General features: G+C 40.2%; 1 protein-coding gene and 1 long non-coding RNA gene across 27 annotated transcripts; both read left to right on the forward strand.

The window, feature by feature from the left end:
* Positions 1 to 365,152: 365,152 nt before the first annotated feature.
* LOC125692375 (uncharacterized) lies at positions 365,153 to 427,814 on the forward strand. Its single transcript, XR_007376627.1, has 4 exons — positions 365,153 to 365,253; positions 404,187 to 404,391; positions 426,604 to 426,865; positions 427,720 to 427,814. It is a non-coding gene; the product is annotated as an uncharacterized LOC125692375 (long non-coding RNA).
* A 17,099-nt stretch (positions 427,815 to 444,913) lies between these two features.
* On the forward strand, positions 444,914 to 937,215 carry ADGRL3 (adhesion G protein-coupled receptor L3). 26 transcript variants are annotated; one of them, XM_048942765.1, is made up of 30 exons: positions 452,131 to 452,190; positions 519,228 to 519,319; positions 519,412 to 519,600; positions 519,834 to 519,986; positions 538,670 to 538,735; positions 623,981 to 624,229; positions 673,016 to 673,229; positions 724,047 to 724,156; positions 759,657 to 759,671; positions 761,448 to 762,248; positions 792,320 to 792,400; positions 831,776 to 832,081; positions 834,067 to 834,170; positions 840,664 to 840,849; positions 844,545 to 844,583; positions 857,791 to 857,974; positions 858,779 to 858,901; positions 860,966 to 861,174; positions 861,879 to 862,055; positions 872,742 to 872,951; positions 874,063 to 874,283; positions 882,899 to 882,965; positions 884,388 to 884,479; positions 896,991 to 897,017; positions 900,227 to 900,395; positions 902,733 to 902,858; positions 905,404 to 905,500; positions 920,914 to 921,042; positions 924,353 to 924,370; positions 926,601 to 929,024. In XM_048942765.1, exons 6-30 carry the CDS (start codon positions 624,175 to 624,177, stop codon positions 927,398 to 927,400), a joined length of 4,560 nt encoding a protein of 1,519 aa, XP_048798722.1. In that variant the 5' UTR covers positions 452,131 to 452,190; positions 519,228 to 519,319; positions 519,412 to 519,600; positions 519,834 to 519,986; positions 538,670 to 538,735; positions 623,981 to 624,174; the 3' UTR covers positions 927,401 to 929,024. The 26 variants fall into 26 exon arrangements, with proteins under 26 accessions (XP_048798721.1, XP_048798720.1, XP_048798726.1 ...); XM_048942764.1 differs by lacking the exons at positions 452,131 to 452,190; positions 519,228 to 519,319; positions 519,412 to 519,600; positions 519,834 to 519,986 and adding exons at positions 444,914 to 444,959; positions 445,915 to 446,021; XM_048942763.1 differs by lacking the exons at positions 452,131 to 452,190; positions 519,228 to 519,319; positions 519,412 to 519,600; positions 519,834 to 519,986 and adding an exon at positions 445,158 to 446,021.
* The last annotated feature ends 216,218 nt before the right edge of the window (positions 937,216 to 1,153,433 follow it).

Raw genomic sequence — 1,153,433 nt, forward strand, 5'->3', positions numbered from 1 at the left:
GGTAGCTTGAGTTTGTAAATTTTACACAGTAACTGCTCCCATTAAACATTAAAGCTCCTGTTAAGCAAATGCTTTCTAGTCCTTACATTAATGTTTAGTAATAATCAAAGCCTTCAAAAAAAAAGCTAAATAAATAAAACAAAATTGTTCTCCAATCTCCAATGCAAAAATCCTATTATTTCTTCTAGAGTTGCCATCCACTGTGAAAGTACTGAGGAATTACAGAATAACACCACCACCACTAATGGAGAAGGGAGATCGTTTACATAAAACAGCAACTTCTTGAGCTAAAGCAGTAGAAGTTAAAAAAGGGTCAAACATGGCCCTAGTCTGAAGCAAAGAGCACTGCCAGGGAGACCCAATCTTGCCCAACTGGATAGATCATTGATGCAAAATATTTTGAGAAAGGCTACCTGAAAACACTTTCAAAGGAATACTTAAAACAGTAATGGAGTGCTTAGTATAATATCATATTTTTTTTTAGGCTGTAAAGTAGATCAACTCGGCTTCAAATCCAACTCTTCAGATGTCTGTGCCTTCCAAACTCTTTTCACCCAGGTCAGACAATTGAATATCCAGCACACACACTATCACTTGCTTAAAATACCTTCACTTCTTGCAATAATTATTTTGAGAAACAGGATTTGCTCAAATCTGTAATAAGGTAAAAGTTCGTGATTTTCCTTATTTTCATTAGCACATTCATTCCAAAAGAACAATTCTTAGGTAGAAGTCTCTCTGGAGATAAATTCACCTGATATAAAGCAACAAGACTTTCCTAAAAGAACAGGGGAGAGCAATTAGTTCTTACTGAGATTTAAGTTTAAAATTTTTAAAAAGGAAAAGTTCGGCAGTTTCCTATACATAAAATATTTCAGGAGGGAACAGGGACCAGTCACTATCACATACCAGTGTGAAGCAATATTTCCTGTAATGTTAATTATTTAGTAGTGGCATGGGTATGAATCGAAGAAGTCATTATTCTTTGATTTGACAGCACAGCATTTACAGTATCTTTCAACAACACTTGAAGAAACAAGTGCAACTTGTAACTTTCTACAGCCTTTCTAGCTTCCTATCATCTCACACACTTCTTCCAAATGAACAGATTTCAAATAGTAGAAAAAGCTTCATGCACACCAACAATCTAAGTACTTCGTAATGGAAACAGACAAATGCATTTTTCTTGTGATTACTATAGAACAGTGATTATTGTCAGCCCCAAGAGAAAAATCTGGAAAGCTGCATGAGCAGATCAGGCTACAAAAATAACAAACAGACTTGAATCTGAGCCCTTTATTCTGGATTCCTTTATTCTTTCTCTTGTTCTTATTCGGAGATGCCAGATGCAAGTTTACTTGCAACTCAAGTTACCTCATATTTCTGCATTTTGTTCATTTTACCTGAGTGGATTCTGTCTTCTCTAAATGGAGATGTACCACCTCAGGATAGTCTTCAAAGCTTAATCCATTGACTGAAAACAAATCCAGGTTTCTTACAATAGGACTCACTGAAAAAGCGGCTGTCTCCATACACTCAATGAGAAGACCAACACTTATCTACTAAGCACAGACTAAACCCTGCTCTTACGGAAAAATTAATAACGCCCTCTAGGATTCTTCCCTGCTGTCATCACTGTAGTATTTGCAAACCTATCAGATATTAACTGTTTTTTTCCTTTATGAGACTTCTAAGAAGTTTGCAAGTGGTACTTCCTATCTTAGTAAGGCATAGTGCAGATAGAGTTTAGTTTAAAAGGATGCAAAATCCGTAGATTCCTAAATCACTGCCAGACTTTAATGACATTTAACATCATACAGCTCTTCACACACATACAAAGCAGAGATCCATGTAAAATAGTGAGAAGTAAGCATTCAGAGTCTCTGAAAAGCAGACCCCATGCTTACTAACTGGAAATGTGAAAAGAAAAGGAGGGTCCCATTAATGAAATTTTCTTGCTTAATAACAAAAACCCTTCTAGGAAAAAGAAAAAGTAGAAGAGCCCCAAATGCTACATGGCATTCTTCATCTTTATTTCTGCCTTTGACACTCTGCACTGACTTGCCCCAGTTAAAGACAGGCCAGGCTTTCTGATGGAAATAACCAGCTGTGCTTCAGCACCCTCAATTAAGAGCACTCTGTGTAAGGAGTCAGAGGCCTATAGGAAAGCAGATATCTCTTTCTAAATACTTATCATTCTTCTTTTCTTTATTACAGCACCTCATAACATACAAATCACAGGGAGCCGCTTGAGGCTATGCGTATAAACTGTATCATACCACATCCTAAGTCTCTCTACTCTTGTCATTTCAGTATTTAGGTGTTACTATGCGTTCAAATACATATACTAAACCAAAATCTCTCTCTCATTTATGCAGTGAGTTAATAACTGAAAAAAGAATTGTGTTTTTAACTCTAGGTTCTTTGACTCAGTCATGACTCTTCAGAGGGACATCTGCATTTACTGTACAAAGTTCTATTTTTAATCCACTCTACAAAACAAAACAGTACCTTTAGCCTTAATCTACAGGAGACTTGAGCAGTTCCACATCTGTCATGTGATTTGCTTCTCATGGGCACTGCAAAGAGCAAGATCCATGACCTATGGATGGAAAAGTGAAGCTCAACCTGGCTTCTTTAGCTTCCCAGACATCATCCTAGGAAGCTGCAGACCAGTTGGCTGCACAGAAAGCTGGTACTCTATCCATATGGCTCTCCTGGCTACAGACCTTATCAGCTGCTCTCTGCAGTGGTTTCTCACTTGACTGCCTCACACTTGGCAGTTGCAGTTCTGCTACAGTTCCACAACGACCACATCAACATCTTGACTTCAAAGACAAGGTAGACCTTTACTGCATAACATACAATCTCTTTTCAATGAGGAAAGGAATGAGAAGACCACATTTTACCCTATCCTTCACACCATCATGTTTCCCTTTTCAAATAAAAACACAACAAAACAAGTTATCGAACAGCCATCACATTGACTACAGTCTCCCTCACAAAGCACAGACAACCTTAGTAATGTAGCAGACATGCCACAAGCCTTGATTATGTCAAGGTTTCTGCCGTTTCTAGCTAGGAAAAACGATGGTGTTTCAGCCTTGCTCTTATACAATACATTCACTGAGCATCCATAGGACTACGGCTTTTTGTTTTGTTAAGAGATAAGGAGCACCTAGGTGACAAAGCAAATCAAGCACCAGCTGAGTGTAAAGTTTGCCAGTCACAGAAAAGTTAGTTAACATTCATCAATTTAATGGAAAGATACTCACACAACAAGTAGCAGCCAGTACAGTGACCATCAAGTCCTCTACCAGCACCTGCAGACTAGTAGAAGGACCTCTCTACCACCCTCCTTAGTGCAAGGGCCATATATATATATATATCATTCACATTAACAAGTTACAGCTGTGTATAGGAGCTGTAAATCCTTATTACATGCTAGTCACAAATTCAGGCAGAGATCTGTATTTTGCTGCACAGGGTCACATTTTTCTAGAAAAGAATTTCTAGCAAAAATAATAAAAAAAAAAAGATTAAGGAATAAAGCCCTTCAGTTTTCTTCCACCAGTGCAATTTACTTGGGCCTACTGATGAGAAAAGATTAAGCATTAATTATCCTTTCCCACGTCCTTAGATGTTTACACACTGCATCCAGACAAACCTTAGTTTAGTATTGTAATAAACTTAATGGAGCATGTACGATGAGGTGGGTTTTTTTTTTTTTTTGCCTTAATGGACACTATACTTCTTTGTTGTGATAAAACAAATCAGCATGCAATGAAACCTAACAAGAGATTCAAGCCTTTGGATTTGTTGCCTTTTTTTTTTCCCTTTAAGACCCTGACATTAAAAATTACTGGGTTGGACACTAGGCAATAGTAGTTACAGATTACGTTATACATTCAAGAAAGTCCTTGAAATTCAAGCAACTTCTAGGCCAACTTAGAAAAAGAAACTGTTCTCTAGAAGCTGATCTCCTTTGCTCAAACAGAGTACTGAGTACACCTGGAAATTAATCCTCTGCCTGTGGAGCTAAGAGACAACAAGTATCTATTTTCCCCCTTTGTTTCATTGCTACCATAAATAACTCACCTGTAATTCTTTTTACCCTATAATGTATCAGTACAGACTGAATGTAAACCCGAGTTCAATGAGCTAAGTAACACGAACATAATACCTAAGATCTTTACACCAAAATCTTTTACCTGAGCTTAAACTTAATGGACACATGAAGTTAAAGCTGTTCAGGTTACACCATTACATGCAGAAAGTCATCTGCATGACCATGCAAGTTCTACTTTCTTAAGCAACTCAACTCCCTGCTTACCTCAAATTCCTGCCACAAAGTTGAATCCAACTGAAACTCAAAGCACTGCCACTTGGAAATATCTGACATGGGCAGTGGTCTATGTTCAAAGATGAAATTAGACCAATTTCCAGTGGCATAGACAAAAGGAAGAATGATTACTCTTGCTAAAATTCAATGCTTTTTTTTTTTTTTTTTTTAAACACGCAGCCAGTTCTGTGAATATCGCATGGGAACAGTACTTTACACTCTCCATCTGTAGCAAAGCATGGTGAAAGGAAAGCTGGTGAAGCTTTGCACTTCATGTCACATACTAAAGTTTATAAATCAGATTGAATAAGATGAGATCCTCTCCCACCAACAAGATCCAAGTAAAAGGCAGTTAGGCATATCTAGTAGTTGCACTGGCTGTGGCTTTTCACATTAGGCTGCAGTTCATACAGTCACTGCTTCAGAGTAATCAGAAAGCAGCTCTGATCTGCCAGACCATAATAGGGACCTGCAGTACAGGGGTATGTGGGAAATATCACTGATAAGCCGCTACAGTTATTACCTAGAAAAAAAATCAATTATCTGCTCTGAGGTAACAACAGTCTCCTGGATAGATGGGAGAGAAATATCAGCAAAAGAGGATTAATGGAGCAGTTAGTATGGTATTGATTAGGCCTCTGGCTTGTGGGGCTCAGTCTGGATCTGACTAAGAAGAAGCAAAACTCAACTCTACCCAAATAACTGAATAGATGTTTTCAGAGAAAATAGGAGCAGATCCTGCATGCAAAACATTCCAGTGAGTATGGTATCTTTTGTTTCAAATAACTCACAGTTTCCAGAACATAAGCATTACACAGAATAAGTCATAGAATGATAGAAAAGAATCGTGGAATCATTAAGGTCGGAAAAGGCTTGTAAGATCATCCTGTCCAACCCACAACCCTGTTGTCAGCAACTGCGATCCCCACAACGCCCACCAACTACATCCCTCAGTGCCACATCTCCACAGTTCTTTGAACACCTCCAGGGATAGTGACTCCATCACCTCCCCAGGCATCCTGTGCCACTGCATCACCACTCTTTCTGAGAAGAAATGTTTCTTAATATTCAACCCAAACCTCCCCTGGTGCAACTTAAAGCCATTACCTCTTGTCCTATTACTTATCTATTAACTTCATAAAATTTTCCATGATATTCACCCCATTTCCCTCCACCATTAACATAACCACACTGGAGGTGAAAATCTTGCCCACTAGGCAAATGTTGAAGAGTAAAAAATACCAGAATACAGACTTTGCATGGAAGGTATATTGGCAACACTTCCCTGGAGGGAACACCTGAGAATTTGGGATTTTGCTTTCAGAGAAAACTGTATGATAGTTTTGACTTTCTAAGAGCACAAAGGATACCCAACCCTTAGCACTGGCTTTTTTTTTTAATACCAATACACAATTTAGAAACTGATGATTTCATATGTATTTTATATATATGTATTATTCCAAAGTGCATAAGTCCCAATAATTTATTCCGTATCAACAAAATTTCTATTTTCTGACAATTGTATCTGTTCTTGGATAATAAAACGTGCATGATCAAACACCTTACTGTTAATTGGTATATAACACAGTAGAGTAAAAAACATCTTCATCCACTTCACCTCAGCCAGACATCCTTCAGAGAAAAGAACATACCAGCAGCACAACTTAAATACATGTAAATCCATTGTCATTTACAAAAGATATGGGAACACACAGACTACCTAAGATCATAATCCTCTATCACTTCTATTTGTCAAAAATAACTGTTTGTAGTAACTCATTCACATAGGAGAAAAATATAGTGCATCAAGGTATTTTGTCTCCATTCGTCAACTGACAATAAATTATTTTTTTCAGGTATAATATTAACAGTGACTGAAGAGATGGTTCTACAGCCAGTCACTCCAGATTAAAGAGCAGGCTATATATAAAAAAAGACTACTCATGCTTGTGACCTCAGCAACGTGCACTTACCTGTCCACAGCATAAACTGCCAGGAGTGGATTCCCAGTTAGATCTATCCTTGGGATCACAAAAGAGATGCAAAAAGACAAGAAAGGAAACCAGAGAGCAGGCAGTAAGGCACCATTACTTTCAGCAAGGGCCTGCACCTCTGTACATTAAGACAAATGTGAAACTGCAGATTCAGCTTTTTAAAGAACTCCTCTTTTGTACCTGCCAGCCTCACTATCACTTCTGTGCTGTTTTTTTTACAATTAAGTGCAATTCAATATTTATATTCAACTCCAACTTTATAGAATCAAAATAGTTTCCAACATTTTATCTACTCTCTCCATAAACCATTGCTGGTGCCTACCAACACCCCGCTGTCTGCATCAGATGTATTATTTTGGTCACTGTCAGCAGCTTTTTGGAATTAGAGCTCTTGTTTGTTTTGAAAATGCACATGGGAAACTAACATTTAGGAGAGCTTCATTCTGCACATCTCAGAAAGGCGTTTTGCCCGGCAGTGATCTAGAGAGCAGGAACAGCACAATAAAGAGAACAGGTCTCAGGAAAATGCTGCTCAGTACTATGAGTGCTGTGCAACTATAAGCATTGCCTCTTTAGCAAATGTAAATAATTAAGTGACTTTACACTGCTTATTAGAAACAAATCTCTAATTCTTCAGGGTAAATGAAGTGACAGCAACGGGTGACTTCTAACATTTGATTTCACTTGGATGTGAGGAAATCGGGATTTTTAATGTTTGCTAAACTCTTCCACTCGCTAGCGCGCACATTAAGAACAAGCAACTACTACCAATACAGCGTATTAACTGCAAGCAGAGGATGAGCAGCATAATGCTACAATCACTGGCAAGACTATCAGTCACACAGACACTGACAAAAATTTCAAAGCAACCCCAGGCCCCAACTCACACATTGCATCTCACTGACATTTGACACTTTTCTACTGGTTTTGGAAAATGTTCCCAGAAAAATGTGAAAGCCAATTCAGATGGGTGCTAGTTTTGATACATTGGTTCCCAATGGGACAATGCCACCTAAATCTCTAAGCCACTTTCCTAAAGATGCAATGCAGAGCTCAGTTTTTCATTGACTAGAATGCTACTTGTATTGTTCCTTCAGTGTATCAATGAATTTTCAGCAATAATCTCTCAATGTGTTATTTATGAATTTATATGTTGCTGACATTCTTAAGCAAGATGCATGTAGGAAATATTAAAAAAAACTGTAAAGTCAGAACACAAACTCTCAGATAATTCAGTGTGAAACTCAAAATGATTTCTAAGCCTCAATTTTTAATTACACCTGTGTCTAATTTGCACAACACTGTTCAGAATTAAAAAAAAAAAACAACAAAACAGTAAAAATATGAAAGACAACATTAGTGCTGAAAACCTCAATCCAGGAAACTACTTAGAAATACATTCAACTGGAGCACTCACACTGCAGCAAAAAGGTTGTACTGCAACAAATACAATGCCAATATGCCTGAATAAGGTATAAAAGTATGTATTACGCTGCATCCAGATCAAAATATATCAGAAGTAAGCATATACCAAATTACCTTTGGTCAAAGTTAGTGCTCAAAATCCAATTTCCTGAAATATTCAAACTACAATGTGTGGTAGCACTCAAAACATTATACACTCTTCCAGCATACTGAAATTAATTTGGCTAAAGAAATCTGTCCCTTATACATTATCTCCCTATCCAGAACATATTTGTAGCAATGACACTTAAAACACTTAAATATATTATTCATCAGAGCCTAGAAGCACAGACTCAGAAGTGACTCCTTTATACACTCCACGGAAGAATTCAGTATTGGAGGCTTGGGAACAAGGCTCAAACACTGGCTTTCATGCTGTGTGTTGTTTTATTTAAGTGAAATGCTGTCCCAGCCATTCATAAATTACTGATGCCTTGTATTCTCCAGTCCATCTGTTCCTGCAGGGCTGAAAGGGAGAAGGTGTTCACTGATTCATAGCACTTTCAATTTTTCCAGTGCTCATCTTGTATATTTATTGGCCGCCCTCACTATGTAGATCAGGTGTTCCTGAGGAGGAAAATGTGGATATGGATTTGGAAAAAGGAGTGCAGGCCTTCAATTTAGCAACAATAAATCTTTTAGGACAATATTACTATGGAATCCATATACTAACTATAATGATCCAGAGAACCAAATGCTAAAGCAGGATGTCAAAACTCATGTTTTGACTATCAAAGGAAATCCCCAAGGTCCAGGTAAGAAATACCACAGATCCAGTCGTATGATTCAATTCTGAGGGGGTGTGAAGGAAAGAAGAGCATGCTATACTAAGTAACCTCATAAAATATCTATCTATGGAAAAAATGGAAAGAGAAAGAGCTAGATAAAAGCAAGCACTGGTTATGTGAAACAATTTCCCACGACTGACAAGGCACATTTCCATTGCAGAGAAAGAGACTGCGAATCAGGCAAGATTCCTCTGCAATGCAGACGGAATTCAGTTTTGCCACCCATAAGCTGGCTGTGTTCTTCTGTGATTCTGTGATTCTCATTAATAAGGGGACAAGAAAAGCAGCTTACCAAAGGACAAAAGACCCTCCTGCTTACCACCACACTGCAACAACCTCCTGCAGCAACTCGCCCAGGGCTCCAGCACAAGCAAGCTACCTGCCTGCCTGACAAAAAGCAAGCATTCGGAAGATGTGGAAAAAAGCATGGAGCTTGAGTGGAGACTGAAGATTTGAACAAAGCATCCGGAGTAGCAGGAGTTCACCCCATACAAACTGGAGTGACTATTAAGAAAACAAGACCATGTCCCAAACTTCACCCCTCTTATGAAAAATACAGGTTTCAGCTTCAGCCAGTGTTAAATCCACAGCAGCTGATTCAAGACAATACAGAGTTAAACACCTACAGAATTATGAGAATGGCCAACAAGCTACATTTAAGAAGTTGGAAAAAGAAACACAAACAGATACAGCTATAAAGACATCCGATGTCTGTTAACTGTGCTGGGCAATTAACCATAGGTTTTTCTTTATCCCTCTTGGATTTTCAGAGTAGTATAAGAGCAGAATTGCTAATTCAAATTAGGGAAGTATATTCCTAACAGTTCTCAGTCTGGCTGTCCCAGTCCCAATCCAAAGAAAACAAAGTTTGTTTTAAGTTTTGGGTGATGGCCTGATAATTTGCATCACCTCATCACCATTGAAAACTGAAGTATTCTGTTATAAATGGGAGGAGCTGAGACATTTTGCCTGCTTTTATAACACCCTTTCAAAGTACTGGCTAAATTTCAGAGTTAGTCTGGCCTAGGTTATACATAATGTTATAGGTTCAAAATACAGCTACGATCAGAACTACAATCCCTCCTGATCATTCAGCTCTTGGTCTTTAAGGATGCTAGAGGCTTCCATAACATCCAGAGCCATATACACAAATAAACTGCATTCTTTAAACCTAACTGGAGTTGTTCATGTGACAGGGTGACTTGATGTAATCTGTGAGATCAAGACCCAAGTTTCTCATCAACTAAAACGCTTGAGTTATGATTTGACATTTTAATCGCAGCAGCCTGCTCTCAACTTCTAGATTTCACACATAAGCCTTCCTCCATTTTAAAGAAAACAAAAGCTTCCTAAAGCTTCAACTGCAAGTGCCTTGCCACTCTTTTCATCCACATCTTGCTCAGTTCACATTCAAATCTGACCAGTAAAGCCAATGCACTTTGTTTTCAGCACAACACACCTATTGCTGCCCAGTGGGGTTGGGGATGAGGGAACATGCTGGCAACAAGATCATAACTACACTTCTTACAGCAAAGAAAAGCTTTAAGGAAACAAGCTGCTGCTTTCACAAAAGATTTCTTCCACACCTGGCACCTCTACTGAAACAGTACTACTAACCGAAGAATTTACAGGCAAATAACAAGAGTAGTAACCTACTTCTCCTACAGTAGCTGTAATCAGTAGCCACTTCCAGGCATATCATTATCTCACACTGAATCAACATCAACTTGTTTCTAATGACAGACTTTCCAAAAGTAGTTATTAGATTAGGCTGTTTTGAAATCATTTTTCTTTCATGTAACATTTTTGTAAGACAATGCCCTGAAGACCAAATCTATAATCTGGTAGGGAGAAAGAAGAAAAAATAAAAATCTGAAGTAGGAGTTTCTCAAAACGTAGTGAAGTGGATAAATCACTGAACTCCTGCCTCCTCTTACCTTCATCCCCAAATCCTACCCTGAAGTCAAGAATCAGGAAGAGGATTATTACTACTGGCATATTTCTCACAGTTATACTTTTGTCTAAATCTTTGTAGTCTTTAAGTTGGCTTTTCCAGTTTTTTTTTCTTGAGAAAGTAACAACACACTTTGGTAGAATGCCTACACAGTGCTTTAAAGTCAAAAGAAGCTTTCCTTGTCTGAAATTCAAACTGGCTTAGTAGTTGGCAATTCCAGTCCAGAAGACATGCAGACAGCTGGTGCACGCACATTTTACTCAGTAAACCAGTAAAATTTCTGAAAGAAGGCTTGGCCACCTCAAGATTGTAACTATGGGCAGAGAAAGCATATCTGCCTGTAGAAAAATGAAGTCATGAGGTCAGCCACCTTAATAGAAGGCCAACTTCCTTCCAGTATAGAAAACAGTAGCTCCTATGATTTTACCACGAAGTCTCTATTTTCTCCAATACAATGAATGAGAAATAAAACGTCAAAATTGACACACTTAAGCTGACACAAAAATATAAGAAAAAAAATATCACAAAGGCATCCACAACCTTATTTCAGCAAGTTTAGGATTATGACAAACACTGCCAACTCACTATACTCAGTGTGCCATCATGATCTACTTCTGCTAAAAGAAGATTTTTTTACTCTTTAAACTGCATGTTTTCAAAAGTTGATGTTACCAGAAAATGCAGGAAGAACTGCAAAATATACAAAGAATACTCATGAGAACTAAAAAAGATTAGGAAGCAATAGTGAAAGAGAGGCAGGAAATCTTAAATAATCTGGAGCATCTTAAAGGCCATCCAGTTCTAACACCCTGCCATGGGCAGTGCCACCAACCAGATGAGGCTGCCCAGGGCCTCTTCCAACCTAGCTTCATTCCATGGTAAAGGATCAGGATCTCTTCTCAGTAAAATGCCACAGCTTCCCAAAACCTGTTGCAGAGAATTGTCAGGCTTAAGCAGAAACTATAGAGACCTGCATTTTTGTTACTAGAAGCAACTGGATTAGAAACTAGTGCAATGCATATGGCAAGGTAACAGGTAGCAAAGACCTGCTTGAGATCATGCCAAGATGTGAGTAGTACAATCACAACTTTAGAATGAGATATTGCCTCCACAGGACAGAGCTAAGTTACATTTCTGCACATGCTAACAGACACACGGGCTTCTCCTCTATCACCTAATTTGTGCAGAATCAGCGCTTACTTGGCCAGGAGCAGAAACTAGATAGAAGGATTAAGTGGATGCTCAAAGAAACATCCTTTATTCAAGACATAATCAAGCCCTGCAGAAAATGAGTTCTGAAAGAGGTGACAGATTTCACCCATATAATGTTCCAGAGGTGAATATGAGGGAGAATGTTTCAGCTCCTTCAAATAGCTTTCATCTCTTTATGCAGATCCCAATTTAAAACATACTAATTCTCCGCTCACATTACACTCGTATATTTCTACCAGTTCCAGTGTACTTGTGCCCACACACCACAGCATCAGACATAGAACAACCTACATTAGCTGCTTTCTTTCTGCCAGCCTTGCTACATAGCTGATCTCAAAGAACCAAATTCATCCAAAGTAATCATTGATTTTAAGCCTAAATCCACAATTCACTGTTATCCTCAAAATTAAGTACAAGCAGGTGCATAGTTAGCTCCTTTTTATTACCTATGCAGTTTTTGGCTTTTTCTTCAGAGAGCTTCTTCAGGTCACAGAGTGGCATTATCCACAGCAGAAAATAAGGCAACATATTTAATACTTGCAGATAACTCCTAATAAAAGCTCAAACAACTGTCAGAAAGCAACTTGAAAAAAACCTGATTAAAAATTAAAATAATTTGATAGTGTAGAATTCTTTTGTTTGTATGTTTTGCTCTTTTCAAAAGATGCTCAATTCATGAGAGATCTAGATGTCAAACAAGAAAGGAAACAAAAAATAAAAATAAACAAATCCTATTTCTTCACACTCTTCATTGTATTTTCATAATTAGAAGAAAACTTCTTAAAGACAGTATAGCAGCAGCAGCAGAGGAGGAGGTAGATTTCAAGATCAGGTATGTGATTTTTAATCTCATTCAAAAAGCAGCAATAGAGTGAAAAATAATAAAAGCCTGTACCAAGTGATGAAAATATTGTACAGAGAGATATTCATAAATCAGTAAACTACAGCAGCATATTCTGCCTCCAGGGTAAAATGGGCTGTTTGCATTAAAAAGATGTAGATTTAGAATGTGATAAAAACAACAAAAAATCAATAATGATACATTTTAATTCAAACAGTCATGACAGCACTGCCACAGCAACCAGTCATATTTACCCAGGTCCTGTATATAATAATCCCCATGATCCCTACGTAATTGCCAGCTTCACCTCTTGAATTATCAACAGCCCTCATGGCTTATTGCTTCGTATTTTCTTAATAAGAGCCTGCAATCAATAATCTTGCCACTGAGTAAGCAGCAACCAGCCAGCCAAACACAGGGTGTCAATGTTTCAGAAGTGATCATTACAGGGATACAAATGACAAGGTGACTCTGCTAATGGGATAGGCATGGAATAAAGGTAAAATTTTGGGAATCTGCTAACTGGAATGCGTAGACACCATGCCATGGCAAAAATGATCTTCCCACAAAGGGGAATGCTTATCCTCAAAAAAGAAACCTCAAATCTTCCTAAAAGACAGGCTTTTTTTTTTCCCCCTCTGAGATAGCAATCATTATATCTCAATATCAGCACAAAGCATGCAGTGCGCCTGCAGCCTACCTATTTGACCTGGAAATGCAGTCACTCACTCCTGTAAGGATGGATATCATTGATTTACATGCAAATTTGAGAATTAGTGTCACTCAATGGCAATGGATTAAGTACTCGTGTACTGCAAAGTCCTTTAATCTGTTACTCCTTCATTAAATAGCAAGAAGAAAAAAAATGCACCTATACCTGAGAATTCTATTTTAAGTTTGATGAACAAAAGAACAACTAGTCTGATTTCCCAGAAATTGAATACAACTTTGAACAGAACTCAAGTGTTCTCCTAAGTGTTTAAAACTCGCATTAGGTAGACTTCCAGAGGAGCTCAACTCATCCAACAAAACAAAGGCAACGAGCTTTCAAAAAGCCTTGCTAAAATAAATGGTCTTTCTCATTCTCCACTGGGGATGCAAGCGCTAGGCTCTTTAAAAGATCTGCTCTCCTATCTAGACAGATAGTTAAATTGACCAGGAAATACTTGGCACTTTTGAAAATTTACCTGCTTATTCAAATGTATAAATAGATGGTGGATGTTTTTTTTCTTGTTTTGTTTTCCTACCTGAAGGCCTCCTGGGGAAGTGTGTGACTTGTGAAGAGTCAGGGTGGCAAAATGCTTGCTGTTATGGATGTAACATCAAAAGTAATATAAGAATCTCACTAAACTTTATCACATTCGCCATATACTTAAACCTATTGCTCTTTGGAGATTACAATGCGTAGTGAGATAAAAGTTCTGTCATCTACTTCCAACAAGAGATTTCGAGAAAAAATACCTTATCCACATTTATGATCCTATTTTCAGTCTCACAAAGAAAAAAACCACATTGCAAAACCAAAACTTGATCAGCTGGAATACATAGCAGAAACTCATTGGGAGAGAATTATTAAAATAGAAACATTGTCTCACTTTTATTATATTAACAGATAACATTTGTTGTTGCTACTGTGTGTTGCATTTGAGTATCATATATTCATCAATTTTTGTTAAGTGTTATTGATACTTCATCTTGGCCTCTGAGATATTTTCTAATAGAACTGTTATGCCTGTTTACTTCAGAATGAAAACTAAACAGAGCAATATGTAAGAAAACATAAGGAAAGAAACATCCATCCATCTTCAACAAACCCATCAGTGACAAAGTCCCAAATAACCACTTATTTCTTGACAATTCTACCTGCAGATTAATCAAGGTTCTTGCATATTTACTATTTTGATTTGTATGTTTATTTCTTCATGAGTTTTAATTCCAGAAAGGCCACCTATTCAAGTTTGAGTTTATTTTATAAGCAATTCTGATTCGCGGGTGAGCTGAAAGAAGGCACAGAAGCAAAACAAAACAAGAAAGTCCTGCAAGGAACTCAGCTTCCTAATTAGCTACATAAATTCATCACTGGCATTTCAACAAGCACACCATCACGCTACCCAATAAAAAGAGCTTTAGGCAAGATTGCTGGCAAGCCCTGAGATGATAATGATAGGAAGCTGATGATTAAACAATGAACTCTTAAGGGACCACTTCTGCCACTTTTAATTATCTTCTGTGTCTGTCTTAGAGCTTTATTCTATTACTCAACACACCAACACCATTTATGCATCACATTACCTCAGTAAGCCTAAAATCTGAGCATTACCTGGCTCTTCCCATCTCTCAGGGAGAAACTGATTTCAGAGATCATTTTGTGCACTATGTTCCATTGATTTGCCCCTGTTCATTGCAGATATTAGGTACAGGAGGTTGAAAAAACCCCAACATTTTATATATTTCAGTGGATTTCTTTGAGTCTGAATTTTTACATTAAGTGAGCAAGGATGTGAGGATATAGCCTGCAAGCATGTCCTGTTAGCAAAGCAAAGAACAATGATGGGGCTCTGTTCTGGAGGTGCGTAGGCCTCGGTGCAAAGTATATACATATCACATGGAGTCTTTCCATACCTTGTGAGAGACTTCACCATATTTCTTATGCCACATATGAATGGGAGTTCATGTCGATGACAAGGGGACACAACAGATCCATTTTCAGGCAGTATCTGGTTATTGCATCTTAGAGCAAATAACAATGAAAGCTCTCCCTTACAGGGACAGCACCAGCTCAAAATAGTATCTTTCATGACTTCTGCTACAAACTATGTTAGCAATTCTGCCATATGATGCCTTGTAAGGTGACAAGTGCCCTAGGTTGGCAGCAATAGCCAATATAAATGCATATACAACTTGCATATACAACTGTGTGACTGCTTGAGGATCTTCACATAACCAAGCCACAGTTGGCTTTTTGATGAGGATTTTGCCTCCAGCATGCAGGTAAATTGCACAGGCATTCCAAAACCTGCAATGAGGTATTTAAATAAATTTGAGTAGAAAGACTGAAAATAAATAGTAAAAGTGCTATCCAGTTAGCAATCCATAGCCACCAACTCAGCAGTTAATTTCTTTCATATTAATTGATAACTTTGAAATGACCTCAGCTATTTTCTAGAGACTGACAACTTCACAACTGATGTATTATTATAAGAGTAATTACTTATTGTAAACAAATTTCAGTTTACCTGCCCCCATAGCTCTTTAATTTCAAGAAGGATGATGCATCTTTTTGTGAGTCTGCTGGACAACCTTCAGCTCTGCATTAGCTAATTAAGTCACTGGAGGGAAATTGTCTTTTATACAGAATCATCAATATAACATATTATTTATATTTACCCATAAATAAAACAGGAAGATCATCTTTGAGTTCCTTGGGATGTTCACTCTGGCTTTAACCTTATATTAAACCTTAGAGGATGAGAAAGCAATATGTGATATCATCAGTAACAGGAACAACTGCGTAGTAGAGGTATGCAGATAACAAAACATGGTTTCAGAAGCAGAACCAGAGAAGGAACACATGGAATCATGAGCTGGACTCAGTGATCCTCTGGGTCCCTTCCAACTCAGGACATGCAACCATACACATGACACAAGAAATGGAAAGACTGTCTAAAACAACATCAAGAGGACACAAGACAAAAGGATGAAGTCCTAACTTAAGGGGATGAGATACCCTATTGTAAAGGAATAGGAAAAAGTATCAATGAAGATTTGAAAGATGTGACAGGTAAATACAACTACTGAAAAAGCAACAGTTGCTGACTTGTAGAAGGAGGCATTTTCTTCAGTCTGTGGTGAATGCACTTCTTACTTTAGAAGTACTGTTGATACATTTGAAAAGATGACTTCAACGGATTTACTGTAAAAGCACGCCACATGGCTTTACAAGCAAGACAGAAAGGTCAAACAGCAGGAAGAGGAAAAAAGAGAATGAGAGCAGCCTAGAGTTGAAAGCTACCCTCTGCTTGCATTGTGATGTTACTTCTACATGTTGCTACAACTGCTTGAATAGCAGACGATGTCATTTCTAAAGAAGTCAGAACACAGCAGCGTGAAGCACAACGCAGATTCAATAAAAACCAGCACTGATGCTAAAATGAAGTTCACATTTCCATCACTAAAAAGCTTTGAACACCTACCTTTAAACTTTCAAATGTGTGCTTGCACAAGTTGTTGAATTGCGCCTGCAATACTGTCATTTGAAGCCACAGCTATACTTAGACTATATCTCAATGACATCCCAACAAACACACAATAGTGTTTTAAACTGATAAAAAGATACATGGACAAAAAGGCCTGCACACTCTTTTCTCTTTCAAAAATTCTAGGGATGACTACTTGTTTGTTGCTCTGCTCTTTTGTTTTACTTTTAATTATTATTTTTAAAGAAGGGACTTTTCAAGAATAGCAATGCTTTCATAGTGAAAAATGTTCACTATCTTATCTTTTGAGAACTCTTGAACACCCCCACTCAGATCAGGTCAAATTGCATACACTGCATGGCTTTCTGAACTTCTAGTTTTTGTGGTTCCCCTTTTATACTGTTTATGGCAAAGGCACATAGTTGGGGAAAAAGACAGAAGCACAACAGAAAAAAACAGCCTTCCAGTGTGTCAGCTCAGTGAGAAGTTCTGTTTTCTATCTTCATTCAATCGTATTTAAAAATTATGAAATCAAATATTTCCATTGCTATTTAAAAACTTCCAGTCTTTATCTAGTTCCAAAGCTACCAGTATTTAATGTTGGCAATTGGAAAAATAATTATACTCACTTCTTACAAATGCTTTCCACTCAAGCAAGGAACAGAGTATCTTTATCAGCACAAAGCAATCAACCTACCTAATACATATAAAAACAAACTTTGCATCATTTACAGATATGGACACTCAATTCCCATTAGATTAATAGAATTTAAACATCAATTTATGTTAAGCATGTTTGAAAGAACATCTGAAAACTCTGAATCATGTATTCTATGTTCTCATTATCAAGCACATAATTAGATTTCACCTGTGGCATTCTGGTGAATTCTCCATATTGTTTCATGTCACAGAGTTTAATGTTTCCCATATAATAGACACCTGCTTACAATATTTGAATGCATACATGCATACAAATCAGTTAAAATACCTCACGATAAAATCAGAGTTCTATGACTCTTTACATGTGGCTTCTACCTTACAGTAGGATTTGCTTCTCTTTGAAAATCTTTCCTGAAAACAAACATATGTAAAAAGCAGCACAGTGAAAACAATCCAACATTTTTCTCCAAACCCCAAGCAACTATTTTTACATATCATGTCTAGTAATCACAGATGCATCTGTGGGAATCTGCCTGCAGTAGGTTATAAAAATAAAGATCAAAATAACTGCTATTAAACTGCAGCACTGTTGATAGCTTTCCTTGTCTATCAGTAAGCAGTTTTAAATAGTATTTTAAAACGTGTTTGGTATTTTGTCACTTGGAAATGCTATGCTTTACAAACTCATCTCAGTTTCCAGACTATAAAGGGAACTTAGTTACAAGGCTAGCAGCATCAGCTTTTAAATACACCCCAGCGAGGGTTTCTTCCTCCTTGGTGAGGTGCTGCCACCCTCAAGTAAACTCATTTGGTTTATATGAGAGTGCAATCACAATTAGGTTGGAAGGGACTTCGAAGACCATTCAGTTCTAAGCCCTCACTGTGGGCAGACACTTGCTGAGAGATCAGGCTGCCCAGGCCCCCATCCAATCTGGCCTTCAACATCTCCAGGGATGGCACATACACATTTTCACTGAGTAGTCTTTGCCAGGGCCTCACCACCCTCACCATAAAGATTTTCTTCCTAATATCTAATCTAAACCCACTCTCTTCTGCATTATAGTCACTACCTCTTGCCCTAGCACTATACACCTTGATGAAGAGCTCCTCCCTAGCTTTCCCATATGCATATTTTAAATATCAGAAGACTGCAATGAGGACTCCCTCGAGCCTTCTCTTCTCCAGCTAAACAATCACAACTCTCCCAGCCTGCCTCCAAAGGAAATGTGTTTCAGCCCTCTGATCACCCTCACGGTCTCTTCTAGACACACTTCGATAAGTCTATGCCCTTCTTAATCAAATAGAGGTTCTGCATAAAGGTTGCAACTTGAACATTGAGGAGTGAAAGAAAGTTTTTGCAAGGGGATAGAAAAGGAGCCAGTCTGCCAGCTCACCTTCAGTTCTGAATAAATACAAAGCTCTGGGTATGGCAGTTGAGGGACATGAAATAATGGAAGAGGCATTTGGACAAGTTCCCCTTCAAAATTGTATCAAACTAGGCCTCACAACAAGCGCAACATCGAAACCAGTGCCGTAAGTAATGGCAACAAGTGGTCATAGGTGATTCCCTGAAACAGGAACACAGGCTCTTATCTGCAGACCAGAAAATTTAGTTGTCTTTCTGGGATAGAATCAGGGACTGTAAGCTTTTGCACATAGTACAGCCTTGGGACTATTACTTACCTTTCATCTTTCATGTGGGTAGCAATGATGCAGCTACAGGAAGTCTAAGGCCTATCTAAGAAGATATTTTAAGGCCCTGAAATGCCTAATGCACACATACATTTTCTTTAATTATCCCAGCAGTAGGGAGAGATGTTGATGACCTGAGTTTGCTTGTTTCTTTCACCACCTAGCTCCAGAACTTCAGTATAATAATGGAAGAGTATTCAAGACGAGGTCTGCTGAAGCCTGATAGGACTCATGTCTTGAAGAAAATGTTTCTTGGCCTGTAACCCGGTGAGACTGATTGAGAGAGCCTCAAACTAGGATCAGTGGGAGAGAAGAATATCTTTAAGAATGCAGACTGCACATAGGATAGCCATGTCTGCAGGAAGAAAATAAGAAAAGCCAAATCCCAGCTGGAGTTTATACTGGCCACTTCTCACTTGTGTGAGACAGCAACAGCTTTTTCAAGAATGCCAACAGCAAGAAGAGGTCCAAGGAAAACACAGGAGTAATACTTGATATAGGTGATCCCCCAACAAGTAAGGACAGAAAAAAGGCTAAGGCATTTAATGACTTTCTTGCCTCTGTATTTAAAGTACTGACAGATCTGGGGCTGCTTAACCCTTTGAGTTGGAGAGCCATGATTTGGAGAACAGTAATTTTCTTTTGTAGTCTTCGAAACTGTAAGGGAACTTCTATATCAGTTAAACATTCAAAAGTCCATAGAGTCAGATGAGATCGAACACAGACCGCTGAAGAACTTAGCAGATGTTACAATGGAATATAAGAATTTACCAAAGGCCTTGTGCGTCTGAGAAAGCTCCTGCTAACAGTTTTATAAACATCTACAATGGGCATAAGAAGAGACATATGCAACTACAGACCTGTTAGTTTAACCTCAGACAGTGAAAGAGTTAGAGAATATTAACCTGGGGGTTAGTCAGTTAAAAAACATACATGTTATGAGGCACAGTCAATTGAGGGTTCATCAAGACAAGATACTCTGAAGTGGCACCAAACTAAACTAGAAAAGATTCAGGCTGAACATTACAAAAAAGGCATTATTGTTAGGGTGATCAAACACTGGAACAGACTTCCAAATAAGTGCATTGATGCTCCATACCTGCTAGTGCTGAGGCACTTGGACAATACTTTCAACAATAAGCTTGAACTTTTGGTTAGCCCTAAAGAGGTCAAACAGTTGTGCAAATTTTCTTTGAAGGTCCCTTCCAACTGAACTATTCCATTCCTCTGTCACTGGATGTTCTCAGAAAAAAAAACAAAACACACATGAAAGTTAAGTATTCAGATTCTGCCCTAATGAAAGTCATGAAATAGGTCTACTGACATTATATACTTTCTTTTATGTAACCAGAAGCAATTATATATTATTTTTCAGCTAGCTATTGATGTAATCCAATAAATAAATAAATACAACTCCTGACTGTAATTTTTCTAATGTCATGTGGCTTGTTTAATTAAATTAACAATATCATTTGCATGTATTAGATACTGTGGCTTCCAAGCTGTTGTCAAAAGCAAAAATATGAGGCTGTACCTCTCACAGTAGTGACAAGTTTTTTTTTTTGTTTTTACACTCTCAGTGAAGCTGTAACTAGTCTTTTCCAAAACACTTGCCAATAAAGTTTTAGAGGTCAGAAAACAATAGCAGTTGCAAAATCTGCCAGAATTTTCTGTCCAAGGCTAATATAATCTTCTTTCATTTGCCTCCTACAATAACATTCCCTTAAAACAAGAGAAAGGCTTCTCTCAGTATCCCCTAACCTGTATTTTCAGTCACCAGACATCTTCTTGCTAGAGGCAATGTATCTTCTATGAATTTCCTTAAAAACCACTGCAGACGAGAAATTTCCTTGCTCTGAAACTTTCAAAGTGCTTACTACATAACAAGAAAACAAAAGATGCAAGCATTTCCATATAATTACAGTGCTTCAATGTTAATTATCCAGTAATGCATTTTCCAGGAAATAAAGGGTTACAGAAAACCCATACTGGGTGTCCCAGCCTGATCAGAGCAACTAGGAATTCACCCTCATGCAATCGTGTCTGATACATTTATACTGAAGACCCATATTACACCTTCAATGTACTAATAAGAAATACTCTTGTGTATTAGCAGACTTCTCGGGAGCTTAGGTACACGACTGCTTCTCCACTGCTGCTGCACAATAGTGATGGTTTCAAAGCAAGGAAACATCAATATCATCTATACTAGCCAGTGCAATATCAAGTAAAAGAAAAATCAGTTAAGGAAAACGTTACTCACTGTTAGTTGTACACTCATATCTGAGTGTAATATGATAAAAGAATTTCAAGTAGTCTGACCAGCACACTCTTGTCTTCACTTAAGGTTTGTTTCACAGATTTGCTGTGAAAATTATTCCTTTCCCTAGTATTTTTATGGCTCTCCTGGCCAATTCATCTGAATACTCTGTATTTACCCTTACAGCACCCCTGAGGGCAGTAGAACACAATTATCTCAATTTTACTGATAGGAAACTGCAGATAAAATAGATTAAGCCTTTCACACAAGGATCAAGAGTTCTTTGCTCCACTTATTGTTGCATGTCATCTTGTAGATAGCTTTCCATTTGGCTTGAATCCCAATTGAGAGCTGATGCCCACACCCAGCTGACAACTTTCTGCTTCAAGCAATCACCAAGACACCCCAACACATAATAAAATTCTCATCAATTAGTAGTTCCTGTTTTTGACTATAGATGTGAGTGCACTATGACTACGATGCACTCTGCCATATATAATGTCAGTGTATCTCGGCATCTTAGCTCATAAAGCACTCCTGACAATAAAGGAATTTCACACTTTTTTTTTTTTCACTATTTCAAAGATTAGCTATGTACTCCACGATCACCATGGTTAGATCTCTTCTTCCCCCATTACCATAGAGAGCAGGCACCTAAACATAAAGATACTGCAGCATTCAACAACTGTGGTCATTTGTAATAGCTTGGGTTCTTTTCTTTGGAATTCCTTTCCTGTTGGTACTGGAGACAATGACTTAAATGGTTTCTGGTTTGGGGTGTATTGTTCTTTTGTGTTTGATGTATTGGTGTAATTTTCAGGTTTTTTTTTTTTAAAAAAAAGTTTTAAAGGATGCGACTTTCACTGGATGTTAATACAGCATTTGCTCTTCTGGCCATAGTTGTCCTCTGTCACTCATACTATACTCATTCTGACAGCATACATTTTTCTTTTATTTACCTGAATTAATTTTGATAGATGGAAAACAGAGTAGAGGAGATAAAAACAGTTGGGAAGAAGGAAGTGGGGCAAATAGGAAACAAAAAAAACAATACATCAAAATCAGATTTGGTTCTTTATGGAATCACAGGGTAACTACCACTAAAATACAAGAAAAAGTGATCCTATCTACCAAACAATTTAACAATTATTCACTAAAAGTCATGCCATTAACTTGTGAGATTTACTCTTCTGCACGGAAATCCAGGCTCTCATACTTGTGGTTTATGTATTTAGATTCTCATGGAACCCTCAGTTCTGTGTGGTAGGGGTCCACACCCTCTCTTTTCTCCTCAAGATCTACATCAATACAAGTCTGTGTCCAGCTTCTACAAGATACAAAGGAGAATAGGCACTGTGGCTTGAGGTTTACGCCAAACTCCTTGCAGTTTAGAAGAGCCTATAAAGAATATCAACACTAATAAAACATAAATAGGAAGCAAACAAATTCAAACAAGCAAAAAATAATACAGAATACTGATGAGGGATTTAAGTAATAATTTTGGTACTACCACCACACTCTTTTTAAGGTTCTGCAGTATCCGATATTCAGCATTACATGCATTTGGTGCTGGCTTTCAATTCTGCACCCAGCCACATACCTAAGTACTGCCAACTTGATAACGGAATCAATTCTTCCAGATCTGCAAATTTCGTCCCCTCCTCCTCTTCCCCCTCCACCCCCCAAAGAATTAAGTCAGGTTATTTTCCTTAAAATTAGTGGGAATTTTCTCATCCAGATCTAAACACTGCATCTTAGATCAGGAGAAAACTGAGTCTTCCCTCTTATTTTACAAATAATGAGAACAAAAATGAGGTACAGACTACTGCCAGATGTTATATATGTTGACTGAGAAACTATGTTTCATTTCGAGTAATTGATATAAATATATTTAATGGAAGTAGCAGCTAAGTCAGTACATATAATTATCCAATTTTCAGACTCAGTTAAAAAAACTTAACCTTTAATCCTACATTTGAAGACATGCCAGCCATAAAAATAAACCTGTTCTAGAAGAATAATAAAAAAAGAATTACTACATTTCTTTGTATGAGAAGCTAGAACTCCATAAAGCTGTTTGAAAGCATAAACAAAAGGCTTCTTTTGCAAGCTTTATGCCCTTGAATACCATAGGAACTGGTACGAAATGCAACCCAACCTTCTAACCATATTAAAGACAATGTGAAAAGCTGGAAGACCATCCTAAATTGCCAGCTTTGTCTTCCATCTGACAACAAGAAGGCTTACCACATTTGAGAGGTCTAGCTAACAAGTTGATCTTCCCTAAACATCCATCCCAACTGAAGGCTAACAGTTTGTGATAGTTTCCAAATCCCATTTCTGAGCTGATCTATTGGATGCATCATCTCTCCATATTGTCATACATACACCACTGGATTCCTTCTTATAGTTGTGGCAGTCAGCAAGCTACTAAAGGTGTTAACAATGTTGGATATCTGGTCTTGTAAATACAAAAGCGATTTTCTGGAGTTCATCATTCTAAAAAATGGATTACTGGCTCTGTTAACATTGAAACTTTCTTCCCTCCCCCCCACCTCTTTTTCTTTGTAACAGTATAAAAGTCAATTCTCCATTATGACCTGGGAGATAACAGGGATGCAGAGGGGGAGATGCTGCCCAAATGTTCTCTCACTACGATTGTAGTTAAGCTATCTAAATTGTACTGGTGTCACTATGTACTTGGAGTCTGTTAGGTTCTCCAACGCTATTTTAATGTTGAGGGAACAGCTTAATATCTAATTGGAGCCCACTTGACCTCTGTTCTTCATTTTTAATACAGTATTGCCCCAACACTTTCAATCAGAGCTGGAGTTGCATGTGTAAAAACATTTATTAAGCCCCAATACTGACAACAAATATCTAAAATACTTCTAAACTGGAAATTGCTATTTCTCTGATTGCAACTCTGATCACTTGTAAGTGACCCAGTAAGATCACCCAATCAAGTGACCCAGCTTTTCTTTTCAGGCTACGTCTCAAGCCTCTCTTCTGCTTTAAGGAAAAAGATTATTACTATTTGCATTCATAAATGAGTTGAAGATGATAAGTGCACAAGATAACATGGCCCTTTCTCTTCTCATTCACACTATCTTAAAAGATTCTTGATTATTTTCGAGAACATCTATACAGATGTATTCTACAGAAGACAGCCTTTTCCTCTCTCCTGATTGCAGAGCTAAGCTAGAAGACGAGTGATCCCCATTCTGATCTCCTTAGACAAGAAGTTCTCTTGCACTCTGAACAACTTTTCTGAGCATTTGTCTATTCAGAGAGCCTTTTTTAACAAGAATTATAACTTTCTTAGTATAATCACCTGCGACTTCCACCTGAGCTCAGGCACGCAGTCTCTAAACATCAAACCAGGAGCACAACTGAATTCAGACTAATGGCTGAGGCCTGCCAGTAAAAGCTTTACAGTTCTCCAAAATCATACAAGCTTAACAAAGAATTATTTGCATCTTGAAAACAAACTAAAATTTGCATTAAGTCAAAAGTTATATCATTTTTTCCTTTGACACGCTACATTTATCAGGAACATTGTGTTACTATGTTGATGTAATTAATCTACTTCAGGTTCCACTGCTAAGATTTTAGACATGGCAGCAACCTGGATTCATTATAATTCTGGGAAAGGAAAAAAAATGTAGTATTGTTAATGAATGCAGATGAAAGAGCAGCCTGTGTGCTATTCATACATATGCCTTATGGTTGCAAACTCCACTGTTTGAGTAACGTTGTTTAAAGAAACAAGCTGGTTTATAAAGTCATGTGAATTTTGTCAGCATTTCCTTCTAGAAGAGGAAATCCTTAAAGAGTTGGAACAATATCACTATTAACCAAACTGATTGAATTCATGAGGGTAGGAGAGAAATTACTTGCCATCTTTTTCCTCCATTTATCAGAAAACTATATCTCAGTTTGTTCAGCTACTTTCAGCACAAACAGCAAAACTTCTCAATAATTAAGGAATATCATGGGTGTCACTCATCCCCTCAGATAGTTGGAGAAAAGCTGATAACTGAAAATAAGGTCTTTAAAACATACAAAAAAGACAAAATACCTCTGAGATGAATGAAGGAATAAAATTCTGCATCATATTCAAAGCGAACGTGTACAGAAGGCCACTGGATTAAACTAAAAGTTTTTTAAGTATTTAAACACATACAGCATAAGCAGCAATTCAAGAGACATAAGACATGAACTAAAGCAAGATTTTCCTTGATACATTCTCTTATGTCCTCTTGTGCTAGCTATTTCCCCTTTATGCATACCTGTCTCTCCCATCAGATGAAAAACTACTTAAGCAATTTCTGATATCTTTATGAAACACGCTCCACCAAATAATGGTGTTCAAAGACATATTTTGCAAGCCATTTGTTACGTAGCAGCATAAATATTCAAATATAGATTTCTTCTTTTTAGTGACAAGTGAAATTTGGGCCTTAAGAAAGCCAGAAGTGAATCCTCTAGTGTATAAGGTTTGTTGTTCTTTCTCAACATAAGAAAATTACATTAAACATAGCACATGAAAGTGCAAAGTCTCACGCTGTCAGCTTCTCTACATCTCTTAAATATAAATGGAAAGTGGCAGCCTGAATTAAATATCTCCCACTTGGCCCTGGAAATGATACAATACAGATAAGTTGAAATCAGATCCCAGGTGAAACCACAATAAAGAGAGCATGGTCACATCCTTACACTGTTAGCCTCAGTGTCAAGAAAACACTCTTCAGGTGCTAGTAATGGAATTAGCTTGTTTCAAGCTGTGTGTGAAGAGCAGCATCTTGGTCATCACACACACAAACACATCTGAAACAAAACACCACGCAGTAGCTTTTTATTTTGTCAGAACTCTGACATTTCATAATTTGTAAAATACACTAAGCCTTGCATTAAGAAGCTAAATCCATCATACACTTGAGGAGCTGTTATTCAATATAGTATGATATACACATTCAACTCAGAGGATCTAATACTTCCCTCTAAAGTGTTTGGTATGAGTCTTTGACAACTTCAATATTTCTTCTGCTTATGACTCACTTTTGGATCTCAACTCTGTATAACAGCACTAGAAAAACCTCTGTGAACCAGCAACTTAGAATTCAGCTCCTAAAACTCTTCACTAAAGATTTTCACAAGCATTCATTTCATTGCTAAATAAGTTAGTGCTTGCTGCCCACTGCTTCCCATGGTAAGACTGCTCTTTCTTCCATTCCTATCACTTGAAAAGAATTGCCACAGCCTCAAAGTGACCATGTGGGGGGAGGAAGGGGAGGCATGGAAAAAAAAAAAAAAGATTTTTTTTTGTAACGGTAATCATAGAAAGGATCTCAGTAAAGTCAGAGAATCATCAAGCCATTGTTAACAAAGACTTATCAACCCACCTTCATTTGCTATTGCTTGCATGGCATTTAGAAAACAGTCAACTGTATTAAAAGGTTAATTCAATCAGTTGGTTCCAAATAGCATAATAAAACCTTCATTTAAAAACAAGAGTTATAAAACAGCTTTAAAGAAATCCTTAAAAAGGAAAAGTAGATCTTGTGCCAAAGAGTAAGGGCTAGCCCTGTAATTCTCCAGTGACAACAGTGCTATATGCCACTTCAAATAACAAAAAGTCATGCACCATACAAAAGATCTCAGGGACCAATTCATTAGGCAAATTATGTAAAATCTAGGATGCCCCACAAAAAAAGCATTATTATACTCACTAGTATAACCTACTACTAAGGTCTGCATGAAAATAACAGCTCTAATATTTCTGTCAAAAAGGAAGCGATCGACTCAAAGTCTCCAAGCAATAAAGATGCTATTTTCCCTGCTTTAAAGTTGATATTGCACCTTGTATCAAACATCAAATCACCAATATGTAAGACTTGACCAGTTTTTTGCTACTTTAGAAACCAGGACAGCCCAAGAGCACCCAGTGCTTTCAGAAATATTATTTTTTATGTCCTCCAAAGTACCTGGCTTCTGCTGGAGATACTGAAATCTTCACTGATGTTGCTATTGCTAATAAACAAAACCACAACTCTGAAAATTAATAGTTGGATAGTTTTAATGTGTTAAAAAACAATTTCAATTTATAAAACAGCAGAAGCTATCCCCTAAGTACATAGAAAGCTATAACCAAATTGCAAGACAGACCCTTCCTGTCCACAGTAAGTTCACAATACATTAGCTGTCAAATACCACTGACAGTAGCCCTGATAGTTTTACCCACATGGACATACAGGGAAAAAAAAAGGAGAAATTAAACTCTAAATGAAAAATGAGTTGAAAAGATGTTTATCATTATTCAGCTGATGAGCTCTATGCTGCACAGGTGCTGGTGCTTCACAGTGCCAATAGAGAAGTCTGTGAAATATTTTTAATTGGTAAGCAGATCTTTATGACTTTTGAAGACACTGTACATTTTGTACCACATTGTACCACCATGGAAATATATCTGGACACTTGGAAATTTTCACAAAGTATATGTTAAAATACACCATATTCAGATCAAACAACATGCAACAATGCTTAATTTGAGTCTCTGAAAATGCCTGAGGAATACAAATTCTGCAGTTCATAAAATTGTCTCTAAAGAGTTTGGTTTCTGTTGATTTTTCTCCTCTTCCACATTAATCTTTTTCTTTAAAAACAAAGAAAAAAAGATGCTCCAATTGAAAGATTAAATTGAAAAGAATTTGAACTAATGAAAAACTGAATCTGAGTATGTCTAAGAAATTACATTTGGAATATTTGTTTGGAAGACTTGATTTGTTCCTAATGTATGAAATAAGGTCAGATGATGATTTGCACAGTCACTGCAGCTGTTACCATCACCTGATTTTAAATTCTGAAGAAAATCTCTTGTGGAAAACCAAAGACAAAGAGCCTTCAGCATGATTGGATCATTCCGTATCAACCACAACCCTACATTTGAAACCCACGTGAGCACACCAGCATATTGTCCAACTGACATATTTTCTGAAATTATTTTAATAATGATATTACATCCCTGCAGCTAGGACTGCCTGGACATGACTCAAATGTGTAGCAGTGAAAGCTCAATTAATGATACAATATCACCAGTCCTAAGAGTTCAAAACTGACTACGTATTTCCTGTAAGAGTATCGCTATTACAAGCCTCCCCAATTTGGTTTTCTCCTTCAGTTTGATCTCTGCCTACCTTCTTGAATATCAGCACTAAAAATCTTTGTGCCCTAAGAAAAATGACTTTAACTGTCACTCAGCTCTCATTTTCCCAAGGGAAATGGGAAAATGCACTAGAACCCCACGCAGCTGATAGTTCAGTTCCCCTTTTGTGATTTAGGGACTTGTTTCTGATTTTTACCCATCCTATACCCTTTGAGATGAAGAATTCTACAAGGGCATGATCATTGCAGCCCAGACTATCTTCCATCTTCACCTCTGAGTTTTTTTTTTGCATTGGTGAGCAACAGGTCCAGCAATGCCTCTCCTTGGTTTGGGCTCTCTCAACTGCACAAGGAAGTTATCTTAAACACACCAGATTCCCAGCAGATATATGCATGGTTGAAGTCACCTAACAGGATCAAAGCCTGCATGCATTTTGCCACTGGCAGTTAAGAACAAACACTTCGTCCTCCGACTGGGCGTTGTATAACAGACCCAATTGGAATTTGGTTGTTAGGATTGTTCAGACTCATGTAAGCAATATCCCCAAATTTCTGCCTCTAGATATGAGACAGAAATAACAGGCCCTAAGAAGTCACAAAGGATTACTGTATGTAAACCAGGTACAATTGTTGTATCACCTCTTATCAAAGATTAACATGTAGCACATTCCAAAAAGCTTTTTTTTTTTTTTTTTTTGCCTTTTTCACCTCAAGAGGAAGGCAGTTTTAAACCAGATTTTGTTTTAAAGTAAAACAAGGATTATCTAAATAACATCTCTGATAATGGTCTATCTCTAAGAACTTTAACAATAAATCAAGCACTGTGAGCTTCTTATAAAACTGCAGTTTTAACTCATGGTGTTGTGAATGCCAAATTAATATTTCTTAGTATTCAGCAAGTGCAATATAGTACACAAGTTAAGATCACAGACAGTTGGGTCAAGTACTACCACAAATCACTGCAACAGCAAGTTAATAAAATTTAAATAAATGCAAGTAGATCTATATGTATGAGCATACACACACACACACACTTGTTATAGATGAGTTTTCAGAAAACACGTATGGAAATTTTCACATTTCTGAAGCTAACATGAAGCCAGATGCAGAGCTCTGGAAAACTTCACCCCATCCAAGGAACAGAAGATGTTGGTGAAGATACACAAGCTCACTGGGCTAATGTCTTCTACTTACATGGATAAAAGATCTAGTGACAAGAGTTTTGGGAACCCAAGAATCTGCTTGTCTTGAATTCAAGTAAGACTACAGACACTTGCCATCCCTCCACATAGATAGCTGGCAAACATGCTTACACCTTTAAAAATAAAATTTCAATTACTATGCTTTCTCTTAAAACTGTGGTGAAGCAGTAATTCATGCAGTTGCAGGGCAAGTGCTAACTAACTTCCTTTGATATCAATACCACAGGCAGAGGAATGATACACGTAAACCTAGGGAATAATTACTGCTGTTTTTCTCCTATTTTTCCTCTCCTAATTTAAATATAGTCCTGATGAGCACAGAAGCATTAATCTGTGAAAGTTTTTTTTTTTTTTTACTAAATTAGTAAAAAATAAGAAAGGTCAGTTTGGACTTGTTATGTGTTGAAGTACATGGAGATGAAGATATTACTAACAACAGGGGGTGTTGCACCATTCATATCACAAAGGTTACATTTTGCTTTCACATCCCAGCCATTTCACATTATAAATCCTGTCAAAGCTTGCTTAGCATACTGGCCTCAGAAAACCAAGACACACCACAGTGGATTTCACTAAGGTATTATCGTGTCAAAAATGCTGGTAAATATGCTTGTTACCAGCATCCTTGCTATGGGGAGGGGCAGGTTTTTACTCCTACAAAATATGCCAATCTACTTTAAAGGCCTGGAGTGCATTTTGACTAAAAGTATTTACAGCCCACAGTTGTGCTCTCCTTCCTTCTCCGTTTGTTCACCTTTAACCCTAACTTCTTCCCTGAGGCAAATTTCACATCTCATAGTGGTAATCTTATTTAATAACCAGTTACATTTATGAATGTGTGGTCTTGTTGGAATGAGACTGCCTCATTAAATACTTGCCACTGCATCAAGCAATGACAGTTTTGTATTCAGGTTTTAAAATTAAGTTTGCACTTTGCTCAATTGGACATACTTATTAAGTGTTCAACTGCTTTACAGGTTCCAGACGATCAAAGGCAGGAGACATTGGCATGCCTACTAGACTCAGAAAGAACTTTAGCAAAATCTGCCTTTTCATTTTGGCTATTACTGAATTGCAGTAGCTGAAAGGAAAAAAGCTGACTTCTTTTAGAAAATGTATGGACCAATACCTCATGAGCATCAGGATAATAGCAAGTATTCTAGTTAACCACATCAAAACACAAGTAGATTTCAGACAAATATTACTCTTTTTCAAAGATCAAATACGGTTAAATTACTTGAAATGTAGCACACTGTAGTCTCCAAAAAAATGTTATTTTTAATTAAAAACTGGTATTTGTATCCTTGCCTTGCTATCAACTCACAGAGAATAGAATAAGTCTTTTTACTAGCCATTAATATAGCCACAACATCCATAGCAATGAACTGGAGAGTGGGGGAAAGCCCTAATAAAAAATGGCTATTCTGAAAGAAGGAATCCTTCATTTCTTTACATGTGACATTGCCAGCTTCCATTGCTCTTCCTATTCTAATCACAATGAGGACTAGTGTAATGCAAGTATTTGTCTCCCACTACCACACACACTTGTTTGCTTCCTAAGAGACACTTATATGATTAAATTAGGACCTTGTCCAAGGCTTTTGTATTATGTATCATCTGAAAGAAAATAAACATTTGTGTGGGAGCACATACATGCAATCAAAAGTAATCATGTCTAAATCCCTCCCCCTCCTGTTCTTAGAAAAAAGACAAATTTCTAGTACCACAAAAACAACCACTAGGAACCTAAGATCTGATTTTTAGTACTTCTGCCCTTCAACCCATGACTCCCTATGGCTACTACATGAACAGATACAGCAGGTCGCAGGGGAAATTGTCCAGGTGGGCCCCAAATATCTCAGTGAAGGAGACTTCATGACCACACTGGGCAGATGTTCAGTGCTCTGTCACCCCAATAGTCGATATTCATGTTCTCGTATTTATGAACTGTAAATTTAGAAGTGTTTGTAATCATTAGAGTTGAAGCTAATTTTAATCTCAGCTTCTCCAATAGTGCAAAGTGCTGCAGAAAGAACAGATGCACATGCAAAATCAAGAATATATGTAAAAAATAAAATTAACCATTAAATACCATACTGAAAGTACAGACTCTACCAGCTTCTAAGCCATAAACTGAACAGGGAACCTTGACTGCAAACTATGAAGTATGAGAAGGGTGACATTAAGTATTCATGTATGCAATTTACTTCCTCCACAACAGGTCTAAAAACCATGCCAGGTGTGCGCAGTAAGCCTTGAACTGTAGTTCAGTCACTCAAACAAAATGCATTGCAGAGAAAACACTGTTTTAAAAAGTTTGCAAGACACAATCACTCAGAATAATTAACCTTGGAAAATGGTCTGAACAAAAACAATCAATTGTTATTGCAAAGGAAAAATTTCGAGTTTGACATTTGAGTGGAAGGTACATTTTAATACCAGTAATTGTATAAACTGACATGTCACTTAAATAGCTAATTCCTAGCTTGGGTTGAATTCTCACAAATTACTCTCTGAACTATTTGATTCTACCTATGAAGAGGTAAATAAAGCAGGCAGACAACAACAAAATAAGCAAAGCATAACTATTTTTGTTATAAGTTTTGCAGGACTAAATATATTCAAAGCTAGATGTATACGAATCTAAATTAAAGCAGCAAATTTAGCTGTAAATAGAGGATCTCAATCAATTCAATACTATTCATACTTGTCAAGGAAGAGCCCATTTAACCAGAAGCATTCAAACCAAAGAATACTTCATACATAAGAAATGAAGCTTCCCAAGCAGTAACATCCTACCTGACTTACAGGTTCTGAAACATTACTGCAAAGTGCACAGCCTGACACAAGTTCCCATCACAAGAAGTGACAGCGTACGTCGAAAAAGACATCCATACTTAAGAACCTGAGGCCTGAAGCTTAATCAAAGTGATATCTACTTAAAACACTCCCCCACGAAGTGCTTTCCATAATTACAACACATGAAAGGCCTTAACTGTAAGTTGAAACAAAACTGTCTTTAGGTTTTCCTTTCTTAATTTATCATTAGAGATCTAACACCTGACAAGTTAAGGTTTCTACTACTTGATAGAAGGGGTTCCTGAAACAATATTGTTCCAATTTCCATACAAATTTAGTTTGAAACAGTGAATAAAAGTGTATTTGCCTAATAAACTAGAATGAAATTTTCCATTTCTTAGCATAATAGGAAAGCACAAAAACCAGGAATCAGAATAAATGCATATTCAAGCAACAGTGCTAGAATTGCTCACTTACATTCTCCAGATTAGGAAGGAACAATGCCAAAACTACCATGTAAACATTACTGTTAGTAGCAAATAATCAAACAGGCACAACTGTGTTCTGATTTACAGCTAACTCAATGGCAGACAGCATTACTAGAGTATATGTCTGAGGACAGGATGCACCAAACAACTCAGCATTTAACAAAGATACACTGTTGTTAAGTTCATAAATAGAAGAATTGTTAATATTGCTAAACAGTTGTTCTAGCAGATTAAGGAACCTGTTCTGTAATTAGTGACCCTGGGCTGAATTACTACACACTTAAAATAATACCTTGGCAGTTGGCTGTTAAATACAATTACTAAGTTTTGCAGTCTCTCTCAATCTCTTCCCTAGCTCATCAGCAACATATTTTTCCCTGATTTCAGTTGCTCAAATCAATTCACTCAATCAACAGACACTGCTTTTCCTTGTACTGAAAAGCATACATTTTCGTTCTTCATTCTCAACATTCCAATACTCAAAATTCAAGTGTGGATGGGAATATCAGCACCCTCAAAAAATACCTTTACTCTTTTCAGATGGCAGGGTGGTGGTGCGGTCCTTGTTCTGCTGACTCTGTTAAAAATGATTAACAGACATATGACCCAAAAATAGCTGCTACAATGGTCAATAGAACTCCTAAGTTACATGGCTACACCAGGGGGTTTTCTAATGGTGGTCAGTGCCCTTAATTCTAAAGGCAATCACTATCTACGGGATCTTCCTTGAAGTTTTCCAACATCATGTAATGGTTTTAAAAGTATAAATCAAACCCTCTTTAGAGTTTACTTCTCCCATAAGGAGAGGCTGAGAGACCTGGGCCTGAATGGACAGTAGCAGAGAAAGCTCAGGGCTATTTCAGTATCTGTAAAGACTCGAAGAGTGTTGGACCACGTAGCCCCCAGAGGTCCCGTTCAGCATAAACCATTCAGCAGTAACTGAAAACATGCATTTCAAGCACTTATTCTGTTTATTACAAGCATTCACTTACTTGACAATTTAAAAAAATTAGATTTTGACTGATTAAAGTCCAGATAACACAGACTCCAAGTTCAACTGTTTGTGCAGTCTTCGTTGTTTTATGAGCTACCTAGCAAACCTCCTGCTGCTTCTCCCAAAGATCTTGCAAAGAGTAGCTCAAGGCAGGGAACAACTTCAACTGGAACTGCTGTTTGCTCACACTCCTGGCAATACTACCAGGTTATTTTCTAAAATACCTAATTAACAAAAAGTGGAAAGTAAAATATTCAACTGCCCTTTTTCTCTTCACAATCATGAGGCTAAGAACCTCAATTTATCTGCTGCTGATTTCCAAGGCCCAAATCTCTCTAGCACCAAAGTCAAAACAATCTCCCACAGACCTATTAGTAATATTACCATGATGAGGACTGAAATGATGATGATTTATCTGGGACATAAGAACACAACATCCTGTTTCATTATGTAGTTTACACTTTGGCAGATAACAAAAGCGTAGATTAAATGCATGTAAGAAATATACAAATCACATTAGGCTGATGAGATTTTAAAGAATGATGAGTTAAAAAAATATTCCATTAACTCTAATTGAATATCAAAACATGAAAGACCTAAAAATTCAAACTTCAGAGAATACTTAAAGGACATCTTTGCCTCAGAAGCTTTCTTTCAAAGACAACCTGCATCATTAACCATATTGCTATTCACCGAAGTTTTGTCGAAATTTAGGATAAAACTAGCTAATGATCTCCTGATCAGGAATTACTCTTTGTGGTTTTATCCTTGTCCTAACCTACAACCTGCCTGCAAGAAGGCTCCTTAGCTCCACTCCTGAAGCACAGTCTTAAGTTTAAGTTTATACAAAAACACCATTTTGGCTTTACTGTTTTAAACCAAATCAAAATGCTTCAAACTAAAAGCATTATGTAAGGCAATATTTTTCATTAATACTACTGCTTCTTTGACAATTGCTCTGCGTATCTCAAAAAAACCTCAAATATTCTGCTTGTTTCAAAGTAGTTAAGAGTATCTAAATTTCTTTTCAGTTGTTTCTCTGGCACACAACCACTTGAATAGCTTTCTTCAATGTTTAGAAGATGCTGTACGTATTGATAAACAACAGAGGGTTACACTACACTATGAATAGATATGTTTTAATCTGCAGCCTTTGGGTGTCCAACATCAATGATGGGCTGCATTAGAAAAGTATATATACACACATAAGATTGTGATGCTTTCATACGTTGGCACACTGAGATAAGTTTCAGGCTTACCACTGAAAACATTAAACAATATACCTGCAAATTGTTTGGCCCTCGTAAATCAGCTTCTCTTCTTGAGACATAGATCTGTTGGAGTGCATCCAAAGAAGGGCCACAAAAACAATCCATGGAATGGAACACCTATCTTATGAAGACAAGCTGAGAAACTATCTTCAGCCTAGAAAACAGACGGCTCTGGGGAGACCTGATAGTATTTTCAGTATCTCCAGGTGCGCTACAGAAAAGGGGACAGACTTTTTAGCAGGGTCTGTGGTGACAGAACAAGGGGAAACATCTCAAAAAAGCTCAAAGAGGGTGGATTACATTAGGTATAAGGAAAAGGTCTTTTACAGTTAGGGTGGTAAGGTACTGGAACAGGTTGCCTAGTGATGCAGTTGATACCCCATCCCTGGAGAATTTCAAGGTAAGGATCAGGCCCCAGGCAGCCCTATCTGGCTGTAGCGTCCCTGTTCACCGCAGGGGAGTTGGACTAGATGGCCTTCAGAGGTCCCCCTTCCAACTCGAAGGATTCTACGATTCCATGATTCCTCCCCTCCTATGCTTGTTCAGCAACTTAAAGAGAGATGGGTTGGCCCACAATAGAGCTTTCTACCTGCTATAGCAATGCTTAAACATCACAATTTTCAGCAGTTGTTCTGAGAAGCTCCTTATTGAAAGAAATTAACGTACACTGAGAGTGAACTACTTTTAAGCTAAAATTACTAATTTTAGGCCAAGAAACAGTCCCCACTCCCTAGTGCTGCTCATGGGAGAGAAGTAGGACAGGGTTCTATTCTAAGAACTTAAGTCTGATATAACTTTCTTGTTGGTTTTTGAGCATCAACCATTACACTCTCACATATCAGCTACATTTTTAATTTTCAATAGATACGGCAGCTTGCAATCAGTGCAATTACATTTGTGCATCCATTTTGATAACTTACACAGAGTCACACCACACTTATACTATGAAGACATACCCCCATAATCTCCTTTGTCAGTACGCTCATGTTTAGTTCCCACAACATTCAAACTTATTCTAGAAAAAAAATGTAGTAGATAACACATGATTTCATAAGATTGCTCTATAGAGCTCATCTCAATTAAGACACTGCAATATTTGTGGAAATATGAATTAGTTTCTTGAATGACCGTGGGGAAATTGAACTAAATGAAACCATGCATTTAGTGGAATTAATAACTTGCTTTGCTCACACCAAGTCTCTACTCTGAATATTTCTATTTGATTTTAAGCTTGCAGCACATTCCTCAAGATATGGATGGGAAAGACCAGAAACAAACTGATTCCAACCAACACTCACTTAAATTATTTCCAGTCAAAGAAACAGCTAACAATCATACAGAAAACATAGCCACAACTTTCCCATTATGTGCAGTTTCAGCACTTTGTACCATAAACGTAAGTAACAGGTGGTGAGAAAGAAGTTTACTTATCACTGTCGAGCTCTTCTTTCCTTCTCCTGAGCTTTGCTCACACAATCCATTCCACTCAATTGCTCACACAAATTTCTAAGTAGAAAGTAAGAGGTCCTATTTGTGTTGTAACAGGCCAAAGCTTTAATTACTTCAGCAGTGCAAATTTCAGGAAAAGCTCTGTTAACTCTGAGCATACTGATTTCTGTACACTTCTACAAAGATAGTTCACAAAAAGCAATGTTTCCACACTAACTTCAGCTATTTGTTTAAAGACAAAATATATTCACACGGGGCATGTGTATCTTCAAATAACAAATTGATATACAATGCATAGCAAAGTCCTCTTATAAAGGAATAGCATACATTATCTTCCACTCAAACATATTCCTTGAGGAACTATCAGGTGTAGCTAAAACTCTGAAAAACTAAGCAAACAAAATGGGCATTTCAGTTCATTATACTGAGACTTGTCAGTTCAGTGGAATCTTTCTTTTTGCAAGAAAGTGTATGCAGATATCTTTACTGAATTATCTCAGTTCTTACAATACTGCAGGCCTTCCTTGTTATTCAGTTTCCAGTAAAATCTATCTTCTTAAATACATGCATTTACTACTCTTCAAAACAGTTAAGTTTCTTCAGTTCACTTCAACACAAGAAGTGACAGTGGCTCTAAATCAAAAGCATCAGATATAATCTCTTCCCAGACTTAAAGAGGATATTCTACTCTTCTTTCAACAATGAAAAGAATTAAATTGAGAAAGAACACACACCCAGGATCAGAAGTGATTCATTTTAAAACTTCTGGATTTTTCTTAAAAAGAAAAGTTCCAGCCTAACCCAAATTTGCTAAAAAATATTCAATTTATTTCGTAATTATACGAGAGCTGATTCTCCAGTGAAGCTCAAATCAAATCTACTACATAAGAAAATGAAACATAAGTTCTTATGAAATGGTCTTTATATTGCAAATTATAGAGTAACTGTTAAAACACAATGGGTTTCATTCATTTCTTAGTATAACAGCAAACACTGTTGGAACATTTCATAGTGAAAGACTGAATCTAAATCAAATGTTTTTAGTGAAATTTATCTACAGGCTCCAGATGAGAAGCAAAGAGAGAACTGCAGTCTTAAGGATTTGATTTTCTTGTTAAAGAAAGGATTTTGCAGACTTCCTAGCGTCATAAATACGCTGAAGTTGAAATATCAGATGATACCTTCAAAATGTGCTACTTAATTCGGAAAAATAGAGTTTGTATTTTAGTTTTAAAGCACATTCTCTAACAGACCACATCAATTTGAGAAAATTCTGTTGCCAAGGTAACTGGACAGAAACTACTGAAAACACTTCAGACAACGCTATAGATTTTTAATTAGTGGGGGCAGTGTAGTTATCTTGCATAAAGCAAATGATATAGTAGCCAAAACCAGACAAATTATTGTTCTTTCATAATTTATACTAAAAGCAGATCAACTCTGTTTAAGTACAGGTTAAGAATTACAACTTTTAGTATAATCTAATTAAGAAAAAAATCAACTGTACTGCTAAAGAGGAATGTAGTAGTTAATCTCTGACAGAGAGGATGAGCTGTTAGCTCCTGTGTAAAAGACAGAAGAGGCCATGACAATTGCTATGAGCAATAAACCATTACCTCTACCCAGTCCACCATTCTGAGTATCTCAGTTAAGAATATAGGTTCTAAGTTTGCCTTTTCAAAGTATTTCCTATAAACTCACTCAACAAGTTTTACTCATTATCCCTTAGTCTACCAGACTAAACTTGAAAATTATCTTTGTGTACTCAGTAATTCTATAATTTGGAAACCATGCTTGGAAGATAGATATCTTTCTGATAATCTTTTGGCAACACTACTCAGGTATTTGAAAACAGAAGGGAAAATTAAGTAAAAATCACTACTGAGCTAAGTGAAAAAAAAAGTTGATTTTACTTCATTTATTTTCTTAAGTATCAGTTTGAGAGATACAGGGTCCCTTCCTCAAGATATCAATCCTTCCAGTCTTAAGTGACTTAAACATGTACTACTCAAGGTTGTTGCATATGCTTATCCCACAGCTGAATACATCCATCGTCAAGACAATAAAGGACAGTTCTACAACAAAAGCATAATTCAACATTTCTTGAAAACTTCCTGTTAATACATGTATAATCAATGAATGTTAAGATGTTATAATTATGAAGTAAATAAGAGAGTTAGGCAAAGCAGATTATAATAACAAAAAGAGAATAGATAGCTTACCCGTATCCTGGGCTCGCTTATGAAACCCCAGCAGAGTGGATCTCCCAGAAGAGATCCTTCCCCACTGGCAGTCAGCCCTTAATGTGTTCAGGAGAGGTGGAGCCAGGCTCCATCCCTTCTTGCAGCACAGGTGAATTTCCTTCACCTGTGCTCCCATGGCTGACTCATGGCTCACCTGAGGCAAGCAATCAGAGATGCAGGCCATGATTCAGCAGTTCCCATACAATACAATAACAAACCCCCAGGGAATATCATTTCAAGTATACAAATCAGTGTAGATGCCAAAATATCTTAAGCATAATACAAATACATTTTAAAACAAGATCAAGAGACAATTTTCTTCATAGCAAACATTCTATGAAATTAAATCAGAATTTAAGGTTTACAAATATGGTCCACATCTCAGGTCAGATGGAGAAGCTAATTTAACAGCTCACAAAACACCATGCTTTACTGGGTGACTGTTGCACATGCATTTATTGTATGTCGATGGGGCAAGCATTCAGTTTGCCGTCAAAATGAAAACCGCAATGATCAAGACTGACAGCAAGAACACAGCAGTAAGTGATGGGAAAGTAGGGTTTCCACTTTAGGACAAAAGCTATTCCCCAGCCCATTAGTCTGCCCTTGAAGACAAACCACAACATGAACAAGAAAGCAGTTTTCATTTACAAATTCACATACAGCTCTCTATAGTGATGGCTTGGAAACAAAATGCTGGAAACCAACTATAGCTTTTTTGTGCTCAAAAGTTTGCTTCTTTTCTTGTTAATTATATCAGATAATGCTTGTCCAACAGAACTTACCCTTGCTTACACTCCTGGATTACCATAACTGCATGCATTCCTAAACTTTTCTTTCCCAAATTATCATGACAAATTAGTGTAGCTTTTTTTCCAATCATATTTAGCAAATATGAATATAACTGGAAATGACAATATGCATTAACAGTACTACACTTTTTTTTTCCCCTCTCCTTGCCAACTGCTGATATTAAAACCCTAAAACATTTAATATGATTCAGTCTCAGAACTATAATAAAATTTATATCTGAGTAAGGTTTCTAAGAAAGCTGGCAATGAACTTCAGACTGGCTTCCCAAAACAGGTTGGTATGCTAAAATCATGCAACAGTGGTACACAAATGCCCTAATGGTTGTAGTAAGGCACTTTGGGCCTATACTTCATAGAAGCAAGGACTCACAAGACAAAGTGTGATTTATTTTTTTTGCACAATAGCAGTAAAGAGACACACACACATACACACTGGAAAGTAATTCCACCTATATAAAGATTAAGGAAATTAAGCTCACCATGCTTTCCTACCCCAATTTGATACATTTATAAATTAACATTGAAGCATCAGATGCTCTTACATGACACTGTTCAAGTCCAAATGCTTTTTTCCAGTTAATTTGCAAGGAAGTTTGTACCTAACTAGTTCAATGATGGGGACATATTACCTAGGGCAGACACCCGCACACCTAAGGCACTACCACGCAACAAAAGTAAATACACTTTAAGTATTATAAGAAATTCCCAGGGTGAATCTGAATTTTTGTCTAACTCCAAATTAAGACGAACTATAAACTTGTCTAGTAAAGCAACAAGCTGATATTTGAAACATGGCCTAGAAAGACAATGGAGCATACTAAGAACCAGGATCTTGAAGCAATGTATGAAGAGTGCCTAAAACACCCATGAAGGTCACATTCTACTATCAAGGCTGACTGGCTTGCATAATTTCCAAACTCCACAGCCATGTCCAACTCAGAAATGTGAAAAATTGTAAATTATTCTTTAAAGATCTTTTACTAAGGCAGCAAGTGGGGGCGGAGGAAAGATATACCTACTCTTGCTATGTATTCTCCACAGAAGAAAATTCTTCCAGTTAAAAAAAACAATACCTGTTCTGAATATAAGATCCATTCTGCTCATGAAATTGAAATAGGTGCTTAATTGGTTAAAACTTTGTCTAGGAAACTACTTTCATTTTACTGTTTTCTTTTCAATCTTTGTGAAAATAATTTTAAGTAGTAAAAAAAACAAAACAGAATAAACAAAGTAGATACATTCTGTCCTGAAAACAACAGGAAAGCATCATGCTCAGAAAAGCAGTCACTTTTACATCTTAGCACATGTGCATACACATTCACATGAGTACACAAAGGCAATAATGAAGCGGAAGTCTTCCCCCCCCTCCCCACACACACTGTGGCACACTTGCTACTCTGGCATCAGACTGTCTTCCCAAACTATAGTACCACGCTAGCTTCCCATCCTGATCTGCTCTCTTCTTATGTTAACCTCATCCCATTGGTCAAGCTTCCAGCCAACATAACTTTCCCATTACACTGCATTAACTTTTCCCAATAGAGCGCTTGTGACGAGCTTCAAAGCATCACAAGCACTGTCAAACATTTTTCTCTTCAACGTTCAATACTCAACAGCAACCAACCTGAACTGGAACAAACATCTTTCTGTTACCACTTCAACATTTTAATTTTCTGAGATGCAGTGATTCACATGCGCTGCTGTCTGCTTACCTGCTTCCTGTGCAGATAGTTGAGTTCAACTGTGATCTCTAGATGTTGGCAAGTAGCAGGCAGAAAATAGTACAGTCTATGATCCAAACCAGAAGGGACTCATGCTGAATTAGACCATGAACTATCAAATTATTTCTTAAACTCCTTGGTTTAAAGATGTTCACAGTGACTTAATTTACCATACATGGTATATCCTAAGGCACAGCATATAACCCATCACCCCAAAATACTTAAGTGTGGAAAAGCAAGAAAATGTACAGGCAGCAATTCAAATCGGCCAATTCCCCCCTCTGTCCTCTCTTACTAAAGGAATAATGAAAAGGTTACAAAAAAAAAAACCAAACATTAAGAAACCACAAGATATCAGCAATCAATTCACCACAAAAAAGTATGAGGCAGCAAAACATTTACATTTCAGCTATTGCACTGCAACCTCTGAAATAGTTCATATGAATTGCCCAATTCCTTAGTTTTTTGCATCAACATAAATTTACTGGCTTAACTACACTGGCAGAACCCTGTAGCCCATTCAAAGACCCTCATAGTGGAAGTAACATAAGTAACAAAAGGATAAGGGCTCTATAAAGCAATCCAGCCTTGCAAGACTGTACTGTAAAGAGATACATATCACATCCATAATTAGGAGCATTATTTTCACCAACAACCTCTATGGTAACAGATACACATAATGAGGAAAAAGAAAGGGAATTCTCCAGTAGGAGCAGCAGCTCATGGAAGATGAGAAAAGAGACGAGGGGTGCAGTCACTGAAAGAGTTTGATTATTGACCAAAATTTACAGAATTTAAGCTACACTATTTCACAGTTGTTCTCATCAGCTGTGCTTGTCAGCTCATCAGCAGAGCAGGAATACAGCAAAAAGACTTACCCTTACCAGATCATTATAAAAAAAATGAAAATATGAAATATTTACCTTAGTAGCAGGCAATTTGATTATATACTGAAGGAAACGAAACTAGAAGACCAACATACAGCCAGTGTGAGAGAAAAATAGTTGCACTGAATATACTAATTGTGCTATCCCCTAGCACTTCTGTAAACACAATCAGTGCAGCACAGTTGGAGTTTGCGGCCAACTGAGTTTTCAGTTCATGATGATTCCAAATCATTGTGTTGAAGTTCAACGTAATCTTTGCTTGCTTTCTCTTTATTTTTAATTCTCTTTGCATCATCATTCATATTCATACTTCTCACTTACCTGCTGTCTAAAAAAAGAGAGTGATAATGTGTATAATTTTGGCTCAGCCTAATTAAAAATTGTGCTCAAAGTTTCCTATTGACTTAATAGGAATGTGGATGTAAGTGTTCTTAAGGGAAGAAATGAACATTATTAAAGTCTCAATGTATTAAAAAAATGTGTAGCTTGCCTATTATATGCAGAAAACCCATTGAGAAATGCACAGATCCAGATGCATACAGATGTTTTTTGTATATTCAGATCACACTGAAAAAGGAAGAGACCACAAAACCACTACACTATGCTGTAATGCCAACAATATACCATTACAATAAAACCTATGCAATAGAACAGAATAAAAAGAAACTATACATACATAAATATTATTGTGCTCTTGATACCCAATATGCCAATGCTTCGTGTCAGCACAACTGATCTACAGTTTATGCCTTTTTGTTTATCCTCAAACAAATCCTTTCATGGCAGATCTAAATCATAAGCAACACATCCCTTGCACTCTCAATAGGACTGTAATATGCAGTTTGTTCACTATAAAAAAAATTATTTAAGAAAAAAATGTTTACTGCCACCAGGCAACCTGCAAACAAATTTACTCTGGGACAAATCCTATATTCTGTGCAGCTCACTAGTTATAAAAAAGGAGCATTCCATAGAAATTATTTCAGTGGAATTCCTAAAGCTATTTTTACTTTTTTTTATCCTATGGGAAATACTGTCATAATTGGAGATACACTGGAAACAACCAATTAACCCACTGAAGTCAGCCTTTTAGTCTGACAGCATTACTACCCTTGAGGGCTGCCATTCCTACACTGTCAGCAGAAGACACAGTAATGCAGTAGATGTTTCATACATGCTCAGATAAAACAAATGTAGCAACATAGTAAGTAAGTTGGAAACTCCCTCCTGTAAAACTGCCTCTGAAAATATTGTCAAAGCATCTATTCTCATTCCAGTGCTTCAGTTAAATCAGCCAGAATCCACCAGACAAACAGGAACACAGCAGTGCACAGGAGGGAGCTGATATCATGTATTTTCAGTGACTGAGACACTGTAAAAGAATTGCTTCCTGCATTACTTTTTGTGAAAAAAAAAAAAAAAAAGCTACAGAAAATAATGACACTCCTGATTTGCGCTGAATCATATGAAAGCAAGGAAAGGTTACTTTTCTTATTCTCACAATGTTTGTCATGCTCAAATCTAAGAAAATAGGCACGTGCATTTCAAACACTACTGTTTAGAAAAATTCTCATTATTACTATAATATAATCAATTAATAGTAAGAATTATCCTTATTACCTTTAGGACGTATTCATCACTTACTGGATCACAGAGCAGCAGCAGCAAGGAGTGATGGAAACACTTCTGGAAAAAAATATAAAATATTATTTTATGGTACCAAGATATTTGCAACATTAGCACTATTAGATTTAGTTTTGTATCTTGAAATGAATGCTCTAGTTACACATTGACAGAAAGCTGAGCTAAATGAAGCATGAGATTACAGATCAGTATTCCCTCCTTACTACTTAAATTCACCTACATCCAAAAGATCTCTTCTTACCATCTAAACATCAATACTTTGTTTTGCAGATGGGGAGATTGAGATGCTGAGCAGTGTGGTTTACCATGTTTGAAGAGCAAGCAGATCAGTAAAACAAGTTTTACACTGAACCTGAGCTTAATTCAGACAGTGTTACTTAGACTTCCAAAGCTCTTGTGCCAGGATTGCACAAATAACTCCACTGCTAGAAAGAGGAGAAATTACAAGGTGTCAAGCTCATGAACACTTGGATGTTTTTATTTATCTGAAAAATCCTCTCTATCTGCAAGTTATCAAAACAAAGAGTCTGAAATTGTTGTCATAACTAGCAAGATAACAGTAAAACATTCTTTCCGAGTTTCAATCTAATACAGAAAGGTTGGATATATCTGTTTGTTTTGCTTAAAGGTGTTAGGCAGGTGATCATTTTCTTCTTCATTCTGTTCTACACCTGTGTGTACAGCGATGTCATCTAAGTAACTCCATGACTGAAGGGAAAAATAATCAATGTTTCCATCTTCTGTTTATTCAGCTTCGGAATTTTTGGTGGCACTCAGGCAATTTTTTCAGGTTTACTGTGAGCTTTGAAGCAACTCCTATCAGTTTAACGTGTAACATTCAGGAGGATTGAATTCAGTCAGGAAACAGATGTAGCAGACTAGAATGTGTTTTTACGCAATTATAAAACCTGATGAACTGAATCTCCAAAACACTGTGAATTCCAGGTAATCTGAAAAATCTAAACGTACTTAAAATCCAAAGACATTAACTAGAACCACACAACAGCACTTGAGCAAGAGTGCTCTGAAAAAAAGCGCTAAAAGAACAATATGCAACATCATGCAACAAGATGACTGTGACCAGTACCCAGAGACCATCAAGTCACATCAGAGATGCTGTAGTCACCATTCAGCTCAAATGTATTGTATTTACATTTCAGCACAAGTGTACCATGAGGAAGGACAAAGTGCTCAAGTTATTTCAGTTTTAATTTCCTTGCAGCCAAGCTGAAGTCTTTAACATTAATACAGCTGAAACAACACTCTTAAGGGAAGGAAAAAAAGTCAAACAAGATAAACTGGGTTGACATTTAACTTCAATTTAGTTAACATTTTAAATTTTTGTCTAAATTTCTAATGGTATTATCAAAGGCAAACAGAATCAAGGCATAGCAGCTTGACATCTGGTCATCTCTTCTCTGTATAGATGAGTGAGTACAGAGGAGTGAGATGAGTTTAGATGTGCTGAAAGCTTGAATATACCTCTAAGTTGCTTTAAGACCTTTACAGCATCCACACACCTTGAAATAGTTTTGAATGAGTACTCGAAAAAACATTATTTGTATTATCCAAAAACATCAAGTTACTATAATTATAGAATACATCAAGCTTAAAGTTAAACCAGCTAAAAGCTGCAGAGAAGGAAACTCATCTGAAGACAAGAGCATGTTAATTAAGATAAACTAGAATGTTAATCAAATGGTCTCTAGAAAGCTAGAAACATGAATCAGCGTATAACTTCAGTCCTTTTTCCCCCCCACAAAAAATTACAAGGAATTATGTCCTGACCTGCTTGAATACAGCCAGTGCAGCATAGAGCAGTGCACTGCCCTGACAGTGAGCTTTGACTTACTGGTATATTATATTGCAACAGTTTAGAAACGAGCTACTAAAAGTATCTGCATATTCACCCTGCTGAAAACAGAAGGTTTTTTGGCTCCAGATACAATATATTTGTTAAAAGCAGCACATCATTTGACACCACAGATGTCTTTTTAAAGGGGGTCCAAAAAACCTACTTTGAAGTAGCATAAAAGGTTTAACCAACACCTAAGAAAGGAAAGGCTTCTGCTGATCTTCTCCACCCCAAATATTAGATTTCACTCTTAACATGAAATGCTAATTGATATAACACAATAAGCAGTACCCTATTTTGTTTCAAAAAACGCAAAGCAGTCAAGATGTCCCTACTAAATCAAACCATTCTGAACTGCTTTGCAAAGCCACAGCCCTAAGCAGAGACAGATCAGCTAAATTAAGGCATTTAGATAGCTTTTTTTTTTTAACCAGTTTTTACCATTTTGTAAGTAGGATAATTATTTATCCTGTAGTCAAATCTCCATGTGAGACAACAACCAAATTTTAGTTTTCATGTTATAAATGTTAACAATTCTACAAACGTCTTTCATTAAAAATTATATCTTGTTGACATGCCAAGTCTCTTATAGTACAACTACTGGAAAGAATGTGGGGTTGTATCCTCAGTCATTGTAAATCACTGACACTTTAAAGGAACCAAATCAATGCTCAACTACAGCTTGAATATATACTGTTTATTACTGAATGTGTACAGGTAGAAAAGCTTTGAAAAAATATTGAATATAATGTCCCTGTCCTCCATTTTAGGATTGCATTTTCACAATAACTATTGAAAACTGTCTTTCCCTTTGCATTTTCTCTCCTCCATTGGTAGCAATTATGGGTGATTTTATGTCTGTTTATAGAAGATTGTAATTGAGATAGAAAACATACTTAATTGATGTAGGTATTTGTTGTGCTAGGGACTTGATTGCTGACTGAAGTTGACTGAGAATACCCTTCCTAATGACAGGCTTCCAAGTTCATACATTTGAAACAACAGGAGAAAGTATTTCCATCTTTTCACCAACATTTGCTTAGGAAAAAAAGACAGAATATAAACATAGCAGTGGACCAAACTCCTTAGCATCACCACTGCTTGTCCTACTCCTCCTTACTGCCCCACTTGCAATACCCTCAAGTTCAGAATACCTGCAAGAGTTTTTGTCATCAGAATACAATAGGGCCCTACATAAGTACCAATAAACAGCAAGGTATGTGAAGCATAATCCAAGTGTTGCTTGAACCCCAGCATCTTGGTGCTGTGGCCACTGCCCTTGGGAGTGATCTGACAACTCACTGGTGAAAGACCAGAGCTACTATGGATCAGCAATAGTTTTGCAGGGCTGAAGTCTATGTCTCCAAAGAAAATTCAGATAAAATGACAGGTGTTTCCTCAGCAATTTGCAGCATATCAATTCCTTGTTCTTTAATGATGGAAGCAATTATAAACTTGTATTTAGAATATGACATTGCTTAAATATGTGACTACAGAAAGAACTATAGAATTATGAAAACTGTGTGATAAAATATAGTAAAACATGATCTATAGTCATCTTGGTTTAAGAAACCAATAAACAGACATCTGAATTTCAAAGAATAACTAGATTAGGAAAGCACAAGCATACTTCATACGCTATCTTCCATTGCAACAAGTACTTTTTACAGCATTTTGCATACCAACAGAGTTGCTTCTTCATTTTAATATTTTTAAGAGTAGGTTTTGGAGGACTTCTGATTATTAACACTTAATCACTCAAAGAGCAAACAAATCACTAAAGACTATTTGTATACCACAACATGCAATAGGAAGAGGTTTCAGAAGTCAACTTAATGCAAGCTTCCCAACCTGAGAACATCCTTTGAAAACACCTGCATGGATTCTTCAAGTGCAAAAACAGAGTAATGCCTTACAAGATTCAGCTCTGAACTCCTCCCAGTGCTATGTCTTTTTTTTGTACTGCAGAAATCCACATATCAACAAGAGAAGTAGGCATACTGTCAGAGCGATAACATTCAAATGCTGTATATGGATGTGTACTACTGGAAAGAAATCCTACTTTAACACCAGTTCCTTCACTGGGGATCTGTTGGAGGCAGACGGAAGCTCCCACTTAAGAAAAAAAACATTATTGCCTCTACTAAAGCAGTACTCTGAAGTGTTCTTTCCTAGTAACTTTTCTTAGGTAGAATTCTGCCACAGCTGTAACATTTTCTATTAGGACTCATTTTCTATTTCCACATCAAATGTCTTCTCCACTTTCTCCTTTCCTAGCTCACACCTTCAGTATACAACCCAGCACACATCCTTCCTGTCTTACCTCCCCTTTGTATTGGGGACAAACTCAAACACAGTCTTCTTCAATCCAGAAAATCCATTTACCCATTAGAGCACTCATACAGGAGGCTTCCTTATATATTTTTCCAGTATTTATCCAGTTGCCACATCAATAATTAGCATATTCTTTTCTTCCCCTACATCAAATACCAACCAAATTGTCATGTGGAAAAGTTCAAGCTTCAACTTAAGCACTGTTATTTAGAGCAACGGAAGGCCTGAATGAGCCCAGCATCAATGACAAAGGTTACCACAGACAGTATCTGTCAGACAGCACCAGGAAGCAGCCTTCTTGCATAGTAAAGCTTCCCTGAATTCTATTTCAGGAAACACAGTACATATTTGAAAACATTCTGATGTCCCACTAAAATCCTAGAATTCAGGAAGATGCAACAAAACCAGGAGAGCACTCAATGGACAGCCACTGCTGTATCATTTCTTGTCATGGCCACCGGAGGCTGTAATATGGCCTCACCATAGAAAGTGTGTCAGTGTCAGCAGCACAGCCAACTTCCACAACTAACACCATTTTGTGTTAAGACCACCTATCCACTGCAACCCTTTTTCCTCCTCACAAGTATAGGCTAGGAACACCTTCAATGTTATTTTTACCCCTATATTGCATTTGTCATTTAGTCATAACAATGTTATGTCGTGCAAACCCATATGCTGGACAACAGACAGACACTATGAGAATATATTTCAGCTTCCACCTTCATGTTTTATGCTTTATCGGTACAAATTTATGTTGTTTTCTATGAAGGCATACTCAATAAGTCTTAACAGCTGAAACAAACCTGCTGAAAGTCACTTAAACAACATCCAAGGTGTTCTGACAACCTCTTAATAGGAACTAGCAGCTCAGGAAGGCCTTGTCTGAAATACACACAATTACAAGTACTGCTTCCTGACTTCTGGACATCATATCTTTCTTCTTGAAGCTATACCAAAGACAACCCTCTAAGCAAAATAACACCTTCAAAGTAATAAGTAGAACTCAAACTCTTGGAAAATTCTAGCAAAAAGAGATGAGAACATGAGCTTCACAGAACCTGTCAGACATCATTTCAAGTGCTCTGAAGGTCTCAGCCTTTAATACTAGTAAGTACCTGTTTCCTGGTACATTTCTAACTTCTGGTCTGAAGTAGAGGAGCCAAGAGCAACAATCAATCATTACTCTCACTAGCTTTCATAAACCTGTAAAACATACTGCCAAGAAGCTTTCTCAGAGACAGCAAAGACCTTAAACTATTTCAGAAGTGAGCATACTTCTGTTCCCATTTCAGAAATAATGCATACTATTTATAAACATTCAGAAGGAAAAAGTAGCATTTCCAGTGGACAAAGGGATAAGTAATTGGCTAAAAAAATATCTACTACAGTCTTCGTAGGAAAGCATCTAATTCTAAGAATGTGACATACTTCTGCAGTAAAATTCAAACTAGAGAGTATTTCATTATTCTCTTAAACTATTTGCTCCTTATCTCCCTTAAAAGACTTAACTAATTCACAAATTCAAAGTTCTTTCATCTTCTATAGAAATACAGAACATTTTCTTAGTGACTGAGCTTATTTTGGAAAGATGTCTTTCCCTTAGAAAAATAACTGAAATCATTATTTCACACAATTTCTTTTGGAGATAATAAAAAAAGTTGACACATCTTCAGCAGAAGACACAGTGCAACAGCATCTGGTGATCTGTCCAGTTTGTTAGTGCAATGCTGTAACACAATGAAAAGTGCAGCAGCAACAGTATAGTAGCAAAGTCCTAGACCACAGTATGCGAGGATTTGCTCAAATGCAGTAACAGCAGGCACAGAAACAAAGAAAAGAATCTGCTTACCCTTGGAAGGCCCCTGGTGGGTAGAGATCTCCAGCAAGACACCCTTGCCTCCACTGCCAACCCTCAAATGAGATTTGGGAAGGGGTGGACCCTGGCATCACCCCTCCTGGTCATTCAGGTTCATTGCACACACCTGAGCCCTCCTGGGTTGGCCCTGCCTTCCCCCCAGGTGCTTAATCACTGCTTCAGGCCATGACTTAGCATTTCTTCCACAGTTTATAACACATCTTGCCAGTGGTTCCACCACTAATTAACATGTTTCTCCTCCCACATGTAAAAACCAAGATGGCTACACTTTGAAAGAGCACAACATAAATTACCCTGAGTTGTAAATTCCCTGCAAGAATCACATTCAACTCATGTTTCTACACAGGACCACTCAAAAATAGAATCTTAAGCCTAAGAACATTCCCCAAACACTTCCTGAAATCCAGCAGGTCAAGTCTGTGTCCTCTTCATCCCTCTGACTACCCAACACCTTGCTCTTCTCCAGAGCAGAGGTTCTCAAAACAGGACTGTGTAGTTGATCATAAAAATCAGTCTGTGGCTTCTAGTACATCCTGTGAAAGTACCAGTATTTACAAGCTCTGCACAGAAGCAAAATGGTTTGTAACTTCTAGGCAGAATAGTTATCATCTTGTTATGGTCATGGTCACCAAGACCTTCCATCAAACTTTCAGATATTAAATTTAATGAAAGATGACAAAATGAAGGAGAAGATCCACTTTGCAAAGAACAAGTGCTTCAGTAACATAGGTTACCAAAGCCCTCAAATACACAGCTAAAAACCATTCAGTAATCACCAGATAGTCCACATACATTTTACAGTCTCATCAAATGTCAGAGGAAAGCTTTTTATTACACCATTACTGCAGGCTCTAACTCCAGTTCCTTCAATCAAGCCACTCACATAATCCTTGGATTCAATCTTGCTTAATTTACAATGCTTAATTGTATCAGCTACACTGCTCTTTTGAATGCAGCATGTTTACCCGTGATAGCTAACTGAAATCAAGTTATCTAGAAGATCCATGAATAGTAAGGAAACGTTAGGAGAAAACAGTACTTTTCATTAAGAGTAATTAGCTTTAGAACACAAGGATTCAAAGGAGAAAGTCCTAGATGTGAGGAAAAAAAAAAAGAGTTCGTGCTAAACTATAAAGAGATTTGTGCAACCTGCCTACACACAAAGAAGCAAACTTCAGCCACCTAAAAGAGACTGAAGAGCCATGTTCTATGAAATACACAAGTAGATCCCATGCAGTTAACAAGAAATACATTGAGAATTCAAAAGGACCCATAGCAAAACATGAGGTCAGGGTCTCACATACAGCAATATTAATGCTGAACTGCATCAATATCCTGCCTAAACTTAAGTAAGACACCTCAAAAGATTACTCACTCTTAAACCATAGCAGCAGCAGCTCAGTCGTGCAGAAACAGAGAACACGTTGCAACTTGCCATCTGGGAGTACTAATAGCAGTCCTAAGTGCCTTCAGCTGGGGCAGCAGCTGTCTCAGGGGGGGTGGGCAAGTCTCACTAGCCAAATAAGGTATGGCTTTAAAATGCCTTCTCGCACTGCTTGTACTTTAAAAGAAGCCATATCTTTTTCTCCAGCTCTTAGAAAAAGTGCACTTTAAGGAAGACTCCTTCACACACATACACCAGATCTGATATTACTGAAATCAGCAGTAAGTTCCATAAGTCAAGTTTATAAATGCTGGACGTGATGCCTGAAGTTTAGAAACTTATGTTAGATAATTTCGACCACATAAGTGTGATGAAAACAGCCTTAAAGTGGGTCTCACAGTCACAATTCCCAGGAAAGCAGCAGCATCAACCCACCAAGCGAACCTAGGACAACCCTAACTTCAAAGCAAAGACTAGATGGAAGTGATCCAAATAATTACAATTGTGTGAAATGAGCAGAAATAAAGCCTTGTCAACATTAACCTGATTCTGAAATACTTCAATCCTAAACAATTCTGAGCTAAACATGCCAATTCAAAAAGACACCCAGGCCAAAAAAAGCTGACTTCCACCATGCTGCAGCAATTCAACCTAGCCTGAAGAGCACTGCTTATACAAACTAATCATAAGTGACAAAAGCTTGACAACATACTTAAAGGAGAACCTAACAGTCTGTGAGACCTATAGGTACATATGCAATTGCATGTTTCAAAACTAATCTGTACACAAGAAATATCTGAGTAACAGTCTTAAGCAACTCACTTGTGAAACAATACTTTTTACTTTGGAGACTAGAGGAAGAAAAGAAACTGGGAGGTGGAACTTCTGAAAAGATGGTTGGTTGAGCAACAGAGAAGACTGAAGAGGAAAAGGTCATACTTCACTACTGCCTTCACATTTTCAAGAATATTGTTGCCAAGACAGGCAAGTCAAATAAAATGAGCATAAAAAATAATAAACAAAACCTGGAGAGTTCAACTTCAAAGCCTAACAAAAAAAAAAAAAAGAGCAGTTATAGTACAATGGAAAGTTATTCTGTGTGGTTTCATCTTTATATATATATTTTTTTTCCCTGTTTTTCTTTGCTTTTTCCAATGGAAATTAACCTGTGGATCTGAAATGAACTATTGGTAACACCTGATCAAAGTGAGTCACAAGGCCATGCACAGCTGGGGGGCTGGAACTAGATGATTGTTAAGGTCCCTTTCAGCACAAGCTATTCTACAATTCTATTAACAAAGTTCAACACCAGAGGATCGCTAAGAATAGAAAGTAAAGGCTCCGGGTCCCCAATCTTTTTATTATTTAGATTGTGCAGGATTACACCTTACAGGGATTTTCACCCAAGAAACTGCAAGAGAGAATAAATTAATGTATCCTTTTCAAGGCAAGCACTGTTATCCTCATTCTGACAAAGGACAAAACACTGCACAGAATGATAAAGGGCTATTCATAAGCATACAATATTTACATAATATGCAATAATGATGAGTTTTATCATACTTCAGTGAGTGCCTGGTTTGCACAGTCATAAACCTATCTGAAAATACAGCTCTAGTGTATGGGTATTGTTGTGTCACAGCCTGAACCACTGGTTGATCACTTGGGGGAAAGAGAGTCAGCTCTGGCAGCACAGGTGAAGGCAATTCAGCTGTGTAACCAGGAGTGGAGTGTCTGCACCTCTCTTAGACCTCATTTAAGGGCTGACTGCCACTATGAAAGGACCTCTGGTTGGAGATCCCTGCCTTGTGGAGTTTTTCCTGTGAGATCCTAGATTCCTAGATCATAGAATCATAGAATCACTAAGGTTGGAGAAGACCTAAAAGATCACCCAGTCCAACCGTTCACCTATTCCCAATAGCTCCTACTAAACCATGTCCCTCAACACAACATCCAGTCTTTCCTTGAACACCCCCAGGGTCGGTGATTCCACCACCTCCCTGGGCAGTCCATTCCAGTGCCTGACCACCCTTTCTGGAAAGTAATACTTCCTCATGTCCAGCCTGAATCTCCCCTGCTGTAGCTTGAAACCATTCCCTCTGGTCCTATCACTAATGACACGAGAGAAGAGGCCGACCCCCAGCTCACTACAACCTCCCTTCAGGAAGTTATAGATCTTTGGAGACAGGTGAGCGTTCCTTTCCTATTTGTCCCTTTTGCCGTTCCACTCCTGTATTGCCTTTCCCCACTGTGTTAATCTTTCTGACTGTAACAGGTAGTTCTTAGACTCCTCCCATTCTTACTGCTTTGCTTCACACAGACCTAACTGAAAGTAATGTAGACTTAAGTTTTCAGAGACAAAAATCACTGAGGCTGGAATTCAAAACATCTCAACCTAGGCTCTCAAAACTGAGGAAATGAAGATACTATCATCTTGTTCCTTATGAGGAAGAGGCTCTCAAGTACTCAATTGCTGTAAACATCATGATCGCTATCAAATAATCTAATACTCTTGTTTGTCAGTTCAGGCTTAATGAAAGAAAAATGATGCAGAAACAGACAACTGGCCATCTCACAGATAACAGCACGCACACATAAAGTACCTGCCAACTTATCAGAAATGTAGTTAAAGCACCAGAGAAGACAAACATGAATAACTTATCCTCCTCATTAAAAAATGATATTGTAATTCTAGCAATTGTCTTTCTTTGAAAAGGCTGTATTTATGAAACATACAACTTAAAACTAGTGCTCCAACTCTTAGCTGTCACTGACATATGTATTGTTGCACCTAAGCCTGCATGGCTTTATTTCTTCACCTCTAACAGTTACAATCTTTGAAATGAGCCAACGACAAGACTAAACACCTCTATGAACCATAACAATTTTCCAAATTTTTTTTAATATGTACATACTTTCACTGTAAGATTTTAAGGAAAAAAAAAGTGAAACGAAGTGCAATCATCTGCCATTCAAATTTGACCCCAAAGAATACAGCACAAGAATATTAAGGGTATTTCATCATTCCTACAAAGTTGCTTCAGGTTTCTAACTGAAAAAAATATCATACCAAAGTGAAACATTAGTTACTGTTATTATTTATAAGCAGGCAGCAGAAATATGCTGTGGAAGACCACTAGCACCCAAAACCTTCCAGAGAGATCACAAAGCATGAGATACAGATTATATAATTTCTGACCCCATGACAATCTCCATAGTTTCACAGTACACTTGTAATAGTCAAAAAAGTCAGAATTGCCTGCTTAGATCAATGAAGATTAAGAAGGTTTCCATACAGTAGACCAACATTCTAACAATCAAGTTATTGAACATTAGCTAAGTAAATCCCCTCTCAACCTCAATTTCCATCTCAGAGCTGAAGTCTTTATACATCAAAGTTGATTTAAAAGTAGAAAAACCTTTTCAACCAAGTAGTTCAAAAGATTTAACATTATTTAATGAAAACAGTATATTTGTCTGATCTTCATCCACAATCCAGCTTGAATAATCAGAAGCAGGTCACAACTCAAGTTCTCCAAACATTCTTTTTAGCATCTTTCATCTACTTCCTTTATTGGTAACTTCATCCACTTGAGTATTTTTCTGAACCTTTCCTAGCCTAGGTGAAGCTGTTCTAGGCTAGAGAATCTTCAGAGATCATTGTGGCTGCATGTTTTGCAATGTTCTCATCTCAGTTTCTTAGATTCCACAGAGTGATTGCTGTGGTTCATATCCATTACATTCTCTTCATTTGGGTTAGAGCATTGCCAGAGTTTAACTTGTATATATACATTGTGAAGGCAGTTCAACCCAAGTATCTACCTTCCTTTGCCATACCAATATTCCCTAAAAATTGTAGAAACTATCATGAATGCAGTTTCCACTCACACAGACAAAAAGTATCAGCTAATATTTTTTAAACATGGACAGAGCACAAGATGGCCTAAAAGCTGCATATGCTATATACCCACTACCTCAATTCTATAGTTATTTCTATGCATAAACAACTGAAAATATTGTTACAAATCCAGCTATCACAAGTTACTATTCTAGTCTCCTCCTTAATCTAAAACCACATAACTACCTGCTTCACTCAAGGGAAGAGAACATCAAATAGACATCTACAGATCTGGACAGATTGCATAGGAAAATGTCTGCAGGGCTGACTGCAGCAAGCAACAACAAGAAACCATATCCAAATAGCAGGTGGCTGCATCATTGTGATTGGACCATCAGTGTAGGAAATGCTGTGGTGACCAGAATGGAGTATTGCTTTATAAGCAGAGCAGAGTAACATTCTAGTAGCACATTTTAACCCTTTCATGTACTGCCACAATGTAATAAAAAGTGATTGCTACCTGAAAGCAAATACAGAACACCTGGCTGTGGTTATGTTTCAACCACTGCAAGTACTTTTCTGAAGTACTAAAGCTTGCTATTGAATGAGCTTCCTTTTTACTACTAGTTCATCCTACCTTCAAGCAGGCAGTATGCACAAAAACTTCTTTCCCCTTCCCTCCCATGCTTCTCCCATTAAGAAGATCAGTCACAGAGGTACAGTTCAAGGCACAGAGAATAGAGAAATAATCCTGTAACATATTTGGTGTGGGTAAATTGCTCTACAGCCCTTCAAAGATCACAACAGATCTTTATGTAAGAGCAGCACTACAAGATTTGAGTTCATCATCCACCTTCAGATTACTGTTACAGGGAGCTCTTTTCTCAGTAATGCATAATGTTGCATAAGTCATGTTGGGTCTGAATCTGGCTCATTGTGTTCTGGAGTTTAACATTGTGTGTCTATAAGCATACAAATAAAATTATTTCATTAGCATATTTGTACACATGGCAAATGATTAATCCTATTTTGTAATGAATAGCTTGGCTCAACTGTTATGCTACACTTATTTTTGTATGAAGTTACTTACTAAGAAACACAATGTTTCATTAAATGTGTCTTAATTTGAAGCCTACCCACAGTACAAGAAATTAAGCTGGTAATTTCTGTTGAAAATTTTTCTCTTAAATGATCTTTCCCAAGAAACATGAAGTATTAAAAATACATTTTTCTGTCCACTAATTTGCCATAATCTTGTATGAAGCTGTTGATTAAAAAAGAAAAAAACTCTAATTCATCAAGTGTTGGGTAAAAATACATTTGTACTCCAAATTTAAAACACACCTTAAAGGGAACTAATTCCATTTAATAAATAGCTTTATCAGATGATTCATCTCTTGATTTTTTTAATTACAATTTGCTAAATGTCTATTATTTCTACCACTACAGTAGATAAATTATTTATGCACCTAGTTTTAAATGGCTTAGAGCCTTGACAAATTGCTTCTTCAAAATGACTAATTAATCTATCACTTGTTTTTAGTATAAAGAGGGCAAAGAGTAAAAGAATCCTAATAAATTTACTAAATACTTTCTGTGTACAGAGCAAAATTAAACAAATGAAATTAAAATTTCAGTTGCACACATGACTAAGCAGAATAATGTCACAAGAGTACCAGAGGTTAATAACAAATCACAGCCAATTCAATAAGTAATTGTTTCTTGCTTCTAGAATTGTCTGTGTTTTAAACCAATTCTGGTTGCAAGCTCAAAGCAGAGTGTTTGCTTTGCCTTTCTGGGGGACAGTTGTTCAATCAAAGCAGCATAAATAACAAATTACTCCACCCTGATCTTGACATACTCTCTACGTATGTAGTAGTGCCAAGCCTCTGTACAGCCTAATTCAAAACAAAAGTATACACTCGGGTAGGTGTAGCTCCATACCCTCTCTCTGAAGCGACCAGTAAATGCCTTCAGGGAGAAATAAAAGTAGGACTTCTACAGTGATCTCTCTCCAATACGTGCTTTTGTTCCAGTTGTATGGAAAAAACAACCTGAGGGACTATTTTCAGACTGACATTAAACCACTGGGTCTCACTCCCTCTTCTTTCCAAAGGAAGCTTTATATATTATTTAAAAAGACAGAGGCAGTTCAAGATCATGCTCTTATTCCATACCAATTAAAGACAGTATAATATCTTATACATAAGGGTGAAATATTTTCAAAAGCAATAACAGAGAGAGCTATATGACCTAGGATGAAGTTATTCTGACATCCAAGCACTGCATAGACTCTGCCAAGGATAGTTTCTCAAAAACGCTGCTAAAAAGGGCAGCTCAGGCTATTATGAGATCTTGACTACTACCACGTGGCAGTAGTTATGACCTTGAAGAGTAAGCACCAGGACACCAAAAGCAGGCTACGATCACATTATGCTTTTTCTTTCAGATTACACAGCTTTCTATTATCAGAAATCTCCATCATATTGCCTTGTTTAGGCCAATAATCGAGTTACCTCTTATCTTTCTCTTGGACAGAAAAGCAATTCAATTTCTTTAGTTTTTACAGTAGGCATGTTCTCCAAACAACAACTCAGTTTTGCAATTCTTCAGAGAAAAGCAATACATCTTTCTGAAAGGTGACAATTAGATTGTGAACAAGTATCAGTAGCTTTGCTATACATATTCTTACTTGCTATTTCCTTGCTGAGTCAGTTCAAACTGAGGTAGCACACCAAATACATTGCTCAGGCAATTCTCACCCAAAAGGCCCTCCAACTACTGACATCAGGACCCACACCCCATGACTCCTGCTGATAACTGAATTCTGGGGTTTGATTTACAAATTAGTACAGATTTAACCAAGCATTAAAATCAATCATTTACCTATTTGTTGAGATAATACCCCTTGATATCTGTTCCGCTTACAAAGAAGCAAAATCACTTCAGGCTCTTGGTGATTCCACGTAAATTATTTACAGGTAAACCAATAGTCATATATAAAAAGAATGGAACAAAAAAGGGGAATCTCTGACCATACTGCACTTTTTCACAGAAAGAAACCTAGGTACAACAGATGTCCTCCCTTTGGTGGCTGGCCCTTAAATGAGCTCAGAGTGGCTCTACTCCTAGTCCTTTCCTTGTGGTCAGATGAAGAGCACATGTGCAATTCGCCTGTGCTCCCTATGCCAGCCATACCTTTCACCAGCTGCTCCATCACCAGTTTAAGCCCTGACCTAACAGTTCCCCTGCAATATGCCATCCTAACTTGCCACTGTTTGTTAAGAAGGCACAGGTGAAGAAGCATTCAGCTGGCAAAGAAACTGCTTCTTTCCAATTAACAATTGTAGCAGTATAGGAGGAAAAATATTCATGGTGGTACAAAGAAAATGCTCACAATAAACAAGAGATGGACAATTTAAGTGCTCTAAAGACTATTGAGTTAATTCCTTCCTCTGCCACCGAGTCCCTTTTTATGACATGAAGGAAATCAGTCATGCTCAGATTTAGAAGCAACAACTCTATTTGTGCCAGTGTTACTCCTGAGGCACTACGAGTATCTCCTACCAAGCAAGACCGGAAGTGCTTACACACTGCTCTTAAACTTCCAAGCAACGCTGTGACTGTCACTGCAACACATGCGCCAGGATTTCTCCCAGACAGAGGACCAAACCCCATCCAATATAATAGTTTTAAACACTCCTAAAACGTGGGATACACAAAACACAGCAAAAGTGAAGGCAGCTTCTACCTTGCTACATATTTCCCAGCAGACAGAAAGCTGGCAGTCCATATTTCAGATCCTTTCTCAACGTGGTGGGATTTGAATTCAAAGTTCTTAAATTCCAAATGAATGACATGGCTGCTATCACTATCAAAATTGTTGAGGAGGTCTCTGAGGAACTTTCTGTACTGTACAGCATGTTTAATCAGCCATCGACTCCCAAAGTCTACAGCACAAAGAACTCACCAGGGAGATCTACATCCTAATCCCTACTGAAATCACTAATTAATATCTGAAAGAGAATTCAAATTAGAGTGACTGAGAAAAGCCCATCTCACAATGCTCCACAGCATTAAAATATTGTACCTGTCAGAAAATGAGCACAAGTTGAAAACCCCAAGGGAACTTCTGATTACTGACTTACTGGAAAACTGGGAGATGGAATGGGAGGTTTAAAAAGGATAAGGAGGGAGGTGTGAATTCTGAAGTGTCACATATTCAGTGATTTCTGACTGCAAAGATTCAGGAACAGATGCAAACCACAGGCTTCCAGGACCTGCTTCTTCCTGGTGGTTTCAGCTAGGCCCTGCCTCAGCCTTCCTGGCTACATATGCACACTATTATCCTCTGTATACAATACAAACCACTAGTACCTTTAAAGACATTTGCTATATGAGGGGAAAACTACAACAGCAAAGGAATTGGCACAGACTAAAATTTAAATCTATGATTTACCTCTACAAGGCTCAAGCATAAGCACAACAACATTCTGAACTCGTGAGTAAATACATCCTAGGCTTGGCCTCATCAGTCAGTTAATAGCTTTTTTTTTTTACTCATTAAGAGTCTCAGGTAGACTGGTAGATGTTCAGTGCTCAAACATCCACAGTGATGGTAGCCAAACAGTCCTCTTAAAGCTGTAGTTAAAAGCAAAACTTTGTTTTCCACTGTGTTCCATAAGCAGCTACCTACTGCAATCTGCTTTTACATAAGACTGTTCTGATGTTTAGTTACTGATCCTTGCACAGCAAATACTGGACTTCACATGGCAAAGTCATTCTGTAAGTGGGGACACCAGACTGTAGCTAGAGAAACCATTTTTATCCCCCTCAAATCCTGGTACAATGTAAATTGAGTTCTGATATTATGAGACTTGGTTAACAGGTTAACAACTTTAAAAGCCATTAGGTGGGGACCAATGCAGAAAAATAAAGATGGTGCAATTGTTTAAGCTTTTGTTATTTTGAGGAGGGGAAAGCTGTGAATGGACTACAAATATAATCAAAAAAGCAAAACTAAGATGATTTGCATGATCTGTTCCAAAGGAGTCCTAAGAGAAAACACTGTTAGAGAACAAGCGTTACAGTAAAAAGGTGTCTGGGAGAACATTACTGATCATCACAACTGAAGAACTATGTATTTGCCTAGAATTCTGTCAGAGGCCTCATATTTTTCTGACATGAACTAGTTGTACAATAAAAGGTCATTTAACATGCGTGTTTCTAATGCCCAGTGCTCCATCTGCTTAACAAGCCTCTTGTCTTATCTACAAGAAGAACCACCGCAACAAAAACACTGCACAACTGTCAATTAACACAAATAGGATGAAAACACAGTAAATCATTATCCTTGCAGGGCTGGTAGATGTTTCCTGCTTGTCACTGAATGTAGACCGGCATTTTGCAAGCTTACAAAGCAAGAATTTCTATCATTTCAATTCATCACCAGTGCTGTTGCACAGGAATGGGCAAACAGACACACTGGGATATGTACATGTGAACAGCAGGGAACTATAATAGAAATGGGAAGCAGCTCCAGTAAGTTGCAAAGTTATTATTCAATAGTACTTGGCATCCCAGATACATTTTTCTACAAAAACATTTTTTCTAAAGAAAAAGCCAAGATTCTCTTACTGTCACAATCTCCCATTTGAAGTTACGTAGATTTTATTTTTTTACTACAGTTTTCTATTTCTGATTCATTTACAGTTATCTGCTGGAGAAATTCTCACCCCCAACAAGGTAAAGCACCTCTGCTGAAAACCATGTAGAGTGCACACTGAAACTAATGACTCGTGAGGGGCCTGGAGCATCTCTCTTATGAGGAAAGGCTGAGTGAACTCTTTTCAGTGGTGAGTGGAGACAGGAAAGGGGTAACAGCCAGAAACTGCAGCATAGGAAGTTCCGCACAAACATGCGCAAGAACTTCTTTACAGTGAGGTGACGGAGCACTGGAACAGGCTGCCCAGGGAGGTGGTGGAGTCTCCTTCTCTGGAGATGTTCAAGACCTGCCTGGATGCCTACCTGTGCGACCTGCTGTAGGGAACCTGCTTTGGCAGGGGGGTTGGACTCGATCTCTGGAGGTCCCTTCCAACCCCTACAATTCTGTGATTCTGTGACTTAAAACTAACTAGGTAAATGTCAGGAAAAAAATGATGTAGCACTGCACGAAATGCTGACTTTATAAAACGTTTACCTCTGACTGGCCATCCTATCTCCACCCCATCCACATCTGGGGCACAAGATATATATAGCTCTATGTATTTTCCATTGCACCAAGCAGCAATCACTCTGGTGTTGTTATCTATGCCTTACTACTCATGCTGTTAACTCTCACATAGCACCTTTCTTCAATTTCTTTTAACAATACTTATGCTATGCTTTCCAAAACTTTAATACTTCCAGTTACTACTTTCTGATACTAGGCAGCACAAAAAGTTTAGGAGATATTTCTTACAAGGTGATCAAAGATCTCTCAAGAAAAGTCCAGAGTGAACTTAAATATATTATTCATTCCAATCTTTAAGGCAATGGAGCTTCCAAAAATTAAGCTGTAGGTTCCTTTTGATAATATAAAGTATGTACTCCCATTTGTTTAGAAATGGATTCAGGGCAAAGAAATGAAGTGTACACACCTTCGTAAGCCTTGAGCTCCTACTGCTGAGTGAAGTCTTACAACTCTCAACCTCGAACAGTGACAATTTTTCCTCTTCCTGTGAAACACACATCTGAAGAAGAACAAACTTCTTAACATCCCTGTGGTAAGCCTCCAAATCAGTAACAAGATAGTTCTGAGCCCATTCAATGGGGTGAAGATACCAGCAAGGAAAACTACACGTTACCATCATGGCATTGGTTTAGCTCTTCTCCAGATCTCTGTGGAAGACAGTTTAGGTGGGCTGACTCGTTGACTCAGTAGAATGGACAGTTGCACCAGGTCTGGATACTGAGCTTATTGGTTGGGCAATGGTGAATTCTTCAGGATTGCTACTTTAAGCTGAAGGAGCCCTTCAGCTTTATGAACAAAACATAACATTTTAAAGAAGGTGAAATGCTTTGTATTCTGCAGGGTTAAAAACCTTCATGTAAATGGTAACATTTCTATACAATTACCTCTTAGGACAAGTTGTAACTCCCACTTACAGAAGAAGGTCTGCCTTTATTCATAATCCCAATAACCCAAAGAAAAAAAAAAAGAATGCTTCTAGCCCAATGACCTTCAAAACAGCATCTGATTCAGGGAGGGACTACTGAACAGGGAGATGGGAAAATCTGAACACAGAAGGGGAGCAGCAGATTTAAAGGTAAGGTTACACTTGATCAAAGCAATTTTGATAAAAGGATACAGAACTGAAAAATCAGACATCTGCTGGAATTTAACTTAGGAGAAAGATATCAGAAAAAAAGGTTTTTTTGTCCTGCACCCAAAGTGTACGTACTGACACATTGCTTACTCAGGTTCTTCAGGACACTACTACATTTCCAGCAGGAAGATAAGTTGTTTTCTCAAAAAGTCCCAACTAGCATTCAAATGGAGTTGCCTCTAAGGTAAAACAAATCCCTCTCCCCTGCACTACTTGAATTCTGCTTGGAAATAAAAGGGGAAGCAAGGACTGTGTTGACAGCATCATGCAGGCACATAGTGCTTCTCAGGAGATACTATGAATAAGCACAGACACTCAGGATTTTGATTTTTGTGGCAATACTATTATTTCCAAACACCAGAAGTAAAGCAGTCTTATGCATAGCTATTCAGTAGCATAGAGGAAGCATAAAGAATGCTTATGATTACCTAAGCAATTCTTCTTTCTCTCATTCTCCTCTGACTGAATTTGGTTCAGTAAAGCAGCACTACGGCACATAGGACAAATTTTTCAAGTCTCAGCAGCACTCGTGCACATTTACATTCCTTTTTTTTTTTTTGCTGCTGACCTTCTCTATAAGGCTTATAAAACAGATTGAACACTATACCAAAATAGAAAACAAGCCAAAAGATATGCACGATTTCCTCAATAAAATATTCCACAACCCTGTAAACCTACTCCTGTTGGGGGAAAAGATACTAAAGTACAGACATTGTGAAAGATAACATCAAAATTAAATGCACCCTTGGATCATTAACCTGGATTAATCCCTGGCTTGCTCTCACAAGCCCTACAACTGAAAGAAGCAAGAGATTGCAAGCAAAAACTCACTATATCTGAAGGTAGAAACCATCCTTACATCAGGTCTAAAGAGAACCTCATCAGGAATTATGAGTGAACATCTGGGAGAGGCTGGGCTTAAAGGCATGATATTTTCTCAAGTGGGATGCTTAAGCCTTCCTTCTGCACCCTGATTCTGATTTACATGTCTTTTTATCTTCCAAATTCACTTGAAGGCAGTAGGCCATGTTCCAGGAACACTTTTACTATGATCTTCTCTTTCTGAGAAAGTTTTACACAACAAAACTAGAGGTTAGAGAAGACTAATAATTTCTCCAGCTGAGTATCTACTGTACAAAAGCAAACCTAAACATGTAGCTGGACACAAAGCTGTGTTACACCTGAATGTGTATTAGGCACTTATCTGATCACTGCAGCCAAACAACTCTGCTGTTTGGACATTAAGGGACATTGCAGAGAAGCACAACTCTACTCTCTTATCTAGGTAAATAGCTGCATGGTTTGTTTTTCAGCCATAAAAGTGAAGGTTCTGGAAACTTGGGCTAATTATTAAAAAAAGCCAGCATCTTTTAAGATAACAGAAGAAAATTTCTGGGACACATGAACACTGAAGTAAGAAATAGGGTTCATTGGAATTTCACCATGTATGTTGTTCAGACAGTGACTTTGCCATTCTTTCAGAGGTATTCTAAATCCAGAGAATTTCAGTGCCATTCAAAAGGAAAATTTCACTTGAAGTCTTCCCATGTCACTGAAATTAAATATAAGGTGGAGGAAGGGAAGTTTGTTCTCTGCCTGTTTTTACCCTTCATTTATTTACTAATATTAATACTAATAAAAATATCTTGTAACAAAATAAAACAACAGTCATGGGTCATACTAAATTGCAGACTTCTATGCAAGCTATCTTTATGCTCTGTAAGAACTGGAGCATAACAAAGCAAAGCAACCTAACAAACCCTGGCTGTTGCTGGTATGTTATAAGAGGGCCACATATGAATAAATCAAAAGCTATAAATAAGTGGTTTATGTGTGAATTAGACTTCTAAGCAAGGTTTAGCACCTGCTGCTGCAGTTGATACAACTTTCCTACTATTGCTCACCTTCAAGGTTTGGTGAGCATGCAGGAAGATCAAATAGATCATGGTCTCACTTTCACATGAATCCAACGGAAAGATCTTTTTAAAGCCTTAATTTGGTGATAAGTCAGGCTGCAAATGATGACAGTTACTAGGTGACAGCCTCACTATCTCACTCCACATCCCTCTTCCACACAGTTGCAAGAATCAGTTTCATAACATAAAAAGTATTTCCATACTATCTTACTCATAAATGTACATGGAGAACATACTTAACTAGCACTTTCATATTCAGTCTTTTTTTCCCTAGAACTATGCCTCATTTAGGTATTTCACAGACACTCAAAAGCAGCTCAGTCCACAGACACTGTGCATCTTTGGTACTTGCTTCAAGCCAGTGATGCAATTACTAGGCTAACACCTGATTCTTCACATCTGAACTATTCTATTTCTAACACAAAGTCATAACAAAATAATTGTGTCACACTTGTTTGATCCTCAACATAAGACACTCCACAGCCCTGGCAATTACTCAGTGTACCAAACTACTAACAGACTTGTATTAGTAAACTACTACACAGAAAATAAGCTCTATCTCAGCCAAAATGAGTGCAACTTTACACCAGTATCTTGTGTCTATAGTAAATTCAGTGAGTCATTGCCACGCTGACTCTCATTCTTTTGGAATGGGCCCACATAGATCAGCACAAAGTCTTCTGACATGACCTGGACAGAAATATGACACAACTCGTCTTCCAGCGATAAGCATTTTTTGCAAGAAAACTTCATTAGGGAATGTGCATTAAAGAGGAAGTATTGTGACAATGTCACCAGACACAGTTACTCTAAAGCTTTCCGTTTACAGCCCTCAATTATTAGCAGCCATCTACACTCAACTTCAGGTTTCAGGATATTTCTTGTTTACACAGAAGTTGTGCAGGTAAATGACTTTTCCGGTTGATAGCTACTTTGAAATTGAAAGCTTTTGCAAGAACACATGACATGTCCTGGTGGGCATATAGAAAAGCAAATACCACCTCAGTGAGAGTCACCACACACTGAAAAAATTAGAGAAGCCCAACTTTTCTAAGCCATTTAATTTACTTTTTCACAGTAACTAGATATGTTTTAGCTCCATTAACTGTGACCAAGAAAATAAGAAACAGTACGATAACCAAAACTCTTTCCTAGAAGAAGGCATTTTACCAACACATTGCAAATTGAAGACAGGCAGGAAAGATGCTGTTATCCACAGCTTTTCTTTAATCTTTCTGATGTTTTTACTCTTAGGCAAATCAAGCCCAAATCTGGGATCTTTACATATATGTGAGCTCAATTTTAATATCTTAAGTTTCTCTTAAAATATCCATTTCTCTGCTAAGAGTAGAATGCTTTCTATTATTTAGACTGCATCTTAGCTAACTGGGAAATAGGCTCCTTTCAGGAATATAGCAAAATACCTAGATAAAGAATATGCATGCCTATTTTCTTCACATATATATAAAAATCTAAAATCTCACAATTATGGAAAAATAAAACAAGTTATATAAGCATAACTAAACGTAAGGAGCATTCAGTGTAATTCTGATTCTAGAACAAGTTCACAACTTACATTTTATTCCACAATTGAGTTAATACTGAACCTGTAATCAAAAAAGTTAAAATATTGACTTCCTCAATGTTCATGTTACAATTGTCATTGGTCAAAAAGAACTCCAAATAAAATGTTCAGAAAAGCGAGAGCATTAAGTTATCGAAACAAGTAAAACTGTAGTCAGTGAGATACTACCGTTTGTCACTACAACTTAAAACAAGTATTTGAATGTTATTTGATTAAAACCAATACGAAAGCCCTGCTTTGAACAAAGGATAGTCTGAATGATCTCCAGAAGGTCTCTCATCCAACCTAAATACCTTGAGTAAGAAAGAACACTCAAATTGTACTTCAAACAAGTTTGCTGCAAACCTGCTGTGTATTCACCCTAACCCATCCTAAATTTGTGTTAGTACACTCACAGCTTATCTTCTTTAATAGTAAAGTGTATCAATAATGAGCATTAAGAAAAATCTAGATGCTTTTATTTCCGAATTTCTCTCATTTGCTTGGTATGCCTCGTCTCTATCTCAGCTACAGACATAAAACAGGCTACCTTATCCGCTGTTAATTTGTTAGCCAAAGTCCATCCTGCTTTCGACTGAGTATACTACACTCATTTTTGAATCCAAGATGAGAGATCTCTGCATGGCACGCACCGAAGAGCTGCATAACAGCACCAGCCTGCATGACAAAAGTGCTTTCAGGTTTTAAAAGTCAATTTACGTCTCAATAGAAACCAAGTACAAACACTACAACATCCACTCACTTCAGTCTCCTCTGCTATAGGAACTTGAGGAAGACACCCTTCCAAAAGCTGACCACATGTCTAGCAGGCTTCGGATCAGACAGCACGCCTAACAAAAGAGCCTACTGAGAAACTAAACCCCTACACTACACAAAGGAAGCAACCAAAACTTCCCCAGGATTTTGCTCCATACCTCCTGAGAGAATTCCGCAGTAGTTTCTCTTCAATTTCACTCCCCTACACAAGGCCCACATACAACTAAGCTCCAAAGCCTAATTTTCAAGGGCTCTGACCATGGATCCACCTAAATAACCGCATTGTCTGCGGGAGGTTAACGAGCCCAAATTGAGGCGTGGTTACAAAAACAGTAGCAGCTGCTGCCTTTCTTAGTAGCAGAGTTACGGAGAGGTAATTGCGAGGTACTAGCAGCTGCGCGGTGCGCGAGCTCCATCAGGACTGTTCGCGGGGGGCCAACGAGCCCAAATGGAGGTGTGGTTACAGAAACAGCAGCAGCTGCCGCCCTTAGAACCAGCGTCATAGAGAGGTCATTGTGAGGTGCTAACGGCTGCGTGATGCGCGAGCTCCATCGGGGAGCAGCGGGCCAGCATTCGGAGGGGTCTGCCTGCAGAAGCACTAGGTGAAGGCCAATGGAGCCGCTCATCTGTCAAGGTAGATCTAATGTTCTTGTTTTTGAAATGTCTCCTGCTTTACTGCCTTTCTATGGAAAAGTATGTAGGAGAAAAAAGACTTGGGCCTACTACAATCTGCAACTAATGCTTTTAGAACCTGCAGAGCTTCTTGCTGTGTTCCACAAGGAGCCCTGCAGAAAAGTATCAAATACACGAGGCAGTTCTACAGCAGACAAAGTTTTGATGCTATATGCATTTCAGCTCAAAGCCTATGTTCCTATTTTCAATAATGTGTGTGTGTGTGAGTACCTGCATATACAGACCCAATTTTTTCTATAGAGGAAGCATGAAATTAATACTTTACCACAGGTTCTTTCTCCTTGAAGCATATCATGCTTCCTAGGGTTACAAACAGGGTCATAAAACAAAAATTCTTTCTGGTATGAGAACGTATGTCTGCTGAGTTGTGGTTAGGCAGGAAAAATTGCTTGGATGTTTTTCCTTTGTTGCTCCCAACAGCAAAGAACAGCCCAATGAAATGGATCTCTTTGGTACAGTATTGTGGCTGATTCCCAAGGGACCTGCAATGCTGAAACAGTAAGGAAAGCTAAGTTCTTCCATTAAGTGGTGCTAAAGAAGTTTAATCCTGGGGAAAATAGAACTGACTGGTAGTCAACAAAAGTTCTGAAGCTCAACTAAAACTGAAAGTTCTTTTTCTTAACGATTGTCTGAAACATACATGGAATCTTGTTAAGTTTCGAGCTTTGTGTTGGATTTAAACATTAAGCTAATACGGCATTCTGGTTTTATATGAATTGCTTAAAATTAGAGGTAATACAGGTTACAAGTATTTTCTTGCTCATTAATGCTTTCATTGTTGTGAAGCCTTGGCAATGTAAGCCTCAGAGAATGTCAGCGGTTCAGTATGCACAAAATACATAAGCTCTGAGTCTCAGATCCCACGCTAAGGAGTGAAGGGTCCTGATGTGGATTATTCCTCAGACCAGACTCAGTCCAATTCTCAGACGTACTCAGAATGTGTAATAGTTTAGCCCAGTATTTGGTATAAATTGTTATAGCTCTGATAATAGCCACTCTGAAATGCAGCTGTTCTCACTGGAGTTTACAGGATTTCTGAGCATCTAGGAGACTGCCTCAGAACGGTTCTCTGCTTCATTGACTCACAACTATCATTTGGCCAAGCATACGAATGTGGTTCTGACATCAACCTGAAAACCCATTATCTCTTTGCAACAGAGTACAAAGCACGGAAACATACAAAGAGGGAGGGGAAAAAACAGAATCGATGCAGTCTTCTAATATTATTCCAGGCATCTATATTAAGTCTGCACATGCCATTTTCCATTCCTGATTTGCTGTCAGCTATCAGTGGCTTGCTGGGCACCAGAGGAAGTAGAAGAGAATAGGTGATAAGTGCGCACAATGTCTTGGTGAGTGGGCAATACTGTGGACTTGCTGCTGGAATAATACTGGGATCAGCTGTGTTATGCTTCATACTTGCTGAAGCTTGCCTTGCATGTTAAAAGTACATGAACTGATGCAAAAAGTGCTTCATAGACACAAGCACATGCTGAAAGGCTCAGTTGCTGTTACTAAGGGTTATTTAGTTCAGAGCATTTCTAGCTACAGAACAGCAAAAATCCTTTTTTTTTCCTCCACCATATTCTGAGAGTAGAGTACTGCCACTCAGATGCTGCATCTCCTGCATATGCTTCTCTGGTTTACTCTAGTCTTCTCTCAGGAATCCTGGGATATAGACATCTGACTTTTCCAGAAGCGTTTAGTCTGGTTTGCTATCTGCACACCTCGATGCTGTCTCGGCTATTGAAGGTTCTCTGTTTAGAGGCCATGATCTTTTAGACCAACACTTCCTGGCTAACAGCTGAGCCTGTTCTCAGACATTTCCTTTATCAGTCTGCCAATCCTCAACCCACAGCTTAAGCTTCTCTACTTAGCAGTTCTCACCTTCCCCTAGTGCGTTTTGCAACTTTTTTCTTCTAAAGTTTGGTGTTGCAAAGTACAGTTCTCTTGTTGTTTAATCTTGTTAGTAAATGCTTTTGTCTGTAGCTCATCCATATTCCCTCTACTTCATTCTTTTTTTCATCGTTTACTAGATACAAGCTTTTGGAGCACACAAATATGTCCTTCTATCCTATTCTCACAATTCTGCGGCTCCGGTGCTCACCCATCACTCTGTAAGGGTTTTTTTTTAGTTAGATAAACACGATACAGGTTGCCTTCCCTCTGCACTTCTTCCTTATGCTTTTTGCTTCCCTCTGCTACTATTTTTCACTTTCTTCGTTGTCCCTTGCTGCTCAGAGTTTTACTCTTTGACATGTTTATGCCGTATAACTGAAATTGCTGTTGTGATTTAAAAAAATAATAATAATCTGCAGATGGTTGGATGATTTTGAAGGAACAAAAGCATTTAAAAGTAGACCATCTTGGCTGCACTCCTGGCACTATAGCAAACACAAGCTCTTGTGCCAAGAGAAATGTTAAAGCTAAGAAGATGCACTTTTTAAAGTGTGTTTTTCATACTTGTGTTCAAGGAAGAAATCACCAGCTGGAAAACAAATGTCTGCTACCTAATCTAGCTCAAAACATTAGTACTTTGTTCTTTGAAAGTACGCTGTCTGGAAACATGTGACTTGAGGGATATGAGAGTATGAGTATAGGAGATGAGGGAAGATAAATACAGCAGTAATGTATTGGAAGGAGTTCAGTTTGATGGACTGGATTGGATCCAAAATTTCTGCACTGCAGTAGTTACGTGGAGAGCTCCTCTTTGATGCACTAAGTCTGGTTGAAAGGAGATGATTGACCTATATATATTGCTAATTACCTCAAAACAAAGCATTTGCTGTGCCTCTTCATGTGGCATAAGCATAAGAGGAGGCAGGAAATACTGTGATGCTATTTGTGACCTCACAAAGGTGTTCTGACACTCATTGGGCTTGTGTATACATTCTTATTTACATACTTGTGAATATTGGTACCTAGGAGATCATCATCCAATCATCAGTTGGTTTCACTGGGATTCTCTTTACTGTTGTTGTGGTTGTCTGCACATCTCTTAGAGTTTGCTATGCAGCTCTGTGAAACAGGAAAGCTTATCTCCACTGGGTTGACAAGATGCTGGTAGCACAGGCAAGCTTAGTGGCTTCCTAAAGGTCAAGCAGCCCTGCGGCAGAGTAGGGATGTTTACAGTATGCCTTTTCAGAAGAGGTAGGTACAAGAGGAAACAGAGTTTTGAGGTGCCCCATGATACCTAGTGTTCACTCCCCCCCTCCCCAAGTGACACCTAGCATTTTTTTTCCTAATGCAGCTATGTCTGCCTAATTAGGGGGCTGTTGTAAGGGAACTGCTAAGTCATGGCTTGAATTGGTGAGTGAGCACCTGGTGAAGGGGTGTGGCTGGCCTCTGGAACACATGAAAATTGTTGGCTCTAGTGCTCTGCATTATCTAGAAGGGGTGGACCCAGAGTAGAGCTACCTTAGGCTCATATAAGAGCCAGCCACTCAAGAGAGGATGTCTTTTGGACTTAAGCTGCTTTCTGAGGAGTGTTGCATAGCCAGAGATTCCTCTTGACCAATTGGGTGAGTTCAACTCTTCTTTCTGTGTATGATTACTGGCCTACCTGTGAATTCTTTGCATGGTATTGCCAAAAATCAACCTGTCAGAAACGGTTTTGCTTACACCATGTTGGGGAGGGAAAGCTCATGAGACTATTACAGAAAAGACTCATCTGTTCAAATACTGAACAAACACCTATTCAATTTTTTTCCCACTTTTATGTGCATGTAATTATCTTCCCTATTCCTGCTCTCCAAAAAGTCTCTCCCAAGTGAATAGAGAAAAGCTGTGCTGTAGTATTAAAAGATGCGTGAAAAGTATGCTGCTACTAAAGAATCACTTGATTTTTTGAAACAAATTTTTGAGTATACGATTACTTATAACAAGCAAATGGGAGTAAGGCATGAATCCAGTTCTCGCTTAGAAAAGAGCAATGGAGCTAGAGTACCTCTGTAACTGTTTTAAGAGTGCAGTGCAACACCTTTCTGCCCTGTCCTTTGACAGTACAAATCAAAAACACGGTGTGACTTAAATTACTTTTCAGAAAAGAACAGATAGCTCTTGTGAAGGAGGGAAAGGAAAGTGACTCCTGCTCCTTGACAGGTTAGTTTTATGATGGCATCTAAGCCATTTGGGCAGTGTTGATTGGCTACTGTCAGGGTGCTCTAGCACTGTATGAATATGTCATGACATAAAGATCCGTGATGAGGGAGAAGAACACAAACATCTTGTATAAATACGGTTGCCCAAGGGAGATGTGCTGCTTGCGTATCTGTGGAAGCAGTGCTTTGTGTTGCTGACCATTTCTGAACTGTCATGCCTTAAAAGGAAAAAAAACCACTGTCATGGTCTACTTTCTGCCTCATCTTTTTATCTGTAAGACTAAACAAGGAGCATTTAACCTGAGATGTTGTCTAGTTTCATTTAAGAAAATCAGACATTTAGTGCTGCTTTCAGTAAGTAGGTCAGAAAGTTCCCCTGGGCATTGAACATGCACTTTGTGTAAACATGAGTTGGTAGGCAAATGAACCAAAAAAATGGCTGCAGCATAGCTAGCATTTATACATCATGATCTTCTCTTGGAATGAGAGAAGCTACAGGAGTCTTGCTGCTGTCTTGATGAAATATTTCTCTTATGTTCTTTGTAAGCTTAGGTGTGATACTTCTGCACAAATCTTAAAGCTGTGGTTATTTTGCACTTCATCACTCCAATGTAGGCTTGGAGTACTTGTAGCCTAGGTGAAGGAGTTCTCAGCTTTGCATGGACTATAGTGTGATCCTGTCTCAGTAGTCCAGCTCTCCTGGAGGTATGTTTAAGCCTGTGACTTTCATCAGGGAGAAAGGCTTCTGTGATGAAGTGCTGACAGAGTTAAGCATGAGTCCTTCTGGTTGTTGAGCTCACTGTACGGTGTCCTTCACAGCCTACCTCCAACTGAACTGGGTTCCGAATCCAGTAAAATTCAACGTACTTCCTCTTTTTCCCATTATTTGATAATTTACTAAGAAATTTACTCAGCCATCATCTGTCAGTATTCTGGTTTTCGTGTTCAGATTTTTATTACTTGATGGGGCTGCGCAGTGCCGTTTGAGACCTGGTTGCAGGTTTATGGTACTAATTAGAAACTTGTTTTCTTGGAAACAGCTACTTTAATGTGAATTTCTGAGTAATAGAAGTCCTTTGGATGATATTTCCTGTGTGTTATACCCTGCTCTATTCAAGAAGCATCTCTTTTGAAGGCTTTTTGAATTACACAGAGGTAGAAGTTCACCTCCAATATGCCCTAGTTTAGCATATCTGGAAGAAAATTACTTTTTTCCTCCATCATTCAGAGTTTTGTGTTTATTTCACCCCATCTTTAACAGCTGGAACGATTGATAAGTGTGGGCGCAGTTAGAGAGGGCCTATTCCTGTTCAGGACAGTGAGCATGATGTTGAACATAAACAACTTCTCTAGCCCTGTTGAGCTCTAATGGACATTTTTTTTTCTATCTTGGACTTGAGTATAAGAGTATGTCTTGTTGGCTGGGAAGATTGACTGAGGTGCAGTAAGTCAATCATCACACGCTTGGGAGAGAGATTGCTTATTTATTTCAAGAACGTGCAGGCCTAGGTGCTCAGTGCTTTCCCACAGATCAAGCACACATGCTTGAAACTAGCTGCACTATATTTATATAGGGAAGTTACTGATTTTTCCAGTCTTTCTCCTCATGATGATTGGTTAGCAATTTTCATAAAATTATAAGGATTCATTGACCTTTTATTTTTTTTGCCAAGTTGACAGTGTCCCTAAAGTATCCTGATTGATTTGTCCTTCAAGCCCTGTTGGCTCTGGGAAATTGCTGGTTAGGGAGACTAACAAATTTATTCTTGTGATATCTAATGTGGTGATAAATCAGTTTGTTTAGAATTGGCCTTCAATGGCCTGACTAGATATCCAAACAACGGCACTTAAACAGGGAATTCTACATGACTGTGGAATAGGGAGAGATGCATGGGTCTGCAGTGATTCCAGCAGTTGCTGCGCTGCTTGTGAGAGTGGAGTCTGCAGTTATTCCAGAAATTTGGGATGCTGGCCTTGCCGAACCTTTCTTAGATGTAGCTTAATTCTGTGAGCTGATCTGTGACCTTCCAGCCAGCTACATTTCATGGGAGGTGTCACAGAGCAATAGAAAGGCTGTGCTGTTAGCAGCAGCTGAGAAATGCGCGTACAGCAGCTTTTGTCTCTGAGCACACTGTACTTTCATCCCAGTACTGAAGGAGCTAAGATAACACATTTCTATGTTAATGTCAGAGTTTAGTTAACATCTCTGTAACAACTTAGATTGCAGTTTCTGCTTTTTACTTGCAATGAAAAATGTGCTCCTAAATGGAAACTTCCTGATTTAGTGAAGCAAGACATGGAACTAATTTTTGTGCACTCGATTGTTGATGTTTGGTATCAAGCAAAAGAGTGTCTAGAGAGTAGGAACAAGCTTTCTTATAATCATAGAAATGTAGTAGAAATTTTTAACCAAAATAATAATGTGTAACACTATCATTTCTGATGTGAACACATCTGCATCACTTAGGACTTTGCAGGTATTCTCTATCAGAGGGAACAGTTCATGTTAATATGTTCCTTGTATATGCTTTTGTTTATTTACCAAAAATTTATGAAGTCAACATTTATTTAAAAGCCAGAGGAGAGCTTTCCCTGACAATGGAAGGTCATTTATTGCCTAAAAGGATGCTTGTATTTCAGAGCATCTTAGAACTACCAACCTTTTCCATGCTTGAGTATAATGCTTTTCTGCATTTTTCTTTTGTCTTTGTCCTTTTGTAAACAGAGAAGAATTTGTGTGATAGTTCAGCATTGTTTCTGTTTGCATTTGGCAGTTGAAATATGCATGCTATTTGGTTGAGGATATGATTTTTCAGCTTTCTCGCTTTATTGAAAATACAATCAAGCAACAAAGCCAAAAGGAATGTACTCAGAGCAATTGGGGAGTGCTCTTGAAGTAGGTTTTCAGTGCAATTGCTTCATTTAATGATGACTTTGCTGTGTATACATACCTGTTGACTAGATCTAAACATTATATGTTTTTAATAACCCCGCGACGTCAGTGGCCATAGATGTTAGCCATTCACTAGCCTTGTTCCACCAGTGTTCTTAACTTCTGGCCATCTAAGATGCTGCATATAAACAACTTCTGATGTTCTCCAGAATTTCTAGGTGGTCACAGTTTCTTCTGCACCAGTACACACATTCTGTGAGAATCAGAATTGGATGTCAGTAATTACTGTACCTTATTGCTAGCAAGAAACCATCTGAGTGACGGGTTTGAGATTCATTATTTAAAACTAACTCCTCTAATGGAACTTAATCTCGTCAAAGCTGCAGAGGACTGTCGCTCTAATAAATGCAATCAGCTGAACTGAAGCTCTGTGCTTTAGCATGGAACCAACTCTTCATCCTCATGATAGGTGGAGTTGTACTGTCATCCATTAGCTCTATTTGCAATGACCTGTTAATTGGACCCTTTGCTTAATGGGAACAAACTAGTTGGTAACCTGTAAAATATTGAAAGTTCATAAAGGCAAGAGGAGAAAATACATTTTGTCCCTGTAGCAGAACCATAATTAGACACATTATAATTGTGTATCTATTCATAATAACAGCATGTAATTACAAGCAGGCTGGGAAATACACCAGTGTTCGTTTTCCCGCCAAGTCTAATTAGCCACATATTTTCAGTGATGTGCACAAAGAACAGAAAACCATTTAGTACGTATTTCCATGTACTCAGGGCATTGCTGTGCCTTTCTGTCTCTTCTCTGGTTACTTCAGGACTGCAGATCCTCATAGAGGACATCAGGCAACTTCACTTCTAGTCTGCTGTCCATGCTGTGTTTGTTGTTCCTCTCCTTAAGCTATTGTCAATAATCTCTGTATGCATCTGTTAACCTCAGACAAATTTGACAGATGGGTCAAGTGCACAAAGATATTAAAGGCCTTTTAAGTCTTTGAACTACTAGAGTGCAAAGTATCTCCAGTAACAGAATGTACAAAAGATAGCACAGTCCAGTGCCAGAGACTGAAACGAATTACAAATCAGTTATTCCTTTTTAAAAACTTCTGATGTTTTCTCTGGTGCTTCACAGAAAGCCTCTACTGGGCCTACCAACAATAGCAACTAAAACTTTGCAGTCCTCTGCATTTACTAGACATTTCCTTCTCTGTAGTGACAACTGCAGAATTAGCATTCCTTTTCACAGTCCAGCATTCTTGCTTTGAAGGACAACAAAAGTGGGTTTGCAGTAATATCCCAGAATGTGGGGAAAAAAAGACCAGAAGCATGACAGGCATTTTCCTCCTAGTACTCTCATTCTCAAGACTTTCAGTCAGATTTGACTTCTTTGGGAAGTTATTCAAATAACTGCCAGCTCAAAGACCTTTGGGTTTGAGAAGGAAAAAATTAGTATCAAAGACTACAGCTTCCATCTTGCTGTTCCTTGATCTTAAGTTTGCTTTTCTACAAGCTAGTGTGGTAAGCAGTTTACTTATTAGAAGACAGTATTTCTGTGAATGCCACAGAACCCAACAAGAAAGGGATAGCAGGATTCAGCCAAAAGTGTGTTCTTGACTACTTGTTATCTGACTGTTTTACTGTTAAGGCAGCATCAACCATTCAAGTCTTGTTACAGATGTCCATCCCCTGGCACTTCCTGGCTTCCAAGCTCTTGAGTTCTGAGTTTTTCTATTGTGTCTACCTCTTATGTTTGCCCCAAAATGGGTATTTGCCCCTTCTGGGTATTGGCCTTCCCTCTGCTGTAGAAAGTGCGCTTCCCTTTCCTTGGGTAGAGATTACCTGATGTAGAAAGAGTGCTGTCTGATCACCACGGGTTGTTGTGAGTCCTAGCTGGTGTTTGTAATGTGCTTTTCAGACACTTGGATGAAAGCCAGTTTACAAACAGTGTTATTAATTGTTTTCTTACTTATCATAGCATTTTCCCTTCACTTTTAAAAAGGCAATCACATTTCCCCTCTGAAACAAGAGTTTTCATATTATATTTATCTATTCTATCTTTTAAAAAGCTTCTAACATCCCTGGAGGAAAAGAATAGAAATGTCATAGCATAAAATACAATCTCTTTTTTATGGAAATTTCTGTCACATTTTATCTACATACCAAATCTGCATGTGAATGGACAAGCATTCATGGTGAAGCCATTAAGCCTTCACATTGTGAAAAGAAATAGAGGTAGTTTGAGAAATGAATACAAAAATACAAAGGATGTGTTTTTCCTGGATGATGTATGGTATTTTTCTGCTCTGCATTAGTTCAAAATGTGAGTGCATTAGGGGCTGGAAGAAATGGAAGGGCTCAAAAATATTCTGATTGGAAACAGAACTAGATCAGAAAGACGAGTAGGCTTTGATCTACTGTACCTTGACTCCAACCAAACTCAATGAGCCCTTTGTGAGATCATATAAAATGCATGTGTAAATCCTTGCTTGCCTGAGGCAGTCCCAAGTAGCCAGAACTGCAGATTCCGTATCTGCTTATCTCATCCAGACCAATCCTTTAGTTCTCTTTCACAAGAAAATATTATTTTTCTTATACCATGATCTTCACAGTATGATTTATTAAGGCTGTAGCCTTGTTGTCATACCAGTTACTTTGCAGAAGTGGTTGTATTGACATATTAGTAGTGTAGATTATCTAGCAGGGTGACATCAGCCTCATCTTGCTTTTAACTTAAAAAAAAAAAAAAAAAAAAAAAAAAAAAAGTCTGTCAAACCTGCAAAAAAATTTAGGTCAGCTCTCCTGTTGCAAAGCCTTTTTGAAGTATTTATAGTGGTGGGAAGGTGTAGGGAGTTCAGGTGGATATGAATCCCACCTGTTATTTGCTGTTATATTTGTGTTCATTGCTCAGATCAAATGTTCACAGTCCCACTGTTCTGGAATGGTGAAGCAATTTACCATAGTGGTTTTGTTTCACATATTTGAATATGAACTCAGAGGAAGCCATCTACCACCTACTCGCAAAAAATTGTTTAGATACAATCATCCTCAACATCTGCTGAAGGTAAAAAATGTGCAGGTTGTCCTCTAAAATATACTGCCAGGTCCATAGAAATGTGATTTGCTGTGGCCTTTTCACAGTTAAAGGTTTGAACTACCTATACTAATATGCCGTGTGATCTTGCAAATCAAGATGTGCAAGTTATTAGCAGTGCTCAAGGTAAGATTTTCTAATTATTAAATACATGGTGGTGAATTTTTTCAAGGTACGTTTGAAATCTGAACTTGGAATTAAGTTGACTTTCAATGTAAACTGTTGAGCTGACCTTTCTGGATGCTTCTGCTATAAAAATATTCTACAGGGCTTCTCAACTCCTGTCCCATGCATGTTGCTTTCCCATGAGAGATCCTACTTGTGTGTTTACTATTTAAACTTTTCCAGTGGGAAGCAACTCAGCCATCGGGATTTCGTTATTCTCATCTCTGTAGCACTGGAAATATAGGAAATCACTGTTAGTGATGCTGGGTGTCTGGTTTTAAGAGTTCTGTAGGAATCCTATTTTCTGGACAATGTGCACTCAGAACATGCTGATAATTTAGATCATTTAAAACAGCTAAAACCAGATCTAAAAAATTACAGAAGGTAAAAAGTAGGTTTTAAAAGTAGTATTTTTCATATATATATATTTGTTTCCTTGAAGATGCAAGAAGCTGAATGCCAGGAAGTTAACTCCTTTGTTTGTAGCTGCCTCTTATTTGGCATCTTTAACTATATCTTTAACTATTTAACTCTGTAACTATATTCATATTTGGTCTCATTGTTGCTGCTTCTTTCAGACTTATTTCCCAGAGTCATGCATCTCATATCTCAATAACTGGGCTTTGGGTAGAGCTTTCTGCTGTTTTGAGCAAGTGGTTACCCAGAGCTCATAAATAGAGCTGCTTTTTATTTATGTTTTGTGGTGGAAAATAGCTCTTATGCTTCCCAGCTCTACAAGGTCTGTCTCATCACACAGAGATGATAGACTAAAAATATGGCTAGCAAAAGTACAGCAGCTTATTGCTGCTTGTAGGAAGTATGACAATTCGCTGCATCTGCCTGTGAATCATCTCATCTCTTTTGCTATGCCAAGTGTGCATAGAAAGCACTTCTTAGATTTATTTTTTTTTGTCAGTGGTAGCTTTACTCATGAGCCACTGTGCTCTCATTTCTCACTTTGTACATGCAAGGTAAGTTCTGTAGTTCTGTAGAAACAATGTAGTTTCATTGCTTCTGTCTTACAAGTAAAATACAAGAGCAAGACTGACAAGTAGTAGAGAAGCTGTTTCACTGTATGGGCTGTCAAGAAGAGAAGCTTTCTACAGAGCTAGGAAAGTAGTTGTGTCCTGATGAAGGAAAAACTTTAGCTGTAGCTTGGGAGGCTGTACCTATGAGTTGCTGTGTATTGAGTGTATTTTAGTAGTAGCATCTACTTAATTCACTCTGCTTAAAAACTGGGAAATCCAGGACTTCTGTCCTTTACTATTTTTATGACGTTAAAGGACATAGTTTGATTACATTTCTGCCGCATTTTTGGTTTTTCAATTGTTGTTAAGACTGTTCTATAAGACCGTATATTTTTCTTTTTTTTTTTTTTTTGTATTTTCTTGTCATTTTTTGTTCTGGACGACCAAGGCAGTCTTAATAGGGTTGTACCAAATGGTGTTTTCTTTTTGGCTCCAAGAAGGGTCACAGTATGTGTAAAAGTGCTTTATGAAGCTATGCAACTTGGTTTGAAAACAGATGAGGGAGGGATGTAAGGTAATGTAAGTAAAATCATAAAATGAATTTTATGAATCATTAATTCTGATAACTGATTTTATTACTTTAGAAAATCATTATGGCAGTCTGCTACAAAATACTTCAACTAATTTAAATTTCAGAACACTTTTTTTTTTTTTGGTAAATTGTTGTAAGCAATATTTTTAATCAATGAAGTGGAGCTAATTTAGATTTCAAATGCTTGAAAAATGATGAGTTTGCTAAGATAAGGTTTTCTATTTTCTTGCTACTATATTTTTACTGTCATTATTGAGAGGAGGAGTTATATAGAGTGAGAATATGGAGTTGTCATAGCTTATGCACAAAAGTAACCCCCAAAACAACAACAGCAACTAGGAATAAAAAATGACAGCAAAACAAACAAAACTCAACACAAGTTACAACGTCTTTACAGAAAATGCTTTTTGTATTTATGTAGTGGCAGTGACACGTTCAAGAGTTGAACTTACTGTGCTGTCAGTAGATTCAGATCATTTAATTTCTATCTCCTTTTATCCGTGAGGATTCACTTGTGTACTGAATTAGGAAAAAAGCTTATAAAATGCTTTTTCTTCCCTGGAAAATACTTCCTCATTCTATACACGTGCGTTTTCTCCTATTTTCTAACAGAATGGTTTGGGCCAGAATAAAATGGAAAGCAATAGGGGCGACTCTGGGTCTTGTGTCTTACTTCTGCACTAATGTCCCAGTAACAACAACAACAAAAAAAACAAAACCACCAAAAAATTCATGATATAAACTGCTAAGGCTACTTCTCCTAAACACGTCACATCCTCACTCATCATCTGTATGTTGCCATTTAACTTGAGACTGTATTGTACCATGCTCCATGTGCTTGAGCAATATTTTGGATTGTTTGTGGGAATGAATCTGAAATTAGTCTGTCCAGTCGTATGCTTGCATTGGGCTCTAATCAAACTGCTACAAGAACCTTAGGCATGTTTTTCACCTCTTTTGCTTCTGAGGCACCTCATTCAGTCTAGTGGTTTGGTTGTGTTTTTTTTGTTGTTCTTTTTTTTTTTTTTGAGCAATGGGTTGCATCTCAGGCTGAGACTGAACTTGGCTGTGTCTTGTTACAACTAATGTGAAAGAATCTCTGTCTTTATGATGAATTACAGGAGTGGAGGGACATTAAACTATTCAAGGATGAAAAAGGATTGGAAAATCCCATACAAACTATTGTTGTCTTTCTATCTGCTGTTTCGTTGCTGAAAACACGCCTAGGACTACCTGTTCACTTTCATCCCAAGTTACTCCATAGTGTCTCAGTCTCAACACAAAGCAATATGCTGAAAACATTTGAGTTCTCAAGTCATTGGCAACCTGTCTTTGGAAAGATGTAAGTGCCTAAACATATTCATCCTTCAGATAATGTGAGCAGCCCAGAATGCTGTAGTCTCCTCCATGATTTTTTTTTTCCATGCCTGTCTATATTCCTCCCTCTGGCTTTGTTTCCTGTCTCAATGTCACTCTAAATTAAATATATTTCCTCCCATTAAATCAGTTATCTTTGCATTTGGGATGTGCTGTCATTCTTCTGCATGTCTGATGATCATAGTCTTCTCAGCTTCATTTGCCATCCACCCCAGCTTTTACAAATGAGCTCTCCTGCCATCATATGTGATAATGTTTGTGCAGGTGTGAGTGCATGTAACTGCTGAAATACCACTCCATTACTGTAAAGCCTGGAGTCTTGGGTAGATTCTCGAGGCTCACTGATATCAGCACAGTTCTTTCAGCTTACAACAGATGAAAAACTGACCCAGAGTTGTTCTTCCTGCCTCTCTCCTGCAAATCTCTGGAAAATGTCATGTGCAAATCATGCAAAAGCACCTTGTTCTGTCATCTCCTTAAGCTGATGATCAGCATAGACAAATGATAGTATGAAAGCAAAAAGGAAATGTCTAATTCTCATTCCTAAAATGAGGCAACAGAAATAATGCTTGTGTATGTGAGGTGACTGATCAAGAAAACTAAGAGTAACTTGCTCTGAATCAGGTACTTTTAAAATTGCAGACTTCACTAAAAGGTAGGGAGATTATGGCTCTTAACAATGGGTTTTTAAAGGCACGTGAGATTAGGCTTGAGTTCTGTTTTCTCTCTGTATTAGCTGAGTTTTTACTGCACTGATACTCCATGTGGATGAAGTGGCAATTCCTCTTAAAAGCAGTAGAAGTTGGATATGAAAAATACTGCTGTTAATTTCAGTCAGAATTCATATGTTTGGATGCACTACTTAAATCGTTTGCAGGTGCTAAGGGTGTAGCCCAAGTGACTTGAAAATCTGAAGCTGTGTCCAGTAGGACAGATTTTTTTGTCTGAAATAAGAAACGTGGTCAAAACAATCATGAAGTGAGCAGAGCTGCATGAATGTATATCTTTATTTTGAAAATTAGCTTTTAAAACAACCTACTTCAATCAAATTTGACAGAATGGAGAGTCAAAAATGTGTTTGACTGCTTTCATTAAAAAGCCTAAGTAGAATCATAGAATCACCAAGGTTGGAAAAGACCTAAAAGATCACCCAGTCCAACCGTTCACTTATTCCCAATAGCTCCCACTAAACCATGTCCCTCAACGCAACATCCAGTCTTTCCTTGAACACCCCCAGGCTCGGTGGTAGTAGCCAAGTAGCCAAGAAAGAACCTTGTGAAAACTTCATGAGAGAAAGACAGCCGTACGTTTTCTCACAGCATCTACCAGAGACATGAATAACCATGAATCCAAACTTGAGTATTTCTGCACTTGGAAATCTCCTGGTAAATTTAGGCTTTTAACTACTCAGGCACAGGCCTCTAAAGACCTTTTGGAGGCCATTTGCATATGCTGGAGCCAGTCTATTTTTTTTTTTTTTGAAAATGTTGTCAGGTCTTCCAGGAAAATTGAATGCAAGCACTTTAAGATTTACTCCATGAAAGTAGATTGATTAATTTTCTGTAATGTTTTCCATTGGATGTAATTTAATATAATGAATCTACCAGGACAGTTACTGTAGTGATACAAATAAGACTTGAAGAAATGCAGTGTCAGCTGATGTTAACATTATTCCCTACATTGTGCTGGAGACGAAAGTGGTTCATTGCTAGCTGTTGTGATCCCCAGTTGTATCACAGTTAATTTGTGGAAACAAAGATGCTTGCTTACTAGTCACTGGCTGTGCAAGATATCTGACGATGCTGCCTCTCTAATATCTTTGGAGCTTGGCAGTGGCCCTTGAAGGCTAAGTGTTAGGGGGGCACAGTAGCATGGAGTGTGAGAGTGTGGGTTTTTTTGGTCCTTCACTCATTACAGTTATTGGAAAACCATTGCTTGTTCAAATCTCCTCTGGTAGGTGAAGTGTGGGGTCCTGCATAGGATTTCACAGGTGGCAAATGACACAATAAGGGAGAAGATTGGCAAGTTCATCCCCCAATGTTATGAAGAGTGTCCTTATAGATCCCTAGTGTAGCTTTCAGTTTGTTTGTTGTCGTGAGTCGATCCAAATTGCAACACTTGATTTAGCTCTGTGCTTAAATGTGTGCATTTAGATGGCTTTCACCATGCACACACAGTATTTGTTCTTAGGGTCATTCTTTGGTTTTACTTTGATTTCATCTTTTACTTATTGGCAAACTCCATTGTTTTGTTCCTTGAATGCTCCATTAATATTGTTGATTATTATTATTTTTTTTAATTTTGAAATATAACTGACTTTCTTGATAATGCATTTGAGTTTCAACTCCCACCATTTTCTGAGAGTTTTTGGATTTGGAATGACAAACTGGAAAGCATAAGTATGGCAAGACAATAGAATGTCCTCACATAGTTTGCTTTACTGATAAAACTCAGGAAGGCAGGCACCAGACGTAAGCCAATTCAGGCTTCAGAAGGGTTCGATCTTAAAAAATCCTATTTCTTTTGTACTTGGTTCAAATGCAGGATTTTCGGAGTGAGGACTGTAGACCCAAAGGCTAAAGATTGTGTGACTGCTCTGAATGGGGGCAGCAAGCAGTGGAGTCCAGTTGTCTTCCACTGCCTGTCTCTCTCCTGAGGATGTGATGACAGTAGCATGCCAGCTCTCCACAATTGTTTACATACTGTGTGCCGTGACAAGACCTCCCTTTTCTCTAAACAATGTCTTCTAAATGGATCTGAAGATAATCCAAAGGGACATCTTTATTGCTTTTAGAAAGTACAAAAATACATAGCCTTAAAACATAGTACTCATGAGATGGTTTGAATAATGCACCTTTAGTTTAAAAATAGTTTCCAGATAATGTACCACAAGGGAAACTTTTTATGCCCTTTGAGGCATTTTCCTTGCATACTGCATATCAGCCCTGAAATGCATGTAATTTTCTAACCATATGCCTTATGTCTAACATTTCTTCTGTGCACATACAATTTCCTTACTCCTTACTTTTGTGGGCACTGCCTCTGTGTGTCCATTACATAGATTAATGTTTACTATCTCAATGTATTTCATTTAGAATACAGCTTTGTAGATCGTAGAATCATAGAATGACTTGGGTTGGAAGGGACCCAAGGATCATCAAATTCCAACACCCCTTCCACAGGCAGGACCACCAACCTCCAGATTTGATATTAGACTATGTAGCACAGGGCCCCATCCAACCTGGCCTTCAACACCTCTGGGGATGGAGCATCCACAACCTCACAAGGCAGCCTGTTCCAGCACATCACCACTCTCTCTGTGAAGAACTTCTCCCTGACATCCAATCTAAACCTTTCCTCCTTGAGCTTAAAATAATTCCCCTTTGTCTTATCGTTCATTACTGTAAAAAGTTGATTATCCTCCTGTTTATAATCCCCTTTTAAATACTGGAAGGCTGCAATGAAGTTTCCTTGCAGCCTTCTCTTCTCCAGATGGAATAAGCCCAGCTCCCTCAACTTGTTTTTGTATGGGAGGTGCTCCAGCTCTCTGTTCATCTTCATGGCCCTCCTCTGGACCCTCTCCAGCAGCTCCACATCTTTCCTGTATTGGGGGGTGGAGATCTGGGTGTAGTACGCAGCTGCGTCCTCATGAGGACAGAGTAGAGAGATACAATTGCCTCCCTGTCTCTGCTGGCCACCTCTCTTCTGTTAGAGATCAGGATACCATTGGCCTTTCAAGCTGCAAAAGCACACTGCTGGATATTGCATCTTATTTCTCTCTACTGTTGTGCTATTTAGTACTGCTGTTTGGACTGTGTTTTTTTTTTCTACTTCGAGTGATATATTCTTTTTCAGCATGTTTTTCTTACTCTAAGTCAGTTCTTGTGAGAGGTAGCTGAAAGGATAAGCGAGAATATAACAATGGAAGTTGGGATGAAGCAATGAAATAGCAATACTGTTGCACTGCACTAGAAATAATTTGTGGAATGTTAAGATCAGAAATACTTGCAACCCGAATGTACAGGAACTGAAAATGTGAATTGCAGTATGACATCTCTCTCTGTGCTTAGACTGAGGTTCCCTGTCACCAGTCCTGCTATCTGTGTATTAGCAGCATGTATATATTTGGTCAGCTGACAGGCAGAGTGGTGACACTGAACTAGGGAAATTAATCATTTGTATCTGGCTGCTTCTTGTGATGTGAGAAAGGGAGCTGAGCTACTTATCACTGCTGTTAGGACTCTATCACCAGACCACCTGCAAGGGGAACTGTAGATGTTATGCCTTGGAGAAGAATGTCTGGATAGCTTGTGTAGTATTTTCTGAGCCTTTACAGTTTAGCTACGCTGCACACTTGGTTCTATGTTTTTAGGACCTGAATTGCTGTCTTGAGAGTGGTGTTGGTTCAGGGTGTGCTGAAGATACAGTTCTCTGATGGTGAACCTTGGCCAGAGTCCACAGTCGTATCAATTGCTTCAGTTAACAAGGAAAGGCAGTTTGGATTTCATGGATTTTCTGAAATAGTAAATATAAAATTAGGTGTGTGTGAAGAACTAAAGATGCTAAGCATTTGCATGTTTGATGTCCTTGAAGAAAACAGATTCTTTAATATTTACTGGAAGTAGTTATGCTTTGTGTCCAAGATTGGATGTATAACCTGAATGATTTCACAGCTTTTACTGCTTTGTCCATACTGAATTTTCCTAAAGAAGATGGAATAGAACATACTAGAGAAAGCAGTACAGAAGCAGTCACCCTCTTAGCTTTACGGGCATTCAGTCTTTCTGAATAAGTATCTGTATGGAAACTCTGAAATACTTCTCTTCAATGAGGTTTAAGCAATTTGCTTTCAACAGATTACTTCAGCAACAGGTGCTGTGCTTTAAATTCACACTTCCTTATAATTCAGGCTAATTGCAAGCATCAGATAGGTGCAGGAGAGTAGAAACGGTATTTCATGGAATCATTGAGGTTGGAAAAGACCTGTAAATCACAATGTCCAATCATCTACCTACCACCAGTATTGCCTGCTAACGCGTGTTCTGAAGTACTACATCTAGCATTATACATCTCCAGGGATGATGACTGCACCGCCTCCCTGGGCAGCCTGCTCCAGTGCCTCACCACTCTTTTGGAGAAGAAATTCTTCCTAATATCCAACCTGAAGTTCGATTATGACTTGAACGATTTACAGGGTATTACAGATTCTGCCTCTAAGTTAGGTGTAAAATCAGGCTTAGGGTTAATTGCTTGCCATGGAAAATCTTCTGACCCCTTTACTACAAACACATTTCAACAGGCTTGAAGATCGTATCACTTAGTTCAACCTTGTTCTACTGCTATGCGTCTTCAGCACTGCCTGTAATAATGTAAATTGCTATGAGTGAAACTGTCAGCAATTGTTTCCATTGAACCATCAATCTTTGCTGAAGCTGCTGGTACATACTGCTGTATTTTGGTACTAAGTGTGGAATTCAAAAGCTAAAAACATTTTCTATTGGAATATAAAGAACTAGGGTGTTGTGGTAAGTTTTATCCCAGTTACTAGTGTGGATACTGTAATGTCAATAAGAGGAAAAACAACTACCTGGCTGTAGTCAAAATGCTTTTATAAGGACTGGACATGAAATACATAAAAAACAGTGTGTGTTTGGCAGTCATAATCCATTGCTGAAACATGTGCTGCACTTATTTCCTAGTATCGCAGGTGTAGGGAAGGATGAGGGGCTGTTTCTTCTGTTTATCCAGGGGATAAAAGTCAGATATCCATCAGTTGTTCAGTTTTTCCTTTGTTTGAAAGGCCATGAAGTGTAGGACTGTGTATTATAGAAGAACCTTAAGGTGATGCAGTCAAACACACCTCTACCATCCTTGAATGGTGACTTAAGGAAAAAAGACATTCTCAAGTATTACTTTCACTAAAGGACAGCGCGTAGGTTTGGTCCAAAAATAATATATTTTCATATCCCTTTTTTTTCTGCAATTAAGTTTAAAATTATCACACTTGAACAAAGTGTTCCAACTTGTTTATCAAGGAAATTTTGGATTAATTTTTGTCTCTTCATCCCTCTCACTGCTTCACAAAGGGCAACATAAGCGGGGTAGATTTAGGAGGAAGTAGTGATTACTGTAACCTAAGACTGAGAGGAATCCAAAAGAAAAAAGGAAATTGGAATGATATGTAATATTTATGCTAGTGAAAGCAGGAAAAGGTGTTGATGCCATGGCACCTCCCATGGCTTTCTAAACTACTGTTCTGGTGGCAAAGCTTTTAGTAGTCTAACTTACACTGTCATTTAATCCTGTCTATAGAGGAGAGGCATCAAGACCTTAGTGCTTTCCTTTAGTTCCACAGTAAGACTGAAGTTTTAGAGAACTTCCATTATTGTAGCAAGGTGATTTTTGTCAAGGTAAGTTTTCTGTATGACAGCATTATTATCAGCTCTGCTGCCTACCAGCCATTATTTCTTTAGGTATCACTTGAAAAGAGATTGAGAGTTTTCACCAGGTGGGAAGCTGTAAAAATGTTGACATTCTCAGCAGTCTTAGGTTTGGGATTATTAGACTCTGAGTAGTTTATCAACAAGCAACCTTTTCAAAATAATCTCTGATTTGGAGTTCACAGCTTAATCTGTAATGTACATAGTAATTGGTCAGTGAACTTATGCAGCGAGGAAGACAATTCAGTAATCAACCTGGGTGCATCTGGTACTAAGAGAAAGACTTTCATGCTGACTTAAAATATTACCCCTGATTTTTTTTTTTTTCCCCATGCTGAATTTCAAGAAAATGTTCATATTAAAAAAAAATAATAATGAAATAAAAAAAATTGTAGTTATTAGTGATGATTCCTTAAGTAGGATATTAAGTATAACTTTTTACTGGTGTTTTTCAGTTGTTAAAAAAATTAGACATTTCAGTTCTGTATCAGATGAGAAAGTCTAGGTAACAGGCATCTATATAAAATGAAATCATAAAGGTAATAACGGAAATCTTATATAGAAAAGTATCACGCTTCAGAACAATTATTTTATGTTTACATAAACTGGGATCTTATGCTTCAGAGTTCTTTAATGGAGAATGAAAACGACATTTTTGTATTACGTGTAAAAAAAAAAAAGTATGTATTTATGCAAAATTGGCAATTAGTCTTAGATCTAAATTTATCCCCTGACCTTATGCACTAAACTGAGACGCTGAAGCCAGAAGACCAGTCATTCAGAGCTTCTTCATTCAATGGAATGAGATAAACACAGGCAGACCATGATATTTTTGTTTCTGTTTGGTCTTTGCCTATGGTAGACTCTCTTAAGTGAATTTATTGGGAGTTGAGAATGAGCTGCGGAAGGCTACTTGAGGGAAGTCTGCACCTTAGGTACCTTCTTGGTCTTTGGGTTTTTCAAGAGACTCCTGACACAGGTATCTAGTTTGTGTTGCTCTTGTGTGTTCTCAATATCAATTTTTTGTTTGTTTTTTTGTTTGGGCAGGGCTTCAGAAAACAATGAGTGAAATAATGACCTATTTCAGCTTTAAGTCGAGTAGTTTTAATTAACAGCTTCCCGGTAGACCCCCATCTAGTTGCTAGACTGGAAAGTCTTAAGAGTATGAAGTAATCCCTTTTTATCTCAGGACTGCCATTAAATTGTGGCTTCCGTTGTTCAAAGATAATCCAAATAGCCCTAAGGTACAAGCTGACAACGTGGACCAGAGTCCAGTGCAGAAAATCTCCTGGCTGAGGAGGGAGAGTTGTGTCCCCCAGTGGATAGGCACTGTTCTGTGCTCCTTGCCTGTGAGTGAAACCAGTGAGGGTAGCAGCCTGACCACTAACTTCTCTATGGATTGTTTGCATTCTTAGTGGCACTGAAATACAACTGGCACCTTCTGTTTGAGCAGGGTCTCTAATGCCCATGTGCTGTTCAACTATTTTATTTAATAACAGTTGATGCCAAGCTCTAGTGCAACTCTCTGGCATATAGCAGCCTTTGAGCACAAGGGATTTCAGATAAAGAACAGAAGTGAAACTGAGATTGGCTGATAAAAAGGTATAATGAATCAACAGCCTCCTCGTACAGTAAGTAAAAGGCAAACCTCAATTTGTTGCAGACTGCAGGTGGGCTAGAATCCAGTGATCTGTACCAATTGATAACGGGCAATTTGGAACCAGTTTTTTTTTTTTTTTTTTTTTTTTTAATTTTAAGATCCACTGAATGCTTTGTAGAGTCTGAAAAATATTCCATGAGAATGTAATTCAGCTAAAACATCTCTTGGTAATTAATGACTCATGGTTTTTTTCCTGTTAAATGGATGCATTTGCATGCAGACAGTATCTCACTTTATGTGAGCCCTTCTGTTCCCACTGATCTCTCAGCTGAAGTCATAAGCCTTTGTTTGTGACATCAGCATGGGTTGCTGTGTAGGTGATTATAATGTTAAGGAGAGCATATTATATCTTCAGGTTAGGAATGAACAGCAGGAGCAGACAAATTAGTAAGTTACAAACATACTGCTTGCATGCAAATGCCTCCATTGTCAAAACACAAATGTTTCAAAGAAAGATTTGCAGAATGTGGAACAGGGAGGCAGAAAATAATGATAATCAGATTGATTCCTCATATTTCTTCAGGAACCTCTGGGTAGTTAAAGGGGAATGTACATGACTTCTTTGTGAGCATAAGTTGTTGGGGTTTTCTGGTTTGTTTTTGTCTTCCCTTTGGGAAAAGACCATCTGCCCAACTTTTACAGTTTCCACTTCCCGATTGTGCTCTTGAGTCAGCAGGCAGCTCTGTTCAGACACAACTTGGCTGCTCAGTGTCTGTTATACAGCAGAGTTCTTCCTCTCGAATGAAACTTAAGAAACCCAGCCAGACTTGAAGCTGATACACATCAGTGTATTGGGACATTTGTGCATACAGAAGGTATAGGAAATGTATAAGGCTGTCAGAAGTGATTTCAAATATGTGCATATAAATTGTGTGCTTCCCACATAGCCGTAGTGGAAGTACTCTTCAGTACTCTAATAGCATTGAATAAAATTTAGTGCTACGTGTTGCCATGCACGTGATGGACTCTGGAAGCACTTCTTAAATGAATGATTTAATTACACAGTGACTGAGGGAAAAATGCCACAATGGTTGTGCTCAGTAACAGCTTACTGTTAGGTTTGCATTGTCCTCAAAAGAGGACTACTAACTGTAGATTAGCTTCTTAAAATGCATCACAGACTATTTTATTTTTGTGCTAATTTGATGTACCTGTTAACTGTTGCAAAAAACAATGATAATTGAGTAATAAAAATGTACTTCTAATACTCACTTTACTTAGCTAGTATATATATGCATTTTTTCCTGGCCATTTCTTGCTACTAGGAGTAATAATTAGAAATAATTGTGACTAGAAGCATCAAGGCTCTGCTTCACTGGATATGGACAAGAAAATAAATTATTCATTGCCTTAAGTAGTTTAGGATTCTGAACATACTGGAATGGTGTTTTATTGAAAAATTACTAGAGAAATATCACATATTGAGGTTTTAATCGTGCCTTTTCTACTGTTTTAAGTGAGAGTTGTGCTAAAATCCTATTCAATAAACTGGAAGTAGTGTATGAAGGCAAATTAAATGTCTTCTGCACATGCACTGTGTCTACTTTTGTATGGGAGCTGCCTATTGACTATATCTCTTATTACTTGCATTGATTGCTACTATTTCCTCCTTTGTTTGCTGGTGTTGCCTAGGAGACGTGTCTGGTTTTTTTTTTTTTGTTTTTTTTTTTTTCCAATAAAAACAGCTCTCAAAGTGAAAAGAAACTTGAAAGGCTTCAGAAGCATACTTAGTTGATTAGAGATGGGTGGAATTCAAATACTATTCTTACTCCCCCCATTAATTTATTTTTTTGGACCACACAAAAGAGAAACAGTCTTGGAGGAAAGCACATAACACACCTGGGAATCCCCTCACCAAGGAGTGTTAACATTACTGAACCTGTGTTATGCACTGTACTGCCGCTGCTGGTAAGACTGCTCTTTCTCCATGCGTGAGGCAGCCTTGATATTATCCTATCAGCCAAGTGGGGGTAGAGCCTTATGAGAATTGAGGAACTAGCTTGAGGGGTTACAGTTTTTAGAAGGAACAGGAAGGATTCTGGCAGCATTTTAGGATCAGCTGAGGTACACTTCTGTACAAGAACATATGTTTGTGTGTTGAGGTGTATTTGGGATTGTACAGAGAATGTTCATTATTCAGTCAGTAACTTTCTGTGATCTACTTACAAAGCTACTACTAAAGCCTGATCTACAAATGATCTCTTGCTAGGATTGGATGTAGGGCCAAAAAAAAAAAATTCAGAGGTGTTTAGTGAAAGGGTGTGTATGAGGAGAGTGTCTGCTCCTTTGGGGTACTTGGTCAAGGGTCCTTTTCCAAAATAAGAAAGGGAGGCAATGGATGGGCACAGAATCTGGTCAATCATGCTAATTAGAGAGTGTGGGGATATTGTTTCCGGTGGGGTTTTCTGATGGGAGAGACTCTTAAAGTGGGAGACAATCATGGGGAACAAACATTGTAGGGCACAAGCTATGGGTACTGCTTTGAAGAAGCATGATCCTTATACCTGATGAGATTGTGAACCAGTGGACCCCGAACTGGAAGGAAGTAGAAGAGCAGAACTTTGCAAACTCATGAAGATTAACCTCACTTAACAGTTGGCTTGTGCTGTGTTTAGCTATGTAGCATTCTCTGCTTGTTTAAAGACATACAAGTGCTAGATCATAGGGATTAATATCAGTGTATGTAGTCTGCCTTGAATGTTAAATATACCTCTTCATAGGTGAATTTGATCTGGTGTTTGAGCTATTATTTACCTTCCCTCTTTTGAAAAAAAGGGGGGGAAGATAGGTGGTTACAGCAACATGCATTATTTTTCATTTGGAAAGCAAAGGAAATAGACTCCAAAGATTGAGGGGGACTCTTCATCCAGCTTGACTGAGCTGAAAATACTAAGCCCACAATGTAGACAGTACTTACTTAATGAATAGCAGTATTCTTTCTAATTAAATGGCCTGATTCACTCTTTGTGGCTCTAGATTTCAATAGCTCCACTAGTTTCTGATACCATTTGAATTGTGCAATAAAGAAAAGAATGAGCAACTTTGAGCTTAAACAAAGAACTGCCAATCAGCTGTGTTTTGGCTGCTATTATATATCTACTGAGTCACACTGAAGGGGTGAAAAACCTAGCAAAGATTTCCTGGGAGAATCCTGCACTTCATGTTCTCTATTGGAGAGAATATATTATTGTTCTAAAAGAAACTAAGCTATCCACAGGCTAAGTGAGAGTCCTATAGGACTCAAACAAAGCCAAGACTTACCCCTAGAGCTTCTGAAGGATCAACAGGATTTTTTTTTTTTTAATGAGATCAGTTATTTTGGTGTTTATACAGATATTTGAAGCATACCTCTTGGCTTTTTCTTTGGCCTCCTGTGGCTAAGCAGACAAGCAAGCCTGACTGAACAGAGCTGTGGGATAGCTGGGGAGCTTTAACAGGTGCTCTCAGAAAGTTTGGATATAACGCGATCTGCAACACTGATACGTGGAGAACCTTTTTGGGCTCTTTGAAAAATGATGAGATCAGTCTCAACTTCATATTCCAATTTGAGTTAGAGTTGGTCAAGTCTATAAATTGGTCATCATGGCAAAAACTGGAAGATCAGAATATGCTATGCCATGCAGTTGATAATAATAGACTGAGTTAATAGCAATGGGATTTTTTCCCAAGATGACAGATTGAGCCTTCTAGAAAAGAGTGGGGCAAGAGGAGAAGTTGAGCAGAGCTGCTTTCTGTCAGTCTTCATGGTACTCAGGTGCAAGAGAGGTTAGCAGCAGTTAATACAAACTAATTGTAACTGGTAAGCGAAAGGCAGGACTCAGATTTCACCTGAGGCCATGCACGTTTTACCTTGAGGAGATAATTTTGTGACTTTGCTAGGCTTCTTAAAGCCCAGCTGTGGCATGTTGCTCAGGTGTTATCAGGCAACACTGTTTGTTGCATGCTGAACAAAGAAAAAACAAAGTCATTCTTTTTGCAGTGCTGTGAAAACATTATTTGCATACCTTGCAGTTATTTCTGTGTTAAAAGGCTCTGGCTGAAGAAGGTAGCTGAAGCGGGGGAGTGTTTGGTTTGAGCCAGATACTTGCATTCCACAGGCATGTGGAATAAAAGCTTAACAGCTTTAGAAAATAAGTGAGTCAAAAACAGACAAAATGTTCTTCCATCCTCAGAACAAAGATGAGTGAGCTGTTCTGTCAATACCAATATATTCAATTCCTCTTAGCCTTTCTTGTTGTTGTGCACAAACTGCATTTTGCATTTTGTTTGTGACTGTCTGATGGCCATTTTATCAGAAACGCATTTAAGGTTGCCAAATCATGAGCTGGATTCTTAGAAATTCACAAAACAAAGAGGCCTTTCTTTCTGGAATTGCTCAGAGAATTGCTCAGAGTTCTCAAGCTATTGCTGAGAAAGAGATCCTTATATAAAAGAGATCCTGTTTCTATTAAAATTGCTATGTTGTCAGGCCCTAGCACTGCTCAGAGAAAAGTCTTCCTTTGTGATGAATTACAGGAAAAGGCTTGAAGGAACCATAATGTTTTGCTGTGAAAATTAGTCTTAATTTAAAACAACAACATCAACAACAGAAAACAACACAAAACTATATGTAAAAGAAATCTGGGAAGTTTTAAAATAAGGATTCTAAAAGAAAATGGCACTTGGACACCAAGTATGATGCTCAGAAAGTTTACTTATTTCCCAAGGCGTCTACTTTCCTATCAGTCTTCAGGCTGCTCAAGTGCTCTGAGCTTACAAGCTCTTTGGAACAGAACTCAGGCTGCTGTGGAAATTATAATCAAGGGGAGCCTACAGTGGGCCAGGGAACCAATTTCCAGCTAGAACCAGCTCTTTGAGGTATCTTTCTGTGAAGCAAGTACTTGCAGACACATTTCTTGAGACTTAGGTGTTCTGCTCTACAGTCACAGCTCCTTTCTTCTGAAGTGTCTTGCGGAGTTCTCTGATATGAATTCTCTTAACCTAAGCTTCATAGCAGAAAGCTCCAAAAAGCTGCTGGGAAGCTGTATCAGAAGTTTTCATAACATTTTATGCACTTGTGATCTGAAATTATTTAAGTACCAAGTTGGATTTAAAATAGCAACTGAGAGAAAAAAACTGGTGCAGTATGATATGAAATGCTCACTCATCTTGCTACAAGGTTTGTGTGAAGCTGATAGTCTGTGTTAATCTCACTGTATGCAGATTTCAGTAACTTCTGGTGGGTGACACCAAAGCAATGTTTTCCCCCACAGAATGTACCAAGACTCTTAAGATACTCCATAGCAATTATAGTGCAACCTTCTTTTTTAGTTAGTGGGGTTTTTGACCTGCTGGTTTGGATGTGCTTTCTAATATCTATGGTTAGTAACTGTGGATGTTTAAGTTGGAACACAGCATCATGAGGGTGGTGTTATGACCTTCTTAAGCAAAATACAGACCATTCTGCTCTCTGCACTTCAGGTGCATACGTGGTCCTTCAGCTTATGAATGTTCTCAATAATTGTTTTAGTGTGCTGATTTTTTTTTTTGTAAATATAGGTGACCTTATGTGTGCTGTGAGGCAAGGAGCCTAAGGATGGGTTTCTGTGTGCAGTCGCAGCTTACCTTGACAGGTCTGACAAGGTTAAATCTTCTAGATGAAGCAAGGGTGTTGAAACGATGAAACATGAAACGTCTTCTTTCCTAGTCTGCCCCTAACCACAGTAATATGTCTCTTGCTTGAGAGGGGTGAATCAGTGGCTCTTGTCCTAGTTTGGTTGGTTTTCTAAAAAGACTGCTTTGTACAAAAGTTAAAGGAAAACTAGCCAGAGTTTCAGGATTCACCTCTCAGAATGGTGAAATATTTGCTGAAGGAGGTGCCTAGTGTGGTTCCCTTGACCATGGGAATTGTCTTTTTCTGCAGAAAAATCCAAACTAAGTAGCAGTGTGGTGACCTTCTCCTAGAAGATGAGAGGAGAAATTAATCTTTGTGTTTCTCAAATCAGTTTTCTGGTAATTAATTTTCCAGAAGATGTGTACTCTTTCTGTAATAGTTCAGTGATTTTTTTTTTTTTTTTTTTTCTTCTGCTCAGCTGAGGACAGAGAGTAGAACTGCCTGCCTTCTGGAAAAGTTTCAGACTTGTGGACTAAAAAAGAGGTGAGGGCATGTGAGGAATGAGTTTGACCTCCATTCTCACTGCCTTCTGCTCAAATGGAGAGTTACCCAGAACCTGCTAATATATTGGTTATTTGAAACATCATACTGTGTCCTTTATAAGGGTTGTGTCTGAGGCCTCAAAGCTAGGTGCTCTGGTGCCAAATACACTTGCATCTTTCTCAGTGGCATAGAAACATCAGAACAGAGAAGGAACTGCAAAGGCTTTTTTACAGGATCCAAAGCCTGTAGCTCAATGCAGTACTGCTTCTTGTCAGCTCAGAGGAATGTGTTCACAGAACAAGGAAGTGCATGGCTTGAAACTTGAGTGCAGTTGTCAGTACACCGTGCTATGTTAGGCACAGCAAATTGGCCTGCATTTCTTTTTCCTTCTTGTAATGCGTTTGGGCATGGAAAAGGTATGGGAAATGCCTGTTGAGGAAGCAAAGTATATCTTCTCGTAATTCAAGCCAGTTCCACAATAATTATGACAATGGGTTCTGTAGTAAATTGACAACAGGAGGGTTTGTATGTGCTGAGGGAGATGATCAGTCTTTTGAAAGAGTACAAGGAGAAATTCAGCTGATGTTTCAGGATTGAGTTTCAAAGATATGTAATAGACTTGTGTAATAAAATGATTGTAACCAGTAATCAAAATAATTACCGTGTTGTAGTCTTTCTCAGTCCCAAGTAATAATAAGAATTATTAAAAATACATGCATCTCCCTCCACCTCACCGAAATGAATGAAGAAATAATTAGACCTAAATTGTTGATTTTAATACTTAATAACTCCCAGAAACTAGGAAATGCCTGCACGTTATATGATATGCTCAGTACTCAGCAAGTAAAAGGGACATGTGGAGCAGCCATTCTAATTACTTAAATCTGTCTGCCTTGGGAAGGGTCTTCCTGTCACTCATTAGGATTCTGAGCCACAGCTGTAGCCTGAGGAGAACAAAGATGCAAGATGAAGGGGACAGTGAAAGGAAAGCAGATTTATTATTTTGCTGAAGGAAAGGAGGATAATGACATAGCCAGAAGCCACAGAGATCTGGGTGAAAGTTCTCTTCTACCCTTTCTGTATCACTGCTGCTGTGCGTTGCATGCTGTGCATCTTCTTTACTGAAAGCCTTGCATAATATTTCCTAATGACACTTGTTCTGCAGCTGGGCCTGGCAGGGTTGTCAAATTAGAAAAATGTCTGTTGTTCAGAGACAATCTTTGACCAATATATCCTGTATCTGCACAGGTAAATTTGTAGCAGTTCTTGTCCCTTCCTCTGAAATTTGTCATAATCTCTTTCCAGATACTGTCCAAACTGTTCTTACTCTTCCTCTTGATAAAGAGTGGGTACTGGGCCCTTGGTTCAACCAACATCTGCAGCTGGCTGCACCTGATTATAGAATTGCTGTAGGAAGAAGAATCTATGACTTGAAAACAAGGGCCTGTGTTGCAGGAGGGCAGACATGTTCATCTTACTGATCTCGCTCTTCCTAAAATGAGGTATCAAGGACACTGCTTAGATATAGGTAAAAGTAAGTCTTAGATGGTACAGACCATGAAATTGGTGAAATGAGTTAAAAGAATTTAGAAATTCTAAGGGATTAAATGGCAGGGGCCATGGCCTGGAACATGAAAAAGAACAGACATTGCCTTTATTGGAGCCCAAAGTTGTTCAGACTGTGCACCTTTTTGTTAGTGTGCACAAAGAACTTCCTATAGATGCTTTATTGGAATAAGAAATAGAGAAAATTCAGATGTGCATTGTGAAATAAACTTGTCCCTTGCCCGTGTTCCAGGGGGAGGAGACCTTCCTCCATAGTCCAACACAGCAGCTTCCTGGGAAGAATAAATTCAGCTGAACACGGGTATATCTGGAGATTCCCCCCCCCAGTCCACTTCTTTGCTAAAGCAGTTCCCTGCAACAGGTCACCCAGGAAAGCATCCACATGGGTCTTAGTATGTCCAGAGAAGGAGACTTCACAACCTCTCCAGATGTTTCAGTGCTCTGTCACCCAGGAAAGTTCTTTCTCGTGATTGTGTGGAATTTCTGTGCTCTGGTTTGTGCCCCTTGCCCTTTGTTCTGTTGCTGCATGCCACTGAAGAGTGTCTGTCCCCTTCCCTGCTTTTAATATTAATAAACACCGATGAGACCAGAGCCTCTAGCAATTATTCCTGGAAGGAAATCCATATCTATCTATCTATCTATATACTGCAACTTGAGCAAGACTGTGGACCAGATGGAGACAGGTAGAATGCTACAAAGCATATAGAAAGACTGAAGATGGCTTGTTTCTGCCACTGAGTGAGCTATATAGGCCATTCAGATGGTGCTGTGTAAAACAACCACTTACAGTGTCTACAAATTGTTTTGCAAAGCCTGTGTGTGCACTATATATTAACAACTATTGCATGTTAGTAAATAAATCTGCTCTAGTTGAACGTTTGCTGGCAGACAGAACTCCACGTGAAGTTGCGTTTAAATCACAGCAGAGTTGCAGCCTCCTCCCATGGCTCTCTGCTGGTACAGGTGATTTTTGCTAAGGATGTTTGAGAGCAGACCCTTATCCCAGAACAGGCCCAGGTAGTGATGGCAGAGCAACTGCACTTGAGCACAGGCAAAGGAAGTCTCACAAATCCATGTAAGTTTTAAGCTGATAACCATATGGCAGACTTAGCAGATGTGAGAGATTGATTGCAGACATGCTACTTGTTCCCTTTTCCAATACATATGCCATCAAGAATAGCTCATTTATTTGAGACTTCAGATGATGAAATCATTTTCTTAGGCTAGGGCTTAGTATATCTTCCTGGAGTCATCTTCCTCAGCAGGTCTCAGTGCCTGTATTTTTGGGACTATTAAGCTTTATAACTTCTGTTTTTACAATGCAGTTGTGAGAGTTCACACTCCCATCTTACTGTTACTTGGTTGACTTGCTACCTTGCTCATGCGATGAGGGTATGAAGATCAGGTGATTTTCCAGACCAGAAAACCTGGGAATAGAGCTGGGCTATCAGGATCACATTTTATTATCAATATAGAAATAGGGAAGTAAAGAGTTAGAGCCCAAACTCTGGCACGAATATCAACAGTAGAGGTGTTCTGGGTTATCTTCTTAGTATGAGAGATGGAGAGTGAGGCAGTACCTGGAAAAGGGTGAAGAGAAATTTTAAAGGAAGGGACAAGAACTGCCACAAGTTTATCTGTGTAGATATAGGGTGTATTGACGCTGGACAGCAGGCAGTCAAAAAGAAAAAAAAATCTTCAACTGGAGAGAGGATAAGGGGAAATGATTTTAAACTGGAAGAGGAAGGATTTAGACTAGGTAGCAAGAAGAAATTCTTTACTGTGAGGGTAGTGAGGCACTGGAACAGGTTGCCCAGTGCAGCTGTGGATGCCCCTCCCTGGAAGCATCCAAGGCCAGCTGGATGTGGCTTTGAGTAACCTGGTCTAGAGGGAGGTGTCCCTGCCTACAGCAGGAGGCTGGAACTAGATGATCTTAACAGTCCCTTCCAAACAAAACCATTCTATGAAACCCAGGAAATACTAAGATGAAATTTCACCAGTTATTTGCAAGGGTTATGATTTGATGTCTCCTACTTATGGGGTATGGCTGAAGTGTTCCAAGCCAAGTGTTCCAGAACCATCAGAGTTCTCTCCTTTGTGCTGTCTGTGAGTCTTCACCGATTTGATGAAAAGAGCACAAACTCCTGATGAGTGAGTCATTTCCTGGAATTAAAACTTGTATTTTTCATGGGTCGGAGGTAGGATTTTCTTCTACTAGTCAACTCTCCAACAAGTATAACATTAAAAAGCAGGAAAGCTGGCTTCCTACTAAGGACAGCGCTATATATTTGCAACTTTATTGCTATTCTATAATGACAGCATTTTATTATATATGTTACTTTCTTTTAAATATATTACCATCACTTCCTATTTAATTCTGTATATAAAGGTCTGAATTAATATGTCTATTAGTTATTAATGTCAAAGTTAATTTTAACAAGTAGGCAAATTGATTGAATGTTTTCGTTTTTTTTTCTTTTCCAGCTGCTAGGACTTTTTAAAAATGTTTTTGTGTATGGAAGGAGTTAACATTTTGTATAACTGCCTTTCACTGGAAGGCTCTGAAATCATTACTATGTAAAATGCAGAATATAGCTGTGCTGAAGGGTTAGCAAATAATTACAGTGAAAATGTCTGGATAAGCTATTCAGCATGATGACAGAATTCTCTCAGTCATGCTGGGAAAAGATGTTCTGAAGCCCTAAATCTGGTGCTGGCGAATGGGATACTACTTTTATTTTACTCAACTGAATGGGTGCTTTGGTGAAATAGCTGAGGATAATGGGAGACTGGGTTCTCTTAAGCAACATGATGATTTATAACAGTTTGATAACAGGAATTTCTTGACGTGTGCTTTTGCGTGGCTCTGAAGGAGGTAGTAGAGGTGTCCTTACTATGTTTTCTGATCTATGGCAGGACTAGATCTCATTAAGCACCATTTAGAAAGCTGAGCAGCACTGCCTGTCAAAGTGGAAGTGTTGTGGCAAATATTGTATTAACTGCAGGTTTGTGGGCCTGCTTATGAATGTGCACCTGCTTCAACTTGAATTCTAGCTTGCTTCAAAGAGTTTCACTTGAGGATGTGGACCCCTTTTCTGAACTCTTGTGTGTCAAAATGGGTGCTGAGCTGCAGCTGAAGAGCACTAATGCAACACTGGGGTATCTAGCAGTTTGATTTTTCAGAACTATATTATGCTGGTTTTAGATCCCCTGGGACATGTCCTAATGGGGCATCTGGAACCTGATTGATGTTCTTGCTGTAGAGCTCCCACTGACAGCAGGATTGTTCCACTGACCTTAAAGATCTTCATTTCACATACCCACATGATCACTGGGAGCACAAAAGGTGCAGGTGTTGCTCTGATCCTCTGCCTGGCAGCATTCAGTAGCAGAGTATTTAGAGTACAATGCACAAAACCTCTTCATAGAAAGCTGTGTGGTATCAGGTGGTTAATGGAATACCCTTGAGACTTGTGCTTTTGAACTGGTTAAGGACTTTGGAAAAAATCCCTCTTCAGAGCCACAGAGTTATTAGTCACATGCACCTATCTTCACTGTCATTTTTTATAAGAACACGTGAAGAATGTGATAAACGTGTATTTTCAATATATTGTCCATCTTGGAATAGTGAGCTTCATAGCTGGTTCCTCACTTGATTTGCTCTTCTGGCAGCAATGCTCAAGTGAAGTTCTGTCTGCAATATATATTTAATAGAATCTATGGCGCTGATATTTTTGAAGTGCATTCAGATGGTTGAAGTCTCATATTAATGCTATGGAAGTATCTCAAGACTGTGACCTTTTCTCTTCCTGAGACTCCAAAATGCATATATATTATAACATGCTTGAATTTCTTAGTTTTCTCTCTTTCTGGGTTTTCTACTTTGGCTTGTCAATGCTCAGCAGCATGGTCAAGCTGCTTGCTGCAGCCTGAACAAGAGGGCACATTGCCTCTGGCAACCCTCAGGCAAAGGCTTATGGAAACTTACTGAAATGAAAATTACTCCTGTTAGAGACTTGGAAAGTCTCAGCATCCAACGTCTCCTATTAAGAGTAAGTGGCACATCTGATGCTGCCATTTGGCTGCTTCATTTTCATTTGCTGCATGGGAGTTGTGCCCTTTGGAAATCTGGTCCCTGCTGCGTTGAAAGGTAGGAATAAGAAAAGGCTGGTCTATGTAATTAGGCAAGGAAGGGCACAAAGCAGCACAGGCTGATGGTTGTTTGGCTGGCAGTTAACAGCTTCCATTAAGACCTTTTTAATCTTGTCTTGATATGAGCGGTAAACGTATTAAAACACTAGGAATACCAAATATATTTTTTGTTTTGATTATTTTTCTATTTTGACTTAATCCCTTTCTCTTTAGATGTAGGGACTTTTTATGAAAGAAAGGAAGAAATGATGGCCTGGAAGTGTTCCAATGCCTGCCATTAGTGGCAGAATAAAAGATGGAGGGGAAATAAACACAGCAAAATCAAATGTGTTATATGGTGGGGTTTTTTGTTTTCCTTAAAGAGTTGCTGCGGGTGGAAAGGTTTGCAGGAGGTCTTCCTGTTCACCCTGTGGTCTGAGCTCCAGGTAGCTGTTAGGGCATGCCTCCAGATACGTTCATGGATTCTTACCTGTGCTATAAAAGATGTGTAGGCGATGTAACCAGTCAAGGTGTCATTGGACATCAGAAGAGAAGGGATAGAAAAGAGGCGAGGATGGGGGAGCATTGAAAAGAGGATAAAGAGTATGCATGAAGTGCAATGAGAATTCAGTTCACAGGTGATCATTGCACAATGGTCTTGGATGTAAGCTTGGCTCAGAAACTCTCTGCTTGCATGAAACTTGTTCCTTTGCTGGCATATTCTCCCAATATGTTTTGTTTTGACCTGTTTTCATGCTCTTTTCCTAATCTCTTTTAGTTGAGTTAGCTTTCTTTCCTCTCTTTACTTCGGCCACTTGTGTCTTGGTGTTAGCTTCGAAGCCTTTTGCCTGCATGTGCACTTCTCCATCTCTGAAAGGCATCTAAATTAAGTGAAAGAAAGCCACGTTTCTCACACTACAGATTGTGACCTGCTCCTTTTTTTTTTTTTGCCTTTCAGGAAGGTTGCGCTAGCAGCAGGATTGTTCGTGTCATGAATGGGACAGCAATTATGGGTGATAAATGTCTTACTTCCACTGGTGTCCCATGGTACCTGGATACCTTTGTGTGCAAATTTTTCCTTCTTTCGACAGCAGGGGGTAGGGAGAAAAGAGAGCAAGAAACTAATGACCTTTTGCCTTCCTCATGCTTGTGTGGTGTAGGTCCAGGCTGTGGGCAGAATTGTTTGTTGGATGGTTCCTCAGGTGCCTCTGTGGAATTAGTGTTTAACAGCCTGTCCTGGGAGCGAGTCCTGAATATGTCCACCTGTAAATCCCTGCCCCATCAGTGAGTGTGTAAGTAGGAAGGCTGAATACAAGGCATCACTTTAAAAAGAAATCTAAGGAAAATAGCTTAAGGAATGAGTTTTTAAAGAACTGAATTAATTTAAAAAAAAAAAAAATAATGAGAAGTTGTCTTTGTTCATTCTTGCCTCTTGGATTTTATCGCTCCATTTATACTGATGATGCAGAATGTAATGGAAATATACATGATCAAAAACATTATAGAGCGATAATTTGGCAACACTGTGCAACAAGTAGCAAATTACTTGCACTTCATTGATTGTACAAACATTAATCATAGTGAATTCTTTTGGTATTCATTTAGATAGAGGACATAATAGTCTAATCGTAAGCACTGAATAATTTTAAAGGTAGATCGAAGTCATTTGATATCATCCTGATTGTGTCTCAATGCTCCATATTAGAAATGCAAATATGCAACAAGGAAGGAAGAATGGGCTTTAATTTATTAGTGTTTAACGGGGGTTGAGTGAATGATTTTGCTGCAGATTCAAATGAATCTGTTGAGCTGTTCATCGCCTTTGTTGATACACAGTTTCAACATTGTATTTCTTTCTCAGACTTTGTTTCTGTTGCTGTAATGGGTTGCGCTTTGGTGTAAAGGACAGGACAGGGGTTAAGATGCTACAGTGACTGGATACTGTTCTTGCTTCCAATCAGCTGACAGGTGCACTCTGCTGGGTAAAAAACGGGCTGCAGGGCCAGGCCCAAGGAGTGGTGATGAATATAGTTAAATCCAACTGATGACTGGTTATGAGTGGTGTTCCCTAGGGATGGGTACTGAGGCCTGTTGTGTTTAATATCTTCCCTGATGGCTTGGATGAGGGGATCGAGTGCATCCTTGGTAAGTTTGGTATTGGCGCCAAATTGGAAGGAAGTGTTGGTCTGCCTGGGGATAGGAAGGTCCTGCAGAGGGCACTTGCAGAAGGCCAGCATCATCCTGACTTGTATCAGAAATACTGCAGTCAGCAGGAGCAGGGGAGGTGATCATCCTTCTGTATTCAGCTCTGGTGAAGCTGCACCTTGTGTACTGTGTTCAGTTTTGGGCCCCTCACTACAAGAAAGACAACATACTTAAGTGCTTTTGAGTCAAGAGGTGAGGTCTTTTCCCTTGGACTAAGAACTACCTGTCTGAAAAGCATGGTCTTGCCAGGATGGTACGTGAACAGAGGTGTTGTGTATGTTTGCCCAGTGGGAATCAAATTCCTGACTGACTTGCTTCTAAACCTCATGCTGGTTTGTGTTTGGCTAGGATTGCCAGATGCTCTCTGGTTTTCCCTGTGTCCTGCTGCTAGTTGATGCAGTACTTAAGGATCTTCTTTTAATGAGCAAGAGATAAAGCAGTGCTGTTGGGGAGAAAAAAATAGATATGTACTTAAAGCTGTAGAAATGTGAGCTTAAAACATCTATTATTTGAATAGCTGGAGTGTGCCAGGTGACAAACTGGGACTTGTGAAAGCTGCAGAACAGATTAGTTACTTCCTATTTTTTCACTCCTGTGTTACTGCTGCTTTTGTCCACATCGAATCACAATGAAATAGTGATCCAGCAGTGTGAGGTGAGACCAGGTTTAATGCAGGCTGAGAATCGTTGAAAACCTGGCATAGGATGTCCTACAGGAAGATGTTCATATCAGCAAATGAGGTGCTTCTGGCAGTAGGCATCTAAACAGGGGTTGATGGAAAATCTTCATCTGTAATCATAAGAACCCTAGAGAGCTTCCTTACACTATTACGTTATTTCTGTGTTGTATTTTTCTCCTTTTGTTTTCAGTCATAAAGCAAGTCTCAAACTTAATCACTGGCACTGTTAGGCACATTTAATTAACAAATGTTGTCCAGAGAACCTATTTATTAGCAGTCTGACTCTAGTAAACTCAGCAAATAATTCATTTAGTGTATGACTTTGACACTAGCAATTTAAACTCTTTTTGTTTAAGTGGATAAGTGACACCATTCAGGCAGGACATACAATGATTAATTTATACACGTCAATGACTGGAAACATTGTGACGCCACTAATTTAGATGATTTTTTTTCCTGTTGCAGTTCTTTAGGCATGGCAATATAATTATGACAAGTATCTTCTTATGGCTGATGTGCTTATCAGTCTCTTATGATTTGTATCAGTGGTATTGAAACAGACCAAGGATTTTTAGTTCTGCCTAGCATGTAAGCACTGTAAAACTTGACCCAGTTTAACTCTGGTATTGCTACTGGAACAAATAACTGCAAACAAATAACGAACTACCCGAAGTTCTACTATCACATAACTGGTTAATGTTAACTCTTTTTTAGCCACTCTTAATCTGAGAAATGAAGATTTTTGTGGCTAGGGTAGCAGTAAGTGTCCATGCATGTGGTGAAAACAACATTTTCTTTTCTCCCCTTCATTTCAAGACATTTCCCCAATTCCCTAGATAAGTGTGATTTCTATTGGTTCACCTGGTTTTTCAAGATTTGTAGAGAGTAGGAGGGCTAAGAAAGATATGCAGTCTGTACATTGTTAAGGATGGCACTTGTTTTCTTTTCAGGAGAGGCATCTTCTGGATTTTCTTACCTTTCTAAAAGGAGTAATTGGAGTTACTTGGAAAATCCAGCAGGTAGCTGGGAAAGTAGCACTACATGGAGCTGCTCTCTGCTACCTTGTATGCTTCAGATATTTCATCTATATTGTGCTTAGCTTTAGCATAGGAGAGAGTTCTAATCTCTTCAGCATGCTCTTGCTGGTTTGGGTTTGCAGACATCTAAAGAGAGATGCTGTCTCAAAAGTGTCTCAGTTGAGAAATTGAAATGATAAAGAATATTTGATCTGCATGTTCCCAGACATTAATCTTGTGAGATGTTCAGAGTGAAACCCTGACATTTGGTACTGAAAAGAATCTACAGGAAATATATTGCGCTGTGTATTTTAGTGCACTGGAGGAGAATAAATGGCACAACGTTAAATTAAATGAAAGATGATTGAATATAGAAGCTGTAATTTGAAGTGTTACCCTCTTTACTTATAACGATGGGACAGGGTGCTGAAGTGATTTTAGGATTAACGCTGCCAGTCTTTCTCTTGTCTTTGTTCTCTTATAGTCTGTTCAGATCCACCATCCGGTTTACTTTTCTGAATTTTTAATGTGAATTTTCTTTGATCTTCTATAGGTTTAAATGACAAAAAAATATTAAAAAAGGTAGAGAAAAACTACAAAATAAACATGAAGTACATTAGTAGGAAGCGTACATACCCAGGCATGGGGTCAGAAACCAAGTAACTTTCTTGTTCTGTGATTTTAGAGGATGTTATCATAGCAGAGACTACTGCGTGTTTGGATGCCTGTGTGTCATGGAAAAACTGGACCTCTGTAGTTTGTGATTTCACCAATCTGTGACTGCATTGTGTTGTAAACTAAGCTTTTTTTTATTTTTATTTTTTTTGAAGTGAATATGTGATTGGTGTGTAGCAGGGTAAGAATCAAGTTAGCAAGCATAAGTAAATAGTAGGGTTTAAGTTTTAAAACATCAGGCAATTGCAGTAAGTGATGATACCTGCTCTGCCTGCAGTAGGCACAGCTGACTCCACTGAGCAGGTTTTGTGGAGGTATATTGGAGGGAAACAAAGATATGGGTCTACTAATTAAAGACTCATTTATCAATTGTTATCAACACCTTTTACAGTGAGTGTTTCAAGTGGAATGTTACAAAACGCTATGAAACTGCAGTTAAGGGCAGGCATAAGTAGCTGCTGTGTGCTCTGGAGCCATTCATTCCCTACCAGGAGCAGAACAGAGCAGTGCTGGCCTTTCTTTGTGCACTGGATTATGAGCTTTTGCAGATGAAGCCTGGGGAAGGACCTCCTTTTTCCACAGTGGGCATTTAGAACTATCTTCAGTTCACAGGAGGAAGGTTCATGATGTTACATGACCTTTATTGGTTGAATCTAGCCACTGAGCCACTGTGTGGGATCCACTGATTCAAAGTCAATATAAAGGCTGAGCTGTTTGCTCTTTGGCGCTGTTTTTGTAACTGGTATCCAACTGGCAACCTGGCTGAAGTCAGGCTTCTGTGGAATTAGGGGCCAGTTAAAGCAGGATATTCACTTCAGTGTTGATGTACATGGGAGCTCCAGAGAACTCCCTGATAGCCTGCTCTCAGAAAGAATGGCTGTCAGAAGCCAGAGAAAAACGTATGTCCAGTGTGTTGATGGTTCTTACAGATCTAGTAACTCATCATGAGTGAACATGCTGCTAGGGAGCCTGCTGAAAGGGGAACTCAGGCCAATCATTTCCACTGGAACAACTTGCTTATGCTGCTCTTAATGATGTGTAGTGAGAACAACTCAAGAAGTATATAAAAAATCACCATTAGTTTCCAGAACTGTACAGTTTCAGTTAAATCACCGCATTTTATGTGCTTACCAGTATAGCACACCACCTAAACGCACCCTGGTGGTGTGCTTGGTTATACTTAGTGCACAGAAGAGGTGAACAGAAAAGTGGGGCTTCCAGCAGAACTGAACGGGTGTCTCAGTGAAACTGAGAAATGAAGAATTGCGATTGGCACCTGTCATTTGGGTTATTTTTCTTGAGTTGCTAAAGAGATAATAGGAAGTCATGGTGCGGAATGGGAACAACTGTCTTTGGACCTGATCTTGTAGGTAAAGATACCTCTTTTTCCAGAAGATGACATTACTATCTAGGCTCACTGTTAATAGGGTAATTGTTTAGAGATCTTCCTTCCAGGCAAAACCTGCCTCTGTATTTTTAGTTTAAGTAGTGCTTGGAACTGATTTCCTACATATTCTCCTCTGTCTCGAGTTCTAACACTTTATTAATTATTGAGAAATATTTTTTATTCAGTTTCATTGTCACAGAAGAAACACTGATCGGAGAATTCAGTTTTTCAGATCCTTGTAACATGGCAAACTGGATCAGGCTTCTGCATGTTTTTTAGGTCGTGAGAAGTATTCAGATTCTAATTGGAGGAGAAACCTCAGACGTGCTGAAGGCTAGAGGTTTTAAGGAGCTTTACATTGATGTATTGTAGAGGAGTGAATCGTAGAGAAAATGGGATTTGGTGTATTTTTTATTGATGATTCAGTAAAAGAAACTCAGAGTAAAAACTACAAAGGGAAAACTGATGGGTACATGATTAATAATGTTCACTGACTTCAATGCTCAGTTCATCCCAAACTTCTGCAGCTGAAGTATGGAAACTTTGCTTTATCTTAGTTCTGGGTCACGTATGGATTAGTTCCGTCTATGAAGAAGTGAACAGTAACAAACCTGGATTTGAATTGGTTGCTAATTGCACAGCACAGAGTGTTTAGTGCCAGTAAAGCTACTGCTGTGTGAGGGTGAAGGAGCAGCAGAGATGAAGAGTTATAAACTGACTGCAAGCCCAGTTCCCCATCCCCCTGTGCTACTTGGTATGGACAAGAGATGGAAGAATTGAGAATGAATTAGAAGCTGGGGAGAATTGGCATGAGGGTAATGGGCCTTAAGTTTGCTTTAAGTTCTCACTGCTTTACTCCATTATTAATTGACAATAAATAAAACTATCTCCAAACTGAATCTGTTTTGCCCGTGGTGGTAGTGGCAAATTATCTCCCTGTCATTCTATCAACCTGTGAGATTTTTTTCATTTTATTTTCTTCTCTCCTTTTACTGAGGAGTGGGAATAAGTGAGTAGCCTGGAGGGCCAGCCAATTCAGGCCAGTGCAGGTAGGTATTTTTGTGGTATGACAGTTCCCTTTGTCTTATGGGATAGAAAATAACTGATTTGAAACCATTCCACTCAAGAAAGCTCGGCCAGTGAAATAGAGCTTCAAAGGAAAGACATGTTACTCTATTCAGTGCTTTACGTCTGAGAGTAAAATAAGCAAGCTGTGATTATATGGATTTGTTGTTGGATAAAGTTAAAGGAGCTGAGCAAAACTGAAGCTTTTTGCCGAAGGTCAAACAAGAGGAGGAGAGGAAGTATCCTTTTACTGAAGACCTCCTGGCTGGGTGTTTCAGGTTAGTCTTGCTCTTGTCCTGATGGAGGGATACCTTCTGCTAGGGCTTAAAAATGTCATTGCAGTGTGGATGGACAGGTGCACTTTGGGATGGATGCATAAAAAAACCAAGAAACTTATTAGCACAAAACGATTTTAGGGCCTGATTAATCTAGAAAGATTGAAGTAAGGGGAGGATGGTGAAGGAATTAATCAATTTCAGTGAATAAAAATGCAAGACAATATTGCTGAGGTTGATAAAGATGGGTCTATATTTAAAGAGATCAGGATTCGGAACACGTTTTGTGACTTATTATGCAGAGAAAATTATTACTACCCATTAAAGAATTAGCTTTCACATAAAATGGAGAAGTTGATTAGTGCACCTCACAGTGACTAGCTTCTAAAATTATAAAATTAATGAATGTATGAAATATTTAATTTCACACATAAATATCTGTGAATAGAAATTAATTACTGCGTGTGATAAAGACATTTATTGCACATATAGGATCAAATATTAAACATGTGCTGAATTAAAAATGTGAGCATTTTGATAGCATGTGTGTAATTGATTTGGATTTCTGTTGAAGTTCTTTATAACTGTATAAAGAAACATAGATCAACTCTGTAGTGCAATAAAAAGATGATGAACTCTGTTTATTTTCAATATTGATGGGAAGTTAATGAAGGAAATCTTTGATTCTGGAGAGGATCACCTGCAAATGGAAATGACCTCAGTATCACTGGGACCACAAGAAATGAATGAAATAAAACACACACGTAATTATTTCCAGGTCCGGATCCTCTGCTTCTGTCATAACATACTTCCATGTTACTGGACTGTGAGAATAAATACAATATCTGCAGTATTTGCATCTATTCCAGTTAAATGTCACTCATATTTTGATTTTGATGTGTCAGTCTGCTCATCTGGCAAATGTATACGCGATATGCAATGGCTTAAATTATGTGAACAGTTTCTGCCAACTCCAGTTGTGTACTGTTTGCTAGCTTTGTTCTTGTGCATCATTTCATATTGTTCATCTACTGCATGAGAACTGCACAGTTTTCATGCATTTTGTGCTGTTTGTAGTTTGTCTTGCTTACAACACCAGTTTTGTAGGTTAAATATTGTGTGGGTTGCAGTGTATAGGTGTAAGGTAGTATTCTTATAGCTTAAGCCTGGTTGTACTGTTCACTGTGTATCGCATGAAATATCGAGAGAGCATCTTTATACATTTAATTAACACTTGTTTGAGTCTTTTATAGTGTTTAACAAAATAATGGGAGCTGAAAAAAAGATAGGGTGATCTGATGAACAGGGAACTGCTGCCTCTAGATGCTGGGACTGCAAGGCAATTGCTTATTTCAGTAAAAAAACCAAAAAACAGGATTAAATGTCTGTATACTTAGTGGCAGATGGGCTTGCTTGTGGGTCCATCCTCTGTGAATAACCTATGCAGTGAGGCTTCAAATGCTGTTAGTTATTAAGTGGTGAGAAAGGCTGCTGTTGTAATTAAACATAATAGGGCAGGAGGCTGTGGCAAAAATGTGTAACGTGCTGTGTAATCCAACAACTGCTCTTAAAGAGAAAAAAAACATTTGCTGAAATTGTAGAGAACAGTTCTGCTGCCTAAAGCCTTGGAAAGCCCCCTGTTTTAAATGAAGTGCAGAAAAAGAAATGGCTTCTAATTGTCCTTTATTTAAGAAAACTAATAAAGCATTGTCAAGTTGGACAGTGTTTGAGCTTCTGAGATGACAAATGAAGTTGGCAACCGTTTATCATTGATATCCAATGACTTAAAAACAGGAGCTGCTGTCTGTTACATCAGTGCAGTGAGGTGCATACAATGTGAAAGACATACAAGAACTACTTAGGTGTGCTTGTGGGGACAGGCAGCAAGGGTGCTGAGACAGTGTTCAGAGACCGTACACTGGGTAAAACTGTCTGTTGGGAGAAAGGGGATCGTAAACAGTGCTCGAGATAAGCTGTGCTGCTGTCAGCAGCTTTGCAAGATGACCAGGGAATACCTTAAAAGGCATACTTCAACACTCTGTTGTCTTGCATTTATACTCCCTTGATTGAAGCAATTCTGGAGACTAACAGCAAATAGCGTGTGCTAAACTGTGTGGAGAGCACGCATTGGCTGGAGAGTTCTTGGGAGAGACTTGGCTGAGCTCTAGAAGTGCAATATGTCTGCAGAGTTTAGAGTTTAGAAAAACTCAGGGATTTCTCTGAATCAGCTCAACGTTAGATACTCATTTTTGTTATCAGGAGGGTATTGAACCCCCCAGGGCATCAAAGCTAAAATTCTATGTACTAAAGATTGTTCCAATAAACAATATTTCCATTCAGTATGTTTTGTCACACAGCAGTACAGTTGCTTTTTACAAGGAAAGTAAATAGAAAACTGTGCAAATGGAGCACATAACATTGAAATGAAAAATATTTGAATTGCCTTTTTCTACTGTGATTTAATTCATTATTGGTTGTTGTAATCTAGCATAGGTAGTGATTGCTACTAGCCATAAAGGCAAATGTATCCTGAGGCTTACCTAATTAAAGCCTATCTTAAAATGTTGATTATAGTGTACTTCCTGTCACTGTCTGCAGAGGATGGAGTTCTGGCTGTAGTTACAAGTTGAGTTTTGAGATGTTGCATGCAATTCTCATTTGGGCAAGACACATAGAAAATAGTGCAAGATATTAATAACCTGTGTTGTAATGTGATGCTCTATAATCAGGAGCTAGAGGCTAAAACACTCCAAGAAGCACCAGAATTTACTGGCAAGTTCTATGCATAAAGAAAAAGAGGCCCAACTGGAATGTTTCTGGAATTCAGTTGTTTGATGGAGTGTCACATTCAAGTATAGCTACAAGCAGTTTTGCTATTCAAGAAAACTTCCTGGCATCCTGATTACAAGTGTGGTGTTTTGTGGTTTTATTTTTTTCCTCTTAGGTTGATCAGTTACCATCCTAATATCCAGCAAATAAGCTGCCGGAATAGAGACTGTTGTTTTGTGTTGATTTTTCTGGCATTGAGGCTAAGAGACTCTGAATGCTTTGGAAGACTTTCCTATGGGAGGTGGCTCACAGTGCTTCTCATATACAGGAAAGCAGTCACTGTAGAGTGAATGCTCAAACTGAAAGTTCTACAGACTTTATGATTTATTCTGTCTTTTGCCTCCTCAGAATGCAACAGTAGAGAAGTTCTGAGAATAGTTTTCAAGGAAAAGTTTCATCACTGTCTCTGAGAAATTATGAATTGGGCTACAGTTTATGAATTGCTAGTCTGAATCCTTCATGCAGTGAAAAGAGAGCTAGTATTGATTGCTGCCTCCTCACAGGGATGGGGAGATTTTTGGGTACACATGGTGATAGTAACAAATTAGAGTGCCAGCTAACAAGAAAATAGATGGTCTGGTGGGAGGTATGTTTGTGGAGTTGGAGCCAGAAACAGCTGATTTATTTTACTTGAAAGCAATTAGGAACTTGTTAACCTACAGGTTCTGTGGTAGTCCGAGTTGTCAGCAAATGTTCCGTGGTTAAAGATACTCCATTGTTTCAGAAGGAACAGGCAGGTACCCCATGGCAGCAAAAGCTAAATGGACTCCTTTGAAGCATTTAAACAAAGGTGTGTTTTAACTGTAGTGACTGCTTGCTCTAAATATCCTAAAGTATTGTTTTGGAATTCAGCTGACTTATTACAGACAGTAGTGGTGTAAGAGCTCTTCCTGAGCTGGTAAAGTAGAAGTGAAACTCAATTCCTACCCGAATAAATATCAGTGTCTCCTAAAAGAAATGCTATCAAGCCATCAGTTAAATCTGCCTTACAAATGGTGGAGTGGTCTGTCTAGACAAATAAGAAATTTATGCTGTGATATTGGCAAAAATAACTCATAAGTTGTTGCAAGCTTCTTATTAGGTTATGTAAATTTAACATAAGTAGTAATATTATGGCATGTTATTTAAGGTTCTGAGATATATATTATGCTGGACTGCTGTGGGGATGTTCTTTTAGTGTAGAATAGTGTGAGAAAGAAGACTGGATTAAACCTGGAGTTGAGGTGAGGTAATTGTTGGGATTTTTTCCCCTCTTGTGTGTGTCTGTAAAAGGGAACCAGCCACTGCCAAAAAGCAGGAACATCCCTCTGGAGTGCCAGAAACCCAGAGATTAGTCTGGTTCCCTGCCCGCCTTGCTGAAGGTTATGTGTCAAACCTTTGGCTGCTCGGACAAATCAGGTGCTTCTGAACCTGTGTTTCATGATGCATTTCTCTATCCCTGGTTATCCTACAGCTCATACTGATCTTTGACTAATTTATTTTTACCCCAGGCTCCATTTGTGAGTTGAGGATTCATTTCAACCTGAAGATTTATTGCAGTGGTAGAATTTTATGGTTGCTTTTCAATGGTGTGCATTTTTTTCACTAAAAAGCTAATTTCTCAATAATTTTGATGAACTTGTTAAGAGGAGAAAGACCAGAGACAGCTTTGAAACTCTTTTTCCTTTTTTTTTGTTTTGTTTTTTTTTTTTTTTCTTAACTATTTATTATTTTTGAGGTATAAAAGGCAACCTTGTTTCCTCTTCTTATGGATCTATTGGTAATCTAGTCCTATAATGACTCTCATAGTGAATTGACAAGTTTTGGAGGGAATTTCTTCTAAACTGTATTTACTAAAGACTTACCATCAGCAATCAGGATTTAAATCCTGCTTGTTGAAAGCTTCACAATGTTGTATTACATGAGGGAGAGAGGATGTATAATAAAAAATACACTCTAAAGGGTTAAGAAGTTGAGCTTTATCAAGTATTATTCAATTTGTTTAATTTTGCAGAAAGATGTACCTTATGTACTGCATAGAGTTGGGCCAGATCCTGAACTTCTGTGGTAGTAGTTTGTCAGCTTGTCCTTTCAAATGACAGGGTCCTGATGAATCTGGGTCTAACAGCCAGAGAAACAGCATAGGTTCATAGGATCATTTGAGTGTGAAGGGATTTTAATAGGTCATCTAGTCCAACTCCCCTGCCATGAGAAGGGACATGTGCAGCTCAATCAGGTTGCTCAGAGCCCCGTCCAGCCTGACCTTGAGTGCCTCCAGAGATGGGGCATCCACCACCTCTCTGGGCAGCAATGCCAGTGCATCACCACCTTTATTGTATTTAAAAAACAAAACAGAAACCAACAACCTTCCTTATCACCAATTTAGATCTCTCCCCTTTTTGTTTGAAACCATTTCTCCTTGTCCTATTGCAGCAGATCCTGCTGAACATTCTGTGTGCTATAGAAATATCTATATCCTATCCTTATCTCTGAATCTGGAAATAACGATCTTTGTCATACCTTGTTGGAGTGTATGAAATTATGTTTGCAAGTGCTTATAAGCACAGTATAATTGTGCTCTGCTAGTCCTATGTGATGCAGGGTAAATCCCCTTTTAGATCTTCCCTTTATTTTATGTGGTGAGATGGTGTCATCAAATGTTCTGGAGAAAAAACCCTTAATTCATTTGACCTCATTGTGTGCTTCTGCAACTTGGAAAGTAACAGCCATGCATGATCTCATTAACTTCCTAACAATGCCATCCAACAGTGGCTTTCTTCAGTGTTCATATTTAATCAAATCTAAAGTGTAAAGTAAAACTCAGCAGTGGATTGCTAAACTCATCTCTCTTTCAAATTGCTGTCCCACAGAGTCCAGTGCATCTCAAGCATGAGAACATCAGCAATCATGGAACAGAATTATTGTGTAAAGTGCTGGAATGCTTTCCAAGCTAATGTTGCAAATCATTCTGGTTGGTTCAGGTTGCTATGTGTGGAGTCTAGTATCTGATATTTTCAATTGTATTTTGGGAAATTGGCAAGGTTTAGAATGCCTAAAAACAACCAAACTGCTCTTCCTTCTGTGGCTTGTGCTTATTATTAGATTATTACTATTAGATAAGCTGGTGACAAGGAGCTCTACATGGGACTGCATTATGGAGCCCAAGTGAATAACAGTGTGTTTCTTGATAAGGAAGGAGTGTGTTCAGAAGTCCATAGGTTCAGTGGCAGAACTGACCGTGCCTGGGCCTCCATGCGAGGTGTAAGGTGTTGGTTACAATCTTCTGTAGAGTTCTCTAGGATTGCTTGTTTCCTTAATCCTTACCTCTGCAGTAGTAAGAAAGATGACAGCGTGGTGGAGTCCCCTTTGTATCCTCCCGTGGCTTCCCAAATGGATGCACACAATATGAATATCTTTGTTTCTTTCCATCGTACAGTTCATCTCTTCTGAAATTCAAAACTGACAGATTTGAATGGGACTGTCTTTTTTAATCAGGTCTGAAAAATACTTGTAGAAAGGGTTAAATGAGGGGCTGTGGCTTTACTTCACAATGGTAAAAAGGCATGTAACCTGTGGCATGTCATCTCAGGCATACATGAAGAAGCTTCTGTGGAATTCTAATTAAACTTTAAATTTAAATTAATATGAGTACCTAAATACAGTACCAATAGACAGGAGTTACAGTGACAGGCTAGATATATAAAGTGATTCTTGCAGTGGGAAAGCAATTAGAACAACTACTCTGACCTCCATGGTCAGTGTTAATTTATTTTCATCCAACCTTCTGCACTGAAATGATGATTTCAGGTGTGTACAATATTGTCTCTGATGGCAGCTCTGTATGCCTGTTGTCAATGATGTCACTTGTACATAAAACTAAAGAGCTAGAAGGCAACATTGCAGGTTAATTGGCTGAGTTCACTCTGTGGTCGTGCTCTAAGTATGGACTAATGTAAATTGCAGTTGAACTTTTATTATTTGAGCATGTTTTTATTCAAAGTAGCCTTTTCTGTTTGTAATCACATACCAGATTGTGTTGGGATTCACTTCTACAGGAACCTTCATTGCAGGCTTTGGAGACATTCTAGGGACTCGGGCTGTGAGTGCTGAATCAGTTGTATTGCAATAAGTAATAACGTGTTGTGGTAACTGTGTGTAGTGTGTGTAATGACCTTGTTCATGAGCTTGTCCTGAAATTTGCATGTGTGATAGGGCTGTAATTTAAAGACAAGGTTTGCTCTTTCTCCCTTTTCATTTAAAAGATAAATGCTTTCATAAAGATTGATCGAACTTTAGAAGGAGAATTTTGTATTTTTGAATTTGTTGCACTTCTGTAAGTTGGAATAATGTAGAAAAAAATCATAGCAAAGTACTTTGTCAGCAAAGTAATATGAAGTGTTTCAGAAGATGCTGCATCAATTTCATCAGAAATTTGCAATTCCCATTCTACAAGCAAAACACTGACTCTAAAGTTAGCAAATAATGCTTCTCAGTGTTCTCTGAACTCTTCAACATCGAGTGTCTAAATTGTTCAGTAGTTTGTTGTTCAATATTTAGGCTCCTTGCTTTATTTTTACTACTTCTCCAAGGGTAAGATTTTAAAGCATCACCCTTTTTCAAAGATAAAAATCTGAACAACATCTGAAGGCATAGATGCCAGAGTCCTTTGCTCAATTGTTAAATATGTAGTAAAATTAATAAAAGATGAAGTATTTGCTTGCTTGATCCTCACATAATTACTGGCTGTGTTTCTTCTCCTTATGACATCTCCTTAGAGGATTAAAATCTGTTCTTATTAGAAATTGTGACATTACCTATCAATTATAGTAAATGTCAGAGTCTCAGGTTGGAGTTCAGGCTTTGGATAGGATTGCAGTGCAATTTCAATTTATTACTTGCATCTGAGATTCTTATTGGCTGTCACATGGCATAAGAGTAATATTAAGCGCTGAAGGCAGCACCAACACTGGAGCTTTCCTGAGCCTGGGTTGCTATGTCACCCAGATCTGTTGCAGAGCAAGGAGTTTATTTTTTTTCTTACGGATGACTTGTTGTGAGTTGTGCAAGATATACAAACGTTTTCTTCTGGATTGTCTCAACTCCATGTTTCTAAAGGCAACTTGAAAAATAACATGCATTTGCTGGTGTAAATCGAGGACAAATGGTATTAAAACACAGGTGAAATAAAATGTTGGCCCCTGGCACAGTATAAAATGTCTAATAAGAAAGATGTAATTTGCAAGTCATTATAAGCACTGTCCTTCAGAGAATAGTCTGACCTTTTTCCTGAGAAATGCTTATGCACTGTATCACGTCAAAAGTAAGCTATAAGTACAGCTAAACCGTTCAGGGCTTTTAATTTGGATCAATGTCTAGTTGACACTAATACAGCTAGTTGACATCATGAGACCCTGATGACAGTCTGTGTTGTTTGCAACAGTGAAGATCATGAGCTTCTTCATGAGTACTGTCAGTTAACAAATATAGCTAAGTAAACCACTTTCTGTTCTGCTTTAGGTAGTTGCGTGTGTGCTGCTCACTACAAAGCCTATTCACTGCAAAGGGAAAGAATACAGGATTCACATTTCATTTGGCAAACCGGTGTTGATTGTAGTGGAAGTGCCCATATGTCTGTGTGAACTCTGAATGAATCTGACTCCTTTCATTAGAGAGGAAAGTTACTGAGTTTTGGTGCTGTAATTTGTGCAGACTAATTGCTGGCTTCTTTGTCATGCTTCATTTGTACAAGTAGTATGAATTTAGATAAGTTTTGTGTTTTAAGACTCTTTACTGAAAAACCTTCTTACATTTCTTTTCGGCCTGGCTCTGAATGTTGCCTCGTTACTTTATGGGACAGGATCGGTCATACTATTTTTAACAGCACCTCTAAGTAATTAAAGAGTACTTGACAACATTTGCTGCTACGGCAACTTATTATATTTGATTCAGTTATTGTAAGTTGTTCCCTGTTCAGCTCAACCCGGGCTGTAAAGTAGCCAGGGTGCTGGAGTTGCCTCTTTGCAGGATGTGTCAGGTCCTCTTGGCAACTGTTGCTTTTGTCAAGCAGAACAGTGTACTACTCTGGTTTGTGAAAACATCAGAATGCCAACAGCTGGTGTCAAGACAGCTCTTCCTCTTGGGGAACAGTGAGGGAGCACAAGTTGTGGTGCCTGGGAATGGAAGAAGGACCAGAATTGCAGGAGCAATGGTTATGGAAAGACTGCATGTTACTCCATCTCATGGGTGTAATTTGCTTAGGCTTCTTATTTCTTTGAGAGCAGATATAGAATGCTTGATTGATACAATACAGCAACTGGAAAAGTTATGAAGTCTGATTGCATTTGTTAGATTTATTCTGATGGAAGTGAAGATACTTGAGAGTAAAAATAAAAACATGACACTGCCATAACCTGCAGGCTTCTTGGTTCACTTCAGTGAGACACGGAGTGCGAAGCTTTGAGTTGAAGGAGGTCAGATCAGATCCCATCCTGTTACTCTGCATGGCTTTTGGAATGGTACAGTGGCATGGCACGTTGCCACAGCACTCAGTCCCTTTCCTGTAATTAGCCATTGCCTTATGAAAAGAATTTTCTGCATCTATCTCTGTACATTTTTGTTTTTGTTTGTAAACATTACCTCCTTCAACCAGGCAAAAATCTGATCAGATTGAGTATGAGAGATGAATGCTACTGTTGTTTAAGGTCTGCTGGTTCTCTAGGCTAAATACTGCTCTGCCCTGTAAGCACTGTAGTCAAGAGCAGTTCTGCTGAAGACTCAGGTTTGATGCACGTGTAAAAGTGACCCGGCCCTTCTTTTCCTATTTTTACTTCCAAGTGTGAATTCCTCTGATAAAGTTTGAAATTAATGGAGCTCTCTTTCCAGAGGATAATCCTGTCCTGAGCTGAGGCCCAGACAGTTCTGTTATAGAATCAAAGAAAAGGTCCTAAAAGTTAAGTAGAGAAGGCTTTTGTAGTTTGGCATGGTTGGCTGGTGTCTTTCGAAGGACTGGATCTATAAGGAATCACATAGGTACTGCTGTTGCTGGGTTTGGGTGCCCAGCATCTGCTCCCTTCTCAGGCTTTGTGCGGTACCTTGAGATTGCTGGCTTTAGGAATAGTGAAACATGTCAAGGTGATCTGCATCTTCCAACCTTTAAGGAAACTGGAATCTCGGTACTTCCACTGAACCTGACTGTGCTGGTTCTTCATCTAACTGGGACACCTTTTTAATCAACCTGTTTTTCTTAGTGAGAAGCATTCCCAATTAAGTTTACAAGATGACAAGAAAACTGATTTATTACCAACCTTAATGCTATAATTTCTGTGGAGTAAAAGCACTATATTTAATGCTGTGATGAGGTATCACTAATAGCATTACTAATTATAACTGCTGCAAATATATAAATAGCAATAGTGTATTAAGTATGTAGATCATGAAGAGCTAGCTTAATTGTGTCTTGTCTTCCTAACAGCCACATCAAAATTAGTCTTAGATTTGCAGTGGTTGGTATGCATCTTGATCTTGATTTTTGAGTTTTCTGTAAGGCCTTACAATCTTAAAAGGAACAGACTTCTTTTTCTTTCTTTACATCAGCTTCACCTTTGCAAATTCTTCCACGGAAACTGCACAGCTCCAAATTGTTGTATTTTAATACAACCTCCATTGTGCATGTCTTGCCCTCCAGACCTGTTACCATCTCCATAGCCTCTCCTTCGGACACTCTCTAACATCTTGTTCTTGCATTTAGGTGCCCAGAACTGCGCGCAGTGCTCTAAGTGAGGCTATGCCAGCTCACAGCAAAGTGAAATCGTACTGGACCAATTGCACCCCAGGGTAATGTTGGTTCTTTGTGCTGCTGTGTTCAACTTGCTGTCAACCAGAACCTCCTTGATTCCTTTTCACAGGGCTGCTCTCCTCTACTCCAACCTGTACAAAGATCCAGGATTTTCCCTGCCAAAGTATAGAATTCAGTGCTTCATCTTATTAATCTTCATGTGGTTGGTGATTGGCTAGCCCTCTAAGTTTATTATTGCCTTAGACATTTTATTATTTTACACAATTATTTTACACAATTATTTCAGGACTGGTGCAGGATGGATGTTTTTATTCCCTTCTCTCCCGACTCCTCTCTGCAAATCAGGGCCTTCTTTTCACTTGCTGGTGTCAACATCAGTTTCTCTTGTGTACACATCTCTGCTAGTCTCCCATGTCTCAGCCCCAAGCAGTATCCTTTGTTGTATGTTGTTTCATATATGTGAGAGGCTGTGTATGTGGATTGAAAGTACCTTTCCAAGTTCAGTTTCTGTTTCAGAAGGATTTCTCAAAGAGACATAGATGTGACTGTAATAACAGAACCGTAATTTGCCAGCCCGTATTTAGAGGCTTCTTTCAATTTTTGCTGATGGGCCTTGGGATTTGTTTAGTGTCACTGCATAACCTGTGTTGTTTGTAAGCTTCTTAGAGCTAGAAAAGGAGGTAGGTTACATGGTCACTTACACTGCAAGCATAAAAGGAGAAGTGAAATCCTTTCTGCAATACAGCAGGAGCTAACTGCTGGTATGGATGGTCCAACAGTTGTGTTTGAAATCTGTTTCATCTCCTTTCTTTTTTATTTTTAAATCTTCCTTGTCTTTAAATGCGCTTAGCCCAGGCTTACAATCCTCTAATAAACATGTGGTTTTATTGGAGGCTCTTCTGGATGTTTTATCTAAGACCCTATAGCTATTTTGAGAATAGGAGGTGCCCTCAGTAGTTGGGGAAAAAAAAACGCACCTTAACAATGGAGGGCAGGCTGGGGCTGCACTTACATACTCTGATATTACCATGCATGTTATTTGACAGAATTAATTTCATTAAATACTTTTGTCTCAGAGTTACAAAGCAAAGGCATTAACTCAAAGGTATAAATTAAATTCAGTCACGACCTAGAATCTTGGCCAAGATAATTTGGAGTTAGGAAGAAAAAACTGCTCTGATGTATTTGGGCTGTCTCAGAGCTCAAGGAGCCTCTTTAGATGGTGCCATTAAGCGAACTGACATCTTTCATCTAACCCCAGGAAAATGAATGTGAAAGTTTCTGTTGATTCAAACGAAGGGCATGCAAAGCCTCTCCTATGACTTGGCTTTGCAGCTTTCAGTTTACCAAAATGGCAATACGTTATTAGAAATTTATAAACAGAAACTTAAACAAATGTAATGTTGTCAAACCAACTACGTAAAGATAATCCCTTATACAAATATTTAAGTTATTCTCGAAGCCTGAAGGCACTAGATACTTTATGAGGATGCTGTGTTAGAGGTGAGGATACACAGTACATGTTAAGCTTGGCTGAACAAATCCTCCTCAGCCACACAAGAAAGCCAGGACTTTCATCAAGTCACATTATGTTGTTGTATTTGGTTGGTGCCGTACTGCAGAGAAGCAAGTAAAAGAGATGTTCAAATGTAGCAGGGTGAGTATAATTATGCCTGTTAGATATAAAAGAGGTTGGGATTGTTGACTGATAAGGAAGAATTTGCCTCAGTATATCCTTCTGGGAAAGAAGGAACAGAACCAGTAATGTGGCTTTATTTCTTCCAGCTTTTTATTTTGTTGAGGGATAAGAGGAGCTGGACGCATCTTCAAAGTATGATATTTTAGGTATTGAATTGCGTTGTCTCCTTACATACACATACTGCTGATCTAATCAAAAGCCTGCAGTGATGTGTTGAGGAGAAACTCCCTTTGGACGAGAAGGCTTTTCATAAGGAGGTATGTGCTTTGGATGTTGAACTCATCTGCCTCTGCCTACTGAATTCTGGGTTTAATAAGTTCATGTCTATCTCAGAATTGTTAGTTGAAGTGCCATTTGCCTTGACAAGTTGACAGAGCAATATCTGCTGCTCTCTAACTGAACTGACCAGTGAGGACAGATTATGATTTGTCCTGAGTTTGTGTCATAGAGCCAGAGTCTCATCTGTGCAGAAATGACCTTGTCTGTTTACCTGTATGTTCCTTTCCTGGAACAGATGGGCTGAAGCTAGTAGACTACATATCACGATTCAACAATTTTAGATGTCCTTGGATTAGATAAGTTCTCCAAATAATTTTAATGGCATTTTGGTAAGTCTGACTGCTAGTTTCACCCACATGTCTGGAGAGTGCTCTGTGGAGCAACAGCTGCATTGAAGATGATCCCGGCCAGGCCTATTGCTGTTCAATAGTAGTAGTTTCTTCTCTCATCAAGTTTTGCCAAAGCAAGGAAGGATGATGTGTATGTGTGAAAGCAGGTATTTGTAAATAATAAACATGTTTGTAAATAAACACTGAAGAGTCAAAGGAAAAAAACAACAACCCATATCAATCTCTTCAAAACACATGTGCAGAAGTAGTACTGACCAGTAATACAGTCCTGCTCAAAAAAAAAACCCCAAAACCAACGCATAATTTCTGAGAGAAGTCTGGCACAAGCTAGGTATGCGGCTATTAAAGGAATTCAACTTTATGATAGGCTTTGATATGGCTAGTCAGCAGAGTTGTAGGACTGGAGAAGTCAGCACAGTATCACTCTATTAAATGGGTAGAGTTGGAGGAATATGAAGGGTCATCCATACTTCCTTGTGGTTCTGTGGAGATTTAATGAAGCTCCACATACCCTCTTTAACAGTCTTTGACATTTGCATCAATTACTTAGCAACTTGTTGAACCATGCGTAAAGAGTTCCAATGAGTTTCTTCCAAGCTTGATGGAAGCATGGAAGCTGAATTACTACATCACCAGTTATGCAAATTAGTGAAAGCTGACTTCACTCCCTGAATGAAAAGTTAGACAGGCTAATGATTTATGGGTGTAGTTTGCTCAGCCTTTTAATTTCTTCAGCTTCAGGCCTATCTAGATATGAATTTATTTTGGCCATTTATTAATGGTGGCATTTTCAAGGATGTAGCTATTTTATTTAAAAACAAAAAACAAAAAACTTCAAAAGAGATTTTTTCCTTTTTACAACTCTCAGTCCAAGCATTCAGATCTTCAGATAAAATGCTCCCTGTGGTCTGGGAAGGGCAGAAGGCTGTGTGCAGTTAAGCATTATTTAAATGCATTTATGAAGTGTAACTAATGGGTGCGAAGCTACAGAAACTGGAACCAATTGTAGAACAACTTGCCCTAGATACATAATCCTTCAGGTTTCCTCTCCAGTATGCTGATAAGTAGTAGCGTATGTGTTCTGCTATTCCACAGGCAGAGGAAATTCTTTTAAATTCATAGCAGATAGGCATGCTTGTTTCACTCACAAGATTTAAGCGCTTATATGCAGAATTATTGTTTGTTCTTAATTAAGAAAATATGCAATTTGTTAATGTACTTTGCATTACTAGACATTGTAAAAACATACATGTGCCTACATAAGTGTTAGATTATTGTACGTGATACTGAATAACAGAATTGAGTTGTAGTGTACTTCCACCTTTCACGATGCATTGAAATTTACTGATAGCAAAATAATGAAGGAATAGACTGTGATACTGTTGTTGCCCAAAAGAAACCAGTTACAAATAAGCTTCATGGCTATACATTGGTGAAGAGGAATTGGACAGTTCTTCAGTAAACGAAAAGAACAATTTCACTCTTTGTTTGACTTCTATCACTTAAGGATACTGGCTTCCTTAGTATTCCACTAAGGATACTGGCTAAGCTACATGAATAACAGCAATATGTTACGAAAAAAATACTTCATTATCTCAGTGTTTGCTGAAGCAGAATTAAAATGTGACAGCACTTTTTTTTAAAGCAAAAACTTTCAAGAATTTAATATAACACATAAAAATGCAGCAAATACTTGTACAAATCTGCAGATATCAGTACTTATCTGGTTTGGAGAAGACATTTCAGTACTGAAAAAATCCTGAGTAGTTGTGGTGGACTTTGCATTGCTTAAGAGCATATTCTGTTTTTTCCCAAAGTAAACAAGTGTAATTTTCACTAAATTTAATGTGAAAAATATTTTACCTATTTCATCCACACTAATCAGGCTGCAAAACTAGCTGCCAACAGCCAGTGAGTTCTATCTGAAGGCACTGATGACCATGCCTGAAGTCATGTATTATATCAATCATATAGTGTGAAGAAGGGGAACTCTAAGACAGTTTTGTACAGTTTACAGCAAATGAAAAATTAATGGTTTCTTTCAAAGTCTGAGATTTGAAATACATCTATTGTTTCCAAGAAACGAGAATAAATATGCAATGAATAGATTTCCTTCATAGTAAGCTAATTGGTGAACATCTTTCATATGCATGCTGCATGGTTAAAAAAAAAAAAAAAAAGCTGAGATTTTTGCTTTATTTGTTCTACAGTTGTAATTTGATAATTTTCTTCAATTTGAACAAAATAAATATTCAGTTAACATTTGTGAATAATTTGTTTTACGGGGTAAAAAAGAGATCTAGGGCAAACTTTGTATTTGTTATCACTACGTAAGCTGAGCAAAGAGTTGATTTACAACCTGAAAATGTTGCCGCTGCTTTACTAAGTTTTCTGTACTTGCAGCCTCAGTAGCTGAACTTCCCCTCCTGCTTTTCTCTCCTAAGCCTCATTGTTTTAGATGTAGGCACAGCAGAGCGTGCTCTGAGGAAACTTAAGCCCCATGAAAGCAATACACTTGAGCATGCCACCACTCTTTCCATTCCATCTTGCACTCTCATACCCTTCTCTAGGATATGTGATGTTGCTGTTAATCGCAGCATTTTCACGCCAGGTGCTGTAATGGTGCTGTGAATGGGAGGCTCAGTGGGACAGAAAAGATATTAGGGACTTGGCAGTCTTCTGAATGTCTTGTCTGTAACTGTTTTGCGCAAACAGTTGCTTACAAAGCGTGTTTGGACTTTGCTGTCACGGCCCTTTGAAAGCATTTTTAAAAATCCTATATCCTATCAAGACAATTATGTGTAGTTAAACTGAGGCTTTTGAAAGCATTGTGTGTGTACTGAAGTAAATTTAACTCATTTACTGTAAGCATTGTTACTGGATATATAGCAGAGTAAACAGCCATGGTGCTTAAACATGCATAAGGTTGTTTCTTCAAAGGACTTGAGAAGAAAAGTTTAAAACCTAATTAGCACATTCATCTTACTAGTGTGAGTATTCCATTTAAAAATACCATTATATTTAGACTGCTTGTGATCTGATCCAGAATATAGAGTTTAAGCCCCAAAGAGTGTTCTGTCTTGAAAGAGCCTCAAGATCCAAAATTTCCACATTCTACCTCTGAGTCAAGCTTTTAGTATTCTCAGATTTGCAAAGGTTTAAACAACTATCTCTGTTCTTCTTTCATGTATACTTCTCTCTGATGGTACAGAACTGATATACTTCTAAACAGGTGGCATGTGGGGGGACGTATATTTTTTTTTCCAGGCTGAAGAAGCTCACTCATAAACTTTTGCTGAGGCTTTTGGTCACCTTGACACCATCTTCTGCTCCTCCTTGCAGTTCTATCATGTCATTTCTGGAAAGATCAGAGCTCTATACAGCACTGAAAATGCAGATGCTGCATTGTCTTAATTCCATAATGTACTGTTTATTACTTTCCTAATTATTCTGAACCTTTGCTTTGTTTTATTATTCATTTTTTTATTTGACCACTCCTGAATGACGTACTGAGATTTCTATGCAATTGGGTGTTGCTGTCCTGCAGCTCTTTCCTAAGCAGTAACAGTCAGTTCAGAAGCTGATTTTGTACACTTACAATGGGACTGTTTTTTCTTGTTTCACTTTATAAGGAATGTTATCTGCAATTTTATTGTACAGTTATTGGTGTACTTCCCCCATTCATTCATTTCTCAATATGTAATTAGATTTGCAGGCAATTGGCTGTACTAATCAGCCTCCCACAGAAATGGATGTTGATTGCAGCCTGCCCTCTTTAGATAAAAGCTGTGCACCTGTAGATAGAGTTAAGAGTTTTTCTCTGGGTCAAGTTGACAAGTGCTGCTGTGCTGTTTCCTTCTCATCAGTATTGGATGTGATTGACTACTTAGGAACATCTGGTCAGTTTCAGTCCTGCACTAAAGTAGAGACCTGTGTGTGGGTTTTGTTTTGTTTTTTTTTTTTGTTAGCTTGTGGGTTGATTTATTGTTACTTTTCTTAGTACCTTCAATTTTTCTCGCTCTCCTGCAATACAAGATCATTTCTGAACACTGTTTGAGGGGAACATGAGCTAAGTTTAGCAAAGGCAGATAGGTGATGTAGCCTACCCATCTGAGCCTTGTGCTTGAATACAGCTTGCTAAGGATTTGAGCTCTGGAGAGGAATTTAATTTTTAAGTCTCATGATTCTTAATAGTTTGCCATAATTCCCAGCTCATTCTGTCTTCTCATGTGTCTTCTGCTTTTTGCATTCTCAAAATACCAGAGTTGCTTCAACTTGCACAAATTGGCTGCAGTGCATATTTGCTAGTTTGGCCCAAATCTGTTACAGATTTTGCTTTCTTTTCCTGTAAATATTAGTGTTATATTAAGGCAAACCTTGAAGGTGTAAATGTTGCTCATTAGAGGGGCTGATTTTATGCCAGCTGATGTGGAAAGGGAGAGATTTCTCTGTGCCATCTCTCGGTGACAGAGGAAGGGACTCACCATGAAGTAGATGAGGTCTGTCTTAGGTACACTTAGCGCTGTAAAAGTCTGTTGGGGATGAGGATATTTAAAATTAGACTTATGTACTCACTACAGCTTAATAAAAATGCTGTAATTACTGCCTTATGAGAACATGTTCTGGCAATGAAGCTTCCTTGGTTTATAGAAACACATGTTACACAGACAAACTTTACTGGCCTAAGTTGCACTGGTGATAAGAGGACTTGCTGGTGTCATTAATCCCTTTTCGATCAAAACAGGCCCAAGAAAAACTGTGGTTAACCTTGCTGAGAGTGTAAAATAACTGTTAACTGCCACGTGGAAAATAATACACCCAAAGTTTCTAGAAAATGGAAGGAAGGCACTGAAAAAGCCACGTATAGGGCTGATCCTTGTGGAGCTCCTAGGGTGCTTGCTTTTTGATCTATTCTTTATGCTTTTCTTCTTCAGTGGATGTATTTTGGCATCTTCAAACGCTATGGCTTTGTCCTGATGCACAAAGTACCTAAGAGATGTAATTCCCCAAATCCTCACCTAAGCTCATGAAGGACTATTTTGTATGCAGCAGGAGGCAGTCGGATGATTTTCATTCCTGATTTGGATTTGCTCTTAAGCTTTCCTATTTCCTGTGTTAGCCTCCAGCCATTTCCTTTTGCCTGCAAGCACTTAAGGAAGAGGTGCAGGCAGAGCTGGAGCAAGTTCTTTTGGTGAGCAACTCCTGACTCAAGAATAGCCTTCTTCCCTAGGGCCCTTCCAGCTGCTGGCTCCTGTTTGCCCTAGCACTAGTGACACACAGAATTCTCTATTAACAATAGCAGCTGGAGAACAATGGACAACCTTCTTGCACAGTACTTGATACAGACTTCACAACAGAGGAACTGAGGGGAGGCATCAGGCTGAGATGCTAATTGCTGAGGAAAAAGTGTGAAATGATGATGTGAGGTGGTCCTTGCTGTTTTGATAAGCTCAGCAACATCTGTAAGGTTTCCCTGAGAAGCTTGAAAGTCCCTTCAGATCTCCATGTTCATTTTATACTTGAGGTGCAAGTAGGAATTCAGCGTCAGAGGGTGTATCTCAGTGACAGCAATGCAAAACACTGCTGGCAGGGTGCTGCAGAGGGAAATAGAAACAAGTATTTATGAACTTGAATATGTCTGGGGGTTTTGTTTTGGGGTATTTTATGTCATCTGGTGATGAGCCAGTGAAAGTGTCCGTGCTTGCCATGCAGTCTACTTGGCTGCAATACATCTTGAAAAGAGATGGTTTGAATTAGCGTGAAGGCGCAGATGCAGTTAATGACATTAAAAGGGGGAAAAAACCAATTTTTTTTTTTGGCAGGTGTGTTATATGCAAGCAAATATCTCCATAGCAAGAGTGTGAAAAACAAGGAGAAATGAAACCAATGTTAGCAATGAACTAGCCCTTTGGAACTGAATATCAAGAAGTGTTGTGGAAATGTTTCACTGCTTTTGGAGAAGTGATGAAGCTGTTGCTTTGTGTCACTTGCTTGTCTATGGTGCCTTGACACCTAAGCCCTAGGGCAGGCTTGGGAGTGGGCACAGCACCATCTCAGCAGATGTGCAATGAGGGTGAGCTCATTGCTCCACATGAGGTAGGGATAAGATCAGAGTTTCTGATAAGGAAATGTAATTGGGCTTTTAGTCTGGAGTTCAAGAAGTGATTGTGCGAGAAGGTGTGTAGGGTGTTGAGCATCTGTAAGCCAGCTTTTTTGCTTTGAAGGAACAAATGAATAGTTGCTCTGCTTATCAGTGAAGCACGGAGAGATTATTGCATTTCTCGATTTTTAGGAAATGTCAAAGGCAGTGAAATCGTGGTAGCTTAGACTTCAGTTAGATCAGAAAAGAGCAACACAATATATTTGTCTGGACGTGTTCTGGATTTATTAATACATTTTAATGGTTGTTCAGTTCTACATATTAAATCTTTGGTCTAGTTTTATTTTTGCGTTGTTTCCTATAGCTAAGCATATCACAGTATGTCATCTCAGTACTAAAATTGGGCTGTAACACAGGCCAGCTGCAGGAGAAAAGAAATGTTCCAACTGAACCGGAGACACGAAGGAGCTGCTGAGGCTGAGTCCAAAGGAGGCAGGGCACTTAAGTTTGTGAAGGAAGCAGCAGGATGGTGAGATCAGTTGGAGAAGTCAGCCCCATGGGAACTGAGTGGGGAGCAGAATGAAAAACTGACAAGTCAGGATTGATTTAAAAATATTGAATGCTGAGTACAAAGAAGAGGTAGTTTTTTACTTTGTCACCTGCAGGTTAGCAATTTGAGGGCTTCTTTTGTGTGATTTTGTTTCCTGCAATCAATAGGATTAAAAATATGTTTAAAGTTCTTTTAAATGCCAAAAGTTAAGCAGTAGTGCAGTATGTGCATGTGAGTAGGCAGGGGATTTGCATGAGGTGAGGAAAAATGGTTTGACAGACAGCATTTCAAAAGATGATGTGTGCATGTGCATCTCCTATTAATTACAATGGGAAATACAAATTTATATCAAGAGACTACACGCCTACAAATTTAAAACAAATGTCTGATGCTATAATGCATATGAGGAGTCTGATTCATTATATCAGGAAAAGAGCAGCTAGACAAAATTGTGGAAGATTAAACAAATGTGTTATGTAAGCTGGTGAATAATCAACAGCATAAAGTTTGTTTATGTGCCTGTAGCTCTGGTTGGTACCCAAATATTATGCAAATTTATCTCCTAACACTGTGCCTAGAATAATAATGTATTTTTATTTCAGTGTTTTGCTGCTTTATATACAGCTTTTGCAGTTTGTGCTACTGCACAATGGTTCTTCTGATTGCAGCATGCACTATAATTTGAGCCTTGATTAAAAAATAGACTTTCTAATGGATCTTTAATGGAGTTCCTCTTTAATGAGGAGAGTAGAAGAGATAACTGATATTGAACACATGAAGGTCTGATCCTTACTTACATTGAGCAGTTTTACACTTCTTCAGCATTGTTGGGGTTCCTTAGAGTATGACAAACATTTTTAGCCCACACTAAGGTGTACCTGTACTATCAGAGTAGGAAGAGAGGCTTGGGTATATAAAGAGTCTCAAACTTCTTTATTTTGGGGCTTATTTCACATGGAAAGGTGGGAGCAGTACCTCTTTGGCATTAGTAGTGCATGAGAAGAAAGTAACTAAATGAGAAATCAGTTTTGCCTCCTAGGGGATGTGTTCAGGATTGCACAAATACATGGAAGGGTGCTCTGACTAACAGATAAATTCTCAAGCTGATCAGGAAGTGATTTTTTTGTTGTAATTAAAAGTTTCAGTAAAATATAACATCACATATTTATTAATGCCAATTTGCTTCCCCTGCCAAATTGCATTTTGAGATCAACTTCTAAAACATGTATTTACTTATACATATTTCAAGTTGTAGTAGAAAGTTGCAGACCAAAATGTTAATCAATTGTTGCTTGTTGATCCAGCGTGTGGTAACCCAGACATGGGGCCCTACTGTGAGGCGTTCCTTCTCTGCTCACCCCTCTACCTCCTGCCTGCCTGTTCAGACGTTCTGGACAGATTTCCCAGCAGTTTCCTGCTTTGAGGTGCTGTCTGGTCTAAGTCAAAGCATCACTCACTGCTCACAGGAGCACTAGTGAAGGTGAGGATCTATCTCTTTTTTTTCTTATATAGGACTTTGACAGAAAAAAATACTAAGCTGAAAACATTGCTGTAACAAGGAACAACGCTGTTGATTTTCCAGCACTGGAAAATTGATTCCATCTCTTGTTTCTTTCTGCTTTTCCCTCTCATGTTTCTTGCCTTAAAAACACCTATCACTGGAATGTTTTTTCAGCTCAGCTAAATACACTGGTTCATGAATACAGTAATGCATAAGCAGTGCTGTCACTTTGTGCCTTAGATCTGTAGCAAGCAAGCCAGAAGATTAAAATTGCAGATGTAAAGTATGCCTGCACTTCTTGTGCAGAATATCCTGAGGCTGTTTCAGGGCAAACACGTCCAATCTGTCTTAATTTTACCCAGACTTACTTGACGTGCTTTGGTGGCATTTAGGGATGCGCGTTTTCACAGTTACTTCAAAAATCTGAGTTTATGATAATTATGTTATCATTGATTTGATAATATGTATGCTTACCCATATAGAAAAATATTTTAAAGCATGTTTCTCTCCTTGTTGTTAATCCTTCCTGTATTGGGGCATATCTATCTTTAGGATAGCTTTGAGTCTGGTTCCTGTGTTCTGTGTCTGGACAGCCCCAGTGCAGTGAACAATACAGAGCTTTTTCTAGTGCCAAGTCCTCTGGTCTCCCTTACTGCTCTCTATTGTTTTTATCTGTCTTTTAGTTGTCATGGTGTGAAGAAGTCAACCACCTTATCCCTTTTCTTTCCTGATGAACTATGATGAAAGTTGTTGCGTGACATCTCACAACTTGTTGAGTTCTGCAGGAACTATACTATCTCTAGCTGCTTTGAGCAAAGTGTTTGGATACGATTAACACAATTATTTACCTCTGTACCACAGACATCCTTAGAAGATGAAGAGTGAATAGACGTATTTATTGCTGTCATTACAATCCTTCCTATTTATGCAAACAGCCAGTTCAGATTCATCTGCAGTTGTCTTCCTTGAGTCTGGGCACTTCTTCACCTGTCCTGCTTCTCTAAGCACAGAGGAGTTATCTATCTGATCACATCCTCTTTCCTAACTGAGACCTTCAGTAATGTGCAAACACCATCCACAAGTAAATTCAAGACCCATGCTTCAGGGAGCAGACCTAACCAGGGCAAATGAGTGCTGCCTAACAAAGCAACCCTATGATTGGAAGACTTGTGGATTCTGATCTCTATGAACATAATGTCTCCCCTCGCTGCAAGAAAGACATTGAGGCCCTGGAACGTGTTCAAAGGAGGGCAACAAAGCTGGTGAGGGGTCTGGAACACAGGCCATATGAGGAGAGGCTGAAGGAGCCGGGAATGTTCAGCCTGGAGAAGAGAAGGCTCAGGGGAGACCTTATTGCTCTCTATAACTTCCTGAAGGGAGGTTGTAGTGAGCTGGGGGTCGGCCTCTTCTCTCGTGTCATTAGTGATAGGACCAGGGGGAATGGTTTCAAGCTACAGCAGGGGAGATTCAGGCTGGACATGAGGAAGTATTACTTTTCAGAAAGGGTGGTCAGGCACTGGAATGGACTGCCCAGGGAGGTGGTGGAGTCACCGACCCTGGGGGTGTTCAAGGAAAGGCTGGATGTTGTGTTGAGGGACATGGTTTAGTGGGAGCTATTGGGAATAGGTGAACGGTTGGACTGGATGATCTCTTAGGTCTTTTCCAACCTTGGTGATTCTATGATTCTGTAAGAGTTCAGTAGCAACTCAGCATACCTTAAGTATCACAAATGTTTTCTCTGTTATGTTTTGAGCCAACAGGAAAGAAAAAATAGTAAAGAAGTGATGTGCTCTGCTGGTGAAAATGAACTTTCCAGTGCTGTCTCATAAAGGATCTGGCTTTGATATTTGTTCCGCGCTCTTTACTGTGTAGGGCTTGTGTGGTTACACTGCAACTTTAAGTAGGCTCAAGGAGACCATGGTAAACATTAATGAGCTGAGCCTATGAGAAACCTAGACAAATAATCCTGTGTGGCTGCATTGAATTCTACAGATATTGTAAAAGGGTTAGTGCACAGAAAGCCTCAGGACTTGATTTTTGCCATCTTTATGTCAACCTGAGCCAAACCTGATAATCTGAGGGATGTGCTCTTGCAGACAGGAAATGAATAACAAGGAGTTATTCTTCAGAGAATTTTTTTCACAAAAAGGTTTTATCTTGATTTATAACTGTTTGCCCTTTTTAGAAATGTTTTCATTTGGTTATAATTCTTTAAAAATATTTGTAGATACATATTTCTGTGTATGTGTGCATCCCCTGCATCCCCAAACCTCTATGTGGGGACCGAGGAGATAAATCCCTCCCCACTGTAAGGGCAGAGCAAGTCCGAGAGTGCCTCCTTAGACTGAATGAATACAAGTCTATGGGGCCGGATGGCATGCATCCCAGGGTCCTGAAGGAGCTGGCCGAGGTGGTTGCCGAGCCGCTCTCCATCATATTTGAGAAGTCGTGGCTGTCAGGTGAGGTCCCGGACGACTGGAGGAAGGGTCACGTCACTCCCATATACAAGAAGGGGAGCAGGGAGGACCCGGGGAACTACAGGCCGGTGAGTCTCACCTCCGTGCCTGGGAAGATCATGGAACAGATCCTCCTGGACAACATGCTCGGTCACATAAAGAATGAGCATGTGATCCGAGACAGCCAGCACGGCTTCACCAAAGGAAGGTCATGCCTAACTAATCTTGTGGCCTTCTATGATGGAGTGACGGCATTGGTGGACGAAGGGAAGGCGACCGATGTCATTTACCTGGACCTGAGCAAGGCCTTTGACATGGTCCCCCACCACATCCTCATCTCCAAATTGGAGGGAAGTGGATTTGATGGGTGGACGACCCGATGGATAAGCAATTGGTTGAAAGGCCGCAGACAGAGGGTGGTGGTCAATGGCTCTATGTCCAGGTGGAGGCCGGTAACAAGTGGTGTCCCCCAAGGGTCTGTCTTGGGACCGGTGCTCTTTAACATCTTTATTAATGACATCGATGAGGGAATTGAGTGCACCCTCAGCAAGTTTGCTGACGACACCAAGCTGAGTGGTGCGGTTGATACGGTGGAAGGAAGGGATGCCATTCAGAGGGACCTCGACAGGCTGGAGGGCTGGGCTCGGGTGAACCTGATGAGGTTCAACACGGCAAAGTGCAAGGTTTCGCATTTGGGCCGGAAGAACCCCAGGCACCTGTACAGGCTGGGAGGAGCGGTACTTGAGAGCAGCTCGGCAGAGAAGGACCTGGGGGTCCTGATGGACGAGAGACTGAATATGAGCCAGCAGTGCGCTCTGGCAGCTCAAAAGGCAAATGGGATCCTGGGCTCCATCAGGAGAGGGGTGGCCAGCAGGGACAGGAAGGTGATTGTCCCTCTCTACACGGCTCTTGTGAGGCCCCATCTGGAGTACTGTGTCCAGGTGTGGAGCCCTCAGTACAAGAAAGACATTGAGATTTTGGAAAGGGTCCAGAGGAGGGCGACTAAGATGATCAAGGGGCTGGAGCACCTCCCCTATGAGGACAGGCTGAGGGAGTTGGGCTTGTTCAGCCTGGAGAAGAGAAGGCTGCGGGGTGACCTCATTGCAGCCTATCAATACCTGAAGGGAACCTACACCCAGGAGGGGAGTAAACTCTTCAAAAGGGCTGACAACAGCAGGACTAGGGGAAATGGTTTTAAGTTGAAGGAGGGAAGATTTAGGTTAGATGTTAGGGGGAAGTTCTTTACTAGGAGAGTGGTTAGGCCCTGGAACGGGCTGCCCAGGGAGGTTGTGGATGCCCCGTCCTTGGACGTGTTTAAGGCCAGGTTGGACGGGGTCCTGGGCAACCTGATCTGAATGTGGATGTTTGGTGGCCCTGCTAGGCAGGGGGGTTGGAACTACATGATCCTTGGGGTCCCTTCCAACCCGGGTGATTCTGTGATTCTGTGATTCTGTGATTCTGTGATTCTGTGATTCTGTGATTCTGTGATTCTGTGATTCTGTGATTCTGTGATTCTGTGATTCTGTGATTCTGTGATTCTGTGATTCTGTGATTCTGTGATTCTGTGATTCTGTGATTCTGTGATTCTGTGATTCTGTGATTCTGTGATTCTGTGATTCTGTGATTCTGTGATTCTGTGATTCTGTGATTCTGTGATTCTGTGATTCTGTGATTCTGTGATTCTGTGATTCTGTGATTCTGTGATTCTGTGATTCTGTGATTCTGTGATTCTGTGATTCTGTGATTCTGTGATTCTGTGATTCTGTGATTCTGTGATTCTGTGATTCTGTGATTCTGTGATTCTGTGATTCTGTGATTCTGTGATTCTGTGATTCTGTGATTCTGTGATTCTGTGATTCTGTGATTCTGTGTGTGTGCATGTGTGTATATATATAAAAGGAGAACACAGAGTGGTGAAACATGTGAAGTTTAATTTGATATTTTTCTCTTTATTGGTCTGCTTTTTTTCTCTATCTAGCACCCCATTTTATAGAGCTGCTTTCACATTTCATTTGTGATGTGAGTGCACCTGGTGAAATGAGGTCCTTGGTTTTTCATCCAGTTTGTTAATGTTCTGGAAGTGCTGTATACTTCCTCTATAAGGAAGAATTTTATATACATATTCATCTATGTTAATGTTGAATGTGATTTTAAATCACCTCTGTTTTGCTGAATCTGAATCTTACTTGCAAAGACAATCTTATATACATCCTTCAAACAACCTTAACAGCAGTGCTAAGTGGATTTTGCAAGTTCTGAAATTATTTTACCATATTTGTGGGTTATCTTTGCTTTCTCTTTGCTAGTAATGATTGACTACTAGAGGTAAAATATTTAGAGGAGAATTAGTAATTTATGCATTTATTGGGAAACTGTAGACAAATGAATTTATAAATCAATAACAATGTGATAACAGATACAGCTGCAGCCACATAACAGGGATGGAGCTTGTTAGTGGGACTTAGGTGCCCCCATCTTAGCTTGTAAACCTCTGAATTAGAAAAAGAAAATCTGAGGCCTGTTTAGCCAATTTTCATTGTGATGGATGATTCTTTCACCAAGATTTCCTTTGGTACTCTTATGGGATGAGTGTTTCTCTACACAGTGGTCATAATGAGAAACTAGAAGAATGGCATTGGAAAAATCATTGCAGCAAATAGTGATCTTCACCCTTCTGGCATCACGTTGGTTTTGCCCTGGAGAACATCTGGATCGGATTCAGTTTGTGGCTCTTACTTTAAGCCACTGGCAGCCAAGAAAGCTTTTCTGAGCAAGACCCAATAGGTTAAGTTTGGGAAATAAGCAATCTCATGTCTTTGTCTTTTGGTGTTATTGACACTGTGCTTTGTATGGTGGTGCCCTGCTTAACGGATTACAAAAAGCCACCAGGAGCATTCCTTGCAGCTAGTGAACTTCTCAGAGCTGGTTGATAGCTCTCCTCGGTATGGCTGAGCACTTCTGCCACGTGGTCAGCCAGACTCTTGGCTGCCTCTCCTTCCCTCCTGGTTAGTTAGCAGAGCATCTTAGCGTCTAGGAAGGTGTTTGCCGGAGATAGTATTCATTTTCTTTGGCAGCAATGCTTTCTCCTTTCTTCCTTTCTCCAAAGGGTATTCCTTTTTTGCTGCTCCAAATCCTTAAATAACATCTCTGTGCATGTTGAAATCTCAGTAATTGCACTCAGATTTATCCAGAATTTTATTTTTCCCCCCTTTTACCTTTGCATTCAAAGTTGATTATATTTTAGAGCTAGCAAAAATAAGGATGTTCACTCCACCTGCACAACTGATTTTTTTGTTTGTTTGTTCTAATGACAGAATATTTCAAAGCTATTAAGAGCTAATTAGAGCTAGGTAGGCTTTGGTCAAACCTGGTGACATGGGGGAGGGACTGGAATTAAAAAAAAAAAAGAAAAAAAGAAAACCAATGTAAGTAAATTGGCTTGAATATTTTTTGAAAGTTTTGTGTTTTTTTTTTTTTGTCTGTAGGCCAGAAGGTTATTCTTAACTCGTGTGTAGAAGGCAAGATTTAATAGGAGTTGAAGTGTCTAGAATCACCACAAGGCAGTTGTGTTGAGTGTTCATTTAGATTCGCTATCATAATTGTAGGTGACTCCCTCAGGGAAAGTGCAGTGGCAGTGAACTTGGAAGGGATGTATTCATAAGTTATCAATATGAAGGAAGTGATTAAGAACATAATGAAAAACAAGTGAACACAGAAGAGGCAAGATGGCAGTAAACATGTAGAGCATTCTAATGGATGAGACCTTAAAGCAGTTGCATTTACATAGCTTCCAAAAAAAAAAAAAAAAGCTTTATTTGATATAAGAAAACCAACAATTTATAAAGGAAAGCTTTGCCCTGTGTAAGGCTAAATTTTACTCTCTATGGTCAATAGACGTGATGAGCCTTCAGAATTTATTGTATGAAGCAATGTTGCTTCAGTTGCTTCTATCAGCCCAAATAATTCAAGGGATGCCTAGGTCAAAGAGTTGGCACACAGGCAGCACGCTGTACTCATCAATTGTACACCACCCAGTGTGAATAGATGCTGCTTATTCCAAGGCAGTCTCACCACACGGTGCAGATGGCAGAAGATATGAGTAGCAGGCAGCCAGCCGTCATCTGGCATCCCAGCCCCAGCACCCGCTGTATCAGAAGAGTAAGCAAGGCCAGTTGCAAGCGTGCTCTTACTGCCTGCCTGATGCCAGGGGCTAATGTCTGCCAACCCATTGAGAACAGGAGCAGTAAGGAGCTCATCCCTCTTCCTTTTCCTGCCTGTGGAGATGGCACAAACATGCTGTCAGGTTCATCCTGCAATGTAGGGACTCCTGTAGTTCTGCAGGCATTTCAGAGAAACTCAACTTTGCAACAGTGCTACCCAAGTCTGGAAATCAAAGACAAGAGAAGTATCAGTAGAATTTGTTCTCTGAGGCTGGAGAGGACAGCAGAATGGGTTTTCTTGACCCCTCTAAATTCCTTAGAAAAACAGACAAGTAGACACCAGTCAGCAAATAAGAACAATAAATATTTATGATCTAATAATTAAGGACTTTGCAGATCATTAGAAGACCAGGAAAAAAAACGCACATACAGGTTTCTTAAGAGTGATTTGCAGAAAAGAATGCAAATTGTAGATATTGCAAGCAGAGAAAAAGTGTTGCATAGTAACTTGGAGAGCTTATTAATTACCTGAAAGAGAAACCTACATTGAGTTTAGGGAAGCTAATGGAGTTTGAGAATGATGCCAACTTGCTTCAGAATCCCCTTTGGTCCATGCTACACTTGCGAAGCTTTCAGTCTGCTCTAGAAACTAATGTCTCTGCATATTCTCTAGGCTTTGGTTGTCAACCTGCTCAGCTAATGAACATTTTTGACCTCTTAAATCTGAACCAAAAGGTGTGGAAGCCCCTGTATTCCCACGCCAGGCCTCATTCACCCATCCTTACTCAGCTGCATCTCTGGGCAGTCAGTGCCAGGATCTCACCACTCTCTGAGTGAAGAATTTTCTCCTAACTTCCAAACTGAATCACTCTCTTTTAGTTTAAAATGTTACACCTTGTTCTGTCACCACACATCATAGTAAAGAGAGCCTTTCCCATCTCTCTTAGGAAATGAGAAATGAGTCAAGTCCTTACTGTTGTGAATGGGTGGTGTTTTACAAAGGCTTTTTGAAAGCATGAATTTGTGACAGAATGGGACTGCTGCATCTAGTTTTAGTCTATTCCTATTAAGGAACACGTGGCTCATGTTGCAGAAAAATGTCAGGAAAAGAATGAATATAGTTGGAGGAAAGACAGCAGTAAGGATGCTGAAAAGTTTCAGGAAATAACATGCTTAGAAGGCAAAGCAAAATGTAGCCAGGCTGAAGTTGTCAAAACTTAAGTATGCAATGAAATCTCACTTGTTCTTTATTTTGTCATGTAATGAAAGAAAGCATAGGTGTATGTTAAGAAGGGAAGACTGGGAGAGTAAAAGTCCTTTTTTTTTCAGTCAGGCCTGTGCCATCTGTAACTGTTGAGAAGCTGGTAATAAATGTAAAAAGATTTAATGAGAAATATCCCCATCTCCACTACTGGCAGTAAACAGGGACATAGTACATTAAACGTCGTAAAGTGTGACTACCCTTTTTTTAAGGATGCTCATTGGATGCCAATCTCTACATGAGAGCTAGCTGGGTGAACAATTGCAGGGCTAGGCGGAAAGGGACCTTGAATGTCATAGAGTTCCAATGCTCCTGCTGTGGGCAGGGTTGCCACCCACATCAATGAAGGATGTGGTGCATTTGAATCTCGTTCTTTCCTTCGTTAAACAGCTTATGATCGTGATGAATGTTGTTCTTGTTTTAATTTTGAAATTAAAGAATTTTGCTTACCCTTTCCTAAGCCAAGGCTCAGAAACAAGTGTCCTCAAACCTCAGCTTGTTCACCTCATTGTTTGGCTTTTACATTTTGTGTGGAAAGCAAACTCATCTCACCTGTAAAAGGACAGCCTGCAGTTGTACTGAGCAGAGAAGGCTGAGAGCTCCATGCAAGTGGAACTCCTCTCTTAGAATCGCAGAATGTTCCCTTTTGTAGGGGACCCACAGGACCACTGAGTCCAACCTCTGGCCCCACACAGGTCTGCCCTAAAATCAAAGCGTACGACTGAGTGCATTGTCAAAGTGCTTCTCGAAATCTGGCGGCTCAGTGCTGTGACTACTGTCTTGGGTATCCTGTGCCATGCCCACCACCCTCTGGTGGAAAACCTTTTCTTAATCCCACCCCTCAGCTCTCCCCTGATGCAGCTCCATGCTGTTCCTTTGGGTCCTTTTGCTGTCACCAGAGTGCAGAGCTCAGCACTTTTCCTCTGCTCCTTGTGAGGAGCAGTAGGATACCATGAAGCTCCCCTCACCCTCCTCTGCTGTGGGCTGAAAACCCAAGGGACCTCAGCCACCACAGTTTTTTTCTCCCTTCAGATCCTAAACCATCTTTGTATCCTTTGGATGTTTTGTAATGGTTTTATGCCAGAATGTGGTTGGCCTCTTTGTCCTTTCCGGAAGATGTAAGTAATTATCTGTTCTTTTTTTTTTTTTTTTTTTTTCCTTTGTAGGGAGAAAATCAGGTACAAACATTTCTTTTATGCTTGAACGACAGCGTTTTAAAGAACACCTAACTTTTTAATGGGATTTAAGTATCTAATTCCCTTAGGTGTCTTTCACTGTTCCACCCAAATACATCTCTTACTCATGGTAAATGAAGTTGCAAAATCCACTAATCTTTCAGTTACAGAAGGTGGAGTTCCTGGCATTATAGATTACATTTAGACATTTGCCAATATGACTGTTCCTGTCTTTTTTTTCTTTGAGTTTTCTGACCTTTATTACACTTTACCTGAGAGTCCCTACTACTCCAAAACAGAAAAGCAAAATCCTCAAGTGATTACCAAGGCATGTGATTCATTGCCCTCTTCCACCTGACATCTACACAAATAATAAATAACAGCCAAGTGATTACAATCATAGGAAAGTAAGAGCATCTGAGCTAAGAGAAATACATAATGCCAAGAAAGACTGTTCTTTGACAAGACGAAGTGCATTATTAATTTCAATTTTCAGACCTCTTTGTTTTAATGATTATGTGGTCCATTGAGGATAGCTCACCTAGAAATCCTATACAGAAATAGCTTGCTGTCCATTATTTGGCTTGTTAAACTGCTGATGTTTGCATCTTTAAGTATTCCTGATTTATATAGAGAGTACAGACTCCACGCTGGTATAGAATTATTGATACTAAAAGTAAACAAGCAATTACAGAGGGGGGAAAAACATGTTCAGAATCAAATATAATTAAATAGCCGAAGAGTTGCCAATACAGCCCTCTTCAGACTACTTGAAATAAAAAGCCTGTGTTCACTTAACTCTTCTTTTGCAGTACAGAATGTAGTGAGCTACAGTTAGTCGGAGCCTCCATGTCTTTCATAGTGGGACACTCACCATGAGTGAAGAGAACGTCTTGCTCTCTTAAGTTGATGGGTTAAGTGAGATAGATTTAAGTGTGCTTCTAAGGCAGAGATACAAGTATGCACAGGGAAAGCAAGGCGCCTACAAAAATCAGCTAAGGCAGTGATGAATTATGGTATAGAGACTGCGTATCTACTGTGCAGCTAGGAGTGTTGGTGAGTTCCACAGTTTTCCTCACTGGCATTTCCTAATGCTTCCTTAATGCTGCTGCTTGAGCAAGCTAGTTTACATACTGGTTTGATGCAAGAAGAGAAGGCCTTTATACCATCCTTTGAGTACATGAAGGGAGGGGGCCTGTGAGAAAGGTGGAGAGGGACTTTATCAGGGAGTGTACTGATGGGACAAAGGTAGATTAGATCGAAGGAAGAAATTCTCAGAGGGTGGTGAGGCCTTGGCACAGGCTGCCCAGAGAAGCTGTGGGTGTCCCATCTCTGGAGGTGTTAAGGGCCAGGTTGGATGGACACTGGGCAGCGTGAGCTGGTAGGTGGCAGGGGTGGAGGGGGTGGGTGGGAACTAGATGATCTTTAAGGTCTGTTCCAACCCAAATCATTCTATGGCAGAGGTTGATTGTGCCTCACCAAGAGCATTCCCATTAGTTTGGAGTGAAATCTTCTTTTAGATGGAGAATTGGAGCTATAGAATGGTTAAAGCAGAAAGCAAGCTCTGGAGATCAAATGGTTTATTTTTTTGTAGCCTCATACATAAGAGAATTGGAGGATGGTTGTTATAAATTATGGCAGTTTTGCCTTGCAGCTGCGTGATTTTGCAAGTTTGATGTTTTCTCGAGTCTTTGTATTGTTTGTGAAATTGTTTGAGACGGTGCTAAGAGAACAGTAACTGTATAAGATTTCACATTCTAAGTATTACAGCCAGAGAGAGCACATGCTAAATGAAGATTATTATAATATTAAGCTTTTTAGATGTAATGAAAACCTGTTTGGAGCATCCTTTGTGGATGCGATTACAACAGCCATAACATAGCACAGTCTTAACTTTAAATGTTGTGCTGAATGTTTACTAGAACTGTGTCAGGATATCTTTAGTTTCCTTGCCTATTTGTCCCACTTAATAATATCTCAGGAACTTGGAAATGAAGCGTGTTTTATTATTGAAATGGATTTTCTCTTCAGCTTTCTGTATGTGCATTCGATTGTTATTACTGTATTTCTTGAAAAGTGCCAAGCCACTGGCTTTATTTTTTTTTTTTAATGGCACAAAAAGGAGTTACTATTAATGTGTTTGGGATGCTGTAAGGAACTACAGCATAAATATTTGCAAGCAATAGGCCAGCTTCGAGAACTTAAGTAAGAAGGCATGGACCTTTCTTTAAGGTGAATACTAATCCTATGATAAGTTTCATAAAAGTTGAACTTAGTTCTGCAGCTAAGGTAGCTTTGAAATGGACTTTGGTTTTGTTATTAATTTGTTTTAGGAAAAAAAAAGAAGAAAATATATGGTTTTGTTATTAATTTGTTTTAGGAAAAAAAAAGAAGAAAATATATGTAGGTGAAAAAAAATCCATTTTTATCCAAAATATTTTAAAAATAAGCTTTATGAAAGAGTACTATTTGTCCAGTCAGGAAGACTCTACCCTCTTTTATTACATCTCTCCTGTAGGATATTGTTCTGTGTTTACAGTACTGTCATCTTCATTTATTTCTGATCCAGTCAGTGTCATATAGATCCCTCGTATTTGTTTGTCTGGAAAAGAATATGCATTTTTCTACCTTCCTCTTGGTAGTTAGGGAGAACAATTTTTTCAGGAAAAAAGCCCAACTGTAAGCATAATGTTAGGAAGAAGGTAATTAATTTAAAAGATGCATCTTCAAGAACAATAAGGCAGATTTTTTTTCAGTCACCTGATTAGAACCATAAAATCGATATTGTTGAAATAATGGGAATTTCTTATAAGATTCATTTTTAAAACTTCAAAATTTGTCATGAATGTTTGGTGTTCACAGCATAGTTCAAGGGACAGCGTGTAATAGCGGAGTTCAGATGTCCTGTGAATCTGAAATTCATGACGGCAGCTGTGGGTTCACATTCATGATTTTTATTTAAACAAATGGGGCCACATCCTACAGTGCTGCATGTTGATAAAGTCACATTGGATTTGGTGAAGCTCAGAAGGGAAACTGTGCATCGTCTGTTCATTTAAGTACAAAGTTCTGCTGGAAAGGACTTGTCTCATCATCTGATGTTATCCTGCAAGTTTAAAGAGGTGCCTTCAGAGAATGGCTTGGAAGAAAAAAGTCTTCTATCTGTGATTTTGCTACCTAAGAATATATTACACTGTTGTCTTATTTGAGAAATGAGCAGGAGTAATTTTTTTGTTCAAATAAACAACGCAGATCCATAGTGGTTTTGAATTCACACACTAACTGACGTTGTTGTTTTGTGGGCTTTGTGCTGTTCTTCACAACTGAATTTTGCTCCGTAAGATCAGTCTTGTTTGGATCCAACATGTGCTGCATTTCTCCTTGGTTGTTACTCTGTTTACATGCTTGCTCGTACTTTCCAGCATGCTCTCTGGCATATAGTTGATGAGAATGGCAGGATTTGATTTCTGATGCGGAACTTGACATGCAGTATGTGTCTTGTCAAGAGAAAATGAGGGCACACATCACCTGACTGCTTGCATGCAGCATTATCATTTATAAATATGAAGGCTTTGCAGTTTGCTGGAAATGGAAAGGCATTAAGTAGCAGATAGATCCCCTCGAACTTAATATTTAGCAATTACCATTCATTTTAATGTGCTTGTTCCTGAGCTTTATAGACAGGTTTTTGGTTTTGTTCTCCAGCCAAGCAGAATGTTCCTCTGGCTGAGAATACCTCAGATGGTTCCTTCCTTTGTTTGGAAAAAGACTGCCTCATCTGAGCCGCTGCTGTGAAAAACGACATCCCTTTAACTCATATCACTAAGCAGCAAAGAATTCAGCCTGGTATCCCAGTTAGGTTGCCTCCCTGCTATGTTTGAGCAAAAGGCTTCTAGGACAGTAGGCTCATCCCTGCATCCCTTCCTGCTAGAGTGACTTACTTGCTGAGGCCTTTCTCTATGACAGGGTCCAGGATAGAGTTGAGTTGAATGAATTATTCTGGTTAAGAGGCTGTTTTTTATGATTACATCTGGAATAATGTCTTCATCTTGGCCCCTGAGAAACCTCCGTATGATGAGTAGTATTTATCTCAGAAAGCCTATTATAATCATAAAGGATCTAGAGTGGGAAAAGGAAATGCTGTATCCATCACTTAATGGCTGCAGTGTTTCAGGATGCACAGAAGATTCATCCAAGAAATCACGCAAGATCTGGGGCAGAAATGGATCATAAATTCACACCACCTGAGCCAATAGGTCTGAGACTTTTGCATGGTGCTGGAAGTCGTCTCACTGTTGCAAGGCTGCTCCTTGATTTACTTCTTTATAAGCACACTTGAAATTCTTAAATACGAAGTGTAGTTACAGTAATGATAAGTTGTCAGTCTTGCACATGCAAAAGATGACTTTGAGATACAAGCTTCTAAGCACTTTGTAAATAGACATCTTTAAAACCAGGTCCTTCCATGCACCTCTTTCCCAGGACAGCGATGGGCAGATAGTGCACTAGCAGTGCTGGGAATACCAAAAATGTATCCTATGAACTGTCAACATTTTGTGTGCTAGTGGGGTGTGGATATGGTATAATTAAATATCCCAGATCCCCAGGGCTTTGGCACCCAAGCGTACGAATAAAACATAACTCTTAGCAAAGCAATGCTTTTGTGGGAAGAATATAAAGATAAATTGTAGTCCCAGGCCAATTACTTCATTCACATTATTTCACTCAATTGTGAAACCTACTGTGTATTCCAGATTAATTGAATATTTGCATCCTTAATTAGAGCAGCTATTAGGGAGATTAAATGGCTATGTTTTTCACAAAACACAACATTGTAAACCTGCCTTTCAAACCACCTCTTACTCTTAACCTTGGGGGAAAAGATGAACACTCAGACCATTCACATGCTACAGCTGATGTAGAGAGCGTGTGGGAGACAGGATGACATGGCAAATGAATTTGAGGGTATGAAGAGAAAGTGGAAGTGCAAAAATGCAGACAAGCTCAATGAATAATGGCCTTGTTGTTGTTGTTCAATGTCAGAATAATAATTATTAAAAACAAACAAGCTAACCAGAGGAATGAAAAACTAGGAGGGAGGAGTTATACTGGAACTGAAACAGCCATTCTTGGGGGACTTGGAATGAAGTGAAAAACCAACGATAACAAAATTGTGTATAGATCTGGAAAGTTTCATTTGATCTGAACAAAAAGGTTTTCAGTACCTCAACAAAATAAATCAAATTATTTACAGTTGAAAAATGCTTTTTGAAACCAAAATCTCAAAAAACAGAGTTTCATGACAAACTAAAACATCTTGCATTAGCTTCTGAATTAAGCCCTGGGTGTTGATAGAAACCTTTGCACAAGTGCCTTCAGACCAGTCCTTCCCTGCTGCACATGATGGCCAAGGGTCTTCTGTATCAGATTGCTTCAGAGAGCCCCGGGGCAGGTTAATGCACAGCATCCATCTCAGCGATCACAGGCTGGAGGCGTTTTGTGTACTCTGATGTTATATTTTCTGTAATTGTGAATAGGCTCTTGCTTACCACAAAAAACTTATTCTTCTGACCTAGGGATGCCTGGTCATAATTTGCATGTGTGTTATGCTGAAAAGTTATTTCCCCCCTACCACATGGACATGAAGTCCAGAAACAGGGTCAGATGATTTCTTGCAAATGGCATTTATTTTTATTTGATTTTTAAATCAAGCAATATTTTAATTTTGTTCTGAAGAGAAAGCTTTTAAGGCTTAATCTAAGTGCTTCCTCAAGGCACGAAATCCTGAAAGCAATGATAAAGAAAAGCCTTATTTAAAACCCAATTTGCAGGGTCAAATGGGCAATGTCTAAATTTTGATTTTTGGAGGACATACTGATGATGGGAAGTCAGGAGGTGGAGATTGAGCTAATGGTGTTTTTTTTCTTTCCGTATTGTAATGAGAATGAAGAAATAGATGGGAACATTTCAGAATTGCTCTTTGGATCTTGTTTCTAGACCCATTTTAATGATCTTCACTAACTGCTATTTCAGATACAAATTTAATTCATGCAAACCACTATGAAGTGATCGTTAGTAAAGTCAGACTACAACTGTCATCACTTCACTGTGAACACCAGGGCTGAAACCTAATTCAAACTCCTAGATAAGCTAAGCCTGAAAAAAGGTTTCTTTGCTTGAAAATATTTTCTTCTTTTTCACTGAGCATGTCAGATAACAAATCCATTTTCATCAATCAGCATTGGTTCAAGAAAAAGTGGGAAAACAGGCTAACATGCTGATGATCACAAGCACATGGTATCTTGTGGGATGATATAGTTTATTGCGCAGCTGCAAGACAAGGACAACCCTTGTAGAAGTGCCTGTTTCTGTAGTCTGTGGCCATGGATTGAGTTAGACAGAGAAGCGAGGATTTTACTTAGGCTTCTTCCTTCACTGTGTTACCGGAGAAATAAAGCGTAATTTCAGATGTTGGGCAATCCACTGAATAAAGTGCAGGTTTGGGATTAGAAGAGAACGTTTGAGAACTGAATAGAATGACTTGGGTTAGAGACTGGGTTGTACATATGTGTGTATGTAAAGAGCATATTTTGAAGCTGTTACTGATAGAGAGGAAGTGTCACAAACTTCATTGCTGAGCAGAAGTGCTGGGACTAAATTGTTGTGTCCTGGATTGAAAAATTGTCGATACAAAAAATAAGCAAGTCTTGTTTGCATCAATTGTCTGTTGAGTTGGAAATGGTAGTTCTGAAATGCCAATGGGTTTGAGGTTATTATTACTGTTAGCTTCTGTAATGACGTGATGGAAGTGCATTTCCCCACGTTACCACAAGTTATGCTGTTTTGATGACTGAGGCTGTTGGTGAGGGTACGTTAGGCTGAGCTATATGTACTCGCTTTCTGCTGTTCTCTCTTTCTTTTCTTGCCAGTGAAGTTGGACAACAGTGCAAATGCCAGCAAATAAAAGTTCCCCAGTTTCTCAAGTGGCATCAGCCAGCTTCATTCCAGTGAAGCCAGCAGTGTAGATTTACATGAACATAGTGGCTGGCCTGCAGATGTTTTTGGTATGTTAAGCAAATATCTCAGAAACAAGCTGTGTTTCAGTGACTCAAAAAGTTATTTTTAATGAATAATGGCTTTTTCTTTCAACGTGGATTGTGGGGGGGCTGTTTGATTAAAATGTTCTGATTTTCGTTAGAAAGAGCAGCGGCTGTCCTCCAATTGCTAAAAGCCAAACAAACAAAAAGTCTTCTGTTCTTAAATGCTTTCCTTTGTGAAAAACGGCTAGGTGTCTGGACCCAAAGAGTGGTGGTGAATGGAATCAAATCTGGTTGGAGTTTAGTCACAAGTAGTGTCCCTCTGATCTCCGTACTGGGGCCAGTTCTTTAACATCTTTGTCAGTGATCAGGATGAGGAGATGGAGTGCATCTTCAGTCAGTTTGCAGGCGGCACCAATTTATGCAGGAGTGTTGGTCTGTGTGAGAAGAGGAAGGTTCTGCAGAGGCATCTGGATAGGCTCGGCTGAGGCCAGTTGTGTGGGGTTCAAAAAGGCCAAGTGCACTTCAGTCATGACAACCCCACCCCTACAGGCTGGCGGAAGACTTGCAGGAAAGCTGCCTGTAGGAAAAGAACCTGGAGGTATTGGTCTACAGCTGGTTTAATGTGAGTCAGCAGTGTACCCAAGTGAACAAGAAGGCCAACAGTATCCTGGTTTGTTTCAGAAATATCATGGCCAGCAACACTTGGAAAGCGATTGTCTCCTTAAACTTAGCTCTGATAAGGCTGCACATTGACTACTGTGATGAGTTTTGTTCCCTCACTATGAGAAAGTCATTTAGGTTCTGGAGTGTCCAAGAGAAAGCCAGTGGTTGGTGAAGGATCTAGAGAACAAACCTTATGGGAAGCCATGCTCTGAAACTGTAAATGGCACCGACAGAAGGAGGGCTTGCAGTCCAGTCATAGTAGAAAGAATTTTCAGTGTAGACCAAAGTATGCTGTTAATTGTGAAAAAGAATAAGAAAAAAAAAGGAGTTGTATTTTACAGGTTTGTCATTCCACAGTTCAAGATAAAGAAAAATGGTATTGCCCTGCTGAGGCATAAAATGAAGATTCTCTATTAAATAATACTTTTTTAATAGACTTTGAAAGATCTGATTTGATGTTTTTTTTTTAAAGGCTTTGATTCTGTACAAGGTGTAAACTGAAGTTAGTCACAATATTGCACTTCCATTTGAAGTTTTATATATTGAATAACTGTATATAGGTAAGGATTATTAATAGAAAGTATATATTGCAAGCTTAAAGGGAAATTTCTATAATGTTGATTGTAATATGCTGTGCCATAGATTTTTCTATAAATGAAATGAAGGAAGATTAATGTAAGCTTCAAGCAAAAAATAAATGCTAACACTTTGAAAATCATAAGCAGATACAAGCAGAAAGGTTGCTTTGAAATGCTTGATGGCCAGTTTTTCCTGCTCTAAAGGGTACAAAACATTAAGATTGTTTGCTTTGAACATTAAGATTCATTGTTAATTTTAGTGACTGAACTGTATGTAATGTCACTGCCGCCTGGTGAGGGTTGGTTAAAAAAGAAAAAGTTTTGAGGAGCATTTATGTGCCCTAATTTTTACTAGAGGGACCTGATAAAAGATGCTTTTCATTTTTCCCTTTCAGAACATAATCATGATGTAGACTAACAAGGGCAGAAGGGACATCCTCTTTCTACCCAGAGATGAGATTTAAGAGAGAGGTACATGGTCCCTGAACTGAGGGCTACATGAAGTTTTGGCTGCACTGCCATAACCTCTTTATCTATTCAAAGACAAATAGGAAATCAGCATGCAACAAAAACACTGATGAAGTGTATGCGCAAAAAAGAATTATGCAAAGTCCTTTAAATTCTGGGACTGTGACTAATTTTCTGTAGAATTTCGTTGGCACGCTGATACTTCATCCCTTAGCAGTGATGGGTTCTATTTGTTTTTCATGTCAGTCACTTTCCAAAAGAATAGAGGAAAAAAAAAAGGCAAGGGAAATACTGGGAAAGCTGGACAAGGCTACCATGGGTGACAGCTCTTGAAATATGAGACACTTGGGGAAGTTCAACAGGGTAAAAGAAAACGTAAAAAAAAAAAACACAACCAACCAACAAATCCTGCTTTTTAGCCCAGTGCACAGCAGGTTTTACTGCAAGAGCAGTAAGTGGGATACGGAAAAATGCTAAGTTCTTTCTCTTTTGTTGTGTTCCTAGGCCGTTTGTCCAGCAGTCAGTTGGCTCAATCCCAGACTTAAGATCAGGCTTTTAAGACCAGCCCTTGCAATCTCACCTTATTTCTAATGAGCAGTTGGAAAGAAAGTGATCACTTGTTTCTTTAACCAGCAAATTGAGAGCACAGAGCTATTAGATGTTCTCTGAGTTCATTTTCCTCTTTTCTTTCACACAACAAAACTCAGCACTGTTGTCTTTGAAGAAGTGCATCTGAGTTTTCTTGTAGATAAGCATGCACTAAGATGTTTTATGACAGCATGATCTACTTCTGATTGGCAGAATGCTGTTTTACAGGTCTGTCAATCCTACACAAATCACTAACTGGAAATTAGCTTGCAGGAGGAAATGAAATGATCTCTGTACAGGCAGAGGCCTATCAAGGTGAAAAAAAGTTGATCTGCTGATAGGAGAGTGATACAATGATAATAAACAGCAGGGTTGGAATAGCTAGATGTTCCTAGCTAGGTGAGAGCTGGCTTTCTCTGCAATAAGCAGAAATTGAGGTTATGGAGATCAATCTTGGTCCCATTTATCACAACAGCCGCTGGCTTCACTTGGACCAGAATTTCATTCTGTTTCTTTCCCTCATGGTAATTTCATTTTAATAATTGATTTTAAAAATGCAGCTCTTATTCTTTCTTAAAAATAAATTGGACCAAGAGGACTCCTTATGCAGTCTGTCTTCCCTCTCCATGGCTAAATGCACTTGTCATTATCTTTTCTTTAGAGAGGAAAGGTTTATCCTAAATATTAGGCTGTGGTTGTGAATTATGAACAGTGTTGTCCAGGCTTCTGCTTCTGACTTCTGTAATAATGTGGGCTCTCTGCTGCCTGCTGTGGAGCATCATCAGTCACAGCTGTAGTTCTGCATCAGATAATTAGGCAGTGCTGAATTTCTATCGGAATGCCTATTTAATTGGAGATATTTGGCATTATTCTGCCTATGAATTTTACATTTAGAATAAGATGAACTCTCAAAGATAATGGAATTGAATTAGGTCTCAGCACATCACAGGATGTCCTATGACAAAATACATCAATATTTGTGAGAAATCAGCTGCTTTGTCTTTGATGTCCTATCAGCGTATTTACTTCTGGGAGGCTTGTGCCAAAGTCTACCACTTCTTTGCTGGAGAAGTATTAGCAGGGTCTTTAAGTGAAGTGAAACACTTGTCTTGCTGTCAGCCTTATTGGGTCTTTCATTCTGACTGTGAGTGTTCGACCTGGGTCTGGTGCAAGGGTCTACCTTTAGGACATGAGCATATTGCGGAGTTCACAGGCGTCTATTTAATGCTGGCTCAGGGAATAAAGTCTCAAAAAAGTTTCTTTTTCACAACCTTACGTAATTATTGAATTCCCTGAATGAATAAAGAGAAAAGAGGGTAGGGGTTAGAAAATCAAAGTAGTGAGAAGCACTAAGTGAGAAAGAGAAAAAGTAAAGAAAGAATAAAGGTGAAGAGTGAAAGAAGAGAAAGAATGAAGCAGAAAACTGAGAGTAGGAAGAGGGAAAATGTGCAGGTTTCCTTGGAAGTAGGAGCCACTCTTCTGCCAGTTTTTTTCCTAGTTTCCTGATGGTTTCAACTTGATTTAAAAAAAAAAAAAAAAAAAAAAAAAAAAAAGGAGAATTGAATTGCAGTGAAATCGTGAACGCTCCGTTACAGGGATACAAGAAGCATAAAACCCTGTGCATTTCACTCATTGCTGAGAAATTCAGAGAATTCCTACCTTTCCAATATATGTGTCAAGTTGGCACATGGCAACATCTCATCTTAAACAGAAGTATCAATTTCTTGCATTCTATATTCTGAAGTCTGGACTTTTTTTCTGCACTTGTTCATTTCAATTATTCTTCTTTAGAAATTAATTTGTGTTACTCTTTGAAATATGAAGTATGAATGTTTCCAATTTTGAAAACAGTAGTAATTCTGCATTTACCAAATTCTGAATTCTCAACCTCAAATGCAGTAGAGGAGGTTGCACTTGCTCAATGTTTGTTTTCAGCGTATTCAGATATAAGACATGTTTTCATGCCCCACATTTTTAGTCTTTCTTCATAACTCTTTTTCTCTGGTTTTCACAGCATAGTTCACTGCTTCCCGAATATGGTTTGGACTCAAACATCTTGAACGTAGTATCAAGATGAGGAGTTTTACAAACATTATGTTAGTGTTTTATATAAGCTTTTATCTATTACACACAGAATCACCCGGGTTGGAAGGGACCCCAAGGATTATGTAGTTCCAATCATTAGTATTTATCTAGCTAATTCGTTCTCAAAATCAGGGTGCTTGGTTAATTTTTTGCATGGATGGTATTTGATTCATGGTGAAAATGAGTGAACTTCTCTCAGGTTCTTTTCATAGTTTCTGTTTTACTTGAGGAAAAATTTCAAAACTTAGAGAAAGATGAGCATTTCATAAAATAACCGTATGCTTCAGCATGTGAGCATTTGTTGGAATTTTATTCATGTGTTTGAAAGGATGTATGATTATCTTGCTGTGTGGTAGCCTTTAGAAAATTCAATATTAAATACCCTTAAGTTTTTAGCTAAGAGAATGATAGCACACTTCACCAAGTGTTACTGCTATGTCTTTTCATTTTTCATAAGCACTGCATAGGAGGCCGTGTCTTTAGCTGTTTCGTCATTTGGAAATGCCTTTTCTTCTTTAAGTTCTCTGTTAACTCAGCTGTCCCTCAAGTACTACATTAAGGTTGAAAAACTAATATATTGCACTTTGGGGAAGCTTCTCTTTAAATGAATTTATATCAAGTAGAGAAAATCCTGAAATGAAAAGTAATTTCAAAATAGAGGATTAAATTGTTTTGTTCCACAAAGATCAGAATGAAATGTTTTTACATATTTAAACATTTTTCTCAATTTGTTTCAAAAATAATTTTCACAAAACACTTTCCTTTTTTGAACTGTCATTTTTTGATAGAAAATTCAGCATAGGAAAAAACATCTGACTGCCTGTGAGTAATGAAATAAAGAAATAGAATTTTCACTGTTGTGAATCTCAAGACCTGCACAGTTAAAGGTCAAAAGAACCAGTAACTGACAATGAAGTCTAAGAAGGGAAGTGTGTGAAAGTGGAATTATGTATGTCAGCAAACATGGGTGGAGAGAGATGTAGGCTTGATTATAGGAGGTGGAAAGCAGCAATAAGCATTAAGGGAAGAATAAAAGCCCTCTTGATATCCCTTTTTTTCTCATGCTGTTACAGTAAGTCTATCTGACATACCTTGTGCTTTCAGAGGAGACACTGCTGCAGTGTCTAGGTGTCAAGCACTTGTCTTGATTTCTTGTCATACAAGGAACATGGAAACAAGCTGCAATTCAGTATGCCACACAAACGTGGACAGTCATCACGCTCTTGTAGCTACAGTGCTACTGATTTCCTGGAATTCTGCTGTGCCATGACCTTGCTGCACCATCACATCAGTGCCTCTCATGATTACAAGCAGAAAATGATTTCTTCCTGTAAGAAGCATGTTTTACTTTTAGACATGGCATGAGATTCCTAGCACGAGATTACTGTACTTCCCTGGTTGTTAAAATAGATTTGTTTCCTTTTGTAAGTAGAAAGTCCATGAAAATCACTTGGAAGACACTATTCACCGTGATTCTTTCTGACAGACTGACCCCTCTTTCAAACCTTGCTAGAGTAGCTCTCCCTTTTTGAGACCCTTTTCAATCTGATTGCAGTGTTATAGGCAGATTGTAAAGGGAATAATTGGATTAATTTTGGCAAGAAAACAGTTGAGCAAACTGCAGTTAATTCACAAGCAAAGCTTAATTCTGTGGGTTTTGGTGTGGTGGTTTTTTTTTTGTTTTTTTTTTTTTTTTTTTTGTCATGACTAGATATAGAACCTCTTAAACCTATAGAACCTCTGGTTCAGTCTGAGGAAAGGTAGGAAGATCTGTCTTGGGACCTAAGCTCTGTACTGAGCAGGTAAATGAACTTTTGCAAATCATTGCATCTCTCATGGTCTCAAATTCCCCATCTATGATGTAGGGTATGTTGGCAGCACTGCCTTCTGCTTGTACACCTCTGGATGAACTAACAGTTTGCCTCCTCAAATGAAGGCACATCTATTTCTATATACTTTTATTAGAGGTGACAGCTTGTCACTCCAGTTCATCCTTCTGTTACGGCACATTACAGGGTGCTTCAAGGTAGCATGATTAAATGAAATGTCAGCCCTGCATCACAATATTTAGAGATAAATGTGCCTGTGTCCAGCATGGGAAAAACACTGTTACCTTACAGAGCTATTTTGCTAGGTAAAATGAAGACGCATATTGTCATGAATCATTCATTTGCCGAGCACAGCTAGTTTCATTGAATTAAGTGGCTCATCTATGTCACTTGTAGTTTCAGTATCATGAAAAGAACATGCAACAAATGGGAGATGATTTGGTAATTTATCATTATTTTGTTATTTGCAACAAGAATTATCATACTTCAGGGCCATATTTCAGAGTTCCATGAAAAGGGTGTGAATTTAGCCAGGTAGCAGGATGGGATTCCAGTGTTCACAGCATTTTTATTAGGGAGCTGTATGAAGTTGAAGTGACATTTTCAGTCATAAATTATCATGTTGATGTTGCTAGGTGGGTTTCAGTCATGGAAACATAATAATGAGTGAGTCTATTGGTTAGCTGGAAATATTTGATATTTCTTTATTAGTTTTATCTGTCTGGAAGTTTTGTGGGAAATAACTGATAGTCTTTTGTTGTCAGAGTGGGAGTAACTCCTTTATTTACATAGAGCAGGCAAAATGTGAATGTTGATTGGGAGGGTTGGCCTAAACATTAAAGTGTAGAGTGCGTGCAAAAGATCTAAAGCCCAGGCCTGAGAGTATCAGATTCTTTACAGAATTGGAAGGAGAGGTAGTGATTTATAACCCTGCTTGAGTGCTTCATTTCACAGTATTTGCTGGGGACACTTTTAAAGAGAGAAATTTGCTGGACCGCAAACAACCTGTGAGGGAAGCAACTGGACCTAGGAAGATACGAGCAGTCGTGAAAGCATATGGAAAAAAAGCTGTGAAAATCTGAGATATACACAGCAGGCAATTTCATACGATAGCTAGGCTTCAAACGTTGAAGCTATGCACTGCACAGGTACTTCAAAAGCCTAGATCTACTTAAGTAAACAAAGATTTTTAGATGTTGAGATCAAGTCATGCATATTGTCTTTAGGCTTCTTGTTGATCCACTTAAATGATAGATGAGTACCTCAAGAAATCTAAGCCATTCAAGTGCCAGAAAGGTGATGACTATCAGATATCTGACTCAGTCTATCTTCAGACTTGCCTTCAGTGTCCCAGGTAAACTGGAAACTATTCAGTACACTCAAATAACTAGAGAGGAGAACTTTTAACTAGACTAATAATAAGAGCAATCTTATTCAATGTGCTACATTAAGTGTAATTTAATAATATTTTTATTAAGAACTGCAGCTTTTTGTTTTTCAGTATGTAGTGTGTGCAGATGTATATTCAGAAAGTGTAACGTTGCTGTGGAATATATAGAAAAATTCCTACAGTTTATGGCACTCTGGAAGATGATGTGTATTTTGGTGGGTTTTGGTACTGATCAGTGCTGCACAGAGCCGAGGATGTTTCAGATTCTCATGCTATCCTGCCAGCAAGTACCTGTGGGGGGAGAGATGCTAAAAGCTGCGAGGGCTCAGAACCAGGACAGGCGACCTAGACTGGCCAAAGGGATATCCTGTGTTATATGGCACTGTGCTGAGCAATAAAAACGGGGGAAAGAAGGAGGAAAACAGGAGCAATACATTCATCTTCCTAAGAAACCACTGTGTGTGATCAGCATGTTGCCTTCCTGGAAGGGGCTGAACATCTGCCTGCGTGTAAAGCAGCAAATGAATTCTTCGTTTTGCTTTGCTTACATGTGCAACTTCTTCTTTACCAAGTAAAGTGTCTTTACATCAATTCATGATTTTTTTGTGCTTTCACTTTTCTGATTCTCTCTCCGTCTCACCTGGGGAGAATGAATGAACAACTGGGTGTTGCTGAGTTGCCTGCTGGGGTTAAACCACAGCAATGGAGCAAGTCAGAACTCCTCGTGTTGTTACAGGTTGTCTGACATTTAGGAAAACATAACATCAACATAGTACGCAGATGTTTTTAATATCAGATATAAAAAGAAATTAAGTTTATATTTTCTTTACTTGCAACTGAGCAAATGCAGCACGGTTTTCCCGAAGGTTTTCTGGAGAAATTTGAAAGCTTGCAAAAAAATCAATGTTTTAAACAATTCAATTCAGCACAGTTGCAATGTGGTTGGCTGTCATCCAGTTGTTTCTATGAGGTGGAGTCCAGGCTACTCTCCCCTGAATTGTAGGATTAGATTTTTAGAGAAGTAAAACACCATTCAGTGGAGTTGTGCCAGCTGACACAAACTTATTTCTATCACTCTGAAGGTCTTCCAAAATTGTTTTCATAATTAAGTGCATTTTATTCTCTTTTCTTTGTCTCTACAGTGTCAACTGTGTTATTTAGCTTTTACTTTTCAGGAGAGAGCAGCAAAGTAGCATATGTTATATCTTACCCTTTAGCTGAGGATGTCTTGATTTCTGAGTTCATCAACACTTGCAGACATCAGAAAGTATAAGAAAATCAGAAACTCAGTGATATTGTAGGAAACTTTGATTATAAGCCAGGTTTTCCTGTTCTGAAATGTCAAAATAATTTGCTTTTCATAGTGGTTTTTGTTTTTTTGGTTTGTTGTTGTTGTTTTTTTGGAGTCTCAGTTACAGAATTCAGAAGACATAGCAGGAATGAATTCACACTGTCTGTGGATTCGTGTGTACTCTGTTGCCAAAACAGAAACTCATCTGTGTCTGTTCTGTAGCTTCTATTCTAATTTTTTTTTCTGATAATATTACAGATAATACAATATCTGATGATATTGTAAGGGACAACTTTATCTTTAAGGGAATAAGTATCAAAGTGGAGTTCAACTGCCCAGTTATCCTTGCCATCTGTAACGCATTCTTCACAGCTAGACATTAAAGAGCTGCTCAAGTTAAGCATAGAGAAAAAGCACAGGGGCTGCTAGTCATCCAGCTAGTCATCTTTGTACTTGTCATGCAATCCCATGAAACCAGGATGTTTAATCTCTAATATGCATTTATTGCACTTCCTTTTCTTTGGATTGAATGGTAGAGAGAAATAAATAAGGTCATCGTGTTGCATTTTCTCTTCCTTGTAATTTCAGGAAAGAAAAGATACCACAATAACTGTTCCTAGCTTTAAAATAAAAATATGTTACATTTCAAACTATTTTCCTTAGAATGTCTCTGGTCACCATGTATATGTCTTCCAGCATCTTAAACATATTTATGTGTGTGTTCTATTCTGAACTGAATTGTTTTGAAATAGGATGCTAAGCTGATCTGGAGTTACGGTTTTAATGACCTGTGATCATGGTTCGAGTTTTTTTCCGTCACCCTTAGGGGTAGCAGTTCTTGAACTTCTGAGTTTTGATGGAAGATGAGAGTCTTATGTGGCACCTTCTTGATAGTTACAGTGCCTATGAAATGCCACCATGACAAAAAAGAAAATTCTTTCTACATAGAATTAAGGAATTTCCTATGTAACACACAAAAAAAGTGACTCACTGGTTCTTCTCAGAGATGCACGCCATTTATCTTTCATCATCTTTTCTTGGGGAGGAAGTGTAGATGTGACAACATTTAATTTTCAGCCACTTCTGCAGTGTTCTTCTGAGAAGCAGGAGATGTCATTTACTAGCAGGTACATTTGCTCACAGATGTTTAATTAAAATCTGAAGTGAAGTCTTTTTGATGATCATGTTCTGTAAATGTACAAGTGGAATTATGCTGACATAATTACAGTATTGGTAAATATCAAATATTAAGGTTGCTATGCTTAAATATTCTCCAAAAAGAGTTTGCTTTGAAGTTGAGTTTGTTAAATTTCCACTTGTGTCATGCTGATTGCATGGCAATCAGCCACACATTAAAAGAATTGCATATGAAACAACTAGCAGAAGTGAGTAACCAAGTAAATAACTGATTATTTGCAAAAGCTGGTTGGGCGTCCCAAATCCAAAAATATTTGGATAGGCTTGCATCTGTTAGGGTGTGAAAATTTGTTTAGTCTTTCAGCAATTAATAGAGGAAAAAAAATGAAATTTATGCAAAATTGTATGTATTGCCATTTTTTCTTTTTTCTCTGTCCATGGAATTTTAAATAGAGTCTATGAACTGAACTGCTCTGGAGTCGGAATAGAAGTGTAGCAAATGCATTTGTATTTGCCTTCATTGTGCTCCCATGTTCCTTTCAGAAAAATGTTTCTCCTCCAAAATTTTCAAACTAGCCAACGAGTCCTTTTAGGACCCAGAGTATGCAGTGTATAGATATTAAATTCTCAGTGTTTGGAGGCTTATGCCAGGTCTGTAATTTTCCATTAAAAAGAAGCAGAAATTGTTTTTGAAGGTGCATGTCATCCTGACTGCCACTGCACAGCTCATAAATCTGGACCTTGTTTTAATTTAATGTGTCAGAAAATGACTCATTTGTTCATAACTACAGTAATTCATTCGCAGTAGCACTTTATGAAGGAGGCCCAGCTACTGTAAAACTAATAATCTCAGACTCTCCACTCTCCTGAAAAACAGGTATACTTTCTTCTCATGATTGGTGGAAGCATGCCTGGACTAGAGCAAGGAGTTGTGCTTTAAATTGTGTTGGGCACAGTAACCTCAATAACAGGTATTCTTAGAAAGTATGAGCTTTCCCTGCTCAAAATTGATTAATTTAAAACAATCCTACTAAAGTGTTAAAGCATTTTCACTGTTGTAGGGATTTTTTTTAATCTGTTCTTGGGTTTACTGGTGTTTTTTTAATGATCTGCAGTCATGGTTTGAGCTTTTCTCTGTCACCCTTAGGGGTAACAGTTCTTGAACTTCTGCATTTTGATGGACACCGAGAATCTTATGTAGCACCTTCTTGATAGTTGCAGTGCATGTTTTTACATCATCATGACAACTATAGTGATGTCACAAGAGATGGTAAAACAATAGTGAAGTTACTTGAATAGATGAAGTTTGAAGTGATCATGCATGTGTTACAGGCTGGGGAGGCTGATTGCATTCATATAACTTGTCCCTTGTTGCCAGTTCCTATGCTATGTACTGTACATCAAAACGTGCAAGAAAGTCTTGTTAGTCTTAGTTTTGCCTCCGTGACATCTATATATAGATAAAGATTTGGAAATGAAATACATCCTTCCTAGACTTTTTTTTTATTTTTCCAAGCACTACATGAAGAATAAACTTTCAAAAAGTTTCTACTTTTTACCTGTATTTGCCAGAAACAAACCTGTAGTTATGCGGAGTGTGAACTTGTGTGTGATTTCTTCTGGTCTAGACAGCCTGGATGATTTGTTGTGGTACTGTCTAATCTTGGCCTTGAGTTACATACCTCAAAATGTTTTTGTAAACAGGAAGCTTATTTTGTAAACCGAAGTGCTACAGAAAGAGTCACCATGTATTGAGATGATAATGTCTCTATAATGTATTTAAATAGGGAAATCTTTCAATTTAATTGCTAATACAAATGTTAATATATCAGTGTGGCATTTTCACACTTGCTTACAGAGCAGTACTTGTTAAGGAAGCAGGGAAAAGCATTGCTATGCAAATCGCATATGACTTTTAAACAATTGGGAACCATTTGCTCATTGACAGCATCTGGGAAAACTAATGTCATGTTCTGTAGCCAAAAGAGCTGACAGTGGGATCCATGTATTGATGCTGGTTGGATGCAGCCTACTCGTTTCCCCCTGTGTATTAGATGGAGGAAGGTATTTCATTTCAGAGGCAAGAGCTAGGAGGCAGAGGTGGTTCCTTTACAGAAAGAGTGAGGAGATGCAATACTTATGTTCTCTGGTTAGACTACGCGGAACCCACGCTAAAGGCTGGTAGTCAGAAACTACAACATAACTGTCATTTTCAATATGATATGCAAGAGGAGATCTATACATAAACAAAAGGACAGCCCCAGCTTGCAGAGTGCAAAATGGATGCTTTGCAGAAATACGCAAACTATTAAATTAGGGGTTATATTTTGGATTTGTAGCTGCCTTTGGTATTTCTCATATGTGCTGTTGTTTGTTTATCTTAAAATAACACCCAGAAATCTTGCTTGACATTAGAGCCTCTCAGTGCTACAGAGAGAACAAATTTTAAGGCAGGCAAAAAATACAGCAAGGAGAAAAACCAGGCCACCATCTCTATGGCCATGTTCGTCTGCCACTACTGACACCAACTGGGAAACAAGCTATTAATGCTTTGAGAGACCAAAGCGTAAGCGTACAACACAAAACAGCGCATAAGCACTGCTCTCCCTGGAGAACTCTGAAACTAATTTGAATGTCTGTCAGGTCTTTTAACTTCAAGGTTGTGCTCAAGACTTTTTTTTCCTGGTAGATGAGGAGGCATTGGATATATACTCTGTTTAAGGGTTGTGAGTTAGGGAGTTCTATTGTCCTTGCCCTTGCAACATGTTTGCATTATTAATTTGCTTAATGCACCTGGAAAGTTGTGACAGATACTGTGCAAGGTGAGGTGGTCATATGCTTATTTTTTACTTTAAATTGATCACCTTAAGAGTATGACAATCTTATCTTTGCCTCTTCTCCTTCTGCGATGTTTCTCTCCATGTATAGCAGCATTCTTGGTCTAGTGAACTGGCATACTTAAAAGCTATATGGCTTGAAATGAAGACTAAGAACCTGCAGCAGTCAGGTTGAAGAAATCACTATTATCACTAACAATTAACAGACGCTAAGAAGTTAGGTGAATCAACTGACCTACAGCTCAAATGCTAGCAGAGTATCATTAGGTTTGTTCCTGTTAAAAAAAGAGATGAGTTTCAGCTAATTTTCTTTACTGACAATCCTAAGGCTCCTCTTCTCCCTTGATTTGAATTCATCCACAGCACAGATTGTAGTTTACACTGACAGAAGCTGTAATTAAGAGTAGGCATGGTGGTTTATTTTCTTTTCTTGGAATTTTCAATTTTTGCTTTTCGGTGCAATAAGGATGGTAACCTGCAGAGATAGAAAAGAGAGGAAACTCATTAAAAAAAACTCCGCTTTTCTAAGACTGTTCTGACTTCGGCATTTGAAACTTTTTTCTTTTTGCCTATTTCATGTTGATAATTTATGTCCTTGTGCTCTTTGAAATGCATTTCCCAAGACTGCTTGTTTTCATGGAGGCGAGTAATTTTTCTTCTATCAGAGTAATGTTTTTCTAAGCAGAGGTCTATCTACAGTTAAACTCCAGATTCAGACACTTCCTTAGTACTGTGGATATTTAGTATTTGAATATTCCTGTAAATGGACGTTTTGCTTTTCAATGTATTGAATACACTGACCTCCAAAGGTATTTTGAGTGAAAGGACATAAATATGCCTGCTGGCTGAAATCTGTTCTTCAGAGGATTACCTTTGGATGTTAAATGACTGAGTATAATTTGTCAGCATGATGCTCATTTGGTAGCAGCCCTGTTCCTTGTGAAGTCACAGGAATGTTGGATTTGCAAAGAAGGGCAATTTTTGTGTTTTTTTGGCTGATGGATACAAGAATTCGAATTTCAATGGTATTAGATTTGAAATAATCAAAATGGTGTTTCCGTGTTAAAAGAACTGTACTCTGTAGATACTGGAAACAGCAAAAAGACAGTCTTTCATCATCCATTTCTACAGATAAATCTATCATGTGTATTCACTAGAGTTTGTTTATATTGATTTTTCATTTTATAAATCACTTTACTATTGCAGCACCCTGACAAGTATACATATTAAAGCACACTTTATTAATATGTACTTGCTTCCTAAAAGCCACACAAACTTTCCTTACTGTCTAATGATATACAAGCACGAAGGAAAAGAGATAGAAAAAAAAGTGATCTTTGCAATGGTGATGCATCTGACTTATAGTCCTTAAATAGGAAATGATTACAATAGTAGTAATATTCTTCCATGTAAGCTATGACATGAAGTGAGCAGCTTGGACAGTAAAGAACCGTTTTCTGGCATGAAAGAAGTCCTCCCCAAAAAGCAGTTAACAAAACTTGAAAAAGTTTCTTTAAGATGTCAATGAAGGAATAGGAGAGCTGTCTAGGGAGTGTAGTGTTGTGGGCACACATGGGCGGAAAGTAGAGAAAGGTCTTATTCCCCAGGAATTTGTTAGATGTAAGCTGTGTCAAAATCCAGAAAGATTTCTTACTGGAAGTTGTACTTTACATCTTTGCTGTTTCAGAGAGAGAATCTTGACAGCTTTTTTTAGTTGTGTAATATTTTAAGGGTGGGGTTTGTTTTGGTGGGCAGTAGGGATCATTTTGTCTGTTAGCTTTGCACTGGCATGTGCAAAAATCATAGCTGGAGGCTCTTTCTTCTTGGGGGTAGGGGGCCATATCTACCCTCTTTTATTTAGGGGCAACAAGAGGGGCTGCTTTTGCTTAATCTTTGTTATGAGAACTTGGTCAGCTGAGCCTAAGGATGGCTGTAGAACCTTCCGAAAGCTTCTTAGGACAGATGAGCAGTCTTTCCCTCAGTCATCACACGCGTATTTCAACATTGCTTGTAGGGATTTGTGGTTTATTTTGCGTCTGTGTTAATGCTTCAACGGAGATTAAAACATCCTATTCTTTGTGCTTAGAATAACATATTTTAGAGGAATGTAGGAGTTTGTCTTTCTCGAGTATTTCAGTTATTCAGTATCTTGGAACTAGTCATCTCTACAAACCTGTGTCATTTTTTTGCTTTTTTAACTTATTCAGTATTTTGCTACCTTTTGGATTATTTTGTATGGATGAATGGAAATGTGGGTTTAATGAAATAAGTAGTATTACAACTGAGAAAATCATAAGCCAATAAGAACTGGTGATGCCTGCGTTCAGGTTTTGTTCGGGGCCTTCTTGAACGTCTGGCTATAAACAGTGGGCTGTTTACTATCTCACTGTAATAAGGACTGCATAAACCCATTGCTAGAAGATGCTAAAGCAGCTGAGCAGAGCATAGCTGAAACTTGAGGCGGAGTTGGGACTGTCTTCTGAAGTTGGTTGAGATAAACCATGCCCAAAACTTAGCTGACTCAAATGCTATGCATCTTACATTGCCTCTGTACTTGATAAATTAGTAAAAGTTTCTTCCAGAGTGCAATTCCTCCTGAGTGTGCCATAGAGCATGCTTTTCTAGGGAGCGCAGGAAGGTTCAGTGACAGGAGCCTTGTGCCAATAATTGGAAATTGTTCTAGTGAAATGGGAGAGTCTGTTTGAAATATATGTTCAGAAGTAATGCTTTTTATTTAAAAAGTCCTTTCTCATCCATAAAGCTAAAAACACTTTATGAAAATGTATGAATATTACTTGCTGTTTTTCTTACAGTCTGTGTAAATGGATTGGAATAATTGGTACTAAAGCTGAGATACAGACAATAAGGTTTGTCTATTAATCTGGAGATTAATCTGTTAATAAACAGTTAATAAGAGTTTTGTCACAAGTTCTTAGCATCACCTTTGATAGAACTTTGGAGTTATGCTCCCTGGACAGTGTATTTTCTCACTAGGCACTTAATGAAGTGAGCTGGGGTTCTTGTTTGTTCCCTGCATCCAGGAAGGATTTATTTAGAAATCTGTGCATGTTATTCTGCCTCCTAAGAAGTAATAAAGTGCTTCCTGGCCTTACTGCTTTTCAACTCTTCTGCTATTGTCCTGCTGGGGGAAAGCAAAATCTCTTTAGGTGGGGACAGTGAGTTTTCAGCTCTTGTTCCTTCACGAGAAACAGGATGTCATGCATTTAATTGTCTACCTATACATAAAATACATCTGCTTTTGGTTCTCTTATTCAATAAATGTTTTTTTTTTAAGTGCTCAGTTTGCAAAAGTTTTTCTGTGAGTGTTGTCAGTACTTGTTGCCCATTCTAGATGTTATGAATGCTTTGGATTTTCTCACAGATGTTATCCCAGTGTTTTTTTGTAATGAGGAAGAGATCCCATGGTCTGGCTATTAAGTCACTGTTGCCTGTATAATCTGTAGTTACCTGTTTGATCACTAGAGGTTGTTGTGTACGTGCAAACTCACAAGCTGTATGCACTGCAAAGATGCCAGGACCAGCTCCAGAGGAGGGGTGAGGAATCAAGGATGTGGGGAGTAAGAGGAAAAGGATTTTGTTCACATGGACTGGGTAGGCCTACGCTTTAGGTGAACGGTCAGTAACATACTTTGAATTTTGTGTTCCTATCCCCTAAGTCTGAAAATCCAGACACCCTGCATCCTCTGTAGACACAACTGTACCAGAGCATAATGGGAGAAATGGGAAGAAAATGGGTATCTTGTGCTCTATAAGTCATGGGATTTTTTTTAGTAACTTTGTAGATCTGGAGAATGCTTAGTCTAAACCTTGAAAGGTAGTGTTTCTTCTTAGAAGATGGAAAACATTCAGAAATCAAAATTGCTGGTGTTTATTGTCTTTGGTCTCCTGTGCACTCTTCTGGCTCAAGAACAGAGGAACACAGAATGGAATATTGTCATTTCTTGCAAAAATGAATGTTACCAACATATTGAATTATAAATGTCATGGTTTGTGTTTTCGCCTTTTTCTTTTTGAAGTATTACACTGCATTCTCTTCATTTTGTCCACCTTTTACTACTCCTAGGCAGAATTTGGATCTTTTAGGTGTCATTCTGTAATGGCAATCTGAAGGTCAGAAGTAAACAGGAGTGAGGCTTTTATCCATTAATGCAGAGCAAAGACAGGTTTTGCTATTATGAATCAGCAAATATATTTAGTTTTTTTTTTCTTTTTTTTTCTTCTGTACTTTACTCACATCTACCACAGGTACTGATGTTATCCTGTCTATATGATTGGTTAAGCAAAAAGAAATGGGCTAAGGCATCCCTGATGTTGTCTTACCTCTTTCCATGTAAACTGAGCAAAAATTGCACATTTTTTCTTCAAAATGATAGTATTTTCTTGTTGTTCTGGCAGTTTTGCTATAAGGCTACTCACATGTAGGATGCTAAATGCCTGAGACAAACCTGACTACAGTGTTGATGTGGGCTGCTTTTGTATATTCTATGGCCTATAACTTTAATTTTGTATAAATCTGTATTCATCTTGTGCTTGGACTGGCTTAAATCTGACCATGCCAAACTGAAGGGAAATGTACATCCAAACACAAGCATAATTATCCTGCTCCTTACTCTGCTGTATTTGAGAAGTCCTAAAGTCAAACTTGTATCCTATCCATGCTGTGCATTTTAAAACATACAGCTGGAGCTACCTGCAGTGTGATCCAGGTTACTCTCAGGGTTGTGCATGTGCATTTGGGGGCTGTGGGGTGGTTTTCTTTACAGTATGATCACAGCGCTCTTAATGTCACTTGTCTTCAGTCCTGTCCACCTTCATATGTCTTCTCCTACCTTGATGAAGTGGCTCTTATCCAAGAGCAGGAAGAGTCATTTTGGTGCCTCTTATCTAATGCTGAGAATGGTTACATTTCTGAAAGCTCAGCTGCAGCCTGTCTGAAGGACTTTTATTAGGTAATGGTTTTGTTTTACGGTTTAATTTAACTAATTTGGATCGATATCTAACAGGGCTTCCTCTGGTTTTCTGCTTGAAGTACAGCTGTGACCCATTCTGTAGCCTGTCCTCTTCTGAGCTGTTAATTTTACAGTGTCAGAAAGTAAATTTGTATGTTGTGAGGCCAAAAAAATGCTTCTTTAGACTTTGAATAATCACTACTTGCTTGAAAGGTGAATGGTGCTTCATGAAACTCTCCTTCTAATAAGTAGTTCTGTCTTATTCAGCATGAACTTTTATGATTATTTTTGAGTTCATTCTTTAAACCAATTCTGTGAATAGTTAGTTCTTAATTGTTTGTGCTGTTTTTTTCTTTTATAAAGCTGCCCCATCACTTTAAGTAAGAGAGCACTATCAAAATTGAATTTCCTTAAAATTTCTTTCTACTTCCAGTCCCTCTTATGGTGACACTGTAGAAGTTACCTTGTGTAAGTAAAGCTGGTTTCATATGTGCCTGTCTAGATGCTAGGGAGGCATTTTGGAATGATCTTGCTGAAGATATCATGCAGCTGCTTTGAAGCACAAAAATATGTTGGGGAGTTCTTATTGCATAGTCTGAGGTAAATTAAGCACGTGCTTATTCTTCAAAACAAAGACATTTAATGAATAATACATTGGACTGTGTCCTATCCCAATTAGTGGTTTTAGAAGGAGTCTGCCAAGCTGATTCCTTATACACACACTACAACTGGCCATTGAGTATCAGCCACCTTAGCCCAGTGTTTTGTCTCTTCCTGATTTAGGACAGAAGAAGATTTGCATTTTGGAACTGCATGCCTCTTCATGTGTCTTTGAGTCATGTGAGATGACAAGGAAATGTGTTAAAGATGAATGACATCCAAAGTCATCTTTCCCATACTAAAATTACAGGTTTCAGGCAATGGTAGGGAATCTGGAGTAAACCTGAAGCAAATGTTGGTTGAAGAATGCCCTCAAGATAAATGCAGGAGTAAAACAGTCAGGAACAGAGTTCTTCTCCCTCCACCTGCTCTTGGTGAAGTAACAAAGTGGTACTGGAGGCCAAGATATAATATCTGGGACTTTGGCAGATAAGTTTAACCAGTGCTTTGCTGTTCATTAGGGTTCTTGGCCAGCAAGTGAACAAGGGTGCTAAGTTCTTGAGCTTGCAGTATGTCCTTCTGTTACTTCAACCATAAAGTGGGCAATGGAAAGGGACATTTCTGTAACAGAGGGCAGATTCTTGCATTTTAAAGCAGTTTGCAAACATTGTAGTTCACAAACTTTTCATCAGATATTTTTTTTTTTAAGTCTGTAGAGAAGGGCATATGAAAGCAGACCAACTTGAGGGAGTTGGGCTTGTTCAGCCTGGAGAAGAGAAGGCTGCGGGGTGACCTCATTGCAGCCTATCAATACCTGAAGGGAACCTACACCCAGGAGGGGAGTAAACTCTTCAAAAGGGCTGACAACAGCAGGACTAGGGGAAATGGTTTTAAGTTGAAGGAGGGAAGATTTAGGTTAGATGTTAGGGGGAAGTTCTTTACTAGGAGAGTGGTTAGGCCCTGGAACGGGCTGCCCAGGGAGGTTGTGGATGCCCCGTCCTTGGACGTGTTTAAGGCCAGGTTGGACGGGGTCCTGGGCAACCTGATCTGAATATGTATGTTGGTGGCCCTGCTAGGCAGGGGGGTTGGAACTACATGATCCTTGGGGTCCCTTCCAACCCGGGTGATTCTGTGATTCTGTGAACTTAAATGAAAGCCCACATCGTGGAGAAATGTGCTGTCTTCTGATCCAAGGAGTACAGCACATTTCTAAATCAAAGTAAAATTACAGTGAACCTAACATGATGTAAATGCATTTTACATTTTATTTTGCATTCATTTTTATTAATGCTCTGAATAATAAATCCGTCTTTTTAATCTTTATGCCGTTAGCTTCTACTTGTTTACCATTTTCAGCTCACAGACTTTGTTTTGCAAGGTTTGTTTCTTTAACTGTGAAGTAGTCAGTTTTATGTAATTATGAAGTCCTACGTTTCTTTAGAAAACTAGGACACAGATTTCCCGGGAGGAATTAGCAAATAATTAAAGTCTTGAGGAAAAGAAAACAACAATGAAGCATCAGCCAACAGGGTTACAAGTCTCTGATAACTGATAGTTTTTATTTGATTTGTTGTTAAGTGCTTCAAGTAAGGGATGCTCTTGGCATGTCTGTGCTGCTGCATTGGGGTTCAGGCGAAAAATGCAGGAAGAATTGGGCTCAGTGAGTGAGTGTTACTCTGCTTCTTCACAGAGTGCTACGTGCCCATCTGCCTCAGAGTTTGTTATCCCTGTCTTTACTCCAAGTTGTTCATTCCTTTGTCCTTTTACTTCAGTTTAGGTGATCAGTATTCATGCCACTGTTTGATACCTCTTGTGCCTCTGCCGGAGGCAGAATGACAGATTTGAGCTAGCCTTGCCCTTCCTTGTGCTTGTCTATGTGTCTATACCACAAAATAAAGTTTAAGAGGACCTTTTGTTCCCTTTCCTCTGCCCTGGATAGGACAAAGGTTCTGTTTTCATTAATTTCTTATAGGACATCTGAATTCTGGGAAGCTTTGCTGTGGAGACTTCTGGGAATGTTCTTGGTTTAGATGGTTTGCACCATTTTTCCTGAGGCTCTGAGATTATCCTATGTCTTTCAATATGGTCTTTCTTTTTACAAGCATCTGCAAAGAGAGAACATAAGAAGAGTGGAGATATATGGCCTGTAAGCTGCAGTGTCCATAGACACAGGATGAACTAGTGTCTAAAACCATAGCATTAACAGAATATTTGTATCTTAACATTTCATGTCTCCTGTAAATTTTCTTATGTTTTTTTCCACTTGTCCCTTCCCCTCCCATTTTTATTTTTATGTGGAAAGGAAGTACACTTGTGTAAACTTCTCTGCATGTGTTGTTATGCTGTCTACTTGATAGTGCCTTTTTTTTTTCCTGTAGAAACAAGCACAGTTGAGATCAATATTATGAGACTTACACTGGAAAATTCTCATTGACTGTCTTCTCATCTTATTACCTGACTATCGAGTCTTCATTATTTAAAGAAAAAGGGAGCTTGTAATGCCATTTAGAGATGGCAAAGGAATGTATGTCCACACTTCCTAAGAGGCTGCCTATTACAGGTTTAACCATGTCACAATCACAACAGTGCACACCTGTAATGTGTAATTTGAACAACAGTTAAAGCTAAGAGGTCTGTATGCATACATGTGCGTTAGTATGTATGTGTCTGCAAGTTACTTATGTTACTGGAAGGTTCAGATATGGACTAAGTAGCTGTTTCTTTCTTAGTGGGTAGAATTGTTGCTCACGTCATTGAAAGAGTGAATGCCCTCAGATACAGTGTTTAGGTAAGAATGTTGTAGGTTTTCTAATTCAGCTGTGAAAGCTTCTACCTGAAGCAGAATTAATTTGTCATGCTAATGAGACTCCCCTAATTGAAAGGTTTTTCAGATACCTCAGGTAAACGTTGATGCTAGGATGTTGAAATAGGTATTTCCTGTATTCTGACAATCTCAGAGATTCCCTCTTCATTAAGTAAAATCCAGCTCATTTTGCTTCTACCCTGGATTGCTAATCATGTTGGTGAAAGGAGAAATGGCTTCAGCTCACATGGAAGGTTTTGGTATGCTGTGAACAGAGCAGGGGGAAATCTGCTCCAGGGACCTGATGAAATGAGTGCTGATTCACTGTTAGCTTTGATCTCTAGCTGGAAAGGCTGGCTTGTTCATTACAAATATTCTTTTTCATCTCTCTTACAACTACTTTCCTGAAAATATGGGTATGACTTCTCAATGGAACATAATGCAGTTATGGTCACTTAGAAAGTGTCTTCTTGCTGGCTGGGCCTTGGTAACCAACTGTGTGATTATCTTGTCTTTGCCATAATTGTAAATAAAATATTGTTAGTGACATCACTGCTTTTTGACACAAATGTAGACTGAATGTAGACTGTGATTTCCTTCCTCTTTGGAGTAGAGGTATATATGTATATATGAGGGCATTTTTACACGGCACTAATTGAGAGGCTGTGCACGCCTGGTTGTAAAAAGACCTGCTGAGCTGCACATGTAAAAACACAACTGAGGATACTTGATGCAAAGTCACAGAGAATAGGCTTCCAGTCACTTACTGCCTCTGCTGGGGGACTGTATTTGCTGCAAGATCCTCAGCAGGATCAGACTCTAAACACATTACCAAGAATATGAATATTCTTCTTACGTTGTCTTTGTCATCACCCAAGGAGATCTGAACAATCTGAATAATTAAAAAGTTCTCTGAAACATTTACTTTTTGTTTGTTTGCCTGATCTACTGAAGAGATTGAAGAGAATGAATAGCAAATGCCATCCTTTCACTTAGCAGCGGTCTGTGCAGCTTCTTCCTGTGCAGGGAGTTTGCTCTTGTATACCCTGCAGGATAGGTGTTTCAAGGGTTGGATGCATAGGATTTATGAATCACACACAGTCAGTGATTGTCTTCTGTACCAAAGTGAATTTTGTACGATCTAAAATAAATATTTATGAAGGTGAAAACTTTTCTGGAATCTGAAATTGCAGTAGAAATAGGTAGGCTAGTATCCTGCATGGATTTTCCATGTTTTTATTACACAACATATTGTAAAGCATTCCTCACTCCACCTCAGTCACTTTACTTGAACTCTGCTTTCCCAATGGACCTGAGGAGTGAAATGTTCTCGTAGTCCTATGCAACAAAGTAAAGCTAATCACATACCAAGAAATGCCATTCAGTCACTGGTAACCTTTGTGCCTTTACCACCTCCTGGTGCATTGTTCCGGCCCAGTTAACAGCAAGAGGTTATGGTTCACATATGGTTGTTGCTTTGCTTTTAGTGTTGTCATTATCTGTTCTACAAGACCATCATAAGCCTCATGGAGAATGTGATCTTGGAAAAACTACTGAAGCTGTATGCAATTAAGAGCTAGAAGAATAACTGATTAAACTTAAGTGAATATCACCCCCCTTGAAAAGTATAAAAAGGGAAGAAAAAAAATCCTTAAATTTCCATCTTGGAACAAAATGTCAGATGTGTAGCATTTGCACTTGAAATTAGATACTAATATCTTGTGGGATTGCTGGAGAAATAATTTTGTAGAAAACTTGCAGCTATCCACAACAAATAGGCAGCACTTACTGGGTATTGATGGGATGTTGCATGACTGATGTTCCACTATTTGTGGACATTAGTCTTGAAAGTTTTTCATGCAGTCACAGGAATGTAGAGAATATGACAGCCTAGTAACTGAAACTTCCTGGGTAAGATTTTAAATGCCGGTCTGAGATGAGAATAATTTTCTTTATTAAAAAGCTCTTTAGTAATGGAAGGAGATTACACTGTAGTTAGAGCATCTTCAGAGTTCTCAGAGGCGTCATAAAAACTCCCACTTGGTTGAAATGCATGAAGACATTTTTCAGGCAATAGAATTAAGACTTTGTTAGGAAATGCCTTAGTTGAGACAACAACAAGAAATGAGGGTTTCTTATATCTGAAAAGGCGAGCTTCTCAAAATACCGTGCAGAGGAGTGTTACTTTGAGCACAGCACAGTCCACAGGGTGGCTGTGAAACATGCCATGTCCCTGGGCTGCAACATTTGGAAGAAAAAATCTTTGAAGAAGGAAAGATAAATCTCACCTTGCTGATCCCCTTGCTCTTCAGCAGTTAGGTTACTGTTCAGACTGCTTTAGTTGTGTTTGGTGTAGGAAGCAGAAATGAGAAAAAGGTGATCTTAAGAGAAGAAAAAAAACCTATGGCATGAGTAGTGGAGCTTTAAAAAGAAGAACGAAAAAAGAACAGGGAAAAAATATGTGAGAAGGAAAAAATACATCAGCTAGGTTCTCTGCAGAAACATCTGATGTTCTCTTTAATGAGTAATATTTTATCTTCCTGTTCTTTTTTTCATCCTGTGGTGAAGATCTCACAGTTGTGGTTTTTTTTGTTTTGTTTTTCTAATGCAATAATACTTCAGAATGGAAGCAGAAAGGGCAAAGAGAAATATGAGGAACAAGTCACCAAATTATATTAAACTTTCTTAAATGCATTAGGAACAAGAACATCACAGTCAGGAGATTTTTACGTTACTGAGAAACAGTTGGATGAGCAGGTGCAGAAGGAGAGCAGTGGTTGTTTTCAGCACCCACTGAACTGAAGATCCAGCGGCTTGCCTTGAAGAAAAGATTGTTCAAACTTTTCCTACATTGTCTTCAATTCTGTCCTGAGTAGCTTCTTTATGATTTCTTTTTATTTCAGAAGCATGAATTAAGAGTCTTAACCACTTTAAATAAAGGGGTTTTGTAAAAGGTGGCATACTGACCGTCTTCTGTTGCAGCTGTGTAGTTTCAGTATGCTGGCATTTTCTAAGGTCTAGCTTCAAAGCTACACTTCCCACTTGTTCTTAAGAAGGGCTCCTGGGTCTCAGAGCCATTCTCAATCCATTTAGAAAGAAGTGGAAGCAGGATCTGCCAGAGCCTGGTACAGACCTGATATGAAAGTAGAAGAGTTTTGGAAAAAGGAGTTAAGTGGTGTTACTTGTTCTGAATGTTAGGAGACAAGATTTCATACTCCAAGTCAATCTTTGGTCCTCTGTTACTAATTCTGCAGGTAGAAAAGCTAAAGTTCCCCTCTTGAGTCTAATTTTGATGGTGATTACTGCACAGCTCAGAATTTTCCTTAACACTGCCCCTGAGCACATATATCCCTAGAGCTAATGCCTTGTTCTAAGTTTAAATTGTTGTGTGTTGTACGGCACTCTTCTCCTGAGCATCCTGGCGATATGAATGGACCAAATAAAATTTGTCTTCAAACTGGAGCACTTTTTACAAAATGGTGTAGAAAACTTTGTGGAGGTATTTCTGCTACTACAAGCATAACATGGAAAACACGTGTCCAGTCTGAAGTGACATTCCCTACTTGCAGAAATAATTTACAGTCTTCAATTTTTGTGCTTAAGCTTGCCCCTCACCATGGTAGATCAAAAGTATCTTGGTGTCCTAAAAGAAAGGATTCTTCCTTTAGATGCCACTAATGTTTTGGAATGAACATAAACCTTCACAAGTTCTGAATGTCAGACCTGAGTAAGGAGTCAGCACTTGGTATGGGAATGTCTATCTTGGATTTGTCTTCTCTCTTCTTCCCTTTTGGCAAATGGATGTCATCATGACCCTGACAATGCAAAGCCAATGAGCTTCTTTATTTCTTTACCAGAAATAAGAAGGCAGGAGATTATAATACACACTGGCTGTTCTGTTTCAAATTCTGTGCGCAGTCTTTTACCAACCTTGCAATTCAAGGTGTATCCTTCCTGCAGGTGAAGAATTACAGTCTTTTAGAGATTGAAATCACTGCAAACCCATTCTTCGATGTGTAATTTGGAGTTCATAAACCATGGGTTCATTTGCATTCAGATATTGTGTTCCTGATGTTCTAAGGCTGTCTTCTAACCTACTGTTTTCTGCTACTGCGATCTCCTTGTTTTCTTCCCACTTTCGTTCCAGTTGTGTTTCATTTTGACCTTCAGTGTTTTTTCTCAAAAAATATATAGCTGTCTACTCACCTTTGCCGTTAAATTCCTGTTGTACCTTAAGGCAGATACTCATATGCATATGTAATGCATTCCAGGGCTGAAGTTCCTACATGGTTTATGCTCACAGCTCAACGGCATTACGGAGCTCTATTTTACAGGGTGCCGACAACTTTATGATATCGCTTTAGTTTGTATTCCAAAGCAGTTGCTTAAGCTGTGAATGTGCCTTGTTTGCTTACAAATAAGCAATTTATATTGTAAATGAACCTTTTTTGGCACTTAGTGTTACTCCCTTGGTATGCAGTGCTTAATGTCTGTCACAGGGATTCTTCTTGCTATCAAAAAAAAAATCCTGAGAAAGGCACTACTTCCTTAAAAGGGAAGAGTCTGAGATTACTCTTTCCCACAACTTATTATAGCCACAACATTGCAGGCGCACATCTCCTTACACATCAAGGAAGGTAAAATCTGAGAGTCTGTGTGGCATTTCAGATATTAAACTTGTGAAAAGCTGACTGTTCGGGGGTCTTCTATGGCATAATGAAGGGCTGTGAAGAGTTTGGAACACAAGTCCTCTGACAGGCTGCTGTGGGAACTGGAATTGTTCAGTCTGGAGAAGAGGAATCTCAGGGGAGACATTGCTTTCTACAACTGCCTGAAAGGAGGTTGTGATGAGGTGAGGGCTGGCCTTTTCTCCCAGGTAACAGCAATAGGATGACAGGTAGTGGCCTCAAGTTGAGATGGGGAGGTTCACGTTGGATATTAGAAAGAATTTCTTCTCAGAAAGAGTGATGAGGCAATGACAGACTGTTCAGAGAAGTGGTAAAGTCACTGTCCCCGGAAAAGTTCAAGAAAAGGATGAATGTGACACTGAGGGATGTGGTTAGGTGGGCATGGTGTTGATGGGTTGGGGTTGGACTTTGTGATCTTAGTGTATTTTTCCAACCTTTAAGTTTCTATGATAACAAGCTTCGAGAAATCTTGTTTTTCTGGCAATGCAGATTAAAATCTTAAGATGTATGGATGTGTTTGCCTTCTATGAGTTCCTAAAAGGGATAAAAAAAAAATTCATAACCTTCTGAAAGAGTGTTTTTCTTGTATCAAGACATTATGATTGGAATAACATTTAATAAGGTACTATGTTTGCTTTTCTGTCTGCTCTTTATGTCCTTATCAGTGTTAAGGATTGAGATGGGAGAAAAGGCTCTTCATGAGATTACTATGCTGAGTAAAATTGGGATCATGTTGAATCTGAGCTAAATCTCCCAGAATTCTGTGAAAAATACCCATTGCTGACCTCTGATAAACTTATTGCTCTCAAAATGGTAAAAGGTTAATTTGCTGTTACTACATTTGATCAGATGCACTATTGATTTTCTACATTCCTTATTTATGCTCTACTGAATTCTATTTTTCAGCTAGTTTAAGTTTAGCATATACTTGGAATAGTGCTGTAGATAAAGCACTGTCACACTCATGTTGATTATGTCAGATCTAAATTAAATACGTATCTGGCAATGCACCTCCTGAATATTAACAGCTATAAAGAGACAGCCTGGGAATGAAAAGATTAAAACCATTGGCAATATCAGTCCTTTTTTGAATCAAATAAACTGGTGATGAAATGACTCGAAAATGTCTGATGATGGGTTCAGACCAGGTCCTAGAGGAGTGACTAAACACACACTTTTAAAGTCCTTGAATTATTCCCATTCTGTCAAGGGAGATTGCCTGAGGGCGGATGAATCAGTTTTGTTAGATAATATTTTTAGAGCAGTAAGCTCCTGGAACATGCTGACCTGCAAGTTTGTGAAGGAAATCAGAATATAAATGTTGACAGTTACCTGCGCACACCTATTGCGTGTTGTAATGGACAAACCAGAAGATCTTGCTCTTCCCTGGCATCTGTGTGATTTAACGCTTTATCCTGCGTTTCTCAATTATACTGGCATGACTGTGCACCTGTGTGAAAAGCGAGACCTGTGCAGTAGATTCAACTACAGAGGGGTGAGCAAAGCATGTGGGTGGATGGTAGTTGTTTTTTGTTGTTTTTGTACATAGTCTGCTTTGAGTGATTTAAGCAGAACTCTTACAAAACGTGTAAACCAGAGCTTTATCAGCTGAGAAAATAAGAAACTGGGGAGTCCTGAATGTGTTTTGACCAACTATAAGCTGAAGATTGTATGCATTTTTTCAGCTACAAACACTGATTAATTGAGCTCTGCAGAGGAGGACTTGGGTGTCCTGGTGGACAGCAATTTGGCTATGAGCCAACAGTGCATCCTCGTGGCCAAGAAGGGCAGTGATATCCTGGGCTGTGTTAAAAAGGATGTGGCTAGCAAGTCAAGAGAGGTGATTCTATCCCTCTACTCTGCTCTGGCGAGGACAAATTTAAGATACAGTGTCCAGTTCTGGGTTCCCCATTTCAAAAAAGACAGAGATTTCTTAGGAGGAGTCTAGCAGAGGATGACAGATGATAAAGGACCTGGAGCATCTCCTGTATGAGGAAAGGCTGAATAACCTGGGTCTGTTCAGCGTGGGGAAAAGAAGAAAATGGTTGAGACCAGGCTCTTCTCAAGGGTGTATAGTGATAAGATCAGGAGTGACAGCCTAAAACTTGAATATAGGAAATTCCATACAAACGTGGAAAAACTTCTTTATAGTAAGGGTGATGGAGCACTGGAGCAGGTTTCCCAGAGAGGCTGAGGAGTCTGCTTCTGTAGAGATATTGAAGGCCCATGTATCTACCTGTACAACCTATTGTAGGAAACCTACTTTAGAGGGGTTTTGGACTCGATGATCTGTTGAGGTCCCTTCCAATCCCTGCAATTCAGTGAAATGAACCTCTTAAGCATTAAGGAGTATTATTAGTTTTGAAGAAGTGAGCAATCAAGTTTAATAACAATAAACAATATGAAAGTTATGCACTCTCAGTAGAAATCAAATACTGCTAGTGTATTGGCAGTTCTTTGAGCTTCCTTCAGTCCTTATTGTCAAGCAGTGGTAACTTGTACAGTGTTTATGTAAAGAAAGGGATGATTTGAAGGCAATCTAGGTAACCTGAAGATACCATCAGCACTAAAATAAGGCTCTTTAACTTTTTCACTATTGTTAATAGCTCAGCTTTGACCTGAGGGGGGAGAGAGAATTTTGGAGGCCAGTTCAGCTTGATTTATTTATGAATTAAGAGAACTCAGATACAAAAGCGTATTTGTCATCTAATCCTTGCTTCAGGGCTTGCCAAATACCGTGGGACTTTAATAAACCTGGAGGAAGGAGCCTTCTTTACTTATGCATATGCTTTAAATTAAAAGAACAAACTGATAGCAGACCATTGAAGGCTGAGTGCACAACAGGGGAAAAGAGTAAATAGGACTCATCTTCACAACGGAGGACATTTTTCATCCTTGGAAAGGTGTGCCCTTATGGAGGTGGTGAACAGATAATGTTTTTCACTGTACTGCTCCTTGTCCATTTCTCAGGATGGCAGAGTTAAAAGCTTGCTTTATTGTTTCTCTGTTTTGATATATGCTGAGTACTAGAGACAGCACCTTAGGCAATGTGTGCTTGGCTGCCAGTGCAATGGGAAGCAGAAGGAACTTTGAAAAAGTTGAAAAAATAAAATTCAGCTGTGTAGATTTCTTACAGATAGCAATATTTTTCTTTGCTAGGATAAAAATGAACTTTTAATGATCAACAGCTAAACATAGCTATTTTAAAAACAGTCCTGAGCAAAAGAAAGAGCCTAATCCTAGAAAAAAGAAAAAAAGAAAAAAAAAAGAAGAGCAGGATCCTGGTGTACCTAAGTGCAAAATCTGTCAGGTTTTCTTTGGTAGCAGTAAGCATAGAAACTGCTTCTTTCTGAAGTCTGAAAACATTCAGCATTTGTGTTTCTGCCTTAAGCATTGTACAGGAATGTAGATGAGTGCCTCATGCACCTGGTTACAATATCCCCAGGCAGTGCCACTCATTGCCTGATTACTTGTGTTGCTTTCTAGTCTGGTGAAGTCTTCCTTGGATTGATCTCTGAGTACTTTTGCAGAGGTGCTACACTGCTACTGCAGTGCGCGGTCATTTTATATGTCACTTAAATATGCTGGGTTCCACAGTACAAAAAAATGTATTTAGGGACTTTTGCCTTCATCCTGCTGCTAGCAACATTTATACCACTTCCAGATTCCCAAAATCTGTGCCGAGTGAGCACAGTGGGACATGGCCAAGCAGTAGGACCTAAGAGATGAATTCTGTTGCTGTTCCATAATGTGCTTCTTCTCCCTGCATGTACTGGGTAATGGCATGCAGGCAGGTCCTGGCCTATAGGTGATTTGCAAGGCGCTCTCAGTAACACCAAGAACAATCACTCCTGGGGATGTTGATGTTTCTGCAACACTGTAACATTTCCAATAAGTGACGTTTGATTTCTTTGTGGCTTCATTCATCCTTATGGAAAATAATTCTGCTCTTTCACCATTGAACATTTCATCCTCTAAGCATTCAGCTCATCATGAAAGGGCTGAATGAAATCTGCAGTTGAAGCACACCATGAAAGAAACCTAGAAGCCATTTTAGGAAAACTGCTTTTTCCCTTGCATTACCAGCTGCAAAGCTTTCCAGGAAGGACACTTAAGGATTCAGTATCTGCAGCTTCAAAGAGGGATGGACTTGAGAGCCCAATTGCTTGTCTGTATTTCTGTTTCCCACTGATACAGCTTATTATCATTTAGGGCTGCTAATTGTGCTTCATAAGTGCACATTGTAACTGAATTGCCAAAACCAAAGGTGTTAAATCCTTTAATTTTTCCACTGGGGGTTTACATTCCCACATATGCATTGAATTTCAAATCACCTTTGTGTTTAACCACAGCTAATGAGGGGACAGAATCTTCCAGTGTGGAACTCTAAACTTCTAAACAGGTCAGTAAGGAAATAAGCAAGTTATCTGTGACAACTACTACTAGCCAGTTATTGCTCTTCAACAGTACTTAAGAAAAAGTAGATAGCTGTGGCCTTGTTTTCACTTTTATAGCTTGGTATTCACTACAAAGTAAAATGGCTTTCTATGACTTCTCAAACAATTTGTCTTACATTGACTTGGCAGTAAATACACATGGTAATCTAATATGTGCTTATGTGCGTTTTTCAACCGCACCATGCCAGTGACTAATATACTGGTCTGGCATGAGGTCCACATTTAAATGAGTGTCAATACAAAATAATTGATTATTCTAATACGCATTTATAGAACAGCCTGTGCACAATTCTGCATCACTGGCAGCTTGTCTTCGGTACATAAACTAAGGTGTGAAAGCCAGGCCAATTCTTATTACAGGTTAGGCTGTTTGATGGGATTCAGAGTACAGAGATCTGCTGCTCCCTGTGCTGAGGATGAGCAGAGCTGCATCACCACAGCTCACAATGGCAAGTTGCGTAAAGCAACCATGCTACATAGAAACTCATCCCCACCAAACTCTGCATTTGTGGAACCTATGGTTACCGGGATGCCAAAGGTACTCTTTTCAGTTTTTGTTTCTCTTTCTTTTTTTTTTTTTCTCTCATCTTGGAATTCATTATTAGATTTTGGCTGTGTGATCTTTTTCTTGGTGGGGGTTTTCAGCCTTGTGCTAGTCTTGCTTGTCAATCAGTGGAATCAGCCTCTATCATTCAGTCACAAATTGCCCCAGGCCTGCTTTTTGCTCCCCTGATTTAGAGAGCTGTAGTACTGACTAGCACACTGAGGAGCTTATACTGTTGTAAACTCATCTGGTCAACAAATATTTTATGCCACTTTTGGATCTTTCTTTAATCTTCCCTGAATTATGCATACATGAATGATGAATGCTCATGACAGAGATCTCCAACAGACCACAGACAGGAAGTATTGAGGGCTTTTATGCCTATTTGTCACACAGCTCTCTTTTAGTAGTTTATATCTTCTGAATAGTTTTCTGTTACATCTCAGCTCAGTTGTACTTGTCTGTCTTCTTCGTGGATTCTCTGCTTTGTTCTATTTATTTCCTCACCTACTGTAGAATCTTCTTCATATCAGAAAATTTTCAATACTTATGTCTCTAGTTGTTAAGTTTATGCAGCATGAAAAAGCATTTAAGCTACTTGGGAATTATTCAGTCTCTCTTTATTTTTCACGAATAGCCTGGATGATAAGCATATGTATACAGCTTAGGCAAGTTTAATGATAAAATGGTGTGCACAGCTATCAATAACACATAGCAACAGACAGCCTTTGGTTGTAGTACAGAGTTAGAAGGAATAAAGCTGCACTTTCTAGAGTAATAGTGTTAATTGGTATGTCTTAAACAAGTGTTGGAAATTTTGAATGGAGTTCTGCATGGAGGCAGCAGTTTTATTGGCATAAATTTATTTTGAATAAATTCTTGAGTTGTGGTTGGTGAGTTTCGCTTGCTGGAATGTCCTTGAGCATTTATGTTGTCTGACATTGTAAGGTGGTCAGTATCGTCTTTGCTCATACATCACCATGCTAACATCTATTGCGGAAGTCCAGTTTGGAGTGTTGTTCTTTGGTTTAGTTGGTGTTCTTTGTCATTTTTTAATGCAGTCTAACCAAACTTGAAAATTCACCTTGTGCTCCTTGCAAAATTAAGTCTGCTAATCAGTTCTTTCAAAAAATATATCTACCTTAGAAAAATATATCTCAAGAATACAGCAACAATTTATAGTAAAAGCTCAAGAGAGGAGAAAGACTCACAGTGATGGGAATTAGTTGCCAAACTGCTTTGATGAAAAATCCTAAACATGATCTGACAGTCTGCTAATAATCACGTGACTCTGCTGGTTGAAGGTACTTGGCATATCACAGTAATAAAACATAAGTCTTCTATACCACGCCAGTTTTCAATAGGATAAGAGGGAATGGCTTCAAGTTGACCACAGGAGGTTCAGGTTGGACATTAGGAAACAATTCGGGCATTAGAATGGGCTGCCCAGGGAAGTGGTGAAGTCATTGTCAATGGAGGTGTTAAAGAAATGTGTAGATGTGCTACTAAGGAATATGGTTTAGTGGCCAACATTGGTGGCAGGTGGACGGTTGATCTAAGGTGATCTTAGAAGTCTTTTCCAACTTTAATGATTGTTTGTTTCTATAAATTTACTTCCAAGTGGAAGACCATTCTGTATACTGTGGCCAAGCAGCTGTGGTGAGGGGGAGAAAGAGAACTTTTTTTAAAAACAAACAAACAAAACAACTGGTCCTCCTGGTGGGGTGGAGATTGGTAAGAATTGAGGAGATAACTTAGAATGTTTTTGTAGTACTCAATTTTTGTGGGCATATCATAATGATAGCATCATATTTATTAGTTACTTTATCAGAGGGTTAGAGCACCTCCCCTATGAGGACAGTCTGAAAGAGCTGGGGCTCTTCAGCCTGAAGAAGAGGAGGCTCTGAGGAGATCTTATAGCAGCCTTCCAGTACCTGAAGTGGGCCTACAGGAAAGCTAGGGAGGTACTGTTTATAAGGGCATGTAGCGACAGGATGAGGGAAAATGATTTTAAACTGAAAGAGGATAGATTCAGACTAGATATTAGGAAGAAATTCTTTACTGTGAAGATGGTGAGATACTGGAACAGGTTGCCCAGCGAGGTTGTGTATGTACCCCTCCCTGGTATTCAAGGCCAGGCTGGATGGGGCTTTGAGCATCCTGGTCTAGTGGAAGGTGTCTCTGCCTATAGCAGGGTATTAGATGGTCTTAAAGGTCCCTTCCAACCTAAACCATTGTATGATTATGTGACTTAGACAGTGGGAGAGAGAGCAACCGCAGCAAGACTGATGATAAATGTCATTAAGGTGAGTGGTGCAGTTGATATAAGAAAGGAATGCCATTCAGAGAGATCTGGAGAGACTTGAGAATTGGGCACATGAGAACCTTATGAGTGACATCAGCCAAATATGCCAGTGGTCTGCATTTGAGTCTCTTCCTGTCTTACAAGGGCGCCAAATAACTTTTCATGAGGGTCCCTAAGTTTTTAGAATAATTAAGTGTAGTGTGATAGGCCTGACAGAAACTTCATTGAGAATAAGGGAACCTTGTATTTGAAATCTTCATCTAGATCTCAAAGTAATCATACAGGGCAATGATTGTGACTTTTTATAAAGGAATATGCTCAGACCTTCTGTAAATGAACATACTGAATTTTCTTTTCACACCGGTTTGGGTGTAAAATATTTGCCAGTGTCTTCAGCTCAGCCATTGTTTATCAGTTAGGTCAAATATTTCATACAGTTACGTGGTGGAATTTGGTTGACTGCCAGGCTGCCTGAAATACTTTTGAAATATTATTTCATCCTTTTGAAAAAAGTAGTTTCTGGTACAAGGTAGGGGTAAATGACATGCTTATTGCAGATAGGTTATAGAATTCAAGGCACATCTTCAAACATGTGAGGCAGTGAGTCCATACTGAAGTCTGTTATCAAATCACTTGAGAGAAAACTTATGACTTCAAAATACCTGCTTGCCCAACCAAAGGTATAAGAATGTGACTTCAGAAATCCAAAAGCAAAAGGCTTCTGGAAAGATTCAAAGACTGTTTAGCTAAAGATAGTGAACTAAAGCTAGGTAGTTTTTCTAATCCAGGCTGGATTGGCAGCTGGGTCTAAATCAACAAAGCGGATAGGATGCAGGCAATATAAACACTCTGTGGCACAATTCTGAGTGGTGAAAGAGAAATTTTCTCTTGAAAACACTTATAATAAAAGACTTCAGTGAGAGAAACTTGTATTAGAGAAAAGATAGTGGATGGCTAGGATGCTGATAATTTTTAACAGTAGCAGGAGTTCATATTTTAGATAATCTTTCTCTAGGATAAAAACTGTACAATTTGAAGGAATCAAATGTATATGGTGATGAAGCAAGCAGTAACATTTTCTGCCGCAAACCTAAAAATAGATGGGAAGTCTTGGAGGAGAGAAGCAAAAAGAAGAAAGAGATGAGTGCTACAAACAAGGATATTCTATTTGAGTATTTTCTTGTGTCATTTTAAATTTTATTGTTTGTATCAATGAAATCTTCACTGCAAAGAGTAGCTCGGGCAAGCTACCTGTGGAGAAACATGCAGAGGCTGACGGACCTTCATATTACATCATATTACCCCTGATGTAATTCATATAAATAATGACCATGCATATACAACTCCTGTCTGTATATTTTCAGCAGTCACATATATCTTGATGCAGCCCTCGTAAGAGAATAATCGTTAACAGTAATCTCTTGGAGCTATGGATCAAACATTGCCTGATGCTTTACCCACTTCATGCCACTCAGTGTAACTAATTATTCTCCCATGGAGCAGACTTTTCCTCAACTGTCTTTTTAAACCAGTTCTGCTTACTTGAAGCTGTTACTGGAGCAGAGCCAAGCATGTCAATCCTTGGCAGACAGGATTACCCATCTGGAGACAGGCGCTCCGTAAACTGACTTTGGAATGTGGTTTTTAACTTCCCCTTCTAAGGAAATCTCTCATGGGAGTTCTGAAGCCAAGAGATGGCTGGAAGTTGGAAAAGGATGTGGATCTTCCTACATGTCATGAGTTGGCAGAGTTAACAACAAAGTTAACTCCAGAAGAAGTTCCAACCCTGGAGCTTAAGTGGGTCTCTGATTATTAGAAATCACCAAGCAGATGAATGGGACTCTTAAGTCCCTTCACAGAGGAATCTGATTCTGATTCCAGTACGAAATTATATATGGAAGAGCTTAAGGAGTGTACTTAAAGTTGAGCAACTCCTAAATTCTAATATTGATTTAGAGGTCAGGCATCCTCTTTCTGCAGCACATTATGTTACGCTTAATCTAGAGGAAGCCAGATTGATAGACCTGCCTGTTTGTTTCCTGGAAATTGTCTCAAATTGCTGAATGTTGCAAATATTTCTAAAATGCAGATATTAGGTGTAATTAGGAGTCAGATTTGAGGCTTTATCCAACAGATTTGTGTCCGTTTTTTATCCTGAGAACTGAATGCATAGTGTTTGCATGGTCAGTTAAGAAGTGAGAAAAGGAAGAAAAGGAAAGTAGAGAAAGGAGAAAGGACAAGATCTGAGGGCAAAATGATTTTTAACCTAAAATGAGTTTCTAAACATTCCTGCTGTTTTCCCCTGCACTTTGTAGTGATTGTTTCTGTTTACATGGTTGCAAAGAGGCAATGGTAGTTTTTTTATTTTATTTTATTTTTTTTTATTTTTACCATTATATGCCAGTGTCTCTTCATTTCAGGCATAAACTCACTTCAGTAGTTTTACTTCTTGTATCTAACTTGCAGAAATCCTTTCTTATTGGATTGTGGTATTCTGAACGCAGGTGCTAGGTGATTGCTTCTGTCCCTGCTCAGCTGGTAGTTTCATTCTCCTTCCATATAGGCTGGTTTTAGTATTTGACATCACCTGCATTGTGTTGTTGATACTCTTTTGAAGATTAAAATTTCTTTGGACAAACAGATCAGTATTAACAGTGATAACCACATATACCTTCTTGTAGTCACTGTTTTCAAATTCTAATGAACCCTTGATGAAAAGAGTGCAACCTTTGAAGTGCAGAGAAGGGCAGTATTTGTTTTACTCAGAGGATACATAGAAAAGGATACATCTTGGTCTTCCACAGTACAAAGCAAGTCCCCAGTGTAACTATTTTCTCTTTTCCTTGCAGGAAATAGTATTACAAAGAATGTATTGAATAACATTGTGCTTGGGCTGAACCACAGTATAGCTACTGTATGTACCATGAAAGTACAGATTATTCTAAGTCCCACATTCCACTCAGAAAACGCGTGAAACTTTCTCCATGTGTGAATACTAACGGTAAATGAATTTCCTGTGCTTAAAAACAAAAACAACAACAAAAAAAAACACACACAAAAAAGCATAAGAGCAAAAAAGCTCTTAACTCCAATATAAACTTCACAGACAATTCCCCATTGAGTTTCTAGTACATCCCTGTATGAGCCAGAATTCAGCAAGCTTTCAAATAGCTCTGTTAACATGAATCATCAGTGCCTTCACAGTGACAGATTTTTGGACAGTGGTGTGTCTTTCTTTATGGAAGGTACATCCTCCTATCCTGCAGCGCACCCTGGGTACTGATCGATCTAGACCTCGTTTGATGACTTTTTCAGTGAGCATGTGCTGCACTCCAGGCTTATAGAATGACTGTTGTAGGAGTAGGAGATCTGTGGCAGCAGTAGCAGCTTCCTAATATGTCAACCAGCTCCAGTTTAGCTTCTTCCCCCCCCGCCCCGGACCACAAAAGGACAGATTTGAGCTAATAAAAAAACTTGAAAATTCTAATATCCAGAATTTGTTGGATTTGGGAAAGGGATTTGGTAAAGATCTTCAAGCCATATAACTGACCTACCATGTCCCATCACTAAACCATGTCCCTTAGTGTCACATCCATACGTCTCTTAAACAGCTTGAGGGGTAGGGGCTCCATCACTGCCTAATATCTAGTCTAAACCTCCCTTGATAGAACTTGAGGCTATTTCTTTGCATCTATCATTTGCAAGCTGAGAAAAGAGACCAGTAACCTTATCATTGCAACCTCCTTTCAGGCAGTTGAAGAGAGTGATGAGGTCTTCCCTCAGGCTCTTTTTTCCCTAAACTAAACAACCCCAGTGCTCTCAGTGATTTTTTTTTTCTGCTATGGACATTTTATGTACACATGGCATTAGGGACCGTGTTTCCAAAATCTGCAGTATCTTATACACAGGATATAAGTTTTGTATCACAGTGGTTGATTAAGTGAGAAATGAAAATGTATATTTGAGTAGGTTCTCAATGCTGTTGTCTGCTTACCAAGCCTTATGGATTAGTTGCCAGAAGCTGCCATTTGAAGCCTTAGCTGACTTCATTAAAGTGTGCTGCAGTTTAGTAGACTTCAGTAGGAATTGTACCTGTGTATATCCTTGGAATAAATTTGTCTCTTGGTCTATTAAAATCCATTCCATCTTCTGCCCTCTCTTCAAATCACATTGAATGAATGTATTGGGGACAGTATATATAATGCTGTAATAGAAAAGGGAAAATTGAATCTGTGGCCTTGAGTTCCCTTGCTAAATATTAGCTTCAGAAAGGGATTAGAATTATTTTATTTAAATATATTTGTCAAGAAATATATGAGTATTGCATACTTATTTTTCCTGCAGTTTCATGTGCCATCACTATAACTAGCACATAAGTTCTGTTCTACATAATTTGGGTAACTATGTCAAAGATACTTCAGCATGGTCTGTGTTATAAAGGTGGATTTTCTCCCAGCAGCATCATTTTAACTTCACCTAAATCACAAGGCTGCTCCCTTGGGCCTGCTGAAAGCAACAATTGCTGTTGTTTTGACAGTTACAAAGGGAAAAAAGAAAAAAGACTGGAGTTACATTTTGGTTTAATCTTCTAGAAATATTCCTTGGCTTGTATGAAAGCCTGCTCACATATAAAGTCTGCTTTACCACAGGCAACTCCAGCTCATCGGTCATTCATCTATAATCAAAACAATATAGATTGTAACCTTCTCCTCCTCCAAATTTTAAATGTGGGTGAATGACAATTCCCCTTTTATTATGAGCTGTCTTAAAGTGAGAAGACAACACAGTTTTGTACCAAGGTTCTCCAAATGCTGCCTGCCACACACACTCCCTGTTGACTTGATTCTTTCTTGTTTGCGTGTGGTAATTTTTGCCATACATTTGAACTTGAAGCTTCCATGCCTTTTCTCTGCCTACTAAGCAGTGGGCTGCAAGAACGGCTCGTCCTCTCATGGCTGGTGTGTTCACCATGTGCTGCTGCTGGAACTGTGTGTCAAATGATATCATCTGAAAGTATTCCTTAAAGCAAGGTGTTCTAGATGGCTTATTCCATCACCTGTCTTATTGCAAGTCTACTTTAATACATGCTGGGCAGTAGAGCAGTAGTTCTTCCGAACCTGCTTCATTTCGTGAGCCATTAACAACTATTTTTTACCCTTACATCAGTCTTTCTTCTTCTATGCTTACAAGCATGTCTCCAAGCTAAATTTGATCAATCTGATATGTATAACAATATTGTTAGGAATGGCTGGGAAGAACCAGGACTTTCAGGATTTATGGGTCTGTGTGGTGATGCAAAATTAAATTTTTGCTTGCTGCCTACTATGGTGAAGCTGTTTTCCTAGTCAGCTGTAAGAAACTTAAATCCAGCTTATGGGGCTCTTGTCTAGGCAAATGGAATGAATTAGTTTTACTGGGAGAAGCTGGAAGATAGCTGTGAAAAGAACGCTGGAAGTTAAAGACAGATGGAAGTATTGAGCAGGCTGGAAAAATAAGATTCATTTTCCTTGTGAAATAAATGCTTGAATGAGTCTGTATGACCTTTGAGAGAGAAAGGAAGAGCTGTATGGGTGGGTGGAAAGCTGTAGATAACGATGATACTGAATAGCTGGGGAGGCTGAAATTGTAATAGCTGTATGGAGCAAAAAAGAAAGAACAGACTGTGCTCCAGTCCCTGCAGGTAAGGGCAACTTGTGAATGATGTTACATAAAGCTATAATCATCACTACTGCATTTGTCTTGATGTGTGAGTAAAACTTTCATTATATTTTACATGGTGATTTTAAAGTGATTTTTTTGTTTGTTTGTTTGTTTTCAGTGATGTTAATGTACTTTCTTTAGGATTTTTGGAAATAGTTTGAGTTGGAAGGGACCCTTAAAAGCCAAATCCTTGTAAAGAATAGGGACACTTAAAGATACATTAGGATGTTCAGAGCCCCAACCAGCCTGACCTTGAATGCCTCTAGGGGTGGGGCATCCATCAATTCTCTGGGCAACCTGTGCCAGTGCCTCACCCCCTTTACTGTTTAAAACAAACAAAAAACCCTTTATATTTAATCTGTATCTCCCATGTTTTCCCTTGTCCTATCACAACAGACCACAGTAAAGAATCTGTTCCCTTCTTACTTACAGCCCCCCATTTATATACTGAAAAGCTGCTGTCCCTGGAACCTTCTCTTTTCCAGGCCCAGTTCTCTTAGCCTGTCCTCACAGGGGATAACTTCCATTGTTTGGATCATTTCTGTGGCCCTACATGTGTTTGGATTTTATTATGGTGAAGGTGAGCATTCAGAAAGCTGAACTGATAATATGAATACAATTTAAATGCTTTCAGAATTTGTATAGCAACATATGCACTGAAGTAAATGCTGGGAGTTGTCCCAGTTATTAAAGATGCATACTCCTATTGTTTAAATAAGATCTTATTACAGTCAGTGGATTTAATCACCGCTCAGTCGTGTTACATTGATTGGAAGGGATGCTTAGCACATGTTACCCTCTGGATTCTAGAAGTTAAAATATGAGCTGACTTACAACTACAGAAGCATATCTACTTCCTGTGGGTCACTCTAATGGAAAGCAACTCATGCTATTTAGAAGCAATGTCCAGGGGTAGGTAAGCCCTTTGTGTTATCATTAAATTACTCCAAGTAAGGAGGGATACCTTTGTAATCATGACAGAACAGAGCCCTGCTTAATGAACTTAGACCTGGCGTTACACTACAGACTGCAGTGAGGCATGGTGAACTTAGCATAATTCAGCCCATTTCTAAGCCTATTAACTTTTTTAATGATGTATTTATTCTGTCTTATTTGTGGGCTTACACTTAGGTCAGATTTTGTAGGATTTTTCATTTAGGAGAGAAGTGATATCCCAAAGTGGGGTCCACCTCACAGGAAATACTCATCAGTCAGCCCTTGCTCCTATAAGCTGGAGGACTGTTAACTTTAATGCATCAGCAACTGCTAATTGCTGTGGTGTAACAGGGGGTGGAGAGAGTTGGTCTCTAGAGCACTGTTTTCAGATAAATAATTATGCTAATAGTGGTATGTGAAATAGCTAGGTGTCAAATCTCCATTAGCCTCACTTGCTCTGCAGGTGTTAAGAAGATGGTGCTTCTCAATAGATTTTTGCCTGTGATTCTGGCATTAACTGGCTTTTACATACATATGTATGTTTAAACCAGGAGTTTCTCAGTGTATGTGCATTTTATGACATTGGAAAGTGATGTTTGTAGAAAGCCTTCTGGAGTTTACTGTTTTCTAAGGGAGAAACGATATGGCTTGTTGTTGCATCACAGAGCTTGCTTCTGTGATCATTATTAATTTAATGAGGTTAGGGTTAAGTCCTTTAACAGCTTGCAGTTTTAAATGATGCTGGACTGATTTTTTGTGCAAAATTATTTTGTTCTCTCAGAGCTAGTTAGCTACAGCAGGAAATACTAGCTGAAGGGGGTTAGAAATAATTTCAATTATTTGAGACTCAATATTGAGTAAAGAATTGGCATTTTGTTAGAATAAAAATGATGTATCTGCCTTAAAATCTGTACATACAATAAAACTAGGATGATATTCTAGAGCTGTTTGGGAAAACTTTTTTTTTTCCCACGGACAAGAATTTTAAGAAAATTACTTTAAAGGGGAAGGATTGCTGGAAGATGACTTTGTGAACTTCCCATGAAAATGTTCGCGTGACCTGAGAAGTTAGTATTGATGAAAAACTTTTGATCCAGTTCTACTATATACAGATTTAGAAGCTTAATATCTCTCTACTGTGTTTTACAGTCTTTACTTATATTGTTTCTGAACAGTCCGGATATCAGAAGAGAAATATTTTTCACTGTTGTATGCAAGCATAGTCCAGGAGGATTTGCTTTGTCTTCAGGTTGTTTTTAGAACTCATTCCTACTGAATTGTCTGTCTTATAACCTTAGATTGATACCATCTAATGCTGTCTAGTTTGAATGGCTTGAAGTGAGAGTAAAAACACGCAATAAATTGTAGTTTTACTCTGTTTATTGCTTTGCTACTCTGTTGTGCCTGAATGAGTCCTGGGGATCAGACCATTGGGTTTGGCAAGCTGCTTCTCAAACAGCAACTTGAATAAAATAATTCAAGGCATATCTGAATCAAAACGAACTTGTGAAAATTTGCTCAGTAGGCTAGATAAAGTCATCTCACACTGTTCACTGGAGAAATTAGGTAAGGAAGTTAGATTATTTGTCGAATCAGACAGGCGTTAAAATCTGCTTTACTAATTACTGTTCCCCCTTTAGAAACCTCTACTTGAGATTTATAGCTTTATCTCTGATTTTCCCTATTTTTAAGGGCAATATTTTCAGCAGTGCTTGTCTGTACTGTTGAAAGAGCCATGTAGTCTGGGAAACCTTTGGATTTAAGTCCCATGCTTTCTTCATTCATTCCTGCTTTAAGGTATCAATTAAGCATAGAGCTTAATTTGTCATAGAAAAAATCCTATCATAGAAAGGCTTGGGTTGGAAGGAAGCTTAAAGCCCAACGAATTCCAACCCACTGCCATAGTATGGTTGTCCCCCACCAGATCAGGCTGCCCAGGGCCCTATCCTATGTGGCCTTGAGCACCTCCAGGGATGGGGTCTTGACTCTGTCCCTTAGATATGTATGCCTTTTGATATTGTTTGACATATATAGGTTGTTCCTAAGCTAGCATGTAAGAGATCTGAGTATGAGGTGAAATGGATTTCTGTTGTTTCCAAATTTGTCTTCCTTAATAATTAGCACTCCCATGGACAAACTCACATAGAACTTTAAAGAAAACCAGAAAAAAAGTCTCAGAATGTGTAACTGCTAGAGAAGCTGCATCATGCCAGTTAATGAGGATTTTACTGCCCTCCTGCCCAGTCCCTATCCTATTAATTGGCTTGTGAATAACAGTTTTAGAAGTGGACTTGCACTGAAGTATATCTTGCCAGAAGTAAGCCCACTTAGTGTACGTGAAATGCTGCCTGTTTGGAAGATCACATCTGGATACGTGTTCTTTGAAAGTGTAGCAATTACACATTCAAAAATCAGTTGCAGTTATCTGGCTGTAATACTGTTAAATGCTTACTTTGATGCTGCCTCTTTATGCTGCCTGCCTACTTCACAGCATGTTGTTTTAAAGCAGCAGAAGACCCATTGATGTGAAAATACTGTGGAGTCTTTGATGCTCAACTGGCACACAGAAAATGACCATAAATCTGTCATCAAAACAGGACCTTTTGCATTATTAGTTTGTGAGATTTTTTTCCCAAGAGCTAACTGTAGTTTAAATGAATTCCTTACGTTTTGATGTACTTTTATTCTTTATGGAACAGCTACCCATCACCACCTGTATTATTCAAAGCACTTTTTTGATAAGGAAGCAATAGTGGGATGCTAGCCATAAGAAAGCAGGTGAGCTGAAAGGCAACCAAATGCACTAAAATAGCTTCTGGCTGATGCAGGAAGGAAAAAGCAATGTGTTTTATCAGCTGTGCCTTATAAGGTGGACCCAAAATGTGCACTGAACTGTCTCTTTCCTTTTCATTGTTTTACATCCTTTTCATGTGAAGTGTCTCCATCCTTCAGCTGAGGCTATCTGCTGGTAAGAGTCCATTTGCTTAAATAGGTCTGCAAATCTGAGATGTGAAGAAGAGGCCACTCTCCCGCAGTAGTGCAGAAGAAGCCTTGAGAGAACCAAGCACATCACTATCCTCATCTGGGAGCCTGGTAAACCTGCTATTGCAGGTATAACTGATGAATACAAGATGCCAGACATGCTAAGACTTGTGCCTGTGCCTCCCATGCGTAGCTGTTCTGCGGTTGCAATGGCCATGTTTCCACTTCCTTCGGTCAGCTCTTGCAAACTGGATTTAGTGGCTTCAGTACTGATAGAGAAGTCTGAGAATACAGTCTAATTTTCTACCCTTGACCCAAACTTCCTTTGTGGCTGTGGGCTTGTCTCTGAGATTCAACTACTTCAACTATTTTGGGACTTGGGAGAAGCTGAGCTCAGTCTTGCAAAAGGGGAAAAACAGCTGTTGTCTTCCTTTGCCTCTCTAGTACACATTTTGTAATGCTTCCTGTCATGAGGGGAATCAGCAGTGATTCCCCCTTTTCACCAAGAGAAACTCACAACATTTGCCATTCTCTTCTGCTTGCCAGCAGACATTAACTAATGCTACTGGAGACTGCCTTTTCCTGTTCCCTTTGATATGTGCTCTGCCTGTGCTCCTGCAGTCTCCCTGAGGAGGACAACACACAAACACATGTTGATTTAGCTTTGACTGTTATATGACAGATTCAAGTATTCAGACTACTTGACTAGTTCCAGATGCAGTGGCTGCCTCCTATTAAATATGTAATCTGCAGATGATCAGTGTGGTATGGGACTGAGTGGCCTGCCTTGTTGAGCTTCTATGAGATAGCAAAAACACATATACAGCAAAAAAAGTTAAAAGTTGCTTTGGGATTCTCTACTGTTGCGCTTGCTGTAAGCTGCTCCTTCCTGAGCTTGACTCATCTTTACAGGTGGCTGCACTGTGACCTTCTATTTCCCTAAGCAGATTTTGGTAGACAACTTCTCTTTTGTTGTGTGGGCATAAAAGACATTGCAGAAGTGGTGTGGTTCTTTTTCTGTTTTGGTTCTAAGGATTCGAACACAGCAAAATCTTCACAGTGTTTCTAGTGCAGAAAATAGAAATGATTCTATGCTGAGAAGCAGAGTGGCTTCTCTTTCACTAGGATGAGTGCAGAGTTCTTGACTCTGGCAAAAGCTCTTTAAATGTTTGTAACTTTATGTGATGATGGAGAGAAGAATCTAGTTCTGCACAGCCTATTTACCAATAGTGCTTTCTGGGAGCAAAGAATGGCCCAAATGTCTCTCTCTTTTTTCCTTTTTGCACACTGCTCTTTTATGTACGAGCATTATCCTTGTATTGCTATAGATCTCTCTGCTCTCCTGCTTTGCATTTCCATCAGACTGAGAGCTGCAATATCAAGTGATGCCAATCCGTAGGATTCTTAAGATATCTTGCTTGTTTGCTTCCATAAAAGACAAATTATTTGAAAATGGTTGCTTGATTTTTGTTGTCATTTATTTAGATTCATAAGAGAACCTTTAGCATTGCAGTCCATACCCTCCCTAGTGCTCGGAGACAGAGAGTGTTTTGCTTCTTGTCAACAGATTTGCTAAATAGCTTCCAGCACAACTACTTTCCTGGAGCAGTTGTTTAAGCAAACTGGAAAGTCGGCACTCCTGGCAGCACTTGAAAAGGTGAACAGTTGCAACCCAGAAACCCTACAGAAGGTGTTCAGAATGGCCGGGTGCTCCTTCAGAGCGATTGACAGAGGCCTTATTTAGAGATTATTCAGCAGAGAATAAATCTATTTTGAAGTATAAGTATAGTTTCATTCCAACCTAATCCTTTCCTAAGAGGAAAGGACAACTTTGGATTGTGTGCTAAAGATGCAGTATAATTAGACTTATATGCTTGAAATGACCAGATTGTGATAGTTAATTAAAATAAATAAATATATGGAAAACATTATGTATTTTTTGTGGATTTTTAAATTTATAATGACTATTTTTTAAAGGATTTATTTTGTGGGGTGGGTAGTTGTAGACAATCAGCTTGATTTATTAGACCTGTGGATGTACATGGTCATATTGATGTACATCAAACCACAAAGTGACAAAAGAATCAAAAAGATGCAGTAGATCCCTGGGAGTCCTAATAATGTTTCTGTTTGTTATCTGCACTGCCATTCAGTCGCCTTGGCTGATGACACAGCGCTGCTAATTTAATGTATGTAATTCATTATTGTTTAATTCCCATTTTAGAGCTATTATTTTAGCTAATAAATTTGGGCTTTATGTTGAATTTAGGGTTTTTTTTTTGGTTTTTTTTTGGAAGGAACTTGAGAAATGAGCTCTTCTGTTTATTCAGGGAACAAACAAAAGACATCACACCAGCCTGTCCTTTGTGATCTCTTTGAAGAGAGTAAATGGTCACAAGTAAATGCATATTCCTGCTAAGACAACTATATTAGGTTAGAAAGAGATGTCGCTGAAGAGGTCAGTGTGGGTGGTCTGAACTCAGTTCCGAGCATCAGCTTGTGACTTTTAGTTCTGGAGGAAATGCTTTCAAAGTGCAGAATTTTCGTAGCAGGAGTGTCAAACCCCTCAAAAGGACTGTCCTTATTTTCTTAGCACAGCAGAGGACGGTGGCTCTTGAGACAATCAGTTTTGAAAATACAGTACCTTGATTTGTAGGTTCTTTGGGATAAGCCCAGCCTAGGGGTGAGTCCCTGGTTCAGCCAACTTCAGGCTCCTTGTCTTTGCACTACTGAGTTCCCTTCCTGCACACATGCATGGTGGAGTAAAACAAGGCTTAATTCAGTGTCACTGCCTGGCTTTTTAACTAGATCTTAAGCTGACACAAAATAGTATTAAATTTCTATTTAAGCAATGTGGCTATCTTTCACTTCCTATGTTGCTTTGACAGTAAGGTAATTAGGACAGATTGTGATTGAATAGACAACTACTTACTGGGAGTGTGAATAGAGTTACCAGCGCGCTCCTCTTCTAGCACAGTTTCCAAAAATCAGTTGGTTGATAATGACTTCCCCTCCCTAATAACCCTAACCAAATTTCAGCCAGGAACCGAGACATGAAAGGATTCATGGTCTATTAAAATTCGCCAACTTACCTCATCCGCACATTTAATTTCACTTTGCTGCCTGACAAAATATTTTTTCAAAGAAAATTTAATTGAAATGAAAAAATGCATACAGTTGTACAGTCCAGTGCAATAACACTGAAAGTGTGATAGAATTGGGAATACTTCTGTTGTGCTGCAGTTGTCCCTGTTTGTGTTGCTATTTGATGGCTTTTTTGGTAGGGTCAAGTAAAGCAATTTCTTCTATTGCCCCTTGAACTGTATTAGGTTTTGCCTCCTAGTTTCAAGTCCATAAGCTGGATGTTGGTCTTTACATAGCTTATGTATCATTTCTTGCATTACTGTGTTTCCTTGCATATTCATAGGCATTTATGCTTCTGGGGGAGGCAGGGATTTTTACGGAATTGATGGTAACAGTGCTGTCCCAGGAAATGAAATAATTACTGATCTGAAGTGGTTCTGCAGTATCACCAGTACTGGTAAATAATTAAAATTACTTTCTTCTGTACATAATCCTTTCTTCTATGCGTAACTAGTTTTAAGGCGATTTCATTTACTTTCTTTCAGTAGTTTCATCCTGTACTGTTCTTACCCTGCATTATTCATGCACAACCTTGCAAATTGCTTCTACTACTAACAGTACTCATATAAATCATAGGGTCTTTTTCTCTGGGGGACTTCAGCCTTAAGCTCCCCAGCTTGTTTTCAAATGAAAACTGTGTTCAATTAAGATGATTTGTTTGCTGCACAAAAATTTAAGTATCTCGTAGTGTCATTTATAGTGAAGGAAAGCTGAGATAATATAAACACAGCATGAGAATTTCATAGGTTTTCTGCCTTTACCCTCCACCTATCTCTTTTCCAGACATTTCCAACTGAGACACAGTCTGCTGGAAGAGGACTGTGATAACAGGGCTACCAACAGTATAGACTGAGAGGCGATCTGCATTAGTAAATGACTGAATAATATAACCATTTGGAGTTGCTTGTCTTATTCTATTCATGGAAATAAAGAAAAGACTAAGTTACATCTCGCACATGGTTGCTTGTAGTTATACTCCTGAATAATGATCTTGTTTTTAAAACTGCCTGCTAGACCCTAATCACAACAGGTAGACTTTGGAGCAGAAAAAAAAGTCCTTCTCTAATATTTTTGACCTAGAAGGGAAAAATTAAAATAAAACAGAATATTCCTGACATAGCCTTGCTGCATGGGAGACTTTTCAACTAGTACTATTCAGGTTACCAAAAAGGAATCTAAATATGTCTTTCGTTTAGACCTTTAGAATTTTATCAACTTCTCTCGTGGTGCCATGCATGCATGCTTCTTGCTTTTCATGCTGTGGTTGAATTTAATCTTTTGTCTTTATCTATGCTCCGTTTATACCTAGGCAAATAATTGCTCTGCATCAGGAAAGGGGGAGTCTGTCCAGAGCATCTTCTGTGGACTGATCTTCCACAAGCATGATTTCAGGGCCAGTTCCTCATAATGCTGAAGGGCAATGCATGAATCCTTATTTTTTCATACTTTCGAATGTTCAGATCTTGCTCAAGATAACCACTGATTGCTGTTTTCCTTTTATGGAAATTCTGTTTTCAGACTTTCTTTGCCATTCACTGAGGTTTTGTTTTATTTTTTCTTTATTTCTTTATTATACTTCAGTATTTGCCATTAAAAATCACAATTGAGGGAAATTCACAGGATGAGAGAAATTTGTTATGTCCCAATGGAAGAAGAAGTATACACGGTTTATATCAAATCCTTCCTAGCAAGTGTCATTAGAAATGATTTCAAATTAGATTACTTTTTCTCAGAAAGCAATTATATGCAATAACGTATGAAACACTGACTTGAGTTAATCATATATGATACTAATTTTAAAAATAGAGTAGGATTTGACTTTTGTTATTCAAATTAATTGAAACATGTTTCCTGTGACTCAGTTAAATTTTAATTGCTGTGCAACAGATATGCTCTGCTTAATGCCACAGTGGCTTTTTATGGGAGAGTGAAGGCACTAAATATATTCGTATCTGTTGAATATTGTCAGTTTTCTTACAAGGCAATAGCATTACCAGAGATATTCTGATCTTGTATTTTGTTTCTGGTTAAATCAAAAAGGCAAATAGATGAACAGGAATCCTTTGGCTATGAATATCTTGCTGGATTGGCAAATAACTTCTACAGTATGAGATAAACAAAATTCATATCTTCATACAATCAGTAAGATGTGTCTTGTCCAGCATGGAAGTAGGCCCAGAGTCAGGGCTTTGAATAAGATCTGCTACAGTTGCTTCTTTAAAGCTTACATACCTGATTTGCCAGTGACTTGGAGTTTAATATTCCCAATATCTGAGCCTGGGAATGGCCCTAACTATTATAAAATCACTAAGGTTGGAAAAGACCTCAAAGATCATCCAGTCTAACTCTCCATTTACCACTAATATTGCCCACTAAACTATGTCCTTCAGTACCATGTTTCTTGAACATATCCAGGGATGGTAACTCCACTAGTTCCTTGGGCAGTCTGTTCCAATGCATCACTACTGTATATGAGAAGAGACTGTATCCAACCTGAACTCCTCCTGGTGCAACTTGAGGCTATTTGCCCTCTCACTCTATCGCTCTTGCCTGGGAGATGAGGCCAACCCCCACCTTGCTACAGCCTTCTTTCAGGAAGTTATGTAGAGTAATAAGGTCTCCCCTGAGCCTCCTCGCTTCAGACTGAACAATCCTAGTTCCATCAGCCATTCCCCATAAGACCTTTATGTGCTCCAAACTTCTCACAGCTTCGTTGCCCTTCTGTGGACATGCTCCAGGTCTTGATGTCTTTATCGCGGTGAAGGAGATCCAAAACTGAATGCAATACTCTAGGTGTGGCCTCATCAGTGCGGAGTACAGAGGGATGGTAACCTCCCTGCTCCTGCACTATTTCTGACACAAGCCATCGGTGATCTCTCCGATTCATGGTTGTGTTTGCCTTGGACTTTATAGATTGGTGAAGTGAATCAATAAACTCAGAAGGTTTTCACATCTTCATTGTATGCACCTTGTAGGATTTACTTTGGATTTCTCCTGTCCCTTTGGTCTAAATATGCTGACTGAACAATGGTTTGGAGCTCTCTTGAGGAATGCTAGCTCATGAGTTTGTGCATTCTCTACTCACAAAACGCAGTCTAGGCCTTTACACTTCTGTCTTGGAGAACGTGAGAACAGGGAAGGGATGAAAGGGAAAAGAGCAGCTAGCAACAGTAAAAGGAACAGCATGTGACACTGTGAATAGGTGTGGTGGGGACTGAAATCCAAATTACGAAAAAACAGTTATGTTTTATGAGGCTATGAGAAGTCTACAGAGCAACTGAGTCTTCCAGAAGGTGTAGAGAGCCTGTGGCATGAGAAAAATGAGGACTGGATGGTCTTGAGATAAGGGTGAGAGGCATAGGTTAGGAAATCTCCCATTTGCAAATTTCTAGGATGCAGTGTCCTGTGGAGGCATTGCCATAGCTTGCCTTCGTTTTAAACTTCTCATGTCACCTGCTGTTGGCACCATCAGTAATCAAACTTGCCTGACATCTGGCTAGCTCAGATGAGCATTCTTCCATTTTCCCTTCACTTCATGTGATGAGATGAATGGGAGCACAAGGTGGTGCAGAGGTGGCATTTGAATGCACCCTCAAGAGAGGAAGAAAGGGACAACTTTATCAGTGATTGGTATGTTGGCAGCAAAGAAATGGGAACAAGTAAGGTGAGAAGATACAGTAGAGAGACATTTAGGTCTGTATGTTGGGAGCAGTGTTGCACCTCAGTGTAGCTGTCATATACAGTTCAAAGTTGCAGTGCTGTGTACCATGGCATCCTCCCCATTCCATTTTCTGTGGTTCTTTGAGTTACGCTGTGTAAACTCTTCCTGTTTTGCTAAAGCACCCAGTTTACATCTAAAAGTGCAGCAAAATGACTTCTACAACCATGACAGTTCCTGGATCACACTTGTGCCTTTGTCCGATTGCATGGTGGACTTCAGCTAACAATAAAATCAAACCACAGCAAAGTTCACCACTGATACTGAATAAGTGAACACATCACTTATATATTAAAATAAATCATTGATGCTTTTTGGAAAGGATCAAGAAAAGCAGTGGTGCACAGAGCTATGAGGCTGTAGAGCTGTTCAAGTATGTGGCAGCCTGAGTTGCTTTAAGGCCAGTTGTTCATTTTCAGTTTTTACATGCATGCATACTAGATTATGATGGTAATGCAAATCTCCAAATGAAAGAGGGTCAGTGATGTCACGCAAAATGTGGCAAAATGGACAAACTGGGAGGCCGCAGAAGAGCATTTGTTGTAAGATATTCCTAGTCTAAGACTAAGAATGTTGGGTGTTTGGGATTGGGAGGTGACAGAGAAGGAAAACCTGAAAAGAGATTGTTGGGGAAAAGCACTGGTGGAGGATAGGAGGGCTTCAGCTAACTGTAGAATTAGCATTTGTGTGGCTAATAGAAAGGTAATAAAGATCCTGTAATTAAATTTGTACTAAACAAATGAAATTGTTGCTCTATCTTTCTTTAATGGTCTACATGATAAGAGTTTAATCTGTATGCTTCTGTGAAATTTCCCTCTTTAGATGAGTGGCTGTGTTTATGTATGTCTGTATGTGTGTTATCTCTGTGTGTTGACAGTCACTTCGTATTAATGTGACCAAAGCTTCCAAGCTGCAGCCATAAAACGGAGGAAAATCTGTAGGGTGCTAGCAGGCATTTGTAGAAAGATGAGGGTAGTTTCCATAGAGCTAATTGGTACTATAAATTTGTGTAGGAAATAAGAAGACAGCGGTGATTACTATTGAATGTTTGAAAGTGTGTTTTATTACTTAAAAAAAAATGGTTGGAGGAAGGCTGAGGGTGAGAATATTATTTTTCCCTAAACTTTTTTTTCATGCAATCCTTAAAATTGATGAGAGGATTTTTGGGTTGACTGCCCAGCTGTCCAGGATCCTCAGAGCCCCTCATTCACTCCCATCTCCCTTGGGAAGAGAGAAAATAAAAGGAAGTCAAAAGGACTTGTGGATCAATATAGGGGCAGTTTAATAGGGAAAACAAAAAGTGCATGTACAGGCAAAATAAAATTAGGAATTTATTCACTATGTGCTATCATCAGGCAGATGGTGCCAAGGTTTTGGTAGCGGGATATTTCTCACTGTCTTACTCTGTTATCAATTGGCAATAAATTAAATTAATCTTCCCTTAGATTCCCTGCTTCACCCGTGATGTTTTTTGGCAGGCTATCTTCCTGTCCTTTTCTTGACCCATGGTGAGCAGGTTACCAGTGTTGAGTCACTACAATATTCACTGAGAACAGTTGGTGACCTAGCTCAATATTTAGGTAGGTCACAAACTAGCTAATTTACTATTTACTTGCAATTATTTACTTGCAAATAAGATTTTTCTCTGAAGCTTTATCTGTTAATTGTAACCTTGATACTAAATAGTAGTACTTCTAAATTAGCGCGTACCCTCCTATCAAAAGGTATTGATGTATTTGATTTTTAACAGTCATCTCTAAAATGTCCAAACAGGCCCTTCTAATGAAGGAAAACCAACTATTTACCTTCAAGTTTTCTATGTGATTTTGCTTATTCTTACTGAGTGAATTACTTTTTCTTTTCTCCTGTGGAAACATTGTGCGTTTAAGAAAATAGCTAAATCTTGAGAACTGCCCAAGGAAAATAACAGCCTAGAGCTTTGTATTAGATATTTGTTCACAGAATCAAACTGTGGTCTGTGCTGTGTTGCCTTTATCCTTCCAGTTTTACTGGGATGGCATCTGTAGCTCTGCAGCAGAACTTGCCTATTTCTCTAAAATATTGCTAGCTTAAAAAACTGAAGTTTTTTTTTTTAAAAGTTTTTTAAAAAAAAACTTGATTTCATAAGATTTACATCTTATGGTGTTCTTATCCCAAGATAAATACATGTTCCTAGATACACACAGAAAGCTCGTTCCTTTGTGAGCAGATTCAGATAATCTCACTCATTGACCAAGCTGAATTGCCAGAAAACTAGCAAGGATGAGCTCAACTTCTTCTGCCGGAACACGTGGGCTAAGCACCTTAATCTTCAGGTGCAAAGTACAACCCTCTAATAGGGGAAAATAGGTGATGCAGAATCTTACTGGTTCTTGCCGTATGTGCAATATACCATGAAACTGTGGACTAAAACCTTTAAGCTGTTTATCCCTTTAAGCACACAGTTTCGACAATGCAACACTCTTAGCTGGCAAAGACTGTGCGAAGAGGAAATAATTATATCATGACTTTCGACATTTCATATCACACTCATAGCTCTAACTGGCAGCTACTATTTAACACCAACTGCTTAGTGAGCACAGCCTATGTTTTTTTTCTAAGTCCAGAAATACAAATTTGCACTAAACAATTGTTATTTGATTTGATCTCAGTGCAGCATGATTCTTACATGCTTCCTAAGCATGGTTATAAAGATTTGGACTTAACCTTGTAATATGGAAAACATACATGGTCTGTCACTAGCAGAGAATGCTGGATGTAGTGGTTAACATTTTGCAGCTAAAGTTTTGTGCTGGATTTCTAGAGGACCTTAAGGTGCAAGGGCTTCCAAAATGGGCTGAGAGCATCCCTTAGAAATATTGGTGAAGTTTTGAGGTGTTTGACTTCCCTGACTGATTTTGGTAATCCCAGCGAGTGTTCTTATTCTTGCCTCATAAGTTGTCTTGGCTTCCTTAGTGGGAGTGCCCCAAGAAACAGTAGGCTGTGTGATCAGGTATTGTCTCCTGCCAAATGAACAGCACATTGTTTCTCCTAGAGTTTGGTAGGTGCTCCAGATGTGGACTCTGCAACATTTTACGCCCCTGCATAGAAAAGCTGCCCCTGTTGGCCTTGGCAGGTCCCTCAGCACAGTTCCTGTTCTACGAATGTGACTGTCCTGAAGAAGCTAACACACAAGACTGTGTTGTAAGCACATCCATCTATTCAAGGTTATCATGTTCTTGTATGAGGTAATGGACACTGTCATGAACTTCAATATCCCTTTTGCTATCTGCTGTCTTCTAAATGACAGCTCTTGTCAGCTGTTCTGTAGCAGTTGTCAAAGCGTTCACTGGCATTCCTAGCAAAGATGAAGTCAAGCCTGAACATAAGCCCAACCTCTGAGACTTGCCAAGCCAAGCTAAAGACTGCAAGAGAAAGCCAACGCAGAATATGATAGTTGGCAGCACTATACTCACAGCATGCTATCTGATGGCCCAAAATAGCCATGCAAACAGCTTTGGAAGAATTCTGTATGATCTAGGGAGGTATAAACATACCTGCAGACAAACGCTTCCAAGATGTTTATTGTTATTATGCTATGTGATCCTTTTAAGGAAGAAAAGACCAGTCTAGAAGCCACCAGAGAACTAAAATTTCTGCTTGCTTTGTGCAGCAGTAAGCAGCGGGATACCAGAAGGGCCTGAAAAGCAATGATGCCATTTGATGTCAAGTCCCATAGTTACAAGTTTGTGCTACAGATTATCGCACACTCTGGTTCCAAGGCTGGTTTAATTGAGAGAGGGATATTAAGATTTGGTTAATATCTAAAACACAGATGGCTTAATGTTCAGTGAGTTATTTTGCCATCAGATTTTTATTTTTTTCCTAAAGGATGGCGCTGGGCAAGTGCACTAAACTCATAAACACTTGTGAGAAGGTGCTTTAAGTTTTCTTGTGATGACTTCTTTTCCCTTGAGATTCTGCTTGGAAAGTGTGCTTATGTGAGCAAGTGTTTACATGATGGCTGCCTAAGGATATTATTGTATTTGTAGACACTGCAAACTGAATGGTTATGCCAAAACTATGAAAACCAATAACCTTCCTTTTATTATAATTATAAAACAAACTGAACTAAACACATATTTCCTTTAAAATAAAAGTTGCTGTTCTTTATTGCATTTTCCTAGTAAAACCAACTTTCTTAGTTTTATTGCAGCATTTTTACTCGTTAAAATTTAATAACATTTGTTGATAAAGCAAAGGAAGCTAACTGAATCTTTAAATAATTCAAAGCTAACCTACTACCTCTAATATATGAAGAACACTTTGAGCTGAATTTCTAAAGGCCCTTCAAGATTTTAGTTGATTCCTTTGAATTCATTTAACCACCAGATTTTATCCTTCATTTGAGGCTCACTTTCTGGCTGGTAGAGTCCGTAGAGGGAAAGAAAAATGGAAAATGTTCTGTTCCTGTCATTGCACAGACTCCAAATGTGATTTTTTTTATCCCTCTATACCAGCTACCTGCAAAAAAAGGAGTATTTCTTTTTTTCCTGTATTACATGAGTTGCTTGTTTTTGTAACCCACATTCTAAAGTAATTCTTTACAGTGGAAGTTTTAAAAAACAGAGGACATCAGCACGTCATACATAGGGCAGGTCTGACATTTTCGAACCCCTCCTTGTTTCCTGCAGCACGAAACATCAGAGTTAAGTTTTGGAAAGAAACGATGTTCTGTTCCAGTTGGACCATTTGATATTATTTTTGACTTCTTTAATCTTCACACATTAATGAAGATCCTTAAAGGCGGTTAGAACAGGCACTAGTACGTGTTCTCAAGTGCTGGAGGAAACTTGTCATTGGAGGGATTTTGTTGTGAAGGGAGGGCTCTTCCAAATCTGTACCAAATCACTAGTACTAACTGGGATCTTTTTGTAAAAGCAATATTCTAGCCTTGCGGAGTGTTCATAGAAAGACTACAGAGTGGACTTTGAGAAGAATTTGGTAATTTCGAGGGTGGCTTTTGGCTGCCAACAGCACAATTGTCAAAATGAGAGCTGAGGTTTTGCAGCATGCCTATCAGGGTATTAATAGCAGACAGATGAATATTGCTGTGTTTTGTGGGAAGTGCTAGTTTGGTCTGGCAAAACAAAAACAAAAAGTATCATCTATGTAGACACCTTACATAGAGCAGCACCAGGACATGAGAAAAACCATTGAAGCCAAAGGGCTAATCTGTTACAAAAATAAATAGACAGGAATGTTTCTTCTTGTTTTTGAAGCAGAGAAATTAGGAGGAGGTTCCTGCCATCTCAGTGGCAAGTTTTAAGAACCCAGTGCCTGCGGCAAAGAAACTAGCTAATTCTAGGGGGAGCTTTTGAAGGCTTTTGAAAGGAATCCTTGCAAGCAGAGCTACCAGTGGAAGGATGTTGCCCTTTGAAGGAAAGTCTCTTTCAGATGTGTATTCTCTTCAGTCATGACTCTTCTGGTCCCAAAACTGGCATGTCTATGACAGAACAGAGTAGCTGCATTTTTATCACAGCTTTGCTGCTGTTAGCAACTTTCTTATTGCTTTGCCCCTCTATTGCACAGTCTCCATAAGTTGTATTGCAGCTTTCAGATTACTAATTGACTGCACTGTTATGGCACTCCCATAATTATGGTCTTCTGTGGTAGATAATAGTTTTTGAAATGGTATCACAGCTTAATGATTCAGCAAAACTCACTAGGATTTTATAGATACCTGGGGTTACAGATGTGTATGTAGCAGGTGCTTCTATTCCAGCCCATTGCACTTTGCAGCAGTCTCACAGAGTCTACACCTAAAATGTTGTTTGTTTGAATCAGTTTGCTCAGCTGAACCAATGTTTTCTCTAAGAAAACATGCCACAAAGACGTTTATTTGAAATAGACCCTGAACGTTCATAGATTCAGGAAGGTTAATAACACTGAGACTTATGAAAAATGTGCAAGAATTGTTTTTATTTTCTTTTTAGCTGTCAAGTGATACAAATGTCTTGGAATTTTCAAATGTTCTTAAGTTAAATAGGTTGTCTGCATATCATCTTTTTAAACAAACACAAAATTAGCTCAAGTGCAATTTAACTCTCTCCTTCAGTGCCATTGGTTATTCCTGGTGATGCTTGCTGTTTTCTTAGGATTAAAAAAGATTCTGTTAAACCAATCTCGTTTATCTTCTATCTCATTAAAGGAATGAGTTAAGGTATATTAGAGAAACACAGTTCTCTAAATCTCCGAATAAGAGATTGTGTGTATATAAACCATATGGGTTAAAAAAAAGGGGGCAGTTCAAGATGTTTTTGAAAAGGGTCCTAACTTCCTTTTTGCAGAGTTGAACAACAATAGTTAGCAGGAGAGACAGGACCTCACATGACACAAACTTGTTCTTTGTCAAGAGCTGCCATCCATATTTTTCTCTTCTCTGATGGACATTTTTCCACATTTTCTAGTTTCAGTTTAGGCTGAATACCTTTTCTTCCAAAGACTAAGCTGCCCGAAATAAGTGCGGCAATGCCCCTCTCTGTGGGAATACGAGAAAAACTGTTCAGAGCAGAAGCTGTGGAGCAAGATAAACAGCATGAGAACCAAGGACTCCTCTAGAAGAAGAAAGAACGTCTCACGGCTCTGACTGGAGAAGCGCCTGCATGAACGGTTGAAGGGTGTTTCGCAGAATGCTCTGTAACATGAGAAGGTGGATGGGAAAGTTGTAGGGGTGGATGGGAAAGCTAGAAAAAGAAAACTTGTGAAGGCATATAAGTGATGGTAAAACTTGTAATAAACAATTTAGATTGTTCACATCTGAATCTGTACATCAGATGCTGCACTTCTGCTTATCTAGAAAACCATTTCTATCTGAGAAGCACAGTGCTTTCAAAATAAGTGTTCAGTGAAGGTGAACTAAACAGGGGAAAGACACAACTTGTAGTTGGTTGGGCAACACTTAAGAACTGATAAACCTAAAACTTTCCAGCTTTGTTACTCCTTCTTACATTTATACGGTTTGCCTGTGTATGTTGTTAGCTACACTTTAATTAGCTTTACTGTTTGTATACAAAATTTGGGTTCCAGCATGACAAGAACTGGTTAGTGACAAGCAAACATTTTGAGATCATGCAAAGCAAATAAGGAGTAGAATTGTGTATGTATGTTTCTGATTATTAAAGATGATGCTGTGCAAGCTCATCACACTCGTTAAGTTGTTGAAAGATAAGCTTTTTTAGCTCACTTTTGAATAAGATGGTAACAACATGAGATTGTTATGTGTACAGCCAAAATGGAGTCTATCTGCTGGGGTCTGAAGTCAGTTCCTTGAAGTCTGACTAATGCTTCTAAATTAAAGAAAATGAAATAAAATTGTAAGAATTCAGGGGACTCAAAGATATTCTGCCCACATTATTTTAAGCTGATGGCAAATTAACTACCTTTTGGTGTGTGGGATGTACTAAGTTGTTCCATGTATTGTGTTCTTCAGTATAGCCAACTCATTAGCAAGTAGCTTTTCAAGTGGTAATAAGTTAGTGGTAGTTAGTAAGTTAGTAAGTAGCTGCTTTATTTTCATGCATACAGTGTCAGGTCATCTTCAGTGGTTTTGAGCATGCTCTTTAACATCTGTCTGTTTAGTTAAAAACCAAAGTTCGTGTATCAGAGCTGTGGTTATTTTCTGGAGGGTTGAAGTGGAGTTTTCATTTCTGTGAATACAAAGAGTCTGTAGGAGGAAGCTAGTTCCAGCCTAGAAGGATCCTCCACAGTGTCTTCAATGAAACATAAAGTACTAATACAGTCATGATGCTGAAATGGCAGTGTAACCATAAAAGCTGAAGAATTAAGTCATAAACTCCATGGTTCTCACCTCAGGCAATTCATTTTTGTTATGAGGAGACCCCTTGAATTAAAATAGTTTGAAATGAACCTCTTTTGTGTGAAGAAGATGATATCATCTGGAACAAATGGCTGCTAGTCAACTGGATATTGTTACTGACAAACCTTTTGTACCGAACTCTCTTCAGAGTGTATTTTACAGCTGACTGTTAATGAAATCATTGCTTTGCTTATGGTTGATCCAATACTTCTGACTGAAATGTCCTACCAACATCATAAAGTTCCAGCAGATAGATTAATTTGATGGTGATTCTTTCAAGCACAGCACAAAATTTATATGTTGGATTGATAATGCAGAAAGACTTCATTCAGAATTACTAAAGAAAGCAGCTTCTATTATTCTTTTTGGTTAAGAAAACAATCCTTGTGCTTTTAAATTGGTAATTAAAGGTCTCATGTATTAAGACTCATGCACCTCCCTAATGCCAGTAACCTGGCACAACAAAATCAAAGCCTTTTTTTTCTTTCTTTTTTTTTTCTTTCTTTTTTTTTCTTTTCTTTTTTTTTTTTTTTTTTTTCTAGCATACAATAGTTTATATTTGTGACAAAACTTCAAGGAAACATGTCTACAAAGTGATATTTTCTTAGTGCTGTTAATCAATAATATAATTCCATAGGACTCTGATTCAGAGAGAGGGATAAATTAGAGTTTATGTGCCTGAAAACGTTGCCAATGTACCTCATATTTGATTGAAGCTGGACATCAGGGTCCCAGAGCCAGATGTTTAAGTGCACAGTGATAAAATAACAGGGTGCCTGGATACAAAGCAGATCAGAAATGGATTTCCTCTTCAGGGGCTTTAATTGATTGCTGCTGGAAGCATGGAGCAATTGGGGATGGTTAAAGGCATTTAACATCTGTCCTATGAAGATATACAAAGCGCTCTGGGAGACTGGAAAGATAGGTTTTATTATTGTGTTTGGCTTTGGGTAAGTCTGCATTGCTTGGTGATATGCTTTCTACCTATGAAGCCAGGGCTGGATGAAGGAAGTGGCATTTCATTTCCCAGGGATGGTAGGGAGGCAAAGGTGCTGTTGATCACCCGGTGTGGCACTTCTCTGAGGTGACTGTTTCAGTTTTCAAACTATGATTTCAAACTGTTGCTAGAGCCAAGGAAATCTCTGTCCTGAACATAAAGAAGTGCTATTTACTATTTTCTAAATAGCTGTAATGGTAAGGATACTGTGCAAGTCATTTTGGCTATCATAACTCTAAATTTTGAAGAGTCTTCTATCTCTTCTTGTAGGATCTTTGATTTTCTTCTTCTTTCTCTCTCACTCTCTCTCTCCCACATACTTTCTCTTCCTCTCTCTTTCCTCCCCCTCCCTGTCCCCCCCCCCCCCTTTTTCTTCTTTTCAGAAGACCTCCAGAAGAGTCTGTGGCCGTCTGGCTGGGCCAGACCTGTCTCCAAGGGAAAAAGTCAGCAGGCATTTTTCAAAAGCTACTTTTCTGCTGAGAATGTAACCTTTAACACAGGCTCATCATTAAAAGCAGTCATTTAACATGAAATGCCTTTACCAAGGTGATTTTTTCCCAGTTACCATAGCAACATCATGGGGTATCAGATGGTGTCAATAAACAAAAAAATGTACTGAGACATTATAATTTTTGAGATGGCTCTATTAATACGGTTTGGTTATCTAGAATCTAGACTGATGACTTCCACTTGTATTTTTGTTCCTTCATGCCACATATGGCATGTTTGTGTATGTGTAGTCCACGGAGTGTTTTGATTTGCCTTCACCCCTCCTCAAGGAAGACACTGCTGTCTGCAATGTATTGTGTTCCTCTGCTGGATAATAGGGATTGCTGCTGTGGGTGGGAGGGGGCTGCATCCTGGAAGTCTTAGTTTCACCTCTGTTGCTTGATATCTTGTAACTTTTCTTTTAGCATGTCTGGCAAGTAGCTGTTGTACACTGTGCTGCTCCTTGTATCCATCAGGATTTGGGGCCTTTTGCCCTTATCTTTTTTGTGGTTCTCAGGTATTTTCTGTGTTGCAAGCTGACAAAACTGCTTTTCCTTCTGGTGCGTGGGAGAATGGAGATGGATATGAAAACACCTGTATAGTTCGTAGTGTTTTTCTCCTCCTCAATCCCAATGAACTAACATTTTGAGGTGAGCATGACAGGGCTATATACCTTATTTCTTGTAAGACCTGAGGAAAAAGACCTCTGCAGTGTAAGTCATCTGACAACTTTGGTTCCTATATTGGAAAAGCTGTGCAAACATTTACAGAAGTGACCTCACTTGTTTTTTGAATATTGTCCTTGCCCATTAGCCGCACCTCATGATACTTAAGGTCCCATGGAAACAGAACTAATTAAAGCAACACTTACAAAAGCCAGAGTAAATGTCACATTTTAATGCAAACATCCGGTATCTGGATACAAAACCTCATGCAGAATTTAGATTGATAGAACAACAAAACAAAAACAAAACAAACAAAATAACAACAAAAAAACAAACCCAACAACAACAAAACCCAACCAACCCACCAGAGTGATTTCAGTTTGATTTTCTGATATACATGATACTTGGAAAAGAAATTGCAGAATATTTTAAAAATGTTTTAGAATTCCTTATGAACTCTAGATGTTATTTAGGATGAAGTGTTTTCCACCCACTGTTAGAATGAAATACCAGTACTCTGAAAATCTAATTAGTGATGGACTAAACTCTCTCCTCCTACTCCTGAATATACAGTAATTCAGTTATAAAACTGAAGCTGAGATCATTTCTACGGTCTGTCCAACAAAGTTTTAGAATAACTTATTACAGCTATGTGTGGTTTTCTGTTCTTCTGTCATCTTCCCTCCTCATGTCTGCCATTATCTGTATTCTAGATGTTCAGTTCATAGCTCATATGAAACGTATAGCTGCTTTTTCTTTAGATGTTCTCTTATGCATCAAATGTGCGTAAGAACTCTTTGTGGTAAGGGTGATGGAGCACTGGAACAGGCTGCCCTGAGAGGTTATGGAGCCTCCCTCTCTGGAGACATCCATGACCCATTTCAGTGCCTACCTGTGCAGTCTGTTGTAGGGAGCCTGCTTTGAGGGAGGTTGGACTTGATGATCTCTAGAGGTCCCTTCCAACCCCTACAATCCTGTGATTCTGTGATCTTGCAACTGTCCCTAGGGACAAAAGAATAGAGTAGAATTGACTGTTTTCTATGGACATCTTTCTTAGAGTGCAAGAGCTCTCCGTAACCTAATGGAAGAAATCAAATAGAGGAGGCTGAAAACTGGCATGGCTGAGCAAGGGCCTGCTGGTCAAACTGAGGGACAATAAGAAAAGGAACAGTCAGTGGAAGCGTGTTGTGTGTCCTGGGAAGAATACAAGGATGCTGTCTGGAAGTGTAGAGATGGAATCAGGGAGGCCAAGGTGCAGATGGAACTAAATTTGGCAAGGAATGCTAAGAATAACAAAAAGGGATTCAACAGGTGCATTGGTCAGAATTGGAAGGCCAAGGATTGTGTGTCTCCTTTCATAAACGAGAAGGCAGAACTGTTTTCCTCAGACATGGAGAAGGCTGAGGCACTCAGTCCTTTTCCTCAGTGTTCACTGCTGGAGTCCATGAACTATTGCAGAAAAATGCTACATTGGCTGAACTATCATTTATTGAACAAAAAGATTAGGAATCAGTGACCTGTGTCAGAAATGCTTGCACAAGAGGTCAGTACCAACCTTACACAGATGCCTTTTTGGAGTGATTAGTTTATGTTAAGAGTTAGTTTAAACTAAGAGCTGTTTGTTATGGAGCTCACTCCTGTAGAGATACAGATTTTAAGTCTGTTTTTCTGGTAGTTGTTCAGGCCGTTCATGTTACATAGGTGTTCCTTTATAACATAATATGTACCAAGAGATGCGTCTCATAGGTCAGGCTGTCTTTTAGAAACCAGATTTTAAATCAGACGTGTCTACACATGAAGAATTTCATGTATCATGAGGTAAATAATTTAAGTAGTTTCTAAGGAGAAAGTTAATCATAGAATCACGTAATTTTAGCATATCCTGAGCTAGAAGAGATCCACAGGACCGCTAAGCCTGATTTCTTGTTCCACACAGGAGCACCAAGAACCCAAACCTTATGTTTGAGAGCATCGTCCAAATGCTCATTGAACTCTGGCAGCTCAGGGATGTGACTTCTGCTCTGGGCAGCCTGTTCCATGCCCACCACCTTCTCATGAAGAACTTTTTCCTAACAGTCAACCTGACCCCTGTCCGATGCAGCTCCATGCTGTTCCCTTGTGTCCTGTCGCTGGAGAACACAGCTCAGTGTTCTATGTATAGCTCAGCTATAGCCTCCTCCATTTTGGGCTGAATAAACCCAAGGATCTCAACCAGTTCTCACATTTTTCCCTCCAGGCCCTTCATCTTCTTTAGATACCCTCTGGTATTATGTCTGTCTTATTCTGAGGTGCCCAAATTAGCATACAGTGCTAGAGGTGAAGCAGTGCAGAGCAGAGCAGGACAGTTCTTCCTTTCCATCTCCCACTGGGTGCATCCCAGGTTGCTGTTGGCCCTTTAGCTGCCATGGCACATTCGTCACTCATATTTAACTTGCCATCTACCAGAACCCCCAAATTTCTTTCTGCAGAGCTTCTGCCCAGGCTCTCATTCCCCAGTGTGTACATAGACTGAGAATTTTCCCTTGGATGGGATTGTTGTTAAACAGTGTGTGGTTCATTTCCCAGATCTCTTATTTGTCAAAGTCTCTCTACAAAGCCGCTCTGTCCCTGAAGTTGTCAGCAGCTCCTCCTAACTAATCATCTGTAAATTTACTTAATATGAATTTCTGGATCAAGTTAATTTATAAAAACATGGATAAAAACTATCCCTAGAATGGAGATCTGAGAAACTTTGGTAGTGACCCACCACCATCTTGTTATAGCCCCTTTTACAGTAGCCCTTTCAGCTCAGTGTGGGTTTGAGCATTAGGTTTTGAGAAGTACACCACATACTACTCAGGAATGTTATTCATTTAATGACTTTTTATGTTTATTTTTAATCTTGTCACTTCTTAGTTGCATTGCATTTATTACATGCTTACTACATTTCTGGTTCACTGAATATCAAATATCTCCATGTTGTTACGCTAATGGGACAGTTCACCACCTCAAAAACATTCTTGGTCAGTCACTAATTTCTACACTTTTCAACGCCTTTGTTTGTTTGGTTTTATTTTTCCTATGCGGCAGCTCGTGTCTTGATGGGCTTCTTTCAGTTCCCCTGCTCAGAATCTCTTCCATCTCTCTCTTTTTAGTTTCTTTCCAACAGATAACTGGAATTGAACAGGATTCCCTCAGAGGATACAACATTGATATTATCTTCCAGCATTTAAATGATTTCAGTGCAATTTTCAGTTCTTATTTTTTCTTTTTTTTCTTCCCCACAGCCTTAAAAAAGTGTGTAAGACTATCTGGGCTCTTTTGAGCATTTTTATATCCTTTTTATCCATTTTATATCCTTACTGTGTGCATTCCTTCATTGTACTGTTCCACCAGTTTATCCCACATGAACCTAATTTTGCAGGTGTGTTTAAAACTTTTCCTGGTTGAACATACTGATCCCATCCATTTCTATGATATGAAATGAGCATGATAAGCAACATCCTTTCTAAACAGACCTTTGGAGAGCCTTGGTGTTAATTATCTTGTTGGAAGAAGTGATTTAATGCTAACGTATAAAATGTTGGCTGACACAGAGAATGAGGTTGAGAAGTTGCTCATTTTAGTGAAGAAGGAAGTAAAACATGTAATACTAAAGAAACTGCAAGGTACAATAACTTACAGATAAATGAAAGGATGCAGCTTTTACTGCACTGCAGTTAACTAACATGTGGAACCCCCTGAAGGGGCAGCTCAAGAATAAATCAGTTCAGAGCAATGGTGGATACATCCAGTACACGTGATCATGATGATCTGAAGTTCTGTTTCAGGGCAATAACAGAAGTTGATATTCTGAAGCTGGGATTTCAGTCGTAAGAAAGAATTGTGCTGTTTTCCTTAAAGACTCTTTACTGGGTTGGAATGGTCTTTTATCTGAAGTATTATGGCTACTATTATGTTTTCCCTTGCATAGTGTAGACTTCTCTATTATTTTTCTGTACCTTGGTTACTGTCTTTTAAAATGGAGGAATAGTGTCATGAAAGTTCTGTTAAAATCTTTAGGCTGAAACATGAGCATAAAATGTAGACAGCTACTCACTACTGTTTCAAAACAAACAAAAACACTGAGAATTGGGCATCCTACTTTGCATAAAATGTTGTAGAAATTCCCTTGAATCATAAAACATCAGGCCACTAAATTTCTAGCCTCCCACATTGCTAACTAAGAGTTACCTTTCATCAGGTCTGTAAGCATGATCCTGAGTGCATAGAAACTTTGTAGTAACATAAAGACAACTATATATATTTTTTTTGCAACATGTGACTTCTTCAAGTTATTATGAAGGATTGTACATCAAAATGTGAATGACCTATCAAAAAAGATGCAGCTTACAGTTTTAGTATGAAAACTGCTCTCGTTTAGCTTGCTAGACCGTAGACAGTATCAAATCATACTGCGTTTGCTTAGTGCCAGAGAAAGTATTAGCATACACACATCTCTTCCCAACTGCTTTCCCTGAAGAAATCACTTTAGACTGATGCTGAAAAGAATAATTTCAAGGGGAAAATCATTGTAACTGCTAGAATTTAATCTAAGCAGACCTATAATTTAATCCTTACTATGACAGTGAAGCCAGTTACATTATTTAATGCAAGCTAATTGTTTATGGTAGCCGTAGGGACAGAACAGAATAACAATGAATATCATATAAGTAACTGTTACAGACTGTGCACCTAAATCAATGTAATTAGTTCTTAGCATGGCTAACTGTATAGAATTGCAAATTAGCAGATACAAGGCAGACAGGTTTCAGGGATTTTCAGGTGCAAAAGGTGAGAAAGAGCACCATGAGTGTCCTGTTGCCAATAAATGTAATAAAGAAAGAATAGAATGAATATATTACATTATCTGTTGTAGATACTCTACTGTTGGTAAGGTTAACAGAAGAGGGTTCTGGCACTCTGAGAGTATTTCCCATCTGCTTGTATCAAACTGTTCCTGAAACTTAGCCATGCAGTTTAAATAGCTGAGGTTGGATTTCTGCTTTAATATCTTTCCACTGCTACTGTTCTTTGATGTCATACTTAGTCTCAATTGACTGTTTGGTTTGGTTTGGTTTTTTTTTTGTTTGTTTTAATTCTAAGTGGACATGACCATCGTGGCCAGCAGTGTGCCCAGGTGGCCAAGAAGGCCACTGGCATCCTGGCATGTATCAGGAATGGTGTGGTGAGCAGAACTAGGGAAGTAATCCTGCCCCTGTATTCAACATTGGTGAGGCTTCATCTCAAGCACTGTGTTCAGTTTTGGGCGCCTCAAGACATAAAAGACGTTGAGGTGCTGGAGCAGGTCCAAAGAAGGGTAACAAAGCTTGTGAAGGTCTTGGAGAACATGCTCTATGAGGAGAGACTGAAGGATCTGGGGCTGTTCATTCTGGGGAAAAGAAGACTGAGGGGAGACCTTATTGTTCTCTTCCAATAAGACAAAGGTGATTGTAGAAAGAATGGGGTTGGTCTCTTCTCAGTGGTGACAGGAGACAGGGTGAGGAGAAATGGCCTCAAGTTGCACCAGGGGAGGTTTAGGCTGGATAAGAGGAAAAGCTTCTTTACGGAAAGGGTTGGTAAGCACTAGAATAAGGCTTATTATATGATTATATATCATTATATATGATCTATATGATTGGAAATAGTCAGCATACACAGAAAGCATCAAGTTTCTAATAAATCCAGAGGATACTTAGATTTTCTCCACTTCGCAGCACGTATTACTCTTTTATTACTAATGCTTCCAATTCTAAAGGGCTGAAGAAAGCACATGTTCCCTTGGTTTCTTCTATGTATTTCTGTGCATCTGCTTGCTGCTGAAGCTGTCACTGCAGTGACAATGACTAGGAGAATTATGATTCTCCAATAGACTGAGATGTGCTGTGACTTACAACTTTCAATGGGATCGTGTAATGCGAAATTATCTACAGATGAAAGGCAGCAGAATCTAGGGAGCTCATCACTGGCATGCAGACATGAGATACATAGATTAGTAACAGATTAGTGGGGAAATTAATCTGAGACTGAATTCAGAATGAAAAGTTGCATCAAATCTATCATCTAGATTCCTATTCCACACATGTTGTTACAGTATGTGAATAAGACTGTAATTGTGGCATAAAGAACATAAGCGTACTGTCAACTTCTATTTTTTTTTCGTCACATGCAGTGCTAAGAAAGTTCCTAGAGTTCCAGTTTATTTTGAAGATGCAAAATAGTACCATTTAAGACTATGCAATGGAGAACACTAAAGAAATAAGTAAGAGTAGCATAATCTATAAAATGCATTTTAAAATTAGCGCTTCTGCTTTAGTGAAAAGTTGTCACAACGATCTGTCTATAAGTGTTCGTTGTTACTTGTATTTCCCCAGAATCTGAAGTTTCTTTCAGTGAGTGAAATGAGTTTCTAAGGAATCACATAAAGAATTATGTCAAACTGTTACTCCACAACCAGATGATTATTAGCTATTCCGTTGATCCTACAACAGTGGCAACACTGAAATAATTATATTGGCTGAAAAGCATCACATTTAGCTGTGAAAGGTCTTTGGGTGTTGCATCATGTTCTTATGTGTCTTTTATGTTTAGTACTTAAGATTCCTATTTTCAGTAAGGCTAGAAAAAAAGTAAGTAAACTTGTCAATGAAAGAAAACCGATAGGCTATCTGAAGGACTTAATAGGGATTCAGAAAACCTAGGAATATTTCTAGGCTTACAGTAAAACTCTCACAGCTGGCCATATTCTTTAGTATAGTTTAGAAGAACATATAGTATAGTTTTAGAAGAACAAAGCAACAAGTTAAAAGGGGTTGTCCCCAAGGTTTGTCAGTACAGCTGAATTCTCATTTGACTTTCCCTGAAACATCATAGTTTGATCCAAAGCTGAACCAGCATGTTTTGGTTTTACACAGCAAAACCTGAATAAAGCTGGCAAAAGGCAGAAAGGTGTAAGCGTTCCCCCTTCTTAGTAAGGGAAAAAAAAATAATTAAAAAGAGGATAAAAGTAAATTTTGATGTTAAAAACAGCTGTTTTTTCCTCTTTTCTTTGCATTCTAACCAATAAAGGATTGGAAAAAGAAAGGATCTAACCAGGGGTCGCGAGTCCTGATCTGAATATGTATGTTGGTGGCCCTGCTAGGCAGGGGGGTTGGAACTACATGATCCTTGGGGTCCCTTCCAACCCGGGTGATTCTGTGATTCTGTGATTCTGTGAAAGGATGTTCTTAATAAAAACATAATCAGTATCTTTCTTAGTAGTGTATAGGATTCTTGATGTACACCAGGCCATTTCCTGAACTGGATTAAACCAATCTGGTTGTCTCAAAATCAGAACTAAATTTTCTCTATCAAGCAGCAGCAAAAAGTCTTTATAAGCTTTCTCTGTATATGTGCTAGAGCATAAATATACAGCCGCATGGTATCAAGGGAATATGCGCTCCAAACCACTGTACACTGTATAGCAGCAGGAAAAGTTTGAGTTGATATCAGATCTAATAGTGGTTGATGATGAATTTGATGTCTTTAAGTAGTCTAGAGATGTATATAGCTGACCTTAATCTGCTTCTTGCTTGAAAACACCATTTCTTTGAGTAGAGGAGCCAGAAGATTGCTTAAAAGTTTCTTAGGAAACTCAAATAAACAAGTAGCTGCTGCATCCGCTCACAGGAACAGAAGTGGATGAAGACTTAATTTTTCCCATAAACAATTAACCAATAAAACCTCACCTCATTTTGTTGGCTACAGCTGAAATTTTCTGACAGGTGAGCCCATGTATCAAGTTCTGTAGCTGGCTGAAAAACTTCAGTATGCTGTGAGGAAAAGCTTTCTACAAACAGTTACACTTTTGACTCAGTGTAAGCATTGTGAAAAAGTTGGTCCTGGTGGTTTGGTTCACTGCCAGGTGGTCTCACTGCTATAAAAACTGGGTTATGGTCATGAAAAAGGATGAATTTAAGCTATTAAGGTTGTAGTGAAAGGAATAAAATTGGATACTTGAAATAAAGCAGCTTCTTTTCTAAGTCGTGAGAAGGTTTGGATTTAACTTATAAACACTGCCAATAGAAGTGTTACTACTTTTTGATGACATTCAATTCAAGGCTTCAAGTGCAAGAGCTGGATGAGTAAACTTGAACAGAGTCTCCAATCAGTACAACTTGGGACAACGTTCCTGAAGAACTTATGCAGATCTTAGGTAATATATTCTCAGCACCAGCCCCCGGTTCAGGGAGCTACTATCATCATTTTGCAGTTGGAAACTTACAAGTATAGATATTTGTCCAAAAGAGAGCGATAATATTGAAGAGAGGCGCAAGAACTCCCCGCCTTTTGTTCCCAGTTAATGTTAATCCAATAGACCAATAAAATGTGCAGAATGGACCTGAATTGTGCTTGCAAAAATATGGGACCAGATAAATAAAAGCATGTAAGTGACAGAATAATTTGTTAGTTGTGGATTAACAGTAGGACACTACAAGACACTGAGGTAAACAGATGGCTTTTCCATTCGTCCCTCTGTAGTTCTGATGCTAATTTGAAGCAGTAATAGCAAATTAAAAATAAATAAATAAAAAGCAACCTGAGAAGAAAATAAAGAAAACCACAGCTGACAAAGCATCAACATTATCCTAAGAAATAACTTGGCCCTGTGAATTTATTCCTGAGCAGGAAGTAATAGCAAGGGAAAGAGGTTACTGCGTGAATTAAGACAGAGAAAAAGGAATGCATACACCTGTCACCTGTGGTGTCAAAAGCAACAGGAGAATTGAATCATAGAATCATAGAGCATCCTGAATTGGAAAGGACCCACAGAGATCACTGAGTCCAACTCCTGGCTCCAGACATTTGTTCCCAGCACACTATTCTTCCTGTACTTATATGTCTTTCTATGTAATATTTCCCAACATTGAATGCTATGTGTTTACCACATGCCAATTTTATCAGCAGTAATTCCATATGTAATAATTCTTCTGGCATACTACATTTACAGATTTTACATGCTATTATATCTAATGAGGTTTTAGTCAAGACTGATGTATTTTCTTTCTCTCCGGGTTTGGCTGGCTGTGATTGGTCAGAAGACTTGTAAGAGTATGTGTGTTTTGGCAGTTGGTGAAAAAGCTGAGTACTCTGAGGAATTAAATTCTAAGTATCTATAGATTTAATGTTTTTCTTGCTGTTACCAAACTATGAATGCAGGTCAGCTTAGTGGAAACTTGATGTGATAAGTGTTTTATACTAGAAGATTAGTATTGCTGTATTGCTAATGGCTTTCTTTCTAGATTTTGCAGTTCTTCCAGAAAAATAGTATTGGGTGAACTTTTATTAAGATGAAATGTTACTGGGCAGAGATATTAAAAAAAAAAAAAAAAAAAAAAAAAAAAAAAAAAGAGAAAAAGACAAATGGAAAAGAAACAATTGAAAATCTGTATCTGTATCGATGTTGTGGCCAAGAGGGCCAATGGCATCCTGGGATGCATTAAAAAGAGCGTGGCCAGCAGGTCGAGGGAGGTGATCCTCCCCCTCTACTCTGCCCTGGTAAGGCCTCATCTGGAGTACTGCGTCCAGTTCTGGGCTCCCCAGTACAAAAAAGACAGGGATCTCTTGGAAAGAGTCCAGCGGAGGGCCACGAAGATGGTGAAGGGCCTGGAGCATCTCTCCTATGAAGAAAGGCTGAGTGAACTGGGTCTGTTCAGCCTTGAGAAAAGGAGACTGAGAGGGGACCTGATCCAGGTCTATAAATATCTAAGGGGTGGGGGGCAGAATGGCGAGGCCGGACTCTTTTCAGTGGTGAGTGGAGACAGGACAAGGGGAAACGGCTGGAAACTGCAGCATAGGAAGTTCTGCACAAATGTGCGCAAGAACTTCTTTACAGTGAGGGTGACGGAGCACTGGAACAGGCTGCCCAGGGAGGTGGTGGAGTCTCCTTCTCTGGAGATGTTCAAGACCTGCCTGGATGCCTACCTGTGCGACCTGTTGTAGGGAACCTGCTTTGGCAGGGGGGTTGGACTCGATGATCTCTGGAGGTCCCTTCCAACCCCTACAATTCTGTGATTCTGTGATTCTGTTTGTAATTGTGCTCTGAAGTTATATTTCCTAGCTTTTAAAAGTATTTGAACTTTACTCTGAGTTCTAAAAAATTAAATAAGGAAAGATTGGTTATGACAGAGGAAGAAAGCAAGATAAACACAAAATGATACAAGCAAGGCTCTTCTAGTACAATTTCTTTAAAGTGGACTGCTGATTTAGATTATTTGCAGACATCTAGGCCTTGATGCTATCAACACAAATATCTTAATTACTTTCCCACAGATTTTATAAACCACTGCTTCTACATTTTTTTCTATCTATTTCATCTTGAAGGTGTCTCATTGAACTTTGCCTAACCAGTTTGATTTCTACCAGTTTGGAATTCTCAATTCTGAAAGAATCACCATTTCCGGTAATTGCTTTGCATTAGTCCAGTAAGCTTTTTCTTCCTGCTTCAGTTGTTACTGTATGAGTAGTTCACAGCTATGTTGTCTATTTGTCAGGCTAAATAAATTAGGAGTTTTCTACAGGTGATATGCTTGCAATTACTCGTTTTCTCTGCCTGAATTAGTGAACAAATCACAGAATCAACAACCTTATTTCTTGTCGAATAGAACACTGAACAAAAAGATTCTGGTAGTTGTAACAAAGTGCCATAAGAGGGAAATAACACTGTAGCGAAAAGGAGAAGTGTATTAATGAGTATTCATGTGACTGACACCAATTCTGTTTGCTTAAGTGCTTTTTGGCTTTTGGACCTCGGCTGTTGTGTGTTGAGTTAATGTGAAAATTCTAGCTCTATTACTGAGATGAACCAATAAGGACAGATTTCAAGGGGTCTTGAAATAGGTCTGTTTCAAGAAAATGTTAATTATTGATTATGTACCTGTGTAGAATGCATGTTCTATGCTTGGAAAAAAAAAGAGGTACCTAATGAAATCCTTCCTTTTCTTAAGTTTCTCTCTTTCATGCATTTATTATAAGAAAAAACAAGAATGTGAATGTTGGGCAACAAATGTCAATTCTTCCTCAAAACCAGAAGGAATGAACCAACATTGTTAGTGGAAATGTTGTTCCCAGTCTCTACTTTAATCTAAGCATTTGTTTGATTAAACCTTCCTGCCATTCTCCTACATGATTGAAAAAGTGCAGCTAAATCACTGAGATATGCCACACCTTTCCTATGTGTGAGTTACTGAAGGTGAAGAAACACAAGAAAGTTTGAAAGTGTTTTTGCTGATAAATGATGAACCAGAAAATACACATCCTTACAACGAAACCTTCAGAAAAGGCAGGGGCTGGCTGAGAAAACAGGATTTCTGTTCTGTGGTCTAGTGTCTCAGTGCTTGTTTTCATCCTAATCATTAGAGAAAGAACATGGCAGAAATGTTGAAATATTGAAAATGCTGTTATAAATACTTCCCAAAAAAAAAGTTTTGGAAATGACAGTGCTGGGTTTCATGTTGGTTGATATTAAACTAGAACAATTTTGCTCCAGTATTTCATGAGATCTGTAATGCTGACTCTTCTGCTCTATTTTCTTCTATGGACCAGGCTTGCTGACCACATTCTCTCACAGAAATTCTGCTGTGTCCAATCTTCCCTCATGAAAGTGAAGGAAAAATAATTTTTGCTGAGATGTCAGTTTTTTCTCAGTATTTTCTGCTCTCAAATTTGTCAGTTACTCCTCCTTGGCATCTTTTCACTTATTCTTATCTTTTATTTTCAGTTTTGAAACGCCACAAACAGCTGATGCACACTCACAGAAGCAGGGTCTGACCGGGATGTATCTACCTGGAAATGGTTTTGTGGGGTACTCAGCATTACTGAGGTGGATAGAGCAAAATTCACACCTCTACCTCACTGGGAATCAGGATCCTAGGCTGTAACCTTTATTGTATGAGGAAAGTGTCAGAAAATAAGATTTCTGCTAGTGGCCATTTTTGCCTTAATTACTTGATAGCAATCTTGAAGACTTGCAGTGTTTTTTATCTCCACAATGCTTCACCCATCTTTCTTCTAGATGGAACGATCGCTGTTTTCAAACTGCCCACAGTTAGATTAAAAGGTTGTTTAAATGTTTCCAAGCATTATCAGTATTGCGTTCAAAAATTTCTGAGCAGTTTCATAGTAGAGTGAACTTCTTTTCAGTTCCATACTGTCACAGAGGCCAGTTGTATTCCCTGTAGAAATATATTTGCCAAAACCAAATGAACAAACCCTTTATAATCCAACAGATTCCAGCTTTGAAAGACAGCCTGTTCAGTTGTTTCCATTAAAAGAAGGTATGTGGTTCCTGGATAGGTCCCAGCACTGTTGTGTCCCTCTGTATTCACACATCCAGCTCTGCAAAATACTTCTTCTGCTGTTTCTTTCAAACCACTTAAAGGAGAAATCACCTCTTCTTTGAATGCACTCAGCTCATGTACCATTAGTCACTGGTATATGTATACTGTAGATCACAAATGCTTTCAGATTATTCTATAATGTTTGCTTTGCCAAGGCTTTTGCAGGTTCTATTTGTGTCTTTCAAGATGCACTGCAAAAAGAATGAAGAATCCTTTCTTACAAATGATACTGCTTGTGTCCTAGAAAGCAAAAGTGACCCCCTGGCCCTAAAGAACCTTTTTCTGCAGAGCTGTGAACAACATCAAATGTCTGTATTCTTCATGCTCAGCGTATTTCCTGTTCACCTCTGTTGGTGGAAGATTTTTTCTCAAACCTGATTTTTGAAATTGAACTGACTCTGCAGTTGGATATGTCCCACAAAAGTAAAAGGGAAGACTATAGTTCTTAACTGTATGGAGTAATGTCCAAAAAGTGACCCTTAAAGCAGGTAGTAGATTGTGAAAGGAGGAAAAAACTCCACCTCCCCACCATCACCATTTTAATATCATAACTATGTTGGTATTAGAAGTTTTATGCAACTCTTGTGATTTTAGCACCAGTGATAGGAAACTGAATTGATGCAGCAGTGCTGTGTTTAAAACAGCTGAAATGGCCACAAAAGACTGCTTGGCTCCAGCAATCTGTGGATACGGGAGGAGATCCTTAACAGCTTGCCCACAGTAGCTGATGATGTGATCCCTTATGTTCATGTTTCGCCAAGTTGTAAGGCTGTGGGCAAACAATCTTTCAGCTTCAGCTGTACCATGGGAGTAGGGTAATTCCTTGAGCTGCTCATATCTGAATGGAGGTTCCAGCAAGGGAGTGGAGAATGGGTGCATTTGTTCCAATAGTTTGCCTCAGTACTACGTGTGTAATGTCAGATCAGGTCCCCTCAGACATGAGGAGAAGCATGTTGCTGTGATGTGATGCAGCACAATCCTATCTGGAGGCTGATAACAGGGGTAATGCTGTGATTATAAATCCACTGTCTGTTGCTTAGTTCAGATATTTTTATTTTTTTCAATGTAAAGTATGCTCAGAAATCACCATGCTCTATCTTTTTGTGATTTTTGTTGTTCTTGCTAGTCATCTTGTTTGTTTGTTTACAAAACCTCCTTCTTTGTGGTCAGCTGGAGAATGTTTCTGCTTAGATTTATCCCATTGCATTTTTTCTAAAGCCAGTTGGAAGCAATTTTGTCCAGCCACAAAACTTTTGTTTTAGTTCAGCTACTCGTTGTTACCTCTGTATCATTACCAGGTTTTAGGGTCCTAAGAGCATTGCTCTCTGAGCAGCTAAATGGGAAAGGTGACCTCCTGCATACAATAGAAATAGACAAGGCCAATTTCCAGGTAAAAAAACTGTTGCTAACAATTTCCCATTAATAAGCTTTTTCACCACAAGAGTCTTGCGTGTATTTTCTATAACTCTGTGGTCAAGTGAAAACCTCAGTCTTAAGCACTCACTCGGAGCGACTGTCTCTTTGGAGAGTAAATTTTGCAGTAATCAAAAGTTCACATGCTAGCATTATACTCTCATTTATGAGAGTACATGTAATGTGCTTCTTAAACAATTGCTGTTCAGTTGTAGTTGATGAGCACAAGATAAATTACAGCCTCCTGATTCTTATCATTTTCCTCTAAATTTTCTTTCAACAAAGTATAAGGAGTTTAAACTGGATGTGTCTTTTCAGCATCCTGCCCCAGTTTCTATTGCCCTACATGCTAGTCAGGTATTTTAACAAGGCCTATAATCTAGAAAATAGAGGTGCACAATGCAGCCTCTTATATTATCTCATCTTCTTTACAGGTAATAAATGCTGTCAGGACCTACAGGGCGTTAGATCCTAACCATTTCTATACACTACCTTCATTTCCATGCCTCTTACATTCTACTGGGTCTGCTTGCATACCCTTCCCTTACAGAAGATGTGCCTACTGTTCTAGCGAAGTGTTACTCACATACAGGAAGATTTTTCTGATGTTGCTTGTTATTGCATCCACAGAATACAGTACCTATATCTGCAGTATCTATACAATATTTTCAAACTTAGTTGTATTCCTCACAGGGAGAACATGTTTAATATTATCAGTTGTTTGGTTTTTTTTGCCACAAAATCCAATAGACTTTAAGTGTAATTTTTTTTCCCCTAGTTTATTCCACTTATGTGTTAGTTTGATTTATAGAATGATCATTCTTACAAATGTGCAATTGTTTGCAGTCCAGGTCTGTGCTACTGTAAAAGTGAGCATGGTCCTGACATCTGTGCTTTGTGTTGACCAGGATATGGGCAGAGGAAAGAGACTGTATTTTGCACTATGTGCTGAAGTTGGGCCTTATCCCAAAGCTGGGAATGTAGGCTGATAATTTTCCACAGAATACATATATATACACATAAATTCTTTGGTTGGCAAAATTAATCATTTAGGCTTGTCTGAAAGTGTTTTGCTTGTGGTGTCATTTCAATTTTGATTTTATAGCAACTTTATTTCTAACAAAAAGAAATTGAATTGAGAAATTGCTTCAGACTGAAAAATCAATGTTACGATCAACAGTTTTTCAAAATGTTTTTTTTCTCTCCAGAAAGAACAAGCGAATAATCTTTCCTCTCCATTGTTTCAGAAATATGATGCTCACATCATCCATGTCTTACGCCCATGCTTGAACTTCTGGATAAAAAGGAAATTCCACTCTTTTGGAAGTTGTAACATTTAACTATGATGAGAAAGAACTTGGCAACCTGAACATCTAAAGTGAAAAAGAAAAGCAAGATCCTATTTTTTCTTTTTTTTCCATTATAGGTAGCCTGATTTTTCAGCAATCTCAGGACTTGTGATTGCCTAATTTTTGATTCTTTTCCCCTCCATTTAGCCATTTTCTTCATGCCATAGTTATTCTTGTGTGGAACTACTCTAATATATGATGAACATGCTGTCTTCAGTACTAATCTCTGAGCTCTGAACAGTTTCTTTACAGATCGTTCCTATTCTCTCTCTGAGCAATGAACCTGTGCAGCCAGTTTTTCATTCTCTTGCTGAAGCAGAAAGACTGAAGTAATTTATGGGAGGAGAAGACATAAAAATTGTTTGAAATACAGTTAAATGCTTTAAGACTGTCTTTTTTTTTCTTTTCTTTTCTTTTTTTTTTCCCCCAATTCATTCTGTCTGTCAAAATTCTAGCCATCAGGTGTTTTCATTTGGAGCAAAACTTGAAGCAGCTTCTAGGTTGGTTCCTTATATAGGGGTTGTGAGCAGATCATCAGCACTCCCTGTCTTAGGAAAGAAATGACTTTGTTTCAGCCCCAGATTCTCTGGATCATCTGGCAGCAGTGGATAAAGTTCTGATTGTGTTATTGAAATTAAATGACCACGTGGTTCCTCATTCCTCTGGGCATGCCTTATCCTCTGTTTTGAGAGTACGTACCTCCATGCTGCATTTCTGACCTTACTGCTTCCACTTATCCTGCAGTAGGACAGGATAAGGTGATCAGCTTCTGCAGTGTGAGGTAACATAGTGGATCTGTAAGGGTTGGTAGTAATCAAAGTGGCCATCATGGAAGCGAATTTATCCATGTCTGTCTGAATTGTTTTTTTCTACTCCTATCTGCAGCACCTGCTATTTGTTGTACCCAAAAAGAAGGGACTGAGCTAGAAGGATGCAGCCTGGCACGTCTTGTGTTTCCAGCCTGTGCTGTTTGCTAATGAACAAAGCAGGATCTGTTTGTTGTTCACTTTTTGCAGTGCTGTATTATTTAGGGATGTGTTTTTCATGGAGAAAAAATTACTGAATGCACCTGAGGCATTTAGACAGGCTCAGAACTCCAAAGAAACCTTTGCTTGGATGCTCTGCTGGCTGAATCAAATAGAATGATAGAGATAATAGATGTTAATTTATGCCACAGCATGTCCATACCAGGTTGCCTCCAGGTATTTGAGGATAAAAACCTGCACTTAGCTAAATCCCATCCCACTCCATAGCCTCCATTGGTAGAGGCAATTCATAAACCAGAATCCTACAGATACTGAATGAAAAGTAAAAGGAACCACTTAATAAGAATTAAAGAAGGCATCCTTCTTTACATCTAGTATGCTTCAAGGTGTTGTGATGTGAGTACTGGAAATCTTTAGAAAGGATATTAACCCTTTCTGGACTTCCTGTGAGTATTTAGATCTGTTTTCAGCGTCTTCCGAGTCAGGTATCTACCATATGGACTCACTTTGTGCTTACAGTGGTGCTCATAACAGCCATATTCTGCAAAGAGAGAGGCATTGACTGTTCTGAAGGATATGCTGATGCCAGGACAGGGTGGCCGTGTGTTCTGCAGAAGGATGACTACTTTTTATAGCAAGGGAGTATACCTGTGCTAATCCTTCTGGTATTCCTCTGTCCAAAATGCCTCTGTTCTACTTCACTACAATTTATCCTGATCCATCCTTCCTTCCTGAGTCAGGAAAGCCAAGGAACAAAATAAAACAAAACAAAGGTTTCTTGTGTATCCTGGATAATCAGGTAAAAATCAATGAAATTCCAAGCATTTAAGAGTTTAGCTAATGTCTAGAGAGCTTTTTTTGCAAACTGCAGGATATGTACCCATCTGAAGCCTGTGCCTATAGTAATGGTACAGAGCTTCCTCTAATTTTGCTATCCCAAGAGGATTTGGGAACTGAAGCATGTTTGCAGCACAGGCCAGATTGTGAATCTTTACTGTGTGTGTGCTGGGAAGGTTAGATTTTCCTACAGATTGTAAAGAAGAATATATATACATATATGTATTATTTGTAAAATCATCTGTGTTTTCTCCTTAGCTCTTGGCTCTATACTGTTAACTGTTTAAAGTAGTGGTAGATTGCCTTTAGTTTTTCATGGATGTGACAGTATGGCAAGGAGTGCTTGTCTTACTGCTGCTCTCAGTTACTCAAAAGGAAGATCTGGTATCAACACTAAGCACTAGCTTTGGGAGTCCTGCTGTCTTGGATCAGGATGGGGAGACAAGATTGTGATTTTCGGGAGCTAAGTGCTTCTGTGCTATACTTGGAAGTATAGGTATATTGTAGAAGTGTAAGTAGAAGTATATAGCCCTTGGAGGGGCTCCAAGCATGCAAATCATAGAACAGAATGTGTTCTTGCTGGATCTGGTAAAACATATTCTGGATGGGTTGGGCTGACTGGTGTGTGTTGGAGTCAATTTGGGAGCAAAGAGGAAAGACAGATGAAAAAATAGAAGACCATCTTGGGAACTGCATTCTCTAGGGAAATGTTTGCTTTCTTCTCTCTTTTTTTTTCCTTTTTCCTTAAATTTGTTTTCATTATATTGGAAGATTTTATGGTTGCATGCTGGTTTTCTAATTGCCTATAAGAGAATGTATATGTTTTTCACCGATGTCAGCACTTCTGTATAAAGAAAAAAAGATTTTTTTACTGCATGAAATGAATTCCAGCAGTAGGGTACTGGAGATGCAGAGATAAGCAGTAATGTGTGCTGAAAATGATTGCATGAGAGAAAGAGGGGGCAAGAGCACTGAGGAACAAAATTTTGGGACTGAAATTTTTTTCTATTAAAAATCAGAGATTCAGCAATGTTGGGTATGTGTATCCAGCAATCCTGCCAGCTTGTCTTGGGTACAAAAGAATGCAAAAAGTGAAAATATTATAAGTTGACTATGTTTTAAGTGCAACTTTTTTGATTTGTAATGGAGTTTCATTCTGATGATTCAGTAAGAACAATAGCCAAGTCAGTTAAACTAGTGGTACATAATCTATCACATGAAAATGGAAACCTAAGCACTGATTTTCCTTAACCACAACTCTTCTTTTGTGAATTTGGGAAGCGAGCCCAGGAAGAATAAGCTCCAGAAAGAGATGTGAGTGAAGGACTATACCATGGGGCAAAACTATGCCATGTTTTGAAAGCATTTGCAAAGCATTTTTGACTTGCTGGAGATATAATAAAGTGTAAAGGAAAAGGACTGTGTGATCCTAGGTATAATATAGGAGAAATTGTGAACCTACCATTTTCACGAAGAACTGTCTTTCTCCTTCCCTACTCAGTTCATTTTTGGTTTGCTCTTTGGTAGATAAAAAACATCTATGCATAAGAACATTTCCATCTTCTCTGAATTAGAGAAGCCTTAAAGCTTTGGAAAAAGGAATTCAATATGTTTTTAAAATGCATTTGGATCCTCTTCCATGGAATCCAAAGTATTCTTTAACTTGTCAGTACCTTCAGAAGGAGAAAACTTACAGTTTAAATTTGGGTTTCCTCAAAATGACTGTCTTCTTGTTATTCAAAGCTCCGAGCAGGAGCCAAAAAGGTTCTTACCTCCAATATGTTTCAGGAGTGTTTGCTGGTATATCATGGCATCAAAAGCTCAAGGCATTGTGAAAGGACAAATAGGGATGCTAGAAGGAGGGTTAGGAACAGTGGTTGATTGACTGGGACGATGACAGGGAAAGGTTTAACTGACATGGGCTCTTCACTGGTGTAAAAGCTCGTAGGGCTCGCTTCAACCAAGCACCACGTAACAGCTGTCACTGTATGTCTAGCTGACTTGTTTCCTTCAGACTGAATTAAACAGTCTCTGTCTTGTGCTTCTCTTTTTAAGCAGCAAGAAAACATGTGTTAACTTTCAGATTAATCTCTTGCAGTAGGGACGGTCTCGATTCAGTCTCTGTTCTCAGGCAGTGCTTTCCACCCCCATCCATAGCTCCTGCACCAGACAGAGAATCAGCTATGATCCCGTGGACTCCCGATGCTTGAGACTGCACTGAGACCAGGCAAAATGTGTCTTTCCAACCTTGCCAGCTGTGGGATACCCTTAGTATGCTCGAGCTTACGAAGCTGCATGTGCATCCCAACAGCTCTATTTCCCCTGGTGTCTAAATAAGGATTCTAGACAGGTGACCTGCAGATGACAGCCTAGATGGAAGGCATTTATATGTGTGTTTTTCAGGAATGTCTTTTGTACAGTCTTGTTTGGTAGGCAGATAGACTGGCTTTTATTACTGCAAATTGTTTTTGCAGTGTTTTGTTTCAGCTGTTCTATCTCAGCTAGAGGTATTTTCACCTGGCTCAGGAGAGACGGGAACTCTGTGTGAAACAGTCTGTGAGAAACACGAAAACACTCTGATCCAAATTTGGATGTGGATTTTCATTATTCCAAAAAGCAAATCTACTTTCAACCTGGTGCTTTTGCTCTGTCCTTGAAAGAGATGGGAGCAGCTAGATGCAGAATGCAGATCTGTAGGAAGGTTTTCAGTATCCTGCTGTGTGATGGCGTATACCTTAAATTTCATTTCAGGTCACTTTCTATCACTGGATATTTCATTTCTCATCTGTCCTATGAGTCCTACTTTACTGTACAATTGTTTAATGCCTCTGAAAGCTCCTGCCAACAGTTTGCCATCTGTTTAAAACTAAAACCATTTAGTTTCTCTTGATGTGAGACAAAACCATCTGATATGCAAATACTAACAGTAGGCGGCCAACTTATCTCTATTTAATGTAAATGAAAACTCACAAACAGTGTGCTGGGGCTTCAGTACTGTTCTCCATCCATAGGACCCTTCCAGAGAGTTTTGTTTAAAGTTAAGTACAGGCAGCTCCTAGATGTATAGGATTACATCTTCTCTGTATCTCTGTATCTTTCTTTCATCATCACACTTGTTCATTGAAAGTATGTGAGAAACTGCGTGAAACCCTTGTTGCCATTTCAAAGAAAATAAGTACTGTTCATTATGGGAGAACATACTGAACTGATCTGTTGTTTGTGAGAGTGCATCCCAACTTTCACAAGCTTATAGAGCACTTTGTTAACGGGGGAGAAAGATGACCTTGCAGACCACTTTTGCTGGCAATTGCCAGGAATTCCTTGCTTTTGTTTTTTTTATGTGACCTGCAAAAAATCCCTCAAACCCAAGAACTCTTTGCAAATGAAATAGTTTGAATAGTTCAGCAACTAAGTTCTGAATGATTCCTAGTTTCCTTAATTTGTGTCTTGAAAATATTTGTCTTCATTCTCTTGGAAGAGGTGATGTGAACGGAGAGGAAAATGTGACTGCTCACTGTGTTGATTAAAGAGGAATAAGGGCTGTCAGATGAAACTAGCAGGAAGTAGAATGATAGCAAACAAATACAGGCAATTCTTCAGAGACTTGCACCAATCAAAGCTGCATTGGAAGCAAGAAGTTTAGCAGGTTCAGGTTAAGACAGGAGAAGGTATTGAAGAAAAGTATACTGTGAAGGTTTCTAAGGCATAAAAACAGCGTCCAGCTGAGGAAATCAGAGGTTGAAGAATATACGAGGGAAACATCATTGTATGTTTGACTTACTCTTACATTCTTCCACAAAATATCTCTTGGCTGTTCTCAGCCAGAACCCAGAGACATCTGATCAGAGCAAGTGCAGGTTAGCAGGCTAAAACTGGGGCTGCGGCACTGAATTGACCATGCTTGTCAGTAGGCTCTGAACATCTCTGTTGGGTATGACATGGAGGGCAGATGTTGACCCTGCAGGACTTTGCTGTAGCTGTGATATTATCCAGAGAAAGAAAATCTTCCATCTGATAAACTGATAGTGACTGTCATGTGACAAAACTCTTCATGAAATCTTCTTTGGCAGTTAGTGGCTTCAGCTCTCAAAAATTCCTTTTATTACTAGAGGTCATTTTCCCAAATTAAAGGTCTAAAATAGAGGCAACGGAGAATTACTTTATATCAAAAATACACATTTCTGTAGAGATGAATCAACGTGAAGCAACAAAGAAATCAATAATGATGCATCATAAAAGCTGGAATCCATAGGAACACAGTTTCCTGGTGGTGCTGGATTTTAGCTTAAATAGTGACTCACCATTTGAAGCACTGAAGGAAGAAACCTCTACAGCAGGTCCCAAATTAATAAATTTTGCTTGGCCTGTTAGGCTGGGGTCCCTGCAGGCATGACTGGAACAAGAGGCAGCAGTAAAGAGGAAGGTGAGCAGAGTTCAGAAGAAACACTGAGGACAAGTTGGGAGGCAGTGGGATGGAAAGTAAGGAGGCAAAGGGAGACATGAGGCTTAGGCTAAAATGGCTTGAAACAACAGCTTTACAAATTTATGGAGAAACAGAAGAGTCTCCCGAAACTTTGCCAGTAAAGATAGAGATGTCTTGGAAAAGTACCTGTAAAAGGAAGGAGGCAGATCAGTTTGTAGCATGTTGCAGTGTGATGACATAAGCAGGGCATGGTCTTCAAGCTCTGGTCACTTGGTGATCAACTCAGATTCATGGCTTTCCAAGTACTGCCCTCTGTGTTTCTGCTGTATTTTTAAAAGTAATCTAATGACATAGGGAAATATTTTTCACATGCTATCATTAGGGCACATAGGATAATGCATCTCTGTTCCTCTCAGTGACATGTCTTTTTAATTGCTCTCAGGATCCTGCCTAGTTATTGTTGTCTATAATCCCACCCAATCACAATGGCTACATTTTAATTTTCCTCTTTCATTCATGAAATAATAGTGATGATTTTAGTTGCTTGAAAGACGAACAACATTGGTACAAATTGTATTTCTTCCAAGTTGCATTTGGAATATTAGCTCCTAGCCTGCAGCTTTTATTGTTTATGGTTTGTGAAATGTAAACCGGTGATAGAAAGAAGGGGGGAGAAACAAAGGGAAATCAAAGCCTTGTTTGATCAATATTGGAACATGTATCAGTTCCAAATTAAATGCTTCTGGGGGCTTCCAAAAAAGGGGTTCATATTTTAATGAGAGTTACATTTCCACTTGCATTCAAAAGAATAATTAACAATAATTAACAGCACAAAGGAGGCGATTCTTAGGAGAGTATGCATCTTTGAAGGACAAAGTAATGGCATTGTATGTTGTGAATGATTTTATGAATTCATGCCTTGAGCACTGGACTTCACAGAAGGCACTAAGAAATTGGTGTAAAATGCTAATATTTTTAAAAGTGGATTCTATGCACAAGTGTACACTTCTTTCAAGATTTTTCTCCCTTACACTTTCAGGTGACTTCAGGTAGGGGAGTACTTGGTGCATTCTTTGCGTAGAGATCATGCATTAAACTAATGTCAGTATCAAATTGCTCAATTCAACTAAAAATACACTGGAGGAAAATGAAAGTGTGTGTGCAGGGTAGTGAACCCCCCCACTTTCAATATGGATGTGCCTTGTTTCATTAGAGGTGGAATTGTCACTCATGAAAACTGAGTCAATGAGGACTGGTTAAGAATAGTGGCTGCATCCCTTGTTTTTTTTTATTTCCAGAATAGGATATGGACTCTAAAATAAGGGACAAGTGTTTGCCAAAGGAAAGAGAGTGACTTTAGATCTTCATTTTAAAAATGGTTTAACTTAAAATTTTGGATATCACCCAGCTTTGTTTGAAATAAAAAGGAAACTTACATGTAACTGGAGACTCTGAAGTTCTTAAAGCTTTTCAATAAATAGTATTTTAGTCAAAGTAGTGGTAACATTTTAATTTGCTGAGTTTCCCTTTTGGGAAGAGGACATATATCTCCTTCTAACTAGAAAAGAACAGATTATTGGTTGTCTGCAAATAGAGTTTTGTCTTTGTCTGTTCACTCAGTTCATTCCAGGTGAAGATCAGGTCTAATGATGGTTTTATTTATGACCAGCAGCAAACTTGGAGGTCAGTCTATCTGTTTTCATTTTGGAGAGCAGAAAGTGAGGTAGTGTTTGTGAACTAATGTTCTATTTACTATGTTAGATAGCAACCGAGTCAGCTGTTTTAACATTACACTGTCCCCAGGCTTCGTGCTGTTCAGAACTGTGGATCAAACTGAAGTGCTCAACAATACACATATACAAAATGAAAGCCCCAAAAGTGGTATTGACATGAGCTGCATTTGATATCCATTTCAAAGCATGAAAGGAGTGTAATCTTATTCTCCTTTATTTTCTTCATGCTGGTTGTGTGATTCCCCTTTCCCTTCAATTAAAATTTCTTATTCCGTTTAATTTTTTTTTTCCCAGATAGATGAATCAACAGCTCATTATCAGGGACTCTTTCAATACACCAAGTCCCAGTGATCGCTTAAAGTTCCTACTGTGCCCATCAAAAGATTGTTTCTCTTTAATGTTGCATATTACCTCATGAACTGGCCATATTCTCACCTTCTACTTATGTTTCTAATATTGTTCCTTTTTGTGTCCAACTTGTCATAAACAACACAAAATATGATTTTGTTTCAGGTATTGGCTTATATTCTAAAAAATCAATATGCTAAACTCTACTGTGAAGTTTACTGATTTCACACGCTAAGGGCATTTGATGCAGACTTTGTTATCAGGCTCATACAACTATTCCTCCCTCACTAATGTTAAGATCATGCTGAGAGTTACATGGTTTTGAGCATAAGAAAAAAAAAAAAAAAAAAAAAGGTATGAAATGTAAGGCTGTGAGCCTTAGCTGTGCTTTCTTGTTCATTTTCATTCGTAACAGACACAGGCTGTATTTTTCAGAAACAGAGAAGTGCTGTGGATGTTGTTGGATATTGTACCCTTAGCAAAATCAGATCACTTCTTAAAGATTACCAATTGGTACCTATGAGCAGAATTGCAAGGAGCCTTTCAAATTATCAGAAAAAGAAATTGAAATGTAGAAGGCTTCTCCTGGTTATGATAAAAAACCACCTTAGTCGTGATGGATGCTTATTTTTATGCGTGTGGTCATGTTTAATCATATGTTTACGGTGAAATGTAAACCTCCAAACAGTTCTGGGTAAATTATGATCCCATTAAGAAAGAAAAGCTCTCCTTGTTATTACTGCAGTTAAAAAAAAAAAAAGAAAAAAAGAAAAAAAGAAAAAAAAAAAAAGAAAAAAAGTGTGTGTTTAGATTTGCTGCTCTAGGAAGAAGCACTTTTCTGAAGAAAGACATTCACTAATATATTGAATGTTAAAAATAATATGTGCCATCTTAATTTTCAAAATGTCTATGAAAGCATCAAAGTGATGATATGGGCGGGAAGGAGTAGCTATTCTGATCAGATGAAGGCTCATTTTTCTGATCACACTGCATTTTAATTAACTGCTACAGTTGTACAGTTTGATAAGCTGTTATTCAAAGTAGTTATCTGGCATCTGAGCCAGATGCTGGGTTTTTTTTTTTTTTCTTTTTCCTCTATGTGCCCTGGTAGTTTCAGTGTAGCTTTAAAATTCACCATTCTCCTTGAAATAAGAAAACTACAGCAGTTGCTAGCATTGGTTTGAGAACTGCTGGTCACTGTTGAAACAAACCTGTAGTGCGTATATCAAGAGGCCTGGCTGTTTCAGGAGATGTTCCCTGGGGAACAGAGGGTAATTACTGTTTGTAGCAGCCTAGCATGGGTTGCTACAGAAAAGGTGTAGCCCAAACTCCTCTTGGAGGTTCACAGCAAAAGGACTAGAAGTGATGCCTATATGATGCAGCATGGGGATACTATGGCTAGATTTAACAAAAATGTCCTCACAGTAAGGGCAGCTGAGCACTGGAGCAGGCTGTGCAATCCTTGGAGAATTGCAAAACTCTCATAATTGCAGGAATATGAATTGATGCAGCAAAACCATTGTGACAGTGAACAGGTTCCTGTGAAGATGTTGCACTGATGGGCACAGACTTCATTGTTGAAGTTCATTGTAAGTTCTCTGAAATTATTAGAATGAACTTTAGGAAGATTTTGGGCTCATGAAGTTGTGCAGTATGAGCCAGGTGGGGTTCTCTGAGGTTCTAAAGTATTTCTAGAATTTGACTAAGAAGTCCCTCTGCATATGGAGCACTCTTGAATGTATTTGAATATATTTGAGACTCATTATTCATGCAGGCAACAGTCTTCCCAATCATCTTGGCTTTCCAGTACAATTTTCCAGCAAAAAATACTTCTTGTGGAAATATTTACTCTGTCATTTTCTACTCTAAGATAGCTATATTAGGTCGGATTCTTATTTATTTATTTATCTATCTATTTATTTATTTATTGGCACATCATTCCCTAAAAAATTTGTCTGTGGAAAATCTGAGCTTGCAACTATATCTCCTTCTGTATCCTTTGTTATCTTCCTTGCCATTGCTCAAAGGCCAACTTTTTTCATCTGAGGGGCAAAATCTTTTGGACCTATGTTGTAACTGAGCTCTTTGTAAAGTTCTGCCATTTTAGCACCAGTTCTGCCCTCTGTGAAGGATTTGAGGCTTTACAGAATTTAAGACTTTTCAGGAAGTCTTGTTCTAGCTGTTATCTCGTGCATTACGATATTTAGAATGTAGATCCAGACAATCCAGATAATGTGGATACCTTAAGTTTTGTAGGCCTGTGTTTGCTGGAGCCTAGTTTACTGTCAGGCTACTGTACTGCTAGAGCAGTATATAACTTACTTTATAATTCAGAACTATAACTTACAGTAAAGAAGCAAATTTTACTTCACAGTTTGCTGATGTCAGTTCTCTAAGATGAATTCTGATGACAGACAAATAAAAGTGGTCTTCAGGATGAGTCTGGAGCAAATATCTGACTGTAGAGCTCTCAGAGTTCTTTCATAGTGATGATGATTCTGAAATTCTTTAAAAAAATGGCCAAAATCTGATTGAACTCATGTAAGTTCTCATGCAATGGTAGGAAATTATTTAAGGGATCCCACTCAAAAAAGTTATATTTTTGGGACCAACTATTACTGGTGGATTAAAGCAGAAAAGAATTAGGTATATATTCAAATCTAGAGAAATACAATTTTTCTTTGACCTCATTCACATGTCTTTTGATCTACTTCTCAGTTGTAGATAAAATCCATGAAAAGCAGAGTTCAAAATAAATGTGTTTGGCTTGGTAATTGTCCCAACATGAGGATAATTAATCATTATTTCATCATCCAGTTGGGGAAACAAAAACTGAACTATGTTACTGTGGTAACTGCTCTCACTGACTACACATTTGGGAATATCATATTTTGAAAAAGACTCTTTAAATCATTTGTGGTACAAACAATGCTCTTCTTTCCTGTTTAAAAAAGGAAAGCCCTTAATTTTAATGTAAATAAGCCAACTGAAAAGCCAGTATTACTCTTTTAAAGTGTACTCTACATCACATCTGGTAGTATTGAACATAATTAATTGCAAGTGGAATGTAAAGGAATGGCATGCCAAAAGCCTTAATGTAATTCCGAATCATGCCTTATGCCAATGTCACTCCCTGCCAGTGTGAACTGACATATCCTGTAGATGGGGTTTGATGGATTCTGGCACCTAGAAGAAACTGTCAGTAGATTTCGGAGATTAAAATGAGAGAACAGGTGCACAACTCCTAATGGAATTTACCAACTCCAAGATAACACTTGCTAAGGGTTGTTTGACAACAAAAATAATTGTGTTCCAGGAGGGAATGGTAGCATTAGCTGGTAAGGAAACCAAAAATTTAAATTCCAGATACCCCCTGGACTTATTTATCTGTGATCAACTTTCCTCCTTTTTTCCTTTTTCTCACTGCAGTCCTTCCCTCTAACCACTTTTTCTGATTTTCCCTGCCCTTAGCACAGCAGTATTGAGAAGGATCATGTTGAAGTTTGCAGAAATCTTACTGACTTTGAGAAGAGACAGATTCTGTACCAACCCTGTTTATCTGGAAGCTGTAGTCATGATTTCAGCCATGCATATACACTACTGAGCCTGATAATCTGCTCATTTCAGTGGACAGGTAGCAGAGAGTACTGGAGCTACTTAAAGTCAGGCTCAGAGCCCTAAGTCAGTTAGGGATGCAGTTCAGGCTCCAATTCCAACATCCTTCCTTAAAATGGAATTGCTTTTTCTTTTCTTTTTTTTTTGTTTCTTTCTTTGTTTGTTTGTATTGGAGCTCTGTGCTTAGTCTGGCAACACTTCGGAGATAAAATAGCTTGAGGCCCTAGAAGAACCCTAGCATTACCTGCTGCAAGGGCATGCTGAGCCTGGACTGAGCTTAGAATGCATACAAGTATAACATAGACGCAAGGAATGTTTGTGTTGCAAGCCAACAACTCTTTTTCAGATTTGCCAGCAACAATTACTAGATCCCATTTTCTGGATGTGTCAGCTCCTGAGGAACTGGAAGGACAGTCCTTTGTGTGGAGGAGGCTCTAGAAAAGTAGCGCATTTTCCTCTGTTCTTATCACTGCTGCGAGCAGTAAGCCAGTATGGATGAAAATATTCATCTACTTCTGGAGGGCTACAGTAAAAGTCCAGTTTTCCCTAGCCCTACCTTTTGTCTTCTCTACTTTAGGCTCCAGATCAGAAAGCTTTTCCTAGTCAAAAAAGCATTTATTTTTAATGTCTCAGGGCTTTCTGAATACATGTGCTGGTGTAGTAAAATTACATAAGAGATAGTTACATGATAATAGGCCTTTTATATTTCATCTCAGATCAAGTTGTTGTAAGGAAGCATCAGCTGGCATGAACTCTTCCAAAGACAACTTTTTCTACAGTTTTATGTTTCATCCCTGGCAGTGTGGACAGGTACGTAAGACCTCAAGTTTGGACATTTGTGAAGCCTGTTCTTTTGGCAGCTGTTGAATCTTAAACAGCTCATTTCACCTCTCAGCTTTGAACATGACCTACAGAGGGCAGGGATTTTCTTTCCTTATGTGCCTAAGGGAATGCAGCCTTGACCTCAGGTGAGTTTTGACTTCCACATCTAGACAGTGTGTAAATGCTGTTCTAATAGGATCAGCTGTCTGGTGTCTTTTAAAATCAAGCAGATTTTCTCAATCTAGTGCAACACCTGTATTATTTTCTCTTGAAATAGCGTAGGTTTCTGAGTGCAGAACAATATCTGTTCCATTGATTTCAGTATGATGGTCAGTTATTTGTAGTGCTAGTGCTATTTTTTAAGGTAAATGGAATAAGAGCAATGGAGTAAGAGCTTTGCTACCTGAATTCAAGTATCTAATTTGGCAACAGTGATCACTTTGTGTTACCTCTGTTGTGAATGTGAAATAGCATGAGCTGTGCTTTAATTACTGTTTTATTTCTGCTTCATGGTACACATGCGTTTGACTTGAATTGTTGAGTAGTTTCTACCGTAAGATGTGATTCTGCTTTAAATCTATGAGTCCTTCAGAAAATGATATATAGTGGCATTATAGGGAAGTTGGATACTCTAAAGGCAGTAAAGTCTTGATTTAGGTTAGAACTGCATAAATAATGTTGCCTTGATAGGTTGCTGAAGAACAGCTAATAAAAACAGTAAATTGTTCTTCTAATTCTGTTCAAAATACTAGTCCTGTCATATATCCCTAATCCAACTACTTTAACAACAGTTAGGAGCTGAATTAGGAATTTATGAGAGGAGCTTGTGGTAAAAGCTGACAGAGAAGTATGGGTACAGCTTTTTGTCTCCATTGCCTTGTTGCAAGGAACACTGCTGCCTTCTTTCCAGTCTTGATGACTACCATTTTGAGTCTTTTGGTACAGCAGTCCCCAGCCCAACTCTTTGCAAAGGCACTTGTCAAAGGGAGGGTTTCAGGAAAGTCATGCATTCCAACAAACAGGATGTGTCTGGTTCTATGATGAGCTCCAGTATTAATCTTTTCTGTGTGACCTTCAGGAAACCACTTGACCTTCATAGAATCATAGACTGACTTAGGTTGGAAGGGACCTTAAAGCCTACACAACTCCAACCCCCTGCCATGGGCTACTTGACCCCCACCAGCTCAGGCAGCCCAGTGCCCCATACAACCTGGCCTTGACTGTCTCCAGGGATGGGACATTCACAGCTGCTGTGGGCAGCCTGTGCCAGGGCCTCACCCCTCTATGGATAAAGAGTTCCTTCCTAATACCTAACCTAAATTTCTCCTCTTTTGATTTAGAGCTTGTTTTAGTTTAGAGCTTTTTGTCTCCAATCCAGCAGAGCAAATAAACATGAAATCTGGTCATGGTTTTTCAACTGAAGCTTATTTCATCTGAGAAGTGCCTACTTGATGGTACTGAAAAGTTAACAAAATATGTCCAAGTTTGAGAAATTATGTAAAAAATAAAGCAGAAACAGTTTTTAAAATGTTGTGTATTTTGGCATTTTTATGGGTAATGTGTTTATTTCTCCATCTTAAAATCTATTTATGATGAAGATAACAAAAAGCTGAATGGAGAGTACCAGGAGGTAGATGTACCTCAGAGAAAGAAGGAGGCTAGCATAACTGACTTTGATACTGCCTTGAGATGACATTTTTAGATATTTTTTTTTCTGCAGCAATATGTATCATAAATATATGAATGTATCTTACTTCAGCATCTGAGCAGTGTGTTCAAAATTTATGATTTTTTTTTCTTTTTTTTTCCAAAAGCAGTTCCTTTTAAGCACATATAGAAAAAAAAAAATCTGGCCATTTTCTGAAGTACGTGGAAATGCGTTCTTTGGAAAATCTTTTCTTTGGTCCTAAAGGAACGAACCACTCAGCCAGTAACAGAGCTACCCACACAACAAACAACGCTAAATTAACCATTTAGTAATTTGAAGCAATGAGTGACGGAGCATACCATGGCTTCTCAGGTTTGATAAAGAATTTGTTTTCAATTTAAATTGCATCTCTGCTTGTGATGTCCTTTCTCCACCCACATTGCACAACTGATACTTGCCTGCTGAGGCAAAGCCATCTATCCCTGGTGCTGCTCATTACAACCTGCATTCACCGTGCTCTCAGTGAACAAGTGCTGAATACCCTGAACACAAGCAATGTGTCTGCATTCCTATGTGTTGATGAATTTCTCTGTTATGCTGATGATGTGTTATCTTCCTAGCCGCTGTGGCAAGGCATGCGATTTTGTATGCTGTGTCTATAATACCAGCCTGTTCCCACAAGAATCAGTGACAGCCAGAAACAGGGAATGTGTTTGCATTAAATCAGAGCATGCGGGAGTTAAAGTCTGTCACTTCATGTGGCTCTGGCTCTTGGTGTTCCCTACTTGAATGTCTCTTTGAAAAATGATTGCTTTAGCATGCGGTAATGCAGGAGATGCTGCACTGTGGTACTTCAAAAAAGGGATTCAAGTTCTGCCCATTTATAGCATATGGCAGCTTCCTGCAGGCCATAAAAAGTTTTTTGCAGTGACGCACGTTGGCCTCAAAACACATATTGTCTGTGATGTTTGCACTGCACTTTTAATCTCGAGGAATATTTGTCTGATATCTTTTTGGAAACTAGAGAGGCAGAGATCAAACAAGTAAGAACACACCAGGAAAGGATGAGGCCTAGTTTGAGCTTTTGCTCCAGAAACAGTGTTTACACTTTGAATGAAAGTCTCTGGATCAAATGCAAGAGCAAGAACAGGAGCCTTTAGTCTGATGACTAAAAGCCTCCAGACGTTGGATGTGGCTCTGGGGCCTGTCCAGATCATTGGGTCAGGAGCACCACTGCCATGTGGAAAGCTTCACTCCTGTGTATGGGAACTGCTGAGTCATGGCCTGAACCTCTGATTGATCACCTGAGGTGAGCCATGAGTCAGCCACAGGAGCACAGGTGAAGGAAGGGGTGGAGCCTGGCTGCACCTCTCCTAGACCTATTTAAGAGCTGACTGCTAGTGGGGAAGGAGTTCTTTTGGAGATCTGCTCTGCTGGAGTTCTGTAAGTGAGCCCAGGATAGGGGTAAGCTTTCTATCTATTCTCTCTTTGTTATCGTTATCTGCTTTGCCAAACTCTCTTGTTTATTTTGTAATTATAACATCTTAATAGTCATTGATCATACACTCCTGCCTATGGGCCAAACCCATGACGGTTCAGGCACCAAGGGGATCAGATGATAGCTGTGTGAAGATTTGGTGTCTACTATTGCGCAGTGTTCCATTTTGATTTTTTTTAACATAGGTATGACTCTTGATTCTTGGGCATTTTTTGTTACACTGTGGAAAGTTTGCTCTTTGTTGTTTCAGGCAGTTAGGCTGTGTTATAGGCTGACGTCTTACATGCTCTGATGTGATTATTTTTACTGCTGAGCCTGAGGTTTGTAAGCTCTTTATCAGATTGCCTATGTTATGGTACTGAAAAGTGATATGTTATATTGCAGTGGGCTGTGAAATCTGAAATGAGCATGAGAGCTACCACAGCGACTGAAAGCTTGCAAAACATGAAATATCTTATGACTTCAACTTTAAACAAATTCTCTATTATTTCGGAAGAAATTATACGCTATAAGTGGATCAGCTTTGTGATATCTGATTAAGTTTTGTTGACGTCAGTCATGGGACACTGTGCTCCCCTTGTCTCAGTCCTCAATATTTTCTTGGCTTCTCTCAGATCTGTAGGCATGCACTGAGACAAATGTATTCAGTTGGCTGCTTCCAATCAGAGCATGAGCGTGTTTATCTCTGTATTAACATGGGGTGTCACGTTAATCTTCAAGTAGTTTTTCCTCAGATGATGATAGCTTCAAATCAGATTATTGTATAAAAATCTACTGCTTTGAAATGCTTCTTTAGATGTTTTATATTAATTCCATTATAATAGGCCACAATCATGCAATTGTGACGGTAGTAATTTTCACTGCTTTTATAGAAATTGAAGATAGCTTGGCGTATACCCAGAAAATACTTCTTCAAACACAAATAGCCATCAGCTTGTATAATGTTGGTAACCATAAATGTTCTACAACCTTCTAAAAAGTGTAACAGAGCAAAATTACTGTAGATTTGGGGGTGGGGAGGGATGCTTTTTAACATTTGCAACATTCCTTAATGTTACATTGAATACAGGATTTCTTTGACAGGGATCTAAAGGGAACACATTCAGTTGTGCTGATAGAGCATTAGAAAACTGAAATAACTTATAAGATATCAGCTAAGACTGAAATAACATCAATGGATTGTAAAAAGCCTTCAATACCACACTAGCAGGCGAAATAATTCAACACATTGCATTGGTACAGAACACTTCAATGAGACAATGAATAAATTTTGCAGAAAATAACAGTGTAGAGAGTAGTATTGTCAGCCTAGGCTCTGACATTTTCTAGTTGAAATTCCCACTGATTTAATATCAGTTAGCATTTTCAACTGCAGCTCCTACAGGAGCAGCAATAGGGAAGCACATTTGTGCTGACGTCACTTGACATCCAGGGCTTGTATGTCTAGCTGCTTCATCTATCTGGCTGCCCAGCTGAATAACCATGTGCAGAACATCTGCCTTATTTCAAAGCCAGCAGAGAGATAGGTATCTATTCAGTGGTCACATGCAACGACATCTTCCAGTGAGGATGCTGACATAACCTGCAGGCAATATATCAGAGCTCTGGAAGGCAGTGGTGTAGTTGTATGAGTTTCATAGCAGCACTGATGGTACTGCTCATTAGAACTGCATTTGAGAAGGCAGCTAAATTGCTTCCAGACCCAAGGCCATTCATAACTGGTTGACTTGGATTTCTTTACTTTGTCTTCCCTCAGCCTTCCCTGTTCTCTCCTAAGCCTGACTCTCAATTCACTGATAACTAGTTTATTTAGATGCTGATGCTACTGTTGTATCGATGACAAGTGGTCTTGTGTCCCGCAGTTCAAGTGGCATTAGCAAGCACTGACTTGCTGTACCTTAAGATACCCAAAAATGGGGAGCTCTGAGCATAGCGTCCCTCTTTTTGGTACAGGGAGGAGGATGGCAGGAGATGGAACGGATACAAAGAGCTGTTATTAAAAAGTCATCATATTAGCAAGTCAAGTACGGGCCCAGAGAGCTACTTGTGATGATGGAGAAGCTGCAGGTCTGGAGTAGGAGAAGAAGGAAATGTGTGATTTGGTCCAGATGATATGACATGTATTGTTCTTTAGGCCAATGAACATCAGTTTTTCAGGCTAATATATTATCGGTGAAAAGGAGAGATGAAATAATGAAAAAAGATGGATAAATTCCTTCATTGTACTGTAATTTCATGGTCTTCTGCCTGAAACCTGGGCTTTCCTCAGTCAGTAACATCAGTTATATAGACAATTTCCATCACTTATTAGTGGCATCCATGACAAAATAGGAATTTTTGTTCAGGACCTTTTCTTTATATTCTTTATTCTCATGATCAGAGGAGAACACTTGGCCAGTCTTTTTGCCTGGGCAGATTGGGAATGCTTTCAGCATCCTGCAGATAAAAATAGCCATTTTCATACTTATTGCTATCTTTCATGCCTGTAGTCTGTAAGTATACTTGTTTCTAACCCTGATAGTGTAAGGGAATAAATGCAAACTGTATGTGTAAATGCTGATGGGATCCTGGGTTGGTGCTTAGGGATATACAGTTGTTATTTAATATTACTTTTCAAAACAGGAAGAACCAGGGGCTGCTTTCTCTTTTCTGTCAGTCTGAACACTTGGGAGAGAGAGAAACCTCTGCTTTCTTGCTCTGAAAACAAGCTGCTTGTGAAACCTTCAGGCAATGGAAAGCCTAGGCTTTGAGAAAAAATTAGAGGGTGACAAGTAAATCAATGACATGAGACTACCGCTGGTTAAAGAGGTAGTTTGCACTGCTGGAGCAGACAGACCCAGCCCAGGAACAGAGACAGACTATTTAAGGGATGAAGCCCACACATCCTGCCTTTCTTTCTGCAGTTCTGGGGTCTAAGTTGCTTTTGGTTGTACTTTTTTTCCCAGTGCTCTTAAGGAAGAATTATGGTGAGCTGACAAACTGATGCTTGTCCTGCTCAATCCTACTTTCCTCAGGAGTAAAAATTCTCACTAGTGTAAGTGAACAAATCTGTTTTTGAATTGTACGATGCCGTATTCAAAGCAGAGTTAGTAAAAATAAATTAAAAGTCATTATTGAAAATGTGTTTAAACCTGATTAAACTTTTTAGAGCTCTGATCCTTTGAAGCATTTTCTCACAGGCAGCTTCAGAGCCCATTGGAAATCTGCAGAATCTCATTGTCTGATATAATGCAAACAGTATTATATGCAGCATCAGTAATACAATGTTTTTCTAAGTACATAGAGAAATTGCACTTAATTAGAACTAAACTTTAAAGAAACTGAAATATCAGATGGGATACAGCCTAGAAGAGGGCTTTTGAGTAGGTCCCTTCCATACTGCTGTGGCACTTGCTCACGTTTAACTTTTACTGACAGTTTGCATTTTAAATATTTCCTATACACAAGCAAAGACTATGTATACACAGAACAGCATAGCATAAAAGGGCTTTGTGGAATGAGAAAAATGTTTATTGTCATTTTCTCTTTATGAATTATTGTTATCGTTGGATCCGACAGCACAACATGTAGTAAAACTGTGGCAGTGTTTATCTGAGAAAACCAAGTCTGTAAGAAAAAGTGGGAATGTATGGTTCAGTAACTGTGTCACTTTCAAAGCCTTAAGAATGATTCTACTTTAATAACCTGAGGAGATCCAACGTTTCTTCCAACTGTCTTAACTACAGGGTAAGGCTTTAATTTTTTCTTTTCAATTTCTCTTATTCTTAAATGGATACAAAACTGACATTGAAAAACATGAAGAAGAAAATGTTCTCTGTAATAGCACCATCCTTGTTCCTGTAATGTGGTGATGAAAATTTAGGAACTTCAAGAATTCTAATGAGCCAATTTGTGAATCTTTTATATGTAATTATGTCTTCTCAGAATTCATCTTTAAATTTCATCTCAAATTAGGGTGAAAATTCTATTTTTCCTGTGAAGTGATCTGAAAAGTGTTGTTTTAGTTCTTTATTTTTTCTCTTCTGAAGGTTTAAACACTTCATCAGTGTAAAATGTGTGAGGTTTTTTTTCCTTGCCATTTTCTGAGAAAAATATCCCTTAAAAGGCATACTAGCAGCTCTACTCGTAATAGTGAACAACTATTCATATAAAAAGTATCAATGGGTTTTTAATATAACTATCTTAGCTTGGATGTGTTTAATAGCCTGTCCCTGTGCAAAACAATTCTTTTCTTTTCACTCTTCCTCTCCATTTAGTTCTTCCCCTGTCTAAAGATGGTATAAGGGCTTTGAATTGCAAAAAAAGATGAGGTCTGATCTCCTGTGAGATCACCACCTACTACCACCAAACCAGACTCCTGGATCCAGATTCTAACTGTGCTCTGCTCTTTGAATGCTCTATGTGAAAGCAGGAGAAGGAGATATTGAGGCAGAATCTGACTCCAAACAGAAGAAGAGCAACTCAACCAATTTTGACATGAATAAATGTCTTCTTACATCTCTTAGAGGTCCTTTAGATGTCACAGCAGATTCAATTGTAATGTATGTTCCCATAGCAACTCCTGTGGTTCTTGGCCAGTTTTGTTTCTGCAGACATTTATTAACTTTTTAAGCTTAAATGCAATGGTGATGAAATATATAGTGTCCTTTAAGCCCAGCTAAAGGAGAGGGTACAAACATAATAAAAGCAAGTTGAAAAAAGAGAAAAGAACACAAAGCAAGCAGTTCTAGGGATGTGCAGCTGAGATAAAAGAGTCAGAGAGAGGTGCTGTAACAGTATGTCATAAAACATTGTGGGCCTCCCTCCAAGTATTTGTTTTATGTTTAAAATTACCAGAGGTTATCCCAGGAGTACGATAAGTCACTGGTTATGGGAGTGTTGTTGGCTTTTGTTAAGTCTCCATTTTGTATAGAAACAGTAGTTTATAAACAACAGCTTTGCTTTTGGACTTTGTAGGTACAATAAGCTTGCTTAAACTTCTGCAAATAGCTTCCCATGCACAGCCTTTCTGCCCAGAGTTCCCAGCTATGCTCATGCTTGACAGCCATAGCAAGTACATGGGAAGAGAAGATGACACCAGCTTCCCTCAGAGACACAGCTCTGCATCTCTGCTTGAAAGTCCTCTCTGCCCCTGGGTTGGAGAAAAAACTGTGAAATGTCACCTGGTTTCCTATTTTTAAGATGATTCTTCCTGTAAAAGTAGGAATAAGAGGGATGAGGGCCTTTTCTGACTGTTGCCAACTGTAGCATAAGGAATATACATCTTGTGGCTGACACTGTATTATTGTAGCACACAATGCAGTGGATAAGATACAGCAGAACAGTTCATATGAGTATGCAGTCTCTTTACTTGAGGGCTAAGAATATGGGACACTGAAAGACGAGAGCACACGCAGGTCCATAAGAACTGCGTTGGATTTACTTCCTCTGTCATTAGGTAAAGTTGGCAATACAATGTTAATGCAGCTTAATGAGACACGTGGCAAGCATAACCACATTCTTACAGTCATTCTTGGCTGTAAGTTAAAATCATGTGAAAGTTTAATGAGAATTATCATGGTCCACAGCATTTCATGCAAATTTTGCGCTGAGGAAAGTTTTCCCCAGCTGATAAACTCCCACCGGGAGGAACTTGCTATATCCTACCAGCATATCACTGTCTATAGTACGGATTTTCCCTGGTGTATTTCATCTCTCCAACTGAAACTAGCACTTCTGTGCTGTGGCAAGCTCCAGCATTATCCTATTGCTCACAGGAGGTAGGGCCAGTTTCCTTGTTGGCATGAGCTTGCTTTTTCAGATGATGTGGAGGACACTTGCACAGCTTTAATGCTTCATCACCACAGTGAACTTATGATTGAAGGAGAATGGTTATTTGAATGTCATACTGTGTTTGGGCTCAACCACTTTCTAGAGCTAAGCTACCTGGTTAACACTGGCAGTGTCCTCCAGTTCTCTCAGTTTTACCTCTGTCATCCTCTGGTGGCCATCTCTTAACTGTGCACTTGCATGTGTGCTAGTGAGGACAAGGTCAATGGTAAGTTTCTTGCACTTGGAAGTAAAAATACTAAGAGTTTTGTGAATCTGAAAACTTAAGTTTTTGTATTTCTTTAATAATATTCTTTCCTTTATTTATTTCTATTTCTTTAAACACTTATCACTGTCCATCCAGTTGCAGGGTAACAGGATGTTGTAACTACACCAGAATGTTTTACTGAAGTGTAAAAAACAAAGAAGTGAGTTATTGATACCTATAAAATGGTACCCCATGTCCTAAAACTAGCAAGCAATTTGAACTTCATTAAAATTGATATAGAATATAGAAAATAAATAATCCCTTATCTTAAAGCAGCAGCCCTGATCTCCTTCACGGCAGCCCAAATACCTGCTACCTTCTGCTGAGACCACCTTCTTACGAGCCCCTTAATTGTTCTTAGTTCCTTATAATTATGGTTTTCACGAGATAATGTATTAAACATGTAGATGCATTAAATATTCACCTATATACTACACAGTGTAGTAACAGCATAAGCTGATCAGCTGATAATGTATTACAAATGACTTCTCTATGAGCCTTTCTAATAAAAAAGGTCAGTGATCATTATACCATTTTGTATTTTGTTTTTCAGTAGTATTCAAAAGGAGAAGCAAGTTAGAGAAATTGTGAGTGGGATTTTAAATCTTTAGGTTCTGTAATACTTGCACGTGTGTTTATATATATATTACATATATATATTGAGATATATATATATATGGAATTTCTGAGTCCTCCTGTGTTTAGCAGTGTCACAGAGGAAATTACTGCCACAGAAGGTTGTACTATAAAGTAATGTGGAAACATATATAAAGATATAAATATATTTCAGGGGAAAAAATAAAGCTTGAAACAATTTTATGTGTATTTAAGGTTTAAGAATAAGAGCTGAGAAACTTTGATTCCCCCCTAAGGTTTCCAGGCATCACATCTAGAATTACTGCAGCTCAGACTTTTATTCCCATTGTGTTTCAATCTCTATTAGTGACATTCAGGCAAGTGGTATTGCCACATTGCTCACACTACTAAAAAGCAGTCATTTTGTTTCAGTGGTTTTGTTCTAAACAAGCATCTATTTCAAGATGAGAAACAAATAAGCTACCTCCACAACCTGGTGCCCAGCTCCTTGGATTATACAGAGATAAGTGTGTATGACAAGGCCTCCAGATTTTTTCTAAAGCTTACATCAGGCTCTCAGCATCCTATGAGTTGAAAGGTGCTTTAGAAAATCACTTCCCACCTCTTGGGACTGACATTGAATCAAAAGGCCAGAGAGTTGGCACACAGCTTGAAAGGTATTAGACAGGATGCACTGTAGAGCAGAAAGTCATAGTGAAAAATTTACCTTCAACTGATGGGAAAGCCCCTAAAAACTCATCCACTTCTGTGCTCTTTGGGGTGCTCATTCATTACCAGGTAAAACACCAAACCAATGCAGGGCACCTGGATCTAACCACAGCTGCCTTCCTCTTTTGAAAAAAGTGTTTGAAATTACATTCTTAACAGAATGTTAATGTAGATTACTCGGAGAATTCCTCTGAATAAGAAATGCTGTTTTGGAAGGAAATCTCATCTGAAAGAGAGCTGTTTCTTAAGGCTCTCATCTGTTCTGACGTAGAATGGCTTGGGTTGGAAGGGATCCCAGGGATTATCAAGTTCCAACCTCTCTGCGACAGGTAGAGTTGCCAACCGCTAGATCAAGTGCTAGATCAGATTGCCCAGGGCCCCATCCAGTCTGGCCTTGAACACCTCCAGAGACGAGGCATCCACAACCTCTCTGAGCAACCTGTTCCTGCACCTCACTACTCTCTCAGTTAAAAAACTTCCCCCTGCCGTCCAATCTAAATGTCCCCTCCTTTAATTTAAAAATTTCCCCTTTGTCCTATCACTATCTACCCTTGTAAAAGGTTGATTTCCCTTGCGTTTATTAACTCCCTTTAAATACTGGAACCTGTGCACATTCAGTCCCATGAGCTGGTCTTAGACTTGCTTCGCCTTTACAGTGATCGAGTGTTTGCTCCTCTAGTTTCCACTTAAAGGTGTAGGGGTGTGAGGTTCAGGAACATGAGGATCCTGGGCTCTGTGCTATGTTTGTCTCTTGCTATTGAGTGTGAGCCCATTGCTAACTTTTTATGCTACTGAGTCCAGGTTGTCTCAAATTACCCCTTTGTTAGATGCCCACCATTATGGAAATGTTTTAATTATTTCTTCTGTACAGTCTCTATCCTACTTTTATCTTCCTGCTCCTACTAACCCTCACAATGTCCCTCTGCTACCAGCTGAGGCAAGGAGTGCATATTGCACAGTCCTCACACACTTGGCCTGTTCTGCTCAGTAGGCACTCTTGTGCTTTAGTTAACATTCACTACGAGAAATTTATTTCTAGACCAAAGGTGGGTATACCGTAATTAGAATCCTTCTGTAAATGAGGGATATATCCTCTAATGAGTAAGTAGGATACATACACTGCTATGTTCCTTGCATAAATATGAGTACTCCTGTCTTATCACAAAATAGGCCAATTAGTTTTGCTGTTGTTGGTGTGTGTGTGTGTGTGTCTGTCTGTCTGTTTTAACAATGAAGCATCCCTCCATGAAATCCTCCATCTTTCTGCTAATTTTATTTATTACAAGCATCTTTCCTATGACTTGGCTATAAAATACTCAAAATTGTATCCTTTATTCTGTTGTGGATGCATTCTTGTTATGTAATCTGATAGTGCCTTCCAGAGCCATATGTGTGAGCGTTGCTTCAACAAGTAACTTGTGCTTTGTGCCATAGTGGGGCAGGTGACAGCACAACAGGTGATTTGCAACAACGCTGTACATCCCAGGCTGAGATTTTCTGCTTGCAAGACAAATAAATGAATCTGTTTTGTGACACATGCCCAATCCCTGGCAACAGTAGCAGAGCTATAAGCTACCCTGATTCCTTTGTAGAGTGAAAGGAATGGAGAAATATGATAGAATGACATTGTTTCAGCCATTGTTGTCCCTGAACAGCTTCTAAAAGCCACTGGAGTAGGTGAGGATTCTGTCTGCTAATGAAATAGATGCTTCTAACACTAGGTATTCTTCCCTTAAAACATCATCTTCAAGATGTTGAGTTTGTTGCTGAGGAGGTCTTTACAGGCTAAATGTACACCAGCTTTGAAGGCTAAAAAAAAAAAAAAATTTAAAACTTTTGAGAGATCTTGTGAAATTAATTCCCAACACTGCATCCAGGCTGCCAGAATTTCATGTAAATATCCTTGGATTTTAGATCTTCAAACACTATTATATTTTTTTGTATATGCGTCTATAGAATATTTACTAAAAACTATTTCTGTTGTTCAGGTGACATCTGTATTGTTGGATTTAGTTTCCACTTCACATTTGTTTGCTGTGGAAGTATGCAAGTGATTAAGGATTTTTTGCCGTGCCTATCAGCTGTTAACTCTTCTAATGTAACATTTTAGACTGAATATGGATAGGTCTCAGGCATTTTTGTATGAAAATCTAGCTAAAAACGCATTGTTTCCAACAGGTAGGAAATTCCATCCTTCCTTTCTGAAGCACACTTTGATATGATTAAAATGTCTTATTTACAGTCGCTTGGTAGCTCCCAGCAATGGCAGCTGAGTTGAACAGAAGACAAAGTGGGTATGCTTAAGCAACTTCACAATGCCATGTAGACAGTGGAAATCAGTAGGGGCACTTCTGTACATCTAGTCCTGAGACAAGCACAGCTCGGAGGTCAGACCATGCAACAAAATGTTTTGTACTTGTAATTTCATTTGTCTTTTCTAAGATTTCTAAGATTTAGGCGTGAAAAACATTAAGCTTCTCAAAACAGATGAGGGCTGTGCACCAGAATGCCCTGCTAAAACTTGCAGGAACCCGACCAACCAGCTCAGCCCATTTTGCACAGGGGCTTTAATTAAAGACAGAACTTTTTCCTTGAGTTGAACAATAGTATATAAGACAGCTGGAATGTCATTTTCAGATAGATAGTGGTGGAGTTAGAGCAGAGGTCAACTGTTTATCAAGGAGCTATTTTTTATCTTTATGGTGGCCACAAATATGCCACCTGAGATCTGTGTCTGGTTATTAGCTGTAGCAGCGCTGCCCTGTGTTCAGTCTAAAAAGCCTAAATAGAGTGGATGGAGCATAGATTTTTGGGACATGAATTCAAAGGCCCAAAGCCAATGCCAGCAGAAGAAGGGAGACTGCAGAGCCAGCCAGTAGTTTGGTGTAGATTCTTACATGGGTCTAGCGCTAATTGATTTGCCCAGAGGCTTACCAAAAGAGTCCTTAAAAGTAAGTGATCTCAACAGTACCATGCCTTAATTATACAACCACCTCAGTAGTAAACTACAAATACTGCAAAGAAGGAGAGATCAAACAGCATTGCACACAAGCTTTTCCTGCCCCTCCAGAAGAAGACTGTGACTAAGCTCACTAAATAATTTATATTTAATTTCTTTGATAAATTTTGGCTGTTTTCCATTAGCGAAGTGTTCAAAACATGACAGTTTTCTCAAAGGTACTCAGAATTACTGACTAAATAGTTCTGTAAATAATCCTTAGTCTTTAGCTTGTTCATGAACATTTCTTTCTAATCATGAATGTCAGAAAGGAGAACAACTTTGACTGGACACCTATCATAGAGTATATTTCGGTGTCCCCACAAAATTCATGAGATATCTTGAAATTTAAGTAAGATATTCCTATGCAAAATTCCAGCTTCATCTTTGGTAAGTATTCTGCAGTATTCGCTATTCTGAAACAATGAATCATGTAGATAAACTAATTTGCAAGTTGGAATAAATGTCCCATTGGAAGGCCCACTTGCTTTGATGTGTTCTAGCTTTCAACCCATTCGACTCTGTCCCTACTAGCCACAGTGAAGTTTGAGGTAGTCAGCCGATTTCATGCTGTTCAAAATAACAGAGCAAGAGTCACAAGAACCCACTGACTCTACCGCTTTTGCATAAACCGTAACCTCCACAGATGTCAAACAAACATAAGCACAGCTGAAGATGTAAAGCTACTTCATCTGTTTCACTTGGTTTTGCTCCCTGCTCCTTGTTAATCCCCTCTCACTCAGTTTTATGCTACTCAGCATATCCATGCTCTCTGTTTCTTTGGTTACGTTTTATACTAGAGCAGGTGACTTATACACTATACAAGCTATGTACTCAGCTTAGTGCACAGTTATGAGCCTCTGACCTTAATACCTGCCTCAGAGAACTGGAAGGGGAAGTTGAAGGAATACTTAAGAGATGGATGATGCCAGATGCCTGCTGTTGAAGGGTAGATTTGGAGTGATGGATTTTTTGTGGATTGTCTTTTGACCTGCTTCAGACGTCCACCTTAGGCAAGCTAGATACAGTGGGAGAGAGGTGGCAATGCCACTCTCACTCCAATTTCACCATTTATCTGTTTTTAACCTGTTTTTGAAGTTGAAACTGTCCTTCTGAAGTGCCCAGAAGTTTTGTGATGCATGAGGAATATTTTTGAACGTTAGGCTGTCATTAAGCATCAGAATAATGAATTTAGGGTTATATCAGAGTTGTTGTCTTTAGTATTGTTCTTTCCCCTGAAATTTTTAAGGCATTTGCCCCATACCTGAGTGATCTGGCTAACTATTAAAGTGTATGGGTTCTTACAATCCTTTAGTTAAAATAGTTAACTGGGAGAAGGACAACTATGCTGGCTGTATTTTTGAGAGAGAAGGGAGTTGTGCTTATACACCACCTTTATCATTCAGAGTGGAAAATTGTGGTTGCTCTTCTGGCTCTAAGGATCTCTTGTTTACAAGGCAAAAACGTTCTGGCTCCTTGCTTTAACTAAGAACAGAGAATGCTCTGTTGCAAAACTCTGCCTGTCCTTTTTGCTCAGCACAGGGCTCTGTTGTGTTTCTTTCCTTTCTGACCTAATTATCTGGTTGTTTTGAACCATATCTAGCTTTGTGCAGCACAACAAGTTTAAAAAAAAAAAAAAAAAGTGGATGACACCACAGGAAAAGGGACTAGGAGATCCCTAGGAGAGGACACGCCAAATCTGTAACATCCTTTAATCTTACTCCTCATTCACATTCATGCTTTCTGCATGGCTCTTTCCAAGTTTCCATGGACTTGGGGAACTTTCCTTCCGTGCTCTCACAGACAGTAAATCTGGCTCTTTGCAAGATTTATAGATCTGGTTTAACTTACCCAGTCCTTTGCTAATCTGTGCTCTTTCTGAGCGGTTTAACTGAATTTAAAAGCTAAATCACTAGCATGACTTAACTAAATTGTTAGGAATTATGCTTGATTTTTGCTTGGTGTCGTAACAAAATTCAATGTAGCCAGTGAGAAATCTGAGCTTCCTAATAATGGCATTAAATATTTTGCAGTCTGGTGTGGCTGTTGCCAGGGAATCGTGTTCACTGTTCATTTAGGTCACATTAAAAATCAAGCTCATGTGTAGAGTGTATCCATCTTACTTTATAGCTTGGGCAAGCTGCTGATCCTGAAATAAAGTTGAAAACTGTAATAGTAGAGCAGGTGGAAGTCTGTGTTGCTTATTTGTATGAGAATTTTGATCAAAAATAGGCCATTAGCAATGTTGCTTCTTTCAGCTACATTTTGCAAAAGAACTACAGTTTATTTGAATGCTATTTGTTTGCGACAACATTCATGATAAAATCATTTCACTAGCCACTTTTTTTTGCAGCTTCTGAATGTTTTTGCATCAAAATAAATGGGATTTGCTCATTTTATCTCAGCCCTTTATTCTCTTGCCATTTTTTTTTTCTGGAGAGAGGCAGTTAAAAAACAAGAAGTAGGTCGTACCCATCAAAACAAAGTGAACCATATTTAAAAGAACTCTTTATAAATTAAAGCAGTCTGTGAAAAATTCCAGCATTGGAAATCATCTTTGAACTGTTAATTTTCTCTATAAAATTTAATTGTCCTTTTTGACTAGCCTTTTTCTGCAGTCAGTGAGCATGCACAAGTATCTCTAAATAAGACAAATTTATGTTCTCAGTGTTTGCCTGACTTAGAAATAGATCTTAAGTTATACTGTTGTACAGATTTCAATGCACATTGTCACAGTATGAAATTTTTCTGGGATTGCAGGCCTGGAGTTGCTAAATGAAGCATTTAATTGGTAAATGTTGCCTTTAACTTAACATACTATGAAAAATAGAAAAGAATTCCAGGAGATAATTTTTCCTAACGTCACTGTAAATTACTGCTAGTGAACAATATCTAATCCCATCTGAAACCCCAGTTTCTGGAACCAGTGGCACAACTAGGCAGCTTTTAACTCAGTTGGGCAATTTTGCACGTCCTGTGATTGTGCATCAATCACGTTTCTCAGCAAGTGCCCTCCAACAGGTTCAACTTGGAAAATGGATAAGCTTACATTGACAAGATGAACAGGTCTAACTGGGATACTCATGTACTATGTATTCCCTAACAAAAAAACTTCAAAAAACACCTCACATTTATTTATTCACCTTCTTACTTATTTACTGTATATCTCTCTCTTTATGTGAATGCTTTCTGCATGTTTCATGGGCACCCTGTGTGTTTTTTCCTCCACCATCAAATCCCTAAATGTATGTTTGCAAGCAAGTGGTGTCTCCTGTGGGTGTAAATAAGCAGAGCTTCTGTGACTGCCTTAAGAGGCAAAACGTGTCTCCCTCCTGTGCAGACCAGTGAAACTGCAATGAAGTGAATAGCTTACCATTTCCTCTCTTTCCTAAGAGGGAGAGGCAAAATGCTAGTTCCCTTTGTAACAATCTCTGAACACTGAAAATGTTCACTTTTAATATATCAATGCCCCTTTAATGGCTGCCTGTAGAAGGATCTGAAACAGCCAATTCTTCCCAGCAATTTGCTTTGTGAAGAGAGAGTTGATAAGGACTTTCGAGAAAGTAGAGAAGACTGCTTTTCAGAAGACAACTATCTTCCTCTTCCAATTTTCAAGTCAAAACACTTTCTACTGATGAATTTTTATGAGGGTATCATGACCCTCCTGTGGGATTAATTCTTCATCTATCTGTTTCTTGCTAAGTGAGTAGGAATGAAAGGAGATAGGAATCCCACTCCCACCTAGTTATGGCCTTCCACTGGATTTAAAATGCCATCTCCAGAGTGGTGTAACCACAGGTTCAGGAGGATGTGGTGATGTGCATACCTAAGTCACTGCTGTCTGTACCTTTGTGCTTTTCTGGGCAGGAACTGCAATCATCTCATAATGTGAAACAAGTTTTGGTCCCCTGCTTGCTCAGCTGAGGATGCAAAACCAATCCACTGTATCTCACTGTCGTGTTTCCTGGGAGTCTGCTGTTTGTCAGTGCTAATTGCGAAGATGGCAATGTTTGATTCATTGGGAGATAAAAGAAGCAGATGGCATGTTCTTTTATTAAAAGCCAACCCACTCCTTCTATTTGCTGTACCTCTTTGTGCCTTTGTTAGGATTTACATTTTAAATGATCAGGGATCTAATAAGCCAGCATGGCACCTCATTATTAAGGAGATATCTTCAGGTCTTTACCTAAAGAGAGAGTCGTGGTTTTTTTTTCCCCTTCATATCCCTCTGTTAAAGAGCATACTGTCTTGCTTTATCTCTGCTTGCTTCACAATTTCAATTTGTGTGAATGCAGCCTTCGACTTGGCAAAATGCAAACTCAAAACTTTCAGCTGACTCTAAACAATGTGTAGCTAGGAATATGTGGGTTTACAGAGCTCTGGCTTGCTCATTGGAAGTGTTTAATTAGCTGTTAACCAAATATCTCCTTCTGATGCATGAGACCAGGAAGGAGAGGGGAAGGCAAACAAAGCTTTGTAGACCTACAGCTTATTCTGGAAATCAGTGAAAACACATTTGGTTCTTATCTTAAACAGGTGTAATAGTGTTATTTATGGCTCAGATGTGAGTTGCTGAGAGCAATAGGGAAGGCTAAGACTATAGAGCCTCTCTGCAAAGATCAGTTGCAGAGTGATAATTAAGGCATAATCAAAGCATCTTCCTTCTGCTTTACCAATCACTGTTCAGCTAGTCATGGCTTTACAGACTGAATAACAAGTTGGCACTAAGTTAGGCAGCTGCAACATAAAAACAATAGTGATGTTTAAAGAAATTAGGTAAACTCAGTTAAGAAAACGTAACATCTCTTTCATACTAATATCCAGCAGAGATCTGGTTGTTCCAGCCACTGATTCAGTCATTTATTTGCCTAATTTTTTTTATTCTCTCTGTTAATTGCCAGTTACACCCTTCCCTTGAGCATTTTCCTCCATCCTTGCAGGCATTCACAGGGCTAACCCCTACCTCCTGTTCTTCATATTAGCTTCTGAGAGGAAAAGGTATTAAGAAAGGAAAAACAACAGCAAAAAAAAAGTGGAGATAAAATTGTAAGAGAATATATATAAAAAGGCTTGTGTGTGTATATGTACATACACGTTTATATTCAAAAATAACTGCGAAGTACCACTAAGATCCAGTACCTCTATGTGACAGAGCTATAACCACTGGTACACCCTCACATTTGGTTCTGTGGGGTGATGGGGAGCAAGTAAGAGTGAAAGGTAGGTCTGTATTTCTTTCCCAGCTGTCATTTGTATGTACAAGGCCTTCAGCTGAATGCTGCCTACCTCATGCAGTACAATAATAGGCAGTTACCAAGGTTGGGCTGATGGTTGATTTGTTCTTTTCTTTCTCATGTAGATGTCTTTGCCTGTGTCTGTAGTGCCTTGAGTAAATGTAGTCAGAAGCTTTGGGCAGGATGTTTTCTTGCTATCAGACTGGGAGCAATTCCACAAGCCTTTTAAAAGGATCACATTCCTTTGAGCAACTAGCAGGGAATGACCTGCTTGATATGGCTGTTAAGGCTCAGTTCCAAGGAAACTCTTGTGAAGGAGCATTTCACTTTTTGTCAGTTTGCACTGCTAACAATGTTCTGTAATTGCAGCTCCATGACTTGACAGATCAGTGAAAGCATTATCTGGTGCTAACTGTGAACCCTTTCCTTTGCTGCCTGAGATAATTGGTACATGTCTTTGAACTCCTGGCCATAGGAGGGCCTTAACTGCAAGTGCAGGATTAGGAAGATTAGTAGTGCTGGGAACTGATGCTACTGGGATACAAGTGGTTTGAGAAAAATCAGGAATTCCAAGAGAACTTTTTCTCTTCCTCCCGCTCTCCTTTTCAGTTGAGCGTCAACCTTTCTGTATATTTCTTTCTCTAGGAGAAAAGAAATTATATATAAGAAGAATAAAGAAGGGCATTAAATTAGCAAATACATAGTATTAATTATGGGAAAATGCAAAGCAGGGAGGAAAATCAACTGTGAGGAAAAAAGAATTAAAAAAGAACCTCTTAGCCTCATCAGATGCTCTGTGGGAGAAAGCCTTCAATCAGAAATGTGCTGATACTGAATTATGCCTGGATCCGATCTAGCTCTAATAATTGAAAACTCCCACTGCTGGCACAGAACAAGTTTGCTGAATGACCACTAATTTCTCAGACAGGATACTAAGTAGACAAGGCTGTTGCATATACCTATTCCTTGACATACTTTATCGTAAGCTGCGTCCTATGATTTAACGTTATCACAGCATGCTCTGCAGCATGCAAAGTTGAAATGCATGTTTTCTTTAACACTAAAGGATTTTCTGTTTTCACAGCTGTGATTATAAGTAATAGAAGTAGATTTTCAGAAAGATGTATTAGAAGATGTATCCAGGTAAAGCCATTTGTTTATTGTTTCATGAACACTCTTACCTCCAAATTTTGTAGTTTCGTGTTTGTCATGATGTTCAGAACAATCCTTCAGGTAGGATTTACCTGTGAAGAGAAATGGTCTTTACTCTTTTTCTCCCATTTTTATTTGCATGTGATTGTTTTTCTCTGAAAAAAGATTGCACTCTGGAAACTTTTCTCAAGCCATCAGAACTATCTTTGCCTCTTTCTCCCCCAAAGGAAGGAGAAAGATACTCAGTTTGAAAGACAGTCAGCCTGGGTTTTTGTTCATTTGTTGGTTGTTTGGTTTTCTTTGCTTGCTTGGCTGCGGTTTACGGCTTGTGAAATAATATAGAAGAAATTATATATATATATATATATAGGGAAAAAGTGTGTGAAAATAATATACAGGAAAAAGGAGCAGAAATAAGGACTACAGAGAGAATAAATTGTTTCCAACTTCTCTATGATCTTATTTCTTACTCCAGGGGCTTGCTAACACCTCATAGCACAGTGCCCACTGTGGTTAGTTGAAATTGTCACCACTGAGGGTTGGATTTGATTCATGGCAATGTGTGCACCCATATCAGTACAGATAATCTTTTAAGTGAGTGCTGAAGTTTAAGCATATAGTTACGTGCATGTCTAAAACTAGGATACCTTGTTGGATTAGGATTTATGAGGTTTAGATGCAATGACTTTCTCTGTTCAACCAAATGTTAATCTCCGCTGGAAAGCAGCCAGGTAAAGGTGGTGCCAAGAGTTACTGCTGTTCCTCTCTGTGTGCATGTCCAGCATGGCCTTCAGGCTGTGCCATGCTGCGCAGATCCTGCGGCCACAGGATGACATCAACAGCTCCTCATAACAGAGGTGCTTGAGGGGAGCTCCTGCTGGGTAACATCCATTATACCATCTGTGTGGCCTGGCCCCTATCTAACTGTGTAGCAAGGAGCTCTCATGAATAGCCTTTAGAAATAGAGCTGTTTTCTTATAAGAAATTACATGCAGTGTCTTAAAAGAGCAAAGAAAAAGAATGTCTCTTGTCCATAAGAAGGATCTGCTCTGTGAAGCATGTCGAGGGAAAATCCATACACAATCCATTCATTGCTGCAGGAAAGCAGAGATCTCTGCACCTGTAGGGTCATAAGATTTACTTGCTACCTGCATGCATCTTTTTATTCTATCTTATTGAAACAACTATTCTATTACACTAATTGTTGTCAGACCTCTCTGATTTAGATCCAAAAAAACTCCTGCATTGTTTATCTTTCACCCTCACTTCACCTGGTGCAGAACAGTAGTCCAAAGGGAAGTCATACTCCTCTGTACTTTTTGGCAACTATCAGAGCCAAAATAAAAGGCACTGATTAAATATTCTTAAAAAATAAAAAGATAGTTGCAAGTAGACACTTATTCCAACCTTGACAAATATTACTTCCAATATGCTCTCAGAATAATTATTTATGACTCCATAGGAGGCATTCTGAATTGATATTTTTCAACCTATGTTGACAAGAAAGTAGGCTAAAGTGAAAAACAGGCTCTATTTAACGTTGAGAGGACAGTGAAAATGAATTAGCGAAAAGTCCAGGGGAGAGAGCTTTGCAGGCATCTTTTTGGCACATAGCTGTTGCTATAGAGACTCTGTCTGTAGTGTGCATCTGTAGTGAGAGTGATGGGTACAGGAAGCTCTGTCCACTTGGTATGCTCCCAGCCTGCACATGGCAGCCCCTTTGGGCATGACTAATTCCCAAATGAGTTACCAAAGGCAAAATATGTTTCCAAAGGCACCTTCCATCTTCAGTCTTAAGATCACAGTTTGCACAAAAAATAGTTTGATCTCTGTAGCTTAGAATTGTCCTCTGCTTGTAGTGTTGCTGTACTTGAATATCAGAAGTTTAAGCAACTGGAAGCTTTTCCTACTAGATGGTGAGGCACAAAAGGCAGTGTATTAACCATCTTGTATAGATCTGGTCTGCTATATTTATGTTTCTCCTCTCTCACTGTTCTATGCAGAACCACTGCTAATTGCTTTGCACAACATCTCTATCTTAGTACTTCTTTTGGGCAGCACCTCTGCCAAGTAGGGCACTGAAGGATATGGTTTAGTAGTATGGTGGTGATGGATTGATGGTTGGACTAGATTATCTTAGAAGTTCTTTCCAGACTTAATGATTCTGTGATTCTATGATCCTATGTTCTTATATTGAAGAGGAAAGCATGGTCATGGGGGTCATGAACCTGAGTCTAAAATATATAGTATTAACGTTATGCATTTGTTGTGATCTTAAGTGCCATGGGGTTTGTATTAGCAAGGGTGAGCACTTGTGAAATTGTGTAATGAGCCCTAGGCCATGCTCCAGCTCAGCTGTTGGGGTTTACAGTAACATTGCAGTGTGTTTGACTCAAGTCAGCTGGTAGGGACAGCAATAGTATGGAGGATTTGCTTCCATATTCTTGGATCTTATGTTACCTGCTAATGACTTTAGAGAGGGGTAAGGGAAGAAAGGCCTTGTGTTCTTTAGGCTAGTGGCTGCACCAGTAAAGGCTTATTTCATAGAAAAAAAAGCCATATTTATGGTGGGATACTGAGCTTTGAAATGAACTGAGAATGAGGAACAGCAGCAGGGTACTACATAGAAGTGAACTGCTAGATTTCATCCCTTTCTCTATTGTGCTCAATCGGCCAAGTTCACTCAATTTTTAATTCTGCTGTGGACTCATTTCTAGATGATATGCAGACAATTATCTCTACTATGAAAGTTAGTTGGCCCTTTTAATCCATACCTTTGGGGGAGATGTTGGGGAAAGGAATGGAACTGTGTAATGAGCTTCTCATGTGGTGCCAGGGGAAAAGAAGGATTGAGAGCTTGAGATGTTCCTGGATGGCTGAGGATAAGAACAGATGCATGCCTCCAGGGTTGCCAAGCTGGAAACTCTCCTCCCCCTTTATCATGGTTCAATCTTCCCCATATGTAACATGCCAAGTCTACTCAGTTTAACATTTGCCAGTTGAGAGAAGTGAGGCCGCAATTCTCTTTCATCTTGTAAACCTTGATCCAAGGTGTTTTACTTTGACAGACAAGATGCTAATAGAGCAATCTCCCAAGAAAAAAAGCCATTGGTGTTTGGTCCATCACAAGTGATTTTTTTTTTTGTAGTTCTGAACACGTTTAGTACACTGTTATGTGCATAACTTCATATAGCAGACAGTAGAAATATTTGATCAAATATTTGTTGTAAAGGTATTCAAAACAAGGGAAACTCCAAAACTTGTGAAATGGGTCAATCGGGGCTGCAGGTTTGGAGATATGCTCAACTCCTGTTGTTGTGCATGTCTTAAGATTCATGTGGCCACTGCATCAGCTTTGCCTTGACTTCTGTCAAACTTTTGCACCGTTCTACATAATCGGTGAGGAAATCCAGAGAGAGAAGTGGTGAGTGGAAATATACATAGCATTAGCTTTATAAAAGCAATGCACTTCGGTCTTGTTCTGGTTAATTCATGCTGAAGTCACTGGAGATCTGTGATACTGCATGGTCTGGCTGTACTGGTTGAGCTGCAGAGCAAATGTAGCAAAGTTCATGTCACTTTCATGTTTCCAACATATAATAGGGCTCTTATCTCAGGATCTACTGGCTCTAAAGAAGACTGGAAGAACATACTGCTAAATCCTTGTGGAGCAGTGATTCTTGTTGTGTTAACATTTTGAATGAAGTACTGACATACTTTACAAAATCAAAACATCTGTTAAGATATGATTTAGAGAAACTTACTTCAGTAGACTTCCCAGAATTACAGAGTTCTGACATTAGCTATATTATTTGGAGTGTAGAGGCCTCAGGGCAGTAATCAGTCGTCTTAATGGTAGTAGTTTAGTATTTAGTGCAGCACATTCCCAAGAATTACCACAATACAAATCTATGAATCAATTTGGTACTGATAATAGTTGTTACTAATATTACTATTACATGTATGATACAAATTTGTCTCAGGTGTCAAAAATGAAAAAAATGGAAGTCCTATGGAGACTAGTGAAAGCTACAAAATGTTACTTCCTGATGACTTAAAAAGCTTCAGAACATTTTCAGAATTAAATTTCTGTCTCCACCAATGCCCAGAGTTTCAAAACCACTTCAGTTTTGAAGCCATCTTCCATGCCTTCTTCCAATACCTTCTTAAGGAATTATTTTTAACGGATCTAGGAAAGAGCTGCTAATTTTAACGAATGGCATAGAATGGTCAAATGAATTAAGAATGCATTATTATGTGGCAAACTGAAGATTTTTTTCTATTGAGACATGGACTCATTTCTGTATTTTTCTATGACAACATATGATGAATTATATTTTTCTAGTTTTAGAAAATTACTTCCAGTGACAAAAGGGAAAAGAGAATAAACAAGAAGTAAATGTATCCGTTGTAAAATCTTCACTTTGAAATCTGGGCTAAACATGGTATTATCAAGACAAACATGATAGTCATGTTTTGCTTGCTGAGCAAGGGAACTATTTCCATGAGTTCTGTTGGAAGTCAGAACAAAAGACTGCACTGCTCAGTGCATGCTTTTCTGGTCACCTAAGAATTGCCCTGGAACTGTTTCCCACTGCTGAGTGTTATCACCGTATCTTTAAATACACCTAAACCCAAGTTAATTCTACATGAGGAAGAAAAGCAACTTTCTATGAACAAGAGGTGACGTCAGCTGATCTTTTCTTGAGATTAGACATGCCTGCCCCTTCATTGTGTTAACACAGAATGAGTCTAAGGAGTAAGCCTGGGGAAGAGCAGCATTTAAATCCATATACATTCTGCTGGCAAGCAATACAGATTCTTCAGTACTTGCTTGAGTAAAGATGCCGGGGATCTCCTTGTGCACATTGTAAGGGTAAACTTGAGTGACCTGCATCTGAATGTTGACATTGCTCACAGCCTCTGGAAGTTGACTTTGTAGCAATAGACACCAAAGTCTCAGAGGTACCGACCCTGAGATAATGTATATAGAAACACAGAAGAGTATTCTTGAAGTTCAGTCAAGCTGAAGTAGCCAGTCTCCGCAAATATTTTTTCAAATAAAATTTGTCTCATTCAAAAAGAATTCAAACTAAACATGTATTTTCAGTATATAGTTTTGAAATTTGCTCAGACAAGAGGCAGAGCTATGAGATCTAAACAAGTTGCATATTGGGATGCTTGTTTCTTCCTTATCAGATGTGTTCTAGCATTTTTCCCTTGCAAGAACAATTTCCCAGATAGAAGATGAATACTGTAATCACCATCATAATTAGTGAAAATCACTTGCTTTGAAAATAACAAAAATGTTATTGTAATTGCCTGTATGTCAGTTCAGCGATTTAAGAATACTTTTTATCATTCTGGCAGTAAGTTGTGTGCTTCATTCAAAGCCTGGAAATCTCTAGAAAGTCTGCATTGGTCTTAGCAGGTCTTGGATTAGGTCTTCCATTAAGATCGAGAAAGAAGATGGCCACTGCTCTAGTGCTGAAACAGTATGCATAAATAAAGTATGAGTGCTAAAGGTATTGAAGTGATTCCTGGACATAATGTGAAGTATAATAAAACAGAAAATGGTACATCAATGGAGGACAGAATTAGTATTCGTATTCCAGCTATTAGCAATTGGGATTCACAGACATCCCTACTGCCATGGGATGTATGTTCTGCTTTCTGGCAGCATTTTAAAACTCATTAAATAGAATATTTAACTAATCATGATAAATGATAAGCCAGATTTCATTACATTCTGCTTAATTGCAAAATCGTATCTACCTAGAATTATGAAAAGCAAATTAGTTGAAATACAAAGTGTCTTCAATGAACAGACATGTGATAGCCAAAGCAAGGGGTTGGTAGATAGATCACCTAGGTTTTCACTTCCTCCTCTGTTCCATATTAAAAATGCCCATCCTCAAATACTGTGTGAATGCACAGCTCAGTACCATTTAAAAGTTTAGAATGATCACTCGTTTTTATGACTGTATCTTAATCTAAGCAATTCCTCCATGGCTGTTCTTTTGAATTGTAGTTGGAATGCTATTTATTTAGTGAAAAGGCATCCTATTAGGAAATGATTATGTCCTATTTGTAAGGCAACAGCAGACAAATCGTACAAAACTTTTTTTTGAATTACTCTGTAACACTAATTAGTGAAATTAAAATTCAGGAGAAAAGGTTTTGACAACTGCTGAAGCAGCAGCTCGCATTTCCAGTTGGTCTGCATGAAAATAACACTGTACACTGATTGCAATAATGTGATTCAGTGGCAAGTGGGCAATATTTCTTGTTTAATTAATGCAGGGCTGCATATCATTCATCCTTCACATCCAGGGATTCAGCTACTTAGGACAAGGAACTCACTTTGCGAAACATGATCTACTGGGTGCTGATAAGGTTCCACCTGGCAGAGAACAGGAGGAACATCTTTAGCCCCAAGCCTACTGAGCTGCTGAAGAGAGCTTGAAACTAATGTTGCCAGGGGAGGGGAAACTCAGTGTTGCTGTCTAGGTCAATGACCAGCTGCAGTGCATGGAGCTAGCAGACTTGGGGATTGATGAGGAGCTGACTGAGAGCTTAAAGGGAAGACAGAGAAAGGTGACATTATAGGGAAGGTGTTCTACAGACCACCCAACCAGGAAGACCAAGCAGGTGAGGCTGCCTTCCAGTACCAAAAGGGGCCTACAAGAAAGCTGGTGAGGGACTTTTTACAGTAACAGGTAGTGATAGGACAAGGGGAAAAAGATTTAAACCAAAAGAATGTAGATTTAGATAAGACATTAGGAAGAAAATTCTTCACAATGAGAATGGGTGAGGCCCTGGCACCTACTGCCCAGAGAAGCTGTGAGTGTCCCATCCCTAGAGGTGCCCAAGTCCAGGTTGGACGGGGCTCTGGGCATCCTGATCCCGAGGGAGGCCATGGCAGGGGGTTGCTTCTGGATGGGTTTTTTTTCCAACCTAAACCATCCCATGATTATATGTTCATTCAGAAATAAAACCTTTGCTCCCAACTCTAGTATATGTCTTACATCCCTTCTGTGAAAACATGATTTCTTCAAAACACTCATTAGCTGCAATCACTCCCACTCAATTCCATGGTGTTCAGCAGAAGGTGCAGGGGATTTCTCCATCCTTTGCCTGAGGAGGGGAAGTAATAGTAGTGACAGACACTTCTACCTCTTTAAGCACAGCAGAAAAGGATAGAGGAGTCCAATGCTGAGGCATTGGACAACACATCAGCTGGGGAAAATAAGTGACTAGAAAAGTTCTTGTGCTTTGAAAGGATCTATCTCCATAGCCACTAAATTTCAGGACAGTTAGATTAAAGGCATTCCTGATTGCTACCCCCAGCCACTTACAGAAGCAGCTTTATGCTTTGCATCTCCACTAATATTCACTGGAGTAGTTAGCAAGCTGCCCATAGGCACCAACTTGTAGTGACTGAAGCAGTCTCGCTAACAATTCAGAAGAAAGCAGAGAAGGTGATAATTAATTTTGCAATAAGAAAACATGATGAATTAATTGTAATGAGAGCAGTGCATACGTTATGAGATAACCTGTGTGTGTGTACATCTTCCATCTTACCTACAGAACATCCTTCATATGTCCACACCTTTCTGTTCAACATATATCTATCTTCTCTTTTTTCTTCTCCTGTCTTCTGTACTTCACTTGTCTTTACTGCAGAATTTCCATTTATTGAGTTTATACATTGGAATTTCAAAGTGGCTTATGTCTATTGACTTTTGGAAGGATTTCGGTAGCTAATTGCCTTTCCCTTTGTACTTTATAAATTCCAGCCATAGCTGGAATCTTCTGTGAGTTAATTTTGGTCTTTCATGACTGAATTTCCTGAAAAGTTATATCCCTCTGGAAAGAAAAAAAGCAAAAATGAACAAAGAACTAAGCAACAAACACTCATAAATATCCAAATAAATTTAACAATGAGAGATTTTTTCTTTCTTTTGAGTGTAAACCAAGGGAAATATTTGTATATTTGTCTTTCTTACTTAAAATGTCAAAAGCTCATAGTCTCTTATCTGTTTTACTTAAACTGCACAGATAGCAAATGCCTTAATTCACTTCTTGATTTCAGCATGACAGAGGACATGGGTGACAGTCTTTTTCAGAAGTCCCTTAGAGTTTGCTATAGAGTAATGATTTAGAGCATGTTAAAGGGGCCAAAATTTCTTGAACTCTATATTAAATATCACGTTGGTTCTGGCCTTCCGTCTTTTCTGCCATGACTATAAGTTTTTTTTTGGGAAAAGTTTGCTGGGATGAGAGCCAAACATAAAAGGAATGCTCTCTTCAAATAATTTTGATGAGAGTATCCTTTACTTCTGCATTTCCAGCCTAATTAACCCAGTCACAATTAGCTCCAATCAAAAGAAAAAAAAAGTGTTTCCTGTAACTTTCTTCTGTGATTGTCTTGAAGACATAATGTGCTCAAAACTTAATATAGTCTTTGGGCTGCCCATCTAGTTCAGCAAATGTACTTCTGACTAGAACTTATCTTTAACCCTTTCACAGCCAACCTACATAATCTATTGCTGTCTGACAGATTTAAGAAGTGGCGTTGGCCTAGTTCATCCAGAGTATTCTGTCCTTTGTTTCACTATGAGTTAGCTGTAAATTAAACTCTGTTTAATCCCTATCTCAGAAAGCAAAATGCAAGAGATGGTCAGTCAGAGACAGAGGTAAATAATTTCTAGATTTTGGATGACAACATGACAGAGCCGATATTTCTCAGACAAAAAGGTATTTTGTGATGATAGCAGAAGTCTTCCAAAGGCAGAACAAGGGACAGATAGAGTGCATAAAGGAATGAAACTGCAGTGTAAGCTTTTGTGAACTGCTACCTCAACGAGAGACTGCAGTAGTCAAACGCACAGCTGAGAGAATCACATGTATGAAAGAAAACAGGAGAAACCAGAGGTTTTAGGTAATGGATTAAATGCAGAGGGAGGAGGAGAGAAGCATGTTTATAGCTTATCCTTTGTCCTGTTTATCACTGTCTTTATCGATTGTGTGGACTCTGCTCTGATTTCAGACACCTCAGTGCACTGTTCAGCAAAGGCTGAGGATAACTGCAGAGATCAGTTGTGCTGTGCAGTTTTGAAAGCACATATAGGGAGTGTTCTCTGGAAAGAAAAAAAGGAAAAGGGCATTAAAAGGGGAAAAGGAAGGTAAAGGGTAAAGGGAAAGGAAAAAAGGAAAGAATAAGGGAAAAGGAAAGAGAAGAAAATAAAGTATTCTGTAGCAGCTCATTTTTCCCAGTAGATTTGTGATTCTCAGAGAAAACAATAGGACAAAAGCTCACCTGTTAGAATAAAATTTAAGTTTCTCCAAAGAGGTGCTAAATGCAGTTAGTAGTTTTTAAGGTCACACTAGCTTTTGGAGGACTACATTTATCTAATAAAAAAACCCTGCTATTCATCTTGCGTCAGCATGAAGTGTCAGTTTTACAGTTCTCATTGATTTATCTTCAAAACAATCTCCAAACACAGGCAGCTTTAGAAAAGTTTGTGTACTTGAACCTGTGTCACTCTCCTATGACCTGGATGCAGTGACAGTAGTACAAAGTGATGGATATAGACTGTTTATAGGTATCAGTGCCAGTACTGGCTCCATTCCCTGCTAGTGTTCTGTCAGTAATGTGTCATACATAGCCTTATCCAGTGTAAAATTTGGAGTCATGGTTGTTGCTCCTCAGCTTCTCTGGACAAAAAGACATGACTCTTGCTGGGAAAGTAATCAAAAGAACTGCTTTAGAGTGTTTTCAAACCATTGTGGCATAGACTCAGGAATCACCCTTATTCTGCAAAGCCATGCAGCCCTTTCTGACCAAGTACTTCTTTCCTACAAAGGTTTGAAGAGGTGCATCTCCAGCAGAACTCTGCAGTTTGACCTAAAGAGCCAGCCATTGTGGGCTGGATTATCAAAGGTTTGCAACTTCTGTGTATTGAACAGAGAGAATAAGTTAAGTACACCCTGAACAGCATTTTACAGACTATGATCCCTCAGGGCATTAGAAGATCATCTAGAAAATATTGCCGCTTTGGAAAAACAAAAGTACAAATGATATGCCCCACAAAAAAAAAATAAAATCAAAACACGACCACAACCACCAAAGCAGTTAAAAGTTCACTTATTTAACATCTACTGTTTGAGTCTTGATTTAAGGTTGACCATGCTACTTTCAAGGCCAGGTGGTATTCATTTCCAAAGCTTCAGCTAAATGGTCACATTGACCAGCTGACTTTGGAATCGCTTAATATGAAACATTGGTAACTGCTAGACAAACCCTATTCTTGAATCAGAGCTTGTTTAATATACAAGAAAAGACCTGCCATTTCTGCTAAGTAAATTGCAGACAAATTAACTATAAAAAGATCAAAATCAGATATATGGTGCGTGGCAGACTCAACCTGATAATATCCGTGTTGGGAAGAAACAGCTGGAGACAAGAGAAACGGCAGCAAAATAATTTTTTTACAAGTGGAGATCCTCAGGTTATAAAGCTCACCTTGTTCCAAATGACACAATTTAATTACGTTAGTAAAGAATTTCTAGTAAGTCTAGGAATTTCTAATAAGTAAAAGGTAATTAGACAAATTTGAATAGATATGCCAGCAATTATCAGCACAACTGCAGTCACAAGTCACAACTTAATTGTTTTATTCAGTGTCAGTGCTCTGTATGTGGGAGATTATTGCATTCCAAGTAATCATGATGTACCAATGTGACAAAAGGTAATAACATATAAGCCTGTGTAATAACACACATAAAGAAATCCTTGTTTTTCTGAAATATTATAACATACTGTGAGACTAGAAGTAGCTGATAAGCATTTATTGATTTATTATTTACCTTCACAACGCCACACTCCTTGTCCATTTAAATTTTACTTTCTCAGGTCAAATTTTGCATTTATGTCAAGTTCTCTCTTCTAAATGTAGAAAAATTATCTCTACCACTGACTAATAAGCACATTGTACTTGGCTGAGCCATATCTAATAATATACAGATTAATAAGCGTTCCTAATAGGACTCCAAACCTAAAGAAAATTCTGTCATCCCCTTTCTCCCCAGAAACCCTGAGGAGTTGTAAAAGGAAGGAATTAGCTTTGTATTAGCAATTATACTTGATTCTGAGTGCACTTCTGTTTCTATTAGCACCTTGGTGTAAAAACATCATTTCTACTTACTAACAACGAGAGGAAACAAACTGCACTTCCTTATCCACGTTTTAGTTTTGGAGCTTTAGTTTTTAAATTTCTTCTACTACATAATAAGTCTCTTCATGGCAACAAATTGTGACTGCATCGTTCAGCCAGGCACAGATCAAAGTCTAAGGCTCTTTCATTCTCAAGTGAGTTAGCACCTAAGTTAACTGATTAAATCCTAAGTAAGGAGAAAGGACAATATGCATATATATGTCCCATACATATCTGAATCTACCAAAACATTCCTAATCTTCATATGCCTGTTTTTTGTTTTGTTTTATTTTTTAAACCCAAAAGCGCACATTGTCTTTATGTCAAAAAGCATCTTTATTAAAGATCTGGACCTCTATTACAGACATGACAACTTTGTGTTTATAGGCTGAAATAAAAGTTATTTAAAATGAGTGAATAATATGATTTGCAAGCTGGTAAGAGGCGTAAATTAGAATAATTATGGCAAAAATCAACGTAAATTCTTGTAGTAACCAATTGTCAACAAAGTACAAGCTCTTTTCAATACTTTGGTCTGCAGAACGATATCAGTGACCTAGGAAGAATTTATGCTCTAGAGAAGGGCTAGCTGGAAAGATAATTGGAGAAAGGACAATCATAAAAGAGTACAAAATCTTTTACTGTTAGGATCTTGGTACCAGTTCAGGGTCAACTGCTCCTGAAAGATATCAAGCTACTATCGTTCATGGACTTTTTAGTGTCAGGTTGAGTTCCTAGAGATCATTTATTTAGATCACCTGCTTTAGAAATCTCAAGAAAAAATCTGAGGGTTGCAACTAGATATCAGCTAGAGATTTCCAGACTACTCCAAATAGGCCCAAATCTGAAATAAAAAATGATGTTTACTGTCCTAAGTCTATCAAACCGGTTTTATTTGATGGATTATATCATTATTACTTTCCGATGAGAACTGGATATTTACAATAGTCTATTGAAGAACTGCAGAACAGGGGAAAAAAACGGCCTGAAAATTGTGCTTTGTTATGCAGCACCATGTAAACCTCCCTCTTTTGTCCAGTTGTACGTATAATTACATTTTTTATCACCTAGAATATGCATCTGAAACTTCTGAGGATAAAGTTTCAGTTGTAACAGCTATCTATCTAAGTAACAGTAGACGTGGTGCCAGACATCTGATGTTGTTTACTTAGCAAATGAGTGTGTTTGCCTAGCAAATGAAGTGAAAATTATACTTATTTTCAGAGTTACTTAAATTATGAGAATCCCCTTGATGATCTAGTGGTTAATGATTATAACTCCATCAAAAGATACTTTTCTTTCTCTTCTCAAATACTTCTCTTCCATCATTTTCAGTAGGCCATGATAATACTCCTTGACTTAATTTTTCTGACGGGAAGAACATTTCCAAATGTGAGCATAGCATGCATTCAGCAGGTATGCTAAGGACTTCTCTGTGGTAATCACATTCAAATGAGTTTTTTCCTTTTTCAGACACTTGGTTTGTTTCCCCATTTCTCAATATTTTTTATATTGAACACAAAATATTTATCATTTGTAGCAAATCACTTTCCTGTATTCCTGAGTATATGAATCCACACTCTGCATGTTCAAGAATTAGTTAAATGGAAAATAATACACTTGTAATGCATTAGTTTCACTTAGACCCAATATCATGTCAGTACTTCCAGTATTTTAGAAGTTGTGGTAAGAGGAACGTAATGCTAAACTGTACAGTATTTTTTTTGTCTGTTTACAATTCATTGGATGCATTTCTATATGTGTATCTGAATTAAACTAAGAACAAAAACCTTTGAGATCTACAATTGATTAATAATTTCTCTTTTAATCATAATTCAGTTCTAGTCTTATTACTGTAAAATTGACTCTTTCAGCATGAAAATGAAAGGAATGAGAACAACAAAACAAACCACTGCAAATTCCACCTAAACCAGCTTGGTGGTCTCCAGATGGTGTCAGGGAAATGAAAGCAAATAATGTTTGCTGTAGATTGATGTGAACAGTCTTAGCCTCACACAGAAAACAATGGCTCTGATCTGACACCAGGCAGAAATAAGACCTGGAATTTGTAAGATAGATAATTCCTTGAAAATATCAATCTGATGTTTCATTCTTTCATGAGCAGAAGCAGTCAAAAAAGCAGCAGTTAGAAATTTTCTAGGAAAGTGGCAGAACAGAAAAGAATATTATGCCAACACTCTTATCCATGGCTCTCACACCCCTTTAAATATTGTATGCAACTTGGGTCCCTCATAAAGGGAAGTATTTACTAGAAATGGAATGAAGTCTGAGAATGGCAAGAAGAGATGTTGAGATTCTGACACAGCTCCCGAGAAGAATGACTGACTGAGGCAACTGCAGATGGATAGGTTAGCTGTTACAGAACCATGAATGACAGACACAGGATAGAGAAGAATTATTTTCCAGTACAAGACTCAGCAGTCATCAAATAAGGATTGAAAATCCAACTGCAGCACAGACTATAGGTAGTTCTTCATGTAACAAGATGTAGAAATGTGTGTTCAGCATCTATCCAAATGACTTGTGGATGAAAGAGGTTTATGTGGATTCAAAAAAAGTCTGGATGAAAGAATTGGAAGAAAGACCTATGAAAATATTTCTAAACAAACTGTTTCAGGAAATGCCCTGCTCTGCAAGTGATTCAGCTGTAGGCAATAATGTTTCCCAGATTTCCAATTAAGCTGTTTTGCCTATATTCTTGCCTGTGTCTCTCAGAAACAAAATTACAACAGTGAGATTCTTATGTTCGGAGACCTGAGCAACTCAAATCCCTTGTTTTCTCTAAAGAATAAATAATTTTTAGTCATTATGATGTTGACTCTTTAGTCACTTTGTTCTTGGAGAACTATTCCCTTCCTCTGTGGAAAAGAGCAGAAAAGACTCTGTTTGAGGGGATATAAGGTAATCAAGACTTTTTTCTTACTAGAGAACTAGGTAGGACTTCCTGAAAAGCATAGATGAAGAAAGCTAACATTACTATAAGTAAATGAGCTCAGAATTTTTCACAAACTGTTTTCAGAGCCTCACTTCTAATGCATTTTGCAAGTGTAACAAAGCACAGCAGACCTTTCTGTAATATGGCTTTTCCAGATCTAGAAGCTTGACTTGTTGCAAAAGTGCTAAGAGATAATCAGTGTAAACTGAGGAGAAACTCAGTGGATGGATATTATTAGCTCCTAAATTTCAGTGTTCTTTCAGAACACATCCAGGTTTCAGTTCCTAATCAGATATAGAATACTTAACCTGGGGTCTAAAAACAGTATCATGTTTTTCAACCAGATGTGTAAGATATGTTGTCATAGAATATTGTTCTCAGACCTACGACATTCAGTGGCGTTTTGGTGATAAACTTCTTTGCGTGTCTTTTGATCATGACACTGATAAAATTTCTTCTCCAAACAAGTGATCAGGTCAGGCACTGGAATGGGCTGCACAGGTTGGTGATTGAGTCACGGTCTCTGGTGGTGTTCAAGAAATGTTTAGATGTGCTACTAAGAGACATGATTTAGTGGTAGTATATTGGTGGTAGGTGGATGGTTGAACTTGGTGATCTCAGAGGTCTTTTCCAACCTTGATAATTCTATGATAGCATATCCAGGATTGATCTGCACTAAAGGCTGATTTAACTCTAGGCATTATGAAGAATAAAAGGAGTTCAAAATAGTACCTGTGCCAGTACTGTCAGAGATAGTTCCCTTGCTCAATACTGAGTGGGTGAGGTCAGAGAAGACCAACAGGAGAAGAAGCAAAGACGGAAAGAGCTCTGAGTCACCATCAGGTGGGAAGAAAAAAAAAAAAAATTAAAAAAAAGGGTGAAAGAAAAAAGAAGAAAAAAAAAAAAGCGTATGTCAGAAAAGATCTGAAAGTTTGTTGAGAGGACTCATATTATCTAAAAATAAAATTTCTACAGGAAATCTAATCCCATCTGGTACACCTAAACCTTAGCAGGACATACAGGGGGCTCTTCAAATGCTGTAAATGCTGTTAGAGATGGAAACAGAGCATTCCAGACAGTCTGGATTGTCTCAGGATATTTGCCTGAGAGCAAAACAGCCACCATGGATTAAAAAGCTTGCCAAGAATTTTCTGCTCCTTAAAGTTTGCCTCAGCTTGTACAATAGAATGCATTGCTACCTTTCCTGTTGTTCACCTTGATAGAATGCTTAGGATAGTTTCATGAACATGTCGTAATTGAAAGTCACAGTCATGACTGTGTTGGAGGAAGAGCCTGAGCTTCACTGGCAGATCAGTTCTGACTCACAGTTTGTGGACAGTGGTGAAACCATATGGGTGGCAAAGAAATCACGTGCAGAGCACAGGAGAGGTATGAGGTTTTCATTGTCATAGATGTGATTAAACAGCTGTATGAAACAGATCTGTTCTGACACTAAGGTTAATGCTGTCAAATAGTGTGGAATCTTTTAATATGCTTTTTAATGGTTTTCTTTGTTATTTGTATCTAGCTATCTCTCACAGTCTCAGAACTGATTACAGGGGACAGTTAACAACAGTGATGACGTGATTTTGTCAAGATATTTAACCTTGTCTTCCCACCTTGTCTCCTGGATTTAGGCAGTTAATTGAATATCCTGTGTTTTACCAGTAGAGTTTGTTTTGCATTTTGGTGACAGGACAGAAAAACCACCACCTCACTACCACAGTCCCTTCCCCCTTTTTTGAAAAATGGAATGCAAAGAAAGTAGAGGCCCTGAGCACTGCTATTCACAAAGCTGACAGGAAGCACAGCAGTTAAATTTCGTAAAATCTCCCACAGATTTATGTGTTCCTACAATTTGAAGGACTTACTCTATTGTCTTCTGAACAGTTGATGTTGATGAATTTGCACCTTAGTACTATACAGAAACTATTACAGAATCAATTTCTGATATCTAAGCATGGTATTTTGCAATGAGGATAATTCTCCTTGGACATGAATTCTAAATGAGAGCAATGTGCCACCAGTTGTTACAGTGCCAGGATCTGATGACAAAAGCTTATGCATCATACCATCATTTTCAAGCCAAAGTTTTCATAGAGATGGAATAGTCTTCAATCAAGAAACATGATGAATTGATTCGACTTTGATACATGAGCAGAGAGTGAAAGCAGCATGCTAGCCATTACTGAAATGAAATTGTGGATTTGGAGGAGATGAGGTGGAAGGAAAAGTAGTGAAATCAGGAAAGTTAAAAACAGAGGAATAAGTGGGGGAAGAGAAGGAAGGACAGACATGAGCTTAACCCCACCCTCAGAAAAATAGTAACAGTCCAGAGGAAAACAAAATAAAGAAAAAAAAAATAAAGAAAAAAAAAAGTAGAAGGGATAAGGAGAAAATAAAAAAATAAAAAGATAGAAGAGGAATCAGAATCGTAGAATCACAGGAATTTACAGGAATCATAGGAATTTGCATGAGGCAAGTATTGTTCTTTCATTTGTGATCAGAGTTGACTGAAATCATTGGATATTCACTGTGGGAAATTGCGGGCTTTGATGGCATGGGGAAGACACTTCATGTAAAAGCTAAATGCACACGCAAAAGGAGAGTACTGGAAAATACCTAGATTAAAGCTGTGGTCCAACACAAAAGCTTCTTATATCTCAGATTTCAGAATTTTCTGTGTTTGTTTCCCTCTTCTTGTGGGTGGAGGTGGTTTCTTTTTTTTTCCCCTGGGGGAGTAATAGAAGACATGGGAGAATTTTCTAAAATTAGAGTATGTAAGTTACATCAAGACAACTATTTAACCCAGAAATCCCTGTTTTTCACCAGGCAAAAAGGTAAAGTTATATCAACTTCTGTGAATTACAAACATTTAAGTCAATTCCAAGACAAATCCACTTGTGAGCGTGTTGTAGGACTTTAAATCAAGGCTATATCCTCCCAGCTATTTCTATCATTCAAGTAGTAGCACAATTCTGATGTTTCAGGTTGTACCATGCAAAATGGAACTCAATTACACATTGATAAATGTGAGTTCAGTTACCCATTTGACAAAGCAGCATCATGATAATAAATTCTGAAATAAAATATGTATATTTTGATCATTTGAAATAGCTATGGTGGCTCACACTCTGTGGTCTGCTCATGGGAACAAAGAAGACAAAAGAGGAGATCTGTGTGACAAAATTTGGACAGAATAGAGATGAAATGCTGAAGCATAGCAGTCTGCTTTGTGTACTGTCGCAGGAAATGAAAAATAGCTTGTGTGTCTCTATTACTTAATCCAGTTACAATATGAAGTGAACCACTTCTATTAATTTCTGCCATCTTTTGCTGCCGTTTTTGTCCTTTCTCTGGCAACATGAACACTGGCTCATGAGGTGCAACGCCAGTGCTGAGTGTGGCTGGTGGGTCTCACCAGCTTCCTCAGTTCAGAGGCCACAGAAATGAACTCAGATCTTAGGGAGTGAGGGCATGCTTCCCCAGGGGAAATCAATATCCATATATCTGAGTTGAGATATACCAGGGAACCAGCATCCTAATCACTTTCAGGGGAGATTCAAAATGTGTGATTTCCAGTAAGGCATTTACAGTGCAGTAGGGCTTGTGAGGTATATGGGCTTGACTCCCAGAAGAGCATGAGAACTAATAGGAAGAGTCGTAAGGCACTGAAAATCTTGTTACAATCTAAGCTGAGATAGTTCTGTAGAGAAATTTAAAATAAAAGTCAAGTATTCTCTTGAAACACGTGCAAAACAACTAGGTAGGCATTTGTATCTGTTATCATTGCTGTTATGATACTAAAAATTAGAAGGCTGTAAAAGCAAAAAAACAAAAACAAAAAAACAGCTTCCACATAGAAAAGTTGAAAAAGCTTTACCTAAGAAATAGTTTATTATGGAAAATTTATTCAATAAGTGAACTTAATGCACATTTGCATTAAAGCATGTGTAATTTGCCCCTTATTCATCAAAAAACTTAGGTGTGTTACACATATAGTCAGTAGAACTAAAGTATACATGCAAGGTTAAACACAGGTTCAAATGCTTTGCTGAAACTGGGCACAGGCTATTTGTGAAGAAACTGTGGTTCTGCTCTTAAGAAATTTGGTAGTGGTATGCAGGTTACTTCCCTCCTGTGCTTCTCAGTTACAATCTGTGGGAGTACCGTACTGCAGCTCTGACATACAAAGAACTAATGAATACTTCATGAGACTCTCAGTTATTATTTAATCACAGCTCCTTTATGAGTTGATGGAATTTGTGTTGGCTTGATACAAAGGGAAAATAGCACAGCATTTTCTGAAATGTGATAGTGAAAACAAAGCTAAAAATAAAGTAAGTTAATATTAAAAATAAGAGAAGTACAGAAGAGAAATATGAAGAGATGATTTAAAACTAAATACAGACGTTTGGATGTCTTTACCAAAAAGATCAATGCAACAGCATAAGACAAAAGAGCTCATTTCTATGCTGTGACATATCTTTTCATATTTGTATTGAGGATCAGCTCCTTCCAAGAATGTCCTGTGAAACTACTGACTAAAATGAGTGGGTGCTAAAATGAATTGCAAGTAGAATGAATAAAACAATAGAACAATCAGGTGTAAACTAATCAAGTTTTTTTCTAAACCTTTTTGTACTCTTAGAACGTTAGCTGCAGTATGGACACTATAGCTATTCAAAAATGAAACCTTTTCTTTGCCTATTAAACTCCTACCATCAAAGTTAACAGCCCAATCAAGGTTATTAACTCTAAGGTTAACAAGTTTAACAATTTGATTATTTAAATTAATTGGATGCAGGGTTTGTTCTTCCAGACCATTGTTATTATGGCTGATCTTATGTAGAGCTTCTCAGTACTTCAGATTTGGTAACATCCGTGTGGCAAACCCCAGTTCACTCTGCACATACTGCGTTAGTTAAATGCTGTAATAGAGCCTGATCTAAAGCTCTTTGAAGTCAAAGAAAAGACTCCCACTAACTTCAAAGGGTCTTACATTAGGCCCTGGGTAATTTTTTTTTGCAAGGCTTTAGTATTTGATAATATCTAGTATAGTAAGAAAAGAGAGAGTGAAGTTGTTGGCAGGCTTAGGAGGTCTTTCTTAAAGAATTTCTACGTGTATCTGGTTATTTCAGGTCAGATAGTGGTTAACCCAAAGCTGCATTTAATTTTATAGGTCCTACAGAAAGAGAAACCTACAAATGAAAACACAGCTTTTTTTGACAAAATTGAAAAATGGAAAAAAAAAGCACCACCTTCTTTGGGATAACATGCTTACTTTGACCCCTCCCGAAGTGGTATTTCTTTACACATATCATTTACACAATTTACTTGTTTTTTGTTCATTTTGATGAAGAATAATATTTTACAATTAAAAACCTGTGAATTTTCATTTTGGGAGTGTAAAATTAAAACATTTGGAAATGAAAAAAATTGTTTTGGAAGGATTGAAATATGTTAGGTTTTCAATATGATACTTTGGCATGCCTTTTGCCTGCATTTCTCAAAGATTTTTCTTTGGTTTGTTAGCAGATTTTGTCTCCTCCAGACTATATTTGTGTTAGTGAGTTTACTGAGTGCTAAATATCATGTTCAGCAACAAAACTCCAACTTGTGGCTCTTTCTTTTCACAGCAAGTCCACCTTTCATTGAGACCTTTGCAATGTCTCTAGCTTTAGCTCTCCTTCTCTTCGTTCTCTCTTTTCAAGATTATGTGCAGGTTACATATATAGCATATGCTGAAATATTTAGAAATTTCAGTGTAAATTGGTCCAAAAGTAATGCCTCCTACTTATTTCTGTGGAAAGTACAGCAGATACAAAGAGAACAATAACACTGTTTGATGGAGGAAATTCTCAGCTACAAAACACTATTTTTCAACATGGTCACCACTATTAGGTATGCATTTTTGCCAGTGATGAACAAGAGCCTATACGTTTAGCAAGCATCAACAAATGTCACTGGGTACCAGATTTTTTGCATGGAGGAATTCAGTTCCTTCCCTTTGCCTCATCCATTCCTCCATGTCAGACACCATTCTGTCAGTTTCTGTCAGTCTGTCTCTCTACTGCCGTCTGTCACACAGCAACAACTTGTAATGGAATTTTGTCAGGAAGATTCAGCCTGTATTGTCATACCACCACCATCTGCCTGTGACATTGTAGGTCAACAGCATAAATTAGGAGGTGTTGTTTTCAAACCAGTCCTCATACCATGGGCTGGTAACATTCCATCTTACTTCCTTTTTGCCTCACGTATAGTAAAATATGGGTCTCCATTGCCTTTGGAGTTGCAACACTATTTAGAGACAGGACAGTCACAGCTGACTGTTGCACTTTTCTCTCTCACTAATGTAATGTGCAAGAGACTGAGCTCTACTGATCTCTCACCATGAAACAGAGTCAGTGCTGATGACAGACTGGACTGTGGCAGGAAAATCAAAGATCTGCTTTGCAGTACTGGTACTCTGAACACAGGCAAGTGAAAATGGTCATGGATTGTCTTCTCTCAGGTACTGCTAGAGATAGAAAGCTTTCCTACCGAAGAAATGTTAGCCCATACACCTATACTTGTAGTGCTTTAAGGTGTATGTCCAGTTTGTATCTTGGCTTACGCTTTTGGGGTTGTGGGGAGTTTGATAGAGAAACCATGCATCTGCATAGTGGTTTGTGGTGCAAGAGAGGACAAAATTTGAAGTAAATTAATTTTGCAGCAGTGAGAAGTAGTTTGTATTTACCAAGAACTTGAAATACTTTGCTTCTTTTTATCGAGATAGATCCTCCAAAATCACTTCAGGGTGGCTGTTTACTTGGTAGAATACATACAATCTTCATAACATTTTTAGGAAGGTCATTTATTGATAGCAATTTTCAGATTAGCAACTTCTTTCTATACTTATGAGCATGTATTTTATCTTCTATATACAAAATCTCAAGCAAATGCAGACCAGTTCTTTAAAGATCAGCAATAAACGACTTTCTTATTTTAGGTTCGATTTACAGTAATTCTGGATGGATTGTTTCCTTTAACTTCTCAAGATAAATGTTAGAGTATGTCCATTGTGTTTAGAATTGTGTGCTACAGTTCAAGGGGTGTGATCCAAAATGTACTAAAATCAATAGAAATCTTTCAGTTTGTCGCAATGGGCTTTTAATCTGAACTTAACATACAGAACAAAGTAATCTCATTTACTGTCAATCTGATGTTATAGATTAAGTTCTCTGATGGAGAAACTGTGAGCTAGCACAGTTTTTAAAAGGCTTATATATAATTTCTAATGAAAATACAAACACAAGGCATTTCAAACAGGAAAACCCATAGGAATGCAACTCAAAGAAGATACGTTAAGTACTTCCTACACCTAGAAAAACAATTTGAACATGTACTCATGTTTCATAAGCTGTAGATCCTTCTTCAGTAGTTGGCAATGTCATGCAAATCAAATGGTTCAATGACCTTAGTTTATAAACCCTTGCACAGTAGAAGACAGTGTCAGGTAAAAGGCATCATGCACAGCACTTGTGAAATAATGCTGTGACCAGTCAATTCCTTAAACAGTGCAAAGTAGTGGGGTAGGAAATCTGGTTATTCAGAGAGCAAACAACCCCATGCGTTGTAGTTCCATTCCGGGATTAACTAATTGCCATCTTGATTACACTTAGCAGCAAGTGTGCTGGCTTTTGAGTTGTGTGCTAGCCCCTCAATTTGATCATTTACAACAGCAAAATCCAATTTCCAGATTGTTCCTGTAGCACCAGCTGATGCTGACATCCCGCTGGAAATCATCTCTGATAAACAGGTGTGCCATTTTGGGCTAGTTTGCCTCTAGTTGATTCCACTACCTGAAAATGAAAAATGTTATACCTCTTTCAGGTATTGATGTTACTCTCTGTTCTAAAGGCTGTCAGCTAGAGAATAATTATCACAAGCAGTCAATTTGGAATTATATTTCATTCTGTGGAGGCTGATACTTGTGCCTGCTGAGCAGTAGAGCAGTGCACACTGATCCATGGAAAAGGGAAATATCATTATTTCTCAGAAGCACTGAGCGCTTCTTTCTCACATTCAGATGCATTTGTCATTCATTCATCACTTTCAATCATTATTACTGACAAAGTGAGAGAACTTAGAATATGGCCAGCATCTACAGCCTTTTTACAGTTTCTAATTTACCAAACACAAAATATTTGCTCCTGCAATTAAATCGCTCATTTCACATCAAATATTCCAGGGCCTCAAAAGATTATATCACAATTACAGCAACAGAGGAATTTATGAGTACGAAAGGTTTCAAAAATGGCCAGAGTAAATACAATCATCTATCATCCTTGGATGACCACAAAAATCTAATACATGAAAATATGAAGTCCTTGAGAGCATGCCTTAGAGATAAGTGTCATCTTAATAACTTTATCAAAAATTGGACAAAGCAGTCCAGAAAAATATAGCTGAACCATAAAGAACTCCTTGCATAAATGTATCTCCAATCCCATTCCTCCCAACAGATACACTTAATATCAACTTAAAATCCTTCACCTCCTACTTTCTGTTACCTGTTCCATGTGTCAGCATTCCTGAAACTAATTTTTTTCACTAACATTCCAGTGGAATTTCCCTTACTGTAACTGCAGCTTGCAATACAGTATTATTTCATCCACAGTGAACTTAGAGTTGTATTTTTATTCTCTTGCTACTTTATGTATTTTTTTATGTATTTCAAAGACAATAATTGTGACTCCCATCTGCACAGGATTTAAACATCACTTACAAGTCTTTGAGGTTACTAGAATGTTTTGGAAGATCTCTTGTCATTTTCTGTACTTATCCCAAGAGAGCTGTGCTATTTTTAAAGATCAGTGCCCAAAACTGGAATAGCATTTAAGCTAGGACCGTGATGATAACAAGAAGAATGAAAGATTTTCTATGTTTTCCACATGACACCTCTTCCTGGAAGTATCAGATGCCTCCTGCCAATAGAAGAACAAAGATGAGAGCCCTCAAATAGGATGAATAATCTTCTGCACTGACTCATGAAGTAGCTACGATATCACTATGCATCCATACTTCCATGCATCTATGAGATGAAGAGAATGTCAGTTCTCTGAAAGTGCATGAGGACTTGAGCAGAAGTTGCTTCTAAGGCAGCATGAATCACTTCTTTTTAAGGTGAGTCATCCCTCAGAAGATGATAATGAGACACATCTCAATTCAAAAATACAGATCACCATCATGGACATCTTCAACCTTTCTAAAGGAAGAAATACACTCATTATAACCATCTAGATAGGGTAGATAAATCCGCAGCAGAGTGCCGAGCAACACGAATCATATCCCAGCTTATTTCTATTGTTGTCATAGAGACTATAAGGCTCCAAGTAAGTAGAAAAATAATTGTGAGTTCAGACAGTGAAATCAGTGGTTAAAATATATCCGAGCGGGAGTGGGAGCTTACTTGTTTGGGCAACTGTTCTCGAAGTTTTGATTCTAAGTAGTTTTTGCTTTATTTATTGGTCTATAGTCCAACTTGGTCACTGTATTGAAGATGGTGTACTACAAACGTAATAGCCTATTGTATTAGAGCAGAAGTGGTATTAAGCAATATATTACAATAACCTGTGATATTCAGGAGTCCAAAAGTTCCATTATCATGTAACCAGTTAGCCAATACAGTGCCTCAGAACAGCAGCAATACATTATTGATTGTACAACATCATAGACCATTCTTCAAGCCCACATATTAATGCCGTTTAGAAGAGCCTTCTGGCAATGTGGCAACATTTTCTGTATCCAGTTAAAAATAGTTTCACCTTTCTCATCTCAGCCCACAACTTTGCTTCCTTAGGTTTTTTCAACACCATCATGATTGTGTCCTTATGTCAGCACATGGAATTTTATACATTACTGTTATGGGATATGGGGAGAATGTTCTGCATTTACATGTTATGGGCAAGGAAGGACACTTTGGTGAGTGGCAGAATAAAACACTGGTTTTTCAAATAAGACTGTTTTTCCTTTTCACCCTGATTTTGCAGATGATGCACAGATTGACTCAGAGACTTGATGCATGGATTTGATCAAGCTCAAGTTTAAATTTTTCACCTTCTGGAAAACTATATTCTGCTTCTTCCAGCTGTAATCTCCAGTACAGGATTCTTAATGAGAAGAATAAAAGTGATAGATACATTTGTGTTTGTACCAACCATCTTTCTCCACAGTGAAGATGGGAACAGTATTTAAATGACTTTTCTGCACCAATAATTTTGATTCCCACAGTAGAGAATTAATTTATCTCTTCTCTGCTAAAAAGAATTCAGTGTGCTTTACTGGATCCCATCTGGAATATCAACAGAGTAGAAGCAGGCAACAGCACACCAAGTTGAAGAAATGGAATACAGAGCTGTTCCAAAAGACAATTATATTTTTAACAGATCCTGATGACAAATATATCTAGTATGTTGTGCTAAATACAATACAAACAAAATCTGGAAGATAAAGAAATGATAAATAAGTAGCAATCAAAATAACAAACAACAACCATTTCCATGCAGTACAATACAGTGCAGAACTATACATCCAGAATGGATTAAATATTGACAGCAGCGTAACATTGCACCAGATACTAATAAGAATCTCTCCTTTCCTTTTTCATACTCTTATGTAAATATCTGCTGCTGATAAGCAGTACCCAGGATGAAAAAAAGGTTAGATAGGCCTGCAATAAGCTGCAACTGTACGCTTAGTAAGCCTGTGTTTCCATTTGGGTGCAGAGCCATAGCTATACAGTACTCTGCTTTTTCATCATGAGCTTGATGAGCATGAGATCATCTGTGTTCACATCTTCCTCCTGCCTTCTTTTCTCAATATAAACACTAATCAGCCCAACTTTTGTAAGGAGCAAAACAAAATATCTGAGCAATCAAACAAGGTGAACAAAACAAAACCACAGCTATACTGGCTAAATTTGCATTTAAATCTTCCTATCTGAGTGCTGAATTGCAGGTTCAGAGTAGAACCTGTCCTTGCAAATATCTACTTTGTGCTTACAGTCAGAAGGTATACAGAAGGATACACTCCTTTGTATTTCTCTTTCAAGGCTGAGTACACAGCCATACAACATATTGGTGGCATAAAATTCATTCCAGGAGTCACCAGGTCACTTCCATTTAACCATGTCCTAAGGCTTCTGCTGTTCACAGTTGATCTTCACATCGGTTTATGATAGAATGTTGCAAAAAGCACTATGGTTTATAAAGCCAATAAATACAGCAAGGATTGTACTAGGAAAGGAGAAAATCAAGCGAAAAAACTTCAGTGTCGTTCATTCTGAAATAACAATGCTACTTGAAAGATGAGCAGTTCCCATCACCTCTACTCATGTATGTGATTGTTTGGAAAGAGGAGTTAGAGTTTAAAGCAGTGATTGAGAACTCTTCATTTCCGTCAAAATGAAGCATGTTGAGTAAGGAAAGAATTTAATTCCAAACATATTCAGAAGGTAGACAGTACTCAGTTTACCACATTGCTAGAGGCCTTCTGGCAGTGGGATATATCAGAGCCACAGGGTACCCAAAGAGACAGGACAAATGTCCAGCCCAAGGGAACAGAAATATTAGTGCCCATATCAGAGTGAAGTCCACCATTTTGTTCAGTAGTCTCAGCTATTCACACTGCCCTTGCTTGCTTGAATATGTATCTATAATTGAGTAGATTTGTTTGAAACCATCTGTTTCAGAGCAGGGCCTAATGAAAAATACAAAAGGTCCTGGAACAATTAATGAAATGTGTGTGCCATTGAATGAGAAAGAACTGAGGAGCCAGATGGCAGGTGTCAACTCTGACTTACAGCTACAGAAAGTTGCCTGGCTTTCCCCTCAGAGAGAAGCCATTAGCTATGGTAAAGCTAGATTGTCAACTGTCCTCTTGTAGCCTGTGTGTGTCAGAGGGGTGGAGAAGATGGGTATAGTTCTCCTTGTATCTAAGGACTCTTGCACTTTCAGAGAACAGCAGTGATTCTTAGACTAATTTTCATGGTGATGGTAAGCAGCATCCTCAGCAGATCATGCAACATCTGGGAGGAATGAAAGCATCATCACACTGGTCATATTTATTCCATACTCTCTTTAAGATAAAGGACATCAAGGAGTTGTACAATAATTCAGTGCTCTTGCTCTGTACAAGCTAAAGTTGGCAATGCAATTTTTATACTAAGTCAAATCCTGTCCTAATTTACCTTCTGTGTATCATAATTAAAGTATTTTTGAGTATTTGGGTTGTGTTTGCCTGCAAGACATGAATGCTTGCATTTTATCAACCCTTTTGGCAAAGGAATTTGAGAACTACAGTGAAGAATCCCATCATACAAAATGTTACTTTTTCTTTAAGTAAAGTCTTTCTTCCAGTATTCTTTTCATTTTTACCATTCCCAGACTCAAATTCTAGGGAAAAAAAGCCAAAACAGAGATAGGCCAAACCACAGAATTTAGCTCCCAGTAAAGATATTAAAGTTTTATAAATCCAAATCGTTGCTTCTATACGCTCAAAAATATCCTGTTTGCCCATATGTTTTAATAGGAACATTCATTATTTCACGTGTAAGATCCCGCATGAATCTTAAATGCTATTTATCATATTCTGCCAGCTCAGTTTCTGAAAAGCAAAGTGCAGTCCACAGATCAAATGAATCTTTTGGGACAGATTTTCGACGATATAAAATATTTTATATAAATGTAAAAGAATATGTATGTGTGTGTAATGTGAAGTTAAGAACTCAATAAAATAAATTCTAACAGTTACTTGGCAAGTATAGTCTAAGCCATTAATGTTTCACAGAATATTTAAGGAATAAGACCAGATTACTGTGATAGGACCTTGAATTTTACATTCTTACGTTCTTAGGTTTTAAAGTGGTATCAGAATCATCGTGTTAGTCTATGACAAAATTTACAGTTGAGTTTCAAACAGCTCTATTTCTAGTATGAAAAATACGATACTGTAATAGGCCCTGAAAAGAGATATAAGGGACAAAAGAAGAAATAAGGTTTTTTATTTTCTGCAGTGAAAGAAGGACAAGAGAAATGTTGACTTTTTCCCAGTAAATATTACAAAAATGACAAAAAAGCAGCCAGGAGCACAGGGTGCTTTTCCAAAAGTAAGAAGGAAACAGGGTCATGAGAAGAATCCCAGAAGAAACATAAGTGAATGAACAGTTCCAGTGCATGGAAAAGAAGCTAGTGGAAGCAAGTAAGATATTTAAAGAAGTTTGTCTTCATAGGGGGAGGAATCCATTTTTCTTCCAACCTTGGCTATGTCGTTGAAATATATCAGACCACACAGCTAAAAATAGGGGAAAGAAGAAGCCAGAATCTGCCAGAAGTTACTCTGAGTTATTTGTCCTGTTAGATTTTGAGTCATTTTTCCTGTACTCTTGGTGCCCGTAGGGTCATGCTAACTACCATAGCATGCTCTGTGTGTCATTATCCCATGAACAAAACAGTTGTAATTGGAAATATGATTATTGATCACATGCATTTCTTTCTCTGCCACTGACCAGTGATTATCCTTGCCTGTAACTGAGGATATATACTTGAATCTTTCAGCCTCCAACAGCGGCATGCATATCCATGGTAGGGTTGCTACAGTAACTAGAAGTATTGAATATAGCTTATTTCTCCTCCACATATAAGTGATACCTATCCTGTAAAAGCAAGTCTTACATCTTTCAGTACTGTGTTGTGTATGTGAGCATCAATAGCAGTAATAGAAACCACCCACTACAGTTTCTGGAGAAAAATGCCTTGAATCAGGAGAATCTGAAGAAAGTATTCCAACAAATGGAATACTGGTTTTCCTGTAGAAGCTGAACCCTTCTAATCGTGTTCTGTAATAGTTCCATCAACATGACTTCTAACAGTCTCTGCTGCAAACTTGCTGTCTATCCAACAGTCTCTTCAATTCAGCTGTCCCAATTGTAGGAGCCTTATTAGAAACAATATAATTACTGGTTGCTGCAGAAGAGAAATTAAGCTGCAACTGTCTTAGGTGACAGCAGCAGAAATTGCTGCTTACTGAGAAGAGTGTAAGGCTTGTTCCCTACGAGGTGTGAGTCTTAAGGAGTCCCTATGAGGTGTTTGCAGGTTCACAGATCCTCAGTGCCTTCAGGTGTAGTGAGCCTACCCAGCAGATGACAGGCCCTGAGAGCTCTGCTGCCATCTCAAGCCACAGGAAGCAGTGAGCGGGGCTGAAGAGCAGGGAATTAGTGCAGAGTGACACAGAATGGTGACCAGCCTCTCAAAACACTATGCTGCCTGCTTTCTCCGAGCTTCTAGCAGCCATTAGGACAAAATACAGCCCCTCAGAGCTCCAGCTACTCTGCGCATCCACTCACATTCTGGGCTGCAGTTTTGTCTTAGGTTACTCTTGGAGATGGAGGGTGGCATTAAGTACTCCTGCGAGGGATGTCCCTAAGTAATACTTCTCTGCCTGATGGCTGAGCATCAGGAGGAAGTGAGTAGACTAAGGAGCACCTAAGAAGACTGCGAAAGAATTAAGGTACATGATTTGTATTTTAATGTCTGCATAGTAGGGAGAGACACTGGAAGAAACAAATAAGCCCGGGGCATCAACGTCAAGGTCTAGTACTGGTAACTCCACCAGAATTATGTTTTTTTTTTTTTTCCTAACCACAGTAATCTTGTGGGGTCTTTTGGGATCCACCTGTCTCAAAGGGGAAAGTTTTTCTTCACCTGTAGGTTATTAATGCTGATTGATAAAGCTATTAAGCTAGGATTAATGCTATTGATAAAGCTAAATTAAGCTAGGATTGAAGGCTACAGGTAAGACAAGTGATGGGAATGTTACTAGGAGTATTTATGCTGATTCAAGGAGCACCAAAGGCCTGGGAACCTCTTGATGGTTATTGAGGGCTAAACGTGTGTATGGCTTAAAGCTGAATTAGGGGTTATTTATGAAAGACTTTAAGAGAAAATACCTCACTAAGAGAAAAGTTCTGCTCTGGACTAGGCTTTCTGGAGGGTGGTTGATGCTCTATGTCTGTCAATGTTTAAGAAGAATTGAGGTAATAGTCTTAATGATATTGTTAAATTTTTGGTTGGGGTTGGATTAGTTTCATACTTAGACTCACTGATCATCATAAGTCACTTCTAAATGAAGTTATTATTCTATTGTAATGTTTTTTCTGTTCTGCCTGTAATCTGAGAAACATAGGGAGACTAAGCTGATATAACCTTTCCATTTTTCTATTCCTGATAGTCTCCCAAGATTGGATATGTTTTTCTCTCCCTGCATTGCAAACAAATACAGTGGCTTTAGAGACTTTCATAGATAGGCTTTACTCCATAATCTTATTTCCTTACTTCAGGTTCTGGTTTGCATTAACTTTGTGGTTAGAAAGTCCAGAAAAGTATATTTGTCTGTTGCTGTCTCCTTTGCCCAGATTCTGTGTAGTCTATCTTTATTTCATCCAACATCGTATTTGTGTATTCTCTTCTGCATTCTCCTCACAGAGGCAAAGCTTGTTGTCCCTCTGCTATTAAAACCTTGCCATGTAAACTGAATATAGAAGGACATTTGCATAGAAAACTAAGTGGTGAGTTGAATGTGCTGTAGCTCAGATTTATTTCATAATCAATGAAGGAAATTCAAGTGATTTGAAAAGAGGTACATAACAATGGTAGAAAGGGGTGGAGGTTGCACAAGGGAAGAAGTAAAGCTGACTTTGGTAGTAGTTGTTTAAGATTTCAGAATGGACGTGATCAAAGAACTCTATTTGATAAGGTCAGTACTACCTAAACCAAGAGTACTTGAAAATTCACTTTGACTCAAGGAACTCAGTCTTCTGGGAATGCTTTGTTCTAGGAAAGAAAAGAAAACACGTTAACTGTATGTGCACAGGTTTCTGCATATGTACCTAAATCTGAGGTTCTGTTGTCTAGTATGCTTTGAACATAGGGATTTTCTAGGCCAGCTAGTTTTCACTGTGTGTATATAAGTGCACTTATTTGGATGTGAGATTTTTGGATGTGACTTTGAGACAGGAGTTTTCAGATGAAAATGTTACAAAAAAACACATCTATTGATTCTTGTTCCTAGTGTGGTGTCATATTTTTATTTGTCAACGGATTTGTTACACTGCAAGCATTTTCAAGTGCAAGCAAAACTTATGGAGAGTACTTATGGACTGTATCAGTATTTTTTCTTTTTTTTTTTTTTTTTTTCTTGGAGCTCTAATTACTTAATACTAAATGTTGAATTCTTCATGAGAAGCAGTTATTGGTCTAGCAGTAAAATTCCTGGAGAAAAAAGATTATCCTACGTGCCATTGTCCTTCCTGAATTATTAGTATGACTTGAAATGTACTTTAGAGTACAATTAGGAAAAGCAATGATTCTGTCTCTACTTGAGAAGTCAACATGCAAGATGCTGCTACTCTGCTGTCCTTCTAAATGCATAACCTACCCCCTTCAGGTGCTGACAGTCTTACCTACTCTCCAAAAGCATAGTAAGTATTTGACAAATGTCATCAGGATCGCCTGATTCTGTACAAGTGCATGTAAGGGGACTTTGCCATTGAGTGTTAGCCTACAGTAAGCTGCCAAGATAGATAAATTATTGGATTTTTGTCTTGGTCTATCTTAAGATGCGTTTGGAACAATTAGTGCTGGAAATAGGCAGAGAAGTAGAAAGGTGAACAGGTGCAAATAATCTCAATGATATCTGGGGGTACAGCTCCATTCTCAGATAGAATTTTTTGTCAATCATAGAACTCTACTAGTGCTACTGAGACGTGGTTAATATTTGTGAATATAGACTTTCTGGTTTGACCACATATCTGTTACTATGATTCTTCTGTAGAGATATTTAAAGTATGAAGGTAAAAATGCAATCTAGTTTGTCTGGCATGGGCAAAACCTAGCATTTTCAAATGATAGCAAACTTACAAATAACTCCACATTTAAATGTAATTGATTTGAAACACATTCTACCAGGAAAAACAGTGGTATCTTTTGGCAGTGGTACCCTTTGATCACATGTGTTTTTATTAGGAAAATACACAAATCACAAATTTCTTATAGGCTAGTTTAAGGCATGAGAATATTTAAAGTCAACTCTATTCTGAGCTCTTCTTTCTTGATGTCTCAGTGCCATATCATGACAAATTAATTGAATGAATTAGGGAAGTCCTCTATTTGCTTCCACTCCCATTCTCAGTCTTGAATAGCATGCAATGCCCACCTTCCCTTATATTTGTTCTTACAAAGGTTTCTGCTTCCAAAGTGAATTCCCTTGGGTCAGCAGAATACTTACCAGGTATTTTAGAATATATTGGAATCTATGATAAGACACTTTCCACATCCGAATTTCTGTGTAGAAATTCCTTATAGTATAGAAGCACTTTCAGAAAGTCTTCTAAGCAGCTAAATTGACTAACTGTAACTTAGCCAGTGTGAATCTTCTTCCTATTCTTTTGACTTCCAGTGTTTACAGTATAAATTCTGCAACTATATGTGGTGCTGTACAACCACTAGTGGAGTATCTGATGTAGCAGTGAGAAGCAGGCTAGCAGAGTACACAGTGATGCACTGAAGGCTGAAATGTCTTCAGAAATCAAAGACCTTGCCTATGAGAGTGAACGTATTCACGAACACGCCATAGTAGCCAGATTCATGTGTTCTCTTTAAATAATATCTCACCTGCCCACTGGGCTACAGGTCTGTTTGCCCAGGCCAGTGGAGTAATTTTTTTTTTTAAAAGAATTCTGTTGATGAAAAGTTGGTACTTAACACCTAAAAGTACAGTGAAATAAGAAGAGAAGTAACTTGAAAATGTTTTACTGGAAAAATGCAGGAATTCTGCAGAGTCATTTTCCTGTAATGCGTGTTAAAATGTATTTGAAGCTGTATGAAAGATAAAAAAGGCAATTTTTGAAAGCTTTTATTAGGTACAATTTATCAGTTTGCAGCCACTGGAATTAAAAATTTAGCAAATGCTTATTAACATGTAAAGAAAGTTTGGTGGAATATCCATTAACTTTAAATAAAATATTAATAAAATGTCCATAAACAGCACTAAAATATTACTACTGTCCCCACACATATAGTAGAGATAAAAATGTCTTCCTCTGCAGCAGGATTTTGGGGGAAATGCTTAGATTCCTACTTGGTAATCTTCTTAACAAGCACCACTGAATTATTTGTAGGGATGCACTGTCTCAGCAACATATGACCCAAAGGGTTTGCACAAAACATTTATATATGCCTGTTTTCTTTTAATTTGGAGGCTTTGGTTCACTCTTCTTTGTGATCATCTTTTTTGTATATTGCTTTCTGCTAGCTTAGAACTTCTTTCTTGAGAAAGTGTCCTTGTGTTGAGTGTCTGGTTTCATTTGAAACAGCAATTTTTTATTTATGATGTTTGTCTTCTGAGCTATGTGTGAGAAGAAGATAAAAATCCTCTTTAAAACTTTAAGCTTAGGCACTGTAGAAGAAAGCTTGTATTTTTGTATGCATTGTATATTGGATTTCCAATATTTTTAAAATTGCTTTGTTCAGATATTTGATGAACATGAGTATGTTGTCATCTAAGTCTTCTAGATTTTATAGAAATAATAGCAGTTGTCATTGACATACACATTGGCCACACAGCAAAAATGAATTCCCCATCCCAGTGTCAACATGATACCATCACAGCACCAACAGGGGTGGACAATTAGACACATTCCACTCCCTGTCCTTTGTCTGCGTTACAGTGCTAAATCTTTAACAATTATTACATTCTCTGGGTTAATAAAGCAGTTAAGTTACTTGATCAAGGCTATTGAGTACAAAGAGAATAGAAACCCAGGAATGCACGAAATCCCTTTCAGAACCTGTAATGAATCATGCTGAGGAAAAGGTTTCCACTGTGTCCTTCACTCCACATAGATATACTGGGCACTAGAATCTCTCTCTTGTTGCTTAAATAATTATTAATTACTTATAAAAGTAGGGCACAGCTGCAACAAGGAAAGATAACCAAATCATCCCAGAGGTACTGAGCAGCCCAACAATTCAGACTCATAGGGAGGTTTCTGCCCTGGGTAATTACACCTTGCTCTGATGTTCTATCCCTAACATTACTGCACAGCCTGACGTGGAACATCTGTGTAGACAGGTAATTCCTCTAGGACTTGTTTGGTATTACCTAATATGGTAGAAATAAATGGAATAAAATATAAGCCAATAAGATAAAGTATTAAGACATGAAAAGCTAGAATCTTTTAAAGACGTGTCTGTCTGGCTTGCTCAATGGAATCTGAAGTGTTCCTGTTAAAGAGAGTATGTGGGTGTGAAGTGCTTGGAGGCAGAATCCCAAAAGCAGGTGTGTAGGCCCTGCTGCTGAGGTTTTCCCTTCCTCTAAATGTTGTTAGCAGTTTCAGTTTCACTGAAAAATATTGGTTGTAAACTGGATATTTCCAGCAGGAGGAGTTTTCAGATTATTATTGTAGAAACCTATCTGTACTAGAAGTAGTCTACTGAATGCATGAGCTGTTGTAACTTGGATTTGGAGAAACAAATACTACAGTGTAATTAAAATGTCCATCTTGCTTCCTCATTTGTGCCCACAAAAAGCACAGTTGAACCCTTGCAAGGGGACTGCTGTCTGTCTGACAGTGTATGTGGATACATGCTTTCTCTCCTTGACGAGATTGTTGTGGGAAGCTTTTTTAAAAATTTTCTGGGTTAAATGGGAAATGATAATTCACTTCCATTCACTGTTATCTGGGGACATCCTGGTTAAAAGTATTTGATAGGAGCTTTATAAGGAAGTTTTTGAGACGTTGCAGGAATTCACTTACATTCTGTAATCCCATACAATAATAACAACTCCTATCACCAAACGATACTATCAATTTTGCAGTAAAGACAAGAAAATGGGCTCTAAGTGGCTTCTGTGCTGTGTGACTATATATTCTAGCACATCTCATCACATGTTATGTGGAAGTAAAAAAGTGTGGATGTGCTGCCGTGCTCTGATAATCTGTGTTTGGGCAATTATCAACAAACAAGACTCTGAATAATCAGCAGCTGGTAAGGACAACCAATATCTAGAACCATCCCAAAGCTTAACAGATGCAATTTCTGTGAACAGTGTATGTACTAATTCTAGGAAAGGGCTCCTGCACAGCCTGTTATAGTTATGAGTGCTTATGAAAAGGTTTGTGGTAACTTGCATTGTATCTTGCAAGGTCCTTTCAATAGTTTTAGGGAGAAATGTAAAAAAAATTAATGCATAATAAAATAATAATAAAATTAAAAAAAAAAAAAAAAAAAAAAAAGCAAGCTTGGATTTACCTTCCTGAATTTGAGCTGTAGATTTCCTTTATAGACAGAGATCAACTCATCTCTCTTGGGAGGGAATGAATCAACGTTTGGCTGTACTGTGCTCTACATTAATTATAGAGAATAATTGAAAAAGAATAGAGTAGTTCAGTTGAAAGGCACTGTCAAAGATCATCAAGTCCAACTTCCAGGGCTAACCAGTAGTTAAAGCATGTTGTTGGGAACATTGTCCTAATGCCTCTTGAGTACTTGTAGACATGGTGTATCAAGCATTTATCTTTATTTTGCAAAAATTACTCTGACCAATAGAAGATAAAGCATAGAAATTCTTTGAAGGCATCATCCCAAGTTAAAACTTCTGATGTAAGATCCCTCACTGATTTAAGAGATCATCCAAATTGGAAATCGTGAAAAGTGCTGCATTAATAAGCCAAAAGATTGCTGTATGACGCTGTGTCTTTCTAGACTCCGTCCTCCTTTTCTGCTCCTTCCAAATACAGAGATTAAATAGGAATTCAATACAAACATTTCTTGTGGAAAGTTAAACAGCTCAACCTTAGCAACTCACATATTGGTCACTGCAAGTAGAAGTTATAAAGATGTGAGTCTGAGAAGAGCAATGTGCTTTTATTTTTTTTATCCTAGGCAGCAACCATGAAAAAGTTTTCCAATTTCTGTTAAGTTTCTCCTTTACTGAATTCTCTCCGTCTCAATATTTTCCATATTTATTCAATCAGGTGTTACTTTATCTGAATTTATGGTAGGCAAACTAGTTATACTGAACAGAACATGATTCTTTGCTTGTGGTTTAAAGCCTTGCTGATTTTGATCACTTGCTCTATATAAAAGAATCAACTTTCTGTTGTGAACATACTAAATTACTGGGTTCTAGTTGTTTCCACTTTTCTTTTGCAGTTTCGGATGCAGTTCCTCAAAATGGATGACATTTATTGTCATCTTCCCTTTTAACTTGTTTTTTCCACTTAACAGCACCTACTGGAACAAAAACAAATAGCAAGGAAATGAAGCACCATATCTTAGTATCTTCCCTGCTACTTTACCTTTTAGTTCCCTTTCTAATTCTGTCACAAAAGACAGATCTTCTGCTCCATTACCATCAGTTAATGTTTTGTACAAAATAGAATTATCAGGTCTGAATCTTGTTCCATAAAGAATGCATTTCTTTTTATAGTGATTTTCTTAAAAAGACATTTATTAAAAGCTTTGATACATTTGCTGTTCTGTGAGACATCCTGACACGTGACTGTTAGGAAAAAAATTGATATCTGTTCCAAAGCTAATTATGACTGAAAAAGCAACTTCCTTGTACAATCTCATCACCTGAAAGAGGGTTGGGTTAGGTGATCATATACGTAGTCGGAAACGGTGCAAGAGTTTGTAGATGTGTAAGAGAACTAGAAGACTGTTTCTCTGCTTTGCCTGTACCTCTGCTCAAATGTCTCTACTCAAGATGTTTTCTACTTGCAATAAGGTGTGATGCCGTTCTTATGTGTCTGCAGGAATATGAGAAGAATGCTCACAAAAGCAAATTTCTCATTATTATTAATTTAATCTCCCTAGTGTTGAGGATGAGGATTATATTTCCTCTGGTATTTATGTGCCTATTCAGTTCCAAATTAAAATTCACTTTTAACAAGCCTGAAGTTTTTCAGTGTAAAAGCGTGGCTGTCATGGACAAGGTTGGTTTCAGAGGAAAAATGGAAACTAGAAGGTTGCTAGCCTGAAGCTTGATTTGCTTTTCTGTAGACAGACTGACAGAAAGTTGATGCATGCGTGCTGTATCTTCCTGGCTTGTCATTTCCATCAGAAGAGGGAACAAGGCACATGTAGGACTCGTAAAATCAAGATTTAGCCTCCTGTTATTTGCTGTTGGATTTTTATTAGTTGTTAAGGAGTAAAAGAGCAGTAAGATTATGTAGATGTAGATTATGTAGATGTAGATTATGAGACACGTTTAGTTGAGTGGGAAGAATTTTACCCTGGTGCAATGCCACTACCCACCTGGAGTTTCAATAATATTGAATCTGGCCTCTAGAAATTTGTCATTCAGGCTGGCTAAGTGATGTCATCATGCTGTTCTTCAATGTACTTAGTTGAGCCAGTAGTACCAACGTACTACCAATGTACTACTGGCTCAACTAAGTACATTGAAGAACATCACGGGTTATACAGGTTAACAGGATAAGCACGGGTTATGGAATATGGCTTGGGTAGGTTACTGCAGTTTATGAATGACACCATTACTGTGGTCTAGTGAGAATGATCTATACAGTTTACCAGGCAATCTCCCATTAGGCCTAAAAGAGTGGAAAGCTAGACAAGTCACTACAAACAGTGAGTAATTACAGTATCAAAATAGCATGAAGTTACATTATTAATTACATTCAACATAAACTGAGCGTGTGTGCTTGAGGATAGACTCTGCAGTTACTGCAGAGAGAAAACAGTGCTACTTGCTTTTCCTCTGCTCATTTCAGAATATTTCCTCTCAACTGTAGTAACTCAGGAGGACATAAAATGCAAAAATATTTCCGTTTTCTTTTTGTCTCTGATTGTATCCCAGCTTCGCCAAGTTTAGAAGTTTATGGAAGTTTTTTCCATTTGCTTCTTCACTCTGGACTATTTTGTAAAACTTGAATCTGTGGCAGGCTGACCTTAGAGTTGATTCAAATATGCTGCTAGATGGCTAGTGAAAATGGATAGGAATCTATCAAGAGAGTCATCTAGCTCACTTGAGGTAAAGTAAATGAATTTTTGATTGGATGGTTTCCTGTGAATCACAGGCTGTACTGATTTTCTATTCTGAAGTATCTTCTCTATCTTTTTTGACTTGAGTTAGGAGTGGAGGAGTTTCTCCTTCAATTATAAGCAACTTTTTAAAAATTTTAATTTAGTTGTGGGGACAAATATTTTGGTAGCATTTTTCCAGTCCTGGCATTTATACACACACTGAGCATTTTTAAAAATAGCTGCAACACAGGAAAACACTGGGATAAATATCTGACAAGTTGTACCTCACTCTCCACTGCCCTCTACTCTCCCCTCTTCTGAAAGCACTTTCTATAACTATATAGCAACTTCCATAACTATATAGCTTTCACAGCAGCATATATGAATCTGAAAGAAAGAAAACTTAAAACAGAAATCATATGCTTTAGTTTGTTATTTTCTGAGGAAGTAATTATGCTAAGATTACTATATGCTTCGCCTTTCTCTTAATATTTCCTGTAAAGTACAGCTTAATGTTTAACATCTATCTATCCAGTGGGTAAAGCAAGAGCAAAACTTGAGAGCAAATCTATTAAAGAAGTCTTTCCAGGGGAAAACAGTTTTTTAATGAAATGAAGACTTTAAGTTCCCCTAGGTTCCCTTCCAAAAATGCTATACGCATCAAAAATACTCATGACTTCAACCAAACCCTGTTTAAACATCAGAGAAAATGGGAAGTGAGAACACAACTGGTCAGTTAATTGCCAGGTCCTCATGGCTACAATATGTGCCTTCAATAACCCCCATCGCAGTGCTTCAGTTTGATCTTCACTCCCTGCTTATAGTCATAAGGACACTTAGTCTTTTTCATTTTGTAGAAAGCTCCTGGAATGTTTTTTTCATAGGCATCATTGCCATTGAACAGATGGGTAAGCCAAAACAGAGCCCTGTGGAATGACTTGCCAAGAACTGATAAGTGTTAAAAGTGAAATCTAGGTTTCCTGCCTGATCATATTTCTTCCATGCAGGAAAGGAGATCTGCAAGTCCTTCTCAGGACTAGCAGTGGGAAGGATATGCATGACATAAGACTTCACCTTATCACTTAATCCTGTATCTCAATTCTTTTTCCCTGAACATTTCTCATTGTTCCCAGAAAATACGAAACACAGGGCTGAGTGGATTTAGATACCTAAGGTAAAGGTGTGTTTTCCTGATACTGTCAGAAATAGAAAGGATTCCTCCTAGCCTTGTTTTCTTTAAAGTTTTGAGGAGACAATACTTGATTGTTTCATATTTTATTGACTGCACATTCCAGAGTCTTGAGATAATCTATACTGATTTCGGTGAAAATGCTTGTAGTGAACCTGAGGGGAAAAAAACCTAAAAAAAATAACAACAAAAAAAACCATCCTCATTGCAATGAAAGCACATATAGCACAAATGAACAAAAGTCAGTTCCAGTAATGTGGCATTTTTAGCTGTGGCTGATAAGATCCTGTGAAAAAGAAAAGGCAAATAATTTATTTTTTTTTTTTTTTAAAGTATCTCCCCTTTTCTTCTCTCACCACAGAAAAGGACTTACTGTGAAAAGTATTCAATCTAGTAATGTGTCAAAGTGTATTATTCTCCTACCAGCCTTGCCAGCCCGTATTCCCACTTTCTGGGGCAGCAGATGTTGCTTATTATCAGGATTTCAAACAGCTTGGTAATCTCTCTGTCCTCATCCAAAGATCAACAAAGGATATGGAACACTCTCCTTGGTGGAACTTTAGATCATCTTTTTCAAAGACAGTTTCACACTTACAGAACAGTGAGGGCAGGGAAGGGGGCATGGAGTGTTCATGCTGCTGTACTAATCTTAAAATCTGTTATCTCCATGAAAACCGTGTGCTACTGGAAACTGCTGAGCTCTTCTGAAGGGATCACATTTTTCTGGAGACTTGAAGTAGTTCTGAGGAGCTAGTTCAAGTCTTTAATTATTGTGAACAGGTGTACAGCAATGTCTCCTTTCAAGAAAATACATCAATCTTCTGTGACTGAATTCTTATCAGTAGTATATCATAGGTTTTGATATAGGTCGTGCAACATCTTCTTACAGGTTCATGTAAGAACAGGCCCTCTCAACTCCCCAGCTCTTAGCATACAAGGCTAGATGCTTCTTTCTATCTGTAATTACATCTGTGGACCCCTTCCAAAAGAAATGTGAAGAACAGGTCTGTGAGAGAACAAGAAAATGTTCTTCCATATAACCATTTTCCATAATTCTATAAAACATTTTAAGTCTTCTTATACTGATCATTTTCTCATAGCCTTCCACATTTACTAAAGGTGTACCACTGAAAATGTTTTATTTCCTCTTGTGATTGCATTTTATATTATGAACCTGAGTAAGCATGTCGGACTTCAATTTGGCACAGGTGTAAAAGTAACGTTGTTTGATTCTGCTGAGAAAGTGAGATGCTGGACAATTAGGATTTTGATGAAGACAAGACCCTGAAAATATGTCTCCTAGTTTTGCTAGCTCATAGTTTTTGGTTAACAAGCCAAGGGGTCTTTGATTGTTTTGGACTCCATTCAGACAGTTGCATAATTTGCAGGAAGATTTGTTAATGTGTGAAGATCAACCACAAGCTCAGAAGGCTGAGAGCAATGTAGACCTATTTTATGATGCTGGCTCACAATATCAGAGGCAGATGTTGATAGTATGATAGTAGAAGTTGAACCTGCCCACCGGTATTCCATTACATATTGTTGCCTTGCAACAAATGGCAGCAGAGGGGCAGTCTGACAGAATGACATCTGACGTATAGAAAAAATGACAGTCATTGACATCCAGTGATGTTTACTGAGAATTTCTGGAAACTGACCAGTGGATGTGAGCACAGTGAGGAAGTGGGCGATGTGTTTCAGCAGTGGTAATGACCTTTGCTGGTACAGATTGTTGAGAGTGTGACATGCAGGTTCTCATTATTGCTGGTGGAATGTATAGTTAATGATGGTGACTGTCAAAAAACAGTGTTTTGTAGCTGAGAATTTGCTCTATCAAACAGTATTCCTGTGCTTTTTGTTTCCATTGTAGTTTACATGAAAAATAAATAGGAGGCATTATTCTTGGAGTGACCTGGATGTACATTATCACACACTGTACATATTGCTATTTCACCCAGAATGATGCCCTTATGAACTGCAAGAATAACAGGCTGTAGCCTCTTTTGTTTTGGCTACGTAGACCTGACACCCCTTCCCAAATAAGAAAGTGCCATTTTAGTCTTTATTTTACTCTTTTCAAGGGCCCCTCCAACATTGCTTCTGAGCTGTTGCAGTACACCTCCCACCCTAATGGTGGCAGAAAAGCCCCACACTTCACTGCATTAACTGCAACTGAAGCAGACAGGTGAAAAATAACAGGGCGCATCCTGCCATAGGGGTTCAAAAACATCCAGAAAACCATCAACAATGTGAGAGATTTTCAATAGATCATCGCCAGCTAAAAGACTGCAGCTGCTCAATGTAGGCAGAGCTACAGCTATAAATGGTAAAATCATGAGGCATTATTGCTTGTATGCCCCAAACTGGAAGAAATGCAATAGCATCATCAGGCATGTTTTACATATATAAAGGGAGATAGGTGTTTTTGTTCGTTGTAAGCACAGTTCTTTACTAACATTTGAATTCAGTGTTAGAAGACGTGGTGTTTTTAACAGTATCTAAGTATAAAGCAGAGTGGGCATCTCTGTGGATGCTATGCTCAAAATTAGAGTAGATGGATAATGAAATAAATGTATTCACAGAATTGATATGCAGATAAGAGGTGGATTCTATAAACAATTGTTTGCTTAAGACCTGAGTAAAAATTTAGGCAGTGTTTCTAAAAATTCACTTTATTCTAGGAGTAAATTATAAAATTCCCCTTGCATGCTCAGCTTTTGAGTCAGCCAAAGCTAGTCATACATCTCCTGCATTCAGCCTGTGGTTACATCATGCAATCTGACAAGTAAAACAAAACTGGAATCAAATCAGTCGCCTGATCCTAGCACAGAACATTTTTCCTTTTTTCTTTTTTTAACAAAATACTGTACACAAAACATAAGTAGCAGTCACAAGTATGAGGGCCTGCTACAATAAATCAAAGACATCACACTACCTATTGTGGGGACAGAAGAAAATTTTTTTAGTGAAAAAAGCATAAATGACTCAAGTATCTTTCTTTTGTCTCCGTCAGGTCAATTGATCTTTTGCAGAAGTACGGGAGTAGGAATGAATTTTCGTTGAATTTTCTTTGAGTTTTCAGTGCTGCTGAATTTTCTATATACTTCTCAGTGAAGTAAGCTGAGTGCTTGTAACTTTGCAAATTTGATATACTGTTCCTGGGTTCATTAAGCATATTGATAGAAATTATTTTTCTGAAAAGCCGAGGAGAAGGTAAGGGAAAATCTGTGTTAAACTGCAGTTCGTTCATATCTTTAGTAGTAGTATCGTTTTCCTGTAATTCCTGGCAATTCTCCCAAAATTCACTATAAAGTTAAATTGAAGAGAAAACAAAATGTGTTAAACAGGGAGAAATGTAAAGACAAGATACTATTTAAAAATAAATAAATAATTATTGACCTCTTGGCCAGGTAGCAACCATACTGCCTTAATTCCTATGCAATAGCTACATGACGTACTTAAAGACAGATTTACCTAAAAAGTTTTTTTTGAAGGTACTTTGAGAGGTTACTTATCTGACATGCTAATCAAAGTAGAAAATGTAAGCAGAAAAGTTAAGTCATGCACTTGCACTGTGTTAGGCAATATCTGAGTGGAAGGCTCTGCAAATAAACCCTTGGTCACAACATTCTACAGATCAAGAGTCATACTTATTCTTCCTTACATCTCCTTTTCTTCTGGATAAGGTCTTTCTAAAAGATTGTCTTCTCTCCTATTTGTTCCTCTATTCTGAGAACGGCTGTCTTCAGGATTTTGCTTATTGAATCAACAAAGCTTCATGTGTATGAAAACACAGAGCAGCAGTTACAATTCAAGACTTGCAAGTGGGTGTTACATAGGTGCTAAATTCATCAAGGTCTGACTGTTTGGGAGAGTCCCAAAACCTTTATCATTTGATGCTTCTTTAGAATTGCTATTGTAACACTATGTCATCACTATCTTAATAAAATAGCCAATCTTTTTCCAATTGCTGATAATGCTGCTGGCCTTCAAGCTTCTGATGACAGTGAGAAGCGTAAACTAATTGTGCCTATTGAGCAGAAACGTTTGGAAGGAGTTGTTGACTTCCTTGAGGATAGAGAGGCCTTGCAGAAATCTTGACAAATTAGAGGTCTGGGCAATCACCAACCACATGAATTTTAACAACAGCAAATGCTGGATTCTGCACCTGGAATGGGGCAACCCTGACTATATGTACAGACTGGTGAACAAGAGGCTGGAGAGAGGCTCTGTAGAAAAGGATCTGGGGGTTCTGGCTGCCTGACAGTAAGTTGAATATGAATTGGCAGCATGTCCTGGCAGCCAAAAGGGTCAGCAGTACTCCGGGGTGCATCAGACCCAGCACTGCCAATTGTCTGCACAGCCTTATCTCAAGCACTGTGTGCACTTTTGGGTGCCATAGTATAAGATGGATGTAAAGTTATTAGCATCCAAATGAGGGCTATGAAAATAGTGAAGTGTTCTCGAGTTCTTAACATATGAGGAGTGACTGAGGTCCCCTGTTTTGTTCAGACTAGAGAAGAGCAAACTGAAGGAAGACTTCATGGCAGCCTACAGCTCCTCACAGGATACGGAGGAGCAGCAATCATCTCTGTTTTCTGGTGACAGGACCCAAAGGGATAGCATGGAGCTCTGGCAGGGGAGAGCCAGATTGGGTTTTGAAAAAAGGCTCTTCACCAGTGGGTGGCTATGGAATGAGCTGCTCAAGGCAATAGGCACAGTCCCAAGCTGCCATAGTTAAGGAGCGTTTGGACAGGGCTCTCAGACACGCAATTAGATTTTTTTGGATGGTCCTTTGTGGAGCCAGGAGTTGGACTCAGTGAGTCTTGGATGTGCTGTAATCTATGATTCAATGATTTCATCAGAAGGCTTAAATTTACTTGCTAGTATTTGGTGGTCCTAGTTCTTGCTTGTAAAGCAGTTGCAGATTCACTATCACAAATTTGCACCTTTTTATTTTGTCACCTTCAATCGGTTTGCTCACTGATGTTATTCTATTAAGATCAATGGCAGTTCCAGCATTACTTTGAACTGAAGCAGTCACACAGCTAATCTCTAAACCTCAATTAATTCAGCCTCCCTTTTTACGAGCATTTTTCCATGCCCCTATTCATTCTTGTTGAACCTCAATTAATTCTTCATTATCCTTTTTGAGATCAAGTGTGCACAACTGAACATAGCTTTTGAAGTAAAAGTGAACTTGTAATGTAAAGAATGATATTTATAATTGTTTCCATATTATTCTTTATCCTCAGGCATTGTCCTGTTTTGTTGTCTTCTCTCACCAGATCTGCAGATCAAGCAAAAGTCTGTATGATCTGCCCAAAGGATCTTCTGTTAAATCGTTTAGGGATCTCATTCTTCTAACTTCAACTGCTAACCTAAGGCAAAATTTTATGATTCTAAATTCTTAAAAGTTCCCCAGACAACAGGCATATGAAATATTGTAGCAACATTCATTCAAAACGTGGTCAATAGGGTTGTACAAGCCAGCCACAACATTTTGAAATACCATCCCTTGCTCCATATGACAGTTGTAGAGACTGCCAAAGGAAAAGAGAGTGTAGGAGGAGGCTCTTCAAAAGCTGTTAGCTTTGGATTGAAATCCATAAAATCTGGTGGGAACTTCTTGCAACTAGAAGGTTCTCCATGCTTAAAGCAGGATTCCAAAATAGTTGCCAAACTAACAGGCTGCTGTAAAAGGAGAATTTCACTCTTCGGATTCCTTTCTCTTTCAGGATAGGGTTGTGCTAAGGTCAGGTAATTTTAAAAATTTAAGCATAGCTTTCTCTCTCTCTCCAGGAAGCATTCACACAAGTATAGGCTCAATACTGCATTCTTTTCAGAAGATGAGAAAGTCTTCTTTGCCAAGAACTCAAAAGATATGACTGTGCTGTGCTTGCATTTCAACGTAATGGCCTTCTCTAAAGGAAAATGACAACTACGGTGAATGGTCTGGAGAAGATGTATGAGTAGCAGCTGAGGTCCCTTGGTTAGTTCAGTTTAGGGCAGAGGAGGTTGAGGGGAGGTCTCATAGTGGCCTACAATCCCTGATGAGGGGAGCAGAGGGGCAATGTTGATCTCTGTTCTCTGCATCAGGGGGCAGGTCAGATTTAGTGTTAGGAAAAGGTGGTAGGCACAGCCCCAAGCTACTGGAGATTGAGGATCATTTGGGCAGTGCTCTCAGGGACAGGATTTGGATATTGAGTGGTCCTGTGTGGAGCCAGTTGTCTTTAATGATCCTATGGACACCTTCCAACCCAGGGTACTCTATGACCTTATTTTTCTATGATTCTTCAATCTCTCAATTTTCATGAGTGTGATAACTTATTTCATGACTCTAGAGTACTTAAAAAGAAACTCATTAGATGTACATTTGTCCTGATAAATTTTCAGTAAATGTTCATGAATTAGAAGTGGGAGGAAAGAAAAGGGGCAGTGTGAGCATTCAGTTTCCTATCTTTGTCAAGGGAAAGGAATTCCTTAGGTGTAACTAATGTATTTCTGTTGGTTCATGTTTGACATGAATAAAACACAGTGGTGTACACATTTCCACAGCCATGGCTGATTCTAGAGAAGCCCAGTTCTATTCTTCACACTGCTGAGATTTGTTTTTGTATACACACTTGATTTTCCATTATGTTTGAATTTCCTTTTGTCTGATGTGAACTGTGTGATTGTGGCAAACCCACCCAGTCCAGCGTGAGGTTGGAAACACTTGCTATCATACTGCCAAGAGATAATTAACTCAGTAATGTTAACAGGCAAACTTGGCATTCAGCTATCGCACAGGGTGGGAACAGAAAGCAACAAGATCTGCACCATAACCATCTATTGACCCCACCGTCTGCTCTGTCCCAGCTGCCCACGCATCCACTTGAGATACCAGAGAGCAAAGATGGAAAAACTCAAGTGGCAGGAAGCACTATGAGAAATTGTTCTTGCTTTGCTTTCAAGGCCCTTTTCTATTTCCCTGTCTACCCATCAACTATCCATTGTTCAGATTCTCTCTTCTTTCTGTATTGACCAACACAACCCTGTAGGCTGATTTCCTATTTCCTATGAAAAGCAAAATTCAAAAAGATGCAGATGCTGTGAAAATATCTTTTTTTAAAAAAAAAAAAAAAAAAAAAAAAAAAGTTCAAAAACTGACTGAATTACCCTGCAAGTGGGATATTTAAATGCCTGTGGTTCAAAGCTCTGCTGTAAAGCCAGATATTTAGTTTTTCATGCATGGTGCATTTGGCTGAGGAAGACTGCCATGAGTTATCTAAATGGGAAGGCAGCTCTGCCCTTGGGAAAAGGTCTAAAATGACTTGCAAGTATTTCATTATTGACAATCCATAATACTTTGTACCTCAGAAGTGACTGAAATCTTCCTGTTTGGAGTAAAATCTTGACTTGTTTTGAGTCAATGTTCATCTGGTTTAGGGATTCTGTCCACAAATCTTATCTTAAAAGCAGCTCCTTGTAGCCCTTGGTCATGATACTAATAATCCCAAAAGGCCTGCTGCTGTCATTGCCATTAAAATTATTATTTCCTTTCTCTACCACTTCTTTCCATGCAAAAAGATTGCTGTTTACTTGTTGAAAAGTTCAAACAAGAAAGCACATGCCTACATAATCTGTATGATGTAATCATTGCCTAAATTAATAATTTATGTGCAATTCCACCTATTTGAGAATGTTTTATAAAGTAGAGAGAAAGCAAACAATTCCTCAAAGAAAGAAACAAAACATCCCAACCTTTTTTAAAAAAATGAGGTGGCCCGGTGTATGTCCCCAAATTAAAAATCTTTCATGTTTTTGCTATTTTGTACTAGGTTTGGTTAATGCTTGTGAGTACTTTATATTCTGTAAAGAGTAATTATTGTTATATGAATAATTTTCTAACATATCTCAGTTAAGGAGTCTCCCAAGGGAATAAAGGTATTCTTTCTGCCTTTCAGGAAAATAGAACCACTAAACCAGGTTGGAAGTCAAATTATGAATGCCAAAAGTAATAATATTATTTGGAAAGGGCCAGCAGTACGGTTTTCCTAGCTTGTGAACAATAGTGAAACAAGTGTGTAACTGTCTATGGAAGAAAAATTTTAATGTAATGCATCCAAAAAATGCATGTGAAAAGTAGATTTTCAAAAATACTTAGCAGTCACAGCAACTGGTATGCTAGCTTATTTTGTGGATCTGAAATGAATCTGAAAAGAAGCCTGTTGAATATCCACTTCTAATACTTCAGAAATGATCAACAGTGAGTCCTTTTGGAAAGTCAGTGGCGAGTCTTGATTTTTGGAGGTTGTGTTCACCTACAGTTCCTATTCACTTTAGTTTAGGTGAAGAAAATACGACCATTTTCATAGGTGCACAATGAGAATTGAAACAGACAAAAGGCACAGCTGAAGGTCTGATCATATTGTAGGCTACGATCTGAGCAGATATGAACAAAAAGAGGTTTCTAACAGCTAATTGTTTGCAAGAATTAATTTGTACATTTCAAGCTAATATTTAATCTCAGAAATGCATCCTTTGCCACAGAGACAATGATTGCTAGTATGATCTGAGACTAATTTTAATCAGTGCTTTTGGAACAAAGTGTTCGTAAATGTGAGAAATTCATAAGATTTCAATGAAACTTACCCAGTGTTATGCACGTGGGTTTGACTATTTTAGCCCTGGTTTTAAGTTCTGACAAAAGGAAGAGGGAATTTCAAAGAGAAAAGGAAAGAATAAAAATGTAGAAATGGAATTCGCTCTTGACACTCATGATAAGAAACATGTTCATTACATGTCAAAGAGGTCAGCATAGTTAGCAGCATTAGTAGGAATATGATCTGGAACAACAACAAATCTGTCACAGTGCCACTACCTAAAGGGCTAAGGAAAAAGAGAAGTGGAAAAAAAATCTCAATTACTAAATCTACTATTTTCTTTGCAGTTTCATACATTCCATGCAGATACAATCAAAACCCATATTACTTCTTTCTGTAGCAATATTTGGCTTGGAGTAGGACCAATGCTATTTCCCAGTTCCCATTTTTATTAGTAGTCTTCAGAAAACCATCTAAGAGACAGAGTACTGAACCCCACCATTTCAGCGTAAAACCCGTCCCAAACATAACGAGTAATAATTCTTCCCCTTAATGCAACACTGCATTGTGCAGGAGATACTTCATATTCATACAGCCCCTTAGAGTAATGGACAGTACTTGGGATAATTCCTGAATATGAAAGACTGCAAAGTAAGCAGAAATTATGGAAAACAATTAACCAAAATATTTCTCTTTCTGTAACCATGAGAAAGTTCTCTGAAAAGTGCCAGAGCAAATTCTGTCCATCCTGATAATTTTGAATAATACTTTATTCCATCAAGCGTACCCATTGAAAAGAAACTGGAATTACTAAGAATGTCAGTCTGAGAGCAATACATGTGAGAAGAAAGAATGAAAATGTTTGAAAAAAATGCAAATGAGAAGAATTAAATGAAATGTTATAAACTTTAGGAAGAAAAAAGAAAAAAAAAAACACAAAACCAACCAACAACAACAGAACAGGATAAAATAAAAGGAAGTTCTTATTTCTTCTCATTTTCCCTTCATCCACTTCCTGTAATAACAGTGGAGGGCTGTTTTTCGCTCAGAAATGCTTCTTTTCAATAAGGTATGTGTAAATGTGCAGTCCTGATTAGATGCACATTTTTCCCAACATCATTTGGCTTTGCTTGGATTGCTATGGTGTTGTGGTTTAGCCCAGCAGGCAGTTAAGCACGACAGGGCCATTTGCTCACAACTTGCACAGTGGGATCAGGGAGAGACAGTAAAACTCATGGGCTGAGATAAAGATAGTTTAATAGGACAGAAAATAAAAGGAAAGCAGTTTTATTGATGTACATGTCATGTAGAATGTGATATTGAATATTGAAATATTTACTTGGAACTGTGCAAAATATTGAAAGATTTAAGTATTTATTCAATATGACAGCAGAATTCTCTGGGTCCAAAGAAATTTTAAAGATCCTCTACTTGGGGCCCTGAGCAGTGCAGACAAAGCACAACATCAGACACCCTAGGATAGTAACAAGGAACAGTTAGATGGAATAGGCAAAGTAGGAAGTAAATGAAAACAAAAATATGCAGGAGAATAATTAGAAGGCTGTGCCATGAATCTGGCTCTTACCATCTAACAGTACTCTATCAAAATAACATAGAGATAGAAAGGAAGGTAAGTGATAGGTTTGTGGCCTTTGTGATTCTGCTCCACAAATACCAGCTAAATGAGAGTGACCCTTCAGAGAACAGGATAAGCTGCTATCTTTGGCTGAGCAGAAGCAGCTGTTGCAGATGCAGTGGAAAAGAACCTTTAGTGGGAATGAAAGAAAGAAGAAATAGTATAAAAGGTGTTTGTTTTTTTTTTTTTTCCCTTGTAAAATTAATCTCTGGTACTTTAAGGCAGGAGTTGTTTCACCCTGCAAAGGCCTAGCTATTCATCAGGAGAACATGGAACCAATCAGTGAAGATTGGTGGTGTAATTGTATGGTATAGTTGAATTCTTTAAAAAGCCAAATGGAAATCTAAAGAGAGATTGGATCATTTTTTAGCTGACTGCCCACTTATGCTCTCTGGGAAACTGAGACAGGAGTCCTGGATTATATTCTACAAATTCCAGGGGCTGTACAACCAGAACTGTAGTAAGAAACACAGTTAAGCATAAGACAGGTTAGAATAAAACGGGAATAATAGAAGAGCAATACCAGTGGTGTCGATTTTGAAGGGAAAAATATACCACAGTCATCCATAATACTGAAGGAAGTGAGAAAAAAGCCATGGGAAACCAGATTCCATAGAAGTAACAAAACACAGGAGTCAGAATGAGGGAATAGAAGCATAAAGAAAGAGACTCTTTGAGTCTTTAGGATTGGCAAAGGCAAGGATCTTTTTTGAAAAATTTATTTATTTGGGGCAGGTTGAAAAGCCAAGATTATATGCTTACCTTCTCCTCTACTGCATGACTTTTGCCCTCAACACTGGTGAGGACACACCTGTAGTATTGTGTCCTTAGTACCAAGAACAACTGCCTTCTCCTGTCAGTAGCCAAAAGAGTACAGATATATTCAGTTAAAAAAGAAACATTCAGCAGTTTTGAGGGTGTTATGCTACATCTGTTACCGATTGATTCAGAAAACCTGAAGATATTAGAGCATCAGGAGGTACAGAGACATGCTGACCTGGTCTTCCAGAATAGCCTACAGGATACAGTCAGTCCCATTACAGGATCTAAACTTAGAAATTAAAACTACATCTCTCTATCCACTGTGCAGAGAGACAGGCCTTGAATACCAATGGCCAGAAAATGCTCATATAAAATAATCATATTGGAGAGGATTCCCAGCTACATAGATATCTAAATCCTTTAATTTATTTTAGGCTCCTCTACGCACAATTTTTTCTGAAAATATAAGAAAATTTTTCAGTTACACAGCAGCTCTGCTGCTCTCAAGTTAGGAATGAACGCAGCTTTCCCATGTGCTGTCAGTAGGGAACTGTCACGTTGGGCTTACTGCACTTTTTTACAGCTCTTGCAGTAGCAATAAGCACACTTCCTAACGTTGCCTTTTTGAATTATTCTAGTTTGCAGTTCTGTCTAAAATCTAATTTTTATGAGACTTTTTAAACAATATTATTCATCTCAGGAGCTACATACTGTGGAGATTTTCATAATTTGCCTGTAGGCTGAGCATTGCAAAAATTTGGAATTTATTTTGATATGTTCTTATTTCACACAAAAATTTTAAAAGAAGTGTTTCTAACCAGCAAGGTGAATGCCTAAACCTGAAACTCTTTTCTCATTTTGGTTTTCTAGGTCTGGTGATGTTACATTTCCAGGGCATGATTAAAACAAAACACAAGATCCCTGAAAACTGAAATATAGTCAAGATGAACAACTGTCAGTTAACTTGGGTGCAAAAGGAAAATGTCATGGTAAGTCTTTCTCAAATATCTTCTACTTTCTGAAGGATGTGTTAATTTAGCAATACAGTACTAAGAACTGCTAGGATTCTACAACTCATGGAAGGAGATTATATTGAGATGCAAGTTGATGTCTTCTCCCATCTAATATTAATAAGATGAGGGATAGTGGCTTTAAGTTGCACCAGGGGAGTTTCAGATTGTGTACTAGAAAAAAAATTATTCTGAGAAAGAATGGCAAGGTATGGAGGTTGCCCAGGGAGGCAGTGTAGTCACATTCGCTGGAGGTGTTCAAGAGCCCTGGAGATGTGGGGCACTGAGCGACATGGTTCGTGGCCATGGTGAAGATGGGTTGGTGGTTGGACTGGATGATCTGAGCGGTCCTTTGCAACCTTAATGATTCTGTGATTCTGATGATACTTCATTGTACTTTAAAATATTAGTAAAATGGAGAAGTGTTTGACCTTTCCCTTTGTTAAAAATGTATCTTACCATCAGCTTTGGAAACAATACCTGATACAGTACACATACGGTATTCAGTGAATGTGATTGGCAGTGAAAGAATGCAGTTCTTGAAGTTGGATTGATGTAGTATGAGGTTTAAGAGGAAATGAGTTTGAATGCATGCAGTTTAAACCTACAATAGCTCTCTTATTTCTCTCAAAACCTGACGGACAGAATGTTTTGATGCTGTTGTTTGACCTTTGCTTTGTGTCCAGGGAAAGGGTGACAGCTCTGAACCAACCCAGCAAAGCTCAACCCTTAAGCTTGGTGTTAGGTATCTTTCCATTTCCATAATCCTGTTTCAAAGGAAAGTCCATGAGTAACTAACCAGAAAATTCTGGTAAAACAGAACAGATCATAGTTTTTACTGAAGAGGTGAAAAACAAGGATTGATAAAGATGACCAGGTGAAAGAGTGAATGAACGATGAAATGGAAGGGTAGAAACGAGTGGAAAGTGTCTACTGCACACATACTTTTATAGTAAGTGGAAATGGCAATCATGTAGTTTTATGTAAATATATTATTATCACAAACTTGCTGCCTTTATTCTAGTCTAACACACGAAAGGAAAACAGTAGTGACCTTGTCATTGCATATTTATTAGGGTAGCTCTGTTAAGTGCAGGCAGCTAGAACACGTCACCAAGGGTAAGTACTTTTCACAGTGGTAACTTATCAGAAAAGATAAAAAACAAATAAAAATATTGAAATAAAATCAAACCCTCCTTTTCAACAGCTGATTTTTCTCTCCAGCAGTAAACAAAACCCCACTACCAAAACCAGAGAGGAATCCTCTCTTTTCCTACCACACGGCAGGCTGACCATACCAACTGGACCATTCAACACTCACTTCAAAACTAGATGACTCCTCCAGCACTTGTTGCATAATCACTTTAAGAAAATGAGACAGATTTTTTTTCTAAAAAAAAGCTTTTTTTTTTAAAAAGCTTTTTATTTCTTGCAGTTACTTCATTTTTCTCAAATAACCATGATTTTACTGCTATGCAAGTTAATGAATACTGCGTAAAGCCACTGTAACGTTTTCTGTTTATTTATGAAGTTACCTATGGAGGGAGACATACAGATGCATAAATAAATACATACATATATATAATCACACTGTGAAAATATGCAATTGAGGAGTACAATTCAAAAACTGAAATTCATTTGTTTTTCTTAAGAGGCAAGTATGAGCAAAGTGCCAGTAACATTCCAAACACATGTGCACAAATTCCTTATTCCTCACGTGCCTGACTGTGATATGTTTATATGCTGTCTGCCTACATTTTGTCTGTTTTAGAGAATTTCAAGAAATAATGGTTATTATGTGCTCTTCTACCTCATCAGCAAGTACCTTCCAATACAGTGAATTCAGATACTTTTACTGCAGGCAGAGAAAAATATGCACCAAATATGTTTTTGATATTTCCAGTGCTTTGTCTTGCTAATAGGTAATGGTCTGAGACTACCAAAAAGTGCCGTCTTTGATACTGACAGACCTAAATCATAGGCAATGGGCTGGTATGTGGTATACATTTCCATCATCAATCAGAAATTCCTGCATCTAGGATTTTAGCCTTTTGCTCTGTCACCAGGCAAGGAACAGATTTGGCTTATCCTGGGCCTCAGGCAGTTCTGTGGGAGAAAAAGAGAAATTGCACCAATTAGAAAGGAGCTACAGCAAGAGTTACTGGGTAGGGGATTGTCTGGATAGAATTTAATGAGGAGGCCAATGAGAGAAATGTGAACTGTGATACTGAGCCTGGCCTTGCAGCTCGTCACTGGGCAGTATGCTCAGAGACACAAACACGTTCTAAACTACAAATGTAACACTGTGTCACATCATTCTTAAAATTCAGCATAATGAGCATTATTCTGACTTTTAAAAGTGCGTTAGAAATTCTAATACAATAAAGATTGCAATGCAAAGCATTAGTTTAGAAATGTCAGAAATCCCCAGGATACATTTTATCAACAGGCTGTACAGTCTAGCACTTAGAACATGGCAAGAGCTCTCTGCTAAAATGACCTTCTGGCTCATATGCCTAGATTAGAAGCTCTGAAGTTTTAAAAACAAATTTAAAATATATCCTTTTGGCAATGCAGTGCTTTGCAAGAGGTTAATAGGTCACTAAATCTTTCTACTGTCCTCTTTGTGCTCAGCCATTGAAATTGTTTGCATGTCTCCCATTTATTTCTCCCTGCAATCAAATCAGAAATGCTGGAATAAAATCTTAATGGTTTCCACATCCAATATTGCTGACTGTCCATGAAAGCTCTGTTCAGCCCTGCAATATTGAGGTGCCTTTTCTGGGTCACTTGGAGAGGAATGTCAGGCTGAGACAAAATGTTGTAGGAACTGTTGGCTGAGAGTATTGAAATTTGGCAAAGTGGAATGTAGCTGAATATAGTCTGCTAGAGGTGAAACTGATAGATAAACTGACCCTCTGGTGTACCTGCTGGGTCATGTATTGTGATATGCTGTGCATTAATTGCGTTTAAATAACTGTCTACTTCGTACTTCGCACCCACAGCAGTGCTTTCATAGCTGGATGTCTCACAAGTAGGCCCCATTGTAGTAAGAGATCTGTAATGACCACAGATATCTGCAGCCGTTCTGATCCTGAGTTGTCTAACTCCCATGTAGCAAAAGATAAAAATTATTAAATGAAAGCCTGATTAGAAGCATACAGAGAATGACAATGCTGTTTAGATGAGTGATTTAGCAATCTGCAAACATGGGCACAAGGCTCACTAGGGTAGAGATCTGATGCCACAAAATGCGTCTTTCATGGATAAAAATGAATTCAGGAGTTCCTACCTTAGCTATTCAGAAGCAATGCGCAGTATGGCAGCTGCTCTGAGGCAGCTGACAGCAGTGCTGGTGACAACCACGGTGCATCGCCTGTTTTGCACCAGATCTCTGCCAGCACTTAGCAAAAACTCTAAAGTGATAGCAAGGTTAGAAGTGAAGTAATTTAAGGAAAAGACTAAAGAAACATCACAGAAATATTATAATTATCTCCAACTTATATGTTATAAATCCAGAAGGTTCAGAAATAAGGTTTGGGATAAGTAAGCTTAGACGTGGTAAAGCCCTACAAGAACAACATCAAAACGGAATGCTTTTAACAAAGCTATGCAATGCAGTGATTATTAATGTATCATAGATATCATAGCTTAAGATATATAATTGCTTTAAAATGATATTATATATATAATTTTATATGATATTTTATATGTATTTATATATATAATTTATATAATATATAAATATATATTATTTATTATATATTTATTATATATTTATTATATATAATTATATAATTATATATATGTGTGTGTGTGTGTGTATAATATAAATTATATATACATATATAAATTTTTTACCCACTTTGACACTAGAGCTTTCAATGAGTTTGAATGCATAGAACATTGGAACAAGCTGCCTAACAGTATTTTTTCCTGGCTGGAAAACATACTGATGGTACATACTATAAGTAAATGCAATTATAAGTAGTTTCATCTCGTAAATATTTTAATATATTTACTTAGAATTTCACATAGCACTGACTTGGCAGTGAGTGAATTCTATAATTCTAAAGAAGCAAGAAAAGATCTTCACACATAGTGAAGGGACCAAATAACTGTTTAACATGCAAAACTCATCTCACCTTAATGAAGGATCAGGACTTTTGTAAAATTTGAAAAAGGGATTGAACAGTCACGTGTAAAGAGAGGAGTTCACCCTTCTCTGTCTAAATCAGACCTTATCAGCAGTTTCACTGTTTCTAAGAGACATATGTAAACTGTGAGAGTGGGAAATGCAATGACAGGTGAAATGTAATGTTGACAAAGTAACCTATGCACTAGGAATAATTTATATTTCTTGTAAGTTCGCTACGTTTTGAATTTGTTATTTCAATACCTCCCCCCCATCCTCCTTGATCCCTCCACAAAAAAAAAGGCTTGACTCTTTCTCCTCTTCAAGAGAATCACAGCTGCAAAACGAATTTAAGATACAAAGGAAGACTGTTCTGAAAATTCCACATCAGTTGTGATTCTTCATCAAAGATACACGATACAGTCCATACCAAAGACAGAAATTGTCAGAAACTGACCCAGAGAGTTAAATAAGTATAAAGATATGTCTCTTTAAGGACAGACAAAAAAATTGTACTGTTAATTTTAGAAAATAACAATGCGAGATATGCCATGGTAAAGGTACACACAGCAACAAAAATGCTGTAGAGGGAAGTGACTCTTCTTCACAAGCAGAAATTGAAGTCAGTAGATAGCAGATTGAAAGCTGATTTCAGGGAAAGTGTTTCCACCATGCATCATTCCATTGTGACATTCACTGCCACAGAGTGTTATAAAAAGGAACTTATAAGTATTACAGTTAATATATAGATTATAAAACTGTTCAGAGTTTTATTTTTAATCAACAACAAAGTGTTTCAGAAGGAATATATGCAGGTCACTCTGAAAGTAATGCCTCCCATTTATTTCCAAGGAAACTACAACAGAAACAAAGAACACAGTAACACTACTTGATAGAGCAAATTTTCAGCTACAGAGAAACTCTTTTCTAACATATTCACCACTGTTAGCTGTGCATTTTTATCACTGATGACCAAGAGATGACGTTGTGATCATAAGAATCTGCATGACTGTCCAGAATGTGGCTGAAAAGCACAACTCACCATCTCACTGTGCTCACATTCAATGGTTGTTTTCCATAAATATTCAAGAAGCAAATGCCCCTTTACTGTAGTCTGTCACACAGCAACATGTAATGGAATAGTCAGGAAGGCTTAGCCTCTACTACCATACCAACATCTCTGATGTTGTGGCTCAAAGTAATAGAATTACTTTCAGAGCAGCTCTCATAGAGCTAATTACCTAGGCATTAGTTTTGTTTCCCTCTGAATATCCACGAGGGAAAATACACATGTATGGACCAGTTGTCTAATTCAGCATCACAAGTTGTGCCAGTCCTCATACAACCACTGCTTCTACAGTGTGTGCATTGGCATAACTCCCAGTTACTTTTTTTTAAGACCTTTTTTTTGAAGCATTGTAAATTTTTCTCTACGTGCATATCCAAACACACTTTACTAGTTTGTCACGTTGATTTGTTGGATTTTAGTCATGAAGGAAACCAGTCTTCTCTAACTACTTTTCATCCAAACCATGATTGTAATGGGATTATGCTATCTTTTCCTTTGAGTGTGTGCTATTCAAAAATCATTTTATTTCATAAGGCAGGAAAAAACTATTAGATGCCATAGCATTACCTAAAATCTAGCACACATATGTAGCATGAGGAGGATCCTGTTGTCTTTTTACATTTCACTGTTTGAGAGAACTCTTTTACATCCTCACACAAGAGATTGGAATCTCTGGATATTGTGTCAGTAACAAGCATATTTAGACAGTTCCTTTTTCTTTAATGTTTGTGTACCAAGGCTATTTTGACTACGCAAAATGTTCCCACATTTGGAGATTATTTGTTGTGAGAAATTTAGAAGAGTTTTCAGTGGTAAATGTGAAAGGAATGTAAATGCCTGTTAGAATGTACATGGCATTGGAACTTGTCCGTAGACATGGAAACCTACCTTCAGTTTCCTGCTTTAATTGAGGTAGTATTTCTTAGTTTGAGTTTAAAGTGAATGCTAATATGAATGTTCCAAAAAAGTCTGCCTACAAGCGTGTATTCTAATATTTTAAGACAAACTCCAAGATAAATCCCCTGCCCTTCTCTGATGGCTTTCTACCAGTGTATTTGCTGGATGCTAATAGCTGCACAAAGCCACTGAGCTGCCATTAATGTGGGACTCCTGGGAGAAGACAAGACAGGAAACATAATAGTGTAGTGCCTTGAAGGATAGTGACATTGGAGGTTGCTTTCCACAGCCTTATTGACACAGTACCTTCCTCTGAATGTGTGTTGGTGACCTAGGGTTAGAATGAATTGCACTGTGTGGCATCAACACCATGACTCTTCTCATTAGTGAACACCTGTTGATAATTTAATAGCCTGAAGAGCAGCTGAAAATTGAAACTAGGTGCAGGCAGACAACACATTTATTCAGCAGTAAATCTTTCCTCTTCAGTGAATATTCAAGGCATTTGCTATTATGCTCTTTTATATAATGATTTAGTTTTGTTGATAATTACATATGAAAACACAAGAAAAGGAGGCAATGTGTTGGCATCTTAAGTAGGAGAGGCTGACCCTACCTCCATGGTGTGTCAAAACTAGTATTAGTTGTATATACAAAATAACAAAAACAACAACAATCAGCAAAAAGTTTCTTCTATCAACAAAAAAAAAGCCCCTAGAAATATTTTACCTGGAGGATACCACTGAGAAGCAAAAACAGACACCAAAAGAAACACTGAAGAGCTGATCTCATGATGCAATCCTTGTGGAGAAGTGAGAATGTCTAATTTACTGGGGTTTTTGACAAAAAAGTAAAAATAAATATAAATTGAGAAGTCTTACTTTAATTCTGATATGAAATGAACATATGAAATCATCTTCAATTCCTTAGCAACGTGGACTTCCTGTTTATGTTTTTTTTAACCCTTTGCACTTCAAGTGTAGACAAGTTTTCCTGAAGTTTTTAATATCCCTGCACCTTCGGGTTGCCTCATTGCCTGTTTCTTCTGGTGATGAACAAGAATATTTTCAGAAGTTTTCAAAGTTGCCACAAAATAAATAAGTAAAAATAAAAAATCTTATTCTCTGGTCAGCTCCAATTGCACAATGAACCAAAAAGCTTAATTTATGATCCAAGAAAGAACAGAATTTTTCCCAAAAATACTGATAGCATTCACAGATTTAAATTTGCATGTGTAAGAACAATTGCACATTTGCCTGTAAGGGCATGGTTTTCAATCATAAGAGCTTTGAATTGATCCTCTCAATATTTATTTTGTCTGTGGAAGAAAAAGACCAAATAGCTTACAACGAAATGGGAACTGCAAGTTTTATGGAAAGGCTAAAGTTATACAAGAAATTCAGCTGTGGAGGGTCTACAGAAAAAAGCAGTGTAAGGAAGAGGAGTTCCTTCCTCAACACACAGCTGCTAGTGGTTGCAAGGGGTCTGTTGGATAGCAAGCATAAGTCATTAGTATTTCAACATAATTATTAGAGTGATGTGTAAAGAACTTACTTATCAGCTTTGGAGGTAAAAAAAATAGTAATTAAAATGATTTTTAGAATAAAAAAAACAAAAAAGAGGAACAGAGAGAGATAGTTAAATGTTCAGATAGTAAAATGTGCAGACTCCCTGGTTGACATTTATAATAGCATTTTGAAACCCATCCCAGAGAAGTATTTCTACTCCTCTGGAGCAAGATTCAGCTTAGATATATTTAGGAATTTTGAATGTTTTACTGTGTCACAGATTGTTGTGGTTTTTTGTGGGTTTTTTATTTTTTTATTTTTTTTAATTAGCTAATCCATTTCTCATGTGGCTGATTTTAGAGGAGAAAGAGTGAGTTTTTTATTTTTACCTTATTTTATGTTTTGTCACTGAATGTACTCATTGGATGTCTTTCACTAAGTAATGCAGAACTGAATTAAAATGGATTAGTCATGTTGAAAATGCTGTTGAAGTCCAACAAGAGGAAGAATCTGTAAGACTTCAATTTTAACATATTTATGAATATTTTAAAAGAGAAATGATCTAAAAGCACATTATAAACAGGTGTCCATCCACAATTCGTCACTGTGGATAAGTCTTATCCCAGCTCATTTAAATAAGTTCTGGAATCATTGCTTGCAGAACTATATCTTTTTAGGAACTTAGGAAATGAACTGTGACCCATTTGAATTGAATGGAGATGGGCCAGTTTTAATAAGCGGATTTTGTTCCTGTCTTTCATTTCCATGAAGACCGTGAAAAATTGGACCAAAATACTTGGCTGCTTCTTTTAGCTGCATTTCTATCCATGGAATGGGTAAATAACACTTATGCCCAGTACCAAATAATGGCCTGAAGCTACAAAATGAACTGCTGCTTTTATTGAAGGCCAAAAATCAAAAATAAAAATCAATGACCTCAATGGATTGAGCTGCTTGGAAATAGAGCATAGAATTGGCCTGGACTGTCTTTGTCCAGATTACAGTGAGCATGCTTTTCACAACTATTTTAAATAAAAGTGAAGAAGAGAGTTTTAAAGACAACCAAGAGCTTTTTCAAAGACCTCACTAGGTTTAGAATAATACATAATATGACTGAAGGCTCTTTTCTTATAAACCCAGATTTTTATAAGACACTGTCAAGTAATTGCTCTGTTTACTTCACAAAAGTAGATAATACCATTTAAAAATAACAGCTGAGAAAGTACTTTGGAAGATTCTTAATGCTATTTAGGTTACTTCAGAATAGGGTTCATCTCGTGTAAGTTTCATCGTCTGAAAACAAGTGTTTTGTCTCAGCTAGGCACTCTCTGGACACTTGGTGAGGAATTCTGAAAATCATAGAGGCAATTCAAGCTACTGATACGTAATGGATTTTTATTTATTTATTTATTTATTTATTTATTTATTTAGTCAACAGACCACAAAGAGAATCAACAAAAGATAGTTTGGATGTCTAGATTTTATACTAATAGTGTTAAGCAAGAAGGTGTAAGTCTCCGCACGGATAAGAAAAGTCTCTTTAAGGCACCAAATAGTTACAACTGTAGGGCTGTCATACAGCCTTCATATTGTGGAGTACAGGTGTCCACCTTTTGGCTTGCTTTGGCCACATTGAATGAAGAGGAATTGTCTAGGGCCACATCTATGAATGTTGCTCTGAAAGTAATGCTTCCTGATTATTTCCGTGGAAACTACAATCAATACAATGAGCACAATAACACTATTTTATAGAGCAAGTTCTCAGCTACCGAACATTTTTTTTTACAGTCACCACCATTAGCTATGCATTTTCACAGCAGTAAATGAGAGCCTGCATGATGCTTTCGTAACAGTTTGTACCAGTGAAAATGACCCAGTGTCACTGTCACCACTGCTGAAACACACCACTCACTCCTTGCTCTGCTCACATCCACTGGTTTAAACATTCAGCAAGCAGTGATGAATGCCAGTGGGTGCCATTTTTTCCACATGAAAGAGTTTAGTGATACATCTTTGCTTCGTTTGTACTTTCTTATGAGACGCCATTCTGTTAGACTGCCCCTCTGCTGCCATCTCTTACACGGTAACAAAATGGAACAGAACATTTGTAGACAGGTTCAACCTCTACTGCCATACCACCAACATCCACCTTTGATGTTGCAGACTAGCATCTTAAAATAGGAGGCATCACTTTCAGAGAATTTTTCATAAAATATACGATGCGATTAATGTATATAAAGTAACAACACTTATTTTATTTTTTAATGTTTTTTATGAAAACAAAAATAGAGCAACAAAACCATAACACTAGTGAGATATTTGACACTGTTTTTGTGAAACGAACAAATTAGGCTGGGTGATGGCAGTTGCTGCAATTCTTAGTGAATTCTCAAAGTGTTCATCAGAGATTTTTGGTGAAATTTTACTCTTCTGTACTCCATCCTTTAAATAATTATTCACAAGTATCCATACTGCAGAAGGCGATTACATGAACACAGTTCGACTGTGAAGTGAGGGATATTTCTCTCTGGCAACAGAGGGTTTATAAAGATCTAGTAAAGAGCCATAATCAGATATCTGATTGCAACTCTATGCATTCCATTTGAAAATCTGCAAGTAAAATATTTATGTCACAACTAAAAAATTGATGATTTTTTGGGCACGGCTGAATATCCTTTGCTGTTCACAGGACTGTGTTTAGCCAATGTATCAAAATACATATAATTATTTACATGAGTTAACACTGCACCATGCCCTCCTCATATCCCAGTTTTAGTCCAGAGAGTGCTGATTACAAACTGATGGTATGCGCCTTGGGCTGGGCTGGTCAGAGGTGCTGCAATGATGGGTAGCCGCATTGTGAGCTGGGCCAAGCTGCTTGCAGGCCACAGGTTGGACATACCTGAGTGAAAAGGGGATAATCAGAGAATAACTCTGAAACTTAGAAAAGTTATTGGAAAGTTATTGGAAGACTTTTTAGTCTTTACCTGTTACAGGAAAGTCTGTTTTCTGTAGTAATTTCTAGTCTTTTATAATGTATAATTTGCCTTGAGTCATCAGAAACACACCTTACAAAATCACTGGTGGGAGACTGAATTGAAGGTTATATGCTTGGGTGAAATTGTTTTTTTCTGATCTCATTAGATAATCATCTTCAATTTTGAGACTACTGCTATTTGGGGATACAAATGCAAAAGATTTTCTTGGGAAGTAAGATGGATTTCAAACATGTAGAGTGCTGGTGGGGATAAACATCTCCATTCGTACCAGTGGAAAGATTTAAATTCCCCAGCTGTTTATCTCTGCTTCCCTCTGGAAGTCCACATTTGCCATTCTGATGACAGAGTGGGAACATCTCCCTGGCTAAGTGTTTCTGTAATGATTTCGGTGGCAGTGATGAATAAATCCTATCAATTTTGCTTGAAGTGGAAGAGGGGGCACTCACAGATTATTCCCTTAGGAAATCAGGAAAGACAGTAACATCTGGAAATGAAATGGGTGGCTGCTAGCAAGACATACTAACCTCTTCAACCCTCATCCTATGCTCTTGAAGAGAACAAGTGCTCACAGCCCTAGCATAGTGCAGGGTGAAGGGATTTCATGGGTAGTATGCAGTAGAAAATCAAAGCATTCTGTTCATTAGAACAGATCATATGATTATGACTTACCTAAATGTGACTTGCCAGCTTATGCGAGCATTTGCTGATGAGAGAATTATGTCACAACACTTGATGTAGTTGATATTACCCACCCACATTTATTTTCTTATTAATTTTTCATAATATTTAGTTGAGTTTCTGAGGGAAGATTCTCCAGCAAGATGAAGGAGTAGCAGTCATCATGTCAAGGGAGAAAAAAATGCTAATTACTCACTTTAAAGTCCCAATGAATAACATCAAAGTTAACATTATTTAAAAGTTTCCATAGCTTCATGAATTATTTAATGGTGGTTGTAATGTAGCAAATTGTATTAGAAAATCTTACCCTGTACAATGCTTCTATTTGAATTTTGATGTAGTTTATAACATGTCTTCTGCTATCTTCTATCTGGGAAATTTTCATGGATAGTATGAATTCTGCAATGAAATACAAACATTTTTATTTGGAAAAAGAGCAAATGAGTTTTAGACAGAAAAAGAGATGAAACATGTTGCAACAGGAGTTCATAATGAACTGTAGTCCCTGGAAAAAGGAGGATACGAATTTGTATAATCCCCTCCTTCACATGAGCAGTTCTCTAATAAGTAATCATCACCAGACTAAGGAAACACAGTAAAGAAAATCCTGAAAAAGAAAAAAACATAGGAAACTGGGAACACCAAGGCAATCCTATCACAATTCCACAAAGGCAGCAACTTTCCCAGCATCATAAACTGAGATTTCACTGTTGCAGGCAAATTGATCACATGAATTTGCATTCAGTAGGGTCTACTATTCAGTGTGCTTGAAAGGACCTTTCAGACTGCATAGTGTCCTGACCTCACTGATGATTGGATACTGTAGCCAGGTTAGATTGCATTAAACACCTTGTGTATGTTTAGTTAGGCAACCCAGAAATGCTTTTTAATTAATGAACAAGGACAGCTATCTCAAGGGACTCTGTAAAACTACAATTCACATGTAACATTAGGATGTCTTGTTTGTACAAAAAAATTGCAGTTATAGCTATTGTAGGTAAGATTGCATTACAGTTACGATGGTGTAAAACCTGCATCAGAGAACACGGTTCTAGAGAAGAAGTCACTCTGTTCTGCAGTAGCAACAGTTTATCTCAGAAGAGTGAAGAGAGACCAGTGTCTGAATTCCTCGAGCTAGAAAGTGAAAGGTAGGGATTTTCTTGCAGTTTGCTCATTTTATGAGGAGGGGGGAAGGGGAAAGAAAAAAAAAAAAGAAGCTGAACAAAATCTCTTCTGCAAGTTTCACCAGAGGGAATAAAAGAAGAAAGAAGGGGAAAATCAATTTTCCTCTGTGTTCTTACCCTCTCACCCACATACCAAATAAAGGAATACTGAGGAAAGACAGGTCTAAATCACAGGGGAAAAACATCAAAGCCAGAATAAAATCTTCTGATTGAGTTGAAGTGTTGCCATTTCCCATTCCCTTTCTGAAACACTTGGGAATTAAAATATTTCATTCACTTTTTTTATTTTTCTAGGGAAGAAAAATTGTAGTAATCTGGGGTAAATATGGTGGCCGCAGGCTGACAAGAGCTATGGGGGACTCACAGGTAGAAAGGAGAGACGAAGCTATGCCCTCAGCTTGGCATGTGTCACTACATATTAACAGGATCTGTGGTTATAAGCAATCTGAGGTGCAGTGAATTAGGTGGGATAAGATGGGGAAGAATGTGAAAGTCCATCTGATGCCTGTTGACTAGCCTATGGTGGCTAATCAACTGGTAAGCTAGCAGTTTGATAGCCATAACTTAGGAGCAAGCTGCATGAAGCAAATGCATACATTGTAATAACAAAGTTAAAACAAAGTTATTCTTTGATAAGCAAGTCTGCTTAAGGATGTAAGTCTCCCTGAGACACTGCAGTGTGATGAGAGCCTAGAAGAGCATTAAGCTATTGTTAGGAGGATCTCAGCCAGAAATAGGAAAGAGTGGGTTGAAGTAGATCTTCTGTAATGACACGAAACTGGAACTTATTGGTGATTCATGCTGAACATATCTACACCAATCAGAAGCACTACAGGCTAGGGTCCCTGGACTCACCATTCAAAGTCCTCACACAGAATGTATTTCATAGAAGTCTTCCAGTACAAAGAAAAGTGTTACATAAAGATGGAAAATAATTTGTAAGTGATCTGAATGGACATTTGGTGGAAAGGGTTCTTGAATAATTCTGATGCTGTTGCCCTTCTCATGGTATAAGCCTGTGAATTTGGCTTGCTTGATAAAATGTGCTTTCCCATGCAAAACCAGTTTTGAATGACAAATCTGAATTATCAGGATTCGTAACATATCTTTCATCAGCATATACAAGAGCGGAGAGAAGATGGGTGTCCTGCCCTGCTACTCTGCATTCCGTACTCCCCTTCTGCATCAGATGCATACAAGCAGCACACATGGTCAGAAAGTAAGGGTCCATGTGAAGCAAAGCTGGGGGTCACTATAACATTAGACCTGGCAGTGTTAAAGTGGTGAGGCACAAAAGAGGACCAGTAGTTTTAATGTACTCATAGTCTGTACATTTTCCCTTGCAGCATAAGAACCTGATAATGCTCAGTGCTTGTTAAGCTTTCCCGTTTGGCCGTAGAGCACGTGAGGTTTATGTGAATCACTGTCAGAGGGCAAGCATAAATTGTGATAAGTAGCCTATATGTAAAAGCAGTATTTCTGCATCAAGTAATAATATTGTGTTTCCTGGGAAATGAATGATTGAAATCCATCCCTTGTCACACAGTAACACGCACAATAAATGTAATTTTAAATCCATTATAATGCTGCCAAATACATTAAACAAAAATATACAGAGGATTTATCCACCAGAAGATTTACAGATTTCCTGAGTGGTACATCATTATCGGAACTGTCAATTTGAAAATAAAAGTTGTCAAACCATCACTGGAACATAATAAAAGCTGTGACAGTAATACACAATAGCTACTAAGTTTTTTAAAAATAAAACCTTCAGAAAACCCACTCCACTCACAATTATCACCTCTGCAGACTGCCAAGGAAGCAGTAAAGTACTAATGGATACCCAAAAGAGAGGTGTAGTAGTCAGCATAGTTAATATCGGCACTGCAACAGGTATGGCGTGTTAGCACCATTAAAAATCAAATTTTTGTGCCTTCAGTGATGGAACCCAAAAGGGCTAACATCCAAAAGAGAAAAAATCCCAGTTAAAAAGGCTCGGTTGTTCTCATATTGTTTTGTCTAGGTTTTGCTTCCCCTGCTGGGCTCTTGACTGGTCAGCAGTGCACTTCTTAGATTCCTTGGTTAAGAGAGAAGGGCAAGAGGTAGCTTTCTCACAGTGTACAAGTTATTACAAAACAAGGAAAGGTAATTATTAAACAAGAAGTATCTATCACACAGCTTTGAGTTTGAGTGGGCTTTCCCTACCTGAAATCTTTCCAGGCTGGTGTATTTGAATCCAGGAAGCCAGTTTTATACATTCTTTATGTCTGAGAATGGTACCACTCCATCTTTCTCTTCCACATTCTTTATGATCTCTCCACCTCATAATTTCCTAGCAGATACAAGATTATATCATTACACTGTCCCACAACTCTAGGGCAATTGCTTCCAGATTATCTAGTAATGTTTTCTCATCTCCCAAATCATGCAGGCTCTTCAGATTTATGAATTGACCTAAGCTGAGTACATCTGGTAATTAATAGCAAACAGACGCAGAGACCACACCACTGATTCTATACATGATTGCTCTAAAATGTGATGGTATAAAATATGAACGGTCCGGTTGCATTTCACCAGCTTAGCCAACCTTTGAAGATAGTTGGGGACTTCTGGAGGTATCTAGAATTATTTGTTTTGATATGGTTTCTTCTTTGTGTCATACAAGCTCTCTTTCTCAAGGCTCACCTCCTACCTTGTAAATAGCGGAGTCAGATCCACTTGCAACAAACGCGTGTCTCTCCCTTCTCCCCAGAAGACCAGTGCCCCTTACAACTTCTTTTCCAATTTATTTTTAAGATGCTTCAACAGCAGCTGTTCACAGGAAAATTCTGGTGCTGTAGACCAACTCCCTTGCAGGAGTCATAATAAACTCCTATGGCTGATAAGTGAAGCAAGACTATGTCAAATTGAAAGGAATATTTTATTCATGCAGGGAGGACAGTTAACCATTCAAATGACTTGTTAGGGTTATGGTATCTGCCACTTGGTATCTTTATATTAATCTCACAGGTGCTGAAAAATCTGATATTTGAAAGATCTGATATTATTTGGAGAAGTTGATGGAGTGTGTATGTACTCTTCCCAGATTTGTAGTCAGAAATGAGCTGGACTGATTATCAGAATATTTGCTGACCTAAAGAACAGTAGCTTTACTTTCCTGATAGGGTGACAGTTTCACTGCAAACTTAATTCAGAGGAACTTAATACTAGTACATCATCTTACAACCTTGAAGATCAACAGTAAAATATAGAGAACTGCGGAAAGCTTTTCTGTTAAGTGACTGCCCAGCCTGAAAGAAAACAAAGAACTTGGGTTGTTGGGTTTTCAGCACTTTGTTTGGAAATCTAGATGTGTAAGTCTTTACTCTGAAATGCAATGAAGATATGTGGAAGTGTCCCCACTGAACTGGAGATCAGAAGTTTTGAAGTCAGTGACTAAATCCACATTGACTTAAATGAACCCCATTGAAAATTTTAAGGGCTGGGTCACAGCATAGAGATAAGTTACTGCAGCTTAGCAATTTCACTGTTGTTTAGATTAATGCATTTTAGATGGCATTTGCTGGTGGCAAAGGATGCTGCTGTAGCCAGTTCCTGTAGGTCAGCTGATGCACTATATGTCATTAAGCTGTGGTAATTCATTTGGGCATCACCATGCTAAGCTTTTCCTGGCTGTTAGTATATTCTAGATTATGATCAACTTCATATTATTAGACTGCAACACTGGACCTTCTGTTTGGTTGTATCTTTATTCAGCTTTGTAAAAGTCTATTTGGATTCTTAATACCATGTCTTGTTAATGCCATCCTTAAACTGTGGGGCTCTATAGACTGATTTGAACTGATGCCCAGAATGTCCTTAGCTGACCTAGTTAGTGCTGCTGAATCTGTATCCCAGACACACAGTCCAGTGTATTTCACACTGTTACCTTTACAATATTATTATTTATTAACCTCGGTTTACAGATGGTAAATTGAAGTGATGAAGTGATAGTGCATGGGACTTTCAAGAATCCAGCATACTTACTGTTGCTTAAAAAAGGAAAACAGCCATAGCTCTAGTGATTGAATTAAACTCTTTCAAGGACGAACACTACAAAAGCCATAATAATGCCCTTGCTTATGTCATTTTCTCCTTTTGCACAAGAAAACCCAAAACCTGGAGCACTTTTTGCAGTACCAGCATAATTTAGCTTTATTTGTACATTGTTGTCCTATCACTTTTGAAATCCTGGCAGACAGTGATAGGCATCCTGCTTTGGCTGTGGACATCTGGTCACCCTCGAATGGAGCCAGCCATGCTAATTAATTCTAACAGTACACAACGCCTTGTTCTGCACTGTCATAATTCACGGAAGGCAGTGAAAGCTTATACCCCTTTCTGCGAGGTTTTGTGCAGGCACGTGATTGGAATGCTACTTCATATGTATTTCACATTCTTCTTTAGCCCCTATTTACCTCCAAGAAAAGTTCAATTCCTCATATTTAGGATAAAGAGCAGATGACTTTAGTCAGCTGAATAAACCTGTAACCACATGGAAAGCTTACTATTTACTTACTGGAAACTCCATGAATTTTGTCTGTTACATCTTAACTACCAAGGCAGTTTAAAAAAAAAAAAAAAAAGTGACTATTATATCTTCACTCTCTTCACCTCCCTGCACCAAAAACCCACAAATAAATAAACAAAATTCAAAGCTACATACCTTTCAGTTCTAGTGAGGTTTAATTGCCTGATAGCCTTAAGTGCCTTTGAAAATTACCAGTTTACTGGCAACAATATTTTAGTAGGAGTGGCATCAGATATATCACAACAGCAGATAAAAGATAGTGATTTAAGAATTTCAGTTGTTCTATTTTATTTATTTATTTATTTATTTTGTAAACTGACATATTCAATTGCAAATGTCAATTATTTTTGTATTCAACTTCTTCTATCTCTGGATTCATTTCCATTCAAGATTGTAGCATACTTTTAAAAGAAAAGTGCATCCAGTGGAACCCAGAGCTGGATGGTAAGACATTGCTAAGTGGAAATATTGTTTCAATGACAAGAATTATTTGCCAGAATATTTGGGAGAAGAGGGGCAGATTTCAGGGGGACTGGGTAAACACACATACAGGCTTAATTTGTGCGCACACCAGATCGTATTATTAAAGTCAATTAACTGGCTTTTTAAATTATCCTTTAGGGTGTCACCAAATATTGTGGTGGCAACAGCAGGAGAAGGGTGAGTAATAACTCAACAGTAATTTCCCTAGTGCCTGTAAATAATAAACATTGTTAGCAAATGAGTGATGGAGGTCAATGGGCCATACAGTCATTAGATGGTTTAATGATATGCTGCAGGTTATCTCAGGGCACAGTGCACTAATGACATTCTCAGCCTTCCCTGCAGCAAATAACCTCTGCAACCTGAGATAAGCAGTCACATTGCACACTACAGTACAATAGAAAATGACCCCAACAAGAAAATTTCTCTTCTGTTTGACATTTAATGTGCAAGTATCCATCAAAATCTGTCCTGAGAAGAGTGCTGTCCTTAAATCTGTGTTTGCTAACAGAGAAGCTATTAAAGGGCAGAAAGAAAATACCCTCAGACTTGTGGCTTATGGGTAAAGAGGTAATCAAGTCAGTTGGAGAAAAATACCCAGCATGTAGCATTTTGTTTTTTGCTTTCATGGCAGTTGCTTGGTCACTGCAGAAGTGTAGTCCAAGAAGTATAAAGGGTATGGCTGTTTACTGCTGAAGGTTGTACCAAAGATCATAGCAGATACCCTGTAACCATGAAGTCTTTGAATTTATGAAATCTGCTGTGTCTCTTGTCAATGACACATGAATGACCACGTAGCAAAAAAAGGGGCAAGGTGTCCCAAAGTTGAAGTATCTCAGAGGGGATATTAAAAATGAAACAGAAAATACATTCACTTGAGTTCCTTCGTGACAAGGTCATTCAAGAGTAGGCAGCATAGCTACTATTTAATTAAAATAAGTTCAATATTTAAATATTTCATTCATTTGTATTTGTTCAGTATTAACAATATTGTAATTTAAAAGCAAAAATTGCAATAGAAAAGAAATGAGGACCAAAGACTGAAGAGACACAGCAGAAATGACACGAGTCTCCTTTTTCCAGTAATGGAAAGGCCAGCCAGCAAAGATCATGAGTTGGAAGCGACTTACTTCAGACACTTTGTATTGCCTCTTACTGTATTCTTTTTTAATCTGGTGATCAGTTAATATACGACTACAGTGGTTTGGCTTCTTGTCACTGCCTGACAACCTGGATGTAGTAGACATATGTAATGAGGACAATTAATAAGCTGTAGTTAGTGTAACCACACTAAATTTCCAGTGTCTTAACATGAGACTAAAACTGTAAACTGTATTACAATTGTACTGATGTCTTGAAAATGGAAAAAAACATGATGAAATACCATTTTATTTCCTGTTCAGAGCATATATATATTGTTAAAAATTCCTTACTGAGAAGAATTCCTTAGCTTAGATTACTGGAAAAGCCAAACAGATATTGAATTATAAGGGGAAACATAAGTTAGAAATATTTTTTTTCTCTCACATCTGTGTTTTGTACTCAGTCTTTTCACTTACTCACACATCCCAGTCTTCTAGTGGGTAATGCCATCTTCTACCAACATCCCAAAGAAATAGCTGAGAAATAGTAGACCAATTTGTAGCGTACATCATCATTCAATTTTTAATAAGTGTTATGCTAGAAAATGCTGGGAAAGCCTATATGCAGTCCACTTGACTTTCTGAAAGGACTATGGATAGGAGGGGATATTAAAAATGAAACAGAAAATACACTTTACTTCAGTGCCTAACACAATTAGTTCTTGAAGATCTTACTTGACTTTGACTTTAACTTTTCAAAAGTTTCTTGATGACCACAAGGCAAACTTTGCATCCTATTTCTAATGGTACAACAGAGTAATAGACAGCCCAACCTGAGTGCCACTGTATTACAAATTTGTTCCTAGAGCTCTGAAGGTTTTCCCTTGATTGGGCAAAAGCAGTGGCCAACTCAGAAACTAAATGATACATCCTCTTGGTGATAACTACGTTTGGTTTTGTTAGCTTAATTTTAAAAGAAGCCAGCATGAAAGTCCCAGGTTCTTCGTCGTAGAGGATTAATCCAATTAGTTGAAAAACACCTATGAGCAGATGAGAATGTGATTTCCAGAGTAAAACATTCATCAAATTTATGGATGTGCATTGTCTCTTGCAAGTGAGATTCATTCATTCATACTGCTAATTCTCACTAAAAATAACAGCCATAAATTTGTTTTCAATAAAACAATAACACACTGCAAGGGAGTTCCAGCAGATAAAGCAAAGGCTTAGCACCAGACAGCCAGCAAGGATCAGAATATCTAGGCTTTTGAACTGGTGCAGATGTACACTACATCTAACTGGATGCCCTTGGAATGCAGATGAATACTTCTTGTTTTAATACACTGAATGTGGCCCTAAGTAGCCTTAGTTTGTATGAAGTCCATATTCTAGACCTCACCTTGGTATTCAGCTCCTACAACTGAAATGATGACAAAAGCCTTAGGTGGAGGCTTGACAAAATCCCAAAAGCTTATTCCTGCTGTGTTTTCTACTTAACAAGATATGACCCATGTTATCTACAGGCTCTCAGTGTGTTCCATTTTACTATTTTCGCTAAGTACCTGTTTTTAAGTGGTGTAAGTTTCATCTTTGTTCCACCCTTCTTTCTCATTAGCTAAGTGAGGCACAGAATGAAAGGCTTGTATCAGAAAGGCAAATTCACATAATATTTCCTTTTTTTTCACACGTTACGGGACATACAGAGAAACCTATTGAAAAAGCCACGGCTTAACAAGAACAGATGCACGAGGTTTTTGTTTCCTCAATACTATGACAGCTGTCACTGTGAATGTAGAGGAGAAAAACATGATATGGATGACACATGCACGAGACAGTAAACAAGGTAATGCCAATTGCAGATGTTATTTCTAATTTGGGCAGGACTTGCTACAGTAATTTAATGTCCTGCTCTGGAACGCATTCAGAATTTTTTTCAAAGCTTACTACGCTGCAGGATTTAATTATATAGGATTTTATATTTTGGAGGAGGAGTCTGAGAAATGGCCTTAAATAGTAGTCATTCTCTTTTAAAACCCCTCTTACTCTACAGCAATCGATCACATAATTACGTATAATACATCCTGGTGCAATTCAACCTTTGGCCTGTGCTACACGGGGGAAATTAACCAGTACAGCCATTCCGTAATAACTTCCGTTATCGTTGTTTTGGTATAATTTAACTGTTCTGGAATAACTCCCTAGTGCAGACATTCAGTTCCAGAATAAAAGCAATTTTATTCCAGAATAATTACTCCACTTCCAGGGGGGAATAATCACTCCAGAATAAAATCTCTTTCATTTCAGAATCATATATACAGGGAGTTGCTTGAGTATGGCTCCCCCACAGTTATTCAAGTGCCAATTAATTTTCTCTTGTACACAAAACCTTAGTTAGTCTTCAGCAGCGCTCAGTCTTGTTACACTTAGCTGTGTTTACATGCATAAAATTAAGCACAGAAATTTAAATGGAATGCGTTAAGCTGTGTGAAGTTTTTACCTCGTCTCACACATCACAAATTCAAGATTGCCTAACAAACACAAAATCTAATCTGAGGGAAAAAAATCTGCTTGAATACTTGCCTCTGCATAAATTGTATGATATAATCTGTCAGAGCAAACCAAGGTTTATTTTCTACAGTCTGCAAAAAGTAGTCCGGCAAAGAAACATACGTGCATACACACACACAAATATTTTGGATTTGAGAACTGACTTGCTAACATGTAAAATGGCTGCAAAGGCAATTTAAAAATAATTATGCTTCAGTCATTGCAAACTGGAAGCCCAAAGAAAATAAAAATCCTAAAGCACAAAGTTAGAGACATCATTAATTCAAGGATTTTCATATGCATTAAGTAAGGAGTAATAATAACTTGAATTTCATGGCTGGAAGAATCCTTCAGCAGTATTCACTGGCATTTGAAAACATTTTAACCAGGGCTATAGCCAAAGTTGGAGAGACATTGTACACAGTTAAGCAGAGACTTAGTCTGAACCCACCCGATGTTGAAATATTCCCATTGCATCTCATTTGAATCATGAGTCCGGGCCAAAGTGCAGATGAATTAGCATTTCATGAGAATTTTTCAGTTTCTTCAGTTTCAGTGACAGGAAACTGGAAACAACAGCAAACACAAATAGATGTACCTTAACCTTACGCATATTTCTGTGTTTAAATTCAAATTAAAACAAAGGAAGTCATATTTTAAGCATAAGTTCTTTTATTTTGTTTCGTTTCAGATTAGAAAGTGCAGTTGGAAAACTAGTATTTATTTGAGATTAGCAATGTTCTTTCACAGTCATTCTGCTCTGTGAAAATAATATGTTTTGAGCAGGATCCTGACAGCTTCTGAGCTTCTTCTGTCAGGCACTCAGCACCTGTCAGAAGCAAACCCTCAGGTATTTCTCCTTAATACACAATTTTATATATACTCCGTGTTAAGAGAGTTGGCAGACAGATAGATTGGTGTGTGCTTTAAAGAAATAGTAAATCGTTCTTCTGCAGTGCAGCTGTAGACTTCTTTCATGGTAATTAAATCCTATTTTAACTTTATTCAATCATTTCTTTTTCTTTCTATTGAAATTTACCCTGATCATACTGAAAGTGAAAGAGTAGATTTCTGCAAGGTTTGAAGTGGGATATTTAGGATTAATCAGATATTATTATCCTAAGCTTTACCTGAATTTCAATTCATGGTATTCTGTATGTAATTCAAATCTATGATTTACCTTCTACAGATTTCGGTACTGTCTCCTTTGGATGGTACAGCTGTATTCAGAATATAGTTTACATATGAGTTAATTAAGGGGTTGTACTTGATTATCTTGGAGGAGTTAGCCAATGATTCGTGGCACCGAGGACATGGTTAGTGAGCATAGTGGTGATGGGTTGATGATCTTAGTGGTCTTTTCCAGCCTTAATGATTCTAATATTCCATTATTTTAGAGGCAAAATCTGAATGATACCTATGTTATTTTTATGTTTATCAGAAGTCAGAGTATACTATTGTCACATGACTAAGTTGATTTAAAGTCCACTCTGGTCTTGGTCTGAAGAGGTAATCTAAAGAATGCTGTCTGCATATCTCTCCATTCTGTAATTTAGTATATGAATTTACATCCCATCTCAAAACATCTCACCTGGGAGCCATGAGGTATTAAGAAAAAAAAATGTACAAGGCAAGGAATTTTCCTTCCGATAATTTTGCAGTTACAAAAGTATACAAGCGCTTATTTGTCTGGTTATTTAAAACTTTTTGCATTGGTATCCATTTCATTCAGAGATGTTTTCATTTAACAGATGGAGAGAGTTTTGCAAGCAATGTTTGCACCTGCAGTGTGAAGTAGCCATGTATTTTAGTGACAACAGACCAGATCTTGGGAAAGTCTGAGTTCAAAAAGCACTAGGTTTTTTGAAGGCCCCATGAGGACTGCTGGACTTGTTTACTAAAAGGAGTAATTTGATGAGTTTAAAAGGTGGAGTCTCAGACAAGGAGCTGCTCTTCAGTTGAATAGACAGTTTTCTGAACAGTGACTAAAACACCCTGGAAGTGGATGTGAAGAATAGAGCCATGCACTTCTGCAGTTGTTCACTGAGTGAAGGTGTCCCACCACCTTTAGCGATTAATAAAGGTCACTAGGGAAATCGAAAATCAAAACACCACTCATCAGATTACCTGATAAAACATACTACTGATTCAAAACCCATCTCCATCAATAACTTCACTAGGATGTTTGTGTGCATTGGCAAAGATAACACAATTCTGCATTTGCACTGCACATTCATGGTGGTCCCAGAGTATGGTCCAGTAGTGAAGCAGCCACGTATTTCCTTCCAACATTCCTTAGCGAGAAAGATGTGTGTGTGCCTTATGCTTGCAAGTCTAATGCTGTGTGAAGTGTGATTTGCTGTGTGTGGGCATGGCCTTCACAGGAAAGTCCAAAGAGGTCAGATGTATTGAGTATGAAAACAGGCCTGCAGTTAATATTTGATTGGCACTTCTGAATGTCCAGAATCAAACCAAAGCTCTGCCAAGCTGACATGTTAATGCCAGAAATGCTGGGCATGTGTCTACCCTCCTTCTTCCAATTGTGTTAGAAAAAAACAACTCGGGGCAGGGAGGGGAGGAGAGGGAGAAGGGGTTTGGAAAGAAAAAAAAAAAAAGAGAAAAAAAAAAAAGAGAGAGAGATGCAATCTAGAGAAATCTAAACTCATTGCATAGAAAACTTACAGGTTTGTACTATTCAGTAGATCTTTTTCTAGGTCACCATCATTCATGGAAGCTTCAGTTTAAGTTGTGAAATGTACTATATTTGTCAAAGAAAGAGATTTAGTTATATACACTAAGGTGAAGGGGGAAAAAATAAACAGATGTAATTGTGTGGGGAAAAAAAAGAAAAGGAAAAAAATGAAAAAGGAAAAGGAAAGAGAAAACGGAAAAGAAAGAGGAAGAGAGAAAGAAGGAGAAGGAGAGAGAGAAAGAAAGAGAGAGAGAAAAAGAAAGAGAAAGAGAAAGAAATAGAAAGAGAAGAAAGAGAGAGAGAGAGAGAGAAAGAGAGAAAACTTACCCTGCAACCAAAAAGATGAAGCAATTCCATTTTGATTCTTGTAACAGTATTACCTTTCATTTGCATCACACACAGATTGCAAGCTTAACCTATTTAGTTACAGTGTATGGTCACATGATCACAGTGCCTGTGAATGCCCGTGCTCAATTTGTGCAGCTAAAAGCATTAAGGCAATAAATACCTGGCTGATTTCTTCAAACATTCCCCCATGACCCTGGCAATGCATAGGGGATGATATATCCAAATGCTCCGTCTGGTAGGGGCAGCATTGCTCTAGCTCCAACAACTGCTTGGGGCATACCTGACTTATCTTCTTGCATCTCACCTCCAAAGCCCTTTTGGGTGCAAAGAAGTGTGAAAGATGGAAAAGACCTGGCAGATTTGGACAGTGCTTACTGTGTGTTTTTTTTTCTCCTGTACTTTTAAAGGGATTTACAAGAAGTAAATTGAGTGGCTGGCTGAAGCTACAGCTGAAGTGTTAGGGAAATTTGGTGAATATCATCAGATTTTGTAAGCTAATGTCAGGCTTCCTGAACCACTGCATTATTTGTGCCCTGTGGGAATACAGCCAATATTGTCTCAGTATCGCTTGAGCAACTTACAGGACAAAACCTGCTGATGAGTTCCTGTTTCATGCTCCTTATCTGCCACCCCGTTGCCGGTGATTTCATGAAATAGATGTCACAGCCTATTCAGATGCACTGGGCATCTGATTTATACTTCATTACAAGGCACTGATCTACTTACTTTGTTCCTGTACGCATGCAAAAAAAAAAAAAAAAAAAAAAAAAAGGTTAAATTTTCAAAGGCGTTCAGCAAGTGTTTCTGTCTTTCCTATCTAGAGTGGCTCCTTTTTTGGCTCCTACAGACTTCCAATAGATTTCATTAAGGACCCCAGAAATAGTGAGTCCTGACTGTGAAGAACGATTCTTTTAGAGATTCTGATCCTGTACAGTAGAAAAGCAGATTTCTCAGCAACCATCCCCAAATTACTCCCTTTTTCTGTATACTGTGTTACTCTGCATACTATCTGACGCACAAAACAACTTTCCCTGCCTCGCATCCCAGCTACTTTGGTGAAATTCAAATAAATTTTTTCAGTACTTCCTCTTGTTGTCTGTCCCCCTGTGACACTCTGTCACACCACCTAAGGAGTAACAGAGTGACACAGAGTAACACATCATGTCAGATATAGTAAACATTTTTAGGCATTACAGATCTGGAATATTTGAGGTGAAAGAAACAATTGTTTAATCCCAGAAAAGAACATACAAAAATCCACCAGGAGGTAGATATTTGTACCTGAGTTTTAATGATGCCTCTGATTTCTGTTTAATGTGGAGACATGCACAGTTATGGCTGTAATGCTGAGACTGTAACTGTCACCAGCTTTTTTAAATGTGTTGTCTTGAAAGGCTAAGATAAATCTAAGATAAATGTTGTGTGCTGTGGGGATTTTTCAGTGTTTTTTTTTTTGTTTGTTTGTTTGTTTGTTTTCCATGTAAACATTGATGATAGGAGCAGAATTGGGCCAAAAGATCCAGTATCTTCTGGAAATTTACTCTCCTTCAGGTGAGAGAGAACCAGGGTTTTCTTTGGTTTTCACATTGCTTTAGCTTCAAGGCTTCCCTGATTTTGTGTTTTGCAATGCTATGTGGCAGCTGGATACACTCAGTGCTGAAGGCTTGTCTGCAGATGGGCTCTGGAAAGCTACAATGAGCCATCTAGAGATTTCAACCTAAATAAATGTGGAGGGATGAAGGTTAAAGACCATGTGATGTGCCATTAAGTTACAAGTAACATCCCACAACATCTTTATTTTTGCCAGAAAATGTATTGCTAGAAGGCACTAACAACAACGGTACCATAGGAGACAAATCCACATTCTTATCCCTTTTCTTATTTTCATAGTGCCTTTTATTATGGGCTGAAACAAGCTCATGACAAAAGACAACTATGTAAAGATAAGAAATAGAACCACTGGGAAGAAGTAGTGAGGAGGGCCTCAGGACAGCCACAGAAATCCAAGAGCTGTTTAAGCAAAATTAGCTGAAGTGTGAGAGAAAAAAATGTGAACAAAGAGGATTTTTTATTTAACACTATCAAGACAATGCCATTAGATTTGTTTAAAAGACATGTTATGACAAGAAAAAGCAGGGTGAGTTTCTGGGGGATTTCTGAGGAGTGGTATAGAGAAGACAATTAGAAGATCGTGACCGAGTCTTAGAAAAAACTGTGAAATGGTGTCAGTCTGTAGAATTGGTCTCAACATGTTAAAGAGAATACTCAGTGCTCAGCGAACTAAATTCAAATCACAGATCACATGGAGTCAAATCGAAACTAAGAGAGCATAAGGAGGCTTAACATTTCCATCAAGAATGGACCAGAATAAGGAGCATGAGAAACTGCTTGCTTCTTGTTTTGAGCACAAACATAAGTAGCATCCAACCTTGAGAAAGAACTAAAAATACATCTTGAAAAAAGCAAACGTTGTTTTTGTAGAGAATGGATAGACACTGAAAATATATCCAAAACCAGCTTTATAGAGAAAAAACTGTACAGGACAGGAGTCCACATTCACAAATTCAGATAGAGGAATACTAAAATAAATCTGGAAATGATAAAGAAAAGGCAGTTTTCCAGTACATATGGAAATTCCATGGGGAAAGATCTTAAAACAAATGTTTTCGGTGTAATTTTAAAAAGTTTGATAGCAGAGAAAATGTATAATAGAGAAGACAGTATGATTTTGTACATGCAATTACTCTCAAAAGAACTTATGTCCCATGACCCAGCATTGGCAGGGATTTGTATATGCGACTTGAAAGGTTGCATAAGGCTCCTGCAATGCTATTTAGAAACCAGTGTCAGAGTTCTGATGCATAACATTGGTATTTGCTAGATAGTGCATGCCAATTATATTAATGCCAGCTAAAGGGTTACAATCTGTCTGTTCTGAAGCTAAGTGTTTTGCAAAGATCACGATTTAAATACAATATACCAAGTGAAAGATAGCTGCAAAGTAAATATCTGTTTGGAAAATGATGTCTGAATTGCTAGAGGATGGTTTTCCTAAAAGGCTGGAAAACAAGGTTTCAGTCCAGTTATCCCTCTAGTTAATCCTATCAAGTCACCCTGGAGATGCATCTTGTCCCTTCCCGAATTGTTGATAGACTGTTGAGATCTCAGCTGCCAGGTATTGTGATCATTCATGTGACCATGAAGACTGTGATAAAGCTTTATAAAAAAACAAAGCGGAACAATCAAGTTGAAAATGCTTTTTGATTAACTCTGTGTGTGAGGCTGCCATTGTGCCAGCAGCTGGAATTAAGCATAAATGTGAAATACAGGCATCTTTCCCATAGTTCTTCTGCCTTGCTTCCATGAATGACGAGCACCTTTAGCTACTTCTGATACAGTACAAAAAGGGAAATGGCTGGAAACGCAGGGTTTCATTTAGCCTAGTCTTAGCCAGCTCAGGTATATGTACATAGCCTGAAATATGGAGCATTTGTCTACAGTCAGCCCAAAGGATAGGATTAATCTCCCAAAAGAGACACCTAACAAACCTTGACAGTAAAGGGAGCCTGGGCCTGGGAGACAACTTAGACTGTATGCCTATTGTGAAGATGGGTAAAAATAGCTGGGACAGATTGCATCAAGAGTTTTCTTGATACAAACAAGCATGGACTATGGAGGAACCAGAGGATCAAATGGCATCAGAAAATGATGCCAAGCAGAGCAGTGCAGAACTAAATCCTGCAAAGAAGCTTCAGTTATCTATCAGATGGAAGAAATCCACAGAGATGCACCCAAGAGTTCTTAGTGCATGAACTATACTGCCTATTCTATTGTTTTCACTGCAAGTGGTAAGTGTAAAATGATTGCCCCATCACTAGCATGAAAGATTTTGATGTGAGCCAGCAGCTGTTAGAGATCCAACTCATCTTACCGGCTCTAGACTACGAAAGAAAACACATAATCATGCTTAGTTATTGTGAACGATGAACACTGTCAAATCCAGCAAATTCTGTGTTAAACGTGAAAAAGCTCAAATATGTTAAGACTGAGAAGCGCATACTTCTGGCACTAATGGAATTTTAACTTCTCCCATTGGAATATGTAATACCAATTGATTTCAGCAAAAGCACTTGAATACGTTTGATCCACATGAAATGAAATGGATTTGTTTAAAGGTACCATGATTTCTTTTCTTGCCTTCCACTGGCATCAGCAAAGAGAAATTTTCTTGTGTGTCTGCTCACACCACGCATACTCACCTTACCATTTCACCTGTGTTCAGTTTAAATCATTGGAACTTGGAAACTAATAGTTTACTTGCAGCGCCTTGGCCAATTGATACTGCACACAGACAAATAAGTGTTGTCAGCTTGCAGAGGATTCACTGTGGTTTTATAAACCCAGGCCTTTGTTGAGAACAAAACTCAACTTTATGATGCTGTGAGCATTTCCAAAGTCTGAAGCAAGGCTTCCATGACCAGAGTCCACTGTAATGCCCCCTTCTTAAGCATAATCTGAAAGAGTTTCTTTTCTCAGAAGCCTTTTACTGCTGTTGACTGTCCTGCCTGAGCCATATGTCTTCATTTAGTGGCTGTGGCTTCTGTTAAGTTTATTTACTTGCCCCTGCAGCCTTGATTGAAGGACTGCTTGAATTTAATTACTTTCTAATGCAGCTTGAATAGCAAATGTGCCTTTGCTAATTGATAACTCCTTCTCAATGAGGCTTTGTATCTCACCCTGGCACATCCCCTTGAGTGCTCTGGGTAACCTAATTGTTAGGATCACTGATTCAAATGGAAGTGGATACAGGAAATTCAAATTCAATACTGTACAGTGAATCCTGGCAAATGCAATCCAATTCTAACAATCTGAGGGGAGCAAGCAGTTGTGCTGAGGTCATGGATTGCATGGCTTGGTTGCTATCACCTACCCATCCCTTACAAATTAACTCCAGCTTAAAACAGTTGTAGGTGATTTAACGAGAAGCTCAGATGAGGACTTAAGCAGACACAGTTACAAGTTCAGTGCTCCAAAAGCACTGTCAAGAGAGAACTAGTCAGTAAAAGATAGCAGCATAAAGTTTGCCACTAAGCTGAGCAGCAAGAAGTCCAAGAAGTGAAGTGAAGTGTTTTTTCTGTCTTTTGAAAATTCTCAGCTACAGATGGCCTTATTTGATCTGTTAGGATAAAACTAAGAATAATGCAGAGAGTAAGAGGGTTTTGTCTAGCTGGGAAGCAAGTTCCTTGGAGTCCCCTTCTTTGGTCTGGGATGGGCAAATCTGCAGTCTAAGGCTCTGAATGAGCTCCCCTCTGACTTGTGTCCTGCTTTGTCAGACAGTGCTGGAGTGTGGGCTGTTCAGGAGCAGGCAAGCATCTCGCCAACAGCCCTGGAGTGCAAATAAACTTAGGACCCACAGAGATGAGAAGGTTTTAGTGAAATGATCTTGCCAAAACAAAAGAAATAATCATGCAGTGTTTAAATGGGATCCCAGTGAAGGTAAAGTCTGCGCTGCAAAAATTGGTCAGGTGGAAGCGCTGGGTGCTGGTTGATGCTGCAGGATATGAGTCATTGTCCACAGTCTGGATGAAACTTTTTCTGTGAAGTACTAAAGAGACACTCTGTTCAGTAGCACAGGCAGACTACTTAGGATATCATTGACCTCTAAAGCACTCAACAGTTTTTCCATTTGAAAGATGAGGCATGTAAAAGTTCCTGTTATGTCACACTTACAGAAAAGCAAGCGTACAAAGATTATTCTTGTACTCTCAAGTTTTGCCACTGAATGCTTGATAGGAACACTCTAGGAAAATCAGAAGTGCATATATAAACCTTATAACTATTTCCAGATGGCTGGAGCTATCATTTCACTTAGAAAGCCTATTATGAGTTCTTTGTGTTATTATTCCAACAGATGTAAAATCAGCATCATGCTAGGCACTACACTAGGGAGTATTCAAAGGCAATTGTCCAAAGTTACTTCAGGTTTGGGCACAAATTGTGCTCTCAAAGAAAAGGGAAAAGCTTGTTCTTTGTGTCACAAAGTAAGGAATACTCTGGAAATGATGTTCTTATACTGTGATAATAAGTTCCAAAACTATGGCAGTGCATTTATGTGGTTTTGGAAATCTGCTTCTTGGTCATCTTCAGTACATAATGGAGATATGTAGACATCTTAAGCAACCTTGCTTGTGCTGAGTATAACATACACTGCTATATTTAATATTTGTTTATTCTCATTTGCTGGGACGACTGATAAACAGCACTACATTTCCATTTGTATTTCAGGATTTTCAGTACTTTGTACTCATGTGCAGAATATTGTTATTGTATGAGGATTCAACTAGACAAAATTTTCTAAGAAAAACAGTGGCCAGACATTCTTGCCAAGAGATCAAGATTGGCCAGAAACATGTTCATGATTTCTTACCCACCTTTCTAAACTATCTGCAAGAGATGAACTGTCAGGCAGGTTTTTCAAAAAAGCTGTGTTTTTTATATAAATTCATTTCAAAATCTTTCATGCTGCTTACAGTTTCAGTGCAAACAAAACAACAGTGCACATGTATGTTTCTGAACATGCTTCTGTGCTTTCCCAATTACTGCATTTATTCATTTTATTCTTCCATCTGTTTACTTTGTATTCTTCCATCTGCTTACTTCTTTTTTTACTTGTCTCCTCTAGTTCTAGTTTGTAAGGAGCCACTAGAATGAAACTTTATGTATTTTGTTTTTTTGGAGACGACTTTCTTCCTTTAGTGCTTTCTTTCTGTGATAATTCCTGGGGCTGCCCTATCCAAAGCATTGCGAAGTTCCAGTCACCTATTTCAAGACAGCCAAGTGCAAAATCCAGCCAGACTGAGGGGCAGTTCATTTCTTGGCCTTTTTGACCTCTTTCTTCATCCACTTTATGCCAGCCATGACTGGACTACATGGTTAAATTTTGCTACATCTTTTGTTTCACATGTCTTTTTTTCTTGTTCTTTTTTGTGGCTTCATTCTGATTATGGCTGCTTTAAAGCCCTCAACATACCAATAACTACTGGGCTCAAACAAACTCTTCCTGTCTTCTTGTCTTTCTTGGCGCCTCCTTTTCAAACAGCCTCAGCATATTTTCTTGTCCATTGCTGTTCCTAAATATTTCTTTCTCTTTCAGGTTCAAATTCTTTGACTTCTTTGCTCCCATCGCCACTTTTATGATCCTTGTTTTAAATCCCATCATAAAAATCTTTCCTCTGTTTTCTTTTTTATGTCTTTATCTCCACTTTCATTCTTTTAAAAACACTGTCTGTTCTCTCTGGGAGTTATTAGATGTTATTTATTGCTTTAATGCCTTATCACCTTGTTTCCCTTACATTGTCGTCTTGGTTAACAGAGCATATATAAAAATACAGATAGTTTTAAAATAATTAAATGCAATACAAACAAAACTACACAAAAACAGACTGTAGTGAGATACAGGGCAAAAAAAATAAATGTAGTTCATTTATTTTCATAGTGAACCCTAGTGAGATCTCACTTTGTTGTATGCAAGAACACTGACAATGAACACCTGTGGCAGTTGCTGCAGCTTTGTGTGTACACCTCCTTCTGAGTCTAGGAGCGAAGCAGAATAAAAAACTATGAGCAACTATTTATATCAACGTTCACTTCTTTCTATAACACTTTTCTTAAAAATATGAAGGAAAATCAAGATCTGGTTGAATAGATAGGAAGCTTTGCAACATCCAGTCCTTAAAGTTTGTTTTTATATATGCTGTTGATAGCCTTTCCCCTCTGCTCCAAAATCCTCTCAAGCCTGTGATTTTCGGTCTCTAGTTTCTGGACTGCCATCATCACTAGCCTTTCATTCTACAGCAAGTACATTACTAGGGTATTTCAGACATCAGCACATCACAATCACATTAAGTCACAAGCATAATCTAGTTGATCACAGAACACCTGCCATGTCTAAATTCACACCTTATAGTGGCAAATACTGTGATGCATCATTAGCAGCAGAATAATCTTATCAGAAACTAAGTTTTAAGTTCTAAGAATACACCATTTTATTTTCTTCTGAACAATCAGTTGGGGTTAAATGTTACAGAATATTTCAGGTGAATACTCAGTGTTTACACAGCTATCTTCTGGTTGTTTTCCACCATGAATTTACCACCATTGATTATTTCACCAAGAATAGCTGATCAGATTGGAGGGATGACTAAGATTAAATTCATATTACAATAGGTGATTTATTTCATAAGAATCTTTATTCTTACACACTGGGTGAATTTCAATAGGGTCTAGAGCTCAAACTTGCTTGCTCTGCAGTAAGATCCTATTCCCCAAGTGGGTCCAATGGAATAATTGCAGTTTATTCAATACCATAGTCCAAAGTTTGGAATTCAGCCCCACATGAAGCATATGCTCAAAGCTAAGTACCACTGCCTGGAGAGTAAATATTAAGTAAAACTTAAAAGAGCATTAATTCATTAGCATTATCCAGAACATATCTGAATTATTTCTAGTCACTAACAGATTAAACATTACATTTTACAAATTGCTTTTCTACCTGAATGAGTCATTAGATAAAATCATGCATGGTGGGAGTTCTTCACAAGCTCTTGTGCTTTTAAGTTTCACAGCTTTATCCAGTGACTGTTTCATGTTTAAAAATAAATAAATAAATAAAAGAAGAGAAAAGCTTATCCAGAAAACCTGTGTTTGTTCCCCAGCTGCTGAATATCACTTAACATTAACTATTCAGGATGACTGCCCAAACCATTAGGAGAGGCCACATCTGTTTTTACTCTCTTTTTCTGGTCAGATGAATCCTATAGTGCCCTCTGCATAAAGCAAATACGAGGAGCAGAAAATATCCTTTTACACAGACACCTTCTCTGAAAAGCCGACAGCCTGATAGCTATGCTGCTCTGTTGGGCAATAAAAGATTTGGAGTTGAACCCCTGAGCACTAAAGCAGCGTTGCCTCTTCAGCATGCAGTAAATGAGAGTTCCCATGTAAAAACGGGGTTCTTCCAGTAGTACCTTGAGCAGAAACACTGGGGGGAGTACATGGACATTTGTCAGACAACTGCTCCTGTTAAGGGGCTTCTTAGTAGACATCTTCATATAGTTGCCTGTGGTACATACACAGAGGAGCACCTGATTTCTGGATGAAGGTTAATTATGAGACAGTGCTCTATTCAAACAAATCCATTTTTACCTTCCATTTACTAGTCTTCTTTTGATAGAGTCTTAAATCAGCTTTCCTGAGACCTGGGCTCTTTTTTTATTTCTTTCCATGGTGATTGATCTCTTCTGGTAGGAGAAATTCAATTGCTGTATTTTCCTCTGTCCTGAATAAGCTTTCAGAGTGAAATGTTCACTCCGTATGCTTTGGAAAAGAGTTGTTTACTTCAGTAGAACTGTACTGCTTTGCGCCGGCCAGGGCCTGACCTACCTGTAAGATGATGGTAGGTATCTTGAAGGTGCACAGTTTTCAGAAAAATAAGAGTTTGCCACCTACCTGTATGCTGATGCTTGCTTTCATTTTTACTACTGACACCAAAACATGTGCATTCAACACACAGTGATGTCTTGGGCTGTGTTACTAAAAGGCTCCAACTAGCCCCTTGCATGCTCAGAATCTTAATGGATACAACTGATGTACAACTGATGGTTTATAAATTTTGTTTGTTACATCTTTACTCTTTTTTTTTTTTTTTTTTTTTTTTTTTTTTTTTTTTTTTTTCCCCTTTTTCTATACTGTCCTCTTCATGCAGAAAAAGATGTTTATGCATACTTTGGTCCATTTTTGCTATGGCAACAAATACCATAATAGGCTTGGTGGCAGTAAATTTTTGAGTTTCATCTTTAATGTGACAACCAACACATTTCTAATGAATAATCAAGTAAGCAGATATGAATTATTAAGAGATTTTCTTATTATTTTTAGAACACGCTAATTCTGGCTGATACTGGCATACAGAACAAAAGAATGCTTCGTAAAATTCCATGTTGGATTATAGAAATGTTACTTCTCACTTGAATTTCAGATTCTTTTTCCCTCTTAAAGTACAATGCAACAAACCTAAAATACCGTAGAAAATTTTTAATCAATGATTAATTAACTATTCAGCTTCAATTTAAAGCTGAATTGACATTCCCTCCCCCCCCCCCCGCCCCCCCCCAATTTTTTAAAAAGCAAAAATCTCCTTGTTGAATTTTTCCTTTGAAAGTTGGTGGGGTGGGGGTTGTGGTGGTATTTAATTAAACACCATAGATTTTGCTTTCCAGATCCTTGACAGTATTTTGGATATAATCTTACTGTGGTAACTGGCAAGCAATCGTGCTACAATAAATCAAAACGTACAGCAGAGTGCCAAAAGAAAACACTTCCAAAGCAGCTCTCCTGTGCAGCCACATGATTTGACCTCTTATTGACAAGCAGAACATTACATCTTAGGTGAGAAAATTTAGTTGTTATTAAATCATACCAAAATGAAAAATAAATGAGAGTATTTTTCAAAAAGGAAAAAATATATATATTTTATAGCTTCCAAAGTTTGGGGGAGGTGACTTTTTCTGCCTTAGCGTTCTAATAATAACCTAAAGAGAGGCATTCCCCATTTTCTGCCAAGAGCAGAGAACACGCTGTTTAACAATGCTGGGCTCTAATTCTGATCAACAGTTGTGCCTTCCTTTTCGATCCACTGCGGGGCTTTCACTCACGAGTGCTTTACGCCCTTTGGCAACGAGGAGATCGCTGAATATATGACATCATTGTTGCTAACACCAGAAAACAAAAGAGGTATATTTGCATGAGAAAGACAGCTTTTGGTTAGCAATGAAGAGAGGGAGGGTCACAGGTTCATTCTTCTGTTTGTAAGCGGTGGGTAGTACAATAAGCTGACCATGGCTTATTATATGGGGCTCACAGTCAGCAAATACAGCGCCGAATAAATCGCTGACTGTAAAAGGACCATTATCCCCTGATAAAAGTTGTGCTGGCTCTGACTTTTGCGTGGCGCTAGGAGTTCATTCAGTGTTCAATGTGTCTCCGAGAGAAGCACAAACCATTCTATCGCTCCTTTGTATAGATTTGTTGGGTGAGGGGAAGGGATGGAGCCGGATCCATTCCACCCCCAACTTCCTCCTTTGACCTGCCCGTTGCAGCTAAGGCCTTGCTTAGGCAGACAACAGCACAGGATTGAAACAACCAAGGTCTAAGACAGTTAACAACCACAATAATGTCTCAAACTGGATGCTTAAGGAAGTGATATCAGGCACTTGGTTCAACAGGTGCCAAGCGGACAGTGCTAAATGCTATGGCTGTGAGTAATCATCTTACATCATAGGCAGCCAAAGAGCTTCTGGAGCTTTTTTGTGTGGTAGTAGGGTTTTCTCTTGAGGCTTTGTCAGCACAGATATCCCTTACACCTTGATGTTAGGAGATATCTTGCTGGTGTAGAGCCTTGTTAAGTAACTAATGATTCATTTTAAGCTTTGTTAGCTTTGCTAGAATTTTATCTTTGATTGGACACATGTTATCTCTTAAGTATAAATTGTTGACTAAATCTTAGGCTAGGAGTGGATTCAGCTGTACTTGTGCTCCCCTGAGAAGGAGCACTGAGAGGATCTGCTCTGAACCTTGTAACTACGTAGGAGAGTCTTGTGGGTGAGCGTGTTTATCTTCTATGTTGTAAGTAGTCAAGTATAACTTATCCTCTCAAATATTGTTTAACTAGTACCTTACTTACAGCTATTTCATATCAGTAAATATGTTCCTATTTCTCTCTTACAAATAAAATATGTAACTTCTATGATAATGGTATTCAACTTTTTTTAAATGAAAGAAATTTATATACCAGTATTGCTTGTGGGTTAGCAAGTATGTCCATGATCCTTGGTTCTCGTAGTTTCACAGAGATATTTTGTTTCTTTTAATAGACAACTTGTGTAGTGAATAAGGAAGCAGGAGATACACTTAGAGGAAGTACTTGGCATAAAATCCCTTTAGAAGCACTTCTGCTTTCAACCAGTGGTTTTGTCTTCTTGCAGTGTAGGGAATATGTGAAGTGCATAATACTGGAACAGCCATTGTATTAGCTCTTCTTCAGTGTTATGTACAGGATGGGTGAGATACTGATCTAAAACTAGTTGAACCCATTTATGGAAGCAAATGTTAGACACACTGCTGTGCAGGAATGAATAGGTGAGGCTTTGAGCTGTGGGAGTTTTTAGAGATGTTGCCAGAACTCCAAATATGATCTAGCATATTGCTTCCTGCAGTTGAAGAGGTCTGTATTATCTCTGGTCTTGCATTTAGCAGAGAACATTTTGGTAATTAAAATGTTCCAGAAATGTTGTGTTTCTTTTATCTGTATTTCTTCTAATAGAAGTCTTGGCATATACATAAGCTTTTAAAAAAAGCACTAGAAATTTGCTTTTCTTTTTTGAAAAGAAGTCATGGCTTGAGATAAAGTTTTGGTTGTGTGATAATGTTATTTGAGTGCTTGCACAACAAAATGTTCTTAACTTCAGGAAGAAAATGGGAACCTTGTTCCTTGTTACGATATGAGTGACTAGGAAGGAGAAGAGTTCTAGAGATGCCCTGCAGGCTCAGCAAGTATGTTCTCTGGCTGTGAAAAGAGGTAGAATCTTTCAGCAACATAGACATAAGACAATGTTATATGCAAGGTGTAGCCAAGGGACTAGGTGAAATTGCAAATTTCAGTTGTCATTTAGGTCATTTCTGTATAGTGACAGTTAATTGGGAGGACTGTGGTTCCTCACAGTGTTGTAGATAACTTCAATGCTATCTCTTTGAATACATTGGACTCTTTAAAGTTCAAATCAAGCAGCTTTAAATAATCTAAAGATTTGTATCAGTTTCTTCTTGTTTACTCTTGCAAGCTGGAGATGTCCATTGCTTCTTTGTGGGGAGGAAAAAAAAAAAAAAAGTCAAAGGCTTTGTATAGCATTATTATTGCCTGGATGTCCAGATACTGCTGCAGGAGTAAGGCACTCTGAAAAGAACACTGACATCTTAAAACAATGAAGGTTGTATCTAAATTAAGAGTCGTGGTAATAATGTACTCTAGTGTCTTGATGAAATAAGTTCAGCAGTTCTTCCCTGCATAAAAAATCCCAAATGGGCCACAAAACTGACTTGATTTACCACTGTGCGTGAGCTGACCGTACCACAACAAACCAGCACATGTTGTTGTTGCTGTAATCATAAGCTCAAGATGCAGAATGCTTTACAGAGCAGGATATTTATATATCGCTATATTCAACCAGCTGTTCAAGAGTGCAGACGAGCAAAGCATTAGAAAAATACTAGGTGTGTTTGTATTATATGTCTATGTATGTATCCAACTCAAAACACTATTCCTCTTTAACTCAGGCAGTTTCCATTATTTATCTACCTATCTATGTGTCTTAGTGGCTATTCTGCATCCCTGCTTTTTGCTAAGGAAATTAAGCCTCTTGCTTCATCATTTCAGCTATTTCCCTGCCATATGGTTGCTCTGATTCATCCCAGCCATCAGCTGGTGCAGTGCACAGTTCAGGGATGTTTTAAATTTCACCATATTTAGGGGCAGGAGGCTTTTTATGTTGCTCATCTTTTCTGATGTTGTAGACTTGGATGTGCCAACTAACACCGCTCATTTCTGGCTAAACCAATCCTATTTTTTTTCTCTTAGAAAAGCAGTTTGTGCAGGAGGTGGGAAGGGGAAAATGGGCAAGCACTTAGGCTTAGGTTGCTTTTACAGAAGTATTTCAATTCCAATTCTCCTATGCCCAAGGCGGTGATACCTATAAATGTAATGTAGTATACTGACTGTTGCAAATTTAACCTAATTCCTTTGCAGCAAGTGCAGCTACATAAAGGAAAAATAGTCTGTGGTGTGTGCAAGTGATTTAAACGGCATTGCTGGTGTTTAGTGTTATAGTCACTCCCCACTAAGTTTATTCAAATGTGTTTTGAAAGGTAGAAGATAGATGATATTAGACAGCATTGTACGCTGTCCTGCTCTGTAAGAACCAGCCAGTGATTCACATAAATAACATAAATAGATCTACAGGGAAACATGTTGGCAGGAAGAGTGCCTGCATTCTTTGCAAGAGTCTCTTGCAGAGCTGATCGGCACAGGAACAGTGGCTAAAGGTGGCATCTGCCAGGCTCTGCAGACAGTGGTTTTTTGTTTGTTTGTTTTTTAAACAAAGGCACAACTTCCTAGAGGCAAGAAGACACTTCCTTGCCAAGTCCAGAACAAGTGCTTACTACCAAGGCTAGCGCCATTATCTCCTGGGTAGATGTAGATATGTAGGTAAGTCTGCTTCAGACAAATTTTGTGAATGCATCTGTCTACCACCATATTCTTTGAAAATCAAAATATAGGCTACCTAACTCGTTACAACAGCATCAAGCTGACTATGCCAGAGATTTAAGCAATGAGTTTTAAAAAAACAAAAAACAACAAAGAACACAACTAAGAATAAAATGAATGGAAACCAAATACATAAGTACGACTACGACAAAAAAAAGTTTTTATTCTGTTTAAAAGCATAGGTTGTGGCGCTTTATCCCATTTAACAAATTGTTTTCACAAACAAACCATTTGCCACAGTGAGACTGTGGGTTCTCCAGCCCTGGAAGCACTCAAGGCCAGGTTGGATGGGGCGCTGCGCAACCTGAGCTGGTGGATGGCAACCTTACCATGGTGGAGGGTTGGAGTCAGATAGGCTTTAAGGTGCCCTCCAACCTAAGCCATTCTACATTTCAGAGATATTTATAAAGGGACGAAACTGTTTTTCCTGATGAATGGGAAGTGTTAATGTTTTTGAGATACGAATGTTTAAACTGATTATTGTGTGATTTCTACACAATACTTTTTGCATGCATTTGAGCAGTTAAAAGATCTGTGTATGGCAAATTACTTCATTCAAATGTGCCCCAGCATGGCTTGTAGAATGTGGAAGACAGCAGGAGGCAGTTTTCAGAGTTTATCTCCTTCAGCCTTTTGCTGAACAGTAATTCTAAAATCAGTTTTCTATTTATCTTTGCACTGTTTTAATTCCTGTGGTAAGATATGATTTTTGGATGTCCTTACTTCAAAGGATGAAAGAAATGATTTTTCTTTTTCAGCATATCCAAGTAGAAAAAAATTATTCTGTCTTTTACCATGTGAGATTTAATTATGTAATTGATTGATTACCTAAAAACACAGGTATATTTCCTAAATTTGGCAACTTGAAGGAGAGAATTTTCTTTTCTGTTTGTTTTTACGTTTTATTATTTAGATTGGTTTGTTCTTGTTTGTTTGTTTTTAGTTACAGATAGAGGCAAAACAGACAAGCTTTCAAGCATGTGAGTCCTTCAGACTTGAAAGAGAAGGAGAGATCTTTGGAGTTAAATCTAAACTGAGAACAATTGCTTTGAATTTGTTAATCAGTTATATCGTTTGAGAGAAAAGGCAGCAGGTACCTCTGGAACAGAGGAATGACACTTGCAACAGAAGAGATGATTTGATAGCTGTCTCTTGTGGGAAAGAGATTGGCAATTTATCATCAGCTGAACTTGTGGGAATTACTGGGAGTGGGCAAAAAAAGGGCATAATTTACCATAGGACTAGTATCACTCTACTCAGTCTGTGATTTCTGCTTTCCAGTAGTGTTATGAATTTTAGTTCCCAGAGACGTACTTTGAAGGTTTGAGTATCTCAAATTTCCCTTGAGAACAAGGACTGAAAAGGTAAAAATGAAGTTACTGTTTTGTGAGAAATATTCTCAGATCTTGGAGTATATCTGCTTCTCATCAGTTATTCATTCAGTCTGATGTTTAGTGGCTGTATTGGTTTCACCCAAGTAATTTCCTTGAGGTCATTTAATATACTTGCTGAAGTACATCATATGGGATGTGTAAGCAAGGACAGGTAACCTGGAAGAAATAGAGATGTTGTTTAGGCAGTTAGGGACTGAGTTAAGAAAGGTAAAACCCAGAAAGAATTGAGTTTGACCAAGGGTGTCAAGGTCAACAAGAAAGATTGTCACAAGTATCTCAGTAACAAAGGGAAGACAAGAGAAAATGTGAGCCATTTCCTGAAGGAATCGGGAGACCTGGTTATCCAGGAAGTAAAAACACTGAAGTGCTTCTTTGTCTCAATCTTCACCATCAAGACAGCCCATCAGGAATCTCAGGTCCCATAGATAAGAATGAATGGCTGTATTAAGAGAGATACCTTTGTTTTTTGTGACTGTACTCCTGCAAGATCCAAGTGGTCAATGTTTCACAAGGGAGGACAATTCCTCCATAGATTAAAAAAAAAAATAATCTCCTAACAATCTTCCACAAGAAAGAACACTGAAGAAGAATCCACTTTCAAATTCCAGGAGTAAATATTGTAGGTTCAGCTGTTCTTCTGGATCTGGGAGAGTAAACACTTCCAGTAGAGCTTCTCGCTGTGTTGGGCAAGACTAACCACAAATATTTGTTTAAGAGGTATGAAATAACACTGGTGTTTGGTGGTCAATCTCTATCCAGATGGTCTTGCTTCATCCACTGGAGCATGACTGAGTTTTAACTTGCAGCAGCTAAGATTTGCACTAGGGCAACATAAGATTCCTGCTTACTCTTATATCCAAGCTATTAATCACTGATCTTGCAATCTTTGGTCAATTGTTCCTTTTTTTCTTTCTTTCTTCTTGAAGCCTTTTTCCAGCTGAGATCACCTTCTGATGGTCTCTCCTGGCTGAATGAAATTCGTTTGTAATGAGGGAGGAAAGGAACAGGTATCTAAGCACAAACAGCTCAGTCACCATCCTGTTCTCCAGTGTTAGATTACAGCAATTCAATGTCTATACTACAGCATATGCTATCATCTATTTTTGCCCTGTTACCTTGTTTGTACAGTTGTCTGACAGAAACATCATCCAGTGGCCTTTTTTGGCCAGCAGTTCAGGTCTTTTGTAGATTCAGACAATTTTAGCGCATTAGATACTGTCTAAGACCTTAGACCCTTTCTAAGACCTTTTTTTCTAAGACCTTTTGTCTGACCTTCTCAGGGCCATATAGTCAGTCTTAATCCATCTCTTCATGTTGCTGTCTCTTTTCATGAGCTTATAATCAACAATCACAATTACTTAAAAAACCTGAGATAGTCTGACAGCAAAATGTCAACTTCCTCTAGTCTCTTCTGTATTACTAGATATCAATAATTTCCAAAGCAGAAAACTGTATTGTACAGTTGCACATCTGTGGTCATTTCTAACTGGTAGGCAACTAAGCTCCATCACAGCTCATCACACTCTCACTCCCTCTCCTCAAAGGAACAACGGGAGAAAATATGATGGAAAAAGAACTTGTGGCTTGAAACAGGACAAGGAGATCTCTCACTGATTACCATCATGGGTAGAACGGACAGGATAGGGAGACTAATATACTTCATTGCCTATTGCTAACAGACTAGAGCAGTGAGAAAGTAAAACCACAAAAACACCTTTCCCCATCCACCCTCTTCTACCTCCTATCCAAGCCGCACAAGTGAATGGGGAGCTGTGGTTGTGGTGAACCTTCATCTGCTGCTGCTCCTCCTTTCTCACTGTCTTCCCTTGCTTCAGGGTCAGGTCCCTCCCACAGGATCTCATCCTTCCCAAACTGATCCTAGGTGGGCTTCTCACAAAGTCCTGCTGCTCAAACTGCCAAGTATGTGTCCTTATCATTGGACCCATCTTTCAGAAGGGAGCTGCTCCGGTAGGGTCCCCTCTCAAGTGATACTAAGATCTGGGTGGGAACAGAACCAGGACAGCTGACCCAAACTGGCCAAAGGGATATCCTATACGTATGCTCCTGCTGAGCAATAGAAGCTGGGTTAAAAAAGCAGGAAGAGCCAGCATATTTGCAGTGATGTAATTTGTTTTCTCAAGAACTTGCTACATATTGTGAGCCCTGCTTGCCTAGGAGTGGTTGAATATCTGCCTGCTGATGTAAAGCCTTGTTTTGCTTTGTTTCCGTGTACAGCTTTTGCTTTACCAAGTGAACAGTCCTTATCTCAACCCATGAATTCTTCTGCTTTCACCTTTCTGATTCTTTCTCCATCCCATTTGGGGAGAGTGAGTGAGTGGCTGGGTGATGCTGAGCTGCCTGCCAGGGTTAAGTCAAACATTTAGAAAAGCAGTGCATCACTTTTATATGCTTGCAGTTAATTGAGAAGATGGCATGGTGGTAGCTGACGAGCTGTCATTGTTGACTGTTGTGGTATCTTTGTCAATCGAACAAAGATATATCTGATGGTGGCAATGAAAGGTAATCAAGCTGCCAAGCACAAACAAGCTTTGCCAGTTTCACGCATTATCAGTGATCAAGCTGTTAAAATGGCACTTTAGTTCATTAGCAGTGAATATGATACTAATAAGCGTGGCAGGCAATTAAAGCAAGTGCTATATTGTATTAGCTTACTTGCAGTCGGCACTTTGAACAACCTGGTAAGCATGTATTTGATGCAGGTTGTGCATGAGTGCATTGACTGCAGAATGAAAACTAGTTATATTTTTTGCTGCTTCTAATTTTGTTGGCTACAATATCTTGTCAGGTTCGTGGAGAAACCTGCTAAACATTAGAAGAAAATAGTGGGTGGGTGTTAATAAGAACATCTTGAACACTGATTAATCTAAAATCTAAATATTCTTTTTTCTTTTACTAAAGAATCCAGAAGTATTCTCAAAGCTGGCACCAGCTGCAGGTGTCGATATGCCATAATTGTTTAGATACTATGGTAACAGACACTGGAGAAAACACTGAGACATAGTTTTACATCACTTTTCTTTTGGTCATTACATGCAGTTTTGATTTGTACACTTGAAATTCATGCCTCATTTAATTCAAAATCTGAAATACATTCAGTTAGAAGTACTGAATTTCACTGAGTTAATACAAAAATGCATCATATGCTGCAAAACCATGCTTTAGTCCTCACTAGTTATCATTCTTTGGACCTCTAACTGGAACAAAAATTTGTACAGGTTCAGCGAATTACTGTGAAAAGCATTGATAACCAAATTTGAAGGAAAACATAAATCCAAAGCTTAACTAAGTGAGTCTGACTTGCCTCGCCAACAGAGACCTAAGAACTGTCCTGCCACTGTCTGTTAGCAAAAACAAAATAGCAAAAAAACCCCTTGTGTTCTTCCCTAGATAACTCTGGCAACAAGTATCTTGCATTTTACAAATACATGTTTTGTGTGTTCTGTATGAGGTGAATTACAGGCCAAACAGTCCTAGCACCCTACCATATAGGCCCTGAAACCAACCCCATTATCCCTTTAACTTCATTCTGTCTCTAGGGAGTGAGGAAAAGTAATGTTAATTCAGAGCTAACAAAATGAGAGTAACGTGGCTAGCTTACAGTTGAACTCAAACTGGACTGAACAAACCTGTCAGCAGTGGAGTTAGGTTTAGATAAATGTGAAGTGATATGAAGTGGGAGGAAGAGCTTAAGTATTTTTCACACGCTGCTGGGATCTAAATTACCTAGAGTATTTTGGGAATGTGATTTTATGAAAATAATAAAAAATGGTATGGATTGTTAATACTGTAGCAGAATGAGGATTTTATAATTTGGAGGTACACACTTTCCCTCGCTGTATTCACTGTAGTCTGTCTCAGTTACAGTGTACCACAAGCAGTAAAGCTTTACTTGGACAGGCAAAAAGAATGGAAGAGAGATTAAATATTGACAGAGATCAAAATGACCAAGGTGATTCAGTTTAAAAAGCAAGGCTGTAAGAAAGTTCACCAAAAATAATGAATGTTTATGGGAAAAGAGATTCGGTATCCTTCTTCCACAGCCAGTCCCAGCCCTGTGACACAAAGATGAGGTTCAAGCTGATGAAATTGGCAGGCAGAAAATATGAAATGAGCAGAAAGGAAAGCACATTATTAGCCTATGGAACTCAATGCCACAGGAAATATTTGAGGAAGAAAAGTTTCGAAGGATTTTTAAAGGGTGGAGTTACTTAAAACAAATGCAACTTCTGTGACTGCATGAAGAAGTTAGGTCAAAAATGTTAGATGACTTCCTTGGCAAACTTCTTGGCTTTTGTAACTCGGTTTATTTTTGTAAGGTCCGTTTCATTTTATGTTCCACCTAGTCTATCAATTTTCCAGAACTTAAATGTAATATGTTTGCACAGATCTTAAAACATGTTTGCAAGGTGAATGCTAATCAGTTTCAGATCACTGAGGTGATAAACTCAGTGAATCAATACAAGCTCTGTGTCCATGTGGCTTTCCTTTATGGAAACACAACAATATCTCTAATCATAAGCCTGTACATGAGTTTGAAAAATAAAAAGAAGGAAAAATAAATAGTGTGGGTGACAACGTGCTACTTTTCTATTGAAACTGTTCTCAAATTGCTGGCAAAGTATTGTCTCATCTTGTCACATTATTTATATTGCACCCCATATGTAGTCTGTTTTAATGTGGCTTTATTCAGGGTTATATTGTTTAGCTTTTGCAAATCAGCAGTTATGAAAGAAAGAATAGCAAAGTATTGTATGCTGCCTTGCATCCCATTAATCCCACTGAAGCTACAGTTAGCAGATACGCAGCATGTTATTATGTAAGTCAAATAATACTTTGAATGCAAGAGGAAAGCATTTATAAAGCAACAACATTATTGCTGCTATTGGGAATGTGGGACATTTAAATGATCTATCTTTAAAAAGCAGCTGAAATTACATGTAATGAAAAGTTTAGAATCCTACTAAGCAATCTGGCATTCGCCATTAGCTGCCTAAATACCTTTGCACTGTGTTGTTCCGGTTCTCGGGAATTATTCAAATGTCTAATTCCCAGTGACATCACTAGGACCAAGGTGCTTACTTACCTGTGACTGTTCAGGTTTTAATCCCTTAGCACAAGGATATTTTCAAGATTAAGAGTTATACTTATTGCATATACCTGTTAAAAACAAAACAAAACCTCTATACCTGTTGCATCTCACAATGATTTTTGTATTTCCCATATGTGCTTTAAGCTTAGGTGTTGATTTATCTCTCAATGAAATCAGAAGGACCTAAACTCAGACTGGAGGTTAAAGACATGGTGTATGGGAACTGCTGAGTCACGTCCTGAACCTCTGATTGATCACCTGAGGCAAGCAATGAGTCAGCCAGAGGAGCACAGGTGAAGGCAATTCACCTGTGCTGCCGGTGGAGCCTGGCTCCACCCCTCCTAGACCTATTGAAGAGCTGGCTACTAGGAGAGAAGGATCTCTTCTGGAGATCTGCTCTGCTGGAGTTCTGTAAATGAGCTCAGGATAGGGGTAAACCTTCTATTTATTCTCCTTTGTTATCATAATCTGCTTTGTCAAACTCTCTTGTTTATTTCATAATTATAACATCTTAATATTCATTGATTATATATATGGTAATATGCTTTGAATGAGATGAGAGTTGCATTATGACATCACAGAACAGTAACTACCTGATACTGACTTTCTGTTTTCATTTGGGTTTATTTGCTTGGTGCATTGTCAGAATGTCCCTTTTAAGTGCTCTGAAGAAGCATATTTTCCTCTTTGACAGATTGCTGTCATCTGTTCCTACAGAGTTCCTTTAAGTATATCAGTGCCTCATTTTAATACACTTGACACAATAATGTTCTCCAGCTGCATACAGAAGCCACAGAGAAGTAGAGCACTGAATTAACAGGCCTTTTAAAACTTCCCAACTCTATAATTCTTTACAAACCTTCTCAATTAAAAAAAAAAAAAAAAAAGTCTTAAAAGTACTAATATTAGTAGTACTAGTAGTCGCAGAACTATAGTATGCATTTATCACACAGATCAAAGCATTTCTGTTTGTTTGTTTGTTTCCAATCATCTTGTCTTTTTCAAAGGCATTTTATTGCTACTTTACCCTTTTGGCACAATTACCAAGATCTAGGACATCTGTAAATATCAGGGAACAATCGCATTAATCATATCTTCACACCTAGCTACTCATAAAGGAGAAGGATTTTTGGTATGTTAAGCAGTGCAAAGTTAGAATCTACTTTCAGTCAAGATATGAGCCTGTGCCAAGGTTAGGATTCTAACTTAAGTAAGATTCTTCTATTTAAAATCCTGTTTTACTCACTTGAAACATTATACAACCAACCTAAACTCATCCACTGCCTTGTAATGTGCTGCTAAAATATTTCCTGAGCTGTTCCTAGTAATGCCTACTTTCTAAGTCTAAGGTCTTCCTGGGTGACAAGTGCCGTGTGTTATACTGAGAAACTCATTATTATTCAATTTGGTTAAAAAATGTGTCAAAACTTATTTTTCCTCTGGGAAAAAGTAGCTTTTCTGTTAAGTGGAAACTTGCATTGATTACATTTTTAATCAAAACACAACAGGTTTATGGTAAAAACCTCACGTTTCAAATGCAATTTAAGGCTTATGTAGAGGAAAAAACATTTCTTCCTAGCTAGTTCTAAGTTTGCTCCTGATCTAATAAGAAAAATACAAAAGAAAAAAGCCAGCAGAATATAAAATTTATCCGTTAATAATGCACACACAATTGGCCCTCTGGAAGAAGGAATAACATGAGTGTCGGATTGCTTTTATGCGCAAACCTTCAGGTATCACAGTGATGGGTGTAATGTACAGGCAGAAGAAACCTCACCACCCTTGCAGACAGCTGCAGCACTTTAATGCAATGTGCTAAATGAAATTTTATGCCTAGAAGATTTGGTTGACTTCTGAGCAGTGTAGTCTCAGCAATATTTAAAACTCACTCTGAAATTCTCCAGCTGGCAGCTATTTTTTCCCCAACAAATACATTTCTCTTTTCCATGTTTTAATTCAGTTTTCACTTGCCCCTCTACTGTGGTAGGTCTTATTATGTGAATGTCTCCATTTTCCTGATCTTTGCCTCCTGCATCTCCTCCAATTTTAGATTACCACCTGCAGCTATCCACCGTCAACCTTTTCTGCCTTTCTTCTGCAGATAACGGGTCGCTTTGGCAGCTTTTTTCCCCCCCCAAGTGTTACTTGAGTTCAGGAGCATATGGAGTACACTCTAAAGCAAATCCAAGGCAATGCCCGTGGCATAATAAATGGAAGCATGAAGCATCATGTTTTTGTGCTGTTAATGCTACAGTAGTTACATCTGTCGTGTGTAGTTTCATTCAGATCTACTTTGCTCATCTATTATCATATCTGTTGGCTGTACTCTTCTGCTACAGAATAGAAGGTTATGAGGGCAGGTTGATAGCAATTCTCCTTATTTCCATGCAGACAAAATTTTGATTTTTTTTTTTTAAATTATTTTTTTTTATTTATTTATTTATTTATTTTCAGCAGTTCAGAGAGGAAGCTTCATGACCTTCTAGGTCAGAGGGTGAATACCTATCAGAGTCTATAATCCGTGGCTGTGTGTGTGCTGGCAGGGCCAGTTCATGCCTTTATTCTGCAAAAGTAGGTAAGCAGTGGTTGGGCATCAGCCAGACAGGAGTTGAAAAAGTGACTTCCTAGCCTCTTTGCATGGATTTTAAACTTCTATGAGATAATAGCTGAGAAAAGGGATTTGTCTTAATGTTCTTGCTCAAAGGCTCAGTGGCAGCAACTGCTGAGCAAAACAGCAGCTGATGTGTGCTGGAGTTGCCTACTCATTTTCTACCACGCAGAACAATGCACTGATGCATTCACTGTTCATTGGAAGATCAAGACACACCATGGATAGCCCAAGCATTTTCTCAGAAGTTGCTAAGTAAATGTAAAATATTTGTGGTGACAGTAGCATTTTGCCATTAATTTTCTTCTTCAGTATCCTATTTTCAGAGGGAATTAATCCATTTAAATAAATGGATGATAAGATTAGGATTTTCAGAAATACTTAACAGCTGGCCTGTTTCAGATATCTGAACTCCAGAGGGAGCCTTCTATTGATACCAGTGCCAGCAGAGCTAGAGTAGTGCCTTTATTTAAATTTATTCTGCAAAGTTCAATTAAGGCTGCTACGTAACAAAAGTACTCGGCACTTACAACTGGGAGCAACTTCTTTACAAAATAGTTACTTCTTGCATGCAGAAATAGATCGTCTTTAATAATCATTAGTACTATGGGAGAACATACTGACACCAAGTCTTGCTAAAGACCATATAAATCTCCTAAATTCAGTGGCTCTGAATTAGGTCCAGAGAAAGAGAGGGCCTGATTCAAAAAGCTTATCTAAACAAGACAGGCAAAGCCTGGCTGAAAACAAATCTGTCAAACTTGCAGAGACTTCCAACACCTGGTGGCTTCTGTTCACTGAGCCAAAGTAAAACAGGGCTCTGATGTAACTACCAGAGTAACTGAATAAAGATGTAAGCACATGGTAGTATGGATGTATGGATCCTCGGTCACTGTTTTTGTGTGCAGACATGCAGAAGTATTGCATGCCTTTGTGTGGATGTAGCAATAAGATTCAGTATCCAACACAATCCATTAGAAATGTTAAATATTCTCAGGATATCATTGGCAAATTTTACTAGAATTATTTCATGTCTTATTTAACATTTTTATTTCAGTCTTAAAACATCAAATTTGCTTTATCAAATACTGCATATGGTGCATGCCACCTATAAATGATAATAGATAGTCTGACTGATAAAAATGTCTGGACAACATAGCAGACAAACAACTGCAGATTCTCCCCTGTATACACAGGCGTTCAGGATTTTCAAGCACAGCTAAGTAGACTCTCACCCATTTTCCCCCAGCCTTCTATTTAAATAACAATGAAAAAAAATATCTGAGTATAGGAAGATACTAAAATAAAAATGAGAATGTGAACTAAAAAAACCCCTGCAAACTGGCACTGGGGAATTTCTCAACAGAGAGCTTTGCTATGAAAATACAAGACACAGAGACACCAGTTCTTGGCAGTTTTCCCCATCTAAAGGATAGCATACTTGCGTTTTCTCATTCCCTATTGGGCTCAGGTGGAATCATTTTAACTCTGGTCTGACTCCAGAAATGTGCTTGACTTTTCTGTCAAAACAAGTTTAGAAGTAGAGAGCTGATGGACACTGCCTACCAGCAGGTGCTTTAGTCTCTCCATTGGAGTTACCAGTGAGATGCTGGGGGGGAAGGGGGGGGTCTTTGGCTAGGTGGGCCACTACTGTGACCCCTTAGTCCAGCTTTTGTATGTCCAATGTCCTGGCTTCTTACCTGGTGTTTCTGTGGAACATCCCACCTTAGTGATGGAATCCAGCCTGTGCAAGGTACACTAATATTTCCAGTCCAGTATAGAGTACTGTCCTACATTGTACCAGATGAAACCAAACTCTTTTGAGAGAAACAGTCCATATTAATCTGATGACATCCACACACAAAAGTTCTGGATTCCTAAACAACTCCCTCAGTTCCTCCCCCGTAAGCTGAATAATAACCATCTGGTGGAGCGATTTTAAAAAAGTACAGATACGCCAGAATTTTCTTGGCAGGGATTTGATCAAATGGCAGGAGGCAAGCCCACAAACAACATTCTCCTTCACTCCACAAGCCTGATTCATCTGCAGACACCATTCCTCTTATGCTGTGGATGATGCAGGTGTCCTATGGGAAAATAAACAGTGTATAATTGTTTCATAAGAAAGCATACTTATTGGGGAGCAGAATAAATTACGTAGGTGCCCATACTTATTTCATTTGTCAGCTCCCATTTTCCAATTCTACAAATTTCCATTTAATACCTTTTTATTTATTTTTCTGGTGTAACTATAATTGCATAAGACTTCCTTGGTTTTGCTTTTTTTGTTTGTTTTTTTTTTTTTTTTTTTTTTTTTTTATTGGAGCACTTGCATTTTGAATACAAATTCAAGCTATGTGCCTTCTTGTTTTGCTTTCCTTTATATCCAGTGAGTTTCTAGGTGAATATCACTTAAATTTGGGATAGCAGTGTTTATGTACAAAGTATTTCCTTCATGGAGTTTCTTTCAGAGTTTCATTTATAAAAAAAAAAAAAAAAAAAAAAATCATTAATGCAGCTTGGATCAGGTTCTAGCAACTGGAAAAGGCGTAGTAGCTACGCAAACTGTATGCTGACATCAAGCCTTATGATTTAAGAATTACTCTTAAACAGCTAAAGTGGACTATTCTGACTCCTCTTCCATGACTAAGCCTTTTATAGGGAGCATTACACAGTTGCACAGATACTCATATGCTCCCAGTCCAACTTTGAGAAAGGTAATTATTGTATCCTTTGGACTTCATAAGATGTCTAGAGCTGCTCCTTTGCTTACACAGGATTATTATTTTTTTCTTCCATTGCTTGTTGTTAAGCTGGAAAGGGAAGTGCTATATGGATATGGTCAGTTTTCTTAATGCTGTTTCAGTGCTGCTTGGTTCCTGCTTCAGAACTGAAGCTGCTTTCTGCTTGGGCAAATGTGCAAGAGTTGTTGCACACTACAAGAAACATCTTCTAGCATAGAGAGGTGGTTATAACAATCATCCATCTTCAACTCCCTGCCCAGCCACTGTTTACACTGCTGCTGCTGAATGACAGGAAGGCTGCTGGATGAAAGCAGCAAGTAGTCTTCAGTAATTGGAACATTCAACAAATAGGGATGTTAGATAAAGTATTGTGCGTGGCTGAAAGGTCAAGCCCTCACTATCTCTTTAACTTGATGATCAATTTGCCTGATTTTGCATTTTTGGGTTTTTAATCTCTTCCTTACACAAGGGAAACAATATTTCATTTTTAAGATAAAGACCTTTCTTCAACAGCCCCTCTCTGCCACCTCTCCCACCCACGGCAGGGTTTTGATTTCAGTATCACATGTCAGAATTAATCAATCTGGTTTTATTTCAAGGTTAGCTAAAGGAATTTCATTCCGTTTGAGTTGAGAATTAATGTTATAAAGCAGAAATAGCATATCCACTTGAAGCAAAAATGCCTTGGCCTCTGGAGTTAATGGAGAGCCCTCAGCAACCCATGAGAGCATGCTAATTTTTTTGCCTGAATTTAAAAGAACGTCAAAATTATTTGACATCTGAGTCAAGAAATAGGGTTGTCTGCTTTTCCCTTTCTTATTCTGTTCTGAGAGATGTCTCCTCTCAGCAGCTGGATTCATGTCCTATCTTAATATTAAAATTAAATTATATTAAAAATCTGAGTAATTAAAATGTTTAAAGTCCAGTGAGTTGGCTGCACATCTCATTTCCCTTATATACACATAGCTTAAGAAATCTCCGTTTATATAGCCAGGAAGATAACTTGATTGAATTTGTACCCCCTACAAACCAGACTGAATTTCTGCTCAAACCTCATATACTTTTTTTCCCACTTAAGTGCTGCGACTGTATTTATGACGGTCAGAGGAGCAAAACATTTGTTTCAGTGGTTTATTTGGGGCATAGAGAAGGAAACTACCCTCACTCTGTTTTTTCTAAGTGCCTCTTCTGACTCTGCAACCACATTGGCCTGATGTTGGATAGGAAGATTTTTTCCAGTGTACCATCTGACAGAGTTATCAGGAAACTTTAAGTACATCATTAACGTTTTTCTACCAGAAAAGCCTTGACAGTGTCTGTGCTCAATCATCCTTTTCCTTCACTCTAAACCCAATTTATCACTTTCTCTCCACTGGGATGCTAGTTCCTGATAAAGAATAGGAACAATTCAGGTTGCTTCAGGAATATGTCTTAAATCTGTTTTTTAAAGGAATGAAGAAAAGTTTTGTTTGAGGAGTTAAAAAGTTGGGGATCATTTCAGGTATTCTGAAATTCACCAGGCTTTTTTCACTGTGAGCAGCACAGTTAAATCAAGAGAAATAGCCCCTGTCATTTAGCATTGACATCCCTGTCAGAGTGATATCCATATTCTTACAAATGTCTAAAGGGACAGAGATTTTCAGGAGATTTACTGGGACTGATCCCTTACTTATTCCAGTAGCCACGCCTGAAGTCTTCTATCTAACTTGTGCAATGAAATGTTGAACAGAAAAGTGGCTAAAAAAACTTCCTTTCTTGAACTGTTACCATTCTCCTCACATTCGTATTATTTATTGTATGGACTGAAAAGAACTTGTGCCCCAGAAAAAGATGAAAGCATTGTATGCATGCTGTAATATTATTCATCCTTCTAATATTATAATAACATTTGGAGAAACTCCCATAACAGTGGATTACTTCTACATGACTATGTTATCTCTCTTAGTAAGAGCTTTTCATGAACTATTGTTCAGCCATTAACAAAAACTGAGTATCTGTGCACCCTGTGAATCTGGTTTGCTTCAAAATGTAAGCTTTCATTGACTTACAGGATATGTGGTTTTAAAATGTAATGCTTTGCTGTAAGAAAACATATTATTTGAGTTGAAGCAGGAAATTTTATGGCAATTCTCTGTAGGTTTGATTTTAGCAATACACTCTGTGGAACAGGCTTTGAGGCAAGTTTTTGAAAAGGAACTTTCGAACACTGCTTCAAGAAGTGGCTGATCCATTGAGCTTCATTAACAGTGTAATTGGTCTCTGGTTTAGATGGGAGAATTGCAAGTATTCTATGCCGCGTGGTAGAGATGACGTTTAAATTGGTTTTTTTAAATATGCACAGTTAGTGTACTTAATTGACTGTAAAATAATTATTCTGTGCTGTATAATTATGTTGTGGCAGAGAGCAAGGCTTCTAAACATCTCAAAGGCAAATGATAACAGCCCCAGAATTAAGACATTATTCTCCCCTAAAATATACAGTAAAATAACAAAAGTGTTTTATCTCCACAGTGAGGGCTTTGCACAAGTCTTGAGGCTATATTTAAAAAGATCCTCTTAATGCTTTCTTCCCATCATTTTCTACCCTTTGCTCATATGATTTCAATTTATAGATTGAGAAGGAAATGCACATCAAACCATGGGCAAGAATGAGGATTAAAATCCCCATGTGGTTTCAGCTGTATCAGAATACCTAGTCATGTAAAAATATCAGCTGATCAAAGAAGCAATGAAGTAGTCATCTCCTCAGAGTAATCTGGGAATTGGTTGTTGAGGGTGGCTCATGGGGCAGTACATTTTTGAATGCTGATCTGCAGGCTGACGATAGATAGTTCAAGATCACTTGCAAAGTAGGTAGAAGATATATCAGTCTTCCTCTTCTTTGAGAAAGAAGTTGTGGTTTGAATGTAACCCAAAGTTGGAAAGTGGGGAGGAGAAGGAGAGAAGATCAGACAAACTCTCTCCTTCCAGAAAACTTTCACTGAAGGAGCTTGCACGTGGCTGATCAGGAGTGTGGGGCTTGTCTTTCTGCTTTGGCAAAAGCACCATTAGCCCTTCTGATATGGTAGATGTACTATGGACTAAGAAAGAATGTCCAGCATCTCTTTATGCTTTTTTTTTCTTATATCTAGTTTTTGTTAATTTAGGACAGCCATGGTATCTTTAATCAAACCACAATTCCTTGTGAGGAGCTGGGCACTGAGGATCAAAGGAAACAGTGAGAAGTTTGTCAGACTTCTTCTTCCTTGCCTTCTTCTCCTGTACCACCTCCCCAGACTGTAAAAAATCATACTTTTATTTGGAGTAATTTATCCTTCTCCTTGAGGGAGAAAGGCCAATCAGAAGCACCAAGCACGGCTGTATGTATTAAAAAATGTAATGGATGGAAGTCTTAATTCCCACAACCCTCTCCCTTATCTAATGTCAGCTGATTTGTGAAATTATCATCAACACAAACGAGTGTTTCTTCGCGTGTTGTCATGTTAGTGTCTACGAAAATACGTCAAGTCTTTTATCCTCTATCTGGATCCTGATGAAGGAGCAAAGAATGAAGACAAATATTTTTTCAACTTACTTTCCAGGAATAAGAGGCTCTCTAGGTCTGTCCAGCTGGAAATCTTTTGACTGCCTCTTGTAATGTTTCCTAGCATCATGTTCTATGCACCACATCATTCTTATTCTTGAAGGATTTTCGATGTGGTTTGACTTTCTTTCACAGCAGCTGCAATAAAAACCCACCCTATAATTATCCAGCCACTTGCAGCTACTTATCATGCCTGCCAGGGAATTGTGAAGTGGGAATTAGTGGAAACAGCTTTGTTCTAGGTTATTCTTGTCATGATGACCCAGTACCTCTTTTTTTTTTTTTTTTCCCCACTCTTGAAAGGCTCAGGAAACATAAGCTTATTTGAAGCTGTGTTTCCCTTAGATAGAACACTGCAGGACAGTGTTCTCACCATTAAGCTAGACATGATGGGGCCAGCCATTGCTTTTTGTTACAGAATGCTGCTGAGGAGAGATCTTTAACATTGGAATTAATAGTTTTTTGAAGTCCTTTCTCTGACCTACCCTCACCTATGTCATTGCACTTCTAGATGTCTCTTAACCAAGCAAAAGATGTGGTTTACCCAGTCTGAAGGATTTTTGGTAGTAATAATGATATTTTTTTTTTAATTCTGGAACACAAGTTGGTTCTCAGAAAAATGCAACTTGGATATTGAAGCCAAGTATTCAGTTATTATCACACTTTTCAGTCCAAAAGCAGGGAAAAAAAGAAGGAAAAAAAAATGCCCCTTTTGTAGAGTTCTGTATGTTGAATTGGTGAAAACTCTAAAGTCCCTCAGGAAACAGAAGCTTCACTAGCAATGAGATGTGAGAAATAGAATATTAGCAGCACATTTAAATAGGCAAGACTTGCCAAAGAGGAAGAAAACCTGATTTATTCTTTCGATTAATAATAAATCATGTTGCCCTTTTAGCAGATGTCTTTAATGCTTAATATTTGTCACATATTTCAGATAATAGAATACCCCAAATAGAGCCCATTAGCTTTAAGTACTGGACGACATTAGCGAAACAGTCTTTTGTATGAGAAGAAAAAATGGTAGACAGATTTGATAAATTATTGGTCATGGAGAATTTGAACAGCCCATCTCCTCCATTCTCCAAATGCAATAAATTTTATAAGATCAGAGTGTATGTCAAATGGAGTTCATAAAGTGGAAAATGACACTATTTACTTTCATCAAATAAAATGCTGCCAAAATTTATGGCTCTGCACCTCCAAAATCTGTCAGAATGCTACTGCTATTTGTGTAACACTTTAGCAATCCAAACTAAAGGGGCTATAAACCATTTTACGCTAGCAGAACGTCTAAAAAAATAAAAATCCTAAATTCATAACTTGAATTGTTATACTCAAAGTGTTACACTCAGTTTTTTCTGCTTAGATAAGGGGAAATTGTACAAATTTTTATAATTAGCAAACATTGAAATTATTTTTTCATATAAGCTGAAAAACCTGACCCCAGTTGAGTCTTGACCCACTGATTACTGATGACACCACTGCTGTAACACCGAGTTTAGTTGCAACTCTGTGCTCTTGAATTATGGTTTTCTCTTGAGCTATGATGCCTTTATCTAATACTGCACATCTCAAGAGTGTAAACCTGAGGTACCTATTCAGCAGCAGGCTATGCAGCCCTTCTATGAGAAACAGTATGCCAAAGTAGATCAAAGAAATGTCCTCTGAAATGTGTTGCTTTTTCTACAGAAGTAGCCAAAGGCAAAAGTTCCCTTTGTGGTTTGAAAAGATGATCAGCATGCATCTTGTAGTGAGATCTGGTGACTTTAAATGTTTTAACATGCAGTCACTCACATATAATGGGAATAAAATGGTCCTGTTTCAGTTTTGCTGATATGGTATTTAACTTCACTACAGCAGATTAATTTCTTTAATATTTGTCCAGAACTCAGTAGAACAGTAATGTGTGCTGTATTTGTCTTCCTGTTGCACTCTGACAAATCAGATCTTTAAATACCCGTGTCATCTTCCTGACCAAAATTACCTTTGATGTTGTAGCAACAGAGTGATCTCTGTGTATTTCAGAAAGCATCCAGGTTTGCCTGATGCTGTCTCTTAAGTAATCGCTGGTCTGTAAAGTAGGATTTAGAGACTACTGTGGGAAAGCACTGACAGAAAATTGCAGTATTAACAGGTAGGGATTACTGTACTCCAAATGCTGCTTTTTAAGGGTGCCACACACTTTTATTCTCATCTATCAAAAGCCTGGAAATGGATATGTCTACTACAGATGTGCTTTGGAGTGAAGCTGGTTATCCTCTCAGAAAAGCCTTGATGCTTTTGGTAATAACAGAAGCCATAAAATAATTCCCTTATACATGTGCTGATGCACAGTGTCTCTGTCTTCCACATCTGTTTGCAGATCCCCCTGCTGTAAATCAAATCATTGAAATAATCAAGCTTGTATTTAGGTTCGTCTAGTTAACAATCCAAGTGAAAAATGAATGATGTTGTAAGTAATCTTATTTAACTTAATGCAGCAGCCTGGTCAAACATTAGCAGAAGTCCCAGGCAGAAATCTGTAGTGTGTATCAGAGGGGTAACTTAGGTATATAGACATCTATATCTATAAAGAAAATCAAGGCTCTTTTATATGATTCTTTCTAGAATGCAGTGCATCGAGTAGCTAGAAATCTTTACAAGGCTGAAGAGTGAGCCAGCTGCTGTTCTTACTCTCTGACTTAGTGACTGTATGTACCATTACTCTCAACCAGCTTACAGTTAGAGCACCTGCCTGCTCTGTGAGCAAAAAACAACAGGCTGAGCTCTCTGACCTCGCTTTCTCTCCAGCAAAGTGTATTGACCTATTATAAGCCCAGAAATGAACCAACACTTGGTCAAGAAGGAAGATAGAGCAAGCTGCACAAGTGCAATAACTTTCAATAGAGCCTCCAGCAGCAATAGCTCCCCTTGATGTTAAATAAAAAACAAAGCCGAGCTAGGAAATATATATATATATTTTTTCTTCCTCTTAAAACAGTTTGGATTGAGGCTCCTTTTCTTCTAGGTGGGAATTCTCAGTCAGGGCTCTTGCTAGAGGAAACACAGTACATGTGCTTCCTACTGCCAAAGGCTCTGGGCACAGATGAGCCACCAGCACCACCTACACACACATACACAAATCCATCTTTAAACTCCCTGTCTAATTTGACTGGTAATCAGCGTGGGTAGATACTGTCTGATAATTATATGGCACTGAAATGCTGTTAGCCAGATCTCTCCTGTTTTGAGACACTTTATAGAGTTACATGGTGACAGGAGAGGGATTACTGCCAATCGTGGGCCAGAAACTGCAAAACATGTACTCTAAAATGAGTCTGAATTTTACCCGCAATGCAACAGGGTGCAGAATTTCAACTGTGAGCAAATAAGGTTTGGTCCAGAAAGTGTGTGTCTATTGATCAAACAGCTTACACGTTTCACCAAACAGAATGTTTCCATTAATAGTTATGCACTGAAACGTGAGACCCAGGGGAGGACAGTGACTGTATTAATAATCAGTGAGAATTACTGTTGCATAGAATCGTTAAGTTGGAAAAGACCACTAAGGTCATTGCGGTCTTGTGGAGCTATTTACAGATCCACAGAAGAAAAGGAAATGAAATATCTTCTCATATATGATCTTTTACAAAAATTATTCTGCTTAAGATAAATGTTATACAGGGCTTTGTAAACTAATACTACATGAGGCAAAGTTGTGGTGCTGTTTTTTATTTTTTATTTTTTTAACTTGCAATGGAAATTGGTTTTTGGGTTTTTTGTTTGTTTTTTGTTTGTTTGTTTGTTTTGCAGTGGACTTTCTTAGCAGCACTACAAACTGAGGTAGGAAAAGACTTAAAGATTAGCATACTGGATCATAAGCATGAGAAGAAATTGAGAAAGCATGGAGCTCTGGCCTATCCACAGTCTCCCACAGTGTTTTCCAAGTCCTTCCTTTACTCACTTGTTTAATGTTTGTTTGGGTTTCTCAAAAACCAAAACTGTCCTAAGAACACTGATATCAGCTTGTCTCTCACCATGCAAAAGCACTGGTACAGTACAGGTCAGAGAAGTGCTGTCTTGGAATCGAACATTTCCTTTACCTTGTAAGTACAGTGTTTCCATCCATTCTCCACGCACTGAAAAACTCCACCTATTCATATTACTAATATACTTGCAGGAAATGACTTTCACAATTATCAAATGCTTCACATTCACTCTGACATTTAATCAACTACAAACACAGCTTATCACTTGATGTGTTCAAGTGGCATGAACATTATCCCTTAAATAACACACATTGTTTTGTGGCTTAATTAGTTACTGTTAAATGACATTTTCTTACTGTATTCATGCTTGTCTAGATTTTGTATTTGCTGTAATTAACAGATAAAGTGCAGGTACAGAGTATTAGCAGAAATTAAGAGCATATAATTTCATCCATTCTAACAATTTAAAAATAAAGACATTCTTCTGGGGTAATGAAAGAATAAGAACAGGTTCTGAAACAATTAGCAGATTCTGACGTTACCTTTGAACACAGAGGTGGAACCACAGCAAGAAGCAATTATGTTTTCTAAAAGCACAGCAGAAGCAGAATGCATCAGCACCCACATTTTTCTAATTCCTAAGGCTGAACTTCTGCAATAGGAAGACACTCAACTCTTATTTCATTGGTGAGATCCTCTCTACTGTTTTGTGCTGAAGTTTTCAAACCTACCCCAGCTAATTCCAGGAGAGGCATCACTCTTCAACAGTCTAGTGCATTGAGGTATTGTAGCCCTGTGTTTACTGTTACCTCTACACTCTATACAATTTGCAAGAGCCTGATTGCACTCACTGTGCGTAGTAAAACTGTGAAAGCAAATACTGATCTTCCCTCTTTTATGGTAAAGGTGGTATGATATACATTGTAAAAGACAGTAGGGATCCACTCCAATAGTTTCTTCGTGATATACTTAAACATAAATGAAAGCCCAGCCAGTTGGAATACAGACTTTGTTTCGCCTAGTTCAGCAGTCCTGTGTATTGAGTCTTTGAGGGAAGTACACAGAGTATTTCTAAACCTTGCAAAAAGGCAGTTTAAGCAATTTTCCAGTAAACTGAATTCAAGCAATAGTGATCCAAATCTCAATCGGAACATCTAGAGGTGTGCAGATCAGAGATGGATGAATAGTATGTGCTTAGTTTCATTGTGGTCTTCCTCTAGAACTACTGTCCCTAAGAAACTATCATTAGAACAAGAACAGCAACAACAAAGAAAATGCTTTCTGGATTAAAACAGCATGGAAGATGTCTGAAGATTGCTGCCAGTGCAGTGCAGTAGTAATATTCAAGATATCAGTTCAGCAAACATGCATTGAGACTTGAAGGATGTGTGCTTTATCACTATGTCTGAAAATACAGCTGGGCAAATTCTTTTCAGAAGATAGAAAGCTCAAAAATGTAGTTTCATGAATTTTTGGGCTGAAGTTGACAAATTGTTTTGAGGAAAAATTGTAGGCTGTAATATCAAAGCATTTCAGTATTTTATAAAAGAAGGATTTCAGCTTTTTAGTTGGAAGTGCTGTTCTTAATTCAAGACGAGGAAAAAGAAACAAACAACAATCTGAAACTGTAGGAGACCTTTTTTACTTTGATGCTGACTAGTATGTTACCAATATACTCCACTGATTATCTGTTGAATTTTTGGTTTTTAAAAGTTTGGTTTCTATCTGTCTAAAACAGCACTTTGTATTTTATTCTCCAACTGCATTTTCTTTTCCTACTCCCTATTTTCTGTTCATTCATTTCCCCTATCTTCATGTTGCAAACAGGATATAACAGAGTTTCAAAGCCTATCAAGTCACAAATGGAAGTCAAATATCCTAATACTAATGTTAATCATTTTAAGATGTTTGCAGTCAGGATTAGGATGCAGCAATTCCTTTGACTGAGGATGAAAGGCTGATCAATCCCCACAGTCAGGCTTGTTCACAACCAGCTCTTTTGTAGAGGCAGTTTGGTCTCACAGGCTGGAGGCATTCCTTGCACTGATTTCCTCTCTGTTCCTTACCCCCTTCCTTCCTCCCAGCTCAAATCACAGCTGGCTGCAGTACCTGCGTTCTCATAGCTCTGTGTCCATCACTCCCTGCATACTTTTTGCTGTTCCTTCTGTAGTTGCAATTCCATTATTCATTATAAGCATCTAGAGAAGCACAACTCATCGTTGTTCTAAGAATTCGCCAAGGAATACCATCTGTAAATGAATCTTCCAGAGAAATGCATACACGGAAATACCTTGGAAGGTATTTCTCATGTGCGTTTTTCTCTCCCACAGGCATGCTCTTGACCTTTGAGCTCCAGATTATTTATCTCATTTCAGGCTAGTTCTGCATGCTATTTATTTTTCTGTGTAGGAGAATGTAATATGACCCATCCTTGTAGCTCCGAAGTAGAAAATGTCCTTTCTTACTTCTTCCAAAAAGAGAAAAAGTCAAATGGGTTTTCTTTTGATAGCTTAATGAAATACATTAAAGTAATCTTTAAATATGTACATTTTAAGCCTGCCAAAAAAATAATTCACTGGGGAATACATGAGGTGGAATATTCTAATTTCAAACTGATTAATTTTGCAGATGTTGGCAATCTGTATTGTAACATAATTAGTCAATTTATCAACCACATTATAAAATCAAGAATCACAGGGTTAGGAGAATGAATTCCAGATAATATTCATTTCTAGTTTTTTGGTTTTTTTTTTTTTAATTTGATGGCTTCAATATTCAAAGCATATTAGTTCTTGCTAAGTAAACTGCATACGGAAAAAGGAGATATATACTGGATTGATGTTATAAAAATCTTGTACTCAGTTTTTCTGAAAATATTAATGTATCTTCCCTGATCTTTTAGCTGACTGTCCTAATTTGTGTTTTAAAGCCACTAAATAAGCATCATCAGGATTCCATATGGAGAGCATGCCATGGATAGTGCTTATGTCTCTGTTGCAAATGCTGCTCTTGGATTGTTTGTACTTTTTTTCCTCTAATGAATTAATATTTATGTTGTGCAACTTGTCTACTGGCATATGGTGGTATTTTCCTCTCTTTAATTACCAAGCATAGTTAGGATTTCCAGGAGGATCTGTTGGAGCAGGACATCCACTACTGAAGAGGTCTTCCCATAATTGTAAATGATTCTGAAAACTGCCAGCCCTGAAATTGGCTACAGCTTCTTTTGACCAGGTTTCTCCTGTCATGCATATCGTTCTGGCAGACAGCTTTATAAGCAAAAGGTTGTTTCTGCAGATATTCAAAGAAATCACATGTCAAAAGATGGTAATAGCATTACAGCCAATGTGAGTTTGAGAACATGAATGTATGGGAAGATCCTTCTGCTTTCTTGCATTAATTCTCCTTAGACACTTTGTAGAGTAAATATCATAGTGCCCTGGCAAAGCCACAGGCTGCAAAACACAAAAGCCTTCCAGACTAGTGTCATTTACGCAACTTCACCAAAGCCTTTCTCTTCTGATTAACTAGTTTGTCACTTAAACCAGACATTTAATAGTCCACAAAAGTCTGTGATAAAATGCTTCATATGTGCTCTGCTTGCAATTATTGTAATTAGGCATATCTGTCATTTTAAATCTGATTCAGCATGCATCTCCAGAGATTTAATCATTGAGGGTAGATCACCAAGTAGCTGGTTGAGTTAATTATTTGAATAATCTACAGTTCAGACACTTAATATTTTACCTACATATTCCCACGTGGGCCTGCATTTTCTGCTTGCGTCTACAGAAGTTTGGCAAAGCTACAAAGAAGCCCTGACATCAGATGTAACAGTATGAGATAAAGGCACTGTTAACTTTTCATTGCTGTGGCTTCTGTCCCCAGGTAGAGTGGATTGGCATGAAGACTGTGGATGTGGGCAGACAAGGCAGGCAATCACAAAGGAGAAGCTGAGGCCATGTGAAGTTGAAGGGTAGGTGAAACCTGAATTGCCATTTTTAGTGTTGAAAATTAAGGGATCCTGTAACTTTGTTGTGTCTTCTAACAACAAACCTGTCTCATTCAGATTTCGAGAGGTAGTATTTCACTCCAGAGATAGAACACAGAATTAAAATGCCTATGAAAGCAGCCACCTAGAGCATTTAAAGAAGCTCCTAAAAAAAATCACTATATGTTCAATGGTGTTATCTGTAATAACCTAAACTGATTAACCTAATAATGATGCAAATCGCTCACTCTTAGACATCTAAGAAACCCAAAAGCCCACAAATCTTTTTTTTTCTTTTTTTTTTTTTAAAGCATGAATGGGACAATAGCACATAGAGATGAGGAGATTTTTGGAGATTACAAAGGGGTGACATGCTGTATATTATCTGGGAGCCTACAAAGCAGCTGATGTGGATGGCAGATCTGTATGCTGTATCTGTCTGTAGTTGCTGTGCTGTGGCATAGGCCCTTCTTGACACTGGTAGAGGCGGGCAGTGCCAAAACATCAGAGGAGCTTTTGGCCTTGGCATCGGGAGCATTTCAATGCCTTTTCTCCTTTCACCTGTAGGTGACACAGCCCTTCCCTCTAGATATAGACTGTAGAAATCAGGAGCAGATAAAGAATCTCCTTACATTACTGAGAGGCTTTGAGAACAGATGGTTTGAGACAGGACTCAAAGAATAAATCTTCTGAAGTGGAAGGGACAAATAAAAATGCAGAAAGAAAAACAATAATATTGATATTCTTTAAGTCAATCCTGTTATCTGGGGAAGAGAAGAGAGCTGACCTGTAATCTGTAATGTATGAGGTTGATGCATATAGTTACTCTTCACTTCCACTGGGAAGAATTTTGTCTTTCAAGGTAAGATGCGAAAAGGCATTTCAGTATCTAATTTCTCCCAGGTAATAAGGGCAGTAAGAAACTAGCTTTGTGAAGTTTGTTTTTCCTTAGTGGAGAAGGAGGGAAGCATTTCTATTACAGGATTTCCCTCTCCTCTGCTTTTCAATGAATCAAGTGCTGATGTAATTCAAACACAGAAGACACTTGATAAAAGAGTATAGCATTTGCTTAGCCCACAGTGCTTGCAGACTATGCTGGTCTGACAGAAGCTTTGCTATTTAGAGAGAGGTGAGTGATGCTCTCCACCCCTGAAGATTTTAGCAAAGGCTCAGTATTTAGAACAATATGGAACTTGGTCCCTCAGCTGTGCGTCTTAGGGTTGATGGCAAAGAACACGTCTGCTGTGGCCTGGTATGTTCTATTCCTGATTTGCTCTGACAGAGAGGGCAAGGGTTGATTTGTGAATCTTCAGAGAGTCATCACATCCTTGGCTTGTTAACATGTGTCCTTTACAATTGTAGCTGATCCTCAAGCAAGCATGTTCCCCAAATAACCCAGCCGTTCCTCGCTACAGGGCAAATAGACCATCTTTTCAGTTCTCACATGTGAAATTGCATTTTTAACAAGTTTTTAGTGTACAGTTTTTCTAAGTGCTGCTGTGAAGCAGTCAGTTTATTAAGATCTGTATTAATCTAATTGAGTGTATTCCACTTACTAACTAAGGTATAATTTGGCCAAATGCAGGTGTGAACTTCCGAAGTGGTATACACATCACGTTCAGCACATCCTAAATCCTTTAATGCACCTACACAACTATGTATTGCAAGGCTAACATGAGCTTGGGAGACAGACTCTAATCAAACAGCTATAATCTCTGTCTTCACTGCCTTCCTTTGCACTCCCAAGTCTTTAGGAACGTGACTCTAGTCAAAGAAAGTTTTTGCTGTGGAATTTTTTTTGCCAGTGTAGATTAGAATAATGAGAAGTTATATGCTTATCCCCAAATCCTTCTGAAACCAGCCGTTGAACCAGCTGCACACAAGTGTAAATACATACATCTTCAAAGAGAAACAGAAACAGTAGACACTTATTTAGGGCTATCTGAAGGTAAGAAGAATTAGCTTTAATATTTAGAGATGTCACCTAAATGATAGTACAGAAGAGTTCATTGAGCATGAAATTTAGACAGCAATTTAAGTTTAAAACCTGACCTTTGGAAGATACATTCTTTATAGCTACCATGTGTCTATGAAAACCTGCTTTCTGTAGTAAGTGTGACTGGCTTCTTGTTGCACCTTTTAACTTTCTTTCCCATGGAAAAAAAAGCAAACAAAGATTCGCAGGCTGAGGTTTTGAAAACAGGCAGTTTGTGTCTAAGTCCAATCCTGCTGAAGTCAATAGAAGTCTTACCCCTGATTTATGGAAGCAAGCAGAGTTGTGTTGGGAACTGATAGCTGGTCAAGCTCACAAAGTCAAATGCTCATTTGCACATGACCTTCCACAGCTAAATCATGTCAAGCCAGCTTTTCAGGTCCTTACCAAGGAGACTGAGTCTGTCTCTTACTTTCAGCAAAGGCGACTTTCTGATGGAGTCCAATACATTTGTATTTTCCATAAGGGATGTTCTCAAATTGACAGCCCAATGTCTTTGGGAAAATGAATCCAGCATTTTTTTATTTTTGCAGCGCTCACTGAGGAACTTCTATTCACTCTGTAAAGTATATAGCATGCAATAACATTTAATACTTCCAAGTAAATTTTGAGATACAGCGAAACTCCTAAGGGATGTAAGCCACTCCTTTGCTTCTGATCAAGAACAGAATATCTATTTTGAATGTCCACTTTCTTCATGTGCCAGGCTACTGTTTGGTTCCAGCTTTGCCCCCCCCAAAATGTACATGCAATTCTGAAATAAGGCAAGAAAAAACTGTTGGCTCAGAAGGAATCAACAGCAAGGAAAAAAAATGTCAGCCTTTGTAGGAATAAGTAGTTTAATGGGAAGAAGTACTGGCTTTTTTTCTCAAAAATTCCGAAGGGAAATCCAAGACACAGTTAAGAGAACACTGTGCAGATGAACTACCCATCTTTGAAACATTCTTCTCAGTCGTCTTCCACCAAAAATAAAGAAATGAAATTAATGAAGGAAATGGAGTCACCATTCCTACAGGTGTTCAAGAAATGTTTAGGCATTGTACTGAGGGACGTGGTTTATTGGGAAATATCATTGATAGGTGGACAGATGGACTGATTGATCTTGGATATCTTTTCCAACCTTGGTGATTCTATGATTCTAAATAAAATAAAATAAAATAGTAGTCTATTTTAAGTATCCCTTGGGCAGTTAAATACTTCAGCCTTCTCAAACGCTTAATGTGATCATCAGAAGCATTTGTGTTGCTAAGAAACTTACTGACACTAAAGCCAGGACAATGTATTGTCAGCCTTCTGCTTCCATTATGCCATTCTCCCAGTGTCCCGTGCCTTCTGCACTCTTGGGAATTGTCTGAAAACTGAAGTTAATAAGCTCCATGCTTATTATTATTATTGAGAGCCATATGGATCCATGCTCTCAAGTGCCTGGCAAACAAAAAAATATCAATTTCAGCTCATTCGTTCTCTCAACATCAGAACTGACTAGATCACTGAAGTAATGCTTTGACTTCCTATAATAGGGAGTTTCACCTAGAGTGAACAGAATAAAAAATACAAGGTAGTTATTTCAGTGATCCTGCAAAAAACAGTCCTGCAGAACACGTGTTCAACTGTCCTCTGTAACTGGGCAGAACTACACAGAGCTTGTTCACCCCGCTAATTTAATAGTGAATGAAACTTTTAAACTACAGTATTGAATGCCAAAAATATTGGAAAAAAAAAACTGTACAGCATGGGCTGTATGAAAGGGTTCCTTAAATTTAATATGATTTTCCCATATAGTACTGTTACTGTGTCAGAGGCTCAAGGAGTTAAATGATGCATGCTTGAAGAATTGGTAGCAGATTTTTCTAGAGAATAAGTAGCATCCGAGGCTTTTAAGATTGAAGAGTTCTTTGGGGCAAGTCTATAAATGTTGAAAAGCACCAGGAGTTTACAGTATTAGTTATCAGGAGTACTTGATAATGTGTGTTACCTGAACAGCTTGGCTCAAAGTATTGCATTTTCTTCCCTTAATTTAGGGTGAGGGATAATCAAAGCAATGCTAACAAAACCACACTGGTGATAACACATCAGTTTTTGCAAAGTCTTGCAAGAGATCAGCGATACTCTGGTAATGGCTGAAATTTGGGCCCATTTCCAACTATTCCCGGCTCAAAAAGGCTTTGTGTTTCTTTGTATATTCTGAGGCTGGTGCAGGCTGACCTGTACTCTCGTCTCCACATGTGATGTCCTTTTTCCAGAGTAACTCCATAGCAGCAGAATTCCTTGTGATTGATCTCCTCTGAATGTTAACAAGCAAAGAACATGCCATTAATAAAATCCAAAGTATGAAAATCTATCTGTCATCGGTATGATGAATCTAGGCCATAATTCCTCAAATCAAATCCCTCTGTGAAAGCAATGGCTGTTCACAGATCAATTTGTCTGTGGTTCAGAGTAAATGAAAAATGAACTGCCCAGAAGCTAAACTTTGAGTCCATCTAATTGAAAAAATATTCCAGTTGCTAGGTCAGATTATTCACACAACGTGTAGAGCTTGCTTATGCCTACAGCTATAGACTGAAGTCACCGTTTTTAAACACTCTTTCCAAAGTGGGTGCTTGGCATGACTGCAGAAATAAGCTGTCGTGCTATGTGTTTGGCATTTATGTTTCCTGTACATTCTACTCTATTTGCAGTGTGCACGCTGCAGCTTTCTCTTCAGAAGTTTCCTTATAGTTGGGGTGTTTTGCTCCCAAGGTAGGGAGGGGACTAGATGTGCCTTCTGGTCATGGGGACAGGCAAGGGATTGTTGGGCTTGAGTGAGTCTATGCTGAAAGGTTGAAATAAAATGGCCTGCTGAAGCTTACACGCTTATTATGACCCACACAACAGAAGTTTCCCTATTGCTACAGAGCCAAAGAGCTTAAACTTAGCAGTGAGCCACTAATGGGATGTGGTTTACAATTAACAAGCCTTTAATTAGGGGATTTAGGATCAGAGGGCCTCTTGGGTTATAATTTATTATGGCTGATTTTGTTGTTGTCAGTTTCCTTTTTTTTCAGCCAAAAAGAAGACATTAGGAATATTGCTTTTCTTTAATGGGCTGTGAAAAGGACAATCTGCAATTAAGAGCTGTTTAACCCCTAAGCTGACTACAAGTATTAAACAGTGTTTTTCACTGTTGCCATACAACAGCTTCCTTTACCTGTCAGCACTGACTGGGAAATACAGTAGACAAACAGGTGAATTCGTTTTCTTTCAGGTTTCTCCCTCCACTCCATGAAAATCTGGGGATCTCACCAGTTGTGCCTTTGTTGTTAAGGATTAGCTATTAGGAAACAGGCTGTTAAACTCCAGGTGTTATTTGAGTAAGAAAAATTGAAACTATTTTCTGTACTTGCAGCATCTGATGCACAGACTCAGATGTGAACGATGCAAACCGTTTAATACAAGTTCTCATATCACTTATATGCCTTCACAAGTTTTCTTTTTCTAGCTTTCCCATCCACCCCTACAACTTTCCCATCCACCTTCTCATGTTACAGAGCATTCTACGAAACACTCTTCAACCGTTCGTGCAGGCGCTTCTCCAGTCAGAGCCGTGAGACGTTCTCTCTTCTTCTAGAGGAGTCCTTGGTTCTCATGCTGTTTATCTTGCTCCACAGCTTCTGCTCTGAACAGTTTTTCTTGTATTCCCACATGTACTCCTCCAAGATATCTCTCTCTAGACCCTCAGAGAGGTAAACTATGTAGCTTCACACTATTTTGTAGCATGTGATCCTCCCCCTCTACTCTGCCCTGGTAAGACCTCATCTGGAGTACTGTGTCCAGTTCTGGGCTCCCCAGTACAAAAAAGACAGGGATCTCTTGGAAAGAGTCCAGCGGAGGGCCACGAAGATGGTGAAGGGCCTGGAGCATCTCCCCTGTGAGGAAAGGCTGAGTGAAATGGGTCTGTTCAGCCTTGAGAAAAGGAGACTGAGAGGGGACCTAATCCAGGTCTATAAATATCTAAGGTGTGGGGGGCAGAATGGCGAGGCCGGACTCTTTTCAGTGGTGAGTGGAGACAGGACAAGGGGTAACAGCCAGAAACTGGCGCATAGGAAGTTCCGCACAAACATGCGCAAGAACTTCTTTACAGTGAGGTGACGGAGCACTGGAACAGGCTGCCCAGGGAGGTGGTGGAGTCTCCTTCTCTGGAGATGTTCAAGACCTGCCTGGATGCCTACCTGTGCGACCTGTTGTAGGGAACCTGCTTTGGCAGGGGGGTTGGACTCGATGATCTCTGGAGGTCCCTTCCAACCCCTACAATTCTGTGATTCTGTGATTCTGTGATTCTGTACAAAGCTACAGGGATGAGTATGGATGAGCACCCAGTGGAAAAAAAAATAATAGTAATAATTAAAAAATCACATTGAGAAATAGTCTTTTTACTAGGAGTAGTAAACAACAAACGTGTTGATCAGGTAAACACGGAGATTCACAAATGAAAGAAGAGATGTGTGTGAAGACATTAACCTTGTAGGTGAAACACTAACCTTGTGTTGATTAAGGAATAAAATAAATGACCTTAGAAAACCACTAGTGAGAATGAAACGGGTCTGTTAAGCTGTGAAAATAAGCAAAAGATTTTGCTTCCATGTGAAGTAGTAATCTTGCTGGGAGAATTCTGTAGGCTTTGAAAGACAGGACAGGTGTACAGAACCAGGAATCTCAATGACTTCCTTGCATCTATACTCACCAGGGAGAATGGAGGAAGCAAGAATTATTTCATTGTATGCAGACAAGGAAAGAGAAGAACGGCAAGCGAGGTAGATACTGAGAGAATCAGGCAATAAAAAAAAATAAAAAATCAGGTAGCTCCAGAACTTGAGAGAAGAGGAACTCAGATGGAATTAGAAGTAAACCACTTGTAGACAGCTGAGATATTTTCGTTGATGCTAGCTAAAATGTCTAAGAACTACAGAAAAAAAAACTAATCTGACACCCTGTACTTAAGACAGGAATGAGGAATTAGCCATGAAAATGCATTTCTTTGCAAAAAGGTTAACAAATGTTTTCCAGTGAAATTATTAGCTGATTTTGCTGTCTGCTGGGTGGGAAACTGGCGGAGTGCTTGATTAATGAAATGCAGATTGAACTCCTTACTTTTGTTCCTGAAAAAATTTGCACCACAACAAACGTGGAAAAGAACAGAAGTTTTAGGTCATTAATTTCCTTTTCTTTTTTTCTCTCTCCAGTAATAAATGTTTTCAGGCCCACCCCTGCTCTTTAGTAGACTCTTCATTGAAGTCACAAATCCATGAAGATAACATCAAATTGTTGTTATGAAAGCAATGTTCCTGTAACAGATTCAATTCAGCATTTTGCCAAGATGCAGAAGAGAGAAAGAGGGAAAGAAAGGCTATGAAAATGCCAAATCTTACTTAAAATCACGTCATTTGTAAACAAGTAGATGAAACAATAGTAGAAAGATAACAGTGTCACTGTTAGTTGGAGACACTTAGGTATTTTTAAGCTTGGTGCCCTCACTCAAATACAATAACTGCCTATGAAACGTGACAGAGCTCTCATTTGTCTCTCCTGGGGAACATGAATACATTCAAGCTTGTGCTTGAGTGCTACAAGGAGAATGTGTTTTGCACATCAGAACCAAGATCAGATATTGGCTCTGACACATTGATGCCAGTTTTTTTGTGCTTACATTACAGCATGTGAGATTTTACTTTACAATCCAGTTCCTGGCAACACATGGTTTTATATTAAGATCATAGTTTCTGCTTAAAATACATCCATGAGGACAAATTTGTAAATATGAGCCAAGCATGCCCAGAAGGAAAATAAGTAGAGACCCAAACATTACATTTTTTCTCTTATTTTCCCCAGGGCTAGCCTTTGACCTTTTCCTGTGCTTGCTGTTAGCAAACCTGCCTATATGAATTCATACAAAATAGAACTTGCACATTACAAATAACATACTTGCTCTGCTTACTTTCAGTTGCCAAGGGTGGAAGCTGACACTTTTCAACATAATTGCTCTAATAGCTGCGCACAACTTTGTTACATGGTTCTGTGCCGTTGTGTGACTGTTTTCTCTTGGTGGGTTCACAGATGATATATGTAAAAATAGATGAAAAAAGATGAAAAACAAAACAAAGCAAAACATAGACCAGTGAGTAATGAGCAGTGACTTGGAACCTCAGTATATTAAAAGTGTCTACGCGAGCCTGCTGCAGAACGTAGACAAAAAATATGTTGCAGAGCTTACCTATGGGTGGGAGTGATGCCATTTGAAAGCTGTTTACACCTTCGAAGTTTTGGAGAATGACAGGGAAGTTGAGAAAGCCAGTGCAATTTGTATAGCCCTAGGGCTATTTCTGATGGATAATAGCTTTCTTGGGTAACTCTGTAAGATGCAGTATGATGCAAAATCTCTGCAGCACTGCAAAAAGGTATCAACTTTCTTCTGCAGTGCTTGTTCTGATGGAACTTATTGTGTTCAGAAACTAGGCTACATCCCATCCTATCAACATTTCTACCCAGATCATAGGGCAGGTTGTGGTGCTCTCTCTGGAAAGCTTTAGGATGTCTTGGAATGGAAAGAATCATTATTTCATGATGGAGCTGTCATGGAGCTAGAAATACCCTCTAAATATCCACTTTTTGGGGTCTAATGATAGAATAATTAAGGTTGGAGAAGACCACTGAGATCATCTAGTCCAACTATTAACCCATGACCACCATGCACACTAATCCATGCCCCTCGGTATCACAGATGTTCCTGTCTGTTCCAACAAGCCCTTCCCCTCCTCCATAATGATTGAAGACTGTACAAATGTGAGGTAAACCTTCAGAAGCACTACGTGTTGCCAAAAAGTAGCTTATTGAGAAAAACAGTTTCTGTGTTCTAAATACTGGTGCTCCCACTTAAACATTTAAAACTTTTTAGGAGTTTCAATAAAAATACGGTGAGCAGGACAAAAATTACTTACTGCAACTACATCACACAGAGCCCTGTCCTTCCTCCCTTTCCGCAGTACTTTTCTAACCAGGGTTCCAAGGACTTAGACAGTAAAACCCACTGGGTTTCAACAGGCTGGTCTTATCACTGCCAGGCTTTGATTGTTTTGTTGCTGTTCTCCTTTTCCATGCCAGCAGTTCTGATGCCACTATGCTGCCAGATACTATTTGCCAGTAAGGTTTGAAGCTTTTCATACTAGTGTAATCAGGATGGCAGGTGGCAGTGTGATCTCCAAGCATACCCTAGTGTGTCCATAACAAAATATTTTTTGAACTGTCTCCACCTTGTACCATATATAAGGATTCTAATCAAAGCAGGGGATGATTTACAATAACAGGCTGTTATAAAATGCCAGTCTAATTAAGCTGAGGCAGAAAGATATTTACTAAACTTATTAGACTTGTTTACCAGTCTAAGGGTGAAAAAAAACCGCAGAAAACAACAAACTTATTCTGAAGGCATCTTCTCTGGTTGCCAGTTCTGCTAACCATGCCACTGGTGAGTATGCCAGCAATGTAGTCCAATATTCCATCATTTTGATAAAAAGATCATCCGGAATGCAAATGCTTTGGGCATGCTTTATTCTGCAAGCTATGAACATGACGGAGCTGAGGCTGGTGTCTGAATTTCCTCAGTTTTTTTGAAAATTGAATTGTTTTTTCCTTCAAAAAATTTTCTAGTAGCCTCCAAATCTATCAACTGTTGGCTCAGATGTGCTGAATAGAAATCTTTATTCACTAATGCAAAAATGTATTCATTTCTGTATGGGAACTGCTGAGTCACGGCCTGAACCTCTGATTGACCACCTGAGGCAAGCCATGAGTCAGCCAGAGGAGCACAGGTGAAGGCAATTCAGCTGTGCTGCCGGAAGGATGGAGCCCGGCTGCACCCCTCCTAGACCTATTTAAGAGCTGACTGCCAGGGGACAAGGATCTTATCTGGAGATCCCCTCTTCTGGTGTTTTCTGTAGGTGAGCCTAGCATATGGGTAAGCCTTCCATTTATTCTCTCTTGTTATCTTAGTCTTCTTTGCCTAACTGTCTTGTTCTTTTTATGATTATAACATCTTAATATCCATTGATTATGCAGTTTCAAAACACCCCTGGCTCCCTATGAACAGTAACAGAAAATCCTTGCTTTCCTTTCCTTGTGATGACTTAAAGGGTAAGCATGTTGAGAGAGTTTGGAGGAGGTGCAGGAATGTTTGTGCTCATCTATCAGCAAATCTTGTCTGCCCATCCAGCAGCGTCAAAGCAACCAGGCTGTGCATCCTGGAGAGTTCTGTCTTTGCCACAGCTGTGCTGGAAAATTGCACCAGAGCAAGCCTCGGATCTGTGGGAGATGCACACATGAGCAGTAGATGTACAGAGAGAACACAACACACTGAAATATGGTGAAAGAGTATAATTGCTAAATAAAGGGCATGTGCATTTTATTTTGAAATTTAATTTGTAAGAGAACTATTCAGCTATACTAATTTCCTTCAAAGCTTTGCATTTAAGAGTATGTGTTTAACATTAAGTTAGATTTTCCAGTGCCAAAAGCAAAGTGACATCATTTCCAGATGTAGATTCTAGTAGATCATGTCTTGAATGATTAAGGGCTGTCAGATCTAAGCAGACTCGTAAGTGAAGCTGTGTAGAACACAATTTATTGCAAAACAATGAGAGACCTTCAGTGAAAATCAGAAATCACATATCTTTAACATAAGGCTTTTATTCTGGGAACAAGTTTGGAAGTATGGACTAAAGACATCACATTTTCTTTCCAAATTGAAAAGTTAAAAAAAAAAAAGCAGTTCTCAGGAGCATTCTTTCTATATGCAGCATTATTTGTCTCCCTGTATTCCCATGTTTGCTCGTTATTTTCTGTTGGAAAATGTGCACAGATTACACACTTTCCCTAACCTACTCTACTTAGCCAGAGGAGACAGACTGTTTGACTCCAGACCTGAACATCAGCTGTTTGTATTCAGCTCAGTACTGCTCAAAATAGTTTATAGCTGAGTATAAACTGAACCATCAGAAATAGGATCTCAATCCTTTGAAATGTCAGCAGATCAAGTTCACTGCACACGCAGGAGCTGAATTTTCAATCCAGAAGGCTGTATCATTGTCAAAAGCTCAAGATTATTTAGGTGAACTGATTTACTAACATGGCAACTAACAAGATTTGTGCTCCAAAGTTTGATTTATACTTTGGATTCGTCTTGTCAGAACAACTGTAAATAATAACTGCTGAGAGCAACATTTTGAATGGTCCATTTTTAGTTTGCTGGGATTGTTCACGAGCCTGTGGTAGGGTTACAAAGCATCGTAAACATCGTGCCTAAATTCTACTTTGTCCTGGTCTAGCATGCAAAGCAAGAAAAGATACTGGGCAGGTTCAGGATGGAGGGATGGGGAGAAGGCTGGTCTCCTGCTCACCTATTTGCAGAACCCAAGGAGAAGGAGAATCTAAAGCTGACATCGTGGCTTCATCGAAGACAAATGCAAAATGATCTCTAACTTCAATAAGGCTTTGTTTTTACCCTGTGGCAGAATTAAATGTGCATGCCTTTCTCTTTGTCTTTCCTACAAAATGAGGTGTCTAGGGCAGCTTCTGCTTTGTTCAGTGCTGGAGCTAAATCAGAGAGCAGAGAAAGGGGAAAAAAAAAAAAAGAGCTTTTACTTTCTGAATCCTACCAGACATCTTCACAAACTTATCATTCCATACATTCATGTCTTTTCTCTTTCACTGCTGACCAAATCTTAATATCACAGTGAAAATAGTAATGATCTTGAAATAAAAAATCATCTGTTCCTCTTTGCTGTCATAGTCTAACTAAAAGTTGTGGCTAATGTTAATGAATGAATAAATTAAAAGCAGTGTAGATGGAAGGCAGTGCATTTTCAGCAGGGTTTAGAAGTGCAAGTTACAGTTCAGGTACATAAAATGAACTGCAAGTAATGATCTGCAGACAGCTTCCCACAGGGAAATCAGTGCTATATATAACAAAGCCAGTTTGCTACGTATTTTTCTGTCTTCAGCATGCTTGAATAGGAAGAAGTTCATCAGAGCACAAACAGAAAATATAGCAAGGACAAGCAAAGCCCTGCAAATTGTCACATTGAAAGGCTGTGTGTTGCATGTGTCCTGTATCCTCTTGGATCCAATGCCCAACTGGGCAAAGAACAAAATGCTTCTGTACTGCATTTTTGCACCTGGGCTGGACTTGACCTACAGCTCTCAGAACCCTGTGTCTCAAAACCAGTGGTTTCTGATTGCTGGTTCACGGTTTGATCTACTGCCATCCTCTGCTTTATCCACCCTCTCTGGTGAGCCAGCAGACCATGATCCTTTGGAAACCAAGATGTGGCCAAGGATGTTTGTGCCTGCTCCAAGTAAGAATGAACACAGCACACAGACAGGTTCTGCAGAGTGTGGTCAGCATGAAAACACAAGTGGTCTTTCAGGCATCTGGGAAGGCATTATGGGTCCAAACTACTCCTGTCAGGTTTTACATTTCTGCAGGTGAAGCTCTGGATGACTTAAGCAACTGACATGTAATCCAGATTCTTTTTTCTTTGATGTTGCTTCCTTCCATTCTGACAAATGGTGAAAAAAATCCTCTGTTAAAATTCCAGTGCCACTTGTAGCTTGATGTCTGCTAACCCCATTTTCGCAAGCCAGCGTGCAGTATTCAGAAAAAAAAAACAAAAACAAAACACCCCAAACTAAAAGAAACAACTAAAAAGCTAATAACTTATTAATGACTAGGGCAAGAGGCAAAACATTTAAGTAACTAGCATTCGGTAACTTACCATTTTTTTCCCCATGAGAGCTAACTGAATTTGTCAGAAAATTTAGGCTGCTAGGACATGCTAAAGTATGTTGAAAACTCCTTGGAGATACTGTTATTGCCTTGTTATTCAAGTGAAGCTGTAGGCTGGTGTTTTAACATTCCAGTCCCAGCCAAATCCTGTTGAAACATAATGGGAGATTATGCTTTTGCCCAGAACATTCTTTGTAGAGATGCCACATTTCTTCCCATGCAAGGCTTTGTTTCAGCAGCAAGCGAATATGGGTCCTCCTCACAGCAAGTTGAAGCAGGAGGAGATGTGTGGTCTCTGAGGCCCATTCCCATGTAATCAAAGCAGAACTGAGACCCTACATCCCCACATCCATTCCACCATTTCTACACACCCCTAATCATCTCCTTGAGCAAAATCTTTAGTGCAGAGGAGCCACTGAAAAGCAAGTCATTTTAATCTGTGGGATAGAAAGGTTCTGCAGCTGAGCTGACAATTTCTGCTCTTTAGTATCGATTGGATGATCATTCGTTATAGTGATGGCTGAAGCAGTAAAGCAGATGATCCATAAACTGCAGTTTTGATTTATGAATGTGGGGGCCTCTGTTCACATATTACAGAAGTTTTCAAAACCTCACTACCTTTGTTCTCAAACAGGGAGGTGACTGGGTATCTTTGTGTGTTGTGAAAATGGAATAATTGCAGGCTAGTGGTGTTTTTGTGAAGACTGATGTGATGCCAAACATCTACACCAGATCTCCACCTGCAGTGCTAAGAAGATAATGACTCCATCCTCTGTAATGCGTGATAACTCAGCAGGCTTGCTATCTTCCCATGTCAAGGAGGAATGTTTATCCTGCACATGCAGGACCACTTTTACCTCAAGAACTTTGACACAGAAGACCTGATAAATTCACACCAACCTTGCTCTCAGCAAAACATTTCCACTTTTACTCTCAGGATGCTCAGATGTGGCTGAAGAAATCTCTACCAGGCGGAAATGGAGACAGGGCCATGAAGTCTACATTAAAGAAAATTAGCTGTCTTATGCATGATAGTTCACCTGCATCAATTACCAAAGGTCTGCTCCTTGTATGGTGGAAAGAGCGTCCAGTTCACTGACAAACTGCGTTTGGCTGTAACATGGAATAAGTATGCCTAATAATGATAAATAATAATAATAATGGTAAAGTATAAGGAGTACAAGCACAAGTGAGTGAATTAGCATGATATTGTTTGGAATGGCTTCAAAATAGGCCAAGAAAAATGTAAAGACCTGTGCAGTATAAGGAAGGTAAAAGCACCCTTTTTTGGTGCTTTTTAAATTACCCCTCTAATTGATGCAATTGAGAGACAGTGAAGATAATCTGAGTACATAATGACTGTGGTGGGAGCATCACAACGTAATTGCAATGTACTTTTTTTGCCACGATGTATCATTACACTACCTCTGTTTCTCTGGAACAAATGCATTCATTTGGGTTGAAGCAGGTGGATTCTAAAATCCCTTTCTTTCACACCTGAACCTGCATGTCATCTCCTGTCACTGTGTCAGGGAGTTATATGTGTGGATAGCTGTACCTGTGTTATAATGTTAGATTTCACATTGCTCAATTTCACATCTGTACTCCTAGAGTAGGAATTTGCTCTAAGTTCACGAAGGGAAGTCCTGCAAGGAAGCACAGTGTTTCTCTGCCAAATAGATCTCCTTCATGTACAACAAAACTACCTTAGCTGACATGCTTGGTGCCAAATGTCCTCGAGTGAAGGGGGAAGCTGCATATTCCTTTTCATCATTTAAACGCTTCATCTATCATTTTCATCCTGTATAAAATGAAGACAATGCTTCTCTTCTTCCTATAGACATTATTAGACTCATCTCACTAGTTTCTTCTAAGAAGTTCTGCAGATTAAAGAAGAAATGCAGAAATTTACTACTACTATTTCACCACTACTGAGGAATTTCCTATAGTGATAAGACACAGACTGAAGACGCAAGGGAGAGGCAATATCTTTTTTTTTCCTGTGACATATGTTCTACATCTAGTTATATCTCTGCTAGACACATAGCAGTATGCCTGCCACTACTGTCCTGTGATATGTTATATCACTAGAGAGGAGTCTGAGTAGAAAATATCATGTTTCTCAGTGTATTTTCCAATGCAAATTTCTTTTCTTTCTGATAGCAGCTTTCCTGAGGGTTTTTTTTTTTTTTTCTTTTTCTTTTTTTCCTGCTGGGTGAAAGAATGAAAAAGGGAAAGCAGAAAGCCAATATCCTTCAGTTTTAATTTTTGAAAAGAGAAAAGGTTAGCTTTGGGGTAACATTTTAGATTCTTGAAATGTTTATGCAAAAGCGCTTTATTTTCTTCCTGTGAATTTTTAAGTTTTCTCTTAGAAAAGATTTTAATGGTTTTTAAAATATATATGGATATATTTTAAAGCAAGCAAAGATTAACTTCCTTTGCTACCCACTTATGTTCTTCTATTAAAGTCAGCAGTGCGTGCTTGATATTTTTCATTAATTCTTTACATGCATGGCAGTGTAAACTATATAAACTTTTTGTCTATAAAATTAAGGGGAAAACTAAATTAAAAGATAAGGGACCAGGAAAGTTCAGGATGTCTACTTCAGGCATTCCCAGATAGAAATGACTGTAAAATTAGGATTTTAAGCAGAATGCAGGCTTGAATAAACAGAAACAACTTATTTCCATGGAAACAACTAATCTAAAACCTGAACAAAGGGAGCACGTGAGTGTCTACCTGACTATATGTCAGTTCTAACATGAAATCAGTAGGTTGTGACATCTATTGATGGTGCTGAGTTTGCCCTTAGGTACTTCCCTTGTGATTTGGGATAGGGCTGAGTGCTGGAAAGACCTATTAATTGCTACAGCTCAGCTGGGTGTTCTGCCTTAGCGATTTTATACAATGGATAGAGAAAGACGCAACTGTATTTATTGCAGCTGGTATGTTACCAGCACCCAGAGAGAATGTCACCAGGGCATTTGAGCTATGTATTTCCCGCATTAGCACTTCCGCTGTTTCCCCCAGTGCTGCACTTCTTTGTAAGCCAGAGCAAACAGAGTGCAGGTGTTACTGTAAATATGAAAGAATGCATTTCTCCCGATCCTTAAAATAATCTTAAAGTGGTTTTGCTATTTCCTATTTTACAAGCAGTTCACGAGTGCTGGTTATGGGCAGATCCCTCTTGGCAAGGGAAGCTGACCTCATTGAAAAATCCTTTTGAGTGACCTGATGAAAATGAGCTTAGATTTGGCCAAGTGATGAGTCTTTGAAAATAGCATTTTGCATACATGTGGCAGGTTTTTTTGGTTGTGGGTTGTTTTTTTATTTTTTGTTTTTTGTTTTGTTTTTAATAATGAAAGCATTTGGAGTGAATATAAGCTGTTCTTTGCACGCATGAGCTGCTGACAGACACACTGAATGTTCGTGTCTTCTTAGGTATGTGTTGAATGAGACATAGTCTGTATTCGCTGCTTAATAAAAAGCACATAAAGAGCCATATTGCTCCTCTTGGACAGTGATTCAAAAATGAGGTTAAGCAAGTATGAGGGGAGCACTGTGATGATTTAGAGCTTGTCACAGGCCAGGAAGTCTCAGAAGGCCCTGCTGCTTTCTCTGCAGATCTGCCAAACACAAACCTGCACTCACCCCATACCAAGGGAGCTGGAAGTGAGAATCCTCCTACTCTTGAAAAGCAGCAAATACCGGGAATGACCAAAACCTGGCCTCGAGATCTTGGATTGCATGAACCCTTTGGATTCTACTCATGCAGTGCTAAAATTGTCAAGTTTGGTGGGCTGTAATAGATTTGCATTTCTGCTGAGGTTTTTTTTTTTTTTCTGGTTCTGTGCTGGTTGTACTAGAATATGACCTAATCTGTGTGAGATTACTTCTGAATTGCTGAGCTCTTGATTACGTAATTCATCAAGATGTAGTACTTGGGAAAAAGCAAACGCTTGGTACAGCTTCTCACATTGGAGAATTCAGCAGCCAAATTCCTGACACACGCTGAGTTAGTGAAGATGACAAAAAAAAGTCATACTTCCTGCTTTCATATCCAGTTTGGGGTGGCCAGTTTGCAATGCCTAGGCTTCAGAGAACATCTCCATGGGGGAACAGAAGGGAGCCCTATTGAGGTTGGACTGGCTGCTCTCTTCTGCATACCACCACCTAGTGCTGATGGGATTTTGAAGTTTCTAATGGCTCCTTGAGCACCCATGTCCATGAGTAGATATATTTTAATTTTGTTAGTACTTCATCCTTTTCTTGTTGGTGAGAAGTCCAGAAAGATATATGAATTGATCCTGTCTTTCTTACAAAACATGAAAAGGGAAAAGTGACCTGCCAGTGCTAAGACTCAGAGGAAGGCATGGCCTCCAGAGCAGATGGAGAATCTACTTGGAGGCCTTTTTCCAGCTTGCAGGAGGCTTTCACTCACGTTCTTACCAAGAAAGCTGCAGTGTAAATCATATGCTAAAAGAGAGTGAGTTTTCTGTGCTTTATGACCATATCTTTCCAAGTACTTTCTAGAGGCAGGTAAATATTATCTCCTTTTGCCTAAGAATGTGGCTCAGGGGCACTTGGAGATTAAATGGCAATCTAAAGCATTAGTGGTTATTATTACCATTTGTTTTCATAATGTATCATCATCACTGGAGACCTGCTCCTGGTTCAGTTCCCTAGTCACTGTGCAGATGCAAAGCTAAATGACAGTTTGTGCACAAATGAGCTCATAACCCAAGAAACAACGTGTTTGAACAGCAAATGTATTCAGAAAAGTCTTCTGTCTTTCCTGGTTAGCCAGGAAATTAGACTTTTTTTCCTCTGTCAAAGGCCTGGCAGGAGTTATCCTTCATTTGGACACATCCGTAACGAGCGGCTCTCCCTGAAACTGACCACAGAGTGTGCAGCCAAAAAAATGAACCTGGCTGCTGTGTTGAAATCTGTTTTGGAGTACCAGGAAGTAGAACAACAACATCAGCCTTCTATATTGTTCTGTCCCCTCCTCACCACAGAATTCAGCTTAGGATGCTGCCGATCAGCTTTTGAGTTCTGAACATTGAGAAAAACCCCCTTGCTTTCACCTGTTCAGCCATGGTCAAGACAGGACAACCAAAGTAAAAGCAAAAGCAAAGACACTTACTCTGCCTGTAAACAGCATTATATTGCCTTTCTGCAAAACTTACATTATAACTTAGTACAGAAATAAGCTCAGTAAGAGTGATACGTAAGTCTATATTATGCCAAGAAGAGAAACAGAAAAGAAATCCCATGTGGCCTTGAAATTACAGAGTGTGTGCTGATGGGAGCTTTTAAATTCCTCTGTAAAATACTTGACATCCTGAACAAAATCATGTTTAAAAATAGACCCATACAAAATATGTGATGGCACTACTCTATGTGAGTTCATGTGCATTTGACAAATGTGAGAATCGCTAAGAAAACTGCAGGTTTCATGCAAGATGCTCACAGTCATTTCGTTTTTGTGACTGATCCAAGTTCAATTCCTGCACTGGAAGAGAAAACATTGACAGATCCCAGAGCAAAGCAATTGTTTCAATATAGTAAATTGAATCCAAACACGAAAATAAGATGGAAGACCTGTTTTCCAGAGCTGTAGACACACCTAATTAGAGCTCTCTGGTGCAGACTCCAGAGAATCTATATGAATGGGGAATGACATATTACTAAGGGATGCAAAATAATCTGAGCAGGAAGACAAGGCATAATTTTTTTTTGTTACAGATTACTTAAGCATTTACAAAGAGTGTATCAGTAGTAAAATGATCTGAAATTCTACCAATACAGCCAGAAATGTTTAAGCTCGCTGCTGTCTTCTCAGGCACTGTACAATCACAGTGTTACTAAATACCATTGCAACTCCTCATGCATAGCTAGTTTGGTAGCACTGTTATTTTAAAGTGCTCGTGACCATGCTTTGCTGTGATTTGACAAGCTTGTGGTATCTGGCAGATGGAACCAATAAGTGCCATGAAGTGGTTCCCAGTTTTGAATGGATATAATTTTTGCCCCCAGCTTATTGAGAGCACTCCACAATAATAAGGAACTACCAACAGTTACACTGTACTTATTACACTAGTTATGACATGCCTTTCTTGCAAGTGACTTTGTTATTGGACTGCAATCTATTTTTGGATTACAAATGGAAACTGTTCATGACTTAAAGGCTGATCAGGCTTACCAGACTGACACTGGGCAGCTCAAAGGCTTCCTCTTGATGCAATGGGCAATGAAGACATTTAAATACTTTGCTCAGAGAGAATTAAGTCAAAAGTACTGAAGTTCAAATGCTTTTAAAACAAGAATAGCCTTTTCATGATAACCTGCTTACTTCTGACTTGCATCCTACACAGATTTATCCTGGCATTCTTTGTCTGCCATCTCTATTCTTGCAGCAGGAACATTTGAACATGTGGGCTGTTTTCACCCAACTATGGAGAAAGTGCAAAAGGCATGTGAAAATATCTGTTTTTTTTTTTTTTTTTTCAGACAAGCAGACAAAAGAGCAACCCCCTCAGAGCCCTCTGCTGAGGACAGCAATTTGAACTCAGTTTTATGATTAGACAGCACAGGAATCAGGGCTTTGCATTTCACTGAACAAAAAACGGCTTAGATGTTACTCTGGAAAACTTCAGAGGACTTCTTGGGAGAAGTATCTAGGAAGGCTGTTTTGGGAGACTTCTTTCTTTCACAGGACCCTAGATAGGCAGTAAAGACAAGGAACAATTAACAGCCAAGACAATGTTGATAATGTTTCAAGACAAAGGTAGTAACAGAGAATGAAGGTGGTAATAGTGAACGATCAGCCTGAAATCAACCTGAAATACAGGTCTGACCAGAAAAAGATGAGATAGACACTAATTTCTTCTGACAAGAAGCTAGCACTCAAAGCGGATGGAGTGTTGCCATGCAAATAATTAAGAAAGATATTTGCAATGGAAAGAAGAGGAAAGTAAGAAAGATGGAACTTCAGTTCATTTTAGAACCAAAATAAAGGATGACCTAAATAAAAAGGGAAAAAAAAAAAAAAAGGTAAATTAAGCTGAAGCCAAAGTATAAGGCAGAAATGCTGACACTGATCTATAATTAATAGACTAATACCTTTTAAAGCCATAAGGGACCATATAATCATCTAATGTGATGTCCTGCATTAAAGCTGTGAGAAGGGCAGGATTTTGAGTTTTTTTGACATTCAGCTTTTCCAGTTAAGACCTAAATCTGACTACATGAAAATTCTCCATAAGAGAAAATGCTGAAAAAGTTGGTCTGAACTCAAAGGAATAGATGAAAAAATAAAATATAATATAGTGGAAATTAATAATTTCTTCAGGAAGAAATACTGACATTTGGCTTTGAAAGCATCAGTGCCAGAAATGAAGGATTATGGCCACTTTTTTTCCTCACAGAGGTCATTTGTGAAATCTGAGCTTATCTGCAGAATACTTTGATTCTCATATGAAATAAATTTTCCCATGAAGCAAGGTGCTACTCTAACCCTAGGCCCACCTTTATTCTAATAGGTCAGACTAGACAATCCTGTTTGAACCTCACATCTTCTGGCTGTTCAAATGGAGATGTTTTAAAAATACTTCTGGCCAGGGTAGAAAGCAACAAGGGGTAAAGAATTCACCATGTTTCCAGCATGACAACAACCATTTTGGTAACACTCCAGGGGACCACATGAGTCAAAGAGGACAGACAAATAAGAGATAGAATTGTATCCAGCTTTCTGCAGGTATATTTTAAGGGAAAAATAAACAAGACCTGGCAGAAAGTAGTTAGATCTTCTTGTAAGGACAGCATGCAGCCATTTCTCCCAAATGGCTGAGGATATGACTGACTACAATGTGGACTTCCAATGGAAATGGCTGTGCTGGTGACTGAGATGTACACTGCATTGTTTCCAATTTTATGTCATGATAAGCCTTGGAACACAACCTCAGAGTAGTGCGGAATTCTTAGAAGAGATTAGATTTTTTTCCCTTCTGTCAAAGACTGGCAGCAATAACCCATCCACAGAGCTGTGATGGGATGTCTGATAGATGTTGGTGCCATTAAAGCTCTGGAGAAAAGTGAGGCAGCAGGGGGTTGCAAGCAGTCAGGAATCACAGCATGGAATACCAGGTCATGTAAGAACCTGTCATGTGAATGAGACACCTTAGGAAGAGGCCCCCTCAGCAGAAAAGCTAAAAAAACTAACTTGTTCTTCTTTGCATGTTGACAAATGAGGAGTGCCCACACTGGTGTTCACTGCACTGCATGGGAGAGTAAGTGAGGGTGTTCTAACTCCCAGTCCTCTTGAGTGAGAATGTGGTTACATGCCCAGCTCTGCTTCTCACCAGGTATCCTGTAGAGCTGGGATGAACGCATCTCTTGTAAAAGTTTTTGTTGTACTCATCTGCTCGTCCAAGTTGCTAAATAGAATATTAGAGCAATCAAAACTAAAACAACCAACAAAGAAAACACCCCCAAAACACCAGGGAAAAAAAAAAAAAAAAAAAAGCCGTTTGCACATTGGAGAATTCAGTGAATAGAATTCCTCTGGTTTTGACCCATTCTATAAATAACTGTGATATGAAATGTGTTCGAAAATAATTGCAATCAAGTTGAAAAATGTCAGTTGCTTACCTGTGCATCCAAATAAGTGTCTGAGTTGTGCTATAGCTACATGAAAAAGAAATGAAAGAACTGCAGCTAGAAGCTTTTGCAATTCAAAGTATTTAGCTGAATGACAAGAAAACTAATCCTTGGTTTATTATAAGACATGATAAAAGATTTCTGAAGATCCTGGATGTTCATATTTTTCTTCTGCTCTTTTAATGCAGTGCTACTCTGAAAAATGACTTTGTCAAAAAGCTAGCTGAAGCATTTAAAAGTGAGAAGTGGTGGTGGAGAAGCATCACAAAATGCCTTGAAGAGATCTTGCATTTGAAGACATGCACTCTGCTCTTCCTCGTAACCACATCCCAGAGTGCATAAAGTCTGATGCCCAAAAGCTGGTGTCAAGAATCATTAGTCCCCCTGAAAAGCTGAGCCAGCTTCTCCTTGCTTGGTGTCTCTGTCCTTGGTGCATAATCAGCTAAAATCAGATGCTTATTTCAGAACAGGAAATAAGTTTTACAGCTCCCATTAGCTCCTGAGCATCAGCAAAGCAGTGGAACATATGTACTGGCTATTTTTCTGCTAAGAACAACGTGAAATAAATTATCCACTTAGACTTCTGACTGCAGAGGCTACTAGCATCAACCAAGATACCAGCTAACGCACATCATTGGCAGAATTGCTAAACTCTTGGCTGTTACATCAGCAAAAATTCACTGATGGTGACATTAGTTTGCCTCTGGACCCAGAGCTAAACCATAGGACCAGCAGCTCTGGTCTCTGGAGAGATGTGGGCAGCAACAGCCTCCCTTCCTAGCTCTGAATTTCAAGGCAAGAAAGATAAAAAGTATGGTTGTCTAGGAATGTAGTGGGTGTCCCTGAGCTTAGGTGGAGGAAAGCTGCCCTAAAACGTGCCACCAATCACATTTACAAGGCAATTAAAGGCTGTCAGCAAGATCTGCTGGAATTTCATTACTGGTGATGGTGTGTGAAGAGGAACAGACAAATGATTCAATGGGAACAGGCTGTTAGCAAGGCAAAGCAGCAGAAGAAAAGGAACTCTTTTGCTTGGAAGTGGAGCACATTTTATGCAGGATTAGAATGATACAATAAACATAGCATTCCAGAACGATATTTGACAGAAGCAATTTTTGGTACCAAATTGCATGCTAAGTGGCATGCTGAAGCAAATGCTGGGTGAAATCATATTACAGTCAGATTAAAATGGTGCTTCAAAATTATTTTAGTGGTTCTTATTGATTAGAAATGTAATTTTGTGTGACAATGTTATGTATAATCAAAATGCAGTCATAGAGAAAAGAGTCCAGATATTACAGAGGAGTGATCTTTTCTCTTTGCTGTAGTTAGCAAAAAAGACAAGAAAGAGTAAAACCAAGCATCTTTTCCCAAATTTGTGTTACTGCTTTGCCTTCATTTTAATTTAGCAAAATAAAGAGAATTTAATCAATCCACTGAGAGATGTATGTCTCTCTTTCCTCTTCCTTTTATGTCTGTTGATGTAGCAGTGGAATTTGTTGCTACTATCTTGAATATTTTTCTGATTTCATTTTAGTAGAGAGGCGTTACATTCTGCTCCCTCCCTGGTACTGAGCGGTCACGTGCTGAATGTATTTGACTTTGTTTTATTAATTTTGAATAACTAACATCCTACATCTGGAAGACTTCCCAGGTTACAAATCTGTCTAATAAATTCCTCAGTGAAGAAGGCAGCTCTGATTTGTGGGCCACACAATGGGTATAGGAGCTTCTACAATGAATCCTTGTACAACCCCAACTATGCTTGTGTACTTAGAACCTGAACTGGCATCTCATAGGTAATATTTACTCAATAAAGAGGAGAAGGTCTGTTCTCTCTGCCAGGGGGATCCGAGGAGCTGACCCACTACAGGGAAAGCAGATGGAGAAACACTGCCCGAGCAAAGCCTATAGCTAGCAGTGGCTTGTTCCAGCTCCCTAATGGTTTGATATAGATCATCACCTGCCTACCCACTGTATTGAATCATAGAATGGCTTATATTGGAAGGGACCTTGAAGATCATCAAACTCCTGTCGACAACCCCCTGCCATGGGCAGGGTTATCAGCCACTAGATAAGGCTCCTAGAGCCCCATCCAACCTTGCCTTTTAGGGGCAAGAATATGATCATATGGTTTCTTGTAAGAGTGTAATGCATTCTGCTGATGTATTACAGTGGTTGCTGATAATACAGATAGCACCCACAAGTTCAAGACTTGGCGGTGACTATGAGCTGAGCAGTGGAAAAGAGAAAGAACTGGTGGCTTTTGGAGGCTATCAATGAAAGAAAGGCCACAGATGGAAAAAGATGGTAAAACTGAATTCTGAACTTCCAGAAATTGTTAATGTAGATGGCTTCTAGTCTGTTCAATCATGTAGTATGAAAACATCTCATTCAGTAAGATAAAATGATCATTTTGATAATAGCTGAATTATGTCATTTATTATCAAAATTATATGCTAGATACAAGTAATAAAGGAGGTGTGTAAGTTCAATATTACCATACAGATTTTATTGTACCATGCAAGCTGAAATGAACAGAACTGGGAAAGCAGAAACAAAACACATTCACATTATTGAAATGAAACATTCATGCCCTATCAAAACAAAACAAGAAAATAGAAATGGTTCATTTAAACATTTTTCTGTCAAAAAATAATCTGAAATTGACATACTCCCATGAAATGTTTTGATTTTGATGCTGGGAAAAATGTTCTGCAAAGTAATGTCTGCCTGCTCTCATTGCCAGATACATGCAACAATTTCTAAAATGGAGACGACTCTTGATGTTATGACTTTTTCAGTGCCTCTGAAGAAGGGAGATCCAGACCAAGGTGTTAAAAGCATACTTGGGAGGATGTTTCATCTGAACCAGTTGGGATGTGTACCTAGATTAATCCAGAGAAGTAAAGTCGATGGAATAAAAATAAATCAGAATGCATCTGACAGCTTTTTGTATGAGCTCCATAAATTAGCTTATTTCACATTACTTGGCGCACTTTAGGAAGGGGAAAGATGAATGTGTTTTCCTATTCCTCTAAGGGGGCTTGTAGCTATAATTAAGCGGGTATTATAGCTGAAGTCTAATTACAGTCTTCAAAGCATGCCAATAAGAGCACCCGAAGAACTGTTCTAAAACTTGATTCCACCACTGGCTCTTTTATCCACACTGAAACCAGCCAACAACAAAGTCTAGTGAAAGCAGATCTCACACAAGTGTGTTTACTGCTCTTCCCAGCAGGAAATGCAACAACAGGAAGGAGCAGGCTAGTAGTAGGAAGAATTTCAGATATATTTTTTGTGCAAAGTTTCTTCTTTTTCTTTTTTCTTTTTCTTTTTTTCAGTTAAAGAAGCCTTTTCATTTTAGTAACATTTCTGCAGCACTCTTGGCAGAGAATATCTGGATTCATTGCTTGCAAATGTAAAGCATGCTTATGTGATTACAACCATCAGAATCTTCTTTGGTCCACCTCTTACGTCCACTGGTGTGATGAGGTTGTGAGCATCCTGGGGCCAGGGCAGCAGCCTCTTTGTTGCCTTAAAGCCCCTGTCATGTGAAGACTTCACCTTCTCACTGAGATTTCCAGACACTATCAAGAGTACAGCAAGCAATTTGCATAGCATTTGCAATCCAGATGGATGGCATTCTGCATGTTCATTTGCTTGAACACTAATTCCTTGCATGCATTTTTCTCAGACATACCCAGGGAGTGTGCTGCAGTTTACCTTTTCTTCTTTCTCTTTCTTTTTTTTTTCCTAATGAAATGTTTCCTTGACCTTTAAACACTAATGAAGGCAGATGACAATGTGCACAAAATGTTTGTCTTAATTGTTTTGGGTGATGTGACTTCACGATAAAACTTCCTTCAGAAGCTTAATTACTCCCAGCGCTGCATTTACAGTGAAGTGAAGGTATCAAATGAGACAATGGAGTTCAGTAGTTTTGATCTTATTTTCTGAAATCAGGCGATCTCAGTCTCTCACCATTTATTAATACAGATCATTTCCTTCCATTTCTCACAATTGAATTGAGTCACTGTTTGCATGCTGATGGGGCAAGCAAGTGGGGAACTGCATTCGTGGCTGCCTGATAATGGATGAGAGCCGTTAGTTAGAGGCAGGAGGTTCCTCTGGAGGCCCTGCGATTTGCCAGAATATATTACATTTTTCCAAGATTATTGCACAGCAGATGATTAATATTGTATGCTCGAGTGGCCTTTTCAAGGACTGAGTGGGGAGTGGGGGGGACAAAGGGAGAGCCTCAGAAGACTAATTTCCTATCTGTGCGTTATGATAGAAATGTGTAATTGCAAACAGTGTTTTGTAACTTGCCAGTATAAAAAAGGAAAGCCACTGAGCAATGCAGAGCCAGAGGAAATAGTCTTCAGCTGACACAGCCAGTGGAGGCTTGCTGAAGTCACCATGCATGGCTCCACTGGTTTTTATCGAGAAAGAATCTAGTCTAGAAAGTTGATTAGGGAATTGAAGCAGAGAGCTGCTATGGGTAGGGAAGTAATTTTATCAGATGGAGAAGTATAGATCCTAAATCAAGGCCAGCTTGTGGTGTGGACACTTCGGGAATATGCGACTAGAAAAGGGATGCCCAGGAAAGCTAGGTACTATCTGCTGTACATTGCTGAAGCAGTGTGCTGTGTCTGAATCCCAGTGGGAATGGGGAGGAAGGGCTAGAAGGTCTTTGCCAAGGGCTGTATGAAATGGACAGAGTGGTTCAGTTCGCTAAGCTTTGCTAGGTAATGTGTTACAGATGAGCCTAAGATGACTACAATGCTTTTCTAGTCTGTGAAGAGCTCTGCAAAACCACAGAGGGGATGTGATACTTTGTGGAAGTGCTTCAGTAGAGTTGAATATTGTTGGTGTAAGAGAGGGCTGCATCGATGATTTCTCAGCTCTTGCCTCTCCAGTGCAGCTAGGTCTATGTTTTGGCTGTGTTGGAAAGCAAGCCTTGTATAAATGCCCCCACATGACTGTGCTGGATGCAGATGGAGCACATGTGAACTCTGTACTCTCTGTAGCTAGAGCACCAACATTTTTGTGGCGTATCTTCTACATTTCAGGGATAAGAACCCAAAACAAATTCAGATGTGAGACTCCATAACGTGAGAAAATGCCTAATGTGACTCACCTCCCCCTTCTTTAGCCTTCCTAGGAGCTGTGCTCTGAGTACTTTTGGCTAACTGTATATCATGACTCAAAATCTGAGGAGCACATCCAAGCTGGAATTGCTTCCACCTTCTTCCACTTGCGTGTGCTACCAGCTGTGCACGCTGCAGACAGTTTGTGCTATTCCTGAGATATATGGCTTTTTATGTCACCTTGTTTTGGCCACTGATTTATACATGTATTCGGATTATATTTCTTCAATTCCCTTATATGTGCATACTGCTCCAATTGAGATTCCCTCTAGGATCATACTGCCAACAATTCCCTAACTGTGAGAGGGAGTGAGGGCATGTGTGTTCATATGTGTGTGCTCTGTTGGTGGACATTTGGCTCGGCTATAAAGAAAGTCTGCATGCTGTATTGAGCACGCTTAAGAGATCAGCCAAAATCACACAGTACATATGCGTAAATGAGTGTGTATTATTTCCTTATGAAATTCCCTCCTGTCTATGCAGAATATGGTAACAAAGGTAAAGTGTCAGGTCTTTTCCTGAGCACTCTGGAACTGATCTACTGCAACTTGTATCCATCTAAGCAGCAACATTTATGCTTCGCCTGTGCCATTAACGGAGTCGGATAGAAGTCTAGAGGAAGTAGCTCAGCTTTCACAGTTAGCAGTTCTAGTTTCTCAAGTGTGAGCTGAAGAAAAGCTGAGTTCATTCTTGGCTGTGCAAGTAGATTCCTGTTGGGACTTTTTTGTTTATCTGGTTTTCTACCCCATGCATCCTAAGTGCATATCTGCAAGGATCTGCGTAAATGTGATTTTATGTCCCCCCAGGCATCTTCAAAGCAGGTTGCCTACAGCTTAAAAAGATGCTCAGAGATGTCTGTCAAACAAATGTGGTAAGGTCACTATACTTGTGAGGAGACTTCCAATGAGTTTTTGTATTGTTGTTTTTATTAATGATTTTTTTTCCTGTAGATCCAATTTTAACACAGAACTATTGGTCTGGAAATACATCTGTTTCATGTGACGCTGAGATTACTTTTATATTTATTATCCCAGAAAGGATTCTGCAAACTTCAAATGCTATTGAAAGTTGGAGGAAGAGACTAGTTGTAGCATTTAGTAGTGAAATGTGAAAAGTTGTGTAGAAACTCGTAACCTGGGACCCTTGGCTTCTTGATAGTGTTTCTATATAGCTAAGTTTGAAAGGAAGTTTTTTTTGTTTTTCAAGGCTTGAAATCCATGTACATTAATCTATCCCTCTGAGACTGTTGTTTCATATGAGGGATAGGCCTGTAATGCGGGAGCAGTGTTGGCTTATTTCCTTACCATCAATTATGTGAAAATATTTGGGAACAGAGAACGCTTTCAATAGAGATTAGATGGGTGAATGGAGGTGGGAAAGATCACGTTCAAGGTGATTTATTTGCATGAAATAATTCAGCTGCTTCTTAAAGCCACTTCTGGGCCTGGCCCTTTGATTGCAAAGCTATTCACTTTTTTTTCTAATGCAACAGAAAAATGTATATTTGAAGAAACAAAATAAAGAACTTCTGCAGTAGAGCAGAAGGCAAATAATTTGAACATGGAAATGCCTCAATGTCATGAGAGATGTACAGAGGCATTCTCTTGTTCTTTTGTCCTCTCTGTTATGGAAATGACTCTGGTCTTAATAGCAAATGGGTTACTTCAGTTCTTAAGTTAGCAGTTTGGGAGGGGGTTGGCATTGTTGTATGGCTGCCTCAAAACCAGGAATAAGTCAAAGAGGCCTAAAAATGAAAGGGAAAGGGGCCATAACACCCTATTCTTGTGTGGATCAGTTCTGTACAGATCAGCGTGTGATCACCCACAGTACTATAGGAAGGGAAGAGAGCAGGTCCTCCTCCAGCTGGTGCTAGCAAAGTGAACAGTACACATTCATTTGTACTTTATTTACATAGCCTAATGGAGTTTTAAAAGGTCAAAATCCAAGTGGTAGACACTTTGGAGCTGCAAACTGCATAGAGTTGTGTTGCTGCATTCTTAATTATGTCTTCAAAGCAGTGGGTTTTTGTAGATTATTTTTTTTAAAAAGGTGAGATGAGAATTACTGTTTTTAAAATTTTTCAATTGCAGTAAGAACAAAAGATCACAAAACATCTGGTAAGAATAAGGTCTTAAGAAGGCTCTGTCCTTTCTTTGAGAAGGATCTAGCTCAGTTAAAAAAAAAAAGAAAGAAAGTTCATCATCACAGTACTGATGAAGTTGGATAGTATTTGTTCCAGAATTACAAAGAGAGAAAGGAGTGGTATTGGTGCATAATTAAAGAAAAAGGCTTACATTTTGTTGCCCTACAGCAACCTCTGTTTTAAATTTGTTGTATTCAGAAAAAAGACTGAATGTGGACTTGTTTTGGACTATTGTTTGGGACTACAAGACCTATAACACAACTTCAAGCTGCATCATTATCAGAGATCTATACAGTCACTCACGTAAGTTAGGATGTAAACCCATCAGATGCTTTAGAGAGCACTGGGGTAATGTCCTGTGTTTTCTGTTGCTGATCAGGCCATTCTAGGCTTGAATACAAGTTGTGTTTGAATCGTAATTATGGAGTACGTTTTCTTTGGGAAAAAAAACATGTCTAGTATGGAGAAAACCACAGACAGCAGAAGACCAGAAAACTTCACTTAGCTCCATCAAGTTATTTTTAACAGCTCATTCCCCAGGCCTGGACCATATGGCATATGAATTAGAAATTAATCAATAAAATTGATGGATCTGATAAATATATGGCTTTATTGATAACACTTTATCCTCAACCAGTCTTCTAACTGACTTAAGTTATGGCAGCTGGTCTGATAAGAAGATACAGCAGCATAGAGAACCTGCTATGCCTTTTATTCCCTTTGCAGTTATCTTCCACCCCCTGTTTTTCTCCCGTGGTCAGACCGTAGGTTGCACTTCTATAGTTAGCAGTGGCCTTTCTCTGCTGAGGCATTCTTCAAGTGGAACTGAAAATATGTATTCATTACTGATTTCTCATCACTTGTTGCTTGCTGTTACAGAATCAATTACCAGTGGGATTTCAGCTGCTTGTAATATTTGTTCACTTAGGTCATTGACAAATTAATAGTTGAATTCAGCTGTAGGGCTTTGATCACATGACTTTGATAACTTAGGGAATAAAAGGCCTTGCCTTTAGATGTAATACTGGGCTCTGTAATTCAGCTTCTTGGCAAGTTATCTACAATTTATATGAAAGATCTTCTGTATCTCTTATAACTTCCTTGCAGTTCTGATGCAGGAAATGGATTTCTTCAAGTGCTTATCCATAGAGAGAAGCTGGCTGGGTAACAGTCACCAGAGAATAAGCAACACATCTCAAGTAGTTACATGGGAATACCCATCCTGTGTGCTCACAGAGGGTATGTGTCTTTCTGGAAGGTACTGTGAATTTGGTGTCTTGGGGCTTAATCTCACAACTTGGATGAAGCAATTTATAAAGCAAGACTACGCAACTTCACTTAATTCTCTTTTTTTTTTTTTTTTTTTTTTTTTTTTTTTTTTTTTTTTGGTAAGCTAAGTGAAGTAATTCTATTACATCTGTTATCAGCTGTGAGTATGTATGTATGTATGTACGTATGTTTTTTGTTTTGTAGCTTTGTCCTTGCATGGTGCCCTGTTAAGGGATAGTCGTGTAAACTGTGGATCAGATCTCTCAAGTCTTTTTCAGGCATGTCCTCAACAGGCTTCACTTCTCTTTCGGTCTTAATGTGGTATACCTTAATTTCCTGCAGTGTTGGAAGAGGTTAATCAGTACTGGTTTAATGTGTTTCTGGTTTATTTTGTGCAGTTCTACTGCTAGATAGAATAGAGCTATCTAAAAAAAAAAAAATCTAAGATGAAGTAAAAAGGAAGTAAGGGATGACAAAGGAAAATGATAAGAGGCAAACAAGCTGCGGACTCTTTGCTAACCCACCATTCAATCATTCTCCTCATCAATAAGTCACCTATTCCTGCTGGGTGCATCCTTCTTCTAGTTCATTCTTTCCCAAGTCAGCATGAAGCTCCTCATCAGTGCAGTGAGATATGAGTGATGGCACAGTCGAGAACTCTTCAATGCCTCACCTCTGCAGGTCACACCAGAGAACAAGGATGTCGCTTCAAAATGTGGGTTTTTTTTCTGTTGTCAAGCTGCTGGAGCTTCAAAGCGACTGTCTGCGCTTTCATGCGGTTTGATGCCTGTGTTTGTAGGGTTTATACATTAAAGCTGGCTTCAGAATGTCTCCAATAGCTAGTTAGCTCACTCCATGTAGGGCCAAAACCCTCCAAGAAACGTAAGACTTTTAGTTTTTCTGGCTTAATTTGGTTCAGAAGAACATCTTGAAGGATGAGAATAGAGAGATCATTGGTTCTAGCTGATGACAGGAATTTAAGTTGTTTCACAATTCTGAGATGTGGTCAGCACAAGATGATCTAAGTAGGCTGTGAGTAATGGCAATTTCTATTTTATTTTTTTTTTTAGTACAAAATAGAAAATATTTCTCTTCTGGAAATGACCAGTGGAAGTTCTGGATCAATGCAGTGAAGGATAGCATAGTAGTGAAATACATGTCCTCAAATCCTCTTTCAGCAACTTCTTGGAGAGCATAAGATATTGAAGATCTGGAGTCTCTTAATGCTAACTTCAGCTTCAAAACCACCACTATTTTGACACTTAAAATGTCAGTTTCTTGCCGTCATCTTGCTGTGATTGTGCTGTGCTATCTTGTCCAAGAGGAGATTGCACTTTTTCTTTCAAAGGCTGTGCTTAATTTAGTTATGGAAGGTATGTTCTTTCATCCATTAAGCTGTCTCTCATCAGAGCTCTTCAGAAGGAGTCTTATTTTTTAATCAGTGTTCATCCTCCAAGGACTTGGGGGAGTTTAAATAAGAGAATGATAGACTTCTCCTAGATGTCTCCATGCCGTTTCCTCTGAAACAAAAGTAGTAGGTCTGAGTCATCCTTTCAGTATTCCAGTTTTATGCTGACATCAATTGAGACACGCAGGATAAAACTGGAGTAATGCTTCAGTGAATCATCTCAGCAGAAACTCAGGGTTTGTAGCATCCTACTATGCAGTGCTTCATGGAGCACACTGCTGAATGAACTATGGGTGCCTTTGCTGCATTAAATTAGTTCTTCAGAAAACTTGCTCATATTTTTGCTGGGATAGCAAGAAAGGGGAAAAGCAAAGGTGCGGCTTGTCCTCATCTATTTTTAGTCTTTACTTTCTGTGACTTATTATCTGAGACACTCTTTTTTTTTTTTTTTTTTCCCCTGAGAGCAGGCATTCATTGCAGTGTCTATTCAATATTTCCATTTATTCAATTAGGTGGAGAGATCTGAGCTTACAATATGAGACACTATAGTAAAGTTTTTGCAGTCTGTCGAATAGAAATTCCTCTTCTTTTAAAAGAGAACTGCTTTCTATGAAGAAAGTGTCAGAAACATCTTAATGTCTTTGTTTTTTAAGTACCTTTTTTTTTTTTTTATCAATGCCTGTTGAAAACTGTATAGTGGTTTCATATTTGGAATATTGGTTTTCCGGCCTACAAAGGTTGAGGGAGCAATCAAGAGTTATCACATTGCTAGAGGGTATAAAAAATATAAAGTGTGATGAGAAGGGCTCAGTGTAACTACTAGCAGCACATAAAAATGAATAATGTGCAGATTAACAGTTTTGATGCTGTTTCCATTAGCCTTATCTATGAAAGCTACAGCAACTGCCTGCCCTGCCAGTTAGTCCTATCATCTCCCCTGGCTCATTGCTATCTGTCCTCCTGGCTTGTCCAGGCTTCAGCATGAATCCTCAACAAATGCTGACTTGCAGTGAAATGGGAGAGGGAAAAGAGAGAGGAAAAGTGTAGGAAGACTGGAGTTCACTGTCCAATTCTCCTGTCATGGAAGAAAATAAGATAGTTCAGGAACACTCTGTCTTATGTACAGGCTGTGTTGTCACGGGTGCTCACACAATGTCCAGGAGGCTGGTCGATCTGTCTGCCTCTTCCCAATGGAAAAGGTGGGCACTTCAGTAAGAAGTAGTTGGCAAACACAGCCAAATACTGCTTGATGTATCGTTAGTGCTATCCAACAGCATCACAAGCCTATAACAGGAGCATAACAGCAGTGACTGGTGATAATTCTTCTCAACTGGCATGGAAATTGTGAGTGTGGTATTCATAACAGCTCCAGGTAAACAGTTTTGGGAGTGATCAACCTAGAAATACATGCAAGAAGTTTCTAGGTAAACCTCTACTAAATATTATAATCTGATTGCAATGCACACATCTGATAAAATGTCTCACAGTAAGTAGAGCAGAGCATGCTGTCCTTGTTGAGCCTGGGAGAGACAAAAGAAAATTACAAAGGTTAGAAACCAAGTTAAGCAATCAACCAGGTACCTGGCAACAACTACATTGTATGCTGTCAAATTAAAAGTAACCCACTAAAGATTTAAGCAGAGTGGGCAGTGCTCTTGCCCATTAGCTAAATGTCCCCATTGAGTCACTACATAAACTCGTGATCAAACTGAATACATACTGTAAAATAAAAACAAATGTCAAACCCCTAAATGAGGCTGAGTTCTAAATGAAGCTCAGGTATTACATTGGAAAATTATTGAGAAACTTTAGAGGAGAGAGCAAAGTCATTTGGAGTGAAGATTTCTAGAACAACATATAGACAGCAACAGTGATGACAGTCATGTTCCCAAAGCCTTACGCTTCACCTTAATATGTTCTGTTGCGGTAGGAAAAGAATAAAGATAATTCCTGTTCCTGAATAAGGGAAACAAGTGACTTCAAGCACGAGATTAATATCCTCTGGGCATTTTTGATCTCAACTTTCTAAGATACAGAAACAAAGCAAAGAAGATCAACCTACCTGGTTGTTTTTTTAATATTTATTTATATATATGTGTACATACACTGTTGATGTTGACAAAACCCTTCAACTTGAAGAGAAATTGACCTGAAACAGAGGAGTGTAGAGTAGTTTCACTTATAGTTCAACCAAGAGGCAAGCTTTAATTAGGCCACATGACAGTAACCTCCATTTTAAGGAATGTCTTTTTACTTTGAATAATGCATTTGTTGCTAACATCTATGATGGGGTTTCATTTCAATGTGTAGACTTGATTCTTTGACCTGGGAGTTCCTCTGAAGTGTTCAGTTTCAATTTGGCCGTCTACATGTCTGCACTGAGGAAGAAACATAATGGTGAAAACAGGCTTTGCAAAACCTCTCAGCCTTGGTTCTCTGCCCAATGATACACTAGAGGACTTGGCTATATGAATGTATATGTTCTTGAAATATCAGAGATGAAGAAAAATGGGAATCAGCATTATGTTCTCCCTCCCTTTGAAAACACTACTGTAACATGATCTTTGTTGCTGTTTGATGAGTAAAGACTATGTCTACAGCCTATGTTGAACACCAGGTCTGAAGAAGACCTCAAACACAGGAGCTACCAAGATTCAGTTCCTTGAATGTTCAGGGCTCTGAATTTGATGGATGAGCAATCACATCTACTTTTTCACTTCTACTTTTTCTACTTTTTTTTTTTTTGGTAGAAGTGTGGCCACCCTAGGAGTTAACAGGGGGTGGTCACTTTTCAGAATTGACAGTGTAGATACAGGCTGGTGGGGCAGTCTTTTTGTACTTAGCTCCTGTCTGAACAGAGGGTTTGGGAAACATCTTCATTCCTCACAGAAACTCTCCAACGCAAGATTTTTTTTCCAAGTGGATTTCATGTTCCAGTAGCATGTGAAGTGTTTGTTCTTTGTGTGTTTGTGTGTGTGTGTGCACGCGTGCAGTAGAGGATTTTTCTTTTTAAGACAAGAAAAAGAAGTGGAGATAAGTTCCAAGATTTTTTTTTTATTATACAGAAATGAGAGGACTTTTGTTTGTTTATTTTTGTTTTAATGTATTTTACTAATTGCATTTATATAACTTTTTCCTTTCTCTCATTTTTGGCCTTCTGACACTTCTAAAGTTTATCAGCATGTTGAAAGATAGGAGTTTTCAAGTGTTGGAGGGCTGGGCTTGTTTTCTCTGAAGTCACTGGGAGGTTTCTGACTGACTTTAACAGGGAGGGGGAAGGTGAGCAATCCTTGCAAGCTGACATCAGACAAGCAGATGAATACCTCCCTGCTCATCTTCTGAGAATGTTTTCTCAGCCACTCCTTTTACTTCTTCACTTCTTTGCTCAGAAGAACTATTCATTGTTCTCCACTCATGCCCCAATCCCTCACTCATATGTCTATGACTAAGGTTCTCAGTGCTCCAACTCTTTAAATCGTAGAGGTGCTGAGTGGAAATGACATCGTGAGGTTATCCAGTCTAATCTCTCACTCAGTCTCTCATTAAACAATATTTGTGCAAGAATCTTACAAACATCAATCTTCTTTACCAACTGACAGTATCTGATAAAAAATTCAAGACATCTGCAGCGATGTGATCACTCCAGTTTAATTTCTGTTCTTTTTAGTCATTCTTTCTACTTAATTGGAACTTTCTCTCTAGTTAATTGGAACTATGGTAGGTTGCTAAGTCTTTCAGCTGGCCCCTTCCTTATTTTTATCTTCTTTCCCTCCGCTGAGTTGTCCAACTTCTTGTCAGTGAATAAATTGCTTGTTGTAGTGCTAGTTCTCGAGGTAAGATCTTTTGAAGGACTTAACTTCTGTCTGTCTCCTATATGAATTAGCATTTTTCCTTTTTGGCCTTGCAAAGAGCCCAATTTTTTTTTTTTTTTTTTTTTTACTACATCCAAGATCATTGAGCACACCTGCAAGAGGAGGACAACAAAGCACTACGGATGTAATCCTGCGTACAAGCTAGGAAGCAGTGCTTTGTTGGTATTTATGTTGGAGTGCTCTGCAATAAAAAATATCTCCAGAGTCATGCAATATTTGTTTTTCCACTACTCTCTCGAAGATAGCAACTCTGCTGCCTAGTGATTAGGATAATAAAAAACAGAGTAAGAAAACTTGTTCTTCCTACCCACCACAGACAACAGGGCAGCCATATCACAAGTTTTCCTCAGCTTGATATGGCTGTTTCTTCCTATGAGTGAAGAAGATAAAGACAGAGCGATCATACAAGGGCAGGTGAGAAGAAGAGCATGGAATGGTGGGTATGAAGAAGACAACCAAAGGGAAGAGAACTGCGAGGTATTCACTTCTAAGGAGCCATGGTGAGCTTCCAGACAGAGAGCTGAGACAGCAGCAGAAACATTCATTAGAATGACTGTTTTAGCTTATTGGACAATTAGCCTGATAATTGTGCCACTTACTTATTATAATGGTCCCAATATGTATTAATGAAGTTAATGGATGCTATACAAGAAAATTAATAATGAAATTATTTTAGAAATACTCAGAATATGCAATCTCTTTCAGTCATGATGCAGAACATCTCTGTAGGATGTTTAAGTAAGCTGCAAATCACTGTGTCACAGTATCAGGCACACTTGCCACTGTTCAAAAGCCATCCTTGCTTCTCAGAAAGAAAAATATGCTCTGAGTGTAATACCTCTTGCCATTGGGATTGTAGTGGGAGCCTTAGGGTGTTTGCACTTACTGAAACAGAGGGGTTCTTCAGCTTTGTAGTGAGGGGTGCACATTGGTGGAGGCGTTGCAGTGCTTTGCTTCTACCGACAGCAGGGCAGTATGTTGCCTGTCTCAGCCTTGTCTTCCTTTGTGTTCTGCCTCTTCATCAAATGTAGATGATGCCTTTGCCTACAGGCCATGGCATTCCTATTTATGGCCTGCTCAGCATAGTGTCAGAGGAGGTTAAGAAACCTTCACCCAAGGAAACCAACTATTATTCTCTTGCTATAAAACAAAGGTCATTGAGGCTGCACGTACCTATTGAAATTAGTGCAAGATGAGAGAAGTTAAAACCACCCAGGTGTGATTGCTGAGACAGGGATAGCCAGCAGGCCAAGGATCATGAAGGAGTAATGCAGCCTTGAGGAAGTCATAAAGTCCTAAGGGAAAAGGCATCATTCTGATGACAATTTGGCAACATCAAGGATCAGCGTTTTATTTTGCAGCAATGGAGGCAGCCCCTTTCTCACCTGCATAGAGAGGGGCACATCAGTTGCCCTGCTGGGATGGTGAATGTGCCAATTCCCAGTCTCCTGGTTTGTTAGTCTATTACTACTGCACCTATTAGTAAGTAATTGACATGCCCTAAGTATCCAGCTTGTGGAGTTTGTGCACAGCTCCCACACCAGCCCAGAGGGAGGGCTGCATATCTGTGAGATTAAGGCTTTCTTATTCATTTTTAATGAGCCTGGGGCACCATCTTTCTGTCAGGTCTGCCTCCCCTGTGCTGGGCAGCCATCAACATTGCTGCTTCAGCAACTGCTCCATCCCCTACCTGCTGCTCTGCCTGCACTGGGAGTGTTTTGCAGTCAAATCAGTTCCTTTCACCAGCTCTGTGCTCATGCTGACACAGCAGACAGAAACAAGTGGTCTGGCAGTGGCTGCTTAATGTCATGGTGCTCTTTTTGGATCTCTACAGCCTGCAGTAAGAGCTGAAATGCCATGCAGACCTGCAGTAGATTGACCAGGTGGGGTTGCTCTCAGCAGAAATACAGCTTCAGCCTGCTGGTTGTACAACCTCTGTGCCCCAGACAAGTCTGGGGCTGGAATCTATGAATCCTGCCTCCAACAGCTATGCTAATACTCCAGCTACACTTTCCAGCCAGACATGAATGATTTGAACTGATTCGTGTGGAGCAGTCTGCCTCCTGGGCAGCTGTACGTCTAAAGATGCAATATTTAACGCCTCCATTAACTGTCTTTTTATCAAAGGGGCAGGATATAGCTCACCTCAGTGGATGCCTTGGCTTTATGATGGTATTATTTGTTTTTAAAGGACAAGCTGTTCTGAATGATACAAAGTAGTCCAGTACTTAAAACTGAAGTGGATGTTGCATAATGAAGGCTAACTTCTAATGGACTCTTTTCTAATGGAAAACTTTGTAAACCTGACAAATCTAATAAAATAAAGGTAATTAAACCTTGTGTTCCATGCATTTTTAGCACATGAACAATATGTGTTCAGGAAGAATAAAGCTTCACTGAAAATGCAGGGGAAATAATTACACCTGGTATTCATGGGGCTGTAACAAGATATTGTTTACAGATCTCCACTGGTTGTGAAATTGTCTATACTGAAGAAACTGGATGTACTAGAAACTGAAAATTGAAGGAGCATAAAACATGTAATACTGTAGTTACAAGCCACATAAAATCTTATTGGATCTGTGATAAATATTTGTGCCGTAGCAATTTTACTATTTTACAAACTGCTTTCCCTGGGGGATGGTTAAAGAATACAAGGACACCTTATTTATTGGTTTTAAAGTCTAGCTGCTCCCAAGACCCACAATGAGAGTGTAACGTACGTATTCTCTAAAGTATCCAATTAACTGTTTAGTTTTATATTGAAAAGATTCTTTTTTGATTAAAGTTGCTGTCAGTAGGCAGATGCATCATCTGCCAGTCTACATAAATAAAAGCAGAATAGGTCCCCAAACCGATGTTGCTTTGAAATTGAAACCATATATTAAAGAAAATTCCCCATGGGGAGTGGGAGACTGTGGTTCAGAGTTTAATGAAAACACAGATACTGCATTCAACTGTAGTACAGCACTTTTAGAAGTTGTCTGTGGGACTGGGGATAAGTCGTACTGCACATCTAGAAAGTGTTTACCTCAAACTCTCAAACTCCCAATGTACGCTTTGGGGATGGAGGATGGGGAGTGAGTGTGTTTGAAGACTGAGATAAGATCTCCTGAGAGGCAAGGAAATATTTTCTCTATTCATGTATTTTAAACTTCAGGAAGAGCTCATTTGGGCAGGTAGGTTTTTTTTGTTGTTAATTTTTTTGTTTTGTTTTGTTTTGTTTTAACAATAACAAAAGCACTTACTCAGCTAATTTCTTATTTATTTGTTTTTGCTCTTCATTGATTGTTCCTTTTCTCGCATTCTGTTAATTTGTATCCTAACCTTTCTTTGTGTATGAAAGGTATGTAAAATATTAAAACTGAAATTAGTCTTTTCTTTAGAGTACTATCTCTTTTTCCTCTACTGCTTTTTCTTAAACCTGCAAACTTGCTCCTAGCTCAGCTCTCCAGAAGAAGAGTATACCTTCACCTTTTTCTCATAGCCTCCTATCTGCTAACTTCCTTTTGTTCACTAACTAGTGAGAAGGATTATCCCTTGTGCTAGAATACAAGTGTTTCAATTATTCCTTACAGAAATCCTTGCTAATTGTCTTTCAGGTCAAACAGTCTCAGGATGCATGTTAGCACTGAGTCATCTCTGTGGATCCAGAAGAATTCATTTGGAAAAGAAAGCGAAGAAGCTGCCCTGAGCCACCACAAATGATCTGCCACAACTACACTAGTGAGGATGAACACTTAAGAGCCTGGTGTAAACCTCTGTGCTGCTGAATGCCTAGCTGATGGTATACAAGAAAACAGGAAGGTGAGATAAAATGATGTCTTTCACCATGAAGTGGTGGTGCAGCCTTCTGTAGTGCTGGTGCTGCGTGATACCAAAAGCTATCAGTATTTCTTCTCTAAATGAAAAATCTTCTATCCACCTTTTTGGGGGAACAGAGGTAGGGAAAGTAGAGAGGGATTGCTATAGAGAACAGATATATGCTTGTGGTTCCATGTTGGATGGTGACAAGAACAGTTATAGTTGAGGGAATGTGTTTCTGTTTCAAAACCAAAGTTGGCTGGGAAGCTACCCAGAAATCTGGATACAGCCTCTTTAAATTCAGGGCATACAGAAGAACCAAGGATTGCTTGGCTCTTTGGTCACTTAGACTTTTGTGTATGTTTAGACTCAAGACAATGGTCAGCATCCAAATACCTACTGAGTCAAGGAAAGCAGGGAGCAGCAAGCTGCTGCGGATGCTCACAGTGCAGCTCCATTCATTGCATGTGCATGGGTTTGTTTGGCATGTAGCTGGTGGTGCTTGCACCCCTGGAGTTGTTTTGGGGTTTGCAGCAGAATTGCTTTTGTTGGAGTAAGTGCTACCACATATATATTCTGCACATCATATTACTGAAATTGAATGAAGTAGCAAGAGGATTATTGAAGTGACAGTCCTAGCCAAAATGCTCAGGGGAACAAGGTTTTCTACGACGATTCTCAAAGTCATGGAGGGGCACAGCCCCACTGAGGCAGTTTTGCCCATATGCTGCAGTCAGTTAATTGGAAACTGGACATATCTGAACAGTTAAATGCCAGGGCAGGAAGTGCCTTGCAGCTGTAAATAACTTCCTGGAATCCCATCCACTTAAGCACCCTTAACTGACTGATCACTTTCTATTAGTTATCTGGTCAGGCCCAAGATTAAATCAAAGCTTTGCAAGCTGCTGGGACAGCTCTCACAACCACAGGAGCTTACAGGCAATTTGGCCAGTGGGCCAGCCAAGGCAGTTCACAGACACAGAGAGGTAAATTCATTTACCAGCCCTCTCCCCCTTTATACTTCTGAAAAAGTGGCATAAATAGACAAACCACAGCACATCACGTGATTTTTGTTTGTGTGTTGTGTATTATAATTCTACAAGCCCAAGCTGGAAAATTTATTATTTCTTCACTTGTGTTGGCATACAAGTGGGAAAACTCCTGCTTCTACCTGATCTCAACAGATGTTTAATCTAGCTGCTATCTCTATAACCTGAAAAGAGTAGCCAGAAAGATAAGCAGTGAAAGATAAATTGCATTCCAGAATTGTCATCGCTCTACCTTCCCTGGTTTCCAGTACCTTGAGGAAAGAACAAGTGTGTTTTGCAGCGTGTCTTGAAAGTCATCAGTCCATAGCAGCTAAGGAGTAATGTGCAATGCTTGCAGTCTGTGTCCAGCAAGCAACTAATATCCAGGCTAAACACTCAAAAAAAACCCTATGATTTGTGTCGGGAAATGGTTTATTCCTATATCTCAGTCATCATGAGGAGACAGGAGGTTGGCCTCAGCTCTCCCAGTTTTAATTTGTGTCCATATTGTGTTTTGTTGTACGTCTCCATCTCTTTCAGAGAAAAGCGTCAGAATCTGAATTACCCCTATTGCAGTATTTATTAATTCTGTTCAGTTTTTTAAAGGTAGTAAATATTAAGAAGTTGTAAGCCCAAAGGAAAAAGTCATTTATCAGTTGAAATCCATGCGTGCAGTCAAAATCAGAGGCATTTTGCTAGATCAACATTACAAGAACATAAACCAAACACCTGTACAAAATGTAGCAGACCACCCTAGCTCCTATCCTAATATATACAATGCAGAATTTTCTGTGAACTGTCTTCAGCAGAACAAGGTTGCTCTTTGCAAGGTGGATAAAGGGTTTGCTTCTTCATCTACAGTGCTCAGATAGGCATGTAGAGATTTGTTCTTCAGCTACTGGAGTCAATAATTTGAATCGGTTGAAATCATAATAGGAAACTCCAGGTCAGACCCTTGGTATGTGCCAGATCATCAGTGCATTCAGTAAAGTACTGCTTTTGGGGAGGTGATGGACTCATATCCTTTAAGCTGTGTAAAAGAGGACTTCACACTTAGGGCACACCAGGTGCACCCTTTAGGGCTCTAGCTTCAAGCTGAAGTGATCACAAAAGCTCAAAGGAGTTATACAGCTTTCTTTCACGCTAGCCTAGCTAAACTTTTATTGCTTCCTCTGCTCATGCTCTTTCCTAAAGCTCTTATTGAAAGGAAGAGCAAATTAGAAAAAGTTAATGTACAGTAAATGATTTGATGGTGACTCTTTTTATCATGGTTTCATATGTAGGGCATGGTCTGTTTTGTTAGGACTTTTCTGGAAAATTGCTTCAACGACTGGAGCTGGGAAAAATGCCCACAGAAAAGTCAGAAGCTCTTACAGCTCTGAGACACATGGTAGGAACTATGGCAGGCATGGCCAACCTTCATGCGGCCTGGCACAGCTCAGACTGTGGCCACCCCTGCTCTGCGCCATCATAGTGGCAGCTCTGCCCCGCCGAGCGGCCAAGTCCCAGGCACACGCACGTGGCACAGCAGCAATCAAACATCAAGGTGATATTCATGCTGTCTGGGATGAAAGCAGGGCACGGAGCATGGTGTGGTGCTAACTCAAGTTATGGCAAATAAGTTTATGCATTTTGATATGTTGGCTGAACACAGTCCTGTAAACAGCAAAAAATGCGCAGCTGTGCTTTCCATTTTAATACAGGAATTTGAGAATAGGTTTCAAGATTGACAAAAAAATCATACTTTTTTTTGGTTTGTGACTTCATTTTCAGTCAATACAAATACGTTTGAAAATTTGTAACTTTCCAAATGGAATATATGGAGTTGCAAAAATGTGACCATGTTTCTTTACACCTTTATAAACTTCTTTTACCAAAGAGAACTATCCTTCGCTTCGCAGTCACACCTTATTCACATCATTGCTTTTTGGCAGTAAGGACATTTCTGAACAACTATTTTGAAAGATGAAGTAGAGAAAGAGTAAAATTTCATCAAAAATCTGATGAATACCTTGAAATACCAAGAATTGCAGCCACAGCTATCAAACCAGCCTGATGCATTAGTTTCACAAAAACGAGGTCACGTATCCCACTGGTTTTATGTTTTTATTGCTCTCTTTTTAAAATATGTTTCAATACAAAAACATTGAATACTAAAATAAATGTGGTTACTTTATGTACATTAACTGTAGCATATATTTTATGAAGACCGTTCCAAAAGTAATGCTTCCTATTCTATTCTGTTGGTCCATGACATCAGAGGTGGATTGTGGTGTTATCACATCAGAGGCTGAACCTTTCCACCAGTATTCCCTTACACGTCGCTGCCATGTGGCAGATGGCAGCGGAGGGGCAGTCTGACAGAATGGCATCAGACATGGAAGTGTGGATGGAGCAAAAGTGTGTCACTGAATTCCTCAATGTGGAAAAAAAAAAACTGCACCCATTGACAATCATCAGTGCTTGATGAATCTTTATTGAGACCAACCAGTAGACGTGAGCACAGTGAAGTGGTGGGCAGTGTGTTTCAGCAGTGGCAACAGTGGATCACCTCTGCCGATGCAGATTGTTACAAGCACAGCATGCAGGCTCCTGTTCGTTGCTGGTGAAAATGCATTACTAATAGTTGTGGCTGTTGAAGAAGTGTGTTTTGTAGCTGCGAATTTGCTCTATCAAACAGTGTTGCTGTGCTCTTTGTATCTGTGGTGGTTTCCATGAAAGTAAATAGGAGACATTACTTTTGTAGTCACCTATGTATATGCAGCCCCAGGCAATTCCTCTTCATTCAGTGCAGCCTAGGCAAGCCAAAAGGTTGGACATCCATGAGCTACTGCAAGCATATCTCACCCTCTGCAGCCAGGAGGACAGTTCTCACTCACTCAGCCACTCACCCCCATGTATCATCCCTGATGTGGCTTGCTGAAATGCTTCCGCAGCGCACTACACACCAAGCTGCACTCCTGCACAGCACAAATGGGTAGAAACCTGTGTAATGCACAAAGCATTTGCTCTGTAGCAAGGTCACAAACCTCCTACTATACAGTGTTCCCATAAGTCTTGCTTCCAGGCCCAGAGGAATTCTTGTCTTGAGCACTGTACTGAAGAAAATGGATGTATTTCCATCAGTAATTATCAAGCAAAGTATGAGTCCTTCTTAATGTCTTGCAAAATATAAGTAGGGTGCTAGGTTACTGATGAGAAAAAGGAAGAGTTGATCAGAGCCGCCTACAACTGGCATGGTGGAAAGATAGAAAACCTGCCACAAACTCTCATGTAAGAGAGACAGGCCATGCTTAATCAAAGCTGACACAAAATCAAGACTTTTCAAGGCAATACCTGCAGTAGAAGATAAGTATTCAGACACTGTCAGTCTCTGCAAACATCTCTTGGTGCTACCAGGTAAAAAAAATTCCCCATCAGCAATATGTGATTTTTATTCCACTGTACATGTCACCAAACAAGCCTTTCTTGAAACTTTGCTGCAGAAATTTATGAGGAGAAGTTAATTATCCAGTACTTTGGTTTCAAAATAGCATCTCCAAGGGAAAAAAAGACCAAAACACTCGAGGTTAGGCAGCCAGGGAGAAATAAAGTAAGGAAGGAGAGCACAGAAAAAAACTGAGATAACAAAGCTCAATTTAGTAAGGCAGACAAGGTCAAACTCTACCTTTTTTCTAAGCAGATGTTTACGCCAATAGGTTTCATCAGGACTGCAAGAACATAAGCTGTAAGAGAATGTCTGTAGTCCTGAATTGTTCTGGTGACAAAGGCAGGTGTTGGTGTCCAGCTAGGAAGCAGGATATTTATTGAGATGACCAAATGAATTCAGCAGATGTAATCTTCCTGCTTTTGCTTTTGCTTCCAAAAGCAAAGCTTTTGATTCTGTTTCTTACAGTATCCTTCTCATACCTGGACAAATTGTCCAGAATACAGCTAGACAAGTACATAATACGATGGGTGAACATTGGCTGATGGGTGAACACTGGCTGATGGTTCATGCTCAAAGAATTACAATAAAATGTGCTTACCTTAGATTGGTTTTCCAGGGCTCAAGGAAACATACACTAATATATAGGCACAATGCTACATTCTTTCCAGGACATAAGAAAGGATTCTCTGCCAGTAACTCAAAAGATATGACTGGCGGGTCAGTCTGTGTGTTAGGCAAAGGTTTTTCACCAGAGGGTGGTGGGCCTGACAAAGGTTCCCCAGAGCAGTGGACGTGACTCCAAGCTGTCACAATTCAAGAAACATTTGAACAGCACTCTGAGACATACAGTTTGGTTTTTGGGTGGTCCTGTGTGGCTCAGAGTTGGACTCTGATCTTTGTGGGCTCCATCCAACTCAGAGTATTCCGTAAGTGTCTGATGTGAAGTCTGAACATAGCAAATGTTGGCTTGTTTGGGAGAGAAGTAAAATGACAAATGGAAACAGCTTCCAAAGGTATGTCTTGGGTGTTTTGGTGTTCCTGGATCACTGGGTTAAAAGTAACAGAGACCCCATTTTTTGGTATAAAAACGTGCATGCACTTTTTCAAAATGTATGTTTTTTAAGCATGCTGTTTCATGTTTGTTTCACATGCCACATGCTGGGTAATAATAGGAGAGGTATCAGTCATTTTCAAACACAACTCAAATGAAACAAATCCTGATTACCTATGCAAAGAGCATTGTATGACAGTGCTGTAAATGCAATTGCATTTCTATCTCATTATGTATTGCTTTCTTCAAGCATATTTTAGGCAGCTAGTGCTGCTTTGGTCAAAGCTGCTAGTTAACCTTTGAATCTTTTGTTTTATGCTGTGGTGGCAGCAACTATGTGCCATCTTTTTCCCTTGTCCTTAGGTTTTTGCTTAACGACATGACCACAGTTTCTACTATTTCCAACCTGTTGAATATCACATGCCTTTCAGATTGTCAGTATCTGTGTGAGCCCTCTCTTTTCTCCTGAGTTTTTAGGGCAGATGTCAGTGTCCTGCAAAGCAGCACAATGTATTATCGGTGTAACTCATCTCTTCAGAAAGTGTTCTGGAACAACTTAAAGCCTTGAGTTGTTGGGCCTCTCATCAGCAACCTGCTGCCTTTACTACCTGGCAGCTTTGTCCTGGTACCTTCACCTCTGATGTTCATTTGTGATGCTTTTTGCTCTTAATGTATCTTACTGTGGTGTCACTTTGTTCTAGTACTTGCTCCTGTCTTGTCTTTCTCTAATACTCCATTAGAGTATTAGAGAAAGAGCCATTGCTATTCAGTAACATTTCTCTAGGGGTTTATCTGTCTTTCCCAATAGTTTCGTCTTTAATTATAGTCTTTTTTGCTCACAAAAAATTCTCTCATTACTAGACTTCCAAAGCTATGTGTGGATGACAGACGTCTCAGAAATGTAATGTAAGAAATTAGCTTCTAATTCTTCTGCTTCTCAATCACTGGCTTCTTTTCTAGAGAAGCTATCTGCTGTCTTCTCATGTGTTGGGTGTTGCACAGAGGATCAACCTGCTGGGAGCACTTTGTGAGACACTGCTACTGAAAAAACATTCAGATCTTTTTTAGTGGCTTTTTGTCTCTACAGAGAAACTTGAAAATTAAGGATTTTTTCCTGCATTTATGTTCTCACTTAACTGTGCAAAATTGGATGGTGTGGTGAATATGTCAGACTTCAGTTGAATATCATCAGAAACTAGGTTCATGTTCTGGTTATTGATCATATGTACTTAATAAGAGTGCTAATACTTCAGTCACTGGACTTCTCAGTTTTGGTAGCTCACTGGCTGTAATCTTAAGGTGATCTTGCTTTTTGGCAAATAAGGTTGAGAAGTTCTGATTTTGGAGCAGCATGTTAAAGTGCAAAGCGTCTGGTGTTATTACATTCATTCTCCTTGAGACATCACTTGCCTTTTTTTCAAAGTATAGTGTTTATTTCTCAAAAGGAAATTAAAACTTGTGTAATATGTAGTTGATGTGATACATAGACATTTGCATTTTCCAATTATTTCTGAAAAACCCTGAGATGGTGGATCTGTGGGCAGGCTGGGTAGCAGTCAACTAGCTTCTTCTCTGATTTTCTGTTGATAGGTCACTCACATTGTTTGTTGCTTGGGGACAGGGGTGTTTGTGAAGTCTCAGACTGTGGTTTGAAAAAAAAAGAACTCTTTCCAGTTCACTAATTGGAATAAGAATGTTGGTAATTTCTTTTTGGTGCTTTTATTCCATTGTGAAGATATTTCCATTGTTTTCCCCCCTCAGTTCACACGCATATGACTTCATGTTCTAAAACCAATTTATGATGAAATCTGCATCAAAAATGATGCTGAAATTGATGAAATAATGGCTTTTAAATATTGATATCTAAATAACATTTAGAAATAGAGTACAACATTCATATTTATAAATAGTAATGCCACTGCTAGTGGGAGGTATTGCTCTATTACTTCTTGCCCTAGAGATCTGTAGGCCCACAAACAAGGTCTGTTTGTGTGCTTGATGCTCTTGTGAACTTACCCATGCTGTCCTTGGAACCTCCCCACCACAACTCAGCACCTGTGGTGGGTGTTTTTGGGAGCGTCTTAAAGCATGTCCATGTGGAGGCCCCTGAGGGTCCATAAGCCTTTCCCTTGGTAATCTGTATGTATGTCTTTAATCTGGATCCTCTTTGAGAAGGAAAACTCCCTGCAACTGTAGAGAAAGCTACACTTACACCCCTGCACAGCAACAGGCTGGGAAAAGGTTATTTCCACTTCTCTGGGGAGGAAAAACTGAGAACGTGAAGCACATGTCAGTAATTTTTGCCACGCAGTAGGTCAGTTCTTGATATGAAAATCTTCATTGCTAGCCTGTTTAAAATCTGTATTGTTGGCTGCAAAAATTTGTGGCCTTCTAGGATGTGATCTAGATCATAAACAACTCGTGGTCCCAGTTTGAGTTGCCTCCATTTGTAAACTTGCATATGTATTCCATGCTGCATGCAGTAGCATGAACTTCCCTGCGGACTTGCAGCAAAATGCTGTATGATCCTCCCTAGAGTCTCATAGGCTGCTTGTTACTTCTGTTTTAATAGTGTGCCTTTCAAAGGAGAGACTGAGGGCGATGATCCACGATGTAGCCCTCATCTGGTTTCTAGACTTTCCCCCATCCACAGCAGAGAGCTTATTGAAGCCACAGGCTGTCAGACTCAATTATTTGCAATACATCTTAATAGAGCTTGTAGTTTTCCTAAAAACAACAGCAAAAAATATTGCCACTGGGGTCAATTGTCCTTTCTTGAAAATTGGTTTCATGGAATTCATCTCTCCCCAGGAGATTTGAGGCACTCCTGGAATTACTGCATAATCAACTCATGTCTTCTCTGGGGACTACACTACTATGAAATCAAATAATGTTGTAATCTCTATGTGAAAACCAACATCAGTCAGCACCTTTGATCTCAAAGGTTTGAGAGTATCACTGAAAGAATTACTTCAAGCTTGACAGTCTGCCTATCAAATTGCACCAAGTATCAACTGTGATCTGTCCGAAACCTGCAACCCAAGCACGAAAGGTCCTGGGAGGTCTTACTGAGACACCACCAAAAAACACTCACATTATGTGTGATAGGTGCTGATGTTTTAGGCGCTATTGCTTTCCTCAGGGAATTTCCACAGTAGCAGCACTGCAGTGTGGTTTAGTAGCTGCGGGGCTAAGGGGATTACCCTTTCCTCTGCTGCCTGTTGCAGTGATCCTGACCATTTGTGGCCTTATTTGGAAAAGCTGACTGGTATCTCTCCACCCAGAAGACTGTATGCAAAATGGGCCAGGTTTAATTCTTGTTTCCTTAAAGAAAAAGAAAAAAAAAAGGAGGAAAATGCACTTTTTTATTGCTTTGGTCAGTCACTTCTGTTTCAGTTTCATTTTTCGTTTGTAACAACACAAACTGTTTCCTCCACCATTTTTTAGGATGAAAAAATCCCATGAAAAATAATTGGTAGTTTTCAGCTGCCTACATACAAGACTCCTATAAACTCCAGTCCTGCAGCTGAGGCTATTAACCCATGTTTTTGCACCCCAGCAAAGCTGTGTTGAAATCAGTGGAGCAGAGCACATTTGACAGCAAGAATGATTATCAGATCAGTAGCCAATTAGGCAAAAAGACAGCTCAAGAATGTTATGATATTGGGAGCTAAAGCACTGTCTTTTTAGGTAACGGAGATGAATCACTGGAAAAGATCTACATGGTTCTGTAGAAAAGCACCAAATACTAGTTATAATGAATGTTAGTGGATCTAGGGGGGAAAAAAACCTTTTTGATTATGTTTTGTGATGCTTTCTTAAATATATCTAGAGGATAGAAATACACCACTGCTTTTTGTACTCAAGTTGATGCTGAGGTGAGAAAAATACTTGTTTTTCATCGGCACAGTTTTATTCTACGCTGTAATTGCATCTTGTGCTGTACCAGGGGATGCATTCAGCTTGCCCTGCCAACTAATTTCCACTGAAGCTATGGGAATTTTTATTTGGTAGCTGTGCTAGACATAGGATTACATTTTCATATAAGTGTTTTAACCACTCCCTTTTCACTATTCATTCACAAGTAGTTAGTGATAATGATAATGTAGTTATTTTTTATTATTATTGTATTTCAGGTGGAAAGAATGGCAAGGCAATCATGCTGTTCATCTTTGTTCCCAAAACTCTGGACCTTTTTGACCTCTCTGAAGCAGAACTGACACAGGGCAGTTTTTCAAGCTTTTAATTTTCTACAGTCTGTAGAAGGAGGCAACCAGTTTGGCTGGAAATGCCTCAACAAAGATGATTTGGGGAGGAGTCGATGCTTCCTCAGTCACCAGGAGGGAGCCATTGCAAGTAATCAGGCTACCGGAAGAGCTCCAGTGGCAGCTTGTGTTTTCTTGGGTATCAAAGCCAGTCTGCTCTCCAATGCAGAGGTATTAGACCAGGCTTGTGTAATTGCAGTACTCACAGACCACAGGGAAGTTCTGCTGTATGCAGTCCATAGGAAAATGTGTGGCACTGGGTTTTTGGGCTCCTGTAGTCTCCAGTTAAAAAAGCCAATATCTTCCAAGCACAGATTAAAATGAGGCCAAGTTGTGTAGCTTAGAAAGTGATTAGAAATTCATTAAAGGGAACTGTAAGTGTTAAGTCTAAAGAAGTCATGATCTACTTATCGATAGTCTGTGAATACAAAGAGATGAAATACATCAGATAGTTTATCTGTTGTACAGGATGTGCTTTGTTCTAGCTGCTATTTTTGCTATATAATTTATTTCTCCCTCATTGATTTTCCCTTTCATACTGTTTCCTTCTTTTTAAGATTATTTCATATTTGTCTTTTTTTTTTTTTCTTAATGCATTATGGGCATGAAAAAAATTAATGAAAATACTTAGATGCTTAAACAGCTCATTAGAAGCTGCTTGTAATCCTCTGCCTGGGATAAACACTGCTGCTGTGTTTCAACAGCTCAGAATGCTGCAGCTTTATTTATCTGCTAAAAGAACCTTGTCGATCACCACTGTGGGCTGCCTCCAATTTCTTGTAAATCAGACAAATCTTCAGCCAAATCTCTCAATGAGATTGTCCAGGCACTTTAATTGTCTGTACGGCTTCTGTCTTTGTCTGCTCCATGCTACAAAGCCTTTTCTCTGTGATCACCACTGAGCATGCAGCCCAGAGTTTCACTGAATTATTGGAATGGGAGAGAGAGGTTTTTGAAGACAGCATTTTCATGCTTATAAATTTTATTGGTGTCATCTTGTTCGCGAGATATATGCAGGTCTCCTACAATATCTGTGACATCCATATCCTGCCTTATAATCACACTGTGCCACAACCATCACAATGATTAAAGGGATTACTTTTTTTTTCTTTTATGTGGCGAGATTAGTGGAGTTCAGTTAAATGGAAGAAGGATGATGAAGGAGTGATGTTATATATAATGATCAGCCTCAGGAGGAGGCCTTTAAAGGAGCCCTTCCTGTGCCCCTGAGGTCTAGAGAAGCAGCGTTTCCAAGGCATAATGATGGTAGGCATTCATCTCCCACCCTCTTCCTGGAAAGCCTAGTGTGGGGTTCTGCTTTTGAAGCAGATCTTGCCCTGAAAAAAGCCATGCAGTGGGATTGTCAAATGCAGAGAACAGATGTAACATAACCAGGAGGTGGTGGTGGCAAGAGGTGGTTTGATGGGAACTCCACTGTGGGATGGAGAATCAAGCCCCAGCCAGGAGGTTCTGAAGGTTTCATCCTCATCATAGAATCAGGGAATGGTTTGGCTTCGAAGGGACCTTGAAGTCCACCCAGTTCCAACCTGCTGCTGTGAGCAGAGTTGCCAATCACAAAATCAGGCTGCCCCTCTTGTACCCATCCTGCCCCTCAGTTCCTTGTACCTATGTGATGCTGCAACTTTGCTGCTGAGATTCACACCATTTTCTTTGCTTCTTCCATTCTTCCCCTGTGTTAATAATCTTCAGTGTGTTCATTTGGCTTCAGAGGATAGTTTTAATTGCATCATTTGGTTTTAACAAGGCTTCATTGTTGTTGTAGTGGAGACAATAGTAACCTTTGTGTATCCTCTACCCTGTAATTATTAAAGTTAGATTTGAGACTGACTGTACAAATAGAGCAGGGTGGTGGCAAAGAGATGCAGCTACAGGCTGAACCCAGGTCTCATGGCTATGGAAGTCCCAGAGGACTCCAGTGAGTCCTGCTGTGTTCCTGCCCTTCTAGCTGAAGCTAGAGCACACAGATTGCTGCATGTCTCCTGGTCCCACCGGATCTGTTAGAGAAGCTAAGCTTATGACTCAAAATCACTCAGACTAAGCTTTGTATATTCCATATCTTGTAATTCCCAAAAGGATTTCTTAAATATTCGTGGCTTGCTTGGAGGGGAGAGGGTGGAAAGAGTGAATTTGTAACAGTCGCTATCTAAATTAATGGTTGTCAGAGTACCAAAATATGTCCTGAAGCTCAAAGAGAAATTCTGAATTAGAGAAATCACTTTGCCCTCAATGTATCCAGTTTGTCCCAGGCTCCTATAAGTCTCCCACTGATGTGGGAATAGATGGGCTGCAGTGCTTGAGCAGGGAGGCAGGTCACAGTCTGCCTGCAAGGCTTGACTTTGACTTAACACCATTGGCACTGGTTTAATGCTACCCCTTACCTGTGGTTTTAAAAGGCAGTGAGTCTTTGTAACACCGCCACATCCTGAACAGCAGGCAGGGGGCTCCCATTGCTACCTGGCACTTTGTAATTTTTTCTGACACTTAAAAAAGCACTGAGAAATAAAGATCCAATGAGTCATTGCACAATTCTAGGAAAGTTTGCAGCAGATGGGGTTGGTTGAAATCACATCCACTTAAAATCCCTGCCTCAGTTTTTCATTCTCTAGCTTCAGATTGGTGAAAGCTTCCTGCCTCTCAGGGATGCTGTGAAGATCAATTAGATGCTTTTCAGATTATGAGACAATTTGAAGTGTTAATTTTGTTCTAAGTACTGCTGTTCTACGACCTTAATGCCCCTAGGAAGTGTTTAAGTGGCTTCATCACCATCTTAAACTCACGTTCACCCTTGTCCCTAATGTTTACCAGGCAGTTTACAACTGGTTGTCAATGGCAGCTTTTTGGCTCTTGCTGCTGGTCACAGCAGAAGGAAGGAGCTCCTTCAAGCAGGCAGGTTTTCTGCTTAAACTCTGTTACATACACTATGCATGCAGAATGTGCCACATTTTGTAACCTCCTGCTAATGTGAAAAGAAAAACTTTGTGTTCCCCCAGAGCTGTGCATGTAGGAACTGAGCTGCAGCTGCGCTTCAAGGTGATGTCTTATCAGGCAGGTTTCTCTCTCATCACCAGCAGTGTTTCAGAAATTTTCCCTTTGAAAATAAAAGGAAATACAGTGACTATGGGGCAGTTTTAAGGAGTGCTTTTAATGACTCCTTTGCACTGAGGCCAAGTTTGGACTCACTAGTTTGGTTACTCCTAGATGCAGGAATGCATTGCCCAGCAGAGGGAGCAGGGGGAGCACGGTCTGCCCGCTGCCTGTGCAGTAGACCCGGAAAGGCTTCCTCAGTCGCAGAATCGAATGACAGAATAATCCAAGTTGGAAGAGACCCAGAGGATCAGGGGGTCCAACTCTTGGCTCCACACGGGACCACCCAAAATCCAAACCTTGTGTCTGAGAGCACTGTCCAAACACTCCTTGTGCTGCATGCAGCTCAGTACCATGACTGCTTCCCTGAGGATCTTGTTCTATCCTCTGCTGAAGAACCTTTTCGTAACACCCTCCCCTGACACATCCCTGTGCTGTTTCCTCAGGTCCTCTGCTCTGGTGACAGTGACAGATCAGTGCTGCCCCTCCGCTCCCTGTAAGGAGCTGCAGGCCACCATGGTGCTTCCCCTCAGCCTCCTCTTCTCTAGGGTGAACGATGGGATCTGATCTTGATTCTGATCTTAAGGATAGTTTTCGCTGAGATTTTTTTACTTCTATGCACTAGCCAAGAGGTTTGCTGTACCAAGGTGTCTATCAGTGGGGCTGGTAACTTAAAGGCTTTTCTGCTTGGAGGCTGGGCTCGCTCACTCAAGGGGGAATGAGCACCAACAGCCCAATGCTGTTCATGCCACAATAGAAAGCATAAGCTCAAGTGGTGCAAAAAAAAGCAAAACTCAGTGTCAGAAGATAACACATCTTTTACTGGTTACAGTTAGCACACACCTGCCTTTGATCAGCTTAATTATGACTGTGTAAGCCCATCTAGGGTTGTTTCTAATTAGTTTGCAAAAGGTTACAAGAGCCATTAGATGCATATTCAGAATGTTACTTCATGCATTTACTAAATAGGAAAACTGAACATAGCACCAGGTTTTCCTGTAAAGCAGCCTGGCCAGGCTGACATAAATCTCTTCCTGTTGCATTAATGCCAAAATCGTTAGTGTTATTACATTTAGGTAAATCTCCAAATTCTGTGTGATTCTCTTCTTTTATTTATTTATTTTTTTCTTTTCTGGATTTTGAAACAATTAGCTAAACGAAGCCAATAGTCATGTACAAAAAGTGTATGCCATGTTGAGCTGAAAATCCATTGTATATTTTATGCACAGATATTGAATAAGGCAAACTATTTTTGCCCCTTTACCTCATTTTAACCTCATTGATTTAATGAAATAATTTTTACTGAATGAAAATCCACCCCAAGTTTTCAGGGTTCCGCATATTTGAAGCAGTACGAAGGGAACTACAAAAATGTCATTTGAACAGTCCCCTTTTCTATGAAGGACATTAAAAAAAAAAAAAAAAGCAAAAAAGCAAACAAAACCAAAAAGCAACAATTAAAAATCCCACCCACAACGGATACGTAACAAAAGTTTGAATGCCTGCCACTGGGCTCAAGTATGTTTGGATTAGTCCTGGGAGGGGACAAGCTCTGTTCTGACTTGCTCCTCTTTAATTCCAGAGTGATTTGAGCAGGAGCTCTTAGTCTTCTACACACTTTAGTAAACAAGCTAATTAGTCAGTGAATTAAATGTGGGGTTTCTTTACTATTTGTTCTATTTCAGCATTAATAAGTATACAGGTTTCAGAACACTGGACCAGAATATTTAGTGGAAGAGCATATTGGCAAGATGGTCTGTGTTTCTGTTCATGTTCAACAACAACATTTTGGGAGCTTTTCATACCAGAGGCATGCTCATAAAGGAGTTACATAGGCTGAATCAGCTTTAGAAATCAATAGGACCAGAGTATGAAAAAAATCCACGGTAATTCAACTCCAAGAACTACTGAAGAGTTAACCAATCTCTGAAAAAAAAAATGTTTTGGAGACTGACACAAAGTGTATTCTGATTTTAGCTAAGTTTTATCTTCTGACAAAGGGAAGGCTTTGATGGAAATCTTCCAGCTCACTATCTGTGTTACTATTTTTTTCTTCCTTGCTTTTACAATGCAACCACTTTTTTTCTGTGCAACATGTGTGTAGGCAGCCTTGATTTCTTTTGCTGTGGTGTTTTACACGTTTAAATCTCCATGTTTCTTCCTCTGTGGCGTAAGTGTGAGGGATTTTGCAGGGCACATGAAGTCAAGCCCTTTACCATCACAAGAGCTGGCAGCTTTTTCATGCTGCAGGAGGTTTGCTGCCCAAAGTTGGGCAGCATCCGGTTCCACAGGTGCAGCAGGTGAAAACCTTGCAGTTTTGGAACAGGGAGATTTTCTACATGCAAAACATGAAGTAGGGAACTACTAAAGTGTCATCAGGCTCCTCACTCTCTGCAGGAGGAGCTGGGCCTTTTGCTGAAATGACTATGGCTCTTGTGAGTGTAGTGGTAGATATTTGCTCTTTGTACAATCAGAAAACCCTTAGGGTCATGAAAAAGGCCTTGTGAAATTACAGTCGCAGGCCCTGTTCTCTGTCATGCCAATGCTGAGTTGTTCCTACTGCAGGGGAAGTGCCCCCCCTCCTGGGATGCGCCAGGGCCAAAGCTTGGGGCTGCTCTCTCTGAGCTGGTGCATCTCCTTTTAGCACAGATGGATTGGAAGCCATGATGTCAAGCGTGGCAGAGATACTGTGAAAAAAGGTCAAGCAACTACCTCATCCTGAAACATGCTCCTTTTACTCCTCCTCATCTAGTTCTAAATCTGCTTCACTTTTATGGGGGGGATTAGATACCAAAATGAGGTGTATGATGCCATGTGCCACGGACATCATGAATCCTTCGTTCTCCCCCTTCTCACTTCATCTGAGCTCCGTAAAAAGGCTGGGAAGTATTACTTTAACAGTGTGATGACAGTTTAATTAGATCAAGACTCCAGTGAATGGGGGAACGTTGGGGTGGAAGGCAGTTGTGGATTAGAGTCAGGATATATGCTGCTTTGCCTTTTGTTTTAATGCACAGCCCTGGGTTTTTTCTTAATGTACAGCTCCTTTTTCCAAATTTTTCTAGCAAAAAAAGCCCTAGTATTTCTTCATCTATAGTAGCATTCATTTTTGAACTTCAACAAACACAGCAAAAAGTATAATATTTTAGGTGATTGCTCTGGGGGCTTTGAACATCAGCCAGTTTTCCTTTGTCACCTCTCTGCCACTGCGAGTTCCCCAAATAAGCTTTATAGTAACTGAGCTAATGATAAATCTGCAACTCTGAAAGAACATCTTTCTATCTTTAGGCTTTAGCTATGCTTTTCTTTTGTGTGTATGGCCTATTTATGGAACTCTGCTGTTGAACTTGAATCCAAAATAGAAAAACATCCTTGCTTAAATTGTATATAAATAACTTCTAGAGGAGCTTAATGGGTTTCACTGTCCAGGTTGTTGTGAAGCCCTCAGAGTCCTGGTTTGCTCAAATATTTGTTTATTGCCCATTCAACATCTGTTTTCTGTCTTCAAAAAGTGACTTCCTGATATGTGCATCCCACCCCCCTGTTCGTGACTGCTGTTTTTATCTGACCCCAAGAATGCTGTTGCTGTGTAACATCTGTGAGCTCTGAAAACACAGTCATGCACAAATGTGCACATGAAAACTACTTTCTTGGATACACCAAAGCACAGTTGATCATACAGATTTTTAGAAAAGGAAAGCATTTCAGCTGGATTAATGTAATAAATTACTAGACTGGATCGGACTAACTTTTACCTGTCCCGTATTCCTGTCTCCAAAGGTGATCAGAAAAGGACACATACGAGGATGCTAGTAGAAAACCTCCAGCAAAAGTGTCAGAGGATAATTTGTAGCTGGGGAAACTTTGTTCTCTGGTCTCATTCATTAGACATGGCCTTATGCCATCAGGCAGAAAGGTTGCAAGCACTTTCTGAATCCTGAGCTTTGGGATTATTTTGGGTTACTTTTTTTGGTTTGATGACCTGTATAACTATCTCACCCTCTTCTTGCCTGGATATCACATGGTAACAGGCTGTGTAGCCTGATCACTCAGCAAACTTTTTTTTTTTTTTTTAGGAGCTTTGATTTTGCTGCTTTTCAAACTGTACAAATAGCTTTGGAGATGGAAATGAAGGTGGGAAGGAGTAGACAGGAGTACTCTTCCATAAAATTAGTCACTTTGACTTCCCACTGCATCTTCCTCTGTGTTTTGAAGTAGGCAGGGACAAAGACAGTAATGAGACACTGTGCGTCATTCAATGCAAATTGCATCAGGCATAATAATTACTCCTTCCCCATTTTTGCAATTAGATCATATGGTGTTAGTGAACGATCCCATACTATGTGATGGAGCTGTGGCTGGGACTGCCTGCGCCAGCTTCCAGCAACACTTACATATGAGGAAAATAGAAGTGTAGTGAGACACTGGAACCCATTGTCCAGAGAGGTGGTGGATGCCCCACCCCTGGAGACACTCAAGGTCAGGCTGGATGGGGCTCTAAGCAACCTCATCTAGCTGTAGGTGTCCCTGTTCACTGCAGAGGAATTGAACCGGATGGCCTTTAAGAATCCCTGTCAACACAAACGATTCTGTGGTACTAGAAACACTAAGGCACACCACAGCTGGTACAATTCTTCCAGCTCCTCCTTGGACACCAGGACTGAAAGGGCTGCCCATTTGGAATGTCTGTCATTGCAGAGCGACCAAATCATAGGGCGTATCATCCCCCATAAGCAGACTAAATTGCAAACATTGATTTTGGAAAACATTCACGCAAATGAAAAATTGTATTGATGCCCATGCAAATGTATGTGCTTTTCCAGAGTTTATAAAAATGAATTTGTTTTCTGAAAAGTAGTGAAAAGTAAATTCTAAATAGGCAAAAAGCAAAATGAATTTTCTTTAAAATTTAAGAGAGTTGTCAAGAGGAGAAAACTCTAGCCTACAGGGAGCCTCATTTAACACTGGAAATATGAACATTGACCATTGCTCTGATAGCAGAAGGGTTGTATATTTAAATTTCCTTGGGTAACCAAACAGAAAATTTCTAAATGTAAGCAGAAAATTGCAAGCTGAATATGCTAAATTCAAATTATCAACTAGTGGTGTTATCCACAGCTGATTTGCTGCTTCTATCTACTATAAATCATTTGAAATCCATAGTTAGTAAATGATAATAAACTGCTTCCTGTAGGAATTTATGGCATTTTGACATTTGCTCTCATTTTTTGAGGGGAACCAAACAATAAGAAATTATTTGCAATACAAACATTAGAGCTACTTAATTTGAGATCAAGTATTGTATGAGACTTTGTTTTGGTGGTACCTGGAATATTTGTATTAGTTCTTACATTTGTGTTAATGTCTCTTATGTAAAAAGATTTCCAGGGAAGGCTCTGTTCCACTGAGGTTGAAATGAAATAGGAATTTGTCAAAAAAAAAAGAAAAAAGAAAAAAGAAACAGTTCTTGAAACGATGCAGCTTAAAGTCCCAAAAGTCACAATTCAGTCCCAGAAAATGAATGCTGGCTTTATTAAAAACAGTAGGGAATATGCAACCTAGAAAACATTTCACCCAGTTTTAAAAGGACAAAAACGTCCACTTATGAAATTGTGCAAAAAGCTTAGCAGGCTGGCGTCACCATCTGCTGGGTAGTATTACACTATGAGTATGTCTGGGTTTATTTTTCCTCATCCTAAACAGCTCGAGTCCTGCAAATCCCACATGCCACATACATACTCTTACTTCTGTGACAATTAAGTATTTGCAGGGCTGGGGGCTGTAAGCAGCTGCCTATGTAACTCTTCCAGGATGCCCAGCACAGAGAAAGGCAAAAATGCTAAATATACCTTGGGAAAAGATGACTGTAACAGTGGGGTTTTCACTGCATGTCACACGTTGCCACACTGCATTTCATGGCACACTGACAAAGCCAGGTCAAGTTTCCTACGCCTTGTCACCAGAAGTAGTTCACAAGACAAATACTGCCTTACTTACTATAGTAGGATTATACCAGTATAAAGAGTTCAAGTAGACCCACTAATAAATTCTGAGTGCAAACCAAAAGCATAGACTTTTGCATAACATTTAGGCAAAAAATAAGAGTCCTCTGGCCAGCAATGGAAGCTGGCTGAAGCTGTGTTAATCCTCCTACCACAAATGCCAGTTTCTGGAAAGAAAACAAAATATTACCTTTCTTGTTCCTATTCAGAACTCAGAGATCGGAGGAAATAGTAGGACTAAGCAGACATGAAAATTCACCATGAAATGGAGGTACCCAGAATAGCATTATCTCTGGGCACTGTCGGAGCCTTAACTCTTCACTTGCTCTCTGATGTGGCTTAAGCCATCAGCAGAAGACAGCCTGCTGTTTGTATTCAGGCACCGTGGCTGGTATCCTCCAGCACTAGCAGAGGTCACATATTGAAATGCTTGAACAGACTTAGGTTATGGGCCCATGACCAAGGGAATAAAACTCCTGTCTGTAAATGCATCTCGGACATCTCGTTACAACAGGCTTGTTTGTTTGTTTGCCTGAGCTGCTGCTGTCTAAATGTGAGGGAGGACATAACCTTTCAGCAGAGGTATGGAAAAATGGCTTGGGAATGTTTCCTGGTGTTTTCAGGAAGGGTGGAAACCAGAACTCAGACATGACCCCCTTCCCCATGCATCTGTGTGTCCTCCTCCATCAAGTCTCTTGCTTTGGTCCAGGCTCTGTCATCAAAGACAAGGGGACAGCTCATTCTGCTCTCAGCATGCTGTGCTGAAGTGAAGTTGGCACCAGCGTGCAGATGTTATTTCAACTGCTTGGTTTCTGCAATTAAACACACACTTTAACGAGCACAGTCTGAGCAGTTGGATTGATTTAACATTGGTGCAAGAACCTGTTCATGAATTATGTGTGTTTGAGTTCTGAACCTTAATACTGTACTAATGTAGTCATTTGCATTTAATGACACAGCTCAGCTGAATAGGCCTGCCACCTCCTAAACTCTTAAAAGTTTTGGCTCTATCAAAACCTCTTGCTAAAGAGATGAATAACAGCTGATAGGTTTCCTGCCTGCAGTGCTGCAGGCTAAATGAAAAGGGATGAAACACAGCATCAAGATCTTACGAATCTTGTGACATCGTTTTATGACCATTTTCTTCGTATGTTATGCTCCTTGCAGCTGGAGTCTAATAAAAATTAAATAAAAACAAATTATTTAAAATTCAGGTGGAGACATTACTACAGAAGGCTGCATGACAGAATCACCAAAGACATGACAGAATATTCATCCCAGATTCTTTAAATGTTTAAAAAAATAAAGGAATTAATGAAACAATGCAGGCATCTGAAAGATGTCAGAAGCACTCAAAACAGCTTTGCTCTGACATAACAGCACAGCCAAAAGTACCCCAGACTTTGAGTGGCAGGCTCTCATCCCCTTTCTCTTGCTGTGAAGTGCAAGTTTTTCTTGCTTCAAGTTTTGCTGTGTTCAAGAAGGCTAATTAGGGGCATTCAAGGCTTGTGACACCCCCGTGTTTACTCTCCTAAATAAGCTCAGGGGAGCATTCATGCCAGCGCTATAGAAACTGGGCTCTTGGTGTGGGAAGATGGTTGTATTCTGGGCGTGATGCAGAGCACGCATTGAACTAGATGACTCCTGAGTGTGCTCTAGATTGCTCTTTGGAGAGGGATCGTTCCAGTAATTGCAGAAGAAATAAAGGAAGCCTAGCCTCCAACAAGCCACAGGGTTATCTTCCTGATGCTGCTTGACACCAGCACTTTGTTGGAGGAGGCCACTTTCTCTGAGATGTTTTGGTAACCAACTCCCAGTGACTTCCCAGAAACATACAAATTTGCTTGAAGATATGGGGATAAGTTCCCATCACATTAGTATGGTCACATAGGCTGACTTGTCTGGAGACATTAAAACAGTGGAATAATTTATTATTACATGAAGTTTGTGTTGTAATCAGTTTGAAAATCTGGCATTTATAGATCTCAGAAGTGTCTGAAGAGATTTGAAAATGTTTATTAGAAGAAAAAATGGACATTCTCTAATAATATGCAGGCAAAAAAATGCTACCTGGTTGTAAATCCTTTTTTAAAAAATGCTTTGTTCTACCTGTTAAAAGTGCTTCTACTTCTCCTTAAAATGTTGATCTAAGCATTTGTGGCTTTATCTCAAACTGCTCCAGTCTAATCTTTAAACTGTAGATATCAATAATTCTTTCTTTATAGAAAAATAAAGTAGAAGAATTTGCATTTTGAAATTGTACTTTGTTTTTAAAACAGGCTTTGCATTTAGCTAAAATTAAAAAAAAAAAAAATCTTTTTCTTGTGAAAATCCCTTTCAAGAAGTTTAAAAATGCATTGATTATATGCTATGTTTTCAACAAGCTCTTATAGTAAGTTACCTTGTCACATGTAAAGATTAGCTGTCTTTGAACTTCATAACCTCCTGGAGCATCTAAATTTCTCCGAACAAGGAGAGAAGTAAGTATGTTAAATAGAAGAAGGAAAATACAACTCTTGAAGGAATATCAAACCTTTCAGCTTGAGAGTTCAGTATGAGCATTATAAAGAATCCAATTAAAACTGAAAACAAGGGTGTGCTAAATTGCCCAACTGCAATAAATTCATTATGCATGGATAACAGAAAACATAATAATTCATAATAAATGCATGTGCTTCTTAAGTACAGTTGTTTGTAAAAAGAATTAAAGTAGATTCTGAATCCCCAAGAAGTGCTCTTTGTAGTCTAGTGGGTTCAAAAGTGTGGATCTACCAGCCCTGCATGGGGAGATGAGAGATGTGTAGCAGCAATAACACAAAACAGAACAACCTTTCATTAAATGTAAGCCTTCCATCTAAAATTCAGGAAATAAAAGTAGGAATTGGATGTTTCTCATCGTTAAACTTCAAAGACTGTACCTTGTGTCTCTGTGGTTTCAGAGATGGTTTAAATGCTAATTTGATGTTAGCTTTTAGCTCCCCTCTAGTACCAGCATGATGCAATAGCGGGTTAGATTTAAAAAAAAAAAAAAAAAAAAAAAAAAGATTTCCTATTTCAGCATTAAAAAATAAACTCATTTTAAAGGTAGCTTATCCCTGGCTGGTTCCACAATGGCAAGGGGAGAAGGGAGGAGCTTTCTTTTTCCAGATGCTCTCACAAAGCTGGTTCCCTTTGTGCCTTGGCTACAGAGTCCTACAACCAGTCCTTACAACCAGTAAGAGAGCATATCTCAGACCTTCCTGTGGAATTGCCCATATTAATGTAGATCAGTATTTTTAAAGTATGAGATAAAGGCTTTGTTTGAATGATTATTTCACATTTTTTCCTTCTGCAGTTTCAGGAGTCAGTTCTCCCAGGATGGAGCCCCCAGCACGAGAAAGAAGTGGTCCTGTTGGAGAGAGTGTGGAAGAGACCATAAGTATGCTCAGAAAGCTTAAACACCTCTCCTTTGAAGACAGGCTGAGGAAGCTGGGCTTGTTCAGCTTGGAGAAGAGAAGTCTCTGTGGATACCTCATTGTGGCCTTTCACTGCCTAAAGAGAGCTTGCAAGAAAGATGGAGAGCAACTTTACGTGGACATGTAGTGATAAGACAAGGGGTAATGTCTTTAAACTAAAAGACAATTCAGATTAAATATAAGGAAGAATTTTTTCACTTGGAGAGTGGTCAGGCCTTGGCACTGCTGCCCAGAGAGATAATGGATGCCCCATCTCTGGAGTGGTGCTCAGAACCAGGTTGGATGGGGCTGGTGGGGGAACACCAGACCATGACAGAGAGTTGGAATTGAGTGGGCTTTAAGGTCCTTAGAGTCATAGAATAAACTGAATTGGAAGGGATCCCCGGGCATCATTGAATCCAATTCCAGACTTCATACAGGAACACCAAAAATTCAAACCCTATGTCTGAGAATGTTGTAGATGCTTCTTAAACTTCAGCAGGCTTTGTGTTGTGGTCCCTTCTAACCCAAACTATTCTGTGATTCTATGATAATACAGTTTTTGTCCAAGTATGAAGGACTTGATGTCAGAAAGATAAAGAAACAAAACAAAACAAAGGAGAAGAACAGCAAATAAAATAAAAAACATGGAAGTAACCAAAATGACAGTGATCTCACAGGCCAGTAGGGCTACTGAAAATGGCGACTACCTGCAGCCTTTTCACCAGAAGGCTTTGATTTGCCAAGAGCAGTAAATGAGGTATTTGCATGCAGACAGTATCAGAGGGCAGACTTGCACAATGATTGAGATTGTGCAAATAAGATGATTCATCAGCATCCGGTAGATTTTTAAGGAGAAAATCTAGAACTGTGCCATTACTTCAGAGTACATCTCTCAATCATTGAGTCAAGATTCCCAGGAGTTATGAAAGGCAATCATGTGGCTCTCAAGTGACTGGTAGGGTCATTATAATGTAAAATGAATAAAACTTAATCCTCATCACTTTTTTCCGTAGCTTATTCCTGCTTGGATGAATGTTCCTTGTCAACTTCTTGAAAAATATGTGGACCATAGTGCAGGCTCACTGTTGTCACAGCCAACTGGTGGTGGTGTTCAATCTATTGTTTAAAGGTAAGAAAGGGAACAGGGAAACTTTTACCCTAAATAAAATATAAGAAGCTTGCTGTCCAGGTTGTGTGGAGAGGTATTCTTAAAACTCGCTCTAAGAAAATATTGTTGTGTAGGATTACATTCAAGGATTATTATATCCTTTGAAAAAGCTAATGCAAAGCATAGGACAAGTGAGGCTCTGAATCCCAGAGAAAGGATGTCTAAAATCCCTTGGTGCTTATAGAAAGAATTGACCCAAAGAGCAAGGAAGAAATCTGGCACCAGTTATGTCACGAAGCACCGATAAATCTGGTCCTGTATCTTATGCAGATTTTTATCTTCTGGGTACAGCCATCTTTTCTAGGCTACCTAAAAAGTGGTGCTTAGTTTGATGAAATGCATCATTCTAGTTATTCTATAAAATTCTGCTAATGTGCACTGCTTTTCTGATTCTTACAAAATGCTCAGTCTTGGGTTTTCTCAGTTCTCACTGAGGGCAGCCCAGCTTAACTTTGACTTTAGAAAAGCAAAGAGTTAAGTTAAAAACTACTGTGACACAGCTGCCCTGCTTATAATTCTTACAAGTCTGAGGGTATAGCGATCATCTCTCATTAATTTTTCTATTTATCTTTTTTACAGCCTGCTACCTGGTGGTCTGATTCCCCATGCCAGGCAAGTGCTTGCTTCATTTTGAAGAGAAAAAACAGAATATCATACAACCCTATCTTACTCATGGCTTTTTGTTGCTTTGCTTTGCAGCTCTCCATTCTCAGTTCGTAGGCTAGTTCATAGTAACACAAGGACCTTGTACACTTAGAGCTGGAAATGATTATGTGCAGTGTGTATTTTATCTGCAGTAACCAAAAGTCACTATTGTTGGTGGGCTGTGTCACGTAACTTGGTATCCCTTTGATTCTTAAAGGGCAGGTATTGGTATTTCAGAAAGCAGACTTACTCTCATAGGGCTAATCATCAGCTTTCTCCTATGAAAGCCAGCTTTTTTTTTTTTCTTTTTTTTCTTCTTTGTTATACGTCTGAGAAACTGTGGCTCCTTCTAGGTGCTGTACCAGTCTTGGATAAGTGCAGAGAATGGTAAAGTTTGCTGGATTACCTGAAGATAAAGAGTTACTTATACTACTGAAAGAAAGACGTAGTTCTGATAAGCAAAAGTGGCGTTGCATAAAACAAGCCAGAGTGCCCTATAATAAACATATATAATATTCATATGGGTAACAATACTTAAAAAAATGTATAATTCCTTCTAGATATAATTCCTATAATGACCCGCAACTGCTCTTTCCCTTGCCATCATAAGAGAGATAATTTCTCTCACCCAAAATGAATCACTTCCGCTGCAAGTATGTGGCAACAAGCATAGTCCTCCAAGGGGGAAAAAGATTTGGGGAAAACAAACAAACAAACAAACAAACAAACAAAAAAGAATTGGAAAAAGGCAATTTTTCCAACAGCAAAGCATGTTGAAATAGGAATTCCCAACTTTGGGTATAAATGTGACATTGGTTCCATTTTTTTCACTGCCATGGGAATGGTGCACACATAAAGACTAGATATAGAGCCCAACCTGAATAAACCTTATAGATAAGGAGTGATATGTTGTAGAAAGTGATTGATTGTAAAATGGTAAAATAAGCAGGTATTATCATCATATGTTTTTCACAAGGAAAATGTTTTTTTAAATTAGTCTCCCGCATAAATAGTGTCAATTATTAATATACATATCCTTGTGGATGCATTTACAGTGGCTCAGGACTTTAGGTATCTTTATTTTGATGAATTAATCTTTTTCAGTTAGGTTAATTCTTGACATATTTTTCTTTATTTTTTGAAAGTCCCCAAATTAGAACAGTCTGAAGGTTTTTGTTTTTTTTTGTGTGTGTGTGTGGTTTTTTTGGTCCATAAATAATTTATTCACAGAAAATTGCAGCTTCCATCAACCCAAAGCTACTTGTGAATCTGTGTAAATTCAGTGAACAAAGAAAGCTGAATGCAAAGTGGAAGTGCAAAGTGGAACCAGGCTCTGCCTGGTTTTATTTCATTGGTTCTCATACTGAAAGAGATGGTCCCTATTCCATTTTCCATGCTTCCTAGTCATTTTAGGGTCTTGAATATGTATATATATGAATTATTTACATATATATATATATATATATGTAATATATATATATATAATTAAATCCACGCTGATACCACATAAAGTTTCCCAAGTCTCTTTTGCAGGATTTTAATTTTCCAGCACTATATTCATGAAAGCACCAAAGATGGCTAAATCCAAAATTCAATGCCACAGAAACCTAGCTTTTTCCTTTTCTTGTTGTTAGTTGCCTGTGTTTCTGCATCTAGTAGCCCTTTGGTGTGGCAATGGACACTACAGCCTATAGAACACTTTGAAAATCTGGCCCCAGTTACAAGCACCGGGTGTTTTTTTAAAGCTTGTTTTGATGTGTACTGTATGTTTTGCACCAAAACCAGGTTTTGTTTTCCCTCCCTGGGTCCCTGTGTTAACAGGCCAACGTAGGACTTTGCTGCTTTTTCAACTGAGCAGGCAGTGGGAGGAGTTTGATACAACCGTTTGCAGAAGCTATTTGGAATTTAATGGCTTCTAGCAGGACGCTGAAGCAAAATCCCATATTGTACCATTGGTTTCAACCCAGCTCTGACAGTTTGCACAAGCTAAGGATCCAGTCCCAAATAGGGTGGTTGATAAACTCGCATTTTTCTAACACTAATCACTGAGTATTTGCTAAGCCTGCAAGAACCTTTAAGGTTCTCTTTAAGTCTTTAAGTCTATGACTTTAAGTCATAGTGAGGGAGCATCCCTATACCAGACCTCTGCTGGACACCAGGAAAAGCAGCTTTGATTTCACTTGCAGTAAACTCAAGGAAAATAACACCTCTAGCAATGAGAGTGGGAGATGAGGAAAGAGTTGCTATCAAAGAACCACCACCATCCACCATTTTTTTGTTTGTTTGTTTGTTTGTTTTGCTTTGTTCTTTGCTTTGGAGTAGCAATGGCGAGATCAGTGTTCAAACAACTCTGGGAACTTTGGTGTTTGGCAGCATGCTGAAAACAAGCCCACCCAGTACAGGTGGCTACACCCTCACAACGAGGTCCTGCAGTGGGCAGCTGGCGTGTCCCCATGGATACAAATATGGAAACACTGATCCATGCTTGGCCCATGGACCACCTGTACCCCAGAGGGGCCTACTGCAGGGCCATGGGGAATCCATCCACTGTCCCTGCACACATTTCCCTCCCAACTACAGCTCTGGAGGCCTCCCCCATCCATTAGCATTACTATTCAAATCTTGTCGTGAACAATATAAGAAATCATTGCCCATTGTGTTTCAGCTTCTGTAGCTTTTTCTGGAAATAGAACATACGCTGAAGTAGTGTTGTGTTGAGCTTCCAGTCTGGGTTTGAGGGTTTGTTTTTCTCCCTCCTCTATTTTCATCCTCTTTCAGAAATCGGGTGACAAAGCTTCTCTCACTGTATGACAATCTTTTGCACCCATGTTCTTAGGCATTCGAGGTAAGACATCATCTTTTTAGCAGAATGCCAGGTTTTGACAATCAGACAATGTACAGCAATTGTTATACCTGCAAGGTGAGAGGCAGCTATGTTCAGGGCACAGCACAAACAGTGGGTACTGCTTACCCATTTTTGCTATGAGAATAAACCAACCCAACGTGGACATCTGTGTGTCAGCAAAACCACACTCCATGAAGTATGGAACCTCCCAGCTGTTGCATATGGGAAAGACTTTGTGCCTTGGCTCTGAGAGGCATTTTTCCACAATTCCCTTCCTGTTTCTGCTGAGTGATGCGAAAAGGCTCTGCACTGGTGAGATGTACACAAATATATATATGGAATGTGTGTATGTATTTCTGTATACATGAGCACATAGATGTGGTCATAGAAATGAGTATGTTGATACTGGGAAAGTGCAAGTGTGTACAGATCACAGGGTTCAGGTAATCCCAAAGTAGTAAACTGATTTCTCTCCCTTCTCCCCACCCTGCTTATAAAAGAAGGGGGAAAAATTCAGCACTGTATTTCAGTAACAGGAATCCTTCAAACACACATTTACTTTGATCAACTAAAATCAGCTTTCTAACAAAGGTGAAGCCATTAATGACAGAATAGATATTTTCTCTCTCCCCAAATGTGGTAAATATCAATTTCTCAATAGGCAGTATTACAAAGAACAAAAAATCAGCCTGATTTTCAACTAGAGCGCAACAATTACTACTGGAAACTCATAAACAACCAGAGACCCATCAATATATTAGTGAAAGGTGAATATGGTATTGATTTTCCAAAGGAAAACAAAAGTAAGAGGTGGAAGTTCTTCATAGCGAAATAAATCCTTAAAAAAAATGAAAGAGCCAATATCAGCGGAGTTATCACTGAACACACAGATGTAGAAAACATGTATCATTCCCGGCACATCTCATAAAAAATAAATCTCCATGGAGATTCATACATATATTTTAACAGGAAATATAAAAAATATGTAAAATATAAATACATAACACAGTATTTTATTTATCTGGCGTTTGCTGCTTTATATTTTAATATATTATATATAACAATAATATTATTAGTATTTATGTATGTTTTGTTAATAAAAAATAGAATACTGAATTGGGGAATAAAAGGGATTTGATAAAAGTAATATCATTGATTTTATATCTTCATAAGAATTTTTTTCCTGGAGCCATACTTTAGGAATATAAACCGATTCGCAGACTGAAATAGATTTATGCATAATACAGAAGCCAGGTGTTTGTGATCACTCACCAGAAGAAAATCAGCTCTGAAGCACTGTCAGTCTCTTCTATTTGCTCTCTGTAAATTTTGCTGCGAGATGCTTCTTCTGGTAAAGCTGAGTAACAGTCTCCTAAATGCCCTGTGTACGATTTTGTCATTTTATAGTTTCTTAATTGGAGTTCTTAAAATATTCACTTAGCTCACAAGGGAGGTGAAACATTGCTGTACCATTAAAGTAACTGATCACACCACAAAAAGAATCAGTCTAAGAAGTATTAAGGTAATTTGCCAGCAACCCACCTATTAAAACACGTTTGCATTAAGTGTTTCTCAAAAATTTTCAAGTAAGAAACAAATCAGTAACAGTCAGATTGTTTGTATGTACTTCATGAATGAAAACAAGGAGCAAAGCCGCTAATAAATTATTCCCCAGCTCTGCCCTCAGAGCTAGCAAAAAGTCTATGGAAAAGGTACTGCTGAATAACAGCACATAAAATGGAGAGGCGTGATCAGGTGCATATAACACAGAGATTAGTGACAGGTCCTGACTTAGTCAACATCCTCATTAATGATCTGTAAGTGGGAGCAAACAAAAGCCTAATGAAACCTGCATCCAGCCAGCAGGAATTGCCTATCTGCTATCAAGCAAAGGGGAATAATACAAAAGAAACTGTGTGTGAGCATCAAATAAAATCTTCTTCCTTAAAGTCAAATGAAGAAAAATCTCCCATGCATACTTAGAAGGGGAACCACAGGTCTCAAATTACTCAATTGCCATTCACCGATTGTCCAGTTCTCAGCCGGTACTAATCAGAGTAATTCCATAAGAGTCGATGGAGCTATCAGGAATGAATAAAGGAAGGAGCTGCCTAGGGAGGTGGTCAAGAGGGTAGATTTGGGTACGGTGGATGTGGGTTGGTGGTTGAACTAAATGATCTAAGTGGTCTTTTTCAGCCTTTATGATTCTAAGAATGGGTGTCTGTAAGCTGATGGTCGTCTCTTGATAAAGGATGGGGGAAAAACCAGGACTGTGGCAAAGTCCAAGAAAATGCTTTTGGTGCTGTGTGGTGGTGTTTGTGTTTGGATACCACCTAAAGTAAGTTTCCATTTTCTGTACGGCAACTGTACATCTGTTGTTTATGCTACGAATACCTTCAAAAACCTCTGAAATCCTTGTTTTCCAAGTTTGTTGCAGGGATGAATAATACTAAAGATGTTTTCATACATCTGTAGACTTGAAATGATGCACCTAAAGGTGGTAAATTAGTAAATAACTTGGAGAACACTACTCGCCTTGTCTCCCTGACTCCATACTGAGAAAAATGTTGCTGCCTAGACCTAAAAGTACCATTTTGCCTGCTGTTCTCATTACAAGCCATTCATGTGTTATTTAGGCGGCTTCAATCAGTGTATGTATTTGTTTTATTTTTTCAGTTAAACCCTGCCAGTGTAATCAGCCTCATCTGCAAAATGTTCTGCATTGTCAGTAAGCAACTGCTTTCCAGTATTGTGAACTTTGTGTATTTAATTGCTCTTAGAGAAGAGGGAAATATATCTTGGTAGCAGAGCAGTCGTTTATGTGGCAGTGCAATGGTGTCACATTTCTTTGGAATACACTGGTTGGCTTTAGCATTTTTGTTGTTTCTCGGTGTTTTTGTTGTCTGATGCTAAAGAAGTTGCTCTAAAATGGAAAGCAAGGAGGGGAAGACACTTACTGCACCCCTAACCTAAAAGTAGGTTAGGGACACGTGGGAATGACAAATCAATGTCACTAACTAACATAGAGTGAGCCCATGGAAATGCCAGCTCAGGGCTCAAAAATAGTGAATAATATGTTGGATGGAAAGGATAGAGAACAAATAAAAAGCTCTGTTCAGCCCTTACACTAGTTCGTAGCTGATTCCCATTTTTTCACAGTGTGCTTCCTTGGCGTCCTTACCTGTGAGCAGAATGTGGCGAGGCTGGAAACGTCCAGAGGAGAATGAGAAAGGGTGTGGACCACCAAGCTTGCTATGACTTCTTGCTCTGAGAAAGACTTGACCAAGAAGAGACTTGGTCTCTGTGGGCTGCAGTGCCAGGAGGAGTGGACACAGAAGAAACACATGGAGATGGTGGGCTGCAGCCTCTCTGAGGCTTTGCTGTGGGCTGCTCTTACGGCTGTTACACATTTGAGTGGCTTCAAGAGAGAAGATGCGTGAGTTTGTGGGATAAATCCAGAGAGCATTATTAAGCATGAAGAAACCACATCTAACTGAGGAAGTCCCTGAGGAGAAAATGGGAGGGAAAGGACTTGGAAGAAAGTACCATGTGTGCTCATGCTGTTCTTGCACTCCAGCTGTACTCCTAAGCTCACATCTAGGAAGGAACATGTGGTGTGTGTGTAAGTTGTTTTCATCCAGAACATGAACCATCTGCTACTTTTACAACTTCAGAAACTGAGCAGCCTTTTCTTCCTGATAGGATCTTACATTTCAAATGATGATCAAATTTTGGGACTTCCTTCTGTGCTTGCTTCATACTTTTGTAAACGTGAACATGGCTCTTGGGAAGCATTTTAGATTGACAGCTTCAGCAACTGGAAAAAAGAAATAGACATGATAATCACTGTCAGAAAAGGACTGAAAAAAGAAACTGAGAGCTTAATTACAGCTGCAAAGGAATGGGCTTTTTGTACAGGTGATGATAAAAGAAGGATGGAGGGAAAGGAGGGCATAGGAATTTCAGTCAAGTTTTTGAGATTATAAGCTGTTCTGTTTATAATCATATTGGTGTGTCTAGGGATCATTGAAAGGTGCAACCTAGAAGGCTGCAAGGTTGTGCACTATGCAATCTGCAATAACCACAGAGCACAATAGCTTGAAAATAATGAGAGTGAGGTTTATTTTGTTCATTTGCTTTTTGCTGTCTTAATAGACACAGGGTAGATGCTCACAGACTTAGCATGACAGCCTTGAAAAGTAAGGAGGGAGACTACAAATTCGTGAGCAGTGCTCTTCTTCTACATGTGAATGTCAAACTGAAAACGTAGGAAAAGATGAATGTGTATAATCCACAGTGATGTGGAAAGCATAAATGCAATTACTGGAAAATTACACAGGAAAACCAGTACAGTGTATACTAGAAAATGAAATGAGATGGCTTTTGGAGTTACAAATAAGAAGCTCAGAATGATGAGTTCAAGCTGAAGGACATGCTACCACTATCGTAAGGCTACCCACAGTCTTGCTACGTTTGTTATTTTACTCAGTAACTGTGTAGCAGTAGAGGTTATCTTGTGAGGGATTTAGGAGCCCAAGTCCTGCTGTTTTATGAAATAATGTGTCTGTAATCTCTTTCAAAATCTGCTCCTGATATCAAATAATGTCAGATTTCCATTTGACAGAATATGCAGTAGTTGTGCTGATGGACGTGGTTAGTGGGCATGGTGGGGATGGGTTGGACGAGATGGTCTTTTCCATAGAGGTCTTTTCCAACAATAATCATTCTATGATTCTTCAAACTATGAGATAGGCATTTGTTTTTTGCTTTTTGTACTGGTTGATAACAGTTCATAGCCCAGCTTATTAGCCTTTGTGTAAGAAGTTAGATACACCTTGCTTCTCTTCTTTCTCTTTCAGAATGTGTTTCAGCAAGTCTTTCTCAGCCTCTTTCTCCATCCTAACGGGCACAAAACTAATTGGGTACATCTATAGCCATACTTAGAAATGTGCAGCACTTAAACTGCCCTTTTTGCAATGTTGCTACAACTGTGTTTTTGCAGTGGGGCAACCAGCATTTCACAGTCTTCTGGTCAGGGTCTAATGGCCCTTTCTGTTTCAGTAATCTCTCCTGATTTGTTCTGCTGACGTGTCCGTGTTTTGTTTGCTTTCTCTTTGGCCACCAACACACTGCACTGCCTATCTGAAGGTTAGATCTCTCATTTGTCTCGGATTATTCTCTTCTAACCCTATCAGAGGGAGCATTAAAAGATTTATAAAATGAATGTGCAAAACAAGGATGTGCCAATCAACTGTACAGAAGGGAGTAAAAACATAATTTCAGTGACTGCTGGTACAAGTGGAAAGAAAATTGTACTTAATAAAAAATCATTCCACTCATTTCTGAAATGGAGACCAGAAGGCAGGAAGGTAATGGAGGAGGCCAAAAAGATCAACTGCGTGTCTTAGCAAAGCAACCAATATCTTAAAGCTATGATTTTAGCTATAATAACTTTGGCTTTGTTTTGACCCAACGCTGTCTGTCATTTTTGTTTGTTTGTTTATTTTTCTCATTAAATTGTACCAGGTATGTACCAGATGTCTGCCTGAGACTTCACCTTATGCATTTCTCAGTGAAGGAGATTTCTCTACTGTCGGGTACAAACCAGTCTCATGGTTTCACTATCTGAAGTCTTCAGTTTTTGTTTTTTTTTTCTTTGCATTATTGATTTCTTTCTTTTTGTAGCCTGAGTTAGCCTTCTTAAAAATTAGGATCATTTTACCCCTGCAGTCTAACCTCAAATGAGAAAGTTAATTTCCTATTCAGTTTAGAGTTTCACCATTAATACCACGCATGCTAAACTCATATCACTGTGGTTGAAGCCCTTGGAGAGTCCCGTTAAAGCACTGCCTTCTTAGTTGGGATCATTTCCTACTTGTGTTACACAAATGGCTTTAAGTACTTTCACGGTGTTGCAAGAAGAGCAGCGTTTTCTCTTGGTGCCTTCCCTCGATCCTGCTCTCCAGGAGCTAGGTGAGATAAGTGGTTACAGATGATAGGAGTATTGTAGGATCCGTGGCTGGGAGCACTGCAGAAGCACATGTGCCCGGCGGTCCCAGAGGGGCAATGCAATATTCTTGCCAGTAGTTCAGATTTCTCTTGAGCCCAGCGAGCAACGTGAGTGGGATCCTTATTCTTCCGGACATCAGCATAATTCATCCCGCATGCTTACGCTGCAGTGGTGCCAGATACTACGTAGTGTCACACTGCTCATTTACAATGTGTCCTATTTTTCTAACACCATATGAATAAATGGACAAGCAGCCTAGAAATTGTTGCACATCTCCTTTAAAGCTCCTAAAGGAGTTCTGCCTGTTCTCCTTCTTAACTGGCTGCTGCTTTTGCTTGTTGGTTGACTTCTTCCTGATTTCTCTGAAGTTTCCTACCTTGTACCAGCAGCTGCAACCAATCACCGCCTTGCCTTGTCTTCAGACCTGCTGCCTGTCCCAGGGAAATCTTTCTGGCTGCATGGCTTGTTTTCTCTGTTATTTCTGCTTCCTGTTGTGTTGTTTCAGTAACAACTATATGGAGGAGCATTTAATTGCTCTTTTCATTTAGCCTGGATGAAGTGTACTTAACACACTCATGCCTTTAACGTGCCTTCTGGATCAAAGTCCATCTCTTACAGCAGTTGGTTACATCCTCCAAACTTGCTTATCTACCCACAAGGAGAGGCTTTTCCCTTCTTCTTGCAAAAAGCACAAGGAGCTTCAAAAATACTGAGCCAGCTCTGTGAATTCATGAGTCGAACTGTTAATTTTGGAGTCCACATTTATTAAAGAAAAAGGCAAGTTCTTTAAATACTGGTTCTACCGACAGTTTCTATTTTCTCCCACAGTATTTAAATACTGGTACAATGTAGGTACTTTGTACTACTGGTACAATTGTACTTTCCAAACAGCTGAAGCCTTATAGGAAGGCCGTATTATTAGGTTTCAATTAAACTAAATTATCAGTGATTTGTGTGTGTGTGTGTGTGTGTGTGTGTGTGTGTGTGTGTGTGTGTGTAATTGCATTATTACCCCCACTGCAGCCAGATTTGGGTCAGCAGCTCAGATCATCCTTACACATGGCTATTCTGTGATCCCAGTGGCTTCTGCAACGCTCGCACAACCCTTCCACTCTTAATGGCTTAGTGTGAAGCATTGGGCTGACTCATACAGAATGTGAGGGAATATATCAGCAGCAACTTCAGTGCTGAGTGCTCCATGGCACTTTGTATCTTTCATGCTTCTCTGCCAAGATACTAGAAACACTTTCACTGGTAAGTAAAAAGGCATTTTTTGGCATTACAAGTTTTCAAAATCACATAAACTATTTATTTATTGAATTCTTTTAATGTAATATATGTTGTTTGTTTGTTTGTTTGTTGAGGATGTTCGCAATTAGAAAAATGATATTCAAATAAGGTGAAGGTATGTATCAAGAGGAAGAGAATAAAGAAGAAAAAATTGTACTACAATTACTACTAATTACTACTAATTGTCTACAAATCAGTATGCATCCACAGAATTTCATTTGTTATAGAAAGAAAACTGAACGCTAATGCAAGAAATGCACCATTAAAGTGCTGGAAGAGTCTTACCCTTCACCTGCATTTGATCCTTATGAAAGCAAAAATTTCCTGACAAAAATGGAAGATGTATTTTAAAAATAGTTCAACTCAAACTGAATCTGCAAAGGCTAAAATGCTTTAATCAAGTGATGTAGGTATGCCATGACATCTCTACACAGCAACAAAAAAGCAAGATTACCATGAGTGCTTTGGACATGAAAAGCCACTGTGCTCTCAGTTTTAAATTCCACTTTCCTTGGCCTTCATGGCTTCATATACGACAGCAGAGCAATTCTAGTTAGGGAGTGATTTCAAAGTACTGTCCTGAACAGAGAAAATAGCAAGCAGGGGCTGTTGGGTTCTCACTCCTTGCTATTGTACATCATCAATTGTTACAGAGATTGACTCATCTGAAGGCTGTGTTGCCATTCAGTGAGACCTGGACAGGCTGAGAGTTGGATGGAGAGGAACCTGATGAGGTTTAACAAGGGCAAGTGCAGGGTTCTGCACCTGAGGAATAATGCTCACATCAGTACAGCTTGAGGGCTGATCTGCTGGAGTGGATCTCTGCAGAGAAGGACCTGGGTGTCCTGGCAGACAGTGAGTTGGCCATGAGACAGTAGTGTGCCCTTGTGGCCAAGAAGGCCAACAGGATTCTGGGCTACATTAGGCAGAGCATTGACAGCAGGTCAAGGGAGTTTGTCCTCTCTCTCTACTCTGCTCTGGTGAGCCCACATCTGGAGCACTGTGCCCACTTCTGGACTTCCCAGATCAAGAATAACAGGGAACTGCTGGAGACAGAGTCCAGCAGAGGGTGACGAAGATGGTCGGGGCCTGGAACATCTCTTGTATGAGGAAATGCTGACAGAGCTGGTGCTGTTCAGCCTGGAGAAGAGAAGGCTGAGAGGGGATCTGATCAATGCTTATCAATATCTAATGGATGGGAGTCAGGTGGATGGGGCCAGGCTCTTTTTGGTGTCATGCAGTGACAGAAAAAGAGGTAATGGACAAAAACTGGAACAGAGAAGGTTTTGTAATAACACACCTACGAGACTGATAGAGCACTGGAACAGCTGCCCAGTGTGATTGTGGAGTCTCCTTCCCTGGAGATATTCAGGACCCACCTGGATACTGTCCTATGTGACCTACTGCAGGAAACTTCTTTAGCAGGGGGGTGTGCTGGCAGATCTCCAGAGATCCCTTCCAACCCCTGTGATTCTCTGACCCTGTGAGAATTGGTAAGATCTGATTTGTTTTGATTTTATGAGAGAAACATGGATAAAAAGTGGGAACCTTGCTCAGAAGCCAAGCTGAGTTTTGCAGGATCTGGTAGGAAGCCTATGTTGTTTATTTGTATCACTCCATAGCATTTGTTTTGTACAGTTCTTATATTTTTGTCATAACAATACATCACAGTGGAAATGTAAGTGAAAAACAAGCCACAGAATACTTGATTGTGAAGTAAAGAAAACATCAGTAAATATATCTAGCAGTGGAAAACTGTCTTTAAAAAAACAAATATATAAATAAATGAAAGCCTGAAAAGCATGAATGTATACCAATGAACTTGTCCAGATGACATGCACCTCTGAGAATAAGGTAATTCATTACAGAATGTAATGGCTCAGTGACATTTGTTTATGGAAGTTCATGAAAATCTGAGAGAAAGCCAGAGAGTAAATGGGACACAGATTTTCAGAGAAAAAAAAAAAGAAAAAAAAAAGAAGAAAAAAAAGAATCACAGGCAATTACAATCCACTGAACCTAACTTTAATCCACAGTAAAATAATGAAACCATTATTAAGGTTCTGCAACTACGTGGGGATTAAAGGAATAACAAGCAGTAAGCTGCTGGGCTAGGGCACCCCGCATGGTCTTTGCTGCTTCTTCATGACAGTGAACTTTGTGGCTGGGAGAACCTGCCACCCCAGCTACCCCAGGATAGGAGCAAAGCCTGTCTTATGAAATAAGAGCTGGCTCTTGCATTTAATTCAAATTGCCTTGGATATTTATGCTGTCTGGCTGTGGGTTTTTATTCACTATCAGCGTTCTCACACCAGCGTTGTTTCTGTGATGCACTACAGTGACAAATGCTCTATTCTGTGTCCTTATTCATGATCTTTCATGGGGAAGGGTAAAAGGATCATTTATTGTATTTGCCAAGAATATTGCACAAGTACTTTACAAACCTTCCGGAAGAAGAAAACAGATTAAGGACCCAAAATATTGGAGGAGCTCATTCAAATAATGCATCTGGAAAGCATAGCTTGGGATGGGGATTTCTGTTTCATGAGAGAAGGAATTCTGGAAACCTCAAAGGCTGTGATTTGGATCTGTCACAGGTTTCCTGATTTTGAAGACTGAAAGTCCATCTTTCCATGCGAACAAAATGCCCAATAAGCCAGGCTGATGGATAAGGAAAAGGAATGGAGTATGTTAAGAGAATCTTATGAATTGATAGGGCAGTGAAATAAATCAGTGCAGGTTGGGGTTGCCAGTGCAAGTATGTTGTGTCCTTCAGTAGCAAAGAGTGTCTTCATGTCATCACACCCGAGGGTCGGCACTGAACTCTGATACCTTACTGCTTGTCCTTACAAAGCATAAATTGAGGGAATTCTTACTCAAAGAAGAAAAGGTATCAACTGCTTGGAGCGAGTGATACACAAAGAGAAATTGGGTAGCTTAAATAGATAGCTTATCTAATCAATAGTCAAGCAAAGAAGGGATAATTGTTTAAAAACTTGTGAGAGAAGGGTAAGCATTTGGGATGATGCATGGTCCCAATTCAGCACAGTACTTAAACACATGTGCATATCCATCAGGGCTGCAAAACACTGACATGTGTAATTTCAATGGAGCTTAAGCACATACCTAAATTTAAGCACGCATTGAAGTACTTTGATTAATTGGGGCCGTAACCACAAGTAATGGGATGAAATTAAGAAACGGAAAATGTAGGCTGAACAGCAGGAAAATCTTCCAAATGATGAGATATGTGAGAGTGGAGAGAAATCACTTAGGGGAATGGGAAGAAACCTCATCCCTGAACACCTTTCAGTTTTCACTGGACAAAGTGCTGGGAAAATGTCCTTCAGGGAATCAGCTCACAGCTGCCACTGGAGACTACAACTGCACAACCCAAAAGAACTTCTCTGTCTCTGAAATTTTCTGGCTTGAGTGCAAGATTAAGCCCAAATCATGATTTTAGTGAGAACAGTAGCATTGTCTTTCCCCAAAATATTTTTCCCCACAGTTTTTTTCTTTTCTCTTTTTTTTATTTATTATTTTATTTTATTTTAGTCTATTTTTTTTATTTATTTATTTATTTATTTATAGGTAACTTTTTACTCAGAGGGGAGTGAGACTTGGCACTGCTGCCCAGAGCGAGTGTGGATGCCCCAACCCTGGAGGCACTCAAGACCAGCAGGATGGGACCCTGCAGAGCCTGAGCTGGTGAGAGGCAACCAGATAACAGCAGGGGGTTGGGATGAGTGGGCTTTGAGGTCCCTTCCAGCCCAAACATTTATGTGGTTCTACAAGAGAGAAAAATAAAATCCCACTGTAAGGCTAGTGGTTCTTCATCTTTTTCCACTTGCATACTAAACATTGATTTCATTCTCACCTCTGCATTAAAGCAGAGCTTAAAGATATGTAGCAGATCTCATTGCAGCTTGTATGGCTTTGTTTCACTCCCGGAGCAGATGTGGTGAATGTCATTGGAGAGATAATCACATTTCAGAGAGTCTCACATCTCAGAGTATCCTGGTAGAGGCAGGAAAAAGGACTTTGAGGTTCTTCTTCTTTTTTACTTTTTCTTTTTTCTCATGTGGTCCCTGGAAGAAGGGCTGTTGGAGGAGGAGTTTGCTGAGGATGGAGAGATGGATGCCCTAAGGCTCCCACTCAAGGAGAGAGCAATTTTGGTAAGCCAAATGCAAGGCCAAAACACAATGGCTTTTTAATTGGTTTAAAACCCAGTTTTACATAAGGTAAACATTTGCAGAAGGCTGCGTGCTGTTTGCTTGGACTTTTGGGGATAATTCTGCAGCCTGGTGGGAGAGGCCAGGTGTTCTGTAGCGTGACTTCACAGAGGTCTGCTGGAAGCAGAAACTCTTGGGACAGATCTGTTATAATGTATAGATGTTTTGTTTTCTTTTTTTGTATGTATGTTTTCTGTGTGTGTGGTTTTTTTTTTTTCTCCTAGTTTCACCACAGCTGACATTTTTTCTTTCTTTCTTTCTTTCTTTTTTTTTTTTTTCTTTTTTTTTTCTTTTTCTTTTTTTCCCAGTGTCAATCTCAATGTTATCACTGGCAAAACAGATTGTTGATGTTCTCTCCAAATTGGAAAGATGTGGATTTGGTGGGTGAACTGTTTGATGGACAAGGAACTGGTTGTGAGATCGTACCCAGAGAGAGGTGGTCAGTGGCTGAATATGTGGATGGAGACTAATGACGAGTGGTGTCCCTCAAAGGTCAGTCCTGGGACTTAAAATACTTCAACATCTTCATCAAAGACATCAACAGTGAGTATATCCTCAGTATATCACAGTATATCCTGTGTGGTGCAATTGATATGCCTGGGGGACAAGATGCCATCCAGAGAGACCTGGACAAGCTTGAGAAGTGGGCCCAGGAAAATCTCATGAAGATTAACAAATCCAAGGGGAAGGTCTTGCATCTGGGTTGTGGCAACCTTTGCGAGCAGTACAAGCTGGGGGATGAAAGGAGAACAGTCCTAGTAAGAAAGACCTGGGGGACTGCTGGATGGCAAGCTGGACATGAGCCAGTAGTGTGCCCTTGCAGTTCAGAAAGCCAACTGTATCCTGGGTTGCATCCAAAGAAGTGTGGTCAGTGCAGAGAGGGAGGTGATCCTGCCCGTCCACTCTGCACTGGTGAGGACTCACCTGGAGAGCTGCATCTACATGTGGAGCCTTCAGTACAGGAGAAACGTAGACCTGTTGGAGCACATCCAAAGGAGGACCCGAGGGATGAAACACCTCCACTGTGGGGACAGGCTGAGAGAGCTGGGGCTGTTCAGCATGGAGAAAAGACAGCCTTGGGGAGACCTGATAGTGGCCTTCCAGCGTCTACAAGAGGGCTGTAAGAAGAAAGGGGACAGACTATTTGGCTGTAAGAAGGAAAGGGACAGACAGAGTCCATTTTGTTAGGACAAGGCGAAATGGTTTCAGACTAAAAGGGGAGATTTAGATTGGATATAAGGAAGAAGTTTTTTTACTATGTGGTTGCCCAGAGAGGTAGTGGATGCCCTGTCCTTGGTGATATTCAAGGCTGGGTTGGACGGGGCTCTGGGCACCCTGGTGTAGCTGTAGGTGTTGTTATTCATTGGAGTGGAGTTACACCAGATGACCTTTAAGAATCCTTTCTAAGTCAAATGATTCTGTGATTTTATTCAACACATCAGTGCCTCCAAAATAGCAGTTCTTAGCATAAAATACACATTTCCATGCCTAAAGAGTAATTTAAGTTGGAAAAGATCTTCAAGTCCAACCATCAACCTAACCTAGAGATGCAGGTAGGGATGTGTGAAGGCATTCTTCTGATCCATGGTCTATGTTTACAAATGAGATTGATGCCTTCATCATCCCAGTCAAGAGGATCCTGCAAGACTGTAGGATCTGCCATTGGAGATTCTTAGGAGCTTGTTGAAGAACTTGATCTTCAGTGAGTTGTGGGAGGGGACTCTGAGCCCAGCAGACTGTCTGCGATTGGCTGCTGAGCTGGAGATCACCAGCAGAGCAGCCAATCTAGAGATGGGGAATCCAGCTAGAAATGCTCTGCTCCTGATCCTTCAATGGGGAGGTGAGAAATCCAGCAGGTTCTGTGCTGGATTGCATGGTTATGATTGGTCGCTTTGCTGGCTACAATGGGCAGAGCATCCTATGGGAAGCTGGAGAATCCAGCAGGGGATTCCTGGTTCGGTGGGCTGCCTGCCATTGGCCGCTGGGCTGGGAGCAGTGGGCCAATGGGGAGCTGGGGGATCCTCTCGGCGGGGGTCGGGGAGCCGCGATCGTGAGGGGTGCAGGTGGGCACCGGAAAAAGGGGAAAGGAAAAAGGAAGGGGCCGGGGTCGGCGCGGCGCGGCGCCGGCTGCTAGGTGGAGCCCGCGTCCACGCAACCCAGATCCGGGCCCTCGGCGCTCCCCCGCCCCTCGGCTCGCCGCCCGCCCGGCTCCGTGCGGCCGCCGCCGGGCAGGGCAGCAGCGCCGCGCCGCCTGCCGCTGCCGGGCCGCCCCCTCCCCGTGTGTGAGCCGTGCCGTGCCGTTCTGCCGGCGGCCGTGGGCCCCCCCCGCGCCCGCCCAGCCCAGCCGAGCCGGGGCTGACGGTGTCCGCAACGGGAGGAGGAAGAGGAGGAGGAAGGCTCCGGGGGGCTCCGGGCAGCTGAGGGCCGGCCGCCCCCCTGCGCGCGGGAGCCTTTGTGTCCCCCAGCCCCGGCGGAGTGCGGGGCCGGGGGCAGGGAGCGGATGCGGAGAGCGGCTGGTGCTGCTGGAGGAGGAAGAGAAAAGGGGGATGGTGGAAGATTGCTCTTTTTTTTTTTTTTTTTTTTTTTTTTTTTTTTCCCCCTTCTTTTTTTTGGTGGTCTCTTCGGCAGCGGCTCCTCGTCCCCGGCGGCGGCAGCAGCAGCAGCAGCAAGGCGGGCGATGACCGTGCCGCATCCGGATCGCCCGGGCGGAGGTGCGGGCTCCGCGGCCACCCCCCGGCCCTGAGGCTGCCCACCTGGAGGAGGTAGAGCCGCGGGGCTGCGGCCGGGGGCTGGCGGCGGGAAGAGGGGGAAAGACCGCCTCCCCATCCCCACACACCCTCCGGGATCCAGTGTGAGCTGCGGGAGGAGAAGGCAGCGGAGGAGAGACTTTTTCTTCTTCCTTTCCCCTCATACCCCCCTTTTAATTTTTTTTTTTTTAATTTTATTTTTATTTTTAACATTTTTCTTTCCTTGGGCGACGATCCCTGCTCCTCCTGTGCCTCCTGGTACCGTGGCCAGCTCTGCTTTTCATGACTGGATTGTGGCAGCAGCAGCAGCAGCTCCCCGCTGCAGGTTGTTGAGGAACCGATGGGGATTGGCATCTCGGCAACCGGAGGTGACTAAAGGTAACGGAGCACCCTCCATCCGAGCGCCCTCCATCCGCCGGGTGCCTCACGGATCGGTGCCGGCCCTGCATCCAACCCGCGCCGGGCTGAGGGCTGCCCGCTGCCATCGGATCCCATTGGTTCCTATGGAGGGTGGTGGTCCTCGGGGGAGGGAGGCTGCGTCCTGCAGGTAACGGGGGTTGCGTGCTGGGGATGAAGGGGACGGACGGCTGCGAGGAGATGGAATAGCCCTGGTAGGTTTTGTGTCTGCTCTTCCTTCCCTATGGAAGGAATATGTGGCTTTGCTGCTGTTACCCGTAGAAATCCCCGAGTTTCCCTCGCTGCTCCATGCCTATACCCCTCAGAGAATGGATGTTCCTATTGCATTGTTGGAGGGGTGCCTGGAGAAGCCGCTGCGTTCCTGGATGGCAGCAGGAGGACGGGGCTGTGGTTGGGATGATGCTGGACTGGGGTGCGTCAGGGGCTGCGTGTGCCTGGCTGTGGGGTGGGCAGGGGTGTGCAGCCCTGTCCCTGCAGGCAAAGGGAAACATGCAGCCCAGGTTGGTGCCTGTCTGGGGTGTTTGGTGTTTGCTGGCTGTCTGCAGGGCTGTGTTCAGCAGGGACATTTTTTGAACGAGAGGGGCCAGTATGTATGGGTGGAGGAATAAAATGGTAAAAATTGCATTCCCCTTATTCTCCCTCTCCTTTCTTTTCTTTCTTTCTTTCTTTTCTTTTTTTTTTAAGCTTTTTTATTTGCTTGCTTGATTATTTGCTTTCTCTTTGCAACCGTGTTTTGACTATTTAACTTGGAAAGATGCTTGTGAGAGTGGTGGTAGCTGCCTGTCTCGAATAAGGGAGCACTCCTTTGCCTTCTCAGTGTAGGAAGCCCAGATTTAACCAGTGCCTTATAGCTGGTGGGTGGCTGTGGTGCCCAGAAATGAGTTGTTGGTTGGACTACATGATCTTAGCGGTCTTTTCCGACCTTAATGATTCAATGAAATGCTCCCTGGGCACCTCTACTTTGGGGTCTGTGTCTCATCAGTGCCCAGAGCTGTCCACAGGAGCATTCCTTTGGTTTTTCACCCTGTGATGTGCAGCTGCTTGGTTTTGTGTTGTTTTTTTTTTTTTCCAGGATAGATTGTGAAGTAGGAAAGGAGCATCTTTCCCTGTCCTAATCAGCATGCTGTTCTTCTCTGCTGTAGTTAAAACAACTCATACATGGCCAAAAGAAATGTATTGTTGCGCGCTCGTCATTGTAGCATTCCCAGCTTTGGCCACGACAACTGAGTCTGTTGTATTTACACTCCTGTTTGGATTACCCATGAGGAGGTATTAGCGTTTCCCCTCTCCCAGCCCTAGCTGCTTAGAAGGAGGCTGAGGTACAAACATAAATGGCTGAGAATGCCCTCTGTGCTTTGCTATGGGGCAGAAAGAGAGCCCGCAAGTCACTGTTCCTTTTTGATACTGTGGCATTGGTTATTCCAGGGTGCTGGATGGAGAATCTTAAAGCCAACAGAAAAAAATCTTCTCTGGAGTTGAAATGAATGCATTTCTTTTTGTTATGGAATGCTGTCTCAGAGTGCAGCCAGTGCTGCTTGCCTGGTATTGAGTAGCAGCGTGTGCCTCGTCGAGCTCATTTATCATAATTTCCAGGGTCTTGCGATATGAACAGGCTTCTACTGTGTATTCATTAGGAAAAATCCTTCCACCGAGTTTTACGGGGCAAGCCAGGTGCTGCAGGTTAAAGAGGCTGGTGTCGGCGAGCCTGCAGCCGTTGCTTCAGGAAAGCAGAACAGGAAGGGCGCAGAGCCGCCTGCCTGTGCCGCTGCTGGGTGACAAAGTTTAGAGAGGGGCTGGGAGCTTTTCTGAAGGTGAAATGGCTGTGCTCTGGTTGCAGGAGGGACACAATCCCCTTGTTGTGGTTGGGGCTGCTTAGCAGAGCTTTTTCCATGCTGAGCGTGGTTTACTACAAAGTAGCCGTTGTGTTGTTACCTGCTGGCAGCAATGAGGCTGGCATGGATCTCCGTGTTCCAGAATGACTGGAGTTCATAAAGCTAGAGCTAGCACATGAGTTTTGTGTGATTCCATTATTTGTCTCCATTGGTGGCTGCATCACTCCCGTCCTGTGCTGGCTGCAGGGCTGAAGGAGCTCATTCTGACGTGGCTGCTCCCACAGCACAACATGAACCCAGTGCCCTTCGCTGGCTCTGCGGGGAAGGCAGGCGGGCTCGGAGGAGGAGGTGCTTGCACGGTGCTGGCTGGGTGTCTGTGCCGCCCAATGGAAGGTGCAAAGTGGTGTGGACTGGATTACTGGAGAGCAGCATGCCCGACCTTTCGCCTCGGTCAGCACGTCAGCTGGGGAGTGCGGTGCCGCCGGGAGGGCTTTCGCATTCAGAGCATGAGCGCATGCATCATCAATGCCAGTAAATGAGATGCACACGGGAGAGGGAAGGCTTTGTAAATGGAGCAGTCCTGGGAGCTGCTGATTTATTATTGCAAATTTTGATACTAATAGCGTTGAGACTGGTGTAGATTGGCTGGGAAACTGTTTATTGTGTGGCACGGCTTAAAGGATGGGCTAGAGACTGATGAAAGATGTGGAATTTGGCAAGGAAGAATGGATCAGGGAAAAGCTATGATATGAAGGCTGGGCACAAGGCAAAAAAGTAAATAAGGGAAGAGAACTTATTTCATTGTCTTACTAGTTGGTTGTAGAAACAGCTCAGTGCTCTGATGGGAGTGATTTTAACAGAACTTTGTATTCTTTGGAACATTCCTGCTCATCACAAGAGAGCACTGGAAATGCAGCACCCAAATTCTCACATTGGAGGTGGTGCTGATACTGTACTGAGACTAGGGAATGCTGAGACAACAGGATGGCCCTGCAGAGCAAACTCGTGTTGTCTGGCCACTTCTGATAGGAGGCTGCTTGTCAGGTGGGATATACCCAGTGAGCATGGAAGCTCTGAAGAGGTCTTACCATGGATTCCCAGCTCTTCCCTGCCAGCTCCTCTTTCTTTCAACGGATGCACTCCCATTGGGATGCAGTGTAATGCTTTCTTTATGCTTCCCACTAGATATATATTGACAGTGCACTGTTCCTTGTGAATAGGTACTCTTCTATGGAGAAGTGAAGTAGGATGCAGACTGTGGTGTCTGCAGAAGACACCTATGGGATGGAAATGGCTGAGACAAACTGATTGGTAAAAACAATGAGCACAGTGTTTAGGCTGTAAGTTTTCTTTCAGTGGCCTTTTTAGAGAGACTTCTGGTTTTGGCTGTGAGTCAAACGTGTTTAGTTATAGACTCATGGAATGACTTGGGTTGAAAGGAAACTCAGAGCCCAACCAGTTCCAGTCCCTGCCCATAGGGATTTGCCATCTAACCTGACCTCGAGCACCTCCAGGGAGAGGGCATCCACAGCTTCTCCATTGTGTTTATCAGTCACTGCACCGTGCATCTGTGGCTGTATCAAGGAAAACAGACTCTTCAGGCAATAAAAATTTCATTTCAGTGGTACTGTGGACCATCTTTGGAATTTTTTGTACTGTTTTGAATAGATTGGTTCATAGCTCTGCTACTATTAATTGGAAAAGCTTACTGAGTTGATTGCAGTTGGATCCTTACCTGGTATAAATCAATTCAAGTCATTGATTGCACTTCTCAGTGAAGCTATGCATTTCTTAAACTTACGATGAAACATCATAAATACAAAAGATCAGCATGAATGTTCTCTTACTACAGTGCAAAGCTAAAATGAGGTGAAGATAAATGTGCATGCTTTTGCAGAAGTAGTCCTTAAAATGTGATCAATGTATGGTCCTACTGTGATTTCCTATGCAAAGGTGCTCATGTTTGCTGTCTCTCTTCTGGTTTGAACCTAACACCTTCAGCTAACACTTCAGAAATGCTCTAAGTGACATAAACCAAGGATGAGTAGTCTGCTTGTAATGCTCATCAGATACAAGTCCCTTCTCTATTAACACTTTTAACCTTTCCCATTCCACAGAAATAAAGTGTCTGGTTACTGACATAAGGAACCTCAGTGAATGGACACAGTTTCCAATGAGAGAAATATAGGTAGAAATATTCTGACTATTTCAGTCCTAGTGCATTCGCTTCTCCTATGGGCACACACAACCAAGCACAGTTATTTTTGGGGGGGAGCAAACAGAGGTCTGCTTTGTTGTTGTTGTTGTTCAATCTTAAATAAGTGGAAAATAGGTACTTAAGATTTGCACCTATATTGCAAACATAAGCACAGACATATATACACAGGTATGTGTATTCATGAAAACAAAACAGATTTGTTTGGGGGGGAGGGGGGGGTATGCTGAGCAACCATTAATTTAATCAGGTTTGAAGCTGATCATTGCTATTTGCTGTAGCAGCCTGTTTCCGATTTGATGTTGCTGATCCCAAGGCTGTCTTAGTGAGTAGTTTTTCCACAAAGAGAGTAGAAGAGAAGAATCATTGCTGCATGGAAGTGCAGTTTGCATCTTTCTTGAATATGTTAATGTAGGGGGCAGGAATGTGTCAGAGATGGTCATGGTAGACAACTGAGAGCCCATCTAGCTTAGATGGAGAATTTAGTTTAACCTGCAAAGCCTGGCCAAGATGCTCAGCAGCCTGTGAAGCTCAGATTTAGCTTGATACAGCAGAAGAAAAAGTTCTGGAAATATAAAGAATGTGCAATTGCCTGACTTTCTGCTGCTTTGTATTTTCTTTCCAATTATTTCCACAGAATGATGAGTGAATACTAAGACTTGTGTTTCCATAGGCAGCCTGGAAAGAACAGGAAGAAGAAGGGAGATAATGGGGAGTTCATTCAGGAGATGGCACATCAGTAAGCCTGAACTTTGTATGATGATGTAAGACCACAAATCTCCAGTTGAGGAGATGTTTCAATTTCCAGCAGTGCCAGCACAAGTCGGCTTCAACCCATACAGCCTCTTTGCTTGTGCAAAGCATGGTGACCCCCAGCTGTGTTCCATGGGCTGATGCTGCTTTTTGAGAGCCCTGCAGAGGCAGTGTGCTTTGCTGTTCCACACCACATCACACACCCTGTGCTGGCCTGAGCCTGTTAGAATAGAGAGGGACCTCAGCCCAGTTTTTGATGTTCTGCATGGGTGGGTACCCTGAATACTAAAGTGCATTTCAGTGACAGCTGACCCTGTAAGGAGATTTTCAATAGCTTGCTTTTTTTCCTTCCTTTTTTTCCTCTTCTTTCCCTCAAAGCCATTCCAAAGACTGCTGAGGGAAAGGAGGAGGAAAAAAAAAATCGCCCATCGAAGCCATCTCTTTGAATAGGTTTCACTGTTGGATAGAGCTGAGGAGGGTTTAGGAGATCATGTTAACTCCTTTTCTTTCACACCTCTTTAGCAATCGTGTGTGTGTGTGTGTGTGTGTGCTACTGACTGATCACTTTGAAATTCCTGTCATTCGGTTCAAAGGAGACAGTTTTTTTTGTTTATGTATTTATTTTTTAGGAAAGGTGTATACTTTAGCTATTCTTTTTTTTTTTTTTTTTTTTTTTTTTTTAATGCTCCCCCCCTATTTCCCCCACTGTCTTCTGGATAATATTATCCCCACAGTAAATAAAAGCCTTTTGGATTCTGTCCTGAAGGGCTCTTTCTGTCAGGGCTGCCTGGAGGTACTGTGAACAGAACTGGTCTACAATCACATAGTCAATGGTTTATTATGAGAAACATTTATATTTTTTAAACCTCGAGCACACAACAAATTACTCAACTGGATGCTGTGTCTTTGCTTGACTTTGTGCACAATCTAAACTGTTATTCCTTCAGATTTAGGATGTTGCAATCACGGCCTTGAATCATTTGGAAATGCAGTGCATATATATCCCATTTCCAAGGGAAATTATGATGTGACTCCTGCACTTTAAACTCCCACAGCACAGATTTGAAGAGAATGTCAGTTTGGATTATCTTTAATGAATGCAGGTGTGTGGAGTGGTTGTATGGAAACCGTTAGGTCCCAGCTCGAACCAGTGATTGAACACCTGGTGAAGGGCATGGCCAGCCCTGAGAGCACAGGTGTGAGTAATCCAGTGGACCCAGAGCCCACTCCTCCCTAACCTCATTTGAGTGCTGGCAGCCAAAGGGGAAGGGTCTCTATTTGGAGGTGGCTTCTTTTTGAAGTTTCTGGCAAGTTCTTATCATTGGAAAGAGTAAGCTATTTCTTCTTTATTACTTGATTGCGACCACTACCTTTCTTGGGTGATCTAAAACTGATTGAAGGCAACTAATCAGCTGCTGCTAATCCTTATGTGTGTCTTTTTTTTTTTCTCTTCTGTCTTACATCTCCTTTTTTTTTTTTTTTTTTTTTGTTTGTTTTTATTTCTTGTATTTTAAAAGAAGGCCTATACTACTACAAGTTCTGCTGAGTTGGGTTAACTCCAGAATTTTGCGTGTCTCTTTGTGTGAAATTTATCCTGAAAGGTGTTTGAAAAATAGCGATTACACTGTATGGAGTGATATCTTGTGACCTTTTGACGAGTGTTCCACAATTACAATTGTAATGCACTTTATAGATCTCTTTAAGTAGGTCACCAATTGGGAATGACTTCTAAAGTCTGTGTAATGTGTTTTGATTGTGGAATGGGGAGTGCTTCTCCATGTAACACTGCTGATTTGGTAGGAAAGTCTGCAATGCAACAAGAGAATTGTTGTAAATTTGTAAATTGTATAAATATCCTTGATTTCACAAGAAATATGGTTGTGTATCACTGATTCTCTAGGATCAGATGTTTGTCCACAGAATGTTTGATCCTATGAGCAGCTCCATGCATGCAGTAGAGATGAAATGGTGGATTGCTGGTGAGCACCAGTGGAAGGGTGCTGTGTTTAGACCTTAGTAATGGTTTATACTAGCTTAAACTAAGAAAGCAGTAATTTTTCCATTCAGTGAAAAAAATCTGGATCTCTGCTGTGAACAGCAGATATGTGGTGTCTATGAAAAGGTGTTTATGGGGATGTTTGCAGCAGGGAGAAGAACTCTGGTGGGGCAATATGCCTAGAAGCTGCTTTTCTGTTTGCCTCCTCTAGCTTTGGGAGTAGCAGATGGGGGCTTGTCTGCCCTGATGTCTTCACGCTTGATCACTTGCTTGTCCTGTGTGAGCAGAGGGCAGACCAGCATAACCCATGGGCCCATGCAAGGGTGAAGATATAGGCTTTTGTCTGACCCCTTTCAAGCAGCAGGCTTGATCACAGCTAGGATCCGGGGTTCTTCCCAAGTTCATGTAATGTGGGTCTAAGCGGTAATCATTGTGATAAAACTGGCATACATACGTATCAATACATAAATGGAATGATAGAAGTCAGTGACAAAGTACTAGGAGAATTAGTGATGAATATCATGGAAATGTGGTTGGTAGTAATACAGATGTATTTTGTAGCTGCAGTGACATAATGCTGCTCTGCATCTTCCTACTGCATTAAAATAAATGACAAAGCATGCGTTGATATAGGGGTGCCAGGTCTGCTCTTCATTCAAAACTCAAATGTGTCTGTGCTGCTCTGCAGTAGAAGCTGTAGTCTAACACTGAGCAGATAATCTTTTTTTTTTCTCTTCTGTAAATCAGTTTTTCTTTTGTACCGTAGACGTTTGTGTGGGTGGTTCCTCATTGACCACAAAAGATGTGGGTTTTGTTGTCTTTCACATACATTCTCTATTGAATTAACAGAGTTGTGCAGTTTTGTCTGTCACACTTGGATGGGATACTGCAATGATTTAATTTAAAATGAAAGAGAGATGTCTTCATTTTAGGGAAAACCGTGGTTAAGCGGTGAGAATAAGCAGGTCTAGCCTTTACCAGGAACCCTAATTAGAAGAAATCCCATGTACGGTTGACCTTGACTATTGAGACAACCCTCAAAGAAGAAAGAGTACTAAAAATTAGTATGCTGCCAGCATTGCACTTTTATTATTTGACGTTATTAAGCAAACTCGGTGTGTATTTCTTTTTTTGAAGCGTTTGATTAAATGTGTGATTTTTATCTTGGTGAAATGGCCCGCTGGGCTGCAGACAGTGGTGTTCAGAAATGAAATTTGTTTAGAGCCTCTGAACAGACATTTGTTCAATGAGACCTTTCTTGAGTAATAGATGACAGTGAGATAGCTGTGCAACGTGTTTTTGGGTTTGGGCTTTTTAAAAAATGTGTGGGGAGTTGCAGTGTTGCAAAGGGAGGAGAAGACAACACAAGTGCACAGAAGTGAGAATAGAGTGTGTGTACTGAGAAATTATCTTGCTTTCTCAGTAGAGGTTTGAAATCTTATGTTTGATGTTGTCCAGGGCAGATTTAGGCCTCAATTTTGCCAAGATTTACATAGTTTGGGGGCTACATGTTGATGCGTTGTTCGGTATATCAAGCTATGTTATGTTCGTGCATCTCTAATTCTGTATCAATAACATTATCCTTTAGTTAGAGTTGTGAAGATGCTTCTTGTGGAAGTAAAAAAACAGCAACAGCAATAAAAACAAAAAACCCACCATAACTAAAAAATAAAACCCCAAACCATGACCCAAAGTGTTGGTTTGTTGCCTCCTGGAGTCAGCATTATCTGTTTCCCATCCAAAAAGTCAACTTCATTACTGTTTGCTATACAGTAGACAGGGATGAAGTTTTGTTGAGCATGTGGAATGCACAGGATTCCAAGTTATTAACAAGTGATTGCATGCCTCCCTTTTCCCAAGCTGAGAGGGAACACGGATACCTGAGAATGTACTTTTTTGTTCATTCATGGAATTATAAGAATATACCGTGGTGATCTCTGAGGGAGGGAGATATGCATTTTCTGAGCAGCTCTGCCTCCGTCTGCAGAGGGGCCTTTTTTTATATAGCAAGTTTGCTTTTGAATGAGAGGAGTCCTGGAGTGCCTGTGCTGTAGAAGTACGTTTTGATCAATTCCCATCTGCCCTGGTGCTCCCCTGCCTTGTGCAGCAGCTGTCTTTACATCAGGTTAGATGGTGATTAAGCAGTTTCTCCTTCTAGAGGTAAAACCAAAGCTTTCAATTGCAAGAGCTGGTTAAAAGATGTGAGCTCGCTGCCTTAACGATATGCTGAGGTGTGAGCTTAGGAGTCCTCTAGCATCTGATGGTCCAGCTGCTCATCTGTCCTCCTTTCTGTGTGATGTGGTTATTTTTTGGAAAGGCTGCTTAGCTGTCAGGCCAGCTTGGTGGTGTTAATGTTATGTATTAACATATACGTTTTAAGATTCAGTATTTCTGCAGGGGGAACTTGCCTGTTAAAGGGCAGCTTGCTAGGGAAAAGTAATGGTTCTGCTCAAAGTCAGGAAAATCAAGATGGAAACTTCTCTAGGCTGAGGTCTTTTTGCCACCTACTCTTCTGCAGAAGTAACTTGGTCAAAGTAACTTCATATGAAGTGGGCAGCAGGGAAAGTTTCAGAACTGAACTCATGGTAATGTGTTTCTGAACTGCAAGGGTAACTTGATCTATTTATTTATTTTTTTTGTCTTTATGCAAATACTGCAGAGCAGTATCTTAATGGGACTATAAGATGAGAAGAAAAATCATCACAAATGTCTGGGGTGACTGTTTATAAGTAGTCACCTAAGGATAACCCAGTGTTTTTTAAATTAAAAAATATGAAGTTACTGCACAAGCTGAGGGTGCTGGATGTACACATGCTTTGAACACGCTGCTAATGCTTCCATTCCTCCAAAAAAGGAAGGGTAAGGATTCATAGGAACAGTGCTTATTCTCTAACGCTTCAGGTTGGATATCAGGAAAAATGTCTTCTCCTAAAGAGCAGTGATGCACTGGCACAGACTGCCAGGGAGGTGGTGCAGTCACCATCCCTGGGGGTGTTCAGGAAACATTGGGATGTGGTTAGTGAGCATGTGGGGATGGGTTGATGTTTGAACTAGATTGTGTCAGTGGTCTTTTCCGTCTTTTATGATGCTATGGCTTTTATAATCCCATTTACAGGCATGCCTGGATATGGGAACTTGGGGACTTTGTCTTGCGAGGGACTTGAGAGATGTGGTTCCTGCTGAGGCCCCATATCTGCTGATGCTGGTTCTACTCTTGGTGGCAAAAATTAGCACTATGTTAATCCCATAAGGAAGGGAAGATTTCTCCTTAAAATATTGGCTGGTGGGGTCCTGACCCTGTGCCACGTGTTAGCAAAACATGCAAAAAAGGGCCACTGCTCATGCGGGGGGCGGTGCAAAGTCGCTGCAGCAAATACTAATTGTTCTACTTTGTAACATTGCTTGCTTTCTTTTCCTGTTGATTTTTTTTTTTTCTTCTTATTACAATTAGGGTTATCTCAAGTGGAAATTAAGTTATTCGTCTCTTGTCATTTAGCAGCTACATCTTACTGGATACATACTTCTACTGTCTGTGCCTAACAGGAAAGAAAGTCTAACCTCTCTTCAGTTTATCGTTTCTCTGACATGTGTATTGTGTTATGGCTTAAACCGTGCAAGTCTCGTGTGACTAATTTTTGGCATGTTGGGGAGCGAGGGACTAATCACAACCGCTCAGTTCAACTTGTGTGTGTTTGCAGTAATAAGGTTCAAAGGTTTCAGGGTAATTATGTTAAATTTCTAGCCTCCTTGCTAATTTTCTGCTGATTGAGGGGAGAAATGACGATCCCTTTATGCCCTAAGGAGTGTCTTCCCTTTCAGCAAGGCAGGTGGTGGTGTCCAGCTACCCCAGCCTACTCTGTTTTCCTGGTTCTACACCTACTCAATTTTCTGAGAGATTCTACTCTATGATTTTCAGACTAATTGTGTCAGAGATCCAGGGTATATAACAGAGATAAAATGTGCATCAACTTGTACTATTGTAACATAGATTAGTTATTTAAATTAAGAAAGAGGATGTCTTTCATCAGTAGGGCAGGATAAAATAATACAGTAGGAATGCTGATTTGTTTAATGCAGGTCTGTGGCTTTGGTGCTGTGGCTTCAACAGCTGGCAAGATGCTCGATCATCTGGGAAGACCTGATGAGAGCCACAGATTAATCGCATTGTGATATCTTGATGTTTCCTTGCAATGTTTGCATTGCAGCATTCAGCTATAGGTGCTGATGTTGCATCACAGTGGGGGGGGGGGAAAAAAAAGGAAAGCCAGCGTGTGCTGATGGGGGAGAATGAGCAGTGTCTCACTGTTGTTCCTGTTTTGTGGCTTCAATGAGCTGGGAAGAGAATTTTTTTCCTTTTTTTCCCCCACTGTTGCCCTCCTTGCCTATCGGTTTTAGTTCTATTTGCATTTTAGGATATCAGGCCTATGCAAAATGTATTCCTTTGTTTTCCATGTGTTGTGGTTTAACCTGTCATGTCACTCACCACTGTTGTTGGCTCCCTTCCAGTGGGTTGGAGGAAAGAACTGGAGGAAAAAAAAAAAGTAGAACTCATGGGTTGAAATAAACTTTTTACTAAAAGTAAGGGGAAAGGGTAATAGTTATGACTGTATGTATATATGAATATATTTAACAAGTAATGCGGAAGCAGCTGCTTACCACATACTGACCAGTGTCCCACCCCCTTCAAAACTCTCCTTCTGCGTGGTATCATGTGCTGTGGAATATCCCTTTAGCCAGTCTAAATCAGCTGTCCTAATTCTGCTGCCTCCTAGGACTCTATGCTGTGAATGGCCTTGGGCCTATACAGCACTGCTTAGCAGCAACTATTAACATCAGTGTGTTATCAGCATTGTTTTTCTCATAGAACCAAACATAGCATCATACCAGACACTCTGAAGAAAACAATTCTTTCCTAGCTGAAACTAAAATGCTGTGTTGGTAGGATTTTCTTGTTCTTGTTTCTATATTGCTTTTGTCAGACTAGCATAAAGCAAGGAGGCAGTCTTCTCTTCTGGATGGAAGAGCAGCAGTTGTCGCTTTCAAGTCTGTCTTTTAGCTTTAATACTGATAACTCTTCAGGATGATCTGAAGATGTCCCTAAATTTGTCTGCTTGGATGGTGGCCAGCAGAGGTTTTCTTGTGTGGGTTTGCTTTGTTTTCGTCAAAAATTGTGCGCTGATTCAGGCTAGTTGCTGCTGATAGTCTTTGGGTATAGTGTTTGTAGCTAATTAAAAATAACCACTAATTGAGAGTGGAATGTTGTGAGCTTGAACTTTCCTACACTTCATCTTGGATGAGTGTTTTTCTGGAAAAGCAAGAGCGAATCTGCTTCAAGATGCTTCCTTCAATTTGTAGATGGATAAAGATGCATTTGAAAACTAGTTTAGTGTTGACTTGTAACATTGGTAAAATATGTGGGAAATTGGACTTCCTTTAAAAAGTACTGCATTTCGTCACTTTTGTGTCTTTCAGAAATAAATTTGTATTTGCTGTAAGCAGGCATTATACAGTACAGCTGGGGTAGCTGGTGGAGAAGCAAGGTTGGATCTCTTCATGGGGACTCCGAGCTGAGCTCTTATAGAGTGCATGCTTTCGTTACTGAATTTGGTGTAGGAATTCCTGAGCAGAGCCACTGCATAATTTATGTAATACTGTCAGAGCAGATTATCTGAATTTCCTTTCCCCTATCTGCCAGATATTGCTTTCAGGTACAGTGTCCTAGTACTGACTCATGAGATCACTAAAATACGTGAGGAATTGAATTTTCTTTAGAAAGTGCAGTTTTCACCTGACCTTAAGTATGGGGTTCACATACCTGTGGCTCTCTACTCATGTCTCATCCTGTACGGGCCTCTGCTGATTGCCGTGAGGGAGATGTCTTTGGGATGTTCTGAGGGATAAGCAGTGACGTTTCAGCTTTAGCCCATTGCACAAGCGTGGCACTGTCTCTTCTGGCGTAATCCCCTTGTGCGCGTGATCGATCTGCTGCACTTGCTTCAGTTCCTGCTGACCTTTATGGTCTCTTGTCTTTTATTTTTAGACAGCTCTGTGTGCGCCTCTAATTAAAAATAACGTTTCCATGCTTCAGTGAAAGAGGCATATGTATAATGACTTCACCAAAATTGTGATGTGCCAAAGCCTGTGAATTTTGGAGATGCCTTAGTGGTTGCTGCTGATCTGGAAATAATAGGTTGTAAGCTGGATATGAAAGGAGTAAAAGAAAAATACAAAACGTTTTCTGTTATTTTATGTGGAAACAGTGAATGATGCTTGGATGCTACTTCTGTATATTTTCTTGCTAACAAATGCTAAGGTTTCTCTGAAGTCTCTACTCATGACTCTAAATTGCTTGGCTGCTTTTTAACAAAGTACAGCATCCTTGTAAGTTAACATTTTTCTCTTCTCCCTGATATTACTGAACAAGATTACTGAAGCCTGTGGGGTCTCCAGAAAAGCTTCTAGCCTACAGCCTACCTGCTGTCCTCTGTACAGAGGTATCAGTGTACATCATGTAAGCTGGCCTCCTAGGAAGAGGGAAGAGGCAGGTGTGTCTGTGGCATGATTTGTTTCTCTTCTTGTTCATGTAGACATTCCAAATAGGTTAGATGAATTCCACCCTAAAATTTCTCTCTGCTGACTGAAGCCTAAGGTGAAAACTAGGAGGTGTTTACATTGCAGATACCTTATGTCAGAGGAGGTGAATCCCACCATGGGAAATTGCTGGCTTTGGCTCACGGTGTATTTCCAATTTAAATCTGACCGTGTGATAAGCAGGGCCCCAGTGCGGCAGCAGTGCCAATCCAGCAGGATGGCTGGTGATGCCATAGAGAAGTTCAGCTTTCCCCAGACCCCGACACATCTTGCACCCTTGGGGAATTCTCAAGAATCATAAAGGTATTAAGGCACCTACCTTAAATCTCACAAAAATAAATGCAGTGCTGGTAGAATGTGAGTGATCCCTCCTGTTTGTTATAGTGGGATATGAAGTTTTTGTGCTCTGCGCTGAGAACTGGGACTTTTATTGCATGCTGTTGTACCTCTACTGTTTCCTGTGCAGTATGGTGGTCTGTGAGCCTAACTCCACCTTCACCCTTCTATTGTTTTTTTTTTTTTCCAAAAACAATAATGAAGTCAATGTAGGGAGACATGTCTGCCTCAACTCATTTTGGAAGGCATCCTGGAGTAGGTACTTTGTGCAGCCTGAACAAATTAAGGATTGAGCTAATGAAGCATGTCCTCTGAATATGGAGATGATAGTTCTTCCTGCAGTCTTTCTTCATAACATTTGGGAAAAAAATATTTTCTTTCCTCCTTTCGTAAGTCACAGAGAGCTGCAGTCTAGACAGATGCTTCAGTGCAGGTTTTGGCTGCTCCTCTTGGGCCCCAAAACCAACTCTTGGTTTTGACATCTGTTTCAGTTGCTGTATGGGGAGGAACTGGCCTGGGAAATGCATCTCTAATTTTAGAATCTCCATTTGGTTTGTAGCTCTTGCTGGGCTGTTTTCAATAGGGATTTATTTCCTGGCTGGCTCACAGCTGATTTTCTGTAGTTGCGTGGTATCGATACAAGCTATGGGACAGCACAAGGGGTGCAGATCTGCTTAAAATGGTATCACTCTACATGGAAATGCTTGTTGATTTATGATGCATATGTGTGTTTTTTTTTTTTCTTCTCTTTGTAATTTCTCTAAAAATAGTAGAAAGCTGAAAGTGATCCTCATTTGAACCCCTTTGCCATGATGGAGAGGATGTTTGGTCTCCATCAGTGTTCATCAAACATCAATGGATGTCAATGGCTGCATTATTTTTTTTCTGTATGGAGAAATCCAGTGACATGCCTTTGCTCCGTAGGCACTTCCATGTGAGATGCCATTGTGTCAGACTGCCCCTCTGCTGCCATCTGTCACATAGCAACTACGTGTAATGGGGTATTGATGGGAAGGTTCAACCTCTGCTGCCTTATCACCAAAACCCACCTATGACATTGTGGGAGAGCAGAATAGAATAGGAGGCATTACTTTTGGAGCAGCTCTTGTATATAAACACATATAGGATATATACGTGTACATAATTGTGTGTATATATTATGCACAGTGTGCATCTGTATCTGTGTGTAAAACTTAGCATGCAACGTGTATTCTGATCTTCCTACTGTTTTTGATTCACTCAAGGACAGTGTCAGAATTTAAGCTCAAATTCTTACAATCACATTTTACCAGAATGTGTACCAGAATTTGCACAGAACTTTTCAGAGATGTAGAAGCGCAGTGCATTTCCTGCATCTTAAAAGCAGTGCTATAGATATGCACAGCATGTACCCAAATCTATCAGTATTGCAGATACGTAGTGTTAAATTCACTTACCCTGTTCCTAATTATTTCATACTGGTTTCTTCTCTGCTCTGTTGGCTTTAATTTTTTAGGCAGGTAACTGGATCCCTGAGCAGCCCTTGATTTTTGAGTGGGATAGAGATGCAGATTTTAAGGCCTGTGGTACGGCAGTGATGTGCTGGTGGCTGTGGCACAATATGTGCAAGCTGGTGCAGAGTCTGCTTTAATTTGGTCTCTGCAAACTTGTGAGGAGAGCATTTACTGGGATGCTATTGCTTGTGTCCTCCATAGCAGCTGTTTTAAGTTACAAGCTAGTGATCTCTGTACTTCTAGTTTCAGTGTGTGAGGTAGATAAACTGGTAAGCCAAGTCCTGCAATGGGGCAACTGCATTTTAGCCTTAGTGAAAGGGGAAAGAAAAGTGTTTAAGTGTACACAAACAGCTGGTATAATTTGTGCAGTGCCATTATTTGGACAGTTTTGCCCTCATTTTAGGGCTAAGGCAATACTCCTTTGTTCCTCAGCCATAATATAAGGTAGCATATATTACTTTAACTAAGTAGGAGAGCTGATGCTGTAAATACAGCATGCCAGCTAATCATAAGGAAAGATTTCTACTGTTTTGAATGTTGAAAACAAAGCGGATGTTGCTGGATCTTTACTTCAGCGTGATTTAAAAATTCAATTTGTGCTTTACAGTCATAGTTGTCAGATCAAATTAAAAAATCAAAGGCAAACTACATGGGATTGGATCCCATCAAGGACAAAACCGAGTGACTTACTGCACCTCTCCTCCCCCCTTCTCTCCCCCCCAAAGAAAAAAAAAAAAGGGGGGGGGGGGGGAATTGGAGACACATTTTCACTCTCCTGGCTGAAAATGTCAGGTTCTGATAGAGATGATTTGGAGTATTCTCTTCTGGTGACTTGTTAGCCATTGGACTCTGTAGTTCTGTTTTCAGAGTTTTTGACTAAAAGGGTATTCCTGCCTTCCCTAATTTTATGAAACGATGTGTGTGTGTCATGGCAGTGATTTAGGGTATTTCTGTAGTTTGCAGCATGGCTTTGTTGACCTGCACCAAGTACTGCGGATTTATCTGTGCATCAAACACCTTTGCATACATTTAGCTTGGTATTACCCCCAGACTACTGTGACCATGTGATATGCCCTTGCACAGATGTGTTCTTAATGATGTCTTTGGGTCACAAAGATGTGCATGTTCTGCTTGAATAAAATTTATTTGAAGAAAATCAGTTGTGTGTTCAAAATCTGTCTGTTCCTCTCCAGGGCAGCACTTAAAAACAGAGCCAGGGCCCAGGGGAATTAAGCATGATATTTTAATGATATTTTAGTTGCATCTTATTTTTTCATTTTCCTAATATTTGCCAATTTGAAATCTGAACGAATCTTCCTCTTATTGGAAATAAACTAGATTTCTGATTAGAGCTTATGATACTCTCGGGGCTCCTGTCAATACAGCTTTAGCATCGGCCTCTGTAAGAAAGCGCTGATCGAGCCTCAGTGGCATTGAGACATTGCGTCGAGACCGGCTTTCCTACCAAAGGACACAGTTGTATAGCTGAGTCCAAGTGCTGACTTGCTTCTGAATATCACTCTGTTTTTTTCAAATCTACTCTCTTGCTGTGAGCATCTGAAATATTATTTTAATGTAGGCTTGTGTTCCCTCTGGTTTTAGAGCAGCTGTTAACACAAACTGTTCATAGAATGGCACAGACTTGTATGGTGTTGATTTTTATTTTCCAAGTTTTCCTATTTCTGTTTTTAGAAAGCGTGTTAATTTGGAGCTCCATTAGAAAAATTGGGACGTGGGGACTAGATGGCATGCATATGTGTAAGGACAGCTGTGACAAAGAATGAGCTTGTCTACAGATCTTGGAGCAATGAGAAGTTAGGGGATGCACTTCAATATACCTAGCAAGTATCGGTCTCACTTGAATTAGATCCAATCCATAGATTGGATTTAGCGTAAGCACTGGCATGGAATTGCCCTTCAGGTTTTTTGTGTGGTTGGTGGTTTTGTTGGTTTTTTGTTTTTTTTTCTTCAGATTTTCGCTAGCTTACCTTTCCAGGCTTTTAATGAAGTGTCAAGTGTCAAGACTCTGTTAATCCATATTAATGTGATCTCAGGCAGGAGACGGCTTAATGGCACAAGCCCTTGTCTGTTCCCCTTCCAATTCTGAAGATAATTCACAGTGCCCCTCCTCAAGGGAGTGACCCTGCAGGTATTTGCCTACGGCTTGGGTTGAAACCTAAAACCTTGGAGAGAATTCCAGTTGAGATCTTATGTCTGCTTTGCTGAGGATTGGCAGTGATCTCACAGTAAGGTGGCATTTTGATATCTTCAAGTTACCTGTAGAAAAAGCTGAAATTCTGGATATATGTAGTCTAGCATTCATAGTATTGGATTACGTTGACTCTTGTTTAACTATTTGACATCTATAGCTTAACTTATACCCATGTTTAATAGTATCAGCTTGTTTAACACTGTTCAGGAATGTTGTCTATCTGTTCTCTGCTTACAGCAGTTTTTATTTCTTACTTTTCGTTCTTTTGTTTAAAGAAAAAAAACTTAATATGTTAACTACAAGCTATTAACCTTCACTTGCTATTGTATTGAAAGCTGGCATCGCAAATGCTGTGAGCTTAAAGAAATGTTTTAATTGGGTCATTAGATTCTGTGTCATTAGGTGATTGCCCGAAAGCAATGATAACAGGAAGAGGTGTACACAGGCAGGGTCTTAATTCAACAGAGCTCTTAAGCAGATACGCTGATAAGGTTGAAATTCAACTTTGCGTTTGAGACCCAAATGGATTTTTTTCAGGGAGCACTCAGTGCTTTGGCAGGTGTGGCTCGTGCAGAGGAGCTGGTGAACTTGGTTATTTTGGGTTCCTGGGCAGCGTTTGAGTTAGCTGGAAGTGGTGCTGCACATTGGGAAAGTCTGCTGTGGTATTTTGCTTTGCTGTATTTCTGCATTGGCAATGTTACTCATGCCTTTAAAAAGAAAAAAAAAAAAAGTAGTAAATTTTGTGTAAAAATGGAAAATGACATCTTGTTTTTCACTGAGCTGCACCGAGTTCCAATGGATGCTTTCACTGGTTGTAACACAAATGTGTATTTTTATCACTACAGTAGAGAGCAATTCTTTCTGTTTAAAGCAGAGAAGCTTCTGAAAGGGCCCATTGGCTGCCCAGATTTTTGTCTTCTCAGTAAGTGCTTTGCAGTCGGTCAGATTGCAGAACTCGAAGAAAAACAGCAACATGACATTTTGAGGCAGAGATGTTTCTCTGTCTTGCTTTGCTAGGAACAGGGGAAAGTTTCAACGTACTCATTTGTAAGAGAAGCATACTAACTGCAAAATGTCATGTTCTGTAATTGGGTTGTAACTTCTTGTTACAATGCAGCCAATGGGAGGAGTATTTTATCACAAATCATTCATTAATTTTCCCACGTTAAGAAGTCTTCTGTAAAGCAGTAGGTTTATTTAATAGCTGTATAGGTTGATGAACTCTGTATCAAACCTTTGGTAGGTTTTGAACCTGTTGCTGAATTTCATTCCTGGTGGTCAGAGAGCAAGGATGTCTTGGATTAATTTCTCCAAAGTCTGTGGAAGCTGGTATCCAGATAAAGCCCAGCAGCATCTCTTCACTGTAAAGGACTCATCATGAGATCCATCCTGAGGGATGTTTCAAAGCATCCGCATCTTTCGTTGTGAATCACACATAAATTAGGTATCTCTGTTTGTGCTTGGTGAATTGTTCTTGGAGAGGGTGATATTACTGATAACATTACAAATGGGACTTTGTATAACCTCAAGCTTGTTCTTGGTGTGTTTTTTTTTTTTTTTTTTTTTTTTTTTTTTTTTTTTTTTTTTTTTTCCTTTTTAACAAGCATAGACTTGCAAGACCTGATCCTCAATGATGTATTGTGGCAGTGCTTCTAGCACCTTCAGCAGGGCTACAGTCTATTTATACCATCTGAGGTCTGGCTTTAATTGATGGATTTTTGTACCTTTTTAAGTGAACATAAATTATATGAATGCTTTACGGTCCAAAGTAATAAAAAAAATCTGAATTGTCACCATTTCTTTCTAATCGTATCTCAAGACAGATTCCTGAGTGAAGTATGCACATAAACTTTTAGCCCATTGAAATATGCATATATAATTTAATTTGCATACGTTAAATTCTTAGTTTCATTAATGATTTAAGATTCTTTTGCAGTTGGAAGGCTCTGTCACTTTTTTTTTTTTTTCCTTGATTAAATTGCCTATTCTGTTTAAATCAGATTGGGTAATACTGCTCGTGTGTTACAGAACAATACTGGTAATTTGGTTGCATCTTTAATCAATGTGATTAATAAATAACTGGCCACACTGTAATATTAGTTATCGATATATTAGAGTGTAAGACTTCTCCAGAGAGGAAATTTTGAAATGCAATATGGCAATTGCAGGGGATATGGCTGAGAAGGTGAAGGAGAGAAACCTTGGCACAGTATGTAAAAAGAGCATTTCAATATTAGCATTGTTTAAAAGGCAGTAAATGCATTTTGCAGTTCCCTTGTAAATACCTGGAATAACAAATGCAGAGAGCTCTTTTTTTCCCCAACATTATGCTACAGCAAGACAGTAAACATAGACTATTTGAAAACAATTTTTAAGCAATAGAATGCTAAACAAGCAAAGAGCTGTATTTTGCTGCTGGCCCGGTGCTGGATTTGAAGCTGCTGTTGCTGATGGGCTTTTTCATTTTGCTGGGATGATGATTTTTTGAATTTCATTTTTGGAGGTTGTGGGGCTGTTATTCCATTAAAACAAGCTGAAGCTTCTTAAAATTTCCAGTGATTAGTATTTCCTCATTTCTTTTGGAACTGATGAAGTCTTTCCAGAAATTGGTATCTTTAAGGCCTAAAAGGGTCTTTGCATATCAAGAGCTACTTTTGTGAGCATCTGTACCATGATTTCTCAGTGCTGGAGAAAATAGAAGAAGAAACTGGTTTCTTGGCTGAAATGGCTCTGGGTTACCCATTAGGCTGTTCGATGGTTTTGTTTATAGTATGAATATTTAACTTTCACAGTCTGTTTGCACTGTCAAAAGAAAGGAGCCCTCTCTGTTACAAAGCTAAAAGTGGCTTTTGCATCCTCTTTGCATCCTGCTTTTGCTTCCCTGTCTATTGTATGTGTTAAAGTTGGAAGCAAATCTGGACTATCTTCTACAAGAGGTGGCTGATGGAAAAGAACGGTAAGGCTGTAATTGCCCAGGAGGGTCCTCATCCCATAAGTACATGTGTTATCTGCAGAGGAGAGCAATCCCATTGAGTTTAAGTGTGACATTCTAGCTGTGAAGAAGCATGTTGTGTAGTTAGTTGAGTAGTCTGTGCTGTTGGTTATGGTTGAGTTCGGCTTGGATGTCAGGGGTGCTATGATTATAGAGAAACTAGGATTAAAGAAGGGGTAAGAGGGAAAGCAGACAATTACTGAGAACAGAGAAACCACGTAGTCTTTAAAAATTCCCTTTTTACTGAGGATCAGATATGCTTGGACAATGCACTGACACTTGCTCTTTCAGTACTCCCAGTTTGCACTTTGATATTAATTGAACCAAGGACTAAAATTCCGGCTTTGTTGATTGATTTTTTTTTTTTCTTTAATTTTAAACTGATTAATGTTTTCATTTGAATAGCACTGCTGACTCTGCAAAAGATGTGATCTTTTAATTAGCAGATGTCAGGATTAGCATTAGTGTTGAGTTGTAATTAGCATTTGTACGCATAGCAAAAGACCCGAGCTCAACTTGGCAGCAAGGAGAATGAAATTATAGGTAGTGTTGTAACTTGGCGCTTTACTGCATATCTGTAATGTTTTTATGGAAAAGTGAAACCCACAAGTATTATGATCAATGCATGAAGTCTAGTGGATTAATTACTGATAGACAAATTACATATAAATTATTGGTATGTGTTCTACTAGTTAAATCATAAGTTTTGTTGGCCTAACAGAATTTAATATATCTAATTGTCATACACTGATGCTCTTAAATTGAAATGGTAATAGTCTCTTGGCTAGGTTGCAGCAGCACACACAAGCGAGCATGGATGTTTCTGGGAACGGTGTGTTGTGAGTTGAGGAGACCCAGCTGAAGCATGGGACATCTGGGAGGCTTACAGACCCACTTCAGACAAAATGAAACAACCTAAGAGCAATGACTTGATGCCCTTCTTTGCAGAAGTCAGGATTCACCAAGGCTGGGCTTGTGTGGCTCTTTGGGTCCCCTTGATAGCTCTCTCCACCTAGGCAGCACTTGGTGTCAGTTTGGCTTCATTTGATTTCCTTCCCTGTGAACAGTTAATAAGCCTCTTCAGGCATGTTAAAGTTAGGTAGATATAAGTTAGACATTTCTTGTTATTGGTAATATGCAGAAATATCTTGAATTAATGATTTTTTCCTCTGCAGATGGACAGAGTTCGCTGCAGATTTCTAATGAAGTTGTTTTTGGTATGAAAGTTAAATTAGTGTTTGGCTGCTTGTTGGGGGTGATGCATGTTGCACTTTGGACTCACTGCTCTTTCAAAGCAGCTGTTCTATGCGGTCTCCTTTCTCTATTGAGTCTCAACATAAATTAATTAAATTCTAAGTAGCGGTCATGGAAAAGGGAATATTAAGAAGCAAGAGGTGAGGAACAGGGCAGTGCATTTGTCACAGGTCAGGGATTTGCAGACGGACAGAGAAGTAATAAAATAAGAATGTCTTTTGGAGGGACACTACCTCTTCTGCTGATGAAAAATCTGCATCATTCAAGTAATTGAAGTGAAAACATAATTGACTAATGTTGTATCTAAAAGCCCATCACTGGTTGTTGTGGGGAAAATCTATTTAGTAACTTTTTATCCATGTTAAGGAAAAATAGTCCTTTATGATGTTGCTAGGTAATTGAAGCCAATGGTGATTTTGGTGACTATTAGTCAAACTCAGCAGCTTGGCTTTTGGTAGACTAAAGAAAAAAAGCTACTTGACTACTGACAGTTCAGTAGCAGAGATTTAGGGTTGTGGTTCTGGTGCTTACAGGAAGAAGGAGGAAAAAAAAAGGAGTTTTTCAGTAAGTATGTCTGTGGTAATAATCATAATGTTAATAATAGTGAAATGAGCTTGCAGTGCTTTTCAGGGCTGGACAGGAGGGCAGCATCCTGTACCCAGTGCACAGGTTATTCTCCAGGTTTTGATTTTTTTCCCAAGGTACCAATAGGAATAGGGTTAGCACTTCAGACTCCTTTTGCCCAGTACTCTGAAATTAATTGCTGGCAAGTGCTGCATCAGGATGATGATTTACGAAGAGTTCCCACACTGTCTTAGTGTTTCTGGTCTTTTGAATGCTATCAGAGAGGCAAACAGGAAAAAGGCGAAGCTTGTCATGTGAAGCTGAAGTTTTAAAAATAAAAATATTTTCAGAGAAAACTGAGACTTAAAGTCTCAATCCATATGTTTTTTTCCTTTTTATTTTAAAGCTGGATTTTAGGAAGCAATAAAATTTTCAGATGTTTGTAGTAGATTACAGTCTGCTCCCCTCTTGTGTTTCTACTAGGGAGAAGTGATAAAGATTTAGATATCTTTTTGCATGCATAATTAATGCATGTGTGCGTAACCAACACCCCCATACCCTAAAACACACCCACCCTTGCATCCAAAATCCCATCTGCAGAAGCAACCACTAGTGGTTTTTAAGCACGATGACAACATGTGCTTAATATACACTGTTTGGGTGTATGTATTTATGTTACTTGTATGCTTGCAAGGGGAGTGAATTGGGGTTTAAATTCATTTTAAATATGATTCTTTTGTAAGTTCCAAACATGGTGCTGTTTGCCCAGAAACAGGGAGGTCTGGCTTGCCGTCCCAGCTCTGCTGTGGGCCTCCACAACAAAAGTAGAGGTGTGGTGCAAACTGCGTGACATGTCAGCAAGAGCAATTATTCTCTTTGCTCAAGAGAATTTGGTTTAATTTCTCTATCAGGAGCTACCAGTTCTTCTCTTCTTTTTAAAATCTCATTTTGAACACTCCTCAATCCAGTACTTTATTTCTGAGAGGAGGAAGCAGCAATATCAAAGGCTGAGACTGTTCAAGGTGTTGACCTTTAAAGGAAAATGTGTGTTACATATACAGTACTATAAACCCTGAGTGATCATTCAATAAAATTGCATTAAAAACTACGGTGAGTCTGATTTGTCAAATGAAGAAGCAGTACATCTCACCTTCCAGCTGAATAAATACAGCATGTAGTGGAGTGTAATACTATCATCATAACATAATTGAAATGATATTATTCCAATGTACAATTCAATAAAACTAACCACAGTAGTGCAGTTATCGATTTAAATTCAGTTAAAAGCAATTCTCATATTCAGTTCAAAATATTTCTGATGAATATCAGCTCTGGTAATACGATTTCCTTCATTCAATAGCAGAAAAGAAGTTTTAGTCATCATAAAATATCAGATAAAATGTTAGGAAAGAATTTGATTTTGCTCTGTTGGCATGAACAGACTGAATCTTTAAGAGTGAGGATGCTTTTTTTTTTTTTTCTTCAGTGTTTGCATTCTGGTGCAACTCCAGTTTTTATTGTGTTTGAAAAATAAAATAAATGGATTAGTTAATGACATGTGTCCAAAGGCAAGGAATTCTTTCTGCTTGAAGCTGCCACAGGGAGTTGGAGGCGGGATTATTTGTCATGTAAATGCCTGACTCCAACCTCTTCTGAACCAGAAGAAAGAGTCTGTGGTAATTACTTGGGTTTTTCCTAGTATAATTAGCAAGTAATCTGCTGTGACATCTAAGTACAACATATGTAGACAGTGTGCAAGTAAATATGTTTAGTGAAATGTAAGTCGATGTCAGCCTTTTTAAGTGGAAGCTGCAGTATGGTAGAAGAGCCTCGTGCACACACACAAGGAAGGCTGTTCCTTCCTGGTGTGCTCTAAAAGGCCACTGAAACATGGGAAAGCGACTGCATAGCAGATCGTTTCACTAAGGAGCAATGAAAATACATAGATTTGGCATTTGTTTCTTCCTTGTGGCAGGATCAATAACCGCAGTCCTAGGGCCAACATTGCCCTTCTTTGTCTTCCCCTTTTTCTTTTTGCGTCCCTTTTCTCATCCTTCTTTTAAATCCGTTTTTAAGCAGGCGGCATGACCATTAGTACTCCAAGGATTCACGTCTCGCCATAAGTTTTCTACCTTGTTAGTTCTCTTTTGTCTTCAGTTGTCAGAATAGCTAGTAGCTGACAGTACACTAGCTCTCTTTAAAGAGAAAAAGAGAGAGGCTTAGAGAAAGTCCATCCATCCAGGAGAAGTGAATCCAGTGTGCTCTCTTCTTTCTCTTTTTCTGTCTTTTAAGAGTTCACTGGGGATTAAGACATTCTGGAAACAAGTTGTGATGCCCACTTCAGGAAGGGAAGCCAGCCTGTTTATAGCTGCTGCTAGCTCTTTGTGAGGGTCCTGCAGCGTCTCCAGGTAGGGGAGCTATGCTCTGTGCTGGCTCTTTCCATTTTGTACATAGCTTCTACAAAATTTCTTTTTCCTTGTGCTCACCATTGGTGCATACTTGTTCATACTAGTGTACTTGTTCTACATATTTGTAGGTTCTTCTGCTTTCTGGTTCTGCCAAGTGTGTTATCAAACCTTTTGCAATAGGAGCAAGTGAGCCATATGCAACGTGTTGAACTGACCAGAGATCTTTTGCTTCATCTGCTGAGGTTACTTCCTCAGTCTGAACTTAAGCTTTAAGGCATATCCCATATTGTTGATGAAGCTGATGACAAGGAACCAATTGATAGCTGTAAGCGTATGGCAAAAACTTTACATGTGAAAGTAGGTACTTTGCATTCAACTGAATTTCTTTTTTTTTTTTTTCTTCCTGTTTGCTTCATTCATAGAGATGCAAACCATTTTTTGTCTATCAAAAGCATATCTAATTGGTTTCAGAGCAAGGAAGGAAATAAAACTGGAGCTTGTAGTGCGCATAAATTCTCCTTGAAATGTTCTGAATGCTTGAATTTTCATTCCGTCTCAGTTATAAGGAAGGCTGTACCCTGAAACTCAATAAATGTTCAGTGGCTACACCTCTGTGTGGAGAGACCTTGAAGTTGTTAGCTGTGCTGGCTTGAAAAAGAAGAGAAGGCTTTTGAGCTGCTTTGGAGAAATAGCACTGGAAGTACCTCACTTTTTCTGCATACATCATGTAGCAGTGAATGGCTTAGGGAAGGAGATACCTCAACTGGCATGGTTCCAGCCTGGTGTCAACATCATTAAGCTTGCTACAGATGTGAGTTATTTGTAGTTTGGCATATATCATTTGTTGTTAACGGTATCCTTGATAAGGCTGTTTTGGAAGAGCATTTGTAATTTCATATGTGCTATCAGGGTTTTTTATTTTTACTTTTTAAACTATGGAGCTATTCCAAAAAGCAACCCTTGCACAGTATTGAGCTGACCCACCATTCATTTCATGGGGGAGACTGTGCTCCGTGCTGTAACATCAGCATGCTTGCTTTGTTCTCTCAAGAAGAGAGTTGAAAATGTTGCAGCAAGCAGCCCTTCATGAGCTGCTGCTTCCTGCCTCCTTGATCGTTGAAGTCAGTCTTTCTTAGCTAGGAGAAGAAATAAAAAATGAAGAAGGTTACTTCGCTCTTCTTCACTTTGTGACCTCCCCTTGCTTCCTTCTGATTTAGAATTTGTTACAAACTCGGGAAGAAATGTTTGAGGCAGCCTCTAGCAAGGCTGCTGGTGGTACTTACTTGTGCAGCGTCCCACTGATAGAGCCATAATCTCCTGCAAAGGTTTAGATGATTAAAAGTTGCGTTTGTGGCAGTGCTCAGCAGTTGCAGAGTTGTCTGAAATTTCCAGGCTGTAAGTTACTTGCTCGCACATTGTTCAGAGTCTTTATGAAGGTTTTTTTTTTTTTTTTGTTTTATGAGTTTAAATTCTTAAAAAGTGCAACTGACTGGAGCATTTCTTTTGACCCCAGGTTTTTGACAAAGAAGTCTATGTAGGTGCTTGACAATTATTTACTCGGGAGGTGATCAGTGTGCCAATGAAGTAATTTTTTGGTTGAGATGAGCTAAGTTCAGTGCTCTGAAGGGGGGGGGGTGGGGGGGTGGGAAACAAAAACAAAAGTGGCTCTAACACAAATTGCCTGTGTATAAACTACTGTGGTTGGACTTATCCACCTCCTAGGGTTCAGCTATTGGAGCAGGTGCTGGGAACATTCTTTGCTTACACTGGGAATGCATGGGCAAATTTGTCAGTGGGAGCAAACATTCCTGTCCTGATAATCGTGGCTCAGCTGTGTGGGGAAGAATGCTGACCTTTCCTGTGTGTTGGCCAGGAGCTGTCATCGGATGGGGTGCTGCTTGCCCTGGCAGCAAGCCTCGAGGACTCTCGTCCTCTTCCTTCCGCCTTGGTAATAGCACTTGTCATCTTGCTGCGTGGGGGGATTTTACACAGCTCAGCATGCTTTTCAGCAGACACCAAAATATTAATTAGAATGCTGTAAAAAATTAATTGAAACACAGCATAATCTCTGTTAAGTAAGGTCATGAAATTGTCTTAAAATAGACCCCTCAAGAAATAAGATGAAATCTCTTAACAGAAAAGCTTGGCAGATTTCCTGTGCCAGTCCTCTTGAGATGCTTCCTGTTGCTGCTAAAGCACATCCAGTGTTTCTGTTTTTCCTTACAGCACCTGCCATTCAGTGCAGAGAACCAGTTTCCCAATTTTGCTTATCTCTGTTGATCCATTAATGGTATTTCAACCTCTGTTGCCCAGATAGTTGGGATGGGAGCCAGGCATGAACTGATGGCATCTTCAGCTGAGCACAGACTCCTTGAGAGAGGACAGTGGATATGGATGGAGATCTGGGCTGGCAGTTCTTTGATTCCCATTGCAGATCTAATACCCAGCTGACTCGCCCCTCTGACTTTTTGCCAGAGATGTGCTTTTTGTGGCAGTCTGGTTGTCATGCCTATGTTCGATGACAGCTGAGGACATTTCTAAAGACAGGGCAGAGAGACGGGCTGCAGCTGGCATAGCTGGACCTGAAGTTTTGTATAATTTTGGTACAAACGCTGAAGGAAAAAAAAAAAAAAAACAAACCAACATTATTTGAGGTTCCCATTTTTTTCCTAGGCATTTTCCCTGGCAGCAGTCAACTTCAAACCTGAGGTGGAATAGTATTTTATGCCTTGTTCCCCAGACAAGGAGGATGTAGCACACACTTCAGAGCCCAAGTAAAATGGGTTGAATGTCATCTGCCCATCAATCTATCTTGTATGTGAAGACTAGCAGATGAAGAGGATACACCTTCAGTCCTTTCATATGTTTGCTCATTTAAAAAAATACTGGGATCATCTATTTCTCCCCGCCTGCAGGGGAGAGTACACTTTGCTATGCCACTCACTCAGTCCAGCCTGTTTGCTGAATTACCTTTTAAGATCTTGCAAGGTTTTAGAGCAGAGCTGAAACAAAAGATTTTTGTCGCGAGTGCACATTAAGCACATACAAACTTGGTCCGGAGAAATGGATGCAAAGTAAGTGGAAGTATGGAAACCCACCAGCTTTTCCAATGTCTCCAGTACTGCTGTTTTATTAGTTTTAGGAATAGCAACCATGCCTTTTTCATCTTGTTTCCAGCTAGCTAATGCCAAATCTGTTTAGATTTGGAAGCAGAATCTGTGTTTAAGCTTGAGGTTGCTCCTCAAAGCCTTTGCAGAAGATGAATGAGTGGGAATTTCTGACAGTTGATGATTGTGTGTGACACCTGCAGCATCTTATTTTAAAGTGAAGTGCTGTCTGGAAGGGTAAAATCACCTCCTGCAGACAGAGAAGGTCTCACTGGACCTTTGCAGACTTGCAGCAGTGTTAATTTTTTCCAGCTCTGGTATCTGTTCTCGTGTTGTGATGTCCTCACCTCCAACTGGAGTTCAATGGTCTGAAGCAGTAGCAACCATGTGGTGGAGGTGAGGGGAAGGAATCTGAGCTTCAACAGGATGACAGCATGGGTGGGGGAGCTGCTATGTTGTCTGGATTCTGTGAGTCTCTGAGACTTTTCTCCTCCTCCTCTCAACACAAGCCCTTCTGCAAGCCATTGTTTCTTCTCTGTTGAGAAATTCTGTGAGGAGCTTGTATAGATGTGCAAGTCTGTAACTCTAATAGAAGAGTTAGCTTCAGAGCTAGGTGGGAAATGAGTCCCTGTGCTATGCTTCTGGGGTACTGGCAGCTGCTTAGAAAAGCACGTCTGTTTGGAGGAGCTATTGCAAGCCTGTCTTGGTCTTTCTGATCATCAGCACAGAATGGTAGTTGCTGGTTAACTCTGTAACTGCTTGCTTGCATCTTTGCAACTTCTTGACATTACTGTGATATCAGACTGCTAGGAGAACAAACCCTTAGTGTGCGACTTCTGTCTGCATATGTGTTTTTATACTATGGTTAATGTAAAGCAAGAATAAACGAGTATCATCGTACAGGATGGAAATGCATTTCTGCTTAAAGGGAAGCATATACAGATTAGTGGTGGTACCCGAAGAAGGTGTCTTCAAGTGGGAACTGCTTTTATACTTTTATACTCTACACTTCCAGAAGGTCTGTAACTCAGTCCGGAGGGAGATAGGATTTAGGGGCACTACTTGCAGCTCTGTACTGCCAGCGGTGTGGTGATATCTTGAGAGCTGCACAGTGAGAAGATCCCTCACTGGGGGAGTGGCATCGATGGCTGGAACACCAGTACTTCCTGCCTGTGCTTACTGTGCTATGCAATGCCCTTTGTGTAGGCAGGACTCTAAAAGAAACACTGAGTTTTGCAGGATTGGGACTTAGTCTTTTGGAGCAGTGGCAGGCTAGAAACGTGCTCTTAGGATATCAGAAAGAACCACTGTAAATGTGACCTGATTTCCTTCCTCCTCATCCCAGAGCACTATGAATAGACAAGGCTTTAATCTGTGGAAAGTGCATCAGTGCCCTGTGGTGTGGGAATGTCCTGTAAATGCAAAGAATGGCAATTACTAGTAAATAGCTGAGCCCCTGTTGCACAGCGCTGTGTATTTTAGTAGGAGGGAAGAAAAAAAAAAAAAGTACCAACTGGCTGCATTGCAGCAAGTGTATTTCTAAGACAAGATTAGAGAATAGAAGGTAAACTGCAAATGAATTCTGATGGGGGAAGGCTGGAGTAATGGAAACACACTTAGACCATGCTTGAGCTTTCTGCCAGTGGTGGATAGTTGCTAAATTTGAATGTGTTTTTCCTAGTGACTTACTCTGTTTGGTGAATAACTGTTATCAGTGATGCTGAGAACTGCTTGGCTTACACCCAGCGCTTCAATCCCACAGTATTTTGGGAAAGAGAACCTGTTATTGCCACAGCCAAGGAAGATCACTGTGCTTGTGGCTGGAGGGTAACAAGTCTCCCTTGTTTTGAAGAGTTGGACCTATCCCTCTTTGCCTTTGTGCAGAGTAAAGTAGCATCAATCATTCTGTGGGTTGGGATGGTGGTTCCATGTTTGTTATTTAGGTGCCCATGTGGTGGGTCACCTCAGGTGCTATGCCACATCCTTGGAGGGAGCGAATTTCAGCTATGAATGTGAAGGACTGAAATCTTCCTCGCTTTGCCACTTCCCAAAAGCATAGGTGAAATGAGTCTTTTTTATTATTTGTTTAAAAATAGCATGGATTTGAAAGGACCATCCTGAGGGAGGGAGGGCTGTGCTGATTTTTGTGAATTTTTTACTTACTCATGTGATGGAGGGGCACTTAATGTTTTTCCTTGATTTTGGTCAATATAAAGATAACCATGTATTTAGAGATCTAGACCACCATGATCTGTAGGTGCAGCTTCACAGGAGAGACTGACTGAACTTTGTATTGTGATAACAAAGGGAGGATCCATCCTCATATTGATGAGAGGTTTGATTTATCCCAGGCAGCTGCAATGTTCTGGATACTCACTTGTTCTCCTTACCCTCATGGCAGAAGCCAAATCCTTTAGAGAAGGAAAGGGCGGACACAGGGAGCTGGGTAACCCATTTGCAGATGTATTTTTTCTATACCGTTGGGCGTTACAGTACTAAAAATAAATTAAAAGGCTCCATCCTAGGATATTATTACCAGCTTATGATGTAACTTAGCTGCTGATAGACAGTCTATTATAACAATTGTTTGCCTACTGACAGCTGACTAGGTGCTTGGAAATGTCAGCTACTGCCCCAGGATATATGGAGAGGTTATGGAATAATTTTCAGGTCTTCTGTGCTCTGGGAGTTTTCTGTGGGTGGGGAGTAGAGGGGAGGTGGCCGCAGTAGTGTTGCATCAAACTGGTGTTTCTCAGTGTTTACTTATTGCTCTGTTTGTGCTCTGTCACACTTGTGGATTTCAGTGCATTGTGGTCTCCAGTGTTGGTAGTCACTCGTTTTGGCATATGGTATCCATCTCAGTTTGTTCACTTGTTGCCACTCCTTTTTTTTTCTTAAGGAGGGACCTGTTCAGCCTTACTGGTATGTTTGAGAACAGTATAATTAGAAATCTAAAAATAATACACTGAAAGCAGCAGCTTCATAGGTATCTCAGTTTGTCTCTGGTGACGCTGGGCTCTGACTCACATTTGTTTAGAAGATCCAAGTTGGTGTAAGACAGTTTTGAGCTATTTGTTTTTACTCACTGGAACCCCACCAGTGAGAAAGAAGCATAGGGATGCTTTAATGGGAAAGGCGGTGAGGGGTGGTAACTGGTGTCCCTGGTGGCTGCTAAAATGATGTTTGATGCAGTATTGTGCTGTAGAAAAGGCTAGCCAAATGCAAGGGCAAGCAAGGCAGACAGGAGCAGTGATTTCTTGCATGGGGTTAAAGACATGGTTGGCTGTTCATGCTTCTCATCTCATGTACCCCCCATCTTCATCTTTGACCTGGTACTATCTGTGGTTGTCCTGTGGCGATGCACGCATGCAGTATGTTGTTATACTATATTCTAAAACACAACTGAGGATACACTGCTATTTAGAAAGGGAAGATACCTTCTCTATAGATAGCTCTGAGGGACTTGAATTAAAATCCACTAAGATGAGAAGAAAAGTTCCCCTGAGACTTCCAAGAGGCTTGCATTGTTCCCAGTTAATGTTATTTTGGAAGTTTTGCTCTGTGTGGCCCCCCAAGAAAGCCATGTATTTTTGTTTGTGTTTTAAAGCACTGTCTTTGGTTTACATGGCAGTATTTATTAGCCCGTATTCCAGGTGGCTCTTTACAGGAATGGAAAGTGGTCATTGTGAGCAGCTGATGTTTGCCTATGTTTAGTGCCACATAGCTGAGAAATACCTGTTGAGTCCCAGTTCTGCTAACAAAATGTTTTAGATAAAGGTATTTTACAATCTAGGTTCATTTAGGGTTTATTACAGTGCCTACCAAAACCCTGCCCAATCTCTAAGTGTGTGAGTAGTAGTGATACAAATCAAAGCACAACTTTCGCATCTTTGTCTGACAGCTGGCAGAGCTCAGCTCTATCAGTAATAATGCTTTTATCCTTAAAGACAGCACTGCCAACATTATTCATTATATTTTATTATTATTATTTTGCTTCCTTGCATGCAGTATGACAGGCCATAAATTCCTCATTTTTCTTGCACTAGCTTTTATTATGTATATGTAGCATTATAGTTCTCAGAATCTGTACCACAATGAGGACCACAGTGTTTTGCAGAGCTACTGTAAGATGGGAACTCTCTGAGATACTGGGGACACCTGTTTTCATACCTAGTTCTATACTTGGAGTTTGTGCTGTTCTGAGGCACTTTCCCTATCCCTCAGATGCTTGTGATAAAGCAAAAATCATCAGCACGTTTGTTCCTTTGCCTCATAACTACATGGAAAATTTTGCAGTGGCAGATCTTAAAAATGATTACACTCAAACATGAGTAGAGAAGCTTGGAAAGACTCCCCAAATTGTTGTGTTCTGTATTTTGTGCATTGTTTACCTTTTGATCTTCCGAGGATTGATTTGTGACCTTTAAGCATTGAATTCCTTAGAAGCCATCAGAGTGGCAGGGAGCTGGGACTGGTTTTATATAAATTTAAATGAACAGAAAGCTAGCAGGGTTTTATTTACACCCTGTCTGTCATTTTAGTCCTCCCTTGGTAACCAAGTTTAGGAAAATATAGAGACAAGTAAGCTACTGAAGCTAGCCTTGTTCTGAAGAGTTTCTTTTGAACTTTGTTTTGTCTCTTAGGTGAAATGGGGGATAAATTTTCAGCTATGGTTTGTGAGCCATGTCTGTCTCAAATGATACTAGATCATTAAACGTGCTGCCATTGGCTTTTGAAGGGGAAGCAAAGGCAGCCTAGTATCAAACTTTCAGTAAACGGTGAATATCAGCAATAACCAAAAAAGGTACAAGCAGATTTCAGTTGTAGATGTCTAACTTTCATTACAGGCTCTTTTTCAAATCTGAAACCAGCTTATTTTACACATGTGCTTCTTCTATTACATTACCATGTGGATCAGCTGGACTAACACATGGGATATTTTGGTTAACAGTGTAAGAGCGGCAAAAGTGGACGTGGACAAACCCTACACTGAACATCATGTACAGTGATATTAATGCCTTTGCTTTGCATGTGTCTGCAGCACAGCTGGGGTTCTGTTTCTACTTGTAGCTTAATTTCTCTTCAGAGCAGACATATGGGAGCATCCGTTTGAGATTACCTAATGGTTCAAGTGGAGCCCTAGATCCTAAGTGTGGTCTTTCATGAATACTTGGGTGTTGTTCCCAGGCAGTTTTTGACTACATGTTTTGGGTTTGCATTCCAGCGTGACATCTGTGCTGTCCCTGGGCTGGTCTGCAGCATTACTGTCCTTGTTGATGGCTGCCTGTTGTGGGTGGCTTGTGGGTGTCACTGCAGGCTTAATAGCGCAGGCTCACCTAGTGATTTAGGGAAGGACAGGTCCCAAAACAGGGTGGGTCTTGCCCTACTATTGAGAATAAGCAATATAGAGCAAGGATGGGAGGCAAACAGCACGATGCCCGTAACCTGGTAGCGAGTGTGGGTGTGTTGGTGCAGCTCGCAGCACCCTGCGGGGCGGCGCTGAGCTTGTGGCCAAGGCCCAGCTCTTAGAAGCCATTCTGCAAAGCCACCAGATCTTGGGTGAGCTTTGGAAAGAAGAGGAGGACTGCCCTGATATGTGGGGTGCAGTGTGTTTCTCACCCCACCATCTAAGCCTGGGTGGAAGGCCTGGAATCAAGGCAGAAATCTGAAAAGCAGCATTACGGGCCCTGTGGTGCTCTGCCGTTGGTATGAGGTAGGAGTTTGATCTGTTCTGGTTGATACTATGAAAAAGGACATAACTGCTTATAGAGAGGTGAAAGGATGTGTGGCAGTGCTATGGGCCATTTTGTCATAATCTGAGCATAATGTAGAGCTTTTATTTTTCCATTAAAACCAAAAAGAGAATTTATGAGGAAAAGCTGGGAACACTAATTTGGTATCAGAACACCTTTTGCATCTGTACTGTGTACAGCCAGGTATATCTGTGTCCCATTTTGAAATTGGGGTGTTTGCTGTAGATCTGGGATGATGACTGACGTTTCAATTAAATTCATATTATATTATTTTTAATCAGGAACCAGTGCTCATCTTTCAGCCCTAGTGAGTCAACTTCCATGGTCTCGATAAGCGATAATAAGGATTGTGTTTTGTTTTTTTTTTATTCTTTGCAGTGTAATTAATATCAATGCATATATGGGAGTTAAATTTTAGGCAGTTAATTTTTGAAGTTCTCTTTAGAAAACTCTTAAGAAAAGAGGATAGGCAGAACCACTTGTTTGTCTTCAGGATTATCTTCACAACTGAGAGAAATTAATCATTCTGCTGACCAGACTTTATGTGAAATATAGAAGTCAGTGAGATTTTGCAGTCTCTGCCCATTCCTGTCTTCCTCTGTAAGAAAGCTCCTTAGAACAGAGGAAAACTCCAAGCAAAGGACTGTACTATATCAGAGCTCTAATTAAATGACTGAAGCTTGTCCTTCCTACAGTCTTTTCCGAATGAGGTTGTAACTGATGTTTGAACACAGCACAAACTCTGCAGGCCACCTGCAAGAAAGGGGATATTTCCATTTAATAATATTTTCTTGACAGAGAAACAAAAGAAATGTCCCACAGCGTTAGTCACAAATCTGTTGAGAATAAACATGTGAAATGTTACGTCAACAGCGTTCCTATGTGTGCTGTGCTCAGAGATCTACTGCTGTTACTATGTTCAGAAGGCATGGGTGCACAAAGGAATGAAGATGTTATATGCAGATGGATGTATTTATATATATCCATCAACTGTATAACCTACACGTTAGACTTCACATAGCACTGTATCACTTTCATGCTACTGCTGCTAGTGATACCTTCCCAGCCTTAATTACATGCAAGAAGATCTTTGCAGCGTGAACAGGTAAATACATTATTAAAATGAAGAGCTTAGCAATGACACAAACTACAATCAGGAGTGCTAACTATCAAGTGCTGGGTGACGACTCATGTTTGCCAAGCTTGCTTGCCACACAGGCAGCTGGTTGTGCCATCCTGGCTGTGGGTGGAAATAGTGTTAGGTAGCTGGAGTGAGAATGGATGTGTAGACACCTGAAGTTTATTTAGATAATAAAGAGTTCCTGTACAGAAAATCATCCTTAAAAGCTGAGTCCTGGGGATTTCTATAAAGAGAATCTGCAGTTACTTTTGCCCCAAGGAGCAAACCAATTTGCTTGTGAGAGCTGGTGAGCGAGATGCCTGCTGCTGGCTGTGAAGAAAGTAGTGCTGTGAATCACTGCAAAGAGCTGAACTCTGAAAAATCACATTTTTTCATGTCAGAGCTGGGTTACTTGGGTTACATTTGGCACCACAAAGCAGCTTTCACTCCCTGCCTCCCTTCACCCCCATTTTATTATGGATGACAAAAGACCCCCTCTCTGGAAGAGAGAAAAGCCACAGTAATGAAGGCACACTTCTTGATTCACACTTGTTTTGGTGTTGTTTTGTTTTCCCATGCAGTTTTATAAATGTCCATGCAAGGTTCCAGCTTTAGGTATATCCTATATTGAGCTCTGTCATCTGTGTGTCTGCTTTATGGATAGGTGCAGCTCCAGCAGTCTCGTGGGGCTGCAATTGTTCCTAAAATATTTACAGGCACTGTGATTTGGAGAGGAGTTACCTGTGTTTGATTTTGAAGGCTAGAAGATTTCATGATCCAGCAGCTCTTAGTGTTTGCAGCCCTGCCCGCATGAAGAATCAGCTCAGATCCTAGTGTGACTGCAACTGGTGCTTGGCTTTGAGACAGGTGGGAGAAAACATCTGTATCATGCCACTGGCTGCCCTGAACTCTACCCTGAACTCCAGGCTTAATGTATTTACTGTTCTTCAGCATTCATCACACTGCAGTGCTTAGGGAACTGATAGGGCTGGTGAGTGGCGATGAACACCTTAGCACTTGTACTTGATGCAGAAAGCTTAGACATACTCTTGGCTTCAGCTCACAGTGTTTCTTATCCCTGACCTACATCTGTAATGTGAGCCCTGGGTCTAGCCCTCTCAGTTTACATACTGCTGTCCTGTTCCAGGAACGTGCATTACATGTGCATGTTTGCAAAATCTGGGTGCAACTAAAACCAGCATGCCATTCTCTGTCCCAGATAATAACCCCAAATTTGCCTGTCCCTGCCTCCTTACAGGGAACACTTGATGATGTCTTGTGTTTGTTGAAAATCTGCATTTAATTTTGATGGTTAGGTTTGGCACTCAGTTCTTATTGCTGATGATAACGTAAGGCAGTTTCACTTGTGGTCAATTCTAAATGCTAAGGGTGATCAGAAATTATAAGTGACTCCTTGTGGATGAGCAACAGGCTGCCAAAATCAACATTTATCTGTTAAAGCCTCTCTTCATTACAACAAAGACAAACATTGTCTGTTCTGACCACAAGTTTTGTGTTGGGTTTCTGTTTATGAACTAATTTATTTATTGCTAATTTATTTCTGTATAGTGAACCATGCTAAACTTGCATTTATTTATTTTTTTAAAATCTGACTTCCAATAAATATATTCCACTTTGGAGGAGAAGGGTGAGCATGCTAGGAGGGAGGCTTCATTTTCTTTTTTTTTTTTTTTTTTTTTTTTTTCTTCAGTTGTTTCTAATTTCTTGGTGCAGTCCAATCATCTGCTCCCTTTCATCAAGAAATAATAGCTTTTTCAGAGCACTCTGCCTGCACGAAGTAACGTATCTACCAGCTTGACCGGATTCTTCTTCCTTGTAATCAGCACGTATGTCATACACCACCTTTCTCCTCCCTGGGTCTCAGGCTACGGTGATTTTAATGGGTTTAAAGACTACTTCACCATTAATAACAGAAACGTTCATTTATTCATATCGCCTCTGACAGGTTTTACAGTTATTGCAGTTATTGTAATGTTGTGAGCGCTTCGGATATTAGATGCCTTTGATAATTTTACAGGATGCGTTTTGCCTAATTATTCAGTCCCTAATTAGTTCGGGCTCTCTGTGATGTCAGGGCAGCTCTGGGAGCACGTGCTGTGGATTCCCAGGAAAGGATTTAAAGCTGTGATGCATTCCTGGGCTTGCTGGGGCTCGTGCCGGGCTGGCAGAAATAGCTCTGTCTTGCCTCAAAGATAACCCAGTGGTGTCTCTGCTGCCCATGGCTTGGCTCCTGCCCCTTCTGGAGTATTCCCTGCTTCATTGTGATGGTGGTCCTGCCTCTGCCTGCCAGACAAGGCAATATTCACTCTGAATCACTTCTGCCCATCTCTGCATTCTTGCCCACAGCTGGAGAACATCCTTTAAAAGATGCTGAGGGTTAAGAGTGGAGAAATATTGTGAACAGACTGGAAAAAAATGGCCCTTCACGGGGATTTTTAGTGGCAATTGGCAGCAGTGTTGTACTGCTTTGACTGTGTTAGCTGGGTTGTTCTTGTTTGACGCCATGAAGCATGATAGAAGTCTTGAAGTGCTTGTTTTGGGGGATTTCTTCTGTTGTTCATTTGAGACTATGCAGAGCAAAGGATTTATTTAGAAATACCAACAGAAATAAATAGCGAGTAGGAAACGAAATTAAAATGTGATGGAAGCAGAAGCTAAGAAATGAATCAGTGTACGCAGGGGAGTAAAGTGGATTATTTTTAAGGCAAGATTTTGAATGTTGAAAGTGGGAATGGATAAAAATAATCTTAGTAAAGAAAAAAAAACAACACTATTTCTGGGCTTTCCATGGCTTCGAGCAGGCTGTGGGTCCCCCAGCTCTGCTCTTGGCAAGATTCAGTGTTAAAAGTCACTCGCAAAAGCCCATGTTTCCTCATCCCTTGGTGCAGCAGCCACCTGCGAGCAAAGCTTTTGAGCAATGATGTAATTTCAAGAGTGGGGAATACAGTGATTACAGCCAGGAATTGTTATTGCATCAAGTTATTTTCCAGTTTGTACTATACTGTCTGCAGAGTAAGATAGTTTCCAAGTGAGTTACTCGTAGGAGCTTTGTGGAAACCCGTGTTTGTCAGTAACTTGTATTTTTCCCGTCTTCTGTAGGAGAAACACCTTATGTAAGAGTGCTGGCTTTGTGGGGAAGACAAACCTTTCTGAAGCCCCATCCTGGCATTGCTGGATAAGTGCTTTTACGGGCAGTAACACCCAACTCTGAGAAGTGTTTCCTCCTTCTGTTAGCATCGAAGTTTTCCTCTCCTTGTTCTACCTTTTTACCATATTATCCCAGAAATGTCTGCTGCATGCAGACATGGATGCAAAATAGACAATAAATTACAAGTGAGGATAGGCTGGAAAAATCTCTCTCTCTCCTTTTGGACCTTTTGCAAATGACTTAAAGTACTGCATTGTCTTGTGCTAGAGAAAAGCTCAGGCTGTAAATGAAGCTTGTGTTTGGTTGTCTGGTGGGCAGACTGTGCTCCTGGAGTCTCACTCAAATGAGATGAAGTTGCTTGTGTGCATGAACAGTATTTTATGAGTAAGGAAAATTGTCCCAGTCAGGCTTATCAAGTTTGCTGCTTTTTTGGTCAACCTGAAGTGCCGTTGTGTCTCTTTAAAAGAGTGAAATTTCCCCAAATAACTGGATTTTTGGTTTTGAAAGTCAGTTGTAAAGTAATTTTGTGATCGTTTCACTGACTGAGACAGCAGCATGTTATATTTCTGTTCCTCTTGTCCCTTAAGACCTTCATAAAATGAGATCTTCTACCTCATGAGCCTGTCAAAATGACTGCATTTTAAAGTAAATATGAAGACATCAGTGAACATAATTTTCTTTGAGTTCAGTCCAGGCCTAATGGCTTTGACAGAACCTTCAGTTAATTTTGCTCTAGGCTTCTCCTGCGATCTATCCTAAGGAAATTACTGGGGCTGATCAGATTTCTTTGTTTGTGAGAAGTGAATGCTGCTGAATTGCCTGCTTTCCCCTTGCTGGGATTGGCTTCCCAGTGCTCATGCTGAGACTTTGCAGACTTTGCACAGAAGTTGAAGTCGTCAGGAAAGAATGCCTGCCTCAGTGTCCTCCATGCAGACCTGTGTTGTGAGGGATTTCTGTAAAATGTGAAAGAGAGGAGAAGTGTGATAATATTTTGAAATAGATATCTTCTAGAGGTTCTGAAATACTTAGCACTGTTGGCTTAAAAAACAAAACAACAAAATTTAGGCAACTATCTTTTAGGGTTCGTTTCGCTAGAGGTGACTCATAGGAAGGGGTGGGAGGAGGACTGAAGAATTGCAGGAAGGATTGAGGGGAGGACTGGATGAACTTGCAGTATGCTTTCAGCCTTATTTTCTTCAATACCTTTAATCTCAATGAGACATTCTTCCTATAGTTGCAGATGTGCTCTTGCAGCTGATTGCAAAGACTCGTGGTTGTGATCAAGGCCAGAAATTGTCTCTGTAAACCTCTCATCATTCTGACTGGAGAGCATGTACCTGTCTCTAAGCTTTTTCTTGCCTTTATAAGCACATGGGTAAATGTATCTCACGAACATTTAAGTCAGTGAGGCTGGCCATATGTACTAACCCACAGGATCATATGTTACGTGATGGAAAGCCATTGATTTTCATGCACACAGCAGTTCTTAGTGTGGACCAGGAGAGAAGATGATGTGTTGCCATATCAACCCCTTTCTCCCAGCTTTTGTCCAGCTCATGGTTAGGTGTGTTGCTTGTAACTATGAATGAATGACTTGCCATGCTGTAATTAATCCCAAACCAGCCTTGCAGTATTTGCAAGCTGTTCATCTGGGTGATAATGCAGGAGGTACTTGGCTTGCAGTGTTAAGAGACAATGGTAAAATCAGGAGGTGAAGAAAACAAAATTAGGAGAATAGGACGCAGCTGTGTAAGTGGAATAACAGCAGAGGGAGGAAGTAGAGAAAGGAACTGCCCTGCAAATTTTGAGCAGCTGTTTCAAGTTTACTGTTTCCTTCAAAAAATGGCTTAAAGCAGGAGACATTTAGGGAGGAAGTGACTACCTTTAACACAGAAGAAAACCCATAAAGCTGTGTGTGTGCTGACCAAGTTAAATTTTCTACCTCTTTTTCATTTTAATGGAACAGAACATGTTCCCTTTATATTTCTTGTAAAATTGGTCCTCCTTTTTCAGCTGTGGAACCCCTTGAAGAATGCAAATATTCTGTATCAGTAGATATGAAAACAGAGTTATTAGAGTTAAAAATATATATTCTGGACAAATTAATGGTGGGGCTCTGAGCTGAAATTGTTGTATTCTTGCAACTTAAAAGCAGTAATTTTGCACTTAGAGTTTCAGTTTAGTGTAAGAAGAAGAAAGTTGTTTAACCATAAAAGGAATGAAATAGAGTGCAGGTTTACTACTACTATTTGATAACTTAACTGTAGACATGTTTTTCAATTTTTTAATTTTGCTTTGTTATAAGTAGTCTTTTTGAGTAATTCGTTCAATTAGAAATGTTGGTATTATTATTTTGTGAAAATGAGAAAATGTTATATTTTTATATATAACTATATAATTATATATAATTATAATTATATATATAAATATATATTATATATTTTTTCTTTTTCAGGAGTATTTATGAAAAACCTTATTGTTTTGTTTTCTGTGCAGATGGATTTTATAACCAGTTCCATAAACTGTTCTGTGCTTTCACTAAGTTCACCACTACTTTTTTAAAGTAAAGCAGTTTCTCTTAAGAAAATGTAGCCATTTTCTACATGAGACAGTTTCTTATTGCATCAGATTACCAGGTGCATGGCTGTTCACCTGTCTTCTCATTGGAGATGCTTGCTGACAAACAGGAATGCAGTGTCATGTGGACAAGATGTTCTTCAAGTTATATTGTATTTGAACAATATATTCAAAGTAATGAGGAAGCAACACTTTCCCCATGCATTTCATGCTCTGAGGTTCATAAACAGCAGGGTAAATCAACTTTTCTGCCAATTGACCTGCTCGGGGTGTTTTGATCTCAGTCTGTAGAGCCAAATAGTCCATGCTTGGAGGTGTTCAAGAAAAGCACTGCTGTGGCAGCGAGGGACATGAGTAGTGGACATGGTGGGGTTGATGCCTGGACTTTGATGACCTTGGTGGTCTTTTCTGACCTTAGTGATGCTATGATTCTGTAGCTGCAGCTACAAAATAGGGGGAAAAGGAAAGTTACTCTAATTTGAGAATGTGCAGAGGCCAGGTGCAAGCCTGGTCATGCCATTTCTGAATTGACTTAAGGACCTCACCAGCACTGGTCTGAGCCAGCTGAGTTTTGTTGGACTTTTGACCTTATTTATCTCCCTGCGTATCCACAGGGCAGGCATTTATCCAGGAATGCATCTTGAACCGGAGTTCTACATACAGACAAAGCCCCTGCGTGAACTGCCACAATTTTAAGAGTATAAGGTTGTTTTGAATCAGTATCACACAATCACTAAGCCATCTTGGCTTACTTTATCTTACTCGTTGTTCAGATGTTAATTTATTGCTGCAAAGTGTTGCTAGGCAGGATTTACAAACAGTCCTGAAGGTTGGAAAAACTCAATCCTCTGCGTAAACGCAAAACTAACCATGTAGGTTGTGCTGGGTAGTCATGTTGAAGTGCTTTAAGCCACAGACAGTTTGCCTCCTTTAAACACTGCATGTTATGGCACGCTGAAATCTTACATAGATCTTTTTTTCCTAGAACGTTGTCTCAAAGATTGAAAATAATCTCTTATGAAATTGTTTCCTTCATTAATGACGGTGAAAGAGAATGTTTCACTGGGAGCCTTGCATGGCAAATTTGTCTTGATGAGGTTGAATAAGGAAACAATGGAATATGTTTGTGAAGGTGTAGCAAAATTTATAAATTTAGATGTTTAGATATTTTTCTAAGTATCTCAGTGACCTTTTTAATCTCTCTACCAATTAATCATTATTTACTGCTTTCACATTATATTCAGTACTGTTCTGAAGAACCAGTTTTACAAAAAAGGAAGACATTTCTAGAAAAAGGAGATTTTTTTTCTACTTTTTTTTTTCAGTTCTTGTATTTTTTTTCCCCCTCATGCATTAAATGATAGGAGCTGAAAGTACTGGTAATTTATGAACACTGAAAAAGCTTCCTTTAAATAGCTTGAAAGTTTAATTCCCATTGCCTTTGGGGAATATTTTTAAAGGTTTATGCCTAATTCTTGTTGATTTCAGTGGGTAATAGAAGCCTAAACACCTTTTAAAAATCTTTCTGCTAGCACTTAAGGCACTTTACAAGTCAGTGGGATTTGTGTCATCGAAGCACTTTTGAAAATCACATTTAACAGCTTTGGAAGCAGACACACAGTGGAAGCTATTGGGATTTGTTTTACTAAGTTGCTTAGGCATTACTGATAACCTGAAATGATTGTGAGTTTCCTATTTAAAACAAATTCAAGTCCCTTTCCTTTGGCCAAGGATCATTTTTCAGTACCTTTTCTATTTCATTGCACGTGAAAAGTAGAAACTAAAGAGGACTTTGTAAGGCAAGATACCAGAAGTTGCTTTTCCCCTAAAGTGATACAGAAATCTTAATTATGAACACAGAAGAGAGGAAAAGCATTTTGCTGTTAGTATAGCATGTATTATCGTTCCTCAGGCAAGAGGGCAGATCAATTTCTATCTGACTTTCAAAACAAATTTGCACTCAGATTGATCTGAGTTTGAGCTGCATGTGGGGAAATGCTCATCGGGAGTTCTCCAGAGCCCAAAATTGAGTTTTAGGATATTGTGTCTGCAACACTTCTGTGGCCTGGTTGCTGCTGGCTTTCAGCAAAATGCTTACCTCCTAACGCTGGCTCCAGTGCCTAAATTTAGGAGAGCTGGAAGCCTGTAGTGCCTGAAAGGTATGTGTCTGTAAATTCTTATGTGCAGAAGATCTCTGATTTCAATTTCAGGTGGAGCTGCAAGTTTAACATGCATTTTTTTTCCATCACTTTTTTTTTTTTTTTTAAAGTTTTGCATAAACTCGTACAACTAAGGCAGAATACTGGTAAATCTCATAGCAGTGTGTTCAGGAGAGAACAGGGTGTCCCATGAAGAAGTGCAGGATAACCTTTCAGAAGAATGGGAGCCTTGTATAAGGAATGTTTTCCGCTGAGAGTTATTCTGGGTGAAAACTGTTCCCTCCTAAACCAGTCCTCATTTTATCCTTTCCTGCCTGCTTTCTGATGATGGGATTCAGCCAGAGAAATCAGAGAAAAAGGAAGACTGGATGGTAGGTAGGTCTTTTGGAAATCTGCTCTTAATGTTAGAGCATTTAAAAATATGCCTGAGAAACTGTAAGAGCTGTAAGGGGTGCTGTAAAGCATGACTATAATTTTTCATCCCCAATTTTGTGTAGGGGTTAATCACGGTACCCCAAGCCAGTGCGGAAGCTAGCCAGTTCCAGCCCTGGGTTGCACTGCCTCCTTGAATCACGGTTTTGGTGTGACAGCAAGTTTAAACCTGCTGGAAGGCTCTGACTGCCTGTAAAATATTTTTAAACCATTGCTTTCCTGGGATTGAGGCATACTGATGAGATCCTACTATAGACTTCATGTGGTGTTTCCAGAGGGGGTCCGAATTTTCCTGATGTTTTGCAATTAAAAGAGCTTTATATAATAAATGCTGGAACAAGCTATGAAAAGAGAAAGTGAAAGCATGTAACTTAGCCTAGGAACGTGCTTTGGCTCCTAGGGTAATTTGAACAATTATTACACCTTTCATTTAGAAATTAAGGGTCTGTTTTCTGAATAGTGCTGCCAGCTAGCATGCTTGGCGATGCTGTAAGAAAGCTTAGGGATTTACCTGCTAAATTTAGCTCTTCTCTATTGCTCAAGACTTTTGTTTTACTTCTTGCTCAAATTGTTTCTGGGCAGTTTTTCCTGCCATAAAATACAGGGTGGTGTAGAAGAGCTAACATAACCCTCCCAAAACACACAAATGCTTATCCCCCCTCTCACCACCACTATTTACAGAGATCCTCCAGGCTTCTTCAGCCCTTCCACAAAGTTTCTCCAAAGGAAAACTTTCAGGCGCGTGAATAAATACTTTCTTTGAAACAGTTGTAAAGATAGCAGCTTCTGGAGCAAAGCCCAGCTTTTGCAGAAGTCTGTCAGCCAGGTGTGAGAGTCTGTGGGCTGCTCGCCAGTGTAAACCCAATATATTAGGTCTTCTGGCCAGTGTAAACGCAAGAGCATCTCAGAGGTCTTGCGGCTTTGAAGCTGGGGAAGGAGCTCTAAAGCACCAACAGGGAAGCAACTGGGATTGGTTTGGGAAAGGTTTGCTGGCTCAGTGTTCCGTGGTTGCAGTATAGTGTTAATGGTGTCTCTGGAGGCATTGGAGCTGCTCTTCTTGTGCTTGACTGCTGATGTGGCTGCCATTGTTCTCTCTTTGCTCTTCTTAAGTCACAAGTAAACGTTCAGTGAACAGTTCTTAGAATACTTACGTTTTATCTTCCAAGCTGTCTGGTGTCATCACTTTGATCGCTATGAAATCCTGAATGATAGTATAAGCATACTGTAGAGTAGCAAAATGCCATTGACTTTAATATTAATAAAAAGCTGCATTTGCAAAAGCTAAATGATGTGCTGGTTTTAGAAAACAGAGCAGATGTCTCTTCTGGCCTAAATCAATTGTGAGCTGGTACTAATTCTCAAGGGTGCCTGCATTTATTGCTGAGGTGGGTGATGAATCACAGAATGGCCAGAGTTGGAAAAGACAGCAAGGATCATGAATCTCCAACCCCCTTGCTACATGCAGGGCCACCAACCTCCACATTTAATACTAGACCAGGCTGCCCAAAGCCCCATCCAATCTGGCCTTGAACACCTCCAGGGACGTGTTCAACAACCTCTCTGGGCAGCCTGTTTCAACACCTCACCACTGTCATAGTAAAGAACTTCCCCCTGACATCCAACCTAAATCTTCCCTCCCTCAACTTAAAACCATTTCCCCTTGTCCTGCTGTTGTCTACCTTTTCAGAGAGTCGATTCCCCTCCTGTTTGTAGGCTCCCTTTAGGTGCTGAAAGGTTGCAGTGAGGTCACCGCACAGCCTTCTTTTCTCCAGGCTGAACAAGCCCAGTCCCCTCAGCCTGTCTTCGTAGGGGAGGTGCTCCAGTCCCCTGATCATCTTCTTGGCTCTCCTCTGGACCCTCTCCAACAGCTCTCTCTCTGTCTTGTACTGGGGGCTCCAGACCTGGACGCAGTACTCCAGATGGGGCCTCACAAGAGCAGAGTTGAGTGATGAGTTGACATCATTTGTCTTTCCCTGGGCTCCAAAGACAGCATGTGCTTCTGGGGCTCACTTGAGCTCTTCCCCTGTGGCCTTTAAGCTCTGGAGACAAGCACAAACTCAAGATCTTTCTTGAGTAAGGATGAGTAAGGCTTGTGCTGAATCAGATTGTCTCAAAAAGTATTGATGGTCATTACTCCAGCTTTTCTGCAGTGGGAAGAATTTTGAGTCAATCTGTTAATTTTGATGTACCAGTACCTTGCCTGTGGTGACATGAGTGCTATCAAGTGAGGTTGCTGTTGACCTTTCCAATGATTCTTCTGGTGTCATTAGCAAATCTCAGTGAATGGAGGAGTTAGCAGTCTTGGAAGGTCACCAGCCGTGCTTTCTGCTCCACTTGAATACGAAGATTCTTACACCAAGGTGTCTTTTTTTTTTTTTTTTTTTTCTTTTTCTGTTAAACCTGTGTGGCATTCTACTCACTTTAACTCTGCCATGTGCTAATACTGTAAGTATTTGCTTAGGTCTGTAGTGTTCTCTAGATGTGTATGACGCATCATCAAGATGGTGTTAGAGCAATCTGTAAAAGGATGCTTTCTGTGCAGGTTAGCATTTCTTTTTTAGTCTCTGCTATAAGGTAGTGTATTTCCATATATTTTGCACTGAAGCTAAACTTGGTGGACAAACAATTCAAATGGTCTTGTAGTTTTATCTACTAAGAAGTGACAATTCTTTGTTAAAATACAGTTCTCTTTTATGAGTAATTGAAGTATCAGTTAGCACTGTATTTTTTTACGGTCTTTGTCCTTTGAAAAGAGGCAGTCACCTGAATTTTTGCATGTCTTGGGTTTGGAGCTGCTTTACTTTTGGATAGTAAATGTGATGATTCTGTCAGACAAACTCCATTAAAACTTGTTTATTCCCAAGGTAGAAACAGTACTCACTGCTTGTTGAAGTCTTAGCCGGTCATCAGATGGGTTTGTTCTTATTTGTTAGCAGTTCTCCGAGCCTGGTCAGAGTGTTTGATTTTATTTGTTTTTATTATTATTGTTTGCTTAATTTTAGTCCAGCGTTCTGTTCATGTTTCTGAATGGCTTCGCATAACCCTAGCTATTGGAGAATTCTCTTCTGCTCTCTTCACGTTCACAGCAGAGCACCACACCAACTTTACATGGAAATCTTCCTTCTTGCTTGGCAGTGTTGTAATGTTGTTTTACAGGTAGTGAGCACGGAGTTCTGCAGATGCTGTCAATGATCCAGAGTATCCACCTCCCTTCCCACTCTAGGGTGCATCCCCTTGTGACACATAACTTGTGGTTGTAGTTATAACGTTAATGGCAGTGTTAATTAATGGAGGTGTTCAAGGAACGTTTAGACGTGTTGAAGGACTTGTTTCAGTGAGAACATGTGGTGATAGGTGGGCAGTTGGACTGGATGATCTTGTAGGTCTTTTCCAACCTTGGTGATTCTGTGATTCTGTGTAGTGCTGGCTGTGGAATGTGGTTACAGCGAGGAGGAAAAAAAAAGGAGAAATGGACTTTTAGTTTGTGCATCACTAAGGGCTAATCTTCGGCCACCTTCTTCATGCCCTTAGCTTTCTTGGATGCTTTTTGCTGGTGTGTAGGTTAGCAAGTGCTACTTGTGACCCTCAAACACCCCCTGTTAAGCAATCTCATCATACCTCTCTCTCTGTGAAGAGATTTTCTGAGAATTGTATTTCCCATCTAAACACTGTACCTGTTGGACCACATAATATTTTTTATTTCATTGTTTCCCTAAAATGACTAATATCAAATGAAAACGCTGTTGCGAGACAAATATTTTAGTAGCATAAATTGTTTCGTCTCACTCATGAGTGAAAAGCTGCTTATGTCTCCATGTGCTCTAGAAGTCTCATTCAGCTCTCTCTATGCATCCTTGCAATAAAATTGTTTTCTGTTTTCCTTCAGATATTTTTCTTCCAACACATGGAAAAGATGCATAAGTAGTTGATATTTCAGCAGAACTCACAGTCCTTAAAGAAAGAGGAGGATTAGGAAAGCAGCACGCAAATGTTGCACTCTCAAACATGCTGAGATGATGTCCCTGTGAAGCATTTTGGTAACTTCCTTTCCTCTGCCAAGAAAACAGTATTTGTGGGGTGTTTAGGATATGCACCCAACTGTACCATGAGCCATGGAGGAGGCAAGGGGAAGAGAGGGCAATGTCTGCTTGTTCACACACCAGATAACGATGGGGAAGATCAAAGAAAAAGGATTTTGATGTGTGTGCTGCTTTACCTACTCTAGGCAAAACCTCAACAGCAAGCAAGGGCTTCAGGGTTGTCTGGAAATGTGCTTTTTTTTTTTTTTTTTTTTTCCCCCCTACTGCTGGTGGCAGAGGTGTTGGGTAGTGGTGGAAGGCTAATTAACCCTTCTATTCTTTAGGGGTTTCAAATGCATTTGAGATTTATCTTTGGAACTCAGTCATTCGAGCATCTGGTTGGTGCATTTAAACTCTGTGCATTTATGTGTAAGAGTGGAGTGGGAAAAGCAGCTATGTGAAATGGCTGCAAGCCTGTTTTGGAGGCTGGTAGCAAATTGCTCTATTGGGCTGTGTAGGAAGAAGCCCCCAAACAGCTCTATCTTCAGGAACTGCAGCAGCAAGACAGCAATCTAACGATTTTAATTACATTGTCAACCTTGAAATCCTGGCTATATTGAGGTTGAAAGGCATACTCGTGTGGACCTCATTGGGACTTGGATTTCTTAAATGGTATTTAAAAAGGATGTGTGATGTGTGCATGTTGAACAAAATTGTAATTCCCCAAATTCTAAGCTGAAATGCCTAAAGCAGATTTATACAAGTCTGCTTTTTCATGTCTGTCTTAAGTAAGAATAAATTGTATCCGGGGAGAAAGTAGTCTAGAAAAGCATGTTATCGATCAGAAATCAGCAAAGTACTGATGGTCTTGTGTTGGACAAACACATGCTGGTATCCAAATACTTTATACCTTTGAGCTGCAGGAACCAATGCTGCTGTGGGGTGGCTTTGTAGGTAAGTCCTTGAGATGTCATGCAGGGGGGGGACCAGCCCATGGGACAGAAGGATGAAGCTAGCAAGCAAGTCAGGCTGGCAGGCAGAACTAGGGAGCATATTGCCCTTAGGTGCTTTATCCATAATCTTGGTAGGAGCAGTTTAATAAGTAGAAGTAGGGGAATATTTATTTGATTATTTTAAAGTTTTAGCTATTTGAATTCCCTGTGTACATAGCCGAGGCGTTGTTACACTAAGAATCGTCGAAGTTTAAGAAGTCCTGTGAATGTATGAGATAGGCAACTTGAAACGTTTGTTTTACAGCAAAACCTTTCCAGAATTTTTGTCTTCCTGATAAATTTACCATGTTTATCAGAGTAACGTTTTTTATAAATGCCAGTTCCTCTTGCCAGTAGTAGGTGTTATGCAGCATCTAGCAGTGATACCTGGCATGCTATAGAAGTTTTTAATAACGTGCAGATGAAGTTGCTATTGCATCTCGTGGTCATTGCCTCCTTCAGTATAAATGCACATAATGATTTTGTTTAGCATGACACATCCTGTTTCACTATATTGACATTTCCATTCTAATGCACTATACTTGTCTGGTGAAGCTACCTTGAATGTATACCATGAGCATAAGAATCATCATCAGAAAAGAAAAACAGCCCACTTGAAGAAACGGTAGCTAATTTACCATAGTATTACTTCTAGGATAGTTTTATGCTTAAAAGAATGTTGCAGCTTTTTAAGGCATGTACAAACCTCAAAATGTGTTTTGTAGTCAACACAGTAAAATGATGATTGTCCCATGGTAAAGATGCTGCTTCTCCCAGGGGAAGTGTTGCTCATTATTCATTTAAGCTGCGTTTTAAAAGAGGTGCTGAGATTAGATGATGCCACCTCTTAGGAGCTGATTTTTAGTCTCTGTTAAATTAATTTGGAGATAAAATACCAAACTTGAAGGGCAATCTGGCAGTGTTAAGCATCACACTGTTTGGAGCAATGGGATGCTAGTTAGGATGCTAAAGGTGATAGAACTGAAAATATTCATATTGTCATCCAGCCATTGCTGTTGCATGGGATGGTCTGGCAGGAGATATATTGGGACAGGAGAATGCCAGCCTCTTGCCTGATGCCACCGCAGTGTGTTCTCTTCTTTCAGTAGGGAGGAATTAGAGGGGAAGGGGTTGTTTCAGCTTCTGATGTCATTTTTGCCCCTTCAAGCGAAGCTGGCTGAGCCTTTCTTGAGGAATTGTCTGCTGTTTTCCCAGTAAATGTACAATGATGGAGATATTTGGCAAATTTATCTTGGCAAAGGCTTCCCTGCACATGGCAGGATATTGGAACCAGATGATCTTTAAGGCTCCTTCTGATGCAAGTCGTTCTGTGATTCTATGATTCTACTTAAGTCAGTCACTTGGAAGACCTAGTCAAAATGGTCCCAACTGGTTGGCAAACATTTTTGGTACTTGATGACCCACAGATAAGGTGCTGATAGTGTTTCTGGGGGTTTAAGAGATAGGACCCAATATGAGCAAGCACAGCAGAGTCCACTGTTTTCAGCACAGAGCAGGGCTCATAGTAGGGGTGTGAGGAGTTCTGTGGCTGATTTTCATTTTGCTGTAAAATTTGAGGAAGTAGAGAGGGGGTTGGTGAGATTTCCTTTTATAGTGCTCCAGAAGACTACAGAGAGAGTTCTAACTTGTAACACAAAATTGAGTATAGTGCTAGTGGATAAGGTAAAGTGCCATATTCAGATGTCTTAGAGAAATAAAATCATGCTGCCAGCGTGTTCCTTCCTGACAAGCATCTCTTCCCCCCTGCCCCTTAGGCACTGTGTTTGTGCACTGTAGTATGCAGATTAACTGGAGCTTCAATTTGCCTCCAAAACCATCTGCATCCTCCTACGGAGCCCGACAAAGTAAATCCATAACCTTTTTGCCCAGAAGAAGCAGCAATTGTGCTTTGGTGAGTGTAAATAAGAAGCGACATGGTCGGCAGGAGCGACTCTGAATCAGCCATTGTGTCCCATTGTGTCCCGCACCAATTAAAGGTCATTTGCGGGGCACGGCAGCAGGGACACAGGGACTAAGCCTATTGTCTGCACATTAATAACCACTGAGATCAGAGGCAGCTGAAATATTCGGGGGGCCAGACTCAATTCTTGTATGCCAGCAGGTTGAGTGCAGACGATGTTGGGAAAGCGTTAGGAGCTGCGGTGGGTTTGTTCCTAAGTGCTTTGGGCTCTGGTGTCCCCCACTCACCTTGCCTTGTTGACATTTCTGGTGTAGCTACTCCTTGCTCTGGCCATGTTAGATGCAAGTAGCAGAAGCGAAAAAATGATCTTAAGCTTCTGCTGACTGTTCTCTTTCCTGTGCCTCAGGGGTAGGAAGCTCTTTGGAGCAGGAGCTCCATTTTTCTGTTCATATCTTGCACAAATGGGATTCCTCTTCTCAGAAAGTTCTGTGGTGATGGGGCAGACCTGCTTTCCAGTAGTGCGTAACCCCAATGCTGTATTCCTCCTGAGTGTTCCTGTGCAGGATCTCAGAGGTCTTTTAAAGCAGCTGCAACTTGTGTCAGCATCCCTTGTTGGATGAATTATTAGAGCCTTTGTTTCAGACTTTGCAGAACTGAGGGAAGAAGAATCTGCAGAGTGTTTTGGAGCAGTTGTGCTGTAACAGCTGAAAACAGTGGTGTGGTCCAAGTAATTCCCATTGCCAAACTGTGCCAGAGCAGAAATATCTAATAAATGCAGGCTCTGGGAATTATAAAGGGTACAATGATTTACCCAGAGCTAGGAGGAGCAGTCCTGTGTAGGGATATCTGTTCCAGTGTTTTACTTGTCACCCACTTAGTGCTAAGTTCTTGAATTGTTGGCATTTCTAAGGCAGTTACACATTTTTGTGGCCATATTAGAAGCAAGTAGTATTAAAAAAAAGAAAAAGTTCTCTTAAATACTCAAGGCTGTGTTCAGGAGTGAATCAGGAAATGAGATGGAGACAACAGGACTCTTTCTGAAAAACAAGTCATTCAGACTGGGGGCAAGGTCAGGAGAGGGGAAAAAAAAAGGCAAAGGCTTTGCTCCCAAAATGTCTTGCAAATGTAACAGGGATCTGCTGGGGAGCCTACTTGTGGTTTTGGAGGCTTAGTACATAAGAGCAATGCAAATCAGCAGCTAAAATACAGTTACTGCCATGCCATATATCTTTATCCATAAATTACCATTGCTGAAGGCAAAAGGCTAAAATGAGGTTGACAGGGAGGGATAATAGGTCTTGGACTGGAATTAAGAGTTTTCTTTTAAATGGTAAGCTAAGACTACTGCATGTCAAAATACAATATGCCCAGCAAATGTAGATAACAGAAGGCTTTCCTTTGAATGTATAGGACAGCTGAACTCTGGCTGTGGTGTTTCCATAGTTTAATGTCAGGCTCAGACACAGTCTTTTGAATTTGTAGCTGAGACGGAAGAAGTAATGGTGCAAATGTGCCATACAGCCAAATTGATAACAGGTGTTAAACCATATTTCAGAAGTATCACTGCTGGAAAGCACACTTTTTCAACCTCTCTAAGTCTGCTTTGTTTTGTAGAGGCTTTATTTCATGTTGGACGCGACAATTTGATATTAGATTTCTTCATCTTATCTTGTCTAGGCAACTTCTCAGTGTTGCTGTCACATCTTGGGGTTTTTATCACGTTCCTCTTGATTTTATTTTACCTTTCAATTCTGGCACAGTTCCTAGAATTTAAATATTCAGTGATAATTTCTGCTTTCGTTAAAAATATACTTTGTACAAGAAAACCTAGCATTGAAATTCAGAAGAGGTGTTCAGAAGTCTTTGTAAAGATCTGCTGACAAGACTCGTGTTCTTTAAGAGATATTACTGCCAGGGCTTGCATGGTGCATTGGGAACTGGAGGAAGCCAGGAACTGGAGATGCTCTTTGGTCACTGTTTGCTGCTGTGCTTTTACTGTAGTGTAACACTACAGCTTTGTACTGTACTGTAACACTAAATAGTGTTGCTTCTGAGAGGCAGGATGAGCTGATGAGGCACCTGTAGAAATTAATGGAAAGACAACTTCTTCCTCCATGCCTGAATTGCATCCCAATATGAAACCCTAGTTTCTTTGGAGGAAGAAGGCCAAATTTGCATTGACTTGAGCCAGTCGGGATAGCGCAAGCTATATTACTGCCCTGCTTGCAGCTGGAGCATTACAGCGATTTGTAGAATGGACACCACAGGCAGAATTGACTTTGTCTGCCGCAGTAGGATATGTGTAGCTTAATATAGTGAATGCCTAAGTGCTTGGAAATGTTTAAAACATGATTTCAATGCCCTCTGGCTTCAGTTTGACCCTTGTGGACTTTCACGCAGACAGGATTCTGTGAGCGAGAAGAGAATAACAGGTTTTATCACCCTGTGTGGGAGGCCTTTAAACTTATCTCTACAAATGGGAATCATTCTGGACCAGAAAGGCTGAGTCTCCATACCTGGAGCAAGGCTTTGGGCCTAGCTTGTCCTATGGGCAGTGGTGCAAAGCCCAGCCAGCACCTCGGTCAGGATCCCAATCAGGAGGAGCTGTCCCATGGTGTGTATCTGTCCCTCTTACCCCCCATCCTGGAATGCTTTACTTCCAATATGTGGTGCCCTGTTTGGGTTTAGCATCAACACTGCACTGCTTGTGTCTGATTTCTCATGCTTGGCAACCTTCATGGGTGAGCTGGCTTTCCATCCCTTGATACGGCTCACTCCTTGGTCTATTGCTCATACTACAGAGTCTTTTAATTGAATTTATATTTGTTTTGATAGCACTTGTCAGTGTGGTATGAATCTTCATCAGACTCGCTCATCTTTTGCCGAGTTCATATGTAATCCCACACTGAAAGGCTTATTTCCCCTTTAAGGGAAATAGGTGCGCTTTGGGGCATACCTATCATTCACTTTGTGCTCATCCAGTGCATAGGCACCAAGAAAATTGAATATTGAAGAGAAATATGACTGCAGTTATTTTTTAATGCTATTGAAGAAGTTGGCTAAGACAAGAGCCTGTATCTGATGGCGATGCCAGGAGGAAGAGGCTTGCTTGATCAGCTGCTTTCCCCTTGCATGTTGGAGGAGCGTAGCCTCCCGCGGAAGGTGCTGAGAGTTTGGCAGAGTCTGGACTGAAAGGCCTTGAGAATTACTAACGCAGGAAACATGGTAACGGTACTGGAAAAGGGATAAAAGAAACAGAACCGTAGTAATTCGGTTAACAATATGTTCGACAGAATACATTCATAACTTTCTACTTAGGGACACAATTTGCTTGCTGTATTGTGCCAGTAGAGATAACCCTTAATTCCTTTCGTATCCTGTTTTTGAATCATTTTGTTAAACAAAGGCCTTTGAGTCTTCTTTTGTTGTGGAGAACAAATGGTGAGATTTTGGGGACTGTAGCTACTTTTGTTATTCACAAATTCCAGAGCCTTTCAAAATTCTTCATCATTCACATTCTCAGCTTCACCACACAATCATTCATTATGTCAGCAGCTGCCCGGGGAGTCTCACTTCAGCTCATTCAGCCAAATAATAAGCCCTGGGACAACCGCTTCTGCATTAAAATAATAATAAAATAACAAATAAAGGTCCTTGCATGCAGAAAAAAACGTGGCTGTCTTCTGCTTCTTGACACATTCCTGCCTAGAAGGCAGCGATCAGTAAGGAGAAGGGTTGGTTTTTGTTTGTTTGTGGGTTGGTTTTTTGTTGTGTTTTTTTTTTCTCGCTATCTGTGTTGAAATAAACCTTAGCATTCAGGAAGGAATATTTTTCTAAGGGATGCTTTGATATGACTGAAGTCACAGGAAGCTTTACTTTTCCCAGTAAATCATTACGTAATTTCCCTGCTGGTTTCCGTGGGAGTTAGAGTTTCTAAGTTCTGCTCAATTTTTGAGTACGTTGTCAATATGTTGTCCTACTTCTCAGACATTATTTTTGTGTCCCAGTCATTTGAAAGGAGACTTTACTGTGCTTGCCTTCAATATCTTTGCAGGTATCTTAGCATGTATGTGTAGAGAGATACGGAGAAAACACAGTCTAACAAGCAAGATGGTTACACTTGATATGAAAGCTGGATTGCAAATGAGTGGCAAGCACTTCTTTTGGTGTTACTCTTGTATTTTTCCAAATGAATGCATTTAAGAAGCTAATAATAACGTTAGTGTGATGCTTTGTTCTTCCTTTTGCGTTAGGATAAGGAATGTAATTTACAAAGTAAAGCAGGATTATTCGTTCCACGTCTTTTGCAAACAGTTTGTACAAGCTTCCTGTGCAGATGTATGCAAATATAAACGCCCAGTATGAGTTCAAGATATCAGTCCTGCAGACTCCCTGGTAGCTGACTAATCCAAACTGGCTTTATCCAGATGTTACTCTGTCCCAAAATCTGAAATGATACGTTCTGCTTTCATTGTTGCTGTGCTCATCTAAATAAGAGCAAAATGTAAGTGCTGATTGAGATGAGCAAAGGAAAGCCTGTTGCTTTTCAGGCAGGTCTAGTTTCCGATGCCTCATCCAGACTGGGAGCGATGTTGCCACCTTTTGCTGAACTCTTCCAGCCAGCACAAAGAGTGCCACATGCAACTGAAAACCGCTATTGATTGCATGGAAGCAGCTTGCTCTGTTAGGGGAAGTCATTTAGATGTTTATGGGAGACGCACGGAAGAAAATCTGCTGGTTTATTTTGTTTCTAAAGTGAGCGGGAGGACTGTACGGAAGCAGACAGATGTTCCCAAAAGGCTGACATTAGCTGATTGTTGGGAATGTTGCTTGTATAAGAAGAACTGTGAAAGCAGTGGAGAGAAGTTCAGAAGGTCTCAATCTCAGTTTCACACTGTAGCAGGGGAGCATTGTGGGTTATTTTTGATGAGGAAGCTGCTGGGAAAATTGAGAAACCTCTTTTTACTTTAAGTTTTTTACCTCCTTAATTCTGTTTTAAATGTAAGACTGCATCTGAAAAGGTTCTAGGAGGATTTTCTCTCTGAGCCCAGTTATGAGGTCTATACAAAGATTGTCATCTTCTCTCTTGTCCCACCCAGCTGTCCCTAGATGTTTTCATAATTGCCCTGTATAATTAAAAAGAAAGGGAGAAAAGCATTTCAACTGCGTTTTGTGTCTGTTCTTATTGCTGAGTTGCATAGAGATTGTATTCAAAAACTACCTAGTCTGTTTTTAACTATTTCACAAGCAACAGGGGCCCCTTCTAACCTTCCTCTTTATCTCAGACTGGGCACTGCCACTCAAACTTGAATCCAAGCTTTTTTTTTCTGCACTGTTCATGCTGCAGCTGCTTCGTTGTAGTCAGAACCTCTCTCAGCCCACTTATTTTCTTTACTCTTCCTTGTTATTTTTTCTTAGCCACAAGAAATGTCCTCAACTGTTGCAGCTCTGGAGGACTGACTGTGTTTTCCTTTCCACAAGCTATTAGCCTAAGGCAGACCCCACTTAACTGCGCATCCTCAGGCAACATAGCTACTGGATACTTCCTTGCACGCTTGGAATTGATCTGACATTGGTAAGCCCTTGTGCAACTCTGAACCCAGAGTACAGGCTTGTCCTAGTCTTGTGAGCTGCATTCCTAAATTGTCATGTAGCAAAGAGCCCTTCTCCTCCCTCCCTCCACACCCTCCTTACACCCCTGTTTGGCTTCCAGCCTTGTTCCTCCTATTTCCACACCTCCCTTTTTAAGCTTCTGCAGAGGAGGCTCCCAGCCTACGCCTCTGCATAGCAGAAACATCCTCAAAGGGGTTTCAGGTCTGCTCACTTCCAAGTGGCCTGGCTCCCAGCCTCTGTGTCTAGCATCTCCATTCTGGTTACTGGTAAAGTAACTCTTAGTCACTTCCTGCTTCTTCACCTATAACTAATTTATCTGCCCACTCCTTACTTCATAAGTGTTTTTCCACTTTGTGTCTGTTTACCTTGGCTGTGGTGCTTGAGGGTGAGGTGGGAAAAGACTCTTTTTTTTTTTTTTTTTTTTTTTTTTTTTTTTCCCCTGGAGGAGAGCAGGACAGCTCTTGATCTCTTCTGCAGGGGAAGAAGGATGCTCACATACTGATTTGTGTTCAGTTCGCATGTTGGAGGCAGGGAATACTGACTGGACCTGCAGGGGAAGGGCTGATTCCCTTTGTAGGCATTACTTAGTTTGACAGCTGTGGCCCTGTTTGCAAAATTGAACACAAGTCTGAGAAGGAGCATAATTATATCTTTGTGCAATAGCTACATGAGTTATGTCACAGCTATGAAGACAAGCATATTTTCTGCTGGCCTGTCCTCTTGGCAAGCAGCTTGCTTCTTGTACGTGAGGATAGATGCCCCCATCTTGGTCAAATGAATCACTCCCTGGATTCCCCTGACTGTACTGACTCAGTAGCTGGCGACATTAAAAAGGAACCTAGTGTCAGCTCTGTTCTAGCCATCAGCCCTGCCCCAGTTCAATAGATCCTCCCCAAAAGCTGAGAGCAGGTAGGTGGTGGGTCTGCAGCCCTCTGGATCTCTCCTATTGACATGATGTGGAGCCAAGCTCCTTCCTTCAGGATTTCACTTGCCTGTTGTAACCCCAAAATCTGTAAGTCTTGACCCAAATTTTGGTTTCCCCTGGGCAAACCTGTCAGCCAGAAACATGTCTCCAGGACATATAGGAAGACTTTTCTGTCCATGTACCCTCCAGAGTCCCTGTCCCAGGATTTGAGGCAGCCACTTGCTGAGATGGTCTAGGGCTACACCGGTGTATCATACAGAATACCAGAATGGCCAAGTATTGAACTGTAGCAGTTTTCCCCTGACTCAAACTTGTTATGGATGCAGGAGCAAATAGCGTGTCTGCCAGCCTCATTATTAGAACAAATATGCCTGAAATATTGGTTTTTAAAGATGCACAAAGGCAACTGCATAAAAACCCATACGGTCTGGTTGCAGGATGGCCCTGGAACTATTGTTGCATGTCAGTGGCCTACAAGCTGCAAGAGAAATGGCAGTATATGTCCCCACTACCCTTTTTTCTTAACAAAGGCAGCAGATGCAGCCAAATACCCCAGGTAGAGGAGAGCTGCTGTGCTGTCTGAGGAGCAGCTGCTGATAATTGCAGGAGATTTGTACCCATCCCTCCTGTTTTGCTCGGAGGGGTCCCTGGTGGTATGGGGCTGCTTCTTGCCACGCTGAGCTGGCTGCTCCTCCCAGGCACACACGTCTGCCTGTGTGCAGCCTGTGGCTTTATCTGTTTGTGTAGTTCTAATGAAGCAGCCATGCCAGCCCCCTGGGAAGGTCTTTTCTGTGTTGTGGAGCATCCCTGCCGGCAGCTCTGGCTTCTGCAGGGCCTGATGTCCCACCCGAAGCACAAGCTGTGCTTAGGGAGAACAAAGAGAATATAATGCTTCTGTCCTAGCTGAGCTACTCTGATTTAGTCCTATGCATGCTCATTTCCTTTCCTATTTCCCCTATGTCATCCCATACCTTCTTGATAGACTCAACTTTCTATCTGTGCTTCTTGTTTGCTGGGGAGGCATTTCTGTTTTCTTTTCTGTTGAAGAGGTGAGAGCTGAATGCCCCACTCTTGCCTGTAAGAGTGTTTCTGCTCTGTTAATATCAAGTTCAGTTTGTCGTCAGTGTACCGGGTGACCCCCACAACACAAACTTTGACGTTGTCTCTCTACCTCTGATGCGTTTTGATAATTTTGGGATTTGTGCTTTTGTTAGTAGGAAAAAAATTATTCTCGATCTTGTATTTTGCTCTTAGCAAAATCAATATTCCTCTGTCTTACCCACCTTGGATCAAGATATACACTGACTTAAAAGGTACCAGTTTTGTTTCTTGACTTTTGCATTTTGCATCATACAGGCTGATCCTCTCTGCATGTTTGTTAATCAAGCATCTTGGTAGTGGTTCAGTTCTGGCTCAGAAGCCCTGCTTTGGACTCTGCAGGGTAACAGCTCCTGCAATGGGTAAGGGCTAGAGTCAGCCTGGCAAGGGATGTGCTTTCATGTGTTGAAACCTTGCTTTCCTAGGGTCTGCACCATCAGTACATTCACATTCAAGTTGCAGAATTTACCCATTTTTGCTGTTATAGATTCTTGCTCCACTACCTTTCACACATCCTCCTCTTGATCATAAAGGTATATTTACAAGTAGCAGAAGTTCTTATTTTTAAAAAATTAGAGGTTTTTGGAGTAGATAATAGTTTCACATTCTTCAAGATATCATTTTAATCTTTTATTGATGCAGCTTTATGAAATACTTAAATGTTAATAATCATCTGTCAGTAAGCAAGGAGAAAATGAGTCATTATGTACTAAAAAGAAACAGGTTTGTCTTTCTGCATCCCACAGCATTTGCATCTAGTGATTGCAGACACCTTACATTTGAGAATCCATCATCTTTCAAAAATGGTAGAAACTCTGCGAGCCTGCCCATGGCAGTAGGTTGGAATTAGATAATCTTTAAGGTCCCTTCCAATCCAAGCCATAGTGCTATTCCATTCTATGAAATATCAGCCTTCTTCTTTCCCTGTTGGCTATTTGAATTGAAGTAGTTTTTTGTTTTAAGCAGAGAACAAAACTGACCCACTATCTCATTAACTGCTTTTTTCTCAGACCAAAGTGGTGCAGCTTTTTTCCTAAGTCACAAGGAAGGCATTTTGGTTCACCTCCCTCTAAGTATTCTTCAGAAGTATGTGATAATAGGAGGTTTTAATCTTGGCAGTGCTGTTGTTTTTAACACATTCTTCTTGTTGCTTTGTGTGTGAACTCCACTAGTTTCAGGGTAGGATGGAAGGATTCTGTATGTCCTTTTGGTAAGGCAAAAACCACTTCTGAAAGTCATGTTCGTCCCACTCTGTGTATGTTAGTTGCTGAGATTGCTGCTCTCAGTCCCAGGATAAATCTGTGTGCATTTGGCCAAATGAGAAAATATCCCTGTGGTGGTGGTCTCAAATCATGCTAACAAGAGAGGAAACAGGAATTAAGGATATAGATTTCAAAGGAAGAAATCTACCCAGTGCTTGCAGTCTGGGGTATTTAACGTGCTTCTGTTTAACCTGCAGACCTGACTGTCCACATCTAATTCGCTGGCTTCCAGGGACGGATGTAACGGCTAGGGCCTTGTGTTCTTAGAACTGCAATTAGCCCTGTCCCTTGCCCTGCCGGGACACTGGCTTATTCGTTCTCCCAGTGGCTGCATAGGGCTGAGGGCTTTCTGGTGTTTAAAGAGCTGCAGTGCTTTTCTGTGTATGTCTTGTCTCAGCTCCTGCCAAGCAGTCTGATAGCGTAGGCGTGATTTTTCTCCTGTCCCCAAAGTGGAACAAGTGGAGGGCTCAGTCAGCTGTTAACATCAGAGCTTCATCAGCTCCTAGGTGACCATCATCCGCAGTACCTTGAATAATATTACTGCAAGGACAGCGATAAAAGAGGTATATTTTCACTTGGAGCCGAAATAGAGTGGGTGGCTGGGTCAGGATGCAGTCCTAACTGTGCACAATAGCACAGGGGATGCACGCAATGCCTCTCAATAACTAAAATTGCTTTGCGTCCCAATGTGCAATGATTGATTGCTCTAAGGGGGGTGGCTGCTCTCTCTTGACCTGCGCTCCTAATAAAGGCAGCCGCCAAAATTGCACCTTGGAGCTAATGATGGCACTCCTACTGCTGATTCCAGCAAAGGTGGCATTAAGCTGGAGCGAGATAATTTTGCAAACCCCGTGCGTTACTACTGACACTTTTCTAGTGTTACTAGAGAAGGTGTATTTTTATGTGTAATAAGCTTTCTATAGGCAAGTAGTGAGCTTTTTCTTCCTGTTATAGGAGGAGTTTTACTTCTGTAACTTTGAATGCCAGAGAAAAAACTCACACTTCTTTTCCTTAGACAATTTGCTATGGAAACAGCAGAACTGCATTGGATAGTTTCATGCAGATGTTATATGCTCATGTTAACACTGTGCTTGCATAAGGATAAAGCCAGTCACAAAGGAGCAATATCTGAGGTCTTTGGAAAAGCAGCAGAACCCGATCAGCAATGTCGGAAAGGAAACCTGCAAAGAGTGAAGTCCCTCCGTGCCACTGTTTTGTTGTAAGCTGCTCTTCTTGTAGTTTGTGACTTTGTTTAGTATCACATTTCCTTCATCTTACTGGCTTTTTCTTGTGGGCTCGTGCAACTGGAGTTTATCAGAACTGAGTGACATGCAAAGTGTTTGCATATTCATAGATCAGTCTTTATAAGACTTCCCGGTGAGACTCTTAACTACGCTTAGTCTGTTTATCCACTCAAATCCACTGCTATGGTGCTTTAAAACTTGAAATCATAACAGCATCTGAATTTCAGCATAAAATAAAATATTGTAAGTGAGGACACATGGTAGTAATCAAAACAAGTTCTTTAAAATGAGCCTGTGTGCTGCAGGACGGGAGAGTGTTTGCAGGGAAGTATTGACAGACCTCGATTGCTGGCAGCCTGGGGCGCTGAAATCCATTGCTAGGTGCAGAGGTAATGCAGACCAGCTTTCCCAGGCACTCGGTGCTTCATGGTGATGGACCAAATTATTTCAGTATCTTAACTGTAGTTGTCTGAGCTTTTTCGAGCTGCCCGTAAATTGTGGTGCAATGAAGCTGCAGTGGTAAAATCAGCGTGGAGGATCTGCTGGGGTTGTGCTTCTGGAGCTCTCAGCTTTTTTTCAGCAGAAAGGCAAGGCTCTGCCTGTCCCTGAGTGCGGACATTTTGACTGGCACCAAATTTTCTGTGTGGAACCACGGGTCGTGTTGAACGGTTCCTCTTATCTTACCCCTTCTCAATTTAATACAAGCTGTGTCCAGTCTGTAGGATTGCTGATTGGATTTGTTCAATTAGAGAGGCTTTCATGTTACAGAAATGGAAATTGGTATTTTCTAATTTTATTGCTGAGTAGCTGAAATGGTCAGCTTAGAATAAACTTTTTCAAAAGATAAGAGGCAGCGGATTAAAGTGAGCAGACAGAGCTATAAGTTTCAAATGGTAGAGATCTTGGGTGTCACACTTGTTAGAAGCTCAAGCTGGGCATTTTTTTTTTTTTTTAAGGGCTCGTTTTTAGAGGGCAAATATGCTCCATTTGGCCTCCAAAAAATCCAAAAACATTTTTCTAACAGCAAATTGCTTTGCACACTGAAAGCAGTAGTTACTTTTGAATCAAGCAATTGAATGGCTGTTTTTTATTTACTGTGAGAGTCTGACACGTGTTACCGTGGAGAGAAATTTAAAAAACATAAGATGTGTGATTCATTACAGTATTAGGGGAATATTAGGCCATTCAGGAGTGCTGTTATTTAGTATAAAGCACTGTAGATGGAAGAGCTGGAAACTAAGGCACGGAAAGATCTTTGTAGAAGTCTGTTGTACTTGGTTAACACTAGAGAAGAATGAACATTTTATCCCTGCTTCTCTCAGGAAGAGGGAAAGCATCTTGTAAACCTAGCAAGAAAAATTCTCATTTAACATGTTTGTATTAATAGGAATTCAGTGATTTACAAAGCTCCAGGACATGTCTTTTTCTATATATTTTTATTAAATTGGAATTATTTCTACTTCTAAGCCACTGTGAAGTTCCTTAATTCATTTGATACGCTTTACCAATACAGTAGTGTAATAATAAGAAAGAGACCTCTGATCTTAGTGTGTACATATTATAGTCTACTGTATAGCAGTATGCTTTAAAGGAGAAGAAAAAGAAATGCAATACAACTTCAGTTTGCAGGCTGTATCATCCAGCAGTAATTTTCTATCACTGCAGGATACCAATCCCTTGTTTGCTACTCAGAAGCCCTATAATACTTCACTCTGTTAGCGTTGCATCATTCATTAATGTTGCATCATTATCTGGGGAGTTATGTAGATGAGGAATCTGAGCTGAGTCTCTGAGGGCTGAATTCACTGTCTTGCTTCAAATGTTGAGTACAGATTTAGCTTTCTGTTGTGGTGATTTTACTTTGGTCCTTTTCTTACTGTATTTTTGTGGCCAGTTGAAAAATAGGCGAAACTGTGAAGTTTTATTTCTTTACTCATAGATCATTGATGACCAAATAATGTTTGATTTGGCATTTAACTTACTAAAGGTAAAGGAAGATTGGAAAGAATGGTTCCAGTTGGAAAAAATTATATGTATAAAAGGACTTAAATAGCTCTATAAGTTTAAAGAATTCTAGAAGCAAACAGAAAATTGGAGAATAAAGAGAAACAGCAGGATCTTATGCAAGACGCTGAAATGTTACCATGTGCATTAAGCTCTTGCTTTCTGTATGTAGATGTGGGAGGTAAAGTCAGTACAGCTGTTGATTTGTGAAGTATCAGAATTGCACTTGCCACAGCTGAATTTCTCTTGGTTTGTGTATATAGACTGGATCTTCTGGTGGGGAGGCAGGTGTCTGGAGATCTGTGCTTCCTTGCTATGCTACATCCTGTTAGGCAGTGACACTGCAAGCAGTTGTGGTGTTGCTGTATTTGCATTTCATGTTACTGTATTTGATATTTATACTTGCTATTTTCAAGTTTGTTTTTGAAAGATATGTTGCATTAAAATTCTTCAAACTCTGTGGAAACTGTAAAACAGTTTCTGTAAATAATTGATGCTTTAAAAAGTCCTTGTTAAAAGACCATCAAGGCCTCTTTTCTCTAGGAAATTAGGACCTTTACTATTCTATTCTTGAAAAATGGCCCCATGCAAAGTCACCTTTGCACACATCACTGTAGGCTTTCAGTTGTGAAGGTTGTGTTTTGGGTTGGTGTGTGGGTCTGATGGCAACAATTTCATGATATTTACTGTCTTCATCTTGCTGCCATCAAGCAGCACTTTCCATGTTTGTTGTCTTTGGGTGCTGGGGCTCAGCTCTGGGGGACGTGCTAGGAAACAACTCATCTGCAGCAGGGCAGCAGCTGTTACCTTGTTAGGAGAATTTTAATTTGGGATAGATGGGATCAAAGGAACAACTGTTCAGGCAAGTTGTCTCTAATGCAAAATGCATCACCTGAAGGAAATTTGGGGTGGAGGAATCAAATGTTAGTTTTAATGATGTAGCAGAACTTAATGACGAAATATGGTTCTCAGGGGCTGTGTTTCATCATAGCATGTACCTTTAAAAACACAGGCTTCAGGGGATAAAAATTGTGGCATCTATCTGTGCAAGCTTTTATTTGACATGGTCGGGTAGACTTATTGAATTCCTACTCCTTGCTTTAGTTGAGCTGTGTGCTGTATGTTCTCCACAATAGCTCAAGGTAAAAATTGATCTCTGGTCAATACTGTGCAATGATTCGACCCACTCCGTAATCAGCACCGCTCTGTGAATGAAATTCATCGTGGGAGGCCTGATTATTGTCTTTACTAGGACTGACCTGACTGAAAGGGCTATCAGACTGTCTGAATTTGGACACTTTGGACAATTGCCATCAGGAATTATCCATGCTGCCAGAAAGGGCTAAATTGAGCAGAGATGAAGTGCTGGTGTTCATTGATTCCTTTTTCTTTTTTTTCTTTTTTTTTCTTTTTTTTTCTTTTCCTTTTCTTTACTGCTCCTGACTAGGTAGAGGAGAAACAGATGCAGCTTCAGCTGCATTCACAGAGAGTTTGAATAGCTTTGCTGCAGTGATACATGAATCTTTTCTGACTCTGTGTCAAATTGTCTGCAGCATGCACTGGAAGATTTTAGGGCCAATTTTAAGGAAAGACAATTTGTCAAAAATGCTATGACATAAGAACCATCTTTGTGGTCCTCTTGCCTGTGTGTGGGTCAAGACAGAACAGGACAGTGCTGCAGACAACAGAGTGCTTCACATTCTGTGTATCAGCCTTGCATATTTGGACCTTTGGAGACTGATCTGAGGTCACAAGCTATGTAGATCATGTTGGAACTTGTTAAACACAAAACTTAATTGACTACTTGTTCTAAAAATCGAGGCTACATGGATGTGTGTGTGTGTATATATATATATATGTGTTGTGTGAGCCCATCAGCATTGCCTTGGGACAGGCAAAATGAATCCTTTAAGTGCCTGGTTAGAGCAGTGTTTGCCATGAAATGTGGCTTTCATTCAATATATGGATGCACTAGTCTTGCATCATGAAGAAGCTTTTGGGGTCTTTATAAGGAAACGGGATCTATCCCCATGTTTAATGCAAGCATAATGAAGGATTTAATAGTGGTTAATATTTAAGTACTTGATCCTTTGTTAGATGGTTTTTTTCTTCCAACCTTTGTACAGGATTACAGAAAGCCTGGCATTTTTTTTTCTTCTCACTTAAACAATGTGGAAATTTCAGCTCCGCTGATAATACTCCAAAAAACCCAGTCATTTTCTTACAGGACTGCAAACCACCAATCTTTATTAATATGTATTTAAAATAGAAATAATAATAGAATATATTAAATATATATATATATATGTTATTTATATATATATTTATATATACAAATATATATAAATATATATAAAAATAATAGAAAAAAGTGCAAGTATCAAAACTGTATTTACCTCACAGAACATCTTAAAAGTTAGTGTGGGCCATGGGATGTCAAGCTCTTCTGTGGTCAAAACAAAGTAAGGCTCGCAGGTGAAACTATACTTTGTGCTTTGCCTACTGTGACAGCATTATACAGTAATAATACATGGCTTGTTAATGGCCCTGTTTCTCTTCCTGGTGGCAACTCCTTTGCCTGACTCCAAGAACTGGACTGAGATCTTAATTCACCACAAAATGTTCCATTGACAGGTATGGACTATGCTTCAGCTCAGTTTGATGTAGTGTAGTGGGAGCTTTAAAGCTGGAGACTCTTCACCAAGTGTGTTGTGCCTGTTTGTCACAAGATAACCTCCTGTCTTTTAATAGAGTTAAAGCTTTGTGGGCAGGCTCTGCCCTTGCTTAATGCTGTGGCATTGTTCCCATTGGCTTCAAAAGGAGAAGGCACTTAGACCAGGACTCACAAAGGCCCTTAGGAGCCTAAGTCCCATTCATTTCCTGATTTCATTGGGACTTAGAGTCCTAAATCCCTTTGTGAATCCAAGCCGTAATGCTCTACTATCTAGGCACAAGCATTAAAAAGAGTTCTCTTTTTATCCTCTTAGCATGGTAAGCCTGGAAAGTGGAGCTCCTTATTATCTTCCCTGTGCTCCTGAAATAGGCTGGAAATATGTGTAGCTGTTTAAATATGTAAGTTATCTTTTTACTCGAGTCTGGATTATCTTCTCTTTTCCAGAAGTACAAAAACAAGCAGTTCTGCTCTGTGTCAGTGGCTACACAGCCAGCACAGGGCAGTGTAATGAACCATGCACCTCTGAGCACCCAGAAGAGTCTTCCAGTCCATGCAAGGGCATGGGCTGTAGGATGTGAAGGTTCTATAGTAGAATTCAAACATTTCTAGTGCAGTTGCCACTTACATATTGTACATGTCCATACATCCCCAATTCAAGACCAGATACTCATATAATAAAACTCAGTATTTTATGAGTTTCAAGTATGATCTGTACAGCTTGTCTGCTTAGATCGGACTTCAAAGGCCCAAGTTTCAACTCCTTTCTGGGCTAAAACTCTGCAAGATGGGTGTTCTGTTTGTGGATTGGTAAGCTGAATGAAGGGAGAAGAGCGCATCATGTCTTTAACCCCTTCCTGTATGAAGAACCCTCCACACAGCCTAGTCTTTGGGGATGCATGTTGAAATCACCTAGCTGTGAAGCCCTTTATTCTGTCCTGGGAATTATGCTTTGAAAAAGCCCTAATGTCACAGAATCACAGGGGTTGGAAGGGACCTCCAGAGGTCGAGTCCAACCTCCCTGCCAAAGCAGGTTCCCTACACCAGGTTGCACAAGTAGGTGTCCAGATGGGTCTTGAACATCTCCAGAGAAGGAGACTCCACAACCTCCCTGGGCAGCCTGTTCCAGTGCTCCGTCACCCTCACCATAAAGAAGTTCCTGTGCACATCTGTGTGGAACTCCCTACACTTCAGTTTCTGGCCATTTCCCCTTGTCCTGTTTCCACACTCTGCTGAAAAAAGGCTGGCCTTGCCACTCTGCCCCCCACACCTTAGATATTTATAGACCTGGATCAGGTCTCCTCTCAGTCTTCTTTTCTTAAGGCTGAACAGACCCAGTTCACTCAGCCTTTCTTCATAGGAGAGATGCTCCAGGCCCTTCACCATCTTCGTGGCCCTCCGCTGGACTCTTTCCAGGAGATCCCTGTCTTCTTTGTACTGGAGAGCCCAGAACTGGATGCAGTACTCCAGATGAGGCCTTACCAGGGCAGAGTAGAGGGGGAGGATCACCTGCCTCGACCTGCTGGCCACGCTCTTTTTAACACACCCCAGTAAGCCATTGGCGTTTTTGGTCATGAGGGCACACTGCTGGCTCATGGCCAACCTGTCGTCCACCAGGACACCCAGGTCCCTCTCTGCAGAGCTCCTCTCCAGCAAGTCATCCACCAACCTGTACTGGTGCATGCAATTATTCCTCCCCAGATGCAAGACTCTACACTTGCTTTTGTTAACCCTCATTTGGTTTCTCACTGCCCAGCTCTCCAGCCTGTCCAGGTCTCGCTGAATGGCAGCACAGCCTTCAGGCGTGTCAGCCAATCCTCCCAACTTCGTATCATCAGCAAACTTGCTGAGGGTGGCCACTATCCCCTCAAGGTCACTGATGAGGATGTTGAACAAGACCGGACCCAGCACCGACCCCTGAGGAACACCGCTAGTTACAGGTCTCCAACCGGACTCTACACTGCCAGTGACGACCCTCTGTCATCTGCAAGTCAGCCAGTTATCCATGAAGACTTGATCCATGCACTCTGTGGAGAAGTTAGGTACTCATTAAAAGGGCTATAAAGATCAAACCCTCAGTAAGAAACCCTCCTAATACTCTCTTGATGTTATTCTTTCGAAGCCAAATGAGTTTTTGCATCATCTTGCTCTTTTCCAAATCTGTTGATGATGGGCTCAGTGTTCAGCTGATGTAAATTAGCTCAGTGCCACTGAAAAAGGGTTAGTAGCTGTGTTGATGTATCTCAGTTGAGGAGTTGCTGTAGGTCCTTTGGTTTTCTTGTATTAAACACTATTCTCCTCTCTTCCCAGTTTCTTATGTTCAAGAGCAGTGTGAATATAGAAGAGATTTCAATAGTCTGATTTAAAAAAAAAAGAAAAAAAAGCTGTCTAATCTGTTATGTCAAAAGTAAATAATGTATAGGCTTATGGAGAAACTAATGATTAGATGTTGGCATATATTCTTGATAGATTATGAATCCTTTTCCCATTAATGGATGAACTCTTAGCCTCCGATAAAGAGCTTTGATTGATGGAAAAGCAAAATGATGGTATTTATTCTCTTTGCTATGATGATCCAAAGAGATGAGAGATTTAGGTCTGAAAAATTCTTTTACCAAAGTAAATAAAACAGCAAATTAATCTAGTTATTGCAGAGAACTTCTACTGAAGTGTTGCTTATATCTTACCATTTAGAACAAAACATGCTTGCAGCAGGTAAGACTTTAACTGAGTTTGTGTTGATTTTCAAATCCATACATGATAAGGGCTTGCTGTCTTCTGTTATTTTAGAGGGGAACAGAGTTGTGAAGTTGATGGGAATAGAGAACATAGATGGGTCATACATTTAAGAGCTGGGGGAATTCTGCCGGGTTGAATTCTTTTTCTCTTTATAGTGAGCCATGTTGCTGAGCTAAGATGACTTCTTCAGAGAGCACTGTGATATTGGGTTTCTTTCTCCTTATGTTGTGGATTGCTGGGTTTAATTGTGCCAAATTTTCTCTGCAAAAAGCCCTTCCTGCTTTTATGCAATGTTGCTAAAAATTAAGAAGTCTTGAGTGCTGCTTGGACTTTTCAAAGTGTGTTGACAAGGGAGGTTATCAGAAGGTTTTGCATCCCTTAAGGGACATATGTTCTGTACACTCAGTATCTGGGGCATTTGATTACCTCATGTATCACTTAGGTCCTGAAATCCTGAGAGACACACAGAACAGCTCTACAACACTAATTTTTTGCAGGGCCTCTTTCCTTTTTCTTGCCAAATAACCAACTTGCGATTGCAGAGAGCAGTGTTCTGGAGGGATGCACGAAGTACCTTACCACAGCAATTAGCAGCGGTGGCCTGGGCTTCAGAGAAGGGGTTGGCCTTGTGGTAGGCTCCAAACAGCAATTCAGGCGACCTGTGCTTGCTTCCTGGCGTTGCCATTGATTTTTCATGTGACCTTGCACAAGGCCTGTCACCTCCTCCTGCCCTGGTTGGCCACCAACACCGCAGGGATAACACTGCTGCCTCTTTCATAATCTTTTTGTCCTCAGACGTATTGAATATATATTGTTCAGGGGAGAAGGGGTTTTACTATATGTGTGTGTAGTAGCGGGCAGGAGCTTAAGACTTCACTGGGACTTTTTGGGTACTACAGTAGTAAAATAATGAATGATATTTTGCACTCTGTTTTTCTCCCACTTTATCATCATTGCCATCTTGACCTTTCTTCTGCCTATCAAGCTACCATGTTAACGTGGAAATGGCCTCCCGCAACCTTAGTTCATGTAACAATTGACAACTGATACAAAGCTTATGTAACTGATGTGTATTTTACATTTTTATTTCATTACCAGTTGTGGAGACCTTGATTGAGGAATGAACCCAATCTGTAAACTCATTATTTATGGAATCTGTATTTAAAAATTCAGTGGTGTAGCTAAAAACTTGAGAAGAGATGAACCTGACACCTTGAGAAGTTTAAGGTGTTATTCCTGTTATAATAGGAATCATTGCTGAAGCTTTCCCAAATTTAGATGCATCCTGGCTTGAACATCTAGAACAAAACTTCCAATGCATGTTTGAAAATCTGTTAATAGGCTTTCTGGGTCTAATACACTACATAGGCTTTTAAATTATTTTTAAGGTAAATTGATCTGGTTCTCAGATCAATTTTGTATACATGCTAATTGTTGTGTCCAGCAGAGCTCATAATCACATGAATGTATAGTTTTAAAAGCTATCATAGATTAATTAAACAGATCTTCATCATCTGATAAAATAGTTGAAATATACATTTGATTTATTGTAAACCAGCGGTAAGAAAAATATATATGCTCTTGGTCGCCAAAAGGCATGGAGAGCCAGCATGCTACCCCATTGACATTTTGATGACTTCTCCAACTCTTCCCTCCATAAGTGGAAAGTTTAGGAGCACAGCATGGCTGGATATCATCTTGAGGTGTCAGGGACAAGGTGAAGATTGTGGTCACCTTCCAAGAGTCAGTGATAAACTTTGACTGTGGTCTTCCATGGTTTTCTTGGGTAACAGCTTTTCTAGTAATGAGGAACTTGGATCAGTTTATTTAATTCTAGAGTCTAAAAGATGAAGTTTTATTTCCCAAATTAACATAGGGTAAAAAGGAGGGGGAAAAAAAAAGGAAAAAAAAAAAAAAGGTGCCTTCTGCATGTTCTGTGTGTGATTTCAACTGGCAGCTTCTCCTTGTCCACCTGTTCATAGCTCAACTGTGTGTTTGTTGGGGGTGGAGGGCAGGGCTGTAAACGCATGATGTTCTCTAACATCAAGCAAATCTGTCTTCTTCCCGACAATCTGTTTTGCATCACAACTGATTTTTTTTTAACTTATTTGAAATAGTTAGAAAATGCTTTTTGAATGCCTGTGAAGGATAAACATAACTGTAAATGCCTTTGAATTTGCTTAGTTAAGGTTTTTATGGGTTCTATTCATAATTGTGCTTTAGCCATACATGTTTCATTTTTAAGTAAGTATTCCACCTTCACCTATTCTTCTGAATTTATCAAAGAATCATAGAGTGGCTTGGACTGGGAGAGACCTCAAGGATCATCAAGTTCCAACCCACCTGCCATGGGCAGGATTGTCAGCTGCTAGATCAAGTACTCGATGAGATTTAAAGTCTTTGTTAATACTGCTTCAGATAATTCCAGAAATGAAAAAGTAACATGAATTTGTACAATTGTTCCACTGTTTCTTTTTTTTCTTTCCCCCCACCTCTTGCTTAGAAGGATTATAAATATACAGAAAGGTGTATGGCTATTCAGGTCCTTTTATGTTTTGAATCGTACTCTCATATTTGTATGTCAGAATTTTGAAGGCTTAACTTTTCTGATCCTGAATGTCAGTTCCTTTTCTGACTGCAGGGTACAATTATAGCCTTTGAGGGACAGAAGCAGAGATGGTTTGTAAGTGCAGGAGAAACAGCTGTGATGCTGAACAGGACTGTGCACCAATGTCCTTCTATTTTCAATTTTAATGCCTGGATTTAGCCTACAAATTTAGCACAATAGCTCTTCAGGGGATTGAGGATTTTTTTTGCCACTGTCCGATTAGTAGAATATTTCTAATTTATGCAGAGGAAACTTTTAAGTGTAAAAATAACTAAATTAAAAAGTCAGTAACCCTCCCCCGAAGTCCTCTATGTTGTTCCCTTGTCAGTGCCAAAGTTTCCTAAAACTTCCTGTGTGTGTGTCCATTCATTTTTTCCACCCATGTACTGAGACGTGCAGAGTTGCTAATTAGAGTTCCAGGCTGCAAAGCCAGGAGTCTTGGTGCCACTGTTCATCATGGCTGGCTTGTTATTCCTGGAGCGTGAAGATCAACTTTTCTGTCAAGTGTTGTGTAACATGCTGCTTGCTGGTGTTTAGAGATGCTGTCACTGCTTTGAATGCTTTGTGCCATCCAAAGTCAGTCTCATGGCCATGCACCCCCACCAGCTGCATCAAAAACGGTTCTTTTATCAAGCCACGGTAAGATGCTGCACATTTCCATTGTGTTTCCTTGGCCAAGGAGATGAGGTAGCTGGGCCTCTTCCAAGCCTTTTTGAAATCCTGTAGGGAAGGCTGTAGGGAGCCCTTGGTGGAAAGCTGTCTGGGATTTTCTGCTACACTCATGAGGGGGACTCTTGAAATCTCAGTTCCTTTTAGTAAGATGTGAATAAGAAAATGGACCTTAGGAGGTGGCTGCGTAGTTGTAGGATGTTACTGTGCAGATTGTTTCTCCTAACATGCTACAGAATATCCTTGCCTTAGGCAATGCGACATGCTGTCAGGTTGTCAGGGTAGAGTTGTACCAAAGAGGGGGGATGAGGAAAGGAGAATGAAAAAACTTCATTTCGTTCTGGCCTTAAATGCATCAAGGTGGCAAAGGAATCCAGTGTTAACCTTCAGACAGTCTATTGCAGCCTTTATTGCAGCCCTTGAAAATAATTTGCCATAAAAGCAAACAAGCAAAATTTGGCGTGAATATTGATGAAATGCTGTGTTTTGCTTTAGTGTGCAGCTTCTAAAGGCAGATGAAATTATTGGTAGAAGGAGGATCTGTGTGTTGTCAAAGAGATACCCTTTATCCTAAAAATGACCTGATTGCTTAATTTTTTTCTCTTTGTGCCAGCTGTTTTTATAAATATCAGCTACAAACAGACTTGGAGGGTTTGAAGTGTATCTGTTTTTACATTGTGAACTTTTAATTACAGAGGGGAAATGTAAAGATTTGATGTTTGTGGTTTTGTTTTTGATTTTTCCTTTTTTTTTTTCCTTTCATGTAAGTGAACAAAAGCTTCAAACAAGGCCATTTTGTTAAGGTTATGAAAAACTTTGGGTCAAGTAGCAAATTTGTCAGAGGGATGTTTAGAACATCTCTTAGTTTCGTTGTTTAGAATGTTACCTGTCAAGTCAGTAATATTTATATTTAAGTGTACTGTAGTCCTAGGCACACTGCATGCCAAATGCTCTGCTGTATGGATGTGTGTATGTATGCATATATGTATCCCCTAAGTAATAGAATTGTGATTCTATTATTAATAGAATTGTGATTCTAAGAAATAGAATTGTTCAGTTTGGAAGGGACCTTCAGAAATCAAGTCCAACTGTCTGACTTGTTCATGACTAACCAAAAGACAAAGCATGTTACTGAGGGCTGTTGCTAAGTGCCTGTTGAACACAGATGAGCGTGATGCATCACCAACCTCCCAAGGAAGCCTGTTCCAGTATTTGACCACACCCACAGTAAAGCACTGTACCTTCTTTTGTCTTTTAGGCTAGGTATTGCTTGGAAGATACACATTGTGCAGGTCATGCATCAGTTACCATGCTCTTAACTTTTTTAAACATTTCCACACAAAGTTAAATGCAACCCTCTGTCTCTAATTGGCAAGTAAAGGATTGAAGAGGATCCCAGCTATAGCAAACACCTGTCTGCAGTACGGAGGACAGAAAGTCATTCCTTAGAATTTTTGTTGAAGCAAAGACTGTCCCAGCCTAGAAATAACTTGAAGTATGGCTGTGAGACTGGCAAAATCAAAATGTTGATGTTCATCTATTATATTTTAAGAGGGGAAGGACATGTTTTACACAGTTTGTTCCTTTATGTCTAGTATAGAGCGCTGTTTTGTCTCCACAGAAATTAAGGGTTGAAGTATCTGCTGTAGCATTTGAGCGCTGTGTTTTTCTTAAAAACAATCCTGTCTTTTCTCTGAAAAGTGGGAATGGCCACTGAGCTACTGGGCTGGAGGTCAGGCTACTAGGGGCTGTTAGCTAACTGTGGGGGAAATTTGAGGCTGGAAACAAAAGAGAAAGAGTGCTGGGGGCTCTCCTCCTTGAAACCATTCTTCCTCTGGGAGGTTAACCAGTTTGGTAGTCAAGGGCAAATGTTTTCTGAAAGCATGACTGTTTTCTCTACCTACCCAACGAACTTGCTTGCCTCTCTATTTTGGATGCTTGCAGAAGCCCCTAGGAATCCTAAGAATATTTGTCTTTAAAGCGTCTTATCCCAAACTATTTTATTTTTTTTTCCAGCAAGCAGTTGTCTATGTGGAAGGGTGTGCCCAAAAAGACTGAGTGCTTTTCCTTTCATTGGTAGCTCCATTTCTTAATCTGTCTCCCCCTGGGGATGGGAGCCTTGTATGCATATATTGCTAGCTCTGAGCTTCATGCATCCGTGTAGCAAGCATTTCATGCTCAGTATATTCAAACCATGGACGGTCTAGACTTCAGTTGTAGTTTTACGTGCACAAGAGTTTTGAAACGGGGATTCTGGATCCTGAAGTCTGTGAAAGAGGAATATATAATTATTGGCCACTTATGAAAAGCATGCATGCTGTGAACTTCCTTCATCAGTGAGTGCTCTGTGAGCAGCAGGAATGGAGTCTGATTCCCCAAGGCAACACACAGCTCCCAGTTCTCAGGCTGTACAGCTCAAATACTTCTGTCTTCTCTCAGGCTACCTAGTGAGAAGGAACCTGCACTGAACAGAGCTAGGGGCTTGGACCCTTAGAAAGCTGCTTATTTCTGAAGAGCCTCATCTTCTCCAGGTATTGCCCTCTGGAAATACCCCAGATATGCAGCGCGGTGGCTCTCACTTCACATTTCTGATAGTTTTTTCTCTCTGGAAATTCATCTCCAGCTTTTCAGAATCATTTCCATTCAGTGGGGCCCGAAATGAAAAGAGGTGCTGTTAATGACGGGAAAGGAATCAGTGATGCTGATGTCTTCTGCTTTGAGGCAATTTGGGTCCCCTCAAGAAGCTCTTGGAACTGTGTGCATGGAGCAGAAGGAAGCAACACATGTACGGGATTGGAAGTGAAAGGAAAAGGTATCTGACAGTGGGAGAAATAGCCAGTGTCCTTCCTGGAGTGCCCACTGAGGAAAAACTGGAGCCACGAAGGAATTCCCTTTCCCTGCAGTAGGCCTCCAGTGTTGCTGGGTGCCTGGTGCCTCCCCGTACTTGTTTGTCACCATCTTGCTGGGTCCTGCCAGTCCTGTGTGCCAGCCTGCGTGCTGCTGGGTGTGCTCATTCCTTGTGTGGCTGACTGTTTTTTCCTGCAGTCAGGTTCCCTGCCTCAGGAACTGAGTGGTCAGCCTTTAGAAGATGCTGTCTGCACGATTCAGAAAGTTTCCAGCCTTTTCCAGCCTCTGGGATGCACTCCCTTTTGTTGGAGTGAGAGGAGCAGGCCTGAGCATTGCCTCTGGCACCCCTAGGTACTTTCCTCCATATTCCATTATTTACCTGCATCAAAAATTTAACTGGCACTTTGGGTTTTTTGGTTTCCTCAAAGCCTTCTTCAAACCCTGCTGAGGAAGCAAGTTGAGTGGGCCTGATGTCTATGCAGAGAAGAGCAATGCTACTGTTCTCTTAGTACCAGTAATTTATTCTCTAACAAACATTGCTTACAGGTATAAAAAATTGAAATGGACTTGGAAGCAAGCCTGTTGCTGGGGTCCTGTAGCTTTCTCTTTTTTTCTGTGTTATTGGTATTTATGGAGAGAGAGTTTTTAACATGGATAAAGCAGAAAAAAGGAACACTTGTGAAATGTTTAACTCTTCCTCTTAAGTAAGGGTTCTTCGTGTTTTCTCGTTTCCAAGCTTAGGCATAATGTAGCTATCAAAGTCTCCCCCTTGGCTTTGTCATGCAGTGTAGCATATTTTTGCCCTTAAGCAACAGAAACAGATGATAAGCTGAAGCTAACTGTCCTTGTCTTGAAACCGCCAGAGTGGAGCGAAGCGTCCCTGCTGCTGTGGGTATGTGTTTGGTACAGATGCCTTTCTTCCCATTAATCTGTGCTGGTTGCCAGCTGCCTCTTTTCAAGGCAGCACGATGCCTTAGGAAGTTGTGGAGTTGAGGGAATGGTTGATGTGCTCTTAGGCCTGCCTTTCCAGCCTGTCTGTGAGAAGCAAAGAGGGAAAACCAAGCCAGGAGTAGCTCAGGACCTGAAGCAAGCAAGTAGGTGCCCTACCCAGCAAACATCATATAGGAGCAAACCCTTTGAAAGTAAAATCTCCTCTCTTCTGCAGTCCAAGAGGTGAGAAATTCTTGACCCTGGAGGGACTGATGGTCCCTTCCCTGCTAGCCTCCCTCTGGCAGAGAGAAGACAAGCTGTGCAAGAAAACATCAGTCTTCTCTTTTAAGATATTTATCTGCTTTGTTTGCATGTAAGCCCTCTGTTGTAAAGCTTTAGTAAAGGAAGATTGGTGCTGATTTGGAAATCTCTTTTGCATCAATTTGTTGATTGCCTATGCTTGTGCCTCACCTGCCTGCCTTTCAGGCATTCTGCTGTTATGTCCTTGTGGAGCAGTGTGTTATTCTTCTGTTCTTGTACAAGAGCTCTCAAGATAGCATTTTTCCTTCTGAGGGTTGTGTGTATGCATTGTCTGGGTTTTCTTCAGTTTTGATAGCCAAAGAATTGCTGACTGACACAGACCCCCGTGTTTGACTTTGCCCCAGTGGAAATGAGTGAGAATCTCTGCTGTTTACTGCAGAGGGATCCTGGGCAACCTTGGCAAGTGTTAATGCACCACGTGTCATGCAGGTCAGGACAGGAGAAAGAAGAAAAAGGGACGCTGATTTGCAGATATTACACAGCAGTTTTGAGATTATTTTTTTTAATAAGAGTTCAGACGAGTAGCCTGCCTTCAACTAGTGTTTCTGAGAAAATTATTTTGAAATCTAAGCATTTATTTGGTTTGGCAATTTTGGTACAATTGTATAAATGATCCAAGGAAGGTCTGCAGGGCTAGTGAGGGTAGGTGATAATTCAGTCTATGCTTCCTTCTCCCTGAGGCAGATAAATGGGTCACCCAAAGCTAAGTGTCATAAATTATGCATGTGGGATGAAAGTTTTAGGGACAGCAACCTCCTGCTGTTGCTCAGTAGAAAGGAGCCATTTAATCTGGGAGTACAGCTTAATTGTACAATGCTATTTATCCCTGGGGTAGGCAGACCTTACCTTGATTTTTTTAAAATATATATTTAAAATATATATTTATATATATATTTAACTCTAACAGGAGCATCAGGGAGAAGGGGAAATCATTGCATTGGGCAGAGGGGGGAAAGTAGCATCAGAGGGAGCATGAAGTGCACCCAGCAGTGTCGTCCCTCACGCTTCACAATTGCCTGTTTCAAATCGAGTTCCTCATACTTACAGCCACAGGTTGATGTTTGCAGAAGGCATGTGAAATCCTGCCTTCATGACTTCAATAAGTGCAGGGTGCTGCTCAGAAGATCTCTTGTGCGCTGTCAAAAATATCAAATCTCTTGATTGCTCTCAAAAAGGCTTTGCATCACTTTCAGATTTTATGCTATTGAAGTATTCTAATACACGCGAAGCAACTATAGATCATTATGATTACAGTTTTAGTACAAGGCTCTGTACACAGCACCTGTACCTATTTTTTAGTTTTACTTCTGCTGTTTCTCCAGAAATACACGCCTGTGCCTCTCCTGCACTCTACTGCAGGTTCTAATTCAAATCTTGCAGTAAAAACCAGTAGCATCTCTGCTTTCAGAAAGGCAAGTGTGTGCTTTGGTGTGACAAGGCTTATGCAAATACATTCATCTTTTGTAGGGTTGATTGTTTGGTCCAGTCTCCTGTCTGAGGCTGGATATCCATTTGGATGTGGGTTTCTAAACTAGGTAGATAGAAAAGATAAACATTTGCATAGATGAGAGGAGCCATCCTTGCACATTGGTCAGGTTTCCATGAACTATGGGAGTGGGTGTTCAGCTATAGTGTCTAAACTGGCAATGTGCAAACATATAGCAAACCTTGTACTGAATGGATTATACCTGCTCTTGGCATTACCCTGATTTCCTCAAGGGGATGCAGAGTCTGCTGTAAATTGCAGGATGGTTTATTGACTCTTTACTTGCACTTTAGCCACTGGTGAGACATACCAACTCCTTTCTGTACAGTATCCCTGTTGCTCTAGTCAACGATGCGCAAAACAATTAAGATTACTTACAGTCCTAAGTGATGTGACTGGAAAAGAGGACTGAATTGTAATCATCATAATAAATAAGAAGTTCTCTGTTATTTAAGAAAAACAAACAAAGAAAAAAAATAGCAAAAAAACTGGAGCTGCAAAAATGGTCCGTGAAATCTTATCAGTAAAACACTTAGATTTATTTGCTGAGAGTTTCTTTTTCCCCTACTTAGCTGCATGTAATAGTATTTTATGGGCAGTGTTAACTAAATCTCAGCTGCAAATTGACTCTGACTGCTGTGAAACACAGAGATGGGCCAAATGGGGGATCTCACTGTAGTGCCCAGAGCTGTTGTTGATCTGAATTTCTTACACCCTATCAGTATGACAGTGTTGGGTGGCCCACACATCACAGGGATGTAGAACACAACTCTGACTGAAGCATGCAGATATTCAAGAAATATTGAAATCCCAGGCATTGTGAGCAAGACGACAAATTATTCGCTGTTCCTTTTACAAAGTGCTCTGAAAACAGTAAATGCTAAATGTTCATTTGAACTTAAGACTTATTAAATCCAGTAGAATATTTATTTTATTTTCAAAATGTTGCAACCGAGCAAACAATTTTTTTTTGTGGCTTTCTGGTTTTGTTAATTTATCTATGGAAAACGTGAGGAAAAGATTCCATTAAGAAAGTAGTCTTGCTGAATTCAAATGTATGGCTTAATATCCCATGCAGGTTCTGTGTTGTGCCTGTAGCATCACGTGCTACAGGTTGTTTAATTTTTTGTGGTTGGAATAAGTGTGTGTATTGTGAGACCAGGCATAGTAATGAAAGTTAGGTGCAGTTCTTTCCTGAACCTTACAAATATTGTTTCTGATGAAAGTAACCTCTGTTGTCCTGCTTTCTGGAGTAGGGCACAGTTCCTGAATTTGGTACAGGAACCAGCCAGCCTGAAGTCCTCTGGCTGGTGTTCCCCAGGAGGCAGCTGATCCATCAGTCCATTCCAGCCTGGAGATCTGTGAATCTGGGCCAGAATCCAGGAGAACACTGCCCAAAGTCAGGCTTTGCAATACAGCCTCACAAACTTCAGACATGCAGAGCTCTCAGCTCCTCCTGCTGATATTGGAAGCTGATGTGGGAGCTTCAGCACACCGGTGGGTAAAATTATTTCATCCAAGAGGCTGAAAGTGGTTGGCTTAGGGACTGATTTTAGAGATTCAGCCTCTGATTCTGGAAGACTCTCATCTCTTGTGCCGCCCCTCAGGCCTGTGTTTGCAGCAGTGAAGAGGCTGCCCACTGAAGGTTTGACTTACAAAGAACTCTAGCAAATGATGTTCCTAGCAAATGGTAAAAATGTGTCAGGAGAATTTTTGGTTTTTCCATGGTTCTTCCCCCCCCCCCCCCCCCCTCCTCCCTCAGTATGTCTTGCTAAGTAAGACAGTCCCTCTCAGTACAATTTCTTTATGCTCTTCATCCTCCTACTGTGCTGCATAGTCACTGCCTATAACATTTTTCATCTTGTTAAATTCCATGTGTATATTAGTTCAGTGAATGAGTCATCTGGCATATTTAAGTGCAAACCTTAGGAGGAGATAGCGCTGAAATTGCCTTTTCTACTGGAAGCTGATAAGCTCATTACATATGCAAAAAAAAATGTGTATATCAGGCAAAGCCAATATATGGCTTGGGAGTGAAGACCAGTCTGAAATACAAAATATATGTAACGATGAATTTAAACACCTTACTAAATCATAGCTGTGCCATTTTATTAGACATTGTTTCATAAACTATGAAAGCTTTAGCTATCGTATAAATCTGTCTCTTAATAGGCAGCAGTTACATTTCTTTATAATTTATTTCTCTGATACTGCTCAGCAAAAACACACCTTCCTGGCAACTTCACTTATATACTACATTTTATTTACTACTTCAGGTCCAACTTTTTTTTTCTTTTTGCCTGCTCTGCTGATACCATGTGAATAATAGAAATATGGTCTGAAGTGAAAGGAGAAGAGGTTGTGAAGATAGGAGTTATAAAGAAGTCCTTTTGTTGCTGGTGCTGAACAAGGGTTTGACTTCTGCAAACAGTATCTCATATTTCTGATCTGGGACCACCCAGAGCTCAGGGTTTATGTAGCACCAAGGGCTGCAGAACTCCTGACAGAGGTTCAAATTGAACATGATAAATATAGCTTGGCCGTGAGGGATTGCTGATATTCTGGTTCAGACCAATGCCTATCAGATTTTGAACCTAATGCAGTGCTTACTTGAGTCTCTTGTTCCAGACTTGGGAATAGAAGTGAGCATTCTGATAAGCATTCTGGGAGATCCCAGCTGGCAAGTACCTGATTAATTGCAATTTGAGGGTGGTGGACATTACTCATGATGCTGGATGCTGCTCAGGTTTGTGTGTGGGCTGCCTTTTAAGGAGAGTTGTGCTTCAGCTAGCATGGCCCCCTGAGCTGTCCTGCATGGATCAGTGGTTGGCATCGAAAACTGTACTGAGTTTGCTAATCTTTTTTGGGTCAATAGTGTTTTACTATAATTTTCACTGATTTTGATCATAGAGTTGTTTGAGTTGGAAGGAACCCTAAAAGGCTGTCTAGTCCAATGCCATGATGATGAACAGCGTCACCTACAGCTACATCAGGATGCTCAGAGCCCCATCTGGCCTGATCTTGAGTGTCTCCAGCGGTGGGACATCTACCACTTCTCTGGGCAACCTGTGCCAATGCCTCACCACCCTCATAGTAAAAAACCTGATGATTCTGCCTGTATGAAGGGCCTGACTTTTGTTTCAGTGCATGTGAGCCACACTCAGCAGCACCAGCCGTGGCAGCGTGCATCACTGAGACACAGTGACTTCTTTTTCTTTTGATTATTTTCCTTTGTCTGTGTACAGATGGTTAGAGGGGAGGGGGAACCCACAACAAACCAACCATAATCAGATAGAAAAGATTTCTTCAAAGTGAGGTTTTTATTGATAAATCCAATACTGAATCAAAACATATTGCCTCTCGATGTTCTGCTAAATGGCTACCACTGCTTTTTTCATGCTGTTTAAATGATTGTGTTCCCCTTTGTCATTCATTTGATGTTTTTTTGACCAATGTTCTTACACTTGTAAGATGTTTAGAACAATGCTTCTCTGCTTATACTACTTCATATTAATGAGGAAGCACCAGCAAGGATTGGGATAGTCAGAACTTTCTCTGTGATGTTCAGCAGCTGATGCTTTTTGGCCAAATGACCTCTGTAATGGCTCATGCAAAAAGAAGAGAAATTCAAAGCTTTTTTTGTTCTCATTACTGGAGATCTGCCTCCTTTTTCTCAGGTCAAACCATTAGTAAAATCTCCTGCTCCCCCTTTGGTTAGCCTCTGTCAGTAGTAACACTTCGAAAAATTGAGCTGGGTGCTGCTGCTTCCAGATTAACTAAAGCCTGAGCAGAGCTTGTCATTTTGAGACCACGATCTCACTCTAATGTTCTAAAAGAAGCCAGCTACGAGTGAAATTGTGGTATCCATTGAGACCTGTTTGTGCAAAGCCTCCTCAAAGAAGCACCTAAGAAAAATATGCTTTTTAAAATCCCTTTTAAAGGAAAAGAAAAAAAAAAAATCAGCAGGGATTATTCATTTATGTGACTTGAGGAAAAACACGTCTGCCAAAACCAACATGCCTAGAAGACAGCCAAACCCTAACTATCGACTCCAAATGAGCGCAGTCTAGAAGCTGAAAGCATCTGTAATGTGGGCTTACTGTGGGTACAGAAATGTCACCTTGTGTGTTGATGCATTCATTATCATGGACCACCACACAAAAGCTGTTTTCCCTGAAACCAGTGTCTTTGCAAGTTGCTAGAATAGGTTTTTCTTACCACCACCTCATGCAGTATGTCTCTCTAATATAAATGACCAAGTAATTTAGCTCCTTCTAAAGAAGTGTATGCTTACCTGATATACTTCCTTGCATCTTAATTTGCTTTTGCTTGTGTCAGACTACTGATGACATTGCACAAAGAAATGAATATTTGATTGCAGTTCATAACAAATGTAGACCTAATTGCTTAAGCCAGTTATGCTTATATATCTGATGCACTTGAGCTGCTTTTGGAAAAATGCAGTCATGCTCCAGTAAAGCAGAGCCATTCAGTATATCCTTAATTTTCCATCCATGCTATTTTTGCAGTTGCTGATGATACTCCTCAGTTGTTGGAAGCTGAGAAGGGGCCGGCTCATTTCACTTGTTGCAGCAGTAACACAATTTTAAGTTCTATATTGTTAATAAAGATGGCATGACAGCATATGCTGGTGAATGCTGGCATTTTAGAGCGTACAAAGAGTTAAGCTCATGCTTAAATTGTGCAGTCGGAGGCTCTCAGGCATTACGATGGACAGTAAATGTACTCATAAACTGAATGAAAGAAAAGAAGCATCCATCTTGCCTGAGATGCAAGAAGCAGCTGAGAAAGGGGCATTTTTGCTATTTGCTCAGGTGTGTCAAATGCAAGCAGCAGCTTTGCAGCAGAAGGACTCTTCTGTCACGGGTATTTAAGCAAGTTATTATAACACTTATTCTTGTCCTTTCTGTGAAAAATTATAGTAAGTATTTGAGAGATGATTTGTTTATGCTGGCTAACTGCAAACAAAAGTTTATAGTTTACCTTTTAAAAAAAAATGTAGTGTGAAACCAAGTGAGAAAATTTAGTAAAAAAAAAAAAAAAAAAAAAAAATTTAAAAAAAATTAAGTTGTTGAAGATCAGTGACCTTCTCAAATACACAGAGAAAATCTGTTAGTGAGAGCTGGTTATGTACTACCTCTGGGTACCAATGACAATTAAAATGCAGGGTTATCTACTTTGAAGTAGAAAAGTAAATTGATTTGGTTCTTGGTTACCCTTTTAATATCACAATGCAAGAGCCAGCGTATTTGTTCGTAATTCCAGAAATTGCAGTGATTTTCTTGAGAAGGGAGGATGATAGAAATGACATGGCAGAAATTGCACAGGTCACAACAGCACTCTTTGTGCGATAGGGCCATTGATGCCTCACCCAAGGGGGAAGGGTGATGCATGTGAAAACTGGGTGTGGGGCTCCAAACCTTCATGAAAACGCTTGCAGAGAGATTGCTGGTTGCTGAGAAGAACTTGAATGGGATTGCAGCTGTGTGGCAGACATTGTTAGGAACCCTCTTCGAGGTGTGAGTGCCCCCATCAGAAACATGGAGCACCTCCAGCAGTACTTGCTCCCTTTTGGCTTGAGATGTGGCTGATACTCGATCCCAGTGCTCCTAGGAGCCAGGGCAGCTGTTCAAATAGCTCTACTATAAATCACCCTGTTTACAGATGGAAGGTGTGACATCTTGTGAACCACAGGCTCTGCATGCTAGAAAAGTGCTTAATGAAAACCATGGAAAGCAGAGACCCCGATGGCATTGGTGAAGTGGGCTGGTGTCCTGTGTGGCTGGAAGCTGGAGCGATTGCAGACCACCAGAGCCAGGTGGATTGTCTCTCTGTTTCTAATCTGTTCCACTTTATGGTGCAAAGAAAAAAATATTTTTAATGCAAAATCCATTTTAAAACGTAACACACATACGCACACAAAAAGCCCCTACAGCTGTTTGAAAGCTGTTGGGAAGTGTGGCATATTAGGAATAGTCCCAGCTGAAATGGATTAGCAAGCAGAGTTCAAGTGAGGAGGTCAGATTTGTAAACTGAATGCAATTTATCTTGTGGCACTGCAGTTTATCACTTGGTTGCAGAAATAAAGGAATGCCACACGCACACACATATTCTCACCTAATAATTTAGGAGTAACTGGAAAAGGTCTTAAAAGGCATTGAAAGGCTTCTGATGACATCATGTTGTCTGATATAATAAACCAAAGACAGTTGAAATCGGTTCTAAAATAGCTGTAGCCAGAGATCTCTTTATATGTCTCTTATTCATATGCATGTATTTCACTTCACAGAAAATCAGGTATTTGAACATCCCTATTGCACACTAGCTGGGGAGCTGCTTCTGGAATTTTCCTAAAAGGGTTTCTTCATGCTATGTCTCTTGTTGAATCCCATTAGTGTCCAAATTAGCTGCATTTACAGAGCTTTAAAACTTCTGGGATGCCTTGTGCCTTAGAAAATGGAAAGAAAATTTGAGAAAGTCAAGGCATGACTGTGCACTTTCCTTGAGCCTCTCCTTTGAGGTTACCTTCTACTTCAGGGGAAGAAGGAAACATTTTTTTTCTTTTGAGTCTTCATTGTTAGCTAGGAGACTTCTCTCTTGATTGGAGTGGTGGTGGATGTTTGGATGATTGAATTTTTGAGAGTATTTGCAGAGAAGTCTCCATTAGTTAAGATGAAGATTGTCACTGTTTGGGGTGAAGAGTTACAGCCCATGTGACTCACGTGGATGGATATTACTCACATCTCCCATTCTGTCAGCGTAAACAGTGATGACAGAAAAGCCAGTGCACATCTTTTAATAGCTTTTCTACTTTATAAGCTCTCACTTCCATCACAGCACAGGATTCCCAAAGCCTGTGATTTGCTGTTGCCCCCAAAGTGGTACTACTTTGGGTTCAGGGCTGCATTCAGTATTTTCCTTGACAGGTTGCAAAGCTCATAAAATGCACTCGTAAAAGCTCATTTAAAGGTCATGGAAGATGCTCATGGAAACCTGGCCACTCTGGGACTTGTAGATTGGACATTGCCTTTAGACAATGCAGTCAGTTAATAACCTTTAGTTTTGTGTTGGATATTAATATCATCTAAGGTCCTGCATGTGTGTGAGTTAATCACACTGATGTGGGAAGGTCTTCCTTTGCGCTTCAGAAGATGTTTACCAATGTCACTAAAATAGAAAAGGTGATGGGTCTTCTTATGAAGAAGGAACTGTGATGGGTGAACCACTCAGAATTAAAAGGTCAAGATAATTTTGCTTTTATTCACATTGGATGTGAAGTTTAATGGTAAAAACATCTTTAAAAGATGTTTTAGGTGGCTTAAAATTCTAGTGAGGTATGTTAGTGTCATATTAATAATAATTATTTAGAAGTGTGGAAAACTCATCTTGAGCAGCCTCTATTAGGCACTATTTCAGAATGAAATCTAAAGTAGAAGGTAATTTCTAGGTGCAATTAAAAACTTGTCAGAGTGGAGAAGCAGCCACTTTCTGTCTCATTTTGATTGTAAGCACTGTAATGAAGTGGCTCTGCCTGGCTTTTTCCTGCTTGGAGCTTGAGCATGGGCTATGCCTGAGGCAGTTGCATTTCTAATGCATTAGGCTTTGAAGCTGTTTGTGGAGAAAAAAAAAATATGCGGGACTTGTTTTGTATGGTAACTTTCTTATGAAAGTTTTCTTTCTTTTTTTTTTTTTTTTTTAATTAGCCCCTGAAGTATCAGTGGCCATTACTTCAACCCTAATCATTTCAAGATGTGATCCCTGCAGTTAGCTATTGAGCTGGCATGTTTGTAACTTATCCTTGCGTACCAGTTTCTTGGGGGATAGCAACTAGAGCGTGTAGCCCTCCTTCCAGCTTGTTCTCCCAGGCTGCATGTTTCCCAATTCCTCCTGTGTTTTTGTCTGCTTATCTTTCAGTCTTAAGGAACTTGATACGTGCAAGAAATGTCTCAACAGCAGCTTTGGGGCATGGAGAGGTCGGCTGCTTTGTTTTCTGACCCAAACCTTTGTACGTTGGTGTTTATATACCCCCACGCCTTACTTCCAGTGACCTGGGTCTACTTCTGGCCGTGGGTGGACTTTTTAATTCCAACACCTAGCTCCGAAAATGAATTTCTCTGTTGCTGAGTCTGGTTTTCTGACCTGTATTTCTAAGAACCGTTTGCTTTGTTTCTGGTTCATGAAATTTAGTGCTAGTGTGATGGAGAGACCATTGATGGGACTGCGAAGATTATAGTATGCTAGTCTGCATGTTTTTGTCTTGGTGTTTCTCAGAAGCGGGCCATTTACTAACAGAAACCGTGGGTGTTTTGTTGAGATTTCTCACAAGGTTGGCTTTATCAAAGACACTGGTGGATACCAAGAGAAATCTCATTTTAACAAGGCATTGTGAGACTTGATTCCCTCCAAATCTTAGGTGCCAGTGGTGATGCTGACGTTGTGTCTTAGTTTATGTCTAGCCTTTGGCTGGTAGTGACTGTGTGCTCTGTATCAAGTTCAATGGGATCCCTGTAGGACCATCTATTTACCAGTATATTGCAAAGCCCAGGATGTCTTTGGGCTGCAGGCATTGATGGAATTCAGTGGGGGACTCCCCTGTTGTAGATAACAGCAATATAGAGCTTGGATAGGTGACTTGCAGCTCCTTTTTGAAGGTTACAAGTGTTAGGATTGGGTTGCCTGCTGGTCTACAGTTTTGCTTAGGTGTTCAGCATCTCCTGTCACCCAACAGATCACAAAACCTATGATTTTGGTTTTGAAGAATGCTGCTTTAGAAAAGGACAAAAATCTATGAAACAAAATTAAATCTAAATATGTTTATGAATGTTTGCACAGCAGAAAGATTGTTTTAACTCTCTTTTATATGGTTGTTTAAAGAGACCCTCAGAATTCTGACTTGGCATAGAAAAGATAGAGCTTATATCTCCGAAGTTTGGATACTGGTGTCTGGTAGGATTTTTTCTTTGTATGTGTTGTTTTGGTAAGGATTGGAAGGGTTCTAGGCTTGTGTAGTGCTAAGCATTTTATGGCACATTTAAATATCTATAATATAAATAGCTTTACCATCAGAAGGCATAAATGTCAGCCTATTGACACATTATAAAGACACAAATGGAATGTAGCCTGGCAGACCGGTGCTGGTTTTGAGATTTAATAGTACATCTGTATCATTTATCCCAGTGGGAAATAGCACAGGATGTTGCCTTGTAATTTTTTACTACTGTATAATAAAACTTAACCATAATAAATGTTGTCTAAGCAAGTAAGGCAGCAGATTCTGGATTTCATCCAGTTTCCCTTACCAGTTTTCTTAGGTTAGTTTTGGCCCCCCCAGCTTAAGACAGTGTTCAATTTCGACTGAATACAAATTGGACGTGGCAAATGCATCCCACCCCTTAGTCTGCTGATGTTAGCATTATGTAGCGTCCATTCCTCCGCAAATCATTCATATCCTAAGGTGAGCTGTCTTTGAAGGGGTTTGTTCTGTATTTCTTCAAGGGTATCTTTGCGTGTTTATTGTTTTTCCAAATGTGTGTGTTATGTGAAAGTAGCCTTTTTATAAAAAATCAGGCAATGGTATTTCATCTTAGCATTACAAGTCTTGTGAAAAGAGAAAGGAGGGCTGTAGTTGGTTTATCTTGGTTCAACTGAATTCATTCATATTTCCTCCCAGGTGATCATGGGACACCTTGCACATGAGATGCTCTGGGTGTAGGCTGGCTGCATGTCTTTTTTCCAGGCTCACACTCACATTTTGCATTGACAGATTGACCTCTATAAACCACTGGTTACTGCTTGCCTTCTTTCTAGCAGACCTCTGCTTCATTTCTGGGCTGGGAGTGTGATGGTTCTGTTCTGCCCTGGGTGCAGAGTCTGGTCTGTCCCAAGAGAAGTCTGAGAACCACTCAGCATCCGTTTAGGTACTTCTGTGTTGCCTGAGCAGAAGGGCTTTCTGAGTGCTTTCTAACATCTGGCCAGTGATGCTCCAAGTGAAGACAAATATGAAAACATTATTCTGTGCACATGAAAGTATTGCACATTTGTAGAAAGACAATTAACATAGAAATGAGGGAGGCTTTTGATTCATCAAGTAGATTCAACAGACTGTGTCATTTCCTTGATTCTCATTTTAATTAGGATTAATCGGGTTTATCTCCTAAGGTTTTTGCTTGGAATTTAGATGAAACAGAAGACTTTGGTCAGTGGTGTGCCAGTGTAATAGCCCAGACTTGAAGAAATCCAGCTGTGGCACGTATACCCAGGATTAGAATTGACAGGATCCCAGGCTCCCTCCTCCTCTCAGATTAAATGAATTACTGTTGCAGAGAACCTACTGGACCTTCTAGTACCAGGGCCTGGTTGCTTGCTTCTAAAACCACTTGAGAACAGTGTATTGCTTGGAAAAATCCCTGGGAAGCCAGCATGAAAGAATGGCTGCTTTCTGCTCCAAAGACACACAGAAATCTCGCTTAACCCAGCAGCCATCTGTCCCTACAGCCCCCACAACTGGGAGCTGGAGTCAGTTGAGACAAAATGAAGCTGACCTTTTTATCCACAAGCTCAATATATTTTACAGAAGCGTATGGATTTGGATGGAGTTTTCTCAGGTTCTGTTTGATAGGTTAGAAGTGGAAAATGAGGGAAGGCAGCCAGGTAGTTACATTGGAAGGAGAGCAATGTCCCAGTGGCCTCGTAGGGGGGGAACATGAAGCTGAAGTATGTGTTTTGCACAATGCAGAGCAGAAGCACAAATCCAGCATGCCATGGCTAAGAGCTGTGGTCCCAACAGTAGGCAATGTTCCATTTCTCTTCTTTTAATCATTTTTTTGTCTCTTTCTTGTCCCACAGAGGAAAAAAAAAAATCTTCAAGAAACTGTTACAAAATCAAATTCATCTTTCGGTTGCTAGATATATTTGTGAGTGAACAAATTTAATCTTGGAAGTTAGAGTAATTTATGAACATGATGAGTGTTTTATTGTGATTGTTTATCTTACCTGAAATAGTTGCCTTGCTATGAAGACTTACAGATAATGCATAATTTAGCTGCAGTTTGTTTTCTTAGTGGAAGGGATGTGATTGTTCCAGAGTATATGAAATGTAAATATTTTCCTATTAGTTATAGGATCATCTATATGGGCTCTGCAACGGTATTAAGGGTAGGGCTTTACCTTCTTCTGCACTCAGATTTTAAAGATATTAGGCATATGAAGAATAAGAAAATGGGGATAGGAAGCAAAAATTGCTGAAGGGAAAATCCTACTGAAAGCCCGCAAAGCATTTTCAAGCGTGCAGAAATGACCTGCTCTGTTCCTGTTACACAGAAGTGTTAAAATGAGAGCAGGTGACCCCTCTACCCCAAATCATTCATCTGTTATGTCTGTGATGTATTTAGGCTGAATCCTTTCCCAGATGCTTTGGATCTGTCAGTTCCAGTGGAAATTAATGGGATTTTACCATTTGCTTTGAGGAAAGGAGGACTGGACTCTCTCTTGCTGTCTTTGGCAGGAAGGAGCAAAGAGCTTTCCTGTCTGCTGATTTTAAATATTGCATCTTTTTAAGCCTTTTTGCCAGATAGTCTAATTTGTGTTACTGCAATATACCACGCTAGAAAATTATAGAGGTTAATGTAATGTACAGCACTGTGATACACAACTATAATGGTAGACTCTAATGTTTTTTAAATGATAAACCAAAGGAATTCATAGTACGGGTTGCACCAAATTGCTTGTAATTCTTGCCAAAGATTAGTTTAGCATTGCTTTTAATATTTTATGCACTAAAGTTGTTTGCAAAGACTAAAAGCTTCTCTCACTTTACACACTAGTACTTTGTACTTTCACAGTACAGAGCATAACGAGAGCACTCTCTTTCAGAGTAATTGTATGGCAAGAAGTTCTGATGAATTCCAGTTTTACTGTCTTTGAAAGATTTTTCTAGTGATCAGTGAAAACTGTTTCAGATTTATGGTGTCGTAACTGGCTTGGGTAGTTAGAAATCTTAACCTTTGATAATATCACTGGTTGCATATTAATATTTTTAAGTATCTAAAACACACATGAATGACATAGTAGGTTTTGACTTTAAATGTTACCTTAGAGATTTGACTGCACATAATCCCATTAAAACAGAAGAGTACAAGATAAAATGATCCATTTGCAATTATAATTATGCATATCGAGATTGACCATTCCTTAAGAAATTGCAAGATGGGGAAGGTTGCTTGAGCAATCATATGTTGAAAGCATTGATGGAAGAATAAAGAAGGATCGATTTGTCGGTAATGTGCACAAAAAGTATAGGAAGCATTTATTTGGAAGGTGGAAGGGAGTACATGCTGAGAGATGGGCAAAAGCTGGTGCTCCATCTCCCTTGCATCTTAGGTCAGGATGATCTAAGCTTGTAGCATCCAATGGGACTACATTTTCTACATCTCTGAAGTGTGCCTGTCAAAACCATATGTTGAAAACCACAAAGATCCTCCATCAGATGGTACCCATAGTCATATTAGTAGGTGACAGCTTTGGTTTGTCTCAAAGCAGGCACTTGTCCACTTTTGTCATACTGTAAATTTTTATCTGGTTACATTGTGGGATAGTCATGTTCTAGAGATGTATAGACAATTCCTCTTTTCTTGATTCAGTGTGTAGGTGCATTGTCATCCAAGGGCTGGATACGTCTCTCTTGTTCTAAAAAGCATGATTTCAGATGCAGCATATACCAAGAAAAAGGCATGGGGCAGTCAGTACAGGCTGTTTTTTTTGCAGCTGATCTCTGCTTAGGCCCAAGAGGATATTGCAGGGGGAGAAGAGTCTGGGAGACAGAAGATGTTCTTTTGTATAGACTTAGCATTTTAGCAAAGCAAGGAGCTCTTTTGACCATCTTACATTTGTGAAATCCACTTAGATTTTATTTTTTTCTGTCATGGTTAGTTTTCCAACACAGAGTGTTGGAACGTTATGAATCACTTGGTCTGCTTTTGACGCTTGACAAATAAAATGTATTAGTTGGTTGACTTAGTACTGGAGAGTCAGCATGAACAGGGCTGTGGCTGAACAGTTGAGGGGATGGTTTTGTTCCAGCTCCTCCAGTGGCTCTTTGACCTTGAGCAACTGCTTTTTCTTTCTGCTGTTCCTTGATTGCCTTGTCTTCTCTGAGGATGAGCTCTCCAGGAGGGCGATTTCTTTGCACTGTGTTCTGCAAACAATGGAATCTGAGCCTACCTACTGCCTCTAGGGGCTTCTCTAACACAAATTATAATTGTTAGCTTTAATCACTTTCATCAAAAAAGCCTGGTAATGGAGGATGGCAGTGTGCAGGATTTAGAAGGATCTGTAGGTTGTGTGTTAATTAAGCCACTATAGGTGAAAGTTTCTGATTTTGTTTCATAGGACTGATGCAAGATGTTGGTGGACTGATGTCGTGGTGCTCCACATGGGATTTCCATCTCCCAAAGCACCATGCTGGCTGCTTGCTCTTGCACTTGAAATGAGGCAGAAATGGGGTGCTTGGTATTACTTCCCCAGCCTCCTGTCAGATGTCTAAACCTTGGTGTGGCTTTCTGCAGGTCCCTGTGCCATTAGAGTTAATGGCTGCCTGGGCGTTTGGCTTTGCAGCAATACAGCAGCTCAAGGGTGAGCCATCCCCTCTCGATGGATTCTCTTCCCAGCCGTTGCTGTAGCTGAACAGACAGTGTTTATCGTTGCTCTCCCTAATAGCAGCTTCTGTTTTGGCACGGAGGTTGAGCAGCGCGCTGGCTTGCAGATTAATTGCCCTTCTTTTGGCATCTAGTGAGGCTGAGCACACACCGCCCATGGCCTGTGCGGGCGGATGCGTCACTCGGTGCTGGTGGTTTCAGGGTGAATCAGGTTAGCAAAGTGGTGTGGAGCACAGTGGAAGAAAACTAAAGCGATCTCCTGTTGTGTAGGGGACAGGTGCTGCGAGACGGTGAACTTTAACAGGGAGTCACAAATGAAGCTACACCTCCTTTAATACATTTATTCTGTGTTTTAGGGCATCAGCTAACTAAATTCCTGTAGTTCCTGCTGTGCACCTACTGCTAGTCAGTGCTGTCTCTCTAGCAAGTATTTTGCAAAATCTTTGCTGTGCTGAAATCCATATATTATTTCCTTCTGTGATTAAAATAAGAGCAAGAATTCCCCAAATTACATTTGAAATCTGCATAAAAATAGCATATGGCAGAGGCCAATTCAAGGTTATACATTTGGCATTTGGGGAGGGAAACCAAGAAAGATTTACCAGCCAGTACGCTCACATTATGATAAAATAATGGTAAGCTGGGAGGAGAGCATGTACTGCATCCTTAAAATGGCACAGTAGAGCCATAAACCACTATAAGTTGTGCTATCTCTAGCCCTTTATGCTCCAAGCAGAAGTTAAATCCAGGGTCTCATAAATGAAACAAAGATCTCATCTTAATTTCATTTAAAAAGCTGTTGCAAGGTAATGGGTAACAAACATTAACTTTGTCAGCCTAGGGAAACCACCATTTCTGCTCCATACTGCTGCCATCAATTTGGTTATTTTCCAAAAGCTTCTCAGAGTAAGGTGGAGTTTTTGCTATAAAATACAAGCAGAATAGTCCAAACAAATGGGACTTTTCCTCGAAGTAAAGCATATGAATGCCCTCACGAGGTGTTGCCTGGTCTGCTCTACACTTCTGAAACTGTTGTTGTTTTTTTTTTTACTGTAACTGTGTATATTTGATCAAAATCCAAGGTTGCAAACAGCTAACATCTGGGGAGTTTTTCATTTGTACAATGAGAAATAATAGCCAGTCCTACCCTGAGTTTGTCTGTAAATTTCTTAGATGGCACAAAACCTGTTTATTGCTTACAGAGGCAGTTTTGCTGACAGATGGACCTGGAAAAGGTCTCTTTCTTTCTTCCAGAGCATCCATTCGTGCCTATTATAGAGAAATCATTCAGAAAGTGGCATGTGTGCTGGACTCTCAGGCCTTGTTTTAAGTTTTAATTTACTTGTCTGAATTCCAGGGTTACTGAAAGCAAGTGATTGCTCCTTTAGTACGTAAATAAGATTAATTATGCACTGGGGACTGGTGCCTCAGCAGTACGAGCTCCTTCTCTTTCCTGCTCCCACAGGACTATTTCTCAAAGTATACGTAGTACTGGGGTGAAAAGCAATTCTCTTTGGGGCATTGAAGATTAAAGCAGGACCATTCTGGGTCAGCTGTGTTAAAACCAGAGCCTTTGGGCTGCTTTTTTGGCCTACAGATTTCTTAGGCTATGGGCTGGCCTGGCTGTGGTGTAGGGACGACAGCAAGGGAAGGAGCAGGGGGAGAGCTGTCCCAGTAAGGAAAGTCTCAGGGACCAGCTGCTATTCATGAGTCCTTGGGAACAACTGGACTCAACGCTGGATCCTTTTGTATATGGGCTCTGCAAATGTTGACCTTCTTGCCATTTTAATATGCTTCTTCCAAATTATATAACTTTTCTTGGAAACAAACAGAACAGGAGAAGTCATTGCTGTTTCACTTCCATGGATTTTTTTATGTTTTAATTGCTTAAATGGAACTGGGTGGCATCCCAGGGTCCTATGCCATCCAGCTTGACTCTGGCAAAACCAAAGTTTCATATGTGGTAACCCCAGCTATGAAGGAGCAGTGTTTAATGTGTAAATAGTTGCACTAAACCCAGTGCCTACAGGAGGCTGACCTGGATCCATGCATTTCATGCTTTTATCAATTAATGTTACAGTTAGGGTGAAGCACTACACTTAGAAGAAAATACTGAAAACATAAGGGGATGAAGTTTATCATATAACTGCTGAAAAACAGCGATCCTTACAGTTATTATTTATGTTCTTTTCAAACCAGATATTTCAAGTGCAACAGCCATCTAAACTATCTAAAATATATGATAAATCCTCAAACGTAACAGTAGTTTATCAAGATCACATTGGAGTCTGTTATAGCGAAGAAATACTCGTATATGTGCATCTGTATTTGCTTGCTACCTGTATATCTCTTTTTTTTTTAAGTGGTTGGCAAGGGTAGCCTTTGGTAGTTGCATGCTATTATTGTTTTCATATTCAGAGATATGCTGCATAGAGATTTAAAAAAAAATGTTCACAGGCTTTCAAAAAGCAAATCTGTTGTCCAAAAACATTTGTTCATTGCTTCATCCTCTACTACAGAGGAAGTTTATAAATTTCTGTACAGCAAAAAGTTCATGAGTGCCTAATAAATCCTCAGGGGCAAGTATAAATGTTTTTTTAATTATTTTTTCTCTTTGTTTCCAGAAATGCTGAATTCAGTACTCTGCAAAAATAGCGTATGGATTTTCAGCACCTGAAGAACAAGGAAAGGTAATTACTTCATCTTATGCTCTACTACTATTTGTTAGCCATGCTAAAATATTAAACCACTCAATCATGTCACTGCAGTACTGTCTCTGTATGTGGATTGTGTATATTTTCAGTTACACACTCACAGTTTCCTGAGAATATTCTTTTATAGGAAGGGAACAGGGAAACAAAAGCAGGAAAACATAAACTACTGAAGTAAAATGATACAGAATGGTACGCTGTGAAATTTTTCAGCATGTGTGCATGTTAAGCAATTCTAAGAGGGGAGGAGAATGAAGGTTTAGGTGTGCTAATGGAAAATGCTTAGGAACTCTCAGCATTTGCAACCTTGCCTCAGACAGCCTTATAGCACAGCAGGCAAGCATGGCAGGAGGCACAGCATTCATCACTGCAGCAGTGTGATGTTCTGGTGACCAAGTCACCTGTGGGGTGATGTATCCTATACTGGAGGTTGTAGACCTGCTGCCACCTGTGAGCCCACCTCCTGCAGCCAGGGGCCCTGATCCTCTTGGGTCATGACATTTTGCTTGAGCACTGAAGCTCAACAGGGCTGTTGCTCTGTTGCCAGTGTTAAACAAAATGCTATTCATCAAACTTTCATGAGCCACTTTACCAGGGGCTGCATCTTGAAAGACGAGGCTCTGGAAAGCAGCGACGAAAGCAATGCTGCTTTGTGTTGCTACCATCTCATGTATTTTGTTTCATCTTTTTTCCAAGGCTGAGAAACAAGCGTGTCTGCCAGGACCTTGTGTGCTTTTGCACTTTGCTCCTTTCCGGAGACAAATGACATACAAGTTGAACAAGGAGGGCATGGCCGTGTTGTAGAATTGTAGTCATGTTACAGCTGGTACATCCTTCCAGCTGTACAGCTGTAGTAATTTCAGTGTGAGATGTGTACGCATAGATGCCACAGCATGGAGAACAAAGGAAGTATGTAGCATGAAGATCTAAAATTCTGAGTATTAAAAAGCTAGCATGCGGAGATGCAATGACACAAAGGTGAAGTGACATGGAGAGCACAAGCAAGGAATGTTGGGGGATCAGGAAAGTTTATGTATGAACTGCTACCATGTTCTTAGAAGACACAACATCGTTTTGGGTTGAAAAATGCATGTGAGTGACATCTTGTGTTCACTTTGCAATACTTTGCTGCCAGTAATTAGAGTGATCATTTTAGAGGCAGCAGTAAACAAAGAGGGAAAACAAATCAGAGAAGTTGATAGATACCATCTTCTTCATGTATCAGGCTTTGGAAGCCTGTCTTCCTTCCCAACAAATGGAAATGCTGTCAGTTCTCAGGAAGTGTGTAGGAACACAATTAAAGGGCCTAGAATCATAGAATTATTAAGGTTGGAAAAAATCACTAAGATCATCTACTCCAACCATCAGCCCATCACCACCATGCCCAGTAAAACACATCAATAAGTGCCATATGTACCCTTTTCTTAAAAGGCTTGAGGGTAAATGTTGTGAACTAATACCCACTTCTTGCTCTCATTCTTGCCTATCTTCTGTGGTGGACTCTGTGTGCATCAGTTTAGTTTAATACAAAATTATAACAGGAGAGAAAAAACAGGAGACTGAAGGAGAAGCTCTAGGATTAAATAAACCTTTGATTAAAATACACTAAGATTTTATAAACCATGCTCCCCTGGTGTATTGTCATCATAGTGTTTTGAATTCCCTTCTACATGATGATAAATGCGACTCTTTTTGTTGGATACTTCCACTGGGATTTCCAGTCTCATGTAATGCTCTGTAATATGTTGTGTTACCATTGCCAGCTTGCTTGTCTGTCCTGGGACTGTTATGTGTGGGCATTTAATGTGTGTGGAAACTGTAGGATAAATGTAATGGGGGCTCAAACAATTCATTGCTCTAACCATAACATTATTTTATCCATGTCAAAAACAAATTCAAAAATGCAATTTCTTTAAAATCATTAATTTCAAAAAGGAAGTAATAAGATTTTTATTTTTTTTTACGTTTTGCTGCCTAGGTATCCTGCAGATTACAGCAAAATGCTGTGTGTTGGCAAAGAGAAGGACTGTGCAGCACTGTGCAGTTCACTGTTACTTTGATTGCTTGGTTTTCTTCCACAAAAAAAGTGTAAGATTAGACTCCAAGTTATTTGAGCAATTTTAAATCTCAGCAAATCCAATCCTCAGTGTTTATTTTTGCTTTTGGTACAATTTTAAGGAGAATTCTGAGAAATCTGTATTTCTCAAGCAAGAAAGAAACTAAATATACTCCCAGATTCATCATGGCTAAGTGCTTTCCAAGGACTTGGAATGAAACTCCCTGTACTTCAATTCCGCGTGGCTCAAACACGGGAATTATTCCCAGAGGGTTTCTTAAGAGCTATAGACATTGTTTTAACGTCTAAACATAAGCAATATCGTAAGTAGGTAAGGCTATGTACGTTGCAAAGTAATGGCCGCTTACATTGTTATGTTTGATCAAGGTGTTATTTTTATCAACCACTCGTGTTCTCTGTGGTCAGGTGGCCACACACAGTTTCTTTCAGCCTGCGAAAGGGATCCCACAGAGCCATTTAGCTCTGTCATCTGAATGAGCAGGCAGCTGTGAGCTCCGTGATTCTTCCAGACATGGTTCAGCAGTGTCCTTCCATCTGGTGCAGTGTGTTGCAGTGGCCAGGCAGATACTTGTCAGATGCTTGTGCTGTTTTCATTATATTGAATAGATACCAGCTTCTCTGTGTGCGCTATACTTTGGAAAAGGTGTTGCCCCATAGTCTGGGAGAGGTGACATCTATGTGGGTATCCATCCTTGTGGAATAGGAGTTGGGGATTTTTTGCTGGCAAGGATGGATTTTGCACCGTGTGAGGGTCTGCCATCATCTTGTCTCAGCTGTTAGAGTCAGCCTGAACTTTTAGAAATTGAGAGTTTATTTTCATTCTCTGCATACCCAGGCCAAAGTAAGAGATCCCAAGGCTCAAGGGCATCCGTAGCACTCTTTTCTTTTGTACTCGGTGCCTTTTTCTCTTTTTTAAATGGCTGGCCATGACATTAAGATTTCTAATTAATTTAGAAACCACAGGCAGTTGAAGAGAGTGAGCAATGTAATAACTGGGCCATGGGGCAGAGTAAAAGCACATCAATTATTCAGGCAGTCACTGCTGCTTATTCCCTTCCCGGAGCTGTGCTGGCTGTCAGTGTGTGTCAGCTATGCCGCTAATGCCCTTCAGAATTTACATGCATAAACAGTGGCCTTTTAAAATCTGTGTGAGGATAACTTCAGCCTTTCGAATGATGGCTGCCAGCACAGCAAGGAAAGTGTGCTCTCTCTGGCAAGTGCTCAGGGCCCCGTCCGGTATTTTGGGTGCCTTGTTAAGAATGGGGATCTTGGCAGTGCATCTGCCGGAAGCCTTTGGGGCAGAGTTGTTCCTCAGAAAGGTGAGGGGCAGTCTGAGCCATGGGAAGAAAGAAACAGTCTTGGTTTAAAATGCAGATCATGGCTGAGAGCCCTCTCTCTGAGCCAGAGAAGAGCAACATCTCTAACATATCTTTCTTTCCTGCTATTTCTGTGAAATCCCCATGCAAAGATGTCCCAGGTGGCTCTTGGGCTGGATGGACCCAGTGTACTTGCACTGTGTGTACAAATCTCAGAAAGCAAAGAAGCCTCCTAGCCGAAGGTGGTCCTTCCTCCACCTCCTCTTCCTCACTGTCATGGCTATTTCACATTCAGAGCTTTAACTTAGTGGCTTGAAAATAAGGACTAGGGGCTCCATTGGATATTCTGCCGTGGGCTGCAGGCAGAGCAAGCACAAAGCCTTGTTTTGCTGGCTGGCCTGTCTGTGCCTGCTGCTCGAGGCATCCACCTTGCTTTCTAGAAAGTGAACTGATTTGTGAAGGCGACGATAGAAAATGAGCCTTGCTAATTATGTGTTGTGATGGTGAAATGACCGGCTTCAGTTTGGAAAGCGCTGGCTGTAATTAACAGTGAAAGGCTTTATTCTCTGATCTGTGCAGCCATTTATGAATCACTTCTCCCCACGGAAACTTTTAAATCTGTCTCACTGGGGAGCCTGAGGAGGAACAGGTAAAATGGATTTGCTTTAATAGCTGTGGTTGTAACTTAAACACTTGAAATGATATTAAGCATCTTTCTCCATTAGCATTTCATGTTGATCCTGATGATATACCAGCCGAGGCTAAGACAGGATCAGCATTCATTAAATGGAAGAAACTAAACTCCGCAGACGAACACTCTGGCTAAATGGGGCCTTCAGTGCACTGAGAACAAGAATGCAATTAGCTGAAATGTTTGTTTACAAAATCTAATTCCTGGGGAGTATCTACTCAGATTGTTGCTTCCATTTCTTGGGTTGTGCTTGTTGCCAGGGCTTGCAGTCTTTGTACAGCTCGGCTGCAGCACATACATAATGGATTGGCTAAATGTGGACAAAGCTGAAGAGCATCAGCTCTGTGAGCAGGTGCTTCAGTGATGTACCTCTCCCAGACACCTATAAGAGCCCTCGGGCCTGGGAAGCCCCTTCACAAGAGGCTTTGGCTTCATTCCTCGCTTCTATTTCTGTGGTGATGGACATCCTAGCATACCAATTGCCAATCTCTTGTACAACTTGTTATGGAGCTGCTGGTGTGCCAGAATTTATTTATACATTCCCCCAGTGTATTTTGCAGTTACTTGTTGCAGTCAGTAGTCTAATAGCTATGAGATGTTCTAGTTATTAAATGGTAGACTGAAAAAAAGCTGGAAATTGTGTAGCACTGAGTATTGTTGTCAGTCTGCCCCCATCCCCCATGTGAACCCTAAACCAGGGAAATAACAGATAAACTCCAGCTGAGTCAGGATGTGTCTTTCTGAAGGTACTGGCATGAAGAGCTTTGCCACCTTCTCTCTTGTTGGCTGAGAATCTTGGGCAGCCTTGGAATGTAATTTAGCTCATCTGCTATAGTGAGTCAAAAACGCAACTTCTCCTCTGGTTACAGAAGGAATAAGAGAGTTGCTTTTATTATTATTAATGATTATGATGATTATTTATTTTTACACTAAATTCAGGCTGATAACATAGTTAAAAGGTTTTGGTGAAGGAAGAGACATGAGAAAACTATTATAAGGAAATGTAAACATGGTTTGTGGGAGCCAGATGAGAAAACTGATCCTGACAAGAATAAAATGGCTCACGCCACTTTTAATATTGGTTATGCATGAAGGGAAGGGAGAGCGAGTGCTCAGGCTCTTCATTCTGTGCCTGTGCCTAGGTGATGAACTACCACTGGTGGGTTTGATTTGTTGCTGCACAGGGTTTGTGGCGTGTAAAGGATCAGATGTTCCGAGCATGTGTTGATACCAACAAAATAGCACGTATTAATTTTAAAGGATGTAATAAAGCATTACTTTGCACGCTAGGATGAAATGCTGCAATATTTATTAGCTCATTTACTTCATGCTATGGCGCTCTACTTTCTTTGCAGTTATTTCTTGTGGCTTCCTTTCTGATAAATAGGGTGTCTGGACTTGTTCATCAGGTGACATTGGGCATGTAAGCATTTCCTGGACACATTTGCCTCATGTGTCTGGTGGCAAACATTAAACAGTTACCAGAATAATACAATTTCCTTCCCATTTGCTGAATACAGGATATTAATGGAATAGTCGGTGTAATCTGTTCGGCGATGGCTTATAGGCATGTTAAATGATGGGGAACAGACTAATGAAGACCATCCTATTGATGGATAAGGGTGACAATGTACCAACCCCAGAGTAATTGAAATAAAACAAAGCTGCTTTTGCCTAATCTGCAGAGCAGCAGGCGACACACGGGTGTTTAGCGGCGTGTCTGGAAGGTGATCATGGTGTGTGGGTCTTGGGAGGACACCAAGCCCTAAAAATCCTTTGCTGTTAAACCAAAGAGGACCATCTCTGTGTAGTTAACGTGGATCCCACTGGTCCTGTTGCAGTAATGTCTCCTTCTCTCCCAAGAGCAGAGTAGGGAAGCCAGGCTGGAGCAAGGCAGGGACATTTTGCAAGATGGTTTCCCTAACTGCCTGCAGCAGTCAGTCAGAACTGTACGGAGGAATTTGCTGCACTGGCACCAGGTTTTCAACTTCTGCTGGTAATGCTAACCCAAGGAGGCACAGCCAGACCTTCTCTGCTTGGACGAGTGCTTCTTGCTAGAGGCTGCTTGGGTGTCCCCTGGGATCTAATGCTAATGCAGCATTAAAACACTGCTTTTTCAGAGTAAATACTGGAGCCGACAAATGCTGTCTTTAATTTGTGAGAACTGTTCCCAGTATTATGCACTTACATATGCCTGGGAGTCTATTCTCAAGACTCTGCATGGGTCTGTCTCCTATGAAAGCTAACTGTCCTGTTAGGAGAAGATCCTGCTACTTTAATAAGATACATATTTTTGTGTCATAGGTGGGTTTTTGCTGAGGTAATAGAAGAAATCCTAAACGGTGGCAAATGAAGTTTGAAGTATATTGTGCTTTCCTGTCCTTTCATCTCCCCTCTCTCGTGCCCTTCTTCCTTCCCACTCCTTCCTCTCCTGGCACTAGGAAGGGAGGTGTCTTCCCACCCCTTCTGGCATTCCACATTGCATATAATCTTCATCTCTTCTGCACTTCCACAGGCAGTTGCACTGCTATTAAAATCTAGGCCTTGAGGTTTTCTTACTAGTGTGATTTGAATTAAGCCTAATTTAGACCAAAGTTTTAAGAGCTGTCTCCCCCCTCCTTCCCATGCGAAATAAATTGGAGAGTTTAAATGCACTGTGTCTGGCTTGGAGGCATTTCCCTGTGGTTTATTACTTCGCTTTTATTTATAGGCCGTGTTTGCTCTCACACAAACTGATTAATTTGAACTTGATGATTTGTTTCACAGAAGTAGTTTGCACAGGGATGAAGGCCAAATTAAGGCTTTTTATGGGGTGGAAACTTCAGTTCCTATAGACTTCTTCAGATCATGGTTCTGCATCCTGCGAAGTTTGTAGAAACTCAGATAAAGTGGCCCTTGGCACATGTGCGAGGAAACCTGTTTAAGTAGCTGTTGGAAGATAAGTTAAATCACTGATGGCTTTTGAAAATTTCAGAATGTCCTGCTGAAGCAAAATGGAGCATTTTTAAAGGGATCTGATTATTATTCTTAATTTCCAAAAATAAGAACAAAATGGTAAGAATCAATCCAATTATATTAGAATATGAAGGTATGCAAAGTACAGAAGCATTAGATATGTATTTCTTCACTAGAAATACACCCCCAAGGAATCATTCTATTTATAAGATGAACTTAGTATTATGATAATGCAAAAGAAGTCTATAATTTATAATTCCAAGTGGAGATGAAGAAATTTAATGTGTCACCTTCTCTATTCATTACCCCAGCAGTCAAGACTAACAGACTGTTCCTTCACCTTTGCTGTCAATCATTTAGATAGACCAATTATGGATTCTGTTAAAAATATATATATTCAAAGGGAAAATGCAGCTGGAAAAGGTTCAACATACTAAAAACAACAACAACAACAAAAATTAGGTCTGCAAAGGGCATATTTAGTGCCACACTTGGAGATTCATGGCCCATACTTTCCAACTATTACTCTGGCGATCATGAAGACCTGACTTGACTCTTGAGTGTTTTTGTGTTAGAAGAGAGCTGGTGACAACTGACAGTTGCTTGCTCTACCATTTAGAACCAGTCATTGACTGATGGTTTGGAAATATGAATTGGGAGGAGGTAAAAGATTAGGTCTTAAGTTGGTATTTGAACCATGGCTTTGTGAAACTTTTCACAGATACTGAAGCATAAGCATTCTGTCTGAGTTGAGATGGGTGTTAATTTTAATCAACAGTTTTGAGTTTTGAGCCTTTGGGTCTCTGGTGCAGCCCTTCTTTAGCACTGAATTTAAAGGGTACTGTTTCTTTTTAAGATGTAGGATATAATTGTGTTGACCTCTGTTTCTCCACTACTAAATATTCAACATGCTCCAAAAATCCGCAGAACTGGAAGTGGAAAATCAAATTCCTTATTGAGATGCATAAATAGTCATGGATTTAGTAATCTTGTTTTAAAGCAGCTGCATTCCTTTGGGGTAAGTTTATTATGACAAAATATACATGGCCAAACTTAAATATATTTAACCTAATATGATCAGACTGATTTGGAGCAGAGGTAGGTCAACACTAAGTGCTTTTGAAAATCTCATCCAGGCTCTCTAGAGATTGAGGCTACAAGTGCAGAACATCAGCCTAAGTCATGCTGAAGAGGCAGAAGGGATGTTTCGTAGTGGAGAGAGGCTTTGGTAGGAAAGCAAGGGCTCAAAACAGACCAGAGGGGTAGGAAAGAGCTACAGTCAAATAGGAAAATATCCAGCTTTGCCTCAGGCATGAGTTGCTGGGGCTTCAAAGTTAAGCCATTTGTTTGCATCTATAATTTGGTGCTACCTGTGGTGTGTGTATGGGCGGAATTCCTAGTTTCGGGTGAGTAAGGCATTGCCTTTGCCTGTGATGTGTGCAGCTGTACAGGGAAGGGAATACAGATCAGAGGCTTTGGGCTGCCAGCTGCAGGTTTACCTCTTTGGTTTTGTCTTCTGGCAGAAGGAAGGTTGTTGCAAATTCCATGTCCTTGGGATTTGTAACACACAGTGAAATATCGTGTGGTAACTCCTTTCCAGTGCAGTTTTTTTTTTTCATATTATTTCTTAAAGCACATTACTATCTTAGCTATATGCCTGAGTAGAGTTTTCCCATTGAACATGGAGAAAAACTTGAGGGATGTTCTATTGTCTCTGAGTAGCACACATAGCTGGATTAGCCAAGGATTTGGGAACATGAAGTCTAGTGAAAGCTGTGGAAAGAGGGTCAGCGTTCTTTGTATGTGTGGCTTCTTTCTGAAATAAATGCGACTGTGATACTTTGAAGTGTCCTCCAGGATCTGAATTTGCCTCCTGAATTACGTGGATGTGATACAAGGTGTGTGTGTGTGCGGGCTGCTGGTGCCTTCTCCCTGCTCAGCAGCAGTTGTGGGATTTCAGACCCCCCAGAGGAAGGCAGCCTTGCCGAGCTCCATAATATTTAGAGAGTTGCTTTGTCTCTCCTTTTAACTGTTGTGTTTTATTCAAGTGACAGTCTGATTTGCTGATGAAACTTTCTCTCAGGTATAAGCAATAACTTCAGCCCTTAAAATGCAACAGTGCGAGGCTTTTTGAAACAGCACATAGCTGCTTTCTGCACAAAATTGTGTGAGTTGAACCTCCTGGCTTCATTGCTGTGTCAATGATTGTATCGAGGAGCACACACATCTCAGTAAGTGGATCTACGCCTATGGAATTTTTTCCATTTGCATGTTTGTAGTACTATGTGGAGCCTGACAGCATGTATGTGTCTGGGGGCTGGGCCTGGTGCCAATGTGTCCCATCCCTGCACAAGCCCAGCCATATACAAGTAAAGGCTGGGAAGGAAGCAGCACATGGACTAAACAGTTGGGGTGGGCCAACGTAAGAGCAAGATGGTTCTGCTGAGTGTAATGTATAGAAGTCACAGAATGCCAGCTGGCTAATCATTTTTGAATGATTTGTAGGTATCAAAGCAGAAGTGAGTTTTAAGGAGATATGAAGGAGAGCGTTGTTGTGACTCTGCAGATTTGTAGTTTTTACCTGCAGAAAGAATGATTCTGAAGTGTGAAGGTTACTGCTACCATGCTGTTCTTCTACTTATTTTTGTATTTTTATTACATATATTTTTATATGTATTTTTTCTTTCTTTTTGTCCTGTTCTTTTTTCTTCACAGAACCTTTCTAATGAGGCTGGATGATGGTGAGCCTCAATGTTGTGCGTCAAATGCCAGTTTTTAAACCAGCTGAGAATCTGGCCTGATGTTTAGCACTCACTTGGTACTTTCATCTTCAAAGTACTGTGCAAACATTAATTAATTCTGCTGGGGTGCTTGCAAGAAAGTGATGTTGGAATAGCTATGCAGGCTGTGAAGCAGGGAGAGATGAGACAGACAGTATTTTTGGGCTTCAGGTGTGTGTGTGTATATGTATGTATGTATATACACTTGCATAATTCTACTAAGGGCTCCACAGCAAGTGGTTTAATGGCAGCAAAGCTTCTAGATACTGTTTTTAGTACCACGTGGGTGCTTAATACTCCAAAAGGAAGATTGATATCCCTGCATCTGCAGCCCTACCCTGGGGTTTCTCTGGGAATCAGGTAGGTTCAGGCTGCAGACAGGCACCTCAGGGGCCAGATGAGTGCAGTGCAGATGCTAGGTGCTGAGACAAAGGCTGTGTAGAAGCCAGGGGTGCTGTTGCATGCTTTTCACAGGGAAAAAATCTCATGAATATATTAATTGCTTGCAGTACACACAGATTTGGGATTTTCACAGATGCTATGCTTTTTGCATATGCAAAAATAATTTTGCCTGTGCAGACACTGGCTTTGAGAAGAGTGAAGAAAAAGCAGGGTCAGTTGGCAATGTTACTGCATAAAGTTGCTTCTTTTAGGCCGTGGCTGGCAGAAAGGACCGTGCTGAAACCTGTAATTTGCTGTTTATCATAGCTGTGTAAACAGCCTTTTGTATTGGGCATGCAAACCTGACAGGAGAAGATGAGGATGCCTTAGCATCCTTGGCCACCAGTTCTGCACAGGTAGAGCAGTAACAGCCCACACCACATGTAGCATGGGTCAATTCATACTGTCCATATAGTGCCCAGAGCACTATTCAGTGTTTTTATTGGGGCGTAACACTGAAATCTACTCAAGCAGTCATTATATCCTTAAAAGGGACTTTTTAATAATGACAGGTACTGATGCCAGGTAGCTAACAGTGAACCGCAGAAAGACTATGTCATTTGACTTATGCTTTGTCACTCAGGTCCAGGTCAAAATGGATGTTTTGTTCATAATTTTTTTTTCGTTTTTTTTTTTTTTCTTTTCAAGTCTTTCAAGGGCCATGGGAGAGCTGATAGGGTTTGCTTGAGGGAGGACTGAGCTGCTGTTTCAGAGACAGCCTGAGGGTAGGGGTGAGGAGGGGGAGGTGGGCAGTGCATCAGCAAGCTGCACTTGGAGCTCTCTGAGTCTTGGCCATACCCCAGCTCTTGACATGAGGAAATTTGTTGGCAAACATGGGGAGCAAAAAGGGCAAGAAGCTGCGGGAGACCCGTATAGACTCATGCAGGCAGATCTGTTGCCCAGCTGGGATGTGTTGATTCATGACCAGCAGCAAGCGTGTTTCTACCCTTTCCTGAGAGCTGCTTATTTTTTTGGAGAAGGTCTTTTTGAGTGATTTTTCCTTGCTGAGTTGTGTGGTTAACTCACAGCCTTTGGGAGTAAGGGATCATGATACGGTTGTGATGCAAAGATAGCCCTTTGCACACAGATTTCCAGCTGCCAGGAATTGTTTGAAAGAGATGCTATCCTGAAAAGCAATTGTAAGCCCTCGCAACGAAACTGCCAAGGGTTGGCCTTTAGATTATTCAACCACAAAGGGAAAAAGAGATGTGCATGAATTTTGTTGGAATTGCCTCCATGTTTCCTTCCTTCCCAGCCTGCAATCAGTTGTTATTAAAGTGGTAAGTGTGCAAGCTCTGATGGGGACCAAAAAGGAAGTCAGAGGGAAGTGTGATGTTAGAAAGTAGCATAGCTGTAAAGAAATCTTGATTTTTGGATGTCTGCTGCAGATTGAATGCAAATATGTGCTCTGGTCTAAAAGCTGGAGGCTAGACCCGTCTTAATATTGAGTGAAAACAGGTCTTTGAACAAAAGGCAGATTCAGGTTGACATAATGGGAACTGGGTTTTGACTTGACTTCGCTGACCTTGCTCGGATGGTGAGGGCTGGGGAAGCTTTAAACTTCTTGAACAGCTAATTTAATAATGCGATGGCAATGCTTAGAAGCTGTGCAAGTGGGTTTAGAAAAATACACATTTCTTTCAGGTTTGGGGAAATAGGTAGATAAAAAATTCCGGACTACATGCAGATGTGCTTTCAGTGTGATATGTAGTTGCCTACTGATAGTTTTCTGAATTTATGTATCAAGTCGTTTATTTCAGAAGCAGAGGAAAGTGAGAGCATGACTGAGGCAGTAACATTGCCAGCTTGCATTGTCTATTCATTTAAGATGAGAAAATTATATGTAGAGCAGTGGTAGCATAGTCGTGTTGCACAGTTTTGACTTCCTATACTTTCTGTGGGTTCAGTAGATTAATGCACTCAGAAATATTTTCTTCTGAACCTCGAGATACTATCATGACTAGGTTTGCATGAAAGGCCAGACTGGATCTCTTAAGACTTGCAAGATATGTTTATATGAAATTTTAGCGTTCCATCTTATTTTGTTATCTTGAGAGTGAAAAAATAAGCTTAATGAACCTAGATCAGACAGATTTGTGATGAAGTCCCAGAGAAGAGAGAGGATTTGCAAGTAGCTGCGTGATTTTAATTTTATGGGCCCCTGTTGTTCAACATTTTCTTCAGAGTAACTAAGAGTTGCATTAAATATTAAACAAACGGTGTGATGATTCATAAAGAGGGTCATGAGCTCCATATGTGAGTGAGAAATTTAATCTCCAGCTGGTTTCGCTATAATCCATGTCATATGTCCAGGATCAGAGAACTCCAGTGTCTTCGAATAATTAGCTAGTGATCAAAACAGAAGAAATTCCATTGAAACAATTTTCTCCTAGAAAAGACTGTCTCTTCAGAACAAAATTGGTTGTTAAAGCTCATCAGCTTTAATGGCAGTTTCTTCTAAGTGGAAATAAGACAAAAATAATTTTTAAAATGTTCGAATATCGTCTTCTTGATACTTGCAGAATTGATAATAATTTTAGTATGGAATGACTTTCTTCAGAGTTTTGACTTACTTTGTTTTAATGGGAAAAGAGAAATATGAGGCTTTTTCTTTTCATCTAATGCAACTTATTTTAATTAGCTTAAAATGACTTTCTTTTTTAGAATGTTGTTTCACCAAAAGGGAAAACTTGATTAGCTTTTTCTGATATCTCTATATTTTTAATTTTGGTTTAGGGAAAAAAAAAAAAAAGAGAATCTGAGGATGTTTTCTTTGGATTAGAAAATTAGTCTTTCTGCTCTGCCTCTTGGAGTCCAGTAAAAATACCTGTTAGCTATTGGTTCACCTCAGAGGCAAACATGCTGAGGTTTCTCCCAGGCCTTGCAGAGATCCCATCCTCTTTGCATGCCACTCACAAGGCTATGTTGAGAGGGTACCACATGAAATAAAAAGTTACTTATCCTTTATCGCAGCCTCTCACAAAACAAAAGGGTTGGGTTTTGCTGATGGCTTATTTGGCAGTCAAATGTGGAGCTGGTAAAAGATGGAAATTCTGCACATGGTCACTGAAAGATCATTGCAGTGAGTAAGAAATTTGCATGAGGTGTCCTTGAATAATCACAGCCTTGGAGTTTACATCTTGGCTTAGTTGCATCTTGAACTATGTAAGGTTTTTTTGAGGGGCACGTGGAAGCTCTGTGTTCAGTCTGCACCTGAGAAGTACCATGGAGATGGAGGAGGTACAGGTTCTGAAGCAGCAAGGTATGTTAGGTTGTACTGAGCTGTCTTTCAGGAGAGATGCTGCATTCAGCAGCATTGGTCAGACTGTGAAGCAGATCATTACACATGCTTAAATGTAAGAAATGTGCATATGGATGCCTGCAGAATTTGTGTCTTAACACTATATACCTCTGACAGTACAGTTGTCTTGTCTCTTACGGATGAGGGCTGTTTCTTGATGTCTGGCTTTGTACGGAATTATGCTTCCTGTGCTGGGATGGGAGTGGTATACAGGAGCTCTTGGAATGGGAACCGTGCTCACTAATGCAGCCTAACAGTTGTGGCAGGACTGTCAGTGTGAGATCAGCTCAGCTGGCTTTGTCTGGCTATAAAAAGCTCCACTGGTGGAGATGTTAGTATCTCTCTGATGTCCTGTGCCAGGACACTAAATGCTGAAAGAAATGCATAGACCTGAATTAGTTGTGGGGGTTAAAAAATATAAAAAATAAAAAATCTAATGAATATATATGTGCGTGTGTATGTATATGTATATGTATATATATAAATCTACTTAACTGATGTTAAAAACACACAATTAGGGAAGTATGCAAATTGTAACACAAGCAGAAGTTTGATATGTAATTGTAAATTAGACAGACAGCTGCAGGATATCGGTAGACATATGGCAGGAATGTAAATAGTTTGCTTGCACTTTAGTGATGTCCTAGAAAGCTATGTGTAAACTTTCTGAAGTGAAGAGGGAAAAGATGATTTACTGGAACAGAGATTTTTCAAGAGAAATAATCACTAATAATCTGTGTCCCTCTGGAAGGAGAAAGTTTTATTTTTGCACTTGATTAGAATGCAGCCTCTAATCAGCCAGTATTTTCTTATTTGGCTGCTGTGTAGCGAGCAATCTTGGGAAGGCGCTGATTACATTTTATTGCTGGAGCGGTTGCAGAGCAGAGCTAGCTCCTCCATAGGACCTGCCTGCTGGTTTCAGCATAACCCCGTGGCAGATGCTCTGTGTCTACCAAGATTTAGGAAAGACGACAAAGAGAAGGATAAACACTTGAGTAATTCAAGAGTGAGTGTCAGTTCCAGAACGTAAATTCATGTGTCAGTGGCCCAGACTCTTCATTCTAAGCTTTGGGAAATCTCTCACCAAACCAAAGGCAAGACTCGCTTGCATACCAGCTGTAGAGTAAGTGCTATGTATAGGGGCATTTAGAATATCATATTGGGATGCAGTACTCCAATGTGTTAATTCTGGATTATTTTGCAAGCCTGTCTAAATAATTAATGTTCTCTTGGTAATAGTTGACCATCATACATTTTGGTTTGCATAAGGGGATGCTATCAAGGCCATATGAATTCAGTCTCATAAGGGCTAATGTTGGTTCTCATATTATCAAGGTAAAGCCAGTGCTTAAGATATGGCTAGAGTAAACCTCAAATATTGTGCTTGATTGCTGGGTAGGTGTCTAGTAAATAGATCCTGTAAAAATTTCAGTGGGCTAAATACTGACCCAGATGAGGTAGCTATTTCTGTTTATTTCACTGGGATCATGAGTCTGCTTAGGAGATTGATTTCAGTCCCATAACCTGTTACAGGTAATTCTAGGCAAAAGACCAGACTTGCTTGGTGGCTTGATGGGGAAAAAAAAAATATATATATATATATATTTTTATATATATATATATATATATATATATATATATATATATATATATAATTTTTTAATAAGCATTTCTTCTTATAGCGGTGAACTTTCTGATAATTTCTTAAGGTTTCAAGAAATCTTTTTATGGGGTGGAATCACTGAAAGAGCAAGAAAAATCAAAGAAATTCAGACATCAGTAATGTTTCAAATGTACATTTCACAGGGGAGTTTTCCTTAACTATCCTTCAAAGATGACATGATGGAAAATTTGGTTATTAATCAACGAAACTATCTCTCTGTTGGGCTGAAGAACATTTTTTAAAAATGAAGATTAGCATTTGGTTCAGTCTACAAAGAATTTCTAGGGTTTTAAAACTTCGGTTAACTGTAAATTACTTAGAGTATGTGGAGGATTAATACAAAAACAATTTGAGCACTGTTCTCTAAGAGGTAAGTGTAGCTTGTGTAGTCATAGAGTTATGCCATTGGTATATCCTTAATAGTTGCAAACATATAGCACAAGTCATTCCATGGGATCAGCTGCCATACAGATACACTAATAGGATATTTTATTATAGCAGAGCCTGAGAATTGCAAACCCAATTTTCTGTAGAAAAATTACTTTAATATGGTTCGAGGGCCATGATTTGGTTCATTTGAAATGCTGTAAGTCAAGCTGTTTGCTGATGTTCCTAGCAGGCCTCTGTAATTCTGCATTTATTTATAAAGACCTAATTTATATTAGAAATTATGCCCAGTGCTTGTAAATAAGAAATTAGAAGTGTGTGTGTATATTAAACCAGATAATTTTCCACTCATGAAGTGTGAAGGAGTGGCTCTTATCAACAGTTATTGTTTTTTGAAAAATCTTGCGAAGATGAGAGGAGGTTTCTATTTCCTCCTTTATCACAGCACAGTTCTGTATTGGTTTGCAGTGAGCAGAAGACCTTGCAGTCAGCTCATGGCCATAATGTCATGATTTTTTTTTTCCCTTGACCAGTCTTCAGTATTTCAGTAGTCCCTGACTTCTCTCTCAAAACACTCCTGTATTTTACTTGAACAATAACAACACTGTGCTCTTGTTAGTTGTACAGATGCTATGAGCATTTTAAGGCCAATTATTGGCATTTTAATGACTCTGCAAATTCAGTCCTGCTAGTCTAAGTGTGATGAAAATCTCACACATCCATGTGGATTTTAGGTTCTTTTCTCGCTGTCAGAACCTTAGTGGATTTTAATGCTGGGTCTTGAAAGGTAAAAATATTGGGGCTGTACAAAGCATCTTTCCTTCTTCTGGAAACAGCAGATCTGGAGGAGGGCCGCAAAGATGATCAAAGGGCTGGAGTACCTCTCATGTGAGGCTGAAGGGGCTGGGCTTGTTCAACCTTCAGAAAAGAAGGCTGTGAGGAAACCTCATTGCAGCCTTCCAGTACTTAAAGGGAGCTTATAATCAGAAGGGGGAGCAACTTCTTCTATTGGTAGATAGTGATAGGACAAGGGGGAATGGTTTTAAACTAAAATGGGAGATTTAGGTTAGATATTACGTCACTCCCATATACAAGAAGGGGAGCAGGGAGGACCCGGGGAACTACAGGCCGGTGAGTCTCACCTCCGTGCCTGGGAACATCATGGAACAGATCCTCCTGGACAACATGCTCGGTCACATAAAGAATGAGCATGTGATCCAAGACAGCCAGCACGGCTTCACCAAAGGAAGGTCATGCCTAACTAATCTTGTGGCCTTCTATGATGGAGTGACGGCATTAGTGGACGAAGGGAAGGCGACTGATGTCATTTACCTGGACCTGAGCAAGGCCTTTGACATGGTCCCCCACCACATCCTCATCTCCAAATTGGAGGGAAGTGGATTTGATGGGTGGACGACCCGATGGATAAGCAATTGGTTGAAAGGCCGCAGACAGAGGGTGGTGGTCAATGGCTCTATGTCCAGGTGGAGGCCGGTAACAAGTGGTGTCCCCCAAGGGTCTGTCTTGGGACCGGTGCTCTTTAACATCTTTATTAATGACATCGATGAGGGAATTGAGTGCACCCTCAGCAAGTTTGCTGACGACACCAAGCTGAGTGGTGCGGTTGATACGGTGGAAGGAAGGGATGCCATTCAGAGGGACCTCGACAGGCTGGAGGGCTGGGCTCGGGTGAACCTGATGAGGTTCAACACGGCAAAGTGCAAGGTTTTGCATTTGGGCCGGAAGAACCCCAGGCACCTGTACAGGCTGGGAGGAGCGGTCCTTGAGAGCAGCTCGGCAGAGAAGGACCTGGGGGTCCTGATGGACGAGAGACTGAATATGAGCCAGCAGTGCGCTCTGGCAGCTCAAAAGGCAAATGGGATCCTGGGCTCCATCAGGAGAGGGGTGGCCAGCAGGGACAGGGAGGTGATTGTCCCTCTCTACACGGCTCTTGTGAGGCCCCATCTGGAGTATTGTGTCCAGGTGTGGAGCCCTCAGTACAAGAAAGACATAGAGATTTTGGAAAGGGTCCAGAGGAGGGCGACTAAGATGATCAAGGGGCTGGAGCACCTCCCCTATGAGGACAGGCTGAGGGAGTTGGGCTTGTTCAGCCTGGAGAAGAGAAGGCTGCGGGGTGACCTCATTGCAGCCTATCAATACCTGAAGGGAACCTACACCCAGGAGGGGAGTAAACTCTTCAAAAGGGCTGACAACAGCAGGACTAGGGGAAATGGTTTTAAGTTGAAGGAGGGAAGATTTAGGTTAGATGTTAGGGGGAAGTTCTTTACTAGGAGAGTGGTTAGGCCCTGGAACGGGCTGCCCAGGGAGGTTGTGGATGCCCCGTCCTTGGACGTGTTTAAGGCCAGGTTGGACGGGGTCCTGGGCAACCTGATCTGAATATGTATGTTGGTGGCCCTGCTAGGCAGGGGGGTTGGAACTACATGATCCTTGGGGTCCCTTCCAACCCGGGTGATTCTGTGATTCTGTGATTCTGTGATATTAGGTGGAAATTCTTTACTCGGGGTAGTGAGGTTCTGGTACTGACTACCCAGAGAGGCTGTGGTTGGCCCCATCCCTAGAGGTGTTCAAGGGCAGGCTAGATGGGTCCCTGGGCAGCCTGAAGCAGCAGGAGGTGCCCCTGGCTACATCAGGAGGATTGGAAATGGGTGGGCTTTAAGGTCCTTTTCACCTCAAACTATTCTGTGGTTGTATGAAATACTACATCAGGAAGTCCCCAGTCATACCAGTGAGATAAGCTTTGCTCTTCTGAAAATAAGCGAGATAACTGTGCAAGAATAATACTTATGGCACACACATGAGCTTCTTCCAAATGCTTGTGTGGGCATAGGTGCTTAAAATCCCTGTCAGAACAGTGTTCACCAACTACTGCAGGGAAAGCATGGACTAAAGGAGCAATGGAATGCTATGCTGCAGGAGGCACCTTAGTGGGCAGACTGGTAGGAAACCATCTTCCAAAATAGTTTTGGCTTCTTTCAACTAAATTGAGTCTCTTTGATATAATCCATTTGGTTTTCCTGGTGGGAATTATTTTCTTCCTCAATGCTTTTTCTTCTTGGCTGTTGATGAAATGTCAGCGTTTCTGAAACTTCTTCAGCCAGCTCGGTTTTTGCCCTTTTTGAAATACCTGTGCCAAATTAAAGGCAGTCACAGCTCTTCTTCCTTTCTGCTGGCTGGGGGAATCTTTTCTGCCTAGAAGATTAAGGGTAAAACTTTTCCAGAGAAGCTTAGCACTCAGAAGCTCCTGTTATTCTGGCTGGTAGCTGCTATATAGGGCACATTTGAAAAAAAATAAAATAAAAAAGTAAAAAATTGGCCTCGACTGAAGAGGCTTAGAACTTTTAAAACTTATCCCTGAATTATTCTACCTATTTTAGAAGTCTGAACTTATTTCTTGGATCCTACACTAACCTGCTGAGAGAGAGTTAAAAAAGAATAAATTAGAAAAAAGCTTTCTTTTTGCCCTGATACATAACTCTCATTTCCCAGCTCCTGTTGGCTGGTTGTCTTGATTAACTTAATTACTGGATTGCTATCACTGAAGTTTGTGTTTAAATTACACAACTACAAAAATGTGCATTTTTCTTTGGCATTGTTTTGGATTGACAGAGACTTTACCCTCTAGACTTGCTGTGTTTGGCAGTTTCTTACATTTTGAGGATAGCTCAAGAATCTTTTACATACCTATTCCTCATTTCAAAATGGAATTGTTGTACGCCAAAGCTCAACAGCACAGTGTTCTTTACTGCAATATGCGGTTTGCTCTCAGATCACTTGCTCCTGTGTATAATTTATACATGAATCATGAATTACGTTTAGTTTCTCAGGAAGCTGAAATAAATTGGGTAGAGACTCATCCAATTATGTAATGAATTCCTCACTGTGAAATTTACAGCGAGGATGTTGCAAAGTGGAACATTGATAAAAGATTTCTGAAAGATTTGTTGCAGTACTTCCTTATAAAAATAAACCGCTGTCCATTTTAGGCATAGAAGAGCCATTTTGATTCAAACAATAAAATATTTAAAGGTGCATGAGATTGTTTTTCATTGTAGCTTAAGCACTGGCACGTAGATCAAGGAGGAGAAAAAATACTTTAATCAGTCTCACCGAACAAAAGCTCTTTCCCAGTGTGTCATAAAGAACCTGTAACGTAAGTCTTTTTTTGTTCTTCTAAAAGCATTTTCTTGACTGCATATAATGGATTTTATTCTGAGGAGCTATTTCCTGACCCTGGCCTTGACTTTTTTTTTTTTTTTTTTTTTAACTCCTCTGAATCCTGGCTTACCATGCAAAATGGATAGTGAGCTTTTATAGCATGAGCAATCCACTGGTGTCACTGCCGAGAAACACTGGTAATTTCACTGGCGTTTGTGGCATTGGTTTTTAATTATTTAATAGCTTTTTGTTTGCATTTTCTCCCACGTGTTTCTCACTGTGCATTGACTTTTTGTCCATAAGTCACTTTTCTGCCAATACTCAAGTAGCCCAGGATTGGGCTGATTTTCTGAGCTCTTTCCAGTGGTACGTCCTTCTTCAGAGCCCGTAATGTGGCTTGTAAAAGGCAAGTATTGTTTGCAGCTGGAAGGCAAACAGGTAGATGTATCCATACTGTTGGCATTAAATAGGATGAAGAATTGTCGCCTGCCTTTTCTCTTTCTGATCGTACAGCTAATATGAGAAATGCTTCATGACAGTGACCAATGACTTATGCCATATAGACATCAATAGCTATTAAGGAAACGCTTTTCTTTCTTTGCTTCAAGTTTCCTGCCTCAGCAAATTTTCATGCTACTTGCACCACAAGGAGCCAGCTCCTGCTTAGGAAGCAAGATAGCAGTGTCCCAAGGGCTTAATGCTGGCACAGATTTATCCTGTTTCTCTCTAGGCCCTCTGGCTTCATGCCAGCATGCCTCTCATCGAGGCACTGCTCTGGGCAGCAGAGACTAACCCACAGTGATGCTCTTTCTCTTTGGACCAAAGTTGTTGTTAGGCACCTATTTCGCACTATCAGCTACCTTTTTCACATTCTCAGTGGTTCCAAGTTAACAACAGTAATACAAGAAATAAAAAGTTTAAGTCATATGGTATCTTCTCAAAACTTAGGCTTTATAAAACCAGAAGTCTGAAGATAGACATTTGGATAAGAAAGCAGTTTGGCTTTATTTTTCTATGTAAATGGTACATTTAGCGACTCTCATAACTGTTTAGTACCGTATCATTGATTAAATAAAATTCCTTCTATTTTGTGATGCTGGCCCACAGCAGAGGTAGAGGCTGAGAAAATGGGTGAAATGGCATTCTGGGTGAAAAAGTCAAAAGCTCTCTGTTGAGATGCTTCAATAAGTTGCTTCCGAGAGTGCAGTGTGAGGCTGGTAGAGGTATATGAGCCAGAGTGAGGGATGAAGGCCACGTTATGGCTTCTACACCTCAACCACGCGTGGGGCTTTGTGGGGGTTCTTCATTGCCCTGGTCCCCACACAGCCCTCTGCAGGGGTGCAGAAGGTACAACGGGTGGGACTTTGCAGGAGGCTTCTAACCAGAGTACGTGGTTTCCTTTTGTGATGACAGAAGCCCGGTTTTATGACATGTGATCCAAGGGATCTTTGATCAGGCTGTTCTCCATATATCATTATTTTTCATAGTGTTGAATTTTGTACCAAGTGCTTTCTAGCTTGACAGGTCAGAATGGAGCTGACTCAAGTTTGATGTCCATGCTCACAGCTCAGCTCAAACCATATACTTGGTGAAAGAGTTCTGAGTGGGTGCTTCTTTGACAAAATAAAGCCAAGCTATATCATTCTGAGAGTTTATGGCTTTCCCTTCAATCTTACCTAAATGAACCTTGATTTTTTTTTTTTTTTTTTTTCAGTGCAAATTCAAGCTGAGACAATTAACATCTTGTTTGTTTGTCACCTTGAAGGAAGAAAGGTCAAATATATTCTGCCTGAGAACTACTTTGCTTTTCCGCTTTGAGGCACTTAATTAGATTTTTTAATGTAATGTAAAAAAGAGATAGTACTTTCAATACAGCAGTCAGAGCTTGCTAGAATTGCTTATCCATTTAAGACTTTTTTTCTCCTTTCATTTTTTGCTGGCTTCATAGCCTGCTCTGTAATTTTTCTGAAAAAATGACAAGTATAAACATTTAACCCTTTTTGCAGAGAATAGTAGTTTGCTTCATTTGTAGAAGGGCAGGTTGTAAATCAACACAGTGTATGGACAGAAACACTGCTGTATAACACAGTAAGAGGCACTTCAGAAAATACACCGAAATGAGTGTTATGACTTGTGTATCTTTTTTTCCCAGAATACCTGTATAAATCCTATATGTATAGCTCTGTAAAAGCTAACTAATCCTTGTTTTTGTAACATTTTTTTTTTGCCTGTCTCTCTTTTTTTTTTTTTTTCCCCCCCCCCCTCCCTTCCCAGAGGAAAGACTCGCTAGATAACTGGAACTGTGCGTGTTAGCCTGTGAGCTTGGTTCAGTGATTTTCATGATGGGAAGAAATCCCAAGCAGGGGGAGAGACGCAGTATGCATTGGTGGGTTATAGACCAGGCTTGCGATGTGCCACAGCAGATAAAAAACAAACTCCTCATTGAACTTTTTTTTTTTCATTCAGTTGTTTCCTGGTTCATTGGTGTTAAATCAGCAGCGAGGCTGCTTGCCGTGTTCTTTCTCCTGCGGTGCAGCAATCCCTCTGCCTGCATGGGCCTGACCACTGGTACTTCAGATTCTTTAACATCCACAGCATCTTCACTGTGGTCTGAAAAAGGCAGCTTGGTGTCTATGCGTATAAGAAATTATTTAAAAGATTACATTTATATGTGTGATTCAAAGACAAAAGGCTGTATAAAAATTGTATGTTTGTTAGCTGGTGGGATCTTGAGCCAGTTCCTAGGCTTGATGGACACTGAGGGAACCAGAACTGTCTGCAGAGAACTGCAACCTGTCCACATGCTTTTTTGTGTGTGGCTGTGATGTGATGTATGTGCAAAGAAACCCATCAAAGTCTCAGACATGTTTCCTAACACGACTCCTCTTTCTACTTTCTGGCTATTTTTTTACCTATGTGTTTATACCCATGCACTGTTTCAGGTGCACATTAAAGTACATATTTAAACTACAAAAAAAGAGACCAAAGTGGAGTGGATTTGCAGCTTTACCTGTGTAATAACTGGACTTTTTCAGAATTTTTTTTCCCCTTGGTGATTTCCCATCAATTTTATCCTACAGACAAAATGGAGTTTGTAACAACTTCTAATCCAGGTCTTTTTGCTGTCATAACTTTTACCAGTAATGCAAAGCCGTGGAGGGGATTAACCAACCTGAACGTTTCAAATTTTAAACTTCGCTAAGTCTTGAGTTATAAGTTTTTTTTTTTTGTTTTGTTTTTTTTTTAAAAAAGAAGCCTCTCGCAGTCATCTTCAAATGAATTTGCTCTGCTTCACCATACCCTCCTCTCCCCTTCCTAAAGTAAAACTGTTCTTTGGTGAATGTGGAATGAAGACCCTCGAAAAGAAAAATCTTGCTCATCCTTCCTGAGTATGGAGAGGCAACTAAGTACAGAAAATGCCAGGACACACGGAGGATTTATTCGAGCCTTCAGCGTGCAGAATTGCTCCTGTCCACCCTGATCTTAACCAGCATTCTGCAGACTCTAATTGCACTTCACTTTTAGATTAGGCAACTAAACCTTCTGGATATAGAGAAGGGAAAGTTGAAGGTTTTGAGACTTAAATCACAGAAACTACTCTCCAAATGGCAAGTCATAAGATTACACAGAGGAAATTCAGAGGTAAGATTTAGTGTAGACTCAGAGCATGGCTGTCAACTATCAAAGTATTAACTAAGAATATTTTCCTCTATATTATTTGCAGCCATTAGCAGTCTGTTGACATTATTCTGGTCATTTCCACATCCTTCCCAAAAGCAACAGTAAGAAAGTAAATATTACTCATTTTAATTTCTCCAATGGGCACTATGGGCAAGTGTAAAGAAATTATTGTATCCCATAGCTGGAGGAACAGATACAATGCAACTCTCAAGCATCTCCACAGCTGCTTTTTTGGATGGGGGAAACACAAATATTAGTCCCTTCTCCAAGCACTTCATGGATTAAGCATCATCAGCTGAACTATTGAAGCATTCCTGCAGCAGGCTGCAAAGCTGAATTTCAGGCGGTTGGAGATTTTTAACGTGGGAAGCGGTGCATCTGGACTTTAACAAATTCAGAAATGAGGTGCTTATTTTCTCCCCAGTTTCTGCCCTAGCTGTTTGATCTCTTTTTGCTCATTCTTTCCCCAAAATAATAGGCTTTTGCTTGATGGTAGAAGGAGGATTGCAGGGAGATGGCAGGAAGGTATTTTACAAAGGAATCTGAAGCCAGCAGATCGCCTTGTTCATTGCAAGATCTGCTTGATGGAGAGCTGCTTAAAAAGCCTGACCGTTTTTATGACTGCTTCAGTTCATTTGAGGACCTAAGGCACATCTGGGAGAATGCAGAGGCTTACGGAACCAATTGACACTTTCCCAATAAGTTCTTCAGAAATGCAGCAGTGCTTGGTGTCAGAAATTAAGGCGCGTGCCTTAACAAATGCCCCTTCGCTGGAGTCTGTAAAATGAAGAGATGAAAACAGAGTTACTATCACACCTAAAAGGAAGGAAACATTCTTGGAAAGCAGAGGAAACAATAGTAGGCTTACTGCAGTCAAAATAATGCCATGAAGCTTTTTAATTTTTTTATTTCAGTGACGGAAGCATATCAGTTTATTTCTGGATAACTCATTTGTAGTCACACAGCTTAACCTTGCCATTAAAATAGCAATTCAAAAGTCAATATTATATTCAAATGTCAGGCAATTGAGATTTCAGTTACTTCTCAGCAATGGGCTCCAACTGAGAACACACTGGCCTGTAGTCTCATATGTGGAATAGACTGTAGTAGGTAATTTAGGACAGGGTTATGTGCTGACTTTTTGCTGTTATACCTGCATTAAGAAGTTTTGATGAGCTGTGACTTGTGATTAGTGTAGCAGCACCAGGGCAGTTATAATTCATACTGCCGTGATGAGTTTAAAGTGTGAGTGCTTTCTTTCATTTGAGGAGGTTAGAAGGAAGCCTACCAACACAAAATCACAATTCTGCCGATAGAAGCTGCTGTTGCCCAAGGGCTGCAATGCCTGAGGATCAGAGCAGTGTATCAATAAGAGCAGCAGGAGCCAATAAATTAATTTTGCTTCTCTGCTCTTCAGTATCTTTGTTTATTCAGAATTATTCAACACTAAAAAAAAATAAAAACCTCTTAATGAGTAATTGATTTCTATAAGCATTCTGTGTTTGCTGTGTTGATGAGTTGTGATCTTGTAAGATGCTGTATGTTGAAGTGCGCTTACTGGTTCTGACCGTGTTTGCTGTGGCTTTGCTTTTTGTTTCCCTGCATTATAAGTTTGAAGCCACTGCCAGCATTTTGTCCTAAGAAACTGACACGATGCTGTGAAGTGTTGTACATAGCAGGATTTGGAGTTGCTACAATTTTCTTCTGAAATCATTAAGGGGTTTGATAGAAGTGTTCGGAATTGAAGGCAAGTCTGTCAGCAGGTTGTGCCCATACTTTCAGTGGTGTTCAGGTCAGGAAAAAGAAGAGGAAACATCTGCCTGAAAGGGGGTAAGAAGTATTTAGGGGAATGTGATATGGACTCACTAACGTGGTTGTGGATTCAAGCAGGTGCATTTATCATAGCAACCCTTCATCTGGCTTCAGTGTGGGTCTTGTGTCTGCTGTACCTCATTCCAAGTGAGAGAAGAAAGGAGTCCCACACATCTGGGTTGGAGTAAGATATTTTTGTAAATTGTTTTCTACTTTATTCAAATGAATTCTTTATGTTCGTGAAGAATTTCATTTATTTCAGAGCAAAAAAGGCTTTTAAAGGCAGGTGTTTCTTTTCTTCAGGTATATGTCAAAAAAGGGAGTAATGAAAGTGAGTCTGATGCCATTGTCATTTAGTGCTTTCTGGACATCTTGCTTGGTTAGTTATTGGGTTCAGAACTGCGGGAATGTGCTTGGTTTGTTTTGATTTTGAGCTCCAGTCAGTTTAAAAAGGTGCAAATTAATAGCACCGACAAAGAGCAGGAGTCAGACATGGTATATAGTTAGAGGCACAGCTGTAATTCACTTATGATATATATTTAAAAACAGAAACACTGCAAGCTGCATTATGTGGTGCTGATTGCCAGTTTCCTCCTGCATAAACGCCATTAGATGCCTAAAGTTACAAATTGCTTTAATAACTTTCACAACTGATTGGTAATCACCCTGCAGTTAATGAAATAAGGAAAACACCTCTTGCTAAATGCATTGTCTTCATTTTCTCCTGCATGATTTCCAAGGTATATAGAGATCATTTCTTTCAATGCTCATGATAGAAAGGTCATCTGTTAAATTTTATTCATGCTCATGGATACAGTCATGTTTCTGTTTCCTTCTTCAGTTAAAAAATGTATCTCCAAGCATGTTTTCTGATGTCCTGTTGCCCAAGGTAGCTTTGTGTGTATGCTCCAGAGTTTTACTGCTGGTTACCTCTGAGGAATCTTTGCAGCTCAAATGGAAGTGATGCTGAAGGCAATTCTGCTGAAGTGCTCTTGCTGTGTGTCCATCTAGGCAAATGGAGAATTATGCTGTAAAATTCTGTAGTAGCATCTCAACCCACCATTTACAGCCTTATAAAACGACTTGAGCTGGAGGATTGCAATTTAGGATAGACTTGTTTTTATTTATTTATTTTTATTTTATTTTTTTGGTCCTCCCAAAGTGGTAAGAGTTACAACAATTGATCTCTGGAAAAGTCCATAAAATTGTATCGTCATTTAAGGATAGAATTAGTAGCCGCTAGTTAATGATGCAGGAATTAAAATACATGGCACTGAACTGAGTTGCAATGCTTTACCTCTTGCTGTCGATAGATTTCAGAGGCATTAATGTCCCTTAACGAATATCCGAAGGTAATGTCAAAGGGTGGGGGAGGTTAGAGATAAGAGCACAGCAGTGTTTTATAGTTGAGATTGCCTATATATTAGACAGCTCTGACAGAGCGTGTAATTAATTTTTTAAGTGTTTAGACTAAAGAATAAATAACCAGTAATGCATATGGCAGATTTTAAATGTTTCAAGTGCACTGTGGTTGTGCTAGATGTTAAGCTATAGCTTTGTTGTGGTTTTGAACAGAGTCGACACAGGTCATATTGGCCATTTAGAATCTGTTGTTCTATTGTTTTTGTTGGTTTTTTTTAAAGTGCATTTAGCACACAGTTTAGTGTGGAAGTAATGCAGTCTGTTTTGGGGAGTCTTAATGCCCATGCTGTGCTTCAGCAAAATTCAAGAGAATGGTGTAGTATCAGCCATTCTTCATGTCCTCAAAAAAAATGAGCTGATTTTTTCTAGCAGTCTCTGCTGCTAGTTAGCATCTAAACGGGTGCTGAGCGCTTTTGAAATTCTGGTCCTTAGCTTTTATATGATCTATAATTTTATATGCACTGCATCTGAAGAAGAATGTGTATGATTCATATGCACATACAGGAACCAACACAGAGAGATAATTTTAATATAAATCCCAGTGCTGTCTGTTTGTTATGTTCTGAAATGTTGCATAGAATAATTCAAATATTTATAGTTGGTAGTTCAGCTGCTGCTTTGCTTGCAGCATTTGTCTTTTGTTTTTAAGTCTCAGTTGAGACATTCTTCCTTCCTTTCTTTGCACTGAAAGCATTGCTTATGCCCAGCACCATCCTTCTGCTTCCTCCTCTTGGCGCTTCAACAGCGAAGCACATCTCAGGTCCTAGGTTCCCACTTTGTGCTGCAGTCACTGAAGCCATGCCAAGGAGCAGGGCTGTATTTCTTTGCCACGTACTCTAGCAGGAGAGGAGCAGGGGAGTTTGCTTTGCTCCCTGTGACGTGTGCCCTTTGGGACTCCTAAGTCAGAGCAGTTTGTTTAAGGGCTCCTTGCATACAGAACATAAGTTACTACTATTCTAGATGCAAAGTGATAATTAGAAGGGTGACAACGTTTGCATTTTCGTGCCAGATACACACGGTGTATTGGCACGGTGTTCCCATCTTGGGGTTTGCTTCAAAGCAGTTTCTTTTCTCTTCTGCACTGTGGCAAAAAGGAATTCTTTTCCACAAGGGAAGTCCAGGGTACCCCACATAGCTCTTAGTTTAGCAATTTGCCTGGAAAGGAAGTCTGATAAAATTATACATGGAGCCTTGTGTCTGTCATCAGGACTTGGTGGGGGGAATTTAATCTACACTCATAAAATTGCCTGTTTAGTAAGCTGCACATTTTGCATGTTTTCTTTTTGCTTGTGCTCAAATTCTTTGCTGCCTGGCTGGGAGATAGAAAAGCTGTAAAGTTGTCAACATTGAGAAGTGTAGTATAATATTAAAATTGTATAGTTTCCATTGAACAGATGATGGCAAGAAGTTATTTTAATGGTTTTGTTGAGAATTGTGCTTTCAAAGACTCTTAAATTATTGCAGACTGTACTGCTGGGATGTATGGGAAACAGCCATTTTAATTAGGAAGATACGCTTGGAAATGAAAAGTCATTTTTTAAAGGTAATTTCCTTTGTGAGTGTTTTACTGACCGCTTGAATTTATTTACCACGCAGACCCAGCAATAAAATACGTATTTGTGGGATAGTTTTTAATTAGAAATAATGACTGGTAGAGTTGAAGTGATTAATCATCTTAACCATATAGGCTGTGGTAGTGAAAGACAGTTGCGCTGACAGAGAGTGATCTCACTGCATGGTTTGTCCTTAGACAACACCAACACCAATGCAGTTCACAGTTTGACTTGGAAGTCAAGCTGTAGTGCTCTCGCAAACCTGGTGCATGGATGACCATTGAAACATTTCTTTCTGGAACAAAGTAGGTTTTTTACCTCCTGGAGGTCTGGATGTCACTGACATTCATAAGTAAGGCTAATTAAAAAAATAATCAAGTGACGCTATTTTATTTCTGCTTGCAAATAGTGCTTGGAGGGAGTAAACCAGTGATGACAAATTTATTATATTGGTGGCAGCAGGCTTGCTGCTGAAATGTTCGGGCAGATGTGACTGCGTATCATTTTGGGAAGGATCACAGATTTTTAGTCAGTCTTTTCTTCCTTGGTTGGGAACCATGGGGATAGAAATTAAAAGAAACCCAACTTAACAACTTGAATAGCCACAAAAGAGAGGATAAGAGTTTGGGGGGAGTAGCGTGGAGATGATTTTGCATCTGATGCCAGTTAGCTTTATTAAGCTTTGTACTGAGTCATCCATTTCATTTACTCTCTGCCTGAGGAGTTTTTTACTTCATACTTCAAACTGCAGTGAATTGTACGTTTTAATGTGTAAGAAACAAGAGCCAGTGCATATTGTATTCTGGAAAGTAATGAAATGTCATGGCAAGTGCATGAAATAAATGTATTTTTATGTACTCATTTTAGAAATCAATGTAGTGATAAGATTTGGCTTTTTATTAAAGAGCCTTTCCAGAACTGCTTTTGCATAACTGGTATGCTAAAGCAGATGGATTTAGCAGAAAATATGTTGAATGTGTATATGTGATACTACTGCAGTATTAACATTAAGATCTATTAGTGCTTTTTAGGTCTCTATTCAGGCACTACTTGAGTCTCAAGTATTAAGCTATCCCATCTCGCTCAGATGTAGTGAAGTGCAGATACCCCAACTTGCATTTTGGATTTGCAAAAGGGTGCCCTGATCACGAGGAAATACGTGCAAGGAGGAGAGCTCCTGCAGCAGAGGCAGCTTTTGGCTGTTAATGAAGGCAGGCCTGGGAAAGCACTTGGACTGGGGCTGGAGCTGCTGGTGGTGGTACCTGTGTTTGGAGACTGAACATACAGATGTTACAGACATCCAAGCAGGAGCTGTCTGACCATTACTAATGGCTCTCCCCTACCCTTTTTTCACTCTGAAAGTCTGTTAATTATCTCTACAAGAAATACAGTGCTTTTTTTCCTTTCCAGTATCCATAGGAACCCATCAGGGATGAAAAAGCCTGGCATTTTGATTCCTGGCCTTTGGTTCCATAATAAAAAATAAAGGCATAGTTGTTGAGATGAAGCAATTTTGTTCAGTCTTCTCATCATGGCAAGCTTTATGATTAGCCTGAATCCCACTGCATTTTATTAAATTATGTCTCTGTTTGAGTTTGCAGTTTTACTACTTCAAGGAGAGCCACTGCAGCCCAGTGTTTATTAACTTGTATTTTCTCATAAGCTCAGCGTTTGCCAGGTGAGCTTGAAATTTCTCAGTGGCCTGGCTGATTTCTGAGCCTAGTGCAGAATGCAAATTAATGCATGCCCATGTGTTCCTTGCCCTGCCCCGCAAATTTGATGCCATCCTTGCTAATGTAGACAAAAACAAGGCAGGGCACCATTCACTAATTTTGTTAACAAAGCAGGTTTTGAAATGCCACTCAAATTCTATTTGGATTTGGAAAATAAAAACGTGGTGCACTGTGGTCTGCTGGGGGATTTCCATGCCATGTTGGTGTTGTCAGAAGTGGTAATCAAATATTCAGTTACTGTTTCTGGTTGAGCTGTGCTCTTTTTGTTTAGCTTCTTGGTATGACAGTTACTTATTGTTGTTTGCACATTGAAGAAGTCCATTCACAGGACCACCAGAATGGCTAGCTGCTCTGAAAGTGCTTATTGATTGGAAGAGCAGCTGAAAGCACTTTTATCATGTTCTGATACTTTCTTTGCTGATCTGGTGTGCTCAGGGTGCCTGTCTCTCGCTCTCCATCCCAGCACCAGCACTGCTGGGTCCTGCAAGATACTCGTAGTTTTCTAGGGCCTTGTTTTTATGCTTTGCATCACAAGTGCCAAATGATCTGCCTTGAGACAAAACATTTTTGGCCATTTCTTTAAGACATAAAAAGTGTGGCTGGAGGAGCACTGGGATGCTGCAGGTGCTTTGGGCAATCCTCTCTTTTTATGGCCAAAGCCTTCCTGGGCAGAACTTCTGGGTAATTATTTCCTATAAAGGGACTTCTTACTCCAGTGTTATGAATAGTTGTTTTGACTAAGGGATGGGGGACAGCATCTTCTCGCTGTTGCATCTGGATGGACATAACACAATGTGACAACACAGCAAGAGGTGAGAGAGGAGAGATTTGAAGTCCTGATGCTTACAGAGTCATTAACGAGGTTTCCATGGATTTCAGTACAAGCCAAGATTTGCCATTAAGAATTCTGGAGAGGATATAGCTGCATCTAAGCCTGTTAATGGCTCACAGCCGAGGGCTGGGGAAATGGGAGGCTTCATCCTTCATTTCCAAATTTACAAGGTTTCTCCACTCTTCTTCTCTGTTGCCTGGGGCCAAAGGAACCTCAGCTAACTAAATTGGTGGTTGGGGCAGGCTGGAACTCATCCGCTGTTTCCTTTGGATCAGGCTGAGCAACCTGGTGGAGGAATAAAACAGATACAGGTCAGCCTTCATTTCAAGGCTCAGTATGTAGTTATTGCTGAAGTACCAAACTTTGTTTCCGATGTAATAAGAGAGCCCTTGTGGAGGGTGATGGCAGGCACATGCAGGGCTGCTCCAGAGTGCGTAGCGTTCAATGTGGAGACAGGCATTTCTGTGCCTGGGGCTTGGAGCAGGTTTGTATTGCTCCTGACTCTTCATGTGTATGTGCAGGAGCAGGCAGCCTCACAGAGTATGCTCTTTTCAAAGGTTCTTTAGGAAAAGTGGCTGGTAGACTTCATTTATTCCGTAGACAGAGATCCTATTTGATAGTTTACAACCAGTATGCATGAAGCAGGTATGGTTTTCATTAAAAAGGAGACATGTATTTTATCTTGACTGAGGAATGGGGGAATATGGGCAATAAAGCCAGTATTGTAATAGAGTCTCCCCTTTTAACAGTAAACCATGTGCTGCGCTTCTGAAAAGCTAGGAGTCTGTGGGCTGAACTGATCAGAGCTCAGTGTGTTGGGTTTGGTTGGTTTTTTTTTTTTTTTTTTTTTTTTTCTTTTTTTGCTGCCTTATCACCCTTGTTAACTTTTCAACTTGTCAAGTGCGTGGTGGTTTATGAAATTTTAAAGCTAACAGTATGCTGTGCAGGGATCACAGTGATACACTAGACTTTCGAGTGCATCCTGCTATGAATAAATCATGAAGTCAAAGAAAGTTGCAATTAGACAACCCAAACCCAGATTCTTGATACATTGTACCTGGGTTTGTGTGACTTTAAATGAGAATCAGGGTTGGAAATGGTGGATAAAAGGAGGAAAAAAAAAGATTTATCTGTAGAACGTATTTCTTCCTAGACATGTTTTTGTTGATGGAGTAGATTGCCATCAGCTCAAGTAGGTAGAATATTCTGCTGGAGAAGGAAGTTGCTTGGTCCGCTTTCCTCCTGCAGTGGGTTCCTTATAAAGAAAGCTAATCTCTCGTTTGATGCTTGCTTAGTTGGTGACCTTCCTGTGTTTTGCCAGGTCTCCGTAAAGACGCTGCAGGTTGTATTCATTCTTGCTAGAATCCGCTGTGGCTTTAGCAGTTATGTTGCAACTGTGGGTCAAGCAGGGGTTGCATTAACACTTCATCTCACTCCCAGCTCCTGAGTTCAGTTATTTCTGATTTTCCAGAGGCTTGAGACTAGAGACCGACATGTCTCATGCTTACATCACTTCTTATTTTAGCTTTCCCCTTGAAACATGTGAAAAGAATTCCAGGCACTCACCGCTGTGGCTGGTGTTCGCTCTGCATTTCTGAGGGTCTCGGTGGGAGCCGTGCCTTTCCTGCCAGCAGGGACTCACTGAGCTTCACGTGTTGGGCCTCGGGGACAAGAGTAATCTCACCGACTTCAATAGGATTACCCTGCTGTTTAAAATAAGACTGGGTTGTAAAGGTTTGCGGGATTATGAGCCCGGATAGATCTGTTGTGTGACTAGTCATTGAGATTTTGTTTTAATTTCTCCTTTTATGAGTTTGAGAAGTCAATAAAAAATAATGCATAACACATGCATTATTAAGGCAGAGACTTAGCTGCAGCTCTGTCAGGAAGTTCACGGGCTTCCTGAAGGTTCTGTCAGGTTTTTTCTTTCTTACACGTTTTTACCACAAAATACGCATTATGTATTCACATATATGGCCTGCCAACACTCCATCTACCATCATTTTTAACTGAAAGCCAATCTGTTTGATCAGCCTGACTGGGTCAGGTGGGCATGCCACTTCACCTTGATTTTGTGTGTTTCTGTTTTCTCTGCTCTGTCGTTTCTTGATATGGTTCTTATCACTGCAGTTACCAAATGGCTTCCAGCAGTGCACATCTGTATGTGCTCTTTCATCTGCTCCCCAGGGAAAAGAAGGCTGTGGAGTTGAGTGTTTTGGTTTGGAAGGTTTATATAACCATGCACATGTGTATGTGGGTAATGTATATGTATGTGCTATGCCAGGAGAAGGAAGTCAGTGCAAAAATCCCCTCTCACTCTGAGCTGGAGGTCTGGGCTGTCCTCTGGCTGAAAAAGGTTAAAATTCACTGGGCTGTGGAGAAACTGTGCAGAGTGAATGCGCTGCACACTGCAAAGGCTAAGCTGTATGCAGGGGGAGAGCTGCAGGCATACAGCACCTAAACCTGTCCCTGTATTCATCCTGCAGCCCTCTGGATTCTTCCTCTTGGTTTTCCTCCAGCTCATAAAGCCACATGCTGGCATGAATGCCCTGCTGCTGGCCCTTACCTTCAAATGCCAGTGAGGTCCAATTGGGAGAGTTCACATGGGAAATGTTAATACTGAGAAAAGGTTATTGAAAATACAGTAAAAACCACTGTGTTTATGTATTTCATTTCGGTTTCTGATAATAGATTCTTTATTTTTCCATTAATGCTTTTAAAAAAGGTATCAATATTAACAAGCTAAAAGAACAATTTCTTGATTTGTGTGAAAAACTTACTTGCTTTGGGGGCAAGGTTTATGCAGTTGTGAGATAATACAGAGTTTGCAGGTACCTAATTTTGGTTTTAAAACAGAAAAGCTGTTGAAATGGGTTGCTGAGATTTGAGGATACCGGTAACATGAGGTATTCATCTGCTTTAAATAAACCTCATCTGAGAGGAAAGAAGAAGAAACATTTTGTTTTTATCAATTCACATCAGAACTGCATTGAGGAGATGTGCGTGCAGCAGTGACAGATCGGGGGTCTTTGCTCAGGACATAGGAGCGGTTTCCCTCCCACACACAGCCCCTGTAAGATGGAGATGCAGGGCTCTGGTTTCTCATCTGCTCTTCCACGTTTTTCATCTCATTTTACCTCAGCTAATAGTGTGCGTGAGCAGTTTTCACTGAGACATTCCTTAAGAGGGAATAATTTGAGCATGAAGTCGTTCTCCCTTTGCCTTCCCCTCCCCTTCATGGCACTTCAGCAATTGTATCCTGGTTCATATTCATTTGGCATGCTAATTGTTGGAGTTTAGAAATAAGAGGCTTTGCATGAAGTAGAAGAATTAAAGTGATTGCCCTTTTGTCTGCGGAGACAATGGGAGCTAATAATTATTACCGTTATTTTTTTTGTTGTTGTTAAAACTTCTCTCTTTTGCTCTCCATTTCCAAAGCCTCTGTTTTTCTTTTGACAAAAAGCGGTCTGGTTTGATGTACATAAGCAATGCTTCAGGATCCATCACTCACAGCCACAGCCTTCCCAGCCTACTATATATTAACAAGCAGATGTGTCATCCTGCAGACTCTTCAATAATAGATCTTTTTAAGAACTGCTTTTCCTCTATGGAGTTCAGGTACTTCAGAACTAGAATTTAAGCACCGCTTTCATTTTGTATAGAGATATCAGGAGATACTCAGCTTAATGTAGAGCTGTATATTTGCATTTGCAGAACCTTTTGTCTTGCTTTATTCTCTGTGCAGACATGAGGTTTGGAATGCCAAACAGCCAGTCAAGTGTGCACAGAGAAAATAATGTTAATGTCTAACTGCCTGGTTATTTATTTATTTCTTTTAAAACTACTTCCTTGCATTGTTTTCAAAGGAGCTTAAGGAACTTAGAAGTACATTGAACTCAATGTTTCTTTTTACATTCCTTGTAACTCCTTTGAAATTGACACAAAATTTGTCAGAACTTCTCAGTGTGTTTCATCCCTGCCCTTAAACATATATAGAAGATAGGGCAGAAGACATAATGAAGAAAACTGTAATGATGTTGGGTTAATTTGGGCTCCTCCTGCCTTCAGCTGAAGGTGGCAGGAGATAGCCCAGCTGGAATGGGGCATGTATGTGTAAGTGTGTTGGAGAGGAGGATGAGGGCTGAGAGGCGTAGGGGATACCAGCCAGCTCCATATGTCTTTCCTCTGGAGTTCCCTTTCTGCTTCTGCCTCCTCAGTGATTTTTAGGGAAATCAGGCTTTCTGAGGCTCCTCCGAAGTTGCTGCGTAGAGATTGCAAAGGACAAGCTGAAGGAGGGTGTAAAGCTTGCTGATGTAAGGTGCTGCCATGCACACAGCAGAGTGTGTTGCTATCATTATCCCAATGTCATCCATTTCCATAACATTGTGAAGCCCCAGCTGTGCTGTGGGGCTGGATGTACTGAATGCTGTACAGCTGTGTACAGACTCCAGCTGCAGGTAGGGCAGCCTGGTATGTGATGGTCGGAGTGGCACGTATAATTGCCAGGGGTGGGTTTTTATGCCCCTCTCAGCATGTGGATACATCTGTGGAACCTGAAAGTTAGATGTGGGATCTGTAGTCTGCATTGCAGCAAGACAGGGCTTTAGGGAAGGGCCACAGAGGTTTTCAGCAGCATTTGGCTCTTCAGAGCATGCCAGCCAAGAAGAAATCATGTTTGTTTTTCAAATAAGGTAATTTAGAGGAAAAAGTTGTTATTAGTGGCAGAATAGAAATAAGTCTTCATAGCGTGTGAGAGGCGATGCTCAAGTTGGAGAGAAGCCATGAAAAAAAACACAGCGTTTATTCTGGATGTGTGAAGTAGAAGTGACCGCGAAAGAAAAACATGGAAGTGGGATGTGGTCAGAGCAACAAGGTGCAGAAAGGATATCTTCAGGGCAATGCACTGAAAGAAAACAAATGCAGCAGGATGGCTCTCACTGAAGCCCCAGAAAGAGGAACAAACTGTGAGTGCATAGAGGGGAAGAGATCTGATTTTTAGAGAGCTGTGGGCATTGTTTTCCATCTCTGAGTTTGGTTTCTGGGTTGCATGATGTCACCAAAGATGGTTTCATCCTGAGATCTCATGTGCAGCGTAGCGTAACTCATGATTTGTTAAACTGTTTTCAATTTTGAACTAAATGTTTGCTTTTAATTTTTAGCTTGTGTCTACTAATTAGTCACCCATCTACTTCTAAGTTGCATCCAGCAGCTGAATGTTACCTGCCTCTCCCCAGGCAGTGGGCTGATTGGCATTGCTGCCTCTCTCCAGCTGCCTGCACTCACAAATCATGAAAAATCAATTTGTCTTTCTGCCCTTCCTTCAAACATGATTGAAAGCAACCAGTGGGTTCAGAGGTATAGGGCGGGAAGAGAAATAGAGAGGCCAAAAAAAGGATAGTTATATTGCTCTCGTTACCTTAGGAAATGAGCAGAAAATTTACCCCCTAGACTAGGAGGGGAGTGCTGGAGAAGGATTGCTTTTTGTCTTAAACAAATGTAATTGTTGCTAAGTGGTGGGGACTTATATTTATTTATTTTTATTTGATTTAAATGTGGTGGAACTTCTGCCAAACCTTAACTTCAAGGTAATTAATTTTCTTTTGCAGTTTTGCAGCGCTTGTAATTTGATGGTGTTTCACACCAGTGGAGTGTTTTCTGCTTTGTGAAAGGGAAAGGAAGCTCTCTCGCCATTGTTAGGGAGAAGCGCAAAGCACTTGGCTTGGTGCAGAGCTTCAGTGGTGGAAAGACTTCTTAGAAAGTCCTAATTAATTCTAAAAATTAAGTCATTATGTAAATGTTTGTAATTCTGGGCTGCTCTGAGAAGCTTCATTAGGAGGAATACAAGAGTGGGAATTAATTTTGCTTATGTGTAGAGACCAGCTGCCAGGTCCAGAGGAAAGGCTGTGAAGTGAAGGAGGGAGGCAGGTGCTATGCTATCTCACCAGGATCTGCTGCCTTTTGGCTTTGTTTTACAGGGGAATGCCTGCGTAAAAGATGGCACATGATAACGCTGTTATCTGTTGTGAATCCCGTATAGCACTAGGACAGTGTGGAGATGTGCAGGCAGTGCTGCGTTATAGGGAAGCATTAGGGGCCTCTATCTCCACCAGTAATGACCATTTAATGACAACCGAGATAAGGTAACAAGAAGTCAAGGCTGCTTAGAACTTTAAATCTTTATTTCCTGACCACCCACAGACAAAGAAGCCATTATTTCTATACTTATTTTATTTAATGAATATTTCAGACAAGCACAGGACTCCATACCCAGAGGGATTGCCTGAACATCTTGCTTCCAGTCTGCAAGATACCTTTTAAAAAATAGTGTAACTAAGGAAATCCTTGGTTTTGATGGTGGTTGGAATAGACTTGTGATGCAGGATGAATTAGTGCTGGTCTTGACCTTGTTGCCTTCAGCAGTGCTCATCACAGGACTTTCAGGTTTCTGCTCCTTGTTGTGCTCTTGTTGGTGATCTCAGAAAAGGGACCACGAGGGAGCTCTGGGGATGCTGAGCCTGGGACCTCGGCTCCCTTACCACCTGAGCAAGGTCCTTACGGTTTTAATGACACCTGATTGATGATAATGATAGATTGGATATCTCTCAAGTGTACATCAGTTAATGCCAAGTTTGCTGTGAGAATGAGGTGCAGATCATGCCCCCTTCACTCCTATGGGAGCAGAATTCACTACTACTTGAACCTCTGGGTACATTAATGTCCCTGTGGACATGCATCGTACTGTATTGAGTTTTTTTGTCCTTTTGCTAGTGGTGTACACCTCCACCTGCTACTGCCCTGACCTACAGTCAGTGCTGCTGGGAGCAGGGAGCATGCTTGTACAGAATGTGCCCTTTGTTTGGAAAAACTCAAACTCTGGTTTTTATTGCTTCCTCCTGCACAGTCTCACTGCCTCACACAATGCAACAGTGTGATCCCACAGGTTTTATAGTGTGGGCTTCCTTTGCCTGGGCTTTCAGGGAGTTTATTAATGAGGTTACTAAGGAGAGCAGTAGGAAATGATAGGTGAATGCCTTTTTGTATCACCCAGGCATCAAATACTAATGCTTTGTAATAACAGAAAGGGACAGACAGGGGAGCCCTTGTAAATATGTTTAGAAGAGGCTGTGGAGGTGATAGAGAGGTTTATATCCATGGCTTTAGGAGGGAAGGGTAGCTAGCTTGTCTCTGTGCATGCCCCATGCCGCTGCCCCAGTGCGTCCATCCCAGCAGCCGTGCAGCACTTGTGGGCTGCTGCCCCCTGGGGAGAAGGGAAAGCTCAGTGACCAGGAGCAAGTGCTGGGTCCAGTCCCAGCCCTGCACCGTGCCCTGAGGGGGAGGTGTTGGGGTGTTACGGCTCTCAGCTGTGGCCCAGCTATGCAGGAGGAGACACCCAGCCCCTTTCCATCCTGCCAGGAGGCTGGGTGGCATGTAACAGCTTGTCAGGGGCTCTCAGTGCGGGATGGTGAGTCCTAACCTTCAGCTATGCAACCCAGTGCTGGAACAGATAGGTTTTTAAAGTGAATGAGAGCTAGGGATGTTTGTAATGTTCCTCAACTAGGGGTGGAAATGAGAAACGAGAGATGAAGGCTGTGTTACTTGCTGCCTCATATTATTGCTCTTTGAAAGGGTTCACGGTGTTTTGGTTACTCAGGGAAAAGCAGAGGAAAAGGCACAAGTGGGCCACGGGTAGCTCCATGTCTCCAAAGCCCTGCCTTCATTACTATGCAGTGCAAGTGGCTGCTGGCACAAGGACAAATTCCACTGTAAATTATGCGTGATTTACATGAGAAGCTCATTAATTCTCCAACATCGGATTTAGATGGTTTCATTTGTAAAGGGTGTCATTTTAAACACTGCTTAAACATATTTCCCTCTATCTGCTGACTCAGAGTGTGTGCTGAAAGATGATAAACTGTAAAGTGTGTGTGTGTTTATAAATACATGCACACACACACGCACGCATAAAGGATGGTATTAATTAGGAGGTACTTTACTTGCTTAGTAATAGTGCCGCTGGTATACAAATGGTCTGCCTGGTTAACAACTGGAACTGTCTCACCATTTGCACAATCTGGAGCTTACAGGTTTTGTATTCTGCTTGTTGATGCTGGGGTATTACCTTCTTTGTGCTTTGATTTTAGTATTGAACCTGAATGCTAATGTTTATTATCTGCTCTCCTGGTCCTTTTTTAAGGGCTTCTCTTTCCTTCTTGGTATCAACTGGCATCAACAACGCTGGCGATGGTAGGCAAAGGTGTTTTTTTCTGTAGAGAAGTGGCAGTTCGCTTGTGTTTGGAGGTTAGCGTGCTATGCTGGAATAGTTGCATGTTTCCTGTATGCGAGATAAATGTTTAGGGTTGAAGAGCCCTACAAAAATACTTGCTGTTGTTCTCGTTCTGCTAATTGCCAACCCCTTGTTCTTGGTGGGAACAGAAACATGCAAATGGAAATGCGTTTCCAAATCCAGCAGGGACCATGCAGTAGAGATGCCATTTAAGCAGAGGAATAGCATGGCCCAGCATTGTGCAGCACTGCCATACAAGGGACAGGGCAGTGCTGCCTTCTGCAGCACCCCACACAAGCCCTTGGGCTGGCTTCAGAAGCAGCAACGCTTCTGAAGGGTGCTGAAGGGCCCTCCAGCAACAGCTTGCTGGAAAATAAGGAGGGCAGCATTTTTTCCCTTTTTCTTTTATCTTCCTCTGTATAGTCCCAGTTCTTCCCACCTCTGCTGTAATTCAGAAGTTTGACTAAAAGAATAGTTGGAGAGAAATAATTCTTTGGTGGAATTACCTTTTTATTGGAGTCTCTGTCTCTTTCTCCAGGATAGATACAGCCGATAGGCACAGCAGAAGTAGCTGTTGTTGCAGCTCATGCGTTGAGATAATGTAGTCCATACTTTCATTTAACGTCGCTATTGCATTAAGTAGCATGGCCATTGTGCATTAGCTGAAAGAATTATTTGCTCATTTTCAACTTGTACTTATTGTTTTAATCCAGCATCTGGAGCTACGTGTTCTCTGATACAAGCTGACACTGAGACTTGGATGCTGGTGTGTTTTATCATATATTCATGTGCCGATCAGGGTTAAGTTGTGGCTTATAATTATTTTAAATGGGAGGTTGCTCTTTAGAAAATCTGAAGGTTGATGCAAACAATAAATGTGGGACAAGCTGCCAGACTCACCTTTGAAGTCTCTGGCCTAAGGAAACTGTTCTTTGGCAACTCATTACTTTCCTTCTGTTATTAGAAACAAATGTAGACTTCCTACACGTAGATTAAATATGGCATGAATTAAGAAAGCTGAGGGAGACGGCAGCAGAAGAGGAGGAATTATGCTGTGCTCTGCTGCGGTTTTGTTTATCAGGACGTAAGTCTGAATTTATTATTTTTTATGACTTCTAAGTTAGCGCAAGGAAAGAAAAAGGCATCATATTTTTTTTCCTGTGACTATCAATCTCACATGATTCAAAGTGTACAATTCCACAAGCATTTAAGCAATTTTGCCAAAGGGAAAAGAAAACGTGGCTATGTTAAGTAACATGAACATCCACGTCAATGACTGTTGTTCCACACAGGGCAGGCCTTTCCTGGCTTTGGGGAGAGTTCTCTCACTGCCTGTGGAAAGCCATTATGACTTGGAAACCATGGGGAAATCACAGAATCATAGAATGGCATGGGTTGGAGGGGATCCAACCACCCTATCCATGGATGGTGTTGCCAGCCACTTGATCAAGCTGCCCTGAAATGGAGGAGGGAAATCCTGTAGCTCTCTGCCTCAGAACAGTGCATGTCAGACCTTCCCTGACATTGATTTTGACCGTCAGGCTGGATTCTCTGCTCTGCTTGCAAGGAGTGCATAAACATATTTTTGAAAGTAGGGGATATTGACAACATTTTTTTTTTTTTTTTTTTGCTTCAAAATTTCTCCAATAGGACTCCTACTCATTTATTTGAGGAAAAATTCTGTTGTCTACAACATTTTCTTTCTCAAAGGAGAGAGTCAAGTGTGTTTTCTCTAATTAAACAGGAATCACAAAGATGGTGACTATGACATTCCCTCCCTCTCCTCTCCTTACTCTCCTCCCCCCCATCTTGCATTCATCATGTTTGGAAGGAAACAGGAAAGGGTATGCATGTTTGTGAATGACAAAGAGATGCAAATAGTACACCTAAAGTCAGCATTTGATTCCACCAAATGGGGTTTTGCTGGGTCTATTAGAAGGGGATGTTTTCTAGATGGTGCCTGCCAGCAGCAGCCACCCTACATGCTGTGTATGTTGGTCAGTGACCACAAAACCTGTGTCAGCTTGATCGTTGTTCAGTAGCACCAAAAGAAGATTTTCCATAGCGTTTTCTTCTTTGGAGACGCAACACTCTTATCAGCATCGTAGGAGTTCCTCTTTTTGTTGTGTTGGTTTATATATTTCAGATAAAGTTCATGTCTTGAAAAGTATGTAAAATTATTTAATATGTTTTTTAGGGGGAGGAGGGGTAGTAGGTCAGTTCTGTTTGGACTCTCCCAGATGTCCCAGTGTACTGTACCCTCAGAAAGTGCTTGTTACTTCAGCCCTTAAACACTGAGAAGGAGGTCAATGTCTGATTTAAATTTGTGCAAATGTCATGAAAAAATTTGGGTAGTAGTGCCAGGTCTGAAAAGCTGATCTCAGATGTTGTCATAAACTAATACAATGTTATTTCTCAATGTAGGCAAGCCATCTTTTGCAATTTCCCTTCCCTTTATTTGACTTCAACATGTGATATACAGGTTTTAGTGGTGCATTACATATCTTTTCTTAATGAAAGTGAAGTCCAAGTGGAATAGCTAGTATTTATTTCTTTGTGAGGATGAAGGTGAGAGCATTGTTTTAGGCATACAGTTAAACACCATCCTCATCTTGAAAAATGTGCATCTCTTAAGTATACAAGATAGACCAAAGGTGTAAGGAGAGTTATCCTTGTTTAACAAGGGTAAAGGGAGAAGAGAAAAAGGAGACATTGAAAAGCAAAATCTTACCCCAACTTTGCGTGCTTATTCTATGTGAGGAGACTTGGCTTTGATTTCTGTGCTAACTGTACACTAGCAAACACATATGCTGATCAGTTTGCTCCCAACCAAGGCACTGAAGAAAATCAGCAGTTAATGTTACACAAAGTACAATGAGGAGAGCACGTCACCTGTAGTATGAAAAGGTATTAGCTTATCAAGTCAAAGAAGTGAGCTGGACAGATTGGAAGTTTAATCTGACTCTTGACTGTTGTGCCAAATAGATCTTAGCTAAGTGAGGTGAATGTTTATAATTAATTTTGGAGCAGCTTAATTTTTGCACTTTAAGCAAGTCAGTATCTTATTTTGTGTTCTGAAATGAGCAGTTGCCTCCATATGAGTCTGTGTGATTTAGCGAACAGGAGACTGACTTAGGGACTCAGCGTGTACTTGCTATTGAGCATTTCTCTTCTAATCTCTGGCTGCTGTGGAAACCTCACTGTGAAACTATGCTCAACATTTCCATGGTTGAAAAAGCATCAGTTATCCAACAGTGATTCAGTAGTCCTTCCGTTTAGTGCTCGGGGTCCATATATTTATTCTACCATTCAAGCAGTGACCAGACCAAGCTGTGCTCAGTTTCCAAGGTGGGAGAAAATCTGGTTGATAGCCTTTGGTGGAAGCTATCACTAATGACAATATTATACTCAAAGCGAGCAAGCAGTTGTTTTAAACACCTAATTACTCTTAAAAGACTGAATTTCTCCTCATCCTGTCTTTGCAGAGCAGTAGCTTTCATGCTGTCTTCTCCGTGGATCCTCTCCTGCATCCATGTCCACTGGGTTTCCCAAGAAGAGCAAATCAATGTTTTATTTCATAGTTAATGCACGTGTTTAAAATCACTCCTCTTTGCGGCTTTCCCAGTGAATTATGAATAACTTGTTTGTCTTTAAACTCTGGTCCCATTGAAGTCAAGAGAGAGCTGAAAATGATTATAGAGGAAACACATTAGTTCTTAAAACCCTACAAATAATGTTTCATTCCTCTCCCCATGCTTTTAATTCTTTTAAGGATCCCTAAAAAGGAGCTTTTTAAATCAAAGCAGCAAGGAGCTTTTGCATGGCGTTACGAGCCAGATGTCAGCTGCAGTCATTCAGGTGTGCTGTTCCCTAACACCCACTCAGCTTTCCTCATGGTGTTTCCCAAAGGGGCTGTGGGGCTGGTTGCAAGCTGAGATCAATCCCCAGCCCCCAGCATCTGTTTGCTGAGAGTTGGAGCTGTGTACTGAGTCAAAATTGTATAAGCTAAAAAACTGAGGCAACGTGGTGTTTGGAATGAGCCTGAGTCTTGGGAACGTATTGCTCAAACAACCAGAAATTAGGCTGCTATCCCTGTGCCAAACCAAAGTCAAAATCCACGTGGGTCTCTAAACTTTTTTTTTTTTCAAATAGCATTTAGGAGTAAACTGAATTCAGTGGTTGAAAACTTAGTGCTTTTACTGTGCTGTTTGTGCATTCTGCTTTGACTTGTGCAGTGCCTGTGAGTTCTAACATTGTATGAGTGTGCTCAACAAAGAATTCTACAATTTTGATGTCTACAAATGCAGAATTGAAGTGTTTCTGGAACACGTTATGTTGCCATACTTTGGCTCAGGGTAAAAAATGGGAGGAAAAAAATTCTTGTATCAGTTTCTCCTCTGGCTTTTTCACAGTTTTTCTTGGAGCTCTGGCTGAAATAAGTTAGAATGTTGCATTAAGAAATAGGTGTTTTTCCATATCCATAATGTTGTACAAAGAGAAAGTAAGAGATGAATTAAAAACTGCACTGAGCTTGCTTGATTTCTGACCAGTGATGTGGTAGGCCATGGGAGGGGAAGCTTTCTGTGCAGAGCAGAGGAGGAAGCTGGATGTGGAAGAATGCCACACTTTTTTATTCTCCAAAGATAAGACTTTAATTCTCTTTTTTTTTTCTTTTTGCAAAGAAAGAGAGCAGACCATGGGGGCAGGCTTGTGTTGCTGTAGTCATAGGACATCTGACCCCAGTAAAGCTCTTGCTGGTCATTAGGTACATCTTGAAATCAGCCTTTTCAGCAAACACATAGTTACTGGAGTTTAATACCTCTTTTGAATGGCTAACATATGATGTTCCTATACACTGTTTTCTTTGCAGCTCATTTTTTCCCTATAATATGTCTGCGCAGGGTTGACACACTCTGTGTTGATGGTCTCTCACCTGACAGTTTTCAGTATAGAAGGGTAAAGGCTGCTTATGGGACTAGTGAAGACAGAAGAATTACAGTTGAGACCAGCCTTAGTCATACTGATTTTTTTTGCAGACTAATTGATGCTAATTCTAGAAAGTGTTGACTTCTTTTTTTTTAACTAAATGCCACAGATTTGAGCCACCCTACTTGTGCATTTTACAATCAGGCTGCTAAACTGGTTAAAAATTATGAAATTCACTGGTTTCTCCCCTCCCTCTAGCTTTCTTTTCTAAAAATGGACAGGCGAATGGGAAAATGTAGCCAAATGAGCAGGAAATGCAGATCCACTTCATCCTGGTAATGGACCAAATGGCTTTCTGTAGGGGAAAATTTAGAATGTGCTACTAAGATTTGCATTAGAAATTCTGAACCTCCTTGCAGGAGGTGAAATAATGCTCTGGTAGTGTGCCTGACAAAGGTGATTGTGAGGAGTTATGTTGCACTTGAATTTCTTTTGATACTGAAACAAGATTAAAAAGGTAGTAAATGTTAGCAGAGCTGCTTTTTCTTGTTGCTTGGAAGATGACCAGGCACTGCAGAGAAATAGGATCAGAACTAAAGGAGGTTTATCCACCTACTGAGCTGAAGCCCTTTCCTGGGAAAGAGTTGTTTATCGTTGTACAGAGCTGAAATCACTGGATTCCTCGTCTGCAGCTATCTAGGTGCTCTGATGGTCCTAACAGGGATTTCTAGGTTGTTTTTGAGTTGTTTTGTTTGTTTGTTTATGGTTGTATTACTTTGTTACGAGCATGATTCTTGGTCTAAATTTGGTAGAGCCATTTGTGGAATGAGCAGTGAGCAAAAGCTTAAGGCATCTCATGACTGACAGTCTGGTGAAAGGGATGGGCGGGAGTATTTACCGTCCCTCACCCCTGAGGTGTGTTTTCATGAACCTATTAAAAGGTTTCTTTGAGGTTTTTGGTTTGGTTTTCCTGTTGTTTTTTTTGTCTTTGGTTTTTTTTAGTTTTTTTTTTTTTTTTACCTTTACTGTTTATTAGTTCAAGGAGTTGTACCACATACAACAAACTTCAGCTTCCAAAAACTGCTCCTTTGCAGTTGAGAAATTAAACCATAGACCTTAATTGTGTGTTTCTTTCTTCTCCTTTTTCTCCTTCTACATAGCCCTGCCCAACACACTCTGTATCTACAGTCATTTTAGAAGTATCTGGAAAAGCAACATGCTACTTTGGGTTATTTTTTGGATAAAGCTTAGTTAAGGAAGTGTCTGTAGCAAGTAAAAGCCTGATTTGTGACCATCCTGGCATACTATTTTTTTCCCCATAGTTTTTCCATGGTGACATAAGATGGAGGAAAATATCTTTCCAATATGAAGTTAGTTATGAGGAAGAAGCATTTGCATTGGCATCGCACAAGGACAGATGCCACATGGACGCTGATGTGAAGTCCTTTTGATTCCTTTAACATGGCTGCTGCTCACTCAGCTTTAGAAGAGAGCTCCCCTGATTGATATTTTTAATGAGCTAGGGGAAAGTCTTCAGACTGCCTGTCTATCTACCTCCAAGCCCTCGGGGTAGGAAGCTAAATCACTGTGAAGCAATAGAAGAGACTTGGCAGGTTGTCTAACCAGCCATTTTAGTGGTATATGGTATTTGTGTATGTGCAGATCACACTTTTTTATTTATTTATTTTTGTGCAAAACAGCTTGAGTGACTGTATTCCCATCAGCAGCATTGAGTAGCTCTTGTCTAGCTGACAGCCTGAAAACAACACTGCATACTCAATTTCATTGCTGGTTTGAACCACTGAGACAAACTCAGTCTCCTTGTTTTCTCTACCATAAGATTACCAAAGGGAAATGAGTGTGTAAGAATGTGTGTGTTTATATGTGAGAATGCAGTTGTGTGCATGTACTTGTTGTATTGGTTGATAAATGTCTGAGTGGGGTCTGGAAGTATGCCTGTGATTATTCCACGTTACAAATAAAATAAACAGGCTATTGGAAAACTTGCTAAGAGAGTGTAATGGCATCAGGGAAAATATTGGGATCTGGGTGCTATTTCTAAGTCATTTTCATTGGAATGCAAGTGGCATAATCAATATGTAACTCTTTGACTGTTAACTCATCAGATTTAGCTGATATCACATTAAATGGGATAGATTTTATTCCTGGCTCAGGCAGAGAGGGTTATATTTAACTGAACTCTCTGGAAGGCAAGTATTTGGGAGCTGCCAGTTCTCCGCAAAATGATGATGTCTGTAGCTGTAACCAAACAAATCACGATACCGTTTCTTCATCATTAGCAGTGCAGGCCTTGCTTCATAATGAACTAAACAGAAGTTCTGGTGGTGGCATGTTCACAGAATCACAGAATTGTAGGGGTTGGAAGGGACCTCCAGAGATCATCGAGTCCAACCCCCCTGCCAAATCAGGTTCCCTACAGCAGGTCGCACGCTTGCTTTTCCTAACCCTCCCATTGCTATCTCTGCCTGTGTGCTGTTAGGTGAGCCTCATCATGCCTCGTATCCTGGGCTGTCTTGGAAAGTGAAGGCTTCCCTACCATAAGTTTGAAAGTCTACACTGAAGCAAAAAACTGCTGATCGCTGGTTTGGGAAGTGAAGTGTCTGGGCTGAGTTTGCAGCCATAGGGAGCATCCAGAACGGGTGGAGATTTGAATGGAAGCGGCAGTATCTACTGCTGTAGAAACTGCATTTAGTGTCATTCAGCACTCAAAGGAAGTCCATTTGTGTTGGCAACATCACCTCTACGCCAGAGAAGTGCTGACACAGTTAAGAAGGCTGCAATGATAATAATTTCTATTAATTACTGGAAAAACTATTAATAGAGGCATCTGAAAGTCCATAGAAACCCATGTTTCCAATAGCAAAACACTTTTCCTTTAATTATTTTTGTTAGAAACCAAGCCTCGTGTTCTGGTGATGCTGTCGTGAGGGAGGCCTCCTAGGTAGCATCTGTTCACACTTCCCACATATTGTGTAAATATATCTACTTCAAGTATTGCATCGTCCCAGAAGTCATGCTTGCTTCTTTGCTCCAAACAAGAAATCTGGAATCCTTTCCCTCTTACAAATCCCACCTGTAGCTTGGCAGACTACCAGTTTGAGGTTGTGGTTATTATTATTCTTTTTTTTTTGTTGTTGATAGTACTTCAATTCTAAATTTTGCATAAAAGCTGTAAATGTTTCTGGATTATGAATGATCTCATTTCCCCCTTTCTCCCATTCCCCAGAAACATTCCTAGTAAGTTAGTCAAGTTCACTCTCTTCTGAACAGGAGAATTTCAGCAGTAAATAAAGCAACACTCAAAACCATAAATAATGTTTGGACAGCTTGTGGTGAGGGTTTCCCAAAGGGAAGAAATTATTTTGTCATGGCAGTATATTACAGGGCCATCTCATGTCGTGCTGGAAGCTGATGATCCTTCTTTGGAGAATGCTGCTACACGGGCATTGAGAGTCCTGAGTCCCTGCAAGTTTCAGTGGTTTATATTTCTGAAAAACTCCTGAAAAATTGGCTTGTGGAACAGCAAAGTAAATCACATTGATTAGAGAAAGGAAAGGGAAAAAGGAAGGAGGATGAAAATCAGCAAAGACTAACTGATATTAAGAAATTCTATGCTAAGGCTGCAACTGCAACCCTGTCTCAGGACTCAGTGGGGGAAAAAAAAAATGGTAAGAGCATATGTCAGTGACAGATTGCCAACCTTAGCATTTAATTCCTGGCATTTTGTGGGTTTATAGGATTTGCTGACAAAAAGATGTGGAGAGGATTGTATAGGATGTAATTTCCTGAGCTTTCTTCTTGAAGGAAAAAACCTCAAACCATCTTCTTTTATTGGAATATATTGGAAACAGTATGAACAATTGTAGTTTTTCATTAGATATTAAATACCTCTGTGTTATGACACTGTCTCCTTTAAAAGCAGTGTCCAAGGGACTGCATAATTAAATTCTTTCCTTACTTGAGCGTCATTGTGATGCAGTCTATTTTTTTCTTTGCTTGACACCTCTGAGCTATGTAGACTCATGATCTGTTAAAATGTGTGTGTTTACAGAGATGTGAACAACCCCAGTCTGCCTGTTCTGCAAAAATGTAAAATAAGCAATATTTTGCAAACTTCCAAGAAGCATGAAAGCGGGGATGTTAAAAACAAAGCTCTATATTGTACCTGGGTGCTTGTTTAGACACTAGCTTGTCATATTGTATAGAAACATTGTATGCTTTCTTGTGTTGCCTTTTTCTTATGGCTTTTCCACTACCCATCAAAATATCCTTGCTCTGAAAGCCTCAAACCTGCTTTTGGCATGGGTCTTTGGTAGGGAGCTGGTTTAAGTGATGCAATTAGAAGTCTTGCTGAACTCTTGGGAATTTCATGTGCGCAGCTCTGAATATTATGCACTGAGTAGAGAACCTGGAGGAAGCTATTAAGAAGACATGAAACAATTGAAATATAAATTATTATTTTCAATTTCCCAGAGCAGTTCCTGGGGGAAGGACAGGGGAATAGATTATTTTTCTTTTGGAGTTTTGACCTGTTTCTCTCTTGATTGAGGAAATAGCTTGGAAAAAGGAGAACTATGGTAGAGGATTTGAAGTCTTTTCAGAATGGATTCATCGATATGTAAAAGGCGTTTTAAAATTCACAAAGGCCTTGAGTCAGTTTAAGTGTACATCACTTAAATATCTCCATTTTACTCACTGAGCAAGAATAAGTGAAACCACTCATAGGGCTTGGGTGCCAGACTTCCCAAGGTGCTGGGCTGTGTTTTTTTCCTGTTAGCATCAGCATTTCAGGAGAGGACAAAAGCCTTATCATCTGGCTCTGTGTCATCTCAGCATGCACTTAGGTAAGCTTAGAAAGAAATACACAAACATAATGTTATTTTTTGTTGTTTTTTTTTTTTTTTTCCTGCTGATTTTGCAAGCGTTTACAGACTGTAAACTCTTCACTGGTTATGGTGGGCTCTTCCCAGTGCATGCTGATTCATAGACTGTATAGTGTGCTAGAGTCCAAGTTTGTTGTCTGCAAATGACACCTCCAGTGGAAATTACAATACTCCGTGAGCCCTTTGTTTCAGGTTTTATCGAGCCAACAAAGTGCTGTAGCAAAATGATACATTTTACAATCTCTATGAGTTAGTTGTTCATTTCAGGGCTCATGAAATTTAAAAGCTAGGCAGGCCAATCGACAGTACTCATACAGCCCATGAGTCTGTTTTTTCAGGTCCAGAGACTTGCAAATCCCAAACTAAGTGTGGATGTTCATTATAAACTCCACGGATCTGTGCAAAAGAGTTTGGTAAACCAGAAGATTGTAGAGCCATGTGTGGCATGCTCTTTCTTTCGATACTCTATTAGAGTTTGTGTTGTGATTTCCATCCTGTTCAGGATCATGAAGACCATCTGGGGTAGCAGTAAGGTAGAGTTGGTGAGTGAGGACATTTAGTCCATAGGCAGGTGCAATCTGAGGCCCTGGGGCAGGGAGGCTTCTGCATTTCCAGTTTTGGTAATAGTTTTTAGTAATAGTGGGATATAATGATTGCTGTGATCTTTCTGAAAAAAAACATTGCCTGCATGATATAATTTAGCCTGAGGCTGTCATTAGGATAAGCCAGTAAATAACCTTTTTTGACTTTTGAGGACTGAGTCCAGAATCCTGCGATGGAATTTCATTCCCTGAAAGAGACTTGCTGACTTTTCTGGCTTGTTTGCGTGCACAGGCACATATGTATGTGCATACCTTTTAAATTGTAAATTTTGTAAATTGCTGCCAGCTTTTGAACTTCATAGGAGGGAAAATAAGACCAAAAAAAACCCAACCAAAACAAACAAAAAAAAAACCCCTAAAATAGGGAAGGAAAGAAGGCAAACTAACAACAACAAAAACTTCTACTTTTCAAGTACTTCATGATCTCTTAACGAAACGTGCATACTTGCAGGGCTCATTTGGCATTAATGAAGCAATGACAAATATTTTTGCAGCTGGTTTAACGCTAATGAAAACCGTTGGTTGGGAAGGACCTGTGTGCAGCGCTGAGCATTGCCTCGTTTCAGGTCCTGAATTCCTCAAGGCTGGGAGAATACAATGGAGGCTGTGGCTAAATGGTTGCCCCGTCTCAATGCTCTGGGTTTGTCATCCTCTGTGAGTGATGTTTGAAGATAACAGCATATCTAGGCCTTTGGTCTAGACCAGGATGGCTGTTTGACTAAGAAGATATTTGGTTGGAAGCAGATCTTGTTTCTCTTGTGGTTGGAGTGTGCAGCATTCTGAGCTAGCTGAAAGGATGAGGATGTGCCCAAGAGGGTGAGAACACAAGAAGAACTGAAGGATCAACACTGACCATGTTTCCATGATCATGAAAGGGCTTATGGCAGCAGAACTGCTGGTCCTGGGAAGCAGAACTGGGGCAGCTTCCACGTCATGCTTTGCTGCCCTGAAGCCCAGTGCATGCAGGTCTGTGTGGTGGAGCTGGAGGTGGGAGGGAGGGACGTGGGATGCAACAAACCCACCTGAATGCAGTTCAGCTGCTTAGTGTGCAACTGACAATTGACCTTAATGGGAGTGTCCATACTTACCATGTTTTGTTTTGGTTTTTTTATTTTATTGTTTGTGGAAACAGTAAGCCAAATTCTCTTTCTCAGGTCATCCCTGTGGTGTCTCTGGAGCAATGTGAGCTCCTCCCAGTTAACAGTAGGGTATCTGTAGAGTGAAGAGGACCAGATAGGGAAAGAAGGTTTTTTTTACTCACTCTCTTGCACAACCTGAGTGCAAGTGCCTAAACTGTTGTGATTTTGAGTTATCCACTGTACTCTGGAATGGCTGTACACCCTACTTGGTCATTCTATCCTGAAGGTTTTTCCTCTAAAAGGTACTGCCTGCCTTCATTTTTAGATTTTGTTCTCTTTAAACTCTCTTAGAAAATGACTGCGAGACAGTATTATATGAAATAAACATTTTTTTCTATATACATTTATTTTGAGGGAATAATGCAAATGATGCAAATGTACACGAATAGGATGCTATTGTGCAAGAGCCATGATTTATTTAAATAAATTATCAGAACATAGAGGGCTTGATTTATAACACTAAATAGTTGATGGGAATAAGTCATAAATTGTAGCGTAAGGCTTACTGGATGTTTGAAATCCCTGTTTGTTTGTGTAAATAGGTGCATAGGAGGATGGCAAGCTTATATTTCTTGTGCACTTTGTGGATTTTCATACATTGGTTTTACGTCATGTCAATTCAGTCAGACAAAAGGAAACGCTTCAAGTTTGTCAGTTTTGCTAACCAGGAAGAGAATGGGAATTTCTTTCCACGTCTGTCTGCCTTTTCCTACCTTTTTGTTTCTGAAGGCAGCCTTGATGCTCATCTACACAGTGCTGCACTGGAGCTCCATCTCTGACATCATTCACTGATAGGATGAGGAGGGAGCTGGAAAGGCTGACAGGAGAAATTGCATGCAAGCAATCTGCAGCACAGAGCAAAGTACCTCTTGAGCTGAAGAACTTTTGTTTTTCTTAAAAGATACTTTATAATGCATATACGTGTAGGCTTCTTGTGGCTGTAGGTGTCTGCAAAGTGACTCATATAAGATAGTGGAAGGTAGCTGAAATTCAGTTCAGTTTTGAAGCTCTACCTGCAAAATGAACATGCTTCTGATCTCCAGATCATTGCCACTGCTGCCAAAGCCATGGAGGGGATCAGGGAGTTTTCATTTCCAAATGACTTGGATTGGAAGGGACCTCAAAGATCATCTAGTTCCAACCTTTGTGCCACAGGCAGGGTTGCTGACTGCTAGATCATGCCCTGGATCAATCTGCCCAGAGCCCCATCCAACCTGGCCTTGAACACTTCCAGGGATAGGGCATCCGCAACCTCTCTGGAATACGAGGTGGGGCCCAATGGGAGCAGAGTAGACGGGGACAATCACCTTCCTCTCCCTGCTAGCCAACCCTGTTTTGATGCAGCCCAGGATACCATTGGTCTTCTGGGCTGCAAGTGCACACTGCTGGCTCACGTTGTATTTTTCGTCTACCATAACCCCCAGGTCTTTCTCTGTAAGGCTGCTCTCAATGATTTTTCTCTCAGTTTTACACATACTTGAGGTTGCCTTGACCTAAGTATAGGCTTTGCACTTGGCCTTGTTGAACCTCATTAGGTTCTCGTGTGCCCACTTTTCTAGCTTGTCCAGGTCCCTTTAAGCGGCATCCCTTCCTTCTATTGTGTCAAGTGCACCACTCAGTTTGATGTCATCGGTAAACTTGCTGAAGAACTACATCCCTCTATGTCATTGATAAAGGTGCTCCTCAACATCTTTATCAGTGGGACAGGAGGGAACAGCCTGGTGTACAGTGGGGACAGGCTGCTCGGTGACTCCCAGGTTGGCTTTGCTCATGTGCTGCTCCCAGGTGCCACAGACAGCCCTAAGGTTGGCATCCAGGGTGTGAAAAGCAAATGCATCTTGAAAGAGTCATTTTAGGGAAAGGAAATTAACACCGTGGGAAACATTTGGGCATTTGCTTCATGGAATTATTTATTTCTGGTTCTGCTTCCCTAAATTGAAATTAAGACCCGGTCAATAAGTACATTGTTGATAATGTGTGAATCATCACCACTGGAAGAAGGCAAGAAGTTTTGTGGCAGAGATAGTTAATGATGAAGTCCACTAGTGATTGGTAGGCCTATGAACATTAGAATAATGGGAGTTATCTAGATAGATTTTTTTTTTTTTTGCCTTAGCTAACTACTGCAAGAATGAATTGATGATGTACAATCAGGAGATGTCAGAAAAGAAGCATCCACCCTTGAATGGCAAAGCATAATTATTATAGGCAAAATTGATAGTGGTTGGTATTTGATTCCTGCAAGTGGCTGCTCAAAGGGTTAGATTGGATTTTTTTTCACATCTCAGTCTTGATCCACAAATGTCTTCTGTTGAAGTGTTAGCTTTTTTTTTTTTTTTTTTTTTCTTCCCCCCCCCTTTCCTGTTCTTTTTTAGCCATTTGACAGTAATTTACTACCTTGCTTAGCTTTTTAGTCAGTTGTCTCCCACTCCGGAAAGCCAGGTTTCTTAAGTGCTTCTATGATGCCAAGTTAATTGCCCGAAAATAAGTGCTTGAAGATGGATCAAGTATTGTCTCATCAGCATTCAGCATCCCTGCCAGAGCTTGAGGAGGAAGGAGGAAGCACCAGGACGGTTAGAAGAAGAGATGGAGAACCTGGGCAGGCAGGAGTCATAGCTAAGCACTGTAATGGAACCATATGAGGGAAGATGGGGAGAATTTGGTAGGGTAAAGCACCTGGCATCGTCCTTTAAGCTCACAGGCATATGAATTGAGCCTCAGAAAGAGCTGTAAGGCTGACAAGTGGAGCCAAATGCCAGATCAACTTCAATAAAGGCCACTTTGTGCTGGGACTGAAACGTGAGTTGAGTCCTGCTGAAAACTGTGTGCCATGGTGCATGGCAGACCCTGGCAGCTGTTTGGCTATGTTTCGGGTGCCTGGCTGTTGAGTCCTGCTCACCGACTTGAGCTGCACTTCCCAGGTCTGGGATCAGAAGGGCTGCTCCCACCCCTCCAGACTTGCCATCACCACGGGGGCTTTGCTTTATCCTCCTTTACCGAACAGAGCCAGGGCCGCTCCCCAGGATTTAACAAATCCTCTACTATTTCAGGGCCCAAGGGTATTGGCAGTACTCTTGATCCCTTGTGCCTCATTCTTCCTCTGATTGCTTACGCTTGGGTGGATTGGACTCCATGTCCCAGGGGATTTGTTGCAGTCCTCTCTTCCTGGGACTCATTCAGCAAATTTACCCTAATTATGCTTATATTTGCACCAGCCTCCTTACCTGACTCCAGTGAGCTGCAATGCCATTTTCATTCATATTTAATTTGGGAGCACATCCCTGCTCCTGAGAAAGAGCAGGCTTTTATTCCAGCTTGTGCACTGTCAGCGGATTTGTTAACTAAGCTTTATATGTAAAACCTTTAATAAATGGGATGTCAGCGCTTTGAGGAACTTGCCTGACTTTCACATCCCACTGGCAGAGCTTGCAATCAGAATCCCAGCAAATTTGATGCAAGCAGGCAAATCTGTGTGTAGCCTATAGTAGTCACTTTGGAGAGCATACATATTATTTTAAAACCTTTTCTGCCTTTCAGCTCTCATCTCCAGATCAGAAATGCTGCAGTCCTTCATTCTGTTGGGCAGCACTGAACGTAAATAATTACAGTAGAAAAGAACTCTGAAAATTTTAAATATTGCTTTAATAAGGGCTCTCTGTCTACATTTGTGTCTCTTGTCAGATGTGCAGTCCTTGATTAACGTGTCGGCCTTCCCTTACCATTCAGCTATGAATGTTACCCCACTTACTGCACGCATTTCTGAAAGACCTGTCACCACGGTGTCAGAGCAGCTCTTCCACATCTCATTTGCCAAACAGGTTGGGGCTGGCAATAACCAGAGAGGAGTGTAATGAGCCAGAGAGAGCCCAGCATGCCTGAGCACTAGATCCAGCACATAGATTCAGCAGCATCATAGGTGATAAATTCACACGTATACCTTTGTCCGTGCTCATGCAGTAATGTCAGTTCAATAACATTGCTTCAGGACAGTAAGATGTGTTTTACATTTATAATGAATGAGATAATTTGATTATTGTTGCTAGCAGCAAAGAGGTTTAGAGATAGTCCAGCTCTCATCCCCACGAGAAGCTGAAATGATGAAAGAAAACTTTGCAGCGTTCCACGGCACACGTTTGATCCATCAATCACCGAGACAAAGTGTGAACTCCGAAACCATGAAGGTGTGACATCTCCTCAGACTTCTGAGTTTACTGAATTTAAAGCAACAAGTCAATTAGAAAGCCAAACCTGGACTGGGAAGAGAAGAAAAGAAAAAAACACCATTAAAATACTAACCTGACATGCTTAGGTTTGTTTGATAGGCTAACAGACTGCTAATATTTAATTTTAAAAACCTGGATGCTGTCCAAAGCAAACTTATGAATAGCATAAGTCATATTAAAGCAAACTTTCATTAAGCAACAGCTTTCTCATAATTAGTTTCAGCAGAAGGATGCGGTTTCACAAAAACTATGGCATTTCTTTATTTTGGTAACAGAGCTTTCTGCTAAAGGTTATTTCCAGAGGGTTATACATTGTGTGGTGTGATGAAATAAATGGGGGACTGATAAATCTGGAAGAGAACCTAGAGCTGGAGTTATGCTCTCATTCTGTTCTTGACATCTATTGGACAATGTAAGTTTCCCAGGAGCATTCAGCCTCTCTGTGCAGTTGCTGGGGGGACGTCAAGGGCAAAGTGTGCTGGTTGCAGTCCTTGGAACTGGCACAATATTTATGCTTTTGTCTTTCATTTCATAAACTTCATGAAGTTAATTGCTGATGTGAGGGGGGCTACGTGCACAGAAGTACCCAAAGGGAGTTAGGAGTACAAATTCCCTTGCCCAAACTGTCCTCGTTTCCTTAAATAGAAACACACATCCAGAAATGCAAAACTTATCCCAAAATAATTAGATAGATGTGATGATGTGTAATTAGTGATGATTTTATTATCATTTTAAAGCTTGTTTGCTTTTCCAGTATTTCCAGCATTTGACCTAGTAAGCACTCTGCAATGTCAAGACTCAGGGGAGGTTTTGCTGTGCCTTGGCATGTGTTTATTTTCAAGGGCCATGCCTTATAAGCCATATGATGCATATGTGAAAGGAGTTTGTGTTTCCTGGGTGAGAGGAGTGAGCTGTGTGAGATGAAGGGTGGAGGTGGCCCTCATCACTGGTCCCGCAGCTGCTCCTTGGAGGCTTGGGAGTTCATGTTCTTAACAACTTCCCCTCCAAGGTCTTCAGATTGGCTCTTAATTGGCAAGCTCATTAGCAGGCTTGCTAAGAGGAGGGAGAGTGAGCCAAATTTGTATTCTGTCAGCACATGCTGCGAGGAGTCAGTAATCAAATAGCTTTTTTGCAGTGTCTCCTTCAGCGTCTACTTCTGAAGGCTCAGGTTTGTAGGCCTGCTATAAACCCCAATAAATATAACAACCATTAATAACTGATTGACCAGAGGGATTTATGTAATCGTGGGATTACAGATGCTAATTCCTTTCTCCAGTCATGTTTCTGCATTTTATTGATCGGGGAACTGACTGTAAAAAGGTTTTAAACTAATGGCATGACAGTGCAGGGGTTGAATGCCATATGGATACCAAAACACTGCTTGTGTCGAGTGATGCCTGGACTGGTTTCAGAAACAATTGGAGAGGAGGAAGGTGAGAAATGCACTGTGTTCTGTGTACTACTTCTTCAGGAGCTGCAAATCCAGTGTCTGCCTTGGAGAATGCGGCCGTGTTGAGCTGCAATAAGTTCATTACCATACAGCTTTTGCATCTAGAACATGTACTTGGTTGTAAATATTTATTTTTTCTTTTACTCTTGATACATAGCACCCCATTTCAGCTCATAAAACAGTTAGGCTATTCTCATTCGTTGGTCCTAAATGTTAACTTCATAAAATCACAGGTTGGATTGAGTTGGAATGGTCCTTAAAGCCCACCCAGCTCCAATCCCTTGCCATGGGTGGGTTGTCCCCACCAGCTCATGCTGCCCAGGGCCCTATCCAGCCTGGTCTTGAGTGTCTTCAGGGATGGGGTTTTCACAGCTGCTCTGGGCAGCCTGTGCTGGGGTTTCACCACCTTCTGAGTAAAGAATTTCCTTCTAGTATTTAACCTAAATCTCCCCTCCTTTCATTTATGCCATTTCTTTTTGTCCTATCACTATTGCTGTTTTTCTGTGATGTGGAGGAAAGTTTATTTTGCTGTGCTCTGGATATTTCTGCATTACTAAGGTAGAATTACCACAGGTTAGAGTGAATAATGATCCAGAAGACATTGTAAGGTAGTGTTTACTGGGCTGATTTATTAGTATCTGCTAAAGACATGCTACTCAAGGTACAGCAATGAGACAGGGGCAGATGAAAACGTATGTTGGCCTCATCTATTCTATTAGCAGGATGTGAGAAGAGTCTTTAATGAAGTGCCCTTTTTCATCTTGAACTAAACAATGAAGCCGGAAAAACATTGAGCAGAAAGCATAAGACACCAGTGGCCAAAAGTCACTGTTTGTAATGCAAAATGTGCTCCCTATTCCTGTGGTGAGGGACACAGGGGGTACCATGAGCGCGAAGCCTCTGAACGCTGAGCATGCTGGCTTCACTTGAAAGGTAGAAAACTCCAAACCTCAGCAATGAGAATCTCCCATCAGCTCTGTCAGGCATAATTCTTTGTGAAAATGGCTGCTGGTGGAAAAACAGGCAAGATGCAGAGATGGATGCTCTTCATCTGTGTTTCTGAACTGGATGCTTTCCCCAAGCTTAGTTTATCATTAATTAATTTGGGAAAAGCAGCTCTGACGATACTGACATTTACTGTGGATCTGAAGGAAACACAAATAAAATGTAAAAATGAACTTTAATGCCTTTGCTGTCCCAGATTGTGGTTTACGGATCCTAGCTCTTTGTAAAAGGCAGGGATGCTGTTTTCTGCCTCGTCCTTCCAGCCCCATAGCACAGTGAGATAACTGCAGGAATGATTGCCGATGGTAAGAGCTCCAGGAGTGGTAGCCCTGGTCTGTAATTTCGATAGGCTTCAAGAAGCTGGACCTTTCTGGGGTTGCAGTATCTCCACAAGCTCTTTCCATTTCTGCTCCCACCTTCCTCCTGGCCGTGTTGCTTCTCTGCTGGGTCCGCACATGAGCACAGCCAACGGGAGCTGCCTGTCCCCGAAGGCTGTCTCATTACTTTCCTTGCAGCTCCACCTCTTACTGCCCTCCTGGGGCTTAGCTGGTATTAAAAGTAACAGCCCAACTTGGTGTCTCTTAATTATCTTCTTCTTCTTTTAATTTACCAGCAGCTCAGAACTGAATGTTACGACTTAAATGTTCTATCTGGGCTCTCTTTCAGGGGACAGCATGAATGAGCAGCAGACGCTGGATTAATGCCTTGTCCTAATCTCCTTTTATTTGCAAATATCCAGTTCCTTGCAGATGGCTCTGAACAACAAAAAGCATACACGGCCCGCCTCTGGGGAAAATTAGGTTGTTTGTGGCCACCATTGCCTGCTTTATAATCCATGCTGGTACTTCTTTTGTCACCAGAGCAAGGGTTCCATGGCAGTCTGAAGGCACAGCACTGTGAGATGGGTGAAGTAGCATGGGGGTCCCTGTGAATCGGCCCTGAAGTGCAGTGATGGAAAGAGAAAGGAAAGGACTTCACTTAGAGAACACAAGAATGTTGTTTTTATTGCCCTTTCACAAGTGACTACCAGATGAGGGGACCAGGACAACCAGCTCATGTGACAGTGAGTTGCATGTGAGTGTCTCCTTGTGGCATGAGATGCCTTTCTGGGGCAGTAGGCTGATTCTGGAGCTGATTTCAGGCCAGGTTGTCAGTTTTCCATCTCAATGGCTGTCAACAAGCTTAGGTAATTCACAGCCCGGCAATTCTCATTCCTGACTTTGTCCTCAGCTCATCAGAGCGTGATATGAGAAATAAGATTTGATGTGATGAATTGCGAGTAGGGCTGGGCGGTAACTACTCTTGCAAAAGGTGTGTGTGGGGGGGAAGCTGTTTATCAGAAAATAATTAATAATGAAAATCAAATGATTAAATTAATCTCTGTGGTCTGGCTGTGTCCCAGACCATCAATAGAAAAATACTAGAAGCTTCCAATAAAGAATGGATTTTGTAGCAGAAGAGATGAGCTGCAGGTGCTACATGTGAGCAGAAGTACTGGGTGGTAGTGTTAAAATTTGTCACTGCTGCCTACAAGACAGGAAGATCTCAGTATAAATAATATCAATGCCACATCCTTAGCCCAAACCAAAGCACTTTTAACTAAAGAAACAATAAGTTGGAGAGAATACTTAGCCATCAAAGATACATCTCCATGGTAATTGAGCCAGCTTCCTACATACAGTCTAGGTGATCTAGGAGCCCGGAGCAGCAAGCTACAATGCCTGCTGATGATTCAGGGGAGACCTTTGGTGTTAGTGAAGCCCTTCAGACCTTCAGTTTGCAGCCCCATGCTGGTCAGGACCAGTAGCTCCACCAGAAATGTTTGAAATTTAGGCTTTTCAATCATGTGAGCACCTTTAAAGGTAGAATTAGTTAAAAAAAAAAAAACAAAAACAACTCATCCATGTAGCAGCTAAAATTGTTCTGGAAGTCCATGAAGTGCAAAATGCTAGTACTGTAACTATAATTATAATGGCAGCACAAGACCTAGTTTTGACCAGGCTTGCTGTAATACCAGCAGCAGCGAAGCCGTGATGGGACAGGCTCCCTTGTCACTCCTTCTGGCCCTTGAGTCAGGTATGTTGACGTAGGTTGATCACACTTTTGGCAGAAATACGAATGTGTCCTGAGGCTTCCGCATTTTTGGAGGTTTGCAATGTATTTTAAGCCTTGAAATTGAAACAAGTTGCGTGCATCTTTTTCCCCTTTACAAATTGACAAAATTATTTCAATCTATGTGCCCAATTCTAAATTCTATGTGGATGTTTCACTAAGAACAGCTGGTGGCAGGATCGAGTCTGACTCTAGACAGGAAATGGCTTTCTTCTAAAGAAGTGCTTTTAGTTTAGCCTTTGCTCTGTTTTCTCCTTTGTCATTTTTGTTCAGTAATTGTGCTGAGCAGAACAAAGGGTTTTTGGGTGCAGTTTCTAGGAGGGAAGTCAGCCAGATGCACTCCTATACACGTGTCCTTAAGCTAGCTTATCTGGTCTGAGTCATCTGTGTGCCTAGTGCATGTTTTTGTCTAAGCTGGGTCCATTGACTTTTAGGGCAGGAAGGATGTTTTGTTAAATAATAAAAAAATGAATTGAGCTGAGCTTTTTCCAGATGGCCATTAGGAGATGTCCAGGGTTCATGTCACAGTACTTTGTTCTGTCCTAACTGCTTCCTCATGCTGCTGCTTTCCAGTACTCTCATCTTTTTGTGGCAGACTGTTTGCAGGTGTTTGTGGCCAGGTGAAGCAACTGGAGGATCTGCCTGGAAGAAATCCATGGGGTTTTTTTGTTTGTTTTTAGTGTTTAGTACTGACCAGTGTGCAGGAAAAGTGCCTTGGCACTGATTTTTCAGGACAAGCTGCTGGTGTCTGATCAGACCAATGCCGTTAAACCCGTGGTTTGGTACAGTGGGTCAAGGCAGTGCTGCCTGGTCTGAGCATAATGCTGTCTTCAAAGCACATGGAGGAGGATTAAACAGTTTTCCAGCAACCTGCTGCCATCTGTGCGAACCGTCTCCTAAAATGTGCTGGTAAATGCCTGCAGGCAGAGCCACAAGTCTGGATGTGTTTGCAAACCGCTCTGTTAGTCACCGGGCCTTCCTGCCCAGGGGAAAGGCAAAGATGGAGCATGCAGACACAGGGCTCTTAGGAGCTGGTGGGGATCAAGGCAACTAGTGGCAGGGGATTCTGATGCCTCCTGTAGCCCGGATGGTATTGAGCAGAGATGGGTCATCTTGCAGCTTGCATGGTGATTGTGTTGTGATTAAAGAACCTCTGTAGAGATGAGAGGCTGTTATTCCTGCAATTTCTCTCGGAGCCAGGTCTTGCCAATTCTGCTTGCTCACAGCAGGTTGGTTTTATGAACCCCCTGTGTTTTGAGGAGAGCTTTTGTATGCTAAGCCTTGCTCAAGGCAAACATTGGTGGAATAATCTGTTCTTATTACCACAAGTGTTATATTAAAACTCTGTAATTAAAGGGGGGAGGAGGGATTCTCAAAGCATTCTTCATATCGCTATCATTCTTAACTAATGTGTCTTTTTGAGAGAAGCCTTCAAGCTGAAGTGTGTATCTCCACAGAAGGAAAAAGAAGTACTGATTCTGACATGAGCTCCATTCTTCCTTGTGGCCCATGAGATAGCAGCATATGACATGACATTTAACATCAGCCTGTTCTAAAGGCTTCCTGATAGTTGTGAAGGATTCCTTTGTTCGGACCAGTCACTTTTCACAGCACTTCTGAAAAACTTTGAAGGGGAGGATTGAGAACAAGAAATATTCTCTTTGTATGGAAAACATCACATTGAGATGTTGGTTTGGCATTTGTCTTTCTTCAAAGATATGTAGGTTTGGCTGTTGCCTTAGAGAGTTTAAAGCGATCCAAGCATTGCTTTTTCTCTCTTCTTTGCTAGAAATTGGTGGATTCATTACGATGAATTCGTGGCTGCTATACTGCCATGATTGAAATGAGATGGGAATGTGAAGAACCCTGTCCTGAAAAATGATTCTTATGCAAAGGGTGGGCCTGGTCATTATAGCTTATTTGGTATCTTTCTCTCAGATGTCATTTGTTTTATATGGAAACTGTGGGATTTTGTGAGTGAGTGTTGTGCTGCCTACTTGAATTTATACCACTCAGGACAGTGGGGCTGTGAGCCAGGACTGACATCTTCATTCTGCTGAAATTACTCCACAATAACATTTTGATTTGCAACTGGAAGCCCAAACAGAAAAAAATAAATTCTTGCCTGGTGGACCATGCTCCTGCTTATCACTAAGCAAGGCAAGAGAAGAGGAATGTTTTGTTTTCATTGAAGAAGACTTGAAGAGAAAGCTTGGAGTTTGCGTTTGCTTGCTGGTCCTGGTCTGCACACTGTCTCTCTTCTCCTGGGGCGCACTGAATTGCTGCTCTGAATACTTGGAGAGGGCGTCAGGCCTTAGGCTAAGGCTGAGCAAAATCATCCATTTACTTCTGGCTTTGAGTTGAAGTCGTAAATACTTCTCTGGCACCGTGAGAGAAAACGAGGGGTTATCCCGACTCACAGCCTTTGCTGAGGTTGTGCTGACACTGCCATGAACTTTGCTGGAGGCTTGGGCTGAGTTTCAGATTTGTGGCGAAACCTGAATGCAGGTCAGTGTAGGGCTGCCACAGAGATGGTAACAAAACCTCACTCAGTGCTATTTATATTCTTTTAATTTGTATTCTGGCCTGCTGAGCTCTCCAGGGGGCTGAAATAATGGTGACCGTAACTCAGCCCCCACGAATGAATCAGTTCCAACTAGGGTCGCTCTCTTTCATACCTATTGAGTCCAAATTAAATGATACCGTTGACCTGTCTTTCCCCCTCTCAGAGGGACCTTAGAACATGGCACAAACACAGCCAATTCTTTAGCAGCCCTACCAATGCAAGTAGGAAGAAATCTGTGTAGCTGTGCTTCCCCCTGGAAGGTTCCCAAGATCAGGAGTCCAGCAGCATCTACCTGCCTTTCTTGCTTCACTTGCTGGGTTTTTTTTTAGTTGATAAGATCTTGGCAATACGTATGTTGTGTGGCTTAAAAACAAAGCAGAAATACTGTTAGGCAACCTGAACAAGGAGTCAAGCAAGTGAAGGATGCTTATAGAATATGGGGATCTGTAATCTTCTGGGTTTCTTGGAGGCCAGCGATTTCCTCTGTTACTTGCAACAAGTCCCTGAACTTTTCCCATGTTTTCATCTACAAAACCATTGTGTGCCTTGCTGGAGTGTTTCATAATACGTAATTAATGGATAGATATTTGCTTGACATTTTGGATTTAGCTATTACAGGTTTGTACTACTGGAATAGACCATTAGACTATCCATTTCTAACCTCTGACATGTCAGAAGTGAGATGTTTTTTTCAAGGTACTCCTCTCTAGATCCCTGTAGCCAGAATTTTAGTTGGTGTTAAGTAGTGCTGTTATTCATACTCTTGCTTGTACTCAAGAACATGCTGTTAGATCTCTGGGCAAAGCTGTGTCTGGCCTCCTTTTCTGCTTACCTTTTACCTTCTACTTTTGGAAAGCCCTATGTCAGTATAGACAGTGTCAGGCTCTCGCTTCTCTGGCCATTAGGCTTGAACTTTCTCACAAGTAAACTCAATACAGCAGTATTTTATTGTTTTTTATCATTGTTTTCCCTTTGCTCTTCATCTTTGGTGTCGCTCCAGCAATGCTTTATTTGAGGTGCTTTGTCCTAGAGTTGCTTCAGGGTACTTCTGGTTATAGGTACTTAAAGAAAATGCAGAATTTTGGGTGTGTGGGATATAGGGCAGCAGTACCTGCCCACTTTGAGTATGTATTTTCTCTCCAGATGACTTGTAAATGTGATAATATTCTGATTTTAGAATAAAGCAAAAGATGGGTAAGGTGCTGCTACTTAGAACTCTGCTTATTTTTGCGTTGTGAATCTACAGTATTTTTGTAAGTTTTTTTAGTGTCACCAATATACGCTTAGGCGGCAGCTGACTGATTGCCAGATATGTGAATGCTGTCTGCTTCTCATCTAAGGAACAAAATAAGCACAAGGTGGGGGAGGTAGTAGTATTGCAGAGCAGAGAAGAAGCTGATCTTGGATTTGGCAACACTCGTGTCGAGTGCAATTCTTGATATAAGATATGCTTCCTCATGAAGGTTGTACCCACAGCTAAATACCTCATTCATGAGCAGATGACTGTGAGAAACTCTGTGCTGGCATTCCATGGTCCAGGGGCACGCTGCTGCTGTCCTGCAGTTATTATGAAAAAATTTGAGATAGCTTCCTCTCCTGTGAGAGCTGCCTCACACTTGCCTTGGAATTAAGTGTGCATGCTAGTTTACTATGGAAAGTGATCTATGATAACTTGTTTCAGAGCATAATATTTAGGATGGTGCGTTGCTAAAACTGGGTAATAGGTGTGTTGCTTTCACTGGCAGAATAGTCCCTTTGCTTGCAAGACATTTATAGTGTTACTTTGGCCCAATTCCCACAATCTTCCTTTAATTATGGTAGAAGCAATTGGTTCTCTGGGAAATAGGATTTTTTATCGTTTAAATTTATTATTTTAATTGAAAAAACAGTGATGGCCAAGATAAGTTAATGTTTCGTATTTTCAGCTAGGCATCAATCTCCTGCTTGTTCATATCCATCAGTACTTCTGTATTGTTGCAGTGTGGTTTGGATGAGGCCATAACACAGCAGTCAGAAATGATGAAAGAATGTCTGCTCAGGCTAAATCCTCACCTGTCTATGCAGTTTTATGTTACTTTGTTGTATGCGATGTTTTGGCTTTGAGTATGGTTTAATGAGCTGCTTCTTATGAGCATGGGGTTCCTCTACCTTCGTTATGGAAGCACAGGGGCTCTCTTTGTCGTGCTCTCAAAAGAGAGGACCTCAGATGGGGAAAGGGAGATGTGCTTTGTCTTCTGTCAGCACAGCCTGGTGAGAATGACTGTTCAGAACTGTCTCTTCGAGCAGTTTCGTTGGGAAACTTTCTGTATTTGGTGTACTTCATAAAGCCTCAGCTCCTTCAGTCCTGTTATTGCAGCAGAATTGTAGCTTCAAGTTTGATCTCTGAACTGTAGAAAGAACCCAAAAAGATCAGGTAGCTCTCTGGTAAGGCAGAGTGAGATTTCCGCCCCCCCCCATGACTGAAAAGCCTAAAAGGTAAAATAATCCAATCAGTCCTTAAGGTACTTGTGTGTATGTGTATTTTTCCACCTTTAAAAATTAATTTACAATTTTCAAGGCAGAGCAATGCCTGAGAACAATTCATATCTTTTAATTTTCTTTATCTGATTGTTGTTTTTTGTTGTTGTTGTTGTTGTTGTTGTTGTTGTTTTTTCTTATTTTGGCTTAGTTTCCAGTTTCCTGAACCTCATCTATTCCTTTGATACTGCAAACGCTTTCTGTTCCTGTCCTGTGCTTGTGCTGATTTCTCCGTGCTGATTTGCTCTCAGCCAGTCAATGGAGGCTTTGCAGCAGGTGAAAAAACAAGAGGCAACTCGTGAAATTGGGTCTTGTGCTTGTTATGCAATTGTTGCTGCCTAGATGCTATATGGTTCTTTTAAACTTATGCTATAGGAAATAGGAGCTTTAAAAAATTGTGTGCATACAAGCATATTACTGTCGGTCAGTAAACTCCAGGGAGAAGAGTTTCATCATCTGCTGCCTGAGAATTTAAAGCCAACAAATCTGTCCCCTGCAGAGATAAAGCCCTTGTGAACAGTTAATTATCAAAGCTTCTATTCTGCTCTTAAGTTCTTTCCTTTGGAGAAGCACCTATTAAAAAAACCCTCTGTTGTCAAGGTCCTTGGGAAGATCCTTGCTTGTTTTTGGGCTGTGTGGGCTGGCAGTCAGAGGAGTGGGTAGGGTGTGCCTGTGTGAGTGGTTGCCCAGCACTTCACTTGTTGAGGTGAGGTCTGCAGGAGGTGATGTCTTATTTCCTACTTGCTAGCACTGCAGTGCTAAACCACAAGCATCACAATGTGGGGCAAAGGGACGGCAGTGTTGGCTTAGCCATTACATCTGCCTCCTTGCTGGTGGCTGGGGTTTGCGTTCTGGGAGGTAAAAGCATGGCCTTTTGCTCAAGAAGGAAAGAATGTTCGTGTGCTTGACCTGCATTGCAGTGGTGCTTGGCACTTCAATTTCTGCTAATGCTCTGATGTATATTTTCAGAGCGGCTGTGAATGAGGGACAGTGACTGACCTGAATTTTGGTGGAAAAAACAGGCAGGCAGTCTCATCAAGTGCCAGAAGAAATAGATGATAGGCTGGCAAATAATGTTATATCAAGAGAACTGCACAGCTCTTCATCTCTGAACAGCTAGCATGGTTTCCAGCCATTTCCCCCTTCCCATTGTAAAAGATAAACTCTTTCAAGGAGGAGCATAACCATTTTTTGTGTTGAGGAAAGTGCCAGAATACAATGGTACTTAAAGAAAGAGTGGATACCTCATTCTATTTTCTTCCTTTTTTTAAAAAAAAAAAAATTCCCCTGGCTTAATGAAGACTGCTTTGTATAGAGGCATCCTTTTTATTGCATGCTCTTCTACAGACATGCTTGGACAGGGTAAAATTTTATAACCTTTTACCTGAAACTGGATGAAGATTAGGATAGTCATGCTATGCAGGAGCAGCATAGATCATGATAGCAAACTTGAGTGAAATGCCTCCTCCAACTCCCATACCTTTTTCTTTATTACTTCATCACCTGTTTACTGAGATATCTGTTGCAAGCAGTGTTGTGAGTTTCTTTCCAAAATGTGACTTCTTAGTAGGAAGTAATAGTTACCTGCTGCCTTGTTTCTGACTGAACACCTGTGATTTTACCATCGCAATCCATTCAGTGCTCAGGTGAAGGTGATGCCTAGGTGGCCTCTTCTTAGCTTCTTACCAGTTGGAATTGGATGGAACTAATTCATTGCGCATCTCTGCTCCTCCAAACAGCTTGAGAAGTTTGGCACTTTGTGCTCATCTGTGAGCTGACTTTTCACTTGAGCTTCCCTCATCACATGAGACTGCAGACTTGTATGGCCAACAGCTACTGCTCTGCAGGAAACGTTGCTTAAGGGGCGCAAACTCCAAAAGCAGATGTACTGTTGAAAGAGGGTTTCAAAATGAGCAAGTCTTCCAATTTTGCTTTTTATATCCAAGTACCACATGGGCATTTAATGCTCTCCCTAGTCCACAGGAAATGAACTCCAGGTTGAATCAAAGGATGTCTCATGAGAGATGTCTGTGAAACGCTGCTGGAAAGTGAACAGCTTTTGTGGTGGGTTTTGTCATCTTGTTATAAGCATGCACATCCAAGTCCCTTTTTCAACAAGAGTGTTTTTTGTTTGTTTGTTCCAGTGCTCCAAACTTTCTCTTCTCTGCCTTCAGAGAAGGAAACTTATCTTTGGTGTAGCAACGCTTTTATGCTGGTATAGCTTTGCATCCCAATGAATCCAACCTGGCCAGTGTTGTACATGGGCATGTGAACCTCTAGACAGCCTGCCCAGCTGCAGTGAGGGTTTCCATTTGCCTTCTTTTCTGCTGCTGTCAACTCTTCATTGTTTTCTGCATTTGTAGGCTTAGCTTAATGTGTTTGGTGTTGCAGGCCAAGAAATGTGCCTTTTAATCAGGCTGCAAATCATTGGTACTTTTTGAGAACTGTATAATAGTGATTTGCTGTCAACCTTTCGAAGCTGCAGAGGAAGTTAAAATAAATTCTTACCAGAACAAAGGGTGATCACCTTTTGATGAATAAACTCGCAGGCAGTTAACATAGTAACTATAATGTCTCCAGACATCTGTCCTCTTCCTTTTGCCAGCTCTCCATATGGCGTGTAGTTTGTAGGCTGAGAGCAAAAAGGAAGTCCCCCATGAAATGTGTTGCTGGTTTTGTGGGATCATTCCCTACCCAGCCACCACCACGATCAAACCCTGATTTTGACCCCTTACATACATGAGGAGGGGATAGAAATACTGAGGGTCGTCTGTGCCCAGAAGGCACCTACAGCATCCACAACTCTGCAGAAGGTAAAACTGCTCATGAGCTAAATCTTGTTGTAAAGAGGATTTTACCACCCGTGGAGAAGGGGACAGTGTGTTCTGGGGGGCTGCTAGGATCATCTGGGTGCAGAGAGAGCTGTTGTCATGCAGAGAGGGCCATGGAGTTATTTAGCAATGTATTTTCCTTGTAGTTCTGAGCTTAGGCAGCCAGGTAGTCCAAGGACTGATAGACTGTGCCTTGAACCCACTGCATTTTCAGGAAAGAAAGGAAAAAAAAAAAAAAAAACAACAAAAAAAAACACAAAAACAATTCTTAAAATGGCTTTTACTTTAGATTCACATTTTCTTGGTACACAGCAGTAAGGATGTTTAAAAATTTAGAACTAGCTTGAAAAGACCATAGTGGATAGGTTGGAAAAGAGGGAGGAGAGAAATTTGTATTTAAAAAAAAAAAAAAAAGTTTGCTTATTTATTTATTTATTTATTTATTTTAAACCATTAATATAGAAGAGATCTTGTTTTTGATGTGCTCCTCTTGCTTGGATGACTTTTGTCCATGAATTCCTTGGGGGTGATGTCAGAAACTAGTCAAAACATCCAAGTTACCCGCTTGCTATTGCAACAAATCTGAAAGTTTTTATGACTGATTTTTCTCTTTTGTTTCCTTAGATCGTGAGCAGCACAGAAAGTGCCAGCTCCCTCTCATCCCGTGTTAACAATGTAGTTAACAACATTGAACTTTCCACTTTGTAGAAATAATATCTGATAAATGGTTCCAGGATAACCTGGTCACAAGGATTTTGTGAGCTCTTGGGGATTAGGGGCTGGGATTTAAACATCTGCTGCTTTGTGGGTTGGCTTCATCACCCTCTTGTGGCAATGAATTCCCTGGCTTAGGTGGGATGAGGGGAATTTCTTCGGGCCATTTTGATGTGCTGCTTTTTAATGTTACTGCATGACTCTTGATCCCGTTATATTTTAGCAAGGGGAGCAGCAGAGCCTGGGCTGCTTGAATCACTCTGTTGTAACAATGTTTCTTCAACATTGCTTTGAAAGTGATGTGTGCCTTAAGCGGTGTGCTTCCATCATACACAAAATATATGCACACAGAGTATCTGTGGTTGGCACTGCTTTGTCATGCCTGAATTACTGGTTTCCTTTGCGCCACTGGGAGTTGAACAAAATATTGGAGTTGTGCTGCTTTTCATAAAACCAGTAAGGCTTCTTTCTCCCTAGCTTGTAGCACGCATCCCCTTTTGAGGCTGTAAAACTGCTTGTTAAATTAGTGCCAACTAGTAACTAAAGGGGTGGTGGAGATTTAGTAGGCAACTCTGTTTGTGGCCCTAAACAATGTGTTGGTTATATACTTACTTTTACAGTTTGAAAAGAAAGTATTTACCTGCTGGTGAGGAAATTAAAGCACTAGGGATAATAGGGGGAAGTAGGGAATCATGGGAGTAGAAACAGGGGAGAGAAAGTGGAAATGAATGGCTTCTGGCTGTGTTGTAACTATACTTTATGACCAAACTTTGTGTTCCCAAACGTTGGAAGTCCTTTCATATGTCAGTGAATAGGTCAGCATTATTACAGTTCAGAATCCAAAAGATTGCTTTATTCTACTTATGTGTGGGGAGGGAATAGTATTTGAATCATGAGATTTCAAGTACAGCTCATTAGTGCAGAGAGGGGATAAAATAAATTGGGGGAGCCATTAACAACAATGATTAAAATTTATCATAGTGGTACTATAATTGGTACCTCGGCTGAGGGAGAAGTGAAGTACTCCAAGCTAGTTGTATTAAGTGTTCATTTCTGAGAGGCTGACAAAGATTTATGGCTTCTTTTCTATAAGTCTCATTTAGTCTTTGTAGCACTACATCTTTTACTGATGCACATAAGAAACAGTTACTGTTAATGGCCAGACCATTTCTGTAAAGGATATGTTTAAAATTTGATTATTGTGGAGGAGAGAGGGGCAGGGAAATGTTATAGATCCTAGGCTACCTTTTGCAAACAATTAATTGTTTTTAGAGGACTTTTATTGCTGCTAGCTCATTACTTATGTTTTCTTTATTTGGTGAATGGTGGCAGCCAAGTTCTTGCCACACTTTTTGGCTTGCTGGGCCACTCTATGGTCCCCTGATGGCTTCAAGATACTCAACTGTAGATGATGAATCTTTCCCAAACCATTATTCCTCTTTGCTTATGCACACACACACAACTAGCCTAAGAGCCATGTTGTCAATTGAACAGCCTCTTGGTATATCAGATAACTCCTGAAGCGAGATCTGAAAGAAACATTGCAGTGACTGAGTCTCCTCTCCTGGATGGCTGGGGCCCCCCAGCAGCCCTTATTTTTACTGAGGGACATCAGTGGAGACGAGTGTTAGCAGCGTGAGCATGGACTGAGGAAGAGGAGAAGGGTGGGGCCTAGGGCCTCAGGGTCTCCTGCATCACAGCAGACTGTCCCCACACCGGCGCAGCTCAGTGCCACCACAGGGCCATTTTGGGGCTGTGGTCACCAGGGCTCACAGCAGGCTCTAGAGGCAGCTCTGTGAGAGGCACAGAGCTCTGGGTCTGAGGGATTGCTATGAGGTGTGAGAAGGAGGGGAGTTGTTCAGAGGCCACCAAAGTGGAGCCTGAGGTTTGCTTTCAGCCCTGGGAACTCTGTAGGGATGCCTGGGGGAGCTGTGGGGCATAGGCCTTGTGGTAGTCAGCCCCAGATAGGAGGCTTTAGGGCAGGCATACCACCTGGTGCTAGAAGAGCTGCACGGAGTGAGGCTGAGTACTCCAAGGTGGTGCAGGCCTTTCCCTGATAAGGGGAGGGAGCAGTGCTGGCAGTGACAGCCATGGTGGCTGGGCAGCATCTTCCCTGAGAAAGTAGCTTAGAAGGTGCACAGGACCCATGCAGCTGCTTTTTGTCTTCACTGCTGACTTCAAAACACAGCCCAACCTCTGACTTGTTGAAGAAATCCCTTTGGAGGCTGTTGATACCTTGTTGAAGGCTTTCCTCCTCACACAGCCCTCTGTGGAGATATGACCTGATATAGGAAAGCAGTGGTAAGTAGCCCCTCGTGTACCAGCCTTACATTTAATTTTTGTTACCATTATTTTGATTTAAACAACTATAATAAAAATCTTAGCTGTATGCAACTTGCATGTATTTTTTGAGAAGCAGAAGTATGCTTTATCTGTCAGTACATGCTGCGACTGTGGTCTTTGAACTTGTAATCTCCTTAAACATCTCTTGACCTTCGTAGCTGTCTAGCTGGTATTTATTGTTTCAGCGATGTGTTTATCCCAGAGCTCTTTTCTAATCGTGCCCTGATTTTCACCCTGGAACAGGGGGGAGCAGCACAGAGGAGGTGAGGGACAGGAAGGTAAGGGCATCTCCATGTCTTTCACCTGGGTGGGAAGAAAGACATGGATGTGCAAGCTCCCAGCCAAGTCTTTCTGGTGGTTGATGTGCTTTTCTCTCCATAGATGTATATTGAAAAAGCCCATGCATTACTTTTACCCGTTTTTGTCCCCACAGAGCAATGTGTACAGCTTTGGTCATCTGTCTTTCCTGAGTGGGTCTTATGGTGACATTGAGTTAAGGCGTATCAGTTTTTGACTTAACCTTTTCTCTATTTAACAGTAAATACATGTTCTGGAGAGATCTGGGAATAAATTTTTTCAGAGACATGTAAATATCCATTAGCAACTAGTACAATAGTTAACCATAATTCATCAGGCTGCACCCTAATTACTACTGTTTGAAGATCTACTGATGCCTTTATTTAAATATTAAGCTGTATTGTGCATTTGCTTTGTCCACACTCCTACAGTCTCAGCGTTTGTCAGTCAGCTGTAGTGTGTCATGAACCAATCCAAGCAGCTATTCTAAGCTATCTGAGATTGTCATAACTAAGTGCTCAGCCTGATAAATCTGCAGCTGAATCGTTAAAAAATAAATGTTAAAAACCCCATAACATTTTTGCTCTCAGTGTAAGGCATTCTGACAAATGTATAAAGTAGAACATACTGCCAAGGATTTTGTAATTATCTAAGTGCAACTTCAGTTTTTTTGGAAGTATTAATTAGAGGTTTTAGTGTCTTGTTTTCCATTTTGTAAAGTGATAGAGATATTTCAAACTGCAAAGAAAATAATGTAGAAGTATACCTCTACAGAATCGATAGGTTCATATCACTGTTCTTTGGTTAGTGGCTTACCAGTATTGGCCCTGAACAGTATTGATTTGTTTTTTACACTATCACTACAAAATAGCTTTGCTTTGTATCACAGAGATAAAAGTTGCATGTTTCCAGTTTGCAGTGATTTTCATACAGACTCCCCTTGGAATTGTCAGTCTCATGGATGGAATTATTGGTTTTGTGAAGATGAGCTCTCACTTTGTTGGTTATCCTTGCAGTCATTTCATTTCTGCCTCTGATAAGCACACTGCAGTGTTTCTGGTATTCCTATTTCAGGTGTTATTTGGTTAAGACAGAGGGACATGTTTTAACAGTTGGAGCTTGCTGCGTTTCACAGGAATGTCTCCAATTTAATTTACAGCAGTGAGATACACAGATGTTGAAGGGCTGTAGGGAAGGCTTAGTCCTTGTACAGTCTTGGAGCATGGACTGCAGGTTTTTCCTGAAAATATGTATGTGATGAGGGCTTCATTAGGTAAGGTGAATCAGCCTGTTTCACATTCTCGCTTAAACTGAATAAAATCCTGCTGCTGATTGAAAGATTTGTATTTGGAAACAAATCAAAAGTGCTAGCTGTTTTTGCAAGCAGAGGTAAGTAGTGCTGTGGGGAGCAAGGCACAAGGAAGTCTTATGGATCAAAAGTACTATGCCAACTCAGGATTCACCCTTCTTTCTTTTCTCCTTTTTTTCTTTTTTTTTTCCTTTTTTTTTTTTTTTTTTTTTTTCTGACAAACAACCCTGAGGTACAAACTTTAATTTCAGTTCTTTCTGATGTGCACTTCATGCACAGATCTTTACTGTTCACTCGGGCGATGCTGCTGTGCATGATGGAGGAATAATCTAACACTGTCTCTCTCCAGTACCAGTCTTTTGTAGATGAGAATAGCCGGAACCAAATTAGATCAGAGAGAGATCAGTGTAAGAAAACACAAGTTTCACACTGTACTTATTTGAAAATTAAGTATTGGTGCATGAATGTCCAGCCTTTTGGCTTCCCTCAGTTGCGCTGAGTGAGGAGGAATTGTTTGTGGCTCCATCTGCAGAGGTTGTTCTAGAAGTAATGCTTCCTAATTATTTCCGTGGGAACTGCAACAGGTACAGAGAGCACAGTAATACTATTTAATAGAGCAAACTCTCAGCTACAAAACACTCTTTTTCAGTGTGTGACTGTGTTGACCGTTAGCTGTACATTTTTGCCAGCAATGAACAAGAAGCCTGCATGTCATAGCAATCTGCAGTTTAACAGGGAAAGGAATTCATAGAGGTTTCCACACATGATTGCTGTAAAAGGCATTTTGTTGCCTGCTACTGATGTGGGACTGGCCCCTCAGCATAGGTTTGTCATGGATGAAGATTCAACCTCTGCCTTCAGTGGAGTTCTCTTTGTCAGACATTGTTTTCTTTTAGGTATTCCTTTTTTTATTTTTTTTTTTTTTATTTTTTTAGTGGTCAGTTAGGATCACAGAAGATCTTTTCTTTCGGTTTAGATGTATCATTGGGGTCTTTTTCCTTTGGAAGTTAATCTTATGTAAATATAAGGTAAGCAGTGGATGAAAGGATCTTAATGTTAGATTTTTTGCCATGAGTTGGCTCTGTTACATCTGATAGATTTCTCATCACAGGCGATCTGTGTTCTTGCTTGCTCAGATCTGCACTGGTGCCAAGTGCTAAACAATGACACTATATATCTTTCTGCACAATTTGCCAATTTTGGTTACTTTTGAAGCCTGGTGTTCCTGCTTTGCCCTTGTGAATCTCCCTTATAGGGAGAACAAAATGAACAAAGGAGTGATTGCTTTAGCAAAATGTTTAGAGCTGATTTTATTATTTTTTTGTTGGTTTTCCCTTTGTTTTTATAAACTAGAGTACTTACTCCTCTTACAGTAAAATAAGTCAAAGTAAAGATGTAGTAAAAAGAAATTGTTTGTTGTTTACTGTGAATGGCTTTTTGGATAATTGAATGAAATACTTTACTGCAGTTCCTCTTCCAGCCATGACCTTAAATAACAAAGATTTTACTTGCTGCTTGCTCTGCTTAGGGTGACATTTTCAAAGGCCCTCTCTTGGTTGTGATGCTTCCTACAGTAACCAGTGTGATTTTCCTGGTGATCCCAGATGCTCTAGTATCAGAGCAGTGCTTTTGAAAACATCTCCTGCAATGAATCAGGAATGTGGGCTTCTTTGCATGGGGAGCATTTCAGGAAGCACCAGAATTATCCTCCCCCAGCCACCAACCCATCTTGCATACCAAATATAGCGATATAGCTATGTTTTGTTCTTTATAGAGTCCCTCACAAAATATCACAAGAGACAGACCCATACTTGAGATAAATTATCTTCCCTTATAGTTGCCATAGATATTTAATTTCCTCGTTGGAATCAAATGTGATATCTACAATTAAATGTTTTTCCTGGATGACTGGGACATGTTCCTTTTTTTTTTTCTGGGTAGAAACGCTACATTAAGAGTAAAATCAGAATTGGACTTTCTTAGTTCTATTCAATAAATAAAGGCATTAGTGTAAATTGTACAACTGTTATATTTAGAGTATCTGGAAATGTTACTGCTTACTGTTTTCTTGGAAATAATAGAAACTGTGTAATTAACTTCATTGCTGAGTCCCAGTGGTGCTGCCATTTCATTTCAGTCTGATTGTATCTGATGGTGTTTGATTTTGCTAAACGCCTTGGAGTTACCCACTTACATTTTCTTGATTATTTTAAGTTCAACATATATTTAAACAGAGGGAGTGGTGTAGAAGATTCTTGCCTCAGTTTGGTGACCTGCAAATGAGACCAATGTTGTTGAATATAATCGCTCCAGTTCTGCAATAATTCATCTAAAAGATTAATTTCAGTACCTGGATTTCAGGGGCAGTCAAGTTGGAATTTGCTGGGGAAAAAGGCAAGGAGAGAGTTGCAGTTAAAAGTATTCCTCTAAAAACTAAGAACACGAACAGTAGAAGTTTAAGGAAACATAGTTTGTGGATCACATGGTAAGTTTTATAGCTCTGTTAGTGTACGTAGTGCTGTAAATCTGAGTATTGTGGAACAAAAGTATACTGAGTATACTAGTGAGTTTCTTGTTCTTTTTTTTTTTTTAATCTTATATTACATCATTTTCTGAAAAACAAAAACCAATTAAAAAACAAAACAAACAAAAAAACCCACCACCACCACAACGCAAAAACAACAACAAAAGGTGAGATTGGAACCCAACCTTCTGTAGTCAGAACCACCTTCAGTTCCCTCCTGAATCTCTTAGAGGCTGATACTCTGTAATAGGCCATAAAGAAATATGTGTCATTTGAGGTTTATTGAGGCAGGCAGATTTTCAGATCGACCAATTTCCCAACAGGTGTATTTTCTCCTTTTGGTCAGTTCCTGCTGATCTTCAGCTATGAGGCATGAAAATAGGGCAAATGTTTCACATTCCTTACACTGTTGCCCAGGACAGTTCTCTGAAAAAGCACGTTCGCCCTGATTGTCCTAGCAGTTAATTTCTGCAAGAAAGCACTCAAGGAATTAATTAATTTTAGCCTTTCACCCACCCAAACGTTTAATTGTTTGGACACTTTATAGTAGCCTTTAAAAAGGATGTCTGCATGCCGGAGGTACTTTCTTGCAAAGGAAAAGAAACTGCGTTGGCTCTAAAAATACCTTTTGTGGGAATGGGAGGGCTGCCCCTTCGGCAGCAGGACTGGCCGCCACATGCTTCCTCATAACTGAAAGGCACGATGAGAGAGCCGAGACTTCAGCTGGAAGTTTCTGGTGAAGTTCCAACCATGTTTAAAAGTTCTGTTTAGTTAAGATCCCTCTTGTAATTTCAGCTGGAAATATCTGGCCTTTGTTTTACTTCAAAAGGGGAAAGAGAAGTGTATGTGATCCATATTATATAAATACTTCATCCATTGAGAGTTCCTGGTATAAAATGTTTCCTTTGTAGTACCAAGAGAAACTTGGGCTTTCAGCTGTAGCACAGTGGCCCCTTGTGACTGTAAATCACCGTCTTCATAGGATGATAGGTGATGCTCCCTGTTACAGAGGGACCATAGAAGGTGCAGTCTGTGAGTCTGGTGTGGAGATTGGACTGCTGGCTTAGGGTGTCACTGGAAGACCTTCGCGCACAGCTGAGCCCTTGCTCTTTCATCAGATGAGGTTAGCAACATTTGGTACAGCGTTGGCAATAAATATTTTAATCGAAGGTATGTTTGGGTTTGGTAGCCTGTCACTGGGAAGAGCTATTTCTTCGGGAGCTAAAAAAAAATGCTAAATATTTACCACGTGTTATCCAGGTCTGCTTGAAATAGTCTGCTTAGCTTGGCTTCAGAGTTATAGAACGGCACATATGGCAACCACAGCCTTTACCTCTACGCCTCTGTTTTCTGCTAAATTGGCAGCGTGATATGTTTCTCCCACCCTTTGTTGATTGGATAATGCGAGGGAGGAAAGAAGAAGGGAGACGAAAGCTGTGTTTTGCTGTGAGAATGCCCAGGACCTTTCAAAACTAGACTTTGGGTTAGATGGTGACCTCTGTTAGCAAAATACAAATAATAATTAAAAAGTGTCTGTGTGGCAAATGAGTACAGTGATTAAACCTTTTTCTTTCTTTCTTTCTTTCATAGATCAAAGGGGCTAGACTGTTGATTAATGTGTAACAGAAGTCATTAACGCGGTAAAACATCTTTGTTATTACTACACAAATTTTTGCTTTAGGGAGCTGTAGATGCCTGTAGTCCTGATATTTGGCCTATTTGCCCTTCTATTATTCCAGTGTATGTAGCTCACTGCAAAATATCACATCTGGAAATGTAGATGCAACGTTTATTCTGCTGCACACATCTCTTTCCCTTACTATTTCTGACACAGAGCTCTTCTGCCTTACCGCCTTGCTCCCTTTTGGTCTAAGGGCTGCCTTTGCCTTGCGTGTCTGTCCTCTACTGCAGCAAGTGCTGTTTGTTTTTCTCCTAGCAACCAGACTGCTCTATTGTCTTGGGGTCTAAGAAGAGAGTTTTGTTTTATTATTTTTTCTACCACGAGGTATGAATGCTTAAGGCTGATCATCTGTTTCGAGTATTGTTTCTCCCTAATATATGTGTTTGAGAGTGCCCCCCAATAAGGAACAAAGAAGTAAAATCTAACTGAGGCTTCTTCTAGGTGGTAAGGTCAGGAGATTTTGTAGATCTTGCTCCTATCCAAGCTGTTCCTTAATTTTCATCATTTACCTGAATAATACAACCCTCCTAATATTTTCCAAGCCACTTACACTTAAGTAATCACTTACCTTCAACATAAAGCTCATTGATTTTATTTCTCATTGGAAACATCAGTACTAGCAAATATGATCCTATTGGCTTACAGTCTATTAGAAATAAAATTACATTAAATGTCTTGTGGGGTGTGAAGAGGTTAAGTCAAGGAGAGTCGTCCGAGAAAGTCATCCCGGTGTAAAACATAAATCTGTTTTATATTTAAACTACGTGTCACCCACCAGCCAAAAATAGCAATGATCATTAAAACCCAATTTGCTGCTAAACATTAATAGACATTTATTACATCATAACAGATCTGAAAGACAATTAAACTTAACTTTTTCCTAGATAACTTTCTCCTAAAAAAATGTGTTATTCATCTGGCTTTTGCCGTTAATTCGTCAGTGATTTTTCCTTTAATTTGGTAAGGTGCACATGCACACAATTGTGCATATAGGTGATCTCATTGTTGCTCTGATTCTTTCAACAACAGTATCATTTTAAATGGGAAAAGCAATTAACCTTGGTAATACCACCTGTTAATTTCCTAATCAGCACAAAAGTGAAGAAAATTACATTTTCTGTGTGCTAAACAGGAAATATCTGTTGCCATCCATTTGAGAAAGAAATAGTAAGCCGGAGCAGAACATGAAGGCACAGTAAATGTGCATTACATGTAGGAGATGGATCACAGCTTTGGTGCTGTTTTCAGAGCAGCTGCTCAGGCAAGTGCTACTCTTCCCATTTGGTTACTGAATGAAATTGTACAATGCAAGTAGTAACCAGAGCCAGGGTCATTTGCAGTAAATGCAGCACTGTCAGAAGTTTTGCTTCCTGTGACAAATCCAGTTTTAACCCTGATATTTTGGTTCATGTTCTTCAGGCTTGGCTGGCCCTTGCTACTGTGGACCCTATGCGCTAAGCCATTGCAGGGGCCAGGCTGCCTGTTGCAGCTCTGCTTTATTCAGTTCTCTATTGTTGTTAGTGCCTTTACTTTGCTGTTTAACCTTCATGCCCCAGAGGAGAGTTAGGGGGCCAGCTGGACTGTGAAGGAGACCACCAAGAGATAGATACAAGGCTCTTTCCGCCTTTTCCAGACTGTATGTCCCACAAAAAAGTTCAGCTGCTGTCATTTCAAGTAAGAAGCTGTCTTTATTATTTGCCACTTTCTTTGCCCCATCCCGGGAGGCATTGAAGACCAGGCTGGATGTGGCTCTGGGAAGCCTGGTGTAGTGGTTTGTGACCATGCATATAGCAGGAGGGTTGAAACTAGATGATCTTGTGGTCCTTTTCAGTCCAGGCCATTCTATGATATGTGTGCACCGTCTTGTGGATCCTAGCTGATGTAGATACCCACCTACGCCCCCAGCCTTTGTGTTGCTCTGGAAAATGAGAAGTGGCCCCCACTTGCCCATCCTTTTCCTGATATGGAAACCCACTCCAAAATCCCTGTCATCTTGGAGCTTCAGAGCTGTGGTGGCAAGTGGCACTGAACCCTTTTTTTCTTTCTTTATAGTTGCAATTGCTGGGTGGTTTTGGTCAGTGCAAGTTAGGGAGATCCCTTGTCCTCAGTAAGAGGACAAGAGAAAGTTAAAGGGAAGGTGATGGAGGTAGAGGGGTATCTGCAACAGAGCTGAGAAAAGGATATTGAAAATTATTTTAAAGGTTACATCCAGGGGCATTGGGATGTATACTTTCTCCGGCTTCAGTATAGCTCTTCACTTAAAGATGTGTTATTTAAACTCTTATGTAGTCTTCCCTGATTCTTTTTGGCTAATTTATTCCTGGGAGGCTATCAGTTTCACGGCCTAAAGCAAGACAGCAAGACTTTATGCAGAATCTGTGCCATCACAGTTCTAGTGATGATAAGATGCTTGAATAAAACAGGCCGGTATGTATGGGAGGGGTGTTGCCTCAAAAAAAGAGCTCTGATGATGGTAACAAATGGAAGATAAAGTTGCGCTGACCCAGGAGGCAAGCTTGTCTGTTTGCATTGCATGCCCAACGCATATTTTATTTGTCACAGAAGAATTGCCAGAAGTTCTGGGATGTACAGATCAACACTGAGAGTGTTGTCTTATCAGAACTTTCAATGTCATGAATCATTCATAGGTAAAAAAAGAAATGAGATTTGATTATTAAAAGTTGTATGAATTTTAAATCTGACAATAATGTTGAGCTGTGTTCTTTTTCGTCTGGTTTACTGAACCTCTTAGCTACACTTGAGTCCTCTTTTTCAGCTTTTCTCTATAATGAGAAACTTACTTGAAAAGAGCTGAAACTTTGTTCCAAGGAGTTTTCACGTACAGTCATGCAGTGTGTATGGTAACTGTTGAGTCATGGCCTGAACCACTGATTGAGCACCTGGGGAAAGGATCCTGGGAGCACAGGTGAAGGGAATTCAGCTGTGTGACTGGAAGGGGTGCAGCCTGGCTGCACCTCTCTTAGACCTCATTTAAGGGCTGACTGCCACAGGGGAAAAATTTCTGGTTGGAGATCCCTTGTGGAGTTTTTCCTGCGAGCCTAGATCTCTGGAGACAGGTGAGCACTTTTCCTTTGTAATACAGTTTCACTTGTGCTAGTCCCTTTGCTGTTATACTCCTCTATTGCCTGTGTTAGTCTTTCCAATCGGTAACTTTTGGCACTCTGTAAGGAGTCCTTAGCTGCGCATTGCTGCTTCTCCCAAAAGATGTACTACAACCTTGTAGGTTTAAGATGGCAAATTACGTAGGTACGATACATTTTTGAGAAGGATCTTAATTCCCCCCTCCTTTCTGTAGAAAAAAGGAAGCATTTTTGGGTCATACTGGTGGTAATAATGGTGTTGAATAATGTAATTGAGTTTTTTCAGGTGGTCATAAGCTGATGATGCTGGGCAGCCTGTGCTAAAAACTTCATAGTTGTTCTCAAAGCTGATATGTTTTTTTGTTCCTTGCTGATGGAGTTGCAGATGGGTGGATGTGCTTCTTGCGAGCCATGAGCTGCTGTTGCAGGCAGTGCTTAACCAGGGAGAGTTATAAAGCTTTTTCTTCTGTCAGTTTTTGGAATACCTGCTGCTCTGGGGGCAGTAAAGCAATACAAATACTTGCATATTTTATCACCTATGCAAATGATGCTCAATACCTTCTGAATTTTGCAAGTGATGTTGTGTATTTGCAAACATGAGGGAATGCTGTGAGTATTGTACCTTCCTCTCCTAAGTTTTCAATGAAGGATGTTGCAGAGGATAACCAGCAGGCACATAGGGAAAGTACTCGGCAGTTGTGCAATTTGGACGTACAATTCAGTACAATTTTATAAGCTTCATGTTTCCAAGACGCTTACTTTTCTCTCTGTTCCTTCCCCCATATCTTTTACTGCATTGTGACAGGGCAGGTGAGAAGCTTCACTTTTAGTTTGATTACCATTTTCTTCTGAAACTGCTTCGGTGCTGAATCAAGTGGGAAAACTAACAAGCAGCTGATAGCCGAAAATCCCCCTTTGACCTTTGGAAGAGAACAAACGCCTCCATTTCATCCACGTGTGAGGGGAATAAAGCAACGACACACCACTGCTAGATTTAGGTGGTCTGTATTTGGGTGTGCTCTTACCAAAGGCAAGATTAATCTGAAATTTGTTAACTCACTTAATGCTTGAGTTATTCTGCAGTGCATCCCATAGTACTTCTAAAGAGTTCTTTGTGACTTTGAATTGTAGTCTCAACAGGTGGTCAGTAAGGCTGAGTATGAGCTGGGAGCAGATCTTCTTGGGGTGTGTGAGTAGTGCTGCAGTGATATTTGAGAATCTGGAATGAATGGGAGCTGTTAGTACATGGTGTTATTCTTGCTTTTAAGGTTTTTAAAGTAAGTTCTCAAAGTGCTACGTAAGGTATAACAAAGGTGTAAAGGGCAGAATGCCTTTAGGTTTTCTTTCTCCTGTTTTTTGTTGTTGTTTGTTTGTTTTGTTTTGTGTGTGGTGTGTTTTTTTTTTTTCTTTTTTTTTTTTTTTTTCCTTCTGTGGCCAAATACAAACACATGGAGGTTTACAGACAATTTGGAGTGGCTAGGAATCAAAGAATCTTAGAATGGCCTGGGTTGAAAAGGACCACAATGATCATCTGGTTTCAACCGCCCAGCTATGTGCAGGGTCACCAACCACTAGATCAGGCTATCTAGAGAAGGAGTGGTTCCACTGAAATGCCACAATGCAGCCTTCTGCTGCCCTGCTTCCAAGGCTTTGTACCATCCCCAGTGCTTGTATGACCATTACCTCGTAGGCTGTGTTGCTGTCACTGCAGAGTGACCATGGAGCCCTGTGCTGAGTTGAGAGAAGGGATGAAAATGAGAAGAGATGGGCAGGGCAAAACTTTTCTTTTTTGTAGTGATGCAAAAAAGTAAATAATAATAATAAAAAAAAATAATTCAAGAGGTGCTTTCTGATAACTCATGGCTAAATGTGTTGCAGCAATTCTTTAGTTCAGTCATTCATAATGGGAACAGCAATGCAGGACATTCTTTCTCTTGTTTGTTGTTGCTTTTTTTTTACCCTTAAATTCCATTTAATGGAAGAATTTGAAGAGATTGCATATTTTCATTCTGAAAATGATTTCTCATACAAATTGCTGTGCAAGAAGTAGATGCTGAAATGGGAGAATTGCATCTTTGGTTCCAATTTGGCCCATTGGCTTCGAAGAGTTTATTACTTCCAAGCTTTTGTTCTTGCGGTTTTAATCAATATTTGTTTGAAACATCATACTTATTTTTTATGTAGTAAGCAACTTATGCTAAATAAGGAGATAAGCATAGGAATCTTTTCTATTAAGGAATATAAAGCAATCCTTGTATTGCTGACTTGTAATTTCAAGTTAGTTTTACTATACGCATTTTCAGGGGAGGAGAGAAAGTAGTGAAGAAGCATAACCAGGCAAGAAAAGCAGGATGTTTCTGCCTGGCATTTGCTACTGAATGTCATTGGAAACACTTGTGCCTGTCCAATATTCATACCATGGTGGGTTAGAAAATGCCAGGTGTCAGAGGAGGGCAGGCAGGCTTTGCCCGGTAAGAAGGGGAGCATCCTGCTTGGTATGGGCGCAAATGATCACGTTTGGTTAAAGGCAGAAATGAGGTGGACTTATGACAGGTTTGGCTTGTGCTACTCTAAATTCTACTTCATGCTGTTTGTTCACACAGGAGGTGAACTGGTTTCCTTATCTTTTTCACCCTGTCTGCACGCCATCAGGAGATGGGCTCAGAAAACGCTCCCTGTGCTGATTCACATCAACTGTCAAAGCAGAGAGTTTTGAGTAGATGTTGAATTAGCATATACGTAATATCCTTTCAGGAAGGCATGCCTTTATAAATACCTCATTGCACATCTACACTGCAAGGCTGCAGTTTCCTTTGGCTCTCTTCTATCTTGTCAGTACCACTTTAAGTTGGATTTTAAGAACTGCCAGCATGCAAATCAGGTTTGGGTGATGCTTGGCAGCAGCCCAGGCCATGAGGCTATCAGGGGCAGCCCTATGGGCAGCAAGGTCACCGAGTAGAGGAACTTCCTTGTAAATTAATGCATACCATGTCATCTTCATCATTCAAATCCGAATCCCTTAGGCCAGGTGTAACCCTTAGCTTTCTTGCTGTGATAGTATATCCCCTTTTTGCATCAATAAATGTAACAGCACTCAAAAGTTAACATCTGTATGCTCTAGTTTCTCTCTTTGGCTGTACTTTTACCTGGAGGTAATCCAAAGATGAAGTGAATTTTGTTTTGCGGGCCTCTTCCTGCATCTCATAAATGCTGCTTGAGAGGGTTGTGTGACCATTAAGAAAAGGATTGCTCCACTCATTTCTTATCTCGCTGTTCTTCAGGCATCCAGCTCACAGACACAGTACGATTATTTGATCATACAAACGAAGTACGAAACCAGCCAGAGCTGGGTAGCACTACGCGTTTGGTTTGTGTTTTCTATGTTATTAAACAACTTCAGCACTTCTCTGTGCACGCTGAGGGTTCATTAGGCTCCGCATCATGCAAGAATCTGAAGAGTTTGAAGAAGTCTCTGCAGGAGCAGACTTAAGGGCAAGGTTGTGCCCACCACTGATGCTTCTTGAGTCTCAGCCCATGAGGCCACAGAAAAAAAAAAAATAATCCTATCGTGTAGGGGAGTACAGGCAGACAGATAAAAAGTATTTGAAAGGCTACTGTGTAAATATTTATTGACAATTATCCTTTCTCTGCGATAGGTGTCATAAATCATTTGCGACTTCTGGAGTTTATACCCAAAAGGTTTTTAGTGCACTGTCATGTTATCTCTTTCTGACAGGTTTAGATTCTCCAGAACTTGAATTGGCTTAAACAAATAAAAATTAGAAAGCAAACCCCACCCCTTCACTCCCTGACTGAGCTTTTTCCTTCATGGCAATGTACCTGGTTGCTTCCTCTGTTTTTGTGTGTACCTTTTCAATTTTTGTAGCACAAAAAGTTTCTTCCTTTTATAAACTCTTTATGATGCTGTAGAGAAGACACACGTAAGGCCAGCAGGGTAGTTGGATGTGTACTGGTAGCTTTCTAAAATTCAAATGGGAAACTTGATCGGTATTTCAAAAAATATGATTTAAAATATTTGTGAGCCTTTTCGAAAGCAGGCTTTAAATGTTATTAGTGGCTAGCATCCTAGCTTGAGCCATGATTTAATTTCTTGCTCGCATGTGAAGAAGCCATTTGCCTTCCTCTTGCCCTTGGACTTTTTAATCACCACAGTTAGAGCCGAGAAATCTTCAGACCCTAAATGCTTTATTTAAGCGAACAAATTGCAGGGGTAGACTGGTGAGAGAGAAGAGCGAGAGAACAAAATCTTGGCAGAGCAAGCAGCTATACTTATCAGAAAAAAATGCAGCTTCCTTATAGGCTTTGGTTCTGAACAATGTGAGGTTTGATTTAGTTGATCAGCAAAGAGACGAGGCCAAACAAAGGCCACTTTGTCATGCCTGAATTTCAGAAATATATCCACATCACAATGGCATGCAGTGCAGTTTTTCATATGTTTTTTTGGCTGAAACTGGGTTTTGGGATAGGAACACAAGTTGGCAAAAACAGCTTCCTTGGTCAGAGAAGAATGACTTCTGTTGATCAGAGATTTTTTGGAGAGATTTTTAATTAGACCAATGCTGTGAAGGCTGCAGAGCCAAGGGAGTTCAAAACAGATATGTAAAGTACTTTACAGTTCCTCATATTTTATCATCATTTCAAAGTCAGCAGGGAGCTAAGCCTCAAAATGATGCTATGGCTTAACTCTGTATAGTTGTTTTATTCCTGCCAAGCTTGAGTCACTGTAGCCACCTAGCCCCTTCATAAGAGATTAAAATGACGGAAAGATGGAATCATTTCTGCAATTATATGAGTGAATGTTTCTATTTGAGCATGGGCTTCAATTTCCCTGTGTTTCCCTGTAAGAGTGTGGGATGGATAGACCATTTTTTAAATTCCACAATGTATAGCTGTGGAGCTTGAGTAGACATAAGTGACTGAGTCTCAGGCAGTCACCACAGGTGGGAGCTACATGGTAAGGGGGACTTTAGTCTCTGCTTGGGTTCAAAGCCTGGTCCAGATTTGATGCTAAGAGCGTTATCAGGTACTGAAATGCGTTGCCCGGGGAAGTGTTAGATTCACCATCCCTGGAGGTATTTAAGATACACATGGACGGGACATCTGGGGACATGGTTTAGTGATGGGACTTGGTAGTCATCTTGGTGGTTGGAATTGAATGACCTTGATGGTCCATTTCAACGTAGGTGATTCTGTGGTTGCATGAGTGGAAGCACTGCACTTTCCATGCTTTCTTGCACATATGGCATAGACCAAACAGTGAACTTACACCTGCAGTTTGTTGATTTGCCATCATGCTGGCCAATATGCTCTTTCAGGAGCTAACTTCTACTAACAGGCCCTGAGCCTGAGGGTTTGGGGTAGAAAAGAGGTATCTGGAATAGAAATTTATTTCTGTGCAAGAGATCAGCATAGAACCTAGGCACTGGTTAAATCCATTTCAGCAATGGAATTTCTGTCATCTTCTGATGTATAAATACCCAAATGTTTCCAAGGGAGTTACAGGCTGTTTTAGAACTCCTGTGTATGTAGATTTTAGTGCAAAGCATATGGACTTGCTTTTTCCAGTCACCTTTCAAGTCTGTGGACTCCCTGGGCCCATGGGCATTGTGTTCAAGACTTCTATCTTAATCCCTGTTTTGAGAGAGGAAGTGGAGCATTAGCGATGCACAAACTGACTCTGCATGGAGACAAGTTTTAATTCCTGTTGTACATAAAAAACATCTGAAGGGCAGGGGGGTAGATATGCTTGCCTTTGCAGCTGTTGGCAGCAGAGAAATGCAGCAAGACTTGATTGAAAACACCTATCTTAGTGTTTTACTAACTGCATTTTTTTTTTTTTCCATTCTTGTTTCTAGGTCACAGATTCTGGATACTGGCTGTGGGATTTTTTTATTATTATTTTTATTATTTTTGATTGGCTTTTTCTCCCTTCTTGGATGTGAGTTGAAGGCCAACAGCTGAAGTGTTGAAAACCAGTGCAGAAGGACACTCACCTTGTTTTGTTTGAACCCTTGTTTGCTGGGATACTTTCAAGCCCTCCTTCACAGTCATGTGGTCATCACAGCTGCTGTTCTTCACAATGCTCTTAACACCGTTAGCCCATGGTGAGTGAGGGATGGGGGAATGTGACTGTGGGAAGGGAAGGAGAATGGAAAATTGCCAAGACGTTGTCTCTTCTGCCTAATGCTTGTGGTTTTTTTCCAGGGTCTTGATTTCTTTCCCCACTTCCCACCCAGGTCTTTGAGTTCTTGTGTTACTGTGTGACTAATTAAGTCATGAAACAAAGAACTTTGGTCAAATAACTATTTCTCTTACAAAGTTTAGTTACTGTGTTAAGGCTGACTTTCATCCTAATGCCCTAGCCTACTCTGTTGGCTATGCTGTTGGCTGTATATCACTGGAATTGTCGCTCCTGCCCTCTCTGTGAAGATGACTTCTTTTGTGAATGCTATTCAGTAGAATTTTGTGTATCCCCCTTCAGCCACAGCTCCATAGAACATAGGATCTTACTCACTGTCATGATATATCATGATTTCAAGCACCACAGTGCACATTTTCATGCACTCCTATACCCAATGTGACCCTGAGTCTGGAAGAACCTAAACCAGTATATTTGTCTTTAGCTTGGCACACTGCGTAACCCACCTGGCAACAAGAGGTCATCAGCTGTAGCACCATGCTGATGCAAGTAGGCAGTATGTGAGAGATGAGCTAATGTTATCAGACATCACTGCTGTGCTGTGGGGATGTATTAGCTTCAGAGTCTGTGTGCAGCACACTATTGCCTACAGTGTCCATTATGTTTTCTTAAGTGGAAAAATTTGGTCTTTTTATTAGCCATGAAAATTGAAATCTGACACATTTAATTCTTAGAGATAAGACTTCAAGAAGTAAATTGCTAGATTTCTGAAGAGCCAGAAGGGTTCGGGAGCTCCTGTTCTCAGTAATGGTTGCTAAATTATGAGGGCTGAGCTCTGAAAGATTTGGCTGCTCCCTGATGCCCCAATGAAACATGAGCTTTGAGAATCCTATTTTAATTGCAGGTCTGTGGGAGCCTGTTTGTAAATGAGATGACTCCCTTCGTGGATCTTGTGCACCTCTGCTTTGAAAATACTCCAGTCTTTTTGTGCTTAGCATCCAGTGCGTGTGTGCTAAGACTCAAGTGAAATTTTACAGCAGAGGAAAAAAAAAAGAAAAGAAAAAAATTGCATGTATGAATGTATCTATTTCTGGAGCATGGCCTGTCTGCTTATATCACTTATAACACTTTTGTGCACAAAGGTTATCTCTACTATCGTTCCTTAAGCAAAGCTCCTCACTAACTTGAAAATTAGAATGAAAAATTAAACTGAGCAAACCAATTGGGGTGGAATGGAAAGAGCTATTAGGAGAAGGTGCTCTCCATTCTTCTCTTGGAAAGTTAACTGGTGAATGTTTTGTGAATCTTTATAATGGAACAATATTAACAGTTGAACAGTTGACAATTTGAATATGCCTCTGGCAGTCCTGTTTTTAATTCACGGTGCCACTGCTGCTGGAAAATCCTGCATGATAGTCTCTGTAAATAAAAATGTATGAAAATGTCACAAGTATCTTAAGAGTCACATGGTGCTAAAGGCAAGCAAACATTGCAGATGTAGAAACTAGATGCCTGAAAAAATGTCGGCAGCGGTACCCTTTATGCTTTTTTACAGAGTAGGTGCCTGGGGTGGCTGCTATGTGTGTTCTTAGTCAGTGGTGGTAAATCTGACCCTTATGTTATCTCATCCCTGTAAATCACTAGTAAGAGTGTAGCAGAGGCTTCCAGCAATTTTTGAGCAGTTGAGAGTGAAGACCTTTGCTCTCGGAATCGAATCTGTCTCTCCTTCTTTTATTGACCAAGATGTGGTTACCATCCCTAAACTTTTTTGTGCTGCTTTTCTTGGAGGAAGTGAGTAGAATATCTGATTATTCAGGTATGGTACACTTCTGATGCTAAACAAAGGGAGAAAACTGCAGTGTAGTTGTGTCATGTAGTAAGATTATGTTTGGTATCAGCTTCACTGAACAGACTGAACATTCAGTCTCCTGTGAGGGATGAGGAACGTGCATGTTACAGTGAGAGTGGTACCAGAGGTTGGAAAACATAGGCTGGCAGCACTTCCAAGGCTTTGAAATTAGACACAAAGTGTATGATGGCTTTAAGGTACTCTTGCTTGCTGCCTCTCATCCTGTAAATGCTCCCAAAATGCTGCCTGAAGTGGATGGCAAGGCAGTATCAGTGCAGTTTCTCCTGCTGTAGCCTTAAGGCAGTATGCATGGGTTTAAACACATGCCACAACTTACCTTGCATATAAAGATTGCTTAATTTTAATTAATTTTAATTGCTTAATTTTTCCCTTCTAATAATCCACTCTTATTATACATAGAAAGATTTTGTATTTTGTTTAACAGGATTCTAACAGGAACTGTAACTGTTCTTTTCCTGAAGTGATTACCAGAGTAGATACAAACTGCTTTTGTAGTTCATGGCTTGCTACATCTCTTGGGCTGTTTGAGTTTCCCAGTGCAGCCTGTTCATCTGTAAAGGTAGTTATGTGCTCAGTCTCTTAGTCTGATGATTCCATGCATTTGTTTATTTAGGGCTTTGTTTTGTTTGGGAGTTTGTGTGTCTTTTTTAGCCAACAGTTTTTTGGGGAGTATACTGTGACTTGGGTTACAGTGAAAAGTATGGAATTGATGACTATTTGACTTAAGCCATCAGGAGGATAAGCAGTTTTTCAGCATACTGCCCTGCTTCACTCTTGTCTTGTTCTGCAGAGGTAATGAAAGAGGAACAAGCCTTGAATTTTTGTAGTTTCTTGGTGATGGTGTTAATCTGAAAAGCGTGGGTGCTGTGATGTGCCCAGATTTACTCTGAATCATAGTTCATAAACAGCTGAGTCCATGCGTCCTTAAGATCGGTAGCTTCCTTTACTGTTGCTGCGCATTTTGACTGAAAATAGCTTTTTGTAGATGGGCCAGTGCAAAGGCCCCAGGAATCCATCTTTTAAGCTCCAACAAAGCCTGTCAACTCATCTGTTGGATAAAATGAAACCTGTTATTAAAAAGAACTAGACAATTAGATTAAAAACAACAAAGCCAGGAATAAAAATAAAAATAAGCCCACTGGCACCAGAAGCAACAACAAAAACACAAAAAAACAACCAACAAGTAGAAAAGGCTCTGCAGCATGCTGAACTTTTGCACTCCCTAATTCCCTTCTGCCCAATTGAAGGCTGCTTCTAAAGCATCCAAAAACCTGGGCTCTCACAAAAGTTCTGCTTGGCTTGCATCCCCCTCATGCGCACCTGAACACGCTCATCCTCTTTGCTTGCCATGTGTGGATTTCCCACAGGCATTTTCTGGAATGAGCAGCTGTTCTCATCTCCTTTAGCCTTCCTCCCTTTGACCCCAAACAGGGCAGGTTTCTCCTTAACCCACAAATGTGAGTTGTCAAAGTTCACCCGAAATGAGATAGACGTGACATGCAACAGCTCAGCTTGAGAGCTTTGGGAGACATACACCTGCTCTGTCACATTGCTTTCATGTTCGTGTGACTGAGGGCTGGGATTTGGAACTTCCGGGCTGCTGGACAAAAAAAAAGTTACTATAGTGATACAGCTTTGGTGAAATGTTTTGTTTTCCAGCAAGTAACTTAGTTCAGGATTTAAAAGAGTACTGAAGGCCTGTTGTGTCCAGAGGTCTTTTCTCATTGGATTGCTTTATTTTTTTTTGTTAGTTTTAGGGATTATATTGTGTGTGGTTTCTTGATGAACAGGTGCAAGATGCTGTATGTAAGGATCAAAGGATGGCTTTTGGGATCACTCTAATGCTTTAGCTGTCTAATCTGAAATAGAACTATTGCTTATTACTCCAATTGAAGAAATAACTCAAATTACTTGGTTTCTCTTGAGGGTCCTTACAAATGCAGTAAAATCAATGGGCACAACTATCTGCCCACTTCCTCTGCTGCTAAGCTCTTTCCCTGCCAGTGCTTTATGAGAGAGAGCCATCAGCCTCCAGTTTCATGCATAGGCAAAACCCAGTGTCAGTGGTGGGGATTTCAGCTTTTTTAACACTTTGTTAACAAGTTACATGCTTTTCTCTTCAAAGAGAATTAGTTATTAATCTCTTTCTCCACATAAAACTTAGGTTTGGGGGAAGGAATAGAACCATACACTTGTCCAAAGCTAGACGAGACTGAAATGAGAAAAGTTGGGTGATAATCTAACCAAAAGCAAGTATGTTTTTGCAGAACGATCAATACATCTCTGACACTGGTGTGGTTCTGCTGTTACAGCCTGAATAACCACTGCAGTGGTCTCCTGATTGTGGAATAAGATGCAGGTGTAGCTGAGGTTTTTTTAGGTGACTGTGGAGATGGAGTTAAATTCAAGCTGAAGTATTTTCAATTTGGACAAAGTGTGATAAGTCTCAGAGCCTTTATTGTTAGGAAACCTCAGGCCTACTACTAACACTTGACAGCACCCAACTGGCTTGCCTACAGTTGCTGCTGGTCCAACTCTGAATTTCCAAAAAACAAGTTGCCTCTGAGACCTTCTTTATGCAGAGTTGTAGCATAGCTTTGAAGTGACCTTCCTGCATCTAGGATAGATGCCATCTTGTCTCTCCACAGGAGAATTGTTTCACATGGGACTGAAATAATTTGTTTTCAAAAATTCATTTTTTACTTTGCATCTTCTCAAGCCATTGTAGCTGAAAGCAAGAGGGCTTTGTCTGCTGTACTTTTGTGACCCCTCGGTGTCTGTGCAGCACTGTCCCAATATTTCTTGGAGATGCTCATGGTGAGGGGATGGCTGTGTCTTTGCAAGGAAATGGCTCTGGAAGGTCAAACTGATCTCTCTAGGCACAAGCAGGTTGAGATGCTGAGCTGGTTTCTGTGGGAACAGTGAAAATATTTATTACTGAGCAGCACTTGTTGTTGCTTGGTGACAATGATTCTGTTAAAGCAAGCAGCATTATCTTTCTTGGGGGAATATATGATGCTAGCAAGCTGGTCCTTGTGACAGAGTGCTGTTTAATGTGAGCTGAACATTTGCTTCACTACTATTTTAATACGGTGAAAATACTGTCACTACTTAAAATACATACTGTGTATCTTTTATACTTGTACAAGTGTTATGTTAGCTAGTGAATGGTGGGTAATTGCCTTTTACTACAATACTCTCTATTTAGTCAGAATGTAATACAAGAGACATGTTTTATTAGTTGTGAAATAGCCAAGCTGACTTCCAAGCTTCTGCCTAACTTCATTGTTTTAAAAGATTAATCATCCTTGAAATATTTATAATATTTGCTATTCCTGGCAATTTGTATTACCTGCAGCAGTGCCACCTTTTCTGTATTGGAACAAGTGGTTGGGGAAGGCTTTTCCTGATAAAAGGAGGTGGCTTTTCTGTGTGTGTACTGGCATGCTTTCATTAGCAGCAGTGTAGTAAAGTCAGGACTTAAGTTCTCCATCTGATGACTGACCAATCTATAAGCTGATAGAGGCTGAAATTCAACCTTGCAAAGACTCTGTACACCACTTAATTCCCACTTAAGCCATTAAGTGGTGCAGAGGTCTGTGTGCAGACCCACTTCACCCGTGTCTGAATTTCACACTGAATAAGGAAAGAGATTTTAAGGGGATTTTCTGATAATGTTTTTTTTCTATTTTTTTCTTCGATATTTGACAGATGTGACTGCTTGTAGCATCTTCCTGCCCTAGGGAAGGAAACAAGATCTTTTCCTGCTCTCAGCTGCCATTTGCGGTGCTTGTTACGCACACACCAAATCAATCTGTCTACATGAAGCTGGAGCTACAGGATTGGAACTCTAGAAAAGGGCTAGGTGCCAGGACCCAACTTAATGCTTAGAAGTTACCCTTTCCTGTAACCTTCTGAATATGCATGGCATGGAGCAGTACCTGTGTGTTTCTTTGTGGGGCAGCAGCAGGAAATGCTTTTGCTCCCGCAAAAGTGGAGATTGGTATTGTCCTGCAGGCCTGTTACCTCTGTTGCTTTAACTGTTTCCTGACAAGGCTGCCTTCTGATTGTTAGTGATAACTCTTTGCACTCTGATTTTTGTCACGTTAATTAAGCCATAAGATGTGACAGCATGTGAAATACAGCGCAGTAATTCACGCCCAGCACATTCAGGCACTAAGATGAAGGCCAAATGGCCTCTGTGCAGCTAAGGGTGAATTATTGTACCATAATTTAATTCCCATTATATTTTATTGGGATTATGAAAGCTGTTTTTGTTAGTGAGCTTCGTTAAGAAAAGTTATCTTTCAAAACACGATATTGAAAAGTTCAGCACAGTTCTTGTCACCAAGCACGATGAGGAGCTTTGGGCAATGTGGGAAGGAATTTTGTTGAATCCTGGCATCTGTAGGTGTTTAGACATATTTATGCAGTTATTAGGCCTAGGCAATAAATGGGTGTTGTGCTGCAGAGGTCTGCTGTCTTAAAAACTGACCTAATGCTGACCACTCATTTTGTATTAGCTACCAAGCAGTTGCTATGCAGGATGGCTACGTTAATTCATTTCTGACTTCATCTTGATTTGATCTGGAAACCTTAACTCACAATCGGTCTCTTAAGCCATTTAATCCCTTTCCAGTTTGGGCTGTGCTAATGTGCACGTCAGAAGCTCCTGTTCCTGCTGGCACGCTTCGTTTTGATCCCAGCAAGTACTGAGCGAATGGAGGATGGGCTGCCTGCGGGACAGTGGAGTGGTGGAGAAAGAGAAGTAGGAATGGGCAGCTTCTCCCTTTCCTTGTTGGCTTCCATCTATTGCATTTTTACCTAAATAGGATTATGGAAGTCTATCTGGCTAATTGCTAGTTCTAGCTAATACTTCACTACTACTAAACTGCCTGATAAAGCTTTTCCGTGGCAAGGATGACAGGAAACTATCAGGGGATAGAGAGAGCTTGCTATTCTGGGCTGTGTGCGGGGTTTTGATGGATGAGACTGTGTCAAAAGGATCCTAGCCTTGGTGCTTGGAGAAGTGCAGAACCTGATCACAGTTTCACAGCTATTGTAGCTGTGCAGTGCTGGGGCAGAGCCATTCTTTCCAACAGTGCTAGAACTTGCATTGCATAGGATTTGAATGAACAGAAGCTTGCAGCTGTGCCACATCGTTTTCTGGATGTGAATACTACCACAATTGGGATGTCACTCATGTTTCTTTCTCTAATAACCACAGCTAAGCTTAAACTGCTAGAGCTGGAGAGGGGAAAAAATATTACTTGTCAGGGTGATGTGCCCTTAGTTCTCTCATCCATATAAGCTGGGCATGGTGAAGTACTTGAAGCTGAAATGAGAAAAGAGTGAGAATGGGGAATGAATTATAGGCACCTTCATTCTCACACTTCCTCAGTTGCTGCTAACCTGCTCCCATGCGATCTGGACCAATCTGCTGTTTTCCTCTTCTAGAAAGAACACCTTTGGCCCAGCACGAATAGCAAGCAGAAGCTCTTTATTGCAACTGAAACTGCCGATTCCCTAGAAGAAATCTTTAACATCCATTTTATCTGCTCTGCAGTCCTGTGAATTCTAGAGACGTCTGATGCTTATTACCCTAGGGCACATTCACTGGTGTTCAGTTGGTTCCTTTAGTAATCATGATTTTTTGAATTGGTTATGTTGGTTGGTGATGTGGTTTCATTTGAATTTGGAAGAGGTTTCCTGCTGCTCAGTGAGCAACTCATTTGGGAGAGACGCTCTGGGAAGAAATGAAAAGCATGTCAGAGTTCAGAAGCTTTTCCCCACTTGGAATTTCCTCAGTTTCCAGGAAACTCTTGGTGCTGGCAGAACCATCTCTTTCCTTCATGGACCTACTCCAAGCTGAGGGAGGCTCAGTGGGTTGTCAGCCAGCACCACACAGCTGTTGTAGTCTGCCTATCATGAAGTGTGTAGGACTGGATTGAGAAGCTTGTAGTCGTAGCGCAATATCAAATGCAGACCTTAAACTCAAGGGCTTGTAGTTGCAGTGCAATATCCTTCATTTTTTTTACTTCCTTGAGCTTTGCCATGTTGTGCTGCATTCTGAAATGGTTAAATGTTGGGTGCCTTGTTATGTATCTTGAGCTGCGAGTTTCAGATTTTAAGATTGATGCTCAGATGATACTAAAAATCCTCTCAGGTCAGTCTGTGCATTAGAGTGGTTGGGCAGAATAAGAAGGATGGGATAGATGTACATAGTTTGAGTACTGTCACTCCCTCACATGCCCTAATCTGTAGAAATTGGAGTGCCTGACGGACTGCAGAAGCGCTGTCAAATTGTCCCTTGTTCTGAAATTTCCAGAACACAAAGCTGTAAATAAGTGGCATATTAATGTTGAGGTTTTTAAGGCTTGATTCAAATCCTATGTAAGTTATCAAGGACACGCTTTACTCTTCTGGTGATAGCATGGCTCTTCTTTGCGAGACAGATCCATGGCCAAATCTTACTTATTGCTTAAAACTGTATCTTCTGTGCATATATAATCTGCAGCATGCATTAGGGAGGAATGCCTACTAGGAGTAGCTGCAAGAAACTCCAGGTCTTAGAACTTACTTTTGTGTACTGTGGGTATTTTTGCTTTTATATATTTTTTTCATACTATGTGTACAAATAGACCTATAAAGGGGTGATCCATCTAAACTTGGATTAAACAAGGCACTCTTAGCAAACCTTCATTTTGCTTACATGACTTGAAATCTGGTCCTTCACTAACACTGAAGTTTGTAATCTTATAGTCATGTGTACTTAAAAATCTTACTATTAGTCCTCAGAATTCCCCCAGAGTAACATCTAAGAAATCTAATAATGTTCGGTTGTTTTGCTTAATTTGATTGGGAAAAAGAAATAAATAAATGGGCCTGTTGATCAGAAGCCAAATACATAATGACTTTGTATCGTCAGCAGACACCTGTGAGTCTGCAAGCCATGCTGATGAGAGTGCTTGGAAGCCATGCATTACAGTATCAGACAGCCATCAAAAATAATGTTCTTGCCTAACTTCTGCCTCTGCAAACAGCAGTCATCATGAGGAGCTGGAAGCATGTCTGTACTTTCCGATAGCTACAGTCCTTGTGTCAGGGAATGCCTGAATTCACAGGAGTCTCGGATTAAAGGGGAGGAGAGGAGTAAGATGGAGGCGGTGAGAAGCAAAATGGATGAACTCATTTGTTGTTTGAAGTCCTTGGGGAATGGAATCAAAAATGGAGGCAGGGATCTCATTTAGAAGAAACCCGAGTGATTTAGGCTGTCTTGCTATGTGCCGTGATTTGTAGCAGTGCCAAAAGCTCCCTAGCAGACTTCTGGAGGCAGGGCTAGTCTATTCTGTTGCCTGGCTGGATGTAGATTGATGTTCTGTGCTCTGTCTGCCCCAATAGTGCTGGGTATCCCCATTCACATATATAACATCTGAGTTCTTCCTGCCCATCTCTCACTATGGTGTTTAATTGTGGTCTTTCTCCTCTAGCCAGCCAGCAGATCTCACAAAGCACAATAACTTAATTACTGGGGGTCTGTACCGATTAGCCTTGCATCTTGAGGCTATGCAGACTTTCAGCCCTGGAACATCTGGTGACAGCCTTGTTTCTTGGGGCCCTATCCCTTGTTGAAATACAGACTCTTTCTTTTGGGGTAGTAAATATGTGGCAGATGTGAAATTCTTCAGCTCTTGGGAGTGTGCTGAGATGGTGGACTTCATTATCCCTCATTGTCCAGCTGGCAAAGTGCAATCAAGAATAACTTTTGAGGAGAGCTGGTGTATCCAATATCACTCTGGAACACTATTGCATGAAAAGTTTAAAGAAGAACAAGCTTAGGGCACAAAAATGTTGATACAAGGAGATGGGATTCGTCTAGCTAGCACTCATAAAAATTCAGTGCATTAAAAATTGTAAACTTTGAAGCTGGTGAGAGCAGTGAGGTACAGACCTCTGTGAAAGCAAGACTTGTAGCTACGTGAGATGCCAAGCCTGTTCTAGTACACTTCACCACAGCTTGTGATTTTGATGGTTTGCACTGGGGTATGGCAATCTAAAAATCTCACCAAGGTGGTAACTGCAGAGCTGTCGAATGTTCCTTAGTTTTTCAAATATATTCATTGGCGGTTATACAGTAATAACGCTAATCCAGCACTACATGTGAGGCAAAATGCTCAGAGATGAATAGTAGCCAGATACCTCAGTGGGGAAGGTTGTTAATGCTATCTAGTGCCATGCAGAAATGTTACAGCAAATGTATTCTTTCCGAGGAAGCGTGGGGGAGGGAATATTTGTTTAGAAAGCTGAATAGGTGGCTTTGACAACATACAGAATGTATTTAGATGCGGAGTTTGCTGTGGTGTCTCTGGTGAGTCACAGATCCCACAGCTTTCTGTGGGTGTTTCCTTCTCCTGGTCGGGGTCCTTGTTTGAAATGTGTTTCCCGAGGTGACTGCCTTCCCTCTGCAGGTCCAGAGAGGAGGTGTGGAGTGGGATGCAGCCAATATGTGGAGTGGATTGATTTGGAAGATATTATAGCAGTTACAGTACTGTGCTCTCTATGTGAGACCTCAAAATTAAGTACGAGGTGTTGTGCAAATCAAACGTTTTGCTGAAAGCTTAAACATGATCTCCATGTCTGTGGCTAATCTTTTGGACTTGATCCTTTCAGTAAGCTATGGATATGAAGGTTGTGTATGCAGGCAGTACACATTCCTCAGCCGAGATTTTGATCAAGTTCTGCTTTTAATAGAGATGATAAGAGTTCAAAGGAACGTTCAGGACAAAAACATGTGAAGAAAGTGAATCAACTATGAATGCTATGTGCTTCACGCCAGTGAAATGGTTCTTTTGTGTAGTTAGAGGGAGGGAAGAACTTTTCTCATTATAAACATCCTTAAACAACTTACAGAAATTATAATCAACTTTCCTTTTCTTTCCCTTACTTTCATTCCCTTCCTGCTTCTGAGACAAGGAGAGAGGAACCACCCCCTTAAAATGCTAAACCCAGAAGATCATTTGGTCTGCTGGGAACTGTGACCGTTCCTCAGAGACTGTCTCCAGGGTAACTTTGTTTGTGAGGTCCCAGAGGGATGCTGCCCTTCAGGCTTTGTTCTGAGAAACAAAGCTTTGCCTTTTTGCCCTCAAATACATTGCATTATAATGCTTTGGATATATCTGAGTACTCACTTGAACCCTGCAGAATGCAGGAAACTGTCATGCCAAAGTGGGGCAGGATTGAATAGGTGTTAACGGGATGTCTAGTAAATGTGACCGCTTATCTGTTAAAATAGAGAGATGTTCAGTGAAGCGAGCTATTGCCTTGAATGCAGAAGTATCTGGTTTAAATGCATGCTCTTTGTTTCAAAAACTCTGCTCTTCAAAATGTTCTCACCCTTCACGTTGTTCCTTGCTGAGTATTAATTGATGACCAGTTAAACTAATTGACTCCCTTTCAAATTCAGAGCTGCGGTAAATAATTTATTACACCAGCAGCCCTGGCTGAAATTATTGGCATAACACAAGCAATCCATTCCTTTAGCAAGAAGAAAGGGAAGAAAGCATTATTTTCTATTCTTGCAACTTTAATGCAGGTCATACATCGGTATTGGGAAACTCTTTCCTTCATGTAACTCTGTCCAGTCCAGAAATACCTAAAATGTCAGATAACTTTTCTTTCCCTGTATTTCTGGGAGGACACCTGGAAAGGTTTCCGTGGTGGCCCTTAGGGGGGAGGTGCAATTTCAACAATCTGTCATTCTGAAAGCATCCTGCTTCTTGGGCGGAGGAATTAATAGAACTTGGTTTCTTACTTTGAATTCTTTCCTTTGCTGGATAACCGAAGAGGGTCTGTCTGCACTGTTTGCTCACGTCCGTGAAACTTGCAGAAATCAAATTATGTATGCCCTCTGTCCCTTTTGCCAGATTGGATTTCAAATGGACAGCAAGCTAAAAATGATTAGGGGTACGCTGACTGACAGATGCGATCTGCAGGCTCACGTTAGCTTCAGTATCCTTGTAGAATGAGCCAAAACAAATTTAAACAACAACAACAGCAAAAGTTGAGCCCTCATTCCCTTCAGTTGATCACTGCCTTCCTTGTGTGGACAGCATCTGTTAGCCCTGCACCTTCATCCTGTCTGCACTGGAAGTCTGAGGAGCCCTGTAGGGGGTCACAGTTCTCTGTAGCTCTGAATGTCAGAAGTAAGCCTGGAGGGCAACATGTGCTGTTGGTGTAGCTGTGCACTCTCATTCAAGCAGTGCAGACACTGTATGCAGTCACATGCTTTGCATGAAAATAACAGTCTTTGTGTACAGTGAACTGCTTGTATATAATCTGTCAGCAGCACTCATGGCTGAGGAGAATGAGGATGCTGTGGAAGCCTCTTTTTAAAGGTGGGGGCCTACAGGAGGTAAATGCTATGGCACTGGTGGAATTATGTGACCGTGCTGTTGAAGTGAAACCCTATAGGATGCTATTACAGATAGGGCTTCATTTTCCCAAAGCTTCTGGACTTGACACCAGTTTCCTTAATTTGACACCTCTTTGTTCAAACAGAATATCAAAATGGCACTTAAATTACACTCCGAGTGAAGAGCTTAATAATAACCATGCACTGTAATGTGTTTAAATTAAAGCTTAGTGTTGTTTCAGTGTTGTTTCAGTCTGGGGTTTCAGATTTAACTTTCAAATGCTTTTCATCTCTGTATTGCAAATTTGACAGATGCCTTTTGCTGGTTGTAGATTGTAAAGACTATTTTCGTTTACCTGACCTAAAGGACACAGAGTTTATTTGCGTTTGGGTGGATGTTTGTGGCACAGCAAATTAGCAATAAACAGATACTTTATTTCTTGTGTTTTGCAAAAATTAATTTATTTCAGGCATTGAATTTATTTTTCTTTTAAATACCATAATGTGTTTACACAAAGCATTTTTTCCTGAGTGAAATCCTATTTTCTTGTCAAGAAATCACATGGAAAATTTCACAGACTAATTGACAAAATTCAATAAAATCTCATAACCAAGAAGCAGAATAATGTTTTTTGAGAGTGCTTTGTGTACTTTACACAACATAATTTCAGTCCCTGAAATTTCAGCACGTAGAACATATTGATGTTGATTTCCAATGAAGAGGCTCTGTGTACTCTGTACCTTGCAGATACACTTGGTGCTGCTTGTATTCATATTACGTGCTTTTTATCCTACTGCTTTGACTTTATTTCTGCTACTAATGCAAGTTTATACTCATAATGATGAAAAATTTGGAAATGGTAAAATTCAAGTGTTCTTGGTGTAGGGAATTGCTGGGCTGCTAAAAGTGTTAAGTCTTAGGAGCCATACTTTGTTGGCTCAATAACTGTAGACCATCTAGCATGATGTCTTTGCAAGCCAGGGAGTGTCTTAGTACATCCTATTTTTCATTTTGTTTCATCTCCTTATGCCAACATCTATTCCTATCTGTCATTTGTTACTATTTCCATCTGCTTCGTGCTGGTGGTGTAATCACTATTTTGTCTTCCCTGCAAACACTGCTTTGTTAGGTTTTCTGGATGCTCTGGTTCCCACTTGATGGCTTCACATGAGGCTTCTGTGTGATTGCATCTGAAATATGGGTAGCTCTTCTTTTTTTGAAACAGTGTAGTATTCTTACATGGTGTGCATTGAAATCTCTGAGGTGAGTCAGGTATTTCAGTAAGAAAAAAAGCAGCAGTCAGGGTAAAGAATTTGAAGAGGATACAGACATCTGTGTGTCTTAACACTCGTAGCACTGGGTAATTTTCACAACTGTGCCTTCAACTGCAATCTCTCCCAAAGGTCACTTAGCTTAGACTGCTGTAAGAAGGAACCGAGGAATTGCTGCAGTGATAATTTAAATCTTGCCTTTGGGGATGCTGAGCAGCAGCAGCACCACCAATGGGTGCTGTGCTGTGCCAACAACAGAGTTATAGAGTGGTATGTAAAGAAGAGCACTAGCTGGTCTTTGTGTACCTCAGTAGAGATGGGAAAGCTGTGTAGCACTGGGGATATGCTTCCCTCTGGGAGCTGAGGTAAAACCACCAAATCTCGCCTTGTTGTTCACTGCACCCCAGTGCTTGCTGAAGTCAAAGCTAACAGCTGCTTCTCTCCCACTTCTGTGGAAAATGAGCTTTGGGTAAGTCCAGAAAAAACATCCAGGAAAAATATTTGCTTTATGTGAATTCTATCCTTAATCGCTCTTATTAACTATGTTTCCCTAATTTTGGACCAGTTATTTTAATAACAAGCAGGGTTGTCATAAGAAACAGTGTATGCACGTAGATCCCTGCAAAGATGCAAACAATTTCTGAAACTCTTGACATTAAAGGCACTCTATAAAATTGGAAACTTTCACAAAGGGGGAATAATTCACTCAACTCATGATTAAAAAAAAATAAATAAATAAATCCTATTTTGAGGTTTGACATTTCTCCTATTGCAGCATGATTTTTTCCCACCAGAGCCAGCTGGTGAGTTTTGGTGGAGCATATTCAGTACGTGCTTGTTAAGAAAGCTCTGTACCATTGTGAACCTCTTGGAAACCTCGTACACTTCATTTGCTCTCATTGGATTGAGAAAAACAAACACACATGAAAAATATGGAGCAATAGAATAAGAAAAATAGTTCTATATATCCTTTGGGGTGGGGGATCAATTTCCTAAGCTGAAACTTCTAACCAAGAGGAAACCTGTTGACCAAAACCACCATCATGAGTGCAAACAAAATGTTGTACTTTTTAGATTTTAGATCCTTTTTAGATTTTTTTTAATTTAAATAATGTTCTCTTATGCTATTTCAAAAATAAACTTACAGGAGGTACTTAGTAACTTTAGAAATGCTTTGTGGTGACCAGACTATTTAAGTGAAAATCTTTCATCACTTGTTAGGCAGCGAAAGCTCATCTTCTGAGCATTAAGGTCCCTCCCAACCCAAGCCACTGTATGCTTCTGTGATCACCTTCAATGCAGTGATGTGAGCCTTTTAAAAACCTTATGTAAAGTTGCTGTCTAGAAAAGTTTGACCCAAAACAGTAAAGTATGTGTATGAAGCTGTCTCTTGCGTGAAGTTTGATTATGTTTTCCTGCTTGCTTTGTGCGAAGCCTTATCTGACTCTTGGTAACATGGTAAAAGTTAGGATTGTGTGCTAAGCTGGACTTTGTGCTCTGCTCAGTGGAGGTGGAGCATCACAAAGGAGATGCTGCTTGCACAGTTCCTAACCCAAGTTCTGAGCTGCTTTCTGCTTTGCCTTTCAGAAGTGCTACTGGTACGCATGGAGGCAGGGGACTGGGCAAATGGTGAAGTTGGTGAGAGATTAGTGTTTTAAACCATATGAGATTGAAATGAAGTTGCCTGTCTTAAGAGAGCAAGGCAAATGCTTTCAAATTTGGTCTTGAATGCAGTGCTAATGAGGGCAGTGCTTGAAGAAAGCAATCAGAGATGTGTACTGTTCGGAAGCAAGAACTGCTTTCTGTAGTGTTTGACACCATTTGTTGTTCTCAGTGTCTAGAAGTTTTTGGGAGCAAAGGCACGCAGATGTATAAGTAACAGGTAGCGTCTCATCTTTGAGGAGTTTGTATTTTCTTAACACTCTTATAGGATAAACTGGTTAGAATAACTGAGCCAGGAGAACGAATGGGAAGCAGTAAAAAGCCTCAAAGGCTTTCACAGCCTATGGTGTCCAAGTAACAATCTCCAGTATCTATGAGTCCCAGTGGCATGCAGCTACATTGTTCCATGGTGCACTTGATAGGTTGGGATAACTTGGACTAGTGTGTGTCACCTGCCAGCTGCTGGTATATAGGCAGTGTTATTTAACTGTAGACTTAAAAGAGAGAAATCCAAACCTAAGTAATAATATCTTTTTTTAGATTTTTTTTTTTAATTTCTTACAAATTCTATTGGATGATGTGGCTGTAAAGCACTTTTTTTAGTGCCTGTGGATGCAGAGTTGTGTTGCTGTGACTAGGTTCCTCAGTCATGCAAAACATCGTTATGCTCTAAAATAGACTTCCAGAGAGTGGGGCAGAGTGGCGCTATCAAAGGGCTTGACTCTGCAGGTGTTTTAAGGCTGGGTTGGATGGCAGCCCTGCCTGCAGCAGGGGAGTTGGAACTTCATGATCCTTGGGATCCCTTCCAACCCAAGCCGTTCTATGATTCTATGAAATGCAAGTTCTCAATATTAACTCACTTGTAGGAAGAAAACCACCTTCATATGTACATCGCCTCTGAGGGGAGATGCTAGAAAGGTAGAGAAGTGATGTTTGTGTGTATGTTTGTCAACATAGATGTCTCTAGAAGTCTACTATTAATTAGAAAAAGTGTTCCACTACAAATTATGAAAATTAACAGGAGACTGATTTCAGTTACACTCATTTGCTCTCATTAACACTTTAGCATAATGCACACTTCAGTCAAATAAAGAATGGAACCTTTTTTGTGTCTTTTGAGAGTGCCTCAAAAAAGGCCTTGATTTTTACTCCACTTTTAGCCTAATTAAAAGTGATGATTAAAACATGCAAGTCCCTTAAGATGACTGTGTGAAAGTGAATTTTTTTTATAAATGGAATTCTGTTTAACGTTCAGGCTAAAACTGTCTGAAAATGGAATCACAGCATCTCATTATGTTTTGTATTTAAACATGAGTAATTAACATCAACACCACCACTGATTGTGGATATTGCTTCACTGTGAAAGATTACACAGTTACTAGAATCACATATGAGTGAATGTTCAGAAAGGCACATCCTTAGGCCTTGAATCTCTGATATCAAGTGACAGATAAGTATCTCTGATATCAAGTAAAGACAGGAACTGGTCAGACCTGTCCATGTTCCTGCCAAGCATTTTGCACACAGCACAAAGCTCTGGTTCCCATCTTCCTGAGTCAGATTAGTGACAAAAAGGAAGGAACTGCAGTGGTAGATGTCTGGTGTAGTATCTTGGGATTTTGGTGACCAGGCCTTGTGCTTCTTCACGCTTTTGGTCACCGTACCTCTGCTGGCTGGATTGCAGCTGTCCTTACATGCTGTTTGAGGCATGGCATGTTCCAAGCAGTGTTTCTGTTGCACCTGTCCTTTTACAGACACTGACTGGCTGTTGCCTTTTTGAAAATTCTTGCTGTTTTCTCTCTGACTTTGTTTTTCCAGACAATTAAGAGCAAAGATTTGGCAAGAGAAGATGAAACCTCAGGATGAAGGGGACTGCCCAAATTCTGACCTTTCTTCTGTGTTACTTTGCGTCTGTGGAGATGCATGTGTAGGTTGCCGGGAAGCAGGCAAGCTGGGTTGTGTGCTTTCCTCCTTGCTGGCAGCATGGCATACTGCAGAAATCTTAGGATTCAGCTCTCAGTGATAGGTTCCCAACCTGGAACTGTTGTACAGTGAAAAAATGTATTTGAGAGCTGCACTGGCACTCCTGCCTTTCATGTGCTGCTGTCATATTATGTGAGATTAAGGGCTCTGTTTGGTTGTCACACTTACGGTGCATGATTTGATCTGATTTGATTTTGGTTAGTGATTTAGACAAGCTGTATCACGTGGCTTGTGGATTCAAGAGACTAGGCAGAGCTCAGGCCTGTGAGGTGCTATAAAGCATCCTTTGCCAGAAACAGAGTAATCTCGTTGCTGCATGGCTTATGTGGGATGGGAGCTCTGGGCAGCAGAAGTCTCACAAGATCAGGATGTGAGGATTACAGCCATTATTCCAAATTTTTGAGGCATTGCTCTGGGTCACATTACTTACTTGTGATGGGGGACATGGGTATAGTTTGTGCTTTAGGACGCAGAGACAAACTCTGTTAGCATTTCATAAAAGCTTTTGCAAATCATCTCCAGTAAGAAATACGTGTGCATTAAGCCAGCTCATGCCAGGGTGTGTGCAGTGGGCTGGTGGAGAGCTTGGTGCACCCAGCACCTCCAGAGATGTGCCGGGAGCTGTACTGAACCAGGTCAACAAAACTAGTGTTTTACCCACGTCAGATTATGTGGAGAGTTCAGCAGGGGAATGAAACCTTAAGCTTTCTATCTGCTTTATATGTGGGGGTGTTTGAAGGATTTTAAATAATGGGATCTGCTGAAAATGATTCTCATGTGTAAACAACATATAAATGCTGCTATGATCTTGAGGCTGCTTCACTGTTTCTGATTGGGAAATGTGTTCAGCCAGACCAGTGTGTCTCACAGATCCTTTACTTGCTGGAATAGCTTACTTCTCAAGCAGCATGACTAGATCTCCCCTTTCTCTAAGGCAACCAAGAGTAAGTTATACCATCCTATTCTATGTGGCTCAGGCAGGCTACCCTGGCAAAGGCAGCATCCCAACACTTAGTGATGTTGCAGGGGCCCTGTGTGCTTTTCTTGCACCAAATGCACTGTGGTGACTGGAGGGCCTGGGTACAGGTGAATCTCCCAGCTTGTTCCACCATACAGAGCAATACCCACTCCCCATGTGAGCAGCACTATCCAGAAGCTGTGCCCTGCAGCTGCTCCAGGGCCTTGGGGACAGATGACTGCATCCTGTGGCACTGAACCAAAACCCCTGAAGGAGATAAGGAAATGTGATCCAGAGAGCAGCTGGTCTCCCAGGTCGTGTCTCCTACAGAGCTACAAATGCCATGGCATCCCTTCTTCCGAGGGTCACCCTCTGGCAAGGCTCTGTCCTGTTTGGGGTGAGCAGCAAAACTGTTTGTGCAGCATAGCTCCTGCTGCCTTCCACGTTGGCACACCTGGGTGTGCAGATGAATTTACTGAGGGCTTCTTTGAAAATCTCAGGTTGCTGTTTAAAAAGCTGGTGTTGTTCCGTGGTGCGGCTGTGGGGGAGTATGGAGCATGGAGTAGGTGATAGGATAAGAGGAATAAAAGTGCTAACAGGGGAATGTTTGTATAGAGATGTAACTGCGTGTTTTCACGCTTCATTTCCTTGAAAAATAGAAGGTTTTACCACTCCACTCTTAATGGATTGCAGTGAAATGTAGACAGGAACATCAAAGGAAACAGAATCTCTAATTTTGCTTATTTGAATTTTTGTCCTTTAAACAAATTGTTTTTGTTCTGTTTGATATCTAGAAGGAGATTGTAATCCCACACACGTTTATCTAAAGTGTATGAGCCCTTTGTTTCTGCTACTCGCTCTACGTTTGTGGGGAGGAAGAGTATTAATTGTGCTTGGATTTTTGCAGTTGCTTACATTTTAGCCGTCCTTGGTACAGCAAATGTTGGATTAGCTCAGAGCTCTCGGCTCTGAGCACTTTGGCACTTCAGGACACAGGGACACGCTTTGAATAGTTGTAAACAGCAGTTTATATGCACAGCAAGTGGAAAAGTGGAAAGCCTGGATTTCTGGAAAAGGACTTCTGGAAGTTGCAGTTGATTCAGGCTTTGTGCTAGAGCTGTTGTTACGTTAGCTGGGCATCCCATGTGTATCCCTATGGTAATGCCTCCTTCTTTTGGCCATGGGTAGGGATGGGAGCAGTTGGCTGCCCTTCAAGGGGCAGGAGGGTTGCTGGCTGTTGGGAGTCCAGGAAGGCATCAAACAAGTTCAATTTTGAAAGTGCTAGAAAATGCCGCCTCTTCTCCTAATAATCTTGCTGTGCGTTTCTGAATATAATTAGTGCAACATTCATAGCAGAAGAAGCAAGTACCTGATGAGAGATTGCTTTCTTTTCCTGTTTTGAAGAAAGCTAATGATTTAATTTTCCTAATTTTCCTTTCACTGTTCCCATACATGGCAGTTAAATCATTTAGTTGTTTTTCTTCCTTATTGGAGGAAGTCTCTGCTTTAGAAAAAAAGAGATCTGTTTTTACATTTCATTCTCATAATAAAAGGAACGCGGAAGGAATTTCAGCGAGTTGAAGAAAAATAGCTCTATTACAATAGCTACTAAAGGTGAATCTTAAAATTTATTTTTTAATGAAGTCGTGAAAGGCATAGGCAATATTAACAGTGTACTTAGGTCTCTTTCTCTCTTGTTTTAATTAAAAATAAATCTTCTGGTTCCATTTATGTTAATGCACTTAGTAAATAATTTGGTAAAGAAAGAGCTGCGGGAATGAGGCAGGGAGGTGGCAGCAGAAGGGAGCATTGTTTTGCCAAAAGACCTTTTTTGTAAATGTTTGAAGCTTGTGGTCCTTTCAGCAGATCCCCGCTCTCAAGGTCACTGCAAACCCTTTGTGCCAGGAGTTAAATGTGCCATGGATGCTCTGAGACTGCCTTGACATTTTGAGTGAGATGCACGAGGATGCTCTCACTGTCCACAACACTTGCTTCTTCCCATCAATCTTCTCTCTGCTTTTCTTCCTGCCTCTTGGTAGAGATTCGTATTTTCTTCTGCTTTATACTCACTGAATCTTTCTTTTCCCTTACCTACTCCCCTCCTCTTTCCAGCTGCCTTTTGTGTGGGGGGAAAAAAAAAGAAAAGGATGACTTTTTTCTCTCTACCTCTTTGCTCTACTGTCAGTCTCTTCCCTCGTCTGTAGAGTGACCTCTTGCCCTCTCATGCTTGAACTGCTGCTCTTCGTCTCAAGATGTGTCAGAAATTAAGTTCTCTGGGGCACGCAGTGTGTCATTTGTGTCATCTTTATTTGCTTGGGAAGGTGCCATGGACATTTACAGCACTGCAGTTGTTGTGATGGTAACGGGGGAAGAACGGGGGAGTGCCTGGACTTTCCTTTGCTGAAACTTTGTCTTTTTTTTTCTTTTTTTCCTATGTACTTCAGAAGAAACAGTCTGGGCTGGGAGGGAAAACCGAAGGTCATTTAAAAAAAATAAACCAGAAAACATTCCTACCTAACATGGTCTGATTCTGTTGGCATGATATCACTGGCAGGATGCTGGAGTACAAGATTTATGTCAATAGCGCCAAGATAAATGACACTTGCATTCACTGGGTAGGCATTTGGGCTCAAATAGAGTTTAATGTTTTTATAGGTGCACTTGGGGCAAGAGGGGGAAAAAGTGACGGACAGTTACTGCACTCTGATATTCATTGCTAAGTATGCTTATAGCACAAGCACTGCTCTTTCTGTACAGCTTGCATTACTGGAGAGGGAGTTGAGATGCTGTGCACATAGCTTGGAAGGAGATAGGCTCTCTGCTATATTGGTTTTTTTCAGCTGCAGTCCCTTAGCACGAGGGGAGCTGTACCCAGGCAGTATGAACTGCCTGCTGATCAGCTTCTGCTCAGGCTGGGAGGTTTGGGAGATTTAAGGGAGCTACGGTTGGATTCAGAAAAGTAGTTAAGCACTTAAGCTGCATTCAGTGCTCATCAGAGCACAAACTTAAATCACGATGCTAAAGTGAAGAGAGGACAAAACTGCGCGTGTTGCATCAGCTGCCTGGTTCTTACAGGCTGCAGCATTTGTTTGCTCAGGCAGTTGTTGAATGGAAATGTACTTTTTAATAGTAAAGAGATTGCCCACTTTGTCAAAGTTACTGTGCTGTAATGTTACCTTTCTGCCTCAACTTTGCTGCTTGCCACAGTAGCCAACGATATTGCTGCATATATGTATTTTAAAGACTCCTAGCAAACTAGAGCAAAGGAATGTAGTTATTCTTCCTTTGCCTTGCTGGAGAAAGCATGGCTTACTAAATTTCTTCTTCATGGATAATTAGTTACACTTGTGCGGCTCCAGTAAATTCCATCAAATTGCACAGCAACAACTGTGGTTTAATTTGCCTGAAGAACTTTTATTACTTATGATAATGTGCGGAGGGGAAAAAAAAAAAGTATCCTAGGCTGTTGTTCACATTCCAAGCTCAGTTTGTGTTGGCATTGGCAGCGAGGCATCACTGTGCTGTTTTCATGTTTGAAAGACCCCAGAAAACCTGCAGTCTTTGTGTGTATGTTGCTCGCGTTTAATATGGAAATCAGAGAAACAACAAAATCAGAGCCATGCCACCGTGCCGCTCTTAATTTATTTGCTAAGCATACTGCTCATCAGGACTGAATCATGCTTGCAGCTTTTTTTGCTTGCAGTCAGGGAGTGAAATTGGAAAAGAGCTGAAGTGGCAGCGGGCAATTCCTGGAGACATGCAAGTTTTTGGAGGTGAATGACATTTATGGCCTATTTAATTTTCCAAAAGTGACAGGCAGGATATATTCATTTTAATTAACATTTGTGCTTTGGATGATTTTACATGCTGAAGAGGCCTTGAATTGCGTTTAAAATCTGTTTATTTTATGGTGACTATTAGTTAACAGGTCACTATCAATAAATACGAGTTTTTGGTTCTGCACTGTGCAGGTCTAGCAGAAAGCATCTTGACTGCAGGCTCTGTGTAAGCCAGCATGAGCACTGCAGATGTACGAGGTGAAGCTTGAAGTAATGGTGACGTCATTTCCCTGGTGAGATATAGGTTTGGTCTTCCTTCCTCACAGAAGGCAGGGGAATAGCTTGCACAGAGAAGATAGGTCCAACCAAAAGCTAGCTTGTGATACAGCTGGCACTGTAGGCTTGCAGTGGACCCAGAGTTGGAGGGACATGGCTGAGCCCTAAGGGAGAATATTGAGCCAGAATATAAGAATATTGAGCCAGGCACCTTTAAGAGCACTCACATAAATAGCACTGAGCATACCTTTGGGAACATGACAGAACAGGTGACGGCTATGCAGGAAACACAGAGGTGAGCTGATCAGCAGTAACATCACTCACAGAATCATTAGGATTGGAAGAGACCACTCAGATTATCCAGTCTAACCATCCCCACCATGCCCAGTGGCCATGTCCCTCAGTGCCATATCTCCACATTTTTTTAACATCTCCAGGGACGGTGACTCCACCACCTCCCTGGGCAGCCTGTGCCGCTGCGTCACTGCTCTTTGACATAATAAATTTTTCCTAATGTCCAATGTAAACATCCCCTGGTGTAACTTAAGGTTGTTACTTCTCATCCTCAGAATAACTGAGGCCATGGGTTTTCAGATCCCAAAGCAGCTGTGCCCTTCTGGAGCTGCCAGCAGGGTGGGGAACTGATCCTGCACTATTTTGGCATCAGCCAAAACCAAACCAAAGCCATGTTTCATGTCAGAAAACAAAATTCTGGAAGGACCTCTGTGAACACAGTCTTTTCTCCCCATGCACCTGACCAGACAAGTCACAAAGTAGATGTTCCTGTTTCCAATCTTCCCAACAGTCAGACTTTGACAGGAGTTGGAAAAGGAAAGGTTTTTCAGACGTCTTGGATGTCAGAAGTGTGGAGGAAAATGGCAATGGTAATTTTAGCTCTGAGGAAAAAAGGCTTTGATGGATTTGCTGCCATAACTACTTCACCTGAATTTGGATTTGTGTTGCAGTTGTTGTCAGGCAGGTTACTTGTACCAGAAAGTATAGGAGGAATCATAGACCTCTTCCTACACAGCTCTGTTCTAAAGTGCATGATCTCCAGCAAGATTTTGTTGCAGTTAAGGGAGACTTCTCTGCTAGGAAATGGAGTTTTATGATAAACATGGTTGTTTTCTCACGGTGTCTTCTATTTCTATATTTAACATTCATCAGATACGATATGTATCCTAAAATTCTTATACTAAAAGGACTCAGTGGAGTGTGGCTGTGTGCATGACTGTGACGTACAAAGCCCCCTAACTACTGAGGAGACCTAATGGAAGAAAGGCTTTTTTTGATCATGCCGAAATGGCCCAAACTTTGAGGGGAAAGAAAGGAACATTTTCTCATCCTAACTGGAATGCAGTCTATCAAATGCAATCAATCAGTGGGTCACTTGGGATCAGGGTAGGGGGCGTGAGAATTCATTAGAGAAAACATTGCGCTTACAGTATTTGGAAGCACTGTGTTTTAATTTCAACTTTTAAAGATTTGAGTAAAAAGAAATATGAATTTGGAAATACATAAGCATTCAAGATCAGTCGTTTTATTTAGATGTTTGTTGGACACTTTGACAACTGTGAAGTTTTCTTTTTATATGTCTTTTTTTCCCCAAAATAAGACTTGTTAGAATTTCCCCTGTTCAGATGGACAGATTTAGTTTTGACAGATCATCGTTCTGTGATAGAAAAAGAAACTTTGTCAGGAAATACTCAGCCAGCTCTTCTGAGTGCTACATGTACTGCACAACATCAGCCTGACAAGTGTGCTTTCTTAATCCACGTGTGCGTCAAGCAAAGCATAACAACAGGTGGACATAATGCCAGAATGAAATTCAGATTCTGTTGTTTCTTCAAACATGTTGGCATTACCAAGTATCACTGTAAGTTAGATATAAACCTGTGGTGGCTTATAGAACTTTCTATAGAAACTGTATAAGTACTGCTGTGTAATTTCTGTAGTGGGGTAAAAAGAACTATGAAATCAGGTGATGTAGTAGGAAACTGAAGTAGTAGCAGACTTGTGAGCTGTGCTGTTCTGTCACAGAACATATGCAGGCTATATTGAGTAGCTTGCAAATGAGTAAATTGGGATGGAGTTGCCATACATGGCAGGCCTTGTAGGATGCATGCTCACATTTCTTGCAGAAAAGCCAATGTCCTGGAAACTGAAATATCAGTGATACAGTCTGAAGGTTTCCTACTTGTTTTTGAAGTCAGCTCTTGCATTAGGGTGAAAATTAGGTCTCTGATTTGAGAAGAGTATTTAAAAATCTGGCCTTATAGTCCAGTTTTTGTTGTTGTTTTTTTTTTTCTTTTTTCTTTTCCCCTGCAGAAATAGATATATAAATGTTTCCTAGTAAATACTCTTTTATGATTCTTTTAAGTAAAGTGAAAAGGCTTCACAAATGGGATGACTGTGTACAGATGGTGATAGCAGACATCCAGCCATGTGCAGCAACCCATAGGTCTCTGGTACACTGATATAACTGAGTTCTGTGAGCAGAAAACAGAAGAAAGAAGAAACATTTATTTCTTCAGACACGTGTTGCTTCTATTTTATCTGATCAGGCCGTAACCCTGCCCTGCCAATCTGTGCTGTTTTGTTACATAGCCCTTTTGTACGCTCCAAGTCTTGTTGGGCTGCAGATCAGCAATTTACTGGCTTGGAACAGCTGTGGGTTAGCTGCTAAAGCTTCAGTTGACTTCTTGTAGATTGGGTTTTTAGCCCAGATGTTAATTTTGCCCTTGCTCCATGTAGCAAACAAGGCTCCTGCGTGCATGCCCTACAGATAACAAGAGTTATTCATTGAACCTTCCTACCTGATGTGAGGGGCCTGCTTGGTGCTCTGAATACTATCCTGACCCAGGCTAGAAGGCAGTGGTTCTCTTGCTTTTTTCTTTCAATTTTTTTTTTTCTATTTTTATTCCTCATCCACCCATGCTGCTAACTTTCAGAGAAAGCATCTCTGTTATTGTTCACAAAGTGTCTGTCTTTCAAAGCTCTAGCATACAGTGGTGCAGATGCTTCAGGCAGCCTGAAAACTGCAGTCCTCATGGTTCTTTGTGACAGAAAAGAGTGATGCAGAATAATATGGTAGCTGGTTGCTCAGATCTAGATAGGATTTTTCAACTGCATGTTGTCATGTGTAACATGAGTTCTGCTAAGTAAAGTGAATGTTCTGAGGTTTCCTTAGCTTTATTTCCTTACTGCCATGGTGTCTTTGTAGTCCAACAATTTATTGTTTCAGCAGCTTCATTCCTGTGATGGTTCTCCATTGGTTTGTTATTTGAGGACATTGGCAGCAGTTTTCTGAAGCAGCCTGGTGATTTTGCCTGTCCAGGCTGTTACTGTATTTTACAGTACCTCTTTACTTTCAATGTACTACATATTTTTATATGAATATTTTAAACACTTATAGAATGGCACTATAAACACATTGCTTGGTAAGCTTTCTTTTTTTTTTTTTAATTTTTCAGGAGGTGAATTTTGAGCAGCAGTGTACTGTGTAAAGTAATACCTTGTTAGTTTTATGCAGCCTATAGATTTGATTAAAATGCAGCAGAGAAGTGTCTCAGGTATGTATGAGGGCAAATGCAAACCTCTCCTGAATTATTGCATGGCTGTCACGTGAGGCTTACTGGGAGAAACTGTAAAAGCTGAGTGATGTGTATTAATAGAACCATGCCGGAGATCACGGGAAAGTGTTTTATTATGTTCCAGAAATATTGTACCTTTTTTTTATGGTGATTTTAAAAGGCAAGAACAAAGTGAAATCTTGAAATTAATTTGGCTGTTAAAATGTAACTGTGCTGGGAGCTTAAGGTAGGACTGGTAGGGCACAATTAATTCTTCTTACACACTGACAGAGCTGTTTGACAGCTGCACCATCTGTTGGGTGTGGGACAGACTGGATTTGATCAATATTTATTTTACAGTTAACTCCTAGGTTGCTGCTCCCCCACCCAGGAGAAATGGATTTGGAGATCAATTTCCACAATTGGAAGCAGGGGGCTGAACTGGGAAAGGTGTTTTGATGCCTGAGAGGCAGAGCAATACCAAATTCTGATGTGGAAAGGCTCCTCAGTTGGCGTGGGATTCCCTGAGACCTGAATGTGGACTTCAGGTCAGCAGGGCACCGCTCACTGCTGTATGCTTCCACCTGGTGAGTGACAGGTGACAGTTAGGGCAGTACAGAAAATACTGGATTTTCTCTGTGTTGCATGACCTGAGCTCAAACAAAGCTTTTCCTGTGGTAGTCGGGTTCATCTCGTCTGCTTAGCTTCTCAGTCCTATCAAACAGATAACAAGTCAATCATGAGCGAAATCTCTTTTCCTTGACTGAGATGTCAGTGGCTTGATGGGATGCAAAAATACAGATCTGTACATAGCAAAATTCCGTGGTTTTTGTTCCCATCTGAAACAGATTAGCAGTTAGCCCAAGCAGACTATAAAGTTACACTCAAGTTACTAAAAGATTACTACACAGAGTAAAAGGTTAAGAGTTGAGGTCTTCAGTCTGTCCTTGTTTCTACTGCTTTTGTGCAAGTGGTAAGCCAGGCCATGCTCCTGTGATCACACTTGGCTTTGCTGCATTGGTATCTGAGAACTTTGTGTCTTCTTTCAATGCTTACATTTTAGGTGATATAGACAGAAAATGTGTGTTGAGCTCCTGATGAATGTTTTCCTTAGTGTTTTTTAGCTTTAGTTGGGGCATTAGCATGTAAGATGTGTTCTTCCCTGCTGCCATTGCTACCTCCCTTCAGTGCGATCATTGAACTCAACGGGAGTTTTAACACAGAGTTCAGGGAAAGCAGTGTTAACCCAGCAGAAGCTTGGAAAATCTTTTCTGTAGGAAATAACTTTTTACATTGGTGTAATGATTCTTTGTTTAATAGAGCAATGGGGTGCAGAGAAGAGGAAGGGAACACATGCACTTAAGGTTTTTTCTCTTCTGAATAGCTGGCTGGAATTTGACTTACATTAATTAGTTCTAATTTCCCCCTCTTTCTCACAATCACACTTGATTTTATTTACAAATGTTAGCATGATTTCCAGTATCCCCCTACCTTACTCTTCCTTTTTTCCCTGCAGCGAGAACCAAAACAAAGCCATACTGGGTCAGGGTGAAGCCCTCTCAACTCAGTGGCTCGGATGGATGGTGGCTCCATCAGCTGTTAGCAGTAGATGGAGGTAAAAGGAAAAGCAGAATAAAGGCACATCTGTGGTGGCATACAGTCCTTGTTTCTGATTTTAAAACTTCTTAATCCAGAGATAACATATGGATTGCAGTGTTAAAGACACTGACATACCTTATGCTACATGAGTTTGTCCAGTTCTTCTTAAACGTCTTTGACTTCTGCATTACCTTGTGGTACAGTGAGTTGCCAAGGTTATTACATGCAGAAAACCATCATTGTGCTTATTTGAGCCTTATTTTGAGCCTCCTGTGCATGGTAGTATGAGAAGTACCAAACAACCATTTCCTATCTGCCTTCTTTGCACCATTGCTGGTATTTTACATTTCAAACATATCTGTCTCATTTTCAAGATGAAGAAGCTGCTTCAGTGTTTCACAGTGTATTACAAGGAGGGCTTTAGCTTCTCCATCGATCCTTATCACCAATGAGTGTTCTGTAGTAGGCAGCCTTCAAGTGAAGTCTACATGAGAATACTTTTCAGATGGGCCTATTGCAACTGAGGAAGGCATGAAGTGTGCTGTTATACCTTCAGCTCAGGACACAGCTGTTCCTGCAACAAGGGAGGTTTCATGCCTTGTGTGTCCTCTGCAGAGCTGCATTGCCTCACCTCTTTCTACATGTCAATAGCTGATCTGGGTTAAAGCCATAAGGCTTCATAAAACAAGGAAAATCCTTGGTGTGAGAAAGCTTGGGAGAGATAGTACTTAGTAACAAGGTTTGCACTTTGGAGCATGTGAGTGCTGGCTCCTTGTCAGCATACCCTGCTGCAGAGTGCGACCTTGCTCTGACCAGTCTTGAGGCAAGGGAAAGGCACAGCTTTATCTTTTCTTGCCCGAACTAGTGAAGTCTAGCGAAACCAATTTAGCTGAGGATCTTGCTCTTGCAGAGGCTTTCTTTACGAGGACTTGTTACCATGTGTTGAGAAGCTTGATGGGGTGGTTGATGAGTAGGAATGAGTAGCAGCTTGCATGCTGCTCTGGTAAGAGTGAAGCCACCAGAGATGCTGACAGAACCGTAAAGCGCAGGATGGGAGTGAACATTGTACTGGTCATACATTGGCTTGTATTGGTTCTTCCAACTGTTCCCTTATGGTTCTGGCCCATATACCCTTCCAGCCCTTATGTATAAAGTGAGGACAAGAGCAGTACTCTGCCTCCCATTACATGACAGGCAAGAAATTGAGAAATGCACTCAAATGGTGTGGAAACTGTGCCTACACAAGTGTGTAAAATAGCCTTGACTGGGGACTGCATTCATCTTCAGACTCTGGTTAAGGTCCTTATGTTGCTCTATAAACAAATATACTGAGAATAAGTGAGGATAACAAGGTCAATATCAAGAGAAATTGAAAACACTGAACAGTCATCAGGTGCTGTCATTTGTTTTAAGGAGCTAAAATAAGGCATAACCTGGAAAACTGGAGCAGTCTGTGTAGTTACAAGTACATTTATTTTTTTCCTAATTTCTTTTTAGACCTTGTTTCTCTCCATCCTTTTAGTGTATTGGAGATAGATGACTGCAGGATCATTTAGCAGCCCTCAGTACTGCTGAGAACAGAGCCTGCTGTTGTAATTTGTCACTAAATTTTGTTCCAAGTTGTTTTTTTCTGCGTTACTCCTTCTATTTTCTTGCTTTACTCTTTCCCTCTTGCCCATAGGTTTCTTTTCATTTGAGAGCCATATAGACATCTCAGAGAAAGTGTTGAAAGCCAGTAGTGATGACTTAAGGCATTTGCAACTGCTTTAAGGGGAAAAAAGGTCTTATGACCTTTTCTGTCTAATTGTTGTGACCAGTTGGTTTCAGGAGCTCTTTGCTGGAGGCAAAACAGATCTAAAACCGAAATGACAAGAACGCCTACCCAGAGCCATTAACCAGCTAGCACATACATTTGTGGACGATGTGTTACAGCCTCTTCTGACAGGGGTACTTGCCATATTCATACGGCACCTCCTGTAAGTACATAGGAGCGCTCGTGCCCTTAGAACGTGATCACACACTTGCTACCATGTAGAAGCAGCCCTAACAGAGAACAGCCTGGCATGCGTAGTGCCACCCACACGTTTGCCTAGCCACTGGCTGCTTCCCCAGCTTGATGTGACTATACTAAATGGAGCAATCTCCGTTATACAACATGGAGCTGTGCACGGATGCACTGCCTAGCTGCTCTGCCCAGCCTGTGCAGACAGGATGGTGTTCTGTCTGGCTTTTAGCAGCATGTGGAAGTGCAGTTCAGTCGCTGATGCCATCTCACAGCAAAGGCAGGCCTTGCAGGGCAGGAGAGTTTGAAGGACCTACTCTCTATCAGCAGATTGCTAGGTGAAGATTTAGGGAAAATACATTTATTGATGCAAGGTATATTGTGCCCTTACAGTTGTTTCTTCCATACCCTCCTCAGTGCTTTGTATTTCTTGTATCTGTTTTTCTCATTGTTACTGAAGAAATCTCCATAGCAACCTCCTTGGTGTGGGGAGGAAGGAAACCATGCTGGAGAAGCCTGTGAACATGGCTAGGGATGCGCTGTATTGTAACTACCTTTGTTAATTGCGTTCTTAAAACAGCAGTTCAGCTTGGGGTACTTTCTGGAATATGAAGTGTAAAATATGGTGGTGCCAAATGAGAGTCACAGCAGGCAAGAATTACAGCAGTGCTGGTTGGAGAGGACTTCTGGAGATCTGTAGTCCAACTTCCCGCTCAAAGTAGGACGCTTGCCAACCATGCATTGACATGGGAGTATGATTAAAAGGAAAAGAAAACTGCTATCACCATCACAATAAATGAAAGAATTCTATGCACAGTTTCAAACACACAGCAAAACTTTTTTGTTGAACTAAAGTCCATTGCAGGGGAAGGAATAGTAGGGAAAGGAAGACGTGAGTCTGTACGCAGAACTCTCTGGAGAGTAAAGATAAGAAAGCAACCATAAAATTTGCTTCCCAACCTGCCCTGGGGCTTCTGTTCTTGTGTATGACAGGGAAGCTGTTGTTGTGAACACTGCCCAAGGCTGGATGGGGTTTACAAGTGTCCTCGTGCCAGTCAGAGCTATGCAGTTCTTTTACCCCAGAACTAAGTGAGAAGGCAGAGCTGATTCTGTTAGAGCTGTCAACCCTTCAGCTCCGGCACAGGATTTCTGGAGATGGTGCAAACCCTCTAGCAGGGAATCTACATGCTACATGTATGTTAATGGGAAGACTGTGGATCAGAATCAGAACAGAAAAGACCCAGGGAAGGACTAAGGTATGAGCAAAGGCGGACTACAGGAACTCGGGACATAGGAGATACAGATCTACCCTGTGTATGCACAGGGCTAGAAGAGATTACCAAACATCTGTCTGCCATATTTGCAGCTATGCTGTGAGTCAGCAATGCATTCAGTTTGTTCTGGGTGGCCAAGGCAGCTGCTATGTAATCCCAGCCACACATTTAAGTGGAAAATATAAGCTCAGGGAAATTTGACCTAGCGTTGGGTGAGATAGAGCGCAGTCACACTGTGGTTAGCAGGCAATGCAAACATGTTGTGATAACAAGCCCATGCAAGAGGAAAGGTTTTTGCCTGAAGGTTCATGCAGCTGACGTACAGCTATACCATTTGTGGCGGGGCATGGATGGAATTGTAGGACAACGCTGGAGGATACCCTGGAGCAAGGAGGCAGAGCAGATATCTGGGCCCTGTCCAGCGTTTGAATGTAACGTGAGGATGCAGCTGAAGGAAATGAATGTCTACAGGGTAAGGTGAAGATGATAAAGATAAAAATAAGCCTCTTCTCTCAGCCTCGTCTTGTCCATCCTTGCTATGCTCCTGTGACTTTTGTGATGCCAGTGCTAGAGAAGACCATTGCATCTCTTGAAACCACCTCATCTTCAGTGGGTGCCAGAGAGCATCAAGAGTCCTTTGGCACACTGAAGAGTTGGTCCAGTCTAAGACTAATGAGGATGCAAAAAAGAAGTTGTTGCCAAGGGGAAAAGACTCACTGCTTTCTTAATGGTGATAAAACCAACTGTTGCTCTGGGTTATGACAAGCTGATTTGGATGATTTGCTCAGCTTTCTGACCTCGGGAAGTTACTGCAGCGCTTCTGAACACACTTGCCTATGGTGGAATGGCTTCCAGGCAAGGAAGGAGATTCTTGTTGAAGGCATTTGCATGGCAAGAGCCCAAGGATGCCACAGATGATGGTCACTAGGAATTGCAATGCAGAGGTCTGTGAGCACGTAAAGAGAAGGATGATGCAAATCTCAGGCTTGGTTCTCTTTGCTGAGTTTGCCTGACCACTGACAGCTTACACCCTCCTCATTTCTACACAGCATCTCTCTGCCTGGTTATCTTGCCAAAGCAACTGAGCAGAAGGAAACAAAAAACAAAAGCCCTCTAAGCTGCTGTTTGGGATTCAACTAAGCTTTTCACTTGGGCCAGAAGGAAATGTCTCCTGTAGGTTCTGTTTGTTTGTTTATTTTGTTTAGTTGTTTTAAAGTGCATTTGGGGAAATATCAGAAATATCTTTGCAAGGTATTTGTTTTGTTTGGGAGATGCTATAGTGGAGCAGAGTTGTCTGTGCACTTAAAAATGAGAGAGGGACATATGGCTTGAATATTACTTTCCAGCTCTGGTGTGCCTTGCAGATTGCGTTGTTCAGTGTGAATCTGGGTGAATCACACATTTGATAAAAGCGACTGCTGCACCTTCTTCCTCTGGCTTTGAAGTTTCCTGGAGTTGTGGCAGCTCTTTGTATAATTCTACTAATAGAGAGATTGTAATTTTAGAAACGTGTTTTTTTGTCATATCCTTGCCCAGCACAAGGTAGATGGAAATAAACTTTGAGTTTACCAGATTTGCTGTGCTCTGCTTGTGCTGAGAAAGGATGGTGGTTTGGTAAACATGTTCACAAAAATGGGAGTGACTGTCCAGCATAAGTGTTCTGGACTCAAATCATGCCATGGGGAGGCTGCCACTTCATGTGGCAGATCCATTAATGGGTGTCTGTCAAAACAATTTTGTATTTGGCCTTTTTTTTTTTCTTTTTTCTTGTCGCTGATGAACAAAGGTAAAAGCAGAAACGGCTGCTAACACGGGGTTTTGCCTTCAAGCTCCTGTTGTACTCAGGGACACCCAGTGGGCTACTGGAGATCTGCTGTTGCCTCATTGTTAGAGCAAGGGCCAGCAAGAGCCAGCTTCCAGATGAGGCTGCTTCTGCAAGGCACCTTTTGGGAACCATCCCTGCTTGGCAAGGAGTGGAGCGAGCACCTCACAACGGGCAGAGAAAGGGAGAGAGCATGAGAGAAATCTGTATTCACTGTGCGTTACGACTGGGTTTTTAGGAGCACATCTCCCACTTTTTTGATGGCTTGTTTAATTTTAGTCAGTTCGGTGAATTAAACTTTTTCGCTTCACCTCACTTCTGTGTGCAGAGAGGCCTAAGCAATTGATATGACTTTTGCTTTTGCGGCTGTTATTTTCTCAGGCGTGTTTCTGATTACTTTGTCTCTGTGGTGGTTGTTTGTTCTTCTCCAAAAGGGGGACAAAGCATTCCTGTTCTGGTATATATTTAATTAATTTGTCCTCTTATGCATCCATTAAAAAAAAAAAAAAAAAAGAAAAAGAAACAGGGAGAAGCAGGGTGGGGTCTTCACTCACAGACCTTTTTCTGCAAACAGCAGGTTTCTCAGCTCTCTCTTAATACATATAAAAAGCAGAAAAGCAATATACTACTTATGATTTATTCTGGAAGCAGCTGATTTTCAGATTGTGAAGTAATCTCACTGAACAGCAGCAGGACACACCATGTTCGTGATGCTGCATCTCTGCCATTTCAGTGCTGGGCTTTTGGCACAAAGCCTGATTTGCCCGGGGCACAATATCCCAGGAATGCAGAGATGCTGTTGCACCTTTTATTACATGTATCAGTGAGTTGACAATATAGGATTGCTTCTCCACAGTAACTGTAACCACCTCCTTGCCCCCCTTTCTGCCTGAAGCAGTAAACAGACGTTAGATTTTGTGTGGCAATTTTACCATGTCCCCATCTCATTACAGACCTCTGAAGATGAACCAAGCAGCAACAGTGAGTTCTCTGCAGTCTGTTTGTGGTGGCACATCATCTTTTCCCTGCCCGGTGTCATTAGCATTCATATCAAAGAAAGCTTCTTGGTTCCCTTTCCCCTGGGCAGCTTCAGGAGTCAGTCACCACTCCCTGATGTGAACGGCAACAAAGGCAGAGAAACTGCTCATTGATTCAGAGTGAAAGAGTCCAAGTAGATGCTTTGATTTCACAGCATCCCTGCCCAGTGAGGGTTCCCCAAGGTTAGGCTGCCAGTGCTCCTCCTTGTTGCGACTCCTAAAGCATTTTGGCAATGAAGAAGTGTGAAAGATAAGCAGACAGACTTCATGGATAACTTTACATTAATAATGATGACTTATAAATCCCGCTGTAAGACAAACGATTGCTCTGTGAGAGTCAGACTGTCATTAAAATATCTAACGCCATAGAGGGTCTGCACTGGTGGTAAATGGGTTATTGACTTTCAGCTCCTGTTTTGACTAAAATGGTATACAGGGTCCAAGGACTCCAGCAGATCCTGGTGTCTAAGGTGGTAATGTATTCTGTAAATCAATACTATATTAGTAATAAAAATGACCAAAGCATATATCCATTAAGCATTCATAATAGGAATTTGTTTAGGTTATATACTGTGTGTATTGATTGCTGCTATTTAAAGATGAAGTATGTCTTTCAAGCAGAGTGCTTATATGCATGGCTGCCTACATTTTAAATCCATTTATTTTTAATATGAAGATAAACTTAAATAACATGGGGAAATACGTACGAATAGGAGTCTGTTTTAAATTGCAAAGCATTACGGAGATATAAGTAGATGTCTGACATCTCTGAGACCTAAATATTGCTCCGTGGCAACATAGCAAGCAATGTATGTAGCACTCACTGCATCTCCAGGTCTCAGGTAGCTGAAGTTTTTCTTGGCTTTGTTACCTTAGCATTGAATTGCTCACCTTTGCATCGGAGAGGACTTAAGGGACCTGGGCAGTAGGACTTTGGAAATAACGCCCATCCCATTAACATCACACCAAGACCGTAACCTCCTCTGCCATTGATTTGATATTGTATGATGTTCACCTCAAAGATTTAATCTAGTTATAGAACCTAGAGACCAGCTCGAGGGCTCTGCAATACTATAACATTTGAATTAGCCTTCCAGTATGGTTATCTTATAAAACAAACACAGGCAGACTTACGGAAAGCACTAGTGCCTCACCTATGCTTTCATCTATCTTGAACTTACTCTGGCTGCCTGGTCTGGGGTCCAGTATGCCTTCAGCAGAAAAGAGGTACCTTTGGAAACAAATGTTTGAGAGAAGGATTCATGTGCCATAGCTACAGTCTTTATGTCTCACTGCAACAAATCAAAACTGTTTTAGATTACACAGATTATGGTTCATTATGAAAACAAAGGAAGCCTCTAACTGAAATCCCATCTGTTGGTTTGCATTAAGCAATTCCCTTCCTCCTCCTTGGCGTCTCTCATTCCTAGGAATTCAAAGAAGCTGTCCTGGAACGTTTTTGTCCATTCACCACCCTTAGAAAAAGGCAAGATACAAACCTTCTTTGCATGGATAAGCGCAGCAGGTATCTGCATAAAAGCTGACTGAGATATTTTTAATTTTTTTTAAACTGAGATAATAAATTCAGTGAGTTCCATGCTGCCACATGTCCCTTTCTCTTCCTGTTTTCTTTCTCTTAAATCTTCATAAATCTTTGAAATACAAAGAGACTATTATGATTAACAAGCCGGGCTGTTGGCACAGTAGAGATCTCACCCAGTGATTTGTGAATCAGGCTCCCCCATCTTCTGCTTGAGCTGTAACGTATCTTTCAGAAAAATGCCCAGTTTATAGGGAGTTTAGCTGATAAGAAATACATTGAATACCAAAGTAAACTCTTCCATGCTAAATTACACTGTTAAAAATATTAATTCTAACCAGAACTTATCTAGCATCAGCTTCCATCTATTGTATCTTGCTTGCCTTTTTCTGCTGAAGGGCTTACTGCTATAAGGATTCTTTTGTGGACAAGTCAAACAGACTGAGCTGCTTTGGTGTCTCACTGTAAAACTTGTTTTCTAGACACTACTCTTAAATACGTATATATATTTTAAGGTTTTTTTTTGCAAGCCCTGTCAAACTTTCTGACAATCTTTTTGAAGTACAGACACCACAAGGTACACGTTCCAGTACTGGCCTCCTTACTACTGCATGCAGGGCAATTTCATCTTCCCACTTCTCCTTGTTATTCACCTCCTAATACTTGCAGAGATCATGTTTGCCCTTTGGAGCCGCTGCGTGGTGTTCAAATGCTTATCAATCATGAGAACAGTCTTGTTTCAGAGTGGCTGCTTGCTAGGCTGTGGTCTGACATAATGAGCACTTTTTGTATTCCTACACGGGCTTGTGTTTGTCTGTGTTAAAGCACGGTGTGCTCAAACAGTATACAGATCAATCTGCACCACCGACAAGGTCCATGTCATTACTTAGCATTTCATCAATTTTTGCGCTGACTGCAAATTTGGCAAGCTTGGAGTTTATTTTCTTTCAGATCATCAAGAAGTGTGTTGAATGATATTGGAGTGATGAGGTTCTTATTGAACTTCCAGAAAAGCTTTAGTTGGGATGACAATTCTGTGTTCATATTACCTTTACAGAAGCAAGAGCTAATGCATTTTTTTCTATGTGTGGTGAGAGCTATGTTCTGCTTTCATAACCTTGATTTCTTTAAGGGTTGCCAGCAGCAATGTGCCAGTCTCCCAGATCAAGTTAAAAAACCAGCATGGGGTTCCTAAAAGTGTGTGTGTTATTTTTTTTCCTACAAACTCTTTGATATAAGGTATCTAATTCTGCGAAATGAAAAAAAATATTGGGTTTTAGTACTTGCTGTTGTAGCTTTCCTAATACCAGAACGAAAAGCACTTCTTTATCACTCTTGAGTTATGAATATACCTATTTGCTTCCTTCCAAACATAGATTTGAGTGAGTTATGGGACAGTTCTAGAGGGTTGATTTCATGCTTGATAACTGGCTGTGTTTGACACATGCACCTTATTATTATTTTAAAAATACTGCTGCTGCTTAAAATGTTTAAAAAGCACAGTTCTTCTAATCTGATTGTCCGTAGGTTTGGGGAGAGTTGTTTTTTTTGTTGTTGTTCTTTTCTCATAATTGTAGGGTGGGGGACTTGGTCACCTGGAAACAGACTTCTCAATTTACTGTTCACTGTTTGAATGGTTAAATTTTTATTTTTCTTCATTTTTGCTTGAAATATTTTCATCTACAGGATACTGTTCTGGATAAACCCCCCAAGTGTAGATGTTACCACTCAGAACTGTGGTCATCTTGCATTCCTGGTTAAGTTGGTTCATGGTTATTTGGTCATAGGTATCTTAATTATTATTTATTTATTTATTTATTTTTAGTTCTGATTTGGTTTTATTCATGTTCAACTAACATTAAATATAGGAACAGGATCCTGTATGAAATTAGTCTGAGACAGTCTCTCTATAAAATTTTCTTATCTTTCTTAGCACAAAAATAGACATCAATACCTTATTAGCTTTGTCAGTCATGATACGAAACTTCCAGCATATACTTATCTGATAGTAATGTAATGAAAAAATTAGAGAAAGGTTTAGGAGGTGCTTTTCTCCACTCCTCATTTGAGCTGGGGTTATGAGCAGGACAATATGAATATGCTAGCACCTTCACCCAGAAGCAAATAGAGCACATGTTCCACTGCTTGGAGAACTGTTTTTCAGAAAGAATGAGCTCTGCGGCAGACTTCCTCTGTGACTCTGTGGTTTTTTGCCCAGGTAGTTTCCTGTATCTCCTGCGAAACATTTTTGTGACCATACCTCTGCAGGGCATTGCTGCTGGAGGGTTTGTAAGTTGCTTTATTATGGAATAGTAAGGGGCACAGAAAAACCAAAAATAAAAATGTCTGGTTCCATTTTCCTCGTACTCCACCAGTGTACTTAGAGGGCAGTGATAGCAGAATGCTTTTCTTCAATAAGATTGCCACAACAAGATGATGGAAATATGCAATAATTTTATTCAGAGAAGAGGAAGAAATTTCTGGATGTTAAGTATAAATAACTCCAGAACAACAATGCTTGAAATAGGCACAGAAGGAAATAGATATTAAAGGCACAGGAAGAAGTGCTTGAAATGGATCCTTTGTTAGATAAAAATCCTCTTCTATTTAGAAAGTGTTCTTAAATGTACTGTAACATAATTACGTTGTAAATTAACTAATAATCTCCCAGAAACAATTTGATGAAAACTTTTCCATGGTGTATTTTCGGCTCAGAGGGGTCCTTCAGGAAAGTCTTGACGTGTACAATACACAAATATTTGGTAGCTCAGCTCCGAGATGATCGTTGTGCCTGGAGGATGCCTGCACCCCAATTTCCTGGAGTGTCCTCTGACCCTGGGCTGGAGTCCTGGGAACTCTCACCCTATAGATGACCGCATCCCAGTCTCACTTGCATCCCCTCTTCTGTCCCAGTGGCTTCATCTTATCACGGGGGTTGAAAAAGCCGGGTTTCTTCTGACACAGTGTTTGCAGGGGCATGGACTCATTTGTAGGGATGGAATCATTCGTTGGCTATCTTGTTGCAAACTATCCTTTGCCACTAGCCCTGATATCTGTCTGGTTTTGTTGGGTAGTTACTTTACTCTTTCATTGAGAGAGAGATCAGCGAAAAATTTAATTCTTTCATCTACCTAAAAATAGAGCTCTTGAAGGATGAGAATTTGAAGTACAATTAGTGAATATGTTTAGTGAAAAAGTCTTCCATCCATCATAGCCGGTTGCAGTGTGTTTTTCCTGAACCAAGTTAGATTTTCTTCAACCATATTTTCATTGAACATGCAAGCATTGTGCCTTCAAGTGTAATATCCGCATCTGTTCGTTATATCTGCTGCATGGTCATCCCTTTCTGTGCTACCATAGCTCCTGTCTCTAATCTGTATGTATTTCCTCCTCTCTTATTTTAGATTAAATGCCTTTTGTAATGCAGTCCTGCTACGGTTCAGTTATGTGTGAGTGTCTTGGCTTGTGGCAGAGCCCCGTGCTTTCCCACAGGATGAGCCATAAATCAATACATCCAGAGCTGTGGGGGCTTTCATAAAACAGGGTCTCACAAACTCCACAGGTTCTAACTGGCGCTGCATTGCTTCTTACTGAGCACAGTGCCTCTGACTTGATTCATGCTTGGCAGTCATGGCAGTACTGCAGGACACGCATCACCTCCTTGCCTAGGGGCTCTTGGATCTTTTGTAGAGCTGTTCATCTGGCTCTTTTGGGAGCAGTTAATCTGTTCAGAGCAGTTTGGGAGTCTACAGGTGGGCATTATTTCAGTTTTCTCTGGCTCATCTTGAGGTGAGCGCACTGTGTGTACAGGTACTGTACATACACATATGTATTTATGCAGTGTTTACAGACCAATATCCACACAGGATATATTAGGGAAAAAGTGTTTAACCACGGTATTTGCTGTGAGCAGGTGGGTGCAGTAGGAAACCCTATTAACTTAGGGTTTGGTGTTGCTTCCTAGCAAGTGAACTGTTTTGTGGAGATAATTTAATTCATTAGTTTTAATGTTTTGCTATCTTCCATTGAGGAAAATGTGTATCTGTGGGTAAAAATATGTGATTTCCCTGAAAATCTGTTTTTACTTGGAATGTATTTCCACCAGGAGCAAGTGTGCATGTTTCAGCTGTTTCCCCAGATTCAATTCTGCTGTTGTTCCGTGTTTGTAAGATTGATGGAAGCAGATAAAGATGGCCACTATTCAGACAAATAAGTACATTTCTGCAAAGTTTTTTTTTTAGATGCTAGAATATTTGGGTGAAACCCTTGGTCTTTGAAAGTCAGAAGGAAGTTATGCTGCAAACTTGATTAAGTGAGACTTCGAGATTGAGAGGGCCACGGAGAATGGCATGAAAAAACCCGCTTGTTAATTCTTGTTAGCGTGCCAGTGAAAAGGATCTTGGATCTCCTGCCTCTCTTACTTTCTGGGACGGAGCTGATAGATGTCATACTTTGGAAATCCCCATCCAGCAGCTGGAGACAGGTTGCCTTTGTAGATTAGTCACAGCACTTGCTGACAAGTACCCAATAGTTTCTAAAAGCCAGCGACCTTTATGGTGTGCTGAATAGGGGACCCCAAATTGCATCTTGCCATTTACGCTTCATAGTTTGCCTATTGTATATAAATCATGTGTTTATAGGAGTGTGCTTATGTATTTCTGTATGTAAGCATATTTTATATACATACATATGAAACTTATGATGAACTATGATTCTGGGATAAGGGCAAGATCTCGAAACAGTCTTAGACTTTATAAAACTTTTACAGAGTTATGGCTAGTGGAAAAGAATTCTCTGTTGCTATTTATGGCTGAGGCTCTAAGGAGCTGTGAAGTCTAAAGCATGAAGAAAAATGTCATTTATTTAACAATCTACAGTTTATCCACATTACTTGCTGGAGGTGGCTAGCCTTCAAGTTCTTGATAATTTCTTGTAAAATTAACTCTACAGGAGTCATTCATGGCCTTCTGTGATGTGAAGTAATTGTTTAACTGTTCAGTGTTTGAAACCCCAAATTTATGGGTATTTGAATGACAGTCTCTATACTCGCAGAGAAATTCTTCCATTTAGATACCATCCCTTCTCTCCAGACAGCTCTTCAGATTTCACAAAGCTCTCCTTTCTGGGCAATACAAACTTACAAATAGATTTACAGCACTGGTAAGTAAGTCCATAAACAGCACAAAGTAATCCTCACTCTGCTGTTCATCGTTTCTTTAATAATGCAGATATTTCTACAAAAGCCTTAACGTTCCCCTTCAGAGACTATTCAGGGAACTGTAAATCAAAATTAAACCTTAACTTTGAGATGTTACTTGGTAGGAGTATATTATTTGCAGGTCAGACTGTTTCAGCAAAACCCCAAATACATCCAATCCATCTGATTTGCCTCTGCCTTAAAAGGATTTCTGCCTGATGACTTTACTGGATCTGTTCCTGAATATGGGGCTTGTTTTTTTTTTTTTTTTGTTTTTTCTGTTGTTGCTATGGGATATAAATGAAAAGTAAGTTCTTTTGCACGCAGCCAACTTCCAGGACAGTTTTGAGAGCCTCCTTCTCCTTATCTCTATCCTGATCACTGAAAGTTATTTGCTCGTGGAAGCTAATCCAAATTTAGATTATTTTAGCAAGGGTGAGAATTTCAGCTGGTATTTTAAATAGAAACAATAATAAAATATGGTGTCAAATGAACTTTGGATTTAATAGGAAGCCTGAAAATGATAAACATATCCATTTTTCTTGAGGGGGTAAGCCCTTGGTGCTCATTTATCTCACTGCCTTGAGATACCTGCCATGGTGGTTTATAAAAGTTTTTATCTCAGATTAAAAAATTAACCTTACTAATGGCTATAATAAAAAGCTACAGTGGAGTAATTTAAAATGAAGTGAATTTTGTTATTACTCAAATTCTACTGGCTTCACCGCATTAATTTGTGCTGCATTAAATTTAGAGACTTCAAGGTTGTTTGGCAATGTCAAAGTCAAAGCTTCCCTCTTTTTTGGAGACAGTTAAGCGTCTGTTGTAACAGCAGTAATTTTGAACTGAGTAAGGAGTAGATGGCCCTAATGTGGGTTATGATATCTGGATTTGGTATTTTTTTTCTTTCAAAAAAAGGGCCTGGTTACTGCAGCACAGAACTGAGAAATTCTTTTATTTAAATTATTGAGTTCTTTCGTGTCTGAATTTTTAGCAGGATGTGAAAACCTGATATTTAACCAATGTCCCTGTTAGGCTGGAGGATGAAAGTAGCATGAGAGTTGTTTATACATCTTCTGTACTTCAGTGCTGGACTTTAGGCACAAATTCTTACCCTACCATTGCACAGTTTTCTTGATCTTGAAAGTTAATTAACTCTAAGGAAGACTGTGCATTTAAAGAGCAATTTTATTGGAGTGCCTTCCTGTATGTGTCTTTTAATACAAATGAGATGATCCACTGCAAGGGAGGAGGTACTTGGGTACAGATTTTTCCCATTATGGGGCTGGAATATTAATATACTTGCATTGGGCCATCCTCTTGAAGGCAGAATATCTTTTGTCTGTTCTCAACTTGTTGTTTCTACTTTAATTAAATTCAGTTAAGTGGCATTTAACTCAGGCTGGGTCTGTGCATCTGACCTCTGATTTGAAGGTAGGTTGTCACTTTTTTTTGGACAGCACATTAAATTCAACCTTGCTTCCTTCCTCCTGAAATGTTTTGATTCCTTTCTATGACCTTAGCTAACCTTCGGTGAGCTGATACATTCTATAGCCTGACAGGAAACTTTTTTTTTTTTTTTAAATTTAAATGCTGGTTTAATATCTTGATGATGCTGAGCTGACCTGCCTCATGAAGAGGCCCAGTGAACACCAGTTTGGGCAAAGGATCATCAGCTGAAGCACAGCGTAGTTGCCAAGTGGTGACTGTGATCTTGCTTTCCATCACCTCAACTCATTTCCTCATCATGCTTCATAATGATGTACAGCATTGCCAGCAATTTTCCTTTTTGAACATCCATCCTTTGTTGTCTCCTCATTCCTAGCCTACTATTGAGATGTCACCCACTTGCAAGTTCATCCACTTCACAGTTCTTTTCTCTTTGTGCTGATCTTCCGCCATTCCTCTTTGCCCAATGTGTGCAAATTTTTCATTTTTAGAACAGCTTCTGCCTGAACTAAGGTGTGGGAAAGTAAGGGGGAGAAGCAGAGTATTTACCAGTTGAGCCCAGTAGAGAGAGGAGATGAGGACAGTCAGTGACATGAAGTATGAGCAGAAGTAACCCAGGATATATCTTGTCTGGTGCTTAGCTCTCAGGCTGCTGTCCATGGGCATCCCATGGGTAGTAGAAATTCTGCCTGTCCTGGCTATTCTGACTCTTGGGGCATCTAGAAATACAGGCAGGGCTCCCGTGAAAATGAGGGGCACCTACTGGTGCCTGGGGACAAAGGCTGTTTGGGCTTAGCCAAGTTTTCATCGTGCTCCTGTCAATATCCTTGGCTGCATTGCTCTGGAAGTTGCACTCTTTGTTTTTGGCAGCCCATGTAGAAATGTTTACTACACCTTTCTCCTGTGTCCCCTCTGCATCATGGGGGAGCATGCCAAATGTAAACTTGCTGCCAAACACCTGCTGTAATTTCACTCGTATAACCTGGGAGCAAATCTCTAGCGATGCCACGTGAATGTTACAGTAAAGGTAGATTAAATAAATTATGGAACCATGAGATATTTGACCTGAAATGCCACATAGAATATATGGGGAAGGAGTTGTTTTTTGCATGTGTTTGTTTGGGTTTTTTTTGTTTTGTTTTTTGTTTTTTTTAGTTTATTTGCCTGTCTTTGCTGGATTGTTCTACAATACTGCATTTTCCTTTTGTTAATTTAGTATACTGCATTCCACTGCTGAGGGTTTGCTTTTGCAGTTTGCAAGGACTGTTTGCCGGGTGGTGGGTTGGCGCTACTTCTGGTAAAGAAGCACAAAGGCAAGTCATAAACTGTTCTTGATATCTTCTATGAAATAAGAAAGGCCCAAATAGCCTGGGGATATTTGATATGTATATGGAAACACAGACTGAAACTATGTTCTTCACCTTCTGGGGATTATATCCAATTCTCCCCTTCATTTTTCTAGCTGGTACTGAAGTACTTAATGGAGGATTTCAGGTAGTTTTCCCATTTTTAGAAACTGGACAGCAATCAACAAAGAGTGGGGGGCTAAGAGTGGAGCTCAGCGCTGTCAGGCTCCAGCCTTGCACAGTCAATGTCTCCAACCATTTGGCCACACTGTCTGCACTCAGTCTTCCTTTCCTCCCTAGAGAAGCTGGAAATGGATGTTGGAAGCATTTGCTGCGATGAGTTGGCACCAGCCTTTGTCTGTAGGATGCACCTTTAACCCCCCTGCAGGCTGGGAGTGGAAGAAAGGCTGTCTTGCCATATCCCTGTAGAAAAGATGCAGAGCTCTTTGCTGTTGAATTTGTTGTCACTGGACATAGAAAAAGTGAGAGAAAGAACAGTATTTCTGTGTTTGTATTCCAAGCACAAGTTTCCCAAGAACTTTAGACCAACCAGTATTTTTAAGCTTGTCAGAATTAAACTAATGTTTGTGAGCATGAAAAGATTAGAGGAATGAACACAGTATTAATGGGAGAAATGTTTGTTGTCACTATCTCAACCTGAGTTTTTGTTTGCTACTAATATTGTTCTTGAGATCAGAGGCCAGATGTAATTTGGATTAAGGAAGAGAAGAAATAGTGAGCTGTGTTTGCATGCTGCAAATGAATGCATTAATGCTGCTTTATGTCTTAATAGGAAAAGTGGCACCCTGATTTAGAAGAACACTTAAGAGTGTGCTTCTCTTTAGGGGGCGACAGTCATATAAGGCCTATTGACTTGAATGGGTTCAGTCTGTGCCCATTCCAGAGGTAGTTTTATATGTATTTATTTCTGCAGAATCAAGATGAATGGTGGGAATATTAAGTACTGTGAAATTACAGACACAGAGGCATTTCTCCAAACCAGTAGGAAACCTTTTCCCCTGGCATGCTGTGTTTGCCTTTGGGAGCAGTAAGTCAGGTGTTTTGCTAGGCAGACCAAATCCTGCACAGTGCTTGTAAAAATAATTATCTCTACATTTTCAGCTTTTTGTTTTGCAGCACTTAAATATGCACTTAAATTTCACTCTGCAAATTCTGAGCCAGAAAAACGTTTCTTTGGGAAAAATGCATATAATGCCTAAGTTTTCTTTTAAATGTGCGCCTACTACCATCGTGTTTCCAAATGTAACAAAGCTCAACAAGTCTCTGGCAGCCAAGGGGACTGGTAATTTAAAGGCTATTTCAGCATTTTGATTAAGCATACAGTGATAACTGCAAGCCCATGCCCTGCAGGCATGACAAGAGGCAATTATGTTCTGAGGTCAAAAGCAAGAGTGAAAGAAGCACAAGATTTTGATGACTTAATTCTCAAGCTCATGAAATTAGTAAAGACAAAGAAGTTCTAAATTGCCCAGATAAAATCCTGTGGCTCTCTGTGGCTGTTTCTTCTTCTGATCTGACTTTACCTTTTATAAGCTCTGGAGTGGAGTTTTCCAGTGAATGGCCACGCTTGCAAAGATTGAGTTGGCACATGTTTAAATGTTAAAAAGAGTGTTTTTCAAAATTTTTAGGTTCAGCTGTCCTTATTTAGATATATATCTGCACATAGGATACTGCAGAAAGGCACCTGCTTTCCAAAGTAGTGGGCAGCCGTCAGCTCTTCTTGATTTCCAGCCAACAATTAGGTCACTTATTTAGGAGATTAAATAAGGAGCTCAGTGAGAGACTGCAAAGATAGGGAGCTGCTCAAAGGAGAGAGAAGTGTATTAATGAACTAATACAATTGTGCTGTGTATTTCACAGATGGGCTTTTCTCTATCTTATTTCTTAGCAAGAAGCAAAAAATAATAATAATTTACTCCTCACAGGAAAACCAGTAAAAATGATAAAGTGAGATTATCGTATAGGGGTACAGTGTCGAAATGTGTTCATGAAGGAGATAAACAGCCAACCTCTAATGTCTTTTGGGAGTGTTTATTGCAGGTATTAGGATAGGAAAAAGCCATGTAGAGCAGATCAACTGATGGAGGGTGGCAGGATGGAAAACACACGCCATTGCTTTCTCCTATTATAATGTTTTATACTGTTCAGTTATTTCTAATTTTTGATCCAAACAGTTTGTCCAGGGTGTCACACTTATTTTATGCCATAGGTCCAAGGAATAACTGTTGACTCCATGATACCACAGTGAAGTATCTGTAAGTGAAAGCTGTCCTTCTGATGGCAACTGACTGAATGACTGTGAGAACCAAAAGGGTGAATTCTGGTACAGAGTGAATCGCATCCAGAAATGTTTTCATCAGTTCAGGCGTTCTGTAATGGGAAATAGAACGCAAGAGAGTTTTTTTTGTTTTGTTTTGTTTTTGTCACAAGGCCAGGTTGATGGGGCCCTGGGCAGCCTGGTCTGGTATTAAATGTGGAGGTTGGTGGCTCTGCCTGTGGCAGGGGGATTGGAGATACATGATCTTTGAGGTCCCTTCCAACCTGGGCCGTTCTGTGATTCTGTGAGATACTTCACTTGGGATTGTTATTCGTGCTTTTTCAGTAGATCACTGCCATAAAGTCTCAAGTACATATAGAATATGCAAAATGTCCTCTCACATCTGGCGCAGAAACACATGTAACAGCATTTATTAACGTCTGTATTTTCATATTAACTGTAATATCCTCCACTGGAAGCCTGAAGTACTGCATCTTCATTATTGATAGACTTGCTGTGTGATTAGGATGTTGTCTTCATTCTCAGATAAACTTCTATTTTAATAAAACCATATTTCTAGTTGCAGCCTGTAATGTCCTATTTCCACAAAACATGAGAATTAAGATTAGCTGTGTATTTACGGGATTTCTGTTGACAAATACACCAGGTTTGGACAAGTTAATTCCCAGACAGTTAATTTCTGTGACTTTTAAGTGGGGTTTTCCTCAGACATCATGTTCAGTGTTTACCTGCCTTGATAATATAGAACAGTTATAGAAAATATGCATAGGAATTCACAGCAAAAATGTATTTTCTGAAGCATATGGGTCAGAGGTTTCAGTTTTGTTTTGTATAGCAACAACTGCAAAAGTAAAACATTTTTAGCATCTATCTTTGCAGTTACTGTAGTCTGTAGACACATCCACAATCCAAACATTGAAGCAAGCGGCTGTTTTCCAACCTTTTCTTTTGCATAAAGTATAAATGACAGTTGTTCTACTGGAGAAAAGTATCCAAATTACCCAAGAAACTGACCAGAGCATAGCCCCAGACAGCTAATCTTGACTGTATAGACCTCATTTTGCCATTTTTTTGGCAATTGATGAGAGTCATCTAAGCACATGGCAGTAGGAGGGAGTGCACTTGGCTTCAGCATTCTGCCAAAAACTGCTAGAAACCACCTGTCTCCTATACTGCCAATCTGCCAGGTTTAGTACAGAAGACTCTCGAAAAAAGAGCTCTCTGCAGCCCTTTCCAAAACCAACATCACATCTGAAATTTTCTGGTCAGCAATGGGCCTGTGAACACTGAAGCTAATAGAGGAAAATAAAACTTTTCCCCGCTGCCATCAAGCCCAATGTTTTACATAGCAGGGGGCTGCTAAAGGTTTTTATAAACAGATCCTTTCCAGCAGACCTGAAACTTCATTGTGTTATTTGAATGTCTGACTAAAATTCCTGGGCTTTGCCAACTCTGACATTTTGTTGGGCTTTTTTCTTTGTTCAAATCTTGTCTATACCTCCATGTCCTATTCTTTTTCTGAGCATCTCTTAGCTATTTGGGAACATAAGGGCAAAGATGAGGTATTGCATCCTGAGGGCTTGTGCTTGTTCTCTTGCCCTCTTTCTGAAACAAGAGAGTCTGGTTGCATGAAGAGTTTACTGCGTTGAACAGATGTATGGTGCAATAGGAGACTAGGGCAAAACTGTTAGTCTAATCGCAGGGAAGAAGCAGATCTTACATGATACAAACCCTAAAGCTATGGTAATTGGAGAAGCTATTATTGAAGAATAAATGCATGTCTGTCTCAGGAGTTTGGCAGTTAGTCCACAACCCTAGCACATCACTGGGTTATCCCTGCAAATTTACAGAAATGGAAATGTTTCTCTGTCCTGTAATGCGTATCTAAATGAGACAATTGACAATAATAGAATGCTGTACAGAAGTTAATGTAATGTGTTGGATTGCTGCCTGCAGACAGACAGACAGAGGCAGCCTTGATACTGCTAAGGGGTACACAGAGGAACATCAGTGTGCGCTTTTTCCATGAGGAAATGTGGAGTGTGTGCACCATGTGGAATTTCGATGGAAAAAGACAGCTGTGCATGGGAAGGATTTTTTCTTTTGGGAGTGTGTTGTGCAGTTTGTGTAATAGGGTTGAGGTGCAGTTGAGTTGTTTGAGGATGTTTAGCGTTGGATGGCACCTGGGTCTGTTACAGTCAGGGTTATGCCTTCCTCTTGACTGTTCTGTGGCCATTAAATACAGGCTTATATGTGATGCAGAGTTTTGTGATTGGAAGAAGCGTAGTACAGTATCAAGCCAAAGCAGCATATTGTCCCTACAGCTGGAAACCTTTGTGGGTTTTTTATCCTCAAGGAATTAGGAAGCATAGTTGGCTTTTGTTTCAGTTTGTGGCCAATACACTCGGCTGGAAAACAAATAGTTGGCTCCTAGTGTCACTGTGGGTTTCCTGTGAGATCTTCTGAAGCCACATAACCCTTCTATGGCTCAAACAAGAGCAACATGTAGCTACTCCACAATAGGTATTTGGTGGGTTCTTGTATTCATGTTAGGATGTTGGTGATCTTCAGATCAAAGAGACTGCAGAGATGGGAAGTGTTATTTCTTCTTGTCATGCAAGTTTGCTTGCTAATTCTTTGGGCTTTGTTTTCAAGGTACCTCAAAGCATATTTCTTCTCTAATTAGCAACCTGTAGCCAACATTTCTTTTAAAACAAGTAAGATTTCTGAAGGCTGTTTGAATGAACTTCACAAGTGTGTGGCAGTCTCAAACATTCAGACAGATCCAAAGCAAAGCCGAGACTGAAACTTTAATCACTGAGTTTCACACGTACTGGCATTTCCATGAAAAATATCACTTCAGGGCCCAAACTTCAGGATGGTTGCCAGAACACACAGGCCCGCCACTGGCACACTGCAGACTGTGGTGAAAGGCATTAGGCATGTGTTTCCTAAGGACTAGGGGGCAATGCAGATGTCATTACATGCAGTCACACTGAGCAGGTGGGATCCTGGTGCTTGGATGCCTCACTGGTGGAAAGTTTCTCCTGGCTGATCAGCTACAATATAGGGCTATAATTTTATAGATCATAGTCACCTAGCTTTTCACATGGAGAGCAGAAGTAATAACTCTGTAGTTGCTATTTACCTCTATCGATAGGGGATTTCTACAGCCCTTTACAAAAGGGATCATTTGCTGTTTTAGTGATGAGAAAATCAAGCAGCTGAGTAGAGAAGCAGTTTCTCCAGGCTTTTTTTCAGCAGGCCCTATCTGAAGGATACTGAAGTAGATCTGAGTATGTGGCACGTGGATAAAAACTGCTGCTAAAATCATTCTGCTTTTAATCCTTGTCTCATTGTGGAATAGTAAATGTTTACTATGTTTCTGTGTTAATCCTTGCAGCTTTCAGCCGTGCCCCGGTCCCCATGGCTGTGGTCCGAAGGGAACTGTCCTGTGAGAGTTACCCCATAGAGCTTCGCTGCCCGGGAACAGATGTTATCATGATTGAAAGTGCCAACTATGGGAGGACTGATGATAAAATCTGTGACTCTGATCCTGCTCAGATGGAGAATATCCGCTGTTATCTGCCAGATGCCTATAAGATTATGACTCAAAGGTATAGTATTTAATATTCTTTGTTTGCTAGCTGTAGTTTGTTGTTGTTGTTGTTGTTTTTTTTAATCTGGTATGTACACATCAGTTTGTTTGTATTCTGCATGAGAAAATGTAGGTACTTAGTCTCTATGTATGTGCACAGAATTACAGCTGTCATTGATAAACTGTGATTTACCAGAGTGGGCTAGGATCACACAATATAAATAACATTTGCAATAAGTTCTGCTAATCAGCTATCTCGATACCCGCTGAGTCTCAGTTTTACCTCTGAAATACCTAAATATCACTGTTCTTTATGTGAATATATAAATGAAGCCTTTCTCAAAATGCACTTTCTTTCTTTGATGCTCTGCTTATACAGAAAGCCAGTAATCTCCCTTTAATGATAAATATTGTGTTTTCTCAATAACATTTTTATTTTTCAAAGTACAAAGAAAAGTTTCTATCATTCTTCACGTTGCCAGGCTTAGTGTTGGACAGGATCTTAATTCATAGTCAGGTACTCATCCAGGACTGTTGCTTTTGCAGATGACTTGTTAACTTTCTGTGCAGCTACCATTGCTGTTAAGTGCTAGCACTGCATATGGAAATGGCAGCTGAGGTGCATTGCACATGGGCAGGTTCTTGTACTGCAGAGCCAGGGCCAAACAGATTATTCCAACCTATAGGTATCCTTGTTCTGGAACAACTTTAACTGTTGCTGAATTTTTCCAGATATTTTTTGGCATAAGAATTGACGTGGGAAGGATTTGTAAGTCACAGCTCTTGACATTTAATCACATTCAGTATGTTTCTCTTAATATAGCTATACATGAATAATTACTTGGTACGTTTTACTATTAATTAAATAGTAATATAAATGAGTGTTTTAGGATATTAATAATAGTATCTACATAGGCAAAATGTTGCTATTTGAAGACATGGCAACAGTGTTTGCATGGTGACCTAATGGCTAAAGCTGTATAGGATTTTAATGGAGTATGTTGCTATTGTTTGCTGTAAGACTCTTGGCCCTAAAAATGGAGTAGTGTAAGCAGCAGAAAAGAAAGTGTAGATTTTATTTGTATTTGACATGCTAATGGATATTTTTGAGGTCCCTTCAGAATTGTTCCATGTCAAAAGTTTAGATTTTGAGTTGCTGAAAAAGGCTCGTATAAGCTCGCTCCCCTTGGCACTTCTATAACTCGGACCTGCCTGCCTAGCTGCTTGAAGTCATTTTTGTGGGGTTATGCTGGTTGCTTTTTCAAAATAAGTGTGAGGGTAACAACGTGACATCATCCAGTCCCTTGGATTCAGCATGGTTTTAGAGGAATTACTGTAATTCTCCTGTTTGAGTTTTAAGTGGCTTCAAGCAGAAACCCTTAATCCTCTCCACATCGGCAGAATAAAACCATGTCATCCCCTTTGTGGGCCATTACAATGTATTAATATTTTTTTATATATGTGGTAGCATCCTCCAGACGCTACCTTCCTAGCCATCTGCAGAGCTCTGCAATCTCCTGGTCAGTTCCCAGGTGTAGCAAGACTGCAATAAACATTAGCCTCTTGGTCAGAGAGGGCACGTAATCATGTTGTGTGATGAAAATTCACGTTGGTTACTCAGCTTCTCATGCTGTCACTGTAGGCTTGAACTGCTTTGCAGAGAGTTAGCAGGGAAGCACTTCTCTAGGGCAAAGCATCTCTTTTCCCATCTGAGCAGAGAGGGATTACTATGGAGGATGGTCACTAAGGGGGAGGTATCTTGTCAGGGAAATGGGAATCCCTACTGACTGAATATTAAAATCCATGCTTGATTCTGTGTGTCAGTGAGGAGCCTCAGGAAAGGGTGATAGCTCTTTTTGCTTAAGCTATTTGATGATCAATTTTCATGAAGTGTGCAATCATGTTATTAATTGGGTACTTCTGAGTTTCTTGAAAGTAAATATGACCTGATTCTGGTTAAAAGGCAGGTTAAGAAGGGAGAAAATACTCCCCTTTGCATTCTTATGCCATTTCTCCTTTCTCTTTTAATCTCCCTCAATTCAAAGAGTTGAATAAAAATTAAAAATAAAACTATTAAAATGAAATGCTGTCTTAAGATGCAAACCAACCAACCAGCCTGCCGGTTCACAGCTCAGATGCCTCCTTATAGCTGAGCCTCTGAAAACAGCAGCGTAAAAGGAAAATCCTGACAGCGGAGGCATTGTGGCACTAACGATGGCATTTTCTTCTGAAAGCCTCTACCTGCACAATTAATCAGTTCAGCAGTATTTGGGTGGTTTTGCAAATGAATGCAGGTTTTACTACAATAAGCTTGTCTCTTTGCTAGTGCCGTGGTGGAAGCAGCTGCTCGTGGCAGTGTAACCTGCATGGTAATCGGAGCTGTCTGCATATGGAAAGAAAGACTGTATGCACAGTGCTTGCTTATTATGCATTGATTAATTTTCACGTTCATAAATACAGTTCCCTTGTAGTCTTTGTAATAAGTTGTCTAACTGCTAGCAGTTTTTGATCAGCAACGCTGTACAGCCAACTTATATGCATTATGGCATGGCTGCGGCGAGGGGGAGACTGAAAGGTGGGGAGAGAAGCATGTCAGAGAGACAGAGATGTTAGTATGTGAGCCGAGGCTGCGAGTGGGCAGATTTATGGCAGATATTAGTGACTGCTCCCCCAAGGACCACCCCCTCCTCCCAAAATTGAGCTGGCATGCTCCTTTCTTCTGTATGTTTATTTAAATTAATTTTGCAGACGAGTACATGGGGTTATTTTGAAAGGGAAAGGCATAAATCTGATGGTGTGTTTGTGGAGCCCCCTGAATGGTTAGGACACAAGGAGTTTTCACTGCAAGTGTTGCCCTGAAAAATCTCTAAAATCTTCAGAGCACTGCTGTAAGTAAAGAAAGTTTAAACAGCTTGTTTTATAGGAAATTAAATCTTTGTGGCCTGTTTTGTTTTCAAACTTGCTGGCTCTTCCTTGCAGCATTAGAGCAGCAGCTGCCCATAAAAGCTCAGAAAGAGTGCTTTATGGATTGAAGATTTTTCTAATATAATTAGGGAGAAATGTACTTCATAGCACGTTTACTTTGGAGAAATGTCTTTTTGAGGGCTGCAACAAACAATTAAATTTTAACCCTACCCACTGTAAGCTGAACGTACTGTGCTGTGGGAGACTTCACCATGTCTGCCCTTGAGCAACTGTGCCACAAAATTAACATATCATCCATTTAAGCAGCCTGAGTTGTCCTCAAACAATTGGGAAAAGCAAACTCCCATTCCCATGAGAATTGTCTTTGTGTTTATAAATGTTAACACTGCTATTTGCTCTGTTAAAAAACAAACAAACAAACAACAACAACAACAAAACAACACACAAATGCTGTGTCTCTTTGTGCACGCTGGTGGTTTCACTGTGGTTGGTGGAGGTGATCATCTGCTAGCACACAAGTAGAAGGTATCAATTCAAGGCAAGGAATTTAAGCGTTCTTTTGCCTCCTTGATTCAGACATGTATGCCAGCAGGTGCTTCTTTTTAGGCACATGCTAGAGTGTTTTGTTGAACAAAGATCTGCCAGTGTACTTTCTGGGTTAAAGCTGATGGACCAGAGATGATGGATGGATCAGGCTTGCGTGTATGTTCTCAGAAGCACACACTGTTGATACCACCTTTGTTTGTAACTTTATAATTTGAAACAGACCATTTTACTGAGCTTATTATCCTTTCCTGTAGGTTTTAGCCTTGAATGTTGGAATGAAGAAGAAAGTCTGAGTATACATGCAGACGTATATGCACACAAAACAGCAGTTTTTGCCTTAAAGACAAGATAAAGGCTTTCTTTTGCTTTCCAGTTCCGAGGAGCAAAAGAATCCTTCTCTACCCCGGCAATTATCTGTTGGTCTTAAGTTGGAGGAAGGAGAGGAAAGAGGGAATAATGAGACAAAACCAGCAGGCGGAACGGAACAGCCAGGGGAGAAATGTTCACAGGTCTTAACATCTGTACTCAAAATCAAAGCAAAATTCCTTCTGACTTTTCAAAATTGTGAAGGTAGAAAATATGGAAAGCTCTTGCTGGGAAGCTCTCTTGTATCTCTCGGAAACTCAGAGAGTTCTGCATGCAAAGGGGATTGTTTGCCCAAGTCTTTGCCCAATTTGCACAGGTCCTGCCTTTTGTCCAAGCAGAGTGCTGCTGCAGAACTCTTCCATGCCAATGCTGGCACTTCATGCTTAGAGATGCTGACTGAAAACTGTTTGTCTCCTCTCTCCTCTTCTCTCCTGAAGGAAGCACTGGGCTCATTTTGCCTTCCACCAATGTACTTTGATGTGGAACAGGATCTTGGGATTGCATTTTGTTCATTTCCTCGTTCATTTCGGTGGCTGAGCAGAAGAGAGAATTTCTTGTAGCTGGGCATGCTGTTGGGTACTCGAACTAGTTTCTTTTAGGTTCAGGTCTGATCTGCGTGGTTGGTCCCTGGGGTTTTGGTGTTGACATCGTTGAAGAAGCCTGTAAGTCAAGACCTTAAAAAATAATAATAATAATAATCAGTTATATTAAGAACATAAGAGTGTTGTTAGGCTCTATCCAACGGCCTGATTCCTGTATGTAATCTTGTATGTAAGGAGGGGCATGTATAATTTCCCTGATAGCTGGAAGAATGCTGGCAGGCCTTTTGTACAGGGTGGAGCAGAGAAAGGAAACTGTATGAAACAGCTTGTATCACATTGCAAAGATTTTTCATCCTGAAGGGCTGTGTTTTGTTAATGTTTTTGGTTGATGACCTGAAAAATGCAGGAGTCTGAAATGAGTGTCATTATTATTGTAATAATATTGCATCTCCTAGCATGCTGTTATTGATGCTATCAGCACCTGTGATTTCCAAGACATCTCAAATGCTAGTGAGATCTGCTCTTGTGTCAGGAAATAAAGAGGCTGGGTTATCTGTATTTTACAGATAGGGTAATTCACGTTAATCATTCTTAAAGTGTCTGCTGGTTTTGATCATACCAATTTGGGGTTGTTCTCCTGGAATCTTTTATGTAAAGTAGCTTGTTCTGTTGAATGTGGAGAAGATATGTGAAATGAGGAGAGCCTCAGACCTGGAGGTTCTGCCTTGTGCTGTAATCGTAAGGCCATAGGTAGGATTGAGCAAGCAGCCTTCACTTGAATTGTAGCACACTTGTGTCATGCCCTAAAAAATTAATGGCATATTTCTCAGAAAACAGCAGCCTGCTTAGACATTGTCGTCACCTCTGAATCAGATACCAAGCGCCCCACTTGATAGGAACCCCTCCGCTTTCCCCTGCATCCTGAGTATATTTTGTGAAGACTGCCAAGATACTACTCATTTTTCTAAATTTGGTATCGTGCAGATGGCTTGGGAAGTGCATTTCTGAAGAACTGAGATACTGCAGTGGGAAGCTAGGCTTTTCTTTCTGGGAAACACAAGTCTGGCGCTTTGAGATCACGATATGAAAAGCATCAATATGGAGAAATATTAATGTTTCGGTTAAACAGTGGCTCCTGTAACCAGCAGAAATGAACGGGAAATACTGGAGCTCACATTCCCCGGATGATTCTACTTTAAATCCTAGAAAACAAACCTTGGTTAAGCAATCTATTTTCTTGCTGTGCAGAAAGATAGATTAAAACGAAGCAAAGTCTACTAATCTCATCTGCACCATGACCCTGGGACAAGGGCACGTACACCATTACTAAGAGGAAAAAAAAAAAATCAAGTGCTAGTGGAACAGTGTGCACTGAACTGTTGAATCACTCTAAAAAAGATCGCTACTTCCCAGCCTGTACAGTCTTAATTTATCCTACCTCTTCCTTTCCTGAAAATGCTGTCAGACCAAGCAGGAGTAAATTCTGAAAACGACAGCCCCCTGGAATTGCCCTGGTACCCCATTAAATCAGGGTTTGTCAGCCCCAGCATCTCGGCTGATTACAGCTGCCATGGAAACAGATGAGGAGAAGGTAGTAGTTTCTGAAGGTAATAAGGTTCCAAACTGTGGAAGGCTCTGTAGATCAAAAGTAATGCTCTTGGCTTCCCCAGATACCAATCGGTAGCCGTGGCCAGCTATAAAACACCCCACTTTAAAAATAAATAAATAAGTAGGTGGTTGTGTTCCGCAGCGGCTGCTGAGTTTTGGTCACTGTTAAAACTAAATGTGCTTCCATTTGGGGAAATCTAGGCTCAGGCTGAGAAAGCAGCAGGTGGCTGGCAGTCTCTGTGGCCAAAAAAAGGCCTCTTTGAGGTGTGCAAGCTGGAGGGAAAGCTCTGAATTGGCTTTGCTTCCTCCTTCTGCTGTCATTCTGTGGTTTACTCTATGTAGAACTCAGCATGCTGGCTCTCCCCTGACCCAGCCATCCCCAAGCCCTGGGCATGTGTGTGGAGTGGGTGGTGGGCTTTAGGTGTTCTCCCTCTGCAGTCTCTTCAAAAAAGGTTCTGCGTATACCTATTTCTGGCAGCGCTGGCCAGAAGCCACTTTTCTCTGAAGAAACTTATCAGTTGCTTCCTTCTGGAAGCTGGAAGAATTTGTTATTGCTGTCTTGTAAGACTGTTTCAGTTTGCCATCTTTTTTATTTTCTGATTGTTCCCCCCACCTTCCGCTGGCCTTAGCAACAAGTAAGTAGCGACATGGGATGATCTCTTGGATAAGTCATGTTGTGAAGTGGCCTCAGAACTGCTATGTGCATGAGGTGCTGGAAGCCATGCAAGGAAATCCACGGTAGTTATTCCATCCGTTACCTTGCTGGTTTGAAAATGGCCAGCTCCAGCCTGTCGGAAAGGAGGACTGGCTAACTCCTGGTATCTGCAGGTACCTTTTGCCAGTGGGAGAAGACCTATGTGAAATGTACTCCTGTCATCCATTTTTTCTAAACATTTGAGGCTTGTTGAGAACAGCTACTAATTTGCACCCAAGGAGGAACTGTTGAGCAGAGATGGAGATGTTGCTGACAGTGGAGTCTGCCAGTTGAAACGTGTATTGCATTCATTACCACGTTGCAGGAGGTGGGTACGAGCACACAAAAAACCTTTTTGTCCCTGCAAGGAGGGTGATGCAATATGCTGCTGCTTTAGGCCCTCACATACTTTTCTCTGCTATTGCTAAAACAAATTTTGTATTCCGTGAAATGGATTTTGTACCATTATCTGAAATGCCCAGAATGCAAAATCTGAATTCAGATGTTTGCATCCTGACTGTGGCACCTGCTGCACGTTCCCTAAGTCACTGAGATGATGAGCATAGAGATGCTCTGCTCAGCTTTCTGTTCAGCCTTCCTCAATGTGATGGCCTTATGAAGCTGTCACAGGGGTTGGCGTTCAAATGCTTGATCTTTTTGTCAGAAAGATTAAATAGATTTAGAGCATTGCACAACATTGTGTAAGGTTTATTCAGGCAAAATGAACTTACACTTTCTTAAAATAGCGAAGAAATGATTTTGAGTAGAAAAATGTATGAGTGTGCCTTTTCTGTTTAGTCTTCTGGCTAGAAATAATGGCTAAATGGCTGTGAGGTAAGATGACTTTCAAGTAATGCACCTATATCAATATCAGATTTTGATTTGCTTGGTGATATATGTTGTTTTGGTTTTGATAGTTTGGTTTCTTTTTTTGGTGGTGAAAGGGGGGCTGTGTGTGTTGGGGAGTAAAGAGGGGGTTGTGTTTTATTATTATTATTATTTTGGTACAAAAGAGCTCATTTAGTTTATTCCTGAGGTCAAAATTGAGTTTATACAGAACAGATTGCCAGTTTAGGATTCAGCTTTTATTTGATGATGTCTTGACTGCGTTGTATATTGACTGTTGGGAGCTTTAATTCTCTATCCCATTCTCAGATGTGTGAAACCAGTAATACCTCGCCCCCTGTATGTGTATGCCTGGGATTTCTTGACTTCTGCAGGACTACAGATGCTTTCTGCAGACCTCACTCTCATCTTCACACACCAGCAGTTTGGCAGCCACCATGTGGCTTTACATCTTCTATGATCACTCTGCTGATCCCAAATGCTTTTGCAGCTTCAGTGTGTTTACCTGGGCTTCCAGATGCTGCATGATGATGAGAAACCACGCAGGCAAAAGATGGGTGTTAAGAAGGGATCCCTCACTTGCTGGTGTCAGAAATATGGTCTGGTCCCTGAATCACCAGTTCAGCATGGTTCTGAAATTTAAGTGTGAGTTTTGCTAGTGGGATGAACTGAAGTTTATTTCAATCTCTTTGGGGAAAAGAGGGAATGAAAGGCTTTTATTGGAAGCAGTGACCCAAGAAAAGGTTTTGCTGCCTTTATGATTCAGGAGAAGGATTTTTATGTATCAGTAAGCAGAGCGTATGAGGTGCCACGCCGCATCTGTGATGGAAAAGAAGAGCAGGCTGTGGGATTTATGATTGGAGCCATCTTCGATGCATTATGCATAAGATAATGCATTGGTGTCAGTTATATACAGTAGAAGCCTTAATTCAGCTGGAGTCCTGCTGACATCGTAAACTGGGAGACAGCACGTAGTTTATGGGCAGTGGTAGAGCCTCCGGACTGAATTACGGCCACAGCATTCAGTCTGTTACCAAGTGTTGCAGTTGGTAGTAGGCAGTATATTATGTGCTTTTACTCAGGGTAGGACTGGTGACAAAGAAGGAAGAACTTTATTGCGGAGACACGGTGAGGAATGGAAGATGGAGTTATGGGCTAGAGAAATGTACAGAGCTATAAAACTAATGCGAGGGTAGAAGGGGGGGATTTAGAGCTGGCTGGAAGCAAATATGCCAGAACGGAAAGTTTTCCCCTGCGGTTGCTGCTCTGCCCTGCTGCCCTATCCTGCAAGGCCAAGTTCTGCTTTCTTGGGGCAGGATGCTGTATTGCTCTGTGGGCAGGGCAGGTCTTTGCCACCCACTGCTTTCATCCCGATCCCTTGTCATTAGACTAGAGCTCTAACCTCAGTGCCCAAGACCTTTTCATCTTCTGTCTAGGTTTTCTTTGTTAGCATTAACTGTAATTGCTGGATATTCTTGATGTCTGTATAAATGTCCAGACCTTTTCTGAATCTCATTAAATCTTTGGTCTTAACTTCCAGGAGCTTGAAGTCCAGCAGGATAACAACTGATAGTGTGAAAAAAAGATTGCTTTTTGTCAGATTTTAATATCATTATCGTCCCCCTCATGTCATGTCCTCATGCCTGTGAAGGCAGAGGGATCCAAGCCAACTTTTTATTTTCCATTCATTAGCTTCTATGTATGTGTCACACTGCTTCTTATGTATCAGTTTTCCAAAGGAGAAAGTTGTGATCTCTCACATCCTTCTCCTTACAGGAGTTGTTCGGGGTTTTGTTATGAGTGTGTGAAGGTTGCCGTTGTTTATCTCTGAATGCCCTTTAAGTCTGCAATGCCAAGTGTGAGACAAGATGAGCTGTACTGTACACAGCGTTCCAGTTCAGGTTGCATCATCCACCTGTCTAAAGGCAAAATGTTATTTTTATTATCTGCGCTCTTTTTACTTATTGTCCCCTGTGATGCGTACTCAAATGATGATGGTTTTCTTTATTTTAATTGCAACTTAAAGGACAGAGGGAGGGGCCTCTTTGGAAAGTCTGCTTCCTCCCTCCCTTTCCCGAGGTGGCTTTGAATTACACAGAATGTCCCATTTGACTCCATATTACAAATCCCAGAAATAAAATTATGTCTCTCTCCAAAATACTTGTTCTGGCCATGGCAAATGGTTAGCTCTTTGGTCGCTTGGAACAGATTGTTTCAATTAAGCCATGACAGTGGTGCCAAGCTAGCATTGATAAGTGAGAAGGGGAACCAACTAACTGAAACAAAACAAACACCTCTAGACCTCAGTTCAAATACTGGAGTAAAACATAAAAGCAACCATTAGATTGGTTAGTACAGGGAAACCAGTGCTTGCTGCAGGTGTCTGGAGTCTGAGATATTCATATAAAAGCACTGTGCTGCTGGCAGGGATGTTGGTGGACTGGGAAGCACACTCAAGCTAATCCAAGGAGCAATCTTCCCGTGGGTGGTTGTACAAAAGCAAGTGCTGGACTTTTCTCTGCTAGTATTTGCAGGAGCAGGGAAGAAATATTCTGAGATCCCTCCAAAATGTGTCTGTGTCACAAGTTCTCCTTGCCACCCTTCTCAATTACTGACCAGATTGCAGACAGCTGAACACAGGCATCTAATATTCACCTCAACAAAAATACCCACAAACTCCAACTACGTATACGCAAAGAGTATAGGTCACCTTCAACGCAGTGGATTAGACTGAGCTCTGGAAAATCGATTTCAGTTGATTAGCTGCACTTGTAGCCAGATGTAAAGAGTTAAAGCCAGGCACCTAACATTGAAAATTAATGCTGGTTGTGTCGGACTGGAATCCAGCAAACAGTTGGGTGCTTGTGTAAAGCCGTGTGTATGAGGAGCTGTCTGAAGTCAGTGCAGAGGTATAAGAGTTCCCTGCAAGCTCTGCAAACTTAATTTTCATTGTCTAGTGGCATCCAAGCAGCAATGGTATCTGATGGGTCAGCTGTCTGAGTACCTGAAGGCTGAGGAGACCTAGGGGTGACCAGGCAGCCACTCATTTCTTCACGAACCTTGTGAGTGGCTTTGCAGGCCCTGGGTGGGCTGCATCCTGCTGTTGGCACTTTCCTCTTTTTCAGTCTCTGCAGCCTTCTATACCCAGCAATGGCTGAAGTGAAACTGAAGTTCTTGGCCATGGTGTGCCTCTAAGGTGTATTTTCTCAGGAGCCTTGTAGTAAGACAACATTTGGAAGGATGTGTGTGTTTGTGCTGGTGTTAGGAATAGGAAGTGAACTCCTTTATGTCTTAACAATCTTTCTCAGTAGCTTCCATTCTAAGAGTTAAACCATTTTAAAGCACCCATTGCAGCCAGGAGCCTGACTCCCACTGAACTGGCATGAGTCCCGGCTTCTCGCTGTCCAGAAATTTCTTTTGGAAATGGAAGTTCACTCTTAAGTGGCTCTACTGCCTTTTAATATTTCACTCATGATCTAATTTGGATCTTAAGTACACCAATTTGGAAACAGCCTGCCTGACGTCAAGCTCTGAGTTGTTAAACTCGTATGGTTTAATAAGATTAGCTTGCTGCAGTTCTGATACAGTCTTCGGTGAAATCTCATTCAAATTAAGAATCAGTCAGAGGAGAAGCAGCCTCAAGCATGAAGCGGGAGTGAGGTGGTGCCAAAAAATCGGGGCTCCGAGAGGCTCTGTCTTCTCACCCTTCAGTGAGAGCAGCATCCTTTAATTGCTAAATTAATTCACTGAGGGGAAAAAGTATAATTAAGTGATTAAAAACAAATGCACCCTTTTTCAGCTGTCATCTTCAGAGATGTACACAGATATGCACACTTGGAAACCATTATGTAGTGAAAAGGCTTTACTTTTGAGACTCAAGAATATGTATTAAAATATGTGCAAAGTGAGTTCATTTTTATGTGTCCGCTTGAATTATCAGGAATAATTCACAAAGTAGAGCATAGCCACTAAAGTGAATGAATAAATAAGTGATTCTGTGGAACATTCCTGCCAAGTCTGGGTTTTGGGGCTCTTCTGCATAAAAGAATTAATTCGTGTTTCTTAATCACGTTAGTTTCTTCCAGTGTCTCCTTGCATTTTAGGAACTGAACCTTTCCACCATGAATTTCATTTCCTCAGTGTTGGTTTGGGAAGTCCTGACTGCGTAGTCCATTTTGATCCAAGGTTGCATCTTAATTCCCTTCTCTCAGGGGGATATCGTCAAGTTTGGCAAGTGCTGCGTGTCTGTCAAATGTGTACCATATTGATAACACCTACATGAAATTAGGGCCCTTCTGGTCCTGATTTAAATTCTGAGCATGCAGGCCGTTTTTTTTATTCTTTCACGAAGAAGAAAATTCTCAGCAGAGTTTCCATGCATAATTTCATTCAACTATTTCAGCAGGAATAAGGCAACTGTGTAAGAAGAATGTGAAATCAAGAGCCTGGCGCTTTTAGAATATCACAAATTTTATTACGGGTGTTATAGGAAGGAGGCAATCTATAGGATCTGAGGTAGGGCTTTGGTCACAGCTGTGTTGCCCAGCTAGAAGTGGAACAAAGCAGCAATAGCTGCAGTGCTAATTTAAAGGCATGCTTAACATTGGCAACAAAAATGTCTGGAGTGTTTAATCCTGAGCATAAGGTCCTCAGGTAAATGTTGAGTAATCTTTGAGATACCTGCATGTGGGGGTAGCCATTGTCTGCTGTTGGTTACCCTGAACTGGTTCAGCGGAGGACTTAAGCAAAGCAAAATGATGCTGAGGGGCTTTGACCACACAGCAAAATAAAAGATTTTGAGTGACTGAAATCTCTCTCAAAATTATAAGGAGGAGCAGAATTATGTCCTTTGTCCCAGTGATTAAAGTTTAGTCCTCCCCTCAGTCGCAGTTAGAAGCATACCTATATACAAGCTGGTCTTCTGCTGAAGTTTCCTGCCATACAGTGTATCCTGGATGTCTCAATATGGATAAAACTGTTGGTGCAGAAGTGGCAAATTTTCTTACGGCGTAGGGAGTCATTTTTCTTTCTCTGGGATGACAAAAGTATACAAAATCTAGTATGGTTGCATTTAATTATTTCTTCTCTGCTTTTTTCTTTTCCAGATGGCTGTTGCCAAAATAGATTGTATACAATATGATGTTTTAAATATATTTATGTAAAGACATCCAGTATGACTGCATATATGTATAGAGGAATGTACATATTAAAAAATACAGCAGCGTTTGCACAGAAAAATAGCAAATGACAGCCTTTCCCTTCTACAAAGAGTAGAACTGTTTAGAAGTCAGGAAGGAAAGCAGAAGCAGCATGTGTCTTTTTAGAGGAGAATTAGAACTGGTGTCAACATTCAGAAGACCCTCAGGGTGCTGCAGCATGCTGGCAAATCCAGATTGTTCTATATTGGATACCTTTCAGTGATTTGCTGGTCATCTGTTTTTTGTCCAAACCGTGAAACAAGAAAGGTGCCCTAGAAGTCTGTGAAACTTGTGCTGCTTCATCACATGCAATGCTGAAAAACTGCTGTCATAACATCACGCACAGGTGTTATGACTTTCAGCTCACCGCCTCCAAACTTTTCTGACTAATAATCTACAAATTGATACGGTGACCATATATCCTTGTTTTGCCTATGTTGTACAAGACTGTGGTTTGCAAGTGGGGTTCACAAGAGTTGGCTTCATAACGTACTCAAGAATTTACCCTTTGGGTTTAAACAGCTTAAAGTTTTTAATCTTATCCAAGCTTTTTGTTATTATCTTATTATCAGGCTTGGAGAAAACTGTAACTCTTTCTTTAATGTTTTCAGTGTTCTCCAGTCTTTACATCTGCTAGATTTCTTCTTTCTTGCTAGGAGCTTCTGAGAGTCCTTTTGCTCCCGGGTGATGATCATGTTTCCTTTGAAAGCGTTGCAAATTTCTGATTAATCCTTATATATTTTTAATGTGGTTGCAGGGAGTTTCATTAGACAGTGTGGAAGCTTCTCCTGAACTGCTTCAGGTGAGCTGCACTTTGCCAGCTGTAGTTAGAGCACTTTGATTTGATAACACTGAGGAGCTACACTGTTCAATACAGCCCTTGTACTGCGGCAACAGCAAATGCATTCTGCAGGTTTAGCTCTGTACGTGCCAGGGAGGTCAGTTTCCATTTTCAGCAATTTCCTGTTACCAATCTTATAATGAAAATTGGACAGGTAGGCTATCTTTGCGTCCAGATTTGGCATGATACAGGCAATCTCTATCTTGGTGGGTATGACATACAGCTGGAGAAGAGGGGTATTAGTTGCATGGCCAGCTGGTGCACAATCGCGTGAATATTTTACAAGGCTTTTGTTCTGTGACAGCATTTGCTCCCTTTGATCTTTCTAGCACCTAGGGAGGCAGGAGCATTGAGTTTTGCTGGATCATACATGTGGCCATATATGGCTAGCAGCAGTAGATAAATCTACCTTTGTAGTCCTGGTGTTGGGCTGCACTATGAAGTACTGAAAGGCTTGAGGTGGGGGCCATTGCTGTCGCTTCAGTTCAGTTTTGAGTAAGTGGTCATGCTTCATTGAGGCTCTGAATAATTTGAGATGGCATGAAAAGTAATCAGGGCAGCAGAGCAGGATGGAAAGCACTGGAGTGTATGTACAGGGAGGAAAAGCACTTGAGCATATAGCCTGGGAAGTGTTTGCAGCGGTCACTAAAATTTCTAACCATGCTTTTAGAGCATCAAGAGCCCGATTCCAATTCTGACAGGTCTGGAATACTTTAAAGAACTTTTTTTCATCAGTGGTTCAGTTTAACCAAGAATATTGCCTGAGTGGCAATGGTTAGTATTGTAAGCAAATGCTTGCAGGGTCCAGCCTATTGCTTTGGAAGATCTCTTTCTGCAGATTTTGGGAGCCCGTGAAGAAAAGAGAGGATGAAAATGGAGAGAGAAATGAGGAACATCTCAGAGTAAAACCTTCATTTGAGAAATCGGCTCTTTTCATGATATAGTAAACTCATTCATCATATACAGCAAGGAAGTTGATTTATGATTGTTAACTGTATTGAGCTGATGAACATATCTTCTTGAAATGTAGTAGCAGAAATGAAGACCTCTCCAACCATCAGTAGATTAGACCATTTAAAATAATTTAATTATTTATCCAGTAGAAATAGGATATTTGTGGAGTGTTGTGTGTATTACTGTAAATATTGTTTAGTATACAAGTGATTAAGACTCCGTTTGTAATTTCTACCAGCTGACTAGTGGCATGAAGTGGTGGAGGGTTGAGAAAGGACCTCGGCTCTGATGTAAGAATGTCTAATCTGGGAGATTTCTTGGGGAAAAAAAAAATCCATCTGATTTGAGCTAGTATCTTGTTCCTTTGTTTCCCGTAAACTCTTATCAACTTCTGTTCGTAAGGAAAATAAAGGAGGAGAAAGGGGTCCTATTAATGGTGCAGTACATCCGCATTAAAACGCAGTATTATGCGTATGCGCTATATTTTTATTACTGTAGTATGCAGATCCACCCATGTCCCATCTTGATGGTCCCTGTGTACATATAATTCCCCCACCCATGTCACTCAGTCATGTCATCTCTAAAGGAAATGACTGCGCTGTAAGTGACTCGTCCTTAAGTGCCATCCTAACCAGAAAGAGAAGGAAATAATTAAGACGCCATGAATTATGTAAAGCAGACTTGAATGAAGAGTGACAGAAGGGTTGGCTTTGACAGCTGGATGTTAAATGAAATTTGTTTCTGTTGTTACAGATGCATAGACTGTTTTTAAATGTATAATTTATTTAGATTTATTTAAGGGGTAGAGGAAAGAAGCAAGAAATCCCTGATGCAGAGAATTGAAGTAATGAGTTGTTATAAACACATAAATAGTCATTACAAAATATGTTATTGGTCTATTTTTTGCTGTATTTATAAGGGCTTTATAATGTTAAGACTCTTCAGTCTGCATTCTACATGCACACAGACACACTGTGTTTTACCCAGCAATCTTTATTGCGTGCTTAATTGAGTTAATAATATAAGGAAGCAAACACTCTTGGCTTCTCTAACTTGGTTCTGCTGAGAGGATGGATTTACCCTGAATGGCTGTATCTCAGAGACTATTTTTCATTACTCAGACCTTCAAGGAGGCCGAAGCTGTAGGCATGGCAAAGCTTTCTACTTAAAGCCACAGGAACATTGCTACAAAGTCAAAATCTCTGCAAAAAAAGTATTAATTTACAGTGGTGGGGGAATGAGTCTGGGAAGTGAGCTGTTTCCAGAGAAGGTCTTCATGTTGGCTGGGGTATGGCAGATCCTCTGGTTAAAACCATATAGTTAGTGCTTTGTCAGTGTCTAGCATGCTGTGGACCAGGTATTTATGCAGTGAAGGAAGGAGTCATTTCTTCTGTCTTGTCAGAACTCATGTACTATTTGCTAATGACTTTTCCACTTACAGTATTTTCAAATACATGCTATCACTATAAATTTTAATCCTCATCATGATTTTGGAAACACAGAATATTCGGCATCCTCTACTGATTTCATGGGGAGTTAACTAGAGCAGTGCTTACGACAAGAATAGTTCTAAAGCAGGCAGTTGTGGTGTAATTTGCCTTAGGGGCAAATTCTTCCCTCCTCTCCTGTCTGATCCCTGCTCTCACTGAGTTAGTGGATTTCACCAGATATAATATTACATGTCATGTTATTCTCTGTTCTCTCATTTCTGGCATCCTAATATTGTGTTACAGCTCTTGAGCACCCTTTGGGGCAAGTAGCAGAGGCTTCTGTTGTCCTGCACGGTGCTTTTGTTTTTCTTGGTGCACATACCTTCTGGGTCTTTTAATGCTTATATGCTGGTTTAATGTAGAGAGATCTCTGTTTTTCTGCCCATCTGTGGCATTTAGTTTTCTGTAAGTTGCTTAGAATGAATTGATGCTGCTGATCCTTCTGCTGCTGCCAATCCATTTTGTTGCAGATGTGCTTGATGCCTGATTGCTGTTGACAGGGAGATTGTGTGATGTCTGCATCTCTGGGTGATCTCTTAATTGTCTCTATGACACCCACAATAATACGGTCACTTCAGTCATGAAAATCATAAAACATGTGGTTTGCTTGCAGATATGTTGTGTCACACTTGCAGAGAATTCAAAACTGAGCATCTTCATTTTCTGTTTTCCTCGTTTTCTGTTTTCCTAAATTGCTCTTGCACAGTAAAATGGAGCACGTGCATGGTTTGGTAGACATACAATCCAGAATAATGCTAGGGTGAGAAATTCTGGTCACTAGCATGTTCAACACAGAGGAAAAAGGGCTCGTTCCCAAACTCTCCACTTCTCATCCCGATTCTACCCAGAAATATGCAGTACATGGATCACTGCGATGCAGCCCGTTCCCTTTTGTTCTAAAAAGGAAGGCATATACCTGCTCACGTCAAAAACTGAAGTGCAGTAGCAGCATTTCATTGCGGTATGCACCTGTGTTGCCTGTGTTAGTGACAGACAAGTGAGAATTTCAGCAGGGCAGTGGGTGCTGAGTTGCATGGTCAAAGCTTCTGGCATTTCTAGAGGTTCATGTAATTTTATCCCTTCTGTACTTTCTTGGAAACAGCTTGAAGAGAAGAGACTTCTCAGTTGAGGTTTGCAGTTGTTTCTGTTTTCTGAAACAAGCACCAGCACTATTCAAATAGTCTTTCCTGTGCTGAAATGATTGTTTGTGTGTCCACATCTATGCTTAGATATAGAGAATCAATTGAAATGAGAATGCAGCATGAGAATTCTTTAATAATCATGCTTTGCGTGACTGTTACTGTTAGATGGAAAATGCTCTTTCAGCCTCCGTGTTGCTCATCAATAGACAAAGGCTTTGTTGAGTTTGCAGCCCTGTGGGCACTTCCCATGAGAAAGCTGTATTTCTTTTACGGTAACTGCTGTGGCACCTATGAAGGTTAGAAAGCACTTGCTGAGATTTTGTCACGTTTGTCCTTTGTCTGTAAGTGAATTTGTGCATCCAGGAGAAGCGTGGGTCCTTCCCATACTGAGATGATGGCTCGGCACTGGGTGTTTACAAGGAGAGGCGCACAAGCAGTGTTAACTGCCACTGCTCACAAATGGCACACCTCGTGTGGAGCCTCTCCCAGATGTATGGCAGGTCCGTGTGGCTGCATCAAGGTAGTATCAGAGGTTTGATATCTTCATGGAACGAAAGGTTTCTGAGCCCTGCTGCACTGAGACCAGACTGGATGGGAAAGGTGGCTGTAACAGGGATCTGTCACAGCTTACATAGAATTGAAACTTGTATACTCTTTTCAATTTAATGGCACTAGATTTTGGACACTATGGAATGACAATTGTTGAACAAAGTAAGAAAAGAGCAATTCTCCTTTGCAAGCAATTTTAAAGCATGCTTTGAATCAATAGAAAGAACAAAACACTTGTCAACACAGAAGTTCTGGGAAGAATGTGCTGGGAAGACCAATGCCCTAGTTATTGGAGGAATGTATTTGTCTCCTGGCTTTTCAGAAGCAGAAAGACCACTTCATTCAACTAACAACAACAACAACAAAAAAGCACTAGCAGATCCCATTCAAATTGCTGAAGATGACTTTTGTGTACTGGATCAATGTTTAGATGAGTGTTGTGAGCAAGGAGAACTCTCCTGGATAGCCACTTGCAACTATTGCTGCCCATAACCTTCCGTTTCTATTCAATTTTCTGCCTTTGGGTTGTTTGATATGGAAATGGGTGCTACATATTAATTTGAACATTAATTTATATGGGACAGATAACTTATAAACAGTAATTAAAGTTCTTTTTCCAAGAAATGTTAGAAAATTTGGTGTCTGTGACATTTTTTTAAATTAAAACGCATGGTTACATCAATAGATGCCAAAAATATATTGGATGATCTGTAAAGCTCACATGGTATTCTTTCAGTTACCATTAAAAACGTAACAGGGAAGAACAATAATGTCTTTACTAACAAACTTTTAATTCTAATGGAACATTACATCTTTTACATTGTTTAATAAAGATTGCTCTGCACACAAACGTTTGCCTCCATATCAAGCAGTTTTTTTCACTTGACAGGTGTTTCTGCCTCTTAGAGGATATTAGGTCAAAACAAGCCTCCAAGCTACTGTAAACACCTCTGGGGGAAAAGAGATGTACATGAAGGTCTGATGAAGGACTGCATGATCTTGTACATTGCTGGATGGTTTGGGCTTTGTTGCTGTATTGAGGTTGTACTGGCTTTGTTGTTGTGGGTTTGGTTTTTTTTTTGCTGCTGTTTTGTGTGATGTGCTGTGTACTAGGGAGCTGAATCTAGAGAATGGCAAGAGAGCAAGGCGTGCAGTGGGCACAACTGAGAGGCAGACAAATGTAGTCACTACTAAATTTAAGTGGGATGATAGCAGGGGTGGAAGTCTGCGTAATGGTTGAGAGAATTTTCAAGGAAGTTTTCTCGAGAAGAGCTGAGGGGAACAAGGGGTGAAGGCAGAAGAGCTGGCTGATGGGGATGCAAACCCTGATGTGGATCATCAGGCCTCTAATTCGGCAATCCTCTGTGTCCTCTGGGGCATGGAAGAGAACAGAGGCTGTCCCTTACTTCCATCACATCCCAAATTAGATTGTGCCCATGAGGGAGATGTAATTTAATTATCTGTGAGAACCTCAGTGTGGCTGAGGCACCGAGTGGCTTTACAAGCAGTCCTATGACTTCACTGAGCATTCGTTATCCCAGCCCGCTCTCTTGTCATACCTTCCACTTTCCAGTTGATAAGAGCCTCTGCCTTTCCATTTGGTCGATTAAATGCTGTAAATTCTGTGGTGAGGGACGAAGCATTAAATTTCTTGAGCGCTTCTGTGTGTCTTATCGTGGAGCCGCTTCCATGTTGCTAACAGCATTTGATTCATACTGAAGGAAAATTGATGACCTGAATCCTCTTCACGTAAGAGCTTCATTGTTATCATCTCTTGTTCTCAGTCACCCCCTCTTTTTTATGCCTTCCCATTCAATTTATCAAGTGTGCTTTCAGCAATCAAAGGCTAGAAAATCACTTTCATTCTTGAGGAAGATATTCCATGTCATTTTATCAAGACGGCGAGCTCCTGATTCTCTGGAGAAAAGCAGTTGCAGCACAAGGGCTGTGGCCTGGCACCATCTCCAAGTGCCTTTAATGGAGGATTACAGCCAAGGTGACAACAGAGTGTTCACAGTGCAGGATCGCTCCCTCGCGTGCTCAAGGAGCTGTGGGTAAAACAACCTTTCTCATTGCATCAGCGTTCCGTGCTGAAATGTGCGGAGCCAGCCAGGGCATGTGGTAAACTGCTCGGGGAGGAGGCTTTGAAGTGTCTGAGCTAGAAGCTGTGGAAGGATTGTATGTGGATTTAAAAGAATAAGGAATATCAAGGGAGTAAAATAGATGAAAGAAAAAAGGCGATTACAACTGGACAGGCAGCATCAACCTGAGTTAAAATAACCCCCTGCTTCACAGAGGGCAAAATTGCGGGTGCGTTTGTAGCCTGAGTCAGTGTGCCATGTGAGCAAGCTCCCTTCACCATTAAGAAGAACTGTATTTGTATTTCCTTCATCCTCCTGAGGTTAATTCTGACTCTTCTTTTAATACAAGTAGTGCTAATTCCCTGCTTGTGTAGACTCGGTATCAGAATGACCTGACTTAGGAAAATCCAGAAGCAATTAGAGTTGCATTTAGCTGTAGGATGGATCCTCACTTAGAATTAAATGCATGCTCAATAACGCGGCTGGAAGACAGGCTTGTTTGTTTTTTAATTGACACCGAATACATGAATAATCCAACTGAAAACAACCTTATGAACTATATGCTTCTAGTGAGGATGTGTGTGAAGATCCTGTGTTTGGAGGGATTTGGCTTTTACTGTCTGTACAATCTCTGCTCCAGACAAAGCATGGTGATACGGCTGTATGCTCTGTTTTGACAGCTGAATGGGGTAAGGCTTTACTTTTGGAAAGTAGTTTTGTTGAGGAATAGCAGTGAGATTGATTATTTTGCTGACTGCCAAGCCCTTTAAATATGGGCTGGTTCATTTAAAAGCCTAAACAGGAGCTGAGCGCTTTGGAGAATCTGGTTGAGTAAATGTGGTGGTCATTTATATAACCTGGTGCTGGGTATTTCATGTTTACAGGGGCAAGATGCATGCAATTACCATTTACTGGAAAAGAGGACTGAAAAAAATCATATAAACATAATTGAAAACGTATGTTCTCTGGTCACCATTTCTATTTCCATGTAAATGGTAGATCTGTCCGCTGCCTTGTAACTGGAGGGTTGGATAGTTAGTGATGTTAGAAGAGTTATGCCAGTAACAGTGGAAAAATAAACGTGGGATGTTTTATAGAGGAAATCTCTGTAAATGACCTGTTTTGAAAGCCGTTCCCTGTTGGCTAGGCCTGCTGGTTACCACTTCACTGATACATGTGAATCAAGGCACTTCACTTGGCATCTTACATTCAGGCTTCTTTGGCACTGCACGTTTCATTTAAAACTGGAACAACGTTGTACCTTGCACTGGATGTCATGTAATGTAAAATCTTCAGTGGAAAGTCCAGAGGCCTTCAATTTTGGCCTGACAGTCGATTTCTGAGAGCTTGCTGCAGACAACACGCTCAAGAGCAGTTTGGGCAGGGTTCATTTGGGGTATGCTGTCAGTGCTGTGTCAACACACAGGGAGCTGTGAGCTTGAGAGTTTGTGGTTTTGGTATCCGCTGATCAGGGAAGTAACTGGCTGTTAAAACTGCATATCTCACAGTTGCTTGGGAAATTCAGTCAAATTCAGCTTTTTCACTGGGGACAAGTAGGAAAAAGATTACAACTCTGGAAGGTTGGTTGGTTGAGAGAGAAGGAAAAAAAATTACTGCATAACTATCTAATTTAAGTATTTTCATTTCTTCTGTGCTTGGCTGCTGTACCTGCCGGCTTTCTCCCTGTGGAAGCTGTTGCCTTTGTAGCCCCAGAATCTGTTGAGGTTGTCTTGTTTCTCTTGTTGCTGGTCTTGTAACTGCCCCATCCCAACAAAGCAGGAGAAGTCCTTTTGTAATGAATTATTAATCACCCTTTATTATTCATGCTGTTTCAGTCCTGCTTCTTTTTCCTCTTTCTTGCCTTGGGAGTTTCAGCATCTAACCAGGAATTTCTAACTCTCACGATCCATCATTCATCCCAGGCATTCCACCTGATCTGTAATGTAGCTGAATAGCTTGAAAGTCTGTGACATAAAACCCATTGGGGCATGGTAAAAAATGTCATTAAAGGTTTGCCAGCCAGGGTTGTTTTTTGGTGTTTTTTTTTTTTTGAAGGGGGGTGTAATCCACTTAGGTTTGAAGGGTAATTTTGGAATGCTTCTTTCCTTCTTGTTTATCAGCCAGTTTGAACTTATGCAAGTGTTTCTGAAATTGTTTTGAGGCACTAATGGGGAAAAAAAAAAGTCATGAAAGGTCCTGAATGGCTTTCCATATGCACTTAAAATGAGAGAAATCTCAAGCTAGCAACATTTTCACTTCTGTATTGTTTTAAATTAGAATAAACTGATGTTGAAGCTTTTTCTGTGGGTGGGTTCACTCTGTTTTCTGATACTTGTAACTGGTAGTATGTGCTTTTTTTGCTGAGTTTTTTTTGTTGATGGTAGGGTTTTTTAGATACATGTTGCAAAGTGCTGGTTAGGTTGCTTCCATGCAGAAGAAGCTGGGATGCAGCGGGCTCTGATGCAGCCAGTGGCATTGGCTTGATTTAATCCCTTTGCTCAGTTAATTTGTCTTTTAGTTACTGTTTTGGGAGTATCAGAGATAATTACTTCTCTGGCAGGTTGGGAGGGGTTGCTGTGAGCAAGTGACTGCTTAAAATAGAAGTGAGAAAGATTCTCCCCACTTTCCTTTTCCATGTGCAATATCACTGCTATCAGAGAGAGGTCTTTTACTTTGAAGTGTTTTTCCAAACTTAGCCAGAACCCGTCTATTCATGATTTTCTGTGCCTGCTTGCCATGTGTTGTGTATACATGTCTTTCCCTCCGATGTAGGTCATAAAACCAAACTGTCAGGTATGTTTTGTTATGAAAGGGCCACTTATTGTAGCGATGAATTGTCTTCATTGAATTCATTTTCACTCCAACATGACTTTCAATGAAAGTTTACAGACACTATAGTTCAGGCAGGCAGCCAACGCAGAAGGGATTTCTGTTTGTATTTCTTTATTTCAGTGCCAAAGGAGGATTAGCTTGTGCTGAAAGGGGGAGAGGTGAGCTAGAAACGCTTGACCTGGTCTTTAATAGACGTTTACTCATTATTTTCCTTAGAGCATTCTGCAAGTCTGTCTTTACACATATGGCAAGAACAGGTTAAAAAAAAAAAAAGACAAAAAACCCCCCCACAAAACAGCATGTGTAGACCTGCTGAAGCTTTACAAATCTCTTTACTAGCTATACTAAAACAAGCTAAAAGAAACCTGATGTATCTTTTTCTCTTCTATTATTTTTTCCTCAGTAGGATTTTAGGTTTTTCTTTCCAGCCCTCACATGTGTAAGAGCCTGTTTGGTACAGGAGACACATTTTCGTAGTTCGTTGGCCTGCTTGGCCAGCTCCAGCCTGTCAGTGCCCCTGCCTTTGCCATGTCTTCAAAGCTTTGTTGGGTTGCTTGTGACCATGTTTAGGTGAGTGCTGCGAATTTTCTGTAACGTATCTGGTAATTTGCTTCAATGTAGCACAAGCTGGAAGATAGGAAGCAGCCTTTGATCTCTGACATTGTGATATCAGCAGGGGAGAAAATAAAAAACACTTCAGAGTCAAGATGTGTTAAATTAGTTGGAAAATAAATTGATGGAGAGTTGGCAACAAATACACGCCATAAAATTGCTAACCCTTTGAGTAAAACATGGGTATTTTCCAGCAATGGGAAGGAGCCCGAAAGCTTTTGTCTAGGAAAACTGGCTAGTGGTAGCTGGAGCTAAGGCTTAGCATTTCTGTTCTGTATCCAAGAACTTGTTTGGGTGTACCACGGCGTTATCTTAAGAAAATGGAAGTTGTTACTGTGATGCCAAGAAGCTCTTCACATCTTTTTTGGAACCCATAAATATTTGTTAAAGGCATTTCTTATTAGTAGTCTATCAGGATGCGTTTGGTGCCAACAGCTATCCTTGCCTCTCTTTTTGCAAGTTTGGCTTCCTAGTTTCCTTCCCTGAGTTGCATAGTGAATGTAATTCTAGTAGTTCATTTAATAACCAAACTCCTGTCGAGTACTGACACTGTCACATGCACACGAAGGCTTTGAAATCATTGCAGTATTTTGATCACAACACCCAAAGTATAAGCTACAAGTTACATTCATCCAAAAAAAGCTGAAGTTTCCAAAATAGCCATTTAAAAAGAGTGCAATTAAACCCTTTGAGTTGCTTTCTATCAGCCTTCTGTAAGGGCCGTGTAATCCCCTTCCAGAGCTGTGCTCTCTGGGCAGAGATGATGCGTGGTCTAAATAACTTGTGTGCAGATTTCTTCTGCACAGAATCTGATGGTGTCTTTTCGGGAACAGTGTTTGGGATGGGAAAACACCAAATGTGTTGCGACAAGGAAACGTGGAGCAAAATGGAAACATTTAAATTTAGGCTGGAAAGCCAGAGCATGTCAAGGAGCAGCTCTGAGGTGGTTTTAGCATTAAGGTGGTTGCATCGGGCTTGGGGACTCAGGGCAGAGGGAAAATGAGGAATGAAGTCACTCAATCAAGAAGGTAGGCTGCGTCCTTGCTCTATAAAGCTGTGTGTGTGATAGCAGCATGTGTGCGCAGTCGCTCCCCAATCTGCATGTGTTTACAGTTTCTCTGAGGATCCCTCTGTTTTTGGTAAGATTTATCTCAATTACTGAGCTATGGACTTCCTTCCTTGAAACCCCAAGTGCCCAGATTTGCCAGCGGTCTGACTGCAGTACAAATACCTGAGTAATTCAAACAGGTGGCTATTTGCAGCATAATTACTGCAGTTGTTAATGATGAATAACAGGCTCAGCTTGCAAACCCAAAGAATATCTAATTTGCTCGTCTGCCTGCAATGGGTTCTCTTCTGTAGAGAATACAGATGATCCTGCTCTTGCAAGCTGTAAAAAGGCATTGATTTTAGTTCATTCGCTCTGGTCCTGGAAACACTTGCAATCTCTTTGCAGATTCAGGACCTTCATTGCTTCTGTAAAAGAAACTGGCCCTTCCCAACTTAAATAATATTTCAGCTTTGCGAGGAGGGAAGAAAACAAGAAACAGTCTTGTGAAATACCAGTGCTAGTGATTTTGTCTTCACCTTTGACAAACCGAATGTTTTTTTCTCCTCAATCTGGTGAAGGCGTGTAGTATTTGAGCATTTTGATTTTTAAAACAATATTTTTACACTTCAGCTATTCCGAAGTACATTCTTTGAGAGAAGGGTTTGTGCTCCAAGATATAAGGCAAATATCTTTGCTTGTTCAGAGTTTTTTTCTTAAATCAATTTTGTAATTTTAAGGGGATTAACTCATGATGTTTGAGCACTTGCGTCTGGCAGTACTGCTCAGTTAGCAATTGGCATAGGTTCTTCCTAATGAAAACATGATTCAGGTGAATCTTTTTTCCATTTCAGCCATTTCATAAAAGGAGTTTCTGTCGGAATGCTGAAATAGAGAGCCACTGCCTGTACTCTTCATCCAAAATACTTCCTGTCTTCCCCTGTGTTTATTTGTTGTGTTACGTAACGAAGAAACTATTATTATTACAATGAATAAATAGCCCAGCAAAAATTGTATATAAAGAAAATGTTGTCACCTTAGTGTTAAGTAGGAATAAGGGCATGTCCCATTTCCCACTTTAGAATTCCCTATTTTTGGTTGATTTGTATGGTTTGTTACCGTGAAAATAATTCAAAATTGAATAGCAGGAAATGTGTCTTAAATACAAATACTGTAAAGCTTGGATGTTAATGCAGAGTTTGCTTTCATACCAGAGCCTCCTTTAAGGCATGGGAGACACTGGAAAAAAAATAATTTTCTCACATGTTAATTTGAGGTTGTTTATCACATCACAGTACTAATTTTAGTAAGTGTGTACTTTCATGTCTTTGAGACCAATATTTCAAATACCTTTGCAGTTTCCTTTTGTACTTTTTAGACTCTGTTAACTTTTAAGCACACATCCTCTCTTTATATATAAAAATATGTTTGAGAAGCTAGCCTAATGTAGCTTGGGATATGTAATAAGAAACCTTGCCTTGCTTTATATCCATAAACCATTACATCTTAGGGTATTATTGCACAAGAAGCTTGCATTGGCATGACACAGCTTTGGTTCTGGGCAACAAGCTGACAGACAGACAGAGGAATTTGGTTGCAATTGTGTTTTTTAAGGAAACACCAAAAAAAAAAAGATACCGTTCAGGTGACCGTGATCATTTCTGTTTTTCAGGCAAAGACATTTCTTTGATCTTTGAAAGCTTTTCTCCCAATAGGTATTCTAAGAGTTGTGTATTTTCTGTCTGCTTACAGATGTCTTCAAAAGAAATAAAGTTAAAAAACACCCCGCAAAGATGTAATGTAGTTTAGTATACAAAAGTTGAACGGTCACGTTAAATAAACCTGCATGTATCACACAAAATGTGCCTTGCAGGAAATGTAATGTAAAAATTTTCAGACAGTTAAATCACAAGCATTTGTTGAGAGCGCATTTGATATATTGAGATCTTCCATGGCAGGAACCTCTTATCTTAATGAATAGTGTCTTTATTCCAAAACCTTCATACTAGTTTGTGCTAGTGATAATCCATGCTTGTTATTAAACTGCTGTATTTTGGTAGTTCCGCTGAGGATTGAGCAATGTCTGCATGGACTTGTTGATGGAGTAAGTAACAGCATTTTGAGTAGCTCAAGTTATTAATACGATGCAGAAGAGCAGCATGCAGGTGGCTTTGTGGTGAGTTACAAGCTCTTTGCTAACTATTTCAGATGCATTTGGTATTACTTGGCCAAACTTTTGCTGGGGTAAAATGACACTTAGGCTCACCTTGCATGTTGAGGCTGATCCCCTTCCACTGCTCATGGCACTGCATTCAGCTTCCAGACTTCTCCCTGCCATCAAATATAAAGTCAAGAATATTAATGGTCTTAATATCCATAGTAGTTGGAAGGCTTCTTAGGTAGCTTTGTTGTTTATTCAAAGTCCTTGTTGGTTTTCTTTCACATGAACAGCATCATAATATACACAAATTTATTATTGAATGATATCACCTGCCTTATGCCTCTTGTTTAATGGCATATCATTTACATGTCACTGGCCACACACCCAGTTTTAATCATTTGTGGAGTGAATCTGTGTTCTGTGTCTGGATGAAGCTGCTTTGGTCATATCCAAACAAGCTGCATTGCAAGCTGCCAGAACTTGGACCACTTTCCTTGGACATGTTTTGTAATGGCATAAGAATTTTGGCATGCTGTGGTGTAGAGGCTAATTTCAGGCACTGCTGTCTAAACACACTAGATTTCCCATCAATTATACTGCTAAATCTTTGACAGACTCTGCCAGTCTTTGGGTAAATGCTTCCCAGTTTTTCATTCTGACAGCTAGAGGAAGAGAGGGAAATGAGAACTATTTTGCACAGAACTCCCAATATGGCAAGTGTGTCAGATTTTCTCAGCTGTCTTTTTCTGCACTTGAGAAATATGTGATAGATTTTTGTCGTCATACTGTCCCCTCAGATGCTTTAAATCAGAAGCATCCTAGTGTACTGTGTTTGATTCTAGTTTAGCTTAATAAATCATTGGTTTTTATTTCAAATTTTTTAAATGGAAATAGTGTGCTAGAATTGGGGGTTTGCATTTAACCAGGTATGTGTTTTCCTAATTGAATGAAAATGAAGAAAAATGTTAGTGTCTGCAGCATGGAGGATTTCCTTGCTCTGACTCTTAGAGATACTGTAACACTGTCCAGGTGTCTGTGAAGTTGTGATTTGGTGATGCAGTACAGGAAGCTCTCAGCTTTGTGTCCATGGCTTTCTGCTTGTTCTCTCCTTCTCAGAAAGTCAACTGAATGCTACCTGTAAGTGTGCATTTGGATGTACATGAGTTTTCCTCATGCATGTGCCTTTAGCCCACTATTTCTCTAAACAAGCAGACCTGTTGTGCATGTGCTGTGTGGTTTCGTTGGTGCTGTACAGTGTGCACAGCTGAGATTACTGGACACATGCTTGCTCCAGCTGGGCCACCAGCTGCCCAGACATCCCCACATTCAGATTGTGGATGCACACGCAGCCCTCAGAGTCGACAAGACAGAATTTCTAGGAAATCTGTATAGGCAGCAGCCTTACACGTGCTGGTATTATAGCCAGTCATACTCTGAATCCTCACTTCTTTAGTTTGTTGAGTGGCATCTTCCTGAAAATGTCATACCTTTGTATTACATGTGTATGTATTTTATATATATGCTTTGAGAAACAGAATTGTGTGTCTTTGTACGCATACACCTCCAGGATAAATAAAGCTGTGTTTCAAACTAGGTAGCTGGTATTAGCATAGCCCTGTATGTAACTGCTCTGTACAAATATGTACAGAATTAAATTCTAATATTAGGAATGTGATTTTGTACAGATGTGATTAACATCTGAACACAATGCTTAAAACACTGTCCCTATTAAAATCATTAGCTGTCTACCTACAGGTACTCTGTAATGGCATTTCAATAAGCATAGGCAAATCATTCAAGGAAACGGGAAAAATAATTAGGCAAAATAAACATGATTTATTTTATTAAGGCTGTTCTTTATTAGTCCTTTAAATAAACATTATTTTCATTGGCTCAATGCAGAGTTAAGTGACCACTAAAGAGAGGAGTCAGATCTCATTTAGCATGTTAGTTCATTATGGCTTTCAGTGCTGCCTTTTCTTGCTTTTTTGTGACTCCGACAGTTAGGCATAGGTAAATTAATGGAACTGGAGTTGCTTTGAAACTGTTAAGCCAGAAAGAAAGAGGTGGTTTCTGTCCCAAATTGCATGAACTGAGTTTTTTCTCTTCAGGATGGAAATCTAAACCTTTGGTCTATAACCAAGCCCAGCTTACTGCTGATACCCCCTGGTTCCAGCTGTTCCTTTGAGTTTTGCAGCCCCCTCTGCCATAGAGACCTTGTGAAAAGCTTGCAGCTACACAGCCAGCTTACATCAACCCTAAAGACCCCATTGCTGCTGTTTCTCTAAAGTAGCCCATCTGAGGGACAACAAGAGTCAAAATATAACAGTGTGTTCCCTTCTGAAAATGATAAGTTACATTTATTTACGTTTTTCCCAACAAGCAAGTGGCTCTGAGTTTGGTTTTTTTTTTTTTTCAGGAATTTTTTGGCATCTCCTGCTCTCTCTGTCCCTCCTTTGGTTTTAAAGAAATGTTTTCTCTGGGTGTGCTTTGGGTTCGGGAGTTGGTATTGTGCAGTACAGTCACAGCAAGATAATCCTTTTGTTAATCCCTTAACTGTCCTTGAACAGGGAAGGAGCTTGTTCTTTTGAGTTGGCACAGGGAAGTGTTAGCGATGACAGAATGATAAAAAAAAATTGTTTTCACTCTCTCCCTGAATGTGTGGGTCTTCTTGGGGCTGCTCTGTGAGGTAGGGGGGAGGAAGAGGACAGGGAGCTGCTGGCATCCTGTCCTTGATGGAGCTCAGCTACTGGCACAACTGGAGGACTGAACTTTGTGCCATACACGGGCTTCAGTAATGATCTGCATACCCAGAGCTGCAGCTCTGAAATAAGATTTTCTGCTCTTGATTGTCCACAGTCTCTCTCTTCTTTTTAAATTATAAGAAGAATGGCATTTCTTACTTGCTTCCTGCAAACTTCGATCGTGCTATTAATACAGCTTTCTAAAGAATGTTCAAAAGCAGCCTTAGTAAGTAATTTAGCAATGCAGACGCATGCTTGTGACAATACTAGCAACCCCAATAAGCATGATTTGTAATAGTGAAGAGATGGGGATTGAATGTGAACACGGAACACATTTTGAAATTTAAGCCTCCAGTCTTTGAATCAAGCTTATGTTAGCAGACTGTGCTGTGTTTGGATAAATTTTAGGAAGAGAAGTTTTCAGATACTGCTGAGGCATGGGGCCCAATCCACTGCATAATCTATGTGAGGATGCTAAATGCAACTGATTTGAATGTGTTGTTAAGTGGATTAATTAAAGTAACTTAAAGGGCTGTTATGGCTGCCTCCATCAGTATGGAGAAACGCCTCTGAATCTTTGTGGCTTGTTTCATTTTCTCAGTAAAGAGGAGAATTTATGTCAAGCACTTCCTTTCCAAAACGTTCTAAACCCAATTAAGGCCTCTTTAATTCTGACTGGGAGAATCCATGTGTTGTCTTAATGCAGTATTAACTCATCACCTTTAAATTCCCACCTTTATTAAATTAGCATTATCTTCCCCAAGTGCCCCCTTAAGGGTTCTTAGGCCCTTTGAAGAGCATCTAACACCATGCCAGTGATAGCCAGAAAGGAGTTCTCATGCCGGGTGGGTTACTGATTGGCAGAGGAATAAAAGATTAAATGGAAATTACAATCCATCTGGAAAGGATTTATTATCACCAAGGATGGACTGGAGTCAACAAGGGATTTTATTAATTCAATTAATAAAACCTTTTTTTTCTCTCTCTGCTGAAAAAAGATTAGATAAGGTGGCTGGAAAATAAGGTGTCAGTGATAGGATTAGAGAGGTTCCTGCAATTTTTCAATCATTTTGCTTTGAATTAAACAACATTCAAGCTTTCTTTAGGGGGTGATAGTGATTTATTTATTTATTTTCCCTCCTTCTTTTTAGACTGTAGTTACAGACTCTCTCGCTATATCTGTGCCCTTCATATAGGGTCAGCTTGCTTGGGTGTTTGCCTCCAGGTACTCATAGAGTGACTGTTTCACTGAGCCCTGCTGCTCCTGGGGTTCCAACCTGCCTCTCCTGGCTGCTAACAGTCTGTGGTTTGGGTTTGCTGGCTGCAGTCACATTTGCTGGGTGAGCCCCATGGAGTCATTATCACACCAAACTATCTGCAGCTGTGGTAAGAAGTGGGGTTTAGGTGAAAGCTTTATTTTTTCCATCTGTAATTAAGTGATTTGTTCCAAGCTTATAAATCTCTCCTCCCCCTTTCCTTTGCCCCCAACTAGCTTATCCTTTTATATTTGTGTCAGGTCCTCCGTTCCTTTTCTAGGTCATGTTGCCTTGATTGTTTCCTTTCTTCTTACACCTTTTTCCAGGTTTCTGGGTTTATTTTAGATACATGGTGTGTTTCTCCTTGCCATCTCCATCTCCACAGTCTTTTTGCCCAGTGTCTTCCCACCTAGCCCTAGCCATAGTTCCTTTTCTCTCTACACCTCACATGTTCTCACCCACCCAACCCCTTGTGCTGATCTGGGTAAATGGCAGGGGCAGCCAGCACACGTTGCTCTTTGCCACAAAGGTTCCCACTGTGTGACCGCTGCTTTCCTCGTGCCAGAAACTTGACTGCTGCCCTCTGAATGCTGCATGCTCTCAAGCTGCCCTGCTCCCCACACACCTCATTCTGCCTTCATGGTCCTGTCATGCTCTGCAGCCAGTCATGCTTTTTGAGCTACATTGAGGTGCTCTTCGGCTTCCCTGTTTCTCAGTGCCTTTCGCTATGTATTGCTTAGCTCCTAGTACCAGCTCTAGTTCTCCATAAGCTCTCTCTTGTGCTCCAGCTTTTCCTGAATGTGATTCTGACTCAGGTAAGGCTACATTTGGACCCCTCCAAAAGAGGTTGTCACCACTGTACGAGCCCCTGAAGGTCTCTGTTGCTCCTTTGACCATCAGAGATACTGAACTCATACTCTACCAGCCTAGGGTTGCAGAAGAGCTCCATCCATTGAAGAGTCCGGGCATTGCCACTGCCTTCCCACATCTTTATCCCATCCCTCCTGCATCCTTAGCACAGCATGAATTGTGCTTAGTGAAGTCCTCCAAACAGAGCTGAAACTCAGGTAAAGCCTTATGACTGTTTATGCATTTTTTATTTTTTTTTTTACACTTCTGTTATGAGATGAGACAAAGAATTAGGCTCATATAGGTATTCAGAAATGTTCATGTCAATTTGTAGGAAGCGCTGCTAGTATCCTTGGAGATGCACTGCAACTGAAGCAGCTAATGTTAGAGTGCTCCAGGAATCACAAGCAGGAAGTCTCAGGTTTGTTTGCTTTATGCACGGCCAGGGCCCGCACCCTGTGCGGTCAGCAGAATCAGCCTTGACTCTTAAGCAGCCTGCCAGCGCAAGCTGTAGCTAATTAGAAACCTGCTCTTACAGTCAAGTTCTCCTTTCAGAATGTTAATTAATTTTCAAAACCCCTGTTATTTGGAGGAATGGGACCACAGTGACGAGATAAGGAAGATCAGCTTCTCTTCCAGATCCGTTACACTTCTGGTTTCCCAGCCTCTTGCATGCCAATCAGCCCCACAGTAGCTAGGGCAGGGATGTGAGCCAGCCCTTGAGCACTCCGGAGAAAATACTCCCACTTTAGGGCTCTCCATGCAATAGTCTGTCCCCTTCTCCCCTCTTTATTTTGCATTCTCTTGTACTATCTAATTGATGAACTCCATGCTTTTCTTTCTGCATAAAACCATGCAGTCATACAGCATTGCTCTGTGGGGATCTCCTTGAGGTCAATGTTCTGGCTCTGGGTCGTTGTCCCAATCCCAGTGCCTGACCCCCTGTTACAAGCTGTGACCCCTCTGCATACTCAGCTTTGCGTGGTATTGGGGTGGGTGCTCTGAGCCAGGAGCTGGTGAACCAGCTGCCTGCAGCCTCTACAAATTCTGGCACATGCCGTGTTGTTTCTCGCCTTCCATCTGCAAAATAGAGAAAACTGCACTTAACCTACCTGTATGAGAACAGAGTTGAGAGATTTAATTAGCTGCTGTCCACATGGCTTTGAAGGTGTAAGGTACGTATGAAATATTTTTAAAAGCATTGCTAAGATTAGCTTGCTGAATTCTTCTTTTCTTGTCCAATAATGACAATATATACATATACAGCATGTGTGCAGAGTGGAAATAGTTAACAGACCTCATGTGCCTTCAGAAAAGGCATCCCATTAAAACAAAACACATCAAAGTGAATTAAGCCCTTTTGAAATAATCTTTCTTACTGTATGTGGTTTAGGACCAGCTGAATCCTCTGAAAAGCCAAAGCAGAGCTGGGGGGGAGAGAAGGACACTTATTTATGTGAGGTCTGTCCCCCTGTTTGATATTGTGCAGCCAGAAACTGAAAGAAAGGCTTCCCTAGTGTGTCCAAGTTTCTGGTGAATGGCTCCTTTGGGTGCGGAAGTGAGCGCGGGGCTCCTTTCAGCTGAATGGAACAGTTAATGAGTGTTTCTCTGTTCTGCGCTGCTGGAATGAGACACATCCCTCTTTCTAGGTCAATAAGTTAATCAAGTCAAGGATTTCTGTCCATTGTCCTTCTTATCAGTCACAGCTGCATTTGCATTAGGAAGCTTTCTGTTTCTTTAAGCCTCATTCATGTACTGATTAAATCCCTTTCCAAGTCTGCAAAAGCAAATATCTAATGTATTTTATAGCCATCTCCCGACCCAAGTGAAAACAACATTCAGTAGGATGTGTTTAGAAGCAGATATTAAAGCATAATAATAGTAATAATAATTACTTTGATTTATCTGCTCATCAGTGATAAAACCAGGGGTCAAGCAGGTAGAAGCTTACATTTCTAATGTGTGATTTTAACTGGATATTGCAAAGCATTGATATCAGTGTGTACCCTAAGAAGCAATGTAAGGTGGGAAGTGAAATCATTCTTCTTGGATGTTTGAGTAAGTGGTGCTGTAGCAGCTCATAATAACTAGCAGTTGTCATTGCAACATGCTAGATTGTATGCTCTTGCCAGCATGTTTCCAATTCACAAGGATGACTGAAGGATAAACAGGAGGCAAAAAAATGCAAAAATGTCTACCAGTGTGACCAAGGTTGTAGTGTTTAAAATAAAAAAAAAAAGTATGGATCTGGAAGAAAACGTGAACAAACCAGGTTTCATCAAAATAGTATGAAAATGCTCTTAAAAAGACCATGGCTGGCTTATGGCTGTGCTTTGATTTCCCATCTGATTCTCAGTGTTGGTATTTGGAAGCACCAAAGGAATCCCTTCCCTGCCCACAGAGCCCCACAGAGCTCCAGAGCTATGTCCTGTTGATGAGGCCTCCCTCCAAAACAAGCCCAGCAAGTGTCAGCCACACTCTAAGGCTGTGGCAGGAACAGAGTTATCCTCAGAGGTGGTAATCACAGCAGCAGTGCCAACTATGTGGTGGTGGCAGGGTGTGCCCTTGTGTTTATGCAGCTGAGGAGTGCAGAGTTTTGGGGGGCGGAGAAATAATAATATCATAAAATCATTAAGGTTGAAAAAGACGACAAAGATCATCCAGATCAACCCTCAGCCCATCCCCACCGTACCCACTGACCGTGTCCCTCAGTTCCACATCTCTATGTCTCCTGAACACCTCCAGGGACGGTGACTGCACCGCCTTCCTGGGCATCCTGTGTCACTGCATCACCACTCTTCCTGAGAAGAAATTTTTTCAAGTATCAAACCTAAACCTACCCTGGTATGACTTAAAGCCATACAACTCCTTGTTTCAAAATGAGGTGCTGTTATGAAAGCTGAATACTCAGAGGTATACACATTAAAAGGTGCTGTGATGTAGTAGGACCAACCAAAGTTTATTTTCTTCTTTCTGAGCCTGCTTCTTGCAGAAGACTCACACTGTGAGTCACTGTGCCTCGTTCCTCCAAGACTGTGATGCTCTCACGATCATAACTGTTCTTCCCTGTTCAGGTTTTTTAATACCTGCAGACCTATTCAGCCAAGTGTTGGAAATCTGATTAAAAAAAAAAAATTGGGAACCAAGGGAGGGTTTATGACTGGTCAGCGAGGTACTAGGGATGAGTGACTCTACTGTTACTCTCAAAAATAGGTATTATGTATATATTTAGAGAACCTGTGATAGTCTCAGGTCATTTTGAGGTATCCATGTGCTATGAAAGAGAGCTGCCTTATTTGACATTTTGCTGCAAAAACACTCAGCTGCTAGAGAGCAACTGTATATTGAGTTAAAAGATGTGAGGAAAGTGAAGCGATCCTTGGAGTAGCCTGGAGACTGAGTGTTCTGTGCTGCAGGAATTTCTGCCATTGCATGACAATGTCCAACAAATTTCAGTTGGCTCAAGATCAAACATTTATAAATTTTCCATAAAACTAGTTTCCCACTGAAAGAAATATGTTTGTTGAATCAGAATGTTTTGCTTTTCAAAGCTACATTACTAATTTTAATAGGACGACATAAGATACATTTTAAACTGAAAAATGCTTTCATAAATGACAGTGTGCAACTGTTAGGTTCCTTTGCGCTGCTTTGGTTCAGTAGTTCATCATTTTCCATGGGAAAATAGTCCATCAAAAATCTTGGACTGTGCCAACAATTTTGATCCACCTGTGTTGATAAGGAACAGCACAGCCATCAGTTGGTGTGGATGTAAATGAGTGCCCAGAGGGGAGTGGAGGCTGGAGCAGTGCAGTGGTAGGGAACAGCTCTGCACTCATTGGGAATCAGTGGCAGCTGAAAGGGATCTCTAAGGATCCAGCTGGCTAAATATGCAAGAAAAAATGGATAAAACTATCTCAAACCCCCAGCATACTTAGGAGCAGATGACAGACAAGCAACAGATTATTTGAGCGGTTTAATTATTATTATCATTTGTCCACGTTAGCCTTTGGTTTCTAGAACTGCACTTTGATTAAACTTCTTTGATTAAATAGATGAATTGACAAGACGGATGTTCCTTGCAGCCCTCTGAAGCGTGGTACAAAATGATGAGCTTTCTCCTGCTTTAGCTTTCCTTCCTGCTTTCTATGTCACCTACAGCCAAGTGGATTTAGGATGAATCAATTGGGACTTAAATATCTTTTCTTATGTTATCTCTTTTACAAGAAAACATAGCAGCTATAACTGAAAGAAAGGGAGAAAGTAATTTCTTAGCTTTTCCACAGACTATTGTAATTTTTTTATCGGTGAGATAGGAATAGGTTTGCATCTGCCTGAAGTGGAGGGCAATACAGGAAGGGCAGGCAGTGTAGGAGAGGATTTGGTGTGGGTGAAGAGGCTGATTCCAGCTTTCTGCCTTTGTAATTATGCTCCAAAGTAGTACGGAGGGATTGTCTTAAGAGCGGATGTTTAACTGTACATTGTCACCAGAGGAGCCACAAGCTGAGTGGGATTTTCCTGACATATGGGGAAGTGTTTAGCAATCACAGAATATCTATCTTGGCCTGTGTTAGGCAGTTCTGCCATTGCAGTTATGCTGGTCTTTAGCATAGGGGGAAGTTGTGCTACACCTCTAGGGCTCATAAATTGAGGACAGCTCTATTAGCAAATAATTTATTCTGCCAGGATAGGCAGTGTTGCGGGGAGAATGAGGAAAGCTCCACCAGAAAAAGCCCTCTTTTATCACTCTCATTTATGCATGATGGTGTTGAGTTGGTTTCGTTTTAATATGGTTACACCTGCAGGCTATAGTGCAAGCTCATCAGGTTACAAAATCAGATGGATCTTCTGTCCCCTAATGGGAATCTCTCATCAGACTGTTGCAGTAAAAATAATTGTTCTCGTTGGAAACAAGCAATGATAAATCTGATCAGATTTGTTAAGTGTACAGCTGTAATGAAGAAGCATAGTGATGTCAGATCACCAGAGCTGGTGCACAGATGTGACTTATGTCCCATTATTTACCTTTTCCTCTTAAAATTTATAGGTGAAGGTTCACCAAACTGGAGCAAAAAGCTTTCATTTTGCTGTGAATGCTTGTCTGTTATTTCACTTGATGTAACAAGTTCCAGGTGAGCAGGGGAAATGACTTTCATGTCTCTGTTGTTGTTTTTTCCTAAATGCAACCAAGTTATAAACACCTATATCATCATGAGAAAGTGCTGGTCATTTATCACATCTCACAAGTGTCCCTTCAAAAGGGACAAAATCTAGCAGTTGGCATCATGGTGCTCCAAACTTAATTGTAGGTACAAAACCACCATGGGTTTGATTCACTGCAGTGCTTTTGTGCTGAGGGCCTGCAATAACTCTGCTGAAATCTCTGTTTGCTATACCAGAGCACAACTAGAATCTTGCCAGGGTGAGCTTGTTTCCTTCCTTCCAAAAAAAAAAAAAAAAGCAGGCATGGATTTACTCGCCTAGTCAGTAGTCCTCTTAATTTTACTTGTACAAGCTCTTGGCAGGGACATAGTAGAGTCCACACTCTTGAATGGAGAAATTTATTATGCTTTTCCTGCAGGGCTGTCTTCCTAGTTTGCTTGTGTTGTTTTGTTTCTTCTTTCTTTCTTGATTCCTTCCTCTATTTCCAGTGGAAATTGCCTTGTGTATGTCATAGGTCATCCCGCATCAGTGCATCCCACCAGTGAAATGGCAGTAAGTGATCTACCTGTTCTTTTATGGCACTATGCTGCTGTGTTGTGCAAGGCAGCAGGTAGAAGGGCAGAATGAGCAGTGCTGCACCTTCGTGTGTTAATGCAGTTCTAGGAGTGAGCAGGAGATCGTCCAATTGGAACAGGAAGAAACTGAGGAGGAAGGAGGAGCAGGGAGAGCAAGGTCAAAATGCCAGAAACTACTCCAGCAGCTTTTGGCAGCCTCTTCAAAAGTGAAGGACTGAATAGATCTTGAAAGTACTCTTTAGGTATTCCTAGATGGTTGAAGATGCTGAAAAGTGCTGGAGCAACTGCAGGATATTTCCTTCCTTGTCATTTCCATTTTGTTTTTGCTGATGAAGAGAAGCCATCTATTCTTTTATACAAATGGGAGTTACTTGTGTGCTGTAGCAGAGCCGAGAGCTCTCCAAGTTTTTTTTTTTTCCAAAGTCTTTGCTAATACCTTCAAGACAAAGAGAAAGTGATGAAGCTGGATGTAATTTGTTAAGCCAAAGAAAAAGTCTGCTGATACAGTTCTCTATATCTCATAGGTAAGAACCAGTCTCACCAAAGTTCATGGGAGTTACTCGTATATGATATTAAAAACTAAGAAATCCCATGGCAAAAGGGTGCCCTAGGGCATTTTACCCCACCATTTTTTTTTTCTTCTGCCTAAAGCGTTTGGAATTGCATAAAATGGAGAAATGTTGCTGTTCTAATATGCTTTATTGAGTTTTATCATAAGTCATTTGGGAACAGGTAGAAACTGAACATTGCTTTACTCTTAACCAGCAGTTTGTATTGGCTTAATTAAACAAGTTAAAACTACTGCATTCTTCAAGTAGTCTCCCAGAATAGATGTCTGTTCCTCGTGCGTGTGTACTCAGATGTGTGCATGCTGAATGTGTGTGCAACAACATGCAAGCAAATTTCTACATATCATCCTGACTTATACCTGTCTGGTTACTGATAGGTCACCGATGGCTTTGATATCATCACTAATGGAGAGGTGTAAATCTTCCTATAAATTCAGCACGCTGCTTTGGCAGTTCTGCTGACAGACCAGCAAACAATTTCTGTACAGAGTGTGATTTTCTAGCTTAGGAATAGAGCCACTTTGAGTAGAACTCAGCGTTTTAGTGAGAAATGTCTAAAACGTTTACATAACCTATTTACATATGAATACAAACATCACAGGCTTTATATTAACAGCCCTTGTTGTTGCTCATTACTATGCATAGAAAAAGACATCAGCATTTCTAGTAGCATCTACAAAATTATAAATATGTGATAGAGTAATTACTGATTTGGAAATCCAAATTATATTAAAATGATTGTAGCATCTGTGTCTCCAAAAACCTCTCCATTTGTCAATTTTAATCTTTCATTGCTTAGGCAATAAACACGATTCTGATGTCTTTACACAGTTCTTTCTGAGCACCCCCTCTTCCCCCCCCCGCCTTGAAATTTAAAGAAGTGGTGGAATCAGTGACTTGATATGGAGGTATCCAAAATCAACCCATAGCTGTTTCACTCACCTTTTTTTTCTCCCACTAGCTCAAATATATGAAACCTGGTGGGAGCCTTTGCTGCAGGTCATCTAAGGCAAGCAGAAGTTGCCAGGAAAATTACATCAACGAGATTTTGCTCCTGTGCTCTTCAGAGACTCCTTCTTAGGGCAGTTTGTGCAGGGATGTTCTTTTGTGCCTTTACTACATACTGGCTTTTTTCAAACAAATGTGAAGCTCCTGTAATACAGGGATGCATTTGGTGCACTCCATACATTCTGTGCACTCCAAGCCTTGCTGTGGTGACTGTGATGCAAAGTAGAAACTGAGGGCATATTCTGATGCTCTTAATCTCAGTAGTGTTTTGCTTCCAGAGGAGTCCTTGCAGCTCTCTCAGCAGCATTAGGCAGTAGATTTACTTCAGTCAATAACAGCGTTTTTTCATCTAAGGATCTCAAAAGGTTTTGAGGGAGGTCAGCATAATGCTTCCCATCTTCCAGATGGAGAAATAAGAGTGATGCTTAATGCCTCATAGCAGAACTCATAGGAGAGCCCCATTGCTGCTCCCTGCCTGGTCTTCCAGCCTCTAGAAGAGGCTGCTCAAGGGAATTGCTACCTCGCTCATTCAGCTATGGTGACTTTGGGCAGCACCTACTTCTGAGTTTTTCATTCCTGAGTCAGAATTTTTACTGGGAAGAGTCAATAGGAGATGATCTACCTGGGAATAATCCACCTGCTAGAAACATGGAGTACCGAGTACCGATGTGATGAGTGCATTGATAAGCTAAGCATGGACCGACAGTGTCACACTGACCTCTGAAATGGTGTTAGAGATCAGGTCCATGTTTTCTAACTTGCATTATGATGGGGAGTGGACCTGTTTTTTGGAGAAGTATGTTCTCTCTGGCATACTTTTCCCAATTTTAGCTGAGCTGTATTCCCCCATTGACTTTAATTATGGCACTGCCTCTAGTTTTCACCTCTCTTTACACCTTCTGCTTACACCACGCAGGGACCTAAAGGCCTATATTTGCATGGTAACAGTTTTGCATGATGAAATGCTGCTGGATAAATAAAGCATTCATCACACCTGCAAGGGGGGTTGGAATAAAATCCTGCATAGTTTTACTGCATGAGCAGTGAAAGATCGGAAATGACAAATGGTTTGAGAAATGGTGTGCAGTGCATTCATAGCATTATTTATTTACTCAATCATGTTGGAATATGTGAAATGATCCTGGATTTTTGAGTGAGGTTTCAGAGTATTTGTGAAGGCAGAGGCCGCAGTGTCAATGCCCGAGCCCCTGGCACTTGCAGGGGAGGTAGTTGTTAGCTGCAGAGCTGAAGCATCTCCTTCCTGGGCTGTGTGCTTCCAGAAACTGACAGATAGGAGGCTTGGTAGGGACAAAGGAGATTTCTTAATTGGTCAGTTGAAGAAAATAAAATGTTGACTGTCATCTATTATATTTAGTTTGTCAGGGTTAGCAGTAGTGAGTATAAGGATTGTTTCTTTAACCCTGAAGCTGACACATCCTCACCTTGACTGCTTATTGCAGCACCTGAGATACCATTCACTACCGTTCTTCTATTTTACTGTCAAAATAGTTCAAAGAACCAGGCTGCAAAATGGACTACTGAAGTGCTTCAGGATTTGAAGTCATGACAATTTTAATGGCATTACATGGAACTGAATGTCTCATTTTTTTTCCATTGCAGCTCTCACCTATACATAAATGGGGTCAAATTTCCAAGCCAGATAACAACAGGGTCTGCCTGGTTCTTAACTCTAGCAGTCTAGCATTCACTAGGAAGATAGGATGCCATTTTCAGCCCCTGTCAAAGTGCTTCCTCCATTACCAAGAAAAAGTGGAACCCGTTGCAAAGGGAAGAAACCAGACCCTACCCCATAATGGTGTTCTTCTGAAGATATAAACAAAGGGCTAATGACCATATATAGAATTAAATCCTATTTTCAGATCCTTAATGAAATATGCATCTGTGAAACTGCTAAAGAGTAGGAACAAAGTAGGTGTGAGGGACAAGGTGAGGTCAGAGCAGCTTTATGGTTCCTATGGGGTTTCGGAGCTTTCTGTGATTTGTAAGCCTGCAGGGTGCTGCAGCATGGTTAATTTGGGTGAGCTGTAGAGATGAATCATGTTAACTAACAAGAACAACAGTGCCAAGCAAATGGGTGTGTTGGCAGTCAGGTGTTACTGATCAGCCTGTGGACGGGAGGAGCTCCAAACTGCAGAACCCTATGGCTCACATGCACAGGCTGGTCCTTTTATTACAGAGAGGTAAAAATGTTTCAATTCAAGAGAGGTCCTAGGTGGATGGTTTGCGGACTAATGAAACTCTTCTTGTGTGCAATTTTCAATAGAGGCATATGCCTGGTTGTGCACTCCTGCTTCCCAGCTCGTATTACGCTGCTGCTGTTCCATAGGGCCTGTAAATGGTGCTCACCCACTGGGATGTGGATCAGGCGAGAAGGGAGAAAGCATCAAAATATCCTGTATCTTCTTAGCCCTTGAGTGCAGGAGGGAGAGGTGTGATGGAGGTAGGTGTGTTCTCTTAGGAAATCCCACTGCAAGATCCAAAAGCTTCACGTGGCTGCAACAGTGCAGCTCCTTGTCATAAAATGTAGGATTTTATTTGCTTTTATTAAGTAACAGAAGCTTAATTAAGTGTTGGGGGTTTTTTTTGTTTTTTTTTGTTTTTTTTCTGAATGTAATAAAGTGATACAATTGAATGTAGGTCAGTCTCAAGTAATTGTTTCAATGTTTTAGCAGCTGTTTAACTGATGCTCAAGTGTTAAATTAGAACGCTGGATTTTTATTTATTTATTTTTTAAAGGGGCTAAGTGGTCTCCTTCTCAAGGGACTGGAAGGTTAGCCTTGCCCCTTTGAACCTAATTAATCAAGGCAAGGCCAGGCTGTCCCAGGGCCGGCTGTGGAATGCTCTCTTAATTGCTCACTTGTGCAGTCATTTGTTTTGTATAACCTGCGACGGATTAAGCTCTCTGAGGAGGCCTTTGCTTCTGTGGTGGAGCAGCTCCAGCGATACAGCAGCATGCTCCTCACCTGCTGCAGGAGGAGGGGGATGGCTGTCCCTGTGTATGCAGTTCCCTGTTGCTGCTGGGTTATCAGAGCAGAGTGAAGGCCATTAGCTGCTGATACAACCCAAGAATTCTCTGCATATCCTGCTTGCTCTCTTTTATTAAATGTGAATCTTCAGAGAGGGAAACTTGAATGATTTTGTGTGCGCTTGTATAGTAGTGAGTGCTCCACTGGGACCCCTCTGGCATCTCGTGTCTCTGAGCAGCTGTCAGGCAGCTCAGATTCTTTTCCAAACTACCAATGGCCAAACTATTTCCTCCTTCTCTCAAGTATGGAATTTCGCCCCTGAGTCAGAGGTTTTGGGAGAAGCAGCGGTGGGATTCAGTGACAAAGTTAAGGCTGCCAGAACATTAGGGCCAGGAATAAAATCTTTTATACCAGTCGAGGGAAGCATCAGGAGGATGAACCAGGACTGTGAAACTTTGGGTTCCTGCAGGGCTCCATTTAGCTCTGGTGAATTGGTTTGAGACAGTGCATTTCTCGTAACACTTGCCATTAGCATTCAGAAGAAAGTTAGATCATTTTAAGATGTTTCAAAAAGGGATGTTAAAATTTATCTCCCTTTTTATTAGATCCAGTGTACCAAGGCACCCAGTGGCTTTAGAAATGTAAGTAATGACAGGCAGAGAACAAATGTGAACTATAAGAATGATTTATGGAGACATCTGATGAATTTATCCTGCATCTTTACCCTTTCATCCGTCTCCCTGAACTTCAGCTAGCATGTCTGAGCTGCATCAGTCACATTCTTCTAAGTTGACTTGCGAGAGACATGTTCTGTACTCTGGAATGTGGTTTTCCCAGTTTCTGCCCCACCTAATGCTGCCCTGAAATCCCAGGCAGGGCTTTTTTGCTTCCACAGCTATCTGGGTTGGATTACCCAGTGGTTATGTGCTCCATTACATACCCATTGTCTGAATAGAGCATAATAGCCAGCAGCTTTGCCTTCTCCATGAGAACTGAGGAGTCTCGGGCCATTTTCAAACAGCTAGGCCCTTTTGTAGCTGCTCCAAGAATGAAGTTCTTCAGAAAAAATCACTGGTGGTGGGAGGCAGAGCTTTTCTGGAAGTCTTGGCCTTTGAGTTTATCTTCCTCCAAAGAAGATTTCTTAAATACAGCAGGTTTAGTCCCATGAGAGTAGTTTTGCAGTCTTTGTACAGTGAAATAGGTAGTGCCCCACTAATACAGCATTTTCCTCATCTTTACAAAGACTGGAGCCCTATTTTTCTCTTCCTATTTTTACAGGAGGTTTTACAGGAGCCCTATTATTCTCTTCCTAGTAGTTTATCTAAATCTGTATGCTTTCTGACAACGTAATTAAGGGCAAGTAAGGTATGTAATGTGCAAGTAGTAGAGGATGACCAGTGAGAGTGGGGCAGGGTGAGGAGCTGGTGTGCTGAAAACTTCCCAATGAAGGATGGAGAAGTGGGAGGGAGTGGTGGGACAGGATGGGAAGAGCAGGGATGTGTGATCCTTGACTTGTCATGGCTTTCTGTTGAGCGCAGTGTAAGAATGCCTCACTGGATCTGCTAGACAGATGTGCTCAAAACATCATCCCTCCATCCATGCCACGTGGCTGCATGCACCCACAGAAGGCTTGGTGCTATCTTTTGACAATGTGAGGAACTTGACAATGGCAGTCTCGAGAAATACGTCTAAGATTAGGTTATATTTTTTCTTTCAGCATTTCCTTTCTTATGTACTTTGGCGAGGCAGTGCTGGGTTGGAAAGCGCGTGAAGGTTTTGTGATGCTGTGCTTTCTCTTGAGCTTAGAATCAAAGTGCAGGCTGCCTTTCTTCAAGCTTTGGGCTGAAGATCAAAGAGACAGAGTTGGCTACACTGGAATAAAAAAAAAATCCCTTTTGAATATCAAAAACATATTTGGTTCATTTCAGGACTCTTGTGAGAAAGTTTGGTTTGTTTCTCATTATTATTTTTACCTCCAGACCGCCATAGGCAGGCCAAGGCTCCCTTGCCCAAGGTACCGTACAAACTCAGGCTCTGTTAACAATGCTGCATTAATGGCACATGCCCCTGGCAGGCCATTTGCTTCATTCATTAATACTGTTATTATTACAATTATTTTGTCTGAACAGATTTAGCCATGACGCTAAAGGCATAACCTGCCATGTGTTGATCCTACAGCTCGTTTGGCTGGCCTAAGGCTGAGGGGCATTACTTCCATAACTGAATGCTATGGACCTTCACTTAAAGATCCCCTCAGTGTTGGGCCATTGGCAGGAGCAGTGAGGAGAGGGCTGCTCTGGGCTTTGGAAGCAGTACTGCCTCAGTGCTTTCAGTTCACTCCTGAGTTCATTGGGGAAGTGCCCGGCGCTGACCTCTTGTGCTGTTTGGACGTGTTCATTTTTGTTTCATTCAAACATTCAATTATTATGTCAAATTTGAGATGAAGGGCAGTACAAATGATTTGGGCCCAAAACCTTTCTTTAACCCCATTGGCAGAGGTGAAAGGCTACTACATTAAACCCACCAGACCATGAATACAGATTATTTGAACTCATTTGGAGACAGCATTCCCTAATCTCACTTTTTCCTTTCATAGGGACCTATTTCTGGCTGGGAGAGACAGTAAGCAGCAGCACTGCTGCTGTTATGAGCTGTGCAATTCCTTTTACTCGAAGGAAACGTGACAGTTATTGAGTGGGGATGCAGTGAAAGCAATACAGGATTCTCTTTTCTCTTTTTAACAGCAGGGCAGTGTATCTGTTGTGTTTACTTTTATTAATATTATATTTAGAAGATGTCTGAATGTTTGCATTCAGGTTTGCTTTAAGGGTAAGTGACTCTGAGGAGAGAAGGTGGAATATAGCCACAGTTTTTGAGAATGACAGAAGGGGAAGATGAGGACTCTTCGTTATTGCCTGGGAAAGAGAAGCCCCCACCTCATGTCAGCTGCCATTTCTGTCCACCCTGAAATGTGTGATCTCTGGCGGGTCTTGCTGTGCCAACCCTCCAGCCCTCTTAGCACATTTCAGAGCCATCAGAAAATGATAGCTGTTTCCTCCGCCTACCGCAGCTCCCAGTGGCAGCGCTGAAGAAGCCAAAAGAATGGGCTTCAGCTTGCACTGACTTGTGCTGGAAAAGCTAGGAAAACAAAGTAAGGTGGAATGCCAGCTGAAATTCAGCCCAGACCTCCTTGAGCCTTTAATTTGACCTCCTAACCCAAATTAAAAGCCAGACTGTTTTCTGTTCACAGTTATTTTAACTAGTGTTAACTCTGGCTAAACCACCAAGCCCTTTATTGCTTCGTTTGCTTTAGGTGTTTACTCTCGTCTCCAGATATCCTGCCAGTGTTTCGTAAAGTGGATTTTTATTAGGGTGCTACAGAAGTTTATGGAGTTGGAAGAAGTAAAGTACCTGTAAAAGAGAGATGCAGTCCTTTAAAAGATGAGCTTTTACAGCCTGAAGGCTTGCCTGGTTTTGTTTTCAGCCATACAGATTGGCATCCAAGAGAAGGTGAGGGCTTACATTGCAAATGTGTCCTTGCACATGCCCTCAGCTTCTTGAAGCTGGAGCAGCCTAAATCTTTTGCTCAAAGACAGCCAGTAGCTTGGGCAGCTGATCCTCCTATTTGTCCTCGGAGGATGACAAAACCATGGTCCCACTGCTGATGCTGGTCAGTGCTCAGCTCCCCAAGCTGAGGGCTCCCTGGCACGGTGCAGAAGGGTGCCCCAAAGTGCCCTTAAATCCGTTACATCTTGCCAATTTGCTGTTAAATACTTCTTGTTAAAGTTTAAGGGCCTTATCAATGAGTTGCAAGAGCTTAATTCCCTTCTTAAACTTTTTCCCTATGTAAAACTGGTATTTAAATTCTTTCCAGGACCTGTTTTCCATCTTCTAACAGGCTCTCCATGACACATGCAGGCAGTCCCGTCGGTGACCTTTGCAGCTCCAATTGGGCTCGGTCGGATTTTTCTGCTCTTTGGCTGGTCTGGGTTTTGGTGTGGCTTTTGGTGGTTTGCTTTTCTTCAGTTGTGCCTCACTTAATATAAAAATAATAATCAGAGGAATGAAACGGCTTGAAGCGATAGAAAGAGGAATCTTTTTCAAATAAAACATCATGAGCTTTTACAATAGTCGTAGCGGTTTAAATGCATCTTGCTGGCATATTGCCACCAAGCTGCTCGGTGAGACTACAATTAGAGTGTTCTGTGCCTCTCTCTCTCTCTTAGTTCGACCGGGGAAGAAGCAGCCTCACTGACAGCTCTGGCACCTGGATAGATAATTAAAATCCGTCAATAAAACAACAAAATGCAGCGTGCAGAGGGACTCTCCTGCAATAGCATTAAACACTGCAGATAATTATATCGCAGCAGAGGTTGGAAAGGCAGATTCTCCCTGCTCCAGAAGATCAATAAAACAGACCAATTCGTAATGAAGAAAATAGTCCGGGAACTGGATTTTCATCTCCCTATCATTAGATCCTTCGCTTTTAATGTTTTGCAAAGGCAGAAAAAAGATTCTGTTGAGGAATTCTTTGGTTTTGAATGGCAAACATGCTGAGGATTTAGCTTTGCTTTCGTGCAGTGTTTTATTGAAAGCAAATGTGGTAAACCAGAGGTTTTACTCGAAACTTGTGGTTCTGTTCTCTCCCTCCACCCTCTGCTACTTGCTACTTCCCTTCCCTCTTCCTTTCCCCTCTTCCTTTCCCCTCTTATCTCATTACTTTTTCCCTTTATTTGCAATCCATCAGAAAACTCCTCTTAAAAGTAAAGTTTTGCTTTAATTCCTGTCTGTTTTCTCCGGGGTGTTTTGTTTTGTTTTGTTGTTTTTTTTTTTTTTTTTAATCTTGGCCCTTCCTAAAGAGTTGACTTGGAAATACCACATATTGACAGGAAAGAAGACACTTCTGGCTGACTTATTCACCACGACAAGCTTTTTCTTAAAGCAATCATCCAGAGAGGAGATTTCTGTGTTTTAAAAAAGAAAAGGAATGTCTTGCAGCGTTGCCATGAAGGATAATGAATTAAATCTGTCTCTTACTGTAAAACCATTAGAAAAGTATAATAGACCTTGAGAAACAGTCTTGGATATTGATGTCTTGGCTATATTAGCGTGTCCATTCATGTGATGACTGCCTTGCCTTTGCAAAAATAATACAGCCCAGGCAAAATAGATGTCTCAGTTGAGCATCTCTTTTATCTGGTGGGCATGAAAAACCCCCTTGTGTGGGTTAGCACAAGCTGTGATCAGGGCTCAGTAGCAGCAGGGAGAGATGTGAGATGGGTATTTGGATCTCTAGGCTTTCTGCAGCCCCGCTCAATGTTTTCTGGTTGCTCTCCCCAGCATGATCATTGCTGCCCCTGTGATTTCTGGCACCCGTTCTGCTTGTCTGGGGCAGATGGTCTCCACCTGGGTGGGGGGACCTGGGCTTGTGCCTGCAATGATTCATGCTGAAGGGCTTTTGTTTGGGATTGATCTTTTATTTTCTGCTGCCTTGGCGTTTCTGTTCTGGCAAACATAACACCCCAGACATGTCTAGTCTGATGCTGCTGACATGTCTGTGCTATTAAAGTTTCTGGAAAGGCCTAAAATAAACATCACCTGCCAAACTATTATTTCTTCCTTTCTTTCTCTTTTGGGTAAATATATCAACAATGTCAGCATTGGAAAAAATCAAAGATGTCAGAGGAGGAATAAGCAGCTGTTTATATCTGAAAGCGCTTCTCCCTCGCTAGCACGAGATGACCTTGTCACTTAAAAATCATAAAAATGTTGCTGGGGAGAAGGAATGGAAGTGCACTGAAGGGAAATGAAGTTTGTTTTTTGCTTTTTTGGGTTTTTTTTTCTGCTGTTGTTGTTTTAAATCTGAGTTTAGAGTTGCAAACAGAGTTGAGCCCTGCAGCTGGTACTGAACTCAAATGTTTCCTTCAGTGCCACTGCTGCAAGTGGAAAACAAATACTGCTGACTTATTATTCTCTCTCATTAAACTCTTGAAATTCATTTTTCACTGGAGCAGGGAGAAATTCTGTAAAAATAATGCTTGTTTTCTATTACAGTCTATGTGTTACACTGAATTGACACCTTACTTCTAAGATAAACATTTTTCCATATTTGAAAGATAAAACAGGCACCTTGCTAAGTGGGATTAAATGGAGTTAGAAAGACAACATAACCACATTTTTTTTTTAGTGAGTGGGACAATTTACATGCTTTCTAGGAAATAGAGTTTTTTTCTCTAAAGCATGTATGTGAATGATCTGTTTCTAGGATGCTGGGTGCTTAAAGGCCGCTGAGTACCTCCCACTGATTTTTGAGAGGATTTGGGGTGTTTTCCTTCCTTGAGCATACAGCCTTCTGTCTCTCAATTTGGACAAAAAAGGGAGATCTCCGATGATGCTTCATTTTCTGATCTCTTGGTGACCTTCTGTGCCCCAGAGAAGTAGTAATTTTGCAAATAAGAAAAGTTATAGACATATGCCTGCTAGGAACTGGATGGAGCCCAGCTCATCAGGCACAGAATGCCAAGCACCCTTCCCGCAGAAATGACTTTATGGAATTAGAGCCTTGGGCAGGATTTGGAGGTAGAGGTGAAAATTGCCATATCCCTCAGTTGTCTCTTCCTGGCCTGTGGTTGCCCTAATTTGTCTGAACATATTAGAAGAGCCTGCTTTGCCATTAGTGCCAAGAAATCACAAGATTCATTGTAAAATCCCTTGATTTGGAAAGAAGAGCGATGCTGCTCGCGGGCTGGCTTGCTGGGAAGGGAGTAAGGCATGATTACGTGTTTTTCCCTCCCTTTCCAAGGCTTTGGATGCATCTTCTTTTATGAATTTCCTCTTCTCTGTCACTTCTTGTGTGTCACTTAGTGTCAACTGGGCCTTTAATCTTTCTGGAATGAAATATGATAAAGCCAGAGAGACTGAGAAGCTGTTACAAAAGTGGAAAAAAAAAAAAAAAAAAAGAACAAAACCATGGCAATCAGGGTTGTATTGATGAGTGTTTCTTACCCTTTCCTCCCCTGAAAATTTTTGTAGGCTGATGTCTGACAGTAATAGATGGTTGAATGGGTGTTAGTGTTTCTAACCTTTTTAGTCCAAATTGCCTTCTTCCTTTAAAGTGTACCGGAATGAGAACCGGCATATTTCATCTTGAGACCTTAAAAAGAAACTCAAAATGCCAAGTACAGAGTATGGTTTTGCTGTCACTATGAAATATGCTGAAATATATGTGGGAAAGATATTTTTTTTTTGAGCCCTTTTTATTTTTTTTCTTGGCAAATTACATGGGCTGCTGCCACCACTTTGTATTTCAGATTTTGGGTAGAGTTCCTCATTTTGTTTATTCTTGCCTTTCCCCAGGTGGCACTGTCAATTTGTTCTCACCTTCTTTTGAAGTTTCTGTGCTGGGTAATCATGTGTTTTGCTATCCCCCATCCAGGGCACTGCAAATGTTTAAGGAGACTGTGGCACTTATTGGAGTTAGGGTGCTAATGTATGTTTTCTGCTGCGTTCCCCCCTCACCTGTTATCTCATGGTGCTTGTATCTTTGATGATATCCCAAAATGCACTACACTAAAATGAAGTTGCTGTTAGCAGCCTGAAGCAGTTGGGCTTCTAACCCGAATTTTCAAACATTGGTTTCAAACATCCTAATTGTTTTGGATCCTGACTCAATTTTGAAATGTCTCTTTGTGCCGTTGCTCTTACTCTATGTAGCATGGCCAGGATTGTCCCCAAACCCAGAGAAACTATTGATTAGGCCAGTGTGACTGCTTGTTGAAAGGCACGTTGAGCCCGGTAAAGGCTTTTTGTTGAAAGTGAGGAGTTGGATGCTGTTCAATGCCTCTCCTGGAAGGCTGCCTGCTCTCACAGCCCTAGCTACCTGTGATGTCCCCGCCAAGCCACCTGCCTGCCAGCAGTGAGGCTGAGGACAACAAAGCCATTTTTTTTCTGTTAAAAAAATTATTTTTCTGTGTATCTGATAAAACTAGTTGCTTGCTGTGATAACTGTCTTCTTTCAACAAGAAAACATGAAAATGTCCCAGCCCTCTGGATTATCTGTTATCCAGCAAACGAATCTGATGAGCAAATGTATCAGCTCTTATTAATCTTTCCATGAAATTAAAGAAATTATGGAGCTTAAGGCAGTGACTAATGAATCAATTTTAATTTATGGGCTCAAATAAAATCCTCATTAAGCCTGACAAACTGTAGCCTCAGGTAAACACAAAGCATTTCCACTGTGGAGCTAAATGAGCTCTGTGCTGGATGTTGTGGCTTCTGCCAGAAGAGCAGCAGGGTCAGAGGTCCCTTGTCTTGTCGCAGGAGGCAGCAGCTTGGAGAAAGTAAATGCGGTGGTCCAGCCCCAAGGAGATCTGCTTCTGGCATGAGGAAGGATAAATATCAAAGACTAATTATATTTCTTTCTCTCCCTTGATTGTTTAAAAAAAATAAATAAATAAAGTGAAGGAATTTTTTTTTGCCATTGAGTCATTTATAACTATTGCAAGCATGTTGACTATGTATAAAAAACTACTATTTTGTTTTCTAGACAGCATATTTGGTGAACTGTTCCTTTTCCTCTCAGCATTACTGTTTCCAGCCTCTGCTTAGCTCTAAACAGCGTTATTCAAGATGACTGTTTTTGTGGGAATGTTTTATAAATATTTTGTAAAAGCTATTTATGTGTACCATAAAACATACAATGATTACTTTGCCACAAATGTTGTTGCTTTAGGTTCTGCATTTCATTTGATTGAGATGCTGATATTTGAGGTTAGTTGGGGTTAGCGTGATGGGGTTTGGGGTTTCAAGAAGTAAAGGACCACACACTCATTTTTGTGTAAATCTTTGGTTTGCTTTTACAGAAATGCCTCCTGGTGCTGTAAGAACTACTTGGAGGGGAAGGGGTTCTGCCACCATATCTCTTCCCTTTCGAAAGAGCTGCTTCTTTATTGTCACTTCTGAAATCAGAGCACATTTTGTGCACAGGAAAAAGAGTTATCCTGGGGGTATGGATTAGCTGAAATTGAGTTAGCATGCAAGAAAATGGCAGCCTAAAAAGCAGTGGCAATAAGCTGATGTGATGCATCAGTGTTCGCCATCAGTCCTGTGTGCTCTCCCCTGGGGAGCTTCCTGAGCTGATGGTGAAGACTCAGTTCCTGTATCTTCTCTCCTGTTGATGCTGTGCCAGAAGTTGTGCCAGACTTGTCTTCTGAACTCTTTTTTTTTTCTTTCTTTTTTTGCTTTTCAGATGCAGTAATCGGACCCAATGTGCCGTTGTGGCCGGCCCTGATGTGTTTCCAGACCCTTGCCCTGGGACGTACAAATACCTGGAGGTTCAGTATGAATGTGTCCCTTACAGTATGTATCTTGATATATTTGCATTTGTTTCTTTAACAGAGAATTAATTTAATGTTGAGAATGATCCAGCCTTGAGCCTGTCTGTTGTTGCCTTGGGGGCAAATGAACACTCGATGACAAACTATGTGCATCATATGAGACAGAGCTGATAAGATATGAAAAATTGCCTTCTGTGCAAAGTTTGTGCTTACGTTAAAAACATCCTAATAATGCCCCATGTTTGCCTAGCTGCGCAGTGTTAGAGTTACAAGTCACCTTCTGGAAAAGCCCCATTAGTGAAAGCATATAGTAAGAATGAAGCATTATTGATAGCTTATAACTCTGCTTTCCAGACTTTTATACTTGCACTTGAATGGCAGTGCACTTTGGACTGACCTATGTCTTTTTAACAGATGACATTTGATAAGTGCCTTAAATACAGTATTGTATCACTAAGGAGACAGAAAGATAATGTTTTGGGAAAATTGTTTTTTGATGGTAGAAACAGCTAATTTATAAGCTTCCAAAGATATGAAGGCAAATTGCATACTTGCCATTTAGTCTGAATTTTGGAGTGTAAAAAGACAGATATGTAAGTTTACAGCAATATGTGCTGAATGGGAAATGTCAGAGTTGGAAAAAGTGAGGTGTATCTCAGAACTTGCTTTCTGTGGGAACCAAATTCTTAGATCCAGTTACGGTCCTAGAGAGTTGAACCCTCATCTCTGAGCAGAGGGGTCCACATCCTCTTGTGTTTTTCTACACAAAAATATGAAGTTTCTAAATGTGGCAAGGGATTTTTTTTTTATGGGGTGAGCTATTAAACTCATGGAAAGTGTGACATCAAGGGCTTAAAGTCTGCCTCAGCAAGCTCATACCAAGTGAGCTAGCTCAGGCAGACCATTTGGAGGTATTCTGCTCTAAATGAGGCCTTTCATTGTACAAACAGCGGTGTGTATGGGGAGGGTGGGAGGGGGGATAGGTTTCTGCTTATCGTAGCAGGTTGTATTTTCTTATGATTTGTGATTTGCATGAGGCATGCTGTTCCCTCCCGAGTCTGGACTGGTAAAGCAATAGCCATTACGTAGTACCCCTCTGTAGCCTTTGTTGCATATAAACAAAGAGGAATAGTGGTGCCTTGTGAGAAAGGTAATATGTGGATATTGTGCCCTGAGGTGTTAATCGGCCTTGTGTACAAGATGTAAAATAACTCTTGAGAGAGGTTGCTCAGTACAAAACGTACAGCAGGGACTGAATGTGTTTTAATGATCTGGATGAAATGAGGAAAACAAGACCAGCAAGCTGAACTACCTCTACAATTAAGTTAGTGGCTTTGATGACCACTTGCTTTGTTTATGAGTCCAAGGTACTGCCTATAAGAGAAGTTAGGGTGGAAAATAAGGGACAAACATGCTGTAAATTGGGATTCTCATCTCTTGAGTTTGTTGTTCTGTACCTTTCATTGCCTAGGAAACTTTGAGTCAAATCTTAATGAATTGTTACTCGGTGTAGCACCATGGAAGTTGGCTGGTGGGACTGCATTCATGGCAGCTGTGCATGTTCACCTGCAGCAATGTAGTGGGAAATGTGAAATGTTCGCATAGCCTTGACTCTTCCTGACTTTGTTACTTCCTTCCACTTCTTATGGGGAAGGGTGAGGCCTGGCACAGGGGATTGGCAACGCTGTATCTGGACCAAAGCTGTTCCTGGTGAATGAAATCTATTTCCCCCTTGGTGAGGCCTCTCCCATTTGCCATGGTTTGGCTGGGTGCTGGAAACCAATTGGGTTCTTATCACTGAGCCCAGGCACTTCAGCCTCCTGTAGCCCAGTTTTAGTCGCAACCCAAGTCCTTGCAGACCCAGTTTCCTTGGCACTGCTGCCTGCACCAAGCCACATTTTGGTGCGTGGCTGTGGGAGAGGAGCAGACTCTGTTGTCTCCCTTCCTCAGCCACTGGCGTTGGCTCCTTATCTCTATGCACCAAGCCCTTGGTGAGTAGCAGCACCAGCCATATGGCCATCTCCTAAAGAAGCACAGCAGCTCCATAACAAAGGAATTAATATTTCAGCAGGCACTTAAATTTGTGTGCAATTTCAGCTTGCTCCATCAGGTTGAATGCTTTACTCCTTAAGGTTTTAGTAAATGATGAGATGCAGTTTAGCCAAGTGCTGGCTTAGAAGCAGAGGGGAGCTTGCATGCTTCTCGACAGAGCAGCATTTAAAAGTCATCTTTAGCAGATGTTAGCACTGACCATAGATGCTTACCTCAATGAAGTGCTGCCTTGGAGAAAATGATGGAACTTTAAACTCTGGCTTGGGTCACTCATTTCTCTTGTGGTTTTATGTGTTTATTTTTAATTTATTTCTTAGTTCTTCCACTAACATGGATCATTTTCAAGAATAAAACATCCCTTTTGCTCTCAGGAGAGAAAGACCTTTCTTACCTTCAGTAACTATTTTGAAATGCCCTTTTTACCCTCCCTATGGCATCCCGGTGTGCTCACTACAGATGCCCCTGACAAGGAGAGTTTTGTGAGGCTGCAGTTACTCTCAGCACATGGGGAAGATAGAGATGACTACAGAGACAGTTCCATCCTCTCCTCATTTTCCTGGTCCTACAGTAAGTTTATGTGATGACAGATGCTGCCTACAAAAATGGATGTCACAGGAAGAACCACCGGTCAGTTTTATGTTGATAGACTTGAGTGGCATGAGTTACTGTATTTTTCTGGTATCAGAAACAGTTACCAAATTTTTTTTTAAGTACCACTCCTTTTCTTCTGAAATACCAAAATCCTAAATCCAGTTTTCTTCCAATTGAGTTTTATTGTAATGGTTATCGACCAGGGCAGCTTCTCCATGGTCTTCCATTAAATATGTGATATTGTAGACACCATTGCCAAGTTGCGGAGACCTGGCAAGCTGCAGAAGGATGTCTGAAACTGCACATTTGGCTACATTACAATGTGTGTGTGTATGAGAAGCCCACTTTGTAAGGGTTCCTGTGACCCAGTGTTCTGCTGTTATTTCTCAGCATATCCCTCTCCCCTTTTCCTACAACTGTTGAATGTGAAACGTGATGGAGGTGATTTTGTGAAGCTGGGTCTTACTCTCACTAGAAATACTTTGTGTCTATCTTCTTCTGGTGCTTTTAAGCCCTGTTGTCATCACTACAGTGCATCTAGGAGTATAATTTTCTTTATTTCATCTTTGTAATATTCTAAGGGACTTCCCATTTTGCTGGTGAGCCAGTGCAGGAAACAGATGAGAAGTTTATCCACTGCTATGCATGGGACTGGTGACAAGCAAGAGATGCCAGTCTTGCACGATCAGCGCTGATAGGAGAGCTGCTGAGCCAGTTGTCATTGCAAGTAGCCACATTTTTTATTTATAATCTGATAAATCTAGTGTGCTGGCTTTGCCTATGCAAATATAGCTTTCATATTGTACACTTGTCAGCTCAAGCCATCTGTGTCTCAGTAGTCCTGTTTGTATCTCTGAGATGGAAGACGCACACCTCAAGCTCACTGAGCTCCTTCCCTCATTCTCTGGAGCACCCATGCTACTTACTGTGGTGACATTATTTAAAAGAGCTTGGGGTATGGCCAAAATACTGTTCTGGGATGGTCAAACCTAAATTCAGACTGGGGAGATTTTCTGATTTGTGGATGGTTGTTTCCCACTGGCTTTGACTGAAACTGGGGATCGTCAGCACTTGGATTCTATTCATGCTTGTAATACGGTATTAGTTGGAAGTGTTGAAGTATTTTATCTGTTCATTTTTGCGTATAAACAACCACACAGGCTCCCAATGTTGTTGTTGAAAAGGAAATTTTGTTTGCTAGGAGAAACTTCAGTTTTTCCTGTATTCCTAAGTGTCCTAGGTTGTAGGTTCTGGAGTTAAACAGAGAGACTTGTGCACTATTGTCCTTTAAAACTGAGCCGTTTTACTAAAGAGTAGGAAAGCGTGCAGGAGACTGGAGATTTTGATGCACAGAACAGGACAAAGTGGAAGAAAGGAGGGAGCTCCACAGGGACAAGCCTGTTTGCTGCAGTGATCGAAAGGAGGGAGCGTGAGTCATGCCCTGGGCATGGCAGGGGCTCACCTATCATATCATGCTGATAACTTACCTCTCTTCCAGGCAACAAGTCTACTGATGGGTTTTAATATTGGAAAGATCTATTCCAAGGACTATTTCCTGCAAGGGAAAAATGTTTGTGGCATCTGAGAAAGGATAAATTGTCCTTCCTTTTCATTCCTCTGGGTAAACAGGCTAATAAATGTTAGGGAAGGATTGAGTTTCTTTGGGGCTTACAGACAGTTTCCTAGTTTCTTAGTGCTAACAAGGAGAAGGAACACAACTCTGGAGCGTTGTTCACCTCTTTTTTCCTTAAGACTTTTTTTTTTTTAAATATGGAATCTGAAATCACATTTCCCAATTGCTGTATTGATAGAAGGAAAGGTCATTTCTTTGCTAGAAATATTCCTTTTATTGCAGACGGAAGAGTAGATGGACTCACATATCAATAAAAGTGAGGGATGGTGTGATGTGGGAACAGAATTCAATAAAGTTTTATTGTATCACAAGTGGGCTGAAGTGCATTTAAAAACATTAAATGAAGGCTCACAATATCTGCTCTGCTGGACCTTAGGGCCAGTGAATAGACAGATAATTGAATAATGACATTTTTAAGAGAATACAAACAGTAGAAAGCAAACTGATATTTTCATTGCTACAAGATTGCTGGTGAAAAGGGAAAGGGGTGGAGAAAATTACAGTCTGAAATCAATGTAATGAGACCACTTTTTTCAAAGAACACTGTTCTTAATTATTTCTGGGGTGCTGTAAGACCCTTAGGCAGCCTCTAGGCTTTCCCTTTTGCATTTTATTGACACTTTCCCCGTTGTTGAGAAGCAGTGTTTGCCTACGTTGCCTTGTTTTGTTAAACAAACTGGTTTGTGGCTTCTCCAGTTTTATTTTGCTGTATTTTCGTTCTTGCTTTTCCCAAAAGAACTTCTCCCAGAGCCTGTGGAAGAAAATGCTGGGAGGTTAAGAACAGCCCCTGGCACTTTGGTCAGTGAAGAGCGAATTCCCCCTTCTAAAGCCAGGCGTCCTTTGTTTTAGGGAGTTAAATAATTGATTTGCATGCGTGGGTTAGTAACAATAACAATAATAAAAAAATAACTAAGCACCCATTATGAATATTTCAGGGCAAAGAATCTTTACTTTGTATCCCGCTGACAAATTGCCTTTCTTCCAAGGCATACAATTTCACAGGCATTGCAGCCAAAACCCCTTTTTTGAATTTGCTGAAATTCTCAGCTCTGCTTGTCTCTTCTTTGTCAGAGGAAGCAGAAACAAAGGACCTGCTGCTTCCCCTATCAGCCTCCTTTCACTGCTGGCTTATGGGGAGACTGCACACATACAATGGCTGCTTGGAAAGCGCCCTTAATTAAAATAACCTGATATTATGGGGCTTTGGGAACCTGGAGTCTGTTAGCCTGGAGGCTGAGCTATCTGCACAGGTGAATGCAAAGTTTTCCAGTGCCTCATCACCCTAATCGTAATTATTTGTTTTTCCTTGCATCCAATCTGAATCTTCTCTTTTTTAGTTTGAAACCGTTTCACCTTGTCCTGTCACAACAGAGCCTCCTTAAGAGACTGGCCCCTTCTTTCTTATGGTTCCCTGGTTTACTGGGTCTGTTCAGCCTTGAGAAAAGGAGACTGAGAGGGGACCTGATCCGGGTCTATAAATATCTAAGGTGTGTGGGGCAGAATGGCGAGGCTGGACTCTTTTCAGTGGTGAGTGGAGAGAGGACAAGGGGAAACGGCTGGAAACTGCAGCACAGGAAGTTCCGCACAAACATGCGCAAGAACTTCTTTACAGTGAGGTGACGGAGCACTGGAACAGGCTGCCCAGGGAGGTGGTGGAGTCTCCTTCTCTGGAGATGTTCAAGACCTGCCTGGATGCCTACCTGTGCAACCTGCTGTAGGGAACCTGCTTTGGCAGGGGGGTTGGACTCGATGATCTCTGGAGGTCCCTTCCAACCCCTACAATTCTGTGATTCTGTGATTCCCCATGCTTCTGTGAAAGGCCACCTCCTGCTGGCTGTGGTCATCTCTGTCCTTTTCTGTGGGTGGAGGGATGCTACTTCATGTCCTCCTCTTATGCCAGAAAGTGTGTACTTTTGTGAAAAGTCATTTTTCTCTCATCCACTAGGCTGAGAGTGTTGAAAGAGCCTCCATTCCCTGAAGTGTTTTGTCTTTACTGCACATGTTGGTTCTGTATTTTCACATGCCCAACAGGGTGTGTTCCCCTTTATCTTTGAGTCGTTCAAGCTTACTTATTTGAAAAGTCACCATGGTGCTTCTGCCACTCTTAGCTGGATTAGATCTATATTGCTGCAGGGGAAAAATGTTGGACTCTGTTATAGCTTGGGCACCCATGAGCTTGTCAGCTGATTGCGGGTGTTGTATTGCATATTTGCTGTGAAAGTTGGTAGGGCCATCATTTGATGGACATGTATTAATGCCGCTTAGAAAAATAGCTCTAGAGCTTACCAGATGAACAGATTGTTAGGGAAGAGTCACAGCAGTGAGTAAGTGCACGTTCAGTCACATGAATATTTGAGACTCACTTCTCTGGCCATCCTATTTTGAAATTGCACTCCGAATTAATCATGGAAATGAGGTAAGCCTTGAAATGAGGTCTGATATTGGAGCTGAACACCTACAAGCTGTAGCTGTTGAAGGTTTTGCACTCAAGCCCACCGAAGACCTAAAATATTAGAGAAGGTAGGAGGGAAGAGTTTAATTGAACCACTGATAAATAGAAGGATGCCACAGACCTCTGTATACTCCTTTTGTCAGTCTTAGTATAAGAATTCTGTTACTTCCAGGCTTTTCGTTTTTCAATCAAAAGAAAAAATATTTGTTTGCAGCAGCATTACGAAATGGCTTTTCTAACTCAAGGCTGAACTAGCCTGTTCCATGATGAGCTATGAGAGGAGCAGCCTGCAGCAGGCTCTGCGACATGTGGGGCTACGTGCCATACACATTCCACACCCACAGTATGAAAGCAGACTTCAAGCAAGAAAAGTGGCTTTCTGCTTAGTTATTTTTTGAGAGAAATTCAGATCTGCTTTTTCCATTTGTTTGGAAAATACAGAGGATCTTTTCTTTCTTGTGCTGCGAAAGTTTGAGTATCCTAGTGACAGATTTAATTAAGAAGAAATTAGGTTTTTCCTTTCCAATTAATACCTAAGTAGGTGTAAAGTGAAATGGATACCAGTGACAAGTTTGCAAGAAAGAAATTCATGAGCAGATTGAAGGGAATACGGGGGAGCATGGAAAGCATGACACTAGTTTAATATTGATTACAGTTTTTAGCAAATGCACCTGGGAGAAGGTTTCTTTCTTTTTTTGGAGAATCTGAAAAGGTTTCTGTGGTAGAGGAAGAGAGAGTGCACTTGTGTCCATATCCCCACCATCATGTAATGCTCACGAAATTTGCATTGGAGAGGCTGACACCTGAAACAAGTTGAAGACTTCATCATGGATATGTCATGTTTCTCACACTGAGTGTTGTTCTTGATGCAGAATGTTGTCAGTTCTCCCTAAGGCCTCTGTGATTGGTTTCCATTATGGAGATGGAAGACTGTGATGAATAGTGTGATTTATCTAATTTTATGAAGATTATGAATCTAAGGGAGTAACTTAATTCCTAATGTGACTTCAGTGCACTATTTATTCCTTCCAATCTTGTCCCATAGCAGCTGATTTTTGGTGAGAAAGTGTATACTGTTGCTCTGGGTTTAGCCATTTACACTGAAATTTGCTTTAAATCTTTAAATCTATTGTCTGAATGCCTTTTGCCTTTGGGCCTGAATCAAAGGTCATTAAATCACTGGGAAACTTTCTTTCAACATCAGCAATCTTTGGGTCAGGTTTCTAGTAACCTGAGGCTTTCTGAAGTCATTATTTTTTTCATGAAATTCATCTTTGTCGCACCCATTTCCAGCATAGTGAATACCTGATACTATCTCAGCTAATAATGGAAATTGTAACCATGCTGAGCAGAAAGAAGAATGAAATTCCGGTTGAATTCCTCAATATACTAATAATCCATTCTCTCCCCCACCTAAGTGACGTACAATTTCATATCCAAATAGTGGAACATCTTTCTAGTTTTTGAAATATATTTGTATTTGGTTAGCAAAGCTGGTGAGAAAGCATAGCAGTTTGACCCATGCGATCATGCTTATCTGTAGAAGAAACCACTGGCTTTAGGTCATTTGTACCACCCAGTGCTTCTCTTCTATTTCTGAAAAGTATGCCACTAGATATTTGCCACCAATTTGCTGTCTAAACATAACCCAGTACCTCCCAATTTTCTCTGAAGAATGCTGTTGTCCTTAAGAGGAATATATTTCTTTCCATCTTTAATAACCTATTGTCTAAATTGCGCTATTATGCCAAGCACCCTCCAGAGACGCTGATATAGATTTCATACATTTTATAACAGATCTTCATGGAGATAATACTTATATTTCCAGATTTTATTCCTATTATCCTTTCATCTCCCTCTCAATAAATACTGCAAAGGCTTCTTTCATTGATGCAAGTAGTGTAAGGAGATTAAGACCATCCTTGCCAGGTGCTATTAAAAATCCACAAAAGAAATGAAATGCATTTATTGGTTTTTATTCTGGCCAATGGGGAGAGCAGAATATTTCTATCCAGTGGTTAGTTTTAGGATTGAAGTTCATTTCTTTTAGCACATGAGGGAGGAGAGGGCGAGAATGTTGAGTGTATTAAGGTAAATCCCTTCAGTGCGCAAAATACTGAAACGCATCTTTCCGGATCTAAAAATACAACTTCGTTGAGTTTCTTTATATTGAAAGGGCTCCCAGGAAGAGAGCCAAATGGAGCTGAACGTATTACTTTTTTTACTCATTTCCTCTGCTTTCCTTGCTAACAACATTTCCAGTCAACTTTTAATAACAATATAGGTCTGCATAAAACTGTAGTACTCGCATATACCTCAAACTCTGGCAAAGGAAACAGAAACATGGAATGCACGGTGTTTGATTTTGGTTAGCTTCTCTCTCTCTTTCCAAGAGTAATTAAATGCTGGGATTTGTGGGAGTCTAAGGCAAAGGTGCTCTCCTCAAGGCATCCTTTTGCAAAAAAGAAACAAAGCAACTTATCCCCATGAGTTTTCTTTTCTCAAAGTAACAACAACAACAAAAAAAAGCAAATAAAAAAAGCCACCCAAACCACATAGCTTGTCATAGACATGAGCTGATGGCGGGGCAATACAGAAATGTTGACTTACACATGGGCTCATGCCAGCTTCCTGGCCTGTTCTCAGAAGTGGGATGAAGACCTCAGCTCTAGAGCCAGACACCGCCTGGCTTTAGAAAGATTGTTACAAGTTGCTCCAGAAGGGGTTTCTTTGGGGTGTGTCTGGCTTTTGGGGTTGAGGGGACAACAAGCAATTCAGATTAGATTTGTTCCAATTACTTTCCCAGATGAATGTACTGCTGAGGGTCTAAAGTAATCTCCTCCCCCAAAGACTTTTTCCCTCCATGGGTAACTTAAATATGTCTAATGTAGTTTTAAAAAACGCCTTAATCTCATTTATCTTTAATTTCTCTGTTCCGCTCTACAGGCCCACATAAAAGGATTTACATGGAGTATTTATCCCTTCCAATATCAAAAGCAAATTCCCTTCCAGACCTCAAATTTCACTGATAATCCTCAGAGGTATATAATTTTAATTTACCTTGCAGCAGATGACATCTACCTGGTTTCTCTCTCTGCTTCTCAGAAGGTATTATTCAGCAGTGCCTCATTAACTCTCTGCTTTTTCTCTCTCACATGGTGAATGGTCTGTCACAGTTAAACTATTGTTTTTTCCTTCCCTTAGAGCACAGGCTAGTTCTGCAGAGGCTGGAGCTCGCACATTCCTGTATAATCCACCCATCTCTTCTCTTTTATCACAGCACAAGCAGTGTCAGGCCTTTGTCCTATCGCTTTAAAATTTAATAATTGCACATTCTTCAATTTAAGCTCCTTGCTAAGGCTTGTGGGACCACACAGACACGCACACACCTGAAAACTTCAGGAGCCTCGGATGTTCCTTTCTGCAAAGTAATGGTTCTGCTGAACAGGACGGCAGATATTGCACTCTGTGGGATTTTGAAAATGAGACTGTTGCATTTCAGTGCCCTAATGAAAGCTAAGTTTCCCTTGAAATCTGCCTTGAATGTCTGTATATAAAACGCTCAGAGTTACTCTGCCCTTGTTACTATTTGAAGCAACAAAAGGTGTGTTTAAGTGCCACTCTCCATGCAGCCTGAGCAGACAGTCCCGTGTTTCTGCAACAGAATGAAAAAGGGGCTGTGTATGCATGTAAATGCAGACTCAGACTTGAAAATATGACCCTGAGGAGCTGAAAATTCAGGAAATGATACGTAAGCGATGTTGAAGATTTTTTTTTTCATTATTGGTAAGGTTTGGTGGAAAGCACTGAAATTGTGAGACAAATGGCTGATACTCTAGCCTCGCTTAGGGGAGCAGAAGAGAGTGGCTTGTGGCTCTCACTGGTGTAAAATTACACTATATCACTACTGGTGGTCTTTCTCTTATCATACGCTGAAATTAGTCCTGCTTCAAGTATAATTGCATTTGTATCCTGTGGCTGCTCCAGGTATTATACTTAGGTTGGCAGCACCTGGAAAAAGAAAGACTATTAGTTGATACTCAGTATGGAGCTAATATAGAGGCATCCCATATTAAAATGCAGCAGTGAAAATGCTGTGGTATCTGAGCACTGCCAGCACGTTTCTCATGGTGTGTTTGTGCTGCGTGGGATGTGTTACGTCTGGGAAGTCTGTAGGCTGTATGGGCACACCTGGGCTGGCTTGGATATGGGCAGGGAGATGGGATGCAGAGGCACAAGTGGTAATGCAGGAGTCAATTTGCCAGGCAAATGTGTGTGCTAGCCACAGTGGTAGCACTGGTTTCAATAGGGCTTTTCCTTTGGAGACCAAGCTTAAATGCTTGACCAGTGTCAGCCTGCGTGTTTGCATTTTATGTATGCTATATACAAATAGCACAAACATAATTTAGAGGTGACTTTACATTTAAGGCTGGCTTTTTGAAGAATGAACAAGTCGGCCTTTGTCCATTTAAAGATTTACTCAGAAGAGTGAACACATGCTGTGTACATTTTAAATGAAGTCAATAATTAAATATGTTCCAGATGACTGTGGAGGGGGGGACACAGTGATTTTCATAAAGTGACAAATCTGCGTTCTGGTGCTTTGAAAACAAAAAGTCAGTGTTTCAAACTCAACCTATTAAAAATACATCCTGGTTCAATTGTAATGCTTAAGTTAAATTAATTTCTGAAGTTTAAAAACAATCAAAGACTGGACTTAAGATATATTAAGTTATAGTTGTCCTTGAGCACATGCTTTTGATGAGAGCCCACAGAAACACCTGGAAGTTTTCTTGTTGACTTGGAAGGTAATTTGGATATATGGAGTGAAATAGGGCAGTATTAGGATCCACGTAGCCTTGGTTAATAAACTGGATGAGTCTGGGGCTTCAGATTTGTGAGCTGAGAAATTTGAGCTGCAGTGATGTTAACAGGGAGAGACATTTCCAGTGTGAAGGAAAGATTTTTCTTTCTCAAAAGGGACTATTCCGTCCTCCCTTCTCCTTGCAGAGACAAAAATTAAATGACTATCAAAATCTCAAACCAGGCCTAATGTGTACAAGGCAACAATTCAGTTTTTCACTTTATCTGAGAAAAATAATACTTTCCTTTGTGTACCCCTGCATTTTAATAGCTCTGTTGACACAGGGTCAACCCCTCTATCCAGTCATATAAACGTTTAGCAATTTGTTTATTAACTGTTGGAAGCAAAGGTGCCAAATTATTAGCCTGTTTTTGCTTGGGGCAGATGCTGATTCCTTGCAACTTGCAATTCCTTGAGAAATCAGGCTTTCAGACAAGCATGTGTGTGCCCAGGGACAGTTGGTCATCGTTGCCCGTAATGTATGGAAAGGAACAACAAATTGCTTTGCAACTCTTCTTCGTATGCATGTTGATACTCATGTTAAAATGGGTTTTCACAGTCAAAGTCAGCCCAAATCTTATCAATTATGAATGGCTGCAACAGATGGCACATATTATTGTTTTTAAGAATGAGTGATACATTTCAAATGAGGAACACATGTTGCTCAGCAGCTTTAGCTGCCACTCCTGAGACAGGAACCAACTCCCTGACCCCTTCTTCGCCTCCACTTGTTGGATAATATCCTATTTTAATAACCTGAAAATGGAGACCATGAAATAGTGCATGATGAAAAAACTGTGAGCAAACATCAATTCCGGTGTAAGAGGATCCTGCTCTTTCTCAGTTTGCTGGGAGCTGCACCTGTCTTGGCAAGGGTGAAATCTGTGTTTGCAGCGCAAGTATCGTTCAGCCTTTCCCAGGGGGCCTTGGTTAATGAGTGTCCTGCATAACTTCTTACCTGAAGTTTCAAGAAGTTGGTGCACTGCCACAGCAGAGGGCCATCTGGTAATCAAAGACCAATGCATGACATTGATGAGTACTGTGTCAGGTATGTCGTTTTGCAGAAAATCTGCGTTTTCCTTCATTAAGCCAATTTCACTTTCATTCTTTATTTGTGTTGCACAGCTTTGTTTTAAAAATAAAATGATTTCTCTAAATACAGCACATGAAAGATTGTTACAAGATAAAAGCACGGCTCTCAAAAAGCAATCGAGCTGATGGCAATGCTGTAACTCATTTGCATTCAGATGATTGCAGCTCAGCAGTCCTCAGAAGCTGGACTAACATCTTGGAGACTACATTCTCTAAGTATGTGCCTATTTTTACTACTGACACAAATATCTGTGCACATGCCTCATCTGGAAACTGTGTAACTGAATTAAACTGTGTAAGCATTTACAGGATCAGTGCTTAATTTGGTGGAGAACAGGCTGTTAAAAATCTTCATCACTTCTGCAAAATACACTGCAAAAACCTTTGCCTGCTATGATACAAAATAGATCATTAAGGCACACATTGCCAGAACAAATGAGCCAAAGGTATTTTGTGATAGCAGCCTTTCAAAAATAAAATCACAAGCATTTGCTTACTTTCTGATTTATAAAATTGCTACAGCGTGTTGACTGAAAATGGGAGTAGAAAGCGTGTATGTTCTACCCCTGGCTTTTTAAAATTCACACAACATTCATAATACAGCAAAATATTCATTTCTGCATCTTTAAAACCAATCATATTAGTTATTCCCCTGCTGAATTTAGTGCTTATTCAAATGCACTCTCTGCTCTCCTTGAAAAGAAATTCTGGCTCAATTTCTTTAGCGCAAAGCCCTTCCTTAGTGCCTAGATAACACAGTGTTATCTTATTCTGTAATGCTTCACCATACAAAGCAATCTAAAACCCAAGGAAGCATGCCAAGAGACACTGGGCAAAAAGCCCTTACATAAAGTTCGAACTTCTTTCCCTTAACAGTGCAGCATTTATGCAGCTCTCTCTTCAGGCAAAGAAAATAAATCAAAATAAAGCTCGGAAGTTAACCAAGAAGTTTCTCAAGTACTGTATTTGGTATTCATTTTAACTGGAAAAAAAAAAAACAACATTTTATTTCACTTTTATCAGACAAAATTGGAGGAATTCTGCAGTGCTTTTTGCTAACCATGGGACAAACGTGTCACGCTGTCTGTCAGATCTGCACATGGAGTGTTTCCAGTGAAAAAGCCTATTTAGTCTTTTTGTGGTGGGATTTGATGCTCTATGAGTCTTCCTCATCCTCTGCAGGAGCATGGTAGAAACTGTGTGAGGCCCAAATGGTTTGTGTTCCCTGGTCTTGAGAGAGAGAAGAGGCAGACTTAGACGTGGGTTCCCATTTCAGCCAGAGTACATCAGCCTGCATCTCCTGCCACCAGCCAAATCTGGCTGCTTGAAACTGCATAAAACGTGCATGCTTCCTTCTTCTTCCCTCTCTCGTGATCATCCTCCCTGTGGTGCTTTCATTCCAACAATGAGTTCCTCTGTTTAATCTGAAGCCAGTTAGCTGCGTTGTGCAGACTGCAGGCACAGTAAATCTGAGCAGGCTGCCAGGCTCATCGCAAAGCAGGATGTGTCAGAAGGAGCCCCAGGTAGCCAAGATTTGCTGTTTTTCTTACAGTATCAGAGTCCATGGAAATTGAGTGTATGAATACCATTAAACAGTGTGGAGATGCAATCTATCTGAAGAGAGATTATTTATCACTTTTCTTTCTCTCTGCCTGAATTCAGGGAGGTTTTATTGAAAATTCACCTTTCCTCTCCCCCTTCTGTGCTCTTTCCAATTCATTTCTCAGATTCTTACTCTACCATAAATATACCAGCATGGCTGTGACTGTGGCTTTACAAGATTCAGCCTTTTAAATCCAGTGTTCTTCTCAGTTGACCTTGCCTTTCAGGAGCAGAGGGTCTTTTGGAAGACTGGACTGCAGGAAGATGTCAGCTTGTAGAGCACTGAATTTACTACTAATCACTCAACTCAAACTTATTTTAATAACTCACTGTGCCGGCAGAGTTCTAAAAGTCAATTCAGTCATAGGAATGCAGGATTAGCCTAACTTCATGCTCACATGGGTTTTGTGGTATCAGTAGTGTGTTTTACTTTGGCCAATCAATAGGGTCAAGAGGTGAGAGTTTGTCTGGTTTATATCACTGTTTGCTTGAAGTTGAATAGGTAGCCAATTAAATTTTCCAATATTGAACAAGAATAGAGTGATAGTGTCAGCTCTTCTGCAAATGGATATTAAATTACACGATGTAGAAGTGGCTACAGATGATTCATGGCAATAATATGACCCAGTTATGTGTTTATCGCATTCAAAAGACAATTGTGAGGTTGATTTCATTGCCAAGCTGCATGGTAGTTAACGATCAGAAAGAAAACCTCAAACTGAGAACAACTTCTGTTCTAAATACAGCCCGTCGTTCTGAATTTCAGAAGTTCCCAGGATGAGCTGTGTATGTGTAACGGATCTAAAAATAAGGAGGAATATGCTTTATTGAAGACTAGCGGAATATAGTCATCGTAAAACTATTCTTAACCTACAAAGAAAAATTGTATGCTAAAATGGTCGGCTTGCTTATAAAGTGCATGTGGCTGTGCTGACCTACAGCTATATGTCTTCTGATTAACAATGGCAATAAACGAGCGTCCTTTCAAAATACAATTTTGAAACCTACAAAATTAGCAGTAGATGCCAAAATTGCTACTTCCTCTTCAGACTGGTGTTTTTACTGCGACCATTAGTTTTAAAAATGTCAGGCAAGCTCTTTACCCTAGTTGCCTGTCCAGTCTCACTGTTTTAAAAATTCATTGTGCATGTGATAAACAGAAGTTGAAAATTTAATTTACTGTGTAAAGAATTGGGGCAACAGTTGTTCATAAACAAGTCAGTTAGAGCCTCCTTTTCACAGCCTGCAGGTTTTCTTTTAAACAAAACAGTAAGAATTGTTTTAGGTCTATAAAGGCTTTGACATTAAAGCTCCAGAGAATGGTGTGCTACAGAAAGTAGTGAATTGGAGAGACCTAAGAGAAAATTAATTATAGTGTTTTTGTCCCTTTGATTTTAGGTTTTATTATGTGGCTTGTTAGTTCTATTAAAAAAATAAATATGCAAATATCTCTTGCTCTAAAACACATTTTGTTTGAAAAGCCAGAATTCCTTTCACACGTTAATTAAAATCTAGCAGTGTTCCAGTGTCTCTTTTCACTCACTCCTGCAGCAGAGACATTTTTGTGGTGGTACGTGGCATCTCTGTAAACACCCGCAGCAAAGCTGGCTGCTTTGGGTAGCAAGCAAGAAAAACTTGAGCTTTACTTATCGTTGTAATTGGAAGGGACAGGGCCTTTTGGGCAGGCTTTAGCCTAATTTGGGATGGGTTTAAACAGGGAAGAGAATTTCAGCTTTGCTGCTTGAACTTTCAAGCCATCTTCTTATCCTAAATCCACACACCAATTGTTCTAGTTTCTCGGGGAGATACTTGATCAGTCAAGCTTGTACCAAGGCAAAGCTTCTTTACTAGTCTAGAATTGAGTGGAAGAGGCTTTCCAAAATGTAAATACTCAGTCGAGTGTCTCTACAGCATGCATTTTAACTCAGAGCTCTGAATGTTTGTAACAGGCACACAGAAAAAAAGTGCTTTTAGAAACTGATCGTGTCTCTGCAAAGTTTAGTCTGCAGGAGGTGATGAATGCAGCTTTGATTGATGGTTGTCCTGCTAAAGGTGCTTTGCAGTGGACATTCCAGACTGCCTGAGCTATTCCTGGCTGCTCAAGTGAGTGAGTAATTTTAAAAGGATGAGTGAGAAAAATAGCAAGCTTGGCAGGTGAACGCTTAAAGTGAAATAATAGAAAATATAATCTTCTTCCATTTAGTGTGAAATCATCGCTATTTAGAATTTTTGGACGTTCTTTCTCTTTTTGTCCAGAGAAACAAATTCTTGAGTCTTTCACTGCTGATGGAGCAGCATTTAAAACTCTTGTGTCTAGTTACTTTGGGTGGAACTTTACTAGATATATCGATGGAAAGATTTCAGCGGTGCTTAAGCAGATTGACAAAATAAAGTATAAGAGGTCTATCCCCAATTTCTGTGCATCCTTGACATAAGTGTAGAGAGCTGGAATTATACTAGCTGAGATACATAGAAATAGAGTAACCAAATGCCATCTGATTACTGTTTGTCTGCATCCCATCATTTCTTCTGCTTCCTTTTGGGCTCTTTGCAAAATGAAGAGGTTGCCAATATTGATGTGAACAAAACACTAGCTCCTCCGTCTCTCATTGATACCTCTTTTCCTGAAGTGAAACTATTATTTTAACACATGAATGTCCCTGCAGAGCCAAAATTACAGCTTGTTCACTCTGTTCTTCTGGCTTCTAGTGGCAGAATGAGGCTGCAAAATGCAAGCTGTTTGAAGTGTGTGCTTCAAGGGATGCTCTGGCTTGCCACGTAGCATGCTGGGGAAAGGAAAGTTATCTGTGGTGATGAAGATCCTTTGGATTAATTGCACTTACATGTTTTATACTTTGGTCAGAAGTATTGTGCTGTAAGATGTAAGGAGGATAAGATGTGCAGGGGATTCTTGATTTTTGTTGTTCCTGTTCTGCTCTTGCTTAATGTCCTGACTCTCTTGCGATGCCAGATAGGAAACAGGATTTTGGCTTCACAGCATCATGTTGGTGCTACTGGCTTCATTTCTAATAGGTGCAAGATCTTCCACCCCATCCTTTCTTCTGATATTACTTATAACTGAAAAAACAGACACTAGTAATGTACTCGCTGTTCTTCCTTCGTAACTGCAAACTGTTTTGGTCATAACAAATCTCCTTCCTCTTTTTCGCTTTAAAATATCCACTGTGTACTCTGTATGATATGAACTGAAGGTTTCTTACTGACTGCTGGGTATCCCACCCATACTTCCCATCTCCAAATCACAATATATAGAATTAATCTTGGAAAAGCTATGAACTCTCTGTTCCTCCTTTGTTTGCCCTGAAACTGCAGTGCAGTAGCCTATAATGATGCTATTGATGGTTTTAATTTTGGCAATTTCTGAACGTGTGTTGTTAAATTTTTGCTCTGAATGCACCTTCATTTATGTATAGGTGCTTGTATAAATGCACCTGTGGGGAAAAAAAAGTGTTGTTTTTAAAAAATTTTCAAACATTTTAAAATTGCTTTTTAAAAAAAGAAACATAAAATGTGTTTTTTTTCTTTATATTTTCCTTCCAAACATGCACTGAAAACTGCTGAACAGTGATTCTTACGTTCTCTGTGTGAAAACTGTTCTGTACAAGAGACCTCATGTGTAACAGTGTTGAAAATCTAATCAGGAATGCTTCATGGAGCTGCAAAATCATTGCTGGATAAAAAAAAATGTAAAAGGAAAGTGAAGCTGTAATTGCCAGAGAAGGTCATGGTTGTAAATGGTGTGTTGACTGGATGTGACTTGGATGAATTCTGATGGTCCAAAAGGAAACCTAGTTATGCCCTAACCTGTTGGTTACTATTTTCCATTCCAGTTTTCCACTTGTGAAATGTAGCCATTATGTGACTAAAGGTTGAAAGACACAGCAGAAATTCTGATTACAAGCTCAACATTCTGCACTCTCCAGTCCCTGGTGTGATGATACTGTGTACAGCAGTGCCATTTTCCTCTGTCAGCTTGGTGAGCTGGAGTCTTCCCTGATCTGCTCTACAAACAAAGCCCATGTTATGTGCAAAGCCCAAAGTCGCCTTTAGATTTATTAACAAAGAAATAACAAAAAGCAAACTGAGTCACTCCCAAGGTTCCTTCCCAAGGACTTCACCGCTCGGAGTTGAGGTCCTCTGGACACTTAGATGCTCACACTTTTGGTGTGAGCAATATGTGCTTTGTAGAGCCACTTAACCCTTTCACGGAAAGAACTGTATGTCATACTGGTCTTTTTTGGGTGTTTATTTTCTGTTCTCACATACTCTAAATGACTTTTGGTGTAATATAGATTTTTTGGTGTAATATAATATAATTTTTGGTGTAATATAATATAATTTTGGTGTAATACAGACTATAGGTTGCATCTTGTTGGTGACCCTTCACCTCCCCTACCATCACCAGGAAACTACTGCAAACTGGAGCAGCTCTGTTTGTGTCAAATTGAAGGCGAATATTAAGCACATAACTTTTTCCAGAATGAAATGGGTGTCACTGTGTAGACATCAGAAAGGAGGGAGAAGGAGTACCAGCATGAAACTAGTACAGACACATGTCCTGAGGCTAGAGATGGGAAGGGCAGTGGCATAATTGGACCAGTTTTCAGTTGGGTCATGGCTCCAACTCCATTGAGCAATATCCCCTTTCCCAGCCCCAGCTGTCTCAAGCGGTCTTCACAATTCATCACTACCAGTCACCATGCTGTCCCTGCTGGAGATGAAGGCTGCCATCTCCTTGGCCATCCCTGCTGCTGGGATGGTACCGCCAGCTGATTTGTGCACATACAGCTGCCCCAACAACAGGGTGCCAGGGGGAGCTGCTTCTGTGTTCTTGCCAAGCATTGTGGTGGCTTGAAGTGTATCCAGAAGGCAATTGGCATTTTGTCCAGAGCACAGGCCATGGCCTTCCTCTTGGGATCTGGCTTGTGGAAAAGGGGAGCAGCTGTGTTGAGCACCAGCTCTAATCTCCTGGTGATTTTCCAAAAAGCAGCCTACTCTGGGAGTTTAACCTTGTAATGACTGAGCCCAGGCCCAGCTCTCAGATGGAGAGAAACAGGCTTTCAACAAGCTGAAGAAGACAGAGGAACATTCCCTGCAGGCTATTCTTTCTCCTGCTGCTCAAAGAATACAGCCTTCACAGCTGAATGTGCTACAAGGCTGTTACTGTAAGTGCATGGGCATTTGGTAAGCCAATAGCTGAAAACGATGCTATAAGGTAACAAATGTTTTCAGTTTAGTTGTAAAGCAGATTCTCCCATGCACAGTCGTTCTCCTATCTCACCTAGGCTTTGCTGATGGCAACCAGGAGAAATCCAGGCAGGTCGCGAAAGAAGATATCTCAGTTCAGGGAAAAGGCATCAAAGGCCTGAATGACTGCATCCAAAGCTGCCCAGTCCATGCTCCCCCTAAGGATAAATGATCCATGAGAATTCGCAACCTGCAATAATAGAGGAACGGAAGAATTATCTGTTACACGTGTTTATTATCTCTTAAAAGAAATTTACCTTGCTGTGATCCCATAACCAGACTTAAAAGGACCCTGGCAAGGTGTCCTTGCTAGTTTGTGTACAGCACGCTGGAAGGGTGCCAATAGTTGCATTTATAGTTGTCATCTCTTGAGGAACGCACCCATGGTCACTCCTTACCCTTGCAGTATTTTTTATTCAATTTATGACTGTGATTAAAGCCTTGGAATCCAGATATTACACTATTTTCTATCTGTGCCATGGCTTCCTTGGGCAAAGCAGGAAATGTTTTCCTGCTGCTGTTCCCAGATGAGTATCTTAATCAATCTTTAATTAACCCTGCCTATTTTATTTGTTTGCTTGCAAGCTGTTGGGAGAGCAGTCTTTTCTCACATTAGAAGTGGACCACTGCCTATTTCTTCTCTGGCCCTGGGGTATTGCTATAGTATAAGTACTATCAGAATTAACAGTACATTTCCTTGCCTGTTACCTTTGCAGTTGTGGCTGTCACACCCACGGTCGCTGGCTTGTTGATCGACAGCTCTGAATTTTTTAATCCCAGCATACATAATAGGAATGTTCAGAGAAGCAGTTTTGCAACATCTGTGAGGCTTGCGTTTAAAATAGGATTAAGAGGAACAAAACAAACTACATCCATGAAATAGCCATCTATCTTCACAGCATAACCCAATGTTTCAGGGATTTTTACTTTTCGTATTATTTTCCTAAATTTACCAAGTGAAAAAAAAAATACCTTTTATCTCTGAAAGCCTTTGCGTAAAGGAATCAGCATGACAAGCTGAGAATATGTATGTAGTTATAAAACCAGCATTTCTTTTCCCGTACATGTAAGTATGAAGCTATTGTTTCGTTCCTTTTCTTTAAGAAAATAGGCCTTGTTCTTTTTGGCTGGTGCTTTCTCTCTGTGTTGGTTGTGGTGCAGTCAGAGACGACCAGAATTGTAAGTAGTGAAATAAGTTTTCTGAGAAGGTGTTAAAATTGCAGCCCCAGAAGAAGTGACACGTGGCTTTGGAAGTAAATTACACGTGTTTTTTAACATAGGTATTTAGATGTGTGTCTTTTTAACTTGCATGCAGTTTTCCCACAGCCCCCATTCCCTCCATAAAGAGAAAGAATAAGGTGAGATTGTAACATGCTCCTGCTGTTTATCCTGTGAATGCCTTCTCCTGGCTCCACTTGTGATTCAGCAAGGAGCGATGCACGTTTAGTAAATGAAGGTTTTCTGTGGAACATCTCGATCTCTGAAGTCCTCTGGTCTACTGGACTTGTCATCTCAGTTTTTCACTGAATATACTTCTCCTGTCCTTGCGTTCATGCGCGGCTCTAATATGTCAAACATAGTTTTACTTCATTTAATTCACTGCAGATTGTGCCGCAAGCACCTGGTCCAGTTTTCCTCTGACTTTGTTGCATGATTTGGAGCAAACTGTAAATTTCATGGGTTTTTTTTTGTTGTTGTTCATTTGTTTGTTTTCTCTTTTGCTGTGCTGAAAATGGCAGTAGAGTATCTGTGAACAGCAAATTGCTGTAAGCAGTGGATTAGATACCTGACAAATGCCCAGCTGTGCCAGGTCACCGATCCTTGCTCTACCATTATTTTGAGGTGCTGGCATTTGTGTTTGCTTCCTGATCTGTAAAATGGGGGTAGTGCTTATTCAGGTTCAGTTTGGAGGGGGTGACTGTAAAATATCTACACTTTGCATTGTATGTGGCATTCTAGTCTAGTCCAGAAGCCATCAGTTTTGAAGGTATGTATTTTGCAAACTTCCAGAGAGGTCTTCTGGAAGAGCTGCAAGCCAGAGAAGTGAGCTGTTTCCAGTTTGCCTTTCTTGCCTGTAGGCCATGATGAGAGAGGTGCCACTGCCTTGCCCAGAAGTTTTTCCAGGGCTTAAAAGCAGAGGCATCTGCTGGGGTTATGAACTGCTTAGCAGTGGGGATTCCTGTAAGTTGATCAGTTCTCTCTTTACCTATACATCTCACAGCTGTTGTGGGAAACTGTGTTTGCTGCACAGCTGTGGCGGTGAGAGCAGCAGATACGTTGGCTGGAAGGGATGGATGGGTGGTTACCTGAGCAGGGGACAAGAAACTGTTGGTTCAGGCTCTTCTGGGTGTGCTTTCTTGCAAGAGGGATTTGGGGATTTCTGCTGGAGTTTGAATGTCTTTTCTTTGTTCTACTGCACCCTGAAATGCTGTGTGAAGTGACTGAGAATGCCTAAAGAAAGCATGAGAAAATGAATTGTAAGTTCATAAATCTGAGAAAGATCCTAGACTATGAGCTGGCCTGAACACTGCAGCAGTGATGGACTCCTTTGCTGGGAGCCTGGCCCGGGGTTATTGAAAACTCAGTGCTTTGCATTGCTGACCTGTGTGCAGAAGGTCAGGATGGCTCTGCTGTGTCTTTCTCCTCCTCCTGTATCAGCTGTGTCTCCCAGCTGCTTGCTGAATGCAGCTAGCATTCATCTTCCTGTTTTCCTTCCCATTTTGGAGTTTGACACCAGAACAGGCAGCACCAGCTGCCAAGAGCCCCCTCCCTGCTTCCCATCACTCACTCGTTTTGGTTTTAGTGAAGGACAGTCTCTCAACCTTTCTAAGTTACACACATGCCTTCATTCTTTCTCTATGTCTCAGGTCACACAGTCTGGTATTATGAAGAGTCTTTGAGCATCCAGCACATCAGATAAAAATCACCAAGGTCAGCCACTGAAGGAGAAGCGTGCTGAGCCAACACTTCTTTTCTGGCCTTTTGACTCCCCAAAGCTGACATCTTGGACTTTGTTGGCCAAAGACTTATTTGTTTCTTCCATCCAGTGCATTAATCTCAAAGAGAATGTGGTAACATGCTGAAAGTTCTTAACATTTTTTATAAAAGTAGGTATTTGTGAAATACCAAGCCATGTGAGCTTCTTCTAGTAGGGTAGGCTACCCACAACCCCTACCTCAAGGTATTTCTCTTTCCTTCAGGTTGTAATGGAGATGCAAAGTATCTTAGGCTTTCATAAGCTTGTTGACGCCAAACAGTTGACTAAACTTGTTTTGTGTTCTGCTTACGTATGACTTGAATTTCACAATGCACAGTAATTGCTGGGATATACATTTTTTCAGTCTGAAGTATCATTATCATTTTATTGTTTTTCTGGTCATCAAAAACTGCTGTGTCTTTCTGAGGGATGGAAAAAACAGGCGGGGTTAGCAACAAACTGTGTTGGCTCCTGATTGAGATTCGTGTTGTTGCATGGTCTCTACGTTGTGTTTCTTACCAGTCTTAGCAGCGATGTGTCTTAAACTACTTCCAGTTGTAGCCTGGTGCAGCATCTTTTCACCAGCCACGGGTTACCTTACTGTGCTCAGTTTTCATGGAATTATAGAATGGCTTAGGTTGAAAGGGAACTTAAAGATCACCTCGTTCCACCTTGCTGCAATGGACAGTGTTGCCAGAACCATTTGAGCTTAACCAAAACCTGGCTCTTTCCCTCCCACCTCCAAGTGTGATTTGTGTTTTGATAGGAAAGTGCATCTTCAAAAGCTTCACCCAGGAGACCAGCTTATGCTGTTCAAGGGTTTGGGCTATAACATGTTCCCATGAGATCTGTTAGATGAGGCCACCTACCAACAAAGAAAAGAGAGATTTCTATGAGAGGACAGGGCTACATCCTCATTGCTATTGTATCAGCATGGCCCTGTCAGTGTTCCTTTGGGAACGTCTGGCACTATGACTATTTGATTCTTGGGTTTTTCCTCATCTAAATTATCCAAAGAGAGATTTCAAGAGAGGGAGCATTTACCTAAAACATGCATAGCCTTGGAGTCTGGCAGCGTCCCCTTGACCTCTCAGGGTCTCTCTTAGCCCTGTTTCCTATTTTCAGATTACTGAAAGCTGGGCTGAAAACTGAACCTCGCCCTTAATTCTTTTTCCAGTTTGAAGTTAGCAAGATAAGTAAGTGTTGTTTTACATAAAAACTAAGCCTTTGCAAAGTGGACAGATTTATTGAATTACCTCATAGCAAAATGAGCATGTTTCATTGTCACATAATTTTTTTTTTTACCCTAGCGAGACATTTTTTTAATCTATTGTTGCCACGGTGAAAATACTGCATTGGCTATGAAATAGAGACAGGGCACCACACACTGACCACTCTAATAATGTACACCAGTAAATATTGTGCAAGAACTCAAGGATCCTAATTTTCGAATGTATAATATATTAGAAGTTAAGCTGTTGCAAAAGCACACAAAAGACTTTTCTGAACCTTCATAAATTTGTATGCTTTAAATTAGGAATAAAATAGTCTTTTTTCATTAATGGGGAAAATGATAGGTCTTAGTGGTGCCTAATATTCAGTTCATTGCATATAGTACCAAATTTCTATGTATTCACTGCATATATTTTATTGCTGTAATTTGTGGTTCTCCCATGCAGACTAATATTTTTACTTCACTGAATATACCAGTGCAAGTTAAAGGTCTCAGATGTATTCCTTTAAAGTGACAGTTCATTCCAGCTAGGTCCCTGCTTTATATCGGTACTTATTCATTAAAAAATAAGTATAAAATATAATGTCATCTTTCTTAGTCCTAGGTTCATAGAGTAGGGAGCCAAATCCTGAAACACATAAAGTGCTTTCTCTCCATGCTAGGGCTCAGAACACATTTGTTTGTTACATATTTGTTACAAACTCCTCTCCATTAATGCATTTACCTGCGTGCTTCGTTAAATAACACACTGAAACAGCAGCCTGTCAAAGGTCTGCTTGTGTGGCAGCTTCGCCAGGGGCGGTCTGGCTGCTGCAGCCTTCCCGAGAGCACCACAGGGACCCCACTGGCCTTTGGCTTAGTTTCTCCTCCTTCGTCAGCTCTGCAAGTATGCGAGGGCTTTCTGCACGGGTCGGTAGGTAGTGATTAATGAGTCCTTGGCGTGGCAGGGAGATGAGCGAAGCACAGGAAGGGAATATGCTTGTGCACAACAGGAGTGAGTTTTGCTCACCTGGGGTTTTAGGACACCCAGAAATTCAGTGGAGGAGTTGCTCTGAAGTAGCACATGTAGCGTTACCTTCTAGCCAGCATCTCTGGATGACACAGTTATGGCTGTCTGTCTTGCATGTATGTAGGCACACACACGCCTTCCCCCGTCTCCCCAGAACATCTGGAATGGGAGCTGGGGAAAAGCCATGGGAGCCTGGCCTTTCACCAGGACATCATCTCCTCTAAAACATCTATATCCTGGCTTCAGTTTTGTTGACTCTGTGTACCAAGAGCTGCAGCAAAAAAGAAAATGAAATGAAGACTCCTAGGCAGCAGTACTTGCCTTAGCAATTTCTACTGGGATGTGGGTGTCAGACTATTCACAGCTCTCAGGATTGTTTCTTCAGTGTTCTGGGAGCATGCCTTGAAGTGTAATCCATGCCAGCACCTTAGTGAGTATATGTGCATGTGGCATGCTTTGGCTAATTATTTAAATTTTAAAATGTTGGAAGTCACATACGAGCTGGAGTGTGTATGTGTGTAACCTGGATTAATTTCCTCCATTTGAAAATGCTAGAAGTCATGCTTCATCCTTTTTCTGCCGGTTCTTTCTTTGAACGGCACAAGTTGTTAAAATTTGCTAGACAGATTATAAATCCTTGTTCTTCTATGGGACCAATTCCCATGGAAGTCCTGTGTCTCCTTTCTCAGCTCTTCACTCACTCTCCAAAGCAACTGTGGCAGAATCCCACCTCTCCAGCTACTTCATAGGTGTTCCCCACTTCAGACAGGAGAAAACAAATGTGTTGGTTTATTGCTTCACTTGGTGGATATCCTGTTCTGATTTTGATGGGTATTTTATTACAGCATCCAGTTGGAGACACTTAAGAATAAGTAGTATTGAGAGAGGCAGTTGATGCAAAATCCGTCCTTACAGTTTTCTCGATAGCTAGAAAGAAGTGGTGTTTTACCTACCAAGCATTATTAAAGGAAACTCAGCCATAGCAGCCGGTGTCAGTAATATGCTTCACAATCAAACAAGAAATATGGTAGATACTCAAAGACATGAGATAACTGCCAAGGCTTATTGCAGAGCAAAGAGCTTTTCAAAAAATGTTTTCTCTGAAGAGCATCAGATTTCACTCACTTCTCACAGCACAGACATGCCTTGGCAATCATGATTAGCCTTATTTGGGCCTGTGGAATCCATTATTTTATAGCTAGTCTCGGAGCTGGCAGTATGACAAACAGTTTATTCCTCTTTGGAGAGAAATCTGACCAAAAGACACAGAGCTTTAATTCAGCATTCCCCTACCTAAGACATTTTCCCTTCTTGCTCATTGCTTAAGGCAAGATACCTAATGTTTGCCTTGATGGTTCTGTCAGGCTCTTGACATCCCAAATTTATCTCGTTCCTGGATGAGAACAGATCTTTAATGAACTTCAGGCTTTTGTTCCTTTTAAAGTCAGATGAGGAGGGTTTACAATTAATCTGGCAAAGAGAAGATATAAATAGCTATGCAAATAATAATTATTCTGAATTAGCTACATTTGCCCCGTTGCCAAGTGATGTTTCAGTGCTTTTGACATCGCAGGAGGAGGAAGAAATGGGATGATTATCTGGCTCTGTTCATCCAACTCAATTGCAGGTGGATTGGATGACCAAGGGGAGTAAGACCTGGTCTCCAAACTCCTTACAAGAGCTCCCAGGGGTTAGATTTTATCAGGCAAGATTATTTTTTGGGAAAACTGTTTTGCTGTGGCGTTTTTAGCCATTCTGTCGGTCAGTCTCTCTGTGCCCCATTTCTTAGTTCCGCTGGGCTGAGCTGGCAGCACCAAGAATGAGGTACAGTGTGTGGTCTTGTCCTGAAAAGTTGCATTCAGCAACCTTGGAGGATAAAACTGGGCTACCAGCAGTTCTTTTTCCACCTTGTGTGCAGAAGCCTCTTTGATGGAAGGGAGCAACATTTTGGTACTCATTTTGTGCTCTGACATTTTTTTTAGAACACAAAACACTCTTGGAAAATGCTCAGCTATTTTTATTTTTTATTTTTTAACATGGAGCTGGAAGTAATGCACAGTAATGCCTTTTACAAATGAGCTCACAGCCTGAATGTGGTTTAACTCACGCCTCTATTGCGGGGGCCTAATCTCCACCTCTTCCTTTTCTGTTATTGCAGGGGGCTGGTGGGTGCTTAGCATCAGGCTCTTAATCAACAGCAGCAGCCAGCTGCTGCAAAGTGCTGCAGAGGGTCCACCTTGCAGTGTTTACATCCCTTTCTCGATCTGGGCTTTCACCACTTTTCCTTTCCCCTTTCCTTTTTTTTTTTTTGTTTTTAATGTATATTGGTGGTAGGTGGACAGTTGAGCTAGATGATTCTAGAGGTCTTTTCCAACCTTAATGAGTCTACGATTGTATGATACTATGATTATGGGAGAATGATGTCCAGGTGGCTGATTCTGCTGCAATTTAATGGCCACTCACTCATCTGCTGTCATGCTGGAAACAATAAGAGGCCAACTGCCAATGGAAGTTTGGCTGAAAGACACGTAGCTGTAATTGAATTTCACATGGGATTTGTACAGTCCTTTCTTTCTCTTGTACTAACCTCATCTTGCTGTTTCTTTTTAATTACTGAATTTAAAAGTAGAATCCTTGTGTAAAACAAGTTGAGAGAGTTGCAGTAAATTAAGAAGTTACTACCCGTTATTGTATAAGCCGGTGGCAATGGCAGGTTCTGCAGTCAGCCAGAGGGTCACATTACGAGTCTGGCTTTTCTGCCTCTGATGATGTGCAGTGGCCAGTGCTTGTGGTGCAGCCCTGACCCATTTTGCCCGGTTACAGAATCGGTAAGATTGGAAACGACCACTAGGGTCATCTAGTCCATCCATCAGCCTACCCCCACCATGCCCACTAACCGTGTCCCTCAGTGCCACTTCTCCATGGTTCTTGAATGCTTCCAGGGACAGTGACTGCACCACTCCCCTGGGCAGCCTGCTCCTGTTATGTCTTCAGACAGCACAGATAAAATTAAATGATTCACCTCTGATGAAGACATTGACTAACACAAGCAACCTTTTTGTTTCCTGAATGCCTTAGCAGGGATGAATTGGTTTTTGAGATTGCTTTATCTCTAGAATGGCACTCCAGCCATAAAATCTCATTCACAGAAGTGATTTATGCACATTAAAAAATCAGATATTTCTTCCGAAGATGAACCATGAATACAGCAATACTTGCTGCATTTTTTTTCTTCAGTGCAGTATATTTCAGGACTCATTATACCTTAAGTGAATTATCTTTCCTTGAGCAAAAAATATTTACCTCTTGGATAATACATTTAGAAGTGCAGCGCAATCACATTCAGTATCTGCTAAAGCTGATGAAGTGCCTGCTTCTTCAGGGGAGCCAGTCACTGTGACTTCCACCTAGAATAATAACGAGAGGAGAGAGTCAAGGAAAGAGCAGAAATTACTCAAAGAACTTCACCAAATCTGAATGTTTCAATACCATTGAGAACCTTACTGATCTCTGCTCTACCAAAGAGCATAGGCACCTGCAGGGCTGGATGCATAGCAGTGGCTTTAGTGTTTAACCCTAAGGCTCAGAATCCAGAAGCTTCTTTGGCTTTCTGCAAGACTGATTCCTTTTTTTTTCTTTTTTTCTTTTCTTTTTTTCTTTTCTTTTTTTCTTTTCTTGTTTTGCTTAAAAATATTAAAGGCGTAACCTTTTGTGTGTTTTGATACCTAAAATGAGGGAATGAAGTCATAACATTTGAATTTCTAGAAGATTGGCCTTGAGGGGCTAGTGCCATGAGAAAGCACTTGTTATTTCTTGGGTTTTGGGGAGAGTCCATATGAGCAGTAGGGCCTCTAGTGCCTTTCATTCATTATACAAACATCTAACAAAAAGGTGGCTTCTACCCAGAAGTTGAAAATTTGATCTATAATACACAAAGCTGTTTTGTAGGAAACCATAGCTTCTTTCATCTCAAGGAAACTTCTGATGGACAAGAGTTAATGTACATTAACTGGTTTCCTGGGTCCTGAAGACTGTTAGTTATGCTGACGTGTGTTTTAACATTAATAATGTTTAGTATTATTTCAATGAAAATTCATTAAATTTAGTTATTGCGTATTAAAAAGCAGACTGAAAGCACTGACATTTTAAGGAAGCCCAAATTAATGGTTTGAAAGGTTTCACAAATTTATCAGATGAAAGTCTAAGAAAAAATACATATATACATTTATGAAAAACGACAGCTTTGATTTCTGTAAATCTATAGATACCATATTTAAGGATCTAATTTAGGTTGTGGTTTGTGAAAGCGTTTATGGATTATTGACATTTCCAATCTCTGTACATCACAGTGAAAATAATTAGGAAGTAGTATTTTTGGGAACATGTTACATGAAGCCTTTGTAACACAAGGTGCCCACAGAGCACTTTACTTCATTGATGCCTGGGTATTATATCAAAAACGTAATTTGGAAGTGAAGCAAGCATTCCCTCCTTTTATTATATAAAGGATTAGCACTTCATTTGCTGTAAACTGCAAGAATTTCTGGTGTGCAACGAATAATGATTTTTTCACAGCCTTATTGGAAGTCACACATATATAGGACGATCAGGTGATCAGGCCCAGCCAGCATGGGTTTATAAAAGGCAAGTCCTACCTGACTAATCTGATCTCTTTCTGTGATGAGGGGACTCATTTGTTTGATGAGGAAAAAGCTGTGGATGTTGTATGCCTAGACTCAAGTAAAGCTTTTCCTTCTTGGCTCTTGTGAGGCTGCTCCTTGAATATTGTTTTCAGTTTTGGGCCCTTCACTATGAGAAAGACAACAAGGTGCTGGAGCATGTCCAGAGAAGGGTTGAGAGAACAAGATAGATGGATATCAACTGAGGGAACTGAGCTTGCTTAGAGTGGAGAAGAGGCTGAAGGAAAACTTCATCACACTATAACTGCCTGAAGACAGTCTGCAGGGAGGTGGGTATCAGTTTCTTTTCTCAGATGACAAGTAATAGGACACAAGGAAACTGCCTCAAGTTATTCCAGGGGAGGGTCAGGTTGGATATCTGGGAGACTTTCTTCATAGAAAAGCTGGTGAGACATTGGAACAGGCTGTCCAGGGCACTGGTGGAGTCACCATGCCTGGGGCTGTTTAAAAGCTGTGTTGATGCTGCGCTTGGACATGTGGTTTGGTGGTGAACTTTGTAATGGATAGGTGAATGGTTGGACTTGGTGGTCTTAAGGGTCTTTTCCAACCTTAATGATTCTGTGATTGTGTAATGTGCAAACACAGCTGCATACACTGAAGAAGAGGGAAGTTGCCTGTTTCTGAAACCTTAAATTTTCTTGGAAATATAGATAATGTTATAGGCTAAGTGGGACCAACCATTACCTTTACCTAAACGTAAACAAAGTTAAATACTTAGCTTGCAAAACAGCTTTGGTCTGGAGGAGAACTACAGTAGGAAGGCTGGAAGTTGTGTGGGGTTCTTTCTTAACAGAAATTGGCAGCTGTGAGAAAGTTAATTAACAGCAATAATTGATAAGAATAATCTATTCATTGCCCTGGCTAGAGAATGGAAGTCTGTGTGCTTTATATTCAAGTGTCAAGTTGCTCTTGGACTGCTAAGCCAGGTAACATTAATAGGGCTTACTCCCCAAGGGAAGATCCCCCAGGTAACGCGGTGGCAGGGCACAAAGCACAATCTGTTATGTATTAAATTTTTGTACCTTGCCAATGGAAACTGACATTGTTCTTGCTCTGAAAAGTAAGGGAAATGGTTTCTAGTAAATTTGTCATGTTGAGGGCAAAGTAAAAGAAGAAAAAAAGTGGTAAAATAGTGGCAAAAAATGGGAAGATAATAACAGCAATTATATTTGCAAAATAGAAAACCTACTTCTTCCATTCTCTGATTGCTCCTGAGCCAAGACACATGAGAGTTTCTCCTGTTGCACATCAAAACTTTTCACATTAAAAGCTCATATAATAAGTACTTCACTGGGGCAAACAGGATAGGAGCTAAGTACAGTATTGAGGACAACTTGATGAGAATGAAGGCTTGTGTCTTCTGTAGCTGTGGAACGAAACTCTAAAGGGACAGAGACCAAAGACCACCCTGCCATGCACTGTATTGCTTTCGAAAATCAGAATGTCATCTATCCCTCTGCTAGTTCCAACTTGCTGCTTTAATACTGCCCATTATTAGGGAGATCAAGGTCCAGGGGCCACACAGCTAGGCTTTTTCTTAAAGGAGTGGCTGGGTGAGACAAATGATCCTGCCTGCTTTGGTGTGCTTCACAGAGTCGTGAGCTTGGCTGTGTGGTTCCTTTTGCCCTTTTAATTATGTGTTGTGAGAAGAAAACAAAGCAGAGACTTATCCTTCTGCAACATTTTGAACTTCAGGTTGCCAAAATGGCTTATGTCATGTACAATCTGAGCTAGCTGGTCTGACTGTTCTCGCAAACAAAATGAGTGGGGAGTTGTGTGTTCTTAAGTACGAATGAATAAAAGTACCTGTTTTCATTCTCTGGATTTAGATGTATTTATTTTAGAGCAGCTGCTGCAAAGTTCAACTTTGCTATAACTCTGATACCCAGTTAGAATCTATGTAACAGCTTTTCCCACTGGAACTCCTGCTAGAAACACCTACTGGTACCTTTCTCTTCAGCTTCACTGGCTGGGTGCGGAGTGAGGGACCAGAGGAACATGCAAGAAGCTGATGGCCCTGTTGTAGTCTGTGTGTCCCTCACATGTTGATCTGGCCTGTTGACTGCTGCATTCCCTCAACACTCTTATTAATTCTAGAGACTGAGAAGAGAAACCCAAGACCATTGTCATGAGGAGCACTGGCATGAGGGAGCTTCCAGACTTCACTTTTTCACATTAGAATGAGCTCAGTGCTTGAGCCTTGTTCATTAGGGCTCAGGTACAAATGATGGGAAAGTTACTATCTTGCACGATGGGTAGTGTTTTGGGACAAGGCACTGTGCCTTCTGGAGATGATTTTCCCCTGTTTCTTCCCTACTATTAGACTTTTTGACTTGACCTCCACATGCAGCTGGTCAAGATGGTTGGTAGATGAAGGATGCAGTAGTTAGTTACATCTGGCAAGAAGCACTTTCAGCATGACTGAAACGCTGCATTTTATACTAAGGTCAGCCTCAGAAACCTGCTTTCAAAGTCCTTCAATTTCATTGTTAACTATGAATTTAATGCTGAGTCTCTGTACATTAAGCTTCATCAGGGAAGGACAGCAACAGGGATTGGATTTCACTTACTCTGCTATTAAACATCTGTCCTGAAAAACAACAGCTGGTAAAACACAGGGCACAACTTTTTATTTACTTTTGCAATTGTATTTGAACTTCCCCCCTGCTTAGATCATTTTTATCCAGGAGTTTTCTGCTCATATTGTGGGTTTGAAGTGGTGCCAGAGAGAAGGCTCTCTACAGGACTTGCCACTGTCATGGTATGCTTGTGCTTTAAATAGTTGAGTGCAACTCAACGTGGTGGTAAGAAAATGAGCAGTTAATGTTATTCAAGTGTTAATTGTGCCGGAAATTAGGAGTATGTTTTCAGAGCCTCTACCCAGTGGTGTTGAGAGCATTTAATTAATTAGTTTGTGTGATTTCTCCAAACGAGTGGCAGGGAACCTGTCGGATCACTCAGCTCTGGCACAGCAGGCTCTAGCGGTCAATAGTCACATGTTGGACCTGAGTTTTCTTCCATCAGAAGAAATGGGAGATAGTGAGGGTGCGTGGAAAGTCTTGTAACTTCCTGCAGATTTCTTGATTTCCTTCCAGCGTTTCATTTTTTGGAAGCCAATGGCACCAGCCTGCAAGCAACTTAGGAAATCAAGGTGAAATATCCTTGTTCTGTTCACATGAATATTGTATCAGTAGTAGGAGCAGAAGATCTCACTGTAAAAGAAAGAACTGTATGTAGATGTTTTTATCTTAGATCCTTTTAGGAAGGTAAATAGCCTCCTGTGCTATAAGGAGCTTTTAAATGCTGAAAACTGGCACTTTTATGGTATTTGGTCACTGTTGAGATGTAAAATTAACTGGAGTCTAGAAAAATTCAGTCACTGCTGCGTGAAGATAGATTTGCGGTGATGTTTTGCATAATTGATGTGATTATTGGACCCCAATTCTACCTTTTCTTTTGATTCAATTCAACGAGTTAAACCCTTCAAGCTTCTCTCGCAACCTGTTTGAATAATACAGAGTTGTCCCCAGTATAAGTGGTGGAATTAGTGAAATTCAAAAGCATTAAGTCTTCAGTCAGCAGGAGGAAAGTATATATTTGGAATGCATACAATGGAAAGCATCAAGAGCACCATGCAGGAACTCACCAGAACATGTACAATGTCTGGAATTATAACAGAACTGGCTATGGCACTGGCCACTAATAACATGTACAAGCTATTCAGGATAAGGGGAATCAGTGCTTCGGGTCACTCAGCTCAGCTGGTCATGAATACATTATCTCCAGCAAAAGCTTCCCTCTTCCTGCTTTACAACACTGCGTAATTGTTGGAGTGCATTACAAAAGTTTTTGCTCATCTTGAAACCTGAATTACTGCCTTCTGCGCTGCCAGAGGTACAGTAGGACATCAGACCAGAAGAATCGGTGTTCTTGTGTGAAGGCATATATTGGAAGAGCTGTCATGTTACTTTCTTGCTTTTGCAAGAGAAATTTAATGTTTTTATTAACACCTTATAGCCACAGCTTGGGACGTGGAGAGCAATTTCTGTGTGAGTTTCTCCAGTTGCTTGGTCTGGTGCCTTTTAGTCCTGCTGGCTTTATCCCTTGCAAAATCAGGTGCTTGCACTGAAGTGTTGTCTCTGCTTGCTAAAGTCCTGGCAGCCACATGGTGAAAACATTTACCTTTAACCTCAACCTGCTGTAAGATAGAAAAGAGCCTGAATCAAAGCCCAGGTGAAAAGGCTGTTGAAGCTTGGAAATGTTCATTCTGGGAGCTGCTGTTACATAGCTGGCTCTGGACATGCATCTCTGCACGTGGGGAAGTACAGACCTGTGTGTCTAGCCAATGCATTTGCAGTCTCACCCTGGAATCATTCAGCCTGTTGATCTTCCATTTAGACTGCAGTTTCCCATCCAAATGAATGAGACTTTTGAACACGAGGGATTTGCAGTCACAGCACTGGAGGACAGTCATTTGGCAAGTGTCTCAGTCTGGAAAGGGATGGAGTGAGCTCTGGGCAAGCAAAAGCAAAGCACGTGTGCATACCTTTACATTCCTGTCTCGCTTCTCTGAACAGAGATCTCTCAGCTGTCAAAACCATACTATTTTACTGGCAAGTTCTCGCTTCTCCCTTGGTGATATTTCATGGGTCCTGTCTGCTCCTATTCCTTCTGGGAAGAGGCCCTGCAGAACCAGCAAACCTGAGGGTGGGAAGTGCAGGAGGTGTTTGAGGCCTGCTTTCCTACTGCCATATTCTGACTTTTCAGAGGAGCCCTGAGCTTTTCTGCACAAAATGCATCACAGTCAGCAACTGGAGCTCTATCTGGATGTTTCAGTATGTTGGCACTTGGTTTTCCGTGTGTCCTTTGAAAGAGAGGCAGGCACTCGGAAAAGAGAGCTGCATGGTTCAAATTGGCAGCTGCCTCGTGAGCTAGCACAGGACAGGCTCGTGCTACAGGGGTCCAACTGGTGCACCAGCTCCATGCTGACCCTATAGCAGCATCCTGCCCTGAGTGGATCAGCCAAACACTGAGCAGGCAGGACCCCAATCCTTCTTGAATAGCTGTGCTCAGCTGCTGCTGCAGCCACAGTGGGCTGTGAAAAGAAGGGATTGGTGCCACAACCACAGGAGGCCTGGGGATGAGGGCCCCCAGAGCCTCCTTGTTAGCTATAGAAGCTATAACTGAGCATTTAGTGATTACTACATGTACTGTATTTATTTATTCTGTCTGCAAGGGGCTTTTTCCAAAGGGACACAGCCTCTTCAGCAGCTTTATTATGAGTGGTTAATAATTCACATGAAAACATCCTGCAGGTTGTGGGGTTGGACATTTTAAAGAATGCTTAGATATTTTTAACTCATTAGCCTTATAAGTTTTTGGACTCTCATTGACAATCATGTAAGTATTGCAATATTTAAAATGTTGTGGTTTTTTTTTCTCTGACTCGTACTGAAGTATGTTTTTCTGAGACATAAGACAAGATTCTGCAAATGTCTATGAATGTGTTCCATTTCACTACCTAAGCTCTCTATAAGTCTCGTAAGGAAATGTTCTCCTGCTCAATAAAGTAGGCATCTCTAACTTACAGGATTTTGGCAAAATATATGATGATGTATATTTCATAGAATTTCTCCCTGGAAGAGTTCATTCTATTACATAAATCTGGATCAGTCGTATTTCAGAGTACGGGTATTTCATTTTGTTCCATGAACTTAGTCCAAGGCTGCTGCTACTGAGGTATCTCAGAGTGCTTAGGGAACTTGGTATGTCTCAAAGTGTTGGTTTTCTTCCTTTTAAAGGCTTTTATAAAGTGAAATTATGTCTGTATTTTTTTCAGCTTGTCTGCATGTTATCCAGTGTATATGAGAGGGAAGGCTTTAAATATATCTATATATAAAATATGTTCACATACTATAGCAGTATCTAAAGTAAATTATAAATTCTTCCTTTTCATATGAAAGAGGTAAAGAAAAGTACCTGGCCAATACAGTACCATTAATCTATTCTCTTTTCTCCTTTCTCTCTTTACTTCTCTCTCTACAATAGAAGTGGAGCAAAAAGGTAATTAAATACCTTTCAAATTATATATATATTACTTATGTGTAGGCTAAGTTATTTAACAGTTTAACGTTTTAGTTGAAATACTTTGTCATTAATTCTCACTACTTTTTTGTTAAAGTTTATTTAGTCTCTCTGCTGCTCAACTTCATGAGATAACTCATTTTTGCTGAAAAGTTTTACCGGTACCACTTTCTTTCATTAAATTTCTTTTCAACAGTTTAGATAATTCACTTTTCTCCTGCCCCAAAGAATTTGGAAAGCACGCACACGTATGTATGTGCATAAGTATATCTAATTATGCTGCAAAAGCCTTTTAGAAATGGCACCCCTTTGTCAGCTACTTGCGGTGGTTTCTGAGATTCCAGTAAGGCAATATGCTTTTACACCAGCTGCTAAATCTGATTTTCCTCCTGTTTCCCTCTCCAGAGGATATTACCGATTTCTGAATTTTAGAAAATAATTGGTTACACTCCAAGCGGGGAGCACAAATGCAGGATCCCATCTGCCAGCTCTGTGCTACCAGAAACTTGGGTGGGACGCCTCTTTGCAGCTCCCCACTTCATCTCTCATCCTGGTGGTTATTCGAGTTCCTGAAGATCGCTATTGCAAATAACCAGCAAATATTCTCCCCCTGAAGCCTGTGCAGCCCTCCGGGTCAGAGAATGCTGAGGTGCACAACGAAGGCTGAAGGCCAACAAGCCTGATTCTCTCTGCACATCCCTCCTGTGCCCCTTTTGTCTCCCCATGCAGCCGGCCAGACTCTCGGCGTTGGCATTCCTGGGATGCCAGCATCAGCCGGGCAGTACTGACCTCTTCCCGAGCCCTGGGCATGCCCCAGCCACGAGCCGGCCCCTCTCTCCCCCCCAGAAGTCTGAGCAGCAAAGCACCCCAGTTAGTCAAACCGCTCCTCTGTGCTCCTCTCATGTAACAATAGAAGGTATATGTTTTTAAGTTACGAGTTACTACTATATTTAACAGGACATTTTTTAACTGATTAAAATCAAGAACCTCGGGTTCCTTTCCAGTGGAACTCTCCAGTTCTTATCCTTCCTTCTCTCCTTTCTTTCTTCCTTCCTTCCTTTTCCTTTCAGCCTTCATACATCATTCATTTTTAATTGTGTGGACTGCATGTTTCGTGTGTCCTGTAGCAGCTTCAGAAGTCTCATTTCTAGTTCCACTACTGGTCTGTAGCTGGGTATTCCCTCTCCTGCTCCCTTTGCTTTAAATGGTTTTCTGAGTTGCTAAGGGATTCTCCTTTGCTTTGCTATTGGTACCCTTTAAATATTTAATATCACTTGGGCCGTAAGGATGGGAATTTCTTTCTCTTATTTCCATTTCTAGGCCACTCTGCAGTGGGCTGTTCAAAATAACTATGTGGAACAATTCCCCCGGAGTTTAACCCTTCACCTAGTAGGTACAGATTCACTGCAATGTAATCTGGAAATAGAAACCCAGAAATCCTTTGGGGGCACATACTCATTTCAGAGTTTACAAAGGCGAGCGGTCCAAGTAAGTACACCTGTAAAAATAGATTTGAAAAGTAATAAGAAAATGAGCCAAAGTTGATAGAAAAAGCAGAAAAACAATAAATTTGGTGGAGCAAGTCTTGTTCTAGAGGCTTGGCCAGCAGGATGACTGGTCTCCAGTTACTGGGCATTGCTTTGACCTCGAGTGTCCTCTGCTGCAGAACTGCAGACTATTTCGAAGTTTGGTCCAACCACCTCCAGAGTCTCATTAACTTTGGTTTTTGTTTTAAATTCTTTCCCCCTCCAACAGTTTTCCTTTGCCCTGGACTGCTAAAAGGAGTATACCAGAGCGAACACCTGTTTGAATCCGACCACCAGTCTGGTGCCTGGTGCAAAGACCCGCTGCAGGCGTCTGACAAGATCTACTACATGCCCTGGACGCCTTATCGAACAGACACACTGACGGAGTACTCCTCCAAGGATGACTTCATCGCTGGGAGGCCAACCACGACCTACAAACTCCCGCACCGAGTGGACGGCACAGGGTTTGTGGTGTACGATGGGGCTTTGTTCTTCAACAAGGAGCGAACCCGAAATATAGTCAAGTTTGACTTGCGGACAAGGATAAAAAGCGGGGAGGCTATCATAGCTAATGCAAATTACCATGACACCTCTCCTTACCGCTGGGGAGGCAAGTCTGATATAGACCTGGCCGTGGATGAGAATGGGCTATGGGTAATCTATGCAACAGAACAAAATAATGGCAAAATAGTCATTAGCCAGTTAAACCCTTATACATTAAGGATTGAAGGGACGTGGGATACTGCCTATGACAAGAGGTCAGCTTCTAACGCTTTTATGATCTGTGGGATTTTATATGTGGTCAAGTCTGTGTATGAAGATGATGACAATGAAGCCACAGGGAATAAAATAGACTACATATATAACACTGACCAAAGCAAGGATAGCATGGTAGATGTGCCCTTTCCAAACTCCTATCAGTACATTGCTGCTGTGGATTATAATCCCCGGGACAACCTTCTCTACGTATGGAACAACTATCACGTAGTGAAGTATTCCTTGGATTTTGGCCCGCTGGACAGCAGAACAGGTAAGGGTTTTAATACTGAAACAAAATCTCAACTGGGATTTCTATTTTTCTCACAAATTGGGTGTGAAATTGAAATATGATCCTGTGGTAATGATCTGCCTGTGTTTGTAAATTAAGCCCTACTGCAATACCTATGATGGATGTTCAGACATTAATAAATGCAGAATTTTTTTTTTAATATCTTAGTCCATAATGAAACAGAGAAACAGGTAAGCTACCTGTAACTAACCTGAAACAGTCTCCAGATGCCCATGTTCTTTTTTACATCACAGGAAAAGCAACACTATTTTCTTCTTAATTGAAGTTTGCTCCATAAATAAGATCATCACCCCTTTTGCAGGAATTTTGGCAAAACAAAGCATGGAAGATGCTGTTGCTGCAAACAGCATGGGACAAATTGCAGGCCAGTTTAGATGAGCTAGTTCCATTAACATGAGGGAGCGTCGGCCTTTTACAGAAGCCACTAATTATTGTGAATGTGAGCACCCACAAGTGCATGTCTAGAATCAGGAGAGAAACTGATAACAAAATCTTCCAAAGTGTTGCTTTTTTTCATTTCCTTTAAGTTGCTCTTTTTTCAAAGCATTTAATTCAGGTCTACGTTGTAGAATACTTTCTCTAATAGAGGAAGACCCACCCTATCCATCCTCAGAGGATGTCCAGCTTTTCTACGTCTTTTAGTGTCAGAAATTACTCATTTGAGTTACAGTCACTTAAGATTACTATCCTCGTCTTTTTGCAAATATTGCATTCACAATTGCCACTTGGCTAGTAACATGACTTAGACTTACTGTGGTCATACTTGTTTGATGGTGCAAGAATTTCCAAACTGTGCTAAGCCTTTTACAAATGGTTATTGCTGTACATAAACTTATTTTAGTCAGAGTTACCAGGTATTTCCTGTGAAGGACCGTGTCTGTAGAGATGCTGAAAAAGGAGTGAGAGAGATGGAAGTAACATAATTTAGATAGTAAACTAGATGATTAGTAGCATTGTTATTTCCAAACTATTCTTTTTTGATGATGAGAAATAAGAGTGGATTCAAATTGCCAGAAGAGGAGTAGAGATGAGCTTTTCTTTTCCTACATACATACTGTCATCCACACTTTAAAAAGATGTTGAAAGAAACTGAGGATATGAAAATCTGGGGATAGGTGGAATAGAGGTAGTAATCGAGCAATGAATTTCCAATTTTGATACAAAAACGTAAGGAAGACAAGAAGGATTTCTGGAAGAACTAAATGAATGAGCCTGGGTTAAGGGAAGAGCGGGGATCCTTTCAATGATTTTGACCTCTGCAAGATCTAAAATGAGCAAGAAATGAACTAACACTTTTCATTCTCCCAACTTAATGATGAGCATGTACTTTCTGAGTAGTGGAGAGAAGCAGAGCAATTTGTGAGTTATTGGTTATCCCCAAGGAGTGAAAATCAATTCCATCCCTCCTATTTCTCAGGATTTCTCTCTTTTTCAATGATTCATTTGCAGGTATTACATTGGACTCTCTACTGCCTCTTTTTCATGTAGTGACTGTTTTCAGTAATAGAATCTTTAAAAAAATCTTTTTAAATCTTTTAAAAAAGCCATTTTTAATGAAAAACTCAAATTTTTTTTTTTTTTTTTTTTTTTTTTTTTTGTAAAAAAATTAAGTACCTTCCCATCCCGTTTTCCTAGCAGAGTCTAAGCTAATGAGATGGGAGAGCAGATGAAAATCTTGTGGAGGGCTGGGAATGTCAGCATAAGACTTTGAGTTATTCCCATGTCATGCTGTTTGGCTGGGATTTCAATTCCCTTTGATTTCACCAGTGTTTGGGTGGGAATTTAAAACCCACCATCCTTTAAAATGAAAAGCTGAAGTAGGTTTTGGCTTTGGATGTTGGAAAAAGAGGGTTAAGTTGATGTCAGGGAATCTGGTAAGCCTTCTTGTTCCTTTTGTACGCTTTTTATAGCTTTGCAACGTGGACACAAAGCTGAATTTTACATGCGTTTCTTTTCTCTGAAAATTGCTGAAATTGTCTGTTTGGCAGAACTGCATTGGTGTGCCTTTACCTCACTGCTATATAGATTTGCAGGACTTTTGTAAGAAGGCTGCAACTGACAGAAAGTGAAATCCTTGATTTGACAGGTCGAATGGGGTTGAGGCACTTCAAAGCAAAGGAGAATGCATTTGCAGAGGGAGTTCAGTGCTCCATTACCTGCACAGCCTGATTAGGGGGAACATTATTTTACTAGTTAGTCAAATGAAACCACTGGTTTTGAGTTGGATAGGGGAGCAAATACTTGTTCACCATTTAATTATTTTCAAAAGAGAGAAGCTGGTAGACAAGATCTGTGTGACTCTTTCTCATAGAATCATTAAGGTTGGACAAGAAACACCAATCCATCCCCACCATGCCCACATCTCCATGTTTCCTCAACACCTCCAGGGTTGGTGACTTCACCACCTCCCTGGGCAGCCTCTGTCAATGCATCAACACTCTTTCTGAGAAGATTTTTTTCCTAATATCCAGCCTGAATGTCCCCTTAAGGATCCAGTGAAACACATTTTTTGGCTAATGTGAAATTTCATGCTGAATTTCTTTATATATAAGCAATATCCTTGTAACTATGTGGCTGGATTAAACCCGCCATGAGTCCTCCAACAAAGAGCGGGACAGGAGCCTGTGTTACACTGGGAAAGCAGTGAAAACCTAGAAAGTATTTTTAGATTCCTCTTTTAACTTATTTTCACAAACAGCAGATTGTTGATACATTTTTCCCTTCTCTTTTAAAATTGCTATAGCTTCTCAGTTCCTTTAGAAAGGGTGACGTTCAAAGAGAATGCATTTTGCAGCTATTTTCTATAGCATTACAGCTTGAGTAGCAAAATATGTAAACAATATTTGCTTAATTAGAAAATAAAAGATTGTAAAATTGATGGGTCAAGGAAATTGGTTGTTAAAAAGCAGTTAAGGGTGAAGTTTTAAAAACAGAGCTCTTAAAGCCAAAAATTGATTGTTACAGGCAAAGTAATATATTTAGCAGCCTAAATAGCCAGTTAACGTGTTTGAAACATATTTGAAATCTCTGGTATCGTACATTTCGAGGATATGGGAAATAAAAAACAGGTGCTAGAGGCTCCAGATCACTTAGACTCAAACATTTTCAGTCTTTTCCCAGACCATCCAGGGAAAAAAGGCAGCAGGAGTCTTTTTTCTTATAGGAAAGGCAGGAATCATATCCTCTCACTCTTCACGGCGATTGAACATTTTCTGTGCGTTTTAATTAAAGGCCTATTTGTGCAGGTAGGTTTGGTACACACTTGAGATCTTCACTGTCACAGAGCTTTCCCAGGCCATTGTTTGCAAAAATTGGGCTTTTATATCTGACTGTAAATGAGTGTCAAAATCTGGAGTTTCTGTGCTTAGCTTTGGTATCAGCCCCCTCAGCAGGGCACACGCATTCCATTCCCTGGGCAGCTGCAGTAACATCTCTTCCTAAATTGGCACCAGGATGAGGACACAACTTGCACGTCCTGGCAGTGACACGCAGTGCCACAGAGCTCTTTGCAGGCATGCAGGTAGCAGAGATGGAACCTTGGGGACAAAAGTGCTGCAAGGCCATGGCTGTTTGTTGCTGGTTAAGCTCTGCTTAGGCTACTGGCTGTTCCCTGTGGCAGGATGGAAAATGCAGACATCCTGCTTTTGAAGAGATGTTCTGTTTTTCCCATGTAAGTTCTGTTCAGGAGACCCTGGAAATGCATTATTGGCTGCTAATGGATGTATGATGTTAATAAATAAATGTGCCCTATCTGTGAGGAAGATAGTGACTTGATATACGACTTGTAATGCAGCCTCTTTGCACTTAAGTGGCTTTCGTATACTGTAAATTAACCCTGCAAACTGCCAGCCTGGTGATGAAATGTGATACGAAGCTTCCATCCGTATCTGCGATACTTTAAAAACCTCAGAGAGTGCCCATCAAACTTTCATCCTTCACATTTGCCTTCAGTATCTCAGGATGCTCTCTTGACATGTGACTGCATCCATTTTATTCAGTAAGGGTGGTGGTTTCTTCTCCTAAAGCAGTTTTACAATGCAGATAAGGTGAACCCTCTGTCCTTATAATATGCTAATTAAGTGCATTTGTGTCTTGGGTAAAAGATGTGGCGGGATGGTGATGAATAAGAACTTTAAACACATATGACACCTCGTTAAAATGTAATTTTCACATCATAAATCTGAGGCCTTTACTTTGACAGCTGAGTAATGTGGATAGTGGGCAGAGGATCTTGAACGTTTCAAAGCTGTCACGTGCTAATAGGTAGCTGGAAGAGGCTTCCTGCGCTGCTTGCCTTTAATGCCGCTCAGCCCTGCCTGGGAAATGCATCAGAAGGGCTGCCCAATCTTAAATCCCACTTGTGCACAGGATATGAATTGCTATTGCTCTGTGATCCCATTGCGATAAGATATGCTTAGCATCTCGGAAGATTCGGGCTGCATTTTAAAAGGCCAGCTGAGCCTTTTTGATGAGCGGCTTCTCCTGGCAGACAGGGGACGGTTTTGGGGAGCTGCTGAGTGTTTAATTGCAGCTTCTCCCGTGTTTTTATTTTCCAGTTGCTTTCTTCTCACCTAGGAGCATCCCCCAGCTCTCTCACTCCTGTTCCTCTTGGTTGCTTACAGTGACAGCTGCTGGCTGCACAGTGTTGCTGGAAGTTTGCAGAGATCAGCCCTTGCTTTCAGCAGCTTTTGCAAACTCACATTGTGAACTGGAGTCCTGGCTTTTATCTTCCAATATTTGCCCATATATGCCTGTCACACTTTTTCTATAAATATTTCAGTCTCCTTTTTGCTATCCATGATAGAAGGATGTGGCTGAGTATGGAGGTGAAGGAAAGCAGCATGGGGACACTACATCTTTTCTAACAAAGCTGGCATCTCAGCCTATGTTAGTTGGCCAGCCAGTACCCTAGGCTTAGAAGGAGGGGAGGGTGTTTCGCCTGACCAGGGTACATGGGGATCCAGAAGGGCATGAATGACATTTGTTCACCAGTTTGAGGCCTGAGCTATCTGTTCATTTTTGTCCTGTTTAATTTTTTCCCCTTCATAAAGCAGTACTTGATTAAAAAATAGCAAAGTATCAAACCACTGGATGCTTTTCAAAAAGCAATGTTTGCCCGTGGGCAGAAAATCTGAGTTCTTTACCTTCTTACAATAAATAAATAAATAAATAAGCACACTAAAAAGCAAGATTTCTCAGCTTCAAAACCCTCTCTTTCTGGAAAAATTTCATAAATATTAATGCTGTTTGTTTAGCACAATGAGAGTATCTTCAGTGCGTCTCCAGTAGAGATAGATATGTGGTTGCTCCCTCCTCCTAAATAAAAGCTATACTCCTCTCAGTGGGTGTGGAACAGGAGAGAGCCTGGCCATCCAGAACAGCCCTTGTATTCCTATATAAGCCAGCCTGGAAAGATGGTACAGCAGGCTTTAACCCATCAGGGAACAGTTCTGGGCTGCTGATGTGCCTCTTTGGAGATCAGCCGTCCCTGTTGCAAACCAAATGTGAATTTTTCATGAAATCTGCAGGCAAGTCACACCTCTGAGTCCCCACAGGCCAGGAAACACAGGAATGCAAGCTGGGCTTTGTGGCTGGGCTGATGGCTTGATGTAGGGAAAGGGCAGCGAGAGACAAATGATGAAGCGAAACTTCACTTTCAAGCTTCAAAACAAAAGGAGGCTGGTGATTTTTGCACTTCATAATCCTGTCAAACACCAGGAGGGGAAAAGCATGTTGCCAAGAACATGTCTGAGAAGCCGAAGCAGCTGTTGTGGCAGGAAGCATAGGATGTACTGTGGCAGATAGTGGGGTGATAGCAGAGAGAAATAGACATTAACTGTGGATGAAGGATAGCAGCTTTCCTCTTCTGTGGTGAGCTGTTCTGCTTCAGGACTCAGCCTGGAGCTGAAATTAATTGTCCTTTCATTAAGTTTGAGACCACCAGGTTATTGCATTGCCATCCACCACAGCTTCTCTGTCTGATGAAAATCCTCTGCACCAAACCCAGTTATGTCAGAGGCAAGTGTTGGTTGGAGCTGTGTGAAAGAAGTGACATGGAGCAAACAAATGAGGGAGTGCATCATGAACCAGAGAAACTTTGGGAGTATTAGAGATTTACATTGGCTTTTTATCAACAAATGCGTGATGTAACACTTGGCCAGCAGGTTTCTCTGGTTTGTCTGCAAGGAAGGAGATCTGTACATGGTTCGAGGGTTCAGATTCCAGGAGATCCATTCTTGAGCTGCCACATTTGCCATCTCCTCTCCTCTCACTCTGAAAGAGGATTATAATCTGCCAGGCTTCTTCTGAAGGTAATACCCTCTCAACCTACATGATATTTTTGCACCTAATTCCTCGTGGCTTTCACCATGGCATGCAAACAGTCTGTGCTCTCTGCAGCTCTGCTCTTGTGTGGCTACAGAGCCACTAACCTGGCTCAGGGCATGGGGACGTGGCCCCTTATTTCATGGTTGGATTAGATTATTTCAGTGAACTTTTCCGACCTTAATGATTCTGTGATTCTATGTGGCACCTTGGGCTTTTGCTACTGTTTTTTTTTCCATGATCAGCCCTTTTCCTGCTCCGCACTGAAAATACCTCCACCATGGCTCTCCTTGCATGTCTGCCACTGATTGTGTTTGTTCTGAAAATGAATACTGTAATATTTTTAGCGCCACTTATTAAGACTCGTCTCTTGAAGCCTCATTCAACATTTCTAATTAACTTCTTCGATGCTGCCATTGCTCTGCAGTGCTGCCATGCCAGTTCAGCTTTTCTTTCCTCTTCTTCACTAAGCAGACTGAGGAGGGGATCATAGAATCATTAAAGTTGGAAAAGGCTACTAAAATCGTCTAGTCTAGCCATCAACCCATCACCACGTGCCCGTTATTCATGAATGTCCTGATCTTTTCTGTTCGGAATCGAAGCAAATAGAGAATGCACTGGATGCTCTTCAGACTGCTTGTCTTGGCACTCAAAGAGGAGTAAACCACAAAATTACTGAGCTTTTACGAGGGTCTTTACAGAGTCCCTTGACTGCAGGAAGCTGTGCAACTCCTCATCCTTCTGATGTGACAGCAAGTAATTTTCCAAACTCTTAAAGCACAATTATAGGTACAAAAAGTACCCAAAGTGTATATTAGGAGTGGAAAGGGGTCAGCCTTACCCTCAGAAATCTGGCTGAACTCTCATGGTGGAGTTGGATTGATGGCTTGATTGTAGAAAAATTCTTGAATTTAAGTTGAACGTGCAGAAAAAGTGAGGTAGTTTGTGAGGTAGTCTGTAGATCTCTGCATTTTTGGAGAAATGGGACCAGCCATGAAGGGCTGTGAAATGCTAGTCAGCGATGCTGTCAACAGCCTGGCATGGGAAGATTGGCAAAGCCTAGAAAAAAGAGATAACATACATTTTGAAACACACCTTCTTGAAGTGCATTTTGGCATAGTGACTACGTAAAGTCAAGAGACTTTGTAACGAAGAAAGGAAGAGTAAAACAGTGCCCATTTGTTTTGGGTGAGCAGTCTGCCAGGCGAGTGTGGGCGAAGGTTAATACAAAAGAAAACAAAAAGTTTCTGGAACAAAATCCCTAAGCTCTTGCGGTGCCATTATTCAGCTAAATCCTCTGAAGCTGGTGTGAGTCTGGGCTTGGGCTTCAGGAGCGAGAAGGAATTGCACTTTGTCAGTGAAAGGCTTTTTAGCCTCCTGATTTGTGTTGAAAGCACCAGAAGAGGATAATATAAATTGTAAGCTGGAACAAACAGTGACTGTCCGTATACATTGAAGTCACAGTATCTGTACTACATTTTTACATTGAAAAGGTTTTTTTCAAGAATATGCTTATGATTGGGGGGCAAAGCAGATGATGAAGGCTTAGCTGAAAGAGACGTGTCCATTAAAACAACATAGTGATTGTTCTCCATAACAGGATTTCTTCACTGTAACGGGATTTTTGCTTGATTAAAATGCGCTGAGAGGAAACAGGTCTTAAGGCAAATTTCACTGAAAGATAGGATTCAGTTTAAAAGGACTGACACTGAATAAGTAAACTGGGTGTTTCATGTTACAGACCTGCTAGGTTCTGTATTCTCACAGTACTGGCTGCTTCAGACTGAGAAAAGGTTGGAGGAAAGGAAGAAAAGAAACATCAGAACTGAAAACTGCAGAATTTATACACTGGCCATGAGAGGAGATGGGAAAATCAGCTGCCTTTATCCCAGTCTGAGCACACTTAATGGGGTGCCATTCATGCTTGCTTCAAATAGCTGGAATGAATTAGCACAGCCCCTGGAGATACCAAGCATCAGGCAGCTCTGCAATGCTTTGCATATGTTGGTGTTTAAGATGGACATAGGGAAGGGGTCAAGGGAGTGTTGTGCTGAGAAAGAAAATATAAAGAAACAACAAGTACAGATGTGCCAGCAGGGATGAGGAACTTCTTTGTGAGTTTGCAGCACCTTCCCAACATTCTGTGTGAAGAACTTTTGTGAGCTTCCATGTATTGGCCTCACATTCATTTGTCTCCCTGACCGCATTAACTTATTTCATCTCTCTCAAGCACGCATGAAGCATGCTGAGGATAGCCAGGATGGATCAGCTTGAACTCACATGGTATTTGGAGCCCTTGTACTGCTGAATTAAGCAAAGGACCAGTAATGGTGGTGTGAGTGCTGAGACTCCAGCACGGAGGGCAGCATGAAAAAGAAAATGAGGGGATTTTTTTTTAAGTAGTAAAAAAGTAGTAAAATAGTATTTGCTTAACTGTGGCATATGTACACAGTACAGGGACCCTTGCTGACAGCAATGAATATTTTTGACTCTCTCCATCTAAGCATATGATTTTCTCACTGGACAGTGACTGCCAAGTATTTTATTACTGCAGTATTATTTTACTAGCTATTCACAAGGAATATCCTTGGAGCACCTGGAAAGGCTTTATTGGTAAAAGTGCTGTTGTCCTCAGCACAGCAAGGATCTGGACAAGTGAGGAATGCCAGCAACTGAAATACAAGCCAAGGTGGAAAGTGCTCGGGAAAGTTCCTGATGCATTCACACTGTTTAAGATGCAGATTCATCCAATATTGAGTTAGGAGAGGTGCCTCTACTCGGTGCCTTGCTTGTAAACAAAAGCTTTCTTTGCAGATAAATGACAAAAACCTCCTCCTGAGCTCCTAAATGAAGCTTTCGGATAGCCTAAAACTGGATAGTCAGAACGTGGTGTGTTGTGCAAGGCTGCTGTAATGTGTTCTTTTCATATAAATGAGTTTAAATTGACTCTGGTATGAAGAGTAGAACAGAGAATTAAATTAGATTAATAGATTTTTTAAGACCAGAAGGGACCATTAGCTCATTTAGTCTGACCTCTGTAATGCATTCGATTGGATTTCATCCGCTTCCTCTTGTAGTGAGCCTAATGACTTGACGTTAACTAAAGTGTGTCTTCCAGAAGGGCACCCAGCCTCCAGGAGACAATCAGTGTGTCGCTTCTCATGACGCATTTCTTGTATAGGAATTCTCTCCCAGGTTACTGAGGTAAAATAATATTTGCATTGGAAATGCTAGGTTGTATGCCCAGCCTTTGGAGTCCTATTGTGCCTCTTTATATCGTATGTAACAAAAAAAAAAATCACACATCTGCTTGAGTTACACTTATACCTCACTCACCCAGTCTCAGGAGGGTGCTTTCTATAGGAGTTACTGGTAGGTCTGAGATATTTTTTTTTTTGAGGATGTTAGAAAATTGTTACGTAGAGTGAGAAATTCCTGAACAGCCTGAGGAAACAAACAATTCACTGGCAGCAGAAAAGTAGCTTGCTGGGCACTGAAAACAGGGAAAGAGCCTCCTTCCTTTCAGATTTGTACTTTATGGTGAACATTGCTAAATGCTTCTGTAAACTCTGTTTTTTAATTAGAGGAAATTACCAGTCTGCAGCGCTCGCATACTGCTCTCTTAATGCCACTTCCATTTTCATTTGAACCAGTGTTGGTAGGGAATGACATTTAAACCTTGGAGTTTGTCATCAAGTTCTAATTTTCTCGTTGATGAGAACATCTGTCCATTGGAAAGGGCAAAAGCTTGTTCCAGCAGTTTTTCCATAAGGTAATGGAAGATTTACTTCCAAATGTTTTTTTTTCTTATTGTTGGTTTGATTTTATTGCCTTTTGTTTTTCACTTTTTTGTTGTTGTTGTTGTTGTTGTTGTCAGTCTGTATTTACACTGAGTAAACGATGGTTATGCAAGGAAGTGAACCATAGAGAATAGAAGAAGCACTTTGGGAAACAGTCATTAAATTGTATCGAGGGCATGGTCATACTAGGTTTTTCACAACAAAATATATCCATGTGTTCTTGTGGAAAGAGGTTACCGTTTTCTTAATACGCGAATATGTATTGGGGGCACTAAAAAAAGTCTTAATTCAAATTATTATAATGTGGAAGTCCTGTCTTCCTTTGCCAGTGAAATTTGTTACCATAGTGCATTTGGACATCATCACCCCAATGTATTTGTCAGTAGAGGCATCAATTGTAGCCAATGAGAAGAAGCCCAAATGATGCTGAAATGGTGTGGGGGCTAACTGGTGTACGGGGTAATGACAGTGGGAGTTTTGTGCTGCTGATCTCCATGCAGACTGTATGTTGAAGGCAGAAAGCTCCATCACCTTGCTCATGGGCTTATGCATGCCCATAAATTTGCCTTCCTAGTTACTTCTAGACTGGGGGAACATGGGAGGAAGTTATGGTAAATGCTTCTTTCTGTGTATCATAAGACTATCTGTGACAATTATAAATCTCTGTCCTCCATTTGCCTCCTCTGCCCATCTCCATGTGTTTTGCATGAAGGGAAATCTTTTTCTGATGTCGTATATAAAAGAAGAGAACATCAAAAGAGGATGGTTTAGGCAGTCTTCTTTCCCACTTGAAAATTTCAGAAAGCAAACTGATATTTCAGCTTGAGATGGGCCCAATACTAGAAAAAAAATGGAGATGGGAGGTTTTTAGTTTTATGTAATTCTTTAATGTGTGTGGTGAAGCCTCTGAAGATGATGCTTCCCAGAGCTGACAGGACTCATGGAGGAGACATCTCTGAGACTTTCAGTAAAAGTGTACTTGCGTGCATGTATCTATTTATGTAGAAACCTGTGAGAAGGTCCGCTGGATATTTCTGTTGGGGATGCTGATGTTATCTTGTCCTCTTAGCATCCTAATAAGGTTCAGATGTCATTGATTCTAGAGATCTGTTTTTACCTATTCTAGACTTGGCTGCATGTCACTCTTCTACTACAAGAGATTGATCTTTGTTTTTTTTTTTTAAGGTTTTTTTTTTTTTTCCTTGAATTGCATATTTAACAATAAAAATGAATGATGATCTATTCCTAGCTGAGTCTCCAAGGGATGCAACTGTTTCTCATTATAAAGGGGGAAAAAAAAGTAATTAAATTTTAATTATTTTTCCCTTTTGCCCAAATATCTTCACACGGTGCAAATTAAATAAAATTATTTAACCATGACAAGCACTTCTGCCAATTAATCCCTGAGAAGTGGAACTGGAAAATGTATGCCACACGCATGCAGGCAGTCACACACAGATGCCTGGAAAAAGAAACCCAAAGGAGTCTGAGATGAGCACGAGTTAAGTAGCCCAGCGGAGCCACGGATGAAAGTTTAAGCGATAGTGACGTCCATTGGCAAGCTGGCCTGAGCTCTTTGCAGCTTCCCTTCTGATACTCTGAAGAATCCTTTTCCCTTCTGGCTTAAGAGCTAAAGATTAATTGAAGTTCAAGAACTCAGTATTTCTAGTAGGCTTTATACTGAAATTTAAGATGGGTAATTTAACTTGGAATTGATTTTTTTTTCTTCAATTTGAGCTTTTAGTATGTGCATATTTTTGTCTCGGCTGCACTTGGGTTTCCTGAATTAGAGGCAAGATTACTAAAAGATATTCATTAGACAAACGTGTTTATTAGCAACATAAAGATCATTCTACTGCATGCCTGAAAAATAGATCCAGTTATTAAAGAAGAAATTTTTCAGGCAATTTCAAAGCATTAGGGAAAAAAAATTCATCTTTCCGGATTTCTATATAGCTTGATTCATTATCTACTGATATACACTTTGCTTTTTTCTTTATGGACGGTGTTTCAAGGTCAGAGTTATCTTCATTTCTAAATAGCAGCTGAAAAACCTGCCTTGAAGTCCATGGCTGTGCCATGGAAGCAGCTCTTCTCCAGAAAGATGTCATCCTGCATCTGTAGGGTGGTGCAGATGCCTCTTGGAGGGACATCTGCAGGGCCCTTTGTCTTGTTTGGAAGAAGCCGTATCCACATCTTTGAGATTTTAATTTAGGTCTGTTTGGTATTGAGACTTCATCTTTTGGCAGCTGAAATCAGACATGGAGCGTAGACTGCTCTGCAGCTAATGCTGGAGGAAGTACTATCAACAGTAAGTTGTACACATTTTATATAAATATATATGTGTGTGTGTGTGTCTGTGTAGAGAGAGAGATTTGTGCGTTGATTAGATATGTTTGAAAAAGTAGAGTTTGCAAGCTGGCTCAGTTGCCAAGGTGATTTAACTAAATATACTTTTGTTCTCACAGAAGGCAGGGACATACTTGCTGCTTTACAGACAGAAGATTTTTGTATTTTGTGTGTGTGTGGTTTTTTTTCTTCTTGATGGAATCTTTTATAAGCAATGAATGTGCTCTGCTAGATACAAGCATTTGGTAGGATTCCCTGACTTTAGTCAGACATCACGATGCTAAACAAATTGTTTGATTCCCCACATCACTCCAAATGCAATGTAAAGATACATTTCTATCACTTTACTTACATTCCAGTCTGTAGAGTCTTTTAGACGAGACTAGTGTGAAGTAGACCTGGGGCAAAGTAAAAGCAGTCGTGGGCTCTGTTGGATAATATAAGATGGTGAATCAAGATTAAATGATCTGGGAAAAGGCCTAGACAGTGGTAAAGGAAGGCTTGGTACTGCAGTTGCGAAGGGATGGGCAGATTTCCTGAACCACCCTACAGTTAGTGAAGTGAAGATGCAGTCCAAGTTCTGACACCATAATGCTGTCTTGCATTATGCAGGACAGCACAGGTTCCTAAGCTTGGTGGAAATTCAGAAGCAAAATTTTTCAGGCAGGAAAGGAGGCATCCAGTTGGCAAATGGAGACAGCTGGGACATCACTGCTTGCAGCCTCTTCCTCTAGTAAGGTTAAAGGTTTTTTATGCTGGCCTGGACCTTAGATGTAGGAAATTGTACATTTAGACCACAGCACAGTAATGCATTGTCATCAGAATGATTTTTTTGTTTTTTAATGTTGGAAAACCTCCCGGTGGTATAAAATCAAAAGATTTTGCAGGAAGTTGCGCTTTTTTGGCAGAAAGTATCAAAACAAGTAATTTGGATGCTACTGTTGCCATCAGTAATGTTAAAGTATTGTTACCATTAAATTTTGATGTTACATTTAGCATGGACTGTTTTAATATTATCCAAGGGAAAAAAAAAAAAAAAAAGGTTAAGTCCTAGGAAGCAAAAGAGGTTTGGTTATCTTTGAGTCAGAATTCTCTGAAAATCACACTGCTCCAGGAATTTTAGCTTTATATTCAAGGTAATAACAAAATAAGGATGCTGCATGTCAGATTTTTTTTCAGAGGGCAAGTTTCTCTGCTCAGCACTGGTTTGGGCTGCTGGCCCTTCAGCCCTGTTGGAGTGATGTAAAGTGCTTGTTGTTGACTTGAGTCTTATATCCTGGGCTCATTTCATTTTTTGTCCAAGCAGAGAACCTATGTACTGTAGCTGCCTAGAGAGGATCTACCAAGGAATATTTCCTGACCTTTCTGTCTGACCCTATGGCTATTTTGTGACTCTTTCTTACTCTGCCTTCTTCTGTAGCTTGTGACTTTCCCGTGCTGGTGGCAAATGTTGGAAAATCCCAGCACTCCTTGCTAGACTGACCATGGAATTTCATTTGCATGAATTTTGTTGATCACTAAGATCAATCATGTACCCTGTATTTTGCTTTGGAGCAAATGGAGCAAGCATACCAAGTGAATAACTGGGTGATTTATTTATTGGAAATTCTGGGATGGAATCTTTTATCTTCATAAATCTCATGTTAGGAAGATATTCTAACTACATCCAATGGTGACATTTGTCTATATAGAAATCAGCGCCTTAACTCTGCACAGAGAGCAAACCTTCATGTTTCACCCTGCGTTTGGAATTTCAAGTTAACCAGGATTGTGCTGTGTTTAATTACATACTAAGACAAATCTGCATATTGCATCTCTATTGCTAGATGCAAAGGCTGAGATTCAGCTTCAGGCTCATATAGAGGAATTGGCATTTTGCAGGGGCTGCAGCATGTGCCAGAGTTTGTGATGGTTGGGTGCCTCCTGCTAACAACAAACCAGCAAGGGGAGTTGAGATGTGCATAATGTGGCTGAAAATGTGGAATGCCAGAAGTAGAGACGCAAGTAAGAATTGGCCAGCAGAGCTAGCTGTGAATATGGTCTTTTTTATGAGGCCATCGGTTGTTGCAGAGCTAAGCACAGATGACTTTGGTTAAAAATTAGCCTCAGTGCCTTTCCAGGGTTCCCGAATGAAAGTTTCACTGATATGAAAGGTGCACAGTCTTTTTGCTAGTAGTGCAGGCGTAGTCTTCCTCTTGATGTTCTAGGGCTCTCCTTCATCAATAGCATTTCCTGAATACTTGGAAGTTCATTGTAATTCTAGCTGAGTCATATTTTGCATCCTCAGATGGTTGCATTTTCTCATTTCATTGCACCCCATACTGCACTTATCTTGTAATCTTTTCTGTCCACGTTAGAGGTGTATTGATGGTAGTTAAAATTGAATCCTGGACCTTTGGTCTGAAACCAGAGACGCAAACCAGATCAAAAAGTGTTTGCTGACATCAAAGTGTGTCTACACAATCTCTACCTGACAGCAGCCTGTCCTCTTGTTATACATACTGATCAGTTCTGAAGTTTCTTATGCCTTCATTTGCCTACAACAATTGTCTTTGCTTAAATATGAGGGGTAGGACTGCTGACCTCAGATGGCCCTAGTTTCTTCATGTGGGAAACCTTCTACTCATTAGGAGATCATTATAGATGAAACTGGTGAAATTTTAGTAGATTATCATTAACTTACGGTGATTATGATAGAATGACTGTTTTCCTTTGTCTTCTGTCACTTGAAAATGTAATATGCCTCAGTTTGTTGAATGGTGCAGACCTTTATAAATGGGACTGAAGATCCGTACCAGCTTCTGATGGTCAGAGGGTAAAGCCAGATATCTGCTCCTCCTCACTCCATCACTTTATTTTTCCCACCTGCCCTTTGTAAAGAAACCTGCTGACTACTGAGAGGTCAACACAGATGAAGGTTCTTGTTGGCAGCCAGTCTCCATATCATAAAGTACTGTATTGTATTAGAAATCACTGTAAAAGTCTCCGTTTTTGCTTTCCTTAACAGTAGCTTCTTCCCAGCTGAATGCAGTTGGTTGCTGTTTGTATTATTGGTCCTGTCCACAGATCCTTCAGCTAGAGTGGCTGGGTCTGCAGCTTCTGTGGGAGAATGCAGCCCTGCTTATCACAGTGCAGCTGTTTGCACCACCTGAAGATGTGGCTGTTTGACTTGAGAGAGGCCTACCATTTCTGCATCCTCAGGGCATGTAGCTCCTTGTTTATCTAGTTGCCAGTTTAATCAAAACCTGACTCGCTATTTCAAAGATGATTTAGAATCATAGAATTGCTCATGTTGGAAAAGACCTTCAAGATCATCAAGTCCAGCCACAACCTAGCCATACTACCCTAACAACCCTCCACTAAATCATGTCCCTGTGCACCACATCCAGTTTCTAAACACATTCAGGAATGGTGACTCAACCACCTCCCTGGGGAGCCTATTCCAGTGCTTAACAACCCTTTCTGTAAAGAAAATTTTCCTGATATCCAACCTAAACCTCCCCTGGCACAACTTGAGGCTGTTTCCCCTCGTCCTGTCACCAGTGAGAGGAGAGCAATCCCACTCTCTCTGCAATCACTTTTCAGGTATTGGGAGAGAGCAATAAGGTCTCCCCTCAGCCTCCTCTTCCCTGGACTAAACAACCCCAGTTCCTTCAGTTGCTCCTCATAGGGCATATTCTCCAAGCCCTTCACAAGCCTTGTTGCCCTTGTCTGGATCTGCTCCAGCACTTCCCATTCTCCCCTTAACAATTCTAGCTGTCTCAGTGTTTCTGTGCATGTTTCTGGTGTACACCCTGAGTAGCTGAAACTCATCCCATATCCCCTAATTCATGTTATGGATGTGAGCAGACTTGCGCTGCCCAGACCTTTTGGTTGTTTAGAGATATTCCAGTTCCCAACTCATCTCCCTGTGATGGTTTGTCCCACTGGATCTGGCAGAACAAGGCATGTGAGTTCCCGTGCAGAGCTCAGCAGCTTGGCTTTGCTATCAGAACACCAAGATGCTGGGAATCTGGCACTATGCTCTGCTCCCTTCATTTCCTCAGTGCCTCACAGAAATGCACGTATTTTTGTGAGAACGAGCTCTGCATTTTTGTTCTAAAGTTAAATTTCGGGGCTGTCAGTTCTACTCACAGCACTATTGAGCTCGTCTGTATGATTATGGCATATTCAGTTTTGTTTAAAAGTACAAAGGTATTCTTGCATTTCTAAATGGAAAGAAAAGCTTTAAAATATAATTTGTGAAGATCTGGGACATAATAAAGGAATGCCTAAATCCATAATAGCAATTATTTTGGTGGGTTTTATTTGCTTTTGGATTAAAAGAACTGGGTTGTAATCTGAGAATTTGGGGGTTGTCTTGAGATTGATTGTGGATTGTCTTTCCAGCACCAACTCTGGAGCAATATCATTTCAAGCTCCTTACAAACCAAGGCTTTTTCATAGTATTTTGTTTTTCTTTTCTTCTTTCTTTCTTTCTTTTTTTTTTCTTTCTTTTTTTTTTCTCCCCCATTTGTTCTGGGAGCTCTCTAAGCTTGTTCCGGTCATTTGTAACCTTTGCAATCAGTGTGATTGAGGTACCTGGGGAAAATCTGCTTCCCTGCTCATCCAGCTTGTTAAGCAAAAAGTGTAGAATCTACCTTCAATCAGTAGTAAAGATATTTTGTTCCATTCCACTTTTTCCTGTAATTGATCTCTTCTCCTGTTCTCACCCCTTAATAAAATATCCCAGTAGTTTAAACCTTGCAAAAAGCCACCTTTGTCTCAAGTAAAGGGCAGTTTGCAATCTGGCTTCTCATCCACGTGAAAGTAACTGGAATTTTTGACTGGCTTCTTGAAAAGGAAAATACTTTCAGAGGACTTGCTCCCTCAATGTTGCACTATGGGATTAAATACCAGGGCTCCATCCTACTGTGAAGGCAACTCTTGTGCTGCTCAGAGATGTGTCAGGTTTTATCTTCGTTTTTTTGTTGTTGTTGTTTGTTTTTTTAAGGATTTCCCTCTGCCCTCCCCCCTCCTATTTGTTGTCCATTTTTGCCTCTGTTTGAATTGCCTGAAAGTAACAACAGTGTGAATCCACAAATCCAGTAACTTGAGAAGGAAACCCTATATCTAATTAAGTTGTCCCTGCTGGGAAGGACAGTGAAAGATTGAGCTCCTACACAAAAAGGTCGCCTGTGAGAATGAGCTTAAACTCACTTTGAAATGATAGACTGACACAGGGAGTTGCAAAGCCACCTTCCTAAGTGACACTTCCCTGCACCTGCAGGGGCCATTGCTTCAGTAGTCGCTGCTACTTCAGTTGAAACTATTATGGCAATCAGAATTGTGATGGCCATTATTACTGAGAGTGGGAATTCGGTCCCAAGGAGCAAACCCAGAAATCATTCCTTCCTTTGAGTAGCATCAAACCATCTAAATGTTATTTGGAATAACCTCAAATGCTATGAGATACAAAACAACAACGACTGAATACAGTTGCTTTGTTTTTTCCCTGATCCAGGGAAGACAAGCACATATCCATACTCAGCAGTGAGGAAGTCATAATCATTGCTCAGTGTGAAACTAATTCACTGCAAGTTTTGAATCCCACATCGTTTTCACAAATATTCAGAAATACTGGTGTTACTTCTTTGCTCAGTTCATGAGAGGGTGAATGAAGAGCATCACATCACTGACAGCTGTCAGTTCAGCCAGAGAACTGAAGCTTGCATTTGCCAGTTATTTGATCAAAAGACTACTTAAGAGACTCAAATGCGAGGTTAAAGGTTAGCCTGTATAAGGAAGCTTAGCTTGAGCTTTGAGATAGTGGTCAGGACTAGGATGACAAGCATGCGAGCATATAAAAGTGTACATTCATTAAAGCAATTGAAGAGTTTAGCCTCTAAATGAAAAACAAAATCCTTTTTTCTTGCACTGAGCTGTTCAGTCATTCTGTTTTGGAAGTGGTGGAATATACATCTGAGTACAAATTGAATATCGTCTGTTGCAAAGGTAAATGTTCAGAACTGAAGCTTTCTATTAATTTCATAGCATCATCTTTCACTGAAAAGACGAGGAACCTAATGCAGAAGGAGCTGAAAGAGTTTCTGGTTGGGTTAAATGCCATTTTCTGATGTATTTTTCAGACTCTATTACTTGATTTCCAGTCATGCTATATGCCTCCTGTAATCCTTCTTTGAGCCAGACAGATGCAGCAAACTGAAGTGTAGCATGTCTCTTCCCCTTGTGTGTATGCAGACAGACTGATGTATCAGGAAATTTGGGAACCTGAAGTACCAATCCCAGTGCTGGAACCACAGAGCAGTGCCCTTGTAGAGCCTGCTGCTGCCTTCTGCAGAGGATAGACATTCACCGTGACTCATTCAATGCGAAGGAGGCTCAGGCTGGAATTAGTATGCATTATTCAACAAGTACCAATCAGGATTGTGCTTTTCTAGGAAGTATGCAGACTTGTAATCAAAACTGTCATCCAAAAGCCTTACAATAACATCGTGGGAACTAAGATAAGAATAATCTAGACACATGGTTGAAGAAGCTTAAATTCCAAATATAAAAAAATCTGATAATAACTTTAAAAAAAAAAAAAAAGAGGTATTTGACCTTGTATGAAACAAGCATCATCTCTGTAGAACAATATTTGATATATGGACCTATGCTCTGTGCATAGCAGTTGGTGGGCTTGTGCAGTTTTTGATCCACTGCAAACTTCTCAGTCCCTGTCCTTGTAAGGAAGCAGGTGCAGGATGGCAGAATGAAAGAGACAGATGGCGAAGCCTCTCATGTTGTTTCTGGCTTTGTGAGGCAATAGAAGGGGACATAATTATGTTTATGAAGTCAGTAGTGAGCTTCACTGAAACTGTCATTGTTAACACTACAGATTTTAGATTTCTTTGAATTTATAAATAAGCAATTTTAGTGCACAAATCTTCAGAAGTAGTCTTTGAAAGTTGGTCACATTGAGCATGGGTTCCCCTAGCTGACAGCAAGTGGGTGAAGAGGAAAGAAAAATAAAAATCACTGTTCTGTGAGGCTTTGCTAGGAAAACTGTGGAGAAGCACCCAGTGAGCAGGACAGCAGTCAAGTTGTAAAGCTGTTATTGCAAAGGTGAAAAGAAAGCAAAAACAATGCCCCAAGTTGGCTTTGTAAAACACTTTTAAGTTACTTGGCACTGCTTCACCGTGCTGGACTAGGGATTTCTGGAGTACCCAATTGAGGCAATATGAAAAGATGTTCTTTTACTGACTGTGACAGCAGTATGCTTAATCTTTGCTATAAAGTGGTAAGAGTACTCCCAGGATTTGACCATCAAAAATTGTATTCAAAATTGTCACTGATGCGGAAAGGTTACAGATATATTCACAGCTAGGGACAAGGCTTAAAAATGCTCAGATTTCGTTTTCTTAGGGCTGAGGAACGGGGAGATGATTCCAAATGATTTTTGAAGAAATCTCAAGCTGTCTTGGGCACCTGCTCTAGCTGCTTGCCTGTTACTGGCATTAGAAATAAACCCTGGCCTAATATCTCAGCTCCCTGTGCTGTTACTGTCTAACTGCAGAATGTATAGATTCTGCCCTGTGTTTAGAAAGGCCATATATGGTTGCTATACACAAGTTAGAGAAATCATCTTTCTGTGTACAGCACATCAATTGGGAGGCTGAGTGAGATTTTTGAGACCTTCCCCTCCATGTGGCAAGTCTGTCCTGACATCTAGGTTAAAGAGCTGTGCTGCAAAGGTAGGTGATCTTCCCCCCTTTTCCCCTTCTCCAAATGGATCTGTGAACTTGACTTCTTTAGAAGGTTTTTGATTGAGAGAGAAAACATGAAAACAGAGAGGAAGTCTGTCAGAGTTGGATCAATTTGCCCAAACAGCTCGGTTTTTCAGCTGACAGCATTTTAGCACTCAGAGGGGAGTTGTCAAAATCTCTCTACAGGCAGCCATGTCCTTCATGCTGAGACATAACTTATATTATCCCAAAAAGAAAAAAAAAAAAAGATAAAAGTAAAGAAAAAAAAAAAGAAAAAAGAGGTGGCTTAGATTATTGTTGTTTGTTGTTGTCATTCGTTTTTGTTTTGTTTTGTTTTAAGTTAATGGAAGAAATACCCATTCTCATTTAATTTCTTTAGTGTTAATCTCTTTTCCTGCTCGATCGCTTGCTGTAGGATTAAGTATATCCCTCTTGCAGCATCTCTGCACCTTATTTTAGCTCAAACTTGGTAATAAGTTGGAAGCAGAGGCAGGCAGGCTGTACTGCTTGTCTCAAAGCTTCTGTGGTAGATCAAAAGAAGTGATTAATGAAGTTAGGGTGTGCTGACCCTCCTTGAAAACAAATTACTCATCTTCTTGCGCTTTCTTAATGACAACAGCAGATAAAAATACCTGTACTGAAGAAGATTCCTGTAACTCTTTATTGTCTGGCAGTCCCATTTGGGCTGTGGTCACTCTTGAATCACAGAAAGTGCAGAGTTAAAGTTAGTGTGGTATGTGGTTGTGTGGTGATGGAGGTCATCAAGCAAGATGAGTGGATGCATGTGAGGGGCTGGAGAAGCAGCCCTGCATGTTGAAACTGTTTCTTGGAGGCTTGCCATCGTGGATTCCTGGGGAAAGGTGTGTCTGGCACAGAAGGTGAGTGAGAGTGAGATCTTACCTGCTCAGGGAATGGTGCAAGAAAAAAGATCACAGCGGAGATATAGGTAGTACTAGGAAGGTATGATGTGGGGATGGACACCATGCTAAGCATGCAAAAACATAGACTGGAAAGTAAAAGCATATTGAAGTGGACATCTGCTATAGGCTGTCACAAGTGGAAGAAAGTGAGAGTGACAAATTCTTGGACCACATCTCACAATATTTGAAACTACAAGACACTTCAATTACCCTCTCTGTGCTGGTGACTCACACATCTACCTGTCTGCTTGAAACGTGTCTCCTGCCATATAGTCCAGCATCTCCACTGATTTCTCTGACAGCCCGCCTGGATGCTTTGCCGCTGAACTTGAAGCTCAGCTTAGCAACAACTACTGCCTGATTTCTCCTCTTCCCCACTGCTCCTATTCCTGTGTTAACAACAGCAGCCTAAATAACAAAGATAGGGCTGTGTTGTAGGCTTTATATGCGAGGAGTAAGCATGCTGTCACATGTATGGCTTTCAATAAAACCTTTGACCTGGAGCAGTGAGATATAGCACTCTAAATTATACTGGCAGGTAGTTTAAAAGCTGTCTGAAAGGCGGCAAAGAAAGGAAGCAACTGGTGGGAGTCTCTGGGGCAAGGAGTCTTGTGTGAGAACAGAGGGAGCATCTAGATACAGTGTTCCTACTGTTCACAGGTGTGGTTTTATGTTACACTGAGACTAGCTGTCCCCATTCCACCCTCACCCTGGCTCTTTCATTCTTACCCTTGCCTTTGTATTGACTCTGGCACTGCTCCTATGGCAGGATGAGTTGGATGTGCTCCTTGAGCCAGCAGAAAACTAATTGCTACTGTTTTCAGTGGGTCATTTTTCATCAGATCAGCTCTAGCTTGATCTGTACTTGCATTAATTGCGAGATCTGCTGCAAGGGAGGGTATAGAAATCTGTAGCCTTGTGAAGACCACTGTTAAATTAGTTAGCTATAATGTGAAGTTGCGTCCTTTTTAATAAATGCTGATAGTAGGAGTGGGGAGAGTAAATACAAGTGCTATTGAGAGCACTGCAAAGGACAGGGCCCTAAAAAGTGAAGTGTTGAAAAAAGAACAAGCAAGAGGAAAAAAAATAAGGCAGAGACATCTCAGGCAGGAAGGCATTCCTCCTCTAAGAAAGGGAAAACAAAGTTGAAATCTTGACAGGAAGATCTGTTGATTAGTACCTTGGAGGAAGCAGTGGGCAGCCTTGAGGAGATACCTTTCAAAACAACATAAGGAACTATTTTACCTCTGCAGGAGATGGACTGGATGGCTTTGGCTAGGTTTCTCCCAAAAAACTCTTCCAAGTTTTTCTGTATCAAGTCTTTTCAGCCCCATACAAGGCAGATTTTGCTGGACTTGATCCACAGCACATTAAGGCAGATGAAAACTTCCTGGTTGACTTTTGGGAAAAGAACAGAGTAAGGACAGTAAGAGCTGGCACAGCACTCCTCGTATCAGATTAAATCTTTGAGAGGTGGCCAAGAAAACCCTCTGAGGCGCAGCTGTATTTGCCATTTCTAAACCTGCTCTGAGCAGTTCTTGCTTATGGATATTTATCATCTCCACCAGGGCTCTGAGTATTATATTTGCTCCAAACCCCTTGGTTTCATCTGCACCAAAATCACTCTCCCCTCCCCAGTTTCCAGTGCAGGTGATAGGTAAATCATATTTCATAACATGATGAACACGTCTGGCAAGAGAAGAGTAATATGATGTGCTGTCCTTCTTTTAGCCTGCTGGCAAGATTTTGGGGAGCAGATCTTAGAAAATGCAGGTCAGCTCCCTGCCTCAGGCTCTGGAGAAAGTTAGACCTGGAGGGGGCCTTCCCTCACCTGCTGCTGTCTGTGGGGAAGACAGGAGGTATTTAACATTTTTTAATTATAACAGCATGTGTGGAGTATTTCCTCACTCTTTTTCTTCTTCTTTCCCCCCTTGTATACCAGGCAGGATAAATTCTAGGACACGTACTGGAGTCTGCAGAGCTCAAACCCTCCTAAAACAAATGCTTTAAGTCTTTAACAGAGGGCTAAGGTTCGTATAAACACAGAACTCAAACTACAACATTTGCACAGCAAAGGGAAGAATCTCACTGTGGCTTGAAGAAGCTTCCTTGCCCCTGACTTCGACTGTGTCTTGAGTTTCTGACTCCTAAAAGCTCTCTTGAAAGTATGCAACTGCCAGTAGTTAAAAGTCTCCAATTGCTTCAGCTGCTGTAATAATCAGTCTTTAACCCATTCTTCTGGCATTGTTCTTGCCAATATTTTGGTATGTAATTCTGATCTCAGTTGCAGAATGCTCCTAAAAACTCAGCTAGCCTAGAGCCACCCAAGTAATGACTGTCAAATGGCCAAAAAGGCCATTTTGATTTCCTTTCTCTCGTGGTTAAGGCTGCTGTTTGTTGTGACAGATTCAAAGCAAGAATAGTACATCCTCAGAAAAGATTAGCCTATTTTATCATGCTTTCTGCTCACACATATGCTGCCAGACGTTGTTTGTGGATTTGCATTTACTTTAAAACATGAGATGCATGCATGACAGGGTCTTAGCTAAACATCCACCCAACTCACCTCTCTCCCTGCTTCCTTTAGAGATGTTTCTTCCCCAGCTTCAGGGTTTGCATTTGACAGCCCTGTGTTGTTTTGGTAGGTACTGGGAAAATTAGCTGCATCTTGCTATAGGGAAGTGAGAACCCACCTTCTTCTTTCCTGCAAATTGATTCCTCATAGAAATCACTGGAAGGCATAGTAGTGTAATTCATGCATCAAAGTAGATTTCTCATTTAACAAAAAAAAAAGCAACAAAACAAAAGAAAAATAAAAAGTGCAGTTCTGAATCTTCTACACTCAGACTTTGTATTATATGTGGAAGCTAAGATACATGATACACGTGTATCTTAAGATATATCTACACAATATAGACGTTTTAGAGAGCTGCAATTATGTACATTCTGAAACAGCTTCAGAAACAATGATTGAAGTAGCAGTGCTGTAACTTTACTCCTGTCAAGCAAGAATGGGAGAAGAAACATTTGCTTATTGTGCTAACTGTGCAGGAGCACCCTCTTTAGCACAGTTTGTAGGTTGTCCAAAATATTCTGGTTTTGGTAACCCCTAAGTGCATAAAGTAGCTGTGATCAGGAAACTGTATGCATGCAGCCACCACCTGGCCACCCTATGGTCGTGGTGCCAGGGACCCCATCCTCCTTGTTTTAGAGCTGCTCCTAGCATTCCTGCCCTGCCCACAGACATTGTGCAGCTTTGCTCACAGGTACCATACTTTTCCCTCTCCAGTTGCTTTAAGCTCAAAGTCATTTCGGGTATGAAATACAAGAGGCAAAATGGCAAAAGTGCAGAGCTGATGTACTCAGAGAGCATCATTTGGAAAAGGCAGCTTTCTTGTATTCAGAAGTGTGTGAGGCTTTGAGGGAAGGACAAGGAATTAAGCCTGAGGGGGAGAAAAGAGAGAGTGGATGAGTTACAGTAACCCTAAGGAGTTAAAAGGACAATGAAAGATGAAAGAGTGATGTACAGATGAAAGAAAGAAACTCCAATGAAGTCTGTGAGTAAATGAAGCAGTGGACAGAATCAGTGCTAACTCTAACATGTCTGAGGTAGGGAATGGCTTTATAAAAGCTTTATTTAAAAAGAAAGCTTTTAATGCAAAATGGAAAAGGGTGGGCAGTGAGGAAATGATGTTTAGCAAAGATAATCATCGATAAAAGGCAGTAAAAAGGCTGCTGGGAGAAGTTTGAATGTATGCAGAGTAATAGGTCTAAACGAAATTTGTTTAATGGCATGTAAGTAGAGTTTGTTAGCAAGCCTGCAGCTTTTAATTTCTCTTTCCATATGTTTTTATATATTCCTATATGCTCTGTTGTTCAAAAAGACCTGTGAGGAGAGGAAAAAAGGGCAAGAAAAATGTAGTAATTTCTGAAATTAAAGAGGATAAGAGTGATATTCCTGGAAATTGCAATCCAACAAAGTGGGTGCAGTCTTCAGCTAGATAATAAATCAGATATTTATTTAAAATTCTGTTAATGAAGGATTACATAAATTTGGTCAAAAAAGTAATGTTGTCTTTTACAGATCAGCTCATACCAGACAGACTAGATTGCTTTTAAAAATTGAGTTGTTCAGCTGGGAGGAGACAGCTGCAGTGTAGAAATGAAATTTTATATGTAATTATTTTGGTAAAACCATTGATAAGTTTTCTGAGACTTTCTCTTAGAACGTGCATATTCAAATTAACTGGTGTGTGTCCAGTCCATTGTTATTAAGAAAAAATGAGGTGAAGAACTGAAATCAAAGTCTCAGGAATTAACGTGCGGTTTCACGGTTATTAACTTACTCATTAGTAATCCAAGTGAACGGATAAACAGAATGAGGAATTCAGTCCACAGAGGTGGCTGTATTCGAAGGTGCTGAAAGCATGTAGGAGACAGAGGCAGTGTAAGGGAACTCTGGGTCGTGAGAGCTGCAGGCACAGAATTAAATGAAATATTCTGTGTGAAAAGCTAGCTAGGCAGTCTTAGAAGGATCTCAAAAATAGAAGGGAGCCAGTGGAAGGTGAAAACATACCAAAGGAGGCTGGAAAATGGGTAGAAAACAGAGCGAGTGATGCAATCTAACATGACAGAAAAAGAATGTGTTGTAGTGATCTGCCATGGATGGGGACAGTTGAGAAAGGGAACTTTCACCCCCAGAGAAAACCAGGCACTGGATGCTTGGAACAGGGTCGGGAGGGAGGTCTGCACTGTCATATGCACAAGTGCTATGTATGTTTCCAAAAAGAAACAGGGGAAGCGTTTTTATGTGTAAACAGATAAGACTACTGTATTGCTAGTTTCTTGTTAGTGCATGTGTTTTTTTTCCTGTGGTTTCATTATCATGGAATCTGTAGATGACTCAAATAACTTAAGGGCAGATTTCTGAAGATGTGTGAATGTTTATTTTGTGTTTGTAAGCATCCAGATCCCTTAACAAAGTTATCCCTCGGGCCATGCCATTACATTTCCTGCATTCTTCACAAACACTATCTTTGTTCTTGTAACTTAGCAGCTTTCCAAGATGCTGCATCTCTCATGTGTCAGAGCTGAACATGTAATGGCGAGCGAGGCGCTCCTTCAATCTGCAGACATCTCTTCTGTTTCCTCCTCCTGAGGGAGGCCATGTCACCGGATGGACTTACCCCGCCACCTCTGTGCTTCACTGCCAAAATGGCGGCTACTGAGTGGAGAGAGAGACCTTGCACTCAGAAGGCAGGGCCTTTGGGGTGCTCACTCTGCCTCATCTGAGAGTTTGTGCTGCAGCAGGAAGGAGCAGAGCCGAGCTGTGCTGACTGACTGGACGTGCCAGTGAGAGCATGAAAGCCGCTGGCAAAAACAGCATTGTTGATGTTTATGCAGTGTTGGCCAGGCCTGAATCCTTGCAGCACGCTACGCAAAAAAGCAGCAGAGAGGGAGAGGGAGCAAACTGCAGTGGCACTCCAGCATTAACCCTTCTTTTTTTCAGCCGATCACATGGCACAAGGGCCTCTCTGCCCCTCTCCTGCTGCTTACAGGATGGCTGCATGCTGTCAGCCATTCCTGTCCGCTCTACTGAACCAGCCATGATGGCGGCTGCTCCTCACAGGCAAGAAGAGTAAAGGAAACGGAACCTGACTGAAGCAATTAGATACAAAATTGGCAACTTCATCACGTGTTACTTTGATGATTACATTTGATTGCTGTTTACTTTTTTACCTGAGAGCCGGCTGCTGAAACACCAGATGGTTATAGTCAGAGTGGGATTTGGAGAGGGCCGTGCAAGCTGTTGTAATACAAGGCAAGCCCAGCTTTCCATCAGCAAGAGAGGCATCTTGACCTTTGGTATTTTTTTAGAAATAGACTTTTTTTCTTCTTCTTCTTTTTCTTTTTTTTAATTATTAAAATTGGCCCACTAATTTGAAGAGGTGCAGTTATTTTTGGAGTGTTCCATAAAATTTGGGAAGGGCCTGAAACGATCTGTTTCCTCTCCCATACGCACAGGTACCCGAGCAACAGCTCGGAAGTGGCTAGCCTGTGGGCAGCTCTTCAGGCTTTTGAGGGAGATCAAATAGACTTCTGAAGTAATAGATGTGCAGTTGTGCATCAAAGCTTAATAAACGGAGAGACGGTCATGTGAGCACGGGAGGCCCATGTCCCACTTTACGGTGCTACAAGGTCTGCTGTGCAAACCCAACATGTACAGAAGACAGCTAAAGAACCAGGGGACTTGAAGAGGGAAAGGTTGAGTGCTTCTACCCTCTTTTTATAAGATTTACACATTCTCCTTTCCAAGTGTTTCCTTGCTATAGCTGGACCTGGAGAGGGGGAATTGCCTGGGGATGATCAGTCCTAGAGCTGAGGCTTGAGGTAAGCATCCAGAACTGCTAAACTCATATAAGATGGACAGGAATTGGTATAATTTGGAAAAAACTTGTTCTGTCAGTCTTTGTGACTGACTTGAGCTGTGCCAGTGACATCATCCTCAAGATCTTACATTGTTTCATTAGGCAAAATTATGTTATTCAATGGAGTAGTGTTATTTAATGTGTTATTTAATTTTGGGTGGTCCTGCATGGAGCCAAGAATTGGACTCTGTGATTCTAATGGGTCCCTTTCAACTTGGGATATTCTGTAGTCCTATGATGCTATGAGTCATTGGGAAAACGTTTAATACTGTTAAATCTGGAAGGACTCATTACTTTGGTAATCAAGTTTTGCCCCCTGACGTAAGTTTCCTCTGTGTACTTGTGCAACATTACTACTGCTGAGGCCTTCTTCAGCCACTGCCCCTTGGCTCTCTTCCCTTAGCCCCCTCAGATGTCACCATTGCCAGTAATAGTAAAATCAATGAAAAAATGTGATTCTGTTGATTAACAAGAAGGTTTGCAAGGGATCTTGATCATGAACGCATAATGTGGGCCACAGATAGCAGTGGAGAGCTGGAGAGATTTTGTTTCTCATATGGAAAGACTGATGAGTCTCAAGACTAAGTTGGTATTCGTGCCCAGAAAATGTAGCACAGGTGTTGTATGCATTGCTTTTATATAAAGTATTAACACTTAAAATTTGATTTTTTTAGCATTTTGAAAAGCATACTGTCTGACAGGAGTCAAGTTTGATATTTTTTGGAAGAGGTATGTTTTGTATCAGCAACAAGTAGACAAAAGCTTTCAGCAACTTGTTTCATTTGTCACAAGTGAGCATTTGATGCTACTGCTTCCTCCATATTAGGTAGAAGCTTTTATAAAACATTCATAAATGTTCATGAATTCTATATTACTACTGAATCATAATGAATGTCTAAGCAAACTTGCAGATATTTAGCAATCTTTTATACTGTGCACGTCTTCTTTACTCCAACCTAACCCTTCAAAACGGGCACTGAGCACTGGCACAGGTTGCCCAGAGAGATTGCGGATTCCCTCATATTGGAAATCTTCAAACCCGAAATGGATGCAGTTCTGAGCAATTAACTTTTGCTGTCCTTGGACTGGACTAGCAATTTCCACAAGTCTCTTCCAACCTCAGTTATTTTGCATTTTGGTAGTGTCTGGGATGCAGCAAACGAGGAGCCTGTTGCATAGTTATTAGGACACTGATCTGCACTTCGAGCAGCATGGAGTAGAGCAGGCTTCCTATTTCCACTGCAGAACCAATCAGCTATTAGATGATGACTTGTATTCATTAATGACATTAAATGGATTTTTAACATGGAAACGAGAAGAGGAAAGCAGGGTAACTCATTATTAGCTATGGGTTTGCCTGAAGCAAATTTCCCGTGTTAAAACACTTAAAAGCAAATATAGAATTTATGGTGTGTCATTAGATTTTAAACCTAAATAAGTCCAGTTGTTGTATGGCTAATAATGCAAATTATAAGTCAGCTTCAGTGTAAAGCAATAAATATGTACTGTCCACTTAAACATGCTTTACCCCTCCTCCCTCTTTTCCATTAATATTTTATACCCCTGAAGAGATGTTCTCAACATATTATGTACACTAGCATACTGTTCTCATGGTATTCCTGGATTTCATTACAAAGAAGCCTGAAGAGTGTACCACTGCTCTGCTGCTTGTGATGCTAGCTTGGAAATTGCTTGGAGCAACAACAGCAAGTGTCAACAGGGAGCCATATTAATTATTTGGAATGTGCCTCATAAGAGGAATCAACTGCTTTTATTGCAGCACGAATATTACTTGAAACAGGAAGGTTACTCTAGCTGTTATCGTAATCTATGTGTCATTAACTTTCCGTGTTTAGAAAAAGAGATTAACAACCCTGTAAATTGTTACAGTAAATAGATGAATTATAACAACATGTTTTTTATTATAAATAAAAGTTTCTTGATATAGTTGCTTCCAAATTACTGGAGAAGAATTGAGTCTCTACCTACTGGGAAGCTGCATGGCAGTGTTGAGAACAGAAAAGCTTCCATTCAGGTGAAAGCAACGCTAAACTCCACAAAGCAGTATCTGTATCTTCTGCAGATGGGACAAACAGATGCAGTTGTACTTCATACCATACTTCCTTCAGAAATTTTTGTGACACAGAACTACTAGTTTGCCTCTTAGAGTGAAATTAACACATTGAATGGGTTTCTGTGAAACTGGTTGACTTCTGTGGCATATGGCCCCTTAAGAGAACATTGTGCAAAATGTACATGGTAAAACAGGTATAAGTTCTGAGTAGATGCCTCTACAAAATGGAAGTTCATCTTCCTTTTGAACATTAGTGTATGTGAAAAATGTGCTTTAGAAAAAATACAAACCTGTTCTGAGTCCTGGGCCACAAAAATGTTGTATGTTCAATTATACCCTAATAGATTTCTGTAGAAAACAGCACAACTAAAACACTTATTTGTCCACAGGGCAGGCTCACCATGGGCAGGTTTCCTATATTGCCCCACCAATCCACCTCGATTCGGATCTGGAGCGACCACCATCTAAGGGTGAGTCAGAGGTGCAGTCTCCATGCATGTGCATTGTGAAAGGGCCAAATACATGAGTGTATGTCATTCATTTGTTCATTGAGTAGCTGCAGTTAGCATGCTTCATGCAAGTGCTCAGGAGCAAATAATTTCCTATGGAAGTATTGTATGAGAGAGAACTGTGTCCCATGTGCCATATTATGTAGCTTTGAGTACACCATTTTGTTCACAAGTCACATTGCTTTCTCCACTAGCTCACTTCTGGGATATGTTAACTTCAGCTCTTACCCTCTGCATGCTGCATTTCCTTTCTAATTGTAGTGCACAGGCAAAGGGGACTTGTAGCAGTATACAAAAGAGCATATTTCGGCTGCCTTCAGGTGAGTGAAAGTATATAGGTATTTTGCAGCAGTTCAGTCCTGGATTCCATCCATGTTACCATTATCAAGGATTTTTTCAAAATTGGTAGAGAGACATGGTAACTCTAGAGGATGACTCCAGTTTTAGGCTACCTAATTAGTAGCTAATATGTGTGGACTGAACCCAGAGTAGCTCTGCTAAGATATGTGCCTCTGTTGAATTGTGAAAATAAGGTGATATGAAAGTGAGCCTTTGATTTCTCAGCCTGATTTAGAGGATCTTCACCTAGCTGCATTGTGGTGAGTCCTCACTGGAGGATTCCCCGTGGCCTGTGGAAATGGGCTCAGACCCAGAGTATGCATTCACTGCTACAAATCAAGCAGCGTATGAAGAGATTTCTTGATCGGCTTCAGGAATGTGTAGGAACAACAAACACAAGGAGTGTTATGGAAGAAAGGAATGGGAGGAAATATGGCAGCCAAAGTGTGCTAGCAGGCGGATAACACTATAGATTAGGGTTTTTTTTTGTTTTGTTTTGTTTTGTTCCCTTCTCCTGCCCTTCAAAACACATTGCAGTGGCAGAAAAGGTATGGGCTTGTCCTTTGTAGGGATTTTGCCGTTCTGCCTAAGTACTGTAAGGCTGAGAGCACGTTTGTGTGGGTATATGTTTCTCTAAAATATGTGCTTGAAAAATATGTTAATGAAAGATTAATCTGGATAGGTTCACTGTCATTACATTATATGAAAAAATCTGTCCTCTGAATTTCACTTCTTTGTGCATTTCTAATATTCTCAGAGACAGAACAACCTTTGTGTCAGTGAATTGCAGCTGCAACTGCAAACATATTCCTACACCTCCAATAGCCGAAGGACTTTGTAGTCTAAATGAAAGCATACCATTAATGCACTTGGTATGAAAGGCTGTCTTAAGTTCAAGTGAGCTTTTCCATCACCATCCATGCGTCTTGAGCCGTAATTCGATCAAGTAAATGTTTGTTTCCCTTTGTAAGTGTGAATGTGTTTTCTCAGCTGATGAAGTAATGAAAATGAAGGAATTGACTCTTGCTATACAAAACCAGCCTCAGCACAATTATTCATTGCTAGCTCCTCTTGCATCTCTATGAGGTAGAACTATGTTCTGGAGGGCAGATGATGCTGGATTCACGGTGCTGTCTCCAAAGTTAGTCTTGTTGTGAGTCAGATCGATCACATACAGTCTCCTGGCAGTCTACAGCTTCCATTCATTTTTGGGTGAGGTACACCCAAAGATGAGATTTGACACATATGAAATTGTCAACTTATTCTAAGCTACATGAAAAACTCAAGGTTTATAATAAAACTTGCCAGCCAAAAGCAGATTTTTTAGCAAAGCACTCCAATAAAGCAGAAACAGACAGGAATTTCAGGACCTTCTCACTCAAATCCTACTTTGATGCTGAGTGTAATGATTCAGAACTTAATTAGAATAGGTCAGTGTACATCTTTGTCATGGAGTCTGAAGCAGCCTATATGGAATGGAGCAGCAAGGAGAATGAAACAACAGCAAAGATGATGCTGTGCCTTACTTTCTCCAAGGTAAAAGAGCTAAGGATTATCAAAAACCTTCAGTAATCTGCCATTTGGGAGGGCATAGCTACCTCTGCAAGATGAATGCCACTGCCAACAGGAGCAGGGCAATGTCTATCACGCAGAACAGTTGCAGCACTTGCAGAGAAGGTAAAATAGAGTTTGTTCAACATAAACTGCTGCATTAACTGCTTCCACTGGGCCATCCACCCCCCAACTGAGACATTTTAAAGAAAGGACTGCTTAGTGTGGAAGGAATTATGTTGCTGGTGCCACATGCTGGTAGAAGGACTTGAATCCCTTTTGTAATTTAATGGGAGAGAACCAGGGAGGCAGCCAATCCATTAGCTGGTGTCTGGGGGGGTGTTAAAAATATGGTAATTGGTACTGTCTCCTGAGGAAGAGCAAGGCTTTCCTTTGGCCCTGGGACATGTACATCTAGCTATGCATACGCTGCCTCATTTCCAGCCTCAGTGCCCAAAATCCATTAGGACATTCTAAAAATCCTGGTGTGATTTTTTGTTTGTTTGTTTTTTTCTAAGCATGTAGCAGTTATAAAGTGGCTCTTTTTTGGGCTACATTTTCTGAGACTATGGGACACACTCAGATTATGTTTCAAGCTTTATCCCGTTGCCACAAGGTGTATTTAAAAAAAAAAGGAGGACAAAACAACCTTTATCATGAAGCAATTGTTGATTCTCCACAATTTCAATAACTGGGACTTCAAATATAGAGTACCAGTTTACAACAGTGAACATAAACCACTAAATGCTTTAGTTGCTTTGATGCCCTTCATTGCCCTTCCATGTTCTCCCTAGCACTGAGCTGAACACCAGTTACTGGTTAGTGTTGCACTTAAAGTGACAAAAAGAACATAGGTGATAGCCACCTTACAGTTTTAATTGTAATAATTGAAAATTGAGCCAGGTTAAGGATATAAAAACATCTTTCCTTCCTGTATTAAAAACTGTACAGATTTAGCGCTGTTGTGGGTCTATGCAGTTGCAATTGTCAGCTGGCAGATTTATTGGTAACTGCTTCTTCCTTCTCCTTTTTAAAAATTTTATCACTGGTGACATTTACCCACATTGTTTATGCATGCAGTGCATTTTTACCTGCCTTTCAGAGTCCTGATGCTCGTGCTGAATAGAGTATAAACTCCAGTAGTTTACTAGTACATTAGTGTCATCATACATTACAGGGTAATTACTCTGAGCCACTGCTCTGTATAGTAATGCAGTAATGACACCGTAAATCACTTAATAGAAATAAGGTGCTGTATCAGCATTTGAAACAAGATGCTGATTTTTACCCACCCCGTTTTTAATTTGAGAGTATTTTCAAATTAGTTCCATATATGAAGCATTGTTAACCATTATTTTTATACTTCCTCTCAGTCTGATGATTCAGGTGCATTACTTATATTCACCTGTTTACACTGTCCGTATGCAGAATGATTCCAGGGGTAGATAAGTTCTTGGACCACTGAATATAAGTAAAATGCCATGGGGTTGCCAAAGCAGTCACAAAGTTGTGTCTTCATCATGCATGGTCCCGATGATGATGCAAGCTAGGAACTGGTGGCTAGATTTTGAAATCATAGAATCATCTTCGTAGGCCTCCTTTGGATGATCCCTAATAGTTTTTTTTTGTCCTTTTTGTATCATGGCACCCAAAACTGCACCCAGTGCTGGAGGTGAGGCTGCACAGTGCAGAGCAGAGTGAAACAACCCCTACCCTCGCTCGGTGGCAGTGCTGGGTCTGGAGCACCCCATGGTATGGTTAGTCATTTGTCTACAGGATACACTGCTGTCTCAGATCCAACTTATCATCAACAAGAATGCTCAAATCCCTTTTCCAGAGGGCTGTTCTCCAATCTCTTAAGCCTCCCATTTTGAGGCTAGTGTATAAAGAGAATCTACTTACCTTGGTGAGCTCTGTTCCCTGTCTTCCATGGGTAGCCAACAGTGTTCCAAGAACCTTTCTTTCACTTGGGCAGTCCTGTTTTACTGAGCTGTAGCTGTCAATCATTGTACTATGGCACCAAACCCTTTCTTGTAGTCATACTTGTGATCTCATAGGCTGAGAATTAAACCTATGTTTAAAAATGGATCATTGGTTACTGATAATAGCAAGGAATTTCACAGATAAGGGTGATTCTGATACACTGCCTTAGAAAGAAATTCGATGGAATTATCATATATAGCAATAAATTAAATTTAACATTTGGACTGAGTTTCCACCAGGTACTAAAATACAGTAGATAGAGTGAATTAAACTTACTGTATCCACACACTAAAACTATTTATAAAGCTTTATTGAAGCAGATTTGGGTGCATATGTGGAGTCATATTAAACATGAAATATATGTCTGGCTTTTAGAACTAGGCAGTCCAAGAAGCTCTCCTCCCCCATTGAGCTAGCATTTTGCAAAGGTTTCCTTCAAAATCAAAGCTCAAGGGGAGTAGTTGTCTTGGAGATTAATACACTTAAAGTCAGTGTGTTTCCAAAACAAGAAATTATTAGCAACACCATTTATTGCTCCCCAGCTCTGCTAATATATAGCAAATAAAGGAGAGATGGGAGGTTTCTCACCCTTCCATGTGTATTTCTCAAGCAAGCAGGTTGTTCTGGTCCCAGCTTGGGTATCGGACTGTTTTCCTGTAAATCTCAGTTACATGGTTCAGCTTCCTTAGGCACAGAATCTCTTTTATAGGAAATCCTGTTGGATTTGCTATCAGGGAGACAAGCAGAGGTTTTGCTGTTTTTCTTCCTTTCTCTCCAGCTCAGCGGTGTGCCCCTTTATGCATCTTTCCCTCAAAAGCTGGGCCCACTTTATCATTTTTCTTCCTCTTTACATTTGCAAAGTCTGAGGAATAGTCAACCGCTCCTGAGCATCAGAAGCACTGCAAAATCTTATTACCAAAAATAGATCAGGTTTTGGGATGCACACATTCTGGGCCTTTTTTTTCCTCCTCCCAAAGGTCCCTCAAAAGGTCGCTGGTTTTGCAGATGATGTGGGAGGATGTGACAGCTGGTTACCAGCAAGGCTGGTTGCAGAGCCCAGCACTCCTTCCTTCCCAGACCCAGAAAGGGGGACACAGCGCAGTGTGGCCCTGTGGCGCTTCCTGTGATAATTGAAGCCGACGCACAGAGCCACATGTCTCATGCTTGCCAGGCCCTGAAACACCCACTGTCCTGCTTTCCTCTCCCGTTTTCAAGGCTACGAGAGAGATGTGCTGTTTGGATGTTTCTGCTCAGAGCTGATGGTGACCAGATACCTCCTAATTCCTTCCAGGATTTTTCCGTTTTTGCTCAAGCCTCCTTAATTTACTCAGCTTGGGAGTCCTTTACAGTGTCCCTCTGCTTTTCTTCCAGATCCCAGTTGTACTTAACCTTGCTCCTTCCCTTTAGGGTTAGTTACAGCAACACATCTTTCTGATTCTTAAGGCAAAATTACTTTCCTGCCGTATTTCAGGAGGAGGTGTCCAAGTGAGAGGCTATTTCACCACTTTAGAGCCATGATGAGACCATGCACTGGATGGTGGTCAGGGTCTCCCATGCTTGGCAGCTTATTCCCTTGTCCCCATCCAATGCTGGGTTGCCATATGATGTCTCACCCTTCATCTGTCTCCTGTTGTTTTCTTTGCTTTTGCTCAGCCTTTTCTCCAACAATGACTGCTCTTGGGGCTTTTCTTTTACAACCACTGTGTACACACCACCACAGGATCTCATTCCTCCTGAGCTGGGGAATAAACACCCATTGATTGCAACAAGCAAGAGAAACATATGCAGAATTTTCTCATCTGAGAACTGCTGTTTCACCAGTTATTTGGAGGTGACCATTCACAGTAAGCGCACTGTAAAGCTACTGTCATTGGAAAGGTTTCTCCATGACTGCGAGCATTACATGTGCAGTGAATTTTGAGCTGTCTTACTTTGAAGGCATATGTATAGAATCATTTGCTGGATTATTTATTTTTCACTTGAACTCAACTTTTTGTCATGATAGGCAACTCATTTAAAGGCTTCAGTTTCTGCACTGGAGATGAGTCTTTAAACAGCTCAGTGTAATGATAGAGAGTTGTGAAGATAATGGAGAGTAAGCTCTGATAAAAGTATATGATGCTTTTCCCAGTCTTATCCACAGCTCTTCAAAAATCTGTTGTCACAGTTCAGATTTGTTCTGAAACGTCCATCTTCCTGGGTATTCTGACTTCCCTGAAGCAGGCAGATGCTTTGAACATAGGTCGTGCTCAGTATTCATAAATTCCTCATCTAGGTATTGTGAGCGATGATAACTGGCATCATGTGCAGAGTGGTCAGAGCTCCTGGAAATCCTGCAGCAAGCCAAGAGTCCTCCTGTTGGCTTGTTATGATCAGCAAGGCCCTCTTTCTGTCCTATAGCTAATCCGATTTCTTTTTACTCTGGTGTTGAACTGTTGCTCTTATTTCTTTGGAATGTGTGTTTTCATAGCAGAGGAGGACCTCAGGGCATTGCTGTTTATTTATAAGATAACAGCGTTCTCTCCAGCAGAAAGCTAGAGCTAACAAAGTCTCTCAAGGAGGAGTGCTAAATCGCGTATGCTGGTGGGAACTGTTCAAAGTATTTACACTTGAAAATATTTAAGGAATTGAAGGGAAGAAGGAGTCTGAGTGATGTTTAACACCTTTTACGTTATTCCTACAAGTCTTAAAAAAAAAGCATTTTAACTTGCTTTTTTTTTTTTTAACCAACTAGCTGCCTCCTTGCATAGGAGCTTCTCTATGGAGATTAGCATAAAATGTGATTTAAAGTGCCGTGAATTGTTATTATTTTTAGGCTTTTTCAAGATACAGTATGATCTGATATGTGCAAAGTGGACAGAGATGCCTACCCAGGAGATTGTTTTGACAATGGGTTTCATTTTCCAGTGTACTGAGTCGTGCCACTCACTATCAGTGGGGGAGGTTCTCACCTGCCCAGCAGTGGTAACAGCTGGAAAGCAGAGCCAGCCATGGCAGTACACCCTCAAGCATCACTAATCCAAAGTGAATGTCCTATTACCAGCTTGAGGAAAAGCTGTTGAACTAATTCAATGTGGAAAATGAATGCAACACTGCATACAGTGTGAGACTCTTCTCAAACTTTTTTTTTTTCCATTTTCTGCCAGACTAATTTTTGGCTACACTTCTTTTTCTGAAATATTTATAGGGCAAATAACTGTTTTAAATGAGCAGATGGGGGAGACATAAGACAAGCTGTTAAATTAATAAACATGTGTGGTGCTTTATCAGTAAGGGAGCCCATTTTGGCATTTCTTCTGGATGATTTGTACGGCCTATCACCATTGCACCTGGTGCAGGGACAAGAAATGGGCACTTAATAACCAAACAATGTGCAAACTCCTTCCATTATAACTTCATTATGTCAGATATAATCGTCTATAACTAGATGTCAGATCCATAATTTATGTCCAGCTTCCCTGTGGAATAGTGGCCTTATGAATGAATGGCCCCATTAATGGGAAGGAGCTTTTACTGTAACTTTTCCCCTCCTGGTACACAGTCCATTTTGTCATCTGGTATTAATTCTGAATCACTTCAGGGCTGCAGAAAAAAAATGCCTGTTATATTTATATTTGTGTAATGGGAGAAGATAGCAAGTAAATCATACAAGAGATCAAATTTCAGGTCCACCAAATTCCAAAACCACGTGTCTATTTAGAAGAGAATGATATCAGTCTGTAGCAATTTGATTAGAAGGCGTAACTGGTCTTCACTTTGCCCATTCAGAGATGCTAAAAGGTGCACAATCTGGGATAACGTTACTTACAGGAACTTGCTGCCATCACTGAAGAGTGTAGTCCAGGAAAGGTTATATCTGCCATGCTGTTTGTGTTGTTTGCCAGGTCCTGCTTCTTAAATCATGTGAGGCCTACTTGTAAAAGCACTCCATGATGTACATGATGAAGTATGTCATCATCACCTGAAAAGGGGTATAGGGGGTAATGGGGATTGTTCTGGACAGGACTTGTGGATATTAACAAGAATTTAAAATTCCAAGGATCAGAGAGATGCGAATCTCATTACAAAAGGTTTTTTATACATTTATAGGACTTTTTTTTTTTTTAATATTTTTTTAATATGCAGCCTTGTTTGAGTGGCAGAGAATTCCAGGAGTGAACAAATTGATACTCTGAATCTGCAAGACAGTTTGTTAGCAGTACAGTTAGGAAGCCATCCTAATGTGGCAGTACTTTGGTGCAGTTACTGAGTTAGAAAACAGATTTTATTCCATTGCAGCTACAAGAGGTAGTGTTTGTTTTATTCTTCACTGAGATGAAAAATTTTTCACTGGATGAAAAGTTACCCAGTTAATACTATTTATAGTAGCAGACGACTTCTTAGTGTTTGGTAGAGTTTTCCATTGCCAGAATGAAATTATTTTTAGACTAGATAATAAATGCTATGTTTACCTAACAAAATATTAATGCTTCCTGGACTTGTAACTTGGATTTCTGAATGGCACGTATGCTAAAATATTTGAAGTGGTGGAATGTTGTGTTACATCTATAGCATTTTCTACTGGCAAATTTTTTTTTTCTACTTTTTCTTTAATGTTGCTGTTATATTAGAGCTTTTAGTCACCAAAAAGAGCTTCTAGAAAATTCAGTGTCCCTTGGAAGATCTTTTCTCCTTTGCAAAAGTAATGTAAGAAATGTAAGTTTGGGGTTAGTTTCCACTAACCCCACTGCATGGGGGGTAGCAAATGTCCCATGTCCCACTGCATTCGTTGGTAGCAAATTAGTTGACAAAAGTGATCCAAAGTGACCCTGTTGCTGTGCCACCTAGATGCAAGTATGAGATAAGTTAGGAAAGTCAGTTGGTAAAGACTTGGACTGTTCTAATGGAGACTGGCTGCCTTCCAATAAATCATAGAAGTGTCTTAATAGTCATTATCAAGTTTGGTGTAATCTCACTGAAGTTCATCAGACTCATGCTGGGCATTTCTAGAAAGTCAACCAATTTCCCATGCGAGCAAATCATGTTAGATTCACACATGCTGTTGACAGCATTGAGTCAAAAGATGAGTTCTTGTGTTCATATGGTAGCTCTTCAGGGAGCTATGCAGTGGGATTTCTGTTGCTAAACAGTAGTGCTTTTCTACAGCATTTGGCACTTGGAATTATTTGGAGTTGAATCAGAAACTGTTGGAAAAAAAGATACTTCCAGCAAGCGGTCAGTTTTCCAATTCCTTCTAATGTGCTTGGTTTTAGAGTCCAGTTCAGTCCTTGAATTTCCTGAAAATGAATTGTTGAATTTTTATTCTTCCCTTTTTATATTGTTCTGTACAGGAGAATTCTAGTGATGTGTTACAATCTGTTCAGAAAGAGATGTATTCCAATGAATTGGGTACCCAGCTCCTGAAAAGGTCTTTTGGAAATCTCAGTCTCAATAAATGCATGCTAAATACTGATTAACAGATAAGCATTACGAAGCCTTGTTGTTGAGATTGTGTCTTGGCTCTCTCTTAAGAGGTTTTGTTATTTAAGCTTTTCAGCCAAGTAAATTTGGCATGATATTATGATAACTATGATATTTGCACAGAAGACAAGAACTGCTATCTTCTAGATCCTAGTGGTTTATTACTGCCTTCACATTGGCTCAGTAGAGTTCATTCTCCCTGAAAACATTCAGGATGCAGTATTTAAAATATCTCAACTGCCTTTGAGAAAGAGAGATTTGGTTTGGTAAAATTAGTTATAAGAGTTAGAGGTCCAAGGGACGTGAGGGCACAATCCAGCCCCTGGGGCTGTTGGCCAAGGAGCTGCCATGGGTGGGGAGAACTAAATGGACATGGGACAAGGAGAAGACTTTGCCCATACCCAGATGAGGTCGCCTGTACATGTTAGCTCTGTGTTTAGGCTATACTCTTAGTGCAGCCAAATGTATCAGCCTCCAGCTGATAGGAGTTTGCATGAAATTCTCCTCTCATATGGGTGTGGTCTAAGGGACACACAAGCTCTTACCTTTTTCCTTTTGTAGATGTGGTACACTGGGACTCTTAAGAATGGACAGCTCTAGATTAAGTATGCTAATCTGTAGCAAGTTTATCCTTTGCTTCGTTGCAGCTTTATTTTTCCTGGAGAAAATTGGTAGTGCTTTCTTCATAAAAAAATGACCGCAATTATGGATGCTATCCTGGTAGTCTCTCCTTTAGATTTGCTGTATTTCCTCTACATCCTGGTTTCATCTTTATTTCATTAAGAGTGCTGCTTTGCGCAGATATGTGTGCATGTGCCTCTATTATGCCCACAAATTTAGCAGTAGACATGCAGCAAAATAATACTGAGTAAACAATTACATTTCATTTTCTGGAATAAAAGGAAATGTGTGTTCATAAATCTTCCTTTACAAAATCTGTGTTTGGGAGTAGAAAGAAGATGAGGTTTCTAAATTCATGAAGGCCCTTTGCAGTGGAATCCTGTGTGCCACTGAAGTGTAACAAGCTTATTTATATTTTATTGTGCTTCTGGATCAAGCTGTATTATTATGGGCTGCATTCCCCAGATACTATAGCTGTTGCTAAGGAAAGGGTACATTATGTTAATATCTTGTGATAATAACTATGCAAGCTAGGTTCTGTAGGTTGATAAAGGTAAGGAGAAAAAAAAAATGAGGTTAATGCACTGTTTCGATTAGAGACTCCATAGATTGTAGGTCACATTTAAAGACATAAATTAAGCTTGAATTTGAGAATTCAAGAGAAAATGCGAAAAAATCAAACAATTGACAGAATTTATTTACTGAACTTCTAATTTGCTTAGCAGTAGGGATCTGGAACCAGCCCGGCTAAGAGAAAACTTGGCAGAAGCGAACTAAATGCTTTTACCAGACATGTTCAGTGAAAAATTTCTCAGCATTTTTCATGCCTTAATGTGTTCTGATCATGTAAACAGAACATTCATCCTTAATCCCTGTTTCCTGGCCATTTCCAGTGCTGGTGTCTTTTATGTGATTTAGGTACCTTCTGATTCATTTAATGTTAGGTTGATTCACTAAGAGCCTACAGTCAAGCAGTACACAGCACAATACGTAAAGTAAAATGGCAACATAATGCATTCACTTCAGTGTGTGAAAGAAAAGGCCAGAGTCACAAGGAAGATAATAATGTCCATGCTGGGTATTTTAAAAAATATGCTATACAGACTGTATTGATGAGTATTATAAAAATGTTTACAAAACAAGTAAAATAAACAAGGAAGGATCTTGGCATTCTTCCTAAGGGAACGCTCTGAACCAAGTTTCTGCTTTCCAAACTGCTTTCTCATTAATAATGCTGCCAAGGCATGAAACAGCCAGACAGAGGGCTGAATGGTTAGGAGCCTGTCCGAGTGCTCACATACCCTGCAGCATGAGCATGCACGTAGCTGATGCAACAAGAACAGCGTCCTTGGAAGCATCTTGGGTGACCACGGACACAGTGCTTTTTGCTCCAATCTCGTACAGTGGATTCTATGACCCATAACAGGGCTTCAGTAAAGTTAACATTGCATATTGCTAGTAAAGCCATTATAATTCACGTTATACCTCATTGTGCGCACCCGAGCGTAGAAAGTAAGGTGCCTGACTTGGAAAGTTTCACTCACTTAGAAAGTAAATACAGGAGAAGAGAGTAGATAGAGAGGTGGGAAGGCAAGTAGAAGTCAGTACTAAGAGGCAGTGGGTACTTCATGCTGGAAACGTGTGTTGTAAAGAAGGAAATGGAATGGATGAAGAGATTACTTTGCATTCAGAGAGTATTTGGGAGGGGAAGCAGAAGCTAGAACATCACTTCAGGTGAGGAGGAAAGATTTGGATAGGAGAAAAAGACCCTGCAGAAGCTCTCAGGGAAAGGCAGCATGTGCTGAAAATAGCAGGAACCCTGAGACACACAGATGTAGGGAAAGCTGATCTGTCTGGGGTGACATGTTACCAGGGTGTGGACTAGAGATGGGGCCAGTGGGAGAGCTATGAGAGGGTAACAGCAGACTGCAAGGTTTGGGAGAGGGTGAGAGCAGAGGGCTTGTTGAGCAAGCCGTGCAGCTGGGAGTGGTGGAAGGCTAGATGAGCTGGAAAGGGAAGGATTAAATGCTTGTGTTGCGTTATACATAACACATATAGAGGTTTAAAATAGCCCTCCTCCAACCCTTTAGCTTAGGACAGTTGGGAATTTCAGCTGCTGGACTGCTACCTCCAGCAACTAAGCACATGGTAATAACAAACTTACCCTCCTGCTTTCCCACCCTCAGCAGCCATTCCTACTGACTCTCTTCTTCCCAGCTTTCGCACCAAGTCGCTTCAATTTAACAGCAAAAATCTAGACTTCTCCTTGAGAATCCTTAACTGCTCCTTGCCTGCTTTCTTGGCAGAGATACAGAACTCAGCCCAAATATTGAGAGAGAACAGATCACTAATGTTTCTCAGTCTGTCAAAGTCTCCTTGTCAAGCTGACCCCTTGTATCTTCTGCTCCTGTCCCTTTTAGACAGATTGAGGCAGCTGTGCATGCTGACTCCCAAGGCCGTGGACTGGAATGTCCAAAGTCCTTGGCCCCATCATCCACCCATGGTTTTACAAAGTGTATGCCCCCTTATGGCCAGTGGCTTGTGCTTATCTTTAAAGCACATTGCTCCTCTACATTGTGTTTGATTAAATAACTGTAGCTTGGAGTAGATATTTTGCATATAAGCTGACAGGGTTGACACTGTGAGTATTTTGCAATCATTTGTTTAATTAGCTGAAGCTCTTTAGGGAGAAGTTTATGAAATGGCATACTCCCAAAGTCTAATTTAAATCTGTTTTGCTTTTTTGATGGAGGACTCATAATGCAGAGCATTAAAAAAAACGTATGAGTGAATGGAAAGCAACAAAACCCCTTCTGTTAACGGGCAGTTCCTCAGTAACGAACCTGCCCAAATATAGAAAGGAAATTACATTGGGTAAAATGACCTACAAGAGGGGAAATTGGAATCAAGTCTATGCAGCTGTCTTGTCTTCTCTTGTCTTTTCTTTTTTTTTTTTTTAACCTGTATTTCCCCTCTGTTTTCTGTTAGAGCAATGCTTAATTAAGCTTCTCCTTTGCTTGGAGGTTAATTCCTTTTCTAATCTACAGCTATTTTTTAGCAGAGGTTTTCATTACTGGAGCAAATGAATGCCTGAGACTAGAGAATGGCAGGAGCTAAGCCTCCATTAGCAGTAGGGGCTTTCTGCTCACAGTGCCACCTCCAGGCCTTGCTTTTAGAAGTAGGGCCTCTGCATGGTCACACAGACAGCTCCTTATCCTAGCTTTCTGGTTTCATTGACTGCAGCATCTGATGCACGGACTCAGATGTGAACGATCCAAACCATTTATTACAAGTTTTACCATCACTTATATGCCTTCACAAGTTTTCTTTTTCTAGCTTTCCCATCCACCCCTACAACTTTCCCATCCACCTTCTCATGTTACAGAGCATTCTGCGAAACACTCTTCAACCGTTCATGCAGGCACTTCTCCAGTCAGAGCCGTGAGACGTTCTTTCTTCTTCTAGAGGAGTCCTTGGTTCTCATGCTGTTTATCTTGCTCCACAGCTTCTGCTCTGAACAGTTTTTCTTGTATTCCCACAATTGACGTGGCTTCTCTTGAGGAATTTATATTCTACTCAGACAAGGGAAGGGGTTGTCCCACTCTCCTCTGTGCTGGTGCAATCTCTCCTTAAGCATTGTGTTTAGGCTTGTGCACCACAATATAAGAAAGACATAAAACTATTAAAGAGTGTCCAAAAGAGGACTATGCAGCTGATGAAGGAGGGCAAGATGTATGAGGAACAGCTGAGGTCCTTGGGTTTGCTCAGCCCAGAGCAGAAGAGGCTGAGGCGAAGCCCCATGGTGGCTACAGCTCCTGATAGGAAGCAGAGGGGCAGTGCTGAGCTCTGCTCTCTGTGACAGTGACAGGGCCTGAGGGAATGGCACGCAGCTGTGTCAGGGGAGGGATGAAGGAGTTGGGGAATGGCTCTTCATCAGAGGATGGTGAGCACAGAAGGCTCTCCTGGGCAACAGTCATAGCAGTAAGCCTGAAATATGAGTTGATTTTCAATGGTCCTGTGAGGAAGCAGCACTTGGACATGATGATCCTTGTGGGTTACTTCCAACTCAGGACATTCTATGATTCTATAGTGTTGCATCAGTGCTACACTGTCAGCGCTCACTAAATGCGGTTGGAGCCCTTCATTCTCGTGCAGACCCTGAACTGGCACTGGGAACTGTGGTAGTGGTGTTGAATTTTTGCTCCTAACCACTCCATCATGACAACAGGAAAGGCTGGGCATAAACAAGAAGCCATTGCTTGTTATACATAGACCAGATTTTATTCTGTTTCCGTGGTCTCATTGTGGGATTAGTCATTTCATGCTTCCACAAATAAATCTAGTTGCTGTGTGGAGGGGTTTTTCACTGTGGCACTTTATTGCCCTGTGAATACTTATTTCATGTCCTATGATCTTTTTTAGTGTAGGAGAAAAGAAAAAGGCAATTATAGAGCTGGCCAGTTACTGCTGACATAGCACAATTAAGTTGCTAATATTTCCTAAATGAGCAGGTAATGACAGAATTGCATGTTCTCTTCTACATGCTTGAAAAAGAAAAAAAAAACAACAGAACTTTTGAACACATTTCTCTTTTTTGTGTTCTCTGAGCAATGTTGGTTGTGAGCTGCATGGATAAAATATTTTGCACTTTCTGACAATTTGTTATTTGGAAGATTTGGCACAATGAGAAACGGCAAAAGCAGCCCACGGAGCACTGACTTTTGCAATCAGTAGCTAGTGAAATTAGCATATTCTTTCTGTTTTGTTTGCACAGGCAATTACAAATTAGATCAAGAAAATATGCCCCTAGAGGTATGTTTGTGTTTTGTAAGAGAACATTGGCATGAGTAGGGGTAAATGTATTAGTACAAAGTGTTTTAGCCCCATTCGTAGCCTGTACTGCTGGCTCCAAGCTACAAGTCTTGCAAAAAATTCAATAGAAATGGAAAAGAAGAAAAATGTGGGAGGGAAGGCAAAACAGAAGAAAACAAAGAGCTGTATAAAACAGCTAATTAGTATAGATTGCATTCAGCTGTGCAAGAGGTGCTGAGATGATAGGGATGGAGGAACGGAGGTGAGCACTGAGCAATGTGGGTTCTCATTCTTCCATCCAGACAAGGCATGTCCTTGAGCATTTCTGAGCTGACCAAGCATTCATCTACAGCTTGCTGGAAACTGCAGAACCTAAGGGCTGTGAGTGTAGAACCAGAGCAATAGGTACAGGCCTGAGTTTTGCCTCTGAGCCAATCCCACTGGGGGCTTGGATGTGTAGCATACCTGCCTCTGCTCTCAAATCTCCACTCTGAGGGAGGACTCCAGAACATAAACCAGCATCTCTTCAAGTCCTGCACTGGAGAGATGTAAGTAACAAGCAGCTTTTATTGACTGTAATTTCACTTGAATTAACTAGATGCCTGGGTGGTTGGTGGCTCCTACAGCCTGACAGCACTCCTGCAGCACTGGAAACCTCATTGCTTTACCTCACAACAGTTCTTATGCCAGAAAGCTTCAAAGGGCACAGTTCTCTTGGCATAACTGAAAAATAACTTGGCAAGTAAGTTCTGGAGGTTTATGCTCTTGTCTCAGCTGGGATACATAATGATCTAGCTACCTGCAATCTTTGATCTTCCTTTTGTTCTCTGGTTATCTCAGAGTTATGTGCTTATGAAAACAGAGACAAAACAAAAAAGACATACACAAAAAAAGGAAATAGAGAAGAAAAGAAAAAAAAAAGAAGAAGATTGGAAACAAGGGCTGCAACGTGCAGGCAGGGCTGGGATGCAGCCTTGGCTCTGCTCTTTGTGTCCTCAGGGTGGTAGTGCAGCTATTGCTTCTCCCTGCCTTGCCAGCTGGCGCAGAGGGGAAGGCACATTGTACATTGAATTAGCTGCTTAGAGGTTTGTTTTAACCTGCGTTCCTGTATTTAAATGACACAGATACATATGCTTCTGCGCTTTGTTTCCTGAAGCTGTGTCAGGGGTGCTGGGGCAAATTGCAAACAGGCATTTTTGTGATAACACGCTAGATGAGAGAGTTTGAGCTGGGGACTGCAGGCACTGTCATATCAACACAGGTGTAGAGAAAATCTCTTCTGCCACTCTTGCAGCCTCAGGAACAGGGTAGGACTTCTGTGGGCAGCTGGCAAAAAGCTGTACAGGTGAAGAAATGATGAGCTAAAGGAAAAAAAAACACAGGGATCTCGTTGTATCTGGAGAGAGGAAGACTTTCTCTCTCCCACTACTTAAAGTTAGCTGCATCTATTGTAAATTCTTGAAGAAGCTAATATTGAAACTGGAAAGCTGAGAGCTTTCTGTCCAGCAGTTTTCAGAAGACAAAGGTACTGCTCGTCGTTTCAACCGCACACGAGGTGACTGCAGCCATCCACAGCATAGTTACTGAGATTGATCATGGTCTGTATCACTCCTGGTCTTGTTTTGTCCTTGTATTTCTTTTACTAGGCATTGTTCTTGGCACTGATGAGCGGGTATTCTGAAAAGGGATGTATTACAGGAAAAGATAATCATGTCATGGGATTTAAGCTGTTGAAGAAGAGAGCATAGTGCATGATCCATTTAAAATGATAAGTCTAGCTAAAAGACTTCGAAATTTTGCAGTGCATGGATCGTAATATACTGCAGAACATCCTTCATAGGGAGGAAGGGCTCAAAGCTGTGGAGCTTTTCAGCCTGCATCTATGAAATCACTTTAGTGCTTGGGTTTTTCATTTGGCTTTCTACTCTATTTGATTGTGGGCATGTTTGAATAATGTCAGAGCGGAAATTGGTTTTATTGGACTTAATTTTGTCCACAGAAAGATGTGTTTTGCCTTGAAATATGATGTAATTCCTGAGCAGAAGGGCTTCTCTTCAACTCAGATCTGGCTCTGGTATCTTGGTTATAATAGGCCAGGCTGCAAAGTAGCAGGAAATGGTGGAAATTGCAAGGTGGAAGTGGGTTTAAATGGCAGTAATCTCTACCCTTGCTGCAGGCAGAGAGCTGTAAATTGTTATTCTGTTGGCTGGGAGGAAGCCTTAACACGAGTTGTTGCTCTGCTTTTGTTTGATAGCATTTCACTTTTTTTAAGGGACAAAAGGAAAAAATTAAAGGGAAAAGGACATCATATAGCATTGTGAAAAAAGAAAGAGTCTCTGTAAAAATACCTCGTTGTTGTACCTTTTGAATATAACCATTTCTTGGATAGAAAATCTCCTTCCTAAGATGGATGTACACAGAGAGTTGAGAAAGAGCTCAAGTCTTTGCTTGAATGTGGTTGAGTGGAAAAAGGGAGGCGTCACTACAGGGGGTTGGAACTGGATGGTCTTAAAGGTCCCTTCCAACCCAAACCATTCTGTGATTCTGTTCTACCATTCTATGATGCCCCGTCCCTGAAGGTGTTCAAGGCCAGACTGGATGGGGCCCTGGGCAGCCTGGTCTGGTATTAAATGGGGAGGTTGGTGGCCCTGCATGTGGCAGAGGGGTTGGAGATTCATGATCGTTGAGGTCCCTTCCAACCCTGGCCATTCTGTTCTGTGATTCTGCGAAAAGCTGCGGAAACAAGGAGCACAATCTCACAAAGCCCAGAAATACTGCACAGCATGTCCAGTGGATACACTGCAGGTTGGAGGCTCCCAGCCACTGCAGGTTTATCTGAAAAACCAAAGCAGGAGTCTCAAAAGAACTATTAGAAAAAATAATTGCATTGTTCAAATTTTTTGATTGCCTGTTTTTTGGAGACTATAGTATTCACTGCATTTTAGATACCAAATACAGACATAGCTAATTTCATCTGGAAAAATGTGATGGGATTTTCTCCATTGTTTACAGTGGAGATGTTGTCTGTTTCAGGGAGGTTTGCTTTTCTGTTTAATATAAGTTTTTGTGTGCATGTCTGTGTGTGTGCACAAAAATAACATTGATGAGACCAACAGTGAGTTGTTTGGGCTCTGCTTGCTGAGCTAGGGTTTAGCTCTGTAGTAACTTGTTGCCATTAATGCCTTATCACAAATAAAGGCTGGCAACAGAGTTTTGGCTAACAGCCATTACTATCTCAGCAGGCAGATCCAACACTGCACAGCGAGACTACTCTGATAATGACACAAATGCCAGAGCCTGAATTTGGGACAGAGGTACCTAGGCTGATGCTGTGGTGATTTCTTGCTGAAAGTCTGCAGAGAAGTGCGAGAAGTAGAGTATCAATTTGTATTTTGGAAGAGCAGTGGTTTATTAAAATGTGCATCCTGTAATCGCCTTGTGCTAGGCTGTACCATCCTTGCTGTTTGGTTGGAAATGAAATTTCCCCTTTTCTCTGCTCAGTGGTGCATTTTTAAACTCTTGATGTATTCAACATCAAAGGGATTTTGCATTTGCGCATGGGAATAGCTGTCTTGTCATAATGAATGTGACCTTAAAATTTGCCATTAACTAAAAAAAAGATCGTCTCATAGCTGCACACGCATCTTATGAAAACGATTCTTTCACCCTACACTGTGTTTTGGGAAAAAAATAAGCACAAAAACCTTACAGCTAGGATCCAGGAGAGGCTGTGCAAGTCACAGTAGAGTTTGTTCACTCCACATTCCATCTCCCCTTGAGCCCAGTGCAGTCTGTCACTAATCCAGCTGGATTTGAGCTGAAAGCTGTAATATACCAAGAGAAATGTATAGTGGAGTATGATTCCTACTAGGTAAAAAGTGTGAGAGAAATAGGCTGTTCCAGCACAGATCTGCAGCTTGGACTGATGCTCTTCATGCCTTTCTTGAAGAGATCTTGGTGCTTGCAAACCACTGTCTGTAGCAAAAATGTGGGAAACATGGTTTACTGGAGACAGTATCTTACATATCCTTGAACATTATCTGAACAGGAGGTAACAGTGAGGATAACAAAAATCATTTCAGTTCTAGCTTTGCTAAATACTCCTTCTTCATGCTAAAAGGCATTTTCTTTGCTTTTGACACCTGTAGCTGCACCAGTGGAAACAGAAGGTAAAAATATCTCTGTGATGATTTGGTAGTATTTTACACCAACTGTGCTGTCACTTTGCACAGGAATAAAATGACTAGATGAGGTACAGGAAATCAGCCTGTAAATCCATAAAGATCATGGGTTTTCTGCATCTACTGATTTTCCATTGTCTGTATTCATTAACAGAAACCAAAATGGATGAATTAGTACTGCGATCCAGGCAGCTGTTAGTCTAACTTCCCCAAGCTGCACATGCTGTGGGTGTTTAGGATCTTTTCCCTTGCAAAGAAGTAAAAAATATCCAGTTTCTGTTATCTCTTTCCACTTCCTATGTACTCTGCTGAGGCAAGAGAACGCTGCTGTGTTCTGAGCTTCCCCAAAGCTCAACTCTGATTCTGGGGCCTCCTTCTAACAAAGATTTCATTCCAAAGAGCAGCTTTTGCAGGCATCTTTCCACTTCCTCTCCAAATGGTTCCCAGCCCTCAGCCGCCAACTATTTTATGTAGGGGTACATTTTCCATTAAAAACAGCCTGGGAGTTGCTGAGCTCCACTTGCTGCATTGGCCTTGCTGAAGCACACGTAAAAATAGTCTCTAGGTTGACAACAGGAGATTTTTGAACTTGGAAGTGCAGTGGGAAAGATTTGAGCCTGCCATGGCATTGTAGTAAGGGGATTGTGACTTCTATCTTTCACTCACTGAGAAGTAGGAAAGTTTGATTTATTATTTATAAGCTATCGCTCTTGTTTTGTGAGGATGTATTGTCTTGTTTCTGTGAGGATGGGGGTTTGACAGGGGATTGACAAGAGATCTAGAGGAGGCAAACATAAATTTATAGTCCATGGGAAGAAGGAATTTGGAGGAAGTCTGGGATGTCCTTCCACACAAAGCGCAGCTTGAGAAAATAGTCAAGATCTTACGTAAAAGCAAACTTGTGCCCAGAGACCTGCTGCATGCTGGAAGAAAGGAGGAAGAAATTCTTTATTCAGAGGGCAGTGAGGCCCTGGCACTTCTGCTTAGGGACGCTGTGGATGCCCTGTCCCTGGAGGTGCTCAAGGCCAGCAGGATGGGGATCCTGGGCAGGCTAAGCTGGTGGGGGGCAATAAACCCACATCAGCAGGTTGGAGCTGGGTGAGCATTAAGGTGCCTTCCAATCCAAGCCGTTGTGTCATTCTATGAAACTGTTATTTCAAAAGGAAGCATTAGTCTTGCTTCCTTTGCCTAATATGCACTGGGGAGCAGCAAGATGAGCAGCTCTGCCAGCAGAGCCAGGCAATGGGGATAAGGGGCAATCTCAGGCAGAAGAGCAAGGAGAGAGGCAGATGCTTGAATCTGCCTGGAAAACACAGCTGAGTGTTTGGGCTGCAGATGGCATGTCAGAGAGAGGAAGGCTGTATAGATTGTTAATACGGTGGGTGACTTTCTTGGGAGTGGAACTTCTTAAGCTGTTACTTTTCTCTCTTTTTGTGGCTCGACACTGCTGATTACAAGGGGAGAAGAGGATTATTATATATATTAGGTATTTAGACACTAGAGATAACTCACAATGCTGAAAACTAAACTTATCTCTGATTAAAATTTAATTGCTCCCAAGCTTCCACTAGTTTCTTGCATTAGGTTTCACACCATCGGAAAGTGCTCATCAACTAGTGTTGGATTTAACAGGAATTTGGCAGATGTTAGTGGAGTGCTGGAGGAAATCCAAACCACAAGATCTGCAGCATATAATGTGTTTGAAAATTTGTTGGCAGCTGAAAGGAAAATTGAAAACCTGGAACTAGCAATGACTGGACAGAGATCTCTTCTAATCAAATAGCCAGAATGTTGGATCATCACCTCCAGCACCTGGTGCACCAGCGCAGGTCAACAGAGCACTGAGCATTTGGGTGTCTCTGTGAAGTGTCAAAGGAGCAGATACTGTTTTATTGGCTTTTAGAGCACTCTGTGTAAGGAGCAGTGGTATCTCCCTGGAAATCTTCAAAAAAAAAAAAAAAGAAACAAACAAACAAAAAAAAAAACCCACAAAGAACCCCAACATTCTGTTCTGAGGCAATTTAGCAAATTAGCTATGTTTTATAAATCTTAAGTTTTCATCACGGATTTTTCATCCTCTTGAGGACATTTATTCAGAAACGAAGTCCTTGTTCAGTAAGAGACTAATTTATTTCTGTTACACGTTCCTTTTCTCTCAAGCTCTGCCTATGACACTGTAACTCCAACACTGCCTTGCTCTTTGATACCAGTGTGTGCTCCTGGTGCAAGGAGAGGACAAACGCAAGCAGCAAACAAGGCTGGAGAAGCCTTCATCTGTTTTTTTTATAGGTATATTTAGAGTAATGACAACAAGGCACTTTCCCTGTGGGTGTGTAGTGCTGTGGCAGCCTCACTGGTGCAGCCCAGAAGCGCAGGGAGGCTGCAGAGGATAAGGAGACTTGTTTTAGACAAACGGGAGCTGAATTAAAATTTGGAACAGTGCAGGTCTTTTTCAAAGAAATGCCTGGTTGTGTTTAAATATAACACAGTCTGTGATTTCGTGTCTGTCATCTTTTAATGCATGCAAGTGTCTTGACAGTGCTCGTGGCAGGAGTTTGTGAGGAAAAAAGTAAATCTCACCTTAAGCCTTTTTCAATTGAAACAGCGTTTGGTGGAGTTTGTGAGAAAGATTAAGTCTGATTCACCCGTTGTTGGGACTGGGCTGATGGGCAGAGCAGATAGAATGGTGCCTGCCTTGTGCTGTTGAAGCATTTGATCCCTTATATATGATTTCATTTGTTCTCTAGTCTTTAGCAAAATGCATTTTATATGCTCTTCTTCTCTTATAATCTGCCCTGGGCTCAGCAGATCTCAGTTGCCAGGTGGATGCTGCTTGGAAGGGATTCTGGATGCCATGTTAATTCTGTCCTGTCTTTTGGTGCTGATCTGCCTTTTGTTTTCGTCTTCCAGAGAGTGTGGGAGTGAATGGGAGGAAAGGAGTTCAGCTTGTCCTATAACTCTGAAGTGTAGGCTTAAATAACCTTCAGCCTAGGCTTAAGGTTTATGCTGAACTGGGGCCTGTATGTTGCCGTGCTCTGCACTACCGTGTTAACAGAGTTAGCATACTATAGTTTTTATTTAACCTATGTCTCATTATTATTAATAATTTCAATTTTTGTTTTTAAAAAATATAAATGCTTTTCAAAGCTATCGATCTCTTTCACTTCTGATGCAATGTGCACCGTTTTTCATTGTACTTTCTGAAGATCTCTAGAGTACTTGTGCAATGTAATTCCAGAATACATGGATAGAAATGCTATTTCCAGCAGTGGAACTTCTTAAAAAGCTGATAAGAAAAGAGATTTTTTTTCAACTGCCAAAGGCAATTGGTGTGGTTCTCTACCAGTGTAGTGGGAGGCAGAAGGTACATGTAGGCTGTCAAAGGGCTCTTTGCCAGCGAGTGGAGAGAAACAGTCTCTCTTCAGGCTCTGCAAAGTGGATCTGAGCTTCTTAGCACTGAGATGCTGCTCTAGCTACAAGCACTAGTTTTATCTGCCCATAATGGACTTTGGCCTTATGAATGCAAATATATGACATGCAGTGGTAGCAAACCATAGGAGGTGTTCAACCACCTTGAGCTGGCCTGGACTACTCATTGGGTTTCCTTTGTCACTGAGGGAGAGAGATACCTCTAGATTCAGATTTTGGAGTGCGTGTGCCAAAGTTGAAGTGCTTGTTTGTGGTTTCCTCCCAGTAACTTACAGGAATTTCAGGGGTAATGAAAGCATTGCAAAGTGTAGCCACAGCTTCCCTGTTTGGCTGAGTGAAAAGCATGCCTATTTTCTTTTTTAGGGCATTCTTAGCTCTAGCCTCATGTGTACAAGTTCGTCAGTTTGAACACAAAAGCCAGTACTGAACCTGTGATATGCTTAGATGAAATTCAAAAGGCAAGTAAAACCGAGAGCTCTAAACAACCTGATACATGAAAAAGCTGGGTGCAGAGCAATACTTTCTGAAGTCAGTGAGAGATAATGTTCTCTTAGTATTTTTAAATTGGGCCACTTGCTCAGACACTACCATTAGGATACTGTTTATGAAAGCCTCAACCTAAACGTCTTATTCGTTTTCTGTGTTTTGTTTTTTTATTTCATAGGGAAACAATAGTGTGAGCATAAATTAAGGGTAAGGGAAGCCTTTCACCTCAACCTGCCCACCAAGGACAGTGTTATGGGAGTATTCCAAAGGCAAAAATGGGGATGCCTTGCAAGAAGGAGGGTATAAACAGGGTTTCAGTGTGCTCCCCTGGCAGTATGGCAGGCAGAGACATACAGTGTGGAAGACTTGGCTGACACATCCGTTATATTGGAAAGTTTGGTTCTGCAAAATATATTCTGGTCTTTGAAAGATGTCTTTGGCTTCACACTTAGTTGTTAGAGGATCAAGTATCTTATAATTTACTTTTCATTTACTTTTTTTCAGTAAGCTCAGGTATCGTTGTCCAAAATTGGCCTTTGTCTACAGTTCTGGTAGAGCACACCTACCCTGAGGAAGCTCAAATCACAAAAGTTCTTATGGATATCGTATGTAGTCTAGCTTGTCTTTCTAAAAAACAAAAAACATACAAACAAACAAAAAAAGAACACTTTTGAAGGATGCCAATTAGACAGGTGTTGCGAGTACAAATCTTCTGCCACATCCTTTTTTATGTGCCATTTCATCACATGCAGTTAACTCTAATTGTAATTTGTTTTGTGGTCAGAGTATATAGAAATATATGAACATACAAGCAAACATGGATAGTTCGTGTCACTGTTCATCTAGTTCCAGGGGTGGGGGGATTTAATGGTGTTTCCATCTTGGAATCAGACTTTAGCTCTACCCTGCTGGTTATGGCTCACCAAAGGTGGAGAAAGTGGTAATTCAGCAACTATTACCACTGGGACATAGAACATCAGCCAATAAGAAGGCTTTTTCTTTCCCTTTGCAGTATCCTGCTGTGCTGGGTTTTGCTGAAGGAAAGATGTTGATAAATGTTAGCAAATGCCTGGGAAGTTTAATTTGCCCTCAGTTCTCGGGTGTGCTTCCTTTGGTCCATTAGCCTCCTACCTGGAATATGAAAAGATTTGTCAGGAGAATTTGAGGCATGCACTGGGGATCTGAAGCCCTGGGCAGAAGGGCCCTGTGCATTTCTGTTCTGTGCACGAGCACTTAGGGAAAAGCAAAGCAATTTTTCAAACTCTGTGGCTCTATCAGAGCAGCTGAGCCTCAGCATTCCCTAGGGGTCTGCAAAGAGGCAAGGAGGAGATCTGGCTAACAATTAGGACACAAATACTACCAAAGCAAAGCAAGGGCTTTACTGAAAAGAAGATGATGGATGCCACAGTTTCCAGGGCTGCAGTGCTGGGCTGAGTTGGTGGGCAAGTGACAGTGAGCTCCTGCCATGATGGGGCAAAACAGTACTCCATCACTGTCATGTCCTCTGGACACAGTCGCTGTGGGGTCACTGAGGAGTCATCTCCTACCCTTCTCAGGACTTGTTTTTCTTCTTTCTGATAAGATAACTGTAAATGGTAATATTTTGTTCTTTTAGAGTACCCAAGGTAATCCTTACGATAATGCATAAATGAGAACTGAAGGCACTGCCCTGTACCGGGCTATAAGTTTGCAGAATCACGGAGTCACAGAGTGGCCTGGGTTGGAAGGGGCCTCAAGGATCATGAATCTCCAACCTCCCCACCACAGGCACTTTGCTGAGTTGAACGTCATTAGATTCACCCGGGCCCACTTTTCAAGTCTGTTGAGGTCCCTCTGAATGGCATCCCTTCCTTCCATTGTGTCAGCTGCACCACTCAGCTTGTTTTCATCAGCAGACTTGCTGAGGGTGCACTCAATTCCATCATCGATGTCACTGATGAAGGTGTTAAAGAACGCTGGTTCCACAGACCCTGGGGAATACCGCTCATCACCAGCATCCACCTGGACACAGAACCATAAACTGTTTTCTGAACTTTTTTGAGAGATCAGACATGAAGATTTGGCATCAAAGCCAAACTTGTTGGCATTAGGAGCACCTTTTGATTTTGGAGTTAAGGAAACGCGGAATTGAGGACTGGACTAGGACAGGATGTCTGCCAATAGAGGCTCTTCTGAGACAGAGAAGCAGTTGGAAAACAATGGAGAAATAAAATTGGAAAGCACAACTCTTTACTCTAGAGGCAGATGGAGAAATGGTTTGGAGGCAATGACAGGTGAGACATGCGGTGGTAAGTTTTGGAACTGACCCGGGATGAGGAAAAGAGCTAAAAATAGTGATTTAAGATCTCTTGTAGTGGAAGTGAGCCAGTAATGTGCCCAGAGAGCTGTAATGCAGGTTCTTCATGAATGAAATTTTATTCAACATGCAGAAAGAGAAATCTGGGTAAAAGGGAGACTGGGGAATTTCTGAACTTCAGACTAAACTTTCAGCAGGAATCCTATCATCTGCAAGGGCTGAGCCTTGCTGAGCCCATGTTTCTTTTGGCTGATGAAGGCAATCTAACACCGAATTTCCCACTTGGAGGATCCCTGCAAGGAAATTGTCTCAGAAAAAAAAAAAAAAGTTCAGTGATACTGGCTAGCTCATACTGCTTTCATCCAGCCAGGCTGGGCGTTAAGGTTTAAGAAAAAAGGAAAATAAGCAACCCCAAAAGGATCAACTTCATATTAATTGCAGGAGAAAGGAATTGTTAAGCTGAGAGGGTCCTTGCACTTCATTCTCATTTTACATCCTTTGCTCCCTCTTTCCAGCACTCATCTACCGCAATCTCGTGCTGTCCCAGGTCAATTTTTCATGGTTTTGTTTTTCATTTAGGCAAACAATACAGCTTAGACTTGCCTCAGCTTGACAAAAATTGACGTGTAATTTTTTGTTATATTGTTATCGGAGTCCTGCACACTTCAGCTGGCAAACAGATTGTCAAATATTCTTGGACAATATTTGCTCAGAGAGCAACAGAGGAAAGAAATCTAATACATGCTTTTAGATTCAGCTCCTTCCTTATGTGTTTTATTTGCTTTCATTCACACACGCTTAAGATTTCCTTTATATCAGAGCATCTTCAACCAAAGTTGCTTGGTCAGATTTGTTGTTCACCGAATACTCATTAATGTCTGAAAGCTGGCTAATTTTTCTCCTTATATCCACCCCTTCCCCTCTGTGGTGGTGACCAGCAGGGAATACCAGCTCCTTGCAGGGACAACATTGCTGTCTCCATCAAGAGCAGCAGTGCTGCAGGGCTGAAAGCCATGTGTGACAAATTAACATTGGATCAGCATTCCCTGAGAAGTACAGGTAGCTTGTGGCATGCTTAGCAAGCTGCTCTTAGGCGTGCTCTTGAATCTCTTCAGTACAGGATATACACTGCTATTACAGAAGACAAAATATCAGCTGGGAAGCGTAATTTCTCATTGCTGCCCCTGGAGCTGGAAGTGATGCATGTTGCTGGAATAAAGTTGCATCTCCCTTAGTGACAGCCCGCTGTTCACTGGAGCCTGTTTGACCAAGCATCTTAGAGTCTATGAGATTTCTGCGCCCTCTGCTCTTGACAGGAGCTGGAGACAGCACTGGTTTAACTGAATCAGCGTCGCTGTTTTATCTCAAATATGAAGTTTAATAAGGGAAAATAACAGCTTAATTTGGAAAGGCATCTTGTAGGCCAGAGAGTCTGACCTTGAACAAATGACTGCTGCCAAGAGAGTTAGAGAGTTGTATGCTGGACTCAGAAATGTGGACATGCTGAGCTTGGTGCAAATGGGAAGAGTGGTCCCTCCAGTCTAATATTTTGAATGAGCTATGGACTTTTTACAGGGAAATTGCTCGGGCAATAACTTGAATTGATAAGGGGGGTTCCTATACTTCATTCGCTAGTAATTTGCTCATGCTATAACGAGGGGGACAAAAGCATCCCTTGTCCTCCTTGCTTTTGTATAATCCTTGGCACATCTCAGCACCTCCCAGGAACAAGTTGTGGATAATTGTGAATGATGATCTCTGCAGGAGAAGGAAGTGAAGCCATTGGATTGTCTGTTCTGGGACAAGTTTTGCCCTGCTTCTCCCCACGAGTCTGTTCTCATCATCCACACTGCAATTCTGGATTTTGTAATCACCCTTGATTTACTAAACCAGTGCCAACTAAAGCAACCCGATAAAATAGTTTAAACACTTGCCATTTCTTTTGTGCCCCAGAGATTTGCTGTAGATGACATGGTGCTTTTTAGGTGATGGAGTCGTAAGTTGCTTGCTGTTGTGTTGTGTGGCACTGCTTTCCAGCCTAGGCTCAGGTATGGAGATTTTGATATACAGTGAAAGTCATGGTATTGAAGGAACCATATGTTGTAGGCTCCCATTACTATCAGTGCAGTGAGGCACCTCCAAAGAGCGCCTCACGTATGCCTGATTGCCATGAATTCAGTTATTTCATTCATTTCCAAAGAAGTTCAGTATTATGCTCTGTTTTTAGCATTCCTAGCCTGACAGTTTTCCTCTTTGTTATGAATTATTCCGTCTGCTTCAGCTGCCTGCTTTTTCTCATTTACATTTAAGATAATGGAAGAAGAGTTGCTTTTGATGACATAAGTGAGCTAAATTTTGGGTTAGCATTGTTATAAAATGAGAGTTCTGCCTGGATAATGTGAAATATTAGGGATTTTGAGGTTTTAGTACCTGTAAAGCACTACAGTGACTAGAAAAGCTAATATACTTCCCTGCAAATTGACAGGACTTCTCAATGCATGCATGGAATGCAAAAGGCTCAGGGCTAATAGCATTACAGGTACCAACACGTGCACTAAATGGTTTGATTTAAAATATTTACTAAACAAAAACATTTCAATATATATGACACTGAAGAGGGGGTGAAAATAATAATCATGCTGTAGATTGGTGCATTTACCAATTTTATATTACCTGTGAGAGCTATAAATGAGGCTGAGGCTTTGTTGCTAGAAGCGTGCAGCAGCTCTCTAGCCCTGTACTGTACCATTAGTTTTATCCTATGCTTATAGTAATATCTGAACAAAGCATCTCTGCTGTATTTCAGAATCTGATACAAATTGCTGGACTAGTTTGATTTTTTTTTTTTTTTTTTTTTTTTTTTTTTTTTTTTTTTTTTTTTTTTTTTTTTTTTTTTTTTTTTTTTTTTTTTTTTTTTTTTTTTTCTCCTGGTTTTCTGTAATGCTTTTGAGTCTTCCGGTCAGATAAAAATGAAGGCACATTGAGCTAGGTGCTCGATGTGTTTTTAAGATGCACTGGACCAGATCAGACTTCTTTTTCTTTCTCTTCTCTCCTCTTTTTTTGCATGTTGAATATATATGCATCGATTTCTTCCCTTTGATTCTTTTGCACAAACAATCACATTTCTGCTCTTTAGTGATGCCAGGTACTTAATTCTACTAGCATATATATTACACAATGGCAAGGAGCTTACACATTTTAAAAGTCTCTAAAGGATATCACTTTTTTTTTTTTTTCTTCATTTGTGTCATCTTATCTGCTTTTCTTTACCAGTTCCAACTTCTCTTTCTACTGTGGCTTGGAGGGATCCACAGCGTCTTTCCTTTTTGGTAGTCCAAGTGGATCAGGTGCATTTTAGGCTTCCAGGCCAGAAGGACATTATAGAAAATCCCTATTCTGGCACAACAGAGTCAGAATGTTCCTCTGTGGTGTTTTTGATGCTCCAGTTTTGATCAATAATTCCTCTGACCGCCTAAACTTAAGCACTTGCCTGTGTGCAAAACCAGAGGCTAAATCCAAGGAGACAGTCATGTGGCTTCATCCTAAAATAAGCTGCATTTCAGCACCACCATTCACTTGTAGATTTTTTATGTCTGTCTTTTCTTTGGGACTGGTTCAAGGTGCCAGAAAGTCAATGGGTGTATTTCTCCTCTTTGCAAGAACGTTAAACTTACATTTCAATGTGCTGGTCTGAACTAGCTATCAACAGGAATGCTTTGAGAGCTGACAGATGCAAAGCTCGGAATCCACACTGAAGGCTTTTCCACTTAGTTCTAATGCATTGTCATCTTGTTATGAATTAGAGTTTCAGATTGAACCTTTGGCCAGATCTGACTGTTTGAGTGCTGGTAGCCCTTAGCAATGCCAAGTCAAACAAGTTGGGCTAAACCTCTATCTCTGGTTCTGGTTGCTGTTCCTTGTTCCTCTCAGCCTTGCGCTGTGACTTTCCAATAGAGACAACAAGCCCAGGCAGTGACTCCAGTGCTGGAACCTTCAGGCTGGAAACTTTGCATCTCCCTGAGATAATGGGACACATGAATGCCCATTCAGCATCGCTGCTTGTACCCCCAGGTCCTCTCTTCCCCCAGGATGCAGGTGAGCAGTGCTTGTGTAGCAGGCTTACTAGGGCATCAGTATGGATTTCACAGTGTACCAAGTTGCCTGTGTCCACAAGCATCAAATTCTTGATTGAAACCATTACCCACTTTGCTTCAACTTGAAATTACTTGTAGGTTATACAGTTTGTTTGTTATAAATCTGCTTTGCTGAGGCAAATGTGTTTTTCACAATATTAATGTCTCTCGTTGTGAAAGCCCTCTGCAGAACATCAGATAGCTATAAAGCAAATTTAGACGCTAGTTCCCTAGTTAAGCATTGTTTAGGCAGATCCCTGAGCCAACATGAATACAGCTATTAGGATTGAGCTTTACAAAATATTGACATTTCTACACAAGTACTAAAGAGTTTTGGAAGGAAGCTAAACAGTGTTTTATGTTTTGTCAGGGAAACTGCTTTATTTCTTAATGTAGCTGAATATTGATATTCTCACAATGGAGTTTTGTCAGCTTCTTAGAATTTGCTTTCATGACAGACTTTTTCTGTTTAGCACAGGCTTGTTCCCTCTCTTCCTTCCATCCATTATGCCACAGGCAACCACTGGCAAGTTGGGTGAGAGCATTAGCTGAATGAGGATGACAGGATGCAAGATGCGACCTCGCTGAGAGAATGAGTCTGTAGCAGCTCTCTCTTCAGGAGCACTCATTTATGGGAGAGATCTTAACACGGTATCCACACCAAGATGTAAGAGAGCATCTTTGCAGGACAAGACAAGGCAGCCTTTCTCAGCATTTCCCTATTTCTGCTGGTTTGAATTATCAGCTCTTCTCATAGTTCAGGCTGTTTTTCTTGCGAATAACTAAATAATTGAATAAATAAATAATATAGAAGCCAATGCAGTCAAAGACTCTGCAGAGCAAATGCACTGCAGAGGGGGGGAAAAAATTCACTTGGCAGCTTTGGAGAAGGATTTGGTTTTCTGAATGAGGTTTGAAATAACCAATGGGGTTGTATAGCAAGAGAATAAAATAGGCAGTTGCGGTGGAAGACAAAAGGTGATCTTTTGCTGTCAGGCTTATTGTCCTTGCTGCTCCAAAGGATGCTTAAAGTACAGTATGGGTTTAACATCTTCTGTATAACTAGTAGGTCTAGGTTCTAGATATGCAGTTCATGTCTGGAAATGCAGCATGACATACATGTTAAAGAAGTCAGTCCTGAAAGGGGCTGGGAAAGGATGGGTATAAGAATCCCCCAATTCCACCTTTTATATTTTGGGGCTCCTTTCATTTCTTTTTTTCAATTCAATTGACCAGTGCGCCTGTGGACTGTGTTTGCATTTAAAATGCTGGGCTTTGGGGCTGACTTGTAAGCCTAACAGTGATGTGCAGAACTGAGAGAGGCCTCAAATCCTGAGCCTTGGTGCAGCTAGGATTGAAGGACAATGTAATGGTGTAAGACGAGATGCAGAGCAAATGCACAAAGCAGCCTTTGTCACTGTAATCTTCCAGATCAAATGGGAGGCAGCAGAGTCAGAAGCTGCTCACTCATGTCTGCACCCATGTGTGCTGCGGGGCTGGGGACTCACCATCTTGAAGCTATGGCAACGTTGTCTGCTCAGGTTTGGTTGTACTCTACTTTCTTCTTCAAGATAAGAGCACTGCACAATCAGGTTTTAAATATTCATATGCAGATCACAGCAGTGTAGCTTGGAAGCTCCGAATCATTGAGAATTGAAAACTCTAATCTGAACTTTTGAAAGCTGTCCAATTTCTTTTTTATTTACGGCCTTTGAACTATCTCACAAATTGGAAAGTAACTATCCAGCCATTTCGCAGGCAGATTGATATGTTTAAAAGAGTCCAAGGCATTTATCTGAATGCATTTGGCCATCTCGCTGACTAACATCTAGATTGGAGTTATTACACACACAGATGAACAGAAACTACTTGAAGATGATGGTTTTCTCATATTAAAGTTATGTTTGTAGCTTGCACTACAGAAACATCTCAACTAGCCTTATAAGCTGAGTGCCTCTGGCACCTGGAAGCACTCATCATGTTGATTGGGTAGGTCAGAAAATGCCGGGACGTAAACAGTCGCTTTGTGACTTCTGCTCTTTTTTCCATTCAGCACAAGTGCAGAGGTGGAGAACTGCTGGAGAAGGACCAGCTCCATCTGGCACTGCCTCTGCAGAGTACATGAAAGTTGTTCGATTCAAGATGCAGGAGTGTAGGTAAAGGGCAGGAAATACACATTAGATGAAGCTACATCTGTTGCTAAATGGATGGGAAAAACTGCTTTTCCCCTCTTAATCGCTACATACATGTTTCTTTTGCATAGAAACTAAAGGTTTCAGCTTGCATGGATAAAATGTACACATAGTTTAATTAAAAGGAAAAAAAACAAACCCAGAAAGCTTAGCCTCCAGTAAATCTTTAGCATCTGTAAGCATAGTGCTCATGTGTCTACTCTAGCATGGTCTGAATGAAAATCTGACAGCACCTGTTATTGAAATCAAAAGTGATTTGTCTAACAATGAGATAGTGAGGAATTCCTACTGGATTTCTCTTTAATAGAGTTTGAAGGATTCAGGTTGGAAGACAGTGCATAAGATCTGCACCACTGGCTCTGATGGTTGTGAATCATGCCAGGGGACAGAGATTGTTTAGGAGGTTAGAAGTTCACTCCATACGTTCAGTAATAATATGCAGCTGGTATGCCCTTAAAGTGGATTGAATGTTTTTTTTCCCCCCTTGTGTGAAATAATATGTGGATTAAAAAAGTATTCGTCAGATTTTATACGTTAAAGTCTATAAATTCAAAGTAAACGCAGCTACATCTGACAGTGTTTTTGAAAAGTAGAGCGATTTAAAGCTAGATTGCCTAAAAATAGCTCTTGAACTGAACTCTCAAACCTATTAGATTAGTCCATTTATAATAAATCCTGATGTACTGTCTATTAGATCAGCTCTTCTGTAATCTTTTCCTGTTTACCAGGCATCCTATGGGCATAGTTTATCTGCATTTCTAACAGCATTACAGCATTATGTTAAAAAAAAATTGCTAATTTGTTGTCTTGCATATGATTGTCCAGTTATATTTCTTCCTGAATGTTCAGGATGAGTTGCAAAGACTGGAAGCAGCAATATGGTGATAATACCTTCATTGGATGGGCACTGAAGGATTTAAGAGGTACACAGTGGTGGATTTGATGGAGATTGTGGATAGAAAAACAGAGCAAAGGCTACCAGTACTGTTTTTGGCCACTGCAGTTTGGTATTAAGAAGACCATGGTAAAGACGATAGCTGATGCCCGTATGCTGTAGAATTTAATTTCTGATTGCTAGGTATGCTGGTGTGCTTTAGCCCTATACTAATAATAGGTTAAATGTTGTGTAATGTCTCTGAAGCAACACGTTTCAAGCAGGATCCCATAATTTCTTGAGTAAGAGAGAGAAAATTTAAAAAAAGAAATGATGACTAAGTTGGGGGCCTGACACCAAGAGCTGCTGGGAGCCAGAAAGATGTTAAGCGCTCGTGCACAAAAAAAACCCCACAAGAGCATTAAAGTTGGTGCATTATCCCCACCAAAATAAATATAAAAAGAAAATAAATTGGATTTTGGGTTCTTAGTTTTATCCGGCAGTGTGGAAATTTGCAATAATGGCTAGAATATTTTTCACAAAGCTTGACTATTCTGTATCAATTCAGCATGCATAACGAACAATTGATCATCATCAGAAATGTATGGTCATAACCAGAATTCTATATTTTAAATGGGCTTTAGTAGACATAATTTCTGCCTGTTGGAAATTGGACCCATGTGGTGGTTGCTTTGAATGAATTAATTGTGCTGCTCAGATTTGTAGTGCAGTGTGAAAGGATGAATTTGTGCACATTGATCAGATTTGAGCCTGTTGAGATGATTTTGCTCTCACTCTTCATCTTTTGGGTTAATTTTAAATGCTTTAACTAAGATTCGGGGGGGAAAAAAAGAGTTTTGTGAACCCAGCTTGAAGTGCAATGAAACAGCTGAGTTTGCACCAGATCTTGGACCACAGCTGAAAGTTTTTCCCTAGTACTGGGAACGTAGTCAACATCTGCCCTATATGCCCTGCAGCATCCATCCAGGCTCTGTAGAATAGTTATGTGTGGGTAGAGTAGCATTGGGCATGATTCACAATCTCATGCTAGAAGAGAAGAAAAAAAAAAATCCTGAAAGGACGTTTCCACTCGGCAGCCATCCACAGGAGAATGGACCTTTTGTCTCTCAGTGTTCTCCTCTGCTGTCTCAGTGGGGAAGCTGCCTATCTGTAAGTATGCATTAATACTTCATATGACACTTCTGGAGCCCAGGTCTGCACACAGTCACATTGTTCAAGACAATATGCAGCACTGAACACTTTGGGGCTATCACATATCTATTCTTTGTTCCTACAGAAGGTTTTTCTGAGCATTTTGTCAGTCTCCTTCAACACAGCTCCCGATGACCAAAAGAACCCCAAACCAAACCCCTTCAAAAACAGTGTGTGAACTGTTATGTTCACATAGGATTCTGGCTCAGCTTCTACAAATAACTGCATGTGTGAGTACAGGCGAGAGCTGTTGAGATGTTTGATGTGAAGCCTTCTTGGCCTTCTCCTGCAATAAAAATAAACCATGGTTTCTCTCAAACACATGAAAGGAGCTGCATGTAATTTAGGACTTAATCTCTCCTTGTTGATTCTCTGTGCTGCAACTCCTGGGTGGCACTGGAGTGTGGCCTTTGGTCTTCCAGTGGACTTTCAGTATGAGATGGTTTTACAGGGGAGCGTTTTCTACTTGATGTAACGTTGTGGAATGCCAGTGTTCTGAGCTGAGTTACTGGATGCCTGCTCCTGGAGCTCTTATGGATGGCAGTGTGTGTGCAAGATTCAACATTGGTGCTTCTTGACTTCAGTCGTCCTTTGCTCTGACTTCAAAGAGAGTTCGGAGAAAAGCTTCCCTTCCCCCCCCCCCCCCAAACAAAAATAGGCAAAAGAAAACAGGAATATGTATTTTTTTCAAATATTTTTTTTTTTCAGAAGATATTCTCAAGTGCATTTGAAAATGCCAGTAGAAAAATAATTCCCAGAAGATGCATTTATGTGATAGGGAAGAAGAGTTTAGGATTTTTTGCTGCTTCTTTCAAAAGTTGCCTACTCTTTCTCATTGCTATATAAATACAACTTCCACTATTGTTCAGTAGAAGAAAAAATGAAAAAAAAAAAAAAAAAAAAGGAATGCTGTACTCCTGCAGAAGCTGAACCCCTTGGATTAGTTGTACCTTGAGTTCTGCTCCAAGGGCAGGATTGCTTTGAGAAAGCTACTTATCTATCTATCTGCATGCATGGGACAGAAAAATCATTGTGTCTTTTTAAAAGTATGCTCATTATTTAGTGAGGTGGGTTATAGGCTGGATTATTGGGTGCAGAAAGAAAAAAAAAATCAGGCAAAAAGGAGATAGGAAGTGATCTCAAATTCTCTTGCCTGAAATGGTCTGCTTTGCACAAGCTTTTGTGATAGGAAAACACTTTTAAATCATCTGAAAAAAGCAGTCTCCTGTATCTGGGAGCACCAAAAAGATGTGGAGAAAGCAGAAGGGAAAAGGTCATCTGTGCTGGATTGTCCCAGTGGCTGATAGAGAATAGTGGTCAATTCTACATTGTCATTTTAGACCAAAAAAGAGGAAGAATAGGAAATAGGGAAGGGAAAGAAAGAACCCCTCGCTTACACGTTTTGATTTTTTTTAATCTGTTAATAAATTCCTCCCATGATTTTCCATTGGTCATGCATAATTTCCCCTCCAGGGGAATGGGCCTCTGTGTAAGGGTTGGGAAATAAAAGAAAGAAGGGAAAAATTGACCGTTTCTTTTTTCTTGCTAGTAAATGCTCTGGGAACAGAGGGAGGTTCCTCTGGGAGTTGCAATTACTCCCCGTGGACGTTGGAAATGCAGCTCTGGTCTGACTGATGGCAAAACTTAGTTTTCTGCCAGTAGTGCCTTCTCTATAAATAGTGCAGCAGAGAAAAAAAAAAGATGAAGTATTGCTTTGGGTTTCTTCTAGGAAAGAGATGTTTCCATGGCTGCAGCTTGGTACCTTAGGAATACTGGAAATATTCATCCCAGAGCCGTGCTGTGGCCATGTTTCACGGAACTGAAGTTGGTAAAATCATGTGAATATTTGGGATTGGAAGTTAAGGAGTAAAAACTGATTTCTTACCTAAAACTTATTTTTAAAGTCTTCATATGGCACAACATGGTTAAAGAAAGCTTTAAGTAAAGTAAAATATTCAAGATTATATGCTCCAGGTTGTAATAGTTTTGTTGATTTTTAAAGGTCACTGCCTGTCTGTGAACAAGAATTGTATTATGAAATATTATCTGAAGAATCCTTCTATTAATGTGTTTTAAACCAAAGCTGCTTTTCTCTGAGTTAAAAGGTTTGCAGTATATTGGCAGCCTTAGATAATTTGGAGTTTTGATCTCTGTTCTGTGCTGTAGAACTTAGGTAATTGTGCACAGGTTGCAGTCTACTTGCAGTTTTGCTTGGATCTGAGAATCATTTATATGTAAATGATGCTGATCTCTTGTTCTGCCCCTTCTAACCAATTAACTTGGTTTTAAAGCACGCAGTTCTGTGAGCAAAATGAGCAACTGGCAGGGCTTCTGCAGCTTGGTGGTGATGGTGGTCATATTCACTGGGGCTCATTTCCAAATCGAGCAATGGAATGATCAGAACTTTGAGCTGAATTCAGTGCCGTCCTTGTCTCTCACTGTATTTAGGCCATGTCAGGTCAGCTCTTTTATGCCTTCCTATAATTTATGCTACATAAATGGCAGAGCTGTGATTTTTAAGACCAGAGAAAAAGCCCAGTATTACGAGAAAAAAGACAGAAGAACAAGCCCTCCAAGAAATTTTGGCAGCAATGCTAAGGGGTTTTGAAGGACAAAATATTTTACTTATTTATTTATTGAAAGGAAAACACTAGTAAGTCCTTCACGTGTAACTGATACAAGAAGCTTGGCAGAGCTATTCCAAAGCCATCCTGCTGCAACATGCTCCGTGATTGTCAGTGGAAATTCAAAAATGCAGTACCCCTGCAAGCAGGTTGAAGGGAGCTCCTGGGTGCTCACTCATCATGCTCATAGAATCATTAAGGGTGGAAAGACCTCTAAGATCATCTAGTCCAACCATCAATCCATCGCCACAATACCACTAAACCATGTCCCTCAGTGCTACATCTCCACGTTTCTTGAATACCTTCAGGGATGGTGAGTGCACCACCTTCCTGGGCAGTTTGTTTCAGTGAATCAACACTCTTTCTGACAAGAAATGTTTCTTAATATCCAACCTGAGCCTCCCCTCACACAGATTAAGGCCATTACCTCTTGCCCTGTGCTGCCTCTTTGTGGTCTGAACTGAACTCCGTATAATTCATTTTTAGGACTTCTGTTGTTTCTTAAGCTTCAACTAATCTTTCTTTTGCGTTGCCCACTCAAGATCCATAGGCTTCCATATGCCTATATGCTTCCATATCGAGTTTCCATCGGCTTTCAAATGGCTGTAGAAATTATTTCAAGGCTAATTTACAGCATCTGCTGTTTCTATTTGATACTTCTGCACCTGTAGCACATGATGTAGCTCATTTTGCAAATGGAAAATACCTTGTTATTACGTGACTAAATGGCTGAATTGCTGCACATTGTGATTTATCAAACTAATCATTGTTGTGAAGAAATAAAGTATATACTCCTGGCAAGGCCTGCTGTAATAAAACCAGATAAGTTTTTGCTGAAGTTCTCTACAAATTTTGATCCTCCCTGTAATGTCAGATGGAAATTGTGTGCTGCTTGGTGATCCTGCACAGCTTTGAGCAGAAACTAGAAGAAATCTGTCAATGTCTGCAGGGTTTTGCTTTGTGTTTTTTGGAATTCATTCAAACCCGGTAGAAAGGAGGTGGTAGGAGAAAGCTGAAAATTTTGATGAACGAGCTTTGTGACTGCTGAAATGTCAACATTTCCCAAAACCTTGAGCAAGCCGTGTGCAAGTATATGCACGCATGTGCACAAACCGCAGCCTCCTGTGCTGACAGGCACAAGTCTACTGCCAGGGCCCGTAACCCAAGTCAGGCCAATCCCACATGACCACAGCTAACCTGAAAGTGAAGAACAAGGAATTGGTGTGCAGGCATCTGATGTGCTGCTATGGCAGCACAAAAAGAGCAGTACTAAAGCCCATGGCGTGGGAGTCCAGGAATTGGATTGGGCTCCTTAACGTGTGTCCTCATCTTCAGCTGACTTAGTGCCTACAGCGCTACCAGTTGCCTTTTTGGAGGCTGGGCAAGAAGATAATCTCATTTTCCAAAACAATCACAGAGCTGGAATTTTTAAATTGAATGCTTTCTTGAGCAACAATACTGGTCCATCAGAAAATTAGTTTTATTATGCTTCCGACTTAGAGTCTGTGTAGAGAATTTCTCGGAGTTGGACTGAAACTACAACCAGAGCAAGTGTGTGCTTCAGCTGCCACATTATTGATTCTCCTGGGGCAGAAGAACTGGTCTTTGCACAGGCAAATTACTTAAATCACACAGAAAAAGAAATACTTTCACATGGAAAAATTCCTGTTCTACACTAGAGGCAAGCATCTCTGTGCTTTAAATAGGTTGACTTGAACGAACATTTACCTGAACTCCAGTGACAGCAATATCATTATACATTAATAACTAATATGGCATTAATAGCGAGCATGGTCTGCTTCATCAGAGCTAAAAGAAAAGGTCTCGGCTCTCGGGAGCTCGCACACTGAGCCTGCTCACACAGCTGAGTAGCTGGGGGGTTGGTGCTCAGGGCAACAGGGTGATTCTCGCATTTAATTTTAATTTCTGGCTAGGCTGGCATTCACACATGGCTGTCTTTAATATAAAAACTCAGATTCCTTTTGCTGGATGTGAAACGACTTGTGTCACTGAGAGACTTTTGGCTGCAGGGAGAGATGGGATATTAAGGAGCTGTTGTGGCATGGAAATTTGAGGGGGACTGGTATCAGACAAGGAGGATTGCTATCCATAGGTTCTCCTTTGGCTTGCTGTGCCTATACTGCTGGGGAGATTGGTGGGACAGTTGTGAAAGTCTAGTATTTGGTGGGAGTAGAAGTGTTATGTTAAGAGAAGCGGGAGGACACTTATCTCTGGGAGATGGGAGAAGCAGCATCCTATATGAGCTGGGTATGGGGGCACATGGTAGGACAATTGGAGGGAGCCTGACTTGGTTTTCCCACCTGAAGTTTCAGGGCAAGAGATGAAGAAGTCCATGCAAATCTGCAACCGGTGTCAAGACCTTGATCTAATTAGGAGGCAAAATCTTCAGCGTTTACCACACTTAGCACAGCTGTGGCAGGGTGCAGGACAAGTTTCAGAAGACATTTCAAAAGCAAGTTTTCCACTTCTTGCTGCCGGATGCACAGCCTGTTTAAATGAAATAGCCTCTGAGGATTACACCCCTGAGGATGTGGCTGGGTTACTGTGTGCCTTTGTGCTGCCACACAGCCTGCTGCTTGAGGGGCTGAGCACGGTGACAGGACTGGGCAGCAAGGCATGAGGGAGAAAATGAGCAACTTACTCCAGAGAGTGTCCTGTGTTCATCCTTCCTTCTGCTGCCATTCTTCGTATTTTAGGAGTTGGGTTTGTGGTGCAGAGCTTTTTTATTGTATTTTCCTGATCAAACCAGCTGGGCTTTCAACAACAAAAATAGAAAATTAAAAGCGCTTCTGTGCTAAATGCTCCCTAAAAGACAGAAAATAAGATTTTTACATTAAAATGCCAGAAAGAAAAATGGAGAGGGCATGAAATTCTGCTTTATTTTTATCAGATGCTAGTGCTTTTGAAAAATCATTTTTGCACTGGGAGTCAGTACTCCCCTATATACTTCCCTAGCTGTGTCCCTCTTAAAGGCAGCAAGCACTGCTCTAATTGTAGCTTCTGCTATAGCCAGCAGACCACTCTGGATGGCAGGCAGATGGGACTTCCTTGGGTCGAAGCTTGGGTGCACACTGTCTCCCTTTTCTCCTCCCTGTCCTTAATTTGCTCTGGCTCTGTTTCAGGGGTATCAACATCAGGGGCACTGGGCCCGGTGAGCACCACTGCCAGCACCACACCACGAATGGCCACCAGCAGCACTGGCCGCCCCACCACCACCTCAGCTTTGGGTAGGAGGAACAGGAGCACCAGCATGCCCTCACCCATGGCTGATGTTCCTGATGAGATGACCACGCACCTCCCACCCGCCTCCTCCCAGCTGCCTCCAGCTGGTGCCGAGAGCTGCGACCCTATGGAAGCCCGTGATATTATGTGGTCTCGGACCCGGCAGGGACAAATGGCAAAGCAACCGTGTCCCATGGGCTCGATAGGTGAGTGAAGGGTTAAGGGGACACAGCGAGCCATCTGCATTTGTCTATAGGATACTGCAAGTGTGAGATCAAGTTGGCTTTGGGCTCCTGTGGCATACATTCAACAATGAAGTACGTTGCTGCCCTTTGTCAGCTCTGTGTTACTTTGGTGGATTATGGCCTGACCAAAGCCTCCATTTGCTAAGCACATTGCACAGGATCCTTGTCATTCCAGGCTCTCACTGAAGGAGAGATGAAGCTAACAAGTTGAGCATGATGCACTCTAGGAAATCTTGTCTCCATAAGCTGTATGTACTGTACCTTTTTTCCCTGCTCTGCCTGTATTTGTATCCTCTGAACTCACTGACTGATAGGTTGATGGCTGACACTTCATTTGTTTGGAGAAGAAGAAAAACAACAAAGCATATGTTTTACCAAAACTCTGTACCTCACTGTTTGCATTCCAAACGTTATGGCTACCCTTTCTGAGCTATTCCCTGACTGGACTCCTCAACCAACGTGAATGATTTTTCCAAACAGCCAGTATCTGGTGCCATCAGCAGGGAAAGCAGAGTGGCAACAAAGCCAAATCTTTCAAAATGCTTTACAGCTTGTTGCATCTTGCTTCTTTTCTTCTACTCTCCTGTCAGTTGTTTTCTCCCAAAAGTTTGCTTTTGGAAATTTTCTGTCCACATCAGAACACAGTTGACTGAACAATGGGCTTTGGCATATGGTTTTAGTTTACCCTATTTTAACAAATACTGTTTTCAAAAAGAACTTATTTTTCAAGCTAGTCTTGGTGTCATGCCCTGAAAACTTGCTTGCCAGGAAGAAATCGGAAGATGGAGGAAATTGCCTGAAAATAAGGGCTGGAGGGATCTGGCTTGCAGAGGAGACTATTAATTCTCCACTCCACTGCCCTGGAGAGCCATTCACACCTGTGTATTCAAATTCTGACTCTCTCTTGAATTCAATGAGATCAGGGTGATAAAATGTACCTCAAATATAAGAGGCATAGAAAGACGTCAGTGGTGAGAGTAGGTAAAGAATGTTTTTACTCAGCCCTGCTTGGTAAAAAGGTATCGTGTGGTTCCCAGAGAGAGGAAGAGGTAGTCTGAACTGAAACTGCAAGAAGGGAAAATGATAGAAAGGGAAAATGAAGGTTGGATGCAGAGAGCTATTTTCTGAGCAGAAGAGCAAAGGACTGCACGAAAATAGCTAAGAAAATAAAAAAGAACAGACCCAGCTTGTTGACGGTTTGGAGTAGGCAATAAGCCTTTCTGATCTCTGTTTTCAGTGATTCATGTCATTTGTTAAAAGCTGTGGTACGTTAGCAGTGGGCCTCTTCCCACTCCCTTTGAAGGCATCAGCAAACCCTCACTGGTTTTAATCGGCACTGCCATCAGACCTAGTATGTAATTCACTCCCCTGTTGAAAAGTTTGGCTCTGCAGGGCAGAGCGCTTTACAGGATGCAGAGTCTTTCATCTGTGTACTGGCTTTCTGCTTTCTTGTTTTTTAGAAGTCTTTAACTGCACCATTTTGGATGTGTTTCTCTTTGTCCCGAAACTCTTTACTGTCTTTTGCAGCTGGGATCTGGGAGGCTCATGCCAGACAAAACTCTCCTCTAATGTCTGTCTTGATGGTCAGGGATGGATGATAAAACTCAGCATTAATCTTAGCATTTATAGCACTTAAAGTTTTTTATTTTTTCCACCCAAATGGTTTAATGAAGATCCAGAGCAGTAAAATATTCATAAAACATCAGGGGACAAGGAAGTAGAAGCTTGTGATCTGATCCTGAGACATTAGTGGTGGGGCAGGGCAGGCAAAATGGCTAGGCCAGCACTTGGGGTGCTGGCTCAGTGATTGAGATCCAGCTTCACTTTCTTACTGCCTGGGAACTTATCCTGCCTGACCTGAAGCAAAGCCCTCTGTCCATAGTCTTTATCTGATGAAGTCAAGTATGTGATCAGTAACACTGAACACAGTGGCTTTCCTTTTCCAGGTGTTGCAACTTTCCGGTGTCTTGCACCAGATGGAATCTGGGAGCCCCAGGGACCAGATCTCAGCAACTGTTCTTCTCCCTGGATCAACCACATCACTCAGAAGGTAAAACCTTCCCCAACCAAGTCTGTGTGCAGTTCTTGTTTGTGGCAAGAAGAGGGAGGAGGAGGTGGTGGGTGGGCATATGAAAATGCCAACTTATTGCAAAAGGAAACTTTCCTCTGCAGGCATCTCCAAGGATTTTCTCCTTCCACGCAGTGCAGGATAAATCCTGTAGCTGAGAAATCTGTACTGAAAAAAGGCAAGCTCAGTATGAAATGTTTGCATTGTGCTACTGACTTTTTGTTCTTTTTTCCCAATTGTAAAAGGACTAGTAGAATAGAAAATAACACTGCAGTAATGTGTTACTTTTTACTCCTAAGTCCCTTGATGAATGTTTTGTAGCACTTCATCATTTATCACTGTTAAAAGTGCATTAACATGTGACAATGGAAGTTCAAGACAAGCAGAGCTTATTTGGTAGCAATATGTTGAACATTTTTGTTATTAATGCACAGTGGTGCTTTCAGCTGATTTCATTACAAACAGAGACCAGATGTGTGTTTACGCCACAGAGTCTGTGGACTGAATCCTTATTATAGCAATTTGTGTGGATTTATTTGCTCCTTTAGCAGGAGCAAGAAAGTCCCAGTGTTGCAGGCTAGCTGCGCTGCAGCACAGTAGCAGCACTGCACTCCAGGAGCACTTGTGCTCATTGGTGAACAGGTGACCTTACAGATGAGCCCGTTTGTCTTTCTCCTCCCCATCTCCTATCTTAGCTGAGGCTCAACAACCTGTGAATAACTAGCGTTGACACCCCCAGTCAATCCCATCCCACTTCGTCTGTATTTATACCCGTGCCTCCCCAAAACGAGGGAAAGACATAAATTAAGGCAAAGCTACAGTGACACAGAACAGCTGTTAGGAAGCCCCTGGTACTTCCTGGTGCTTTTGTCCCGCACAGGAGAGTGGGCAGCTCTCCTGCCACATGCTCAGGCTAGCTGATTAATAAAGACTGCCTTTGCTGCCATTAGCAGCTGTGCAGTTCTTGTTTTATGACCCACGTACTTATCCTGGAGGGGTTAATATTGCTTACTCCAGTCATAATTCACCCTGGCGGCTGGGAGACCTCTTGCTGCTCAGTGAAGATGGCTAGGCCATTAGCCATTAGCAGAGGGAAATAATAGCCTGCACTGATGAAATTTCCATCAAGGTTAGGCTTACTTTATTTGAAACCACAGCTATCATTTGCGTAACAAATGAGCCCCATTTAATTTGTTATGCGCTTTCAAAGCAGCTAAAATTGAAGAGCCAGGTTTTCAGAGATGCCCAGCCCAGCAGGCCACAACTTGGGACTGTTTTTTTTGTTGTTGTTGTTGTTGTTGTTTTTTGCGGGGGAGTGGGGTGGAGGAGGAAGAAAGTGTTTTTTTTCCGGAGGAATTTAGCTATGTTCAACTTTGGAAACCTTTCACAAGTTGGTGGGAAGACAAGGGGTGTCTGACAGACTGCTCTGCATCTAACCTTTTTGTGCCTGAGTGGCTGGGATCTTGAGACCATGTGGCCTAACCACTATGGAAAGCTGGATTTCAAATTACTTGTGAAATAGCCAATGGCCACGCGTATCCCTGCGTGAGTGAGGAGCTTTAAACCACAATTGTGCTTAGAGTCAGGTTTCACACTTCCCCGCTATGGGCAGGATACCACTGCCCTGAACGTGCTCCTTTGGTTCTCTAAAGCTGATAAAGGAGCCTTCTTCCTCCAGGGCAAAGCCAGCTCCCCTTTTGGATCCTGTGAGGCCAGCTGGAGGAAGAAGTAAGCCAGCCATGCAATGGAGGTAGGGTATGTCTGTCACCTGCAGCCGAGCTCTCCTTTGTCCCCAGCTCTCAGATCCTCCCTGGTCACCCATCCCACTGCCTCTGTAATCATAGCACTGCATACAAAATGAGTAGAAACACTTAGGCAGTCAAGATTTATACGTACCCACTGTGTCTTCATTCTTGTCTGCTGTATGCCTCAGAAATTCTTACTGCAACCCGCTGGGTCCAAACTGCTCAGGAAGAAGGATGATGGGATTCACTTTCAGCCAAACTGGAATGAATGGCAGGGGAATGCCATATTTGCTTTCATGTATCTATAGTGAAGTAAGGATTGTTACTTGCTTCTTTTCTTTTTCCTGCTGTGCTCAGACTGTACATTGGGTTTTTGCCTGCTTGCATCATAGTATTAGGTTTTACAACTCTCTGTTAGCTTCCATTAGAGTTATTGTGCTTGATGGAAGATCAGAACAAATGTCCGCTTCAGCAATTCATTGCCCCCTTGACATTTACTTTAACTTTATTGTTGGTGCCTACCATGCCCTCGTAACATAGCAGGAGAATAAACTTGCCAGCGCTATTGAATTATGCACTGCTGTGTGGGTTATTTCTAGACTGAAGCAGTAAAAGGAAGCAAAAAGGTCAGCTTTGGATACATTGCATCGTTCTAATCATGAGGTCATACGTTCAGCCTTAGCCTGTTTGTTTTACCTCTTGCTTTCATCAGTACTGGCCTTTGCGCAGTATGTGATATGCCTGAAAATGTCTTTTCCTTGCTGCAGCTTTCAGTTGAGGGTGATTCGTGTGGGAGAGAGGCCCCACTAGGCTCAATTTTGAGGCTCTGAAAGAGAGAATAACCTCTCTAGTAGAATAAAAAGTGTTACATCCTCCAGGAGTATCCAGGTGAAGGCAAAGTCCTAACGATACCGCAGTGCAATTCTACATCCAGATTGCTTCTGCCAGTTTGTGTTCAGTGCATTATAGTGTACTTGAAGCAGCAGATGCTGCAGCTGGCAGATTAGTAATGGGATGTTAAATGCAGATTCCTGAAAGTTGTTTGAATATAGTTTCAAATACAGTTTTTCACTGTTCTCTAGATCTGTTGTGCTCTGGAGAGGACAGCCATACACCTCTTTGTTGGACAGCCAGCATTTGTAACGTGTCAGTTATATCCTTAGGTATCATCCAAGAAAAGGAAAAAAGCAAAGTTGAGTGGAACGGCATTTTCTTTTTCAGAAGAAAGGTGGTAGATGTGCTCTGACTGTATTGCATGAATGATCATGTGCATGTTGAAATCTCTACTAGGGAAACAAAATGGCCACGAAGTCTTTGCAGTATTGAAAGCTGTCCTATAGCCCCATGCTAGCAGCTGGTGGTGCCCGATGAAACCTGTCGGATGTTTGTCCCTTCAGAAAATGACATCAGCTCTGTGGTCGTTGGAGCTGTGAGCCACTGGTTTAAAAATCCTCATTCAGACTTTCATACCATCCCTTTATATCACTGTTAGCCCCAGGCTGCAGGAAAATATTTTTGCCACTGAAGTTTCCTCACACTTGGTGTCTTCCCCAGCATCTTTTTCCTCTGAATTTTTCTTTCCTAAATTGTTCTTCGCCGTTTCCCCCATTTTTATTCTATTGACCTCTTCTACAGTCGATTGCCTCTGAGAAAGGTAGGAATGAAGCAGCAAACATGCTACAGGAGAGTTGTTAGTCTTTCCAAACGAAACTCTATAATTCATAGAATCATTTCAGTTGCAAGGGACTCTTAAAAGGCCATCTGGGAAACAGGGACACCTACAGCTACATCAGGGTGCTCAGAGCCCCATCCAGCCTGACTTTGAGTGTCTCCACCACATCTCTGGGCAACCTATTCCACTGCTTTACGTCTACTATTACAAATTCTCTTCTTTGAGTATACGAAGCAGGCAAGAATTTATGCTCTGTCTAACAACTATTACTTCACAGTCATTTCAGTTGTAAGAATAAGAGAGATAGTAATGCAAACTAGGAAAATGTTAGCAAGTGTTGCACAGTGCAGTTTCAGGTGTGTCGATGCTCATTTATAAGTCTGGATGGAAACCTGCCAGCATGCTCAAATGAAGGAGGGGGAGCAATTTACAACAGAGACAGAGGAATCTGTTTTGTGTGTTTGGATTTTGACAGGAAAAGCATTCTTTCCTTCAAATTAGCATTCCAAGACGAGATTTAAGCAGTTTGCAAAAAGCTAAAAATCACCCAGAACAACCAGAAATTAGATTTGATTTGAACAAAATGCTTTCTTTTATCCCACAATCCACTTTTTGCTGCTTGTTTTTATTTTTTTTTTCAAATTTTAATTTTTTAACAGCTTATGCAGGGAAAAAAGAAAAGATTCAAGTCATAAAGAGATGCAGTATTTTTACTTCATTTATTTTTCTTCAGTCTTGCAGCAGAAAACTCAGTTACTTGTGCATTTTTCTTTACTTCATGCCTGCCTCACAGTGACAACTTCACCCTCTAAGAACCTTGTAGGATTGTTGCCACTTCCTGTGGATGGTGGTGACTGTGTCAAAACTGCATGGAGAACACTGCACAGAGAGCTTCCACATGAAGCTCCCAGAAGAATGAGGGAAGCTGGCATTACCATGTCATATGGCCATCATATTGTGTACTCTTTGCAATATACTCATAGGCAAGATGGAAAAAATGTCTCAGCTCTGTTGTGGGGGCTTGTAGCTGCTGCTTCTGAGTGACACTGAAGAAAGAAGTCTAGAAATAAGTGGTGGTGCCAGGATATAGGTCATTAGTTCCTCAACCAGACACACTCTCCAAAGATGCGTCAGGAAATTTGAGTGCTTGAAATGAGTTTGTGACCCAAGACTTGGTAAATATTGAGTATTAATGTGCCTTTTCTCAGGCCTTTCTTCAATTTTGGGGTTTTTATTTGGTCAAACAAGAATTCTTCAATGTTGTTTTTAGAACTGGTGATCAGTGTAAGATAAAAGGAAAGGAGTCTATTAATGATCAGCCCACGTTGTTTTTGCAGACAGGTAGGAGCAGTGATAACTTGCTGTTCAGTAGAAGAGCCTTGTTCCAAGAAAAAGAACACTCTTGGGCTTGCCTTTGTAGCAGCTGAACAATTATTTTTGAATAGGCCAGTCTGCAAAGATGCATCCAAGAGAAAAGGTAAACATCAAATGTGAGTAGCAGGTTTTTTTGAGTAAAAGCACTTGCACTTCTGCAATTTTCTGTAAGGTTTACAAAAACATTGTTTGTCATGATACACGTTAAGCTTCAGGGACAAATTGCAGGAAAATCTTGAAGTTGATTTCTTTACATAAAGGAATTTGATGGAGCTATTCTTTAATGTGCTGGGTACCAACAGAGAAGGTAAAAAATTAGCCTCTATGCTGACACGTGGCTTTCTTCAGCTGCTTAGGAAAACAGGCAGCTATAAGGATACGATCTGGTTTCTATGGCATTTGCTTTGTGTGTAATAAGGAAGAAATAATTCAGTTTTTGAATGTATGTTATCAATGCTCTATTGGGAAGAACACCACATTATCTCCTCTATTTGTCTTATCTATGTCATCATATGGTTTAATTCTCCGAAGATGAGCATATGAACATCTTCAGTTAGATCTCATTAAATCAGATGGGCTGTTGCTGTCAAATTGATGGAAGTAAGTTATTCATTTATAACTGAGCTAATTGATTTACTGAGAGGTAGAAGCTCTGCCTGCAGTATTTCCCTAGAATCCTGTTTTTATAATAAGCACCAGAAATTGAGAGAGGAAGATAGATATCTGATTTCTGACTGTTAGATGAAACAATTGGAAATTTCATGTGAAGAACACAGTAGAGTTGGTCATTGAGCCTGACAAAGAGGTGGGAGCTTCATTTAAATGTCATCCTGTGTAACTTCTCTTTATGCCTGACATATTCCCCATGGATATGCATTCCAGATCAGAGTAGTATATAATGAAGAGGATCAGAAAGTTGCAATAGTACTTCTGTGGTGAATTGCTTATAGAAAGGCCATAGGACCAGTTGCCCTACCCCGAGTCCTTGTGGCACAAGAAGGGAAAGGTGCAGAAGGACAGGAGAGCAATACAGAGCCAGTAAAAAAGTGATAAGCCTTGAATTAAAAAAAAAAAAAAGAAAAAAGAAAAAAAAGAACTTCCCAAATAATTATGCAGTGAATTCCACTACAGGTGATTCATTAATTTTATGACTCAATTAGGCAATAAAAATCTTTTAGTGGGAAATGCAGCCAAACAGCATACTTGGTTTTCCCTTCCGACAGGCCTTTGTTTGAAGCCTTAAGCCTTTTGTTCCTGAGTTAGTATGCTTTTAAGCTAAGAATCACTAGGCTTATTACAGAAGTAGCAGCCATTGTGGTGAGGAGTACATCTCCTGTGTGCAAGTGGTAAGTGTGAAGCTAGTGCCTAATTAATAAATCCATGTAAGGGGAATTGACAGTATTTTTTCTTCTGTTCATCTGGGCTGTGTCATCTATTTTTGTTCCTTTTGCAACGAACTTCTTTTGTGTGGGAGTTGTAACAGAAATCACCTATTCCCTATCAAATAATCTTCTGGAATCAGAATCAGCTTTTTCTTGACAGGAGAGTCTATATACACGTTTCCTTCCTGAGAGCATTGCTTTGCGCGGAACTGACTCAGTTACACCTGTGAGGCTGAGAAGACTGGATTAATGTCAGACTAAGTGCTAAGGGTCAACCTTTTATCCTGCTTTCTCCATTGCAGATGAAGTCAGGAGAGATGGCTGCCAATATTGCCCGAGAGCTTGCAGAGCACACCAGAAACCACTTGTATGCTGGTGACATCACGTACTCCGTGTCTGCCATGGTTCAGCTGGTGAACCTGCTTGATGTGCAGCTCCGAAACCTGACGCCAGGTGGGAAGGACAGTGCTGCACGCAGCTTGAATAAGGTAAGAACAAAGGTCCTGGGGAAGGGACGAGAGGCTGGAGAAAGGTTTGGCTGATCCTGGAGAGCTGTTAGAAATCTCTTTCTGAACGGGTGCCATTTGAAGGCAGTGATTTCTTTCTTAGTAGACAAAAGTACCTGGCAGTTTTTGTTTACAGTGTATTTTATTCTGTTGAAAAATGAAACAGTTGTAAATGCCGAGTGTTCTGTTGGTGCTGGGAAATGTATACCCTTAGATGTGTAGATGGATAAATTCCAGGTACTTTGTCATGGTCTCAGCGCTCATAGCTCAGTATGAGAATAAGTCAAGTGATACCATGGCAATTATTGTGGATTTGTGCCAGTGTGACTGAAACCAGAGTTTTGTGTAGCGTTTCCAATACTGAATCTGTCTGAGTAATATAAAACAGAAAATCTGAATATTTAAAACTCAAAAATGCAGAGTCTGATTTTTGATTTTTCATTGTGTAACATCAAAAAATGCTGAATGTGAAGTTCAAATGGGCACTACTATGCATAAACATAAACAAATAAAAGCAAGCAAAAAATTATTTACATTTGAGATACATTTATCAAAGAAACATAGGATGTCAGCATATTTACATCTGAGGTGCTGAAGACATCTTGGTATTAGAGGGCCTTTGAAATGATTGCCTATCATGTAGCCCAGAAACACTTTTCTACATGATGACTCTGTGGTTTCTTTGCCCTCTGCCAGAGTTAAGTGTACTTGCTACGTATTAAAGGCGCTAGAAGTTGCCAGTCGTGGGAGAAAATACAGGCTGTGGAGTCTGCAGGAATATATTTAAATGTAGGGTTTCCTTGGTCCAGGGCCCTCTTCATCACAGAATCTCATGTAAACACATGGGATAAGACTTACTTGAAATTCAGGCAGTGCACTGTGCAGGCCTGTCATCAGAACAGCGACCAACTGAACCTTGTGGCTACCAGCATACGGCTTTATTGGCCACCTACTTAAAAAAAGATCCCAAATTTTGCTGTTAGCGATGTAGCTGGCTCTGACAGTCCTGGCATCCATGTAAGTGTAAAGAGAATTTGATTGTGAGGTTATACAGGGAAAAAACAATCCCAGCTAAGCTTGAAATTTCTTCCGTGTCTTCAAAAGAGACATATTTTTCAGAGAAGTAACATTGTCTTTTTGTTGTAAGATATTACTGTTGACATATTCTCTTTTAAGTGTGAAGGGCTTCAGGATTGTTTAAGATTACAGCTGCGTGGGAACTGAAGTCGTCCTGCATATCATGTGCTTTGCATGTGCTGTGAATTGGGTTATCCTGATGCTTGTAATTAATGCTGCTTCCAGCTATTTTATAACCGTGTCAGAAATAATTGTATTAACTGTTACATCAGCATAACATTTCTGTTATAATCAAACCATGGTTTTGTTTGAAATTATTGTGATATCTGACAATATGAGGTAAAACCAGCAATTAATGTCACATACTAACAGGTTTCATGATTGTAGTCTGCTTGCTCTTCTGAATATGCCCTAGCCACACCCAACATTTTGTCACTTCAGCTTTGCAAGCACATATTTTTCATCTTTTAAATCCCACCTCCTGCTGTTCACTCCGATGATACAAAATGGGGCTGTGTCTTGGTGACGGGTGGGAGTAACCAAGGGGACTGACAGGTTCGGTGAGGCAGAGCCACTCAGCTCTGCTGTCACTCCTGTGGTTCCCTTTGCAGGTTTTTCATCCACCATCAGCTTTGCACAAGCAGCTTATACAAATCAATTGCACTCCACATTAAAATTCTGGACCGTGTGGAGTCCTGCAAAACAGCGACGCGAATCAGTGATCCAAATGACAGGTTCGGTAATTTACTTGCTCTCATTCCCCACTTAATTCTTTAGAAGAGCAACTGTTCTGTGTTCATTTAAGAATGCATGAATTTGGCTTGGAAGTAGCACTGGGCAAACAAAAGGCAGCAGAGTTACTGCTCCTTTTTTCCCTTCGCTGATCAAGAGTATTTCCAAAAAAAAAAAAAAAAAAAAAGGGAAAAAGACATTTGCAAGGAGTTTTAGTTAGTGTTGTTTGGTCAGAAAGGAGAAATAAAGTGAGCACTAGCCATTAAATATTCTTTCAATCATTAAAGGAAATGTGCTGGGGATTTGCCTTCATGCTCCATCTGAAAGTAGTCACCTGTGCTCTTTTGCTTTTGTCTTTTTTTTTTTTTTTTTTTTTTTTTTTTTGTACAAGCTGATGTACAATGAATTGAAATAAACTGGCATAATCAGAGTTTTTAAAAGCCATCATCTTTCAGGAGTCACTTTCTTGTCACTAAAAGCTTCATGCTTTCCACTGGATCAGGCTTAATTAAGGTAATAATTGTTGTGTAGCAGACTGGTGAGACCCCCAAGTGGATAGCTCTGTAATTTCCAGCGTGGCTTTCTTTGATCTCCATTTGTCTGTAAAGTCTTCATAGGGCCACGTTTACCCAGGGGAAGATTTCTACTGTTACAAATTGATGAATTAGAAATTGAAATTAGGCATTGCACAATACCTCGGTGTATTTTGTTTGTTTCGGAGCCTCAGAACTCTCAGGGACAAATCTGGCTCTCAGCTGTTCTAATGGGATGGCACTGCCATGAGTTGAGAGCACAAGTCACCCCCTAATCTCCCTGGAGATTCTCCATCTCCATTTTCAACCCAGGCAGATCTGCAAAACACAACCCAGCAAAAACAGTGGCTTTGAGCAGCCAGACTTAGTTGCACTGTTGCAGAGCAGTCTCATGTTTGCTCATTGTTGCAGACAGCCTGCTAAGTTCCATCGAGATAAATAAGTGCCTGTTTGAATTTCACAACACACTGAAGTGCAGTTATCTGGTAGGAGGCATGCAAGTACATATCAGAGTATATTCTTAAATGTGGCTCTTATTATAAAGGTGGGATTCTTTATGGAAAAGCTATTTAGCATATGAAGTGTTTAGGCCCACTGCTTACAAAGGAAAGGACAACTCAATGTGAAAGAGAATTGGAAAGGTTAGCCCTTAAGAAGCAGTTTAATCTAAAGAGGAGAAAATGGCCTCAACTGGGAATATTAAATCTGATCCACATTTCATTCTTTTGCAACCTCTTAGGTAGCCCTTTATGCATTCAGAATCTCTGGGCAATGCACTGTCCTGCAGTTCTAGGCATGACCACAAAGCTGGGCCATGAGAGGCTCTGCCTGGAACCAGAGAATTGTGCAGGCATGTCAGGATGAGTCCCCACCACTATCCTGCATACAGCTTGCTCCATGCTTGTCCAAAGCCTGCTGCAGCTCAACATGCCATCAGGACTCTCCAACTGCACAGAGCCCACACCTCTCTCGTATAAATAACAATTAGCTCGTCTTTTCAAGCCTTGTTTGACATGGGAATATCATGTGCTTTCCAAGGAAAGGTGGCCTCTCAAGTACCTCCACCTTACTTCTCCCACCGTCTAACAGCTGCTCTTGCAAAGTTGCATGTGTGGGCTTTACTGAAAAAGGACTAACCTGTATTTCTGGATCCCATCCTTCCTGCCTTTCACTGCTGCCTAACTCACATATTTCCTTTGGTTTGGTTTGGTTTTAGGAGCTGTTTAAAAGAGAAACAAGGTTTTTACGTAGGCATTTTCTTCAATTTTTCCCCTTGTTCTGTCACTAACTTGTTTTTTCTATTCCGTCTTTAATCTGCTGTCTTTATGGACTCAGCTTCAGAAAAGGGAGCGCTCTTGCAGGGCCTATGTCCAGGTATTTCTTGTGTTTTTAATACACGTCCAGTTGTTTGACTGAATGACTGTGAAGTGGTTCTTGTCTGTCAATCTGATTTTTACTGTCTTTGTGGCAGCAAGCTTTAAGGTTAAGGTTACAGGATAATATGACTTTCAGTTATTCATTTTCCCTCCACACTTGCCCAGTTCCACAGACTTAAAAAAAATCTTGGGAGGAAAAAAAAAAAAAAAGTGGGAGAAAATAAAAAGAACTCTGATAAGACCCGTTCAGCCATTGCAGTAAGCAGAACTATATGGATGCATAAAGAATGCTGAAGTCCTGCTCGCAAAGATGTTTCCAAACCAGTTGGGTTTCACTTGCAACATGTTACTCAAATAATGGCTGTATGCATATTCTTGCTTTTCCTTCTTCTCCTCTTGCACTTGCAAATTTAGAAACAATTCAAAATTGCGGCTCTTGGCATAAGGGAGGAGGTAGAATCATAATGAAATTCAGTGTCCTTACAGAGGGATGTAAGAAGGAGGAGAGTGCTGAAAACTAAATATAGGATTAGGAACATAACGTCCCATAAAGTTCACCCAGCTGCAGCCTGAATTTTGCAGGCTTGCATTGTGTTTTACATGAACAAAGTCAAGACCCAGTGTCTTGGAAAGACTGCTTCTAGTCTTTACAAGAGTGAGGTCTTGGCTTATGACATTATTTATCCTGTCACCTAGGCTTTTATAGCATTTGCTCCAGTGACTTTTATATAAAGCTGTTTGTATACTACGGGTGAGTTAATACTGCTTTAAGAAATGTGAATGTTTTACCCCCTAATTTCTGTCTTGTGCTTATGGACTTCAGTGTTGTACTTATGGATGGTTGGTCATTATTCATATGTGTGTGCAAAACAAGTGTGAAAGTGAAACCCACATTTCTGGAAGGGACTGCCTATGCCTGCTCTATTTCTGCAAAGTCAAGCTTCCTAGCCATATTGACTTTATTTTGTGAGTACATGCTTCATTTGGCGTGTGGGATTAGGTGGTTTAGATTTCTAGGGCATTAAATATAACAGTGCACCTCTGTGCTGTTAGCCTGTCTGTATTTCCTTTGGATATGGTTGTGCCAGAAAGCCATCTCTCATCTATTTCCTTCCTTATACATTAATGGATAAAGACGAGTTGTGGAATTATACATTTGTGGCTGGTCTGGCCTTTCTTGAGATCCCAGAGAAGGCAACTAGAATTTTAAGGAATGTTTGCAATGCATTACTTACTCTCCAGCTAGCTGTCTTGTCCACTGGTGAGAGTGTAAATGTGATTAGGCTGGCTTGACCATGGTTCATACAACCCTGTCGGGGATCTTGGGTACTGCTCAATCTGTAGTTGTCCTTTCCCTGGCTGCACGGGAGCATTCTACAGACTTAATGCATGCTCCTGGTCTTTTTGTCTTCTTTCAAACTGTAGTGTATAATGGACATAATATACTCCACAAAAGTTTGGCATTGATATGTGCACAAACTTAAACTTACCCTTAATTTCAAGGACTCCTTGCCTTTCACTTCGAAAGGCTACTGGTGTGTTTAAACATTAATCATTTGCCTACCACTTTAGTAGACAAAAGCTGATGAAAGCTCATTGCCTGAGCTGTTTAGTATAAATATGGACAAAGCTGGTAAATGTATTGAAAAGGACAGTCTGGTAATGGAGGACTTGAAGAATGAATTGGATGACCTAATTGAACCTTTCGACTCTACTTTGTATTATATGGGGGTAAAATAATGTATCTAGACATATTTTCATACAGTATGTTTCCATTTGCAAACCATGTAGCTAAAGTCACAAAAAAATCTTGTGGGAGAGAGTTCGTCTGTAATAACAACTGGATGTGACTGCACATATTCCTGTTATATGCCACTTATGCTTCACAGGCAGTGAAATGTCTGAACTGTCAAAATAATTTAAATGGAGAAGTTCTGGACTTTTTGAAGTTAATGGGAGGTGGGAAGTCCCTAGAAATATGTCACCAGTGACATAGAGATTGAGTTTTCAGCCTTTTTGCCGTGATCTCCTTGTGCTAATCCCTTTGTCATGAAGAGTGTCGATGACTGAAACCAACACACGGGGCTGTTGTATGTGTTGAAGTGTAGCTTCAGTCCTCATTAGACAAAGGAAAACACAGTGCAAAGTTTATATGAGAGATGCCCACTAACTGTAAAAATCAGAAGTACAACTGAAAAAAGGTGGATTTGAGAAAAGAGGGTAACTTGAGAAGATAATAATTACTAGTATCTGTCTTAATGGTTTACTGGGGCTGACAAACTTGTGCCAGTTGAGTTGTAAAGCCCTCTTGAGCCCATAGTAAACTAATAATTTAAATAAAATGGTAATCTTGTGAGTTAGTCAAAGATTAGACTGTGAGAATGCAGTATCAGATTGTCACCTTATCTTTCTTGGTAATACCATATTTTAAACAAATAATCAATTAGATTTGTCTGTACAGTGCTTCAATATTTCTTGAGTTGTAAGCTCAGGAATTTTTTTTTTTTACTGAAGACAGAGCTTACAGAAGCCTCTCCTTTAGTGGAAAATGTGGTAAATGCTGTTTTTTCTCTCAAAAAAATAATACCCAATCTAATGGGTGATGTAATAATGCATGTTAATAGAATGACAGGACAGCCGACTGGGGATTTGCCCATCTCAGTGACATTTAAAAAACTTCCAGAGGAGCTTTAACTTGCAATAGTAAGAGACTCCTAGAGAAGGTGATATTGCTGAGGTGGATGTCCAGTATGCATGGAGCGAGCTTGGAAAGGTGTTCTGTTGGCTAAGGAGCGTTAGGCCAGGTGTCTGACTTTTCAGTGGCTGAGAATGATCTGTGCACAGATTCCTCTTGAAACTGTGTCTCCCTGCGTGATCAAGCCCACCTTTATGCAACACACTGTTCTTGGCACTCTATTTTGGGAAAGGAATGACAAAATCATTGTGCAAGAGAGTGAGTCACAACAGATGACACATTTGATGGCTGTATCCTCATTTGATGACTGGTGTGTGACATAAACTCTGAATTTCTTTCAGAGTTGGTGTTTGTTCATTTTTACAAAGATCTTTCTCCTTACATTGAGGCTTTGGAGTAGTAGAAAACACTCAGCATTTGTCTTTTGAGGACTGCGAAATTGGAATTGGTGTCAGAGATTTCTTCCACGCTCATCAGCAAGTGACACAAATGTGCTGTTTCTCAGTTTCTCATCCTACAAAGCTGTGGGCACATTCGCAGAATTGCAGAATTGTAAGGGCTGGAAGGGACCTCCAAAGGTCATCAAGTCCAGTCTCCCTGCAAAGCAGGCTCCCTACAGCAGGTTGCATAGGTTGGCATCCAGGCGGGTCTTGAATATCTCCAGAGAAGGAGAATCCACACTCCATGGGGTGAATCAACCTCCCTGGGCAGTCTGTTCTAGTGCTCTGTTACCCTTACCATGAAAAAGTTCCTTCACATATTGGTGCAGAACTTCCTGTGCTCAATAGCTGTTTCTCTTTGTCCCGTCCCTACAGACAGCTGAAAAGAGGTTGGCCATGTCCTATTGACTCCCACACTTAAGATATTTATAAACATTAATAAGATCCCCTCTCAGTCTTCTTTTCTCAGGGCTGAACAGTTCACTCAGCCTTTCCTCACAGGGGAGATGTTCCAGGCCCTTTATCATCTTTGTGGCCCTCTGCTGGACTTTCTCCCTATCTTTTTTGTACTGAGGAGCCCAGAACTGGATACAGTACTCCGGGCCTGACCAGGGCAGAGTAAAGGAGGAGGATCACCTCCCTTGGCCTGCTGGCCATGCTCCTTTTAATGTACCCCAGGATCCCATTGGCTTTCTTGGCTACCAGGAAACACTTATGGCTCATGGCCAACCTGTCATCCACCAAGATCTCCTGGGTCCTTCTCCACAGAGCTCCTCTCCAGCAGGTCATACCCCAACCTATACTCATGGTTATTCCTTCCCAAGTGCAAGACTCTACACTTGCTCTTGTTAAACTTCATCTGATTTATTGCTGCTCATCTCTCCAGTCTGTCCAGGTCTTGATGAATGGCAGCACAGCCTTCAGGTGTGTCAGCCAATCCTCCCAGCTTTGTATCATCAGCATTCTTACTGAGGGTAGACACTATCTCCTCATCAAGGTCATTGATGAAGATATTGAACAAGACTGGACCCAGCAGCAACCCCTGGGGAGCACCACTAGTTACAGGTCTCCAACCAGACTCTGCCCCACTGATCACAACCCTCTGAACTCAGCCAATCAGCCAGTTCTCAACGGACCTCACTGTCCAGTCATCTGTCTCACGCTTTCTCAGCTTCATTATCAGGATGTCATGGGAGACAGTATCAAAAGCCTTGCTGAGGTCAAGGTAGATGACATCCACTGCTCTCCCCCCATCTACACATCTGGTGATGCCATCATAGAAGGCTGTGAGGTTGGTCAAGTGCAATTTTCCCTTAGTGAATCCATGCTGACTATTACTGATGACCTTCTTCTCTTCCATTTGCTTAGAGAAGGCATCTAGAACAAGCTGTTCCATCACCTTTCCAGGGACAGATGTGAGGCTGCCTAGCCTGTAGTTTCCCAGATCAAATCAATTCCCCTGGCTTCTGGATACACAGGAAGGATAGTAAAGAAAAGAAAAATATGAACACTTAGTACAGTAAATGAGGCCCTATTAACGTGGGAAAAAAAATAGAAGTTTGCTGTAAGATTTAGTAGGTGGAAACAAGAGCTTAATAAAGGCTCATACCACAGAGACCAACCATGTGGAGTCCTCTCAAGCACAGATGTGCACTTGATTACAGTCTGAGCTCACCTACTTGGTTTTCTTGGATATTTGGGCTGGAGCTTAGGGATGTCACAAAACTGATGTCTTTCTCTGCAGTGCCAACCAGCAACCCTTCCTGTACATAACTGTGTGCTGCATTTGAGAGACATTGCAGAAGTCAAAAACTTCCCAGGAGGTTCCCATTCTTCTTCTTTTTGGTAGAGGTACCACCTGATCCAGAAAGACCACAAACTTCTGGGTACAGATATCATCAGAGCCACAACCAGGCCAGCACTGAGCTCCTGGCAGAGTCAAGGTGGCAGATGGCAGGTGGCTACCATCAGAATTGTGCTTGTTCTCTTGGAAGTTTTCTGTATGCTTCATACTTCTAACACAGGCTGTTTGAATTGCTGTACTAAGCAAAAATGAAAGGCTTTCCCCTAAAAAGTTCAAAGGCATTAAGTTTCAAGCTGAGGAAAAGAGGAGATTTTTTTTTTTCTTTGCAAACTTAGTAGCTCTTAGCAGATAAAAGGTGTGTCTGGGACTTTGCCAGTAGTATTTAAAGTGGATTAATTCTGTTTTTCCCACTTCTTGCTTGCTTGCTTGCCCAGCTGGCCTCAACTTCTGTGAAGACTAAACGAAAGAAGCTCTTGAGACAGAGAATAAATTGAATTATGCCACATTTAGTTGTGTTCTTGTTGTGCCTGCAACAAGAAAGACTCTAACCTCCATTTATAAAGAAAGGGGCAAATTAATGAGGATTTTCAAGTTCCTTGTTTGGTCACTTAATTGGCTGTATGACAAAGAGCTCTGCGGTGCGTGTCAAACAACTTTCAGAGTCCTCTAATGATTTGTGCCTCACTCGACTCCTGATGCTATTCTGCACAGCCTGTCAGGAGAGGTATCGTTGTTGAAGTGGCTGGAATAAATTGGTTAGCAGTGTGCATACAATGTAGTATATTAACTATAGCTATGGGGAGTACTTTTAGCAGCTTTTTCAAGGTATCTAGATGTTTGGCTATAAGCATCAAAGTGCTCCGGACTTTCATTTAATGTAATTAAAAGGACATCTGAAAGAAGTGTGACACACAGCAGGGTTCAGCGCTTGGGCAGCCCTTTGTAAAAACCCTGTGAACTTAATATACTTCACAGCTTGATAGACCCACACTTGATTTATGTCAGTAAGAGGAAAAATATAAATCCCCACCCTGTGTGTTTCTGCTGCATTGAGCCTGTTAGGGGAGAGGAGGTTCAAAGCAGCAGCCTTTGGCTTGTCACTGGAGTCCAAAATTTTTCATGTGGATATTGGAATGTGGCCATATATTCCTCTACCTACAACTAAGCTTCATGTGTAGTAATGCTCTCACATGTAACAGCAAAACTGAAAAAAAAATCTAATAGTTTTTGTGTTACTGTATACTCACTTTCTGCTTAAGGCTGAGTCAGCCCTTAAGCCTGGAGGCACAGAAAAAAGTCTCAGTGTGAATTGCTGTAGAGACCAGTGGGAGATGTCCCTTTGATTTGGACCAGTGGGAGAAAAGATGAATCTCGCAGACGCCCTAGGAGTTCCCTTGAAGGCTATGGATATTTCATCAAACAAGTATTTATCGTTTGCAAGTCATTTTCCTTTCTTTCTACATCTTTGCTCACTTCTCCTGTGTGATTATCCTAGCAGTTCCTTGTATGGTCCCAAATCCCAAACAGTAGGGCAGCAAATACAGATGATTTATAAATGCAGTTCTCAGCTTATTCTGTAGGGAAGATCTCATTAGATGAAATAGATCGTATGTTATTTCCTTCTTGGCAATCAATTCCTTTTATTTCAGTTCTACTTAAGGCCTTCTGACCTTAAAATATTCTTCCTCGTATACTAAGCAAAGCAAAGCCATAACCTGTAATTTGTAACCTTCTTTTATTTCTCAGATGTCCTTTTTTTTTTCTTTTTTTTTCTTCTGTGCTCTCATTAGGAGATTATTAGTAGTTCAAGGCCAAGATTGCAAACCTTGCATGCCTCGTGCAAGACCATTAATTCCATACTTAAGCGTTTTGTAAATGACCTGATTTTAATAAAGGTCAGTACCTTTATTCTCAGTGCATTGAGTTCCCAGTACCATTGAAATTGAGGCTATTTCCTATAGTTCTTACATTGGCAGCAGAAACAGCTTTTCCCCTGAATCTATGGAATCACTTTAGAAATTCCTCCTTAGTGTCAGAGGAAGATCTCCATTTGCCTTCACCATGAGTAGTAACTGTGGGTTTTGGTTCAGTTCACTGAAACTGATGCCATCGGTTGTCAGTCACCTGCTTTGGTAGTTGGTGTAGACTGGTGCCTCTGGGTTACTTCCGAAGGCAGAAGTGAAGATCAGCAGTATGAATGCTAATAAACTAGTTTCTTTTTCAACTTCTTGTTATGGTTAGGCTAGATTCAATTTAAACATGTGCTTATCCATTTCAGTGAATAACAGATGTTTTACGATGACCAAATTGTTTTGGAAAAAGCCTTAGACTGGCTGGGCTTCCCTGTAAGCTGTGGTCTTGTGCTTTGACTAGATACTAATTTTAATTTGGAATTATAAGAACAAATGACAGGAAGAAGAACCGTTGGAGAGCAAAGAGCCTTGTCAGACAGATTTGAATACACATTTCAGCTAAGAAACAAGATGTAATATTATTGTTTAGCCAAGGCAACATTTTCTTTGTTTTGGGAGCTGAAGAAGTAACATGTGCGCTTGCTTTTTCCCACATAACAGATGACTGCTTCAGCATGTGCATTTCTTGCTGCAGAGGGATCAGGGTGTCATTTATTTGTCACTTTGAGGCCAAACGTTTCTTGAGCTGGTCCTTTTCAGTGTGATAACCTTGCCAAGGCTGGCTCTCCTTGTGTGCCCAAATACCTGCTTTCATCCAGGTTTTCTTACCTGGCTGTCCATTTAGGCTGCACCAGGTATATTCGGAGTTAATGGGAGTTCCTCTTTTACTGGAGCTTTTTCTGGCCAGAGGCAACAGTTGCAAACTTCCAGCAGAATTTGTCATCAGCAGCATTGATTGTGCCTTTAACTCAATTACTTTGGAGGTTTGCAAATATTGATATCTTAAAAGGGGGTTTGTTTTAGCACTGTGTGTTTCATTTGAATACAGAGAAAAATCAGCTGTTCTTGAAGGCAGGTAAGCTCTTCTAAAGCACTCCTGGTTTCTAGTAGAGAAAGGGAAAAAGAAGAGCGTAATATTGTGATCACTGAACCATACCTACATTTCAGTACATCTGCTGTCTGAAGTATTTTTCATATTCACTGTGCACCTTAGACCTGAAAGGGTTTCATACTTTTTTTCCTCCACCAATTTACCATAAAACCTCAGGCTGCTATTAAAAAGTGGGATAATAATGTTTTGTGCATGCTTTGAATAAAGATGGTGATGCACTTGTTTTGGAGTAGCACCCAGAGGCATCAGACAGGACCGGAACTTCAGACAAATCACCACAGTCTAAGGCTGTAACTTTGTGGTTGCTCCCTGTGGCCTTAGCACCACTGTTCTAAGAAAGCATGAGAAGGCTTTTCTCAGCAAACTATGCCAACAAGCAGCTTTTGCACAGGGGTAATTTTACAAGCAGTGTTTGTTTCACACATCAGTTCTGACTTTAGTATACCAGTGCAAAGCACAGCTTTGTTGACGTAGCTCCTTCTGTACTAATTTTTGAAAGTGCATTGCATCAAACATTCCCTTCAGGTCAAGGAAGACAAGTGTTAGCAGTGTGAGATTGGGCTTTAAAAGTTATAAAATGCATTTCTTTTAATTAGAGGTGTCTTTGCAAAAGTGGTGCTTTAATGCCAGAGCTGCTATAGGAGCTGAGGCCTTGATATAAGTTACATGCAAAATAATTTATAGTTCATTTTCAGTCTGTTCTTAAGGAGGTGCTGTATTGCAAAGAAGGATGAACTGTGAATTTGAAAATTACTCTGCAGAGGGACTCAACCAGTATTCCCTGAGGGGCCTGCTGGTATTCATTTGGCATAAAGAGGTATTTTCTCACATACCATTGAAAACGTGCTCTAACAACCAGTTCATTGGTGTCTTGTTTTTTTTTTTCCTCTGTTGGCTGCTCAGCAAGAGGACAAAGTGAACTATGAAGGTTTAGAACAGAGCACCCTTAGGACTTGACTGGAAGAGGGCTGCTGTTCTTCTCAGGTTATGGTTGCTGTGCTTAAACAACATGGCACAATGAGCTCCAGTCCTAAATTTGACAACGAGATTAGTAGGACTAACATCTTTAGGTGATTTCCAGGTTCAATTCCCACGTAAAGACAGATTTTACATTACTGAATCTATTGTCAAAGGGTAATGCTTTGGGGTTTGATATGATGAGAGATAAGCCAATGGGTGTGGTATCACTGAGTATATCCTCCCTCCTAGGTTTAAATGGTGTGTCACATAGTCATGTATTTTGGCCAAGTATTTCTAGAGGGGCAGGACATAAAAATAGGTGGAAAAGCAAAATTTAGTTTTACAGGGTGAAGCAGCTGTCACAAAGGAAATGAGTGGGATATACATGATCCCCTTTAGGAATGCATAGTTACTGAAGACTCTTATTTACCTTTCGACAGTACTTCTTTTAATGCTGTTTTATAAGTGTTTGAGAAGGAAGTTTTACATTTTGTTTCTGTTTTGTCACCTCAGGACAAAATTGAAAAATCACGAGCCCTAAGTGCTTGTTTGGGGGGAAAAAAATTCCCTCTGCTGTTTATAACATTTATTTATGTTGAAATTACACTCTTTGGTGCTATATAACTAATAATAAAAGAGTTCTCCACCATGGATTTTGTCTTCTATACTTGATTTGTCCAATTGCAGTCACGTTGGAGATAGTGTATTAGACGCATTCGACCTTTCATCTGACCCAGGATGCTTGTTCTTCACAAGTTTGTGTTTAGGGAGTTTAGCATTTAATATATAGGTAGCCTGAAATCTTAGCATAGAGCCACACCTACACATCCCAGGATAAAAAGACGGATGGAAAGTCTTCTTTCCTGTCTCCATTCTGCAGTGCTCTTCTTCCTTCATTTGTTCACACTTCTCAAGGTCTCCCTCAGTGTAATTTCTGTTGCTTTTATACTTCTCCCTGGGTGTGTGCATACTTGTGCTCTTCATTCTTTGAACCCCAGCAACCTTGGCATTGGGTTTTGTGTTTTTTTTTTCCCTGTAGGGGAAATTGACATATACTGCAGCCCATACTTTTGTTTTGCCTGAAGTTCACAAGTATGCCATGGTTCCCTCGAAAGTTGCTCACCCTGTTGAGCTGTGTTTGGAAGAGAAGAAAACTAGAGCAGCAGAAAAGCTTTAGAATGGGAAAGAGGCAAGGTCTTCAGTGAGGTAGATGTGCAGAACTAGATCAGAACTTCCTTAGCTCCCTTTGAAAATCCCCACCTTCATCAAGGTCACCAAGGATCTCAGGTAACACTCATCAAGTCATCTGCTCCCAGGAGCACCTATCTCATGCCTTCTTTATTTCAAAGGTCCTTTGTCAGGGCTAATCCTACTTGTATCTGAGGGGCTTTACTGGGAGACTGGCACTGTTGCTTCTTTGCTAGAGCTTCATCAGTTCACAAAGTCATTGAATCTGGTGGCAAATCAACCTAAATCTCAGCAAAATGCGAAAACGCAGGCCAGTCTGTGTCCCATGTGCCTGTTTTCCCACAGTTCCCTTTCTCCTATTCAACTTTTCCCAGTTGGCATCTGTTTCTCAAGAGACACTGTTGCTTTAACAGCTGTTTTGTTTCATTTAAACACCTACCTCAGCTCCTGTCCAAAATGCAAACATTTCATTAGCACCTCATCTCCTTGGCTTCAGCCCACAGCACTCAGCCATAATGAAGTGCTGCACTCAGAAATATAATGTGGGGAACACTTGATTAATGCACTGAGGCAGGTGAGGGGATTGACCCTCTGGGAAAAGCAATGGACTAAATTCATCTTGGATGTATTGCCAATGATGACAGTCTACCAACTTGCTCAGATATGTGTTAGGGACCTGAACTGAAGTCCTTGGAAATCCTTCTGGAGGTTTAGAGTCAGGCCCTGGATCCAGGGTGACATGAAGTGGCTACTTTCAGGCTTGTCACTTGAAGATGCTACTTGGATGGAGAGCACAAAACACTGTGCACATAAGTGAGAAGGTGGCACATAAGGCCTACGTGAGGTTCTCTGTCAGGCTTTGTATGCACACATAATTTGTTAAAAAAAATATATATATATATTGCTTTTCTGAGGAAAAATCTTTGCAGCATGTGTTTCACTATAACAGAAATATCTTGGCATCTGTTTCATGTTCAGACAAATAGACATAACCTTTCCATCCAGAGCCAGAAGCTAGATCTGCTGCAATGACTATTCCCACCATTCAGATATTGATAAAAGTATCTAGCATGTTGTTTTAATAGAGATTTAAAAACAACATTAGTAGCTGAGCTGAATGGATGTAAGGTAAATTGTAGCCTGCATGGTAACATTGAAAGGGGAGAAAAATCCTAATATTCTGCTTTCCAGGAATATAAGATCTTTGCAAGAAAAGACCATGTTGTGTAGAACCTGTGCAGCAAAATAGCCAAGGTTTTTTGCTCACTGTGAAAGAGTAACACCTTCTTTCTGTCTGCAAAGAGATAAGCTACTTTAGTAAATCACAGAATTTTATGAAGAGCTGCAGCAATCAGGCTTCAAGATTTTAAAACACCAGAAAAGCATGCTGAATTGCTATGGATTTTTAGTATTTCTTTAAATTAAAGTTAACCATCTTTTCCTGTATACATACCGCATTTGTTAAGATGATTTTTAGACTATTCAAGAATATGTGTTTAATAGTCAATTTAAGAAATTGATTTATGGCTAATAAGTTGTACTTAATAGCAAATGGGGAAGGGATCCCAGTCTTGCACTGTAAAGGCTTCACAGCAAAAATTTTTTTGCAGTAGTGATAGAGGAAGAGATTTTCAGCCATTTCAGTTTGCTTCAGTGGTGGAAGCATTGGCTGTTCTACCCTTTGGAAACCAAGCTATGAGGCTCAGGAAAAATGCCTCTTAACCAAGGCAGTAGCTCCAGTTAGGGGAAGATCTACTTAAGGTAAAGGAGGGATTTGGCATAAGAACAAATGAATTATTTTGTCATGAATTAAATTGGAAAGTATGGGCTTTTTAGTGTCAGAGCAGCCCAATTCTGGCTCAGTCTTCCAATAGGAGCTGCAGTCGTATGAGAAACTTTTAAACCTGAAGGACGTTTAGATGAAGATGCTCATGACATTGTCTCCGTTAATTGTCTTTTCTGGAATCAAAAGCACCAGGAGTGGCAGGCTCAGCTGCCTTCACTTTTCTGTGGACATTGCGGTAGCTGAATCTTCCTGAAGGTCACCTGCATACAACAATAAAATTTTATTCTGGTTCAGTGTGATTTTATTCTTCCTCTGCACATTTGTATCTGACCATGACTGGTGAAGGGGAGTCAGGTTGCCCTAAATTCACAGTGCCTTGTGTTGCCATTGTTACTCTCTTCCTTAGGGTTCTGCTAGAGAGCAAGCCATGCTGCATCCTCTCTCTATTCATACATCATCTTGAGGGTGGGTTTAGAGACAGTCAGGAGTAAAAACTGAAGTGTTTCCATGAAAGTGACCCACGGAGTATCCTTTAGGCTTGCAGCATGTAGAAAGCCCACAGGACTGTCTGTCTTGAAAAACAGTACTATGGGTTTGATGCCTATGTTTGCTGCCTGATGCTTTCAGCATGCAGAAAATTAAGAGTGGCAGCTTCATCTTAAAGGGAAGGTTAGTTTTTGCAGTCAGTGATAGCTGTCAGTGGAAATGTTTCTTTGTGGGGCAGGCCTGCCGGATGGCTGACTCTTTCCCAAATTGAGACATTTGAAATGGAGTGTCTTATCTGCATCTCTGTGGGCACCTGCTTGTTCTCTGGATGAAGGGATGTAACTTAACTGTTTCTGTGTCTCAGTGCCTGTTAGAGATTATGTGGTGGGAAACGCCCTGGAAAGAGCGTAGCCATTGCAGATGGATACTAGAGAACTTCCATGAGTGTCCCAGCCTGGCTTCTGAATCTTATTTCACAGATAGCAGCAACTTACTTCACAGATAGCTTTTGAAGTATATTTTCCTGCATGTTTCTTTAGGGATTTCCACATTCCCCTTCCACCATCCCCGACTCTTAATTCCTTCTTAATCTGAGCTGATGGTCATGGAAGCTGAAAATCAAGTAAAATCAAGATTTCTTCCCACTCTCATCTAATGCAGTAAATGATGACTAGCTTCATTGTAGGCTGCACCAGTGGGTGGGGAATGACATGCTGTCCTGTCCCTATGTGTGTTGAGAAGAAAACTGGGCGTATGTCAGAGGTTTCAGAGGTGCACTAGGTTTGCTCAAGCCCTTTCTTACTCAGTTCCTCTCCTTTGCAGGCCATGGTGGAAACGGTGAACAACCTCCTGCAGCCGCAGGCTCTAAATGCCTGGAGGGACCTGAATGCAAGTGAACAGCAACGTGCAGCCACCAAATTGCTTGACACTGTGGAGGACAGTGCCTTCGTGCTGGCTGATAACCTGCTGAAGACTGACATTGTCCGTGAAAACACCGACAATATCCGTAAGAGAATGAGCCCGTAGATACTGGGAGCACCAGAGGGAGAGTAAGGGTTGTGAAACCTGACTTCAGTCTTGGCTCTACATTAACTGGAGAGCAGTGTTGGATGTGTCTTGGCCATTGGTGTGAAAAACTTGGAAGTCTTTCCAAAAGAGCCTAAGGGAATAAGATAGCTCCCTGTCCTTGAAATCCCATGGGAAAAGAGAACCTAAACTGCCTTTATTACTCCTGGCTTCAAGTGCAAAATCTGTGCTAGCACACTGAGAGTATTGTTTCACAGGGAGATGGTTCATCAAAATGCAATTGTGTTTCATTTCATACAAATTTGTGTCTTTATTTGGCTGATTGTTGATTTTAATTAAAAAACAAGCATGATGGAAAGCACAGAACTCCCACTGTGCATATGTAAAATGAGAACAACTCTTCTTTCTTTTTCTTTGAATACAGATCCCAAGAACTGATAACATTTACAGAAAGTACCAATTGCCAGTGGCAAAGAACTAGCATTTTCAGATTTTCATTTTAACCATTGTCCTTAATATCCTGAGGTTCCTCTTTACAAGAACTAGTTGTCTTTTGTCTTCCACAGAGAACTGGATTTATTTTATTTTTTATTTTTTATTTTTTAATTAAATCTGAAACTTCTTCAGGGCAAAGATTTAGAAAGAAAGAGTCTAGTGTGAAACCTTGTCACTTGATTCCTCTACTTTCAGATGGTCTGGAACACCATTTTTTAAATTTCAAGTATTGTGTAGGTGATTATTTTCAGTAGTGACTTTTCTTTCTGTTGGTCTCTCTTGCAAACAGAGCTGGAAGTTGCAAGACTAAGCACAGATGGCAATCTGGAAGATCTGAAGTTTCCCCAGAACACGGGCCATGGGAGTGCCATTCAACTTTCAGCAAATACCTTGAAACAAAATGGTCGGAATGGTAGGTACAGCACCTCTGGCCATGCTGGCCTTCTAAATCAGTTGTGCTTCAGGCATTGTTTGTGAATGGCTTGCAATTATTGTTTTGTTTTTAACCAGTTATAAGTTTAGTATTAATCACTGTTATTATTTACGTTAAAGCCCTTGACTGAAGGCTACATTGGTTCACAAAGAATGTATTATGTTACCAAGTGACTGACAGCCTTCAAAAGCATCATATAGTGGTAGAAATACACCAGATCCCTACACGACGTGTTTGTTGGGGCACAGTGCTCCATCCAGAGAAGTACTTTTAACTACTGTTATTTGCCGTGGAAGCCTTCCTTCCCATGGAATAAGAGCCTTGTGTGAGTAACCTGCTTCACACTTGGGCACTGTGCAGATTTCTGAAAGGAAAGAAACAATAGCAGCAAATCTTAATAATGTGTCAACATGGCAGAAAATCTTGATTAACTGTTAAGAGTTTGCATCTTTAGTGCCTTTCTCTCTGAAGGTTTTGAACCTACTAATATACCATAAATTTAAGATGATACTGAGTGTGAATAGTCTTCAAGCTGTCTGGTTATTTATTTCCAGATCAGAAATTTGAGCAGATACATTTGTTGATCTCTCCAGCCTCGCTATAAGCCAACTTTAAACTGCCATGCTTTCTACTGATGGGACTGACATGGTCCTGTTTATGAGTTCCTTTAAAGTTTATACTTCATTCAGTCACTTTACTGCTCTGCAAGGAAGGAGTGTGTATTTTGCAATGGCTGTTTTTTCAAGATTAAGCTGTATGTAGGGGAAAAGCACTCTATTGCAGAGTTTGATCACTACACAGAGTAATAGGACAGCATTGCAGCCGAACTAGATGCATTAAAACTGCCAAAATTTCAGACAATTGCTGAGACAAAAATTTGATTCAGTGGCTCAGAAAGAGAGCTTTGCCATTGGCTTCCTTGATGGGTTTTGATACTTTTAAATGCAGGGTTTAAAGAACAGTGTTTCTTTTAGAATTGGTGTAAAACCCAAGATGAGCAGCAAAATTCCAGTGGGATAGGCATTTCACCAGTGAGCTTTGGAGAAGATTTGTGGAGAAAGAGAATTGTGTTGGCAGAAGGAAAAGTCTTTATTTCTAAGCATATCACTTGAGTTCTGGTCAAATTGAGAGAGCCCCATCAATTTTTATCAGCTTGGCATTCACCTAGAGGTTTCCAAACAGCTATGAAAGAAATGATCATAGAAAAATTAAGCTTGGGAGGGACCTTTTTAGTCATCAGTGCTTCACCTTCTGCAGAAGCTGAAGCGAAACAAAAAATATTCCCCACAACTAATATTTGTAAGACAAACTAATCATATTTGGTTCTTATTTGAAGTCTGTGAATTAAAACAGGAAGCAAACAGGATGATCTCAGCTAAAACAAAACAAAACAAAACAAAACAAAAAAAAAAGTTGACTGGTAGTGTAGTGCAGGTTCCCTAGTGGTGGGTACTTATGGAAAGAGGGTTATATGATTGACAAATTTCTGCTGTTTTTGTTTTGCTCTTCATATGAGATTGGAATTGTATTGGAAATTTTTGGATTTCCTCTCCCAGAATTGACCTCACATTTCTCTGAGGTAGTCCTGATTTATTAATGGGGGTTGTGTTGGACTAAATTATAGTTTTACACTGCAACTCTATGGCAGGCCAGAATGAAATATGTTTCCCAAGCGTTGCCTGGAGAATAGTGTTAAGTCAGGTGGGAAATGTGTCGCCTGGCCTCTTTTCTCTGGTGTCAGTTTTTCTACTGATTCCAAAAATAAGCTCACCTTTGCTGTCCATCTACTCCAGTGTGTTTGCTTATAAGAGTTTGTTTGCAAACAGTGGCAGCTCTTGCCTTTTCATCCTTGGACCAGTCAGTGTATTTCGTGATGCTCACTGGTATAGGCAGGAGAAGGTGAATTTTTCATACACCTCATCTTGACTCAGTCATGCTTTCTCCCCCCCCCAAAAATTTAAGTTCATTCAGAGAAGAAATTTGTCATCAAAAATGAAAGCCAGTGCACTGAGCTAGATGTCTAACTTCACACTGCTCTCCTAGGTGAAATCAGGGTAGCTTTCGTGCTGTACAACAACTTGGGCACCTATCTCTCCACGGAGAATGCTAGCATGAAATTAGGAACTGAAGCGATGTCTACTAATCACTCCGTCATCGTCAACTCCCCTGTCATCACGGCAGCAATAAACAAAGAGTTCAGCAATAAGGTTTACCTAGCTGATCCCGTGGTCTTTACTGTCAAGCATATTAAGGTGAGCAAGTTTGAAAACCTTTTTTTTTTTCTTTAAATTCTGTCTCTACTATAAAGTGCCACAAAAGTTTGGTGATCTGAGGCCCCCAGCAGTCCTTGATTAGATTTTGAATTACGCATTTGTTCCTCTGCGCTTTGAGTTGTTTATGGGGAATATCTCTTTTGTATTGCATTAATAAAAGTAAAGAAAGTCTCCTTTGAGCTGATGTCCATTGCTCAGTTGCTGACATACGTCATTCTGTAATTAAAAACCAACAATATATTAGAATGGGCCATAATATTATTTTATCATGGTGGCAGGGGATATTAGAGGGAAGTGGAATTACAGTGAAAAAGGACAGCCAGCACTCCTGTTAGCCAAGCACAGTCATTGCTAAAGTTGATTGCTTAAAGCAATTAATTTCTCTGCTCTGCAATGCAAATGAAGCAATCTGGTTTTGAAGAGCTGAATTTAGTCTATGTCTGAAATTAATCAAGAACAAAGAACTAGGTTTGTATTAGCAATGAGAGCAGCAACAACCTAACTTTCTCTGATGCTGACAAGTAATACTCGACTTCGAAGTCATTGTTGATTGTTTATCTAAAATTAAAGAGTAAGAGTTACAAAGTGCCTCTGGGGGGGAAAAAAAAAAAAGGAAAGGTAATGTGTTTAGAAATCTCTGAAACCCTATCATTTTACTGCATTTGCTCATTGCTTCCCTGCAGCAGTCAGAAGAAAATTTCAATCCAAACTGTTCATTCTGGAGCTATACTAAGCGTACCATGACAGGGTATTGGTCCACCCAAGGATGTCGCCTCCTGACAACTAACAAGACGCACACCACATGCTCCTGCAATCACCTAACCAACTTTGCAGTCCTGATGGCACATGTGGAAGTTAAGGTAAGCTTTGCAAATTCACAGGCTGCCAATGCACTGAACAGTTGCCAATATAACAACATGTTGTTACTGCAAAAGGCAGCTGAACAGGGAAATTGCTGTGTCACAGTAACTCTAATGGTAGAAACTATCTCATGTAAATCTTCTTTCTGCTATGGAGTGAAAAAGTAGACAGTCACACCTGTGCACAGACTGCACTGATCTCCTGGCATGGGCAGTTCAGAACTGCAGATGACTGGTGGACAAAACTGGCCATTGATTCCACACATCCTTTGCATAACTGGTCCATAACATATCCTGGCTCGATCCTTGCTCTCAGGGTCCTAGCTGTACCAGCAGGGAGTAGCAAGCACCTGCATGGTGGAACAGGAGCAAGCAAAGACTGCCTTGTTGGGTGTGAGTTGAGTGCCTTGCTTGCAACAGCTGGAAATACATTGCACATATCTGTGAGGTGTATGTGTAGAATCAGAACTCTTTTCCAGCCACCAACTATGGGAGAAAGATACATTATTTGTGTCTCACAATGTGACAGCAAGCTGCACATAAAAAAAAAAACAAACAAAACTCATTATATCATCCTGTCTTGATTTTGCATCCCCTAAGGTTGGTACATACCAGTTAGTTCCTTTGCCTGCACCACCTTTTTGGTGTAATACTGCTTTCTCGTATGAGTAACCCCATTGTAGCTAATGAATTTGTTCCTGAAAGTAAACATTCCTCATGGTGGTAGTGGGGAGAGGAGTGCACATTTAGGATATTTTTCCAGAATGAGACAATGTTTGAGTTATCTTTCATTTCCTGAGCTGTCTTTTCTGTCTTTAGTTGAAAACAGTTCCACTTGCTGTAGAAAGGAGGCCGTGATTCCTGAAGGACTTTGGCCTTGTGATTTTCTCTGTTGCACTGTCTCCATTTTGTGTGCCTTGCACTGCAGATAAATTGACCATTCTGAGCTAGATCCTTCTGTTTGGGCAGACCATTTCAGTCACTTCTATGGCTGCATTACCACAAAAGCTGTTATGGTTATAAAATACCTTTTCTTAAATAGTCTGCAGCTATCATTCCTTTGTATACATTTGTTTCACTTAGTAATCTGAAGAGGAATTTGAAGAGCTAAAATAAAGTATATATTAAAGTACTGTCATGCATGACCAATGCTCAACAAAAAAGAAATGAGAACCTGGCAGCTCATTTGCCACAACAGCTGGGTCCAGCTGAGAGGAACAGGATAGATTTGCTGCTGCAGGATTATGTATCTTTTGTATTCTGTAGGAATCACTACCAGTCAAGGAGCTGTGTCATTAAATGGCTATGGCATTATCCTAGGAGTTGTCCAAATAAATGGTCAATTCAGAGCGTGTGTTTACAGATTAACAGTATTCTGCAGTCTTAGAATGTTTTTGCCAGTTTCTCATAATTGCTTGAATATTCACAAGAAATGTACTTCTGGCTGCTTATCACCTGCCTGGAGTTAACAGATATACCTGAGTCACTGAAGTCAGAGGCTGCACCTGGGAAATGCAGATAGCTTTCCACTCCACCGATGTGAATGAGCATGATCTGCATGGTACAGATACAGGTTAGAACTGAACAAGCCTATTCTCAAACTGCAGCTAGGTCAGCCTTGTCTGCATGGCATTTCACATAAACCTCATTAGACTGTTAGCACTGGTGTTATCTCATCTTGCAGAAAAAGAAGGCAAGACCCTTGCTTGCCCATGCTCAATCAACAGGTTGGAAAGACCTGCAGCTGGAAGCTTCCTGATTTCAAAGGCAGTGTGCTATCTGCCTGTGGATGCTTCTGGATGTTTGCTCTCAAGACTTTCAGGTCATGTTTTATAGCTTGGCTGCAGCCAAAGTATCAGTGCTCTAACATCAAAATTGGCTTCACTTTGCTGATTCTGATGCAACTGGACAGCTTCCTGGCATGTTTGTTTTAGTGATCATGCCAGTCTGAGGGTGAGGGCAGGTGGGTATCCTGCAAACATCTGCAACTCTTCTCTCTAGCTGCTTGTCACCTTGCTCTTCCTTGTCCTACCGTATTCCTCTGGTCTGCTGGTGGAACTGGCCATCTGGCTATCTCAGTGCAAATGTAGGAAAATGTGTCACATTTCTTATCCTGCTGCAATGAGTTTTAAAAACTTTCTAGCTGAAAACCTGCTGCTTTGGAGAGGTAGTGGTTTAAAAATAAATGGGAATTGTTTGTATTCATTCACTTACAGCCATCTCTTGCAGATATGCTCTATTATCTTTTTGTTGTCTTGCATCTTGTACAAAAAGGCAGTTTGTGCATCTGAATTCTTTCAGTTGTCTTTGAGCTAGGGCAGTCCCTGGGGAAAGGATGCTGTGTGCTTATGCAGGACCTCTCACAGTGGTGTTGGGGACAATGGACTAGCATCCCTAAGTTGAACTGTCCTAAGCACTATTAATGATATTCTGACATTTTTGCCACATTAACAGTTTTCTCCTGTAATTAGTATCTGTGATTTACTGAGTTAAGGTTGGTGTATTTTTGGAAGCATGAGGAGCTTCCTTTGCTGTAATGAGTATCCTCAACACCCTACCTAATGAGACTGAACACTGCGCGTCGTGGAAAATGGACATCTGAGTCCTGCTCCTTAATCAAAAGCCAGCACCAATCTGACAAGTGTCACTTCTGCTCATGAATGATCTCCTTCCCTGGTTGCATGGCAAAAGAGCGTGTTCTGCAGAGGAGACCTTGGTGGCTGCTCTGGGAGTTATGGACTGGGATTTAATTATTAGCAGAGCGTATGTGGCAAGGCGGAGCTCGGAGGTAGCACCCCTGAGCAAATGATTGATGGCCATGTGGCTCTCAACTCGAAACAGCAATATGTCTTTGTCCAAAGGAGCAGAAAATGTCATTGACTGACCACGGGCGTCAGGGATTTATTGGTGTGCTTCAAGAGAAGGAGTTGCTGGGATCAGTTCCAGTCTTAATAGAACTCCCAATTAAGAAGAGGAGACTTTACTTTGAAGATACCTTCTGACTGTTAAAATTAGTCGGGCCCAGAGTTGTTTATGTGCCTAAACTGAAAGCCTCCCTTTATTTACATAGGGATTTAGGCATACTTGGAAGCTTCCCTGAAGTGACTTTGGGCTACAGTGCATGGTGGCTGTGGAAGAAGGCATGTCTAGAAAAATCCTGCCCTAGATATTCTTTTCCAGGGCTGGGACAAATGTATTTAAGTACGGTAAACAGCAGTGCCCAAACCCAAGAGCTTGCAATGCATGCAGGGAGGACTTAGAACTGCTGGGAAGAGCCATGTGCGTGTACCTGTTGGTGCATCCTCCCAGTGAGGGTTGACCTTCAGTACCCACAGTGGTCCAAATTACCCTTCTGGACAATTTTTCAGGGAAAATGAGAACCTCTCGTTGAATAGAAAATTTAAGACTTGGAAGCAAATCACTCTTTTCATCAGCTGGGAAGTACATTTGGCCTTTGTTATTGCAGTCTTGTGGATATTTTGTTAAATCATGAAGTACGTTTAATGTAGATGAGGTCTGTGTTAAATGTCTATCTATTGTTTGTATCAGTGAAATGATCATTACGGCCCTTAAATTCTATAAAAACATTGTAGTGCTCATGCCAGGAGAGGAAAGACAGTAGTTAAATAAGTCATTCTTCCTATGTAATTGCTGCATGTTTTTTCTTCAAAATGTTTTTCATATAAGCTTGTGTTTTGCATCATAATAATTATAGCAGTTGCATCTTTAATGTACCACGGGAAAATATGCAGCCAGAAAACAAGTTCAGTGCTAGTGGAAAAATGCAATCAAAAGAAACCACCCAAAACAGAATAAGCAAGGGTACCTCAGGGTAGATAAATGTTGCTTATCAGTGTGTAGTGAGTGCCAGAGCTTACTCTTCTTTAAGTATATAAATAACTGAAGAGGAAGGAAAAGGGCAAAAAATAAAGGTGTTTTAACAGTAGCAATTAGTCTGTAGCTTTCAGATGTTATTCTGTATGACACATTACATCATGCTAATTATTTGGGGAATGAAACTATAAAGCAAGACAAGGAGAGAAAGGAATAAAAATATATGAAATCTAAATAGAATACAGTGGTCTATTGCCTAAAGCAATGCAGCCATTTCAGATATAAAGAGCAAGCTGAAGTTATTGCAGTGCTGGCTTAACTGTATATTAGCACTTGTGGGATTAAGCAGCAATGAATGAAAGCAGAAGCGGGTGCAGGATCTCAAAAACACTTAACTACAGAATTAAATTACTGGAACTAATAGGTGATGAATTTTGCAAGACAAATCATTCTGTACCATTAAAAGAGTTCTCAAAAAGAAGTATATTACACATTGCAAAAGGTAACTTATTGTAATGTTATTAAATAAGAACTGTTTTAATTAAACAGAAAAGTTATTGAATCTACTTGTCTTCAGTGGGATTTTAAAATTCAAAATACAGCTGTATTTGAGCTTGTGTTATGAAATGGAATCTGTGATACTAATGAACTTCAAGAATAAGGGGATGTAAAAAGCACATCTGGTTATATATTGCATGCTTCTGCTGTTATGAATGTCTTACCTGCAAAATGCTGTTAACATTTGTGTAGCCTCCCCTAGAAAACTACACAAGCCCTGTTGGTAAGAAAATCTATCATAGTCTCTGACTGACCTATCACGAATCACAGAAATTACCTATAGGAAGCCTATTAGGTCAAGTAATCTGTGCCTACAGGGTCAATTCAGAGCGGTATATCTGGCAGTAATCCTTGAGCTTTTTGTCTAGGTGAACTGTAAATCACTGCAACAAGTTCCTTGAGTTCCCAACTCTTGGTTTGACACACACCATTTTGAAGTGAGCTGTAGCTCAGTCTTAATATTCCTTGTTCTGCCATCACTTCTTGCTGATCTGCATCTGTGCATTCCCTGAACTGCTGGCCCAGATGTGCTCAGGTAACAACTTCAGAGTGTTCAGCCTGAAAAAAAAATTAGAGCCTGCCTTCAAAAAGATTGAGACCGAATGCTGGAAGCTGCAGCATATTTAGTTTTGTTTCTTAGTTCTCCGCTTACAGATGCCAGAAATTTGAAAGCACAGCAACTCATTAGCCATAGCTTCTTTTTCCCCTCCCAGTTTAGTGGGTATTTATTTACTTAATATCGACAGCAACTCATTAGCCATAGCTTCTTTTCCGTTCCCAGTTCAGTGGGTATTTATTTACTTAATATCATCCTTCTTGGTTCTCTGGTCCATGAGCTGTGACTAGATCCATGGTAAGAAACTCTGCCACAGATTGGGAACAGCATCACCCTGCAGGATTTCTTGATCCTCTACCCTAAAATTTAGGATGGAAATAGTTCTCATTCGCAAACACTGTGCCTTGTCCTGTTTATTGCCATCCCCTTCCTTTCTCGCTAAGAGTAATGTTTAAAGCAAGCTCCTCCTTGATTGGGTTTTCGACTTTTAAACACATTATTCATTTCTGACTACGTGGACATCTATTTGGTCCTTATGTCTCTGTGCCCATTTTGTCCTACCTCCCCTAAATAAAGTCCTTAAACTGGGGAGACTGTAGTTGCCTTGATCATATTTTTTCAGAGTTGCTGTGTATCTCAACCATTTGGATGGCCTCTTTGACATCCAGTTTAAATCTCATTTTTGAAAGAGATAAATAGAATGAAGAAAGAGAGGAAAAGGTTATGCTTTGGCTCTTTAAAGAATAAGCAGGGGCAAAGGGGAATGAGATGCCTCATAGCTTGTGCTGTTCCTTATCTTGGAAGGTAGCTGTATGTATGAGGACTGAAGGGAAGGTTACGGTATGGTGTAGCCCTATCCCTGCTCTCCTGGAACTGGGCTGGGTAAGGCCATCAGTGTGACAGAAGGAGCTGATGATGCTGTGACCAGGTTTTCTGGGAAATCAAGTTAACAAGCCAGCCGCTTGGCTGTGTAGACATCTACACTGTGTGAGCTTGGCACCACCACTATGGCTTGTTTCTGGAGAGATGCCTTATAAGTAAGCAGAACTGTGCCACTTTACCAACTCCAGCCAGCAGGAGAGGGCCAGGATGTTGCTATTACAGATCCAAACCACTTCTCCTCACCTGCATAACACAGTGTGATTTGCCGCAGGAAAGCTGCAGCACTGTCAGCACTGAGATGGAAACCTGGGCTCTTGCCACCCACCGTATCCACAGCATGGTTTAAAGTGCATAGTGAGGTGAGATCTGTACCCATTTGTGTATGTACCCCTTTGTGTATGCCCGTGTCACATTATTCTGGCAGCTAAACCACTTTGCATGAACACTCGAATGTGGAGCCTTATTTAAAAGATAAAGAGCCAGTGACATTGCACATAGGCTTTGAGGGGTATCAGGCTCTATTCCTGGATTAGGTTCTGACAGTGCCCATGAAAGCAGGGCAGAGCTGTGCTGCCTTTGCAGAGCATGAAGGGGATGCACACCTAGGTGGCTACTGTTTTCCAGCAGAACAGGACTGGCTGCCTCCCTTGATGCATCTTTGGAAAGGAAGGACAGGATGGTTTCTAGGGCAGTGGGCCCCCCTTCCCAGCACATGTCCCACTTGGCCACAGAGGAAGGAAAGCCCCATTGGAACGTGCCTGCATAACTACAGCAAGCAGTGTTGTTAAGAAGTCCAGGAGACCTTGGGGTTTCCTCCCAGTCCAGGAAGCCCAGCTGACACTTTTGGCATACCTACAAAACCATTTGCTTGTAAAGTTAAGTCCTTTGTGCTTTGCCATGAAGCATTACAGCTAGGCTATAGCAGTAATCCTCTCTTGACACCAGTGATGGGAGAAGAGAGCAGAGAGAGCCTAAACAGCTTTGGAGAGCTGCAAATCTGAGAAGTTGCAGAAGCAGCAGTGTGCAGGCGTTCAGATCTGTCCCACTGGGTCTCTGCCCAGCCCTGCACTGCCAGCTCTCACCAGGCACCGAGTGGTCATATCTGAGTGAATCGATGACACTGTGTTATTTACTGCTTGTTTATTCCTCCATCTCCAAATATATTACTCTTTCCTTTCCTGAAGGGACAGATTAGGCAAAAGAATGTGTCCTTTGCTGCTGGCAGCTTGGTTTGGCTGCTGTTTTCTTCTACTGATGTTTTTAATAAGGGAGGAAATGGCTGTTCATCTTGGGGAGAGCCATTCTGTCATAAGCTGACATTCCCTGGGATTTGTTTTTATTAGCTCAGTTCTGCTGTGCCGGCGCTGCCAGAGCTGCTCATTGATTTCACAGCCTGGATAATGGCTTGGTTGCCTGTTCATCCACTGTGGTGGCTGTTGGGGTTCCTGCAGGTCCTCCTGCACAGGTTTCTGACAGCACTGTTTTCCACCAGCTCTTGGCCCACCTGAGCAAAAGAAAGGCTTTACTCCAAAGCCAAGGAGCGAAGGAGCGTTTCCTTCACTGAATTTGGGGTCGGGTTCTTCCCTAAGTTACAGATGTAAAACTTACGTAACAAAGAATGTTTTTACGTGTACATTTTTACAATGTTAGTGCAAACTTTTCTGCTTTTAAGCCTGCAATGCAGTTTTGGAATCCAAAGGAATACATCCACCTGGATGTTATTGTGTAGTTCGCTTAATAATTGTTCCTATCCTGAAAATAATCCATGTGTCAACTTACCTTTAAAGCTAGCATGGCTTTAGCTGTAACAACACTCAGTGGTTTGCATAAGGGACCATGAAAGTCTTGATATACAGGTCTTGGCAGTCATGATGCATTTGGGCAAGTTGGTGTTTGATACTGTCAGGAAATTGATACTTGTCATGACATCTGGGATCTCCCATGGGTTCTGGTTGCCAGCATCTTCAGGAGATTATTGAGAAGAACAAGTTGACTGTTATCAGCACTCTGGTGGTTTTGAATGTGTTTCACATGCTTTAGGGACCTTAGGGCTTGCTGGGTTCTACAAGGATATCATTAGTGTACATGTCAAAGCTATTTTGTCCTTGGTCACGGAGTGCTTGAACTGTGCTGGGGAAGAGCAGGGTAAAGAGAAGATGTGCTTATTTTGTGTGTCTCAGTGGTTGAGGGAATGAGCTTAGATATTGCAACCCAGGCACAAAATGTCAGTGTACTATTTATTATACTTACCCCTGCAAAGTCTTGTGCCAATTGGGCAAACCAGACATTGCTGCCGTATTTGTTATGCAATGTTACAGGTGATAGCAAGGATAATCTCAGAGTATCGAGGAGTGATTACCTCAATTCCTCCTTTTTCTACATTATTCCTGCAACTAGCACACTCTCTATGGCTAGTGGCAGGGATTGGTCTCTTCTTAGAAAGAAGAGTATTAATTTTAAGGCCAGTTCTCTATAATGTTTTCCTCATTGACTGGGATACTGGACTTGAAAGTATACTGGGTATATTTGTAGATGACACTTATTCGGGAGGAACTTTTGACTCCCTGAAGGATAGAGAGGCCTTGCAGAGAGATCCTGACAAACTAGAGGGCTGGGCTACATGAACAAGAGCAAGTGCTGGATTCTGCAGCAGGGAGGGGGCAAGTTTGGTTATGTGTACAAATTGGAGGACAAGAGGCTGGAAAGCGGCCTTTCTCTAAACTTTGTCTCATATATGGGAAGAAACCCTGAGTGTTGCTTTTGCTAGGCTAGCTGTGCCTTGGAATTTTTGAGTCTGTGCCACTGGGCTCATGTCACCCACTCTTCCAAAGCCCTCATGGTTGTTGTCTCCTTGCATATACCTGCATTAGCAGCATTGTCCTGCTCTCCCAGTCCCAGAGCCTTCTGTCACTTTTGCCTGGCAGGTCCCTTTGCTTAGGTGAGCTGTCTGGGCTGTTCAGAGAGATGTTATCTGCTGCTCCTCTGCAGACTCAGATGAAAAAGAAAATGATTTGAAAGGCTCAAGGTTTGCATTAGCATGTTTTTGTATTGAATTTAGAGGAATGGATGAGCTGAAATGACACAGATAGAGGAATGTGTGGCCACCAGGAAAACAATGTGCACTTAGTCTTCTTGGTTTGCTGTGTGCTAGAGGAGCTGCATGGAACAGTCATTTCTATCATGGTCAAGTGCACTAAGCGCACAAGGATTTCATGCCTCAGTCCTGTACTTGATACAACTAACTCCTGTGATATCAGAAATGCTCAAACAGTTCTGAAGGAGCATTTGGGGAAAGGAGACTTCATCTCTCTGCCTCCTTCAGAGAGTCTCTTTCGAAAGAAAACCTCCAGCATGGAAGAGATGGAGGGGAAATCCACTCCCCATCTTTCATTATCATTTGATGCCTATCACTCATGCTAATAAAGCCAAAGAGCTGAAAGATTTGAGTTGTTTCTCACGGGTGCTGACATAGCAGAGTGTATATCAGGAAAGGCCTGACATTTGATGTGGCTTTATCATTGGCAGGCAGGCAAAGAAAATGGATAAATTAATCACCTTTTTCCCTCCATCTGTCATAGGTTTTTATCCCACAGGAAGGAAAATGTTTCCAGTTTGTCCTGGCTTTTTGAAGTGTGACACTATTGTATTTGCCAGTCTAAATAATGCCTAAGTCATCGAAATGCCAGAAGTGGAGGGAAATGTGAAAAGGCCCTGGAGACTTCCAGGCAGTCTTTTACTCAGCTCTTTGACTCTTAACTGCTTAGTCCTGAGCAGCCACTTTGTGACTTGCCATGTATTTCTCTTTTCTTATTTACATTTTACTAAGTAGTGATATCTCTAATTTCACCACATCTGGTGGAAACCTGTGGAGTTACTGGTGAGTTTTACAATCTTGGTAAGGTGGTGGAATGCCCTCACTATTAGAGTCTTAGAGTTTCAGAACTCTGCCCTCTTTTTTCTGCTAAGCAAATGCAATGCAAGTTCAGGAGCAGTTCAGGAGCAGAGATGTTTATCAGCCAAGCCAAAGCACACCTGTGCTGCACTTTGCAAAACATTGTTGCTGGATTAACTGCAATGGCCAGGCTTGCATGGTTTGTGGTAAGTGTGTTACAAGCGAGGGAAACACTCACTTGCCCAGCTTTCTTAACACCATTGTTTTGTTAGAATTTAAAACAAAAGTCATGTGAAAAGAGATGTCTTTTTTCCTTTTTTTTTTTTTTCTTCTTCTCCTGAGGAGTGTTCCTGGGCTCAGTTTGACTTCCCTGGAGTTTTAACATATGGCTCCAGGTCTTGAAAAAAAAAAAAGTGTTCTTTCTTGTTCCCCGTTGAAAAGAAAGACAAGACATTTAAGTGTTCTCTTTCTGTCCAAAACCTTCAAGCTCATATATGTCTGTGGATGAGTAAAGAGTCTTTTTCACTGCTAAATGGTTTTAACAGACTTGTAGTTGTCAACTCCACAATGTAGTGTATGAAACATTTTTACACCTGAATCACAATGTTTGATGGTTCTTTATACAGTACATCCTCTGCTTTGCCATGTTTGTGAAAAGTGGAGCTGCATTCAAGACTAGCTATGATGTCTCAATGTTTTCAGCAACAGCATCATTATTTCTAGGATATTCTGAGGTCTGAATTTGTCTTGGCACTCATAATTTGCCAGATACTTTGCAGTATGAGTTTCAGGCTGCTGGATTCAAGTCTAGGTCCATTTAGTCTTAATATCCTTCATTAGTTACTAGTTAATTGTGCCACGACTTGATGAGTCTGAGGGTCTCAGATAATCTCACTGTTTACCTGGGATAGATTAGAAGTTATGCAGTATGTGGCTGATGATCTTTTTATTGTTTTCTCTCCAGCACAGCGATGCAGTGCATGACCTGCTTCTGGATTTTATCACCTGGGTGGGCATCCTGCTGTCACTTGTCTGCCTCCTGATCTGCATCTTCACCTTCTGCTTCTTCCGTGGGCTACAGAGTGACCGCAACACAATTCACAAGAACTTGTGCATCAGCCTTTTTGTAGCAGAACTTCTCTTCCTCATTGGCATCAACCGGACTGACCAGCCGGTAAGAGGCAAAACGCTTTCTGTTCCCACTGCGGGCTCTCACCTCACAGCATATAGGATGTTGCCATGGGGTGGGATATATTCCAGTGCTATCTAAGCCCTGTTGAGCTCTTGCAGGGTGAAGTTATCAACTGGAAGTCAGATTCTGGTTACTGAAAGGAGGTCAAGATACTTGCTTGTATTAGCTGCCCTGAGATCTCTGGACGGATGGAAAAAACTACTCCCTAAGCAATGCCTTTCCACATTTATTTAATTCTAGATTGCATGTTGGTATTCTGCTTTAAAAAAGAAAAAGCCTTCTTCATAGCACTGGGATGGATTCTGCATTCTCATGGTATTTCCTGTTTTTCATATCCCTTCCCATAATACTCTGCCTATAACTGCTGTGTTGGAAAGCCCCTGATGCATGTCAGACTGTGCACAGCACCCAAGGATATTCACAGGGCATGTTGACATTTGGAAAGTCGCCTAGGCAAAAATGTTTATGGAGAGACTTTGGGAGTAGAAACACAGCCTTTGTGAATCTACGGATAAACTCCAGTGCACTGGAGCACTGAAGTCATCCATCCTGCACACTTGTGTGCACGTATGCCTGCATAACTGTCTGTCAACACACGCACCAGTCAGAAACAGAAATCTGTGTGCACGCAAACACACATACCCTGGAGTTAACAACCAGAGAGTCACACTGAAATTGAGGGTCTGACTTGAAAATCATGGGAGCCATGGAAAAAGCCTGCTCTCATTTTAGTGACTGTAGGGGTGTTGTTTGTAAATAGTATGCGTGCATATGTTTAATCAGCAGGTAGTACAAGTGTGCTTGTGCTTCTTATACTATATACATCTGTATGTGTTTTTTTACCGAAGTATGTACATACCTGCTTTTGTGTCTTTGAATATAATTTGTATGTACAGTTGTGTCTGTTTAAAAATTGTTCATATATATGTTTCCAAAGTGAAAAAAATGTTGTTACGCTGGAGATGTTGAAACAAGAACTCCTTCATTCTTATTAAACCTCCCAGTGAGAACATGTTTTTGTGTAAACTTGAGTGTTACATTAAGTTTGTGTGGTTGAAACACTTTCTCTGGCTCTTTTGAAATCTGTCTGCAGATTGCTTGTGCTGTTTTTGCTGCCCTCCTGCACTTCTTCTTCCTGGCGGCTTTCACCTGGATGTTCTTGGAAGGTGTGCAGCTCTACATCATGCTGGTGGAGGTTTTTGAGAGTGAACACTCCCGGAGGAAGTACTTCTATTTGGTTGGCTATGGCATGCCTGCACTGATCGTGGCTGTGTCAGCAGCAGTGGACTACCGGAGCTATGGCACAGACAAAGTGTGAGTGGGGTTTGGCTCTACTTGGACCTGGGCAGGAGGGTGGGAGAGGGGAGGATGGAGGGAAGTGAGGAGGCTGGGACACAGCAGGTGAAGGATGCTGTGCAGGCAGTTGTCAGCTGAAAGGCACGGCTTTCTGTCCCAGTGCAGCACATGATCATACAGCAGAAATTCCCCACCATGTTGAGATTTGCAAAGGTGTTTTCCTGGAAAATTCTGTTGCGGAAAGTTTCATCGCATCGTTTATAACATCAGCAGAGGTAGCTCTTTCAAGTCTCAGCTTTGTATCAACAAGGTCACCCTTCTTCTCTAACCAAAGGGTATTTCTCATTTGCACGATGAAACATTGCTTTTTTCTTCTTTATTAAGTGTTCTATCAAATTATTTTGCTTGGAAGCTCAGCTAGATGGTGTCTGTAGAGTGCATTATGCTCTTGGTGAATCAGAGCAGCTACATCATTTACCATTATGAATATTCTTAAATGTTTTCAATGTTGCTGAAACTGGAATCAAAGCACAATTTAGATGTTCGTACAGCACCATCTAATAAAAAAACAGGGAAAATTCAACCTTTGATTCTCTTTGCCAGCTTTGTTACAGTAGCACAGTGCATTTTTATTGATTTTTTTTTAATTTAATTTCTTAAAATTAAGCCTTGTCAGGCTGCCTTTCCATTATCATTTTAAAATGTTCAGTCTGAAGGCACACGTAGCAAAAAACCATTTCTAAAGCATTTCTAAAATAGATTTTAGCATAGCTTGGGTCAGAGTGCGGCAGTAGTTGATACTTCGTTAAAACCAACTGCAAAATGTTCTCCTGAAAATCTTATTGGCATACACTAACCTGAGTCTTTGCAGAAACAAGTCTGTAGTGCAGTGGGACAGCTCATGATCTATTACTGTGCCAGCAGGTAGGCTTCATCTCAGGTGCATATTTGCATCATTCTCCTTCCACAAAGTGGGAAAATAGCAACCTGAATTTATATGCATCATACTTTGTGGAAAGGAAATAGTCCATGAAGATAAGGGCAAGGGGGAGTAAATTTTCAGGGAACTTTATCAATTTATCCCAGCAGTGTGACCTACCTTAACAGGCCTAGGGGTTAAAGAAAAGGTAGCAGAAGATCCAATTACAGTTTCTGGAATTCCTGTAGTAGATGTATTTCCATCAGTCACCTCCTGCTTTTTGCCCCAATCAACTCTGCTATTCACATCCTGTCTTGAATGATACATAATCCCCCACTAAATCAGGTGTTGAAACATTCTGCTGAGGCAGAAGGCAAATTTATTTTTGCTGTAGTGTTTTGACCGAGACCCATCTCTTCACAGTGGCCCCTATGGGCCCACTTTAGGCTGTGAGTCCAGATCCCTAGAAGGTCAGCTGAGATGCTCCCTTGCATCCGCTTTCTCCACCAGTCTGGTTTGCAGCCTAGTTGTTCAGCACTTTCAGACTGTGTCTGAGGAGATGAAGCACAGGTTTGCTTGCCCAGCTGCCTTAAAATGCTGTTTGCCTGTGTCTTCTGCAGCGTTACTGTTGCAGGACTTGTAGCAGCAGAGCAATTCTCACGCTGGTTTGAGATGAAAATTAACACCAAACACATTGTTGAAAATTTCTTATAGTAAAAGAATTTGCCCAAATTCAGGGTATCCTTTTGGACGTGAGGCAGTAGCGCTGCTTTGGCGTTTGATTGATTTGCATCTCTCCCCATTTATGCAGAGTCTGTCTTGATGCTCTGCAGGAACAAACCACATACAAATGAGTGGCAGTTACCTGCATACAGCGGCCTGTCTGTAGCATGGGAACATATGTGGCACCTAACCACAGCTCCTATAAAGCACCAGAGCAGCTTTGCATTGCTGAAACATTTCCACTCCCATTACATGTGCAAATTTTCCTTTTTGTAGCACAGCAGAATAAACAGCCTCCGTAGAACATGCTGCCTTTCTCTAGCCCAAATATTTCTATACTTAGGTAGTACAAGAAGAAAGTTAAGCTGAAATTTGCTGGAGATGAGCTACAGAGCTTTACGTTTTTTGTGTGTTGACAATGCAGCAGTCAAAAGCCTGTGCCAGTAAAATCTCTTTCCCTCCCCATAGCATGAAGTAGCATTTTTAATGATTAAACATGTATACAATATTTTACAAATAAATATTTACAGAGATTTATAGAGCCTAAAATATTTATTTATAATCTCTAATTCTAGTGTGCACAATTTTATCACATTCTCATAGTGGAAAATAAAAAATATACAATATGTTTTGTATAACTATCATGCTCCATCTGCTTGATGGATGATGATGTATTTTTCTGTGTAATGTTATTAGAAGGGTAGAACTGATTAGAATTTGTAGTGAACTATATGCCAGGCATACATAATTTGATTGCAAGAAGTTGCTTGGTTTAGCCGGGTTTTGTAAAACATCCTCTGGAATATATTACTTGCCTTCCTCCATTATTTATTGCATTTGTTTAAGCAGGACTTATGGAGCTGTTAGTGTTATTTGTTTTTCACCTGGCATTTGGTGCCACCCTTCATACATCTCGGAAAGATTTGCTTAGACACCCCGTGTAGGATTTCTTGATTTGATTTTCCTTTCTAAACCCAGCCATTGTGCCCAGATTATGTAGCCAGAAGCAGGCAATTATTCCTCTCTCTGGTTCTTTCTTCATCAGCTGGTGCTTGTGATTTTCTGCCCTGGTGTTTATATTGACGCTTTGGAGTCGCTGCCCTCTGAATTTACAGTCTTACACTTAATTATGCCAAAAATTGGCATTGTCTTTTTTCCTTTCCTTTCCTTCCTTTCCTTTCCTTTCCTTTCCTTTCCTTTTCCTTTCCTTTCCTTTCCTTTCCTTTCCTTTCCTTTCCTTTCCTTTCCTTTCCTTTCCTTTCTTTCCTTTCCTTTCCTTTCCTTTCCTTTTCCTTTTCCTTTCCTTTCCTTCTTTCCTTTCCTTTCCTTTCCTTTCCTTCCTTTCCTTTCCTTCTCCATTCCTTCCCTTCCCTTCCCTTCCCTTCCCTTCCCTTCCCTTCCCTTCCCTTCCTTCCCTTCCCTTCCCTTCCCTTCCCTTCCCTTCCCTTCCCTTCCTTCCTTCCCTTCCCTTCCCTTCCCTTCCCTTCCCCTTCCCTTCCTTCCCTTACCCTTCCCTTCCCTTCCCTTCCCCTTCCTCCCTTCCCTTCCCTTCCCTTCCCTTCCCTTCCCTTCCCTTCCCTTCCCTTCCCTTCCCTTCCCTTCCCTTCCCTTCCCTTCCCTTCCCTTCCCTTCCCCTTCCTTCCCCTTCCCCTTCCCTTCCCCTTCCCCTCCCTTCCCCTTCCCCTTCCCCTTCCCCTTCCCCTTCCCCTTCCCCTTCCCTTCCCCTTCCCCTTCCCCTTCCCCTTCCCCTTCCCCTGTCCCCTTCCCCTTCCCCTTCCCCTTCCCCTTCCCCTTCCCCCTTTCCCCTTCCCCTTCCCCTTCCCTTCCCCTTCCCCTTCCCCTTCCCCTTCCCCTTCCCTTCCCTTTTCTTTTCTTTTCTTTTTCTTTCTTTTCTTTTCTTTTCTTTTCTTTTCTTTTCTTTCTTTTCTTTTCTTTTCTTTTTCTTTCTTTTCTTTTCTTTTCTTTTCTTTTCTTTCTTTTCTTTTCTTTTCTTTTCTTTTCTTTTCTTTTCTTTTCTTTTCTTTTTTTCTTGGTTCTTTTTTTATTTGTTTGTTTTTGTTTGTGTAAGAGCAGTTCAAATGACCCATATTAGGGATTTAGGGCTCATTAGTTTGATGCTATAACTAGGCAGTGGCACAGTGATTGCATTAAAAGACCATCCCATTCAGGCCGGTTGGACTGTTTGTGTGAGCAAGCTGAGCCATGGTCCCTTTTGCCCAAATTACTGCAGTGTTACATCTCATGTCATTCTGACTTTCTGACTAAAGTAAAGGTGCAAAGAAGGAAGCTCCACTGCGAACGCTGTGGTCGGGGGATCGCAAGCAATTCCAGCAATGCTTATGTTAACTTCTAAGTAGACATTTCTTACACTGGCCAGTTATTTTCAGCAGCACAAGAAAATCTGAGGTCTTAAAAATAACTGAAAGCAAACATCACAGTCTAATGGCTATAACAAATCAGCTGCTGAGTCTTAAATGTCCGTGTCTCCAGTTTTGCTACAGAAAATAAGATACTGGGATTACAGTTTTATAAAGCTACACCATTTGCCTTGTCCTGTGTGTTAACCAAATCCATCCATCTCCTGCCTGGATCTGATGTCAAGCACTGTGGTGGGCAGCGCTGTGAAATGCAGAGGAAAAATGGCATTTGCAGTTGTTAGTGTGCAAAAATTACTTGTGTTAAAAATTCAGTAATGGACTTTAGCAACATGCCTTTGAGGAGACTTGCTCAAGCCAAATTGACAGTCAGAAGCTATTCCATATTCCCATACTATCCTGGGTTTTATATCAATGCCTATTACGAATCTCAGAGGAGAGCAGCTATGCTTTGAATGGCTCAATATATTCTGTAAAACATACTTGTAGGTATATTCATCCACTGGTGATCAAATTCATTGTGCCAGGAATGTCTCTATAGTTTCTCTCCCTCCACACAGTTTGGTATGCTATAAAGCAGGATATACATGGCAAGCAATCCAGCTGTCATAAAGCAAAATGAAAGCCTGGGATATGTACACAGCCTCCAATTCCATCAGCCAGCCACCAACATTATTTGCATGTTAATGTTGCTGGAAAATAGCTTCTAACAATACAGTACGTCTTGGATGGCTCTGTGAACTTGTTTTATTTTCAATGTTTGCTCTGGGTATTTGGTGGAGGAAGCGTGAGCAATGTGGATGCTGGACTGCATTAAGCAGAACATATATTGCACCCTTGGAAGGCACGTCCTGCGCATACATATCCCATTACCGCACACAGACAAGGAGGCTGCATGGCCATGTGAAACTAACTACTGAACTCCCATGAACAACATGGTATGTTAGGGCTCTTCAAATTTTATGGTCCAATGGCAGCTAATGATTGTTTATTGGTTATATTTAATACACACCGGGGATAGTTTAGTATTTGATTTCTCTTCATGCAGAAAACAGAGCAAACTCTTTGTAGTCTTTATTACTTGGGAAAAGCTTTAGGTGAATATAGTGACTTGTCATTGTGGAAAGGAAGGAAATTAAAAAGTAAAGAAAAGCGATGGCATGGAGCTCATTACAAGCACAGCACTGAACATGCTGGTGTGACTCTTCGAGACAGTAATGGGGTTTTGAGCATTTCCCACATCCATGGATGTGTGGATAATCTGCTCTGCATTGTGCTGAGCCCTGAAGCAGCTTGTTTGCTTAATGACAGCAGAGTATAAACTTGTAATAAGCAAGTCCGTGTTCACAGTGCAGCTGTGCATGGGGGGTCAGAAGTAACCCGGCAGCCCAAGATTAGCAACTTTTGGAAGTGAGTTGGCTGATTGCTTCCTTGTTTCAAGGAGCTCATTTATGCGGCTCATTGTGCGCGTGGTTTTGTCTTTAAGGAAAGAAAAGCTCAGTGTGGTACTTGTTTGATTAGCAATTTACATCTCTGCAACAGAATTGGCGGGATGCCTGTGTTTGGATGTTTCGTTCTTAATTTGCATTTTTAATGAGGTATGACTTAAATGGGCTCGAAGCCGCATTGCTTGCCGATGACCACAAAAAGACTGGCTTTCTAGAATCCTCATGTAGGTTAGCTGTAACCCTACAGCTTTCAGTTTAGCTGCCTGAGTGTCATGTGAAGTTTCATTACAAGGCAATTTTTTATATTAAAATAAAAAATTACACCACCTTATTTGAAGCATGCAGAGAGGCAAGAAAGCCTTTTCTGGTTTTTGCAAGCTGTGTCTTGCTCTTGCTTAGATGAGACCATCTCTCACGGGAAGGGAACTGCTCTGCTTAGCATCTGCACTGCATAGCTGGAGGGCAGGACCTCTGCCTGCCTGCAGAACAAATCAAGGTCCTGGCTTCTGCACTGCTCCCCATCCACGGGCACCTTCATCATCACTGCATTGTGCGCTACAACCAAAGAGACCAATTTTTAGGGGAAAGCAAGAAACTTCATTTGGCTCACTGAGGAAAAACTAGTTGCTTTGTACTGCTTTGCTCAGGCTGGCCCAGCTTTTCCCTCGTCTTGCTGTATTTCAGCTTTCACCAAGCTATATGACAATATCGTAATGAGCAGGATGATGGGGACAGATGACCAAAATAATCTTGGAGGTGTGGGAGACCTCTACATAAGGAAGCTGTCGTCACTCGCATAGCAAGGAAGCAAAGGTGCAAAAGCAACCTCCCTGCCAGAAGTTCAGTGGATCATCTTTGAGCTCCTTGTTGTTTCCAGGAGTTGACAAGCCTGGGAACCGTGGGGAAACCCAGAGCTCTGAGGTGTCTCCCAAAGTACTCAGATTTAAGCAAATAGAAGCAGATTTTACCCGTGTCTCAATCTATGCATGATAAGAGCTACCTACATCAAATGCGACCACATGACTGCCCAGCGTGACTTAAAAATATGATGCTTTATGGTCATGGTTAGTGGGCATGGTGGTGATGTCTGACAGCTGGAGTAGATGATCTTAGTGGTCTCTTCCAACCTTTACAATTCTTCAATTCTAAGGAATGAAGAGAGGCACTTTATGCCTTTCTGCTTGCCTTGGCTTTCTGAAAACCAGCTTGCACTTCATGCTGAAAGAAAACCAAGTTGCTTGGTAATTGCAGTTCACCACGTTCCCAATGCCTGTGCAGCAGGGGCTGGGAGATGTTTTGGATGATGAACTTGAAAAAAAGTTCAAAATATTGTAATTTAAAAAGAAAAACATACCTCCTCAGAGTCATCTGCCATACAGAGTCTACTCAGCATGCATCTCAGTGAGAAAAAACTGTGGGACTGCTTGCCTCCTGATCTGTACTGAGGCAGCTGAGGCATAAGCACAGGTTGCTTTTTTTTTTTTTTTTCCTCAGGTAGGATGGGGTAAGTATTAATACTTACATGCCCTGAAAGGTGTGAGCTGCTGCTATGCAGATACCCTTTTTGATGGCAAGGGACTCTTTACAGGTACTTCATTATTCTGAAACTTCTATTCCTCTGTCAAATCTACTTGCAATTGGCTGACATTTCAGGTGTTGTTATGAGTGATACACATATGTCATGATCACATAAAATCTTTCCTATAGGAAATCAGGCTTCAATAGTTTGAAGTCACTCATGTTGCTCCATCATGAGCTGTGTCTAAATCACCTTGAAATTCCGCTGATGTAGAAGAAACGAGATTTCTGTGCAGTCACTCTGAAGATCTCTCAGTTTGCCTTGCATGTTTATGATTGATGCAGTCTCATTGAGTTTTTTGGTAAAAAGCTGCAGAGCTTATTCAAGACTGACAGTCACAGAAGTGCCTGTATTTTAATTTGTGATGAATACTGGCATGACCATAAATATTGGTACATCTTTGAGACTGTGGAGACCTGAAATTTATACAGTCAGGGAGGGAAGTGGGAAGCTTTATCTACAGCCTTGAATTTATTCATATCTTGACTTTTCTCGGTCGCCGAGGTTCAGGGCATGTTTTATTCTCTCAGCAGAAGACTGTGGTGATCTCTGCTGTGGGGCTTCTGGCACAGACCTTTCTGCCTATTTAAATTCCATTGGAAGGGGAAGAATTCAATGAGTGCATAGAGCTGTCATTTGAGAGGCATCTTTTCCTCCATGATAAATTCATATATACAGTTCCTGTCACTTATCTAATTATGAAATTTCATCGGACATTTACTATAAGACTGTTTTTACGCTTTCTTAGTCCTCTGTGTATAAACGGAGCTGTGATTTGCAGCGTTGCAAACACGACAAGATATTATTATTTTAAACATCATGTGAAACTTTCTTAGAATTTATATTCATCTGTCTTGTACCCAGTCACTTCCATTTTGTCTTCCTGTCGCCTGGAATGAACTAGGAATGGAAATATAATTTCCCGGGGGCCTGAAAAAAATGGGGGGAGTATTAAACGCAGTTGAAATTAAGCGATTAATAATTTAGTTTTAGGCCATGAATCAACTTCATGGGATCACACAGACCATATGCAATGCTCGAAACATTAGTAGAAACAAAACACTCTGGAGGATCAGGGAAATAAAACGCTCTAAAGGGGAAGTCGCTGAACCTAATTAAACCACAGCCTTCTGTTATCAAAATCATGCTTCCTGTTTGCAACAAATTTGCTCTGATCAGCTTGATGGAAAAATGTCATCTCACTTGGCTGTTGACAGACAGCTTGTGTTGCATCAGATCTGGAGAGGAAAGCTGAGGTTAAAGCAAAAAAGGCTCCATAGCTACTCATCGGAGCCCTTCCTTAAAATAAAATGTTTTAAGGTGTTTTTTGATGGACACAGAAAGCCCTAGCAGATAGGCCTTGTGCCATTTTCCCCCTGCTTCCTCCAAAGGTAATTATCTTATTCCATCAATAGCACTGTCAGAAATCGGGCACATAATTCAGCATTTAAATGAACAAGCAATGTAATATTTCCTGTCTCCCACTGGCGTGTTTTGCAGCTCACATTCTTCTCTGTCACTTGCTCACTCTTGATGTATGTCCTGGGTGCAGTCCTTGAATGCCTTCTCTCCCCTGTGTTTCATTACAGATGTTGGCTCCGACTTGACACCTACTTCATTTGGAGCTTTATAGGACCAGCGACCTTGATAATTATGGTAAGAACTCCTAATTAACTACTCCATCTCTCAGGTCAAGAAATAAAACTTTTGCTGTCCCTTTAGTCTGTATCTTTAATTTACACAGATTAGTTTGAGAAAGGCATGTTCTTCTGTGACCCCACCTGGCACAAGCAATTAGAGGCTCGTTACAGGAGGCTCTTTATGTGGTGAAATACTCGATCAAATCAGGGAGGGGAGGGCATGTAGTACATACTCTGGGCACTGCCTTGGAGCAGGTGCGCGGACAGCTTGGTTTGTGCTGTTAGATGCTCAGAAGTACCAACCTATTGTATGTATATGGATGCCACCTACTGTCCCTGCTTTGGAACTCGTGCAAACCTTTGCGTGGATCATGCAGAAAAGGAGATCTGAGGTTAAGGGGATGTAATAAAGTCAAAACTGGAAGAGAGGTTTTATGGAGAGGGTCTCCTCCCCTGCAGAATTTGAAATTCCTGTGACTTTACACTTAGCATGTTGCTATCATATCAGCTACCGCAGCAACAAGGTAAGAACACAACTTTAGAGACAGCTGGAGTTTTCTGATACTTTAATCACTACAATATGGCTTCAATAAACCATCCTTTGTTTTGAATAGACTGGAGTTTGGCTAACACAGCAAACCAGGAGCTCATGTCAATACAGACATTGTCTCTGGTTCTTCTGCTGCTGGAGAGTATTTCAGCAGCCTTCCACACCAGCTCCAGCTGGGAGCTGCACCACCAGCCAAATCTGTTGTGTTTGTTTTTCCTCTCAAACAATGCATTCACAAAAAGATATCTTCCTTTTTTCATTATGTCTAAAACCCTGGCTTGGGCTTTGGGAACTCCTTTCCAGGAACTGGTGACCCTGCTAACACTGAAGTGTTGAAACACCATCATGTCTTTTACTGAATACCTCAGACTCTTTTTGCTTTGCTTTGCACTGTGCTAAGCATCTTCAACAAGAATAATTTCCCTGCCCATCTCCTCCACTACACCTTATTTAAAAGGTAAATTCACAGAAGAAGTTGCTTTTTGATTTGCTTTCAATGAGGCTGGTTAAGCAAGAAACTTAGAGACTTTTCACGAGTGTGTACCTCTCAGACATGGATGAGCCATTAGAGAATTGTTTTTAACTTTCCGTAACGTCATTTGAAGCACTACAGTTGATGTTGGAACCAGCCCTATATCAGTAACATACACTGCTCCACAGCTTTGTAATGCTGTGACATCCCTGCTCCATAGCCTGCAGGCTGGCTCACCTTATAAAATACTTGGCAGTTTTCTGTTATTCAGTCTGTATAAAACTGTAGTGAGAGCTAATTTTCTAGAGCAACTCATCTGTTACAAAAACTGAAACTGTTACAGAGAAAAGTCTGATTTCTCCCTATCACATTCTGCCATGTCATGTTGCCTTTTTCTTTCCTCCCTCTTTTTGCAGCTTAATGTAATCTTCCTTGGGATTGCTCTCTATAAAATGTTTCATCATACTGCCATACTGAAACCTGAATCTGGATGTCTTGACAATATCAAGTAAGTGGTTGTTGTTTTTTTCTTTCTGCTTCTTTCTTCCTTTGCTGTTTATGCCCCTGTTCCTCTATGATGGCATGCAAGGAAACCAACTCTGCTGACAGCAGTGATAATAAGGTACTGGATTACAGCACTGCAGAACGGTTTCTAATGGATACCAACAAGTGGCTATTGTTGAAAGACTGTCTGTAAAGCGATTCAACTCGTGTTAGTGTTCAGTCAGTGCATTTTCCATTCAATTTTGCACGAAGGAAGCAAAGTTACATTTGCTATCCTTGAAGAAGGCAACCTAGTGCCTTTACATAAGAGGAAGTTGCACCTGATAATTACCATGTATTTACTGCCATCTCTACAGGGAAGGTGTTGAAACTGTTGATCATTACTATTTCTCCATGCTCTGAGTACAGCAGTCTTTCTTCTTTTCTGTTTATTTTGGCCGCTGACAGATTTAATGACCCAAATTCTCCCCGGAATCTGATTAGTTTCATCCAAGTTACTGGGGTTTACCTGGGGATGCCTATAGCAGAGGACACGAGCGCCAACCAAGGTGTGCTTACCCTTGGACTTAGATAATAATGTCTGAGCCAGGGCATCTCACTGTCTAGCAAGCTGCCTCATTACATTGATGGAATATTATTCTCCATCACTGCTTGTTTATTCAAGTACCTCTGCCTTTAATTACTTGGTTCAGAAATACAAGTGGGATTTCAGGTGCAGCATGTGATAAGATGGGGAGCCTGCTAATTAATAAAACAATCTAATGAATTTCAGAAGGAAATTGTTGGTGTCAGCGCTTTACTGCACACCTAAGAAAGCAGAGTGTTGTGTGACACCACTGCAAGCTAGTATCCATTCTCTTCTGTGGCAGGAGCTGGGGAAGAGGCAAGAAAGGAGCTTGTTAGGAATGGCTGAATGGTAGCATTGCAAGATGGTTCTCAGCAAGGTTATTGTTGATAATGTTGAGCTGCAATTGCAGATGTCCCTTTGATTTAAAGTAGGTCAGTCCCCCTTTGAAAACTTCCCAAAAAGCAAACTTCCAAAAAAAGCAAAAACTTGCAGTGCCACTGGCATGCCATGGCAGTAGTCTACAGGGTGAAGTTTTTGTTTCTTAGGCTCAACCTTGCATGCATGCAGGCAAAGCTGAGAAAGACCGTGATTTTGTGAGCTCAGGGACCTGCAGGGTATTCATCTGCTGTGTTTGTCCTTGCCAGGGTTAGGGACAGACTGCTCTGTGGTGTGTCACTGTTTCTCCTGCCGTCATTTAGCTGTAAGGTGAAATTGGAGGAGCAGGCCCTCCTGGATGTCTGGGTCCAATCTCAGCATGGTAGTCTTTCATTCATTTCATATGGTCTTGGTCGAGGTGTTAAAGGAATGGTACATTTAGTAGCACTAGAGACTTGCTATATGACTGACTACTCGTCATGCATTAGTGATAAGGAATTGCTTGCTGAGACAGTCTTTCTAAGGTTACCCACACAAAATCTGTCTAGAAAACCTTTCAGAATGACATTTAAATTAAAAATTGGGAAAAAACAAAACAACAACAAAAAACCTCCAAAGCCTTTATAATTAAAGCAGAGATAATAATTGCCTACTGAGTATTCTTGTTTGTGCTAATCTGTAATATCTTTGTTTAAAATGCCAGGAATTTATACAACCAGTTATGTCAATTATCATGTCATTGTAAAATATTTTATGGGCTCTTTGGCAGAGGAGTGTCTATTCGTGATTTGACTTCATTAAAACGTTTTGAAAACACAAGCAATTAAAGTACTCTAAGTATGTTGCTGATACCCTTCCAAATATGTTTCTTTGTTACAAGAAACTTGTTGTGTTTTTTAAAAAAGAGAGAGAAACATTATGCAAACTCAGGAGGATCCTGAGGCTCACTCCAATAAGTTTATGAAAACAAGATTTTCAAAAGTGATTTGATTTGCAATGTGTACCTATGCAGAAAAGAGTTAAGTTTCTAAATCAAAGGTACCTGCTTTCTCAATATCAGATATACTTGAGTTTTAACAGAGGGGAAAATTCACTTTATGAAAGCTTTTCTAGGGTTGCAAAGGACTCATCATCTCCAGAAGTCCTTTAGGTGCAATCATGGTCTTCTAGGTAAGATCGTTATCTTCCTAAATCTGTGCTAATGCTGTTGCAAAATGTGGATGTGGTACAGCAGCTCTAGAATAAAAAACAAGAAGTAATGTTGTTTTAGAGGTGACCACTGAGATCCTTTCTGAGCTTACCTCTGGGGGTTTACAGGGTTGGTAAAAAAAAAAAGATACCCAAGTATGTTTCTCTACAAGAATACTGCCTTGGTGGCTCTCAGCATGGTTCCAGAGCACTGGATCTTGTCTTGTCAATTTATATTTAAAAAACAAACAGAATCGAAGACGTGGATTGGAGGGCCCCTTGCTGTGATCTGCATTTGACAGCTTTATGGCGCATGAGGACCTGAATGGGAGTTTGTTCTCCCAGTTCATTTCCTAGCGCTGTTCTGTGTTAGGCTGTGGTGAAGCTGTTGCAACATAAATCCCAAACCAGTTCAACAACAGCAAAATGCTTGATTCCCTATGGCAACGTAAAAATAAAGGCCATAAAATATTTTAATAGGCTGTTAATAAGCACTCCTGCAATCTGGTGCTTGCCTGTGTCACTTTAAAGGTTAGAAATACATTATGAAGTATAGAAAATAGAGAGCCAAATAACTCCACTTAAATTAATGAACTTGATAAGGGATCAGGTGTCACCTGGGATGCCTTTAATTACTGCACCAACAGAAAAGCCATTCAAAGGGCAGTGCCTGAACCAGATGCTGTATAGCTGAAAGATTTGTAGGCACTGAGCAAAGTTGTAAAAATAAACTTCCATAACCTTCAGAAACAATCTGTGTATTATTGTGCCAGCATGGGAGAATCTGACATTCCTTCAGTGGAGCACTGGGTACCCAAGAGTTACACAGCGAGAGATTCAAAGAGTAAATAGCTGGTTTACTTTTTACCCACATTATCTTTTCCAACTTAACCCAGCACTTTGGAGAAGGGCAAATCCATTGAGGAGCTGCAGCTGGTATGTGGGTCCTTTGCCATGCTGAGAGCATCCTCCCTGTGTGGCTGGTTGGTATTGAGCCAGTTCAGTAGGCTGCACCCACTGAAAGAGTGAGGTTTATGCCCTAGTCCTGCTGTTGAGGTGTGTGGTTTTTCACAATGGAGTTGCACTTTCTGAGAGAGAAGCTTTCTTTGGCTTGTATTTCCACATCAAATATTCCTGCATGGTGAGGAAAAGATGTGAGCTTGTGTACGTGGGTATATGCTGTTCAGAGCTGCGAGAGTTTCTGTGCCAGCTGCTGACAACAGAAGGGCAGAATAGCTGCCATTTAATGACAGGTACTGTCAACAGGATCTTTTGAAAAAGATGAGTTTGATTTCCTCTTCAGTACATTTAAACAGAAATGTTAAGAGCTTGCCCTGGGTGAGGATCTTTACTGCCTTTTAAGGATCACTTCAGTATGAAGCAGTGCAGAGAAGGATGCCAGAATTCTGCTTGCATGGGTGATATGTGTAGCATTTGACCCTGCATCCCCAAATTCTGGGTGGGAGAGGATTTTTTATTCCCGCCTTTTCCAATGGCCATTTTTAGGCTGGGAGATTCTTCCTTCAGCCCACACAGTGATGTCACGGTGGTCCAGTGTGGCTCTCATCTCTTCAGGACTCGTCAGCAGGGACAAGTGAGCTGAGATGTGTGGCAGGAAAGATCATTTTGTCTTTGGTAGCTTGGCCAGCATCTTTTATATCTCACTTGCTGCCTATCTGAGAGCGTAAATGGGGTATTGCTGGAATGGTGCAGGAGGTTGCTCATGAGCACAAACTGATCAACTGTCAACAAATGGACCCAGCAAGGCTTTGTATTGAAGGATTAATTGCTGCAGTTCCTCTGAACTTACTGGGAAGGCATGCTGCTAAGGAAAGTGGTTCTTCTAAGCCAGGGACAATGCCAGCTTCAGGATGGCAAGTGCTATGCCACTTGCATCTCTAGCCTAGAAGGTGGAGACTGTCAGCATATCGGTATGGTATTGATGCACTCTTGCTAGCAGATGGCTCCTTAGGAAGACATGACACCAGCTGGAATACTTTTAGAGCAGCTGTGAGGCTGTTTTACCGGAGATTGCTGCTGTGTAGAAGGATTTCTGGAATTGAGCAGCTCTGAGCCTCTGATTCATGCTTTTCTATCGTGCCGGGTGGATGTTAGATGTGTGAAATGTCTCACACTGTCGCAGACAGGAGTACACTGCATCTTTTTTATATTCACATTCCTGTAAGAAGTCTTATGTGACAAAGGAAAATACATCTGTATGTGAGTTAGTCCAGCGTGGTTCTGAAGTTTTCCATCCATCAAACCCTTCCCGGGTGGTCAGGCATGTAGACTGGCTGCTTGCTGGACAGAGTCACCACACAACAGGCTTTCATCCGACCTGTGTCAGATGCTCCAGCATGACAAATCACCCAGGTGTTGCCTAGTGCTTAAGCCTCAATCTCTGTGCAAAATGTAGGATTTCAGATGAACCACCCCCTAAAACACCTTTGTGTTGTATGACAGTGCACAGCACTTAGGTGACAGCCTCAATCTGCAGCCATTTAAGTGTTTCTCATTAAAAACCTCAGGGCATTAGTAAAGGAACAAGAAAGAAGGGGCTGTACTGATGGTAATCCAGCCATGGTCTTCACCAGATCTACTGAAATCTGTTGTCTTCTCATTGCTGTGTGGTGTACCTTGCAGTGCTGAGATATGTTGATGTTTCCCGCAGCTGCACCAGCCTTCCTGACATTCTTCTGCACTGTAGTTATGTGGGCAGGGAGATTTGATTTTATTTGCTTTGGAAGAGTGACATGGAAGCTTTAGCTGCTAAGCTACATACCCACTAAAAAGAAGGCAGGCAGTGGAAGGCTTTGTCAGTTGGAGGGCTTTTTCATTCCTCTTTTGTCCCATGTAGGTGCATTATTGCTTTAGCCAGGGCATAGCTTGGCTTATGCCAAGGCCACCTGGGTGCTCTTTGAAAAGCACAGCTCGTGGGGACTCTTTCAAAAAGAAGTGTGTCAGGCCGTAGTCCTGGGTTTGCTGGAAAGGTTCATCCAGCGCAATTGAAACCTACCCAAAAGTCATCCAAGAAATTCAGTTCTCTTTCTTGCAGACAGGGATAATCAGGCTCTTAGCTGGGAGCTCCTTTTGTTTCTGAAGAGGCGGTATTAATTAGGGGCACCTTGCAGTGGTTTAATCCTGGCACTGATCATTGCGGTTTTATTGCAGCTTTCTTCATTCTTGTATAAACATGCTCCCATCCCTTCTTCCCCAACAAAAGGATATGTACTCCAGCAAAAATGTAAGATTCCCTTCAAAACATTTTTATGCCAAACACGCAGGAAGGAATGTTTTTTGGTACTGTGGCTGGATTCACAGGAACACATGCTGAAATCCCATTAACGTGGATGATGCAGAAATGTCCTGCACTTCAGAAAATCAATTCCACTCCCTAGTCCCCAGATGACCAAAATGAGCCCCCCTGGGCTCTCTGGCTGCACGGGAGCTTCACATGGGCTAAGGCTAAAGGCACACAGCGCTGATTTAATGGATAAATAAAAAAGTGTATGTTCTCTTCAGTTTTTGAATTGAAGAAAGCCGATTTGACTCAGCTGACTTCAGTAATTATTTTCTCTCACTTGGATTTATTCCACAGAGAATAGCTGCATTTCTCATCTGATAATTTTCCCTCTAAGAAATACAGTCAGTAGTTCTGGGGGCCGTCATAGACTCCATCACTGAAACCCAAGCTCAAGAAGAGGTGCTAGGAGAGGGGAAATACCATTTGTCTGTGTCCTCAAGCACCGGGAAGCAGGTTAACCTGCAGTGCTATCCTGGTTGAGGATGCTTGTTCAGACAGCAAGATACCAATGTTTCTTGTAGGCATTGCAGTGTGTCTTAAGCAGCCATTTGTCTTCCCAAAGGGCACCCCTTTGCATCCAATTCAGGTCTGATTTTCAGATCACGAAGTTCTAAGGAGAGCTAATAGCAATGAAGAACTTCACTTTCAATGCCACTTGGAGTTTACAGCAAGCCTTGCGTTGGTAAACCTTTCTTTTTTTGTTTCTTGGAGCCTCAGCTCCCAAATTAAACAAGACTTGCACCATACTCCTCTTTCTTTTTCCATAGGAGTCTCTTGGTCACAGGCTTACAGAAACAAACCTGAGAATGTGCAATCTAAAAGCAAAAGGCAGGAGCCAAATGAAAAAGCTCAACGTTCATTATTGCTGTATAAAACTTTACGGAGCCGAATCTGGGCTTTTTCAGGGAATCTGGCCCAGGCAGGGAGAGACAAGGGAAATTACATGCCGTAGACAAAGTTTGTCATGCTGGGAAGCAGGGTCAGTCGTACTACAGCATCAGGCACAAAGATGAGAAGCCCGTTTCATGATGTGCCTCCTTTTCAGCTTCACAAACATTTCCATATCCTTCTCTCCCCATATGTTGTATGGGTGTGATTATCTGCTCATTTTCTTGCTTCTCAACATATGTATTTTATTTAAAGAGACATGACTAATTCCATCCTCCAGATTAGCTTGTTTCTTAAATCCTGTGGGCTTTCTTAAGTCATAAAAAACTCTTCATGAGGAGTTAGGTATGAAATTTAAAATAAAGGTTAAATAGAACTTCCAAAAATCATCTGCTGAACTGTTTAAATGAAATCCTTGATTTAACACAGCAGTATTGTGCTGGCAGGAACAGAGGGTTACCAATCTCATTTTATTTACTCAGCTGATTGAAATGCAGAAAAAGTAAACATCCTGGATTTGGTGCAGTGAGGAATGAGTTAGGTTTTGAAAATGCAGGATGCCTTCTCCTGCAGCAGGAAGTGCTCACTTTACTGATATAGACAAATAATTTACTGTGTTAATATCTTTTTGCTAAAAGGAGCTTCTTTTGTGCTTTTAGATGTTAAAAATAAATAAATAAATAAATAAATGTAGAGGGACAGCAAGGATTATTTCGTATTTTTGTACTGAGATTTGGTCAACTCATCTGCTGGCTTCTGGATCTTTGATTTTCAGACACTGCAACTTGGAAATAGTTTGTGATGCTGAAGGGTTTGGAATCTAATCACATTAGATTCACATGGGGGACTGGACTTGCAGAGCAGAAGCACTTTAATCCTTCTTTACTTCTGGCTTTGTAGCTTCTTAGGAGCACACAGAGTATGCAGCATGGTATATGGGTCCAGCTCTTAGAAACCTGCCCAGCCCAGCACCTGGGTATGACAGTGGATGCAGAAGGCCCAATCCTGTACCTTCAGCATCCTCAATTGCCACTGAAGTAAGAGCTGAAGGTCTGTGTTACCTAGTGGGATGGGGTCCCCTCCTTCTGCAAAGCAGCAGATTGGGCAGTAAGCAGGGAGAGGGGCTGATGTGCACTCATGCTGACCTCAGTGCAGGTGTGATGGGGTACCATATGTTGGCTTGAGTGGTAGAAAGGTGCACAGAGTTTGAAACACAAGTTAGTGAGTGCAAACGGTTACAGGATCCACAGTGAGCCCATGACCTGAAATCCCAACTGGTGCATTTCCTGTAACTCAGTATTAAATAAAATTGCAGCGCCTGTAAAGAGCAGACTTTCTTCTAAAATTTTCATATGGCCCTGCTGACAAAGTAGCAAGACATCTTGACTGGGCTACAAAGAATGACATGTTGAAAACTTTTCCTTCCCAGCCAGCTGTGCTGCATGCTGCAGTTTTGGACTCCTTTAACTTCTGGGACAGCAGACTGAGAAAACAGCAACACCGTAGATGCCTTTCAGAAAGGAACCATCCTTTTATTTCCAGTCCAGGAAAGAAAAACCTGTTAGTAGGGTAAAACCAGAGATCCTGAGCCACTGCTTGGGCCTAGTGTTCTCCGTCACTGCACAGCACAGCATTCTCTGTCACTGCAAGACTTGACTAGTTTTTGTTGTTGGTTTTTTGTTTTTGTTTTTTTAAGTATGGCCAAATGATCTGGGTATTTCTGAAAATGAGGCATAGGTTTTTCTCTCCCTTGGGAAATCTCCCACTACACAAAGTTCAGGAGCTCAAGCTATGATCTTTGTGTCCCATATGGCTTTGAGAGCTGCAAGAGCTGCAGTCCATTAGTATGATGCATTCATCAGCCCAGTGGTTGGCTTCACAACTTCCTGGACCTTGTCCAGAAAGTGCTGTGCTTCATAGTCCCCATGGTTAGCACAGTGCTGCTTCTATGTAATCTTCATCTACATCTCTGCATGAGCAAACTTTTAGCAGGCAGCCTAAAGCAAACCCAGCAGAACCACTTGGAGATGCTGCACACTGCACAGAATGAAGTACTTACAAGCTTCCTGCCAAGCGAAGAGATAGCACATTTGTATTTAGTCAGGGTGTGGGGTTTGTGTGCACCCCAGAGACAGAAACCCTGCTTATGCTTTAAAAACATCAGAGATTGCACTTCTATCTGTGTGCCTTTCTTGCCCACTGATGTTGATTGCAGCATCAGATTCTGTTTGTTGCTCTCCAGTGCTCCATGAGTTTTTTTGCAGCACTGTTTGGTTAATATCTGACTGTTTTAGCTTTGGGTTTTGCCTCTTTATCTATGGCTTTTGTGATGGCTGTGTTAATGTCGGATGGTGATTGTAAAGCACTAATCTTTCCACTGACAGGTGTCATCCTTTAAGAAGTTGAGAAAAAAATCCATCAGTGGTTATTGATTTGAGAGAGTGTTCTGGAAGATATTAAATACCTCAGGTCTTTCTGTGAACCCATAAATCATGATTATTGTTTTAAAAGGCCATACATTTTAAATATTTTGTCAGCAAGCCCTGCCTGTGCTGATTGTGAAATACAAACGTGTCTAAAGGCTTTGCAGAATCTGTATGGTGTGGAAACAATCAGATATGTGGTTACACATTAGTATGTTTTGAATAATCATGGCATACCTTTGCAAAGTTAGGAGAAAGGAAATAAACAGGGTAAGCAATTCAGAGGGTAATTAATTACTTAGGGAAAATTAGATGAGCTCAACAGAATTGCTCTTTCCAATTGCAATAATTAAGAGCATATCTCAGAAAGTGAGCCATTACTTCCCTGGGCAAGTTTAGAGGGATAAGAATGGTACTTCTGCCTTTGATGAGTGAAGACAGACGTAGGCTACTCCACCTGGGCTGGGGCATCACGCAGGGCTGAGGGAGGGTGTGAAGCTAGGGGTTTCTTCTGCAAAGGAAGCTGAAAGGCACACAGCCCCTTGCACATGGCCAAGCCAATCTGTGTCCAAAACAAGACCCCACAAATGAGCACCAGTGGGCTGGGGAGAAATGGGGGCCTGCCATCAAAGCAAAGCAGCTAGAAGACAAGACCTGGGAATTATTGCTTGAATGTTGTTGTGCCGAAAATCAGTGGCCTGAGGAGGGTGATTAGAAAAAGATTTGGCTTTGTGCCACTTACGTGGTAACTTTGTCACAAAATGTGAAGACAAATCCTTTAAGCACTCTTCTACTGCTTGCTATTGATTTTTCTCCACATGAAGACGCTCCTTCACTAATTAGCAGTGAACCCGTCTGCTTTATGAGGGGAGTTCTGGACTTTCCTGCTACTTCCTGTAGATTTTCAGGAGTTCAATAAATAGATGTTTTCTAATCCTTGAAACTTAAAAAAAAAGGCAAAGAAAACAAACATCCCTATTGCCTCATACTGGTAGACAGAGGGGAGACAATAGTATGCTTTATTTTGTGTCACGCTGGTGCTTGCCTTCAGGAAACATCTGTCTCTGTACTTTATTTGTGCCATACTTAAATGAATTCTGTGGGCATTTCTGAATGCATCGGATGGTGCACATCATCCATCTATTTTTATTTGAGTTTCATCACTCATAACAGCTACTAAAGGTTCTGTGTGCCATGCCATCACTTTGGCATGTTTTACTCACTAGCCAAAGCATGTATTTTGTGGCCTGAGCTCTAAGTCCACATGCTTACTCCATTCTGGCCTTTTCCTGGTAACAGATATGGGAAAATACTTCAACTTCTCAAAAGAGTGATAAATTAGAGTTTGTTAAATCATAAAGAGTTGAGTAAGATGATAGCATATGAAAGTCTGAATAGTTACATTGGTCTTTATTAAATGCGTTGTTTTACTCTAAATGTGGCTCAAATACCATTCTTTGTTAAATTTAAAAAAGCTCTTTTGAAAATAAGAACATATTGTTCTTATTAACATATGTTCTTTTTAAAGAAGAGTTGGATAGCTGCTTTCTGATAGTAGTCATCGTTGATTCAGACGCATTTTAACATGACTGTGTGTAAATTCTTGCCTTACTGTTCCTGCTGGAAAAGAAAAAAAAAAAAAAAAAAAAAAAAAAAAAAAGGCCTTGATAAACCAGGATAATGCTGATTTACATACATGGAAGTGGGTTGCACTGTAAAATATAATTCACAGATTTTCTCTGCCCCTGTACATATTCTGGCAATTCGGTCACCTTGTGTCAAAAAGGTACATGTTGTGTTTTTAAAGATAGGCAGTGAAACAGATTTCCAAGCTTCTGTCTTTTTAGTTTGTTGGAAGCAGCTTAGGATGCATTAGCTTTTAAATTCCTTAAGCATCTAAACAAGGATATAAGTAGATAATCTGAGCAACTTTAAAAAAAAAAAAGAAAGAAAGAAAGAAAATAGAAGATAATACAAACAATCCGTTCTCATAATTAAAGCAGAGAGTACTTTCAGAAATTGGAAGACATCTAACTTAAATAAGATTTTGAAAGAATTTCACATGATGTGTAATTAACACTAAGAAGTCTTTTCCCCAAGGTAATGTCAGGGCTTTTTTAAGATTAGAAAATGGATTCCGTATTTATATGGTTGGGTAGACCATCTACTATCCATCATCTAGATTGCAAAGAAACACAAGGGGGTAAAGTAGGATTTTCAGGGTTACAGAAATAATACAGTCACTAAAGATCAGCTTTTTAATTTCAGGCATTTGAAAGTAAAGCCCTCGCCTAAGCAATCCTTCAGATTTCCTCCGTAATTATTAGAGAAATGTGTTTCTTCAGGGAGCGACAAAGATTCACCTGCTATAAGTACCCGTTCTTATATGAGACAAATTGCTTTTTGTGGGTGCCAGTTTCCAGGAATCAGAGCTGCTTAGTTCAAATTAAATGGGTTGAATCCCTTGGTTACTTCCAGGAATTGGGAAGAATTCATGCAAATCAGTTCTGGAGAACCCATGGTAGCTCCAGCCTCTCTGACTGCATTAGCTTAGGTTTTCCAAGGATTTATGCTTCAGCTATTATTTGCGTGCACTGTTTGTAAATATAATCTCAGTTTTTCAATAAGCAGCTACATTTTCCCCTGAGCTAAGACTGTTCCAAGGCTTTTTTCTTGTCTAAGAGATGGTTTTTATGTACTGCAGATAATGACACAGTATTAATGCAGCACTGATAGATTTCACAGACTTTACCTGGAAAAAAACACTCTGGAGTAATTTTTTGAGACTGGAATTGTTGCTAACACAAGAGTTAAGCTTCTTACAACACTTCAGTTGGTAAAATGAAAAGGAAAGATGTGTATTTCGTAAGAGATGTAAGAGACTAAGTCTTACAGGCCATGCATGTAGGGATTTGAAGTGCTTGGGAGTCGGGTGTTTGAATATCTCACTTGTTCAAGCATCCACTTGCTTTGGGCACTTTCCTAGGCACAACCACATCCAGATGGGTTGGAAATGGTGCTCAAACTGCTTGGGTGTTTTTGACAGTTCTCCCCAGCGTTAACCTCAAGCTAAAAAGCAACCTGAGTTTACCGACTTCACATTTCTCCCCTGTACGAAGATAAAACAGAGCCTTGAAGAAAAGCTATTGCAGTTCACTGAAGAGACTTGGTGAGGCAATAATGGGGCAAAAAAAACTGTGGGTGACCATGCCAGGTTGAGGCTGGGACTGGCAGATCTTGAAACCATTCTCTCAAAAGGAAGATAATGCTGTAGTATGACTAGTATGTTGGGAATTATGCTTATGAAAAAGAGCAGTAAGGAGATTCCAGTAACACACTACAACGTATCAGGTGGAGAGTACTGAAAGTGCAGTGAGATTTTATCTTCAAGGATGTGTGCAAGCTTTCTGTGTAGCTATACTGGAATTCCAAAGGTAGTCTTTTTCAGTGAGAGCCAGGCTTTTTATCGGAGATTTCAGTCAATTGACAGTTGCATGACCAGTGTCAGAGCCAAGTCAAGGAGGGGCTGGCTGCAGCTCGCAGCTAGTCATGCTCGCTTCCATGTGCAAAGCCTTACTCGGTCGCAGGGCAGCGAGTCAGACTGGCTCGCATGTAGCAAGCATACCTAATGACACTTGATGCTCTTTGCTTTTGTTTTGGTGGTGGCTGATGGGAGAAGGGAGGGGGGATGAGCAGCAAGCTATATTCTCTATATGTCATTATATTTCTAATGTTGGTGTTCTTGTCTTTATGTCTACGCATTCTTTAGCTATGAGGATAACAGACCCTTCATCAAGTAAGAATGACCTGAATGGCTGATAAATTTCATTTATCAGTGTGGTCCCATGAACCAGCTGTCAGATCAATATTGAAAAATCATTAAAGCTTCTGTCATTCGCATTTGAGGCAGAAGAGCAAACTGTGCAGAAAAATGGCCAGGCATACAGCTAACGTGCAGAGTTAATGTTCTGCATATGTATTGCCAACCGATTGCTACTATATTGGCTGTATATTCTTTGACTGGGAGTTACTTGAATTCAAGTATATTCAATATTCTGAAGAAATGGTGTTTAATACAGACTTGTTATACCAATAGCAACCTTCTGGTCCACTGTGCTCCAGCACTGAGGGTGCTTTGTGGTAATGTAAATACAGAAGAAAATTTTCAGAAAAGAGCATGAGTGATAACCCATGTGATTCCCATTCTGGCTGATGGGTGCAGTGCAAACTAATCTGTATTCAGCGGATAATCTCCTTCCACAGTGGAGTACCCAATTGTCTCTAATTTTCAATTATACCAAAACATTATATGTTTGTTTCTTTATTGTTACAAAATTGCACTATGGAAAAGAGAAATTGTGGAAAACCAACAGCAAGTCTGTACAAAGAAAAACAAAAATCACAAACAAGCCACACCAAAAAAAAATCCTGCAAAGCAAGCCAAAAATGCTCAGAAATTACATGCCTTAGGGCATCCGTGCTTTCTCTCTTGCAACCAAAAAGCAAAGCACAGTAACACAGAATAAAAGCTGACCAACTTTGCAGTAGACTTTCAGTTTGTTCTTCTGGTGAAGAGTCCTTTGTGTTCATTCCTGCAGCATCATTCCCATATTCTCTTTCATTTCTTGATTCCTTTTTTTCTGCGGGCACGGGATGGAGCCATTCAAAGTAATCTCCATGCCCTCTTTATCTCCAGGTCTGTTTTCTGAAGCACAATCCTGTATCTCGTACAGTTTGCACTGTTGAGGGTCTTCTAACCCAAAGATTCCTTTCCATCACTAAAGGTAGCATATTTCCACTCTCATTGCACAATAACTGTTTCACACATCTGCAGCCTAAGGCTCTTTAATCAGGTTCAAGAGTTGGCTGCAGTGCAGGGCAGTATAGTTTCCTGATATTCTGTGGATCGTTTTTAGAAGTCTTTGTAATTGGAGGAACCTTTTGATCATGGTGAGAAAGAGAAGGGAGAGGAAAAAAAAACAGTATTTTTCACTTCATTTGTTTTTTGGTGTTTTTTTTTTTGTTTTGTGGTTTGTTGTTTTTTTTTTTTTTAATTAATAACATAAAAAGATTTGTATTTTTAAAATTAGCATACCATTAAAATTATAATGTGCTCTCAGTGATGGTGGAATCTCAGGGAGAAAAATATACCAAGTGGTGAATGCTGTAAATGTTATCTAGTGTCTACCTTACCAAAGGATTTTGAGAATGCCTTTTCAATTTGCATCATGCTAAATATTTATTAGCGGGATTGGCTGGAAATGCTTCAAAGGAACTGTTCTGGTCTGATAGATACATAATAGTGATTTTTAAAGAACTGCTTAAGTAAGCAGTTACCTTGGGGAGCTCTTCTGGCCATGTGCTCAGAAAATACATATTTTATAAACTCCAGTGGAAGGAATATTGCTGTATTTTCATTCTAATACCTAAAGAAAAACAACAGTAAACATTAATAGAACAGCAGTGTGCTTCTGTTTGCAACAAGCCCTGCTAAAAGCAAGGGGATTCACAGCTGCAGGTGCTGTGGAGTCTCAACAGGGGAGACTGTCAGTCTGCCCTGCACTGGGCTTTTTCCTCTGAGCTATTGCTGCTTTATCTTTCTCTCTCCTACCCCATGCCCTGCCTAGGAGAGAGCAACCCAGATACTCCCAGGCCCCATTCATGTTTCTGCGGGGCTGGAGCATCTCAGTTAACCAAAACATAGGCAGATTGTTCCATGAGCCTTTGGTAGCAGCTAGAGCTGCTTCAGGCAGTCAAAGAAACAGAGATATTGGCTGGCTGCCGACTTATCTGCTCTGGAGAACCAACGGGTTAATGTTGAGGAAGGGGTGCAGAAGTAGGCATCACTGTTTGGTATTATTTCATTCATTTTTATGATGCAGTACCTGCTTGTTTCTAGGGAAGAGGAAAGAATCGTGAAGGAAAGGTCAAAGGGATGCTCACAGTGCTGCTTGCTGTGCAGCTGTGTCTCCCAGCTGGTAGCTGGTTCTCTCCCCTATGTGGCAGCCATTCTCATAAAGTCAAGATAAATAAGAACTTGGAAATTGAGGTTGGTGGTTAGGAGCAGGAGCCGGTCCCCAGTCTGCCCCCATGCTGCTTTCCACACTACCTCTTTTTCTGATATTGGAAGATCAGCCTCTGAGAAGTCAATTTAGCACATGATTAACTTTATTTAGCGGGGAAATGTGGAATGTTTCCCCTGCCCTCCCAGCCTGCCTAAAATCCAACTGAAAAAATGATATGCAACAGCAATCCCATGGCCCAGGTCCTCTGGTTGTCCTTGGCCTCTCCGAGGAGTAGAGAGGCACCATTTCTCTCAGTGAAAAGACAGTTAGATGCTGTCTGTCCTTGCAGAAGCTTGCTGGGACAGAGTTTGCTGTTGGAGCAGACATGGTGTGTGGGCACATATATGTGTGTCTGTATTTTCCTTCACCATAGAGCAGTGTGAAGCAGTGTCAGAGAGCATCCTTGCAAGGAGCCAATCTGGCAAGTACCTGCTTGTTGTAATTTGGCTGGCTCTCTTATGGGAGACCAGCTAAAGGGCAGCAGTAAATGTGTCTTGGTGGTAGTTGTAAAGAAGCTAATCCAGCTAGCACTCCTGCCCCAGGCAAACCAGTGGCCATTAAAAAAGTGACATTCATAGTTGTTTTGGTTGGTTTATTTTCTTTTTTTCCTGCCATTTACAGAAACAGCATCTACATTGTGTCATATACATAAACACTGCTTTTACATTAAACAAATGGGGAAAAAAAGCCAGAAACACTGCAGACGCTTTGGTTATGATGAATTTCCATTCTCATAACATTTCCATTTTCGTATATTTACTCAAGCTCCAAGACTTGTAAACTGCATCCAACTGAAGACAAAAGTCCCTACAGCTCACTTTGATGTGCTGTTTTCTTTTTGCTAAAACCATGGCCAAAGCTCTCCCTGTTTGCAGACATGTGCCATATTTTATAGATGAAAGACCAATCCTTTTTTTTTCTGTTTTGTTTCTTCTAACAGGTCCTGGGTGATAGGTGCGATAGCCCTGCTCTGCCTATTAGGACTGACCTGGGCATTTGGACTCATGTATATTAATGAAAGCACAGTCATCATGGCGTATCTCTTCACCATATTCAATTCTCTGCAGGGAATGTTTATATTCATTTTCCATTGTGTCCTCCAGAAAAAGGTAAGACAGACTGTTCTCAGCGGCACAAGCGGTGGTAACAGTGTGTTTTGTTGCCTAACAACCACAGCATAGTGTTGGCGCATGTGCCCTGAATTCAGATCGAGCAGATTTGTCTCGGTGCGCCTAATAGGGGTGGTAGTTAGAGTGGAAACTGGCAGGAGAGTGAGGCGATAACGAAGATATGTGGCAATGGCATTTCAGCAGCCAGGGTGCTAGCGGTGAGCACATTGGAGGCAGCGCACAAGGCAACTCGTGCTTTGCAGGGCTTTGCGATAGCAAACCTGCAAAAGGGCTCTGCTCTGCCTGTCCTTACACCAGTGTGAGGCGTAAGTAGCACCACAAGCATCCAGAGGGTCCTTGTGTGTCACAGCAAAATGGGGCTATACATCTTCATTTGCAGTCCTTGCAGGAAACAGCCCCTTTCTGTAGTAGTATATATTGGAGAAAGTATGTAACAGGCTGCTTCTCCCACTTTTTTAAGAGCAGAAGGAGCCACGCTCTGCAACAGTTCGCTAGCTTTTGCATAGCTTGGTTGTAATGTGGGTTTTTGAAAATCTTCCATGCACAGTAAGTACTTCTTGGTGGAACTTGAAATATGCCCCAATTAACATTGCGAGGTAACAGTGGAATAACTTAGGTAAACCCCAGTTGGAAAAAGAGAAATAAAAATCTCCTCATGCATATGTAGATCAAATTTACAAACTTTGACAGTCAGTAATAAATATTTTTAAGAACCATTTTATTCTCCACTGGAACTCAGTAGTGCACATCTCTCTCGGTCTGTGCAAACCTACTGATAATTGTTGATGTACATCTTGGTTTCACAGGCCAAACTCTATATCCAAGATAAGCATATAGAAGAGTTTACATGTGGATACATCTGAGTCCCAATCTGTCAATGTAACTAAGCTGCCTCAGTCTCCAGCACAGCATCCCATCATGGCACTGTACTCTCCTAGGGTGTTCAGTAGGCATTCAAATCCCTTCTGCCATTCTGCCTCAAGCCAGTCTATGCTCTTAAACCACCACTGATGCCTTTGGGGTTGCTCCTGATTTACAACTGCATAGAGGAGAGGAGAGTGCAACCAGTAGCTGGCTGTGGGGGGGTGCATCTCTCTGATCCGAGAGCTGAAAGAGGAATGGTTTGAGAGGGGAAAAAAAAAATCCTATCTATCATGGACTAGAAAATCAGCAGAAAGCTGCAGAGAGGCAAGCAGTGGGTGGCTAATTAAAGCAATTGAATTATTTTCCCTCAGCAAAGGATTGATTAGGCACTCGAGCGTATTGGGCACTCGTGGTATTGTGTTTGTCTCAGGCTCTTAAGGAAAAGCCTAATGAAAAAGCTGTAATTTGCTGTTTAAACAGTTGTTCTGCAGAGTTTTCAAATGCTCGTAGATGGTCTAGAGACATCTTGCAGCTAACTGTGTGCTCCAAGTAATCACAACTGGTGTTTTAGTTCATGTGTGTATTATTTTTATTTTTTTTCATCAATGGGCAACATGACCTGCGTTTGGTTTTTCACTGCAACGTGTTCATTTTCAGCCTAGCCCCATTTACTTTCCGGGTGTTGTTGCCTATTAAAATCACACATACGCAGACATGAAGCTCAGCCAAAGCCCAGCTCCTGCCCTGGCACAGCTCAGCACAGTTTCCATGAAGGTGACATTGCTTTCCTGCAGGTGAAGAGGTGTCCAGGTTTGCCTTGCAGTGCCCATTTAAAACATGCCCGGCACAGTGCGGTGGAGAAGCAGGCTCTAGCTGCCCCTACAGACTGACAATACAGTCTCTAGGGCTACTGGCTGTACAGTTTCCTCAAATTTCAGTTTAACTGCAAGAAATATATATATTTTTTTTTTTTTATTTTTTTTTTTTATTTTTTTTAATTTAATTTTATTTTATTTTGAAAAAAAATCAATAGCTCTTATATGTTTCTTCTGGAATCTTTCTTTTTAGTCCCCTGCCAGAAGCAATAACTTTTAGTACCTTGATGAGCCAATATGCCAGTTTACATCAAATCTACGAGGATATTAATTTTCAGTCATAAATAGTGTATCTGTAGTTTCTGCAGTGCTCCTTTGATGTGCCTCAGAGGTAGCTACAACTGACTGGTGTCAATGAGCAGCTTTGCCAGATAAAAGCAGTCCCTTACGCCCTCGTAAATGGTGAGCTTACACTGCAGGAGCAGTCAGCTGCAAGGTGTAAAATAGGCTCATTTCCCACAATAGCTATCATTTTAATGAACCACCAAGGAAAAATCAGCAGCCATGTTGACAATTTTAAGGCTGTGGGGTGGAGGAGGAGCTGCCCACTAACCACCATTACTGTTTCCTTGGCTAGGTACGTAAAGAGTACGGAAAATGCCTGCGCACACATTGCTGTAGTGGGAAAAGTACAGAGAGCTCTATTGGCTCAGGAAAAACCTCGGGGTCACGGACACCTGGAAGATATTCCACAGGCTCACAGGTAACCCATGCTTCTTCTCCTTGCCCCAAGACTTGGCACTTCTGCATCAATTTCCATGTTGGGTGAGAAGCTCTCCTCTGTGCCTCACCCTCCAGCAAGTTTGGTAGGAGTCCAAGAAGCTGCCATAGAGCTACCTACATTGCAGCTGCAGAGATTTCCCCATTTCCCAGACCTGAATTCAACATGGTTGCTTCTCTTGGGATTTGTTTGCAATTAGTACCTCTCCAAGAACCTCCTGAATAATTGCAGTGGGCACAAAAAGTTCACATTTGCCACTCAGAGGCAGGTGACTGCTCATAATCTGAGCTATCCTACCTGCTCTCCATGGAGATCAGGAGCTTGGGAGCATTTTGTTGGCTGTACTGCAACCCAGCATGTCCTTTAATTGCCATCTCATGGTTGTTGTCACTGCTATCACCACGTACAGAAATCATAAAATAACTGTTTTTCTTGCTTAAAAAAAAAGAAAGAAAGAAAGAAAGAAAGAAAAAAAGACTACAAGAGTGCTGCAATAGCCTTCATAGTGAAAAGGCTTAGTTTCTGACATTCAGTGGTTTGATCAGTTCCATTATCTCACTTGATTTTCCTCAGCTTATCTCTTAAAGTAACCCACTGGGGCCATATTATCTCATTTAGTCACAGGATTTTTTTATGTTTTGGTCACCTAAGTTTCATATTTTGTGTAGCTTGTACTTTTAGTCATTTTCAAGCTAACTTGTATGTACAGGAACAGATTTATGGAAGGATGGAGAATGAAGAAGCTTACTTCTTAATCAATAGAAACCAAATACAAATTTATTCAGTATTACTAATGGAAGTAATTATATGTGACAGTTCAGCTATTAAACTATGAAACACATGCAGCGAATACCAGTTTACAACCTCCCAGGAAAACACAGTTTGTGATTTATGTCTTGGAGCAAATTGTTATTTATTTTGAATGGCTTCCAAAATGTCATCCAAGAACTCCACTTTGGCATTTACTTAGGTGTGGATGTAATACAGGGCAAATAACAACAATAGAATATGGAGCTTCTCCCCAGTAGGCCATCAAATCCCACAGTAATCAATAGCATACAAAGATACTGTACCCAGTAACATTTATGTGGGCCTCCTTCTTGGCAGCCTCAGCACTGCACTGACTCCTGAGGGCAGTCCCCTTGTCACAGGGAGTGCTTGAGGTACTGTGGTTGGTTATTTTCTGTTACAAGCTTGTTCTTGGAAAGAGTGGAAGTGTTTGAGCCCTATCAGAGGCAGGAGAAACCTCTTGTGGGAGAAAGAGAGTAGATGGAGATCTGTGCTGTAGAATATATCTGGCTCCTGACTTATGAAAAGCCCAAGAGGAGCACAACTCATTAGATCTCTTTTGTTTTTTCCTCTGAAAAGCACTTAGGGTACAGAATAGTTAATCCATATGGATCATGTCAGAGGAATGCAATAGATTAAATGCCCAGGTGAAAAAGAACCGCTATAAAAGTCCATGGGCTACATGTTACGTTCTGGTTCAATTTCTAGAGGACTAATGCATGCTTAGGAGATGCCATTAGTACATGGTTAATGACTGGAGAACAAGCTGTGACCAAGTGAGCCCTGGAAGATCTCACATGGCTAAGACCCCGCTGTGGGGAGCACTGGCTTTTCACTGACTAGGAGAAACATAGTCTGCCACAGTGGCAAACAGCATTCTCGATCTCCAAGATGGCCTAGCAGTCCTTTCATGTAGCTGTGGAATACATGCAACATACTGTGTGAGATGAGGCATGGGTCTGCAGCAGGATGTTCACAAGATGTGCACAGCTGACCTTTTGATTTTTTTGAAAGGTCTAGTGGGGAAAGAGCAAGGCAGTGGTGTAAAAGCCACAAAAGTAAATGCTCTACTTCATGTCTGAGAAGCAAAACAGAAGACCAACATGTTTGGGACATTGTTTCCCCACCAGCAGAAGCCATAACACTGATAGCAAAATCATTACGGATTTTTCAGTAGGGAAAAATAGAAATTACTCATTTGCTGTGGTTTTTTTTGTTTTTGTTTTTTGTTTTTTGTTTTTTTGCCTACATTCCCCAATATGGATAGTAGCTACAAAAACTTCCACGCATTCAGGGACACCAAGAAACAAAGCAACTGTTCAATGCTTTGCAGAAAATTGACACAGACTATCCTAGGTAATATGGGAAATGTGCATGCTTCTGTGTGTAAGTTGTTTTTCAGTTATTTGGTGCAATATTGGTAAATCTTGAGCTTGCATGGGTTTGGGTTCCTCTCACAAGTGATTTCTATTGCTTTTTTTTAATTAAGAGGTAAGCAAAGTGAGCAATCCTATTATGCACTTATTTGAGAGAGGCGTTTGTGTTATGAAGTTAGGCAGGCAGTGTTTGGTATGCACAAGATGGTTATAACCAAACAGCAACTGCTTGCTTACAGCTGGATAGAAACAAGTCTCATCCTGAGCTAGGCACCCCAATAGCCCATCTCTAGTGAGGCAGAAAGAAACCTATCTGCGGCTGCTAAAAATTCATTACCTGCTGTGGTTCAATCCCTCTTCAGAGCCGGATTCGTAGGATGTGGAATGACACAGTTCGAAAGCAGTCCGAGTCTTCCTTTATTACTGGAGATATAAACAGTTCAGCTTCACTCAACAGAGGTAACTATAACCTTTTTTTTTTTTCTTTTTTGTATCTCTAACTCTTGTAATGGATGTAATGAGTCAAATATATTGCCCCTTTTTCTCCTCACTTCAGATGGTGCGAGACCCTAATCATTTACACAAGAAATGTTACGGTATTAACTGTGAGGAGGTTTTGTGCTGGTTGTTTCCTGTTTTCTTTTCTTCATTTATTTTTACACGTGCATTTTCAAGGAATGTCATTTCTGAAAGGGAATTAGGAAAAGGTAAAAAAAAAAACAAACAAACAACCCCGTCGTCAAAAAGAAACCTCCATGTTCCCCCAGCAAACTGCCATAAGCTGCTGTGGTGTCAGGCCTCATTGCTGACAGTGAAAATGTGCCGTTATGAGAGCATACTGCCTGTGTTAAGCATCGCAGACATTGTGATTGCTCTGGGTACGTAGCAATTCTGTGGAAGCAAAAATGAACAGCAGAGCACATACGTAAGAAAAGCTGTGTGCTTGGAACAAAATCGTCTGCATTGATGTTCATACCTAGTTTGAAGAACTGACTAATGTGAACTTTATATAGACATCTGTGGAGGAAAGGCTATCAGAGACGTACAGAAATAGAGGCATGCCAAACACAATGTGGTGCCTGGCACTAGAGGAAATAAGAACTTTTGTTAAAAAAAAAAATCCTTTCAGTCAGTTATGGGAAAATGGCAGTAAGAGGAGGGAAAAAAAACCCAGAGACTGATTTGTTTCCAGTTTGCTACGATTACCTTATGGCTTAACCTTGAGAAATTAGATGCTAAATTCTGTTTTGCATCTCTACCCAGTTTATGCTGGAATTAAGAAGAGGCAAAATTTGGATTATTGAGCCCAACTGTAATCATGATGGTGAAAATGGAAAGTGTTTCCATTGCTGATGGTCACACTGAACGGATCAGCTGAGAGTTAAATTGGGACTTTGGTTCTTTTCCAGTCTTTATTCACCCATTTTTCCCACTGATTTTAGGATGAGTTTTGCCTGTGTAACAGTGTAAGGATAGGCTTTGAGAATTTTGACTGTGCTGTTAGTAGTGTTGACTGCAGAGTGCAGGGGTGCTAAGTGTGTATGATTAATTTTTCTTAACATTACATATGTATCCCCAAATCAGTGCAAAGGGGAAGGCAGCATAGTTAACGTGGAGGTGTACTTTCATCTCTCGACCCACTACAAAGGTGTTTTGCTAGTGTAGTTTCATTTTGCACTGGAGATTTGTTGATAAGGATGGCCATAAGATGCCATTACTGCAAATGCCTCTGTTCATATTGATTTGACTGTGTGCATTGCCCTTGGGTCTCTCTCCATCTTTGCTACAAGCAGGCTTCTCTGGGGCTAATTTAGTGGGGGATCAGTTGTGCAAAGGTTACAGAGAGAACCACCATTTCCCTCTGCCATCCATCTCAGCAGCAGTCCAGAATGTGTTATGCATGAGCTGTTCACTCCTTTAGTTAGCACAGAATTTTCCTTGTTCTCCAGTGCAGCTGAGGCTACAAAGGGAAATGCATTAGCAAACAGCATCTTGGGCTTGTTGGCAGAAAAAAGGTGTCTCCTTTTTCAGTTTTGGCTCTTTTTGTGCGAAGATGGGAGTATGGCTGTAAATTGGGAAAGCTGTGAAGAGGTTTTAAGTGGGTAGTCTCCATCGCTGTGTGGCAAGAGCCCACTGGTAAATGTACCTGTTATTTAAAGGTCGGTCGGGAAATGAACTGCTGGGGGAGGCATTTTCAAAGTGGATTTCATCCAGCTATTTCTGTTGTGTGCCATCACATGAGATGAATCATCCAAAGGGCCTGCATATCTCCACAGACTGCAGAAATAGCCTGGTAACTGTCTTCAAAGGGATGCTTTGTGGTGCGATGCTTAAGCATCCTGAATAAGTTGTGCAATTACACTGGGGCACCCTTCCTCTTTTTCACACAAGCAGGCATGCAATTTATTGTTTTTGTTTGTTGGGTTGGTTTGGGTTTTTTTGGTAGATCTGCAAAGTGGAGGTTAAAACATTTATTTGGGAGTCAGCGTCTCTGAAGCAGCAGGTGGTCAGTTATGCTAGGAAAATACACCTGACATCAGCAGAAATCCTGCTGCAGCATGCCCCAGATATTTCACACTTTATCCTTTTTATTCTGCCTGGAAAGAAGTGTTCATGGTCCTAGGGCTTTGCATAAAGTATAAATTGTTTCTTCAGTCTCTCCCTCAGGAGAGCTGAAGCCTGAACAGACCAGTAGAGCAATGTGGTTTTCACAGTTCTTGTCTTCCTCTTAATATTTTAATATATATCAAGCTTTAAAGGAGACATTTCATTAATGTTTTATTTACAAGTGTGCAATTAAACCTCAGAGGAATCAAGTACAAGTCTTGAATTATATGGTTGGTATCTTTCCTGGCCTGAGGTTGATAAAACAGGCTTGTATACCCTTTCAGAAGTCTCTCTCCAGCCCTCCCAGCCTAGATACCTTCTACATGAAACTGTATTATCCCAAATTATACATTCTTTGTGCACAGGTATTTTTCCCAGAACCTTCAGTCAACAGTCCAGTTTCTAAAGCAGAGAGAAAATGATCCTTTCTCCTGAGAATCATCCTGTCCTCCAACTCCTGCCCTGCCTCACTCCTCCATTTCCTAGGCTGGTGCTGACTTTTCGTGCTCCTGTTGTGAAAGCAGACAGCAGTGGCACATCCTCTAACTGGGGTACTTTTTCATCTAAGCCTTTTTTCCCTGGTCACACTCACAATACTAACAACCCCCTACTGCTTGTTGACGTCCCAGATAAGTCTGCCCTTGCTGTCCTTTTTCCTGTATTATGATTAGCATTTGCTGTCCCACTTCATATGCCTCCTTCTTCCATGAACATCATGGGTGTCAGTCTGGAATACTGTGCTTGTACGGCACGTCCTTCCTTTAGACACATAGCAGTATCTTTATCTGATTTAGCAGATGTCACATTCCTTGCAGCTTTTTTTCAGCTCCAGCGCCTCTTTCATCTGCTGCCCTCTTCCCCTGCAAATGCCATGTGCCGTGATATTGTTTTGCATGATATTATTCTCATTCATCCTACTGGGAATTTCCAGCACATTCCCAAACTCAACTGATGTAACACATTCTGTAATGAAACCAATACTTACTCTTGACTGTCAAGACATACACGATCATTTCAAGTATCTACTGAATGCAACTTCCAGTTACAGACTAGTCCAAACTGTTTTAGGTTCCATTCCCCCTTTCTGCTCATCATGGCTTTGTGTGTTTGGGGTTATATCACTCTATCACTTCTACTGTCAGAGGAAGAACATGCTAGTCTGCCCTGTAGACAATTACTCTGTTTCAAGATGTAGGGGGTTTCCTGGTCCTCACACTCCAACTCTGCAACTTTGCCATTTTTCCCACCATAGATCTGGCTGAGTATTCCTTCCATCTATTTTACATCCGTCTTGTGCTTCTCTCAGCACTGAAAATTTGGGACGGGCTTACTGCTTCAATGTCTTCATCTCAGTGGTTCTCCAGCTTGTCTGTGACTCCAGTCTCTGCAGGATAAAAAATGCAGACATTACTTTGGGAGTTCCTTCATCTCCCTGTGCTTGTGATCCTTTCATTGTTGTCTGCTTTTCTCTGCATTTCTCTTCTGCTATGTCTCATGTGTGACACAGCATGGACTGGCCTTTATTTACGTTAGGCATGACTAGACTGTAATTCACTGTGGAATAGTGTGTTTGCAAAGTCCCCAAGTCTGTGTTCTGTTATCCTCTTTGCTTGACTAGGAATTGATGCAGCTGTGGTATGAATGCCATGGCTTCCAGCTGACATCGGTCTCCCAAGTCTAAGTCTGATGCAGAGTTATTTAAACTTTGCTACACCTGAGCCAAGTCTGTAGAGCTGTACTCAGCTCAGACAAGTACCACATGGCAAAGTAATGCTGGAGCTATAGAGAAGTGTTGAATTAGCAGCCCAGATGTGGTTTGCTGAACATCTGGGTGACAGCCTGCCCAAGTCAGAAACAGTGCAAGGGTTGAGCATAGTAGTATTGTTGAACTTATAACTGCAAGCTGTTTCGGAGTGAGCTACAAAAGGTGAGTGAGGTAAAACCTGAATCAAGCTGATGACTTCGTGAATGGAAAAAAAAGAAGTCTTCCTTTGCCTAAACAGCATTTGGGGGGGTTAGGAGGTCTTGATTCAGACACTCAGACAAAATGCTGAAAAACTGGACCAAAAAGCTATATTGAGATGCCTGTAGGGTGGAATTGTTTCCTTGAAGGCTGAAAAGTAGAAGGTAGAGAAAGCAACAAGTTCATCAGGAGAAGACAGTAGATAATTGCTTGGTTGTAACAGGAGATTCTTTGGTGGTTGGGATAAAGACAGTTGCTAAAAAGAGCAGAGATTAAAAGCAATTAATGTCATTACTGTTGTTTCAGTTCTGTTACACTTGTACTTCTGAAATCTAGTCATGTACCTGTGCAGTCCACACAGGTAGAACAGGAATGTCACTCAGCACTGTGCTGATGGAAAGAGGAACAGATTGCAAGGGACCACTGCAAATACACTGTTTGAACACTGCTGGTATGGCATAGACCCAAGCTCTGGGGACATCTAAGTGGCCTCCTTCTAAGCATGAGGAACAGGTCTGTTTGCACCTGGGGAGCATTACTGTCAAAAAGCATTCAAGTAGTTCAGACAGCCTTGCAAACAAGCAGTTGTAGTGCAAAACAGCAATGCAACTCCAACCTGTTTTTATCTATGTCTTAGGTGAGAGGTAAAACAATAATTACTGTCTCTCTCTGGATACGAGACAGCTGAGAGAGAAAAAAACCATCATGAACCCTATGGTACTTTGTTACCCTTCAGGTTTTCAAGTTGGAGATTTGATATTTTCTTCTAGAGGAAAAATGAGTTATCTGTTAAAGGAAGGAGTGTTTCTTGTTTAGGTGAGGCTTGAGAACAGCAGAGAAAAAGGAAAGCGTTGTTGATGGTATGAGGTAGTGTTTTCATACAGGAAAACGTACTGTTGGAGCCGCATGTATCCATTGAAGTTAGCAGATAAGAGGAACTGTATCTTCACTGGTGGCAAGCACTTACAATATCTTGGTGGCTTTTCCCTCTGGGAAAATAAATGGACTAGAGACAGAACCACCACATTTCTTTGTAAATAGAAACTATTGTTGTGCTGGGCCCCACTGTAATGCTCTGCATTCACTGTAATGCCCTCAATCTTGGCTTTCAAACTAGAGAGCAAGTTGCACCTTAGGAGCAGGTTTAATAGTTTAAAATAAAGCTTAATGCTCCAATCCCAATCTTCCTGTAGAAACATGAGTATGTGCACCCCTTGTCTTTTGGCTCTATGCTCTCTCATCCCGAAGGCAGTGCTCACAGCCCCTGCTAACCCCATCCACAGAGGTCTTCAGGAGAGCTGTATTGGTGGCATACATTGCTCCGATTTTCCCTGATTGCAGGAACATCAGGGAAATGCAGCTCTGCAAGCAGATGGAACGGAGCTGCTGCATGAATGAGAAGAGCTGGGAGACAAGAGGAACCCAACTAAAAGGCATAGGGCACTGTCCACTAAAGCCTGAACCCATTAGGCAGAAATGGATGCTGGTAACAGGGTCTGTCCACAGCCCTCAAGAAGGTGGGAGGATGAACCAAGTCCAGGGGCTAGCACAGAGCAGCAGGGGATGAGCGTAAAGACAAGGCTGGAAGTTGGGCTACAACCACCATCCAAGATTGTAGGAGACAGACAGAAGGAAAGGACTGGTAGTCCAGTGCCGAGCAGGGGATATGGAACACATGTGAGACTTATGGAGGCCACTAAGTTGAGTCAGTGCCATCAAGATCCCATAAGCTGGTGCAAGATTGGAATCCAGGACCTCTGGCAACTCCTGCTGCAAGGTGGCAAGTCTTAAATATTTAATTATTCCTTTTGGCCTTAGGAGTCTGTTTATTAGAGTGGATGCACACTTGCAGCCTCTACTAAACCTTAGGTGCTGGATGGGTATATGAAGGCCAGAAAAAAAAAAGAAAAACATACATGAAAAAGTCATTGTGAAGCTCCAGGATCCCCAATATTAGTGCACTTGTTATTTTTCCTGGCTAGGAAAGCCATACTCACTCCTCTTTTTCCCACGCAAATGCTCTGAAATGGGAAATGGAAATTAGGGTATTCTTTTGTCCCTGTCCCTTGCCTTTTCCTCCCAGATGCCTAAGTGTCATTGTGTGTTTCAGATTGTAAGTAGTGCTCCAGCATGAGTACTTGATTTCTCTTTGCTTTATTATTTCTCCCCTGCGTTTTTATATCAACCACAAAGACATAATCTGAAACATACACAGGAAAAAGGGAAATTATTGCTACTGTTTTCAGAGATAATCAGTTTAATGTCAAATTCATGTGGATTTCTTCATAATGAACAGAACAAATTGAGCTCAAATTCAAACAGTGGGAATCTGAGTCAGAGAGGAAAATTAAAATGAAGAACATTAATATCCTGATTTCTAACCCAAGACGTGATTGTTTCCTAAATGAAATCTCCCATCAAATTCCTACCACCCACTCAAAAATATAATTAAGCTGTGATTTCCATGCTGAAACCATATCTGCACTGTTAACTCAGCAGGGATGACTGTGTGTGTTTTAGGGGGGGGAAGTTTTAAATTATCTTCAGGTGGCCATATCAGCCTGCATTTTTAGGAAGCTTTTCCTTATAAAACACATTAGAAGGTGACATTCTGCCTTGGTCAGAGTCTGTCACTCCAAAAGGTGGTAGCTGCAGGTTTGCACTGGGGCACTGAAGTGAAACTAGTTTGGGTTACTGTCCCCAGATTTTCCCCTTCTGTATGGTGAGATGAAGATGTTTCTGTTTAGCTGTCTGCGTAGGATTGGCGTGTAGTAGCTAGGACATAATTTAGAAATACAGCAGTGAAAACAGTCTGACTTATGGTGTGGTTAAAAGGAGAGACCAGCAGAGGGAAAGAAAGAGCAAAATGGAAAATCAACACAAACTGCTCAGGAATGGCTTAACCCAGTTCAGCATTTTTCTAGTTCTGGCTTCGGAGCTGTGTCAGCCCCTGTTCAGGAGCTTAAATAAAGATAAATTTCTCCATTTAAAGAATGACTTGCTCATCTGAGCACATTTGCAAAGCTGACCCTTTGCTGTCAGTGCCTAGGGAAAGCAGAGGGTGGGTAGAAATTTGGATTGCAGGATCGTTCTTGTTGTCATGTGTCAGTCTATCTCAAGATGCTCGTTCTCTCCTTGATGGATTTGTGTGACTGGCATGACAGACAGATTTCTGTTGAATTTATATTGAGTATAAAACAAACAGCAAGCACTTAAACACTGGGAGAGGTAGGAATGCCTCTACTCATCTCAATCGGATATTCAAAGGGCGCCATCCACTGATATGTCACAGTCTGGCTAAACAGCTCTTGCTTGCTCTGAGCAATACCAGTGACTCTTGTTCAGGCTTAAAGGTATTAGAGAATAAATACTGCTTTCTTTCCATTTGTTTTCTTTTTTTGCACTACATATTTAGTGGTTGGCAGGGTCTTCTGGAGGGAAATGTAGAGGACTTTTCAAAGCTGAGCCTGTGATGACTCCGGTAGAAGCTGCAGCCTCAGTGGCCACTTGGAGACCATCATCTGCCAATGTGCAAATCTCACTTTATCATCATCACTGCTTTAAACCAAAGGCATGGCACTTTTCCCCCAGCGCCTAGCATTTCTGCAGTCTGTGCTTGATACTGGCCTTGCTCACCACTGCTGAGCCAGCAGGTGTGTTCTGCTGTACCAGCCCAAGGGACTCCAGTAGACTATTTTTGAGCATTTCCCTTCCCAGCGACTAGCAAAGCTCCCAGCCTTGGGAAGGTTAGGCTTTGTTGCAGGGGATTCAGGCAGCAGTCCTGGAGCCTGGAGGTAGCCGATTTAGCCACAAACAGCAACAAGAATGTGAACCCTCTCTCCTTCGGCCTCGGCGGTATGATTAGCAGCTCCATTTCTGTTTCTTTTCAGTTGAGGCTGCCTCTTGAGAGCAGAGTAGTGTTTTTCTGAGGTGCTTATGTGTCCCTTGGATGTTTGGTGGAAGTCAAAGGGCAAGAAGCAGGTTGAGAGTCCCTTGAGGCATCTCTCCACTAATCCAGAGCAAGCCTGCAGGCTCTGTTCTAGCATTTCATCTAGCCACAGTTTCTCAAGTGCTGTGGCTTCTGCTCTCTCTCTGGGGATGGTGATGCTCAAGAGCACTTACCATTCCAGTACTGCAAATACTGTGTATGCCAGTGCTCACAACAAGGGGAATAGCACAGGAATTTCAGAAGGTTAATTTATGTCAGGACTCTAAAATTTCCATTTTGCCCAGTGTTTGTGGCTGTTTCTTTACCACCTCACTGCCGCTGGCATTTTTCTGATGAAACTGCCTTAGTTTTAAGTCTTTAGTTTTGTCCCCTGCTTCTATGTTCCTTCTTTGCAACCATTACAGAGCATATATATCAACCCCTGATTCTCCCTGACCCCACGAGTACCAGTGCCTGGGTCCCACTCCCAGACAGATCACAAATTTGGATGGAGTTGTCCACATGCACTGAGACAACCTGGAGGAATTTCTGTTTGCAAGACATAAATCTCTGCAGCCCTACTACGTGGCTGTTGGTTTAACTAAATGTCAGCATCTGGCCTCAAAATGAATCATCCTGATAATCTTATATGAAGTAGAGATGAATTCCGGCTAGCTGTAAGCAAATGAATATTTTCTATTTGTAAGGAAAATGCAGTATCCTTTTGGACTAGCAAGTGCCTCGACTTCTTTTTTCAGTTGTTCATGGTTTGTGATTGTTTTTTTTTTCAATCAGCCTTACATATGCCAGGAAAAATATGATTTTCTGCATCAGGGATCAAAACTTAGAAAATTTAACTCGTATTTCTGCCTACGTGTGAAATGAATCCCATTGCTGATTGTCTTCTGGTTTATTTTGCCTCTCTGCTGCCTGGGACAGAGTTAGCTGAGATTTGTAGCAGTGATTTCAGTGAGTGACGTGGCATTCTTCCTTTGGGAGATATTATGAACTGGCTTTGATTTTAGGATTGACAGCCATATAATTGGAAGTTCAGTCATTAGGTGGATCAGATTTAAAGAGGAAAAGTAAGGGCAAAGCAATTTCTGAAATCAGAGCAGGCTTTGGGGACTATTAGATCCAGCAGAGTATTGCTGCAGAGCAGTCTTAGCATGATGACTGTGGAGGAAGGAAGAAAGCATGACTGCTTATACTCTTGCAAGTACAGGCCAGTTTCCACCATAGGCATGGCATTCCAAATGTCTTGATTAAGAAGTTGCATCTGGTGAGCAGTAAGTATAAAGAGCCTTAATGCACCTTTGTGCAGTCAAGGTGTAGAGAACCATAAACTCTTTGAAGGAGCAGCAGTGGTAAAAAGAAATGTCCCATCTGGGGAATGTGCTTCTGCTTCAAGCAGCTGAGAAGGAATCAGTGGAACGATGGCCTCTGTCCCATGTCAAACATTTATAAGTTGATGTGGACTAGCAGTATGTTTTGAACATGGCCTGCAGATTGTAATCTTGTCATCTGAAATCATTCCATGAGAAAGGAGGGAAAAAGGGAAAAAGAGCTATTTTCCCTGCCCTGTGTCTGCATAAAAGCATGGAATGTTTCATTTCACAGAAGATGGCCCAGAGCTTAACAGTCTCATTTGCTGAAATTCCATTTCACTGCAGTCAGTATTAATAGCTTCTCAATGAATAGATTAGATGCTGCAAGTGACAACAAACCTATTTGAGAGAAATTTAATAGGGAGGTTTATTGAAGTTTATTAACTAAATCCTGTTGGCTATTATAAGAACACAGGTCAATAAATCTGAACGTCAGAGCGTTTGTTGAAGGAAACTAGGAAGAATGCTGAAGATAGCTGTTGTCCTTCAGCAAATGTGTGTGATTTCACTTTTCATAGTTACATTAATTGAATAACTTACAAGAGAACATGCAGAAGACCAGGATTTGTTAAAATACTTCAAAAATCTGTCCGCAACACAGTAAAGAGCAGTACTGAATGCTGATAAGAAAAGTCACAGAGATGACTGGAGCTTTGACTCATGCAAACCTGCTTTGAATGTATTTTCTTGGCCTGGGAGTAAAATGGAATAAGTTAATGTTCAATGATGTACAGAGCTAGCAAGAATTTACAAACAGATCTGTGCAGCAAGGTTATTTCAGTAATGTTCAAGTTAAGGAGGTGAGTTACTTACTATGATTAGAGTAAGGCAGTGTGTTTTTATTTGTTTCTTTGTTTTTAAATGGACACTTAGGAAAAGATTAATCTCTAACCACATCATTGGTGCCCTGGATAAATTAGTCTCACTGGTAGCCAAGGCACTGCAGTAACTCTGGGGACTGGGCCATACTCTCTCTGCAGGGTGGTCTGAAGTCCAATATATGAAGTGTGAGAAGCTAGTGGTCTTGATTTATGCGGTCTTTGGACAGAAGGATAAGTTGGCTGCTTTCAGGAGGCAAAGTGGGCAGGGGCAGAGCTCCCTACTCTATCCTGTGGGATGGGAGCAGCGAGAGTTGTGTGGACGGTAAATGGGGAAAAAAACATAAAGATTCAGGTTGATCAGAAGCACACCATTACAACCTTTCAGGAAACAACCAAAAAAGTAACAAGAACAATTACATTTTTGGACTCCCGGGTCAGAGGCAATGAAATATTTTGTTACAACTCAGATGTGCCTTTTCTGAACTATTTATTTTAGTTTTTACTCTAATGAAAAGATGACATCATAAGAGAGTCAAAGTCAGCTTTCATACAAACCAGTCTTGAGAAACAAAAAAGAAAAACATTTCATTTGGAAAATACTGGGCTTCTCTGGGCATTTTTGAAATGTTCAATTGATTGATTCGCTAGTTCACCAGCTTACATTTATTAAATGCTTTAGTCTGCTTTCTCTGCAAAACTGCACTCTTGGCATGCCTTCTCAGCAGTGGGGAAATCCTCCCTTCCCCAGTGTGCTTCCAACCTGCTAAAATGCATGTAGCAAGGCAAGAGCTCTTTTTGGCAAGTCTCTGAAAAGATACAAAGCCAGAAGAGACATGTGAGGGTATCCTTACCTATGTGGGCAGATGACCCTGAAAAAGCAGCGCTGCCCAAGCCATTGGCAGCCTGCTTAGGCCACACTGCATGACATTAATTTTCAGAAAGGCTGGAGGAGTACTTGGATATGTTTCCCCTTCTGTTGAGCAGACCACGCAGATGATTCAAGTTAGCTTAAATGCCTTTAAATGGCTTTGTCAGCCAGCTGCCCACAAGAAATTAGTTGAATTTTGTTCCTGAATGATACAACCTAGAGTCTGGTGGCATACACTTGTCATATTTCTTTTTGCCCTTTGCTTTTAGTTGAGTGTTTAAAATGTACCTGTTTAACAAGGTGCAGCTTTCTGTTGTGCTCACGCACCAAATTCCTGCTGTTAAACGCAGGCTCTGTTTGTGAACTTCTCATCCCTGTGAAAAAGGAAATTCCCATGTGAGCCTTTGGCCTTGAAGCCTCATCTTTTTCCCACTCCCAAGAGCAGGTATGCCCATATGCACACAACACAAGGTGGGTTTGGGAATGAGGTGAGTTTGCTTTCAGTAGAGTACCTTTGGCTAGCAGAACTGAAGGTGTTGCAGCGCAGCTGAACTGAAGCCAGCCAGCATAACTAAGCAAATAAAAAAGTGAAAAGCATGCTTGGTGACTGTGTGCTGGGCTTGGGTACTTCAGGAAATGGCAGAGGAGGAATTTGTTTAGGGAATGTTACCACTGAACTGCTGCAGAGCAAGGATGATGCTGGGCTGCATGATTTGCTGGGAGTAATTGGTGTCATGACATGGAAGGCTATGACATGTTGTGCCAAATAGGCCTATTTGCATCTTCTCTTAGCATTTGCAGAAGGCATGTGTTTTGATCCCAGGCTTTCTCTGTTGGACTTCACTAGCTGTTTATTACCACGGCCATTTTCATGGGTAGCCCACCTGCTTCTTCTGCTCATACCTCATCTGCAGACTTAATCTGCTTTTCCCAGTAGTCCTGGTGGTTGCTATAGCAATAATAAAGTGTTATGAAAATGGCAGGATGATACTTAAATGTATGGCTTGCAATACCTTTTTCTTTCTCCCTCCTGGGAAGGAGAAACTCAATAATGGGGATTCGGCTGTTGTATTATTGTTTTATCTTAAGCTTTAACTTCAAGCTCTCTGGAGCCTGAATGCAGTTTTTCTCCCTCAATCCTTTGAGGCAGGGAATGTTGCAGCTTTAAAGCAGCTAAGGAGAAACAAGACCCCAGATTAATGAATACAAGGCATATATAATTTTCTTTTTGAGATGCCAGAGGTTGTATTTTCCATGACACACACAAAGAGTGAAGTTTGCTGTGGGCAGCCCACCCTGATGGGAGCCTGCTGCTCAGTGCCCAAAATATTGAAAGGTATCAGAAAGAGATATCAGTGGATTTACTTTGGCTTTGCACCAGGAGAATTACTCAAAACTGACTTCAAAAGTGACATTTAGATCAGTAAATTAAAAAATCTTAACGCCCTCACAAATAAAGGGAAAGGAAAGCAGAAGATGTGGTATTTTTGTTTCGTGTCTGCATATAGAAATGGGTGGCTGTTTTGTTACACAAAGCCTCCTCTTGTACACAGATTTGCAATTGAAAATGACTGACTTATTCTGAGTTTTCCACTTTTTGTAGTGTTTGTAGTCAGAATCACTGATCTGCTTTAAAAGTTTCCAGGAACTATCTAGTTCATACAGTCCAGAAGGACCAGGTTGATGTGAATTTAGCTTGTTTCAGAGCCCACTGGGCAGCAGAGGGCCCCTGTGGTGCATGTAGGCAAGCCCAGGTGCTGTGTACTGACACAGATTGGCCCTTTTTGTCTCTTGCCATGCACTGCTCCAAGCTCAAGCTGCAGTGGGATCAGCTCATGCATGGCAACAGGTGGGGTACAAACCTGGGAAAAGCATCACTGTCTTTGTTGTGGGAACCTGATGTGTTAGACAAGATCATGCCAGCAACACATCATGTGAGATGCTTCTTTCTGTAGTTGCCATTGAAAGACACCTTGAGCAAAAGTGTTCAAAGCCATGGGGCAGGTACAGCCTTCTTCTCCATATCAAATCTCATGGCAACCAACTTGGAAATTGTGGTAAATCTCAAATGGAAGGATTATGTCACTTCGGAATTTGTGACTGCCATTAACTCTGGACTTTCCTGTTACTTGTATAAACGTGAGTCCCTCTTTGAATCTTTTGCGGCCCTGCTTGTTTGGAAGTGGTATAAAAGCGGAGGCTACTTTAATGTCCTTAGTAATCACACTGGTATAAAACAAGTGCAAGAAGAGAAGTTGTTCCTACAGTCTTCATCCAGTATGTGATAGTAATGATAGTAATGGATAAACGCGTCACCAGAACAAAAGGACTGACTCATTTGACAATGAGTTATATTCAAGGTTGCTTAGTTAAGTGTTCATATAATGTTTTTTTACAGGAGACAGCTTTGTTTCCTTATTTCCAAACACAACAGTTCATCTTGCTTTACATCAGTATAGCCAAAACATCAGGTGAGAGAAACCAGTATTTTTTGCAGCTGCATGTATCCATGCAGGAGCCTCCCTGGCATGCAGCCCTCATACAGCGCCGCCTTCTACCTTGTTCTGTGCTCAAAAGGCCAAGTGACCCGCTAGTGCCATTCGCCTCAGTACGGGAAGGGCTGGGGAAGCATAAAGGAGAGGCAGGACAGATTTTGCTTTCTTGAAATGCTCTGTTGGCGTGAGCTTTCACAGAGCTTGCTTCTGAGAAACTGACCTGGGGCTTGTATATTATCAGCAATGGCATTAAAAAAAAAAAAAAAAAAAAAAAAAGGAGGAAGCGAGGTTATTAGTTGCAGAGAAGAGTTTGCACCCAGAACATCAGCATCTTGCAAAGCCCGCCTCTACCACGCCACAGGGCCACCTTTACTCTTTACTCCCAAGAGAGGCAGATGGTGGACTCTGCATCCCATAGGTGACAAAGATGACCCCAAAAGAGTGGCTGGTGTTGAGGAATTTGCTTTCCAATCACTTGTTTGTGTTTGGGCAGCAGATGTTGGTGAAGCCAGTTAACCCTACCACTCCAGCTAGGGGCCAAGCTGGGATGTGGGGGTCTGGGATGGAGATTCTGGTGCCCTGGAAGAGGATTGGGCTGGGGAAAAGATGGTGGTCTGTTTTCTGTGCTCCTTCCCTTTCTCTTTGCCTGCTGATAGCCTTGGAATTGCCCCATTTAAGACTTGTTTTCTTAGTAGGAAGGATTTGTTCTAATGTTTTAGCCCAGGAAGTAAATGAAAATTACTTTATGCCCTTAAGTATTCCAGCAATGAGAGTGGGAATTGTCTTGGGGTGAGTTTTTGAATCAGCTGCCTCTCTGGATCCCAGGAGAGATTTAACAGGACAAGGGTTTAATGTTTTTTTGGTCCTGCAGGTCAACAAGAGGAGGGGGGAGGCTTTGCTTCAGGGATTGATGCTTGTGGTGGGAAATAGGGTGGGTCTTGGCATCCACCTGCTAAGCTGTGATGATCCTGAAAAGCAGAAGTCCAGAATCTGCAGCTCCAAGGGGCAAACCTAAGGGGAAGGCTGACAGCTGGCTGCGTACTCAGAAATGACAGGAAGGAAGGCAAAAAGATGTTTGCTTGGAAAACAGGGACTCTCCAAACATATGTCCCCATGGTCTGCTTTCAGTCCCAAGTGCAACACCTGCCAGGCCGAGGTGCTCTCACTACCCGCCTGCCAGGAGGCACTGGACAGCCCCTGAGAGCAGGAGCTGCAGTAAGCTCATACTCTTAGATACAAGAAACTGGTGGCCAGAGCAGAGCTCTCCAATAAGTGCTGAGAGCCTTTGAAGAGGTTGCATTTTCCGTCGTTTCTTTTTAATTATACTATTTCAGTTTCAAATACATTTCAAGGGACCAGTAAGAGAGATCCTAGGCCACAGTGGGAACTGAATGTGCTGTTTTATGTTAGTCTTTTTTGTTTTTTCTTCTTCATTTGGCACTTTTTGGAGAGTTCCCCCCACCTCCCCGCCATTGTGTAGGCTGCCATCTTTCTTTGTTTATTTGTAGCAAGCATGTGGGCATAGCCTTGCTTACACTCCGAGCAACTGGGGAACCACCATAAATGTAGCTTATCTGCTTTCTGATCCATTTTCTTTTGCATCAGTTTGGATTTGTGCATTGTCAGTAACATCTGTGCTGCTTTAGTGGCCTACAGTTCTCAAGTCTAATTAGCTGGCTGCTTGTAATCAGGACTAATTCAACTGTTGTCATTCTGAATGTTCTTTTTCCTTTTTTTTTATGCCACATTTGCCTGATTGACCTTTTTTGTTTTTTCTCTGTCTTCCTATCGGGCTGCTCCAGGAGCCATGGCTAATCATCTTATAACCAATGCTCTGCTTCGTCCTCATGGCACTAACAACCCTTATAATACATTGCTCGGGGAATCGGCGGTCTATAACAACCCTTCTGTCAGCATGTACAACGCACAAGGTGTGCTGGAGTTTCTCTCTAATTTTTCTAGTGAGAATTCCATTTTCTGTGGCTTATTTTTGCCCATTTCTTTCTTTTTTTCTTCTTCCCCTCTTCCCCCCCCCCCCACCCCCCCCAAACACTTTGTTTTTTTGGAACTGGGCACAGAAACGATCCTCCCTTTTCTTTCATTTCAGTGCATTTTTCCATTTTGTGTAGGCTTTTTTCCATGAGCAATCAAGTTCACTTTAAGAGACACTCATCAGTTCTACTCAAAGCATTCACAGTGGTTTTGATTTTGATTTATTTTTTTCTTAATCCCCTTGCTTTTGTATTGTTTTGGTCTTGTGTGTGTGTTTTGTCAGATGTATCCATTTCTCTGTTGTCTGCACATTTCCTTGTTAAACCATTCATTTCAGAAGCAGGAACACCTCTGAAGGTAAGTGAAGCTAAAATGGCCTTTGACACCAAAGCTGCTGTTGTTTGAAATGGCAGAGAGAAATGTGGTCAGCAGCACACCAGTATGTCTGCTGGAGGTTGCACAAGAAAAAAATGCCAAACCAAAAATGCCCTTGATTTGTAGGAAAAAATGACAGCTGAAGAGAGGAGCATAGGTCAGCTCCAAAGAGCAGAGTTTAGACGTTGGAGGAAATGTTTTGCCGTTTGCATTAATACATTTTGTATATTCTATTACAAAGTAAAAAGAAAGAAGGAATGGAAAAAGGCGTAGGGAAGCTCAGAGCTCTTGACACATTGTTCTGTGCACGAGAAGTGAGCAGGTAGAGTCAGTCGTATTCAGCTGAGGCTCCCTCTCTGAGGTCATTCTCTTGTCACCAGTGTGTGTGTGTCTGCTCCAGCTGTGGGGACAGGGCAGTATTTGTAGGCTGCTGTCCTGGTGCTGCTGCCCAGGCCAGGCTGAGGTGTTTGACAGGGATGGAAAAGCAGCTGAGGTGTGGAGTTTTCCAGCTCCATCCTGCTCTACCATTTCTTTTGGGGGATAGCGCTCTTTCACCTCTCCCCTCTAATGAAGGAGCCCATTTCCCATAAAGGATCCCTGAGGAAGGGAGAATAATGATGGTTATAATGGAAGCAGTAAAACCCCCATTGTGCTAAATAGCAGTGTATTGTTTATAACAGACATAGATATTGAACTGTATCACTAGGGTATTTTCATTCAGTCCACAAGGAAGCACATGTGTTTGACCTTTCTGTTGTTCATAAATTTCTTAAGCTATGCTAACATTGTGCGATAAATTTGCTTCCACTAATGTCTTCTAAAAAGGGGCTACTGTTAAACATGAAATGCTCTGAATTTTAAGATCTTTAGTGTATCACAAATGTCAAAACAAGCTTTCATATTCTGTATGTCTTCTTGCATGATAATATCGAGATTTGAGGGACTTTTAAATCAAGTGGCAGCAGGTAATGCTGGGTCAGTATCTAACTTCAGGCAAGTCCTGAGGTTCAGGTCTGGGGGCCTCAAATGGACAAAAGTGATTTGAGTGGAAATGTGACAAAAGGTTTTACATGCATTTTAATAATCTTATGTTCTTCTAGTTTATGAGACTGGATTCTGATACAATTACCTGAGTTAACAGTACATTATTCCACAAATAGCGTTACTGATTTGAACATGCTATTCGGTGCAACACAGCCAGATGGATGACAGAGAAAGTTGCCCAGCCTACATCCCTAGTATATTAAAGAAAGTGTGACCATTACTGATCCCACTTGAGCCACTGGAGCTTTGCCTTTGACTTCAGAGGCAGCAGAATGCGACCCATTATGTTCAGGCTGCAAGTTAGTTAATGATCAAAGAAAGTGGTATAGCTTTTGCTTTTCAAACTGGCTATTATCTTAGGACAAAGCATTCCATTACAAAGTGTGCGTATTAGGAGAACCAGCAGTGGAAAGGAAACTTAGCAAAACCCATTTGGATTCTCTGCGCTTTAAGGGCGCTGCACCAGCAACCTGGCTAAAGTAATGATAACACATTGTAAAAGTAGATGCTGTCACCATCTACAAGGGCTGGGATTGGAGTGCAGGGAAGGCATGCTAGCTAACATTGCCCTACTAACTCATTCCACATGATTTTCTTGCACCTTCATCTGCCACATCTGTTGTTGGCCGTTGACAGAGACAGGACTCTATAAAGATGACAAATGTGGAGTCTGGGGTGGTCTCCCCTTCCTCCTCTCCAGTTCTGTGCTTTAAAATACCTTCTCTGTTCAAGCTGAAGCTGCCCTGTCTCAGCAGGGGCTGGGAGCCCTAAAAAGCATTGCAAAGAAGCTGGGAATGAGAACCCAACAGGCCAGAGGCCATGTACTAGTGACAAAACCAATTCCTTCACGGGACAGAGTGTAAAAGGAGGAGGAGATGGTAGGTGAGGAGCCTGGCACCCCGCGGCACATGCGAAGCACTCACTACCCTTTGCATCTGATGGATATGTACTCACTCAGTCTCTTGGATACATAAGCGTGTCAAAATGGCCTAACTGCTTTTGTGATTGATAAGTTTAAGAGAAGAAGGAAATCACGTAACAAGCTCTGCTTAAATCACAGTGTCCCGCAGACCAATGCAAAGTGAGAAGCTGACACTTAACAATGGCTCTTCATCTTCATCTCTGGCTCTGCTTTTTTTTTTAACTCTTCCTTCTCAACAGCTTCATTTAGAGATGCCATTATTCGAACTACTATTTCTCTCACATTTGCTTGCAAATTCCATGTAATTTTCCATGTGTTTGGTTATAAAAAGAACAGAAAGGAAACACTTCCTTGCAAAAGTTTTTTAAATGCCAACAGCCCCATGATGAGCTAAGTCATACTCTTGCAAAGCGCTGTTGCAAAGGATGGACAGCAAAACAGTTTAGCAAGGAAATGGATTTCAGTTTCAACTGCCAGGGGTTATTAGAACTAACAGTAAGTAAAGCCATTCATTTTAAGACTCTGGAAATGACATTGACAGTGCCTGTCTTTTCAAGCATGACCATTGCCAGCTTTAGACTTCTCTTAACATTTCCAGGGATTATTTCTTGATGTATTGCACGCTGAACATTTATAATGGCATTGGATAAAGTTTTAAATGTGATTATATTTTCAATAAAACTGTAGTGCATTGATACTGCGGGTAAAATACTTTTCTGTCTAAAATGTCAATATTTTTAACCTGAAATAAACCATGTAACAAATTCATGTACTCTGGGCAGTGAAAATTATTTCCGTTAACTCTCTTTTCTGCACATCATCAATTTGCTTTTTACTCATGTTTCTCCTACTGTCGCTGTAAGCTTACTTGTTGTTTTTTCTTTCCTTTTCTTCATGCTGTCGTTTAGAGCCCTACAGAGAGACAAGTATGGGAGTAAAGCTAAACATTGCATATCAAATGTAATTTTTTTTAGTTCACTTTTATTGCATCACATATAGATGATGTAGTTAATAAAGGAAATTCATCTCACAGTTTTGAAATCAAAAGAATCTAAAGCATATGAATATACATATGTATATATCTGTGTATGCGTGCGTATGTGTGTGTGTATATATATATGTGTGTGTGTACATATATATATAGTGAAGATTAGATGATGCTTTCCTTTTTTGTTTCCCGTTTTTGTGATATCATTTACCCAAACTAGTTTCTCATTTAGCTGTGCGTGCAATTCTTTTAAACTTCACCTTTTGATTTGCGAGGTCATGGTATTTTTATACGGCTCGTTTCATTGCAGACCTCACTCTGTTTTCACATGTGATGCCTTCATTTAATTCCCTCTGAACCCTCCCAGCCTCTGGCTCTATGCATTGGCAGCGGAAGCATTGCTTGGTGCCTAAATGCATACGGCACTCAGCTATCAGACAGATGCTGTCGTGTCCGTCACCCATTGCAAACGATCCTCCCCCTGAAATGCTCACTTCCCATTTCTTCCCAAACATCGTGGCTCATTTGGAGAGCTTCCAACATGAAAATAAGCGGCTTTGCTCTATGTCTGTGATAGCTAGTTGACTTTTTGCATAGCCCCCTTGTTTGTTTGGAAACCCAGGATACGGCATCACCTTCCAAGCTTTAGAAACCTAAAAGACGACAGATACATTTGGGCATTTCACTCAAAAGACAGAAAAAAGCCTGCACTAGCACTTTCCAGCTGTTGTCATGCAAACAACTACGACATCGCAGATATAGACCGAATCCTGTATTTTCAGAAGGTACACATGCCATGTACCAAGCATGGTAAGAGCAACTGTTAAATTGTCGGCTAATGGCTCCTCTAATCCACTGCTGCTTGCTGGGAGTTGCTTATGATTTTTCGGCAACACCCGTAGCCCTTAGCTGAAAGGTCGATATGGGATTTTGTGCTTTCCCATGTCTGTCTTTGCTGGCCATGATAAAAAAAACCAAACCAAACCAAAACAAAACAAAAACAAAAAACAGTGTGTGACAGCTTAACCTGCCTGTGGCCTGGGTTACTTCTCCCTTGCCTACCTCCTCCACCATAACCCATAGAGTCAGTAAGGATGGCATCAAGCCCCAGCCTTGTGCTGGCTGTGTTGACAGGCCAGTAAAAATGAGACAGCAGTCAGTGGTACAGTAGCAAGCAGGACAGTTCATTGCTGAAATTCAGAGGTCTCATTTATGCAGCTGTCTGTGCATTCTGTGTGCAAGCCAGGCATATATATTTCCCTGGGCTGCCTGTTCAAATACAGCAGGCAGTGAAGAAGGTTGGCAGGAAAGGCTCAGGAATGTCCCAACAACCCGAGTGTGTGTCCCACCATGTCTGCCATACTGTGGCAGTGATGGTACTTGCTCTACCTTCCATCTCTGCTTTCACTCGGAAAGGGAGATGGAAAGTATTTTTAAAGGCTGTGCGAGGCCCTGTTACAGCTGTCCCCTGTACCAATTGCATTAGGAAACTCCCACCTGACCAAGATCAAGTAAATCATTTTGGCTGTGCCCTTGTGCCATGAGAGGTAGGATACTTAGTCTTCTTCCAAAAATGCTTTGGACAGGAGCACTTTGTGGCCCTGTGCTGGCTGCATGAGCTAATCACGAATCTTACCTTTAGCAGAGCACTCATGCCTTTCCTCTGATAGGCAGTGCAGATTTATTTCCCCCCTCCGAAGCTAGTAAGGATACAGTCCCAAGTGAAGTTCAGCTGATGATTAACCTGCACAGCAAATACTTCTCCTCAGCTGGGGTGAATTGCCAAAGCCTTGCAGCAAGGGCACTTTGGCCCAGTTAAGGCTCATGTATCGCTCAGCTCCCAGGGAACATGCAGAGCAAATCCCAGACCCTCTGGAAGCAGCAGTGCACAACAGCGAGAGGAAATATTGGCAGGGAGAGGTTATTCCCTCCTGCTAGCTATTGCCCTCCATTTTCCAGCAGCGAGACCCTAAATCAGCGGCGAGGCCTTAAGGCAGCGAAGTGGAGCTGCACCCTCACACCTGGGATAAAGCAGTCTCCCTAGTGTGAGACGGCATGCCGCTCGCTTTTCCCCGGCCCTGTGGCAGCCTAGGAAGGGTGTGAGTGTGCACGTCCCGCGTGAGTGTCCTGTTTGTACAAGTCACCCTCTCTTGTGTAATGTTTTTCAGAGGGGCTTCTGAACAATGCCAGGGATACAAGTGTCACGGATACTCTACCACTGAATGGTAATCACGGCAACAGCTACAGCATCGCCAGCGGCGAGTACCTCAGCAACTGCGTGCAAATCCTCGACCGCGGGTACAATCACACTGAGAACGCCCTCGAGAAGAAGATCCTGAAGGAACTCACCTCCAACTACATCCCCTCCTACCTGAACAACCACGAGCGCTCCAGCGAGCAGAGCCGAAACCTGATGAACAAACTCGTCAACAGCGTGGGCGGCGGGAGCGAGGACGACGCCATCGTGCTGGATGACGCCACCTCCTTCACCCACGAGGAGAGCCTGGGCCTGGAGCTCATCCACGAGGAGTCAGACGCCCCGCTGCTGCCCCCCCGTGTGTACTCGGCTGATGGCCCCCAGCCCCATCTCTACAGCCGGCGGCGCATCCCACAGGACAACAGCGAGAGCTTTTTCCCCTTGCTGACCAACGAGCACACAGACGACCTCCAGTCGCCCAACAGGGATTCTCTGTACACCAGTATGCCCACGCTGGCCGGCATGCCCGTGGCGGAAAGCGTTGCCGCCAGCACCCAGACCGACCCCCCGCCGGCAAAAAGCGGTGACGCGGATGATGTTTACTACAAGAGCATGCCCAACCTCGGCTCCAGGAACCACGTCCATCAGCTACACACGTACTACCAGCTAGGCCGAGGCAGCAGCGACGGCTTTATAGTCCCGCCGAACAAAGAGGGAACCTCCCCGGACGGCAGTGCGAAAGGACCCGCTCATTTGGTCACTAGTCTATAGAAGGTTAAGCAAAAATGAAGCAAACGGACACCCACAGCCCCTCCGTAACACTCGGTTTACTGTTCTGAGTTAATACAAGCAGTGGTAATATTGTGTGTACTCCTAAATCTTCATGCTGTTCTAAGCGAAATGAAACTCTCAGACTTTTTTTACTGGAATTTTTAGGCCAGCCCGGAGAGAACAGGAACTGCTGCCCCCTCCCTCCCCCCAGTTCCTCCCCATCCTCCCTCCCTTCAGACAGACTTCATTATGTTAATGAAAGAGATAGGACAGATAACGGCACACTTCGTGGCCTTCTCAAGTTATGCTGTATTTGTTTAAACGATCCTTGATGCTGTGTTGCTCTTAATACTGAGGACCTGATTTAAGAAAGACAAAAAAAATGCAAAGAAAAAAAAAAAAAGGCCAAAAATGTGCATTTGAAACTAGTAGCGATGACGCATCTAGGTGGGATTGCTGCACAAAACAAACAAGCTAGCAAACTGTCTGTTACAAATCCGGATCTTGCAGCGGGGTTTGGTCACTCACAACTCGGTTTGATCGCAGCGCCCTTCGCTGTGGGAGCAACCGAAACAAAAATTAATGATACGGAAGGGAATCCTAGAATTATATGCTAAAGGCATATTTTATGTTTTGCTGTATTAACTGACGATCAAAACTAATGGCAGAAAAAGAGAATCAAACAATTTCTATGTAATGTACAGATACTAGCATTGCACATATAGTCTGCTTTCTGTTCCTCCAGAAATTGCGTCCCTGTTAATGTAGTGGAAAAAAAATAAGAACTTTTTCTGTTGTGCTGGTCTTGTAAGTTTGTCTACCAGTAGGAGCAAGGTTTTTCATAACTCCTGTTTTTCTTTTCTTTCCTTTTGCCTCTCCCCTCCATCCCTCCCATCCTGGTAAAAAGTCTCACTGGGCAGAAAAACAAACACCACTTTCTAAGGACCATTTTTAGAAACGCGATGGCAGTTTCTTTCCAACCTAGAGAGTCTTTTCTTTCCTCATCGTGTATCTTTCTCAAGCCGCCATATGGCCGGCAGACTTTTTGCAGAATAGAGCAGGGCAAACTTTATGTTTACAGTGCACAACCGATCGTAACAAGAATCCTGTGAAGCATCTTTGGCAAGCAGCCCCTCACCCAGGCCGTAGGTTCGCATCTAGAAGCCAAGAGGTTTTTGTAGTCGTAGCGGGGCTTCTGCATGAGACGGTGATTTCCCCATAGGAGCTAAGGGCCTTCACGGCCCCGTCCGGTCCCCGTTTAGGCACTTGTAATGCAGTGGTTAAGAAGAAATTTGATTGATGCGTAGTGATCTAAAAAGTACTTTTGCAGTGATTTTTAAAGAAAAAAAAAAAAAGTCTTCTGTTCATTCTTTTGCCTAACAGGAAATTTATTTATTTGACATGATTTCAAGTAACATAGGCTTTCCAGAGGTAAATTAGCAGCACGGAGTATAATTTCTTCTTTTTTTTCTTTTTTCTTTTATTTTTATTTTTATTTTTATTTTTAATTTATGATCATTTTGTATGGTCTCAGCAGTTGAATGACCTCATTACTAATATTTGTTGTAAAAGTGAAGCTTGTTTGCCAACCAATAAACAACTGATCACAATTTAGAAGACACTGTATGTATGTACTGTACAATTAATCGCTCTTCTCTGTTGTTCCTTTCTCCATTTCTGTCTTCAGTATGAGTTTCCAACTCCTTTAGGGCATGGGTGAGCAATGCCAAAGAGAGGAGGCCTGGCTGAGCAATTTAAGCACAACCATTACCCAGCTACAGCTAAGTAGAAGTATCAGGCTAGCAGCACTTGTATCTGGCTGAGAACAAAGCTGGCCCACGTTTCTTGCAGGTTATCCTAGGTCTGCTTTGTGCCTACTGTATAAACCAGACAATGACATGCAGATGGTTTGAGCATAGTATTTCGTATGTCTTTTTAATCATTGTAATGATTTTTTAATTATTTTTTATTTTTTAAGTTTGATTCTTCTGAGATAAATACCACTGGTAGCATGTCAAAGAGTAAAACAAGTTCCCGTTAGGCCTCAGTTGTTGTTTGCTGTCTTTTTATTTTCTTGCTCCAGGTGTATGCAGAGCTATCCTTCGCCAAAAGTTCAATTGCCAGCCCGGGCAACACTATGCTAGAAACCCCACTGTACTTCCCAGTGGCCCAGCCCCTCTTCAGGTCCCTCCAGAGCAACTGAGTCTCTGCAGTGGCTGTCCTGAGCCACCTGAGGTGTTGCTGCAGCCAACAGCTCAGGCCAAAATGCCTTGGGAAGGAAATCTCATTTCTGACCAGGCTGTGCCTCCTGCCAGGTCTAGATTTTGGCCTTTCCCACCAGGAGTTTGGGAATTACAGCAAAACAGCCACCAGCTGTGCCCTTGCTCTTGATAGTGCTGCCCCACTGGCTTCTAACTCGCTGCCTCCTTGTGTGGTTTTATTTTCTGTGCCAGCAGGGACTGAGCTGGGAGGCAAGTGGTAGATTCATGCACGCAACTGTTTAGATCCCATCACCAAACCAATTTTTGCCACAGTCCAATTGAGACTGTGAGGCCTTGAAGTATCTCTGTTTTGGAGAAAGTTAAAGCTCTTCTACCATATTAGTCTCCAAAAAGTGATTTTCCAAGGATTTGGTGGGATTAAACTCCTGCTAAGGGTGAGATCCACTGTAGCCAATATTGCTATGATAAAATGGGAGACAGGTGATCAGTGCAGTGCGCCTGAAACTGCAAGAACAAACCAGTAGTGGATTTGGTATGAGATGACTGTATGATACTAAATATCTTTGGCTTTCTTCAATCTAAATGGCCGTTCTCACCTGGCCCCTTCCCATGTATTTCTGATTCAGCAAGAAACAGGCTTTTCCCCCCTTCTCCATCCCTTCTCGCAAGAGCTACTGTCCTCCAGTTACCATGTCTATTAGCACTTTGATTGCAAAAAAACAGTTTATTTTCAAGCTGATTATTTCCGTCCCCAGACTGAGCTGGCACCACAGGGTTCACTGTTGGTGCTTCTTACAGATTTGGAAACAGCTGAATCACAAAACAGAGGGGAAATAGATATCATTAATTACATCAAGCTAAATATGTTTTAAGACTATCATTTGGTTTGGGAAGGAGGGAGCAAGATGGAGGTAATTTTTTTCATTTTTTCCTCTTTGAAACAGTTTATCATATCAGATAGTTGATTATTGGCATGGTGAAGATTTCTGCTTGTTGATAAATAACTCAGTAGATGTGTTATGTGACTGACAACACAGCGGTGTCTTTTGTGCAGACTGCAGCACGTGAAACTCAGCTAAAGCCCTTGAAGCCTAAAATGCTGTCGGAGTGGGAGGTAGAACCGCAGAACCACTGAGGCATTTCTTAATGCTGAGCAAAGGCAGGGAGATGCAAGAGAATAGCGTGTGGTACAAATGATGGCTTGATGAAGAGGCAGTAACAATTATGGTATTAAATCCATACCTATGATTGGGGCACACAACTTTGCCGGATGGTTTGAAGTGGATAAACAGCCCTGTATCAAAGGGATCTTTTTTTTATAGAGATTTGTTAAAAGAAAGAAAGGGAGAAGAAAAAAATATATATCTTTAGAGATAGAATATTAAAGCTTCATCATTTGACTGCAGTAAGCATCTGACTTTCCATGGAAAACAGAGTAGAGGAAAAAAGCAATGCTTGGTCCTGCAGAACAATTGATCTTATTTACAGACCTTCCCTGTTGGAAACATGGGACTACTTTAAGGACATGTTGGTTGCTGGGCAAGTATGGAGTGAGAATTTGCAATGACAGTGCATAGCTTGAGTCATCCTTTCTTCTAAAAGTCTTGCTTGCATGTTGGAAGGGGGAACAGAGAAGTACAAGACTGAGCATTGCATGCCATGTCCCGTCATCCTGGGACATTTTGCAAGTAGCAAATCTCTTTTTCCCATGCTCCTTCTAACCTGCACATAAGCAAGGTTACTTTCTTTGTGTAATCTCATATCAGATGCCAGATTGCCCATAGCTACTGGATGATGCACCAGTTTGCTGGGCTACCACTAAGTTTCCTACTGCTTAAGGACACTTAGGCTCCGAAGGACAGTGCTGCTCATTTTCTGCAAAAGCCATAAGGGAGAAGCTGCATGAGACTGTAAAGATCTCCCCAAAGCTTCTGAAAGAGAGACAAGACATGACAAGAAAGACTACAAGACTATGTAGGCTAGAAGTTTAGGATGTTCATTACAGCTTCGTAAATACCACATATTGCTTACTATGGTGCTACTCTTTTCCTTGTAGTGATTGCATTTAATTCCCTGAAATCTGAGTGATGATGGTCCTTGTGTCCCTGCCCGTGTCCCTGTTGCCCTCACACACTCTTGATTTTGACAGTTCATAAAGAATATAATACCCTGCAGACTGGCCTGCACAACAGGAATGAAAGCATAGCTCGTCTTATTAAAAGCTGTCTCAGGAGAGCCTAAGAGCAGTGTCTTGGTCATCTGTCTCACTCTGATTTTCTCCCTCTGTTTGAAAAGATCTTTATTTTTAGCTACCTGCTAGCATTCAGCTAGACTCTATGCAAATTTTGTTCAATGAATATTTTAGGGTTTAAATAGTCTGAGCTCATGAACATTCTCTAAGCATCGTGTCGGCACAGGTTCTCTGGTAACAAAGCTGAGAACATCCTGCAGCACAAAGCTGGAAACAGATAAAATCAGTGATTAATGCTCCCAGAGAAGGCAGCAGCCACACTGTCAGTGAGCATCCTGAGCTCACTGGGATAAAAGCAAAAGCAAGTGGGGCTGCGGGCCCAGGATGGCGTTTTTGCAGTCAGTTTTTGCTGCTGGGCGTTGAGCCAGGGCTGTATGAGCACTCAGTGGGTCAGCATGTCTTGGGGATGTGTGGGGTCATACAGCTGGTAGCATGTTTTCCCAGTTCAGGGGAGATGGTCTGATTAACGCTGAAATATTGAGACTATTCAGCATAGCCACAACTTGGAAATCTTCCCCTTCTACACCAGAATAGCTCTTAACAGGTGGTTACTGTTTGTTGTATTTGGTACTCCAGATGGTGATAGTCTCCTCCAGCACAATGCCAACAAAACAACTCAGCTTCCTAACTATTTGCTGTCTTTTTGATTTCCCCCCTCCCTCACTTTTTTTCTTATGTTTCTACTCCTTAAATACTCTGTACACATGTAAAAACCCAAACTAAAACCTCGATAATAAAATATATATATATTGGTAAACCCAGAGCAGTTATTATGTGCTGGAAGCAAACGCTTGCTTTTTGATAGTGCTGCTTAAACCCAAAGCAACAACTGAAATGCAGGAGCAGAGCTGCACGGCCTCCCAGCTGGTGTGCATGGCCACTTTATGGATGAGGCCTGAATCCCTTGTCCCATAAAAGTAATCTTACGCCCAAAGAGAAGAAGCATCCACTTTTGTTTAATGGGCAAATTGTTGCGTCCTGGTGACAAGAATGAATATAGTGAGAGCCTACAGCTGTCTTTTACTTTTTTCTTTCTTTTTGGTCTTAAAGCATGGAATATTTATGGCTTCCCTCGATGCCGTGCATAGCTCACTCACGCTGGCAGGACAGCACATTAAACATAGAGTTCTGGTGCAGAAAAGCAGTGCTGCATTGCTCTGAACACATACAGATAACCCAGTATCTTCCATTGCTGCTTACAGCCAAGTGTATGTACTGTTACGAGTTCAGAAAGGTTATTTCCAGCAGCTTGATGCTCCATGGGTACATTATGGTTATAATAAAGCTGTTTTCATACTGTCTTGTCCCACCTCCCCCCAAGGCATCTCGTGCAGAATTTAGGTCCCTATGGCAGGAAAGCTCAATGCAAAAAGCCTGTGCTTTAGAGGCTTTGTGCCCTAGTCGCAGCAAAGGCTTTGCCTTTCAGCAGACACAAGTCTCTGTTAACCTCCACTAATAAATGGGTTTTGGGGGATGAAGGGTCAACAACTTCATTAGCTGGGCCAAGTTTATGGAGGTTAAAAGGAGCTTTCCCTCTAGTTTTCTGTCTGGAAAGGAAGGGCTGTATGTTTTTCAAGGTTGGCAGTCCTGTTAGCAAGGCTCTCCATGATAGATAAATGATGTAGTACATTGATGCTGTGCCTTCCCAGTCCTGCACGCACCTGGGCTCTGCCTTCCCACAGCCTCCATTTTGGCAGATTCCTGATTGCTGTCATTCATACATGCAGGTGAAAGGATAGTATGGTTTTAAAGAGTGCTTCATATTCAATAGGTGGGATTTTGGATTCTTTCCCCCAGAGTACAGTATACACCCAAGCATTTTTAGCTGTTTATGATACAAAGCAACGTAGAAATGAAAGGAGAAAGTGCAACCCACTGCCTGGAACAAAGTGATGAGCTACAAGGAAAGGAAGAAATTTTGTCCTTTTCAAGGAGCAGCAAAAATAGACAAGCTGAGGGATAGTGAATAGTGAATAGTTTCTGTTTCTACCCCCGGCACTTTCCTGGTAGCACTTTCTGTATGAGTTTTGCTGCAGCAGGGATTTGCTGGCCGTTGGATGGACAGGATATGGAGTGATTTATCCTAAAAAATAGGCTGTAATTCTCTTCCAGAGTATGTCTGGCCTACCTTAGCCTCTCCCTGGGCATTAAGGGAGTCTGTTACCTGAATCATTCCAAGTGTTCTTGCACGTGTCTGCTTCACCTCAAGCAGCATGTGGCTGCCTTCCTGACCCGTGCCCCTGCAAGCAGGCATTTTCCTCCTGGAGCTGCAATTATTGCAGAGACAGCTGTACGGTAGAGCTCTCAGAGACAGCCTGTGAAGTGCCCTTCAGATAATGTCTGATATCAAAACAAATCTGTTTACTCTGCAGTGATTCCTATTGATTGAAAAGTGGGGACCCCTTGAAAATTGCCATTTGGTCCAGCAAGCCCCATAGCTTTGTACAAGTTCAGAGCTGTGGCTCTGGAGCTGTGCTCACCATGGGAGCAACTTGCATCTGGGCACAGCTGATCCTCCAGACCCTTTGGTTGGTTTCAGATGCTCCTAAAAGCAGCATGCGTTTTTCACTGAGAGGGCAGTGAGGCATTGGCACAGCTGCCCAGACAGGCTGTGGATGCCCTATCCTTGGAGGCGCTCAAGGCCACTTTGGATGGGGCTTGGGCAGCCTGATCTGGTGGTGATGCAACCAGCCCACGGCACGGAGCCTGGAACCAGGTGATCTTTGTGGTCCCTTCCAACCCAAACTATTCTATGATTCTATGACCACAGAGGTTACCACCTGGCTTGCCCCCTGGCTGGCTGTGAGGCTTTGCTCTGGGCTTTACCTCTCTCCCCTTGTTCTCCACAGAGAGTGGCCGGATGCCCAAGCAGGAGCCAGTCTTCAGGAGGGTCACCATGGAAGACAGCGTCATCTAGCATCTGTACCACACCACCCTGGCTCCTCACTGCCTCGGTTTGCCCATCCTGCCACGGGAGGGCCCAACAGGAGAGGCCCAGCCACCAGCCTCGAGAGAATCCTCAGCAAACCCTCTCATCCTCACGGAGAAACCAGCCTGGCCAGGCTTTCTGCTGCACTGAGGACCATACCTTCTTGCTTGGCTGGTTTGTTGCTTTTTTTAAGATGAGCAGAACTGGCAAAAAAAAAAAAATTATTTTGCAATTCTGTCTGCTCCTAATGTTGGCTTCTTGACTGGAAAACACAGACATGAGCGTGCTTGCCTCACTTCCTGGACCCCGCTCCACTGCAACCAGATCCCTGCTGTAAATACAGGGAGTCAAAGAGGGAAGGAAAAAATATACAAAGAAATGACCTTGGTGCCAGAAGAAGGTGAATTGCCATCACTTGTAAATAGGGATCGACCAGCACACGTACCTAGCAAAGGCTTCTGGGGAATGTTGCTTGGATTTTATTGTCATGTGTAAATAGAGATATTTTTTGTAAAAATAAGCCTTAGTTTCTCGCGGATCATGATTCTCCCTCAGCTCAGCTGGGGATAGATGGACTGGAGAGCCTGGCAAGAGTCCTGCAGCCCAGCCATACTGTGGCAGCATGGGAGGCAGCTGGAGGATGAGGGCAGAGGACTCAGTAGGAGTTTCTCCTTCGCTCCTACCAACAGGGAGGACTTTCTGGCCTTTGTTCTCCCCATGGAGCTATACCCACTGAGGGCTTGGGTACCTTGGTGCAGGTGTGGGTGGGATGGGCAACATCATCATGAGGGATACAAGCTGTGTTGGTGTGGTTCCCATGAGTCTTTTAACATTAATTAAGAAGGAAAAAAAAAAAAAAGAAAAAAAAGAAAGAAAAAAATACACCAGATCGTGAATGGCATTGGGCCAATTCTTCAGCTCAGTCCTGCAGTGCCAGTCAGCAAGCAGGGCTGTGCTTCAGCACAGGGTTTTGAAGTGTGGCAAAAGTGGAGGAGCCATGAGGTTTCAACTTCACCCTGCACAACTCAAAGGCTTCTTCTTCCTCATTTACTCTGAGTCCAACTGCAGAGATTCATGCAGCAGATGGAAAATGCTTACCAGACTGAAAAAAAAAAAAAAAAAGGAGCATTTCTGAAAAAATGACCCGGAATAACTTCCTCTAGCCATAAAAGGCTGTCACTTTTTTTTTATTTTTCTTTTTTTTTTCCCCCAGAGATAAAAATAGGAAAGATTTCTTCTCAGAAAGAGTGATGAGATGTTGGCACAGGCTGCCCAGGGTAGCGGTGGAATCACCATCCCTGGAGGTGTTCAGGAGATGTGGAGATGACCACGGAGGGATGTGGTCAGTGGGCATGATGGGAATGGACTTGTGGTTGGACTTGGTGATCCTGGAGGTCTTTTCCAACCTTAATGATTCTATGATTCTAAGATTCTATGAAAATCAGGAAAAGCAACCCCTTGCTTTGTGCCAGAAAGGTGCTGGGAACTAGCCAGTAAATTAAGAAGAAAAGAAAAAAACCTCCCAAGAGTTACGAAAGATTTCAGCACAAGAAGATGACCCTATGCATTCTACAGCCCGAAAGGTTAGAGTTGAATCCTGGCCTGGGGAAATATGGGGTGTTGCATAGGATGAAAGCTGGCTGTGATTGAAAGCAGAAATCCCCTGGGTTTTTTTTCAGTTTTTTTTTGTTTGTTTGTTCGTTTGGTTTTGGTTTGTTTTTTTTTTTTTCCCAGTAGATCACTAGAAAGCAGCTGGGTTGCTTTTTTTCTCATTGCAGCCCTTCCTATGAGTTTTTCTCCTCAGATAACTTTGTCCTCCTGCACCCAAAGCTTCCAGTGTGATGTCTAGAGGAGTTATTCTACAACCAGCAGTGCCAATGGGCGCGCTTTGATACTTTGTCACTGATGGTGACAGCTCAGAGCCCAGCCCAAGTTCTAACAAAAATGACAAATCCCATCCAGCCCCTCCACCCTGATGGCATGCAGATTGGCAGCTGCAGACATGAACCACCATGGCATGGGATAATGCAACCAGCCACAGCTGGAGGGATCCAAGATTTAATTGACAAAGCCAGTGCATCCCATTAGCACCCCCAAGTCATGTTGCTCCCCAGGCAGAGATTTGGTTCAAGCCAGCCCCAAGTCAACAGTGATTTACATTTCACTTGCTTTGCATAACGTCAGTGGACTTCCTTACTCCTCAGGCATGGAATGAATCTTAATACATTGTAATTACTGTACTCCTGTTGATGACACAGTATGAAAAACTATCACGGAGAGCATTAATAAAATGTACATTATGAAAAAGAATTGGGTACCGTCTAAAATGAGTAGTGCACCTGGTTTTACCATCTACACCAGCTCATTACAGCTGCCCTTGTGTTTACTATTAAAATGCCTCATCCAGGCTGCTTGTGCTGCAGCTTTGCATTCCTGTTGGATGGAGAGCACCAAGAGGGGTTAACCTGGGAACTCTTTCAAACTCTTATTTTAGTGATGTGTCTGTATTGCCATTGTGACCAAAATGAGTTGATGGGTTCATGGATGAGTGGCGAAGACTTGGAGGCAAGGTAGGATTGACATGCACTACAAGAACAGAATTCATTGCTGTATTATTTTCAAGAGACTGAGCCGGCAGCATCTCAGTAACTGAAGAGATCTTCACTGTTTTATTTATGTATAAATGTTTACTTAGCCACTGATTTGTTTAGCAGAATTTGTTAGCAAATGGAAATTGTAAACGATAACATGGTGTCTATTTTTAAATTTATAGACTTCCATCTATAGTGAAAATCCAAGATTTCCAAAGTGCCTTTGTTTAATGGCAATCAACACACTCTCTTGTATTTGCTTCCTGGTAATTGCAATTAGCAACTGCAGTACTTTGCATAAAACCCATTTGACCCTCGTACAGGAGGTCTGAGTGGCAGTGTGCCTAAGTCATCGTGCACCACAGTTTAGAGACATTGATAGGACAAGAAGGAATGGCCTTAAGTTGTGCCGGAGGAGATTCAGGTTGGATATTAGGAAGAAATTCTCAAAGCAATAAGGCACTGGCACAGACTTCCCAGGGAGGTGGTGCAGTCACCCTCCCTGGAGGTGTTCAAGAACCGTGGAGATGGGCACTGAGGGATGTGGTCAGCAGGCATGGTGGAGTTGGACTGGATGGTCTTGATGGTCTTTTCCAACCTTCGTGATTCTATGATTGCTGTGGTGCCCCACTGCCAGTTTGGCTGCCCTTAGGGCATGAGGCATTCACTGCACACTTCTTCTGTGAGAAGACCCTAATTCCAGAACTGAGTAACCCAATTAACTTCGGGTAATGCAGCAGGTGGCAATATGCAGGGAAATGAAGAGGGGGAGCCTCAGGTGTATTTAAAGGCACTGCTTCATTACCCAGCACATGTTGGCCCATAGACTCCCTAACCTATTATACCAGAAAGGTGATGGACAAGGAGCTTCAATACATTTTATTTGGCAGCGTTCAACTCGGCAGATGCTGCCCATAAACAGCACAGTTTATACTCCCATAATGACGGGACCCCTGTGCCTCCCCATGTTCTGCAGTCTGCAAACCAGAGGGGCTCTAAGTGCCTGGAAAATACAGCAATGGGCAAACACAGCAGGAACTCCAGGAAACTCATTTCACCGAGGACTAGTGGACAACTTTTGGGAGCATAAAACTAAGTTTTTAATTGCTATTCTTGGACAACCTGTAAGCATGAGTGATGCAAAACTGATCAAAATCCATCAGTACAAACTGAAACATTAGGGTTACTTCATGAGTTGTTTGTATGGAAGGCAGCTCTTGGCCTTTTAACATTAGGAGTGAGAAATTAACTGATTTTGTGACTTTTATGCTTTAGAATGAATATGAAACCCACTGGTATCTTCATTTGCACGGGGCCTGATTTGTTCTTGGGGCTGTGGAACGTACCAATAGCACTGCAGCTGTGAAAGGCTTTGCAGCTGGTTTGTTAGTCATCAATTGAAGGCAATTAGGAGATGCAGCTGGCAGTGGCTTTAAAAAAAAGAAAAAAAAAATCCCAGCATGCCCTAGGATTCTTCTGTATAAAGATGACTTTTGCCACCTGGTAGAAGTATTTGCTGAAGGCTGTTTTCATTAGCTCTGTGTCTTTCTTGTTGGTAGCTTTGTCCTTACCTTGTAGCAGCAGCAGGTTGGGGACAAGCCCAGGGTGTATTGACGTTCTGTGCAGATCCAAGGAATTAAGCTGATGGTGCTGGCACCGTGTGCCACCCTTAGCTGAGCTACAAACTATCCTGTAGGATGATGCTTCAGGTGACTGCAGCTTTTAAGAGAGGAGGAACCTGCTGGACCCCTCGGTAAGTTACCCCTCTGCTGATGTGCAAGTTCTGCAGTTTGCCTCTTGTTTGAGCAACTCAGTTTTACTTTTTGCCCTGTGCTCTGTTTATCTATGCTAATACATCTTCCAGTTCTTTCTGGATAATGCCTGCTGTGCAGAGAGATATATAATTGTAGGAAAGGCTGCAAATTTGTCAGTGTAATGTTCCTAAAATGGTCTTATCTAAAAAGTGGTGCTGCAGGAGCCTGTATTTTTTTTGCAAGCTTCTCTCCATGCATCTGAGCTTTTAGTTAGTCATGTTTCAAAATCAAAAGAAGGCATATCTCTTTCTTTAGCTGAAAAGCTAAAAATGAAGTTGTGGTGTGTTCCCTTCAGACTGGACATGCTTGCTGATGTCTGCTGCTATGGAGTTCTAGAGTCACCAGTAATGAGGCTCAATGCAACATCCTCAGTGTGTGAGAGGTATAAATCCTTACTTGCATTGTGCAGTGTGGGGTAGGGGTAGGTGAACTGCCTGCTGATGTGCTCTGATTAGAGCTTTGTGTCCAGGGGCTGCAGCAGCTGTGTCAAATGGCCCTGGAAAAACTCCTTCTCCTTCTGAGCTCTTTTATCCTCCAGAGCATGTCACTGTGGCTGCATGGGGTTAAGTGCTGTGCTGTGCTCCTGTTGATCTGCACCAGTGTTGCCTATGGCTCTGCCTACACTGAATACCAAGTGGCTTTTTCAATGAGGTGAGGCCAAGCCACTGCTCCATGTGCTTGCTGCATGCACCCAGCACAAGAATCAAAAGTGTGATGTCACTGGTACATCTCATCTAAAATTAAATACTTGTCTGAGGTCCCCAGACACATGGAAGCTTTGTGTTAGGAACATGGAGCGGGAGTTCAAACTCTGAGTAATCTCATATATATTTCACTGAAGCTAAGGGAATAACAACAAGAGCAGACCTGTGAAAGAGCAATTCTCTGGCCTAGCAAGGTTGAGGGATGAGGTGTGGGGGAAGGAGCTGTTCAGTGAAGATACTAATGGGTTTGCAAGCAAAAATCTTGCTGATAAAATTGTGGTTCTCATATTCTGTACCTTTGCAGCAAGGCTGTGATTTGCTGCAGAAAGTGCAGTAGCAAATAAATGGGCCAGCTTGTGCTCATTAGCAATGGTGGCAGGGCAAGTGTCCTTTGAAAGGAGCCCTGTTGGAGAGGCACTGAAATGATTTATCCTGGCATCATGATGTGTTTGTAGTCACCATTTTCTCTCTGTTGGTGCTGTGCACCATCATTCCTTGTGGTCTGGTGAGGGCTGTGGCAGTGCTGTGGGGCAGGAGGTGGTCAGGCACTGGTCAGGCACCAATTGAGCTGCAGAGGGTGAAATCCCTCCTTCAGGCTATCCTCATCACAGCCTGGGCCTGCAGCTGACAGATGGGCTGATACTACACACCTGATAGCACAAGGTTTGTTCTGGCTCCATAATGGGAACCAATTTCCTTCCCTAATGTGCAGTTGTTGTGTTGCATGAAAGTAATTATTACACATTGTGAAATCTAATTACATTATTGCATACTGTGCACACACCCTAATAAAGGCGGTGGATGCAATAACACTGCTGGTAATGCACAATTCCACTAAAATTACTATTGCTGTCAATTTTACTGTGTGTTTTCTTGCTTTACCCTGAAGAGTGAAGCTTTCAGCTTGCCTGCTTCTGCAGGTGAGTGAGGTGTAAGATCTAGCAGCACCCCACACCGTATCACAACTGTGAGCTACTTGTCACCACTCAAGTGCCTTTTAAAATGCCTCTGACAGAAGCACTGACTGCCCATCCCTGTCCTCTTAAACAGCTAAACTCCATTAGCCCACGTGCCACCTCAGAGACTGTGGTGTGAGGGGAATGGGTGGTCCTTAGGCTTTTTATGGACTTCAAAACATATATCTGACAGTGTGAGTGGGATTGCAGCATGGTGGCCTTCCATGCTGGAGTCCATGCAGTGGGACCTGAGCTCAGCTGAGGACATCGGATAACCTCCCACGTAGACTTTAGAGAAGAGCAGGAAAACTAGTATCTGGAGGGTTGAGCTGAGAGTGGGATTTAGCTCAGTTTTCAGTTCTTTGCTTTCTCTCCATTAACTTATAGAGAGGCTCACCTGACGAGCAGTAGCTACTGGAGCTAATCTACTGGACCTCTGCCCACTGCTCTCCTGTCCCACAAGTTCAATTCTCTATTGTCAGTAAAAGAAGATACGTATGAGGGCTCCTTAAACATCTCAGTGTCTCCAAGGGAGCAGGTGTGCATTTACCAGCAACTCAAATTCTTCTCACCCTGATTCTACCAGCTGGAGAGATCGTGTTGAGAGCTGAAGAGAAATGGTTGTAAGAACTGTGATCTTTTAAGATGTAGCAAATGTGTCCAGTGGTAGGTCACTTAAAGGAAAAAAGAAATGAGAAGAGAATGTATAGAGCCAGGAACCAAGAAAGGAAGTATTGCTTTGTGTTTCCTTTGCTAGGCAATTTGGGTTCTGCAAGATGCTCCCCTGCTGTCCCCCTCTTTAGAAGGAAAGGAGGCGAGCCTGCAGCATTTAAGAATCTTTTAAGTGAAATGAGGTGCTGAAAGCCAGCCCCCAAACCATACCTAAGCTTTTCCAGGAGACAGCTGGGTACTGCCTGAATCTGCCACAGTGCCATTTGCTGAGAAAAAAGTTGCCTTTGGTGCCAGTTGTTCTCCACCTGTGGTGTGGCCCTGGCAAGGGGTGGGCACAGCCCAGGTTTTTTCACAGTGTAGATCCCAACTTAAGTGGATAGTACAGTGCATTCCAGGAACTCACCTCCATAGGATCATCTGTTGGTTTTTTTTTTCCTCTTTGGAAATAGAGCACAGCATGCATAGCAGCACCATGCCAAATCCCAGCAGTTATGTTGTCTTTCCTTTACTAGCAAAGACTGTGTCTACAACAATGTTGAAAAAAATATTTGTGGTCTCCTGTGGTCTATGAAATACTGGAAACTGCATAGGTAAGATCCAAGAGAAATTTGGGGCATGTAGGTGCAATTCATAGAAATGCAGTGCTTTGCCAGTCCTAAAATTCATTAGTGTCCTTTGCTTATGTGCTGGTACTGAGGACTAGGGGCACACCAACACTTTTCATATTGTCCTGTTTGCCAGGAGATGCTGCTATGTGGCACAGGCGGTGATTCTGCTCGGCTGAGATCTGCTGCACACTTAGGGGGAAAATGAGAAAAATCCAGCCCTCAGTGGAAATGTAAGATTACTGAGGAGTTAATGAAATCTCTCAGTTTGGAGACTCACAGATGCTCTTCTGTTGGGATTGCGCTGAAGCTGCCATAAAATTCCTTTGGATAAGATGCAGTCAACATCTGGTACCTCTTTTGTTTTAAAACTATAATTGTTTTCAGCCTGTACGTGCTGGTAATGTGCCTGCAAGGCCTAATTAGTTGACAAGTGACTAAAGAGGCCACTGTTGTGAAGGGGAGGCTGGTGCCAGGATCATGAGGTGGGCTGGGCAGGAGCTGTGAGAGCTGGCAGGTGATGGATACAGGGAGGTGCATTGTTGCCTTATGGATTATGGATGAAGGGATTGGAGGAAACAACGCAGACTGATAAGCCAAGGGCTCCATGTTTTCTTATTCATCTTCTACCAAACTGCATCTTCGCTCTTACACGAATGTGGTGGTGAGGCTCTTAAATTGCTGTTATGTCGGGGGGGGGGAAGGAAGTGCTCAAATGAGCACTTCTCAGTGCTTGTATAAGTAAAGCAGAAAGGGTTTGTGCCCAAGATCAGTGCGAGTGAGGTTTTTTAGCTTTGAGTGTTCCAGTCTCAAAACTTGATTTTCCAGTAGCAGGTTGTGGCCTGGCTGCTCTCTGCTGGTCCTTAACCTTGCCTCCCTCCACTGTTGTAACTGTTCAAGTAGGACCTAAAAGAGCCTCTCAGAGAAGTACTTAGCTCTGCTAGTGGGTGTTTGCACATCTGTTTTGAAGAGTTAGATCCTGTTCATGTGTCTTGGCTCCTTTTGAATAGTTAACACTGGGAGGGTGGAGGGGGTAAAAGATGAGCCTTAGGGACAGAGCGATGTTGAATAATGTCTCTTTTGGTCTGAGTTTCCTAGTGCTCATGCCAAGAGTGCAATATGTAAGCTTTCCTGTTGTTCCTGTGCGATTAGACCGGTAGACTGAGAGATTTCACAGCCATCAGTCTCATACATACAGAAACATCTGGTTCGTCATTGCTGGGCTTCCCCAGCCATGCTGCAGGTGTGTTGAAGTCACTGCGTCACAATGACTGGTGAGAAGGGGGGTGCCTGAGGGGCTCATCAGAACTAGAGATGAGATCCCAATGTGTACCATCACACTGCAAGTCCATAGCTGTATTTGTTTCCCCAAATGTTCAGCAGTTCACTCTCTTCTTCTCATTGCTCTGCAAGATCATGTTAGGGATAGTAAGGAAAATACCAGCTGAGGTGACAAACCAGCATTTTGCTTCCCTCCCATAAACCAGAAATTGCTCTGCTATAACTAAGAGAGGCACAACAGTGCAAAACACTGAGTGGAAAGTGGCCAAGTCTCATTCTCTTGTGTCTGAAGCACCATGAAATGGACACCTTGAATTTAAAATGCTGCTAACCTTAAAGCTGTGTCTAGTATTTAGTGTATGTTCACACAGAGATATACATACACACATAGACTCCCAAATTCATGTTTTAGAAGCCAGTTCAGTGTCATGACTTATAAATGACTGAGCCAGCTGGGGTCTCCAGAGGCCTCTATCGAGCTGCAGTAGGAGCTACCAAGTGCTGGAAATCTTGTTTAAAAAATTCAACTTTCCCCAGACTGCTAATCCGAACCCACTGAAATTGGTGAAAGTGGACCCTTTTGTGCCTGGGGGCTCTGGATCCAGGCATTAGGGTAGTGTTACGTTTCAAATGGCCTTCTGAAACACGGAGAGGAACCTGGAGTCTTTTGTTGAGATAATCTCAGCTTGAACTAAACTGGTCCTGAGTTTGACTTTTACTCTGATAAATGGCCACAGAAGATGCAGTTCAATTTCCACACGTAACAACCCCAAATGTTGATCCAGAAATAGTTTTATCCCCTCTGAACTAAGTAAGCACCATTTAGGGAAACTTTCTGCCTAAAATACCACAGAAATGTTGGGACTGCCAGAGGAGTAGGAGAGAGAAAGGCTGAATGAAGTGATTAGTCTACATTGAAGTCTTTCTTAAGTAAGGCTTTGTTATTTACAAACAACAACATCTGCACCTTCTGTGATACTCAGCCCCTTTAATGTGTTGGTTTCTTTATTACTTTAAGCAGCAGGAATTCAGAGCCCAAAAAATACCATTGGAGAGCAGAGCACTTAGATCTTGGTTTTTAAGATCACAGGAAATGAGGTACTGTCAGAGCACAGACTGATTCTCAAATGAAATTCTGGGACAATTTTTATTACCTAAAAACAACAGTGACAACAAAGGTGAATTATTCTGGCAGTGTCTGTATGTTTGTTTATCTTTAAAGCATTTTAAAATATATATATATATTGAATAGAAACAAGTGGCAAGAAGTGTTTTTCTCTGAGCTACTGCATATTCTGCAGTCTTGTCACAAAAATGTCTTTCCTCCCACCTCTGGCTTCCTACTGTTGCTTTTCAACCAAAACAAAGTGAAAAGAGATTGAAGGAAAAAAAGGGGGAAATGGTAAGTTACTTTCAAAAGTCATTTCTGTGGGTATTTTTAATAACGCACTGGCATGGCAACAGAAGCAGGTACTTAGAATGATATCTGCAGAATTATTATTCTGAGCAGGTCTGGGAACAACAACAAAAAAAAAAGCCTATTTTCTAATTCCGAAGGTCACAGACTGGAAAAATAAAGTATGTTTTGGATGCCTAGCTTCCTTGAGCAGCAGAAGTTGTGTCACAATATTGGTGCACGTATGAGACCTGCAGCCCCAAAACTTAGAGCTGTACTTGCAGTGAAGATGTGAGTATAGGATGTCCATCTAAAACCTTGATCCACTCAGGATGAATCCCTGTCACAGCACTTCTTGGTTTCTTGTCCAGTGATCTCTGCAAGCAGCATCTGAAGAACTGCTGGAATGCGCTGCTTCTGTGAGTGCACTGCTTTTAATTCCTTTTGTTCAGTGTAAAATTTATGAGATTTATAAGAGCATATCTTATTTTGGAAATGCTTGCCCTAAATTGTACTACTTGCTTTCACGTGTCAATTGCAGCTGTGAATGCAGGCAGAACTGTGCTGGAGAAGAGATGTTTCTGCATTTTTTTTTTTTTAATCTAAGGAAATACTCTCTCAGCTTTTTCAATTTTTTTATTTCAACCATCCTTTCAAGTAAATGGTTGTTTACCAAGAACTTGCACAAACTGATATTCATATAGAAAGCTGTCACAGGAAAAGCCAGTTGTACTGTCTCCTCCTTTGACGCAGGTTTTGTCAAAGCAGATGCATGTTCCTATGTGGGCTTGAGGTTTTTATGTGCAAACAGAGGTCTTGGTTGACTGACCCACAGCCCCAAATCCCACAGAAATCAAATGAATGGAAGAGCATCCTGAAAGTGAGACATGCCAGAGTGATTTCCTTAACAACAGCCGTGGTTTCCAAACTTCCTCAGCCATAAGAGTGTAGAAATTTACCCTTGGGGTCCTCAGGTCTGGGCATTTGTGGTGTGAAATCTCTGAATCCAGCTCTTTGCTCTCTGCTTCAGGCTGTGCTGAGGCAGGAGGTGTTCTTGTGGGATGTAGAGCCTATCAGTAAGGACATGGATATGGATGGGATTGCCCCAAAATTGCCTGTATTGATGAAAGTGCCTCCCTGTAGGCTTAGAGCTGAGTTACTAACGAGAGGTAACAGCCTTAAGCTGCACTGGGGAGGGTCAGGTTGGGTATTAAGAAGAATTTCTTGAGAAAGAGTGATGATGCAGTGACACAGGCTACCCAGGGAGGCAGTGGAGTCACCAGCCCTGCAGGTGTTCAGGAAGCATGGAGTTGTGGCACTGAAGGGCATGGTCAGAGGGCATGGTGGGGGTAAGATGGTGGTTGGACTTGGTGATCTTGGTTATCTTTTCCTGCCCTAATGATTCTATGATTCTAGATCTAAGTCATGAGGGATGATGTTTCACTGGAATGAAAGATAGAATTGGGAAGGAGTCCAGTTGGGCATCTCATTTTCTGCTGGCTATGACTGTGGGACTTGTACATTCCCACAGATTTTCTCTAAGAAATGAAATACATTCACTTAACAACTTCAGTCCATCTGAGTAGTATGCATGTTTATGACTCAAATGATGTGTGACCACATTTTATAACAATATCTAATAGACATTAGACCTAGAAAAGAACTCTGCATAATCCTGTTAAATAACAGCAAGGATATCTTTCAGGCTGTGTATCAAATGCTTCCCACAATAGGAAACTTCTTCATTATCCTGTAACCTGGTAAACAATCAGCCACACTCCAAAAAAAAACTGAACTGTAAGGTGTATGTTGTGATACACAAATCAAAATGTAATTGCTACCAGCCTGCCTGTTTGTTTGCAGCCACGCAACATCCCTTTTAGAAGCTCCATGCATTAAAAATGCAATTATGGAAACAATTTATAATCAATACGTGGTTATTAGGGCAAACTACATGTATGGGATATCTTATAGCAATTATAATCCCAACAGTCCTTTCTGAGAATGAAATTTACATCTAGCTTCTCCCTTTCAGGTTTCAGTCCTAGCACTGCCACCTACTGCTCAGATAAGTTTGAAAACTGAATTTATTATTTCTTAGGGTGAGCTGGGGAGATTTTAGAGCCCATCATCTGTGGATGGGCTTGAACACAGGCTTATATAGGGTGAGGGTTGGGGGGAGGAGAGGAACTGTTGCAAAAGCTCAGTGATCTCTGATAAATCTCCCTGCACTTAGATGGCTGAAATCAAAAGGAAAAAATACAAGTATAGATTCCTCATTTGTAATCCCACATTAATGAAAATAAGTGTTATCCTTATCACTCGTTTATAGCAATTCATTTAACAGTTGGTGGGATGTCCCACCTACAATGAATATTGAAAAGTTATGTTAGCTTCTGTGAGCTGAACTTCTGGCCAGAACTTCCAGGCAAAGTATGGAAAATTACTTTTTCGTTTTAGAGACAAAGGAGGAAAAAAAAAGTTTTAACAGTCAACCCATAATCTTGCTTATTTCTTGGTGATGGGGAGGCTATGTCAATCTTCCAAGAATAAGTAATTTCTTTAATTAGGAATGTTAAGGACAGCTGAGGCTGGATCTCAGCATCTCTGGTGCAAGGGCTGATTAGATTCTGACACAGCTTTTCCAGGCCACTGCTGTCAAGTCAAGGTACCAAAGATAGGCTTTAAGAGCCTCAAAACAAGGAAAAAAAGGTATAAAATAGTGGCTGTTAGAATTGATCTGCAGTTTTGGGGAGGATTAAGATGCATCTTCCTCTGGTGGTAGCACCGGTGGGATTTTGTGCCTTGTTCTTTCCCAGCACCACATCTCCTTCCCATTAACGTAGCCTATGGGAGGTGTGGGCAACCATTGCAGGGTGCCTTTTTCTGAGCCAAAAGGAAAGTTCGGTCTGGCCAACAAACTTCAGCTGCAGGGAAGAAGGGTATGAAATGCTGTACTGGACTGGATGAGGTTTGGGGTTGCTTCCAGCTGGGTATTTATTACAGCATAAGGGGTGGAAGGAAGCAAACAATTTTTTGGCTGAAAATGACAATTTTGCCAACTGTTTTGTTAGTAAAATTTTGTTAGTAAACTCAGAAATAGAAACTCACTGGAATGTGTATTCATATATTCATTTAAGTGAAAAGATGTTTTTCCAGTATTACCTTCACAGCATACAGTGATGTTCCACCAAACTTGGTAGATGCTGCTTTTCTGTGCAGAAGATAAGCTGCGTCTTGCTGGAAGGTGACATGACAGGGTTGTTGGAAAAGCTGGAGAGATGGGAAGTGATTTGAGTGAGGACAGTTAACTGGGAGGTGATGGCAAATGCTGGGAGTGATTAGTATTTGCAGGAGCTTTGTTATTTGCCAACAGGTACAGACTGAGAAGTACTTCCACTACTGAAGGTCACAGACAGCCTCATCATGAGTCTGGAGGGGGGGTGCTCTGGGTGTGGGGTGTGGTGAAAAGAATCTTGGTCAAGTGTTCAGCAATTTTGACTTGATTTCCTTATCTAAATACTCAGTGTTTCTCTACAGCCTGCTCCCTCCAATTGGACTTTTGGGACTTTTTACCTCTTTTCTATGCAGGCTTTGTGATCTTTAACTCGATCTTTCCTCTAGAGTTACAGGGCAAAATAATAAAATAGGAACAGGGAGAATATATGTTTCACAGGATAAACATCTGGTACTACTGAGATTGAGCTTTATGCAAACGACTACAAATGCTTCATTCACTGTGACAACTTGCTTCTGCAGGCCTCGCCAAGCACCCTTCACCACTAGCCAAAAAGCATTTTCTGAAGAATAGAGCCAAGATTGCCATCTTGGTCTAAAGATGACCATTTTGTAGATGAACAGAGAAGGGTGAGTTGGAAGAGCAGAGAAATGAAGGGTTGTTGCTGTCTAAATCCCAGTCACTGGAAGCATCCAACTTAGAAGTAGGAGACAACACCACGTGCACTGACCTTCAGAGGGTATTGCCTCTGTGTAAGGGCCACAAAGCCTGGAGTGGTGAGGCTGCTCTCTTTCACAGCCCAGATTCTGTCTACTAGGAAGTCCATTGACACTCCAGACCCTTGTTCTGCTGCCCAATACTATAGGAGCTGATAGTATGTACCTCAAAGGTGTTTTTGCTTAACTTCCTGGGTGTCAGGTAGGCTGCTTGTAATTCCAGCCAAATTAGTCTTTTTCATTGCATTTCTCAGGAGTGTTTTCCAAATTAAAAAAAAAAAAAAAAAAAAAAGGAGAGAGAGAAGAATGAAAGGGTGCATAGAGAACTCTTTACCAGGTTCCTTGAGAGAGTGATTCCAGCAAGAAATGAAAAAATGAACTCTAATTTGCCAGAGTCCTGTCCGGTCTGCTCATTTGGCCCTCGCTAAATGCTTCAAGGCAGAATACCTCCAGCTGCTCCCTTGTATTGAAAAAACTTGAACTTCGTACCCAGCCTCTGTACACCCTGTCTCCATTCTGGGATTAAATCTAGACATTATTAAATTCTTCTGACCAGTGACAGAAATGCCTTCAGAAAGATTGCTGAGCAGCTGCTTAATATTGTTTTTGTGGTGATAGGGAGGCAAATGCCTTTTGCATTGGCTGGGAAAAACAGTTTGTGCCTTTCCTAGAGGCACTTTATTGTAGAAACACAGCTCAGAGTCATTCTTTATGGGCCAGTTGCCAAAACTTCAGCAGAAGCAGGGAAGCTTGCAAATAATTAGCTGGACTGTCTCTAGCAGGTGTCACTTTGGAATTCATAGTTGATGATAATCCTTGAAGATTGTAGAAAGGGGATCTGACCAGACAAAGGAAGTTCAATATTCACTTATTTTTTTGTGAGCAGCAATTCTCCTCACTAATGCACTGGCTCTGATGGGAAGCAGCTTGACCAAGAATCTGTGATTTGAAATACTGGATAAAGAATGAATAAATTATTCTTTTTAGGTAGGGGGAGGAATTCCACCCTATCCCCCCAAAGAAATCAATACAGTGTCTTGAATTGGGAAAGGATGCTGCTTAATTGGAATACAGATCCTGCATGAAACCCTGATTTTAGCATGAGGTATTTAATATTTCCCAGCACAATAAAAGAAGAGAATTAATGGACTCAGCGGGAAATCTAGATGGCATTTAGCTCTGAATCAGGCTATTATTTTACACTTGGCATTGATAGCAGTCAAAATGAGGCCACAAGCCCAAGACTTTCTCATCTCCTTGCAAGTGCCAATTCCCTTTGTATTCCCGTGATCCCTGCTAGGAGGCTTCCCGTTCTCCAGCACTCAGTCACAGCAGCAACAAACTGAGGTCATAAATTATGAAGCCTCTTCAGGCTAAATGTGGGTAAAAAATGAATGCTTTTTCTCTCTTTTTAAATATGTAGCTATTGCACATGCATGTAAGTTATAAGTGACAGTTTTTATAATATTTGGTCAAAAAGGAAGGCGCTTATTACAGAAATTCTGTTCTATGAATGCATGCTTAATCAAAATATGCTGCTTGCCCTATAAAGGAGGAAATTCTTTTGTCACCACTCTGATTGTTAAGACAAATGTAGGTTTTCAGGGTGAATGAAACTGGGACAAGATCTAAATGCATTTTTGCACTTTCTGGGGATTAGTAAGTTATAAGTATTTGCAACCTTTTTCTCCTTTTCCCTGCTATTTGAAGGGAACTCCAGCCAGAAAAAAAAAATGGAGGATACGAAGGAAGTTTATGGGTAAAGCAACACGGGGAACTCTTCAGGTCCATCCTTAGAATGTATTTCTATGTGGGAGGCTAATTTGGAAGGTGTGGTAGTTGTCAGTCTTCTCAGAAGCCTGTGCTGTAACAGTCCTCAGGACACCTGTTTTGCCTTTTGCTCTCCAGGTCCAGTATTTTGCTGACTGTAAGCCTCATAATACTGCATGCAGAAGCCATTATTTATAAATCTGGGCTTGATTAGTCCTCTTGATACCTTCCAAAGTGGATGTGTAAGGTTACGCATATCTTGCTCCAAGCCAAATGGCAAGCAAGGAGCAGAAATGAGGCTGGGATTCCAGAGCTCTCAGTTCCCATGCCTTTCACGTGGAGTCCTGTCATACAAAGATGAGGTGTGAGAGCAGCAGTGCAGCACTAAAGAACCCTGATGATGATCACCAGGTGCTGTTTGCTCATTCTGGTGTTATTCCGGATGCTTCCTTCTCAACAATCTGGTTTCCCGTTATCTGAAATGCCTAAGGGCCAACCCCACACAAACTCCACTGCCATTAGGGGAGCTGTGAAATAGCTTCACCATTTCCCAGGCGAGTTGTAAGCAAAAATTAAGCTCGAGGAAGACGTCAAAGAGTTTCTCTCTCCTTTCCTGTAGCAAATGCTCATAACGGGGGATTGCTTTGTGCTATTCCTGGAGATACTTCCAGGCTATGGAAACCCTGTCTGAGCACCAAGAGGAATGGCTCAGCTGCGGGGCTCTGTGACTTGGGACAGGCTGGCTCCTTTCAGACCAGTAATGATCTATTTCGGATGTCAATTTTGCTTTGCAAAGACTTCAGAAGAAGAGCACTTCTGTCCTCCCCATCTTTTTCCCAGCATGACCTTTGACTTCACAGTCTGATTGCCCCAAGCAATCTCAGACTTGTCAGTAACGGATATCGGGTGCTGCAACCCACAAACTGTGCAGCCCTGCTTTAAAAATAATTGTGATGAAGAAAAGATAAGCTGTTGTTTCCACTATAGGGTTTTAATAAAGCTGGTGTATGAGAGGGCAGTGATCCAAGTCAATTGTAACCTAATTGACCCTCTTAAGCATTCCTACTTATCTGAAAGCTCATTCTTTGCCAGTAGGTCTGATGATATCTGTGATATGGAAAGTGTAGTTTCAATAATCTGTTATCTACAGTATTCCCAATCCAGACAAATAAATGCAGGCAACCATCTCTAGAAGGATGGTTGATTTAGTTACAGTGGTCATAATTGGTCAATTAGGGAGACTTGAGCTGCTAAAGCCAGCAAAGTGAGCAAGAGACAAAGAGAGGCCAAGCACAGGATTTACCTTGACAGAAGAAGCTATTTAAACGAAAGGAATCCAGCATTGCCTATTTAATACTCCATGGAGTATGAAAAGGCTTTCCAGAAATAATTACTCTCCATTACACTGTTGTAACAAGGAGAAATGAAGTTGCTGGTGAACTGAAATAGTAGTTTTTCCATAAGCTCCTGTGGCTCGTCTGGCATTGCTGGCTGGAGGCTTGAAGCTGGAGGAGGAATGAACAGACTGTGCTGGTTGTCCTAGGGCAAGCAGGGAGCGTGTCTGGGTGGCAAAAAAGGGGAAAGCAGCCATACAGCTCCTTGCACTTGTGTCTTGCGTCCAGCGGTGCTAGGAAAGAGTTTGGACAAGAGCTCCTGTGGCATTATGACAAATACTGTGTAGCAGCTGAGGCAGAGGGAATTGGAGAGCGAAGCTGCGAGCAGGTAGATTAATCCATCCAAAGGGCATGCGGCGGCTTGGCTAGAGACATGATGTGAATGCAGAAGAACAGATTTGCTTCTTGCTTCTGAGCAGGAATACAAATGAGGAAATCAAATCCTACCGCTTCTCCCTCTCTGGGCCTGCTGCAGGATCCAGCATGCTGCTCCCCAGGTGCAGGGCAGGCCCAGCAGCAGCTAGGACTGCTGCCCAGAGGTCAGCTCTGTCCTACACTCTCTGAAGTAAGGTAAGAACAGCAATTACCTACAGACCCCTGCACCCCCCCAGCCCAGGCTATCTCCTTATCCTGCACTGACCCTATCCTCTGTGGCACACACCTATGCAGTGTAGCAGCCAGCAATCCTCAGGAGAAGCAGCTGGGCAGTGCTGCTCTGGTTGTGTGAGGTAAGCCTTGGAGGAGAAGTAGTGCTTGTGCCTGAAAATGATGGCTATGTCCTCTAAATGACCTTCTGTAATGATGTATGAGAGCTTCTCCAAAAGCAATGCCTGATGTTGTTGGTCCACAATATCAAAGGCAGGCGTTGGTGGTACAGCAGTAGAGGTTGAACCTTCCCGCCATTTTGTTGCCATGCAACAGACGGCAGCAGAGGAGCAGCCTGATAAAATGGCGTCTGATGCGGAAGTGTGTGTGGAGCAAAGGTGCATCACTGAATTCCTCTACATGGGAATAATTGCACCCATTGACTTTTGTTGACTGTGATGAACGCTAATGAAGACCAAACAGTGGATGCGTGCATAGTGAGGCTCTGGGTGGCACTTTTCAACAGAGGTGACATTGATGGTGGGTCACCTTTGCTGGTATAGATTTTTATGAGCATTACATGCAGGCTTTTGTTCATCACTGGCAAAAATGCACAGATAATAATGGTGGCCATGCTGAAAAAGAGTATTTTGTATCTGAATACTTTGCTCTATCAAATAGTATTATTGTGCCCTTTGTATCTGCTGTGACTTCCATGGAAAAAAGTAGGAAGCGTCACTTTTGGAATAATTTATGTGTATGCCTACAGAAGACTTGCAGGCTTTCTTCTGCTAGTACCAATATCTGGTCCCTGTTCTTTATCAGTTCCCAGTGGCTTTTTGCTGATTAGTAAGAAATTTCACATGGGCCATTGCCAGAGGAGTGAGGGAGGGTAAAATGTGCATTCACCATCAATGAATCAATGGGGTGTGCAGGTGGTAGCATCATGAGGAGCTCTGTCAGGGGTACTTTCTCTTTTCTTTATTGGCTTGGGTACCACTGCCTTTTGCATTCCTGCCTGGTTTCAACACCTGCATTTCCAAATGAGACCTGTGCCGCTTCGTGCTCAGTATTACGTGGGCCGGAAGAACTATCATTTTGAGGTCACAGGCAGGGAGATGATTTGGTGCCATTGCTTGCATTATTTAACAGAACCCAGCTGCAGCTTGCAATAAAGCCATCCCATCTTTCTCCCAGTCCTAGCCATCAAAATTTCTGCAAAGTGCACGGGAGAGCTCCCCTAATTGCCCATACTGGCCCCACTTGGGCCTCTGCCCACAGCAGCCATTCAGCCCCAGCCCTAAGTAAAGTTTTGTCCTTCTTTGGCGAGCGCTGGGGAGCAGCTTATGCTGTCAAGAGCACTAATAGCAAAGAGAACTATGGGATGGTTCTCATTTCCCCTGAGTATTATACAGGTAAGTGGGCCTAAATGTTGCTAAATGGGCTTAAAAAGTTGCAGTATCTGCTCCTGCTTGTGGTGAAGCTGGAGCATGTACATCAGTGCTACCTGACTGGTGCCCAAACTCTCTGACTGCAAAATCAGCTGAGGTTTAAGACGCTGCTTCTTCATCCTGTGTTTGTGGTGAGAAGTTCTTTTGTTTTTGAAGACAATGTGGCATATCACGGTGTTTATGTGACCCATGAATTGTTTGCAGGTGTTTGTCCAGTGCTTGGGTTTACTTGGCAGAGGAAACTTGAGCCCCGCAGAGCTCAGGTTTTCTCTCCCACGCAACAGAGCAATTCTGTTTCAAAAGCCCGGTGGTTCTCACAGTAATGGAGCAGAGGGGCTCATGGTTTGCTCATGCCTGAGGGTGAGGGCTGACATGACTGCTGCAAAGAGAAATTAAAGCCCTTGGTAGCGAAGCTTGGTTATGTAAGTCCCCTTGTGACTCCTAATGTTGCTCTACCAGGACTGGGTCATATCCCCACCTCTCCCACCGCAAACAGGCAGAGGTGCTGCAGAGGAACACACAGCCAACAGTTAGCCAAGAGTAATCCTGCCCTAAGGGAAAGGGAGGAAATATGCTTAAGTGGATGTCAGGAAGGGCTTGGTGTTTTGAAAATGAGCAGCTAACTAAGGCAAATTTTCTCCATAAATATGTGTATTTATTTAGCTAATAATCTAAAAGAGGTGACATTTTCCTCTTCTGTTGTGTGGGCCACCTATATATTCAATAATGTAATAACAGTGAAAAGCCTTTAGTATGGTCTTTAATAAAATAGCCTGACCTGACAGGTAAGTTATTGACTATTATAAAGCTGTTAGATTTAATATGGATCTCCTGGGCAATCCCTGGTATTCATCACATTTTCATGTGTAGAGAATGGCTGTAGATATTGCCAGATGTGGTCTCGGAGTGGAGAGCAAGTGAGATAAAAATTGCAAAAGCAGCTAAATGATGCATGGGCTGAAATCCCATTTCCAATCAGCCCCAGAGCATGCTGGGGAAAGATTTAGTGGGCTTCCTCCCAGCAATTTGAAGTCTCCTGAACAGTTTACCCAGCTGCCCTGGGAGAGAGAAGAGTGGGCAGAACGTGAATAATCTGATCTTCATATTAATTTTATTTCATAGTTAGGGATTATTTTAAATCCTGTAGGAAGGGATTATATAACCCTGCAGTAGTTATTGTTGCATCTCTGGTGGGCATCTCTAAGTGTCTGATCCTAGGACTCACTGATTTTGATTTGACGTTGTTAACATCCTACTATCACCAATATCTCCACATTTTGCTTTGTACAGTGTGGTGTTTTCTTGCACGGCTTTTAATTATAGCATTTTTTTTTTATTCTAATTCTGTGCAATTTTGGAAAATTTCTTGCTCGATACTTCCCTAATGCAAAGTTTTGTTAGTTTTGTTTGCCAATGGATGGAAGGGATGGGCTGTTGTGAACGTCCATTTTTGACTTTTTTTTTCCGTAATTCCAGAGCTTTCAGCTTTAGTGCTTATGTTCATTTTGCAGTTGTACCCAGAGACATCCCTTATCAAAATCTCAGCGTCACTGCAGGAACTGCATAGGCACAAAGTAGCAAAACCAGTGTCTGTGGAGATAAGATTTGTGGGGTTCCTAAAGAGGAGAAGCAGATCTTCAGAAAGGCTGTGCTGATGGTGTTGGTGTTGCTGATGTGTACTTCTCCAAATCACAAACGTGACACACATCTGCTGATTCTCCCATGCTGGGATCCTTCTTGTTGTCTTTGTTTTCTCTGCTTCTTTTCTTATGGGAAGATACCAGTACTCAGCCTCCCAGATATGCACTCCTGTTGTCCAGACTTGTGCTATTAAGTTTTGCCTTCTCTACTTTACTTCTTCATCCCCTATTTCCACACATCTCTTGCAAGCTCTGACCAACATGGTTGCCTCTGTCCAGGCTTATGAATCAAACAGTGTTGTTTTAGCATTTGTAGAGCCACTACTCAAGGCAATATCCACATACAGTTTGAGGAATGATAAATAGGTGGTGGCTAAAACAGATTTATTTTAATTTTTTTTTTTTTTTTTTTTTTTGGCAAATCAATAGCATTGCTCCAACAACCTGGATAATCAGAGTAAGCTCTTCTCTTCCAAATAATACTGCTCTGAAGTATGTAGCTGAGGATGCCCTACGGACAATGTTAGGTCAATGAGCCCCTTGAAAGAGTTAACATCTAATCACAGATTTGGTTTCCTTGATTGACAGGCAATTTTCAAAAAGAGTGTGGTTTGTCAAGAAGTTGTTCCCTTCTTCTTCCAGAAATCTCTTTGAAACCAGTGCAGGCAATTTCCTGCCTGTGATGGCATTCAAGACATGAGATACCCTTGTCTTTGACAGCAAAGGACGTTGGTTTCATTTGAGCTTTTTCTCTTATCACTGACAACAATAAAATTGTCAAGTGTGTGATTTGAAACATCAAATTCAGCATGAACTTCTTGTGTAAGCAAGGGACATTGGACATAATAACTTTTTTCTCCCATCTATACTGATATATTGGGACGTACCAACTGACAAATGGTAACAATTGGCTGATGTATGTGTATGGTAGCTTTCATATAAACTACCAACAGCCCTAGAAGGTTATAATGAAATCATCTTGAATTAACTCAAAAATTTCTCTTTGTCAGCAGTGGCCCAAGGTAATGATGTAAAGCATCTTAACAGTGAAGGCAGAGGAAGACTTCACAGCTGAAAAAAGTCCTATTTTAATTGCAGGCTTGAACTACTATCTGTCAAATTTCTGTAGCAATATTGTATTAAGAAATTGAATGCATTTGAACTTGTCCTCCCAAAATCAAAGCCAACGCACTTCATTCATAACATACCCATCACAATGAATAACAGCTGATTTCCGAGAATTTTGGTTTGAGTGTGCAGTGAGACCTGAAAACGGCCAATTTCAGTTTGGGTTTGTGGGAGTGTAAATATTGTGAGGAGTAAATGAGCTAATTTGCCAAGAGTTTCTGTGCAAACCAGAACTTCAGTGCATCTTGTGTCTGACTGCCAGCCTTTGTGTAATGCATTTTGCTATCCTACACTGTGTCTATGCTGGGTGAGGGCTCCTGTTGGTGACATTAACTGCAACCATGAGTGTGCCATTCATCTTGTGTGTTCAATTACATAGGGGATATTTTTTTCCCTTGGGAAAGGTGCCATGCTGTGGTGTTATTGTAGGTGAGTTAGCTGCTGTGGCACCAAGCATGGTCACCCCCTGCCTGCAAGGAGCAGCACAGCCAGGGGCACTGCTTACCCAAACGTCACGTGCACAGAGTACTGCTGAGCTCGTGGCCGTACAGATCTGCTACCTGTCTCGATCCCTATCGAGCAGGAGAGTTTATCCAAATTAACATAAATCTGGATCTTTCCAATTGCTCTAGGTGCTGAATAAGCTCAGACTTTCAAATTCTAGCATGAGAGTTGTGATGTTTTCAGTTTGTTTTTCCTTTTGAAAGTAAGTAGTGTTGTCATAGAATCACATCTCAATACCACTTACAGCAAGTCTTTATCAGGGGGATTATCTCAAACTCCAAGTATTAGTCTGTCTTCTAAAGAAACATCTAAATCCTTAAACCAAACTTTCTTGTCAGAAACAGGGACATGGAGGAAAAGAAAACAAGCAGCACTTACTGCAGCTGGGTGAGATACTAAGGTGCTTAGAGGAAAACAAAAGGGAACAGACAAACGTTTGAACACAGTAAATGAATAGCAGTGCACAGTGTGCCACTACGAGCACCTTGGGCTTGTTCTTTTATAGCTCGTGCAACGTGGTGCATTTTGCCTTTACCCTATAGTAGGAGCCATGGGTGCTGAGTGGCAATGTCCTCAGGCTAAAGTCTGACCCTCAGAGGGTGTTTATTTTACTTAGTGATAATTATTCAACAGTAAAAGTCTAGTTGCTGCTGTTGGAAATATGACTTAGAATAAAACTTAAGGCAACAGTAAGATTCAGCCATGGTATGTTAATTTGAATCTGCAGTAAATCTGTCAGGATTTCAGGTCGGTTTAAAAGCTAAAATATAATTGTTGTAAAACACTGAACTGCAATTTATATGTATTTTTCCCAACTACTTTTGGGCTAGCAATATTTCAGCTCTATAATCACAGTTTGAACCTTTCCAGAGATGTCAGCAAAAGTAGTATTTTACTTCTCTTTTGTGTGTGCAACTTTTTGGATGCAATGGACTTTTGGGGAGGAAAATAGCTTGGGGAGAAAAATCAGCAGAGACCTCTTTGTACTCGCTTCTCTTTTCTGGAAGAAAGGCACTTCCAAGTGCGCAGTGAACAATGCAACTGCTAGCTTGCGGCCCAGTGAGAAGGGCCACTGAGGTGCAGGTTTGTTAGTTAGATTTCAAAAGCCCTTTGACCTTAAGACTTGTAATGGTATTTTGTGATAATGGGTACCTTGTTCTAAATAATAATAATAATAATAATAATCCATTCATCATCTAAATATCCCTTTATTTAAAAAAAAAAAAAGCCTTATTTTTCAGTAGGAAAATCCTATAAACTGCCTTAATGTATTAAGTAATTAATAAGTGTTTTAGGAAGCCAGCAACCTTCATTAGGCATAGTCTGTGGACAGCAAGAACTTGGGGTGAGCCCTTGTGGATTAGAGATGAGATACGGACACTGGGGAGCTTGGTGCACTCTGCAGTCACACTTTGGGTGCTCTCGGGAGCTGCCCTGGGAGGCTCTAGAGGGAAATGAAAAGGCAGACTGTTCACTTGTCCTTATTTGGAATTATCTTTGAAAGCTTGTAAAGCTTCGCTGCTCCAGAGGAAAGTTACATCTGCTGATTGAAGGGAGGAGGGGAAGCGATAATAAAAGTTACTCAGTTGAGGCTAATGTAGCCTTCAGAATTTTGCAGTCAGATGAGTTTGAGAGATTAAAAGGGAAGACAAAAAGATGGTTCACGTGCTTAAAAAAGATAAATAACCCTTTGCACTCATTATTTTGGTATGTGTTTGCATTTTGCTTTTCTCTCTCTCTCTTTTTTTTTTTTTTTTTAAATGCATTAAAGAAAAGGGAATATGACAAATCTTTGGCAAGCATTAGACAAGGCTGAATTAGTGTGGGGAGACCGCTGGCCATCTGCATTGTTTGGGCTTCTGAAGCTAATGTGCTTTACATTAATAGGTTTTAATGGCCAGAGCCTGCATGAAAATAATGAGAGCCAGGGAGATTGTTTTATTTTATTGCTCCTCTCATTGAGACATGGCCTCTCTTGCTCCCAGGGTCTGGTGAACTGGATACTGCTTGCCCATTTTGACAGTCTTCTGTCAGTATCCTTGGGCGAGTAGAGGGTACAGAGGCTATTAGCCTGTCCCATAGCTGTTACAGTCCAAGTAGATAGAGGAAAACCACCATAGGAAGAACAGGAAGATAGAGGGATAGCATGGGGAACAGTTTGTTGTAATCCTAGGTCCAAATAATGGAGTTGAATTGCAAGCACTGCTGCTCCTTGTCTCACCTTTAAGACTGTGAAGTCATGGAGTCACAGAACAGCTTGGGTTAAGAAGGGACTTTGAAGCCAACCCAGTTCCCCCTCCCTGCTGTGGGCTGATCACCACCCACCAGACTAGGCTACCTAGGGCCCCATCCAACCTGGCCAATGCTTCTGGGGATTGGGCATCCACTTTACTCTTGTTTCAGCACTAGTGTCTGCAAACCTAGCAATTTACTCTGTTGAGACACAGGTGAGACCATGGCTTTGGGCCCTATGAGGTAGTGAGGGTGAGCCATGGTTATGTCCCCTGTGTTCCCTCCATTCGTGGACACAGCAGGTACTGGGCCACTGACCCTAATTCAGCATTTGAACTGGTGCCTGCTGACCTTTCTGATTGCATATCTTTTTGAAAGTAAAGAGATTGCTGCATATAAAGGGAGAAAAAGACTTTCAGGTTTTTGGTTTTGTTTTGTTTTTGTTTTTTTTTATGTAGGCTTTGGGTTTCAAAATCAACATATTTTCTAGCTGTCAGTGAAGACAGCATAAAACTTGCAGGAGAATCCTCTCCAGTTGCTATTTCCCTGTAACAAGAAGACAACAAGGAAGAAGAAAAGGCATTTCACTGTCAAGTCTCTGAGGCTTGCAGATGCACTCTGCCACATACATGCCTCCTTTTGTTCACATTGTGTTTGGCTTGGCAGGAGCCTGCTTCATTATCCTTCCCCAGACCTGCTCCTGAAGTAATGCTGCAACCCCATTATTGTGTAGAAGGTGCAGGAGCATAGAGCATACAACAGCAGATGTCCTGTTTTGCCACTTTTTTTTTTTCCCCCTCTGTGCTTCACAGTGTGGTTTGCTTTTGCATCGGGTGGCACATTGCTTTCCCTTCCATGATGGCACAGGTGCAGCACTGGCATGGCTGCAGGTCACAGATGCAGTGTATCTGGTCTGCTTTTCCTCCTCCATCCCCTGATGTGGCAGGGATGCCTCCAGAAACTCTTCCGCCACCTGTTTGGCTGGACAGGGCTGAAGTCCCTACCCTCTAAATATAGCTTTCCTGGCATTGCAAAGCATGAGCAAAGGGAAAGCCAGATGGCTTGTTCCTGCTGACAAGCAGCATGAGGGTGTACAGAAGACCGACAAATCACTTGGCACGATGACCAGTTTCTTGGATGCCTCAGAGGGCATTTTACCTTTCTGTACCACCTTCTCCACCTGCCCATATCTTTTTTTTTTTTTTTTTTTTTTTTTTCCAGACAGTGAGAACTACTTGTCAGGAACAGCATTTCCCAAAAGGGGACAAGTCACAGCATGCAGGCTTTTGATATGTAGTATCTGATATGAGGTTGCCACCAAGCAAGGATGTGGATTCATTCTCCTGGAGATCCAAGACATCCACCACTTTTTGACTACTAAGAGCCTTCAGAGAAAAGTGTGGTGGTGATCCCACTCATTCCCACTAACTACATTCTGTGTACGCCTTGCCACACACAGGGTTACATTTTCTTTAAATCAGCTGGGGAACATGACACCATGTAAATGCTGTTTTTATGAGGACAGCTGGCAAGGTATTGGCACATGCTGTCCGAGGAGGTAGTGCAGTCACTGTCCCTGGAGACGTTCAAGAAATGGGGAGATGTGGTGCTGAAGGACATGGTCAGTGGGCATGGTGACGATGGGTTGATAGTTGAACTTGATGATCTTAGTGTTCTCTTCCAACCGTTATGATTCTCATGCAGAAAATAGTTGCTTGCTTCAGATCTGTCCACGTATGAGTTTGTGGGTTGTTTTCCTGCTTTTTCTGGGGGAGAAAAGGAGGCTTCTATGTAAGACACGAAAATTTCATGTTTTATACTTTTCTCCGACCTAAGGTTGGGGCAGACCGTCCTGCTGGTTGGGCAAAGTCTTCTTGTTTGCCTTTGGTGTATGTTAGGTTGGAAGGTGTTGCAAAACTTAATGACTGAGCGAAGCACTGATACCATTTTCTGCTAAAACTCATAAATATTCTTTCCAATGAAAGTGTTGCTCAGATTTGCCAAGAGCGAGCTGTTAGGGAAGGTGTGCATGTAACAAAGGAGCCTTTGTCAACTGTAGGGGAAGAAACAGGAACCACACTGACACAGGCTCCCGGTGACATAAACACTGTTACAGGCGCCGAATTAGGTGCAAACATCTCAAATTATCACCTTCTTTGTTCGCTGTCAAAAAGACACAAGTCAGTTGGCAGAAGAACTAAGTGACATTGTGGTGCTAAACACTCAGAACCAAGGTAAGACAAGAGGTATGCCTAAAATTTCTGCTAATAATGCATAGGGAGCTGGAACGGAGAGCTATCCCAGCCTGGGTAGAAGGGAGATGGTTTCCCCTTGTTGAACCTTCATAGTTGGGACATCAAAGAAATTCAAGCATCGGGGCTCTACACTTTGTTGCCAGCTTGCTCTCAAACTGCATCAAGTAAGATAAACTATGGGTAAATGGTGGCCATTTAATAGAAGCTGCCACCATGACCTGGAAACTTTGAGGAAACCTGATTTAGTAACATAGGTCAAGTGATACAAAGTCATCCCAAAACTTTATTTGTATAGCCACAAGATGGTTGTGTCAGTGTGCTCAGACCACATGTGTGCTAGATCCTTGTGGTCCCTCAGTTACATCCTCATGCTACGAGTAGCAGCTGTCTGGTATTTGCTTTTCCAGCTTGCAACAGTCTGAATCTGGCTCATGAAAGCACTGTGTGGTGGAAGACAGCCCTTGTGGCATCTGCGATTGCTTTTTGTCATCTGTGTTAAGGAGGACATGAGGGCTGAAACAGGGTGATCCTATCATGAAGACTCAAAAATAAACTCAAACTGGGAGAGGGCTGGTGCAGAGGTGGTTTATGGATATTTGGTGTGTGCTGCGGGTACAAACAAACATTTCCTTCAAGTGCTGTGGAGCATGGGATCCATGCTGGTAGCTTGCTAGCTGATTAAACGAGTCATTGCCTTTCTGCAGGGAAATGAGTCTTTGAGAGGCTCCTGCACTTGCTGCTGTAGCTTGTTGGACTATGTTTAAGCATAGTCCAGAAGGGCTGCTTGCTGACTTCTCTGGCTGTGAAGCTTGTCCTTTTGGTGACTTCTAAGTGTCATGGACCAGCATGTCCTGCTCCTAGTGGCAGGGAGCTGATGACACTATAAGGCTTCTCTGCATTCCTCTTGTGAGTCCAAGGGACGTGTAAAGATTACCTCTGTGGACTCTATTCCCCTGTCTCTGGGATACATGCATGTTAGTGAGGTTTTGGCCTCCTAGATCCCAAGGAGTTTAGTGAAACCTTGCTTTCTTGTGCAAAATATTGAGCTGGTTGTTTGGATAGAGCTGAGTTGCCTCCTGCAATCCTGGCTGAAGGGAGCAGTTTAAATATCTCTTTCTTAATCTTCTGCACTGTGTTGGGAAGGGCTTGGCACAGGGTTTGCAGGCTGTGCTTGTGCATCCTGCTCCAGCTGCATCATGAAGGATGCCACTCTTCCCCCATGCCTCTGTCTACCTCTTGCTCCTGGCCATCATCATTTTCATACAGCCAACATAACCAAAATGTAATTGTACCCTGTCCAGTTTAGCAAAACAGAAACAGGTGAATTGGGATCAGAGGGGAGACACGTGAGGGACATAAACGATGAGATTACCTCTGCATGCTGGGAGTTGAAATGCCATCATCTCTCTGAGCAGAGCACGTGTGTTATGCACATCTGAACGGGGGGAGCAGCTTGGGCTGTAATTACAAGAATGGGGCACACTGGGTTACTGCTGAGCAGCCCCAGCTGTTTGAGCCTGAACTAACTTTGGTGTGATTCATGATGTTAATGATGCACTTTTGCAGCAGAAATAGGAAGAAACCTATTGTCCTTTTCTTTCTTTCTTTTTTATTTTATTTTTTTTTTTTTCTCTTTTGTTGCTGTTTCATTTCAGTATGGTTTTGCTTTACATCTGTTGAATATTTTGTCTCCAGTTTGTATTAATTTTTGCAAATTAGTCCCCATGGTAAGAGCGTGTATAAAGGTATTATGCCGCCTCTTCTAAACCTGCCTTAATTTCTCTGCATATATCTTTTGAAGCTAATAATTAAAAGGAGAAAAATGCTGTCTGTGGACTTCTATCGTGACGCCAGCTAAGCCCATTTTCTCTCTCGTTGGTAGCTATCTGATCTGACTCGCACCCTCAACAGACTGTGTTGGGGGAAAAATAGTCACTGCTTTTATTTCATGTCTGGCTTGATGAGAATAGTAATGAGAACAGCAAAGAATTGTGTCCCCAGCTAGTTGGCTACAGAGCAGACAGGCTGAGTCCTCGATGTACTGTCAGTTCCATGCGTTGTGTGGGCAATTAACACTGATGCTAAAATAATTAATGATGAGAAAATGTCAAAGGGTTTGGGTGCTTCAGTTCAAATGAGCAGCAGAAGCTCAGTCTGTTCCCCAGGCTCGTCTAGCTGTCTGGCTGTACCGTACAGCTAGCCTTTGGGTGCTGCAAATCATGAGAAGGCTTCTGCTCTGAGTTAGATGTGTTCAGGACCCTAGGAAGTGCGGAGAGAGTTTTTCACAGAAAAAAATGAGCATTTGTCTTCAGCCTAATATGAGCTGGTTTGTAAATATTTGATGAAAAGATTTAGAATTGTTCAACTTTGGAAATGCGCTGCACAAGTTTATTTACAATTGGTTATCAAAGTTGGAAGCTTGCTCTGAATTTTCTAGGTAGTGATTTAATTCTTTTTTCAAAGTGATCTCTGGAACAGGCAAAAGGAAAGGGGAGGAGGTTAGCAGTAATACAAAAGTAGGGCTTAGTTGAATTTACCATCTAAGCCAGTGCTTCAATTCCTCTATTTCGTACTCTGAGGACAGAATTAGCTCATATATTTCTTGTAGCTATTGTTCAGTATATAATTTCATTTCTTCCCGTGGTTCAGATAAACATTCATAACTAAAATGTCCAGGAAAAACAAGCACATATCACTTATTTTTGTGGGTTTTTTTCTTATCTATTTAAAAATAAAATAATAACTAAAATGATGCTTTGGTTGCAAGTCTGGCCTGGCTTCACCCCATCTTCTGTTAAGGAGTAACAGAGTAAAATGTTCTCAGAGTAAAACGTTGGAGACACTGCTGGAACAAGATACACTGATTGCCAGTTTGCTATCTCCAGCTGCTGGGCTTAGGGAACTGCTGGAACCTGTAATATGTGATCTGCCACAGGCTAACATCGTATTTCTAAAACCTGAGGATTAAATTGTGTGCATCTGCCTTTATTTAGCCTGACAGGTGTATTTGGTTTTTCCAAGCATCTCCAAATTGAAGCAGCTATAGTAGGATGTCTAATATACTTCTGCACTGCACCTTTACATCTCATTCACTGGCCTAGATCTGATGATATGCGCAGCAGTGTGTCAGATTCTGTCCTACTGTCATAAACATCCTATTTTTCCTATAGCAAGAAACTGTGCTACTGATTGAGTAGTTTGTCAAGTGTAAAAAGCAGCAAAAGAGAACTAAGCAGCGCAATAGTTATTTAAAAGAGAGTCCATCACACTGCATAGAGTGCAGCACAGAAATGCTGCTGATGGGCCAGAATACAGATTTTCTTTCTAGAAGTCTGTCCTCAGAGTGTAGGTGTGTGCTGCCACAACTGTGCTTAGAAATTCCTATTGTCAATGGTGTTATAGCAGTTAAGTTTAAAAATAAGAACCAAATTAATTAATATTTTATTATCTAAAGAACTTTGATGTAAGAAAGTCCCATTCAACCCAAATCATTTGTTAAATGGTCCTTATCTGTGGCCAACCTTCTTGAATTCAAAGGCCTTTGAGTAGACTTCTACAAAAAAAAAGTTTTAGAAGTTCATGCACACAAGTAGTGTTTTAAAAAATAGTGCCTTACTTATTTTTTTTTTAATGAACATGTATACCCTTTGCCCTTACAAGGTAGCAAACCAAACGTCAGGCTTTTAGGCTTAGAGATGCTTGGACCATGATCAAAGGAAAAGGTTGCCAATTAACCCCTCATGATCTCTCCAACTTGTCTGTTTGCAATCTTTTTTTGATTTCATTTATTCCATCTGACTTTGATATTAAATCCCTTACCAAATACGTATTATCCATGATTTTCTCGTTGCTCTGATGGCACGTCAAAGCTCCAGCCAAAAGGCTGAATTAGCCACTGTCTGAGTCTTCACCAAGCTGCTCTGCAAGAGATATATCTGTGTAAGGAATAAAGAGAATAGATGATATCTCTGCTCTGAAACTTTCAGAAAAGTTAAATGGTAACACTGAACTAAATTTGAACAGGAAATACTGCACAGAAAGTGAGATACAATAGTGAGAACATCTATAGTTTATAGAAAAAAATGCTGGAAAATAAATAGCAATAAAGATCTAGAATAACTTGAAATATATACTGAAATTATTCTAACAAATGGGAATATGTTACTAAATGCAATATGCTTTCTATTTGTAAATAACAGTGCTAAAGTAGGAAGGAGCCATGAGATTAAAAACTACGCTCTACTGCCATTGCTATTATGGTCTTTGGTTACCTTTAAAGCAAAGGGGCAAACATTTTCTTAAGTCTGTCTTGGGGAGTTGAGCTACTGCCAAGAGCATGCAGCAGTGCAGAAACAATGCAGCCAATATTTTTGAGGAAAAAGAGAATGAAGAAATGTGTGTGTGTGTATGTTGGGGGGGCGGAGGGGGGCCTGTTCCATTCATGAGATCTCAGGAAGTCATTCCAGAAAAAAGGGATACAGTCTCAAAATAAGAGAAGAGAGCAGTGGTGTGCTGAAAGGATAAGCTGAACTGTGGGGGCAAGCATCTCCTTTGGGGCTTGGTGGAAGATCTATTGATGGAGGAAAGAATTGCCTGTAAGAAGGGTGTTGATTTACTGACAGTTCCTTAAGAAAGCAATTGTACAAAACAATAAAGCATGACAGAATGGCACTGGAAAGATACTCTTAAAATCTTTTTTTAAAAAGGGCAAATAAAAGTCACAGTATAGAAAAATACAGAACCCAAAGTGCTCCGTCAGAGCAGTGGGTTGGTGGGAAAAGACTCTGCTATTGGCGGCACCATACGTGTGAGTTCAGAGCACAGACCAACTGTTACTACTCACAATTAATCTGAAGTAGTTCTGTGAAGGTATGAGCTACCTTGCCTAAGGAACTGAGGGAGATTAGAGCCTGGAGATCTGCTGTATGGTGGACATAGAATGAAGGAATTATGCCACAAGCAAAATTCAGGTTAGTCACAACGAGAATCTTTCTAACTGCTGGGCTGAAGTGCACTGGACTAAGCTGCCTGTGGAGGTAACAAATCTACAACCTTTGAAGTCTGTCTCTTTACTTCAAAACTGGGCTTATGTGCATGGGAGGAAAGGCAAATGATTAGATAGAATAGTACTGTTTTTCAGCAGTTGATGTTGGTATTATGGGACAGTGATAGTCAATATCAGTACTTAGAATGCAAAACACAACAGAAACTTGAACACTTAGGGTACTGATTGAAATCCAAAGCACAAAACTGCTGGTGTGGGAGCGTGCAGAGATGCTCAGGAATTTTTGAACTCTTATATCTAGCGTTCAGTCTTTTAGTTTTCCCCTAGAATGTGATTATTCTGCCAGCAGAGCTGTCCTGGTTCTTTTTACAGGAAATGTAAGAATATATATTTATAAAAATCTTTCTGTTGCCCAAGATAACGTTCAGATGTGTAGTTCATGTAGCATGCTAACTCACATCTACATCGCCACCTTCTTCTCTAAAACTTCTCTGCCTTCTCCTGCTTCATACATACTCGATATGGGGTTACGTGAATTGAATGAAGGTGCCTCTCAAAGCTTCCTATTAACAGTGTATCTTCAGTTTATTTCTGGGCAAACGTATATCCATAGATGTGTCATCAAATTTTGTTCCAGAGCATTGTCAGAGGCTTTGTGCTATTTGCTAGTGAAATAGGCTTTGCTCGTTGTTAACCATGTCTGGGCAATTCTCCTTTGTCCTTCATAAGGGACTGTTGAATCTGAAAGCCAGAATGGAGTTAGTATTCTCCACTGACCCTCTTTCACAACAGGAAGAGGAGCAGAATATTTCATCCAGCTACTCTTACAGGGAACCTGGCAAACTTCTTTACCTATATCCTGATCTTCATGATAAGCTGGAGACTTGATAATAAGAATTTGAAAGAAGTTGCAGTATTTTCTGGTGTTTTGGATCTTACTGGTTCTTGCTGTTAGTGATCTTGCGCCTTGTTTCTCTTCTAGCTTTTATTTCAACTATGAGCATTTCTAATACCCTGTCTTTGAATTATTAGAAAATAAAATTATTCAGTGTCTCAACAAAAATGAGCTGCTCAGAGACACATTGAAATAGTAAGCCACAGCAAGCCTTCTCACATCTCCCCCTACTTTCAAGTTTGGGAAGCTCAGGAACGTTTAGGGAGATATTCAGGAACTAAATCTACAACAGGCTTAATTTGCTCTTTACTGTGTTCTTTGCCTGGGGAAAATGGGGTGGGAAGCTGATGAGAGGCAGAGACAGAGCAAGGGCATTGGTGTGCAAAAAAAAAAAAAAAAAAGTGTGGGAGCTGTCCTGTGTAAGCAGATGCACTTCTTTTCCTCTAGAATAACTGCAAAGGTGGTATTAAAACTAGTGCAGAAATGCAGACACTTAGAGTTCAATTTTCAAAATCAAGTTCTTAATTCAGTAATTAAACACCTGCTCATTGATTAGTGATTTAGAAAGCCTGTCGGTGCTCCACCTTTATCAGCGGGTGTCAAGTGCCAATTTTAGGTCTAAGTGCAGCTGTAGGTGCTTGCACAGAGGGTTTTGAGATTGGAAACCAGGCTCTTAACAACAACAGGTTCATCTGCTTGTGGCTCCTCTGCACTGCACAAATGGGAGCAGGCACCAGCTAATCTCTGCTACATAAGTCTGTCAGACGATGGCTTGCTGCCTGACAAGGAAAATGATGTTCTGCTGAATTGGGCAGCAGGCTCCTCAACTCCCATTTTATACCATTGCCCTCCTTTGGCTTCTATTGATTTCTGAGCTATTTTCCAGCACCTTCACCTGCAGACCAAGCATGTCATTTAGTGGTGTGGCACCTTTTGAACCTAAAGAGGCTGCCACTGCCTGATACCCTCTTCTTCTGTGGGGTGTGTGAGGAGATCCTAATGGTCTCTACGTACTGAAAAACGAAGGCCCAATGCCACAGCCTGAAAGATGATAGGAGGAAGACTGAGGCACTGAAGGAAGCAGGGCAAACTCTGCTCCTGTTGTCAACCTTTTCCCTTATCTGGGGACAGATGGCCTATGATGGCTTGTGCTTCTAGGTCCCATCAAGAGATGTGATCATGTATTTTCTTTAAATCCAGACTGACAGGTAGATAATGCAAGCCACATGTACCACAGAGCTGAGGTACAGGTCATAGCCTTACTCAGCACAACCCCAAAAGAAAGGCGTCCTTGTCAGCCTCATTCTGGTATCTTCTAGAGTGTTCCTCAGGTGGAATAGAAAAATCAGTCTGGGTTTGTGAAAGGAGTCTTTATTTCTGCATGCACTCAGCCAGATGCTGACATAAAAAGAAGCAATACCTGTTTTTCAGGTCTGCATATAAGGGACAAAGAAATCTAGTGCAGCAGACCTTCAAATTGCTTAGCAATTCTTTTTCCATGCACTTTTTCCCTACTCTCTTGTCCATTCCTGGCTTCTGCTTCTAATCTGGGCCTGAGCTGCTTGGAAGAAAACAGTCTGACATAGGCAGTAGGCACCTAAAACTTATGGGGACCAACATTTTTTACCAAAAAAATAGATTTAAATTGATAAGAAGAGTTCTTTGATTATTATCAGTATCTTAGCAATGTCAAAAAAAGCCCTTGCCAACAAGAGAGCTCAGTGTTGTTAGTTATGTGTTGTGGGAACTCTCCCTCTATTCAGTCTGTGCTCAAAGGAGGCAAGAGATGGATGGACAAAGAGTTGCTGCAGTGCTGGAGTGTTTCTTTCCATTTGGACTCAGGTGTCTTTTCCAAATTACATAACCTTTTCTAGAAAAAAAATATCACACCCTTGTCCTGCCTTGTGCTGGTGCTGCTAAGCCTTGAGTAGATGCCCTTTTATTAGGGGCTGTTGATGCAACAAAACTGTAATGGTTCACTTGCTGAAAATCAAAACTAAAATACAATAAACAAGACTAAAAAGAGAGAAGAAAAAAGGGGAAAAAAGTCCTCAGTTCTTAGGCTGCTTGTTAAATCCCACTATAGCTAAATAACATCTGGCTTTCTATAAATACAGCAAACCAGTCATTAACAGTGGGACTATTCACTGTTTACAGAGCTCCATTTGAAAAGAACTGAAATGCAAAGTATTTGTTGAAGTCTGCTGAGCATCTGCCCATGATAGGCTTCTAATAAACCCAGCCTTGCACTCCAGCCATTGTCATGTCCCAGTGTTTGGATATCCTGTGTATGACAAGCAGTCTAATCTTCTGGAGTCATAGACATGGTACCAATGCAGGCAGCATGGGGGTTTCAGTGTGCTCAGACATTTCCTGTGTACAGAACAACCACCATGGATTCATATTTGTATTTAGATAGACTACACAGATGGTCTATCTGTCCCAATCAGTCTTTTATCCAGGTAAAGCCCTTTGCTGGCTCAGGACAAACAAACACAAGTTGTGTGTTGCATTAGGGATTTCTTCATTGTCATTAGACTGTAAATCCCAGACACTTGGTTTTGAATGAAGAAAATGAAGGCATCAAAAAATCAGGGATCCCCAATGCATCGAGGGAGAGCATTCTCATAATTCCTCATGGGCCCCTAATGCACAGCTAATGCTGGCTCAGCCAGACATTGCAGTGTTTTAAACGAGGCTTCTTTGAGACAGTGAAGGGGTGGTGCCTGATTTCCACTGCCTCTCTTCTTTGCAGATATGTTAATGCTTAATAAACCTGATTAGATATTTCCCTAGAGGCTAACGAGAGAGAGGAATTTTTCCCAGCATACAGCCCAACTTCATCAGACATGCATAGGATCTAAATGCCTGCAAGAGATCTGTCTGTTGTCTTTAGGTAAAGATGTTTGGGTGGGAAAACAGGGCAGGTGGTGTGGTTGCAGGCAGTGACGGAAGTGTCTGGCCCTGAGGTTCCAGGGAGGCAAACAGGGGCTGGCTTCTCTCTCAGCAGAGCTGCTCTATTAATGATGTTTCCCAGCAGGAAGCTCCGCAGGAGGTCACAAAGGAGGGATAGAGCAATTGCTTTTTGCTGTGAGAAACACTGGAGAGATGGCATGCTCCTACCTGCTATTGCAGCTACCATCTCTCATACCAAGGCGGGCAGTCTCTGGCAAGTGTTGCAATTACACCCAGAAAAAAAGGCACTTTAGAAGCTGTAGCTACTCTCTCTTCACTATAAATAGAGGCACCTGTTTCCACAACTTTGTGTCATTCCCACTAACCTGTCAGCCTTTGTTGTAGCAGTAGTGCATGGCTTCAGGGAAGTGATGCACATGAGCCTTGCTCCACCAAACTACTGAAGCACAAGGGGAATACAAAGATCCTTATTGTTTAAAGAAACAAAAATCACAACAAGAAAAAACACCCACATCACTGGTTATTCCTAGCTACAGAATCCACATGGCAGATCTCCTGGGTGGGGGATCATAGAATCATAAGGATATAGAAGCTGTAGGGACTATGTAGCTTGAATTGCTCTTTTTGTTGTTGTTTTACTTAGTAAGTTCCTGTCCTGCATTGTAGTTTGTACGAGCTGTTGCTGAAGATGCCATGAAACTTCCCAGTGATCTTCAGATCAACAGCCAACAGGGTGGACATCCCAGTCCCATGTTAGGTAAAACGTGAGAGTTTTAGAGTCTCTGTGGATGGGTAGCAGGAAGATCCCATACAATGCTTTGAAATGCAGCTCAGCAGCATCTCATGCTATGAAATACCAGACTTCTTAAATACTGTCAATAAATCAAGGAAAGCTGTCAGAAATAGGTGTAACTTTTGACGTCTAAAACTGTGAATTTTAAGAGTAAGTTTTGGTGGAAGTTACTGCAGTTTTATGCATTTGAAAGGATGTTTTTCCTTTATTTTACTTATTGATTTAATTCACTGTCAGCACACGCTATAATGGGAAGACTGCCATCTTCAAAGTTAAACATGGTAAGGAATATATAGTTTATATTAAACAGGGAATCGGCATATTGTGATAAAAGGCAGTAACAGCAGGTGCTTGAGATGAGTTGCTTTCAGCCCATGGCTTTATATACATACATCACACAGGCAAAACATCTTGTGGAAACCTTCCTGCAGTACATCTGGCCTAGAGGGCAGGAGATAAGAAGCCTCCAAATGAGGAGAGTGGAGATTTGCTTCCTCAAATTAAGAGCATGTAGAACAGTGGGGCACTCCAAGCCATGGCTGGTAGAAATCTTTGGCTGACGCATTACAACACAGCGAGAAAGCAAGCACAGCTCCTTCGCTGACACGTGCTTCTGCAAACAACTTTGCATCATTAACTGTGTATTACCACCCTGGCAAAGCTGACTTGGTGCTAGACATCTTCCTGAACTTAATAAATTTCTTTAAAACAAGGAAGCCTGAAAATACATGCAGCGTAGTAAAATATAGAGCAGGAAATACTCTTCACTCTGAGTTTAAAATATGGCCTGGAAGAAAGGTATTTATTTTATTGCTGATACAAGCTCTGGAATAGCCTTTAAGTGCTTTTTATCTGGTCTTTCTGTAATATAAATGTTTAATTAGCCATAATCCACTTGAGCAGGGAGAAGTGTACCAGAGTATCAGTATGTAAAGTGAGAGTTGCATCCCTGGCCTGTGCCAGTCTTAAGGAGGAGAGGACAGAAGATGGCGAATACAGGTCTTATACTATGAAACAGCAAATGAGGTGATTAGTAATTACTGTCACTGGTAAAATATATGCTGCAATTGTGCTCTATTGTGTTATGAAATCTGTGACTAGCTTTTCTACATAGGTATTATAGCCTTACCATGTTCGGAGGCTTTTCCAGATATAAAAAAATCACACCATGTGAGACATTAGGTCCCATCATACAAGGAGGAGAGCATTTATGCCCAGGCTGTCAAATTCCCCTGTTAAAGCCTGATTTCTTGCTTCATTCCTCCCATAAACACTTGCCACAATGCAAACCTGTGCTGAACTAACATGATCGCACTCATGTTTGTGCCCAAACTGCCAGCAGAGCATTTGGCTTCAGGAGCACTTGGACCTGCCCAAAACAGCTGGAACCATCTCTCCTAATGTGACTGGCCCACTCAGGTCACCAACTCATGTTGCCCTTGCAGCAGAAATTGGAGATTATCTATCCATAGCAGTTACCATTGCAATGGACGCGCTTCCTTTGGGCCAAGTACTGAGAGAAAATGTTTGAAGCAGGATGTGCAGGTGTTTTTCTTTTATTTCTACAGAATTGTGGCTCATCGAAACGTGCTCCAGAAGACCAGGATCTTGGTGTGATATATGCTAGTGTAGAGCCACATGCCTCTGTACACGTATGAGATTGTAGTTAAAACAGGTTATGAAGGAAAATGAGTAGTAACTTCATTTGCAGTTCTTGCTGACATTACAAAGAGAAAATGTAGGGCCTGCACAGTGCATTGAACAAACAGGTTTGGTGCACTCTGTGCAGAGCCACAGGGAAAATCCAGCACTGTTAAATCTGGGGAGAAAGGAACTTGAAGAAAACTCTGAAGCTCTGCACTACTTCCACCCTTTTTATTATTATACACTTATTTTACTTTTTTCAAACGTGTAGCTACCTAGAACAGTTTTAGCAGCTTTTTATAAATTAGTGTTGTTGTAAATAGTGCTCTGTGGTACAGCTTTTACATATGACTGATTGTGTATATCAGCAGACAGTGAAGTGTGTCTCTATTTTATCTTCTCCCTCGCTTACCTTGGCTCATCACCTAAATTTGCTACTGCTATCCAAGAGCTGACAGCTTCCAATTACAGTCACATTTGCAATGCCAATAGAAAATATCAGGGCTCGGTTTTCAAAGGTTTAGTCTATTCTTTCCTGAGCAAGTGTTCTCCTGCAATCCACTCAACGGCTTCTTTTTGTGATTGTGATCTTTTTCACAGATGTGATTTGAACTATTTAGTACTACAGTGTAATGTAACCTCCGTGGAACTAATGCAAACCCCACTAAAAGGGTTACATGCAGTTACTGGAGACCTCGAGTGCTACTTGGAATATTCTCTGCATTTATACAAATAAAACAAAATTTTGGAACCTGAGTTTTTCCACTCCAGGAAAGGGCATCAGCAAGTGGGAATTAACTCATGGGCATGAATAGGAGTCATCAAGTAAACGAGTAAATTAAATTATTGGAAAATATTTCCAACAGTGGTCTCGCTTCCTGCACCTGCTTTTCCCTATTAGCAGGTTTAAGGGACCTTAGTTTATATCTTTGAGTCAGAGGTCGTGAGACATGACTTAGTGTTACTTCATAAGATTAAATGGAATTTCTTTGGGGATTTAAAAAAACACCAAGTCAGGGAAAACTATGTGACATTCCACTCTGTTGGGATTAAAATGTAAATAGATTCTGCTTTTTAATTTCAGGATCACTTTTACAATGCAGTATAAAGGGCAATTCTGTCTCTGTTCTCAAGGGAAGCCCTGTTTGTAGCACAAGAGGCTGAGAAGAAAGCAGAAGGAACTGGTGGGGCCAAGTTGCCTGGGATGCAACCTTCTGGAAGTGGTGGGAAGGCACAACAGTGGCATTTCTGCAACCTCATGAGCAAAAGTGCAGTCAGTTACTCCCAAATGAGGTGGATCAGGAGGTAATTACAGCAAGGAATGGATTGGCTCCCCTGAAGGTTTACAGGGAAAGGACCCAGGAAACAAATTTCTAACATAGAGAAATAAACAGTTGCACCTGGTTTTGTCCAGGTACTGAGAGTCCCTATGGCAGCAGTGGATGCTGCAGAGGGTGGCACAGCTCTTGTGCATTATTTTTGAGATGAATGTTTTCCTCCATGGTGAGGCTGGATCAGTTGCAAGCTGCACTGCACAGGTATTTGCTGTTTCTGATCTAAATGTCATGCAGCACAGATAATAACAAGCAGAAACACCTGTGCCTGCACTTCAGTTGATCAACTCTCCTAATTATGTGACATATTTAGGTGGGCCAAAACATACTAAAACAACTACTTAAAGGGAAACCAGTTAGACTCTTGTGACTGACTTGCTAATAAAATTGCTTTGCACTTAATGCATTCTGAAAGAGAGCACCTTTTGGATTTTGAGTCTGATTCTCTTTTCCCTTACAGTGATGCAAATTGGAAATGACCCCTTCAGTCAGTGCCCGTGTATAGCCAAGCTGATGGAGACTGGAAGGAGGCAAGTCAATAAAGATGGGTATGAAGCCAAATTGTGTGTGACATAACATAGCTAAGTTGGGTCTGTTCATCACCTTTGCGCAGCAACAGAGGCTGCAGAGAGCTCAGAGTAAGTGTAAATCTTGGGCATGCTGCCCCATCCTTGTGTCTGATTGCCTACGCACTACTGCTGGGCTGTGGGATGAAGGGCAAGGAAAGAACAAAGCATTTTTTTAAAGCAAAATACATTAAAAAATTGTTTCTGTGTTACCTGGGAGGATGAGATACTGTGCCTTTCTTTATGAGCCATGGAAACAAGATAAAAATAAACTATGAATGCAGCTCTCTGAAATTGTTGAAAGCTGCAAAATGCAAACAAACATGCAGAACTGGGAGAAATAAAATATCACAAGTATGTGTGAAAGAACAGATTTCTAAGGCATCTTTGTTCTTGCCCGCATGGGATGAACTGCTATCCTTTCCAAGAGAAGCAGCAAGGAATTGGGAGCATAGGAGAGAGACCGTTGCAGACACTGCAGGTGGGGAGGAAGGAACACAGATTTCACAGAAGGAATTTATCACAGAAGGGATTTATCATACTTCTCAGCAATTTTGGGGGGAAGGAATAGATAACTCAGTAAAGGTTTCAGTATGTGCTTTTGTCGTAGTTTCTACTTGTGCTTCTACTTGTATTATGAAGCATCCTGTTGCAACAACACGTTTCGCACTGCCTTGCAGTCCTCTGTGAGTCATGTCCACCCTGCACAGGGTTTGTTTTGAGGAGCTATGCTACCTAATGAGAATTTTGCCAATCTCTAGCACGGTGTGATTGCCTGTTGGAAAAGAAGTTAGACATGAAATGAATGAATGACATAAGCAACTTCTTTTTAACATGCTCTTTTAGCTCTTCTTCCCTTGATACTTCCTGCCGTTGTGTGCTTGCTTTCCCCACTTGATCCATTGTAAAAGGGTTGATCTCAAAAGAGCAAATACTACTTTGAAAGTGGTTTTTTTTTTTCTTTAAATCACAAGTGACTGACAGGGAAACAACTTAATAGTGGGAGATGAAACTGGGACACTGGAGATAAGAAATTAATAGGGGAGTTAGTCACATACCCAAAACAGCACTGAGAGATGTAAAGCAGCTCTTTGATTTCCCAGATGGCTCACTGAAATGCCTGTAAGGAACAAAACCTTTTCTGAACGTCAGCAAGAATAACTCCATAACCAAAGCCCACCAATGGCTGTCACAAATGTAGGTTGCCATTGGATCACAAGCTGAATGATCAAGCTGGCTGGAGCTGGATAGAAATGGTGCTTATCCATTCATGTCATCAAATTGCGGAGAACTTCGATATATTGAAGCTACAAGATCAGGCCAGAGTAAGATAAAGGATATAAAATGTACAATTATTTCACAGCAGAATTCCAGTATTATTATCCCACTGTCTTTTGAAAATTCTGCTAGAAAAGAAATTTTAGATGTGATTTTTGAGGTCAGTAGCATCACTAATTTTATTAAGAAAGGCTGCAAGTACAACATGGATATGTGTGTTTTAAGCATACAATTGCATGCTTTAACCAAGAGCTTTGAGGAAGCAACATATCTGCTGAATTAAAAGGACACAGAGAAAAAGCTTTAGTGTGTTCCTGATCTGGCAGAGATTTATTATCTTCCTCTTTCCTGTCCTCTTGGAGATGGTATGAATTATTCCAGGACATCCCAGACCTCCAGTGGTCTCAGACCATTATTTTAGGAGCTTAGAATCATTGGTTAGAACATAGCAAAATGCTCTTTGTAGGCTCACTGCTGCAAGTAGCAGATGGAAGTAGTCAGGTGTTGGCTCTTAGGACCCAAGGTGCAAATTGACTCCAAGTTCACAAGTTGCTAAGATGAAAAGGTGAAGTAAGGAGGTGGGCAGGCTTTTGAATCTCTGAAAGTGAAGTACAGTGGAAGGAATTGCTTCCTGACAGCAGATGACTAGTTCATGTCCATCTGTGCAATGAGGGAATGATAGATCTCAATTGCTTCACAGCACAGAGGTGATGCTCAGGCAGGATGCTGAGGAAAGGACAAAGCAAGCTCATAGCATATCTGTGAGCTGTCAAGCTGATTTTGGAGCAGAAGCTTAAGGATTCTGTCTGTGTTCAAGATGAAGAAAATAATTTTGTTTGTAGCTCAAACCAAAATTTAAGATATGTGCTCAAATATGAGGTGCCTGCTGTTCTATATATATGTATATATATATATATTAATTTACAGGTTAGTATTTTTCATATGGTTTACCTTCATACAGCTGTCTGTTATTAATTTTGTGTCATAATACGTCACTGTTTGTAGGTATCTTCAAAATTTGATACTCACTGGAACACACATTGCCAGTTTTCATCTATCTCTGATAGACAAGCCAAGCACAAAATCAATCCAGACTCACCCCAGGTATGCCACATAAGTTCTTTTCCAGATGTCACCACTAAGCTAATTATAAAATCCACTCGTTTTTCCTTCACCTCCTTCATGGCCATAAAGACAGAAGCTCTGGGAAAGAACTTCAACCATTACAAGCACTGCTGTAGCAACATCAGTTGCTTTCAGTAATTATTGATCAGAGTTTATCTTCTGCTAAGGTAAGATAGCACGCTTGTGCTGCAGATAGCCCTAGGCTCTGCAGTACTCCTTGGAGAGTACAGGCAAGTTGGTGTTTAGCACTGTTAACCCAGGAACTAGTAGGATGATGAACTGGTAACTTTTTATATTGCAATATACGGTAGCAGATTTAACTTTACAGTGAGGGTGACGGAGCACTGGAACAGGCTGCCCAGGGAGGTGGTGGAGTCTCCTTCTCTGGAGATGTTCAAGACCTGCCTGGATGCCTACCTGTGCGACCTGCTGTAGGGAACCTGCTTTGGCAGGAGGGTTGGACACGGTGATCTCTGGAGGTCCCTTCCAACCCCTACGATTCTGTGATTCTGTGACTTTCCTCTTTATTCTGGGAATTACAGCTATTTATTTATGCTTTCGTAGATTCTGGGTGTTTCTGCCTTCTTTCAAAGCTTTTGTTGCTGGTTTTTGTTGAGACTGTCTCCTGAGGTTGCTGGATCTTTGAACCAGGCATGACAAATTCTGCATGATGTAAAAGCAAGTCCTACTAAAGTAGGGGCAAAGATTATATGTGCTATTCCAGACTTCATATCTTCCCCATCTTCTCAGTTTTATTTCACAGTCTCCTGTGCAGCTGCTCTTGATGCCTGTCTCTGTAGGAAGAGAATTATTCTGAGTTTTGTCTGAGCATTGCAATGCTAAGGAATTATTCAGAGGTTAACTTGGAAACTCTCAATATCAGTTACTTGTTTAGTTGTGAAATGCAGCCTGTGAATGGTCATGGATGTTTTTACTGCTAATAGGAAAAGACTCTCTTGTGGTTGTTAATTAACATTGCTCCAGATTTATCATGATTCTAGTAGGATAGCCTCAGGATGGCTTTAACCCCTTGCTCTTCTGGAAGTGGTTTAAATTGCATTGTGCTGTTCAAGCATGTAGGATGAGTTGCTGTCTGGGCTTTCCAAAGCATGGGCCTGTTGGTTGACACTGCTGCCCCAGTGCCACTGAAATCCAATAGGATTTTGGTATTGCTTATCCCTGGGGTCAGTCTGATTATCACAGTAATGGGTAGCAATTAGCAGGCTTGCAGTAAGTTTCAGAGGTCTATGATTTGAGAGTCTTGATTGCCCAGAGCAATAATGAATGGCATTTTTTGACCCCTTTGTGATCTCCAATTTTATGCAAAGTATTGCTGCTTAATTCACTTATTGAGGTTAATATTGAAAAACTTTGCTTACTCTGAATACTTTTTCTCATGACATTTGCAATTAACAATAGTATGGTAGTAAGAAATGAAAGATCAATAAAGCCTCTTTTATCTTTTAATATCCACCTTGTCAGGTGAATTTCTGCTCCTTAAAAGGGCCGCAGTATTGGGTTCATTCCACCAGTGGATTTTTTGAGGCTGCTTGGCAACTTTCCATCTGCATGTCTGATCCCATCGCAAATTTCTCTCAAAGTCAAAGGTTAATGGAGGACTATTTTGTGTGTAATCATGCCTCAATGAGAAAAGAGGTCATACAGGTTTATGGGGATGAATCTCTATTGATTGCTGGAAGTATCTAAAATAATTGGATTCCAGCAATCAGATTATGCAGTTATGACTATGTGATAGGGCTATGTGGGGAAATTTACATGCTCGTTACATGGGTTGTAACTGATCCAGGTCCCTCTATCTTTAGTATGCTGAATTTTTACTCATTTGCTTGTTAAAGCTGAGACTAATTAGAACACGTTTTAGATGCTGGTATATGGAATAATCTACAAATTCATACAATACAGTGCCACCCCCAGGGATATATGGAGAAATGTGATCTCATGAGAGTGTGAATCAACTGAGTGTTACAACCTGAACATTAATGAGGTTGGACTTTGTCACAACAAGAATGAACATGTTCTCTCTCTCTGAGATACCTGAAAAATAACTAATTCTCCTGGCCTCATAACTGCTTGCTAGAGGGGGAAGAAACAAACAAACAAAAAATTATAATCCATCCAAGTCAGAGGAACCTGATGCAGAAAAAGCATATCACTTGGGAAGCAGAGATCAGAGTTAACCTTTGAAAACCTGCATTCCGCATAGGGATTCCCCTCCACATTTCTACTAGGTATGCAACTAGGTATTCAACCAGGTATGCAACAAGCATAAGCAGGAGCTTGGAAGAATTGTGATTTGATTCTTGGCTGGTATTCCCAGACATGAATTTGCTTTTACAGTGCAGAAAGAAAAGTAAAATACATCACTCCAAACTGTTAACATCAAAGACTAAAGATGCAGAGAACCCAAAACATTATTTTTGTAATTGTGTCATTCTTGTCCTGTTCTCTCGATTCCCTGAGGACCAGCTCACCATTTCAGACACCAGCAGTTTACAGCATCACATCCGAGTTCTAAATGTGCTGTGCTGCAGGGATGTATTCAGAGCTACAGTTATGGGTAAAAACAAACAAGATCTTCTTGCTGTGCCTTAACAAACAACCCAGAATTTCATCTTGCTAAGACTTTCAAACAAGCTGCCAAATTGTTTATTAACGAATCTGTTTCTGTTTAAATTTTTCTTCAGACTTCCTAGCTCCTTCTGCTTTGGAGGTTATACTATGAAAAACACATTTGTACATTTCTGCTGAGCCGCAGGCATTACCAGTTATTACAAAGTGTATGCATGTGCTGTAACCCAAGACGTCATGAATTGGAAAATCGGTTCTGCTCACTAAAGCAAGAGGAAAAAACAAAAAAAAACCTGCTTTGAAGCATTTTGGCAAAATACTTCAAGTAACATCAGCAGCCTAGTGATTTTTGTCATGCATATCTGGAACAGTGTAAGAATAGCCCTTTTGAGACAGACCACAGGTCCATCTGGCCAATAACTCAAAGGAGATGAGCAAGGAAGTTGAAGTCTTGCATGCAGTGGTGTCTTTCAGCAAGTACACTCACAATTAAGACCAAAAGCCAGAAGTGTTGTCAAGATCTCATGGTTCAATAGCCATAATTTGATGGCAGTCAACACCACATAACAAAAGCTGGATTGTTGTACACATGGTATTTCATGGAGCTTCCATTACCATATTTTTAAAATTTTTTTAAATGTAGAGATACTTAGATTTTGCTGAGTGCCAGATTCCAAGTTCATACCTATCAAGAGAAAGAAAGCATGAAGCAATGTGGACTTTGGGGTCAGGGAAGGGTTTCAGTGTTGCTTTTTTTAATTGGCATTACTATCATCAGCCCTGCTGGTCTAATTTGGAGGAGAATAGCTCACTTATTCATGTCATCTAAGCACTTTCTTTTTGTGGTCTGGACTTGCAAACTTAATTGTAACATGCCATCCTTTCAAATGCATGGTGCATTGAGGGTAATGGGGCAAGCATAGATTGCGGGCGTGGGAGTTGGATGTTTTGCTTAAGCAAATGGTAGTGAAAATATTAAGGCTGTGACACTTCAAAGTTATTAATTAAATTTTTAAAACTTGTCATTATTTTGGAGGGAGATAAAATGTTCCTATCTCACTTACTACGGTTATTTCAGCCCCCTGTGGACTCCAGGTCAGCAGTTTACATTATTTGAGTGATCTTTCTAGGTATAAATGCTTTCCTTAAATGAAAGCTGGGATGCTGTATCAACTAGGGTACCTGGGGGGGAGATCTCAGCAATGCTCAGGCTTCCCCCAGGCACCAATTACCACTGGCCCTGCCCTTTAGAACAGCTGTAAAAGCCACAGCAGGAGAAAGAAAATCACACTTTTCAAACTTTCCTTCCTTTCTTCCTTCCTTCCTTCCTTTCTCTCTCTCGCTCTCTCTCTCCTGTGACTTGCAAAATCTTTTACCAACACTTGCAAATTATTTTGGTGCTGGTTTTACAGATGAGTAAATAAGGCAGAGGGATGGATCTTTTCAGCCCTACTAACCAGGTGTGACTGGAAAGGGCTGAAAGCACTCACTGATGGTTTCTGGTTTTTTTGTCAGAATAGCAATTGAGGTACACCTGCACTGGCAATTAGAAAGTGATCTTCAAATCATCTGTGAGTAGGGGTTTGCTCTTGTGTGGGTGCTACAGGTGAAGGAGAGCTCAGTGTTGAGGCATAAGGGGAGAGGAAGATTTGCTGTGACATTAAGACTTGCCCTGTGCTGGCAAAGGTGCTTTTAGCAAGCATCAGTGAAGTGGGTTTGTGGGCCGCTGAGTATTTAATACTCCTCTACTCCTTTCAGAGAGATGACTGTGTAGCAGGGCAGAACCCCTGTCTGCTAAGTGCCACTCAGAGACAAAATAAAAGGATAGTCTTTGCCACAGAGAATTTAAATCCCCTGTTCTTAATCTTAATTGTGGTTGGTATTTTGGGTCCTGAGGCAGGTTTCATGACAAGGGCACTGCTGAGTTTCTGCCATTGAGAGATTTCTGCAGTGAGCAGGCTTTCATTCACTATGTTGTATTAATTGCTAATATGTTTTGCTTTCTGGTTGCAGCATGTCAGTAATCTGCTGCTTACAAATACCTACTCCCTAGGGAGAAAATAAATTGTATGTATTTTTTGGAACCAATGCTGATTCAATACTTAGGAAATGCATTCGGTAACAATATTGGCTGTAATCCTCCTGAGAGAAATTAATTATAAACATGTAGCAAGGTAATCAGGAAGCTGTTCTTGCTGTGACATTGAGCAAAGAATACCAAAGTGAATGGAAGGATGGATTGTACTTGAAACCAAAGTGAGCCTGATTCCCAGAGGCCAGATGGTGTACAGTGCTACAGTGCACTCGGGATCCATTGGTATGTGAGGGCAGGACAAAATAAGGAAATAGAGAAAGACTCCCTCCAGAATTGCAGATGTCCTGGCCCAAAGAGAAAGACCACTGCTGATGTGGATATTGCCTCTCAGCTAAGATGTGTGGGATGGATGCATGCTTGCAGGGGCTCAGTGCATGTGTGTGCTTGTGAGAGGAAAACTGCCTGGATTATGAGAGAGGGTTAAAATAGCATCATGGTCAACATTACTGTGTTATCACACCACCTTTTTGTACAGTTACTTGCTTGCTCTCATCTTTCTGTTCATTCCTGGTACATCATGTATCCCAATCCATTCCTATCATCTTCTTGACATCTTTTCGCTCCCACCTCAAGCCTTCCTTCCCTGGTAGTTTAGAACAGATTTTTGCTTTTAATTCTCTTTAGCCTTCATCATTGTTTCCCCACACTTTAATGCCACTTTCTCCACACGTAAATCACTCACAAATACAATTTTGTTGGATCAACTTTGCAGGAGAGTAATGAAAATATCTTTTCTGCTTTTATGTCTTTCTCTGTTGCTTTTTGTTTGTTATTTTTTTTTTCTGTGTGCATGAGTGGTGGAGTTGTTTCATTGTTTGTTTTTGTTTGTTTATTTTTTTACCAGCTGGATTTTGTTTGAAGGTTTGGGATATTAGAAGTAGGTCCGTGTATGCCGAATGAATGCATTAAGCGTAAGGCAGGTGGTTAAAATTATAGCTCTACTAAGTAAAGATAAATAAAGGGATGTATTTTAAATAGCTTTAATGTTCATCTTCAGATACTTACTGTAAACAATCTAAGCTGCTTTCTGTAACATTTAAGCTCATTTCTCTTCTTTTAGAGCTTCTAAATCTGTTTTTATTGAGGATCGGATGGTTTTTATATGTCGTCCAGTTTTTGTCCTCTGTCGCTATACAAGTCTTCTTTTCTTCTGTTTTCCGTCTCACCTCCAGGCAGTAATATCTTTAAAACACTTCGAAACACCTGTTACATTTGAAGTGTGTAGGAGAAAGGAAAACAGTTCAAAGAGAAGCAGAGAATACTGAAATCAAGATATTGGTGCTGTCTTTCAAACAATGACAACATTGTCATTTTTGCCTTTCTTCTTAAGATATTAAAGCTGAAGACACTGATGCTAAGGCTTATGCGTGTTTAACTTTCCTAAGTATTCATGTCAATCTAATTTGATTCATTTCCATTCACCATATCCTTGTTACTTTTAAATAGATCATTGTCCTTTGGAAGAATTATCTCATCTTCTGTAGTTTAGTCTTTCAGTTATGTGTTTTGTGTGGAGATCCTATTTTTCCTTTGAAATGTATTGCACAGTGAAAACTCAAGGCTGTCATCCTTCAACGAGTGGAACTTGCTACGACTGAATAGCTGGTTTCTAATAAGATGACTTCTTTCATGTTCAAGGTCAATAATTTGGTAACACATGCCTTCCCTGATCCCTAGAAAGTACTCATCGAACATGCTTTGCAGGCTTAAAAAGAAAAAAACAAGGTCATCTTTTTTTTTTAAGATACAGTGTAAAAGATTTTTCCACTGCTTTTGCAAGACATTCCCTTCAATCTTGTAATGTAGTGTAGCCACAGGTTGCCAGGTGTCCCTAAATGTCTCCACTCTCTTCCTCCACCTTTGGAATCATTTTTGAAGGCACTTTCTTCTATATAAAAGTCCTAGAGGTAAAGAAATCTCCCGCAACATTGCCCCCTCTCTTTTTGCCTTTACTCCCAGGCATTAGCAAGGGGCTGCGGCCCACCAGGCAGCTAAGTTTAGGTCTGGTCCAAACTGGTGAGCTGGCAGGCATCTGGTGCATGAGAGGCAGGCAGCACTGGAGTTTGCCAAGATGATAGTGGGTTCATTATTAGTAGTGCTGTATCTCCATGAGCTTTCTTCCCGTGAATATTTGACAGATCCTGAGAAGGTCACTACAGCTTGTTTACTCTCCATATGGCATTTTGGCATGTCCCTGCTCTTTCCACGTGCAATTTCTATCCTTTAGCCATGGCACTCAGCCAGATTTCCCTTTTTCCCTGCATGGTTAATTCAGGAAAAAAACAGAGAGGGAGAATGCTGGGGGAGGGGAGATGGGGAGGGTAAGCTTTTTTTTGTTGTTATTCATTACAGGTGAAAAACTGTATGTACTCTAAGCAAATCCAACTGGGAAGCTTTCCCATATTTGGTGACTGTGTGTGTGAGTCATTATGGAAACCAATTACACAGGCACGAGTTTCTGCAAACCCTAGATGGCCTATTTATGCTTCATTGGGTTGCCAGTGCAGGCATGAGTCAAGTTAGGCTGGCGTCCATTTCAAGAAGTAAGCTAATTCACTGAGGAGTCACTGGTCAGTACAGATTAAAGCAGTTGCCTGGATGGAGTGTGTTACGCTTGCGAAAAGTAGTTTTGCAGTGGTAATTATCTGTTTTGGTTTCAGATAGAAAATTCAGCTGTTCTTAATTTTCATATGTGTAAACTTTCCTTTGTAAACCAGGCCTGGCATAGCTCTGATAAGGCATGTGTGAGTTGAAGCAGTTCTTCTTGCCTTTGTTATGTAGTGGGCAAGACCTGGTGGCTTTGGGACGTAGCAGCCCCCAGAAGTTACCACCCTTGGAGCACAGTGGGTACAATGGACAACATTCCTGCATTGTCCTTGCTCCAGGGTCTGATGCAGTAGCCAACATCCCAGTAAGGTACATTTATGTAAATGAAATAGTTAATGGGCTAGTACAGCTGCTCTTCTGACAACTTGTGCAGATTAGATAGGCTTTGGCAGGGGTTTGCAAACATCTCAGGAGATGTCAGCTCTGGATCATCAACTGGCTGATGCTTCTCTAGGCTGACTGGTTAATCTTTCTTAGTGTACAGGCCCATACATGTTGCTGTAGCTAATGGGAGAGCAGCTGAGCCCTTTCATAGACACCTCCTGTTCATTTACACACTTACTTTCCTTATACTGGTTGTAACTATGTCTGCTCTTTTCCTTAATCTTCTGATGTAAGGTCTCTGGAGAGATGTGACAGGTTTGATACATTGCAGTGGATGTGCTGTGATGTTACAGCAAATGCAATACCCACGTCTGCTGCTAATGATGGTGGGATTTATAGAGATGAGAGGAAACTGTTCTGCAACTTAGCACCATTTCTCTGTTTGCTCTATCAGGTGTATAAGGCAGAAGACACTGGGTATGGACTCTTAATAAACTGTGGTTGTTCTAATAAATTTAAACATTCTCTGTAGATATTTCCTAAGGGAATTACTCACAAGGAGTAGAGATGATTAATATGAGAATTTAGCTGGACAAAACAGATGGTGCAGCAAAAGGCTCTGCAAGGGTTTCATGTGTTTGAAACTGCTCTTATTCAGTGCTAATGAAAAGACTGCAGTCTCCTTGTGTGTTTTGTCTCCACTGATTCTGCAGTTTCCTTCTGAGCCCTGTTCTCCCTTCTCCTTTCCTTGTTCTTCATCCCCTACTGCACATTTTCCTGATGTACCAGGAAAGTATTAAGCCCTGCTGTAGCTCCCACTGTTCTGTTACAAGTTTTGTTATAGCTTTTCACCAAATCTGGTTCATGATGTTAAAGAAAGTGTGGGAATTGCCCAACAGGTTGACAAGCCCTCACTGTAGGAAGCTGGCAGTACCCTGTGCGGCCCAAAGCAGTCCCATTGCTTCTTTCTCCCACTGTTGGAGGCCCTAGCTGCCTTTCTATAGTCCTCTACACTGAGGCAAATCCAAAAGGAGTGAAAGGCAGCGAACAGCACCATGACAAAAGGTTTGCTGTGGGCTAAAGAGACAACTTGAAAGGAGGAGTAAGCCCAGTGAATTGGGTTGGTCCAAATGACCTTTAGGTCTCCAGACCATGAGCCTAACACAATCAGGATGATATGAACAAGTATTTATTGATTTTCATGTATGTGAATGTGTTTGGCTTGCCCTGGTCTCTGGGAAGGAAGTAAAGACTTCAGCAGTGGCTTCAATGGGAATCAAGAAAGAGAACAGTGGGAAGCAAGTGCCTTTGAAAAACCTATCTTCAGTTTGCATTATAATGCTATCATAGAAAAGATGTACATCCTGTGTCGGTTGGAGTTTTGTAAAGGATGATAGATGATGCTGAGATCAGATGTTGGGCTGTATAAAGACTTTGAGTTGTTTTCTTTCTTTCTGCACAATTACTCATTGTGAGCTGTTCACGCTGGAGAGCAATGAATTAATTTTTTCCTCAAAGTTCATGCTTTAATATAGAGCAAAATAAAAAACCAATTAAGTACCAGATGACTATGACAAGGCTGAATTTTTTTTTTCCTGACCAGTATTTGAAAACTAGGAAGAATTACTAGAGAAAAGAATTATTCAATTCCAAAGTGTCCTCATTTCTAGTATTTAATTAAGTGCTGCTCTAAATGATAGCATATCTTTACAGTAGAATAAGGCAGGAGAAAAAAGCTGTCCTCCACTCACTCCCTTGAATATCTCTGCTAATTAGAGGGACTACTTTTATGTAGTAGGTATTATCTTGTATTGTAGAAACTCTCCCTGTTTTGTGTCTGGTGAGAGGAAAAAAAAGTGTTTGAGTAAACATCCATAGAGTTTCTCTCTATTCACATGGAATAGATCTATCCTTTCTCTCCACCTGATAGTCAGTCTCTGAGTATCTGTAGGTACTGGGGATTCCCAACGACGCAGTGTCCAAGTAGTGTTGGGCTGTATGCCAAAACTGAAGGAGTTTTGCTTTTTCTGTCCCCTTTGGTACAAAATATGAGGATTCACGCCCATGTCCACAGCAAACTTCTCCCTCTGTGGCAGAGGGGACACCAACACACATGTGCCTGAACCCAGCCCTAAAGCTCTTTTTTGTTTGTCCTGCTGTGGCTTGCACTGGAGGAAAGCAGTCCTGCTGGAGATGCTGCCCTACTCAGAGACATCCAAGGCCCAAAACAGGACACTAAAATACAAAAAAAATGTGGATGATTGGTGAAGATGACCTGTCAGTGCCATTTGGAAATAAGGTTTTAGTGGAGTCTGTAACTGTATCTTAGGGAGCAAATACAGTATTATGTTTTTGTTACTTTAGAATAACAATAACTAACCTGCCTGGGGATATATCTAATGAGACACTGCTCTAAACTCCTTGAAAGCAGTGTCTGCAGAATAAAGTGAATAAGCTGGAGGGTTGAGCTGAGCCATGGATGGGGTGAGTTACTGTGATTTAGTGCCGGCAATGGGATCAGCTCTCAGATGTAAGCTGAACCTGGAGGCAGGCTGGGCTCTTACTAGAAAAGCACAAGTCCTTATTGACAGAGGTTCATCTGCCTGTCACTCACTAATCCCAAACTCCCCAATATTCACATAAATTTAATGTGACCTGATTACATTAATGAATCACTCTTACCTGCGGTCAGCAAGAGGACACTTGGCCTCAAGTTATGTTATGCTCTTCCAGCATCTTTTCCCTGGGATCCTATGTGTTTCTTCTAATAAACAGAACAGTTTCCTCTAAATGTCACCTGGTCAGGTGAGTTCCTGCAGTCAGGTTGCAGCCAGTCTCATCCTTAGGATTTCCAGCTAGTGGAGAAGAACCTGGATGTTTGCAAGCTATCCCACTTTTAAGATGGATGTTGAAATTAGTTATGGGAGGAAGAGAAAAGTAATAGTTTTGTTTCTTTGATATTCTTCATTGATATTCTTTTAGATCCTCCTCTCCCTGAGCTTTTTATTCTCCCCTCACAAAATGTTTGTCAAAGTTATCTAGAGTTGTTGTCAAGCTGGAATCTAAACAAATAGTAATAATCAAAGGGATTATGCAGACAATAATCATTCTTCAGTTGTACTTCGTGAAAACTTTCTGCTCCACGGTATAAGATTATTTTTGATTGATTTTTTTAAGTGCTAAGCAGATGCTCCACTGTAATGAGAGGAAGCAGAAGTGGAAAATGAGGAGACTCATACTTAAACAAATGAACAGATGCAGGGAGTGGAAAAACAACAAGGTAAACAAATGAATACTTTGAGTAAACAACCTAAAATGAATACTTAAACAAACAAACAAACAAAAAGTCAGCCTGCTAATCTGGAGATGAGATTAATACCTTCCTCAAACTTTTTCTTTTTTTTTTTTTTCATTTAAAATGAAAGTTCACATGAATTGTTCTGGCAATTTTGCAGTATACCTGTGTGTGGAAACCCCTGCTACTTTCAAAGCACTGGGACTGTCTACCCAGCCCCAGGCAGGATCACAGCAATGCTCATCCTTGCTTTTCCTTCTTGTACTCTGGGAAACTTTAGGCTTGATGAAAGCAGGAGGCTTGTTGGTGGTCATCCAGGCTGCTGAAAAGAGCTATAACACAGGTTTGGAATCTTCTGGGTGCATTCCTTTTTCATCCAAAAATACACCATCGCTCCTGTGCATCTGGATGTGGAGATGGCCTGTAAACTCACCCTTTATCCTCAGAGGCATGAGTTGTATGTTTGTGGTGGATTGTGGTCAATAGGTCCCACACAAGTGCCTTTCTAACCCATGGTAGATTCAAGAACTTATAGTGCTATACCAGTGCAGAGAGATAAATAGTTATCAGTGGTTTTCCAGATGCATGCAAGGAGCAGAAAGGAAAGAGGGCAAGATAGGAAGCTGAGATTGATGCTTCATGGCTTGGGAGCACCCCTGGGCTAAGCCTGGATATGTGAGGGAAAGGGGGAGAGGCAGAAGTGCCAGTTTTAACTGGATGGGAAAGAGTCGGTAAAGCTAGAGAGGAAGGGCAGTCTGACTCTTTATGGGTGCGAAGGCAGTGTTTGGGGGTTTTATGGGGGGTTTGGATGCGACAATCTTTATTCCCATGGCAGCTGGCACAAATTACCTCTTTCTCCTCTTCAGTCTCTGCCTAGCCTTTCCTCCTATCTCTTGTGAGTTTGCACAGGATTGAGACGTGAGGCATTTCTGGCTGTTTTTCTGCAGAGCCACCATCCTAGCTAACAGAAACTGCTCTGACACTGTTAAGGGGCCCCGAACACAGCTGCTGCTGCATCTGAAAAGGGATCAGTGTTCAGCATCATGCCACTGAGTCCACTTCCCTCCCATGCAGTCCCCAGTTCCTCTGTATGGTGGCCATTGGAGTAATAGCCAGGAGAGAGAAAGGCAAGGGCAAGAAGCAAACCACAGCAAGGCTGGAGAGCTCTACTAAGGGCTGTGTGCCTTCCCTAACAGCAAATCCTTGAGCAAAGAGCATGCGTCACGAGTGGCTGATGAATCTGTCTCCCTGACATTTCTGCGATAAGGAAAAGACAAGACAGGCAGCACTGGATTTCTGAAAAACATTTAGACAGTTTTGCAAGCTCTTACATATTTTTAACTCAGTACCTCATTACCTGCTTTTGAATGAGGTTATTATTCATTCTTTATAAGATCTCCTCCCTTCTCCCTGTCATCATTTATCCTTCTTAATTAACAAATGGCATCAATTAAAATGTCAAATGTATTCTTCACGGAACACGCCAAAGCCAAGCTCAGTCATATGTTGAAATGAGAACATCCCTGTGCAGCTCGGCGGGGATGAGGATAGAAATCTTCTCTGAAATGCAGTTATGTGCCAGCTCTGTTTTTAAGCAAGAATGGCATTTGTCTTGCACAGAGGAGCAAGCTTGACAGCCTCAGCTTACTGCTGAGGATCTGCCCAATTTAGGCAGCTTGCTGCTCAGGGCCAGAAGAGGCTTCCTGCAAGGTTTTTAACCTTAAATTATTTTAGTCACCTAGCCCTGGGCTTGGTCCTGGGTATCTGGGCACCCTTGAGAGTCATCAAGGGCTGAGAGAAGCATGAGCAAAAGGTGATGTAAGTCCCTGGCTTATGTGCCTATATTAGTGCAGGATGAATTGGCTTCTTGCACAGAGCAGCAGGTGGCTCTAGGGACAGTGGGGCCTTCTGAAACCAGGAGCTTCCTCTAGATGCAACATGTCCAGGTGACTGATGTGGCAAAGCTGTTAGACTTTAGACAGCTGAAACTAGCTGAGATGTTCTTGTAGTGTTTTGTGCATGGTGTGAGTGCACATTGACTGATTCTTCACTGGGGCTTGTTAGGATGCTTAATCAAAATATGTTGCTCTGAAAGTAATGCCTCCTGTTTATTTCCATGGAAAAAATGAAGAGCACAATAATGCTATTGATAAAGCAAATTCTCTGCTGCAAAACACTGTTTTTCAACTGTCACCGTCAGTAGTTAGGCATTTTCACCATGATGAACAAATGCTGTGCTTGTAAATACCTGCATGGCCACCTGAAATGTGTCTTGTCTTTCATGTCACTGTCATCACTGCTGCAACACACCACCCACTGCCTCACTGTGCTCACATCCACTGTTTGGTTCCTATCAACATCTGGCAAACATCAGTGAATATCAGTGGGTACAGTTTTTTCCACATGGAGGAATTCAGTGACACATCACTGCTTTGTCTGTGCTTCCACATCAGATGCCATTCTATTAGACTGTCCCTCTGCTGTCACCTGTCACATGGCAACACCATATAATGGAATATTGGTGGGAAAGTTCAATATGTACTGCTGTACCACCATCTGCCTCTGATGTTGTCGGGCCATATCATAAAATAGGAAGTACTGCTTTCAGAGCAGCCCTTGTGTGTCACCTCAAGAGGGAACTTAGAAGATATTGCCATCGTTTTCTAGGAATAAACATTGCTTCTGCACTGAGGCCTAATGGTACAAGCCCTTCAATTTGAACACAGTGCTTATTGTGTGAGGTAAGCTGTAATTTCAGCTCACGGATGGAGGTTAAGTATAATTTGTACAGAACAGGAAGATAATGTTCTTCTCTCAAACACTAATTCACAATGTGACTCTGAGTTCCCTTACCTCCTTATTTTCCATAGCTCAAGAACCTTTACTAGCTTGGCGAGGACCTGTTGATTACTGATCACATCATGGAATCATGCTTTTACTCCAGAGCTCAGGTCACGGACCCAGAGCCTGTTTTGTTAGAGTCTGTAGAAACACGCAGTAAAATGGTAGAGGCTGTTCTAAAAAGCTGGAGAAGGCTTTTGAAGCCTTGGAAATGAAGGCATTTTGCAAAATTTGTAAAGCAGGTCTACATACAGTCCTGTAACTCCATGTGGGTTGGCAGTCATAGCAATATCTTTCACCTTCATGAGGTTTTTATTCTCTTTGTGCCCACTGCTTTCCCCCAGATCTGCACCCTGGTGTAGTATGGCTTTCTAAGTCTTAGGCAGTGGAAGAGAACTGGAAAGAAAGATTTCCCCAGTGAGCACAGAAGGTCAAATTGAATGTCTCTTGCTTCTCTGAACAAAAGGCAGGTAGAACAGCAGGGCAGCATCGTGACTTTAATACTAACTTAACAGAGACAGTCTAATGCTCAACAATTTCTTCTTCTTCTTCTTCATATATTTTTTTTAAATAGTGAGTGCTGTTAATCTGATGTGCACGCTCATCAAGGGGCTTCTGTGGCATTAAACCAAGGTCAGAGAAGTTTTTCAATTTGGTTTATCTTGACTCAAATCTGGCAATGGCAGTGTATATGTCTGGTGGTCAGTCTCTGTTGCCTTTATCTTCAAAAGTTTCCCCTCTTGTTTTTCAAAATCTGGCTTGCATGTGGCTCTCATTTCTTAAGATGGTGCAGGACAAATCAGGTAGCATCTACACTTGCTACTCTAAAATAATTCTGATGGATAATTTCAGCAATGAATTAGTTTCTTAAGTTGTGCACACTCCGTGCGTTTCCAGTAAAGTAGAAGGATTTAGGAAGCGTAGATTTGTTTAGTTAATTTGCTGAAAAAGATGTTTTGTTCAAAGTAGCATCTCAATTCAGAAAGTACCAAAGTATATACCTAAATTCAAGCGAATACTGAAATGTTCTTGAAGATGAAAGGATTTGCTAGGTGTGTAATGGTAACTATGTGCTTAAACCACAGTAGTATTAAGCAGATGTTTAAGTGAGCTTCTTAATGGAGACTGGAGAGGGTATTGCAAGAGAGAAACATCCAGAATCCAGGTTTGCGTAATGTCTGGGGCACTGCATGGATGTAGCTGTTTATTTGTGAATGGCTTCTGGTACATATCAGTCCAGGAATTACGTGCTGGAGGTGACATTTTGCCAACTGGAGTGACTCAAAGCCTTTTTTTTTCTGCAAGATGTGAAAAAAGCATTAGAAACAACAGCCCTGCATGGGGTAAAAAAACCTTCTAATCTTTCCTCATGTAGTTATGGGCTCTGAAGTGAGTGCTGCCAGTAAGGAAGGAGGTCTTGGAGCTCCAACATCTGCTCAGTCCTTGTTAGTAGTTATGCTAAAAATTATTAAGGAAAGAGAACAGAAAATACCCTCAGGCCACTGTTTAAATGCATGGTGTTTTCACATCTTGACTGTGCAACACTTTGTGCGATTCCAGTTTGTCTAGCTCAAAAATGATCTAGTAGAGCTGGGCAAAGTCCAAAACAAGGCAATAAGGATTATCATACGTATGGAATGGCTTTATATAAAGGGTGACTAAATGGCCTAAGGCTCTTTGGTTTAGAAAAGAGATGCCTGGGGTGTGAATAAGAGAAACTTAAAGAAATGTGAGTGTGGTGAAGAGGGGGAAGGCTGATCACATTTATAGTTTGGAAGCTAGGAATATAAGTTTGAATTATCAAGCAACAGATTGGGTACAAAGGCAACCCTTTTTTCCCCTCACAGTGGAGAATTATGCTGCCAAAGCCATTGGCAAAACTGTGGCCTCACCTGGAAACATACCTGACTTCAAAAAGAGGTTAGGCAAGTTCTTCGGGGCAAAACCCCATCAAGGACAGTTTCATGTGATTGTACCTCTTCTGGCTCAAGCAATCCCTTATACTAGGGAAGTAGACCTATATATATCCAAGGACTGTGTTCTTTGTTTACTTGAATTCATATAGCACTGGATTTAATAGACCACCTCTGACAGTATAGCCATCTGACACTGCCTTGCCAAAATGCAGGTAGGCTTCCTAACTGGGGTGTGAAACATTGCCACTGAAGGACTCATGCATTCTCCTATTTAAAACATACAGTGGAAAATTGGACAAGCATTATGTGAGGAACTTAAGCTCCTTGCTGGGTAATCCTAGGGAATAGCATCTTGAATCACTTTTTTCAAGTCACATTGAGACTTGCCATGGGTGAAAGCAAGTGTTGTAATCTTTCCTACAGGTGCAGGAATCCTCATGTTGAAAATGATTAATGTTTTTCTAACCTTGTATTCGGGCTGGAAATCTGTTGTTGATAGCTATGAACCATTTTCTAAACGTCAGCCTTAATTTATTTGCAAATTATTTCAATACATTTGTCTTCTAATAGCTTTATCCCTCAGCTTAGGAGGTGGCCTTTTTTTCTTACTGTTGTTTGTAACGCTCTTACGTTCTATAAAATTGCAGAGTAAAAAAGCATTGCAGGGAGCCATTTACAGTTATCTAGTCCCTGTCCTTGCCTCAGAGCCAACACAGACATTCCCATGAAGCTCCTGATTGGAATTTGTGTACTCCATTCATGTGTATTTCACTGTATATATTCCATTCATGAAGGCAGTGGAAACCCCACACCGCACATGGGGGATGCATGCTGGTGTTTTACTTCTCCACTTCTATGTCCAGGAACAAAAAATGCATTTCCTGATTTTTAACTTTCAAGGGGAAAAAAACAAAACAAAACAAAATTGAATGAGAAAGCTTACTTTCCAACCATCTAGCTAATGCAAAGAGGAGTAAATACATAAAAGGAGCACTGAAAGGGTGAAATTCTTGGATTACAGCATAAATACTTTGAGAACTGCACAGTAGAAATCCAGAGTAAACATGTTATTCATCAGGAAAAAATAAACTAAAGGGATTCTTGTTAAGCAGAGTACTTAAGGAAACAAATTCTTTTCAACACCAAAAAAACCCACAAAAATCCCTGCAAATTCTGGAGAGTTAAATATTAGATTCTAATAAGAGTCCCAAAAGATGCTGCTTGCTAAATGCAAGGTAATATTTTTCACTTCACAAACATATCAGCAGTAGGGATACTGCCATCTAGTTTGTGGGGATAATAAATGATGGAGGTGCAATTGGGGACACTAAGAAAGATCAGACTATATAATAAAAAGTCATAAAAAATTAATTCTGATGGAACCAAGGGAGTTTTTCCACATTGCAACATCTCTTTCTGGGGTGCTTTTGTGGTGAACTATCTGAAATTAAATTACTGATAGAAAAGGTTTCCATGTAAATTAAAAAATGAGCACTAACAAGTTGTGAAGGCTAACTAATTCTCACAAGAGGTGTAAAGGAATTAGAGTATGAAAGTGCTGACCTACCAGCTGTGTCTTTCATGTGCTCTTTAAATAGCCTGTGATACCAGGAGAGTGGAAGATGGGAAATATAACATATGTTTTTGAAGTGAAGTCTGAGAGCATCTGGTATAAACTGTAATTAAGAATGGAATGAGTAGACATTTGGATAAATCTGATACAGTGGGAAAAAAAAAAGTCTATGTAGATTTTTAGGAAGGGAAATTATTACCATACAAATTATTAAAGCTCTTTTTAGCATCAAAAATATTAATGAGAATCCCATCAATACAAAACACTGGATATTGAAAGTTGTTTGACAAATCACTGTCTCTTAAAGCTATCAGCAATAAGGGAAAAGGTTCATTAATTTATGTGTTCCATTCCTATGTATTAATTATTTGTAATGAATTATTCCTATACAGTGTTTTTCCTCTGTTAAAATGTAAGCAATGAAAGGAAGTATAAAGGGATATCCTTTAGTGATCAGTATCAGGATCTGGTTTGTTATAGGTGATCACTCATAGGTGATTTGAAAAAGAGTAATTACGAAGCAGTGGATTTTCCCAGCAGTAGTATGCTGTCTCAGAAACAGAAATTTAAAATTGCCAGCAAAGCATTGAAGCCAGTAAGTGGCTGGCTGGAAAAATAGCAGGCAAAATTCAGTGTCACTAGTGCAAAGTAATACAATAAAGAACCGTGCTAAATATGCATGCCTAATGAGGATTAAATGAACTGTTTTCCAGTAAAGAGATGCTGCGACTATTGTGGTTAGCCCATGAAAAAGAAACAGGCAATGCCTTTCTTTTTCCCCCCTCCCCTTCCATATTGAAAAAAAAAGTTTGAAATATCTTTCTTGAGAATGCTATTGATCTAGCTAGGTTTCAAATTCCTTTCTCCAGTTTTCTCCCCTTCCTAAGAGAGCAGACCTGTCTTAGTTACAGAGTGTCCAATGTAAAACTGTCCTAAACACTTCCTAATTCAAACTGGAACTCTCCAATGCAGCTGATTTCCACAATTATTTTTCCCTGGTTTATTGAAATTTGCCCTGCCAATCCATATCTGGGAACAGAAAACTGTAGAAGCCAAAGGGAAACAATCAAGATGCTGAAAATGTTAAACCATGGGAGCAGACCTGCTGAAAGTGATGGCGAATTCTCCTCCACATTGAGCTTTTTGGATGAAACTGAACTCTTCCTGCAAGGTCAGTGCTGGTTTGGAAACTGGGCATTGAGCTTGAGTTTGGCTGAACTCCTCTGCTCTGCACTGCTTGCCTCAACTGTCCTTGTATGTTTCCCCCCTGCTGTCATCTCTACTGTAAGCGCACTTCCCCCTGACAAAACCCTGCAAGAAACGTATTGCATTTACTAATTAGAATAGCAGTTAGTAATTGAGTTTAAATTCCAGTGTACCAATCAAATTTTATTTCCTAATTGTGCAACATTATCACTAATTAGCATAGCAGTTTTTACTTAATGGATTATATTTAAATTAAGATGTCTCCATCCAATGTGGTTTTTTTTTTTTTTGTTTTTTTTTTTTTTTGTACTTACATTTTAACTAATTGGTACTGCAATTATTAAGTTACATCTAAATTGAAATATATTAGGCTGGTAGGGAACCATATGATATCTTGCTTACACTCTGTATGATACTAGTAGGAATGATTAAGATACAGTCCAGTTAATTAGTTCTGGAATCAAAATAATTTCAGAAGTGTTTGAATAAGGGTTGAGTGTATGCTACTCCCTTACCACGCTATTACTGTCCCAGTGAAAATTTAGCATAGTTGTCAATGCTAATCAGCTCGGATTCAATCTGCAAAAACTGAGGCCCAAGTTCAGGAGGACAATTAAGCATGCATGAATCAAAACAGATTAGAGCAGACCTACTAGGAAGCAGCCCTGCGGAGAAGGATCTGAGGGTTCTGGTGAGCAACAGGTTGGCTGTGAGGCAGCAGTGAGCCCTTGTGGCCAAGAAAGCTAATGGTGTCCTGGGATGCACTGAAATGAGCATGGCCAGCAGGTCTATTGAGGTGATTCTCACCCTCTACTGTGCCCTGGCTGTTGAGCCTGCATCTGGAGCACAGTATCCAGCTCTGCTCCCAGGTTCAAGAAGAAGAGAGAACTGCAGGAGAGAGTCCAACAGAGGGAGACAAAAGTGGCCAGAGCCTGGAGCATCTCCTGTATGAAGAAAGTCTGAGAGAGCTGGGGCTGTTCATCCTGGGGAAAAGATGACTGAAAGAGGATCTGATCAATGCTTATCAGTATCTAGTGGGTGAGAGTCAAGTGAATGAGGCCAGGCTCTTTTTGGTGGTGTACAGTGACAGGATGAGTGGCAAGGGGCACAAGCTGGAGTATAGCAAATTCCATAAGAGCATGAGGAGAAATTCGTTACTGTGAGGGTGACTGAGCTCTAGCACAGGCTGCCCAGAAGCTGTGGAGTCTCCATCTCTGGAGATAAGCAGGACACTCCTGAACACTTTTCTGTGCGACCTGCCGTAGGGAACGGCTTTAGTATGAGGTTGGGCTGGGTGATCTCCAGAGATTCTTCCAACCTCTGTGATTGTGTGACTGTGTTTCCATTTAAGCATGTTCTTAATGGCTGCCTCACATCTCTGAATCAAAGCCTTTTGATTTCTCCTTGTCAACAATTTAAATATTTTAGTGATGGCAGGTACAAAAATATGTAAGATTTATTCATCACGCTTTCTGCCACTGTATTTATTTGCTCTTCAATACCATCCAAACTTATCCTGGTGATATTACACAAAATTTAAGACTTTTGTCAAATGCTGCAATCAGCGAAGAAGCAGGCAGTGGCCTTAAATCACGTTATGCATCAAGATCATGTATAGGAAGGGAATCATTCCTGGGGCTAAAGGAGCTGTGATTCCTGCTGTCTGCTGACAGTGACCTTAAAGCACTGTAGGGGAAAGCATCTCACAAGGCAGCAAATGCCATGACCTGGGGGATTTAATGGTGTGGCCCTTCAGAGCAGCAAGTATGCAAGCTCTGATCTGTGCTTGCTTGCCCTCCCTGGGCACCATCTAACCCTCACTGCTAATGTCACCTCTGTACAAGCTTCTGCACTCATAAGCAAAACTGCCTTGCAGAATCCCTTAGTTTTTGTTGTTGTTGTTTTCTTTTTTTCTTTTGTGCTAGCATGAACCTAAAGAGAAGGAGTGAGGTAGCTCTTGATAGATGTATACGTAGGTCTATACATATATATATATATATTCATGTTCATGGAGCAGTCAGTCTGTTCTCTCTGACTAAATCAGCTTTGCACAAATGCTAGAAAGAGATGATTTTCTTCGCCACTCAGTGTAGGCTTGGTCACATATAGGAGCTGCAGGACATTTCTATGGAAACTGTCTTTTGTTTTTGTGGCTCAACACATCTGTATAAACCAGGACTGCTTGAAAGCTTCAAAGAAGCTTTGTAACAGCACCATGAAAGAAGCAAGTATCAGGGAAGGGAAGTCTGTAATGACTTATTACCAATTCCAGAGTTGCAGTATTACCAAGAGCAGATGGGGGCACGTAATGATCCAGCTGAGATCTGTAACAGGTTAACAACCTTCCTCATAACAGGTGACATTTAAAAGAAACCAGCTACTAGCTAAATGTAAAGAGGAAAAAAGAAAGAAATAAAGAAGAAAAAGATAAGTAAAGGAGGTAAAATGAAGGTTAAATTAGGAGGAAAGGTTACTGTTTCTTCACAGGCAGAAGAGTCCATTAAAATGAGATTAAAGTGTAAACTTTTCAATCAGCGAGATTATAAAAAGATTTTAGCAGTAAATCCTCATTTCAGTGTAAGTAAATGAGAAGATGAATTTCAGAAGCAGTGCATATTCAGGAATGCATTCCTCTTCCCCCCTGCCCATGCTGTCTGAGTTCTACAGGAAAAAAGAACTCTAAAGAAATCCTTCTCCATTTTAGGGGCCTGAGTCCTTTCAAGCAGGCTGCACAATTTCAGGGTAAGCGCAAAAGAAAAGATACAAAAAAATCGAATTGTCCTTGTGTTAAAGAAAATCTGAGTTTTAGAAGTCTCATAACAGCCAATGTCATCAAAAGCTCATACAGCATTGAAAATGAACAGAAAAAGTCAATGGAAAACTGCTTAACTGACGCAGAAGGATCAGGGTGAGAGGTAGGAGATGATAAGCCATGCCAGCAATATGTTTGAGAGCCTGTGTCCTTCATTGTAATGCAGCTACAGACATCAACGCAGATGCTGTATGGTTCTTCTTTAACAGTGAACTGTGAGGGGATTTGATCTATTTTCTTTATAATTTACTCTGACTTTGTAAAACCGTGTCCCTCCAAGCTCTCTTCCCTGTTCCAGCATGCTAAGGACTCTCATCCATAGAAGGTGAACAAATTCTGAAAACTGTGTTTTTCCACCTGTAGTATGTAGAATCTTTTCCTTCAACAAATTTCAGCAGGTTTTGGTGTGTAGTTTCTTTTGACTGAAATGCTGAACCAAAGAGTCCAGGCAAATTTGGGTCTGGTCCCATATATACAATGTGCATCTACCACCAAATGAACGCATAAGGGACATAAGCAATATGTGGGGTCTTGACATTTGATATAGGATGTATACCCTTATCTTCAAAATGCCTTTCTTCTTGTGGCTAAAACAGGCTAAACAGGTAAATAGGCAAAACAGGTGGACAACATAGGTAGGACACTCGATTGGTCTAAATGCATGGAATTATGCTGAGTTACAGCAGCTGAAAAGCTGGCGTCTGCACTCTATCCTAGAAATGATTTCATTTCACTAGTAGCAAGGCAAAATATGGTCTGCAATTCAAGAACAGTCTTTGATACTTACAGGAGGTGCCTTCAGCTAAACCATACAGAGATCAGAAGGAACACTTCTCATTAAAGCCAGTCTCAATCAGCGTGTGATGTCATGTCACACCATAGCACTTTTGGCCTGTGTGTTGCTTTCAGTGATATTCCTACATCTTTCTGTTTTTGTAAACTCCTGGAGTTTATCACGCTAGCCTCAAATTTTTCTTTTTTAAATTTATTTTCTATTTTTTATTTTTATTTTTCAAAAGCTGAGTTCAGACTCTTGCATTCCATGTGCTGCAGTCATACAGGGTGAAAAATCATGCGTTCATTCAGACTGAGGAATAGAAAGAGCACTTTGTGCAGTATGGATGAATGCTGTAGCCTATAAGGCTATGGCAGGAAAGGTTTAGCTTCTGATCCATGGTCAGCAGAATGGGGCCAGAGGGGGATACCATGAGATTCAATTTTTACAAAAAGCATCTAAGTAGGGTTTGGTTTCTCTATGCACTGTGGTTCAAAACTTTCAAAGCTACCATGAAACAGAAATGGGTTTGCTGTCTGATCAGCTTTATATTCAATGTGTTATCTAAATCTAGTGTACAATCATGCACGTACATTTTTTCATAAACCGATAGAAGACACCAGTGAGTGCTAACAGTATGAAATCAGTATGGGTAATCAAGGAGGAAAACATTACTGGAAAGGGTACTGATTGCACAGTCTGGACTTCAGTGTACTATTTCTGTACTCGGTAATTTTAAATGTTTAGAAAAGGAAAGTACGGCTAAGAACTATCTGCATATATAGAGGTGTGTGTGTAAACTATGACAAACTAGTTAACAAATCTGAGGAGCTGGTATTTGGTAGGTTAGACTAGACTGAGCTTAAGCCAAATTGTATTTAATTCTAATTCTGGTGGAGGAATGTCTGATTATCCCTTTCTGAAATTTCTGCAGTGCAGCCTCCGCCCCCCACAGATGGGAATTCATTTGCTAAAAGGAGAATTGGCAGCAAAGACCATCCTTAGTTCTATGGGCTGTGCCTTTTCAGGAGACAGGATTATTGCAAATACTCCCTTCACACTGAGATATTTAAACAGTCTTCCTGGCAATATTAAAGATGTAAGGTGTGCGTGATTATGAAATACAACTATACAATGTCTTTCACATTTAAAGAGCAGCACGATGCTTTCCAGCTGCAGTCACCATACTGTCAGAGTATGACATCACTCTGAGCGTTTATTTCTGGAGACAGAATTTTGTTGCCTCTCCAAAGCTTGTCCTTCCACACCCAATGGTCTTTGTTGTTTGAGGTAAGAGCTATCATTATCTGTCATCTTCTCCACCTCACTGAAAAACCCAGTCCAGAAGGCTGCACTTCTTGTATTCGTGAGGATGAGACACACCCACAGGTATCCCACACTTTTTTGACTATACTCCTACATAATGTGAGCTACATGCTAATAATCTGGGTTTCTTGGCTAGGCCCAGATAACATCTAAAAACATACAAAAGATGTGACCTAAACAAAAATCTCCAAGATGATTTTGCTGAAGATAAGAGAAATATTTCCCATGTGAATGCAGCAAACACCTGCCAGCTTTCTGACTGAGCAGCAGGTTATAAAGCAAGTACAACCCAGAAACGTGGAGGCGTGTATGACATCTGAATGAAAGGTGAGAGATTAAAACAGCTTTTATACATGTGTGGCTGGGAAACAGCTGAATAAAACAAACTCAACTTGAATGCCAGCATGTTTTGCTGCCCAGGAAAATGCGAGGCTGTATGTGTGGAGTGAAGCAAGTGGCCTCACTGATTTCCAGAGTTGGAAGAAAGAAGCCAAGAGAAGAAAAGAAGGAAGGTAAGCTGGGAGCAACAGCTGCCTGGCTGCTGTCAAGCTCTTCCAGATGGGAAAGGCTGTGAGAAGATGTGAGACCAGCATAGGAGTGTGTTGTGGCATGTTTGCCTTCAGTCAAAACTGTGAGGAACAGCAACATAATTCTGTGGGTCAGAATTCAATCAGAGCAGCACAGTCTGGCCCTGCTGGCTAGGTTCTTTTGCTGCTACAGATAATGACCAGAAGCCATCTGCTTGTTTTCTGATCTACATGGTCTCCATGATTTCTTTTCATCTAGACGTGCCTCTGAGTGTCTGTTTGCCTCGTCCCTCTTCTGATGGGTGTTGGGTGTGACTTACCATTGGACTATCTTTGGGTTGTCTCCCTTGCTCAGACTCCTGGCCTCAGACGCACCTTGATGGTGCGTACTGGTTTCCCCCTTGGGTTAGGAAGTCCTCACTTAGCTGCAGTCTGTGGTCTTTTTTCACAATGACTTGCTGACAATGATCCTTATTGCAAAACTCCAGCAGTGGATCGACTGAAATGGGTCAAAACAAGAGAAGAGAATAATGAGAGGCATCTACAGTAATTAGGAGTTAGATGAAAGGCTCATATGATCCAAGGATATTTATCCCCATCTCCCTTCTAACTGTCAGTTCTGCCAAACAGTTTGTGCAAGTGAGTTCCACCAGCCAAGAACCTGAGCATTTCTTTGTGCCATTGTGTGCTTGTTAATTCTACATATGTGCTTTGAATGTTATGATTATTTATTATTAAACGAAGAAAAACATCGCATGAGTCTGTCAGCCTTTCAAAAATAGCTTGCACCCTTCCACATGCCTTTCCCTTATGTACAGTTTGGCATCTTCTAAAGCATTTTTTCTGTCTGTGTTTATTCTAAAATGAGAAGCTTAAAGAAATGCAAAAAAAGTCACCGGGAAAAAAGAAAAGCAATTATTTATAGCATGAAGCAGTTAAGCTTTCAGGATGGTTATGTTTTGAATCAAGTAAGACTCTAATTCTGCAAGCACATAAGTGTGCCCTGCACTTGACACATCAGGTGAGGGGTGCATGGCATCAAGGTCATCTTTAAAAGCACGCTTGTACTCAGAACAGACATGTGACCTGTAAGCGTGGGCTTGTGCATTGCTGACTTACCTCCAGACACATTTGGGTGCCTCAGCACAAATCACAACCCCATGTATTGCCAGGCTAGAGAATCCATAAGGAGAGGAGAGCACCACCTATGTTTCTGGGATTATAAGGCTGCCCATGGACTGCAGGACTGCCCATGTTGCCAGAATGTCTCCATGCAGGAACACTGGCAGAAATGAGACCTCATTGTGGCTACACTGCGCTGTCAAAAAGCAAAACGTTACAGGTAACTTCTGATTTTTAAAAAGAGGATATTTGTCATACGAAAAAATATAAGGACTTCATAGCAAGTGCTCATTGATTCTGCCATGTTAGTTAGGTTATAACCACCAGCATGGTGGTTTTTTTTTTTTTTTTTTTTGCTAGGATGATTTTCAGCAGCTCTATATATTCGTGTTCAAGGGGAGTTACTGTTGAACTGATCCTGTTAGTGCCATGAAGAAATACTGGTGCTGACAGACACTTTGATGTGCTAAACTGAGTCCCGGGGGATACAGGTACCAAGAGCAGCCCTGCAAAAACATGGCAGGCAGATAATCATAAGTGGTCAGAGTTTTTGTTGTAATAAATCAGCATTAGATCAGCAACAAATATTTCCTCTGATCTTCCTTTTGCTTCATAAGACAGAAAACAAAGGTAGGTTGGGATTTTTCAAAGCATGCCGTAGTATCATTAGTCTCTTTTTGAACTTGGTAGTAAAGTGCCGTGTAACACCAGTGGGAAATAAGTTATGTCAACAGTAGGCACATTTTAAACTTCCACTGATTAGAGGTACTAGGGCGTTTGTAGGAGTTGGAACTCGGTAGCTAGATTTAGCTGGAAGTTTTCAGTTGTTGCTTTATTTCACAATTCCAAGAAAGATGGATTGATAAAATATTTGTGAGAAGTGCTAAACCAGCATTAGAAAGAACTTCTAATAATTTAGTAGAATTGAAGTTGTTTTCCACTTTTTATAACATTTCATTATGTATCTGTGGTGCGTTTTAGTCCATGATAAGACCTAGAGATTACAGGTTGAGGTTGGAAGGCACCGCTTGGGATCACCTTGTCTAACTAACCTGCTCTTAGCAGGGTGACCTAGCACATTGTCCAGGATCACATCCAGGCAGGTTCTGAATATCTGCAGAGGAGGAGGCTCTGCAACTCCCTTCTCTCCAGGCAACCTCTTCCTGTGCTCAGTCACCCTCACAATGAAGTCTGTTCTCACGTGCAGATGGAATTTCCTGTGTTTCTGTTTGTACCTGTTGCTCCTTGTCCTGTTGTTAGGCACTACAGAAAAGAACCTGGGCCCCTCCTGTTGCTACTCTCCCTTAAGATATGTTAGTAAGAACTCCACTCAGCCTTCTCTTCTGCAGACTGAGCAGACGCAAGTCACTCAGCTTTTCCTCATACAGGAGATGCTCCAGGCTTCTTATCTTCTTTGTGGCCCTTCGCTGGATTCTTTCCAGGGGATCCCTGTCTTTCTTGAACTGAGGAGCTCAGAACTGGATACGGTACTCCAGATGTGCCCTCACCAGGGCAGAGTAGAGGGGGGAGATCTCTTCGACTTCAATTTGCTGCTACACTTTTTAATGCACCCTAGGATCCCCTTGGCTTTCTTGGCCATGAGGGCACTTCTGACTCATAGCCACTGGGACATCCAGGTCCTTCTCCTCAGGGCTGCTTACCAGGAGGTCAGCCCCTAATCTCTATTGGTGCTTGGGGATATTCCTCCACAGATGCTCATCTTCACATGAACTCATCATACACAAGGTTTCATACTTGCTATACAACCTTATCATGAAGTTGTGGTCAGTTTCATTGTGGCCATATTTCAAACATCGTTTTTCCTGTACTGTGGTTAAGGTATTTCTATCTAATTTTGTTCTTCTACATGATGTTTCAGATATATAGTACACAGCTAGCTGCTTTGTGCTTTGCAGTAGGTTGCATGTGATGCTTTTCTTCCTTCCCCAGGCTGATTTAATTTTTTGAGTTAAGAAAAGGATTTAAATAAATCCCACATATTTGCACAGTGCTTCTGCCACAAATACTCATGTTTGCAAAAATGTTTTTTTATTTTTTCTTTTGTGTTGCTGAACAGTTAAACTCTTGCATTAATAAACTGTGGGCACCAATGTTTTTGAAGTAAATTCTGAGATCCAGCAAATGAGTCCAGCAAATATTAGTTCATTCTCTTTTTTTCATTTTTTTCTCTCTCCTGTTCAAGTCTTAAGCACAGTTCCCCAAGATAAAGCAGGCTATTTTAAAATAATTAAAAGTTTCTGCTTTTGCATGACTTCTATTGACACCATGCCTGCTTGAGCGTGTCAGGAAACAGCTCCAAGCCAATTAAAAGGAGATGGGTGCATCCCACAGCTCCCTTCTCTCTTAGTGAACTTTTGACCAAGAGGGCACTGTATTGATGAATTTCATTTCTTCATAATCTGCTTGTACTCTGCTTGATAGCTTGGAGCTTTGCTCTCTTCTGTTTCAGTACAATGACCCTGCTCTTGAGAAAGCTGTGAGTTTGAAGCAAAGCAAAGATTTCAAGTTATTACAAGAAGCAGAACTCACGGATCTCTTCTTGGCTTTCTGCAAGATGTTGCCTGAAAGTTGAGAAGGGCTCTCACCCTGTGGTAGAAGAAATGCTAAGGCATTATTACGGAGCTTTTAAGGTGGTAACAAAGAAACTGAATTCCGCTCAGCCCTACCTAGCTAAATAGACGTGCTTCAGGGTGAATACGAGCAAACTAGCTGCACCCAGGGGTTGTGTTAGTGAAAAATGCGTCCGCTGTAAGTCTTTTAAGATCTGCCTTTTGGGCAGGTGCTTTTGCACAGGTCAGAAAGTCAGAGATCACTTATGAGAAACTATGCATATGAAGGCTAAATGGAATTTTCTGTAGAACTACTCTTTTTCCCGTTTCTGAGATAGTGCCTTAGGTATTTTTGCAGAAGTCCTGAGCAGCCAATTTAGTAGTTTTGTGCCGGTTCTGTAATTGCTTGTCTTGAGCAAAGTCGAGTGAATGGGGCCAAGGAGGCTGAGTGTCTGGATCGGTGCTTCAGCCTGTGCTTTGCTACTGTGTCAGCCTGACAAAATTAATTTGCCATTTGGTCTTGTTGTCAGATGATGAGTTTTGGTCAACAGACAGTGTTGGCTTCAAATAGCTATTCCCTTGGGAAACAGGGAGATGTTTCTTGTTTCTTTTTGTCTAGCACCACGTGGGTCTAGGTGTTATTTAAGGTATGCATTAACAGAACTGGACCCCAAATCTCTGCTAGTGAACTGAAGGCAATACTGTGAAGAAAGTAGTTTACATAATTTTCAGGAAAAAAAAAAACAAAAACACAGAGCGAGAGAAAGTGAGCTTTTCATACAAATCTAAAAAATATCTACAAGAAAAATCTTGACACCTACATCTTCATATTGGAAATGTCCTTTGCTGTACAGAGACTACACGTTCAGGATCTAAGTGACAGGTAGAAGTAACATTCTGAAACTAGTACACCGTGAATTTCCATTTTCTGAGAAATTTAACATTTATAGAGTGGTTTAGCCTTGAATTGCTATGACAGTATCACAGCATTAAAGACTCGGCTGTCCTAATAAGATAAACGTCACCGCTTTTCCCAAGAGCATCTTTGAATAGTACCTGTTCTCATCTATTTTAGTTTTTGTTTAATCATGACACTGTGCACAAGCAGAATGTGTCTGTGGCATGGAAGGGAAGTATGTATGACCTTTATCAAATAAAAAAGCCTACATTGCTACTGTAACAATGATTAAGTGTAGGTGAAATACAGATAGTTTTATTTACATATCTAGAAGACAAATACTGACCACATCTTTTTTATCGCTACTGCGCCACTCCAAGCTAATTGGAAAGACAGAAGGCCATCACAGAATCTCATCAAAGGGATTTAGAGATGTCATTCTGAGTTTCTAAACTTCCAGTGAATTTGGCACCTAATTTTTTTACCTAGTCTTTCAGAGTTTCAGGATAATAGAAAAGAAATAATGGAATGGATAGTATAATTTAGGAAGAAATTGTGTTTGAAACCATATTATCAAATAAATCACCCTCTGTGGGAGAAAACAATAGAGTGGGACCTTGACTTTACCAGTTGGATAAAGATAAGTATTCAGACTGGGACAACTAAAGCTTAGAAAGATAATAGCTTGTCCATCAGGGGCAATGTTGCCTATTAATGTTAATAGCAGCATATAGATCTCTTCAGTATTGGTCTTGCTGGGCATATTGTTAACACCAGTGCATCCACCTGTTATTAAGGAACTGAAAAGGCAAAAGTAAATGGGAAAGAGCAGAACAGAATGAGGATCAACTTCTTAGCAAAGATAAAATTGTGTTATGTTACTTAATTAAGCAACGTTTTTTCAGGTCCGAAACAAAACGTGTATCTGCATTTGTGATGTGCCTCCTCCACAAGTATGCCACTTCTTTAAACCCAGGACTAGAAGAGATATCATTTACACAGCTTACTAAACATTGCTATAACAGTTTGTTAATGTTACTTCTTCCTTGTAACTCCATTATTGTTTCAGATAAAGACAACCAAGCTTTTTTTGTCTTTCACTTGGACAATTCTATAGAAGGAACAAATGAATAATGATATAGAAGCTGTGATTTGAGGAAGGTTTGCCTTTATCTTATCTTTCTTTACATCTTTAAAACTAAATGAATATGAACTTTGGTAATGTCTTTCATTCAAGGTAAATGATAGTTGTGCCCAGAACTACTTGCTAGGACTGATTGAAAAAGTAAATTTTGTTTTTGCATCAGAGAATATTTTCTCCCCTGTGGAAATTGAAGTATTAGAATATTCTATTGGAAAACAGTTGTGTTTTTTGTTCTTTTGTTTGTTTGGGTTTTTTTTGCCTATAACCAGAAAGACTTAATTTATAAATGCCTCTTTTTTCTGTTTTGTTTAATGGATATTGTAATCATGTTCTTGATAGAAAAATCAGGTACCCAAGTAACCTGTTTTGATCTTCATAGACTGTCCTTAATGACTCCTGGAAGGACAGGGACACCATGTGAATTCTGACCTTGGTATTTTGTGAAACCTAGACTAGATTCTTTTCTGGAGTTTCTGAGTCCTGGAGTGCCACAAAGCATACCAAAATCATTGTCAAATACAGATATTTTATGGTTTCATTAAAAGAAAAAAAAAAGTTTTCACTGCTTGGCATCTCTATGAAGAAAATGAAAAATCTGGGCAGAACAAGCTAATATTTGTGAGTGATAATGTTCACTTTACTTCTTCAAATGATACACATTTGAGATAATAATATGAGATTTATGAGATATGAGATTATATATGTTGTATTGTATATGTATATATTAATATGAGATATGAGATATGAGATTATATATGTTGATTATATATATGAGATATATTATATATATATTATATATATATATAATATTATATATTATATAGATGTGAGATTTATGAATATGAGATGATAATATGAGATTTACATCTCATATTATCCAATCGAGGTGGAAATACCAAAGCAAAGAAACAGAATATGCCTTGTATCAGTGCTGTAGCAGCTACAGCAGTACTGCAAGAGCAGGGGAGAGTTTTAGTGCTGAGATAATAGTCTTTTCATCTCGAGCCTGCACTGACAGAGATCTTCTGACTTGTATGACAGTTTTCTCAAAAGTATCTGCAAAATAAGAGTCAAGATTCATGTTTTCTTGAATAATTTCTGTGAGTTCTGCTTTCAGTCCCCCCCAGAATCGAAGTTAACTGAAAAGAATTCCATCTTAGAAATCATTAGTGTTCTCAGCTGTCTGGTGAAAAAAAGCAATCATAGAAATGAGAGCAGGCATTCCAGTTAAGCAAAACTGAATGCATTGGCCTGACATATAAATGGTGACAAATGCTTTCACTTCTACCTGTGTTTTTGCATATGTTCCTGGACTTCAGTAACCAAAAGTTAATCAAGACTGTTGAGGGTGCAGCCAGGATGTTCTTTCTCTCTACAAGCCTGGTCTGATCTTTCTTTCTGTTGTGCTTGTGCCTGTGTGCAGATGGAGGGACCATGCCAGAGCATGCTTCTGCAGAGATCCATGGCCTCACCCTTCATGTAGCAGAGCAGGTGATGGGCAACCACCAGCAAAAATGCAAGTTATGCCATATTACTCAGGAGCTCTTCATGAGGTATGTCCTTTTTAACAAGTCTTAAGAAGAAATTTTTTTTGCGGGGTTCTGACCACAAGCATGGGAAAACTGAATGTGTTCACTCGCACCACTAATGGGAACAGCATCGAACAGCGCCGTGGCTAACTGGATTCCCAGTCCACCGTTAGGCTTTCTTGGTAGGTAGGGCTCTTCTCCAACCCCCTGCTATTACTCTGTTCCAAATTTCATTTCTGAGCTCTGGTTTGTGAACAAAGATTGCATCATTCCATCATAACAACAGTTAATTAGAAATGAAAAGCCACCCAAATCAATTACGACAAAGCAAATGACTCTTAGGACAAAAATGCAGCAGTGAACATTGTGATAAAATATACGAGAAACACCTCATACCAGTTCAGTATTTATAGTGGCCAGCAGCCACTATAAATTCTCCAGTATAACAGGAAACAAACAGCATGTGTGAAATGATCTCATCTCTTTAGGGTGCTGATTTTATGAGCAGTTCTTTTTGTGCCTATCTTCAGACATGTAGATAGATCCACTGAAGACAATTTGCTTCAGTTCCTGTAACAGCAGGAGTAAAACAGCTTTGGATAAAGGCTAAACAGATAAAAATGGAGAAGGAAGCAGGAGTATTACAGTTTGAAAAAACTAACAAACAAAAAAAGCCCAACACAACAAAGCCCCAAACCATTAAGAGCAAAAATATCCTATTATTTTTTTTTCCCCGTTTAATTGAATGTATTGGCTTCTACTGTTACTGTCACTAAAAAATTGCAAACAAGCTGTGTCCTATGCATTCTCTCACTTCCTTGGGACTTGTCCAGAAGTCACAGGCAGCCCATCTGCATGGAGCTGTGCAGGTATGTCCCTGTATGCTGTTGTCTGACTATCTATATGATCAAGGAAGGTCCTAACAACTCTTGCACAATGAAGGGAAGGAGCAAGTTGAGCTCTGCCTTGAGCAAGGAATTAATGTTTTAGAGAACTGTGTTTTACAATGGAAAAGGAGCAGTGAAGAGGTCCTAGAGAAGATAAGAATGCACCAAGGCTTTGAACCAAAGCAACTTATGGGCATGACTAACAGGACAGGACATCTAGCTTAAGGCTTTATTATCAGCGCTGTGCTCAAAGTGATGCTTGGTGTGAGGCATGGGTGGAAGAGGTGCCCATTCTTGAAGTCCCCTGTAGGTTTTGAAACACCTGCTGAGGTAAAGTCAGTTTGGGCAAAAGTTGTGAGGTACAAGGGAGCAGGAACCAGTAGAAATCCTCCCTCTACCTCCTGGAATGAGACTGAAGTGCTGGCCTGACAGGGATGAGTGCTGGTACAGAAACATTGGAGTTTGTATCTGCAGATAGACTAGCCAAACAAAGGAGGAAATGTCCGAAGGTTTTTTTTTTTTTTTTACTAGTGGTATGTATGTTCTTAGCAGCACTGAAAATACAGCTAGAATGGGGCAGATGACAGCAAGTATAAATCAACTGAGAGCAACTAATTAACACCAGTGAAGGACTTAGTTCAGTTTTTCAGCTGTTCTGAGGTGCTACGGTAGTTCTAGTCAAGGAGGTTGAAACTTGGAGATGAATTGACACTATTTTTTATTTTTCTTTGCTTTTCTTACAAGTTCTGTTGAGATGGACTTGTGTGATCCATCTAACAGGTTCTCTGAAGAGTTAATGGCTGCATATCAAGAGGCTATGCCTATGCGGGGAGAGGAAAAAATCTTTCCCTAAAGAGAAGCAATCTGTAAAAATACTTTTTGTAATTATTATTTAAGCCTGTTCATTAAGGATATGAGGCTGCTGTGAAATTACTGACTCCTTTCTGTCCTTCTTCAAGAATATCTGACCAAATAGTCAATTTCAGATACAGGTGAGTGAGGTGCCGGATGCCTTATGATCGTGGTTCCATGAGACTTGTGGCCCAGGCAGAGCTTTCTTTGGAGCACGTGCCCTGTCAAATACTAAAGAATCATACTAAAGAATTCCTCCTGTTTCTCCTCACCAGACACAAGTGGAAGAAGGTCATTAGAACGATGGAAAAATGGTGAATAATCTTTCCCAGAGTTTCTTTTCACGGCTGAGGGAGCATGGGAAAGGATGTTGGCATTCCTTGAACATTAATACCTGGGAGCCTCTAACAAAGTTTTCAATTATTTTTAATTTTAATTATTATTTAAAATTTGCATGGCTTCATATTTTGGAAGATTTGAGCACCCTCTTAGGAAATGTTTATGTAGGCTAGGTCATTTTATATTTTATTGTAGTGAGATATGAAGGAGCAACATACAAAGGCAGAAGCATACTAGGGATTTCAAAACACATTTAGACTAAGTGCAAGCGATGCTCATAAGTACAGTTTCTAAATGCACATAAATGATTGTGGAAGAACTTCAGACTAATGAACACAAAGTGCTTGTTTATTTCTTTACTAAAAACAAAGAACACTGAGGAAAATTAATGTAATTGGGGAAAACAGGGAGATGAACACCTTCCCTGTAGTAAATTGATTTTGTCAGCATTAATGTATGTGCTGGTGACACTTCAGGTATAAATGAGGAACTTGAGAAGCTCTTAAATTTGAAGATCGAAGATGATGAAATGTGATATTCTTCCAGTATTTAAATTAGGCTTAGCAACTACTAGTTGATTGTTCAAGTCTTCTCTGATCTATAATTTCTTTAGTTTATTAGCCCTTAATTTCTCCACCTTTTCTGAAGGAAATGATTGTTACTGTTCTGTTAGTCAGCTTCACTAAATTATTTTTGGGTAATCATGACTAGCTTTGGATACAAGTACAAACCCAGTTCTCTGTGTGAAAAGATAACTATATTTTGTAGTCAATGAACAGAGAAAATTTGATCTTCAGTGTAAACATTTTAAAGTAGTTTGATAACAACTTGCTTTGCTAAAACAAACAAGCAAGCCAACTCAACGTTTTGTGTTACATGCACACTGCCTCCACATGATACATTTACGAATAACTTGTTATTGAAGATTTTCCAGGCCTGCTCTATTAAACTCAGTTTGGGTTTCACTGATTGTGAGACTCTTTATTTTTCACATGTACTTTCTTTGCATTCCTAACAGTATTCATGTCTGTGAGGAGAGACAGGGAGGGGGTAAATATCTGGTACAACTAAATGACCGCACTGTTTGTTGGTACAGAATGAAAGCCTGAAGGTTTTCAGCAGGCAGTGAATAGATCAATGTGTATTAGGAGCAGAAAGAGCCTCTCTGCTTATCCAGCCTCATTCCTGCAGGCTAAGTTGTGAGTGATTCAGCTACCAGTCCTGGTGGTTCAACTTATTTTTCTCTTCTTGCAATTAAGTCAGGGTAAAGAACTGCTTGGATGCACAGTCATTTTTCACTGCTTTGTGGAGACAGATAAATGTAAGTTAAATGAGGGCATGTTTAGATAGCATCCTCGGGCTGCAAATGCTGCAGAGACCACTGTCCACCCTGTACACTGCTTTCTCCCATCTGGATGCCCCTGTTTCCTCAGTTCTGCTTCAGCCAAGAGAAACATGGTTAGCAAAGAGCAGTTATTCAAACTGAGCTTAACTACACTTTTGACTCTGGCTGAAAAATGTTGTGGAGTACTTACATGAGTGGGAAGATCTGGAGGTGGGTAGTCCACAGCAGGGAGCAGAAGTGGCCACTCTGATGGAGAGCCAGAGGGTAGGTGAGGGTCAGAATCTCTTTAGATAGTAGAGATGCTGCTGGGAAGAGACATGCAATCAAACTCTGCAGCTCTGAGTCACGTTTACCTGTCTATTGAGGTAAAAAAAACAGTGCAAGGCAGAACTGGTTGAAATATGAAGTTGCTGAAAATGAGGGAGGGCTAGTTCTGTTGCTTGGCACAGGCTATGGCTTTCTGGCTTTCTTCATGCTACCATGGAAAGCTGCTGCAGGTATCCTTTGTCTTGTATGATGGACAGTAAAGTTGGGTGAGATAAGGTGCTCTTGTAACCAGATGCACTCAACTGGAGTGCCAAAGTTAACAGTGGGTTTTCACCTTGTGTTCTCTGTATGTGCCTCTTCCTGTGCCTCAGGCAGAAGTTAAAACTAGGTTAGATGAACTGAGCTTTTGCAGAACCGAGATTTCAAGCTGAGTCCAGTACAGAATGCTTGAGCACTCACTCTTTGCTCTGTTGTCTGTTGCTAATGACTAGAACCATCCACTTCTATCTGAAGAAATTAAGTTTTGCTATGTAAGTTGGAAGAAGTAACAGAGAAACTGGCTTGTAAACAATGAATTAATGTCCAAGGAGAGGATAGATTCTATCAGAATATAACCAGATGGAAATTAATGCTAGGCAAATGTATAAGGTTTCTGACAACTACATTCCAAGTCAACCAGAGTGCTTTCTTTCCCTTTCTTTCCCTTGTCTGCTTTGTAATTGAGCTAGAAGTTTCTACTTCTCTTCCAGCAAGATTTTAATTTGTCAGGTCCCTGCTCAGTAAAAGCAGATGGCTTTTATGGCCTCCATAGTATTGCTTTTTTTTTTTTTTTTTTTTTTTTTTTTGAGTGGAGGAAAAAGGAAAGCTGTGAAAAAGGAGGCTAATTAGAGAAAATGGGCTTAATTTGGAAGCCACAGGTCCCACTTTTATAAGCTTTTGTTGAGCTTTTGCCCGCAGTAAATTTATACAAGCTTTGGATAGATGGTAAATCTCTGTTTGCTATGGCCTGCTTTAAATGAGGAGCTTTCAGCACTGTTTTGCTGAGAGCTAAGGGCACAGATGAGGTCATAAAATCAACAAGTCCTGGGAAATGCCCATTCAGCTGAGAGGAACATTTCGTTGAATCACTTATTTTTTTGGATCTGTGTAAAGTAGTATTTATTGTTTCAATGAGAAGTCTGGTAGCTTGACAACTTCGGGTCTGAGGAGGGCTCTTATGAAGGCACCTCCTTGCTGTCTTCTGTCTTGCCATTCAGGCATTTCAGACCTCTTTCAAAAAGACTGTCATTTATTACCACAGTTTCATCACAAAGGTCCTGGGCAGCCCATTTCTGGAAGGTTTCATTGAAAAGAATGGAATGCTGATTGAACAGAAGTGCCTGAGTTGAATGAAGTGAGACCTGCGTCCACCTGTCAATTGGATGGGAGTCACTTAGGTGAATTACTATTAAAAAAGATTAAAAAATCAAAGCAATTCGACAACATTTACAAATTGGGTTGTACTGGATGGAGGTATCTAATGAGATGACCAGAATGCAGTATTGTGGCTTATAAACTGCTGGGACTGACCCTGTGCAAACGTCTGACAGCCTCATTTTTCAACAGGGCCAATTCATATAGAATGTGATGAGTGTGTACATTCAGCTGTAGCATGGACTCACTAAAAAGGGCTACTAGTGAGGCAACTTGTGATGTCCCACTACAACTTGTTAGAAGTAGCATTAACATATAGAAGTCTCAGAGAGGTTTCTTGTGTTACCCTAATTACCGTAATGACCGTTAGTGGATGTTTAGTGTCTCTATCTCTGTACCAGTGCTGTAAAAGTGAAGTAAATTACACCCACTGGATGAGGAGGTATTGCTTGGTTTAAAATGGTATGAAATCTCTGTGTAAAGGTTTGTGTTAAATTTTTTGTACCTCTTAGTAATTGTTCTGGAGTTGCAAGAAGCAGCCTTGGCATAGAATGGGAATGGGGTTCCCTTATCTTGCGCCACTGAAGAACTAAAATATTTCTTCTGTTTGAAAAAAAAAAAAAAGAAGACATCCCTGTTGAATACTGAAGTTCATGCTAATTCCTAGAGTGGCTTTAATACCATCTCTAGATAACTGTTAATGCTGAAGAAAGGCACGGCTGCTAAACTTCAGCCCTTTGGTAATATGAAGGAAAGAATTTAGTTCGTATACACCTAGAATGGCTGTGCTTCTTTGAGACAACTACAGGTAGCAAAGTCTTCCTTATGAAGAAGGATTTTTTAGTGTGGTAGTAGTTTAGTGATTTTATTGAAATACAGCGCTCTTTCCAAAAAAGTCCGCAGGTCAGGATTGAACCTGAAAAGCAGCTGTTGGAGGCAGATAAATGAAACAGAGCTAGTAAAGAGCTCAACAGTACCAGATGGGCTGAGCCCGGGCTCTGGAGACGATTCAACAGAAATATTCAAGTAGAAAAGTTAAACTAATGAAGATTTCTCAGAGATGCAGACAGATCTAAAGTCAATCAATATTTTTCTTTCATTTTTAAAATGAAAAATTCAATTAAGATACAACTTTAAAAAAAAAAAAAGCAGAAGCAGATGTTCTGGTATTTTATTGTTGTTGTTTTAAAGACAAAGCCTCTTCTGAGCAAGCCTTCCTAACTACTATAATTCTGAAAAGCATTTATGGAATTGTTTGTGAAGTCTCAACAGACTGGAGGCAAAATTGATTTGGGGAAATGACAAATGGCCATTAATCCAGGAAATTCTCTGGTCTTTTAATGAAATGACTTAAAGGGCAGCACAGGAAAAATGATCAAAAGCAGGTCCTTTCTTGGTAACTACAAATGTGCAGAAAAGATAAGACAAGTGTCTGATTGCCTCTTACAATAAGTCTGTTATTCTCTGTGATCATTAGGTACAAATGAGGTCCTTAAATAACTGTTGCTCGGTCTGGTCATTGCCCACTGAGCAAATTCTAATAGAAGTTAGTCTAATTTCTTTAATATGACTAGAGATATTTCCTCCCTCACCAAATAACTTAGGATCTGTTTGGACTCATGGAGCAATGAGATGTTGTTTGAGCTTTTGGCCATCTCCTGCGGTTAGTGAGTAAATACGGACACTGTCGCTGCTTTGAAATTTCCGACAAAACAGCAGATTACACTTCCCTCACTGAGCTGACTCATGAGCAAAGTTCATCCTTTATTCTCTGCTGTCTTTAATTGTGAAAATAATTGCTGTAAAATAATACGTGAAAAATTGAATCCTTAGACATGCTTACATCCCAATGATCAGGCTCAAGTTTGATTCCAGCTTCGGAATGAGATTATGCTACTGTTTCTGTACCACCTAGAAGTGGTATAGCTCCCAAGTCTGTGATGGAAGCCTAAAAACAAAAAAAAATCAATATGTGCTATGTCTAAGATTTCTTCCCAAAATTGCAGACAACCTGAAACCATAACTCTGAAAGTGAAAATCTCCCTCTGTGTTTTTAATAGCATTTCAAAAAGACAATGGTGATATGTTGGAGAAGGACAAAGAGAGGACAAGGCGTTTTCCTTATCACCTCCTGTGGTAATATTTATTTAGGCAAATAAGAGATTATACTCAAGCCAAAGGAAGTAAAGATGGACACCAGGCAGGCTGATACCAAAGTGGCAGCTGGCTTTCCTAGCCACAAGCAGCATGGTCCAAAGCAAAGCAGAGATATAAGGACTTATCTGTTTTCAGCTTTCCACTCTGCAGCTGCTCATCTACTCCTTTTAACTGGTTGTTCTGACATCTATTTGTACCAACTTATCTCTGTGTGTGTTTCTATATCTGGATATTTCTGATGCGTACTACAAGAGAAGTGTCTTGTGCATCCCTCTTTTGGGTCTCTGATAGATGGCAGACATGCTGATTAATAATCTTTTATCCAGCTGCTATTAGTTTCATTTTCAAATGCCTCATTACATCATTTGCACAGCCACACTAATTAGATGTAATACTTGTCAGGGTTTCCGAACATCAATTCAGCCTGCTCCACTTCACTGGAAAACTTCCCTCTCATCATTGCAGTCTCACTACTGCTTTCTCTGCAATGGATGTCAGAATGTCCCAGTACTGACTGGGCAGCAAATTTGTTGAATCTACTTCTGTCCTGCAACATGTGTCTGAAAAATACGTCTCTGCATTATTGACATTTGACATTTTGTGATAATAGCTCCCCCTACCAGCTTCCAGAAGGCACTGAACAATAATACTGGAAAAAGAGCAATCCTCTCTGAAAACCTGCAGGATGATCCTAATAAAATCAGTAGTCTCATCTAGTAATAAAATAGCATACATCCATCTCATACATACAGATAAAATGCAGACCTCTTTTGACAGAGTTGATGTCAAATTAATTCCATGCTCTGGTTTAGAGGACCAACCTTGAAGCATCATCTGTCTTTTCTTATGGTGGTGTTCCGCACATTTTAATTCTTCTGAAGCACCAGCCCATAAAGTGAAAATATGAAATAAACAAAATACATAAGTGCACAGTTGATTTAATGCACAGAGCACAGAAATTATGGGATTCTGGATACTGCTTAATTAAAAAAGTACTGGCAGCAATGGTTTCCAATGAGAAATTTCAAATCTTAATTGAAAAATCAAATGTACTGGTGGAGAGAAGGGGTTTTTCTATCATAAAAACTAATAACGTCTCCCGTGCTTTACCTGGTAGCTAATGGGGCTGTTTTTTCATGGATGGGCAAAGAGAGTTTTACCAGTGAGAATAGAGTTGTCATAAAGTTTTGCTAAGTATTCATAATATGAAATAGCATGTATGGTAGAAGCCTATTAATCAAGCACCATAAATAAATTATTTTTCCCTCCAGATGAGAATGGGAGGTAATTACTCTGGGAAAGGACATTGTGCCCTCTGAGATTATTGGTACATCGCAGCATTTGTAACCAGGTTTTCTCTTATGGTCATATTTTTCTCCCTGAAGAAAATCAAAATCATTCAATCTTAATTTGTAAGTAGTAATTATTTCCCTACTTATCATCTCTGAAGTAGGTATGCTAAAGTGTACCTCGTAGATGCAGACAAGCACAAAATCTCTGGAGTGTTAAAAGCTGCAATCAACCAAACAAAAAAAGTTGCTTTCACTGCCTTCAGGTAACACAGACTTGCATTGGAATTGAATTTCTGTATGTTTGGATGGCTACAATTGGACCTGAGGGAAAGTTAGAGACTTTATCAGGTAGTTTTGGACTCCCAAAGGAATTTCAAGACTATGAGGCTAAGTTCAGATCCAGCCCAGGATTTTATGTTGTTCAACAACAGCTAGATGCAATGAGATGCCACTTTACATATGAGCATCAGTAACTGAATCAGGGAAAGTTTAGTCTGGCAGTTCTTGCAGATTAGCCTACAGGGTATCGTGCTGAAATTTAGTTTTATCTCAGGTATCAAGAATAACTTATATTTTACTTCTTATCCAGAAATTCAGCCATGTCTAGCTCTCACCAACCAGTATTATTTCTCCCTGTGCTTATTGTTGCAACTAGATTTATTCACGTTTTCTAATAAACTGGAAATAAAGGTTTCTTGTATTTCATAGTAAAATCCCTAAGAGGTGCAGCTTGAGTCTCCATAAAATACATAAAATGAGAAAATAGTTAATCTCTGGATGCAGCAGCCAACATTGTGTGAAATTTGATTCAGCAATGGCAACAATGTAATTCCATAACATTCCCACTCTTTATATAGATAAGCTTTCTAGACCCAGTCCACTTCTAATACTGCCAAAACCCATGTTATTTTTATTTCTATTAATGAAACAGCTAACTTTCCAACTGAGTTTTATTTTTCTTAATAATGCTTCTAGGTTTTGAGCAGTAGGCTCTGGGAACCTATGCAAGAGCAGATTAAATTTCCCATTCCTGAGGAAACACTCCTAATACTAAACTTTTGGAAGAAACTCACCTTACAAGTAGAGGCAGGAGTGAAATGAAGAAACCACATGAAGCAAAATAAGACAAATTAATGAATTAAGAATGTAAGGCGGAAGGAAAGTTTTTATTTGAGGTGGTTGTGAGGATGTAGGAAGCTTCTCAGTGGAGCTGTGAGCAAAGTGTGGGTGAGTGGATGGGGGAATACTGTGAATGCTACTTTTGCAGATGTGCTCAGTTCCCAGAGGCTACAGCTCATCTTTTTGTTATGCCTGTAAGATGCAGAATCTCATCCCCATATTGGCAGTATTTCCTCTTAAAATACAAAACAAAATTTTTCAATAATGTAAAAAGGAAATTAATTTCAGGTCATTTCAACTCACAACCAAATGAATTGAGCCTGTAAGGAATTGGGTACTTCTAGCAGTACACTATTTGCCTAGAATTATCCAAATAAAACAGCTCATCAAATTTTTCACTGAAATTTTATTTGTGGATGTGCAACTTGGAATAAACAGTTTTGTAAGTAGCAGAAGTGATGAAACTCTATTTCCTATGCTGTTTGGTTTTGTTCTGTTTTTTTAACCTCTTCTCAGGCTATCCTGCAATATAAACAAGTTAAGTTTCCTTCCAGACTTTTTACTGCCAAGTGATGCTAGAAATGGCAAAGTTTATGATGTAGCTAGAACACTGACTGTACTAATTCACGTCATCTTACTGGTGGTCAACTGATGTCAAGCATGATGCAAAACAGCTGAATGTTCCTCTCTTCAGAGAGAGCACCATACAGCTGCTATTTCTAGTGAAATCTAGGAACGCTGGGCTTACCTCATGCTGTCCTTCCCTCTATCCTTTTAGAAATTCAGCAATAGAACTGGGTGAGATGGATTGCGTGGTTTCAGAAGCGTTGCTAGTTTGAAAGCACACAAATAAGTGTTTGTTATCCTAATAGCAGGAGAAAATATTGAATGCCCACCACCTCACACCTCACACCAAGCGCATGATGTGTTCTAAAGCTGAGGCCAAAGTTTTCAAAAGGAAAAAGCTCTTTGGTCTCTAAAATATGAGATTCAGCTTCCTAAGTATCTCTGTGCTTCCTGTGTAGATTCAGATGATCATAATGAACAAAGCTTTCTTCTTTTCAGCTGATGCCACTAGGTAACTGAAATACATATATAGATTTGGTTTTGATACAAATGTAGGTGTGTTTGAATGATAGGTTGGGTAATAGTATCATTTCTGTATCCTGCAGTGTCTGGGCATTTTCTTTTGTTGGTTTTTTGTTATTGTTGTTGTTTTTTGTTTTTCTTAAGTTTCTTCTGTAGTTTCTTGGTGTTTTGCCTTTCCTAAGTTCATCTCTGTAGCCTACAGTCATTACTTGAAGACCCTTCCTTGATTTCTTTAGTGTATGTGGGTACTAGTTCTACTGTATTTTCATGCTCTTGCAAAGAACTCCTGGAAGTTTGGCTTAACCTGTGGTGCTTTAATATTAGCCTGTCTACAGCTTGCTGTTGAACTAGCTGCTGCTGCCTCCAAAGTTGAAGCAGCTTCTCACTGGAGCTGAAACTTTCTAAAGGTGAAGAACAGCTTTTCTCTTTGTTTTGCTTTGTTCCCAGATCCTCTTCCCCCCTCCCCCCCCCCCCAAAAAAAAAAAGAAAAGAAAATTGTTCTTCATGTCTTTGCTCAGTCTTCACTGTATTTTGAATGTCTCATTGTTTTGCTAGAAAACTGCAGGTGCTGCATCCTTCCTCCCAGCACTGCAGCTTTCTTCATCCCAACTACCAGAAACTCGACGGAAGTTTGCCTTGACAGTTAAAACTACTTTTGTTTCTTGGTGCTGGCTGTGTCTGTGATTTGTTGACTCATTCCTCTTCACAAGCTGCATGTTCTAGTGATTAAGTGAAGGAAACAGCCATAGGCTTTAGCTCTGTATGTTTTACAGAGTGAAAGGTATGGGCTATTGAGCTTAAAAGGAGATAAATGTGCCTGCAGCCTGAGATTAACTTCATTCAGAACGTGCTTTTTTCCTGATCTGTTATTGTGACAGTTCTGTTTGTAAGCACTACCTGAACTTACCAATAGTATCTAAATGGGAAGAAGGTATTTCTGACCTCTGCTTATGTTAGAATCTCACCTCAGATGGGGCATCATACTAGGAAAGCTCTGAACACCAGGAAAGAGGCAAAGTTGTTATCACTTCTGGAGCAGAGCTTATATGGGAAGATGACAGTATGCAGTAGGAAGACACCACTATGAGATTTGAGAATTCAAGTCTAGTTTTGCTTTTGGGGTTGAACTGCTTGAACACATCACTTTGCCTTTCCTTTATCTTGTGTTTCTTGAAATTGGCTTTGTCATAGGATATTTTCAGCAATATGCTGGATACTGCCTAAACCAGCATAGTCAATTTATCTATACCTGTATTCTATGTTCTGTAGTATATCAGGGAAGCACAAATGTAATGGTCCGAAATTTTGTAACAGTGCACCCATACGAGGATTGTTTTTGGTTGAAAACTGTGTTCAGGTAGCAATAAACAAGTGAGACTTTGCTTGATCCCATTGGGCCTGAAGGTTAAAGCCCTTCTTCAGTTCCCCTTCTCTAAAATAGATGGATTTTCAGCTTGCTGCTGGAGTTTATGTGCAAAGTGGATGTGGCATTGCCAGCCAGACCTAGAGCTGAGGACCACCAGAGCAAGGGTTTGCTGTGTTCTTTTTGTTCATATGCTCTGCAAGGCAGGAATAGGATTTAGCCTGAGCAGTAGATTCACAACAACTAATGTCAGGAATGGCTCTTGTTTCTGTACAGGAAAGTATCAAAGCCAAATTTGTCCTCTGAGTTTGTGCAGTGTGAGATAAACTTCTTTCTTCCCACCAGGGTAAAGTTAAAAGGATCTCATATCACATGTAGATGAGGTCTAATTAATTGGAAAATCTAAGCAAGGCTGTGGATAAGGAGAACAAGAGACCTGCATGAATAAGTCTGGAAACATGCATACTTCACGGTTAAAGATAGTGCATTCCTTTAGAGTAGGCATCCAATGTTAATTTACAGTATAAGTGGCAGAGCCAAGGGGGCACCAAGTTCTCTTACTTTGACTTTGGATGGTACAATATAGTAGCCAGATACATCCTAGAAACTTACAATTAAAGGTCTCCGCAGAATATACGAAGGTTCTGCTTGAGCTTCTTGCATAATTGTTGGTGAAAGAAGAGAAAAATTCCTTTGAAAACACATGAAGTGATGAATCTGTACTCTCTGTGTGTTACAGCTCCAGCAGAGCTGCAGAGACCTGACATCACTGAAGGGCTGTAATACTTGAAGTACAGCATGATCAAATGAAATATGCAGAAACCGAGCACAGCCTTAGGCTCATTTCATTTTAAACAAACAAATAAAAAACAGTAAGAGCTGAAGCTGGAAATGGCATGAGGAAAAACTGCAGAGAGGAAGAAAAGGAGGCCTCTGCTTAAGGATTTTGTGCTGTGCAAAAGCAATCTTTTAGGCAACAACAGATCACAGGTATTGCTTGACCCAAGCTTATGGATCATCCTCAGTAGTGGCCTCTGTTTTTGAGGCTGCAGAGCATCAAAGCCATCTGCTTAGGCTGTGCTTTTTGAAATCTACCTGTATGTGTGAACCTGAGTGCAAGTAAAGAAGCCTTGCTGCAGTTGCTAGAGCTGCTTGAGCATAGAGTTATTTGCAACTGGCAGAAATGTCTCGGTATTCCAGGAGCAGAAAATTCCCAGTTGCTGTATCTTTTTATTCTGGTTGATTTTTCCCACCTTGGTGTAGTAGAACATAGAGCTGGGAACAGAAGAGTCTTGTTCCAATCAATTTGTATTTGATCTTCTCTCTACCACATGGCCATTAAAAGACTTTTACCAACCATTCAGTTGGCTACTTGCTGCTGACAGTGCTTTGCTGTTTTTTTCCCAGTTGTGTAGTATTTTTGGTTTGTATGATTGGTTTGGTTTAGTGTTTTTTGGTGGTATTTTTTGTGTCTTGAAGATCTGCATTTTTTTCCCAAAGACTCAGCACTGGGTACAGTTTGTTCAGACCTGGAATTGGAAAGCAAGCGGAAACACTTCACAGGGACACTGAAGATAAGAAATTTGTTTCCAAGTTGTTCACTTAACCTGCCTCTGTTTTGTCCTTTGCCATCTACTTGGGTAGCATCACATTTTGTTCTCATTCAGAGATTTCTTCTGAAGTGTGGAAACAGGCACTAGCCTTGAGAAGCTGAGGGAAAAGGAAGAAGATAAGCTGCTGAGAACTGCTACAGTCCCCACTTAGGGTCACTGGCTCTCAGGGTTTTGAGGTCTCAGTCAAAGGCTATTATACATACATAGCAGTCACTGTCCTGTCTTCTTAAGACAGGTGATAGTTAGACTCCAAGCTTTTGTGATTAAAATGTGTAAGAAGTGCTAAAACATGGATTTTTTGTACCAAACAACTTCAAAGCTGCTTGGCATTTTAAAAATCCAGTGCTCCTATTCTCTTTCACCAAGGAAAATGGCAGCATTTCATACTTTGTAGACAATGGAAGTTTTATCACTGATGTGTTAAAAGCATAGTTATGCCAAAGCTAAGCTGTTTTGAAAATCCCTCCTTGAGCTCCCGAACTTTAATCTCCTGGTCTTGCAAGTAATGCCTTGTATATCCCTTCAACCCTTCTCTTTCTTTAAAAGATGCGATCCTTTTGAATAAGCTTGTGCCTCAAATATGAAGTGGGGATGAACAGATTGAGGAGTCACCCTTTCATTTTTTCACTGTATTGTCATAGTAACAACAGTCTGCCCTTCATGTAGTCAGTAATGATCGCTAAGTGCTTAACTTTACTTTACAGAAAAGGATGTCACATTTTTTTTTTTTATCTAGAAGGATTACAAAGCATGAGAATGAATCATGGTGACTTGAAAAACTATAAGTGCAGTTTTGTGCATAGTATCTTTTCTGGTTTGCATATTATACCAATGGTAGGAAAAAAAAACAAAAACGTAATTACTGCCATAAAGCATGAACTTCCAATCCCTTGAGAAGCACAGAAACTGATGGTAGATTTTTAGTGGGCACTGATTTTTAATAGTAATAATATAGAAGACTGGAAGCCCTGGTAACCCTTACTGTTCAGAGATGCTATAAACTAAAGCATCTTGTGGTGGATGGCTGACAACAGGTCTTGATCTGTAAAAGTTAAATTTCAGCTTCAGCTGAAATGATTGTTCTGTTACACAAGCCAATGCATCAGCCTTTGTGTGTGGCCCAGTAAAGGCAAGCCCCGCTTAGAACAGGAGCAGAAGGTTACACATCTAAAGTGGCCAAAGTGGCCACAGATTGCAGCTCTCTGAGAAGTGGGGAAGTGGTAGGCTTGATGCATCTCTTGCAGCTGGTGGCCTGAAGATTATTTCTTTTCCTCACTTCCAAGCTGTAAGTGTCCTCACGCAGGGCTCTGTAGGTTAGTCCATCAGCTTTCAGACAAACCAAGAGAATGGAGGATATGTACAGTGACACTGGAGCTGCCCTGCTGAGAAGCTCTTGTGATGTGAAATACTGTTCAGGTATATGGCATTAGCTACCTCTCTGCATGTGCCCGTGAGAATTACCTATACTGCCACAGTGCTGCCCTTCTGTAAAGCTGAACATCAGCCTACTGACGTACAAACTATGTCTTGTAGAGGAAGGTGGTCTGCCAGGGGGTGCATCAGAGTGCAAATCTGGAGTCCAGCTCTGAGCTCCCCTGGAGACTGTGTTGTGTGGCTTTCTGCCACCTGCTTGGCTCAGGATTTTATCCTGGCTCTGCTGAAACAGGCCAGGCTTTCCACTAGAGAGATTTGTAGGAGGGATTCTGTCTCAGTGTGATAAAATTTTACTGTGGACTGATTTTGCCTGCAGCTTCTAGATGCTAACACAATAGAAATATTTGTAATAATTAGTCATTACAGACAGAACAGCAAAGTTGTTCCAACAGAACTGCACATGAAATTCTTTCTGATACGTATTTGACCAGGTTTATAGACCTCTCCCTAATGCCAAGCTGTTTTCACAGCCTGATGCACTGGGTTCTGCTGGATTTGAGCAGACATTAGTACTGGGACTATGAGTCCGGGGCTTCACAGATGCTCTTTAATAGCCTGAGGGGATGCAGTCAGTGTGGTGCTACCTTGGAAAGGTGGCTCTTAGTTTTCCAACAGCATTCAAATGAAGCTGAGTGGCATTAGTGGCTGTTATTTGTCACTCTTCTTCTGGCAGCAGATTGTTGTGAATGGATAAATGCAGGTATTTCAGATGTTAAGGGTTACATCAGTCCGAAGCTACAATGCTAATACAAAAAAAACATTGATAGTTTTAAAGCTCAGAGAGAAATTACTGCTTAGTCTTACTGTGTTGTTTACTTTTTTTAGATGCACCAAAATTGGCAAGATGTTCCTAAAAATGTGTACTAACCTCTGAGGTTTTCCCAAATTGATAGTGGTGGCCAGCTTCATACTGGTGATCCAGTGACTGAAGAGTTGCATGCTGTAAACTTACAGGATTATTTTATCTTTTATTTTTTGGCCTTTTGTTGGTTATTAAGGTGCATATTTTACTGTGCAGACAATCTGTATTTGTGTGCTGTTGTCATGGTTGCATATGTATGGACTTTCCCACTCTCCAAGGCCAAGAAGAAAGCTAACAGCACTTTACTGAGCATGTATAGTCACAAAGGAACACATGACTCCTAACACGGTGGGATCCTATTCTTCCTCTTTTTTGTTCTCATCCTGAGCCCCTTTTCCTCAGTTTCTGCACGCGTCTGTGTTGCACACTCCCTGTGCTGAGTTCCTAATCTATTTAGCGCTGACCTAAGCGTTGATACCAGTTAGAGTGTTATCACTAAGATAAACAGCAGAGGCAGACCAGTTCAGAGCTTCTGGCAATCCACCTTTCATCTCCTTCTTCCGTTTCATTACAAAACCATACATGATCTTCCCAGCTTTGTTTTCCTTGCACCATTTCTTACCAATCTTTTATTTTTTTTTCTCTTTACATCCTTGAATTTCTAGTTCTTTAAATCTTTATCTTCTCTTCTGCTTCCGGAGCTCTTCTAGTGAGTTTTCTTTCATTACATTTATGTTTCGTTTTTGTAGGTAAGATTGGGTCAGGAAGCACAGGCTAGGTCAGTGTAAGAAGAGAAAGATTTAGAGGATGACTGAGGATCTGTGAAAGACCCAGGATGACCCTATAGAAATGCAGATGCCTCTTCCGGCCCTGTGATCTCAGATTTCAAGGCAATCAGCTGAGGGTCAACGAACCTACTGAATTTGCTGTTACCATCAATAGTGACAGTGGTTGAAACTGTGCGGCAAGTCACTTGGTGTGGACCCTTTCGGCGTTTTGCTTTGGTGGTTGGTGGTAAAATGAGCACGTGCATAGCAAGACCCAGCAAATGTGTAATGTTCTGTTACCCACATTGGCATGGATAAGGAAGGCAGTAGAAATGGACCAACAAGGACTTAACATATAGCAAAGGCACAAATGCTTCCAGTGAGCTGTTGCAGCAGAAATGCAGAGTCATGGCTTGAAGGAGTGATTGAGCACCTGGTGGGAAGGCAGGGCCAACCCAAAGGGAGCACAGGTGCATGCAGTGCAGCTGAGTGACCAGAAGGGATTGAGCCAGGATCCACCCCTTCCCACACCTCATTTAAGGGTTGGCAGTGGAAGCATACTCGAGTCCTTCTAAAGGTAAGCAGATTATTTCCTCTGTTTCTCTGCCTGCTCCATTTGAGCAAGTCCTCGCTTGCTGCAGCCTGGGACCTTGCTATTCTGCTGGCAATGCTGCACTTTCCATTGTGTTACAGCTGTGTATGTATTTTGGAGGCTAAGGCAGCTGCCCTAGCGTAACTAGCCAGAAAGGCGCTCAATGGCATCTGAAACGAAGCCAGGCTTGTGGTCGAGTGGCTGAGAAGAGCAAAGAGCTCCTCTTCTCCCTTTAATTTTTGCATCTGAATGGCTTGTGTAGGCATTCACACTGGGGAAGAGAAACGCAGCTTGCTTCTCGAAGCTTCCCCTGCCCCTCCCAGCCCGCGGCAGTTGCCGGCCCTTTGTGAAGGGCAGGTCGGTGCCTCGCGTGCTCCTAACGGTCGTTGGTCGTTGCGCGTGCTTCCAGAAGCCGGGGGAGGGGGCACCGATCCGCCTTTTCCAATGCATACGGTGTATTTTACGGTATTCTCACCACGGCGATGCCAGTTGTGCTCTCTTTTCTTTGGGCGAGCAAAACTATGGAAGAAGTAAGTCGATTTTTTTTTTTCTCTTTAATCTTAAACACACAGGTTAGAACAACCGGAATGAATGTATAGGTGCGTACATATCTGTAGTCTCAGTACTGTGCTCAGCTGGCTCTGTTCAGCCACAGAAAGCTTTCACGGGCTTCAGATCCAAAAGTCTCCAACTTGCATTTTTATGAAGCATAGGTCATAACTTTCAAGCCTGATCTGCAGTTTAACTATGCAAAGCTGTGAAGAGCTGTAGAAAAGAAACTCTTGGGGAGTTTCAGATTTCTTTTTTTTTTTTTTCCCCAGAAACTTACCCTTTTTCCTATTGATCTGAAAGGGAGAACTCTTCTTCTGGCGCTGTGTGCGCGCGTTTCTTTGTTTTTGTGAAGCTGAAACTTTAGGCACTCCTGTCTATCGGAACCTATAGAGTAGGTGAAACAATGTTTCAGTTGGTGGAAGGTGAAAGAAAATAATGAATTTTGCGAAGTAAGGAGACTCCGGGTGAGAGAAAAGTACTTTGAGAAGAAGGGTCAAAATAGTCCGTTTTAAATTACTGCAATAGTCTGTTTTCATTTCTGCTGGCTTTTAACCCCCAGCTGTATCTATCAGCTGAATTTAACTTGAACTCGCAAGTACTGACAAACGCTGTATTTTAAGCCTATATTTCTTGGTAGTTGATTTTGTAGTCACATGGATAGTGTTGTCTGGCGTAACAGACCTCCAGCAATATGCACCTCCGGCAAACAGCACCTCCAGAAATACCTTGTGAAACTGAAACTTGCTCTGCATTTGAGCCACCTGCATTGCTACAAGAACCATCATGGCTCACTGTGGCTTGTTCCCCATCCTGTTTACTGTGAATGTTTCATTCGCAATGGGCAGGCCTGTTCTTTTGCCCCGTTGTTTCCTGTTACAAGCAGCCTTGCGGGAAAGTGGATGCTTATAGCGGTATGCTTCAGGAACAAGAGTGAGTTGCTGGGGCAGGAGTGCACCACAGGCTTCTTTACTTTATTGGCACTGCCGTATTGCACGTTCTGATGTTTGTTGCATGAGGTGGAAGGAGCCTGACTTGAATTCAAGGTCCTTCTGTGATGCTGCATGTTGCAGGCATGATGCTATTGGCTTCCTGCCATTGCTTTCCACACCCTCCTAACACTGCATGAATTGCTTTGCCAGATGGGGAATATTGCAAAATATTGCAGTTTGTGCTTAGTATCACAGAACTTGGATGAAACTGAAGGAAGACTAGAAAAAGAAGGAATGGCTTAGAGGCAGAGCTAATGAATGTTTGTTTCTTATGGGTTTGTTTCTTGAGATATACCTGTGTGGGTTCTCTGAGACCTAGTCAGGTGGTGCACATGTGGTACAGCCTTTTCCTAAGTCAGGGTCCCAAACTCTCTTTGCAGCTGATTCCTGCAAAAAGTGTAGACTTTTTGAGGCCCCCTCCATCTCACCAAATGCAATCAAGATAGTCTAATGAGCCCATAACTAGCAAAAGGAGACAGAAAAGCACATTCACAACATATAGCTGGAATATTGAGCTACAAACCAAACCTTTGGTAAATGTGATCATATGAGGTAAGGTGGTAGATTGCCAGAGAGTGTGGGAGGAGGGGGGTGAGATGATTATTATCCAAGCACTGTGTGGGGATGCCTCATTAATGTGTGGGAAACTCTTAAAATTCAGCATTGATCAGGAAATGAAATCGATTATTAGAAGAAGACTGGGATTCTGAAACTGCTTTGCTCCTTCTTGTGTCCCATGGTATGACTAAGGTGCCTTGCCAATAGAGAGGAAAATAGAGAGCTGGACTCTCGGTTATTATAAGTTCCCTGTGGCTGTCAGCACTTCAGGGCTCTGATGCCAGCAGGGCTTCCAAATTGATTTAGAATCAAATGAAATAGTGGGGAGGGAGAGGAGGAGGCATAAATAATTTTTCCCTTGCTAATTTATTTCCCCTTTTCATGCATGAGCTAATGCGGTGGAAAGCGATGCAGCAAAAGGGAGTGCATTCATGGGGAGATTTGCGCTGTGTTGTCAGAGTTTGGGTGGAAATTTCTCATTGGCTTGTTAGGTCAGTCTGTTCTTTCCCCCTCCTGTAGGCTCTGGAATCTCACAAACAAAGCAGAGTAATGAATACAACTGCAGTCTGCTAGTGCATATAGTAAAGGCCACATTTGCTATTGTGGCTGTGATGCAGGGCCTGCAGTTGGAAAGGTGATGGTTGTTATGTGCACAGGGGGGAGGAAGAGGGAAGGCTGTCCGTCTCTAAAAGCCAGGCTGTGGGCTTGATACTGGTGAGGGTTCCAGCGTTACTGATCACCCAAACTGCCAGTTTCTTCTTTAGAAAGTGAGAAGGCTTTTCAGTTAGGTGCACTTCTGGAAAAGGCCTCGCTCCATACTCCTTTTACTTCAGAGACCTTTTCTGTGCTGTATTTTTTTTTTCTTTTAGATGTAGTAATGCAGTTCTAGTCATGAAGATGCACCACTCCTGCAGAGACTTCTTCATGGTCTGCATGTTGTAAATGAAACTCATTTTGATGTGTCTTCCATCTGCTTAAATGTTGCCCATAAATAAAAACATATTACAGAATTGCCTTCTTGTCAACACACAGATTGTTTATGTGTCATTTCCTCTATCCTTTGTGTTGCTGTAACTACGAAGGGAAGGAGGATTTATTGGTATAGCAACATTTGGGAATGAAACCAAATCCTATGGGGGTATGAAATAAATACAGTCACTTTTTGGTACTACATTTTTATTTACTTTTTACAAAATGTTGTCTTTCCTTGACGGCTTTGTATCTCACCATGTGGCATCCACTCATTTTGCAATATCATCTGTTATTTAGGGTCTTCCATTTCCAGAGTATGTTTGCAAGCTGTGTGTGGAACTGTGAACCACTATTTTTGACTGAGAGCTTATCTTTAATTTCCACTTACTGTAAACTAATCTTGAATGCCCATGAGCCACAGTGGAGTATCATAGAGAAAGAAGGACTTTATCAATTTAAAATGCAGGTGAGAGATTTGTAAAAAGCCATGTTAGAACAGAAAGCTGGGGGTTTGAATTGCTCTAGTGTTAAGCACTTCTGTGGTTGTGTTAAATAGGCGAGGCATCTACTTCTTGGAGGAAGGGCCTCATCTGAATGATGAAAGCTCCTGGGCTCAGACTTGGCACTTGAACCAGAATAGATTTGATGATGATGCAAGAGCAAAAGCTTCTGTGTGAGATTTGCTGTCATTTCCTTGTAGTCATGAGTTAACTCTGAGACATCCTGCTAGCCATTTGATAACATATGTGAGAAATTCCCAGAATCTGCTGCTCTAACTTTTTTTAAGGAGGCTTTGGAATGCACGCTTGCCTTCAGGTTTAGCAGTCTCCCTGAAGAATTTACAGCATGAACAGCTGATTTTTCTGTAGTTTATTTTAAACTTATTTTTTTGATCATTACTGAGCTATTTTGACTTTAGCACTGCTAGACTTTACAATTATTTCTGGTGATATGTGTAATACAAGGGCACTGGCTTAAAACTCTTTTTCTGTTCGGATCTATGGTAAACCTCCTAGAAAATCCCCACTCTTAATTTCCTTTCCCTTGAGTCAGAGCTCACTTATACAAATGCATATGTATATTTTCTTGCATGCATGACTTAGTTTCTTCAAAGAGAGTTGATATTTTCAGAGAAGGATAGAAAGCTTTGGGTTGTTGAAATGATAGGGCTCAGCAGAGCGCAGGGACTGAAGGTGAAATTTGGCTTCTGCTGTGTCAGATGGGCATGTGTCATTGTAATGACCGCATGGCTCACGCGGATTTTGCAGTGACCTGGAAAGCATAGGAGGTATAGCTCAAGTCCTGCACAGAAGACATGTGAAGGAAGTGCAAGCAGAATTATTTTGAGTTTTCCCTTCAGAAACTTTTTGAGGATTCTTTGACTAGCAGAGGAGTCGAGGAGTTTTGATTAGCAGTGAAATGCTGGATGATCTTTTAATGTGGTGTTTTTTTTCTTTTTCTCTACTTGAAATGTATCTTTTTGGAGTGTTTGTTGTCAAAAGCACAACGGCAATCTTCCTTTGTGGGACACTTACAACATAAAATGGCTCCGTTTTTATTCCACTACAAATCTGTGTTTAATGAAATTAGATTTTGTGACTGAACTTACACTGGCCAGAAAGTAAATAGTGCTATTTATTGTAAGAGATTTAAGAGGTAAAACCATGATGTACTAATGTCTATTAATAGCATAGAAAATACCGTACTCATAAAAGGGTTTGTTTTCCCCCTGAAATAATAATATTTTGGTGACTGCTTCGTTACACTGAAATGACAAGGAGATGTATTGATGGATCTATGTATCATTTCCCCGTCTTAAAATTAGTGGTGATTTTCAGAATATAACAAATTTGAAACAAGCTTCCTTTTTAAAAGGGGAGGGGGAAAAAAACAAACAAACAACAACACTCTACATCTGTCATGCATGTTGTGGTAATTTACATAACTACATTTTTGACAGAAAAAGCTAAACATCAGGAAAACATTTCCTGACAGGAAAAGACAGTGGATTAGTCTTTCTGAAGTCTCTGTGGCTGGTCATTAATAGCAGGTCAGGCCAATATTGATCAGGAAAGACTGAGCTTTCCTTGAGGTGGGAGTTGGCTTAATAACTTCCTAGAAACCCTTCCATCATGAATGTATAATTATTATATGTACTATATATATTTTCTTTCCTGCCACTTGTTCCTTTTCATTCTATATATGTTTTTCTTCCTGAATAAGGTATGTGTTATATAAACTGAGGAACCATTAGAAAAAGAAGTACAGGTGTGCTTTCCTAATCAAATGGTGAATAGTTATAAAGCTTACTGATTGTGGATGAATTTGCCTTGATCATGTCTTTCTTTCTATGTCTTCTTATTGGGCATGATTTCATGATAATGTTTTGTGGCTTTTTTTTTTTTTTTTTTCCAGAGAATCCCTGTCTTGGCCTTAGCAGAGGGAGCACTTGCAGATCTGATAGCAGTTTCCTATTGACTGTGCTTCTCAGGATCAGTTCCTATACATCTTCAACTGTGCACTGTCTTGATCTTGAACTGAAGGTAAGGCGTTAATTTTCCAGCCATTACATTCAGTGGTTTCTTAGAGGAACACTAAGCTCTAATTGCATTAGCTTCATTCTGCAGCTGAGATTCTGTCATAAAGGGAGTCAGGCTAGAACCGGTAAAACTGTTTATTTTCTTGATTATTTGTCTGTGTAAAGCTTCATTTTCTTCTGTAGTGTGGAACTGCAGTCTCTAGACAGCAGCAGCAGTCACGCAGGAGCAGAACATACTCCTCCTTGACTGGATATTCCTACCTGTGTATGCAGAAAATGAGAGCCGTATTGTTAAAGATTCAGCAGAACTTGCTGGTTTCCAAACTTGATAAAGACGAAAACTTAATGTCTGGAGTTACTGATTTGATGCTAGCCTTTTCATGTCATAAAGTGATAACTGTTCTAAGGCTGAAAAATAAAAGATCTGTAATTCTGTTGCGTTTCTGAAATACGGCTTTGTTATTGATGTGAAAAGGTAGTATTATTACGTACTACTTCTTGGGTGGATATCTGTAGTGCAAGTGTCAGTACAGTAATGTTGCCAGCTCTGAAGCTTTGATAATTTTCAGTACTGGTTAATAATATACTTGCTGACAAAAGGGTGTTTTGTTTTTGTGTTTTGTTGTTTATACTGTGTTTCACTATACAGGAAGTGGTGGTATTAGCACAGAGCCTTGTCTTGTGCAATTTATGAGGCAGTACCCTTTCTGATGCAAGACTGCAGACTCCTTTCCTACTGTGGCTGCTCTGCTCAGCTGTTTCCTTGAGCAGATCTTTTCCACAAGCCATTGGTTTGTGCTTCTCTTTTTATGTTGTCTGTTGATGGATGGTCAGGGTTTGGCGCTTTCCTTAAGTTCTTTCTTGGTAATGAAGAACAACATAATTGCATTTTTCCAGTGTTGGGATGGAGGCAGAGAAAGCATTCTCTGAGATCCTTCTCAAGTATGTTTTACTGTCAACTAAACCTATGCTGCTTGGAACTGCAGAGGCATCCTTAGTGTAGCAACTAACAATTTTGAGTATGTAACTTTGTAAAATTGTGTCAAATGTGTAACTTGGGTACGCAGCTTCACTGATCTTTGTAGACCAGAACTACTCTGCTATATGTTACTGGCTTGGTGCTTGGTAGCAGATTCTCTCCTATCTCTGTAAGCCCTGCTGTTTTTCCGTGGAGTTACAGTCTGATATGATACAGTGACTTAACGTGTACCATTTTTTATCAGTGTGTTCTAAACAGCTTTACAAGAGAAGTCTGCATCATTTTTGTCTTGTATACGTATTATTACTAATATCCCTGTATTTACTGTCTTAATCTGTTTTTGGTTTCCGCCCCCCCCCCCCCCCCCCTCCATCCTACTGAGGGGTAGTGAACAAATGGCGGGGTGGTGCTTAGCTGTCTGCTGAATTAAGTCATGAGACACGGTGTGACAAAATTAGGATCTAACAAGCAGGCTGCCAGACAGTGTCATTATGAAGCATGTTGTGTGGTGTCCTGGCCTTTTTGAAAAGTCTTAATAATGAGAAGGGTGCATAAGTTCTCCACTCCTAGTTTCTGGCTAAGGAGAATTATGGATGCTTTCTCTTACCATTCTGTGTCAGTGCAGAAGTTACATCTTCTAGAAACACTTAGGCAAAATGGAGTGTAGAGAATCTGGAGCTGAGTCTAGATATATTTAGTACAAAATGAATGCGAGTGAAACTAGTTTCCTTTTTGCCTCAACTTCTTCAACAATTGCTTCAACTTCAACAATTGACTTCAGAAAGCCATTACTGTTGTCTTTTGACTCTTCAGAAATGGCTTCATGAGAGAAATTATCATTCAAGCATTTGATAGAGGTCTGATCTCTGCTTATGGACTACTGATGCATAACACAACTGAAACGTAACAAAACACAAAAGATGAATTTTCTGCTCAGCCACTCTCCAGCTTACTGTAGTAGAAAATTGTGCTTGGCATTACATTGTTTATTTTGTTGCACATTGTTACATTTCCGGTGTTTGAATTAAGGTTACAAATTTCCATGGTTTGGGGATGATAGCACAACCTTGGAATTATTTTAAGATTGTATGGAAGTAACAGAAACCCCGAATTTATATTGGGTAATAAAAAAAAAAAAAAACTGTAAAATTTAATATGGACACAGAAATATTATGGCTCCGCAAATCCTTGCAAGGGAAGAATTTCCTCACAAGGCTTTCTGTCCAAGGGCAACACTTAGCAGTGGTGATATCCTCATTGAGGTTAAATATGTCAGTGCAGTTTTGTCTTAAAGAATGATGGTAATGGATGGAAATTATTTAAAACAAAACATTATTGTTGGCTTAGTTTCAATAATCTAGGAAGCTGTTAATAACTGTGACAGCTTGAATAATTTATAAGATGCATCTCAGTGTTTTTTTCACGCTAGTTATTTGATCATTTCCCCTGATTATTGTTGTTTGTAATTACAGTGGTGCCAAGAGGATCAAATTAAGATGAGGGTCTCTTACTCTTCATGCCAAGTAAATAGATGTTTTTCATTGCTAAAGAAGCTTCAGTCTAAACTGTTATGATAGAAAGGGGAAAGAAGATAAACAGTTGGATCAGGGTCATTGCAAAGTCTAACAGGGAGAACTGTCATCTTTTGGAGTCTGTCTTTAACCCATTGTCTATTGGGCCACAGTTATCTAGCTACTGATGTACACTTTCGTTCTTTTCACATGTGATGTGACATAAGCCATCAGTTATCTGCTTCTGCTTCATTCACATCTGCTGCTCAGCAAGGAATGGGAGCTCAGATGTGTCTCAGTCTTGGCACTAGAATGATGGATTAGAGATTTGTCTTTAATACCAAGAATGATAGTATTTAATGATACAGGTAGGTGTAAAAAGAGAAATAGAGTATCTTGCAAACGAGAATGAGCATGAATCTGTGAAGGTGAGGATATTTCAACGCTTCCTCCTCAAGCACTTAGCCTCTGGCAGGACTTCACCCTGAATCCGGGATCAAAGAGCTTTGGCATGGGAAGTGGTTCTTGGGCTGAATGTGACACAACGGAGTGAAATTACAGATTCATGTAGGGATTTTCCACAGCCCTAACAAGAACAACTATTGAAACTGTATAATTACTTTTCTAAGGTTTTATTTTACTTACTTTAATTTGTTATCTCGATGTAGCTTACATACAATGTGTGCAATTGGAATCTGAGAATTCAATAAATTATGAGATTGATTTATTCCCATTAAGAAGTAATTTCAAAATAAGATTGTCCCTCAGTAGTACTGTAATCGAAGACTGAAATGTAATGAGAACAAGTGATCATTCTGTGGATTTCAGTGTACAATTAAAAACAGAAGAAAACTGAAAACCACAGAACTGCTTTCTCCATTTTAGTTTAATGACTAATTCAAAAAAGGTGCTGTTCACTAAAATGAAAATTTGCAAGTCTGGTGTTTAAGGCCAAAAAAAATTAATTGTTTTAAGAGTACTGTAGCTTGGAAATTCAGAACATTGTACTGTTCTCTGGTTAAAAACTGTTTCCAGTTGCCTGTTGGCTGAACTGGAGTAAGGGAAGGGAAAATCTTCCCTTTTGCATAGGTTGCTCTGAAAGTAATGTTTCCTATTCATTTCCATGGAAACTACAGCAGATGCAAAGAGCTTGCTAATGCTGTTTGATAGAGTGAATTCTCAGCTACAAGACACTATTTTTCAATACAGTCACTACCATTAGTTATGCATTTTTCACCAGAAGTTATCAAGGCCTTGGGGCTGTGCTTCTAAAAATAAATTAAAAAAATCTGCATCAGTGGAGGTGACCTGCTGTTGCCACTGCTGAAACACACCATCTAAAATGTAAGCACGAGACACTTCACTTAATACTTGGGAAATTAACCTTTTAACTTTCTCATCTAAGATAGTTCAGTGAAGAAAGAAGCGTACTCTAAAATTCAATTCACCTCCTAGTTGTTTTCAGAATTTCTCCTGAATTGAAATCACACCAAAAAAAAAGCATTTTGAGAATGAAACTCAAAGGCCAAACACTCTATTTCCATGACCTGAGAAAGACACACTTGTGTTTTTTTTTTTTTTTTGTGTGTGTGTGTGTGTGTGTGTGTGCGCGCATGCGTGTTTCATTGAATATCCCAAGTTGCAAGGGGCCTACAAAGGTTGAGCCCAACTCCTCACTCTATGCAGGTCTACTCAAGAATTAAATTGGCAGGCTTGGTGCCATGATCACTGCCCAGGGGAGCCTGTTCCAGTGCCCAACTAACTCCTGATGAATAATCTTCCTATCATCCACCTGACCCAGTTCTGTGTTCTTCCCTTTGCTCCCCCTTGTGAGAAAGCTGCCGGGTGTGGTAAGATCTCTCTGTCTCCTCTTGTCTGGGTCAAACAAACCAATGAACCTTAGCTGCAGTGAAACTCGTATGGGTTTTTTTTTTTTTTTTTTTGAACCTGGCTGCCCAGAACTGGACATAATATTCTAAATGTGGCCTCATGAGGGCAGAGTAGAGTGAGAGAATCACCTCCCTTGACCTGCTTTTTTTAGTGCACCCCAGGATACCAGTGGCCTTCTTGGCCACGAGGGCACACTAAGGGCTTATGGCCAACCAGTTGTCCTCCTGGATCATCCTTTTTGCCCTTTTTGAAGGCTCAAGTGACACTGTTTATCCTCCAGCCTTCAGGTACTTTTCATGTTTCTCAAGACCTTTCAAAGATGAAAGAGAGCGGTTCAGTGATCACTTCTGCCAGCTCCCTCAGCACATGCTGGTGCATCCCATTGGGGCTCATGGATTTGTGTCCATTGATTTTTGGCTGGATGCTCTCCGACTAAATCTCCTCTGAGCAACAGGAAGTCTTCCTTTGCCCATACTCTTACCTCCATGGTCTGGGATTCCTGAGGGCTTGTTATACTAAAGACCAAAGCAGAGAAGGCATTCAGTGAGCTTGGAGGAAGTGATGCTTGAGTATCAACTTAAGATTTTATGGACCCACTTACCTTTTAATGGTCTGTTCCATGTGATAACTCCAAAAGTCTTTGAAGAGGTCGAAGTTAGATTTCCTGAAGTCTAGGGTAGCAATCCTACTTGTTGCTTTGCTTTTTCCATGCAAGGTCTTGAACTTCACCATCTCACAATTGCTACGTTCTAAGCTGCTCCCAACCAGATGTTCCTTTTTGGTAAGAACAAGGTCAAGAACCTTTTACCATCTTCAAAACCCTTATTTAGATGTTCTCTAATAGTCCTATGATGTCCTCCTCATATTGTGGTGCTCCAAATTGTGCACAGTACTCGAGATGAGGTTCCGGAAACTCAGTAATAGCAGAGATTCTATGTTTCCCTGTGAAATCTCTTTCACTCCGTTAGTTGTTTGAAACCCTCTAGTTTCTGTTGGAATAAAGAATATAATTTGGAATGCCAGATGCTCTTGAGGCTAAAAAGTTATCTTTTCCATGTGCAGATATGTCATAACTTGAGAATAAGCACCAGGTGTTTATACTGTAAGGGACTGCAGGAATGTTTTGCTGATGGAAAGATTGCTGTCTGTAATACAGATTGAAATTGCCTTTTTCTTTTAATTGTATCTTGGTGTTCAAAGGATTAAAGCTCTGATTTTATTTTAATTATTTTAAATATATCCTTCTTCTGGCATTTGCCAATTCATTAGCATGTGACCAAGGTTCCCATTTTGCCTGCTGCGAAGGAGGGTTGTGGGTATGGGAATGTCAGAGCTTTGAAAGTGTGTAGTTCCCTTATTTTGGATAGTAGTTCTGTGTAGAATAATCTGGTAGATGTTGGCTTGTAACGGTGAAAATGTAAGAGGTGGTATGAATTCTTTAAGAAGTATATGTGAGAGCTGTGCCAGAATAAATAACAGTTTCCTGCTGTAGATCTGGAATTTGATCGTCAGCCCTTACAAGAAAACAATCCAATGAGTCTAAACCTTTATGGCATCTGGGTTCTGTCTCATTAGGTTTCATTGCTTTTGTCGGTCACACCTTTTCAGTCTGCTTAGCTAGACAGGTATGCTTTCCATCACAAAGAAGGAAATTGGGCTGGTTAGGGATATGTAAATGAATGACGTAATTACAGAGGTCACTAGGCAGTTTGGCTGAACGTCAGGACATGTGCGATTTCTTGATTATTCCCAAGTTACCCATGTTTTATGTCTGTTTATTTTCAGTAAAACATTATTGATGCATGAAATTACTGCTAGGATCTCAAGAGGTTCCTGAAGAGAATGTTAATATTGTTAGGATCTAGCACTTCATAAAGGAAGCTGGGAAAAGGCATGTGAAGGCAGGGAGGTATGAGCTAATTATAGTCCCAATTAAAATTTCTGAAGAAATACAAAGAGTAGTCTAAGAGGTAACAGAAAACAGAAAGTAAATCCTTCTCTGGACTGCAGCTTCTGTGGAAAAAAAAAAAACTGGGTTCTGTTCTGGTATTTTAACGGGATTGTGATTGCTCTATGAGAATACTTGGAGAAAGAGAAGGTTATAAAGTAAACCCATTGTAGAGCACATAAAACTTTTGTGTAACAATCAGCTGGGTGGTGGCAGGATTGTGTGTAACAACATCTGTGCTATTGCTTTTTAATGCCCCGGATCTTCCCTTTGCTCCACTCTCTTGTTCAGTAAGTCTTCTCCGGTGTACTCTCTCTTTCCAGAGACAATTTTGTGTATGTGGGATCCTAAGCTCAGTCACTTGAGGTAACTGATGTAACTGAAGATCAGGGGTAACAGTGCTGAAGGTGTCAAACATGTTTGAAAAGGATTCAACTCTCCGTTTGTAGTTTTCAACCAGTCGGGCTGAAGTTTAACAACATATTTAATACACATACTTAAATCCATTCCTTTTCTACTGGGCAATGGCCATTCATCAGTGCACTGGGGCTTCACCATAGATGCTGTGTGGTTTTCTGACTTGCAGGCCTTCAGATATCGTTCTCCTTTCTTTCTGCCTAAAGAAAAAGCAAGCTTTTTATTGTACTGGTTGGGCTTAACTGATGGTAGAAACAAAAACAGCAGGATGATTGATAGCTTGTAGATACAAATAGGTGCTTTGCAGCTGAGTCTGAGTTAGTGAAGTCCCTTTCTGCCTGTGAAGGCTGTTGAGCTGAGATTTGTCCTGAAGCTAGATCTGCTGATTTGGTCTCTAATTTCTTTGGACATCATGGAGGATCATTTATTCATGGGGAGGTCCTTATTTTTTCTTTTCAGGAGGATTGATTTTTTTTTTTTTTTTTTAAATGTATTGATTGAAATATTAATGTTAAAAGTGGCATTGCGTTTACCTGTATTTTCATTCATTCATAAGCACAGCATAATGCAATACAAATTGTAATATATATATTTATATTATTATTATTTATCTTTGCAGCTCTGTAGATGAGATTTCAAGACCAGAATGGAAGTAAGATTTGGGAATGAGTGTGTTAATTTTTTCAAGATGAGGGGAAAATGAGAGCTAGGTAGAAGGCAGAAAAAGATGAAGTGTTTCCTGAGGAGGGGAAGATAGTAAATGAAGATGTGATCCTCAATTAGCAGTCTGTAACCAAGTCTTGCCTTCTGTGAAGCTTATATGCTTTTCTTTCCCTTCCCCTTCTTTCTTCTTGTGTTGTTGGGCATGCATGTTTTCTTCTTTGGCCTTGGCTGGGCACAAAGACTGAACATTCAATTGCTCTGAGGGTCACAAGGAGAGCTAGTGCCCCTGATGTGCATAGCAAGCTTCTTTCTCCCTATGAGGAGGAAACTACTCTGCTCACATAGAATAGATCTCTACATCCTCACAGCTGAGTAGGGACTGCTGGTGTCATGGGATTGTAATTGCTATCTGCTTAAAATGCTTAGCAACTCTTCAGCTCACAAGAAACAATTGTAGCATGCTGTAGTAGATGCCTACGATGCTATCTTTTCCAAGAGCCTGCTGACAGAGGAAAAGCGTCCATATACCCAAAGCTGCTGTTTGATGTGTGGAAATCAGGAGAGTCTTCCTGAGTTCAGTGAATCAACATCAGATACAGCATCTCCATCCCTTTTCTAGCAGACCTGAAAAGCATGGCTTCCAGAGCTCCTCAAGTGCCCATGTGATCTGTTGGTAAGATTAGAACTTGATTCTTCTTGGTTGACAGTGGATAGGAATCTGTTACAGTTCCAGCTAAAAGATTAATTTTTTGGTTTTCATAAATGTCCTGATCAGACCCCTAGTCTCCAGTGATTAAGGTAGCAGTGACCCTGTGTAGTCAGGCTTGGAAATAAGGCTCAGAGTGTTGTTTAGTGTCTTCCTGAAGTGGAATCAGGATGGGCCAGCATGCAGTCATATTCTGAGCTGCACTGGCTCACTGTGGCAGACTAGAATGAAAAGGCCAAGCATTGAAGCTGTCTATAAGATTGTGTGAGGACTTTCAAATAGGCCAAAGGGATGAGAACCCTACTATGAGGTAACAAATGCAGCTTTATAAAAGCTGTGTTTGAGTCTCTGATAACAGACATCTTTAGTTTTACTGGATGCCTTCATACAAGATCTGCTTATTCAAGTAGGTTTTAATTTAGGAGAATCCTTTGCCAAAGGTCAAGCACAGTAATTATTGAAGTGTTTCATGGCTTTATTTACATTTCTTTGGGCACCTAAGCAAGCAGTGTCATGGCATGTCAGATATAAAAAGGACATAAAGACTGGATGTTTTACACTAAATAAAATGTGGACTGAAAGCTACTGAAGCACAGTTCTTCTGCAATTTATAGTTGTGTGTACCTGATACTATAATGTGTTTATATTTTGACTGTATGATATGGCTTTAGCTTTCTAAATGGGAAGGAAAATGTACATTTTTCAGAAGTAAAACTTAGTTATGAAATCCATAGGCAAGAGACAGTTTCTATCCCTAAACTCAAGTAAAATATCTGCACATACATAGTATGTGCAAAGTGATGAACTTGGCATAAGGCCTGCAAACGTAACCCCCTGAAACACGTGGAAGGAAAGTGATTTGGAAATAAACAAGTGAATTGGAAATCATATACGTGCCTGTATTTTTCAAGGAAAGTCAAAGGTTCATAGTAACCCACTAAGTATGTAGTACAATTCAGTTTAAAAACAGTCCAGAGTAATGCTTGGACTCAATGAAGTTAATGGCTTATCTCTTCTTGATTTAGTGGCTTAAGTAGTGCTTAAGCAGTCAGTAACTGTCTGGTGCCCCCTGAAGTCCAAGCTAGCCAACTGAACTAGAGCGGCTACTACCTCTTACTGTGGTCTCTTTACTTTTAATGTGACTTCTTACTTTTTTCCCCAGAGTTTTGAATTTGCAATTGCATGTGGCTATTGATAAAGCTTGACAAAGTGCTTGATAAAGCATTCTCTCAAGTTTTATCAAGAGGGACTTCAGTGGCATCTCAGTATGGATCTCGATCATAGTTCATTATGATACACTTGCCAGTGGTGCAGATCATTAAGATCCCATAGTTATTTTGGTATTTCAAATGTAGATGTTTTTGTGTTACTCTCAAGTACTCAGTCTTTTCTTTGGCAGCTGCTGGCTGCCTGCTGCTTAAGTTTTAGATGTAGCTGTGAAGTCTTTGTAGTTCAAGGAATGTGGATCTGGTGCTAGCTGATGCTGTTTAACTACATTCCCTCTTCTTGTTTTGTTCTCTTCTGCTTATGATTGGATTAGTGCTTCTTTGGGAAACTCCTGTGCACAAAAATCTATTGTATTTTTTTTTTTTTTGACAACTAGATCATCACTTGCTTCTATTTTGCCATGGCCACAGCTTAGTGAAAACAACAGTGTAATGTTCATAAGTTAAAGCAGATATTTCCAGAGATCTGCTTCCTTGATTCCATGCAGGTACCTTGCCAGCCTGTTAAGGTGATGTGCAGATGTCAGTGGATAGCTAATGTTATCTGTGTGAAATTGTAACTTCTAGCTCTTAAAATACAGGGTAGATTAATTTTTTGCTTTTTGTAATCCGAGGCCTTTGACGTGGTTTCCTACCATGCCTTCATCTCTGAATCAGAGAGATAAGGATTTGAAGGGTGGGCTGTTTGGATAAGGAATTGGTTGGAAGGTTGCAGTGGGAGGTTAGTGGTCAGTGGCTCTATGGCCAGATAGAGACTGGTGATGAGCGGTGTCTCCAAGAGGTGCATCCTTGGGACCAGTACTCTTTAACACCTTTATTAATGACATAGATGATGGGATTGAATGCATCCTCAGCAAGTTTGCTAATGACATCAATCTGATTCATGCAGTTGATACAACAGAGGAAAGGATGCCACCTAGAGGGACCTTGATAAACTTGAGAGGTGGGCCCATGTGAAACTAATGAGGTTCAACAAAGCAGAGTGTAATGTTTTGTACTTGAGTAGGGGCAATTGGAGCTATTTATACAGGCTGGGAGAAGAACTCGCTGAGAATAGCTATGTTGAGAAGGACTTAATGATCCTGATAAATGAAATACTTAACGTGGGCCAGCAGTGTGTGTTTGCAGCCCAGAAGGCTGATAATATTCTGGGCTGTATTGGAAGAGAATGGCCAACAGGGACAGGGAGGTGATTGTCTCTCTTTACTCTGCCTTTTCAAGGCCCCATCTGGAATAGTATGTTCAGGTCTGGGTCCAGAGAGGAGTAATGAAACTGATCTAAAGGCTGGAGTACCTCTCATGAGAAGACAGGCTGTAGGAGCTGGTCTTGCTCAGTCTGGAGAACAGAAGGATCTGGGGAGACCCCATTGTGGCCTTCCAGTGCTTCAAGGGAAATCATAAGCAGTAGAGAAATTAACTTCACATGTTCAAATAGCGATAGGACAAGGGGGAATGCTATTAAGATAAAGGAGGGAAGGTTTATATTAGATACCGGGGGAGGTTTTCCACGGAGAGGGTGGTAAGGTGCTGGAACAGGTTGCCCGGAGAGACTGTGGATGTCCATCTCGAGGTCTTCTCCACCTCTGGAGGTGGGTTGGATGAGGCCCTGGGCAACTTTATGTAGTACTTGATCCTAGTGGTTGGCAAATCTGTCTGTAGAAGGGGGTTGGAACTTGTTCTTTGAGTCCCTGGCAACCCAAACCATTCTGTGATTCTGTGTAACCCCTCACAAAATTCATGGGTTTAGTTTAGAAGTTGGATGTTTTTTTCTGAAACAATTTACAAGTGAATATAAAGCATATCCCATTTTGCATTTCAAATGTAAATTATATGAGTTGCATATCTTCAAGAGAAAATAAATTGCTGTGTTGAAAATAAGTGTTCTGACAAGACACACGTAGACAATTTATCATACTAGCCCAGCTAATTTGAGTTGTATTTCTGTATCTAGGGTTATGTTCTCTCCAACTCCAATTTATCTATTTATCCAGTAGATACCTGAAGCCCTGCTCAAAACTATTTTAAACAACCAAAGAACAAGTGATGAAGAATGGACAAGGATTATTATGCTGAATGGAAAGCCCAGGGAGCTTTGTAGTCATCTTTCTCAGTTTGTCTGGTGGCTGATCTTAATGCTAGCTAGTCTTGGATAGTGACTGATATTCTTCAAGTTAAAAAGAAGCCCAGCCTTCTAGATATTTGGCAGAACATATCAGTTCAAAGAGAATCCCTTTATGCTGAGGTGCAGAACGGCTAATTACTGATGTCATTGTTATAACTTTGAGCTATAGTTCTTAATAGGAATGGCAAGAAGATTTTTGCCCAGCAGTGTACGTGGATTCATTTATGGTCTTTGGTTGCTACAGGAAGTTCCTAAGGGGTAGATTAAAAGGTGTCTGTATTGAAATTATATTGGAGAATGACTTTATTTTGAGCATCTGAGCAGTAAGCCTGGGAAGGAGATGGCCTGCATTCTTTAGCTATTACGAAAACAGTAGTTTAAAACGCTCTCCTTGGATTCATGGAAAAGAGGTATGTCATTGCTATGTGTCAACCTTGTCAACTCTACTGGTCACATCTGGAGGCAGCGAAGTAACGCCGGCAGTTATATCTACTTGACAACCAAAAAACAATGAGATCGAGGGATTTGTTTTAAAGGTAAAGACAAGTAAGCAACTGTTAAGAGGAAAAGTCTTGGGTATATGTCAAATTCAGACTGAAGTACATACCTTGGGTAGTCAGAAGTAAATGCAGATGGGTTTGGCATTTGTTTTAGGAGATTCAGGTCTGGTCCAAGCTGGTAAGCTTGGACATGATATTAAAGCATTCCTGGGTATGTTGGTAATTGTTTCACATTTTTAACTCTGAAGTCACCACTGGAGGACTGAAGCTAACTGTCACTTTGCCCCTTAGAGTCCTTCTTATGCAGAGTTATTTCAGCAGTTGCTGCTGGTAGGGTCCCCAAAGACTGTTTTTTTTGTGTGTTTCTTTTTGTCTTATGTGAGAAAGATGCATCCTTCGAATTTCTCTGAAAATGGGGGTGAGAGTGCAATGTTCTAGGCAGGAGCCAAAAAAATAGCATCTTTTGCTCCTGTTGAAAGAGAGAATTGTGTAACACTTTGCAGCATTTGTAAATGGCTTTCTGGAGATTTAATATCTGCTATTGAGGAGTCCTTGAAATGAGGCAGGTGTATGATGATCCAGGTGTATTCTTCCTCCTGGTTTCTAGTTATCTCACCTTAATTCAGCTGTGAGCTGCATTGTCAACCATAACTTGAATGGAGCAACTGGGAAAATGGTATCAAAAACGCAGGGCAGAAACCTCCAGTGCAGAGCTTCTGGTTATCCTTTGGAGTCCTCCTATATGTCCGTGACTAATTCACAGTTGTAGGTGGATCATCATGACTTGCATCTGACAGAAACAGGAGCAGGTAATGCCTAGTCTTCATAGTTCTAGTTGATGAGGATTTCAATATGCAATGAGAATTCTGCCTGATGCACATGTATGTGACTGTTTTGTGGCCTGTATTAATACAGTGTGAGAAAACATTGAGTCGCATAGCAGATGGTTTGAAAGTTCCTATTTGTTTCCAAAGGTCCATTTGAACGTTGTGATTGCTCTAACTTGCTGGAAAGAGACCTATGTTGTTACACTGGATTTGGTCCTATCCACCCTGACTATATATTCTTTACTGAATTCTTTCAAATATCTGGGAGGAAAAAAAAAGAACAAAAAGCCTATTTCTGACTCCTTGTCTTAACTGGGCTTACTTAATTTGTTTACTAGTGCCTTTCTCAGCATATTTCTTTGGTTGGAAGCAGAACTGGAGCATTCTAGTGTACTTTCATGTAGCTTCTGAAAATGGCATTATGTGACTAGTTAATACTGGATTTTCAACTTTGCTCCTCGTCTACCTTTTGGTGTTATATTCTTTTCTATCTATACAAATGCTGACTTTTTCTCTACTTGAAATCACTAAGCTGTATTTTTGGCAGCTTGTTTTTAAGCAGGGGGGATGTTCAAAATGCACATGAACTTAGTAGTAGGAGTTCCACGAAGTTTTATTCTGTAAAAACCAGAACCCTAATTTCTCCTTGAATTTAAATAAAGATACTGTATCTTTCTTTGTAAATTGCATTGGCAGCAGGGCTGTCCATTCTAGAGTTTCTAAGAGTATGTAAGAAGTCTTGGGTTGAGAGGAAGACCAAGGGGCTGATTAGAGAACTGGGTGCCTCTCTTATGAAGAAAAGTTGAAGGTGCTGGACTTGTTCAGCTTGGAGGAGAAAGACTCTTTGGAGACTTCATTGCATTCATCCAGTATTTGAAGGGAGTTTTTGAGTGGAAAGGAAGTGGATGCAGAAGGACGCTGAGCAGGATGGAGCAGATAGGACAAGGAGGAATGGCTTCTCATCTAAGAGAGGAGAAATTTGGGTTATGTGTTAGGTAGAAATTCTTTACTTGGATAGTGGCGAGGTGCCTGAATATGTTGTCAGGTGTAGTTGTGAATGCCCCATTTCTGGAAGCATTCAGTGCTGGATGGGGCCCTAGACAGACTGGTCTACTGTTTGGCAGCTCTGCCCTCAACTTGGGGGGTGGGGGGGTTGCATTCCTTCCAGCCCAAGCCATTCTATGATTCTCTAGTGAAACTGCTGATGTTAACAGTCATCTTGCCCAAGTGTGTGCTCAGAGGGTTAAAAGGAGTTAGGAGACATTATAGAGTCTCTTGTATTGACTCTGAACTGAGGAGTAGAGAAGAAATTGCTAGCTCCTCCTTTCTAACAGGGTCCACTGGGAATTGGCTCTGCTCTCAGACTGATGAGAACTCTGGGAAATGTTTTGTATATAGCAGTGATGGGAAGGAACACCTATTTCCATAGAGATAGATTTCTCCTAGTTTCTGATTCATTTTATTAAAAAGGAGGAGAGGAATCCAGTTCATGGTAAAAGAGTTGAATTTTTTTTCCACATGATTGGCTTCACAGGTTGGAAATAAGCTATTTTGTTTGGAATGGCCAAAGAATACAGATGTGGTGGTGCTGGTGCAGGGTGCTGTAGGGTGTGTATGGGGTTGTTCTTGGTGTTCTGTTTTATTATTTTCCCGAGAGATTTTGAGTGCTGTTTTCTATTTCTTGGGTAAGTTGAGTGTCTGTAGCATAACTGCAGGAAGAACATGTTCAGATCTCCTTTGATAATGGCCTTTTAATGACAAAAGAAAGAATTCTGAAGGACATTTGTCTGTGCTGGTGATCAGTTTTAGAGGGAGAGAAAAAAAAGTTTCAAATGGCAGTCAGCTGGCCTTTGATAATGTGAATAGGTTCAGAGTAACATTTTTCTTATGGTATTCAATTGCTTTATGCATTGTAGAGACTGTGGCACAGAAGTGGATTTAATTGAACCCCTGGAAGTGGAAACTGTAGGCGTTTGTGACAGAGGAAGATGGACAGGAAAAATGAAATGTCTCTTGTATGAGCTGAAAGAAAACTGAGAACACTGTGCATAAAATGCTGATTATAGTGTCTAAAATGGAGAATTTGCATTGTGAAGAGTAGGAGGATGCTGGCAGCTTCTACCTAGGTGTACAACCGTCCACAGCTCTAAGAAATGCATTTCCAGGTCATAGGTGGAGATGCATGTTTCTGCTTCGGTTCATGCGTTCCAGTTTCTGATTATTTTAAGCCTGAAAGAAATTTCTGGTTAAGCTCTGTTGCAAGTCAGAATCTTGTCACACCCCATAGCTTGGAGTGAGATCAAGCTGCTCAGGTGTGCAAACATCTGTGTGGTCCATAAGATGGTCTTGGTTCTGAGTAAGTAAAGCCAGGATTTTTAAGGGAATGGGACTGACACTCCTACCTGGGAGTCAGCCACAAGTACTAATTAAACCTCTTCTGATAAAGGAATTATGGATAAAATAATGATTGATATTCTGCATCTCCTGTGGACTGAAGAATTCATGCACCATATGATGAATAGTTGAAATGTCTTCATTTTTCTCTGTGTTCGTGTCCTGTTAATAGCAGTGATCTGATTGCTCTTGTTAGTTCAAGGAATGCTTCTATTTTGAAGTTCTCCATTAGTTGCAATTATCACTGTTAAAGTTTATGAACTTTTTACCCAGTTATAAGGTGTCAGGAAATTTTGGACAGGATTCTTTATGATGGTAATTATTCTTCCCTCAGTTATGTTTCTCTTCTGTGTGACAGCGGTGCAGGGCAGTGAGTTTCTGAATAAAAAAATACCTTTAATTCAGTCTTAATTTCCCTAAGACCAATACAGGGATGAAATGACCTAAAAATCGTTATCTGTTTGATGTTCAGTAGACAAAAGGTTGTAAAATAAACTGATCTTGTGTTCCACTGCCTGCTGACCTGAGCAAGTGTTGAAAATAGTAACTTGCCTCCTGTTAGATATCACCATAGAAATAAGATCTGTTCCATATGGAGATAGATCTGCTTGTCTTCCAACTATTACTGTCTAGGAGCTCCTGCAGCAGTCTGTCTCTTACCTGACACCTGCAACCTGACAGAATGCATGAATCCAGAAAAGAACTAGCAACAGAAACAGACCTGTGAGGCTTTAAGAAACTTGTCTGGTCTTTCAGATCCAGTTCTCTTGATCTTGCTACCAGTAGTAGGCATTAGCAAGTCATACACTATGGTACTTAGAGCTCACATGTAGTAATCCATCAACTAACTAATCCCTCCCTTGTAACTAATCCACACAAAAATAGGCTTCCATTTGCTTTGTGTAGCTGGAGGGGGCCACTCCTCTCAGGTACAGTCTCTTGCACGTTATGATAATGTTTCCTATTCTGCTCAGATTGCTGCTTTACATCTTAATTTTCCATACTATAGGGTTGAGGAGGCCTTACCTTTGTGAGGCAAATTAGACTTTAAATGCTCTACATTATAATAATGAGGAGTCATAGTGCATTATAGTTGTTCTTCCCTATCTTTGCCATTTAATCAGTTGCGGGAAGCCAGAGTGACATTCAGATTTTAATATTATGCTGATAAACATTGACATAATCTTTTTCATTTAAAAAGGGAATTGTGTCCAAATCCACACCAGAACTACCACATTGAATCTAAAACTCTATTTAGTTTTCCATTTTGAGGAGTATGCACAGTACTTACAGCCTGATCTTTCTATTTCTGTCAGTATAAATCAGACCTTCTAAATCAATCTGTACCTACAAGAAATTGTCTGAAAGCATTTTATTTACAGTAGCTTCAGAAGAAGAGACTGCTGTCACTTCAGCTACATTCACTTCCTGGTGCAGCATGCAGAGAATATTCTGGTCAAGAGTCAGCTTTGCTCTTGGAAGTGATTTATGAAAAGACTTCCAGGATGTGAACCTTCCATATACTGTTTGAGTAAATTGGCATGCAATTGAGCTGCCTTTAAGGATGAGTTTGCCATGGATTTCTTAGAATTCTATAGGCATGTTATTTGGACTTTGCATGAGAAACTCAGTGGGTGATGAGTGAGTAGTTGAAGAGTGAACAACGGTATATTTTCTTGTAGAAAAGTAACTGCATATGAAGACCTTTACTTCTTATGTCACCTGCTATTCCACATAAGCTTTTAAAGGTACTGGTTACTATGAAAGCTAAAGTTTTCATACCTGCTTGACCCTGTCCATTTTTCCTTTTGAATTAGTTCTTCGCCTTTCTAGCTCCCAAGGACAGATGCACCAAAGTATATTGTTTGTGCATGCTAACTGGTTCAGCAAGATGAGAGTGAATTTTAACTGAGGATGTTACTCTTATTTTTCAGCATCTTGGCCGAGGTTTGCTGTAGAGGTGGACCCCTGCTCTCTCTTTAGTGTTTCTGCTGTGCGATGCGCACTTGATGAAGTTGTGAACAGGAAAGGTGGTCTTTCAATCTGTAGCGGCCTGTCTTTCCAGAGCATCCTGGCTTTTGGGCTGTGATGAAACTGGGATTCTGAGAGTACCGGAATCCCTTTGGTCCCTGCTCTGAGGAGGCTCCAAGTTGCTATGTTCTCAGTGGAATAGTCTGTTTGAACTGAGTTTGGACTGGACTTGGATTGAAGCTGTTTTCTAGTATTCTGTCTAGCTCAGAAGGGTGATGGGGCAGAGATTTTAGGATTAATGAGTCTTGTTTTTATCTGAGAGCTGCCACCATTTTGTTCAAATACTTGTATTACATGTTTTGTGTTTTTCTTTTAAAGTGAGGAGTGTAGATGTTTCTTGTTGATATTTTGAAAAAATCTCATTGGCTTGAAAACCTAGATCAAATGAGTAATACATTCTTCAAAATAAGGAGAAACTGTTGTGGATAATTCTTCAACACTTGACATCTTCCTTACCAATTTACTAGCTTTCAGCAGAATAAATGAAGCTAGCCTGTCTCTAGCTGTGTGAAATAGCTAACAGTCACACTAATCTGACTGTTCTCAAATTGAGCCCATAGAAAATTGTTGCAACATTGAAGAAGGGACTTAAGGTGTAGGGAGTCTTTAAATAGTAAACAAGGGAGGTCATGAAGCCATAGTTTCATCTCATACTGTTAAAAGTGGTCTGTATTTAGAGATTTCTGTATTACTGAACATGTTTCCTGAGATCTGCTTCCATGAATTGCTTGGACATATAGCAGATGTAGGAGGCAGTCAGGTGAACTTATCTGGTAGCCCTGCATTCTATCTGCTGGAGACTGGAGTTGACAAGTAGTAAGAAATAGTGTTGTGTTAATCATTAGTTAAGGGACTGCTTGCTGGATGTTGCCTTCAGTTGCAATGCATAAATATTTGTCATGTTGGTTTTTTGTTTTTTTTTTTAATTCTCTTTGGAGTGTTCTGGTTTAGTTTTTTGCCTTCCAAAATGATGAGTGGTAGAACAGTTACTCAAGGCCTCAAAGACGGTCTGACCCTAAAGGCATTCTGTTTTTTGGTGTCAGTTTGGACACAAGCAACCCCTTGGAATCTCAGGTAGCTGTAGGGGAACTATTTTTCTGTTGTATTGGAGTATGTAGCAAAGGCAACAAGGCAATGCTGTTGCAGAAAAGATAATTGTTAATGTTCTGAGATACATTAATAGTCAAGTGAGGTGCTTATTTTTCTATTTGCAGAAGTAGGGGCCCAGTTAGATTACTGATTTAGGCATCCTAAGTGTTCCAAGAAGGTGTAGGTTGATCTGAAAGTCTCATAGTGACTGTTTACCATTTTTAACAAGACTGATAAGCTGCAAATGTTACTGAATTTTACCTTTAAGAAAAGAAACTGCTTGCTCAGTCTCCAGTGTGCAAAGTGCTTTCAAGTAAAGGGCAATGAAATTTTTTTTTGCCTTTTGAGGTTAAGCCAAGACATATTTAACCTAAATGGAAGCAATAAATATCTATGCTTGATACTAGGAAAAGCTTCTTTACTGTAAATACTCAAAGTTGGTGGAACTCAAATCTTGTATCACTTTATTTATTTTTAGATAAATTTGTTTATGGCTGAGGATAATGCCATATAGTGTAAGTCAGTTTCCTGACTGCATCACTCCCTACTTCTTGCCTACCCCTAGCCTACTGGTTTTCAGAGGAGGTGGAGCGGGGGAGTTGGAGAGAAAGCAGTGATGTGCCAGCACTGCTCAGCAGTAGCATCAGCATCAGTGTAATATCAGTGCTGCTCTAGCTACAGGTGCAAAGCACAGCACTACATGGGCTCCTGTGGGGAAAATGAACTCCATCCCAGCCAGACCTGGTACAGCCTCTTATAAAATCAAATTGCTTTTCATCATTTCTATGATTTAAGAGAAATTGTACTGTGCACCATATTCAAGCTCTAGGCTTGATCTTCTGGTCTCTCATCAGTCTCACTCTACATAGCACTTTAAGGCACCCTTAGGGAAGGAACAGTCCCTCCTTTTTCTAAAAAGTTACATTACATGCAGAGGACAATTCTGGAACATGGCAGAAATGCACCCTCTTCAATATTCAGCTGTGTAATCTTTCTAAAAACTGCTTTTTGTTTTCAACAATGCAGTAAACTCTGAGCAAGTAAATTAAACACTTCTATTTGCTGTTTATGAGTTAGGTACAGTGTCTTGATGAGTTCCCTTCCAGTTCTGTGATTCGTGCTACGGATGAGATATGATTTAGTGTTATGCATCCTGTTTGAGCTCGTGGGCAATTCTGCCATTCAGTAGTACTGTGTTCATCAAAATAATCTTAGTTCAGAAAACACAGCAGTACACTGCTATGTATAGCTTTTAGGCTGGCTGACAGATGGGTAGATGTGTGAAGTAGTACACTCCATATTTCTGTATAAATTGAGTGCCTACTTTGAAGATATACCTTTTAGGTTTTATGGAGTAGACTGGATTACAGCTTCTAGTCTTTGTGGCATCAGCTCAAAATTTTGCTGTGCTGTTAAATGGATAAATGAAGAGTAATTTGTGGGTGCTGGCATTCTAGTGTTCGAGCTGCAAAGGAGGGGGAAAAAAAAACAAACAGCATTTCATAATTCCTCTTCAGTTTTGAGAGATTTAAAAAAAAAAAAAAACAGACCTTATTATGTGGCATTCTCAGGTGAGGTTGAAGGAGAGTAGCTAGCTTTTATATCTTGTGCCTGGCTTCCTGAGAAATAAACTGAGAGTAACAATGGTTTACTAATAGAGGCCATAACCTACTACTGTGAAGACTTAACTTATAACTACCCATGTTCTGATATATCTTTCTGGTGCTAACACATCCTATATTTGTGTATCCATTGCTAGACTTCAATTCTGATGTGCAAACAAAGGTGCAGCTTTCCTCTTGAGTGGGTCTGAACGCTCCTCTTTGTTCAGACATCGAACTCTAGGGCAAGTTTAACACAAGACTTCTCAAAATATGCATCTGTTCTGTGCACACAGTTCAGCATCTCCACCTCGCAGGCCCTGCTTTCCCTCCTGAGTAGCCAATAGCCCTCCATCCCAGCACTCCAGCTGTGGGACTCTTCCCACCAAGTCTTACTAATACTGACAATAATATCGCAGCTCTGGAAAGTGACCAAAGTTCATTCTGCTTGTTCTTCATACTCTGTGTGACAGTATATAAGCATTTCAGATGTGCTCTTGAAACTGTCACCCAGGACAATGAGGATGCTCCCATTAGCCTTGCCATGCTCAGATGGTGCTGTGTACCACCTCTTGGCTTAACCTCAGTGTCATGAAATGTGCCCTCATTGATCCTTGTTTCAAGCCCTGTCAATCAGTTTTTGCCAGGGTATGAGCCAAGAAACTTTTCCCTCATTGAGGCAGGTCAGACCCCAGCATACCTCTCATCTTGAAGACTCTTCCATGATGATAAACCTGTAATTCCAATCTCAGAGCAGGCATTGATGGCCTGGACTCAACTGGTTCTTTCCCTTTCGCTCTTTATTACAGGGAGGAATGAAGAAAACACTGACTATGCTCTTGGTTCCTTTCATAATCTACACAGGACCCTGAAATCTGTTTGCTAGATCTCAGGTTTCCTGAGGTTATCTTGACTCCAAACTAGTCCATTGTAGAGATTTTTGAAACTAAAATGAGACACTCTGTTTTCCGCATTATTTCTTCCTTGGAAATAGGTGTTTATGCATGTAAAATAATGAAATTTTTCTCAAAACTGGTAAAAACTGGGTCAGGCTTTGTCAAGATGACTTTGAGGTGGGCTATGTGCAGTTGTCTTCTTGAAAAGTATGCAGCCATGTTACATATTCTGAAACTAGTTAGACTTGTGAGAGGAGGAAGATACAGGATGCTAGGTCTGTGATGAGTTAGAAGGAAGAATTTAGGTATAAGGGCATTTATATTCTGCTATTAATTATTCCAGCATGAATATATGATGACTTTTACTGTGCCATCAGATTCCATGGACTGCCCTGTGAAGTTCAGCGGTGATCTTTACTTCCTATAGCTGGTGCTGTAACTGGATGGTTGTGTACAATTGCCAGCTCTTCCAATGGAATGAGATGGAGGCATTGCCTTTTCCTTAACAGCAGCATGTTGGCTTGTCACTGTTGTATGGCATTATGACAAGTGCTTTGAATGCTGGCAGTTTTCATACAGCAGGCAGTTAAGTGCCCCGCGTTTTGTTTGATGGTAGTCTGTAAGGTAGGCCTATTTAAAACCCTGTGGTAACAGCATGGAGAAGAACCTATTAAATCACCAGTGTCAAAGGCTCAGAGATGGTGTTTTGTGGCAATGAATGCTGTAGTGTTTCCATTTAACACAACTTGCTGCTGTACGATTTATAAACCTGACTGGTGAACTGGGAATTGGGATGGCTTCTTGGGCAGATGAGCATCCCAAAGACTGAACAGCAGCTACCAACATTATCTGTCACTTCTTATGAGCACAAAATCCATCACAAGAAGAGCAAGCAATTTCTGATGCTTTTTTAATGAACTGTCTCTCGGAGAGGGACTGACAGGAAAAAAAATGTTTGTTCCTGAGTTACATAGTAAAAAGTTGGCTATGGAAAGCTCTGGATTTCTTTGGTGCTAGCTTCCTAGTATGTTGTTATCACCAGAATTGTACTCTGAGCCTATATAGCTAATGCTACAACCTCATAAACACAAGCACTGAATTAGGGAGCAGTTTTTATTGCAAACTATCAGAAGACAAAGAAGATGAACGCAAGGGAATTGTTGCAGAATTCTGACCACCAAATTTGAGAGCTGTTATGCATTCACTTTTATCAATTCAGGATGCTAAAACACTGGAAGGGAAAGCTAGTGATGGGAAATAGTAAACAAAACATGAACATGATCCCACAGTCAAGTAATAATTAAAAGTAACAGCATATAATACGCTTTGTTTTTTTTTTTTTCAGGATGCTGAAACAAGATTATGGGATTTTATTTCACGTGGTCAGGGTGCACATGGAGCTTCATTAAGGCTTTTATAACTGCTGCTATTAACAAACCAATGATGTGTCCACTAAAACTCAACATTAACTATTGAATATCAACATGGGAGCAATAAAAGCGTAATACTAATTTCTCTGCATCTGTCTTTTCTTCTTTGCATTTAATTGCTAATTGCGATATCTGTTTTTTGGGTAGGTTTTTTTTTTGCGTGTGCTGACCTTCAGTTACATTAAGGTTAATGTACTGACACTGTTGGTAAAGTGCATTAAAAGTTGACAAGTGGCAGTTCCTAAGAATTTCAACAGTAACATCACCAAATGAAATATTGGAACAATAACAATTCTCAGTTTACTGAAAGCGTTTTCTCCTTTGATGCCAGTTTGCTTTCTTTCTCCCAGAGGACAGCTCTGTTTCTCTTCCATGCCCTGCTCTAATTATATTTTCTTATTGCACAGCGTTCTGATTATATTCCATGTACCAGTGTGTGATGCCAACTAATTCTTGCAGCAGAATCGAGAGTTTTTTTGGGGGGAAAGGCAGCACTACCCTCAAAACAGTTGAAACTGAGGTAAAGTTCTTCAAAGAGCTTGTTTTTTGTGACTCATGGAGCTGAGCAAGCACCTTTTCACAAGTTGACTCATGCAACAAACTAGCAGTAATGTGTTAGCATGGACTTTGTGGTAATCTCTTCTAATGATACATACACGATCAGTGTTGTTCTGTGCCTAACTGTTGTCTTTCTTCTGTGACAGAAGACAACTGGGATTTTGTATCCATTTAACTGCTTACACATTTACCTGTTGGTAGCAGGTTCATATATTTCTTACTTTGTTATCATTAATTTGGTCACTGATGAAAACTGCTGACAAAGGTTGAGCAACCAAATCTTGGCTTCCAGGAGATACTGGCTGTGTCCCTAGTAGAGCTTTGTGCTGACAGCAATGACTGACTTCCCACTGCAGGGGAGCAGTACTTGGATCTGTTGTACTGAGATGCTTAATGTTATGCTTCTGTCCTTATGGATACAAAATCTTAATCAGAAATGTGTTGTATTTATCTGCTCTCTTTTAAAAATATTTTGAAAATACATACTTGATATATTAATAGAAACAACTACTTTTAAATACATAGAAATTGGAGAAGGCCAAGGGTATGTTTTTGAGCTTTGTAGTTGATTCCTGCATGCGTGATTTTCATGTCCATTTTGCCAGTACACCCTGGAGGCTGAGTCTTTATTTCTCTCCTGTGGTTCTCACACAGACCCACCCACCTTCTTTTTTGTCGGTCTCTCTGGGATCAAAGATTAGCATAACAGAGGTTCATGCTTGAACTAGCAGGCTTTAGATTTGGGCCTGACAGCAGACAGGGGTGTTTGCTCAGAGCTTTTGCCTACAACATACAAAATTGTGAGTCAGTTGAGGAAACCTGCTGAAGGCCAAGATTCCATAAAATATTACAGTATTGCTGCTACCCACCCCAGTGACTTTTTGAACAGTCATGTGTTCACACTGTCAAGGTAAAAAGGGAATGCTGTCTCTGTTAGAAAGTATCATGTCCTAAACCTTGAACTGGGTTGAGCGGGTGAAAGAGAATTGTAATCATATGGTTTACCCAGTGCCAAACTGAGATCACCGTAAAGTAATTGACTTTTTGGCACCTGGCATTTAGGAGGAAATTAGAAATCAATTTGGTGGGTTTCTTTCCTATTAAATTCCATTAGAATGAGTGTAGTTGTGTAGAAATAAGAAACTGTTTATCTCAGTGCCATAGCACTGCCTTTTAACATGAGCACCATGCCTTCACAAGAACTCAGATTGTTTGTGTGATGATCTTCTTTGTAACAAAAGACTTTCTCTTCCATTTTTCTTTGTGTGGGAGGGAGGGGTCTGCATGCAGTACTTATACTAAGATGAGGGTTGCAAACTCACCCCTCAGAGTGCTGCTTCTCTTGTAAGTAGTGATTAAAAACAGGCACTGAAGTACTTCAATGTGATATCAAGAGTTTAAAATTAGTTATGCTGTCAAATTTTCTAGCTAATAACGCTACTTGGTGTTTTTCATACAAGTGGGTGGTCTCTGACTATTTACTCATATGTGGGCGAGTCATGCTCGGTATGAAGTGTTGCTGTATATTGGGCTTGTATTTCATGGTTTGAAAGCTGAGAGCAACTAAGTTTAAATGTTTAGTGTGTCTGCCTTTGTTCATGTGAGGCCTTCAGCTCACAGATCACCTTCAGAAATTGTAGTGCCTTGGGCTCATTGGTTAGTAGGGAGTTCAACCACACTGCAGGTTGTCTGGAAGATTGTAACTGAAGCTTGCAGTGTTCCTGAGCTGGAGAGCTTAGTTTTAGAGACCAAAGCTTTTCTTGTACTACATAGCAAGATTTTTCTTATTCTATCATAACTTATTGCTATGCTTTTTGAGTTTTCTGAATCTATTAGTGCTAGCAGTTCTAGACTGATCCTGCTTAGGATTCTCCAGGGTGGTCTACAGTACAGGCCCTCTCCCCATTATTTCTGCCTCCTTGTTGACTGTTCTTAACCTAGTAACAAGTGCTATCTAATATTTTTATTTCCTTCCTCTGATTGTGAGCAATTAGACAGAGGTGCTCTTAAGTCCTAGCTTGTGGGAAGGAGCAGTTTCTTACTATCCTCTACTAATGCACATGATAAAAGGTACGTTGCTAATGTGTGTAAAGTGTGAGTTTAACTCTTATAAGTGATTGAAACTAAATTGCACTTTAGGATATATGCTTATGCAGAGCTTAGTGCATAAACTGTACTACCACTATGGATGTTCTGCAGAAATTTCAGTTGCTGCTGCTTCAGAGAACTGTGATTTAAGGTAGTTCTACTATCTTCATCATTTTTGGTTATGTTCTGTAATCAGATAGGGACCCCTAGAAGGCAGTAAAGAGCAGCAATAGCTGCCGCTCACTGCGAAACAGCCATTCTGTGCTGTTTTTTTTTTCCCTGACATCGCTCTGGGATTGCTAAGTGTATGAGGAGAGAATTCTGAGAAGTTTGTAAGGGGGATTAGAGGAAGACAAAACATTCTCCTTTAGTTTTTCAGAGGGCCCAGGTGCTGTTACCATACCACTAACAGGAGGTCACCACTTCTTTAACTTGAGTAGTTGATGAGAAATATCTGTGCCTGATACTTCGTCTGTTGGAGGCTAGAAGGCATGTGTTCTTCTGGGAGCTGTTATGGATGGAGCAAAGGAGACTGTGGTGAGAATCTCAACAGTTAAAATGTGCTCGTAGTATCCTGTTAAACAGTTGGGTGAGTGAGATCATAGCATGAGGTTAGTGTGAAGGTAGTGGAACCCTGCTGTAGAAAGGAAGAGCTATTTGTGAATTAAGGTCTAATCATGTAAACGATCCCATGAGCGCAAGAGAAGAATCTAGAAGGTTGGTAGAAGTAGCTCTCATAGAACTACTACACATTTTGCATCCTGTCACCTACATTTTGCAACAAACCTGAGGGTCCTAAGAAAGATGTGCTAGCTGTAATGATAGCAAATATTATTTCAGATACATAGCACCTGTCATTTCAATCTATACATATATATTTTGAATCAGAGCTCTGTAATGTTGATTGGTTATACTGTCACAGCAGTCTTTAACTGGCTGCTAGTCTGCCTCTTGTTCATTCTTTTGTGGTATTAATGGAGGAGTTGTGCACTTAAGCAAAAACTCAGCAGGTTGGTTATTTTGAGATCTGTTTGGGAGATGCATTAAAAATGCATCCTCGGAATTAAAGAGTGTGATGTTTCAAACAATAATAAATTAGCAGGGCAGTGCATTTCCTTCGTGGTAACTGACTGCAAGGCAACAAGATTACTTAGTGCTAAGTTTCAAAGGTTAGTTTTCTCTTCCTTAAATTACACTAGTTGTATCTAATTATAGAAACAGTTTGTGGTAATCAGTTTGAACCATAGTGATGAGAGTTAGCCTTCTCTATAAAGAATATATTTTCTTTTGGAACATTAGAGGTATTTTGAATGCTGTATGATATTCATTTATGATTTGATTACATAAGCAATTGAAATGTGTCAGGTTCAGATAACACTTTGTTGGAACAAATTGGTGAGTTGAACTTGTTTCTCAGTTGTTGCTTTCGTTGTTGTTGTTGTTTTCCTGCAGGCAAAAGAAATGAGTTTCCATTTGCTTTTGCAGTAAGTATAAATACTTAGGAAACAATTTTTTTACACTGCATTTTAATTTTTTTTGTCTTACTATTGGGATGTCCATTGGAAGCTAAATAAAATCAAGCAAAACCCAACCAAACAGAATTAACAAATTAACCCAGCAACAAATCTGTTACTGTCTAATGAGAATTAAACAGTCTTAAGCACACTTTGGCACACATGGAAGTATAATTTAGGTGTAAATTATAAAGAATTTATATCAAGTCCAGAATCTCCATTGCAGTTTTAATGTGCTAGTATTAAAATTACTTTACGTAGTAATTATTTCTTCTGATGAGTTGCAAAACTCTGCAGTCACTTAATAAACTTCTCTCAATATTCAATAAGCATTCATAGAGATAGTTGCATCACAAGGAAAAACTGCAAACAAGTGACCAACCTTGCATTGGATGTCAGCTAAAATGCAGATTTTTTTATTTCAATTTTGTAATATGGGAAAAAGTCCAACTGGGCTACTGCACACAAGTCAGCATGCACAACCTTAATACAGAAATAAACTGTTTAAAATGAGCTATTCAAATTGCATCAGATATTACATATGTGGATCTGATATTATATGTGATTAAACTGTATATGGCCAATTTTTTGAGTAACCTGGTTTTAGATTCCAGTCATGCAAATTGTATACACTTAGATTTACTTAAGAGTAGAGTCATTATCTGCAGAAGCTTGTTTACAAGGAACTAAAAAGTGTGTATAAATTCTCTCAGGATTGGGACATAAACTTGTTGTGGTAAATTGTTTTATTGGAATGAGTATAAGCAAAGAAAGAAAGTCTGAGCGTGAAATGCTGCTTTCCTTTGGTGGAAAACTTGTTCTTTACCAGCCAGAAGGAAAAAGTTGGCTCTGAAACTTCCCATAGAATACAAATTTCTAATAAATTGATTCAGAATTGTTGATAGGTATTTCTCTAGAGACTATTGAAAAATTATAAAGTGTCTAAAATTCAATTTAGACATCGTGTTGATAATTTGTGTGTGCTGCAAGGATGAATGCTCTGCCATATGCAGTGTTCAGGTACCCTTCTAAAACCACAATTTGTAATCCTTTTTTCTGTGTTTTTTTTTTTTTAATATACGTATATATATATTTTTCCTGTGGGAGATGTGGAACTTCATGTAGTAGATTTAAATTCACTGAAAGCAAACTGGTGGCCTCAAACTGATTTGTCAGGAGTTCCAAGGTCAAAACAGCTTTAAACTGAGTTTGTGTATCCTGTTATTGGCTGTTTTAAATTTATTATCAGCAGTGTTTAAAAATAGCAGAACAATCTTATGATACACAAACACATATATGTATCAGTGAAATGAATGTGATTGAAACTAGAATGTGTGTGAAACTAGATTTTCTTAGTGTTTGTGTCTAAAATGAAATAATAGTGAAAGACTACTTAATCCCTTAGTTTATGTGTTTGTGGTTTTCTTGTGTAACTAATTTTGATGTGATGATCTTGCAAATGACATGGAAGTTCTGCCTTCAGTTGCATGTTGAAACAGATGAATCACAGGTGTTTTCTGGGATTTTCTATGTACAAGGTGATTCTCATCACCTTTGTCTGGGGCAGAAGTTTGCTTGGCTTCTTCTAAACGGTGTCCTTCCAGTGCCACCTCTTGGTAGGTTCACACACTGACATAGCTGCAGAGTTAATGTTTGTGAGTGGAAAGGTAAGCAAAGGTAACCAAATGTTTCTGGATGATCTGACTGAACCTTAAGACAAAAACAGCCTTCATACCTGTTAGCTGCCTATTGAGCAAGCATTAACCTTATCTAGTATCAGTGTGTATATGGAAAACTGGGCTACCATTTATTTGCTGGTAATACAGTAAATAGGCCTTACTCAAAGCAGAGCTTAGCTGATGCACTACTTCTGGTTTTAGGGATGTTGCAACCAATGTTTTCATGCGTCTGGATTCTGCCCAGTAATTAAAAAGCTGCAGCATAGTATTATTCAATAGATTTTTTTAAAATTAATTCAGTGTGTATAGTAGCTGGATTACAGTGGCTTAGTTGTCAGTAGTTTTTACACTTGATGTTAAAATAGCTGTGCTTTGGGTGTATAAAGAGTTGCAAGATCTTGCATGCTCTGAAGAGTAAAATCAAAAGTCATTTGTGTTTGAGTTTAGGTGGTAGTAATTATGATGGGCCTCCCACCTTAGATTAGCTTCCACAGCTCTTCATCTGTGTAATGGTCATGATACCAATTTTATGTGTATTGGTTAGAGAGATGCCACAATCTCGCCTTGTTGTGAGAGGCTCCTCAAGAAAGAAGTTCTGCCTTCAATGAGTTCAGAAAGTGTTCAGTGAAGGAAGTCTGGGAAAGCAGGTGGAATAGTAGCTTGCTTAACAGTAACTTGTGTTTACCCAAGTAAACTAAGTCAGCAGGTTAAGGAGCCTGTCATTTCCAAACTTCCTTCTTAACCCAAGATACCCGTATTTCTTCAGGTTTTAGGAGCGTTTTCAGATGACTAATGGCAGTATATGCTCAGCTTCCTGCGAAAGAATGTTGGAACAAAAGGCAAAGAGGGGCAGGCATGTAACACCTATTTTTTGGGTGTCTCATTTTCTTCATTGTCTTGATCTGATTCCTTTATCCTTCTTTTGACTGTTGCCTAACAGTTTTTATTAGTTTCCAGCACAGCTGGTAATTCTGCAGATAAATGCTTTTTACTCAACAGTCCTTGTATGCACATGCATGTTGGGGCATATTAGAACGAATCCTGTCAATTTTGTCCTTTGACCAGCTTATACTAACATCTCTTAGTTATGAAGGTGGTATTTGTGGTGATAGTGCTATAATAATTAACTCCCTTACCCTTTACCTTGTTACAGGTTATGCCTGTAAGTACTGAGGAAAGCCAGGGAAAAACTGGCTTCAGAGAATTCTCCATAAAGGTGCTTACCTAATCTAATAACACAGACTGAACGTGTGAAAAGGAACTGAAAAAGTGCTGTTCAAATGCCAGACAATACCAAGGAAATAATCCTGCAAAAGTGTTTTGTAAGAATGATTACGAAGGAAAACCACCTGCGACTGTGTACCTATGTGGATAGAAACAGGGAGGTGAAAAGCTCATTGTGTCAGTGCAGAAGGAAAACCGTTTTTCTTTCAAGTTTATTCCTAATGATGTTGTGGCTTCCTGACACTTATGGTTGAGCCCCAAAGTCCTACTGCCATCTCAGTAAGGGTATTTTTCTTGTCTCAGCAACAGATACTAAATATTTAATTGTTTGATCATTTCTGGTGGTTCTCCCTGCTGTATTTTAGCCCTTCATAAGACTTTTTGAAGGGCATCCATAAGCATCATATCTTTCTGTTGGCTCTTAGCTTCACTGACAAGATTCAGATGCATAGAAAACAATGAGTTTTCTCTACAGTTTATGTTAAAGACTTAAAAATACAGAGGGTGTCTCAATTCCTTTCATATATGTAGGTGTTCTGCATTTTCTGACTTGTTTGGTGGTTTACTTAACGATAAAGAACATAAAGTATCTTGCTCCTTGCCACAGAATTGACCCTATCAGAATAAGTGTAATTGCTCAGAAGAGATCAGACTTGATGCAGCATTGCATCTAGCTGCTATTAATGACTTTCATTTTATTTTTATGATTGCTGCAAATATTAAGTTCAATTAAAAATGTTGATTTTTATTTTTATTTATTTTCAGAATGGTTAAATTCACTCTGGGAATTTGGTACTATGCCCCAGATTGTGATGGAAATTCTCTTCTTTCATTCTTGAACATCAAATAGCTCATGAGTTGGGATGTTTCTCTGCCCTGTTGGAATTAGGTCTTAGGGCTCTGGTTTACATGCTTCAGTGCCAATGCTAGATTCTTCTTCTCCATCCTCTTGCAAATGTGTTTCCAAGACCATACAGTCTGAGTTTCTCAACTACCTATCCAGTGAAAAAAAAAAAAAACACAAAGCAACTACATTACTGGCCCAGAGAGAAGTTAAAATGATTGAGGTGCTAGGCTTGTCAGTTAGGACATGCACCTAGGACACAAGATTAGCTTAGTCTGAATGCTGTTTTAGTAAAATCATCTTTTCTTTCTGGGTCAAAATAGAATTACTTTCATTGCCTTCCTGACTCGGTGAGATTCTTATAGCTCTCCACATGACTGTGTTTAAATACTACAAAATTTGGACAATTGTTGGCTGATGTCATTGAAGCATGTTTCTTAACTCTAAATCAGTGAACAGTAAGCTGAACTTTCTGAACTGTCATTTAAGTGATGTGCCTGGTTAATATTCCAGTGTTATACATAGCTTTATAGACATTGTGTAGTTATTTCAGTTACATCTTAGTAGAGGGGATGTTGCTGAGGTACCCAGCTGTAAGTGTGGAAGGTGTTTATGACAAGGGTTGTATTCTGGGGTGCAACTTGTTCAATATGTCATTGAATTCTTGGTCCAGCTGAAACTGCCTTTTCCCTTGAGGTTCACTTTTCCTGCCTTTCAGCGGTGTATGTAGTGTCAGTGTACACCTTTGAAAAGCAGTTAATGCTTTGTTACTATGATTACCTGTATTAAAACAATAGAAGGAGAGACCAAAACCAGTGTATGATTTTGCTGTCACGTTCAAGTGTGAATGGAACTGATTTGTTCTGTAATGTATATTTGTCCTTATGTGGAAGACCTGTTCCTGCGTTGTCAGGTTTATTTTACAGCAACCTTTTCACAGGTTCAGTCTGATGCCCTGAAACACAGCAGAATTGATCTTGGTGGGATATAATTTTTGCTTGTACACCATCTTTTATAAGCAAATTCTTACAGTGTAAATAATGCACTGCAACTTAGAACAGGTAATAAATAGTCATTAACATGTAATAATAACTCAGATACATGGAAATCTGCCTGAACAGCTCCTATTATTGGGTCATGTATTTGTGTCCCTTCTTACTTTTTTTTTTTTTTTTTTTTTTTGTGAAGTGCCCAAAGTTTTGATTGGATGTGTAGTTCCTAAAGGCATCATTCATAACAGACATACTCACTGAAGTGTGCCTGCACTTTTCAGGAGGTCTTCTGCCAAGGCTCTTTCTTTGGTTTGAATGAGTGAGAAGTCTGCATGGGTAACTGGAGGCGTGCGTCTCAGCCTTCTGGCATGTGGGAAGGCTACTAGCAAAGAATTTAGTTTTCCAAGTGCACTAAGTTTTAGGTTGGAAGAAAGGCTAGGTCATTAGGTGTGATGACACTCTGATGCGCTGGGATCTTGGTGAAGAGAATAGGGTACAGAACTCACGTCACGTTTGTACTGAGGTGACTATTCCACTGCATGTGAAAGTATAGGGAAAAAATACTACTAATGTAAGTGGTACTGCTGATTTCCAGCACGGTTTCAAAGTGGGGAATTTTAACAGCTTTCAGGATAAGAGCACTTGAAGAGTGTGCTTTGCTCCCAGTCTAGTATTACAGCTGTTGAAGAACAAATTGGAAAGATGTGTAGTACAGGTGACAAGATGCTTCTTTCTTCTTTACCCTGAAAAGAGTTTTCAGGGTGTGAGTTTTCTTTCATGGTGAAAGCAGAGTAATCTGGATGGTCCCAATTGATGCCTTGGGAACCTCAGAAATAGATTTCAGTCACCAAGAAGGATTCTGATCTCTGATGTGTTAGGCACATCACCTGAGCAAATTATCTGGATTGATTAAGATCTGTCCTAAAGCAAAATGCATCTAAAGTGGATGAAATTAGTTGTCTTTTGGTGATACTTCCCTTAGTTTCTAATGGCAGGCTTATTTAGCTGACACAGACTGGATAGCTGACTGAAGTTAGGTGAGATAATCCCTGCCAGATTACAGATTGATTTCTAGAGTGCAAACTTTTTGACAACCTCACCTGTGCCCAGACTTGACATCCTGGAGAACAGGCTGGATCTTTCTGCAAGCACAGACAGGTATGATGTTCTTGCAAAGTAGATCTGCGTTTTATCACTTAGTAAGACCCCAGCCCCTGTACTGAAATGAGAATGGAGGGGTATATAGTGAGATAAAGAAGAGAAAATCCTGGAGAAAGTCTTGGCAAGCTGGTTCAATCTTCTAATGGCATCACCTAATACAAGTGTAGTTGAAGGTGGAGACAAACTTAACTGAAATGTAAACTACTACAATTGGTAGAAATTCTCTCAGTAACCTGAACTATGGTATGCTTTCAAGACCTGACAGAACTTCTGTTATATTACCTCTAGAATGAGTTACATTGTTTTATTCCATTCACTGAGTCAAAATACAATGTAAGTGTCCAAGAGGAAGAATTGAAGTATTTACTGTAGACATATTTGAGAGAGGCTTTGTTTTATCATTTTCTGTAGGATCTGGATTAAGCTAAGTAATGAAAATTGAGAAATTCGTCCCTAAAATTTGGCACCAAGTAAAAGTAGTCAGTGGTGCTCTGGTCATGTGCTTTCTAGATAATTTAAGGACATATCTACTGCAGAGAATAATAAGGTCATGCTTTGTTGTGCCTTGGTTCTCTTGCTTGCCCTCTGACAAGATATAATTTTGAAAGCTATAACTAATAGATTCTTACTTGAGTTTTCTGGTGAGTATCCAACCTAGGAAGAACAATTAGAATAATATTGGAAAAATACCCTGCTCAGACTATTGTTCAGAGCATGGACCTAATTTGCAAGTGTTGTTTGAAGATAAATGCTTAATCCGATTTTGAAAGGCTCTTATGCATGTGTAAACTGTAGTTATTCTGAGTGATGCAGAAAAGCCTAACCACCTAAATCTTTCAAGGCATTTGGGTCCATAAATCCTGGCAACTTCCATCTGGTAACTCGGGTTCTTTAGCAGTTTATGAGCTTCTGAAATGTTTACCTCTTCTGTACGAAGCAGGAGGGATTGCAGTAGTATAATGCAGTCAGGTGGTTGAAGTCCTTTGAAGCAGATGTGTAAGTGTGTCAAAAGGAAATGATTGTCCCAGCAGTTGCTGGGGAGAGGCAGGAAAGGCAATGGATAAAATAAATAACAGGTAACTGAATAATGCATTTGCTTAGTTTCACGGGAACTTGTTCTCTCTATCCTTTTGCTTTCATATGTCACCCTGAGAATCTAGCTCTATTTACAGTTTATTCCATACTGAATTATTTCGTCTGCTCATTATTCCAAATAAGAACTTTCTGTAAGTGTGCGTCACAGGTGACAAAACCTAAGAAAATCAATCAAACATCTGCAAACAGAGTTGCTGCTATGTTTCTTAGGAACAAATAGTCAAATGACAGGAGAATATTCTCTGATCACTGTTGTGTCAATGTCTGAATCTCACCAGGATTAACATAAATCCCTAGATAGCTGTTTATCTTCCTTCACAAAAATTTATGATTACCTGGCACTACCTTGTTCATATCAACAGAGGCTTCTGCTCTGAGAAGAGTTGCACATACTGAATAGAAACATAAGCACAGCAATTTGAAATGATTGATACATGCAATGCTTTGTCCACAGTGCCAGTTAGTGTCCTACTTTTGATGAGGCAATTTAACCACAGAAAATTGTTCATAGTGATCAAAACAGACGGTGTGATTTTTCAGAAGGATCTAAGCTTTTTAAGCCTCCTAACTATACCAAAGTCTGTGTACTTTAAGTTGTCCAAGTTCCTAAGCTATTTAGATGTTTTGGAAATACTGCCTCTAAAAGGGAGCTTGAGAGAGGAGTCATAGACCTAGACTTAATTCATTTTTTATATAGATAATCATTAACATAGAATAGCTCAAGTAGGAAGAGACCTTAAAGATTCCAACCCTCTTCTGCTGTGGGTGGGGTTGTCAAGTGCTAGATCAGACTGCTCAGGTCCCCATCCAGCCTCGCCTTGAACATCTCCAGTGATGAGACACATGTTTCTGGGCAGCATGTACCAATGCTTCTCCATCCTCTGAGTAAAGAATTTCCTCCTAATACCTAGCCTAAATCTTCCTCCTGTGGATTTTTTTTTGTTTGTTTTGTTTTGTTTTTTTTTTGTTTTTTAAGCCATTTCCTCTTATCCTATTGCTACCAGACCATGCAAAAAGTCTGTTATTCCTCCTGTTTGTAAGCTCCCTTTTAAGTACTGGAAAGCCACAGTGAGGACTCCACAGAACCTTCAGGTTGAACAAGCCCAGCTCTCCCAGCCTGTATTCACAGCAAATACACTCCAGCCTTCTGATCATCTTTGCAGCCATCCTCTGGAGTTGCTCCAACAGCTCCATGTCTTTCTTTTATCAGAGTCCCCAGTCCGATTGAATAGGGCTGGTTTGCAGATCTGCAGTGGCTGTAAACCCGGCAGACTTCTTTACATGTTGCAATATTTCTTCTGATGTGCTTTGCTTTCTCCTTGCTGCTTTCCGTATTTATGTTATCATATTATATGTCATATTGGTACTTGCATGCTTCAGCCATGCTTAGATCTCTCATTGAGCTTGTTGCCACACAAGTGCTATAAAAGGGATTAAAGGTAGAAGGAGAGAGAGGTAAAAGGATTTGGAAGGACCTGCACTGAAGTACAGTCACACTATATTTAATCTATCTTGGTTTTAGCCTAAGTGAGAGTGGTACGACCATGCCTTCGTTAGTTGGGATGGTTTCTTCTTTGTATAAGGTCCAGCTTTGTTCATCTGCTGTGGGAAATGCGTAAAGATGCAAAAAGAGTATGAGAGGAGAATAACAGCCCAGTTGACGCTTCTGCATTTTTCTCAGTTTCTTTTGTCTTTTGTTGACAAAGGACTACTAGTTTTTGTTTGCTTTATTGTTGGTCAGTTCCAGGTTGCTCCCATGAAGTCCTGTTGTGTGAGACAGAAAATGAATTAAAAAAATTCCTGGAGAATCTCAGTTTATGACGGAAGTCTGACTTCCTTAAAGCAACAGCTGTGTTATCAGAATGACATCCTCAGGGAGCTCTACAGCCCCTTTGTTTTTATAGTAATCAGATTCTTTTTGTTCCAGAATACGTGTTGGAGCATATTTAACGTTTTGGCTGTTCTACTTTTCAAACAAGTAAAATATGGGCTTACAATTTAATTGGAAAACAGGACTGCAGGAGCTGTCTTGTCTCTCTGAGTCGATGTCTGCCTTCACCCATCTTGGTGCTTCGTAAGCTCAAATACCATGTGAAGACATCAAGTTAAGTCTCACCACCAACAGCAAAACAAAGCTTAGTTACTGATGGCAGAGACGATGTAGAACAAGCATGGAGAATAGTAGATCCTGAACGCTGCTTCATGATTGATGAAGACAAGGGCCCTGCTGGTGGAATTTTCCCAAGCTTCTAGGATTGACTGTGACACTCTTGCTGCAAATTACTCTGGGAAGATAGTTTTGCCGAGTGATTTTAAAGTGATGTAGGAGAGGAGCTGAGAATGTCACACATTGATTTCTTGACCAAAGAGAGATTGACTTATGCAACATGGCAAAAATCTATGTACCCATTTTTTACAGAGTTAATTGTGAAGGTAATGATTTTATTTATTTATTTTTTTTTTTGGAAGCCCAACTGACAGTCTAAAATCATAGCTCTGCTTATTCACATAACAAGATAAGAAACAACGTGCAGACCATATGCCGTAGATAATTTTGCTAGGTCATAACAAAAAGCAAGATGTTCAGAAGATGTATTACTTAATTTTAAAAAAGGTAGCTAAGTGTCTAAATCCTTCCTCATATTTCTCCCTGAACGGTAATAGTTGAGAATTTATCATGTAGAAGTATTTTAGTTTCACCATTCATTTTTTTTCTGCTTTACATCTTTAAATTGGAGATTGATACCTGATTAAAACATCTCTCTCTCACCAGAGAAGTTTCCAATTAAAAAAAAAATCCTTAGCAAACAGGAATATGTCAAGTTAGAAAAATCACAACTACTTGCTCTGTGGATTTTCCACCAGATACTGACATCTGAGGTCATTGTAGGTTACAAGAATAATTACAGTCTATTTGCATAGAGTAACGCTGAGACCTTTTACAATAAAAGCAGGAAAGGATGAGCATGCTTATTAATGGTCCCAGCATGTTGTGCACTAGATTCTTGAAATAACGATCTGTTGTCTCCCCCCATTGCTGCCCCTTCATTGTATGTTTTCCAGCTTGAAAAATTTAAATATAAACTTGCTTTTAAAGTAGCTATGTTGGAATTTGTAGAAGGAAATGAGTAGAAACAAAGACAGCTTACTGAGTAAATATTGGCTTGGGATTTTTTGAAGTGCTCTGTAAACTAGGACATGTGGATCGTATCTGAGATAATATTTCTAGGTGTTTGAGGATAAGCAGGATGCTCAAAGACAAGCAGTTGATACTGACTGGGGTCAAATATCAGTTTACAATTTGCATTCTTAATGAAATGACAATTTGATATCTAATCTGTGATAAGGTTCTTGAGTACATAGAGAAAGTACATTTAACATTAGACTTATGTGAATAAGACCCTTAGAAAGGGAAAGTGAAAACCAATATTCTGAGAACTTGCTTGCTTGATTGAGCCCTTCCTTATATGTTGTTTTTAAGAACTCTAATATTCCTGATGGGTTACTTAACTTGAATGTCTTCCTTCAAATGCCAAGTTCTTTCCTTTGCAGTCTATTTTTATGTTGTCAGTTTGTCTTGGAACATATTAGCTAGTGGAACTTATGCTGTTTTGTTTGTCGTACTGTAAAGAAGTAATGTTCTGCTGTTGGTAAATGGAAAGGTTTTTCCTGCAAAGGGAAAATCAAAGGAGACCCCTGACTCTTTGCAGGTATACAAAAGGCTGCTCTACCAATAGGAACTAATAGTGATATGCCTAAACTTCAAAAAAGATGGTTTAGATAATCATAGAATCATGGAATGGCTTGGGTTGGAAGAAACACTAAGGATTGTCAAATTAAGATGAATTACGTGAAACTTCATAGTAGTAAAAGTATTCAGAGTCTTGGAATGCCTGGACCTGGTACAGTGACTCAGGTAGCAGAGACTCAATAGGAAAAGCCTGGACACGCTTCTGCGGAGGACAGGAATGGCTTAGGCAATCTTTCAAGATGATTTTCAGTACTGTGAGTCTGTGAGGGTGTGCGTAGTTCTAAAAAACAATCCTCTGTTACTCAAGGCTAGTTAGAAGGAAATTGATGTAAAGAAGGGAAAAATCAGTTGTGTCCCCAGGAAGGCAAAACAATTGCATCTTTACTAGTATAGTGTTTTACCTTTGTGTCCTCTGGCACACATAGGCATTAACATCTCCTGAATTATTTGTTATCGTGACCACCAGCTGTGCAGGTTTTTACTCACATGCAAACTGTCACTTCCTTCATGGACTTGACTCATATCAGGGGGCTATTCACGCCTTCTTTTTTAGTTGGAAATCATGGAGTCCATTGCTGCTAGCAAATAAAGCAGGTAATGTAGCTTACAGAATGCTCAATCTAGAGAGCTTTATTACAGCATTTTGAACTGTTCTGGAAATACAGCTGTTCTGAGAGGATGAATCTGCCTGTATTATTGAGGGTGCCTGTATTAATTACCTTGGCTGTACAATAATATGCCTTCTGAAACTTTTTTGTTGTCACTGTTCACTGTTGATTTGTTTATTGTTAGTGTGTGGAACACTGAAGGGAATACAGAATCTGTTTTCTTCCAGTTTTTACTACTTACCTGTTAATCATACCTACTGATCAGTGAGACTATAATAACCTTCTGCTATGCCTGTTACAAGGACAGGACACTTCACAAATTCCTGAAATATTAGAATTGCTCCTGTTTTTTAATGGTGAGCTCTTGGTAAACAATTGGTGTACAATTTTGCAGAAAATTGTTTTCCATTTTTTTACTGGCGCGTGTACTGTTTTGATTTACTTCTGGACACTAAAACTGCACACCAACATTGATAGCAAAGCAATAAGGATCTCTCTTATTAGAGGCATTAAGGCTTAAAATAAGTACACAAGTAAATGATTTATCTAGCACTGGTGTGAATTACACTTCTCTTGACTGCAAAGGTATTCACTGTGAAAGTTATTTTTGATCCTGCAAATTGAAGGGGTTTTGAGATTACAGGTTAGATTTTTGAAAATGCTTGTAGATGCTTGTGCTAAGAACAGTAGGGGAAAAAAGATTCCTCTCTGGGGACAAAGGGAGCTGTGAGGTGACAAGCATGTTTGGAACTTGATCTGTACAGCAATAAACAGGGTGTCTTGTTAAGGATTCTCTCTGAAAGTTCCAATTGAAAGATGTGGTTTCATTGGGCAATACCACCAAGTGCTTTTTTCCCACAGTTTGGTGTGCCATGGCGCACTGGGAAGTACATGTTTCCAGGATTCCAGGCTTGGAATTTTTTTTTTTCAACCTGAATATTTTCCATCAGTTCACTGCTGCCTAGTATAGGTCTGCTCTGCTCACTCGTGTTTTTAAGCCTCAATTCTGTACCTATTCAATTTCTCTACCTTAGTGTTGGCATTCACTTCTCTTTGACAGGACCAGGAACTAAACATCCCAAATTCCCTAGGTTGCTCCTCATGTATGTGTTTTCTACTCCATTCACTACATTTGTTGCTCTTCTCTGCGTGTGCTTGAGCCACTATGATCCTCGCATTTAGGGGCCCAAAGCACAGTATTTGAAATGTGATTTCACTGAGGCTGTGTACAAAGGGGTGACCACTTCCTGACTAATTCTGGCCACACCATTTCTGATGGAATCCAGTATGCCATTGGCCTTCTTGGACAACTTGGACACTGCTGGCTTATGTTCACCCAGCTGTCAACCAACACTGCCTGGTCCCTTTCTGCTGGATAACTTTTCAGCCACTTTTGTCTGAGCCTGTACTGCTATATGGGTTTGTTGTGACTGAAGTACAGCAATTGGTGTGTAGACTTCTTGAATACCATGTGATTGGGTACAGACCATTGATCTGGCCTGTCCAGCTCCCTCTGCAGAGCCTTCCTACCGTCATGCAGATCAACAGTCCTACTTGACTTGCAGTGATGCCTGGAATCACTGAGAGTGCATGTGATTCCCTAATCCAGATCACTGATAAAAACATGTCAAGTCTGTCTCCAATATTGTGCTCTGGAAAATGCCACTGCTGACCAGCTGACAACTGGATTTAATTCTATTCAGAATGAATAGTTGGTTACAGCAGCATGGCTGTATACAGCAATTGTGAGCAGCCATTTCTCCAAATCATTTTGGGAAATGGGGTCAAATGCTTTCCTTATATAAAATGTCCATAGCCTTTCCCTTGTCTATTATGTGGATCATTTCATAGTAGGAGATCAGATTGATCATGCGAAGACCTGACTTTAATAATCCCGCGCTGGTTACTTCTCATCTCTCTTTTGTCCTGGGGACCTGGATGGTTAGCTTTGACTTAGCTTTGACTGTGGCACTTTGAAACACTGCTGATAAAGTTGATAGACATCATTAAGACTAGAGAAGTAGTGAATAAACTTTTAAGAAGGTCAAAATCATAGTCTGCATACTGTTTATTAAAAAGTGCAAATACTATGTGCTCTGAAATGATCAGTGAAAAGTCAAACGATGCTCTGTGCATTTATGTGGTTGGTGACCAGGTGACCACACTCCTAGAATGCTATTACTGGAAGGGAGCTAAGCTCTGTGATGGATTGTGGATATGACTCTGAATGATGGATCTTCTATTGTGATTATGAATAGAGAGATGTATGTGAATGCTGAATGCATAAAGACCAATTCACAGTAGTAGTACAGTATTTATATAATTTGTGGTTTATTGCTGGCATGACTGCTAATGGGATGTGTCTTTAATTTTCATGTCTGTAGTTGAAGTAGGAGTGAGAAAATTGAGGAGAACTGCAAGGAGGCTAATTGAGATCTTGAAAATTGAACTATTTCTTATAAGTGCACTTGATAATGTATTCTATTTTTTTTTTCAAGGAAAAGTAAATGAGTTTGTTCATGGTCTAACAATACCAGTCTAGAGTTTTGAAAAATACGGTCATAGATATCTGGCTTAAATGAATGCACTGAAATACAGTGATTACAAGTTGAAAGCATAGCTTCCATTTGAATGATCAGGGTAGTCAATGACAAATTCTTGAGGGTTTTTTTGGACCTGTTTTGTACAAGAAGATTAAAGGAAAAATCAGTCCTAGTGTGTTTCATACTGGAGTTGTGGCTACAAGTTCCAAGTGTTCTTTAAACGGCTGTATCTTCTATATAGAATTTAACCCTAAGTTTGGGATTGTTATTATTTGAAGCCTCTTAAGGCTTGGATGCAACATGTTATTTGCAGTTCTATGAAACTGGTGTACTATTTCTTGTTCTCGAGGCAAGAAGCTGCAATGGTCTGTGCCACTGAGAACAGTAAGAAGTGTGGGAAATTTGCATCCCATTTTTGCAGTTAAGCTTACTTATCTACTAGATTGAAGTCATAGCTTCCTACTGGAGTAGCTCAGTACCATCATATCTTCTATTCACTTATGCTTGCTCTTATATAACTGTTTTTAATACTTATTTCATTAAATCTACTCGTTTCAAAAAATAACATTCAGAGAGGGCATTATGTCATTTTTTTGAAAACTGCAGCAGGCATTAAATATATATATATAGGAACTGAATGTAGGAAAGTGGGATTTGGAGTTAGAACTCTTTCCTAGATATTCTCTATTTAACCTTATTTTCCTGTTGGCTTCCTGACGACTTTTTTACTGTATAAATACTGTATTTATACTGTAATTTACTATAATAATCATATTCAAGACTAAGTTGTAGGATAGAAATAACAGAATTATCATTTTAAACAGTGAAGTATGTACCCATGCTCAGAAAGTTCTTTGAATATGGCCATGATCTCATGTCCTTCCTGATGATTCATTGTCACTTGTGAGCTGATGGGAGGGAGGTCAGCTGTTGCCAAGTACTGAATCATTCGAGATTTGAGGGATATTTTCACTTCTGTCATCAGCTGGGCTGAAGTGCTTATTGCAACTACAGTGCCTTCTAATAATGCGTACACCAATGGAAAATAAAATGCAGAGCAAACAGAAGTGAGGCAGCCTTTTATATTTGAAATTCAGCCGACATACAAGTCGGCAAAGCACCTCTACTGCTCTGACATTATCTACAGGTTCAATCTACAATACGCTGATTCTATCATAATGTAGAAAATTGGTTAATTCCCTCTGGAAATCTACAGTAAAAATAATTCTCCCCTTGAACTGCTCTCACTTTTTTTCCTTTGATTGGGTGATGCTATCGCCTTTATACATAAGCAACGAACAAAGTGAGCATTTTTATAGCAGAGAATGTGCATTTGCATAAAGTCTGCATGCTCTATGCATGCAATTTACACTCTATAAGTACTGTAAGGTAATTAGGCATATTTCCACATGTAAGTTGCCAGGATGTGAGAGTACTTGCCCATTTGTAAGTGGCTATCCAAAGGCTTGAAATATCATTTCCTCTTTGGGAAACATTTTGACCTCCCCACCTCTTTGCATTTTTTTTTTCTTTTGGTGTATGTACTCAGATGGAGTGCCCTGCTCTGTGCTGGAATTGCAGGTTAAATACTGGCTGTCTTGATGACTACTGTCTCTGTACAAGTCATTTTGCCAGTTTAATTGATCAGTTTTATTCATTCATTGGCAGAAGGAAAGAAATCTTAGCAATAGCAAAAAAAAACTTGATTCAAAATATACAGTTGCTTCTGCTAAATAAAAACTAAAAACAAGCTGAGGGTAGGGCTCATTGTTTTGGTGAGAAGGGTAATTAAGCAACACTACAATTTCATTATTGTGTGGGTGAACTCTCTGAACTTTGTTAAATAGCTACTAAGGATCTGACAGATATCATGAGCTTGATTTGGTAATTAAGAGGTGGGGCCATGCATGGTGACTTGAAAAAAGATCACATGAAGGAGATGGTAATCATCCCACCTGGCTTCCTCATCTTAAGCGCACTGTGTTTTGTTGGCTGCGGATAGTGTGCATTTGAAAGTCACAGATCTGCTGTTAATGATGGAACAAACTGTAATTTATAGTAGGATGCAGCTTCTTTCTTCAGTGTAACCCTGGTAATGCAAGGCATTACTGTCATTAGGAATCTTCAAAACTGCTTAGTGTTTTCCCTTTAAATGTTTTAAGGCAGTTTCCGGGTCTAGTGAAGAAAGAGTTGTTAAAACTGTTACCATGGCACTTGCCATGTTAAACAAGTTAGCAGATACTGAAGCCTTCACTTCAGTGATTGTAGATGAGCTAGAAGAAAGAGTGCATTCTGGAAAGAGATCTGGTAGAGCTGTCTTGCTCTGTCATGTGAGCATGCCCTCCCCAAAAAAATCATTCTTAACTTGCAGACTAGCTGTGTAGCCCACAAAAGGAAATACCCTGATCAAAGCCAAGTACTTCAGACCACTTGGCCTTCCTTGAATCACAGACCAGTAATAGAATTGTGTTACTCTTCTCACAGATGGTTGTTATCTATTAGTTCTTTTATTAATACCATCTGTGTTAGAAAACACAGATGTACAGAACTGTGGTTTGTAATGTACCTCTGCAGTCTTTGAGGCATGCCAGCTTGTATTGGAATGCCACAAGGTTGTAAGCTCTCCTCTCTAGGCATACTGGTTCCAAAGCTTGGGTAGGTTTGTGATGAAATACAGAGAGAATTCCTTGCTACAGCTGTGAGAAGTATGGCTCTTACTTCCTTTTGAGCTTCCCATAAAATACAGAAAGGATCTGCTCTCCAAAATCCTGTTTCTTCTTCTTTCTTGTGGGAAGCCATTTTATAATCAGTTTTCTTTGCCCTGGAGTAATACTGCTGTTGATTTGGCAGATATTTGATAAGGGTGAATTTAAAAAAAAAAAAAAAAAAAAAAAAAAAAAAAAAAGCAGAACTATTTAAGAGATGATAACTATAACATCCACAGCAATTGCTGACTATAACCAATGTCGAGTAGCTGTTCTGAGTTTCTATTTCAGCTTTCTGTGGCAAGAACAGGCTAGTCTCCTGTGAATGGCAAGAGGAATTATTTAGGTCATTTCATAGGCTCCCAAGTAGTTTAATTTACAGTAAAAAACAGTTCAATAGACTCATGTCCTTGGCATCGGGGAATGGGAAATAGACCATGGCTACTGGTATTTAGGATTTTTCTCTTAGATCATCTACTTCTGAATGCAGTAGTTTGTAGTGTTTCTTCTCCCCTATCAGGAGAGAGAGATTTTTGAGGTAGTTGATAGCAGTAAGTGGGAGGGAAGAGTTTAGAAATAAAATACCTCAAGTGCTTGCATCAAACAATATTTTTTTTGTTGTTGCTATTTAACAAATGGTCTACCAAGAACACAACTTCCAGAAGCAGTTAAAGAATCTTAAAGAAAATGAGATTTTGTTTAGTGTTGAAGTCTTTTGGAAGATAGAAATAGAAACTTGTCTTTTAATGTTTCATAAATATTAAAAACTATTTGATCACAAGTTCTTTTCCTTCTCCATATTCGGAAATCTTTATTAGTCAATCTCTTAGTTATTCATAGAGAAAGCTATCTGTAAGAACTATATAATACTTTTGCCATCAAGTAGCATATTGTCATTTGTTGTAATGCATTCCAGACAAATATTTTATTACCAGCCAAATGAGTTTATGATGAACAGTTGAAGTATCATTCTTGTTTTTGAATGATTCCTGCAGTATATTACAGAGCAGTGAGCTGCAGCATTACCTGCTGTGAGAACACACACATCAGTAACCTTGTGCTCAATTTTGCAATTGTATTCCTATGTGAGTATATAATAACGATGCACTTCTGGTTTTGTATCAGAATATTAACATACATAACTCCTGTCAGAATTGATAGGGATTTCTTTTTAGAGAGTTATAACAATGACCCTATTCACCTGAGTTCATGTATCTAGTATATGTAAGGAGAGGAAAAGTCCAACAACTTTGCTTACAGTCAGATAAGGGCATGTTAGCTTTGTGCTGACACATTTGTTCTAAAGGAATTTTAGGAAATATCATAATGGATTTGTTGAAACTGGAAGCATTCCAGTAGCTCAGCAGCATGGAAAGTCTTATTTTGGGTTGCTACTCTGCGAAACGCTGACATTGTAGTACCTTCCTGTTTGTCCAACTCTTCAAGTTTTTGATCTTGCTGACACATTTCAGATGTTGCTTTTTGTATCTGGAGTAATTTTCAGTTGTCCCTGTGTCTTGATCCTTCAATTAAACTAGGTGCTTCCAGCCAGCAATAGATCATAGCTCTTGCCAGTCAGCCAAAAAGACAGGGCTTATAGAGAGATTGTTTTGATTATCTAGTATCTTGGGTTTTTGAAAGAAAGATAGTGGAGAAAGTCCAAATAAGTTTAGCAATGAATTGTACTAATGACAGGGAATAAACTGGAAATAGAGCTTAGCTGCAATTTGAAAAGTTAAGGAAGAAGGAGAGGGGAATGTTTTTGGTGTTTTTTTTTTTTTTTTTTTTTATGATGATCAGTGGCATTTCACCAGCAAGGAACTAAAAATACAGTTGTTTCAGTGTCATGTGGCCTGTTTTCAAGGGTGAGAAGTGACCAATGATACAATAATGTGATTACCTAGTTTCCTAGCCTGCATACTCCTCTGATGTTATTTTCTGCACTAAACTGATCACCTGTAATAGAACTAGACAGAAGCATCCAGAATTGGTGCAAAGACAAAAATGCAGCCTGACCGTTGGCTGAACAACCGTAATTTACAATGTGAACGTGAAACTACCTAGTGAGGTTTTACCTCACGCTGTAAATCGCAACTCTGCATTGTGTTGACAGTAAAAAAATGGAGAAACTTGAATCAGTCTTGTCTTAAATTCTAAGCATCTTTGGGAGTTCACTGTTTTGATGTTTTGGAGCCTTAAGTCCTGGGACAGAACTTTGTGTTTTGAAGATTTGTTTGAGTCTTAGTGGCTACTAATATTCCCCAACAAAATGAGATAAACAAGATTCTTCCCTTCTTTCTTGTATTGGTCCACAAAACAAAGGAAAACAAAAAGCGTAGAAAGAAACTTAAAAAAAAAATAAAAATAAAAATCCTGTATGCCTGTGATGCCACTGAACCCTGAAGACAATTTTAATTATCTGTTGACAGTGCCACAAGCAACAATGCACTAGGAGCCTTTTTGTTATTAAATATCCTTCTTAACATCAGTAATAATTACTATTAGTAAATTATAGTAATAATTACTATAAGCACATTTATTGAAAAAAATACGTAAGTTAAATTCTGTAGTTCCCTCTTAGAACCTTATTTTCTTCTGCTGTCTGATTGTAGAGTCTGGTAGTAAACTTTCAGAATTCCAGCAAATAATTTGCTGCTGTGTTCGTACTGTCTTTTTGCTTGCTTTCTTGTATTATTTCTGAAACTACTTTAAAGAGAAAGAAGCTGGATGATTCAAGTAGTCATTAGAGTGCTAGATTTTCCAAGTTCTTAGTAATGGCCTAGTTCTGTTCATTGTTTGACATGAAAAGAAGCAGTATTAGGGCCAATAGAAAACTCATAAGTAACATTGCAGTTTTAGCTATTTTGAAGACAAGAAAAGTTTCTTCTTATTCAGCTCTGCAGAACTATAAAGTAAAACAACAGAAAAAAAAAATCTAGGCAAGATGTCAAGGCAAAAAACAAACCAACAAGCACAAGTTAAGGCTTCTAATTGATTAATTAGCATCATTTGAGACAACCTGTGGTATAAGGAAGCATTTCTTTCAATCCAGTCAGGTTCTTCTATGTGTGCTGAATAAGCAGTTGTTGAAAGTGGTGTACCATTGGGGAAGTTTGTTGGATTGTGTGGTTTCTTCTTCTGCTATTACTTGCTTTACAGTGAAACAAACGTAAGAAACTTGTGGCTATGGCAGTTCTGCCTACGTATCTTGGAAAGGTGATCTTGATGCAGAATGATTGGGAATTGCATCTTTGTGTGGCTTACACGTTCTTTGGCACTGTTGCTCAATGCAGATGTGAAAATCTATGGTTTTGACACAGCCGTGTTAAGCTGGTGTCAGTGGTCTTTGGTGTTGGCTGATAATAACCCTGTATAACCACCAGATCTGAAAATGTCTGAATCTTCTGTAGGCTTCAGTTGCCTACATGTATACTTCAGGGCTATCAGTTACTTTAAAGAATCTGACATTTGCGGTATCTGCTTTTCTGAAAATTCTGTTGGCATTTGGGCTGCATTAAAAAAAAAAAAAAATTCTAATCCTGAACTCTTACACAATCCTTATTAAACAAAATGTTTGGTCATTTCAGTCTCAATGGGAAATTTTTTGACCCAGGCAGAACTTAATGTTGTACTCGTTCACATCTGTAGGAGTATATTAAAAAATCAGCCTGACCCACTGTACTAAAGCAAAGCCCATAAATCATACTATATGTCATTAATCAGATTGCCATGTGCAGTTGCCAGTCTCTGCTTAATTCCTCTGAGATGTATCAAAACACAGTGCATCAAGTATAAGGTATTTTTAAGAGATAAAAATAGCACACCCTCCATTACTACTTTCTTTTGGTTTTATTAATGATCAAATGGAAAAAACTCATTGGCAGTGGTGGTGATTTGATAACTTGGCAGTACTGGTTTTATATTTTTTGTGAAATAAAAAATGTGAAAGGATGTATATGCCTCAGTAGCTGCAGAGGCTTGTGTCCGTGCATAAGTGTGTGTGCATATTTATATAATCCTGTTTAACAGCCTTTTAAAAAATGTGGCAATGGAAAAATGAATGACATTTCTCTGGATATCCTCTGCACTTTCAGTGCTGTGAATTATGTAAAGGTCCAATGAATCAAATGCTTTGTAGGGAAAAGTGCCTCTGATTTTTCCATCCTTTTACGCGTGTGGGATTGCACGTGTGGTTTTCCTGACTCAGACAGAAAGCAGTCATCACATAAGAAATTCACTAGTCTGGTTTGGAACTATGTGATTTTAAAGGCCTTTTTAAATATATCTTTCCTTTTGCTATTCTGCATAATAATGCTTAGTCTTATCATGATTTGGCTGTTTTATCATCATTTTCATCAGTATTTCTTTTACTTTTAAAGAATGTCTTCAAAAGGAATCATGTCATTGTGGCTTTTGCTCCTTTCTGAGCTTGGCATTCAGAATCATGAAAATCTAAAAATGTCAGTACTGCAACTGTGCTAGAAATGGATATAATGTATGCTAATGAAGATTTTGAAGTAGAAACTGCTTTTATCATTTTAGTTTAAAATGACTGTGTTTTCCTGAGTTAACCTGAAATGCAAAGCTAAGCAGTGGATCTGCTCAGGGAAGAAGGAGATGTAATTTCATCAGCCTGTTTGTTGCTGTGGGTTGTTTATTTGGGATTTTTTTTTTTTTTTTGAGCAATTGAACTAATTGAACTCTGGTAACTTTAGGAGCCCTTTCATTTATGTTGCTGATGTGGACTGTCTGAAAATTTCTGTAGTTAGTTGGTACGCTATCTCTTTCTGTCTTCATATTTTATGGAACTTGAATTGAAAATGCCAGCCTCATAAACAAATCACAAGTGCTGTGTAAAATATCAGTATGAACTTTTAAGTTTAGGTCACAATTGTAATAAACGCTTCAACTGGGTACAAAGATAAAGCTGGTTATAGATACTCTTTAGTCTCTTCTTCAGGATTACTGATGTGATGTTTGAGGAGCTGAAATAAAACTGAAGGTTTTTTCTTTTACTGAAATGCTTCTTACCACTGTGCTTATTTAAGATAACATTTCCTTATATTTCACTTCATTGTTGTCAATGCTTCTGATACCTCTACTTCAGAAGACTGTTTTCCTCATACTTCCTGATTACCTGCTTCAAACCTTTTGTATGATCTGCAAAGGTTGCTTAGTGGCATGATGGGTTGATGAGAATGTGGTAAGGGAATGAAAGGAGACTGCACTTAAACTTCTCAATTCATCTAAAAACTTTGACAGTGGACTATAAAGAGTCTGCTGCTGCAATCAATTGGGTGATTAGATGTTCAAGTCAGTAAATGAATTTCCTTGTTCATGGGGGAGTCACCTCTCTAGATCACAATAAGCTGTACTTACGGACTGTTATGTATATGTATGTTCTGACCATGCTGAACATGGTCTGTCTGATCTCTGTTTAAAAAAAAAAGAAAAAAAGGGCTACTTCTTTCTTCCTGTGCTGCTCCAACAGCTGAGGAACATCTTGTTCTGTGTTAGGTGACTTCTCTACGAGAGGGTTCATTGTTAAAATCCGAGTCTCTGTTAGCCTTGAATTATAGGCTTTACATTGTAGAATTGCTGTATACATTCATGTGACAAATCAGTAGGAATTTACATGCTGTGTATTGTTTTTCCTCTCACTTTCTGTAAGTTATTTGCTTCGCATTATCTGCCTATTTCTTTTGCATTAATTGCACTGTTAAATTGCACTGTTATACACTATTTTTCTAGTCTAGTGCACCTTTAAGGTGAGTTCTGTTTTCAGTATTGTTGGATGCCCTTTGCGGGAGCTGTGCAAAGGTGATGTACTGCAGTTCAAGGTGTAGCATATGCTGCTTCATCTCAAAATCGAGAAATGGAAACCTGCCTTGCTATGTTGCTAGCTTTACAGTAGTTTTTTCAGGCACTGCAACTAACATGAGTGCTTTGTTTTGCGTTTCATGTGACATGCATTGAGCAACCCTGTCTCACAGCCTCTAGAGACTCGCAAAAAGAGTGGAAGAGACTGAAGTATAGGACTTTGTGATGGCAGTTGGTTCTTGGAAATTATATATTTTTTTAACTAAATTGTGTACAGAGTGGACTCCATTACAGTGTTGTGTTGTATAGCCTTCCTTACTTGTCAGTGGTACAGGTAGCTTCCACCTTGTCATTTGCTTGCTGTTACTAGTTCTGCAATAAGCTTTCCTATGTGCACATTCTTGCCACGAATACATCCTTTGTCTGGCTGAACCTTCCTCAGTTCCTTCTAGTTTTTAAGTGTATGTGTCACATTAAAACCAACAGTGGAATTTTCTGCTGGGAAATGACACTGAACTGAGAAAGGGAATGATAAATAATGAGACAAGTGTGAAATAATGCAGAAGTTCTATCTTTTTAAAATTACTGTGACATCCAAGTCCTCATATGAGTAAAAACACAATGCATGAACATTTCATTGCAGACTCATCAAAACTACAAATAGAATTTCTATATCCATACACTGTCATGAAGTATTTATAATTATTATGCCAGGAAACTTGTGGTGATTCTCAGAAATCAAAGCATTAAAAATAAAAAATGAAAATGAATAAATAATTATAGATTCTCACAGTGCATTTAGAATGTCTAAGATTTTTTATTTTTGTAGCAGGAGATCACTGACATTTTTAGTTAAGTTTCCTATGAGGGAAATACAAAGTATGTTGTTGAAGGAGGGAAAGCTTGATTATTCAGAAGCTCCTAGTGAAATCAGGAAGAGTTCTTAGCTATGTAGCCCCTCTAGTTAAACAGTGAGCATTTTTTATAATCGGACACCTGATAAATAAGCAACTGCTTGGCATCCAAATATCTCTCAGGGTGTGGGCCTTGCTCAAGTGGATGATCATATTTGGCTGCATTAAACATTGTGGCATTTAATGCATAGGGTCATGTAGTGTAAGGAAATCCTTTGTTCTGAGGAGGACTTGGCCTTTCTTTACAGGACCTCAAGTTCAGAAAGGGTGCTCATATGAACCTAATGACATAGCAAATTGTAGGGTTTTGCACTTGGGTCAGGGTAATCTTGAATGCATATAGAGGCTGGGAGAAGAACTCCTTGCAAGTAGCCCTGCAGAGAAGGACCTGTGGGTCCCAGTGGATGAAAAACAATATGAGTCTGCAGTGTGCTCTTGTAGCTTGGAAGACAAATGGTATCCTGGACTTCATCAGAAAAGGGGTGGCCAGCAGGGAGAGGAAGGTGATTGTACCACTCTACTCTGCCCTCATGAGGCCCTATCTGGATTGACGACTCAGCCAGGTCTGGGATCCCCAGTACATGAAAGATATGGAGCTGTTGTAGCGGGTCCAGAGGAAGGTTACAGAGATGATCATAGGGCTGAAGAACCTCCCCTATGAAGACAGGCTGTTGGAGATGGGCTTGTTCAGCCTGAAGAAGAGAAGGCTGTGAGGAAACCTCATTGCAGTCTTGCAGTATTTAAAAAGTGGTTATAAAAAGGAGGGGAATCAACTTTTTACTCAGATAGATAGTGATAGGAGAAGGGGGAACAGTTTTAAACTCAGAGCTTAAGTTTTAAGCTTAGATTGGATGTTTGGGGGAAGTTCTTCAAAGAGAGAGTGGTGAGATGCTGGAACAGGCTGCCCAGAGAGGATGTGGATGCTCTGTCCCCGGAAGTATTCAAGACCAGGTTGGATGGAGTGCTGAGCAACATGGTCTAGTGCCAGATCTGGAGGCTGGTGGCCCTGTCTGTAGCAGGGGGCTTGGAACGTGGTTACCCTTGGGGTCCCTTCTGACCTAAGCCATTCTATGATTCTGTGATTACATGACTCAGCTCTGACCAGCAATGAGTCCTATTAGGAGCCAGCTGGAACTGGCTCTGGAACTGGAGCAATGTGATCTCAGTGCACGTTAAGTTTGTGCTGAAATACTCAATGTCTTTTCTTTGACACCAGCCAAGTTAGGCAGCGTGCAGGGTGACATAATGCAAATGTTGCTCTTTCTGTGCAGGGTGGGCTTCTTTTTTGTGAAGTGCCAGGTATTCATGCCAGTGGCTGAGAATACACCTGATGCCTGGTCTTTGCTTCCTCCAAATACTCAAATGATACAGGCAGCTAAAGGCATTGATACGACTTATAGGAGGTGCCAAATAACACAAAACTTATATATTTTGTTGTTACTTTTGTATTACCTAGGCTGGGCGAGAAGGAAGAAATACAGTTTGTAGAAAATAGGAGATATTTGAAAATGTCCAGATGAGAAGAAGAAAAAAGAAAAAAAGGAGCACTTCTTAACTCTTGGTGTTATCCAGTATCTTAATCTGCAATGTTTTTTACTCTACTAGAGCTCAGTTTTATGGGAAGAATATAACTTAATTTTTAAATTTTGGGTCTAAATAATTTTTTAAATTATTTCTTAACATTTCTTAACATATGCATGTTTCAGCTTTTGGTGACACTCTTGTCTGCGTTCAGTTAAGTTAAAGTTAAATACTAGATGATTTAATGCGCCATCAAAAGTTGCATAAACTGTATTAAATTTTCAGCAGGAAAGAAGCTATGTTCACGTAACTTCTTTTATTAAAGATACCTTAGTAATATAGCAGTCATTATCCAAATTATCTAATGATTTTGTGACTGATAATTTTGATTCATAGAGTGCAAGAATAAAGTGTGACAAAGGCATTTGGAAATATGGGGCTGAGCTGCTCTGTGCAATTGGCAAGGAAATGTTTACAATTGTGCTCCCTAATACTTGATAGAACTTGGACTCTCAAAGAAGCATCCTTTTCTACAGCAGTTAGGTCTCAGTTATAGTATTCACAGTTCCATGGTGAGTTCACTAGGATTCTGCATGCATTGCACTAATAGTACTAATTTACTTCATTAGGTATGTGCCAATATAAGAAAGTTTTTCAGGTGTGACAAACAAACTTCAAACTTAAAGAGGGTAGGTTTAGATTGGGTATAAGGAAAAAGACTTCAACAGTGATTGGTGAGGCACTGAAACAGGTTGCCCAGAGGTGGGATGTGTGCCCTGTTGCTGGAAGCGCTCAAGGTTAGGATGAAGGTGCTCTGAGCAACCTGATCTAGCTGTGAATGTCTCTGTTTGCAGAGTAGTTAGACTAGATGACCTTTAAAGGCTCCTTCCAGCTCTAAGAATTTTATGATGCCGTGATATTTTTTTTAACATATATGAATGATTCTTTGAGTCCCTATATGGCAGTATGTTCTGCTGACAGTGGTGTACTTTCTTTTATTGAATAGCTTTATTGGTTGATTATTACTCAGAATAATAATGGAAAAAAATCATTAATCAGCTCACTTTGCTATGAAAGACTTGATGGGAAGCCAATTTTAATAGTTTAAGATGTGATACTTTTTACCAAATTGCTTTAAAATGCCATTCTGAAGTAGACACTGTCATATAGGTGAAATTGCAGATGAACATGCACTTATTCTTTGGAATAAGGGAATAAGTTTTGGGAGTGTGGTGAGGTTCAGACTCGCTGGAAGCTTGCCAGCATTATGCCAATCCACAAGAAAAATATGAGAGAAGACTCAAGAAGCTACAGATGTGTTAGTCCAAACCTCAGTGCCTGGAAAAATTATGGAGAAGGTTATCCTGAGCGACACTGATAGGCATTTAATGAACAAAACATTTAGCAGGCATAAGCAACTTGGATTCATCAAGGGAAAAATCCATCCTTGGTAATGTGATCTCCTTAACAATGAGGTTGTGTGCTTAGTGGATGAAGGAAAGGTGGTAGAGGTAATCTTTTTGGACTTTAGTAAGGCTTTTGACCCAGTTGCTCACATTATTCTTCTGGAAGAATTCTCCAATTGTGAGAAAAAGGGGTTCATGTCAGTATAACATATATATATAACATATAATATATATTATAATATAATATATTATATATATAATAATAATATAATATATATTATATAATATATATAATATGTCATACTGACATGAACATTAAATATTCCATTATTATTCTGAGTAATAATCAACCAATAAAGCTATTCAATAAAAGAAAGTACACCACTATCAGCAGATATACTGCCCTATCAGCATATCAGCAGACATACTACCATATGGGGACTCAAAGAATCATTTATATCTGTTAATATATATATATGGTGATAAACTGACTCAGCAGTAGTAGTTATAGGAATGGGACTTGGTTTATCTAGTCCAGTGAATAAAGAAGATTAAGCGGTGTCATTGTTCCCTACAACTTTGAGGAGGGGAAGTAAAGAGGAAGGTAAGGTACCAGTCTCCTATGCCTGGGATTTGATGAGTGAATGCTGGAGAATAGCACAAAGCTGCAACAGGGGAGCTTCAGATGAGATGCTAAAAAGAATTTTGTTGCTCTGAGGATGGTCCAACACTGGAACAAGCTTCCTAGTAAGGAAGTTGATGACCTGTGCCTGTCAGATGTTCAGGAGGCATTCAGATAAAAAAACAAGTTAGTGCTTTAACTTTTCATTAGCTGTGAAGTTTTTAGGCTGTTTTTTAGGCAGTGATCAGTTTTAGGTGTTTAGGCTGTTTTTAGGCAGTGATCTTTGTGTTGCTGAGCTATAGTATTCTATTCTGAGGGGAAAAAAAACAAAATAAAACAAAAAACATTCCTTGAAAGATAACTTGCCAGAGTACTTTCTTCACTGTCATTCACACAGTGGTTGAAGCTGCAGATACTGAAACCAGAATGAACTATTCTCATCTCCATGGTGTTTGTAGGAACTGATGTAGATCTTCTACTTGATCTTAATTATCCCTTTAGAAGTCTATGCATTTTCTTAGTATGTTTTTTGCTTTGATTTTGCAAACACAGAACACCAGGAGAAAAGGAGGGATCACTTGTGAACTGGAAGTATGCCTTGAGCTACAAAGGAGTGTGAAGATATTCAGAGGAGTATGCGACATCGTAAGTAAATTAAATGTTTACTCTGTTTTGACACTGTGACTATAGAGAGAAACAACATCTTCTAAAGGAACCACAGTTCTCTCGCGTTCACATGTATCAACTTACAATTTCACAATCGCTAAGCAGGGAATTGGCTAAATTATCCCTCAAGTAAACTTTCTTGTCTCCTCTTCCAAGGGAGCAGTGAATATTAAAATTAAGCCTTACCCTTTTAACTATTCTGACATTATTCTCAAAGTGAAAGAGTAAGCTTTTCTCACTCTAGAACAGCAGATGTGTAAGGAAAAAAATTTATCTATCTTTCTGTCCCAGTCCCAGAAGATATCAGAGCTAGATATGGGTTCTCAGTCTCATTCAGGCTCTGTAAAATTGCTTCAATAACCTACACTCAAATTACATTATGAGAATGACAGGGAAAGTAATACATAAAGAAATGCTTTGGAAATAGCTGCAAGTCAAGTCTTCTGCTGCTGTTGGGCACTTTGAGTATGCAAGGATGTTTTTCAAATCTGTGATAATCCTGCATCATAGGCAAAAGACTTAACTCATCTCCTCTTTCTGTCTCAGTACTGCATCAGAGGAAAAAAAAATGTTTAACTTTTAAACTGTTGAAATATTAAGCAGAGTTTTTCTTGCTGATTCTTAATGGTGTATCAAAGCTGTTTTGAAAATGCTTCAGAATCTGTTACATAATTCCGTCATGCTGTTTGTGTCACTGATGCTATTTTATCCTGATCACTGCCACCATAGAAGGCCCAGAAATATGTTTGTAACCATTTCCAAACACACTTTAAAATTTTTCACTGTTTATGCTTGTGGAGATGCATGTTCTTACCTTACGGTTTTTCAGATCGAAACCAAATGGAATACTCCATTAAATGTCTTTTTGTGCATTTCAACACACACAGCCCTCTTCTTCCCTCCAAGAAATTGCTGATCTTGAAGTAGTAGCCTTTTGCTGGAGTAGGGTGATGGAGGACTACTCCAGCAAACATGGGATCTTACTATGTATTCACTTCTTGCATAAAGACAGTTAAAAGGGTCAATCTTACGTGAAGTTTTCCACCACAGCTAATTCTTGTGAAAAATAATCCCCTCATGTCCTGAGAGCAGTCTGTGATTGAAATCAAGGAGGGGATGCCCACTCAATTTCCGGTAGCTGATGATGCAGTTCATGCAAGATTGGGAGATCCTGCTTCCTATGAGTTAAATCAGTAACTTGAACAACATCTTTCCACTTGAGTAACCGTATCAGTGCATGAGTGTGCCTGAATGCAGGAAGGCTGCATTTCTTTGGAGGAAGAAATAACAAAAAAATCTTCAGAAAGATCACATTTAACTTACTGTGGACTGGAATGCATACTGAAATAGAAAATATCTTTTGCAAATTAGGACAAGCGCTTGGATATGGGCAGGAAGTTTTTTCTGGATTATATCCTTAAAACCTTGCTGTTGAAAACCTCTGAAGCACATACTGATCTTTTCTCGGATAGTTACGTGTTTCCCTGAAGCAGAATGCTTCCTCAAATTGCTCTTGAGGTAAAATACTTTTGGCATGTTCATTCTGCCTTGAACCATGTTAAGCAAACCTATGTTCCATGTCCTTACATGGGAAATAGTACTTTTTTTTTTTTTTTTTTTTTTGCTAGAAGATTATCAAACAGAAGGGGAAGGAGGAGGAAGAAACAACAGAATAGTGACTCCCCAATCCTCTGCCCACCCCATACCCAATTTGAGATGTATTTAAAATCCAATTTGTCAGTTTATTTAGCAACAAAAGAATGTAACTGTGATAACTGTGCTGCCACATAATCAAGCAATCGCAATTGCTGTTTCTCATAGCTTAGACATTTTGAGAGAACATTGCCATATTTCTTGTTCCCTTAATCAAAATCTCTACAGGTTGTTTTAGAGTAGTAGTGGGTATGTGGAAAAAGAAGTCCTGGTTCAGGATGTCATGAGGAAATTTTAATACAGGAAATATGTATGAATCCTGTGGTCTGAAAGAACTGCCAGAAGGGAAGCTCAAAGGAAGTCCATATAGGCAGCAATAGCCAAGGAGGAGAGTGACTGAGATATTGAGAACCTTTGTGTTTAGTTGGACTAAGCAGAGTTGTCCTGCTAGGACCAAGATATAAGACATTTCTATCACAACCCTAATTGGAACACTTTTGAGTTTGGTCTAATTCTTGCATCTATATCAATACTTACTGGTTGTGGGTTTCTTTTTATTCCAGTAACTCAGCTTCAGTTGGTATCTGAGTATGGAATATAATTAGGCAATGAAAACAGTAGAAAGACTTCTGTCTCAATTTGGGAGATTCTGGAACTAGTTCTAATCATTGTAGACTATTTGAAGGCTGTGGGTCTCTACGCAGCTTGAACAAACATACAGGACTGAGTCATCTTGTTGCTTGTGCATTTATCTTTCCTAGAAAGCGTTATTTCTCCCTTTCTCTTTGATATTTTCCTGCTCTTTTTTTACTGCATTCATTAAAGTACACTTGCTTTTGCATCACAAATTTCCTGCCTACTGGAATTCTAGTCATTGGAGAAAGTGGTCGTATTTTTCCATATAGGAATGTGATGGGAATTGGATCATTAGTGTTCCTGCGGTTTGCAGCAGTGCTGTTTGTAAGCTTACTATTTCACATAAGAATATAGTTTTATAGGAGGAGGGCTTAAAACTCAAAAGAGTACTCTGGAAGATTTTGGAAGGTACTTGTCAAACTTATTGTTATTAACAATAAAAGTAGATCTCATCTGCATTAATGGTAGGAAGTTGATCTGCATATTTCTTTTCATATTGCTTAAGGACGACAAAAATCAGAATCTCCAAAAATAGCAGTGAATTTTAAAATATTTTAAATACTGAACAGATTATTCCAGCTGTCACTATAGCTCAGAGCCTGATATTTGCTATGATTTTTCAGCTTTGATCTCTGCTTTTGCAGAAGAAACTCATAGAAGGGCTTTATCTATTTAAGGGTAGGGTGGGCTTTCCAGCTTTGGCAGAACAGTATTTCACTGTTCGTCCACTTGCTGTTCAGTAATGCAAGTGCCAGCCTCTCAACTCACTTTTTTATTTGTGCACACAGAAGGAAAGCACAATTTCTCAGGCATATTCCTGCTACATCTATTAATGTGCCTAGAAAGGATTCTTCCCATTTAGCAATCCCAGTGATTAATTAGCTAATATGAATCTCTGCAATAGCTCAGTCACATCGTACAAGTGGTGTCACATTCCCTTCATAAGTGTGATTATTGCAAATGTCCCTGGCATTGCATTAGGTTCCTTCTGTGAGATCTTTCACTGCTGTTTTTATTTGCTACCAGGCGCCAGAACATCTCCAGCAATTTTAGCTGAAAGCAAGGGAATGCATGTGTAGATTTAGGATGTACTGGAAAACTTTATCAGCACTATTAAGGATCACAAAATCAAACATATGCAGGATCAACCTGCACTTAGAAGATGGGTATTTTAGAGGATATGTATTATGACTGATAATTTGTACTTGAAAATATGATAGTACTGTTTTATTCTTGGCTACTACTTTCTGCTGCAAGCACAAACCTCTCCTCATGCAGCCATATTGTTCAGCTTCGATTTTACAGGGCAGATATTTCCATAAAATATTCCACTTCACATATAGTTTCCCTACTTTTTGGCACGGCCAACCCTGGCATTTCATCTAATTCTTCAAATGCTCATATAAGGGAAGACATTCTCTCCAAGGACATGTGATCTCAGAAAGCTGGAGTTACGTATCAAACAATGCCAGTAGCTTGTAGTACGTAAGTCACTACCTTGTAGTAATGTCACTGTTTTTTTGAGGATGAATTTTGAACTGGTTTTCCATGCATTTTGTTTCAGCGTGTACAGAATCTCAGAGAAGCTATACCAACATAGACATTTACAAAGTAGCCTAGAAAACTTTGGTTGTGGTACTTTATATATATTACTGATACTTTAAAAGTGGCACTGTGTGCAGACCTTCAATTCTTTCTCCGCCACTATGGCCTGGCGTGTCTTGTCAAGCACAGGACCAAGCCCTAGGGAAGCCAAGTGTTTGCTTTCCCTGTGGATGCTACTATGAGTGGCTCTGCCTACTTTTCTGGTGTTGTGTTTCTGTGAAACCTAGAAATTGTTTTCTTCGGTATCCTGCTGCTGTACTTGAGTATAGTATCATCTGGAACCCCCCTGCTCATCTTAGAGTAGTACAAAGGGGCATAATAAAGAAACAGAAGACAAAGAAAGAAGGTAGCCCCAAGAGAAACATATTGCTGAGAAGAATGACGAGGTCCTGTGCATTGTAATACAATAGTCCCCTGAGTTCAGCTGAGCACCAGTTCATCAGCAAGGAAGTTTGATTTACTCTGCTACAGTAAAAATCTTCACAGATGTCACTTTCTTGGGTTGTGTTCTGTTTGCTAGTATATGTATCTTTGTGGAAAATGGTGTAGAATCTTTTTCCATTAAGATGGTTAATGCTCAGTTGTACAGTCTTCTCAGCCTTTTTTGTCCTTTATTGTTCTTCTTCTTGTGTTGGCTTTAAAGAAGCTTAACATTTCAGTAATGCTGTTTCCATCCTGGGATTGTTGTTTGGATTCCCTTGCTCCATTGTCATTATCATTAAATCTGTTCACATCCTGATCTGAAAATGTTACATACTGGTAGTTATTAAAACTGGAGATAAGGCCAGAATTGCCTGGCAAGAAACCAATAGTAGATTAGCCTCTGTGAGTGAAGTTCCAGACCTGAATGCAAAATTTAAGTGGAGATGTGACAAAAAAAAAAAAATGAAAGAAATTCAGTTTACAGTCTGCATTCCTACTTTGTGTGACTGTAGGAGGGAATTGGTTTATTAATCAATAGAGGTGCATAGCAAGCCCTTTCTCCAAGGGACTACTGTGAGATTAGGAATGTGACACCTCACCTAGAGTCATAGAATCCTTAGAGCTGAAAGGAACCTTTAAAGGTTGTCTAGTTCAATTCCCCTGCTAGACCAGGGACATACACAGCTAGATCAGGTTGCTCAGAGCCTTGTCTAGTCTGGTCTTGAAAGTCTCCAGAGATAGGGCTTCCAACACATCTCAGGCAGCCTGTCCTGCTTAATTTCACTGTTAAAGACTCTTTGCTTTATATCCAATCTGAATCTACCTTTGTTTGTTTGTTTGTTTTTTAGTTTTAATCCATTACCCCTTGTCCTATATCAACAAACCTTGCTAAAGAGTTGGTCCCCTTTGGTCCTGTAGCTCCTTTAGATACTGTATCCTTTATCCTGTATCCTTTAGATACTGAAAGGACATTATCAGGCCACCTCAAAGCCTTCTCCGTGCTGAACAGCCCCATCTCTCTGAACCTATACTTGTAGGGGAAGTGCTTCATCCCTTAGATGATTATGTCCCTCCTTTGGAAACGCTCTAACAGATCTCCATTACTGAGGTCTCCACATCTGAACACAGTACTCCAGGTGAGGCCTCACCAGTGCAGAGTAAAGGGGCATGATCACCTGTATTGACCTGTTGGCCAGGCTTCTTTTAACATAGCACAGGATATGGTTGGCTCTCTGGGCTGCAAGGACACGTTGCTGGCTCATTTCCAGCTTACTGTCCAGCAGTATACCTAGGTCCTTCTGGGTGGGGCTGCTCTCAATCCTTTCATCCCCCAGCTTGCAATGATAATGGGAGGTGCCTCGAGCCAGATGCAAGGCCTTTCACTTGTTTTTATGGAATCTTAGGAGTTTCTCCTGGGCCTATTGTACAAGCCTGTCCTGGTCACTCTGGATGGCATCTTATCCCCTGGATGTGTTGACTGCACCTCACAGCTTAATGTCGCTGTAAACTTGAGAATACACTTGATGCCACTGTAGATGTAATTGATAAAGATATTGAAGATATCAGTCCCAAAACTATGGGACACCACTCATCACTAATCTCCATCCAGGCTCAGAGACATTGACCACCACTCTGGATTCAATTCTTCAGTTAATTCTTTGTCCATCAAACAGTCCACCTATCAGATCCATGTGTTTCCTATTTGGAGAGAAGGATGTATGGGGTACTGTGTCAAAGGCCTTACTGAAGTCAAGATGGATAACATCAGTGGCTCTTCTCGTGTCTGTTAGTAAAATCATAGAAAGCCACAAATCTACGTGCCTCAGCGTAGCTTCCAAAACAATCTGCTTCATGATCTTTCCCAACACAGAGGTGGGACTGACAGGTCGAAAAACCTTGGAGTCTTCCTTCTCACCCTTTTTAAAAATGGCTATGATGTTATCTTTTTTTCATGTCACCAGAGACTTCACCTGATTGCCATGATGTTTCAGTATGATCAAGAGTGGCTTGGCCACTGTATCAGCCAGTTCACTCGGGACTATGTGATGCATCTCATTGGTACCCATGGACTTGTGAATATTCAGATTCCTTAGTTGGTTATGAACCTAATTTTTGCTCATAGTGGGAGGAACATTGTTTCCTCAGTTCCCTCCTTCCAAACCAATCATTGAAGGACTGTGTGATGAGCAGTTATCAGAGAAGACTGAAGCAGAAGTTCTGGAGTATCTCAGCCACCTTCTCTGTTGTTAACAGCTTGCTTGCTTGTGTTGCTTGTTAAGGGGGATACACCCTTCTGGACTTTTCCTTATTTTGGTGTTTGTAGAAGCCTTTCTTGTTCTCGTTGGCATCGCTTTCCAAGTTTAGTTGAAGTTGAGCCTTGGCTTTCCTGACCCCACCCCTACATTGCCGAAGCACCTTCCTTATACTCTCCCTAGGGTACCTGTCCCTATTTCCTTTGCCTGTGCGCTTTTTTTTCTTGCTCTTCAGTGTGACCAGCAGGCCAACCATGCCAGTCTCTTGCCTTCCTTTCCTGACTTCCTTCACCTGGAGATGGAGAACTCTTGTGCCCTGAGAAGAGCTTTCGCAGAGGTCTGCCAGCTCTTCCCATGAGGATGGGATTCCTATCTTTCCTAGGATGTTTTGTTGATTAGCTTCCCAAAGAATTGGAAGTTAGCTTTCCCAAAATTTAGCACCCTAATTTTACTCTCTGACTGTCTCATATCCTTCAGGAGCATGAATTCACCATAGCATAATCATGCAGCCTAGGCAGCCTTCAATCCTGGTGTCAAAAAGAGGTTCATTTGCATTGGTGAGCGACAGGTCCAGTATTGCTTTCGTCCTGTCAGGAACGTCTATTACATGAGTCAAGAAGTTATTCTTAGTGCATTCTGAGACTCTCCTGCATTGCCTACAGATTGCTGCAATACTTTGCCAGCAAATGTGTGGATCCCCCAGCAGGATGAGCGCTTGTGATTCCAATGCCTCCTGTAGCTGGAAGTAAAAGACTTTGTTGAGAGGCTTGGCTTGATCAGGAAGGCTGAAGTAGATACCAGTCACAAGGTTCGCTTTGTTGCCTTGGTCTCTAACTCCCACCTGTAGGCTTTCAACTTGAGCTGTCCTTAAAGAACAGTCACTTCACATTCTACTTCTTTCCTGATGTAGATAACAGTGTCCCCTTCCCTCCTTCCTTGCCTGTCCCTTCTGAACAGCTTATAGCCATCACTAGCTGTACTCCAGTTGTGAAAATCATCCCACCAGGTTTCAGCAATGGCAACCGTGTCATGGTTTTCTGGTATCACAGTGGCTTCCAGCTCCTCCTGTTTTTTCCAAAGCTGTGTGCGTTTGTGCAGAGGCACTTCAGCTGGGCAACTAATCTTGTCACTTTCTGAGAGGATGACTGCTTAATTCCTTTAAAGTATTTCCTTTCAGTTTCCTCACTGACTTCTCCTGCTGCCCCAGCAGCCGCTGCCTCATTGTCATAGGATTTTATATACGTGTCAATATTGCCAGCACCTCTTGGGGCATCAGGTTGAGGGCCCCTGCTTGTCCCTCTAATCTGGCTATGCTATCCTACACCTTATCATGGGAAGACTTGCTATCCCAACCACCCCCTTCAGACCCTAGTTTAAAGCCCTCCCAATGAACCTGCTAGCTTTTCCCTAAGGACCCCATCCAGTGCCCACAAGCCCAGTGCTATTCCAGTGTCAAAAAAAAGGCAATATTCTGATGGTGGCATGAACCACGAAGCCACATATTTAAAGATAAGATCCTTTGATTTGTTTCCATATCCTTATCCGATATAGGAGGCAGGGAAGAAAAAATGATCTGTGCATTCAATTCTTTCTGCTGTCATACCAGGGCCCTGAAGTCACTTTTGATGGCCCTTGACCCACATGTAGCTATTTCATCACTCCCCAACACCTAGACATGTTCCTTTTGATTGCCCTGAGGAGGCTCAGTCAGTCAAGAGAGACATCTGCAATATGTTCTCATTTAGTACACACAGACCTCCAGAAATTAGATGCTGTTCACTCAAGGTGTGTTTCCTTTGATGAAATATTTAAGGGACAAGAAGTGCTTATGTGCTATATAGCTGTTACCATTATCCTAATGGGATACCAATATTCCTAATGATGTTGAGAAGGGCCTGGCTATTAAGCCAACATGGGTAGGCTCAGTATAGTGGGGGGGGGTCAGGCCATGACACTGCAGTACCAGTAAGACAAAAGAAAAGTACTGTTGTTAGGAACTTGTGTGAACTCAAGTTAGATAAGCTTCTAAATTACACATAGCAAAGCAACTCTGGTAGCACTGTGGCTAATGAAACTGTTACCCTCTGGGTCACTAACTGAATCTAGGAATTTCACATTGGTCCATTAAATAACATATATGTAAGCACGTAATATATGTATAAATATAAATGCTGTTTCAGAAGTGAATTAGGCATTTAGGCTTGTAAGTATTGACTGAAAGCCAGTGGGATCATGGGATTTAAGTGCCTTCTCCTTTTGTAAATACTGCCAATAAACCCTTGGCCTCTCTGGTATACTGATGTTGACCTTCTTCCTGGGGGCACTTGGCTTTGCCATAGTTAATTCATTTCTGTGTTCAAAGCACAGTGGGTTGCAAAATTATGATTATTAAAGCTAGCTATTAGAGACTGTTGTCTCCTTTGAGAATATTGATTTAACCACATGTCTCTGTGTTTAATGTTGAAGTGATAAGATGTGCAAAGATCAATTTATTTTATGTTTGAATCTAATGAATAATTATGAAGTCTTGCCTCTTCTTTCTGTAATGAGAAAAAATAGATGCTTTTAGGCAGGACAGAATATGGCTGACAAAGGAAATATACTAAGTGTTCTAAATCAGTGTCTCTCTTCTTTTTTCCAGATGTACTTTTTCCTTTTCTTTTTCTATCAGTGTTTTAGTCACTACAGCAATTTATTCCCATCCACCAGCTTTGTGAATAATGTGACTTGTTTTAACACAAGGATTATTGCAATTCTTATTGCCTCACTTGAGGCAATTCCTATTCCCTCATTTGAGAGATGATAACTATTTGAATTTAAAGTTTGTTTCCTAATGAGGCAAGTGGTCAGAAGTTAGGTTGCTCCAAATTAACTTCATAACCTGATTTAGTGTTTATACTCTTTTGGCATGATACAAGAGTGGAACCATACTCCTGAGGTTTTCTCTTGTGTTACCTGACTCGTCACCAAGAATTTTTGTTATGTATTGTAAGACTCCCTGTTGACATGCTTGGATGAAGCTTTATGTTTCTGGCTGGCCTTCCAGCAAGTAGGTACACTTTTCTCTACTGAGTTCTCCCTGTGTTGGCCCTCTGGAGTATAGCAGCTGTTTACTGTACTTTGCCTTCTCTCCAGACGTAGCTTTTCTTATGATCAAGTTGCTGTGCTTCTCTCTGAACTTATTCTGTCTTCTGCTACAGAGACTACTGATGAATGATGCGTTTCCATAGTTACATATTTTTCATGTCACTGGTTTTGTTACCACATTCCCTCCCAGAAGGAAAGAAATTTATAAATGAAGGCATCTGTCTGGTTGAGTACTCCTAGAGACTGTAAAGCTCCAGCTGCAGTGAAAACTAGTCTCCATGGACTGCCTGCCATCTTTCTAGGGCAAAACATTACCAAATGTGTATGTATGGACTCGTTAGCATGGATGTAAAACCCGTGTTAGAAGGGGCTGACTGTTTTCTACACAGTCACTTCAGAACTGTCTGAGATTGCAAATAAATGTCCTTGTTTGTCATTGCTATCCATGCTGCCTTCTCTACGTTTCATGACTTGGGCTGAAAGTAAATTTGTAAGAAGAAGAGACCTTGCTTCATATGAGCTGTTGAATTCTGCGTCCAGGCCTTCAGGCTTCTTCCATGAAGGTCTGTCAGTTCTAAGAGTTGATATCAGACTTCTGTGAGGTTGATACAGCTGGGGCAGAGCCTCACGTCCAGCCTGTGTGCTCACATGGAACTGAAATTGCTTTTTCTGAGAGGAATGAAGAAGTTCGTGTTTGATTCAACTGAAACAAATTTAAAAAATAAATTGAAGCCCAATAAACTTCCCCCAGCCCGCTAAAATTTCCTAGGCTGTCAGTACTGTTTTGGCCAGCTTTCCCAGTACCAATTTTCATCTTCCCTTAAAGAGATTTGAAGGATTGAGGCAGTGCTTTGGGAAACGAAAAATACTTTCAGGTCCAGTGAGAGATGATTTGCTTATACTAGATGACTCCTCAGTGGAAATAAACTAGGGCATGATTTACGTGTTTCACTGTTACAACCAGTAATGTCAACACTCTTAATGCAATCTCTGCAATTCACTGCATCATGCCTATTTGTTTTTATCTCTATAGATTCCTGTTGTTTTGAGTATAATCATTTTATGTTGTGTTACATTAAGAGACCCAGTGCTCTGCTACATTCCCCCTTCCACATCCACTGAAAAATACTAAGGTATTCACTGCCTTGAAGATGTCACATTTTTATTGTGAAGTGTTAGATTATATACTGGAATGCTTCCTGTTATGTCAGTGGAAAGGTATGATAAAAATCACCCCTTTGAAGTTTTTCCATGGTATCACAATGGCTCTAAGATCTCCTGCTTTGTGCTGATCTTTTTGGATAGGAAACTCTAATTAAGTTTTTGTCGAAGTAGAAGTTTCTTTGTATCTTGTCAATTATCTGAAGTCATTTTTACTTCTGCAGCATGCTGGGTCTGGGTTAGCAAACTTGAATGCTTTTTGTAAAGACACAGATGTGACTTGAAAGATAGTTTTAGCTCTACTTTCAGACACCAGTATGTCACTCTTTTACCCACAATATACGTACGAATTAATGTAACCTTTATTTAATACTTATTTCTTATACTTGGCAGCTGAAGTGAGTATTGTGGGTGTATGTTAAAGCTGCCATTGAGGCATTTGTTCCTTAACTGAATGTACTGCAGATATTTCTTCTGCAGTAACAATACAAGGCAGGTATTTTGGAATCTGTGGAATCAGATGATCTGGATCTGGTTCATGCTGATCTGCAGCAGTTTTTTGAAAATACAGTTGTAGATAGTGACTCAAATTTTCTGGTCTACAGATCCCTTCAACTTGTAGGTGGAGGAGAACTTAGTAAATTTTATTTTTTTTAAAGTATTTAATTTGAAATGTTTGTTTAGGTGTGTGGTGTGTATTGATCACTGTACTCAGCTGACATAATTAGTGAAACATCTTGGTTTTAATGCACATAGGAGCAATGGTTTTGAAGTCCACCTGCAGTGTGGTTGAAGTTTTTCTAAAGGACATGTATCTTTAGTCTCTGCCCCATGTTCATTAGGCATACTCTTGACATTTTCCTAGGCAGGTGATTTTCCTATAGCAAATTTCTCACTACAGAATCACATTGTTGCTGGAAATCTGTACTGGAAGATAGGTCTTATCTGCTTCCTTCTCCTGGGAGAAGGCCGCATAACAGGTGGCACTGGCTTACCTGAGCAACAGCAGGAAAAACAGAAGCAGCAGCCAGTTTTTGTCAGTAGTGTAGTGTAAGATAGCTAGCTTGTACAACCAGACCCAACACAAATTGCCATAGTTTTCTGATGGGACTCTGGGGAATCCCTGTCTCATGGGAAATTGGCATTTGTGGTTTTTTTGTTCGTTTGTTTTCTGTTAAAGAATTTAAACATTGATATTACCTTTGAAGAAAGCTTCTATTTTTTTTATCAGGTTTGGCTGTGTAGTAAAGGTTTAGCTGTATTTGCAGTAAGAAATTTTTTTGCCTTTTTCACTTTACCAACACTTTTTCTTTGTGCCCTTTTCTATGCCACAGTGACTTTTCCAACAGTTAGTTTGATCTTTCTTCATTTTCATATTAAATTGTTTGTTCTGCTCATAAATACTTGGCATTGCATTTTTAATTTAAAAGTAGGTTATTTTGATTTTACTGCACCTTTTCCAAAGTGAGAAGAACTGCCATTAACTTCAGTGGATCAGGCTAATATTTTTGTATAGTTACTAATATTTTATGAGATTATATATATGGTAGGCAGTGGAGAACATTGTTGTTATAAAAATAGAAGTGTAGTATTTGCTGAGTGGGGAAAAAAAGTGATGCCTTGTAGCTTTGCATTTTAAACGTGAAGGTTCAATTGGACTGCTGAGAGCCAGAGACTCAAGTTTGGTTTTGGTTTAGTTCTGCGTTTGTGATTTATGCACATGAATTCAAAGTCTTTCAGTATATAAGAAATGAAGCCTGTACTAAAGAGAAATGGAAAGTGCATAACCTCTTTAAGTACGTAGAGATCTACCCCCAAAACCTATATCAAATATTAGGTTTCTGTGCATTATATGTTCTCCTCTTTAAGTGTAGGATTTCTTTTGGACATATAAAAGTTGCTGTGGATACTTGCTACTTCAGGTTGTAAAGCAAGAGTTAGTAACAAATCAGGTAAATTTATTTGAATCTTCTGAGAAAGATAGCATTAGACCTGGAAAGCAGGAGAAAACATTGTCATTAGTGTCTGCAGTAACAGCTTTTAGGTGTGAAGAGATCAGTGGGACCGCACCTCTTCTAGCAAAGCTAATAGCTTGGACTTGAATTTACCAGCTTCATTGTGTAATGAAACATCCTGCAGTGCCTTTCTTTAACAAGCACAACGTTTCTGAAGAGATCTTTCTAAAAAGGATCCCAGCATTCAACTACCTGAGGTTACTTTTTCTATGAAAGTAAGGGTGGAGTTAGAAATAAATTTTTATTTACTGCTTGCTCTTGTTTATGCACACTGCATTTCTACTTATAAGACAAGCAATCAGTGTTTTTAAATGGTCCTTTTCATCACTGAGTGCTTATAGGAGAAATAATTTAACTTAGTTAACTTAAACAAGTACAGTAACAGTGGGATCCACTACAAATATCTGAAATTGCTATTTATTTTTAATGGCAACAGCAGGACTGTCTAAAAGCAAATAACTTGATAAGTGGAGAAAAGTTTTTGAGTAGTTTCATCTCTTAAAATATACTTCCAAAGCCCTGAGAAGGAGCTGAATTTTTCTTGTTTCCATTTGTCTGCAACTGAGGCAAAACAGAAATGCTAATGAGTTACTAATGTTGTAGAATGGGAATATGGCAAGAACTTCCCATTTGCAGGCAGTGTTGCAGGCAACAGTGGCTCAGAGGAAATGCTGTAATTCAGAGGATTTTTTTCTTTAATTTTTGGTTTGATTTCTGTCATCATTAACTGATGGTAATAGACATAGATGCCACTCAGGCTTTAAAAACAAGAAGAAGCAAGTTTGAAGTCTTCCACTGTGGGGAAGTTCAAAACTGAGTCCTCACCAGGCTTATTTTTCTTTTCATTGAAGAACAGTTTGCCTCACAAGAAAAAAATAAATGTTTTGAGACTTCCTTTCAGCATACATCAGGTTGAAAATGAATCCCTTGACTTAGCTTGTTCCCTGTCCTCACTAGCTGTTCCACTTTCTTCATCTTTTCACTGCTACACTGGATCAGTCACTGGCTTCTTACTTTGCTTTCAAACATACTGATCTCTCTCTGATATTACCTTTATGAAACATCCCCTACAGGACATCCAGTTCCATCACTGTCACTTCTTGTCTTGTCCCTTCCTTCCTCTGAGCAAATTGTCACATTTTCTTGGCTGCTCCTTTCCATGACTACATTTGCACCTGTCTTCTACTTGCTGTGTGCGCTTCCTGCTCAACATCGAACAAGTCTGTCCCAGCTGAAATTTGAGTCATAAGCCTAGATTGCCAGAAGCTCCAGGATGAAGACCTTGTTTCATGGCTTGGACTCTTAGGAGCTTCTTACTGAAGGCCTTAAATATATGTAATACAACTTTTTTAGACTATTGTTTCAGGTGAGAAGGAAAATTGACTCTGGATATTGGTGCTGCTCTGAACATTTCCTGCTCTGTTCTTCAGGTCTGTAGGTGTTTTTTTTCTGTGCCATTGATGTTTTGCTTTGAAGTTCTGTTTAAAGAATTTTGGGATTTTTTTTTTTTTATATTAGAATCATGGGGTCCTCAAGGTTGGAAAAGATCATCAAGTCCAAGCATCAATCCATCACTACTGTGCCCCCTAACCATGTCACTCAGTGCCATGAACATGTACTTCCATTGCACAGGATTTCTTTTAGTTTAGTCTTAGCGCAATCTTCCATTTTTTTTCTGTTTGGGAAAGAGGGAGCTCCGTAGGTGAACTCAGATTTCTGCCTGCAATTGCAACTCTACTGTGATTGTGTAGGGGAGAAGAGAAAAAATGTAGGCAATGCTAGGGGAGAATGAAATAGGGAAAATTTTCATGGGGACAAAAGCAAATTTGTGCAGATTTGCTATAATTTAGAGTAAAACATGTCCTAGATATGAATCTTATTATTTAGATGAAGAGTATTCAATGGAAATATCGTTTCAGTCCTGAGACTCAGTTTAACTTCCACTAAGTCGATAGAAAATTGTAGTGTCTACAGTTGAAGTGAGATGCAGCCCTACAAATGATGCTTTTTTTTTTTTTTTTTCCACAGGGGATGTTGCTTTGCTATTTGTACTGTTTCTTAGGAACATCTCTGAGGTACTCTTTCATTTCTTGTGTCAGAAACATGATTAATGATCTCTTGGTGCTAGTTAAGTATTTTGTGACATTAAACATGTAAGGTTTTCAGGCACTTTCTGGGTACGTGTGCCATGTTTGACAGTGTTTACAATAGAAAGCCGCGGATGAGTCAAGTAATGTGTTTGGTGATTAAATTCACAGGTAGTTTTAGTACCTGCTATTTGGATGTGATTTTAATATTCAGTGGTAAAGAATGCCGCTAACAGTAAAGCATGACCAATAGATGAGTAGTGTGAGATCTTTCCTTCAGTTTCCTGATGGCTCCCCTTCAACATTTTGATTCACTCATATTAAGAGACTGAGATGAAAAGTTTTGACATCTACTGGTGTATTTCTGTTATTCTCCTCAGTGCCTCTCGTCCCTTCAGCAGGAAGGACTTCAGACTTGTCGTACAGATAGTTGTCCTTGAAGGCTCTGCCATCTCATGGTTGACTTCTCTGGTGATTACTCCTTCACTGAGAGTTACCCCCTGGCAATTTAAACCCAAATTTAGTTGTATGTGAGTGTGCCATGAGGAAGGTATGACCTGAAAGGCTGGAAATTGAAGAAAGATTGTACTCCACATTGCAGTTGAGAAACTGAACTGTTGAATGATGAAATAATGTGTCTATTTCTGCACAGTGAGCACTGAGCAGGAATGTTAACACACCTACCTCCTTTCAGCTCTGAGCTACACCATTTCTACATCATTTTCTCTCCTTCTCCCTTCTTCTGATTCCTTTTTTTTTTCTTTCCTCCCATTGTGGTGTTGCAACAATGCCTGTTTGAAGTTTGAAGAAAACCCATACTCACTTTTTCTTGCCCAATATTCTTGGCACAATGACATCATAACCCCTGCATATCCTGTCACTAAAACAAATGTATGAAACAGTTCCACTTCTCCTCTTTAATTGGAACTAGCTTGTTTCAAGAAGCTGAAGAGGCAGACTGCTCACAAAGGTTACTGGGGAGAAATATATCATTGTCTTGCAGGATGTTCTAAGTGGGTCTCTTGAGTATCAAGGTCAGAGTTTATTTAGCAGCAAGTTCTGCTGGTATGAATCATCAATAGTGTTCCCTACACAATTTATCAATGCCTGGCAATTACACTTTCTTTAAAGGAAATTTACACTTTTTCCTCAAAAAATGGTGCATATTTTTAACTCTTGCTTGTCCTTTCCAAATTGAATTCAGAGTTTCTTTGATGCAAGATGATAGATATGTGGTAGGTACTGAGTGCTAGTGAGAAGGTTTTGAGGTTAAAATATAAAAATTCTGTAGCAAAACTGGAATCCCTTCAAAAGCAAAGTTGATCAGGACAGAAATTTTCAATAATATCCTAATTTTCTGAATTTTATGTGATCTGTAAAATATCGTCTTGGGGCAATAGATGGTATAATAGCTTATTAATTTTTTAGTAAAAAGAAGTTTTTTACCACTGGAAATATAAAGTGGTTTTTTTGGTTTTTTTTCTTTTACTAGCTTAATCCATGTAATCTAGTTATATCAGTAGAACTAGTATTTCTGAAAATCAGGCTTTTTTTTTTTTTTTTTTTATAAAAAATTTGGTGAATGAGCTCAGGGGCAGTGAACTCCTCCTTTTAGTTGCCAGACTGAATGTGGTTGGGTTGTCCTGGTTGAGATGGCTCTGAAATCTCAGCTGCTGACAACATCTACTGTCTTCAGAAATGAGCACTTGAACTGAGGATGGATCCATTAAATGCCAAACATGACTGGACAGTAAATAATGAACTCCAGCTCACTGAGTAGACTTAAAGATTTTTCAGTGTTAAAGAAGTACTGAAAAACAGTTGGTAGTAAAGGTACTGGCAGTATCTTGCACAGTCCAAATTGTTTCTTGGACTGTAATTCAGTTTACCTTAAAGCATGCACACACAAAAAAACAAGCCCCCAAACCCAGTCACCAAAACAACAAAAAAACACCCCATACATTGATTAATAAGTAGAGGCGAGATGTTTTTTTAAAATAGTACATTGCTCTTTTATAGAAATCATAGCTAGTCTCATCATCTTCACCTTTTGCTAGCTCTAGTACACAGTATTTGGCTGTTATACACTATTCCTTCAAGACAGTGCTCTCAGACAAACTCCAGGCTTTGACAGAGATCTCTGACCGGTATGGGTCAGGATGGAGATGCTCGTGGCTTTTTGGTATGTTACGGAGGCATATGTTGTTTGTGGTATGCTGGTCTAATTAGGGCTTTCAGGTGTTTTCATCAAGCCTTTTATTTCTTTCTTCTCTGTTCTTCAGCATCAGAAATACTAAAATGTTAACCAACTCTTAAGTTCTTTCCCCACTGAACCGTTCTGGTATTTATTTCTTATCTGAGTTCTCGGTCTTTAGAATGTGTCTTCAGGCTTTTCCCTGCAAATTAAGGCAATCATCCTACAAACTTTGAGTATACAAGGAGCAGAGAGGGGTTCACTAGAGCAATATACTCTTGGACTAGTGTTGATGAACTAAGGAGGAGGACTCAATGTTCTCAAGCTTACTCGTTCTTTTCAGGAAAAAAAATCTATTATTAGAGGGATTACTGCATTACTTTGGAGTTATGTTCTATTTCTTTCACCTAATATTGAGCCTACTTGTTGCCTTATGTAGAGTCAGCTTTAACAAAGTCTAGTTTCTCTAAAACCTAGAGGGTTCTAGTGAAGTTTGTGGACCTTTTTTTCCTGTTAATTTTTACTGAACACTCTTAGAAAATAGATTCAGCAGTAAGACCTTGGCAAGTACTGCAGGAGGATTATGCAGCTTACTGAACAACTGGAAATAACACTGCTGGGGAAATGGCGGTGTAAATGGTGATGGATCAGAAGAATAACAAAAGGAAGGAATTTTTTGATTTCATGTTAACTTTTCTCCCAGGCTGTTGCTAGCTGCTTGAATGCTTCTTGCTGTTCTGTAAGACTTCTCTGACTCTGCTATGGGATCATAAAAACTCAGTGAACTGTAAATTATCATAGTTTTGACAAAGAAAAGATGTTATCTGGGCAAATTGTTAACTGCAATGGGAATTCACCTTAGTTACAATACAGAGGCATCTGGAGGATTTCATCTACTTCTTTTGCATACAATTTTTCATCTCTAAGGTATTCTGTGGACAATTAATTGCCCCTAGCAATTCTCACAGTGATGACAATATCCAGTGATGGATCTGGTACACACTGGTACATGATCTCTATGTCCCTACTTGGAGACAAAGATATAGAGTTCGGGGATATCCCTGCATCTTCCTGGTAGGAAACATGGAACTTCTGCTTTCTTCTACAGCTAAATCTCTGGTGTGGCTCACCTTGTTATTTTCTCCTTTAATTTGCCTCCTTAACAGGGGAATCACTAGATAGTGATTCTCTCTTTCATTCAATACTGTTTTGTGATGCTGATAACACAAAGTCCTGAATCTGTATGAGGACATAATGAGCCAAATTTTTATATTTGTTTCCCCTGGAGTTCAGCTTCAAGGGATTTCATCTGTTTTCTAGGTATCTAAGTGGAAGCTGCTTTTTTAAGAGCTGCATCCACATGTATTAATAGTTCAAAATACAACCCCCCCCAAAAAAAACCCAAAGAAGCAAAGGTGATGCTTTGAAGGCAGTGCTTTATTTATGGACATTGAAAACTTCACCCCATTAAGTTCACCTCAGCTTCTGAGGGACAGGCCACTTGCTTTGAGTAGCAGAATAAATGGAACCTACTTTATTGTTGCTCTCATTTTTGTGGATTCCCTGGCATGAATAACTGCCTCATCAATTCATGCAACTACTGGTTCTGTTTTTCTCTTCTCTAGATGTGCCACTTTCTTCACAGACATTGAAAATCCATCTCCAAAACCTTTCTCAGATCTTGTTTAAGTTTTCTTGTGGGCTGGGATGTTATCTGGGACAACAGATACTGTGAAGTTATACTTCATTGCTGCCTGGGACATGGAGCAAGAAAATAGCACGCTATAATGAGATCAGTCAACTTCTTTGACTTAGTGCATACAAATAGAAACTTTACAAAACAGTTTTGAAGCATTAGTGTTAAAAAACTAGAAGAACAAAAGGCTTTTTTTGCATGCTGCTTTCATGGTATGTCAGTTTTAGTGAATTTAATTCCCAAAGGGGACACTTTTTATGATATGTGCATTTCTTTAATTCTACAAAGCCAAGGGTATGTGTGAGGCTGTGCCTGACATCACTTTGACAAAAAGTGGACTGAATGGAAGGTCTAAGGAGTCACATTTCAGTCAAATTTGCCGTGTGTTTTACAGGTGGATTCAACTTTAAGGCCTCTGCTTGCTTTACTGACTTTCAGGCACTGAATTGTTTGTAACTATACAAAGTAACTTGTCTTTTTGTCCATGTGAAAGTAATTTCAATGTCAGCATTGTATATAGAATGCAAAATTTTTGGTGGTAAGACGGCATTTGAAAAATCATTTATGTAGGAAGTTAAATTTGTGAGGCAATGGACTTTTCTGTTACACTTAAAATAGTTTGACAGAACTGTAAATGTAAGCAGATTAATATTTTGTCTTCAATCTTCTGTCATCTCTGCTATTTTCTTACCGTTATTACTTTCTTACTGAAAATAATCAAAAGGGATAGTCTGCAAGAAGCAGTCTTTGTTGTGTTGTATTCCAAAACATTGTGTTGTTTTTTGTTTGTTTCTGTAAAAAATACATGTCTTTCTGACATGTTATCAATTAAGTACTTTAAACATTTGTAACTTGTCTAATAATGATAACTAGCTCACATCCTCCCTATTCTGTGTGTTCTGGCTATCTACCAAGCAAGCTACAGCAGTGACATGTGCCTCTTATCTGAGTATAGGCACACTGGAGGTACACACTGGAGTAACCAAAGGGTATAAAAGTCTTGTGGCGGGTTCTTCCCTAGAGAAATATGTTGTGTGGATCAGCAGTGACTGCCCAGTGGACAACGCACAGGTTTTCTCGAGAGCTGAAACTGCTGTTGACGGTAAAACTAGACAGCATAGTTGAAGCAAAGCATTGTGAAACCTCTATAACTAGAGAAATGGGCTAGCATGACAGAGAGGAACTTGCAAGAAAACAATTTTATACATAGACGTCCATCTGTTCTAAGGCTTACTATCTCCTAGAAAATTGTGAAAGCACTAGTGTTGTCTTAGACCTAAGCTGGAATTTGCTGGCCTGTTGCGTTCTCCCTGTTTATGCAGTTTGGGTCTCCATACCAGTTAGTCAAGTCTCTTCAACTGACTGCAGGCATTGTTTTCTTGCTTTCTGCCCTGCTTGTTGGGAGGTACTTTCTCTGTAAGTGTTAATTCCATTACCTGCTTGACTTTTTCCTTGTAAGCCTACAACAAACCTGTAAATGCAGAGAACTAACCCTGCATCATCACATTACAACTATTTAAGTGAATCGTGCATTATACATGGACTTGGCCTAATATCTTTGGCACTCTGTATTGTTCTAGCATAGCAGTTCCACACAGGATGTACATAGCCTAGCATCTGTTGAGATGACACCCTGTCTTAGCGTCAAGTGCAGTTTAAATCAGTGTCTCTTCTGTGAGATACTAGAGATATCCAAGCTTGAAACAGAGGTTGCTGTAGACTTTTTTAGACAACAAAGAGTTCAAGACCAGGTTGAATTGGACCCTGGGTAACGTGATCTCATGGGTGCCAGCCCTGTCCATGACAGAGGGTTTGGAACTAGATGATCTTTTAAGTCCTTTCCAAACCAAACCATTCCACAATTCTCTTCAGAGCAGTCAAACATGCCTGAAGTGAAAAGTCTTCTGGAAGATCACTTCCTCCTGTTGATTTTCAGGATCTGGAAGCCTTGCCTTTCTGTATTGGTGCTTGCGAGGGGTATTCTTTTGTGCAAGCTCTGTAGGTGTCTGCAAGCTGCAACTGTGCCAAACTCTACTTCTCATAGAACTGTGCTATGAATAGCTACTACAACCTGGAAATTTTTGACATGAATTCCAGGCAATTGGCAGGCCTGAAGCATTAAGCATCATAACCAAAGATACAGCTTAAGTAGTTATATGGTGCAAATATATTGCTTAGAAGATAGCGAAAATAAATGATGAGATAGAAGATGCCTTTGTCACCTGGTAAGCTAGTGGTATTTTGCAGTAGGCTGTGTTGACTCCATCAAGATTCTGCAGTGATCTTTTCTCATTTATATCAATGGTTGGTATCAGACTTTTTTGTTATGCAGTATAAATCAGTAATCTCTTTCCCTTTCAGGGAAAATGCAACAGTTTATTGCTGTGCAGAAAGAAAAATAAATTAACAGTACTGGCTGTAGCTACAGTGAAACACGAGGGAAATCAGTTTGCTATGAAAACATCTGTAAAAGAATTGTCTTGCTGAGAATCAGGTATAAGAATTGCCACTTCAGTACATGATTAGTTTAGATGAAAAGCTGAATTGCTGAGCAGCATTTCTCATACTGTGAAGTAACATAACAACTCTAATGCAGACATATTAGCTGAGGGCCAACTCTATGATGTCTAGAGTCCATATTCTTGGATGCCTGCCTAAGCAGAGCAAAGTTAACAGCAGAGAGAAAAATTCCAAGCCTTATGGTGACTAAGAAGGTGGCTTAGAGCCTTTGTAACATCAGAAGAGTCCAGAGGAAGAGTGAGAGCCTTTATATTTGAATACCAGTAGGATTGTCTGACTTCTAGGGGAAACACAAAAGGGAATAGGTTGCTGTGCAAGAAAAATGCAAGATTTGGGCCTGAGGAACAAGTTGTCCTTCTTTTGGGCTAACTGGGAGATAGCTGGGACTTGCAGTGTCTCCTGCTGAGGATCTCAAACTTTGATCTTTGCTCCTACTGAAAGCTTCCTGGAGTTGATATAACTGTAAATTAAGTAGCTGAAAATTTGAGGTAGGGTTTGAGGATGAACTGTAATGCTGGGCAGATTTTTTCTGTTTGTGCCATTGTGCCTATGGAGAGAACCTGATGGACCACATAAGTGTGGACAGACTTTTGACCTCTCCTAATTCTACTTTTTTTTTTTAGCTACTGGAGAAACGTGGAGGAAATAGGCACATATAGGAGGAGGTACTAGATAGGATATTGCTACCTAGTATTTAAGCCAGAATGAAAGGTTATGAGTTTATCTGAGAAAATTCATTATTATTTCAAGCATACTGTAGCCTTCTATATGAAGGTATCATATCACTCTTTAATTTTGTTTTGTTTTTGTTAGTTTTTTGCCTTTTCTATCTGGAAAGAAATGCATAATCATACCAGATGGTAAAGGGGTAAGGGGAAAATGCAAACACAGTGTAGCACTTATGAATGCTTCTGTTTATTCTGTGTGCATAAACAAATACAGTGTGAAACATCACCATCTCTGCTTAGAAAGCAAGCATCTTCCTTTTCTGTGAAGTAGTCATGTAGAGTTACTCTACCTGAGCTCTTAGTCTTAATGGGTATGTGGTGTGACTTTGTATTGAGCTTTTTGATAGGAAATTATCTTTTAAACTCTCTGAAGTCATCAGTTGTTAAAATAATTTCAAATAGTCATTAAGTGCTTCATTAGAGTGTTTTCATCTTAATATGCTTTGGTTCGATTAAAACTGTATTGTGCCTATTTCTTGTTATGCATTTTTACCTTCTCTTTTTCCTAAATGGACACTGGCTCATGTATTTTTGAGGTTTTATATCAGTTAAGCTGCATGCTCTTCAGTTCCTGAATTAATTCAATAATTTTCTCTTAATGACTGTGAAGAGTTTTGTTAAGCTAGAGTGCCATTAGACTGAAGCACAGTAGTGTTCAGAGCATAGTAATCACTGGGGGAAAACCTGCAGGTAGAAAATAGGATTGGAAATTGAACGAAGTCGTGAGAGGTTCGTTTGCTGCGAATTCAGTGATAATCACCTGGAGACTCCAAGGCCAAAACTGTTCTAAAATCAGTAGGTTTTTAAAATTTTTCCTCTTGGAATCCAATTATAATTCTTAATGTGTTTCAACTAAAAAACTTTTATGTGGTGAATGTGTTCTGTGTAGCTGCTGTTTAAATAAAGCAAGCTCAGCTGGCCTTGGTATGATTCACCACTATTATTACTGCTGATATTGGGGGAAATAAAACATAAGGTGTTTGAAATGAGAAGCCACTTCTTAAGAGGTGAGGGCAATGTGAAAGGTGCCAGTTTACCTTAATTCTAACGAACAGTTATGTTCATATTTGGACCAGGCAGCATTTTCAGAAGTGGTTGGCCTTGGGCTTTCTTTCCTGTCATTGAAGTTGTTGGGATTAGCAATCCTGGCATGTTGCTGATGAGCAATTTGAGAAGCCGATTTACACATGCTCTCAAAATAGAATGGCATCTTTCCATTGCGGCCACCTTGAGTGGTGATAGGTGCAGTAGAGAAGAAAGGATGTGCTTTAATTCAAGCTAATGAACTTCAATTAAAATCTTAGTCATGGCAGAGCAGTTTTTAATTTTCTCACGTATTAGGAGGGTGAGTTAAAAATGAACAATTTACCTTCACAGCTAACAATTGTGAAAACTGTAGATTGCTTTGCCAACCTTTTAAAGCTCAGGTATCTGTCTAGGGTTGAGAGAATTCATTTTTGTAGTGAAGGTATTGTTTTCTCCCTTTAGGCTGAAACAAATTCATGATTTTGGGGTGTTACCTGTGCATCCTCAGGTCTTTTCAGGTTTTCAGCCTGCCACCCCACTCTGCCAGAGCTTTCCTAATGTATAGCTTTCACTGGAATTTGGTTTGATTTGAAGATCTGTCAGCACAGAAAGCTAGAGTGCTACGTTGTTAGGTAGTTTTAACTCATATCAAGTCTACGTTAGGTCATGTTACCTGAGGTCAAGTTAAAGATATTAATGAAATGCAAAGTAGACAAAGTAAATGATGTTAATAATGACTAAGGTGAGGAAAAAAAAAAGAAAAAAAGAAAAAAAAAAGGAATAGAAATAATATGTTTACTTATTGCAGTATCATCTTAGAAAGATATTTGTGTTAAATCTCAGTCTCTTTCGCTTGCGGAACTGGGACTAATGCCACTAGTAAACTTGATCCTGCTCAATGCTTTGTCTTCTCTCTTTATTAAAGACTTTTTGCTAGCACAAGAGAACATGCTTGAGGAGCTTTTCATCATCTTCTCCAGATTACTGATTGTTTCTCAGCCCTTATTTTCGTATCTCCCTCTCTTTCCTGTTACATGTCCTTTCCATGGAAGGGTGGCCTGCTGCAGGCTGCTCAAGTATACATGTATCCTGTACATTATTGAACTTTTCCACTTGTAAAGCATTGTTGAGACTTTCAGTTTGTTGTTCAGTCTTCAATATGAAGTCTTTCCCTAATGTAAGGTATTTGATTCTCATAAAAATAAATAACCTAATTTTATGCAATATTTTTGGCAAGTAATCATGTCAGTTCACATATGGCTTCTGAATATGACCAAGTCCACGAGATAGTGCAGGAGGCTGGGATGGGTAGAAGTTTAGGGGAGAACTAACTCAAAATTTGTGAGGGCTACTAGTGTAGACTACATTGACCAATTCATGTGAAGGGCCTGCTCATAGAGTGTAAAAAGTGTTGGCAAATAAATCAGTCAAACCATTTACTATTGGTTAGTACAGATCTGAACCTTTCTGAGTTGTGTTGCTTAGTATTTTCTCCTTATGAGCTTTTTGAAAGATGCAGTCTCCTCCCTTTTCTCGACTGACAAATATATCTTAGTAAAACTCAAGGAAAAATCTACTTCAGCTAAAATCACCCATGCTTAACAAGCTGCTGTGTGCTTAACAGATATGCTTCAGCTTCCTTGGAGAGCTTTGAAGTAGAACAAGAGTTGCTGTCAAGCTGGACAGTTCGACATCACTGCAAAAGCAAACCTAGGGCTCCAGCAAATACTTTGCTACCTGTAATAGATCCGAAGCCCTATCTTCTTAGTGAAGAGGCAGTGCTATTCCATAGACAGTGTAGTACGAGACTGACTTGTCCTTGCTGCAAAGGCCCCAGGATCTATCTATGTAGCTTCTATTCTGTCTCAGCGTGAATGGGGGAAAATCTGGAAGCTTGAGAGTCTTGAATTATTAGGAGTGTTTGTCATTCCAGTAGATTTAGTGACCTAGCCCATTGTGTAGCTAATGATGGAAAACAGGTAGCTGTAGGGCTCAGTTGGGCAGACTTGCCTTTGTTTTTGCTAGGCTATACAGCTGTCTGACAGGCTCTTCAGCAGGGTCAATATTTCGTGACAAGTCTTTTCCTTACAGTTCATGCAGCCCTCATCTTCCCTTATTCTCCAGCAATATCCATGGCACAGCAATGCCAAGCTGTAGTTTGCCATTGACCTCAAACAAGTTCATGGTGTTTATAATATTTTTTCCTTTTTCTGACACTCTTGCATGTTTTAAATTGGTTTGAAGTTGTGAGTGTTGTCTTTAACCTCACACTACAGGCCAGCAGGATTAGTTGCCCCACATCATGCTAGCAAACATGCCTAGTCAAGGGCTGAATCTATGAGATGTAGATGAGACAGTTTAACGTGGTGTTTGTGGGGAAAGGTTCATTTTCTCCATGAGCCTTGTCTGTTTGTCTCTAGTTTGAGTAAGGTGTTTGTGATGGAGGCTGCTTATTGCAGTTTGGACACAGCACTGATGGATTAATTGGAATGGAGTAGACAGAAAGAAGTAGAGGAACCTTGTACATACTTGAATTTTTTAGTGTATAGGCAGTAATACCATGTTTCACTTCTAAATGTAATAGGAAAAGCTAAAAAATTACTGTGGCATTTGTAATATAAAAGGGTTAAAGGGTAAGGTGTGTTCAACCACTACTGTTTATTTTTTTGTCCGTAGAAGTTATTGAGAAGAATGCTTTTGAGGTTTCTGGTATTAAAGATTGGAATAGAGAGCAAAGTAGACAAGAAGGGCTAAAACTGCTGAAGTTCTTGTTCTTGAAGTGTGATCAGGTTTCCCTGAAAGGAACTGGAAACAAGTTCTTCTCAGAGTGTTGATAAAACAACATCAAAATAAACAGACTACACCTGGTGTTGATTGTTTGCCTTAGCCTAGGTACTGTAGAAATAGAGCTCATTGTCCACCACGGCTAGCTTGGACTAGCTTGTTCTGTACTTGCTTGTTTTGGTATGCTAAAGGCTTTGCTCTCCACTGGGCTTTCTCCAGTTGGCTTATACAAGTGCTGCAAAACATTATTTCTCGATTACACGGGCCACAGACTTAATGTGTGGAGGAAAGAAAAAAGTGATAAGAAAAACAAAGAAATGAGGGCTGGAGTTGGGGGAAGGAAAGGACTCAGAGAAATCTTTTTCTCTGACTTGTAATGGAATCAGAATCTTACTAAGGCATTGGAAACAGCAGGAGTGGAAAAAGGAGTGGAAAAGGTCTAAGAAAATGGTAGAAATTGTGCTTCCCATTCCTAATTTTTTCTTGGTATCGTACTTGAATTATGCTTTCTGACCTGTTCCACAGGAAGAGTGCTGGAAGGAGATGATGATAAATAGAACCTGTTCTCATATTTATAGTTTCATCAGCTGTGTGCAGTTTTAGCATGCTTCTAGATTCCTTGACTTGAAAGTCCACATTGTTGTAATTCAGTTGCTATGTTGTAACACCATCTGAAGGTAGATGAACAGTTTTTTTGTTTCAGCTACTTGAGTATTTTAAATTTTAAGTTTGATTTTATATCGTTATTTGGGTTTGAGCCTTGTACCTTTGACAATTCAGAGTACATTCATTTATCCAATAACCTCAGTGCATTTCCTCTACATGCTATTCTTATGCAAATAGAAAATGCTGTTACTTAATAATGTTCAGTGAATATAAGGGTTGACATAATAATCATGTAAGCTAGTAAATGTTGTAAAACTGAAAAAAAAACATATATATATCTGCATCCATTATACCTGCCTTTTTGCATAATGTGTTTGTCATTGGAAAAGCCAGTGAGAGACAAAATTCCTCAAAATGTTGTAGCATTTGGTAAGGTTTCCATGGTTACATTGGCAAGAAAGTACCAAACGTAGTTTATTGTTCAACAGTAAAATATCTTTGGGGAATACCCTTGAATCATCTGAGGAAACGTCTTAAAGAAAAGCTTTAATTAAAATCAGAGAGAGAGAAAGTCTGTTTATGGAAAAATGCTTAGAACTGAATACAAGTAATGACAACGATGTGTCTGGGACATCTTTAATCACAGGTTTGCAACTGAGCAGTGATCTGACTGCAATTTTTAGACAAAATGTTGCCTCTGCTTATCTCATGGATTTGTGTGGCCTGACATGATCAGGGAAATAATCTTGTCTGAACCTGAGCAAATAGTCACTGAGATGCTAATTACCTGGATAAGATTGTTCATTTATGTACTGTGGGATATTAAACGCTCTTTGCTTCATGCAAATTGATGGGAAGGTTCTGTGAGGTTTCAGGATTGCGCTTCTTCAGAAATTATAGTCTTTTAAGTATGCCAAATGTAAGAACAATATTTTCTTAGTGAAAAAGAATAGCAAGCTACAGCTGGTTTTAGGTAAGATTTTAGTTGAGAATAAAATCTGTGTATCTCTGTGAGTTGTAAGGAATTATCAAGCCCGACTCCTGGCTCCACACAGGCGACCCTAAAAACAAACCATATGTCTGTAATTAAATTGTCCCGAAGTCTAAATCAGGCTTAACAGGGAACTGAGGCTGGGCTATGCTTATCATACTGAAGTTATAGAATCATGGAATCACTTAGGTTTGAAAAGACTTTCAAGATCCAACCATCAAGCTGACATACTGAGTACCATCACTAAACCATGTCGCTTAGTACCTTTATCCACATGTCTCTTAACTACATCCATGAATGGGGATTCTACCACTTCTCTGGACAGCAAATTTCAATTCTTGACCACCCCCTCCATGAAGAAATTCTTAATATCCAATCTAAAGTTCCCCTGGCACGACTTCAGACTGTTTCCTATTCTTCAGAGACTTGGCAAGGTGAGATAGGCTCCTCCATCAGTGGATTTGCAGAGCTGCTTAGCCTGGTTACTGGCCAAACAGTTTTCAGATCACTAGATTTCTCTTCTAACACAGTGATACAGTTTTTCACTAGAGCTAAGCAGGTGCAGAGAGAATGCTGAGCTTGGAGAAGAATTAAATACGATTTCGGAAGCTAATTAAAATTAAATTATGTTTTGCTTTAGGCAGCGTTTCACCTTTAGAAGACACTTAGCCATTAACCAAGTCACTTAACCAGGTCGCTTTCCAACTTTTATAATGTAGCAATCCTATTCTGTCCAAGAGATGAAATACATGACCGGTTTGTTGGTTTCTGTCAACTCAGTTAAAGAAGTAAGCTCTTCATAGATCTACTGCATCTTCAGCTCCTGTGTTTCTAACTTTCAGAAACGGCAACTATTAGCACAATTACCCTTCCTTGAATGTTACGTGTTTCACACTCAATTTTCTTCTCATCAGTGAGAACAGCAGGGGAGGGGTGTTAAAATAGGAAGAGGGGGATGTTCTCAATTTCACTTGCTCCCTGTTTTCCATTGTCTGTGGTCTGTGAGATCACAGCGGGATCACAGGGGTCAAATACACATCTGATTGAATGCCATCTAGGGGTGCATGCAATAAATGTTCATTCATCACTAACACCTTTAGAATATTTTTAAGCTTAGACCTCACAAACAATTATGATAAATACATTTTAAACCAGGAAGTTACTGTTTCTGTTACAATCTGGCCATGTGCTCATTTTAGTAGTCTCGCAGTGCATGGGCAGTGGAAGGAAAATTCTCCACATCAATTCATTTCATGTCTAGTTATATCCTAATTTTATTGCTCTAAAGCACTTAAATACCATTACCTTTCCCACTGTACTTATCCAAAGCTCTTAACTAAGCACTTTAAAATTAAGCAGTCAAATTATTCCCCTTGGTATCCTCAGTCCACCAAATGCTGCTGACAATTTTGTTTCCTTCCTGTCTATTTCTTACCTAACAGTTAATATGCAGGGCAGGGCAGACCCTTTCCTTCTACAAATGGGAGAGCTCCTCATCCAGAACTGGGGATTAGAGGCAGTTTGATAGTACAATCTAAAATAGATACCTAACCTTTTTTGTGTGTGTTGTGATTTTTTTTTTTCTTCAGAGCCTCATTCTGAAAATCACTGAAATGAAATGAAACCTTATATTTATTCTTTGTAATACTCAAAGGGAATAATAAAAATTCATACAGAAAACTGTTACGCCCTTTCAATATTGTGAATGTCTCTACTGAATGATGGTCCAAACTTGTTCTTTTTTCTGCCTAGTGGTACTTGAGACTGCTCGTTGCAGTCGTTCAAGCATTTTCATTTAACTGTTCCCATGTGTTTTAACCTCTTCTACTCTTTGAGCTGGGAGATATGTGAAAAGATTTCAGCTGTTGTCTAGGTGAGTACAATGTCACCTGTCTGCTCTGACGCTGGAGGACAGGCTCAGTAGCCCGGACTTAGAGGACAAGGAGGCCAGGTGGCTGGGATCCCTCTCTAGGGAAGTGGGGCTAGGGCCCTGCCTCCAACCTGGTGGAGGAAAGGGACAATTAGGTTTATTGGGTTGTGTGGATTCAATGGCTTGGCACGTCAGAACCACAGGAATATAAGGCTCTAGAGGATACTGGTGCTCAGTGTACTCTAATGTTACCAAGTTACAAAGGGCAGAACCCACCTGCATTTCTGGAGTGACAGCTAACCGTAGTGGAGGCTGAAGTGAGCCTAATTGGGAAAGAGTGGCAAAAGGTTTCCACTGCGACTAGCACAGAGGCTCCATGCGTTCTTGGCATAGACTGTGGGGAGAGGGTACTTCAGGGACCAAAAAGGGTACTGGTAAGTTTTGGTATTGGTGCCTTGCAGCCTGAGGACATGAAACAGGTGTTTGACTTGACTGATCTCTCATAGGACCCTTCAGTTTTGGGACTATTGACAACTGAAAAACAGCAGGTGACATTTGCTACCATGACAGTGAACGAATGACAATAACACATTAATATACCAACTGAGACTCCCTGATTACAGGGGAGATATGTTTTGATTTGTCCTACTGTCTCCAGTATATATGTATATGTGGGGAAAAGGAAATAGTGCGTTTTATGGGTGCTACTCATGCCTACTGTCCCTAAGAAGGGTTTGTAAAAGGGGGAAGGTGGAATCGTCTGTGTAGAAACTAAGAAACATAACAGGCTACATTATAGATTGCCCTTCAGACATAATATCCTTGTTTTAAAAATTCAAGTTTGCTTGTGTTTTGAAAGTCAGTGGATTCTTGCAGTTGTTTTAAGAACAATATCTAAAGTTAGCTATCAACAACTTGTGTGCTTTTTATGTGCACGGAAACTCACCACAGTGGTAATAATAGCTAAATCAGGACAAGCTAACTGTGAATTGGAAAGGCTTGATTTTTTTTTTTTTAACTCCCTAGCTCCAAGCTAGGGACTTATGGAGTATTGGCTAATTGAATGACATTTTGCAAATATTTGTTTTGATATTTCTAATTAGAATTAGCATATTATTGGCAAGCAACTGTGTGTCACATTTGGAGCATGATCATGTAACTTCCCTCTGGTATTTTGTTGTGCATCATCTATGGGAGTTGTGCCAGGGAAAAAAGCAGTGTGAACTGTGATCCTGTGTCTAATGTCTTCCTTTCCTTAGTCAGCCTGATAGTTTCTCTGGGTGTTATTTCCTTTTCTGATGTCGTGTAGTTCAGTCCATCCATTAGGAGGTAAAGCCAAATTTTAATACTAGTAGTAGTAACATTGGGTTACTGGGCTGATGGGCAAGAGTTTTGTATGAGCAAGCAATACAGACAATATTCTGGCCTGTTTTATCATTTCTCATGGGCTTTATTACAAAATGTCACTGTGCTTTATTCAAGAATTCTGTCCCAGCTCTGAGAAGAGGCATGACCTCAAGAGATTAATATGAAATAATTTGAGTAGTCACTATTTCAGTGTACTGCTATAGCATTTGGTTTCCTGCAAACCTCATGTGTCTCCCCAAGAAATTTTGTGCTGGTGAGGACAAGAGGGAGCTTTGAATTGTTTGCCAAGCACTCGTGGATGCTGAGCAGTTCAGGCTGGTTTAAATAGACTGCTCCCTGATAGAATTTGCACAAGTGTCCTCTGCACCTATGCAGATCAGCTTTACAGGACATGTGTACCAAACCTGCACCTCTCATGATTCTCCAGACCAACTTGAGACATGAATATGAACATCTGTATGAAGAAGAGTTACAATATAGTTTGGATAGTCTTGATCTGCTATAATGCACATGCCAGTATTTCTTCTTAGAATATTTAGGAAGTTGATCTTGGTACACAAACTGCTGAAGATCGTTCTGAAAAATGCACAGAGACTTTATTAAGAAGTTTCAGTACTACTGGTGAAACAGGCTACCATTCCTCGAGTAGTGATCTTGAATACAAGCTACAAACATTGTAAGCCACGGTAATTAAAACTGTTGCATTATTCAGGATGTTTGTGCCAGGGCTCTAAGTTGCATAAACCGACTGCATCCCTGTCATTTGGGGTTAATCCTTGGCATGCACTCTGTGTTGGCAAGGTAAAGAATGAGTAAATTCATGGTTCTTTTCATGAAAGGTTAGCAATCACTGGATTCTGTGCTAAGTCTATGACGCTCACTGTGTTCATAAACAATTTTGAAAAGGGTATAAGCATTCAAGTGATAAAGCTGGATTCTGGTATGAAGTTGCTTCTATTTGCAGAGGCATAGGCTCCCTAAAGATCTACAGAATGATCTTAGAAAATTGAGTGAATGGGCATTAGAATGGCAGATGATATTCAGTGTGGACAAATGTAAAGAGGCGCACTGGGGGATAACAGTGTCTTATATACAATAATGGGCTCTGAGTGAATCATTACTGACAAACAGCAGTCTTGCAGCTCTGAAAACTAATTGATGAAAACCAACTCAGAGCTGGGAAGTGGGGAGGACAAGAATAGTTGAGTGCTCTGCAAAAAGAAATAGCAACTTGGAAATTTGGATTTCTCTACACCTTGAGAAATATGTGTAGTTTTTGTCACTTTACCTCAGAAGCAACTGTGAAGAGCTAGAGAAGTTTCAGAGAAAGACAGCAAAGATCAGAGATATGGATAGGATTCTGAATAAGGAGTAGTTTACTAAGCTGGCTTTGTTTCTGAAAAACATATTTTTGCAGAATAGGAGCTACGATAAGTAGCTTAAGGGTGGATACAGATGCTTTTCATTATTTCTTCCATTGTATGAATCTAACCAAATGAAGACTGTAGGAGCTAGATTCAGGTACAACAAACGAGAGGAGGTTTTTCATGCAGCATACACAGCTTTTGAATTGCTCACCAAAGGGTGTTGTGGATAAAAGTAGTTCTCAAGGTTTTGAGGAGACTAGGTGAGCATTTGAAAAAGCATATTACAAAGCTGGCAGAGTGACTCAAAGTCAGGAAGTACACTGAACCAAAACCAGGAGTCAGCTGAGGAAGTATTTGGGGGAAATATTATCATTTGATTGCCCTGTTCTTTCTCCACTGTAGACAAACCCCCTTCACCCAGTACTGCAGAGTATGTACTGTTTTAGGTTTTCTGTGGACGTTCTTGTATTCTAGTATCCCAAGTTCATTATGTTTAAAGTCTTTACACACCCTGTCTGTGTTTTTTCCATAAGAGCATTACAAAACAACAACAAACAAAACTAAGCACTGAACATCCATATGTGGTTGAACAACTATTTATATTACCTTTTTTTTTTTTTTTTTCCCATATCCAAGTCTTCAACTGACCCTGTACCATACACAGTAGAACTGAGTTGCCTTTGCACCCCAAGTTATTCAGGTCTTCTACTTTTTTTCAAAATCTCACTAATATATTTGAATTTTGAATTACTTGATTTCAATTTTCTAAGTATCACTAGTCTACTTGATGTTCTTTTTTTTTTTTCCCCTTGAAATAAATGTCATAATCTTACGTATAGAAAATGTGACTTTTGGAAAAGATTTAAATCCAGGCTTTGGATGTGAAAAATTAAACAATTCCAGAGGTTGTTGGCCATGAGAGTCTGTATGTATGCAAATGGATGTCATGTGGAATTTCTCCCAACAGACTACTTCACAGCCAGTCCCACACTGAAGAATAGGAGCACTAATTTTGTTGCACAGAGAAAAATGAGAGTAGATTAGATCTGTAGATTCCAGTTCTAGACCTTCTCCAAAGCTTCTCTTGATCTTTCATCTCGACTTGTTAGCACTGAATTTTCTAGTCTTTTTGTACAACCTGTGAAAAGAGGTAATGCCACAAAAAATACAGTTTAAGGACCTAATTCCTCATAAGTGATACAGTGTGCATATGGTTAGCTGTGAAGGTAGCATAATGAACCTGATCACTGACTCTTGAGCACTGCAGAATGATGTAGAAGAGTGTCTGTTAGTCTTTGCTGTTAATTTTCTATCTGAAAGAGGTGTTAAAACTTGTAAATATAGAAAAAGAAAATCTTGCAGTGTACTGTTTATAATAGGTTCTGTTTTTTTGCTTGGCTGTGGCATGCATTTTTGGGGTGTCAGTGTTCTAAGCTGCAAGAGTCAGAGAAAATAGAGCAGAGACTGCAAGAAGAATTAAGACGTGCAATACTTTCCAGTGCTAGCCTAAGCAAATCTATCCAGTTATATCTCTATAATGAATTGATGTCAAAAAAATGGATGAGAGCAGTAAGCGTCGAGATGGCAATTGTTTTTCATAACCAAACTTGGCAAAATGTAAATGGAATAGGCATACATTTTGTTAAGTCAGGGGATTTAATTTTGGTTGGGATAATCATGATTCATCCATTCAAAACACTAGTACATCCCATATTCTCTTAAGGCCCTTGGACATGACGTTTTGCTAACAGATGTGCAACAGATTGAGTTGTGAACAATCAAAGAGCATTCAAAAGAACTGTTTCAGTTGTAATTTATAAGAGGCATGTAGCCTGAAATTTAAGAATGTAAGGCTGTCAGACTTCTAATGCTTGTGGTTCACAGACAGTTAATACCAGATTCCATTAATGGAAAACTATGATGACGTACATTATGCTAATATCTATTCATTATGTAAATCCTTAATTATGTGTGCAGTCATGTGGTGAAGTAAAATAATAAAACAATAATAAATGCAGAAAATAATGGTTCTTTCAAGCAAGTTGAAAGTCAGGTGGCTATTATATTCAGAAATAGAAAATAAAACTCAGAGTTGCATCACCTTTAGTGATCTTGTGATGGTTACTGGGAAGGAGTGGACTTTCACTCTTTAGCATATTGGCAAAATTCCTAACATAAATTATGTGTGTGTATGTTTGTATGTGTACATATTTATCTGTAGTATAAATGCTATACTGTATCCGGAGTACTATATATATATTATTACTATATATATATATATATATATATATATATATATACTATATATAGTACTGTACAACATATTGGAGAATGTAGTCCTAACATTTGGATTCTGGTCCTGCTGCTGATTTTTGCAGTATAGTTTCAGACCTTCTTATTATTTCATAGAATCACAGAATTGTAGGGGTTGCAAGGGACACTTGGAGATCGTCAAGTCCAAATCCTCTGCTAAAGTAAGTTCCCTACAGTAAGTTGCATACTTACAGTAGATTCTCATATTTCCCATGAAAACTTTCTTACTCCTATATGAAATATGACTGTTCATTAGAAAATCAAATTGTAACTTCTTCACCTGTTAGAGCTACAGTCTCAGAGAGTTCAAAAGGCACGTTTGTAAGTTATTCTGATCTGTGATTCTTTTTTTGCTCTTTCAGATCTCTAGATGAATCTCACAGGCTACTGTGTGATCACTGTTGATCTGCTGTGACTTCTTTATTTATTTTCATGTAAGGCTGATTGATCCTATTAGCACCTGCTCACAATTTATTGCTTCACTATTTTCCTATTAACTGATTCCTTGTTAATTCAAATCTACATTGTACTTCAATTTTAATCTCAGTTCATATCTATGCTGAATTTTTATACCATCTGGAGTTTGAAAAATTGAATTTTGGTTATCCTAGGTATATTTTGTGATACTGGGGTTAAACTAGTTTTGTTTTATTATATCATTGTTATTATTGCAGTTGACAAGCAAGAATGTTTCTGAGGACGATTACTGAAATATTGATCTCACGCTAGATTAGTACAGGGGTGCTGTTTCAGGATAAGAAACAGGAGCAGGGATATTAAGAGTGGAAGGTGGAAAAGAGCTTAGGGTATGATGGAAATAGCTCAAGAGTTTCCTGTCAATTTTCAACACTTCCATTTAACTCCAAAACATAGTAATTACAAGTCTGTGTTTGTCAGATATTAACGATTGAAGTCCTGTCCTCAGACACAAAGCTACTGTTGCAATTAGGTAGATGAATATCTTCCAGGTTGTTAATGATACACAAAAGGGTTGTGTAAGTGGTATTGCCTTTAAAATTCAAGAGTCTGATTTGTTACTGATGTCAAGTGGGTTACTGTTGTTGACACTCCTGAAAAAGGGATCATTACTCTCTCATCTTCCTGAGTGGCTGAAAAAGATGCATGTGTGCCATTTGGTGTGTTGGTCAGTCAGTTACCTCTACTGACTGTGTCCAGACTGGTAGCTGCTGCCTATTTTTGATTATCCAAATCTGCTGTCCTGGAATAATACTGCTTGTACCATCAGTAGGTCTGTGGCACTCCTCTTGTACCCAAGTGTGGAGTCTCACACAGGTGTTGCTCTTGTTGGGATTCATGAGTGTTGAGTCTGGGAAGGTCCATGTGTCAGAGTCCTTTTACAACCCTTGAATGTGCCTGCAATATCACAATTAAATCTCTCTCCAATCTTTTTAGCAGAGAATTTACTGCTTTTCTTGAGATGATGGTGTCTGCCCCAAGAGCAGAGAAACAGAGGCTGTGTTTTGGCCTGCGATACTATTAAAGTTAGCTGAATAGCGTATTACTCATCCAGGACTCAGCCTCTGGGTGCTGTTGTCTTTTTAGCACCACATATGATGTTGAATAGAGGTTTTGCCAACATTTCTAGCCACCACTGGCAGGTTTTGAGAGTGTGATAGGTAAACAGGAACAGAAAAGAATGTGAAATTAACTTGTTATACTTGTTATGGATTCACTATATGATCTGTAGAAATCCCTCCTGGTCTTCCAACTTTATGGGTCTGTGATTCTGGTGGTGCTGTGTGAATAATGTGTGAATTGACCCTAAAGCTGTATGGCAAGAACAGTATAAAGAACATATATGACGGATATACGATACTTCTGTACAATAAATAGTGTAGATGCACTGTAGTTAAGGAGCTGTTGAATGCTGCAACAGAACCTCCTAAATTCTTGTGATTTGTTCTCCTGTGCTATGGCTGTTGTGTAATTGTTATTTAGGATTTGTTGCTTAGGGATGGGGTTTTTTGCTGCTGCTTCCCTTTTGTTTGTTTCTTTTGCTGGGCGCTCAGAGTTGCTTGAAAAACAACTTCTATTGTTTTCAGGGAACTGAAGGCACTGGACAATTCTCACTTAGAAAATGCTCTGATAGTCCCTAAGCTTATCTGTTATGAATTTGGCTTTTCAGAGAGGAAGGGAATGAAGGTTACTTTATTGCAGCAACACTAAGAAACCATCCACATTATGCTGAAAAAACTTGCACTTTTATGCCTGCTGAAGTCTCTTTAGAGAAGTCTGCTTACAACTGGCATGGCTGCAGCAAATTTCCTTAACTGTTCCAGTGTAATTTCACGTAGCCCTCTGCATTATTATGGTTGCACCGGCTGCCAGAAATCTTGAAAGCCAATTTTGACTGATATTTCTGTTTTATTCAAACATTTCATTTCAGGCTTGTTCCAATCAGCTGTTGAACAATGGATTAAGATTCAGGCATCACAGGATCCCTTGAATGGAAATAGGAGTTCAATAAATGTCATCTTTCATGGCACTAAAATGACTGTCTAAAGGACTAGGCATTTGGTTCAGCTGCTCATTGAACTTTGGTTTCTGCTGACTTTTGCCTTTGCTGAGAACTTAGTACAGAAGAGATCTGCAATGGCTAAAACTTACTGATTGCCCAGAGCTTTGTAGAAGCCTGCCCTATTTTGAAAAGAGATTTCTGCACCAAGCAATCTGAAGTCCTGATGTCCTTCACGGAGCCTTGAGCTTCCTTGTGTCTCTGAAATAGCCTCCTAATATGTTTAGGTGCTGAAAGCAAAACTTCACAGCAGTTCAGGGATCAGAGCCCAAAAATGTCATTAGAAAAAGCTACAAGCAGAATGCAAGCAACCAAAGGTGCTGCTTCTGTGAGTATTGGCTTTCTTTTTCCCTGGGGCCTTAAGAGAAGTATAACTGGGACTTGTGTCCAGGACTGACCCAGTTCAAGTAATTGCTTTTGCTTCACGCATACCTCTATTAGATTCTTTCCAACTTTCCCAAAGGGTTTCATGTGCAGTACACTTGCCAGGTGGCTGGGAGACATCCAGTCAATTCTTCCTCAGCTTAAGGGAGATTTAAGTCCCTGATTTTGCCTCTCTTTTAGTCTTGATGACTAAAATTTTTTCTGAATTTTCTTCACCTTCCATCATGCAGAAAGAAAACAGTGCAGCTGACAATCAGTAAGAGCAAGAGAGAGATGAGTCTGTAAGAGACTCAAAGTGATGTGTATTGGACTTGCTTTGGTTACTGTGCTTTGAAACTGTAGCCTTACTGCTTGGAAAAAAAGATACATAGGTTCTTCTTTACAGTAGTTGTCTGGGAGGGGATGGAGGTCTCTTCATATCCAAGAAGGGTGAAAATTCAGGAGAACATAAAATAGAAACACTGGTGAGAGCCTGAACCTTATATTCTTATGAGGATCTTATACAGCTCTCTGTCCTCAACTTTTATAGGACAGCAAGAATAACTGCCTTGTCTGCTGTGTGTTGCACTAGACATTTTCTTGAGTGAGAGTTGCTGAAGTGACTAAGCACAGAGCTGCTTCCCTCTGTTGTTCTACTGTGCTTCGCTAGATCACGTTTCCTAGCATCTTCCCCTCCATGTACTCCTCTACTGTACCTGTCTGCAGCCAGATTCTGATGCTCCATTCTTCCTCCTTTGCAAAAGCCAGATCGATTTTTTTTTCAGTGGGTTTCACCCATACTTGCAGTTTTATATCAATAAAATACTAATGGAAAACTTCTGGGGTATCCAAGCTACTGTAGTTGTGTAAAAGTGGTCCTAACTTTTTTTTCCCGTCTTTTCAGATGTATTTTTCTTATAATTTAAACAATGTTGTAATGGAAATGCTAAGTCACAGCTTGAAAGATTGGTTGAGCACCTGGTGGGAAGGCAGGGCCAACCCATCGGAGCTCAGGTGCATGCAATGAACCTGAGTGACTGGAAGGAGTGGAGCCAGGATCCCCCCCTTCCCAGACCTCATTTTAAAGATTGTTGGCAGTGAAGGCAAGAGTATCCTGTTGGAAATCCCTTCACACCTGCGGCCTTTTGAAGATAAGCAGCATTTTTCCTTTATTTTTGTGCCCATGGCTGTTACCTTTGAGCAAATCCTCACATGCTGCAGTTTGGGACCTTGCTGCTCTGCTGTTGTTGCAGTGCTTTCCATGGTGTTACAAGCGTATTGTTGAAACATATGTTAACTTTAAGTAAAAAAAAATTCTTATACGTAAGAAGTCTTGTGAACCAAAAACGTAATACAGACGTGTTTTCCAATCTGCAAGGAAGTTCAAAATACTCTCAGCAAAAGGCCACTTAAAATATTCCCCCCTCCTTTTTTTTTTTTTTTTTTTTTTTTTTTTGTGTGTGTGTGTGTTGGGGATACTCACCTAAAACTTTCTGACAGATGAGTTATTTATCCTTACATTCCTCTTCTCCCTCTATTCCTTTTGTAACAATTAAGTGTTAAACACAGGATTCTCAGCTCTAGCTTGGGACGTCATGCCCATATCCACTGCTGCATAAGATGATTTTCAAAGGGCATTTCACCGTGGTGCTGTGGCCTGCATGCTTTAAGACAGGATGTGAACAGTGATGTCCGTTTGTAGCCTATTGAAATATTACAGGCTACTTTATCCTGTGAATGACAGAAAAAGATGCAAACACTTCTGGCTGCAGATGTTTAAAAGAAACTCTCTTCCTAAAGAGTGATGGCCTTCAATTGACTAAGTCTAAGAAAAGTGACTTGCTATTTGCTATTTGCTTAATTTTTCACAGTCACTTATTGGAGCAGTATAGAAAATGATAAAGGATTTGTTTAATGGAATCCTTCCTAGAGACTCAGCTCTAAAGGTACGGAATAAAGTATGTTGAGCCCCCATCATACTGTGAATGTAAATCTTCTCATAAGTATCTTGATCTTTTTTTTTCTCCCAGGTTTTAAGGCTGATACTTTTGAACTTTATAGACCCTGTTGCTCAAGTCCTCCGTGCTTAGGCAGTAATTTATGGTATGTGTATCTAGACTGTTGTGTAGCAGTCTCATATTAGGGTGCCTCTGGAGTACGGGGCAGCATGCTGAGCCTTATTCCATCTATTGCTTCATGCTTAGCTGGAAGTGGTTTAGGTAGAACTTGAGAGTGCTTGAACATTTCTTACCTTATATTTCTGTTGACAGAGAGTAACAGTACATGGAAAGCAGTTCAAATCTCTGACCTCTACGCAAGGTGACTCAGCACACCTTTTTACCTTTCTCTTCTTTGATTCTTGTTGAATTGTTTTAACTAAGCACTTCAAGTTAGACAGGACAAGTCTGGGTTCAATGCATCTTCCTTTTTCATGTGACCTCTGTGCAGGTGGTTTATATGAACAGTCTTCACACTCCTACCAATATTCCGTGCACTGTCTGCAGAGTCCTGGGGCCTTTCTTTCCAAGTCTCTCTCTTTCTCAGTAACCATTCAATATTATCTAAAAATATTTGGCACCCTAACCATGAAAGTTTGTAATGAGATTATTATGTACAGAGACTTGCTGCCCAAGATCTTGCACAATAGTCACAGAACATTGGGAAAACGGTGACCTACTAGAATAAAAGAACTTCCAGTTTGAATATTTCCTTCCATTGGCCAATCTGAAACACTCAGCAGGATTATTCTTTAATCAAAGCTCTGAAAAGTGAAACGTGCTGCTTGTAGTGGCACAGAAGTAAGAATTTGAAGAAAAAAGACAGGCAGTTTGCAAACCTGTGTTTTGCAACTGCTTTCATCAAGTGAAATGAGAATGCTTCTGCAGACATCCATGTTCCAGCTGGGATCTGAGGAGTGTATTTACTGGGATGGGCAGTTGGCTTTTTTTTTTTTTGTGGTGCAGAATACCAGGGATAAAACCATCCTTCACCCATTTTTCTTTGGATACTAATTCAACAGTGCCATACATGTAAGAAGGCTAAATTTGAGCTGAATGGAATGTGAGGCTCTGTTCAGCTTATCAAAAGGAAGATTTGGAGGTGACCTAATAGCAGTGGAAGGACCTTTACAGGAGGAGCAAATCAGGGAGTAAAAGGACCCTTTAATCTCACAGAACTGATATGAGTAGTATCAACATCATGTCTTCTCAGGTGGTAGAATTACAACTGACTGGGGATTTTCCAATGAGACGGTTTTGAATTGAAACCAGAAGGTACCAGTTTAGGGAATACCTTTTATGGGAAAAGTTTCTCAAGCTCTGGATAGAGTTTCAAGCCAAAAGTCTTCAGGAAGTCCAATAAAGAAAAATAATTGTATGGGGTGTAAGAAGCAAAGTTATATGCTGTCACAGATCATAATTCACAGGAGTTATCCTATGACATGGTGAAAGTGACTTTTTCATTAGCTGAGATACCTACTGTTCTGGGGTGTATATTTTTCCAGCCTTTCCTTTTATTTTACCCATCTCCTTTTTTATCTTGATCTTCCCTTTCCCCATAAATAACATCTTGCAAAAGCAGAATTCCCCATAGCAAAAGTATACCCATTCAGAAGATACCCACGCTATCCAGATACAGGACAGAAGATTTGTGTATGTAAGGGAATCTTAAGAGGGGAAAGTATTCCCTGCATACCCTGCAAAAATGCCAGGGTAGCTCCATGTGCTTATTCTTGAGCTGTAATTAGAGTAGAAAGCTTACAGTACTTCTGGTGCTTGCTGCTGTCTGTGAGGCCCCTAAAGCAGATGTTAGAACATGAAGTAATGCTAGCATTGTGATTTTGTTTACTCAAGGTACCAGTTGCACTGTGTGGGACAGACAGTGTTTTTCAGTTACAATTTCCTATTCAGGCCTCTTCAACATATTATTTATGCACCAGTGTTTCAACAGACATCTTACTTCTGCCACAATGTAAATAAGGCAGTTAACTTGTAAATAAAATATTGATCGACCTAGCAGGAAAGATTTGAGTGTGTATCACATAATCAGTTTGAGCCAAGAATAGAGTGTGTATGACAACAGAAGTAAATAAAAATTACATGGTGTTTATATAAAACAGGTGGAACATTCTATGAAGAACAGAGACCAGTTCTTGTGAGAATACTGTCAGCAAATCTAGTTATTTAATGTATAAAACAATGCATGCAAAACAGAACAGATCTTGATCTTATGATCAACTTTTTCTCATTTCAGGAGAGTTGTGAGCAATAAGACTTGTCATCTGTAAGCTAACAACTATTATGGGATGATGGCTTTTCATGAGAATTTATGAATTATAAATTTTCTCTTTTGACATTGATTTAGAACAGATTAATCCTGTTTCTTATTACATTAAACAAGGAGTATTTCTTGGTTTTGTGGATTCTGCTGTTGTATCATAATTTTCTCCTTCCTTTAGAAAGATACGCCAAAAAGAAATAGTTTGTTAAGGCAGCCCAAAGTAAAGGAACTCTGCTGTGCTCACATTGATGTTTTGCTTGAAAGGCTTCTTATGGACAGAACAATGACTGGAGTTACTAACAGCTCATTTCAAAATATGCAGCGAAAAAGAATTGCCCCAGTTACAGTCAGCTGGATCAGCAGTTAAATATTCAGATTCTTCATTAGACAGTGGCATTTCAGTCAGCTTATGGGAACTGCATATGTATGCCTAGATGACAGCAAATGACAGCCGAGTGTCTTGTCTTCACCTTAAGGAGTTTGAAGCTACCTTGTATTACCTTGTACTTGTTACAGCCTACTGTCTGCGGACTGTTTCCCCAGGTTTCTCTTATACAAGGTAGTTTGGCAGATCTGATTGCTCAGCTACATGTGTTTTCCCCAAAACAATTTATTTGTTGCAAATATTTCTGTTCAGTAGTGTCTGCAACCCTCGATGCTTAAAAATTAATAAGCTCAAGCTCCTAGTGTTCCAGGTTCATTGGTTCTCTGCAATGTTTATGATTCAGGAAAATGGTTAGCATAATTTATATACACCAGTTTGAATAGGAGACATCAGCTGGGAGTCCTCAGCATGTCTCTCAAAGGTTTGTTAGTGAGGAGTATTACTTCTGTGGCAAATCAGGCTTTAACACAGCATTGTGTTTCCTCCTAAGTACCGCTTGGAAGCATGCATTTTATATTGTGGGTGGTTAAGATCCATACAAGGAGTTGAGTATCATGCCGTGTAAGTGGGTTCAGCTTCACTGCCTTGGTAAATTTCAGCCTGTTTACCTTCAAGGAGAATCTAGCTCAGGGATTGTAACAAAATGATATGCTACTTCCTTCTTGTTTATACGCACAATTCAAAACAGTACTGGATACTATTCAGAAATAAATGTTCTTTACATCATCACAAGTGCTTTACTTTAAATTTGCATGAAAAGAAACTTGCTGTGGGATCACAGGGTAGTTTAAAATGTGCTTTGTGAATGAAATGAAATCTCTAGATGTATGGGTGTTTTTATTTGTGTTTTTTTTTGTTTTTTTTTTTTTTTAATAAAAAAAAAAAACAGAAAGGGGTATCTTATCAAAAGAGTATGAGTATCCAGAGTTTAATCCTACTGGAATCACCCCTGGCATTTTTCCTTCCTATAGCTTTTTTTGCATACTCAATCAGAGAGTACACATGGCAGTTTCTTTTGAGATTGTTGAGAGTTTTCACTTTTCAGTGACAGAATGTGGCGGGAAATTTTCTTTATGCCTGCACCCTTTCTTTTATTCTTGTCTTGCTCTTAGGTTATCTTTCAGGTTACTCTTTAGTTATCTCCTTTCTTCTGAATGCCAAAACTCATCTTCTACTGAAGTTTGTCAAGTTATCTTCAAAGTAGAGTAGTCCCTGGAACTGCCATATTACGTGAGTTCAGAAAGCATAATAAAATCTTCAGATTCAGTTCAGTAGATTTTTTTCCCCACTGATTTTTAAGATTGTCACAGGGTAGGGGAGATCGTCATCCTTTTTCTTTTTTAGCAGTTTACTTGCACAGCCATGTCAACTTCATTTCCGTAGCAGATGCTAATTGATTAGTCTACTATTCAGTTACTTGGGGAAGAAAAGATATTTACCCATTTCTTGTATACTGTTCTTCAGTTACTACACTTAAGAAAATGTAGTGGCATACCATTGCCATGTTACAGGAGTCACATAAAGGGCCTGAGTGATCCTGTTAGCTTTGTCCATGTTTCAGAGATGTTCTAAACTGACTGAGAGACCAGAGCAGAAGGATGATTTCTAGGATTGTTTTCATTTCATGCTTTTGCATCTCCTGGTGAGAAAAAAAGGCCGGATGGCCTGGAGCTGTGCTTATGGTCAGTGCAACTGCCTGTGATTTTGGGCCAGTGGCTTAGGAGAGTGTGCATTACCAAGCACCTTGGTATTGCTACAACTGTCTGACTTTGTTTCATTCCAGAGAAGTTGAAAGTATCTGTTAGATCTGTATTCTTCCATTATTTGACCACGCCATAAATCAGAACAAATCATATTACTTTGTCAGAATTTTACGTTAAATACATTCAAAACAGATTTCAGAGTACTGCACTGATGGCCAATGTATAAGAGAGAGGAATGGATTTCATTTTTTTTCAAACCCTTCTCTGAAAGGAAGGTAGAAGAAACCAGTATAAAATGGGAGCTGCTACGTTTCTGATATTTGAGACAGGATCTGCATCTCTGGAAAGTAGATCTGAAGATCTGCGTGAACTCAGATACAGCATTTCTTGTGTATTTGTTATTCATATAGCTAACAAGGCAGAGTTTATCTGGGGGTGAGCTTGAGTGAGGTGGGGTCCCCTGTCACAGTGAAAGTTGCAAAGTGGCAATTGCTCCAGAAAACAGAAAAATAAAGGATATTTATGCTTCTCTGCTTTAAGAGTATTGGGATTATATCTACTTTAGTGACTGCACAGTGGTCAGGCTCTTTGGTAGTAAGGAGCTTATAGCTAGAAAAACAAAAAAACACTTTAAAGCTCACATCTGAAAGGTCTTACAATGTAAGTAATGGCTATTCTTCATGAGTGAAAACATTCTCGAGGGAGGCCAGATGTTTATCTTCCTCCTTTCTTGTCTGTATTTATGTCCTTTACCTCATTGGATCAGGCTGAATGTTAAGAACAAACTCAGTGAGACAGGGATAATGCTGGTGCTGCAGTGTGCGTTTACTGAAATACTGAAAATAGTCCACATGGCTTTTATGGAGGATTATATTTCTCTTAAATGTCATGTTTTCCATGAAGTCTTTCTAGAAGACTTGCATTGAGCTCATCTCTTGTAACCTCTAGCAGCATCCCAGCCTCTAGTTGCGCAGCTACCTCTGTCCCACTTGTCCCAAGGTGACCTTTGCATGTCCAGGACTGAGAGCCTGTATGTTTGCAAGTGACATGTGCATTAGCCTGGGGCAGATCATGGTCTAACAGATGAGTGAGTAGAAGCAGGCTGTATATTTAGTTGTGTGAGAAAATGGCTCTGAAATTACCACACTGTAAGTGTGCCTCGGCTTGATCTGGCACTGCTCTATTTCTAATAACCTGTGTTCAGAGCTTAGGGCTTTTTAAAAACAAATGCAGCTTAAATTTTCAAAGGTTAGTACATTAACGTGTCCAAGGGTTTCTATGCAGTTTTGCCTTCTCTCCTTTTTGTGTCACCTTCTTCAAACTCACAGTTTTGGCAAATTCATTCTTTTTTTTTTTTTGCATTATGAACAGGGAAAGTCGGCAGTTATTTGTTCAGGGCTAGTGGAGACTGCCAGCATATGTCTTACTACTTTGCTGGTGGGTAATTATCTTTATAGCACAAGACTTCACTCCAGCTGTGAGACACAATCTAAGCAGGAGAAGTAGGGTATGATTTCTCATGGTATGTCAGCTGTTTGCTTCCTTTCCAGTAGCATACTGTTTTCTCTGAAGAATTCTGCATGTATTCATGCAGACCCGTTTTTAACATTAAACCAAAGCTACGTATTCTCAAAGTTCCTTTCTTCATAAGCCAACTTGATAACTGTTTTGATTATTGAGAATTACACACAAGTTGAGAATTTGTATGTTGGAACACGTCTAATCCATTAGAGTGGCAACACTGCTGAGGAGTGTCTTGAGGAACTCAGAACACTTTTTGTGTGATCTGAAGCTTTTGGAGTGTACTGGGAAGACTTATGAATGAAGTATTTGAATATCCTGAGATATAAAAGGGACTATACACTCTGATTTCCAAATGCTGGTGGCAGTTCAATATATAAACACACATTTATAGAATAGCAAATTTGCAATTCCAGAGACTGAGACCCCTTCTCTGGTGGAAGGATTGTGATCTGTCAGCTTAGGAACAGTAGAGGAATTTGGACACAGATAACTTCTGCAAATGAGATGCAAAAGAATGTGAGTATTTGGTACGTTCTCTTTAATGCATACATTAGCTTTAGTGAATTTGAATGTTTCATTCCCACATGCTCAGGCACATGGTGCATGTGAATCCAGAGCACTTGTCAGCAGAAAGGTTCACAGAGAATGTAAGAGCAATGGTTTCTTGTTCCATTTTTTCCGGTTGGCATTATTCCAGTCTTAAAGTGCTCTAGCTTTTTGTCCCAGGCAGTGCCCATCTAGTGGATATGAGTGCAATGTGGAATTTGCTGTTCTACTTCTGTTTTGGGGAACTGTCCTGGTGCCATTTTGCTGGATCCATGAAGCTCCAGTCTGTTGATGCTGGCTGAGACACTGAAGATATGATATTTGGCTCTAATCTGTTCTACTGATCTGGTGGTTGTTCTGGAGCTGTGCTTAATATGTATAGAGTACAGATTTCACTTATAAAATCTGCAGTTATTTTCTATTGGATAGAAGTGTTACACTTGAACAGAAATGCAAGTTTAAGCTGTGGTAAAGCAAGAGAGAGAGGAGTTACCAGCCCAAATCAGCAAAGATGTGTTCAACAGTAGGTAAAAACAGAAAACGCATAACAATTTTGCAAGCTCAAATTTAATGAACTAGCTGTTTGCAGTCCATTTCAAGTGCTGAATATTGGAATAAATGACCTATCCTGTAAAACTACTACTATTACGTTGTGGCTGAATATCAGTCTTGCTGCTTTCTTAATGAATGTCATGTCATAGCTGTGCATAAGTGTTTAAAAACAGCATAGAACACTGAACACGGAGAGACTTTTGATTAACCCTCTAAGTTGACAGGCTCTTGTTTATTTGTATGGGATAGAGAGGTGGTATAGATACTATAGATACTTTATTTTATTTTGGTTGTTAACAGATACACTTTTTCTATCTCCCACTAAAATGTTATTTGAGACTTCTTTCAGATTACCTGACAAATTCTAAGTATTATGGAAGTTATAGTTTAAAAATTGGCACAGGTTCTTTCTAACACGAGGCTTGTTAGGATGGCTTGGTGACTTCCTAACGTGTTGTAGTTAATCCAAATTTATGATAATACTTGCAGATAATGAATCAGAACTCCTCCGAGTTAGGAAAGTGTGCCTTCAGTACTTATTTTGCAAAAAGCTTTGTGTTTGTAGACTTTAAAAATTACTGGTGTGTTTAAAGTACAGAAACTGTGGTATGTGTTTTGTCTTTGGGAATTTTCTGTTCATTAGGAGATGGGAGAATATCGTGGGTTTTTTTATAATTGTGGTGTTGGATTTAAGTATCATGGTGCCAAAATACATTTGTATACATCAGTGCCTCCTGTACATGGTTGTTTTCCTCATCAACTGTTGTCTATTTCAAATGATCTTTGCATACATCTTGCAGAGAATGTAGGGTGTCTGTGGTTGATTTAAAATACCAACCACTTCATAGTCCAAAGGATGATGTCTTAAACTGATACAATCTGTTGTCTTTTTTCTCTTTAATTTTGGGGGTTTAAGGTGAAGCAATAAGCAATAACTTAATTTTCAAAAAACATTTTCAATGAAAATAATTTTTCAGCTTTTAGCAGCAAGGAAAAAGAAAAAAAAAAAAAAGGCAAAATGAGAAAGTCCAAAAAAGTTTACTGGGTTGGGTTATTTTAGTACTGAACTTGACAGTTTGTTGGGGTTTTTTTTCCCCTATAATTTGATTTAGTACACAGGGACCTTCTCCCAAGTCATTTATTGTCCAGTGAGGTAGAGACTGCTCTGCAATGTAAAGTATGTGCAATCTTTGCTGTCTAGCATATCTATCGTAGAGCCACTGTTATGTAAACCCCAGATAATTACAGGGTCTATTTAAGAACTGCATTATAAGTGTCACTGTAATAACAAGGGAGGACCAGAGCAGCCTGAGTTAGCATAAGTTTGTCGCAGGGGTGCTCTGCAACTGCAGAAAAATTAAATAAAGTAATCTCACTTGTGTATTGCTGCTATATGGAGAACATCATTAGGTGCTGTCATTCATTCAGAAGTGTTTCTGTAATGAGTTCTTTAACAAAGGTTGCAGAAATGACTAAAAGAAAACTGAATATCCCTTTGTTCCACTTAGGAAATTGCAGACAGTTACTTTTGTGATTCTAGTGTAACAATAATACTCTGTTAGCAAAAAAAAAAAAAAAAAAAAAAAAAAAAAAAAACAACCCCCAAAAAAACCCCCAAAAAACCAAAAAACAAAAAAACCACACCACTAAACTGGATCTCAGGCTAGAAATGTAATTAAAATGATAATAATAAAAGAATGAATTGTAAGACTAGTCATTTTCCAGCTCTTTGGCTTCTAAAGGGAATTTCTTGGTTGCAAGATGAAGCCTGCATGGCTGCTGTTTTAGCTGCAGACAGTATATTCCCTGCGCATCATTCATGTCCATTTCCCACAACAAGCAGAAGATGCTGAAGTGTTGAGTTAGCTTTCAAACAATCTCTGGGGTGAGTCAGGCTCTGACTTGGGCTTATGATCAGGATGTCCTTGACTCTGCGCAACTATTCCCCCTGTCAAGTGCCTTATGTTGGCTAGGGAAAATAATGACAAGGGAGACAGTAACTGAAAAATAAATCTTTTGAGCATCCTTCTTAGTGCTTTTCATGTGCATACTGACACTGACATTTCAGTGTCTTATGCCCATTTATAGCAACTGACCAGGTACTCAACATGGGTGGATTGGACTACTCTTAGAACTGCTCAGCTGTCAGGTTAGTCAGTATGGCAGGGCTCCTCTGGCTTGCAACATGTTCGTAGTATATGCGTCTGGCTGTCCCCAGCTGTTATGTCTTTCACCTTGAGGATGCTGTGCAATTGCAGAGAAGCTACAGCTCTTGGGAAGCTGCCCCAAAAGGTTGGGTTTTCACAGTTTAGTGCGTTAAAGCAAAGCAGTACTGCTTTTGGTTTACACTAATACAGTTGGCTGAAAATCATTGTGGAGCTTCTGTAGGAGGCCCAGTTATTTCTGGGAGTGGCAGGAGGGCTGCAACTGTTTCAGATACCAGCAGCATCTAACTCACTTCATTACTCCTGCTGAATTTGCTGTTTGTATATTTGATATATGGCAAAGGAAAGCTAAGACACTTGAAATGCTTTTCATGGTTAACTGGAAAGTCTGGTACTCGTTGCGTGCAGTAAAGCAGTCAGCTCAGTGTTGAAGAGAGTATAATTTATGTGTACCACAGGAACAAGAGGGACGTGGCTGTGTAATCTTTTGGCTCAGGATTAATTTCATTGGGAAGCAAATTCTTCACTGCAGGTTTGCTGTTCACATTTCATAAGAGTTCAGGGGCTGTAAGTCAAAAGTAAGTATAGTTAATTACATTTGCATGTAAATTTTTGTTGAACAACTTACCTAGGAACATGGTTAGTTCTCTGCATCACCCCCATCTTTTAATCAGTGTTAGGAAAAAAAGCCACTGTTGCCTGGCATAAGAAAAAGGGTTGGTGATTTGGTTCAGGAGACCAGATGAGGTGGCTATAAATGTTTTCTATTCTTCCTTTGCTTATCTCCTTAAAAATGACTGGAGACTGACATGAAAAAGAATAGGAGAAGTTTTCCCAGAGTGCAAAACCCAAGGAGATTTGATCTACTCAGCAAGTTTTGGTACGGTCCAGACATACCTGATAGATTGGACTCCCTTCCAGATGCTGGCAGGCAAAACAGACCAGTGAATATTGCCAGGACCATACTGTTTGTGCTGGGCTTCATCTAAGCAGTCATCTCCTATAGGCTTTGTGACATACTGCTGCTGTCCCTGCAGGAAAGAACTTGCATTGACAGTGTTGTCAGCATGATCTCATCTCCTTTTCTTCAAGTTTATTTTGATCACTGCAGGACGAACCAGGGAAGGCCTTCAGAATAGGAACAGTTGATAACCTGTTTAGAGAGATGTTCTCAGTTATGCCAAATGGGCTGCTGTGGCTGTGTGATGTGCACAGATCCGTAACATTTCGCGTCAGCTGGCTTGGAGGCTGCTGACAGCCTTCTGTTCTTTTCCAGAAACAATTTTCCTTTAGGCTGCTGGATCTCTTGTTGTGTGCCTTCCTCAGCTAAGGCTTCATTGTCAGGCTCTGAGATGCGTCTACTGATGCAGTGAATTCCAAGAACCTGCTACAAGTGACTCAAAAACAGCGTTTCTCCACAGAGAACTAGATTGAGATCAACATTATACATATCCCCTTTTATCCACTTCGGTTTTTGAAGATTTTCTTCTCTTGGAGGAATCACTAAAAATTCCTGCTACTGCACAGCAAGTATTAATGGTTCTGTTGACTCAGACACGCATAAATTAGTGACAGAGCATATCCAATCTTTCTGAGAGTTTCTTGAGCCTGCGCGGTGAGATGAGGTTGTTTTTCACTTGACATCTAGGAGAGCAGTTCTAGTTTAATATGGACTTCTCCAGCATAGTAGTTTCACCCCATCAAGTATACTGATATTTAGCAATTTGTTCTATAAAGTAAAATGATGCAGTCTGCAGCACTTTAAGGTTTTTAGATGATGTTTGGACTCTGCAATCAAGTTGTGATTAGATGGTTTACAGCAAGGAATCACTCTGACAGCTGCGGTTTTGTGGCTATAGTGGCAGGAACAAAGACAGTTCTCAGCAACTCATTTTGTGACTGTGATTTTGCTGTGAGTGTCTGATCTAGAAGACTTGATAGAAGTATTAGTGCAGCGGGCTCAATTCTTAGTCCTGTGCATTCTTTCTGTGACTGTGGGAGTTTGTCAGTTTTGTACCTGCATAAAATCCATCATTAATAGCAGTTGAGTCCTCTTTCCTTGCATACTCCTTATTAACACAGATAGATTTTTGGGCCAAGGGCAGGGTGAGGAAAGCCCTGTCATGTCCCCTGTTCTTTACACACAAGCAGATTCCTACAGGAGAATGTAGTTACTCATATCTTGCTGTGGAAGTTCTCGTTCTGATTTAATTCATCTTTGTCCTGTTACCAGCATCTCCAAGAGAAGATTTAATAGTAGTCTGACTGCTTTGTTCTTGTTTCATATAGAACAATATCCTGGAAATTTTAACCTTGCAAAATTAAAAAGTATATAATTTTCATTCAGAGATACGGGGAAGATCTTATTAAATGCTGCTATTACAATTGTCACTTGACTTTCTTTTGGGCTTGGGTGTAGCAGGACAATGGTAATGACTCTTGAGGCTTAAACAAAGATGTCTCTTCAAAGGAATTTATGCAGAACCTTTAAAAAGACTTTTGGGGTGATGGATTTTTGGCCACATCACCTCTTTGGAGTGTAAGGTCAGATTTTACACTGAATATTTTGTGTTCTTGCTTACTTGTTCTTTCAGAAAGTGGGTGAGAGAAGACAGAGAGAGCACCCTGGAACTCCCCAGGTTTTTTAGGATGATATCTGTGAAACTTCTTGCTCCTTGGTGAAACCTCGTGATTTATCCGAAGCAGAGTATTCCTGCACGTACACATTTAATCAAAAATATTTCTATGTTCTGCTGGTTCCTCAAAATTGGATGGGAAAAAAATACATGGGTTTCAGTCCGGTTCAACATGTTCCATACAACATAGCAAAACTGAATGACTGTTAGCTTACATTTCATTAAAAATCAGAACTACTGAAAATAGAAGCATGCAAAGCATGAATTAAAACAAAGCCATTTATTAACACTCCACAAGTTTTTGTTAATGAAAAGATAAGCACATTCCCACGCATTTGCCACAGTTTAAAATTAGCACAGTTGCATTTGATATTAAGAACCCATTTATAAATATTTTATTACAGTTCAATAATTGATAAAAGTGATTTAGAGCTGCCCTGATAATACATTAACGCATGTGGAGAACATTATGCTAACCATATTATGCTGAAAATACGTTTTGTAATTGTAGTGGTTTGTCAGTGCATCATCTGCTAAGCATTTATTGCCAAAGCCTTTTAATTGTTTCTTTGTTTTTTAATTCCAAATGACTACTTATCTGAAGAATGACTGGACTTTCTGCTTCTCTTTTTGATTAGCACTTGCATGATACACGTTCAGTGCACTCCTAACGAATGCAAAGTAGCAAGCTGTTAAAACTCTTTCATGGTCCAGCATCATGAGGTTTGGTTATAAATGAAATCACCTTGCTTCTCCATCTGTGCAAAGAGCCTCCCTCTAAATAAGCTTGGTGACTTCAGGAACTGCTCAGTTTCAGCTTTCCCCAAGGCCAACAGACACCCAAAAGGAATATTGCATCCTGATTTCTTCTCAAAGACTAATTAGGGCACTGGGATGACAATACATCCTAGCTCACAGCTTACTGCTGAAACACCCACGATCTCCACTGAAAGGTTTTACCAGACTCTCAAAAGTTTTGGGTTTTTTTCTATATCTTAATGTTGTGGGTAGGCCAAAAGAATTTTTGATGAGGGGAGCTATAGTAACATAGTGAAAACCCAGATAAAGGCAGCATTTTTACCTTCTGCATTCTGTTCACCTATGAAACTCATTTCTGGTGAAAAATTTTAACAGAATTAAAGATAAACTTGGATATCATGGGGGGTAACTAAATTATGTACTGGCAAGAGACAACACTAAACAAAATAGACTTTTGGAGGAGATAAAGAAAAAAATTCTGAGCAGGAATCACCATCTGTCTACTGCAAGTTGGGAGAATGCCATCTTGTATCTTGGTCCAGCAGTCTTCTGTGCATCTTCTTTTGAGGTACCTGGCATTAACTGCTGTTAGAGGCTGGATGTGAGAATTGGTGCTCATGGATTTAACCCTTTTCAGTGTTGATAACTTTACTGAAGCCTTTGGGATGTGTTGCCTACAGCAAAAATCCTTTCTGTGATTCTTTGTCTCTGTGTGTGTAGCCACAAAAACGTCTCATATTTTATCAACACAGTCATATATTAGAGATCACTATCATTTTAAACCATGAAAGAACAGGTATCGGGGATACATATTTGGGGATTGCTGTAAGTAATTGAAAAGATATTTCCAATTACAACTTCAGTGCAGTTTAATTGTCTAATTTATTGTAATGGTGTTCTGACTAAACATGTTTTTGTAAAGCTGATCTAAAACAGCAGCAGCTGTTTTTCTCCATCACAGTCCTTTTGATTCTTCTTACCAACCTTCATCAGCGTCTTTAAAGGAATAAAAGAGAAATAGCCATTGCAATTCACAGTGTTTCATTTTTATTTTTATAGTGCTAGGGGTAAAACACTGGATAATGTAAGTTTTGGGGCCAGGTCTCCCTACTGTAGCTCCTGCTGAGACACTGAGTAAATAAAGTGATAGAGCTTTCAGAATTGGCTTCTCTGGCTTTCAGGAGATGAGCTAGGAGCTGCTGGGTGCTGAGCTTGTTAGAAGAGTTACCCTTTGTAAAGTTTGATCTGATCTAATAATAGGTGTGCTAGTTGAGAAACTTCTGTGTCCTTTGTGTGATTGTTACATAGCATTAGCTTTCAACTGTTATGTTCAGCTTATGTTTTCGCTACTTTAATATCACTCATTATTTGTAGTAAAGCCTTTATATTACACTAAACCATTTCTTTAGATATCAAGCATTTGTACCCTTCAAACAGTGCTCTTTATCATCATCCTTCTCCTCCTCTTGAATTTTTGTCTCTTATTTTTTTTTTAAGTTGGAAATACTCCATTCTAAAAGCTTCTTATTTGGTGTTTATCTTTCTAGGTTGGTACCACATTCACAGAACATCAGGGATTGGAAGGGAAAGTTTTTTCTCATGTTTATGTGGAATCTTTTATGTTGGACCCTTGACCTATCATTGGATATCACTGAGAAGAGCCTGGCTCCATCCTTGTGTCACTCACCCTTTACATATTTATAAATATTAATGAGGTCACCCCTCAGTCTCCCCCAAGCTAAAAGAGACCTAGCTCCAAGGCCCTTCTGGGGACTTCTTTACCTTACTCATTTTTGAGGGATGGTTTGTTTCCTGTCCATTCTTGAGTGAAGTTCCTTCTGATTTCCACAGGTGTAGTATAAGTCAAGATGGGAGGTGAATTCTGTGCATACTGAGGTGTTCTCAGGCTCACCTAGTATCCACTCCAGTCACAAACCTCAGGGCAAAGCTGAAGCTATTGGGAATTTTGTCACGCCCCTCTGCAAACAGTTCTAGAAAATCTTTTTAAATATACTGAATTACTTGTCCTATAAGGTAAAGCTTGGATTTGCTGATTTTATTTTATTTTTTAATGATCAGAATGGTTGCATCCCTTGTCCGAAGTCTTTCATTGAAGTATTTATTGTTTTATATTTTGATTTGAGAAATATGTGTCTTGATGGACTGCTCCCAGGCATCTATTGAGGAACTTGGGTTTTGCCAGTGAGCTGGAAGGGCTCATCGCTGTGCTTTGCTGCTCAAGTTAACTTCTCCTAAGTTAAACTAAGAAGTACCTGAGGACTTTTTGTGTCACAGAATGCCTGCAGGGATAGGGAAGATAAGGTGTTGGAAAAGACTTCTAGAAATGAAGGGGGAAAAACATTTTTTTTAAGTGATGAAGTGGTCCATTGGATTTCATAAACGAGTTTTGCTAAGAGCTCTGGAGGTGGTATGAGACTGAGTCAATGTCCTTAATTTCCAGTAGAGATAATCTGAAGTGCTCATCCTGTAAACTCGTTGATGGAAAAACTCTAGAACTGAGTCATCACTGGACCCATCACGGCTGGTCTCAATACCTCTCAATAAGCATTTGAGGCATGTAATAGATACTTTGTGTTATTTTAATACACTTTGTAATCCAGAAAGTTGCAAGTTCTCCATAATTTGTGTTACATTTGTCAACTATGTATAGATGTCCTTGATGCTTAATACATGCTCGCTCTGAGGGACCTGAATCACCCAAGCAAATGACGCCAAGACTGAAATTTATTCTACATCTCTTGGTGTGATATTCCTAGATGCAAATTATCGTGAGATTTCAAAATAGGAAGGATAAAGAATCAAGAATCCTGTTGAGGGTGTTAAAATCAGATTAGCATAACACAGAAGTGTTCAGTTTACAAATCTCTATCTCTGAAGGTGTAAATGAACATCTGGTACCAGTGATAATTGCGATGATCTAAATTAGGTGACTGTGATTTTGTGAGGGAGAAATTATCAAGGCCCTGCAGTAGCGCTATTAATGTCTAAAAGCTGTAAATTTAGAAGTGTTCCATATCACATGTAAATTTTTGTTTGTCTTTTAAGTTCTGATTCAGTCATCTTACTCTCATACTGTCTTCCCTGCTACTATTGACATATATTTAGTATTTAAAATCTGTGTTGGTAGAGGGACTGTTGATTCTGCATCTCTTTATTTTTTGATTAGCTGACATGAGAAAACTTAAATACAATAATCCCACATTTCTGAGAACTAAATACTCCATTTAAGAAAATCAGTTCATTTGCATCTTCCCACATGAATGCTATTCAAAAAGTAGTTCTTCCTTTTTTTTTTTATTGTTTTGATTCTGTCTACTACTCTAACCAATATCTCATGTTTTATGATTGTGTGCTATTTTTTTTTCCTTCATTTTGTTATGTTCCTACTGCAAAGTATTTAATTCTACTATTTCAGCAGATAAGGAAGATGAAGCCAGAATCTCATCAAACATCTCTGGTGAAATAAATGTTGCTGTGTCCTAAGAACCCAGTGCCATATCAGCCTCAAAAATTCATATTTTCCTTATGTTACTGATCTATGATGTACTTTCTAATTTAATTGCTAATGTTACTGCATATATGTGTTTGAAAACATTAGGGGAACTGAGCTGGACTTCAAAAGCTCTTTCTTCTCTGGAAAGTCCTGACAGAGTTGAGAGGCTTGTGTTCTTTCTGCATGTTACGCTTCACAGAAGAATCACATTCATGCCTGAGAGAGGATCTGAATAGAGCAGTTGTTAAACCAAAGGAAAAGCAAAGCTGGAGGAGGTCTGATTTTTTTTGTATTGCCACTGGAAAGACTAATTATTTTAAAGAAAGAAGATAAAGGGACTGTTGATTTCAAACTAAAAGGATATGTGGTTGTTTCTTTCTCAGCCTTGTATTATTTAAGCAGTATTTATGTCCTGCTTTGAAATACAGCGGGGTGTACAGATTTGATTACTCAGTTGCTGTGGAGACTAGAAATATGTGTGGCTAAGAGATCTTTGCTTCATGTCAGTTCTGGTTTCAAGGCCAAGTGGCATTCCTTAAAACTGATGGTCGTAGGAAAAGCAGCACTGAGGTAGAAACCAAGTTCCTTCGAGCAGGGAGCAGAGCTGATGGCAGGTGGGAAGTTAACACGTCATGTGTTTGATTCATGCAGGAGATTAGGTGACTGCCATAATCCTACGTGCTCTCTGCCTTGTGAGTAGATGGTATTTACATTAAGCATGTGTTTAGTAGCTTATGGCCCACAGAGTAATACAATGTCTCAACTGACCTAAATGGGATGAATGAGAGAGAAAGTGGAAAAACTTGATGAGTAGTGGTGCATTACAGCCTTCATATGCTGTGATCTCCAGGCCCTGTGTTGCTGGGAGGAAGTAGTCTTCTAGCAAGAAAGTCAACAAGAGGAATGGGGAGAAAGACTAGTGAGTGTGTTTTCACCTTTCCTCTGCTTTGGAAGAAGAGAATGTAATGTGCATACATGCCCAGGAACATATATCTCAGCTGCTAGAAGGAGGTAGGCTATTTAACTATAGGAGGTATAATATTTAACTATAATGTGTGTAAATATCATGCTTCTGTGAGGACTAGCTTAATGTGTGACTGTATGGCAGGTACAGCTGTTGTAGTGGAGCTACTGCTTGTGCTCTCAGCAAGTGTACACATCATGGGGGGAGGGGAGGGAGAAGACAAATTACTAAATGCAATAGTAAGGTCTCAGGTACTCTGGCAGTATATTTGAGGTGAAAATCTGTGTGATAGTGTTCTCTGAAATGCTGTCAGTACCACATGCAGGGACAGAAAGAACTGGGGGTCTCATGTTATAGTGTAAAGGAAAATGACATAGAAGGACATCGTATCTGTTAGAAAAGGAGAAAAATGGGGTAGATGGAGATTGTATGAAGAGAGAGAACTGACGTGGAACTGACATGGAACTGATGTGGTAGGTGATGTTTGAACCCAAAAAGAAGGCCCAAATGAGTTTTAAAAAGAAAGCTAGAAAAAAGCTAAGGAATATAGACATGTTGAGAGAAGATACTGATGGGAGAAGTGTTATTTTAGGGAGAAGTTAGGAAAGTATTTTAATAGAAAATAAGCAGGATAAGAGTTGGTAAGTTTGAGATAGGAAATAGCAACAGGAGCAAGTTGGAAAATATGAAGTCTAAATTTGTCAGCTCATGGAAACATATAAACTGACCCAAAATGTTTGCAGCCTTTCTGAGAAGACTTGAATTAGTCAGGACAAATAGGAATGTCTGTTATAATTGGAGATGCTGGTACAACATCTATTTTGAAAGTTGAACACTGTTCTTTTGGGGTACAACATGTAGAGAAGTGATAATCGGTAGTTCCATGAAAGTGGAGTTACATTCTAAGGAAAGTATACAGTGCAGGATGTAAAATATCATTGTGGATCTTTATTGATTAAAATTCTCTCTGAAAGTGGAGAGAATTCCTTGTTAAAGCCATTGTATCAACCAGTCAATTTGGCTAGCTGCAGTGGTTGTGAGGAACATAGATCAGAGCCCGTGAGGATGAAATACAAAGGTAAGAAGAACTTTTATGAGGTATATGGAGAGTGATTGTAGAAAGCATTTGAGTTAACTATTGTCTAAAGTAACTATTTATCTGGACATGAGGGGAGGAGAGTTTTGATGTATCCCCAGGCAGGAGAGCTCATAATATATACCTGTATACTTGAAAGTAGCATTCCGCAGTGTCCATTTTTCCACATGCTACTCTTCACTAACCGAGTATTTAACATTTAAGTAGAAACATGAGAGTTCATGAAAAGGAAATTTTCAGAATCTGTCTCAAAGCAGTTTCTATGCCTATGTATGAGACAGGAATTTTGAGGTTTTTCACTGCTTGCAATTAGCATACTGTTTAGGAGACCTGACTGGTAGCAGGGATGCCTTTTAGCAGATACTGTATGTAAACACATGAGAAAAGGGACAGACTTCATCCTAAAATGCTGATTATTTGAAACAGGAGTCCTAGGAAATGCATGATGTTTTAAGGTATTTTTTTTTTCACTTCAAATATCTGTTAGTGTAGACTCCTTGGTGAATCTGGAGCTGTTGCAGGATTCAATTAGGGTGGAATGTACCTGTTGTAGAAAGTATATCTGTAAAGATTATCAGAACTGCTAGCCATAGTAATGCTTTTTACCTTACTTTTTGAAACAGAAGTTCAACAAAAGTTTTAAAATTGCATATGGATTGTAAATTGTATCAGTACATGAAAGGCCATGTTCAGAAGTAGTAAAGCTGCATTGGCTACCTCATGGTATAGCTTATTTGGTAAACGTGATAAATTCTCTTGCAAAGAAAAGAAAAAAGACTTGACGAAAAGGAACCCTAAAAGAGACCAACTCATTTTAGAGATGTAGATAAGCTTGAGAAGTTTTCTCATGTGAATACAAAGAAATTCAACAAGGCCACGTGCAAGGAGTTGCACTTGAGTTGGAGCAATCTCGGATATGCATACAAATGGGGTGATGAAAACACTGAGCAGCCTTTGGGGGTTCCAGTGAATGAAAACATTAGGGACAACAGCCACACCCCAGTGTGCTGCCAGGAATTCACGTAGGGAAGGAACGAGGTGCCTCAAGGAACCCATACTGTTGATGAGAATGGATGTTTGGCAACATCAAGCCAAACAAGCCACAGTCTCATACTGTTTTCACATCAAATGATTTGTATTTGTGTTAAAGATTTTTGCTTACATCTTTGAAAGAAGTCAAATTTCATCTGAAAATGTGTTTATAAGAGAGAATTCAAGAGTTTAATGTGGAGGAAAGTTTAAAGATAGCTTTTTTGACTGTGCTACAGCAAAGTAACTTAAGATAAAGCCTCTATCAGATCTTCCTAGAGCCTTCTCTTCTTCCGTCTGAACAGTCCCAGCTCTGACAATGGCCTCGCAGGGGAAGTGTTCCATCTCTGGGACCATTTCTGTGGCCCTCCTCTGGATGTACTCCAACTGATTCACATTTCTCCTGTACTGAAGACTCCACATCTGGATGCTGTACTCCATGTATTCCAGGTGAAGTCTTATTGATACAGAGCAGAGGGGCAGGATCATGTCTGACTTGCTATCTACCAGTACTCTCTGAGTCTTTTTCTGCAGGGCTGTGCCCATTGATTTTGTCCTGATAGTGGGAGTTGATACTACCTGGGTGCAGGACCTTGCATTTGGCTTCGTTGGGCCTTGGCTTTCCTGACCCCTATCCCTGCGTAGACTAGGAATATCTCTGTACTCCTCCTAGGGTACTTATCCTCCTTCAATTGCCTGTTTGTTTTTCTCTTGCTCTTCAGTTTGACCTGCAGATCCTTGTTCAGCCATGCCAACCTCTTGCCTTCCTTTCCTAACAGTGAGGTTCATCACTCTTCCAAGTGAATGATAAGGAGCCATGCAATAAATTGCTTAGGCTAGAAATGAGGAAAGCATTCAGGTTAGTGCTGCTTTTTCTTCTTTCACTGTCTTTTGCCCCATTTACTAGAGTTAAGCTGTGATGGGAAGGGAAAACTCCTCCCTTCACTTTATGCTAAAGACTCGTTTAGAGTTTGAACTTGTGAAGTGGCAGCTGAAAATAGCAGGAAATAATGCTGCCTCTTTTGTGTGGACTAGTATCTATATTCAGTCTTTGGTCATCATTTTCAAGTATAGCGTAGCTTTCCCATTTGGAGGAGCGGAAACTTCTAGAGGCTGTAAAATAGCAGACTAAAATATCATTAAACATAGGAAATTTAGCACTGAAGATGAGGAAAAACTACTAATGATTTTGAAAAGACAATTAGCAAGTTCGTCTGACAAAAATAAGTATTTTTGTCACTGTTAAGCTGTATGGATTCTAGCACAGCTGTGTTCTTAGATGCACGTGACCAGGATTTCATATTAGCAATGTTAGCCATGTCAGCCATGCTCTAGATCTTGTGGCTGGTTAGTGAAACAACTTGAGGATCTTGAGGATGCATAGGAAAAGACAGGAACAAAAATATTTACAAGTTTTGCCAGTAAGTGTTTTTTTTTCTCTTCACATGCATGCCTTACATGGAAATTTTTCACTTGGAAGCCAAAGATCAACATTACCTTCTGTGCTTTTTTTTTTATAGCTCCAATCTCCTTATGTTTGAAAACAAGTTTTATTCTCAACATGTAAAGAAACAAAATGAATCATAGAATCACCAAGGATGGAAAAGACCAAGATCATCTAGTCCAACCATTCACCTGCCACCAGTATTTCCCTGCTAAATCATGTCCCTTAGTAAAACATCTAAACATTTCTTGCACTTTCAGGGACAGTGACTCAGCCTCCTCCCCGGGCAGCCCATTCTAGTGCCTGACCGCTTTTCTGAGATTAATTTCTTGCTAATATTCAACCTGAATTTCTCATGGTGCAACTGAAGGCCATTCCGTCTAGTCATAGAATCGTAGAATCACCAAGGTTGGAAAAGACCTCCAATATCATCCAGTCCAACTATCCTCCTATTGCCAATAGTTCCCACAAAACCATGTCCCTCAGTACAGCATCTAAATGCTTCTTGAGCACTTTCAGGGATGGTGACTCCACCACCTCACTGGGCAGCCTGTTTCAGTGTCTGACCACCTTTTTAGAGAAGTATTTCCTAACATCCTGAATCTCTCTGGGTGCAACTTTAAGCCATTCCCTCCAATCGTATTGCTTGTTACATGGGAGAAGAGGCTGACTCCCACCTCACTACAACCTCCTGTCAGGCAGTTGTAGAGAGCAGAAAGGTCTCCCTGGATCTCCTCTTCTCCAGACTAAACAATCTCAGTTCTCTCAGCTACTCCTCATAAGGCTGTGCTCTGGACCCCCCACCAGCTTTGTTGTCCTTCTCTGAACATGTTCCAGGGTCTTGATGTCTTTTTTTAGTGAGGGACCCAAAACTCAACACAGTACTCAAGGTGTGGTCTCACCAGGGCTGAGTACAGGGAGGTGATCGTCTCTCTGCTCCTTCTGGCAACACTATTTCTGATATAAGCCAGGGTGCCATTGGCCTTTTTGGCCACCTGGGCACACTGTTGACTCATGTCCAGTTGAGCACTGACCAATACCCCCAGATCTATTTCCTCTGTTTAGTCTTCAAGCCACCCTACCTCAAGCCCATAGCATTCCTTGGAGTTGTTGTGGCCAAAGCACAGTACCTGGCACTTGATCTTGTTGAACTTCATCCCACTGGCCTCAGCCCAGCTATTCAGCCTGTCCAGATCCCTCTGTAGAGCCTTTCTATCCCCAGACAGATTGACGACACTCCTCCCAGCTTGGTGTCATCTGCAAACTTACTGAGGGTGCACTCAATAGCCTCATCCAGGTCATCAGTGAAGATGTTGAAGAGGACAGGCATAGAAGTCCAGAAGGAATTAAGTTTTGGAATAAGGTAGCTTCCTTCTGTGTTCTTTTAGAAGATGTTTAGGTAGGTCAAGGGGGAATGTTATGCAAGCTAAAATGTAGGTAGCTTTTCATATATTTGGATCAGACTTGAAGAGGACGTAAACTGGCATGACTGTTAAGTCAGTGAAAGTAGACCAATTTACATCTATGGATGTGAAATACGTGCCAAGATGTGAATACAGATTGTATATAAATTTTCATTCTTATTTTTGCGTGAGAGAGGAAAATAACACTGAAGGAAATTCCAGCCTCAGTGATTTCTGCACTGCTTTCTACTTCTGCATACCTTAGGTACCTTACAACACAATGTAACTAGCATTATGCCTTTATGCTATACTACCCCCTTGTGTGTGACACAACCTGGCTCCTTGATGAGTGAAAGAAATGCTATAAATTCTGTTCCAAAATGCCAAAAGGGGGTTAAAAATCCATAGTAATTGAGCTTTCACCCCTCAACAAAATAGTGTTTAACATCTTACATAAGAGCTTTAGCAGCTCAGCATTTACCTAGCTGTGTTTTTTTTCTGAACACAATGGAACTGGTGATTAATACCTGTTCTATGTGAAGAAATGACCCTTACAACATAAGTGCTACTAAGTTTCTGAGTAATCTTTTTATGAGATGTTTGTAGTGATTTGGACTGCTTGTCTGGACGTGCCTTGGTGATAGAAAAAAAAATAACAGTGCTAAGTAAAATGCAGTGGGTTGTGGGTTTTTTTTTTGTTTGTTTTTTGTTTTTTTTATTTTTTTTTTTTATGTCTTCCACTGGGTAAAAATCAGACACTACTGAAGGGAACATATCTGAGTTACATTGTTCACCAAAAAAGATGTTTTTCATTGTTTTGGTTGCTCTTTAGGTACACCACTGTATGTTACAGGACACTTGTGAGTTTTTGATACATTCCTTTTTCCCATCACCGAATAAGGAAGAAGGCCAAGGCTTGAAAGCTAGGGACTGTATTTAGGTAGACTGATTACCTTTAATATGGTCAGTAAAGGAAACTTGATGCCTCTGTAGGCTTCAGTGGAATGAGTCTGAGGATTTAAGTAAGCTACTGAACAGAAAGCAGCCTCCAGTCAGTCCTACAGATACATTTCCAGAAACACAGGTAGGATCTGAAAAAAATCCTTCAAGGCCCCAGTTTGGATCTTTGTGTCTAATACATGCATGTAAATAAACAAACCTGATTTTAAAGAGGTTTTGAGCTCTTAAAAATAATGTTTCTGTAAAAGATATGTAGTTGGATGACAAATCTGAATCGCCTAACTGGTGCTCTGTAAATCCTACCCTAACGTAAAGAGTTTGAAGAAAGAGGAGAAGTTTATTCACAGCAGTGTTGAAGGAAGCTATATGTATTGCCAAGCTTGCAGACCTATGCCTCAATCCTTTCCACACCCCACTATTGCAATTTACATTGCTCCAGAAGAGCAGCTGTGTATGATCTGAAATCCCTAAAATCTTCTCTTTTCTCTATCTGGCAAATACCATGTTGGTGGCATCTGTCTGGGAGCACTTCTCTGTCGTGCTGGTCAGTCTAAGCTTGGAAATTAGGGCTTTCTTTATCATGAAAGAATCACCCTCATGTTTGTATTCTGTCAAGTGATTCAGAACGTTGTTTGAATTACTCCTTAATCTTCTGGATTTCTTGGTATCTGGGAGAATTATAGCAGTATTTTGTGAGTGTAACACTACCATTACTGAAAACTAGAGTCTGAAATGTCCATGTCATTAAGCTAAAAGTACATACGTTAACTTGTCATAATTTATGCCCTGTGTTCTGCAAAATGTTTTGTGTATGCCAATACTATTTGTTTGTGTAATAGTATTTTAAGATACTGCACACCTTGGAAAGGTTTGAGTGCCCATTAGCATAATGAAATGTAAAGGAGATGAGGTGAACTAAGTAGGTGCTGGCTGAACTGACAAAATTGCAATGTTCTCAAATGTAGACGTTTGATCCTTGGCTCATAAGCTGATGGAAAAAGGTGTAATGCTAGTGTAAGACGTGTATTTATTCCTGTGAAATGAAGGATCAAGAAACTATAGCGTTGTATGTACAGGCAGTACGTACGTCCCTGTGAGGAATTCTTAGTATGTTTGTAGACAGAGAAATGAGGAGCACGCTGTTTTGCTGAGAAAACAACAGACAAGGGATTTTGATATTTACCAGGATCTCCGTAAACCTTCAGCTTTTCACAGGTATTCATTAGGACTCCTTGTCCTTCTTACATCCTGAGGTGATACTTCTGAACTGATACTACCAAGTTTAAAAGGACATGTTGAGCACCTCAGACCACTGAGAAAATCTGGCCTTGTGTTTATTACCCGTGAGAGGAATGTTGTCTTGGTGGGAATACAGTGGTGGAAAGGGGAATAGAGCATGTTACTCAGCATGAGACGTTAATGCTAACTCTAGGTTTTATATTTGCTTTATAATATGGTTGGCTCAGGGCTTCAGCTGACAGAACAGAAAACTGATGTTTAAACTATATTCTCCAAAATAAAAGCTATTTTCTTAGTGTGTATTTCAGAAGATCTGTAATCCTGTTCAAATCTGTATGTGGATTACTTCAGCGCAGTCTGATGACCCACTTCCCTTAACAGAGCCAATATTTTTCTCATGAAAAGTCCAGATTTGTTTCTACAGCCATATTCTGTTGTCTGCGTTGGACTGGCTCCTTACACGTTTGACAGTTGAAAGCTTTCATCCTCTTACTGGGGTAGGTCCTTTGGCTTGGTTTTACCAAGTTGTAGCTAAAAGCTCACTGTCAAGAATCAAGCTTCCTTAGCTGAGCCCAACTGTACCTTCATTTCCTAATCCTAGGCAGACCGTTAGTAAAATAATTGAGTATCTCACATTGTTATCCTTCATCTTTTTTTCAGCAGATGTTTGATGGATACTTTGCTACTTCGTGTATAGTACAGAAGTTAAGGAAAATTACTGATCAACAAGGGGAATCTAGCTTGGAAAGCCTTAACAGAAAAGAAAAAAAAAATTGAACAGTATTGTGGAATGGTGGAACTAAAAGCATGCTAAAAGAAAAGTCATGGGGCTTTGCATAATAATTGAGTGGCTAGTACTGAAATGTTGTATATGACAGAAAACGGTGCTTGTAGATTGGAAATGCCATGTACAATCAAGTTCTAATTAAGAGGCCTTTCAAATAAGGCATAGCAAACGGTACCAAGCATTGTCTGAGACAGCTTCTTTCCAGCTGAGTATTTGTGTTTCCTCAGGCATCCCAGAATAATTCAGTTTCACACTGAACTTGAGAAATTTAGAGGGATCCAGCAGTTCAGTGCTATCAAAGGTTAAATATTTAACAGAACAAACTAAGGCTGTGGTCACAACCAGGCAAGCATTTGACTGCATAATAAGGGATGTTCAATAGGACTACTCATCTCAGTTGTATTAGTGTAAAGATAGTAGCAGGCAACAGAAGGTAATTTCATAAACTTTATGGTTTGGTCATTTCAAGTGCATTCACCTCCACTTTCTTGTTGCAGCTGTGCTGTTATTTACCTATAGTTAAAAAGCTACAAAACAAAAGTATGGACCTAAGTTATCTGCTTCTTCTATACAGCTGGCTCAACAGGACTTTGCATCTCTCTTGGTTGTCATATGCCTAAACCACCCTTCCAAACTCCTGGAATTGAAACTCTGGTATCCTTATTAAGTGATTTTAATTCACCCACTAGTGGAAATTTTCCTGTGAAGTGTGATGCATCTGTACGGCGTAAGACCGTGACTCCTTGATCTTTTTCTCATGGCTGTGGTAAACAGATAATTCCCTTTGCAGAAAACTTTCATTTTTAATACCCTTTATCTCTAGCCATTGCCTTATGGTTCATATCAAGTCTGCTTAGCCTTTCTCACATATTTTATAGTTGATTTTGTTCTTTGTCTTTGTTTTGCATCCTCCTTCCTTGTCCATATCCTGTCTGAATTGGCAAAGAGTGCTGTATTCTTCTGTATGCTTTCTTGTCAAGACTAGGAGCATTCTGTTATTACTTAGGTTACTGCCTCCTCACATCTCTCTCTACAATGATTGTTTTATTTGTGGCAGCTTGTTTTGACTTGCTTAGAGATAATTTGCCATCACTGATTCCACCTGATAGCCCCCCAGTGATTCTTTGTGGAACTGCTCCTCAGCCAGCTTGTTCCACAACCTGAGATGATCACTTGTGTGCAGAAGCCTTCCCATGCCAACTAAGTCTTACACATTGAAGATCCCTTTTTCATTTTTTGAGGATGTTTTGCCCTATATGTTGTCATTCTGTGTCCTTGTGCCCTACACGTGAGGAGATAATAATAATAATAAAAAAAGTCTTACAATGGTACATTTTTATTTTAAAAAATGCCTGTTTTTCAATGATTGTAAGAAAATGCAGTTATCCCAGATTTTATCATAAAAAATGAGCATCTGCTAAAAAATACTTCAAAAGGTTTTGAAACATTGAACCTAGTAGGGAATTTTAGACTACTGTCACCATCAGAGATGAGAAAGAAGGAAATCTCATCCATTTAAATCAGTTTTTGAACAGGACGAGAGGCTGAATGCACTTGGTTTCTCTGTAATCTCCTCAAAGGGCTTAATCTAAGAGTCTGGCACATTTGAGACAGGATCATTTTTTAATGTAGGAACAGGAAAAATACATGTAAGCCCAACAAAAATCTCAGTGGGGAGACTGTTCCCTTCATCTGTGTAAATCAAGACTCGTCCAGCTAGTAGTTCCCTTGGCATCATTAACCTGTGCTTAAAGTACACTCCAAGAAAGGATCAGTTTGGATGGCACCTCAGAAGCACCAGAAATGTCTGCTTAGAGCCCCCAGTCTTTCCAGAATACACAAAAGGGAATACAGTTTCTCCCTCCTTCCCAACAAAGCTATTGAGATTGAGATCAGTTTCTCTCACCTACTACAATATGTGAGGTCCTATTTTCCCCGTGTAGTAATGTTGCATTCGTTTTTGAGTTTTACCATTTCAACCAAATCTATATTTCTTTTTACCTGGAATGGTATTATTTAGCTCTCAAGATAAAAATCCATGTTATTTAATTGTGGCTCCTGTATGGATTTGCCAGCATGGTAACGAGATCAGGGCTTTTAAAGGAACATGGAAAACATGCATCTTTCTACTCATTACTAAATCTGGGCTCAACCTGTGCAGTAGCTTTGAGGGACTCAAGGATTTCAAGTGATACTGAAGACACTTTGTTACAACTGTATACAGAGGTAAATATCTGCCACCTCTGTAGATAAGAAGCTATAACATTCAGACTACTGAAGGGGTGTGTATTAGCCTCTTCCTACACCCTCACTCTTCTTAAGTAAAGCGTGTGTTTAATCATGTGAATATACAATTCCTTTGCTGCACCTAGAGGACCCCATTGTTTTATGCATACTTCAAGGTGCATTAGCTTATTTTATCATAAGATCCCATCTAGAGAAGTAGCAGTCCTTGCCCCTAGGCACCAAGGTTCTATTTGGAAAAGAGCAAAACGTGCCTTTGGCTTGCTCAATTAGACCTGTAGCTCTACTTTTCAGGCCCGTAGATAAAGATTATGCACCCTGTTGTTCACGATGCTTCAGCTTTGAAATTAAGAGTAAATGCTGTAGCTAAATGGGCAAAGCAAAATTTCTCTTATTTCATGCTGTGATACAATAAGGTACCTTGGTATAGCTGTGTAGTAATTATTAGCTTTGCAGTGTAAATAATTTTCCATAGTAAAGCTCCCATCTTTTCTTCTCTGTTAGTGATTTTCCAAGGTCCCTAACAATATGAACTGTTGATTCTAGAAAAAGCTGATTCTGCAGAGATAGTTTGAAGTAAGCTTTGTTATGCTGCTGTAATTACAGAAGTACTTACAGAATCATAGAATTGTTTGAGCTGGAAGGGACCTTTAAAGGTCATCTGGTCCAACCCTCCTGCGGGTTGAACTGGAATATCCATGGCTACCTCAGGTTGCTCGTAGCTTGGTACGGCTGACCTTGAATGTAACCAAGGACAGGGCATCCACCACATCTCTGGGCAACCTATCCAGTGCCTCATCACTCTTGCTGTTTAAAAAAAAACCAAAAAAAACCCAAACAAACAAACAAAAAAAACTCCTTACTGATATTCAGGCCTCTCAGGTCTCCCAACTGCCTTTCCCTCCACTCTGAGCAGCCCTAACTCTCTCAGCCTGTCCTCACAGGGAAAGTGTTCCAAGTACGGAAGAGATCCATGTCTCTTCCATACTGAGGACTCTGTATCTGGACACAGTACTTCAGGAGAGGTCTCACCAGCACAGAGCAGAGGGGCAGGATCATGTCCCTTTGGTGCTAACTTGCTATCTACCCGTACTCTCTGAGCCCTTTTCTGCAGGGCTGTGCCCATTCATTTTGTCCCCTAGCTTGTATTGACAATAAGGGTTGCCATTGCCCAGGTGGTCTTGGATTTGTTGAACCACATGAGGTTCTTCTGGGCCCACTGCTCAAGCCTGCCTAGGTATCTCTGGATGGTATCCTGTTCCCAAGGCATGTTGTCTGCATTGCACAGCTTGGTGTCATATGCAAACTTGTTGAGGCTATACTCAATCCCACTGTCGATGTTTTTGAAGATGTTAAAGTGCTGATAATCCCAGTATTCACTTCTGAGGGATACAAGGATACCACTTGTCACTGGTCTTTATCCAGGCATTCAGCCATTGATCGCCACTCAGGTTGTGCAACCAGTTCCTCATCCATTGAACAGTCTGCTTGTCAAATCTGTATCTTTCCAAGTTAGAAAGAAGGATATTGTAGGGGACTATGTCAAAGGCTTTACTGAAGTTCTGATAGATGACATCAGTGGCATTTCCATTGTCCACTGATG

The sequence above is a fragment of the Lagopus muta genome, chromosome 4, assembly GCF_023343835.1.
Source record: "Lagopus muta isolate bLagMut1 chromosome 4, bLagMut1 primary, whole genome shotgun sequence".
In the NCBI taxonomy this organism is placed as follows: domain Eukaryota; kingdom Metazoa; phylum Chordata; class Aves; order Galliformes; family Phasianidae; genus Lagopus; species Lagopus muta.

What these genes read in the sequence shown, in the direction of transcription:
- ADGRL3 (XM_048942764.1), top strand. Translation starts at nt 624,175, where the DNA reads ATGTGGTCATCACAGCTGCTGTTCTTCACAATGCTCTTAACACCGTTA. An exon ending in AGCTATGGCACAGACAAAGT is followed by an intron (nt 874,284 to 882,898) that starts GTGAGTGGGGTT and finishes GTTTCATTACAG; the next exon opens with ATGTTGGCTCCGACTTGACA. An exon ending in GATATTCCACAGGCTCACAG is followed by an intron (nt 902,859 to 905,403) that starts GTAACCCATGCT and finishes ATCCCTCTTCAG; the next exon opens with AGCCGGATTCGTAGGATGTG.